Source organism: Python bivittatus, unplaced genomic scaffold, assembly GCF_059951505.1.
Source record: "Python bivittatus isolate LINGU-HERP-01145 unplaced genomic scaffold, Pbiv_v1 ctg000070_np1212, whole genome shotgun sequence".
Lineage (NCBI taxonomy): Eukaryota > Metazoa > Chordata > Lepidosauria > Squamata > Pythonidae > Python > Python bivittatus.
The window spans coordinates 20,756,764-21,910,196 of record NW_028277034.1 but is presented as its reverse complement, the minus strand read 5'-3'; the positions used below and the strand labels follow the sequence as shown (position 1 = coordinate 21,910,196).

At 36.2% G+C, this 1,153,433-nt stretch overlaps 8 protein-coding genes, 2 long non-coding RNA genes and 1 other non-coding gene across 25 annotated transcripts; 6 read left to right on the top strand and 5 right to left on the bottom strand.

Annotated features, from left to right (window-relative positions):
• Positions 1-202,883: 202,883 nt before the first annotated feature.
• IQCM (IQ motif containing M) lies at positions 202,884-306,116 on the bottom strand. The gene is made up of 10 exons (XM_088133247.1): positions 305,882-306,116; positions 300,361-300,451; positions 297,885-297,955; positions 276,498-276,622; positions 259,207-259,319; positions 256,807-256,996; positions 255,883-256,027; positions 247,623-247,757; positions 221,888-222,046; positions 202,884-203,014 (listed from the first exon to the last, which is right to left on the bottom strand). The coding sequence occupies exons 1-10, from the start codon at positions 306,114-306,116 to the stop codon at positions 202,884-202,886; spliced, it is 1,395 nt and encodes a 464-aa protein (XP_087989373.1).
• Positions 306,117-365,215: 59,099 nt separating this feature from the next.
• DCLK2 (doublecortin like kinase 2) lies at positions 365,216-453,852 on the top strand. Of its 4 annotated transcripts, XR_003084393.2 has the most exons (18): positions 365,216-367,074; positions 377,745-378,079; positions 390,109-390,211; positions 393,619-393,723; positions 398,526-398,576; positions 404,457-404,551; positions 408,000-408,072; positions 410,323-410,431; positions 414,673-414,730; positions 416,604-416,723; positions 420,123-420,269; positions 426,249-426,382; positions 428,607-428,684; positions 432,480-432,576; positions 440,424-440,504; positions 441,501-441,617; positions 442,263-442,342; positions 449,960-453,852. XR_003084393.2 is itself a non-coding variant. In XM_007425406.4 (17 exons), exons 1-17 carry the CDS (start codon positions 366,651-366,653, stop codon positions 450,035-450,037), a joined length of 2,205 nt encoding a protein of 734 aa, XP_007425468.2. In that variant the 5' UTR covers positions 365,218-366,650; the 3' UTR covers positions 450,038-453,852. The 4 variants fall into 4 exon arrangements, 2 of the variants coding, with proteins under 2 accessions (XP_007425468.2, XP_007425469.2); XM_007425406.4 differs by lacking the exon at positions 442,263-442,342 and having other exon boundaries at positions 365,218-367,074; XR_003084394.2 differs by lacking the exon at positions 398,526-398,576 and having other exon boundaries at positions 365,221-367,074.
• Positions 453,853-454,152: 300 nt separating this feature from the next.
• Positions 454,153-881,974, bottom strand: LRBA (LPS responsive beige-like anchor protein). 3 transcript variants are annotated; one of them, XM_088132764.1, is made up of 57 exons: positions 881,669-881,974; positions 880,858-881,227; positions 839,278-839,509; positions 839,050-839,150; positions 835,677-835,772; positions 831,954-832,075; positions 831,700-831,826; positions 829,891-830,010; positions 828,475-828,621; positions 827,263-827,460; positions 826,575-826,708; positions 824,692-824,800; positions 824,434-824,586; positions 822,512-822,680; positions 820,679-820,758; positions 819,143-819,205; positions 811,925-812,022; positions 801,208-801,300; positions 797,232-797,340; positions 795,975-796,056; positions 794,171-794,294; positions 793,727-793,919; positions 774,817-775,773; positions 773,944-774,119; positions 772,601-772,754; positions 769,992-770,172; positions 768,594-768,724; positions 768,110-768,217; positions 766,673-766,811; positions 764,725-765,172; positions 756,542-756,672; positions 742,591-742,669; positions 742,179-742,312; positions 739,477-739,538; positions 720,436-720,500; positions 714,912-715,020; positions 695,833-695,999; positions 647,123-647,247; positions 633,823-633,969; positions 631,142-631,278; positions 581,775-581,892; positions 580,233-580,335; positions 577,066-577,181; positions 575,837-575,949; positions 552,750-552,890; positions 551,541-551,660; positions 540,729-540,881; positions 509,174-509,341; positions 489,845-489,934; positions 482,468-482,660; positions 480,355-480,417; positions 477,278-477,433; positions 473,450-473,617; positions 464,764-464,865; positions 460,495-460,691; positions 455,786-455,937; positions 454,153-455,291 (listed from the first exon to the last, which is right to left on the bottom strand). In XM_088132764.1, exons 2-57 carry the CDS (start codon positions 881,080-881,082, stop codon positions 455,201-455,203), a joined length of 8,469 nt encoding a protein of 2,822 aa, XP_087988890.1. In that variant the 5' UTR covers positions 881,083-881,227; positions 881,669-881,974; the 3' UTR covers positions 454,153-455,200. The 3 variants fall into 3 exon arrangements, with proteins under 3 accessions (XP_087988890.1, XP_087988892.1, XP_087988891.1); XM_088132766.1 differs by having other exon boundaries at positions 482,468-482,645; XM_088132765.1 differs by having other exon boundaries at positions 742,185-742,312.
• Positions 625,663-628,170, top strand: MAB21L2 (mab-21 like 2). Its single transcript, XM_088132767.1, has one exon. It carries the CDS (start codon positions 626,531-626,533, stop codon positions 627,608-627,610), a length of 1,080 nt encoding a protein of 359 aa, XP_087988893.1. The 5' UTR covers positions 625,663-626,530; the 3' UTR covers positions 627,611-628,170.
• Positions 881,975-899,960: 17,986 nt separating the features above from the next.
• On the top strand, positions 899,961-903,421 carry RPS3A (ribosomal protein S3A). Its single transcript, XM_007437157.3, has 6 exons — positions 899,961-900,105; positions 900,839-900,942; positions 901,275-901,462; positions 901,798-902,006; positions 902,881-902,990; positions 903,269-903,421. The coding sequence occupies exons 1-6, from the start codon at positions 900,044-900,046 to the stop codon at positions 903,388-903,390; spliced, it is 795 nt and encodes a 264-aa protein (XP_007437219.1). The 5' UTR covers positions 899,961-900,043; the 3' UTR covers positions 903,391-903,421.
• On the top strand, positions 903,051-903,117 carry LOC112541740 (small nucleolar RNA SNORD73). The gene has a single exon (XR_003085704.1). It is a non-coding gene; the product is annotated as a small nucleolar RNA SNORD73 (small nucleolar RNA).
• A 2,813-nt stretch (positions 903,422-906,234) lies between the features above and the next one.
• SH3D19 (SH3 domain containing 19) lies at positions 906,235-973,554 on the bottom strand. 3 transcript variants are annotated; one of them, XM_088132763.1, is made up of 21 exons: positions 973,131-973,189; positions 954,543-954,582; positions 945,880-945,920; positions 941,857-941,897; positions 940,744-940,786; positions 939,491-939,638; positions 937,612-937,819; positions 935,409-936,383; positions 931,500-931,607; positions 929,100-929,209; positions 923,247-923,305; positions 919,281-919,539; positions 918,211-918,279; positions 917,311-917,383; positions 916,669-916,799; positions 914,583-914,638; positions 913,496-913,683; positions 912,294-912,343; positions 911,862-912,048; positions 909,884-909,981; positions 906,235-908,893 (listed from the first exon to the last, which is right to left on the bottom strand). In XM_088132763.1, the coding sequence occupies exons 4-21, from the start codon at positions 941,870-941,872 to the stop codon at positions 908,777-908,779; spliced, it is 2,895 nt and encodes a 964-aa protein (XP_087988889.1). In that variant the 5' UTR covers positions 941,873-941,897; positions 945,880-945,920; positions 954,543-954,582; positions 973,131-973,189; the 3' UTR covers positions 906,235-908,776. The 3 variants fall into 3 exon arrangements, with proteins under 3 accessions (XP_087988889.1, XP_007437218.1, XP_007437215.1); XM_007437156.4 differs by lacking the exon at positions 973,131-973,189 and adding an exon at positions 955,901-956,066; XM_007437153.4 differs by lacking the exon at positions 941,857-941,897 and having other exon boundaries at positions 973,131-973,554.
• Positions 973,555-976,532: 2,978 nt separating this feature from the next.
• LOC112541739 (uncharacterized) lies at positions 976,533-986,818 on the bottom strand. Its single transcript, XR_003085703.2, has 3 exons — positions 986,688-986,818; positions 985,888-985,992; positions 976,533-977,192 (listed from the first exon to the last, which is right to left on the bottom strand). It is a non-coding gene; the product is annotated as an uncharacterized LOC112541739 (long non-coding RNA).
• Positions 986,590-1,076,137, top strand: FHIP1A (FHF complex subunit HOOK interacting protein 1A). Of its 6 annotated transcripts, none has more exons than XM_088132759.1 (13): positions 986,590-986,781; positions 1,021,664-1,021,806; positions 1,023,600-1,023,800; positions 1,024,747-1,025,373; positions 1,032,521-1,032,679; positions 1,036,165-1,036,251; positions 1,046,762-1,046,929; positions 1,054,314-1,054,393; positions 1,055,728-1,055,915; positions 1,059,582-1,060,625; positions 1,065,988-1,066,166; positions 1,066,414-1,066,552; positions 1,072,204-1,076,137. In XM_088132759.1, exons 3-13 carry the CDS (start codon positions 1,023,696-1,023,698, stop codon positions 1,072,458-1,072,460), a joined length of 3,033 nt encoding a protein of 1,010 aa, XP_087988885.1. In that variant the 5' UTR covers positions 986,590-986,781; positions 1,021,664-1,021,806; positions 1,023,600-1,023,695; the 3' UTR covers positions 1,072,461-1,076,137. The 6 variants fall into 6 exon arrangements, with proteins under 6 accessions (XP_087988885.1, XP_087988882.1, XP_087988888.1 ...); XM_088132756.1 differs by having other exon boundaries at positions 986,590-986,944; XM_088132760.1 differs by lacking the exon at positions 986,590-986,781 and adding an exon at positions 1,013,739-1,013,838.
• Positions 1,076,138-1,089,084: 12,947 nt separating this feature from the next.
• GATB (glutamyl-tRNA amidotransferase subunit B) lies at positions 1,089,085-1,143,210 on the bottom strand. Its single transcript, XM_007433416.4, has 13 exons — positions 1,143,038-1,143,210; positions 1,141,313-1,141,463; positions 1,128,789-1,128,902; positions 1,123,250-1,123,448; positions 1,122,282-1,122,404; positions 1,115,227-1,115,340; positions 1,112,617-1,112,701; positions 1,111,832-1,111,876; positions 1,109,140-1,109,329; positions 1,099,579-1,099,712; positions 1,098,399-1,098,477; positions 1,090,789-1,090,923; positions 1,089,085-1,089,426 (listed from the first exon to the last, which is right to left on the bottom strand). The coding sequence occupies exons 1-13, from the start codon at positions 1,143,187-1,143,189 to the stop codon at positions 1,089,301-1,089,303; spliced, it is 1,647 nt and encodes a 548-aa protein (XP_007433478.2). The 5' UTR covers positions 1,143,190-1,143,210; the 3' UTR covers positions 1,089,085-1,089,300.
• A 26-nt stretch (positions 1,143,211-1,143,236) lies between these two features.
• LOC112541272 (uncharacterized) lies at positions 1,143,237-1,153,079 on the top strand. Of its 3 annotated transcripts, XR_015794532.1 has the most exons (5): positions 1,143,237-1,143,409; positions 1,146,537-1,146,733; positions 1,151,600-1,151,692; positions 1,152,460-1,152,511; positions 1,152,757-1,153,079. It is a non-coding gene; the product is annotated as an uncharacterized LOC112541272 (long non-coding RNA). The 3 variants fall into 3 exon arrangements; XR_003085292.2 differs by lacking the exon at positions 1,146,537-1,146,733 and having other exon boundaries at positions 1,143,237-1,143,394; XR_015794533.1 differs by lacking the exon at positions 1,146,537-1,146,733 and having other exon boundaries at positions 1,143,237-1,143,399.
• The last annotated feature ends 354 nt before the right edge of the window (positions 1,153,080-1,153,433 follow it).

Here is a 1,153,433-nt window from a genome sequence, read left to right as displayed (position 1 = left end):
CAAGCTTTCTTGTTACAAAAAGCCAATTACCAGAGTACTCTGCTTAACCTCTATCAAAAGGCATTTCATTATCTTCCAATTGAGGCTACTCACCTGTCAATTACTGTTCCTCTATAGGAAGATCATACTGAAGCCAACATCTGGGGAAAAAAATGCAACAAATTTTAAAAAACAAACAAATGAGTCATTTTCAACACAGCATTAATATGAGCAGTCAGGTACACTTTTTAATTAATTATTATATATTTTATTTTTTTGCAAGCAAGGAGTATGATGGTGATGTGGTGGCATCACCAGAAGCAGTGTAGCTGAAATTTTTACTCATAGAAGCGTTTATAAAAATGCTAATTGATATATGAAGTATAACTCCCCTTTTTTTACCCTCCTCATCAACAGAATTTTAGGGCACAGCCACTCTTGCATAGCAATATACCTAAGTTGAATATGACTGATTTATGTCTTTGATCAAAATGTACCTGAATTTGTAGTGGTAGCAACCAAACCAAAAGTTACTTGGTGTCCATCCTTTTCAGTCTCCATTCACATCATAGACCCAAAAACCTGTTCTTCCTGGTATAGTGCAGATTTCCTTCTCACCCAAAATCTTCACAGCTACCTTAAGCTTTCTTATATCAGCAGATTGACATATCTGGTTCTTACATAGTCCACATTTGGAAAGCCCCTTTTCCCAAACACTGCTGAGGTCGCCATTAAAGCTTGGCATATGGGAATGTGTTTAAGTTACAGTACATATTGCTTTCCAGAGTCTGTTGGAGATGAAAGAAAATGTCATATGGAGTGTTGGCGTGTATTATCAACAGTGAGTTTTGTAGGCAATATAGAGGGAGAAAGAAAACTTCCCTTTCGATTCCATATGTTCTTAGTTTTAGGTTTTGTTCATTTTCTAATTTATTATATTTCTGTGGGATACTTCCAAGTATCAGGAGAAAGCATTGATTTAAAAAAGGAAACATGCAAACTTTACCAATTTCTGCAACGCAAAAATAAAGGGCCTTGACACAATCTCAAAGAACTGGCTATGTTATGTTCTCTATGAACCAATCATGGTACCACTCATATCACATTACCACTCAGAAAAAGCTGCAGAAATAATTAAAATATGTATAGGTTATGGTAAAAATTAGTGCTAGTGAAAACCTTTCATTCTAATTCATGACTGAGTGAAGAAGCAATACATATCTGTCTGACTTGCTTGTGACCTAGCAAAAATCACAGTGCAACAAATTCCAAGCAAGTTTACAGCAATACCATTAAATGCATATTTATTAATATTACCTTTTCCCCTTTCAGAATATTAACACACTGGAAAATGGTATCATTATATTAATCTTCTGGCCAGCTATGGCTATTAAAGAAAAAATAGATCATAGGTCCATACCCATTTAAATCGATGGGCCCGAATATGCCAATTCTCCTAGAATTTAACAACATATATTGAAGATTGTAGTATTTCCTTTGCATATCCAGCAAACTGCTCACAGCCATAGACTCTTCACTATATGCATGGAGTTCCAAAAGCTTATAAATCCACTTTACTATGTACCTCATGTACAAACTGCTGCATGAAGACACATAGTATTAGCTGAACACACTCACAATTACTTAGAACTCATAAAACAAGGTGAACACAGAGTTACATAGTAATAATATTGAATATAGTGTGTTTAAGATATAGATATAGATATAGATAATGCATATATATATAGCATATATACACATATATGCATTATCTAGGTGTAATCCTTTCTTTTTTATAATAATTTTATTAAAGTTTACAACTGCAAAGATAAAAGACTAATACAAACTAAGAAGAATATAAAAAGTAAAGAAAAAAAGTAAAAGGTGTAGAGAAAAAGAAAAAAGAGAAGAAATTTTTAAAAAAAAGATATTTAAAGAAATGACTCCCCCCTCCCTCCAGACAAGTATAAACAACTTCAGTAACTTAACACCTTCTCTAATATTTCAATTAAAAAAATCTCTTCTTCCCATATCTCATCTCTTATCAATAAACAAACTGTAAAAACTCATCATTCAGCAAAAGCAAAAGTTTATTAAGCGCTATCAGAAATAATATATATATTTTAACCTTAATCACATAGATCCATTTTGTGTTCTCATTTATCACTTTCTTCCCATATCTTATGTTATCTATATACAAATCTTTAAAGCCCCATCATTCAGTCCTAGTTAAAAAAAAAGTTCTGTTAATGGCTACCAGAAACCACAACATATATATTTTAACCCTGGTCAAATAAATCCACTTTATATTCTTTTGTTTACTTTTAAAAAGCTTGATCTTTAATCCCTTCAAATAGTGTCCCACAAGCTGATTTCTTATCATTCTGTGTCTCCTCTGAGAAACTTCTTCACTAGTTTAATACATCTCTTTTGTAAATCCAGCGTAAGAAAGCTTTCTAAGTCATTCTTCTGATTATTTGTATGTCCCCTTTAATTATTAAGACATCAGCTGGTTTCATTTGTAAATCTAATGTGGCATCTTTTTCCATATCACTCTTGTGGACTGGCATTTTTCAGATCCATGTTCAGATCAGCCTCAGACTTCAGTGGATTGAAGACCTGCTTATAATTGCCACCTATGAGTGGATTGCCTATAAATGTAGACTTTGTATGGAAAGTATAATGAAATATGGGACTCAAAATACAGTAAGTTAAAAAAAATGATAGTCACATAAATGTACTGGAAATATATATGCATCTGAATAATATTTGCATTATATAAATATATATAGATATGTAACTATTTACATAATATATACTATGTTGAGTTTTTTATTTTCTTTATTGTATTTTTGCCACTTCTTTGTAATAGCACTTTTTAACGTTTTTCTTCCTGATAGGGTATTATTTTTTTTGTGTTTCGTGTTTTGTTTTTTTCTTGTAATTAATTAAAAGCAATAAAAAATTATATATAAAAGAAGATCAGCCTTAGTCTCTATTTTGTCCAGTAAACTCTGTTCCTCTTCTGTAGTCTCTGTTAAATCCATTTTTATAGTGGCAGACAATCTTAAGAGTAATTTCTGGTACATTGTTCACAAATATCCTTGATTTCTTCTATAGTCAATTAGTATTGTTCCAGTGTATTAATGGTCTATTCTCCTTTAATTGTAATCTTTAGTTCTCTCTGGTTCCTTCTAGTCAACCTTCAAAGTCCCTCTTGTCATATGTTTATTTTCCAATCAACAACACTTTCCCATAGGAGGATTTCTTACAGTTAATTTCAAAACATTTATATATATATATATATATATATATATATATATATATATATATATAAATTTTTAAACAACCCACAGGAAATATTTTTTCAAGTCCCCTCCAGATTAAGGATAGAACTAGGATCACCCACAAGTTTCCTCCATACAGATGCTCCCCACAAAGAAATTGTAAAATGGCGATCTCCAGCGGGTTTGAGAGCTCTGGGAGTGGGGGGGGGGGGAAATCATCTGGTCCCTTAACTTTCCAAAATCAACATTCTAGTCTCCCTTTTGCTGTTTTTCAAAAGTTTTTTTCTTTTTAATCCCTACATTTAGATGAAACTTCTTTCATCAAGGATAGAAGGAAACTCTCCCAGGGTAAAGAAACTTGCCCTCTGAAGGTTCTTAACATCCAAAAAACCAATCAGGCAATTTCCTAAGGTGATTAAGAGATGAACTGGGTGAACCCAGTGTCCTTTTGGAGGTGCTGGACCATGGCTTAGGCAGGGTGATTTTCCCTCCAGCTCCCAGAGTTCTAAAACCTGCTGGAGATAGCTATTTTACGATCTCTTTGTGGGGAGCCTCTGTATGGAGCACACTTGTGGGTGATCCTAGTAATATCCTTAATCCAGAGAGGAGTTCTGAGGAGCTGATCCATTCACTGACTCCTCAGCTCTGCTCTTCATGGAGCCATCTTCAGTCCAGTATTGCTTCCCCTGAATGGTGTAATCCTTTCAAGGGCATATAAGTTTGTCTCCCGTATCAGAGATAGGGACAGAGAAAGAACTGAGAAAGTGAGAATGGCTTTACTCAGATCACTTCATGAGTTCCTGGCAGAGTAGACATCGAGACCTCTCAGCTCAGCCTTTTGAATCATAACCCTATTATTTGAAGTAAAATTGTCATGTGGAGCCACTGCCACATCCACAGCAATACAACAAGGATATGCAAGCTTTTCTCTTTTAAGGAGCCACTTTCCCATAAGGGCAGTCTGTTGGGGTCACATTAAGTTGGCAAAGAAACCAGTGGGCTGCAGTGAACATAAATGGCAGCATCATCGTCTTTTTTCCTGATACTTCTTTTCTCTTTGTGAGATATCCTTTTTGTTCTCTGGTGCTTCCCTCCTTTCTCAGTTAACAGACTTTCAAGCAGTGGTAAATGGATTTTGCTAGAGGTCTAAATTGTTTGAATCCAGGTGGGTTTTTTTTTTTTTTAAATGCAGAAGTTTGCATAAGACTCTAGGGCCACAGGTTGGATACATCTTCCTTACTGGCTCTCTCTATGCCATATAGAGTAAAGTTTGGCTGGTTGGCTTATACTTAGACTTATTTGTACCCTTTTCCCCTTTCTTTTCCTCCCATTGGAAAGATCTGCTAAGAGTTGAGAGACCTTTCTGTGGATATCAGGATGTCCCAATCCACACTGACAAATCCCATTTAGACAATTTCCCAATACATCTAAGTGTATATTGTATCACAGTATATAGTTGTGGGTCTTTCTGACACCCGCTGGAGTGAGTTTCTCTGAGGCTTATACCATCTTCCCAGGGAGTCTTCTTGCCACCAACACAATAGCACATTGTCTGTTGATAATGCTTTATCATGAATAGCATGGTGGAGACCATATTCCAAAAGATAGCTGAAGCTAGCGCAAGAGCAGGCATAAGCTTAACTGAGTTTAATTAAATTAAATTAAAATGTAATTAGATATTAACAGATGGTTAATAATCAATAAGTAATAAATAATATATTATAATTCTGCATTACTTCATTTTTTTCACTAAAAAGTGGAATTTCATATAACTTGTGAAGGTGGCAAGATTGTGGTGTGCACAATTTGCACATTCTTGATGTAAAGAATCATCCTAGTATGGCTGCTGTATGAATATCAGAAATCGTGTTTAAGGTTTTTAAAGAAAAGTAATCTGTCTCACAAGTAATTGAAGATGTCATCAGAATAAAATCATAGTTAAAAGAATATTTTCAGAAGATTTTTTGCTTTTGTAAAATAAATACATTTGTCTTCTCTGGACATGTCTAACGATATAATTTTCAAACTACTTGAGTTTGGAATAGCTCTATGTCAGAAAAACTATTTCCAAACAATATGAAAGACTGTGATTTAAAAATGGTCTTTCAAACAATGGAGAAAATGGAGATGAAGCCAGATTAAGGTTGTATAATGTGGGTGTCAAATAAATATTTGAAAGTGGACAACTAAGAATAATGATCTTTCATTTTGTATTACAACACATTCATCTCCAAACTCCTAGAGGGTCAAACTTTAGCTTACCACTGTTTTTATCTGAAAGCAGTTTCAGCTTGATATTTCTTGAAAAACTGAGCTCAGGAGAGCTGCAAATGGCAAAATATATACTGGAAGCAACATACAAACTGGAATGGAAGTTGAAAGCAATGGCAAATGTCAACTGTAGAGGCCTGAAGTCATTACTTTGGGAATGGTGAGGTATTGTACTGATTAAAATATACAAGTCTAGTCTAATTCCTGATAATTACAGAGATACATCTATGTTATTTTCTTGACAACAATATGGAAGTCCTTTGATGTTATCTTCTTCCATAAAGTTTTTTTTTTTAATGTCTCAGCCTGGTCTACAGCCCTGGTATTCCTTTGTAAGCTCTCTGACTCTGCTTGGCTTCTGAGTCCAAGTGCTACTACCCACTGTAATATTTTTAAGTTTACTTAGTGCATAATGAGAAATATATGCATTGACAAAAGGAGGTGTTTGTGTGTGTGCGTATACATGCACACACAAACCTGAAGTAAGGGATCCATCTGCTTTTTCCATACTGTGGAAATAGTCTGAATGAATGGTTGCTATGGTCAAAAGACCATGTAATTTTAAAATCTCAATACTTTCTGCTACATTTGGCACATGTAGTAATGGTTTATCTTTACTGTAAGTTGCATTCTGATTTGATCAAAATGCTCCAGAATCAGAATATGCCCAGTCACAGAACAACTTAATGTGGGCTGCTTTCCAAGCTGAGAATCCAGAGATGAAATGGGTTGAGTGGTCAGGAAATCTGAAGTGGACATGCTGCAGATATGTGTGCAAGAACTCTCTCTCTCTCTCTCTCTCTCTCTCTCTCTCTCTCTCTCTCACACACACACACACACACACACACAAAATGAATTTTAACAGCTGAATGACAAGAATCCAGCAAGTAAAGTACCCTCCTCCACTGCATCTGCAAGTCTGGAAAAGCTTCATCTGCCTCATTTCTAATTGTCATGCAGTAGCTTTAATGCCATGGAACAGTTGGCATTCCTATCATTACATGTTTACTCCCAATAAAACAATGTTCTTGAAATACCACCAGAATTGGAGCTGGGCTTGGCATAGATAAATAATCAATAGAAAGCTTTTATTCAGAGATAAGGTTTCAATCCTAAACATATTTCTCTCTAAGTCCCACTATACTGGTTCTAAATATATGGAATTATATCACAAATCAAGCAGGAGCATACAATCCCGTACATTTCTTAGAACATTGCACTTACCTGTATGAGTACAGAAATGAAGCCGTAGAACACTTAGATGTAGAACATACCTAACTGTGTATGTTATGTTAATATGTAGGACTGTAACAGCTGCCCCATCTTTTAAGATCTGTTCTAGAGATAATGTGTTTGTGCAGGGTTTTTTTTTTGAAATGATAATGTTGAGGAGATGAATTTTTTTTGTAAACAAAGTCCAAAAGTTTGTAAACAAACTTTTCCTTTATGCATAATGGACCCAGTCTGGATCAGGCTATTTGATTACTCTAGAGTAAAAAAAGTATTAGTTTTTGCATAGGTTATGTTTCAATTCTATGAGAATTCTACTATGTTTTTTATCTTGCTTTTATTCCTTGTTAACCTCCCAGAATCATGTGTTCCAGCCATGTAAATTGAATAAACAAAGAAGCTACCTGTCAAAATCATGAAGAGAATAGCAAAATTCTTTCTCCACATTTTCATCATTACAGTGAGATAATTAAAAGGATAAACATAGAAAAATAGGAAGCAGAAGAATGAGGCGTCATTGCATTTCTGTCCTAATTTACTAGTTCCAAAGCTGAAAATCTGAAAAGCTATGTAAATCAATATATTTCATACATTTTTTCCCTCTGTGAATCTTTCTTATATTAGTAGACCCAAAGATAGATCTAAATGGGGTACAGCGTTCTAATAAAATAACATTACTTAAAAACCAAGTAAAATAGAGATATATCTAGCTCTATTTTCAGGATATAGAATTTGGATAGCCTATTGTACTGCAAATATTACCTGGCTCTTCAGCTCCTACCTGAACCGTCTATGTTCAGAAAAGCAACAGCCTAGATTCTGCTTGAAGAAAGGGCCTTCTCATGAATTTTGGTACCTGAATTAAACAACGAAGTGGGCCTCCCCCTTCTACATACTAGAATAGCAGTTGAAACTTAGCCCTTGCAGGAGGCTGGGAAGGCTTTGGAAGAATGACTAGAGATGTGGTTCCCTCATATTTAGAAAAAAAAATCAGATGAAGCAAAGAAAATTTAACTGCACTTTTAACTGTGTTTGCCTGTGAGCTGCCTCAAGCACATTTCTGAGTGTGAAGGCAAGTTCTAATTCTGATCATGGAAAATAAAACAAAAATTGAGAAAGAATCTGGAACCTAAGGATGAATTTAGAAATTGGGAACTGAGTAAGATCATTAAATTTTGCATGTAATAAATATGAGATGTTGATGGAATAGTGGGAAAGGAATGGTAGGGTTTGCTGCAAACCATTCAGTGTCCTTCTATCTACTCCTCAATGGCTTTTCAAAGTCTTAGCTGCTTTGAGGATTCCCTGAGGCATGTCTGTGGCTAGAAGACACAGAGGATGCTTCTGCTTGAATAGCTGGTGATCTAGGGAGGTGTTTCATTAAATGGTCTGCAGAGGCCTATTGGATAACAATGAAAAACATGACTGTATTAATAAGAAAAACGACATTTCTAAAGCAATGGATGAAACACTGTGGATAGAAACTTCACAGGTCAGGAAAGTATATAAAACACATAAAAGGGGAATGATTTCAGATATAATACCAAAAAGGAACTGTTCTTTGAGCTGTTGCATTCTTCCATTTCTCAAATGAATTCTTTTCTTTAGTGCTCAGAGGTAATTACGAAAACCTAATGTGGAAATGTCTAAAATGTGTGATTTATTTCTGGCTAGGATTGTTAATTTTTTCTGTTTTCCTGTGCTCCATTTTTGTATGTGTTTTGATTACACCATATGGTCATCATTATTGTCTTTTATTTAATTAATTTACTTAAAATGTGTTTTTGTTTGCTAGTTTCAGAATTATATTGAAATTTCAGATAAAAGGAGATATGTTGTGAGGATGAAGTTGTTTGAAGCATCCACTCCTCCCAGTTTTAACTACTATAATATGTGGTTTTAGATAATATTCCTAACACATATGCAAGAGCAAACTTCATAGATCAGCTTTCAGTTTAGATAGCAAGGTCTTGAGTACTAAGTCAAAAATCATAAGGTATAAAGATGCTCCAGAAGGTATTGCACATTTAAACATTATGTGCTTCTGTTTCAATTATTTGATGTTTTTACTTTCTCTTTTATTTGTGCTTACTCTGGATAGAAAAGACAGTATATCACTAGTACAAAATATATCTTAAGGCATTCAGCAGGTCAGGATCCTGCAGCAATGGTAAAATATAAACGCAATGCTTTAAGTACGTTATTATGAGGACTAGTTTAGCTTCATTAGTGTATCATAAAATAATAGTTCAGGGATGCTATTAAAGTTCAGGGATCACTGCTTTCAACCATCTGGTGTCTTCCAGGTTTTTGGTCTTCAACTCCTTGTATCCTCTGCCAACAGCACTATAGGCTATGCTGGCAAGGGATAAAGAGTTTTCAATCTAACACATCTGGAGTGCTTCAGATTGATAATGGCTGGAATATGGACTTAACTTCTTACTAGAGGAGAAATATACAATTAAAAAGCATTTTTAAAAATAAATGTTAATTTTTTTCTAAGCAAAAAATGTATTACTTTTGAAAATGCTAAATATATGTGGTTCAACCATCAGATATGGAATTCTACCAACAAAAGTTAACAATCAAGAAGACTCTGCTCTAACTCAGCCTCTCTCAAATTAATCCTTCAAGACACATTGAGCATAATTTCCTAGAATTCCTGATAAAAAGGCCAGTGATTAAATCAGTGGGAATTGCACTTCTATATCTCCTGGCTGGGAGGGCTGGGATATCTACTACTCTTCATATTATTGGAATATTAAGAGTTTCCATTTCTGTAGGAAATCTTAGTCTAATTCAAAACCCAGTAAATTTATCATGTGCACTGCAGAAAATACCACCTTACATGCACTTTACACACCCAGCAGCATTCAGGCCTTTTACAAAGGCTGCTGCCACAGCATAAGGATTAGCTGACACAGTCGTTTCCAGCTCCTAAATAAATTCAAATTACAGAATCATGTCTGAGTATAAAATAAAATCCTGAATCAAATACCTAACTATCTGCTAATGATAACTGCACAAGATCAAATAACTTGCACTAAGCCATGTTTAATCAAAAGTAAGGTCCACTTAATTTAGCAGAACTTTTCTCTGGATAAATTAACATAGATTCCTGGATTTATTATAATACCTATCATTTATTTGTTACCTTCCTCAAATGTCTGAGAATTATAAAGGGCAATGAAATGAAATGGTTCTAGTGGCCCCTTGTCTATATCTGTCAAGTATGAGCCTGAACTCTTCTGAGATAGTCCATCCTCATTTGGTGGCTTCCAAAATGTCTTGGAGGGCATCTTCCATATTTTCTGCCAGTCTGAGTAGTGTCCAACATTGTGGAACTATCTTAAAAGAAGAGAAGTAATGCTATGTTGGGGTACAGTCGTGTCATTTTTGATTATCAGTAATTAAGAAAGGATGGGAAAATAACTTATTCTATAATCATCCTGTCTGTTCAAAAGAAGGCATGGATATAGTAATGCATGAACAAATACTTTGATCTAGCACTCTTTTTGAATTCTTATATATAAAAGCTGCAGAACTGGACTGTCAGTCATGTCACACAGGAAGAAACGAACAGAATATTGGCTAATATAAGTTTCAAATTTGTTTAAAAAAGGACTTCATAAATTTCTTTGACATTAATTATCCAACTTAGCTTTCATAGTGTGTTTCTCTAATTAAGACTGTTACTTGAGTTAGTAAAGGCCTTGTAGACAATGACGTTCATTGTCTGCTGGGCTTATCTTTGAGGGATAGAATGAGAACATGAAGAACTATGAGACACCATCAATCATATGCCATTTAAAAGTCACTAGCTAGGAGATGAAATTCTTCCTGAGGTAAATATCAGGACTACTCCCAAATATTTGATCACCTGGAAAAGAACAAGATGCTGTCTCCTTTCATGACACGTACAAAATCCAGCTGGACCTTTACAAACATAGACTTAAGGACACCTGGTTAGTCCTTATGTGTATGGTTTCCCTTCCTTTCCCTTCCCTTCCCTTCCCTTCCATTATTATTTTATATCATCATGCAGGATTTTACATTCCACCTTAAGAAAGCAACTGAAAGTCAAGAAAAGCAAAATAGGAATCTATAAGAGTTTCTCTCTGAAGAAGAATGAACACTATGGTCAAAGGCAAAACCAGAGAAATTAACTTTGAATAAAAAGAGCCATACACTGAAGTGACACATTGGAAAGAGTATTTCATACTTCTGGATCCATGTTTGAGATTCAGCCCATACATCTGATTAATATGATGGATAAAATAAATGTAGGGCTGCTTATAGCAGCAAGAATAAATTTTGCTCAATATTTAAAGAAAGACACAATTCCAACCATACCTGATTGGGAACTTAAACCTGAAGAATACACAGCAATAGCAAAACTAACAGTATATATACACAATAGAAGTTTAACTAGATTTAAGCAAGAGTGGTTCCCATATATACAATACATCATGCAGCATGACAAATATAATCATCTACAGTTTGGCTTTTAAGGGGCCTAAATGTTTATAAATATTGCAAACTAGCAGATGTATAAAAAGGGGGAAGTCAAAAGCTCAACAGCTTCTTTTTCTTCTCTTTTTCTTTCTTCTTTTTTCTTCTTTTCTTTTTTCACTTTTTTAATACTGTACCTCAATTTTATTAAACTTGTTTTGTTCATCTATTTTTTCCTTTTAACATGTGTAAAAACACACACACATATATACATACATACACACACACATATATGTACACCAAGTAACAATACAATAGAGATTTCAGTGTCAAGTAATTTAGCTTAAGACCGAAACCTTTATTTTATAACAAATACCTTGATGTACGCTCTTCTTTTATCTCATTTCCAATGTTATATTTAATTTTGAATGAAAAAGCCAAATAATCATAATGCTTATATTAATATCCTAAACTGTAACTAATATTGATAGAACATTCACTTTTCTTTCCTCTTCTCTTAAAATAAATAAACAAACAAATAAATAAATAAAGGCTGGTCCTTACATTCTGCTAACCACAACATGAAGATGCCTCACTAATTATTTTTGTAAGACATATCCTCATGACATTGCTTTTGTTTTATCCTACTCCCACAACAGAGGCAGAACATATCAGAGTTTAACTCTCCTTTTTAATAGTATTTCCCCTTTTCTCCTGGTACAATTCCTGCTTAGGAAATGTGTACTCCATTAGAATGCTAGTTGTGATGCAATTAAGAAGTGGGTACTGTTCAACTCCAATTGTCTGTGTAAGGCTGCTGCAAGTATATGTCCTCCCTTTGGTATCCCTGCGCACTATTTTCCATGGCCATCCTGCTTTCGAACTGGGCTTTCCTCTTGGATCAAATAGCCATCTCTCTCCACTTCTCCCAAGACTTGCCAGACCTGAAAGCTGATTCTTAGGCTGCCAGGACTTGGAGGGGTGGCAAATGAAGTTGGGGTGCAAACTCTTTAGTCATCAGGTTTCTGATCCCACAAATTATATAACAATATGTTCAGAGCTTGGGAGAGATGCAGAAAATAACTACCTGGACTTTCCATATTTATCAGTTAAGAGAAGAGCTTCCTCACCAGTACATACAAAGGACATGAGTAACCTGGGAGATAGGTTGGATTGTAAAGCAAAGGCACTCCAGTTGCTAATATTTCTGTAACTTTTTCCTATCCCCTTTCAATCTTGTTAAAATAAATTTGGGGAAATTTTGCTTTCTGTTAAAATGAGTTGTTTAGGGCTTGAGAGACCAGCTTTCTGGGATTGAAGAGCTGTCAGCTAAAAAGCCACTTTTCCCTCTTGTTCTCCCTTCACTTCTTTCACCATTCCTCTGAGCTTTGGCATCAACAAAGAATGCCAATGGTGAGAGAAGTGGAAGAAACAGGATGGGTCTCCTTAGCCACCAGTTCTTTGATGCTATGGAGTGATATGTGAAATTGGAGCACTGATGGCCAGTTTTCTCAAAATGTCCTCTCTTCACTTTTTTACTTATTTATTTATTATTAAATTTGTATGCCGCCCATCTCCCCCCAATGAGTGACTCTGGGTGGCTCACAATTAAAATCAGAAATCCCATCAACAATTAAAAATCCCTCCATAAATAGTTAAATAAATAATCCATTAAAAATCAAATCTAAACAACAAACCCTGTACATAAATACTAAGAACATTCAAGATGATGGGGGGGGGGGGCAAGGTCCTTCACCCCATAAGCCACCTCCACTGGTGCGAGCCCCCATCTGGCCCCCAGGCCTTCTGGCACAGCTAGGATTTCACCCCATTCCTGAAGGCCATGAGAATGGGGGCACACCGGACCTCGGGAGGCAGATTGTTCCATAGGGTGGGGGCCACAGAAGAAAAGGCCCTTTGCCTAGAAACTTGCCAGTCTTAGAAATGGGGTGCCAAGAAAAGGGAACATTTGGGGACAAATACAGCTCCACCCTATGCCACTCCACCCCATATGTAACCTGATAGTCAGCCAATTTGTTGAAAACGTGTCTTCTGGCTGTATAGCATGACAGGTGGGCCCTTCCAGGAAAGCAAAATAACCTTTCCAGTTTTGCAAGAACTGGCCCTTCACCCTTCCAATTAAACCCTGTTTCACCAGGCAAAACTTACCTCCTTATGGATAAGGCATCACATGACATGATCCACAGGGAGTAGGTTCTATTGGTAAAAAATAGCAGCTGATATGGGCAGAACCCCCAACCCATCAGATGCTGCTTCCCCAGTGGAAATCAGCTACTGCATGGATTAGCCTGAAGATGCCCCTACTACCATCTCCTACAGATCAAGCTTATTTGCCAGGCAGAACATGCAGGGCTTGATCCTTAGAGCAGGGATTCAGCCCAGTAAAGGAGAAGAACATTGCTTGTTTCTCTAGGCAGAACCACTCCCAAGCCATGGATAAGGTGTTGTTTATGATCCACAGCTGAGTTCCTACTAAAACAGCCCCAGACCAAGAGCTGCCCATTTAGTAGTAGAATAGCACCACCTGCTTTACCAGGCAGAATCACACTAACTTCCACACAGATAGCTAGCTCACATTCATGTTTTGACAGTTGATATGGTCATCTGTTGAAACTTCCTTCCTTCCTTCCGGAGAACAATTGGTTATGGTAATTCCCACCAGTAGGTAATGCCAGACATTCTATCAATCACTTTCCTTAAGTTCTACGTTAGAATTGTGAGGGCAGTACCAGTTGCTGGTGTCTTTGCTGAGGTAGGATAGAAATCCACAATGAGGCAGCATAAGCTATGCCAGCATATTTCTGTGCCTCCCCACAGACTGAAGAAAAGCACATTAGCATGACTATGAGGAGCAGCCTTTTGTATAAAAGTTAAAAGCTTTGGGGGAAAATGATACAATTCACTAGAGTAATCCCATGGTCATATTTATAAAATATTGGCCTTCTTGTAAAATTTCAGAATTTAGAAGCATCTGGTGTTTGTAGAGAGAGTGCCTCCCAAGTAGAAGACACTCTGATCATCTGTGCAACATCTGTGGTAGCTAGTTGCAGTAAGAAACATCTCAATGAGAAACATTTGTATCTTTTCAGGGTGGCCATCTCCATTAAAACTAATATTGTTTAATAGTCCCTATATTTTTCATACTGTGAAACAAAATGAAGTCCAACATTTAGATAACCATAAAAATCAAACACTCCCAACTCTGTAACGATGTTTGTGAATGGACTGTTTCTAAGTATGCTTGTTGACAAAGTTCAGAAAAGGAACATAGATGGAATTCTTAAAAGAACCACAAGAGGAATAAGAGCTACAGAGAAAGCAGATCCTAGTCTGTAGCTTGTGCTGTGTATCAAAACTCCAAGTGTTTTCCCCCTAGAAGACAAAGTGAACAGAGATTTTCAGCAGGTAGGTCAATGAGGAAAGAAGAATATAAGAAAGGGAAAAGATAGCTTTCAATTTCTTTTTTTAACAGATTTTTATAGTATTATAATATTTTGTAACATTCATTTTCTTTTTAAATCTTATGTTAAAACCTAATATTTTTTACTTATTTGATATTTAATTTATGAATTATAAACATAATTCTAAAGTTATGCTGTTAACTTACTCAGACTATTAAACAGAAAAGGATATATTGCATAACTGATATATATTTCATACTAACAGGACAGTTAAATGATGAAATTCTGAATGATTACAATGGGTTGCATTTACAACCTATTGGTACATAATGCAAGTCAAGATTGTGCTATGTACCTTATCTTTTATTCTACATTTCTTTTCATTTAGTCTAACATACAGTATAACAGGAAAACAATGTTACTGAACCCAACTGAACCTTTGAGTAGCTATTGCTCCAATGAAGATAACAATATTTTTAAAGTGATTAAATATGGCAGACTAGCTATGTGGAAACAAACAAACAAACAAACAAAAAGAATGAATAAAGAAAGAATAGATTGTGATAGCAATTCATGTCAAACTCAGGCAAAAAGATAGTGGAACCCATTATTAAGTCAACATAAAGGCAAAAGAACAGCAATCACATTTCTGTTTGTCCAAAATTCTGATTTAGAAAATCTATCTATTTATCTGTCATATACTTTCATACACACATACATACATACTGCAAACTTCATGGTGGCTAATATTCAAACATTTATATTGAATTAATTCATATTAAAAAATAAGGCAAATAATTGCAAACTGTTTTTATGTGTACATATAAGTGAAACAGTGCTAAAACTATTTTGGATAGCTAAATCCTCATAGCCTGCAATTACAGAGATAGGTAGGAAGCTTTTTATTACACAGAATGATCTATAACTTTTCAGAAATAAAGAATCATCAAAGGTTGTAGTAAGTCATAATTCCATCCCACTGTCTTGCTTACACTTCCATTAGAAGAGGAGAATGGAAGGTAAGATAAACGAGCCATGGAGCTGTCTGGTTATAAGAAGTTTTGTTTGATTTGCATTAATATGCTGTATGAACCCATCTAATGAAATTTATAAACCATGTTTGATAGTTTAGTATATTTGGGAACCAAGCTGTTTATTCAACAAACTATGGTTAAAACAAACTTGATTGGCAAGGTCAGGGATCCTCTTCCTCCTTCTTATAGTTCTCTTTAAAACATACCTGAGCTGTACAACCTTGCAAAGGAAGGCCAATCTACAAATTGAATAATGTCTTTGGAAAGCAGAACATTTGCTTACCTTACCTGATTCTCATTCTAAGCTTGTAATATGCATGTTTAGCATTATTTAAATAGCAGCTGAAGGGGCTATTGGAATCATGGGAGAAGGAAGGGGCTCTATTAGCAACAATGGAGCTTTCATTTACTTTCAAATAGCTGCTTTTTATTCAGGGTTACCCAGGGAGAGAGTTAAACTTCTTTCTGTAAGCACAGGCTTTCTGCTAGTCACATAAAAACCTCTATCATCACACAGTTAATGTCTAACTAGGTCATGAGTGGCAAGATGTGAGAAAATCTTGACTCCATTCCAGATACATGAAATGGTAACTCGGTATTCTTTTAACTGCTAAAAAGAGCTGCTTCTCACACTGATGATCTAGAAGCATATTTTCCCTTCAACAAACATTTTTAACAGAAAAGAAAAAGCCACTGCCCTCCAGATGCGTAGACTTCAACTCCAGCATTCCAGTCAGTATAGCCATTGTAATGAATTCTGAAAATTGAGCTCTACCCATTTAGAGGTCACCCATAATGGGGAAGCCTGGGTTAAGTGATCCTAGTTACTGGCTATTATACCTGTCCTCATCACCCCACTAGACGAGTTCTTTCATATCTGCAGTGAATCCTATATCTGTCCTATAAAAGTGAGACTCACAGGTTATGCTCATCTAAGATGCTGCAGAAGGACATTAGCAGATGAACGCCTGTGATGCCACTCACCTACTATGCTTTCTTCAGTTCTCAGCCTTATGTTATATATTTGTATGCAAAATGGATGCTATCTTGGATTCAGCTGGGGAATTTGAGGGGAAACTAATGTGTAGCATTTAGAACACACAGATTGCTCCACAAGTGACATCAACAAAGTATTAAAGAAATGGGTTAGAATTGAATGACAGAAATGATAGGCAAGCTTGTAAAAACGTTTTGAAAGGAATAGGAGTGAAAAAACAAAGGCTGGGTTTGTATAGTACACTGACCTACAAACTAGTCAATCACATTTTAGCTTAGTATATTGTGTGAACCTAGTTTTTGTAGTCAGTTTATCATTCAGCACATTCTCTGAATCCAGAGCATTGGTTAACTGAGTTAATTGTGTAAATGCAGCCTGAAGTATAGCAAGAACATGAAAAGCCATTCATTAATCAATTCAATTTATATAGCCACCCATCTCAAGTTCATGACTACAGCTGGCTAACAGTGTTAAAAAATATAACAACAACAAAACCACACACACATAAAGCCGCAACGTTGGTGAAAATGGAACCATCAGTCACAAGTTTGTTTGTTTTTTAAAATATTAATACATTTTCAAACAAACATACATCAAATAAAATGAACATCTCATTACAAAGAAAAAATGAAACAGCAACAACAACACTGTGCCCCCACTCTCATGGCCTTCAGGAAAGGGGTGAAATCCTAGCTGTGCCAGAAGGCCTGGGGGCCAGATGGGGGCTCGCACCAGTGGAGGTGGCTTGTGGGGTGATTGACCTTGCCCCCCCCACCGCCATCTTGAATGTTTTAGTATTTGTGTACAGGGTTTGTTGTCTATATTTGATTTTTAATGGATTAATTTATTTTTACTATTTATGGGGGATTTTTAATTGTTGATGGGGTTTCTGATTTTAACTGTGAGCCGCCCAGAGTCACCCGTTGGGGGAGATGGGCAGCATACAAATTTAATAATAAATAAATAAACAAACACAGAAAATAAAAACAGAAAAAGGCAAAAAAATTGTAATTACAAATATATTCCATGTTCACCTGATTTTATAAATCTTTGAAAGGGAAACTGAACTTTCAATGTTCATCAAGCCTGTCCAAGATTTTTTTTCAAGGGAAACCCATCAGTCACAAGTTAACAACGCACAGGTTCGGTCCTACCTCCTGACCCCCAGGCCTAGTGACAAATGTCATGGTTAGTAGTGGAAAAATGGATGGATTTAGCTACTTGTGACATTAACAAAATGAATTGCAATTATAATTATAAATAAATAAACTTTGCATAGGAAATGGCAAAGCACAATAGCCATAACTGCCTATGCAGAGCAAGCAGGAGCAAATGACATATTGTGTGTTATGACATCATAATGCATGTTTTATTATTTTGGCTTCATTATAGTTAGGAACAGACACATATGGCTATAAACTCTACATCATGAAAGACAAGAAAGTTTATGCTGAGCTTTTCTACTCAGAACCTCAAGCTGCAATGTAAGGAAATTATCCCTCTACAATTAGGAACAGGGAGTCCCCCGGCTGTCCCACTTCATTTGCTCCTGCATTGATGGCTGTTATCATAATGTAATGCATGGCTAATAATATTGCATGTTTATTTCATTCATAAAATAATAATTGCAGGGAAGAATAAATAGGATGTGATGTTTAAATAATACCTTGTTTTTCCATGAATTTAAGTGGATTCACATTAAAACTCATTTGGGGTTCACTCTGACAGAAATTACTGTAATTCCTAATCTTATTTCATAATTTTTACCATGTTTATTATTGCACTCAATATTTACTTGGATTTTAATAATAATCTGCATTCATTTTAAAATGAAATAATACATTCGGTTATGTAAAACTAAGAAAATAATGAAAATTCTTACTAATTCTTTGATGCTTCTAAATTTTTCTTTATTCACTTAGTGGTTTTTTAAATTATTTTTGTCCCCCTTTTTCCTTTTCTGGTTTGTCTTTCCATTCCTCTGTTACTGATAAAGTTGAATAAAAATATAATAATAAAAATATCATTTGGTATTTGATTGATGCCACCCCCTACTGCTTTTATGTAATCACACCAAGTAAGCACATTGGAAAAAACTTGGTTAATCAGAATTATTGTACTTTTTGATTAATGAAGATTGTCTATCAGTGTTGCTGGATTATGTATATAATGCCAGCTGGCCATCATTTTTATCTGCATGTGGGTTAGTAACCAATTTCCATGGTAATTTTCAATAGGTAAGTACACAAATTTTCCTTTTGAAAATTTATAAAAATAAATACACAATAAAACTCTTCTGTAAGTATGCTGTCACTGTATGTCCAAAAATGCAATAAAGGATTTATATTTAGTCTCAGCCTTCTGATAAGAAGCTCATAGAAGCACACTTTGGGCTACCTATCTCAATCAGTAATAAGTGAGCCAGTGTGATATGGTGGTTAAAGTACAGGGTTGGCACTGGGAGATCCAGATTTAAATCTAGCTTCAGCCACAGAACCTCAGTGAGTGACTTTGGACTGGTCACTGTCTGCCAATCCAGCCTCCCTCACAATGTGGTTGCCATGGGAAAAAATGGGAAGCAGGAGCACAATGTATCCTATCTTGAGCTTTTGAATGAAACGTGGGGGGGTGGGGTGTTGAACAAATATATAGATTTTCGTCCTTTGATAGATGACAACCATTTCTGTTTTCTGTATTCTGTCTTCATGCTATCAGCCAGAGCTGCAATCTATAATCCTTTATGCAGAAAGTGAGGTTACTACCAGAAGGGCAGGTACTAAGGGAACACAGCACAATTTTGTGGGGAAGAGGTTAAGGGCATCATGGATATGTGATCAAATCAAAATTTGGGCAGGCACAGGCCCCATCCATATTGTTCCTAGGTAGATGTCTCCGAAGTCCATTTTCTCCCACCTTATTTCAAAACTAGTGACTTTAACTTATTTTAGGTGCCACCTATAACCTCTGGGGCACAGGCTGCACACTGATGTACTATGAATAGCATCAACAGGAACTACTGGCTGATCTTTCTGAGCAACCTGGATGTTTCCATTCTCATCAACCAACATTCCAGGATGGTGATGAGTGCTTCTTAGTTTCCCATCTTTTCCCAACATTATCCTGGTGCTTGATTATATGAACGGGTAGAAAAGCAAACAGCTTGGGCTAAATTTGTGTGAACATGCCACAAGGAAGTGCCAGAAACTGCACTTCATGAGCTATGATGAGGCAGTGGGGGATAGCATGGTGTAACCTACTCCCACCATGCTTGCATTCTTTTAGCTAGCCTGCTGCTCTTAGATATGGCAGAAGATATCATTTCATTGGCACTATTACAGAAAGGTATAATTGTCTTTAGGAAAATTTGGAAGAGAGCCATGAGTTAATCTCTTCAGGTGAAATCTTCATGTACAGATTCCAACTAGCAAGCACTGATAAGCAGCTCCTCCACTCTTGTAAACATGTTGGGGTCATAAGTAAAAATGCTTACAGTTTAATTGTCTGCAATTCATGTGGAAACCTTTTGTGTGCTGGAAGGCTTCCTACTACACTCTGTACTCATGGAAACTACCTCTTTGCTTACATACTAGCAGGACTAGTATGAGCGGCTTACCAGTGTTCCCTGCTAGTGGATACCACACGCGGAGGTATTGCCTGGATAGGGTTAAAATCTTGTCCTTTATCGAGACAGCAAATATAAGCCAAAGCTTTAATAGCCAATCTTTAACATATCCAGGAGGTTTGGGCATCTCTTTCACCAGTACTACTGTTCTCACATTATAATGTTAATGCTTCTCCTGCAGTATAACAAAGAACCATAATGATAGCAGTGGAAAGGACGGAATGTCCTTTACACCTATTTGTTATCTTCAAGGTCAGCAAATATGAACCTGGAAAACACAATAGGCTGTGTAGTCTGGGCAGCTGGCAAGCAAACACTTTTCTACTCTGACTAGCTTTCGCTAAAGGGAAAATTGTTAAGGAAAGATATGCCCATCTATCTCGGAACATTGTTTTCAGCAATTTTCTAAGAAGATATACCTATTGCTATTTTCAGATTAGAAAGTCCTTTTCTTAGATCAACTCAGGGGTGACCGAATCATTTTGAATTCTCCAGGATTCTTTATCAAGGAATAAAGCAAACAAGGGCAGGAACAGAAGATGAGGAAGGTGGATGGAAAGAAATTCACACATTCAGATTAAGATTACCAGATTCAGTTTTGCAAATAAAATTATCTACAGCCTTTATATTTAAAAAACACTTATTTATCGCTGTGTTTGCTTTTTGCCTGTGAAAGAATCTGTGTATTTAATCTAAGGATGAAGACAGTTCTAAGAAACAGCTGGATTTTTATTTTAAAAAATGGAGACATGGCCATTGCATCAATTTTAGCTGCTTTCTCTGACTGTGTTTCTTTTTGTTTCCTATCTTACCAGACAAGTTTGCACAATGTTTGTGACCACTGAGCTGGCCTAATAAAGGTATCCCCTCTATCATGAAAGCTAGATTTTTTTTTTAACCAATGGTCAGTACACAATGCTCCTAAATATTTCTACTAAAGTCAGAAAGGAATTATGGGCCAATTCAGTGGACCTAGCAATACTTTTCAGTCCCTGGATATTATAATTACTTACAATACTTCCCCAAAAATAACAACAAAAGGAAGCATACCTTGAAAACATATAATGCAAGGGGGAAAAAAACCTTTATTGATAGTATATTAAAAGACTGATAATGACCTCCTAACTGTCTTGCATAAAACCTGAAGTTGTGCATAATGAACATTTCGGATTCCAATACTGCACTGCTGTACTCAGTTTTATACAAGTAGAAATCAGCGAAATCAATGAAACTTCCTTTTGAGAAGATGTGTTTTGGATTGCTTTCTTTGGCCACCATTCAGTACTCATGCCATCACTAACCAGGTGTGGATTTGGATCACACTGCTCAGCAGCTCCAGTAAATAACCAAGCTTGGAGCTGATAGGAGCTAGAAGCCTCTAGTTTAGGAAAGACTGCTATACAGGCTGGGAGGAGGTCTTAGTTTTGAGTAGATATGCATAGGATTACACGAAGTCTGTCATGCTTTAATCAGTGTCATTCCTCCTTGAAAATCTGCCTTTCTTCATTGATGGATCCAATCAATTGTATCTGGTCATGTACTAATGAGACAGGTAAAGGAAAAGATTAGCTAGGTATGAGTTCTTAGTGTTACATGCAACTTTAACAATTAGATGCAATCTCTTTTTCTTAGATGAAATATCTCTGGAATCCTCTTCTTTCAACACCACAGGCTCATCCATATAGCCATTTTATCAAAAAGAATTTTACCCATTCTTTCCTCACAACCTGGAATCAGGTTGACAAGCTGATTACCCCAACGTAGGAATGGGACCATGCTCTGCTGCTGTCCATGCAGCTATAATGTGCAAAGTTGTCAGGGCAGTGATTGGTGGTTACCCCTGGCTGAAATTTGAATGTCACTAATTGTGAAAGGAGTGGCCACCAATTTTTCCTTTTGCCGTTTGTAAACTAAGAACTGAATATAGGCATATTAGATGATGGTGGCCTTCTGATGATTTCCTTCTCTTCCTCTTATCCCAATGTTTATGTTCTTCAGTTCCCTGTGTTTTGATAGAATCTTAAAAATGGGTGATGGTGGTGATTTTTTTTTTTCTAAACAGGGAGATAAATACAGTACCCTTAAGCAGAAAACAGTAGGAAACAAAAAATTAGATTTTTGAGGGAGATCTACAGAGAGATGCCTGCAGAAAAGAAACTTTATGAGAAAAGCATGTTGTAGAATGGGAGAAAGATGTGTAGCCATTTGGAGGTAGAGAATTAAATTACCCTCTATGTGAAACTTACTGCACCTGTCCATTCTATTCTGTATTTAACCCATAATATGCTCACAATATGAAGACCTAGGCTACTTACTGTTAATAAGTCAGTATGGGCTAAATGTCCTGGGCCTGTTCTTTGCAACACCCTGAAGAAATTCTATTCTGGCAATTGGGACCACATTTGAAGATAAATTGTAGCTGTTGCTAATGGATAGTGGGGTGCCTGAATGCTTCTCTGAGTCCAGAAAAGTATCTAAGTTATCAGCATTAACAGTGTGCAGCAATACATGTTGGGGAAAAGAGAGAGGGTTCAAGGAATCCATAAGCCTCTCTCTGATTTCCTCCAGTTTACATCAAATCCTTGAGAAGGACATGGGAAATGTTATAGCTGAAGAAAATGCTCTATAGTTTCTTGAAAGAAAGATTACATTCTATAATGTTATTAACCCTTATTAGCATTTGGATATTTCAAGTGTGTCAAGTACCTTACTGCATGATTGTCATCAAAATGTCATAGTTGGCCAGCTTTAATTGTATATTTTGATCACTGTATAGGCCAAAGCCAGTCATCAATAAACTTTATCCCATCGTATGAGAAAGACCCATGTACAGGGCATAATCATAGCCTGGCCCCAAGTTTATGTAGAAAAGTTTAATGGTATGCAGTCCTGAATTTAAAGGAAAGCTAAGTGCTTTCTCATTAAATGAAATGGCTAACAAACATTCATTCCATAAATTGGTATGCCACCAGAGCAATGATTCTAGGGAACTCTCATGCTGAGGATATGAATAACCAGAGAAATCAAATGGCATTAATGATCCATGTATTCATACATGATCTTCTAACTATCTATTTCTCCAACATTGTCTTTATTCACATTCAGTTACTTTAATTTTACACAGCTCCCTGCTATGAACAAGCTAGATATCTTGCATCTATGGATGATATGTCATTCTGAAATTCTGCCTGTCGCATTCTTTCAATTGCTACCCTTTTATACAGAATGAAGGCAATGGAAGAGGGAGTGGAATATATGTTTGAATGGATTTGGGGAGGGTAATACAAATTGGAGGCCTACCCGTAATCTAGGTTTGAATAGCAGTAGGAGGCAAAGAATTAAAGCCTCCATATCCCCACATTTATTCTCCCACACATACTTTTGAGTAAGTCCCCCACATTCCCTTTTCAACAGGGAAATAAAAGGACATGCTGCTAGCTATGTCTTTAAAGTAATGTTTTGTTTGAACCTGAATAACTCCGTAGAGGAAGTGCTGGGAAGATTATGGCCAAATCAATATCTTCCAGCCAAGAATGAGCAGAAAGAACCACCCTCTGAATACCAACTTATTGCAGAGCTAACAATATCAACTTGTGATCAAATGCACAGGATACATCTAGATATTGTATTTTATTAAAATATATGAAATGTACAACTACTATGTGGCTGATGTTTTGGAGGTAGGATTTTTTTTATTGTTAGTTAAATACTTAATCATGTGTCATTAACAGTTTTAAAAATTCTGCTGACTTGCTTTCTAAGTATTGCTTACGTCAATCATTTTCTCTTTAGTTCAAACAACTAAGAATACTATTTGTCCTTATCGTTTCTGGAATTCAAATGGTTCTTGAAAATGTTCTCTCAATGCCGCTTGAAATTCCTAAGCAGACATTTTTAAACTACTTACAGGACTGAAGTAGTCTTGGTGTTGTCCATTAAACCTCAGTTAGAGTTCTGTGAAATTACTCTGATGGTAGTGATTTTGCATCATATTGTGGCTTTGTACAATAGGAACAGAAATGTTCATATTTTCCAAAAGGATTCTGAAAAACTTTCATCCTTCAGACCACACAGACTTGTTCTGTGCCATTTGTTCTGTGGTCTCTTTTTGGTAATTTTTACAGTTTTGAATGGAATTCTTTTCTGGAAAGGCAGGTTATATTATATTAGAAAATGGTCCTTAAAATGAATTTATGAATTGCTAAAAAACTGAAGGCCTTTCCCCACTTGTCCTTAATATTCCCAAATATGTCCTGATGACCTACTTTCTTCTGCCATGTCTCCTTGATGTTGCCTATCTCATCCCCAATACATGTTAATGTAGCATTTTCCCATTTTTCTGACTCTCAGGATGCCAACCATTACTTGAGAAAATCAAGTGATTGGGAACATTGGGCATACTGGCAACTGTGGCAAAATATGGATGAGCAATGAGGATAGCAAATGTCATGCAGTATTTTCTTCTGCTGACCCAAGGATAAGTGAACACAGCAGCAAATGACCCAAAGATAGGAGAAAAAGAGGGAGAGTGCAGCCAGGTAGGTTATACAATTGTAATTCAGATTTAAAATATGCTAGTTCTTATGAGAAATCAAAAGATAAAGAAATAGCATGAAACAATGTTCTTTAAGGCTAAGAATACAATGAAACTAGTTCAGGGTGTTTTTCCCTTGAAACTGGGAATGAGGACTTTGGGAGTGGCATATCATATGCTTTACTAAGAGATTGTGTCATTCTGTTTACCATTAACATTTCTTTGAGCAAACTACTTTATAGTCATTTACAATATTTCTATATACAAGTATAGAAAGCTAAGCTCATACCAGATCAGAAATAATTAAATTTACTCACTCATATTCCTGTCCTTCCCTATCTGTAACTTGTAGAAAAGGTTTGGAGATCTTTGAACCAGTTATTTTTAATACTAGCGCAGGCAAGTAGTTATTGATATTCTCAGCACTTTTCTGGAAGTAGTAAAATGTGAACTGAAACATCAGCAACTCCAACACCTATATGGAGAGAATATCCCCTTATGAATGCTTCACTGTATTTTTTTAATTTCATATTTTATATAAGACTGCAAGTTCAGAGTGAAACTCAAAAATAAAAGTTAAAAACTGATAGAAAAAAGCTAAGGTAGAATACATCTCAACTGAAAATATGAAAACTTCAATGTACTTACTAGAAGAAGAAAATAAATCATGGGAGAAAATACTTTTAAAGTCCATAATTGAGGATGGGCTCAAGTGGTTCATTGATAAATTATAAATTGCATTTGAAAGGAATAATAGTTGTACTAAAAAGAGGTAGGACTAGAAGGTTCAATCTAGTTTACAAATTAGTGTCATCCTTAAAACTAACTCTACTGCTTCCAAGACACAATAGGTAAAACAGAGCAGCAGAAGGATCCTAGAAATGGGGGAAGCATTGCCTTAGTCCTTGGGTTTTTTTATGTTCCTAATGCCATTCTGAAATTTTGTTCAATGCCTGGGAGCACTTCTCAAATTAAATAATCTTCCTTCCTTCCTTCCTTCCTTCCTTCCTTCCTTCCTTCCTTCCTTCCTTCCTTCCTTCCTTCCTTCCTTCCTTCCTTCCTTCCTTCCTTCCCTCCCTCCCTCCCTCCCTCCTTCCTTCCTTCCTTCCTTCCTTCCTTCCTTCCTTCCTTCCTTCCTTCCTTCCTTCCTTCCTTCCTTCCTTCCTTCCTTCCTGATTTATTTTTCTCAATCAGTTAGAATTCTAGGCAATCTACACTATCCACAATTAAAAAAATATTGTAATTTCAATTAAAAAATGCAATATAATACATATCTATACAAATGTATAAAACCATATTAGTGCTGGTGGTACTACATTGAAGTCTTTCTTGAAAAGAAAGATCTGAAGCAGCAGATTACAAAGATCAGAATTATGCAGACAAGGTTTTCCTTGTGACAGTCTACGAAAGCAAAAGTTGGACTTTGAAAAAGGATAGAAAGAATATGAATGCTTTTGAACAAGAATATTTATGCTTTTGTTTTCTACACCTTTTACTTTTTTTTCTTTACTTTTGATAATACCATGGATAGCCAAGAAAACAAAGGAATCATAGAACAAATCAATCCAGAATTGACCAGGCTCAAATTATCATATTTTGGACACATTAGGTAAGATCCTGCTTCTTGGAAGAGGAATGTGGAGGCAAAGACAATACTGGCAAAGAAATGCAGGAGCCGTTAAATGATAAAAGAAACTCTAAATGAAATCTCAGCCCTGATAAAGTAGTAAATGTAACAAAGACATTTGAAATATCTGTTCTGATTCTGCATGGTATAAGAAAGAATAGAAGGAAACTCTGGGAGGCTTTAAAAATTCTGTTATTATATGCTACAATAATAAAGAAGAGTTCCAGTAGTCCTCGTGGAATCTGTTTCCTGGCCTGGTTTACCTTGTAGGGCTGTTAACAATGCTGGGAAAGGTGGAAGGAAAGAGGACAACCTCAGCAAGGTGGATGGACTTAATTACAGCAGGAATGGCTACACAATGGGAAGACGTGTAGGGCCAAATTGGGATGGATTATCTTGTATAAGATCTATCTGTGTTGTCACTAAGAGTTGACACCAACGTGATAGCACGTAATCAATCAGTCATCTGACCTCTCTTATTTATTTCTATTAATTATCTAGAAAATGCCCATTTATTTAAATTTGGAGCTTGTAATTTTTTTATTAAAATTGTATAAAATGCTAATCAGTGACGGTAATAAAGATACTACTAAATTTTTATCTGCAAATCAAGTAAATTTGCAATTATACTTATACTCAAATCCTTGGAAAGATAACGTTGAAAGATAACATGTAACACCTCTGCTGCGTGGGCTGCATTGGGTGCTGGTTTGCTCCTGGGTCCAATTCAAGGTGTTGGTGATGATCCTTAAAGCCCTTCATGGCATGGGCCCAGGTTACCTGAGAACTACCTCGTCCCAGTTACATTGGCCCATCCCACCCGGTCTGGCAAGAAAGGCATGTTGCGGACCTCATCTGTTAGAGAATTTCGACTGGTGGGGTCTAGGAGGAGGCCCTTTTCTGCTGTCGCCCCTGCCCTGTGGAATATCTTCCCCCCTGAGGTGAGATTGGCCCCCATTCTTCTGGCCTTCCAGAAAAGCGTTAAGACCTTTTTCTACTGATTAGCTTGGGGAGTCAATGGGGGCTCCCAGCACTGGGGGTGGTTGGCGCCTTGAGGATGCTCTCTCTGCCTCTTAACGTTGTCTGTAGTCTTTTAATGCATTTTGTAGTTTTTAAATGTTTTTATATTTCTTATTTGTGAGTCGACTAGTGTCATGGTCCGCTCTGAGTCTGATTCGGAGTCAGAGTCAGAGGCAGCACCAGATGAACAGCAGGCTGAGCGGTCATCAGAGGTGGGGTTGAACAGCGAGCAACAGCCGGAGTTAATCTCATATAACGAGGCGGAAAATGTGGAACCACCTGATGTGAGGAGGCGCGCTGAAAAGAGCATTGCAAAGGCGTTCGGTGAGGCTACTTTCGAGAAGGGAGCCTCGCCCTCCGAAAGTAGCCTCCTCCGAAATGAGGAACACTGGCTGCCATTATAAAATAAGGCTTGGTAGAAGGGGAGGCTTTGGGGATGACAAGCGTATAGTACCCCCCTCATGCCTCACTTGTGATTGCTCGTTCTTGCTTGTGTCTCGTTTGTGCCTCACTCATGTCTCCGCTGGAACCTGCTGCCATGTGCCCTGTCTCGGACTAGTTGTGCTCCTGCCTCCTGCACTGCTGGACTGGACTCAACAACGCTGCTGTCAGGCAAGCCACTGCTATATCAGACCATAGACTCCCTTGTGTGTGTGTGTGTGCAGCAGGATCATGACACCTAGAGTCACTGATAGTGAGATGGGCGCTGTATAAATTTGATTTATAAATAAATAAATAAATAAAATATAGACTTAAAACAATGTATAAACTTAACAAATAGTTTACCAGTGGCAGATTTTTGATAACTTGATAAATAGTTTGTATATGTATGATGCCACCTCCTCTAGCATACTGTGTCCATCTGTGCCATATGGTCTTCAGTTGGGAAATGCTAACTACAGCACAGCAAAATATGGTGTTACCTATTTTAAAACCTTTTTTTTTTTTTTTTTAAATGTATTCATTCTTACTAAGTTACAAATTCTTAGAGACAAGGTGAAAGAGATTTTCCAAGTTTCTGGCTAACTATGGAATGTATGATATCTTCTGGTATCAGTTTCCAAGCTGATTGCTTTCTAAATGGTTCTCTGATGTCCTGAAAACTGTTTTTTCCACACAGATCTCAACTCATGGATTCAATGACTTTTGTTTTGGATTCAAATATGCTGTATTTTCCAGTGTAGTATCGACGACCAATACTATCCTTAACATATTTGGGGAAATGTAAAATCTTACAGAATTACAGCTCAATGAGTTGAATAAAAGTAACATTTAGCAAAAATGATGTATAAATAATTATCCATATTAGCTATTCACGATCCAAATTATACGGATGTCTCAGTCTCCCATTAGCAATGAGACATTGCTAGAACAAGATATTTGAAGCACCTAAAATGATTAAGGCAAGTGTTTCCAAAATAAAAAAGCTAGCATTAAAAAAATCAATTGAAGTATGAATATATATGCTGTCTTTTAAAAAATACACTTTTCAGTGTAGTCTCCCTGTATTGGTGAAAGAGAATGGAGGAATTTTGGTTATAAGGATTTTCCAGAAAAGCAATAAATATAGCAACTAAGGAGGTTACAGAATGACGAAGGGATATATAACAATCTCCAACCACCACCACCATTACCACCTCAAAGCAAAAAGTAGAATGATAAGGTAAACTTAGTCAAAAACAGCATCAAAAGAAATCATAAGAAAATTCTAATGCCTGATAATAAAGTATAAAAACAAAGACCTGTCTCATAGCAGAAGAAATTGTTCAAGAAGTTGGAAGACAACTTTACTCCATATTAGTAGTAATCATAAATACTTCAAAGTATTCAAGTGTAGATTTTCACAAGGTCAGCAGTACTGTTTCTGCCACATATTGCATTTACTAGAGTCATTCAACTCCCCAAAACAGTTTTGTAAACGAAATGAAAACAATCAAGGCTTTAGGACAAAATTTACTCGACAGATGATGACTCAAAAGTTGACCAGATTCAAAAGATTAGCAATATCAAGTCATATACTTTAAAAAAATGCTTAAAAACCTCCACTCTCTCATTTATAAAACAGGATTTGCTACAGAATGCCACGTGACAGTTAGCTATTAATCATTCTGTTCTTTGATTATCCTTTTTTTAATACAATAGTGCACCTGAGGTCTTGCTGCAACCCCCCCCCCCCAAGGTGCCAGGTCTTGATTAAGCATCATTCTGTACAGTTCATTAACATGATATCTCTAAATGAGGTTTCAAGAACACATTTATTGGCCATTTAATATGATTTATGCTATCTGCTGTAATTTCAGATGCAGCATTTGCCAAGACAGTTAGTAAATTTTTCATTAAACAATGGCCTTTCTTCATAAATGGCTTTAGTTTTAGGACAAGAAGCTGATATTAACCACCATGATTGTTTTTATAACTAATAATCAGACAAACATTTATTGTATTTTATTTGATTTAACAAGAATCAGTTTAAGGTGTATAAGTATAATACTAGGAGATCTGAAATCCTTTTACAGGTAGTCCCCAGGTTAAGAACATCCGGTTTAAGGATGACCCATAGTTAAGAAAAGAGCCTATTGTAGCAAAATTCGAGTTAAATGCAAAATGATTCAAGTTAAATACTCAATGGTTCAAGTTAATTACACAAGACTACTTATTATACAAGACTACGGTATTATACAATAATACCGTTCTGGCTTACATACAAATTCAACTTAAAGACAGACCTTGGGAACAGACCTCATTCTTTAACTGGAGGCTACTTGTATGAATGTTCCATACACCTTGAGAAATGCAGGTTGGGTGTTTATGAATCTGATCACAGAAAACGTACTGCTAAAGTACCTGATTGATTACTTTTGCGGATCCTCAGCACACAGCTCATCCAGCCCTATTTCAGCCTAAGGTAGAAACTGATATCATAACTGTTGACACAGAGACATGCCTTGGCATGAAGGAAGACCTCCATAAAAAAAAGAATATTTACAGTTTATCTACTGCCCTGAAAGCTATCTACTGAGACCAGAATAAATAGAAATTCATGCAGGATTCTCCTTTTCTATTATTTGGGGAAACCAATAGGTAGTAAGCATTTGCAAATTAGTTTAAATTATTCTATTATTTGGATTAATGGGATAGGAATGTTCTAGTTTGTTTGCTGGAATTTTTTAAAATCTCTTTAAAATATATTTTTTCTAATACACAATTTTCGTCAGGATATGGAACTTTTGTATGAAATATTTTCTAATGTATGAATGCAGGTATTACATTTTCCAAGAAACATTTTTATTAATGAATATTTTTCTGATGACATTCTTATATTGCCTGTTTTGTCAGTGCAGCCTTTGAAAATGTGCGAATGCCCAAAAACTTTGAGAAACATATTTTTAGTTAAATATCACAAGACATTTGTGACATCCAGGCACTGGATATTCATTCAAATTATTTTAATTGATTTTATATAGCACAATGTAATTATTTTATGCAAATTTTATCTAATAGATTTACTTTTATGAAAAATTATGGCACTTACTACAAATATTTCAATATGTCTTTTAGTATAGTTTTAATATTATAATCTTTAACCTTTTCTGCTTGTTTCATAGTTTAACGATTAATTACAGAGTCAGTTATTCAATTATGTGTCAACTATTCCTCAGTGTTAATCTTCCAAACTCCATAATATCTCTAAACCATTGATTTAAGATAATAAACAACAGAACACCAGTTCTGAAAATATTCCTATCATGAAAGATAACCTTTCAGTTCTTTTTTATATCTGCTTCAAGTCAGAATCATTACTTCTCTGCTACAAAGGGATATTTTCTCTTCTTTCTTTACAGTAAACTAGTGGGGTGAAAACCAATAACATAGCAGATCTTCATTCTTTTCTCTACTATCATACACCCATCCTCATTTTCTTAACAATAATAGAAAAACTGGACGACTTCCAAGAATGTCTTCCAAGAAAATCTTTCAAACCAGTTGCAAATATCTGGGTGAGTTACTTTTAAGACCTACGCTTGAATTCATTACAGAAAAACTGGATGCAGAAAATTATAGGACTATCTAGATTGTAATTGCATTTTAAATCACAAATGAATTTATGGGCCCACTGTATCCTTGTAACTGTCATTATAAAGTTAAGACAATAAAATTCTTTAATTCTTTGATCTGTTTTGCCTAAATCAGTAAATGTCTATGTGGTTGAAAACAGCACTTTAAAAATGTGCTTCTTTTTACTTTTTTATAGCCCAAGTCATAGGCACATCATATTGACATAATGGCGTTTCTGAAGGGAAAGGGCCAAACCTTCTATTTTCGTATGTGGGGATTATGATTTTTAATATCAGTTTTCAGCACTAGCTGCATAATTCTGAAGGCCTACATTGGATGGGGAAAAGGGCCTCAAGGACCACACATGGGCCAGATAGTCCAGGGGCCCCTCCCCTTATCGAATGATGCCGTTTTCCTTCATAATCAGCTATTAGTATTTTGGAATCCATCTTCTAGCTTTTCTACTAATGTTATCTTTTCTCCAAACTGATTGTAGTTTTCTTTAATTGTGTCTCATGTTATATCTAACTTCCAAATCACAGAACATAAAAAAAAACAACCCTGATATTACTCCGTTCTAATGCAGAAATGAGAGCCAGTTTGGTGTCGTGGTTAAGGCATCAGGCTAGAAACCGGGAGACCAGGAGTTCTAGCCCCATCTTAGGCATGAAGCCATGACCTTGAGCCACTCATTCCTCTCAGCCCTAGGAAGCAGGCAATGGCAAACCACTTCTGAAATCTTGCCAAGAAAACTGCAGGGACTTGTCCAGGCAGTCTCCAGGAGTCAACACTGACTCAAAGGCACACACACAATATACCGTATTTTTACGACTATAAGACGATACTTTTTTCTAAAATCCTTACCCTAAAAATTGAAGGGCGTCTTATTCAAGGAAGTCAGCCGAGGAGAGAACCGCACGGTGGCAAAACTGCCCATACTTTGTCCCTGCAGACAGGCTTCCTCCTGTTGCTAGCCTCCAATCACGAGTGAAATAGCTTGTCTCCCAAACAGACTTCCTCCAATCACGAGCCTGATGTAACTGACGTCAGCTGATGCTGAACAAACCAATTAGAGGAAGGCTGTTTGCAGAGACAAGCTATCGGCAGTTTCACTCGTGCTTGAATATAATCAGTTATGCAAAAGAGCCTGGAAATAGAGCTGCAGAGAGACGGTTTGGACCTCCTCCCACCGAGTGTATCAGGTAAATGTTAACTAATTACTAAATAAAAATGTGTTCTGCACTATCTTTAAAATATTGATTTTTTAATTTTGGGCTGGAAAAGTGGGGGGCGTCTTGTACATGGGGGCATCTTATTGTCGGAAAAATACGGTATATATGCAAAAATAAATATGTTCCATTTTAAAAAGAAATGTGTCCCATAGATGGTGTTCTGTCAAATTATTTGTACTTGTATTCATGACTTCCATAACTTTCAGCTGCCTGTTTAACATTGACTCTTAACATGCCACTCTTACCTCTCAACTGCGTTAATACCATCTCATTTTCTTCTGTATACAGTTTTCTTACAAAATCATGGTTTGTTCCCTTACTCCCTCTTTTTTTTTAAATCTTTTTCACTCTATTCCTTTATTCTATAATCCAATTCATATTTACTCAGAAGTGAACTACTTGCAATAGGGTACTATTTCAACAGGTAACTGGCCTCCTTGGTTTCTTTTTGGTGATTACTTTGAAAATACAAAGCACTCTTTTTCTGGCTGTACTGTCAAGGTATGAGCATGCTGAAGCACCCCAATTATATCTTCTTACTATTGTTACTGGTCTTATCCCTCTTCCTACCTGCTCCCAAGTATATCCTTTACTTGTCATACCATGTCTAAAATTAGACTGCTTGCTGCTTAGAGAGGGTACTCTTCTATTCAAACTCAAATTTTAGAGAGGTTTCATTTTATATATCATATTTGTATGCCACATAGTTCCAGAAAAGCCACCCTGCAGAAGTTAGGGATATAAGAATATATTGGAAATACTATTTGATCCTTACATTGTACCCTCTTTATGGAATTATCTATAAGCAAATCTTGGTTTTAATCATGTTGCTGCTGAAAGAACTTAAATTAGAACTTTCCATTTATGAACTTTAATTTCATGTTTTATTATGATAAAAATAACAGGCCTCAGTCCTGACAAGGGCAAGATATTACAGGAAAAAGGTAAAGATAACAGACCTTTCTTGATTGCTTTAACCAGGAAACGTGCATATCTGTTTTCAGGCACCGCACTTCCAGATTTGTAGCAAGTCACTGCATACTCTTTGTAAATATTGTGTTCTTAAATGTCTTCATCATGCAAACCAGATCTTCAGTATAGAAGATGATTCTGGTCCATGTATAAGTAACAACTTAAAACACCCAGGGCACTTGCTTATATATAAGTTGCAGAAATCATTGTCATTCTATTCTAATCCATATGTACCAGCAAACCTGAATTCTATTTTTTTCCACACAATATTGTTTCTATTTAATATAAGTCTTTTTATTTTGGTTCTTCCCCACTGTGTGTTTTGCCTGTGTTTTCATCTATGTTTTCATGCTACATGATTTCTTTCTTTATTCCTTGTTAGCTCCTTGATGAAACACTAAATGCTTCTATTCATTTCCTTCTTTATTTTTTATTTCCCTCAGGACAGGCAGGTCAAATTTGATATGTCAACTGCTGCAACTATAGGAACCTTCTCCTATTCTGTTTCTTATCTTTATTTCTTTATTTCCCCAGTGCAGACTGACCAAACATGCTATTTTACTTTCTTGAACTGTAGGAAACCTCTAATATTTTTCATTTTTGGTTGTCTTCAAATATCATTCTAAAATATGATCATAGGTCAACACAGGAGAGGAGTTGCAACATGGTAGGCAAGTACAACATGAAAAGCTAGATTTGAACTGTTGAGGGCCTGCGATTCAGTGACATTTCCAAGATCTTCTCTACAATTATGTATACTTTAAAAAATGTAGAATGACCAGAATTTTTTTGTGTATGAAATCACACACACTATAGGTCAAGGCTAAAGTAACATATATGTAGAAATTAATCTGAGACCTGAAGATATAAATATTGTATATTTGTTTTATTTTCTGTATCAATCCTGTTGAATCAGTCCTGTCTGAAAGCTTAACTTACAAAACAGTCCCTCTTTTTTTCCAGATTTTGCCATATCACACTGAATGTAGTATCTGAAACAGACCTTTCTATGCAACTCTCATTTTTTAATTGCTTCTACTATTAGCATAGTGATATGGTAGTATTGGCAACATATCTGTGTGTATGTATGAGTATGTATGTGTGTATGGTTCATAATGCCACTTCAAACCATAGATTTAAAGGTTATAGGAAAATGACCAACAATTATAATGGAATTTAGATGGGAGATTCAGAAACGTGCCCTTATTTATCTTTTTTAGCATCAGTGTAGTGGTTTGCTAGAGGAAATACCATTGATCTGATCTGTTCCTATACTTAGGGAATACCACTGCTTGTGAATAAGGACTCAGAGTTGGTTCTAATTGGAGTGGCCTATAAGTCCTGCAAATAAATAAATACTGTGCCTATCAGTGCAGCAGATGTTGGGTAACCCAAATAGCCAACAGAACTTAATTTGCTTTATCAGGCTACTGATTCTGGCCCAGTTTCTCAGAACCAGATTACCAGTTTTTTATTAGATATAACTCCAGTCTCATCTTGAGTATACATCTTCAGGTCGGGGGGTTTCAGTATTTCAGTAAACTGTATCTGTTTCAGAAGAGGGCAAAAAGATGGTCCAGGATATGAATAATAAATTCTTTGAGAAAATACCAATAACATGGATAACAGAGATCAATGAATAGCATGATAATATATTCAGATTTCCTAAAGGATATAAAAGAGAAAAAGGGCAAAATAATGTTCCCTGTTTTCCCCAGAAGCAAAATTAGAGCTAACAGCTTCAGGTAACAAGAAGGCAGTGTTTGGAAAACATTTGGACAACTTTCATAACAATAAAAATAGTTGGGCCATGTGACCAGTTTCCTACAATAGATTTTCAGACAGATACAGTAGGCCTACTATTTATTATTTTTTCTCTACCTGGAACATAGAACTAACAGCAATTTGGAAGGTGATTTCAAATAGGGAAAATTACATGTAAGGGGAAAAAATCCTTGGCATTTCATCATATTTTTGTGACCACAAGGATTGCATTGATTTTACTTGCTTTTCAGTTCCCCTCAAAATTGAATTCATCTGTCTATCTCTTGGAGGAATACCACACTGAAATCCATACGATATAGACACACATATTTAACAGGAAGCCACTGGACCAGCCTTTCCCACTAGGAAGGACCAGCATTCCTAGCTGTGTTTGACTACAACTGACCACAATGGCTAGGAATGGTGGTCTGTCATCCTGTCTGGAAATCATAAGATTGGGGAAGGTTTTAAAGAGAGAAATAACGATAGCTATTTTTTAAAATATGCCTTTAAGTCAAGGGTTGTTTTCAAATTAAGAATTGATTTGCTAACAAAATATTTGGTTGGTGTGGGTAGAATCCACTTATAAAAGTAAAGTAATATTTCAAAAAAATATTGAATGTTATTGGATAAAAGTCCTATAAGACTGGCTGGGGAATTCTGGGAGTTGAAGTCCACCCATCTTAAAGTTGCTGAGGTTGAGGAACCCTGCTATAAGAAATGAATTATCCTCATATTAAATATTTGAACTAAAGAATTACTAAGTTTTGTGATAGGAATCCTACTGGCTGAAATCTAAAGAGGTGTGCTAAATAGGTGTGCTTATGCCTATAATAGGAAGTTTTGAATTACATTAGATGATTGGACCTAGTTTAGCAACTGCTGTGAGTTTAGAGCTACCAGAGGCCAAATGAATTACAGAAGTTTTTCTGCTGCCATCTTCTGGTTGGAGTATAAATTGTAGGGTGTGTGTGAAAGTAAAATTCATTCTGTTTATATACTAGAAATTCTGCTAAATGATTCAACAGGAACTGTATAAAGACAAGTGGGTGTTTGCTATTTCATATATCAGGTAAAACAAAACCTTCAGGGATTACAGAGTGATTTTATGAATAGGCCAGGGCTGGTGTGCAAATCAAGTCAAATCAAATCAAATCAAACCTTTATGAAGGCCTTTGTGTCAGGTTCAGCCCAAGAACAACAGCAAGACAGTCCAGAATCAGTTCAGCTCCTTTATTAGCTTACACCTAATAGACAGAATCTCGCCAGACTAATTCCAATCCCCAACAACAGCAACTATAACCACGATGCTCTTAGGGAGAGGCCAGCCTCCTTCTCTTGACTTTCCCACACTCCAGCTGGGGGCTGAGGAGGTGTTTTCCCTGGAACCTCTCTCCCCACTCCCGGCAACCTTGAAGTTCCATTCCAGAATCCTCCCTGCTCATGTCTTCCATCACACTTTGGGCCAGAAAGCACAACAATAAAACATAGATCTGGTGTCCATTGGTCCTTCTCTCCCTTCAATAGCTCCCTGTGTGGTATATCCTATTGTCCTGACCATATTCCCAGTGCCTATTCTTCCCTCCCTCCTTTGCCTTCCTTCAGTTGCCATTAATAACACAGTGGAGCATATCTTATTGGTCCACCTGCCCCTGATCTTCCCAGTGCCCTCGTTTCCCTTCCTCTCCTTCTACCAGTCAGCATTGCCAATATCCTTGGATTTTCCATATTTTTACCCTTTCCCCAACCCTATTGTCTGGAACTGTTGCATTTTAATCCATATCTGAAACAAAATAGCTCCATTTAATTCTATATCTGAGCCAAATACGCAAATTTCCAGTTGGCACAAGCTGCTCGAAACTAAGGAACGGTTTGTACACAAACCATTTGATACATTCCTAAAATATTGCATATGCTTATTTTGCTGCTGATGCTAATACAATGTACTGCGGTTCACCCAATTTGCAACTCTTGTGGACGTGCTGACAGCAGCAACAACTAATGGGTCTAGGTGCTGTTAAGCAGAGTTGGATACAGTGAGTATTTGATTGGTAGACTGACAGGAAATCCCAGGGATCTAGTTTATAAAGGGAAGTTGAAAAATAGGCTGGAGGATGCAGTGACAAACCCATTGCTGTCAAAAAGACTAGTCGCCCAAAGCTGAACTTGAATCAAGACAGTCTCTATTTTTTCTTGTTGTAACTGTGTTTGTTGCAACACTCCCAAGTTTAGATCCTACGATGGATCTGTACTCATGGCTTCATCCTTGAATTAGCTGAGAGGGCAAAAGACATAGACTGCCACCGGCACAGCTAGATCTTGGAAGGATTATGGGAGATGTTTTTTTTTGTCTAATCCCTTGATGATGGTAATTCTACATGGGAGCACTGTAGTCTGTTAACCAGTAGAAATACTGTTCTTTCCCATATAAAGAGATTAAAAACTGCTATGGGGAAATCCCAATCAGAGTACCAGATTTTCCTAAGTAGTGACTCATTGCAGAGTGTTATACAAATGAAGGAGAATGCAGACATGGCTGCTGATGTAAAAATTATATATATTATCAAATGTGATATGAAAAATAAGTGCAAGTTACATTCTAGATTGTTGGGAGATGTTAAGAATGAAAGAAACAATAAAGGGACTTGCATATTAACACTGTTACATTAATGACAATTTTCACCCTGGTTGTTTTAAACATATATCCAGTAGTGGGACTTTCTTGTACCCTGTAGGGTCTACACTAAAACACTTTTTACTTCCATTTAGATTTTTGGTTTATTCTTTAGGGAAGAACAATGGTTTTTTTTCCTATCCTTCCTGATGAAGACACTGACTGAAATTCTTTCTGCAAATACTATTACTTGACTAGACACTCCATTTGGCAGACACCAGATGGTTGGTGGGAATGTCTTATCATTGTCTGGCAGTTGCCAAAGCCTGGAGAGAAAGAATGAAATAAATGATGTCCATTACATAACATTCAATATGATCATGAAATGCTTCCAGGACCTAAACTAGGTGGGAGGCTTTCAGATAAGCTTCCTGGGTCCTCATATCACTTTCCTGCTGTGGCAAATGATAACGTCAATTTAAGAATAATACAAGACATACTTGTGCTAGAAACTTGTGTATCTCTATTTCAAAATAATCTCCAGAAGCAAGAAACAATAGATCATTTCGATACCCCTGTAAAAACAAAACAGCAGTATAACCAACTGAGCAAAGTTCAACAATATATTTTGTCTGTATCTACAGTTTATTTCCCTGCATTATCTATTCCTTATAACTCTTCTTGATGGATTCTACAAGCATCATTCAAGGTGTCAAACCAGAAATGTCCACAGAGGAGGTCCAAAAAGTCAAGATGGAAGCTGTGACACACATTTGATCACAGCTGCCATCTTGATTTTATTTTACCTCCCTGTGCCAAACCCAATAAGCAACATATAAATTAAAGCTTATCTTTAGCTCTTCCCAAAAAGTATGTTTTTAAAAAGGGGAGTTAAAAAAGAGGCAGCTGCCTCTGTTCTACTGGTAGAATTTCCTATGATTTAAGAATAGGTATTATTAAGTAGAAAAGATATAGTCAACCAGAATTATTTCTGGTAGTCTGCTTTTCACAAAACTACACTTTTCACAAATTATTAATGAAAATAGCATTTTAGTGAATGCAGTCCAAAAACTTACAAACGTTTATTAGAAATAAGGACATATTAGTACAAGAAGAAACTGGCATACATGCTTTAATTGGTAACCTGTGAAGACACTGTACTAGCTGACCATTATGCATAACCTATATGCTTATAACTGTAGAAGGCAACTCATTATTGCTTCCACCAATGGAAGTTACTGTTCTTTACCATTCATGCCCCCAAGTACCCCATTTTAAGTAATTAAAATGAACCTGCTAGTTCATTTAACCAGCAGGTTAAATGAATACATTTCTGCTTTATTTAGGTATTTTATTTGCCTAATCCATCCAGTAATTTAAGTTGTCTGGGCAGATTACAGATTTATTTAAAATATGGAAAGAGAACAATAAAATGGAATCACTAATGAAACAACTAATATTGGAAAGATATAAAACCTATAAAATCCAAAAAACAATTTCTTCACAACATCAGTGTTATGCAATGATAATCAAATGGGTTGTAACTCATGTTTATTAACAGTCAATAATATCTGAATTCTTTTCTTTTTTGCCAGTGTCATTCTAGTTCCATACACTTCATCAGCCCCAGCTCCCTTGAAAATCAATAGCTCCCTTGACTCAATTCAATAATACAGGTGCCCAGAAGCAATTATGGTAAGTATCAGGGCCATTTTCCCAGTATCACATGGAATAAATCTTCGTGATGTGATTGTACATGTGAAACATCAAAATTTGTCTTTCCTAATTGATGAAATGCTAATCAGCATACTTCTGTATGTGTGCATTGGAAAAAAGATTTTTCAGACAGTCACATATAGTGCAATTATATCAATTACATTTTTTTTGTTTGCAATGTGTTATAAGTGTATTAACTGTCTTAGAATGGGACCTTGTATTTTAGTTGTTGTTTTTTTAACATGAACAGTACTGGGAAGAAATAAACATGAACAGAAGCAACTGAGGTATGAATCAAAGCATAAATAGTACCTTGTACAATTCAATAACTCAGAAAGCTGCAATGTCATTCTGAATCATTTCTATTGGAAAAAGAAACCAGTAATTTGGAATTCCAAAATCCTGAGAAAAAAATCAGTGTAAGAATACTACAGCTTCATCCTAGTTCTCCAATCCTTGAAGCAAAAGCTTAAAAAATGGAAAAAGTAATTTTGATACTAGTCATTCTGAAATAGTTGTTCTTCACCATGTAGAAGACTGAAACACCTTTCAAATTGGCACTGTTTGCACTCCCAGTCCCTCAAAAACAATTTGAAAATGACCCATGATCTTCTATACTGCTGCTCTTCTTCCATCACTGTGAACAAAAACCAAAACCATTTTGTCACAACAAAACATCATTTAGCCTTTCCCTCACTGCTTCCCCATACAAAAGGGAGGGGGAAAAAACTGTTTCAAAAAAACAAGTATCTTAGTACTGGCTACCTGGCTGTCCCTATGGAGGTGTGGTGAGAAACAGAAAGGATCTTGTCATTTTCGCCCCAGCAACCTTCTCTTGGGTCACTAGAGAAGAAGTGAATCTGTTCAGCCTCTATCCCCCTTACAGTTCCTGAAGCTCAGGGTTCAGGAAGAGTGAGCCAGAGTCTTTTCAGTGATGACACAGCCCCACATGATCCACAGACCTCCAACATGCCAGCTAAAAAAAACAGCTTCAGATTGGTTTCTTTTGGATCATAGCTGAGTTGGAAGTAACATGGAGTCTATTTGGGAGTGGCATAAACATCTTATATGAGAATTGCTCTGAGATAGACTATAGTTGGAAAAAAATGCATTCTGCTTTATACATAGAGAAAGTTTAGTGCTATGACAAAAATCTGCCTTCCATCTGTCTTCCAAATGCTATCTTCCTCTGCAGAAGAATCTTCCTTTTTTTTTTCTTTTCATTTTTCTGTCTCTTTCCCAACTCTTTTTTTTTTACATTTCTTTTTACAATGAATTTTGAGATTCTTTTACTAATGCAAGGTGGCTGAAAATGCTGCAGGGTTCCCTTTCCCCTATAATTAATATCTCCTTTGTTTTTCAGTCTTTTCAATTGCCTGCATTTCCTCCTTAAAAAAGGGCCTTGGGAAGTGTTTATTTATAACTTAATATATTTCTATAGCATTATATAATTACAACACAAAGTGGTTTACAATTTTAAACAAACTGTATGATTTCTACTGGTCTTTAACTAAACCATGGAAAGCTAGCTAAATCATAGACACCAGAAAAATGTTTGCATGATGGAAGTTGGGGCACTCACACACTCATCATCTTCCTTTGGAAACCTAGTTTCTCTTAACTAGAGTAATGGCACCCCCACGCACACTGCATTATTGAAAATTTCATCAAGCTTTTCTTTCCGTTAATTTTTTTTAAAATGCTGTTGAATGCAGCAAGTATGATCTCAAAATACAGAAAAAATGTTCAGTACAGTGCTATGGGTATACATTAGCAACATTTTATAAAGTATCTGAAGTTAAATACGCCCTCAAATAAGTGACAGAATATGCCACAAGATGTATTTAGAATGTAGGTGTAGATGTAGATTGGGGAGAAAAAAAACAAGGCAAGTGAGACTTGCTTTGAATGAATAATATGGCAACATTAATTAAGACTTAGAAACATATGACAAAAATGTTGAATAATGAATGGTGAATGGGAGTCTTTGGAAAGATTATAAAATCTTAAATCTTGTTGAAAATACTACTTGATATACTAGCTCATGTTTTGTATATTATTTTCTCTTTATTTGGCAATTGGCAAAAGAGAATTTTAAATAATAAACCATTTTTCTGCACTCACATTTGTTATTTTCCTCTCTATGCATCTCTGTCTCTCTTTCTTCCTGAAATGATGAGCCCTTTCAATGGGGCTTTATGAGATTTTAGGCTTTACGTCAAACTTGTATTTTATTTATTCATTTTTATTTATTTATATGATTTATATAGCCACCCATCTCACACAAGTGACTCTAGATGGTTTACAGGGTTAAAAAATACAGACCTATCAGACATAACAATGACCCCACTCACAATCAGTCATAACAGATCTCATCTGTTAGATAATGTAATAAACAATAACAGCTTCAAAAAGTCCATATGAGTGCTCAAAACATCAAATATGATGAAAATTAGTCACAGTACACTAATTTGCATCAAAACGGTAAACATCAATCAGTTGGTCCATCCCTTCCATTTTTAATGGTGATATTGCCTTTTGTGCAACCCATTTTCAGATGGTCCCATCAGAGTAGGACCTTGTCACAATAACAGTCCTTAACTTTTTTGTATTTAGGACATATGCAATTATATTTCAGACCAATAAAATAAGCTGAGTATTGCACTGGACACAATATGTTAAGTAAGTTTCCTTTATTATTTTATTGAGGCCTTATAAAGTTCTTGTAGTTTTCTTGCTTGTGAGAACTTTCATTCTCATCACTTCATTGGTGAGGTAGAATTCTCATTACATCAAAAAGATTTAAGCTTTGATGGCAAGGGATGTCTCAGGATTTGGCTGTATTCCTTCACAAAATTAAGGCAGTGACTCATTTCCTTAATTATTTTTGTCTGGAAGAATAAGATGGGCTATGACTATGAGATACTGGATTGTTGCTTGCTTCTTTCTTAACTTGAAAGCAATGATGCAGGAGTCAGAAGACAGCCAGTGTGCTTTTTGTATGTGAAAATCCAACACTGTATTGTGAGTCATATTATACTATTACCATAAAAACAATACGAATATGATAATTTGTAGTTCTAAGGTAAATTGTAGGCCAAAAAATGCATTTCCAAGAACAAATAAAAAAAAAAAAATCCAAGATTGATTCTGACCCTGTTGAGTTTGCTTATGAATAAATAAGCTATGTGAAATAAACACTATAAGCCAAAATTCACTTGTCTTCGCATCTCACTTCATATCCATGTAGCAAGTAAATTGACACCATTTGCAAATGTTGACTAGTTGCTCTAGGGGAACAATAGGGTAGAAATATTGATTCTGTCACATAGTAATGTAAGAAAGTTAATAGCAATTGTAAATATAACTGAAGTTATTTTAGCTTTTCATACTACAGAAATCTCCAGTGATAAAAAAGACAGCCCAAAATTTCTTCAACTGCATTTTTTCATAAATATATATAATAATATTTCAGAGGACCTTTGGTGAAATTACAAGTACACATTTACTAAATTAGGTTCAGTGTCTACATCACTCATGCCACATTAATATTCACTATCACAAAAGTGGTGAAGTTAGCACAGCGCTGAAAAAGTCTTCAGATTTAGAGCCCATAAGTCAATTAGAACTATAGTTATCAACGCATTCACATTGTTAAGTGCCAAGTGAATCAAGGACCTAACTATGCAACCTATTAACAGCATGACTTGCATTAATGTCAGGATATTCTTTTTTCTTTAATCTTAGGTGTGAGCTAGGGTAATTTTCATCTAAAGCACAGCACATTTGGAAGGAAGCTTTAACATTTCCATCTTAAAGCCTTGCAGAATAAAAGATCCTATTGATACTAACTCTGTCCTTAATTGCAGTACATGTAGTTTGGTCCTAGAATTGTAAATAGTGTAGTAATATCTTGGTGTATTATCATTAGCAAAATAATTATTAAGAGGTACGCCCCACTGAATGCAATGGGATTTATTCCCAGCCTTGGAGATCAGTGAGGACATCTGAAGCTCCTGCTGGTCATACAAAGCAAAATAAAATCATACTGGGCCAGAGATGGAAGCTGCTGTCTTGGTGGGTTGGACTTACTCCCAGACACGTAGGTAGTCTAGTTCGTGCAGAAATATAAGAACCTTCTTATAATGAGTCAAGCCACTGGTTGCTGTGGCTCAGTATTGTATACATCTGGACCGATTCACCCACACCCACCCCTTTTTTTGCTGCTTCCAGAATAGTCAAAAATTGGGGGGCAAACCACCAAATAACATTAGCTCAATGTTGTGTGGGCACATAAAGGAAATGAGTATGTTAGGCTTCTGACAGGCTCAATATAGAAAGAAGGGAGTGAAATTGAAAAGCCTATCCTTATCCCTCTAACAATATAATTACACCTCAGCCTTACTCTCTGTAGTCCACATGAGTTGATTTTTAAAAAGTGGGTCCAACTGTCAGGCAGTGGCTCATCATTGGTTTAAATGGATTGGCAGTAGCTCTCCAGGGTTCAGAAAGAAGATGCCAGGATCACATTTGCGACCATTTGCATGCAGAACATGTTCTCTCCTGTCTAATTATAATTCTATACTTATTAATTATTTTATGCGCAGTATAACATGCAAGGCAATACACCTTTTCTTCTATTGGGAAGTAATTTCAGCCGCGTGGGTGACTGATGGAGCTCTGCACTTCCCAAATATTTCATAAGAAATGCTTCAAGGCTTGCACAAGGAGCACACCTCTTTGCTACTCTTGAAGCTGACTTGGAAAACTGACTTTTTCCATATCTCATTACAAGCTTGAAAAAAAAATGCCATTGCTTGAATATTCGCATTCAGTTTAAGAAATAGCTTCTTCAAAGCAGTGGCATCTTTTCTTCAGGCTTCCATGAAAACTTGGCAAAATCAGACTAGCACAAATAGCAGAGAGATGCTGCACATACCCTGACACAAGATCTAGAGCATTTCTTTGGAAGCGTTCCTGATGTGAGCACAGCTCTAGCGTCAAATATCATTTTACATCACCTTTAACCAAATGATAACTCAACGTCTCGATATTGTTTTGTGAAAACCTGTAAAGAATAATATGGTGGCTAATACTCAGGCTGAATTTGTGCACGCTTATTTGATTCCCTTGCCCAAATTTTCTATTCTGTTAGGAAAATCAGAAGCCACCTATATGCAAGGGAAAAATACTGCCCTTGAGTGAAAATTCCCATCAGCATCTTGGAAGTTTGGGGAAGGCATTTTTAAATTTGTATCAGCATAATTCCCTAAACATTTCATTTTTCACCATTGACTTTTAGGTTTACTTGTCCTATTTTGTCCTTCATAAGAAACATTTTAGAATCTTTCTTAATCACTCTCCTAGGTCAGCTTTGACTTATCTGCATGATTGTGACTTTTCATACAGTAATTATAAATCCTATATACAGCAGCATATCCAGGGGGAAAGGAGGATCAGTCTCATGAAAGCAGCATTGTAATATGGCATTGTGATGCAAGCCCTGGCCCTTCCGTATGTGTCTTGTGACTTACGCGCATAAACAAAAAGGACATTATGGTTCAATGCTGCTTTCATCATATGAACGCTGCTATGTCTCATGACAAATTCTGCTGAATTCAACACAGGCTAATGTAGATATCTATAACACTGCACTACCATGTGGCTAAATCCCAAATCACTATGCATTACTTTGAAAAAAAATGGAAATTTATGAACTTATTTATTTATTTAGGACAAATAAATGTAAATTAAATCACTCTGGGTGGCTAACAAGCAATATACAATAATAAAATAACATAAAACCATCCCTACAAACAAAAGAAAAAATAACATTAAAACTAATTGTAATACAATAACCAAGGAACCGCAAAACTAATTTACAACACAAGTACACATATATTGGGCTCCACTAACATCCTGGCCCTAATACCTGGGGGGAAAGCAGGTCTTCACAGCCTTCCAGAAGGCCAAGAAGGTCAGAACCCTCCAGATCTCAGTGGGGAGGCTGTTCCATAGGGTAGACACCAGGAGAGAGAAGTTAGCTCATACTGAGTCAGATCACTTCATTCATCTATCAGTTACTTTGTGTGGTAATCCAGAGAGGTTTTCCTAGCCTTATTGTCTGAGTCCTTTTTTGTTGATAATATCAGAGGATTTTGAATTGTATCATAATTTACCTATTATATATGCAATGAAATTATCCATAGGACTGATTCATATATTTAGTACATAATGTTTTATCCTTTGACTCTCCTTGAAGTATCTGAATGGTTTTTAATTGTGAAAGTATTCCTCTAAGTGGGCTATGCCTATATTTTAACTTCACACACACACACACACACACACGTGTATGAGTAGGTGTATATGTATAGCGAGAGAAAACACACATGCAAAGGTTAGCATCTTGTCCTTCAGGCAAGAAAACTCAGCTAACTGTTGTCAGATTTTAAAAGTTTGGTTTTTATGAAACTGATTTTGTATCATAAGCTTTCTTAGATATGTAAATGCTGGTACGTTCTGTTGAATTATTGATTTAATAGGGCAAGGATATGACCTGAAGTATAGAATGTTCCAATTAAATATCCCACAATGCATTTAATTATTGTGCTACCTATACACTACTTCTATATTTTAAAGTTGGCAAGGCTTTTAATTGTCAGCATTCCCTCACTAGTAATAAACTAGGGTTACCATATCTGGGCCACAAAATCTGGAAAACCTCTTGATAGAAGGAAAAAGATAACTTCAATGGTCGTCTGCATTTTTGGAGCTCAATATGGTAGCCCTAAATAAACTTGATTTTTTTACGTTCCCATAAAATTAATACAGTTCCTAATTACTAGATCAATCAATCAATTTTATTGTGCTCATAGATCTATATTGAGTCTGTCTCCAGATGGAGGTTCTGTAACTTTAGCAGCTATATGTAAGACAGAAGCAGTTCTGACTATTATAGCTAAGTAGTGATTTGGAAGATTCACTGTTTAAAAAAATGTACAAAATCTCTTTCAAGAAAAAATAAGCCAGGGCTTTTGAGGGGGACCTCACACATGAAAGGGGTAAAATCCAAACTATGCCTTATTATTATTATTATTATTATTATTATTATTATTATTAAAATCATATTGATATATATAATGATAATGATAAATATAATGATAATAATTTATTAAAGTTGTATGCTGCCCACTCTGAGTGACTCTAGGCAGCTAAAAACAAACAAAACATTACAAAAAAATAAATAAAACAAAAAATAAAGATAAAAGATGGCAATTATTAGTAATTCAAGCCAGTAAAACTAATCAGTTAAGATATAAACTCAAGAATTATTTCATATTTTGGATTTCTTCACAAGGACCTTCAATTGCTTCCTGTGAACAAAGAAATAGAGGTGAAAATACACTGTCCTTGGATGCAGTGAAAAGAAGGGGGGGTGAGGATCAGTGAAATTAAAATTGTGCTCCTGCTCTCTGGGCAATAATTCTGGATTCAAATTCATATTAAGAATGTGATGCAGCTCTACTGGGAGGCACCACTTCATTTACTTTGTAGGGGAGGACATATTTGAATTTAAGTTACAGAATCTTCCTGCCTACTATGTTTAATCATATAAGAAACATTTACACAAAGGATAGTCCTCAATCTAGAGTCATATATGATATAGTCTCAAGGCAGCTGTATTATTATTCATTTTAATCAAAATGGGGATTGGGGTAATGAAATAAGAAAGCATGCTATTTTGAATAAATACCATGGTTGTTTGACTGTCATAAACTAGTGGTAGACTATTACTGGGTCAATAGAATTTGATACACTGGATTTGAATTTAATTCTTTTGTAGATAAGGCAATGGTCGCAATCACATGGTAAGAATTAAACGTGGTAATGTTTTATTTTCAGTGAAGAAATCCAATCCAGTTTTGTTTGGATTGGAACAGCATTGTTTCATAATAGAAATAAACATGTTAATGGTGAAAAAGCCATCCTTGGATCTTGGATATACATATCTTTAATATGTATACAGATTCTTTGTAAATGTCCCATATTCTCTGCCTTGAAAAAACATGTCATTTTCTCAAATAGTTTAGATTTCTCAACTCTATGCTCTACCTAATTTCCTAAAACATTCTTAGTGCTAGTTATATTGTAGTCTTTGTACATCACATTTTTTTAATGAACCCCCTTTGATCCTTCAATACAATGTACAGTACTGGTATGTATTGGGTATTAATAAAAAAAGGAGAATTCATTAAACTTTAGGGCTCACTATCAGTAATGATGACTTTCAGACACTAAGGAAGAATTCCAGTGACTTGCTCAATACTTTCGGGATCACTAGAACAAATGCATCATGGTCCCTGAAAGGCTTTGTGGGATTGCTAAGAAAGGAGCCTTCCAATGGCCAGTAATATCAGCCATCATAAGGCTGCTTTGCAACTAAATATCATACAGTGCAAAACTGATATATCTAGAGAGTGAAAGGAAGAGAACAGTGGAATGGCTTTATATGGTCTTGCCCAAATGCCCCAGTCCTAGGTAAGACAGCTGGACAGTGTAACCCAAGGACTATAAGCTAGTTAATTATTTTTGAAGTTGGTTAGGGAAAAGTCCCCAAAATGTCTTTTGCCTTTTTTCATTCAAACCTTTTTTATCTAGAAAAGTCTACTTTTCTTTGTGGTTAGGCTTGCAAAATTGGTGAAATGTAAAAACAAAGAAGCCAACAAATGGAAATCTTGGCTTTTGAAAGATAGAACTGTGTGATAGCTTCATCCATAAGAACCATCTTAAAAATAATATATGTATACACTACATCTGTTGGGGTTACAGTATTTGCCTGAAAATTGAATCTATCTAGCTTGGAAGTCTGCAATGTCAGTCAGTTTAAAGGCCATACAAAGCTTTCCTCAGCACCTCAGAACCATACCACAAAAATGGATGGACCCACAATCCATTTATGGGAGTTCTAAGGGATAAAATAGATACCTTAAGACTCTGCAAAATTTAAGAGACCATTAAATTAAGGGTCAATTCATTCCGCTTAACATCCATCAGTTCCAAAATATCAGAAAGAAATTCTTTAGTGCTCTGAGAGTGCAAAAGGGAAATCAGATAACTACATATGGCCCTAGAACTATGATTTTTCACCCTAATCTAGCTGCTAAATTCTATGAAAATAATGATATAATGACTACAGTATGACCTATCCTAAATATATATGCAATTTCTATTATGGTGAAGGTTTTTGCTGATGACTTAGGAATTAATTACTTTTGTATTCTTGAAATCTGACTGAAAATGTTACTTCACAGGCATATACTAAGAAAAAATTTACCCAATGCATACACTAGAAATTGCTCATCTTTAAATCATGCACATGCAAAGACCATCCAGCAGGGACAGGTACACAAGTGATATCTTTTAATTAATGAGTATTTAAAAATAGGCATGTCAGAGCAAATACAGACCTCAAAAATGGTGTCCACAAACACTTCAGAAAGGGATCAGATTTTATTGGAGAACATCACAATGAAAGCATGGCAGTAAGAAATGGAAGTGAAGGAGAAACTCACAAGCAGTAGGAAATTAGTATTCAAAAAAATAAAAAAAAGAACATTTAAGTTATACTAAGAAAATAGCAAAGAACAATCCTGAGGGCTTAATAAATGGACAACATGTAAGATGCAGTTTTTAGGGAGGAAAGCAAGTTCAACAGACGTGAAGCCCTTTTTCTTTAAGCTAAGGTGTCCATGCCATTACTCAACCTCTTCTGCTTATACAAATCTCTTTCTTTGAGATTTGTATAAGTAGAAGATATTGAGTAATGGCATGGACATCTTAGCTTTGGGAGTCAGGTATTAATAAGTACAGCAGGAAGGTAGTGGGGATGAATAGAGAAAAAGGGGGCTTCCAGAAGTTTATGAAAGGAGGAAAAGGAAGCAAGGTGATCTGTATTAATAGCTGTTCACCAGTGGTTTCTGACCAATAGATCAGCTGATTGTGCTGCTCCTTGGCTTCCTAAATGTATGGTTCCCACAGACCAGAGAACACAAACTTGTTCAGAAGATGGGTGCTACTGCACCATTCCTTGTCTGACCCAGGTGATTAGAAGTGAAGTGAGTCTTCCAAGTTGGGAAATCCAGCTAGGAAGATTGTGTTCTAAGGTCTAAGGAGGCCACATAGTGAAGGGTTCCTTTGGACCACAGCTCTGTGCAGGACCTCAACAGCCTCTGCCCATTTTGTGGTTGGGCTAGCTGGCCATAGATAGCTCTAATACCTTTGTGGGATAAGCAAAGGCTAGAAGAAGGATGAATGGGGTCAGAGCTAGCTGCCCAGCTGCAACAGCTTTGCCTTAAGTGTCTTCAGCCATTGACAGAGAGAAATGCTCAAAATGAACTTTTGTCTTCTCCTTTGTTAGCCAAAAGATCACTGGTTTTATACTGTGTCTGCCCAAAGTGTTTTATTTAGAGAGGCTCCTTAGTCTTTCTTCTGTCCAAGGGCAAGTTCACTAAAATTTTCCCTTTAAAACATCACCTTCCTCTTGCATTCAAAATAAGCAACTGATGAGATTTTGTAAACCAAGCAACCTTTCAACAGGATGCCTACTGTATACGCTTGTTTAATCTGCCTGCAATAGAAGTTTTATCTGTACAGGCAACATTGGCATTAAACCTGAGTAAAAGGTCATATTTCCAAAGTGGGAGAGCAGGAGAAGAATTCCTCATGAGAATTGCCTGGCAATAACCCCATGTTATCTCTGATACCTGCTTTGTTATGAAGGGTTTTCTTTTCGTATAACCCTAAAATGGTACAATATTGGAATTTTAGGGTGAAAATCTATCAGAACAAGCTGAAAAGGAAGGGATTTCTAATCAAATTAGGGCCCCATTACATATAGCCCTATGATTTTGCGGAAGATAAAATATATTATATAGAAGTATCTAGATGTAATAGCAATAACTATTGCTAGTGCCCCAAATCATGAACTCAGATGATTTTTTTTTTAAAAGCTTCAGCCTTATTTAGAGAAAAAGTTACCCTCATATATATTGCTTATTGCTTGTTATTGCAATTTTTTCAGTAAAATTCATGTTTATCTGACTTGCCTATGCAAAATGGGGAAAGGGGAAGATAAAGCTATTTTAAATTAATTTTAAAGATTTTTTGCAGGGAATCAACATATACAAAATTTAAAACTTTCACACACATGGCCACACACAAAAAACAACCTATTTGTACAGGTTCCATAGCCAGGGATTTGCATTTGGTGGGTCCCAGGAGGTGGGCCTTCTCTGCTGTGGCTCCCTCCTTATGGAACATTCTCTCCCCGGAAGTGAGGCTCTCCCCTTCCCTGCTGCTGTTTAGGAAGTCCCTTAAGACCTGGTTGTATCATCAGGCCTGGGGATCTTTGGGAACCAGAGACATTCTTAGATGGCTCCACTATGACTGATATTCTGCTCTTTCCATGGGGTTTATATATTTTAAAATTTTGATAATATTTCCATTTTAATCATTCCTTTTTTTATAATTATTGTTTTTTTTATCTATTTGCTGTTTTATTGATTGTTGTACGATGCTCAAAGTTGCCTTTTGTGAGATGGGCAGCTATATAAATGTAACAAATAAATAAACTTTAGAAGGCTTCATTCTCATAAAGGCACAGTTAGGCTTGCAAATTTCATTTAATTTTGCTAAAACATAGTTGGATAATTTTATTTTCTTTGATAAAACTCAATTTTAAAAGCGTCTTGAGCACAACTAATTATCATTTCATATTTGATAATTCTATCACATAATTTCATAGATTTTTTTTTTTTAATTAGAAGTTCTAAACTTTTTACCATCTATCTGATAGTAGATGTGGTATGAAACTATAGGTTTTCCAAGGAGAACTTCTGGTTCACAGCCAAGACAATCCTATTGGCCTTTAACTCAGTCCAAGTAAATCAGACTCTATTCCAAATCTCCAAACTAGGGCCTGAATTGTTAGTGCATACTACTTTACATATACAATTATGGACATTAATGTTAACTATGACAGTCTTTTCTCATTTTACATACTTTGCAAAATGATAGCTGCAGCTATCAGAACTCTATCAAACATGGATTAACATGATATAAACATGTTGCAAAGTACTACTGTAAAACTATACTGTATCTTTATTGCCTTACTCATTTGTAAAATTATATGGTATAATGACCAGTTCTAAAATTGCAGGAATATTGCTCTGCTGATTAATAAGTATGCTGATTATGCTTAGGAAAAGTTTGTGGAACAGCTTTCTTTAGTCTCAGATTCCCCCTCTATTTGGCAGTACATTAATGGAAATGGAAAATTGCCTCATTCTAAATGTCAGAATAACAGAGCACCAAAAACAGTTCAGTCATGTCTTTCAAACCACGCACATATGGTTCAGCACCAAATGTCACTATTCTTCCCCACTTCCTTCCCATTTGTCTCTTGTCTCTTATCACTGTCTGAGTCAAAACTTTCTCAAAGACTCCCTTTCTAGGCTGTCTAACTTGACAAGATATTTTTCTAGCTAGGAAAGCATAAAGCTCTGTCACTTGTTAACCTAAATTAGGTGCACTACATATAGAGGACACATGGTAACACATGCCATTCTTAAAGTCAAATTCTCTTTATTTATAATTTTCTCTTGTAATTCAGTATCTTATGTTAACCACATCAGTGTTTCCTGGAGCTGAAAAATTGGAATATAAAGAGAAGAAAGAGGAGAGAAGAGAAGAGAAGAGAAGAGAAGAGAAGAGAAGAGAAGAGAAGAGAAGAGAAGAGAAGAGAAGAGAAGAGAAGAGAAGAGAAGATGCTTCCTACATTTTTATTCCTAAATAGAAAACTACATTTTCTGAAGAAAACTATTTTGCTTCTTCAGCTCATCCGTTCTGAAGACCCAGGAGCAGGCTTTTGTTTTTTCTCACAACTTTTCACGGAATGCAGGCAATGTTGAGCACCTTGTCCTCATTTGGCCTTTGCTAAAACTATTGATATGAGTTTTATTAAAATCCTTTGTTTTATTAATGTTTTACTTTTAATTTTAATGACACACTTTTCTCCTCAGCTTTACAATACTATACATTCTCCGGCAAACACTTCTATGTCAATCAGAACCATGCATACTTTTGCAGACTAAGAGATTGGCATGCCAGGAGCAAATTCCAACAAGCATTGAGCACCAAGTTAAAAAATAAATGGTGACAGAACAAAATGTCAACATGACTAAAGGAAAGTCACTTAATATGATTTCTTCCCTTGTATTTAATATTTTCCCTTTGCTGCTCCTTAAAATTCAAATTGGTTACAAAGTTTGGAGGGGTCTGGGAGTTAACCAAAGATTTGGGGACAGCATGTAGTTGGGTCCAAGCTGTGGACCTTACCTTACCTTACCTTACCTTACCTTACCTTACCTTACCTTACCTTACCTTACCTTACCTTACCATCTTTGTTTATTCCATTTGTATGCCACCTATTCTAAAGATTCATGTAAAAAGAAAATTGTAATGCTGTAGATACTGTAAGAAGACAAGCTATGGTAACTGTCTGCAATTAGCCAAAAACAAAATAATCACAGGGGAAGAATACTGATGATACCCAGCTTTACATCTCCATCCCAAGTCACCTGAGTAGTGCCTGGAGACTGTGGGGGCCTGGATGGCCATAACAGGCTTCAATTCCACCCTAGCAAGACTGAGTGAATGTGGGCTTTTGGACCTTCTGGTTCTGGAAACCTTCCATCTCTGGTTCTGGATGGGATTGCACTGCCTCAGACAGAATCAGTGTACAATCTGGGGAACCTCCTGGACTCTCAGGTCCTGCTTGAGGAGCAGGTGACAGCCATGGCTAGGAGGATTCTTGGATAGTTTCGGATTGTTCATCAGTTGTGCTTGAGCATGGACTGGGAGGACCTGTTCATGGTCATTCATACCCTAGTGACCTCCAGATTGGACTCCTGCAGTGCACTTTACATTTGGAGAACATTTGGAAGCTTCAGTTGATGCAGTATGTGGCAGAACAGGCAGTAAGCAAGGCTTGTTCCTTGGCACATATGACAACACTGTTCTGTGACCTGCATTGGCTACCAGTGTGCTTATGTGTACAATTTAAGGTGCTGGTTGTCACCTTTAAAACCCTTTATGGCTTGGGCCCAGGTTACTTAGTGGACTGTCTCTTCCCAATTGTTCTACCTACCCCATTTGGTCCAGCAGGAGGGCATGCTCTGGATCCTAAGGAGTGTCAGATGGTGGGACCCAGGAGGAGACCCTTTTCTGTCATGGCACCCACACTCTGTATTAGCATCCCTCCAGACATCATATTGGCCCCTTCCTTGTTGGCTATCTATAAGGCCCTGAAGACGTGGCTCTGTGCTTGAGCCTGGAACTGAGTGTTGGATTGTGGCTTTATAATTTGTTTTCCTGGCTGTCCAGAGCCATGTTATATGAGATGGGTAGCCATATAAATCTCGTAAATAAATAAAAGAAATAAAGAAGTATAACATAGCTAAAGATAAATGTTTTAAACATTTATATTTGCATATTAAAAAAACAGAAACAAAACATGTGAATTAAATACTTTTTGCCAAATATACAGTTTGACAGGGGTGGCCAATGGCTGAAGTCTACTGTAAGACTGGTTACTTCTTCAGTCTTTTCTGCTGAAATGCTGAAGTCATCTAGGCACACTTACCAACTGCAGCCCAGGATCATATTCTACAATCTCCAAGGCTTGGATTCATCTCACATGGTAATTTCTCATTTGAAAGAATGGGAAGTTTAGAAAATGCACAATTCATATTAAGAACATCAAATATTAAATTAAATCAAATGTGAGTTCCATCTCCTATTCTGCTGTTGGCATGTTTTCAGAAATAAGTATGGTTCTTCACTGTAAAACCATTAAAACCCATACCTTCCAGCCTTAAAAACAATTCTAGAACCATTATAAATCAATACACCCCTGATTTCAGTTGTGATTTATATACAGTGATCCTTGGCCACCAGTCTGAAATAGGTTTTAGCATGCATTTCAAAATGTTTGGTAGTCTGTTCTCATATATCTCTTATTAAGGCAAGTTTCAGAAGAATATATGCACCATGTAGGCTGTATGCAGCCCAGAAGAGGGGAGTTTGCTGCAGTCCTTCATCATCATAGTTTATTGACCATTACTGAAGATGTGCAAGCTCCACTTTTTTTTCAAATGTTAATGTGTAGTTTCAGCTCCAAGTGGGCCTTAAGTATATTACTGGTGTGCATTGGCACAAAGTTTGGTTCCAACTCCAAGCTTAAGCAATTCTGAGAAGACCCTCATTCACAGTGGACTGCTTTGACTCAATATGCTTTTATTTATAGTTACAGAGTTCTTCAGTTAAAATGTAATTAATTGATGGCTTTAGAACAATTAACATGATGTAGCCTATGCAATTGGAGAAGGAGTTATGCTCCTTTATTTTGTGTGTGTGTGTGTGTGTGTGTGTGTGTGTGTGTGTTGGGCAGGGAGGAAGAGAGAATTTTCATGAAAATGATGAGTAGTCATAGAGGTAGGTCTAGATAAGAAACATACTGTATTCTTCTTTAATGATAGTTACAGAATTTAGAAGAGAGGAAGAGATGGGGAGGTGACCTTTTCTTTTTTTACAAGTTATATGAAAAGGATACATAACGTTGACACATCATAAGCTGGAAGCAGTCACAATTATGGAATGAGTTGTTGAGTTATAATGAATGAAAACAATTTGAGGCTTTTAATGATTGTTAAATTTTATGTTCAGCTGGTAGAGGATATACAATAGAGAAGCAGGAAGGGAAGCTATAGATCACATAAAACCCCTCAGAGTTCAGAGCGCATATTTAAGCTGCTTCAGTATTCAAACAGCTGAGCACTGATACTGACCCAACAGCTGGAGATGTTTATAATATTTTATAATATTCAGTAAGGAAAGAGAAATTGATATGCAAATAATATTAATATTATTCATACATAAAAGTCACAAGATTGCTGTCAGTTTCTAAACATAAGTGATTTTTTTCCTTTTTGAGAAGTTAGTGATATTGTTAAGTGGTTTTTGAATGACAATACAATATCTAGATGTTGCTTTATGAACTGAAAATCCAATATTTGCAAAATTGTAACATGGATACAATTGTGAAAAGCTATAATTAAGACTTCTAGCCTTCTGCAGTACTCTCTAGGAAATCTCCTAAGAATTTATGTAATGTGCAAATTAGTTTAATCATATAGGAGTTCTGTTTAATACACTAATTCATGTGAAAATTGTTCTAAATGAGAGGCAAGATTGAAAAAGCCCTTGAAGCAATTTCTATATCTGATCAGCCAGTTTGTCTAATCCATTTTATTGTGGATAGTTAGCATGACATGACTTCAGATTATTTTAATAGGGTTTAAAATAGCACAGAGCATATAAATCTATGAATGTGCCAATTCAGACATGCTTAGAAGCCGTTCTGTTTCAAAGTGGGCTGCTGAAAAACATTTTTTAAATTGTTTGTGAAAATGATTATTGTTAGGAAAGTGAAAGAAGAACAGAATAGTATGCCATTTCAGAGTTTAATTCATTCTCATCTCTTTTCATTTGCACTGTTCCTCAGGTCATGCAAACAGCTACTGATGTACAGAGTTACAAGTTTCCCACTAAATGAAACATTTCTATGGCCCTATTTAAATTCCCTTTGTTACACAGCACTCAGAAAAACCACCCCACACCCTTGCATTCCACTTTGTCAGCTGGCATAGTCTTTGCATAATGTCTTCGGAAGAAATGCTGCCAAGAAGAACAGGTCAAAGACAGCCAAATTATGATATCACACCAATAAAACCCTGTTGCTGTCACATACATAAAACACTCTGCAAATTGCTTTTGTTAATTTTAATTTATTAAGAGCTTTTGAACTTTGTTTTTATTCTGTGACATGTTTTCATTTACCTCTCATGTCCTTCATTAATTTGTTTCCTTTTCAAACATTGAGAGCCAGAAAGAGAAAGAGAGAGCTGGCAGTTCAAAAGTGCTGAAGAGATATTTCATATTCTACATGGAACAGCTTGTCAGAAAGCAAGGCTTCCACAGAATTTCTAGATGCTAAGCTAGCACTGGGTGAATCTTTTTCTATCTGATTTTCTTACAATATCCACCTGTTCATTTGCTAAAATGAATAAAGAGTGGAAGTTTACAAGGCTTGCCTAGAAATTCATTTAGGAAAGAAGTTGTCAAATTGGTATCTATGGCTAATCTTGAATTGAAAAACTAGCATGGATTCAGACTTGTATTACTGTTTTGCATTATTGTTGTGGCCAATGTAGAGAAAAAAACATGCTTCTTCCCGCCAAACGGTAAAGTAGATAAGGTGATATTTTCTTATACTTCCTCCAAGACTATAAGAGGGAGCTCACTTGCCTGATTCCAACATGATATAAAAACATGACTCTTTGGGCCTTCATACTGAAGAAACATTGGGATTACTAACAAGCTACTTCATGTTTCTTCTTTATTTGGGGAGCACTAAATATAACAGCATTTAGATAAGTAAGGTCTGCAGCTTTCCAGCTGAAGGCAAATGCACCAAGATTCTGAAATGCTTACCTATTACAAGGATGAAAAAAAGGTTTTCTGGGTTGATCAATAATCTGAATAATTAGGAAAGGAGACATCATTGACTTTACCAGCTATTAACTACTGATCTCATCCTAGAAATTTTCAGTGGGTCAACTAAGGTTGCCACAAAATGAAAATCATTCTCATGGATTTGTGCAGCATAAACTCTTGAGCTGAGCTGTAGATGTAGCAGTGGCTTAGCAGGTTAAAGTATTTTAGCTTAAAAGTAGATTGTGATCTGGGCTGTTATCAAAAGCATATCATACTATGCTTGTTTTGGCAGCACATATATTAAAATTGGACATATTATACAAAAATACTATCCACTTTTTGGAAAAAAAATCTCACATCATAAATCACTTAAATACAATAAAGTACAGTTCAATACAATGCAGAAATGGAGTGCAGAAAGTGTATTATCTTAAAGCTGAAATAAATTCTACTCAAAAGACAACCTCACATTCATATGAAGACAGGCTTTCAAAGCAAATATATTCAGTAAACATATGTAAAATTAAAATATTTAATTTATTATAAATTAAAATTTATTTAATTAATTTAATTAATTTATTTATTATATATTGCAATATGAGGACTTAAACTCATTTGTGATGATCACCATGTATGGTTTTACCACATCTGAAAAGTTTTCATATAGATTTTGTATCATAAAATAACTAAATCTCTTCTGAAGAGTAGGATTCAAAGGCACTGAAACTAAATATGGAGTATAGAATAAAGACAGTTACTGAAGATACATCCACACATGTGTGGAGTGATCTCCAGCAACCCCAATCCACCTTCTTCTCCAACCTGGATTGGGAAGGTCTGGGACAATTGTAGTTTACTATAGTATTCCATTTACAGAAGAAAAGAAAGTAGGAGAAGCCCAACCTCTGATTTCTCTTATTACCTTGACTTCTTCTGGATGTGTCTTTTGTTGGAGGACATGTCAGTTAGTAAGTATAAGGCATAGTAATGAATAGCGGAGGTTAGGAAATGCTTACAATTACCAGCTCTGTCCATTTTTTGGTTTTGGTTTTTGTTTGTTTGGTCTAAATCCAAGTTCTTTTTTACGCAGCATATATTGCAGTGTCCTAGGAATATAGAAAGTTGCCATATATCAAGTCAGATTAGCAAGAAGAGGCCATTCAGGCACCTGAGTCCAACCCAAGGGTGGCTGCAATCATTGGAATATATGCATGATGAAAGGGGGGGGAAAAAAGAACTATATTAGCATTTGTTTAACAATAAAGTGAATTCAGCAACAACATGAAACAAAATCTGAAAGAAATTTGAAAATACCCTGGGAATAAAATAACAGGTAGAAGTCTCTTCCTCAGAGCAAAATGCTGAAAGACAGATTTTGGTAGAATATTGCTTTTATAACGCTTTCTACTTTCCTCAATGTTTAACAAAGATGCCCGGAGTGAACCCAGGACCTACCGCAGATGCTGTACCACAAAGATGTTGATCTCAGTGCCATTGTAATCCATGCCTGGGCAATAAAATTACAAGAGGACTGAACAGGATTTTACACTCCACAGAAATTATCTCTCTCTTTTCTCCACACTGTGTCAGTTTTATTAAGGATGCTACACTTTTCAACGCACAACTTCCTCACATGTGTGTTGAACAGTGTTAAGAGTGGAGGATTTTTTTTTAGAAACTGAGAGATGAGAAGACAGCTTTAGACTATTCTTTCATGTCTCACAAGCCCAGATGGATATTATTACTTCTTATAATGACATCAAACATCATTCACTGTCATCTGACGCTAAACAGTTGTTTCCTGGAGTTTCAAAGATGTTAGGCTATTGAATAGTATAATACGGTATGAGTATATGGACAGAAAAAGAATATTTGTTTCAAAAATGAATTTGTAACTTTATAGCAAATTTTCCAGAAATATAAAATGTCCTTATTTGTTTATCTTAAAATGGCTATATTAAAAGGAAATAGATTTTAATACAACTTTCTAACATCATAAAAAAATATTACTTTACTCAACCTTGCAGATACCACAACAATCAATCCCATACTTCTTTTTCTCCCATAATTTTCCTGTTTGAGAACTGTTAATACCAACTATCAATATGCCACTTCTGTCCAGTTTTAACTACAACACCTATGTAAAAAATGTGTACTAGCTCAATTCTTGTTTAGTTAGCATCTAAGCTTCAACTAAATCACAACCACTATGCTCTTATCAAATGACCAATACCCAGGTTTTTGAAAGCAGTAGCAAATTTTTATCAACTAATTTTATTAATTATTTTACTAATAATTAAAATTATTAATTAATAAAATTTTTATTAATTTATTATAGAAACCATTTGGTCCCTTCTATGAAATGTTAACTTTTATTTATGTATATGCTATATGTAGTTATTTATACCTGTATTAATGGTGTATTTTTTAAATTTTGTGACTTGGTCTTAGCCTGTAAATAAATAAATACAATCACACCATACTGAAGCTTTTTATACAATTCTTGAGAATGATGCTTTTTATACAATTCTTGAAAATGATGCTTTTTCAGATTTTATTTCTTCTGGATACTTTTAATAGTGTTCCAAGAATCAGTTACTGCTTAATTCATTATGGTTAATATGATGCTCTTTCCCTAAATATAGTAAGTTTTATAAAATAATAATTCTTTGTTTCAATAGAAGAAAATATATGTATGCGCTCTGAGCTTGGTTGTTTGCTTGCAGACATTTCATTACCCAACTAGGTAACATCATCAGTGCAGTGATGATGTTACCTAGTCGGGCAAGCAAATAAACAAACTCAGAGAGCACCAAGGACTCCACAATAATTTATTTACTTACTTAATTTCTATGCCAATTTACTTAATTTCTGTGTCCAAACCTAGGAGACTCTAGACAGCTAACAGTCTCATGGTAAAATAAAAAAACATTGATAAAAAAAACAAAAATACATAAAATGCCCAATCAAAATAAAAAATAAAACCAACACAACCCAGCAGTCATGACCCTACTAAATATAAGCATTCCATCCTTCTGTGCTAGACAAAATAATGGAGTTCAACAGCTTTCCTAAAGGCCAGGAAGGGCTGCATGAAGGGAGTTCCAATGGGTGGGATGACTTTTGAGACCTCATCAGAAGGAATGTTGACTGGATGATTGGAGGGGAATAACTCTATTCAATCTTGTTGGAAGGGCAGATAAATACAGGAAAAGACTATCCCTCAGAAAACCAGATCCAGAGCCACGTAGGACTTTAAAGATGAGAACCATCACCATCACAAATGGAAGCTTACCAGCCACCAGTGCACCCCGCTAAGCAGTGTGGTCTCCCAGTACACCAGGATCTGCCTTTCAATGCCAGGGCAGCCATATTCTGTAGCTTCCAAATGTTCTTCAAAGGCAGTTGATGATGATTAGGGCGTGAGTGATTAGGGCATATGAGAAGGGTATCGTGATCCAGAAATGACTACAATCAGTACACAAGTCCTTCTGTGCAAAAGCATTATAGTTACAGTTGCCACCTGCTAATCTAGTGAGACATGTGAGTCTAGGAGAACCCCCAAATTGCCAACCACCTCCAAATGGGGGAGTAGGTCTGCATTTAGAGTCAAAGATGATATGTCTCTAGAATTATTAGGCCCACAACCAAAAGCTACTCTGTCTGGGAGGGATTCAGTCTGAGTCTGTCCCTCCGCATCCCAACCCTGATAGCCTCCAGTCACTATGTCAGAACCTCTGCTGTATAACCTCTTCGGCTCTGACCATGTTCTATAGTTGGGTATCATCAGCATGCTAGTTGACCTCATGTTGGCAGATTACCTGCCCCAGCAGTTTTATGTAGATGTTAAAAAAAGAAATAATAAGAAGAAAACATTGGGACAATTCTGCATAGTACAGGCCTCTGGGAAGAGCTCTTTTTCCCCCTCCAGTTGGAACCACCTCATCAGGAACAAGGAGGAAAATTGCAAGTGGTTGCAGTGCCCCCAACTGTAATTCTTCAGAGATAGTCCAGATGGATACCATGGTTGATGATACTGAATGCCACTGAAACAGATCTAAAATTAAGACAGCTAGATCAAGTGAAGTTTTCTTGAGTAGGGGGCGCACTACTGCCTTTTTCAGGTGTTTCTGTTAAACACCTTTCACATAAAGAACCCTTGAATACTTCCTGAATCCAACCTTCAGTTACTTCATGGATGGCCTTAACCAGTCATGAGCAGCAGAGATCCATCTACAAACTGGCAGAGCTGACAGTGCAGACAACCATATTTGCTTCCTCAGGGTCCACAGGCTCAAAGTGATCCCAAATCACTCCACAACATTAAGTCACAGTCACCTTTGTTGGAACTGTAGGGTCAAACATGAGCTTTTACCAATGTCCAGTCAGACTCAGGATGAGTTTTCTTCCAGAGGCATTTTAGGTGTCTCCTCCACAGCTTCATCTCTCTGAACTCCTTAGTTTCATGTGTGTCTGGCCCTCATTAAGCTGGGTCAGGTTCATAGTTATCATGGCTGCCATGCACTCCTGGGCTGCTCAAGGGAAGGCAGGCTGAAGTTGCCAAACACTACAACCTTGGGGAAATCTATTGCCACCCAATAATAAGGTAATAAGGTCATGCAGTCCTGGCAGGGATGCTGCTGTGCAACAGAGGAACCTGTACACAAATAACAAACTGGCTGGCCCCTTGCATGATATGCAAATAAGATTTCACATTTGATGATGTGCAAAATAACACCTATTTATGCCAGCAGAGCCTCATTGATTATAGTAGGTAACAACCTACTATGGGACTGTGGCTAGTGTCTATCCACCAAATATGGGTGGATAGATTTCCTAGACAGGGGTGATCAACTGCTTTCCCACCCAGATTTTGGAGATAGAAATTAGGTCTGACTTCTCATCCAGAATTTTCTATTTTTATTATACAAAAGTTTAATAATATGTACTCTCAGCATTAACAACTTTTAAGGTAAAGCTTATTATTCAGTGGCTGTTTTGTGTTGCTGTGAAGAGCTTCTGTAAGCAATGCATGGGCAAGCTCCCTTGTGCTTTGATAATTGTGTGGGCCTTTGCATCCCAGCTTGAAGCTTAGCTTTCAACCTGGGGGGATTAGGGCTTGGCTCAGTGCCTTGAACCTTTGGATTCAATTATACTCTTCTGAAGCTGCAGGATTACCTGGTCAATTACTTAGTTCCTGGGTCAATGATATTTCGACTTCTGCTTGGATGAACTTCCCTTGCTACAAAAAATATGCACTAAATTTTTTGTGAGATTTTAATAATGGTAGGTGTTTATCAGACCAACATTTTACTATGTCAGACTTCCAAAATGTGCTATATTTAGCAAATAATATATTTTCTTTGAATTCTGACAAGAAACCAAGGAGGAAAATATTCAGAATATTTTAATGTTAATATTTTAGAATATTTAGAAATGCTAAAAAAATTCAAATATTTTATTAAGAATTATTTATTAAGATTATAAATGAAAAGAATAAAAGCCAATATGAAGTACAAAAAATACAAACAGAAAAATACAAAAGAAAAAAGGTGAGGGGGGCGGAAGAGAAAAAGAGAAAAGAAGAAATGACTTCCCCCTGCATCCCAGCAAGTAAAGACAATTTTAATAGCTTATCACCATCTCTAACTACAGCATAAACTCTCTTCTTCCCATAGCTTATCTCTTAAGTAAAAAAGAAAAATCCAAATGCTTCATCAATCATTCTTTGTCAGCAAAATCCAGTAAGGGTAACCAGATGTAAATATTTTCCTATTTTAGCCCTGATCGAACAAATCAACCTTGTATTCCTTCCCTGAGTTTTTAAAAATATTCTTTAACCTCTTCAAAGAGAGTCCCAAAGGTAGTTTGCTGGTCATCTGTGTCTCAAGGCAAAAATCTTTCAAAACTTTAACCAATTTCCTTTGTATATCCAGTAAGTAAAGTTTATCCCTTTGCTTGTCACTTGCTTTCCAATTTTATGCAATACTTAGGTTAGCTGATGCTAGAAATAAACATTTCATGTTTGTTTTTTTGTTTGTTTATTTATTTTGTTCACTGCCTGACTCCCAGTGACTCTGAGCAGTTCAAAGTAAAAACACAGAATAATAATAATAAAACCATGCAACAGTAAGCCAAGAACAAAAAATGGCAAACACTTGGCAACAACAAGAAACATGTCCACAGTACCCCAATGGGTACTATCACCCTACCCCTCTTCACCCTGGGCAAAAAGCCAGGTCTTCAAGGTCTTCCAAAACACCAGTAGAGTGGGAGCCTTCCAGATTTTGGGAGGAACCTCATTCGAGACGGCAGACACTGCAACGGAGAAGGCACGATTTTGGGGTCCTGATTGATGATATTGCTTAAGCAAAGGAACCTGGATCAAACTGGCTGGGCAAATACTATGGGAGATAGGTGGCCCTCAAGTAACCAGGCCATATGCCATGTAGGGCTATAAAAGTAATCACCAGCCCTTTGAATCATACCTGGAAGCACACTGCAGCCAGTGCAGGTCATGAAGCAGAGGTGTTACATGGGCATAGGGAGTCATGCTCTCCACTGCCCATGCCATTGCATTCTGGATAAAAAGTTGAAACTTCCAGGTGGTTTTCAAGGGCAGCCCCATGTAGACTGTAAGAACATGTCCTCCAGTTTAAGTAGTACATGAGAATAACTTTAGGATTTACTGGCAAATGATAGATTTTTTAACTATTACATTACAGAATAATTTGACATGACCAAAGAATGTGAAAGAAATGCTTTAGATGTTTGAAATCTACAACAATAATGCAAATCATTACAACTATTTTTGCATAGTTTACATGGCATCAAATACCATTTGTACTTAACTGGTACTTTGTTAATGATCCAAGTCTAATATTGTTCATTTATTTATTAAAACATTTAATCCAATTTTTATTAAATAAGTTTTGTGTTTATAGTGTTTGGTTGCAGTGCATTAATAAAGCACACTATTACATCATTTTTGGTTTCCTAGCAAAAATTTGGATATTACAAACTAAAAAATAAGATTACATCCATATATATATATATGTTGAGATCAAAATAATTTGTCAACAGTGCATGTTTTAAGTACAAATAACAGAATGCTTTATGATGATCTGGAATGATATATTTCCAGATCATCATAAAACATTCTGTTATTTGTACTTAAAACATGCACTGTTGACAAATTATTTGATCTCAACATATAAAGTCCCCAATACCTGCAATGCTATTATATTAATTATATAAAAATGTCACAGGAGGAAAAAAAAAAACTTTCTAAACTTTTAGAAATTTACCATACTTCAAAAGAAGTATTTAGGGCAAACAATAAATTATCTTTATGTTAATAAATAAATAGACAGAACTAAAGCAAATCTGGTATTCACCTCCACCCTCAAAATATGTTTGTATATTATTTAACATTTTAATGGAACGTTAGATATTTAAAGAAGATAATGAACTATATATAATGATACTGCTATATTCTAGAGATACTAAATTCTCTTTGTTCTGTTTTACAAAAATCATCTTCTTTGCCACCATGGGTATGTTATTTTGCCAAAGAAATCTGGCAATTGGTGTTTGCTATGTGTCAAATTAATAAGTGATATTAATGAATCATTAAAAAAATAATCCTTAGCAACAAATTCATTAATTCTGTTGAGACATAATAATAATTGGTAAAAATGACCAAAGTTTCCATTGTAACCTACTTCTGAATCAACATGTTCAGCATGTTATTGACATATTACAATATATTTTAACCCTGGCTGTAACAGGAAACTAAATATTAATGCCTGGAATCACACACCATGATCACACTGAAATTTTGTGACATTGTTTAGAGTGACAGAGAGATCACATGAATATATCATAAAATTAATTTAGCATCAACACTTCCTTTTTTACTAAACACAGTTTTGGTCATATTGTCCAGAGTACATACTCTTACAGAATTTGGCTTGATTATCAAATATATTTGATATAAAATGAGTTTGAAGGGATGTTATTAGCAGGTCTTTGTGTGGACCCTGTAGGAAAAAGTAAGACAAATTACTCAAATAGCTATGTGGGAATACCTGATTATTCTACTGAGAAACATTTACAATGAACTTTATAATTTATAAGCTGCTGTAAGAACTGAATTTGGAAAATAGATAACTATGAATTTGAAAGGGAGTTAGAAAGAGATACATATTGTCTCCATATCTGTTTAACATACACAACTAATAAATCGTAAGACAAAAAGAGAAAAAATAACAATTTATAGCCAGAGCACTAGCAATGCAGATGTAGTTCCATTAGCTAAAAATAAAGACTTATTTCTTTCACTGCTAAAGAAAAAGCAAAACACAGCAGTTGAAAAATAAGGATTAATGAACTAATGAAAAGACAAAAGTAATGACAACCAGTGTGTTTAGTGAAGTAATGAGGGTGGTAGATAGCTTTATTTTCTTGAGCTCAAGAACAGATGGAGATAAACAGTGTGTTGAAGAATAAAAAAGGGATTAATCCTAGTGAGAAAGGCAAGGACAGAGAAGAACAGGAAGGTTAAGGATATTTTTTATGACAATATTCCAAAGAAAATCTTTCCAGGGTAATGATGTTAAAACCAGATGTTAAGAAAAAGTGAGAAAGAGGAGATAAATGCCTTCACATTATAGATCTGGTGATGGTTACTATGAGTATCATCAACTATAATCATTTCAGGACCAAAAGATTAACTGCTCCCTTGAGGGAGTGTTCATCAAACAGAAAGTCAATAACTTATGCATTAATATGAGCTAAAAAAGAAACCCAATGTTTGTCAAGGTTGAGAGTTTGAACCTGAAGGTGTTTTTTTTATATAATAAACTCATATGCTTCCACAAAAGAAGCTGTGTTATCTAAGGGGATGGGTTGGTCAAGTATACTTCAGCAGAAATTCAAGGTTTGCTAAAGGTGTAGTACTTTTAATTAACAAGTGCTCAATATTTGTTGTGACACACAATAAATAAGTGATATGTATTAATAAATGTACAGTGTTTGTTGGGGGGGAAAGCCTACCTAAATAAACAACTGAAGATAGATGCAGCAAAATACCCTTGAGTGGCACACACAGCTACAGTAATCATTGGTCTTCTCCCCAGAAAAATGCAAATCAGCTCCAAAACTCACAAGATGATACAAAAGAATGACAAAGGCAATGTAGATTATTATGTGACCCTTGATGTTGGATGACCTTACTAGGAGGGCTAGCCTGATGCCACTAACTCTGTATTTGTAAGGAGGGTTCCAGGTCCACTGTTCTTCTTAACTCTAGCACCATAAACATAAAAGTTTTTATGCTTTTATATTTGACTCCTTTTACACTAAAATAAAAGACAACAACCTGTTTTTTGTTATCTGTTTTTCCTCCTTGCCAGGGTCATCAACTAGTTTAGTTTTGCCTGGCTATTGAAAACATAGGCTATATGCATCAATGTATTTATTTATCTCCCACTTATGGCCTTATTAAGGATTTTTCAGATATGTTACATGGATGTTTTGAATATTTTTTTACTGTGGCTATGTATCAGATAATTATGGCTGGCTTTTAAGAAAAATCTGTAGCTCTTTTTTGATCACAATACTAACCCACCTAAATCTAATTCCCATACATGAAAAATACTGTAACCTTATATGTCCAAGTTCAGCTTAGTGTATATATCATAACCTTTAAATACTTTTCAACAAGAATATACTGGGGGGGAGAGGGTGTTCCACATCAGGGTTATTTTAGTAGCTCAATCTTTAGTTGAATGAATTCATACAGTACAGGTATTACTGTTATTAAAGCTGATCATGCCCATATAACATTATTAAATATTGCCAGAAACAATCTTTCTCATAAATGGACATTTTCCAGATTTACTTTAAGTCATACATACATGGCATATGAGTGCTTCATTGAAAAATAAAAATAATTTAAAAATAATTTAAAAATTATATATTTTTGAAAAACGTTAAGGAAATTTTGAATATGTACAACATACACTAGAATTATAAAAAGGTTTTGTAAATGCTACACAGGAACTTAATTCTTTCTATGAACCTGAAACAAAATGATCACTGAATCATGTAAAGCAAAAATATTGGGAGTGAGATAAAAAGAGATGGTAAATTACAAGCCTTTTGGCTGAAGCCATTGCAACAGTATGAGACTATTATAGTATTAAGGATGCCCAGGGTAAAATATAAAATCAACAAAATGTATTTTATTAAAATAAAATTCAAAAAATGTTTATTACTGAATCAAATATATCCTGGGAAGAAATTATATAATAATGGACTTCTTAAGATTAAGCATGATCAACATGCCTATTTATCTGTGTGTTTATCTCTCCAAGAAATAATATATATTTTTAAATCTATGAAAATCAGTAATGTCCCCTCCCAGTCCAGATGGTTACTCACTGACTAGTGCTTTAAAGCATACAGTGAAGCTTATTAACTGTTGTGTTGTTGTTGCTTTATAAGGTCAATCAAAATAAGACAACACAGTAATCACATAACGCAGATTTAAAAAGAAAAAGAAAAATGACAGTTAAAAAGGACACTCATAAACAAAACAAAACAAAAAGGGCAAAGTTCAGATCCAGCATTTCCAAATGGCAATAGCAATTGAATAGAATTTCAATAAATCAGTCAGCTAATGAAAATATGCTATCTTCTCTGTGGGTCAGCCCAAGCATTTAGGGAGGATGGAAGCCATTACCTTCAAGCATTAGGTGTTATAAAAGGGACAGTGCAACAGAAGATGATAAGGTGTTTCAACAGTTTTTCAACCGTTTTTCCTGAGCACAGAGAAGCGCTCAGAGAATATTGCTATGCTTTTCTTCTAACACTCTAGAGGATAGACATGAAATCTCCCTAAGGAGATCAGTTGTGAAGAGCAGATAAGATATTTTAAAAGTAAAAAAAAATGTCTATAAAAGCCGTGGTGGTTTGAGGCCTTAAGCCTGTCTCTCTGCAGGTTCAAAACAAGGACTCTGCTTAACTTGAGTAAGAACTTTTTCAGGGGCATGCATAATCAAAAATTGAACTGAGAGACACAGTGAACCAATTCCTTGTCTACTCCTTTCATCTAGGAAGAAACAAATCTATTAGTAAAGATGAACTGAACCAGGGATCCATCTCAAAAGATTAATTTTATCTAGATTTCAAGTGGCTCAGAGAGGCCTCTACAGAGATAAAGTTAGGCTTCAAATGAAGGACTGTTTTAGGCACAAAACAGGAAACATGGAGCAGGGTTCTTAGATATATAGATTAATTTGCTTCTAGAGTACTCTTATCTTTATAGGAAGAAAGCTGTACTTCACAAGAAGCTTGACACCTTTGCTCTAAATAGCTTAAGAGCAGTTGGAACAAAATTACTGTTGCATCTGTTAGTATAGTGTTAGAAACCTTCTGGGGATGGGCATAACCTACTCTGCTAAGATTATTACAAAAAGAATTCGCTTATGATCTATCAAGATGCAGAATCAAGGCTATCCTTCATCTTTTAAAGATTCTTTTTAAAACAATTGCTGCCTTATTAAAAATTAAACAATCACTGCCTTATTAAGCAAGCAAAAATGGGTGTACTAGTGGCTAGAATTGAACATAAACTAATATATGCCACTGATATATCTAATTAATACCTAAATATTTTCTATACCAACATTTATTGATATTGTGGAACAATTTAGTAGTTTATCAGGTTTATTCAGTTAATTGGAATAAGACTCATAAAAATACTGTTATTGCTCTGGAAATTTGTAAAAATTGGGGGTTTGAATTCTTTTTAAAAATTGAGAATTCCAGGGAAATCTTCTTCATTTGTGGAAGCAAATTTGTGAATTACTTATCTCAAATAAAAATAGATGTAAATAGAAGATTAGTTTATGGGGAAAATGAATGGAAAAATGAAGATTGATATATTTACTTCTGATTTCCTATGTTAATACTTTTACAATATTTTAAGCAAATTGTTAAAATATTTAGGCATTTTATTTGGGAAGGATGAACCTTATATTTGGCTTGATGTGGGTTTTAACATTCATGACTTAGCTTTATAGTGGGCCATATATTTTGATTTACATTTCTCTATGGAAGACAAGCCAAAGTAAAACACACACACACACACACACATACACACACACACCTTATACTAAGGGCACAACTAGAAGGTTACTATTTGATCAATGTAATATCGTGGCAGGGTTTGGCTTCCTTTTTAACAGTAGTTCTATTGTATTCTCTGTACAGATAATCCCCAGTTTAAGAATGAGTTCCATTCCCATGGTCTGTCCTTAAGTCGAATTTGTATATAAGCCAGAACAGCATTATTGTATAATAATGCAAAATAGTATTGTGTAATTAACTTGAACCATTGGGTATTTAATTCAAACCATTGGGTATTTAACTCAAATTTTGCTACAACAGGCTCCATTCTTAAATATGGGTCATCCTTAAACTGGGCGTTCTTAACCCGGGGGCTACCAGTAACATCCAGCAATAATTATTTGAAAGATATTGGAATGAAAGTATAATTTTATCCCTTTTTACATGATAAACTTAAACTATGGGACAATTGCAGTTTGAAAATTGCAGATCAATTTTCTGGGAGGGAGTCATGGGGTCAATTCAATCACTGTATCGCCTAACAGATTTTTAAATCATTTGCATTGTTGCTAAAAGATTGCCTAAAATTATGAAAGTGCAGTGTAATCAAATACAAGATAGCTTGATCTGGCGAAGATTTATGTAACTATTTATTCAGTTTTAGCCCATTGCAATCAGTCAGTTCTCAAGTTACAATTAGTAATTTGTAATAAAACATTCACAGAATAATCAAAATATCATAGTTAAAGTCACAAAATAACATCAAAATGTAAATTCAAGAACAACAAGAAATAAATAGATGTTTACATTCAGATGTCAAAATCCTGTTTTTAATAACTTCCTAAAACCCAATAACGCAGAGGCATCTCACATTTCCCAGGGGAGATCATTCCAAAGTTTCATCACTGTGACAGAGAAACAGTGCCGATGGGCCTCCTCCTTCATCTCATGAAAGCGGGGGATTATCATTAGCAGCATCTAAAGCTTCTAAATTTATTGGAGGAATTGGAATGTATTTGCATTCAACAATATTCTATGTTTGCAAGAACTCTGAAATTGAGTTGTAATACCCTATGTTAACAAGTCAATGGCTAAATAGCTTCAATAATATTAAATATTTTTCTTATGATCTTAAGATGAACTTAAGTAAATAAAGATACTTTTTGATATTTTTGGCCACCACAGAAAATGTTTTAAAAGACCGGCTATCAACCTTGCTATTTTGGAAGTATAAAATGGTGAGGGGACACTTACGCATATGACATGGGCTTGTTCCACTATTGTCCTGTTCTACTTTCATTTCTATAAGATCAACATGGATTAAAGATGAGAATTTACTTTTAAATTATACAACAACAAATTGCAGATTATCATTATATGAATAATTATGGCTTTACTGAGAATGTGCAGCAAAAAAGATTATTCTGCAATAATCATAGTGCAACTGTCGATTTACAATATTTGATCATCAATATGTCTTTTCTTTCTCTTTAGGAACTGCCTCTCTATTAATGTGATAGAAAGACCAATTCATATTATTCCATGCCTTGAGGTTTAATTATGTGTTTAAAAAGTGGATTGAATTATCTCCATATAATACAGTAAATTTGTGCTGTTTCCTTTTTTCTATTTGTTCTTTTTTATTTTTTCCCTATTTCAATATATTAAAACAATTTTTAAAAATAGAAAATAAAAAATGCAACAAGAAAACTGTCACAAGAGGGTAATACCAAATTTTGACCTTGATTTCCAATTTCTATATTCTTTTTTACTTACAGTTTTAAAAGAGAGCTGGTCTTCTTAAAATTAAAGGGCACATCTCTGAAAGTTAGGCTTTTACTCTTTACTCTCTACTAATCACAATGTTACCCATTTAAATGATGGATGAAATTTCTAGAACTAAATTTGCAAAGGTGACAACTCTGATAGAGTTCTGCAGAGCTAAATTGTTAAAGTTAATAATCTAGAGGTATTTAGTAAATTTGCAAATTTGTCTTTAATTGGCAGCAAAATCCATTATAACTCACAAACCCTCCCTAGAATTATTTCTCATTATGTTCCCAAACTGCATTGAGGGGGTGTTTTTTTTCTATTTTTCTTTTCATTCTTTTGTTCTGGAGCTTTGTTAGAAGAACATAATAGTTTCTTATGGGACATGCAAGACTGTGTTATAAATAGCTTAATTAATCACTGCTCGGAAAATGCTATGAATATAAAAAGGCTATGGCTATTTTTCTTTCTTTTTTTGTGACTTGGAGTAGTAATATCCCAGGCAATACATAGTAAGATGCATACAGGTTATGTATAATATATAAGACACACTCATTTTGAAAAATGACCCAAACATTTTTCAGATATAAATCATACTGGGGGTAATGCACTCAAATTAGAGAAAAGAAAGTTTTCCATGTATTTCTTCCATTCATTGGTCAGTAGCAACTGGGATTGAAGTTTCAGGCTTTATATACTTGTCATTTATTTCACTGGTATGATTTTATGAAGCTTAACAATTAACAACATAAGACACTCATGATGCCACAACAAACTGACATGTGTGTACCAGCTGATTCCTGTGTTGCTCCTTGGTTGTTGGCTATTGCAAGATACCTTATTTCTAATCAATGACTTGGCCTTAACTTTCTTGTTTTTCATCAGAACAATACTACAGAAAAGCTATAATGAGATCTGAAACTAGATAATGATAATCAGATATGGCATGTTAAAATTTGAACTACTTCATGCTATACCACAATGGCATTTATTTATTTACTTATTTACTTATAGGTTGCTTCAATCAGAACTGACTCTGAGCAGCATACAGTTCCTCTCCCTAAGTTAGAATAAAATGTAGAAAAGAGAACAGTACCAACATATAACACAATGTCATTTTTTTAATTAAACAAAATACCATCAATACAAATTATACAATTACTCTATTAATGGCATAAAATATAAGCAAAGGATTATGCTATCAATTTTTTAAAAACAAAGCTCAAAATCTCACCAAAAAAAAATCCAGAAACACAGTTTTGCCCCATATCATTGCGACTTTTATTGTGCATTTTACTGTAACATATATACTTCTTTAAATAATCAGAACATCTGCTTTTATTTTTAACTTGCAAAAAATCTTCACAGTTATCTGTCTTTTATTTCAAGATGTGTGCCTGTACTTATTACTTCTCTTCATTTAGTACAACACTCCATGTTTATATTCTGTCCTTGAGTTTACACAGTGGAATAATTGGAGGAAGTTGAAAATCCTATAGTCTTCCAGTTGCTTAATAATCTCCTTTAATTGCCAAACTCCTGTAGTAATCTATCTTTTATATTACACTGGAGTTTTGTACAAACTATTTTCCCCCCTCATTCTCTCTCTCTCTCTCTCTCTCTCTCTCTCCTTTACATCAGAAAAAATGTGAAGTCTTGAAAAGTGCAGATTTCAAAGCTCAGCTCCATTCTGATTCATGGATAAATTTGCAAACAGTGAATAGGATACAATCACATAAAATTTGATACTCCAATAGATTTCTTCCAGTCCTATCCTCCTAGCTGAGTATTATCTACTCTTAAATATATTTCATACAATGGCTGTATGTGTGATCCACGATCAAATTGGTGATTTCCAGTTCACTCAATCTGTTATCGTTTTCTGCCTATCAGTGCCAAATACCTATTGTAAGGAGCATATCTCCTGTGTTGTTTCATTTTCTTCCACCTCTCTGGTGACCATCTACTATCATTCTCATTCCAGAGAACTTCAGCTAGTCAATTCCATAGAATTTCTTTTGTACCACATTGCCTGGTAAGGCTGCCCTGCTTTCATGCAGTGATTTCTCAGTTGTTATCTGAAGAGATCAATGACTGAATCTGAAAGTTTCTGTATGCTGAGTATGTTCTCTGTCACTGAACTATGGGTTTTCTCAAATTCCAACTTTAATTAGTTTAGTTTATGAAATTCCTATGGATTCTTTTTTAAAGATGGGGAGACAAAACCAAATTCCATTATCTGAAATAGTAACAATTGCTCAAAGGAGGCTTTGAGCTTTTCGCAGCTGTCTTGTCAAGCCAGCTGTCAAAATCTTAACCCACAGGATTAACTACATAAAACTTTATTGATTGGTAGGTGGGAATTGAAATAAATATTGAATTAAAATCCTAGTACATTATGACAGGTAACTGAAGCTAAGCAAGTTCAGTTGCGCTTGCTTCAGTCATAAATTAGGTCAGTAAGAGGCTGAGATATAGGCTTGGTTTTTTACATTTAATACTTTGCTATATTTAATATTATACTTTGCTTTTTACCAATGCAGTCTTTTGCAGAATTGATCCCACTGAGTTCAGTATGATTTACAATTACAGTGACCTCCAGGGGCACCGCATTACTGTTTTCATCTTTTGGGGGATTTGTCAGATAGGATAGCCAGATGTTATTCTACAAGGTTCAAACCTTTTACTAGAAACTGAACTCACAGACCTTCACACTTGAGATGACTGTATATAGTTCATTAGCTTTATGAGCTTGTGAGGATTCTTTGTTTTCCAAGGACTGGGCACACCATGTTGTAGAAACTATACAAAATATTTTATTGTAGCACACACCTTTCCTGTTGCCCTGGGTTAACTCCAGCCTCCTAGGCTTTGCAAGTTGATGTAGCCACGTAAATAAGTCTTTAATACTCAGTCCTCAAAACAAACAAAAGTCTTAAAGTTTGTAAAGCATTCAACCTTTGCCTCCCTCCAAAAGCTCTTGCACTTGGGATTAGGTGCTGCCTCAGTGTGGTTGCTCTTTTTCTTGTTGCTACCAAGCTCCAGGCCAAGGTCCAAAACCAAGCTCCAGGCAGGAATCACACCACAAAGGCCTGCTTACCATAGCCGGTGGTCCTGGCAAAAGCTTGGTTTTGGTTATCAGTTTTGACTGATAACCAAAAACTGCTTGCCTGTAAAAGTTGTACATTCTAGACATCATTTCCCACTTCCTTGTCTGTTTGTTGTGTTCTTCTCCTTCTCTCCTACACATCCATAGTTTGTAGGTAAGGGCCTGGGTGGGGTAAGGCTGCCTATGAATGTCAGCGTGTTCCTAAAAATACCAGGGTGTGGCTCAATTAGCCAGACACCTGGAGTGCTGGCATGGATGCTTGTGAGTAAACTGTGAGTAGGGGAATGAATGAATGAGCCCATCTCCTCCCAAGTTTCTGTAGCTGTAACCATTTACTGCCCTTTGGGAGAAGAGATGAGCTGAGCCTATCCTTGGGGAAGTAGGAGTGGGAAGTGTTTCTGCATGGCTGCAGCTGCTTTTGCCAAATGCAGACAGCAGCCCCAGCTTCATTCTCACAGAGCTACCCAGGTCCTAGTGCTCAGCAGTTGCAGGAAGGATTGCTAGAAGCACTATCAGAATAGTACAGTCTACCTTCCCTGTCGCTACCGTGTCTGATGATTCCCAGTAACAACAACAACATAACTTAGTGCCTCCTGGTGGTCACTGTTATTGAAAACACCACTCAGGATATACACTGTGTAAAAACAGAAAAATTCCACCCCCATCCAATGGTGGGGTGTGGGTGCAAGTCATGTAAAACATAGAAGAGAATATATGTAGCTCAGTGTTGAACTGTGGAGTCCTTGATGCTCTCTGAGCTTTTTTGTTTGCTTGCAGACTTTTCATTATCTGACTAGGTAACATCATCAGTGCTAGTGAGTGTGGGGTTTGCTCCCTGTTTATATACAGTAGCTTGCCCTGACAGTGTTGGTGGGGGTGTGGTTTTCTCCTCGGTAGTGCCTTAATTAGGGTATTGTTTTCTGCTTGATTGTTTGTCTGGTGTTAATCCCTGATTCTCTGGGTGTTGGCCGCTGGAGAGAATGCGTTCTGGTCTTTTTGTTTCCTTCTTAGCATTTTGTGGTCTCTTTTGAATGGTGTGTAAATATGGTTTATTTCTATTTGTTTATTGATGGCTGATTTGTCTGAATGCCAAGCTTCCAGGAATTCCATACAGTTTTTGGTCTAAAACAACCAAACAACCAAACTCACAGAGCACCAAGGACTCCTCAGTCATGTAAAAGCCTGTACACGGGAGCATGATATAATATAACATCTGTATCTCTCTCCTTCGAGAGCTTAAGGGAAGGTGGATTGTTTGATGTGGTCATGATTTTGTTCATCTCACTAGAATCCACAACACATTCTCAACTGGACATTGCACCTTTGAAGAATAATTTGGAACTTTAACTGGTATATCAAGCTCAAGCCAGGTGTTGATCAAGGCTACTTCATATGCTTCAGGGTAGAGGCTTACCATGGGACCTGCTGAGCATTCTTCTATTTGCTCCTATGTATGGAATAATTAATGCCCATACAGAAGAAAAGGTATATGATAATATTCATTAGAGACCAACAGGAATTTTACTTTTTTTTTAGTTAAAAAATTTACAAAAAGAATCAAGACTATTCACAGAAAGTAAAATAAGGAAATAATGCACAATACAGCCATTAGCCACTTTTGAAACCAATATCTAAATTCTAAGCCTTAATTTCAATGCAATTCTACACATTAAATATATGCATAATCTTATCCACTTTAGAGTCTGGTGGTGGTGGTGGTTGAGCTGGAGAAAGTAGTTACATTCTGTCTCTGGGTTGGCCTCTCTCCTTCTCCCTCATCACTCCATGTGTAAGCCCATGACCTATATGTGTTTGATGGCAATTTACTGTAAGAACACTCCCCGCAAGATAACTGTGGAAGACAACTTCAGGGTATTTGCCCCAATGAATTATAGGGGATCTGCCCAAGGTGTGTTGCAGGGTTTCACCCCTGTAACTCCTGGTCAAAGGTCAGGTCTTCTGCCTGAGGGATTATCTAAGGAAGATTCCCTTCTGTGCTTCTTCTCTAAGCTGGGACTTTGACCATTGATCATTTGTTATCAGAGATCTCCAGAGGGGTTGGGAGAGATATGCAAAGACAGTCTTCTTCTAGCCTTCCTTTTCATGGAAAGCTAGCGTGCAGGACTGGCTGATGCAACAGCAAAATGTCAGATGAGTGGTCTTTTTGAATATGATATTCTGACAGTATAATTGGATGTTAATACACTCTTTATATTAAAAAAAAACCACCTGCTTTAATGTACAATATTTTTGTCTACTATTTCAGTACTATAAAATCCAAAACTTTCCATATTCAGTAAATATTTGGAATAGTAATTATTTCCATATTTCAGATGTGAGACTTTAGTTTAAGAGTAATGGCTCACTTTTACATTATTAAAATTAATAATAATTATTTCCCACATTTTTCTAAGACTTTACAGAATTTTTATGGGTACTGAGGCAGGCAGGATTTCAAAAGTAATGGAATTCAGTTTCCAAGATTAAATTCCAATTCACTGACATCAGTGTTAAAGTATTTGTTGAACAGATGAGATTTAAAGCATGGATTTCCAAAGACACAGTTTAATACTCTTCTAATGCAATCATTCTCAAGATTACTCAGATTAAGTTCTGTTGACATCAGTGTGGCATACTCTCAAATAACTGAGAGTAGCTCTTTATATATCACTGCTTCCTCTTTAGGCTTTAGTAAGGTTGTGCATTATTAAAGGAATTTTTATCTGCAGCATCTTTAGCTGAGTTTTCAGGCTCAAAGAAGCTCCATGTCTATATTTGAGGAATTCAGCCTTTACAGTTGGCTGTCACAAAATGCAAAGTGTAATATAATTTGTGTAAATATGGTTATTTACACATTTGGCTCAATAATAGGGACTTGTAAGGAATGTTTGTGTATATCGAGGTGCTCTGCAAAATTGGATTGAGGCTTGTAGTTTTATCATTTTATCAAATACACTGTTAAATTTAATACATAAATATACCACCTTCCATAACATTTTTCATAGTCTTTATAATTTATTGTTAGTATTTTTGTCTCTGCATTTTACTTCATCCCTTCTCTTCAGTTTTTTTATTTATTTTTCTTACACTGAATTCAGTGACAAGATAGCTGAGTGACTGTCCTTTTGTTCCTGTCAAACTGCCCTATTGTTCCTGTATTCTACAGTGGGACAAAATGGGCACTGAGGGCAATTGCCATGAGAAAAATCACCATTATCTGTGGCACAACTAGAAGGAAAGTAAATTAGAACTTGCTTCATCAAAACTGGAGAACAGTCCCTCCCCTCAGTCTATGGACATGTTTTGGCTTCAGAAAATTCATTCCCTTTTGTCTCACTCCCAGATTTTGAAATGTGTAACTCTGAGCTTTCAGCTAAGCAATTTGGGCTTTGGTCCAGCTTCACTGCTTATTTCCCTGCTCTTCTTCTTTCTTCTCCTCCTCCTGTTTAACATTTATACCTCACCTTTTCATAAACATTCCCAACATATTTTCTGGCGGTGCTATATTGCTATGCTGAAGGTAACTAAAATTGCCTCAAAAATAAGTAACTAGATTGTGAAGAGTCAAATTCATACGATACCCATTCCTCAAAGCCTGCCCTAATACAGAGACTGGATTTAAAGAAGTAACATTTCCTAGTGGCATTTCCTTTCTCTCTAATTAAAAATATCACATGGAAGCCACAGAACAATCTTCACAGTCATTTGGTATAATCCCAAAGACTTTCCATTTTATTCCGACCAAAACAAGCAAACAAACAAACAAATTCTTTAAATGCCTCATTCAGATTCAGATGTGTCCCTGGGAATATAATCTCCAGCATTACATTGAAAAGACAAATGAATGTACAGCAATCATAGTCAATGAAAGTGAAGTAGGAGTTAAGTCATTAGCTTAATTTTGCCCTCTTCAAAATCTTGAACACTGACTTGGGGGAAAATTGTTTTGATGCAGGCATTGTAAATAGAATACATTTACAATTATCTTTGTTAACAAGGCAGCAATTAGTAACTGTTGAAAAAGAAAGAAATAAGAAATAATAGTTGAATAACAAAAAACAAATTTCATAAAGTTCAAACCATGCACAGAACATATTTTTTGTACCATCAAAGCTGGTGAAGGTTAGCACTTACTCAGACATTTGGTCATTAAGCAATGTTTACTTGTGTTGAAATATGTAGAGGTTAAGGGTTGTACTATTTTGCCTCACAACATCTTAACTTGATCTTTATCAGTATGTAATTAACTATACAATCACTTGTAGCAGGGCACCAGTAGAGAGCATGTGGACACGTGGATTTGAGGAAGAAAATTTTGGCATTACAAAAAAGTTCAAAAGGTCATCTGCTATTTGATAAAGAGGATTAATATAGTAGAGAATCGTCTGTCACAGTCTAAGAACACTGTTAAACTTCAGTTTGGTGGTATCTTTCCAAAAACAGGATATTTTCAATTTTCAGGTTGCACGAAGATAGCTGGAATTTAGATACGAAGTTCAACCTAAATTTTAACATCATATGTTTTCTACCTTCTTTTATTTATTATACAAATCTAAACAGCAATAGTAGCCATAAATCCATAGATCAGCAGTAGAACCATAAATCTTCAGTTCTTCAAATTTATATATTTTTATGATTTATATCCTACCTTTATATCTAATCAGGATGACCAAATGCAGCTAGAAGTTCCAAATACCAGATTAATCATTTCATTTCATGTTATTACAGTCAGAAGCCAGCACTACCAACTGTATTCACATGGAATCCTTAAAACTAAAGAAATAAGACAGAAATAGTAAAAATTGAAAATTAATTAAAAGGCAAAATATAAGAACCATGACAATCCAGTGACTGTATTTGGCACTGAACAACCATTAACCTTCAAATTAATAAACTGTAGCACAAATGTTAGCAACCTTAAGTATATGATGAACATTTGCATTGGCTAAAGATAAAATATATAAAAGTCATTAGTCATCAGCAGTTCAGCTAGTAGAGGGGCAGTAAGAATCGATTTACTGTCATTGCAAAAAGAACATTTTAGAAAGCCATGGGTTAAAGATTCTGTTTGATCAAGTCCACTTTGGCACACTTAGTCTTTCATTGGTATTTTCTGGAAATGCATTCCATAATTTTTGTTGGGAATGCATCAAAATGCAATCTGAATTTGCAGTTTGATAGTCTTTTTGGTTTATATGCTTAATTGGCGTCAAATTGATAACAAAGTCACAGAAAATGGGGTGACAGTTATGGAATGGACCTGAATATCAGTACTTCCCAAGCATAGATGTAATTTGATTTGTTAGAACCTACAGACCTATTAACAAAGCTCTTTTAATGTGTTTGAAGTCTAAAACTGACTTATCATTATTCCTTCAAAACCCATCCCTAAAGCATACTTTTCTCCAACATCCCTCTCACTAAAGGCATTGTGATTGTAGAGCCCTGTAAAAGCTAGAACTGTCCACCAGAACTACACCCTTTTTATCTTTCTTTTTCTCCTGTCCTCAACATAGAATTATCTTTATATTAAGAATTTGTGGGAAATTATCAGTTTTTATAAAGCAGATTGTCTGTCCATCAGTGTCCTCATAAAACAGGAAGATTGTGAAGAATTCAGAATTGGAATGGAACTGTTTGTCCATTTTGATTTGGACAACTTCTAAATTTATCAAGATCAGACCAATCTGGGATCCCAGATTCAGCTGAAATTATTATTAGCTTTACCAGAACCAAAACAAAGGCTTAATACAGGACAGTAAAATTCTCCTGCATTTTTAAAAAACTAATTCTCATTCATTTGATGTGGCCAGAAGCATATGTAAATATCCTGTCCTCCATTGTAAATTATTTCTTTAGTGGACTGTAACTAACCTGGCCTTCCATATTCAATTATATTTTGCAAGAAAACTTGAGAAAATTCCCATGAGTCTTTTTCATTAGTAATGCTACTGTTACCTTTAAAGCAGCATCCTGCCCTTGATAAATTCTTTTGACCTCTAATTACATAGAACATTATGCGCTAATCAATGGTATTCCTTTAAATGACCAGTAGGGCATAATCTATTAATTACCCTGTTTCCAGATTTGAATGGTTGTTCAGTAATAAAAAAAGACCTATAAAAAACACACAAAAGCCCATCATAACTTTACACAAAAATTGAATAAAATGAACTGCTAGCATGCTGCCTCCATCCATGTATTTGTGTATATTTGTCTAGAAGTTTGCTGAGACAGAGAGTGAGAGATGGCTCTGATGAGTACTTATGCAAGGGAAGATTGAGTATGAAAATGTAAAGCAATGTACTGAAATCCTCCAAAGGATTTCCAGCTGCCTTGCCACCATTCCTCTGTGGCATTTAAAAACCCCTTGTGATTTGTGAAACTGAAATTAGATCATGTTGGCAATATTGCAGCTAGGCTTTTTTCCCAAGAGGTCTGAACATAATTTCATGTTGCTCTGGTGGTTAGAGTCAAGCAGGGGTAAGGAAAGTTCCAAATAGGACATACAAGTAGAGTTAAATTCCAGGAGCTGAACTTCAGTGGGGGTGGGTAGAGTAATAGCTGGTTCAATGCCAGGAGTCAAGATACAAGAGTTCTTGCCAATGGGAAACAGGCCACCCACAACGTCTATGGAGATGCATCAATTTAAAGGAGAATACCAGCTTTGCTGTAGTTGCAAATAAACTCAAGCAAAATCATAAATAAATTGACTCCACTCCCAAAAACAAAGGACATAATGAGATCAATCAGATTTGGAGCTGCGCCTGAAACAGTGCAAACATTTGTGTGAAAATGCCGCATTCAACAGGGAAATTCAAAATGCCATTTGTGCTCAGTTCTAGATATAATAGACAGAAGGACATAAACATGTGACTTTGCATGGAAAATATCTGGAAAAGCTCTGTGGACCTTTCTCATGGACTTTTGTTCCTTTCTGAAGGCCACACTGCTAACATGATTGACCAATCAAGTAAGTGAGGACTTTACATTTTTTACAATTGTCTTATTAACATGCCAAATGTACTTTTGATTGGCATCCATTGCTATGATATAAGAGTGATGAATCTTTCAAACTGGAATAGGTGAAGCCCTCATCTGTTCTAGGTATAGCCTTCCATTATGTTACAGAAAAAGAAAACATCTTAGGTCATTCTTCCCCAGCTTGGTTCCTTACAGGATTAGAAGTTCCAGAATTCCAGGCTAAGAGAATTAACCATCAGATTAAAAATGGTTGTCTTGCAGGACTTTGAAATTATTTTCTTTATGCTAGGGCCACAACAACAAAAGCAGAAATGTAACTACAAATGCAATCACTTATGCATTAAAGCCAATGAGGTGCACTATTTGAGGCAGGCAGAGCAACTGGCTCATAACCAATTAAAGAACTGCATTTTTTTGTGCACACTTATTCTCTCTTGGCTTCATTAGTATCATCAGAGATTTATTTGCTATATAATCAGGACAATTCTTCAGGCAGTTGTAGGATGTTAGACATAGAGGTCACTGACTGACATCGTTAGAGCTTAGAATGGGAATGAGAGGCATTCAGTCATGCTAACCACCATGCTGTAGATCCAGTCTTACAACTTCGCCAAGGATGGATAGGAGTTGGTTCAGGGTCCCAGTTTGTTGACAAAGCATCAGACTGTATTTTTTCTAGAAGAAAGCACGTTGTGCCTTGGCATTCATTCACTGAAAAGGAAGCAGAAATATTCATATTTTATATATCATTCCATAAATGGCTATTCATAACCTTTGTTTTCACATTTTCTAGTGATAAAATGACTGGAAGGATGAAGTCAAGATTGCAGGTTCAAATCTGAGTGCATTGCATTTCTGAAATATAGAGTCCTAATTCATAGTCTGCCATTAGTAGCCTGATTTTCAAATAACAATTAAAGTTCTATATAGTCAGTGGGGTTAGTCTAATGGATTTAAGTGGAATAAAAATTGTAACCTAAGAACTACATTTATCCAGTCTGCTAGAACTGCACTAAATGTTCATATATAAAATAAGCATTTGCTAGCTAAATCCTTTTCATAATTTTATCCAGACCGGTTTGTACATATTTAATCTAATGCCTAATCTAATCCCTGCATTGCATTTCAATATCCATCATTCCCAGCCAAATTTTGCCACCTTTTTTTAACTGAATAAATAAATAAATGAGGGAATGGTATTTGCAGAGTGAAATACTAGTCTCTGGCATCATGTTTTTTAACAAGAAAATAAAAATGACATATTTTAGGAAATAAACATGAAATGATGGATAACTCCAGGCCACTGTTTTGTTTGGAAATATACTGTACTGAGAAAAAGTGTCTGAGGCATCTTGGAGGTTGGAACAGAACTGGAGAACAGTCTCACCAGCCCACCTTCTGATAAATGGAGATTTTATATTTATCACGACATCCATTTTGTAAACAGATAACATTTTATTTTGCCAATTATCCAAAATAGTTTGCCTACATTGCATTAGAGGCTTGGATGTGGCCCCAAAACAAACCAGAAGCAAGCCCCGCAGTATGAACAAGCAATGCATCCCAATTCATCTTCATTCTTAGGCACAGGAATAGCTGCCTTCCAGTGGTTCATCTAGCTCACCTTGCTTTATGTGGCTAGCCAGTGGATTTCCAAAATTTCAGACAGCAGCCTTTCCCAGCAAAATCTGGAGTACCTGGGTCAGGATGCCAGAAGACCTAATAGCCTAGCCCAGCTTGGGGGCTTCAGGAATGCTATTCTAACTTCTACAAGACTGCTAGACTTTGGAAGTTACAATTTGTTGGAAATCTTTTCATTTTTTAAAAGTAAACAGTGCAGGTATTTATGCAAATTTCTGTGGGCAACTTTGTGCATTTTTAAAATAAAGGCAACAAGCTTAGCTATTACTTTCTGAGGCTGAATGAGTTCTTGTTTTCAAAGAATGAAATGTAGTTCCACCAGTCCAACCGTATCTTTTTAACATACCTTGAAGGCTGAACTGAACTTCATGACTCTGAACTGCATGACTCTCTATGTGTGTGTGTGTGTGCGTGCGCGTGTGTGCGCATGATGTCTGTTCAATCTGATTCACTGGGTTGCTAGCATGATTGACCAAATAATTCTTGTACACTTAAAAACAAAAACAAAACCCCAAAGCTGCCACCCCATGCATCCCCTTAGAATCCCAAAAAGCTAATTAAAAGCAACCACCACACGGGCATGTCTGGTCCATATCATGATACACCAGGAGAAAGAGTGAAATATTATAACTAGGATGACATCAGGACATTCCTGCTTAATTTTAAATGTTTCCTGTCAGAGGAAGCAATTTGAGTGTTCCTGGAGAGTGGAAGTCTAACCCAAGCAGGGACTTTGTAACCTTAACAGAATGGTTTATTACAGGAAATACGCTGGGGTGGGGGCGGGTAGGCAAAGCCGAGCTTCTAGCTAGCTACGTTCTGCCAAGCAGAAAACTGGAGAGTGAGTGAGCTGGGAAGACAAAGGCAGGAAGGAAGCACCCTGCGATTAGAAAAGAACAGACAGAGATAAAGTGGGAACACAGAGGAAATTCCTAATTCTCTGTCTATGCTCTTGTTCCTTGTTGTTAGGTTGTGAGGTGCTGAAAAGTCAGCAAAATTAAGTCACACCTCTAACAATTTCAGTCTGACCTTGAAAACACTACAGAACAGGAAGGGAATAAATTGTTACCAAATTTATGATGACACAAACTTGCACAGCGTGGCTAATAAAGATAGAAAAACATTGAAAATGATCTTGATTAGAGAAATGGGCAAAAGTCACAAAACAAAATTTGACAGGGACCAAATGAAAACTTCTTCAGTTAGGACATAAAAAAATCAAGTGCTGTAGTATAGAATGGACCATACTTGGCTTGGTAAATTTACTTGTGAAAAATTTCTCAATATAGTAACTGAATATGAACCAGCTGTATGGTCTGGCTGTATAACAGACAAATCCAAGTGTAGGTTGCCTTAACAAAAGTATAATCACCAGTATATTTCATTTCATTTATTCTGCTTTGGTCAGACCCCACCTTGAGTATGGTGTCCACTTTTAGGGATGACATTTTGACAAGATTCAGAGAACGTGGAACAGACTCAAAGGACTGTGGAAGTAATCAGGGGACTAGAAATTAAATCCTGTTAAGAGAGATTGTAGGAAGTGGATATGTTTATCCTACAGAAAAAATGATTGGGAGGATATAATTATCAGTCTTCACATACCTGATAGGAAGTCACATAGAAGCATGTTCTTGCTTATCCAGAGTGTACAATATGGAGTAATGGATTTAAGTTACAGGAAGGCATATTCAGTTGACTGTAATAATAATTAAAACTTACTAACAGCAAGAGCAGTGCAACGGTGGAACCAATTCCCTAGAGAAGCAGTGGGCTCCCTTTTCTTGGATGTGTTCAAGTGCAGAGCAGACATCCATCTGTCAGAGATACTTGAATTTGGATTTCTGCCCTGGGTAGGGATTGAAACTCTATGATTCAAACCTGGATGGAGGTATTTTTAAAATGCCACATTGCAAGGAAACAAATAATTAAGCTTAAGAGTCATATTTCTTTTTCACAAAATCAAAACAAGCATGGTGATAGTATATTTTGGACAGCTATTATCTTAGTATTGCTAAACATGCTAGAAGTGAGTCTTGTAATCTCTGTAGAGTCCTCTTCTATGTAACATAGCATCTTCAGATGATTAAATCCTATTTTAAGTTGTTGCACTATTAGGTCAACCAAGTTCCTCTGCACAAGTTATTTGATTATCTAACTCCAACCCATGATAAACTAAGGTTTAATTCTTTTTAATAATCAGAGTTGAGGATGGTCTTTTACTATTTAGGTAATCTGCAGATAGCCCTGTTTATTGTTAGCCCTCTTAATGTTTCTAACAACTTAAAGCATAGCACTCCTGCCTCTTTTATAAGGTGAATAAATCATAATCATTACAATGAATCCTGATACATTTAATGACTTATATAAAGCAGAGGTGCATAATCAGGGGGATTAGAGGACACAGAAGTCTTTAATCCATGTGGTGGCTGCATGCCAAGTACAGATAAGCATTGGATACATTTTCACATATGTGCTTGATGGAGAAGCTATTCTTAAAAGATTATTCTTAAAAATTATGAATACCGACACAGGAATGTTTACTGACTCTTTGATGAGAAAACCAAGGCTCTAGAGTCATAAATGCATAAATAGATTTGTATATTTTGACATTGATTCCACAGTTTTATTCTTTGGTACACTCTGTTAGAAAAGAAAGAAATAGGTATAGGAATGATTAATAGTTGACATGTTCTATTTACTTGCCATTTTCTTTGTGGAATAGGATTGAATACTGTCCCTTTAGTTTAGATAAGCATCCTGTAGCCTGATGCGTAGAAGTGTTATCTTCTCCCACCCTGAGTGCAGACAAGTTTTATGTTTCAGTAAGATGCTCACCTGGATATATCTCACTGATTTCATGTGATGGAGAAAAGTTTCCAGATTTGTGTGTCTAAGGTAGCTATTGATAAACAAAGATAAGCTGTAGTGCACATGTTCTGCATGCAAAAGATAATGGGTTCAGTTCCTAGAATCTCCAGGTAGTGCTAAAAAAATTCCAATCTGAAAATATAAACTGCTAGTCTGTGTTGATAATCACCTGACTCAGCATGAAGGAGCTTCTTATAGATCCAGACTAAATTGTGAATAACAAGTCTCTTTTATTTCACTAGGTCCTTCTAAGTATGACTACATCTAGATAGCTAGGTTTTTCACCAATGTGTGTTGGATAATATTGTATTGGGAGTCTGCTATTTTCAGGTTGTTTTCTTAATTGTTTCTATAAGGTTTCATGTAAATTGTAACTTCTTTGATTGGCAAAGATTCATTTTGAACAAATACAAAAAGTTAAGCGGTTTACAAACAATAAAGAAAATAAAATATTTCATTTTCTTTTTTTATAATCACATTGGTTATTTTTTCCAGATAATACTTTCTTCTAGCAAATTTATATTGAAAGTATATTTTCCAGATAATACTTTCTTCTAGCTTATTTATAACAATGCTGAACACCATAATTAAAGCATTCCACACAAATCATATGTTTATTCAAGGTTGAGAATCTTGATAATTTACAGGTCAGTGTATCTGACTGATTTCTTATATCTTCCAGTAATTCTACTAAAATCCTTGATTTATTTTTAATGTGAAGATTAATTATAATTTCATATTAATTACATTTTTTCAAACAATAATTTTAAGAAGGTGCATGATTTAATTGACTAAAATGCATAGTCCCATTCTAGGAAAAAGATGATACCAGAGAATCTTTGCTGGGCCCTAAGGAAAACTATTTCTCATCACCATTTAGTTTCTAAATCTGCATTTTGTTATCTAAACAAGTCACGCAGACCTGGGATAATAGAAGGCCATGACAGACTTGATGTAAGAGAGAGGAGGGGAATTTGAAATACACAGCTCAATACCTAGAATATCCAAGTCGAACTTTGAAAAATTATCTGCAAAATATATGCACCAAAAGAGAATGTTTCATATATTGGTTTCCCCACATATTCCTCTTTTTTGGACCATTGATCTTTCATTTGAAAACTTGGGAAGGAGAGTTCTTTTCCCATCCTCTGATTGTATCTTCCAGATGTAAGTGGAGCACAGAGACTTGCTGACTATCTATACTTGTCAGTGAGTGCTTTTTCTGCAGGGTAAAGGGGCAGGATACTTATGACTTGCCTAATAATAAAGCACAGTGGAGAAGGAAATGTCTTCATGGCTTCTTATGTCAACATATAGAGGTGCAACATGTTGAATAAATGAGCTTATCCCTACCCGCTCCTCTGCCCCCCACCCCCAGTCCAAGCAAGATTCTAAATTATTGCTATTCTTCTTATGTATTGTAAATGTAAATTAGATCACCCCAGAATATTCAAGTGACCACTCTCATCCATTACAGCCAGCTGTTTCATACTGAAAATCTGGCAGTTGTTCAGCTGCCAAGTCCATTTCTATGTGGTTTGCATCTGAATATTTAAGAGACTGTGCTCTGTTTATACATCAAGGCCAAACACAGATAGTTGGAGCTATGAGGGCACCAGAAAATTAAATTGGAGTGCTTAGTTTTCAGGCTCAATGTTTTATTATAATGGTGCAGCTGGAGACAAATCTTCTGCTACCTGCATCAGAAGAAAGACCCAAAGAGAGCAGCAAATCAAGTGCCCCACATCAATGGCAGCAGGTACCACTAGTGATATACAGGATGGTGGAGAAGCTTTCTGTTGAGGATGAAGTCATTGCAGAGTTAGAAAGAGGGCATATAATTATCTATTCCCCTTTGAGGGTTCATTCTCCATCAGCAGGCAACAGTGTTGCTGCTTTCACTCGGCCTAAAGCTTGCAGTGATGCTGTAAGTGGAGCGAAAGGGCAGGATCCTCACTCTCAGCTAAGAAGCACAAAGTTCCTATTCAAATGTGTCTACAGATTTGCAAATGAGGTTATAAAGCTACATTCAGTAAACTGAATTTCTTATTAAATAATTATGTCTAGCCTTCTAAATTTATAAAGTTTTTAAAGCATTTATGAAATCAAATTAACATTTTTTTAAGTTAGTAGAAAGCTAACCACACTTATCAAACTGACAAAGATTCAGTATTCTGCTTTGCTTTAAAAATGAGCACAAGTACCAGTAACAATTTTAAGACTGAAAGATCATAGCATTATCAAGCTAAGCCTATCAGAATGCTTATGGTGTCGCAGTCCACATTTCTATCAAATTTATCTACATGTAATGTTTCATTGGAGCATAAATAAAAGAAATGCCTGTAGAATCTAATGAAAAACATGTGAATAAATCACCCATCACCATTTTGTGTGTATCTATAGAGGACTATTTAGATTCTAACTATATTCGGGCAAAATTATCTAAGCTTTCCCAACTTAGATTATTTATTACATTCAGCATTTCTGATGAATACTACACATGCATAATTAAGCAAAACAAATCAAAATTTACATGTTCACAGCAACTATACTTAGGACTACGGTACTAAAATCTGTAGAAGAGAAGTGAAGCTATTTGCAAGTAGCTCTTTGATAACTTTCTGTGTGATCCCCAAGAACCTAACATGGTTGGAGCACTCAGTCAGCCTCCAGTAATGACTTCTGGTTTTAGAAAAGGCTGTAGCTATTGTTTTGATTCATAAAAAAGATAACATTAAAAGAAGTCCAATAAGGCTGAATAATGTGGGAGGAGTAGATGGGAAAGGAACCAGATTTTTAAAGGGAATGCAATTTAAAGAAAATATCAACAAGCCTGAATTCCAAAAAAATGTTGCATGACCCTGTAGTACAGAAGTCCAACAAGATGAATTTCTTGTTCTGCTCACCTAGCACAGCCAGCATTAGGATATAAAATGTGGATGATGTAAAATGGTGGCTAGGCTATCAACACTCAGCAGACTTTCTACACATTATCTCCCAAATGGGAGGAAATTACTTTGGTTTCTCTTCAGATTGTGTTATTACTATCAAAAGTCTATTTATAAGAAATGGTTAGAGAATTTCTCCTCAATTTACTGTAGGTAAAACATTTTGAGAGGCAATGAGATTGTTCTAACCCAAATAAATCCAGATTCATTATTTTCCCAGAATTAATTTGTTTGTTTACAATACTCAAGTTGAGTTTTAAATAATGTGTTATTTACAACAGAGAATGATCATAAAGAGCCTTGAAAATTTCAGTATATGAAAGAAGGAAGCATGGTGTCATTTACCTTCATATTTAAGTGCTCCTGCAGTGACAGTTCATTAATCCTATTGCTCATTGGTTTTCTGCAGTCAGCACTGTCAAAGTCACATTGCCTGAATGTCAGGAACTGAACAATACATCTAGAACAGTCATATAAGTATGAAGCACACTAATATTCAGGAGGAGGAACATAAAGTATGCCAGCATTAGAGGATCCTGATATGAAAAATGTGAAGAATATGTTGTGAAACAGAAATTCCAGAGCATGGACCTACAGCGTGTTATTCCACAAACAAGCAAAGTAAACTAACAAATCCAGAGCTTCAGTAAGCCTAAAAACCACATGGGGTGAATCCAAGTGTCTATGAGATAACATAAAAGAAAAAGGTGATGGTCTAGTCTTTCCTCAAAATGGTAGTCTTCTTCCTCCTCCAGAAACTATCACTGGATCTGACAGATCTGGCATTTTCATCCAATGACCAACTTTCCTTCTTGGGGAAGGCTATAAAGAAGGTGATTGGTCTACACCACTAAAGGCTCTTGGATAAAGTGGATTATCTGGACCCTCCCAGTCAGATTTCAGTCAGGATACAGTACCAAGATAGTTTTGGACATACTTATCAATGATGGCCTAAGGTGGACATGGGAGAGGGACAGTGCCTCCATCCTGGCCTTCCTTGACCTCTTGGTGGCCTTCAATACATTGACCATGGTATTCTTCTGGATCAGCTTAAGGGCTTGGGAGTGGGGGGCACCGTGTTGTGGTAGTTCTCCTTCTTCCTCCAGGATTGCTTCTAATCAGTGTTGGCAAGTGGACTAATCCTAGTTCTTAACAACTACATGAAGCCACTGGGGAAGGTCATCTATTAGCACAGGGTACATTGTCATCAGTATTCTTATGATACTCAATTGCATATCTTTGCCCCCAGCTGCCCAAGTGAAGCTGTCAAGGTTCTGTCCCAATGTCTAGAGGCTATGGTGGTCTGGATAGGAAAGAATAGGCTTCAGTTCAATCTTACCAAGACCAAGTAGGTAGGGCTTTTGTGCTCCATGGGTCCTGGAACTGGAGATATATTTTTTTAAACCTTGACAGTGAGTGGGTTGCACTACCCTGTTCAGATTCAGTGCACAGTTTGGGGGTACCCCTGGACTTACAGCTTTTGCTCAAAGTGGCTATGGGGACTTTGCACAACTTCATCGTATGTACCAATTGTGCACATTCTTAGATTGGGAGACTGTGTTCATGGTCATTCATACCTTAGTCACCTCCCAACTGGATTAATTCAATGCACAGTACATGGGGCTGCACTTGAAGACCATTTAAAAGCTTCAGTTGATCCAGAAAGCACATTGTGGGTAGTTATAGGTGTGCTTCATTATGCCCATATATCATTTCTACTCCCTGAGCTGAATCAGCTCCCTGTAGGCTTATGGGTACAATTCAAGGTGCTGGTCATCACCTATAAAGCCCTATATGGCACAGGACCAGTTTATTTGCAGGACCACCTTCTCCCAAGGGAATATGCCCATCCCATGCACTCCAATAGGGAGGGAATACTTTGCATCCCTTCTTTGATGCAGGAGGCATGCCTTCTCAATGGTTCTCCTGTCCCTTTGGGAGATTTTCCCCCCTCCGCCAATATATGGTTGGCCTTTATCCTTCAAGACTTTATAAAGGCAGTTCAAGATGTGGGTCTTTCCCCAGGACCTTGGGTCAGGATCACTGGAGTTGCCATTTGGTGAGATATAGATATATCTTTTTTTTAGTTCTGACCACCATTTCATTGTTTAGTTTGTTTTAGTGTTATGGTTGTTTATTTTGTATTTTTCTATAGTGATTTTTGTTTGCTATCCAGAATCATACTGTTTAAGTTGGTCAGCCGTATAAATGCTATAAATAAATTAAAAAATGCAAATGTTAACTGTGAATGGCATTTGGCAATTTAGGAGAAGTTAATGTTAAAAAGCACTCATAATTTTTGTTCTTTTACTTAAATCCATAGTATATGGAAGGGATAAGCAACCTGGTAACTGACAGTCCATCCACATGTCCTCTTTGCACAAAGACTCCCCACTCCCCACAACAACACCCCCATCTCATTCTCAGGCTGCTTCTAAGGCTCTCCAAAGACAGCTTTAGGTATTCCAACGTGGAAGTGGCATTATGCTATGCAAGCACACAAGTTTCTATGTGGACAGATTAGGACACATGGAAGAAGCAGCTTGAGATGGCATGGTTTGCGTCTGTGTTCCGCTCACCTCCATTTGGTCCAGCAGGTGTGCTGTGGCACCTCCCATTCTGTCTAGTTGTGGAGCTCTGCTTCCATTCTGCAGGGCTGTCTTGACTCTGAGGGGGCAGACTGAAACTCCATCTCCACAGCCACTTTCTTGCTGGGTTTTTTTTGGCCTTAAAGGCATGTTGACCAATTGTCCTAAATGTGGTTCCTGTATCAACCAACAGTCCATACAACCAAAGCACCAATAGATAGACATGACCCTCACATACTATTTATCTTCTTGAAGACCATTTCCATTCATGGAAGCATGGTGTGGGAGATCCAGGAGGCTTTCTACATGCATTCAGGTAGAGGGTGGACAGAGGCCTTCCTATGCATTGAACACTGCTGTGCCTATGAGGAAGATCAAAACTCAGGCTTTACTGTATTTTGAAGAGTAGGTTAACCTATTCATCTATCCATATATAGCAAACTCTGTTTCTCAAACTCCAGCTCTTAAACAACAATGGCTGCATCTTAGCTGCACAATGGATGATGGGTAGATGGCAGTCTGTTCCTACAATATAAGAAAAATCACTGGTTTCTGATCAACCATATTACATACTTCCTGAACTCAAGGGAAAGGCCCCATCCAAGAGGAAAGAGAAACTAAACATGCATCTTTGCTTAATTATTATACATGCATATTTAAAATATATACCGTAAGTCACTTCACTCCTTAATAACTGCACAGCAGCTGCAATCAACTTCCATTTCATCCCCAAAATATTTCCCTAGAAATAATAATACACCAGGAAATGGTGTAAGATGGACTATACTGCAGGATTTCATAGCAGCTACTCAAGAAAATGTATAACTTCAGGTAAGTTATTTGGTGCATTTGTTACAGTATATTAAATCATTCAGAATGGTTAATGTAAATATGTGTATCATCACTTTATCCTAATTCCATGTGAATCTTCATCTAGGTTAATAGCATCTCTACGGCTAAGCATCCCATGTGAATACAGAATGCCACCTTTTCCAGTTACTGCTATTTTAATTGGAAACTAACATAAGCATATTACAGCTGATTAAAAGTTCATTTTGATACATTTCTTCAGAGGTAAATATTATTTACTCACCAGGAGCGTGTGTATAAAATTGCAGCCTAAAAGTTAGAGTTTAATTATTTCAGTGCAGATTATACCTGAGGTGTTTTGAGGATCAGAATAATAACAGGATATATTATCAAAGGATAATCTGTTTTATCCAATGATCATAAATGAGACTAATGTTGCCATGTAGACAGAAATCATTTATTTTTCTTAAAATCTCTTTTCATGTCTTTCCTGTACCTTGCTACTGATGAAAGCCTTGTTTGCTTTTTTAAATATATATTTTAGCATTCTAGAAATCATGAATGTATTCCAGTTTAAACAAGTCACAATATACTTTTAGAACTGACATATATAACAAAGTAGTAAATAATTTAGAGACATTGCTCAATAGAATCAAAAATAATTGGCTACTATTCAAGATGTCAGCAGATAGCAACATCTTTTCATATGAAGAATGGATTCTTAAAACAGAAGTTTCTAGACCACTTTAGTTTTGATATTTTCCAATTAGAAATACATGACTTTTGCAGAAATTGCTTGCAGACGTGTCAGAATCTAAATTTTGGATAATAGAATAATATCCTGTTTAAAAAAAAAATAGGGAAAAGAGCTGAATGTGAAGTTCAAGACAATAAAGAATTGTTATGGATATTTAACAAATCCAAATGGTTGTAGCTCAAAAAGAAGAACATTTGAAACAATGCATCTCTTCACAAAACTGTTTCCACTATTTGCTACAGAGCATTATTTTTTGTATCTTATCTCGGTTACTCAGTCACTCATGCCCTGATCATCTCCCACATGGACTACTGCAATGAGCTCTATATGGGGCTACCCTTGAAAAGTACCTGGAAACAGCAGCTGGTACAGAATGGGGCAGTGCAGGCAGTTTTGGGCACCTCCAGGGCTGTGCATGTAACACCTCTACTGCGTGAGCTGCATTGGATGTCGGTCTGCTTCTGGGTCCAATTCAAGGTGTTGGTGATGACCTTTAAAGCCCTTCATGGTATTGCCCCAGGGTATCTGAGGAACCACCTCCTCCATCGAGCTGTCCCACCTGGTCCAGCAGGAAGGGCATGTTGTGGACCCCACTGGCTAGAGAATTTTGGCTAGTGGGGTCTAGGAGGTGACACTTTTCTGCCGTTGCCCCCACCCTGTGGAATATCTTGCACCCTGAGGCAAGATTGGAACCCCCACTGTTTTGGCTTTCCAGAAGAGCCTTAAGACCTGGCTCTGCTGACTAGCTTGGGGATCTAATGGAGCCTTCCAACACTAGGGGTGGTTAGTGCCGTAAAGATGGTCTCTTTGCTTTTTAACTCTGTTTGTAGTCTTTTTAACTTTGTTTTGTGTTTTTAACTGTTTTTATGCTTTTTATGTGTAAGCTGCCTAGAGTCCCTTGTACAGTGAGATGGGTGACGTACAAGTTTGATTTATGGATACATACATACATACATACATTTTGATTACCTACATATTTTGGGTGTTAGAAAAGCATTAGATACATATAATTTGCCAATACTTTCATCTAATCCTAACAAAATAAAGATAAAGGATTTATACACATTGCCTAGTTGACCTACTACAGGAACAGGGCAGAAACAGTCATATGCCTTTACTCATCTCCCTCCAATTGCAACTTCAACATCCAGGTGCACTTTCCTGCTGCAGGAAGAAAAAAATCATTTCTTCTTATGTTACCCTGAGTGTTCATTCCCTTTATTTCCTTTCAGGCTAATCCCAGCAATTCATTAGGTGGTTCACCACAGAGGAAGGCAACTTTACAGGGTCTTTGTATTCAACTGACATAAAACATTTATTAAGTGGAAAAAATATAAAATATGAAAAGTGGTCCTACCTGCTTTCTTTTATACTTTCGTATACATATTTATAAATTTCTAAACCCCAAGAAGAAATGGTGGAATGTTTCTTACATTGTCATAATTAGGGTTAGAAAACAATACTCTAATCAAGGAACCACCAAGGAGACAAACAATCAAGCAGACAAACAATCAAGCAGAAACAATACCTAATCAAGGAACTACCAAAGAGAAAACCACACCCCCACCAACACTGGCAGGGCAAGCTACTGCATATAAACAGGGAGCAAATCCCACACTCACTAGCACTGATGAAGTTATCTAGTTGGGTAATGAAGCGTCTGCAATCAAACAACCAAGCTCAGGAGCTCCACAGTTCAACCCTGAGCTACATGCATTCTCTTCTATTGATACATTGAACCATAAATGCTGATGTTTTCTTGACAGTATTTTCCATCCTTGCTTGTTCTAGTTTGATTTGGTCTTTTGCTCTAGGTGCAATAGTGCAATGCCCATGCTCAAGCAGATTTCATTTTTACTACAATTCAACAGGAACTTCTTAAAGAGTTGACTAGACTTCTGACAATTTGAAGCACTACTGTCTTTGCAATATGCAGTCATAACTGCATTACACGGATCAACAATCTGATGCAAGACAGTTTCTTATTAGTTTAGTTACTTTATTTGAAAAGCAATTTTTCAGGAAGAGTGAACATTTAGAACCCCGTTCCTTTATCTTTACAGCAACTATCATCACTGTTTTTGTCTTGTCCAAAGCAGTTTATTTTATTCCAAATTTGTAAAAAACAGTTTTCTTTTGATATGGTAGAGCCTACCCCAAGCCGGTGCCCTTCAGTTATGTAAAAACAATTACTATGTCTAACTGGAAATGTTAGTTTAGTTAGTATGTTTAGTTTCAACATACTAGACTATGGGAAATGCGGCCATAAGTTTTTGATCAAATGGAATTGGCATAAAAGCATCAAAGAATTTGCTTAAAATAAATCTTTGCTTATTGAAGAATGAAGACATCATCCTGCCAGTGAATACCCTTCAGCAATGGCTATCAGTGCAGCAGCCTCACTGCTCCTGGGATTTCCAGGGAAAGGACAACTATCTGCCATTTGAAATCACAATATAGAAATGAACCTGACCAACCAGTTGCTGCCATGAAGTGCGAGTAAGGGCACAAGTACTAAGATTCAGGACTTTTACTGGGACTTCATTGCTGCTGTGGTAATTAAATAATATGTCCTTAAACAAGGGCATCCACTGGTAACATAAAAAAAGTCAAGATGGCAGTAGTGACTACGTGGTCAAACACCAACCCTTTTTTACATGCATGGACGCTTTTACTGCATGATCAGGACAGCCATCTTGACTTTTTTTTACCCCTTCCCCAATCTTCCTTATTTCTATCATTAAAATTTTTAAATTAAGATTTGATATTAGGATACAATACGAATGTGGGAAAGATGTCTTTAAGGAAAAAAAGAACAGCATAAAAATGTAATAAACAAATTAGGACTGTTACTATGAATTTATAAACCTTGGTACTAGCCTTTGCAATATTGCTAGCATTATGCCATTAAAAAAAGAGGAACTTTTTTTTTCTTTTCTACAATAAAATTCCCATTGTCCCCAGGGAATCATAATTTGCAACATAACAAATAAACCATAACTCACTGAGTTAAATTGTCCAATTCAAAATGGCACCATAAAACCATCCAACCTTTTAAAGCATATAGTTACAGTATTTAACTCTATGACCTCAGAGTGTTAATCAGTTCCTCCAGCAAAATAGAGAAGTGACCATATTCTGCTTCGCTTCTTCCTAATTTGAGGCCATGTGTCAGGTTTCATTTTTATGATACAACATTCAATCTTACAGAAGGTGCCGTTAAAAACTTCACATATCACACTGCACTGGGACTAAGAAATTGTTCTCACATTGGATATATCAGAAGTAGATAGGGCTGTATTTAGGCCATCAACTGATACCTGTTCTACCTAAGTCATTTGATCAGCTTGAGTACTCTGGTGGGGGGAAAGATAAAAACAAGATACCAAATTTTTGAAGAAAAAAAGAAGATGCATTCTTCAATTCAGGAATAAATTATTCCTTGCATATGAGTACTTTAACAAATTGAATTGTAAGGGGAAAAAATAGACCACCTTTTTAACTGAGGACTGGAATAGTATAACAATGTACAGCTATCTTGCACATAGCTGAAGGATGCACGTGCAGGATGAATAATCTGGAGAAATTCACGACCTAGTAAAATCTCTTGAGCTATTTGTTCCTTATTTAAAATCTCCACTTTAACTGTTTCTGTCTCTCATGATGACAATTAGCACAATGTTAAAGGCCGCCAGACTGTATATGAATAGGTTATGCCCATCATTTCATTTCATCAGGAGATCTGTAGCTCAGTGCTAGAGTATGTTGAGGCCAGTCAGATCTATTTCATCCTTAGGAAATGGTATGGGTTCTCTGAAAGGCTGGCTACAATTACTAATGGGCTGGAGGATAGATAACAACATGGAAACTAAATCCAGAAAAGACAGAGTTGCTCATTGTCAGGAACCATAATTCCAGAGAAGTGGTAGATCTGCCTATTCTGAATGAGATTACATTCTCTCCCAAGGTTCAGATACTCTATGTGGTTTGGTGGTACTTCTGAACCCAAAGCTTCCTCTGGTTTCTCTTTTATCTGTTCTGGTTGATATACCAAGGGTATCCCTTTCTGAGACTACTGTAAATACGTGTTATTAGCAGCAGCAAAGCAAGCTATTACAAAAATTTGGAAAGATTTGACATTTAACATATTGCCATTACAATGGGATTGAAATGGCAGAAAACCCTACAGGAAAAAATAGATTAGCAAAGGTATAGTAAATAATAGATGTGTCTAGTTTTATAGCTTATGTTATTTAACAAAAGAACATTTATTATACCAGGTTGTTATAAAACATATGGAAAACATGAATGTGCTTAGCATAGGCCCAGAGTTGATAGCTATAATGTGTGCTTTTATAAAAAGATGTAATTTATAATGATTCACTGTAAATTTTATGCATTTTCTTTCTTGTATTTCTGTTTTATTTAAAACTAAAATAAAAATTCTCTGTCTCTATAACTTCACCCATCATAATGGCAGACATGCCATTAGTATTAATCATTTATTCTTAATGTAACCATTTTATATACTCATCTCTTATATTACTATGGGTCAAAACAATATTTGTATCATTCAGATTTTAGTACCAGAGTTTCTTGAGAGATAGCAGTGAATGAGAGGACAAATGAATAATGTTTGTCCTGTATTTTAATTTCTCACACCTCCTCCATATGCCACCTCCATGCTTAGCAAATACAACTTGTGTTTCCTATCTCCATGCTTTTAGCAGTAAATTGCTAGAACAATTTATTAGGAAGGCCTGTTATACACTCACTGTTATTTAGCCAAACCTTCCCATCTCCAGGCAATTGTACAACGTGCACATTTAATCTCCTGCTTTACTCAAAAGAAAATCACTGAATTGCAAAATCACTATATACTGAGCACACACAGTTGTGTTCAGTTTTGCTTTCTTTTCATTATGTGCTGAGAGCCTACAGAGGGTTGGACACAATTCATCTCTAGGGACAGTGATTATGACAAGAATGTTTCAATTTGTAGATACAGTTTGCTCTGTTTAAGGATGACTTGTTGTTCTACACTGATTTCACAACTACACAATGAATAATTCATATACATACACATTTCCAAATTAGTAGGAGAGTGCAGGTGCTGTAGCTGCACTAAACCAGATCAAGGTACTGGTTCATCTCAGTTTCCAACCAACTTCAGTTTGCTAGCAAACACCATAATTTATTGTGAGTTTCAGCCTTTCCCAATCTAATACCTTCTACTTCTAGCTGTAATAGATTCCCAGACTCCTAAGGGGTCTTTTGGTTAGGAATGTTGTGAGTTGCAGTCCAGCATATCTGGAAGGCATCAGATTGGTGAAAACCTTTCTATTTTATATTTTAAGTAGCTGTATATATTAGTGATAAAAGACAATTCATGGAATTATCACTTTCAAATACAGACTTGCTGCTATAGGTTGTGTTAAGGTAATTCAGAGCTTGTGACTATGAATGCAAAGTGCGCATTCCATCCAACTGCTTATTCTTATTAAACTAGAGCAAACAGTTTAAAAACTTTTAAAACAGTTCACTAAACATGAAGTAAGACAGCAAACATTAATCTTCATAACCAATAAACAACACTTATAGATAAACTCTCAAGAGCTTCAGATAAAGGCTAATATAGATATGACTGGTGAATTGCTTTAATCTTGGCAGTGGGATGGCAATTTGGGAAACTGATTACAATATGATTCTGCAAGAAGAGTCATTTCTAGCCATATTAATTGTAAGTCTGATTTATTTTGTTTTATTCTCCTTTTACTACCTGGAAGTCTGAAAGCAGATACTGTAAACTTGAAGGAGATACTATAAGAAGGTTCCCTTCCCAATGTTGGCAAGACATTATTGCTTACACTCAAGTAATCATCCAATTTCTTCCATGATTGTGACATCAGGATGCACAGATTGGAAAGTACAAATTGTATGAAAAATTTATAGTTTTCAGGATCTTTATATCCATTCTCTCTTTTTAAAAAGTGGTGAGAATATATTAGTGCATTTCCAAAATACAGAAGAGGATGAAGTCTTTCATCTGGCAGTTTCTTCTGAGATGATCAGCTTTGGAATCAGAACAAGGCAGACAAAGCCTGCAGAACTTGGCTTCTGGAATCCTTCCCCATCCCTTTTCCAGCTGCGGTCACAGGAGCTCTCCATATTTTCTTCTGTGTAATAAATTAATGTGTTGCATCTCTCTCTGTGGGCTTCTGCTGTACCTTTGTGATGCATCCGTGTGTGCGTCTATGTATCCATGCACTGGGAAATACAGGGGGTGGACTGCACACACACACACACACACACACCCCACTCTGGGTCATGTGACTAAGAAGGAGGAAAATTGGGGGGGGGGCGGGTGAATGGCAGGCAGCAGTATTCCAAGCATTGTGGGACTGGTTTTTGAAATGCTGTTCTCCATAGCTCCTGACCAGATCTGGCCCATTTTCTAAATCTATCTTCCTTTCACCAGCTATTCCCACCACTCCAAATTTGATCCTGATGTGTTCAGTTTTGGGAGAATTATCTTCCTGACAGACAGACAGGCAGACAGAAAGATGGAATCCTAAGCCCTTTTGCACAATTTCTTTCCAATGTTCCACTGGGTTGGAAATAATAAAATGAATCAGTTACATAGTGGGATTTCCTAAGATAAATACAGTTTTAAAGCCACTCTGACAGTTGGCATTCATTCTACAGCTTCCCCTTCATCATATCTTCTGAGATATTTTTCTTTTTAATCTCCATTTTTTGGGGCAAGGCTTCACTTTTATGAAGTGACTATAAGCATATTAATGCTGTTCTTTCAGTAGTAGCTAGTATTTTGCATGATCTATCTTTTCTGTTTATACACTGCAAGATTTTCAAGTCCTAAATGAGACATCTAAAGAGATGTCTTAGAAACACACAAAAACGATCATTTTTATTCACCCCCCAAATAGTGATTTGAAAAGTGCTTTGGCCAAAACTTTTAGCAGTTCACCATATAACATTGGGACTTTAAGATTCCTTTTATTCAGAACAAAATGGGTTAAATCCAATATTGCCTAAGAGATTTCACTAAGGTCAGACCAGGCTGTATCCCTCCATAACTCTTCTATAAGGACCAAACTAAACAAGCCAACAAACATATGAGTGAAATTCACACAGCCTGCTTTTTGAAGGGAAAAAAAGGGGAGGATGGTGGAAATATGTGGAGCATTGGAGGTGAGAGTCCAGTTCAGCACCTCATGAGCACATGGGGGCAGCTGGATGTAGGTAGAGAGTTAATGATTTCCTCTGTGACCCCTCTCAGCTAACACTCTTTCTGTTCTTTTTCAAAGAGATTGTTAATCTCATTTCCTTCTGCCTTTTTCTGTGGAACACCTGGCCTTTGGTAGGCTACAGGCAGCTAGGTGTCACTTTGCCTATTTCTGTAACATATTTGCAATAAACCAATCTCCCTTATGTTATAAAAACTGGTGCTCAGGTCATAATCCTGCTCTCAGGAATTCTCTGTCTCTCTGTCTCTCTGTCTCTCTCTCTCTCTCTCTGTCTCTCTCTCTGTCTCTCTCTCTCTCTCTCTCACACACACACACACACACACATTGGGATGAGATTTGGAACAAAACTGGAAAAGAGGGGCAGTAGAACTCATGTTTTGCTATTTGAATCTGGCTTGCCTGACTGCTACTGTACTGTTGTTATATCTAATTACTGTGAATCAAAGGTAAATTTGTTTCAGAGTAGACAAAAATGAGAGACTATCCTTTTATAATACTTAATTTTTGGTGATGATAGAACCCACTGCTCAGTGTAAAATGGTATCAGCAAATAAGAGTCTTTTCCCCAAAATCATAAAATATTGCCTTATTTCATTTCAGATGATATCTCCAAGTCCCTCCCACCCTCAAATAAATCCCTGAATATTTTTGTCTTTTCCATCATTGTCATTAGCACAGTATATTTGGAAGGGTATTGTCATTTGACCATACAGTTTACAACCCAACTCTGAGATTGTTTGAACCGGTCCCAGCCCATAAAGAATTCTGAATATTGGATTGGCTGATAACTGCATTCTAAAATGTCATGTTCTAGCATCAGCTATTTATCAAATGAGAACAAATGTATGATATACATGGTAAGAATAAATAATAAATAACTGTACACTATAACATAAATATGAACTTTGGAATGTTTGCACTAAACTGTTAAAGAACAATTTTAAGAAGAGAAGAATACTGTTCTATGCCATAGCTCCAGTTAGGATGTACACACACATACACACACACACAGACACGCAGACACAGTGTTTTTGTTTTCATTGCTTAAGAAAGATATATGTTCACTTTCATCCTTATTTAGCTTACCAGAGAATGCCAATTTTTTCCTTTATTGTTTACATTATTTTCTTTACTGTTGCATTTTGCATAGTCCCTCTGATTATTACATATAATCATGCTATTTCTCTTTACAATCATTTTAAATCTTCATGCTCTTTTATCCATGCTCAGCTATGTTAAATTAGCCTCTCAGCTGTAGGTTTTGGAATTGCTGACATATAGTCCATTTGGCAGAATAGTGGGGAAGACTACAGAAGTAAGATAATTTTAAAAGTTATGAAAGGAAATAGGTACTGAATGAATATTGGCAGGAAGGTGGTCATAGGAAGGTGGTCATTCTTCTAGAACTCATGAAAGATTTCCAATTCTACTATAGTTATTAATGGATCTTAACATAATTGCAGAGTATTAAATTTAAAAAGGCATGTTAAGTCAAAAGAACTGATGCTAGCAAAACTTTTATATTTCCTCTTCAAGGAGGAAAGGTAGAAACATTTATTATAAAATTGTTATAGGTTTTACATAAAAGGCTGAAAAACATTCCCTTGCTAATTGCATTTGGTCCCACTATTACTCCTCCTAGTAAGCTTAACAAAATACATCTAATATATTTGATCTGTTGAATCATTTTCATTGTTTTAATGATAATTTTATAATATATGTGGTTTTATTATGCTATAATTGATTATTTTTACATTTCTGTCTGTTCTGTTTTGTTAAGTGTACCAGTAGGATAGAAAGCTTGGACCTTCTTACTGTTCTTTTTATTATTTGAAATATATTTGAAAATAACATGATAACCAAACTTATGGGCTACTATGAATCTGACTGTGATTTTCCTTCAATTATCTTCTAGATTATGTTGATGTACATGAATCAGCGTATATATGATAGCCAAGTATGTATAAATACCTGCATATATCTTACTCAAAGCTTATAAATATAACTGGCATTTGTATAATGTTTATTTTTCCAATATGTAACATTATGGTCTGTCAATATCCATCCTTTGAATACAGTGGAATCTTTTTGTGGAAAGAGATATATCAATCTGTGATTTAAATATAGATTTCACTATCTTCTTGGACTATAGACTCCATCACTCCAGATTATGTAGTCCTACAATACCTGGTAAGCAAAGGAGAGCAGCAATGTCTTTCATAAATACATTAAATAACTATATGCATATTTGTGAAGATAACCTCATAATTGATAAGTAAGATATATTTTCTAAAATTCTCAAAAGCAGCCAACCTTTCAGAAAACATTACCCTTCAAACAGATTTCAATAGATTTTCCTTCTTTCAGAACTGATACTCATTTTCAATCCTTCCATTTGCAAATCTCAAATGAGCACTTACATTCTTCAGCAGATTTCACTGAAGATTTCACTCTGTAGAACACAGTATCTTGTTCTGACCAAGATGCTTCCCCATGATATTTGCTTGCTTTGTGTTCATGGCTTAACCATTAACCTTATCACTGCAGTTCTCATATTGACAACATTCGTTCTTCAAGATTATGCTATCTGATGAAACCTCTGTGGTATGTGTAAATCTCAAGACACTAAACCTTTGACATTTAATTCCATTGGTGGACAGAAGCTTTCAGATAGTCAGTAAACAATATAGGTGCAATTGATATTTGTCTCTACTTCGGTTTCCCATTTACGTTTACCAAGCTATTCTTTCTTCTTTCCATTGCCCTCAAATTGTATAGATAAAGTAGTCATCATCAATTTTCATGACTCCTCATGCAAAATTTGGAAATTCGTAAACACACACACACACACACACCTGAACAAACAACAGTTTGTACAAACTGCTACAAAATAACATCATTTGCAGATATATAGAAGAAAGTAACCCACGGGAGAAAAAAATTGGCACATTGTCTATGTCTTTATATACCAAAGAAGATCTAGAAAAGTGTTTCAAACATGCTGAAATAGTCTAGGGGTGTTTTAAAAAATCCACCACAGATTTCTATGTGAACAGTTTTATGAATCTACCAAAATGAGCGACCATGGAGCTTGCAAAGCTGAATTAAATGGAGGCTGCTAGCATCTGTCTTTTTCCAGTTAGACTTCATATCAAAAGCCCCATGTGTTTGTGACACATATAGCCAGAAAAGCTTATATGTTCCTGAACACTGCATGCAAAAAATGGAATGGAATAATTGAAGGATTGGTGAAGGTCTACAGCAACCCAGGTTCAGTTCCACTGTCGACCATGGAGAATCCTTGAAGATTTTGGACCAGTTATTCTTTCTCACCCCAACCTTCCTCATATTGGTATTGATATGGAGAAAACATGAAGAGGGATCCCATGCAAGCTGCCTTGAGCTTCTTGAGAAATGGAATGGTATCAATCTAACAAATACAGTCAATATTAAAAGTGGTAATTTCTTTTTTTTCCCCAGTGCATTAAGGAAATGTACCTTAAAAAGCTTTTACTGGAAAAAAAATTATGTAACATCAGGAACATTTAAAATAAAATAGTGTTTCCTAGGTAATTTACTTTAAAAACTATATGCACTTGGAGAAGTTGGATGCAAAACTCATTTGTTCAGAAAGGTGGAGAATGAAAACAAATGTTAATCTTTTAAACAAATCATGGATCAGAATAATGCCCTACTAATCAGACAGTAAAATTAACTATATTTATGCACTTTTAGTCATCCCTAAAAAAAATGATACATTTCATCCATTGGACCACAACTAAAAATGGTTTTAGACAGTAAAGAGGAGAAATGGAATTGAATTGAGATTGATTTCAGTATAGGCACCTGCAAACTAATGAATTCAATTCATCTTGAATCAACTTCCATTTAATTCACCTTCATGTCCTACTTGGGTCAGTAAGAATTTGTATATGTATTTAGATTTGCAATTTATTTGAGACCCTGGGTGCTGCTGCAATCATCAAAGAAAGTATACCACTGATTATGGCCTAGGTTCATGTAAGAAAACCCATGATTCACTTCAGATTACTTAAATGATTCATTGAGGCATGAAAAGCAATCAGCTTAGAGTCAGGGATGGAATGTTAGGGCAGAATATACAGGCAAAGTTTAAATTTAGGATTAAAACTTTTTCATACTTTATGTGGCAACTGTGATATGCACCTCCTGTAGTGTTGCACCTCTACAATAGTGGGCACTTCTGGACCTGCGCATGTTACACCTTTGATCAGCGAGCTGCATTGCTTGCCAATATGCTTCTGGGTTCAATTCAAAGTGCTGCTGGTTGCCTATAAAGTTCTCCGTGGCATGGGTCAGGTTACTTGCAGGACTGCCTCTCCCCGACCTTGTCTACCTGTTCCATCAGTTCTGGCAGGAAAGACATTTTACAGAGTGCCATTTGGCAGGACCCAGAAAAAAAAGCCTTTTCTTTCGTTGGGCTTGCCCTGTGGAAATCATCCATCCCAGAGATCAGACTGGCCTGAACCCTGCTGGCTTTCTGCAAGGCTCTGAAGATACGGCTGTGTTCCTGGGCCTTGGGGTCAGCCTGTCCATTGGAACCTGTGAATTAGTTTTACTGATATTTTATTTCAGTTTGTATTGAGGGATTTTGTTTGTTTTTTGGTTTATCTCAGCTGCCAACTGTCTATTTATTTTGTATTTTTTAATTCTGTTTTTGCTTTTTAAAATTGTTGTCAACCACCAGAGTCACTTGGTTGAGATACAAATAAATAAAGATACAAGCTATCAACCTTCTGTAAATAACATAGTCACCATTTAAGTCTGATACTTAACATTTATGGTTTGATCTATGTATATTTTAGTCATATGCCAGCTCATTGATTTGGCAGATTTATTGATGAACTGCAACTCCCACTGTCTTTTACCATTATTATGCTGGCTGGTGCTGCTAAGAGTTGTATTTCAGCAACCTCTGGGGGCTACAAGTACCCAACAACCACTATAATACCTTGAAATAAAGAGACGGGGTTGATAGCAACGCTTCAGCGGTTTGAGTCCAGCCTTCGCGTTAACAGGGTGAGCTCCTGTTTCCACCCCAGTTCCTGTCAACCCAACAGTTTGAAAACTCACGTGAGTAAATAAATGGGTACTCTCACTCCGGTAGGAGGAAAAATGCTGGCAGGCGCCTTGCAAAAAGGAGTCGGGAACAGTTGCCGGTAAGCGCGAAAAACCATGCACGCCCAAAAAGGGCGCAAAGCAACAGAAACCCTGCTCCTGCGCTCACCAGCTGGGCTCTGCTCTAGGAAGGAGGCACTGGCAAACCACTTCCGAAACACCTTGCCTCGAAAACTGCAAAGGACTTGTCCAAAGCAGTCACTGCAGAGTCGGTAACGACTGAGCGCAGATAAAAAAAAAAAAAGTGGCTAACATGATTGATTGATTGATTGATTGATTGATTGATTGATTATGTGCCATCAAGCCATTTTCAACTCCTAAGAACCACAAAGATAGATCTTCTCCATGACAATCTATCCCTAACCTGTTCTTTCAGCTCCCCAACTCATTACCACTGTAACTGAGTTCACCCACCTTGCTGCTGGTCATCCTCTTCTTCTCTTATCTTCCACCTTTCCTAACATTAGAACCTTTTCCAGAGAGCTGGGCCTTCGCATAATGGGTCCAAAGTAGGATTTCAGCCTGGTCATTTGTGCCTTGAGGAAGGAGGAGAGGAGAGGAGAGGAGAGGAGAGGAGAGGAGAGAAGAGAAGAGAAGAGAAGAGAAGAGAAGAGAAGAGAAGAGAAGAGAAGAGAAGAGAAGAGAAGAGAAGAGAAGAGAAGAGAAGAGAAGAGAAGAGAAGAGAAGAGAAGAGAAGAGAAAGAGAAGAGAAGAGAAGAGAAGCCAAAGCCAAGAAAGGCAGCAATCTCCGGAAGGAACTTAATGAATAATGAAATAATGAAATAATTTCAGAGAGCTGTTAGACAAGATAAGGAGTGGTATTACAAAATCTGTAAAGACAATGAAGATGCAAACAGACAGAAAAACAAGAAAAGTTGGCATTGTAAAATATGCTAATGAACAGATAGCAACTGATTTAAAGAAGATCCCTTGGTCTCTTAGATTACACTTCCTGAAGCTAACTTTTGCTTTCTATATGCATGTATATCTTTCTCATTTCTGTTAGTTTTAAAGACAGACAACATATATATTTTTCTTTCCTTCTTTTCTTTTTCTTTTTACCTGCCAAGTCACAATCTTCTCTATATCATTAAAATTACCAGATGGGCAATAGATACTGACCTTCACCGTCAATCATAGTTTTTGTTAATTAAGGCTTTCAGATCACACTTTTTAGTAATACAGATAAAGTGTATAGTAGGTTATACTTCTCAGTCATTCTGTGCCACATATAGCATTCTCTGACAAAGTAAGAACAGTACCAGTCACTTTGGACACATTTTGCCAGTTTGGCACAAGTGCAATCAGAGCCTGGTGTTACCCCAAGTATGCTCATACTATTCTATGCAAGCTAGAATCTCTAGTCTATAGAAATTACCTACTGCAAAGGAACATACTTTTGCCCAATTCCACTACTTAGGAACTATATGCAATATAGTGATACCTAGTCAAAATGAAGTAGTAGAAATGTAGTACTTGTCCACAGCTGATGGCTTAATTCTATAGTCAGGTTGCTTACTAAGTAGTTATAGAGATGTGATATGAAGAATTTGCTGTTGCTTGTGGAAAATGGATGTTCATCTATCCTTTTTGTCCAAAATGACTATGAATGAGAATCGGGACTCTGAATGAGAGTTCAAAGAATTAACTCTGAAGTTTCATTCCTGTATGAATTATAAACATTTTTTGGTCATAGTGTAATTCTTGGGAAATTGGTCAAGGCATATATTCCAGGGGTGTTATGGCCAAAGCCCATAAAGGATAGGACAGGACCATCTTATACCTTCCCTTCAGCAACTGTTTCCCCTTTTCCTTTTCTTCAGCTAAACTGCTGGGACGGACATTGTTATTTCCAGAAATCGAAATTTTTAATAAACACTGTCCTGAGAACCTCATGCTGCTCCAAGTTTCCTCCTGCTGTATGCTATCAGCCAAAGGAAGCTAAATACAGTAGTTTTCTGTTGAGTGAGAAGTACTCAGCGTTGTCTGTAATGGATGTACTTGCAAGCATAACCTTGGGGGGGAAATCAGTCCACATTTTAAGGTGTTCTTAGTTACATTTAAGGTGTTTCTAAATGTTGGCAAGATATTATCTTCTACCATTGTTAAAGCATTGTGAATATAGAGATTGCACAATCTTGCAATGCATGATCAGAAACATTTTACAACTATTACTTTTATGTTTGCTCTGATCATATTTCACTATAATGATAAGAGGTTGACCTACTTTAAAGAGGAAACATTATTCAATGTTTGCTTGTTGGTAGATATTACTTATTTGTTTGTAGGCACAAGGATTCTGTAAATAATTGAAACAAAGTTGTTTAATACAAAATACGCATAACTTCTATGGTAAAAATTCTAATCCTGCAGAATTCTAATTTTTGCTTCTACTGTATATTTAATAACAAGAAATATTGGGTCTTTATTAAAGCCAAATTCATCTACAATAGATGTTGAGGAAATGCATCTTAGGTGAAATTGAAGGTCATTTTATAAAATTCTTGTAGTTTGATTTGAATTGAGCAATATTGTTTTTACAGACTGAATTTGTAGAGCATTTAAGACTTCATTAAAATCATTTTGTTGAACAGTAATTATAGCATCATTATTTGTATTTCCATAGAACCTAGGACACTGCCTATCCAGTATTAATACATTGACTGACAAAAGCATGGAAAAAGTCACACATGGTTTATCCAGTTTTCTAGGAAATATAGTTGCTTTTGTTTTTAAATCAAACATCTTATGAATACAGTGTTGGAAATCTAAATGACTGATATTGTTGGCCTTTTGTCCTATCACCAAAACAGTATACATAACCCTAAGACAGATATGAATACTGCATTGTTCAATGATGGCTAGCTAACCTATGCGACTAACTCATGGACCTACTTTCATTCCGATCTGATGATGTGTTTCTCCCAGCAGAATTCCTTGGGCCTTGTGCTAATGGGACTGATTTAAATAAGCTGATTACGTTGTACTCTCTGTTTCCTTTGTAAAGAAGGCTGTGCACCAGGCCATAGGAAACAAAACACTGAAGCATTTTTACATGCATTCTTAGCAAAATAATATATTTGTCAGAATCATTTCCAGCACTCCAGAAGGTGAAGTGCATTAGGAAAATGAATGCATTTGTAGAAAACTCTTGACAAATGTGTTTGGTATGGCAAAGTAATATATTTTTCACAAAACCATGGGGCATTTTTAATGAGCATTAGTTTTGTGCCAGATACTTATGCTGTTAAGTGGGTTTCAAGTATTTATGCTTTAACTCCCTCCTCCATTATTTCCAGTATAAAGTCCCAGCATGTCTGCACTTGGCGAACAGGAGAAGAATCTTACCCCAGTTTTCCATAATGCATTCATGAAAGGATTGGTAACAACCAACTGTTACAGTCACCAAAGAAAAAAAAAAAGGCTAAACTACCATACAGAGGCATTTGGGAAGTAAATACAAAATTAAAATAATACCATTCTTATGGTACATCAGTGTCCTATCAACACTTGCTGTTACTAATATAATTCACACTCAGCTCATACACACACACATACACACACACACTTTTATTTACTTGCCTTGATAAACATATTTTGATAAAACTTTTATTGTTAGCTAAGGTCTTGATACTTGTCACAGTGGTTGGAGCATTATTATGTAATATTCTGATAATTTAAATAGTTGCTAATTTCATCAATGGCAAAAACACAAGGTATTGAGATGGGGAGAAAAGTGACTTATGCCAGTTAGCACAGAAGTTGTGTATTACTTTCCCTGTTTCTGTACCACAGTTTGACTAGCGGTAGTAGTAATCTGAATGGAAAAATATGCAGCCCCCAATAAATTATAAATATGAGGCATGTCAACATTCACAAAGTTTTGCATGTGGAAACTTCTGTAACAAAGAAATTGTTTTGGATGTTACAAAAAATGGTAAAAGTTTCACATGTTTTGGAATATCCAATTTCCCCGTTACATTTTGATATTATATCCAGAGAAGCAACTTCCATATCTAGTCTATGAAGAGATAGATATGTTCCATACACCCATCTCATAATGCATTTGCCTGCAAATGACATCTCTCTGAGACCTACTCCAAAAGTTTTAAAAAGGAAGCATAAATTACTCATTTAGTAAGATACAATATGAAAAAATATATAAACTCCTAATGGCAATAAAATTGTAGATTAAAGTAATCCAGTCATATAGAAAGTCAGTCAGAGCTGCAAAGTGAATTAGAGAGAGCTCAGTCATCTCTAATGAATAAACTATGATTTATTTTGTGCTCTTAAATAACTTGCTATTTATGAAGGAAGGATAACACCATCAGGACAGGCAGGTAAGAAGAGGCAATTTTGAGCAAAACCAGACAGACTTAAGGTTTAAATCCCTCTTCTTTCCCAAATTATGTTCTTAATAAAGTGGATAGTCAAGGGCTACAGATACAATGGACACTATATCTAGATTCAGCCTCACTAATGGTTAAATCTGGACTGAATGTGGAAAGATGTTAATATAGAAAAAAGACAAAGGCTTCAAAACAATATGGAATGACTGTATATGAAAAGCAATAATGAAAAAGTAAAGATGAGAATAAGTAACCATGAAGACCTTTAAAAAAATTGGAGGGGGAATCTCATCAAATATATTGAAGTTATCTGCATGCAGCATTTATCATATGATACATACAGGAGTATGCTAAAGAAGTAAAAATATGCATTCATATTTATGACTGGATGACACAGAGCAAGCATATACAATAACTGAAAGTCAAGAATATTAGAGTGAGCCTCACAAAATCAAATGAGCTATCATAAAGCACTGTGATCCAGCAGGAGACAAATCTTATTGGCAGACGTTTTAAATACAGGGTAGTAGCTGATTCCTGTTTAATGGAGTTAGAAGTTCCAAAACACAGAAATGCCTTCATTTGGGAATGTTTTAATGACCTTTCTTTGGTTGTACTAGAAAGAAGATGTAGGAAGATTCCTTTCATGGATCATTTATGTCCTTGTAGTGATAGCCAGCTAGAAACTATTTAACATGTTCTTCTTCACTGTACATATTATGGACATTTTTGTAATATACTTATTCACCCATTACTTCCAAGGTTACTACGCTGTCCAAACCAGTTCTATATCCATTCATTGCTTTAAGACAATAACTTTTTCCTTACTTATGATACAGCCAGTCTATGAGACAGCGTATAAATTATGGTGAGAATTGATATCCAGTAAATGTTAATTGGGCTAGAAATATTCCGCATTTGTATTTTGATCTCAGCAACTAGATATTTGAACCCATTGGTTAAATATATGTAATCTATAAATAATTGTTCCAAAATAAACTGAAACAGAAACAAATCACAATAAAAATGTCTTAAAAACTAGTATAATAATAGTAGCTATATGTGGATGGATAATATTCGTGAAGGTTTTATGACAAAATGTATGCACAAAATGTGTGCTGACCTAGAAACCAGGAGACTGCGAGTTCTAGGCCTCGCTCAGGCATGAAAGCTGGCTGGGTGACTTTGGGCCAGTCACTGTCTGTCAGCCCAACCCATCTCCCAAGGTTGTTATTGTGGAGAAAATAGGAGGCAGGAGCAAGTATGTTCACTGCCTTGAGTTACATATAAAAAAGGTGGGAATAATAGTAGTAGTAGTAGTATCAAGTCCCAGGTTAAATCCTTTTGTTCTACAAGACAAAGACATATAGAGCAGATAGGGAAAAAAGGCTATGCCTGAAGACCATGTTGAGTTGCTGTTCAGAGTAGACAGTATATCAGACTGTATACTAATGCCCTGTAGCTTGTCCAGGTACTTTAATACTTTTATTTATTTATTTGATTGATTGATTGATTTATACAGTTACCCATATCATGTATGTGACTCTAGGTGGCTTATAAGATTAAAAGACAAACCTTACCAGAAAACCAAAAAATAATCTTATAAGCATTAAAACATTAAAACAATTAAAATCATACCATATGATCAATGGGAGAGCACAGTCAAGAGAATATAAAAGAACATATGCTGGTAATTGGACCATCCACTTGTATTTGTGTATATGTTTTTGATCATGAAAAAGAAGCATGTATTTAAAATTATACTTTGTTGCCTGTTATTTAGCTTGGATGAAAGACTGGATGTTGTTAAGAAAGAGAAGGCTATTGGAGTTAGAAGGGCATGATTTGATAAAGCTAAGGTTAATGTAGATTTCAAAAATCATTATGTTAGACAGGCCATTCTTAGAGTATGGAATAAATATAAATCTAGATTGTGCCCGAAAACTCCTCTGTGGCTATCAGCAGAAGAACCATTTTATAGATGAGAAATGATAATTAAAATATAGATGGCTAACTTATCATGATGTACTAGAATCAAAGGGATTGTAAAATGAAATCAAGAGAAGATTTGACAACAGAAGGTTATACTTGTCAATGGTTTTCTTATGTACAACTATCAGAAAGGTTTAAAGTGGATAAAAGATTTTATGGTTTTGAACAAAGTAAGACTTTGAAACAGAATTATGTACAAATGATGAACATGTTATTACTAAAATGTATAAACTTTTGCTGAAATATGAGACAGAAGAATAAGTGAAAGAATGTATGATAAAATAGGCTAAAAAATTGGTTATAATATACAAATGGATCAATGGGAAAACATGTGGTTGAAAGGACTGAAATTTACATTATGTTCTAGCCTTAAAGAGAATTTTTATAAAATGACGTATGGCTGGTATTTGGCACCAGAGAAATTATTTAGAATGTATAGAGGTACTTTGAATCTTTGCTGGAAAAGTGAAAAAACATGAAGGGACATTTTATCTGCTTTGGTGGACATGTAAAAAGTTTTAAAAATTTGGATACAAATAGATACATTGATTCAGCAGGTGTTAAAGGTTAAAGTACAATGGAAACCAGAGACTTTTCTTTTGGGACTAATGGACAGGCAACTAGAAAAAAGACATGGAACTTTGTTTTTATATATGACAACTGCAGCGAGACTATTATATGCTCAAAAGTGGAAAGGTTCAACACTATCCACAATGGAGGAATGGCTGGTGAAGATGATGGAACTTGCAGAGATGGCTCAATTAACATCCTTGATCAGAAGAAAGACAATGTCTACATTTATGGCTGACTAGAAACCCCTTATAGGCTTTTTGCATGATATGGGGGAAAATGCAGTTTTGATGATTAGAAAAAAAATAGATAATAGAAAAAAGTGAGCTTCTTTTTTGTAATCACAGAGTAAGAGATAACTTCGTAATTATACTTATATTTGCTGCAAAGGAAATTGGAAGCTTCTTCTTTCTATTTCTTTTTATTCTTTCTTTCTGCACTTTTGTTTTTTTTCTTTTTTGTTACTCTATTTTCTTTATTCTATATTAGTTTGTGTTAGTTTTTATGTTCTCTTTAAAACTTTTAATAAAATTTATGGAAAAAATGAAAAAGAAGCATTTATTTCTTTGTTACTGTATTTATTTGCTCATTAAAATCTGTGGGTATATTAATGAAGCTATTACAAATTAAAAGACTACAAATAATACACTAATAAATATTACAAGAAGAAAAATTGCATAAAATTCATTAGCACAATACATACTAGCGATTCTTAAAATCTGTCTATGCAAGTGTATATGGATCAACTGCTCATATGGGATATCATTATACTATGGAAATCAACTCTAAGGTATTTCTCTCTGGATTCCTTTCTATTGAAATAAAACAGCAATCCCCATAAGTAGTACTTGGTAGAGATTGTTCAAGACCTAGTGAACAAGTTCATAATTAAGCTGTAAAAAATATTTGTGGTATTCTATGTTAAAAATGAAGCTGTGCTTAAAATCATTCTGTCAATGTTTTTTAATAAAGCTTTTACAGCAAACAGATATAAATTAAGCTGAGTTCAACTGAACATCTGTGGAACTTGAAATTTTATCTATATTAATAAGTCATCACTATTAATATCATATGAAAGTGAACAACAGGATAGCCAACATGTCCTTTGGAGTTAACACCTTTTTTCTGCTATACAGCATAATATTAAACATTATTTTTAAAGCTACCCTCCTTTTTCTTTCCTACAATAATTCATTTTGAGAAGAAACTTTATGGCATATTATCTCATTTGCATATCACTGATGAAATAATAGAACTGATTTTCTCAGCCATTTTTATTAGATTAGTACTGAATTGGTCTTGTTGAATTGCAATCTAATTATATACAACAAATCTGCATCTATATGTGATGCTGGTCACAAAGGATCAACCATATTCAAAATATAATTCATATTTCTTAACAGACAATAATGATTGATGTACAACTCTTCCTCCATTTTAATTCAGAATGGCCTCAGCTAAAATCTTCTTGCCTTATTATTCCCACCCAGTAAATAGTTTGCCTTATTACAAGTTCAGGCCTTATTCTGCTGTTAACAACATGGTCTTGGGTATCTTGAGAAATTCCATTTTCACACAATCCTAGTCCCAGGATAAAACAAGCCACAGATAGTAAGCAAAGAGTAATAGATCGGGCCGGCTGGAAAATCTCCATTTTGCTGTGTTGCAGTTCTGCTTTATTTTCCTAATGAACCCTGAAAATACATTTCTGAAAATGTATGGAATTAATGGCATGAAGTTTATATTGCAAATGATGCTAACCTCAGCTCTAATAATATCCCAAGTTTATTCCTCCTCTTCATCATTTAGTGCTTGCTGTGAAGGCAATGTGTATAATTTCAGACATGAAAGCTTCAACACAACTTTTGTTCTTACATCACCTAAGTAACTTGGCAAATTCTTAAAAGGTAAGTAGCATTCAACCTAATTAGAATTGGGCTTATCCAGTTCCAAACATTCCAGGACTGTAGGTTGGGAAAAAAAATCTGGGAAGAAGGCAATGAAAAATCATTTCCATACGATCAAGAAAACTATATGGGTGTGTCCATGTAGTCACCAGGAGTTGAGTTATTTGAAGTGAGCTTTTTTTTGGTTTTTTTAAGAGCTTTTACGCAATATGCATGTTTGCATTTGTACATGTACGCACTGGTGATTCTGAAACTGTATGTGGCCTTGCATGGAAAAACTGGTATCTTGTCTAAAATTGGAAGGCACAATACTTTTGTTATAACATACTATTTTACATTTGTCTGCCTAGAGGCTCATGAGATTGGCAGCACTACCTCTTTGCATACTATTATGTTTTGGAGAACTAACTAGAAGATCATTTTGTCTTTTTCCTTTCTTTAGGGTTTCATAGCTTTAGCAAAATGAAGAACCCATGTTCCAATTCAAGAGAATTGATGTTAAACCATGGATTTATGGAGTTACCAAAATATTTGTTGTATATTCTTCACGTCAATGGAAAGAGTAATCTTATATATTATGAATAGTATGTTGTTTCTTTTTACACTGACTAGTTAATTTGTTTGTTTGTATAAAGGGCCTTTATACCTGCTGCTTCACACGATGATAGACCTTTGACATAATAATGTCATCATGTGTTGTTGAATTGCTGCATTTTTTGTCTTTACTCTGACCATGAGATAGATAATGGTCATAATCTTCAACACGTCCATACTAAAGCTTAACAGATTATATGCGAATTGAGGAATTAAGGAAGGGAACTGATAGAACTCTCCTTTCTTTTCCTTGTCCCAATTTGCATTCCCCAGAAATCAACAATTTTATTTATTTAATCCAGGTGCTTCTGTATCACTTCAGTCATTCCAACTCTAAGCCATTCACAAGCAAAAATAAAATAATACAGTATGAAAATATAAACATAAAACAGCTGCAATATTCATACACTACCAAATAATAATCATTTTTTCTTTTTTCTTCTCTCTCTCTCTCTTTTTTAATCCTGGCAACTTGCTAGACTAGCCCCTGAAATTTTCTTGGCAAGATTTTTGGAAGTGTTTTGCCCTTGCCGTCTTCCTAAGGCTGAGAGAGATTGACTAGCAGGAGTCACCCAGCTGGCTTTGGGTCTAAGGCAGGATTCGAACTCATGGTCTTCCCATTCCTATCCTGCTTCTTAACTGCTACACCAAACTGGCTCTCCAACCCTAGCATAACCATTAGCACCTTTAATTCTCTCAGGTGAAATCCACCATACTTGCTTAATTCCCAAATGCTCTTTGAAATAGCCAAGATTTTATAAGCTTGAAATCACAGGATTAAAGGAATGGATCTTATTTCTGACCTTGTGACTTCCCCAAGAGGGGAGCTCCTGCAGAAAATGATTGCCTTTCAGTTCTCGCCTGCCACACCTCACAGGGGGGAAGAACGCTCAGTAAGTAGACATGGTGGGATAGGCAGGTTCTACTTGGAGTAAGCAGTTTCATAGACAGCCAAAACTCCTAGTCATTATTTACTCAATAACCTTGTCTAAAAAGGGATGGTTGAGGACTAAGGATAGTTATCCAGTGTCGCTGGGTCCAAGGTCAGCCCTTCAAGGAAGAGGTGCCAAGAGGAAGATGTCATCCTCAGCACCTCTTCAGACTGCCAGATGGCTTCTAAATCCAAGGGAATGCAAGTAATTTTATCTGCAAAGTGTTCATCTAACATATTACTGGGACATGTTACCAGTTCTTCTGGTCCATCCTTCCCTAAAAAGAGCCAAGTCACTTTAAAATGGGCCATTGGACAGCATTATGCAGATGCAATAAGGACAGATAAGTTATTCCACTTTGCTTTTCATACAAGGGCTAGGCATGCTATTTAGCATCATAGCTATGCCAAGTCAGGTCCATTTCTTGTTTTCTGCCAGCATTATTCTACGCATCTTCTATAGTGCTTCATCCCCAGGGTTCCTCAAAGAATTAAACACCTCATGGGAATTAGGAAGCAAAATAAGAAGTCCTTTCTGTGAAAGTATAACTGGCTTAGTTCATCTTTCCAAATAAAAAGTAAGTTCCTTAATGTAAAGAAGTCACAAGGACCCAATACCTGGACTTGGAACTTCTAGATTATAAAATGTGAGCTGTAAACAGGATGGAATTAGTAGATAGTAGTTATAAGCTGCTTATCTTAACTGGAAGCCACTTTCTGCACATGCTATTCTGACCTTTAGCATGATTTAACAGAGTCATTTTGTATTTATGTTATGAGTGGCCAATAGCATTGCTTGCAAGTTTAGTATGTCAACAGTAGAAGTAAGGCTGCTCATGAGGAATGTTCTGTTTGCAGTACATCACTTGCTGGCAGGACTGAGGTGAAAATGGTACCGCTTTAAAAAAAAAAAAAGTGTATCTCAAAAGTTTTCTGAGCCAGGATGGGAACCAATGGTGATCCTTATTGGCATATCCTAAAAGTCTTGATGGGAAGGGGGATTGCTCCCTTTTCCAAAAAATGTTTTATATGTATCCTACTATTGTTGGATACTGTGAAAATCATTTATTTTTTAGAGCAAAGCATGCCATTTTCTCCTCACATTTACAATGATATTAACTCAAGTCCTTCATTCCTAGTCATATAAATGCAAACAGAATGATGAAAAAGGGAGGGACTCTCTTCTGTTAAGAAGCCAGCTGCCTGCTAGTCTCAAAGCAAATAATACTTCCGGTGCTACCAGAGAAGGAGTTTTCAGGATAGGGCAGACAATAGGAAGGAGGACCAGGGTGACAGCTCCAGAAGATTTTCTTCCTTCCTCAGGTATTGGATCTGTTCTGGCTCAGGTAATGCATTTTCTTGGGTTCTCCCTGTTGAAATAAACAAGGAAAAAACCACTACAAAATTAGAGAGATGTAAGAATGCAACAAAGAAGGAAAAAATGTCACTGATGTCACAACACCTACGTAATTCCCAGAATGTTAGCATGAAAAGAGTTGATACTGATGACTTGAATTTATACCCATATTTGTAATTAGCTTCCACCCAGACCAATTTCATACAGTGTTATTACTTTAAATAATTGTGTTTATCTCCCAGGTGTTAATGTTCTTCTGATGTTTAGCAGATGTTATTTCATTTGCATGATGCGATGTTAACATTATAGCAGAACATGTGATAAGTCCCGTTATATCTAGGCTGGGGCCTAAAATGAGCTAAAACTACTGTGATCCAAAGACGGCTAAGCAGTTTCACTTATATTGACAGTGAACCCAAGTCTTTCTGGAGACCTTGCTCTATTTTTTTTTTTTTTTTTTAGTGCCTTGGGATGGTAATCACTTTTACCCACTGAGCACTAAAATAACAAAAATAAATTTGAAGGAAGAATCTTTTCTGTAACCTTAATTATCTGGAATCTCAGGAAGGACACTCAAGGGCAGTCTGGTAGTTTCATAACTATATGAACTAATACAATTCTGTGCTATATATAGGAAGGCACAGCTGTAAGATAAACTTTTATGGGGAGTCTGCATTTTTCATTTATGAACATTCATGATTAAGAGGCTATATATTTAAGCATTACCTAATAGAGTTCCATTGCACTGGAAGCCAGAGAAATACACATATTTCACTACTACTTGATTTGTGAGGTCATAATCCTATATAAATGCCCAGACACATATTGCAAGCTAACAAATTAAGGGCTGTAGCTTAATTTCCTTTTAACTGGATACTTTTTTTCTTCTTCTTTTCCTTTGCCATTAGGGATCAGGGTTCTGATTTACAAGTTCTGTTGTGTTCTGAGTAAGTAAGATATTATACTCAAAACTTTATTTAGTAGTCGTAAATAATTTTGTATGACAATTATTCCTATCATTGGAACCATAGAATACATCAAGAATAAAGCTTAACATTTTTGGAGCTGCTTGTATATTTCATTTAATGGGGCACATTTTTAAAAAATATATATATATTTACCACTGACTTCTCAAATGATAACAGAAATAACTAGGAACAATGCAATAAATTCTTTGATATGTCTTGTATGCATACTATTTACTATATCCCAGAGCAAAGCCCTTGTTTTGAGAATATTATAGACTCAAAATTATATAATAGAGTAATAGATTAAAATATTTTAATGTAATTATTGACCTGAAATGGTTCATCAGATTATGGCAGAAACAGTTTTCTTCCTAACAGAACTTTACAAATATTGTACACCTCTATTTTCATTGACAAAATGTTTTAATATATATCTTTAAGATATCATAGAACCTACCAAAGAAATCCAAGCAGAGGTTTGTCTAACCAAGCTTTGAAGACCTCTAGATGTCAAGTTTGTATTACAGGAGAAAACTCAGCGAACTAATGCTTTGAAGTTACAGTGTTGAGAAGGCCACAGAACAATTGACTGCAGAGGGATATAGTTTTCAATGGTCTTCATACACACAGTTAAGACAAAGATTTAAGACAGCTAAAAAGGTAACTGGAATTAAACAACAGAAGATGGAATTTGAAAATGAATTATGTACAAATGATGAACATATGATTGCAAAAAAGCATAAACTCCTGTTAAGATTTGAAACAGAAGAAGTTAAGGATTGCTTGCTAAAATGGGCTATGAATGTTTATTATAATACACAGATTGATAAATGGGAGAGAATGTGGGTAAATGGGATGAAATTCACATTGTGTTATAATTTAAGAAAGAACTTTTTATAAAATGATATACTGTTGGTATATGACTCGAGAAATAATCAAGGATATATAAATGGACTTCAGATTAATACTGGAAATGTGAAAAACATGAAGGGACATTTTACCATGCATGGTGGACTTGTGAAAAGGCCATAAAATTTGGATACAAATATATACACCGATACAAAGTATTTTAAAGATTAATACTGTGAAAAAGTCAGATTTTTTTTTAACCGGGACTTATGGATAGCCAGTTAGAAAATACTCTGGAAGGCTGATTTTATATATTGTAATTGCACCAAGATTATTATATGCACAATGATGGAGGAACACTGAAATTCCCACAATGGAGGACTGGATTGTAAAGATGTCAGAATTGGCAGAAATGGCAAAACTAACCTGTTTGGTCAGGGACAAAACAATAAGCACTTTTTTAAAAGACAGGAAACCTTTTATGGACTTTTTGCTGAAAAAAGTAAAGTAATGACTTATGGATTTGATGATTGAAAAAGGATTAAATAAGAGATTTAATCCCTTATTGAAGGGCTGGAGGGATTTCAGTGACACCAAAGAGGGAGAAGGGATACGTAATGAATGTTGAAAAGGAGGGACGTTACCTGTTGAAAAGAATGTTGGAAGTCGCTTATTTTTTCTGGATCTTGTTTCTTTAATTATCTTTCTCCTTTTTTCTTTCTCTTTTCTTTCTTATTATTCTTTCTTTATATTTGTCTTACTTATGCAAAAATTGTTAATAAAATTATCTATCTATCTATCATCTATCTATCTATCATCTATCTAAGTTACCCTGTTGAAAAGGCAGGAAGCAGTTTATCTGAGAGTAGAGAAGGCTATTTGAAAACCATTTTGAATGGCCATAACTGAAGAGGCAAAGAAAGGGGAGTTTGCAATAGTAGAGAATATGTGTAGCTCAGGAAGGAGGTGTTGAGCTCCCGGTGTTCTCTGAGCTTGCTTCTCTTCCTGCAGACATTTCATTACCAGAATAAGTAACATCATGAGTAGAGTTTATTGTCTGTTTATATGTGGTGACTTGTCTTACCAGCTTTGAGTGGGGTATTGTTTCTTCCTTGATTGTTACCCCAATCAAAGCTGGTAAGACAATCAAGGCTGGTAAGACAGGTTACCACATATAAACATAAGGGTAGGAGAAAATATATATTTAAAACCTTGGAACATAGCATATAAAGAGAGCAAGATCTTTAGACTTTGCAGAAGCTGATCATCATTATTAGAGTGAATGGTACCTTCAGTAAACTTTATTGTCCTGTCCATGCTTCAACCTGTGAAAGCTTCTGAGTGGGGGTTGAAATAAACAAAGATTTATTGCATGCCCTACATAAAAACCTGGTATAATAGGAAGGTCTTTCTTTTTTATCGTTGATCTTTTCATATCTCCATGTTGAACAAGAATTACTAATCTCTCTTTTCCTCAAGGTAGCCATCTAGATATTCTTATCAAGTTTGGTTTCCACTTCCCTTTTCTATTAATTAAACCAATGTAATTCCATCTTTCTATATTTTCCAGATTTCCTTGTTGCTTTTAGCTTGCAGTTTTTCAAGATTCTTTTTGACATGTTGTGACTGCAAGCCAATTTGATTATACCTTGTAATTAAGGATTATATAGAAGGATAATAGTATTATCCTTTATTGCTCACATAGTTTAAGGAAAAAATACTCTTGGTTTAAATTCTCTTGAAGTAGGCTTTTTAATGAATTTCCTGTTCAATAAAATCTGAACTTTTCTAATATGTTTCCCATTTCTGATATAAAAAGATTATATTTCATTTCTACCCTGCCTTATTCCTGTTCATTGTTTTTCAAAGTTTGAAATCAGTGTTGTTTAGAAACAACTATCAGCATGTGAAATTCAGATTTCCTTACATTTGAGGCTTACTGCTCAATACCGTTTCCCCTTGTCAATATATTTTGCAGTTATTTTCTCATTAAAAAAAATACAATGTCAGGTTGACATTGATGCTGACATTGCTATATATGCCAAACTTATCATTATGATGGCCTGTCATATGTAATAATCTAGTTGCAGATATAAAATATCACACCACTTTAGATATGGATGTAGGAGAAGTCAGCATATGAAAACACAGTATAGTGCGAGCCGGTTTCCAATCTAGTGTTGGTTTCAGAGCATCCTGGAGGCCAAACTTGCCTTTTGTTCAATTATCTTTGGGGTAATTGACAAATTTAGGACCAAATCAAAACCATGGCATGATAGTAATACTTCCCCTAGAACATTAACTTTGAAGTCACTTGGTATTCAACATCCAGTAGAACCACTGGTTATGATATACTTTATCATCATACCATAACTTCCTTTAGCTTATCTTGTGAATAGCTTGGACTTACTAAACTTTCTCAGAATATTCTGGAACTTTCTGAGAATTCTTTAAGACAGGTTATAAAAAAGCAAACCTAAGGAAACTTTTTTTTCACCGAGGTACATTTGTCTGAAAACCAACAGGGTAAGCCACAATGTCTATTTTGCAGCAGGAAATTTAGTAGCACTGTCTAGATTTGAGAGGCAATGTGGTTCCATTTCCCAATGGAGAGAATTTTATTTCTAGATTTTGACAATTCTGATACACAATGGCATCATTGCCATATGTTGATCTTCTAATAGCAATTGTGGTATTCAGTGCATCTGACAAAGGATATTCTTTCCTGAGTATAGACACAATTACTTTCATCCCTTTTATTTTCTAATGAATCTGTTCATTTTGAAATGACTCAACAATTTCCAATCTGTTAACTTGCAAATCCAACTCTCATATACTATATCATGAAAGTATGCATGTAAATAATAAAAGTGACAGAAATAGCCATATCTAATTCTATCTTGATGTCAACATTTGATAAATTCTCAGATATATACGAATAGTGTATATTAATATACTAGCTTCTGATTTAAATCATCACTGCCATGTCTTAGTATCATAGAGTTGGAAGAGGTCATTTAGATCCACTCCAACCCTCTTGTTCAATGTAGTAAACCAAATATAAAGTCATTGTACCATCCATTTTTTAGGAGCCATTTTGTCCATCCCTGAGAATCAGCCATTCAGGACAGAAAATAGTGTATATATATTCCTTTTCTAAAGCACATAATAAAAATGAAAAACAGACCCAAAGTCAGCAGAAAAGGAATATTTAATTTTCAAATATGTAATGATTATTCCATTATTTGATATTTATTATTTCAAACTATGCTTCTTCAAGCAGTGACTTTTTATCTAGTGCCACTCATACTGTATTACATCTTCAGGCTGATTTTCCATCATGGAGCTCTCATAATAAACTTAGTTTTAGGTTATTAATAATTCAGTTAATTTAATTTGATTCAGTAGACAAAGAATGCATCAATACATAGAACAATATTTTGTTACACTAAAAATGTCTTTCAGCTAACATAAATCATAATCAGTAATGTTGTAACTGGCTTGAAATCCATTCTTAATGAGACAATGAACAGACAAGAAACAGAACTTTTTATATAGTAATAATTTGGAATTTATTTATTTATTTATTTATTTATTTATTTATTTATTTATTGAAATTTAAGCATCACCCAACTCCAAACCAACTCTGGCAGCTCACAATATAATACACAACAACAACACAATACCAAAAAAAAAAAAAAAAGACTGTATACAAAAACATAGAGAAAACAGCATCCAAGATGGGGTTCTATCTATCTCATCCCAAAGCCTGGGAGAACAACCAGATGAACTTCTTGTTCCATTTTGAACTAGATCATTATGCTCTTTAACATTTCCATGTAGGTGAAGTATCTTGACAAATAATTGCATTTTTTTTCTAAACTGAGCCTTCCCAAGAAATTCCTTCCACTTCTTGATATGGAAATACACACACACACACACACTTACTTACTTACTTACTTACCCAGGAATAAACCCATTGAATTCAGGTGAAGATGGCTAGATACTGTATGATTAGTCACATACAAAACTTTAGGCATTTCTGGTCAAGTTGTATGCTTCAATGAATCTGTAAGTAAACAGAACTTGACACAGCCTTTACAGGATACAAAATTAAAATTAGACATCTACACATTTGCATGCAACTGTATAGGATTATACTGTAAAACCCTTATCCTTGATGTACCTATCCCTCTTTCTTAGGAAGGTTGATAAGAGTTTGTTGCCGGGTGCAACCTCAGAAACCTCCAAATAAAGTGGATTACATATATCCTTTTCAGTTAGATTTCAGGCCAGAAGACAGCGTTGATTATGCTCAGGGATGACTTTTGCAGAGTTGGGATGGCAGTTCAGAAGGTTTCAGTACCATCAATCATAGTCTCCTTCTGGGCCAGGGAGTGGGAGCCACAGTTATGGTGGTTCTCCTCTTTTCTGTCAAGTCAGTTCCAGTTGGTGTTGCGGGGGTGGAAGAGGTCAAACCTTTGGCCCATTATACCTCTCTTGTTTAACATCTACATGAAACTGCTGAGTCAGATCATCTACAGCACAGGACCTAATACCTCAGTATGCTGAAAATGCTCAGTTGTACATCTCAATCTGGAGCCAACGAAGCAAGGCTATCAAGATCATATCCCAGTGCCTAGAAGATGTGGAGATCCAGATGTGAAGGAATGGGCCTCAATTCAACCCAGTCAACATGGAATGGCTGTGGGTTTTCAGCTCTCCATGAAGGAACTGCCATTGTTAGTTGTGGATAAGATTACAATTCCTCATGTGGAACCGATGAACAATTTGACATCCGCCTGGATTCTCAGTTCCTGCTTGAACAGCAGTAGGCAGCTGTGACCACGCGAGTCTTTGCCCAGATTTATCTGGTGCACCAGTTGTGCCCTTTCCTGGACCAGGACTCCATTTTCACATTTTTTTCATGCTTTAATCATGTCATGATTTGGACTATTGCAATGCACTTTACATAAGCCAAACCTTGAAGACCATTCAGAAGCTGAAACTGTTACAGAATGCAGCCACATGGGCAGTTATAGGCATGCATTGGTACACACATGTGTTACCCCTGCTACACAAGCTGCATTGGCTACCAGTGAGCTTCCAGGTACAATTCAAGGTCTTGATGGTGACCTATAAAGCCCTTCATGGCACAGGGCTTGGTTACTTAAGAGACCATCTTTCTCCCATTGTTTCTGCCTGCCTTGTAAGATCCCACAGAGTGGGCATGCTCCTTGTCCCATCATTGGAACAATGTAATCTAATGGTTCCCAGCAAGTATGCCTTCTGGGTCCCCCAGAAGTTTGTGTTACCATGACTTCACATTCTTTAAGTGAGCCTTGATGGCCTGTCTTTTCCCCAGGCCCTTGCATGAAATGTTGTTTTTGTTTTCTGAGGTCTTGTTCTTTTTGTTGTTTATTCTGGTTTGGCCATCTTATTGGGGGTGGAGATTATTGTTTGTTTGTTTCTTCTTCTTCTTCTTCTTCTTTTTTTTACTGTAAGCCACTCAGAGTCAATTGAGTTGTGTAGTTCTATAAATTTGATAAAATAAATAATAACTTTTACATTCTTTGTTATCAGCATACCACGCTTCTACAAAAACTTGGCTTGTCTCAGTGAAGCCACAACTGATATGAATGCTGTAAACTTCATTTAAGCTCCTTCCCAATGTTTATAAAATAAAATTAAAATTTATCAGGTGGTGCAGGCTTCTGCGTCACCATCTCCCCAAATAAATAATAACTAATATATAGTCTTTCTGCTGCTCTTCTCCTGTCAATAAATATGTCTTTCTTTCGGAGGGCCATGGTACAAGGGTATTGTATAGCTGATTTGGTTCTTTCAAACCAGTTATTAATTTTTTCCTCATCTTCTGACAAAGAGCCACAGGCCCAGCACACTCAGGCTGAAGAAAGAGCTTGTGACCTCCATCAGCAGGCTCAGCCTGCTTTCTTCCACATTTTCACTGTCTCTACATGCACGGGCTACCTTTTCTACAGTATCCATTGGGATAAAGGTTGCTATAGACTGAGAACAAGACTAGTCTGATTCTCCACTAGGAAAGATCCAGGATAAGAGTCCAGCATGATTCAGGAAGTAGAAGTGCACAAGGAAGAAAATATGCAGTGAGGTTGAGTCACCCCTCCCGACTCAAGTGAAGTGGAGACTTTGTTGCCCTGATTCCCCTAGCACTTTCTTCAGCAGACCTTGTACTTGCAACTGCCTGCCCCCCCCCCCCGACTCCAACTGCCTCTTTGTAAAGCCAGCTATCACTTGTCTTGCCAATGGTCTATCTTCTTTTCAATCTTGTAGTTGCAAGATGAGATTCTCCCTTCTGGATCCAGCAACCATACACATGCTAAGCCCAAAGTGGAACTCTATATCAAAGCACGTATGAAACAGGCAAAGGTCTTTTCTATCCCATGAAAGCCCCAAACTTTCTCTCTACTCCACATTTTGAAGAAGTAGAGAGAAGTGTTACGTGTGGTGCAGTTGTTATTATCTAATCTAATCTAATCTAACAACAACCAGTTGTTCCCTAATTTAGATAATATTCCTGTTTTGATAGGTTCCTATTTTTAATAAGAACTGTATTGCTACTGAAACGGTTTTATATTGTTTCAGTAGCAATACAAGTGCTACAGTTTATATCATCTCATTCTTGCTTTATTGTTGCTTAATATCTGATTTTCTTATTTGTTGGCCACTTATATAACTTTATCTAGAAACAGGAATTCAAACATTTGAAATAATGAAATCATTTGGAAATGTTAAAATTAGATGATGTTTACCTAATCTATAAAAAACTATTATCCTCCCATAAAATCACATCTCAAGGCATATAATTAGGGGGTCATAACTTAATAATATATGTTCAGTATGTATTTTAAAGTCTGATGTGAAGCTATTCCTTTTGCCAGAAAATTTTGTGAATGGAGGAATGCATGAGACCTCATGAATAAGAGTATTTAGGAAAGTTCTTTTCATTTTCTTCTTAATATTTTATAGTATATACATGTTGATAAGATAAAAAGTCTTTGTTTCAGTGTTGTAAAATTTTGCTTTGTGGGAATCATGGGTTACCTCAAGAAAAGTGCCCAATTTTGTGATGACTAGATGATAAGTTGGTTGAAATGATATATTCCAGGCCTGGGGAATTGTTGACAACATTTAGGGAATCAGATAGCAACATTTATGTTTGGTATTTGAATATACTGTATATAAAAGAGTCAAAGCCAATCTGTCATTTTTTTAAAATATAGCCAGCTGCCTTTTTAATTAAAAGGGGCTGGATGTTGGAAATGTTTGATTAAACACTAAGACTATTTTGCAATGGTTGGGATGAACTTTCAGATTTTTAATGAGTAAGTAGTGGGGAGGGGGAGAGAATAGAACATTCAACAGGACCTCAACTTACACAGGCTGAAAAATGGCATCATATTCCTGAAGTGGCTTGAGGAAGTCAGTGGCACTTCAGAGAGCATTTTCTGCTTGGATGATATTAGTATCTCCTGTCCCTTAATTTTTTCTTAATTCTCACCTGGTCTTCTATTAGCCATTGCAACTAAAAAAATATAACTCAACTCTGTTCTCCTGAATTAATCATCTTTATTCTTCCAAGCACCAGTTCCTCAAAATTAATTTTCCCTCTGTACTACTTTTTGATAGCTGCATACAATTCTGTATATATGAACAGTCACTTCTCTGACATTTATTTTATTACCAGCTGAAAAGCCCTCATTTGCTTAACAATTGCTTGATATCCCATTATAAAATTGGTGTTCCATTCAACTATTTCCACATTATATTCATTTGCTTATTTCTACATTGACCCAAATATCTGAAAAAGTGCTTTGCTGTTTGTTTGTTTGTTTAATGCTTTAAGTCTTTCTTTAAGTACTTTCTATGAACTCCCCAACAAAAAGCAGTTAGTTTTTTAGCTAATGTCCCTGCACTGGGACATCCATTGTGCATTCTCTTGTTGCTAAAAAAACAAAACAAAAGTGGTGTGTTTGTTCTAGTACATGTCGTAAATTAAATTTATGAATTACTATTCTCATCATAAAATGTAGATTGGTGATATGAATAATATTTCATGTTTCATAAAATTGGTTTAACTTTTATGTATAAAAATTACATTCTATAGCATGAAGAAAATAAAATGTTGACATTTTATAATCTTTAAAACATACAAAATGATACATACATCTTTTGTTTTAATCCATTCAACGTGTCTGATTCTCAGGGACTGCCTAGACAAGTCCCTGCAGTTTTCATGGCAAGGGTTTTCAGAAGTGGTTTGCCATTGCCGCCTTCCTAGGGCTGAGAGAAAGTGACTGGCCCAAGGTCATCCAGCTGGCTTTGTGCCCAGGTGAGATTAAAACTCACAGTCTCCCAGTTTCTAGCCTGATGCCTTAACCACTACACCGAACTGGCTATCTTCTTATACATAATAAATTTATAATATAATTTACATTTATTATGCATAATAATTTATACAATGTATAAATTTATATTTATTATAATAAATGTCTCCTTTATTGTGCATAATTTAAATACATAATAAACACACATAATAAAAGTATATATAATTGTATAAACGTGAATGAAATAACTTTAGGCCAAAGCTAAGAAAGCTTACAAATGGCAAAAATTGTGTAATGTAATATGTTTACTTGCAACATTTGCACAATGATATAATGCACTTGATGACATAGTGGCTTATACCAGACACTTTTCAGTTACCTTTGAACATTCATTATAACATTTCTGTTAAAAGTTATATTCTCAGTTACCTTTCTCCTTTGTATCTGGAATTTATTACCTAAGCCTATTTTATTTAAAAGTCTCTAGTCGTTTACTATACCCAGTGATAGTGATGGAGAATAAGCAGATTTTGCCAAGATTTTCTTTTCTGTTTTTGATTTCTCAAAGCCACTTAAGGGCTATCTAAATTCACTTTCAATTTCTTCCTCCCACGCAGTAATTCTCTCCATAAGAATCCATACTTGATTCTACTTTTTTAATGGTATCAGTTTTCAGTTACCCTACATCCTCTCTGTCCAATTCTGAAGTATCCATAAAAGACAATTTTATTATGTTTACCAAATTAACCTGATATTGGTTTTTTTATTAATTCTTGTAACAGTTTCCTCTATGCTGCCATTTTAAAATAATGGGAAAAGGTTCTTAGTGGGAGAAAATTCAAGAATCCATTTTTAGAAACTAATGGTAAGTAATTGCAATTGTAAGATACCTGAATATGTGCTGTTTGAATTAAATATTTATGAATCATACTAGGGGTGAAAATGTGAAAATTCTCTTCACATCTGTAGAGCACTGAAAATCTGGTAGGAAATCAAGGAATTGGGATGGGAAGAGAGAACAATGGTATACATGAGAAACAGCAAAATAGACCAGTTGGAGTAAGTTATATAAAAATAAAAGCAGAAGAAATATGTGCATGTCCAAGTAAGAACAGAACAGCGGATTTCACTAGTTGAATAGGCAATGTATTCCTGGGTGAAGATTGATTTTATATGCTGTTATTAAAAATGCATTGCTCAAAGTTATAAACTATATCATTTGCAGTAAATTAAGCCTTTATGAAGCAAAACTTTTCAAATAAAAGGATTTACTATAGAACTTCACTGGTTCTCCCATCCTGTTTTGCACATACTTCCAACTGCTGCTCTGATTTTCTGATCAGTAAGCACTGGGAATAGGAGCTATAACTAAATGATAGTTGTATCTCACAGCTTCTGTAAGACAGATCTGAGGTATCAAGATGGGTGGCAATATTTCAATGTATTTAGGGATGCAGTCATTGGAAATGCCTGTGCAAACCGCTCATAGTAGACCAGATGGATGAAAGTTAGGGAAAGAAACACTGCTCTAAATACAAATGCATAATACCTGGAGATGCGGAATAGTCATGCTGTCACTTCAATAAGTATTATAGTTAGGGCCCACACGACCAATCTTCTCAATTTATTAATTTGGAAACCCCACAATGGGAAAATATAGAAGATTTGAGGTATCAAAGACATGTGAGTTATTACACTGTGAAGGGTTTAAGTCTGAACAGTTGCGAACAAATCCACATTCACCACACTTCTTAAATAAAGAATGGATCCTGTTTATGTTCCCAGTTAATTTTTTTTCTATGACTGCCTTTATAAGCAAAAGCTCAAAGGTAGAAAATTCTATTCTCACATGAGCCTGCATATTATAAAATCCCATACAATTTAGCTGTAACCATGTACAATATCTGGAGATGTTTCCATGGAATCCTTTTTTAAGTAAAAACAATAATTACATTAATTATTGTAGGCATATTTAATCTAGTTCCCCTTCTCCTTTTGAAAAGCTGGCATACCATTTTTTCTAAACCCTGTATTTCCAGCTACTAGATCAGGGATGAGAGATGTATGTAGAACACCCATTTCTTCAAGTACATCAGTCCAGGTATAAAGGTGAACTTAAATTTATTTCTAAAAGAGTTTGATCTGGAATGGATAGGTTTTTGATAAACTGATAAAGATGCAAGTCTGTTACTAGTTGCAGAGATTACATGATGAAATTATGAGTAAATTGCAAGAAAACATACAGAATGAAGAAGTTTGTAAAAAAAAGAGTTTACATCTCAGTAATGAAGGATCTGCAAGATGTCTGGTATAAGGGGAGCATTCTAGAATCTCCTAACACCAGCCAAAGCCTGGCTAAACTCCAAAAGATTTAGGAACTTGTGATGTGAACTGGTCACAGCCATATTATAGGTTAGTCTATTGTAGATGAAATAAATTAAAGGTTCTCAGTCATGTGCAGTCACAGAAGGAACAGTATAAACTATTGAATTAATTATTGACCTTCCAATCTGATTAGCTAAATCAGACAGTGTTCTGTCTATGAAATCCTTTCCTGCATTCAGTAGATATTAAGATATTGTTCAATCCTAATTAAATTCTAGGATTTCAAACTTAATTTCAAACTTTACTTTAACAATTTTCTTTCATTCTTTCAGTAACATTTCATGACATACATTTTTATTGCTTGGAGAGAAATGAGTCAGCCATTTCTAGGAACTTCAATAAATCAAGTTATGCAATAACTCTCCCCTCTCTGAATAAGTTCATCTAGTTTACTTATAATTTACTTTCATATTAAATTTATACTTTGCAGTTTCTTCAAAAGCTCAAATGAGTTTACATGGGAAATCTCCCTCATTTCATCTCTATAAAAATAGCTTTGTTAAAACCTTCAAAAGAAGTCTTCTCCCCACCCACCCCCACACCCCTGGTGAAGTAAAGTAGCTATGAAGATAGCAAGGAACAGCTTTGAAAGCAGCAATACAAGCTAAGAAAAGGGGCAGCTGCTTGAACAATTTGGAGAGAGGGGCTTAGTACAGATTCCCCTATGTTCTGAGGCACCTCTTTCTAAGGATCTGCATAGCCTTATAAAATAATATTATAAATACAGTATAAATTACCTGGGTTTGAGATGAGCAGCAAGATGACCAGGTTAACAACACCAAAATATTTAGGATAGTTAAAACAAAAAGGACACTAAAAATCCCCTTTGGATCTCTCCAACTACTAAAATAAATAGTAATTTACCAAACTACATACAGTATTGGGGGGGGGGTAGTAAAGTGGTATATGATAGAGAGATTATACCCTTATGCTTAATATGGAGGATAAAATGGATCAGTTTTTCTCCTCCTGTCATAGTACTAAAACCAAGGATAACTCAGTGAAGCAGAATGGTAAGATCCTTTGCAGAGCTGAAAGGAACATAGAAACAGTCAGACTATGGAATTTATTTCCATGAAATATAAAGATAGCATTAAATCAGGAAGCTTTAAAAATTATGATATTCATTTTGGATAGAGGTATCAATGGATACTAGCTAAGATAGCTAAGACAGCTATGTACAGTCTCTAATATTAGACATAACATGCTGCTCAATAGCAGGGGTTAGGAAAACAGATTGTATATCTTAGCTAGGGGTAGAATCTTAATTGTCGGTTTCTATAGATATATGTTTGGCCACTGTAAAAAGAAACTACTGGACTAAAGGGTTTTATGATCTGATTCATTATGACTTTTTGTATGTTCTTCATTCTTCACTGTTGCTAAGAAGCAAATTAACATATAACTAAGCAGTACAAATTCTCAGATGCATTATTAACTGAGAACTAATCAAATGTGCAAAACATTCCATTATGTGGCTCATATACTTAGCAAACAAAAGGGAGTACTAAATTAGCAATTTGCTAAACAATAAAAATAATTCTCATATGGAATTGTTAACTAAAAATTATTCCAAATATGCAAGGCAGTTCATAATGTGATTTATACAGACAGCTAACAAATTAACAAATAAGATACATTGTTCTAGAGAAGTTATTATTATATTGTTCACTGCAGTGATGCCATGGGGATGTAGAGAAAAATCACCCTACACCCATAAGAGATACTAGATCTTATTTTGTCACAACATCTGGATTTAAATAATACTTATCACCAGGTTATTGATAATGATCGGAACAAATGGCCTTAGCACAAACTGTTATAGCAAAGTATGAACAGTCTATACTAGGATTATGATGGTCTATGGAGTTATCCTAAAAAATTTGTAGCATTACACTTTTGAAGCATTACAGTTTTGAAACTGCAATACAATAATTATGATTTTCATTAAAGATATACCATGGCATCCATATTTTCAAGAAGAGCTATAAGGTTTTTATTTTATTTTATTTTTAAACATAGATTTGAAGTATATCGCACTGAGTTCTACAGCCAGGTTCATAAAGAAAAATCGAACAGGATTTTGGAGAAACAACAGCTATCAGTGTTGATGAGAAAGAATTATAGAAGGCTGAAATTGAGAAAAGTCAAGGAGACAATAATCTGTCAAGTTAGATTGTTCAGAAGAAAACATGAAAACAGAAAGGCAGAAAACTAAAAGTTGAACTGATCAGGAACTGAGTAAGAAAACAGAAAAGGAGGGCCTCTGAGAAATTCTTCAAGAGATCTTAAATGATGTCTACCAGCTTTAAGCAGTGGGATCTTTTAGAAGTTGGAAATTGTAAATTTTTTCTATTCTGAAACTCTAATACAGAAATCAGAGTTTTAATAGGGAATAATTCAGAAAGTGACTAATTTAAACTGCCGCTTCTTTAGTAACATTAATAATTAAGGAGGTAATTATTGGAATATTATCAAATCTGACAGATGAAATTTTTTTATGTTTTCTCTTATGCAAGAAGTACAAAATGGAGACCACAGATACTAGTAACCATTGCAAAAAAAAAAAGTCAGACACGGTAAAAGTGGACTGTTTGATCTGGAAAGTTGAACAGTATATAGCTGTAGCTAAGCAGTCAAAGCAACACACAAGAAATCAAAATGAACAGAAAAATAAGGGCTGTCATTCTGTTTTTAGAAAATATCTGTAAGGTGGATCATAGATTTATGCAACAAGTAACATGATTCCTGTTGAGAAGTTTTCATTGAAATAAATTATATTTTAGGGAAGATATGTAGTATAATAGTAAGAGATGTCCTGGAGTTACAATGCTTCTTTGTTCTAAATGCTCCCTTTTTAAGAGCTCTCTTTTGCAGCTGCACAAGTCAATATAAACTTAAGTAATTTCCCCAGCCCTTCCTTGCATATTACTGCTCCATTCCTATAACTGAGGTTTGTGCTTTAATTTTTTTAGTTGTTTTACTATGTTTAATTTATGTAGAGTTTGAGTTTCAAGTGAAAGTTGCCATTATAGCCACCAGACATTGCATCACATGGGCTTATCCTTCCAAAAGTTTGCATTCCATTGAAAGTAACTCAACACTAAACAATGACATTCTGTTTCAGATGAATAGTTGGGTGCCTCTCAAAAAGCAATTCCAAGGACAGATGTAATTTTTTGGGACTATATTGCTTTCAGTGGGATATCCTTTGTGAAGGATTTCTTATATGCAATATTGCAGGAAGTTTTTAGCATATACAGTACAGCAGCCAACATATAGAATGTGAAGTTTAATAAGATGATTCAGAAGCATAGGACATCGATGATGTACCAATATGATACAAATATGGACTCTGGAAGACTGACGAGGGAAGAGAATCTTTCTTTTTTTAGTTTGCTTTTGACATATACAGTGGTACCTCGGTTCACAAACTTAATTCGTTCCGCGACTCTGGTCACGACCCGAATTGGTCGCGACCTGAATCAAATTTTCCCATAAGGTTCAATGTAAATACGGTTAATCCGTTCTGACCCCTCCGAATTTGGTCGCGACCCGATTTTGGTCGCATCCCGAATCAAATTTCCCCGTAAGGTTCAATGTAATTACGGTTAATCCGTTCTGAACCATATGTATTTTTTTTTTAAACCGCAAAAATATGAAACAAAATACAGTACGAAGAGAGAGAACGCTAACCTTGCTCGACGCGACTTCTGGCATGGAGGACAGGAAGGCGGGTGGGGAGGTGGTTATTGCTTGGAGGGAGAGTCCCCCTCCCTACAGGAAGCCATGACCACGTGTCACGGGAGGGAAAATGGCCATGGATCCTGTTCGTCACCTGATCCGGCGTTCGCGAACAGAGGCAAAATTTTGCGAACGGAGCTGTTCGCGACCCAAATTGGTCGTGAACAGAAGCGTTCGTGACCCAAGGTACCACTGTACTCAGTAATCATGGGTGTGAAATAAAATTTACTGTAAGAAATCTATAACTACTGGAGGTTCATTTATAAAAAGAATCAGGTTGTATAAAAAAAGTAATACCAATAGAAGAAAATATATGTAGCTCAGGGTTGAATTGTAGAGTCCTTGGCGTTCTCTCAGCTTGGTTAAAAAAAGTGATTGATTGATTGGTTGATTGATTGATTGATTGATTATGTGCCATCAAGTTGTTGTTGACTCTTAGAGACCACATAGATATTTTTCTCCATGACAATCTGCCCCTAACCTGGTCTTTAAGGTCTCCCAACGATGTACCTATTGCCATTATAACTGTAACTTGTTACTGGTCATCCTCTTCTCTTTCCTTCCATCTTTCCCAGCATCAGTGCCTTCTCCAGAGAGTTAGGTCTTCACATAATGTATCCAAAATAGAAAAATACCACTAGATATTTTTCAGTGTTAAAATGATTTGATATTTTTAATTGCTGATAAAATTCCTTCCTTCCTTCCTCCCTCCCTCCCTCCCTCCCTCCCTCCCCAGTCTGAATTTATTTGAAAAGGGCTGGAAATAAATGTGCCCAAATAAATAAAACGTTGAAGTACTCTGGACACTTAATTTATTATATATATATATATATATATATATATATATATATATATATAGCATTTTGAACACCATATACCTAATTCATCTGTCCTTTGCTGAGGAAGAAAGGTAGAAATTGCACAAGCTAATTTTCAGAGTTTCCCACTAAACTCTTTCTCTAGAAAAGTACATATATTATTTCATTGCTAAATCCACATGCTTTAATGGTGAATTATTCCATCATGTATATGGAATCCCTTGGAAGATGTATGTATGATTCATGGCAGAGAAAGCACTAGTGCCTAAATATTATATTATTAATTACTTGCTTAACTGGAACATATTACTTCCTATTACAATTTAGACTGTTTTATGAAGGATACCCCAAAATGAAATATGGTGTGTCCAAACTTTTAGAGAAAGGCACATTTACATTAGTTGAATGAAATACATCATCCTTGCATATATTTCAGAAGTACAAATTAAGAAGTAAAAGTATTCCCTGACTTCATACTATTCCCTGACGATATGAATAGTAATGCAAAAATAATTACAAACAACTCTGAAAATAGATATTTTAATGCTTTTTTTCTACTCTCATGTGTGAAAGAGAAATTTAAAAAGAACAATTCTTTGTCAGACTCTCAGAATGTATGCATTCATTTGTTTTCAAAAACAAAGCAATCAGATGGATATAATATATTCTGCCCACCCTCTTGGAAGTAAATCTCATTGAATTAAAGATATATTAGTATGTAGTATTAGGTATATTTGCCACCTTGAAATATCTATCTATCTATCTATCTATCTATCTATCTATCTATCTATCTATCTATCTATCTATCTATCAAGGGTGGGATAAAAATGTCCATGTTCAGAAGCAGAATTAGCATATGTTGTTAGCTCCATTTCTTGAGAAACTGAAGGAAACATATTTGCACTGGGATCATTATGTGGGTGAAGATTTCCATGTAATTATGTATACATTAAGTTTTTAAGAAAACATCCAGGCATGTGTTTCTACCCTCAAAAGCACTTGAATGAGAAATGTGGATTACATCAAGCATAAACAGATCAATTTTTATCACATTCCATATCTAAGAAACAGTCATCTGATCCTTTAACTGCTTTATCTATGTAGATACTTCTGCTTGAACAAATTTATCCAGAATAAATATTCTCAAGCACAACAAGAAGGCAACAAGGATATATCCTGTTCATAAACCTGAATGGAATATGTATTTCATTACCCCAGCTCTAGGGAAAATGCATCATATGAGAACATGAGACAGGTTCTTCTTCATGGTGATAACCCAAATGAGAAATACTGTTCTTGAAAAAACGCACATGGAGTCAAACTTATTGAAATGTTAACACTGACTTAAGGTTGTTCATCTGTACTATGTCCAGCATAACATTATGGTATCATTTGTCTTTTTTATACATCTTACTGATTTTGATAATAGCTTATTGAAGTTTTGAGTCTGATATGTTTCGGTGAAAAGTAGATGCCAGATTGAAATAAATCCAAAAAAGTGGCTTTTATTAATATAGACTGACATAACCTTTTACACATATAACTACTGTTGAAAAAAGAGATGCACGTGTGGGGATGTAAGTTCATTTAACAAGACATCAATTATCAACCTCTACAGTATAATAATCTTCTTTCTATAACTGATTAATTAAAATAGATTAACTTTACCAATTGCATCTAATCTATTCCACTGAATAGATGGGAGCTATCTGCATCTATTATGATATTATTGTTGGTTGTACATTCAGCCAGATGTTTAGATTGGATTTAGCATTTTTATCTACCCATCGAGTCCTTCCCAAGGACCTGGGATAGGCAGATGTTGTTTGATGATGTCAAAGGTATCGTCACAGGATGTAAGCTGTTCCAAATAAAGCTGCCTTTTGCAATTTGATGGTGATTTTGTCAATGTCTTCGAGTTTTACACCCAAGACGCCTGTAACTATTGCTTTCTTTTGCCATAGTCATTCTATTTGTAGGTCTTTATATTTTGTGAATTTCTCCAGTTCTTTCTCTTCTATTCTGCTGTCTCCAGGTATTGCAATGTCCACTATCCAAACTTTTTTGTCTTTCTTATTAGCAATTGTTAAGTCTGGGGTGTTGTGTGGCAGGTGCTTGTCTGTTTGAATTCTAAAGTCCCAGAGCACTTTAGCATCTTCATTTTCTGTTACAGCATCATCATCATCATAATCATCATCATTATTACAATATACCTGAGGGCGACACTTGGCCTACATCTGACCTTTGAGTAGAATGCTGGAAACTTATATTCAAAGCAGGAAGATCCAGAATAAAGAAGTAAGGGAAAAAAAGACTACAATTTAATTTAAATTGAATACATTACATTAATAATATAATGTAATTAAATTATTAATGTAATGTTGTATTTAATTAAAAATTTAATTCAGTGGCAACCTTTAAAAGGTCATCCAAGGCTTTTAAGGACAGACGTGGCTTACCACTCCTGATATATTTTTACTGCATTAAGTGGTCATCTTGAGTACAATCACCATTAGAGAGCTAGATAAATAAAAGCAAGAAGGAGTGAAATTGCTAAAATTCTGTGACCAAACTACTACTTAAATATAATCAAATATTTCCAAGTAAAACTTAGATATTGTGCAGAAAGTTTGGTTCTTTCTATAAATACTAAGTAATTGGTTTAGCCACCCTGATAATAATATTTTTAGATACTAATACATTTATGTGTTAACTCAGAATATTCAAGGAATGGGTGGGACTTTCAGCTGTCTCATCTAGTTTAGTCAGTATATTCTGCCTCCCTCTCCCTCTTATATCTGACCAACACAGTGCATTAACTTGTATGGAAAAACCAAGCTAGCAAAGTAAAGGAACTAGCTTAAGTAAAGAAATATGTTATTTAACAGGGTTCTTGTTTCAGATATGATATGGTTGAAAAGAAAAACCCTGACATTTTGTACTATAAGCATTATTTCAGCTTTATATGTTTTTCCATCTCTTTTTGCTTTGCATATTGTCTTCTCGAACGCTGTTTCCTATTAAGAAGGTGTTGCTTAAAACACCTGTTATGTTTTTGTATCATTCTATTTATGTACAGTGCTGAAAATTATTCCTTTAATTACACAAAACATATCTATTGTCATTATTTGTACCCATGATTTTAACCTGACAGCAAAGTTAGATGTGCCATATTGAGAATATGGAATAGATACCAACCCAGGCTGTGCCTGAAAACATATTTGTGGATTTCAGCACAAGGAGCATTTTATAGACAAGAAATAATAGGCAAACACAAATGGCTAACTTATTGCAAGATACAACAATTTTGTCAAGGGAGATGTAAAATAAAATCAAGAACTGGTGGCAGAGGAAAATAGTTGTCAAAGATTCTCTTATTTACAATTATTAGAAAGATTTAAAATAGACAAAAGAATTTATGGTTTTAAACATTGTAAAACTGAGTTTGAAATAGAATTGTGTACAAATGATGAACATGCAAATTGCTAAAATGTATAAACTTTTACTAAAATTTGAAACAGAAGAACAAATGAAAGGATGTATGATAAAGTGGGTTAAAATTTTTGGTTATAATATACAGATGGAACCATGGGAAAATATGTGGCTGAAAGGATTGAAATGTACCCTATTTTATAACCTTAAAGAGAATTTTTATAGAATGATGTACCATTGGCATATGTTACCAGACAAATTGTCTAGAACGTATGAAGGCACTTCAGATGTATTTTGGAAATGTGAACAAGAAGAGACATTTTATCATGTTTGGTGGACATGTAAAAAAGTTAGAAAATTCTGGATTCTTATACATACACTGATTCAGAGGATTTTAAAATTGAGACCAGAGGTTTTTATTTTGACATTGATGGACAAACAGTTGGAAAAAAGTTATGGAACTTTGTTTTTGTACTTGATAACTGCGGAAAGATTGTTGTATGCACAAAGATGGAAAGATTCAGCATTACCCACAATGGAGAAATGGTTGATGAAGATGATGGAATTTGCTGAAATGGCTAAATTGACTTCTTTGATCAGAGAAAAGACAATATCTACATTTATTGCTGACTGGAACCCCTTATATCCTTTTTCCTATGCAATGTATGAAAACAAGTTTATATTTTCAATATAAATTATTGACTTTCAAGCATTCAACTTAACACATGTGATATATTTATTTTTTAAAAGTGCAAAAATTAAGAAATATCATGAGGGTGAGAAGGCAGTATGAAATCACTGAACAAAGATGGGAGCATTCTGAAAAAAGCAATAGAAGAGACCTCATGTTTGCAGTTATTAAAGCTCTTGAGTTGATCAGCTACTCTCCTCAGGCTTACAGCACTATCTCCTGCATTTTGATTTAAAAGTAAACCAAAATGCATTTAATAGAGCTTTTTTCCAAGTAAGTGGGTACTGTATAGTTTGCAGCTTAATCACTGGTCAGATAAGAGCATAAAACACTCTGCTTCATCAGATCAACCTTTGGTAGTTCCACTAGGCCTGTGGGAAGTCCAGAAGTACAGTCTAAGAACAAGAGATGGTTCGTGGATTGAACCTGACTGAAACAGATTAATGTTCTTTTAACTAGTAGCCATTGACAATATGCCTACTTCCCTGAACTATAATGCCAGCCTACGTAACTTGGAGAAATGCACTGAGGGAAAGATAAGTATAAACTTGTTGCATATGTGTGAGAAGTGAATATTGCAGCTTGTACATTAGGCCAAACCAAATTATTTTGCAACCTGATTATTTGTATACTGAATCCCCAGAGCTTCATAACCTGAATATGTGAAATGCCATCTCTCATTTTTGATATGTGGAGTAGTAATAGTATTGCAAAAAAGTATAGGCCGAAACTTTTAGATTGGCTCTGTCCTTTACAGAAACTTCCCTAAATAAGCATGTGCTTATGATACAATAGTAGAAAATCCTAGTTGTTTAAGGCAGAAATGTGTTTTCTCCACAGAAACAGCTGTTCTTTCAAGCGTTGCAGACAAATATTCACCAACGTTGCTTGTTTTCATATGTACAGTAAATTACTCAAGTCTGGCCCAGCACAAAAGGTAGTTAACACTCTTTAATGAAAATTAAAGATGTGGAAATAGTCACTCTATGTCTATAAGAATGCCAAATTCCATTATTTCCATTTATCTAAGGAACAATATTTATGCTTTAGAACAAAGTTCAAAGAAGACACTTGTCTTGGGAAAGGAATTGCAGAGACCCACAAAACCACTCTATCTCTATCCTTTATTTTCTGTAAGTCCTGTGCATGTTTCAAAGACTTTCTGATTCTTTCATAATTAGAGAATCTATACTATAATTCTGCTCTTGAAAACCATACAGCTTTTTCAGTTGCCAGCCCGGTCTGTGTCCATAAAGGTCTAGCTAACCTGATTATCTGAAAATCAAATGATGCTACCAATATACCAGCTGCTGCAGCTGCCTAAACTTCAGGATCTCTGCAGCATCTGTACTTGATAGGTACAAAAAAAACGTTATTTTTATATTCTTCATCACAGGCTCTGTTTCGCTTGCAAGCACTGTACATATGTAAGCACATGCTCTACCCATCAATGTTGTCCTTTAAAAAGTCATGTTTTGAAATTGCAACATTGCAACATTTGAGAGACAGATTAGGAAGTAAATCAGAATGGAAAATCAAAGGCCAAATCCAATGAAAGAAAAAGTAGAATAATCACAATTTGGTAGCAGTAGAAAAGGATTTTGCTGGTCTTCTGGGGCTCTTAAGTTTGTTCAACTTCTTAAACTGTTATTTCTTATTTAAATTAGTCCTTTAATATGCATGCAAATTTACAAAGTGAAACAAATATTGAAGTCAGATCTATGCCCCAAGGAACCTGCACTCTAAATGTTGATTCAGTGAAGCAGGAGAGGGAGAGGGCAAATACTGTAAGATAAATAAGGCACATGTATGCACGCACTAAAACGTCTTTTAATAGGATAACAGGATCAGAGAGCCCAAGTCAAGCCAAGAGCAGCTTTAATATTGAGAGGCTTGGGTCCCTTAGAAATACACAATCAATTCACTTTGGTTTTATTAGTAATTCTAGTATCTTTACACAGTCAAATCATAATTTAATTGATTAAAGGAATTGCATGATTATGGTTGGGGTCATAATCCTTAGGTGATGCACAGAAGCTTCAGTTGACCATCTCCACTGTACATATTCAGTTGGGACTAGCTAAGGTTTGTCCTACTTAGCTTGCTATCAAAACATTCTCATCTCATAATTTTCTGCTTAATACTTTTCACTTATGTTTAGCAGAACTAGTTTGAAGTAGACACATAAAAGTATATGCTGTAAGGTCATAGAGAGCACCATGGGGGAAAAAACTTTTTAAAAAAACCAAAAAAGAATGTATTTATGTTAAGTGCTATTTGATTTAAAAAAAAAAAGAATTAAATTCAAGACCAACTTGGAATCTTAGTCTTAGATGGTTTAAAGACTTCTTGTCTTCTTCTTATATTTTCTGCAGGGTGGCCTCTCATGCTTCGGCATTAATATGGCAAGCTTTGCTGCTTCATATTAAACTCTACCAGTTTGATCTGTTTTTCAGTCCATAAAAACTGCAACTGATTTCCTTGCATTATCACAGTTCTATGAATGTACAGAATGACCTCACCAGCACTCAGTTAGACTATATGAAATAATGATGGGCATGCACTTAGGGAATACTTTATGGTGCATTTATTCTGAGTTGGAAAATATTTCAGAATAATGCATTGCCGCTACCTTTCTAGAAATAGCTATTTCATCTTGTAACTTATATAACTGTTTTCCTTGATTCACTGCCACAAAGCAATAGGAGATTGCCATTCTCAGAGCATGAAAAATGTATTATGGCCTGACTGTAAGATCTATGAAATTACTGTCTATATTTTCTTTTTTAACAATGGATTCCTTCCATTAAGAATGAGGTTGTACAGCTTCAGACACAATTTAGAGAAAGTGCTTCAGACATTGTACAAGTATAGCACCTCCCTTCTCTTCATTTTTCACTTCTTTTTTTCAGTCTCCTTCATGAGTCTGAAAAAAGCAAATGCTTTAAGAGATGTATTATGAGTCAACTCATTAAAGCAGCAGTATCTTTGTTTAGGCTTACGTAGAAGCCTGAAAAAAAGTTGGGCTGATTTAATGACTAGAAGAGAGTGATTCTTTGCCAAATCATGTTTTAAATGTGCCCACAATTCTGTTAAGAACATATCAACAGCACATTCGCTTATGTGGAGCTCCCATTCTAATGGGCTTAGACAGAATATCTTACTGGATAACACATAAGAGTTAACAGAATCATGTTCATTAAAAAGGCAGCAAAACATAGACAGAGAATCTTTATTGCTGATTTTATTTATGTGTCTACAAAATTTTTATGGGCATGATTTTTATTAGGAGTTGGAAAAGAATTTTGAGTGGGTTTTTATTTTGTTTCACTGTGTTTTGCTTATTTTAAAGCTTTGAGTTCTATGTTTCCCACCTCAAAATGACAAGAAAACATTCTGTCGATTTTTGGCCAATGTGACTTGAGGAAGCTATGAGCCCCCACCCCACCCCACCCTGCCCCTTCGAAAAAGTAGTTTGGGAAGAATGAACACACTTCTGTCTCCTGAAAAGGAAACTATGGTTCTGGGAAGAAAGATGATTCTGGTGAGGCACAGCTTCAGGTCTTCTTATCCTTGGTCACTGAAGCTGACTTGGAGACTTTGGGCCAGTCATAATCTTGATGCAAATTACCCCGCAGGGTTTTTGCTGGAAGAAAAATAGGTGCAGAGAATATTAGGTTTACTGCTTTGAGGTCCTAAATGAAAGGCAGGATATAAATCTAACAAATAAAAATGAATAAACATATAAATCTTTGTTAGTACATGTTCAAATGATTTTAAGCATATTATTCTCATAGCACAGCACTGTATATAGGGAGCTGTTTTATTTTATTTTATCTTATTTTAGTGCAGCTAGTATTCACTGTTGAGATTGGCAGCAGCTCTCCATGGTCTCAGGAGAAAAGAATACCCATTGCTGCTGCTGTTCTTTTTTCAACTGAAAATTCAGGGAATTGAACTTAGGGCCTTTTGCATGGAAAGCTTGCTGAGCTATGATCCCATAATTCAGAAAGGAGAGAGGGTGCTTAGAGAGAGTGGATTGTAAAGGTCACCTAGTGAGTTCATGGCAAAAATGAGATCCAAACCAGAGTTTATGAGTCACAGTTCATTATCTGAGTTGCTATGCTGTACTGGCTCCCAAGGTCAATAATATTAGAAAAAAACAGGATTTCACAGTGCTTGGTAGATTATACCTTTATTCTTCTAAATAACATATAATTTCAGCTACTAGAAAATCTTTGTTTCTTTGTCGCTTTTTACTCCTGGGTTTCTGTGCTGAAAGCTACTTTTGGTAAAAGCAATGATTTGCTCCCTATAGATTTGGAAATGTTGAATTATAAAGTGAATCAGGAGAAATGCTTTCTTAATCACTCCCTCTTTTCTTGATCATTCTACTCACTAAAAGAAGCTGTAAGACTATCCCTCTATTCAGTCATGTAGTTTGGTAATTTCTGACTCAGGGCATAATGTTTTTGTGGGGGTCTCTCTTTAGATAGCAGTGTGTATTACTTCACTTCCTTCAAAATACAGCAAGACACCTCTGACATAATATGATCCTGGACTTTCTTCCTAAAGTCCAGCTTTAGGAGTGTAGCTTCCTTCACAGCACCACTACTTAGACCTTTAAAAATCTGTGGTTATTCAAAACTTGCTGAAAATAGGCTGCACTTCAGTGGATGGATTGCTGTATGAGATACATGGATCAAATCCATCCTAGTATTAGCTTTCAAGCTTTAATCAAATGCATAAAGTAGGGAAGGTCAAGGAATTTGATCTTTGTGAATGAATTAACTTGGACCCTATCTTCCAAAATAATCTGAGACTTGGAACATAGTTACCCTTTGACTTCCTATACTCAGCACCATCTATTATGTAAGTAAATATGAAAAGTAGGGCAGTGCATTTTAAATCAATTGCAAAAATTGATTTTTTTATTATCCATATATATTTATTTCCATATATTTATTATCCATATGTCCAAAACAAAACAATCTGTCATACATACATTTCAGTACTAACAAGCAACTGCCACAATCCACCTACCAGTTCAAATTGAGATAATCCAAAACAAACACGAAGGAGGTCAAACTGAATAGGAGAAAAGCTACCCATTCATTCTAATCATAATTTTCTGTACCCCAGGCCTAGAGCAGCTTTTTAAAAAAATGAAGTCTAGAATTTTGGGGAGTGGAATCTTTCAAGGCAAGCTGTTCCCACATCCAAGAAGGCGGTGGCAGCAACAATAGAGATATGCTATTGTGTGGCAACCTCCCAGGTCTTCTGTCACCTATTGTTGGATTTACTGCACTCCAGGGACCATACACAGCTTAAATATACCAATGCAGAGACAACACTCTGTGATGGAATGGAATTATGAAGGCCAAGCTCAGGGAGATAAACATTTTCTTAGCTCCCCAGAACCGCGTGGGAGGAACAAGAGGATGAGACTGGCACCTCCCTGAGGAATTCACACTGTTGTGGTTGGAGGACTTTGGGAACTGGGGTTTTAGTCTGGGAAGATTCTTGCTAGAGGTTGTAGCTAATAAACATAGCTGGACTGAATTGGCATTGTCTCTTGGAGTTCCTTGGGCTAGGCCTGACATCAATCTTCCCAGACCAAAACCCCAGTTCCCAAAGTCCTCCAGCCACAACAATGTGAATTCCTCAGGGAGGTGCCAGTCTCATCCTCTTGTTCCTCCCACGCGGTTCTGGGGAGCTAAGAAAATGTTTATCTCCCTGAGCTTGGCCTTCATAATTCCATTCCATCACACACTCTGCATTCTGACCATTTTGCAGCTTGTCCATACACTGCTCCAGTTTGACAAACATCAATCTGTATGTTTGCACTTTTTGTTCATCCAATACATATCTGAACTTTAATAAATATGCTGTCCTTACCAGGTTGCAGTTGAATGGTATTGCTGAGCTCATAGAAAATGCTAATACAACATTATTTTTATATATTGTCTTTTTGTAGCCCTTTAGGTAGCTCCACTTTTGAAGTACTCATTGTATACTTTTCACCAGGCACTTAGCGCTATACCAGTAATCAAAAATCTTCCATCTGCAACATATACTAACTTAACAGCATGTCCTTACTGAAGGACTCAATTATGAACATTATACAAATACACATTACTATATATTTTTTCTTCAGAATTATATCAGTCAATACATCTTTTTCCTGAATAAGCTTAAGAACAGTGAAGGTTGTATCAGCATGCCAAAAGGAACTAAAATGATGTTTTAAATCAGAAAAGAAAAAAAAAATTGGCATGACTGCAGCACTATGGGGGTGGCTAATCTCCCTTTAGTGAACCAGGAACATAAAGTATTAATCAGACTTCTGTTTTCTGCACTCACTGACTTGTTGTTACTGAGCATGTGTTAAAGCACTGTGGTGCTTCAGCCATAAGGAGACAACTCTGCATTTTGTTAAACTGAATGCTATGCTACAGATGGCATGTAACCTGAAATTACCCCATAAACATAACAATTATTTGGCATGTCTTGAATAATGGTGTTCACTTTCTCACACCAGATTTGTGTGCAGAGAAATTGGGTGGAGAATTTCTCTGAAATTTTTCAGGGAAAGAAAATATTTTCCAATGATTTTTTAAGAGCAGTGTTCTTACTTACCACCAGTACTTTAAAAAAAAATGAAAAAGTCTCCTTCCTGATGTGTTCTCTTGGGATATAATTGAAACATGGGAATCAGGGAGGTTGCAGACTACTAGAGAGATGATTATACAGTGAAAGACCGAACACTCACATAGGCAACTTGGTTGCTTCATAAGAATACCAAATTCCTTTTGCTTTTAATATAAATTACCAGGGCAATCAAACTGCCTAAGAACTGTTAGTAAAAATTGCAATAGGAGGTCTCTGCTCAGCACTAGAATCAATAGCAGAGAAGAAAAGTGAAATCATGTCTCAGATTTGACGAGGATCATATAGATGAGAAATGGAAGCATGAACCAAAGTCAGAGCATCAGGTTATGAGAAGCTTCAGAAATTGTTCTCAGATAGATGGTTAATAATAGTTATAGAGTTTCTGGTTCATATTTAATCTTAGCCATGGAACACCTATGTGCCGTAGATCTGCCTTGCATAACCTTCAGTCCTATGGGCCCCCAAGCAGTATGGGTTTTGTAGAAGTCTTGCCCACCTGAATATAATTCCATTTGTAAAGGCTGCTTTAGGCAATCTCTCTCTTACATAGTTGGTGACTTAATAGGGCTATAGCTCAGGATAAATGTAAAAGAACAGCAAATGCCCAGATATCTGAATACTGCAAAACACCATACAGCTTGGAAAGAAGTATAAATAAATTGAATAATAACATGGAGTTCACCTTAGACTTCTTTTTAGTGATGCAGCCCAGGCCTGTTTCCAAACAATTACTGGCAGAGAAGAGCAATAAGGGAAAAGCAAACCAATAGGAGTGTTGATTCCATAAATGTGCCGGTATCAGTGGAATTGATGCAGTTTATCATTTATTGTGTCTTATCTAGAACACACTGTTATAATTAAGACTATCATTTTGGGGAAAATGCATTTATGGTAAATGCAGAGGTATACTATTACAAATGATAATTAGATGATTAGTGTATGTGTGTGTATGTGTCTATATCTATCTATCTATCTATCTATCTATCTATCTATCTATCTATCTATCTATCTATCTATCTATCTCAGATTCCCAAATAAAAGGATCTAGTCACATAGCTGCAGAAGCAACCTCCCATTTTATTCCTTCAGTTCTTTTACTGCCAAGATTTAACTAAATTGAAAATGCAATGTGGTCATCGAGCTAAGAGATTTATTTTTCTTTTTTTAATCAGGGTTGGCAAACAAAGTTTGGTTTGGTTGCTTGCTCTGACATATGGTTTGTACTGTTTACAGTTTTGAAGCATGGTTGGCAGTTGGAGGAAGAGAATAGAAGACAAATATTCACTTCTACATCAATCACCAAATAATGAACAGCCACCTCAAAAGGCCCCCATAGAAGCATGGTTTAAAATGACCCAACTATTGCAATATCCACCTCTTCTTGGAATATTTTTTCTTTTAATGGTTATCTTGTTATCAATTTCTGGAAGAACTTTCTTAGCACCTCCAAGCTTCCCGCTCAGCTGATGTTTTAAAAAAATATATTTTTAAAGAAATAATTTTTAAAAATGAATGAAAAGTTTGCATACTGCAAAGCAAGTACCAGCCTCTTGCACCACTTTTATTTGCAAGAACGCTCCTGGACACCACATAGGCTCCAGAAGCATCCTCAGAAAATAAACATGGCTGGTGGCTAGAGGCTGGTTTTTTGTTTGACGTGAACCCATTACCCAGAATAAAGGTGAAACTTGGACCACAGAAAGCATACCAGTGAGTTAGAGAAGACAGTATGGCACAGGAATCCATTCCTAATCCTGATGACATCAACAGGATGAAATGTGCATCATAATGTCACAATACAACCTCCACCCTTTTGTAGGTGTACTTGTGTCAAGACATTGCGACTCAATATGCCTCCCTCACCCATTTGTCTTCTATAAAATAAAGGAGTTTTCTGATTGGTTATGCTTGCCATGTTGGCCATTTTGCATTGCAACATACATTTTGTCATTCCTACTCTCCCCCAAATAGTGACTCTGCATTCATTTTTACAGAAAAATGTTGTGTTTAACTTTGTACCATATAGAGGGTGTGTCTAGTTTCTGTTCATGTAGGGTATTACTGAGACATATAATTTGACCAGGGATGCCTAATCTTTTGTGTGCAACTGTGAATGTGGTCTACACTCATTTTATCTTCACAGCAATCTTGTTAAGAAGCTTGGATTGAGAGAGAGAAAGTCAGTGGCCCCAAGTCACCAGATGAGCTCTTAGGTCAAATGGGCTTAACATTCGTGCCTACACACACCCAAACACTGTGCACAGACACAGCCTCCCAATGCATAATCATACAGAGGCACATTTATAATCTCCACTGTACTCCTCCAGAATATTGTCTCCTTCACTGCCCATCTCTTTTAATAATAATGACGGTAACAATACAACAACAACACTGAAGAAGCAGTAGCAGATAGAGGAAGGCTGGTTTCAAGACTGGGGGAAAGGTGGTACGAAAGGCTGGCTCCTCGGTTGGGAGAGCAGAAAGGAAGCATGTGCACTAGATTCTGGAACTGGGTACTGGGGCTGGTAATGGGGCAATGGCAGGAAATGGGTTGTGGGCAGCAGAGCAAACAAAGTTGGGAAGCAGTGCATGGTTGTACTTAGGCAGTGGAGGATGATGGACCAAGGGGCAAGGGGAAGCAGAACAAGGACAGGGAAAAAGAGGGGAATGACAGAGAAAAACAGGCAAGAAGGAGGAGGAAATGAAGAGGTGGGACAGTAAGGGAAAGTATGTTACATGCATATACACAAACTCACTCATGAAAATGGAAGAAAGTTTGGGAATAGTGGGGGGAGGACTTCCTCCCACTTCATTAAAACTGAACAAGGAATTCCAGACATGTTAACTTTGTTAAGATTATCCCTTTTACATGATGTGATCAAAGGCTAAAATCCAGCCTTGTCTTGGAAGTATCAGACGTACAGGAATTCTAACCTGATTCATATATATTGCATCATATAAATGTGATCTACAATATGGAAACACAAAGTAATTAGCTTCGTTCTAAAAGAGAAAGAGATTTCCACCTGCTCCTAACAAGTTGAATAGTTTGATGACAGCAAGCCTCTTTCTGACCGAATTTAAAATAAGTTAAGTTTCATCTAAAAGGGCTTCCCACCACCTAGTTTATCTCTACAATAGTATTACCTGGTGAGGCAGTGTGCAGAAGATATTACCTATCTGGCAGTTACTACACAAGCTATTGGCCCTTAACAATGGGCAACACCAAAAGGTGATAAAATAATGGAATAATGAGCATCTTTAATCCCTACAACTTTATGTTTTAAAAAATATTGCCTTCCTTTTAGCTTAATGATTTATCCTTACAAGATAAGTACTGTAAGGCGGGCATCAGGTTTTTGTTTTATTAGTAGTCAGTTCTTCAGAATAACAAGGTGGAAGACTAGATCAAACTGATTCCAGCAGTACTGTGTTAAATGTAAATTTCTGGACTGATAATAATTTAAACCTTAAATCTCTCAGAATTACATATTAATATCGTTTTTTCTGCTGTATTTTATATACTACAAAAGAAAGTACTAAAATCAATGGACAATCCATAATATATAGCTTGGCAAAATCTAGAATAGAACAGCATGAGACTTCTGTATGTAATTTTTAAACATCAAATTCCCATTAATGGGGTTGGATCTAGACCCAGTTCTCATTGTTTGACTACATACATTCAGAGTAGCTTCACTGCAGCCTTGAAGGGGAAAAAACTGTGAACATTTTTCATGGAGTTCATACTGTAGATCAAGGGGAAAGTAATTATTTCTCATCTCAACTACTTTAATATTTCAGAAGTCTATATTCAGAATCTTATATAAAAAGCTGAAGACAAAGAAGATTAGTTAAAATAGAAAACTATCATAAAGCAGTATATCTTAGTAATGGCAGTAAAAATATTGGCTATGTGTATACACTATAGTTTAGGAATGTAGATGTTTGCATTTGAACGAGGCAGTTGGTAATGGAAATCTTGCTATTATCTGAACCTAATGTGGGGGAAGAGTGGCTCAGGAGAAATGAAATTGGCTTTCTTATTGACCTGGTCAATAATAGACTCAGGGGAACAGGTTCTCACCTCTTTAAAAAGAAAACGTGAGATATAAGTCCTGGAAGCAGGATCTATTGTTTGAGCACTGGGATTTTAAATACATTTTTTGATCCACCATGACACAATCTGTTCTGATTCCTTTTCCACATATTATCAGGTACGAACAGATACACATGTCCACACTTGACTGGGTTTGTACTGGATATTATTCATGACATTGGCAATTGACCAATACCAAGCCTATGAAAGGTTGATAAGTAAGTATCAACAAATATCTTGTCTGAATATCAGTTGTTTCAGATGGTTTTAACCTCTTGTTTCATTTCATCATAGATGACATAAAATTGGGTGGAATAGCTAATTCCTGGAAGACCATTCAAAATGATACTAATAGATTGGAAAAATTGGTTAAAAGTAATAGAATGACACTGAAGAGAGGAATGTGCATAATTCTTCATTTTGGAAACAGAATTCAAATGTGCAAGTACAGAATAGAGCATGTTTTGTTTAGCAAAAATATTTGTGAAAACAATCTCAGAACTTCAGTTCATCCCAAACTGAATATGAATCAGAAATGCAACATAGTTGGAAAAAAAGTAGATGCAATTTTAGACTGCATCAACAGAAGTATAGCTTTTAAAATTGCTCAGCACATACCTTACATATTTTGTCCAATTAAAATATGGATGGCATATTTTAAAAGGGATTCAAACAGTCTTTAGAAAAGGGCTATGAGAATAGTCAGGAAACCAGAAGCTAAGTCATATAAAAAAAGAGGGGAACTGGATGTATTTTAGTCTTGAGAAGATTGAAACATTATGTGAAAGTTTTCTTAAAATACCTGAAAGTTCTATTCTCTTTCAATCCAGAATGCAAGTGTGATGGAATGGTGTTATGAAGGCCAGGCTCGGGGAGATAAGGGTTTCCTTAGCCCTCAACAGGAATGTGGAAAGTTTAAGAAGATGAGACTGTCACCACCCTAAGGAATTCACGGTGTTGTGGCTTGCTAGCTTGGGAACTTAGGTTCAGTCTGGAGAGATTTCTGTCTTGAGGTGAAAGCTAATAAACGCAACAGAACTGTATTTGCACTGTCTCGTGGAGTTCCTTGGGCTGAACCTGACAGCAAGATACATTAAAAATGGATTTAAGCTACAGGAATCCACATTCCCATTGAATCCTACAGCCAACCTCTACATCTGATGATGCTGGATGGTGATCTATTAAGTGAATGCTAGTTGTTCAGTAGGCTGATACAAACAGCACACGTGCTGGCTGTGTATGCAAAGAGACAAACCTTGTGAATATAGGATAGTCCAATCTGTGTTACTGGGCACTTTATTGATAGGAGTATAGCTACATGCCACTGGCACATTAATGCTGGCGTAACCTGAAAATTTACTTATATATTAGCCCGGAGTTCTGGGAATTGTATTCTCAATGCATTTAAACAGTATGAAGTATCTAGAGAGCTGGTATACAGACTGTATACTCATTCAAAAAAGAATTTGAGTCCTGTTCATACATTTGGAGACAATCTTCTCTATAGACTAATTCTGAACATTTGATGAAGCCTTGAGGCTAACCACTGATTAAAAAATCTGGTAGTCATAAATTAACTGGGCAGATTTGACAACTATTGAAAGATATAATATTGTATGGTATTTGAACCAAATCATTCCTAATAAAAAGAAAAGTACTAGCTGCCATATTCCGTCAAAATAGCCACTTATGAAACAACCAAATAAAAGCATTTGGTTAATGCGTATTTGATTCAGGAATTTAAACATATGAATAAAACCAGTGTAGCTGCAATTATGGACTCACTTACCAGATAGTAAATCCTACGGAGTTCAGTGGACCTTGTTTCTCAGTCATATGTATAGGTTTCCATTGTAAATATTAGTTCAAAGGCTATAAATGGTAATATAATTGTCCTGATTTTAGATTGCTTTCTGAACAGATGGCAGAGAAAATACTATTTAATAAGCCATGGACAAAATACTCTTAGGTTCTTTTACAGAATAACAAATGTGCTAGACTTTAAGGTACAGTAACCCTGTTTGTTTTCACTGCAGAAACAGTAACATGGCTTCCATCTGGGACTCAAGAGACTAAACCCCACCATTACTCCTACTTGTGTTCCTGATGTTGAGCTCAAACATTTCAACAAGTATTGGAAGCAAAAAAAAAAAAAAAAAAATCTGAGATGTCTTAAATGAATTGAGTTGAAGGAACACAGGGACAAAAATAAAGCTTGGCTTAATTAGCTGTTCCTGGACTAACTGTATCCAGGATTCAACATCTTACCAACAAATTGTCATTCACTGCCTGGATTCAAAATTTATGCTAAGTCATCAAGTGGTTGCTTTGTATGGTTTAAACTTAGTAATGCACCCTTTTACAACATTTTTTTTTCCTTAGAATAGTATGAAAGCTCTGCCTCGAGTGGGCCATTATGACTATTTTACATTCATCTACCTGGATGCTTCATTGATCTCCTCCTGTATATGTGCTCCTTATTTATGGAAACTCCAATCTCTGTTTAGCTTTCATTGTCCAACTCATGCTGTTTCCAGAGATCAAGGTTAGATCATTTCCTCATGTGGCAGTTACTTTACTGCAGCCTTCCACAACCTATTGCTCCCCAGATGTATTGAATTCAACTTCCCACACCCAACCAGCATGGCAACAGTCCTAGGAGAGTAGAATCTTTTCATCTAGAGGATATCAAATTAAGGAAGGTTGCTGTCTTAGCTTCTTTCAGATGGAGATGGTTTCATATGAATATTATCTCCTGCTGGTTTTGTTGTTTTAGGGTCCCCCCCCCAATTTGGTGCTTTTAATGATTTTGTAATTTTTTTCTTTTGCAATCAGCAAAAGCAGTAAAGACATTTCCTAATACAATTACATTGTTTGATGTTGAAAGCTTCACCTTGATAATATTTACAGGAATTTCTTCAAAATAGAGAAGAGGATGATAGTCTTCTTATTACAATCTTTCCTGAGGTTACTAGATACTAGCTGCAGTAAAAGCTACACTTTGTGACTGTCTATCGTCATCCAAAATTCTATATCCTATACCTGATAGCCCTTAAACATCATGCCCTACTTATTATGACTTCCATTCCATAAGAGCAGCAACTATTGCAAAAGCAATTTGTACCATATAAAAAATTCACCACCAGCCTTGCTTTCATCTGGTAAACTGAGGAAACTTTGAGATCACTGTACATACACAGTCTGCTTAATGGTAATCATATCCAATGTCCTTGGCAACTCTGAATTCAGAACTTGATGAGATTTATGGTGCTATCATGTTGCTAGGCAAAACTCCAAACTCCTGCTGAAAGCCAACTAGAATTGGTTGCCTCATGAAGAGGTACTTTCCCCTTCACTGAAGGTATTCGATACTAATCTGTCTGAAATGCTATAACAGATCCTGAAGTGAGCAGGGTATGAATGAGAGTTACTTCCCAACTCTATGATTTTATGATAAATTTTTATTTTTTTTCTTTTCTCTCACTATTTCTCCTTTGGAATGGAAGTTCCTAAGCTAGAGATCATAATAGATTATGCTTGATCCCAGAAAGCAATGTAATCAAGCAGAGATTGCATAAAATGGAAATAATCTTATGGAGCAAGAATAATGTTTAACAGAAGCATTTATGCACATTTTGGCATTTTCTATAATTCATTAGCAAGGACAAATATCTAAAGCAAATGCAGCTACATGTACAGTACTCATGAAATAAATGTGATCGATGAAATGTGATACAAACAAACAGATCTACTCTAGAGAAGATGCTTGGCTATTGAGGCTATAGATAGCTTCCTTTGCTTAACACTAATTGTATATGCCCAGGATTTATTGCACATTACACTCCTGCCTAGGGAATAATAAATCAGCCCCATTCAGCACAGGTGATGGCATGCAGAAACAGGTTCACAATGATAATGACACTTGCAAGCTCTTAGGATAATGTGAATAGGACATTACTGTCTGCATTGCTTACTCTACTGGCATATAAACTGCCTGGTTTGGTGGATGATCCTACTCAACCATTTACAGATTTTTCTGCTAAACAATCAGATGGAATCAGATTCTTCAAAACCATTTCAGTGGACAGATATGTAATTATGCACTTTATGAATGGTGGAAACGTTGTATTGGTCTATGACTGTAATAAACTTTTTATTATTATTATTATTATTATTATTATTATTATTATTATTAAATTGTAAATAATAATGGTGGAAACCAGAAGTGCTCTGGTGACTAATAGTTGGCAACCATTGTCAAAGGTAATTTGTAGATATGTTCTTTTGTAGTTAATGAATAAACATTAAGTATACTTTGGTCAGAACATCTTAGATACAGTATAAATAGGTTGGAACTAGATGAAAATTAAATAAAAAGTCTAGCTAGAGTATATATTTAAATGTGGTTGAAACATCCTTTAACAAAGGCCTATGAGTTCTATGTGGTCCTGATAGCTTCTAAGACGCAAATGTCTTTCCAAAAACTATCACCAAATTTTAATTTTAATGAGACACAGGTGAAAAAAATTTAAGTACATGAGGAATAACATATGAAGTGCATGTAATATATTCAATTTAATTTGAAAAAATCAATTAATCAAATTTAATGCTTATCCTGGTCTTGCCCACTTTTTGTTTGTTTTTTTGTTTGTTTCATCTACTTTTTCATATGTGGTTCCTGCTCCTATTGGGTGTGTATGGAGTAAGCAAAGGGGGGGGGGGCAAATGACAAAATGTGCATTACAAGGTAAATATGTCTTTATAATTGCATCCAAAGTCAGTGGGGAGGTAGAAAAAGGTTTGTGTCATGACATCACAATGCATGCTTTGTCTTTATGCCTGCACACCACTCAAGGCCAAGTATGGCCATCAACCCGAAAAAGAATTGTGCATCCCTCTTTTATCATAATGGATAGTAAAACAATATATGCAAAGGCAAAAAATCCTTCAATGTGTCATTCAGAAAACTCCAACACTGAAGACCTATGATGATCTACTATTTACATGGGATATAAATGGAGAAAGAAATTATAAGTTTAGCTGTCCTCAGGTTTGCAGAAATGAATCATGGAAAGCAGATAGAAATGCTGCCCTTTCCCTACTCCATTGTTTTCCCAATCTCTCCATGTTGACTGGGCATATATGAATGGCTAAGATCTACCTGGTGTGCATTACCTACCTGCAATCCACATCAGTGCAGCTAAACACCTCATCCAGGAAGAGTGCTTTCGATCTCAATGAAGGTCCAAAGGAAGTCATTCTGGTTCAACAAGGCAAAGGTTCTGTGCATGTGTTTCACATAAAGGCAGTATTATTACCCGCAAAATGAAGTGAGGATCTCTCTCCACTCTGTTGTTTAGAAGCATGGTGCCACTTTACCTCATGTTTTGGTCTGAAATGGTGCTTCACCTGAATAATGAAACACAGCAACATTTCTAAGGTTTACACCATTCTAGTATTGACAACAAGAAGGTCTGCAAGAAGACCGAGACATGTTTATAGTTTCTCAGAGACATTAGGAGTGGAATAATTGGGAACAGAGTGTGTGTCCCTTCCCCTCTTAAAAAAAATCACTTTTGCCTTTTATATATACAGTATCTGTAAATGAGGAATATTACACATTCTAGTTTTGATCATTTTGATATATAATTAATATGGTTCAAGCCTCTAAATGCTTTATAAGCATTGGCTTGTTTTCCTGGTTTGCAATGATTAAAATAGCTGAAATCAACAAAGATTACCTGGGAGTTTAATCTTGTTGGAACCTGCAATAGCTTTGTTTTGATATTTCACTAGATATATTCCAAAGCATTTTTTCCTTTCATTTTCCAAATGTCATGTGCCCTGTGTTCTTAAAACATGATACCAGGAAACGAAATAAGAAATAAAACAAACCTAATATAAAACAACAGCTGCATAATTTTAAAGAGATCATGCAGTTAGTAGCAGGGGAGTCTAACTTCCTTCAAGAAAAATAGGCAGGTACCCAAATCAAGACAACTGAATTCCTCTTAGGAATGCGTTTTTCTCTTCATGTTCAAACAACTTAAATTGCCGTATCAAGATTCTTATGTTTAATAGAATCACTTGGTTGGAGGTGACAGGTACAGGCCATCTCCTGTAAGAGCCTTTCCTCACCAGGAATCCTTGGCTGAATCCAGGCCTTCTTCTGGCAATGGAAAGAGCTGCCAGCATAAGGATGCATTGTCCTGGCTATCATCACTCTTCCTGTGTTTTGTGCTACACCAAAGACATGCTAAGGGTGCTTAGATCATGGCCTGGGATGAGGCAAGGCCAGCATCACAGAGATAGGAGGTAGAGGGGAGTGGCCTGTCTTTTCTGATTGCAGTTTAAATAATTGATGAAGGCAGGCTCCAGCGCCCTCTTTAATACAGGAAGTGCAGAGCTGGGCATTCATAATAAATGGGTGATTTTGATTTAAATCCCAAACTCCATTGTTTGCCTGTCATTCGTTACTTATATCATTTCCCATGTTAAGGAAGATACCTCAAAGCAATATACAAAAACAGTCTCAGTATAGGAAATGCACTCGCTTGAGCAGAAAAGTGGGTATAAACTGGATAAAGAAATTCTATAAATATGGAAAAAATCTATATAAATATCCTACAGAAGTTTTACACATGTATAGATTTTTCTGAAGAAGTATGCAGTTTGTGGCCTTCCACAACTCTCAGCATCTGTTCTTATTAGCTGTGCAGCCGGACTCTTGGAAGTTATTTTCCAGCAATATGTGGAAGACCACTGGTTCCCCTCACCTACCATTCAACCTTATTTTAATTATTCTCACAATTCTTTCTGATACTTTTCATAAAAAACAGAGCATAAATATTGTGCACACCCAAACTGGGAAAGGCCAGATGAACAAAAATGTCTAACAGCACCTTAGCAGGTTATTTTTTTTCATATCGTAATTTTATTAAAAATTACAATTACAATAATAAAAACTGATACTAAAAAAAAAAAACAACCCAAGAATAAAAAGAAAAAATAGAAAGTGCAGAAAAGAAGAAAGAAAGAAAATAGAAAGAAAAAATAGAAGAGAAAGAAAAAATAAAAACATAGTAAGGAAAAAGAGAATAAATATATAAAGAAATTACTTCCCCCTTCATCACAACTATAAACAATTTTAGTAACTTATCACTTTCTCTTAAAGTACAACAAATGATCTCTTCTTCCCTTATCCAATCTCTTGTCTATAAACAAATCCTTAAAACCTCATCATTTCAGTCCTGGTGTCCATGGAGGAAAAGTCCATGAAGGGTAACCAGAGATAACAAGGTATCTATTTTAACCTTGATCAGATAAACCAACTTTATATTCCTTTCTTTTACTTCTAACAAACTTCATCTTTAATCCCTTCAAATAATGTCCTAGAACTTGATTTCTTTTCAATTTTCTTTGTCCCTTCTCACAAAATTCTTCAAAACTTTAACAAGCTTCTTTTGTAAATTCAATATAGCAAAATTATCCAGGTCGTTCTGTTGGTTTGTTACTTGTATATCCCTTTTAATTATTAAGACATCAGCCAGTTTCTTATGTATGTCCAGTGTAACATCTTTTTCCATATCATTCTTGTAGTCTGTCATTTTAAAATCCACTTTCAAATCAGCCTCAATTTTGTGAGGTAAAACTTGTTCTTCTTCCATAACATCTTTTAAATACACTCTATCTATAGAAGCAGACATTCTGAAAATTAACTCCAGGGTCCACTGTTCAAAAATATTCATCAATATATCCAATGTTAAAATATTTTGCTTCATTCTATATCTGTAAGTTGAATTTGAGTGTTCTTCTCCTTTAATTGTAATCTTTAGTTCCCTCTAGTGTCCAATTTTTAAAGTCTTATCTTTTTTCTTTTCTTTTTTTTTATAGAATTCAAAACAAAAGCATTTTCCCACAGGAAGGATCTGTTATAATTAATTCCAAAATCATTTCAAATTTATATGGATCCTTAGTCAGTATGTAACTTTCTAAAATTAAAGTTTAAATTACCCTTTTGCTGTTTATTCCAAAAAAATATTTTTTTTTGTATTTAAAACTTCTTTTGCTTAAGATTGAAGGAAACTTAGTCAGTGCTATAAAGCTTGTCAGTCCAAAGTTCCTAATAGCTGAAAAGCAGTTAACAAACAATTTCTGAAAGTGATTAGAAAAGGAAGTATATGAGCCAATATGTCCTTCCGAAGGCTCCAGACGCGGTTCGAACAAGATGGCTATTCCCTTGTTTTCCAGAGCTCTAAACCCACTGAGACTACTATGTTGTTGTCTCCTTGTGAGAAGCAGCTATCTGGAGCACTTGTGGGGGATCTCAAGTCCTCTTCTTGTCCAGAGAAGAAGTATCAAAGAGCCAGTCTACTCACTGGCTCTTCATTCTGCCATTTCTTGCCTGGAAGACCCTTAGGTGCACCTTAGCAGATTGGACCCAACTGCAGAGGTCTAGAATCTTGTGAAACAACCACCAAGGCCTGTGATATCACTTCCACTTAGGCCTAGAAAGGACAAGGTAGTCTTCTAGAACTGCCTCGAAATGTTCAACCAAAAGCTGATATCTTGGCAGGTTAGCCTGCTAAATATAGCTGTGCATTCATGGCAGTAGAGAACAAGTCTGGGAAGAGGATTGGGATTCAAGGTGATAAGGGTCAATGCTTCACCCATAGTTCAGCTATAAATTCCTTTGCAGAAACTTAAGCAACACTCAGAGATAGCAATGGAAGAGTCAAGGGCAAAGCTTGCATAGTTAAATTGCATTTATTCCTTATTAATGAAGATCAGGATCTAGCAATCCCACCTACTATATACAACAGCCCCAAGGTTTAAATCTTGTCCATTTGTCCTGCTCTTACAATATAACAGATTTTGTGCACACCAAAACTGGGCTGCTCATTTCTCAGCCCTGGATGTGGAGGGTATCTAAACCGTGTTTTAATAATGGTTGTTTCTGCTCTCAGGCTTTTCCCCTCTGGCCTTAATAGCTTCAGTCCTCACAATTCAGACAGTCAACATCATGTGACACTTAACTTCAGACTTGCAAGGCTGTATTTGGTTTTGTTTGGTTATTTAAAATACTCAGCCAAGTATGAGTAAAACTAAATGAACTGAAAGTATTGCAGAGAAGCATTATACTCCTCTAAAATTAGGGGTACCAAATCTGGGCTGCAAAAATATGGTTCCCCAATAGATGTCAATGAAGAGTTAGATTTTTTTTCTGTACCTTGTTTCTGTATTTTTGCAACAGAAATCCTATAGCACTACTAAAATGTCATTCTGTCTTTCCCTAGACTCCTTTAGAGTATTTTTGGAAAGGCTATTATTGTGCATGCCCTGCTTCACTGACATTTTCAAGAGGGGCAGCTTCAGACTACATCATTTTGTTTTTAATTCTCCTTTATTTTACCACCACTTTTTTTATTTCTTTTTCACAAAAAATCCCATTAAGGAGAGGAAAATGGAATAGCTGTAGGAATGTGTTTTGATTGGTAGTACTAGGAGATAACTTTCTGGAAGTACTCTTAAATTGATTCAGATTGGATAATACATACTGGTACAGGACACTATTGCCAAGGTTAACAATCACAAAGAAACATACTGAATGATAGAGAACAAATTGAATGTAAATTTTAATATAAGCTGCCTTCCAGGGGTGTGCATATAAAAAACAGGAGTAAAACTTTGATTGCACAGTCAGAGCCGCCATCCTGACTCTTTGACCCTGAATGGATGCCCCTACTTACATACTGGTCTGATTCAGAATGGAAAATTCATAGATAAAAAAACTGGATGTAGATTCTCCACCATTATGCTGAAATACACCTTGCAGATCTTTTAGCACTATCCTATATTATCGTACCATATCAAAAGATTATTCCCTCCTGTTACCTGAAATGAGGAAAGGGAATTAATACTTTTTTTTCAAGTATTATAACAAATTTTGCACAACATTTTACTGAATGTCTTATCTCTTTATTGAGTCCACCTGGAAGGGAAAAAAGAAAGGAAAATTAAAATGGATCTTATACTCAATAACATGATTTCCTTGTTAGACTATAGACATTGTAGTTTCTTAATTTGATAATTATATATGAATCCAAACATCTCTGACCTGACCATTACATGACAAAAACAATTTGCTTTTAAGAGATTCTTTATAATCAGTAGAGAAGTCATGGAACTTGCATGATTGATGGATATGGCTTAGGAGAGTGGAACGGTTGTGTCTGGAAAAAGTTTTTATTAAGGACATTTGGAAGAAGTAAAGGGTGTCCTTGTGATTGGCATTGCTGAAAACTGGATTTGGCTGCTTTAGGAAAGGAGCACTTTGCAATAGTGACAAATTGCTTGCAGCAATTTGGGAAATGTTGAAATATGGCTTGCTAAAATATAACCTTGGAAAAAGAATGTGAAAACCCTAGGTAATGGATCTGTATTTTTCCTCCCACAGTATCACAAAGCAGAAGAGTCTACCAAGTTATACTCAGTCATGCTAGAAGACCTTCAGCTTAGCTTATGTGAACGACACTCCATATGTAATTCTGAAGCAGTACAGTGGGCAATTGAATAAAGGGTTTGATTCCCCTCTCACAGTGGTGTTGTATGCTTGGGTTCTCACACTAGTACCCCTACTGAGTAGTTCAGCTGATTCTCCCCCACCTTAAGTCAGCTGCCCAGATGAGCTGGCTCTGCTGAGTTGGCTGTGCTGAGTACTCATAAAGGCTGTGATGGGGACAACCATGGGATAGTGCAAGATTGTACCTGAGAATGTGGGCAAAATTGGGGAATATAAACAGGGATGGTATAGAAGTGCACTAAACTAGATGATGATGTTTCTCTTGTTAAGCTTTTGTGCATAGGCATCTACAGCAAGAAGCAAAATATGCACCACAGACTCCATGTTACATACTTGATTGCAACATCACAGCAGAAGTATAGAAGGGCAGAGCTTTCATTGTGATAACACAATAATGTTCCATTATATTGGCATCATTATGATTAGGAATGGATACCTGTGCTTACATGTGTAACACATCAATGTTCTGGAAAACAGAATGAAAATCATACTCTTTGCAAAAGACATGCATTTGAAATTCAAAACCAAATTATAAACATGTTAGGATTGTAATTCAAATATCAAGAAACTCTTCAGAATATGAACTACTGTATAATATACATATTAGTATTGAATTTGAGGCAGTAACACTGAAAGGTTTTTAAGTGCATTTCTAGAGCAGATTGCTATGATTCATATGAGCTTCTGCTTTCAAGAATCATTACATGATTTTGTACAGCTCCAACATTCTGAAAATGCTTTAGTTCAAGCTTATGCAGAAAGCTACATGTGAAAATTGCCATCTGCATAAGGACCTTCTTTCTAAAACATTTGTGCCATAATTCTTCCAGTCGTGACTGAAATAGGTCCTTCCCATTACAAAACAAGGCAATCAGAGAGCTTCTTTGATGATCTGTGCAATCATATAGAAAATATGTGTCAGTTATATATTGTAGAAGCTAAAGTGAATATTTTGTGCAAATACATAGGTCTTAGCTAGGATACACAGATTAATATGTCAATGTAGTTATCATATCAGTGGTTTTTATGCATTAGAGTTATTATTAACTTACTGGTGCAATTTCATATAATTGTATTAAGGTTATCTAGTTCTAGCCTGAGACCAGCATTTATCAATTTGCCCATTGCTCGTAATGAAAGAAAAAGCTTTTTTTAAAAAGCCATATGGGAGAAAAAAATAACTTTACATCTTCACTTGTACTCTACCAGCCTGTTGCCAGTGAGAGTGCTATTGCCATCATACAGTGTTTGAGTTTCTGACCTTGAGGAAAGATTGCTCAGCTCACAAAATAATGCAAATAATTTGATGTAATCTATATTTTTTAACTGAGACCTCTGTCTTCCCTTTGTCATGGGCAACTACAAAACATCCAATTGAGTCTAATCTTACTTCCTTTAACATAACTTGCCTTAACTTTGACTTTTTTAAAGATAACCATAAGGAACTCCTTGAGGAACTCCTTCTGAACTGGCTAGTCATTTAAAATACCCAAAATTATAGCCCCTGATCTTTCCTTACAGGACATTTTCCCTTGACCTTCTGAAAGTCAAACTCTTCCTACAACATTCTGGAGGCTGCTTCTGGATTACAGACTTTATTTGATGCCTCAGTTTATTTGAATTCTATTTATGAACCGAAGCCTTCTGTTCAGATTCTACTTGATAAGACTGCAAAGTAAAAAAAAAAAAAAAAAATCCAGAAGGCAATGGCAAATCATTACCATACTGATGCCAAGAAAAATTACATGGATGTTCCCATGAAGTCACTAGGAGTCAAACTTGACTTGATTTTACATTTGCTTTATTAACCATAAGTCTCTGGGAAGAGAAATATGGAGAACAGTCCACTTTTATTTTTATTTCTTTTAAAATGTATAGTAAGATACTTGTATAGAAAGATGGCAACCACAACCCAGAGATTTGTAGTTTGGTGCAATATAAACTGCAATACAATACAGTTCTAAGGAAATAATTTTATGGATATACCTCTAATTTCAGATGCGCTTTTAAAATTAAAAATAGTTCCAGCTAAAGTGAAATGACAAGTTGATTAAGTATCAGAAAGTATTATAGCCTATCCACCCAAGACTTTCATCCATTCAGTGCAAAATGTTGCTTTGGGAGGCAAAGGCAGAATATATTTTATCTTTTTGTTTAGTGTTTTTGTATGATGAGTAAATCTAGTGACTTCAACTGTTAAATTACAGAGAAACCTGGTATACTGATTAAAGCTTACATTTGTGATATAATGTCAAAAGGAAGGCCATAAATCTGGCCTCAAATTGTCCAGTACCTTCATGTTTCATTAAATGTAGCTTGCATGCATTCCAAGGACCAGGAACTGGCAGCTAAAAAGTTTGAAGTATCGAACAGTGTTACTATTACCAACATATAAATAATGATGTTTTGTTTCAAAAAGAGTAGTAGTAACAGGAAAAGAAATGGCATCGTGAAAATTGGCTCTAGTCACAATGGGATTACCTGAAGCCAGAAATATACAGAGCCAAGAGCTGATTCATTTGTATATCCAAGAGTTAATATAATTCAGAGTTATTCTGCTAAAAATGTATATAACCATTACTGATCATCATAATGTACTTAACCCCAGACCTTAGATATAATTATCAATAGCCACATCAATTTGGTTTACTGCATTTTAAGGCCTTGGATTTTGACCTAATGACTTTCTGTATAAATTAGTTTGGGTGTTTTGAAATAGGATTAGACATTCTGGGAAGGGAGCATTACTTTTTAAAGAAGATGTTTCAAAATCTGCTATCACAACTGAAAATAGAAACTATTAAGAATGTTACTTTAAAAGATTTCAAAGAAATAGAATTGTGTGACACACATCCTAAAACAGTTTCAAGGAAATGTGAGATGAAGTAATAAACTCCAATGAACGAACCAAAACAGATATAATGTCTTTACCATTAATGGATCTCTGTATGTAGATAGGCGATATAAAGGAGCTATGTAAGCCATGTTACCAGCATGTGTATAAACATTAGCACCTTCACACATTTAGCACTGAGGCAGCGTGAACTACCTTTTGACAGGAAGGGACCTCCCTTCACTGGGGACAGTAAGGACCATTGTAGGGGATTATACAAAATAGTTGATTGCATCACCTACCTAGGCAAGATCAGGATTTTCCGTTCTTCCACTATATTAAATGAAAGTTTGGGAGAGTTGTTTTTTTAAACAATGCTAAATGTTAGGGCTTCCCCTACTGTTTTTCTATCTTAAAATGATAGGAAATGGTGTCACCTAATTTTGCCAGTCATGGCTGAAAGAATGTTAAGGAGCTGTAAAAAAGGAGTTTCACAGCTGTTGCGAATGTGGAGAGGCAAGATGACTATTACCATGGAACGTAGCCTATAGAACATCTGCATGCTTACAAAACTTTCAATTTATGAGGGGCTCTGCTTTATCAGGGTTGTTGTGGGAAGTTTCTAAACATGCTCAATGAAAATGAGCTTGCACATCTTCTGTACATCTTTCCTCTGTCTATATGAAGTTCTACGACACAAATATTTTGGAAGGGAGATTTACATGTGTGCCCTCTGTCATATACATACACAGATTTAACATCCACATGGGTTGACAGACAGGTGGATAATGGGAATGTGCACTGTAAGTATGTGTTTTAACTGAGGTGTAGTGGCCATATATTTTACTCAGATATACTATATGTGCCAATGAGGGCTGTAAAGTCTGCCTACTTTGGACCCTCTGTTGAATACCAAGTGGCCACACAGCAGAATATTTAGAGTGATTAGAAGATTGCATTCATCTTTCCTGAATAATCTAGTATTGGAGCCGTCAGATGCCTTCTGTGACAAATGAGAATAGCATTTCTGCTGACTTGAACACTGTTACTGTTTTCAATATCATGTTTAGTGAAATGTCCGATATTCGCTCTGGTTCAGCTTACTTTCCATTTTTGAGCTCTGAAGGTGTGATCATAGCAATTCAGAGTGTCACATTCTTTCTTGATCCTACCCATCCCAATGTCTATAATGGACTGTGGTGGCATGCCCATTCCTTAAAAAAAAAAAAAAAAGCTCCCCTGGGACTCCGAAGGTTATGCCAATACCACTGTTACAAGCAATTTGGAGAAGCAATGTTAGAAAGGATGTTGTTGGTACAACTGCAAACATTCAGTTCTTTTCACTCTAAGTTCAGATTTGATTTTGGAACAGGAACATCCATACTCACTCTGCTAGATTTCCTGTGGGAAAGACAGACAGAATGTGATCCTGCCGATCCTTTTGATCTCTCAAACACTTTGGATACCATCAACCACGCTTGGCTTTTGGACCATTTGTGTGAATCGGGATTGGTGGCATTGTCCCCCAGTGGCTTTCCTCTTTCTTGCCTAGATGAAGGCAAATCAGCAGGAGTGCTAATACCAGCTTCATTTGGTATATCAGCTACACCTTTCCCAGACAGGGAAAGCCTAGCTACTGTGTTCACACACTGGTAACCACAGGTTTCTATTATCATAATACATTATATGTGGAAGTCCCTTCCAAGGGATGACCACTCTGACATGATAGAGAACTCAGTAACATCAATGACTATGAGAAAAGAGTAAGGACTTCTGGCAGAAGTATTACTGCTTGTAATCAAATCAACTACATAGTAGAAACAAAAGATGGAGAAGTATAATTCAGTTAGCCAAGAAACTTTCAGTGACAGATTATGGAATAAACCATATGTATTGGTGTCAAATACACAGGTTAAATTTATAAAATGATAGAGAGTAGGAGTGCCAGAAAGACTTGACTTGGAAGATATACAGTCAGAATGTAAGATTAATATAAGGAATAGGTTCAATATGCTTAAACTATTCAAAAGAGAACTGGAAGAGATAAGAGGAAATTTATCTATCTATCTATCTATCTATCTATCTATCTATCTATCTGTCTGTCTGTCTGTCTGTCTGTCTGTCTGTCTGTCTGTCTGTCTGTCTGTCTGCCGGCCTGTCTGTCTGTCTGTCTGTCTGTCTATCTATCTATCTATCTATCTATCTATCTATCTATCTATCTATCTATCTATCTATCTATATCTCCAACATTTCAAAGAGGAAAAGATCGAGTGCCTTTCAGAACAAGCTATCATGATAGCAAAAGAAAGGTGGAAGATGAAGACGATGGGTAATATGAAAGACTTATGACATATGACTTATATCAAGCAAAAAAGGACAAGGAAAAATATATAAATGCAAGAATGTTGACAAATAGAAGTAAATAAAAAGAAAAGGGAAGAAAGATATTTTTTAAAAAGTATCAGGAAACTTTATAGCTAAAATATGAACTCTTAAGAATAATAATCTTAAGAGATGATGATGATGATGATGATGATGATAGAAATTATATCTCTATTAGATAAGAGATCTAACAGAAACAGGTTAAAAGAAGATGGAAATATTATACTGAAACTCTTTACAAAAAGACTATGAAAAGGTATAATGATTTACAAAGATCAGTTATATTCAGGAACTGATTCCTTTAGAAAGTGAGATATGAGAGTTGACAGAACAATTGAAAATAGGAAAGCACCAGGTGCAGTTGCCATACAAACTGTTTAAAATGGTAGGAGAAGAGCTATTTAAAGTGCTAAATCACTCTGCGGCAAGATTATTGTATGCAAAAAGTTGGAAAAGTAATGAAATACCTGCACTGGAAGATTGAATCATAAAATTAACTGAATTGGAGAATGGTGAAGCTGACCAGTCTGGTCAGAAAGAAAAGACAAAGATTTTTTTGAAACAGTTTTTTGGAGGACCTTCTATGGACTTTTTATTGAAAGAAGAAAATATTAAATTGATGATTTCTGGATTTAGAGATTAAAAAGGGCAAAAGAGGATAGGTAAAAGAATAAGATGGTAATTACTCAATAGAAAGAAGGGCAGAAGGCCTTTTCTTTCTTTTTCTTTTTCCTACTTTTTATCTTTTTTTTATTTGTATACTTTTACTATGTAGAAAAATTATAATAAAAACATATAAGGTGCTAATCACTCTTTGTCAACAAATATAGAACAAGACTCTGCCTAAAAATTGGGAAACATAGATATAAAACAAAGAAAGAAGATGTAGTCAGTCACTCATGCCCTAGTCATCTTCCGTATAGACTAGTGCAATGCGCTCTACATGGGGCTACCCTTGAAGAGTATCTGGAAGCTACAGCTGATTCAAAATGCAGCCACGCAGCCAATTTTGGGTGCCCCAAAGATGGCACATTACCTCTTTGCTGAAGGAGCTGCATTGGGTGCCAGTTTGCTTCCAGGTTCAATTCAAGGTGTTGGTTATTACCTTTAAAAACCTACATGCAGGGGACCTTAAGACAGTCTCACCCCCATTATATCGATCCCTCCCACCCGGTCAAGCAGAGAGGGTATGCTGCGGACCCTATTGACGAAAGAATGTCAACTGGTGGGGCCCAAAAGGAGAACATTCTGTGCCTTGCCCCCGCCTATGGAATACCCTCCCCCCAGAGATGAGGCAGGCCCCTACTCTCTTGACCTTCCAGAAACGGGTTAAGTCCTGGCTCTGCCAATTTGCGTGGGACGAGAACAGGGGCAATCAACCCTGGCGGTAACAAGCACCTTGAAGATGTTTCTGTATGTTAATATCCTTTCTATCAGCAGCACCTTGGAAGATATTATTATTATTCATGTATGAATATGGTTTTGATTTTATTTTTATTGTATGTTAATTGTATGTTAATTAATATTTATTTTTTGTTTTTCCTGTAAACCGCCTAGTGAGATGGGCAGTGACCAAATTTTAAATATAATAAAATAAAATAAATAAATGAGTGTAATTTAAGAAAATATGGCATTAATTCCTCACACAAGCAAAGTTTTGCTTAGAATTTATGCAAGGCAAAACAGTATAGAGTCACATGTGGAGTAAAAGGGGGCCACTGAAGTGGCAGGTTTTGGGAAAGACATCAGAACACAAGATCAGGTAGCTAATGTAAGCTGTATAACGGAGTGAGAAGAGAATATAAGAAATAAGACAAATAAGAATATGAGAAAGTTGTTTGCCTTTACTTCACTAACTACAGAAAGTCCTTTGATTGGGCTCCTAGATAATCATTAGATTAAAATCCGTTAGCAAAGAGATTTTAAAAAGTTCTGTAACCCAGATTGCATGGGCCTACCTTCACAAATTTGCACCTGTATATTATATTTTTTTTCTGACTCAGTTGTAAAATGTTACAATTGTAACAGTTGAATATCTTCCTAGTATATTTGGTCCAATGTTCAAGCAATTATGATTTCACCTAGCCAGGTCTCCCTAGCTCGATGTCATCTGCAAATATGATCAGTATCCCTTCCATTACATCCTTTAGGTCATCCTAGGCCAAGGATAAGCTCCTTAGGGGGCCTCACTAAATATTTCTCTTCAAAACTATTTTAGAGCAACTTTGGGTTGATCAACCACTTGCAAATCCATTTTGTCTGCAGTATCATCTAGCCCTTTTTTATCCATCTTGTTCACAAATATAACATGAGAGACTGAGGTCAAGTTACACTACATTCAAGCATTCCCTTGTTCTACCAAATTAGTAAGTCTCTCATAAACAGAGATGTTTAATTTGACATAACTGGTTCTTGACAAACCTATGCCTGCTCTTGGTAATGGTAATATTTTATTTGCTGCTGCTCATTACTTATTCTGCTGCTTTTACTAATGCTTTTGAAATTGTTCTGCTTTTAGTATTGGACTGTAGACCATTGTGGTAGTTATGGAACTGAAGCATAGGTTACAAAGACATTGGAATACTTCCCAGAAATATATAACTTTAGGATAGCCTACTCAGACTAGAATCACCGTTCCTACTGCATTATTTACTGTATCAGTGTTTTATTTTGTGTTGTTATTACATTAGTTTTCTTGTATTTTATATTGTTGTAAGATGCTGTAAGTCAGGTGCATTTTGGTGGCATATAAGATTGAGAAATAAATACAATTTAAGAATGAGGTCAAAATCCTGTCACATGTAACATGATCTGTGGTAATTACATGATTAAGTAATTGTGTTATAACATTTGAAACAAGTATGTAACTTTGTTTGTTTGGGGTTTTTTTTAATCCTGCCATGATCATTACAACTCTTGGCGGTGTACACAAGATCAAACTTCCACTAATTACAAACATAAATAAAATTTAAAAAATCAATGATCGTAAGAACCCCCAAAGCAAAACAATATCTAACAATCCTGTGGCATTGTCTAAGTAGTTTAAAAAGCTCTCCAGAACCAGAAGAGTTCTGCTTTGGCTTGCTTCCAAAAGCCCAACTGGGTTGAACCACGTCTTGCAGCCTGTGGAAGGCTGTTTCATCATTTGACTGGTGATATCAGGATCTATTTGTCAACATTTGTCCACCATCATCACAATGAATTCCAATAAGAAGAGGCCAACTGTTGTATCAAGAGTAGATCTCTAGTAACTCAAAAGTATGTAACTGAGTCAGAGGGGGCTACCACCATCACCGTCTTGTTCCTCTTGTTCTTTTCTCCTGAGTAGGAGTCAGAAAAGGCATACCTTATGCTGGTGACTGGTCACTGCCTCTTTTGGTCTGCAGCTATAAGAAAGAGGGTAGGTACCTAAAACCAAGAGCAAAACAAAAGTGGTGGGTAGGAATGTCATCTCAAGTGCCAGAGAAGAAAAATGTATTAATCAGTCATGATACAATTGGATATGCACTTTGCAAGCTTTCTCCACTGATACTTGACACTCGCCCCTCCTCGCCTCTCCTTGCCTCTCCTCTCTGAATACTTAGCTATATTGCCAGTGTTCCACATGGAACTGAATTACAGAGGATTGGAAGGTGAAAGATAGATCATCCAGAGTTTGAATCTGTCTTCTGGGCAATAATCTCAGGTGGGTAATAATCTCAGGCAATAGTCTTCTGAGCCTCAGCCATTATTCATTGATTCTGAAGTTGATGGGGCTGTGGAATTTATGGAATTTATATAATTTATATAATTATAATTTATATAATTTATATAATTTATATAATGGAATTTATAGATTTATATATGTGACACTGGAAGGTGAATCCTAGCACCAACCAGCTACATTTTAAACCAACTACATTTAATATCAGCAAGTTTTGCTACAGCTTTTTACCAGCAATTATATCTTAGTGGCACTGAAAAAGGCTTAGGTAGGCTTTACAATTCAGTTGCCCCAATATGGCACTGGGAATGGCCAATAGTGTCTAGTGTGGGCCCAGATTGAGTTCTGTTGGCTGTTGCTCCACTTACTTTGCTGGTAGACTCTAGCATCCACATCCTCCTCGCTGCCTTTTAGTCAGTACCAACAGCCCTCTCCTTCTCTGCACGTCACCCCTGCAGTCAGCTCAGGAAAACAGAACAATGAAGACCTGCTAGCACTAGACCTGCGGGTGTGGATATTTCCCAAAGTAATGCTGCTGTTTCTCTTACACACAGTATACACGCTGTATAGGTACTGTATTTCACCAAATACAACAGTGAAAGCTTGCCCATTTTATTAAACAGATGGCTAAACTGAATAGGCTTCTCAGGGAATAAAATGTTATAGCTGTCAGATTGTTTAAATAATTGCTCCATTTCTTGCTAAATTTTCAGCAAATCTTTTAGCATGTTTCCAGGTCATAATGTTGCTCCAGAAATAAATATTTCCCACCATTTTACTTAATTATCTAACTGGATAATCAGTGGCAGAAAAAAAGGGACCATAAGACACATGCCATGCAACAAGGACACAGCGTAGAGAAACCTATTTGACTACTTGATGTAACAGGTAATGCTAAGGAAAAGGTTTCTACATTTACTATAGTTGATCCTGATGTAGTACTTTTCAGTAAAAAATATAGCTGATCCTGATGTAGTACTTTTCAGCAAAAGTGCACTGGTGGCATTATAATCATATTAATAATATTGTAGATAAGTATCATGGCTCTTTTACATCCATCTTCAACATTTTCATTTTTAGTTACCATTGCCAAGTATAATTTGGTAGCAGGGTATAATTGGAAAATAATGCTCCATGTGGTATGTTTCACAGAGTTCCACTTTATCTTTCCCATTTCCTCATACCACTAAGGTGTGTGTATGTATGTGTGTGTCTGTGTGTATGGTACTCTGATTCCTTTGATTGCTTTATATTTTTCTGTGAAGAACTGTGCGTGAAATGCTTTGAAGGCAAAAAAAAAAGTATGTCCCTTTTAAATGAAAAACCTGTGGCCCTCCAGATGTTTTTAAATGTTAACAACAGTCCCTGCCAGTATGCCCAATAGTGAGGGATACTGGGAGTTATCTGGTGGGAAACATTTGGATGGTCACAGATTCCTCATCTCTTATGAAAGACACACACACACACACAAAACACATATTCATTAATGTTATGCTAAAACATTATCTGATAAAATGTATGAAGCTAATTGCTTTTATTAATTACTGTAATATTCTTTTATTGTTGTTTTCCATGGCTTCCAGAATTCAACATTTGGCTGGTATTTCCCTCCTCTGCTGTAAAGATGCAAATGTCCAAGATACCTGTGGGCTAAGTTCTTAACATTGTGTGTCATTTTTGTGGATTTTATTACTATAGGTACACGCACATATACAAGTATCCAGACAAATAATTTCCTTCTGCAAGCACAGATGAGCTTCTAATCAAAAGAGAAATCCTGTTCATGTGTGACTTGCTTCTCTTTCAGGTCTGAATTGCAGGATGTTATGACAAAACCCATTTCTGGAAACACTTTCACCAGACCACGTTATGTCCAGGGCTTAACTGTGCCTTGCTTATCCGTACTAGATATGAAAGATGCAGGCATTTGAAAAGCTTTTAGAAAACTTTGCTCCATTTCCAGTCTGATCAGGTCTACACAAACTGATCAGACCAATGTCAATTCTGCATTTGTGAGGTACAGTCACGAAACCTGACCATTTTTGTGTCAGGTAGGAAAATGTTTATTTTTCCGTGATGCAAGACTGCTACACATTCCTGTGCTGACTTTTGAAACAGAGAGCAAATATATTTCTATTTCAAACTTCAATAAGCTTAATGATTTGTATTCAGGGGGCATCCACAAGGGAGATCGAAATCTGCAAGGTGGTGGGTATAACTTTGCCATCCCTTTGCTTGGCCCTTTTGTATATGCATGTGACACATGTACAAAAAGGACAGGCTTGGATTGTGACATAGCACTCACCTTCTTGCAGATTTTGACATACACCCCATGAATGCTACTGTTAGATATTTTCATTGATCATTCAGATATTCAAGACTGGTTTTACATATCATAATAAGCTATAGTTTGCTGAATCCTTGTTTATCAAAATCACTCTACTGGCCAGAGTTTAACAAGCTAATCCATAAATCATGGCTTACAAGACATAATCATCCACACCACACATTAAAGTAAAAACAAACTGATTCTGAGGATGATGTATAAGGATGATGTGATGAATCACAGTTGCTGCAATTGTTTAGGGCATTTTAGCGCATAACAGTATTTGGAGTTGTTTTCTATGCTTGCAGGCATAAATTCAACCTTTTTCTCAGGAGGAACTGCCTCTGCATACAGTAACACTTGCTCCTAGGGAAAAAAAGCACTGCAGATCTGCTCTCTCATTTCTTTCAGTTTTGCTCTGAAGAGCTACTCTAGTTCTGCTCTCATTGGTCGGTTATTGTCGGTAGGATTTCAGGCAGGAGCCTTCTGCACCTGAAGATGTCAAGGACTGCTTTGCACGGATGGAATATGCTCAGCTGCAAATCTATAGCCTTTTGTGGGCAGGAGAAGAAGAGTTTGAACACTGACCTTAATTTAAGTGCCAAGTTTTTATTAAATAATCTCTTGCAATACACCATATTCCTGATACTAACTGCTTTGACTGAAATATAGACATTTCTGTTTGGAGACAGAGTCACTGGTTGTTGTCTCTGGCTACAAACCAAGATTATAGAAAACTCAGTAGGTTTGTTACATATCCAGTTCATGTCCAGTTCATGCTGGAACTTTCCAGGAACAGTATGTATAGAAGAAAGTTACTAGCCATATGATGCAGGCCTATTGGGCATCAAGGAATGTTCACATACATATTCTCTTCCTGAACCCTGGGGTTAGGAACCTGCTACATAAGTTTTAGCTGTAATCCAAAGGGTCCAGGAAGTTTTTCTGTGCCTGGCATACAATGTTTTGGAGAAATTTCCTTGGTTCTTCTTTGGGAGCTTTGCTGCCCATACGTCACTCACCCCTTCCTCTTCAGCCAAATCAAATATCCTCCAGTGCTTTCCATCCTTCATCCACTAACACCAGAGGGGGAGGGGGTGGATAGAAAGTTGTGACACCCAAGTCCAGCCTATCATCCTCTCCTGAGACAAATTATTTTGGGGAAATAAACAGAATGGTTCCCAAAGTATTCAAGCGTTATCCCCTTCTTCCTTTCTGAGATGCTTTTCCTTATCCAAACTGCTATGGAGTCCTGTAACCTGAAGGTCTTGTGATTGCAGCAGACTGTCATTTTTTTAGAGGCAGCCATCATCTTTCTTCCAGCTTTTTGGATCCTTAATTCTCCCTTTAAATGTTCTAGTTTCTCCACGCTGAAGTATCCCACTGGTGGAAACCACAGCAGAGCTGGGACCCTTTAGTCCACTTAGCCCAGATGGGCAAAAAGATGGACTGCCCATGCAACATGTGCATTTCACATGTTGGGCACCACTTCATGTATAACTTCTTTGTTCTTTGGGGATTTGTTTGGCCCATGTTCTCTAGACTCCTCCCTACGCCTCTGCCTTCACCAGTACAAGACATTCCCCATGTTATTCACTATGTTCTACCATGCTCATGCTCTCTTCAGCAACAGATGCACTGGAGCACAGAGGGTCATCAATCCCCCTTGCTTGGCAAATGGAGAGTCATTGAGAAACAGTTTCTCTCTCCATGCCCGGCGTGGCTGGGAAATATTACAGGAAGATGGGATCAGCAGCAGGAAGTTTATTTGTATACAGACAGACATGTGGAAAGAGCTCTCGGCTTATATGCACTCACTCAGCCTCTCACAGCCCTGTGGGGATGTGGGCATCAACTATTCTCTCCCTTGCTTTTCACATTTGAGGGCAGCTGAGGGACGGTCCTGCTGCACAGGCCAGAATGTATCAGGGGACACACCACACCATGATCAATGAGGAGCAGGTTAAGACATACAACAAAGAACAACAACACCCTAACATCTCCTTGTCCCCTATTGTGCAATAATGCTCACACAAGCCAGTGTTCAAATGTTCCACTGCCTATTACTCTGTCCTGCAGAGTCAGACAGAAGACTGGCAACTCACCTTTCAAAATTGCAACTCACCCAGACTTGGTCATGCAGAGTCCCCAAAACACCCACAACCTAACCTCCAAAACCTCACAGCTCCTGCCATGCCCGTCTTCCTCTCCAAATGGGTTCTTGACTGGAGAGAAAGAAGGGCATGGGCAGAAACCACAAACCTGGAAAAATGGCAGGGGCATGCCAAATGCAGCAGGCTGCTACACCAGGGTGTTGTGGGAAAAATGCCCACTTAAATAAGGAACCAAAGCATTTGGAGATAGATACAACAAAGTATCTTTTAGTGGCACGCAAAACTACGGGGATATCTGGGCTTCTGGCCAAAAGGATGCAAAAGACCCCCGAACTCAGCAAGGTTACAGGTTATATACCTTCAGAAATGTTACATAGAAATGACAAAGAAAATAACATAAATTATATTGTAATGGGATGTAGAAATAATTTTGGGGAACAGGAGGAAGAGCCATAATCAAGACAATGGTCAGATAAAAGAAGTTTGAGTCCAAAGCAGAAATGTAATTTGACGAACCATCTCAGATTTGACCCTTCCTGGTTCTCACTAAGATAAAGAGAGAGGAGAGAAATGTATTCAGACTTGCAAGGTTTTGTTACTGTAACCATATAATAGAAGTAGTATTAGCATTCATAACTTTGGTTTTCTACTCTGATCTACCTCAGAAGGCTGACATCAATCTTGCAAAATCAGGAAAATGTGCTTGGAAAAAAAAAAGTAAATATACAAGTAATTAATATAAATAACCTGTATACAGATATCAATAATGTTCATGTTTTGTCAAAATCTAGAAACAACTTTTTGAAAGTCTGTGTGACCCACTGAAAGGTTTTCAAGGGTTACTTGTTGCCCTGGGCCTTTGTAATAGTTGATAAGCCACTGGTTGGGTTCATACAGTAGAACATGCTAAGCCAAAATGGAACAAACCACATTATCGTTTCTACATTTTTTTTTCATATACATTGATATATTTAAACATTTTGCATAGATTTCTTACTCAGTATATATACTAAAAGGTGCAGCATGCTAGGTATGTACTAAGACTTGATGCAAATTTTTGAGTCATATATCACATATCAACATTAGCAGTTACAATGCAATAAATGTGTTACAGCTGCCAACAATTTCAAAACAATTTCAAGTCCTTGCCAAACTCTACAGCTTTCTAGATTTCATTCAGTAGATGAATTATATTATAAAGACGTTGAATAATACAACCAAAGTTAGTTTAATAATAAAAATACTGTTAAACTAGACTGTAGAATGAAAGATTTGGGGGCTTTTCAAGAGAACTTGTAAGAATGTTTCACAATGTCAGGAATATGGCAGTAAATATTTCTGTTTCTGTCTGTAGATATGAGTCAGATCTGGTCAATGGTAAAACCATTCTCACGGAATGTTTTTATGAGAGTTTTTAGGGCAGACTCTCATCAATTTCTCTGTTAAGAAATTGGCAACAGTCTGCCTAGAATACGGTGTCAGACTGCACAGGAAATCGTCCACCCTACCCCCACCTCCACTCCCTTCCTTAGCTAAGCAAACCCATTATTTTTAGCACAATCAAGAATTATATTTTTTAATCTCAGCAGACCATAAGGGACTTTCCCCTACTGATAGTTCTTTGCTTCTTACATTGCATCCATTCCTGGACTGGGAAGCCTTGCTCTCAATCACTCATGCTCATGGTCACTCAAGTCTTGGTCACTTCCTGACTGGATTACTGCAATGTGCTTTGCGTGGGCTGTCCTTGAAGACCACCCAGAAGTTACAAGTGATCCAATGAGCAGTACACTCAATATTGGGCACCTCACCACCCAGTTTGCCCATATTACACAGCTGTTACACAGGCTGCACTGGTTCCCAGTTTCTTTCTGGGTGCAATTCAAGGTGCTGATTATCACCATTAGAGTCCTACATGGCACAGGGCCAGGTTATTTGTGGGATCACCTCTCCCTGAGGGTATACACCCATTCCATTAGGTCGGATAGAGTGGACAAGCTCCAGGTCTCTTCCCTTAAATGCTGCCATCTAGCAGAAGCAGGAAGCATTCGTTTTTCACAGTAGCAGCCCCTGCCTTATGGAATACCCTTCCCACAGGATCCAGCAGGCACCCATCCTTTTAGCCTTTCAGAAATCTGTAAAAAGCTGGAGCCCAGAAATTTCATTGGTTGATTTACTGGAAAGTGTTGGTTGAGAGGCCAGGTTTTGATTATACTGTTTTATTTTGTTTGTATTCTTGTTGTGAGCCACCCTGAGTTGTGGTACGTAAGATGGGTGGCCATATAAGTGTTTTAAATCAATTAAGTAAATAAATCCCATTGCATCACCTTTGGTTAACTTTAATGAGTGCAAGGTAATACAGTAAGATGCCAATCCATTATAAGCAGTCACTCTCACCTGTGGCTAAAGCAATCAAGGCTAGCTAAACATCACATTTCTATTTAATTTAGGTGGCAATCACAGACCCTGGAAATCTCGTCAAGCTGGGCCTGAAGCTCCGCACATATTTGCTGCCAAGAATTGTGCATCCCTGCACCCAATCCAGTTACAGCTGTAGTTGTCTGCCACATTTATGTTCCCATTAGAACAAAACAAGGGACTTTTTGTGACCAAGACTGAACTTTCTATAAATATGCTTACCTTTCCTGCAACAACGTTCCTCTTTTCTGCAAATGGAAACCCAGCGATCATTATCTCTAATAAAGCCTTTGCCCTTTTTGCCTTCTCGGCATTTAGTTCCACAACACCATCCATTCTTATTTCAGTAACGTTATGGAATATAATGTATTCATTACATTACACTGAATAAATAAGAGAGAAAAGGCACATTGAAATGTACATAACTACCAAATTTCAAAATCCACTTGAATAGTCTTAGGCTTAAGCAGAATGATTTACCAGGCTATTTACATACATGTATCTTTACATGTTGTTCTTTACCACATATGCAAAGTGGAGAACAGTGTCTTTTGTCATTGACATACTCAAAAGGCACCATAAGTGTTTTTCTATCCCACATAGTAAATGCCTTCTTGCCACCCTAGTAAGTATTCCACTAGGTCTCCGAATCAAATGGGCTGCATTGTATTGATGGATGGATGGATGGATGGATGGATGGATGGATGGATGGATGGATGGAACCCAGAATCACTTGTGCCTGAAATATGTGAAAGTAGGCATTAGAGGAAAGTTATGTCCAACTTCAGAAAGTAGGCTAATGTAGAATTGTCATAAGAAAGCAGCCAGAACCAACTTTCCTGTAGTTAAAATGACATGTGGCCTATTGCTTGGTTTACTGTGGTGAACTCTGCTATAATATATACAAAATTACATTTTATTAAAAGTCTTTCTATGCAGTAAACAGTGCCTACTAGGTATGGCTATCACACTCCAAATACATTTATCCATTTTTGATTACACACAGTCACTTTTCAGACATTCAATAAGTGACTAAAATATTCATGTGTATTTTATTTCTAGAGGTAGTTGCCAGAGCCCTCTATAAAGTTCCTCAATGCGGAGCATATAAGAAAAAAACATACCGGTCCACTATTCCACAAAGCTAGTCTCTGTTTAAAGCAGGATGTCCTGCCTTCCTCTGTCTTATTAGCATAACAGGATTCACGCTTCTGGAATATACCACGTTAATATCCTAAACATGACACATATAATGGCTAAAAGCCCAGAATAAATAGCATTGTCATAAACAATACAGGAGAAAGATTATGCCTAGAGCAGTAATGAAATTGGCAGAAAATACTTTTAAGACTGTGGTGAGAGCTCTCGAGCACACCAGGGGATATATTTACTAAAATTATATTTCAGCTGCACCTCATATCTCTTGGAAAATCACATCTCACTTTTGCAACATCTCTTTTTAAAATTTAAACTAGCATGAACGAAAACAAGAAGCAAGTCCACAAGCACGTTTGTACATTTGGGGGCATTCTAGCCGATAGTTTCTTGTTAGCTGTATGAGAACCTGCCCAAGTTAGCTTTCAAAAATTAGCATTGTTAGCATGAACAACAATATAATAATAAGATATTGATATTATATACTATTAATTATGGCATGACATACTTACTAAAAAAACAGCAAATAATCAGCATAAACATGCTGTAGCAAATGGAGGAGTCACAATAATCACCCGGTAGAAACTCTTAGAATTTGGAGATTTTATAAGGGAGAATTACAGATAATCTATTCCCCAAAGCAACAGCATCACTCAAAAGATGCTGAATAATGATGCATTCCCAATGGACATTCAATAAGTGAGATCAGAACTATGACATTTCAGGCATACCTGAAATGTTAATTTTATGCTTCATTTTCTGACTTATATATTATCTGAGTTTATGTAACATCATAATGTAACTGGCCCATACTTTCCATTATTAATCTAAAAGGGATAACAGAAGGATTTAAGTCAATGTTTCTCAACCTTGGCAGCTTTAAGCTTTGTGGACTTCCCCAGCATGCTGGCTGGGGAATTGTGGCAGTTGAAGTCCACACAGCTTAAAGCTGCCAAGGTTAAGAAACTCTGATCTAAGTTGTATATTTTAAGAATAACGATGTAGGAAGATGCCTCCAAGTTTAATTCCTAGTTCCTGTAGCATATATGTGCAGCAGGAGGCAGGTTTGCATGGAAACAAGTAAACAACAGGGCTGTACCAATTCATTGCCCCCTCAAGGATAAGTGGGCACAGCAGAAACATTTTCCAAGGCTCTCAGGATTCTTGCTTTCTGCATGTATGAGCTGGCATAAAGGCCTCAAGGTTAAGGAATATTCCCATAATTCTTCTTTTTGACAAAGAACTTTTCTGCATTGCAGCCTGCGCTTGTCTTCTTTCCTGTGCATAAACTGGCTGGAAATGAAGTCACCTTAAGAAATACATCTTCAGAGTTCAAGCCCTTCCTTCACTTTGGCTACAGAAATGGCCAGTGTGCTGTCTGGAGTGCTGTCTGGGGAATTCTGGGAGTTGAAGTCCACACATCTTCAAGTTGCCATGTTTGAAAAACACTGCTGTCCACACTCACGCAGGCCAGGAAAGTATTCACCAAACCCTTGTCCTTCCATGGGTGAGACTTGAGAATGTATATACTTTTTGAAAAACTTGATGGCATCACAACGTTAAAGCATAAAATGGAGACATATGAAGTAAGGTAGAGCCACCAGTTTTAAAATAAAAGTTGCCTTATTGCATTTCCCCAGGTCTGGCTCCCTAACCACTGTGGCAATTACTGCTGTAGTAGTATTTTAGTAGTGTAATGGTTATCATGTTTGACTCCCAGGTGAAAGGTATCTGGTTCAAAGCCAGGCAGAAATCATTTCTTTTCATTAGTACTTGTAGTATTTTTCTTACCTGTGTTATCTATTTTACTGCTTTTTGTTGTTGTTTTAAAAAAAAAAACAGCTCATCAGTGAACTGTTTCATCGTTCTTACTGTCACTTGAGGTAGAAGAGTTTCACCACTGCTCCCAAATAGCCCAAATGAATTAAGTGCTGTGAAGGACCTATCCTGCGGCTAGGTAAAAAAAGAAGAAAAGAATGCTCTGGTGCTTCAATGGTCCCCCAAGGACTGTTTTTAAGAAAGTGGGTAGCTGAAGGAAAAAACTTGGGTAATTTTTAAAAAGGTTGTTTCCGGCCAGCTTTGAATCCTTGTCTGTGAGGCAAGCATGCTATCCACCGTACCACTGTTACATTATTAGAGCAGCAGAGATTAGGGGACCAGACCTGGAAAAATGCAAGAGAGGAACTTTTGTATTGTCGAAGGCTTTCACGGCCGGCATACGATGGCTGGTGTGGGTCTTCCAGGCTGTGTGGCCGTGTTCTGGAGGTTTTGTTTCCTAACGTTTCGCCAGCACCTGTGACCGGCATCTTCAGAGTGCAGGAGCACAGACAGGAGCAGTTCTCTCTGTGCCCAGGGTGATGTGACCCTTTTGTGGGTATTTATAGAGATCTGAGTGGGGGGAAAGGATATGGATAAAAGACAAAACGCAGCATCCATAGCAGGATAAAAGAACACGAAAGACACTGCAGACTACAGCAACCAGAAAAATCTGCAGTAGCTGAACATGCTCTCAAGCACACTGGCCACAAAATCCTACTTGAAAACACAGAGATACTGGACAACACCAACAGCAACTATACCAGGCTATACCGGGAAGCCATTGAGATTCACAAACACCAGCACAGCTTCAATAAAAAAGAGGAGAGTCTAAAAATCAACAAAACCTGGCTACCAATCCTGAAAAATACAGCCTGCAAAAGGTCAACGAAATCAGTTCAACCACCAGGACATGTGAACAGTTCATACAATGAACTTGCTAATCACCCACAGCAGCCCCTCGTTAACAATTCAATAGAAGAAAAAACCCTGCCTAATCCCCAGGAAGATACACACAGATTCTGACACCAAATCAAGCAGCCACTCAGTAACTCAACCCCCCCCACACACCCCCAATCCCCCTTCCCCCCAGATCTCTATAAATACCCACAAAAGGGTCTCATCCCCCTGGACACAGAGAGAACTGCTCCTGTCTGTGCTCCTGCACTCTGAAGATGCCGGTCACAGGTGCTGGCGAAACGTTAGGAAACAAAACCTCCAGAACACGGTCACACAGCCCGGAAGACCCACACCAGCCAGAGGAACTTTTATTTGGTTATTGTGCATGCATATCTGTGCAACTTGATGCTTTAGCTTTGTCAACAGCATTACTTTTTTAGAAAAAGTATATATATTACACACACCCCTAAAGGCAAAGGTCTATTGTGACAATATGTTATTACCAGTCTAAATAAGAGGCTGTATTCACATTACACATGTAACCAGATCAGTTAAAGCTCTAGCAGGTTAGATGAATACATTCACAGAAGTGAATGGCTCAGTAGTTCAGTGTATTAAACCCTGGAAAGGTTCCTTCTGAGCAGGGCATTCAGTTCAACAGCCCAAGATAAAATGGCTTGGAAGGTGTGACCAGGGACCAGAATGGAGGGGATATTCTTGCCACAGCACACACTAGACAATCGGAGCAGAAGCATTTGCCTACCATGCAACTTAACACATCTAGAGAACAAGTTGTCATTCCTTCTTCTGTCAAGCAACACAGGAAAACATGGGTGGAAATTTGATCCACTGCATGGTTAGGTTGAAAATGGCATCATGCATTCCTGCCATCGAGAAAGGGTGGGTGGGTCATGTTCATGTTGGGACAACCAGAAAGTGTGGATCTGCCCAAAGTCAAAAGTTTTGGGAGTGGGAAAGGAAAGTTCATGGAATAGCTATGAAACTATTTTGTATTGAGCTACTTCAATAGGATCTGGTCTTTTTAGAAATAGAGCCAGAAAACTGCCAACTCATTGTTCCACCTTTCAGGGCTTATGCATATCCATTCTAACTTTAACAAGGTGCTACGGTTCTATCCTAAAAAGTTTCTAACCTAACAGTCCTAAAAAGAAAGTATAACTAAATATTCTTCACATGATCACAAATGGAGTATTTCAGATCGCAACAGATTGCTTAAAAAGCTATTGCTAAAGGTATAGATTTCTGTACATAGTTCAAAACAAAAAGCAAAAGAGAAGATGGGGCATTTTAGCCCCACAATCAAGTATTTAAATCATGCTATAATTTCTCGTCTAAAATGTAGCTACCTAAGCTTTCCCAGGAAAAAAGCTGGCATTGATTAATTAATGAACAAAGATATCTCCTCACTTACCTCTCTGCAAGAGTTCTGATATAACTGAAGATTAAGCTTCTGGAAAATATAGAGTGTGAAATGCAGGAAGTGTGGAATAGCTGGCTTTTGCATGTACAGTACTTCCATTGACAACCAGTCTGGAAACTGATCAGATATGAATGGAAGACTAAAGTAAATCAGGGTTTTGTGTCCTCAGCTGAGCCTGGATGGGTTCCAGTAGCTAATCTGATGTCAATGAAAGGACTATACTGTGTTCACTTGCAGATACTATTGCTGGGAAAGCTGTTTGTCTGGATTTTCCCTGAAGAAGTAAGAGAAACTTGGATGGATTGTATTTTAATGCCTCTTCAGAACTTCTCTGAAAAAACAATGAAAATGTCTTTTGTAACTATCAAAGACCAGAGGTTAAATGGGACTTGATTAGGATTTTTAAAATATATATTCTGACTATTTCATGTTGGTTTTATCTGTGTATTTTATGTAAACAGTTGGCCTCTGTAAATATTTTATGTCCCATTCTGAAAAGAAAAACACAGCTATTTTCCATGGTGCAGAGCACTTTAAGATGAGCTATAAAATCAGTACTTGGTGTCCACCTTATAAAAAAGAAGATCACCAGATTGGAGGAGGGGGAAGACCACATTTTTTTGTCACTTCTAACATCTCATAATTTAACTGAATGACAGGATCCTTGGCTAACTTATGCAAGAGCCTGGAAGAAAGAATAGTAATGGAATTTCAGTGTGCATTGTGGGCCTTTAATCATTTTCCGGGGGAAAAGTCTAGCTATGTGCACAAAACGCTTCTCCTTATGATGGGAAACACTGGCTGCTTCAGGGTTTCTTCTTACAGATAAAAGCTGTCCATGCATTCAGTTCCATATATTTAAGGCATTTCCTCATCAGTGTTCAGTATGTGCTATGGCTCTTGGGCATACAAGTATTTGAGGTCATGGTATTGCTATCTCTCATGAACGTAGTGAACATGCAGGCAGTTCTTTCTCCTTACTCTCCTTGATAATCATGGTTCAGCCTTTGTCTGCTGGGAGGATGGTGATGGCTTGGTCCTTCATTAGGTTTTTGACGGAGCAGCCCTCAAAAACCTAAAGAAGGACCAAACCATCACCATCCTCCCAGCAACCTAACTGTAACATGCCATTGATTAGTCTATCATGTGTGACAATATCTATATGAATATGCAAATGAAGTATAGTTGTTATTCTTTATGACTATACATGGTACTTGCATATATATATATATATTTATATACACACACACACACGCATATACATACATACGCACACATACATACATACTTACATACACACACACAAACACACATATATAATATTCTCACAAAAGACACAGAACATTCAACGGCAAGTTGCAGTTTATTACCAAGTTATAAACTATGGATTAGGAGCATATAACCAAGACCACAGGGCCTGCCAAAATAAGATCAAATTTTAATTCTAATGCAGATAGAAGGGGCAATTACTAAATAATTTAGAATAATACCAAATGCCTTTAATTAATTAAATGGAAATGTAATCCATTTTTATCCTATCCATATCCACTTCTTTGGCTCCCCAAAATGTATTTGTATTATAATTATTTATCCAGTTCCAGAATTTAACTATGGGAAGTACATGTATTTAGTTTCTAATCCAAAAGAATATTGTTGAATCCTTTGATTGTGGACTTCCCTTAATAAATCTTTTGCTTGTTTATTTGATCTTCTTATGCTACTATTTTCCCTAGGCATGATAAATAAGCCCTTGTTGCATTTTCTGTGAAGTAAATTTATGCTTAATTGGCTCACCTTTAGAAGTTTATTTCTCTAAAGTTATCTTATACAGTACTATGTTCTTCAAACATTTCTGAATAACTACAGTATATCATTAAATGGCTCCACATATTTAAACGTATCTCCATGTTCAGTCACAATTCAATATATAGCCATTTGGACTGCAAAAGTTTGGGTGTGAGCAAAAAACATTTTAAGATGTTTAAATTGCATTAATTAATTAAATAAATAATAACATATTTAAAAATAATGCTTTGGGGCATTAATCTATAGCAGTGTGGGATGCTGGCTGGGGAATTCTGGGAGTTGAAGGCCACATATCTCAAAGTTGCCAAGGCTGAGAATCACTCCTCTAGAGTATTTGATGCATAGCTATTAGTGGGTTCAGACATGCTATTGGGAACTCATGTAAAGAAATAACAGCTTGAGGATTAGCAGTCCACCATTCATCATTTCTCTTCTGAGGATTGTACTGGATGACTTCTAAGGTTCTTCCCAACTCTTTTGGTCTGTGTTTTGCAGAGATGAAAACTCTTGAGATACTACATGGCACAGACTGACAAAGCATTGAGAAATATTTTTGGATTTGAGTCAGTGCCTGCATTGGCTGACATGGAGTTCTTGTTTTTTTTAAATAATATTTTTATTGAAAATTTTAACTACAATAATAAAAGATAATACAAACTAAAAAGCAAAAGAATAGAAAGAGAGAATAAAAAGTGCAAGAAAGAAAAAGAGAGAGTAAATAGAGAAAACAAAACAAAGACAATGACTTCCCACCCTCATCACGACAAGTATGAACAGTTTCACTATCTCCTCACCTCCACTTAGTTAGGAGATATCAAACTCTTCACCCCATAACTCAACTCTTAATTATAGGCAAGTCCAATAAACAATATCTTTTCCAATCCAGGAGTCAGCAAAAAAGTCCAAACAGAGCCCTAAAATAATCACATTCGTTAACAAATATAAAACTCATCATTCCAGGTCTCAGCTGCTAACTGTAAGCAAATTCAATACACAACGTCTTTTCCAACCCAGATGTCAGCAAGTCCAGAAAGAACTCCCCAACATATCCCATTTTAACCTGATCAAATAAGTCAACTTTATGTTCCTTCCTTTTACATACAACAATCTTGCTCTTTAATCCATTAGAATTATCATTATCCCTTGCCTTGAATTTCTTAAAACTTTAACAAGCCTCTTTTGTAAGTCCAGCAGACAAAAAATGAATTGTCATTTTTATTTCCTTCTTAATTTTTAGAGCCTCACCCAATATTTTTGTATATGCAGTGATAAATTCTTGTACACACTGTTCTCCATAATCATGTCAGATAAGTTTTGTTCCAAATCTTTTTCTGTAACAGCATCTTCTGGTGTAACAGCTTCTTCTGGGAACAGGGTGTTCATAAAAATACACAACATACAGTAGCTGACATTGTTCATTCAAAGTCCCATTGCCATTCCTCAACAATATCTCTGAATGCTATCATAAGTTGCTTAACTTGTTATGTCTCCAATATTGAAAATAATTTTTATTTCCCACGAAAATGCATTTATTCTTTAAAATTAATTTCAAAGTCTTAATATTCAAAATCAAATATTCCAACATTTTCTGAGTTCTTAATCCATTTAAAACTTTCTATAGCCAAAACCTTGTCTTGTTTTTGCTGTTTATTTTGAATTCTTAAAGCTTACTAAGCTACAGTTTCATTTTCTTATATTAAGGATTGAAGGCACTTACCTGGTATTTCCAGTCTTGTTATTCTGAAGGTGTCTAACTTCTTTAAAGCAGCTAATAGTCAATTTCCAAAGATGGTTAGCAAAGAAAGTGTGGACTTAGTGGCCTTTGAAAGGCTCCAACTGCAGTTGAAGCAAGTATGGCAAATTCCCTCATCTCCTGATTCTCCCACCCTCCAGAGACCACTGCCTTGCACTCTCCTCATAAGGAGCAACTGTATGGAGTGCAACGTGGGCAACCTCATGTCCTCTCTTTGTCCAGGGAGGGTCAGAGGAGCTGATCTACTTGTCAGCTCCTTGTTCTTAGCCACAATTGTCAGTTCCACTCGGGAAGCCATCTTCAGTCTGCCATTTCTTCCCTGAAAGTCTGACATGGAGCCGTTCCCATGCTTGCTGCTTTCTTCACTCTTTTGCTTCTTTTCCTTTGCTAAGTATTTTCATTTTTCTTAAAAAGATGGTAAGTTCCTTGGAGACGAACTCATCCACACTTTTTTTAAAAAACACTAACAAAATATCAGCATAATCTATTTTTAATTATAATTACAATATAATTGTTCTTCATTGAACAATATTAAATGTCCAATTAAAAATGGTTGGGGTATATTTTTTCTCTTGAACTAAAAAGCTATTTTGAATAAAGAGCCTTAAAAAAACAATTGATCAAGAGCCCGTATATGTATAATTTACTACTTAAAATTAAGAACTCTTCAAAATACCTTTGCTACCCAGTGCTTCAATTTTATGGGAACAGAAGAGGAGGGGACTCTGCTGTTTCTTATGCATGAAAATTGACACAACTTAAGCCTTTTGCCACCATTTACAGGCTTGCTGTATGTTTTCTAGTATAAATCAATATACTGCAATTTAACAGTAATGTAGAGGATAAATCTTTAGCCTCCAGACTGTGCATAAATGACGGGAAATGATATTACAGAGGATTTGCTTCCCCTTTCCAGTATTTGGCATGGGGTTTTCTTAAAGTGAAGGGCTAAATTCTAACAGTCTGATTCTAAGACTTAATATTCTTATAATCCAACCTGTTAACGTGCGGGCCATTATAATTCATTATTTGCAAGTATTTACTGTGTATGTCTTAGATGTGTGGAACAGTTTGGTAAAATCATACTGCTATTATCTTACCCAGAGTTATCCTTGTGCTAAAACACTATAGTTGCAGACCTCTACTCAAATCTACCCATATATTCATAGTCTACTTCCCTGGTAGAATTTCTCATCAATGCTAGCTAGGAATTCTAGGAGTTGTGATACTTCCAACACATAAGAAGATACTAGGCTCAGGAAATCTGTCTATTTGTTTTAATTTTCTCAGCAGCTGTAATATACATTTGCCTCAGGCTTCCAAACCTGTATTATCAACTGGATTAATCTCTTTTTTTAATGAACTTTATTAAGTTTTTAAAAGCAGAAAGAGAAAAGCTAAAAAGAATTAATAATCAAGAGGAAGAATAGAAAGCAAGGAAATTAAAAATAAACAAATAAAACAAAAGTGGTGGAAAGTAGAGAAAAGGAAAAAAAGAGATACAAAAAGAATAACTCTGACTTCTTATACAGCAGATATAATAACCTCTTACTCTAAAACTACATCTTGACATACATATTTTGTTTACTCCATGAACTTAACTAATCATCAAAACCATATATCATAATTTCATTTTTTTCTGTTTCCTGCAAAAAGTCCAAAAGGGGCATCCAATTAGCATTAAAATTAATCAATGTCTTTTCTCTAATCAAAGCTGTCAATTCCACCATCTCGGCTAACTCTATCAACTTCACCGTGCATTCTTCCATTGTAGGTAATGTTGAATCCTTCCACCTTTAAGCATATAAAAGTCTAGCTGCAGTTATCATTTTCCAACTGTTTGTCCATCAGTCCCAGAAGGAAAGTCTCTAGTTCTGATTGTATATTAACCTTCAAAATCTTCTGGATTAATATATGTATTTGAGTCCAAACTTTTTTAGCTTATTACATGTCCACCAGAGACAATAAAAGTCCCTTCTTGTTTCCAACATATATTTGAAACCACTTTGTACATTTTTGATATTCTTTCCGGTGACAAATACCATTCATACATCATTTTATAAAAGTTCTTCAAAGTATAGCATTATTCCATTCAACTGGATTAATCTCAACATCCCATGTAACCAATTCTTTTCATATTTCATTTTCTGGAGCAGGAACACCAAAAATGACTCCAAAGTCCAATAATTTATTTACTGTACTAAGTTAAAAAAAACCAACACTGTTAGAATATGATTCTTCACGTTGTCCATAGTCCAATAATTTATTTACTGTACTGAGTTTAAAAAAAAACACTGTCAGAATATGATTCCTCATGTTAGAATTTGCTAGGGAGAAGTCTCATCTTATAAAACATTAATATCTTCTGAAAAAATTCCTTTCCAAAGTGGTAGTGGTCAGGGAAACAAAGAGATGAGATGAATTACAGGAGAAAAGCAGTTGAATTAAGCTTATTTCTACTAGCATAGGAACTTGGGCATTGTTTTTACAATGGATGTGGATCTCGCAACATATAGAAGCACTGAACATCAAGGTAAAAATTCTGAAGATCACAGTTTGCTTAAATGAAAACAGTTGGAAACTATGATGTTCAACTTTTTTTTTAGAAAAAGAATATTCACCTAATAATTTAAAAATCTAGGAAAAAAAGAAGTAATATTTCTATTAAGCCAACAGAAAATGATCCAGTTCTTTGAAACATTATATTACCACAACCAATAGTATATGAATAGCTGCTACAATAGTGTAACGAATAATGTGATATTAAAGTTTCACTGATCACAAAAGAACACTAAACAGGATTAAGATACTAGCTTAAGACAGAGCAATGCCCTTTATTTCTATGAAACTTATGCATAGAAACATGAAATATTTTATTTTTCAGTAGGTTATAATTACTGATGCATTATTATATCACTAATTCTGCTACTAATAATTTAACTTATTTTATAATTATGAAACAGAGAAAACCAAAACCTAATTGAAAGCAAAATTGCAATTGGTTAACATTGTTATCTTTTTTCTTTTCTTTTTTTGCTTGTGATTTTAGGGATGTTTTTAGAGGATGCTGTGGTAGAGAGTGATGAGGAGAAAAGATAGATCCAAACACAGTTGAAACAATGTGCTTTCACAGTTGCTTAAAAGTCATGGAGCAGCTGCTCTGAAAATGTAAAATCTGTAGTTTGGGTATGCCAATGCTTTTCTGTTGGCCTTAGTCATAAAACAAGACACTTTTCACTGAAGTTTCTGAAAGCTAGAGAAACACATCTAGTTCACTGAAAATTCAGCCCACAGAACTATTGTAGAACTATTTACACAATAATTTATTTTCATGTATCTTATTGCTGTGATCCATTTAATATAGGTTTCTCTCATAAATGCAAAATGAAATAGAAAAGCAGCTGTCATGCTACATAATGTATACCTTATATATTCGGCAAACTCTACTTCAATATAGTATAAGTTAACCATCAGAAATAGCATTCTAGACCTAAAGTCTGCATCAGTTAAAAAAAAAAGCCTATGGCATAGCTAAATGTTGTGAAAACTCTCCACAAACAATGTGTCTTGTTCATGGACACAAAATTTACTGCTGATTGTCTATTTCTTTTTCATCATCAGATTTTCTGTCCTAGGTGGTATAATGTGCTGGGGCCTTCCACTGCACCAATTACATAGGACCAAATACTATGGATTATTAATCAGGGTTATTCATTCAGGAAGCTGCAAAATGTAATTATAATTAATATCCAATAAATATCAGTTACTTAAGGCTAGTCCATCAAACAGCCTCTGACTTTTCTAGCCTTCCACAAAGCAGCATTTCAGATTTGAGGGGGCTGAACTTGGAGTGGTTCCCTCCTGGTGGATCAATGTCTTATTTCTATGGGTTACTCCTCAGTTATTGGGAAAATGATCTTGATGTTGTATACTGCATTATCCTTATTGCTGGTTGTAGGTCTATAAGCCATCCAAGTCAATCATGACTGAAGCAAAGTATAAGCCTAATAGTTTAGTGATAGCTTCATTATCAAGGTTATGAATGAGGCATGCTAGATTGTTCATATGCCATATATCAGAGGAAAGAAGACAATACTTTAAAACTTGAACATATAAGGACAAATTTAGGCTGCTTCTGTGTTGAGTTGGGAATGAGCCCAAGGCTATGTTATAAAGTCATGTCTTCAAACGATGGTTAGCAGGGCATGTTTGTGCTACATGTAGGGGAACATGAGGAACAGCCCTTAGAGTCACACAGCTGTTTGGGAAAGTCACACTGAATTCACCTCTATATCAAATCATTATATTCCTTAATTCCATCAGCTGAATAGGGATGGGCTCTAAGGGTGCCACTTTAATCAGGCTAGGGCTTCTTTTCAAGCTACCCAGATTGTCCTGATGTCCTCCTTTTTCAGAACAACAGTGGCAGTGTTATTGTAAGAGTAGGCTGCTTGCTTGACCTTATTTTTCATTCAGAGTATGAAAGCTGTGTGCATACTCAGCTGCACTGGAGGTGCAATTTAACGGGGGGGGGGGTTAGTTAGCATGTAACAGTGGTTTGTGGAAGTATGATAAAAACTGCATAGTGAATAGCTTTTTTCTAAAGTTAGATTGTTAAACTAATCTGGCATGATGTTAGTATGAAAGTGTATAAAGTCAACAAGATATAGTAATGCATATTATTTTATGATATAATATGGTCAGATGAAAGACTAGTGAATGCCTTCTATTGGAATTCCAGACCTGCATTTCCTTTTTGAACTATACTGGTTTGCTGAAAAAGCAGAGTAGTGGCAATAAAAATAGTGATGATTGAATTCCTTTAAACTGCCTTATAGAATTTTCTATGACTTCCTTCTCAATAAACCTATAGAGAATTAGACTACACTTTTTATTCCTACTTCTTGAATGCTACAAATGAACAATGCAAAAAATTGCCTTCTAAACCATCGCATTTTGATGTTCATTATGAAGCCAATAAACTGAGAAATAGTGCTGATTACTTGCTTATGATCTCCTCATATTTAGGGCATGTTTATATTAAAATTACAAACAAGTTGCTACACACAGTAAATGGAAAGCATAAGAATATGCATTGAGGGCTCTATGTATATCTGGATGTACGTGCACAGACTATGCAAATATAAGTGTTCTTGATTATGTGGAGGTATATGGTATACACAGGGCATAAAATAAATAGAAATCAGCATCATAACTAGGACAGAACAAAGAACAGACCATTTTACTCAGGTAAATTATGAGTGTGCTGTACCAATTTGCTGCCTGCCTGCTTACCTGTGAAGGAACCCAAAATAGCACAAGTTGACTTTGAGGACAACAGTTTCATGCAACACCAGTTCTTAGGCACTTCTCCGTGCAGACAGTGCACTTTTCCATGTGCATTGAAGAGAAGGTCTGCAGAAGTTAGCAGAGTAAAATCAACTCTAACATTAAAATGCTGTAATAAATATTAGTAGAAAGAGAGACCAAGATATTTACTAGGGTCATATTTGTACTTGCATAAATATTGTTTATTAATTAGCATCATTGCTAGCTAGGGATCCAAAGTAGAAGATATCTATTTTGTAAATGCAAATTTAAATCAAAAAAATAATTGTAACTAATTTTAGTAGATTATTTGTTTCATTAGTAAGTACATAAAGGACAATTTTAGATCTACTGCATTGTATACTTAATGCAAAGTGAAAATGAATCCCAAAAATAGTTCCTAATGTGAACATAAAATAGATGTTTCAAACAATGTAGAACTTAGAGATACACTGTTCGGAAATCAGAAGAAAAATCTCAGTGCAATGTTTTTGACAACGAATCATAGTCATAAGAGTATAGAAATAGGACTCTAAATTGAAACATTCATCATTATTTATACAGGTTCACCTTATTTTGTCATATGGAATTGAAATTATTGAAATCTGCTTTCTGAATGTTAATTTTACATTTTAAAAATATAAACCAATTACTTTGTGGGAATAGAAACATACAGAGTGAAGATTTGATCCACTAGGTTTACAAAAGCAGAGAAAATAGTCCATAATATTTGAATTTCAGTTTTCAGACCTTTTAATATTAAAAGAAGAGAGCCACTAAACTCATGTCCTGCAGGTATATCTTCCAAAGACATTGCTGTTGTTGGCTACTTTGGTAATGAGATGCTGGATTAGGGGGGCCTTTAGCAATCTTTAACCTTTAGCCTCATTCAACAGAGCAATCAGGATTTATTTATTTATTTAATGCATGAGGCATTGCCCCTTAGAATGAATACTACTCCACATTTCCACCTGCACCATAAGATTAGGGTCTCATCCATGCTGTGTCATGCTGATGAGAAACATATTTATTAGACAATACGAACATTCCACTGGTGATTAGTGGCTTTGGTATTCACTTGTGAGGAGACACTGATACAAAAGTTGAACTGACTGTGTTTATTAAGCTCATCTTGGATCTAATGCTGAACTGGAACAAAACGAACTTAATCTATTGCAAGGAATATTATGCCCATAGCATGGGCAGGTCAACTTTTGGAAATATCAACTTCCATTTCATTCACATAAATTTCAGGATTCACAGTCTTCTTTGATGCTTCCCATTTGAACTGTGAGATATATTTAAGATAGAGCATCTAGTATTACTTAATCTTTGCCTGATTTAAACTGACGACAAAGTCATACCACCCAAGTGCCAGCAATAGTCAGTGTATTTTGGACAGAGTATTTATTTGCTTTCTCTTCAGTACTCAGTTTCTTCCATAAAGACAGAGATGGAATTGTATCCAAATAGCAATCCAATTGTCTCTTTTTCTATATGGCCATACATTTGTTCAGTTAGTCTCAGTATACTTGATGTATATTTTATTTATTTATTGGATTTCAAGGCCACACAACTCCAAAACTACTCTGGATGGTTTACAATACTTTAAAAAAGTGCATAATTTGAAACATGACAGCACAGACAAAGCCATATAAATAACGTTCAGGAGGAAAAAAATTAACAGGGGCTCCACAAATATCCTAACCCCAAGTCTGGGAACACAGCCAGCCCTTAAGAGATTTCTGGAACACAGATACAGGTCTTGCTTAGTCTTCAATCTGTTGTTGTCACTTTCAGCTATTCAGGTGACTTGCATGCCAGTATCACTTGTATAAGCAGTGGGAAACCTTTTAGTGGATATTGTTTACACCCCATCTTCTTTCTGATATCTCACCCTGTTCATGTTGAATGAGCCTATAAAGAAATCATCTTCTTTAGATTCATACTCATTTGGCACTGATGCATATTTCTTGAATTTTTTTTTAATAGTTTTGCATGTTTTAGCCATGTAATTATATTTTCCACCCTTGTGACGTTTATATCCCTATGTTGGACACTGTTTATAGGCATGTTTCCTCCAAGATTGGTTGCAGTATTTGCATATATTTTGTCTGTTTCCACACTTTTTGTCTGCTGCTGGTTCCTTTGTTAGGGTCAAAGCCATATTTCTGTTCTACTATCTCCCTACAAGTCTTTACGATAGCCAATGAACAATACCAGAGTATTATCATTGTGGTGTCCCATAATTTTTCAGTTGTAACTATGCTTTCTGGAGACAAGTTCATTCCTCTACATAAGCAATCCTACAATCCTTTTGCTCCAGATAATTTGATATTTGATCAAAGATTTGGTCAACATATGAAGTCAGAAGATTTAGCCTTTAGTTTCGGATATGATATGTATTTTTCAGTTGTTTCAGTCTCTTTTTGAAGGCACGATCTGAAGAAAAAATGTTCGCACATTACATTTTTTCATGGGACGCAGTAGGCCTCAAATTTTTGCAGTAGGGCTTTGAAATTGTTTTTCTTTCATGAATGTAAATGTATTATACACATCAAGGGTATCTGCTCTAGCCACTGTTAGAAAGAGGACTATTTCCCATTTGTCCTCATCTTTCAGTTACTCTCAGTTACAACAGAAATCTTTGTTGGAAGTGTGTTGCAGTAAGCTTCAGTTCTGATGGTAGCATCAGAGTATCTTTTTTTTTTTTTTAAATGAAGCTGTCACCAAACAAGGTGCTATTCTAAAGGCTGCTCACTAATGTTGCAATTGGCCTTCTAGCCTTACACTGATTCTCTATGATTTGACTGTGCTGCAATATTCACATTTTATTATTTTAACAAGCTGTTAAAATATGCTTTGCAAACCTGGATCTGTAGCATGTCATAATTGGTGCACAGGAATTCAGCTTCATTTTTGACATCGTGTGTCATTCACATATGAGAAGGCAAGGACGCAAGAGGTGAACTGACCATATTTATTAAGATCAGTTTGAACTGAACGGTGACCAAGAATGAAAAGGAATGTAACCTATTGCAAAGAACATACAATTACTTCCTCATATTGACTGCACGGTGGCAAGAAATAGGCCATTCTTGGTGGCAGCAACGTAAATATGGATTTCTTCCCCAAGAAATTTAATGGACAGTTCAAATTGAACTGAGCTATAATTTCTAAATTCACCTAGCCACCGCACTTTCTTTTTTTAAAACAACAACTGAAGATAAACCTGTTTACCCAGGTATTTGCAGTTTAACCACTGTTCTAGGGCCAGACTACTTTCCACATTGTTTGTTAAAACACTGATTGTGGTTTAAATTTTCTTCTTTTATTTTTATTTCCTTTCTTAATATTGATGTTGTTATGTATTGCATTGTTCTGTTCTTTTATCAAATACTGTTTTTATTTTTTTAATAGTGTTCCTTTGGGAAGAAGAACAGTATAAAAACAAATAAAATGATGACAAACAAATAAAGATGGCCATCTAAGGTGCTTAATAATTTATTGAGCACTAAACATGCAGTTACAGATTCAGTGTTAAGAACCATTTACAGAGCTATAATTTCTAATTCTGGGCACCCAGAATTCCATACACTGAACACACTACATAGATAGATATCGTTCCCAACCTAGCAAGTGAAATCCAACTAGAAAAACTGCTTCTATAGCCAATTCTACCATTCTGGAAATGTGTATATTTTGTATTTTCACCTGTAACAATCACATATATGAGATCAATGTAACTATATAAACATCAAAATTACTATGCTCTGACATAAAAGTCTTCCCAAAAGAAAATTCAATTTGAACTGTCCATTAATATGTCAAATATTATAATAAATATTTGAAGGGCATTTCTGAAAGTAGAAGCTTAAGTTTTGAATATAACATGCATTTTACTCTTTTAGTATAATATTTCCAGTAAAGAGTATTTTTGAGAAAACCCTTCAAGGATGAATTATGTTATATGGTAATATTTTTGTCACACTTGCATTTACATTATTAATCATATGGATGACTTGGTTTATACTTGGCATACAGAAAATTAGTATAGCCTGAGTCATGACTAATTGTTGCAATCAATTCAAAATTCTGTCTTATCTATCTATTAAGAAGGAAGTCCACTAAATTCAGAAGAAGTTATGCCCCAATAAATGTAACTTCAAAGAAAATTGTAACTTCAAAGTGCATACATAAGACACTTGGAGTATCTGCTTCTTTCTCCTTGTTTGGCAAAAGTACATTTTTTTAACGGACAGCATCATTCATTTCATATTTCATTTATTTTAGAAATGAATACCCATTCTTACTCACAATTTCCTTGCTTAATATTGCTTACAGGAGCAGGGATGGACTATAGTAAGAAATCCAGCAAAACGTGTATATGAAAAGAACAAGTTTAATATTTTGCCATCACAAATGCAAATTAATGAAAAGGTTTTCTTTCCGTTTCTGTAATAAACTCATTTTTTGATAACTTTTGCTTTTGCATAGTGTAGGTATGCAGTATCACTACTGGTATCCAGTATAACAATCGAGTTATGTTTATTTATCTGTGGAGGTAAATGTTGAATAGGTCCATATAAAAACAATCCCAGGAGTTTCTTCACCAGTATTCTTCATAAATCTTACCCTATAAATATCTTCAAAGAATATTACTGTTTTGTTTTTAAGATTGCTTGAATCCTTTACAGCAGAAAAATAACAGCTTTTGTGAGAAACTAAACAATGGGCAAGTGATGAGAATATTGGGAGATGGTATCTGGGAAAAAAATAGAATTACATCTGCACAAAGAAGCAAACAGTTCAAGGAATATCTCAAAACATGGATACCATCTGCACAGGAGAATATAAATAGTTCAAGGGATATCTCAAAAGAAGGACAGAATTCTGCAAGTGGCAATTTAGAAGAAAGTATCTTTTCTAATGATACTAAACTGCCAAAATTATTTACAAGTCTTTTCAGTATAAGGGATAGGCAAAGTAGTGAAAGATTAAAATGGGTTTCTGTCCCAAAGGCTGAATTATACTAATGGCACTTTCAAAATGTATATTATGAAGACTTTAAAACTCTTTCTTGTACTGTCTGGGATATTTGTGGGAAGCAAGTTTGGAAGAAGGAAACAGTAACATACAATACATGAAACCATACCATAATTCAAGCGTATTTAGCATAATGAAAAAAACACTCAACAGATTTTCAGAGGATAGACCACGTTTACTGCAAAGAGGTTACTCTTTTTTATGTTACTGGTATTGGAACATCCATGTTACATCTCAGCTGCATGAGCTGCACTGGTTACCAGTAAGCTTTCAGGTATACTTTCAAGGTGCTAGTTATGACCTGATAAAGCCCTTAATGCATAGGACCTGGTTATCTGAGGAACCCAATTTCTCCTATTTTTGACTCATCCAGTAAGATTTGAAAGAGTGGCCATGCTCCAGATCCTATCATTGAAATAGCATCATCTGATGGGAACCAGAAGGGGTGCCTTCTCTGTTACAGTGCCTACCCTTTGGAATAATATCCCTCTGGAGGTTCACATTGCTTAAATCAGGCTTGAGGACCTGGCTTTCTCCCACACTTCCCTCAAGGCTAGGTTAGAAAGTATGCCTGGTCTGGGAATTTTATTAATATGTTGGTATTTTAATCTCTGGGAAATCTGAATTGCCTTTTTTTTTTGTATTGTATTGAATATTTTTATATCGCATGTGCCTAAACTTGCTATTAATTGAATGGGAGATAGATAGAGAGAGAGAGAGAGAGAGAGAGAGAGAGAGAGAGAGATGTTCTATAGGCAGTATTTAGAGATATTTCCATGTCATTTTTTTTATACCGCAACCATCATGTCTCGTTCATGGAATCTTAACAGTGGCCACAGGAAACCCTGCTGCATTGTTCATTTTTTAAGAATACAAGAGCACTGCAGGGTCTGAGCAAAGGCTTTTTAGATCAAACATTCTGTGTCATGCAATGATCAATCACATTAAACCAAGAAGCTCATAAGTATGGATAAAAAGATGATACTCCTCTGCCACTGTTGCTGCTTAGCAACTAGTATTCAAAGTATGCTGCCTGTGATTTGAAGATAATAGAATCATTAATATCAGCGGCCACAGATAAGATTTCTCTTTACTGAATCAATCAACCCCCCACTTTGAAAACCATTTAAACTGATAGTCACAATACATTTGCTGGTAGCAGATTTCATAGTATACTATGCATTACATAAAGAAACACTTCCTTATATTGTTCCAAAACATCCTCCTTTTTAGTTTCAATGGATGATCCCAGGGGAAAGAAAAAAAATCAGATAATACTTTAGGGAGAGACAGATGGGATAGTTGTACATGCCTTTTAATGAATAGCACTAGGATCACTCCATCTGGAAACACTCCATTTTAGAAGACCTGATCAGAACCACTGTTTCTAGCTTTGCGTATTTCATAGCTGCAAAAGTGGGTGTCCTTTTATCAATATTTCAGAAGAGCTTTGGAAATGTACAAAATTCACCCTATGTTGCCTAGGCAACAACGGGATGCTTCCATTGTAGCACAATGCTGGAAAAGATGGGGGAAGGCAAACAACCGAGTATTTATGTCAGTGTTTCTTAACTATCTTCTGTGAAACATTGATGTTCAGCAAACAACTTGAAGATGGTCCATGAACTGTTAAAAAGTCCTAAGTAGAAGCTTTTTTTATCAGAAATTTCTAGGGAAAATGAACTTTTAGGTGAAAAGGCATTCATAATTGTGCTACTTTTTTTACAACAGAACTTTGCAAAAGTGGATCTCCAGCATTCATTATAATCAAGACCAAGTACTGAAACAGGAGGAATGTTATACTCTAGATATTGATGAGAAATGCAAGATCATGCACAAATACCATTAAGAGTTATAATGCTTATATGAAATACAAGAGATATTAAAGCACATATGTGTTTTATTTCAATATCCAAATTATTTTCTCCTTGAAAAAAAAATAGATAGATAGATAGATAGATAGATAGATAGATAGATAGATAGATAGATAGATAGATAGATAGATAGATGATGGATGGACGGACAGACAGATGTTAGATGTTAGATGTTAGATGTTAGATGTTAGATGTTAGATGTTAGATGTTAGGTGTTAGATGTTAGATGTTAGATGTTAGATGTTAGATGTTAGATGTTAGATGTTAGATGTTAGATGTTAGATGTTAGATGTTAGGTGTTAGATGTTAGATGTTAGATGTTAGATGTTAGATGTTAGATGTTTGATAGAGGATGGACGCTTTGTGGCTGGAGAAGATTCCAGCAGCAGTACCAAGGTTCTCTGTGTATAGTAAAGCTGACCAACAAGAACCCCAACTGAAACACAAGAATGCAGTTGTAATGTCTGGTCAGGAAAGGAAACTCCAACTGGTGTTCTGTTTCTGTGGATTAGCCTAAGCCGCAGGTCCCAGCTTGGGCTTTGAATACTGAGATTGCCTTTTTGCCCAAATCCAGTGGAGCAACTGTCATATAGTAGCCAGCACTCTTTGGAGCAGAAGTCATCTGGAAAATAGCTACATTCATGTAAGCAGCTCTGTAGCAGAAAGCAGCAGAGATTGGGAAATTGGTTCAATAATCTAAATATGGCATGTTTGAGCATTGGCAGGTAAAAACTTGCCATATGGATAGTATATAACGAAGAAAGAGAAGTGGAAGAAGGGAGAAAAGAAGGACTATTGGACATTGCTGAGGAGAGGAGGAAGGCCATAATTGTTGGGGTAAAAGACTGGGATAGTGGTAGTAGGCTTCTGAATCAAGAGTCCAGGAGTGAATAACCAATAAATCCCCCATAGATCCATTTGTGTAAGTAGGGACACTCAGCATAATGCAGAATTGGAATGAGAGTAGAAGTTGCTTCTCAAGTTGCTTGGAGGTTGGTATCAAGTGCATCCTCTGGTGGTGTGGAATGATTTAGAGGAGATAAGTAAAGTTGTTGAGAAGCTGGAGGGGAATAGAAGGGGAAAGGGTGGCAAGGGGAAAACCCTGTAGGGTTGCTTGAGGTTAGAGGTTCCTGAATTAGAAGGGAGGAGATGGGCAGAGGAAAATATGGTGGAACTATAGAATGTGCTGCTCTTGGGGATTGTGCATCTGAGACTAGGTCTAGCTTTTGGACCTCTGTCCTCAACCTGGGAACTAGATTACCAAGTCCTGGAATGTAACACTGTTGTTTCATCTGCCTGTAATAATTATTACCTCATCCACAATCTTATTCTGAGAGGGGCACATGCCCCTCTGCACTTATTCAGGTCTTGGTAATTTAAGCCAGGTCTGTTCTCTCATCTATAGTCTTATAGTGGCTTATATTATCAAGACTTGAATCAGTGTGGAGGGGGATGTACCACTCTCAAAAATATGCCCATCATTGCAAACCCAGGACAGGGGAGGTGGGGTGACCATTGTCATGCTGGAAACTCTGCAGGTGATTAGAGGCACTGTTCTGCAGATGATCATACACAAGGCCTTATTTCTGAAGTTGGGCTGTAGACACAAGCTGGGATTGTTGCTACTGCACTGTGCCCCACTGCAAAGCAGCATCTATACCCATGCTGCAAGACCCCATCTTGTGGTACAGTTTCTTGGCCAATGGTTCTGGGTACTTTAACCATACTTCCTAGGACAGGGATCAGAGGCATCCTGTGAGTTCATTGGATCCACGACATGGATTGGGGGCCTGATGACTGACTGATAGGAGGCTACACCTTAGATCTGGCTTTTCTCTTGGAACAAATGCAGTGAGGTCCAAAGCTGGAAGATATTGTCATGGCCTTTGTAATGATAAGAACCATTACAAAAGAAACATTACCATGGAGCTGACTGGTGCTACCAACACCTGTGGGAAGGATGGACCTATTTGATCATTATTTTAAAGGACTAATGCCTCCTTGGGGAGTCCAGAGGGTGCTTGGGTTTTTTTCCAAGGCCATGGTGGGCAGTCCCATTAAAGCTTTAGTCATATCATGAAATATGAAGGTGGCAAAAATGTTGGGCATGATTGCAAGTGGCCTCCACTTGTTCTCTGATTTAGAGGAGCACCTTGGTTTGCCAGGAGATATAGCAGTTGAGGATTCACCTCTATTGGTGTTGGAGAAGACTCCTGAGAATACCATGGATAGCCAAGAAAAATAGATCATAAACAAATTCATCAAGAGTTCCCATCTGAGGCACAAATGGCCAGGCTCAAATTATCATATTTTGGACACATTATGCAAAGGCCTAGCCTCTGGGAAATGCTGGGAAAAGTGGGAGGGAAAACAATGACCCACAGCAAGGTGGATAGATTTGGTTATAAAACCTATATATGCATCACTGGAAGATCTGAAGGGCCAGGCTGGGTACAGATTTTCCTATTTATGTGTTTGCTAAGAATTGAAACTGACTTGATGGCACATAATCATAATTAAAATAAGTGCCATTGACTTTATAGTAAATCAGTTGGACTCATCCATGAAGGATGTGAATTTATCATTTTCAAATTCATGAATGAAACAGTGTGATCAGTCTGTTTGAAATGTAAACTTTACACAAGAAGACTCAGATCCATACAACATACAATCACAGAAACATAATACTTTACGGGTCATTTAGGTCCTCAAATCCAACCTCATGCTCCATGCAAAAATCCAGATTAAAATATAAACAGCAAATGGCTGTACCACCTGTGCTTAATGCATCCTACAAAAGGGAGCTTACCACTTCCTTCTGTAACTGTCCTTACTGGTAGGGTGGGTAACCATATGCTGGAGCTCCAAGAACAGTTAGGTGAACATTGCTATATTTCCCTAATCAAGTATATCTCACTTGTACAGGAAGCCTATCCCATGCCCACCAACCCAGATGAATGGAAGCACAAACATAGGCAAAGTAATAGCCCAAGGAAGGAAGCACCACTACAAAATTTGGTAGAAGCTGAAAAACATTTATTTCAAGAAACAGAATTAACAACTGGAGAGACAGAAGGGGAGAAGAGGCTGATGTTGAAGCAGGATATCACATCCAAGCTGCCCTTCTAACAATGGCACATTTCTACTTGCTTTCCGTCTATTCACCCATTCAAACGTTAAAGTTATACAAGTAAGATGGCCATAATAAAAATGCAGTGAAATCTGCGCATTCCTTAAATAGAAACTAAAGAGCTGCAAGCAGATGTTCATGGCTGGTTTTGTTACTATTCCCAGGTTATATTATTGGATTTCTGGTTCCCTGGTTCCAGTGTAAGGGCCAGACTGCCTTCAGGAGAAATCATCAGCTTCATATGCCTGCACAGACACATACATGCTTTCCACCAGCAAATAGACTCAGCTACAACATTGGGTTTGATTTGAAGCATTTAGATTTACCTGGAGCTCCAGCAGAAGCTTTTTAAAATAAAAACATTAAGAATGGCACAAGAGATCATGAGGAAAGATGACATTTTTGAAATACAGTTCTTCCCTTCTCAGCAATGAACCTCTGAAAATGCTGCCTTTTCCCCAATGAGGCACCACTGAATTTTTTTTAAAAACCCTGTTGCAGACAGGATTGACAGGAGTGAGGAAGGAAGGAGGGAGGGAGGGTTTCCTTCCCAGTAGGAAGACCTCTAAAACATACCACCACCACCCCCTGCCCATGGCAATTACACATTTTCCAAAGCATCCATTGACATCAAAAACCTGATTATAATATGGGGAAGGAACAAGATTTGATATCTAAATAGTCACTTGTTAAAGATTGTCCCACTTGCCCCAAGAAACTTGGAGGAAAACAGTCCTGGTTTAGAAGCTGAACGGTTTGACAGGGAACTTGTAGAACTAAGGTTCTTCCTGCAGCATTAGTGCCTTACTTCAGCATTCAAGATTTCTTGGTTCTTGTTTATGGAGGCATCATATATGCAGTTGCTGCAGTACTAAAAGTTAATTTACTCTAATAATAAAGCTGTTTGTATTGGTTTCAAACTATAGACTATATTTTCAATAAATGTTTTCCTGATCATTTTTAAATAGGGGGAGCAGATACTGACATTTTAAAAAGTAATAGTTTCAACACCCCCCACACACCCACACATTACATGTGTCCATGTGTGTTGGTACACACACACACACACATGTAGAATAGAGGAAAAATTTAAAAAGCTATTTGTGAAAAACTAAACTTACCTACATCTCTTCATTATCAACATTATTTCAATACTAAAGCTGGATAGTCCCTGGCCAAACTAGATTAGTGAAAGCAATATGGCATTAACTTCTTAATGTTTCTGGATAACTACCATAATCCCTAACTGGGATACCAGAAGCAAACATTCTAGATCCAGAGTTTATATACTTGCATAATACAGAGTAATAACTAGTAGCAGAGAGTCCAGACTCTGTTGGCATACTGTACAGCAAGACTGGCAGTACATAGTGGCTGGAGCCAGCCATGAATTTTCAGTGAGTTCTGCATGAGAATATCATTGAATCTCCACAAGTGTCTGGAAAATATTGCCAGTTGTTTTGGCATAATTCAGCAATGTTTTCTGCCAAGACTTAAAATCCTTGGTAGAGAGAAATAAGGGGACACCTGAAGTACAAGTATTTTTACCAAGGGAAATGTCAGAAAAGCAACATTAACAATTTTTTAAAGAAACACTTTCTGTTCAGTACTAGATCTTTATTTTTTAATTATCTGGTAAAATCTAATCCTAGTAAGTTTGAATTTGCCCAATAATTTAAAACTAGACTACTAATCAAGTATTTTTTTTCCTAGTTTGTTTTTGTTTGTTTGAAGAATTTTTTTAAGGTAGATACATTTTTGTATCACTTGAATTTGATTCATTTTCGAAAGGAAAACATCTTAAATTGGAATATTCTTTAAAATTATCAGCCATGTACTACAATGTGGAATTATTATTATCTATGCTGAAATAATTTCACTTTAAGCACTGAACAGAAATAACATTGATGAGATGATGAAAAGTTCTGGCAAGTCAAGGGGGGGGTGCGGCAGTTTGTGGTGGCTTTGAATCCCTGAAAAAGCATCTATTATTTTGTATTTGGAGTGAACTGCTTAGGAGCTTAATATGGATTTAGGCATTAAAAAAAATCAGCCAGAAGCACTGTTTTTGAACTCACTTGGGTCACAGGAACTTTCTCTGCACTCCATTCTAATTTGCAGTTTTGCTATAATAAAAGCCCCAGATATATTGCTACTGTCTAGACATTTTATCTGAAACAAGTGTCCTTCATAATCCCAGAGGACTTTTCTATTTTATTTCCAGTAAATCAAAGTCTGTGAAGAGCTTTGGTTCTTATTAAGACATACCCTTCACAGTCCAGTGATTGCCAACAGTGGCAAACCATTGACAGTTCATTTACATATAAGCGATGACTTTCATTGAGTGGATGGCCAAAAAAACAGTGGACATTCAGAGAGCATAGCCAATATATCTTTCCTTCTGATGGGGATCGAGTGCCAATTTATTTATAGAAAGGCAAGATTTCTTTTTATCACCCTTACTCTGTTTTTTTTGTTTTTGTTTTCAAATATAGGCAGCAGTCTTACAAAATGCTCTGTATCCCAGTTTTCTCTAGGGCCATTATGGCTCGGGAAGATGACAGCTGTAGTCCTACAGTTCTGATGGACCCAGTTACAGCTCAGTGGGATTTGCATATGAATCAAAAAGGAAGGAGCTGTCCTTTAGAGAAGTAAACTATTTTTTTTAAAAAAAATTAAAGAACACAAGACTTTTGAGATCATAAAGCACCAAAAGGACTCTGAAATTTAAAAATGCTGACACCATTATCAGATGGATATATACAGTATAACCAAAAGCAAAATAATAGAGTCTATTGCATTATGATCCACATAAATAAAATGAAATTGTTTTACAAAACAGGTTTTTAAGCTATTTACATTATTCCTAGGGATGTAGGAATTTTAGCTATAGCCTGGACAAAGGAGAAGTATTATCTTCTTTAAGAATGAAGAAAATACTTTTCATTATAATATTGGGAATTTCCATTAGAGGAAACTGGAGCTAGGACTAAGATTTCACTTTGTTATCTTTCAACTCAATCAGATGCTGCTCTATGGCTCCGTTGTGCATGAACTGCTCCCTGACTTAGTCGCTCTCTTCTGAAAAATATGATCCATTATTCGTACGTTCCTTCTTCTTTCTCTCTCGCATTGATGCAGCTACCAAGGCACCAGCAACTCGAATATCAGCTGCTTTTAGCACTGGATGGCCTCTTGCTGTAACACAAAATAAACAGATGTATTGATTAGCTAAAGGAACACAAATAAGGATGTTTCTAAATTGAAATTAATAGTGGACAAAGATAACCAAAGTGGTAGATGATTTATCTTAAGGGTTATTTATAGGAAGGGTTATAACTACTACAGATTTCACTGATGCAAAGCTAATATTCTATATTGCAAAATATTAATATTCTATATTGCAAAATATTTATTTATTTATTTATTTATTTTTAAATTTGTATGCCGCCCATCTCCCCCAATGGGTGACTCTGATAATATGCATGATTAAGGACCATAGAAACATGAAATCAGATACCATGATGTCTAGCATGAGATATTTTGTTGTTAAGGGTTATTATTATGACTTTCAAATGTGCTTGCTATGAGATTTGTGGGAATTCCTGGATAAGTTTGGCTTTTTATAATAGTAAGCTCTTTAGTAGAGCTTTCTTATACCATTTCAAAGAGTAGACAGACAGAGAAAGAAAGAAAGAAAGAAAGAAAGAAAGAAAGAAAGAAAGAAAGAAAGAAAGGAAGGAAGGAAGGAAGGAAGGAAGGAAGGAAGGAAGGAAGGAAGGAAGGAAGGAAGAGGAGAAAGAAAGAAAGAAAGAAAGAAAGAAAGAAAGAAAGAAAGAAAGAAAGAAAGAAAGAAAGTTTTTCTGTGTGTCAACATTTCCTTGGCTAATCTACGATATGCATTTTAAATTAGCATACTAATTTGACCCTGGTTTTTTCCATGAACTGTTTTGTAGAAGACTTTTTAGAATATTTCACAGAATATATATTTTTTAAAAATCCCTAAAGCAAACATTTCAGCAACAGTAGAAAAGTAACTGTGAACTGTGATAGTAATCTTTGATGTAGTAAGAGCTTCACAGTTACATAGTGGAAATTATCAGAGGGAAAATGATGCCGGAAAAAATTAAGCAAGTAAATGGTGGAACCTATCTTCCTCTAGAGGGCAGGAGAGATTCTCCAGAAATAGAGAATTAATGCAGCCTGTGCTGTGATAGGAAGTTCTCTATCATTAAAATTAACTTCATAGCAAAATAGGCAAGGGAGAATTGGAAATTCACCTCTCCTTTAATTAAAGGCATCAGGAAATATATTACCCCACCCGAGATTAGAACAACCCTAAAGCCTTTTAACTGTTGCTAGCAGTTACAAAGGGGGAAAATATCATCCCATTAAGCCACTTGAGAAAATTATTACCTTCAGAGACAGAATATAAATAATTGTAATAAATACATAATAATGACTATGAAAACAAAAATCCGTATGGAATTCATATGGGTCAGGACACTATTGGGGAAGGGGTGGCTGAAGCCATGGGTATTATAGGCTGGCCACCAAATAGCCATTAGTTGCTGCTATAGGAAAGGCTACAGAGAGTTGAAGACTAGCACGCCTTATTCCCTTTGCAGCAGCCATGTCTTTTTCTCTCTTTTAAGTCTGAAGCATCTGCAAGTGGGTGTTTAGCTGCTGCTGTTGCTGCTGCTGTATACCCAAGCTGTTCATGCCACCTTTATGATGAGGAAGCCATTTCTTTTTCTTTCAAATGGAACTGAAATGTAGTGATGAATAAATGAGAGAGACTGAAGAAAAACTGATTTGGCACTGGGATCTTGGATCATGGGAGTAGGAAAGGACTGATTTCACCATCCAGCAAGCTGGACCAAACATTTATTTTAAAAAGCACTGGCAATTACTTGGATGGAAAGTATAAATTCTAGTTACTAATTTATATAGTAATACAATTTTCTATTTCTGGATCTTTACTTAGTAATTAGCAGTGATACTAGGCATGGCAATATAAAATTATGTATCTCAGATTCAGAGTGTTTAAATATTTTGTATGAATATAATGAAATTCCGATTATACATTCTTGTTAACAAAGACTGTTAGATTAAAGAACAGTTGAACTGTAGATACATAAATGTGCATGTTACATAGCCAGATTTTTATCTAGTGCACGAGAGTAAAATTATTATAGTAACTTCACTCTATGGTCATTTTTAAATAGATAACATTTGCTGTATTTTAGCTTTCTGAGTTGAACCAAGATGGAGGATCCAGGTTATAGGTCAAAGCAATCAAAATGGAGCTAGAGCTATACAGCAGTTCCTGACATTTTCAAGATGGAGACTTTATCACCAATCATTCAGATTTGTTTGAGAGTATTGCAGTACATATATGAGACTCAACAGGGCATTCTGGAAAGTGAGTTAGGAGATTTCCCAAAGATCGGTATTGGGGTTATAAATAATCAGAAGAACCATGAGACAACAAAATGCATTGAATGGCTCCAATTCATTCATAATAGGTCCCCAGGAACACTACAAACAGTTCAGGAAGAGTTCTCCAGCCTAGATCAAAAGACAGATGAAACTTAATGTAAAGAAATACTGAGGTACATGTAGTCTGAGTTCAGGCAACTTTAATTTGATAGACATCTTAATATAATTTATACTATTTACAATTAATTAGGAAGGAAATATCCATGTTAGTTTTTTTTTAAAATTGAAGTGGACTGTACCTCTGAAAAAGGCATATTTGATGTCTGTGAGTAATGGTCGTATGAATCAAGCAGCATCATAATATTATTAAATAAATTTGTGACATGTTTATATTTGAAAAGCTTCAAGCAATTTGGAACCATATCTCAAAAAGTTTATCACGGCACAGTACCTTGTTCATCTATAGAAAGAGATCAGGAGGATGGAGCATCTCCCTTTAAAATCTTTTTTTTATTTGTAAGAGAAAGAGGCCACAAAACAAAGGCATGATATCATGTTAAATGTTATGATTTTTTCTAGAAAGAATAAATAATGGCAATCAACACTAAATTGACTAGTAGTCTGTTTAAGACAGATACATTTCTTCAAGCAATATATAACTGACAGGGACTGGTTCTCTACAGGATTATATAATAACCACTAGCTCAAGTTTTAAAGTTCCTTGAGAGCTTTAGCTACTTTTAGAGGGCTAAGTATTTTCATGAAAAAGAGATTTATAAAGTAAGCAATTATCACAATGTTCAAAAATGGAATCTCCACATTGTGGGACAACCCAGCTCAATGTCCTAGTCTGAACTTTCAGAGGCAAAATACAGAACTACACAGATTTTCAATCTAATCTAGCAGAGATTATTTTTTAAAAAATAAATCTCTATAAATATACCACCCCAAACCAAAAGAGGGAAATTGGAAACTGAAACGATAAACAAATAAAGGGAAAGTATAACTACAAAAAAAACCACAAACTAAAAACTCTTTTGGCAGTGTATGTGGAAAGCTAAACAGACTTTTATAAAATAATGTATTAGGGACACAAGAGAACCACTTTCTATTTTCGTAAAATAAGACTTGCGATATTTGAAGGAGACTAGCATTTCATTTGTGCGAAAATTAAATTTTGTGCTAAAATTATTATCTGAAATAAGGTTATTTTGAATAAATTATTCCTGAGACTTTGTTAGCGATGAGCAAATGAACAGGCATATGGCTCAATTTTTACTGGGCTTGCAAACAGAATTGTTTTGCCAACTATTTGAGCTTGTTACATGGGGGCTTAAGTGGTCAGGCAAGGATGGGGAAGGCACGTGAACAAACTTATACTGACCCATTTTCTGCTTGCTGAATCCCTCCAGTCTTGAGGGGGTTTTAAAGAGGTTTTAAGATATTTTGAATCTTCATCCATGTCCTCTCCCAAATTTATGCCTACATATGTGCAAGCTGAACGGTAGCCCAAGCCCAGGTCCAAATGGCTTTGTCCATTCTACAATTCCCTCCCTTCCCTAAACCCTGGAAGGTTTTTAAACATCTAAACCAGTGTTTCTCAACCTTAGCAACTTTAAGATGTATGGACTTCAACTCCCAGAATTCCACAGCCAGCATGTTGGCTGGGGAATTCTGGCAGTTAAAGTCCACACTTCTTAAGGTTGCCAAGGTTGAGAAACACCGATCTAAATCATACTTCCAAATCTCTCTGAACAAACAGGTTTCAAGAATAAATACATATAATAATTACATTATTATATATATATGGTCAGTTTTCATCTTTTTTAGACTATTGAATTCCGCATTTGGGGTACCAAGATGCTGAGCTACTCCAGTAGGAAGAAGAACAAACTAATGATCTTGTCTACTCTCAACTAATTCCTCCTAGGATTGATCCTGCCAAGCATTCAGTATCAGCATCCCCCACGTTCCCTGGTATCAACACTCCTCAGTGCATATTCAGAAAGTTTGGGAGCCTGATAACCTGCTGTACCAGAAGAACATGCAAAGACTATTTGCCCTCTGAAACCATTTATTAACAGCCTTTATCCAAACCTATATAAAGCATGTTGTAAAGACAACTTACAATTGCCAAAAAGAGAGCATACAATTAGTATCTGAAATAATTGTGATTATATTTTGTGCTAATATTAGCACTTTAAAACAGAACAATAATCCCAAACTGCATTATTGTGAAGGCCACTCAGCTGGTGATACAAAGCAATGGATGACAGTTCCTGATTGTTCGTTACATTTTAATGCTCTGCACAAACAGACCCCTCTCACCCTTATATAAATGTAAAGCGCCTCAGAATTAGTATTTTTATTGTAGCATTGATCAGAATTCCATGCTTCCTTTGGGATGTCTTGTGGTAACAGAAACAAACTACTGGAATATTTTCAGTAAGTATGCATTAACACAAAGTTTCAGCTAATAAGTCTAACTGCATGCATGGATGAAGTGAAGGGAACATTCTTCTTTTAATAGTTAAAACATTCCTATAGGGCACAAGTTATAAAGAGCAGGAAACTGATGGTCCTCGGCTACATGTTCTTGGGGCCAAGCACCTCACCAGCACTTAATATCTCACCCAGCACAGATTTTGCCAGCAGGCACGCATGCTAATATTTCCTAATCAGAAATTAAGTATTTTTAACAATAGGGTATGCAATAAATTATGCTGGGTACCAGACCAAGGAGCTAGAAATACTGCAAAAGGCTATTCTCACTCTACAGAGCTCAGAACAGTTTTTAACTTTATTTCCAGTTCTCATCCTCTTTGTCCCATCCAAGATAAAATAGAACTTGATGCCATTCATGTTTCTGACAAAGTCCTGCCCAGAAATTCCACCATTTTGACTAAACCGGACATTATGATAACAAGAATAAATTAATTCATGAACTTACAATAAACCATATCTGGTTTAACTGAGGAAAAACTCCCTTGCATATGTAATTCATCATATTTTAGCAGCAACTGGATCTAGCAGAGAGGCATGCTATGGGTCCCATTGGCTACAGAGCTTCATTTGGCGGGGCCTAGGCAGTAGGCCTTCTCTGCTACAGCCCCCACTTTATGGAACATCCTTCCCCCCAAAGTGAGGCTGGCTTTATACCTTTTAATTTTCCAGATGTCCCTGGTTGTGTCACTAGGCCTGGGGATCCCAGGGGACTGGCAAAATATTGAGATGGCTCCTGTGTAATTAAGACCTGCTCTTCAACCAATCTCTTTTTTATTCTGTTTTAGTTTTGTGCTTTTTATACTTTTAAAGTTTTTAATATTAATAATATGAATATTAACTTGTATATATTTTTATTAAACATTGTTGTATGCTGCCCAGAGTCACTTGATTGTGAGATGGGCAGCTATATAAACATGACAAATAAACAAATAAACTGCGGGAAGTTTTATTTCTCTGCCAAACAATTAAACAGGAGGGATAATTTGTAAAATCAAAGTAACTGGGATTCTGTGTAGATCTCTGCTACATCTATATCCTAATGTTAAAGGTCTATTATATTGCAGCTTACCTTTTCAAATACAATTTAATATAGCACAGGTAATGAGATCATATTTTCCATTCGGTGTAGGAACAAAATACCATACAATATTTATCATTGGGTGCTTTGACATTAAAAATATGCTTCTTGAAGAATTCTTTATTATGGCATCAATTTCTGACTAAAGGAAGTATTAACTATGCAATATATCTAAATTTCTAGTTCTATGAAAAGGAGGAGTGTCCCATACGCTCAATAAATGAAGCATTAAGAGTGTGTATGGACTGCATATTTAATCAGAAGCAGCCCTACTGTTAGGTAAGCTGAAGAGGCCATTTCAAGCAACTGTGTTTCCAGGTCCTTGAAATGACTGTACAGTGTTGATTATTTCATCCCAAATGCCCTATCTCCCAAAAAGCAAAGAGCCTTTTCAAGAAAGGACTCCTGACTGGAGAACGTTCTCCCTAGGAGACCTTGCCTGAGCCACATTGCTACATTTTGCTGGATGATTTTTTGTTGTTATTGTCTCAAGCCAGTTCAGTTCTTCTGATTTAGGCCCTGATAGTAGTTTTGGCTCTCTTATGTATCTGTTGTTTCTAACTCCTGCAATTTGTATTATATTTTATCAATATGTGTGTATTTGGGTTTATGTGAAGGTTTGAAATTTTGTCTGTGTATTGTTATCAATTCAATTGATTGGGTATGATTCATTGGGACATTTGTTATTTATTAAGAATGTATTACAAATGCAATACATTCTGCAAACATTTTGTTGCAGAATGGAATATCCTTGTTCAGGCCCTAGGATATTTTTTCTATTACTGTTCTCCAAATAGGTGATAGAATTGCATGGATACTAAGCATGCTTAGTCACCACTGGTATATTCTGGGGGGTCTGTGATGCCTTTAGGTTTTTCTAATTTAAATTTGTTTGCAAACCCTGAGTTTCTCCCAGATTAGGCTTGAATTTTGCAAATGCATTTGAATGGGTATCTCCTGCAGAACAAAATCGCTTAGCCATTTATTCTGTTTGCATAATAAAAATACTTAGGATTTAAAGTCTATCAACCAATGTCAACATCATTTCATGTTATCTGGCCTTCATAACAATTTAAAAAGCACTATAAGCACAATGATATCATTAGTAGTGGTTGAAATATTTTGCCTAAACTTCTTTTCTTCATTTTCATTTATTAAAAATGGGTGGGCATGCACTGGAGGTTGAATCAATCTTTGAAATATGAAGGTGGAAAAACCTTTCAAGGAACTGAGACAAATATTTGCATATAAGATGACTGAGGCTTTTTTCTTGCTTTTTTTCTTCTTCTTTTTAATTAATAAAGTTTTGCTGCTGTTCCAGCTTTGTTTTACAGCTTGAATACCCACAGCAGCTTGTGACATTTCTGAAACCAAATGCCCAATAAGAATGAAACCTTTTCATGTGGTTAAAAATTATATCTGCACTCATAAAAATCAATGCAAATGTCTTTATTAAGAGATAAAAATGAATTTAAGGTAGATCTGACACATGCACCTGAAAAGAACAGGTACTGGCTACAATGCAGACATGGTTAAGCATCACAGTGTTTTATTCAAAGAATCAAAATCATTTCAATATTTAAAATGCACTAAAAAGCATGCATAATATACTTAAGCTCTCAGGATATTAAGCAGATAGACTTTCCCTTTCAATCAATTAAAACAGGTAACAGTGCACTTCTCTGTCAATTTCAGCTGTATTCAGGAACTTACATGTTTGTAGCCTTATGTAACATCCTGGTCTCTTATGATAAGCACATCTATAGGTTTCAAAATGAAAACCTTACATGTGAAAGCTTTTTAACAAGCAAACAAGTTAAACAGAAACAAGTGTATTTTATTTGTAAATTATATAACACTTCTGTACGATAAAATAGTGTTCAAAAATTACCCTATTTTCAAGTTTTCACACCACATTGAACCATAAACTAACTGACTAGTTTGTGGGAAACCATAAAAAATATTTTTTGAAAAGGTAAGTATGACACTGGCAAATCATTGGCTAGGTTAACGAGACACATTAATCACATTTTAGCCAAGAGTTGTGCAAATGCAGCCAATGAGACTGTATACCTATCAGTTGAGCCAATTCAGATGGAGCAAGATCTCAGATTGTCTTGTTATATCTTGTCCAACCTTATAAAATCTTAATACATTTTAACATATAGTTATCCCGTATTTACATATTGCTGCTATTATTGTTATTAATAATATTAATATTAAGCCACCTGACTCCCAGTGACTCTGGGTGTTTACAAATTGTTAAAAACATTTGAAAACAAGGAACAATACAAAAAAAAAACCCCTCACAACAAAAGAACAGAGGTGGCAGAGAAAACAAACAAGGAAAAGGAAGAAAAGGGGTATCAATCACCCTCTCCAAGGCCTGGGCGAAGCACCACATCTTCAGGCCCCTTCAAAATACCAGTAGGGTGGGGGACATTTGAATCTCAAAGAAAACCTCATTCCAAGCAGTAGGTACTACTATAGATAGGGCAGATAGCTAATGTAATCATCAGAATTTATAGTCCTATTTTAAATGTGTGGATGAAACCTAATGAGCTATTTGAATCACTAAGATAATCAATACAAGTGTTACACTGCATTTATAACCATCACCATCCCTCCAGAATAAGGCAGATCAAAAAATTATCTCTTTATCTGAAGGTAATTTGTAACCTTTCATTACTAACTTTCTTCTATCAATCTCCCCCCACCAAAAGTATAACAAAGTAGCTTACTGTAGTATTTAATGTAAAATTATATAAAAATAATGCATCTCATGTATCTGCACATAGAAGAGTACTATGCAAATTCTCAATGAAATCAATAGTACAGTTTGGGTATTATGCCATGTCTACAAAGTAAAATGTATAATCTTGGGATTACACAAATCAGAGATTGATAGGTTATGGCCACTGAAATATTATTGGGTTTTAAATCCCACACTCACTCACACTGATGAAGTTACCTAGTTGGGTACTGAAATGTCTGCAAGCAAGTAACTAAGCTCAGAGGGCACCAAGATCTCCAAAGTTAAAATTCTCAGAGTGCATAATAAAGTCACTTAAACTTAAAATACAAAGTAACATCAATAAAATTCACTTAGTTCATAGAATAGGAAAGAAAACAGATAAAAGTCATTGTCCAAACATTGTTTGGGAACTTAAAATCAAGCTAATTACAAAAAATCAAAGAGAGTTGTCTTAGGATGGGGCTGAGCTGACCAATGTCTCTGCTGGACTTGCCTCCTTGGGGACAGCATTAGAAACATGGAGCTGCCATCTGAGAAGGTTGTTATTTGACAGGGAACAAGACCGGGCTTTCAACTTACAGCTGTTTCTATCAAGATCAAGGAACTAAGCAAATATGCAATTCAGATATACAGGCTACTGTAATATAGTTTTACAATCTATATTAAATGTATTTCCAAACTCAAATATCAAGGGCTATTCCAAGAATTCCAAGAATGAATACTGTATTGATAAATTTTCTGGAAATCATACTTGTCAGTTGCTTTCCTGTTTCTGAGACACTACAAGAATGAATCACATATTTGACACCCCCAAATTTCTTGAACTGACTGCAGATTTGAAGCTGTTCTTCTGTCTGATTAGTCAGGAAACAGTTGTCTCAGAAGGGAAAAACACACTGCTATTTATTTTATCAAACTCTAATTGCATACTCTCACAAACGAATATGTTACATTTGCTCCTTTAAAATTGCTTAATGACTTGGTATATTTTGTTGGAATTTGCCATTTTGAATAAACATCCTTTTGTTCAAATTGTTCTACAGTGAGCCATAGGTTTAGACTTTTCAGCATGTCCAACCAACCAATACAGTTCCTAAAATAGTATAAAACTGCAGAATTTAAAGTATTAAATGGTTTGGGATAAAGATTAGTCAAATGCATTCCACCTTGCCCCTCTCAGTTTCAAAGTGGAGAGGAATTGGGGAAGGGTGCATTCTAGGCAGGTATGAAATAGTAGCAGTAGATAGAAAATAGGATACATGATCGTGAGGAGATAACATTTCTTCGACATATAAAGGCACAACCTTAACCATTTTTCTGTCATCTTTCCCATCTATCTGACACTTGCTTATGCTTCCTCTTTTGTTTTTTATCACAGGATTAATTTTCTATTTTCTGTGACCCATCTGCAAAACGTACAGTAGTGAGCCCAGTACATAAGTGTTCCTATCTTATGAAAATCCACAAGACTGTTGTTCTTGGAGGCTACAGATTATGTGGGTGCACTCTAACAAGACACTATAAAAGATTTCCTATGCTGTGAGCTGGCAGATTGAAATGTATCCCTGTTGATCTGCTGACTGCTTAAGATACCTCTGATATCCTTAAGCTTTAGCACATTTATGGGTTCAGTGGTTATGTTAAAGCTAGTGTCAATTCTATGTTGATTTCACTAACTGACTCAGTAGTGGTCTCTGATCAAATATAGAGGTGTGCTACTTAAGGAATATTACTGAATTTTTCCTCTACCAGCACTGAGGGTAGGACACTGAACCATACTAGTGTGAGTGCTCTTCTGTGTGTGACAGAAATAATGCTGTAGTGCTATTTAGAGGTCTCGGAAGAGCTATGAAAGAGATCCTTGAGGCAGTAAGGAAGAAATTTAGCTTATCATTCTGGACATCTAAATCAAGGACTCTTCATTTGACTTCTTGTAAAGCTCTACTGGGACCAAATGATATTAGGAATGGGAAGGGGAAGCCACAGAAAAAGTATCTTTGGGGATGCTTTTTTCCAGGAGAAAATAAACCTATCAGCGATAATAAGCTGAGCCAGCAACCCACCCCCAAAGGTTTGATTTAATCAGGATTTCAGGTGGCAGATTCTCCAAACAGGCTGGTTATGAAAAGGTAATCAGTAATGATTCCAAACTCTCCAAAGCTTTACTGAGATTGGATTTGTTTTTCCCGCCCCCCCCCCCCATTACCTTCCCTACACTCCAAACTAAAAAAATCCCAAGCCAATCTAAAGGCTAAGAACAGAATCACTTCCTCATTATGTGGCACTGCTAGTGCTCATCAGGGGTTTCCAAAACATAGTTTCAAATAAAGGGGTTTCCTAATGTTGCTGCAATGCTAAAAGGGGATGACCTTGTCCTTCTCTTTAATTTGCCATATACAGCATCTGTGTCTAAACTTATTAGCTTTTGTTTGTAATTTATGGAACTCTTCTGTGTCAATTATACATACCTGTGTTTACCTACTATATTTAGGCCCTCTTAGGTGCAGCACCTGACCTTGTTGAGGCTCTGAAACTAAGCAAGACTGGACCAGCTCTGTATTTTGATAGAAAATCACCTTGATAAAAATCAGGCCTTCATGTTTCATGGCCTCCTCCAGATCAGAAGATTCAGATGCCAAGGAGTCTGCTCCAAACAAATGTCATCGTCAGAAACTGGGCAGCGATCCAGCACCTGAGGCTGACCCAGCCAGCAATCATCCAGAACTTCTACAGAATGAATCAGATGATGGAGGCCCTCATTCCAAGTGGCCACCCAGCCCAAGAATGTGCCATGAACTCCAAAGAGCCAAATAGAGGCACTCAGCTCAGCTTGCCCATGCTAGCTGATAACCATGCAACCACCAGCGGCCAGTTTGTCATTTGGAAACAAAAGCTCCAACTTGAGCTTCATGCTTTCATATCTCTAAATACTGTATGCTATGTGAACTTGGATTTTTAAAGTGACTATCTTTCCATGACAACTGGACCTTTTGACTGCTTCTGTACTATGCTTACCCATGCCATGATTTGGCTTTGTACTCCCACAATATGCTTCCATATTGCTGTCCAGCAAAATACATTGACATCTACATGAGATCACCTGGTCAAGCATGAGTTACAGAAGGCTTTTCTTTAGTTTTTACACACAATGCAAATCAGAGTACCTGGATTTTGGAAACAAATGTTGCAACCATTCGTTCAACGGCATTCAGTAGGAAAAAAAAAAGCACTTAGAGAGACTATTGGGTTGTCATGGCAATTTATGGGACAAACTTCATCAATAACTATTTTCTTCAGAATTTAGTCTTGGACAAAAGACATGGAGAGATCTCAAAAGGAAACATATTTAGTAGCATATGTTAGAAACTTAGAGATTTACCTTTATTTCTTCTTGTTAAAGAAATAAAAATTAGCATATCTAATTTAATACACTTATAATTGACTACATTTTTTTTTCTCCTAAAAGACATACTTCATCGGGATCCTTTCCTCCTTGAAATATTTGTATATACATACAAATACACAGAAATACACACACACACACACACACACACACACAAGGTCTTATAATTATTAATATTTCTAGAGAGTCAAAGTAAATGAGGTGGTGTTCTATATAAATTAATGTTTGTAAACAGATATGAATTAGAGAAGTTTCTTTGCCATACAAGCTTATTTCAACACATTCAACATATATATGTTTTGAGGGTAGAAAAGTGAGACAAATGCAAAACATTTCCAGCAGCTGAAAAAAGAATATTATTGTTTTAGAAAATATTAGGCAAATTGCTTGAAATGTTTCTTGAAATCCTCTATGTACATATCCACTAGAGTCTATCTTAAGCACAAGTAGCTTGAATATTTAACTTGTGCCAAAATCTGCTGGATCAGAGCCCAGGGGTATAGATTTGTTCTCCAACCCCTCCAACCCATTTTTCGCCTGTGATTGCAGTAATCAGAACTGGCAAGCACTGTAGGAACAAGATTAAAATTCAGAAAGCTAAATCCTGACATACAATACACTGAGAAAATAATAAACAGTAACCCTGCTCAAGAAACACAAGCATGCCATCCACAGATCATGAAACTAAGATTTTATTTTATTTTATTTTTTATTTTTTATAGGCTGCCTGACTGTGGGTGATTTACAACTAAAACACCAACATATAACATATACTTTGAAAGAAAAAATGCGCTAGGGCAAGGTTCTATCAAGCAAGGTCCAGAATTGCTAACCACCCATTCTAACCAGTCAGACACCTCCCGTGAAGTTCTCTCTCTAGGTTGCTGCTTATACTCAGAGTTTGGTTTCTCTACTCAAAAGAGGGAGAAACCTGTGACTCTCCATAAGTTGCTCAACTAATGGCAGCTCCAGCAAGCAAGGCCAACTGATAATGGGTGCTGGGACTTATAATATGCAATATCTAGGGAGTAAAATGTTAGCTATTTTTGACTCAACACAAAGCAAAATATAATATTATATATCCCGAATGTATACATGCTAAAAATTCAAATAACACTTTCTGACCCAAACCTACAAATATCTCAACAGGGGGTAAACAGTGGGTTAACTGTTAGATAGAAACATTTGTGTTCCTGACAAAAAACCCTTTCTAAAACTGCTACTTATAGTAGAGTAAAACATGGGTAATACAGGTCTGCATTTAGAAGGGCTTTCTGCACATAACTATATTCAATAATCAGAGCGGGCACATATTCACAAATTAACCATCATTGTTTGAGTTTAACACTGTGAGGTATAACATGAAGTGCCTAAACCACTTATCCATCCTGAAAGCAATGTATTTTCTTCTCCTTTGAGTACCCTAGATACTTAACCTGGCATGATGTCAACAAGCTTTATAGAATACCATTAAAAACACTCTAATTTTTTAGGACGTTAATTGTTTGAGTTTATTTTAAATGATCAAAAGGCTTTCTTGAGTCACGACAGAAACCCCATACTGCTTCATCTCAGTTTCTTTCAAGATCTCGCAACTATTAAGAGGCTGCTTGCCTCCCTTACACATAACAATGCTGTTTTATGAAGCGTTCCATCTTGTTACAAAAATGACACTGTTTTCAGGATCTTTGTACTATAAAAACTCTCCTCTTTTCTATGCACTGGGAAATCCAGACAGCATATTGAGTTGCCAACTGCTGGAGCCCTCAGACCTGATACAGCCATCATCTCATTAAACAAACAAAGATAAGAGCCCGGAGCTGAGGGATCTGCTGAGACAAATGAGCATAGAGGCTGCTGACTACTAACTTTGCAATGCTTGGTATTGCAAATGCTCTGCTATTTGTATAGATGGTTGATTAATAGACATCAAAGTAAAATGCCATTGGGCTTGGTGCCACATTCAGTATGATTATAGTGAAGCCACTTGTTAATAAACACAAAGTTAAAAAGTACCAGCCTGGGCATCTTCACTTCTGCTTGACACACCTCTTCAAGAGTTACAACGTAGTCTTATGCATATTTATTTTAAAGTCAGCCCAGTAAACTGATTCTTAGCCGATAGGCCATGGAGCAACCAATGGTCATAGAGATTGCTGTGTTGGAAGAGGTATACACATTTTCTCCCTTTCTTTTCATATCCTATCTCCCTCATTTCCTGGCATTAACTGTTGTGAATCCACTCTTTGATCTTCACAAATCAGCTGATCAGGTTATCAATTTACTTGCAAGAAATAGATTACTTGGTTTCTTGTCACAGATAGTAATAGCAAATCCATTTTCTGCTGGCATCTTAGTGAACGGTGAATAAAATGGCAGTGCTTTTTGCAATTCTATGGATAATTCTTTTTGTGACAATCTGTATTCATCTGCCACTCTACACATGCTATCATCCTCTTACTGGAGAATCAAGGTGATTTTCTGATATCTATTCTATTTGTAACAGGACCTTCAAAATATGCAGGGCAAGTTCAGGTTTCTAAAAAATTCTCCAGAAAAAGAAACTAGGTTGCTAGAAAGCTTATGTTCTACCCAGAATAAAACTGACCTTCTTTTAAAATATATTTTAATAAAAATAATGCCAATTGAAGGATATCAAACAAAATTACTGTTCCTGAAACTTTCTAAAAGGTAGATTTGACTGAAGGTGCAAAAGTCTACGCTGTTTAATTATGATATATAATTCAGCTTGAGAAAAATAGCTCAGTTACATTTTTCTCATCTTCTTTTAACAGTACTTCAAGATTTTTTTATCAGTCACTCCAAATCAAAAATTCCAGAAACATTCCAAATTTTGTTTGTTTCAGAAACTGATTACAAAATCAATATGATAAAAGTGTGCAACTGAAGTATGTCTTTATGGATAATTTCAGTGAATCACAGAAAACACACGTATGTGTAGTTGACACAAAGGAGTTCTATATGTCACAAATAAAAACTAAGAAATTTAGACAGCGCTGCTGCTTTAAATGACAAATTAAAGAAAAGTGCAAAACTATCCCCTTTTCACACTGCATCAACATTATAATTTAGATATTTTGCTATTTGAAAGATATTTTCCCTTATTCCTCTCTACACTGAGAGGCTGGCAAGGGGAGGCTCCTATTTGACTTTTCGTTCAGTGCTGGTAAAGGAATAGCTTCCATTGTAGCTGAAGACCCCAAGCCCATCTAGGCATGTACAATTTTCCCTTCCAATGGAAGGAACACTCTAGACCAATTTCAATGTTGGCTATGGGAGGAAAGGATAATTATCTTCTCGCCCAGCCCTGGGCTGGATTAGCAATTTTAAGAAGCTACCTTAAAACTTGCAAATGCTGGAATAGCAAGTGAGTCTGACTGCTCTTGGCAAGATGACCAACTGTGAAAGCCTTAGAAAGCATAAAACAGAGTTTATTGGCTAAGTGGATTCCACTAGAAGAAATATTTTTCTTACAAGTGCTGTAGATAATAGATTTTTAAAGAAGGCTAGGAGTAGTTAATAAACTCTTTCTCCATCCCTGCCTGAAGTTCACTCTTAAAAAGCTGGTGGCCATTTCTGAAACACCATGCAAGATGTTTGAGAGACAGGAGGTGCTGACACAACCCTTCTCTGAGAGGCCACATCCCACTTTTGATATCCTTAGAAATAATGCAAATGTAAAACTGATACTTCATGAAACCCAAACATGGCACCACAAAGTGACATGAAGAATGAAACATACATGGAGTTTTGAATTTTAAAAAAGTAAATATGTAAATGTGAGCCCTCCCTCCCTGACTGGCTTTGGCCATAAAAGATTCATTCTTCAAGCTCTGTGCTCTGATCTTTCCCTTACTGCAGCAAGAGACTACTTTCTGCAGACTCTCCAACTAAAGAAAACCAACAGCAGTGAAAAGAGGAAGCAGCCATACGGACTTCCGTGTTTCTATCAGCCATGCAATTCTTGCAATTCCTAATTCCAATTTTAGCAGATGAAAATGCCTTCTATCAGCAGAGCCACACACATATAAAGGCACACATGCACATATATGCACACACCTACTCAGAAACAAGTGCCAATCGTTCCTTTGCTTTACAAAGGATGTTGAAGATTTACCGAATTACAGAATAATTACGGAATAAAAATGGACTGAACAAACAAACGAAGCCTAGTATGTACTTGATATTTGAATATTGTGGAATACTGTGGGACGTATTTTAAAAAATTCAGGGCTATCTTTTCAAAAGATTGATAAAGAGAGAATTCACAGTACTTTAAAAACAAACAAATTAAATGCAACTGCTGCAATTCTTTTGTCAACTAGTTTAAGAGCCATTGTTACTGAAAAAGATACCACATGTAATCACATAGAAAGGAAGATCTATGATGAACTCCCAGAACAGAACTTGTTATCCACAAATGGTGCTGGTAACAGTTCATTAGGCCAAATTTATGGGTAGATGAAGAGGAACAAAGGCCTCTGATTTCTGAATTGGAAAGAAAAGTGTACCCAGTAATACCTCTCCTGGCACCATCTCACCAACCACAAGGGGGAAAACAGAGGCAACCCAGTACTTTGCACTTGAAGGTTGTGTGTGTGTGTGTGTGTGTGTGTGTGTGTGTAGTTTCCTGAATCTATACTCCAATTTTTGGATCTGTTGAGATTTGGACTAAGATGTAATGGTAGGATAGAATAAGTAAAATTCTGAATGATGAGCTGCAGATCCAAACTCTTTCTGAACAGATAAAACATTATGATGCAATTTCTTTCATCTTATGAAAAAATATGTAGACACCAACTTAATAGCATACAGCAAGCTGAAAACTTACTAACTTTAACTTTTATTATTTTTCATAATAGTCGGGTAATTTATTTATTTTTCTATTTCTTTCAGATCCTATCTCAGTACAAATCAACAATTCAATTTAGCTTTTTTATTTAAATGCATAATCAAATCTAAGGAAAGATAATTAAAGGGATGAGGAATGAATCTATTTTCTTTTTCTTTATTTTTTTCTTTCTTTGGCCTTCTGTTTTTTCTGCAAATGTTTGCAAAGTTTATGTCTTTATTGTGAATATTATAATCTGGACATGAGCATGACTGGGTCAAAAAGAGAGAATAAGCGAATATCTTTGAAACATAGTGTGTTGGCATGAGATCTCAAAGAATTTTACACCATTCATATACATGAAAATGGATACAAAAATGAAATAAAAAGGGTTCCATAGCAGGCAAATCTGGACAGCACTGTGTAAATTTAGGAAAATAGAGCTAGCTCAAGAACCTGCTATCGAGTTTGTGATAGGAGCCTGCTAATCAGAGCTGGAGATTAGCTGCAGGTATATACCTCCACCCAAGGTTTGAGTATTATTTGTGCTATATAAAGAACTGTGTGCTCCCACCTGATATATTCATATATTAAAATCTCCAAGACAAGTTTTATCTCCATACCTTATAATGATTGGATTCTGTCTGATGAATATGAGGACAGTTTTCTCTGTACTTATATCACATCACTGAAATACATATTTCTGCAAAGTCTGAATTATTTGATATAGCTGAGATATCTGAAACATCAGACTTTCAGATGCTGTTTTTTTCCTCCATCTCTTAGGGCAAATGTATTTCCATCAGTCATACAATGTTGTCTACATAGCACAGCTGCAAATTTTCAAAACTCTTGATTCTTTGACATCTTTGGGACATCCATTTTCTCTCCCTTGCTTTAGACTTTGAATGAACTTACATTCCCCAAAATTCACTCTCTCTTTGTGAGCATTTGCTTATCCATTGGAGGAATTTCATTTAGCAAAATTAGGGGGAAAACCTTTGGATACAATTGATGAGCATGCAATACTCACAGTGCTTACTATCATTTAATGCCCTCAATATATCTCACAAAACGCCACCTTCACAATATGTGCTTTGTGGTCCTAATCATTTTAGGCTTCTCAGAGCATTTGTTAATCACTTTAAAAATCAATTTACCCTTGCAACCACTTCCAGAGCAGCCTATCAGATGAAAGTTCTGCAACCTCCCAGACAAATAATAGAATCACAAAATGTATACTGATCTATATAAATGTATATGGATAAATGTATGTGCTACATGAAATGCATTATTATTTTTATGAAGGAAGGGGAGAGGGTTATGATTAATTCACAAAGAAGTGAAAGCTCTGGGGGCAATTAACTCAGTGACTGTCCAGTTTGAAACAAAAAAATGAACACTTATTAGCTTGCTTTTTCAAGGCCAGTCAATAACTAGCTGTCAGATTTCCCTTCTTATAGTCCAGACTGGAAACAGTCCAATGTACAAGAGCACTGATTAATAGTATTAATTAGACAGCAGATTAAAATTTCATCACAAGAATTCCAATGAGTATCTTACTTTCAAATTAGACACCTTTATATAGGGGGTCTTGGAAGCAAAACTCTTGTCCGTTTCCTTCTGCTTGTAAATAAATATAAAAGACTGAACCTTTCCTCTTTTATGGAAGGTGGACCAGTCTGCATCTGATTATTGTCTTGGTAACTTCTAAATGTTTAAATTTATACTAGCTCATACTACCTCAGACTGAGCAATGATTGGCTGAAGATGCTATCTGCAAGTTTCAAACATGCAAGTATGTTGATATACCACACTGAAAGCATTTGGGACATTCAGCTGGTGAGGACAATGTAACAAAATTGAGGTTAGTTTAAAAGGTTGGTGGTGTGGCACATGAGAGATCTAAATAGACTCTATCAAATTCTGTTTTCCATTTACAAAAGGAAATAACAGGTCTGTGCGATGATAAATGATATTGTAGAAATTTAAGTTAAAAAATACTCTTGAAAAAGAATCCATTTAAAAACGCTTACCTAAATACATATACGAATCTTCTCCATCAACAATTGGTTTCACCCAGGTTGACCGAGGAGCAGCTGCTGATGCTAATTTGAGACCAACAGGGGGATACAACATGAATGCCATGTCAAGTACTTGAGTCTTATTAATGCTTATGTTTTTTGAACCGGAATCTGAAAAAAAGCAGAGATTTCTTTGTGAAAAACAATTTCAATGGTATAACATTTAATTTATCTCTAGAATTCCATTGCCACAAGATGTGGAAGAGTCACTAGTTAAAAGAGAGATCATACGGAGAATGAGCATGTTACTGTTATCTCTCATAGCTACAGTATACAGTACAGGATTTCCCAATTCAGCTGTAACAGCATCAAACTGATACTAGATTCTGGGAGATAAGAGAACAAGTTTCTGCCAGTTTTTAATATGAGGAATTGAATGTATATATTTATGATATGAGTCAGAGCATCCATTCAAATTAAAAGGAAGTCAGATGAGGAGGAGAAATACATCACTGCCAGCATTCATAACTGATGACCCAATGCATAACAGCATGAGGCAGAAGTACTAGTCACATAAAATCATACAGTGAAGAGACATATTTGAGCTGTTAGTCCAACTCTCTGTTAATATGGTTTAGCACATAGCCATCATATCTCTACAGAAGGAGAGCCTATTATATTCTAAATAGGCTATTCCATTGTTAAACAGCCACTACCATTAAAAGGTTTCTTCTAACATTTAGCCAAGCTTTGCTCCTCAGTATTTTCCAACCATTATCTCTAGTCCTGTCTTCTGGTACATGGTACATCAAAAATATGTCTTCTGACTTCTGAGCAAAACTATAATAGATGATAAACTGGGTGGGAACATTCTGTAACTATAATTACTTTACCTTTGTCTTATTTAGTTGTGAATTTAGTTCTGAAAACATTCTTCAGTGGTCATAGGCACTTGTTGACCATGGGTCAGAAACATTAGAAGGTCACAAAACAAGCATGACAATGTGAGTTCTCCAAGATGAGCTTTACTACCTCTGCTCTTTATTGTAATAAGCATGCAACATTTTACAAAAAGCAATTAATAAAATCTTTACCCACTGTTATATATATAACCTGACATGTTTAATATTTTTCTTACCATAATAAATACAAACCTTTCTGCTATATAAAGAAAAGTTAATATATGAAGTAATACATAATGGCTGTATTATATAAAATATTACATAAAAAATTGCAACATAATATATAATCTATCCAGTCTAGCAAATACATGTTAAGAATCCAGGTCTGACAAGCTAAAGTCCTCCAGATATATTGAACCTGAATTCTTATCTTAAACTATAAAGTGGGGACAGATTGGAGTTCTGGTCCATGTTGAGGCAAGCTGAAATAAATGAAGCTACATTTTAGCCAAAGATTCTGGTCCAAACTAGTTTAATGACTGCAAAGAGCTCCTAAATATATACGCTCTGAAATTATTATCACAGAAACTATTTTGGTAATGGGGTTTATTTTCTTCAGGATGAAATAAGTGAATGTCATATATTTTTGTCATGTCATTTTTATTGAGGAGTCCAGTTCATTAGTAATAAAAACTGTAAACAGAGCAATTCATTCATCAAAGTGAAAACTGCTGCATTCATATGCTAAGAAAAGGGGAGCCAACATACACAGCCTTTATTCCTAAATTAATGAAGCATCTGTTGCTTAATTACAATGTCTTCTTAAGTAGAAATATATCTATAAGCACATTAATAAAGATTCATAAGGTCGAGATTATAGCAGCTGAAAGGTGAAATTGCTTAAAAAGGCATCTCAAGGCATGTCAGCAAAGGTTTGTAATTAGGAAAAACAAATAAAAGAAGTTAGAACTGCTAGTTTGGAGAATGCCAGTCATATAGCACCTTTCTTCTGCCAAAATACAGTCCCGTTATGGTTCTGTAACAGAAGGAAAAGGATGGTACTGCAATATGTGAGCATATTATGCAAGAGCTAACAACGCTTCCCAGATCCTATTAACTGTTTAGGGAGTGCCTTTTCACATACTGTAACTTGGACTGAGGCTTCGACCAGCAGTGGTTGAAGATGGTTTCAGTTACTGCACGAACACTGTTTTCATGAATAGTCCCAAATAATGAAAGAAAAACAGCATGTCAAAAAAGGAGCAGAAAATTAAACTAGAAAGCCTTCAAAATATGAAGGATGAGAAAAGGCACTTACTTTTTCCTTTTGTTTAAAATATACCCACCCCAAAAAATCAATATTTATACTATCTCATTCAATAAGTTTAATATAATGTAAATTTCTGATATGCAACACTTTTCAGCCTTTGAGCGCTCACATTTCAAGAGGCTTGTTTTGGGATTAGAACAAAACTTAGTGTTTTGAGTGACATTACTTGCCTACTCCAACAATGCCTCCGATTTAATTGGATGTTGTGTTGGGACTTACGGCTGAATTGCTTTTCTTCAACCTTTTTCTAGTCTAACCAGTATAGCGGCAGGAACTAGTTACATGCCTGCTGCTATGGGTGATGGAGTGTTGAGAAAAAACAGCAGTTAAGCACATGGCCATACAGAAGATTGCTTGTAGTTGCATTCCTGCCAAACTACTTGGCAAGTTATTGCTTTTATTTTTTAAAGCCTTTACTATAGGAAAGCTGAAGGTCATGTTGGTAGGTGGTGGCAGCTTCTACTGGGTTTCACACAAAAATGTTGCTAATGCTGTTGAGCCCGTGTAAAAGCAAAAATTAATACCATGTTACTTTAGTTGTTTTGAGCCTTATTATACTGTATGTGTTTCTGTGCTCCATTGCTATGTTGAATTTCTAAACAGCATTATAAAATTAAGCCATAACGAAAGATTCTGTGTTGCTTCTTGTCCTCCTGTGCTGTTCAGTTTTTCTTCTCTTTAACTTCTGCTATCTGTGCATATGGTCATGTGTGTGTTTACGGCTAAGTGTATGGCTATGTGTAAGGCTATGTGCTTTGGGTGATTGCTCTTGTCCTCTTCTGAGCGTTTCAGAATGTATTTTATTTGCTAGTTATAGAACAGCTTTTTCCAGTGTATTATAATTATAAAGCAAAAATTTAAGCACCACCTTTGGGTACAGCACAATAATATTAATTTTCTTCTCTGCCAAATGTTCCTAAAGTAGGTAAATAATATAGATAATATATTAGTTCTCCTTATGGCTCAGGAGCTTTAATTAACAAAGTGAAGATTGATTCTCTAGAAAGAAAGGGGAATGTTCTGGTTACAGTATTTTTTTTTCAATTCTATTCTTTCAGAAATGTTTTAAAAATGATATCTTTGGATGATTTTATGCAAACAGGCTGGCTGGTAGTGGTCAGTGAGGACTATAGCCCCATCTACTCTTGTAGTATTCATATGAAAAACAAAAGAGCAAAAGATTCATACTATGTTGTATTGCTTCTTATAGCTAAAACACTTGAAATGTGTTTTGTTCCAATAATAAATAGAATACTCAAACTGTTTCATTACATCAGGACACAAACCATGCAGCGTAGATGGCATGTTTTAGTTGGAGATGTTCTATTCCAAGCTCAGCAAAACATGTTTTCCATTTCATAAATAACCATACTGTAGATATACTGCAGCAAATTCTACCAGGATGCTCAGTTATACAAAATAATTCAATGTTCAAGTGAAAATCCAATCGATCCAATCAAAGAAGGCATACCTGCCTGAATGGGCAGTATAAAAATGCCAAAATAAATAAATATGTAAATGGGTGCAACAAAAATTGCAAACTAATTCTCCCTTCTCCTTTTCCATAGCAAGGGAGAGAAGAAAAGGAAGGAAGGATTAGGGTTGAGCTCCTGAATAAAAGTTAGGTTATACATCTAATGAATCTGTTTTGTTTTCTTAGCGTTTGTTCAGCCTGGCTGCAGCATCTGCTTATCTTTGCACTGCACTTGCTCAGTTCTTACAGCAAAGTTATCAATGCAGGATGTGACAAGGGCTTTTGTTTATCAGCTAGCTTGTCCCAAGGTGAGAGGGAATTATTGGCCAGAACCTGGATCTTTCCACTCCTCGTCCAGAATCTTAACCATTACACTACACTTGCTCTCATATAATTTTAATATAGTGTTTCTCAACTTTGGGAACTTTAAGATGTGTGGACTTCAACTCCCAGAATTCCCCAGCCAACCATGCTGGCTGGGGAATTCTGGGAGTTGAAGTCCACACATCTTAAAGTTCCCAAGGTTGAGAAACACTGCTCTAATGAATACATAATTAAAATGGCAAGTGGTTGGTTGGCTAAGTACCTGGTAGCAAATGATTAAAAGAGTATTTTTTTCTTGATGGAAAATCATAAACTAAATTACAAGTAGCATGATTCTACAATAAGAAATGTGATGCACAGTATCCTTTTCAATCATACAGAGAGGTATATCAGTGGCTTTGATCTTAAGGAAGCTTTTATTACACCATTAACCAATATGAGTCTTTGATCATCCTTAGGGAGTGAAGGTATGATAGAAGAGGGGAAGTTTCTTTTTTATTTTTCTTCAGGCTACAAGCAGAGAAGTATGGAGAAGAAGCAGAGGATAATATGGTACACAGAAGAGGTATGTGTAATGCATCGTTATTACTATCAATCTGTATTGCTAACCATTTTTTTAATGTTTGCATTGCATTATGTGCAAAATGATAGTTCTAACCCACATGATCAAACAGAAATTCTCTCCAATCTACAGTATTTTATTAAAATGTGAGTATAATTTGCAAAAGATTAATAAACAATTTGTCTGCAACAAAAGATGAATGATATTAAATTGATGGTCTCATTCCTCTGAAAGCTGTGGCTCACAATATTAATTAGTCTTCCCGTTATGCAAAAGATTAATAAGAGAAGAGAGGAGATTCGATCGCAGACAGAAGGCAAACATGAGAATCTTTCAATAAAAAATCATTTGCAAAATTTCAAAGTAGTATAGTAAAATCACTGAGTACTATTAAAAATGCTTGAAAATAGTTTTATTGTAAATTTTATGTGGGGTTTCCCCCATTAAGATCACAGACATTTAAATATACATAATTATTGTGGAACTGCATACAGTATCTTAGTCTAACATAAGATTTGAAAGCAAGCCACCCCTAAGTATTTAAGAGACACTTAACAGACACTACATATTGGGAAAGCAAGACTAGTTTTAAGGAATAAAAGGTTTTGCTAATAATATCATGGTCCTATTCATACATATAAGCACATATATGTACATGCATGTGTACACTCGTATTTATTTTCTAGAAAGCCAGTTTGGTGTAGTGGTTAAGACATTGGTCTAGAAACCAGGAGACCATAAGTTCTAGTCCCACCTTAGGTCCAAAGCCAATTGAATAACCTTGGGCCAGTCATGATCTTTCAACCCTAGGAAGAACGCAGTGGCAAACCGCTTCCAAAGAAAATTGCAGGGACTAGTCCAGGCAGCCACCAGGAATCAACACTGACTTTCAGGCAAAAGAAAAAAGAAAAAAGCCACTCTAATCCAACAGGACTCTAAGCGACTTACATTGCCTTCTTGCAATAAAAAGATTAAAATACAAAAATAGTATAATAAAACTAAACAATAATACAAAATTATAATAAACATTACTAAAGACTTTGTTTACTTTATGTATTACTAGAAATCCAGATGCTATTGAACTTCCATTAGCCCTAGCCAGCAGAGGCAATAGGACAAAATGTTAACAATTATAATCTTGCATATGGAGGGCTATAACTTAACATATTTGCAATACTACATTTCTGTTTCATAAGTCATTTTTCAAATATATGTCTACTTTCAGGATAACCAATCATTTATTTAAACAGTTTTATCATCCATTTATAGAAAGCACAAGCATTTTCAGAATCCGACATTACCATGAAAACAATAACAAAAATTTAGTCCCAAAGGTTTCAAGAAAACAAATTGATTGCAGAATACAGGCAGCTAAGTAATAAGTCTACGGCAACCATAATGGCTTTAGTTGTGAAAAGGTTGCAGATAACCTTGCAATATAGAGTTCTTGTTACGTGTATTTATAACAACGTACATGGTATTGCTAGCCCATGAAATTCAAAGTCCTCCTAATTCCCATAGTGATGGGCTTTGGGTCCTTAACAACAAACTCAAGCTCAACTCTGTCAGCTGAGTTAAAAATAAATGCACACAATAGAGTAGGTGATGCATCAGAAGAATCTCATGTTCTTACTCCTAGTATGGGAATTGTAATCCAGTAGACTGGAAAACAGGACATCTAACTTGTACAAGCGTCTTCTCAATTTTGACTGATCTCTTGGTCACAATCCAACATCATTCCATAGGAGGCCCTCCAGAGTAGATTTTCAAGTGATTGTAATAGTTCAGAGAAAACACAAAACCTTAGCAGTAATCCTTATTCCTTACACTGATGGGATAAAAGTGATTAACCAGAAAAGGTTACTGGTTGATACCATGCTGGATAGCTTTATGAAACATGAACCCAGAAAAAGGACCGGTGTGTGTGTGTCAAATTTCATATTGGGGAATCCTCTGCAGTCTAGTTGTTGGCCCAACAGAAAATATGTTGATTCACCCAAGAATGCTAAAGAAATATTCATCTAATAAACATTTTTAAATAATTTTATTGAAAATTTTAATAACAATAATAAAAGGCAATGCAAACTAAAATCAGAAATAAAAGAAGAATAAAGAAAGAGAATAGAAAGTGCAAATAAGAAAGAAAAAAAAGAAAGAAAGAAGAAAAAGAGAAAATATTTAAAGAAATGACTTTCCATCTTCATCACAACAAGCACAAACAAACTTAGTAATTCTTTGCCCCTTATAACATTACATGCAAATATCTCTTCTTCACATAACCCATCACTTATTCATACGTAAGTCCATAAATCATTAACATTTCATCCCTGGTTTCAGCAAAAACTCCATGAACAGTTCCCAGAGCTTTATAGAAACGTGTCTTGTTTCAACCTTGCTCAAACAAACCAACTTTATACTCCTTCCTTTTGCTTCTAACAATCTTAGTCTTTAGTTCATTCAGATGTTGTTACAGAACTTGCTCTCTCTTCAAATTTTCTTTTTCCCATCTCAAAGGCTTCTTTGAGGCTTTAGCAAACCTCTTTTGTAAATCCAGTAAGGAGTTATTCTCTTGGCTTATCATTTGTATTTCCACTTTAACTGTCATCTCTGTCTTATAATCCACAATTTTTTTTCCCAGTATTTCAACAATTTCTTTATATTCTATTATTTCTGCATCAGGTCAGGCTTGTTTCAGCTTTTTATCCTGTAGATCTTCCAAGGTATTCTTTTTCACATCTGTCATTTCTTCTTTAACCCTAATATGTCATCCAAGTACACGAGTATATATTTATCTAAAATGGCTGAAAATATGTTGTTCATGAATCTAGAAAAAACTGCTCCACGGTTAAACCAGGCTGAAATATGTGCAATGCTTTCTGGGCTTTGCTAACTTCTACAGGAAATTCAACCCTCATTTTGTTGAGCTTGCAAAACCACTATCCCAGCTCCTAAGAAAGAGTCAGTGATTCTCCTGGTCAACCCAAGAACAATCGACCTTTCAAGATTTTTACGTTTTTACATACAGTATGTCCCGGGCTCCCAGAACAAGCTTCCAGATGACCTCTCATGCAAGCCAGAGTATGAATTCCACCACTCCCCAGCAACATTGCAGCCATGCAACTTTGAGTCACATTGTTAATCAGACCAACACGAAAGCCTGGGAACAGGGAGACAAGCTGTTGATCTCTTTGAATAGATTAGGGCACAGCAGCAGCAGGATGCATACACCAGGGCCTCCAGGGAGCCCAACAAGGTACTGTTTCACCTTTCACAGTGGAGGGAGGGCAGCTGTTGCACAATGGATGTTTATATGTTCCTCTTCCCCTAAGGGAGGAAGTACTACAGCCGTGACACAACAATAAAACAGCAGGGCACAGGGGGATATTTAAAAGCTAACATAGAACCCTCAGAGAGTTTTGGTGGCCCCACATCCATTCAGACATTAAGGATTATGTTTCCTCTTGCCATGTCTGTTGTAGAACAAAGCCAGTCCCTGGTGAGCCAGCTGGGCTGTTGCAGCTACTAGAGACCCCATTGCAACCATGGGACACTATTTCCCTAAATTTCATCACTGATGTTCCTCCAGCGTGGGAATATACTACCATACTGGTTGTAGTGGATTTATTTACCAAATTGGCCCATTTTATTCCATGCAAGGGTCTCACAACAGCCCAAGAAAGAGTTTAACTCTTTTTGGACCACATCTTTAGATATAGAGGATTAGTCAATCATGTGATCACAAAGGAGGTCAACTGACTTCCAAATTTTGGAGGGCCCTATTGCACTTATTAAATATTAAAATTAATTTGTCTTCCTTGCACCATCCAGAGGCAAACAGAGAAGCTGAGAAGGTTAACCAACTATTACAGCAATATTTAAGATGTTATATTTCCTACCAACAAGAGAACTCATACCTCTTGCTGAATTTGCTTACAACAATTCTGCACACTCCCCATTCAAGGCAACTTATGGATTCCACCCACGGGTCTTGCCAACAACCAGACAAGAAAGTGCCATTCCTCATGCCACAGATTTCCTGCATGAAAGGCAAGCAGCCCAAAGCCTCTTAAAGGAATAGCTTGAACTAGCAAAGGCTGCATACAAAAAAACAGCAGATGCATATAGATAAGAGAGATCTAGAATTTCAGAAGGATATTTGGTGTGGCTTTCTACAAAATTTCTAACTTCCCACAAAACCTTCTAAGAAACTGGACTCAACATTTATTCCCTTTCCTAGGGAATTTATCCCCTTTTCCAGTGATTAAGCAATTCAACCCAGAAGCATTTTGTTTGCAATTGTCAGCGTCAATGAAAATTGATTCTGTATTCCATCAGTCTTTGCTTGTGAAAGAGGCTCCCTCCTGCACTCTATGTTCGCAGATGGCACCCCCCCCCCATTCTAGTAAATGGGGAGTAAGAGTATGAGGTAGAAGCGGAGTTAGACTCTAACACAGAGGGAAGCTGGCTGAGTACTTTATACACTGGAAAAACTACCCAGAGTCAGAAAGGTCATGGGAGGCAGCAACTGACATGTACATGCTGTAATTGGTGCACTGCTTTCACAACCAATACCCCAACAAACCCCGTCCTAGCAAACCCCTCCCGGCCATCCAGTAATAAGGTGCTGACCAAGACAAACAGGAGGAGTTCTTCTATGGAGTGGAGGGAGCCTTGGGGATTGTAGGAGATTAAGTAGGGGGAAATGAATCAGCTCCTTCCACAACAGGCATATAGAACATGGGGGAGGGGGGGGGAACCAACAGATTCCCAAGGGAAGGGCAGTTGTCACCTCAACTGGAGCAGATGATTTTGGGGACACCTTGTGTGATCTTGAGGGCTTAATGGGAGAAGAGGGGAGTGACACAGCTACATTTAATTCTCACAGCCAGCAACCTGTTTCTCCTGGGAATTCGAGGGTGGGGGATACGTCTGAAGGGGAGGGTGATGTATTGGCATGTGGGAATGACCTTGAGGGACAAGGGGAAGAGATGCTGCCTAGGAAACGATCAGATAAAAGGGGAAGGAGCCCACAGTTGAATAACGGGAAAAGAAAGAAGCTTAAAAAGGATCCGCCCTAATGTATCAGGCTATTAAAAGTAATGGCAAGAGATTTTTATTTTCAGACTTGCAAGATTCTGTTAATGTAGCCTTACAATAAAGTAGAATTAGCTCATCTGGTTATGTATTCTGTCTGGTTTACCTGGAAGGGCTGACACCTACCTACATTTCAGATTCAGAACTAGAGTCATGGTTACTTCATTGTGCCTTTTATAGCCCAATACGTTGTTGCTGTTGTTTTGTTGTTGTTTGCTACTCCATCCCATACCCAACCACAAATAATCTCTGTATAGTTTCAGCCAAACAAGACATCCAAATAATGATTTATGTTTGCAGAAGGAGAAAAGAACCTTTTATAGCCCAATTTGGGGAAAAGCTTTGAAAGATACAATACAATTTTGATGTGGCCAAGTGGACAAAGCTAAAGAAGGAGACCTTTCAAAATTAGCAAGGGCACATTTCTTTTCCTTTCATACCTACTCAGAAGTAAGCAATGTGAAAAACATTCTTCTCACATACCTACGCAGAAGTGACTCTCATTAGATTCTGCGAGACATATATATATTCACTTCTCTGTAACTACAGCATTTTTTTTTTTCCTCACTAAAACTAATCCTCTACTGGACTTTTTCTGGAGGAATGGTTGGCTGAATTATTATTTGTGCAATGCAATTCTATGTGAACCTATTCAGATATAAATCCAACTGAGTTCTGTGAGGCTTATTCCCAGATAAGAAAGTATAGGACTGCAGCCCTCTTAAAACAGATTTAAACAAGACAGGCAGAATCAGGCAGCAAAAGATTGTATTTGCAACTTTGCTGCATCTTCAGACAAAAATACTTTCATTATCGCCCCAATTCCATGACCCATTTTGGCTTACAATATATAAGCAAAATAACATTGGGAAAAACACATTTATAAAGTTGTCTCATGATGCATCAGATCTTTACCAACGACAGCAATTGGCCAAGGATGTTAATTTGCCATTAACAAACTGACCTTAACTGGCCAGAAGAATAATCACACTTTTAGCAACAGGAGCAAGACAAATTCTCCATTGATCAAACAGGCATCAAATACACAAGCCTAGAAGAAGATAAAATAAGCTTAAGAAGAACAACAGTAAGCAGTTCAAAGGCAGTTTAATGTCAGCTCTTTAGGATCCAGAATTTTCCAGGGCAATGTTTTGCTCCGTGACATTATGAAAAACAGGGCATCCCGGGAAATTTGTAACAGTTGGTAGGCATGCAACAGTAAACAACCTAAATTCATTACAATGATAACTTTTTATAAGGTGCTTGGCACTAAAGTGTAGTCTTGTTCCAAGTCACTTTATAGATATTAACTAAGCAAACCTGTTTTCCCAGGAAATAGGCAAGTTACCAAAATACATCATGGAGCCTGCATTCACTTTGTAATTTATTCTATGCAGATTTATTTACGTACCCAAATGTGTTATTATTGGCAAGACATAGAAGGCATTACAACTGGTTACATTTCTAACTTTTTCAAATATAGCAATAGTGAACATGAATGAAATACTATTAAAAATACTTGGGTTACATGTCTATTTGACATATTTAAAATAAATTTATTCATTCACTAATATGAAGCAACATAAACACTAAATGTGGGCCATGTACTGTATAGTAATATCTTATTCATAAAGGCATACAGGCACTCATATGTTTTCTGACTTTAAAACAACAGGATTCTCATATATATATCTATATACATACAGACATACATCATAGTGTTCTCTTTTGGAGTATGCAAAGCCAGGAATAGTATACAGTAAAGAAATAAAAGGCATGAGGTCAGAAGATGAAATTTATATATACTGTAGCTAAATCCAGTTTATAACAACAGTATTCATTATATCTTTCTACCTTTGCAAATATCTTTGCTTCCATAATGTCCATATACTGCTTCATACACTGTCTTTTGTTCTTTAAACTTTTTATCCCTCTCCTTTGAGGTTCTCATCAACTCCATTAAATCATCATTTTCTTGGTCTTGCACTTCTCCTCAGAACAGGTACTCTTCCTTATATATTTGTTTTGTGAGTCAATCCTTATTCATTATTTCTGCATGACCAAACCACCTAATATACTTCTTCTTAAGTAACCATTCCCTCTGTATAGAACTTACTTTCAAGTTTTTCCTGACTCACTGAGCTTCCATATACTCTCTTGCCCAAAAGCACACTCCTGAATACATCCTTTTCAACGTCTTTCAACAAACATTCCTCACAACTGACCATATACTCTCCACTACCGTTTTATTAGCAGTCACATATCTTAAAATTTATCCATCCATTTCCCCATTTTTAATAAACAGTTCACCAAGGTACACAAAGTCATCTACCTACTTTAATTTTACTATTTATGAATAACATTCATTCATCTACTTGCTTTAGTTTTTTACATTTATGAATGGAAAGGATCACTCTATTTCCCTGTTAAACGTAACTACCTTGGAAAGAGAGAGAGACTGTGTACATATTTGATGAAAATAATTAATAAATCAACATGAAGTGTTTTTCATGTTTCAGTTTTATTGGAACACCCTCTTCCACTGATTAAAAAAAATGAATCATTGTAAGTATCAATGGAGGCAAATATGTGTAGCTCAGGGTTGAACTGTGGAATCCTTGGCGTTCTCTGAGCTTGGTTCTTTTTCTGCAAATGATCCAACCTCCCACAAGAGATGCTGTGTAAGAACATTATTCAAGTGAGCACAAACACACTGCAGCAACCCAGAACAGCAGAAAAAGGAAAGAGACCAGCTATACAACATCTTCCAACAAAATGGATATCCACGCAACTTTATCAAAAAGTGCCTGACCACTCAACCTACTACAACACAAACAACACAAACTATGAAAAGGATCACACTTCCATACATCAGAAACGTCTCAGAAACCACCAACAGACTATTACAACCACATGGCATCTCTGTGGCACACAAACCAACAAAAGCCCTCCAAAATATCTTAAGTAAACCAAAAGACCCAGTAGCACAAGAAGAAAAAACAGTAGTCATCTACAACATACAGTGCAAGGACTGCAACAAACACTATGTAGGACAGACAGGCAGAAGACTGGCAGAGCGCATCCACGAACACCAACTAGCAGTCAGAAGACATCATGAAAACTCCTTAATCTCACAACACATGGACAGATATAACCATAATTTTAACTGGGAAACTGTCAGCATTTTAGACCAAGCAAAATCCAAAAATGCAAGGGAATTCTTGGAAGCTTGGTATTCAGACAAGGCAGCAATTAACAGACACATAGAGATAAACAGCATCTACACACTATTCAAAAGAGAGAAAAGACCAGAAGAGCTCCTCACCAGCAATTATCACTGAGATAAGCAGAGGTTACCACAGGGCCCACAAGCAAGCAGCAAACAATACCCTAATCAAGGAACTACCAGAGGAATAAAACAAAACCCCCACCCCCACCAACACTGGCAAGGCATAAGTATATAAATAGAGAGCAAATCCCATCCCATTTTAGCACAGAAGATGTTACCTAGCTGGGTAATGAAACGTTTGCAGGAAAAGAACCAAGCTCAGAGAATCCCAAGGACTCCACAATTGTAAGTATACTGAAATGGTATATTTTCACTTTCCTTTTTAACTTTTTCATATATAGAAAACAGTGATAGACAATTAAATTATTTTAAATTAATTATAAACTAGCTATTTTCCCTCCCACTATTTACATGCAAAATTATTAGGGAATGCATTTTGCTTAAAGACACAAAACAATTAAAAAAAATAAAATATAAATAAAATAAAGCAATTGGACACTTCCATATATTTAGAGGAAAGGGACAGAGAAAGTATAAGGACCTAAGAAAAGAAAGTAAAGTCTTGTTCTGGTAACTATATGGACAAATTGATCTTTCCTCTGGCCAACAACACAGAAGTGGTTCACCTTTTTCCAGGCTGTTTTTTATCTTTCTGGTCTAGATTACAGCCCTAGTGCTTCTTGAGGATCTCTCATTCAGGTATTAACCAGGTCCAATACCATTTAGCTTTCTTGAGATCAGCCAAGGTCACATAAATACCTTCACATTTGCCTTGTCTGACATGTGGTTATATTATGGCAAAGAAACCTGAAACTACCAACATTTATCCTATCTTATACTTCTCCTCTCTCCCATGTCTCATACAACATAGTGAGACCATTTCAAGGAAATGGAGCATCTTAACCAATTGATTCACATAGTTTGGATCTGATGTAGAAAACCTAATTCCTTTCCATCTAATCTGCACACCCAGCGAGAACTCTTGCTTGTGTTTGTGCTGGGAAATAGGACCCAGCACTAGTGCATTGCAGTTCCTTATTTCATTACATAATAATGTATTTCTGGACACACTGGGATATGTCAAGGCATTTATTTACCATGGTGGGTTAATCTTGTTCGGGGGGGCATAAAAGCTCAATAATCAGCTCTACAGCATATAACTAATTGCAAGGATAAAACCAAATGAATAATTGCTTAACTTCAGAATGGGACCTGAGGGAATTCTTCTTTAATAAAGGTTTAACTCACCAGTGATAATGAATGCAATCTCACATACTACTGAATAAGACTATTAACATAATGGCTGAGATACAAGAACTATAATTAGAACTGAACAGAAATGTTAATGACCCACCAGTAGGGTACAGAAAGGAAAGGGAAATTTTACCCCTACCCATAAAATGAACTTGAAAGAGAAGAGCTTTAGACATTTATCCCATGGTTCCGCACACATAACCAGAAGATTATCAGGCAAATAAACTAATAAGAATTATTATATATAATATATAATATAATATATATTATATAAAATATAATATAATAATAACATAATGGCTGAGATACAAGAACTATAATTAGAACTGAACAGAAATGTTAATGACCCACCAGTAGGGTACAGAAAGGAAAGGGAAATTTTACCCCTACCCATAAAATGAACTTGAAAGAGAAGAGCTTTAGACATTTATCCCATGGTTCCGCACACATAACCAGAAGATTATCAGGCAAATAAACTAATAAGAAAACTTCACTGAACTTCTGAACCAGATAGCAGTGTGGTCTCAATCGCCTGAAGCCATAATAAGGATCTGTTGGCTGGATGCAGGTTAAATTAGTCTTACATTGGGCAAGAATAGCTGTAAATTTCAATAAAATTGAAGTAGGACTAGTGCAGAGTCAAAGCATGTTATATTTAATATAAAGTACAAACCTGACATTGATTATTTTATTAGTGCTTGTGAAGTGTGCTGGTCCCAATCCCCCATAAAAATAGGGGATCTTTTAGTTTTCCACTCCTGATACATATACTTATTCATTTCCAAATTCTCTCAATGCATGTATGGATGTTTTTAAAAAGGATCTCCACACTTCTCCATTAATTAAAATCCCCCAGGTCAGCAGTATGGAGTTTCTTTTAAATTAGTAACACTATCTTCTTTTGCTGATTTTTTTTTTTCTTTTAACCATAAGATGAAATTACTTGTTTAGCAGGTAACTGTCCACAAAAACATTAGTTGAGCATGTAGAAGTAATCTAATTACTTCTACTAACCTGGAAACTTCTAACATATAAAATTATATTGATCTTTAATTGCAGCTAGACTATCTAGGAAATATATGTTATCATCTCTAGGTCATGGTAAAATGTATCTGGAAACCGTCTCTAGGTAATATCATAGATAAATTGCCTTTCTTTGCTGGAGAATTATATTCTGTGTTATCTTCAATATCTCTTTTTATTTTTTATTCTTTACCTGATCATTTAATCCTTAAGGATTAATAAAGAATTCTAAACTTGCAGCTTTAGACTATACCTTTGCTTCTGCACTTCCTCTTTGTTATAAAAAGGTGGCAATTACCTAGGTAGAAGAGTATAATCTTTTAGTATTTTCTTTGCTCAATGTGTTCTATTCATCAGAAAGAGCTTTTTTTTTTTTTACTTCTCTGTGTTACGTGGTGATTACAGCTATTGCTATATTTAATGGTTAATATTTAATCAAGCATTGCTGTAGCATGATCATGTATGATGGGTGGAGTGCTACAACTTCTTCTCTTATCCATGCCTGTTCTATGGAACTGTGCAGCTTGGGAGATGTATTTTGGATTGTTTCATATATATATATATATATATATATATATATAAATATATATATATATATAAGCATTCCTCTGAGAGTCAGTCATGGTTTACTACTCTTGGTCCCTCAAAGTCATCGCAGCAGACACGATCTGGATGTTCATGACTATTTGAAACAAGGGAAAGTAATATCATTCTGCTCGAAGACCTAAGCATATGCTTTTCTATATAATTAATCATTATTGTCTAAATAAAAGTGATATGATTTTAGTGTGTGTCTTACAAACTAATATATGCCTAATTCCAAAACTGGGATTTCTGACCAAGACCACAACTGATTGGCAGTTAGTAGGAAAGATCATTTAAATTAATTCCTACATAAACTCAGAGATGAATAGATATTCCAGGCACCAAAGGAACTAACTGTGTCCATTATTTTATAATATGCCACGCTGCAGTTTCAATAGTTTGTAACACATTATTTCTTCCCCCACCCAGTAGACCTCCTACCAGCAGAGAAAATAGAATTCAAGCTGCCTTAACCTTTGTCTCCTACCATCCATTCAATTATCCAGCTGTTTCAGTTCTTACCCTCTTTCAGAAAACTTCTGACTCATTGCCTTGACTCTACTGGGTAGCTAAAGTGCTCCAACTAAAATGACTTTGAATTGAATATAAGCTGGTTTCAAGGTTGCTTTTCCTTTGGATCTCTCTGAGTTACACTGAATGAAAAGACCTATTTGATTAGCTTGCAAATTCCATATACACACTCCCTTGGGAATTGTGAAATCATTATCAATAGACAGTAATATTTTTATATAAAATTGTCCTTCAAAGTGAATTAAGTTGTTTAACCTTGCAAAGTCTTCTAGACAAAGGTAAGCACAAATAACCAATACATCAAGGATTTTTATTCTAGCATAGTATTAAATTTGCCCATAATAAATTGGATCCTACTCTGTTTTCAGTTTATTGTTCCAGGTACAAAATGAATTTTAGTTAGGGATCATTCAACAAAAATAATATGTAGTATATCATAATGTATGTTCTATCAGTCTTGAACAGTTGATTAGGCTTCAGTCCCTCACAAATCAGTTTGAAACGTATCCATTACTTCTGCTGACCTTAAACACAGAGAATTCTGTAAGCCAATCAGTGCTTGCCCTTGTCCCTTTGGTTGATCAACAGGACCGTGCAAAGCACACCAACACCAACATTCAGCGTCCTGCTCCGAGTTAACAGTGGCCTTGGAGTAACAGAAATCCCTTAGTCTCTCCCCTTCCACATTTTTCCGAACAATGTATTTGTTTGTATTTTATAAATTATTGCAAAGGGAAAAACTGTGAATAGTATTATGAGAGAAGATCAATTATTAAAAAATGTAGTCCAACCACTGGAATCTGCCAAAAGCTTCCTGGCTGCCTAACCCTTTCTCTGTCTCATTAAAAAGTCCCTGTGGCTTATGAGGATGAAATAGTGGATGGATTCAAGTTTATACCTGAATGCTCTAATAGCTCTGACTATGATTGCATGTTACTGGGGAAGCTGGATTATTAGGAGGAAGGATAGGGAATAAGTTTTAAAGTACGTATACATAAAGACAGAACTTCCAGGAACAAGATGCTGAACCTGGATGGCAGATGGGATTGATGGCTGGCTTTTGCTCAGAAGCCAAGATGAAAATGGACCATCCACAAGGTCTTATGAAAATACTAGCATTAACTGTATTTTCCAATAAAACAGAACAGAGTCAGAAATAAATCGATTCAGCAATCAGAAATTTTAAAAAGCTGGAGATCTGTCGGATCCAAAGCTGATCCCAACATAGTGCAAAAATAGTGCACAGGAAGTGCCCTGGAGGCTGCAAGGTAAGGTTATACAGCAAGCTTTATGGAGCAGTAAGATATAAAGCTAAGCCTCTTCCAAGTCTGACACACTACCTACAACCACAGCTTTTGATGAAAATTCCTCAAGAAAAATTATAACGGATCACTGTTATACATGGGACTGTTCTCTATAAACTGAATCCTTAGTCTATCTGTAACTTTCTAAAACCAAAGTTTAATCACCCTTATTCTCTTTATTCCAAAAATTTTTTTTTAAGTTCTTAAACTTGTAGTTAAAACTTTCTTTTGCCAAGGACTGAAAGGAAATTCACCCGGCACTGTCAAACTTGTTGATACAAAGATTTCTAATAGCTGAAAAGCAGTTAACAAGCAATTTCTCAAAGTGATTAGAAAAGGAAGTATGTGAACTTAGTGTCCTTTCAAAGGAGCTAACCTCAGTTTGAGCAAGATGGTTATTCCCTCATCTCCCAGAGTTCTAAACCTGCCAGAGACTGCTGTCTTGCAGTCTCCTCATGAGGAACAGCTGTCTGGAGCACTTGTGGCCAATCTTAAGTCATCTCCTTGTCCGGAGAGGAATTATTGAAGAACTGATCTACTCACCAGCTCTTCATTCTGCTGCATTCATTGGCTCCACTTTTCACAGAGTTGTCTTCATTCCTCCATTTCTTCCTCCAGAAGTCCGTTGTCTGATTTTTCTTATAAAAGCCCAGTTCCCCAGCTAACTTCTGCTTAAGTTGTGAAGTCGTTCTTTCCATATAGGTTATTGGCACCACGTTTTCCTATTTATTACCTAGAATCATATTTCTGAAGAAGGAATGACAGCTTTTCTTCACAACCATGTTTTTGATTATTCTTTTGTGTAGTTCATGCTCATTCATATTGAAAATGAAAAGAATAAAAGGATACAGCATTTCAAACAGTGCTGAAAGCCATCTATTTCCATCTGAAGGAACAGAAGGAGTAACAATCTTGGGAATTACTACTCTTTTAATGCTGTCCCACAAGTAATGCTTAACTTGGTGTTAAAATTGGATTTTCCTTACCTAATAAAATTGGTGAATTCCCACTGGGAATATATGAACTTTACAGTAAGTAAGAATGCTTTCAAACTGTTATTCTCATGGGAGGGATTGAATCAAATTAATAAATTAAGGATATTCATTAATCATATGTTTTTAACATTTAGTCATCTCCTATGGCATCTATGATCTACTTCTACTATTCCCACCTTGCCAGTTACTAGTGGAAATGATGACTTGTGAATTTGAAAAATAAAGCAATCCTTGCAAGAAATTAACAGGGAAAATTTGTAATTATTAATTCTGTGTATTTTCTAAATATTATTTTCATACTATTACTTTAAAGATAAACTTTTTAATGCTTTGGCCCTGGTGACATTCCAAAAAAAAATGTCTGAAAAGTTTGCTGATTCCAACTCATACAGCAAGGAAATGCAGAAATTTCCTATATGTCCCCTGCTGTAATAGCAAATTATCTTATGCCAAAATAAAGATGAGCTTTGAAGAAGTTGATTGGAATGCGTTAGGCCAGAACCAACTGTTATATAAAGCCAGATGGAACTCGTTTGGCTCCTGGATCTCTCAGACAATGCAAAATACACTGTTACTCTTAGTCGCAGCTCTGATTAAATCAGATACTTCCAACGCTTGTAGCTTATGTGGTACTACTGGGATCAAAGGGCCAGCATCTCCAGTACTAGACTTTCTGCTTTAAGTGTAACAACACCTTGATTAACACATTGTAAGGGGGAAAAAATTAAAGAATCCCTCTGTTCTGCTTCCTTTCCAATTAAATATGTGTTTCCTCTGCCATAAACTGAGAAAGTGCTAAGTAGACATAGGCACCTTAAATTATACAGGCTTTCCAATCAGGAATAATGTTGCAGAAGGTGCTAAAGGTCATTCTTTATCAGATATGCTATGTCTATGCACAGAATTTACACTGTCAGAATTCAGCATCATGGAACACTGACCACCAGGAGGTACCATGTTACCAGATTCACCCTCATTTGGAATGGTCAGACATGGACACCTTGTTGTTATTTTATGGAGTTCAAACTCTGTACTGGTAACCCCATAGAATAACATCTGGCTATCTGCACCTCACGATTCTCAGTAAGGAGGAAACCAGTAATGTGGTACCCCCTGGTGGTCAATATAAGTAAAAATATCACACAGGATATACAGTGTGTAAAAATACAAGAGCAGGGTGGAAATCATGTAAAACCCTGTACATGGAATGACATAATATAACATCTGTAATCTTTTTGCTCTGAGAGTTTAAGAGAAGATGGACTGTATATACTATTCTGATAACAGCATCATGGAAGTACTTCAAGATTCAGGCTCTGGATCTGGATTTGGAGGACAAGATATAATTCAAAGCGAGTATGGGCTGCAAAACTACACATACCACTTTCTGTGTGCAGCACCTTTCTATCTAACCTGCCTACCTCTCTGGCATAGTACCTCAGATGCTTATGTCAACTAAGTAACCAACAAACCACAACTCTAATGCAACTAAATCCTGTCCAGAAAAGCCTAAGATTTTCCAGTGGGGCTAATCAGCTTCATACTGTTATCTCTACTTTAAAAAAGGTGCAGAGTAATATTTCAAAAATTATTGGGTTAAACCCTTACAAAAGTTAGTGCCTTCTATCATCTTCTCCAACATAAAAGAATGAAAAAGCTGTAGGTGTTTTCATTATTTCCGATTACAGTCTATGGAAAGATCTTGTTCCAAATCAAATCTCATCTCTTCAAATTGCTTGAATTGAATCAGCTAGTTCTTGAATATCAATCTCTAATTGAAATATGTCATCTTTGAATTTAATCAGGTCTAATTTACACAGTTCTAGGAAAGCAGAATCCAAACAATCCATTAAAAAACAAGAAGCAAATATGGGGGGAGGGGAGTTAATAGTTGAGGAACAGCAACATGAAAAGGTACGTGTTAACTATGTGCCTATCACACATACATAATCCAGGGTGGACCCTGGCATATGATAAAAGGAGAAGTCATTTCAAGGGTGGAGAGCCAGTTTGGTATATTAAGGCATCAGGCTAGAAACCGGGAGGCCATGAGTTCTAGTCCCACCTTAGGCATGAATGCAGCTGCGTGACCTTGGGCCAGTCACTCTCTCTCAGCCCTTGGAAGGGCAATGGCAAACCACTTCTGAAATCTGGCCAAGAAAACTGCAGGGACTAGTCCAGGCAGTTGCCAGGAGTCAACTCTGAATCAAAGACACCAAAACAACACAAACATTCTAAGGGCAAATGCCACCTTTGATAAGAAATGCCACTAATAGTCATTCTTCAAGCCAGAGCACAGAAAGTAAAACACAAGGAAAAGAATGTAAATGTCTAAAAGGTTGATTCCGCTAAAGAAGGTAACCTGATCCCTAGTTGTTTAGGGATCTTTATATATCAATACAATATGTGAATCAGGCTCATATTAGATTGGCAACCAATGCAAGCCTTTTAACGCAGGTGTAAAATGAAAATAAGATACTCTGTTTGTCTTCCCAAACAAGATTCAACAGTAAAATTTAGACCCTCAGCTTCACAGTATCTAATTTGGCCATACAGTGTGCTAGAGAAGAATCTTTGTTGCAGACTACTGTGAATCCACAATCAAAAGTGGATTTCTGTTCACTGGCAGCTGATGAAACACTAGCATTCAACCAGCCAGGTCAGATCACTTTGATTTCCACTGCAAATGGAAATAGCAAAATAGTAAAGTGCATGCATATCAATTGCCGCCCCTTAAGGATATTTAGTGTCTTGGTAGCCTTCCCAATGAATCAAACTCTTATATCCATAGAAGAGAATATGTGTAGCTCGGGGTTGAACTGTGGAGTCCTTGGGGTTCTCTGAGCTTGGTTGTTTTTTTGCAAATGTTTCATTACCTGACTAGGTAACATCTTCAGTTAGATGGAGTGAGGTTGCTCTGTTTATATACAATGGCATGCCCTACCAGTGTTGGTGGCGTGGAGGTCCCCCCCCCCCCCGTTGGTAGTTCCTTGATTAGGGCATTGTTTACTGCTTGATTGTATGTTTGGTGATTATCTTGCTGTATCTTTCCTGAGTTTCAGCAGACTCCACCCTACACTTCCTGGCCTTTGTTGACATAATTGACTTCTGCTCTGAGAACTGTATAACCACCTAAAGTGATAAATGAACTTATGCAACCACTCAGCCATTCATAAAGTGAATGATTTAATTGGGATTAGGGCTGGACAATAAAGAAACATACCACTTATTTTTAATAACAACTTTTTAATCTACGTATCACAGGGGCACTCAAACTTGCAAGCTTACACAGATAATGTGAGAGCAAAGAGAGAGTTTTGAAAATGCTCAGAGTTTGCCATATGACTGAGCAGGGATTTTTTAAAAAAAATTGCAATCCTTCTCTACTTTGTTCATGAACCCCAAATGGTTATGATCCAGTTTGAGAATCCCAGATTTAAACATTTGTTTAAAAAAAAAATCAAAGTTAAGGGATTAAAAAAAAACATTTATACATTCAGTTATAATAAAAGATGCAATGTTTCCCAATAGAATTGATCAGATAATTAAACTAATTTTCCAAAATTATCCTAGTGTATTCAATTACAGATTTTATTTTTTTTTTAGAAAAAAACATTCACAGTGTTAATGAAGGAGACAGTAGTAGGCATCATGGTAGAAGATAAGCTTCCTGTTCCTGCATTCCAAAATCTTTATTAGAAAATGTAAATCAAATATTTGATGAATACTAAGAGCCTTTGGGATGCTACAATTAACACTACCATTATGACACCAAGAATCAGACTGAAATATAAAAGAAGTCATTTAAGGTAAACAGAATTTAGGGAACATTAGCTACTCTAAAAAGGCAGCAAGGATTTTATCTATCATTAAAATATATAAAATACTTAGGGGTAGTGATATAAATTAACCAAGGCTGCTAGAAATTCAACCTGCACCTCTACTATGGTTTTTAAAAATATAGTAAACGTCTGTCTCTCACACACATACACATACACATACACACACACACACACACACACACACGTTAAAATACTATTCAGAAAAGAAAAGAAATGGAGACCATAAAAGCTGGAATAGAATACAATGGTCAGAAATGAATACAGAAACAGCAGGATGGTTAGGAAAATCTATCACAATGTTTATGAACTAATTTTCAGTGGTTTATTAATTCCTTTACAGGAAGAACTACAGCAATAGCCTGGAATGCCAACTTCTATATTACTCCATCTCACTCCAGTCTCAAATAACCAGGATTTGCATGAACCCAATTTGTATGACTAGATATGACTGTTCCATTAAAAGTCTAATTTCCATGAATACTAGCATCCACTCCCCATTCTAGTTTAAAGTCTATTTTTCAGAAAATGTCCAGAATATCAACTTCATAACCAATCAAACCAACAAAATTCATCAACTGCATACAAGAGAAGCTTTGGATAATTTTTCAAAACTATAGTGGCTCCCATAGAATATTCTTATCTCATGAAAAGAAGCTAAAATGAATTAAATTCTGCAGACCTGTCACCCAATTCTTTTGTGTGCATTCTTCACATGATGTAAAGTATACTTACTTAAATAATTTTAAGACTGAACTCTATGACACTTAAAAATAATGGCATTCAATGGAACTAATTTCTTAATAAATATAAATAGGATTAGGCTGCAAGTCTAATGGATTTCAGTGAAAAACATTATTCTGCTGAAAGTAGCAAAAATGGTATAACGGCGCTAAAATATCAGCAGAAAATCCTGAAACAGGCTTGCACACAAATTACTTTAGGCAAACAACGCAATTTTCAAGGAGCATCCAAGTGTCTTAAGGATCATCTGAAACCAGGTGACAGAGCTGTCAGCTGAGGTGTCTGTACTGAAAAGGTACTAAATGGTACTAAATCTTTCTCAACTGGAAAGCAGGTTCAAATGACAAAGTGTGGTTATTTTGGTATTACACAAGATGTTTAAGCATTATACTGAAAATGCATTCATACACTATACATATTCTCATTCAGAAGGCTATGAGAAGCTATTTATTCACGTTTATTTGTGCGATGTTTATCTCACTTTTCCATTCATTCATAGCAATAACTAACAACATGAATTAAATCAGAAATGCAAGGTAAAACAAAATATGAAAATAACATAATTAAAACTACATATTCTAAAATTATTAACTTTAAAGGCTTGGCTAAGGAATAACTGTTAAGGTCCCTTAACAGTTCTTCTAAAAGGAAACAGAGTAGAGGCTAAATACAAGTCTCCAAGAAGTGCTTTTGGAGGATTGGAGGAGAATGTCTCTCCCAAGTGTCCTGTAAAAAGGACTCTCTATATATGGATATCTTTAAAAGGTCCTCTCCTGCCAAACTTAATGTCCAGCCAAGTTGATAACAAGAGAGATGGTCCTAAGCCACAGTTGCCATTTCGGTTTTGCTGGATACACCTCAAATCTATAATCACCTGGAAATCTAGGGAGTCACAAATTATTTGTATTTTGAGGCTGGTTGGGCTCAGCAGTGGGCACCAAGAAGGGGTTAGGGAGGAATTGTAACAGTGAGAAGGTGGAACTGTAATGAGTGGGAAGGTAGAACCACCAGATCTGGACAGAAAGAGTTAGATTCTCTATACCTATTTGCAATTCTCTATTGGTCCAGATTATTGCAGCCTATACCTGGTAGTCCTTGCTTTCAAAACAAAGGAAATGTAACAATTGCTCATCCCTGCAGCTTCCTGATTGGCCCAAATAAAGAGGGACATGGTCATCATGCCTGTTTATAAAAGTGTTGCTTGCACTTTGAGTTTGGGTGGATTATTTAGGTTATATATTGGGTGTGATTATTCCAGAGTTAGTGGACAAAAGCTAAAGAGTTTGTTTTTCATGATTTTAGAACGAAGGCATGGCTTTGTTTTTTCTTGCTTATGCTGTAAAAGTATGATTTTTTTAAAAATTATTATTCCAGTATGGTAAGTGTGTAGGCTTACATCATAGAAAAGGGCAAGTCTTTAAAATGAAATGAAACAAAATAACCTATTACACTAGCTTTCTCTTTTCCTTATCTAGACATATTATTTGGTTGGGATATTGGAGTTGATTGTTCCCACAGCTGCAAATCTTGTTTGCAGTTAGTCTGGTGGAGCTATCAGAGGAACCATAACTAATTTAATGAGTAATGCACTGTATCTATTTAGACATGCACAGCTTAATCTTTAAGACAAAGATATGTTTTAATCCTAGTTAGTAATGTCTTCTGGTTCTTGGATTTAATCTCTTTAGAGATTGAGAGCGAATGCATGCAGAGGCAAGGGTAAGGATCACTTGACCGGGATCAATAGGTTCAGATATTGTTTTCTTTTTATTAATAACTTCATTTCCATTTCCACATACATATAACAGATTCTATAATTGTTTTTATATATTATTCATCTATAAATGTGTCAATAAACAGAAATATATAAACAAACACAAAACACAGTAAGTGTGCATTGAAATAAGTGACTAAAACATTCCACACTTGAATAAGGCTAATGAAAGCACATCGCAATTGATCTTGCATAACAATAATACATTGTAAAGTGTTCTACATTTTAGAAACAGGGGATTGCATAGTTACAGAAGGGAATAATCAACAACTTCTACTCAAGGTCTCATCAAGATAAAAGGTGTAACAGTCCCCTTCTGCTTGTGGTAGAAAGAAATATGCAAAGACATTTGGGAATGCTTCCAAAATTCTCATCCTTCAGCTTTTGAAGCTCTGGATCTTGTTAATATATGTTTTTGTTTTGCACCTCATGTAATCTGACCTGATAATGTGTTGAAAAGTAGGATGAAAATATCAAAATTTTAAAAGTTTTTAAAAATAACTATGGTGTTTAAGGAGCTGTCACTTGAGTGATGGTGGTTTTTATCCACAACTTCCTCAGATAAATAAACTCTAAACACCATATAAATAAAATGCTTTTTATTTATTGCTATTTATTTGTATTAACTAAAAAATAAAGCACTCTTTCAAAGTATTATTTGCCTAAAAATACCCTTTGCTGTAGCTTCTACACAATCTACAAACTATTCTAAAAATCTCCTACCTTGCAATACCAGTTTCGTCGTTTTATTAATTTCCTTTTGCGTTGGAAAACGACCACAGTCTCTGAAAAACTTAGGGAGCTCATTTCTATCCATTTCTTTCAAGTCCTCTCTCTTATCAAATATGGCTTCATAAACTAGGCGATAAAAATAATAGATAAAAAAAGCCTTGTTTTAAATTTGTGAAAACTGCCACAAACCTTCAATGTTCTACATCATTTAATTTATTTTAAAAAATGGCAATAATTAAATACAGGATACAATTTTTTTACCCAACAGAATTATTTTCCCTCACAAATAATTTATTTTGAGATTGAAGTTGTCTTAAACAAACTAAGAATATAGTGATCAAGATAGGAAAGTTTTTTCTGCCTACATTTTCCTCTAGGGAGAGAGAATTGGCTTGAATTTCTATACATTTCCATACTATAGCCTAAATTAGGGCACAGTGAACTCAAAAAAAATGGATCAAAATATTATTAAATGTATTAATAGAACAAGATATGGAAAATGTGCACAAAAGAAAAAACATGCATAAACCATGAATAATTTTTCTTCAATAAAAATTAATTAATATGGAAAAAGCATGAACCAAGTTTGGGTTTAGGAATATGAGAACTTTACGCTGACAGATTTCTTGCATATATTAATGTAAACAATAAATTTAGCACAGGATGCAAAGCTTTCATTGGCTTGGTTTAGTTAATAAAAAGGGGATTTCACCCTTGCTATAACTGACAGAGCAATTTTTAAATGATTGATTTAATAAAGATTTATATTCAGATAATAGATTCAAATATTCTTTAACTTCTTTCTCTCTCCCTCTCTCTCTCTCTCTCTCTCTCTTTCTTTCTTTTATAATATCAATAGACCAAATAAAATTGTGTTTGTTTAGAAAAGTTTTTTTAAAAACCTTTATTTTGTTCCTAAATTCTGTTGTCTGAGCATTTCAAAATTTTTGAACTTTCAAATAATTAAGATATGTAAGAGATTCACAGTGATGATATAAACAGCCTTCCAGAGGCTTTTTTTTTTCCAGCTCAAATTGAACTCGACTTATTCAAATACTTTAAAAAGCCATATAACTTCTTTGCAGATAAGGGTAGTTGTAAATCATGCAATTTCTATATCTGCAGCTTACTTTCTTGACCTAACATATTCACGTGTGAAGGACTATCTTTTAGATCTGCCTTCCAGAGAACAATTATGTGGCTACCCAGAGGGCTACCAGTTTCACATACAGCAGTGTTGTCCAAACTTGGCCACTTTAAAATGAGTGGACTTCAACTCCCAGAATTCCCCAGCCAGCCATGCTGGCTGGGGAATTATGGGAGTTGAAGTCCACTCATTTTAAAGTGGCCAAGTTTGGACAACACTGACATACAGAATGGGTCATATGTCAATATCTACATCAGTATTTTTGCACATATGGTGGGAGGGAGGAGAGAGGAGGCATGGACTGCATTCACAAGAGCAATTGCCCATAATCAGTATAATGCAGATGGACTACAGGAAAAATTGCTATCTACCTAGGAATTTAAACAAAATGATCATATGCTGTAATGCCATTATATCCTAGAAACATTAGGATATTGAATTTCTTATTTTTAATCCCAATTAACTGAACATCTGACTGTTAGGAAGGGGGAGAAGATGTCTATCAATCAGTTCATTGTACAGATTAAGATAACAGATCAGTCTATGTCAGTTTTGCAATGGTTCGATTTAAAAGCATGTTCTATCCAATCTCAGTAATTTTTATAATGATCAAAATGTGCATTTAAATGTAATTCTTTTTCCCATAAATAGCATCTTTGGAGGCATTTTTCTAAATGCATACAGTTATGTTTGTATATATACTCTTTTTGAACTAAGAACTGAATCACTAAATGCAGAGAAATGCCCCCATTTAAAGGATAATTGGGTTCCAATCTCTTCCTTAGTCCAGGTAGTTTAATTTAGCTGAATCACTTAAAAATGCAGGCTAAACATTTTCCTTTGTCTTGACAGATATTTTGTTGTTGTTTAGTCGTTAAGTCGTGTCCAACTCTTCGTGACCCCATGAACCATATTGCGCCAGGCCTTCCTGTCCTTCACTGCCTCCCTGAGTTTGCTCAGTTTCATGCTCATTGCTTCAGTGATGCTATCTAACCATCTCATCCTCTGCCGTCCTCTTCTCCTTTTGCCTTCAATCTTTCCCAGCATCAGGGTCTTCTCCAAAGAGATCTCTCTTCACATTAGGTGACCAAAATATCTGAGCTTGAGCTTCCTTATCGATCCTTCCAATGAGCAATCAGGGTTGATTTCCTTTAAGATTGACTGGTTTGACCTCCTAGCAGTCCAGGGGACTCTCAAGGGTCTTCTCCAGCACCACAGTTCAAAGGCATCAATTCTTCGGCGCTCAGCCTTTTTTATGGTCCAGCTCTCACAGCCATACATTACTACTGGAAAAACCATAGCTTTGACTATGCGGATCTTTGTCGGCAAGGTGACGTCTCTGCTTTTTAATATGCTATATAGGCTTGCCATAGCTTTCCTCCCAAGGAGCAAGCGTCTTTTAATTTCATGGCTGCAGTCTCTGTCTGCGGTGATCTTGGAGCCCAAATAAATGAAGTCTGTTACTGCTTCCATTTCTACCCCTTCTATTTGCCAGGAATTGATGGGTCCAGATGCCATGATCTTAGTTTTTTTAATGTTGAGTTTCAAGCCAGCTTTTGCACTCTCCTCTTTCACCCTCATCAAGAGGCTCTTTAGTTCTTCTTCACTTTCTGCCATTAGGGTGGTATCGTCCGCATATCTGAGGTTGTTGATGATTCTCCCTGCAATCTTAATTCCGGCTTGTGATTCTTCCAGCCTGGCATTTCTCTTGATGTACTCTGCATATAGGTTAAATAAGCAGGGTGACAGTATACAGCCTTGTCGTACACCTTTCCCTATTTTGAACCAATCGGTTGTTCCATGACCGGTTCTGACTGTTGCTTCTTGGCCCGCATACAGATTTCTCAGGAGACAGGTAAGGTGGTCTGGTACTCCCATCTCTTTAAGAATTTGCCACAGTTTGTTGTGATCGACACAATCAAAGGCTTTTGCATAGTCAATGAAGCAGAAGTAGATATTTTTCTGGAACTCTCGTGCTTTCTCCATGATCCAGCGAATGTTGGCGATTTGATCTCTAGTTCCTCTGCCTCTTCGAAACCCAGCTTGTACATCCGGTAGTTCTCGGTTCATGTATTGCTGAAGCCTAGCTTGTAGGATTTTGAGCATAACCTTGCTAGCATGTGAAATGAGTGCAATTGTGCGATAGTTTGAGCATTCTTTGGCGTTGCCCTTCTTTGGAATTGGAACATAAACTGACCTTTTCCAATCCCGTGGCCACTGTTGCGTTTTCCAAACTTGCTGGCATATTGAGTGCAGCACTTTAACACCATCATCTTTTAGTATTTTAAATAACTCAGCTGGAATACTGTCATCTCCACTAGCTTTGTTGTTAGCAATGCTTCCTAAGGCCCACTTGACTTCACTCTCTAGGATGTCTGGCTCAAGGTCAGTGATCACACCAGCGTGGACATCAGGGACATTAAGATCTTTCTTGTATAGTTCTTCTGTGTATTCTTGCCACTTCTTCTTAATCTCTTCTGCTTCTGTTAGGTCCCTGCCTTTTTGTCCTTTATCATGCCCATCTTTGCACTAAACGTTCCTTTCATATCTCCAATTTTCTTGTAGAGATCTCTAGTCTTCCCCATTCTATTGTTTTCCTCAATTTCTTTGCATTGTTCATTTAAGAAGGCCTTCTTATCTCTCCTTGCTATTCTCTGGAAATCTGCATTCAGTTGCTTATATCTTTCCCTTTCAGCCTTGCTTTTCGCATTTCTTCTTTCCACAGCTATTTGTAAAGCCTCATCAGATAGCCATTTTGCTTTCTTGCATTTCTTTTTCTTTGGGATGGTTTTAGTTGCTGCCTCCTGTACAATGTTACGGACCTCCGTCCATAGTTCTTCAGGCACTCTGTCTACCAAATCAAATCCTCTAAATCTATTCATCACCTTCACTGTGTACTCACAAGGAATATGATCTAAGTCATACCTGAGTGGTCTAGTGGTTTTCCCTACATTCTTCAATTTAAGCCTAAACTTTGCAGTAAGAAGCTCATGATCTGAGCCACAGTCAGCTCCTGGTCTTGTTTTTGCTGTCTGTATAGAGCTTCTCCATCTTTGGCTGCAAAGTATATAATCAATCTGGTTTCGGTATTGACCATCTGGTGATGTCCATGTGTAGAGTCGTCTCTTGTGTTGTTGGAAAAGAGTGTTTGCTATGACTAGCTTGTTCTCTTGACAGAACTCTATTAGCCTTTGCCCTGCTTCATTTTGTACTCCAAGGCCAAACTTGCCTGTTATTCCGATTACTCCTTGACTTCCTACTTTAGCATTCCAATCCCCTATGATGAAAAGGACATCTTTTTGGTGCTAGTTCTAGAAGGTGTTGTAGGTCTTCATAGAAGCGGTCAACTTCAGCTTCTTCAGCATCAGTGGTTGGGGCATAGACTTGGATGACTGTGATATTGAATGGTTTGCCTTGGATACGCACTGAGATCATTCTGTCGTTTTTGAGGTTGTACCCCATTACTGCCTTTCCCACTCTCTTATTGACTATGAGTGCAACTCCATTTCTTCTAAGGGTTTCTTGCCCACAGTAGTAGATATAATGGTCACCCGAATTAAATTCACCCATTCCCGTCCATTTCAGTTCGCTGATTCCCAAGATGTCGATGTTCAATCTTGTCATCTCATGTTTGACCACATCCAGCTTGCCTCGGTTCATAGATCTTACATTCCAGGTACCTATACAATATTGTTCTTTACAGCATCGGACCTTCTTTTCGCTTCCAGATACATCCACAGCTGAACGTCCTTTCGGCTTTGGCCCAGCCGCTTCACTCTTTCTGGAGCTACTTGGAATTGCCCTCCGCTCTTCCCCAGTAGCATATTGGACACCTTCCGACCTGAGGGGCTCATCTTCCGGCATCATATCTTTTAGCCTTTTAACATTGTCCATGGGGTTTTCTTGGCAAGGATACTGGAGTGGGTTGCCATTTCCTTCTCCAGTGGACCACATTTTGTCAGAACTCTCTGTCATGACCTGTCCGTCTTGGGTGGCCCTGCACGGTATAGCTCATGGCTTCACTGAGTTACGCAGGCCCCTTCGCCACGACAAGGCAGTGATCCATGAAGGGGCTTGACAGCTATACGTACTGAATAATTAGTAAAGCTGTCTGAATGTGAGGGCAATTGCTGATAAATAATTGTAGTGAAGAATTATTCAGAGAAATTAAAATGGAAGGATATGCAATTCTATGACACTGGTCATCTTGAATTACTGAGTCAATCTAACTTTTTTTACTATTTTATTATGTTTATTTAAAACCAAAATATATTTTCAGAAAAGATAATATCAATAAGTGGACAGAAAATTAATGATCAATATAACATTAGTAAAAGATAAACCATGCCTAGCAAGATACATTTTTATGGTATAAGAAAGAATTATAATTTTTTTAAGCTTAATGCCAAAATCTACACCATGTTATTATTTACAAATATTAAAAGAACAAGAAAGAAAAATAAAAAACCACATCCCTAAAAATAATATAGGTAAGTATTTAATTTCTGACTTCCCCCTTCTTTCTACTCCAACTGATTTGCAGTACCTATTGACATAAACTTTAGAAATCATACTCTAAGTGTTTGTATTTACCTCTCTGAATAATGTAAAATATATATGGAAACCATTCTTAAATTTAGTTAAATTCTGTTATGTGTATGTGTGTATGTATGTGTGTGTGTATGTACGTACATACATACATACATACAATTAATTTTGTCATTGCTACATATTCTTCAGGTTTAAGTTCCCAGTATTATATCTTTTTTCCAGTTCTATGCCAAGTTTGTCCTCATAGTTGCAAGCATATATCCTAATAAATTATGGTATTTTTTAATTGATATGGTCTGAAATTATACCTAGTAAAAATGTGGTTTTGTGGTTTTATTTCAGATTTGATCCCTAAGATTCCCTGAATGATGCTGTGTTTGTCTTTTTGGGGGAGGGGGGGTTGCATGTCCACCACATATGGTAGAATGTTCCTTCTGTCTCGTGGCATTTACAGCATTTGTTACAATATGATTTGTCTATTTTGGCAATTATTGACAGAATTGAATACCATATGTAAAATATTTTATACCAGTTTTCTCTCAAACCATAGCTTGAGGTAAATTTTATAGATTTGCTTGACAGTTCTTCCCATTGTTATATTGGGACTATTTCTTTGAACTATTGCATCCAGTTTATCATACATGTTTTTATTTGTTCTGTCTCTGTATCATATCTAAGTAGAAGTTTATATATACAGTCTAATAGGCGGTCTTGATTCTTTATAAACATTTCAGTCTCATATATTTGAGACTGAATCACTGTTTCTGCCTGACACCATCCTTAATGAGAGAGGGAGCAGATATTAAGCGAACTTCAGGAATGTCACACATACGAAAATTGTTCCTCTTGGTGAGTTTTCCTGGTACACATTTACAGTTATAATAGGAACTCTGACCCTGTAATGTTGTGTTGCCAAATTTTGGTTTCCCCATCCAGGAAACCTGAAGGATGACTGATATTTTCAGACCTATTCACAAAACAGAAATAAGGTTTGCTTCTACTATCCAGAGGAAAAAAATAAGACAACAACTCTGTATCACATGTATTTTCATGATGTGTATTGTACCCATTTCCACAAACTAGTACCATCTTTATTAGGTGGAATCTTACCACAGATTCTACAGCATAGCTTCTAGCATTCTATTAACATTCATACATTGGTACCAAACTCATAAATATCATTCTCATCTATTTTTGTGTAACTGTCTCATAGAATTCTTATACATTCTGGGTGATATAATCGACAGCAGTGCTGGTATAATCACTATGAAAGATTCTTGATTATGACACTAAAAGTACTTCATAATATCTAAATAATATTCATGTGTATTATGTTTTAACTTTTAGAGACATAATACATAAATTGTTGCTTTGCCATTTGATAACATGTGCACTCCACATTTGGTACCTAAATATTATGGCTCTGCATTGTTCGAAAATGTTCAGAAACATGTTTTGGACTTCATCTGAGCACAGTACCCCTCTGCCACTCATTAAATAGCCCAATACTTTTTCAGGTTTCCATATGATCCTGAAGATTACATTCCTCTTCTTTAAGAAGTTGAGCCACAGAACCCTAAAAAAGATGTGGCTGTATAAATGAATAGCAGAGAAGTGGTACGCTGACATCTTATTCCTAATTGTTTTCAAAGTGTACACAGATCCGCTAAATATTTCTGCTAAGATCTCTTTTTCTGTGGTGAGAGATCCTGTTTATTTCTCAAGGTGTACCCACTATCAATTCTTAGATTACACGGGCACATCTCCTTAGAAAGTCTGTTTGGCATTAGCTTCCACATCAGTGGCATAACATTTAAACTTATACTCAGCACTGCAGTGAGCTGAGCATGAAATACTAATGTTTCCGAATGTTGCCAAATAGTGCATCAATTCTGAATGAAGAAGTTGAGACAAAAGTGGATGCTAAATAATTTCTTGCCACTTCTAAATCCTTGTTAGTGACTTGCCACTTCCAGCTCCTGTCAGTACTTTCCTCAGGTTGTTTTTGGACCCCAGCTAGAGTTTCTCAGGGAAGGAATTACAGGGGAAAAAATCGAAAGAGTTTCAGCATGCTTCTTCCTGTTTTTTACTTTTCTGTTGGGAATGTCTGAAGTTCCACCTGATTGATATTTTGTGAAGATCTGCACCGAAAGACAGAAGGCTGCTAGTAACACATGTTGTTTTGCCCTGCCAGAACACACAGTTTTGCAGCTTAGTGGTCAGAAAAGTAGAAATAGTGTTTTACCAAGACAGATCCTTGCTGCCCAGGATCCCACGGTTAACACCCTTCTCATCACCTGATACATTTAACTGAGAATGATACAGATTGCATTTGGGGTTCCTGCAGGGAAAACATGTGCTCTATCATTAAACGATGGTGTCTCTCCCCAAATATCCTCTTTATATTACTATATCATCCTACCAAAAAAGACAACACCTCTGAGATGATACAAGTAGTCTCAATTTAAAATACTGAAATATAGTTTTCTGAAATAAATAACAGAGATATGGTAATAACAATATCAATAACAGATTATTCTGAAAAATACATACGCAATTTATTGTCAAGCCAATCTTCCAGTTGTTCAAATATTAGTGGTGTACTTGTATCCAAGATGCCACAACGGCGTTTAATTCGGTACATCATTTTACGGTAATCCTTTATTACAGCTGACAAATTTGGTCCATGGTTCTTAGCCTGTAATTACAAATATGTGTGTGTGTGTGTGTGTGTGTGTGTATGTATAATATATATGTATTATACACACACACACACACACACATAAAACATAAATAAAGTGGTATTGGGAGAAACAACATTTGTAGAGTAAAAAATTATAGGTACATAAAGGAAGAAAACTTTCCAGATAGTGCCGTAAAACCAAAATAAAAATCCTTTGTAATATTGCACTTTCACACCAGAGACTAAAGGATTTTATGGCAAAGATCAAAGTCTGTCCAAATTACTGCTGAAGTTCTATATATGGAAATGTTAAAAATCTGGTGGCAGAAGATACTAGTTTTCACCTAAAAAGATATGGCTAGAATGCAAGATTAGCCAGAAGACATTGGAGAATCCAGGGAAATCATAGATTGGCTGTAACAAGATATAGAATATTATGTGTGATCCACTTGCTGATAGGTAAAATGAAGGCCATATTGAGGTTGAGGCTGCAGACAATACATTTTTGTGCTAAATAGAAAGCTGCCTTTTACCTTTTACTATTTGCCCAAGTATCCCAGACCCAAGTATCCCAGTAGTAAGGACTTTCAAAAATCATTGTGCATTCAGAAAAGTATAGGAATTATTTCTTGAATAAATCAATCCCACAGCTGTCAAATTCTGGGGCTAATGTCAATTTATAAAAATCATTACTGTTCAAGCTGGTCAAGGTACTAGCTAATGCAAACAGGTTTAGAGAAAATCTATTATAATACGTCACAATATCTTATGTTATTCAAATTCTAGTACATTACCTTCATTTTTATTCTGTTCAACCTAGTACGTTCAAACCATCCTCTGATAAGTTTTTGAATACAAGTGGCAGCTGAAACAATTTTTTCCTTTGTAGGGATTCTTCGGATTTTATTAAAGGCTTCAAATATTTCTAAATGTGGGCCAATCCTTTTCACTTTCTCATTAATTATACTAAGACGTTTTCTTTTCCTGGAAGGAAGGAAGGAAGGAAGGAAGGAAGGAAGGAAGGAAGGAAGGAAGGAAGGAAGGAAGGAAGTTGTTTTAAACTAAATGCAGTGCTTAGAATCAATTGTAATAATATGGAAACAATGGATAATTAAACATTTCAATAGAAGACCATGAAAATGGCTGAAAGTGGTGATCATGAAGTAATACTGCTATCCAAGTCAAGGGTGAAATCCAAAGTGATATTCAAAACAATGGAGCTTTATTCTCCCAGACACTAGCATTAGAAACAACAAATGGCTCCAATTGTATTTGGTGTTTAGCAGAATGAAATAAAAACTCTAAGTAAGCTAATGCTTCAGAAGAACACCTACAGGATTACACAGAAACTGGAAAACAGTGTTTCAGGCTTCACACATTAAAACTCATGAGTTTAAACTCATATTCTTTAAATGTGCCTGAAATTTCTTTGTGTATATATGAAGTGTCATTAAATTTTCTGAGGAAAAACAGCTATGCCAGATTTCAAATAGATTAAAGGATATTGTGCAAAAGAAAGAGATATTTGTAAAGAATATTGAAGTTTCTTTCTGAATAAAATGTGTCTGACTAAGGCAAACAGCAACAAAAATACAGTATAACCAGTTGATTTATTGCTCTATCCTGTTCTTTTGAACAGATAGAAAAAGAAGTTATTGAAAAAAGGAAGGTCAAAATATCAAAGCAGGAGTAAACACATTTTTCTAGGTTTGAAGGGTCCATTCAATATTTGAAATCATTTTGGGAGCCATAGTAGGTAGGGGCAAGTTGAAAAAAAGAGTGGGGCCAAAAAGACATAATATTACAATTTTCTGCAGCAGCATTATCATCATAACTAGTCCTAGTATTATCATTATTATTAACTTTATCACCATTATTATTTCATTATTTTTATTATAATCAAGGTCACCAGTAATATTGTCTTCACTTACCATCTGTCTTCTGTTATATTTCCATGTATTTTGTATAAATGAAACAGAAACAATTTAATTAAGGGCATAATTTCAGTGTTTGAGGGAGATGGATTAGACTGAAAATTTTGAGGTTTCATTGTTTGGGAGTCTCATTCAAACTTTTAATATTTATCAAACCATAATGTTGAAGTTTGCCATGAGATATAGTTCCAATGATGCCATATTTCTATGTTTTATTATATTATTATAAATCTTATAGCATGTACATTTCAAGCCTGTACACCATACGAAGATGTTTTGCATTGCAGTCAGTATATAAATATTTTAAATAACTGTATGTATCAACTCAAAATCATAATTAAGACATACAAGTACAATGTATACTGATTTGCTTCAAAACAATCTTGTTAAAGTCAATGAAATGTGCCTTTGTTATCAACATCCTAAATATTTACCAACTAATGTGACTAATCTGAATTCATGAATAATTCTTCAAGCATTTTTGTTGTGTGTAGTCATTCACATGGACTTTTTTAGTGAATGCTTGCTAATATATACATTCACATATTTGAATAGTGTCAAAGAAGAGACAGACTGCCAGCTCAGAAAGGCTGATAATACATATGTTCCTTATATAGAGGAGGACATTCTGGACCTCTCTCCCACAATTTAAATGTATTGTATGTGTATTGGTACTGCTTTTGCTAGTTAAAGTTTGGGATTTTGGCATTTAAAAGGCTAGTTATATTTCCCAATTTTGGGAGAACCAGAGAGTTGGAAGGACTAACATACAATTCAACAAGTCCAATCTGCTCACTTAGTGCAGTCATTCAAATTAGACAAGCATCTCTCACAAATGTATAGCCAGTCTTTGCTTAAATATATCTAAGAAATGTGAGCCCATCACCTAAATAACTGATTCCATAAATTGGTCTTCTCTAGGAAATGTTCCCTTATATTCATTCATCCACAATCTGTCTTCCTGAGCTTAACAGCATCCCTTCCTGACTTGCACTGTGTGAGTGATAAAGAACAGATTTTGGCCTTCTTTGGTGTTACACCCTTTCTGCTGTTTGAATAGGGATATCTATGGGACAGGAAAGGGCAAAAGGCCAAGATGGCAGACCCAACTATGTGTTCCAAACCCTACTGCTTTGCAAGTGCATACAACACTGATGTACACACAAAGGGGCAGGAATTGGACCCTGCCCTTCCTCCTGGCTTTTTGTTCTTCCCTCAGTGAGCATCCCTACATTTGAAGAGTGTGATCATATCTCCCACTGAGGTATTTTCTCATGACTTAACATACACAGTTCTGTCAGTCTCTCCTCAATGGACACTCTCTCTAGATTCTGATCATCTTTGCTGGTCTTCTTTGTGCCTCTTGCAGTTTGCTAAAATAACAATACCAAGAAAGGTGAGATCTGAGCAATACAAAATGAAGTGGAAACATTCCTTTCTGTGATTTAGAAATTGCATTTTAATTAATTAGGTTTGCCTTCTTTGCAGTCACATCAACTACAGTCTCATATCATATTCAGTTTGTAATCAACTGCATTTCCAAGAGCCTCTTTGTATGCCCTGTTGCCAAGCCAAATATATTCTCTTTCTCTGGGAGCCATTCAACAGATTCTTCCATTTTGAAGACAATGATTAGGGAGAATCTTTTCTTTGTTTTATCAATATATGCAATACCTTTTTTCAGAACTACATGTCTTTTGGATAACAGTGTAATATATAAGGATGCTTCCTTCTCTAGGAAGAATTTTTGCTACATCTCTGTCTCTGCAAATGTTTATTAGGATAAAATATAATTCTAACCCCCCCCAAAAAACACCTGTAACTTGTACTGTTCATTTATGAATAGAATTTCTCCATTTATGAATGGAATTGAATGTGCAGCAATTACTTGGCTGTTTGCTTTATTATAGCTAAATGTTTCATAGTATAGACTCATCTGGCAACATTAGAGACACATAGGTACCATTATGGTACCTGTTCCCATCAGTCACTATGTACCCTGTCCTAGGGTCTGTATCTTTCAGCTCACATGGTTGATTAGTATGACATATCACTCCAATATATCTTAAGTAATCACTCCAAAATATATTAAGTAAACCAAAAGACCCAGTAGCACAAGAAGAAAAAACAGGAGTCATCTACAACATACAATGTAAGGACTGCAACGAACACTATGTAAGGACAGACAGGCAGAAGACTAGCAGAGTGCATCCACGAGCACCAGCTAGCAGTTAGAAGACATGATGAGAACTCCTCAATCTCACAACACATGGATAGACTGAACCATAGTTTTAACTGGGAAATTGTCAGCATTTTGGACCAAGCAAAATCCAAAAATGTAAGGGAATTCCTGGAAGCTTGGTATTCAGACAAGGCAGCAATTAACAGACACATAGAGATAAACTGCATATACATACTATTCAAAAGAGACAAAAGACCAGAAGATCGCCTCACCAGCACTCATCACCCAGATAAGCAAAGGTTACCACCAGGCACACAATCAAGCAGTAAACTTATGCTAATCAAGGAACTCCCAGAGGAGCAAAACAAGATCTCCACCCCCACCAGCACTGGCAAGGCAGGCCACAGTATATAAATAGAGAGCAAACCCCATCCCATTTTAGCATTGAAGATGTTAACTAGCTGGGTAACGAAACGTTTGCAAGAAAAGAATCAAGCTCAGAGAACCCCAAGGACTCCACAGTTCAACCCTGAGCTACACATATTTGCCTCTATTAGTATGGCATAGCTAACTGCATTTCCTGTTTCTTTTAGTCCAACAGCCTGATACTCTGCCCTCCCACCTGCTGTGCCTTCAAAGACTCAGTGGCATACAAGTTAAATAAATAATCAAATAAACATAAAATAGTTTAAATAAATACATCTCAGGAGAGATGAGAGAGTTATACGCAAGTACAATCACTACCACAATCATGTTCTGATTATTTAATTGACCCAACGAGGTCAGTGGAAGGAAGACAATATTATTACCTGCCTTTGGTGATATGAATGCTAATTATATTCTGTGCTGTGCCATGGTGACAGTAACAAAAATTACCATGACAGCATATTTATTTATTCCATTTGTAGGGCTACCCACTATTAATGTAGCTTACAAAGGGGGTCCAAAACGTCAAGGTAACAAAACTAAATTCATCAAGAAATAAAACAGCTGTAGCAGCATGTGTTTGTGTGTATGCATGTGTGCATACATGTGTATGTGTATCTTTTAATCGTATTTCAGATGTTTCATGTTAATTTTGGAACTGCATATCCCCTGAGATTCGGTTGATCCTGAGCCTGCCGGCCTTTTCGAAGGCATTAAAAACCTGCTTTTTTTTTCCTCAGGCACTGGGTCTAGGAGTAAGATTCCCCTAGCACTTAGGTATTTGTATGTTGTTGTTCTGAATTATGTTTTTCTACTTCGCTTTATGACATGGTTTTTATTGCTTATTACTGTTTATGGTGACGTACACCACCCCGAATATATAAATCAGCTATATAAGTTGGTTAACCAAACAAATACATGTTTTCTGACCTTACCACAAATCAATTTCAAGTTTAGAAATTCTAGTAACCTTGGAATGATCCATTTCACACACAAGATGTTTCAAATGTAAAACCCTTGTATATCCCTATATGTCCAGTCCTCCTTTGAATAATTGGGAGGCAAAATTCCTGCTGCAGGTCTCTGATAGGTACAACGTAACTATTCTTGGGTGCAGCCTACATTCCACCCACCCTCTCCATTTTAGCTGCTCCACAGGGGCCAGTGATACACTTGGGCTAACATTGTCTTTTTGTATATCAGTGATTACACTGATATATTTCTTCTTTCACTGGCAAAGCAAATCTTTTCCCCAAATCTTGAAACTCATTAACTAGAGCAGTGTTGTGCAAACTTGGTCACTTTAAGTTGAGTGGACTGCAACTCCAAGAATTACCCAGCCAGCCATGCTGGCTGGGGAATTCTGGGAGTTGAAGTCCACTCATCTTAAAGTGGCCAAGTTTGGACAACATTGAACTAGAGGGTCATCACTATAGTACTGCTCCTGAAATATAGGAGAATAAGAAAAGGAGTTAGAATTCTAAATTCCTCAAATCTAAATGAAACTTAATTTAAAATGTTTTATATAAATGACTTAAAGTATAATGTATTGTGTGTTTGTGTCTGTATGTTTATCCATCTATCTATCTTGAATTATACATTTTGATTTATCTATTGCCACTAATTATTTTTGGCTGATACTGAAGTATTTTGTTTGCCCCATTTTATAAAAGCTGTTTACCCATCTGTTAACAGGTTGGAAGTGATTAAGGGACATTTATTTTGGCTGTTTCAAAAGCCAAATAGATTCTGAATTGAAAATATGTGTCTAAACCAGCTGAAGGAGTTGCCAAGTTCACAATCAGATGTATGCCTCCTCCAAACCCAGTCCCCTACCAATTTAAATTATCTCACAGCAAATATTCTATCTCCTTTAACATGTCCAAATTTCTTATTCTGTCTAAATGTAATTCTCGTGTAGTGGCAATTTGCCTTTGGCTGAAGTACTAATCAACAGAGCCAAGTGCCAGCTGCATAATGGATAGTGACCTTGAAGCAGAATGTTATGTTCACTGATACCCTAAGACCCTGCTTTTGATGATATATTCACAGTATTTTTGATTAAGTATTGTGCTGCCTCTTTCTTTTTTAAAAAGTGGCTTCAAGATAATGGACAGCAGGGCAGAGCATGTATTTAGATTCATAAAGTCCCAAATTTAATTTGTACCATTTTCAGTAGGGCTGAAAAATTCCTTCCAAAAACTGTCAGAAGCCACATCAGAAAGTCAGTAAGACTGGGACAGAAGTATCTGTGGTTTGACCCAGTCACTATGTTCAAGCATCATGTCCATAAGCCATAGTTTGTTTTAACCTCACATAGAATGCTTTTTCATAAACCAAGATTTCCAAGCCATAATGACTGGGTTTAAACTCAAGACTTAATTGGTTAAACCAAAAACAAGCAAATCGTACCATTACTTAGTTTGATGTATAAATCCTGCAGAAAGCAAAATTGCATGTTCCTGTGCCTGGAACATAAGATTCCACTAACTTTAATCAGATCAGCCTATTCTAGGAAGGTGCCCTCCAAATATGCTGGGGAACAGCTCTTTCCATTATTCTTGGTTAGTATGTCCTGGACTGTTCGCAGCATGATGGAAGATGCAGCCCAGCACACATGGAAGGAATTACAAAGAAGAAAATGTGAATATTCTATAAAACAAAATGGGAATGTTATCATAATCTGTACTTTTTATGTGTACCATTAATTTAAACAGATCTTATTCCCCAGTATATGTGCCTAGCAATCTACCCTTAACTTGATCTCCTCAAGTTATATTAAAATACCAACTTTGGTAAGGCTAATATATGGATTTCACCTTCAAATGTACTATCCCACCAGAACAGATAGGGTAGGCACACTCCACGTCCCTTCCCTTAAAGATTGTGGGTCCTCGGAAACATGCTTTTTCCATTCCAGCCCCTGCCCTATGGAACACCTTCCCTCTGGAGATCCGACAGGCCCCCACACTTTTAACTTCTGGAGAGCACTCAAGACCTGGCTTTTCCCCAGGTGCTGGAATAGGGTGAGATCATAGTGGGAGGATAGTGTGATGGGTTGTATTAGAAAGGAATACATCAGTATCAAAAACTAATGGAAAAAAATTCATCAAGTATTGGAACTATTGGAAAGTATTGGAAAGAAATACATCAAAACTTCCATGAAATAATGAAAATAAAATTTGAATTGAAACCATACATATTTTTATTAGGTATGACCCCAGAGAGTACAAATGAAAAGCATCACAACTTAATAAGATATATGCTGATCGCAGGAAGAATCAGTCAGGCTCAACTCCGAAAAGGAAAACCTTGCAACAATACAAGATTAGGAAACCAAAATCATTTCAAAATTAGGGCCCCAATCCACCAACATCTCTGAGTTTTCTTTTCTTGGAAGAGGCAGGAAGAGAAGAAATCAGTCATTAGCCCCATAATTTACCCTGTTGAAAGATAGCCTAGGTAGACATGGTAGGTGAGAAGAACATTGGGATTTACATGTGTTCAGAATGCTTTGGAGAAAGGACAGATGGTGATGTGGTGGTACCTTGTAACACATTAATTCCACTGCAATCAGTGAGACTTAACCATGGCAAACCTGTTTAAACCAGGTTTAATAGTATGGATCCAATCTATTGTTCAGAACACCATACTCAATAAATAAACCCCAATATTCCCACCAATGAATAGTTTGAATAGATCATTTTGGATGACTTTTTTATTTATTTTATTTTAACCATCCTGAACATCATTATGTCATTAGCAGATCTGACAATTTACTTGCTTACTAATAACTCTGGCAGATTTATGTCCCTATTTAAACCCCACTGTTTAAAAGCCTCCACTGCAAGGACCATCAATTGCTCCTTCTTCTTGTTATTAACCAATTACTAATCTATAAGATGATTTCTTCTCTTATTCTACAATAACTAAATGTTTAGGAGTTTGGGGTGACAGACTTTACCCAAAGACTTGTAAAATCCAAATAAATCTACTTGCTCTGTCCTCCCTACCCAATTCTAAAAGTCTAAAAGGTTAGTGGACAGGACTAATATTTGCAGAAGCCAGATTCATTCCCCCTCAACAATATTTATCCTTTATGAGTTGTAATGTGTATGTATGTGTGTGTACACAGACACACAGATACAAACTTACATATACATACATATATACATACATGTGTACACACATACATATACATATGCTTTTTATGGGCTACAGAAATACACTGGATGTAACAAGATAAAATTTAACAGAAACAAGTGCAAAGTTCTTCACTTGGAAAATAAAAATTAAATGCACAAGTATAGTAAGCGATACTGGCTTGAGAATGGTTCATGTGGAACAGACCTTCAAACAGCACTTGATTTAAAACAATATGAATAATTTATTTATTTTAATATGATCAAAATATTCTTCAAACAAAAAACCCTAGATATAATGTTATGTAAGAAAAGCTATTCCTCTTCATACTAGTACCAATTTTGAAAATCTTGATTTCTTTCCTTCATGAATAAACTTAGGCAACATATTTTCCATTAAGATTAAGTACTCTAAGATTGAGAGTAATGAAAATTAATAGAAATAAGAGTAAAAATGTAGGTAATATCAATGTTTGTATAGATGCCAGTCCACCTAACAAAGATATACAGTTATTTTTCCCATTTTTCAAAGTCTACTTTAGCCATTTAAACAGTGGACTATATTTCTGAGACAAAAACAGGCATATATGTTTAATAATTTATTCCAAGTATGTTAATCTTGAAAATTTCATTGAAAAGAAAATACTTTTTGAATAACTAATTTAGCAGCTGTAGATATATGCAAACAAAAGAGTTCTGACTTTTCATAATTAATTTTTAGCTGTGAAAAAAGTGAATTAATGAAAAAAAAACTTTAACTGTAGAATTGCTTTTAGAATAGTACTTAAAAACTATAAATCTATCATCTACAAATTAATACTATGAACTCTATCATTTATTAATATTATTTTAATCTGAAAAGCCTAACTAAATATTTTTATAAAACTGCAAAGAGAATAGATGACAGTGGACAACTAGTTTCTTTTAATCTCAGAAGTTTCAGAGTTATAATTATCTATTTATTTATCTATCTTTTATCATGATTAACACAGATTGATGCTTTTAACTCCCACAAATTGATCTTTCTAGTAATGAAATCAAAAGTATCCCACTAAACCTCTCAAAAACTTCATGATATGGAAAGAAATAATTGATGAATAACTTTTCTTGTCATTACACACACACACACACACACACACACACCACATATGAAATGTGGCAAAAACCAATTAGGCATGAAACCTGCCTGGTCAGGTGGAATATAATGGGCTTTAAATCTCTTTTGTGCATGCTTATTTTCCTTTCTGTTCTTGCTTGTGCTTTATTTCTGTTTTCTGAAGAAAGTCTTTTCACAAACTCTTTCCTTGACACTTCTAATTAACTACAATAGTAAAGACTAGCTAATTTTCTGTTATTGTTGCTTTGGGTAATCCCCAAAGTTTCTGGAGAAATTTGATCTTCTTGGCTTTTCCTTTCAGTATCCTCTGACCAATCCCCTCCTTTTAAAAACGCTCCTCTTGGAAGTCAAGTATGACTGGACTGGATTTTCTTAGATAATGTCCACCTATGTAAAATTCAATTTTGCTGCAATTACTGATATTCAGGCATTTCATTGGACCTTCTTAGAAATAGACACTACATGGAAACAAAAGGTTTGCACTCTGGATTTTGGTCTGGGTCCAAAGATTAAAGGACAAGTTTTACTTCATATTTGCTACTATTGCATCCATTTTATATTTCTGAAAATAAGAAAAAACTGACTGACTTACATGGGTTGGGTTCACACATTACATTTAAGGCGTAAGTTCATTCATGGACATCCCATGCAAAGGGAGCAAATGATATGCATGCATCATGTTGTCATGATGTAAATGATGTGAATTATGCATTTGTGTGATGACATTATGATTAATGTAATAGCTTCAGCCAGATCCCTATGATCTGGTTTGTTTTGGCTTATGAATCTAGCCCTTGCTGTTTGCAAATCATGGCTTATGCTTAATATGTTCTATGAATCCAGCCAATTATATTGTTTAAATTTTCTTAAGCGTGATTTAGTGTGGGTTGAACTTGGTTAGTAAATTCGGGTCAAAAATGAGCCTTAAATCTCAAAGTTTAAATCTTCAAACTAATTTCACCATTTGTTACTTTTTAAAAAACAATAATTTCCTAGCCTGAACAATTCCACCTAAATACATTTAGTTTTCAATGGAGGCCAAAGCATCTGCTTCCCTGCCTTGCATCTCACAGCAATTCCCTTTCTGTTAATTAATTCCTAAGTAGTTTTGGGTGCCCAGCCTTCCCTCCATCCTGTCTCTACTACATATAACTACCATCTAAATCTATGAAGATACTAATATGGTGATTCCACTCCCAGTGTAAAGACAGGATAAAACGTACCTGTATAAATATTTTAGTAACAGTGGTCATCCAAAAAATGTTCATATGTCAACTACATAGAAAGAATAGAAGAGCAAAAAGATTTGCTGGATTTTCCTGTTTTGCATGCTGTTTAATGAATTGAAAGTATTTTTTAAAATCTGCAATCCTAAGCAGACTCATATGGCAATAAGCTCTATTGGAGACAGAGTTACTTTTGAGTACATATGCATAGGATTACAGTGCACACCTCTTCCCTCCATGATAAATACATTCCAAATATCAAAAAACATACACAGCCAATTTCAATATCTTTTGTTGATCCATTATTAAGTAGAGAGAAATTGTGATGTAAGAAAAATTGTGTAGTCATTACTTTGCTTTTAAATTGTTGCTATCTCTTTACTATATTACACCTTCTCTTTTTCTCCCTGTTTCCTTTTAAAATGACTAAGATTTCCAACGAGTATGAAGCTAGAGAAAAGGATTGGGGGGCATGGACTAGTAGTGATCTCCCTCAATCAACCTTATCCTTTTGATAACAAAGAAGCCCTTATCAATCAAAACAGAGTGACTTCCTGGAACAAAAGAAATGATTTGCCAACTGGTTATGACATTTTTCAACTTACTGATGGTCTTTAAAAAAATCTCAAGAATTTAAGTGAATATACAGTATATCCCACAGGAATGATTTAAATTAGTGTTTCTATTAAATATATTCTACTAGTCAAATCTGAAGTAGGAAAAAGGTGCCACCACATTGCTCAAAACAGGTTTGCTTTCCTATCTCAGTCTCAGATCTAAGTGACTTGGCATATTTCTCCATCTGGTCCAATCACGAGAGTAGAAATGGTGGAGTATGGAAAAGCAGAGAGGAAGACAGGCTGCAATCTACTGTTATAAGACCTGTGGTTTTTCATGAATCTGGCCAGATGCTGTCTCTCACTTCCCTGCTGCTCATATCTTTAATAGTAGGTATACTAGGTAATGGCTATCTATAAATATGCTGCCCTTTATTCTAAAAAAAAAAAAAAAAAACTCGATATAAAATGTTATGACTACACATGGAACAGGTTGTCATTTGCTGAGATGTACAGCTATTAAGAGCCAGACAAATGGCATAGAATATTTATATTGTTCTATCAAAGATGAAAGACGGTACCATTTTACTGGAAATTCTATGAAGCACTAACTTTAGTGATTAAGTATCTTTGAACTTCAACAGATGAAAGGATTATCACTGAAAGCATATTAATCCATTGAGGATTAGCAGCAAACTGTTAGAGGTCTCAAACAGATAATAGGTGATTTATTTATGAACTGCAGTAGGATAGCAAAAAAATGCATATACATTTGTGCTAAAAATAATGCAATATTCAGAGCAGTAAGACTGAAATAGATGGTGAAGCATTAGGGAAATCTATGAAACATATGTTATATATCTTTCTTGCTGATCTCAGGTAGTCCAGCCTATTTATAAGATGATGATATGGACTGCCAGATTTTCATAAAGTTCATACACATGATATCTGTCTCCTCTTGTCCCCTCTTCCAGTGTTCCTTAGCTGAGAATAGAGATTTAATAAAATGATACATATTTCAAAAAAGTGATTTGGGGACTTGGACTCTAATATTACTTTATGATTATGACCCCTGCCCTCAATCCTAGCCTTCTTGAATCTAACACCATACGGGGGAATTAAAATACAGGTATGAAAATGAATATTTTACAAGTGGCATATTTTTATAAGTTTATAAATTGACTCCACTCAGCTACTTTAAACAAACTGATAAATCTAATCCAGTCTCCCACCTTTCCTTTTTAAAGAAGGTTGTTGAGAAGATGGTAGGCCTTCAACTTCAAGGAGCAGGTCAATTATCTGGACCTGTTAAAAACAAGGTTCAGGCCAGGATGTAGCAAGGTGGCATTGATCGCATTTGTGAATGACCTCTGCTGGGCTCAGGATGGGGCTGGTATAGCCATTCTGGTTTTCCTTAATCTCTCAGCAGCTTTTGATATTGGTATTATTCTGGCCAACTGAGGAAGTTGGAAGTGGGAAGTGCGGTTCTTCAATAGTTCTCCTTCCTACAAGGCCAGTTCCAATCAGTGTTGGTGGGGGAAGCAGTCTATCCTAAGATCTTTGTTTTGTGGGGTGCTCAGCTCTTTCCTCACTCCTATTTAACATCTGCATAAACCACTGCATGAGGTCATCTGTCAGCATGGGGCTAAGTGCCATCAATATGCTAATGATACTCAGTTGTACTTCCTGTCCTGGACCATCCTAGTGATGTTGTAAAGATGCTTTCCCAGTGCCTGGGGCTGTACTGGTTTGGATGGGGAAGAATCGGCTTCAGTTCACCCTGACAAGACTGAGTGGCTGTATGGTTTAGGACTTCCTGTATCTAGTGATTTGCCATCTAACTCTGGCTGGGGTTACACTGCCCCAGTCATAACTGGTGCAAAATCTGGGGGTCTTCCTGGCTCATGGCTCCAGTTTAAAGAGCAGATGGCAGCCGGTTGCACCCTTTTCTATATCAGGAGGCACCGTTCATGATCACTCATGCCTTAGCCACCACTGGCTGTCACCTACAGGTCACCACCCAAGCCACTCAAGCCACTTGAACACATTATTAATAAGCTATAACCCATATTGGATAATGACACTGTACTTGCTCAGGCTTTGGCTAGCAAGCCCATACTTGCATATGTACAGCCATCCAATCTGATTTTCACAAGCAACAAGAAACAATAGAACAATGATGTTAACATGGGACACAGACCCTGTAAACAAAGCTAGACATCTATTTTGTCACCACATTTACACCAACAGTACAATCGCAGGCCCTAACAACTTCACACACAAGATTGAAGCACCTTCCCATACTCTTCACTAAAGTGCTATATGCCATCATCTGTCAGCAATGTCCTCTGAATTTTCAGTAGGGAAACAGATCAGACTTTGCACAAAATACATAATTAATGGGCAAGTTTCACATCAGGACTCAAAACAAGGTTAAATTCATATCAGAATATTTTAACATCCCAGGACACCACTACAGTTCTCAAAGTTGCTGTTTTGAACAAAGAAATTTTACCAGCATAATTGAATGAGAGACTGCTGAATTCACATACATCAAGAAGCCTTCCGCCCATCTCAGAAGGTTTCAGCAAACACAGTGGGTTTTTAACACATTACATTTGCTGGTCTATGACCATAATAACAATTTGATTTGATCTGAACACATTATGTTTGTTAATTAATAAGATACTTACAACTTGTCTCACATGTAACTTACATACCACCTGGTCCCCCGCCCTCCCTTTTTTCCTCTCTATCTCATCTCAGTTTAAATCCTACATCAGTTTTGCCATCCATGCATCTGATGAAATGGGCTGTAGTTCACAGAAGCTTATGCCTTTTAATGAAATATGCTAGTCTTAAAAGGTGCTATCAGACCTTCTGATTTTGGGTACCATAAACTACCCAGCTCTGCTCCTACAATGTTTCCAATCAATATGGACAAGCTGGCTAGAGCTGATGAGAATAGGTGCCCAATACATCTCAGCCAACGTGATCAAATCAATATAAATTAATTTAAGGAACTCATTATCCCAGGGCTAAACTGTTTATCGACACAATCCATAAATAATTTATGCCATTAGGTGAATAGTTACTTTGGCTTAGTATAACATGTGAACTCTACTTATGATGGCTTAAGTGGATTAGACAGAAACCACATACCACTCAGCCATCATGTTTAAATAACATGTTTGGGGCTGGGCAGGCATCCATCTTGATGAAACCAGCCAAGTATGAAGGATTTACAGTTGGATTGTGTCCATGCTATGAAGAAGGATATCCAAAATCACCTTTAATAGCAATTTTAGATAGCTACTATTATTTTTTTATTAAAAAAGGATACTGTTTAAACACACACTATCATATGTCTGTTCCAGAGTGATCTGCTGCTAAAGTAGCCCTGTTATGCTACATTTTAAGAAGCACAGTCTAAGCAGCATAGCAGAAGACTGCCTTATGATATTTTATATTGCTCAGAGTTCTTTTGGAGTATTGGGTGCCCTTCTGGACATACAGTTTTAGAAGGATATCAGCAATCTAGAGAGCATCCAATCTGGTGATGAGTCCAAAACCCAAATCTATGAAGAATAGAACTGGATATGTTCAGGTTAATGGGGAGTGCGGATGCTGCCTTTAACTATCTGAGAGATTGTCCCTTAGCAGATGGAGCAGTTTTCATAGAATTGTAGAACTGGAAGAGGCACAGAGGCCATCAAATCCAATCCCCTGCTTCACACAGGAATCGAAATTAAATTGTTCCTGGCAGATGGCTGTCCCTGTCCAATCTCTCACTAAATACATCAGGGAAGAAGAATCCAGTGGCTCTCTAGATAATTGTCTCTACTATCAAACTTGATATAGGAAGTTCATCTACAGTGGAATTTTCTTATGGTAGCTCATCCATTATTCTATGTCCTGCATTCTGTGACAGCAAACAGATCTTGACCTTCTTCTGCATGGGCTTCTTTTAGTATTTTTGTGCTGTGTATGTAGGACACAGTTAACTTAATGTATCATGCAAACAGCTGAATTAAATCATATGGTACATCCTCATATACATAAATAAAATAAAAATTAAAAAGTTGAGGAGAATAATCTAGTAATAAAGCACATTGTAGTGTTTTTTCAGAAATAATACCTGACAGTCTTCTTTTTTTGCTTCTTTGAACCATGCTGTTGTTTTTCTGCTTTGCTAGTTTGCTGCAGCAAGATCTAAGGAAAAAAGTGCTATTAAATGTGCTGCCTGGCCAGGAAGTGGTACTACTGAGTTTATTTCCCATTTCCCATTATCATTATTATTGTTATTACAAACAATGCTATGTTGAGGGTATTCAGGTTACTGACAAGTAAGTGCTCAGGTTATGATATTCCTACAAATCAGTATTGTAAAGCTTTCCCTTTCTACAGAAAGATGGATGGTGTGTGCCACAGTAGGTAAGCAGGCCCAACAGGTGGGATCACCCATAGAGGGGAGAAGAGAACAAAGTTCCCATCCACCTTTCACTCTACTGTCCTGGCCCTTATTAAAAGACTGATCCAATCTTTGAAGCCAAGTGTTCAAAAGTGTGGTAGGAAATGTAATTCATAACTCTCATTTTAAGGAAAATGTGGAATTGAACTGATGAATTGCAGGTCAGACATGTTTTAAATAGAGTTATTTCCATAGCTAACCAATTCCTTGTGTCTCCTTTAGAACAGAAAAAGCAAAGAAGAAATGTGTTGCACTTTTTCACAATAACTTTGTGTAACCTTCAGCTAATATCAAATGTATTCAGTAACATACTTTGTGTGAGATGGACGGCTATATAAATGTGATGTATAAATAAATAAATAAACAAACAAACAAATAAACGCTTCTCATGGAAGCTGTCTAACTGCATCTGTCTTGACAGTTTTAACCCACCAAATGTGCAATAAAATATATTTAATTGCAGAGACTTAAGACAAAATATTCCAGTCATATTATATACTATGACTGGAAATTAAAAAATAAATGAAAGATCAATTAGCATTTTTTTTTTTTTTAGGTTTTGTCTCCAATAATTGCAAGAGTAGAATATAATCCAGGTATATACTGTATTATCAATCCTTTACCCCTTTTAGAGCTTACTTCTGTAAACAAAGCTACACGCAGCACTTATCTAAAGAAGCCTTAGTGAATAGCTTTTCAGGTCTGAATGATTAGGTCCTATTTTCAGGTATCAGTCAGAAGATAACAACTCACAGAGATAGCACATTAAATGCTGAGTAGCAAAGTTCAGTATATGAACTGACTTTTTTACATGAGATATGCTGTTATCTCTTAAACTGAGTTTATTTAAATAATTGCTTAAGCACTCAAAGTTAACTATCCACTCAAAATTAGATAACCCACTTAATTAAACATCACAGCAGTGGCAGCAATGCTTTTCAAATCATGCTTTTTTTTTTTTTTGTCTGCGCTCAGTCATTGCTGACCCTGCAGTGACTGCTTGGACGAGTCCTTGCAGTTTTCAAGGCAATTGTTTTTCGGAAGTGGTTTGCCAGAGCCTCCTTCCTAGAGCAGAGCCCAGCTGGCGAGCGCAGGAGGCGGGGTTTCTGTTGCTTTGCGCCCTTTTCGGGCGCACGCAGTTTTTCGCGCTTACCGGCAACTGCTCCCAACTCCTTTTTGCAAGGCACCGCCAGCATTCTTCCTCCCACCTATTCTGATTTTTTTTCACCCAGTGAAATGGTAACCCCCATTACAAGCATTCACACTGATGCAGTTGTAGTAACCTTTAAGGAACTGACATTCCAAACACATCTACTCCTACTGGTTTTGGAATTGGAAACATTGGGATGTATTTTTAATAATGAAATGTGAATTCAATTTTTTGTAACTGAATAAATAAAATGTATCATCATACACATATGAACATTTACAGTAGGTGTCCACTATCTGAAAGCAACATAGGAAAATAAGAATTAAAAATAATTCCACCATTATTTGGGAGTAAATATGGGAGTTTTTTTTCCAGTGGCTTTATTATAGGAGAAACCAATAGAAATGAAATCAGTCTATTGTTTGTCCTTTCATAGTGGAAAAATTGTTTACAGTGGTGGCAGAGAGGGATTAGAATTTTTTTTTTTTTTTTTAATGTACAGGGTGGCCAAAATGCCCCTTCTATCATTCTTTAATTTTTAAAAAGTGCAGTGTACTTTCCAAAGGACTAACTTGCCTTCTTCCCTGATAACTTTCTGCAGCAGCAATGTAACCACCCAATATTGCATGTTTTGGATTACAATTCTCAACCCTTCTTTTCATATTTTTCCCACAAAACCCTGGGTGGTAGCAGCTGTCCAAAACAATCCAGTGTGTTTCCATGGCTGAGGGTCAATTTGGAACTGAGTCTTCCCACTCCTAGTCCAATATCTTTATCATGCAGATGAGGATGTATGGAATTGCAACAAAACACATGCAGAGTACTGGAGTGACTAATGTATGGTAGGGGTCTGTGTGTGTGTGAATCTGCAGTAGAAAAAAATCGTTTCAAACAATTCATTCATTTATTGAACTTTGCTAAGGTTTAAAAATCCATCTCACTAAGGTGCTCTTAGACCTCTGCTTGAATTTGTGAAAATAGCACCCCCGCATTCAGCTGTTATTAAGTTAATGTGCAAAAGCTATTGGACAAACAACTTTTGCATTAATAATGTATGAAATACATAATTAGATAATTGTGAAAGCTCTTATTTGGTTTCCCAAAGTTTGACTGGATTGTGAAATTACAGTATTTTCTTCATTAGATAAGATGAGGGAGGTATTCATTAGGTATTGGAGGAAGAAAACCTGAAGCTGAACCATATATTTGGCTGAACCTGAAGCTGAACTCATTGACTTGAGAGTATTTTACATCCAAAACTTAAGTATATCTGTCCAATCTGGATTCTCCTGATCTTGCTTTTTTACTTACTATCCAATTATCAATTATTTCCAGAAGTGTTAATATGATTGTCTAGTTTTTTTTTTATTCCATTAGCAAGGAATTTAGGTGTTTCACCTAAGAATGGAGGTAATTTAAGAGTCATAGTATAGTTGCTTTTATATGGGAGAAGCAATCTGATTTTTGTCTTTATCCCAGCAGTCTTATCTAATGCCTTTGGGTGGCAACAAGCTTGGGAGAGTAATGTCAGGCCTTATACCAGACAGGGCTGTAAATCTCAGTTCCTGAGACACTTAACCCCTTATTTAGAAATTGGTTTACTTGGTCCCAGACATGACTCAGAAAGATTAGTCTCTTTACTGCCAGTTAGAATGAAGTTATATACATGCAGAAAATTAGCTTATTCTAGAATATAACAGTCTAAGCCTATACAAGCTAACTTCTAGGATTTTCTTCTTTCCTTTCTGAGTCAATGGATGCTTGGCTGTCCTCTTGATGGCCTTAATAGGCACCCACCTTATCTATGTTGACATAATGATTCTTTTAAGCCTGAAAACTATTGATTCCTTCCTCACCAGTTTTGTTCCTTGCAGCTAGTGCAGGATAGGAAACCACCATGACTTTTGGTACTTAACAGGTGCCAAGGTGGCATGGAAAATTACGGGCACTATGCATTATCACACCATAATCCATAATAAATTATAATATCATTGACAATGTGCTTCACAGAAGACTCACATTTTTATGTGATTCCATCACATCACATCCTGCTGGCATGACAGCAGGAGCCCTACTGTCAGGTTTAGCCCAAAGAACTCCAAGAGACAATGCAAATTCAGTTCTGCTATGTTTATTAGCTACAACCTCTAGACAGAAATCTCCCCAGACTGAAACCTAGCTCCCAAGCCAGCCAGCCACAACAGCATGAATTCCTCAGGGAGGTGCCAGACTCATCCTCTTGAACTTCCCACGCTCCTCTGGTGAACTAAGAACACGCTTATCTCCCTGAGCCTGGCCTTCAGAAGTCCACTCCATCACACATACCTGCATACCAAGAACCCGAGGGAGAGTCCTAGATGCAGCTCAGAACTATCACAGCTGCAGCTGGTTGAGACTAACTGAATATTTATGGTCTGTGTAAGACTGTGACAAAATGCAGATGCCTTGATTTTAACACTGACTAATTTCTGCCTTCTGATTTACCTAAATAAAGTTATTAATGAAGATATTGCTCTAAATCAGAATTTTTGTTATAAACAACATGTACTGCAATCTCAGAATTAATTAACTTATTGCAGCCCCAAACCCACTCTGTATTTGAATCTGTAGTGTTACTTTGGAACATGGGCATTTTAGGTCAGTACCTTATGGCAGTAACAACTTTCCAGCAATTTGGTAGAAATGTTTCCAATTTGTACACTGTTACCTAAACTAACTACCTAAACTAGGTAATAGTGCATGAATAGTTTCCCATTTCTTTAAAGTTTGCAAATAGCAGCAGCCACAAAGCTAGTGAATTTCCAATCTTCATTTTTTTGTGCATACTTTTTTCTTACAGCTGTTATTTTTACCCACTAGAAAATCACATGTTCACATTATACTAATATCTACTAAGCTAGGCAAATGTGGCCTGACATTGTTATACCATAACTACTGGGGATTAAGCCTGAAATTTTCTTTGTTCTGCCACCAATACAGACCTCTGTCCAACCATAGTTTTTAGGCTTCCTATATTACGATCTGTGGTTACAACAATAAACTTATTTACCTACTTATTAGTTTTTAGGCTGTAAATATTTCTGCATTTTTAAAATAACATAGCTAAGATCACTCCTTTCTTTAAAATGAATTCTTAAGACTTAATGAAGTATATTATATAGGAAAATAAATAGTTACAGACTGAATTTCCTTAACTGGTGTCTGCATTCTTGATTCTTTTCTATACTTCTTAAACTCTTCTGCACAATTTAGTAACTGGAACAATCCCACTCTTACATACCTCCTTGAACCTTTGCCTTCTTGTTATTCGCTTTAATCTTGCTTGATGTGCCTCACTGCTGAGCATCGTATATGGAACTGTGTTCTCTGATAACACTATCCCTCTCCAATCTTGGTATATGTTTCCTATTGGAAAAATCAGTTCAGTTTACAATATCACTATAATAACTTCAGCAGCTTCTTAATCAACATATTGAAGCTATTCAACACCTTAAAGCAAAGCATGCATGGGACAAGCAATTTTCATGATAGTAAAATTGCCAAGCCTTTGGTCTAAAAAATCATGTTCAGTTCCTTTTTCACTGATGGTGTAGGAATCAGAGCACTTCCCCTGTCCTCCCCACCCCCAAAATATAATAGACACATGTCTTTAAAGAAATACAATATTCAGCATCAGCAAGTGAAAATGTTCCCATTGGGCTTTCATCAAACACCACTGAAGCTTCTACTAAATATACTCCTTACCTTCTATTTAATATCCAAACTATATTCTTACTATCCTTTATCTACACATGTTACTTCTAAGTGCAGAAAGCAATGGAAAAACACCCCATCTCCATGCATTTATAGGGAGGACTGAAAAATCATACTGAAAATGCCAAGTCATAATAGGATTCCTGGATTATACAGCCTCATTTTCTTTATAAAGCTGACTTAGATGAATACTAGTCCAGTTAAGGTGTTCAGATGAATGCACAATTTGAAAGTGAATACAGTGGAGAAAAAGAACCCTGCATGGCCTTTTCCTGCCACTCTATTTGACCTCCATGTATGAAATAGGAGACCTAAAGGCAAATTCAGATTATGACTTGGCTTTTTCAGTATGATTTTTCAGTCCTTCATATAAATGCATGGAGATTGGGAAGAAATTTTATTTATCATATTTCTGATTTTCTTTTCCAAACAAATTGGAAGCTGCTAGAGGAATCATTTAAAGCCATTTAGAAAAGATGGGGTGTCTTTCCCATAGCTATGGTACTTGTTCCTTAATTCTATTGACTTTTCAGCCAGCTGTTTGTTCATTAGCAGGCACCGTCTTTGTTTGCTGGATGCAGAGTCAGAATTCCTGCCCATTTCATTTTTATTTGACTTGCAAGAAACTACTTTTAAGCTGGGATTTTTTAGAAAGCTGTTCTGGGTGTAACAGATTTGCTTTCTGCACCTAGAAATAACATTTTCTTGAATAGGAGTACAGCTGTCTGAGCAATTTAGGATCCTACTTTATTGGCGTTTCAGATCATGTGATGAGCTGAACTCAAATTTAAGCCAAAGGGCATGGTTGCTCCTTAGACCTCTGGCTGACACATGGAGGTTGAGAGAGGCAGGTATGAGATTGCCATGTGTACCCTCTTCTCTACCTATTTTCAAGTTATTTCTTTGTAGAGATATAGAAAGTAATATTAAAACAACAAACATTAACACACATTCAGCAGCAACAATCCCAGATGGCAGTCTTAGCTCCAGAATTATCAATAGCAAAAAGAAAAACAAGAGGCAGAAATAGTATCGAGAAAGTGCATCTAAATAAAGCCACACAAACTTAACACATTAAGTTTGCTACACTTCCTGTGACAATAAAGTATGTGTTGAAGGTAATATTATTATAAAGATCTTATTCTCTTTCCCTTTGTTCTGCATGTTACAAGGAAGCAGACGATACCACCATCACTGCTCAAAGCCCTGTTGCCTGCGGGTAATTTTGCATGAAAAGAGAGAGACCTTAAGACATTATCTATGGCTTTGATTACAATAAGCTTGAATTAAGGCTGAAAATCAAAAAGAAAGCCATTGTTTTGAGCTCTAGTCAACATGGCCAATGATAATAAGTCCTACAAATGACCCAGAACAACCAGCAACTGTATGTGACTGCAAGAGTCAGTTGTTTGTATGCAAGCCATTTCATGTTGTCAGAAAATAATAGCTTTTAAATCTTCTATACCTTAAGTAACTCCTTAGTCTGTCTTCCTGACAAGAAAATAATGCTTTGGAGGAGAAACAATGAAACAGTATGCCTTTCCTCTCAAATCAAGTGACCTGGCAACACACACTAGCATCATTATATACTTGTATAGGCAAGTATCACAGTGCATGAAAAATGTAATTACTTGACAACTGTGCATTTTTGTACACTTACATTATCTTCATATGTAAAAATAAAAAAATTAAAAGATTTTGGGTTCTGCTGAATAGATTTATTCCATGTCCATATCCCTCTATAAAAAGGGAGCAAAAAGCGTAGCCCATAGCATATAGTCCTCCAGGACCTCTTTTGTAGCTCTGTGAAAGAGCAGGTTCAAATACATTTAGCACTTTAGGGCATTATCTGGAATATGAGAAAATTTCAATGGGCAACAAAGTTTAAAAAGCTTAAGCCATTCATTATACATCCCGCCCCCCCCCCTCCCAAAATTGGCTCATGTTTGATCCTGGCCTTGCATACTTTTTTATTGTGGCTCTTAAGATGCTGTGCTAAGTCCAGTGCAGCCTTTGAACTTATGAAGATTGCATTCTTCTGCTCTATAAAATATATGTCTAATTCACTGCCACCATGTAAAATCCGTTTGTTCGTATGCTATCTGCCTTTCCAAAATGTTAGAGTACTATTCTCACTGATCTCTTGTGGTAATGTAGACTGAGTATATTAAATCAATTTGCTGACACATTTATCTTCAGTAAAACAGAAATAACAAATGTATTTATAAGAAAATATAGAAGATGAATGCTAAAATTGCATTCTAAAATGCTAAAAAGATGCTAAAATTAAGTTCACTAGCACGTACAGTTAAAGAGTGAATGTTTATATTGTAACACTTTCCTCACAGTTGGCTAACACCTTTACTGAGAAATATATAGTTCTAGTCTTAGCTTTTGCTACACTTTCTTTCTTTCTTTCTTTCTTTCTTTCTTTCTTTCTTTCTTTCTTTCTTTCTTTCTTTCTTTCTTTTTCTTCCTCTCCCTCTCCCTCTCTCTCTTTTTTCTTTTTTGCAAGCATCTATCTATCTTAACTTTCTCATGCCAAATTTGGGCCCTCTCTCAATTTTCTAAAATCTGATTCCTTTTTTTAAAAAGCACCATCTTTTTTTCCCCTCTCCCATAGAGTTTTTTTCCAGTATAGCTTCTGGTTTATTAAAAAAACATGCTAAGGTTATATAGAACTTAACTCTTTCCTGGGAAAATAGAATTTTATCATTCCTATCTATACATTCAACTAAATCATCATTCCTTTTTCCTTTTCCTTGCCATTTTCCCCTAATGTGCATACATTTATAGGCCTGAAAACAAACCCTGTCTTTAAACACTTAACAGTGGGATGCAGATTTAGAAACTTTATACATAATAATATTTCTCTATCAGTTACCCTCATATTTTATATTAATTATTTCTTAGATGTATATCCTACCTCTCTTCCAAGAGTTTAAGATGGCACATGTAGCACTTCATTCTCCAATTTTTTCCTTACAATAACACTGTGAGGTAAGTTGGGCAAATAGAAAGTAAATGGCCCAAAATCACCCAGTGAAATTCCATGGCTAAGAACTTGAACCAGGGTTTCTTCAGTCCTAGCCCAACACCATAACTACTATGCTCAAGTTTCACACACACACACATCCCAAAAATTCCATTCCTTGGAGCCCTTATTAGAGCTTAATTTCTTTAGGGTTTTTTTTTTTTAGTAGGGTTGGCAGGTGACTGATGATAATAATGGCAGAGTTCTGGGTAGGGAGAGGTTGATAATCTCATAGCTCTGAGAAACATGATGCAGTGTTTCCTTCTTGAAATTCCACAGACATTTGGAAAGACCAACAGTCTAGTATCATCTTGCTGTTTTTGCTTTTGCTAGATGCTTTCTTCTCAGCTTTTCATTCACTGTTGCTACAACCAGTATGCACGGTTCACTTCATTTGCAACATTAACCCACAATACTTATTGTGACATCACTTTCATCCACAACAACCCAGTTTCTCCTCTGCAAAATGTACAGTCTGCACTGAAGCCTTTTGCCAATATATAGATTGTATGTAATATATAAGCAACAATAACAAACCCTGAACCAAAGCAACATGAAAGGTGTTAACATGTTCACACTACATTAAACTAAAACTGAATGCTGAGGTATTAATAATTTTATAATAGAAGCCTGAATACTGAAAGCAATGCACCAACTTCCAATATTTTTATTTCTGATGAGTGGTCAATATATGCTTCCTAAAAAATAAAAAGGCTGATTGAAAAGTGGAAGAAGTAAAAAACAAAGCTAAGCAGGAATGGTCTGGGGCAACGATGAGGGAAATTAAAGCATGTGACAGGAAAAGTTTTGTCACCGCTAACCATTTTGGTGATGAGAAAGCCAACTCCACTGCAAACATTTTGGGAATGTCTATGACATGTTCTTATATCTTCAAATTTTCCTGATAATCTAAAAATCTTGAGGACTACCAGACAGTAACACCTAGAAAATATCAAGTAATCCCACACTGGTTTTGCCATACCTAATGAATACACACTGTGAAAAGAATGAAAAATGGAAGTAGGCAGTGATGCTTGAATGGTACATAAAGAAGTTTTGGTCCTCATGTCAGGGGAAGGAACATTTGGGTTGTAATTTGGTTGGAAAAATATGTTGGACTACACAAAATGGCATACATTTCTAGTTAACTAATCATTTTAAGGACCAAAATATATTGGGCTAGCACATTCCTGCATACATTTTCTAGCTGACTGTTCATTTGAAGAACCAAAGTAATCTATACCAAAAATGTGTTTTCTGTAGGATTAATGCCCAGGGATTTCCAGTTATGGGAGAAAGGGGGAATGTGTGGAGGAGTTTCAATACTTTTTCATTGACTTCTAGTTGTAGATTATAAAAATGTGTTCTGTACATATATCTTATTTCAATTGCTGATTCACAGAAAATGTACTACTCCCTTCCCTGTGATAAAATGCAGCAGTGTCAATTTTAGCAGTCCATTACTTAAAAGACTGTCAAAACAATTATATAGAAGCTTACTTGGAATAGGCCCCACTGGGTTAATGCAATTTTTGATATTGTGAACATGCGATAACTAAACTCTTCTGCAGCAAGCATGTGCTTGAGTAGGCTGAAAAACATTATATACTATAATGTATACATTATTAATATTTGTAAAATGCATCCAAATTATAATCATTATATCTATCTATACATACTTACATATACACGCACATAGAAAGATAGCAGGAACATATTAGCAGGAACAGATAGTCTTTTCCCTTAATCAAAACAGTGGCATCCATGGAGGCAGGCAGGCAGTATCAAAAAATCAAGATTGTGGGTGTGGCAGTGCAGTTGAAACCCCCTCCTTTGTATGTGAGTGCAAGGTTGAAATATATACAAAAGTGGCAGGGCTCAATCATGCCAACCCAACTGGCATCCTGACTTTTTTGATACAACCCGGTGGCCACCACTGGATCAACATTTGAAGTAGTGGAAAATTACCTTGTTCATAATGTGACACAGTTATTTTGGTTTTGTATGATATACAAACCCAGATACTGTGGTTTTCAAAATCCTGATTTTCTGTTACGTGTGAATGCAGCCGTAACATTGATAGTCAGCTCTTACTTCACGCTGCAAACAGCTAGCATTAAATACTAATAGTTACTAACAAAGGCATGGCAGAGGAGTTGTTTTTCTTTTCAATGCAATTAGATTTAGATTTTGTTAGTCTTCCAGAGTCTATTGAAGTCGCAGCCATAGCAAATATGAATACATAAATAAATAAACAAATACAAGATTAGAGAACATTACCTTATGATAAATGAGAACTTTTTCATGTTCTTATAACAGAAGAACCTTGAAAAAAAAGATTACATTTCCAAACAAACCGTGGGATATGCTATAACCAAAAAAGGCCTCCATAAACTCTGAACTCTATAATAATACCGAATATGCAAAAATACAGTTTATAAAATATTTAAAATAAATATCTGAGAAGACTGAACAAAAATTAGTACGCCGTATACTGTACCCATGTGTGTATACATGCACACACATGCACACGCACACACACACATACATACACATAAAAATCCTGATGATAATGAGATACCTGTGAAGAGATAAAGTCAACTCTAACTCTTTGCTGCCATCTAGTCATATGAGATCACTAGATTTGTGCAACCCAGAAATGGTATGTCTAATATAAAGACAAGAACATGAAATAAAATTTAAAGTGTTACTTTAGTGCATTTTGAGGCTATCATGCCTACATTCTAGATATTCACATTTTCAGCAAGCGCTTGCCTCTAGCCTTTGTCTTAAAAACAATTAAAAATAATGTCTCCAAAAGTCACTGGGAGTCAAGCAGCATACAAATTTAATAAATAAATAAATAATAAATAAATAAATAAATAAATAATCATTTGAGCACATGAATTCTGAGATTACCTCATTCTGTGCCCATAAGTTATTTTAGAAATGTCAAATGTTTTATTAAAACATGAAATTATATTATTGTTACTAGCATGGCTGGCTTAGACTGCATGACCTATGCACTTCATAATGTTATATGTTATATTTTCATTCTAAGCATGGTTTTCTTGTATTTTTTAAAAATATAATTAATTCCTATTCTGACATTTCCTATTGAAAGATCCATTACAGTCCTTCTGTGCTTGTTTAATTTCCTTTCCCAGCTTAAAATTTTGCATGGTTATAACTGTAATCCTTGAGAGTATTACATCCAGCAATTCAAGAATGAATTGGGAAGAACAAACTGACCTTTGCTGTCATCCATGGAGATAATATAATTCAAAAGTTCTGCTTTCTTTCCATAAATATTCACAATAGTTTAATGCTTTTTTAATTGGACATTTAAGTTTAATTTTTAGAAAGATGAGGTAGGAGGATTTTGTCAGTCCAAATCCTAATTATTTCAATAGTACTGTTGAAAACAGGAGATTTAGGTTATTTAGAATTTACTGTGAATAACTAACAAATATAGGTAACAAATCAAAATAATACCTGTGTAATTCCATGTAACTAAAACAGTACCTGTATATTAAGCCTTGAATTAAGTTGTTTTAATCCTGTTTTCTGATAACATAATTGTGATAATAGAATAAGTTTTAAAATATACTTTAAGTTATGTTTAGTAAATGTTGATAGTGTACTCAACCTATTACCCAACTTTAATAGTTTTTTTCAGATCTAATGATAATCAGGTTTTCTTTACATTACTTCAATCAAGTCACTGCTATGAATGCTAAAAGTATATTGTTAGAATTTATTGTTATAACATATCTTATAAATGAAGATTGAAAAGAAAGGAAAACAAAATATGATATAGAGGGGAATAAACATACTTGAGTTTGAAGATTGATTGATTGATTGACTAATTGATTGATTGATTTTTACCCCAGCTCCAACAATTATGTGAATAACAAAACCTTAATATAAAGTATAATAATGTAAGAAAATAATAACCTAGTCTATAATCACAAATATCTCTGATCATTGCTCCAATCAGTTCCAGAGAAAGGCTTGTTGGAATAGAACTGATTTTATCTGCTTGCAAACTGCAAGAAGGATATAGAGCTACCTGTACCACAAGGAAAAGGGCCTGCCATCTCATGCATACCCCATGTATGGTTTCAGGGGAAAATCCTTCCTGTGGGGAATTATGACAGGCTGACACTATCTGAAGGAGCAGAGAAACATCACAGCCAAGAACACCAAATGGAAGGCAGATTCTGGCCAGCATAATCTCCCTGGACTAAAGGAAAATCGTGAGATAACCCAAGTGCACTCCGGACAGTAGCTCCTCATTAGTAAACTGCAGAAACGGAAAGTATTTGCAGTTGGCTCAGAAGTTGAGCTGCCAGGACTTCTGAGATTCCAACTACACTCGCAACTGTGGTGTAGCCTATTAAACTGCATTAAGCTCTGCCTTTCTCATTTCTTAATCACTTTGGGAAGTAATTAATCTACAAACATGAAGAGACTTCTTCTGCAGCAAAGATAAGATTCCTTGTGGCGAATCAAACTTCTTTCGGGATTACAAAAAAGAAAGAGATATTTTACGGATTTAAAGATCCAAGAATTTTTAGCAAAAAGTTTAACAAAGAGAAGATTTAAGAAAGTTTCAAAACAGATAAAGGGGACAGCCATTTTTTTATGCTCTATTTTTATTTTTATTAGTTTTACTTTTGATGAAAGTGCTTTGGTAGAAATTTGTACTGAGCCAGTTAAAGAGAATACTTGGGAATACTTTTTGTTTACTGTTAAAGACTGCATCTAATTGCAGGACTGTACATAACAAGAGATAAGGTAATGAACTAGACTGTGATGTTTCGTTGCCATGGAGATGTGGTGTGTGTTGTGGCTTGAAGTTATGGAGAGTCATTAAATTGAAAATGTTAAAGCCACAGAAAGATAAAAAAGATCGGGGGGAGGAGATTTGCCTTTTCCTTTTGCTTGCTTGAGATACTTTCACTTTTGGATTATAATATACAATGACATCTATGAGAAAAATGGCATGAGAGGGCAGAAGGGGGTCACTAGAGCAACCAACAGAAAAAATAGTTACACCAGATTTGCTTCAGAAATTATTTGAACAAATGGGAAATGAATAGGAAGCTTTTGAAAAAAGAATGGATGAAAGACTTGTAAAGTTGAAAGAAGGGGGAAAGAAGATATTAAAAAGCAAGTATCTGGAAAGGTAAAACAAATCAATGATAAAGTGAAAATTTTAGAGAGTAAGTCAGAAGTTATGGATAGAGAATTGGAAAGAGAATTCTATAATTTGGCTTTATTAGAACTGAGAAAGAATTTTGTTTGAGATTCAGAGCTGTTTCAGAGGTTTCAAATGAAGGTATTAACAATGGCACAAGGATATATCTAAATTTATATGGCAGGATAAAAAACCACAAGTTAAATATAAGGTATTACAAGATGTAAAGGAAAGAGGGGGATAGGGTCTACCTGATTTGAAACTATACTTTTCTGCCTGTTGTTTAGTTTGGATGAAGAAGTGGGTGTTGCTGAGAAACAGAAGGCTATTGGAGTTAGAAGGACACATTCTGAGACTTGGGTGGCATGGATATTTGTGGTATGATAAAGTTAAGGTTAATGTAGACTTTAAAAATCATTGTTAGATGTGTCATTCTGAGAATATGAAATAAATACAAATCTAGGTTGTATCTGAAAACATCTTTGTGGCTTTCAACACAAGAAGCATTTTATAGAAGATAAATGATAAGTAAACATAAATGGTTAACTTATCATGATACACTAGAATTTTTTCAAGGGGAATGTAAAATAAAATCAAGAAGAGATCTGATAACAGAAGGACATATGTGCCAGTGGTCTTCCCATGTACAATTATCAGAAAGATTCAAAGATTTGATAAAACCTAAAAAATTTAGATAAAAGATTTTATGGTTTTGAACAATGTAAGACTAAGTTTGAAATAGAATGGGGTACAAATGATGAACATGTAATTGCTAAAATGTATAAACTTCTGTTGAAATTTGAGACAGAAGACAAACAAGTGATATGATAAAATGGGCTAAAAACTTTGGTTATAATATATAAATGGAACAATGGGAAAATATGTGGTTGAAAGGCTTGAATTTTCCATTATGTTCTAATCTTAAATAGATTTTTATAAAATGATGTATCCTTGGTATATGACACCAGAGAAACTATCTAGAATATATAAAGGTACTTTGAATTTATGCTGAAAATGTGAACAACATGAAGGGACATTTTATCAAGTTTAATGGATGTGTAAAAAGGGCAGAAAATTTTGGATTCATATATATGCACTAATTCAGAAGATTTTAAAGACTAATGTACAATTCAAACCAGAGACTTTTCTTTTGGGACTAATGGATAAACAGCTGGAAAAAAAGTCATGAAACTTTGTTTTTATATGTGATAACTGCGGTGAGATTATTATATGCTAAAAAGTGGAAAAATTCTGCACTACCAACAATGGAGGAATGGTTGGTGAAGATAATGGAACTTGCAGAGATGGCTCAATTAACATCCTTGATTAGAGAAAAGACAACATCTACATTTATTCTCCTTGGTATTTCCTTGTTTTCTGCTTGATTGTTTTTCTGGTGTTAATCCCTGCTTATCTGGGTGTTGGCTGCTGGAGAGGTTGTGTTCTGGTCTTTTTGTTTCCTTCTTAGCTTTTTTATTGTCTCTTTTGAATGGTGTGTAAACATGGTTTATCTCCATGTGTCTGTTGTTGGCTGATTTGTCTGAATGCCAAGTTTCCAGAAATAGTGGCTGTTATGGTCCTTACACTGTATGTTGTAGATGGCTCATGTTTTTTCTTCTTGGGCTACTGGGTCTTTTGGTTTACTTAAGATGCTTTGGAAGGCTTTAGTTGGTTTGCGTGCTATGGTGATGCCACGTGGCTGTAATAGTATGCTGGTTGTTTCTGAGATGTTTTTGATGTATGATAGGGTTATCTTTTTCATAGCTTGTGTTGGTTGTGCTGTAGTGGATTGGTGTCACATCATTCAATGTCACAGCATTCTTTACATCCATAGATCCAGAACTAGCAAAAGAATCCATGGCAGCAGTACTACACAAAACACCCGACCTAGTCAAATACACTAAGATTGAAATATCCAGAATCATGGACCTCATCAACCTCTGCCTCACTACCTACTTTCAGTTTGATGGACAAATATAGCAACAAATCAAAGGAAAACCCCTGGGATCACCACTCTCAGGGCTCATAGTATAGACTGTAATGAAGCAGCTAGAAACTACAGCACTCTCACACATACAACCAAAAGTATGGATCTGGTATATAGATGACACCTTCATCATAATAAAAAAGGAACAACTAGAGAAGACACATGAAACAATCAACACATCTTCAAAGGAATAACATTCACAAGGGAAGAAGAAAACAACAACATACTACCCTTCCTGGATATCCTCATCACCAGAGGAAACAATGGCGAATTAGAAACGCTACGAAATGAGAAAACACTGGCAGGGCAAGCTACTGTACATCAATGGAGTAAACCCCACACTCACTAGCACTGATGATATTACCTAATCATCTGCAAGAAAACAACCAAGCTCAGAGAACACCAAGGACTCCACAGTTCAGAGACTGTTCACCTCAAATTCCACATTAAATTAACTGATGCTTTTTCATTGCTCCAATGTGATGTCTTTGGCCATAAAGGGAATGCATTTGTGAGTGTATAGCTATTTATAAATTCATTTTATTCCAAAGCTTACTTCTGCTTAGGGACACATAGAATTGCATTGTAAAAACTGCAGATGACAGGAAGACAAAGTCTTTATATCCAGGATTATCTAAACTAAGACATATCTATGACCTGTGTAAGATCTATGCTAGTAAATCTTAGTACTGCAAAAAATCAGTAGATCAACAAATTCAGTTCTTTTTCACAAACTAGTACCCAATAATAATCACCTTCAGGATGTCCTACAGTACAAACAGAGATCAATTAATGTATATCACACCAAACTGGACACTGTAGTAGGCTTGTTAACGATGGACCCTCAGATACAGTTTGAAAGTCCTGGAAAGTTTGCAGCTGACATCAATAAAGACAGTAACTCTTTCCTTACTTTGCATGCAATAAAGAAATGCCCTAGCTATACCTAACCTGTCAGAAACAACAAATGAAAACAGAGGGAAGGGTAGGGGTGAGAGCTAAGAAAACAAAGTATGTGGAGATCCACAGAGAACATCTTGCCTAGAGTTACAGCACAACTAGACGGGCCAATGATATATAATTGTCATTTTGCCAATGAATGCTCAAATAATTGGGCCAAATGAGCCAAATCTTAATCTGTAATGAACAGGATAATGCCCCAATGTTCAATACAATCTATGCATTGCCAGAGGAAATTCCTACACTTAACTATATTGTTCCATTACTGTTAATTATTAAAAGAGAAACCAAACAAAAGTCTGTCCAAGGAAATTTGAATAGCTGAAATTCAACTGCATTAAAGGAATGAAAATGTACTGCAAATGAATAGGCCTATCCTTTAATTTCAGTTGAAGGTGTCACTCAATTTCTATTTTGTTTCCTTCATTTAAGTTTATACCATAACAATTGAGATATTTGCCAAACACAAACAGATGCCAACCTGCAATTCCTCCAAAGGCAAACACTTGCTAAAACAGTTATGGCTGTGTGGCTCTCACTTCTGAGTTTAGTGACTGACCAACTTTATATGGCATTTCTGATATAAATTGTTTTTTTAAAAAAACCTCATAAAACTAGCCCAACATGAGAACACTTTGTGCTGATTTATGGCACGTGAAAGCAATTTCGCCTTACACAATAAGAATGAAAGAGATATGGATTGCTTGCAGTAAAAGAACCAGAAGTAATCAGCACCTCCACCAATGAACAATGTAAAGCAGGCCCAGAAAAATCCTCGTTTCTCAGGCCAATTTTTGGTTGCTAGGATATTATTCCTATAAAGGTGCAATTTTACTTGCCCAAGCCTCGATGTGTCGAGAAGCAGTGTATTGCTGAATAAAAGTTTTGAGGGAAGCAATAACAGGGAATCTCTAATGCCTTCAAGCCCTGCTTCTAGAAGTCTCAGGGGTGTTTGACTAATCACTGAATGAAAGATAATACTAATGAGATGGACCTCCAAATATTTTCTTATTTCTGCAGACAAACCAAATACAAATGAAAAATAAACTCTCCATTAATCTGATGTAGATTATAATATGATGATGAATCTGTCTCAGCAAATTAGTTTTAAAACATCTGATTTATAATGGTTTCATCTTTTTTTTAATCCTCACAGATGAAATATTCTTAAATAAAAAAACCACCAAGCATATTTAGCTCGTGGTGCAGTATCAAACGTAAGTCTTGTTTGTTTATTCTCTTCAAAATGTACCAGACAGACAGAACATAGAATAAAGCTTCTAAAAGATCACTCACAAAGGTTTGCTTTTCAGGGTTGATATTACAAGCAATTAGCGTGACATTTAATAAATGAGATTTCTAAGAACTGCTAAAACTGACTTAACAGGCAAACTGAACAACCTTGTTTTGTTCTTAAATGCAGTTGCATTGTAGCACATTTTATGCAAAATGTCTTTGCCAACTCATGTTTTAATCATTTATGTGCATGAAATATTTCAAATAAACAACTTTTGTATATATTCAAATTGCTGGGCTCTTTACTTAGTGCACATTTTGGAGACACAACTTGCCATAAAACAGGAAATATATTTCCATATCCAAATTAATTTGTCTGCATATGCTGTAAATAGCTGATCTCACTGAGTCATAACAAATTAATGCATTTTAAAGCATAATTCAAATAATAAAAAGAGTGATAATACAACATTAATTATAATTTTCTTGCACAAAGAATACAGAATTTAATTATACTATGGCAAGTAGGATCATAATATTTTAGCAAAAATACGAAGATCACGGTGTCACTTGAACCAACTAGCTGTGGAGGATCTAGTATGGAACTAGCATGCAATACACATACCAATGATTACCCTTCTCATTATCCATATTTTTTATCAAGGATGGCCAGATTCTGAATTGTCAATTCATTTATTCTGCAGTACAGTTTTAGTTTTCTAAGAATAAAATATAAAGCATAACATACAAACACAATTCAATCCTTTATTTATTCTTTCTATGGATCAAAGAATCTCAACATTAATGTTAAGAGATATACATCTTGTCACATCATCAACTCTAACACTTGCTGCAAATCACTCATTTTCTCAGCCAACAACATGGTACCATTTAAATACAAAAATACACATATGCATGTCCTCAGGCAGCTACCTCTAATGTTACTCCAAGCTTCCATATACATTTATTCATAAATGTACTAAATAACTTTTCCTACTCCTTGTTCAATGTTGAATTATTTGCTAATCATTCACAATGCTTCACTTTCATTATGTATCAGTTTTAATACATTCAGTACCCAACCATCAACTCCATAGTAATGGATATTCATAAACTCACATTCAAAACTTTTCAAATCTATTCACTTTATCATACTTTCCCTAAATCAACAAAGGTACCACAAATATTCTTTGTCACATATATTCATTTCTCAGAGACCTGCTAAAGAACAAAATCTGGCTGCATACTACTAGCTCGTCATAAAACACTGCACTTTTCCCATCATTGTCACCTTTTGTACCCTTTTGATAAGATATCTTACCAAACATGTTCCCATGCACATTTAACAGAGTAATTCCTCCTATAGCTTTGGCGCCCACTGTTGCTATCTCTCCCTTTGTACAGAGGATTGTCAGGCCTAGCTGCAATATTTGGAAACATGTTCAAGAACTCGCCTAGCCACTCCATAAGGAAATCGCATCGTATTTTAAACTTTTCTCCAGTTATGTCATATGCACCTGCTGCATACCATTTTCCAAGACTCCCACAACATTTACTATATTCTATTTTACTTTAATTTTAAATACTTCATTGCAATCGAATGGTTTTAGCAAACAACAAATGCAGAAAGCATGCCTCAAATGTAGACCTCCTCCTCTTCCTCAAACTCAGAATTTAAAATTCATAAAATTTTCAAGTAAATGAATGCAGAATACCTTCATACCTGAATACTACAACAGTAGCAATTATTTAAAACAGTGTATCCCTTTTAAAGTCAAACATCATACTGCTACATCTCTAGTTCAAACCTTTTGTGCACCCTAATCCTAACCCTAAGCCATTGCCCCTTGCAGGATTACACTATGGTCCAAAACTGACAACAAAAGGATTCTTTCAATACTGGAATTCCAATTATACCAACACAGCAAAGCAGAGATTAGTTCTTTCTGGCACCCTGATTTGCAATTCAACCCATAATGAATTAGTTCTACAGTCTTGCACACTCCGCAAATAGAAACATGCTCCAAAACTGATACCCCTCTATATCTCCTATCAAAATATGCTGAAGGTATTCATTGGAGATGTTGCTCAGTCAAAGATAGTTTCAAGGTTGTATGCCAGAACCTGTAAATATGTTAATATTCCTTGATACAGTTTAACTGTGCAGAATCATTCTCAGTATCCTATGCTATTGTAACTTTAAAGCTTAGGCAGTACACTAAGGCAGTACACTAATTCAGTTGAAAGGGAATTCCAAAATTGCACAACCCACCATCATTTCTGAGTATTGCTAGTTAGGCAATAGTTAGGAATATCAATCAATCATTTACATAAAAGTAGGATCTCCTTGACTGTTCTGATAGTGCAGGAGTAGTTGGCAAGGGAAGAAGTAAGGAAACTTGTGCTACAATATTATTGATACCAGATCAAAATAGAAAAGGGGTAGGGATTCATCCCTGTTTCCAAATTTTAATCAGAATTCCCATTAAATTAATGCACACTTCAATATTTGTAACTCTGCACAGTTTATACATAAAAACCAAAAGCCTTTTATGAATATTGTCTCCTAATACATTTTTCCATAACCTAACTTTATTTACCAGGTCACAGGCAGGCAAGAGGTAAACAAATACCACATAAAAAGCCATTTTTCCATTATCATATTAAATATTATAGAATAAAACACTGATCTAGTGTGCTAAGAGCCTTCCTAAACCCAACCTGGTTTGGATGGAGGATCCTTCTTAGGCACAGAGTCTATGTAAAATATATCTTTCCTATAATTTACAGTAGATACTGATCAAACTCCTGTTCTTGGATAATCCATTTAACTTCCTCTATTAAAATGTGGTTACTTTTCTGGTGTTTCTAAAAAGATCTTCGACTATACTTGAGTATTCCCAGTCTGCTCTATAAAAAGATGATGGAAATGTGAAAAACAGGTAGTGCAGGCAATTGGTGCTTTAATTGGGATTCTAGATTCCCTAGCTCCAAAAGAAACTAAATCCCAAATTCCTGCCCGAGACAAACGGTGTATCTTTTTTCCCTTGATTAGTTTTTTGTAAGCTGGACATTTATTTACTATTTCTGACATCAACAGCCTTACTGAGTGCCTTTGCTTTCTTTATGAAATGGTAAACACCCAGCCATAAATCTCCCTAAAGGCATCCAGAGATGACACGGCAATAGCAATCCAATATATCACTCTTGTAGTATAGAATACATTGTGTACTGTATCAACAAACTTTTATGGCTCACTCTTGTTTCTTCTATTCTATGACTCCCATGATCTCACAAATTCCAATTATTGTTCCTTAGAATTAGAGGTCTGTGGTCATTCTCTGTTCAAACTGCAGCATTAACACTTTGAACTGAGAGAAGCAGACTTGGGGTATGAATATGAAAGTATAACTACCCCTGCCTTTCCTCTATGACCCAAGGAATTAAAGAAACTTCTGGATCTTCCTCAACTATTCCCTTATGGGCCTATCACCTATATAAAAATAATAGGACAAATAATTCTAAGCCTCTTGACTTCTGGATAATGTATTGTGAGTCATGACCAAAAAGAACGTTACCCTCCATGTTCATACCCTTAATACCTCTACTTGCTGCAAATTCAATGCTGGCTCCAATCTAGTCATTTAATCCCTGCATGCAATTAAATCTGTACTAGGATGCTGTAGCATTAATCACTTCTAGTGTCTGTACCAATTTTCTCCAGTTTAAGGGATGGGGATGGGGATGGGGGCATATAAGTTCACACAAAGCAATATGAGTACTTTATTATTTAGTTCTAGGACCAGAATGTGATTGGTCTTGTAGTTGCCAAATCTAATGCAGTCACTACAGCACCTAGACGCACTGTCCCCAGGCCTATCAATCCTACTTTCATGCATGTCCTCTTGTGTTCTTTAACAGCTGGCCCCTGAAACATCAGAAAACTTGGCAACTCATTAGCCAGGTCTTTTAAAGAAAAATTGGATTATTTATTTATTTATTTATTTATTTATTTATTTATTTATTTATTGAATTTGTATGGACGCCCATCTCACAAAAAGTGACTGGGCAATGTACAAAACATAATTTAAAAAAACAATAAATATATCAAAACATTCATTTTTAAAAACCATAAAAAGTGCAACAAGAGACAATTATGTTAGCCACAGTAAGGGAGCCATCACAAGATCTCCCGGGACCCTGGGACCCCCAGGCCTGAAGGCATAGTCAGGTTTTGAGGGACCTGCAGAATGTTAAGAGAAATGAAGCTAAACTCATTTCCAAAGGGGGAAGATTCCATAAGATGGGCGCCACAGCCGAGAACTGGGACCCACAAAGTATAATTCCCTGATGGAAAGGACCCACAGCATGCCTTCTCTGCAAGATCTGGTGGGATGGGCAGATATAATTGGGGAGAGGCGGTCCCTCAGATAACCCAGCCCCATACCATGAAGGGCTTTAAAGGTTAAAAACAGAACCTTGAATTGGACCCAGAAGCAAATTGGCAACCAATGCAGCTTGCGGAGCAGAGGTATAAAATGTGCCATTCTAGGAACACACATAACTGCCCACACTGCCATATTTTGCACCAGCTGAAACTCCTGGATACCCTTCAAGGGCAGCCCCATGTAGAGCACATTATGGGAGGTGACTAGGGCATGAGTGACAAGAAGCAGAGGTCCCCAATCCAAGAAGAGGAGCAAGTTGTACACAACATGAAGCTGTGCAAAGGTCCTCCTAGCCACAACTGCCACCTGCTCTTCGAGCAGGAGTTGTGACTCCAGGAGGACCTCCAAATTGCACACCAGGTCTGTCTGGGACAGTGCCACCCCATCCAGCACCAAAGATGGCATAGATGGCATAGAACTGGAAGGCCCCAAAACCCAAAAACACTTAGTCTTGCCAGAGTTCAGCTGAAGCCTGTTGTTCCCCATCCCTCCTCCCCAGCTACCACCAACTGAAATTGGCCCTGAAGAAAGGAAGCAAACCAGCACAGCACTGTGCCACCCACCACCAATCCTCTGAGCTGATCCAGAAGGATACCATGGTCGATGGTATTGAAACTCACAGACAGGTCAAGTAGGGCAAGGATGGATGCACAACTTCCATCCTGCCCTCACCAGAGGTCATCCAAAAGCATGGCCAATGCTGTTTTGGTCCATACCCAGGTCTGAATCCTGACTGAAAGGGATCCAGATAATTCACTTCTTCCAAGGTCCTCTGAAGCTGCTGTGCAACCACCTTCTCAATCACCTTCCCCCAAAAGGGGAGGTTAGATACTGGATGAAAATTGTCCAGTATAGTGGGGTCCAGTGATGGCTTCTTGAGGCGGGAGTGAACCAAAGCCTCCTTAAGATGCAAAGGAACAAACCTCTCACTCAAGGAAGAATTAACCATTGCCAGAACCCACTCACACAACACATACACCCAGGCCACTTTAACCGGCCAGGAGGGGCATGGATCTAAGAAGCAGGTGGCTGAGCAAACAGCCCTAATGACCCCATACACTTCCTCAGGTCCAACAAGTTCAAACCTATTATATATTTGGAGAAAACCAAGAAAGTTTATTATCCCACGCATTCCCTGTTCCAGGAAATGCATTTGTTGGAATCTATATTTACACATTGTCTAGTCAATACTGTTGCAGTCTGTTATGTTGGAAGGCTCTGGACAACCTATACTGTGATAAAACTAATCTAATGAATCTGAGGTATCTCTAAAAGATAGGGGAAAAAGGTCTAGTTCTATAGTTTATATTCCTATTATAGCTACCTTACCTCAGACCTTAGTTGGAAATCTTTGAGGCAATTAACCTTGCATTGCCTAGATTAGACTTACTAAATTTATTCCTTATGATCTTGCTCCATTTAAATGTGATGTCTTTGTAGGCAAATTTGTGCAGACTGACATGAAATGATACGCATGTCTATTGAGCAGAAGACTAACTCCACTCTCCCTTTTTCTATAATGAGCCCAGTGGGGTTAAAACAATGCACTTCCCTACCTACAATATTTTTTTCTTCCTCACCCACCAGGTCAAATAAACATTTGTTAACTTCATGTTTGATCTCTATCCCCTTTTTGCAGTCTTCAGTGGCCAGTGAATATAGTACAGACAAATCCCTTTTGTAGCAGGCCTGGGCTAATTGGGAAGATGTTTTTCAAAGAAAAACTCTTTTTAGTCTATTTTTAATATGAAGTTGAAGCATCCATATTATCATCATCCTTATGTCATTTGTACACAGTGACAAGTTATCTATCATACCAATTGCCAATCTTGGTGGAGATATGTAGTAATAGCAATAACTCCAGTCTCTGAATTACACTTACAGTCATGCAAACATTCTATTAATTGTCCTCTAGCCCAGAACCCATTTCATCCAAACACTTTTCCCTGTTGTCGTTCCTTTTAATTCTGTACTAACACCCAAGCCTAACATTTTGTAGGTGCTGCTAACATAATCCCTACTCCAGTTAGTGTGTGTGTGTGTGTGTGTGTGTGTTTGTGTGTGTGTAAACCAAAACACACCAAGTCTTCAGAACAAATGGGCATTTTCTAGCAAATACTCACCATTCACCATTCTCCAGCTCCCGGTGACCCAATCACTTTTTCTGTGCTCTCTCATTTTATTCCCACCTACTACTACATGACAGCTAATAAAAAAATGTTACCCCAGGTTGCATTCATTCAGAATGACAGGACATGATTTTTCCAAAACTTAGTTCTGCTTCTTCCACTCACTGGAACAAAACATACAACTGTCACCAAGATATGTATCTCTACTTTTGCGTGCACCTATAACATTATAAACGTCACTAATTCAGACCTTCTTAATTTATACCAACATCTTTACTTCCTTGCATTTGTTCACTAGCTGCAAACCACAAAATCTTCATAAGTATCTTCATTCAGTTCTATTACATCCTTCCCCTTTCTCTTCATTTTACAGATGCACAACACACACACACACACACGAATACACACATATATACAGTTTAATTTCATCATTAATTCATGGTCTTTATCATCCAAGTCACAATCTTTCCTATGCCATGGTTGCATCAAATGGGCCATACTGTATATACAGTATTAATCTCCACTTCAAACATGTCTTTGATCAATCAAGATTTTACTGTAATGCTTTTTAGTAATACAGAGAGAGTGTATGTTACTAGCTTTAGTTGTAACTACAATAAATCCAGCATTTCCTGTTGACTTACTGTTATCAGTAATAGAAGTACTAGACAGTTTTCACACATTTTACCCACTATATCACAAGTGCAACCAAAGCCCAGTATTACCTCTAGATGCTAATACAGGCTAGGAACTCGAACCTAAAAACTGCTTGCCAGCCAACTATCTTTTTTCTGTATTCCACCAACTGTGTGGTACATGCTATGTACTAAACACTACTAATCCATGCACATACACATACACATACTTTAATATATTTTACATATATATGCTAAAAAGAGAAACTCAACTTTCAGTTACACAGACGGCATGAAGCCATTACCTACATATTGCATAGCACAATGCATTTAGTTGATGCTGAAATAACATTGAGAAGAAGTAGCAAGAGTAAATAATTTCCACTGTGAATCAAGCACTCCATAAGGGTTTCATTTCCATTTGACTCCTTCCTTTCAAAAAAAAAAAAAAAAAGGAGGGAAGGGACAAAGCTGAAAGATTTACGGTGGCAGAAGAATTCAATTTACACCTCCTCTATCTTGCATCACCTCACCTTTGACTATAAGAACTAGGGCAATCATGCTCAGGTAAAGAATTATTATCATTCAACATCGTACTAACTTTTCTGTAAACTATAAATTATAATCTGTAAGATTCTACCACATGATTATTTGTGAGCCAAGAAGCTGCCTAATTCTCTGTCTGGCGTTATTCATTTAGCCAAATATTATGCCTGGCAGTAGGACTTGAAGGTTTCAGAATATTTCTAGCTCTATCTGGAGATGTCCTGGATTAAGCCTGAAAACTTCTGTTTGGGAAACATATGTTCTATTCACTGGAAATACACAATAAGTACATGTGGGGGGAAAAGCATTGGATAAGGTTTGGCACGTGAGTATAATCTACAAGATAACAACTTGGTTATTATAGGTCAGAAAATAGAACTATATTTCTTTTCTTATATGACAGTTCTCAAGTAAATATATGTTCACAAGTACTGCTAGAAGTATAAAATTGTAAATTTATGAATAGCCTGCAAATACATATGCTATGTTATTGTAGGATGCAGAATTATTTATTTATTGCAATAAAATTATTAAAATTGGGGAAAAAACACCTTTCCATAAATATTAAAACCCGTAATGATATAATAATAAGATATAATAAGGCTTATTTTGCCATAAATACCTTTTCTTCCTGCAGGACAAATATTCTAAAATGGATTAACACAGTACAATGATGTTACAGTAAATTGTAGTTATTTAAAATTGAATGCAACCATTAAAAATAATAAAGATTTACCCTGCTGATTTTTTGGAAGCCATGATTTTCTATGATCTCTCTTTGTGGATAATCCAACTAAGCCGTAACCACTACATTAAAAAACAGACACAAAATATGTTTCATTTCATTTAAAAAACTATTTTTCCAATTAAGCAACTAATCATACAGTCAAAGAAATAACCAAATAAAACAATATAGTTTTCAGAAAACAGTGGAGATTGATCGATTGGTCTTCTACCTACCTACCTACCTACCTACCTACCTACCTACCTATCTATCTATCTATCTTAAAATTGGGTGTTTCAGAAACAGTGAGAAAGCCATCATTTGAAAAAGCTAGAACTTTGCAATCATTTTTGCTGCTCTAATGGGAAAGATAAAGCTTTACAGACTGTTTTTTATAAACATGCCATGTAAATAAGGCTGGACAGTGGCTTATGTAACGAGGTAATACTTAAGAGCATCTGCCCATCCTTCTTTGCATTAATTATCCGTAACTTTGCAAAGGGAAAGTCGTATGAGTCGTCTGACATCCCTTCTGTACAAGCGGGTGGAGTTGGGCTGAGCCAAACTGCATTGTGCTATGTTCCAGAAACAGCACATCAATACCTTCTCATTCGTTTAGGATTCAGAGTTGAAACATGGCAGCAGGTTCACATGAAAATGCTGCATAGATAGGGAGAACAAAGCTAAATATTAAAGTAAACCACGTACATTTTTGTAAAAGATTCATTTTTCATTCAGATTCTTCTGAGTGAAGTTTGGGATAGGACACGCAGGGTAAATTGTGATGTAAAACAGTTTTAAGAGAATCACATTGCTATAGAATCGATTATAATGTGCACATTTATTTTACAGAGGTAAACTTACACAAACTGGACAGAGTTCAACCAAACTCAAATCTTACATATTTCTAGGATATTTAGGCATGTGTTTTAACTTGTAAAATACAAGTTAATTAGCAGAATATAAAAGTGTTTAACCTTATGGTTCATGCCAAATGTATAGCATTTTCTTTAAATTACCATTTAGCTACAGACTTAGATGAACTATTATAAAATAACATAGAATTTTTCCTATGATTTTGTTAAAAGTGTTTTATTGGGAGTGTGGGTCCCTTTAGGCTGTAGATACATTTGAATGCATGTGAAACTTATAACAGACTTAAATAATAGAATTGCAATAATTCTCCTTAGAGGGGTTTAAAAAGAAACACATTTTCTTGTTCCTTGATGTACGTAATAAATTGCTAATGTTATGATTATGAGAATTTGGAATTGATTCTCTTTTTTCACAGTTCACGATTATGACCACAGAAATCAAATCTTTGTTTTGGCTAGGTGTCCTTTTGGCTACAGGTATACATCTGTAAGCTGCTGGGCATAAAAATTACCCATCATAATATAAAATTATGCCCATCAATGAATAAGGTATAGTTTCAATCAGCAATTTGGGAAAAATTACAGGTAAATTATATATGCAGTGAAAAAAAAAAGTTGAAATAAGTTTCTGAAAAATATAATTGTTATTGTTCTTAGGTAGCTGCAACTCCTCTATTGAATGTCCAGCATCATACATGACAGGTGCACTTGTCTTTAGAATAGGTGACAGAAGAGTACACAAGCATTTGTTGTATGTTATAAAAGATTCTTGTTATATGTCCAGTATTCCTGTGATGCAGAAATGAACAAAACTGTCTTCTTTGAACCGAACTTGAGAAACTCCAAACCAGAACCAGATTGATTTCTGTATTCACCAAATTTTCAAAGACCAACAAAAGATGGTTTTAAAATTGCTAGAACTTACAAAAAAAGTTTTATTGAAATCAGCATAAGATGTTAACCCACAGATGTGTTCAAAACAATAGAGTGTTCCACTGGGAAATCGTAGAAGGAGCCCTCAGTAGACTGCCATCTCCAAATAGCCTTCAAGATTGAGTATAAGTCCTAATAATTTGCAGTGCCTCCCTGATATTTCAATGAAGGAACACATATCTAAAGATAATACTGAGTATGAGTTTCCAAAATAACAGCCATAAAACAACACCGGAGTTGACCATAGTAACACAACTTTAGTGGATGGAACTATGGAGTAATCTGTGATGTCACTGGTAACACTGGAGATGTTGACTGCATAACCTTATAAAGAACTGGATAATGTTGTCCAGGTATCATGATTTAAAATATTACAATTTTTCAAACTGCCTAAGGGATCCCTCTGTTGTCATTTCTTGACAAATGCAAAACCACCTCATTGTGGAAAAGCATCAGTAAGTTCAATAAAGACGCCATCATCCAGTATAAGGGATACAGAGCAAAATACCTTTCCTTTTGTGCATTAGTAGAACTGTAGGAACAAGGAAAAGATGCGTTGGTTATATAAAATTATATACAATTTTTAAAAACATAATCTGTCATTAAGCAGTGAGCTAATAAGATCATTCTGAAGTAAAGATTACATATTAATTGCTATTTCAGCGATTTAAATACTTTACCCAATAGAAGACAGTTGATCATTTCTCTTTGGCGCCAAAGCACTGCCCACTGATCCAACTCCGGTAAATACATCACTTAGCCACATTTTCTCTATGAAAATCAGAAAACAGGAAGCCTGTTAGGAATAATTAAAATTAATGGGAGGACTGCAAATGAAGTGCATAATTGCATTTTCTCTTGGAAAGGATGTAAGATATTTTGGAAGAAACTACTGGCATATAAATACATATTGTTCACATAGGCAATTCACATATGCAACTGTATAATTAACTGGATTCAAGCCACTAAGGCCTTACGCTCATTCTCTCTCCCTCTTTCTCTTTTTCAGAATAAAACGAACCACATTTAACTGGAGGAAAAAAAACTTTTAAAACAGGGCTTAGGAAAGATGTATGCTTGAAATCCATGTTTATAAAAGATGCAAGGCAGGACAAAAATTGGGGAGACTTCAACAACATGAAAAGAACTCCTTCTGTTTTCTTCCCACACAGAAAAGAAAGAATTCCAAATGGAAAATTACATCAAGCTACCATGTAGTGCTGTAAACACTGTTTCACTGTATTTACGGAATTTGTAGCAAATCAATCTTATCATATCTCCAAATCCTATATCAATGAAACTACTGAAACTACTTCTGTTTTTAGTGAAAGCCAGCCTGATTCTATCCATGTACTGTATACTTAAGGTAAGCCCCCTAAGTTCAAAGAGGATACTTTCCAAGTAATTGTGTACAATACATTCCACTTGGGGGAAGGAGACAGCTGTGGCACCTTCTATATGCTTTGCTTAAGAGTGGAGGGGGAAACACAAAACCCCAAAATACAAATTGGGCTAAACATGATATTCCCAGTGCTCCTTCCTTTTATTTTTTATATTGAAAGCCAGTTTGGTCTGAGAGCCACTTTGGTCTAGTGGTTAAGGCACCAGGCTAGAAACCAGGAGACCATGAGTTCTAGTCCTGCCTTAAGGCATGAAAGTCAGCTGGATGACTTTGGGCCAGTCACTCTCTCTCAGCTCACAACATCAGGCTTGGGCAACAAGCCAGTGGTCAATTCCTGTCAACATTCAGTTGATCTGAAAAAGCAGACCCTGCACCTGCGCGAAAATGCTATGAAGAAAAAAAAAAAGAATTAATCTAATGAATGGAAGAAAAAGGTATAGACACTTAGGAATATTATCAATATGAAGTAACTTTACAATTACTAATCATGATTACAGTTAAAAAGGGAAAGGGACAAAAGGCTTGAAATGTATACTACTTTAAAAAATTTCCCCAATTTTCCTTTATCTCTTTATTGAAAAACAAACCTTATGTTAAATGTTGACAAACAACAAGTATCAATGAATCCTTACTACAAATCAGGTGAGATATGTACCAAATACTGGGGTGAAAACTATGAGAAATAAAAACAGTAATTCATCCAAAGTCATATTAATTTTCCTATAAATTCCTATAAATATGCAGCAATTAAGGGAAAAGTCCAATTAAATAAGTTTCTTTTCCAAACTCCTGAATTGAGCCTCCAACAAGAAGGTATTACATCAACTTTCTCCTCATTCTTTGAGTTTCAAAAATTATGTGTCCGCTATAACACATATAAAACACACACACAGATCTGGACAAATATACCCATTCTCAGCTATCCATAAACAGTACTTTTCATTTTGTTATATCGACATCTGTGATTCAGCTGTCCTAGACAGCAACACAATTTCTCACTTGTACTTTGACTTATCTTTTTTTGACCATGAAGCAAAAAAGGAAATTTTACTCAGTCCTAGCAAGTACTGTCTCTCATAAAAGTTTTAATGAAAGGATTTTTTTAAAAAAAAGAATGATTTAACAATTTACTCCTATAGCTTATTTCTAAAGTATTGTTATTTTCCAACATGCAGTTAGGATTTTATATAGCAAGGGACTTCTGGGTCCTGGTGGACTGGGAATGGTGGACTGAAGATGGCTCCACTTTCAGCTGAGCCGACAACTGTGGCAGAACAAGGGCCGGCAAACAAAATCCCTCCCCACATAAAGGGAAGAACTTGGGATAACCCTTATGTGCTCTGTACAGAGGCTCCTAGAGAGGAGACCGTAAACTTGCAGTCTCTGGTGGGTTTTAGAGGTCTGGGAGCCAAGGGAGAGTCAGCTTTGCCCAAGCCATAGCTCAGAGCTTGGAAAATTACAAATGGACTAAGGGTCCAGATGGATTGGAAATAAGATTTTGAAATTAATTATAAGAACTCTTGCTATGGGTTGTTTAAAACCCTATTAAAAATATATGAAGATTTTGAACCTAAGACTAAGAAATCTTCCCATGGAAAAATGTTGTGGATTAGAAAAAAACATGATAAGAGGAGACTTTGAAGACTGGGCACTAGAAGCAACCAGAAAGAACTAAAGATTATAATAAAAGGAGAAGAGACCCACTAATACAGAATGGAGAAAAGTATTTTAACTTTAAAAGAATTGGGAACAATGCACTCAGAAATTTCTTTTAAGACTGTCTGCTCCATAAAAATGGGTTTCAAAGAGGAGACAAAAGAAGATACAACTAAGAATCAGGCTGTTTTGGATTTGGATTTAAAAATGACAAGCTACAAGAAAGATGTGGAAAAAGATGTTACACTGGATTTACAAATGAAACCAGCTGGTGTCTGAATAACCAAAAGGAACACACAAATAATAAACCAGAAGAGTGACTTGGACAACTCCCTTATCTTTGTCTTAGAAAAGAGATGTGTTGTATCCATGAAGGAGTTCCTGAGAAAAGACAAAGTGAAAATGAAAAGAAATCAGCTTTTGGGATACTTTTTAAAGCAGGGGTCCTCAAACCTTTTAAACGGGGGGCCAGTTCACGGTCCCTCAGAATGTTGGGGGCCGGACTATAGTTTGAAGAAAACATGAGGATTGGAGGAGAGCCGCCGGACCCAGCATACCTGTCCTGTAGAATAGTCTGGCTCTGCAATTTCCCTCCTCGTGCATCACCTACAGCTCCCGACACAGCCCTGACACTTCCGCTTCTGATAGACAGTAGCAGCGGCCAATCAGGCGGGCGGGCTGGATAAATGACCCTGGCAGGCCGTATCCGGCCCACGTGCCATACTTTGAGAACCCCTGGTTTAAAGGGAATAAACATCAAGATTTTTTAAAGTAAAAAGAAGGAATATAAAGTTGGCTTAACTGATCAAGGGTAAAATGTATGTGATGTTGTTTCTAGTAGCTCTTGATGTTTATTTGTTTTTTATCCAGGACTGAATGAGGCTTGAAAGATTTATTTATAGATAAGATATGGGAAGAAGAAATTTTTTGTTGTATTTTCAGAGATAAGATGAAAATATAAGCTATGGTGCTAAAAGTAAAGAATTATAAAATTGGCTTATTTGATTAAGGTTAAAATATAGATGTTGTTATTTCTGGTATGTGTTAAACTTGTGAAGGAGTTTCTGAGAGGAGACAAAGAGAAAATGATAAGAGATTAACTTGTGGGACACTATTTGAAGGGATTAAAGATTAAGATTCTTAACAAGTTGTTTCTGGTAGTTCTGAATAGATTTTTCTTGACTAGGTTTGAATGATGAGACTTGATTGATTTATAGATAAGAAATAAGATATGGGAAGAAGACTTTTTTTGTTGTATTTTTAGAGAAAATGATAAGTTACTGTGGTAAAAGTAAAGGAAAAGAATATATAACTGGTATCTTGGGGGTTAGGCAGGGTTTTTTCTATTGAGTTGTTAACAAGTGGCTGCTGAGGGTGATTAGCATGTGCATTGTGTGAATTGTTCATGCGTCCTGGTGGTTGAGCTGAGTTCGTTGACCTTTTGCAGGCTGTATTTTTCAGGATTGGTAGCCAGGTTTTGTTGATTTTTAGACTTTCCTCTTTTTTATTGAAACTGTGGTGGTGTTTGTGAATCTCAATGGCTTCCCAGTATAGCCTGGTATAGTGGCTGTTGGTGTTGTCCAGTATCTCTGTGTTTTCAAATAGGATTTTGTGTCCAGTGTGCTTGAGAGCATGTTCAGCTACTGCAGATTTTTCTGGTTGCTGTAGTCTGCAGTGTCTTTCGTGTTCTTTTATCCTGGTATGGATGCTGCGTTTTGTGGTCCCGATGTATACTTGTCTGCAGCTGCGGCGGTGAGGGGATCCCTTTTGTCTTTTGCTGATTTTAGCATTTGTTGTATTTTTCTGGTGGGTCTGAAGATTGTTTGGAAGTTGTGTTTTTCCATCAGTTTTCCCATGCGGTCCGTGACCCCTTTGATGTAGGGCAGAAATACTTTGTTGGTGGGTGGCTGTTTTTCTTCTTCAGTCACATGTTGTTTTCTTGGTTTGATGGCTCTTTTTATTTCATTCTTGGAGTAGCCACAAAATGCAGCATCCATACCAGGATAAAAGAACACAAAAGACGATTTGGTTCTTTTTTTTCTCAAATGCCAAAACAAAAATAAAAAATTATCTTTGGCTGTTTGAAAATATAGAAGGCCCATGGCACCAGACTTACCCAAATAGATGCATCCAGTAAGAGTCCCAACTGCGTTAAGGGTTCACACTGTTGCATCCTTTGTTGAGAGCAGCAGGGTGGCAGCAGAGAAAACATCACTTAGTCAAGTCACTTATTTCAGGAATCATAAATCACAGCCTTCTCAGTATATTTTACTGCTAAGTTACTGTATCCTCTATTTCAATTCATTCGAAAATAAATATTCAGTTCCATTTAAAATTTCATTTTAGCCAACAATCTAAAGTGTTCACTAATTGGATGGGAAGTGCTATTAAAGATAAGTTTACTTTTGAATAAAACTTAGGATTCAATTATAAGTCATAAATATACAAACAATAACTCATATCAGGAATATGTAAGAAAACTACTCTGAGCTCATAGAAGAACATGTATATGTACATGCAATCCTAAATTCAATCTAGCCAAAGATTGGGATACCTCCTTTATGAGAAATACTGTATGTAGAGTTCACAATGGAATGTTGAAAATAATTAAAGCTATCAGTTTGAAAATAATGTATATTTCTTATAGAATAAGGGGTTGGCTGAGGTGGAAGAACTTGTTTTAATCCGGAACTTAAAATACAGTACAGTATCAAGTATCTCTGGAATCTGATACATGGTAGGTAGTCTACAGCATTAAACTGTTTATATTCATTTATTTGTAAATAATATGTGAACAGACTTCAGGCTTACTGGATATTTTTTTAGATTTTTTTTATCCCACCTTTATTATTTTTATAAAGGCAACAACATATCTAATATTTCTTCCTCCTCCTATTTTCCCCACAACAACAACCCTGTGAGATGAGTTGGGCTGAGAGAGAGTGACTGGCCCAAAGTTACCTTGCTGGTTTTTTTGCCTAAGGTGGGAACTAGAACTCACAGTCTCCTAGTTTCTAGCCTGGTTACTTAACCACTAGACCAACTGGCTCTAATTCTGGAAACTGCATCAAAACTAAATCAAAAGCTGTATTTTCTTTAAAAAAAAATAAAAATCTACATGTACCTACACAAATATCTCTCACCTTTTGTTTCTCCACATTCTAACAATTGTGATTCATCAGATCTTGTCTTTGAATGGATGGTGCTATCTGGAAACTGCCATGTGGCCATTTTTTTCCAAGTTATTTTGTTTGCTTCTGCTCTCTGAATGGAATGCCTAGATTGACTGTCCACACCAGCCTCTAAAATAGGTGGAGCACTAGTAGATGTTCTTCTTGGTGGATCCTCAGGAATGTTGCTAAGAGAAAGGCAATCCATTTTGTCAGTTCTGCTGACAAAAAAGATAGCTATAACAGTCAGATATTATTTCTGCTATTCTGTACTGCTATCAATCTTTTAATCCAGGCTTTCCAGGAAGGTTACAAAACAGTACCATTCCTAAAGGAAACACAAAACCTCACATTATGTTACCAAATAAAATCATTACATTATTATATAAAATCAGCATGATATGATGCCAGCAATTTAGATCTTAATTACAGGTCTGTCTATATCCTACTGTTCTTCTACCTGCAGTTCCTGATTTTTCTCATTAACCTCAAGAGTGCAAGGCAATTTTAGAGAATCTCAGGGGCAATGTATCACTGCAGAGGACTAACATAGCAATAATAGCTCAGTTCTCATGAATACAGGTTCACATCAACAGGGACCTCTTCCAACCTATGCATATTCAGTTAATGTCTGCTTAGTGCCCACGTCAACTGTGCATGCATAAAATTCTCTCCAGATAATTAGGAATTTGAGAAAGCAGCATTTCTAGTTGCCCTGTGCAAGTAAATACCATGCAGATATTCAGGAAAAAATCATAGGTTTTTCCAATTCCTTATAAGTTCTTGTGTTTGCAATTTCTCTCCTCCCACTTACTTTAATTGCTTTTCCTTCCCACAATATTTTCAGCAAGTGTAGATGGATCATTTCCTTTGTCCTTACATTACCACTTGCTGCAACTCAGGAAGGAATAAATTAAGGGATAAAAAAATTAGACACCCAGCCACTTTTCTTTACCAAAGAGTGGCAGAGAAAAATTTAGCATTCACTTTCTGTCTCTTAAGGGAGAGGGGGAGTCTCTGTCTTTCATGAAAAAAGAAATAGAGAAATAAAGTAGAAAATGGGCAGAGGTGAGGCAAGCAGATTGATATTGCTGAGTTAATAAGAGGAATGGGTCCTATTTTAAATTTAGAACACCAATTGCAATCTGCTAGTTTATTCTATGAACTTGTAATTGGGAAAAAAAAGGAAAGCAATCTGAAAAAAAAAACGGCCTTAATATTTTCCTTCATTTTGCAAAAAGCAAATGGTACAAAAATGGTCAATTTGGCCTTTTTTTCCTCTGCAGATTGAAATGCAGCTCAAAATTGTGCACATAATCTGTTGATTTCACTAGGACTTTTTAAACTTTACACTACAATCTAGAGAACATTTCCACACCAATACACTGTGCTGAAAAAAATTATGGTTTTCTTCTGACACTTTTTTTTAGAACAAAGGATGCACAATACATTGTGCAAATAATAATTTACAACAGCAATAGTACTTATAAATTAATTCATGCTATATTCTTGGGATAAAAAGTATAGCCCAGCATGTTGTTGTTGTTTAGTCGTTAAGTCGTGTCCGACTCTTCGTGACCCCATGAACCATATTGCACCAGGCCTTCCTGTCCTTCACTGCCTCCCTGAGTTTGCTCAGTTTCATGCTCATTGCTTCAGTGATGCTATCTAACCATCTCATCCTCTGCCGTCCTTTTCTCCTTTTGCCTTCAATCTTTCCCAGCATCAGGGTCTTCTCCAAAGAGATCTCTCTTCGCATTAGGTGACCAAAATATCTGAGCTTGAGCTTCATTATCGATCCTTCCAATGAGCAGTCAGGGTTGATTTCCTTTAAGATTGACTGGTTTGACCTCCTAGCAGTCCAGGGGACTCTCAAGAGTGTTCTCCAGCACCACAGTTCAAAGGCATCAATTCTTCAGCGCTCGGCCTTTTTTATGGTCCAGCTCTCACAGCCATACATTACTACTGGAAAAACCATAGCTTTGACTATGCGGATCTTTGTCGGCAAGGTGACGTCTCTGCTTTTTAATATGCTATCTAGGCTTGCCATAGCTTTCCTCCCAAGGAGCAAGCGTCTTTTAATTTCATGGCTGCAGTCTCCGTCTGCGGTGATCTTGGAGCCCAAATAAATGAAGTCTGTTACTGCTTCCATTTCTACCCCTTCTATTTGCCAGGAATTGATGGGTCCAGATGCCATGATCTTAGTTTTTTTAATGTTGAGTTTCAAGCCAGCTTTTGCACTCTCCTCTTTCACCCTCATCAAGAGGCTCTTTAGTTCTTCTTCACTTTCTGCCATTAGGGTGGTATCGTCCGCATATCTGAGGTTGTTGATGATTCTCCCTGCAATCTTAATTCCGGCTTGTGATTCTTCCAGCCTGGCATTTCTCATGATGTACTCTGCATATAGGTTAAATAAGCAGGGTGACAGTATACAGCCTTGTCGTACACCTTTCCCTATTTTGAACCAATCGGTTGTTCCATGACCGGTTCTGACTGTTGCTTCTTGGCCCGCATACAGATTTCTCAGGAGACAGGTAAGGTGGTCTGGTACTCCCATCTCTTTAAGAATTTGCCACAGTTTGTTGTGATCGACACAATCAAAGGCTTTTGCATAGTCAATGAAGCAGAAGTAGATATTTTTCTGGAACTCTCGTGCTTTCTCCATGATCCAGCGAATGTTGGCGATTTGATCTCTAGTTCCTCTGCCTCTTCGAAACCCAGCTTGTACATCCGGTAGTTCTCGGTTCATGTATTGCTGAAGCCTAGCTTGTAGGATTTTGAGCATAACCTTGCTAGCATGTGAAATGAGTGCAATTGTGCGATAGTTTGAGCATTCTTTGGCGTTGCCCTTCTTTGGAATTGGAACATAAACTGACCTTTTCCAATCCCGTGGCCACTGTTGCGTTTTCCAAACTTGCTGGCATATTGAGTGCAGCACTTTAACACCATCATCTTTTAGTATTTTAAATAACTCAGCTGGAATACTGTCATCTCCACTAGCTTTGTTGTTAGCAATGCTTCCTAAGGCCCACTTGACTTCACTCTCTAGGATGTCTGGCTCAAGGTCAGTGATCACACCAGCGTGGACATCAGGGGCATTAAGATCTTTCTTGTATAGTTCTTCTGTGTATTCTTGCCACTTCTTCTTAATCTCTTCTGCTTCTGTTAGGTCCCTGCCTTTTTTGTCCTTTATCATGCCCATCTTTGCACTAAACGTTCCTTTCATATCTCCAATTTTCTTGTAGAGATCTCTAGTCTTCCCCATTCTATTGTTTTCCTCAATTTCTTTGCATTGTTCATTTAAGAAGGCCTTCTTATCTCTCCTTGCTATTCTCTGGAAATCTGCATTCAGTTGCTTATATCTTTCCCTTTCAGCCTTGCTTTTCGCATTTCTTCTTTCCACAGCTATTTGTAAAGCCTCATCAGACAGCCATTTTGCTTTCTTGCATTTCTTTTTCTTTGGGATGGTTTTAGTTGCTGCCTCCTGTACAATGTTACGGACCTCCGTCCATAGTTCTTCAGGCACTCTGTCTACCAAATCAAATCCTCTAAATCTATTCATCACCTTCACTGTGTACTCACAAGGAATATGATCTAAGTCATACCTGAGTGGTCTAGTGGTTTTCCCTACATTCTTCAATTTAAGCCTAAACTTTGCAGTAAGAAGCTCATGATCTGAGCCACAGTCAGCTCCTGGTCTTGTTTTTGCTGTCTGTATAGAGCTTCTCCATCTTTGGCTGCAAAGTATATAATCAATCTGGTTTCGGTATTGACCATCTGGTGATGTCCATGTGTAGAGTCGTCTCTTGTGTTGTTGGAAAAGAGTGTTTGCTATGACTAGCTTGTTCTCTTGACAGAACTCTATTAGCCTTTGCCCTGCTTCATTTTGTACTCCAAGGCCAAACTTGCCTGTTATTCCGATTACTCCTTGACTTCCTACTTTAGCATTCCAATCCCCTATGATGAAAAGGACATCTTTTTGGTGCTAGTTCTAGAAGGTGTTGTAGGTCTTCATAGAAGCGGTCAACTTCAGCTTCTTCAGCATCAGTGGTTGGGGCATAGACTTGGATGACTGTGATATTGAATGGTTTGCCTTGGATACGCACTGAGATCATTCTGTCGTTTTTGAGGTTGTACCCCATTACTGCCTTTCCCACTCTCTTATTGACTATGAGTGCAACTCCGTTTCTTCTAAGGGTTTCTTGCCCACAGTAGTAGATATAATGGTCACCCGAATTAAATTCACCCATTCCCGTCCATTTCAGTTCGCTGATTCCCAAGATGTCGATGTTCAATCTTGTCATCTCATGTTTGACCACATCCAGCTTGCCTCGGTTCATAGATCTTACATTCCAGGTACCTATACAATATTGTTCTTTACAGCATCGGACCTTCTTTTCGCTTCCAGATACATCCACAGCTGAACGTCCTTTCGGCTTTGGCCCAGCCGCTTCACTCTTTCTGGAGCTACTTGGAATTGCCCTCCGCTCTTCCCCAGTAGCATATTGGACACCTTCCGACCTGAGGGGCTCATCTTCCGGCATCATATCTTTTAGCCTTTTAACATTGTCCATGGGGTTTTCTTGGCAAGGATACTGGAGTGGGTTGCCATTTCCTTCTCCAGTGGACCACATTTTGTCAGAACTCTCTGTCATGACCTGTCTGTCTTGGGTGGCCCTGCACGGTATAGCTCATGGCTTCACTGAGTTACGCAAGCCCCTTCGCCACAACAAGGCAGTGATCCATGAAGGGGATAGCCCAGCATACGGAGAGACAAAACTTCTTAGATTAAGAACATAAAAGGAATAATGCAGGACAAATGCCTCTCTAGTCAGCATTCTGCTGCTCCAAAGGAGCTAATCAGATACAGGTCATAATTGTAAGAGCACCATCCATTATGTATTCCAGTAACTGGAACTGAAAAACATGCTACATTTTAGTGGAAATCAAATATAACTAATTCACAGTACCCTCATTGCTTCTTGTGGATGCAGATTACATAGTTTAATTTTATACTGTGTGAAAAATACTGACTTTTATCAGTCCTAAAACTTCCGCTATGCTCATTGGGCAATCTCAGCTCTCACAATATGAGAGAAAAATAGACGCTATCAAGCTACTTTCTCTGCACATATTTTTACACATCTCAAATATATCAGCTCCTGCTCACTTTTTTTGGAACCTAAAAATATATGCTGTTACCTTCTCAACAACTCAGCCTTTAGGATTCGCTAAGCAAAGCAACCCTTGTATATTCTTCCACATTAACCTCCTGCAAGTGGCTCTCTCAACTTGACTCCCCAAAAAATTATCATTGGAAGGTCTGTGCATGTGTTTGTACATACCCACTAGTGTAGAGACACAAAGGTTCTGTTGCTGAATGAAGCAGAGTTGCATGTACACAATGATCAATTTGTATAATATGCAAACAGTATTTTAAATACATTCTGTATATTAAAAAAAAATAAAATAGTACAAAAAAGTAGTGGTGTTCAGATAAGTTCCATCTGAGTTCTCAAGTACTAAAATGATCCTATTTCTATGGTAGACTGGGTACAGAAGTGACAATTTGCATATTTCTGATTTTTCTATTCAAATCATTCCTATTGTACAAAACTGATCATCAAACATTTTAATTCACCCTTTATTTATTTTAACCTCCTTCTTAGTTTTAGAAAGCAATCATCATTTTCTGCTCTCGTTGTATAATCCATTATACAAAAGGATTAAATCTGTACTTCTTGATCTGCATTTCTTCAAAGAACAGGGCAAACTTTTCAGTATGTAGACTTTCTCACTCTTCTAATGCTTCATGATCGTGACAGACATAGAGAGCTATCCCAACATTAGAAATATATCAGGTATACTGAGGGATTCACACAATAAATTTCCAGAGCCCATCTGTCTTAAATTATATAAGCTTCTGAAAAGAAAATGGTCATGTTCTGCTTGACAGCTGATTCTGTCATTACAATGGGTTAAAAACATAGACAACATATTGGAACAAATAATCATCTAGCCCAATGTTTCTCAACCTCAGCAACTTTAAGATGTGTGAACTTCAACTCCCAAAATTCACACAGCCAGCATGCTGGCTGGGGGAATTCTGGGAGTTGAAGTCCACTGCTCTTAAAGTTGCTAAGGTTGAGAAACACTGATCTAGCCCATGAGTAAGCCACTTCTTCATCTCTCTAATCTTCAGGTTAAAGAGTGCCATGCAAAAAGACAACAGCAAGGATGTTGTCTCCTGAAGAGAAAAAGCACTGGATGCTGGGAAAGCCATGGCCCACCAAAGGAACTGAATTTTGCCTCCCTTCTTGGCAAAGGAGGCAATAGGTCAAAACCTCTTAAACAATTTGAATCTAATGCAGAATTGCACCAATAGGAGGAAGGAGGAAATTGGCATTTGCAGACAACAGACACTAGTTTTCTCTCATTAGGGGTGGGAAGTTTAGCCCTCTGTACCCCTTCCTCTTCTCCTGTCCCTCTCTTTGTATAATTAAAAAAGAAAAACATTCCAGATACTGTACCCCTTCCTCTTCTCCTGTCCCTCTCTTTGTATAATTAAAAAAGAAAAACATTCCAGATACTACTGTTTCCTTGATAGAGTCAATTGGATTGTAATCCAAAAATTCCAAGGAGTTTCACCATAATCCCTTGAACTTTTACAGACAAATTTCAACTCCTACTGAGAAAAAATTTGTCTTTTATACTGCAGTACATGATTCACAATAACTCTAGATTGTTCAATCAGCTCTAAGCACTTTTGGGAATCTACATATGTAAGAAGCAAAGACCATTGTTTTTCATTAAACATTTTGCTAGTGCCTGTAAGCTATAAATACCTGTATGATACATTATATTTCTTTCTGAATGCTTATTTTATATCCTTATTCACATGGCTCAGTTTAATAATTATTAATCTAAAAAATAAATTACAACTTCATGAAGCCACCCAAAACTTAAAAATGAATAAGCATTCATCATTTCCCCTTCCAGCATGCAAATCTACCAATGATTTATAATCAGTGGAGCCAGATTTTTTACAGTACAGCTACGCTACAATAAATACTTTTCTCCTGAATTCAGCAAATGTATTCAGCGTTTCAGAATATTGGGAAGGTCCTGCAATCCCATCCGGAAAAGACTGAACAATATTAAAAAAATGTGTGTACACCATTTTTTGTTGTTCCCATACTACAACAAAACTCCAGTTTTAAATTCAGAAAAGAATACAAATATAGCATTGAATGATACCATCGTTCACCTTCATTGTAATTAAAAAAACAACAACACTGCAACAACTCTGATATCTAGCAACAGTCTCAGCTTAAAAACCTTCAAGGAAGAGGGCCACACCACCGCTTTCAGAGATGACCTATTCCATTTCCCTGTTGCTCATACTATCATGAAAGTCATCTTAACGTTTAGCCACTAAGGCCCTTCCTGTAAGTTGAATCTGTTAGTTCAGGATCTGTGCCCTTACTCTCTTGAACTGTCTCGAAGAACAAGGCAAATGCTGACAATCCTTGGTGCTGAAATCTGCATAGCTGGAAAGGACCCAGATTGAGAACATCAAAAAACTATTTAGTTGTTCAACTATTTCAATGTGGTTTGCCTTTTTTCCTCATAGAACATATTTTCCTGGCAGTTTGCCATCTCTGTTTCTTATGAATATGTACTAGTTGTACTCTGTAAGAACTGACCAAAGCAAAATAAATAGTAACTATTCTCACTGTACATTTCTACATTATGACAAGATATTTTTAAACTCCTGCTCCCATCTCTCAAGCATGCTAGCCCACAGTAATAATTTTTCACCATTCCTTCACGTTATCTGTCAAAACCATTGCCAAGTCTCAGCTGATATTTTTCCTCTTCATTATTTCATTTTTTGCTTTGCATCTTTATGTCAAGGTGCTGTCCTATGGTTTATCAACCTTAAATTTTAATCTTCTTTATAGCTTTCTTTGCAGGTATACTTTCAATGAAAAGCTTTTCCTTATACCATCTTTCATTTCTTCTATGTATCTTTATCCATAAATTTCTATATTTGCTACTTAATTTATGCATCAATTACATATTTTTGTCATTACATTTATGTCTCATGTCTCCCTCATTTCCAGTGTCTTCCTTTCAGCTCTGATCAGCTCCATGTACCCTGTGTTATTCTGCATGTAGTCCAATCCTTTTAGTTTCTACTTAGATGTCTAGCACTGATTGCCCTATTTATATTAATACATATAATCATGGACTTCACAGCCACTTAAATATTACACTTAGTCAAGCCTGGGTTCAACCTTAACCAAAAGAGGTCCAGAATTCCTTGCAGGTGCTAATCTTCCCAGGAATCCTTAGTTAAAAAATGAGATTGACAGACATTGACATAGTTACTGAAAATGAAGAACACAACTCTTTTAACCTTGCCATTTTTTACATGCCTTACTTTCTATCTATCATTTCATCATACTTTATCATTCGTGTCAGCTAGATACTATTTTGAATGGAAAGGATCTTCCTTTGCTTTTCAGTTGGCTGTTAAGCAAAAAATAGATGTGCCTTCTTTATTTGAGCATGACTTCATTGATCCTGTAGAATATAGAAGGTATGTGAAATAGATGCCTAAAGCTCTTTGAACCATCTCTTTGTAAGGCACATGTAATTTTTTTTGTTGTGGAAGGAATATCTGGAACTGTCAGATACTCTCATAGAATATTTGCCATAGTGAGTTTGATTAGTTAAAAACACCAATTTACCAGATGGGAAACTGGTGAGATTGTTCTTTGCCTTCTCCTTCAAGCTAGTAGTAGTCTCAGAAAATGGAGTGGCGCACAATGTTATGTAAGTAATACAAAATAAATTCCTCAAAACATTCTTTACCATAGTATCTTGTATTTGACATTTGGTGAGCAAATGACTATTTTTCCAAAGTGAACATTAAGATACAGCCACCCACTACTTGCCCCTTTTAAGAATGTATATGGGACAATGTAGTATCAAAATACATTCTGGTCAAAAATATGATGCTAAGACTGAAGCTTTGTTTTGTAGACTTAAGTAATCTCTTGGGAACTGTTACTTAAAACTATACTGAAAGTAACTTATTTCTTCATCACCAACACTGGAGATCTGACATTACCTAACTGATTTACCAAGGATAGTGAATATTTAAGAGCAGTTTGATCTTACGGAATTCTTTTGCCATACATGCTCACAATTGCTATACTTTTGTGAGCAGAAAAAAGATCATGGAAGGAATAGTAGGAAGGCAAGTGACAACTTCTAAAGTCCAAGTAAATCCCATCGTGAACTACCCATTTCATGGGAAAAGGATATGGGAGTTTGCTTTGTAATAAAATGTTTCTGGAGAATGTGTTTCCCTTAATGAAGGGGATACTTCACTACAGTTCCACATCCAATAAAAATGGGAAAATAATAGGTTAATGAAAAAGAAGACATGTATCTGGAAGCAACCTAAGTTTCTTAACAATAAGCTATAGGCCCAGGTATATTTTTTCATTTTCTGAAAAAAAAAATTGTTTTCATGAAAGACTTTTGTCCACATATGGCTAATCAATAGAAAATTTATTCTTCTCTCTTTTGATTTTAATTGCCAAGAACCATCATTTGTATCCCACTATGTAATTTCAATAATAAAATTGAATTGCTACTTAAAAATACAATGATCGAGATGCCAAGACAGAACTTTCCTGGCATCTGAAGTAGGAAGTCCATGCAACAAAGCTACTGATACTTGTCTTAAGTTAGAATTATTTTGTTGTATTTCAGAAAATAAATTTGTTTCGTAATTCTTGATCTAATAACTTTTAGAGACTGTTCTGCAGGAGCTTTTAACTGCATTACTGTGAACATCTAATCACCAGACATGCAACACATTCCCTAATCTATCTTCCTGACATTACTTTCCCTTGAATTCCATTTTTTCCAAGTCTGATTTAACGCAGTTGGGGTAATAGCAGATTTTGTACGCTATTAAGCAAATTATGTTGCATTGTGCAAGAGTCATCAGGGAACCTTCCTTTGGGAAAGCTAAAAGAGCGTCCAATGTATATTTAGGAAAATTTAAGATGAGAAATAGGAGAGGAAATTGAGGGAGAATTAGTGAGAGGAAAGCAAGGGCAGAAGAAATGGGACACTTGAGGGGAAAACCCATTTTCTTCAAACAGACAGAACCCATTTTCTTCAAACAGACAGAATTTCTTAGTGCAGGATTGCTTTTGTGTGTATCTAAAGCTATAAATTTTAGCAACTTTAGTGGAAAATCAAATAAAATAGCAGCAAAGCAGAGCCTGGTAAGAAAAAACAGAATAAGCTCTGGGGTTTCATTTTGAAAAAAGGAATTCATGCTTTATATATAGGCTTATATATTCTGTGTATATGCATGTGTAGCCTAATGCATTAAAAACACAACAGATGCTGAGATGCCTTATTGGTAGGCCCCACTGGGCAGCAATTATTTCTTGCCCTGTTTACCTTCTACCTGACCTAATACCTTGCAACACCTAAAACAGTGTATGATATATTACAGCATGATGTACAATTCCAGCTTACTGTAAACATGACAGGAATGGATTAAAGTAAGTTTTTTTTGTATTACTTTTATACTACTCCAAGCACAGATAGATAGATCACCTCTTTTGATGATTTTATCTCTTGTATTTCAAAGAGAACTGTCTATGCGTAGTCTTTTAATATTATCCATCAAACTTGTATGGTGATTTCTTCACAATTTTTCAAGCTAAGGAGAAATATTCCAACAATTTACCAAGTATTTCCTTCTTTGCAAGGGCAACAGTATTACTACAGAAAACACCTAATGGCAGGAGTTTCTTAACAATAATTTCCCTTTTGGGTTTAACTGCAATTTGGGAAGCCAAGGAAACTGCAGACAACCGGAGGGATAATTGTACAATAAAATTGGGGAAATTCACACAGCCTTGACCACCTTGCTGCCAAGCAAGTGAAACAACAGCATACTGTATCCATGTGAATTTCACTGAAATGTCCTTCTCCTTTTGAAATAATTTCTAAAGCAAATTTATTTAGCTTTAGAAATTTAATAAATTTAATAAAGCTAATTTCTGTTTCATCAAATTGAATGAAAACTAGAACAAAAAATTCAGGAGCTTTTTCCTACCCACCAATAATAACATCACAGAAAACAATAGAGGACAATGGTTTCAATTATTTACCTTTGTCTCTAGGTTAGAAACCAGGTTTATGTTCACCAACTGATGTTATATATTCTCTTTCTTAGGGGGTGGACTGTTGTTCAAGACATGCAGTTATATGACTTCCTGCTTGGCCAATTTCCATTACTTGTTGTTTCACCTGCATAATCAATATTTATCAAAAGCTTCATAGCACAGATCATATCCATTTTTATAGAAAATGTCTTACTACTAAATACATATATTTGTTCTGACAGAACATACTATTATACTATATTATATAATTATTATATGACATTGCCTTTCCTGCAAATGTATTGAAACTTGAACAAGGGGAAACTATGCACTGAGGCAAATGGACAAGAGCCATTCCTCATTTTCCCACAACTGCTGCCACCAGTGTAGAAGAAGAGAGTTTTTTATGCTGCTCTTACTCTCCACTGCCAAATACTGCTAAACCTACTCATTCCCAGGTTTCCAGGACACAAGACATAATGTAATAGCTTCATTTAGATTCTATCCAAATGCCTTCTATTCAATTTTCTCTATCTTTTTCTCCATATTTTTAAAAAAAGTGAAATAGAAAAGATGTCTACAGAAGCCATCTCCAATCAATCCGTCATGGATTAATCAGCTAAATAATTAATTGATTAATCAGTGGAGCTCCAGTTCTAATTAGTAAGGCAAAATTTCAATCAGTAAGTCAGATTGACATGAACCACTGGTGGGACATGCTATAGCTCACTCAGTTTCCATCCACAACTAGTCCAAGACATTTTGCTGGCTGAAGTAAAGTTAGCATCTGTCTCTACTTAATGTGCCAGCTGGACAGGTAATTGATTCTTATATCAACACCAAGAATGGCACAGCATATTCTTTGACATTGCAGAGGAGCAGGCTAGTTCAGGAGGTCTAAAATAGGCCATGTGACAACCACAGATATGTCTTCAAAAACTGGTCTTCTTTCTCCAGTCCATATTTGCTGCCTGAAGTGAATATCTCACTCCATGAATAGAAGAACTGATCATGCTTTTTATCCCAACAGAAAATGTTTATGAGGAAGTTTATACTGTAAAACCAAACTGATCACAGAGCCTCACTGGATATGACTTTCTGTTCTACCACATTGGCTACTTTTTCATATTATCTGCCTATGCTAGAAGAAAGTGCTTCCTGTTTCATCAGAGTGACAATCTTCTGTTATCTGTAACAGTGCTCATTTGCATATCTAAGAAGCCTGTCCTTCAAAAAAATCCCCAACTCTGTTCCACTTTTTTCCTCCATAAAAATATCCCACTTCAAATCATTAACATATGAGTTCTTGGCTCATCATCAAGATTCTTTGCCTAAGGAGCAGTTGCCTCAGTTGAAGTGGTGTCCTAAAATCTAGGTAAGGTATTTATTGTCACTAATAACTAAATGCCTCTAAAATAAACTGTACCAGCTCTCTAACATCTGGTAAATTCTAACAAAATAATTACCCCCCCCCCTTTTAGTAGGAATTTAGAAAAGAAAACTTAACATAATATTTGCTACTATTGTAGGATTCCACAGAGCATAGCAATATTCACCAAGGAAAAAATTGCTTTCTTCAGACTTACCACATACCAGTACAATAACAGTCCTATTAAATGATACTAGAGTCTGTTGCTGGACATTTATTTCCTGTAATTTCAACTCTGTCATTATACACATAGTATTTCAGATACAAGAATAAAAATGACAGGAAGTAAGGAAGGTCTCTCTGCTCCTCCACAGGAAAGGGGATTTGGCTCAGAAGGGTGATGTTTGGAGGGGAATGACTTTCTATCCGCCAAGCCTGGTTATTAACATCATCTGGCTCACACATGGGGAGTGGGAAACATTTAAGACCAGATTGTGTGGCTGACTAGACACCCACTTGTATAGAGATATGTACATTTTTAAAAAGTATATTTTCACAATTCAATTAAATGATCAGAACCAGAGTTTGTGTGTAAACCCCACCACCACCATTTCTGATTACACTTTCTGTTTACACATACAGGGAGCAAATAAAAAAGATTTCAATGCATTTTAAATGCATTTTCTAGAAAGCATATCCTACTAAATTTAGTAGGATTTTTTATTTGAGTAAACAATCATACATTCCTACAGTAAACATTGATAGTACATGACGCAGCTGAATGAATGCACGATGCCTCTTCCAAGTTTTTGCTTGCTTCTATATTTATATTCTGCCTTGGTAGGCAGTCTGGATATAAAAGGAAGGAAGGAAGGAAGGAAGGAAGGAAGGAAGGAAGGAAGGAAGGAAGGAAGGAAGGAAGGAAGGAAGGAAGGAAGGAAGGAAGGAAGGAAGACATAGTATGAAATTCTGTTTCAGTATTTGGTATTTTCTCTGTTCTGTTCCTAAAATGATTCCCTGGCAAGTAAGATTAGTAAAACATAATTTAGGCTGATAGAATTATATAGCTGGAAAGGATCATTTAGGCCACCACATGTAGCTACTTGCTCCAGATATCTGAATGAAAGCATCCCCAGCTTCCATTTTAGCAAATTCTGTGAAGGTGATGCATAATCCCCTCTGTGCAACTGGTTTCCACCCTCAAACTATCTTACTGTTAGATTTTTCTAACATCCCATGTGAATCCTCTTTACTTTGTGTACAAATATAAGGATGTACAAATTCTATTGATTGATTGATTTATTTATCACATTGATATAGCTGCCCATCTCAATTTGCGTTTCACAAATAGTGACGGTAGAAGAGATGGTCCCCTTGGGGCCTGCAGCCTTAGGGGTTCCCACAGTCCCCCATGCTCAACAACTTCAACAAACCTGATACTATAGATGAAGCCCCAATAGGAGCCATCCTAGATAAGTGGCATAAAGGGAGAAAGGAGCTGCCAACTTTGGAAGTGGGGCGAAGGAAGCAGAAACTTCAAAGGCCCTTGGCAGCTTCTCCAGCATTCAGTGCCTCCTCCTCTCTTCCTTTTTTCCTTTTCTTATTTGCCCTCAGTTGCCACAGCCTGAAAGAGGCTTAATGTATGAACATTCACCATTGGGAAGTCTCACAGCCTTGGGAGAGCTTTATTTATGCCCTTGTCCTACAAATAGAAACAATGAAGATAGATACAAAAATGCTGCTATTCTTTGAGACAAACTTAGGTATCTGAATAGTACTATGATATTTCCCTTTATCTTCTCTTAAGGTTAAATTTGCTCAGTGTTTCCCATATTTCATCATAAGACTTAGTTTCTAGCGTCCTTATCATTATTCGGAACCCATATACCAGTCTGTCTGAATTCTTAACTAGACTGAACTGAATATAGTTGGAAAATGCTCTGTTAGAAAATTACTGTGAGCAATTTCCAGTTTAGTTTGCACCCAAATCCCCATATTCAGATCACAGCAAGCAGGCACACTACCCAATTCAGCTAGTAAAATATAACCTGATGCTTATTTATTAAATATCAGCAAACTTCAAAAATAGTTAACTTGCAAAAATGAGACAAAAGGCAAAACAGTGTGTGTATGAGAGAGAGAGAGAGACAGAGCGAGGGGAACAACAGGCAATCATTTACATCAGCTATATATGTATCTATTTCTATCAGCTTTCCAGAGCCACCAAGAACAATATTTTTGGTAATTAGCATGAACAGTGCCAAAAAAGGTGGCCTTTGGTTGTTCCAGACATTCCTTTATGTATATAGCGGTATCAGAATAGAGGTGAAAAGTAGGGCACCAGGTTATCTATCCTGTATTTTGTATCATTAAAGAAGTAATTTGATGGATGGTATATTCAACATGACCAGGGCAGAAGACAGTGAAAATGTGACAATAATTTGGAAACAATTCTTCTATTTGATGAAGCCTAAAGCTGCATTTACCCTTTTTGCAACTACACTCAGTGCTGACATAAGTACTATTCCAAGACTTTCTCCACAAGAACTATAATCAAGCCAGGTGTTCCCCCATCTTCTAAATTTCATTTTATTTCTGTTTACTAGGTCCATAACTTTGTATTTGTCTGTATTAAATTTCCTTTTTTTAAAATCCCATTTCTGTAATTAAAATCAGAGTCTATGTTAGTTATGTCAACATATAAATACTGTTATAAATAAATATATAAATAAATAAATAAATAAATAAATAAATAAATAAAATTTTGGGCTATTCTCTATTCTAAAGTGTTAGCTATCCCATGTAACTTTGTGTCATCTGCAAATCTGACAACTATTCTCCCCACATCTTCATCAAAGTTATTAACAAAATGAATAACCCATGTGACTTGATGCCTCACTCCAGTTTGAACACTTTGAGTACAATTTTTCCACTAGTTGTATATCCACTAATTTTCATGCAATCCAGCTCACCTTAACTTCACATTAATGCATGTGAGATGGGTTTTTTGGAGTCCAAAGAAACATGTTAAAGATAAAGTCTAGATCAGGGGTCCCAAACTCTTCAACTCATCAACCCCTTCATGAAATTTCAGATTCTTCATTGACCCCCAAACATTGATTATATGAACATAATTTAATAAATACTTTAATAGTACTACAAATAATAACAATAACAATAATGGATAGTCCCATTGATCCTTGGGAGTTGATATTGACCACTTTGGGAACTTTGGTCTAGATAAAATTTCAATTTAAAAAAAATTAAAATATCACATATACCTAAAGTCATTTAAAAATATGCCAAATCCCAGAAATGTATTCACACAAGCTTACATTTTGATACTGTTCTTGCTCATCCTCCTGTTCCATAGGCAAGATTCTGTGACATCATCAGAACAACAATAAAATGAGAACCTTACTTCTCTCTGATAGAATGTGCGCAATGACAGCTCACCAACAGGTCAAAAGAGGTATTCTTAAAAAGGATTTCTGGCCATCATTAGCTTATTAAAAAAAAAAAAACTACAGTCATTCTTGACTGCCTTCTCAATTGTCTTAACTTTAGAAAATTATTGCTGAATGAGAGGTCATGTTGAGCTAATTGAATTTTTTATTCTATTATGCGAAGATAGGCTATTTCTAGAGGATAAAATCTAAGCAAGTGATTTTTATACTTTGTTACCAGGATGGGCAGAAGACAGATCTATGGATGGTAAACAGCATAGATTTATAATTGACAAATATTTTACAATAACAGTAGTATAATGAATCCCTTGCACAGATTTCTGCATATAAAGACTTTGAAGTACATTCAGTTTGGATAATAAAAGGAATTCATAGACTCAGAATTCATTTCTAAGTGATTATCTTTTGCATATTGATAACTAGTAACATTTCAATGAAAAACAAGTTCAAACAAGCTGAAAGTTTGTCCACCACTGTCTCATCTCACAATATACAGTTGTATGCAAATGTTCAGTCAATGTTTCATGGAACAGAAGCTGACTTAATAATTACATGATATAAAGCTAAACATGCATCTTTCTTTAAATTTGAATGCATACTTACTATTTATGTTATTTAGAGATTTGAAATAAGAAAATAGTGAATATGGCAGGTACAGATATTTGAATACTTTCAGTCAGTACTTTTAACATCTCCTTTGACAGAAAAACAGCTTCTTGTAGCTAGCTAAGAGTCTTTCTGTTCTTGTTTTTGGATTTTTTTCCACTGTTCCTTGCATAACTTTCCTAGCTCAGAAATATTCTTACTTCTTATATACAGGGCATGTCTGAGATCTACCCACAGATTTTTAATAATATTCAAATCTGGAGACTGTGAAGACCATTCCAAAACCTTTATCTTTCTTTTGTATAACCACTTCATGGTTGATTTGGAGGTATGTTTCAGACTGTTGTCTTGCTGAAATATCCAAACCCTTTTCAGCTTCAGTTTCCGCAGTGACTGTGGGACATTAGCTTGAAGACCAAGAAAAATCTGTGCCTTAACTGATGATACTTACAAAATAGAATCCAGAGTTCACTTCTGGAAAATTTAGCTGACAACCTTTGCAATTTTATTGTACTGAGGCCCACAATACACTAATAGAGCAACTGTCCACAGGGCCACAATAAGTGTTGCTTTATATAGCAGTGATCTGACTGGGAAGGAAACAGAAAGGAAATACTTTTTTGCTCTCACCACAAAAGTCATTGTCTAAAGTATAGAGAAGAAAACTCTGATGAGTTGAAAGTTTTGCAACAAAATGTTTTGGGCTAACGAAACAAAAATTGCATTGTATGGTTCAAAACCATACAAGATACACTTGGAAAAACTGGGTCAAACATTTGAGAAAAATAACATCTTGCCAACTGTCAAGTATGAGATGGCTCTATTATCCTTTGGGTTTCTGGCAGTCAGTGACACAGAAATGATTGTGCAGGTAGGAAGAAGAATAGATTCTTCAACATATCCTGGCACCTACTATCCCACCTAAGAGTATTTTGCATACAATTATAACAAGTACAGAAATTTCTTATATTTAAGAGAATGTTCCTCTTTGCTAAAAATGGGATTAAGATACAAAAGCTACTGTAAATATATTACCAGCACATATGCAGGTAATAAATTGCTAACCTGATACAAAAGAGAGCACAAGAACAATCTTTATTATGTTCCATAAATAGACCATATGCATGCATTATAGGTATATAGGTATATGCACCCTAAGATGATACAAACACACAACTGCTCTCCAAGTCTAAAATCACAAACTGTTTTATGGTTCAGAGAAATGGTAAAAATTGCTTTGTACTTATCAAGGTACAACAGTACATTTTACTATGCAAAATTTGGCTAACTTTGTAATGTCTATGGGTCTGAATTGGCAAGCAAACAAAAAAGGCTTCCAACACAACTTGCTAACTAATGGGAATACCTTCAAAGTAGGATAGTCAGGTAGTTTGATATATCTTTATAAAATACACATCTTAGGAGGTGGATAGGTTCTATTGATTCAACCTTCTTAGAACTACAAAAGGAAATTATCATACAATATGGAATTTCCCAGTATTCCCCAAAGAGAACAGAGACTTGCTAACACTTTAATTAAATAATCTACTGGTTTTAGGAAATAATTGATTCTATTCAAATTATGTAACTTAAAACCAACAACAAATCCAACTATAGTCTATATTGTTTATTGGTTGCCTAATATTGCTTCTAGCATTTTCTACTGCCAAAGCCAAGAGTGCCCCCAGATAGACTCAGATACAGATACAGATACAAATACAAATACATGTTTGGAGTCTAACCTTCAGCAGGTGATTCCAAGAAAATTTATAAGAATCTATCAGTATAACCTGAGCCAAACCAAAGGGGGTTAAATTCAACTTTAGCTAATATTTAAAGACTGTGATCCAGATTGTCATTTCTAAGTTGACCCTCAAGTCTCAAAATAACTTTGTGAATATAGATGGGGACTTGGAAGATTGCCCTTAGGAATTTTGATTGGATTAATTCCTAGGGATACAGATTGGGGTATAGCTATATAAACTCCATATATGGTTGAATTAGGGCTATTGTCTCAAAAAGCTTTTCAGGCCATTAGAATACAATGGACACCTCTGGAGCAGAAGAAGTTCAGAATTATCAGAAAACTATGCCAGGCACTTTGGGCTATGAACTGAGTATGCTCTTTTCAGAGAAGCATAGGGTTGAAAGAGATATACTAGCCCAATCCCCTGCCTTCAGACTATCCTGGACAAATGGTTCTCCAACCTTTGTTTGAAAATCTTCAGTGATGGAGCATTCACAATCCAGGAGGCAGGTTGCTCTACTGCTTAGTAGATCTTTTGATCAGGAAATTATTCTTTATTTTAAGTTTAGATCTCTTTCTATAATACCCCCTGGTTCTTGTCCTACCCTCAGCACTGCAGTGAATAAATCCACACCCTCTTCTCTGTGCTAGCCCTTCAAATATTAGAGAAGGCCCTTAGCCTTCTCTTCTTCAGGCTAGTCCAGAATCCTCTTTTCCTTCCTCAGTGTCAAGATGGGTGATTTGGAGTGCTTGCTTTTAAAGGAGAACATATGGTCAAAATCAAATTGACAGAAAGGACAGAACCAGTAGGATATTTTTCTAACTATAAACTTTTGGAAGGAGAAGTATTGGTATATTGGGGGGTATCACTATATGTCAGAGCCAATCTAGAAAATCAAAAAGTCAATCTCTTCTCCAGAGTCTCTATAAGTGAAACAGAGGTCCAAATGAATTGATACTTTATTACTTTATTTCTTAGTTCAAGGCATACTAAAGGCTTGGGTTTAGATTCAATTTTCAAGATTGTACTCCCTAATTTATTTACGGCATGACAAATTAAAATATGTGCTGAACATGTTATTAAACTTGATAATAAATATATTTCATGCATGCTTGTGCTTTACTTTGAATGAAGGTTAACCCGTTAGAATAAATGAATTGTTTCCTATTGAACAATAGATTACTTGACTGATATATTGGCTTAGAAGTTGCATAAACAACTTTATGATAAAATTATTTCATGCTGAAATGAAGTTAGCACCTATCCATTTTTATATATTTGAAATGATAAAATATATCATTAAATAAATGCCAACAGAATTGTGACAAAGTGAGTACCAGTATAAATTATATGGTGCACAAATAATATAGATTGTATTAAAATTGATCAGTGCTTAATTCAAACACAAAATCTGATAGATAAGTGAGGAAAGAAAATTATTTATCATCCCTTCGCCCCTACTTTTACAGAGATGTTTGGAAGAAAAAAGCCCCATATTTTATAAAACCACTTAAAGATGACCTATTTCTTTGTATCTGGGTTTCATTTAACTTTCTAATTTTAAGAAGAAAGCATGGGGAAAATATATGGGCCATAATCATTACTCCCATTAATACTGCTGTGACTGTCATTAGAATAAATGGAATTTATTCCTATTTTTGCATTAATTGCATTACTACATCTACATCATTTTAAGAGTGAGCAACTGCCAGTTGTTATAGTACGTGTTGTGGCTATGGGTACAAAACCATATCATTTGCATCCCAAAAGAGTGATCCACCTGTGGAAGCAGAATCCTTGGGGACATACAACTGTGAATTTCATTTAGTCTCAGTCTGTTTTAACTCACTGCAGCTAAGATTTCAGACCAAAGTCTCCTCAAACCTTCTGACCTTATTATCCTTTCAAGTATAGGCACCTGAAGTTACAGCTAAGATCTTTTGTCAGAATATGACCTGCCACTAAATTGTTACTTGGACTGTGCTTTTGGAAAGGATTCCATACTAACACAAAAATGTGCATGTAATGCTTCCGTGGTAGGGCCTCACTGATGGAAAGACAACCATACTATCAAATACAATCCCTTAATCATCTAATGAGGAATAGGTATTAAGTGATCGAGGTGAATTCTGAACATTCTAAAATGCATGTTAATACTGTCTTCTAATTTTCTAAAACTTTTCTTTGCTTGTGAAAGAAGCTTCTATTTTTCCATTCATTCAAAATATGTCTTAGATTTTCTTTTGATGGAATTTTTCAGTATATTACAGTGTTCCGTGTTGCCATAACGGGCTGTTTTGTTCGTCTGTTTTTTTTATGTTAGATATGTCTCCATCCCTTTTTAGCACAGATATCCCAAAGCTCCAAGGCAGGAATTCACAATGATTTGGCATTTAAATAAAGCATAGGAAGCCAGGGAGGCTGTGGGCTACTGAAAGGACTATTGTATATTGACAGTCAACACCTAATTTATCTTGGCTATTATGTAACTAAGGTACGTAGAAGAATCCCATACCCCACACAATATTCTTAATCTTTGGAAAAGAAATTCTTTTCCATTTTTTCCCAATCAGATTGAATGAGAGTGGTTAAAAAAGAAGAAAATATTCCAAACATTAAGGCATTTGTTCACTGCTTGGTAAGTGAACACAGAACTTACAAACCAAACATTGTAATCACAATATTCAATATCAGTAAGACATATTGCACTGAAGTGATTTGCTGACTTCTTACCATATGCAAAAATACAATTATTTTTCTTTGGAACTTGAAGTTTTAAAGGAAAGCTAAATTGTATGAAAGAGATCTTTCAAATGACCCCAGTAAACATGATCAAGAGATCTGTAAATGAAGACATTCATTTTGTAGCTAATACTTTTGCTAGTCATAATTCATTATAATGAAATACTGAATGCTGGAGATTGCCACACAGAAGCCTACAAGAGAATCAATTTCAACAATTTATAGCTTCTCTTATTTCGTTATAATATTCTCAAAGCACATAAACAGAAACATCAACCATGGGGTCCTCCTTAATGATTTTTTAGCTGCAGAAGCTGCAGTCAGAGCAGATAAAATATTCTTGCCAAGTTTACAGAGTGTGCCAGTAACTGAGCTGGGATTAGAAAACTGACTGATTAAAATTTTGCTCACTAGAATCAAACACTTAAATGAGTCATCTTAATTTCCAAAATGTCCTCAGGTTCTTACAGGCATAATACCTTTCAGTCACATAATACCAAACAATTATTTTAAAAATTAGGACGTAAAACATTACATGTGACACTGAAGCAAAGTATTCAATATTTCAAAATATGCTATCTAATTATTGTTTATGAAAGTTTATATAATGTAATAAAATTGGCTACAATTATACACAGAACAACATATCTTTAATATCAGCATTATGTAGCCAATGGCTTCTATTCATATCAAATCCATAGATATGAATAGAAGGAAGGGAGTGAGGAATGCAGGCCCAGCTAGGGTCCTAGAGTGAGGGAAATTAAATGTATCTAACCCTTTATTTCCTGTTGGCATACCTGCTATATAAAGTATAAGAAAGGTCCCATTCACATCAAATGCAGCTTTTCTTCCAAGAGAGCTAAATGCTAAAAACATGAATGATCCTTTAGCTGGTCTGAAAGCCTATAACCCTGCAAATTATTCTTGATTATTTAAAAAGCAATATTTTGCAGAACACTGAATCAACATGGTAATAGGGAATAGGGAATGGTGGAAACTGCAAAAAATAAAACTGTCAATACTGCTCTCCTATAATGCACAAACCAGAAAGGGATTGGACATATTCTTTTGGATTCTTAGAAGGAAGAACTAGGCATATCAGAGTTAAAAGTTATTGAATAGATGGGATATGAAATTTGTAATTTGCAATTACATCAGTTTTCTTTAATTTAGGAGCAAAAAAAATGCAAAAAGGAGGGATTTTTGGTCACAAAGCAATGGATCTAGAGAGTTTTGGAGAAATGTATTTCCAGTGTTACACAAATGTTGGGTTATATAGCATATGTGATGCCAAGAATTAGTCTACTTACCATGCTCCTAGGCCTTTTTTGTGTAGTCAGTTATAAAATTTGGCAACAGGAAAATTGTGATTATCTGAACCATTGGTTGTTTAAGTATACTCTACTCATGTTCTGCCCAACCACAGTTATTATATAAGATTACTTCTCCTATACTTCTAAAGACATTCATTATACAAATACTTTGAATGCCCTTTGGAACATCTGATAAACAGCCCTGTGGCACTTTAAGCTGCTGAGTACTTTTTAAACAAGGATATGCCCAACATCCATCAAGAAGGAAAGAACCAACAAGCCAAAGACTGGAGTGATGTACAGTAAATGCCAAGAAAAACCTTTTTCCTGCCAAGCAGTTTTCCCAAGAGGTGAATATCATTTTCCATAGTCTGTAGAAATAACTGAATTAGTTTGGTAATGAAATACCCTTAGCTAATTTCTATGTATGATTCAACCTGTTGGTGCTGTTCAGAATACTTTGGTTCTAGTAATTACATAACAGAAAAGTCATATTTATACTTCAATAAGATTAACACAGCACTAAAATAACTAGAGTAATTTTAATTCTCCAGAGGATAATTGTAATGTTTAAAACTGCATTTTTTATATTTTAACCTTCTTATGATGTTGAAAAACTATTTATAGTGGATCATAATTTTTATGAAATTTGAATTAAAGGATTGTGGGCCTGGTATAGCTCCAGCTGTAGTAATCATACAAGGACTATGTTGTGATTAAAATAAATCTAACATATTTTTGTGTTTTATAAATGGACAATTTCACATGAGCTATGTTTATATTTAGATTATTTTTTCCATAGATATCTATACCAAAATACAGTTTCAAGTTAATATTTGAATCAAATATGATCAGTCAGTTTTTTGTTAAGAAATAATCACTGGATATAGGGATTGTGTGAATAGAAACCATTTTCATTGCCAAGGTTTTCTTCATCTTTCTCCTCCATCTTGAAAAATCTTCTTTTTTCTGGTCTTCTGTGGAGAAGATGAAGTAATCTAAAGACTGTTGTATAATACATTTCTATTCATCCATCCTTTCTATCCAATTGTTTTACCAATGCCTAATAAACAGTGAACTTGACACTTTGTGTTAAAAAAAATATTTTTGGCCATACATTATTACATCTTAAATGTATAAAAATGTGTAATTGTAGAAGCTCTCCTTTTCATTTCTAGAAGAAATCAAAGAACAAAGCTCTATGCTTGATCTTACTTCAAAAATTATTTGGAAGAAATACTTAGAACCTCACTGGGGCCTAAGTTCAACACTTATTCATTAAAGCAGCCCCAAATGTCTTAGGAATCACATTAAATTTAATGAGTGGATGCCTTAAAGGAGAGGTGTTTCCCCCCTCCAGGCTTACACAGAGTAGGAGAGAAAGGCTATGTTTGTGTGAGGTCCTTCCGTAGTTTTATCGTCTACCAAAAGATATCATTTTCACCTGAAACACTAATATTTTAGATGAAGTAAGCAAAAAAATGAAGCATAGTGGTTTGATATTCAAGAAGCATTACCTTCTCTCTGAATTGGCTTTGTTTACTGCCTGACTGAGTTTAAGAAGGCGAAATAAATCCTATATGGACCGGTCAAATGAACTGCAACAAACAAGCCTAACATCATCATGAATTACAACTTAAGCTGCTGTTTTGTTAGTTTAGGTTTTTAAAAGAACAGGATGCCAAATAGAAATATCAGTGATGCTACTCTACAGGTCTGCCTTTCTATGTGAAATATGAAACACACTAAGTAACTTTCAGCAATGTGTCAAAATTTATGTGCTGAAAGCTATTCAGATCTAAAATAAGTACTAACAAACGAGCAACCTTGTCAGTTGAAATGTTAATAAATCAAATTCACCAAGGTAAGCTGTATTTTTACTTCAAGTGGATCTATCATCAGAGGCCATTGATAATGCTACAGTTGCAAGAAAAATTAATGGGCTTTTTCTGACCTTGACTATAATTCAGTAACAGCTTGGCTTATAGTTTTGCACTTGAATATATCAGGAAATAAATTTATATAGATCTCACTATGCTATTGACCTCCTGAAAGGAATTCATGAAAAGTGTGCAAACTGATTATTTTTAAGATAATAGTGCACAAATGCAGTTACTGTGTTCTGTGAATTGATCCTCGTAAGCACTAAATATTACTGTATTGTTTAAAACAGTTTCTGCCTGGATTGCATTTCCTGAATTCTTGCAATCGTAGTGAAGTCTACATCTATGCCACTACTTGGAAATAAAAAAAAATCTTTCTATAAGTCTATGTTATGATCCAGTGTAAAAATTTTAACCCATGAACAAATCCTTGGTGTTGTGGTGTTTTATTTGACATTCAAATAAAAAAAATATTTCATATTTGTATATAAAATATTATGGAAGGTCCTAATATATTTGTGTGAATATTCTTTGTTCAGGTTTACTTTTGACATAAGGTAAATCCTTTTGTATTTTCTGAGGCTTGAAACATTTGTTATAAGTTTTCTATTGTTTTGGCAGCAGTTTGGGGTTTTGATGTGTAATAAATTGGAATAGTTGCAATTACTAGTTTTATTTTATTTTTTAAAAATACAAAACAAACACAAAAAAGTACAGAATGAAAATAAACCAGTGAGAAAAATAAAAACAAACAAAGAAAAATGTGTGAATGGATATGTTATCTGTGCTCATACTATATGTGTGTGGAAGAGAGAAACAGAGGATGTATGTTTGTAGGTGTGAATGATGTGTGAAACTACATGGAATGTTCTTGGAATGTTTTTTTTTTCCTACAGAAGAAGGGGAATTTAATACATTTTTTGAGTCGCATTGATTTATATGTCTTGAGAAATGTGAGCAATAATGAATAATAGAATTCATTATATAAAAGATTATAGGATGATTTTTCAATTTTTTTAAAAAATGTTTAACGAAAAAACTAATTGAACCTGATTCCAAAAAAGTCCAACTTTTGCTATTGCCAGTCATTTTTTATTTTCTAACCATGTGATTTTCTTGATAAAAATACAGGAGTGGTTTACCATTGTCTTCTCCCATGCAGTAGGAATTGATGCCTTTTCCATGGTCACTAAAGTGAATATCTGTCTCTGGCATTTTCCTATATCACTCCTGCCCAATATAGGTGCCTTCTCCCTTTAGCTGGGCAGCTGGGATGACCTTCACACCTTGCATGACCCTGTTGGGAATACAAACTCTTGGTATATACTCCTGACACATTCTTTGCTCATCCCTCCCAGGAACACCCCCACTCCCACCATGATAAGCCAGCACAGAAGGATTTGGGGGGGGGGAGGGTAAACTGAATTACTGAATCAGAATGTAACAGTGTTTTATAGAAATGACAACTTAGCTTCGTCTGAAAAAGTAATGTTGAGATTTGTCATTCATATCATAATTGAAATCCACAAAGCCATACGAATCTACTTTTTATCCAGTTTCCATCAACTACCTGATGGTACTTCTTCACCTGGAGGATAAAAAACAATTGAAACAGGGCTTCAGTTGAATCTGGATAGATGGATTTATCCTTACATCACCTGACTTTAGAAAATACATGCTTATAATGAGAGGAACTTCAAAAGTATTTTCTTTGAAATATGATGAACTTATTTCTCCTTGAAGGGGGACGTGGTGGCGCAGCAGCTTAATGACGCTGAAAATTGCCGGCCAGAAATGGTCGACACTTCAGCGGTTCGAGTCCAGCCTTCGCGTTAGCAGGGTGAGCTCCTGTTTCCTCCCCAGTTCCTGTAAACCCAACAGTTCGAAAACTCACGTGAGTAGATAAATGGGGACTCTCACTCCGGTGGGAGGAAAAATGTTGGCAGCGCCTTGCAAAAGGAGTCAGGAGCAGTTGCCGGTAAGCGCGAAAAACCATGCACGCCCGAAAAGGGCGCAAAGCAACGGAAACCCCGCCTCCTGCGCTTGCCACCTGAGCTCTGCTCTAGGAAGGAGGCACTGGCAAACCACTTCCGAAACACCTTGCCTTGAAAACTGCAAAAAGGACTCGTCCAAGCAGTCACTGCAGAGTCGGTAACGACTGAGCGCAGATTAAAAAAAAAAAAAATCTTCTTGAAATGTTTTCTGGTATTTTATTTTATTCTAATGATCAAAATGTAAGATGCTCTCAGCAGATAAATTCAAAGTCTTTGCTCCAGTTCCCAACTCATAATCATTGTTGTAGATAATATATGTTTATTCTAGGGGAAGGTACTGTATGCTATTAGGCACTGAGCATGATGAGAAAAAGGATAAGTCTATTAAAACCTTTATCCTTTTCTTCAGCTTTAGTGATCTGGGTGCCTTCTGTTCAGCCTATTTGATGCTAAATGTTAGCTTAATCCATCATAAAACATCAGTGATCTATGTACTGATTCTAACAGAGCGATCCAGCTAGTATACATTAGTGAAACCTAGATGACTAACTAGGAGTAAAAGATCCCAGCTATACCTCCTTTACAGCATATCCATATAGGTTTGAAGAAAATGGAAAGACATTCTATATGTTACAATAATATGTGCTGCTCTCTAAATTTACCTGTTCGGTTTTTCTGCTTTTCATTGTGATTAGGTCAATTTTAAATTATTGGTTTTATTTATCTATTTTAGTATTCATTGCTTTGACAATTTTCTTGATTGGAAAGTAGATAATAAATTTTCTAAATAACTAACAAAGAAAAAAAACATACCATCTGCTCAGGAGATGTTGGAAATATCTAAAGAGGCTCTGTTAATTATAAACACTAAAAAAAAACCCTCTGGTCCTTTTGAAGCTTGTAATAAAACTGTTGACAAGATCATAGCCCAAAATTCTATTTAAACATGAAACAAAACCTGGAGTTCAGTTCTGTCATCATTTGTCAATAGTAGGCCCATAAAATAACTGTACTGTAAGATCTTTTCAGTGTGTATCTCCAGCAGATAAGAATTAAAGAGTATCAGGACAGTCTCCTGACATGAATGAGAAGACTCCAAGATGTGGCTGATGAATTAATAAGCTAAGACACAGATCATTTTGATATGAAAGGGAAGAAAAATGACACAGACATTGAAGCATTTTGATAACAATCCCTCCAAGAGTAAATTGAATTTAGAAACTGGTGATCCTGATTAAATTAGCAAGCTTGATATAAGTTTAAAATTAAGGGAAGAGATTACAGAAAGGCTATAAAATAGAATGTGATTTATTGAGATAAGTATATACTTAAGGCATGAAGATACTCTTTTAGCATCAAAAAGTCAAGCACTTAAGATAACATGAAGAATGTTCTATCAATACCCCATGGAGGACATTGGAACAGGTTAGGATGCTTGAAAAAAGATGATAAAAAAGAAGGTTTTGCTAATCACCTCTTAAGAAAGAAACTGTTGTCTGTTCAGTGGAAATGTTTAAATGCCATTTTCATCAGTAAGACAGAAGCAGTCTTCAAGACAAGGACATCTACTCATAATCATAAACCATAGCTGTGCTGATACTTTCCTGATATCCTGAAATTAAAATTACTGATCTCAAAAAATACAAGCAAATATAACAAATGAGCACATTTTATTTTTATTGGATATCAAGTTTCACTTTCAAACTCTGATGGAGTCAATTTTAACTCTCAAAATTTGAAATTCAAGTTCATGTTCCAGTAGAAAAACCAAGAACCCAGAGAAGGGAAAAATAAGTCAAGGAAAGAGAAAGAGAGCTAAGTGAAAACAGAATCCATAATCATCGGCAGCATAAAAATAATATTAATATCTTTCTGCAGCATTGTTAAAGATCAAACAAGTGATAAGAAAGAAAATAATTTGGAGAAAATAGGTAATATGTCCTTATCATATAATCAGCTGGGAAACCTTTTCATGAATAGTTAATCCTGTTTCATCTAAAACCATCTCATTACTTCCAAATGAAATTTCCCTAGTGCTGTCTCTGTGCAGTACTATAGCACTACTAGCACTTCTACTGGGGAGGTAGGGTGATGGTTAAAATTGTTCCTATCAATTCTGTTTTATTCAGAGCCAGATTCATCACAAATTGAGGAGAGAACGTTGTGTCAGTGATCCCTGTACAATCCTACATTTCACAGTATACACAATGGTAATTGAGGTATTTATTTTACAGAAGCCTAGTGACATAATATTGTTGTGTCAAATTGAGTATATATGGGTTTGCCAACATATTCATGCCTGAGTATTTGCTAATACTGAGGCTACACTTAATCTCTATTTTGACATTTATAATTTTCCAGCATAAGGACTCTGATTAAATGGAAAGATTTTAGGTAGATTTTCCAACCACCATTGCTTTGTCTATTTTGTATCCCCATATTAACCTGATTTTGAACATTTAGATTTTTGAAGTAGAATATGAAATAAACATCTACAAATTCAGAAAATGATACAGAGATGGACTTTCCTACACTATGATTAACATATAGAAATGTGATACTTTTGAAACTATTAATTAGTATCGAGGAAGTTATTTGCTCCCATATTTATTAGAATAACACAGAATAATCTTTAACCACTAATTAAGTTCAATTCACAGTATCTAGAAATAAATAAAATAGTTAATGGTTGATGTTATATATAACTGTACAGCAAGATTAGTGCACAAAAATAATCCTTCCCATTATTTATTTTATATATGCCATCTATTTTCCCAATTACTTTGTCATGTGTTTTGAATTCTCCATCCCTCTGTGTCACACCAGGTAGCTGCACCTAGCTGATCGTGGCTGATCATCAAAACATTATGTAGGTTTGGACCTGGTACCCTTGGATGAGAAGTCATCCAGAAATGCCAGAGCTATAGGATAAACTGGAAAGACAAAACACAATGGCAAACCAGTTCTTTACTGTTGTCAAGAAAACAACATGGATGTGTCTGTGTATTCAAGGGACTCTACAGTTGGAATTGCTCTCCTAAATTAACCTCCATAAATTTTCTTTAAACTTCTTGTAACATAGAATACAATTATAATACTAATCAACAAATCAACAAGAACTCAGAGAAGTGCGATAAAGTTACATCTCACCCTACTATAAAGGTATAAGAGGGAATGTCGCCTGCTTACATGCACATTCCTTCCCTCCAGCTCTAAGTAATAGTTCCAGTCCATCAGTACTTTGCTAAGCAGATGTCACAGTTAAAGTGCAAGTTACGTTAATATACTTTTGACTCTTTTATACTACCCAAGAGTCCCTTGGCACCTTTAAAGAGATGTATTATGTCCAGAAATTTCATAGTCTTTCATCAGATGCAGTTTTGGCTTAGTCAAGTTAAAGAGACAATGTAAGTAGTGCAGAATGAGACAGAATGGGCAATTAATGATGACAATTATTCAGCATGTGTGACACCACAGTATACTTCCAAGTGCAATTCAAGGGGCTGGTAGTCATCCTTAAAACCCTTCACAGCTTCAAGGCCAGGTAACTTATGAGATGGTCTCTTCCCAGTAATTTCTCTCTGTCCTACTGGATCCTTCAGGAAGGGAATGCTCCGGGTCCCATTGGCTAAGAGGCATTGGCTGCCAGGGTCATCCCTCCAGAAGTCAGATTGGGCCCAACCTTGCTGGCCTTCTGCAAGCCTTTGAAAACTTGGCTTTGTGCCCTGGATGTCTGTAAGAGCCTGTCTTCTGGCTGTGTTAATGGTTGATTTAGGATTCTGGCTGCTGGCTCTCTTATTTTATATTGTATGTGTTTTATTTAGTTTTTATCTATTTTATTGTAAGCTGCCCAGAGTCACATATGCGAGATGAGTGGTGATATAACTTGATTACATTAATTAATTAATTAAATTAATTAAATTAGATGCATCTCCCAAGGCTGAAGCTGCTATATATATAGAAGGGTGAGGAAGAAAACATTAAAATGGGGATTGGTGGGGGGGGAGGGTTTACATTATGAAAAAGTAATGTATTGAAAGAACTTTTCACATCTTTAGGCAACCAGTATGAAAAGTAGCATAGATCATTTTCTGATAATTGAACAAATCTGGTGGTTCACAACCAAGCTCCCAGAATATAATTCATCACATTCCAAGAAGCATTTCTGAAGGACTAATGAAGCAACACCCGCTGATAGCAGGCGTTATGGCCTCCAACACAAAAAATTAGGATGTCAGATTTGCTTCATAGAAACCACTGAAAAGTATTCTCAAGACAGCTGTATGTGGAGGCCCAAATGCAAAGTCATTAATGTAGAGTGGTTTTAGCATAGTTACTTCACTTATTATTTTTTCTCAGATTTTCACACTTAAGAGCAAACCCATAGCAGGATGGGACATTTATTCTTAAATATTTCAGTTTGGAAAGAAATCGATAGAGCTAGAAAAGGATGAATCAGTCTATTTCTGGTCGGTATTAGTTTTATATCTGTTCATTTATAAATCCACTTGACTGCATTTTCAGACTGATCTGCAGTAATGGAATTATTCACAAAATAATTTATATTCAAACATATTGTAACTACATAGATGTATTGTAACTCAAGCATTTTTAACATTTTCTAACTTTTTTTAAAGCTAAGAATGCATTAAAAAATAGGAAATATATCCAACATTATATAACTAAATTCATTTAGTCATTATATAACTACATTCAAATGTTCACATTAAGCCAAAGAATAAGGATCAAATTCATATGAGAAATTACAAAAATCAAATGACATGTATAGATGTCTAACAAAGGTATTGAAGTCTGTCGTTATGAAGACATACTACTGACAGATCACACACACATGATCACTCTGTTCTACTGCAAAGAGAGTGTAACCTTTTTTTAGCATCTGGTGCTCACCAATGTGCTCTGAGGCTGTGAATGTTGAACTTATTTTTCTTTAGCAATGCTGCCACCTTCTGGGACACATAAAGTTTAACTACTTTCCCAATAATAAATCACCAACATACAGGGTGAGAGAAAGTGAGAGAGAGAGGATAAAAATTGCTATTCATAAGTAAATCTTACAAACTTACAGTTTCCATGCTTTTCACACAAATTTGAGTACAGGTTTAGAAAGTAAACATAAACCAGCTTGTTTGTTTGTTTTACCTTGAGTAATACTTATTATTAAATGACACATTGGCATTATCCTTCCTGAAGCTGCCTATGTATTCAGAGGCTACAGCTCGAAGAGTGAATGTCATTTATTATCGGGGTGCCTCGCTGGCTGATACTATAAATCCAGGCTTAGTTCGACGTACTGGTTGGGAAACTTTAAAACACTGAAAAGTTTGAATGTAAGCTGTCTGAAGGGCTGGACTGTCTGGGGTAAACTTGTCCAAGTTTTAAACTCCTTGGATAGCTTCCCTGTGGTTCGTGAAAGCATTGGCCCGTTCCATTGGCAGGGATCTCACCACTATCTGAAACACATTTTGGAAAAGGGAATTCTTAGGAGTGGCACCTAAAGTCTGGAATTCCGCTCTGGAGAAGGCCTATTCAGCCCCTTTCTCTTGGCATACTGCCATTACGTGGAGACATTCTTGTTTAAATATATCTATGGAGTTTATTGGATTTCCACTGCAGGTTTTCTGTTTTTGATTTACTTTGCTTTTTCTACTTTTCTTTTGTTTAGGGGTTTTAACTATTTATTCAAGTTTTTTTATCTTTGCTCTCATGTATACTTCTATGGCATCAGATGGGAGTAGACAGAGTATATATTTAAATAATAGATACATAATTATAAAACATATATTATTTCATAACTCCCATTCTACCTAAATTATCAGTGCTGCTTAGTTTTCTTTATGCTAAGCATTGTGTGGGTGAGCATTCTGTATGAAATAATTTATTAATGGCAACCAAGTGAGACAGATATATTCCTTATTGCAGAAATCAATTTTTAGACCAGGTTTATGAGTCTCTGTTTACTGTGCTCTTCGGTTTAGCTGTTTCAGGATGCAATAATCTAGCATCAGAGGATACATGGATTTTTCATTAGTTCTCTTATTCCAGAACTCGCTCACAGAATTCTAAATGGACTTTTAAACTCCATTACAAATTCAATTAGAGGATGACATAAGAGCTTTTAAAGAAAGAGTCTGAGAGGAAATTGTGCATATGCTGTAGTGGTATTTTTGCAGAACAAGTGTGAACATTTGACACATTTTGCCAAAGTTGATAGCAGCTTGTGGGTTAAAGGGCATCCATTTTCTAGCTGAACATTTTATCTGAGAATTTAAATCCAAGTCGATAAATCTTACATTGTTGGAACAAATTATCAGGGATACAAAGGTAGATTAGGTTGAAAGCTATGTTTGAAAAAAGAGAGAGAGATACTACTACAGAACCATTGGAAAGTCAAGGCACCGTTGGCTTGACACTGATGGAAGCTCTTCAAAAGGAGATGTCAATGTCTGCACTCATGCTGCATGCTTAACCAGATCAGTAAAATAAAAGTTTGTTTTTAAATGATGTTAATCATGGTTTTATTTACAATTGTTTATATTTTTAGCCACTTTGGAAGAACAGCATCCTATATAGCCAGGTAGAAATAATGTAAATAAAACAATCAAATAAGCATACTTTGCACTAATATAATTGATAATCTTGCTTGCATCTACTCAAAACATGTTTCTACAATTTGACAACTGGTCCAACTATGATGCAAGAGATGGAAACTGAACGAAGAAGACTTAACATTTGGATTTCAATTCCCAGACAGCATAGTTATTGCTGAGGAATTTGGGTGTTGATGTTCATACCTCTTGAGGGTGCTTAAGTTAAATAAAGTTGTTCTACATCATATAAACATAAAGGACCAAAGAGTTATGCACAGGTTTCTCTCAATGTAATAAAAGAGAATAACATTTTAAACTTCTACAGAGTCATAGCCAATGGAAGAAAATAGCTGGGATTTGCAAATATTCCACCTTGAGTCAGAATACAGTTACAATTAGGGCTAGGATTTCAATTCTCTTTCTCATACCCAGATCAGGTCGTATGTCTTGAATTATAGCACCTTTTCATTAAGCCAATTTTTGCCCAGACAGTTTAACTACCAGAGAAGATCTCTCTTAAAATGTTGACATGTATGGTTTGGGCTTTTATTCCCTTTGGCTAAGGAAGCAACTTAGTATTTTCATATTAGTTAATATTGTTTAAAATCCCAAAATTATATCAACCACTGAAATTAGATCATTTTTAATTGCATCAACCTAAGAAGACAGAGAGTTTAAAGAACAAGAGAAAAAGAATACCCCTCAGTCAGTATTTGCTATCCTTAAGTCCTATAATTTTAGAATTGTCACAAGCAAGCTCCATCAGAAATTTCCGTGACTGGTTTTAAATGTAGTGCTGTTAGCAACTTTCAAGGACCATTTCTTTAGCAGCTATTCAGGGTACCCAGTAGCCTTATAAACGGTTAAAATGCTCTGAGAATTAGCTGGTGGGCAAGAAAAAATATCCCTTAGAAAACAACTAGAATCCGCATATTTGCTGTTGGGAAAATGAATAAATCACACGTCACTTTGAACTGTGACAGAACAGAACAGAACAGAACAGAACAGAACAGAACAGAACAGAACAGAACAGAACAGAACAGAACAGAATAGAATAGAATAGAATAGAATAGAATAGAATAGAATAGAATAGAATACTTTATTGGCCAAGTATGTAAACATACAAGGAATTTGACTTAGAAGATTCATTTAGCTGCAGATAATTCTTTGGTAAAAAGTTCAAGGTTTCCCTAAGACTATAACCTAACCTATCTGCGGTTATTCTTGCCACTTCTTGATAATGACTCATACTAGAAACACAGCTGACCATCTGCACATTTGGAACTAAATCCCACTGAACTTCATGAAATTACCCAAGAAAATGTGCATAAGATTGCCATTGTACAGCTTCATGTACAATGGCAATCTTATGCACATTTTCTTGGGTAATTTAGATCTGTGCCTATATTGGAAGGCCCTACTTATAGTCACTCATGCTTTGATCTCCTCCCTTTTGGATTACTGCAATGTGCTCGACATGGGCTGCAATGACACAGTTAGTTATAGGTGTATCTCAGTAAGCTGATGTAACACCTCTACTTTGCAAACTGCACTGCGTCTCAGATACCTTCCAGGTGCAATTTGACACCATAACACTTCATGGTACAAGGCCAGGTTATTTGTGGGACTGACTATCTCTATTGCTGACTACTCTAGGAGATCAGTCAGAGTGGGCATGCTCCAAGTACCTTCCATTAAACAGTGTCATTTGATGAGACCCAGGAAGCATGCATTCTCTGTTGCAGAATAGCACATGCTAGAGATTAGAATGACATCAAGACCACTGGCCTTTTCTAGAACAGTGAAGACCTGGCTCTTTAACTAAACATTGGGCCAGCACATTGGGTGAGTTGCCTTGTGTATTTGTGTTAAATTGTTATCACCCACATTTGATAGCTAGTTCATTTAAAAAAATTGTTTAAATTATTTTTGTTTTTAATAATTGTGATCTGCCCAGAATTGTACATGAGTAGGCAGCCATATAAATTGGATGAATAAAATAAAATAAATAAAATAAGTTATGGACAAGAACTAATCCATAAAGATTAATTTCATGTATCCACAGTTTTGGTACACAGTTCTGGGCCATCTGCCATTTTGCACCTGTGCAGAAGTATGCATTCAAACTTCCTTCCCCACCATTATCTAGTCTTCTGGCTTTGTGTGGAAAAGCTTCAGGGGACCACACAGTGAATTCCATGCTTCTGTACTAAGCACAGAAGCCAAGTGCCCTGAGAAAGAAAAATAAAAATCAACTTCCCATATTCTAGGTAAGGTAAAGGAGATCATGGATGACTACAAGACTTTTCTCCATCTGGGTCAACAACTGCTTTCTGCAGGAAGTGCAGAAAAATATCAGCTACAAGAATTTGCTCTTCCAATTCCTCTTGCTACTTTACCACATGCTGGATTGGAAAACTTTCTCTGTCAGTCATTTTTTATTTCAGATATATAATTTTACTAAGAATGTTGATTATAACAGTAAAATCTAATACAAACTAAACTTAAAGAAAGAAAAGAGAAAAAAAGAATAAAGGTGCAAGGAAAAAGAAAAAAGAGAAGAAAGAAAAAAGTAAGAATACAATAAAGAAAGAGAAAAGAAATGGAGAAGTAGAGAAGTGATTTCCAACCTTCATCACAACAAATATGAACAAATTTAGTGACTTTCTTTGTCAGTTATTGATTTCTGGAAATACTACAGCATCATAAACTGTATTGCAAAAATTATGGGATACTTTGCAGAGATCAAATCACATACATGAAATGCAGTATGGAAAAATTGTGCCCTGGGCCAGTTACCTTTTCTCTACTGCAGCTATTTGACTAGTAACAGATGAAGTTGAATGGATTGCCAAAATTATGCATACTTTTGGTGGAGAAGTCCTGGAAGACATTGAGCCATGTGAGTTAAAGGACCTCCTCCAGTCCCATTAGGAGATCTCACAGAGGAAGAATTGGAGACCATCCAGCCAGTTCCTGATAGTGAGAAAGGTGAGGAGAATGAAGAAGATATGCTCTCTAAATTTTTAATCACCAGTATAGGCTCTGATATCCTGCTGCTGGGGCGTACCTTAGCAGACAAAATATTTAAACTCAACCTCCTGTTCAACATGACGTTCAATAAGCAGCTGGAGATTGCCTTGCAACCCTATAAGGACAGCTATTAGGCTGTGAAAGCAAAATCAGGTAATGCATCTTCGCCAGCTACCACAATCCCAGCTGCATAGTCATTAGAAAGCAGTATAACATTTTTATAGATTTGAAGAGGAGGAGTGATTTACTACTTCCTTATTTTTTTATTTGGTTGCTGTAGGTCATAGTCCAGAGCCAGAGGGAGCGCTGCTAACTTAAGCAGTGTAATGAACAAACTACACTCCTCCTTTATTCTATGTTTTAATATTTTATTTCTTATAAAATACAATATTCAAAAATATCTATTTTTAATCCCTTATTTTTTTTTATTCTTTATAAAATAAGAGACGGATTGGAAGATCTGAGGTGACCAGGGTACAGTATCCTTAATTCTGTTTTTTGCTTATATCTTTAGTAATGGGGGGAACCTAACACCCAGTTCCATTGGCTCAAGTTCTCATGATCCACAGGTTTGCTATCTGTAGGTAACCTCTACAAATAATGAGTTCCACCACCAGTAGTTTCAGAAGACCGTTTAATATAATAACCAATGAAACAGGAGCCCCTACTTCCTTTAGCATCACCAAATCATGTAAACAGTGGAAGAGGAGTAATTGGTTTTAGCAAATGAAAGAATGCCAGGAACTACATTCCCCTATCTGACATGATGTTTCAGTTGAACCTAAGGCTAGCCAGCAAAATAATAGATTATATGAAATCTGAACTAGGATTTCCTGACCCATACATTACATTCAAGTTCTTCATTTCACCAGCTATCCAAAAATGGTACCCCCTTAAAAGTTACATGCATGATGCATTTTCTGGAGATGATTGTCTAAGAACATCATAACCTAAAAGATTCATGGCATAAAACTGTTCAAGTTGCCTGTGAAACCAGACCAACAACAGCAAGCTATTGATAAAGTGGTTTGAATACCTTGAGATTTTTTAAAGGGCCATCTGTGCTGTCGATCAGAGCACACCAGTTACTTCTGTAAATCAATTATCTTTGAAAATTACAATGACATTTCAGATTTTATCTTGAACTTCAACCATGAATCACTTTCCTGAAGGAGTGGGATTGTATCAGATAATGCCAATAGGTTGGAGCCAAAACTAGCAAGAACTTTGAAGGCCTTGAGCAGAGCTTTTCCAGCAGAGTCTAGTGTCTCCAAGACTCATTGCCTGGCATATGCCATCCGCTCTCATTAACAGATTGTGAAATTTGCAATTTCCTAGAAAAATTCTTGTCTTGCATTTTTGGTATGTATGATCAGGCTGCTCACTTCTCAAACCAGCTGCTCTACCCACCTGCTTCTTTGCATATCATTTTATTCCATGTGAATTTATAGCACATCTAAAACATGTATAGTTTAAATAAATGTTTATTTAAATAAAGTTTATTTACCTGAAAACCAAAATACCAGGATTCAGTTAAGACAAATACCAAAAAAAAAAAAAAAAACCCCAGGGCTCTGTATGAAGGATCCATGTGTGATCTTCGATACATAGTTGAATTATAATTCTCAGTATTGGTCATGCTTCATAGGACTGTTAAAATTGTCCAGTTCCATTGCTCTGTTAAGGAGCCTGAAACTAAATATAAAACTGTGAAGGAAGTTTTGATTTTATTCATTGGATTTAAAATGCAGCATATATGCATAGTTTGATATATTTAATGGAAAGATGCTTTGAAAATCATAACATGGGGAGGGATAGCTTAGTTCCCTACATCCATTTTTTTGCTCAAAATTCACACATACAATGATTTCCCTCTACAAGACTGAGATGCTTGTTGATAGTAGTACAGAGCTAACACAGTCCTAAAAACAGACGTTCCTACAGCTAGATGTTGTGTTGAAAACCATGTAAACGGAAACAGTGACTGACCATAAGATTACTATCTGACAGAAGTAGTAGCTGTAATACGAAACTGAAGTTCTAACTCAACTGTGCTGGTGAAACCCTAGCTTCCTAGCCCTACCGTTAATTAGAGCTAAAAAGAACAGAAGGGACAGATTTGCAAAAAGTTTGCAAATGCTAATTTATATGTAGAGGCAAATGTAGAATATATTACAACACATTTAAATAGAACTATAATTTATCTCTCCAGTGTGGTAAAACTGCCATCAGACAATCTATATGTCTGCTTCATATAATGTTTATAGTACTATTTTTTGATGAGCAGCTTCAGCCATTGTTGTTTCTCCAACCTAAGGCTCTTGATTAAGATAGGCCTTTCTAAAGAAGACGTCCTCTGTAAAATAAGATATATAGCTATCCTAATTCTCATGGTGTTAGTAAATTTGTGTCTGGCTCAATATACTGTGGTCCAACCTGCAGATAAGGGCTTGTATATAATGGGGAAAATGCAACATTTTTACTTAAACTAATCCATAATGTGGTTTGCCTGTTTCTTGCCTGCATAAATTATGCCTGCAAACATTATGGTTTGTAAACTGATTATGGTTTACTGCAAAATGTGAACTCAGTCAACTGTATTTTAGTCAACAAACTCGGATTAAAAAAACAGAGCTTAGTGTGATAGGTGAAACTAGTCAGAGAGAAAAAGGTAATTATAACTGTGCAAGAGTTTTTGCTGACATGGGTTTTTATATAGAAGGGTTTTTCACCCATATGGGTAAGCTTTTAATCATGCATTTTGACCAGCATCTACCTGTAGCTTGAAATATACTTCCTGGAGACAGTGAGAATTCAGTCAGAGTTCACAGCTAGTTGTGTGCGTTTGAGTGATTAGCTGAATGGAAGAGAAGCCTCTTCAACAAATCTTGAAGCATTTTATCGCTGTATGTGAGCATTCTTGACAGAATCAAACCTGAGCAATTATTAGTGAAACCCAGTATATCTATAAAAGATTTATTTACAGCAAATCAGTTATAGAGATAGGCAAAGTCAAGCACCTAGCTAACAGGAGGAAAGTCAAAGAGCATGGCTGTCTGCACACCTAGGAAAAAAGGCAGGTGGAAGAGACCTCAGGTTAGCAATATCTTAGATAAAAAGAGCAGAGAGAGTTAGACAAAGAGGAGAGAAAGAGGACATACTTTTGTACTCTGTCTATGTTCTACTGCCTCCTTGTATCAGTGAGTCATGAAGTGCCATTAGATTAGAGCCAGCAATGTTTTTCCTCTACCCCTCCCATTTTAGTCTTATAAAATGGTAGAGTAAACCTCAAAAAGAAACACCTAAAAATAGGAAGCTGTATCTGAATATGTCACCCACATGTTTGACTTTATTTAAAATTGTATGTATTCAAGTTGATGAAAAGGAAACCACTGATGTTTCCAAATAATTTCCAAGAGATGGACACACTTGGAAATATACTTCTTGGATAACAGAATATACAACCTAGAGGCACACATAAAAAGTAGACATGAATAATATATGTTATATGGCTCAAACATTACTTTGATATGGATGTTAAGAAAAAAAAGTTGCATCAAATTTGGTACAGGTGATTTCTTCCAAGGAAGAAGATTGTCACTGCGTGGAAAAATGACAAAGTCCAAATCCAATATTTCTATTGTCTTATTTATGTTGGTCTCTACAAAGTACCACCACATCTGTAATGTTTGTAAAACACAATTTTTAAGTACAAATTTAATGTGTTTTCTTTCAAAGCTTTTCAACATACTACCCTGCCCTTTCTTTCAAAGAAAAGTTAAGATAGCTGAAGTTTTTCCCACTGCATTATTTCCTACCAGCTATTTGAACTTTTCAGATTCATACCACAAGGAGTGCAGGAACAGAAAGCAAATTGGCAAGCAGAGGACTTATTAAAAGAGATGTACAAGTTCAAATGAAAATTTCTTGAATGTCATTTAGAATGCTTAAATATTGTCTAATGGAAAAATAAATGATGTGTTCTAAATAGAAACACATCCCTTGAATTAGCATAATGGTTCTTTAAAGTAATGTAAAATATAAATTAATTTCTTACTATGCATATGTTAGAAGGAGGAGAAAAAAATGGCATAATAAATAACCTTTAACAACTATTCTATATTAATTCAATAGACTGTTAAATACAACAGATCCTGAACTTTAATGGAGAAGGAATCTGTACATCAGGAAAAGATTAGAGCATTCAGTTAGTCCTACATAAGATGCATAAAGACAAATAAGTATTATTGACTGTGACTATGACAAGCCTTCAAGTGTGTAGGAGAACTTTTCAGGTTAGCCCCTGGAAATATTCCTGAATGCATTGGAATTTAATGGCTTGGGGCCCAATTATTTCTTAGAACTTCTTTTCCGGTGTGGAAAAAAAAAAAAAAAGAGGAAGAATATATCAAGTGCCAGTAAAAAATATTATATTTTGTGAAAATCCAGTGAGTTTTGGGAATTCATTTACATCATTTAACATTTAACACACTATATTGTTTGGAACTTACAACAGAAAAAAAAGATATTTAAAAGTATATAATAGTTTAAGTTACAGCTATTGTTCTTCTATTTTAATACTGAAATAAAATTAGTGAAAAAAACACTAAACCAACAGTGTATCAGATATCTCAGAGCTATAAAAAGAGCAATGATTTAAGACAAAGAAAGACCTCCACTGGAAAAAAGCTATTATTATTATTATTATTATTATTATTATTATTATTATTATTTTGTAATTATTACATCATTTTGTAAATTGCAGCCAACTCTAACATTAATTAATTCCATGTTTAAAATTATGTTTAGTTATTTCTTATGTTTTGCATTCTCATATAAAACACAATAGATCCATAAATACCAGTAACGGATATTTTTGCTTTTCTCCTGATTAGTAACAATCAAGAAAGGTAACCTTTTTGAGGGCTTCTGGGTGTACTGGACAACTCTGAAGTAGCAGAGACGGCACAGCATAGTTAACGCTGTCCAATGGTGATTTCTGGCCGGCAAAAGTATTTCCGGATGAAGGAAAGAATAAGATTGCCCACCTGTGTCCTGCAAGATGGAAGTCTTGCAGTTTTCTCATGAATAGAGAATCTGGGGATCACGAAAGAAGCAGCTTACTTGTACTAGCTACACAGCCTTTTTTAAGGACACTAAGTATGACCAATCCTCACTTTCTTAATCACTTTGGGATATAATCAATTTATAGTTGAAAAGAGGTCTTTCAAAACAGCAGGACAAAGAAAACTTCTCAGTGAGTCAGCCTTCCTTCCAAATTACAGAAAGTAAAATAAAGAGGAAAACAATACTTTAAAGGACTTCAAAAAAAAAAAAAACAGCAGAGAGCTTAATCAAGATTTTGACTAAGAAAGAAAGCAGATAAAGGATAGTTTATTTGAAAGATAAAGCTTTTGCGAAAGTGCTTTTGGCATTACATGGAATTAATTAAATAAACAGATCAGACCTCCCTGGGAATGTTGATTGTTTGATATGAAATGGAAAAGATAATTGTCGGAAGTTACAAAATAAGAAGATAATATGAAAAGGACTGTCATTAAAACTACATAAAGACAGAATAGACTAAAGCCTTAAGAGTCTAAAGAAAGTGAATGAGGGGGGAAAAAAAGAGAAGCTTCCCTCTTACCTTCAGCTTTGTAATTGATTTACGTTTACTTCTGGATTATAAATTTTAAAAATGGTGACCACCAGAAAAGCTGAAAAGGAAGAAGACATTCATTAGAGCAACCAACAGAAAAGAGAATCACTCCAGTAATATTATTTAAAGAGATGGGAAAGCCAGTAGTTGAATCTGTCAAATCTGTTAAAAGTAAGCTGGTTGTGTTTGAAGAGAGAATGGAAAAAAGATATTTAAAGGTGAAAAAAGAAGTTACAAAAAAAAAAATTAAGAATCTACATGGCACCTTACAGGAGAAGTGAAACAAATTAATGACAAAGTGGAAATTTTAGAAAATAAAACAGAAATAATAAATAGAGATATGGAAAAGGAGAAAGAAATAGTAATGGAAGACTGTAAAAATTAAAAGAATTCTTTGAGCAGCGGAAGACAGAATTTGAAATTGAACTATGTACAAATGATAAATCTGTAATTGCTAACATGTATAAACTTTTATTGAAATTTGAAATGGAAGAACAAGTGCAAGACTATGATAAAATGGGCTAATAGCTTTGGACATAACATGTGGATGGAACAGTGGGAAAATATGTGGTTAAAAGGATTGAAATTTACATTATGTTATAACTTAAAAGATAATTTTTATAAAATGATTGGTATATGACTACAGAAAAATTGTCTAGAATGTATAAAGTTACTTCAAATTTATGTTGGAAATGTGGACAACATGAAGGGTCATTTTATCATGCCTGGTGCACCTGTAAAAAAACTTATGGGTTCAAATACATATAATGATACAAAGAATTTTAAAGATCAACATTCAGCTGAAACCAGAACTTTTTTTGCTGGGATTAATGGACAGTCAGTTAGAAAAGAACCATGGAAGATTATTCTTCTATATGATTACAACTGTGAGATTATTATATATTGAAAAATAGAAAGACTCTGAAATATCCACATCGGCAGATTGGTTGGTGAAGATGACAGAACTAGACCAGAGATGGCAAAATTAACTTGTTTATTGAAAGATCAATAATTACATTTATTAGTGACTGGAAAGCCCTTATGACCTTTTTGCTGAAAAAAGAGAAAAATGAACTTGTGGTTTATGGGTTTGAAGATTAGAAAGGGTAGCTTATGGAAAGAAGGAAATTATGATGTAACCTTAATGAGAGAGGGTAAAATATAAATGAATCTATAACCGCACTCAAAAAGATTGGAAGCTGCTTCTTTAGAATTCTTTTTTCTTTTCTTTTCCTTACTTTTCTTTTCTTTCTCTTTCTCTTTCTCTTTTTCCTTTTCTATTTCTATTTCTTTTTCACTTTCTTATTACTTTTCTTTATTCTTCCTTAATTCAAAATTTGTATTCTTTTTAATTCTGTTCGAAAACTTCCTCAATAAAAATTATTTAAAAAAAATAAATGTGTATGTTTAAATGTTTAGACAAGAAAAGTTGCTTAAATGTACTAAAGAATCAAACCACAAAATGATAGGGTTTTTAAAAATAAAATATACTTATTGTACCTGTGTATCTCAGCTAAAACATTTAAATTGGAAGATACTAGCAAACTGACCTGGAAGAAGATAAGTTATTTTATGTTCTAATAATAATGAGTATTTTAATCTGTAAAAAGTTGTTATTTTCTTAAAGGGATAGATAAGTGTGTGTGTGAGAGAGAGAGAGGGAGAAATAATTGCCATAACATTAAAGATTACCTTTGGACACTGTGCTGCCTTTACAATCCTTTTCCACAGCTGTCTCCACTCAGGGTATATGCTGATGAGTTACAGCAAATTGATTATGAAGGTCATTATAGCGGGATGGAAGCACTTAAACCTTGGAGCAATGGAGTCTGTGGGGAGGTGTAAGGAAGTTGGAAAATGTAAAATGAAAGAAACCCATTTATAAAGGGAAGGAGATTGCTGGAGGCTGGAGTAGGGTGGACAGAACTGGAATCAGTGGAGGATCACTGGACAGCCTAGTGATAATAAAACATTCCCAGTGACAATTGAGATGAGAAATGTTCAGGGTATTCTGTGTGGAATTAAGATGGGGATATCTATGATGTTTAAATGTTTAAACAACAGGGAGAATATTGCAGCAGCTAAGCACTGTAATCAAATAGATTTTTTGTTTTCACACAGAACCTATTTTTAAAAATCCTACTATTTGACAGAGTGGATGCATGCTCTCTTTTTTTTACTCCTGAACAGATGACCAGCTAAATTAATCACCTGGCTAAAAATAAAGTTGTGTTCTTGGCTTAAAATGTTCTCAGTCTGTCCCATTTTTGTCCAGGTGTCCTACAGCAAAGAAGAGATGGAAAAAGCAAGCTTGCAGGCTGCTAGAAATGCCTGCAATTTAGGGTTTTTCAGCACTGCAGCCTTAAGCTGCTTGACTCCTATGAGTAAACCGGCTGGAAATGAAGCTGGTCTAAAGAAATTGTTTTCTTGATTTTAACCCCCACCTTCACTTTGGCTACAGTCATGCCATGATGGTCTGTCTGGACTACATTTACACAGCCCCTGATTGGTGATTTCCCTTGCTTATTTACCCCTTGTACCCTGGTGAGAAAGTAAGCACCAATTGACCTTTGAAGTCATGTGGTTTCTATTGATAGACTTTTTGTATCGGCTTTCCTCTGTTGACTATTCATCGTACTTAACAGGTTCTCAGCTGGTACATCCATTGTGTGCCCAAACACAGAAAGTTTTACCATTTTTCCTATCACTTGGAGTAGAAGGAGAAAGTGGCAAAACTCCTGTCATTTTCACCTGTTTTCTTTTGTTTTTTAATCCATCCTTTCACTATTCCATCACTGAACTTGTAAAAAAAAGGACATGTCCACTGATTTATACAAAATAAAAGTCATGTCCACTGTTCTATACAAAATTCAGGATTCAATATAAAAACATGTTCTGATTAGCAAGCTAGTTAACTATGAGCTGGCTGGCATATCTATTAAGAGGATTACCTGGCTTGAAAGCTGTACTCAAAGAATGTGACTCATCAGACTGTGGTAAGGTATCCAGCATGATGTCACAGTACTTAGTTCTTGGCCAATTAATCTCCAATATTTTTTTTAATAATTGGGATATGCAAACTCCATATCATGCCAATCCAGAGATGATCTGGTGGCATTCTATAAATTGACTTTGGAAGAAAACATACGGACCACTCTGAGATTGGCCAGATCAGAATAGTCTGAAGACCCCGTAAGAGGCCCTAGGTGGATCCAACAATTCTTGATAACCATTGCCATGCCCTTAACCATCCTTATTCAAAGTCACACATTTGTGTGCTTTTAAGCCTTTGAAGCTTGTTTAGGTAGTACTTATTTTACCACTTTCCTCAAATAAATTCCATCAAAATGGCCACCATGTGGCAGGCTGTCTCTTAATATCTCCTCTGGCCTTTCTCAATCTTTATCATACTAGCACGCTTGATTTTTTTTTTTTTTTAAAAAGCAGGTTCACAAAAGAGAAAGAATTAAGATTTAGAGCAGAACAAACCCTTATGGAAGTGCCCTTAGAGACTGCATAAAAAAAACCCTCCTCATAGCTTAATCTGATAGCAACATACTCAGTTGCTAAATACTGAGATCAAAAAGAGTTAAACTGATAAAAAGAAAAAAACCATCAAGAGTACAATAGGAGGAAATAACTAAATAAGTACCAACTGAAAGGAGAAATAAAAATAAATTTAAAAAGGAGAATAACAAAGAAAGGAAAGAAAAACAATCTTCTGAAGACAAGAAGGGCAGTTAAATGGAATTTAACAGCAGTCACTCATGCTTTGATCACCTCACACACAGGCTACTGAAATGCACTCTATGTGGGGCTGCCCTTGAAAACCACTCAGAAGCTGCAGCTTGTCTGGAATGTAGCAGTACAGGTAGTCCCCTGGTTAAGAACACCCGGTTTAAGGACGACCCATAGTTAAGAACGGAGCCTATTATAGCAAAATTCAAGTTAAATACACAGTGATTTGAGTTCAACACACAATGGTTTGAGTTAATTACACAATACCACTTATGCAGTATTATACAATAATACTGTTCCAGCTTACATACAAATTAGACTTAAGGGCAGACCTTGGGAATGGAACTCGTTCTTAAACTTAAAACATACAATTTTGGGCATATTTAATTAAGCCCATGTAACATCTTTGCTCTGTGAGTGGCAACTGTTACCAGGAAACAAGAAACTTTCCTTAGGCTTTGGGTTGATGGGTCCTGCACATTTGTCTTTTAACGGTTGCCTTCTTATGCCATTTGTGTGTTGTTGTTAGTTTGCCTTAATTGTATTATATTATTGTTTTACTGTACACTGCCCAGAGTCATTATAGAGTTGGACAGCCTTATATATCTCTAACATAAATAAATAAGAACACTCCTTCATTTAACTTCATCATCTGTCCATTGGGAATGAGGCAGCCTAGACATGCCAGAAAATAAATAATAAATAAATATTCTCATGAGCCGCTGATTTGTCTTGGAGGCAAATCTTTGTTAAATACTATAAAAGCTGGAAAAACATGCTAGAAAAAAATTGTGCTGAAGTTCATTCTCACCTTTCCCTTGCCTGTTTTTCTGCAGTTAGAAAAAAAATGGACGCAGCAATGAGAAAACACGGGTGACTTATAAATGCCATCTGAATCCTTCATTACATGAATAAATGAAGAAAAGGGATGGTTGTAAACATGACCTTCATGTTTATATTGTTCCTTTTAAGAGCTACAATAATGCACTGCACATCTGCATCCACCAGATGGCAGTGCCAGTAATGGTTAATGCCACTGATCATGCCAGTATCAGATACCTCAGTAGATGACTTTTGTGTCCGTGAGTGCTATACACATTTGCCTGTCTTTTGTGTGTCTGGGTAGCAGAAATCTAAGCCCCATACCTTAGGGAGCACAGATTTCTAGTGGTCCCAAAGATAGCTTAAGCTAGACAATCTTGCTTTATCTCTGAAACAAATATAGAGGTCAAGTGAAAAAACACAGAAAAAGAAAAAGAAGCAAGTCACACTCTTAGAAGCCTAAACAACAAAAGCAATTTCTTTCTAAGCCCAATTAAGTTTCATAACAATATACAATTCAAAGTTATTCCTGCTTCCATAGCCAGTTTCTGTCACTGGAAAAAGAATTAATTGGATGTAAGTAGGTAATATAAGAAGAATCCTGCTGGTCAATAAAAGGCCGATTTAGTCCAGCATCCTGTGGACGAACCTGTCCCTTTGCAATAGTCAGCTACAGGGTAAGATGAAGATCATTCTCTTGCTGTTCATTTTTTTTTCTCCCACCAATTTGTATTCCGAAATGCTGCTTCCGAATTTGTATTCAGAAATGCTGCCTCTGAATCTCACTCATATCCAAGTGCACCAAGATTTATCTTCCACCTTGCCAGGTAATTGCTAATGACTTTTTTCTTTTCTGGAATGGTATAGCAGTAATATTTTTGTATTTTCAAATGACAGTTGCCTGTGATACATTCAGATAAAAACATTAAGCACAAGTTGATTGAATAGTGGAACCTTAATTTTTAAACTTTAGGCTGAAAAATCTCGGTTTACTGATATTCACAAATTGTAAGGCAGAGAAATATCTAGATACTAAACTGTTCTCCAGTCATATGACCTTTAGAATGAAATAGATTCTCAATATATTCTGAATGATTAAGTTTTCATATCAGATGGAATGTATTAGTAACAGGTATCACATTACATGTTCTTCATGCAGTAGAGATAAGTAAAATAAGCCCAACTCAAGCTTGCTTGCTTGCTCACTTACACCTTTAGTCAGTTTCTGATTGATCTTTAGATGGAATTAACATTGAACACATACTTCAGAGTGCGTGTGTGTGCCTTCAAGTCAGTGTTGGCTCCTGGTGACTGCCTGAAAAAGTCCCTGCAGATTTCTTGGCAAGGTTTTTCAGAAGTGGTTTGCCATTGCCTGCTTCCTAGGGCTGAGAGAGAGTGACTGGCCCAAAGTCACCCAGCTGGCTTCATGCCTAAGTCAGGACAAGAACTCACCATCTCCCAGTTTCTAGCCTGATGCCTTAACCACTACACCAAACTACCTCTCTGCAAGCTTTCATATTGTACCATATATGCATCTTTCAAGCTATTACCATGTTTATGCAGTCTTTATGTTTTTTGTTTTACAATATTTTGTTATGTTATGCTGTTGGATCTGCCCCACCAGGTGTTGGTCCAAGTCCCACTGGTGCAGTGCCACTCCTAAGATATGATCAGGCTTATGAATGTATTGCTTTCTAACGGTGCCTGCTGATCTCATGTCCATTCTATTGAGATAGAGATTATTGATTCATTTATTTATTGCACATATTTGCTGCTTCATATGTTGAAGCACCTCAAAGTATTCTCAAGGTATTCTGTTCAGTATTCTCCTTCCACCATGCTGGAATAGCATATTTACTTTCTCTCCTCCGTCAGGCTTCCTCTGTCAGTAGTGTAGTCAAGGATTCAGCAATGCCTATTTCTAAATAAGTTTATTGCAAGAACTCATGAAGCCATTATGAGAGGATAACAGCAACTGCTATGCATCAAAGCAAGCCCTGCTTCTATTGAAAGCAAGGCTCAGTTTCCTCCTATCTATGTAGTACAATGGATTGGGCCTTTTTTCTTTAGGCAGGAGAACTGGTTCCCCTTGTCCCTTGTTTTGATAATGGATTCATCTGATTGAAGGCTTCTAGCTGTGCCAGAACTAGCTCTCACTACCAGCCACTTTGGTTGACAGCAAAAGGCCCTATGTCAGTGTTGTCCAAACTTGGCCACTTTAAGATGAGTGGACTTCAACTCCCAGAATTCCCCAGCCAGCATGGCTGGCTGGGGAATTCTGGGAGTTGAAGTCCACTCATCTTAAAGTGGCCAAGTTTAGACAACACTGCCCTATGTGCAGCAATATCTTTCCTAACAAGAAGTATGAATGTTCTAGCAGTTCCAGTGAAGCTGGCCACAAAACGTGATGTATCAGCTGATGTTCTTCTCTGTCTAGAAACAAAGGATACCATAAAGAGCAGCAACTGTTCTATATCATTTATATCAGATATCAGAACTACAGTGTCTCCCACAGCTAAGAAGGATATCATAGAAATGGTGAACAAGGTGGATTGAGTCATTTGTAAATCCAGCTTAGGTTGATTTTCTTTGACAATGCAACATCTTGTGATGACTGCCAGGGAAGTTTGCAAAAGGAAGTGGGAAGCCATGGTCAGGGCCAATGAATTACATAGTACATATCATGATATTAGAATGTGATTGTACAGAAATGCAATTCCAAGAAGCATCTGCCTCATTTTTCCTGTAGCATCGATCATAGTCAGCTCATGGAAAATCAGTTAAATGACTAGCTGCTTCCCAATATTTTCTTTATAAATGTTCTCAATTCCCTGTAAACAAAGGAAGGATACCAAGAGAGTTACAGGAAGGGAAATCTGGGGAGAGGATGAGAAGGAACCAGTTACCCTTGTAGCAAACTAGTACTCTATATTGTTACTGGACACAGTCACTGTAATAGTCAGGTACCTATATCGCTACCCTGTGGCAGTCCTTCTCTTTATATTCTTATAGCATACTTTTCCATTGTGTCCACTATCCAAAACATGACAGGAAACTATGGATCATAGAATAATGGCAAAAATACTGTCTCCAGGATCTCCTAAAGGGTTACAATCCAACACTCATATAAAGCTGCAGTATTGGGGTAGAGGAAAAGGTAATTATTTCAAACCAAATTACTGAACAAAGAGAATTAAGCAGTGAGAAAAATTACAATAGGCCAAGAATTGGATCAAATATAACCATGAATTGCAAGCCAAATTGCCGGAATACAAAGAATACAGAAGCCAATCTATGAAATATATATTCTGTTATTTATCTTCTACAGGAGAAAGCATATACTTTTCATTTAATCCCAAGTGCAAACATTGTATGTGTGTATTTTATTTATTTATATTTATTTATATTTCAAATTTGTCACTGCCCATCTCACTGTGGAGTGACTCTGAGTGGTTTACAGTAAAAATAGAATAAACATTAATTAAAATACATAAATATTAATTAATTGATTAAAATATGCTAAAAACAAACTTCCTTTATAATATTTCCAAGAGGCTGATGTTAATTAGGTGTATGTGTGTGTATGTGTTTAAGTAAAGAAGAGTGTGTAAGAGAAAATATTTTAAAGATTTGCTATTTTTCCCTGATAGTTGAAATTCAAATAGCAACCTTGAAAGTCTATTTTAATACATTAAATATATAAAGTGACATTTCATTGTTGCATTATTTCTCACATGTAGAAAATAACCTTAACCCTAACCCTATAATGTATGCAACTAATACAACTAAGTGGATAACACAGCTAAGTGGATAAATGTTACTGATACTTAGAAACAAATACATAAGGGGCAAAAACTGTCCCGTAAACAAAAATCTAGTAAATCAGAGCAAACAGCGCAGCACACAGATAGAGGAAGTAGTACTTTCACTCCAGAAGAACAGCTTAAGAAGGGAAAGGAAATAGGATAAAAGTTTTCACAAGCACCAGCATTATAGGCAATTACTGCTTTCCTGAGATAGCCGGGGGACCTGGATGTGCAGCTCAGGGCATCTTAAACCAGTCATGCAATTAACTAACTGCTAGGAAACGTCTGTTCCCATGCTGATTTTTTTACCAATCAATCTCCCATGCTTTCAGGGAAAAAGCCATGATTATTTTTTATATTTATCTGCACTGAAAGCTATCCACAGAATGTATCCCTGTGAAGATATAAAGAAGGTATCTTTTCTCTTCATGCTGGAATCCCCAGATACCACCTTTTAAATCATTATTTTGACCTGTTTAGAAATTTGATAAATTGTTAGGATAATCTCAAAACTTCCCAAGGAAGGTCTATACACACATCAGGCACTTGGTTGGACATCAACCCAAAAGATCCCATGACTGAAGAGATCAGCCGTTGTTTTTAAAACTCAACTGCAACTTTCTTCCCCAGCAGCAGGAACTGCTCTAGCGACCGCATGGAAGAAACTCTCAGATCTGTATGCCCTACTGCCCTGTACTCTCATTTTTACATCAGTGTTTTGGATTTCTCATCATTTTTCTGGTTCAACTTAGATCACATGAACTTTTATTTCATTCATTTCATTCCAAATAAAAAGCAGCAGCCTCACAAACATGGTGCTGAAAGAAATAAAAAGGGAAACAGCTTGGCAAATAGAGAGGCTATAAGAGCACAGTAAACTGGCAGAACCAACCACACTAATATAAAATGAGAAGGAAAGTAAATTAAGGGAAATGGTTTGTCCTTATTGTTATCCCTACCAACATAACGCAACCAAAAGTACAACCAATGTTAAAAAGCAAAGATACAAGTGAAATTAGAAAGTTAGCATTTCTTCATTTGTGCCTGATATTTATATGCCACTTGGTTTTAAAAAAAGACAGAGAATTAAGTGGGGGATACACACACACACATGCACACAAACTTATATACCCAACCTCCCTGCCCCCAAGCCAAAAGCAACAATTGCTTACTGCAGAGAGGGAAGTCATCATACTCTCAACTGTCCAAGGCTTTCCAGAACAGCAGGTCTTGGTCGCTTGCCTGAATGCCAACAGAGCTGGTGGCCACCTGACATCAGGAGGCACATGGTTCCACAGCAGCTACAATAAGGCTTGGCCTCATGGTCTCTGATTATGACAGTCTCTCAAGGAGGGGACCCGAAGGTGCCTTATCTACTAGATCTTACTGCACAGGCAGAAACCCCTGGGAGAACATCATCCCGGAAATAACTAGGTCCTGAGCCAAGTATAGCAAATAGGTTGGATTTATATTTACTTATTCTGTGTATTGGCCAAGTGATAAACAAAGCTCTGTCCTCCAACACCTCACCTCTATTCTAGTCTCTAGCATCTGTTTCTTGAAGCAACTATTCATTCATTCATTCATTCATTCATTCATTCATTCATTCATTCATTCATTCATTCATTCCATTTATGTAGCCTTCCAAAAGCAATATATGTGATTTGTAAATTAATATTCAAGAAGATATAAATTTTAAAATAATTTATGGTAAACTCCAAAAGCCTTTTCTTCTGAAGGGGCTGCATGTAGTTTGAGCATGCTTTTAGAGTTATTGTCACTGGAGCTGCAGTGCCAAGGAACACCCTTTAACACCTTCAACTGGCATGCCAATTACAACCATTCCTGACAGAAGCAGTTTAGCCACAGTAACTCATGCATTAGTACACTCAGACTTTAATTACTAAAATGCAATCTATGTGGTCCAGAACCTGCAGCTAATGCAAAATGCAAACCAAGCTGATGCAGCGACAGGCAGTGTATAAATATCATGAGGGGTCATCACATTTGATTAAAACTTAGGTCCTGAGGCCGAACAGGATAATTTGACTGATTTTGGACCTCTGGGGCAAAAGAGACCATCCTGAATCTGCTCTGTTCTGATTCTTGGCTGTCCATTCAGTTTTCATTTTTTCAAATAGTTTCTCCTCAATTCTTCTTTATCCCATCGCACAGATTTTTTCAAGGCTTTACCAAGCCTCTTTTGTAAATCAAATAAGAAAACATTTTCCAGGTCATTCTCTCTTATTTTATGAATAATCTTTATTAAAAGAAGAGTTTACAAAGATTTAAAAAACTACAGAAAGATAAAGAAGGAATAGAAAAATATTATACAGGCGGAAAAGAAAAAATGAAGAATAACAAAAAAGCAAGAAAAAGAAATACATCTAATGAAGCAACTTCCACTCTTCTTTGCAGCAGTTACCATCATATCAATTACCATCTCCCCCCTCCCATATTACATATTGGAGTTCCCTTCTTCCTATAAACAAATCTTTTTAATCAATAAATCTCGAAATCAGTAGTTAATTGTTATCCATTTTCAGCAAAAAGTCTATAAAGGGTTTCCAGCCTTTATAAAAGTAGTTGTAGTTCCCTCCTTAATCAAACAAGTCAATTTAGCTATTTCTGCAGACTCAGCCGTCTTTACAATTCATTCATCCATTATTGGCGTTTCTGTAGTCTTCTGTCTTTGTGCATAAAATAGCCTTGCTGCAGTTACCATATATAAAACCAATCATCCATGAGCCTTTTCTAGTTGAGTGTCCAGAAGTCCTAATAAGAAAAATTCTGTTTTCATCTGAATGCTAATTTTTTTAACTCTCTGAATCACCATATGTCCACTCTAAATAACTCACTCAATGACTTTTCAAACTTACCGTTCTGAAAGGCTCTAATAGCTTTAAGATGGTTAATATGCAATTTCAGAAAGTGATTAGAAAGTGATGTTTGTGAACTTAGTGTCCTTTAAAAGGCTCCACTGTAGTTGCGAGCAAGATGGCTCATCCCTTTGTCTCCCAGTGCTCGAACCCATGGAAAACCACTGTCCTGTAGTCTCCTCATGAGGAGCAGCTATCTGGAGCACATGTAGGTCATGTCCTGTCCTCTCCTTATCTGGAGAGGTTCCAAGAAACTAGTCTACTCACTGGTTCCTTGGGCTTTGTCCTGGTCGTTGGTTCTGTGCGCCATACCTCCCCCAGAAGTCATTGATTTCAGTTTCATGGTGTGATCATTTCACTTCTACCAAGGAACAGGTCATGATTTTCTCCACATTTTGTCCCCAAACAGCAAATGTATAGAATTTTAAAACTCCATAGTGCTTTTTATGAGTTATGGTGAATTTCAGTTCTGCACAAATGTAGTCTGCCTAAAAATTTCATTCTCCTCAGCCAAAAACAAAGACATTACAATCATTTTTCTTATATTCAGTTATGGGAGAATGCAGTTCCCCATTTTTTCCCCATTTTTATCTCTGGATACAGATTTTAATATTGAATTGCATTTGAGGTGGCATTGGCTCATTCAGGCCAATTCCTGAACTCAGGAATAAGCTCAAGCTAGACTGTGATATTGCTGCATTCCCTTCAAAAGTATTATAATTAAATAAAATAGATGTTCTTTTTGCTCAAAATAGCTGCCACACAGTCATGAAATGTATTTATTGAACAGATTACCTACATCATTTTTTCTCCCACCTTAAATCACAAATATGGTTTGAAACTATTATATGAACTTGTGATTGAAGAACCTCTATTGTTTATGTGTCTTGCAATTTTAACCAAAAATACCTTACATTCAGTAGCTTCCAAACCTTTCAGTCAGGAACATGGCAGAAACACTTAATCCCTAGCCCAGTATCAACCCCAAAAAATACAAAGAAAAAAGGAGGAGGAGGAAGAGGAAGAGGAAGAGGAAAATTGTCTTTTCAATAAATTCTGCTTTTTTAAAAAGTATGCCCAATTTTTACAATTCAAACAGCTAACCGACACAGATTGGTATCAGAACTTGATGTCTCATTACTCTAAGTCAGCAGAGCATATTTTAACTTGGATCAAAAAGTGCAGTTTATAAAATGCGAGCTAATATTAAAAAATGAGAGAAAAAAACAGAAACAGCTTAAAGGTAAAACTGAAAGCAATGCAGGGGGAAGTAAAGGCTTAAAGAAATACAATGCTATATGCTAAACTATATAGCTACGTAGCTTTGTTTCAAAATGTATATGTAGCTGGTGAATTTTAAAAAACCCAATGTTCTATTCATAGATTTTTTTTTGTCTATATTATGGAATGACCCACATTCAGACTAAGCTGGTGAAGGTCATTCCTAACACAGACAATCTATGATGTGTAAACATTTTAAAGTCTTCCATAAAAAGGGTTAGAATTAGCCCCTGGATCTTCCTTACCAGATACATAGTCTGGTGGGTTAACTTGCCTGTTGATTTATAGATAACCTTAACCATAAAATCAACTTGTTATGTATAGGAAGATGTCATTACACAAATTAATTTGACTTTGAGACAGGGTTTAATATTTTTAGACATCCATATTCTTTTGAACTATATAGCTATTATATGTAAATTGATGGTTAGACTACCAAATAGATTCTATGTTTCTTGTTACCGACTTGTCCTTCAACACTGGAAAGATACATTTATGGCTTCAGTAGATTGAAGACCTGATGTTACCTTGTTACTTGCAATGTTACTTGCAATTTATGAATGAGTTGCTTGCAGACATTGATTATGTATTGAAGTTTATAATGAAATATGGTCATTCTTTACTGAATGATTGTATAAAACTTTATATATATATATATATATATATATATATATATATATATATATATATATATACATACAAGAAGCAGATGGATGAATGGATGAGTAGACCGATGCTATTCTTATCTTTCTTTTTTACTTTTTCTTCTTTACCTTTTCTTTTCTGATTTATAAAGACATTATTTTCTATTTTTTTGTCTTTTTCATTGTGTTTTTCAACTGTCTTTCAAGTTTTTTAAACCTGCATCTATAATAAATACTTGAGTTCTTAATAAATCAGTGATGTTCATTCAAAACAAACAGACCACCTTTAGGACATGTCCTTTCCACCCAAACTACTGAAGGGAAGGAAAATTGCTGTTTGCGTCCTGCTATGTGGACAAGGAGGAATTTATCTGGGGGAAAGTGGCTGGTGACATAATTACTGTAAAAGAATGTAGATCTGGCCTTGGGAAGGAGGAAAAGAGCAATGAACCATTAATGGAGGAGAAAACTCAGCCCTGAGAAAGTGGAAAGCATGAGAAAGAAATCAGAATAACCTCACCTTGATTTAGTTTCTCTAAGCACTCTAACCGGCTTTAAAGATTCTGTTATTTTATCCTACAACAATAAAGAGCATTCACAGATACCCTACTGCTTCTGTTTCTTGAACTTGCCTACCTTGGAGGGCTAACACAAGGTGACCTTTCCCAGAGGTTGTGGGTAGGTTATAGTATAGTTATGGGGGAAGTTATCCCTCACCAGTGCCAGCAAGGCATAATCTACTCCATCTTGGACATGCATCCTGTTATGGAGAAGTTGGGGTGCTGGGAATGGCAAAATGGGTGTTGTAAATCTTGCAGACACTTAAAGACATTTCCCCTGTTAAATTCCTGACACGTCCTTCTAAGCTGGACCCAGTTTTCAAGTGCCACACAAAGCCTGATTTGGCTTTCAAGCCACATCCTCATCTTGGATCCAGGCATACATGCCCAGGCCAGCCCAAAATATATATGAGATAAGGGATTTCTTAAGGTTGTTTTGCTTGTTTTATGTTTATGTTATGTTATTCCTTGGATAAGATTGAAGCCACCCCATAAAAAGGAAGGGATTTTTAATTTTGCTATTACTTTTCAAACTATCATGCTTCCCACAAAAGCTCCTCTTACTTTTATTGTGAAAAATAGTAGATTGCTAAAAACAAATACACAACCCACCACATGGAATGAAAAAGCCACCAGCCCAAGCACTTCTTATTTCTTTTATAAACCTAGTCATTAAAATGTAAAAAAGATGTCATGTGTTATCTTTCTCACTAAGATCAAGACCCCATTCCAGAGTTTTAGATTTCAAAAACTTTGAATGCAAATTAGTCCAGTCACATGTTGGCTAGACAGTGCAAAATGTGTTTCTTACTATAGCCAATCTACCCACATCTTAACATTCCTAAATCATGACAGATAAATAAGAATCGCGTAGTGCTTCTAATGGTACCCACATCTTGGGATGTGGGTGCCATTAGAAGCACTACGCGATTCTTATTTATCTGTCATGATTTAGGAATGTTACTATTCCATTTTTGTTATGCTAGCAAATGTCACCAAATAAGGGAAGGGACAGTTAATCTATAAACAACCAATCTTATGTATTTTTCTCAGAAGTTAGTAGTATGAGTGCAATATGAAAAAAAAGTCTGATTGGGGATGTTTTCAGATTTCCTGTGTATTATAGTTATATCAAAGTGGTTTTCCATCCCCAGACTACTATCAGGCTGCTTCCAACTTGGTGGTCTTTAAATGTGTTGGATTACAATTCCATAATCCATAACCAATGTGACTATTTGATAACTGGGATTGATGGGAATAGCAGTGCGACACAACTGCAAGATACCAGGTTCAAAAAGACTCAGCTAGAATTGAAGTTAGAAATTCAAGACTGCACTGGATGGTGGTGGTATTAAATTAAATGTACAGCCAAGGTCCAGTTAAGGCTGCCTCATTCATTGGTTGGGCACAAGTTGTAGGCAAAGTCATGGGAACAAGGGGGAAAATAAATATTACAAGTATATGATTTTGCTGTGCTTAGTTGGAAAAAGGGTCTTATGAAGAAAGCCAAACCAAGATATTTTACTACCTGATGTAAAAAGCAAAGGTGTATAATTATTATGGTTGGTCGCACAGTCAGTCAGATGTTTAGACTGGATTTGGCATTTTTATCCACCTATTGAGTTCTTCCCAAGGACCTGGGAAAAGCAGATGTTGTTTAATGGTGTTAAAGGTATCATCACAGGATGTAAGCTGTTCCAAGTAGATTGCCTTGGATGCAATCCAAAAACATCTGGAGTACCTCTAGAAGATCATTGGCATTGACAAAATCACCACCTGTCAATTGCAAAAGGCAGCTTTTTATTTATTTATATTTATTTATTTATATTTCAAATTTGTCACAATTTGCAATTGACAGATGGTGATTTTGTCAGTGCCAATGGTCTTCAAGTGGTACTCCAGATGTTTTGAGATTGCAGCAAGGCACCTATAACTATTGGCACTATCTTTGCTTTCTTTTGAACAGTCATTCTATTTCTATTTGCAGGCCTTTGCATCTTGTTATTTTCTCCAGTTCTTTCTCTTCTATTCTACTGGTTCCAGGTATTGCAATGTCCACTATCCAGACTTCTTTGTCTTTCTTATCAACAATTGTTTAGTCTGGGGTGTTGTGTGGCAGATGCTTGTCTGTTTGAATCCTAAAGTCCCAGAGCACTTTAGCTTCTTGTGAAGCTAGAATTAGCCCCTCTGTCTCTTTCTTCAACCTTCCTGTTCTTAGCCATTGCCAAGTCTTATTGTTATCTGCTTTGCCAGCTAGGTTATTTGTGTACTGGCCATGTAATACTTTGTCATGTCTCTTTTCTATTTTTCATTTGGTCTTTCTTGTAGGCCAGTTTGGTCTCTTCAGCATTCAGTAAGCCTTCATGGTGTACTAGCTTCAGTACATCTTCTTCACTGTCCTTCAGATATTCTTCTGCCCTTTTTTCTTCTTCAGCTGTCTGGTGTACTTGCGATATTCCGCATGCACCTATGCTCCTTGGCAAGTAGAGTCTGTCAGCTGCATGGATGAAGGGCATGATTCATTGTCATTAGTTTTCTGGTCTTCCTATCCAGGGCTTTTAGTTCATCCTGAATCCAGCCCACTATTACAGCTGTATATCTAGTGCCTGGAATTGCCCAGGTGTTATTTATTTATTTAAGCAATTTATATGACCTCCCAACTCAGTCACAGTGACTCCGAGCAGCTTACAAGAATAAAAATCCCAAATACAAAACTCATTCCACCCTCCCATCCCCCTAGTGACAACAATACATTTACGCTAACCATTTGATCAGCTCCAGGTCGACCTTGAATCTCCTGGCTCACTGGCAAAACCATGCCTTCAGGGTCTTGCCTTGAAGATTGGGGCCAGACAAGAACATCAAGATGGGGGCCAGTCTTATCTCTGTGGAGATGATGTTCCACAGGGAGGGAGCCACCACAGAGAAGACTCTTCCTCTCTGTCCCACTAGATGGACTTCCTTAGTAAAGGGGACCTGTAACATACCCTCCCTCCCCAATCTGGTGGTTGGGCAGATGAAACTGGGAAAAGGTGGCTCTTCAGATAACCTGGCCCCAAGCCACGCAGGGCTTTAAAGGTGACAACCAGCACCTTGAATTGGACCCGGAAGGAAATTGGCAGCCATGTGTGCAAATTTAGGTTTGCACAAAACTATGCAGGCCTCTGCATTCTGAATCAACTGAAGCTTCTGGATACTTTTCAAGGGCAGACCCATGTAGAGCACAACACAGAATTGTAGTTCATGGATATTCTCATATACGTCATTAATTGTTTTTTCACATCACATCACATCACATCAGCCCATCTGGCAGGAAAAGTATGCTACATATTCGATCGGCCAGGGACTTGCATTTGGTGGATCCCAGGAGGCGGGCCTTCTCTGCCGTGGCTCCCTCCTTGTGGAACATTCTCCCCCCTGAAGTGAGGGTCTCCCCTTCCCTGCTGTCATTTAGGAAGTCCCTCAAGACCTGGTTGTGTCATCAGGCCTGGGGGTCTTTGGGAACCGGAGATATTCTTAGATGGCTCCACTGTAATTGGTATTCTGCTCTCTCCGTGGGGTTTGTATATGTTAAAATTTATTTTTTAAAATGTGTGATAATGTTTTGATTCTAATAATAACTTTTTATCTTTTTATAATACCTGTTTTTATTCACTTGCTATTTTATTTTAATTGTTGTACGCTGCCCAGAGTCACTTTGTGTGAGATGGGCGGCAATACAAATGTGATTTATAAATAAATCAATCTTTTTTTTTTAAATCAACAGTGTTTTATATATATAAAATATACATAACTGTATATTTTAACTGTAAATAAATAAAACAAAAATAAATAAAACAAAATATGTTACATATAAATAAAAAAACATGCTACAGCAACTTTAACTTTTAGGTTAAAGTTATTAAACACTGTCTGAATTTTTAAAATTTTCAAGAACCATTTGCCAAGTAATGTGATAAATAAAAGTGGGCAGAGAAATACAAAAAATGATTAAAGCTTTAAAATCACATGTGGCAGGAGTTCACAGAGAGGCAAAATGAATGTATCCTGGATACTACTTTATCGCAGAATATCTCGTGACGCATACCAGGAATAATATGACAGGAATGAAATTATTTAATGGAAAGTATATCTAGTTAAACTCTTGTTCTGTTCATGTATGTCAGTTCATGTAAGACATGGGTTTTTAAACTATTTTTTGTTGAATGTATCATAATGATCTGGTTCTCACTGGGTGAATTTTCTCATCAGGCCAGCCAAAAACAACTCCCATGGATGAGGGTTACAAGGGAAACAATCAGCCTGGTTATCATGGAGCTCTTAGCCGAAGCCAAGTTATTTTAGGACCCTGCGGCAACCGTTGCAGCTCTCCCTTACACGCTGCATTGCTATTAGCGCGCACTGGCCGGGTCGTGTCCGTCGCTCGCTCCTCCTGTTGGAGTCTCCGCGCCTGGTTTCCGAAGGGGTTGCAGGCACAGGAAAGGGGTGAGAGAGGAAGCCTGTTTCCTCCCTGCACGAAACAGCAGCTTTCCTAAGATCCTTACGGAGGGCGCTCGCGGCGGCTCTATTACTGGCAGGGATATCTGCCCGGTCCGGCTGGGGCCGTCGGCTGGGTCGTGCATGCGCCTGCGCGGCCGCGCCACAGCCTTGGCCGAAAGAGGGGCTTGGATAGCTTTGGCTTGAGGCGCAAAAACAACAAACGGCTGGTTCGGCTCGCGTGCTACCGTTGTTATCTTAGCGTGGTGCAGCAGTCAGCTGAGATTCCGGCTAAAATTCGGGTCGCTTCTAGGGGGCGGGGCCATGGAAAGACCGCGGCGTCCCCACCTCCTTTCTCGGTAGCTCCAAGCAGAGAACGGAATGACTTCACGGGGACGCCGCTAGCTGCATCTTCTCTGCTTCGTGCATGCGCTTAAAGCTGGATGGAAGCTGCCCGGGGGCTTGCTGGAGCCTCAGCGGCTAATAGCGGGAGTCCCCAAGCGGATGCTGCTCGCGTTAAGTTCTTGCGGCTGCCTGCAGGCTGCGAGATGCTGAGCTGCGGCGGCGGCTCCCAGAAAGTGCTCGGGGGCCCCGTTTCGGTGCTTGCGCGGGCGTGACTTAAGAGAACGACCTGCCGTCTCCTGATGGACACGGAGTCCCGGGCACAGCTTGGGGCTGCTGCTATTGCATCTCGGGGGAAGGGTCGCGTAGACGCTGAGCCGCAGAGGGACCGACCTCTCCTGCCCTCGTTTTGCCGGAATGCTGCGCAGGCTGTCCACTCCAGGTCGTCTCGGTGGGCAGGGGGCTTGAGCAGAAGAGGCGGCTTTTAGGCTTTTGTTTTTCATCCTTCGTTTCATTTGGGGAGCCGGGGGTGTGTGGTGGAGGCGACAAAAGCCCTTAAATGGCCAGCCCGCGCAGGAGCATTGAGCTGGAGCATTTCGAGGAGCGAGACAAAAGGCAGCAGCGCTCGAGCTCCCGCCGGGGAGGGGGCAGCTCCACTTGCAGCAGCAGCTCCGGGCCCAAAGGCAACGGGCTCATCCCCAGCCCCGCGCACAGCGCCCACTGCAGCTTCTACCGCACGCGCACCCTCCAGGCCCTCAGCTCGGAGAAGAAAGCCAAAAAGGCGCGCTTCTACCGCAACGGGGATAAGTACTTCAAGGGCTCGGTGTATCCGATTTCCAGCGACCGCTTCCGCTCCTTCGATGCCCTCCTCGTCGAGCTCACGAGGTCTCTGTCCGACAACGTCAACCTGCCCCAGGGCGTCCGGGCCATCTATACTATCGATGGCAGCCGAAAGGTCTCCAGCCTCGACGAGCTGGTGGACGGTAAGGAAAGCGAACACCTCAGTGGACTTTATTACAGTCCTCGGACCTACGCCCTGAGCGCGGGGAGCGGGGAGCTGCTCTGGGGTGGGTGTGTAGGAGGGTAGTCTAAGCAAGCCGCTGTCAAGGGCGTTTTCACAAGTGGGATTCAAACAGATCTTTCCATATTACCCACAATCCTTAGATGATGTCACCCTGTTTCAGCTGATTCGCATTCTGTTAATAAATCCGACTGTTTTAGCTGGAAGGATTCACATACCCCTGTGTTGGGGTAGAGACTGCCTTGATTTCCAGTGAAGAAAAGACGTGGTATTTCAAGATTGGGCAGTGAAATCTTTGGAGATTGAATTGTGGATAATAGCATACTACCGTGGCACTGTCGGATCCAAAATGTGGATTTGTGTTGGTTTAAAACATAATTTGGCATTCACAACTGCCTGTAGATAGCTTGAGGCAGGATAAAAAGTACCCTGAGTAATATTTAGCAAAAATAGTCACAATGTGATGATACAGATATTCAATTTGACAAAGGTTTAGCATTTCAAACACTTGGTTTTCAGTGCTGTGGCACCTGGCTTATATAATTAACATTTGCAGGTTGAAAATCAAATATTAAAACTCTGGAATTAGTTCCATAATGGATTACTTTGCCAATATATTTGTATTGGACCAGATACAGGAGCTCCAAACTGTCTGAGAATGCTTATTAGACATGGAAATGATAATATGCTACATAACATCTCATACATAAAACTAACAGATTATAGGTCTATTTTCATATCACTGTTTTGTGGTTGAAAAAAATAACTGTTACCAGATGCCCTCTTAAGTATCCAAATGTTTGGACCTTCCAGGAGTCTTCCATGGATAAGTATACTCAAAATATACATATTTTAAAAATCAGAACCTATTAGTTCAATGAAAGGAATCATGTTTATATAAGTCCTCCAAGATTACCTTGGAATGAAACAAATAACTTAGTTTCGTAGAACTTCCTGCTTACCTGTTACTTCAGATCAGTCAATGTCCATACTACTTTGTACACAGGTTATTATAAAGATTAGGTTGACCTATCTGTTTCTGAAATATCAGTTTGACATCTGCACAACCCTGTTACAATAAGCATGCATTCAAAGAATTTTTAGATGTTTTTCTTTTTTTACTGAGCATATATGTTTTTGTTGTTTGTGTGATATCAATCTATTCTAGAATGATATTGAATGATTTGCACCTTTATCTTAATGTACGGGGTTGCTTGGCTGATAACTGATGATATCATGTACACAATACCTCAATATTATGTCAGTGTTAAGTGCTATCACATTCAGGGAGATCACATGGACAAACTCCAACTAGAATTGTTTATTCAAATAAGCAGTGTTTTCTTGTCCATCTCCTGTTCACAAGGATATTGTGTAAGGCCACCTGACTCTGTGACCTACTTCAGTGATTCAAATGAATGGAGAACATTATCTTGTAATTCTATTACCCACTGGGAAAATGCTAAACATTAGAGTCTAAGGTAACTGAGTAGCTAGTTTGAATAATTATGGGTGAAATTGTATTGTATTTTATTTTATTTTATTTTATTTATTTGTCTAATTCTTATAGCTACCCATCTCACAAAGCCAGTGACTCTGGGCAGTGTACAACAGAGCTAAAACAATTAATAAATACCTAAAACCATTATCATTGTTAATTATTAAAAACATTAAAAACTATAAAAACAGAGCTAGTACAAAAAATAATAGATGGGGGGATGTTAATAATAACAGAGCCACCTCACTATTCACCCATCCCCTGAGGTCCTAGGCCTGCTGACATAACCAGGTCTTGAGGGACCTTCGGAAGCTCAGAAGTCATGAGGCCAACCTCACCTCAGGTTGTAAATTTATAGGAGAAAATCAAACTCAGTGATATTCCTAAGAAATAGAAAATCCTATGTGTATTCAATTCTTGTACTCCAGTTTCAATAGCAAAACAATAATCTCAGGCATCATTCTGCAAACATTTAATATCAATTTAGATTTATATAATTCTAGACTCTGAGAAAACAAATTTAAAAATCAAGATGAAATTAAAATTATATGAATATGAATTAAGGTATGTTTATGTAGGGAATTTATTCAAAACTGATCTGCATGAATTGTGTGATTTTTTTCTAAATGTTATTTTGTATTTGCATGTTGTTGTTTTTTTATACCTGTAAAATACCTGTATGAAAATATGTAATCCTCAGTACAGCTGCTTCATGTTTATTTAGGTGTGTTTAAATAATCTGGAGCATTAATCCAACTTCTTCAGGCTGCAGAATTGGACATTTCCCTGCTAGGAGTTGGGAGAATATAGCATTCCTTCTGCTGACATTATCACTTCCCATAAATACTGTGCTGTAGGCCATTGCACTAGAGTATCTAGATGTCATGTATTAAGTGGTATCCTAAGGACTAATACATTTATGTGGGCCAAAACTTTGTGGTTTCACAAAGATAAACTTAAATCATAACAATACAAAGCTGCCATCATTGCTATTTTACTTTACTATATTCAATGGTATAACAATCTTATAAATGTTCCTAATTATATTTACCAACTTTACCAAGTTTTAGAGGACAAGGGGTGCAGTTGATGGATTGATTGTGCTTACATATGTGAGCAGAGCTGAGATTTCCCTTTATTTCCTACATCTTTATGGGAAAAAGGTTTGCTGTGACAAGCCTATTTTAAAGCTTGCATTATAGTTGCCAAGTGCTTACTTTTTCATATGGAAGGAAATGATTCAACCAACTTTTGGCAATCATATCAATAAGATTGAAAACTATGGTCAAAAAGAGTCCTGAGGAGTACAAAAAGGGTTTTGGTCATCACAGATTGTCAACTCTTGTTTTAGAATGCTGCAGATGGAAATGTATCTGTTAAGAGAAAAACTGTTATGATTCCTCCTTGTATCATAAACTGTATTCCTGTATAGCTTCCTGAACAGAATGTTGGTATTTTCCAATTGTTCTTTGCACATGTTGATTAAACTTGATTCTAGAACTCTGCAAATCTGAGCACTGCCCCCAGATTTATTACTGAAGGTCTTCTAACTATCTGGAGTTCATTTTAGGGATAGTGAGTGTATACAGAGGTGTTCCATGATGGTGAATCATGTGGTTGTTAAGCAAATTCCAGCAAATAACATCCATTGGGGAAGCTGGATTCACTTAACGACCATGTGATTTGCTTAATTATCACATGATTTGCTTAAAGATCGCCCCACTTAACAACCAGTTTTTCAGTCCCTATTGTGGTTGTTAAGTGAGGACTACCTATATATTGTTTAAGCAGGCCTACTAATATATTATATGGAAAATTAAATATGTTTTTCTTTAAGGAGGATTATAACTATGAAAAGCAGTTTATCAATTTACAAAAGCTTGTAGAGAGGGTATAGTAGAGTAGGTTCAACCCTGTCATCTCTGAGTAAGGCCAGAGAACTACTGTCTGAAAACCTGAAAATTGTTATCCCTGCTTTTACTGGACTAGATGAACTAATGGACCAATTTCTGGAAATAGATTTCTAAGTTTTAAGGATTGTCTAACTGGCTTTTTGTAAAACTGTTTTCTCTTAATTATTGCTTAGCAGTTATATTTCAAAAGAGGGCAGCTATAAAATTAAACAATTCTAGATCACATTGTAGTAGCCTTGGAAATCAGTCAAGAAAGGTCAGGTGGAATCAATAATTGTTGATTTTAAAAGTTGCTGCTAAAAAAATAAAGTTTCAATTGACTAGCAGATTTATTATGGGGTAAAGTGTATCTGAAGCCTAAAACAAAATGAGTTACAAATGTATTCATGATTGTCAGGGAAGGGAGAATGGTCAACCAGGAGAATGGAGGGAAGGGGAAGACAGGGAGGAAGCTGTCTTGTTATGTGACAATTTAGAAAACTGGACATAGCCATGCACTGGTGAACTGAGATAGGTAGTGGATGTGTGTGTGTGTGTAGATGGATGGACGGACAGACAGACATCACACACATACCCTGCATATATGATGATAAAAGCCCTTTATAAGCCTACAGTGAAACCTTTTGCTTCATTGTCACTTGTTTCTTTCATAATGAAATCTTGCCTTTGCTGTACCTTCATTCAAAAATGGGTATTTTAAAGTTAGTGACAGACTCTCCTAGGTTTTTGAATATTGCCTTTTTTTTTGTTTGTTTGGATTTAGTCCATTTATTTCACACAGAGTTTAATAGACTATTGCCAGCAAATGATGGCACTAATCCCAGTGGGATAAGATAATCTCCTAGAGTTGCTAGAGTCAGGCGGCATATACTTATTATGGATTGTCACATGGTCAGACAGATGTTTAGACTGGATTTGGCATTTTTATCCACCTATCAAATCCTTCCCAAGGACCTGGGATAGACAGATGTTTTGCTTGATGGTGTTAAGGGTATCGTCGCAGGATATAAGCTGTTCCAAGTAAAGCTGCCTTTTGCAATTGACTGATGGTGATTTTGTCAAAGCTGATGGTGTTCAGGTGGTGCTCCAGATGTTTTGGGATTGCACCTAAGGTGCCTATAACTATTGGTACTATCTTTGCTTTCTTTTGCCATAGTTGTTCTCCTACTATTTGCAGGTCTTTATATTTTGTGATTTTCTCCAGTTCTTTCTCTTCTATTCTGCTGTCTCCAGGTATTGCAATGTCCACTATCCAGATTTTTTTGTCTTTCTTATCAACAATTGTTAAGTCTGGGGTATTGTGTGGCAGGTGCTTGTCTGTTTGAATCCTAAAGTCCCAGAATACTTTAGCTTCTTCATTCTCTGTTACTTTGTCTGTTTTGTGGTCCCACCAGTTCTTACTTGCAGGCAAATGGTATTCCTTGCAGATATTCCAATGCACCATTGTTGCTAGTTTGTCATAACGTTGTTTGTAGTCAGTCTGTGTGATCTTCTTGCAGCAGCTAACTAGGTAGTCCCCTGTTACTTCAGCTTCTTTGCAGAGGCGGCATTTACTGTCTCTTGCTGTCTTCTCAGTTCTGGTTTTATATGCATTTATTCTTAAGGCTTGGTCTTGAACAGCCAGAAGTAGCCCCTCTGTCTCTTTCTTCAACTTTCCTGCTGTTAGCCATTGCCAGAACTTGTTGTTATCTGCTTTGCCAGCTAGTTTTTTGTGTTCTGTCCATGTAATTCTTTGCCTTGCCATGTCTCTTTTCTATTTTTCATTTGGTCTTTCTTATAGGCCAATTTGGTATCTTTGGTATTCAGTAAGCTTTCATGGTATACTAACTTCAGTGCATCTTCTTCAATGTCCTTCAGATGTTCTTCCAATTCCCTTTTTTCTTCTTCAACTGTCTTGTGTACTTGTAACATTCCACACCCACCTATGCTCCTTGGTAAGTAGAGTCTGTCAACGTTGCTGTGTGGATGAAGGGCATGATTCATTGTCATTATTTTTCTAGTCTTCCTATCCAGGGCTTCTAGTTCTGTTTGAGTCCAGTCCACTATTCCAGCTGAATAATGACTGGAATTACCCAGGTGTTAATCTCCTTAATGATATTTCTGCCACTGAGTGTGGACTTTAAGATCTTCAATCTTCTGATGTATTCACTACTAACCTTCTTCTTGATGTCAGTGTGCTTGATGTCGTCAGCCTGAAGGATGGCCAGGTATTTGTAGTGATCTTCTTCATGATCTTCTTGATGTTATTTCACTGGGCATCTTGATTCCTTCAGTTTTCACTATTTTTCCCTGTTGATGGTAACGGTGGAACATTTATCCAGTCCAAACTCCATTGCAATATCTTGGCTGTATATTTGGATAATGTTGAGCAGCAATTTTATTTCAGATGGTTTTTTTCCATATAGCTTCAGATTGTCCATGTAAAGGAGGTTAGATAGCCTGGCAGATGTTTTTGATGTTTAATAGCCATGGCCTGACATGTTCAGTGTTGTTGACAGAGGAATCAATGCAATGACAAACAGTAGTGGTGAAAGTGAGTTTCTCTGAAAGATTCCTCTCTTGATGTTCATCTCTCCCATTGACCAGCCACTGTGTCTTCCATTGTAATATTGATCTTTGCACAAAGCTTCTGATGTTTCTACTGAACTCCTGTTATTTCTAGGCAGTTGGTTATCCATTCATGTGGGAGGGAGTCAAATGCCTTCTTGTAATCAATCCAAGCTACATTCAAGTTGGTCTTCCTTCTCTTACAGTTTTCCAAAATCATCTTGCCAGTTAGGAGCTGATATTTTGTCCTTCTACTGTTTGGGTGATTTCCTTTCTGCTCAGATGGAAAGAGCTTTTTTTTCAACTAGGTGCTGTTGGACTTTATCAGCTACAACACCAGTAGCAATTTGAAAGTTGTTGATAAGCAGGTAATTGGCCTGTAGTTGCCTGGGCCTGCGCCTTTTGCTGGAAGTTTCACTATCAGGTAGTCTCTATTGGATGTCCTCTATTTTTATAAGACTTACACAAACATTTGTCTTTCTTTGGATATCCCTGACCCCCTAACTAATGCTGAATGTGTTAGAAGCATATTCCAACTCTCTTCCTTTTCTAACTCCCCTTTCTGTTTTGCCTGTTCAGCCTGAGTTCTTGTGACTCCAGCTACTTCTGAGGACTTCTGTTCTCTGAAGTTTTCTATTAACTTCCAATAAGAAGGAAACTCAGTCCCTATAAGAAGATCAGAAAGAAGCCTTAGGACTTTTCCTACTAGAAGATTCACAGTAGTCCCTTCTATTAAAATCTGAGCTTGCACTAAGGGCACTCTATGTGTCTGTCCTATGGATTTGTAAGACTTTCTTCACTTTGCTGAATAGCATTGGGAACCAAATGGGAATGTACCAGTGTTTGCCTGCTCCCAGTATCTATTAGGCCAATCACTTGTCTCCCATTTACCTTTGCTAACACAGTCATCTCTTGTCCTACAGGATTTAAGGGCTGCTGTACTAGGTCCTTTTGGAATTTCATTGTAACGGTCCTTAGCTAAATGCCCTTGTTTACACAGGTACAGCATTTTATACTTCCAATAAGTAACTTATTGATACCTAATCAGGGAAGATTTCTTGTGCCATTTCTTTTGTCTACCTTTCATATCACCTATCAGCGTTGACTTTGCCAGTCCAGGTTTCCTTAGTCCTTTTCCAATTTCTATCCTTTTCTGACCTCTTCAGACTTTTGTGATGCTAAGTAATCCTCTGCAAGGGATGCAACTTTCAGAAACTAACAGGAGATAGCAAAATTGGAGAAAATGTTCTAAAACAATTTCATCCAATATTTTCTCCTTATCGTGTATTTCTGGTTTTAACCACTTTCTTCCTAAATCTTCTAATCTTGTTCATCATTCTCTCCTTCATGCGAGTCAGATATTGCCTAAATCTTTGTCAATAGGTATATTTTTTTACTTCATATCTATACAATACAGCCTCTTTACTTGATTATAGAGACTTCTTGTGCAAGGAGCCCTGTTTATGCTTTTAAAGCTTTTCCTGTTAAATATGGAACTAGCCAAATTACCCACTCTTCCTTAGGCCATTTTCAAGCAACTGCGTCACCTTCAAACTTTACAAAGAATGATTCTATATCTTGTCTTCTGTAAGTTGGAGGATCCTCAGATCTGTAGTCCTTCCTTTCCATTAGGCAAAGTTGAAGTGTGGGGGGGAGGGGAGGACTGGAGGAGTTTGAGCTTCCCTCAAAAGAGCAGTCATCTTCTGGAATTCCTTCCTCCTTTCCTCTCCCTTTCCATACAGTTCTTGTGTTCAGTTTCTCTCCACAATCTATCTTCCTCTAGTCTAGCTCTAGTTGGTGGATATGTGTCTAGAGAGAGCACCTTGGTCATCTCTTGTAGAGCTCTAGCCCTTCTAGGACCAAACTCCCTTTTCCTGGGTACAGGTTCTGGTTTCCTTTTCATTCAAGGCTCGTGTAGGGTTTGCTCAGGGGCTGTACCATCCCACCTCTGCCACCAAATGTGAGGGAGTTCTTTTGGGAAATGGTACAGACCACAACAAACATACTGTTTTATCTTCCCTGTGTTTCCAGGGAGGCTTTTATTATAGCAAATTTAACAAACTTACTTGCTACCTTACCATTTATTATTAAGCCTATGCTATATTATCCTATACTTATACTAACAGCTATGTCTATATCTTATTCCTAAACAGTCTATAACAGTTCTGTTGCTCGAACTTATACCAAAATCTTTAGTCACCATTTAGCCACCTTCAAGTTGGCTTCTGTTGCTGACAGCTGCTGTGCTAAACTGCTGCTGAAGCATGGGTTTGGCAGTTGCTCAGTCTGTGCCAGGGTGAGAAAAAGAAGATGCTTTACCAGCTGCTGGCTGGCATAGCTCTTCAGTGGTGCTGCAGGGGTGGAGAAGCTGCTGGGCTCTGCTCCTCCTTTCAGCTTGTCTGCTGCTGGTTTGCTGAAGTCCAAGTGTGCTCCTCCTTTGCCATCAGTTGCTTGTTGAGCTGACACTTCCTCTCTGCTCTCCCACACAACACAAATCTTCCTCCAAACATACCTACACACCCACCCTCTGGTGCTCTCAGCACTTTCCTTTTATAATTGGAAACAAGGCATGGTGCAAGGCTCTTCAGGCTGCCTTAAGGTCCCAGGGGACAAAACAAAGGGAAGGAATGCTCACACTGGCCACTGAAAGGCTTACCTTACATACGCACACTGTTCAGTCTGGATAAATTCTCTTATAAAAAGCTGCTGTGTGGGTACTTCATATTCCTGGAAGAAAAGTTACACTCAGTTTCTCTTTGTTTTTTGGGGGGAGTATATAAGAAACCTATGTAATTTGAAATCTCATGTGTTAATGTTGGTCAGATGAAGATCAAATGAAGGGTTGGATGGGCCCTGAGTAAGAAGTGAAAAATTTTATCAGCTTAATTGGAGGAAGTACATATAATTTTCCAAACAGCATGTAGTATTGCTCTTGTTGACTGAATATAATGCTGTGAGATGGTTAAATATTAGAAGAAAAAAGTTTAGTAAATTTACAGAATATTTTGGATGCTTCTGTTTATTAACATAGCATTTTAATTTGTAAACTAAAGGGACTTCTTAAGGACTCTTTTCTTACAAGTTGGGGAGGAGGCTGAACGTTGTATGGCACTTCTGCTACGTCTGTGACTCACACCAGAATGGGCAAAAAACCAGTTTGGGTTTCTTGCTCACCCAGTCTACATAATGCCAGCTCTCCCTGCAAGGTACCTTAATGTGAATTTTTGAATCACATATGACCTTCCTTCACACTGGCTGATAAGCGAGGACATCCCATCCTGGCATCTCAATGGTTGTTTCCAGTTGAGTAATAGACCAGGTCACTTACCTTCTCCTCCGGCTCCAAATTAGTGCTGTGTTGCCCTTCCCAATGGCTTACTTGCAGTGCTGTGATCCCTTTATGGGGTTTAGAAGAAGCGACACTATCAGTGACATTTACAGGGCAAGCCAGAGTGAATTTTGATAGTGTTTCATTTTTTGTGACCTTTTCCCAAGTAGCTGCCCTCCCAGGATAATGAAACACAATTTAAGAACTGTTGCCTTATATTGATGTATTTATCTAGGTATCTTACAGTAGCATCCTTACATTATGCACAGATTCTACCTATTCCAGTTCATCATTTAGATTCTTCTGGGATCTAAATGGGAAGAACTGACTGGAAAGAACTGTAATGCGTTCCTGTATTATTTTGATTGGCTGTCATTGCTAGGTAGTTTACTAATTAATTATGCCTCCTCTTTGACAAAAGTCCTAACTAATGCTAGCTTAATAATATAGGATTTATAGGTCTGTGCTGGTTATTGAAACCAAGTAAGAATGAAGTAAATGTCGTTTGTTTGTTTTAAAAAGGCGCTTATGCCATTCCAGTCATAGGCAAGTGTGAGTGGCTTATATTTCAGCTACATAATTAGTTTAAAACATATAAGACAAAACTGAACACCAGTACAGTGTTCCACAGGTGCCATGTATGCCCTATGGAAGAGCCAGCTCTTATGGTTATCTGGAATCCTAACAGGGTTGAGTCCAATCTGTTCTCTTGGGTATGTTGTTCTAGTGGAGGGGGCATAATGGAGAAACGCACCTCCATATTCTCTGCAGTCCATTTTTATAAGCAAAGTTTCTTCCAGATTCATTATTGTGAGGGCACGTGGATTTCTGAAATTGGTAGGACTGAAATGGAAAACATTAAAAGGATCATCATGAATATGAAATAATTTCTTGAATATTAAACATCAGTGCCTGCTAAATTCATAAAACTATAACATTCATGTTTTGTAAAAATATGAATGTAGTGTAAATTCTGGTTCATAGTACAGAGGACACTAGCCCAAGGTCAAAGACAGCAGGTTACTGAATATTAGTGCCTGGTATTGATAAAATGTGAGATCTCTTTCCTTAATGCTATGTTGTTTGTCAACTTCCTAAAGATATATATTTGCTATTCTAAGAAAAAGAATGCTGGGCTTGATAGGCACTAACTTAACTCAGCAGGCTTTCCTTCAATGTCATAATTTATTAATACTTTTCTTTACCTTTGGACTATTTCAAAAATTAAGTATTTGCAAATACTCCAATGACATATACAAATACATAGATAATTGGTTATCAAAAGCGTATCAAGTGAAAACAAAGAAATAACATCTTCCTTTCCTGTTCTCTTTCCTCCTCTCTAGGTGAAAGTTATGTATGCGCTTCCAATGAGCCATTTCGGAAAGTTGATTACACTAAGAATGTTAATCCAAATTGGTCTGTCAACATAAAATCTGGGTCATCTCGATCCCTCACATCCTTAACATCTGCAAAAAGTGAAATAAAGGAGAGCAAAGACTTCATTAAACCTAAATTGGTAACTGTTATACGGAGTGGAGTGAAGCCACGGAAAGCTGTGAGAATTTTGCTGAATAAAAAAACTGCTCATTCCTTTGACCAAGTGTTGACTGATATAACAGAAGCGATTAAGTTAGATTCAGGAGTCGTCAAGAGAATTTGCACATTGGATGGGAAACAGGTAAGAAAAATAAATACTGATAATGCAAAGTTAAAATTATTTGCAATCTTTAAATACTGAATTTACTATATATAAAAGTTAAACAAGATCAATGAAATCTTGTGGATTTTTTTTATTTTTGTCAAAGCTAAATCTTCATTCCATTCCATGCTAAAAGTTTGGGCAATTAACTATCCAAGCAAAAGAAAGTTTTACCTCTTTTTCTCTTATTTTTATAAAACTGATTTTTAAATTACAAGATTTTTTCTTTTTGATCTCTCGTTCTCTGATCACATGTTTCAAAGCTACTAAGGTCAGGAGATGAAGTTACAGAGTTGGTTTTCCTTTTTCCTCCCATTCCTCCCTCCTCCCCCTCCTCCTCCTTGTCCTTGTTTTCCTTAGTTTACAAGTAAGTAAGTTGTTCAAGCTGTGAGATCCCAGCTTGCTCACAAGCTAGAGTTAAAAAAGAAGAACCTGAAAGATTTTCTTTCTCCAGGAAGATGAGTGGTAGCAGTGAGAAAGAACTCCATAATCCATTAACAGAAGATATGCCCTGCACATAGCAGAAGGGAGGGGGCTTGTTTGGAGAATTGAGGCCTTCCCATCACTGAACAATGTTGCACTTTTCCTCTGGTCATTTTCTACAGTTCTATGTTCTATTCCAACTCTTGCTTCCTGGCCATCATACACATTCTTTAGTAGGCAGATGAGGTGGTTGATTCACCCATGTTCTTAAGGGCTATTCAGAATCCCAAATTTCAGACACCTTTCTGAAATTCCCTTGCCTCTTTCATTATCCATCAGAAGTTAGCCATGTGATATTGGATGCCTGCTCCTTATGAAAGTGCAAATTTATTTTATCTATTCAATTTCTTATTTCAGTTTCGAACCCACCCAACTGCACAGTGCCTCCAGGCAGCTAAAATAAAAAGAAAAAAGAAAAAGAAAACAAGATCCCTATCAAGACCCTATCAATAAAATATTGGTAGTTTGACGATTCTTTTTGGTATTGGAATATAAATGGATCTTTTCCAGCCCCTTGGCCTCTTCTGAGTTTTCTGTACCTGCTTACAAACTGAAGTAACACTTTATTTATTTATTCAATTTATATGGCTGCCCAATTCAAAATGGCTCTAAGTGGCTTAAAACAAATTTTAAAATCACAATAAAAACATCTATTTTTAAACAACGCAAATAATAAATACCAGTAACCAAGACAAATAACAAATGAGGACCAACATTCCCCTCCATAAAACATCTCTTCAAAAAAAAAAAAAAAAAATCAGACTTGCTCAGTGCCCTGGCCCAATGCCCACAGGAACATCCATATTGTCAGTCCCTTTGGAAAGACCAACAGAGTTGGGGCCATCTGGATTCTGGGGGTTAAGCTGTTCTATAAGGCATTGATGTAATAGAAAAAGCAACTTCCTGGGTCCCAGCAGTTGGCATTGCTTAATAGAAGGGACCAGGAGCAACGTAGGCATGAGGCAAGTGGAATTTATAGGAGATCAGCAGCCCCACAAATAACACAGCTGTATTCCATTAAGGGATTTCAAAGTAACAACCAGCAACTTGAATTGTACCCTGAAGCCTACGGGAGCCAGTACAGCTTGCAAAGTAGTGGTGTACCCTGGGAGTACCAAGGCACGCCCATAACTTCCCATGTTAATGCATGCATTTTGAACCAGTTGCGGCTTCTGAATTGTCTTTCAGGGCAGCCCTTGTAGAGTGTGTTGCAGTAGCCCAAAATGAGATGACTAAGGTGTGAATAAGCATAAGAAGAGCCTCCCCCTCCAGGAAGAGTTGCAGTTGTGTACAAGATAAATTTATACAAAATTTATCCTGGCCACAATTGCCACCTGCTTCACAGAACCCAAGAGTCTAGAAGGATCCCCTCAATTGCATAGCAATGCTGACTGGGGAAGTGTCACTCCGTCCAGAACTAAAAAAGGAAAGTACTTTTTTAAAACCCATATTCACTCGGTCTTACTAGGGTTAAGTTGCAGCCTGTTCCTCTCCATCCAGACCCCCACAGCTTACAGACACCAATAAAGAACCTTGACAACATCAGTTGGTCAATGTACAGATGAATATCATCAGTATACCAATGGTGGTTTCATACAGGTGTTAAATAACAGTGGGGAGAGAGTAGAGCCCTGCAGAATCATGCAAAGCAGGGGCCTCGGGCCTGATCTCTCACAGCACCACCACCAATAACTGGAACCAATCTCAGAGGAAGGAGAAGAACTACTGCAACATTGTGCTCACCACTCCTGCCTTCTAAGCCAGTCCAAAAGGATACCATGATCAATGGTATCAAAAACTGCTGAGATATCAAAATGGGCCAGGATGGATGCATCACCGCATATAATTCATTCTACATAGAATAATATGCTTCACAATTTACCAAACATGGCATCAAGATTACTGAAATCAGAATAATTTCCTTTTGATTGAAGTTACGTTTTTCTGATAATTGAAAACTGTATCGTGCTGGGTTGACACTTAAGTCTTTACTGGTTTGAAAAGTGACATCGTTCACAGAATAGTAGTAATTCATGATATTCATAAAATAATGTTTTCCTGTATTTTAGGGATTATATGATAGAGACACAGTAGAAGTCTCTCAAAGTCTTCCCTTATGCATGTGTATAAGGGAAAGTATGTGAATATGAATACTCAATGTAAATTGGGACTTTCAGATATAATTAATTTATGGTCTCCCACATTATGTTAGAAGTAGCTTACTAAGCCTATTTATAGATTTTTCCAGACAGCATGAAGGATGTTGACCAAATTTAGGAGATATTATATAGAATATTCTTGTATCAATAAAAGTCATCATTTCTAGAGAGCATGTACAGTTAATTAGTAATGTTAATGTTAATATACTTGCATTTCCAAATTACTTACTATTCATGCAGTTCTATGCAAAAGTTCAGGCACCTTGGTCAAATTGTATGTTTCAGGGAAACAAAAGCTAATACAACCTCAACATGGTACAAAGTTAAAAACATTTTTCTGCACATTTCTGCACAACTACTTATGTAGTAAGAACTTGTTTACAGGTTTAGAATAAGAAAGCAGTGAAAACGGCAGGTGCCCAAAGTTTAGACACCCTTTCAGTCAGCACTTTGTAACATTTCCTTTGGAAGAAATTGTAGCTTCTAAATATGTTCTGTGGCCAGTTAGTCTTTTCTCTTGCTTTTTAATTTTTTCCCCAGTTTTCCTTGCTGAACTTTTCTAGCTCAGAATGTTTATTAGGTTTCCTTGCATGCAATGCATGTTTGATATTCAAGTCGGGCAGTTCCAAAAGTTTATCTTTCTTACTTCAACATTAATTTTGTTCTGTACTGTTGTCTTGTGGGACATTAATTTCTGGCGTATTCATCCATCCATCCATCCATCCATCCATCCATCCATCCATCCATCCATTCATCCATCCATCCATCCATCCATCCATCCATCCATTCATTCATTCATTCATTCATTCATTCATTCATTCATTCATTCATTCATTCCATTCATTCGGAAGTTTATAGATTGAACCTTCAGGAAGTGACCATTCCCTGTTGTATGCTATCTCAGTCTTTAAAAAAACTTTTTATCTTTTTAGAAATTTCTTAAGGCAATTGGGCAGCTGTTTAATATTCTATATGAAATTCTGAGATGTAAGCAGGTTTTCATATGAATATTGCGCCAAATTACCATATGAATCTATAAGTTGAAAAAAAGAAAAATAGTTCTTTTTGCACAATTTCCATGATATAAACTGTAAGTCATATGAATTTTCAGACATAGAGATGCTCTAAGGGTATGAGAGAAAAAAGAAAATTTCCTTCTAGCTCAGAGTGAACCAGCCTATTTAAGAAATTCCCTCAAAATCCTTGACGTCCACCATAACATATTAAGTCATAGTTCACTTTTTGGTACGGCTTTGCAAATGATTTGGAAAAAGTGCTTCAATGAAAGTAAGCATGCAGCTTTTGAAGCTGCTTCAGAACCTTGGAAAAAGTTCAGCTACTTCAGTGATTCATACAGAATCCTGTGTATGATGAAAATCTTGTGGTGTTGCTCTTTAAAGTGGAACAGACATAAAATTCTAATCAGAAATGCAACTTTATCAAAGGTCAATATCATTACACTTAAAAAAATAAGAAATTAATGGGGAAGGCTTATGAGCCACACAATAGTTTAGCTGTTAATGCATCTTTGCATGGCCCAAAGTAATTTTTGCCTTAAAATTCAAAATGCTGCACAGTCTTATAGCTGTTCTGAACTGTAATTAGTGAAACATATTTTCTTAAAGATTGTTGTCAGCTATTGCAATAACTGCAGAAGGATCCGTGTCTAAAACTAACATACTGTTCTTAACTATATCCTAACATTCTGTTTCAGCAATTACTATGAACATTATTTACTTAATCATTGCTTAACTAGGTAGTATTATTGCTCAGCACATACATTTCCAATTATTAGTGGGTGTATGTACACTTAGACTTCCTTTCCTTTGTCTATTAAGCAGAGCATTTCCTCTTGCAAAATGTTAACCCATGTCCTGTTTTCTTAATGTTAATACTGTCCAAGGCCACAGAAAGCATTCTATCTTGTACAAAATAGAATTTCAATATATATGCTTGATTTATGTTTTACTGTAACTCACATCTGGGGTTGAGGATGGTTTTCTTTTCCATTGAGCTTCCTTCCCTTTCAAAGATAGAATGCTCTCCAGTATTTGTCTTTAAACAGTAGAACCTTGTTTTCATTTACTTGGAGAAGTGCCAGATTCAGGACTCTATTATGATTGCATCTTGGAAGCAATGTAGTAGCCTGGAATGGTTCCACTTACCAGAGCTCTAGAAGCAAGCTCTTATATTTACAAGAATAGTGCAGACAGCAGGATTACTTGAATTTAGCTTTGAAGAGAATTGAGTTATAAGCTTTCTTCTTAAGCAAAATTTGTACAATAAAATCTGTTCTGATGGGGAAGATTCCAGAACAGATGGAAACAGATCTATAATATTAAATGATAAATTAACATGGTGAATATATTAAAGGATGGCTGGGAGTCTATTTTTAGTGGGAAAATGTCCAGGAACATTTGTATTTTCTGCTTGTACAGACATTTTTTAAAATCCACACATGTAAATATAAATGTTAATTTGTTGATGTTGCTGTTAGCCATTTTAAGCACTTTTTAAAAATCCAATTAATGCTGATAGTATGATGAATCATTAAAAAAATACTATTGGCTGGACTACAAGTTAAAATCCATGAACATGAGAATTAATAGATTGCTTTCAGTATCAAACAATGCACAGAAGTTGCAAAACCAGGATTCTGCATCCTTTTTAAAGCTAAAAAATACACTTACCCAGTGAGTTGCATGCCAGGAATTATACTTCAAAAAGTAGGTGAGAACAAAAATGTGGGTGCAGTTCCTGTGTCCTTAACATTTTCTCCTTTTGGTCACATAAAAAAAATCTGCAGCAACATTTGGAGTGGGAACTTTATGGGCCACACCCAAGATTTACTAGAGAAAACTGCATCTTGCAAATACACACTTAAAACAAAGTTCTTTGGTATGCTGGTTCCAGTTGTTTCCAGTTGTTTCATTCTTTAAACCACATACAAAAAGATGCTGTTGGAAAAGAAAACTGGCATATACAGTATACTACAAATTGCTTTGCTCTGTATATTGTAGCAAAGTTTGCTGGTATATTTGAATTGAATTGATTAGCCAATAAAAATGTTATAATAAGAATCCTAAGGTTTGTATTTTTTCAGTGTAAGAAAGAATTATTGAGGAATTTAGGGATAATTCATATGTTTATAATTTGCAGTGGCAATTGACTAAAAATGCAGATACAACATTAATATTAACACTTTAAAGTGTTAAAATAAATTATCTGGTTCTTATACTTTGGAAGATACAATGTTAATAAAATTCAGATTTTGGTAACTATGTTTATACCTGAACATTTATTTAATTCCAGATGTCTGGTCAGAATATCAGAGGCCTTAATATACATGTATTTATTAAAATTTGTAATGCTTTTTTCAGATAGCTTCATACTTCATTTTTCCTGTGTTTTTCCTATGCTATTTTTAAGCCTACAGTAAATAGAATTGGCACAACACAAAAATAATCAGTATGAGATGATAGAACTGGAAGACAAAGAAGAATCTAAGATGGAAAACTCTTTTATGGCATAGGTTTTCTGGCTATTGCACAATGAGCATTACAAAGGATGGGTTGAATACTATCCCATACATTAGCTAGCTTCTCTTAAGGCATTTTGTTTAAAAAAAGAACAAGAGAAATCTTTATAAAAAGAATCTGTTGTATTTCTTGTATTTCTGTGGATCAGGCAGTCTAGGAAAGAGTTAAGCATTTGCCTTGTCAGACTGATTCACTAAGTTGAAGGGAATTTAATAGTTAATTTATCCTCAGAAAAGCAGACAATGTCAATGTTTATCCTTTGTCTATCCTTTGTAGTGAGGTTATGCTCAAACCAACTGAATGTTGGGTGGAAAGAGCTTGTCACTGAACTTGATAATAGAATCATGCAAATGTTCAGTGCTGCATATTTCAGCCTACAGATGGTCTTACTGTAAATTCAGCCTGCTTTTATCCATGATTTAGCTACCATGACAACTGCACTGCTTTCTAGTGCCTTGTACAAATTATGTTTGAAAAAGGCTGAAAATAATTGATATTTTGAGCATTTTTTTATTGCAAGCAGCAAAAGCCTTCCTTCAATCCAGCCAGCATTTATTACTGTCATGGGATTATAAATACAAACATCCTTGTTAGGCAAATGGAATTAAAATCAAAAAGATGATATCAATAGTAAGCAGTGTTAATATACTTACTAAAGAGTAAGTGTTATTAAATAGAATTGGACTGATTTTTTATAAAACTCTATGCTCTTCAGCCTTGGTCATCATGCCATCTATATACTTTTATTAAGTGATTTTTTCCCCCTTTTATAGTCCTTTTCTAGAATGAAATTCAGATAGCTTTCCTGGGGTGCAATAAAACATATTGATTTAACTATCCAATATGTTTACTATCTTTAGAAATAATTGTTGGAAAGTTGTTTTTCTTTATTTTTAAGAAAGCTGTTTCATCCTTCATAGAGCAACTGTTACTGACTTTAGACTGTGCAAAGAAAGACTATTGTTTATTCCTAATTATCATGAGATAAATTGTCATGGAAAAAGCAGTGTCTTGAATCCTGAAATTATGACCAATGTGCACTTCTGTCAGGAGTTCCAGATCTGGTCAAATAAATATTATTTACTAAATGCATCTCATCATTTAGGGCTAGTCTAGATGAATGGGGGATAATCTTTTAAGTGAAAGAAGACCAAAGAAGAATGTGCATTCCCTTTCTCCTTTGTTGTAAATAGCCTTGATCAGCCCAACCTTGCTTAAGTATTCAGGTTGCAGCTAAAGCCTTTTTCAGTCATTAATTTATTTGGAGCACTCAATTTGTAAACTCGCTGGGCAGCATAGTTAGAAGCTGTGTGTGTGTAAGCTTTTCTCTTCCATATAGAGGTGGCAAATGGCAGAACTGCCTGTAGAACGCCAGTATAATTTGAGCTATGTAGGACAAGGGTAAGGGGGAATGCTCATGTTGTGAGTGTTCCAGTTTCTGTACTGTGAAAACAGGACTAAAAATAAATCAGATTCTCTATTTAATCAATATTAACCAGCCAGTAAAGTGGAATCAATCATTATTATCAATAGCATTGATACAGAAATTTCCCAGTTAAAATGGAATGATTTGTTCAGAAGGGGGGAAGTGTTACTTCCCATGAATGACTCCCAATATCATAACCATGATAAGAGATTCCTTATTACCTTACAAGATGTTGGTAATGCCTGTTCTGTACATTGTCTAATTCAGTTAGCCTATTATTTATGGATTTATATTATGGGATTTTTGTCAGTCAAGCCATTAGCAAAATAAATTATTAAAACACAATTTCTATTTAAAAAAAAATTAAAACAAGCTAAAAAATATCCTGCACGCTTCTCCAGTTCCATAGCCAAAGCATGCCTATACATCAAATGTCCTATCTAAAATTTAAAAATAAATAAAAACAGTTTTGCTTGCTGGAAGACAAAGCTTGGGAGAAGCCACCAAGAATGCCTTCTTATCAGCCTTGCTTCCAGGGATGGCATAATCAAAGGTATGACTCCTCTACAAAATCATAATGCTCAGCAGTCTTAAATGGAATCATATGATAAGATCATAAGTCCAGTTGTAAGTCAAATTATCTTTAAACATGAATCATAAGTTTCTGGAGGCAGCCTCCATTAACAGCGTGATGCCCATGTTTTGATTATCTGCAGTTACCAAACATTTCTCAAGGGCAATTCCACATAAAGTTGTAAGAACCATTTCACAGACTATTGTAAGAATGCTTCTAAGCAAATGATATCAAATGCATCCTAGAAGACAGCTAAAAATGAGTAAATTGCCAAGACAGCTAAGCAAATAATAGATCAAACTTTGCTTTAATTAACATTCATTTTATAATGTATTGGTATTGTATAAGAAGCATTTGGTATATTTCTTTCAGTCATCCTTTGAAAAGAATTTTATCTTTAAAGATACCTGTGTATTTATATTGAGTTGTTTGTAGCTTGCAAACAACTAGCAGCCTGCAAACAAAAGTGGATTTGTCTAATCCACTTTTAAAGCTATGCACTCTGGCACCATCACTATTTTGTGAAAGTGAAGTCTATTGGTTAGTCCTATTTTGTCTAAAGAAGCAATCTCTTTTGTCATGCCCTGAATCTCCTACTATTCAAATTGGTTTGATAAAGTTTCTGTCAACATAATGAAGTTAAATCATGTCTTCCTTGATTTCTGTATCCTTTCCTTGTAGGATAATTTTTGCAGTCCTTTGATTATTTTGCAGTCTTTTATAATTCAGGAGACTGGGTAAAAAGAGGCAGCTGCAACATTTTGCCAGCAAGGATTGGTGAGAATGGAGTTGCTGGAATAGTGAGCAGAGAATGGGAAGCTTAGAGAGGGAAACAGAGGTAGACAGTTTCCAGTGGCCTTGTGAAGCCACCGCTGCCACACTGGAGTAAAGAAAGAAAAACTGAGCTCAGAGCTCCACAGACTAAGGATCTGATTAGGAGGGAGAAAGAGGAGTAGACCTTAATTTGGGTTTTGAGAACTGCCTCTGGAATGAGAGACAGAAAGCAAAGGAGAAAACCACTCTAGAGTGACAGAATGGGGGATGTGAGGTAGCTCCCAACTCCAGAGTAAGTTCAATAGTACTTTGAATAAATCTTTTTAAAGTTTTACCTTCAATACCTTCTCTCTCAATACAATCAAATATTGTATTGAAGGAGAAGGTATTCCTCTGGTAGGAATTTTGAGGGTAGGAGAAGGTGATAATATATTAGTAGGATGATGGTAGGTCTAGGTAGGCTTGGAAGGTATTTTTTTGTGAATTGAATAGTTGGCCTTGTGGGTAATTAAGAAATGTTTTGCATGTTACTGTCCCAGAGGTGGGGACTGAGCAGTAGCTCCCAAGGACAAAGTTTACATAAGACAGAAGTAGGTATGACAGCAAGGGCTGGCTATGTGGTTAGAGTAGAAGGGAATCCACATGTTGGTGCAGGTCCCATCTAATCCATTGCCCAAATACTGGGCTTGGGTAGCTGGATTATTGGATATCTTGTTCTCAGACTGGTGTTAATTAATGCTAGATCTGTCTAGAATTCAGTCTCGTGGTGGATGAGCATGCTAACCTGGTGTGTATTAAAAGACTTTGTTGGGCACCAGTGACAACTTATTTTCCAAGGGTTTGGGTCCTGAAGCAGCCAGGACACCAAGGGTGAGGAAGTATGTGGACAATCATTGAGAAGACCTTAGCACTAGCCAGTAACAGTGTCATGATATCTGGATGTTGGTGCCATTATATTATATTTAGCTACTATAGGGAGCCTGCCACTGTACTGTCTGCCCCATCATCCAAGAGTGGGCATCCCAGAGCTCCACATTGGTAGTCTGGGGTCAGAGTTGGAGTCAGACAAGCTTCTAATAGTGGGCTGTTTTGATCTCCTTGACTTGGGAGTGGTCCAGGAGTTCATGATCTCAATAGAGACCATGAATTTATCCCAGCTATTTTAGGTTGGGTGCAGTGCTACCAGGAAGGTGATGGTACGCCCTCTCTTGAAGAGGCCATGTCCTGATCCAACTTTTCTTCTTTGAGATTTTGGTGGGAAATGAGCTACAGAGAATCCAATAGAAAGCAGATTATCTGGCTCTACTTCAGTCTTGGAACAGAAGGAACACAGTTTAGTCTGGTGCGTGATCATCAGGACTTGGATGTAGGGAAGAGGACAAACCTCTTGGTCCTATTAGACCTCTTAACAGCTTTTGATACCATAGACCATAGTATAGTATATTTCTAGACAGAGGAATGGAGGTACCATAGTAGCCCCTTTCAGTGGTCATGGGAGAAGAAAGATAAAGCTGATGCTTGCTCTAGTGTAGGACACTGCAGAGCTCGGTTCTCTTCCCAATGTTATTTAACATCTATATGGAACTGCTAGGAGAGGTCACCTGTCAGTTCGGAGTGAGGTACCATCACTATTCTATATCAATTGTATTTTGCTATTCTGAGTTGGGGCTGAAATGCTGTGGAGGTCCTGAACCAAAGTCTAGGGTCTGTCAGGGACTGGATAGAGATAAATTTGACTAAGCCTAAGAAGTTGCCAGCCCGAAATGGACGACACTTCAGCGGTTCGAGCCCAAGCTCTGTGCAGCGGGGGGGATTCCTGTCTTGCGCCCTTAGCTCCTGCCCACCTAGCAGCTCGAAAGTGTAGCAAGTGAGAGGAAAAACGCTGGCGGCTCCTTGCATGGGAAAACAGGAATTGGTTGCCAGTTGCTGGATGCAACGCAACAGAAGAGACTCAATTTCCTACGACTGCCAGCTGGGCTCTGCCCTAGGAAGGAGGCAGTGGCAAACCACTTTCAAAAAAACCTTGCCAGGAAAACTGCAGGGACTCGTCCAGGCAGTCTCCGTAGAATTGGTCATGATTGAAAGCAGATTAAAAAAAAAAAAGCAAAACAGACTTACTGTTTGTTTATAGAGATCTTGGCCTCTTTAAAGGCCAGGATCTCTTTTTGGTACTAGATGGAGGTCATGCTCCCTCTGAAGAAATAGGTTTGTTACTTGGAAGTACTCCTGGAGTTTTGGCTGCTGCTGGAGCAGCAGGTGGAGGTTGTGGCCAAAGGATCTATGCCCAACTTTGATGGGTGTACCAATAATGGCTCTACCTGGGCTAGAAGGTGCTGATGACAATGATTCATAACCTCTTACCCATGATTGGACTGGTAAAATGGGCTTTCTCTGGGGCTTCCTTTGAGATAATTTGGAAGGTACAACTGGTGTAAGATGTATTAACTGCTTGCAGGTAGATCCTGCCAATGTAGAATGACACTTATTTTATTGGTGCTCTGTTGCTTCCAAGTCCAATTCAAAGCGCTATACCTATAAAACCTTATACAGCATGGCACTGGACTGCTTTAAGCAGTCTTTTAATAGTTAAAAGCTTTAAGCAGTCTTTTCTTATCCAAAATGAGTCTTCTCATCCTTTTAGGTCATCCAAAAAGGGCCTTCTTAGGGTGCTGCCCTCTTGAGAAGTAGGGGAGCATGGGTCAGAAGTGTTGTGACCCCAGCTGTATGGAACACATAGCCCCAGGAATGATCCTTCATTGTTGGCTTAGTAGGGAAGAAGGATGACCACCTTCTACCTGTTCTTGATAGTTATTATTGAGGTGATTATTTATATGTTAAGACTATTGTTGACATTCTTATACAGCATCCACAGTCATGAAATTGGGGTAGTAGAAAAATTAAAATATAGAAATTGTACATACATTACCCATTCACTGTCTATCTGTGTTTAACTTTCAATGATACAAGCAACAATAATTGCCTATGCAGGGCAGAAAATAAGTGCAGAATGTAAACTACTTCTCAGCCTTTGTTGTGACTTTTTTTTTTTTAAGGTTACCTGCTTGCAAGACTTTTTTGGTGATGATGATGTTTTTATTGCCTGTGGACCTGAAAAATACCGTTATGCTCAAGATGATTTTGTACTGGATCATAGTGGTAAGCATATACATCTAAAATGTGGATAAGAATCCATTTAAGCCAGTAGTATATATTGATTGACTGAACATGATATAGACAATATATGGTCCGATCTTACGTGGTTACTGATAGGATCACACCCTGGAGGAATATACAAGTGTATTAATTATTTATTTATTAAACTTGTGATATCATTCAACCATTTAAGTCTCTAATCAATTTATAGGAAGTTGGCTGCTGACTTAAATGGTTGAATGATATCACAAGTTTAATAAATAAATAATAAATACACTTGTGTATTAAATACACTTAATAAAAACATTAAGTCTCTAATCAATTTATAGGAAGTTGGCTGCTGACTTAATGTTTATATAATGTTTATATGCATATAAATGTGCATATAATCAACTCCAGATTTAAATGCTTTGAATCCTAACAGACCATTTTCTCACTAGTGTCTTTTGGTAAAACCCATCCATTTTGGTTATGATATAGAGGTCATCTTCATTATCCTTATATCTGCACAGCAGTGGTTGGGTGATGCTATAGCATAGTGTAATTCACTAATGGGAGACCCAATTTGGTGTATTGGTTAAGGCATCAGACTAGAAACTGGGAGACCATGAGTTCTAGTCCTGCCTTAGGTGCAAGCCAGCTGAGTGACCTTGGGCCAGTCACTCTCTCTCAGCCCTGGGAAGGAGGCAATGGCAAACCCCTTCTGGAAAACCTTGCCAAGAAAACTGCAGGGACTAATCCAGGCAGTTGCTAGGAGTCAAAAACCGGCTTGAAGGCACGCCCCCCCCAAAAAAAACACTAATGAGGAAATGGCCATTGTTGAAATCACTTTACGATGTAAGTAATTTCTTCAATTTATTTAATACGGATAGTTGTTTTTAATTTTCCCAGTATTATTACAGTCAGGTCCAGAAATATTGGGACATCGACACAATTCTAACACCTTTGGCTCTATACACCACCACAATGGATTTGGAATGAAACAAACACAATGTGCTTTAACTGCAGACTGTCAGCTTTAATTTGAGGGTATGTACATCCAACTCAGGTGAACGGTGTAGGAATTACAACAGTTTGCATATGTGCCTCCCACTTGTTAAGGGACCAAAAGTAATGGGAAAGAATAATAATCATAAATCAAACTTTCCCTTTTTAATACTTGGTTGCAAATCCGTTGCAGTCAATCACAGCCTGAAGCCTGGAACGCATAGACATCACCAGACGCTGGGTTTCATCCCTGGTGATGCTCTGCCAGGCCTCTACTGCAACTGTCTTCAGTTCCTGCTTGTTCTTGGGGCATTTTCCCTTCAGTTTTGTCTTCAGCAAGTGAAATGCATGCTCAATGGGATTCAGGTCAGGTGATTGACTTGGCCATTGCATAACATTCCACTTCTATCCCTTCAAAAACTCTTTGGTTGCTTTTGCAGTATGCTTTGGGTCATTGTCCATCTGTACTGTGAAGCGCCGTCCAATGAGTTCTGCAGCATTTGGCTGAATGTGAGCAGATAATATTGCCCGAAACACTGCAGAATTCATCCTGCTGCTTTTGTCAGCAGTCACATCATCAATAAATACAAGAGAACCAGTTCCATTGGCAGCCATACATGCCCACGCCATGACACTACCACCACCATGCTTCACTGATGAGGTGGTATGCTTAGGATCATGAGCAGTTCCTTTCGTTCTCCATACTCTTCTCTTCCCATCACTCTGGTACAAGTTGATCTTGGTCTCATCTGTCCATAAGATGTTGTTCCAGAACTGTGAAGGCTTTTTTAGATGTCGTTTGGCAAACTCTAATCTGGCCTTCCTGTTTTTGAGGCTCACCAATGGTTTACATCTTGTGGTGAACCCTCTGTATTCACTCTGGTGAAGTCTTCTTTTGATTGTTGACTTTGACACACATACACCTACCTCCTGGAGAGTGTTCTTGATCTGGCCAACTGTTGTGAAGGGTGTTTTCTTCACCAGGGAAAGGATTCTTCGGTCATCCACCACAGTTGTTTTCCGTTGTCTCCCGGGTCTTTTGGTGTTGCTGAGCTCACCGGTGTGTTCCTTCTTTTTGAGAATGTTCCAAACAGTTATTTTGGCCACGCCTAATGTTCTTGCTATCTCTCTGATGGGTTTGTTTTGTTTCTTCAGCCTAATGATGGCTTGCTTCACTGATAGTGACAGCTCTTTGGATCTCATCTTGAGAGTTGACAGCAACAGATTCCAAATGCAAATAGCACACTTGAAATGAACTCTGGGCCTTTTATCTGCACATTGTAATTGGGGTACTGAGGGAATATCACACACCTGGCCATGGAACAGCTGAGAAGCCAATTGTCCCATTACTTTTGGTCCCTTAACAAGTGGGAGGCACATATGCAAACTGTTGTAATTCCTACACTGTTCACCTGAGTTGGAGGTACATACCCTCAAATTAAAGCTGACAGTCTGCAGTTAAGGCACATTGTGTTTGTTTCATTCCAAATCCATTGTGGTGGTGTATAGAGCCAAAGATGTTAGAATTGTGTCGATGTCCCAATATTTCTGGACCTGACTGTACATTCTCTTGATGGTTAACTCAGGTTCTTGTCTGATATAAGACAAGTGTCCATGGGGAAGGGATGAGAGTGGACAACTGACGTTACAAACATTGCAAAGAAAATGACATACTGTATATCATTTGCATTGTGACAAAGCTGACATGTAACTTGTATCGTGTGCATGATGACTTTATGAAACATGACAATATCATGGCTTTTACTAGGCATCTGGATGGATGGATGTACCTATGCTGGATACTATTTGATTGCCTGTGTCTGTTATTGGAAAGGGAAAGTTTGAAGGATATAGTTATAATTTAAGAATTTAATACCTCCAATCCTATTCTCATCTCAATAAATTGTTTTGGTACCAAACATGACCGTGCAGACTTTTCATGCATAAATCCACTGAAAAACATCTCAATTTTAAGACCCTACTAACGTAGGGATCACTGCTTTAATACTGATAATACATATATAGTCAAACTCCTATCAGATTGGAGCAAATCCTCTAGCAATCCACCAAAACATTACATTATCCTACTCATCTTTGATGTAGAATTAAGAAAAAACCTGATTGCACACTGTACTAATAGAATAGCTAACCTGCCCACAAACATCAGAAAAACATAAATTTACATTCCACTTTCTTATTTTACAGCATCAATAATCAAATGTAGATTTAAAACAACTTGGAGAAAGATTTATTGTAAGAGAACTCCATTTGTTGAGTTGTCAACTGATAATAACTAGTTGTCATTTGATAATAACTATTTAGGAACTGTAGTTTAGGAACCTCTACGATTATAGGTGGCTTAGTTCTGGAAGTGACTGTACACTGTCAATGTTTATTCTGCTATCCATCTGTGTTGTTTATAGAATGCCGTGTTATGAAATCATCTTATTCTCGCGCATCTGGAACAACGAAGTATTCTGGATCTAAAAGTCCTGGACCTTCACGTCGAAGCAAGTCCCCAGCTTCAGGTACAGTAATTGGAAGCAGAACTACTGTTTAGAACTTTGTTTTTTTTTTCTTCCATACAGAGCTCAACACCTGTGGTAGAACCAAACAGTCAGAACAATCAGAAATTAGAGACTAAACATTTAAAAGGTACAAAAACTGCCAGTACAATAAATAAAATGAAATATAAAACAAGGAATAAATATATCTAAAACCATGTGAAAAAACATGTAATGTGCTGCAGCAAATAATAAAGCTTAATCTCACTCTTAAATGTCCAGTAATATATAAACATCTCTAGGGAGGGAATTCCATAGAGGCACCACAGGAAAGGCCATAACTGTGATCATTGCCTGCTTCACTAACAACAAGGAACATGTGAAGATATTTAAGGAAATCTGAGCACTCAACCAAGGTCCCTCAAAGCAACTTACAGCCCTTAAGCTACTATAAATCTAAGCAAGGGATGTGCCAAATATTCCATGCACAAATTGTTCTATGCATGGAACAACTGTTTTCAAGTGGCCCATGCCTGACCCCAGACATGCATTTCTGAAGTATTTCTGTCCATGGAGGGACAAAATTGAACTGTTTTGTTTTGGGCAGAAGTTGGGTGGGGAAGGAGGGACACTGGGAGCTGAGAAGAGTAGAAAGTAGCTGAAATTATCAGGGTGGGTGGACTGGTGGGCTGTGCTGTGCTAGGACATGGTGGTGGTTGATTTTTAACTGATTAGTGTATGCTCTTTTGATTTCTGTTGTTTTTGTATTTTTGTATTCCTTGTTTTTAAACGTTTTTAACAAGTGGGAGTTTTGTTGCTGGGAGTTGGGCGGTATATAAATTTACTTTTTTATTATTTTTATGGTTGGTCTCTCAGTCAGCCAGATGTATAGACTGTATTTGGCACTGTTATCCACCTATCGCGTCCTTCCCAAAGACCTGGGATAGGCAGATGTTGTTTGATGGTGTTAAAAGTATCATCACAGAATGTAAGCTGTTCTTTTGCAATTGACTGATGGTGATTTTGTCAAAGCTGATAGTGTTCAAGTGGTGCTCCAGATGTTTTGGGATTGCACCCAAGGTGCCTATTTCCATTGGTACTCTCTTTGCTTTCTTTTGCCACAGTCGTTCTACTTCTATTTGCAGATCTTTGAAATTTTGAATTTCTCCAGTTCTTTCTCTTCTATTCTGCTGTCTCCAGGTACTGCGATGTCCACTATCCAGGCTTTTTTATCTTTCTTGTCAACAGTTGTTAAATCTTGGGTGTTATGTGGCAGGTGCTTATCTGTTTCAATTCCAAAGTCCCAGGGCACTTTAGCTTCTTCATTTTCTATTACTTTGTTCTGTGGTCCCACCAGTTCTTACTTGCAGGCAAATGGTATTTCTTGCAGATATTCCAATGTACCATTGTTGCTACTTTGTCATGCTGTTGTTTGTAGTCAGTCTGTGCAGTCTTCTTGTAGCAGCTAACTAGATGGCCCACTCTTTCTGAAGCTTCTTTGCAGAGACAGAATTTGCTGCCTGTTGCTGCCTTGTCAGTTCTGGTATTTTATGCATTTATTCTTAAGGCTTGGTCTCGAACAGCCAGAATTAGCCCCTCTGTCTCTTTCTGCAACTTTCCTGCTGTTAGCCATTGCCAGATCTTGTTGTTATCTGCTTTGCCTGCTAGTTTTTTTGTGCACTGGCCATTTAATACTTTGCCTTCACATGTTTTTTCTATTCTTCACTTGATCTTTCTTGTAGGCCAGTTTGATTTCTTTGGTATTCATTAAGCCTTCGTGGTGTACTAGCTTCAGTGCATTTTCTTCAGTGTCCTTCAGATATTTTTCTAATGCTCTTTTTTCTTCTTCAACTGCCTGATGTACTTGTAACAGATGTTAACTAATCTTCGAGTTCACCTCCTTGCAGTCTGTTGTTAAACTGCTCCGTAATGGGTGGGTGCATACTGGTCAGTTATTTCAACCAAAAACCATGCAGTTCATCTTCACCTGGCCCTGACCAATTCTTCCTTGCCCTTTTCTCCATTTCTGCTGCTATTACAAGTTCTTTTATTTCAGTTTTTTTTATTCTGATCCATCTCCTTTATCCAAGCTGCATTCTTTGATTTCTTTGCCCTGGGAAGACCTTTGTAGTTCTTCCAATTCTACTTCTGTGAATTCTTCATTTGTATTATAAATAGATGATCTGTTGTTATTTCTGATTCTGGATGTTCTTTCTAGAACTGGGATATTCTTTTCAGATTTCCTCTTCTTGTTAGACTGGATTTGTATTGTTGTTGTTTAGTCGTTAAGTCGTGTCCGACTCTTCGTGACCCCATGAACCATATTGCGCCAGGCCTTCCTGTCCTTCACTGCCTCCCTGAGTTTGCTCAGTTTCATGCTCATTGCTTCAGTGATGCTATCTAACCATCTCATCCTCTGCCGTCCTCTTCTCCTCTTGCCTTCAATCTTTCCCAGCATCAGGGTCTTCTCCAAAGAGATCTCTCTTCGCATTAGGTGACCAAAATATCTGAGCTTGAGCTTCATTATCGATCCTTCCAATGAGCAATCAGGGTTGATTTCCTTTAAGATTGACTGGTTTGACCTCCTAGCAGTCCAGGGGACTCTCAAGAGTCTTCTCCAGCACCACAGTTCAAAGGCATCAATTCTTCAGCGCTCGGCCTTTTTTATGGTCCAGCTCTCACAGCCATACATTACTACTGGAGGATTTGTATTAGCAAATCATTATTTGTTTATTTTCAATCTTTGTGTATTTGCGATGAGTAAACAACTTTTCTTCCAGTGGTCCTGCAGCTGCTGGCCCTGGTTGCTTAGCTTACAGTCCTAAGTCCTGTAGTCTATTTGTCACCAGATGTCCAAAACTACAATACCTAGCATGGTCCTTGTTGACTTGGCAATGACTGATCTGGTATAGGTTTCTGTAAATTATGTCTCACCATATTTTTTATGGGAGAGGCACTCTTCATCTGGCTCCTCTGATTAGACCTGTCCAATATGGTTGAACCTCTGGTATAGCTCTCATCCTCCTCGGAGCATGCAAACCGTACAACCATGTCAAGATAGTACCTCACTGGGGTGGTTGTTGTTTTCTGTTGTTATTGTTATTATATATCTGTACCCTGGGCCCAGCCATTGATACAGTGAAAGTCTTGACCTGTGGTCTGGAGGCTATAAGGTTATGGATAGAAAAAAAATATGCAGGTCGAGGTTATAATGAGGCTGAGCCTTTGTCCAGCTTCAGTCCAGTGTGCCACTTATGACCTTTCCTGGAGAAATAAGCCTTGATGATAGAACTCATGTCCTGGCACCTGTTATACAGATTACTGAAATATGCTCTAGATGGAGCAGCTTTTAAAGACTGCTCAGAAGCTGTAGTTGGTGCAAAGTGCAGCAGTCCACTTGTTAGCAAGTGAGAAACATAACACATGTAAATCTAAATCTGCCCACTCAGTATACCAGGTAGATATACTGAAAGTTTCTTCTCACTGGAAATTCAAAGAAGAGAAATAAATATGTACTTTTCAGTCATGGCACTAACCCTCTGGAATCTTCTCCAGATGATTCTCCATCTGATATCCAGATGGCAACCCCTCTCCTGACTTTCAGAAAAGCTGCTAAAACTAGGCTGCCCAGAATGGCCTTTTGTCATTCAGAACACCTAGTAATTACTATGATTATGAGTTTTATATTTTAATATTAATGTTATTTATTAATGAATTCATTTCTATTGTTTTTAGATAAATGGTGTTGCTTTAAAGGGTAAACCATCACAACTCATTTAGCAATGGGATGATATAAAAATAGAGTAAATAAATTAATAAATCTCTGTAGTAGCGATATCTAGCTCCAGAACCTACAATAACCAACTCCAGCAGTTTTATATAAGGGTTAAAGAACTAGGGACAAAATGTGCTATTGTACAACAGAGCTGCCAAGGTGTAGAGGCACAAGTACACAATACTATTTACTAAGATTGTCCCTGCAAGTAAGAGGGCAACCATTGTACAACAAGCCTCCATTCCCCAACTGGAGACAGTGGTTAACAGTATCAAAAGCTGATGAAATGAAGCAGGATCAACAGTCACACTCTCTCTGTCTCTTTCCTATAAGAGGTCACTGATTAGGACAATGTCCTTCCAGAAGTTTTGATTTGGAGTATAATTATCTGTGGAGAACAATGGGCTGGGCAACAGCTTCTCAACATCAGAAGTTGTGGAGAATGTAAACACAAGAGTGATCATTATTAAAGTCTGTTTTAAGAAGTTGGAGGGCAGTTCTAAGGTAATAAAGAAGCCAAATATCAAAAATATCATATGTATACTAAATTCAAGTATAAGGACCAAGATGATACATAATGTAGTTTGCTTGACAACATAGGAGTCAGTATTGTTTGACAATAAAGTTAAACTGACCTTAATTAAAGTTATTCCTCAGAAAGTTTGTATGCTCTGCTACGGTCATGGTTTTATCCTATTTCCAAATTGACTTCCTCACCTTTCCCGTAGCATGGTTACACTTGAAGCACTTTAAAAATACTTGAAACTTTCCATTTCACACTTACAATGGACTGTTTTTAACTTGAAATAATTTGAATTTGAGACATTGCACATCCCTACTCTTTCCCATAATGCAGTTTATTTTAATGTGTATTTAAATTAGTTCTTATGTTACTTTAAGGAGGACTATATGTGGTAGTAAACATAGGTTTACTATGTGCTTTGCTGGAAAACAAATAGTTGAATTTTCCCCTCTTCTATTTATCATCTTTTTCTTCTCACCTATGAATAACTTTTCTTCTTTTTCTTTTTTATCAATTGAATGAGTACAGTAAAGAGGGGTGGCCACTACTCCAGTACATGCTCTTCAACAAAATCCCCAGGTGAGCCATTCCTGTTATGGCTTTATACCACCATCTTGTCTCCTACATTTTTATTTTACCTTTTCTGTCTGCTTATCTATTCCTTTACCTTTACATTATACATCTCTATGATTTGCATAACTAAGACTTACTGGGCTTATTCACCTTTTCTATAAGACCTTGGAAAATAGTAGCATATATGATGTTAACATTATATTATATTAGATAGTAGATAGTGGATTTATTCAGATATCTTTTAAGTAGATAAGGACTACTAGAGAAAGATTTGAACTCATACAGCCAAATATCAGGTAGGAGAGTTAGAAGTATAAAAATAAATAAATAAATAAAAAACATTAAATAATGAAATGAAGCATATTTTATAATCTGCTTATGTAGAAAAGCTTGTCAGAGATTAAAATCCAGTTAATTTGTGTTAGAGATTTGTGTATCACTTGATATACAGTTGAGTAACAGTGGTGGCTTCCAAGGTCTTGATGAATGCAACTGAATTAACTGTTTTGCTCACAGTATATATCTGTTTTGTAAATAGACTTGTGAAAGTTGCTAGTCTGGAAAAATATATATTATTTTTCTGAAAGGCTAATAGTCTGATTTACATTTTAATACTGACTACAGAAAAGGAAGGTTTTCCTTTCTTTCTCAGTGAGATAAAGCATTATGGCAACTTTCTTCTTCACTTACATGGTGTTACTTCTCATTTGTGTTAACCTGACAAGTTGTTAAATATGAGCTTGGTATTTTGAAACTGTTTCCAAGTTATTTATGGTTGCTGCCATTGAGTGATGCAATTCAAAGTTTTGAAATAGGTAAGTAACTTTCAAAACAATATGATAACTCCATACTTAAAATAAGAAGAAAAAGTATTCATCATTCACATTGGTTTCTTGTTGTTGTTTTTATTGTATATGGAGATTGCCTGATTGCTTTTTCTTTGTCTTCCATTGCAATATGGACTTTATATTGTGTGGATTCATCATTCACACCTGTGTGAGCCCAATTATAAGGATGCTATTCAGAAGATTTTCCATTTTGTCCATTTATATTTTACCCTGTTTGGAGTGGTGTTACTGAATAAGGCCAGCTGGCTCTGTCTCAGATAAGGACTCCTAAAACTGACTTCTATATGATTAGGAAAGTTAAAAAATTAAATTCTGTCACTTTGTAAATGCAAGGAGAATAAACTAATTATTGTTTTACTTTGTATACCCAATAGAGTCAGGGAATCTGTATACTTTGCAACTTGCTTGGTAAAGATAGAGGCACATAAAGGAATAAACCATATGTAAGCCGTCCTTGCTTTTAAGTCGAATGTGGTCTAAAAATAAAATGAATTTTCTAGATATGGTAGACTGTATGTCTCCAAATTCCAGTTACCTTTTCACATTCTGGCTGGGTATTCTGTGTGTTGTAGTATACAGATCTGAAGAGTGCCAAGGTGGGGAAACCTGTTCTTAATCGTTGTGAAATGTAAAGCTGTGAGCTCAGAGAAAAAAGGCTACTTTCTCTGCATGCATGTTGGCTAGTAAATATCAAAGTCTTTTATTAATTAATTAATTAATTATCTAGTTTGGCATGTTCATCCTTGCAGACATTCACATAGCACTTGTTAAATGAATGTTCTGTTGCCCATTATAGATATTCTTTACAGAGCTCAAATGTGTAAGTTGTTAAAAGGATTTCCATGGAAACCAAATATCCAGCTGACAGACTCATTAAAAAAAAAAAAAAAAACAGCAACTGAATTGAACTGAACTGAAAACAGTATGGCTCCAAAATCATTTTCTTTCTCTGGAAAAGCATGAAAACACTAAAGTATAAATTATGTTGTTGGGATCACGGTTGCCATGTTCATCAGAAATCCTATAAATAAGCTATTGCTGGTACATGTTAGAGGCCTGCTGAAGCATTATAAAAATGCTTAGGGAGTCCAGTTAATAAAGGATATATTATTTGTGCATTTATTTTATTTACAAATGTTTATGCCATCCACACCCAAATGGATCTTTTTGACTTAATACAAAGAAATTATAAGAACAGTAGAATAAAAATGTAAGAAATCTAAAAGGGCCTGGGTAAGACAGTTTTTTAAGGCCCCTCTTAAACTGTAGTAATGAGGGGTCTGACTTGACACCAGTAGCAATTTGTTCCACAATATAGTTCTCATGAAAACAAAATTGAAATTTTCATGTTGTCTCAGGAGTCAGGTTTAACTTGAAGAAGATTACAGTCAAGTGGTTGGGCCTGCAAAAGGTGTTCCATTGAAGACATAAGACGTGAGGTCAGATTTAAAGAATAGGTACTCCTGTAGATAACTTGGGTCTTAGCCTTGTACACAAAGAAGCACTTTGAATTTACATTAAAAAGCAACTGATAACCAGCATAGCTATTTTGACAGGAGTAATGTAGCACCTGTAAGGGGTACTATTTGGTGCCAGGTGCAATTTCTGAGCCATCTTCAAGGATTATTCCATGATGAATACATTGCAGTAACCCAAACATGAGAGTTTACCAAATTTTATGCCAACTCTCTTTCCTACTAGTAGGAGACAACACTTTTATCATCCAAATTGATAAAATTTCTCCCTTAGCATTAGTGTTACATAGTTGGACAGTTTCAGTGCTGGACTTAGGAGGACAACCAGAGGGAGAAACTGCTCCTTAAAGGAAATGTAGAATATAATCCAGAGCAGGCATATCATCTGAGTCTTGAAGTCTAACACTCAGAATTAGCAACTGTTCCAATTATCTGAATTCAGCTTAAGCTTGTTCTTCCATATCTTGTCCCTTGCAATTTGAAGACAAAAGGAGGCCCTCAAAATGCCCAACCTGAATTATTAGGAAATTAAAAACACAACTGAGTACTGCCATTTACTAATGGTGACTGCTCCAAACTCATATCTGATCCTTGCCAGGAGCTTCCTACTCATATTAAATAATATGGGAAATGAGATTTTTGTGGATCCCTAAGAGAATTCTCAAGGGTCAAACAGAGTCTCTGAATATCATTTTCTGAGAGTACCCAGAGATGTAAGAAAGGAATGACTATAAACTCTTAATTCTCTGAAGCACTATGAGAAGATATGGTAGTTAGCAATATTAAAAGCTACTCAAATCCATAAATATCACTCCCCAGTCTCCTTCCCAGTACAAATCTATCAGGATGACCTCTATGGCAGATCTGAATTCAGAATGTAAAGGATCAAGATAACCCATTTCATGTAAAGGTTCCTGGACCTGCAATGCCACTGTCTTCACTGAATTACTGGACACCGGCCAATAGTTGTTAAAATAGATTGGTGCAGAAAGAGCTTTTTAAACAAGCACGTGCCATTGTCTCCTTTAAGGTGGTGGGGAGCTCCACTTGCTTTACCGAGTGTCCAATCTCAAAAATAATTTGCAGGATATAATCACTACAGGCCCATGTAAACCAAGCTGAGAAGGGACCTAAGCTGTGAGATGAACTAATCCAAAGACCTTATCAATTTCTTCCAGAGGCAAAAATGAACTAAATAAAATAAGAAGGTATACTGAGTATCTTAGCTATGATAAGGCCCAAAATTTCTAAAACTTTGTACAAATCAGAATGATTTTATTTTTCTCTATGAAAAATTGTGTAAAGTATTCAGATGGTCACTGTAATGGTATGTGGGAAAGACCTTGGGAGACTGGGCAAAGAGAAGCTGCCATGGGAATGGTCAGATAAGAGATAGCATAGCCCACAATGGATAGTAAGTGGGGGAAGAGGCTCAGAAGAGACCTTCCCTAGTTTCTTGGGCTGTAATGGAGATGGGGAAGGATTGTACTTAGAGACTTGCAAGATTGGTATTGGCCTCTTGGGGCAAAACAGATAGGAATCACAACTAGATGAGCTAATTCTACTTTGTTGTAAAGCTACACTGATAGAATCTTGCAAGTCTGAAAGTACAATCCTCCTCCCTGTCTCCTTTACAGCCCAAGAAACTAGAGAGGGTCTCTTCTGAGCCTCTGCCCCGCCCACTATCCAGTTGCGGGCCATGCTATCTTTTCTCTGACTGTTCCCTTGGCAGCATCTCTCTGCTAGTCTTCCAAGGTCTTTCCCACATACCATTCATTACAGTAACAGGATTATTCATCCATAATGATAAGCTTAGTGTTTTGAACAATGATTTATTGAATAAGTCATAGGTCATAGATGAACAATTGTAGTTTGGGCTGTCAATTCCTTATTTGTTTTATCCAGTTTTTTTCTACCAAAAGCAACTAATGGAAAGAAAAATGACATAGCAAGCTACAGTTGAAACAAGACACGATTTGTAAAAACAGTAATTTGAAATGTGCCAAATTATCTTATGTTGCCGAAAAATACCCATAGTTTCTGTCTTAGGATAAGTTTGCACATCATGCTTAACCAACAAATTAGCAAATTGCATAATGTTTTAGTAGTACTTAAGGCCTAGCTTTATGTCTATCACAGACTGAGAAATAGATAAGGATGCTTTCTAGATAAAACCTTTAGGGGGAATTCCTGAGAATGATTTAGAAGTCTTACAGTGACTAAGCCTGGGAGACATAACAAATTCATCTTTGCCTTTTCTTCCCTTCTTTATCCAACTTACTAAATTGTAACAGGTGGCACTGGAAAGTAAGACAATAAAAAAGAAGCTGTTAATTAACTAAAATTTCCCTTTATTTCCAGTTTGTAAATTTCTTTTGATGCTTGGGTATGGTATTACAGAAAGTCATGAATTGTAATTCCCACCCCATTCCCAGTCTATGAATCAGGAGTAGTAAAGTATCTATACATCACATGTAGGAACAAATACATGGTCCTATAAGAATCCTTGTCATGTGTTATATTTGTCTTTTCTGCATCAAATTGGGATGTACTCAATTTGGGGGATCATTGACAGAACTCCCTGATAACCCTGCAGGTTTCTGTGTCTGTTCCTGTCAGCCTTATTAGATAGATCAGACAGGAAACATGACCAGGTGAGCCAATTCTACTTTATTGTAAGGTTACATTAACAAAATCTTGCAAGTCTGAAAGTACTTCTCTCCCCCTGTCCCCCTTACAGCCCAAAACCTAGGGAGGGTCTCTTCTGAGCCTCTTGCCCTGTCCACATTCCTGCTGTGGGCTTACCTACCTTTTATCTGATTGTTCCCTTGGTTGCATCTCGTTGCCCTGTCTCCCAAGGTCATTTCCATGTACCATTACAGTCCTCGCTGCAAGGCCTAGTCAATCAGACTGCCCCAGGTACCTGATGTACAATAGGAATTTACAGTTTCTAAAATTCATTTTTCTTGAGAAGAGGTACTCGATGGAACATTTTATAGTAGAACAATAAAAACTTAGGAGACAAGAAGCAAAACACTCACATAATGCCAATACAAGGTAGGCTACCAGCTGTTACCAGTACAATACAGAAGAAAGCTCTTAAAAACAGCCTTTCCAGTTTGCAATCTAAAAAATCTGGGAGCTGTGGTCATAATATAAATGGAAGATACCAGTCTGGAAAAGGTAGTACTGAAGCTTGATTTGACATACCAAGGAAGACTTTTTTTGTCAAGTGCTAAGGATGTCCAAGGTAAAGGACTTAGGAGAGAGAATTCACTGGGGAAAAAAGGCTTTGGATACAATGAACCATTGAAAGCAAGCAGAAAAAATAAGTGCTTTTCTCTGAAAAAAGCGATGAACACAAGCATTGGAGAACAGGGGATTTAACAACTCCTTGACAAGCATATCCTGTTGAACTATTTATAATTATCATATTATGTATCACCAGAGGAATATGTCCACACTATTAATGTAGATAAATTTAAACCATCACCTCTATACCAGAATTCCAACTTTTATATTATTGTATAACATTTTCATTTCTCTTCTTTTGTTTTCATTAGTCAATGGAGCCCCCAGCAGCCAGCTTTCTACTCCTAAATCAACAAAATCATCTAGTTCCTCACCAACAAGCCCTGGAAGTTTTCGGGGACTCAAGGTATATTTTATATAATTTCATCTGTTTCATTAAATTATTATGTGGGAATACGAATATTTATTTACATTTAGAATATTGGCTTCAAGATTGGTGAAAAACACCTGTTTAATAATTTGTCTCCAACCTGGGCAGTTCACACCTTCAGTTCCACAAAAGTCACCATGGTGATGTTGACCTTAGTAGGGTTGGAGTCAACATAGCCCACTACAATTTAGAATTCCTGAGCTCAAGACATCCACCAGCCTTAGGATTCAAGTGAAAGCCACCATCCTGTGTCTAGGAAGGTTGCAAAACTTTTATTGCAATTACTATTAGAAGCTACTGAGTATGTCCTATATTATAGCTAATTATGTCTTGATTCCATTTTGCGCTTACTTTCATGAAGCTTGCTTGTTTTGTCTCACTTTTTTCTAATTGAACTCAGTATATTATTTGTTTCATTATGGTAATTCTCACTAGAATGTGTCAAAATAACAAAATAAATAATTTGGTTTGATCATCAATTTGACCATACAGTTACAGAGGAGTTCAACTTTAGGTGGTATTTACTTTATAATGAATTACATTATTGTAGTATTATTTCATGAAGTACAATTATTGAATTATTTCTGATTTATTGTTAGAGATTTTGTGTTACTTGAGTCAGTGGTCAGTAAACACAATTTCATCTTTTATTGCCTTTATTAATTCTATTGTGTGATCATTTGAGCTTTCGCCCATAGAGGTAGCACAAGAGGAATATAATATAGTAAATGAAATAAATTGCTAATAAACTATGAAATATGAAAATATGAAAACAAATTCTGACAAACCAAAAAAACCAGAAACTTAAAGTTGTTATTGTTTTTATTGTATTGTTTTTATTGTATTGTTTTTATTATATTTAATCCCAGGATTAAATACAATAAAATAATAATTTTATTGGGATTAAAATAATAACAATAAAAACTTTAAGTTTCTGGATTTTTTGGTTTGTCAGAATTTGTTTTCATATTTTCATATTTCATAGTTTATTAGCAATTTATTTCATTTACCAAATTATTTATTTTCTTACTTGGACTGATTAAAATACTACCTGTTAACAAAAATTATAAATGATGAAAATTCAACATTTTGAAAATTATGCTCTGAATCTGAGTAATATTAAAAAAAAAACCTGCATCAGAAAACAGCTTTTGATAAGATTGTCATTACCCGATATATTCCCGACCATCTTGTTTATGGGAAACTGTCCAAAATGAATTTGTGCACTTCAAAAATACAACAAGGTCTGAATCAGTCTGAAATTGATAAGTATGTTCGCTGGTTTCCTTGAAAGTGTTCCTTTATCCATGAATTAGTTTTTACTATTTGAAAAGTGTGTAGTGTAATAGTAGAGATCTTTTTTTATAAGCGTGGGACAAAATAACAAAATGATGGCCAATGACAGTGATGCAAGGTAATCTGTCTAGTTCATTGGATACTTCTGGTGACATAATTGCCTATAGAATCTTACATTGTGATTGTTTAAGAATTGACCTTAAAACACTCTGTTTGTTTGCAGTCACCTATTTGTGCAATTGCAAAATACAACACATATGCTCCACTCAAAACCTACTTGGTAAAGAAATAGTTTACTATAAACTATCTGAAACTTCATTTTTGCTCATCAGCAGATGTGTTGATTCATTAAAAAATTATGTCACACCAATATAATTACAAGCCAGTATATGAAAGAAACAATATAACTATTATACCATAAAATCCTGATTTTATCCTGATGCACTGATGGCACTACTAAACTCACTTATAGAAAAGAAAGTAATGTTACAGATTCCTCAGGCCCGTATGGGAGGAGAAATAGTAACATTGATATGATATACAGTTAATGTCCTGGATGAAACTCTTTCAGAGCTCTTTAGAGAGGCTTTAATTATCTATTGAGTATCAAGTTCTGAAACAAAAGAAAGCAAACTGTATGTCAGAACAAACAGTGAAAACTGCCTAGATAAGGAGAAGCCAAAGCCAAGAAAGACAAGATTTCAAGTAGGAACTTAACAAAGAATTTCAGAAAGTTTTTAGAAGAGACAAGAAGCAGTATTACATCTGTAATGACACTGCAGATAGAAACAGGCATGGAAAAACAAGAAAAATCTTCCAAAAGATTTACAGACTCAGAAGAAGGTTCTTACCACAATCTGGTATACTAAGGACACCAATGAACAGTTTGTAGCTGATTCAGAGAAGATTCAACCAAAGATGAAGAAGTACAGTGATATTTTGTACAGTAGAAATGTTTACATCCAAATACCTCAGAAGACAGCCCCTGTTTATGGAACCTCCAGTACTAGAATATGAAGTTAGATGAGCACTCCAATCATTACCAAGTCAGAAGATTAAAGGAAGAGGAAAAGAGTCAGTAAAGGCTCTAACCAACTATTCCAAATCTGGAGAACAATACAGTGTCCAAAAGATTGGAAGAGGTCAATCTACAAATCAATACTGAAGAAAGCATACTTAACAGAATGTGCAAACTATGACAAGGATTATCATGGAATTAGAATGCAAGTCCAATGAAAAGATATTGAAGAGTGGATAGTATGTTTAGTCTTGAGTGAAGATGACAGAGAAAGACAGAATTGTTGGGTAAGGTAGGGCAGAATAGGATGGGTGACCTAGAAGCCAGTATAGTGTAGTGATTGAGGTGTTGGATTAGGACAGGAGAAACAGATTCAAATCCACCCTCTGCCATGGAAGTTCACTGTGTTTAGGCCAATCATTCTAGTTCAGGAAAACTTATATCAAAAGGATATTGTGGGAAAATTGGTGAATGAATGCTGTTGTCAGATTGTGTACCAGGCACAGCAATACATTTTGACTCCATTCAATACCATTTTCAAAAACTAAAGTTTCTGAAGCAGAAACTTCATAAACATAACATTGCTTTATTGGACAGAAGAAAAATATCATATATACACAGAAGATATAGCTAAAACAGAACATGGAAGTCAGTCTCTCTCTCCCTAGAAAAGTTGTGATAATGCTTTAATAAAAAACAGGATTGCCAACCACAGATGGCAGTATCTAGCCAAACTTGTCTGATCGTAAAAAGCTAAGAAAAATCAGACCCGATTAGTAATACGGTTAGATTTAATCTGTGTCTATTTGCATTTGATGAAAATTATATTTTGGATGTTATTTAGGAGCCTGATATTTAATTTGAGTTTACATATATAGATTGAAGCTAAACCCATGTATTAACAGATACAAAGAGATATGTCTTTGGGGTGTTAGAATTCTCTAACAATAAAATCTTATTTGTCGTTTGATGGATGACTGAAACTGTAGTTCAGAAATATTAAATAATAGTTGTTAAATATTTAATATATATTAAATATTTTAGTTTGTTTCACAATGTGATTTTGATGTATGTTATTGCTATAGCATTAGCTCTTTTTTCTGCTGACAGATTCTCCCCACTTGTGAATCTTCTTCCAATGTGAATGGTGTGCCTGAAGTATCTCCTTCCTTGAGTCCTGAAGGTAAGAATCCAGTCAGACACATTAGTGGTGATTTCAGGTTCTTTTTTTAAAATAAATGCCCATGTAAGTGATGATAATATAATCTAGAAATATTAAATGCTGTTGTCTAATTAAGTCTAATGATAATATGATGTATATATCAATTGCAGAGGAATGGCACCAGCAGTGATTTATAATACTGTAATTAGAGCAGTAGGAATAACTTGCTTGTACTCACTACTATATTAGTGCTACCTTGTACACACGCACACACACAAACTACGCAAGGAATAAACATGGAACTTACTAATGGATGGTCAAAGAAAAAGTTATTGGGAGGTTAAATTGTGTCCTGTAACCATACATAAGCTATTGCATTTGATACTTAATAAAGCATACAAATAAAGTAAATAAATATTCATACAGATATGAATATTAACATGTTCCTTTATTGTTTCTGTTCAATAAAAAAAAGTATGTAGACATATTAATATTCAGCAAAGTTAGGCAAAGACTGAATGGGGACATATTTACTCTTTTATAAAATAAAATTTACATGTTCCATTATTCACAAACATTTAAATTTATTTTAAATTTTTAGTCTCTACAAAAATTACAACATCCATTTCCAACCTGAGGACCTTCAGGTGTACTGGATTCCTATTCCCAACACATTGGAAGGACTTTGAATTAATGAAGACTACAAACATACAAATTAAATCGTGGCTTTCATTTCCATTATGCTGGGTTTATAGTATTCATTTTAATAATTATTATTAGTGATAGGTTAGTGTAAAGAAAGAAACAGCGAATTGTATGTTAAAATGAGAGTATTTCTCAAAATGAGTATCTGGAGAAAGTGCTCATCTTATCAGTACAAAATAATAATGTAAATTTGCACTGTATTCTTCATATACATTCCTTTTTTCAGATGCTAAGGTTTATTCACATCATCTACAATTACAATAGAAATGTAATTTTTAATTAATACAGGCTAAATTTACAGATTAATCAGCAAGTGTCAATTTACTTTCTTCATGCAGATCAACCTGAAGTATTGAAATAGATTAAACTAATAGTAGTCAGCTTTTTTAAATGATACCAGTATTGGTAGAATTGCCAATACATTTTCCTGTGTTTTATATTCATTTCATTACATGTAAATTTATTTTAAGCCTCTAAATGAAATAGTAGCTATACATTGATCTTTAGATGGAATTGAGACTGAACTCACATACTTCTCTGTGTGTGTGTGTGTGTGTGTGTGTGTGTGTGTGTGTGTGTTTGTGTGCATGCCTTCAAGTCAGTATTGACTCTTGGCAACTGCCTGGACAAGTCCCTGCAGTTTTCTTGGCAAGATTTTGGAAGTGGTTTGCCATTGCCTCCTTCCTAGGGCTGAGAGAGTGACTGGCCCAAGGTCACCCAGCTGGCTTTGTGCCTGAGACAGGACTAGAACTCACAGTCTCCCAGTTTCTAGCCTGATGTCTTAACCACTACTGGCTCTCTTTGGAGTACATTAGAAAATAAGACTGAGAAAGGCAACTTTGGCCTTATTTAAGAAATTTGTGCTCTGAAGGTGACATAACTCTCTTTATTGAAGTGCTGTTGCAACATAGTTTGTTGCAGTGAAATGCTTCCTGTTGTCTCCAAGCTTTCTGTTGGCTCTTACCTCTTCCATCTGCAAAAGCCAGAAGTTTCTGGGCAGGCACTTCTGGCTTTGGGAAGTGCTGAGGGTGACTCCAGCTTCAGTGAAGAGGTTGATAATATCCTAAATACAACAGACAGGACAGCAGGGGCAGTCTCCCTCAATACAAAAGCTGGAGTGCACGATGCTTAAAAAAGGCTGTGTGTCACTGCTTTCTATGGCTTTTGTGCTGACATAGCTTTGTTCAGCTCCATTTACCTCAGGAGTTTGCTACTTCACATGTGCAGAAATCTTCTTGTATTTGCAGATGTCAGAAGGTTCTGCGGAGGGGCTGTGAAACACAGTCACTTTCCTCCTAGAACTGAGGAGGCCTGATTCTTTGAGAAATTAATTCTTTCAAGTCTTTGATAGTTACCTGTTGAAAAGTTGCACAGCCTTTTAGAAAATGAGGTATAGAAACATATTTTTAGAGATTCCCTTTTGAAACTACAACAATATCAACTTGGAGGAGCCTCATTTAAACTTGTTCTTCCATTTTGGATTCATTGTATTTAGTTTTTTTAACTTGTATTTTATAGTGATTGTATTTCTCTTTTGTCTAACTTCTACTTTTTTGTATCTTGAAGGCATAAATGGAAACAAGTACTCTGAGACATCAACCATTCTTGAGAAGTACAAAGTGGGAAAGGTGATTGGCGATGGTAATTTTGCTGTGGTAAAGGAATGCATAGAACGGTGAGCAAGGATATATAACATTATTTCATTGCAACTTTAGAATGAATAGTGAGAATATATGGGCAAATTATTGTAATTTCTAACTCCTAGAAAATTGGAAATGTCCACTACAAATCTCGTAACTGTTATTGGTATGTAATGATAAATATCAAAAGTATCTTCTGGCATTTGCAGATGTCAGAAGGTTCTGCCGAAGAGGTGTGAAGCACAATCACTTTCCTCCTAGAACTGGGGAGGCCTGATTGCTTAAGGAAAAAAATAAGCATAATGCCCATTATGATAATGGAGTATATATACTAATGCAGTGATCAATAGGAAACCTGGAAAAAGTTTTATTAGCACTAGAAACTGTTTATGTTTTAATATTATCAGTCAAACTGTACAATTTACATTCTTGATATTCCATGCAGTTTTGTGTTTCTAGCTGCTTGACTTTTTTTCCCCAACCTCATTGTTGCCATGGTTGGGAAAAATATCTAAGGGACAGATGATAAAAACAATAAGGATATTCAGTGCATCAGTAACTTTACTAGCAAAAGTAGGCTCACACCATTCTTTTTCCTTTTGTCTCATAGCACAGTAATTGTCAAGTATTCCATTGGTAACAAATCCCATAAGAGGGTCATGGCCAACAACCCTATTAATATAAGTTGATGATATGGAATTTGAAGATGGTTTCCTGAAATAAGTCAGGGAAAAAAAATCATTGAGATACATATCCTACAGATTGCCTGGTAGACTGTATCTACTGTACCTGCATTTGAATATGTCACATTCAGCATATTGTACTACAGACACAAAAGAAATTTCCTAAGTGTAAATCAGTATGTTGAGAGGAGAATAAAATAGGGTAAAACAAGGTGCTTGATGTTTGGGAAAGGGCATCTGTTATTAAGCATATAAGGAATGGATATAAGGAATTTGGAATTAATCTAAACCATAGTTAAGTGGTATCTATTGTAACTGTTGTAATGGCCTTGGGAAAGATGTGAAATAATTTAACCAATTAAGTTAAATAGACCCAGTGTAAAATAAAATTCCTTTTACAAGTATTCATTCAACTCTAGATGATATTTCTATAAATATTCCACTGAATTTTGGTTGAATTAAACGTGTAACAATCCTTTCATCTAATGTAAATCATCCACCAAGTTGACCTAAGTGGTACTAGATCTTGATGAATCACATTGGAATGACTTGATAAGTAATTTTCACTGAAAAGTCAAGGAGTGTCTGATCATCTCCCTTAACCATGTTAAGCCTGACCAGTTTTATCATCTACCTTAACCATCCTAGCCTGTATAGTTTAATCAACCAAGAAAGGCAAGGGTCAAACAAGCAAGTCGTGGCCTTGTATCTCCACAGATATCATCCATGTCCTTAAGATTTACAGATATTTGAGTCCTAAATCATGTAGAGCTTTATGGAGTAATGCCAACTCCTTAGATTGGCCCCAATAGCTCATAGAATGCACCCAGTACAGTGCATTCAGGACCTGCATTATGTGATCCCACTTAGCTTCCCAGTTAACAATCAGGACAGCTGCATTTTAGAATAATTATATTCTTCTAAATCTAATAAAATAAATTCTGTACTAGCTGGAGCTTTCCAGACTGTCTTCATGGATTGCACCATATGGAATTATGACATTATTAGGCACCAATTACTGAAGCTGGACTATCCCTGTTTAGCTAAAGTCATAGTTGGCTCACCAGCCAAAGTTGGGAGTAGGCACTCCTTACTTTTAATTACAGATTAATAAGTGTCCCCAGGTTGTTCTAGTGGAGACAATATTACAAATGTCTAACTCCAAATCTGAAAATAAGTACTCTGTTATCTAAAGTTAATATTTGCCAAGTTCAGGAAGTTGCAATGTGCTGTACACGGTCTTATGCTCCATGTTCCCTGTTCCAATATTATAAATATTCCTTAGCCATTTTGCCAGTTTCTGTTAAATTAGACAATCCAGAGGAATCCTGTTTTCAGAAGTCAGATGTCTCAATTATAAATACAATATAATGAATAATAATTTAAATTTATGTTTAAGCTACAGGTTTAAGAAATGTTTAATCTAGCATTATTTAAGATTTCCCCAGACATCAGTTTTGCTAACCAGATTTTCCAGTGGAAACTATAAAGGTAACTTCATTTGAAAAGGAAACAGAGGCAATAAACTTTATTTTTTGAAATGGTATGTCCAATATACATATTCCTGGTAATAACTGGAAAAAGAGTAAGTCAGAAGTGTAGACAGCAACAACAGACTCAGGTCTGGCATGCTTTCAGTTGCCTTATTAGGTGTATAGTGGGAGTCTATTTGCATTTGTTAACAGCACAGGTCCTTTTCTGAAATGTTTCCAATTTTTTAGTAAGAAAAATTGTTATCAGCTAGAACACATCTTTAATTTTATAATGGCAGTTATTGGAATATTCATTTCTTTATGTGGAGATTGTGGATGGAGGGTTAGAGAAGTTGCAGTTATCATATCTGAACCATGTATTTCTACCTTAATTAAGATAACAGGAGTTAAAAAATGTTTATAAAAAGTATATATTTCAGATATAAATGACATTGTTTTAGCATGATGTTATACTAGAGCAAACAAAATGGATTCGCTGTATGTTGTAGACTGTTACAGTTTAAAACGGAATCAGCTGTAATTACACTTGCATATTTGTGCAAGCATGCAATAATATCTGGCTCATCAGTTGAAAAGTCTTAATTTTAATATGGTTATGGCAACATTAAATGAAATGACATCCTTTTGCAATAGAAGGAATCATTTGTTAATACAAGATAATTTCTTAAGAAAAATAAAATTAATGTGCTTCTCTTAGTGCAAGGTGTTGCACACACAGATCTCTCATAGCATAAGGAAACATACATGTATACATTGTATGAAGTCTTTTCCTAGCTCTTAAGCAAAAGTTTGTAGAACAGTGCTGTTTGCTGAAATTTCTTCCCCTTGCACATCTCTGATACAATCCAGTCTACTTTTTCTTAAGATATTATTGAGTTGTCTTTTTTTGTTCTTTCATTCTCAGCTGGCTCCAGTTGTAACTATGACAACCTGGCAGAGACAGCTGTGGTTTCATGGCAGTGATACTCTGCTATACTTCTGTTCTACTGAACTAACCACCTTCACTATATGCAGTTCTGGTATTATGCATGAATTGATGACCTTATGCCTAAATAAAAGAATGTTTACTACTCTTGATGTTTCTTGTTGTTAACTAGGCACAATAATCTACTGTCAGGCAGATATGATAAATCTCATAGAAAGGTATAGAAATTTTATATAGTTCCATGGATTATTCTACATATTACACAGAAGCAAATACACTTTTGTTATAATCCTGTGCTCACTTCACGGTTTTGTTGTGCTGCGGCAAAACTTGGCCTTTCAAAGAATGAAACTGCACTATATGTGATTCCAGTGAATATTGTCTTTTTTATGAAGTGTATTCTTAAAAATATGCCCTCTGAATTGGTCTTTATGAATGTTGTGGTCTCAATAGGATAACATTGAGTTATTACCAGTAATATGTATACTGGACACACCATTTCAAAAGACATAGTTCATTCCTTCTGTTTCGTTTTATTTTCAGATGAAGTTACCTTTATAATTTATATTGGAAAATCTGGTTAGCAAAATTGTTTTCTGGTGAAATGTTAACTAATGCTAGATTAAACACTTCTTAAACCTGTAGCTTAAACATAAATTATTATTCATTGTATTGTATTTATAATTGAGACTTCTGAAAATAGGATTCCTCTGGATTGTCTAATTTAACAGAAACTGGTAAAATGGCTAAGGACTATTTATAATATGATGCATCTCTTAAGGATATAAATGTGGAATGAGTAGCTGATATAATGAATTCCAAAAGAATATGTCCATTTTATTCTTTATACTTTACACTCTGACATCTGTAAACATTGTTATAGAACTACAGGGCTATCAGTTCATTAGAACAGAATGAAAAATATGGAGTACCTGGCCATAAATCTGGACACAATGTGAAGTTTTATATCACAGTAAATTAAGTGATAACAGAAAGGCTGGTTTTTGTAGTCAAGGCAACAGCAGAAATGACTTGCTGAAAAAAAAAGTAAAAGCAGTTCTATCTTCTTTTTGTAATCTGTTCCCTTTGAAGGAAGATATTTTCAAGGTGTGTATTCAAGCAAAAGAAATACAAGAATTATTTAAATATTCTCCTCTTCCTTTTGTTCTTCGTAGATCCACTGGAAAGGAATTTGCACTGAAGATTATTGACAAAGGAAAATGTTGTGGAAAGGTAAAGAAGAAATACTGCATTTATGTATCATAATACCAGGATATTAAATTATTTTAGGTATTCACTTGCTACTGTTGGAAAATATTTTTTCAGGTAAAAGGACTTCTGGTTAATATGTTCTGCATATAAAGCTGTAACAGTGCATGTATATTCACAAATCTATCCTTAGGGAAATTTCATACAGATAAACCAAGTTGTAAATTAGCGAACTGGATATTGAAAAAATAAAAAATCCAGTAAAACCATGCCCATAATTATTTAATTTTTAAAAATTTGTTAATTTTTTTAAAAATTAAGGTGGATATATTAAAAAAAAAATCCTATCACCAGTACAATTAGAGACTAAGTTGAATGTATTCAGGAGAGAGTAAGTTATAGTGGAAAGAAACAAATCTGTAGATTTAGTCCCTCACTGTTGTAATTGTACGATTTCCAAAAAGTATTTAATTTCAGAATACAGTGATCTACGAGGATCAGAATAATATTTATTTGTATTTTGTGTGAGTAGGATCCAGGAAGCCACCAGAACTAGGACTTTACTCGATTTTTAAAACAATGGGGAAAAGTACACGCTTCAAGTATGATTTTTGCTAGAGAGGTTTTTGATGGCTGCGATTGTCTCCAGTGCTTGTTTCTGTATCAGCTTACAGATTGGTGAGGTGGAGCATATTTGGAGTTATGATAACTAAGTTTATGGAGTACTGTATATGTTTTACTAGATATGGTAGTGTGATCATCTTTGACTTACTGTTCGGTGGAAGTTGCACTACTGATAGTGCCATTTAGCTGCAATGAAAGTGCAGTGTGCTCTCCCAATATCTACTTTTTTCTTATCAGTCAATTCAAACAAGGACACTCAGCAACTACTTAAGAAGCTTTACCTACATTCTGCCACAAACCTTGTCTCCCCCTGCACTTGCAGCAACATTGCACAGCAATTTTACTAGCAAAACTCTTTCCTTTCAATATAATGCAAGGATACAAATGAATCCCAGCTGTGTACAAAAGCAATGCACTTATTCATATAACCTGTTATATTTTATTTCTGTTATTTCTTCTGATACACTAATTGTTGTGACTTGACTTATTTCAATCTATCCTTTATTCCAGTTTTTTGTGAGTTCCACCCCTTCCTCATGAGCCCATTTACTAAGTTCCAACCTTATTGTCATTCATATATTGCCTTTTTTTTCCCATTCAGCACATATTTCTTTGGAGCAGACATATGTTTGTTCCAGAAAGACTGTTGATGCGGTCATATAATGGTTAATAAAGGTGCGATTTGTTAAAGCAACATGTGATGTATCACTTATTCACAGAATATTCACACTTAGCACTTGGGTTTCTACTAACTGAAGCATAAGGCAAAACATTTAATGAAATACTCAGATTTGAAAGTAAATTGACTTCTCTTTATGATGTAGACAAAAATAGCCCTGGATTTTTCAAATACTGCTGTTGTTCCTTGGTCATAAAATGTTCACATATACCTCCCACAGTCTTCTTCACAAATGCATGAACTGCATGATAACAGAATGCTTGTACTGTGCTGAGGATCATGATTCTGATATTTTTAAATAAACAGCTATGGGGATGCACCTCGTTGGGTATTTGCAACTGAAAACACCAAAAATATTCCTGATCGGCGATTAGTTTCCATATTAAATTAACTTTAATTAGGATATTTTGAAACTATTATTAGCAAAGGGCTTTCCAATTACAGTATTGTTTTACATATAGATAGATAGCCACATGGTCAAGTATGGAGATGAACCCTGGAAACGTCACCCTAGGCTGCTGCTTCTCGTTTAATCCTTCAAATTACATTAGTTAAAAAAAATGGATTCCTCCTCTTCTTTCTAACAATATATAGGAACACCTGATTGAAAATGAAGTGTCAATTCTACGCCGAGTGAAACATCCCAATATTATTATGCTAGTAGAGGAAATGGATACCGCCACTGAGCTGTATTTGGTGATGGAGTTGGTCAAGGTGAGTCTGTTTTTGTCCTTTGGTTTACCTTTACTGCATAATACGTTATTCAACATTTCAAAGATAAGAGATATTCCTAATTGTTACTGGACAGGAAGCTATGCAGTCATATATGATCATACCATGAATGTTCTGTTTCACACTCCACAATAGCTCATCCTAGAGATTGAATATTGTGCAAAAACAAAATTGCTTCTGAAATTGGGCATATATGTATGCTGTAGCATATATTTTGCTCTCCCTTAGTAACTTTTTGAGCATCCAGGTATAGAAAATATTGCAGGAATAAACTCTGGTTAGAAAAACTAATGTATCATGTTCAGCATGTAACCTCATAGGTTTTTCTTGAATTTTTGAATATTTTTTCTTGAATTTTTAATACTAGGCTGTCATATTACTTGATATGTGTAGGAGAAACTGTTGATTTACATTTTAAAAATCTAATTTTGTCCCCATTTTTTTGACATATGAAAAACAGGTAGTTCTCAAGTAATCCATTCTGTACTTAAGAATTCTTGCATTCTGTTTATATATGCTCCTAGAATAGCCTTCCTGGGAGATCTCCAGGTGTATGGACTTAGTTCCCATTCTTGGCAATGGCCATGTTTGCTGAGAAATTCTGGGAATTGATCCACGTATCTGGAAGGTATCCAGGTTGGTAAAAGTGACTTTAGTCTTAATTTTTTAACTTTTAAAACTATTATATAGCCAACTCATCTTTGTTACATATACAGCATTATAATGGGTTGTTGAATCTTATAGAAGTTAAAAGAACTACTAAAGTTGTAAAGGTGAAGCAGGTACCTGCTTGTTTAGTGTACAGATTAACATGATAACATGAAGTATGATTATGGCCTAACTTTATTTTAATAGTAGTCTATATTTCCTAACATGAACAACAATATGAGTCCATACATTTCTTTAAATTTACATTTCTTTAAATTTGTTGTCCAGTACAGTAACGTGTAATACAATCCAAAGAGAAATGTGTCTATATCTAAATCACTTTAAAATTAGGTATGTAATTTGTTTTATGAAGGTTTACTCAGAAGTCTTCACTGTTGAATTTATGTTTCTGAATAAGTATGTACAGCAATGTGTGTACAGCCAGTCCATCAATCAACTTTATTATATAGCTGATAAGTCTATAATAAAAAGAAGAAAAACACGCAGTAAATAAAAATAAAATTATAAAATTGACAAATGGAAAGCAAAACTTATCCACTTTCAGAGAAATAAAACCACATTAGTCAGACAATAATAACTCTAAAGAGAATGAATTTCTAGGGTAGCCTAGAAAACTTACTAACTGGGGAATTTTTAGCTGTAATCATTTTTGTAATAAGGGCAATATAATAAAACATGGGTTAATGTTTCAGTAATTTGTTCAACACAAAGTCTTTGTTTGAATGGAATATCCTAAAATTTCTCCCAAGTACAACTGTTGGGAGGGCAGTAAAAGACTTCTGAATTTGGGAGCCATTATTTGGTTTCAGTATCTTGTCAACATGAGAAACTAACCACATCTGTAGGGCATCCAGATCTAATTAGCTCTCCAGATTGGTGGATACTGTTTAAGGGCTGTCACTGTGTTCTCATGTTCAATCATCAGAACGACATCAGGTGAAAAACCACAGTATTTCAATTTCTCAAGGTACATCTTACTTCAGGATGAAACAAAATCAGTTAAAATCACAGGGGAGGAAAGTAGTTTTAGCCATAAATTTATTTATGCAATTTGTCTACTGCCTGAAAACTAATGATCTCGAGGTGACTTACAGAACTTACAATATAAAAATAAAGTGTAAAAATCAGTATTATAATTACTTCAAATATAAAACCCATTATCTAATTTTCCAAATATGTATTAAAATAATAAGCAAAAATTAATTAATGTAGTGCCACTGGACATCTCCAAAAGTGCCATGTTGCAATTAACATCTTGAATTTCACTGAGAAACCTACCAGTAACTGGTGCAGCTCCCATAGGAGATTTGTAGCCTGGCATTACAACAACTTGTACCACTGCGTTCTGGATGGTCTTCAAGAGCAATCCAATGTAGAGCAAGTTACAGTAGTCTAATCTAGAGATTAGAGCATGGCCAACCATCTTCAGTACATCCTGTTCTAGCTAAGACTGGAATTGTGCAAAAGCCCTCTTGGTCAGTACCTCTGTGGGCTCTTTGAGGAGGAGCTGTGAATCCAGATTGCAAGCCATCTCTTTCTGGGGGAGCACAACCTCATCAAGAGATAAAGATGATGCAGTTCTGGAATCAGCCTCTGAATCAACAGCCACTCCATCCAGCCCTCTCAGCATCCAGATACCAGGGTGTGACCCCTACGATCTTGCAGTAGGCTCAGAGTGCAGATGTATAAGTGAATATCATCTGTATATTGATACTTCAGGCCCAACTAATGAAAGACCTTTCCCACAGTTTCATGTAGATTTTAAACAGAATAGGGGAGAGGCCTGAGCCCTGAAGCACTCCACAATAAAGCCTGATCCCCTCCCCTGCATCCACCATCTGGATCCACCTGCTTAGGTAGGAGCATAATCAATTTAACATCATGCCACCAACTCCCAATCATCACTTCAACCACAGAAAGTTTCTGTGGTTGATAGTATTAACATCCTCTCAGTGATCAAAGAGGATAAGGGTGGTCATTCATGAGAGCAACCAGTGCAGTTCCCATTCCATGCCTGGATCTGACCTCAGACTGTCATAGGTCTAGATAATCTGTAACCTTTAGAACCCTCTTCAACTGCACCCCTTCCAGTTTCTCACCAACTTTTCCCAGAATGGTAAAGTTTGAGATAGCATGATAGTTATCTAATTTTGTAAGATCCAGCCTGGTTTCTTAAGGAATGGGTGAGCCAGTGATTTTTTAAGGACCTCAGACATCCATCCACCCCCAAGGAAGCATGTATCAAATTCCCACTCCCCGCTCTGGCAGCAGATGGGGCTGACTGAAACAAAGGTCAAGTCTGTCAGTGGCATAGCTAAGATCACTGAGACTTCTGCCCATCACCTCTGGATCCACAGCCTCAACCCACCTACTAGTAACACCACAGGATGTAACCTGTGTCATCTGAAAAGATTCTGTCCATCTAATCTCAGTCATTTCCATGGGACTAATATATACCTTTTTATTATTTTACTGAGTTGATGCTATTTTGTCTATATGATTCCATATGGAAACGTTAATACAGATATTATTACCTTTCTAAGTAAACTCTAATTGTGACATAGCAATGACTTAAATTGATGATCCAAACACTGATCCAAAAATTAATAATGTAAATTATTTAAGTTCCTTTTCTCATTTCCTTTCAGCTGTGACATAATTTATAGTTTTGTTTGTAAATTCTTTGATTTTCTTCTTCATTTTTATTTACAGGGAGGAGATCTTTTTGATGCTATTACATCTTCAACAAAGTACACAGAGCGTGATGGAAGTGCAATGGTCTACAATCTAGCCAGTGCACTGAAATATCTTCACAGTCTCAGTATTGTCCACAGAGACATCAAACCTGAGAATCTTCTGGTATGTTTCTTGTTTTCTGTATATTACTGCCACTTCTCTTCCACATTAAGATAAGTGAATGCACACAAATAAGTATTAAGCAGCGTTTTCTTTACAGAGTTAGAGTGTGAGTACAGCCCGGTCATTCTCACACAACATCTTATATCAGTGAAAATATTATCCCTGTTGTTCACAATAGAAATCATAATAGAAGTTTAAGATGCATAGAAGATGATGCCACCTCAAAAAATTTAATCATCTTTTAGCAAAATATATATCTGTTTTAAAATAAAATAACATATAAGGTCTTGTGACCTTAGAAGTATTACAAGAAGATAATTCCACATATTTTGGCATGCTGTTATTGAATAATAATTATTGCCCATAGGTATAGTATTGAGAATACAAGTACTTTGGGGAAAAATCACAGCATCACTTGTTTTGAGTCACTCTTTACTCAAGTTTGGGAGGAATAAGCCTGGTATTGGAATGACCACTAGGACTCATTTCATTCAATTTTTTAATGTTACTCTTTGATATGCAGAAAGGTGCCATATGACAGTAGGTACATAATGAATTTACACAAGCCTTTTCCCCACTTATAAATTTTGAAGTGTTTCAAGAAATGTGTGTGCTTCATATGAAAAAAGAATACATGGTGAATTTTCCTCGTCTCTCAGTGTTAGCCAAAAACAGTGGACTCTTGGTTTTGTAAATGTAAATAGCCCTTTAGTAATTATTCCAATATAATCCTCCCTTTCTTGGACTGTGCCTTGCAGCAAAATTTAGTTTATTGATACAACTATGTGTTAGTCAGCTCACCAATTCAAGAATGTCTGTCCTGACTAATAACTGTTCTGTGAATGGCCCTTGTGAAGTTAGCATCTCTGCTTTCTGCATTTCATTACCTCTGACCTGTTTGTTTACTATCTCCCAGAAACTATGTAACATAATAGACTTGTCAGTCTGTAAAGTGACAAAGTTTCTTGGATATTTTTGCTGTAACAGACTAGCACCCTCTGGAAATTATTGCATTATATTGAACTTCCAGAAAGCAAGAACAAATTGTCTGCTCAGTTATAATGGCAAATGCGAGTCACTGTTATTGAGCCTGTCTTCTTTAAAGTAACACCGATATCAAGTACAATTGAATATAAGCTCTCAAACTAATTCGACAATTTAATATCAAATTAGGTATAAATAAGTACAGATACAATTTTTGCTTAGAGGATTAAGGAGATTAAACATACACATTTATGTGACACAATGGTTCTTAATGTAAATTATTCTTATCTTTAAAATATATTAATTTGTGCCATAAGATCAACTAAAAGATGAGTCCCTTGAGTCCAGGTAAATTTGTAGTAAATATGTCAAGTACTTTTCTTAATAGCAATACAGAAGTGGTTTGCCACTGTCTTCTTTCCAGGTGTTTTTTTTTTTTTAACTTTCCAGTCTAGCTTAGAACTCTGTATCTTCCTATCCAAGTACAAACCAATTCTGATCCCTTTCTACAATCCAGTTCTACCCTCCTTTTTCACTTTTATGAGTAGATTTGCGTGGATGGGGTATGGCTATTATTATCTCTATCTTTAAAAAGGATAAGAAAGAAGATTTAGCCCAGTGTTTCTCAACCTTAATAACTTTAAGATGAGTGGACTTCAACTCCCAGAATTCCCCAGCCAGCATGGCTAACTGGGGAATTCTAGGAGTTGGTCACTCATCTTAAAGTTGCCAAGGTTGAGGAACACTGATCTAGCCAATGGCTTCCCAGGAAGACTTATCAGTATATTAGCAAATCTAAGTCAGGCACTTACACTTGTAGAATTATTAGAAGAAGATAATTTTTTAGCCCCAGAGCAGAACAGGCTGTTCTGTTCTAAACCAGGTTTGGAACCAGGTCAACATCATCATCATCATTAGTATTATTATCATTTATAGCTATTACATATCTTGGATTGGATTGTGACGGTAAATAAATTTTGATTTAACTGAAATAGTAGATCAGATAAAAGCCTCTTCATTTTTATTATTATATGTTATCCTAAAGCTCATTTTAGTATAGCATAAAATCTGAATATCTTTTATTATCTTAATGCAACATCAAGTTTACTTATATATTAATATATATAATATAATATGTAATATTATGCTATATTACATAAGGTCTCAATACAATTTATATTCAATTTTGTAATTTTCATATAGATTTTAGTGTTAGTGATGTTTTTATTATTGTTTTACATTATTTTATGCTAGTCAATGACCATAATAAAGATTTTCATTTGATTTGATCCTATTGAGTTGTTTTTTGTTTTTTGTTTGTGAGGTGTTTTTTTTCATCAGCTAAAAGCAGCTACGTGCTGCCATCTGGTGGGTTTATATGATTGCTAGTTTTCAATTACTATGTGGAAATATGATATTTTGTCATGGGCTTAGTGCCCAATGGATGGTGAAGCAAAAATGACTTATAGAAGATGAAGGAGAGGATTCAACCAGTCAATCAGTATTTATTATAGTCTATGACCAGTCAAATTTTTTAAAAACAAAAACTGAAAAAAAAACCCTCCTATAAGCAACATCTGTTTAGGGAAAATGAAATACAAGGCAAGAGAAAAAATAAAAATGAAGCTCACTAATAATGCAATTATCTAATATATTTTAATTAATTGTGTATATTTATGAACTATTTGTTTTCCTGACTGCAGGAAAGGATTCAGATTTGATACGTGAATACACTGATTGTGATTCACAAAATGTAGCATGTGGCAACAGATGCTTATAAACATCTTACATTATTGCTGCAAAGGATCAGTGCATTTAGCTATATCAGATGTTATTCACTACTGTATTGTCATCCCAGTTACCCTTTTCCTACAAATTCTCCTAAAAGCCCATCTTTTTTATTACATCTCAAAACACTTTATTTTCTCATACCTGATAAAACTAAATATTCATATGTGCAATTGAAATAATGCACAATCTATTTTGCTCTTTTATTTGGTGTATATTGCTAATGAATGAAAGTTTGGAAATTAAATCAAAGCAGTGTATAGCTCAATCACTTCAGATAATTCTAAGAATGGTCTTCCATAACTAAGAGAAATTGTGTCCCTAGATTATCACTATGACTTTATATACATTACTGTATCTTATCTCTAACAGCAAAGGTCCTCATATTTCTCAATATAGAATACAGTATTACATTTTATTAAAAGTACCCACCACTGTTCTATACCAGTGGTAAATACATTTTGAATTGGAGAGGGAGATTCTTTGTAGACATCCATGCTTATTTTTTTCTTTCTGAGCAATAAAGAATTCTTGTTTTTAATTTTTCTAAGCTTTTATATGATGCATCAGGCTATGGCGAATTTTCACAATGGAAGTCTTCCCTTCCAATTAATTTAGGATGATATTTTGATTATTTGAGATAATTGAGCACAGTAGAACTTATGTATGTATATTTTAATTGTTACAAAAGATAGATTGGAATGGCTAGGAGTGCATTATTGTTTTTTAATTCTTGAAAAGCATTATCTGACGTTTAACTTATTTGTAAGAAATTATGCTGTTTTCAGCAGTCATGATTGGAGGGAGCTCCAAAAGCCCCAGGTATGATATCTGAGGGCTGCAGGTTCACCCCCCAACTTAAAGTGAGGAGGTGAGCAGGACGGTAGTTTAAGCATATTTTCCCCGTAACTGTGATCAGAGACTCCAGTCTCAGGGCTACTCTAGCTGAATTCATTTAGCATTATCATTCACTCTGCTGACCTAAAATCATGAAGGATAAAAGTAGTCATAAAGAGATAGGGCTTTCATGTATGCTACTGCTTCTGCTTCTTTAAATCTCTTAAACTTTTATCAGATGACTTCTCCTTGTGTTTCTTCTCTTTGTGTGTTCAGCTTTTGAGTGAAAGAAAAGCTTTGATAGTTGGTAAAGATTTTTAGAATCTTGCTTCTTAAATTAAGAGATAAGGTCTTTGAGCTGCATTCATTTTTTGCTGCCTGTTTCTCATTCATTGCTGCTTTGGTAAACACTTTGGCAATGTGTCTACAGAACTTATCAGTCACAGATGTTTTCTCTTAATTTACATTTGAGAAAGTAATCTATATTCATATTAATAGTAATAATTGTCTTACCTCATTCCATTTAACCAACATGCATGGAACAGTGTTGCTAACCTGATTTAAGTATTTCTTAATCTTGCTTTCACCTTCTTTTTAATATGAAAGATGTTCAACTAATATGAACCCTTCTTTCTGCAGAAAAAACTTTCAGATGGGTCCAACATACTGAGGTTCTGCTCAGATTTTCAGCTTTGTTTTACCTCAAATCCCTTCTTCCTTAAGGGCAAAAGTTTTGTATCTTTTTGTATCAGCTACAGCTTTCTAGGCTTTCTTCAGTCTGCCTTACTTTTCAAGCCTAGATTTGTTTTCTCTGGTCTTCCTTTTTGCACCCATCTATCCTTGGTTTTATTTTCCAGGGTTTTGTCCTTCCTTCCTTCCTTCCTTCCTTCCTTCCTTCCTTCCTTCCTTCCTTCCTTCCTTCCTTCCTTCCTTCCTTCCTTCCTTCCTTCCTTCCTTCCTTCCTTCCTTCCTTCCCAACAGTCCCTGCTCTCCTCTACACTGTGTTTGTTTGTTTGTTTGATTGATTGATTTGTATGGCCACCCATTTCACAGATGAGACTCTGGGGGCTAATAACATGTTAAAAAAATAAAACCAATATTGGCAAAGGGTAATGCTCTGTGTAGCTGTTTGTAGCCTTATAAACTGCTGGCCTCAGCTTTTGACATGAGAGCACTCTCATTTTCTTGATCTTTATTTCAGGACCAGAACAAATAATTTTAGAGTAACCATCAGAATTCCAACTGAATTATTTTCTTCTGATGTTTCTATCAATATAAATATCAAGGATATTAACTTTCAAACTGTTGCTGAAATATGATTTTCAATCTTTTCAACCTTTGCAACTGTGTCCAAGGTCTTAAGAACTATAGATTTCATATATTACAAACTTTCCAGAGATCTAGTCATCCATTTAAATTTGATCTCAACTTTACATATATCAGTAACTATGTTTTACATTTAATAATTGCTGGTTTCTCCACAGGTTAGGAAAGTATTCTTTCACTGAAAATATTTACATTTTCTGCAAAGCTGAGTCTACTTACTAGTGAGATTTAGGAGGCCTTTATATATATCACATGTAAAAAGTAGAACCAATCTACTACTTCTTTTGTCTATTTTTTACATATGGCTGGTAAATATTTGGTTTTATAATCAAAGATTGTCATATCATATGGATTGGAAATTATTCTTAATCTTGAATAGTTTAAGACTTGGAGACAGCCAAGGAGATTGCCTTGAGGCTAGTATTCAGAAACCATTATTTAAACAAAAAGGGCAGAAATGTTCCTTAAGCCCTGGGAAAGTAAGTAGCTTTGGGAAGAAGCTCAGCTGGCTCTTCCTTGGCTCACTTGGGTATAAGAGGGAAAAAATACAATTAGACTTGCAAGTTTCTGTTACTGTAGCATAGTTCTAGTTTTCCTATGAAGTTGGTTTCCTGTTCTGGTCTCCCTCATAGGGCTGACAAGCTAGTTTGAAATCAACAAGATAGAAGATTAGGTATAATTTGCAGATTCAGACAGTATGGCTAGGTTTAGTTCAGCCATAAAAACATCCAGCCTTTTTCTCTAAACAGCATTACGGACAAAATTATGCATATCTTGGATTTTCTGCGGTGTAATTTTGTTTGTTCTCATCGCACTAAACTGATGTGTAAACACAGTTGTAGGTCTTCTTTTAAGAATTGCTGTGCTGCAGCTTAGCTACTCAAAAGGTAGTGTAATGAAAAGAATGTGTGCTACTTGTTTCTAAATAGGCGTTCTAGTTCAATACATCCATAGTATCCTAGACTGCCTATCCGTATTACTAGGTGTTGTTCCTATAAAGGTATGCAATATGAATTATGATCTTACTCCTTTTTTTCCTCTCAGGTCTGTGAATATCCAGATGGGACAAAATCCTTGAAACTAGGAGACTTTGGATTAGCCACTGTGGTTGAAGGACCTCTTTATACAGTTTGTGGCACACCAACTTATGTTGCTCCAGAAATCATTGCAGAAACAGGGTGAGAATTCATTTTTAAAATAGGGTTTTGTTGTGCTTAGTTCACAAACAATATTAACATTATTTTTTAAAGCTATATATTATTTGTGTTTAATTGTCTGAACAGAGATTGTGATTAACCGGTTTAATTTATTCTAAGAACTTGGCTGATTTAGATAGTGTAACAGTCTGTTGCAAAATTCAGCTTTTCAAATTCTGCAAATATTGGAAGTTGGTTAGTCATGTATAATCTTAAGTTTGGAGCTACTAACTAAATAGAACTTTTTCAATTTCTGATTGATACAAATAGAAAGGCTGAATGCATAAGGGACCTATTCAATTATATATAGCTTGTTAATACCAGGGGACAAATATTAAAAATAATAAGCCCAGATTATCCTCTCTTGCTTCAATATTAAATATTTATTTTAATAAAGGCAAGCATGCTAAAAATTGATCAGTGGAGGCACAGACCGCAAGGTTTAACCTTTAATTTAAAAAAGATGAAATCATCCAAGACTCTTTTCTTGATATGGTCAAGAATGCCACATTGGTTTCAATATCGTCAAATAAGCAGCATAGTTCAAAGGAACTACAAAGACAAAGTGGTGCATTTAGAGATTTCACTGAATTTGAAAAGCTTAAAATACAAAACTCAAAACATCTGTTAGAATGTTTTATACAATATATATACATTGTAATTGAAATATGATTCAGAAACTGAACAAGTCAAAGACTGCATAATTAAATGGATACCAAATTTAGACAGGATATACAGCAATGGGAGTATCAATGGAAGGTAAATATTTAATGTACTGTGAATATTAGAAAAGCCACTTAGGGAAAACTGGTATTTTTTTGTTGGCATATTACTCTAGTTGCTAAAATGGATACTACATAATTAAAATAACTGCTGGAAATGTAATAATCATATTTGATCATTCTTCAACATCTGGTGGCAGTGCTACAAGTCTCAGCAACTTTGGAAGATGATTCATAATAGAATGAAACAAATTTTAAATATTTACTTTACTTTCTTCCAGTTGTTTTGCTGTTAGGTGTCACCAAGCATTACATTTCTACAGAATTGGCATTTATTTATTTATTTATTTATTTATTTATTTATTTACTTACTTACATGCATACACACACACACACACACACACACACACACATACATACATACACTGTTGCCAAGAAACTGTATCTTTTCCATTGGAAATTACATCAAATTGCTTTATTAGATGATTGGCAAATTAAATTTGGGATTATGCAGCAATGTCAAAATAGCTTTATATCTTAAAAAAAAATACTGATACTTCAGCCTAATTTGGAAACTGTTTATGGACTATAATTCTATATGTAGACTTCTTCATGTAGACTTCAGTTAGGGTTTCTTTCAACATAAGGTTTTAAAATACTGTATTCTGTCTGGTCATATAATTAAGGATGAAATGCTTCAGGTTTGTTATAAATTCTTGTTAATTCTTATCATTTTGACAGTTAATTCTTATAGTTTAGGCTGTTTTTCTTGATCTCTGACGTGACTTTACTATTAGTTCTTAAAGTGCCAAACTGTTTCATTATTATATTTATTTCTGTTCCAATTTAATGACATTTGTAATTATAATAGTGATTTTTTTTCTTTTTCACTTAACATTTAATAAAATCTTACATAATTTTCATATTTTACAAAACCTTTAAGGTGTTCTTTCCTTCCCACTTTTTCCTTCTTTCCAGTTCTTCCTTCTTTTTATTTTTCCTACTTCACTCTTTAAAAATAAATAAAAAAAAATAAAGAATAGAATTTAGAGAGCTGCCCAGAATCATGTATATGAGATGGGTGACTATATAAATTGAATTAAATAAATAAATAAGAAAAGTGTGGGGAGAAGAAGAAAATACACTATGTAAACAGAGCTTCATATAACACTATGCAATGATTTCATATTAATGTGAGATATTTCATAATATTTTATTATACCATCAAAATCTCATATGTTTTGCCATATGTAATGCCAAACCATATGCAGGTCAACATACGGCATGTAAACCATGATTAATTATTTTCCATCAATATAAATGTAATCTTCAGTGATTTCTAGATGCATGGCAAAGTATTAGAATGCTAAAATTATAGTTTAAAGTGCCTTCAGAACCGTCTAGTGATCAGTTTTAATGCATGTATGCGTAATAAATTCAAATTGTAACCCTCCCCTCCCTCCCTTCCTTTCTTCCTTTCGTAGTTATGGCTTAAAGGTGGACATTTGGGCTGCAGGTGTCATTACATACATACTGTTATGTGGGTTTCCACCATTTCGTAGGTAAGTTGAATCAAATAATAATACAGAAAAGTGTTGTATTATTAACCACACTGCTCTGAGTGTTTTAATTGATAAATATTGTTGCTATTTCCTATTTAAGGAGATGCCCTAACACTCATTCAGTTTTACCAAATTTTGGGAAACTAATGATTTTAGTTTATCTCCTATGATTGAAAAAGTGATATTGCTAAAAGGAAGGAGTAAGTGAAATTACATTTTAAGCAGACAAACATAGGGCAAGATACTGATTTCCTGTTCCTGAATCTCATTTGTTTCAGCTGCAAAGTTTGCTCCTTAGTGTTAATATCTGGAGACGTAGGTGTTGTAACTGGAATTGGCATTATATGGCATTATTAAATTTATCCAAAATATTTGATATTGCCCATTTTTTTCATAGTCAAGCCTGGACAACATAGAACAGTACACATGCTTAGCAGATACAGATCATTAAAAGTAAACAGTTATCCACCCTTCTGTGGGAATTGAATGCTTGAGTTAAATGTAGAATTTAAAAAATCCTATTGATAGTTCAGCTTCTTTGAGACCACTTTTAAAATTTAGTTTGACGTTTACCTTAAATGTTAAATTATTATGCTTGGCAAAGCTTTATGTTATGTATGCTTCAAAGCTACAGTGAAGATTGTGTGACTTGATAAAGTTTAAAATAAAATTTCCTATTGGCAACAGGGTGAACTTTGGGTCAGGTTTAAACTTAGTTGAGATCTGTTGTTAAATCTCTTGCAACAGCTTCACATTAATCCTCTATGCATAGCATTCGTCTTTTTATGCTGTACTGCAGATTGTGAAACAGGGACAAGCTTAGATTATGAAATTCCTACTCAGTTTTCAGTAAACTTTGGTTAGGGATAGGTTTTCCTTCACTTCAGTTTATCAATAAGGATAGAGTAAGGGTGAGGTTTGATGGATAGAGGTGGCATTAATTTCTCCTGTGTGTAGCCAAGGCAAGCTTAGCCTATAAAGTTCATATTGGCAATAGACTGAACAAGATCAGAATTAGTATCCTATGAAGTTTATGCTGATTTTAAATCTGAGGATTAGAATTCAATATAATTGGTTTCTGGAGTCTTAGGTTTCCAATACAGTATGGTTAGTATTTGCCCTTAGCGCTTGGTGTTAGTGATCCCCTTTGGGATTTTGGTGTACTTAGTCTAACCTAAGAGATATCAGTTGTTAAATGCCATGTGGGACTTATTCTTCAGGATTAGGTTTTATGCATACTGGCACTATTTTGTCATGTGGCACAGATTGCATAATAACAGCAGTACAAAATTCCTATTGGCAATATGTTGAACGTGGAGTTACAGTTAGGCTCAGTATAGATCTATATTGATTTTAATTGTGTGAATTGGCTGTAGAGTTCAATTTCATTTGTTCTTCCAGTCTTAGGTTTTTAATGTGGTGAGGATGATGTTTCTCTCTTTATTAGTGGGCGAGATTGCATAGTCAGGGCAAATATAGAGTTGAAAATTCATATTGGCAATGGGGTGAACATTGATATCCATATTGATTTTAAGTCTGAGAATTAAACTTGATGTTGTGGTTAATGGCAGTCCTAGCATTCCATGAACTTAGTGTTACACTTAGGCATACTTAAGATACAGTGGTACCTCGGGTTACGAACGCCTCTGCTAACAAACTTTTCGGGTTGCGACCAGCTCCGGCCGAAAAATTTACCTCGGGATATGAACTGGATCCACGCCATTTTCCGCCGTGACACGTGGTCCGCGGCCATTTCCCCCCCGTTCCACATGGTCCGCGGCCATTTTTCCGCACGTGCCACGCGGTCCGTGGCCATTTTCCTCCCGTTCCACGTGGTCCGCGGCCATTTTTCTGCCCGTGCCACGTGGTCCGCGGCCGTTTTTCCGCCCTGCCGCGTGGTCCGCAGCCGTTTTTCCGCCCTGCCGCGTGGTCTGCGGCCATTTTTCCGCCCTGCCACATGGTCCGTGGCCGTTTTTCCGCCCTGTGTGGTCCGCAGCTGTTTTTCCGCCCCTGACACGTGGTCTGCGGACGCCGGAACAGATTAACGGTAATTACATTGAACCTTATGGGAAAATTTGCTTCGGGTTGCGACCAAATCGGGTTGCAACCAGAGTCACCGAACGGATTAAGATTGTAACCCAAGGTACCACTGTATGTCATATTTAATGTGAAGGTAACCGGAATACAGAGTTTTTCTGGTTTCCGGTAGTCTTAATTTAATGCTACCCTGGAGATTTAACTGAGCTCTAGTACAGTTTAAAATATTGGTATTGTTCATAGAGTGAATGTATGGTTAGTGTTAGGTTTTGTTGAAATCTCAAAGAAAGCAATCCTGCAGCATAAATTTAATCACAGATCTCAAGTTATTTTAACCCTGTCCATAAATTCAATCTATTGGCAATATATATATACAGTATATATATTTTTAATTTAAACTTGTCTTAAGCATACCATCTTAGCTCTATGCTGCACTGCATAAAACTAAAATTACCACTAAACATGAAAACTCAATTTATGGCTAACTTCCTCATTAAATTGAACCATAGATCTCAAGTAATCTTAACCTTAATGTAAGTTCACCCTAAGGATTTTAGCAATTTTTAACCCTAATATTATCCATAAAAGAATCCTCCACTGAAATAGAAATTGAAAAATACCATTAAGTCTAAACATTTACTGTAAAGCTAATCAACACACTGACATAAAGGAAACGCAATCCTAATGTTCAGTACACCTAATGCAATAAAAAAATTGTCCTAAGTGCTCAATAAGCACCACAGTGTGAAGCTAAGACTGCCACTAAGACTAAATATTCACCCAAAAGTTATTACACCAAATTCCACCATAGCTCTCAAAGAATGTTTTATTCTGAACTTTAACAAATCACAAGGCTACCATTTTCTGTAAAAATGAAGCTAATCTTCACACTAAAAAAGAGCATAAACTTCAAAGAAATTTAACCTTAGATCATTAGGACTTTTTTTCTCTAAACATGTCAACAAACAAACTGCAAGTATAAAACTAAGACTACCGCTAAGCATAAAATTTCACCCTAAGCATAAAATTTAACCATGGATCTCAAGGAATCTTCACCTAACCCTAAATTTATTTTTGTTTGAAATTTTCTTCAGTGTTAAGATGGGCAGTTATAAACCATATAGTAGAATCCTTTATTTCCTTAAATTCTGTTTGGCAGGGAAACCTCTACCCTATATTAGTTCCAGTGATAAAATTAGCTTCCTTGAAACAGAGGTGTCAGTGAAAAGGAATCACCTACAATTCCTAATCAGTTCTTCCTATTAATGAATCTGTTCTTTATTGACCTGGGTAGTGGGTGGGAAAGAGTTCATTTACTCTTAGAAATTGGTTGATACTGTATGCACAAGTTGAAAGACTGAAAGTCTTAACTTCCCCATAAATAGGGTCAATTTACATGCAGTAGAGAGTTTTAATTTTGAAGTTTGTCATAGATATACATGCTGAATTCCTTATATTTTCACATTTTACATATTTGTTCATTGTAATCAGCAATTCAGTATTCCATTATCTGAGAAATATCTGGGACTGCAGACTAGCCAATAGCAGAGATATTACTAAAGTCTTCCTTAAAGAAATAATTCACAATGAAAATAATAGTGATTGTATTTATTCTCAAACTAAATTAATTCCAGCTTGTATAAAAACTGAAATTAGAACAGAGTATTGCATATCAAATTAATCCTGTAATTTAGCTTTTATAATGAATGTTATAATGAGTATCATAGTAAATTTTTCCTGCTTGGTTTTGATCCACAGTGAGAACAACATTCAAGAAGATCTTTTTGATCAGATCTTGGTTGGAAAACTAGAATTTCCTTCTCCATATTGGGACAACATCACTGACTCTGCTAAGGTACCAGGATGTATTGATAGTGTGAGAGCTGAAAGTATGAAAGAATTTCTGATAAAGCCAAATTGGCCCATCTCTACTGTAATTAAGATCCTTTCATCAGTTAGGATCTGTAAAACTCAGCCTTTGTGTAGGAATATACAATCTTGCCAGGATAATTATATGTTGTCCTGATTCATTGTCATGAGTGGTTGACAGAGTGTATTGTCCTCATTGGTAACACTGGGAACATTTTGAACTCCCTCCCTCCCTTCGATTTATATTTCTATCCTTCACATACAGGTGACTTTGGGTAGTCTATAGAATTAAAACATGAAATCATAACATACAACCCCTGCACCCAAACAACCACACTCACAAAAAAAAAACCCACAAAAAAACCACCACCACCAACAGCAGAGCTCACCTAACCTCCTGACCAAACACTCAGGGAAAGGCTAATTGGCTTGGGCCATCCAAATCTCGGGGGCGGGGTAGGGGATGCTGCTTCATAGGGCAGGCACTACCACTGAGAAGGCATGACTGCAGGATCCAACAAGATGACATTGTTTGATAGAAGTGACCTGGAATTATGCCTTCTCTATTAGATCTGATGATGTGACCAGAAACAATGGGAGAAGGCGGTCTTGCAAATAGCTGGGCCCTTTGCCATGTAGTGCTTTATAGGTGATAACTAGCATGTTGAAGTGCAACCAGAAGCTTACTGCGAGCCAGTGCAGCTTCCAGAGCAGTGGAGTTATATGGGCATAACAAGTGTTCATGCCATTGCTTTCTGGACCAGCTGCAGCCTCTGAGTGCTATTTAAGGACAGCCTCATGTACTGCATGTTACAGTAGTCCAAACAGGAGATGACTTAGGCTCCCCAGTCCAGGAATGGGTGCAGTTGGTATATAAGACAAACTTCTGCAAAGGACCACCTGTTCTTTTAAAAGAAGCCGAGAGTCCAGGAGAACCCTCAAATTGCACTCACACTCTGGGGAAGTGGACCCCCATGCAGAGTTAAAGATGGAAAACCCTTGGAACTGGTGGGGCTTAAAAACCACAGCCACAGGGCTGAACCTAAGCCTGTTTTCCCCCATAGAGACCGTCACATCCTCCAAGCACTAGGAAAGGACCTCCAGGCACAAGGAAAGGGATGATATTGCTTGGTCAGTCCAGGATTGAGATGTACAATTGGGTGCATCAGAATACTAATGATACCACATCTCATAACAGTGGGTGACCTCACTCAGCAGATTTTTGTAGATGTTAAATGGGAGCAGGAAGAGAGTGAAGCCGTAAGGCATCCCACAAACCAAAGGGCTTTGGAATCAACTTTCCCCCAATAACACCAATTGGAACTGATTGGAGAAGGGAGGAAACCCCCCCCCATAGTATAGTGCTTCTCATTCCCAATCCCTAAAGCCAGCCCAGATGCACTATCCCCATTCCAAGCCCACCGGAGGTCATCAACAAGTATGATCAATGCTGTCTCAGTACTACAACCAGACCTGGCCCCTGACTGAAAGGGGTCCAGATAATCTGCTTCTTCCAGTGCCCTCTGGAGTTGTAAGTGCAACAGTCTTCCCTTTTCCAGATCTGCTAGGTCCAGTTATGGTCTCTGAAGGAGGGGGAGGACAATTCATCCTTCAAGGCAGATGGAACCACCTCCTCTTGCAGAGAAGCATTCACCACCATGTGGACCCTACCACCTTTTATCTCCTGGGAGATCTTATTCAACCAGGAGGGAGAGGGATTTAAGACATAGGTGGCCAAGCTCACAGCTCAGAGGACCGTGTCCATTTCATCTGAGCTAAGAGGTTCAACCTCTTCCCAGATAATAGGCCAAGACAATGGCTCAGGCAACTTCTCAGACCTGTACTGCTGGATTCCAACTCTGAGCAAATTGAAGTGACTTAATATGACAGGTACCTAAATATTCTCCACAGAGCCCTGCAAGAATTGCCATGGTCCTTCCTTACCCAGGAGGCACTGGGTTAACCCTGAACAGAGCCATTGGCTGGCTTTCTGCAGATACAATAAAGGCAATAAGAAATGACTATGTTTTGCTGCCCTTGTTGCCACAAGGTAATCCTTATGTCTTCTCTATGCTCACTCTTTGTTTTCCTCCAGCAGCATTCTAGGCATCTTATGCTGTTTCATCACTTGGAGCACTTCTGAAAACCAGGGGGCCCTCCAAGATTCACAAGCATAGAAAAGCCATATAGGTATGATGTGATCCAAGGCCAAAATTCCCTCTCATTCCAAGTGGCAACTAAAAGCTTCAGTCAAACCATCTACCACAGCCCCAGGAAAAACCCCAAGCTTCCTCTGGAACCCAGTAGTGTCCATCAGGTGCTCCAGGTGGACGATTCAAATGTTGGTTGGCTGCTGAATATGGCTGCCTGCACCTAAAATAGAGTCACCTCTATCAGAGTCTACAAAGGACTAACAAAATTGAGTTGCTCACATTAGCATAGCTCCCCTAAAGGTTGGGGAGGAAGCATAACAAAATACATACACTTTGCTTTTGTTCTGATTAGGCTAGAAAAACTGGTTGTTTTCCAATATTTGTATGATCAACATAAGCTAGCATAAAATATGGGAATGGAACAAGACAAGACAGGTGCTACATGACCAAGGACAAAACTTTGTGGTTGTTAGGTCATGCTGGTGCTGATGTAAACTGTGAATGAGAAATAAGCTAAAAAAAAAAAACACCATAAAATAGCTCACAATTTCTACCATTCATGTACTTTAGTTGCATTTATTAATACCTTGCAGCAATTTTACTAGTTCTGGGTAATGCACTAATGTCACACTCTTACAAATAACCTTCATTTTTATAAGATTTTTTTTTTAAAAAAAAATCATTCACATGCAATTGTGTGCTCTTACAACTTATGAAAGGGAAAGAAAGGATTTGGTGCCAGGAAAAAAAAATCTTTTTTTAATGTTATAAAAACTTGTGCAATCTAAAAAATAAAATACAAGAACTCTTAATAAAATACTGTTTTCTACCTCTTTACAAAAAGTTGCAGATATAAATTTTGTGTGTGTGTGTGTGTGTGTGTGTGTAACCCTTTCCTTATTACTAAAAATTTGAAAGATTCAGTGAGGAAGTGAGAGTTGGAAGAGAATTACACAGGCACTGGAAAGAAAAGGATTGCCTTAATTAAGCATAAATCTGGATTGGTGAAATGACATAGAATAATTTCATGTGAGACGATGAATATTTATTGTCTCACATGGCATTATACATACCTCCAGAAGTCATTTCACAAGTAAATAGTAGCCATGAAAATCTACATTCTGAATGTATCTGAATTGTTTGAAAATAGCCGAAGCCTTCCAAAGATGATCTCAGTAAGTAGACTGGTTCTTCCCAAATACTTCAGGGATTGTAGGTTGCATTCACAAAGAAAAAAGAACCAACACAGCCTTTCCTCGGCAAAGTCAGTATGCAACTGCTATTAATAATGGGACTGCTACATTCTGAGACAATCGTAATTTCTGAATACCTTTCAAAGGCAAACCACCATGTTGTTCCCCCTGAGGCGTTTGTCATCCTTGTCAAATCTGAATTTGCTAACAAGAGGTATAGCTGACATAGAGGCCCTTGCAGGGAAAAGACATTTCTTGACCAAGGCTGTCTCTGCATTCCAGGAACAATAACAGGTGCAAATCATATTGTGAGCCTCCCTTTTTAAATCAGATTAAGATGGCAATCCCTTATTCATTTATCTGACAGTAATACTATTGCTCCCACTGGGACTGTCTGCTAGGTATATACCTAAAGGATTATATGTATACCAAAGCAAGTGAGTGCTGGAATATAATAGTTATGCAGCTGACATTTGAAGATTTCTAGGCATTCAACACAGCCTTCATAACCAGGATTCTTTAGCCTGGATATTACCACTAGAGAGGGACCAATTGAGGAAATATGCACAGCTTTTCTTTTCTGGAAATAAAGTGAATGATGGCATTGTCTGTTTGGAAATCACTACACAAATTAATAAAATAGAAGTAAGTACTTGTTGACAGTTTTTTTCTGCTGGATTGATATACAGACACTTTTCCATTAATAGCAAAGATTAACCTAAATTTAAACAGCAGCAGATAGATTTGTAAATCTATTACCAATTTATTTAGTCTTATAATTCAGCTGAATTTTTCTCCCTTTTAGGTTTTCTTTCATAAAATAAAATGAAACTTAGCTTCTCTAAGATTTTAATTAAACACAATAGATATCCATTTCCTGTTGTATAACTGTACAAACCTTGCTCTTTGAGGCTGGAACTGTTCCTTTGCAGATTCAACTCATCCAGCCATTTATCCATTTAATGTACTTAGTGCTAATATTATTATTATATATGTACTGGTATAATAATATACCAGTAAATGCTGTAGTTTTCTCTCAAGGTAATTTGCTTGTGAGGAAAGAATTTTTTCAGTGCCTATCACACTTAGTAGTTAAGTGTTACTTGTAACTGTAACTAAGGTGTTACTAATAGACGCATCTTCTGGTTAGAGAGTTTGCTGATTTTAAATTTATGTTCCCTTATAAAATAAAAACATGTACATGAGATTTTAACCAGTGTGCTTGGGAAGGGGCCTGAGCTACTAGGGGGAAGATGATATGAGTATTGAACCTTGCCCTACCAAAACAATCTAGTTAAGTTCCAGTGCAATGTTATTGTTATTCTTTAAGGCAGTGTTGTCCAAACTTGGCCACTTTAAGATGAGTGGACTTCAACTCCCAGAATTCCCCAGCCAGCATGGCTGGCTGGGGAATTCTGGGAGTTGGTCCACTCATCTTAAAGTGGCCAAGTTTGGACAACACTGCTTTAAGGAATGAGTGCTTCCCTGCTGTATTCTTTTCTTTTTCACTTAGCCTGCTTCCTTGAGTAGCTGGTTTTTTGTTTAATTTGATGAATGCACAGCCGACTTTAATGTTCCTGATGAAAAATCTTTAGACAGAATTTACGCTGTCTAAAATATGTGAAAATTAAGGGAAAATACTGACAAAAATAGACCCCATTTTAGAATGATGGAATCAGAGTTAGAAGGGATTTCAGACATCATGTACTCCAATCCTCTGCTCAGCACAGAATTCGGTAGAGCATCTCTAATAGATGACCAGTCTCTGTTTGAAAACCCCTGTAAAGGTGAACTCACCACTTCCACATGGCAGCCTGGTTCACAATGATAGTTTATACAGTCAGGAAATTCTTCCCACTGTCTATACTAAAACTATTTCCTTGTAGTTTTAAACATCTGCTTCTGGCCTGTCCTTTAAGGCAATGTAGAACAAACCCACTTCTATATGACAAGCCTTCATATACTTGAAGACTCCTATCATATCTCCCTTGAGACATCTATTCAGTAGGCTAATTACACCCAGTTCCTTTAAACTGTTCTCATGGGCTTGGTAGCCTTCCTATGAACTTGCACACATTTGTCACTGTCCTTTTTGAACTATGGTACCCAGAACTGGAACTATATTCAAATGGAGTCTGTCCAGAATAGATTAGAAAAATTCCTTCCCACAATTTGAAGTCCTAATGCTTTCCATGATAGCACTTGTCTTTTTAGTAGCTACAGCACATTGCTGGCTCATGTTTAACTGGTAGTCAACAAGAACACCCAAATCCTTTTTACACTGGAGCCATATCTCCCCAAACCTGTAACTGTGCCTATTATTTTTCCTGCCCAGATGCAGAATTTTACATTTCAGTCCACTGCTCAAGACTGTCTAGATCTTCTGCCTCTCCTCTAAAGTAGTAGCCATCTCTCCAGCTTTGTGCCATCAGCAGACTTAATAAGCACACCTCAGTTATGTCATCCAAATCATTGATAAAATGTTGAAGAATGCAGAGCCCAGAATGGAGCCCCATAATACTTCACTCAGTACTTCCATAAGCTGGAGCTAAGCCATTAACAAGTGCCCATTGGGTGCATTCATGCAACTAATTGTGAATTCATCTAGCGGTAGTATAATCTACTCCCTATTTTATCATTTCACTAAGGATAAGCTCATGATAAACTTCATTGAAGCTGTGCTGAGATCCAAGTACATAATATGTATGGCAGACTTCTGATATACCAAGCTAATAACTCTCTAAAAGAATAAGATAAAGTTAGCCTGGCATGATTTATTTATGGCAAAGCCATGCTGGTTTCTGTTAACTAACATGCTTATGCAAATGATCACAAACATGCTGTTTAAGAAATGGCAATATTAAGGATCTTACCCAGTAGAGATGTAAAGCTGGCAACTCTGTAATTTTCTGGATCTTCCTTCCCCCACCTCTCCCCCCTTTGTGGATGAAGTGACATTTGCTCTTCTTCACCTTTCTGGGATCTCTGCATTTTCCAGCTGTTCACAAAAATTATTGAGAGTAGTTCTGTATTTATCTCTGCTAGTTCCCTCAGTATCATAGGATATAATACACATGGTCCTGAAGACCAGAATTTATCCATGTCTGCCTAATAAGAAGTTTCATTCTTCCCGCACGGCAAAATAATGACAGTACAAAACTTTATTTCCCTTCTGCAAGAAAACAGACATAAAATAAGAATTAAGTTGTCTTATCACTATAGTCCATATAGTTCACACTTTCTTTTTGCAATCTACACTACACTCTGGTTGGCTTTTCTTTTGTTTTTAACATGCTCAAAGAATTTTGTTGCTGTTTTTGTTTGTATTTCTTGAAAGCCTCAGCAGATTCTGAACCTTTCTGACATTTCTTGTAGTTTCTGGAGACTTCTTTAGTTAAGTGACTCTCCCCCAATTTCCTTTATCATCAAAAGAATTCTGCATATACCCATGATGGCCTCTACATTTTTCCCATCTGTGTTTCTTGTAGGAATTTTTCTGACTATGCCTTTAGTATCTTTTTTCATATGATTTCCCATCCTTCTTGGATATTTTTCGCCCTCAGGATTTCAAGACCTACGTTCTAACCTATCTAACCTACTTTCTTTTAGAGTTCATCAAAATTTGTACTTCTGAAGTCCAGAATACAAATCTGACTCTTCTCAGTTCCTCCTCACATGGATGTCATAAATTCATAAATCACATAATCACTTTCACTTCTTCAACCAGTTCCTCCCTATTGGAGATGGTTAGATCTAGGAAAGCAGACTCCTGTATTCTTTCCTTCACCTTCTGACAAATGAAGTTATTGGAAAAGAGTGCAAGAAGTTGTTGGACCTCCGGGTCTTGGCAGAATTAGATTCTCAACAGATGTCAGAATAATGGATGTCAGGATAATTGAAATCTCCCCATTCTCTCTCTTATATGACTCTTTGAAAGTCTGGTCATCTGATGGAAAAAGGCCTCATCCACATTTTCTTCTTGCCCAGGTGATCTATAATTAACCCCATAATAGTATCACATTTGTTTCTCTTTCCTTTTCCTCTTACCCAAACACTTTCACCATTTCATTTTACAATTCTTGAATTCCTGTGCAGGTATATTTTTTCTTTATGTACTATGCAATACCCCCAGCATTTCTAAATTTTCCCCTTTTTGAACAGGTTATAATCTTGCAGTGTACCAGTGATGCCTGTCAGATTCTATTTGTGGTCCTGACTTAGCATCTCTAGTTTTTCTTTATTTCTCATACTCTGTGCATTGGTGTGGAAACATCTGAGATTTTGAGTGGCACCATATAGTTGTCTTGGTGTTGTGTCTCCCTGCAAAACTCTGAGTTCCTATCCTAACCTCATGCTTCTCCCTTTGTGTTCTGTTGTATTGGCCCAAGTCCTCGGCTGCTTGTTCAGTTCTGGGGTTTTGCTACTCCTTTGTTTAATACAAAGTGCATCATGCTGAATCTTTTCTTCAACTTCTTGTTGTTTCTCAGGAATTAATAAGTCTGATGCTACAAGTAAATGTGGAAGAACGATATACAGCTGCTCAGATATTAAACCATCCTTGGGTATCAGTGAGTAAAATACTTTATTATATTACACATTTAAATAAAATTTTAAAAGGTCACCTGATGTGAAATGGTTTAGGTTACGCCTCTAAAGCAACATACAGCCACTCCTTGTTTAGCAACTAGCTTAGCTAGCCACCATTTGCAAATATAAGGGTAATAAATGGTAATAAAAATTTATTTTCTGACCAATAGGTGCTTTTACAACCAAATTTGATGCACCTGACAACAAAATTCTTCAGTGTGAAACTGATTAAGATCTGGTCAATTTCAGGCAGCAGTGAGAGCCTGCCAGAGGATTCTAATCAACTAATTAAGATCACAGAGCTGAGCTTGTTAACTTGCTGTTAGCACTTTTTAGGGATGTGTTGTGCTGCAGAAAAATGCAGCTCAGGAAGACATCCCTTGTTTAGGCAATCTCTGTGTTCTCTGAGGGGGCAAAAAAGGGAGAAAATGGGTCAGGCACAGGACACTGTATGAGAGAACTTTATCTGAATGAGAGCAGCAACCAGTGAACTCTGTGGTGTCTTTCTCTCCCTCTTGGTCATGTGTTTGCTTAGTGACCATTTTGCTTAATGATGAAGCATTGGAATGGAGTGTACTTACTGTTCTGGCTATTTTTTTTAATGGTTCAACACCCCCTCTCCCCCTTTGCATTCAGTGCATTTGCTGATTATAGAAGAGGTGTGGCTTGTTGGTGGAACTTCTTTAAATAACTGAAGAAGGTAATTGCTTCTGAAAGTATCAAAGAATTTTAATGGCAGATATAAGCCTTCAACTCAAAAGAAACCTGTCAGGCAGGAACTCACTAGGTGATCAGTAGAGTTAGTCCTGAAAATGACTTGCTAGGTGAAAAGAGGAAACTTCTCCAAAATGGGTCTCTTTCTTAGGGGATGCTGAAGGCCTATTCATTTATCATGGATGTTCATCTGAGTGTGTCTAGGCTAATTTCCCATATTGTTCCAGTGCTTCAATAACGGTGTTCTTCCCTTCTTTACAAAGGATGATGCCTCTCAAGAAAATAATATGCAAGCTGAAGTAACAGGTAAATTAAAGCAGCACTTTAACAACACACTTCCCAAACAGAATAACCCAAATGCAGGAGTTTCTATTATCATGGTAAGCAAGTGCATCATTTCTACCAATTAATTTACTAATTGGATATTTCCAACTCTTTCCTGAAGAGATGTAACTATAAAGTTATTTCATTATAAAATAATGGTGCATATTTTCTGGCTGTGTCAATGTCTCTGTGTGCAAAGGATGCATTTTTAAGAAAATTTAAACATTTGACAAAACTGTTCTCTTTGAGATTTTCTGTTTTAAAATTGTGTAATTAAACCAAAGTAAACAGTGCTACCCAAAGCACATGATTTGCCATAATTCAGCCTAATCATCTGTCCTTTTAATTCTTACATTTGCACTGGAAATAATTTTATTTCATGAAATATAGCCTATTGGCAATGAAGTTCTTAAAGATGCTATTTATGTTAGCAGTCAGTTTTTATTTCCACTGAATCATTAAAATGCAGCACCAATAGGTATTTCGAGGACTGCTAGACATACTGAGCAAATTTAGGCTGAAGAAAACCAGGTTCTGGGGGGTGGAGAAAGAATTTTTTATTTTTGATCACTTCTTGTTTATTTTTTTCTAACATGTACCAGCTTTAAAAGTAATGTTTTGTTTTAGGATGAAGTAGACTAGTTTGAGAAGCAAAGAAAAATAATTCAGGCTGATTGTGTTGCTTGCATTTCATTTGACAGTTTGACTTGACAGTCTGAGAGACTTCAGAGCTCAATATTTTGTATTTTTGAGACTTTGGATAATCCTGAAGCACAACCTGGTATAAAATCCATTATTAAATAAAATGATTTTAAAATGCTAACTCACAGCTTCTTGCAAATTTGCACATTCTTTAAGCTTGTTTCTAGTCATAAATATAATTCAGCTTCTGGCTTCTTTTTGATATAAAGTTCTTGTTTTTTCAAAATTTTCTAGCCTTCTAGGCAATGAAGCACATCTTACACACTTGTAATTTTAACTTCCATTTATCCTTCCTTATCTTTTCTCCTGCTGGTAAAGGCTATTATCCCAACAACTAAATTATACTATATAACTTCTGTGACAAAGTAACTTTTGATTCATTTAGGACTTAGAATAATGTGAATAGTTTTAATTGTAGAAAGGAGCACAGTGTCTCTCAGCTTGAGAGTCACTCGAGGCTTAACTCAAAGTGGATGGGGGTAGAACCCATTTTAGGAAGTATTTTCTGTAATGTTACAGAGTAAATGAATGCCTTAAAGATCTACTTAACAAAAAAGCAAACATAAATTTTTGCCCTCAGCTGTAGTGGTCATAAAATAAATGCTGGTAGGCTGTACATGGCCCCCAGTCCACTCTTGCTGAACCCTGAAATACAGCCATTTTTAAAAAAAATGTTTTGAGAAGTACAAAACCAGAGTAATTTTATCAAGAACCTTCTAACAAGTGCTACAGTTGTTCAAAGCCGACCTGTTGCCTGTTCTTCCAAGTTGGATATAGTTGCAGGTTGCTTTATATTGCTAGGTACAGGTAAGCCAATTTGCTACCTTCATTTCTCATATGAAGGATATTTGGGTGAAATACACTTGTCATTGTCCACCATATCATCAGAGGAGGTGGGAGAGTACATGGGTGTCACATGTCATTTTTTAGGCTTTCAGACTTCTGTACAAAAACGCCGCCAGATTCTGAATACCTATCATGGTATTTTAGCTATCTTCTGCTAAGAACTGTAATTTCTGGATGCTTGTATAAAAACAATAGGGCATAGTAAAACCCAAGGAATATATCCAAAGGAACTCTGTTTGTTTTATCAACAACAGGGAAATTTTAAAATGGAATTTATTTAGGTTAAGATCATAGCACATACAGTATAATATAAACAAGTTACCTCCAATTTATCAAGTGAATATCAGCTGCTTCTGAGCCCATTCACACAAATGTCTTGAATAACACTCATTTTCATTTCAGTTCAGTGAAATGTTGTGCTCAAAAACAGTTCTCATTTAATAGAAGAGGAAAAAACACATGTTTAGAAATGGCTTGCAATTTCTTCTTTTGATTCTTAGGAAGGTCATGTAAGGAAGGTTTCAGTGCTGCTTTTTGAATATCAAAATGATTTATTTACATTTGTAAATGTTGCAATGTGATTGGTTCTGCTTCCAGTAAGTCTAGTGTCTGTCCGTTGCTTTCTTCTTTTGCTCCTTTTCCCAATGCCTGCGCTGCTTCCCTCTGAATAGGTCCAAGGCAATGGTATGTACTAATTACAATGCTTCTTTGCCACAATTAAAAAAAATTATTTGGGGTTTGAAAGAAAAGGAAAAGTAACCTTGTAACAGTCTTGGACCCGAAAGCTTCTTCAAGTGATGCAGTATAATCATCCAACAAGTTTTCATTGCATTGATATATTTGCACCATTCAACCATTTCAATATTACATGATGTTTTCTATTTTTACAGATTCTTTTGAAAAGCAAACAAAAAACAAAAAACAACCCATGGGCTTTTCCCCTTTCTATTTTTTTCTTTCTTTCTTTCTTCCCTCCTCCTCCTCCTTCTTTTGCAAAATAGGGCAGGTTTAGTTCTGAAATTTTTTGAGAGCATTTCCTTGGCTGATTTGTGATTCTCAACCTTTGTTGGGGTTATCATCATATTCTCATGGATTTGCATTTCTGTAGTCATATTTCTAAAGCAGTCAGCAACTGACCACAAGGTCAGCTATATATGGTCAAAACAATTTATGGAATCTTTACACCATTGGTCCACGATCTTCTCAAACAGTGGCCACAATCACTATTTTGCACAGTGTCATAGGTGCCAATTTTAAAAAAGAAAAGAGTAACACTTTTATTTTTAGATGTTATTTAGGATTTAGCTCACAAGATATTTGACTTTATATTTTTTTTAAATCTGGAGATCAGTGAGAACATTGTGGGTGTTGCATTGCATAGCTGGATGGTTGAATTTTTAAAATTTTTCCACATCATGATTCTGAACCTGCTCATACAAAAAGTGTACCAGGAAAAAAATTTATTCTAAATGTGTAGTTATGACCAGCCAAATGCTATTTTCTCTCACTGAGCTAAGGCCCAAAATCTTAACATGTGCTGTGAAAGATATAATTACTAGAGAATCATTATAAAGCAAAATTTCTATTTCAGTTAGTTTTTTTGTAAAATCTTAGTTCTGTTTGTTGCCACATGCTAGCTTAAGTAAGTTGTAGATGCTAAACTTAATGTTAAGCAAATAAATTCATATTAGGTGTTTAGGTCTCTAATTATAAAACTAATTAAATTTCATTCTTAGATTTTTACTTTTAAAAAAAATCACGTAAACTGACACAAATGAGAAACAAAAATCAGGTTAATAACACAAACAAGCAATATTATTTAATAAAGGTCCTATGATGGGTACTTTAAATACATAGATGCCCAATATGTTACTCCCTTTCAGAGTAAGCACCATAATGCAAAGGAGTAAGAAATAAGCAAAAGAAATTAAAGACCTGATAAGATGAATGCACCTAGATTTACATACTTCACACTGACACCATTTGCTGTGTCTCTTTGCACGTTTCTGTCCTTGCAAACAGCCTTGCTTCCATCCGATCCACATCCAGTCCCTTTTGTTCTTGCAAATTCTCTGCTCTCTCTTTCTGGGATAAGAGATTATATCACTCCCTCCAACTGCAACTCCCTTGGTCTCCCTTTCACTCTTCTTTCATATATTGTTTTGTTATTTGATCTTCAGTCCCTACTGCTGTAGGACCACCCATCCTGCCTCTTACTGCTTCCTATTGGCCTCTCAGTTTTGGATCCAATCTAATTTATTCCACAGCCATTCATTCTTGACCAATCTCTTCTTGTTTTACAACACACACATTTTTATTCAACCCATTCTCACTACATTCGTCTTATGTTTTTGATAGGAGAATCACTTCCACATAATAAAGTGGGCAGATACATATTTTTCTATATATTGATTTTTGTTTCTTCCAAGAAACATTCATTACTTACATACTGAATGCTTCCTGTTATCTGATAATCACTTGCACATTCAACCTTTCTCCATTTTCTCATCTTCAATAAACATTCTATCAAAGTACACAAATTCATCTGTTTTAGATTTTCACTATTCATTTATACCTTACAATTGTTTGCTCCATTTTTTTTTCTGTCAAATACAATTACATTGGCCTTTGGTATATTGATTTTCAGCTCCATATTCCATGTTGCATTATTCTGGCTTATGTAACAATCTCAGTAAACCATTCAGGCTCTTAGCCAACAACATGGGATCATCTTCATAAAAAGTGCATGCACATTAACATTTATAGCCAACATATCTCAATATTACCATCACAGTTCCTTAATAATTTGTCTATAAACAAGTTGAACAGCCAAAGGAACATCACACATCCTATCCTTTCCCCTCCCCTCCCCTCCCCTCCCCTCCTCCTCATCCTCCTCCCCTTCTTTTGCCTTGAGTCCATGTTGAGTCCTGAAACTGCCTGGTCAAGTCCCTGCAGTTTTGTTGTAAAGGTTTTGAAAGTGATTTGCCCTTGCCTTCTTCCTAGGGCTGAGAGAGAGTGACTGGCCCAAGGTCACCCAACTGGCTTTGTGCCTAAGGCGGGACCAGAACTCATAGTCTCTAGGCCACTACCTTAATCACTTCACAAAACTGGTTCTCTCTTTTCTTATTACCTGCTATAATATTGAACCATTCAGTAAGTGTTCCATTTATTCTTATCCATGCTTTGTTCTATCACATACCACATTCAGCAACCAAACTTCAACTGTATTTGCTTAAAACATTCCATAATTCAAGCCTATTCACTTTATTGTACACTTTCCTGAAATCAACCATTATACAATGTGCTTTCTTTCTCACATCCTGTCAGGTTCAGCCCAAAGAACTCCAAGAGACAATGCAAATACAGTTCTGTTGCGTTTATTAGCTACAAACTCCAGACAGAAAATCTCCCCAGACTGAACCCTAGTTCCCAAGCCAGCCAGCCACAACACCATGAATTCCTTAGGGAGGTGCCAGCCTCATCTTCTTGAACTTCCCATGCTCCTTCTGGGGGCTAAGAACACGCTTATCTTCCTGAGCCTGGCCTTCATAAGTCCATTCCATCACACATCCATACTTTTATAGTGACCCACTGAAGAACAATAAACCTGGTCTACACATCCTGTGTCTGGCAGATAGCATTGCAGTCCCCAAATTTTGGTCATTGTCACATCTCACACCTTCAATCAGAATTCTGCCAAATAAGTTTCCAAGCACACTGAGCTAAATACCTTGTATATTTTCCATTCACTCTTGTTACCATAGAGTCCTTGGTTGTCTCTGAGCTCAGTTGTTTGCTTGCAGACATTTCATTATCCAACTAGGTAACATCAGTGATCATCATCATCAGTATTCTGTTACTTTCCCTTTGTATAGGAAAACACTAACAACATTCTTCCAGCCATCTGGAAGATTCATACAGCCTTCTCCTAAACAGATAGCATCAATATTTTAATATTTCTCCAGTTACACTGTCCAGACCTGCAACCTTACCATTTTTATTCATTTATATAGTAAGTATGACTTCCTTTTCTTGGACAGTAATATTGGTATTCATTTCAATTTATCTTTTGGACATATCAGTGTATTTCCAAAACAAATCTTTAGAATACAACTTCTAGAATTCATTCACTTTAGTTTCATTCCAAATCATTTCATTATTTTATGAAGGCTTCTGAAGGCCTTCATAAAAGCCTGTTTAATCCCTTTCCCCCATTTTCAAAACATTTTTTTCTTTCCATTCAAATTGGTCTGCATTTTATCTGTTATTATACTTCTATTTAACAACATTCTTCTTTCTCTGTAAATATACATTATATGAGACGTAATCATCATTATGTGACAATGAAATTGTCATTTTTTTCCAGCAGTTCTCTTAGATGCATTTGCTTCTCAGCTGTTTGCATCCTTTTGCACGTCATCATTCTATCAAGTAACCTTTTTCATGTTTCCCATTTGGCTTAATCTATACATTTCAGTGGCAGTCACTAACATAATTCTTGTTGCTCTGTTGAAAGCAATATCCATATCCTCATGTCAATTGTCCATTCATTCTGTTGGGAAATTAACGTATCTTGTGCTCTTGAAAGTAGCAAATAATGGTCTGTTCCACATCCAGAATTTCTCATCTTTTGTGTGTCTTTCGTTGATTCTCAGTCTTTCATCATAAACAATCGAATCAATCATGCTTTTAAATTTATATTCATGCACACATGGATAGACATACAGTTGAATCATGTATTTGAAACAAACAGACCATTTAATAAGCAGATACTCACCAGTCTCCATTCTCATTCTTGGGTATCCAAATAGCCAACTCACATTTTTCTATATTCTTATTTCATGCCCACCATACATTCATGCCACCTAAGAGGGTTTGATTATTTATTTTAAAAAAAAACTTCCTGGATTTCATTCACTGAGAATATTGTACATTTTTTTTCAAAACTCATTCTTAGTTCTTGCATTATTACCATTCACTGGAATGTAATATACAGCAATCCCCAAATGATGGATTCCGACTTTCATACATTTCTACAACAATCTAGATTATACCAATTCATACTTCTGATGTATTTTAGATTTTTAATTCATAATTAAATCTACACTGTACTTTCCTGCATGCTTCATTTCCATTCCACAAAACCAGACCATATTCATTCAGAACAATCACATCTTTTTCTCTTAGTTTCACATATGCACAACATACCTTTTTTCATTTATCCATTTCATGGGTAAATTTTCCATTTAATAGTCTTACATATTAAGTCACAGTGTTTCAAATGCCTTGCTTGTGTGTGTGTCTTCAAGTCCATCTTGACACCTGGCCAAGTCCATCTAGTTTTCTTAGCCACATTTTTGGGAGGTGATTTGTCATTGCCTTCTTTCTAGGACTAACAGAAAGAGACTGACCCAAAGTGACCCAGCTGGCTTCTTGCATAAGGGAGGACAAGAATGCAAATTCTCCCACTTTTTAGCCCAGTGCCTTTAGCCACTACATAATACTGGCTCTGTGCCATATGCCATAGTTATTACCAAATAAGCCTATCAATATTAATCATTCCTGCCCATCTTGAAACCATCTATTGAGGGTTTCACATAACAGTTTTTATTAAGACAGAGAAGGGTCATATCTTTGTTATACCTGTGCAACTATCCCAGCTAATATTAAGGGGAACATTTTCAATTTTCACATATTTTGGGCAATCTGACAAGCCAAGCAGAGTTGTTTCACTCCAAACATTATTCAGTTCATACTATCTATCTAGAAAATATCCTAGGAAGTATATTCAGTGTATTGATGTATCATAGGCACAATTTTATTCACTGTGATTTCAGGAACTGATGGAGACAATGCATTCGTCTATTCTGTATGCAAATATTGTACATAGGCACCATTAATTTCAGGGGATTAATTTTAAAGTTTAATTAATTTTGCATGCCAGAGATACCTAGCCTGGACAACCATCAGCTAGTGCTGTGAGAAAAGACTACAAGTAGTCCTCACTTAATGACTGCCCTGTTTAGCATCCATTCGAAGTTATGACAGTGTTGAAAAAAATAACTGTCTTCGCACTTATGACTGTTGCAGTGTCCTGCAGTCACATGATCTCCATTTGTGTGCTTCACAACTGGCTTACAACAAGCAGTCAAATAAGCTGGCAGTAAAATTGCAAGTTGTGGTCACATGACATCTTGCTTAATGACCACGGGTGATTCACTTAATGACTGCAGTGGGAGTGAGGTCGTAAGTTTGGCATAAGTTTATACTACCTATACTCTTAGCCTTCTCCAACAGGCCTCCCAGATGTGAAAGAAGGCCAAAAGGTATTCTGAAGCGCAGTGAGGTAAATCAGTATGCTCACTTCACTTCCTAGAAGCAAGGGACTATATTGCTTTGTGAAACAGCTTCAAGGGGGTGCTTTGTTTGAACTTTACAAAGCTTCAGACAACTCCACAGTGGCTCTCCAGATAGGGCAAGAACTGAGTTCTTACGACATCTGTTTTATCCCCATTCATTTATTCATTCGTGTATTTATTACTTACCATGCAAGTATACTTTTTCTTCATTGTATTTGCAAATTGGAAGTTTAAAGCAATCCATTAAAATTAATTTTATTGATTAATTATATTAGAATATTTTTCATGCAGTTCTCCTTACTAATACAATGCATGTGAGAAACCACTTACAAAACAATCCACAACCTCCCACCTTTGAAAAAGACCTTAGAAGTTACTTTTCCTTTTCTTCAGACTGTGCATGTGTCATTGTTTTGAAATACTATTATATGTACCTCCAGTAGTAGTTAGTGATGTGATTTACCTTTTTCTAAACAATTATATTTTAGAACACGGCTCTAGATAAAGAAAATCAGATATTTTGCAACAAGCGCTGTCAGAACCCTGGTCAAGCTGATGTGAAGTAAACCACCAAAATAAATCGTGCTCATCAGTCTCCTACAACTGATCACAAGTTGTCTTCTCTTGCTGCCTCTCAGCTACTCAGACTCTCTACATACTTTGAATCAACATGTCATGATCCTGCAGGAGTAATTTAAGATAAGTTCTAATGAAATCCACAGCTAGGTCAGCTCCTGTTCTCCTACCCTTGCTACAGTACTGTATTTTTTTCACATATGTCTGAAAGGGATGCAGGTTGTATATACAGTAGATTTTAGTATTCTGCCTATTACATTTGGGGATTCTTACCTTTTTAAATGGATTTGTGTTCAACATAATTTCAAACATACAAATGAATTTATCTTACCATACCTGGATGTACAAACTTTAAATAGGAATAACTGTTAAGAAGCCTCACCCAGCAAAGTCTAGATTTTCTAAAAAAAAAATACTAGACAAAAAAGTAGCAAAACTCATTCCTTTGATTAATTCTAAAATGCAGTTCTAGAATGATCCTGGAGGGTAGCAAGATTAGTCCCAGTGGCAATTTGTACAATATTGAAAGTCAAGTTGTGGAGGTTTGAGTAATGATGTGAATGGTTGGTGCACTTAGTTTTGACATTAAACGTTTTGATTGATTATGTGCCATCAAGTTGCTGTCGACCACATATATAGGGAACATAAATTTAAACCTTGTGGAATTTAACACAGAATAACTTAGTCATTGACAATCATTTTGCAACCAACCCCATTTATGAATGACTGTATTTTGAAAATTGCAATCAGTGAAGATTTCTCTGCACAGGTTGTCTCCTGTTTCTCTTTCCCTGTCATTAATGACCACAGGTTTTTTTTTTTCCGGAATAGAAAGCTTGCTGCATGGTGCATTATCTAAAAAAAAGCAAGCTAGTGTAATAAATGAACTACTAGTTGCCCACACAGAAGGCTTTCAGCATTTTTTTTTAATTAGCCCACTCTTTCAGAAAGACATCAAATGTTTGGGGAACTATAATGATAAAATGTGCAGTGAAGGGTAGATGCAGTTATATATTAATGCTTGTTCCATTATTGTATGTTCTCTGCTTGTTTCCTTTTTTCTTTTTAACAATTCTAAATCATTTTCTATTAGCTCTTTACATTAGAACTAAGATCTGCAATAAACATTTTTCTTCAAAAGAGTAAGTAGTAATTTATTTTGAGAATTTATAAAACCAGTCCAAAATATGTAGTTACCTTGATTTCCTTCAGTTCTGGGTGCACATTATGTTCTCAAATTTGACAACATACTTTTATTTCATAGGACCAGACTGATTTTTCTGATATGCTTCAGGCATGTATCATTACAAGAGAAGAATTTCTACTGAGTCGATGTATACAATTGTCCTGACATCCAGACAGCTATTTCCAGACATTAACTATTTTGTTTTACACTTCGATTGTCTTCACCTTAATAATATTTCCTTATGCGTTTAAATCACAATGACTGCTAAGAGATTTTATTTATTTTAGCTATTATAGCATACTTTGCATAGTCTTAATTTCCCTGTGGCCACTTTTAGTGTCAATTAGAGATATTAATCCCCTTCCCTGTTGGTATTAAAGTTGGTCAGCAAAAGTGCCAGGGAATAGCCTATTAACCAAGTCTAGTATCAGAACAGTTGTTGAGCATAATTAAAAAAAAAAATCTGGAAATTCCTGTCCCTCATAATTGTATGCAGTATTTCAGGCTTTCTGTTTGCTTCTATAAATATTATGCATATTCTTCTAGAATTTTCTATAAAGATTATGCAAAGCTACACAAAGGTTACTTGAGTAAAAGACAATCTGACCAATATATTTTTCGAACATTTCATTTTCAAATATTTAAATACATTTTAAGAGAAATTATTTTTTCAGAAGAAGTAATAGATTCTAACTTGCTTTCTCAAATGATGTTTTTGAAATTTTCATGTTATCCCCCTCCTTCCCTCCTCCTCACTTCTGATAGTTTTTACCCAGTTAGACTATTCATCAGTTGAGCTCAGTATTGTTTATACTTACTAATACTGGTTCCTGTTCCTATTCTACAGTAAAGAAAAAAGTAAAGGAAAAAGAACTACCTCTTTTACATTCTTGATTTAAATAGTCCCTATGAAATCAGTATTACTAAACATTATTGAGTTCAAACTGTGAGAAGTGGGAAACAATTTCAGTGTTGGATTGTGGCAATGTCCCCTAACCATGTGTACTACTTTGTCAAATTCAACTTCACTTTTCAGTCTAATCAATGCAGGCTGCAAACCTGAAACTTCAGACTTAAGTACTCAGTTTTCAGTCAACATAAACAAAATCAGGAATATATTGTGCCTGTGCTTCAGTAGCTTAGTTTTGAATAGCTCTGAGATTAATCAGTGTTAGTCAACTGTATACAATGTAACCTAGGCAGAAAGAATGGTACTAAATTAGCATAATTTAATGCCTATGATTTCTGGCTTTATTTTATTTTATTTTATTTTATTTTATTTTATTTTAGTATCATACTCAATGTACAACAGCATTTAGTGACAAATTTAGTTTCTTTTTTTCAGTCTTAGGTGTTTCAATTGTTTAAAAGTTGATGGACCATATCCAGTATTCTTTGAACCCAATGTTCAAACAGTTACATATTTTCTATCCCTTTCCCCATTATACTAGGACTATAAACGTTGACGTTCTAATTGCTTTATATAAAAATATTTTTTTAAAAAAACTTTCTTCAGCTGACTGGCAGTGTGACCATATGCTAAAGGTGATGGAATGTTTCTGGTAAAAAATCATCCAGAAGTTCATACCTTACCTATTCTTTACTGATATAACTAAAATGAAATAAAGTTCCTGGGTTTGTAGGCTTTCTCTGTGTTAACATATTTTGGCATCAAAAAGATTGGCACAAGGAAATGTCCAATAAAACTCTCCCACCTCAGATCAAAAAGCACATCCCCTTAAGAAACAAACAAACAAAGCAAAGCAGAACCGTGTCTGTACGAAGCACAAGGAAGAACAAAGAACAGACATACCATGTCAAGCCCTCCATGAAGCACATACAGCATGCCACCATCTCTCACCATTTAGGAAAGTCTTTCTCTAGCAGCTGCAGCTAGACAGTTGACTGGACTTTTGGCAAGATTCATAGAAGAATAGGAGTTTAAGTCATCTTCCTTTCCTGTCTAAACAGTGCTTTGGGTTCACACGCAGCGCAAAAGCAATGAACAACAATGTAAATTAAGTTGGAAGTGTGCTACAAAAGTTAAAATGTTTTAATTTAAATTTAAAATCAAAAGGAGGGAGGATTTTAGGAGCAAGGATTAATTTTTCTTCCTGATTTTGGTGATTATCTTTTAGACATCTCCTATATCAGTGGTAAAGAGTGCTTTTAAAAAAATATTATAATATTATTTTAATACATCCTATATTGGATGAAAGTGCTCAGGTTTTTTTAAAGTATCATTTCACTCAATAATATGAGCAGAGCCAGACTTCTGGTTTGGTCTAACTATTATCTGAGTACATTTAATAAAGCTTTTGTTTGGGTGGGGAAGGGAGAGTATAACTATCATTGCAAAATTCAAGGCCACCACCATCATCCATTACATACAGATGGGCTAAATTTGTAGATGGTGTTAGGACTATGCTAACAGAAGTGTAGCAATAAATACACATTTCACATTTGCTGTGTTCTCTGAAAATGTTTGGTATATGTAGCAGTAACTATAACCAAAAAATCCTATTTAAGAGACAAGATTTACAATAATTTTGTTTTCAGAGTTCTCCATTGTTTCTTATCAGCAAGCTGTGTTCCTGTTGTAATAAATGAAACATTAAAATACAAATGTCTTTTTTATTTAATATCTTATTTCAAACTGAATTTTCCCTTTTCTGATGCTTATATAAAGAAGGACTGTTTGAATGTTAGGAAAAAACACGTGAACTGCTTCAATAATCCGTTGAAGAAATTATATACCAACAGAGACAGAGAAATGTAAATTTGAAATCTTAAATCACAACATATCAAGTAATAATTTTTGCAGTACATACTACAAAGCAATACCATTGTTTTCACAAATATGATCACAGAATTCTGCACAGCAATCCTATATAAAGTAGAATTTATGCAACACCAAAATAACATTGTTCATAATAAATTTTATTTAGTTTCCTAAGAGCTGGAAGAGAGATTGTCAGCATGATTGAATAAGATTTGATGGGAGTGTGTCTTAATTTTAGGATCAATGTAAGGCTTGTGCTATACAGTTCTCACTAGCTTTGCTGTAACAGAAACAATAGCTTTTTCCTTTTTAGGTGCTGCAAGAAGAGTTGCAGATCTCCAGGCCAAATGTGTTTTAGGCAAACAAGCATTTTCTGGATCCATACATGATTTCAAAAAGTATAGAAGAAAACTTCTAAAATCCTCAAAATAGATCTTACTTTTGAGGAACAGTGGGCCTGATGAAAGGATAGAATACACTTGATGTATACATTCTGCTTATGATTATTTCTCTCTAACTGCACAACAAAATAACTAATAAAAAGTTTCCCAAACTAATAATCTAGACTTAGAATCATGCTTGATCATTACACAGATGTGAAAACAAAATTACATAAATCATAATTTAAATATTCTTGATTTTCAGAAAATTCAGTGCTTCAAGTTCTGCTATCACTGTAAAAGTACAAGACAAAAGGAGAGAGGAGGGATAAGCACAGTTTAAAATGCCAGTATTATAACTGATTGCTGGTATTATAACCAACTTTCTTTGTTATAACAATTTCCATTGTTAAAATCAAATATTCCATAATATTATAAAGATTTACATGAGAAACATGTTTCATTATAGCTAATACAAGAATTGTAGCCATCCTATTCCAGTTTCCCCCCAAGAGAATGATCAAAATAGATTTACTATGACTAAAAATATAGATTTTCTTTATAAGCTACAGAACCCCAGCAATCATTTTCTGCTTTTTCCCCACCTCAAAAAAGTCAGGCAAAGTCTACAAAAATAGCAATTAACTTCAAAAAATAGCATCTTCCAGCAAATTTAAGTTACATTCAGATGTTATATTAACTATTTATAAGAACCTAGACTCTGGCAAGATACTAAAGAGAGATGTGTATGTTTCAAGTCTCCGTATGAGAAGAGCTGCATGGCCACATCAGATTAATTCCAATTTCAGTATCTGGTTTGGTATTCATGATGCCATCTGTTGAAATCATTGTAGAAAACCACTATGCTGCCAGAAGCCATGCCTGTCATTATACACCTGTGAAAGAAAAATACACAGAAAAAAGACCACAGAATCTTTATGCTGAAGTAGCATTTAACTACACATAGCTTTATCAACATTAAATTAAATCACAGATAAAGTTGTGTTTGATAACTCATAACAAACAATAATTTTAAGACCTAGGTATTTCTTTCCATTCCATCAGCTATATCCGTTATCCATTTTTTCATTGCAAAAAGAGAAACCCTGGTTTGGGACTGGTTTAAATGTGTCATCCCAAACTAGTGTGGTCAGAAATGTTCAATGACACCTAGCAAACCCAGTCTAGAAGTTAGATTGATAAAGCATAGAATCCTTCAGCCACAATTTTGCTTATTTTGAAGTAGGAATTGTTCACCTTGAAAAAAGCCACCTGGCGGGAATTACTATAAAACACATTGTTTTTAATTATTGAGCTGTAGCTGCTAACTGCTCTGTACTTGAAAAAATCCTGTATGAAGTGATGCAATCAACACCCAACTCACTCTCACCTTTGGTCATATGAAAGAGTCATGGATCGGATTCCAGCATCACAACCGGGATAGGCAAAAAGCTGCTTGAGGTCACACACTTGCCACACCATAACAACTCCATTGTCTCCTCCTGTAAGGAGATACTGTCCATCACGGCTCAGCTGAATTGCCTAGAACAGGGAGAGTGACTTTTAATAATGAAAGAATGTTCACATTAGTTTTCTATTCCTTAATTAGCATTCCTTAATTAGCATTTCATAAGACCAAGTTATTTTGTTACAGAGGTGGGATCTATAAAAAAGAGGTTGGATAAAACACGTATTTTATCCATTATTTTTGAATGTAAAACGTCAATACAGTGAGAACTATGGCTATCTGAATGTAGGGTATTAATTCTCTAATGAGCCATAATCATAGGTAGCAAATGGACTTGCCATGAAATGCGTATATTTCTTTATCCCAGTCTTCTGAAATTCTATTTATTATACATTAAGGAAAAAAGAATATATCTTTAATATTTTTTTACAGACTGATACTGGCTACTATTGCTAATGATCTTTTAACCAATAAGTCTGTATAAGCATGGTTGTCTGAAGAAAAAGATAACGGCAATAGCTCCTGTTTCACTACATCTAAGAGTAGGATTGGGTCATGATTTCTATTTTCTACATACAAGGACTTAGAATCTCACGCAACCCATTCAAAATAAAAGCATGGTTTGAAGACCAATCCACACAGCTATATTCTTTTATTGACTCGACACTCCACAAGGCACTCAGCATGACTGTTTGAGCCTATAATGGAATTTTGCCAGCCTCATATCCATGTGAATGCAAGGAGATAATCACAGAGACAGAACAAGAAATGCTGTTTAGGCATACTTCTGCCATACAGAACATTTTGCCATTATAACATTTCTAACCCATCTGCTGTTTTATTAATTCCAATAGAAATTGAATTCTGTTTTAAAATATGTATATCCAAATTTCATGCCACAGTGCTATCATGATGCTATCATAAGAGTCAAATGTGTGCTAAGAATTTTACACACCGACACAGACCTATTTGCCTCACTGAGATGCCTAGCAATAAACAGAAGAATATTGAATATGTAGCACGTAAATAGACGACCGCAGATGGAAAAATGACAAAGCTAATATCTTGTTTTTAAAAAAATGCTCAACTTATACTAGCTAACAAAGCAAGTACAATTACTTGAAAGATTATTCATTATAACTAAAATCAATATCTCTCTTTTCCTTGTTTCATAAATGGCTGTCTCCTAAGGGTATTTTTTAAACTGCAGTGAAGACTATGACAAATAATTATTTGCTACTGTTATATAAAATTAAGCTGATGAAAATCTATTAACCCTATGGTTATGGTTCATTTGAGTGTTATACTGGAGGCTTTTTATTTATGCTATATTAAAAGGTAAATTAAAGCCATTAATCTTTAACTCATCTACCAGTGAACTCAGTGTATTTCTTGAATAAGAATAATGGAATTTGGACTTTACTAATAGATGTGGCATTTTAGTGACCTATCTAATTGTGAATGGAAAACCCTGATTGGAAGGAATATATATGCTTGGAAGGCAGACATCATGATTTCACTTTAAATGCCTTTAACATTTAACAAATAAAAATATGGCATTGCTCTAAAAAATTGGAAAACAGAAGATTTAAATGTAATGTAAAGTTGCTTTAGTATAAAAAGAATTTGGAATTTTACTACTTCAGATACAAGAGGCTTCAAAACATAGAATTTAAGGCATTCTTAATAATGTGTTGTTTCTAGTTCACACTTCATGGAAGAGTCTCAAAACTCAGATTTTTGAAAGACCATTATTTATAAAAAAACAGACCTGTCAGCCTGACAACATTGGTATAAAGCAGCAAGAGCCTGTAAGATACTTGACTTTTCAAAACAGACTCAGGAAAGAAAAATAAATTGGTTCCTTTGGGTGAAATAGCATGTTGGCCTTGTTTAGGGTAGAATAACGTTAGTTCTTTGGACTGCCTGCCAACTTAGATTTAAGTTACTCGTTAAGATATCTAAACATTGTAAGGCAGATCTGCCTGGATATTCTGTTAGCCAAAGTTCTACTGAGCAATACAATATTTAAAACAAAAACAGGTGGAAAGCTTTGATTAGGTTCTGAGTACATCCAGACAGCCTAAACATTTTTTTTTTTGGTAGCATTTCTTGTAGTTATGTACAAGATAGTAAGTTAGGAGATTAAATAAAACAACTGGAAATTTCAGCTTTTTCAACATTCTACAAGCCAAGCTTGCACCTATATAGGAAAGTATTCTGAAAGATTTCAACAAGAAATTACATTTTTACTCTATATACCCCCATTTTTTACCCATAAACAAACTCTGAAGCTGTTGGACTCCAGTGCCTTGGGCAGAGACATTGTGAACACTGTGGTTTTAATCTTCCAGTTGCCACTTCACTTACAAAATGATAAAATACAGAAGCTCTGGGGAAAATACCATGGATTGTTTGAGACTAAAACTCATCTGGGACTGTTCAGAAAAAATAATAGTATGGGATTGTATATACTACTGGCCTAGAGAGAGAAGAATTTCCATTGCATAAAGAAATGGCCTTGCAAGTGACAAACACTACAGAAATTGTTTTACCAAGCAAAAGATTGCAGGATATTTTATAGATTTACTGACCTAGCTGACAACATAATCACAACAGAAAGTGGCTATCAGCATTTTTACTGTAGGAAACATAAAACAAAATCACTAAGCCGATGAAGAGTTAGGATAATATACCCATAAATACTTGAATAAGAATAGTGAACCACATAACAATTATAAAGGAAGGTACAAACCTATATTGTTTTAATATAGCTGGTAATGTGAAGCAAATAAAAACAAAAGCTAAGTCTATGTTGCTATAGAAAAAACATGCCTACAATATTCCTTGGACCCTCTTTTGTTATCTTCCCCAGTTTGAGCAGGTATAGTAGCAAAATACAGGTAGTCCTCAAATTATGACCATTTGTTTAATGACCGTTTGAAGTTATTACGGCACTGGAAAAAAGTGACTACTGGTCCTTGCACTTACGATTGATGCAGTGTCCCCATGGTCACGTGATCAAAATTTGGGTGCTTGGCAACTGGCATGTATTTATGATGGTTGCAGCATCCCAGGGTCATGTGATCACCATTTATGACTTTCCCAGCTGGCTTCCAACAAGAAGCCAGATTCGCTGAACGACCACATGATTTACTTAACGACCACGGCAAAAAAGCTCATAACATCAGGTGCAACTCACTTAACCATTGTTTAGCAATGGAAATTCCAGTCCCAATTGTGGTCGTAAGCCAAGCAGTCAAGGACTACCTGTATAGCAAGGGTGTAATCTAAATTGAGCAACAGTGAGTTCTAACAATCGTCCTGATCTGAAAATCACCTCAAGATAGGGCTCCATGAGATAAAGGCTCCATGCAAATTACCTCAAAATGAGGGCTCCAGTAAATTTACTCCCAGGAAATCTAAGGTAACACTGAATGTTAAAGGTGGGTCTTCCTCCATTGTTGAGGGCACAAGATGTTCAATGTCTCCCACACTGTGTTGGCACTCAGACTATGACCATTTTCTTTCCTGCATGAACCCTCCATGCCTGAACTATTTCTCTTCCTCTGCCACATTTGCACTACTGACCTATTCTGGTTTCTACCCAAGAACCTCAACAGATGATAGTTCCAATGTGGATTTGCTCCATGGTGAACAAAAGTAGTACAGAAGAATAATGGGTGACTTTTTCCAATTCCTACCTGAGTGCATCTGGAGCCCCATTCTTAATTAAGAAGGGAAGTTGGGATCAAGCATTTACCAAAGTGCCATGTTCATTAGGGAACCAGAAATGTTTCTCCTTTGATGTTGGTATGCCCTCAGAGCTGTCATTCCCTATTCACTTCCTCTGCTATTGCTGTTAAATTTTGACTAACTTTTTTTAACAACCAGACTGAACCAACTAGATAATATTTTGTACTGTAGGGAGAATGAGATTTGTATATGCATCCTGTATCCAGCATTTTGTGAAACTAGAGGGCTATGTAAGATGAATCCATTCTCTGACAAGCATTAAATCAAGGAAAATAATAAACAGTGTTCTTCTGAAATGTCAATACAGATTATGTGTAGCCACTATGCTCTTCCATAGTGATGGGTACTGTCTATAGGACTACATATGTCTCCCTGAGCTTTGGGTGCAGTCCAATGTAACTCTAAAAGTTGCTTTGAAATTGTAATTTCTAAAAAGATAGAAGTAGAAAATTATTGAATACACAGAATACAATAATAAATATTCATTTATTTTCAATTAAATTGAAATTTATTTTTTTGTCTAGCCATTTTTTTGGAGCACAGCTTCAATATGCTATTCAACCTAAGTGTGGCCCACAGTCTGAAAAAAGTGGTGTGCACCATGTTGTGCAGGAAAAGATTATATCATTCCTATTTTGAATTATGAAAACACTAAAAGTTACTTCCAAAATTAATGCCAGTTACTATTCAGATACTACAACTATTTCATATGTGACATTAAACAATTTATGAACTACTATTTATGAACTACTTATATATACTTATGAACTAATAATATTCAATAATTACCAAACACAATATACAGAGTGGGATATATTTTAAAGGATATTAAACTTCTAGAAATTAAAAATAAGACTTCAGTATGACATGCTTACCCTTATATTATCATCTGTTTCCATAGTGGCTTGTAGTTTTCCATTCACACTGAATACACAGAAATGACCATTGTCATAGTATATGACACAGTGACCCTCTCTTGATGCTTGGATAAGTTTTGCTTTCAGACAGTTTTCAGGAGCTTCTAATGTCCTCAGTAGATCCCCATTCATAGAATGTATGAGACACGATCCTTCTGATGAGGGAGGTTTAAAAAAAATACAGCCATTAAAAATTCAGTATTAACCCTTGCTAAATATACTAAACTGATTTGACTTTACTAAAACTAAAAATAACTGTGATTTTAATGTTCAGTTGTAAATGGCCTCTAATAGCTATGAATAGATATTTGTAGATGTACAGATGACAAACAGACATTGCTATACCACAGTTCATTTCCGAGAATTCCTCATCAATTGCCATATTATTAGCGCTGCTGGGAAACAGCATTATCTGGAGGGCAACAGGCTGTCCCCTCTTTGATTGTATCAGTTCTTTGACTTTGTTTAACCAAACCTTTTTGCTCCAACTGCTGTATTCCAAAACCATAAAAACAACATAATATTTATATTAAGCAAGCATGGAGGTGTCTTTGTTTATTTAAATCTATTTATGTGGTCACCCATCTCATAAATGCAACACTGGGTGGCTAACAAAGACTAAAAAATACAATATAAATATAATATATACAAAATACATTCCCTAACCAACACAAAGTAGCTCCTGAAAATGCTATAAAACAACAACTTGGGCTCAATTACTATCCCAGTCCCCCATGCCTGGGAAAACAACCATGTCTCCAAGGTTTCTGAAAGGTGAGCAAAGTCAGGGCCAGCTGAACCTCAGGCAGTATGATGTTCCAGAGGGCAGGCAACGCTATGGAAAAGGCTGTGGTCCTGGGTCCCTCTAGATGACAATCCCTAACTGATGGAACTGGACCATGCTCCTCCTGCCCGACCTAATGGAACAAGTAAAAACAATGGGAGTAAGGCAGCACCTCAAATACCTTGGTCCCATGTCATGTAGGACTTTATGGATAATAACCAACATCTTGAATTGCATCCAGAAGCAAACCGGCAGCTGGAGAAGCAAAGTTGTAATATGGGCATACTGAATGGCACACCCATAATTTCCCATGTTGCTGCATTCTGGACCAGATTGAATTTTCAGGGGTACTTCAAGGATAGCCCCATGTAGAGTGCATTGCAGTAATCCACTTAGGAAGTGACCAAAGCATGAGTGACTGGGTAGTGTTCCTGATCCTGGAAGGGATGCAATTGGTGCACAACACAAGACTGTGCAAAGGCCCACCTGGCCATGGCTGCCACTGCTCTTTGAACAACAGACATGAGTATAGGAAGACATCCAAATTGCACACCGTTCTGTCTGGGGTAGTGCAATCCCACCAGAACTAAGGATGAAAATGATCAGAGAAGACAGATTAAAGTCTTCCAAGACCATAAGCCTTGGGAACTCACCATCAACTTAGCCATGGAGCCCAGCAGTTCAGGCAGAGAGGTTGCTATGCACAGGGAGGCTGGTACAAAAGCAACAATCCCATCTGACCCCTAGAGCCAAACTTAACAAATTGGTATCACACCCAGTCACCTCTGGGGCAACACCTCTGTACATCACCAGAAAGTCCCAGATGACCAGGCCATTCCACCACCCCTGCTGTGGGGTCTGGCTGATACCGCACTTCTAGCTCAGAGGACAACCCCTCCCTCAGCACCCATCCAAGTCTTGGTACTGGACGCCAGACTTGTCCTTTCATCCATGATGAAATTACAGATGCAGGAAGTGTTATTACAGGCAGACTTAGCTCCTCCTCTTTATAGCACTGCACTGTGGGCTGCAAAATAGCTAATCAGCATGTTGTCCATTACAGACCAACTCCACCATCTCTGTCATCACTCAAAGAGGCTCCCACATCATTTCCTGCCTGTAAGAAGCAGTCACCTGTGGCCCCAGTCACCTGAGGGCTGGAGAAGAGGCCCAGATCATACTGGTCGTTTTAGAGCACAGAATCTTGGCCCCAGTCCTGACATCCAGCATGGGGAACTCCTGGAGGGCTCCACAATTCAAAAAACAGCCTCCAAACTGTCCTTCAACTCCACAAACCATCCTCAACTTCCTAAACTCTCCAAACCTTGTGTCTGCAACAACTACTGTTCAATAATGGGGGGGGGGGGGCAGTCAATGTCCACATTTATGAGGGAACCTATATAATAGTATATACTAAAAATAGGCAAAATTAAGTAGCAAGCAAATTACAATATAAAAGGATGAGATTTATGAATAAATTCATTGTTACTCTTTTTTCTTTTGGATGAAGCGGCCTTCCAACAAAACTAATTCTAACCACGGGCTTATAGAAACAACGTCCTTTAGGATGAATGGGATTATATCTGTACAGGAACAGATTTCACATGCCAACTAGAGTTCACACATTCTAAGGCATGGTTAACATTAAAAAATAATGGAGTAATTCTCTTCTTTTGGAAATGAATCAATTAACACTGGTCTCAGACTGAGGGGGGGCCAATACGTTTTTTTTTCCATACGGTAAGCAGAATAAAAGGGGAAGAAGTTCAAAAGTAGAACGGCTGATTAATTGTCAACAGAAACAGAAAAGTATATTTGCTGTAAAATACACTTTGACAAAAGGCATTTTCAGGACAAAATGCATGTGAGAAACCCTGTCTATCAAAACAAAACATCTGGAGAAATAAAGCCAAGGGATAACTGAAATAGATGAAAACTTGGTCAAATGAACCTGATCAATGGATCAAACTGAAAACCTATACAGGTAATGTTTTCTTTTGTAGTGGTCAGATTCCCTTGAGAAGACCACAAATAGGATATTAATTTAAAAGCACTCTTGGTATCTTCTAGCCATAGAATTAAGTTGTGATGAAAGTGAAGCATACTATATTTCTGCTGTGTTTATTTCTTGATCTTTTAGTGTACAGATGCTCAGGCTTGTTGAAGTGCTAATTTCTTTTTTTAGAAGTTATTTTTAATACTTTTAAACAGCAATGAGAAATCAATGACTATAGGCAGCCTCCAGGTCCAGTTTAAAACTCACCATGAATCTCATCACTGAAATTCAATGACAAAACTACAGATATTTCAATATCCATTCCCCCCCCCTGCCCACACACACCAATATTTTCCCTGCAAAACAAATGTGCCCCTTTCCTCTCTTAAACTCTCATCATCCTGTTGGGAACCCCTCCCTGTGGAAACCTCAATTATGATCCACTTTCTGATGAACATGATTATGTAGTTTTGCTTGCCTCAAACCGAAGCGCTTCTTGTGAAATATTTGCTAAAAACTCAAGTTTCAGTGGATACAACTCTATAAACCTGGTTTCAGCTTACATTTCATGTCTTCACTTAGCTTGATGCCAGCCATCTCTGCGGGTACCTTGGTGGCTTTTATTAATGCTGTCAAAACTTTTCCTTGCTTTCATTATGAGATCACAGCCTTTTGTTTTCTTATATCTTGTATAAGGCAGCCTTGTGAGCAATGCCCAGACATGGCAAACACTCAGATCCTGAGTATGCTATGACTGTACTTATGGAGCTAGATGGAATATATCACTCTTCCAGTTGCTTTTTATGCTCCACTTCCAGCTTCTAGATTTTCTTTAAAAAAAACCCTTTAGCTACATAAAATGTACATTTTATTTTATAATATGCAAGTGGAATTGATTGTTCCTGTGTTTGTATCAGATTAATGTTAATCCTTATCAGCTTGGCCAATCATATTGTCATACTATGATCATGTATAAGAGGATTCAGGGCTGTCTTTATTAGTACATGTATTGTGGATATGTGCTGTTGGGGATGGGGAAATGTATTTCAGACAGACTATTACAGGTTATTGTTGAATATATAAGCTTCCCTTTGAGAGTCAATCAGGGTTTGTCTCTCTTAATCCTGACCAGAGGAGGAGTCCCAGTAAACATAATCTGTATGTGTTACTTGAAACTAACTGTAACAAGGGTATAACTCATCCTGCATAGGGCATAATATATTAGTATGAGGCTTTTTAATATTGTTTATGGTATCACTTTAGTAAAGTGACTTGCACTGCTTTTGTTTGTTTGCGTTGTGTGTGTGTGTGTATGTAATTTTTCCAGACCAAAAAAATAGGTCTTGCTCCTATTCTAAAAGTATAAGCATCTTTGTTATAAGATTCTTCATTGTAAGAAATAAGTATTTTCAAGGAAAGCTTTTTAAAAGACTGCAGTAAAATGTACCTTTAGAACCACTTATCACTACACCAAGTTCAGCACAAATTGCTGCACAGGTAATCTCATAATCATGTCCAGTCAAGACAGCCCGAGGAGCAGCTGTTTCACCTGTAAGTAGATAAGTAAAACAAACATTTCTTAGTAACCTATAATCAGTGTGATTTTCACAAGCAAGAACACAATGTGTTCTAAGATTTTCACATTTCAAGCAAATGTATAATTCAGTTCTAATGAGCAAAAAGGAAACATATGAACTGGAATTATGCTGTTCATATATGTAGCTATTTAGCTTCTGAGCAGATACTATGAAAACCAAATTTTTTTTATGGCACAGAGCTCTATATACTAGGTTTTGCTACAAGCTATGGTTTGTCAAATCATGTACCAAACCTAAGTGAACACCACTGACTGCTACCTATCATACCACTTTGAACATTATAACAGACAACAGATACATTCAGAATCTGAAAAAAGTAATTCAGCAAGTCCACAAGACTAGTGTTTCACCAAAAATCAATCCTTCCCCATGGCAACTATAGATGGAAAGATGTATGAAGAATTCTTTTCAGCAGAGAGCAAACAACAGTGCAAGGAGTTCCATTACTGTATTAAAAGAACTATCCATGCAAGATGCAACTCAACTGAGTGGGGACCATAGCCCAATGGTAAAGCTCAGAGTTTTATTTATTAAATTAACATCCTGAAGCATAGAAGCAAATACATTGCATTTTAAGAACATTGGATACTGCTTAAGGGATTTTATGGGCAAGATGCATCCAGTGATCTATTCTCATCATCACTGTTTTTTTTTAATTTGCACAAAGATAATTTTACATGATTTGATCAAAACACTTTACGCTAAAATTGTACCACTTCTATAGAAACTTTTGAATAATGATGCCAGTTAATTTGGCTGGTCTTATTTTAATGTTCTATTGCTTCAGTGGTAACACTTTTGGCAGCACTGATAATTTGGTGTATTTACATACGTGTTCAATTTTAGTTTGTAGTAACTTCTAGAAACTTTATAATAAAAATCTTTGATTTGCATTTTAACACAAACCTTCTTGATTTGTACTTCCTAAACCTAATATGCAAGCTGAAATGCAATTATCTTTCTATATTTGCATTGTATCAAATTGTGAATTGCAGTTCTTTATTTTCTAATTGTGCCTAAACTGTACAATTTCTAGAAAAGTGGATATAATATACATGCATTTTTCCATATAACATACAAAAGTGGAGAAATTACTATTGCAGTCACTACACTGTGTAAAATGCACATACCAACAAATAACAGAATTGACAGATTTGTCTAGGCCTAGTAATTAAAAAAAAATGTTGAATACAATCTATAGCTTATTTTAAAGCCAGACCAGATATTATAAAAAGGTACACTGCTAAAACCTGCTGTTTCAATGTCATTCTCATTCTCATGGAGAGTTATTAATACTTACTTTTCTATGCAAATGAAGTCAAGGTTATTTCTCAAACTCACCAGTTAGCTACATTGTGTAATTCAAATCTATACACTACTAAAAGGATGCAGTAACATGGCTGGAGAATAGTAAGGTCAGGCATTCAGTGTGAGCTCACCAAAAGGCTACCATTCTTATTTAACACAGACTATCCAGAAAACTTTGGGGGTCATGTGGCTAAGAGTCTGAAAACATCTAGAGTCAGCCTTGAATATAATTCTACCACTTCCATGAATTAGGACTTTCAACTAGAACTTTGTATATGAAATACATTAGACTCATGGTTACAAGACTCATGAGCAAGAGTGCATGTTTATAAAGGGAAAAGTAATAATGAATTCATCCAAAGAGATAAAGATTACTCTGACGTTGTTAGATTGGTGTGGCATTTGAAAAATTTATGAAGAATGCTCCATAATAATATCAAACATTCAAATGCTAAATATTCAAAATCAGTAAATCAGATAGTTTTGAAGCATAACATTAGACACAAGTCAAAAGCAATACAAGTAATATGTTACTAATCACAGTAATTTATGCTACTAAACTGTAGGTATAGTAATATATGTTAATATATATGTATTTTTCCATATAACATATAAAAGTGGAGAAATTACTATTACAGTCACTACACTGTGTAAAATGCACATACCAACAAATAACAGAATTGACAGTTTTGTCTAGGCCTAGTAATATGTTAGTTACCCTATTTACTATGTATGTTATTATACATTTTAACTAGCAACTTCCTTGTAACAGCAGGATCTCTCTTACAGAAATATGCTCTGAGATGTATTCAATTTAATATATTTGTTTTTTAAAAATATGTAATGACTATAGATACACATGACTACTGAATGAATTATGTATGATTCTTTAATTAATGAAATACTTGCTGGTTACACGGATTTGAAAGTGATATATTCAAAAGCTTATGTTATTTTTTTCACTGAAGGGTCTTCCTTCTACTTATAGAACATGAATCTTTTGAAAAGTCAGCCTGCCTCCTTTGATAATAATGTTAGGTATTTAGGGGTCTTCATGCTTCTGATTTTTCCAAATAATGGGCTCAACTCACAAGCTGATGGCAGAATAGAAGAGATTTCTTACTGCCTCATAAGATTGTCATGGTTTTCACCAAAGCAAAGGGAAAGTTTTACTTTGTGGCTGCTTTAAGGGGCACCACTTCAAACTTCTTTAAACTTTTCAAAGTAGCTTAGATGTCTTCTTTGAAATCCTAGGCTAGTGACTTCAAAGAAGCAAGGCTTTGTCCCTTAAACAGGTTCATGATTACTTTAAGGAAGGCATAAAAAGAATGTTGAGTTCATCTTTATGGAAATCCGTATAGGAAGATTAACAAATCAAATGAAATTAAAAATTCTTGCTAGTATTTAAAATACAACTATTTCATATATCTGCTTTGTAGAACATTATATTTAAAATTACTTCAAACTTGTTAAGCACTGCTTTTAAAACTTATATTTGGTATTTAATATCACCCTCAGAGTCTAATAAAGTCTGACTTATAAACCATACAAAACAATATTTTGGCTCAAGAGTTACCAGACACAAAACAACTGGTTTATTCTGAAGAGTTCTTTTTTTTTTTTCCCAGTTAGCTGAAACTATAACTCTTTTAGAATGAAAGTGTATTTTAAAGCATTGAACTCAAATTTAAAAATGTAAAAAGAACATTGCATGATTCATGTAGGAACTCTTGAAATTAGGTCAACTTCTTTTCCAGTTCGAAAATATTCACACGACAGTGTAATGTTTGCACTGTTATGAAGAAATTACTATTTTTTTCTCCCAGGCCTGACTTTTGTAATGAAAAATTTTAAAAAGGATCTGCATTTCTTCAAGAGGTAACTGAGTGAACATAATGGTTTGTATACAATGCAACAGTTACTTCAACAAATTAGGAATTGTCTTCCATTATATCTTTCTTTTACAAAGTAACCAATTCTTTTTTAAAAAAAAAAAAAAACAACCTTTCCTAAAACAAGCAAAACTAGGCTGCTTATGAGTTGTAGTTAAATAATTTTCTGTCATGGCGCCAGCCCTCCGGAATATAATTCCTCTGGAGATTAGATTGGCCTTCTCCCTCTTGGCCTTCCGTAAGGCCTTGAAGACTTGGCTCTGCTTGAGCCTGGGGACTCAGGTGCTTGATGGAGCCCGTTTTGTGGCTATGTTGAAGGTGACTGACATTTTGTAATTTTTTCCTGGCTGCTGTATATTTTATGTTTTTTATATATTGTTTTTATCTTTTTTAAAATATTGTTACTCATCCAGAGTCATATACTTGAGTTAGCCACCCATATAAATCTACTAAATTAATTAATTAATTGTGTAAGAAGCTGAGAGCTGAACAAAAAAATCTCAGCTGTGTTGCAAATACAAACTCAGTATAGCATTCTAATATTTAATATGAATAATACTATCACATTGTAATTAAATAACACTGCCATCTTGCTGCTGATGCTTTAGTATGTTTAACTTAAAAGAAATAGACTAACAAAACTTACATGCATCACCTAAAAAACCTAAAGTGATTGTCAGAGTAGAGCAAAGCTATGAAGTATTTAAGTTTGAAAACAATTCTTCAAGCAGGAACAAACTATACATGGTGAAATTGTTGCAGGCATGCACACAAAAACATGTCCAATGGTTTCCAGGAACTTACAGTATTATATCACTATAATTCCATCCTTTTATTCTATCACATAAATTTCATAGAAGAATTTGGGGCTGAATGAACAGATTAATAATGTAAATATTATATAAAAATCTGTAACCCAATGCCACAGATATGGCATGCATTATACTTATTTACTATATGAAAGAACTTTATAAGAACAATAAATAGCATTGGATACAAGGCAATAAAGAACTGGAACACAAAGACCTGCATTACATCATGGAGCATTAAAGCATTCTGGTCATTCTGTAAAATTTCATGTTTCATTTTAGTGATACCTGAGCTTAAATACAGCAGTACTAAAAATTGTTCTGCATCTAATCTGAAACACAAATACTATTCTAGTTCTCTATAAAACAAAAACCCATTATACGTATTTGTCAGCACAGTGGGAGGGGAGGAATGAATAATGAACATCTATTGTGGGAGATGACCAAAGAGTGTGTGAACTGAGATTTCCACTCAAATGTGGAACATCTAGTAGGAAGCAAGAATCACATTTACAATCAAGGCAGGGAGAGTCTGCAAGCGTGGTTTTTCAAATTCTTCACAGCCCCTTTACCAGCAGTCACCATAGGAAGCATCTGCACTTTCTTTTCCATAATTAAGTAATGAGTCTATATGTGTTCACTTTGTCTTCAGGGTCTAACCAGACTGAGCACATAAGTGTTATCTGGGTATGTGCATATACATGAGTTTCCTATGTGTTGCCTCTGCATACGGTTTGTGTGCATGTAAAGGTCTAATCAGAGTGGTGCATATGTGTTGCCCCTAGGTGTCTTTGCTTGCATTTGGACTTTGCATTGCGTTGGGAGGTGTGCACTGGAGAGCACAGGACAGTCTGGATCACAGGAACAGGAGCAGGGGATTAAATGGAGAAGCGGACAGCATTCTGAGAATGCAGTTTCACCACCTCTCCCATAGGAGGCATTGAGGGACATTTTTCTCAATTTGATTTCTCCACAGCCCCTGGCTGGATCCCGTTTCTTTCTGAAACCAATATTTCTTTTGCTGTCTCGTCCTACCACAACTAAATTTGATTTCATTCTATTCTGTTTCCAGGGAGCTATTCTGCTGAAGAGAAACAGATCAATGAACAGACATATGGAATCCCAAGCCCTTTTATATAATTTCTCTCCAATATTCCATGTGAGTGGAGAATAAACATAAAACCCAGAAAATTAAAGAAGGCAAAAACCCTTCTTTTCAAACTGATTCTGAATTTATGCTATAGAGTTTGGCTCTTGTGCTTTCATTCATTTTGTTCATACTCTTTTTTACAGGATACCAGAGAAAAATATTACGCGTGGAAACTAAGCCTTATATATTATAAGCGTTCAAGATGATTGAACAACTCTATAATGGCAACAACTCTATTATGTATTCCATGCTATGTGTTGTGTAAAAAATACCAGGAAAATGTATTCTGCTCCTCATCTAAAGTCTTCAAATCACAACAATAATAGCTCTACAATAGATTAGCTCTACCAAATCATTTTCCAGGCACATGCAGGCAGTGCAAGATAGTGGCAGAAATGCACTGGAAGTGCTTTACACACTAAAGAAGTGAGGATAAAGTGTTTGATATATGTTTCTGGTTTGGTAACATACGCAAAGGAGAGATGGTGGCAGAGTTCACTGTTGCTCAGTTTAACTCTGAATTTTCTCATTTTTTGTATTGGCCTCCTGATAAATTCAAATACCAGCTTAGATAATAGAAAATTATGACTTGTGATGAAAGATCTTTGCAGCAGGTTTACTAAAATCAATGGGATTTAAGTTAGCTTTAGTGAATTTAAGTGTCATTGATTTCAATGAATTTTCTCTAATTTTGCACATTGTTCTTCTTCAAGGCCTAAATAAATAGTACAGATTGCTGATGATTTTTTCTTTCCCTGAAAACAGCTAGTGGAAATTTTTTTAAAAAATGATGTCATTGACTTCCTCCCCTTCAAAATTAATTATATGGAAATTATTTATTTACTATTTGGAAACTATTTCAGGGAAAGAGTCAGCAGCAACCAAGAATTATCCATATTATATGCGAGACATTGAATATTTCTGTAGACACTTGTAAAACAAAACCTCAAAACTATTCATGATAGAAAAGTGTGATATGGCACAAAAGCTACAAATACATCCTAGGACTGTAATCAGAAATTTTACAATCACAAAAAGAAACTTCATAGCCTGCATATCTCTTTTATAACTACTCATTTGAGTAAACCAGAGGCAGCTTGACTATTCAATTTTAATTGCTGCATGATGAAAACTAAGTATCTGAAATCAAGTTGGCTCTAAATCTTTTCTAGTCACTTAATGAATCCAAGTGACCTTTCAGATGGAAGTGAACACACTGACAAAAATGACATATAATTGTGATACAAAACTGAAAATTTGATGGCTCTGAAGTACAATGGGAAGGATTTAGTTTCAATATTATAAAACAAACTTTTCACACTGAATTGCTATTACCAAGAATTGCATTTCAGTTTCAAATAATTGCCAGCAGATGTCACTCTAAGATGCTTGATTATGTTCAGAGAGACTGTTTTTAAAAAGAGGTTTGGATGCTGGTTAAAGGCTGTTCTGAAACTGCAATAATTTTCAAGAAAATATTTTTTAAAAACATCTAAAATTCATGATGATGAATAAAGCAACTAGTTTGTCTGCTCAAGAGGTCATAAAGGGAATATAACTGGTACTTTACATACCTTTCTAAATGTACATGCAGACTAGTTCATATGGTACTTCAAAATGATCAACTGATCAGAGTAATTTGATTACTCTGTAAGTGCAAAATAATTTTCTTTTCTAGAAGTGTAAATTATTTTACTTTTAAAGAATCTGCCAGCCCTGATCATTTACTTTGTTGTAAATACCTTCTAATCTGGATTTAGAAGAATAAATTTCAATGTTGTTTAGTATAAGAACTCAGTTTTTTTCTTTAAAAAGACTTAAAAACAATAGATTCTAAACTAAATAGATTCATATATTTTTTCCTGAACAGGTTAAACAGGTTACAAAAATATGTAACGATTTGCTGAAAATCAAAATGCAGGAATGTTGGTTTCTGTGTTTGTTTCTCTATAAGCTAATTGCACGGAGTGGCTACTAGAAGGAGCACATGACAAAAATCAAGTGACTCTACTTGAACTAGGAAAAATATCTTCCTGAATAGGAATGTAAGGTATTGTTAAAGTGTTGAACTAGGATTGGGGAGATCTAGGTTCAAACCCTTTCTTTATCCAAGGAAAGTAACTGGGTGACTTTAGGCCAGTCAGATTCTGTAAGCACACAAAGTTGTTGCAGTTGGGATAAAATAATATAAATACCCACATAAACCTCTCTTAGCTCCTGAAGTGCAGAGTGCATTATTATGGTTGGTCACACAGTTGTTTAGACTGGATTTGGCATTTTTATCCACCTATCGAGTCCTTCCCAAGGACCCGGGATAGGCAGATGTTGTTTGATGGTGTTAAAGGTATAGTCGCAGGATATATAATAATATATAGTCGCAGGATATTTACTAATCCAAGTAAAGCTGCCTTTTGCAATTGACTGATGGTGATTTTGTTGTTGCTGTTGTTATTATTATTAGCCATCTTTTCAAATGAACTTATTTTTTAATTTTTAATTTTATTGCTATAATGTACAAAAAAGAAAAGACAAACTAAAAAGCCAAAATGTAAACAGTATGAAAGAAAAAAACAAACAAAAACTTGACACTACAATTGATATGTAAGAGCAAGTCAGTTTTTAAACAGCAAAGTAAAGTTGTTACATATTGCTATTGATACTGAGTTACTGTAATCATACTGATCGGTCTTTCCACTTTATCTGATAAAGGGCTAATTTAAAGTCAGAGAGTGAACACTTTTCTTCAGTCAAAATCCAAAGTGATAATTTCTAACCGGCCAAATCATTGTTTTAATTTCATTCCAAGCATGATAAGTCCATATAACTTCTTCATAATTCAGGAAGGTTTCAGTATATAGTTCAACATCACATTAACAACTTTAAACCTTACAAGAACTTAGCCTCCCTCTATGTCTCTCTCTCTCTCTCTCTCTCTCTCTCACACACACACACACACACACACAGAGTTTATTTTACCTAAGAAGACTGCAGTTAAATTTGAACCAATTTACTTTTTGGATGAACCAACCAAATCAATGTACTCAAATATCAAAATATTACTCCAGGCATCTGATCAAACAGACTGTGATCCATGAAATGTTATATGCGTGCATTCGTTTTTATGATTCTGCAAGGCTGTTATTTATTTATCTATTTTTTTGGTTGCAGCCACAGATTGAAATGGCTATCGCTCTGGAAATAATGTCCTTTAGAATATCTTGCAGTAATTACACCAAATGAATATGAATATAGTGTCTGTAATCTTGGGAAATGGTTCCCGCAAATTTTGTCCTTGTCTCCCAGTTCCTCAACTTTAACAGTATTTGACACTGGATTTGCCACAGATAGAAAGTCAGAATGATAAAGATCTCCTTACCATTTGTGTTATCACCAATGCTATTGGTTTTACCATCCCAGTACCACAGCAGCAATGTTGCATCACGAGACCCTGAGAGAATATAACAGTTTCCTCCTATGTAAGATTCAGAGCGGCCAAGGCAGGTAACAACATCCCAGTGTCCAAATACAACTTGCATTAGTTTTCCTGAAACATACAAGCAGATTTTTCATTCATTGTAGGATCAGAGCTGTGTAGATATTAAGGTATTGGACTAGAATTTGAGGGAGCCAGGTTCAAATCTACACTCAGCTACAGAAGCTCAGTGAGTAACTCAGCAGTCACAGCACACATAGACACTGCTGTAAAAAAAAGAAAATACAACATAGGGCATTTTGAGCTTCAAAGACAGGATGAAATTAATGAATGAATGAATACTGCATATACATATCCTGAGTTAGACTATGTTGATTCATCCAGTTTGGAACCATCTACTCCATATAATATTGACTCTTTAAGGTCACTGCCATAGGGCTTTCCTTTGTTGATCTTCTCTGATTCAAAATGCTAGGTATTAAACTTGGCACATTCTGAAGCAAAGACACTCAAGTTATATTTCACCCTCTTTTCTCCCTCTCACACACAAATACACATACACACATTCCACTTTGCTTCAAGGTTAAAACACATACTTCATAGTTTAGATCTTAAAATATGGAATAATATTATATGTATTATACTAATATTAGTATTATAATACTATGAAAGAATATTCAAAATACATGAAACATGTGTTTTAACACTTTTTCATGTATTTTGAATATTCTTTCGTATATTTAAACTTATTTCAAAGCTTTCTATGTCATGTTTTAAAAAAAAAATCCCCAAGGGAACATAGTGCCACAGGCATCCATTCTTATCTATGATGAAGACCAGATAATGAAATATGGGTTGTAACATGATACAAGCTCCACTATTTCACAGCTGGGTCTCAGTGTTGTGTAAAAGTACATAAAGGGCAGAGTTTGGATAATTATGTCACAATCACAATGCATCCAACACCTGTGGATAATACAATAAAAACTTTTAAAAGAAAGATTTAACTTAAGATAATGATTCCTTACATGGTCATCCATACATGGAAAACTAATTTATTTGCCAAATTAATTATAAGACAAATTTATTTATCTATACATTGTTGTAAATATGGTCAATAATATAACAGTAAACAAACCCTATCTCACTCTCAAATAATTGCAAGTAGATGAAGTATCACATTTATCAGGAACTTCCACCATTTTACATTTTACAATTGCAGAATTTTACACTTGCAGAATTTTTCTTAAAATTCTTTTTAAGTTTAGCAGGACCATGACTGATATTGCTGTGCCCCATTTATTTGTTATCGTGAATAACATAAGGTGAAAGGGACAGCAAGCCCCTATCCTTTTCTTAGATGCTCCATTAGCTAACCCACATTCCCAACTTTCAAATTTAGAAAAGGAGCTTGCAAAGCATGGATTCTGAAATTACTTCCAATCCTTTACCAGCAGTGGCTGTACTTTTCTTCTGTGTAATGACATCATGTGTGCTCTCCCATAATGTTCTGTTGATGTGTATTAGTGTGCCTGTGTGGGGTGGACTGCAAACACTCCACTCTGGGTCATGGGAAGCAACGTTCCAAGCCGCTGCACAGCTGTCTCTTCCACACAGATTCATTGGGATAATTTTCCAGAATGTTTTTTTCTCCACAGCCCTCGGCCTTCCAGGCCATGTTTAAACTTGATCTTCCTTTTGCCACCCTCTCTCTTCCCATCAAAGCTGGTCCCGTTCTGTTCATATTGATGGATGGACTGAGCCTCAACCTCATTGCATAATTTATTTCCAACATTCCACTGAGCTGGAAAGAATAAAATATAAAAGGGCCCCGGTTGTTCTAGAAGCCAAGGCACTGTCTGTTCAGCTGTCTTCTGAGAAAAGAGCCTGCTTCCACCATTTAGTTTATTTAGCCAACTCACAGCCTTCATATCCCTTGATATTTGTTTAGCATTGTCAACCATAGCACAGAGTGAGCAACTGCCAGAAAAAGGGATTTCACAGTTTATTTTCACTTATTTGTCAGATTTCTAGTCCTGATTATTGAAAACAAAGTTTTAAATAAACAGTAGGTAGTGGCAATGACAACTTCATGCTTCTTTTATAATTTCATTATTCTATCATTCAGATAAGAAATAATTGTATTTAAAAAGTATTTTGTCCATTCAAAATTCATTCATATTTTATTCACAATGAGGGTAGCCCTGTGGCTGAGCATAGGTTATAGCAGCTCTATAAAGTAGCCCATAATAATTACTGCTGGAACAGGGGAAAGATCCTGCACAATACCCCTGTAGTGTCCTAAAAGAGATTCATGCACATTCAGCCATTCAGTTCATGGATGCATTATGCCTTTGACCTGGTGCTGCACATATTTCTGAACTATGGTCTACAAAACAGGTGAGCTACAATAAATTAGTATTTGATGTGCCTGAACTCTTTGTTTTTATTTTTTAATACACAATTAAAATTCTAAGATTATCCAGTGAAGTGTGGACAGGTAGAGAAAGCCTGCAGAGTAAGTTAGTCTCTGCATTCAGTCAGTTCAACAAAGGAATACTTTCTGAAGTTTGACAAATTCTAAAGTGTTAATTTTATATTTCTTAGAGAACACAGGAAACTGACTTACACTGGAGTCAGATCTAGTTAACATTTTGACAGCTGTAATCCTTTAAAAAAAAAAACAGGCACCAGTTTTTGTAGTATTGACTTTAAAAACCTGTTTGAAAATAATGTGCACCACTATAAGAGCATTGATTGCAGTTCTGCTATACTAGTTGTTCTCAGAATACATAATTTATATTCAAGGTATTTCCTGTTACAATACTCTCACCTGAAATCTAATAAGAAGGTTATTTTGCATAAATGCTAAAATATAATTGAAATCCACATTTGTGACAACTTGCTATGGCCAATTCTTGTTATCTTATCCTGTATATTTTTCCTTCCTTTCACAAGTCAAGAACAGGACAGGTAATTAATCACAACCTTACACCCAAATATTCTTTGCATACTCAAAACAAATATAAATAGCACAATATTTCTGTTTAAAAGTTGCAGTCAGACCACAGGCAAGCAGAATACAGCATTCCTTTAAATGGATTAATAAAGAAAAAAAGTGTATTTTGCTTTCAAACATACATACACTATTAATAACTGAATCATATGAAAAGAACAAAGTGATTTAACTTTATATTCCTCCATTTCTCAGTCACTAGAGAACAAGAGAAAACATGCCTTAACAACACATTTTGACTGTTATTGAACACATTTCCAAGGACATATTTAATACCCAAGTTTATGTTCCAGATTACTATATTGGCACATTCATTTGCACTGTCTCACCTCTTTTTTGAATGCATACACATTGACTACATATGCAGCATTAACTACATGGAATGAGGCAATAGAATTCACTGTATTATTCTAGATTAAAGGTGGAAAACAATAGTTTTATTTATTAGATTGCTAATTACTCTGATAACTGGCTGAAAGAAGGAGACAAAGGACATATTTCTGTTTCCTATCAGATGAATATCATAGAAGTAAAGTTACACAGAAGTTTTTGGAAGAGTCAAGTGTTTTCCTTATGCTGTACAAGCAATTTCAAGGACATAAAATTCCATATTCCCCCTTTTTTTAATTGTTAAAAACAAAACAGATAGTTTCGCTGCATTGTAAAAATTGTGCAAAAACAATGTTTTAACAGTATAATTAAACATTTTCCAAAGTTTCAGAAAAGAATAGTGTATTACATTGAAATTAACTCACCTGTATCAGTAGAATATACCCGAAAACTTTTATCCCAAAACCCACAGACCAGGATATAGCGATTATCTGAAGTGATAACAAAGCACTGAGAATGGACTTGAATACTTTGGTCTAGAAGATCTGTGATTTGCCTCCTGTGCATACCCATATTGCTGGCTAAAAAGGATGGGAAATGAAAAGACAAGAAAGCAATAATAGTTCATTACAATTGCAAAATAAGTTTTAAATTCTTACCAAACATGCTTAAATCAATAAGAATCTGAACCTGTGATTCTTGGGAGCCTTACTTTCATTTCTTTTTGCCCAATTTTAATACAGTGTGCTCAGAGTATTTCAAGAAATACATCTTTAAGACTCAGTCTAACTACCTCTACTGATATAGTAAGATTAGTGATATGATAAAAATAAATTTTTTATGTAAGCTCAGCTAGCAAAACAAACTAGAAAGGCTATAATTTTAGTAAATACAGTATACATTAATACACCTTAATCTTTGTATACTCTTTTAGGCAGTACCACTGCTTGTGGATAATATCCATTATTATATGCAACGTAACAGTAGTACTGGATTATGTAGAGAGATCTTTGTTCTTCATATTAAGGATTAAATATTATTAGTATAACTATAAGAGATTATGTAAAATCACCTACTAGTCAGTTTTGACTGCTGGTGATTAGATAGATATGTCCATTTTTGTTGCCTTGACAGAATATGGAAGCCTTTTTTCAGATTTTTTTCCCCCAATTTTCCAGTCCAGTCTAAGCCAGTTCAGTGTAAATATGTATAGGAACACTAATTTTACCTATGTAATTTTTTGTGTAAATAGTTAAGGCTTTAACTTTAAAATAACCTTTGTAGCATTGTGCCATAATAAAAACATGGGAATATTTCCTATATGATTCTCATATGTATACATTTGAACAATCAGTTAACTTATGAAAACCAGGTTTATAGTACATTAGAAGTAGAAAATTTAGACAACAAAATAGAGTTGAGAGCTTTTACTAAATGCATAATAATCTGCACAAACTAAATAACTTTTTCAAACAAATTCTTTGTTTTGTTTATTTTGTTTAGATAAGAAGCCACTTTATCATCTATATTATCTTAAGAATCTAAGCATTGACAGTTTGTAAGAAGGCCAGTATTATTATTTCTGATTACTGATAGGTAAACAAAAATGAAATCCTTAGGTTCATTTACCTACTAAATTAAACAAAGATGAAACTTGAGCTGAAATGATCAGTCACTTAAATCACTATGATACCCTATGCCACTCATGAGTACTTTATTATGGTGCTGCTGCTTGAATCACAAAGAAAAAAATGCACTAGGTGATTTGTGAACCTTTATTTTTAGGCATCAATGAATTTCATATAATATATCCAATAATGTACATATCAGATTCTTGGAAAGCATTGTTAGGTATTAATCAGATGAACTGATAAACATTTTATATTAAATAACATTTAGTACCTAGTGTTAGGTACTAAACACTATACATTATATTTATATATGTAGTATTTAATATATCTTATCATCACTGTATATATGCAGCGTTGTATATGTGCACAGTATATATGCAGTCCATATACCACAGATTTCCCTCTTCAAATGAAGCTCCTAGTAGTCTACAATATATATAATGAATGAAATCATTAAGGAATATATAACTGTATATTTAAACATGTAAATACTCAAAATGATTTTGCAGATCATTTACAGTAAGTTCTGCTTGCATTTACAAGAATATTATGAGAAATAAAACATCCTAAGACAAACTGCTTAAGTGTCATTTCCAGATAAAATTTCTAGCTATAATTTAAACGATATCAACAGTTACATGATGCAGTTTTTAATGTGTTTAGGGTAGTATCTTCTTCAGATTGCACCTAGACTTAGCATATCTATCTACCTAGCTTAAGTGGCATTTATTCAATAGGTACTAATGTGAACAACACTAAGTTTGCATTCCAAGATTCCCTCTCTCCATCAAGAGGAGATAATCTTTGGATCCAATCTATCAGTTGCATGTTAAATATGAATGTGGAACAAACATAAAAGAAAAGGGGACAGGTGTGTTATTGCAGTATGCATTATATTTCCAAAGAAAAATTACATCCCAGATTTCTCTTTCTCCAAGAATAAAACTTGCAGCCATCCATTATAATGGCTGAACAGAATAACAGACCTATGCCTTTAAAAGTTTAATATAAAATGTTTATCAGTTCATCTGATTAATACCTAATGATGCTTTCCAAGAATGTGATATATACATTATTGGATATATTATATGAAATTCATTGATGCCTAAAAATAAAGGTTCACAAATCACCTAGTGCATTTTTTTATTTGTGATTCAAGCAGCAGCACCATAATAAAGTACTCGTGAGTGGCATGTATTATAAGGTTTAATCTAGCTGAGAAACCATCTTCCTGCTTCCCTGGTTCTGATCTCGAAGTCGACCATATTTTAGAAAACAAGTACTAATATCCTAACCTCAAAATGACTGAGCAATTTATTTCAACTTTGGAACTGCTCTGCAATTACACATTAATTCCCTCAGCCTGAACAGCAGGTCTGTGAAAAAAAAGGATTGATCTCCCTTAATTATGAAATTCTGGCACTACAGTTTTATTTTCCACAACACAGTGCTGTTAAGAATCCTACTGTTATTATGAAAATTTCCTCAGCAAAAAGAGCTCCATCACATTACTGGTGCACCTATTCATCATAACATGCCTTGCTCTTGCTCATCAACAAGTCTGAGTGATGAAAAGACCCAATATTATCCTGACAGTACTTCATGCGCATTCTCAATCACACATTATTACGGCATCCATATTAATTTTCATTGACACACGTCCTAGGCCTGTTCAAATTAGGCAAACCAATGAGGGGGAGTTGATGAAATACCAGCATAGCCACAGCTCATTGCATTCCAATTTGCATGCAAATGGTTTATCAGGAAAATTCCATTCCCAGCAACCAGCAAGTGAAAAACAACCGTAATCTACACTTCAGGGCCACCATACAGAGCTTAATGAATCGCAAAGAGAGAAGGAAGTGACAGACCTATGAGAGGATCGATTTCCACTGGCAGCTGGTATGGCTGGTCCTGTACAGCACCTTGATGAGCTAAAATCATGAGAAAAGATTTAGAAATAGTGCTATTTTTAGGTACTAAAATAACAAAAAAATCATACAAATCAAGAACTATGTGACAATGTTTTTCAAGAATAGGCATTTCTTTCGTTTATTAAACCCTATCAGCAAAAATTTCAAGTTCTTTTAAGGGCTGCTTATAACATGCTATTTCTGTTCTCAGTCTGTGCCATCACCAGAGATTTGGGCCATAAGCTATAGCAGATGCTTGACCGGCAGCTTCTCATGTTGCAACAAACGAAACAAAAATGGTAAAGAACACTGAAAATAAAATGTGACAGCTACTTGCTGACTATCATAGATATTATCTCCTTTCTTTAGAGCAACAACAACAACAACACCTTTGAATAGCACAGCACAAGTTTAGTATTCCTTGGAAATAATTGTTTTATATAAAACGATACAAAATGTATCATCATCATCATCTAAAAGTTGCATAAACAGAGGAAAATCTCATTTGTAACTTGTTCTTGATTTATGAAAATGTATGAACAATTTTGTATATGAAGCTAAAATGCATTATATTTTTCCCAGAGCATTCTTCTCAAAATATGAACGAAACCTTGTAGAAATGGAAGCTAGCATAATAAAAATCATATGTGCAATATCTCACATTTTCACATGTACATTGCAAAGCATATGCTGGTTATAAAACTAGCTTTGCTGGAATGATTACATAATTCATGTGGAATTCAGAAGTTCATGATTCAGTAAAATCTTAATATGTGATATACGTTTTTTGTCTATAAGGATGGATGTTCTACTGTACCCAACAGTTAAATACCGTGGAGTCAAGAGAATGAAGTGTGTACAATTTTACTTACCTGTGTCAAGTGAAATATGATTACTCCTTTATTTTTTATTTTTTTTTAATTTAGTGATAGGAATTATACAGTAAAACAACAATATTTTTTTTAAAAAATAAAAAAGCTAATGGACAAGAAAGGACAGAGAAAGAACTGGTAGTAATAAAACAGTGGACAGTGTTTTGTTTCAGGAAGGAAACTGAATGGATATTTGATGAACAGACTGTCAGAAAGCAGCAAGGAAAAGAAGTGGACAAAGGATTTGATAGGAGGGAGGCGTTTGTGAAGCACAAAGGGGTTAATAGGGAAATAGGAATAATTGAGAACAGAAATATAGGATGCATTTACTATTTACCAGTACTATTTGGCTCAAATGTACATGCAACCACAAAGATAAGCTGTTTTTCTCCAATATCCTGCCAACTGACAAGCAGACATTATCCACTCCCTGACAGTTCAGACTAAATTTGGAGTAAAGTTGTTCACCTATCAGGAATAGCATTACAACCAATTTACCAACTGGTACATGAACATTTGTATTTAATTATACTTATTCCTAGACTGGTAAAAAAACTTGATGTAAAAAGCAGATAAACAAAGGACATTTGGAAATTTAAAGGGGTCAGATAAATATATATATATATCATGGAGAGAGAGAGAGAGAGAGAGAGAGAGAGAGAGAGAGAGAGAGGGAGGGAGAGCGCTGTTTTGAAACTACAAGGTAGGAAATTTTATATATTTGTTTGCTGAAATCCACTATTCAAACTTAAACTGACACAGCAAACCAAGGATAACCCAAAGCTATAGATATTTTTATATGCCTTTTGAAAGTAACCAATCAAGATTCCACATTTCAAACTCTGCCCACAATTTTGCTTCCAGATTTTCTAAAGTTAGAATAATAGGAAACTAGTATCCTGCAAGGAGTTGTAAAACTCATGGGTTATATTGCTTAGAAAGACTTTATGCCAAAGAATGAGGTTAGTATTCTTAGAATGTATTGTTATAAATTACATATACAGAATTTGCATAGTTAATTTTTTTGTTGGAAATACTGCATGGCATTTCTGAAATTGTTGGAAGTCCCATTGTGCTAATGCAATTCTGCTTATGCTTCTTAAGATTCAACCTATTATAGAAAACCACGTTCTAGCCCTTCCGTACCTTACCACCACACACTAATTTGCTAATTATGTAATCGATATTTCCATACTCACCAGGAAGATTGTGCCACTTATTCACAGCAAAGAGTCGGTTGACAGTGACAGTAATCACAGCAGGATTTGCCAAACCAGGCTGAGTGTTGGCTGCTACATGTGTTACAGGAGAGTTGGATGGAAATTTTAGGACCATGATGACATCCTGTTGAGCTTGGTCTGTGAACATCAATGGACTCTGGAGAAGGAGATACTGTTGAGTGGGGAGAACAAGATCCCAACCACAAGGGAAAAAGGAAAAGGCAAAGAAGATTGGAAAGATAAGAAAGTGCAGGAACAGAGAAGACCCCGTTAAACCAAGCAAGAACCATTGGCAGCTGCAAATGAATGCCAATTCAGTAATTTTTCACAGGCCCATGGAAACTATAATTTTAATCAATACTTTGACTTCACATTAAAAGATTACATGGAGAGCAAGAAAAGATCTAAAGCCAGCATCTACAGTAAGTCACCATTAAAAAGTTTCCAGGTGTCTGTGTCTTAAAATTGCTAAGCTCCTCTATCACCAGATATAGTGTATCAAGAAAAGAAAGCCCCAATAAAAAAAGAAATAAAATCAAGCAGAAGAAAATTTTGTTCCCCAAAGAATTATAAAACAGCATTAAAATCAAACCATAAACTTCTTGGCAAATTAAACAGAGATACATACATAAATTAGGTATACAATCCATGTATACTGTGTATGCCTTCTAGGGCTGTGCAGTGCATCAGATTCAGATCTAGGAACAGGCTTTAAAGCATATACATAATACCTGTCTGCAACTTTTTAAAGCAGCTGTGTCATTTTTCTATGATCACATGTCTACTCTCCACAACCGCTTCACAAATCTGGGAAAAGTCATAGCTCTTTAAAAAGTTGCATATGAAACATTATTTTGGAGCTGGACTTGAAGTATTACACAGCTTGAGCATCTTGAAATTAATTTAGGAATATTAATTCAAATTAATTGTAGAGTATAGGTTTTCATAGCTGCTACATTTTGATGAAATGAATATGTGCTAATGTTTCATTAGCTATTGATAGCTTCTTCAGAGCAGATCTGGAACTGAACTTGGCAACAACAAATGTTTATATGGTAACAAATAAGGAGGTGACATCTGAGGTCAAATTCCATTTTGGATCTGCTCCGATGAAGCTAGCAGCATGGCTAGTGAAACATCAGCACCTATTCATTGTCTCACACAACATTTCCAGGAAATCATTTCACCAGTCAAGCCAGATTAATTTAATTCCTAACCAATGGACACTACAATTAGGCATGCATTTTTGGACTACTGTTCACTTATATTACAGACAGCATAGCTTGATTCAAAGTTTCCCTTCAATAAAAGAAAACTTCCATTACAATAAAAAAAATCCAGATGGTAGAAGGAAAAAGATTTTAAAAAACAAGAATCAAAATTCCACTTTCCTACTTCAGAATTACTTCCCAGGCAGCTATGGAACAAATTTTGGAGAGCAAAGAAAGCTGCAAATCCCCCCCTTCCAATTTAGATATATATTTGTTTGTTTCAAATTCAAATTGATTCAGATTTTAAAGAAGAATAAACTAAAGCATAAACTAAAGAGGAATAAACTAAACCACATTCAATGTTATTAACTAATGTGCTGGATTCAAACTAATAATATTTCCAAATGAAGAGTTCTTCAGAAAAGGTTACAAATAAAAGAGGATGTAATATTGTCAAGCCCTGTAAGGCTGGCAAGTTCAGGAAACAAAAACTTGGATTTCTTGAAATATCTTTATTGCTGGTAGGGTAGTATAATGGAACTTCAAAAACCTATCAAAGTAATTCTCGCACACAATTTATAGCTAGTATAATTAAAGCAGAGTTACTCTGAATCTCTTTCTTACACTTTCCCCTCTTTTCTGTAATGCGCCAGCCCTGTTTCTTCCCTTAACTATCTTAGCACCCCCTCTGTGTTCTCAAGGTCTGTTAGACATTCCATCACAAACATGGTCCTCTTGTGTTCCAACTCATAGCCAACGATGAACAGTTTTGCAACCATAGTCTTGCATGGAAGCACTCTAATTATGTTGCATTTAACTATCTCATTGATTTCAAGTGATTACCTTAATATTCTGGATCTAACCTAATTAATAATCACATTTTGTAAGTAGGTTAGAAGTTTTATAAATAAAAAAAATAAATCTCCAGCAATATCCTGGTTGCTGTCATCTTTTTTCATAATCTTTCCTCTTCCTGGAAATCTAGAATTCAGTACAGCTTCTCAAGTAGAGCCCTTGTGGCCATGGGGTTACCTAGACCTACAATTGCAGCTTGGCAGCAGGTATTGACATAGCTTTCCATACAGAGCACACCAAACTGTATCCCACTGTATTGGACAATTTTTGTCCAGTCTCCCACCTCCCCTTTTTAGGAAAGGTGGTTGAGAAGGTGGTAGTATTGCAGCTCCAGAGGATCCTGGATGAAATGGATTAACTGGACCCTTTATATCAGGTTTCAGGCCCAGATATAGGACGGAAATGGCACTGGTCACACTCATGGATGATCTGTGGTGGGAGAGGGGTAGTGCATCCATCCTTGCTCTTCTTTACCTGTCAGCAGTTTTCAGTACCATCAACAATGGTATCCTTTTGGGCCATCTTTGGGAGTTGGGAGTGGGCAGCAGAGTTTTGCGCTGTTCCAGTTCCTTCCTCCAAGCTCAGTCCCAGTTGGTGTTGATTGAGAGCGAGAGGTCCAGCCTGTGGCCCCTCCTCTGTGGGGTGCCCCAGGGTTCAGTACTCTCTCTGCTCCTTTTTAACATCTCCATGAAACCACTGGATGCGATTATCCGCCAACAGGGGATGAGGTATTATCAATATGCAGATGATACCCAGTTATACATCTCCATCTTGGGTGACTTGAGTGATGCCGTGACCAGCCTTTTGTGGAGCCTGGAGGCTGTGGGGGTCTGGATGGGGAACAACAGGCTTCAGCTGAGCCCTGGTAAGATGGAGTGGCTGTGGACTGGAGGCTCCTCTGTATCTGGGGGTTTACCATCTTTGGTTTTGGATGGGGTTGCTTTGCCCCAGACAGACCCGGTGCATAATCTGGGGGTCCTCCTGGATTCATGACTCCTGCTCAGGGAGCAGCTGGCAGTCATGGCCAGGAGGGCCTTTGTTTCATGCTGTGTGCCAGTTACGCCCCTTCTTGGATCAAGAGGCCCTCCGGTCTGTCACTCACACGCTGGTCATCTCTCATTTAGACTATTGCAATGCACTCTACATGGGGCTACCCTTGAAGAGTATCCGTAAGCTACAGCTAGTTCAAAATGCAGCTGCATGGGCAATCTTGGGTGCTCCAAGGATGGCACATGTAACACCTCTGCTGCGGGAGCTGCTTTGGGTTCCAGTTTGCTTCTGGGTCCAATTCAAGGTGTTGGTTATCACCTTTAAAGCCCTACGTGGCATGGGTCCAGCTTATCTGAGAGACCGTCTCACCATCATTAGATCGACCCATCCCACCTGGCCCAGCAGAGAAGGCATGTTATGGATCCCATCGGTGAGAGAATGTCAACTGGCAGGAGGAGACCCTTCTCTGCCATTGCCCCTGCCCTATGGATACTCTCCCCCAGAGGTGAGGCAGGCCCCTACCTTCCCAATTTTCTGGAAGGAATTGAAGACCTGGCTCTGCCAACTTGCATGGGGTGAGAAGAGATACAACCAACCCTAGGGATGGCTGGTGCCTTGAAGACACTCCCCAGGTTTATTAATATCTAATTAACATCAGCCTCTTGGAAGTATTATTTAGGAAGTTTGCTGTTGTAGTGTATTTTAATTAATTAGTATTTATTTATTTTAATTAATATTTATTCTGTTTTTACTGTAAACCTCCCAGAGTCACTCTGTGGTAAGATGGGTGGTGACAAATTTGAAAAGCAGACCAGAAGTCGGACCAGAACCCTAACATCTGTAGGAAAGTCACAAAATTTTCTTTCAGCTTCTATTACTTGACATAGGAAATTACTCCTTTAAACCTTAGGATCCCACCAATATATAATTCAATTTGCACCTCACCAGTCACTGTTTAAGTTTGTGTATCTGTGTGTGTGTATATCTCTATTTCTATCTTTATCTATCTACACACATACACATGCATACATGAAGATGCATACATGGTTAGCAGCTTAGCATTTAGAAAGCAAACTTTTAAATACTTTATTCATATGTAGTTTTATAATAGTCCCACTATTAGTTTTCTAATATTTAGGATTTCTTTTTATTAGCAGTTTTTTTGAATTGGTATTCTATTATTTGCTTTAAACTATTATAGTAAACTATCTCTTTTACTTTTATTGAGTTTAGAAATGTTTATGCTTTTTAATTTGAACTTTGTAACAATTGTACAAAATGTTGATCGGTGACTCTAACAATAAGGATTATAATAAAAATATTTTAAGACATAAAAATGATTAGTAAATACATAATGTTCATCCTTTAATTGAGAGTTTGGTGTAGTGGTTAAGTCACCAGGCTAGAAATCAGGAGATCTAGTCCTACCTTAGGCATGAAGCCAGCTGGGTGACCTGGGGCCAGTCACTCTCTCTCAGCCCTAGGAAGGAGGCAATGGCAAACCACTTCCAAAATCCTGCCAAGGAACTGCAGGGACTAGTCCAGGCAGTCACTAGGAGTCAACACTGACTTGAATGCACACACAAACATATGCACATCTTTTAATTTATATAAGATTATACACTTACTTGATGAAGCTATAAAATGACTGAACATAAAGGAATTAACAAGATCCAGTCATTATAACTCCCATCACTAAATTTAACATTTTTGGCACTAGCAAGTGACAGTGATTTTCCCCTATTCTAAACACAAGTGTTTAGGTTATGTTAAATGTTATCAAAACAAAAGTAATACTGATATTTTCTGATACTTTTTGAGATAACTAATATGTAACAGCTAAGCAAATCAAAAGAACATGCTATTAGTGAGCATGATATTAATGTACACTCTGCTGAAGAAAGTTAATACTTATATATTTATTTCTAATGTTACTTGCGAATATTCCTGAAACACTATTTGTTAAAAATAAAAAAAAAAATAATAAATAGGTATTTTTGGAATTTGAATACACTGATAATGGTTTTTACCTATTTATCATTAGCTGCATTGTACTACATATACACATATGTACTTTTAGTATCTTTTTATAGATAACTAATAAAAATTAAATACATTTGCCTTTTTATATCCCTCCTTTGAAGAAAAGGCATTAAGAGTACTTAGAAAAACATATTGCACTATGAATTCCTATTTGTAGTCTTTGCATGAAGGTGTAAATAAAAACAACTAATAAGCTACCCAGACACCCTTTTGAGCAAGTGGCTAAAAGCCAATCAATATTATGAGTTAATCCTCCCTGGATGCTCATTCAATTAAAGGTGTCAGTAATGCCTCATCTGATGTGGCCTCAATTAAATCCAGCTATCTGATGGTGTGAACACACAAGGGGATACAGCAACAGCAGCCAAACCAGACAAATAGGCAGCCTCCTTGTGATTGCTAATTACTACACCTGGTGCATATTATGGCCTGTGCACTTAACACAGCCCATGGTGCCTTTAATGGCTTCTCCACACAGAACCCAGAGAAACCAGTGGAACTTTTCGTGATTAAACCAATCATTACTGTGGTAAAAACGTTTGATTTGGTGATCTGAAAAGTCAACATAGCATGGAATGAAAAACACTTTTTGTCATTCTCATCTAACACCTAGAGTAGCAAATAAAAACGAGACGAAAAAAATATGTGAACTTTAAAACTCATCTCTTAAGTTACGTTTTATAAAATGTGCAGATGCAAGAGTCAGCTACATGTTTGCCTCTGCGGAATTGAAAAAATTGTATCTTTCTTGCATACACACTAAACTCTCCCACATTCAGTTCATACATACAGACATACACAAATGTGTGTGATCTGATTTTTTTTAATTATAGGAATTTAAAAAGTAATGCCTGAATTAAATAATTGATTTTCATATAATGTAACATGATACTGGTGCCTTCTTACACAAGCAAATGGCTACAGATAAAGTAAAACAACACTGTTTAAAACAACAGTGACCTGAATCTACCCACTAATTTCAAAACACTTACACAAGCTTAATACCTTACTTTTTTATGAAATTGGCTAGAAGCAATTAAACATAATATTTATTACATTTATGTTTTGATTTTATTTTTGTTTCCACCTCAAAAGACATTATTAACTTCTCTCCATTGAAGTGTATCTTTTCTCTCTTCTTTTTACTTCCTAAACTGCATTCCTGTGCGAAAAGGAATATCAAATACTAAAAGCAGATTTGAATGCCATCTGAATATTTTTGAGCATATAAAAATGACTTTGTAAAAGCCATATTTTGCATACCTTCCTGTGTACAAAAAGAGAACAACAAAGTGCACACTGAGTTCAGTAACTATGATCATGTTATGTTGTCCCTGAAGCCTGAAACAAAAACTGAACATCTATTACTACTAAAACTCTCACTGTGTTTATCTGTTTGTCTGTTTGTACCCTCAGGTTAACCCAGATGGTGCATTATACCACAATTTTTGAATCAAGGTACCTAAAATCTGCTAACTTAAAGAATGCATAAAAAAGTTGGTACCCATTACTCCTGTAGAATTTAAATTTCCATGTTTATACCAGTTTTATTTGCAAAGTTGTGGCCATTGCAGCATCCCCACGGTCACATGATCAAGATTTCCAACACTCCCTGCCAGCTTTCCATAAGCAAAAACAATGGGGAAGTGGGCAGGAAGTTGGAAGTCACTCTCGCTCCCACTGCTTTTTTGCCCGCCCATGTTTGTTCTGTTTATCTGTTTAGGTAAATAAATATTGACTTATTATTGAAGTTAGTTTGCCACTACAATTATTTTTCTGTTTATGATATATACTCTTCTTAGATGATCACGGGACCATTCAGCATTGGGATTAAAAAATATATGGTCAGCCTAAAATTTAATGTTCATTCTGGTCACATCAGACTGCACTACCTTTCTCTCAAAGGGTGATCCAATAGGTCACAGGGTTGTCTAGTTTTTATTTAAAGATTACCATATTCATCTGATTAAACTTAAATGAGCTTACCTAAAATAATTTTTTAAAAAAGCGTTTTAGAAAATAAGCTTATGCCACAAAGAATGATGTAGTTCAGTGGAATTCTCATTAGCTGTAATAGATTATAATTTCAGTGAAAGAATTAGTATTTTAAAAAGTTTCACTCACAAATACATGCTCTGTTCTGTATCTCAGAATGTATGCATTTTATATATTTAAAACAAAAGGAAGGTTTGTGCTTTTATGTATTTGAATTCAGAGCAGTTATTCCATCAGAAAATTAAACTTGGACCTAACTTACCACCTGCATAGCAGAACTTCTTGGAGGATGAGGCTCTATAAGCACTTGGGAAGGAGTCTGCCCAAAACTTCGGATCTGAGCTTCAACAGCCTGGGAAAGACATCACCAGTACATTCTTATATGGAAAAAAAAACTAGATTTATCATAAGTTACATTGAGAAATATTCAGTGATAAGTCATGGCTGACTGTCATGTGTGTGACATGCTGAGAAAGTTATAAAAAGTTACTAAGTAAGTGGATTTTCCTGCTTTCTCTCGTAATAAAGACAGGAGACAAATATATTTTCTTTGCCAGCAACTTTACCTGCTTCCTGTATATGTTTATGTCTGAAAAGAATTATAAAATGAAATGCAGTTGAAAAGAGGATTGGGAAAATGTGAAAGACAATGAAATACAAAGTTATCTATAGCTTTCAGTGAAAATGATGAGAGTGATTAAAACATTCCAGATGCATTATTGCAAGCAAGCACTAGCTGAAATTTAATGAAAAGCTTGAACATTAGTGAGCAACATGCACAAAAATAAGCATACACACAGGCCATACAGTATATTTTGTAGATATCTGATTGACATTGAAACTGAAAGGAGAGCTCTGAAAAACATTCGTTTGTCCATCATATATATTTAGGCCCTCCACATACAGTTGAACTTCTGAGTTGCATCTTCTTGGCATATAGAGAAGGCTATTCTCCTTCCTTGTCCAATTTTACCTCCACAATAGTTTGCAAGGGCACCTTGGCTGCGAGACAATGCAAAACTTCAACCCACTTAGGGATGCCAACCTGACTGCTGACTGACCATGGCGTGGGCCTTATAGGTCCAAATGGATGCATTTGCCAGGGTGGGATTATAAGTGAAAGAAAGGCTGACATGTTTATTTAATTTTTGGTTTAAAAAAATAAATGATGGTTCTGAGATTTCTGAGGCCATTTATATAATTAAGCAAAACACACATTGCAGGGCAAGCTAAAGATGTTGCAGTCTCAGGTATACTTTCTTGTGTGGCCTTTTGTCATTTTCAGAGTAAATGCAAACTTCACATTTGTGTGGCATAGATCACATTTTCAGAATAAATGCAAACCAGTTATAACTTGGAGTTTCACCTTCAAGAAAGAAAATAAATGAATTTAACAACATTTTTTTAAACAAATTCTGTTCCTTGTTTATCAGCTATTAATAATCACTGGTACATACAGAACTAGTAAAAGATCTATGCTGGTCTATGACCGTAATAAAGATTCGATTTAATAGTAAAAGATAATGGAGTGTAGCCAGTGTCTCCCAACTGAGAGGTTGACATCTGAAAAGAGAACAAATTCTTCTTTCCTCTTAGATAGCTTCACATTATGGGTTAAAAGTATATTGCAAAGAAACGGAACAGGAAACTGTTTTGTGAGCAGAAATACAAAACTATATGAGACAGAGCAGTATTGCACACAGGCACGCAATATGCCTCGTGTAATTTGGCCATGCTTCCTTTCATTGCAGCCTCTGCGCAACTGGCCATATTCTTCATGGCAATTCCTCAGTTCTCTGCAATAGTTTTCAGTGAGTGCAGGGGCTTCAGAAACAAGGCAGTGGTGGGAATTAGATGGGTGTAGGAGCATAAAGGTTAGTATATGGAAGACTATATCAAATTACAGAGCACTCTAGTATGCTGACCTAGAAGCTCATTAAGTCTAATTTATGGCACAGGACATCATCCGACACATTTTAAGCACTGCTGTGCAGAACCTGGCCACATTGTACGTTGTAGCAGGGTTGGTATCTGAAAGCAGCAGGGAGGTGTAGAATTGCCCTGTGTGCCCTGGGTATTTGTGCAATAATGATGAGATGAGGCTAATAAAGATAATAAAGAAAAAACAGTGAAAAAAGAAAATAGACAATGGCAAAAGAAATAGAAAAAGGAAAGGAAAAGAAGAAAAGGAAAAAAAAAGTTATAAAGTAGCGGCTTCCAATCTTCTTGACAGTGGTTATAAATACATTTATAATGCCTTCTCTCTCTAAAGTTACATCATAATTTCCTTCTTTCCATAAGCTACCCTTCTAATCTTCAAACCCATAAACCACAAGTTCATTTTTCTCTTTTTTCATAAGAGATTGGCAGTCACTGCAACACTGAAAGTTGTTGATCTTTCTCTAATCAGTTAATTTTCCATATCTGCTAGTTCTGTGATTTTCACCAACCATTCCTCCATTGTGGGTACAGGTAGTCCTCAACCTTCAACCATTCAGTCAGTGACCGTTCCAAGTTACAACGGCGCTGAACAAGTGGTAGTTACGACTGGTCCCCAAAATTCCAGGACCCCTGACGTCATGTGATAGCAATTTGGGTGCTTGGCAACCCATTCGCACTTATGACCAGTTGCCAAGCGCCCCATGATCACATGATTGCCATTTGCAATTTTTCTTGCCAGCTTCCCCAGAAAGTCAATGGGGAAGCCAGTAGGGAAGGTTGCAAGTTGCTGGGTAAGTGTCCCCCACCTGCGCAGTCTCCCCTAGTCCCTTTGTGCTTGTGCATGCCAGCACTCACGCACCCCTGCGCACTCTCCCTGACACACGCCACACCCCATGCACCCTCCCCAACCTGTGCGGTGCCTTTCATGTACCTCCCCACAACCTTGTGTACCTTCCCCAACCTACAGGGTGACTCTCATGCACCCCTCGCACTCTTGTGCACCCTCTTCAATCCATCCCACACCTCCATGCACTCTCCCTGATCCATGCGGTGCCTCTCGTGCATCCATCACACCTTTGCACACCCTCCCCATTCTGCCTGATGCCTCTTGCACCCTCCCTGACCGACGCAGCACGTCTCATGCACCCTTGTGCACCCTCCCGACCCACGTGGTGCCTCTCACGCATCCTTTCGCACCCTCCCCAACCAATGTTGCACCTCTTGCGCACCTTCTTGTTCCCTTCCCCACCCAGCAGCAGCTACTTACCTGCCTGCAGGCATGGGACATGCAACTTCCTGCTGGTTTCCCCACTGACTTTGGTTGTGGGAAGCTGGCAGGAAGTTGTCTCACCTAATGACCATGGGATTCAGTCAATGATGGCAACCAGGACTGTAGGGATTGCCATTGGTAAGCGATGTGGTTGCGCTTATTGATGGAAATTCCAGTCCCAATTGCAGTCATAAGTTGAGAACTACTTGTATTTCAGAGACTTTCCATTTTTGCGCAGATACAGTAATAGTCTTCCAGCAGTAATCATATAAAAAAATAATCTCCCATGGCTCTTTTCTAATTGGCTATCCATTAATCCCAGCAAAAAAAGTACTGGTTTCAACTGAATGTTGATCTTTAAAATTCTTTCTATCATTATATGTATTTGAACCCAGAGGTTTTTTTACAGGGCCACCAGGCATCATAAAATAACCCTTCATGTTTCCAACATAAATTTGAAGTACCTTTATACATTCTAGACAATTTTTCTGGAGTCATATACCGACAGTGCATCATGTTATTAAAATTCTCTTTTAGGTTATAACATAATGTTAATTTCAATCCTTTTAACCAAATATTTTCCCACTGTTTCATCAGTATATTGTGTCCAAAGTTCTTAGCCCATTTTATCATACAGTCTTTCAATTGTTCTTCCATTTCAAATTTCAGTAAAAATTCATATATTTTAGCAATTACATGTTCGTCATTTGTACATAATTCAACTTCGAATTCTGTCTTTTGCTGCTCAGTTTCAAATGCCTATTATCTACCTTAAATCTCTTAACTGTACATATGAAAACCATTGAACACTAAATCCCTCTGCAGCCAATTGCTCTTTTGATTTCATCTTATATATTCTCCATGTTCCTGTTCTAACAACTCTCAATAAGTTAACCATGTTTCTTTACCTACTGTTCCTTTCCTGAAAAATGCTTCTTGTGCTGAGACCCATAAAGGCATTTTAGGGCATGGTCTGGGTTTGTATCTGTTCCATATTCTCAATATGGCACCTTCATGTAATGATTCTTAAAATCTACATTAACCTTATCATACCATAGAAAACCATGCCATCTGAACCTCATATCATGCCCTTTTAATTCTACTGTAAATTCTTTTATTTCTCAGCAAAATCCACTCTTTCATCCAAACTAAGCAGCAGGCTGCAAAACACAATTTCAAATCAGGCAGTTCCAAATCAGGGAGTTCCTTGTTCCTTTGCATCTTGAAGTGTTTTATATTTAACTCTTGTTTTTTTCCCTTGCTATACAAACTTAGATATATCTTTGTCAGAGTAGGTATTGTTTGAAGCAAAAACATCATCCTTGACAAAACATTAATTTTATCACAGAAATTCTCCCTAACAATGACAATTGTAATTTCTCCCATCTTAAAAAGTCCTTCTTAATTTCATTCCATGGCTTAACATAATTTTTCTGGTGGGTAAGGAATCTTCCTGTATCAGCCCTTGAGGATTCACTAAGATTTTCTTTTCATAAACATATTGTTTCCCCATGGAGAGAAATAGGGCTATTTATTTACTAGTTTCTATAAGATTCATAAACCCAAGTACAACAAAAAGTCAGTTAAACACCTCCAAAAATTAAACATGTTACAGATAGCATTAAGATAGAATTAAAGTAAAATAAAATTAAAACCAAACCCACAAAAGGCCACAAAACACAAATACCTGCAGTAGTAGCCCAGTAATAAGGCATTTATACCCAAACACATGTGGGCAAGAACGGTCTTCATCACCTTCTGAATGCCAACAATGTTGGTACAATCCAAACCTCAAAATGCAAGCTGTTTCAAAGGGACAGGGTTTCTACCAAGAAATTCTCTTGGCCCTCCCTCATATCCCAAAGAGTCCTATACTGGATTGAATGTACAGGACAGGTAAATGCTGTTTGGAAAAGACAGTCCTACAGATAACCTTGACCCAAACTCTGTAACTGAATTCCTCTTGGATCTTGGAGCAGATTTTAGGAGCTGGTTCTCAAATGGGTATGATACACATTTCCTGTGTCCCCCAGCAGGAATTTTTCAAGTGTGATATGCATGTGCACATGCAGGTGGGAAGAGATTGCTCTAACCTCTCCCTAATCCAGGGAAGAAAAGCCTATGTGTTTGAAAAAGACTGGAAGAAAAGGAACAAGAAGTATATGCCAAGGTTGAGAAGAAGAAAGAACTTTTTTTAAAAAAATGGCAAAATTCCATAGAAGGAAGCAGGGGGCTTCAGCTTCAGGCATCAAGTTACCCAAAATAATAGCTAGGAAAATGCAGTTAGATCTTTGATTTACTTGGATGCATGTTTGCTAGTTAAAATCTGTATTGTTTCTGGCAGTTACTGTTGATGATATTTCTGACTTCTACATATGTTCAGCAACTGGTTGCTTTTATATGCTTCTTGGAATCTTTTTATAACTGAATTCCAACAATATCTTGCGTCTGCCCAGAATCTTTCATAGTTTTCTATGAGAGATCTTTTTTCAGTCATTTTACTATCTTTTTTATCTCCTTTGCAACTGAATATTTTTCTTGTGACTACTTAAAACAACCAAAGGAAATTTTCCTTCTTTTTTTTCCCCTTTGTTTTTAATAAAGTCATTTTATTTATTATTTGATATAGCTTCAAGGTGAGGGGTCTGATTTCCCAGTCACACACCTCATGCTATAGCTCTATAGAATTTATTTCACTTCACTTTTTTTCCTTTGTACCAGCCAATAAGTCCATAGGTTGTAAGGATCCTATCTCTTTCACATGCCAGGATAAAGTGGGAGAATATCATATAAAGGCATTTCCATAAAAGATGATTGGTGGAAGTAATTATCAAGCAACTACACCAAGGCACAAAGGCAGGGTCGGGGTATATATAAACATTACAGAACCCGTGGAAGGACTGAGTCTTCTACCTTTTGCCCTGTGGGCTCAGCCCTGCTATACAAGAACTCTGTGGGAATCATGCCTGGAAATGAATTACTTTCAGCTCAGGAAACTGCCAAATGCCTGGCACATGTCAGGAACCAATGCTGCACCCACAGCACAGGTGGTACTCTGCCAAAGCAGCTCTTACCACCAGCGACTGGGCTGCCATGTTCTTTACTAACTGAAGTTTATGAGTAGTTTTCAAGCAGCCACAAGTGGTGCATGTTAAAATAATCCAATCTTTGGTCCATAAGTGACCAGGTTGGCCACTTATGACGATGGCATAAGTGACTGTCACAAAGGAGTCCTGATCCAAAAAGAATGCCTGTGGAATTCCAGCCGAACTAGGTGAAGGCCTCCCTGGCCATGCCTTCCATTTGCTGATCAAGCAGAAGCTGTGAATGCAAGAGGACCTTCCAGTCACAGACCTGCTCTCTCAGAGGAAGTACAACCCTATCCAGAGCCACTGTAGGAGCCAACTATGATATGTGGACCAACAGCAATTCTGTCTCTCTGGGATTCAGTTTCAATTTGCTTGTTCTATCAATATTTCATAATTTCCAGACACTGGGTGAGGAAAACCATTAAATCTCCTGCTTGTCCCAGGATGGAAATATAAAAGAAGGTATTATTTTATAATATCTGACCTTGAACTGAGGATAAAATTTCCTAGTTTATAAGTAATCCATCAGAGTGACCAATGCAGTTTCTATATCACAGTCAGACTTAAAACCTAAGTGAAAGCAATCAAGATTATCTGCTTTTTCTGGAATTCTCTCCTACTATCTTTCCCAAATTTTCACTATAAAGATAGATATATGGCTGGATCAAGAGATGGGCTCTTCCAGGGGGGCACACATTGCCTCCCTCAAGGAACCAGGTATTCCCACTCCTTTCCTCAGTTGCCTCTTGAATCTAGCCTCATACACTCCCCAGCTACCAGAAGAAGCCAGGAAGGGCTGAATCCAACCTAAAGATGGCAGGGCTCCCATTTCAGAGGACTCTGTCCAATTCTTCAGAGTCAACAAAACTTGAATAAATCCCAGATAATTTTGTAAGACATCACCTCAGTTATCTCCCTGGATTCTGCCAACTTGGGAGCTCAATTCAGAGTTAATGAGAATGATTTTAGCACCAGAATGACTAACATTAACAGCAGCCTGAAGAGAGATCATTTCACCTGTCTTGCCCCAACAGGGCAACAGTGTCACTGGGCAACGTTCTGCTGATGCAGTAAATGCTGGGAAACACTGACACTTTGCTGCTCTTATTGCTACAGTTTGGTCAATGGATTAAATATTGTTTTACCCAAGTTTATCATGTCTATCAATAGAATCTTTAAAAAGATAGCATTACTTTTCAGTTGGTTACTTTTATGTGTCTTGCTCCATGCTGATCTGGTATGGCTGGTTCTGAATGGTAAAGAATAGAGATTTGGTCTGGCAGAAAAATCAAAATACTTTTCAGAAATCCTTATATTTAAGTTCTTAGACCACTGGAAAATAGAAACTTTTTATTTCAGTATTTGAATAATCCAATACCTAATTGATATAAATATACTAAAACTAAAAATATTTGTGCTATTTTTCAATTCGGAAAAATTAGAATCAGAAAATATTTGTTTTAATATTGCCTTCTGGTGCTGCTTTCCTGCCCCCCTCCCCCACTTACCACCTCGGAACATGCATATGTGTGGAAAGAAAGGATATTTCAAAAGGTTAAGGTGAATGAAACCTAAGTACAATCTAGGTTCTCCAAAACACCATCATACTCTAATAATACTTTTAATGTAAGAAACGAAAATGGAATAAGAAAACAAAACGTATTTTTGTTCAGCCTAATTATGAAAACAACTGCTGCATATAATTACATTGCAATCAGTGAGTTGAAACAGAAAAGTAATTACATCTTGCAAAAACGATTTATTTTTCCCTCAGAGTTTTGCAACTTTCTCTAATCTGAGCCTGTACATTCCAGACATATTAAACTGAGGCCTAGTGTAGCTTCAATGCAATCTTCAAATCATGCAAACTGTCCATCTACCACACTGTAATCCCAGCTGCCAATCTGAAATAAACCAGTTAGGCAGAACAGACATAACCTACAGAAACAAATGCCACTCAATAATGTTTAGAGGCACTGGGTTCATGGATAATTTCAAACAGTATCTCTGTCTGGAACATTGATGTGCTCACTGAGAACACCTAAATCTCTGGCTACTGGAAATAAGCAGATAAAGTGGAATAAGAAAAATGAGCCTTGAAAATACTTCAAAGAGCCGAAGAAAAAATGGCCAAGGAATTCAAAGAAACTACTAGGAAGACTGACGGGAGGGAATGCATGCAGTGGCGCAAATATTTTGGGGCTGAAATAGATTTCCATATGAGATTAGGAACTATCACATTTGCACATATCATAATACTTATTCAGGATGCATATCAAAATTCACATTGCTGGATATGAGGCACTTAGCATACCCATGTCAAGATCTCAGTTAATTTCTATTAGATACTATAAGTGGCAAAGGGATAACCTACAAAGATTGCTGATTTAAATATAAGTTATTTCTAATACATAATTCTATCCAGTTTTTTTTCTTTTACTTTGGCATGAATAACATGCTTATGTTGCCTGAATCTTATTTTTCAACAAGTTCAGGATGGACCAAAGACTGTATTGCATTGCCTCTATTAGATATTTCATCACTAAATGGAATTTCACAGGTGGAGTATGTTTAATTTTTAAAAATGCTCTCCTAAAATGAGGCTTCTCCAAAGAAAAAGAAATCATGGCAAAGATTTAAAGAAATCTCCCTTTAAAGTAAATAAACAAATAACCACTTAAACACGTTGCCTTCTTGTAGTGGACCTGTTTCTAAGTTTCAGGGAAAGAGATCCAGAGTCCAGTGCCATGCAGTCCTAAAAGCCGAACTCCAGGTGAACAGGAAAATAGTGTGTTTGGATTTGATACATTCTTAAAAAAATAAAAATAAAAAACTGGTACCGTTTTATGGTATTTTACATGGAGGTTTTCAATTAAGCTTAGACTAATCCTTAACGTTTATTTAGCTTTTCACACACAGTTCCTGTGCTGCACTGTGTCAAACAAACCATCTGGACAGCATACTTCTGGCTACAGCTTCTACCAAGATAATTTGTTTCCACAAAACTTCTGAGTTGTGTCTAAATGGAGTCCTCTTTTATTTAATTCACACTTTCAGAATGAATGTCTATGCTATAGCATTTTCTAATCATTATACTCCATTTCTAAGACATTCAGAAACACCTATCAATAAAAAAGACAACTGCTGATAACTTGAAAGTATTTAGCAGCTGTTAGACTATGCTGTAAATACATATTGTGTTTGACTTCCTGAAAGATTCACTGGCTAAGCTGTCTTCTTATGATTTAAAACTGAAATTTCTAGCTTCTGCCAAGAATAAAAAAAATAGGAGGTCAAGAATTTTTTTTAAAGGACAGTAGATCTCTTCCACTGATAAGAAATAAGGGTCATGTAAGTGAAAGATTGCAAAAGTCAATAAAATAGATAATGTTGCAAATTGTAAATTAAAGGTGGGAAATCTGTAGCGTTCCAGATGCTGCTCAACTTCCCAGCAGCTGCAGCCAGCATGATCAATGGTGAAAGGTTAATGGGAATTATAATACAGCAACAACTGCTGGAACATATTAACATTTGAAACATTTTCTTATACCCAAATAATACCTAAATACAAACACTAATGAAGTTAGAATAAAGACTACAGAAAGTATTCAAAAGGGAAACTTCATAACATTTTCATTGGATCCATCAGCAAAAAAGAGTGATTTTCAAATGCTTTTACCAGCCCTAGTTAGAAATGTATGTATGTATGTATGTATGTATGTATGTATGTATGTATGTATGTAGTAGCGGTTGGATAGCATAGCGGCTAGAGCACTGCCCTTTGGCACAGGAGACTGGGGTTCAAATCCTGGCTGGTACTTACCTTACCAGTAGGGATTCTTGGGCAAAGAGCCCCTAATGCTTCACCTGCCTACCTCGAATATGAGAGTGACATGTACTAAGAGAGTCATGCCGGCTTGGATGTTGCCCAGATTAACAAGGTCCATGTCAGATGTTGGGGAACCAGGACAATCTGACGATAAGTGGGCTACTGGGCTACTCATACATGGATGAGACAAGAGAACCTGGAATTGATGGAATGCTACTACAACAGTAGACCTAATGAGAGGGGATATATGAAATGTATGAGGGAACTATGGATGGATAGAAGACCTACATCCACACTAACTGAGAAACAGCTCATTACCCAATGCTTCAACATAGTGAAGAGGAAACTGCTCTCACAACTTGAGGTAGACCAACTCCACATTACAACCCGACTCAAGCAGACCTGGAAGAACAATGCAGCCAACACCTGAAGCTGGAACGTCGCTGCAACCCCCTCCATTACAGAACACAGCAGCTGATATGAGGAATAAGATCACGGATAAACTAGCTATATTCAACCGTCAAGACCGAATATCAAGGCTCAGTGGAGAAGTACCATCAGATAGTATGTTAGAAGATGTCAACAGAGCCCTCATGACAATCCCTACCCCACCATAACTCAAACCAATGAATTGGTATATGGTACAGCCAGTATAATCCTGGAGATGCTTGGCTACATGATCAAGAAGAACAGCAGTACATACCCCCCTGGAAAATGAGATTGGACGCTAAGATCAAGGCAAGTAGGAGAGAAGTTAGTCAGCTGGTGGAACTACAGAAGGGTGTGGAGATTAAGAATAAGACTCAGCTACTAAAAAAATTCATGGGCCTGACTGAGGCAAGAAGATAAATGCTCTGTTCTCCAAAGAACCATACAAGGTGTGCTCCCAACTGCAGTACAACCGCACAGTAACAGCAGACCCACCACCAGCAGAAACTGAACAGTACTGGAAGAACATATGGGAGAAACAGAAGATATACAACACCAATGCAAAGTGGCTGCAGGACCTAAAAGCAGAGTACAGCAGTCTCACAGAAAAGGAACCAGTCACCATCACAGTAGCAGACATCCAACAGTGGGTCAAGAACATGAAGAACTGGACAGCACCTGGCCTGGACACCTAGCAGCACAGATGAACCAGCTGCTAGCAGCAGGCTCCCACCCAGACTGGCTAACACAAGGAAGGAGAGTGCTGATCATGAAAGACCCCCACAAGGGAACAGCACCATCCAACTACCAGCCAATAACCTGCCTCCCCACAACATGGAAAGTGTTTTTAGGTATCATAGCCACCAAGCTACAGATCATATGGGCCAGTACATGAGCATACCTCAGAAGGGCATTGGGAACAATACCAGAGGCTTAAAATACCAGTTGCTCAGAGACAGAGCAATTGCATGAGACTCAAGGTCTAGTCAGACCAATCTAAGCACAACCTGGATTAACTACAGGAAAGCCTATGACTCAATGCCACACACATGGATTTGTGAATGTCTGGCACTATACAAAATCAACAGGATACTAAGAACCTTTCTCAAGGACTCAAAGGGACTGTGGAAGACAATACTAGAAGTCAACGAGAGACAGCTTGCACAAGTGGCCATCAAGTGTGCTATATACCAAGGTGAAGTACTGTCCCCGCTGCTGTTCTGCATAGGCTTAAACCCCTTCAGCCAGATAATCACAAGGACTGGATACGGGTACAAGTTCAAGAGTGGAACCACCATTAGCCACCTCCTCTACATGGATGACATCAAGCCATATGCTAAGAGTGAATGAGACACTAACTCACTGATCCACCTGACATGGATCTACAGTGAGGACACTGGGATGTCATTCAGACTGGAGAAGTATGGCCAGTAAAGAGAGGGAAAGTAGTTAAGACTGATGGGGTGGAACTACCAGTGGGCCACACAGCAGACATAGAAACCAGCTACAAGTACCTTGGTATCCCACAGTCACATGAGGGGGAGGTAACAACATCCAAGTACCACCAAAGAATAAGACAGGTCCTGAAGAGCCAGCTCAATGGGAAAAACAAGATCCACACCATCAACACGTATGCCCTGCCAGTCATCAGATACCCCGGCTGGCCAAAGGAGGACATGGAGGCTGCTGACATGAAGGCCTGGAAGCTCCTCACAATGTATGGAGGTTTCTACCCCAAGTCCACACCCAGAGACTGTACACCAGCCGGAATGAGGGTGGGCGGGGTCTGGTGAGTGTCAAAACCACTGTCCTGGATGAAACCCAGATCATCCAGGAGTACATCAATAAGATGGCACCCAAAGATGAGCTGCTAAAAGAATGCCTGAGGCAGCAGCAGACATGGGAGGAAGTTCAAGCGGAGGAAGTGCCAGGTCAAGACAAGACCCTGCATGGGATGTACCATTGACAGTTTGCTGAGGTGGCTGACATTGGGAAATCTTACCAGTGGCTGGAAAGGGCTGCACTAAAAGACAGCACTGAGGCACTGATCACAGCAGAGCAAGAACAGGCACTAAGCAGCAGGTCCATAGAAGCAGGGGTCTACCACACTAGACAGGACCCAAGGTGCAGACTGTGCAGAGAGGCCTCAAAGCAGAGACAGTCCAACACATAGTGGCAGGGTGTAAGATGCAGGCAGGAATAGCATACAGTGAACGGCACAACCAAGTAGCTGGCATTGTGTACAGGAACATATGCATAGTGTATAGGCTAGACCCTCCCAAGTCCAGGTGGGAGATCCCACAGAAGGTTAAGGAGAATAACAGGGCTAAGATCCCATGGGACTTCCAGATCCAGATGGATAGGCAGGTACTGGCCAATCAACCAGACATCATGGTAGTAGACAAGGACCAGAAGACAGCGGTGGTGATAGATGTAGCAGTGCCAAGTGACAGCAACATCAGAAAGAGTATGAGAAGCTGGAGAAGTACCAGGGCCTGAAGGAAGAACCAGAGAAGATGTGGAAAGTAAAGGCCAAAGTGGTCCCAGTAGTGGTAGGAGCACTCGGGGCTGTGACTTCTAGGCTGGGAGAGTGGCTCCAACAGATCCCAGGAACAACATCATTGCTCTCTGTCCAGAAGAATGCAGTGCTAGGAACAGCTAAGATACTGCATAGAACCCTCAAACTCCCAGGCCGCTGGTAGAGGACCCGAGACTGAGGAAGACACACACCACCCATAGGGGTGAGAGGGGATTTTTTTTATACACACACACACACATATCCATAGATACACATATACACAGACAAATCATATAAAGCCAATGGCAGTTTATAGCACTTAACTATATAAAAATTATCCTGATTTTGACATCTTTGGCAGAGATTAAATTAAACAGGCCATTTTATAGAAAAAGTTCAGCCTCAATACTTGTCAAATACCCTTTCAGAATACAAAGTCTTTCTATGTTCTGGATAGGAAGGCCCTTCAGACAGGGACTCACGCCCTAGTAACCTCACAGTTGGACTAGTGCAATGCACTCTATCTGGAGCTGTCCTTGTAGTACACTTGGAAGGTACAGCTGGTCCAGAATTCAGCAGTGCAGCAGCGAATGGCTCAATATGTCCATATGACATCACTGCTCCATGAGCTTCACTGGTTGCCATTGTGCTTCCTGGTGAAATTCAAGGTACTGGTTACTACCTATAAAGCCCTTCATGGGATAGGGCCAAGTTATCTGAAGGACTGCCTATCTCCTATGGTTTCTACCACTCCAGTAGAATGGTTTCTGCTCATATGATAGCAGTTGTGGCCAGGAGCACCTTTGCACAGCTTTGTGATATGCACCAATTGCATTCATTCCTGGAGAAAGAGGCTCTGCTCACAGTCCCTCATGCTTTAGTCACTTTCTGAATAGAATGCTGCAATGCAGTTTACATGGGGCTGCCCTTGAAAACCTTACAGAAGCTGCAGCTGGTTCAAAATGCAGCAGCGTAGGCAATTATGTGTGCTTCTTGGCTGGCACATATTACAGCTCTGTTTCATGAGCTGTTTTGGTTGCCAGTGTGCTTCGATTCAATTCAAAGTATTGGTCATTACCTATGAAGCCCTTCATGGCATGGGGCAGGGTGGACGGACTGCCTTTCCCCGATTGTGTCTACCCATGCCATCAGATCCAGAAAGAGTGGCATGTATGAGTCCTGTCTATTAAAGAACTCCATCTGGCAAAACTCAGGAAGAGAGCCTTTTCTGTTGTGGCACCTGCTATTTGGAGTATCATCCCACTGAAAATTAATGAGCCCCAAACCTGCTGACCTTTCATAAGGCCTTCAAAACTTGGCTATGTCATCAGGCATGGGGACTCTAACATATAGGAGAGCCTATGAGATGGTTATGTTGATGGTTGTGGTTTTTATATTGGCTGATGATTATTTATTGTTATGTTGCTATTATGTTGTGTTTTTAAGTGTGGTTCAGTGCCCAGAGTCATGATGTTGAGATGAGCGACCATATAGATTTAGATAAATAAATAAATAAAACCAGTTAATACCTTCCAAAACTGCAATCAAAATATCAATTACTCATTGTTCCTTTCCATTGCAATTCTCCATTCAGCATGGAGAAAACATGCCTTGGCATTTATTTTTATGCAAGGTTTTTCATCATAGTAAGAAATAAAACAATTACTAATTGAGCAAATTTCAATGTATGAACTGTTGAACTATGCAGTTTTTCAGGCCAAATGTAATTGTTTATATTGTGTTATTGTTATTGATTTGGATCCTAATTAATGTGACACCATCATGAGCATTGTTTCAATAGAATTTTATTCATAGAAAACTGCCATCTTTAAAACAGGGATAAACATTTTTTCCTGATAACCTTTACTGCCTACGGTCTCCAGAAATTTACTCCAGAGTGTTGGTAAAATGTCTGAAACAATATTGAGGGGAACAATATTGAGGGGTAGAATTCATTTTTACCTTCTTCCTCCTGTGGAAGTTTTTTGTAATATCATAGACAAGATAAACTTTTTCACCCATAGCAGAAAATTCAAATTCAGCCTAATACATGTTTTTATTAGTCTCAATTTGAAATAGAAACCCAGTGTATAAATAAAGCAACCTAAATAAACAACTTGCTTTAAAGCATTTTTTCCTGGGATAAATTATATCATTTCTTTTTAAAAGGCCAAATGTACCTGTGAATTCACAGACATTTACTTCAGCATGTTAGTTTAAAAACTGTGTTCCATTTTAATTGGTCTCAGAGGCCCTTATATTGCATAACAGTAAAATTTAAGATTGTTTAGAGAAGTCAGCAAAGCTCTTTAAGGAGAGCAAACTATTTTTATGAACTAACAAAAATATCTGAATTTCATCCAAACCATAATTTCTGACCAATCACGCCAATGCTGGCCATATGAAGTGGCTCTCAATTTTGGAATGTTAGAATAAATCCTTGAAGAGACGGATTAACAGACAGGGAGATGATGAGTTAGAGGGTGTATAACAAATTCATTTATCAAATGGATTGACAGTTTATCATCTACATATCAGTATGATTACATAGAGATATGCACACAACTTTCATATTTCTTCTGCCTTCTTCCATAACTAAAAGAAAATAATTCACCAGTAGTAATGTAGCAAAGAATTCTTCTTTCAGTCTCTAAGGCATAATATATCAGAAGAGACTTGTCACAATTTCTGAACAACAAATAGCAGAATACAAGGGAAAATGCAGTTAAGTTTTATTGTCTCCATGTTAGCAATTAACAAATTAATAAGAAACATGAGTGGTTATAGTAATGTAGGAAAGAAATGCCATAGCAGCTATCTCATCATGCAAAAAAAAGAAAAGAAAAAAAAAGTCCTTAAGGAAAATAATACAGTAATGTTAATTTTTGACTTAGTTCTAATCTTAAGGAAAAAAATAGAGAATCGGTTTCAATTCTGATGTTGAGTTTAAAAGAGTTAGTTAATCTCTGTTTACTTTCCTTTTCACTGTCTAAACCTCATGGTAAGCCAAAACTCTGAAGAGTTAATTCTTACTGTGATAAGCAGATAAGGTCTGTGCATGTCCTCTTTCATTCATAATATGGAATGTAAACAAAGCTACTTTCAATGTACTTATTTACATTCCCTGATTGTTAAAGTACTAATAATGTTTTGTCTTTTTACTATGCAATATAAGATACTTGATATTCTTTTTTTTAACATACACACACACACACACACACACACACACACACACACACAGTACTAAAGACTAAAACAATACGTGGGCTAATTGCTACTTGTAAGGCACCATGTGTGAGTTACCACCAAAGAATATCAGATTCTTTCTCCATTCCTAATCTGCAATATCACACAGTCCTAACCTTTTCATTGCTCCTTTTCACCCTTTTCCTGATATATCTTGAAGAACATAAGAAATAATTAAAATCTAGGTAAATGCTGTTGTGAGGAAAAACAAAATAAATTAACAAACTTTTCAGAAGGTCAACAGAAGGCTGACATTTATATTAAGTGATCACAAGGTTTCCAAAGATTAGTTTTACTTTTGCTAATAAACTTAGTTTAGGCAAAATATTAGTAAGCTTCATTCTTCTGTTTATCAGCAATAAGCTGTTTTTAAACAATTAAAGACTACAGTACATAAATGTTTAATGCACAGCAGACTGTTAAGCTGATTACATCATAGAAATAGTAAAATAGGGAATAAACACTTTTATTCACAAATCATTGTAATGCTGTTTTCCCACATGCGTTGGCTATCTGGGAAATTAACATAGTGAGAATTGTTGTTCTTTTAAAATTCCAGATTTCTTGGCAAAAAGAAAACAGCATTCTGTATGTTCCTTTGTGTAATAAAGACATTTAATCACACTACTAATCTTGAGGCCTTTGTATTTTAAAAGATATTACAAGGAATTCATGGATGCCATCACTTCTTGTTTCATACATATGTTTGCAAGTAGAATTTATGTCATGTCAGATTATCTACCTAATTCTAGTTAATTAACTGTGGTTTGCAGAGGGCTAGGAAACACCTGTGGGGTGTCTCTGGCAGCTTTCTGTACAAGATATTACTAGGGAGACATTTATTAACAAATAAATGTCTATTTGTGCATTTAGGCAGCTTTGCTTGTATTATACATATCTCAGTTTATCACAGAAGCAGAAGCTAACTACCTGGAAAATTATTTTAAATACATACATACATACATATACATATACATATACATATACATATACATATACATATACATATACATATATATACTCCTAAAATACTCATAGCATATCACTGCAGGAAGGCTCAAAAATCAGAAGGTCCTGTCGCAAGTCCAATGTTTATGCACTTTAGAAACATTTCAGAAAATCATGAATAAAAGTGGTTATTAACTGTAACAAAATCAAAATGGTCCATGTCTGAATTCATGGAGAAGAACAGAACTTGGTAATGCCAATAAGGACAGGAGCAGTGATGCCAGTCATTTTTAAATCAACTATTCAAACAGTTATTCTCTTACAAATTCAGAAAAAAATGTTTTCGAAGGTCACTTTCATGTAGCAGTACTTTGTAAAGTTTGCAGGATCTAACATTACAAGTTGTATAAATACTCTCTTGCTGATAACTATCTGTTTTAAATTATGAAAAAGAAGTTCAGTATACTTATAGAATTATATATGAAAAAGACCATTAGGTTTTATTTTATTTATTTATTTTTAGTGCTGGGATAAAAAAAAATGGTGTACCAATCACAAAACCTTCTAGGCTTTTTTCTAAAAAACAAAACAAAAACACAGTGGAAAATTTAGGAAGAACTATAAGTGTTTCATTAAAATCTTTTTTAATCTATAATTCTTGTCATAAAAAGCCATGTATATAAATAATCATGCACCTAATAATTTACAAAGACAGCTATCAACAGTGATGTACATTTTCCTTCTTTCTGAAACTTCTCCAAAGTCATTTTGCTCAAAAATACCTGCCAGCCACAGTATCTCCCTTTTCAGACGTTCTTTTTGGATCCCCAAATCCTTTTTCCATTTGTAAAATGTAGCAAACATTGCAGAGAGAAACCACTGTCCAAAAAAGAAGCTCAGAGAAAAGACAGAGAAACCCTTTTCATCTATTTAAATATTGGGTCAGCATTTTTCCTAATACTGTACTCACAGTTTTCCCTAACACTTTATATGTATGCTATTGAGAGAGGTTAACTGCACAGTTATGGGATAACAGCTTTTCATACCCATGCATACTGATGGAAAGTGTGAGCATGTCTGCATGTAAAATCATCATAAGAACTAATTTTCCATGAAACAATGTTATAGGAGATTTCTTTATCCACCAGCTTGAGACTACAAGACTTAAGCTTAGCACTGCACCTTAAGAAACAGTACAACAATGTAGTAAGTTCTTGTCCTAGCAATCTGAAAGAACAGAGAAAAGCAAATATGACAAGGCAAGCAAAGCAGAAAGGAGAAGACCATAACTTGCAAGATCTGTTCTATAATTATCCCATGCGTAAACAAAATAAATCTAAAGTGTTAGATTAGGGTAGGTAGGGTAGAAAATCTATATACTATTAAAACTCTTGCGTCTGTAACCTTCAATTGGACGAAATGGTGCATCCAAGGGCAACAATTTTTGAACCAAGATACCTCAAATGGGCTAACTTTCAGAATGTGTCCAAAATCCGGGACTCATGACTTCTATGGGATTGAAATTTGGGAAATTTGTGGCTGCTTCAGCACTGCCCTACTGGTGCGCTACTGCAGTCACCCCAAGTCACATGATCTTCATGGACGTATCCACGATCTGTTTCCTGCCTCCCTCTATCCTCTGTGCCCAATCGGCTGGTGGCAAGACCCAACAGGTGAGTGGCAATTGGCTGCTTTGGGACTGAGGCAGAAATTTGAAATCTCTTAATGACTGTGGGCATTGAGGGAAGGATGAGGGAGTGACTTGGATGACTGCTGGCAAGGTAGGGCTGGCTTGAGGGAGGGGGCCCTTGGGGACATGCTGGAATGGGGAGCAGGGGTGAAGTATTCCTCATGGTCCATGGCTCCCTTTGTTCCACCTCCCCCCAGCAAAGTGGCAGGCAGTTTTGCAGGTCAGCTAAGGAGGAAGAGGGGATGGCAACTTCACCGGGGCTCATGTCTGAGGGACATGAGGGGAGGGCAAATGGTGCAAGAGTATATTATATATGGGGAGGGGGGGAGGGAGGGAGATTTCTGATGCTCCCTGACAGCTTCCCACATGCAAAGTCAATGGGGAAGCCGGCAACAAGTTGTAAGTCGCTCATACTCCCACTGCTTTTTTGCCCTTGGTCATTCTGTTTGTCTGTTTAGGTAAGAAAATATCTCTGAAACGATGACTCAATAGGTCACGGGTTATCTAGTATCCTTTAAAATGTTCATAAATACTTTTTAATTAAAATCAAATCAAATATATTTTATAAATATTCCAAAAAGTCCCATATTTCTTCAGAAATTTTTATTCTCCCAGATATAAACAAGCTTACCTCCCTCAACATTGGATCCATTATTGAACTGAGATTGACAGCTCCTTCATAGGTTAAGTAGTAGAATACATTTAGAGATCTGACAGCTTCTGGCCCTTGCTGTTTATAGCCAAAAATCAGATCAATCCACTGGTGCAGTTGACAGGAAACAAATTCACTTTCCAAAGCCTGAAACAAAATACAACACTGTTTATATGGTTTCTGAAACTTATTTGCTGTCCACAATCTTACATAAACAATAATGGAAAGGTTAGAAAGATGTAAGTGCCTTAGAGGAAAAAAAAAATCACAAACTGTTACAATGCTGTTCACAGCTTTTAGAGTCTGTTGAACCCAGCTATTTCATGCAGGTCCCTGATGGAGTTTTAACCATTTGCAACAGAGTTGTACTAGTATGAAAAGAAAAGAAAAGAAAAGAAAAGAAAAGAAAAGAAAAGAAAAGAAAAGAAAAGAAAAGAAAAGAAAAGAAGTATTCAAGGTTGTACCATGCACAATTAATTCACTATGGCTGAGTAACCATAGTCTAATTTGACCATAATAGGGAAGGACAGGAGAGACTACTGTAATCATCCCAATCTTGTGCCCTTCAGTTGTGCTGGCTAGATTTTCTGGGATCTAATAGCAGATTTGACAAAACTGTAGTTTTCTGGAATATACTTATAGACTTGTGTCAATTGCACTTTCCTCTGTAATATGCAATGCATACAACAAGTATTGTAGAGTTTCAAACAGCCTTTTATACCACAATCATTTCCCCTCACCCACGGGTATCAATGGTTCTCATGAAGTGATTTATGTGCCAACCAGCATTATTTCAAATGGAGCCTAATATTAAAATCTTAGCTTCCCTTCAGTAGTAGGTCCCCTATATATAATTAAAATAGCATCACTAAAATCTTATTTCAGAATCTTGTCTTATAATTGAAATTAGCGCTAGAAATCAACCATACTAAATTTCTTTCAAACTCAGTTTTAGTCATAATTGCTACACATCTATCACTAATGGGTTAGGATTGACTTTTTTAAAAAAAAAGTTAATTTCAATTATAAGACAAGATCCTGAAATAAGATTTTCCATCTCTTATTTCATTTATTATGTTCTCTTCAGGCAATGTACCCTTAACTTTGATCATGATACAGTATAAAATAATGCTTTATTTCAAGGTAGTTGCTAAATTTTTAAAGACTTCAATTAATTATAAACTGTATTTTGTAAATATCATTTCTAAAGACGGGACTTATTTTTGATATTTTGGAGATGATTTTTCAGATTCATTAAAAGATGTCCAGTGACTCTAGGACTGTGAGCCCTAAAAGATAGACCACACTAATAAACATACACCATACAGATGTAAAGCTACACTTACTACAACAGCTATAGGATCTTGCAAGTCTGAATGTGCTTCCCTTCCTTCCTTCATCTTCATGAGAATTAAGGGGGAAGGGCTGTCTGAGGTGTATTCATAAACCACTTTCTTGGGCTGGGTGTAGTCTTGTTTATCATACTTGGTAGCAGGTATTCTTTCTGCCCTTAAAGCCCGCCTCTTTACTCACTACAAAGATACATATAACAAATGTTTATGCAAATAATTTCTGCATTCTTTCAAGTTCTTTGATTGATTGATTGATTGATTGATTGATTGATTATGTGCCATGAAGTCAGTGTCAACTCTAAGCAACTACATAGATTTTCTCCATGACAATCTGTCCCTAATCTGGTCTTCCAGGTCTTCCAATGATACACCCATCACCACTGTAACTAAGTCCATGCACCTTGCTGCTGGTTGTCCTCTTGTCTTTCCTTCTACTTTTCCCAGCATTAGAACCTTCTTCAGGGAGCTAGGTCTTTCCATAATATGCCTGAAACAGGATAATTTGAGTCTGGTCATTTGTGCCTCAAGTGAGAACTCTGCATTGATTTCTTCGATGATCCATTGATTTGTTTTCTGTTTCATTTGTTTGTACATGGTATTCTCAGGCGACTTCTCTGAACCAAAGTTCAAAAGCATCAATATTATTTCTATCCTGCTTTTTCAAAGTCCAACTTTCACTTCCATAGAGTTTCACAGGGAATACCACTGCATACACTATTCTGATTTTTGTATCATCATGGTATCTGAATAACTTTTCCAAGGCCTTCATGGTTAATCTACCAAGTGCTAGTTTGCAGCATACTTCTTGACTGCTTGATATCTTGTATGCTTAAGGCAGGAGCTATCCACTACTTCAGTATCTTAATTGTCAATTCTATGGCTAGTTGTTGTATCTGATGTTATTAGTTTAGTCTTCTTTATATTTAATTTTAGTTGAATTTTTTCCCTGTGCTCTTTGACTTTATTGCTACAGCTTGCAGATCCTTTGCATTTTTGGCTATCAGGGTAGTCATCAGCATAGCACAGGTTTTTTCTCCCAGTTTTAAAACCATGCTCATCTTCTTCCTATCCAGCTTCCATTAATACATATTCAGCATATATGTTGAATAAATGAGAGAATACAGCCTTATTTCACTCCTTTGCCAATCCACAGCCAGCCTGTTTCACCTGGTTCTGTCTGTACTGTGGCTCTCTGACCTGTATATAAGTTTTATATGAAGATAAGAAGATTTTCTGGGTTTCCCATTTTTCTAACTATATTCTACAGTTTGACATGACTGACACAACTAAAGGCATTTCTATCATCATTGAAGCACATACTGACTTTTTTTTTTGCATATTCCTTGGCTTTCTCAATTATATAGAATACATCAGCAATAATAGCTCCTGTTCCTCAGCCTTTTCTAAAGCCAGCTTGTGCAAGTTGACCAAGTTCTTTAGTGCAAGGCAATGAGAAGTTTTAAGTGAATCTAAAGACATCAGGGAGAGATTAAGACTTAACTATCTGAGATTAAGACTTAACAGTCCTTCATATAGTTAAGCAACCATACTTCCATTGATTAACATAGGCGTGTGCAAATATTTCAGAAATGGTGCTACAGAACTTGAAAGATTGCATACAAAGCACTTCTTTTTCTAATTGTTAAAGCAGTCAAGCTTGTGCAGCTGCTTGAAGATGTTGTTGGTTTGACTGGTGAAATAGCTGTGCATGTACATCCCTACAAAGGTACCCAAGATGAGCTTCTAAAGCGGCCATGCAGTTTTATTTTAGATACCTTAAGAAAATTTCATAGAACACAGGTTAAGTACAAATCAGATAAAGTTATCCAGTGAATTTGTCTAAAGATTTAAATTCAGGTCACATGGTCATCCAGCACACACTCTTGTTTCTGTACATAGATCAATGTGTTTTAGACAACAATTTCCATTAGCTTCAGCCAGAATAGCCAATAATCAAGTATCCTGTAATTTAAAATATCTCGAGGGCAAAATGTTGTTGAAGGTTGTATATAAGGGAGTAAAAGCATGCTGTAGATATAGAATATGGCAATGTATTGCTCTTACTTGTTAAAATGTCTTTACAAAATACAATCCCTGACTGTACAAAGTATTTTAGATCACATGGATTAGATTAGATTAGATCCGCAAAATCAGGTAACAGAGATTTAACTATCTTGTGTAGGTTCAGAGATCCTGGATCTGTCAGAGAGAAGTAAAAACTTCACACACTTAAATTATGAGGTTGAGAATCAATTCAAAGACGTTAGATAGCAGAATGGGTATACAATACAGCCTGTTCTTTACCAACTACAAGCCATCTTGCTGCTTTAATTGTGGTGATAGATGCTTTCTTTTTGCTAATGATGAATGAAGATCAACTGCCAGACCTGATGGCTTGTACACATAAAATAAGGAGTAAGTTTTTTTTTTTTTTTACATCAGACATAAAATATTTTGGGCTGAACTGGTTTCTCTGCCTGTACGCATTTCCGTCTAATTTCAACAGAGGACACTGCAGGTACACATTTCTTTCTGCTGGGTATTCTCTGAATGAAAGATCTCTTGAGATAAAGCAGAGAATAATTCATTCTGCAAACATGATAAATCAGGATCATACTGGATGGAAAGGTGATAATCAAATATTGTGAACCCTCCTGCTCAAACATTAGTGCATATGTACTAATAGACCATATTCTGAATTGGCTGAGGAAAAGGCAACAAAGTCAGTAGTATGATACATGGATCCTTAATGGAAAATTGCATTTCCCTTTGGATCTGAGAAGTGCAGATGAAATAATGCGAAGAAGCAGGACAGTTTTATAATTACAGAAATTAAGCATGGTTTCCTTTTCAGTGAAATGTCCTATTTAAACTGGGAAATTTACTCAGGCCCTGAGAAGCCACTCTGCAATATGCATACAGAAATGATTGGTTAGTTTCATTAACTGATGCCTGAAGAAACATTTATATTGACACATAAAAAACAGCAATTGTCTTAATTTGTGTGGTGCACTCTACACAAAAGCCCTAAATATGTTCAAATTAGAGCAAGCTGCTTGATTGTCACTGCAATCTCATGTCATGTTAATGCATGACAAACATTAAACCATACACTTAAATGGCAATTTATATCATTTAAATGTTTACTGCCTGAGCAACTCATCAGTCATTTAAATGTGATTTTCTGACAGCTAATTTCAGTTAATTTTCCTCTATTCACTTAATTAGAACTTTCAATCAGGAAAAGGCCTATCCATATCTTCATGTTCATATCATTTTTTTCATTTAGAAGCTCAGTTAGTAAATTGCTACATACATCCTTTATAATAGGTGACAATGTATTAAGTCATTCCTCTATCCACCCCACATCCCACCCCCAACAGAAAAAGCATATAAGAAAATCTTGAAATACATATACAGCATTTATCAGGAAAGCTGCTTATTTCATGAGAGGAATATTCTAGCTGATTCTTAAAAAAAAAACTTCACAAACACACACACACACACACACCAATTTAATTAAATATTAATGAATTCCAAATTGCTTAATAAGTTAAAAGCTGTGAAAACTGTGTTTCTCCAGAGTAGTCCATTTGGCTATAAAATTCCATAAGACTGAACCAGTGACAATCATATAAATTAATGCTGTCAGAAACATTGCTCCAGTATTCATCTTGTATCTATTTTGTTGAGAGAGGGAGGGAGGGAGGGAGGGAGGGAGGGAGGGAGAAAAAAGAAACAAACTAGTTTCATATCTGCCCACAAACCATCCACAAATTGGCCTGTTATAAAATTCTAGTGGGAACATCAGTATGCATTACATTGTCATAGTAAACTTTATAAAGTCTGAATAACAATTGTAACATTGTTTTGCAGTCATCTTTAAAATTCAAAAAAGTCAAAATTTTGTATATTTAATAAATCCTTGCAAGGGAACAAACACCAATTTCAATACTTATTCAGAAGAGAATTAGTGCCATAACAACAACAACAACAACAACAACAACAACAACAACAACAGGAGGAGGAGGAGGAGGAGGAGGAGGAGGAGGAGGAGGAGGAGAAGAAGAAGAAGAAGAAGAAGAAGAAGAAGAAGAAGAAGAAGAAGAAGAAGAAGAAGAAGAAGAAGAAGAAGAAGAAGAAGAAGAAGAAGAAGAAGAAGAAGAAGAAGAAGAAGAAACGGTCTTCAGTAGTCTAAATGGCATCAGCTGTAATCTTGATCCATACCCTTTCTGGGTCCTTTGGGGTGCCAGCCAATGCATAACCAGATGGGTCTAAGAGTTTGTCAGCAGTAAAGGAGGCTGTGTTGCCATCTGTCTTGATAAAATGGTGGTGTTCCCCTTCCTAAATAAGTTCTCCCTATACAGTATCTGGCCAATGTGTGATAATTCCTTCCCAGACACCAATCTTCCTTTCTAGGAAAGGTTGCTAGTAAGGTGGTGGCAAATAATCTATAGAGGATTCTAAAGGAAACAGATTATGTGTATCCTTTTTGTTCAGGATTCAGGCCCATTCATGGGACAGAAATTGGATTTTGTTGCTCTGGTAAATGACCCATGCCCAGACTGAGATGGTGGGAATTCAATCTACTTTGTCTTATTAAAATCTTAGAAGCATTTGATACCATCAACTGTGGTATTTTTCTGCACTCTCTGTGACCTTTGACAGTTGAGGACATCATTCTTTGGTGGCTTTCTGTTCATAACTGAAATGAGGTTCCAGTCAGTGATCTTGGGGGATAACAATCAAGCCCTAGAGAAGTCCAGTGTGAGGTTCCTTAGGGTTGGATTTTCTCCTCCATGTTAATTAACATCTACATGAAACTGCTGGGGGAGGCCAGCTTTCAGTTTGAAGTGAGGTGTCAGTAATAATGCAGTTGACATTAAGTTATACGCGGATGCCAAACCACAAATGCCATAGAAGCTCTGGAGAATGTGTGGAACTGGATGTGGAAAAGTTCAGATTAAATCTTTCCGAGATGGAGTTGCTATTTATAAGCAAACTTCTGGCAATCCAATAACTATCTCAGTAGGTATTCTTGATGTGGATCTACTTACTCTTTCAGGATAAGTTGGCCAGTGATTTCTAACTTGGGGGTAATCCTAAACTGTCAGCCACTGTTAGAACAGCTAGGAGGGCCTTCACACAGCTTCAGCTGGTGCTCCAGTTATGATACTACCTTGACCAGTTTGCCTGGATGAAAATTATTCACATCCTGATCACCATCCAATTAGGCTACTTAACATATTCTATACCTAGCTGCCTTTGGGATGACCCAGAAACTTCAGCTGGTATAGGACACAGCATCAAGTCTGCTAACAGTGTAGAATAACTCCAATTTTCTAGTTACCACACTGGTTACCACTACATTTGTTATCAATGGCCTTCTGGGCTCAGTATAAAGAGCAAGTCTTTATCTTTAAAGCCAATGCCTTGTCAAAATAGAATCCATGTCTCAGTATATAGGGAGGAGTTGTTGAACACTGCATCCATGGCAAGGTCCATGGGATGTGGACTAGGCAAAAGGCCTTCTCACTTATGTCCCCCATTTTTTTGAGCACCTTACTTCCAGAAGTACAAGTGGCTCCCACACTTTTGCTTTTAAGAACCAAGTTAAAGTGGTACCATTCCAGTAAGTTTGGGCCCATAACTTTGATTGGGTGACCATCACAGTTGGTTGAGTGTTATTATTTTTTAATTTTTTTTGTTTTTACTGTATTATATCTTGAACTACAGCATGCTACCCCACAATCCATATGGATTAAGAAGGCTTATAAATATTGTTAAATAAATAGATAATAAAATACAAACAGCTCAACAATGGAATTTAAGGTAAAATAAACTAACAACACAATTCTGTACAGACCCTTTTAGAATTTTACTGAAAACAGTGTCTTACTCACAAGCTTTGAAAACATGTATAGAAAAAATACTGCCAAAGTCTATAAACAAGGAAAATAACAACATGAAAGGCCCAAAACTTACTTCCTTTTTATTGCGTCAAGGAAGACTTCACATTTTTACCATTATTTATAGATGTCATAGATAGTTTTCGGCATGTGAATGTGATTGCTAACGAAAGTTACTAAATACAACAGGAAAACTCAGTTGGGAGTGGAGGACTTTAAAAATATATAATTTTTAAACAAATCCTTCATAGATTATATTTTTATTATATTTTTATGTTTTATAGTGTTTGCTTAAAAATTAGAAATACAGTATGTTAACAAATTAGCCGTAGAAGATGTAAATAAGAATATAAAATAAATACTCTTTCAAAGTGGCATGAGATTTGTTAGAACATATATACAATATAAAAAATTAATATAAGGTTAAAATGAAACATATAATGTTCTTGTGTGTAAATTATCAGATGTAGAAAATTCTTTCTACATACATTAAGCTACCAAGCTTTATTTATTTTATACCTTATAAAACTTATTTTTTTTTCTTAAAATTAAAAATTCAAAACATTTAAGATCAGTCCAAGCTCCTGAAACAGACAATGCTCGTTAAAGCCACAGTTAAAGGTGGTGCACAACTAAAGCATACTATCCCCCATTCCCTTGCTCCTCTTAAACCTAGCTAATCAAGTCTTACTTCTCCCATACTAGACAGGATGCATCATTTACACCCTGTATATGTTCTGAGAAAGATAAGAAATAAAAATAAAAAAACTCTAACATCCAACATAGTACAATAATATTCATCTGTATTGAGTTATTGCAAAATAAATCAGAGAGTAATGTCCAATTGTTAAGAATCAGAGAAGACCATGAAAGGAATGTCCTGGAAAATCACACACAAATTGTCAATTCAGTCCTGTGGGACTCATATTAGCTTTGACAAACTGTCTTGGGGCTGATATCTTTTTTTTTTTTTAATGAGACCTATTAGACCAAGACCAAAACACTTGAGATATGCTAAGAAGTACAATATACAGACGTCAACCATCTATTAGCAACTTTCCTTTAATGGTTCCCAAAACTAAAATGTTCCAGTATCATTTTTGTATTAAGGCAAATATGCTGTAGAATAAAATTTTAAAATGGTCACAAATCTTTTAACATTAATGCAATTTGATCAGGAGCTATTGAAAATGCAAGAAAATAGCCACAATTTTGTATTTTGACAGCAGCTAACTAAAAATATCATGCAAACATACATTTACATAATTAATCAGTGTTGTATAAATATAGTTTCATAAAGTGTTACAAAAAGTTAACAGTATGCCTTTTAAAAAATTAAATTTATGTAATGATAAAATTATGATTGACATTTAGTAATTCATTTTTTCTTTTTGCCTTGTATATGCCTAAGACCATATATTTTATGACAATCAAAAGTAACAATTTTTAAGAGCTTTCTTAAAAAAGTAAACAGCTTAAGTCTAAAATACTTTGGAAATGTGAACAGCAATTCTCATTTTGTGTCATTTTAAAATGAACCTTAAACTAAAATGTCTGAATTCCCACTTATTCCTTGAAACAAATTAAATAAGCAAAAATCAACCATAATTGTTAAAAATGAATAACTTTCTCTACTGGACACATACTAATGGAAATCAGAGAGCCAGTTTGGTGTAGTGGTTAAGGTGTTAGCCTAGAAAGCAGGAGACTATGAGTTCTAGTCCCACCTTACTCATGAAAAACTGACTGGGTGTCTTTGAGCGAGCCATTCTCTCTCAGCCCAACTTACCTCATAGGGTTGTTCTTGTGGGGAAAATAGGAGGAGGAAGGAATATTAGCTATGTTTGCCACCCTGAGTTCTCTATGACAAAAAAGGTGGGATAAATATTAAAAAAAAAACATCAATGGTTCTCCATATTTATTAAGGATTTATTTTATGGCTCAAGATGGCTGAAAACGATAAGATAAACATAAAATTAGTTCAAAGCTACTAAACTGACTATACAAATTCAATTTCTTTAGAAATTTGTGTTTAAAAAATTATATGAAACAAAAAACCTCTAAAATAAAATAAACTGAACAATTAATTTCACATGCTAAACTTCTACCTTATTCATGAATTTGTAAGTTCAACAATCACTTGATACTTCACGCAACAAACAACTTTTTAAAACCAAGCAGACAGTTATGCTTGCATGTGCTGGATTTCAAACACTAGCAGTAATGTTTCCTTAACACTGATGTATGACCTTGGTAATTTACAATGATTAAGACTTTTTTTTCAGACCAATTAGAACTGTTTCAAATTGTCCTATTAAATATATGATAAAAAAAAATTCTTTCAAACTTAAAAAAAAAACATTGGAGTTTTTTTTTTTCCCACATCAGCTTGGTTCAAATCAGAATATGCTCTGAATTAAATTATTTTTCTTAAATATGTGGACCATATTACAGTCTAAGATTTAAAGTCCAAAACAGAAAAGTTTAGCCTGTTCAAACAAAACAAGAACAGCCACTTTGCAGGAAACCATTCACATTTACGAAGACTGACAAATTTTGTGTGTGCACCATTAGGTCTAGTCTCTTCAATAGTTACCAGATTTCCTTTCTTCCTAATAAGAAATTAACTCTTAAAATACTCCCTTTATTTTCGAGATATCGAGTATATCCGTAAGCAAAAAATATTTGGAAAGAAAGCAAAAAGACAACAGTTTAGAGTTACTATTACAACAATTAATGTGTCCCATAATATCAATGGTATTTCTTAAGTATTTAAATCAGACCTATACTGTGCTGCTATTTATTAACAAGTTCATCTTTCCTGTAAAATATAAAAGGAAAAGTATTACAGTATGACTATCCCCTGTGCTCATTTTTCTAAAAAGCTCTAGAAAACCAGTACTTTATGGAAGTACAAAAATATGCTTGTTTCAAAATAGGATCAAAGTTGTCACAAATTTGCACCATAATTATTTCCCCAAGAATATTTAATATTCACACTAGATATGTATTTATAATTAGGATCTCTACCAGTATTACATGCTGAAGTGGCCTTATGCATTTTCTTAGTCTCTGTAGCCTTCAAAGAAATTATGTTGGAAGTAACATTTATAGAGATACAGTACATTCAGAACAGTAATGGTTGAGGGCTTTTTTGGTCTATATTTTGTGCATTCTGGAAGTCAAAGATGTATTCTTATTTATTTAATTATTACATTTCTAAGGCCACCCTACTCTATAATGACTCTGAGTGGTATGCAATATTAAAAACAATTCAAAACAATATAACAAATAAAAGTAGCATATTTTATGATGGCATTCATATTAAAACTATGTTCTATTCACCCTGAAAGCATATATAAAATGCATACACATTTGTGTACCTTTTATTTTAGGTAACACATGCTAAAGTATGAGGATGAAAAAAGATTTAGGAATGACATGCACAGGCATGGATTTAAGACTGTTTTATCTATTAATTCCTACTTAAATCTGTTTTTCCTCCCCTCTAGTGTGCGACATTGGATGCTTCTTATTAACTCTGATCTGAGATCAAAAGGAGCAAAATGGTGAAGAAGATTAAACAAGTTAGACATCTGACAATTTCCAAGGAACTTCTGATTGTAAGCTTTTCTCTAGGGTACAGTTCTACCTTCAGCAGCACAGCTACACATAATTTTAGCTTGTTTTGCCCTGCTTTCCCTTTGCTTTTTGCCAAAGATTCGCCCTCATTATCACTAATTTACTCTACTGCACAGAAATATTCCAAAAGACCAAATTCACATTTCCCATAGGCAGAAGACACCCAAGTTAGCAACCAGTGAGAAATAGGTTATTTTCCCCCAAACAAACATTCTTTTTGGCAAGGATTTTGTGAAATATTTCTTCTGGTTATCTATTATATCGTGCATTGTTTTAATTTCTAAATATGTTATCAATTACATATTTTAATAATTTATTGTAAGCTCCTTTTGAAGGTTTCTTTTTTTCTAAAAAGAGAAAGTAGTTTTACATTGCCTATAACCTATAAAACCTAAATTTGGATTTAATTAAACTTTGCTTTCTGTGCTCTTGTAAGACATACAGTTAACTTTTGGGGACACTTTATGTAACCATATTTGTATAGCACTTAATTATATAAAGGTATATTTGCATAATATTTTACTTAATTGCTCTCAAAAGAGAATATTTTACCTGAACATTTATTTCAAATTATGTATATTTCTATGAATCAGATTTTTTTTCTTTCCTTGGGTATGTATCAATTTCTGGCTAATCTGCTATGCCCAAATTCCTACTTTGCATTAATATTATAATTAAATCCATATGATCTCTACTTGCAAATTTGAGAAGGCTATATCAGGATAAATAATAGTGGGCTTGATAAATCAGTGGCTCATTTCCTGAAGGACATCTTTACATGGTCACCTGAAGATAACAAAGAAATAATATTCTAGGGATTGCCCTGAGATGTTCATAGATGTACCTCAAATGCATTCTTAGTGGTCCTTAAGGAAATTCTGTAAAATAGATTGGCACTTAATAGAGTACAAGAAAATGGTACTTACTTACATGCACAAAATATTGTAGCTAACCTTATGACATCTTTGAATCATTGCTGAGCTGTGAAGCAAACCGGATATTCCTGGTTCAAAGCTCACGGTAATGATTATTTATAAATAATTAATTTATATCTATTTATTTATATATCACATTTATATAGCTTAATTAATTAAACTGGCCTGTTATATCAGTGCAATCTGCCCAAGTACCACACATCACTAAAAAATAAGTAAATAATAAGAGTTTTATCATCATAGCTATACATGTTGTTCGTTTTTTTCCCAAATGATGAAGGTTGCTATAATCAAGGAATTAGTAGAAACTGAGCATAAAAGTAAGTTTCTGTTGTTGCTGCTGTTGTTGTTATTGGCTCAGATGCCACTCAAATCAATATGATTGTGACATCTTCCAATTCATATAGTAATCACATTAAAAACATACAAATAATGGACATAGCAAAAAACTATAATCAACAACAAATCAATATCCTAACCACCATCATACACTGCTGGTGCTACTTCCTTAGGAGGATATTCAACCTCACTGTCGAAGGCCTTTTGAAAAATCCAGGTCTTCTGAGCCTTTCATAATACCATAAGAAAGGGGCACTCTTATTTCTTATTTCTGGAGATAGGTGGGGGACTACCACTGAAATTTGATCTCATTATTATTAAACTTGTAATAATTTATTAAACTTGTATGCCACCCAACTATGTAACTCCCTCGGGGTCAGGAGCACAGCAAGCCTACCTTTCTGGATCTTACTAGTTGGGTAGATTCCACATACAAAATACTATCACTGAGACATAGTCCTAGTTTTTACTAACTGAACCTAATATTTAGAGTCAATTCAGATTTACCCATTAGTTAATTAAATATATATCTATTTAATTTATTAAAATACTCATAGCCTATTCACTATTGAAAGGATCTCAGAGTTGGCTATAATACATAGCAATGACTAACTTCTCTCCTGATTTCATTATTTTTCCTCAACATCTTTATTTAGAAAGATCTGAAAATAAGGGATTATTAGGTTACCAACTAGACATACCAACAATATAAATACCTAACTGTTCTAGGCCAACTTTTCAAAGAGCAGCTGTAGAAGGGACTCCAGTTTAGAGTGGTTTTATGATAAATTCTCTATTCTGTATTATGTACTGTCTTTAAAATGTTTAACAATATTATTTTGGTTAAAAACTTTTATTTTGTGAGAATACAAAACTGGCAAAAGTAAAGCAGATTCACTGATGAAGGCAAGTCTAACATACACTTATATATTTTTAGTGTTTTCGTGAGAAAGGAAGCTGAGTCGACTATAGGTAATGTTTTTCAACAGATTGCTAGATATTATTATTTATTAAGCTTAGACATGCAAGTTTTATAGTGACATGTTTCTCTGATGTATCCATACATTTTATCTGTCCTTACTTCTGAAACAGGTAGACTAACTGAAAAAGACTGCTGGAACCATCAGAAATAACACACACAGATTATTTTGTTTTTTATTCCTTCTGTATTATTTTATTATTTTATTTATTAAAATGCAGAAATCAAGAAATGTACCATAACATTTAACATAATGTTTTACTCTTTAAACAATCACAATCATAATCCTGGTTTGTTTGAACTGGTGAAAAACAGGCACTATTTATTTTCTTTAAAACTGCCTTCCAAAACTGTTGGATATTTAATTTCATCAAATGTACTGGTATTTTCTAACATTACTATATCCTGTCCCGAAGCCCTGAGATATATTTTTAAAACACTTATGCAAATAGGGCTGGAGTATAATCCCAGTTTAATATTTCCTATATTATTGAATTTTATACAGATGCATACTTTTATCCATTGATTAAATTGATAGAAATTCCTTAGGAAATACCAAACTTTTCACAGTTTATCTATTTAAGAGCACCAACTTTCCTGCAAGAATATCTAGGAAATTATCAGTATAGAGCCCTGGAAGGAGGAAGAATCATCAACAAATTTCTATCAGGCTATAAAGTTCATAGTGGTAACAGAATCACTGTACTCTTTTTGCTTTAAGCAGATTTGTTTTCTGTTAAACAGTTAGGGGAGGGTTCTCCAAAGTGGTCAGTATTAACCACCAATGGACGATGGGGGTATCCATTGTTGTTGTTATTTTTATTATTTGTAGTATTACTAGTTAAAGTAGTATCTGTTGTTGTTGTTGTTTAATATTACCAAAAGTCATTAAGCCTGGTTAAACCTTTATCCACAATTCTGAGACAAGTTTGAGCCAAATTTACCATTATTTATGGCTACAATTGTATCACCTTTCTTTACTGCACTGTTGTCTAAAATTGAAACACATTGATCAATCTGGAATTAATTCGGATTCTTTAGTGCTCCAGAGTCCTTATTAATGCCTTTAATCTCTTCTAGGTCTTCTAATGACCACTGCCATCCTTAGTCTAGATTTATTTAATTTATTTATTAAATTTTTCAACCGCCCATCTCCCCCCAATGGGGGAACTCTGGGCGATTCACAACAAACATTAGAACATAAAATATATAAACACATAAAACCTTAATTTAAAACATTACTAAAAAGAAGAAGGAGAGACCAAGAGGATGAAAAATCTGAGGCTGAAGGCAGGAGGACTCTATGAGGCTAGCCATCCCCATGCTTGAGATATTCTCACCCCACCCCAGGCCAGGTGGCAGAACCAGGCCTTCAAAGCCTTACGGAAGGCCAGGAGTGTGGGGGCTAATCGCACCTCCGGGGGCAGTATGTTCCAAAGAGCGGGGGCTACCGCAGAGAGGACCCACCTCCTGGACCCCGCCAGTCGAAGTTCTTTCACTGAGGGGGTCCAAAGCATGCCCTCTCTGTGTGATCGGGTGGGACGGGTTGAAGTCATAGGGGAGATGCGGTCCCTTAGATAACCTGGTCCCATGCCATGTAAGGCTTTAAAGGTGATAACCAACACCTTGAATTGGACCCGGAAGCAAACTGGCACCCAATGCAGCTCGCAGAGCAGAGGTGTTACATGGGCCCTCCTTGGGGCACCAACAATAGCCCGCGTGGCTGCATTCTGGACCAGTTGTAGCTTCCGGATACTCTTCAAGGGTAGCCCCATGTAAAGCACATTGCAGTAGTCTATCTGGGAGATAACAAGGGCATGAATGACTGTTCAAAGGGCATCCCGATCCAGGAAAGGGCGTAACTGATGCACAACCCAAAGTTGTGCAAAGGCCCTCCTTGCCACAGCTGCCACCTGCTCTAGGAGGACCCCCAGATTACGCACTGGGTCTGATGCCAGCCTGTGTGCAAAAGAAGGACATACTGTGTTTTGGGGGCTGTTGTTTAACTAGGGCATCATGAGTTTATACTGTTACGATGGTTTTAATCTTTATATACTGCCCATAGTCACTGCTATGAGATGGGCAGCTCTATAAATTGTTTAAATAAACACATGAATGAAGAATCCTCTTCTCTGTAAAAGTGAATGACTGCTTCATCATGTTCATTTTATTTATCTGTATATGAAACATGGTGTCACATATTTTCCTATTGACTGTGTGAGAGAGATCAGCTATTTTCCCATTTGAAGTTTAAGCTAATATACTCCCAATTAATAGGATAGTTTTATCCAAATAACAAACACAATAGCTGTATGTGTACCATACCTCAGATAAAATGTTCTTTGACCTCTTCTGGTTAGACATATATATATAAATCAGCATAGAAGCACACTGAGACAAGGATCCCTGGCAACAAAGAACCATCTTTTCTAATCACAATTTTCTACTTCGGAAATTTATTGTTTCTGTCTAAACAAAGAAAATATATAAATTACCTATCCTCATATTGCTGTGTCCTGATGTGAATAAAAAGCAGGCAGTAAGGCAAGAGTTAATTGAAACTAAAGAGGAAGGGAGGAGTGTTGTCTGGGGAAGAAGGCTAACTGAGAGTTAATCAGGGATCACATCCAGAGCCAGGCATGGATAAGCCTCACTAATGAGGCTCAAGTACCCTGCAGTGGCTTTCAAACCTAACTGGCATCAAAGGATGCCACCCCATGACAGAATGCAGTTAGCCATACGAAGAAAGTGATTAGAATAAATGACTGGAGTAATTAACTTTGATTTGAAGCCACCTGACTGGAAAGAGAAGCTAGGAGCTGTTTAGCTGAAATCTTCCTTGTAGAAAGGGGAAGCTTGCCTTTACCCTTGTGTTTGTATGTGTTAGGAGAGCTTTTTCTTTCAAATAAGTATTGGGTGGCAGTAATGAAAAACAGCTTTCATTCAAGAACGTCCCCATTCATTCTGGAAAAAAAAAAAAGGAAAATAAAAGCTTCAAAGGGGAACTAATTTATTTCACCCCAATCACCTTTGGTGAGTTGCCTTACCACTACAAAACACACACACTCAGATGCACTCATCAATGTATTAAAAGAAAAATCAGGTTCTTGGAATAACCACATTTCCATTAATTTTAATATTATATAAAAGCTAGTGGTTTAGGATAATTTCTTAGAGAAAGTTTCCAGATAAATTTAAACAAAGCAAAGTTAATTTTATCAGATATTTTTTCATTCAAGGTCGTGGTACCCTTATGGAAAAAACAGCAGAAATGAATGTTTTTCAAAAATAGTTCATTAATGTCCCTTGAAGCTGTACATGGAACAACTTAATCCACCTTTTTATTTCTTGTTTGAAAAACAATCAACAATAAATGTATTAATGTTGCCCTTTATCTGGTGACTAATTCCTACTGAAAAGTTTTGGCAAGTAGTATCTACAGTGTAGTAGTCAGAACAATTCACCAAACATTTATGCAAAGACTCTGATTTATTTGACAGTTTTATACCTTCAAGACACAGTATAATTAAATGTTTTGACAGCTAAACAAAAATTGTATAAATTTCAAAGATGTTTAAATGGCTGTTGTGTCTGAAATCAAAATAGTATGTGCATTAGCCTAGCTTCTAAACATGCCTTTAAAAAAGTTTAAAATATACTATTTTTTTTAATCCATGGAGGATAATTTTTACTTTTTCAATTATGATATAATGTGTACATATGACTGTGCACGCATGTGTGAGAGTGTATATAAATAATTTGTAATAAAAATAATTTCTTGCATTTCTCCCATTTCAATCACTTTAAAATACATGTGTTTCATGATACTTTTTGCACGTTCACAATGAGATTCCACTTCCCGTCAGAAATGAACCCTAGAAAACTGCCTTATTCCAAATCAGGCCATTCCTCCATCTAGTTTAATGGTGTCTACAGTGATTGCCTGCCCTTCCTCAAGTCCTGCTGTGCTGTCTGATTGTGTTGGTGGGATGTTCCTGGAAGGGAAAAGTGAAGAATGCAAAGAATGTATTCAAAGAATACATAATCCAAGCAGGGTCACCCAAGATGCGAAAGTCATCACAGCTGCCTGGCTAAAGCAGGCAGGCACCTAGAGTATATTGGGCAGCAGCAATATAGGCAGATGCTGGAGGCGGAAGATGACTTTGGTGACAATTGCAAAGGGCTCATTTCATACTGCATGGAAGAAGCCAATGGCAAGCCACTCCTATATTTTACCAAGAAAACCACATGGATAGAATATATAAAATGACTGGCAATATAATGCTGGGTAGTGGGCCCTTCAGTTTAGATGGCACTCAACATGCTATTGAGGAAGAGTTGAGGATTTTTTGGAATACTAATGGTGTTTATGACATGGCTAGATTAAAGTCTTTGGGACATCTAGTTGCTGATGTTGCTATGCAGGAAAAGAAAAACTAAAGTTACAAAGACAGAATTACATTTGGAACATGGAATGTAAGATGCTCAACACAGTGAAAGATGAAATGAATTGACTACACACTGACATCTTAGACATCAGTGACTTGGGTTGGACTAGAATTGGACACTTTATGCAGAAAATCACTGTTTACTCCTCAGGACAAAAAAAGCAAAAAAAGAATGGCTTTTCTTTCATAGTTAGGAAGAGTATAGTAAGAACAGTACTTGACTGCAATGCAATTAATGACCAAATAATATCAATTAGACTTTGTGGACAAACCTTTAATATGATGATTATCCAAGTTCATGCCCCAACCACTTAAGCAAAAGAAAAGGAGGTTTATAAGCTCTATGATCAAATTCAATTTGAAATTGACAGAATATGCAAACATGATGTGCTGCTTGTGATTGGAGACTGCAAAAGTTGGAAATATCAAGAAGGAAAATATTGTTGGACTCTATGGTCTAGGAAATGAAATTGAAGCATGACTTAGCAATTTCTGCCAATCCAATGATTTCTTCATTGCTAACAGTCTTCAACAACCAAAGCAACAACTATATACATGTCCATCACCACAGGAAGTACACAGAAATCAAACTAACTATATTATTGCTATGAGGATATGGAAAAACTCAATTATAACAGCAAAGACATGTCTAAGGGCTGACTATGGAAGAGATCATGAACTGCTCATGTTGGCTTAGCTCAAGTTAAGCTAAAGCAGAAGATGAAGCCAACCAATTTCCACAATATAATATTGAGCATATACCCACCATTTTCAAGGAGAACATCAATAATTGCTTTGGAGTCTGAGCTTCATTGATTGGAAAACAGATTAACTGTGGAATTAACTTAAATAAGTTGTTAAGGAAGAATGTGAACAGAGACTGCCAGCGATGAAAAAACAGAAGACTGTCAGAACAAGTGGTGGAAATTGCCAAGATGAGAAGCCAATGACAAGATCTCAAGTAGCAACTCAAAAAATTTCAGACAGCTGTTAGAAGAGACAAGAAGCAGTATTACAACAACATATGTAACACTGAAGATGGAAACAGGCATGGGAAAATAAGGAAAATCTTTCAGAAGATTTCTGAACTCAGAAAAAGGTTCCAATCTGGTATGCTAAAGAACACCAATGGAGAGACAGTAACTGAGACAGAAAAGATTCAAACAAAGATGGAAGGAGTATACTGACATTCTGTACAGCAGAAATGTCATCATCCAAAATACCTTGAAGATATTCTCTATTTACAGGTGACTCCAATACTAGAAGATGAAGTTAGAGCAGTACACTAGTCATTACCAAGTCATAAGGCTACAAGACTGAATGGAACATTTACAGAAATATGGCAAGCAATATATAACTATTAAGATTAATAAAGTGTTATATATATTTACACACACACAAAGAAATATAGCAAGCAACAGAAGAATCAGTAAAGGTTCCAACCAAGCTATGCCAGCAAATCTGAAGAATGACACAGCCAACAGACTGAATGAGATGAATGTATAACAATACCAAATAAAGGAGATTTAACAGAATATGCAAACTATTGTATAATATCCTTAATTTCACATGCTACCAAAATAATGCTCAGCATCATACAATGCAGATTAGAGCTATACATGAAAAGGGAGATATCAGATATATAAGCTGGCTCTAGAAAAAAACAAGGACATTATTGTGATGTACACTGGATAATTGAGAAAGCCAAAGACTACCAAAAAAATCAGTATGTTTTATTGATTACATAAAAGCCTTAAATTGTGTCAATCACGCTAAACTGTAGAATGTGCTTAGAAAAATGGGAATCCCAGAAGATCTCATTGTCGTCATTCAAAACCTACACACAGGTCAGGAAACCATAGTACAGAAAGAACATGGTGAAACAGACTAACTCCAGGTTGGCAAAGGGGTGAGAAAAGGCTATATACTTTTCCCTTATTTATTTGTTGGCTTGTTTGTTGGATTTCTCCCCTGCCCATCTCCCCCACAATAGGGGACTCTGTGCGACTTACAAAAAACATTAAAACTATAAATATATATAAAATACATAGTATTATTCAATTTATATGTAGGATATACATTGAAGGAGGCTGTACTGAAAGATGAGTATGGTTTTAAAATTGCGGGAAGAAATATCAATAATCTGTGTTATACTGATGACACTACCCTGATTGCTAAAATGCAAATGATCTGAAAGTACTAGAAATTTAAGCCAAAGAGCACAGTGAAAAAATGAGACTAAGATTAAATATAAAGAAGACCAAACTAATGAAAATGGGTACAGCAACCATCCTTAGTGAAGGATGAAGATACTGAAGTGATGGATAGCTAATGCGTTTTAGGATCAACTATCAATAGTTAAGGAACTAGTAGTCAAGAAATATGCTGCAGACTAGCATTTCATAGAGTAATATGAATGCCTTCAAAAGGATATTCAGATGCCATGTGTCTATACCTACAAAACTTAGAATTGTACAGGAATATTTTCTTGTGATACTCTATGTAAGCAAAAGGTGGACTTTGAAGAAGCAGATTAGAAAGAGTATGGAAGCTCCTGAGAATAACCTGGATAGCAAAGAAAACAAGTAAATGGATCATCAAATAAATCAACCCAGAGTTCTCACTCAAGGCACAAATGACTAGACTCAAATTATCCAACTTCAGATGCATTATGTAAATGCTTAGCTCTCTGGAGAAATCTATAATGCTGGGAAAGGTGGAAGAAAAGAGAAGATGATGACCAGGAGCAAGGTGGATGGACTCAATTATAGCAGCAATGAGTGCTCTATCAGAAGACATGAAGGACAGGGACAGATACTCCTGTAGAAAATTTATCTATGTGGTCTCTAAGTGTCAGTATGATGGCATTGGTACATAATCAATCACGGTGACTGGCAGCTACAATAAATAGGTGTATATAGAACCTGGCATGTTTTCTGCATATAGGAACTTCTCTAACATTGAACTATAACCCTTATCCAAGACTCATCTGGATCTCTTCAGAAAGTAAAGCATACTTCTACCATTGAAAATGCATGATTAATGCTATGGAGCTCTTTGGTGACTTTGGGCCAGTGTCTCCCTCTCTCTCCCTCTCTCTCTCTCTGTAACATGCCTCACAGAGAAGATATGAGATTTGATTCCCTGTAAGTCACCTTGAGCCCCTTATAGGAATGGCTATAAATGTAAGGAATAAATAATAAAAGCAAGCATGGACAATGACAGTGAAAAAGTAAACCAAGATTCTTTGAAAGAGAAATGGTTAGAATTAACACACTGAACTAAATGGAACAAAGCTACTACATGCAGAATTGTTTTTTTAAGTCTGAATGATTACATTTTGTCTTAAAATGTAGTATTTTAAGACATTTAATATATAATTATGCAACCATTATTTAAAGATTTAAAAAATAAGCCAATAAACCAAACATTAAGAATCATTTCTTTAACATAGATCAAGTGACTTACTGCTTTGAGGGAAACTGTAATCCAACTGAAAGTAACTGTGACCAATTGTTTATAAAACTATTGAAATGTTTGGGAGCTAGTTCACATTTTCAAACTATGTTTATGTTTCCATTTATCATCCAACTCCTTATGAAGAAAAGTGAAAAGGAAGAGTAACCCAAGAACAAAATCTTGTTTAAACTACATTGAAGATGTCAGGTAGCTTAACAAATTGATCCAATGTTGGTATGCTATGTATACATCTAAAAACATTATAGTATTAAATTGTTTTTCTTAACCCTTGTCTCCCCCTACACTCTTTCCCCAACATTTAATCAGCCCAGTTTCTATATTAATTTTCAATTATTTTCCAAGCTTTTTATTTTTGAAATTTGTCTCAAAACTATCCTACTATATATCTGATCTTTGTTTCACTTGTTAAAGATACATCTTCACATACTAAAGTGAGAAAAAAGTAGTCTTCATGGACTTCTCAAAGACAGCTTTATAATTATGAATTATGAATTGGATGTAACTGTAATTCAATCCATAGTACCAAAAATGTAATTTACTACTGATACCATTTTTTTTCTAATATATATTTTCAAAAATGCCTTTTTTCAATAAGTATAAGAATGGAACAACATTGTAGTACAACACTACAAACTACAGTAATTTATACAATGCAATTTTCAAATTGATCCATGAGATAGTAAGTTATATCTTAATAAATAATAAGAGCAACTCCTTTTGTTTTGGATAGAAAAACTTTCCCCAAATCAATTCTCCTATTTTGTGGAAAGCTCCAGCACTGGAATACTTTTACCTCAGAACCCTAAGCAGAATAAGAGAGGAGCAACTTCTTGCTTTAATAAGCAAATACAACCTTCAGAGATGTTCTAGAGCTAACCGTTGTTTCCTATGGGTCAAGCCATAGATTAGGAGAAATTAAAGGCCTTTGGTGTCTGTGTAACCAGAGTATATCATGGGACACTCCAAAGTTCCCATTTTCAGTTTTCTGACATTGGAGCTGTGATGTCACAGAATAATAACCATGGAACTTTTTATAAAGACAGGGAAGGAGTAAGACTTCAGAAGGTAATTTCAGGAGACACAGCACTGTATTTGAGCTACTTTTAGATTTGGACAAAAATTAACTCAATTTACATCTATCCACTTTATGCCCAATCCTACAACATGTATTAATTTGACTCCAAAGAACAGGCATTGTTTATGTTTGCTATTTTTAAAGCAAACTGCTTTGTAGAATGAATATAAAATTGCACTTCTTCCAAGAATGCAAAGTGGTTTTTTAAAATCATTATTGCTAACAGTTTTGAAACTGAGACATGCACTTGGCAGCTTTTTTGAATTCTGGTTTCTCTGAAGTATAAAATGCTAAAAAGCACATAACCAGTTCTAGTACAAATATTTTAAACAGTTCAGTATAAAGTTTATATTCAAATAAAGTCCACTAATATCATCAACTAACAACCCAGCTGCATTTCCTCATGTAATGTTTCACACATGGAAACCAAGATGCAAGATTACCTCACGCATAAACTATACGGTACACAGTAAACATGTCTGCCTAGCAAATTAAAATATCACTGGGTTATGTAGCAGCTGAAGCACTCCAGGACCTGTTTATAGAAACAGATATTTGTCTTCAATTTTAGAAATGGCTAAAATCAAATTCCTTTACTGCACGGCAGACTGCTTGTCCTAGGCTTTATGCTTTAAAACAAAAGACAGGCACAAATAGCTTTTCAAAGGGTACATTATAAACAGTCTTACAGTAACTGAATTACAACTTTAAACCGACAGTCTATTTTTAATTGGCTAGGAAAGGAAACAGTTTTAAATCATTCTCCTGTGTCAATTTAATGATGTTATAAAAAATTCACCTGTGCCAGGCAGCATAACCACTACATAAAGTTTCTAATAAGTGTTCCCAAACTTGTATGTATGTGTGTGTAGTGTTTGATATATTTGATTAGCTTTCAGTCATATGAAAATGGAATTTGACTATTGGTGATTACAATGAAATTATAACCGAGCATTCACGAAAAGAGAATACTGTACTGACGTTTACCAGTATTATCTTTTTTCCTGATAATACTGGTAAAATGTTTCCTTTTTTTCAGCAGAAAGGGGACTGAAACTACACCACATGCACATGGCAGGAAAGTTTTATAAAACAAACAAGTTAAGGAAAAACAGTCTCAGAATATGAATTGAATTGTCCATAAGAGAAAGGGCTATATAAAGAAGGGAAGTGGATAGATCTGAAATCTAATTCTTTTCATGGTGGTGCTTGAGGAAGCCACTGCCATGAGTCGCATTTATGGTTCTGTTTCTCTCTCCGTCCCTTCTTTCTCTCTCTCCCTCTGCTGTCTAACTACATTTAAATGTAAATGTTCCAGTCTTCTTTTGAATAAATGAAAGCCTATATTTAGATTATATTTGAATACCTCTGAGTTTTAAATGTTCTGTGCTACTGTTTTAGTAACAGTGTATTTTATATTTCAATTTTGAATACATAAAATTGCCTCAGGGAGACTTCTCAAAGTAAAGTATAAAAATATTTTAAATCTATACCATCGTAACCAACAAAAATTATCCACCATAATCATAAAGACTTTGAAAGGATAGGTTTCGCTGCTCTACTTAAACTAGGAAGAAATTTTTTTAAAAAATCTGTTTTCTTATCTATTCTTATAATCAATAAGCAGTCTAACAACGGGATGAGACCCAGCAGCTGAGTAGGAGATACCCGATGCAATGAAGAGGTCTCCAAATCAAAAATAGCCTGAAAAGCCATTCTGGGAAAGATTTCTGTGTCAACTGCTTCTTTAAATAAATGAGCATCTCTGTGTAGAGGGACAAGGAAGCATATTGAATTGCTTCCATTTAGAATTGAATTTCCTGGATTCCTTATAAAATGCATATAGTGAAAGGGGAAAGGCACACATGGTTTTAGCTCATGTCTTGCCTGCAGAATCTAGAATAATAATAATAATAATAATAATAATAATAATAATAATAATACTTATTATTATTATTATTCACTCCTGGCCTTCCGGATGGATTTGGCTCTGCCACTTGGCCTGAGGTGAAGACAGAAGACATCAAGTGTGGGGATGGCTAGTCCCTTAGAAGCCTTTTGTCTGCAGCTCTGGAAACCATCAGCCTCTTGGACTTTTTCTTTTTTCTTGGTAATGCTTTGTATAGTTTTTATGTTTTCTGTAATTTTATATATATTTATTGTTTTAATGGATTGTGTGAGCTACCCAGAGTCCCCCATTAGAGGGAGATGGGTGGAGATAAATCAAATTAATAAACAAACAAACAAACACAATAAATATATCTCACAATCTACCCTAAAAAACCCCTCATGTTTCCCAAATAGGCCATTCTGTAGAATAAACAGGATGGCGGAACCATTAGGATTTACTGTACTAGGAATCCTTAAGAACTTCTGCAAATTAAGCCCTCATTTTTGGGTCTTTGCTTCAGTGATTCATGGGGATAGATGACTGCCATTTGTCACTGTTAGTTATCACTGCTGCCCTACTAATGAAGTCAGGTAAGGCAGGGAGACTGGCCTGCGCCAAAAAAAAACAGATAACAGATGGCATCAAATGGGGAGGCCGTTATGCTGTAGGAATTGTAATGGTATGTGGGAATGACTTTGGAAGTCAGGAGGAAGAGACGCAGACTAGACAACCGGAATGTAAATGATTTCTCAGCCCACAGAAGGAGACGAGGCATGGGAAGTGTTTCAGAAGGGACCCTCCCTCGTTTTCTGGAGAGTTAAAGGAAAGGAGGGAGAAAATACTTTCAGTATTGCAAGATTCTGTTAATATAACCTTACAATAAAGATAGAGGTAGTATTCATTGTTGTGCTACCTCAGAGGGCTAACAGGAATTAAGATGTTGGACTGGTACTGTGAATAAGTCACTTTCAGCCTAACCTACTTCACAGGCTGTTGTTACAGGAAAAAAATGGAAAGAGGGAATGCTGTATACCTGCTATAATACAATTTATATCGGGCCTGAAGTTACCGTCAGTTTACATATTATCTGCTAAAAGTTATACTGATTTAAAAAAAAAAAAAAAAAAACGGCAGATGACCTGTCAATTAAATTAGCCTCAAAATATATCCCTTGCTTAGATACTGAAGGGTATGATAACCCTACCCTTTGTAATTGTTACAAGAAAAAAACAAAATGTATTTACATTTTGAATTCTATTAAATAAATTTAAAATATAAGCTGTATCCTAATTTTCAGCCTTTTATTCCACAAATTAATAAATCATTTGCTGTTAAAACCTCCAATAAAGGTTGCAGAGTTTTTTCTCCCTATTTTATGAGTGTAAAAACAAAACAAAGGAAGAAAAAAACAGTAATCCTATTTTATCTGCAGGCACTTCTGAAACCAGACAAACCAATGAAGAAATACAGATTTCCACAATGTCCATCCCATTATCTGACTAGAACATACAAATGGGCTGCACAATTTGTGTTTCTTGAGAGCTGATGTTTGATACAGAATCTTTTAGCTGACTTAAAAGTTAAGACAAGTGTGTATGGAAAAGATTATACTACTAGTTAATTTGTGAAAGAACACCCAAGACTGTTAGAACGTCTTGATGTACTCATTACCTTGGAATTCATTTGTTCTGACAATATTTAATGATATTAAAACAACCACATAATGCTCACCTACTAAGACAGATAAATTGACTGTTTAAGCTTCATAACAACATTTCCTTTCCTGTAACAATCATCCTTCCTGGGCAATATTTTAGAGTTCCCCTCACCATTAGTTTCCATTGACAAAATTCCTCACACAGATAAGTTATCTTATTTAATAGATTTTATGAATATGAATACTATTTCTATTTTATGTAATACAATTACTTAGATCCTACCTAAAAAACAATAGGATTTTTCACTTTAACAGGATTCTGTAGAATAACATCTTTAACATTTCTAGTTTAAAAATGAAAAATTATCACTGTCTACAACCCTAACAATTCCTGAATTTCTATCTGTTCTGCTTAAATGTCCAGTTCCTTTGTTCAAACTGTGATATATAATTTGAAACATGAAAGGAAGAATCTGAATTATAAATGGCATTGTTGAATTACAAGTATACAGTCTGACATTAACAGAAGCTCCAAATAAGAAATCAGTCAGAATTGTCCCCAAACAATGACATGACTTAGAAATGTAATGACTGAAAGGTCAACACATGACAGTTGAGCACTTACGACCCTAGAGGAAGAGTATTACTCTTTATCTACTATCAGTCAAAAATATACAATTTGCCTCAAGAACATTTAGAATTCCTGAGACTTGTTCACTAGTTCAAATATTACAATTAGGGCTTGGTCAAATAAAGGACTCTGTAAACCACTTCATTTCATTTCATAAGAAAGGAACTGCCTTCAGCCATTTACTGGACACATGAAAGGCTCTAAACTAGGTAGATAACAAGCCCTTTCCTCTTTGTTCTTCATCCTACACACATTCAGGCAGAGATCTAAAGGACAAGTGTACTCAAGTTTGTATAAACACAAGTTCAGTTATCTATGAGATCTAGGACCATGCTAGGTCATGAATCATATGGAGAACTGTATTCAACTTCAAGAGAATGCAAGAATAGCTGCCCTTCAGCTGAAGGCATGAAAGCTGGGCAGAGAAAGGAATAGAGCTAGTATGCACATTCTTTTCATTATCTAGTCTGAAGGCATTGGTTGAATTTCTGAAGGGAGCCAATCATCTGAATAGCAGACAAAAAAATAGAAAGAAAACTCTTAGTCAGAAGACTAAAGCTGTTGGTTAACAGACTAAAAATGTATGAGATGGATTTATTGGAAAAAAAACAAGGAAAAAGAACGGTTGAAAGACAAGTCCAGCAGAAAAAGGGGATATGGAGACAGGAGGGCTATATATCAATAGTAGAAAGAAACATTTTGTAATGTTGAACATATTTAGGAAAGAAAGCATTCTAGCATATCTGCTATTACACTCATGTGTTTCTTATACTGTGTGAGGATGGATGGATGGATGGATGGATGGATGGATGGATGGATGGATGGATAGATAGATAGATAGATAGATAGATAGATAGATAGATAGATAGATAGATAGAATTTGACAACTTTTAATATAAAACACTGGGATCTCTGGTTCATGACCTTGGCCATTACAGAAAATTTCCACTACTGTCTCTGTATTGTCTGTATTCTATACTACATTTTAAAAATCTTAATCCTTTTTATTTTTGTATTTTAAAAAGATTACATTTCACCGAAAATTCAGCAAAAAGAACTGTGCAAGCCACCCAAATTGAAGCTACATCAATATGCAATATCTGTAGGTTCTGCTATAAATATCAAACTAAGACAGAGGAGGAAAACCCACTCATTTGTACATAGCCATTAATGCAGCCTATAAAGCAAGAAAGATATATACGATAAGGGATAGCACTCTATTCTCAAGGGAATTAAATTCTAACAGCATTTCTTCGCTTGAATGAGAAAGTGCAAGACAATGAAAGCAGTAGCTTCAAAAAAGAAGTGAAAACAGCAGCCCACTGAATTAGATTTCATTTAAAAGGCAAACTCCTGTGTATAGGTAATCTTTAGAAACAAAAGGTTTTATCCTTCTTTATTAACACAAGTACAATGTAAACTAATCAGAAAAAGATGATCCCAGCAGAATATTTTAGTTTGCAAGAGAGAAAGAGACCAATTCCAGGAGCATTAAAGTCCTTGTCACAGACTATCATGGTTAAGATATAGAACCCAACGTGAAACTATGCAGATATATGTTTTAATTAAATTTAAAAGGAGTACTAAAGTTTGGCTCCAGAAGAGCCTTCCTCCATCAGAAGTAAGAAAGCTGAAATGATCAAGATTTGTAGAGGCTCCAATGCAAGAAAACAAGATCTTCAAGCATTTTATCGAGCAGCATTCTTACATGTATATTTTACCTTATTTATTGAATAACTGCTATTTCATATGGAAATAAATATGATGCATATGCTCATATTAAGTGGAGCAGATACCATCACACTACTCCAGTTTATCTCCAGTGGTGTAGTGGTTAAGGTGCTGACCTAGAAACCAGGAGACTGTGAGTTCTAGGCCATCCTTAGGCATGAAAGCCCGCTGGGTGACTTTGGGCCAGTCCAAACCACCTGGCAGGCTTGTTGTTATGGAGGAAAAGGAGGCAAGAGTATTAAGTATGTTCACCACCTCAAGCTATATATAAAAAAGGCAGAATAAAAATATCATCCTCAGCAGCAGCAGCATGGCGATCTTGTGATAGAGCATTCTTTTTCGAATTCAACCTAGCTGCTATTATGATATAAATTTTGCTTATATGTGTGCAGTTTAAAATCTCAATCTCTTTGTTACACTGAGTATATACTCAGGAAGGGAATCCAAGGGAACAAATAATTCCATCCTGGTATGTAGAAAAAATATGGCCATGATACCACATGCTGTTTTCCATCCAAATCCTACCTCCCAATTGAGATTACTAAAATTCTGGCAATAAAGAGTTTATATCTTTATATATAAGCATAAATATACTTATATAATGAAATGTAGGAACGTGTATTTATAGTAGCCTGTCCTACCGTCAGTGAGTTAGAAGCTGACTAGATATGTTAATTACCTTGGTACATCTGATGAAGAAAAATACAGTTCTCAACCAGTGGAAGGATTGATTGGTTTTGTAGCGCAGAGAGCAGCTCCACATAATAACTTTGGCAAAAAAAGAAAGTTCAAATCTTTCCTTTCTCACCTACTAAAATTGTCAAAATACATAGATACAGTATATCCAACAGCATTTCTAGTTTGGTCAACATTTCTCAATCTATCAGCTAATCATTAAATGATCTTCTGACCACTTAGGGCCTGCAATATTAACTCTTTCTGAAGAAACACAAACCCCCATCAACAGTAATAGCCTGAAAAATGAAAAACCTCACATTGCCAGTTCACCAGTGAAAAGACTGGAAAGCAAAATACTGAAATTATATGCTGAAAACAGAATGCTAATATTTTGAAAAAAATATACTTATACTTCTCTGTATGAAATAGAACACTGGTTAAGATCTTTGAGGTCCTATCAGATGGCATTCTTGTAAAGATGGAACCTGGAGAAAGTTGGCACTATTCAGCCTGATTGGATGAACATAAGGGAAGGGGATCTTATAGATTGCCTAGTTCAGAACCAAAGAACTATGACACTTAATCTATGCAATTCCTTAACCTTCATTTGTCAGATCTTTCAAATACTAATTGAGCACTTTTGTTCTTCAGGCATTTAGAAGGAATTAATGCCCTATAACTTGATATTCTTCTATTTTAAAACTGGATAGGTATTTGTTTTAATTCTGCTGCCCAGCTTTCATGATTCCTCTTTTGTATTTTTCTGTTATTTTAATTTAGAAGTCATATTTAAAGAGAATTATCCTCACCCTCTCATCCTTGTTCCAAATTATACATACATACATACATACATACATACACACATATATATTCTTTAATAAAATCATATTTTGTGTATTTTTTTTGTGTGTGTGTATCTATATATCTATATATCTATATCTATATCTATATTCTTTAATAAAATCATATTTTGTGTATTTTCAACATAGTCATATTAAAATAACAATGAATAACAATTAGCATTGTAAATCCCCACTATTGCCTTAGTACTGTACAATTTGTTATTATATACTGTCCCATATATCATCTGTTCCTCTTGCTAGCCTATTCAATAAGAGACAGACAGCTGCAACACTATCTCCCCATTCAACATAAGGACCATCTGACTCTAATTGTAGTACACAGCTTGATGTGGGTCTGGTTATGAGAAGCCAAAGTATCACAGTGTAATAATCCGGAAAAGCAGAGGCCTGCCAAACACAGGACTGAAACAGAGGCTTGGGCTGTCTAGTTGGCTGATGGGACAGAGGAAATATGATTAATGAGCAAGGTATAATGATATCAGGAACCCGATTAGCACCACAAAAAGGTCACAGATCAAAGCAGTATGCATTTCCAATCACTGCAGAAAAATCTGTACAGTGTATTGAAAGGGGAAAAATGCACGTTGTATCTTACAAAATGGCCACTTAAAAGTACCATAATAATTTATAATTATCTAGTTAATTGCAAAGATAAATATAGAACAACTCTTTTTTCAAAACAGTTCAAGAAATGAATGTATTACATTTTTTATCAAAGTATTCCTTTTTAAAAATTTATTTCCCTTACTTACATTTTTGTAATCCTATAAAATACAAATCAGACAACTTATTAAAACAATCAATGCTACTGTGTAATTCCAAAATCATAATATATTTTATATAACATCAAAAGTAAACAGTGGTTATGTAATTATTTATTATATTCCAGTATATTTGCAGGATATTACTTGGAAAATTCCTACATTGGGACATTTAACATTTTTGTAAATATTTATATAGTGAATTGTGTGAAATTATATAATTACAGAGAAAAACTTATCATTGTTGATTTCTGTCCGAGGATTGCTTTCCTAAATAGATACTATCATTTGCCCTAATATGGCAGCAGGGTAAAAGGGAGAGAAATGAAGTATTCCAGGAATCTGTACAAGTCAGAAATTCAAGTATTGTATATGCAAGAAAGAAGCACTCCCACTTGTTGCTCTACTCCTAGTTTGAACCCAACTACTTCTACCGTGAAATTACCCCCCAATCATCTGAACTGTCCTGAAAGCAGTTCTTAAGGATTTGGATGGGAAGTTTTCTGTTCACATTCACACTATATTCTTCCAAATTAAAACAGCAGTAAATGGCCTCCTGTACTACCTTGCCTAAAGAAGAGATTTGACTCTCAAAAAATTCTTCCCATTTATTTGAGGAATTCATTAGTTTTTACTGTTTCTTTTCCATATGCACATTAATATGGTTTTCTAAAAACATGTGTGTGCATGTATGCATATATGCTTTAAATAAAATCTTATAATAGAGTTTCCTCCTTTTTTTTCTTAAGCGGCACTAATATAATAGCTAATGAGTTATGTAAAGATATGTACATTTTAAGTATCTTTCACTATTTTACTAGAGACTTAAATAATAATGATAGCTAAATTCTGAGAAGCCAAGAAAGGTATCATAAGATATCTAAATATTGAATTGAGAAAGTACTAGGAGGAAAGTTACATTAAAATATCAACAAAAGTTCTGTCAGTGTGGTCAACACATTTTGCCATTTTAATGATACAATTAAAAATAAGCATCAAAATTTAAATTAAAAATAAATGTAAAATATTAGGCATTCCCAGTAGACCTACAATAGCTGTTTTCATTCCAAGCTACATAAATTCTAGCTTTGCATAGAAAAAAAATGACATTCTTTGAGAAAGAATCATATCTTAAGACATTCAATATTTGATTTCTGTCTTACCAATCTGTTCATACGAACAAATTCTTCTGGGGTTTTGGCCCATGGTGGAAGTTCAACATCAGACACCACTGTTCCATCATCCATCACTCCAAGATTGTAATTATTGAAGTTGACAAACATCTCAGGTAGATAATAAAATTCAGGAACAAGTTCCTATATGAAATAAAAACCAGTGACATATAATTAATTTGGTTATCACAGAAGTCATCCAATTAAAAAGAGACAGTGGATGTAACAGAAAATATTTTCACTTTCCACTTTGTATATATGATAATATTTCCACTTTACATCCATTAAATGTTGCAGAAAACTTGCCCATAGTGGTAAAAAAATACAATACTTTGAAATGTTGAATGAAAGAATATCAGATATATTTAAGTATCTAGACACAGTCTAATCTGAGATTAGAGCACTAAAATGTAGTATTTCTTAAAATAATGGAAGCTGTAACATTTCAAATTCATAATATATTCTTTAACTTTTTTCTAAAAAATGTCATGTTTAGAAACATTAGATATCCACTAGAGTATATTGTAAATTGTGTACCCATTATATTCTGGTGTGTATCTGATTTCAAAATCAGGTTCAGGAAAATGTGTATAAATGATCAGTTCATGTCCTCTGAATAGATTGAAGATATTAGATATTATTATCCTTGCCATGTCTATGTGAGCAGCACTGAGTAATATACCCAACTTGGCAGTGGAATGAATTTAAGAGTATAACATGCCACAATAAGGTATAGCACACTTAGAGTTTACTTGCAGATTAATAGTTGCACCAACTTTTGGGAAAACTGGTTATTACAGTGATAATGTATAGGACTGTCTTTTAAAACATTTAGAATGAATAAACTTCTATTAAAGCAGTTTCCTTATCAATATTAGCCATAAAGATAGTTAAACACTGGATAACTTTAAAAAGTGTCAGTCAAAATGTATTACATAGAGATGAGCTAAAAAAATAATAATTAACTGACACAATTAGCTAATCAATTAATAAGAAACTGGATTGGGCCCAAAAATTCTTACTCAATTTGTGGAAGATTTATTCCGTGATCAATTCCATTCAACTTCATTTAATTATGATTTATTGATAACTAGAAGTTTATCTATTCTTTGTAAATTAGTTTGAATTGCTATTTTCCATTTCAATAATATATATGTATTCTAATTTAAGAAATGACCCAACCCAAGTTCTCTTATGTAACAGTTATTTTGCTATTTATGACACCATACATAAAGCTGCACATCATAAACTCCATTTTACAGTACATTGATTGTCTAAAAATTCAGGTAGTGGAATTAGGCTATGTGTTTGACTTTCTATAATTCCCTCTTCCTTTGGCAACTCACTGCACCACCTACATCCATTTCAGGAGGCCTCTAGGGATATGAGAGAATAGCACCGGAGAAGGAAAAATAGATAATTGTCCTTTCTCCATTATACCAGTGCATATCTGTAGGTATAATGGCCACACTGTCTATAGATGTTGTTCTGTACATGAATATGTGCAACAGACTTAACACTAACTTGTCTTTAGATTTACATGAAAGAGCCTTGCAGCTGATTTTTGTTTTGTTATAATACAGTATATAAAATATAAAAATTTGCTTGCTTTCACTTGATTGTCACATGGTGTTATACTTAAATTATACTCTGTAATTAATATAAATCAGGGCTTATTGACAGAAGTAATTTTCATACCCATAAATTAAAATTGTTACTAAAAAAACAAAATAAAACAAAACATAATTAAGACTATACAGATTTTGCCCAAGTTCAAACATAATGCTGAATTGCATTAATTTAAACATATGAGCAAAAATGTTTACATCTGAATAGAGCTAATTGTCCCTATGCTTTTTAGATTGTGGCCAAGAGGTTTCATTTGTAATGAAAAGTTAATAGAAAAATTTCAAAATATTAATTAAAACTTTAAATATTAAATTAAAATATTAAATAACATAAAATATCAAAATATTTAAAAATATTACAATATTAGTTACTTAAAATTTCCTATTAATGTTGAACTTTCATCCGCGGTCTTCTTATTCATTTTATATATTCATACTGAATGCTTCAAATGATTAAAAAAACTTCTCAATGTTATTAATTTGATGTATTAAAATGTTAAAATAAGGTACTCAAATTGAAACTGATTAAATAGCCAAACAGTTATTTCTGTAGAATATAAAGATTTCATCATAGCACAGTCACATTACAGTAAGATTACAGTAGTGTGTGCCTATCATTTTCCTAATAAAAATGTGGTATACTTCAATACATTTAATCTGGAAAATAAAAGTAAGTAAAATAGTCACTGTTGTTATTGCTTGTCTATTTCACATATTTATCAAGATAGAAAAATATTTTTTATTTGTTGTTATTAATAGATACCATAATGAAACATCATAGAAATGTTTACAAAAACAGTTAAATTAGGCAAAGCAATTTATTCTTCTGGGAATTCTATAAATTTCTTGTAACAAATACTTCATGAATGAAAAGACTTAATATCTGTAATTGCTTTAGGAAATTATTTCATTGCAAGTAAGTGGTGTAAAATTGGTCTTTCTTCCAACAAGTGAAAACTACTTTCCATTTAATAAGCAGAAAACCACATTCTGTGCATTGGCCCCAGTGCTTAACGATGTTAGAGGCCCAGTGTATCAGATTCTAAATCCACTCTTGACATGGGTCAATGGATCAGTGGTCTTCCAGATACCACCCTCAGGGTCAACTATGGCAAGAACAGTTTCCAAATAGCTGAGTGCAATAGCAGGTCATCAGATTATAGACAAGGTCAGCGTAGAGTTACTAGAGCAAAAGCAGGAAAAATGAAGCAAGAATTAAGCTATTATCACCTCAGACCTTGTGAGAAAACAGCACAGCTATGCCTGTCGAATATTTGTATACAGGCATGTGAATTATTCTAAAACAAGATACAATAATAAGAGGCAATGCAAAATGCCTCTTTAAAATAAACTGCCAGAAATGTATGTGGAAGTATCTCATGGGCTAAACAAGAGAAGAAGAATATTTAAATGTATTAAATTTAAAAAGAATATATACTTGATTTAATATAATGCAAAAGAAATAATACAAATTGTTCTTGGTTTAACTTAACGTTCTCTTATTAACCAAATGTCATACAAAGCTGAATATTTTAGTCATGAATGCATTCCACATTATAATCTAGGAAATGATATCCATTTGGTTATTTCTAAGAGAACTAACATCCATCTTTGGATTCAGAAAGTTTCAAAGGTATCTATTATTATAAATTATAGATAAAAGCCTTACCAACAGCTGCCTTTTCTAAAATCATTCCAGTTATTACTTTTCAGACAAATTAGCAAGCAAAAAAAAAAAAAAGTTTGATCTAACCTGCCAGTAATGATATAGCTTTGGTTGCATTTACACCAAGGCTCAATTCAGTAAAATAGTGAGTAATCTGATGTAAATAAAATACCATTAAATTTATCAACCAGAGCTATAAAGACTTTGAAAATTATTTGGAAGAAGTACTTTAGACATACAAGCACATTTGCTCTCTTCCTTTCATTAAAGCAGCCACACCTTTTTGAGGCTTCTGCATGAGCCTGAAAAAGGATGCCATTGCTTTAAGAGTCACTTTAATGTATTAGCTTTTCAAAACAGTGAAATCTTTTTTCAGGTTCATGCAGAAACCTGCAAAAGTTTATAGCTGTTTCAATTTTTGGCAGACAAGTTGTGTTTGTGCTTATGTGAGATCCAAAGGAGTTCTTCTAAAACATTTCCAATAATCCAGCTCAAGGATTATTAACTGCTATGTAGCATTTCTGATACAGTGTTTCTACATAACATTTTGTATCTCTCTGAATGTTTAGAGGGAAGAAGACAATCTGAAAGCAATTTGATGAATGAGGAAACACAAGTTTCCTGTTTCCCCTGCTCTTTTCCCATGCCAGTTACTCCTCTAGAAAGAAGTTTTCTTTTTGTAAATGTTTCACATAGTTGTTAGAAATTTACACCTATTAATAAAGAAAAGACAGGTTCCCCTGGAGAAAATGTGGTAGCTAAGAATCAAGCCTGACTTAATGTTACTTAATCATTGTCAAATTTTAAAAAAATGCACAAATCAATTTTCAATGTCCAAATAAATTAAAAAGCAACTATGTTTTATATTAGGGTTAAAGAATCCCAAGCTCACTTTTAATAACATATCTTCCACATTTTCCTATGTTAAGGACTACACCTTACAAATTTGTGACGAACTTTTTCCCAGCAAACAAATCACAGAACTGCAAATAAGTTATTCCTAACACATACACAGACACACAACTTCAGCCTCCAACTCCTTTTTAAAGAGTTTTTGTACCTCAAGTGTCGAACGAATCCTTAGTACTTGCTTTCAAACTTTTTAGTTTTTTGTTTTTTCTTCCCCTCTATTTTATTTGCTGTAAAGTTTGTGACCTATTGCATATTGTTTATATGACTACTTTTGTAGACGACTCTAAACTTATGTGTATTAAGCATCCTTACAAGAATGAAAGGCAGGATGTAATCATGTCAATTAATGATAAGTGAAGTTCCAAGTCTTGCTCAAATCTTATGTCAACCTAGTCCTAGGGTCTCTGTAAAAACGAGTAAGATATATGTTAAATTCTTCTTTTTGTTAAGATTATCTACTGTGCCCTAGTTAGATATTCACAAATTGTGTCAGCATACATTTCTTACAGATTATATTGTTAAAGCTGATTTTTATTTGTTTTTCTAGGAAAGAGGACAGAAATCCCTGTTCATTGTTAGGGCTAGCAACAGTAGCATAGTGAAAACAGTTACTTCCACCTCACACTTGTACCTCTTAGAACAAAGCATCTTCTGTTTTTAGGTTCTTGTCTTCAAACAAATCAATCAGGCTTCAAGGCACAGGAGAAAGAGGAGATTGCTGATCCATACCACTACTGAAAGACCAGATGACTCTGACCCTCTCCCAATTATTAACAAACTACCACCATCAATTTGTTAGGTTTCCAGGTGGTTTCATGCCTAAGGCAGGGTTAGAACTCTCTGTCTCCTGGTTTCTAGCCTTGTACCTTAACCACTACACCAAACTGGCTCTCACATCCTTATCTACAAGGGCCATTAAGGGGAGAGAACTTATATTAAATGATGAAGATGTTCCTGATCAATGTCCAAGTACTGAACTAGTTGTTATGGTAAAAGAGTGAATATACAATGCTTAATATTAAGTTTCAACTAGAATAAAAGCAACTGCTTCCAAAGATGGCACACAACTTTTTTTTTTTAGCAATATACAGGGCTTTCAAACTGTTTTTGCAGATATACATGCTTCCCATGCTCAGCTTCTTTGACTCTTTTTAATGTCAAACCTAAGGAAATAAAATTAGGATATACATGCAGTTGCAGCCAGTCCTTGTCATCAGACCATGAAAGCCCTGGGACTTACGATCAAAGCATCAGGCTAACCTTGAACTTCAATTTAACATTTGTCTGAACTTCTAGCTTTTGTTTTGTTTTTATATTATATTAGCTCTTTTCTGCCTATTTGGGTTTACTGTTACAGATTAATAATTATATAGCAGGACAGAACAATAGACAAATTAAAATTCCTTTTCCAATTTTACTTTATTGTCAGGTAGTTGCTGATGCTTTCCTCTCCTCCAGCCCCTACCCGCACTTAGCCAACATATGTTTTTACTCCATAGTTAAGTAGAACGTAAAACATATTGTACCTTCCAAAAATACCTTTAAAATATTAGGCAGATGTGAACTTTGACATAGTTAACTACAGTTTGACTTTTACTGCAGATAATTTTCATCTGATATATCATATAGCAAATAAAGACAGTTACACTCTTCTGAACAAAGTTGTACGGGGATGAGATGAATTTAGGCAAATTCACTACATGTCAAAAGCAAGCTTTAAAAGAATAAGGTTCTTTAAATAAGTATTGTATTCATCTTATCATCATCATCATCATCATCATCATCCCTCATACCAGATCCTGATACTACAATTACATTATAAATGAAACTAATTGGGCTGATAGAAAGAATGGCATGTCGGAGGTAAGCGATATTTCAGTTACTGTTACATGACTATGATGTTGCATTTTGTGTCTCTGCTTGTAGCGTTGTCCACTGATAAACATATCATCACTATTTATACATTAGATTTATATCTTGACTTTACATTCAGGAAGTCAAAGCAATGTACTATATATAGCACTCCCTCCTATTTTTCCTTACAACAACAATCCTATGAGGCTTGGGTAACTAACTGATCTGTGTTAGAGAAAGAAATGGGTCCAATAAGAAATTGGCTACTTTTCTTCTTGCCTTTCCTCCTTCCAGTCAATGCAACTGTTTCCTCATATTTGTCCTTCCTTAACCATGTAGGTTGATGGATTTTTTTTTATAAACTGGTTCTCTTTAATATTCAGGATGCTTCCTTTCCTCATAACGAACAATCCTAGCTGAAACTTATTAAGCATTGTATCTTCACTCTTTTACCATAACAATTAACTCAATACTTGGAGATTGTTCAGGAACTAGGACACCATGCGTTCTAGTCCCCCCTTATGTGTAAAGCCAGCTGGGTGACCTTGGGCCAGTCACTGTCTCTCAGTCCCAGTTGCAAACCACTTCTGAAATCTTGCCAAAAAAACTGCAGGGACTAACTCAAAGGCACACACACACAAACAAGCACTTTTGAGTGCCATGTGCTAACTACAGTTCTGGTCTGATGCAGACTGGCAGAATTATACTCTTTTAATTCATCCTTTCCACAGTGGTGTTGCCTCTCCTTACATCCAACAGTGACTCTCAAAGTATTGCTTTGATCTACACACACAGGTAAATGCAGAAGCTATGTATAGGTTCTGGCTTGTTAAATCTTAAACTATCTTCCCCAAGTGATTATTCTAGAATTTAGCTCCTCTCAGAAGCCACAATTACTTTTTCCATGCATACTAGTAACATCTATTTTGCATGTTAAGTCAATGCTTAAGTCTTAATTCTGAGGCACAGAGATATTGTAAGATCTTACTATTCTAATCACTCATAACAATCCTATATTGTTGCACATGTTAGTGGCAAGAAGTGGCAGGATATAATTCAAAATAAATTTCCAACTGTTTATATTGTCATCATTAATAATTACAAATTAACATATTTGTGTTATACCCATTCCAAATCAGGTGAAAAGAAGTTCACTCTGTGGTGGATTGCAGTACAGAGCAAGGCTATCAGGAAGGAGGGGGTGCATTCCAGGAAGGGCAGAGAGACAAAAGACAACATAGTCTGGAGTTAGAGCGTGGGAAGCATAAGAGGTTCAGGATAGCCACTCTCCCAGGGTATATTCACTAGTTGCAGTAGTATAGATTTAGTCTGGCAAGATTCTGTCTATATGGTATAAGCAATAAAAGAACTGAATTTGATGAATTGTTTCCATATTGTTCTTGGATTGGGCCTGATACACTCACACACTCACTCACTCACTCACTCACTCACTCACTCACTCATTCATTCATTCATTCATTCATTCATTCATTCATTCATTCATTCATTCGAGTTTGACACTCAAAACTGTGTTTGAAAGATTGAATACAATATATATACAATATATACAAAATAATGATTATGAACCTTTAGAATATTATTAGAATGATTAGTCAATTAGAGTCTAGTGTTTCAGATAAAAATGTGTAAGTTAAAGACACTGTTTCAAAAATGGTGGTTTTACATTATTTGAAGTAGTTGCATACAACATGATAATCCAAATATATTTAATAAGTTAAGGAATAGTTTAGATGACAGGACTACCAGGAAAAATGAACCCACAGTAATTATTACATATTAATATCTCAATTATTAAGAGTATGAAATGAAGTTACGAAAAGAAATGCTTAATAACAATTTTGCTATGCCATTTTTCTAAACTGAAAGAAATTATCCACCATCTGTACCACACTATACCAATTTTCTTCAACCTGTTCACTCCATATATTTTGGAATTCCTAGAATTCAAAACTTGTTTGGTATGTTGGCTGCACTTATGGTCATAATCTATCTGTATCTGGGAGAAAATAAGATGGGGGAGACATACAGTACACAATGAAAATTATTCAAAAATTATATTGATGTATAAATCCTTACATAATTGTGTAAACTTTTTACAAAATTTAGATACTGCTGTGATAAGCAAAATCTAGAAAATAAATATTCACTGCATTAGTAAACGCTAATTAGAGCATAATTACATTGACAATAAAAAATATTTTGTTTTTAAATCTACAGCATTTTAAAATTATTATTAAATGGTTACCTGCTCTATAATGTGTTTTGACTAACTGAATATATATTCTACAATATATATGTAATATAATGTATTAACAGATTAATTGAAAAAAATTCTTAATGGATGTAAAGGCTGAAGCTAGTGAGAAGGGAACTTCCCAGGCTAGAGATGGCCATTATATAAATATATCTCAACTGTCCAAAGCCATCAAGTGACATGTCAAGTATCCATTAATTCAAAAGAGGAAGGACCCTAAAATTTAAACACTGAAAATATATATAAATAAGTCTGACATGTTGCATTGCAGTGTAGCAATCAACCATTGATGATTATGTGACAGTAGAGTCTGCAATATAGATTCTTGTCTGAATGGATTGTGTATGGGAATCTTCTAACAAGTCAACTAAGGCTTAAGCATCTAGGGATTGATTATTTACTGCCTAGCTTGGGTATGAAGATTGGCCACATAGAATTGTCAAAAATCAACTCCTCACTATACTTGACCTATCATTTTTTTCTAACCCTAACCCTAATCTAACCTGAATATTGTATAGATTATATGAAAGCACATTCATTCCATGCTAGTATATATATTTTTTTTTCATGGTTTCAGGATGAGGACAAAAATGTTTAATCTTAGCATCTGCATATAAAGAGTTCAGGATGCATCTGCAGTTAACTATACATTTATTAATCAAAATCTATCAATGATTTCCAACAATTTTAATTAAGAACATGTTTACATGAATTACAATTCTCTCAAATATTATTTACAATTTCCCATAATTTTAGATCTCCTAGAGATACTTTATCAGAAATTTTTTGTTAACTTCCTGTGTAAGTGAGGTTGTCCGTTATGAATAATTACAAAACTTTAGCAGTTTAAGAACCCTGATTGCAAGGTAAAAGATTAAAAACAAAACAGAATGAGGCCATGATTAATTAAAGACACTTAATAAAGCTAATAAACTAATAGAGCTAGTGTTGGTAATGTACACATTTTCCCATGTTTAGCTGAGATACCATGGATAACCAGGTGACATCATTATTTCATTTTTCTTGCTCACAAAGAGATATATTTTCAAAAGAAGCTAGTGAGCGCTGATTAAACAATACCATCACTATTAGAAACCACACCCATCATGAGTTACTTCAGCCTGATAGTGTCACAAAGATGCCTCAAACAGAGCAAAAGCATTCCTTTATCTGAATCTGCACTGCCCATAGCTCGCATACTGAGATTAAAATTATGTGAACAGTGAAAGCTCAGATAGAATATGCTAACACTAGACAAGAAGAGCTGTCATTATAAAACAAACAAACAAAAGCCTTGGAACAACTAGGGGAAAAAGTGAATAGCAAAACCCAGTAGCTTCCCTTCAGTTAAAACAATAAGTGATTTAGTTCTGCTGTTGTCCAGCATTGACCGTAATTTAAGACTGGTATTAGATATGCCAATAATCCTGTGGGATATCCAAAGAATCACAAAACTTCAAGTCACAACCTAACTTTGGAGACTGTTTAAGTCTAATAAGATGGAAGTCTTGCAAGACTAAAAGGCCTTCCTGACTGGCTTGCCCTTGCTTGGAAGCTTCCTGATTCATATACAGTAAATAGCTCTACAGAGATGCGTTGGGGGGGAAAGCTTTTTGCTATACCATCTTAGATTCAAATGGCTATTTTAGTTAAGGTTCTGAATGTATAACTTTTGACCTTAAAAGAAAAAAAAAGTACCATTGACATCAGGCCATTAAAATATGATTCAATCTAGATCTTAATCCTGGAAGTTGATGAATCTGTCCTTTACTTTGATGTGAACATCATGTCATTCTTTTATGAAATAATGTTTAATTTTCTTTCAAGAAAACTATGTTAGTCTGTGGCTACTTTGCCCTTTTGGCAAATGCTATTAGAGTTCAGAGGCACATGAATTAGATTTGCTATGACTTTGTGACAGATATCCCACCTTTGCTATTTTACTAGCATTTTGGGTAGTGTATGTTAATAGTCATTGTTCATTGATCTCAGTATATGTTATGTTCCATGTAATAGTGCAAAAATGTTCAGGAGCTGAGGAACATATCTTTTTATTCTTTTACATCAACGCTGAGGAGTAACCTATAAGCTTTAAAAGATTTCACTGACATAGTTTGACACATATATCACCAACCAATAGTATTCAACTGGAGTTATTTCCAAATTTCATATTTCATATATTTCATATATCATATCATATGATATTTCATATCATATATTTCATATATACAAAAATCAATTGCTTAGCTGACCAAGCAGTTCTATAAATTATAAATATTTAAATATTAGTCCTGCAAGTTTAAAACACAAATAGTTCAATTCCCAATTATCTAGTTGAAAGTTATATCATAATCTTTTCAAAGAAGGGAACTCTTATATTATTCAAAATACCACACACTGATAGCACTTTATATAAATAATCATCATTAAGTTAATTACAGCATTTTAAAATTTAAATTGTGCTTTACCTTGATATCAGATGTGTCACGCTGACAATTGCGCCACGCCCTTGAAACTGATGAGAAAGCTCTATCTGCATGATCAAATTTGCCACCTTGTAAATTTAGGAAAAATGTTGTAAAAGGCTCCTAAGAAATAAGATTAAGAAAGAAAGATGAAATACATTATGAGACAGCAGCAGTTTTCTTTTTATATATATAATACTTCACCTTGTCTGAACAGACTGGTATGTTTTATTTCTGGAAATAAGTAAAAATAAATAATAATGCGAGTTGTTCATTTTAAAAGTATATAAAGAGAATCCTACATTACAGTGTTGTTTAGAGAGTTGCTGAAAAAGTTGTGCAGATTTTATGTATTTATACTATTATTCCATTAGTGTATCCACTATGGCTATAATACAACCTAACATTTATATACACCTAACTGTATACAGGACAGGAATTAAAGGAGATCTTCAGAGGTATCCAACAGATTTCAATGGCTTTGACATAATACGAGTAATCTTTGAATAACAGATATTAGCATATCTCCTCTTTCAGTTTGTTATTCAACTAAATATTCCCTAGAAATATTATGCCTGCACACATACCCTTCTTACATACACAGTTCATAAATATGGGATAAAAAATGTTAACAACTGAAAAATCTCCTCTTGTTCAAAAGATACCTAAGCACATATTAGAAGATAATTGCCTGAAATTAGCTAAGTACCATAAATTACTTCTAGGATTTATGTGTGCTTGTATGAATCTAACAAGGCTTAATTAATGATATCCTGCTAATGCTTTCCCAAAGAAATTAGTTTCTATCAGATAAATCATAATTCCAGTGTATTTTACAGAAACCTGGTTCATTTCATCAATATATCAAATCTGTCCAATTGCATGTTATCTACAACCATATTACAACTTTATTTGAAAAAAGGGTTATTATTCTGTTTTTCTATTATATCTAGAGAAGAAGTCAGATTACATTCCAAGTTAAACAATGATCATACAATCAAATCAAAGTTTGAAACTGGAAAAAAAACCCGAAAGGCTTTTCTACTTTGCTTGTACATACTTATTTTTATGAATTATAATCACTTTATTTCTGATTATCTAAAAACAACCTGTTTAGTTACATGATTGCCAATTAAAATATTAAATCCCCATTATTTAACCATTGGTACTTTCTTTACACATATAAACAAAAACACTTCTATATACACTTACAATTCTTAACAACCAAGTCAGTGCAAAACTGGCTGTTGAATAATGAGTGCCATAATGAAACTTTGGAACCTGATCATCTTCCCATGTTTCGTAGCGTTCTGCAAAGAATGCAGCTCGTTTGGGATTAAGAGCACCAATGGGCTAGGAAGAAGAAAAAAAACATAGTCAATGTATGACCTCATCAGCAGCAGTTGTAAAGCAATACATCAATTGGATTATTATTACAATTTAATATAATGTAGCATAAAATGTAGAGTCAAGTAGGCATGTGAAATACCAAAGAGCAAGACAACAATTTCAGGTACATAATACTGCATTTATTTCATTGGAAGATGTATTTCTAATAGATATTTATTACTACTGCAAATTTTATTTAAGGAAATAGACATGAAATATTTGGTCCCACGTCTCTTACATATGTTGGATTATTTCCTCTGACACTTCCACTTCAATATGTTGCCAGTACCAAAATCACAAAGTTCTTGATCAACATGGGCTACCCCTACTTCATAACTTACTCTCTACAGGCCTAGCAATAATTTGATAGAAAAGTTCCACAACATGAGTATGCCAACTCATATACGGTTCCAATGGCCATACAATATAGCATATTGGTACAGGATTTTATTACTAAGAAGTGTCTCTAATAGAAGTATATTTGAATAGCGCTTCAGTGGAAGAAGGAAAGGATGAAACACATTTTAAGGTTTTTATCCAGTTTCCAATTATGGAAACTGTACTTAAGGATCTAATTGCATCAATGATCTTCTCCCCTCCTGAATTGTCCCCTAGCCAAAATTTTGAGATAAAGTAATACAACCTTTCTTGCATAGGATAACAGAAAGAAGGGTACAAAAGACAATGCTTTCTTGGTGTAGTGCCAAAATGGTGGATGCTCCCCTCATGTATTACCTTTTAAAGATGTTTTAATTTCAACACATATTTCATAATTCTGCTCTTTTTAAATATTTATGCATTGTTTCACAGCCTTTTGGACAAGATCAAGGATTTTTAAATAATTTATGTGACTGCTGCTGTTAAAGTTGTGAAGCTTTATGGGTTCTAGCTTTATGACTGGTCTTGTTAAACCATAATTGGTGCTATTTAGTATCTTATGTATTGATTTCATTTGCTAGATTGTGTAAATAATTACTATTTATGTAATTATACTGAACTGCTTAGAACGCTATGTAGAAAGTAAGATTTTAATACTCGTTCAAATAACATTTTAGTAAACAAACGAGAAACAAGAATCTTCTTTCTCATTGTTAGACTTATTTCTGATACTCATTTTTTCTCAAATGTTTTGAAATGTTCAAAAGTTTTCCTGTTACTTTTTATAAACTAGATTTAATGTGAACCTTACTGCATGATTCAGCTGTGACACCTAATGCCTAATAGCTGCACTGTTCCTTTAAAATTAAGACCTGCAAACCACAAGCATCCAAAAATGGCACATGACAGAGTTTCTGATATATCAACAAATCCATCCTGTGAGGAGGACTGCAGAATTGAATAAGTGGCATCTCTGGCTTACAATATTTTAATATGCATCTAGTTAACATAGAAGCATGCTATTAATATCCAATATTCCTCAAGACAATTCACTCTTTTCCCCATCAATACCAGTTATTTTGCATGAATACAGTGAACTATTTACTAAGTGCTGGTAGTAGTACAGTTCATGTACTCACATGACAATCTGCCAAGAGGTGGAGAAAATATTGTGAAAGGCTATGGCTTTTTCATAGAAATATGCTATATGTCTTCACTTGGAAAGATAGAGCAGACGATAGGTTTGCTAAACATGCCCATCTTTATAAAATATCACAGCTAGTTTCACTGCCATGAGTCTTTAGGACATACGGTGGTATAAAATATGAACTAACTTACTTAAGTTAATATTTTAGTGGTTCTGATTACTTCTTTGTCTTAAATGGGTATCTTGACTTTCTAATGTGTATCAACACTCAGTATGTCTTACAACTGTAAAAGACTGAAATTTCATCTGTAAGGTTTGGGATAATAAGATGTAATTATATAAATCAAGTCACAAGTTTACATGCTATCACATGACAATATTGTTCACTTAAGTGTGTGTGTGTGTGTGTGTGTGTGTATGTAAAAAAAAAAAACAAAACCCTCTCACCCTTATTGGTGGTACGTGTATTCCTCAATTTCAGGTCCTCTACCAGAAGCCTGGAAGTTTGAGGATTCTGTGCAGTATCTTAGCTGTTCCTAGCAATGCATTAATCTAGACAGAAAGCTCTGATGTTCCTGGAATCTGTTGGAGTCACTCTCCCAGCTAAGGAGTCACAGCCCCGAGTGCTCCTACCACCACTGGGTCCACTTTGGCCTTTACATCCCATATCTTCTCTAGTTCCTCCTGCAGGCCCTGGTACTGCTCCAGCTTCTTATACTCCTTCTTCCTGACATTGCTGTCACTTGGTATTGCTATGTTTATCACCACCACTGTCTTCTGGTCCTTGCCTATTACCATGATGTCTGGTTGATTGGCCAGTACCTATCTATCCATTTTGATCTGGAAGTCCCACAAGATCTTAGCCCTGCTGTTCTCCATGACCTTCTGTGGAATCTCCCACCTGGACTTGGGAGAGTTTATTCCATACATTGTGCAGATGTTCCTGTACACAATGTCAGCTACTTGGTTGAGCCGTTCAGTGTATGCTATTCCTGCCTGCATCTTACACCCTGCCACTATATGTTGGACTGTCTCTGCTCTGAGGTCTCTCTGCACAGTCTGCACTTTGGGTCCTGTCTAGTGTGGTAATCCCCTGCTTCTATGGACCTGGTGCATAGTGCCGGTTCTTGTGCTGCTGTGATCAGTACCTCAGTGCTGTCTTTTAGTGCAGCCCTTTCCAGCCACTGTAGGATTTCCCAATGTCAGCCACCTCAGCAAATTGTCAATAGTACATCCCATGCAGGGTCTTGTCTTGCCCTGGCACTTCCTCTGCTTGAACTTTCTCCCATGTCTGCTGCTGCTTCAAGCATTCTCTCAGCAACTCATCTTTAGGTGCCATCTTATTGATGTACTCTTGGATGCGCTGGTTTATGTCCAGGACAGTGGCTTTGACACTCACCAGACCCTGCCTGCTCTCTTTCCACCTGTGTGTAGTGCTGCTCTTCTTGATTATGTAGTCAAACATCTCCAGGATTACAGTGGCTATAGTGTATACCACTTCATTGGTTTGAGTGATGGTGGTGATAGGGATTGTCGTGAGGACTCTACTGGTATCTTCTAGCACACTATCTGATGGTACATCTCCACTGAACCTTTGTAATTGGTCTCGAGGGTTAACTGTAGCTAGTTTATCCATGATGTTATGCTTCATATTAACTGCTGGTTCTTCAATGGAGAGGGTAGCAATGATGTTCCAGCTTCAGGTGTTAGCTGCACATCCAGTTATTCTTCCGAGTCTTCTTGAGTCTGGGATCTAATGTGTAGTTGGTCTATGAAAAGTTGTGAGAGCAGGTTCTTCTTCACTATGTTGAAGTGTTGGGTAACCAGCTGTTTCTTAGTGTGGATGTAGGTCTTCTGTCCATCCATAGTTCCTTCATACGTTTCATATATACCCTCTCATTAGGTCTACTGTTATAGTAGCATTCCATCAATTCCAGGTTCTCTTGTCTCATCCATGTATGGTTTGTTCCACTAGCCCGCTTATCGTCAGATTGTCCTGGTTTCCCAACATCTGCACAAACCTTATTAATCCGGGCAATGTCTGAGCCGGCATGACTTTCTTAGTTCATGTCACTCTCATATCTGAGGTAGGCAGGTGAAGCGTTAGGGGGTCTTTTGCCCAAGGACCCCTACTGGTAAGGTAGGTACCAGCCAGGATTTGAATCCCTGCTTTATTTTTTAATGCAGCTTTATTGCTTTTAACCAGGTAAAGACTAAATTCTGCACAGGTTATAGACCTGTATAATTAATTAATGTATATGCTAATAGATATTAATTGATTTGTTTACTAGGTGACTACAGAGAGAATTATCATAATACATCCCAGTCATGATTAATAGATACTTTGATATGGCTCAAGATTGGATTCTGCTATATTAATAAGTTTAGATGCTGAAAAAGCTTTTGATATAGTTCAGGTTAATTTTCTAAAGCATTATGTTTTAGATATAGATATGGATTCCCACCTTCTTTTATTAAATGGATTTCAATTTACTATTTGCAACCAACAGCAAGGAAAATATCAAATCAGTTAATTTCTGGACCAGTTGAGTTACATCAGGGCACCCATCAGGTTTGCCCACCTTTTCCATTGCTTTTTTACTTAATTCTTGAATCATTAGTGATTTGTTTTGTTGTTAGGCAATCTTGTGATATTATTGGTCTTGCATTGGGAGATTCTGAGTATAAATTATTTTTATAGCCTTTTGACAATATTGGATAATTGCTCTACTTCTTTGCCTAGGTTGATATAGGTGGTTCAACAATTTGACAAATATTTGGGTTACAATAATTGGGGAAGATCTAATTTACTTCCTTTGGGATCAGATATATTAATAGATGTAGAGAGCCAGTTTGGTGTAGTGGTTAAGACATCAGGCTACAAATCAGGAGACAGTGAGTTCTAGTCTCACCTTACGCATGAAGCCCGCTGGGTGACCTTGGGCCAGTCACTGTCTCTTAGCCCTAGGAGGGAGGCAATGGCAAACCACTTCCAAAATCCTGCCAAGAAAATTGCAGGGACTTGTCCAAGCAGTTCCCAGGAGTCAACATTGACTCAAAGTCACCATATACATATACATAAATATAAGATGTTATATTTTGTAGTCTGTACAGAATATGTTAAATGTTTAAAAATTATATATACTAAAAAAATTGAAATATGTGGAAATTAGTATGCTAAATGTTACAGATAAAATAGTTAACTATGAATATTAATAGATATAATAAAAATTCTATTTAGTGAGGTAACATTAATTAATGTTATTAAAATTAATATTACTCCCTATCTTGATAGATTTATATTTTAAAAGGCATTCAGGAGTCAATTCTAAATAGATATTTAATTCAAACTATTGAGGAAATGTTATGAGAATATGCCATCAAAAATTTCATTGGTTAATCTTAGACTGTTTTGATGAAGGAGGTTCTAATTTACCAGGCTTCCAAAAATATCACTGGGAATTTATTTTATCATCTGTATTTATGTGAAATGAGTTCAACTAAATATAGGCTTTATTGGAAAGTTATTGTCTATTTCCATTCTTGGCAATTATTTGGATTAACATATAGCAAAACCATTTTCTGATTTGAGAGCAGTTAGACATATTTGGACTGTTCTGAGACATAACTGGATTTTTATGCTGAGTCTCCTGAGTATTTAACTTTAAGGAAGAACTCTACTTCAAAAATAGGTGGTTAGACATTCTGTTTAATGAATGGGCAGAATATGGAACAGTAACTTTAAAACAATTACTTTGAAATTATTATTTTAAGGAATTTCAATTTCTTCAGGCATATTTTTTTGCTTAATTTTCAACAGTTGCAATATAGTCAATTCAACCTGTTTTGATAGCTCAGTATGGATCAGATGCCTCAGATGCCTCAAACAAATCTGAGATACTGTATTCTTATTTTATGAAATCTAATTTTGAAATCAAATCAATTTCATATCTATATCACAATCTTAAAAATATTTTTAAAGTTGAAATTACTGTCATTAAGAATTATGGAATAAAGACCTGGAATATCTGATAATAGAGCATCAATGAATCCACGTCTTAAAAATGTTAACTTTGTTTCTTTTGGTGCAAGGTTGAAATTAATTCATCAAAAGATTTTATTCTGAGTTTATTGGATACCCCAAGGAACGCATCAGAAAGCCAGGCTATAAGATTTTCTATGTTGGTGATGTAAGAAATTTGAGGGTACATTAACCCATATGATTTGGTCTTAACCCATTACCAGTTATATTTTAGAATAACATTGAAACATATATAAATAGATTCATGGATAAATGTTTTCATGTTAAAGATCTGAATGCTGTATTGAATTATATCCCAAAACGTTTGAATTTGACAATTTTTGAGGAACTTTGGGTATACTGGGTATGGGGAACAGTTAAGAAAATTATACTGACAGACTGAAAAGGACTCATGGATTACATTCAAGAAGTGTGTAATTTATCAATTTTTGAAAAGGCAATTTTTTCTAATAATAAAAAAATGACACAATATGTTTTCCTTTGGTATAGGTTTCATAATATTTTACAAGAACGGATGCATAATTTTATATTTTGTTATTAAATATATATGTGATATATTTGGTAATCTAATATATAATTTATGAAATTAAAAATGAACTACAAATTGGCAGCAGACACTTTCTTGTACGCCACCCGGTCACTTGTTTGTGAGATGGGCAGCCATCTAAATATGATGAATAAACAAATAAATAAATATAATTACTTTGGCTATTTGTTAAAGCAACTTAATTTTGTTATATTTATTTCTTCGCCCATTTACTATCACATCTAAACAGGCCATTTAAAGCGCATCCTGGCAGGAATTCTGATAATTTTCTAATTTTAATGAATACTCCTTTCCCCCAGGAGTTGAAATACAAGGGGAAAAATTGGCTTACTCAGATGTTAATTATTGTATTTGTCAGTGAACCATTGTAGAAACTACTTAGTTTTTGCTCTGTGGCAATATTCAGCCATTCCTGCTTTTTGTTTATAAAAAAAGATATTAGAGTTGGTGAGTTTCTTTTTGCTTTTTTGTAACAATATGAAGAGCGCAGCATCTACATAACATTAAAGCTTTTCAAATGTGTGCTTTTAAGTGCTCCTGTTTTTATTATCTCCAAATAAGACCACTACAGATCAATAGTTATAAAATTACATCAGCTGAATATAAAGCTAAAACCGGTTAGGATTGATTTAATTCTCTTTTGCAAAAAGAAATAAAATGTATCATATGGTGAGCAAGAATCTACCATATTGACTTTTAACCCTCCCTTTTTTGTAACACCAGATTTCAAGAACCTGGCAATAGGACAACTATCAAGTCATTCCACATTTATTTGCAGGCAAATTAGAAAAAAATCACCAAATGGGGGAAAGGGTTAGAAATAAAGAACTACGAAGCTGTGCAGTGACAATGATACACTATCAGCTTACTCAGAGAAGTTACAGTGGGAATACACATTGAATTATACATTACACAAATGCACTGATTTATTGTGGTAATAACATCCACCTCATTAAAAGATTCTGCTTTGCTGCATTTGGAAGGCTACATATTGTTTACTGCTATAAATTAATGGCAGTACGCAGAAGACTGTGGAACCCTTGTAACAATAGATCTGTAATGACAGTGCTGTATATCACGGCTTCCTCAGCAGCTTCATAATAAAATGGAAACAATGTATTGGGCTGATACATTCTACCACGGTTAGCCATATTTTCCTGACAACGGCTATGAGATTTTCTAAATACCTAACTAACTATTAGCCATTCCAAGGGAAAGCATTACCATCTAAAATCTTCTTTTTTCCCCCTTCTCTTATATGAAAGATCTTTTTCCTTTCTTTTTTATTTTTACTATCATATTTTTAAATGAACAGATAACTACTATTCTCCTTAATTGGCTTTGAAGTGGTATTATTTTCATATGGTTGCCAAAACTAGGAAATTCCCAGTTGTGATGCATAGGCCATAAATGTATTTATGCAAACGGTGCTACAATTGCAGTTCACTGGTCTACCCAGGAGAATGGCATTTGTTGAAAAAACAGCAACTTAAAGTAGCCCTTTGACCTACAGTATTGCAATAGATCTTACTTATTGTAGCAAAGGATGCAGCAATTACAGAGATGCAATTATATAGTTAGATGCAGCTAACAGTGCTAAACAATTTTTAAAGCCAACATTTGTCATGGACTTTTTTTATACATCTACCAAGAGAAACTGCAGAAATTTATCCCAATTACCAAATTTTCACCTTTTAACTGCACCTATACCCTGGTTTCTCTTCAGATCATGTAAACTTTCATATAACTCTATGTATTGTATACAGGTGAAACTCGAAAAATTAGAATATCGTGCAAATGTTCATTTATTTCAGTATGCCAACTCAAAAGGTGAAACCAATATATGAGATAGACGCATTACATGCAAAGCGAGATATGTCAAGCCTTACTTTGGTATAATTGTGATGATTATGGCGTACAGCTTATGAAAACCCCAAATTCACAATCTCAGAAAATTAGAATATTACATGACATCAATAACACAAAGATTGGAAATAGAACAATATCGGACCTCTGAAAAGTATAAGCATGCATATGTACTCAGTACTTGGTTTGGGCCCCTTTTGCATCAATGACTACCACAATGCGGCATGGCATGGATGCTATCAGCCTGTGGCACTGCTGAGGTGTTATGGAAGACCAGGATGCTTCAATAGCGGCCTTCAGCTCCGCTGCATTGTTCGGTCTCATGTCCCTCATCTTTCTCTTGGCAATGCCCCATAGATTCTCTATGGGGTTCAGGTCAGGTGAGTTTGCTGGCCAATCAAGCACAGTTATCCCATGCTCACTGAGCCAGGTTTTGGTACTTTTGGCAGTGTGGGCAGGTACCAAGTCCTGGTGGAAGATGAAGTCAGCATCCCCATAAAGCTCGTCTGCGGAAGGAAGCATGAAGTGCTCCAAAATCTGGTAGACGGCTGTGTTGACCCTGGACTTAATGAAGCACAGTGGACCAACACCAGCAGATGACATGGCTCCCCAAATCAACACAGACTGTGGAAACTTCACACTGGACTTCAAGCATCGTGCATTGTGTGCCTCTCCATTCTTCCTCCAGACTCTGGGTCCTTGGTTCCCAAATGAGATGCAAAAGTTGCTCTCATCAGAAAAGAGGACTTTGGACCATTGGGCAACAGACCAGTTCTTTTTTTCTGTAGCCCAGGTAAGACGCTTCTGACGTTGTTTGTTGTTCAGGAGCGGCTTGACAATTGGAATATGACATTTGAAGCCCATGTCCAGGATCCGTCTGTGTGTGGTGGCTCTTGATGCACTGACTCCAGCCTCAGTCCACTCCTTGTGAAAGTCCCCAACACTTTTGAATGGCCTTTTCCAGACAATCCTCTCCAGGCTGCGATCATCCCTGCTGCTTGTGCACCTTTTTCTACCACACTTTTCCCTTCCACATAACCTTCTATTGATGTGCTTTGATACAGCACTTTGGGAACATCCAACCTCTTTTGCAATTACCTTTTGGGGCTTTCCCTCCTTATGGAGGGTGTCAATGATGGTTTTCTGCACAACTGTCAGGTCAGCAGTCTTTCCCATGCTTGTGATTCCTACTGAACCAGCCTGAGAGACCATTTAAAGGCTCAGGAACCCTTTGCAGGTGTTATGGATTCATTAGCTGATTAGAGTGGGACACTTTGAGCCTAGAATATTGAACCTTTTCACACTATTCTAATTTTCTGAGATTGTGAATTTGGGGTTTTCATAAGCTGTATGCCATAATCATCACAATTATACCAAAGTAAGGCTTGACATATCTCGCTTTGCATGTAATGCGTCTATCTCATATATTAGTTTCACCTTTTGAGTTGCGTTACTGAAATAAAGGAACATTTGCACGATATTCTAATTTTTTGAGTTTCACCTGTATGTCTGATAATTGTATTTCTTGATGGTTCACTATTTTGGTTGGGTATCAACATCAGATTTGGAAAACAATTAAAATAAAGTAGCAAAAAAAAAAACCAAAATAAATCAAGCAGCCAAAGCAATACAGAGAAGCAGAATCCATAAATAACATGCCAACTTCAGCATACATAAATCCTCATTATTTGCCCCCATGTTTAATCTAATTAAATCAGTGTTAAAAAACGGAAAGTTTGGCTTCCAGGATGAGGACTGATCCTAACACTGGGGTACAACTGAAAGGAGGGTACTCCTTACATTCACCCAGCTACGGTAAACATGAAAAGATTATAATTGAGTGGTTGCTCTTCTAAAATTAAAACACCAGGCTATATAGCAATAAAGAGTATTACACCGATGCATCTGGGCTCCTTTATTCTTCCACAAATATCTGGTCTTCAGGACATTCCAGTAAATGCTATCATGGTTAATGATGGAGGAATTAGTTTGGGCTAGGCAATCTGAATGATCCAATGTCCAACACCACACCATATTTGTTCCATTGTCTAGCACTCGACATGAACTACACAACATTCCCACACAGACTCTCTAATATTTATTCATTCTGAAGCACTGATAAAAATCTATTAACAATTACTGATTTTTAAACTATTAATTGCTTTGCTTGTGATCAGAGTATGCTTTCTACGGCATATAAAGCTTTCCATCCCCCTTCTAAAAGAACAACTGCAATTCACTATTGTATTAACAAATACAATACATAATTTCCTACATACCCTGAATAAGCCACATTATGATTTTCACTGATTAGGCATTAGAAGCACAGCCTTGTATTTTGTTCATACTGTCTTTAGAAGAAGTTACAAACTGTAAAGAAATCCTGCAAAAAGTTCTGACACAAAATAAAATCTTACTGGAAGCCATTCAGATAGGAAAGAGTTAAAGGAAATCCTAGATCAGATATGTCACTCAGATCTAACCTGTCAATATAGGTAATGAGCAAAGACAAACAAAGCCCAGAAAATCAAATGCTAAAGAGCCAATCAGGCACAGAAAGAGTCCCCTTTCAGGTTAGCTTTTAAAAAGATGAAGAGGCAGGTCCATTTTCTCTTTACTCAGTGCATGTTTCTCATAGGATGAGCAGCAGTTTCTTCCTAGGTTGATTTAAAGCCAGATAAGCCGAAAAAGCAATCCCAGGAGTCTGAGATTGGAGATCCTGCAAAAATATACCAATCTGGGGAATGGTGGAGCCAGATTTAGATCAGAATTTTGGATTCTGGATTTTAGTTTATGGAATTTTTAAAATCTGTTTGCATCTATTATACTTTGTTCTACCTGTTCTCCCAGTGTTCTGTGTATGTGCATTTAATTGACTGACATAAAACTTGCTGATGTCATTGTCATTTTTCCCCCTGTCCTTTTGCCTTTCAATCCCATTAAGTTCCTTAATATTGCTATACCTAATAAATATTTGCATTCTCATTCATCATCACTCTCATTCTGAAAGGATTTTAACCTTAGAACATTCATCCCACACTTGGTTAAACTACAAAGAAGAAGGAAAACAGAAAGGGAGATGTCACTACTTCACTTACTCAGCACCAAAGAGGACTTCTCTGGGCAAGTGTTTGGTTGCAGTATTTACTGAATAGTCTCTCCCTAGGAGTGTGGAAGGGGGCAGTAGAGATTGTGGGGGAATAGCCTAGGAAACCCTGCTCAAGGGGCCCAGAAATACCAATCACATGCAATTGTGTGTGCCTTGTTATCAAAAAAGAGAATACATGCTTCCAAACTATATTTAAGCAATATTTCAGAGTAACTCTTCTGATTCTTAACATTTGTGTTCAACCGAATCATAGAACTGAAAGGGTCATAATGGTAATCAATTCCAACCCCTCATTCAATACAAGAATCCAAATTAAAGCATCCTAGACAAATGGATATCTAGTATCAGTCAAATACATTCCAATGAAGGTGAGCAGATCACCTTTTAGGTAGTTGGTTCTTGTAAAGAGCAAGAAAATGACAATGACCGAAATATAGTACATAGAAGCCACTGCCTAGGCAAAGGGGCCGAAGCATTTTTTAAACCCAGAACAGCATGATTACATTCAGAACCGGCTCAGGCAGAAGCCTCCTAATGCATTGAACTATAAGAAGGACAGAAAGGTACAGCACAATCACACTTGCAAGATTTTGTTATTATAGCCAATCTCAATAAAAGAGTTTTAGTCTTCCCATGGAGTTGATTTCCTTGTCTGGTCTAACTAGTACAGCAGACAGTTCCACTGTTCTGAAGTTTTTTCTTCTAACATTTAATCTGTAATGGTATGTGAGAACAACCTTGGGAGACAGGGCAAAGACACACAGCCAAAGAAACAGATAAAAGGCAGCTTAGCCCACAGCAGGAATGTGGACAGGGCAAGTGGCTCAGAAGGGAGCCTCCCTAGTTTTGTGGACTGTAAAGGAGACGGGGGAGAATTGTACTTTCAGACTTGCAAGATTCTGTCATGGCCCAGGCCTAGGAATCAGACAATGACTATGATTCTGAAGAAGCTGCTGCAATTGAACCGGGAATGTCAGCCTCAGGAGACACAAAACCAATAATCACATGAGGTTGATCAAACACAGGCACCACTTGAGTACCTGGGCAGTCAGATGAGGATGATGTAAGGCCTCCCAGTCCTCACACCTGGCGAGTAGAACACAGAGCAGAGTTGTTCTATGAGGCTCCTTGCCAAGCAAGGGAGTAAATCTCTTGATTATCAACATCTGGCTGCAGCCTGATTTAAGAGGTAGCTCTGACCCATGTTCCTTTGCTGGAAACAACAGTCTGATCTCCAGCTCATATGTGACGTTTCTGTGAATCCTGCTCATGAAACTCTGACCTTGGACTGGCTGACAATCCTGATCCAGCTTTTATAACCTTAGACTGAATCCGGATTATTTTTCTGCACGCTCCTGTTAAAAGCAAATCTTTCAGGCAAGTTACTGTTAGAGACTCTGTTCTGGTTTGAATTCTTTTGTTATCTCTTGGGCTTGAGTAAACTGTGAACTACCATAACAACTGTATGTGAGTGAGTAATTGAAACCAGAACAGATTCCATTAAATGTAATTTTACAATAAAGTAGAATTATTGTGTTTCCTATCTGGTCTACCTGGCTGTGTTTCCAGTCTAGTCTACCTCGCAAGGCTGATATCAGTCTTGCAAATCTCAAGTACATTCCCCCCCCATCCCCTTTGCAGCCCAAAACTAAGGAGGGTCCCTTCTGAGCCACTTGCCCCTCCCACATTCCTGCTGTGGGCTAAACCGCCTTTTATCTGGCCATCCCCTTGGTTGCGTCTCTTTGCCCTGTGTCCCAAGATTGTTCCCACATACCATTATATAATCAGAATCTGCCTTCCTGTAATAATCTATTATCCCATATCCTGCAACATGGAACAACAGACAATCGGTCTTGACTTTCCTGTATGCGATCCTTACAGGTATTTGAAGAATGCTTTCAAATCCTCCCCCACCCCCAGCTTCAACTTTTTTGTTTTCTAGGGTAAAACACACCCAGCTTTTTCAATACATCTTCGCAAAACGTAGTTCTTTATGTAGTTCCCAGAACTGGATAGAATACTTGAAATAGAGTTTAACCAAATAATAAGGTGGAACAATTACTTTGCATTATTTCAGAATTATATTTTGTGTGGGTTTTTTTGTTTTGTTTTTGGCAGAAGAGTCATACTAATGGCCATACTCATTATGCAGTCAACTACTATCTTTTTTCATAAGTACGATTATAAAGCCAAATATCCCCCATTCTATACATGTACATTTGATTTTTGTTTCCTAAGTGAAACACTTTACATTTGTTAAATGACCTATTTAACTCACCCTAAGTAGTTATTTAGTCCTTTCTCCCTTTTATTTTTGATCATGCCTAAGTGAATTATCATTTGCAATTTATATTTAATGTTTTATACTATTAGATTTTATATAGTGTAAGTTTCTTTCTATATTGTTAATTTACTGCACTATAGATTGAATATATAATTTTTGAATTATAATTATTTTTATGGTCTTCTTTTTTCACCTTAAGTATTAGTTTTAGTTCATAGTGCTAGTGTTCATAGAATACAGTGTTGCATTCTTTTACTTACATCTAAGTGTTAGACTTTACTTTCACTTAAGTAAGTTATATCTGCTTGGGTGAATTTTGTCATATCTGGCCACTGACTGAAATAATATATACCTACCTACCTACCTACCTACCTTCCTACCTACCTACCTACCTACCTAAATTTAATCCCAAAGAACCCTGGTCAATAACAAATTAAGCTGAACTGAACTGAACTGAACTCCCTCTGGTCAATAACCACCTTATGTAATGAAGCAACTTATCAGAGCATCCCCTTATTTTTGGTCCCAGTCATCCCATGAAATGTCCTGAGAACACACCAAGATGGAAATAGCTGGATCATTTGGGTCACATGAATACAAACGTTCAGTACTCTGTTCTCACAACATAACATCCAAAAGTGCAAAATAGGTATTTATAGTAATTGTTTTATATATCCTCAGAAAATGATAAAAGATGTGGCAGCATTACCTGAATTGTATAAAAATCGTATGTCTGATGCAAGTATTTTGCAGTTCCTGTTTTCTCTAACTGACAAGTATAGCCAGTGGACTGGATGAGCATTTTTATCAAACCCAAGGGTATTTTGTTGTATACATTAAAGATATTACTGTTATCCGTCCAAACTCCTGATTTGATTCAATAGCTCAAAAATAGATCCAATCTATGCAATATTTTTAAAATAGTCATTTATTTAAGTAGCTTAAGCTGAAGAGATTTTAGAATATAAACAACTAACTACTCTCTACTCTCTAGCCACTGATCATGCTGTCATTTTCCTACCTACTAAAACCTTTTTTTCCCCTATTTTAGAACAATGAATCCGCATAGCACACAATGGAAGATGGTAAACACTTTTATAATTAAATCTACATAAATATAAAAATTATCCACTTTACAACAGAATTTTACTGGAGAGACATATTCTGAGTGTACTAATTCCCTAAAGCAGTGGGAATTATGTGTACATGCATAGTTTCACTGTGAAGATCAGATAGTGTCACTTGCTGAGGAAGACAATGATAGTCTGCAAGGAGAAAGGGAAATGCCTGCTCTGAAAAAGAAACCGTGGGTCAAAGCTGAGAAACAGCAGATTGTAGTACCAGTAAATACAATAGCAGTAGCAGCAGGAGTTGCACATTATGCCTGGGCTACAGTTCTGAAAGCCCACATTTCCCTTTTTTCTGATGTTGTTGCTGCTATTGCACTTCAACTACTCAATGGAGTCTACTTCTAGATAGGCATCATTTCACCTGCAGTCTAAACCAGATTAACTCATTAACTAAGTAGGCTATTTTTAACTAAGCTCAACAAGTAGGCCTTTGTTGTAACTGTTGTTCAGAACAATTTCAGTATGTTCCTTAGGCATTTTACTCAGCAATCCCATCCATATCCCTTTTCATTGAGCATTTATTTGGATTTCTACACCCCAGTTCTAGTAGCCCTGCTTCAGAATGAAATGAGACAGACTGCTAAGGGCATTAGTATTCTAATGAACAAATATGGCAAGTTCCACCATCTTGCTAGTATAGAATTACTTTTAATTAGAATCTCCAAGTTAAAATAGATACTTGTTGAGCTTCTGCCTGCTTATTACATTGCCTAACAATCCTGCATGTGTTTAGCAACAGTGTATTTACTGGAGTACATCTAAACATATCTTCATAATTTGTATATAACAGTGATTAGGTCTAAGTTTAGCTATAATAAGAACAATGTCTGGAACAAAGCATAGTGACCAAAATGATGAGATGCAGGTTGACATCATCATGCAAAAACATCATCCTTACGCTCTCATGCCCATCTTCACAAGTATGTAAGTCACAACTTTTGCATGACAATATTGCCATGCACATTTTCTCATTTGCTACTCCTTGCCTTTTCCTGCAGATGCCTAATTGTTAATAATGAAATCCTAAACCCTGTTTGAAGGCTGCATCTAATAATCTATTTTGCAGTCAACTAGTAAAAAATAAAAGTATGTGAACTATTTCTCTACACAGTTCTAATGATTAATAATGCAAAGGAATGTAATTGCATAATATATGATAAGCAAGCACACAAAAAGAATTGCATGCTATTTCCCTATTAAACTCAGAATCATATATAATACAATAGTTTTCATTATGTAATTTACATAAAATCCAGTAAACAGACACTATATTCTATAAATCAGAATTATCCTGAAAACAATCTATGCTTCATAAGCTACACTGATTGAGGTACTTGTATTTATTCATTTATTTATTTATATTGATATTTATGGTCACCCATCTCACTAATGCAACTCTGGACAGCTAGCAAAGATGAAAAATACAGTATAAATACAATACAAAAAATAATACATATCAAGACCCACTAAAACACAAAGTGCATGTCAAACACACCACACACCAGCAATGTGGGCTCAATTAGTCCCCTGACTGCCATGCCCAGAAAAACAGGCAGGTCTTCAAGGCTTTCCAAAACCTAAGCACTTGTTAGAATCGCTTGTTGATATGGGTGGCAATTGAATTAATAAATAAATAAAATAAATAATCAACCTAATCTTGGGTGGTATAGTTTTACAGATGGCAGGCACAGCTGATTTCACACGTTACTGATATGTCGACTAAGACATAGTAGTATGGTTCACACATAATACTAACCCAGAAACTATTATCCACTTAACATAATAGTTGGGTTCTCATATCATGGTTAGCAAAATCAAACAAACTACATTATGGCTACCTATGAGACAGTCTTGATCTTACCTTTGATGGTTACTTTGTACCCTGAAATACTGTAGCCCATTTTGAAGCAAGTATCAATCCACTATATTGGAATGTTAAATATATAAAACTCCATTTGACGTTGTCATCTTACAGTGCAGCTTATAACACACAGTATAAGTCTCAGAATCTGGTGCCCTCCAAAAATTCATTATTTCAAATCTCATAATCTCCAAGCAATGTCAACTTTGACCAATACATCCAGAGGACACTGAGTTAAGAAAGGTTGTATAAGTAACATATTGCAATCACACAGAAGTCTTATCATGAAAGGAAATAGTTTCTGAATTTACCAATTGATTTAGGCTGATTATGATGTTGAATAGCATTGACAGAGGAAAAAGATCTTACATGGGATATGCACTCTGACAACTAGAATAACACTTTCTATATTCTGGTGATTTTTTATTTGTCCTGACTATTGCTTATGCATCAGAAGATGTTTACATAATAGGACAGTGGAGCAATCAGGATTCAAAGGGCAGAAGTTGATTTGGAGAGCATACTGTTATTTATGTAGTACCTGCCAAAACATCTTTAAATCAAATTGTCTTTGCCTGGGATCACACAGCAGCAGATCCAAAGTCTACAAAAAGATATAGCTTTTTAAAACACATGCTATGCAAGAGTCTTCACATGCTCCAAATCACCCTTTCCTATTGGAATATATATGGCAGTATAGCCCTAATACACATATGCAACTTTTTTTTTTACATTTTTATGAGATACAATAATGAGAGAGCTGCAGTGTGCAAAAATTATTAGAATGTACATAGGGTTTGCGAATAAAAGTAACTGAGGAAAAGATTTTAACAATCTTCTAATGAAGCCATAAAAAGGTGAAGCAACAAAACTTAAGGGAATAGATTTCTACAAGGTTCCTTTCAATATATCACAATGTAATGAGGATGAAATGAGGATGGAAGATGATTGGATCGAAAAGGAGACAGGATGTGAACAAGACAATGAGAAACAACATATATTTCATAAATAAAATATGTACTGTTCATAAATAAAATATGCCACACTTATTCATTTAAGAGAAACACTCAGACCAAAGGAGAAGAAGCCACTGGAAATACTCTTCCAGTGTTTGTAAGATGAAATGATCAGGCATGGAATAATTTTAACCAACATAAATTTAAATTGTTGTGATTCAATTCTGTTGCTTAAAAACAAGAGTTCAAAGTTAAATCAGAATAAGGGAGGGACTGTAGTTGTAAATCAACTAAATCACATTTTTGGCCAATAACTATTCTAACAAAAATATTATTGTGGAAAATGTTTCAACATGATAGAGACAGTGCTATGATTTTAAGAATTGAAAATCCAGTTGGAAAATTTCAATAGTACTTGGTGATTCTAAACCAGAGAAGTGTTTGGAGAGCTATACATTCTTCAACTCTGTTGCCATGGAAGCTGCATCTGAAATTTATCCAAAGTGCTAGAAGCAACTCTGTTGGCATGCAGAGATTCTATTTTTTAAAAAATGCAAGTATGGGGGTTCATAGGATTAGGGTATACTATAATTTAAATTAAGCCATATTTACAGATTCTAGGTCTGTAATTAAATTTTACATATGCAAAAATATTTTTTCCTAAGTATTTTTATGAAGAAATTTAGCAATAATATAGCTTATTTTATTTAAGTTCAGCCTTTTATCCAGCTGAATCCAAAGGCTCTAGGATTCCTTACAGAAGTAATATACCAGGTAATATGCTAAGTGCTGCAAGTTTGAAAAACAAGGTAAAATAAACTTTTAAGAACAGTAAACAATCTCCAGAGCTTGTTTAATGAATAAAACATGGAAATCTAAGCAAGTTATATTAAGATTTCTTTTGTACTTTATTTCTTAAATTGCACAATAGTTCATAATTTAAGATCAGCAACTTTTTATTTTTATAAACTATTTGTATAAACTATCTTCTATTATAGTGTTATGTTAAGCCTATTTAATCAATATTAAGTCCACTAAGTTTAGTAAATATGTTTTAGACGTACCTCTAAATTTCATTTAAAATTTAGTCATACCCAGCAATATGCAAAAAACACAAGAATTATGGATGATTATGTTAATTAGTAAAATATTCTATATTACAGTTTTCTTCAGCTAGGTCCTATAGTTGCGTTGGAGCTTGGCTTACAAGACCTAATACAAACAGACTTCCAGAGGAAGAAATGGCAGACGGCTCCACAGCAGATGACCACAGCTCTTCAAATATCTCTGGACAAAGAGAGGATGGATGATTGCCCACAAGTGCTCCAGACAGTTACTCCTTGCACAGCAGTCTCCAGCAGGTTTTGAGCACTTGGAGACAAGGAAATAGCCATCTTGCTCAAACTGCGGTAACCACATTTAAGAGGACACTAAGTTTGCATACTTCCTTTTCTAATCACATTCAGAAATTGCTCATTAACTACTTTTCAGCTATTAGAAACCTTTGGACTGACAAGTCTGAAAACACCAGGCGAATCTGCCTTCAATCCTTAATGAAATAAAATTTTAACTAAAAGCTTAAGAACTTAATTTTTAAAAAATTTAAAAAGTTATTTAAAAAAGAACAAAAAATGGATTAAGGGTCCAGATAAATTTGAAATAAGATTTTGGAATTAATTATAAAGAATCCTTCCCATGGGAAAGATGACTGGTTTTGAATGTTTCCTAAGACATAAAAGAGATAAACAATTTTAAAAATTGGACACTAGAAGGAACTAAAGATTTTATTTAAAGGAGAATAATAATAAGCCTGATTAACAGCTACAGAATGATGCAAAATATTATAACACTGGAAATACTGAAGGATGCTTTTTAAAAATGGAATCAGTATCAACAATGTCAATAGCAATGTTTGTTTCTATGGATAGACTGTGTCCAAAAGATGTTTTAGAAGAAAATGGATAAAGAGGAACAAGGCAGAGACAGAGTTGACACTGAAAGTGGATCTACAAATGACAGGCTACAAGAATGACATGGAAAAAGATGTTTCATTGGACATACAAAAAAAAAATTGGTCAATGCTTTAAAAATCAAAAGGGAATTAATAATAAACCAAGAGAGTGACCTAGATAATTCTTTTATATTGGATTTACAAAAGAGGTTTGTTAAAGTTTGGATTAATCTTATGAGAAGGGATAAAAAATAAATGAAAAGAAATCAAGTTCTATGACATTACTTGAATGGACTAAAGATTAAGATTGTTAGAAGTAAAAGGAGGAATATAAAGTCGGCTTATTTGATCAAGGTTAAAATAGATATGTTGTTATTTCTGGCAACCCTTAATGGAATTTTGCTGACACCAATTTCACCATTTGCTGAAATGACAATGCTTTAATGATTTGTTTATAGATAAGAGATGGGACATGGAATGAAGAGATCATTGGTTGCAAACTAGGAGGGCGTAAAGAGTTACTAAAATTGGTTATACGTTGTGATAAAGGTTGGAAGTCACTTCTTTATATATATTTCTTTTCTTTTTATTTACTAGATTCTTACTTTTACTAGATTTTTAGTGTAGACTCACTCCTTCCTTCCTTCCTTCCTTCCTTCCTTCCTTCCTTCCTTCCTTCCTTCCTTCCTTCCTTCCTTCCTTCCCTTCCTCCCTCCTTCTCTCCCTCCCTCCTTCTACTTTTTTCTTTTCCTTTGCATTTTTTACTTTCTTTCTACTTTTCTTTCTTTCCTTTAGTTTGTATTAATTTTTACTATTGGAATTATATTCTTTAATAAAATTATTAAAAAAAACCAAGTCCCAATACAAATATGAAGTGCAGAATCCTTCTGTAGAGTAACCAAACTATGAGAAATGGAACCTGAGAAGGAGACTGCATCAGTTAGAAGTCCAGAACATAAACTTGTGTTGTCTGATTAACTGCAGCTAAATGCAAGGAAAGGAAATTATAAATTGAGATACTGATTGAAGAAATGCAAATGCTCACTTCCATGTGCAAGTACTGCCTGGATGACAACAGCAGTAATATACCAAAACGTGGGCATTGCTAAGATATTGCAGTACAAGCTACAAAAATACGAGCACCATTCTGAATGTCATTTGCCCTCTGGGTTAGATACTCTTCAGCTTATAAAGCTTATCTTATACTTAGATCATGGCTATATTGCTAACCATTCTGCATGGAGAGGAAAATATTAAAGTGAAAATATGAATAATTAAAGCATATATTTACTTATTTCCTTCTAATAAAGTGAGCATGCAAATTATGTTAGACTAGACAGGATTAGGAACTTCATTGGTTTATTTATAAAAGCCTCCATCACACAATACAGAGACTCTAGGCAACAAACAAGGATTAAAGCCAAAACTAAAACACAATATAAATAACCAGAAACAACAAAATAAACATGTGCACAACATTCCAGTTCAACCTGTAGGATGAGAATGAAACAGATTAACCAGCAGGGATCACTTAGTTTCTCAGCCCAAAAGCTTAGTTATCAGAACAACTTTTTTCTATTGCTACAGAATCCTTGTATCATACGGATAGCCTTTAGATTGGAAACAAAGTCTTGGCTTCAACACAGCAGCATACCCAGAACAAAACAGGAGCTGCTAATCAGACCAAAGGACTAGCTAGCTGAATATTCATCTTCCAAATTGGCCAACCTGATGTCTATCAGAAACCCACTAGCACAAGAATCTTCTCCTGCTCTTGTTCTGCAACAGATAGCTTCTAATACTGAAAGTAACGTAACCATCATGCTGAATAGTTATTGAAAGCTTAATTCTCCATTTGTTTGTTTCCTTCTAGTTTATAGCATTCATATTCACTGGCATCATTATATCTTGTAGAAGTGAATTTTGTACTTTAACTGTGGAGTCTTGGAGCTCTCTGAGCTTGGTTGTTTGCCTGCAGACGTTTCATTACCCAACTAGATGGCATCATCAGTGTGAGTAAGGGTGATGTTTGCTACCTGTTTATATACAGTAGCTTGCCCTGCCAGTTTTGGTGGAGGTATGGTTTTTTCCTTGGTAGTTCCGTGATTAGGGTATTGTTTTCTACTTGATTGTTTGTCTGGTGTTCATGCCTGCTTATCCGGATGGTTGCTGCTGGAGAGGACATCTTCTGGTCTTTTTGTTTTCTTCTTAGCTTTTTTATTGTCTCTTTTATTGTCTCTTAGGACAAGCTACTGTATATAAACAGGGAGCAACCCCCACATTTACTCACACTAATGATGTTACCTAGTTGAATAATGAAATGTCTGCAAGCAAACAACCAAGCTCAGAGAGCACCAAGGACTCCACAGTTCAACCCTGAGCTACATATATTCTCTTCTATTGGTACTTTAACTATGTGCCCATCTACCTTCTCTTCCATGCCTGGTGTAGCTTTATATATCTCTAACATGTCATCTTCCTGGCTTTTTCTTTAACAAATAATCCCTGAATATTACTGTAACTCTTCTTCACTATGGATTTAATGTGATTCATTTGTGATTTTAGTTGCCTTTCTTTAGCCTTATTATATCTTTTGCAAGGTCTTGGAATTACAACTATATACAATATTCAAAATATGCACATACTATTAATTGTTAAGGAGACATTATAATCATAGAAATTTTATATTCACTTCTCTCTTCTACAGATCTCTTAAATGGAATTTTTTTGTTTTGAATATCAACATGTGTATTAAAATCTCAGATCCTTTTCAAGTAACTCACTCCATACTATGACTGGATAAGCATATAGGTAAAGACAGAATATTTTTTGTCCCATTGTACATTACTCTATACTTGTTTACATTGGACAGCATTTGCTATTGTCTTATCTTGACATGACTTTTTAACAGTCTATTCTACATATCCTACATTACCTGGTATTACTGCCAATGTATTGCTCACTTTTTAATCCGGCTATGAAGTTTAAAATGACTTAGTCCTAATAAAAATCAGTTGGAGAGAAGACTCCATAATTTACATTACCCTCTGTAAAAATTATTCATTTATTTTCTGTGCTTACAAAGTTTGCTCAGAATCCCTGGTGAACAACTATCTGTCCTATGATTTCACGTAATACTAAAGGACTTTCTGGTTAGTATTTCCATCTTTAAGGCCATAATATTGCCAAGCTGATTGAAAATTGTGAAACAACAAACATTTTAATAAAATCAGTTTAAATCTTAATCATTTTATTAAATTGTACATAAACCAGTTCAATGAAATAAGATAAAAAGGACTTATTTACAGGACTTATTTTTTTGCAGAATCCACACTAATTCTCTTTCAAAAAGATTAGCCTACCTATTTACATATTATTTTTAATAACCTGTTCAACTAATTTACATAGAACATAAACTAACTCTCTGTAATTTCCCAATCCACCTGATCGCATTCTAAATATTGGCATTATAAAGGCTATTTTCCAAAGTCAAATTAAAGAGTCCATACAGATTAGCATCATGCTTCCTTCCTTCTAAAACTAAATAAACAAATACTCACAAACTATGATGAAAGCTGAGTACATGTAGATATTTTCTACATGGGACTGGATGTCAATACTTAATGGAAAAAAAAGTACCTTTGACAAATCTCGGAAATTACTTGGAAGGGTAAGGTCCAACTCTTCTGATTCATAGTTGGTGATCACCCAAGGAAATACTGGATACTGGTTTAAATCACTGTATGTACGCCCTGGTGAGAAAGAACAATGATGCTTTTTTTAGAGGAAACAAAGTTAAAAAACCTTTACTAAACCTTATATGAATGAATCCAACTTCATAAAATGAAATGTAGACAAGAGTTCTCACTTTCATCTATCTTTTAAAATTTCTATATACAGAATACTTTCAAAAAGTGAAAGAATGAATTCTTATGAAGGACAATCTAAACCAGGGGTTCCCAACTTGGGATACCTGCACCCCCAGGGGGTGCGAGTGGAATTTCAGGGGGTGTGACAATTTTATACGCTGAGTTAAAAGCTTATTTTTTTAAGTTCAATTTGTTCACTCACATTAGAAATTAGACTTTTTCATCTAATATTAAATGTGATATTACTTTTGTAGGGGTGCAAACATTAATCGAATATTTCCTAGGGGTGTGGGACAAAGAAAAGGTTGAGAACCACTGATTTAAACTAAGACACTAATGTGGAAGCCACAAGAGACTGTTTACTCTGGGCTGCAGATGTGATGTAGTGAATGTAACCTTTTCTATGTTGCTTAGCAAGTTGACCAATGTTTCAGTGACACCAACTTTTTAAAAATATTGTTAACTAATGAAAAGTTGCAAGCTAAATGAATACAATACTGATAATAGTACTAAAATAACAACAATTAGTAGAGACTTCTTGGTATATCAAGAAATAAATATGGCATGTACTATACTGAAAATAAAGACACAGAGTTAATATTGCCTTGAAGCCTATGTCCTGCATCCTCCCTGCTGAAATTTTCTACCCAGTAAAGACAATATTATTTAATCAGGCATGTAGCAGATGTTTTTAAGGTTTTTTTTTTTTTGTTGACTTATTATTGATAGGCTGACATATTATCATTTATATTTAACATTGAGTTTGGACTGAAGTGATGATTTCTGTATTTTTATATTATTGGAAACCACCTGGAGTTGTATGAGCTGGCAGGTGGATAAATGTTGAAAAATCAGTGATTAAATAATATACAGGGATTTTTTATAAATGTTAAGAAGCACCAGTAAGAGACACTCAAATTCTTCTAATTAATTTTCAGAAAAATACTATGCCAAATGAATAATTTGTTCAAGTTATCTTTAAAGCATTTCCATTATTACCTGCAATAGTGTTTAGAAACATGAGATATTCAAAGTTTGAAATTTCTCTATGCTGCCATCGCTGAGTCATATTTGAAGCTTTAAAGATTTGACGTGGAGTGGCCATAGAAATACGCCTGAAATATAAAAATTATATGACACGACAAGTTAAGTCCCTAAGCAATCTGGAACCAGGATATACCACTGAGATAATTGGGAAAGTTTCGTGGTGTACACTTAGAATCACAAGAATATCAACTTGCAGTCACTTGTGAGCAGGCATTCTCTAGGGTTGTGCCTATACTCCACAATAATCTCTACTGGAGGTTCATAAATCCCCTACTATCTCAGCTTCTAAGTATCCAACAAATCTGTCTTTTATCAGGTCTTGTCTTTGTGAGTCTTGGATGGATAACATGTTTTTCTCTTCTTTCTTTTCCCTTCTCTTTTTTACTATGTATCATTCCTATATTGTTTTTATTCATTCTTTTCTATTGTGCATTTTAGATGTAAACTGTTTTGAGATGCTTTTGTATAATAAGTAGTACAAAATACATTTAACCATCATCATCATGTAGTATAATACCTAATGATACTTATCACAGATTTAAAGTGCTTAACTACTTCTCTTCAATGAGAGTTCTAGTTATGCTTAAATTGATGTAATACTCAACTGTTGAGAGTCTAAAGAAGTCACTGGCAAATTAATTTTTACTATAAGGATTTCTCTCTTGCATAAAAAGCTGGTTTCAGATTAAACATAGCACAAAGAACTCAGAAAACATGTTTGCCATCATGGTTTGAAAAATATTTGCAGAATATATGCATGCATAGTCTGGTTACACTGACATTTCTCCACTAATGGATAATCTGTTTATATGAACAAAGCATTAACTGTTGATGATGAAATGATTCTAGAATAGTGTATTCAACCAGTTTGCACTTTTACATTCATAAATCATAGAATTATAAAAGTGGAAGGGAGCATTTATGAGTATAATACTCGGCCCTGTGCAATAATCCAATTTAAAGCATAATAAGAGTGTCAATGCCTAATGCTATGCTTCCTCTCCTATCAATCTACAGGTGAAACTCGAAAAATTAGAATATCGTGCAAATGTTCTTTTATGTCAGTATGGCAACTCAAAAGGTGAAACCAATATATGAGATAGACGCATTATATGCAAAGCGAGATATGTCAAGCCTTACTTTGGTATAATTGTGATGATTATGGCGTACAGCTTATGAAAACCCCAAATTCACAATCTCAGAAAATTAGAATATTACATGACATCAATAACACAAGGATTGGAAATAGAACAATATCGGACCTCTGCAAAGTATAAGCATGCATATGTACTCAGTTCTTGGTTTGGGCCCCTTTTGCAGCAATGACTGCCGCAATGCGGCGTGGCATGGATGCTATCAGCCTGTGGCACTGCTGAGGTGTTATGGAAGACCAGGATGCTTCAATAGCGGCCTTCAGCTCCGCTGCATTGTTCGGTCTCATGTCCCTCATCTTTCTCTTGGTCCAGGTCAGGCGGGTTTGCTGGCCAATCAAGCACAGTAATCCCATGGTCATTGAACCAGGTTTTGGTACTTTTGGCAGTGTGGGCAGGTGCCAAGTCCTGCTGGAAAATGAAGTCAGCATCCCCATAAAGCTCGTCTGCGGAAGGAAGCATGAAGTGCTCCAAAATCTCCTGGTAGATGGCTGCGTTGACCCTGGACTTAATGAAGCACAGTGGACCAACACCAGCAGATGACATGGCTCCCCAAATCAACACAGACTGTGGAAACTTCACACTGAACTTCAAGCATCGTGCATTGTGTGCCTCTCCATTCTTCTTCCAGACTCTGGGTCCTTGATTCCCAAATGAGATGCAAAAGTTGCTCTCATCAGAAAAGAGGACTTTGGACCACTGGGCAACAGACCAGTTCTTTTTTTCTGTAGCCCAGGTAAGACGCTTCTGACATTGTTTGTTGTTCAGGAGCGGCTTGACAATTGGAATACGACATTTGAAGCCCATGTCCAGGATCCGTCTGTGTGTGGTGGCTCTTGATGCACTAACTCCAGCCTCAGTCCACTCCTTGTGAAAGTCCCCAACACTTTTGAATGGCCTTTTCCAGACAATCCTCTCCAGGCTGCGGTCATCCCTGCTGCTTGTGCACCTTTTTCTACCATACTTTTCCCTTCCACATAACCTTCTATTGATGTGCTTTGATACAGCACTTTGGGAACATCCAACCTCTTTTGCAATTACCTTTTGGGGCTTTCCCTCCTTATGGAGGGTATCAATGATGGTTTTCTGCACAACTGTCAGGTCAGCAGTCTTTCCCACGCTTGTGATTCCTACTGAACCAGCCTGAGCGACCATTTAAAGGCTCAGGAATCCTTTGCAGGTGTTATGGATTCATTAGCTGATTAGAGTGGGACACTTTGAGCCTAGAATATTGAACCTTTTCACACTATTCTAATTTTCTGAGATTGTGAATTTGGGGTTTTCATAAGCTGTACGCCATAATCATCACAATTATACCAATGTAAGGCTTGACATATCTCGCTTTGCATGTAATGCGTCTATCTCATATATTGGTTTCACCTTTTGAGTTGCCATACTGACATAAATGAACATTTGCATGATATTCTAATTTTTTGAGTTTCACCTGTATATAGATCATATGCATATATTGTATTGAAATAATGTGTATACTTTTGGATTCTGCTTTTTTTGGTGATCAGATATACATAATAATTCTATTATAGGTCCCCTAATATAAAATTATTGTTCATTCTGTTAATAGTTCTGCATTTCATTACAACTTGTATTATCAAACATCAATTATGATTTCTTTTTCCTAGTAGACTTCAAGACTGTGTCACAGATCACACAAAACTATTGTTTGTTTAACTAGTTTACTGAATAAACAATAGCTGTCTGGATTCATGCAAGCAGATAAGACAAAAGCAAATAAAGTACATCATGGCTTAGCATAATACATGAATTCTTTGCCCAAGTATAAGGCATAGTCTGGTATTAACAAATAAAAGAAATAGAAAAAAGAAATTACTTTATTTTCCTAGATCTCATACCTTTTCCCCCTGATTATGGCTATTTGCTTTCCATATTGCAACTTTATATTGTAACACTGTCAGCTGAAATTGTTTTCAAGAGTTAGAAGTAACATACCTGGTTTGGGGTAATCCAAAACTAGTACCAATTCCAACACGAGGTAAACAATTGATGACTTTTTTTACAGTTGCAGGATCCGGAAAGTTGAACATGACAGCAACTATGTACAAAAATAAGTTAGACATTATTCACTGTTATTTATACAGTGGTTTTTGGCATAATAAAACATATGACTGAATAGTGAAAATGCAATGCATATATTTTTAAGACATTTCCCCAACATAATGTCACAATTTTAACAAACTTCCCATAAAATGAGTTTACATTGGTTGCCATCATTGAAGGGACAGAAGCTTCTACCAAGCAGTGAGTTAGTTTTTATGATTATGAATTATTATTATTATAGAGATATGATGAAAGCAGGCTTATAAAACATTATTAAAGAATCCAGGTTTTGTTATGCAAAGTCCCAAGTTAATTTTTTTTATTTTTCTGAAGTACTTCTAGCTGAATATACAAGATAAAATAATGAAGCCATTTTGGAGGTAAATAACACAAATTCTTATTTAATATGCATTTATAAGAAGCAGTATGAAGTCAACAGCTAAAATGGAGAAGGTCCCAGGAGCCATACAAACAATTTAAATCTGTGACAAGGCAAGTTGCCAAAATGTGCAATCTCTAAGGTCAACTTTTTGCTTCTTTTTGTAAGTTGCTGTTCCTGTTTTGGAAATGCAAAACATGGTAGAAATCTGTATTTGATGAGTTTTCAGTGGAAACAGTGTTCTCTCCACTTCTCTTATATTTATTCTCATAATGTCTTCAACTTGCCTTTTACATTACCACTTATTACTTTGAACTTTCTCACATTATGATGCCAGAAGTCTTGCCATTCTTGCTAATAGTCATAGTAACAGCTATTCCCTGTGACTATGTGTTAACTGAGAGTTTGTCCATGCCAAAGATGTCTGAGAATTTTGATTGTGGGACCTTTAGGATAGACAAATCATGTTCCTTTTTTTACTTTGGCCATTCATTGCTGGGAAACATTTTCTAGATTAATATTACAACATGTGGATTACCCATTTAAGTTTAGGACCCATCTGGTCCTTCTTGATCTCTCAGGGGTTTTCAATACCATTGATTATGGTATCCTTCTGGACAACTTTGGGGGCTTGGAATAGGGGTCATAGTATTGCAGTAGTCCTTCCTCCGGGCCCAGTTCTTGGTAGCAGGTAGGAGATCTAGTCTTAGACCTTTACTTTGAGAGGTCCCTCATGACTCTGCTCCTATTTAGCATCTACAACGAAGCCACTGGGCAAGGTTATCCATCAACATAGCATTAAATATCATTAGTATCCTGATGATACTCAGCTATACATCTCTAACCCTGGCTGACCCAGAGGCTGTGGGTGTCAGGGCTCCTGGATCTGGAGACTTTCCATTTTTAGTTCTGGGATGGGTTTACAGTCCCTTTGTGTGTGAGAGTCCTGGAAATTTCAAAATTTCTGACTAGTAATTATTTGGAAAATATAATCTTACACAGTAAGGCAGTGAATATATTTTAAAACTCTTTAAAAATCTCATTTTCAGAATTACCTCTGTTAGCCATAAAGATTTCCAGTGCTGTGTTCTGCAACAGATAGCGTCTAGAAAATACTGATCGAATCTCTGAAAACATCCATTTCCCATGCAGTCCATCTGTATAAGCAAGTATCTGATAAAAACAAATATAAGATACATTTTAAAAATAAGCAATTGTTCCATTCCTTTATGGAAAAGGCATACAGTAAGCATGCATAATGCCTGCTTTATCTTTAGTTATTTTATACTCAGATTTAAGAAGAGCAGCATGATCAATTCAAGTAAATCAGTATCACCGATTGAGGGTGGTGGAGGGTTTCTTTGCATAACCCAAAGAGTTTCGCCATGATAAAATCTGAAACCACTCAGTTTAAGAACCAAATAAAGCTGTTTATTATTTATATATAATCAATTTATGTACACATTTTAAAAAATTAAGCAACTGCTAGGATGGGGGAGCACGACTTAGATGGCAAAGCACAGGCAGAAAATGTTACTCTTCTGTAAGTACTATTATTGCTGTGACTATTATAGTTAGGTTTGTATCCACTTTTTCAATCTGGGACTGATTGAATGTACAGATTATTCCAATACTGTACCTCTAAGGTTGTTTAGGATCAGAGACAGTGACTGGTCCACAGTCACCCTGTAAATATAAACATGAAGTTGGGATTGTCTGGACCTAGCTCAGAGCTAACCAGCATCCCATATTGGTTTTGGTCTACCCTTTCCCATTATGCACTCTTGAGAAAAATATTTCACTTAAACCTTCTGAATCTTACAAGGAGAAAACTCCATTCCAACCCAGCTCACCCCATCCAGGGTTTATTTGTTCCTGGAGATTTCCCCTTCCATATATTATACTGCAATTTGTTTTTCAAATTTGCCTCAATTCTGGTATTCAGTACAAAACTAAACATTATGGAAGATATGTAACCTCCCCTACTCTTCCTCAGTTACCTCTAAGAATATAAAAGAGTTACATTATCCCTACTGTACTACAGGTTTCCATAATGCAGCATAGTGTTGCCAACTGATTAGAATAAAGATATTTCTGGTATATTGTATCATTAAATATTACAAGGAAGAGGAAACATATGACATCTGTGATTCTGTAACCAGCATTGAACTCTGCAATCCAAGCCTATACAAATACAACTTCCATTCCCTTAGTTATTCTCAATATTCATAATTATTCCAATAATAGCTAATCATAAAAAATAGAGAACTTAACAACAGTTCTTAGCTGATATTAAATTATAAAACATGGTTATAATAAGCACATTTTTTTCTTTTGATAGAACATTAAATATAACTTCAAAAACTCAAACAAGCTTCTCCAAGCAATTTCCGAAGCATTAACTAGAAAAAGTTACCAGTCTGGAGGCAGCTAAAACAGGCCTTCATTCCTTGTTGGAATGGTATCTGCCTGGTCTGTAGATTCACTTCAAAGTCTCTGGAGTTCAATTAAAACTGGATTAGGTGAAAGCAGACCTTCTTTGGGACTTTCTTCCTTGGAAACTCCACACATACTGACAGCACCCTAGACAGAGGTCTAGCCCTCTAGTGAACCAGTTGCTATGGAAACTACATCATTACCACTACTACTGTGTTATCACACCAGGCATATTAGTTTCTAAGATATACATATATATCCTTGTTCAGTTAATCTTTTATTTTGGAGTATGTCTTGGAAAATTGTATCTTCTTTCTTGTTTAATCTGTTTTTTTTTTCATCTGAAAGCTGATTTTCAACATATTATATCAAATTCAGGATGGCTGCTTATTCCATTCCTATGAAACCCTCTGTTAAATGCTGTTATGTATTATTTTCCATTTAATTCCCACTGGCCATTGCAGAGGGGCTATCTTTTTTTTTTTCTTCCACACTGGACAGATGCACAGGACACTTTGAGCAGCACAACCTCATTTCTAGCTACAGAAAGAAAATATTAATAACTAAGGCAAGATTTAACCAGATGAAGCCTTTTAGATGAAAACTTCCAGAAAATATATTGTTAGTACTAATATAAATAAATGTGTATGATTTTTAACTGAAAAATATATTACCCAGTTTTTTATATGATAGAAATACATGTACACTGGTGCTTAAAAGTTTGTGAACCTTTTTGAATTTTCAATATTTCTGCATAAATATATCCTAAAATGTGATATGTTCTCCACACAAGTCCTAAAACTAGATAAAGAGAACTCAATTAAACAAGTAAGTCCAAAATATTATACTTGTTTATTTATTTATTGAGGAAAATGATCCAAAGCTACATAGTTATACACTGCAAAATTATGTGAACCTTTGCTTTTGGTAACAGGGATGCCCCCTTGGGCAGTAATAACTGCAACTAACCATTTCCGATAATTGTTGATCAGTCCTGCACATCGGCTTGGAGGAATTCTAGCTGATTCCTCCTTACAGAAGAGCTTCAACTCAGGGATGTTGCTGGGCTTCCTCAAATGAACTGCCCACTTCAGGTCCTTCCACAATAATTCCATAGGACTAAGATCAGGACTTGACTTGGCCATTCCAAAACAGTAACTTTCTTCTGTTTTAACCATTCTTTGGTCATATGACTTGTTTTTTTTTTTTTGTCAACTTGTATATTTTGGGTTGACTTGTGCTTTTTGGATCATTTCCCTCAATAAATAAATGAACAAGAATAATGTTTTTGATTCATTTGTTTAATTGGGTTCTCTTTATTTAGTTTTAGGATTTGTGTGGAGAACAGATCACGTTTTAGGTCATATTATACATAAATATTGAAAAATCAAAAGGATTCACAAACTTTTAAGCATCACTGTATATGGAGTTATTTTAAAATTGTACTAATGAACAGAATGTCTGTCTGTCTGTCTGTCTGAGTTTATGAGCACTACAACAATGTAAAATTGCAGCAACTATGAGAACATAGTTATGGAAAAGCATATGAAAAGCTAAATACATCTCAGCATGTAATTGTGAGGAGTAAATTTGTCAAAATATAATAAATGTGATGAGCTGATAATATTTCTAACATTTTAAATGCTATTTTTAGATTTTGGCAGTTTGCACAATCATGTGTGGACCCTGAAAAGTTTAATAATAACTGACTTAGCATATTATGTAACTTCAGCCCTTATGAGATATGCTTCAGGAAGCTAAACCAATCATATAAACCACAGTAAAATAAACTACCACTTTGAGCTTTAGTTGCCAAACATTCAGATGTACCAATTTAGAAAAATAAGGTTTGTTTTTGTGAACATATAAGACAATCTCAAAGAATAATTCACCCTGAAGATATCAATTATTTGCAACTGAACTCAGCTATACTACTGATTTTGGCAACCAACATATTAGAATAAAAAGCTGTTTCTAATTCATAAGTATCCCATTTCCTGTTTAGGTCAGTTACTGAATCCTGGTGTTAAATGATTTAATTCCATTCTTCAGTGTAGAAAACCCAAATATACATTTTTTAAATACTGTTTTAGGGTTCAAAAATAGTTTTATAAGCACAAAAGAGTTGCACCTGTAATAGTATGCTGTCACTTTTTCCTAGCACTGCCTTTATAAAGTCCTCTTAAAAGAATAGATAAGAATGTTCAAGTACACGTATGTTCAATATAACATAACATTAAACATACTGGTATAATGTCTACATGCAGTCTGATCTGCATATGAAGTGGGTTTACTACTGAAAATTTCTGCTATGTAGAATCACTTCCTGAAAAGACATTAGGATTAAAGAAAAGAGATCGGACATTCAGGAAGATGATGATCCAATGCACGTCTCCAAAATGAACCATCAAGTACTTACCATAAAGAAAGACAGTGGTTTTGAATTGGCCTTCACACTAGGTAGGCCTGAATATTATTAAAAATCTATGGGGAAATCTCAAACATGCAGTGGGTACAAGGAAATCAAGAAATATTTCTGAGCTAGGACAGTACTGTAAGAAAGGAAAAGAAAAGCATCTAAAAGCAAGAATAGAAATACTCTTAACAGGAAATGTTTGGATGCTGTTATTTCTGCTCAAGGAGGTGTAACAAAGCACAGACTGAAAGGGTGTTTAAATTTTTGCACCTGTCGTATTTACTGTTGTCTTCTCTTTAATTTGACTTTAATAACTGCACATAAATAACCAGCATGTATTCAAATTTCCAGAAATACGTTGTGTTTAACATTGTACCATCTGGAGGTTGTGACCGCTTTCTTTCAACTAGGAATATACTGACCATTCAATCTCACCAGGGCACCATTTTTTTTGTTTTTTGCATACATTTTTCGTTATGTCAACATTGAAGAAAAATAAAATAATTTAGGCTAATGTAATTTCTTTATAAAAGCTAATTAAATAATTACCAGAATATTTATCTCACGTGAATATCAGAAAATGTCAGATTCCAGTAAATATATGTCTTGCACTTATTGGGGTAAGTAAACTAGATTATGTGTGAATTGTACAATTTCTTTGTATGGGGAAAAAGAAATATTTCGCTTTAGATAACATCAGGCATCTAAACATGTCTAACATAGAGAACAGGCAATGATATCAGAAGAAACAAAAGAACAGCTATCACAATTATTAGTAGTCATTTATTGGATATCAAGCTTAAATGTAAAATGCTTATTCATGCAGTTATTAAAAACTTCACCATAACATGTTTTTACCCTTTAATCATCATAACATTTTTTACCCTTTATTCCCACTGCAGATTGATATACATTCTCATTCACGTCTTTCATGTGTCACAAGCTCAATTAAATGTATTCATTATTTTAATGTTTCAATAGACATTTTAGCAAGCACAAAGAATTAAAAATAAATAAATAAAATGTTGTGTGACCTTTGCATTGATCAGACTAAAATGGTTTAAGTCTGAGTAAGGAGGCAAGATGATTTGGGCAAAAAAAAAAAAAAAAGCTCTTATGTTTTCTCTTCCAATTACTGCAGGAGATGATAAAACCACAGCAAATGATGTATCAGCTCATTTTATCTTATCGCTTTGGGGCTAGGTGACAATGAAGTTCATATTTCACTGGTTCCCATTGAAGATTGTGAAAATTACTTGCCCTCCTGACCTGAAATTTCACTAGAAGACAGAAATTTCTCTTCTGCAAAGTAATGCAATTTTTCATATGTCAACCTTTAGCCCAGCTTTAAAAATTAATTTCATTTATATTAACCAATGATATTGATATTTTCACAGAATGATTTTTGATACATGAAGCAGAGACTAACAAACTGATATGGTCTGAGATGGGTAAAACTGTTTTATTTTAAGCTGCTGAGATAGACAGATTTATAGCAAACTGAATTCCTTTTTCATAATGCATTATTTCTGCTGACCTGATGCACCTCAAAGCCCATGGCCTGTAAATTATTCATTTGTTTTGATAATAGACCTCTTCCTTATTTCCTTTCCCTTTCTGCTTATTTGTTTTCAAACTTTTTTGAAAGGCACTGCAGCAAAATGTTTACTTTTCTGTATGTTCAATTTTAGATCTTCTTGGTACAAACAGAGAAGCAAAGATGGAATTAATCTGATTCCCATAAACTATATGGTCTTGAACAGCCTGCCTTAGAGAAGTTTGGCATCTAGCCTTATTCAAGTATTACTTGCAGGATTTAAACTTCAGGCACAACAGCTACATCCCACAGAATTTAGATAAAATTAGAAGAGGCTAAGAGCTGATATTGGCTATTAAACGGTAGAGGTTAGTCCAAATAATTTTATTAAGAAGGACAATTAATAATCCATTAAATTAAAAGCCAATAAATAAATAAATACATCTGGACAGCAGTGACCAACAGGCAATAACAAAATTTCAAAATAATTGTTGATCAAAGCATCTATAATCTCTTTCTGTTTTTTTCATGGGATGTTAGAAGGAAACTAGAGCTTTCCAGACAGGGTACAATTATGCAACACAACTGTTATGATAATACCCTAGCCAACTACAGACATGCAAACAAAATACAAGACTACTAGCTCTGATTATGCAGTGATTATTTTATAGAGAATGCTTCTCTATTGTTGATCTGGAGTCATGAGGGACCTAAATTGAATGAATGAAAAATGAATGAATGAATAAAACATTTGAATAAATCTTTTATTTGGTGGGATTACCAAATTCAAGACAAGCTTAAAGACAAACAATCAACAAAAAAGCAGATTGGAGAGGAGACTAAACAAGAATATTAATAATTTTATTATAGCCTTCTCTACTATGGTGAGGTGTATTCATTTTTTAATATTTATTTTATAGCAATTACCTTGAAATTGACATATACACATAAAAATTAACATGTATATCTTATGCAGCTCACTTTTTTACAAAATATTTCTTCTTTCACAGAGTTATGCAACTTGTCATTCTATATCAGTCCAAATATTGTAATATTTTTATTTTTAAGTTTTCAAGGTATTTCTGGAAAGCCCACAAACAGTAACCTTCACCTAATTTCTTGCCCACCAACAATTATAATTGCAAACAGTAGAGGTCCCATTTACCTCCCAGGTCTGATGACTTTACATGAAGTTTTAAAATCATATTTGTGGTCTCAAGTGTCATTAATTAATTATGAGTTATATAAAGCCTTCCCTTTTTCTGTCCTGAATCTACTGTCAGCTAATTCCACATTTTAGTACGAATCAGAACCACAGAGGTAGAAGAGGCCATGTTAGCCAATGACTCTTCATTTCCTGATCAGTACAGAAATCTAACAGCATCACCAAAAGATGGCTGTCCAGCTTTTGCTTCAACACACCCAAAGAAGAGGGCCTCACAATATCCATTAATAACTGTCAAAATATTCTTATGTTAGGATGTTTTTCCTAATTTTCAACAGGTAGCTAAGAAGGAAGGAATGTTATACAATTTTACACTATTCAAAAATGTATAAACTTCTCTATTTCAATTTGCTACCTTTCTCTGTTAAACAAACAAACAAACAAAAAATCAAATTCAGAAATTGGTTTTCTTCTAATCCAAGTGCTCCGATCAATTTATTATACTCATTTCCTAACTTTGCATCTTTTTTAGTTCTGTGATATTTTTGACATGTGATAATCTGAACTTTCAGTGTAAATATATGAGGATGGTGATGATGATAATGACAATGTATTTTTCCAATTCCTTTCCTAACAATTGCTATTATATATCCCATTTTCATAGCAACTCTACAAATCTGACATTTTCCATCTCCCAACAATTTGACTACCTACAGTATCTCCTTATCCTTGACTTCAGATCATATTATAGTATAGTTTTTAAATAGCACTAATATTCTCAAAGTTTTCATAAGTTTCTCCCTTACATTTTTTATTTATCATTATTACAAATATTGAATAATATATTGGCTTGAAATATTCTCCTACAACTGCCATGTTTACTAAGGGCATTTTATGAGTCAAAAATGTTTTTAGGAGGTACATAATGTATAATGGATCACTGTTGACATTTTCAGAACTCTGAGAAACTGATGGATAGAGTGTTCATGCTCATGGTTGCTCTATGTCATTTAGGGGCAGCCTAGGGCCTGGTCTTCCATGAAGTCTGTGTAGGTACCTAAGAACTCCCATATTGTTGATGCAAACAGAGTAATCTGAACAGATTAGAAGCTCTGACTTCTCCTCTTAGCAGAGAGAGCTAACAAATATCACAAAAGCCAGCATAGCACTGGCTATCATTGGTATGATTCTCATCTCCACGATATTTTTTTCTCACTCTGATGGGAAATCACTGTCCTTTTTCATATTGATTGATCACACTGGCTATCACACTGTTTCAGCAGGTAGATAAAACAGGGACGAACCATTCCACCCTCAGTTGCCAAGATGGATAGGAAGAATGAAAAAAACATCTATTTATTTTGCAAAATGCAAACAAGGAATAACAATAATACTTAACTGAAAAAAGGAAAAATATTCATATATGTACTGGATGATATGTGGTAAACTCCACGGTGCAAAAACAATACAGTTGACCCATCTGCTAGTAAACTGTAAGCTACAATTTATTACTCCAAGTCTCTATAGACCTTAAATATTTTCAAATTACTTAATAAAGGTTTTTAATGAATCTCTGAATAAAGGAATAGGCTTGCAAAAATACTGTACGTTGTAACTCCCACTTTAAATTATAGGAAGGAGAGAACTTGCTTCAATTCCAATAGCAATTTATTTCATAATATGGGTGTACTGTGTCAAATATCTACAGCAACACCATTAAATGTGCTCTATTCATGGACCTAACAGTCCAAGAACTGTATAAAAATAGGCTGCCCTGTAAATAGTTTGGGCTTGTGGCTTTATGTACTATACTGAGCACCTTGAAGGGGGCTCAGAAGGTAGTTGACAAACAATGAGGCTGTTTCAAAATGATGCAATGAGTTATCCCACCTATGCTGTTGAATTTTCAGCTGGTTATAATTTCCAGAACACCTTCAAGGACCACTCCATAAAGACCATATTGCAATAGACTAGCATAGAGGTGACTATACCAGCTCATGAACTACCAAAGCTCTCCTCTCTCCTCCAGGTAGCATCACATGGCCATTGAAGCTCGAAAACATCTCCCTGCCACTTATATTATGTTTGTCCAGCATCAGCATTGGATCTAGGAGTGTAATGGCATGTGAAAAAGACCTGAGAAATGGGGCAAAGATATTGTACTTTCAGACTTGCAAGATTCTGTTAATGTAGCCTCACAGTAAAGTAGAATTAGCTTATCTGATCAGATAAGCTTGTCTGGTCTACCTGGGAAGGCTGACATCAATCTTGCAAGTCTGAAAGTACAAATCTCCTGCTGTCTCTTTTACAGCCTGAGAGGTTAGGGAGGGTTGGAGTCTCTTTCACCACCTATTAAAAAGCTGCGGGCTATTCTCTCTCTTATCTGACCATTTCCTAGGTAGTATCTCTTTGCCTGGTTTCTCAAGGTCTTTCTCACACACCATTACAAGGAAGACATCCAGACTACAATCCTTTTTCTTAAGTGGGAATACCTTCCCATCTAGAACAGGTGAATCTCAAAAATCCTGAAATGTATCTCCTAGAGTAACAAGACTATGTTACTTTAAATCAGCTTCATACCCCATCCCTTACAGTCTGGAGACCAAGAACGATCTAAAGATACCTAATCCAAGCTAACTGGAAAAGACAAATACAATGGAGCATCATCAACATATTGATGACAGCTAGTTTTAAACATGTGAAAGATCTCCCTAAACACATTCTACATAGATGTTAAATAATATGTGGGACAAGATCTGCATTCAAATCTGTATTTACTAAATTAAGTCCGCTGGGTGGATTTGGACAAATTATCATCTGTTAGCATAAGTCTATCACATAGATCGTCTATAAGGAAAATAAAAAAGGAACAACTTCATATAAACTGTCATGAACCCCACCAAGAGTAAAATGCAAATATTGCTGTAATTACAATATAGCCCAAAACTTATCAAATATTTATGTCAGTCAAAGACCAGCATAAAATACAAGCAAAAAAATTACACCATTTCAATAATGCCACTGAAACTTATAAGAGATAAAAGATAACTAAAAGATACTAACACAAAACTATAAAATTAAAGCACTAAAATATTTCTATAAATATTCTTAATAATAATACCAAGACTACACTAAAGGCCTGTGAAGGCCACAAAAAAGATATTAAAAACAGATAAAGATTTTTAAAAAGAAAAATAAAATAAAAGAGGAATATCTCAATAGGTTTACCCATATCTAGTAACCTTAATTATCTGTTTGTGGATTTTAATTGCTACTAAGCAAAATCTAGCAACATTGTATAGGTTAAATAGTTCCTTATCTGAGAGGAAAAAAATAAAGAAAACTTTAATTATGATCTATAACACATGTCAATAAAAGAAGAATTAAAGTTTCTTGACCACACTGGTAATGGGGACAGTGTAAAATGACATGTATGATGGTCTTGATAGTGTTGTGCTACATGGACAGGTTCTCATACACATGGGGACTTTGGTAAATCTCCTGTTAAGAATTGTGAGGAGTAACACATCAAGCTTGGCTGTGAGAAATGTTCTTTGTTGTGCAGGAGAGGCTACCAAATCTTATTATATTTTACTATTTCAAAAAATGAAATTCTGAGAAGGAGAAACAAGCATAATTACCTTTAATAATTTCATAGATTAGGCTCTTGAATAAAGCCCTAGTGCTGTGAATATTAAGAAACTCAATGAATACCTGGATACATAGGAAGTACCAGTTTCTCAAGTTCTACTCATACTGATAGGGTCTGTTTAAAAAAAAAAAAAAAAATTCCTGCAGCTTCCAAATTCTCTCATCTCTCTCTTTGAATTTGACTGATTACTCCTTTACCTTATATTCATCAATCTCATTACCTTATCTTTTATACCACTTCATTTTAGCAGAAAGGCAATAATAAAAGCTTCATCCATTATCCTTTTACTCATCTAGTCAAGCGGAAATGGTTAATAACATGGTACAAATTGAACTTCAATCACTCCATTTTCTCCTTTGTCGAACGTGCATTAAACTATATTCCAAAAGTACAATTTGTGTTCCAGGGAATTCATATTATACTGATCCAGATTACTAAAATTGTTTCTGCATTTGGTTATTAAATACATCCAACCTTTTATCTCTGATTCTAAAATGGTACCTCATTTTCATTGGAGTATTAAAGACAGGATTTATCTCCCAGAACACAGAGGCAACTACTCTTCTTAACTATTAATGTTATTATTAAATTACTTATTGTGTTTTTAAAAACATATTTCATGAATTAGTAAAATTACTCTTACTTCAACAGGAGTTCATTTCAAAGAATGCAAGCCCCATTAGAAAACAAGTCTATAGCTGTCAGAAAACTCTGCAATAGTGAAATGGCCAGGATACTTAACAGATAGTATATTAGAGCCCTGTAACGTAAAAGCATTAATCTCCAATTTACAAAGTCATATTTGCATAACAGTAGATCTATGTTTTATTTTTTATAATACTTTAAAAATAACACATAATGAAAAACACTCCCGAAAACCTCTTCTTTTATATACCAAAGAATCCTTTTTGCAGCCTTTCTTTCACCATGTTACTTTCTCTCCTAATACAGGACACTTATATATTCAATGTATCTCCTGAGAGATACTCTCCTCCCTCCAAAAAATGATGCTACAATACCACATTGCAATGAGACTAATAAAATATCTGACATTTCTTGGAAGAGAAGGATACACCTATACATCTCCATATTACAACATAAGGCCTTCTTCTTACTCTGACAAATATTCCAATTCACTATAGTGTGCTTTATTAGCTTATTCTTCAAGAATGTATTTCAGGCATGGATTTACAAACAAAAAAGTTTCATTCCTTGAGTTAAGGCCATTTGAAGGCTGAAAAAAAGCAGCTGAAACTGTATACTATGTGTTGATATGGTGGCATGCTTGTGTATTACAGTACAAAAAATGCCCCTCAGCAATTTTATTTATAGAATCCCTGAAAGACATACACTTCAGGGGAAGAAATGGCAGACTGAAGACGGCTCTGCAAAAAGCGGAGCTGATGACTGCTCTTTGTAGACTGGCTCTTTGTAATTTCTCTCCGGACAAGGAGAGGACTTAAGATCACCCAGAAGTGCTCCGGATAGTTGATCCTCATGAGGAGACTGCAAGACAGCCGTCTTCAGGGGGTTTGAGCAAGATGGCTATTCCCTTCTGGGAGACGAGGGAATAGCCATCTCACTCAAACCACAATCAGTGCTTTTGAAAGGACAATAAGTTTGCATACTTCCTTTTCTAATCACTTTTGGAAATTGCTTGCTAATGGCTTTTCAGCTATTAGAAACCTTTGGATACACAAGTTTTACAACTTCAGGTAAGTTTCCTTCAATCCTTAGTGAAAGAAGTATTACAGTAACTACAGGTTTAAGAACTAAAAAAGTTTTTTTTTTTAAATAAACACAAAAGGTTGATTAAAACTTTGATTTTAGAAAGTTACAAATGGACTAAGGGTCCATATAAATTTCAGATATGATTTTGGAATTAATTATAAAGAATCCTTCACATGGGAAAATGCTTTTGTTTTGTATTTTTTTTAAAAAATATAGTAAGATAAGACTTTAAGAATTAGAAACTAGAGGGAATCAGAGGGAACTGCAGATTATAATTAAAGGAGAAGAACACTCAAACTCAACTTACAATTACAGAATGAAGCAAAATATTTTAACTTTGGACATATTGAAGGATATTTTTGAACAACTGACCCAGAAGTTAATTTTAAGAGTATCTGCCTCTATAGACAGACTATATTTAAAAGATGTTATGGAAGAAGAACAAGCTGTGCCTGAGAAGACTGAGACTGATTTGAAAGATTTAAAAATGACAGGCCACAAGAATGACATGGAAAAAGATGTTACACAAAAGAAACCAGCTGATGTCTTAATAATTAAAAGGGATATACAAATAACAAACCAAGGCAGTGACCTGGATAATTTTCCTATATTGGATTTACAAAAGAGGCTTGCTAAAGCTTTGAAGAATTTTGTGAGAAGGGGCAAAGAAAAAATGAAAAGAAATCAAGTTCTAGGACATTATTTGAAGGGACTAAAGATCAAGATTGTTAGAAGTAAAAGGAAAGAATATAAAGTTGGTTTATTTGATCAAGGTTAAAATAGATGTGTTATCTCTGGTAACCCTTAATGGACTTTTGCTGACATCAGGACTGAAATGACGACGCTTTATGGGTTTGTTTATAGGGAAGAGATGAGATATGGGAAGAAGAGATAATTTGTTGCATTTTAAGAGAAGGTGATAAGTTACTAAAATTATTTATACTTGTGATGAAGGTGGGAAGTCACTTCTTTATATATTTCTGTTTTTTTCTTTACTATATTTTTGTGCAGGAAAAAGAAAGAAGGAAAAAAGAAAGACAAAAATAGGAAGAAAAATCTTTCTTATTTTTTCTTTTCTATTTTTCTTCCTATTTTTGTCTTTCTTTTTTCCTTCTTTCTTTTTCCTGCACCTTTTACTTTTGTTTCTTTGTATTAGATTTTATTGTTATAATTGTAATCTTTAATAAAATTACTATAAAAAAAGACATACACTTTTAAATAAATAAAGTGCAAGCAACTTTTAAGCAAACTAATCCCTGTATTATGTAATCCCAAAAATTACATAATACAGCTGATGTGTAAGCAAGCAAGTATTTACAACAAAAGACACTGCAATATATGGGTGCTAACTGATATTAAAAAAATAAGCACAATCTGTTTACTTTGGGGAAAAGCAAAGTATAAAGAGTACTTCCTTGTCCTTGTCCACTCCTGTCTTTGTCCACTCTTAAAAACTCTTTAAAACCACACTGAAAACATTGAAACCTTATTTATTGATTATAGAATAACATTTAAAATAGAAAGTTATTAATGTCTCTAACCATGTGTAAATACCAAAAAGTAAATGTAAGTGCCAAGCAGGCATCAGTAACAAAAGAATGCATAAACACATTCAAATAATGTTATTGAATCTTCTGAACAATACCTGACATGTACAACACAAAAGAAACAAAGTACTTTAAATATTAAAATATATCCTCTCCCACCATGCATCTCTAGGTAATGTATAAAATATACATTACAGAATATGTATGTATGTGTGTATATATGAGTGTGTGTACGTCTGCGTATATACATATACATCCACATCTACAGTATAAGAAACACTAACTTGTTCTACGTTCATTTGATAATATGTTCATTTTTTCCCAGAAACGATAAACTACAGCTATCCATTTTTGAAACAAATTAAAATTGAAATTTAAGAAAATCACGATTTGTTCCAAAGCTAATAAGCTTAGCTGAGACATTAACCTATACTTAATTGGAGAGTTCAAGGATTAATTATAGCTCAGACAAAAGTGGAGGACTTGTTCTATCTTTGCTTACAGCATCAAGGTCTGACAGTCTGAGAATTCAATTATTTTATCCAAAACTCCACATATGTTTCTAAGGAGATAGGAAGAATGAATTAGAAAGGTTGTAATCTTTTTTCCATTTGACATATTTAGTTCATAAAAACTTAATTTTAAAACTTTTTCATGACCTTTCAATATTTACTATAATATATATTCATATAATTTGAGCCATGTTAAATAATAAAAATTAAATATGATAGCAGCAAAAACATCCACTAGATACTTTGAAGTGTTGGATTACAGCATTTGCCACACTTGCTTCAATCCTTTAGTTGACTGTATAAGCATTGCTGGAAGTAAGTAATATTAAAGTGACAAATGTATGGCAGAATCACCAAAGCAAGAAATAATAAAATCGAGTAAGTATACTTAACTCTAAATATTTTCCTACCTAGCATAAGATGTCACTCCTACAGATGAATGAGTTCATCAAATTAATGAAAATTCAAAGGAATTGGCCGCCTAATGAGCACTCAAAGTGATGTGTCAAGGGTTCTGCATCAGCGCTGACAAAATCAGTTTGATGAAACTATGACAAAAGTACTGTTTCATGTATCTCATTATGATTTAATTATGGTATTTGCAAACTGTACAGTAAACCCCTTGTTGTGTATGCAGTTATTCTGACAATAACAGTTCAAACTGTTTCCAGAAATGTCTTTTGTTTCCTTTACCTACATTTACATGGATATTCAGAGGCTTTTAACAAAATGAATGAAAAAGAAACAATATGAGAAGAAGGTATCAGAAGGAAGAGAGAGTCCTACGTGAGTTTTGAGAAAGTAGAAAGCAAGCTGGTTTTTTTAAAGCTCCTTGTGAAATATTCTAATATGTTTTAAACAGGATTGTAGTAGTCCTACACTGGAAAACTATAATGCTGCCACCTTACAAATCAGGTAATGTAGTTTTACCATTTCTTGTAAGTTAAGTGGAAAATCTTTTTGCTTATTTCTTAAATCATAATGAATGGAAAGAAGCAGTTACAAGAGTAATGTGACTAAGAATGCCTTGTAATACCTTTAGATATTACAAGGATATTATTACATACTCTGAAGAAAAGTTCTGATCATTTTTGAAAGTTTCTGTTGTGTCAGGTTTGTAATATCTGCTGCATTCAGTACAGACAGCTAAATGAAACAGAGAAGTACTCTCTGTTATAGGTGGAAAATATATTTAGAATGTATTTGAGCCCAATTTTATAAAGCCAGCCTATCTTAATGTACTATAGGTGAGTCCCTGTGAAGCTTTTTCACATTTCCACCCTCCTTTCTCTCCATTCTTCAACACCATTTTTACATCAAATCAAGGATATCTACAGGATATGGTCAAAAACTTCAAGATGTGTTGCACATAAAAAACAGGCAGACTGTTGATTGTGCGGTTGTGACCATCATCTTAAACTCTTTTGACCACACCCTGATATATATGCAACTATTATTTCACGTCCCTGCTGTTAAAACTAGAGCCAATTTTGTCCTATCTTTTTTTGCCAACCTGACAACTGATCCCTGATATACATACATGTTTTTTTACTAAATATACTTCTTCTCCTGCACATGCTAGTTTTTTGTTTTTTTGGGGGGAGGGGATTGGTTTCAGAACTGTTGGGAAGTTATTTTCAACTTTTATTATTATATAATGGGACTCACTTAAGCTGCCAGAGGCTTTACCTATTCAAATCATTTACTGTATTACAACTTAAGTACATATATATCTATGCTTTCTGTACTAATCCCCTCTATATACTAACATAGCTGTGCTTATAAAAGCTACGAATACATTATTTACTTTATGATCTCACTATCCATGCTGAATCAAATGGTAGATATATAGAATTTCTACTGAAGGGGCCACTAAGGTATTCCAACAAAATGAGGAAGTAATTATGCTTCTCGTTAGGGTTTTTACTTTTCATTCTTTGACACAAAGGAATCAATCCATATTTCTGCAACCAAATTTGGTGCTCTCTAAAGTGTATTGGATAACACAGATTTAATCATAGCTAGGTCTGTGGCCACAAACTTCCTATCAATAAATTGAAATGCACGACTATCTTATGTGCTTCTGTGAAAGGCATGCATTATCACCTATTTTTTTAAAAAACAGTATAAATCATTTAAATTAAAAATGATACTGTCTCAAATTCAACAGGTATAATTTTTATAGTCTTCCACACCACGCCTTTCTATATCTATATCATTTTTAATTTTACATTGTCAGACAGAAAGTTGCTCTTAAACTGCAGCTTTCAGCACAATTAACAGCCAAATTGTAATACAAATGACATATCGTCGTTATCACTGTTTACACATTGAAATCCTGTATCTTGTTGCTACCAGGCAGCTCTGGCTGCCTAGGGAATACCATCATGAATTTCTTAAATGGTTAAGGCTAACACCTCCTACCAATTAAGGATTGGTTTATGCTGTCCTGTATGTACCAGAACTGAAAGGAGCCTATTGTATTTCTTCAAGGTGGTATATGTATGTAGGTATGTATGTATATGTATGTGTTTGTGTGTGTATGTGTGTATGTTAACTAACTTCCAAAGTTTGCTTATCGTAAGATTTATAGTCATCCCATAATATATATCAAGTCAGTCACACATCTAAAATGTCTCTTTCTCCATCCTTTCTCAACTGATACGTTCCAATATATATCAAGTCAGTCACACATCTAAAATGTCTCTTTCTCCATCCTTTCTCAACTGATACGTTCCAATGGATTTGAAATAAACCACTATGTTATTCATGCTTAACACTTATGCAATTCTCTCTCCTGTGATGGGTAAAAATGGCACTCTCACTTTTCTATTTATTGTAAACAATTATACTTTTCAATGTCTTAAAATGAAACAGCGGCAAACACAAGTAAATAAAATTTTTGGAAGAAACAAGAGTAATGACGAACTCTCTAATCAGCATTTGTAGAAATGGTGTATGAGCAATTACAGTATTCTAGCTTTCCATAGAAAACCTTGTATTCCATATTTGAAAGAAATGTCAGTGAAATATCAAAGTAAGGATTTATGCATATAGATTTATGACATATTGGTTCAATAAAAATATTAGAAACATTTGCATAAAGTTAGAAAACTCTTAAAAATTCCAGATACTACGGTTATTAAAGACAAAAATATACTGGTTGTAAGCTGTTCATATGACTGAAGCAGCATAAAAACATTGCAAACTAATCCTTGACTCAATTATGAACTAGAAATGCTTATCAGAGATTTTAATGCTATGATGATTACAAGAACATTTTAGGTATAGAAAATAATATTGATTTTATTCATCATTTACACTAGTTGAATCCAGAAAAATCAATGGAATTACTGATATATGTTAAATAACCAATACTCAAAGCAAGATTAAATTCTTCTTGATGTATGTAAAGTGATAAAATTATGTATATATGTTTATATATATATATATTTTAAATTTTTAACTGTTGATAATACACAGTTATTTTATTAATTTTGATTCATTACTTGAAGCTGTCCCAGGCTTAAAGACATGGCATAAAACATCAGTAACTCTATCAGTGGTACTTTTCAACTTAATAGTCTTAGAGGGGCAGATGGATTCTTTAGATGCAGTTACTTCAAAATATGGTGGGCAAGTTCTACTGCATTTGAAACTGTCTTGCATATTCTTCTGAGGGAATCCCTGGTCTTATGCCCCTAGAATTATACCTTAACAGCTCCACTATACCTTCCATATGTTAGCAACTCTGTTCTCTGTGCAGCATGATGCTCTGAATATGATTATTCTTGATTAAGGAGGCATTTGTTGTGATATCATTTTCCTTTTAAAATGCACACATAGGATGACTATTTTAAAAGTAATGTTAGTGGAAGAAAGATGCTGTCTTTCTGACATCAGTCAAAGATTCCTTTTTCTTTAATTTTAAAAATAATTCAAGTTGTGTTTCTGCTCATATGAGGTAGCAAGAATCTAGCTGACAAGGGAATACAAAAGACAGACATTGACATGGGTATTACCCAATAGATGATTATCAGAATCCAATAATCTGAATCCACAAAGTAGTTACAACTACAATGTAATTCTAACTATAATCATCTGAGGGTCATTTAGAAAATATAGCAAAAGCAACTTATAATTGAGCAGCAGAAAAATATGACTACACATGGTTCAAAGTGTCTAAATGATAATGACATGATAGCAGAGGAATCATTTGGATATTTCTGTTTGGATACACTGGAGAACAGAATCTTCTCCAGCGCAGCACAACCACTAAATCAGTAGAGTGTATAACTTTTTGGATTAATGGAAAGAAATCCTACATTTTATTCAGAAATAACATTTGGAAAAAATAAAATGAACACAAGTATGATTTCTTCATCTATTTGCAGAATCCCTCCCAGCAACTCTGATTTTTATTTGATTATATATTTATATACAGAAACCGGAAAATATTTTGCAACTATATAGCTGCTATGTGCTACATATACATACAAAAATACTTCTTTGGGGCAGCCTCATGAATATTCATCTATCTCAATGTCCTATGTTACTTTTACCTTCTTTATGTAATTGGCAAACAATTACAATGTTTAGTATCATATTTAAAACCACTATTCAAAACTTTTTTAATGCTATTATAAGTTTTTCTTTTGCAACATTTTGTGCATAAAAATAAAAGCACCGGATTTTTATTGTTGCTGCCCTTTTTGTTTTGTTCCACTTTGCAAAGACCTTTTGGGACACTAAGCCTGCATTTACCATAATACGGATTAAACTGCCTTTGTCCTACTGCACAGTGTTTGTTAGCAGGTTAGTCTTTTTACATTCTTCACAGCCTGCCTGCAGCTTACCCTTTAGGCCTCACAAAATACTTCTGTGGATTTACAAAAATGCCAGAGTGGTCTTGGGGTTAATTGGAAGAAAAGTGAAGCCTTTAACACATTGACTCATTAAACATTTAGCCCACTAAAATCCACTATGCTTGGCAAAGAAAAAGGCTCTGTGAAGAATTTAACAATAATAAGGTAGCAACGGAGCTGAAAATAATGCTACGGTTTGTTCTACAAAATGGAAAAGGCTTAATTTATCTGCAACAAAAATGATTTGAAGGCACAAAGAAACATTCCTATCTCAACTCTCTAATACCTATCTCAATATCCTGGAGCAAGAAAAAGATTTTAACACCTTGTTAACCAAAGATACTAAACAAAATGCTCAGAGCAATTTTGTATAAGTCAGTCATGTAATTTGTAGGTATCAGAGAACAATTTGAGTCTTCTTGATTCAACCTCTTGAGGAAATAACTTATTGCAATATCTTAATTGTTACATTGTACAGTTTAAAAAGTTGTATTTCTGTTTTATTAACTTATCCTTTATTATATGCTTAACTGTACATCAGATGTTTTACAAATTAGGTAATGCTAACATAGTTTGGAATGTAGCTCCTCCTAACAGAAATAATCCAGGAAGATGTACATTTATTTTTGCAAAATAGAATCAGACCCTATTTATTAAATTACCATTTTCAGGTTAAGCTTCTTCTGTAAAAGGGAAAATACCATCACCTCCTGTCCCACAAAAAAAGAAGGCGGGGAGGGGGGACAGACTGCTTCATAGGCTTCATAGCTCTAGAGCTGTACTAAAAGATTAGATGGTGTTTGTGCAAGATGCAGATAACAAAAGCAAGAGTGAAGAAAATTAAAGAGACAGCTAAATTCCAGCAACAAAATGGTTAATGAATGTGAATCATTGTACCTCTTATTCTAAGAGTCTGCTATAGTGTGAACAGCGCAAACATCAGACAAGGTAAGATTACTGACCATTATCTCCTTAATTTTCTCCGCTTTCCCTCACATTCCCTTTTGCTATCAACATACTATTTCCAAAGCTTCACTTCTGCTAAGAAGTAAACTTTCCATAATCCGTCTATTATTGAACCTTTAATTGGATTGGGAGCAGGGTGGTGTATAAAATAGGCTCTATTCAGTCAAAAGGGCTGTAGTTTTAGGGACTCAAAGGGAAAAGGCTTTGTGAAAGAAAGTCCACAGGGAATCAAGGATTAAAAGGTGGCTCTACTGAACTCATCAGCTCCACGACACATAATGAATTGTTTCCTTAAACAGGTAACTTTCTAAATAAATTGACTCTGAAAATATAACTGGTATATCAAAACATAAAAATAAAAATAATCAAAAATAAAATTGGCTTAGCAACTAATATTTCTGTTTCTAATCACAACTTTTAACAATAATGGAGACTCTTGCCCTTTTAAATAAACATTTAGGCAACAGTTACCAGGACTTGGAGACACAATTGTAAATGATACAGTCAGCTAAACTACCACATTTATACACAAATGTCTTTCTGAAGTAAATTTAAAACTTACGTCCAAAGCAGAGGTTTCGAACTAAACATTAATAGCTCAACATTCTTAAACAGAAGATCAGAAGAACATAATGTTAGATTTTTGTTATACAGATATTGTCATGAGGAATTCACTATATAGCAGTATGCAAAAATTACTGTTAAATTATACACTGAAGTTCAGATAAATATAGAGGCTGTAAGAATAGGTTATAAGTGCCAATTCTTATACATCCTTCTCAAATACTGGAATCTTAATCCAAATGACCTACAATGGAATAATACTACTTGACAAACAGCAATCCTTCCACGTGACATGCAGAAGTTACATGGAAAATCTATCTTCGTTTTAAATCAATCAATCAATCAAATATTGCAAAGTAATGGTTGTTAGAATGGGAAGGTCTAGGAAGAAGGGAAAGACAATGGCAAGCCACTTCTAAACTTCTGACAAGGAAGCAACATGAACACGTCCACTGACCCTGACTAACATTCATGGTTTTCTATTAAAAAGAAAAAGAAAAACAATTAAAATATTTCAGAAAAAAATCCCTTTATTATACTCTCTAAAGAATAACTTATTTTCTGTTCACTACACTTTTGTACCTTCAGCATGCTTAAATAGATTTAATTCCATATTACCTTATTTAGAATTATTTTTTTACTGGATGGTGTTCTAAGAGTTCTTTTGCCATAAATGTGTCATTATAAAAAGATAGTAATTCTGATAATGAATACCATGGGGCTGTCCAAAGTACAGCGATGAGAATGCAAATTCATAATTCTGCAGTACTGTGACTTACAATGTGATCTGAACTTCATCTAAATCCTGTTAATAAAGAGAGTTTGGTTAAACAAATAGCACCCACAACAGTGACAGCATCCACAAAAGTGCACAGTGTCATGTGCTTATTGGGCTCATTCAGCCAACTTGCATTATCTTTGTTGGGAAAAAAGTGAGAAGCTTGAAATTTAGTAACTGGTGACACCTCCTTTAGCAGCAATGGCATCAAATGAACTTTTCCCCTACCAATACTTCAGCCTGATATATTGGCCCATTCCTCTGTGCAGAATTGCTTCAATTCATTTTTATTTTGGGGCTGCCTTGCATGAACTGCTCACTTCAGGACATGCTAGTTAGGTTAAGATCAGGATCTTGATTTGGCCATTCTAAAATGAAAATATTTCCTGGTTCAGGCATTTGTGTATTTAGGATCATTGTTGTGCTGCATGATCCATATTTGCTGCTGCAGAATTTTGCTGATTCAATCCAGAATCCATTTCTCCCTCCATGATTGCAGAACTGTCAAGTTCCTGAGGCTGCAAAGCAGTCATGATGCCAAACTTTACCATTGGGATGAGGTTCTTTTGCAAGAATACAATGTGAGCATGTGTGTTTTTCCCCCTCCAAACATAATGTTCCTCATTAATGCCAAAGAATTCCATTCTCATGTCATCTGTCCACATAACACTGTTCCTGCTGGATCATTAGGTGGTCTTTGGCAAATCTGAGACAGGCTGCAGTATCCTTTCTGGAGAGCTGCAGTTTCCTCCTTCATATCTTCCCTCCTGTTCAGTACTTTCTTATTTGAACTAAAAAACACTACTACTGGCAATTCAAGTGTGGACTGCAAACCCTTTGCCGTTACCCTGAGTTTTTTTGTGACCTCCCAGAGAACTATATGAAATGGATACAAACCTGTGCTGTGAACAGCAGGAATGATTTTTTTTCCTTCATAGGTGAGGACCTTTCAAACTCACACATAATTGTCACTTCAAAGATTGGAATATCTGACTCAACTTGCCATCCTAAGAGAGCTGCTCATTCCATGGCTTCACAAACTTTTTTCAACAAAGACCATGTGTTTAATAAAGGCATGACACAGTCAGTACACTGTTTTGGATATTGTTTGTTTAACCCAAATCTCTTTATCTATTACTAAATCAAATTCTAATCACATTGTAGGTATTATGGATTACAGATAAATCTAAAGGTTTATAGTTTTTTCCTGACCACTATATAACCACAGTTTCCTAACATCTTAACTTCACCTGGGTCTGAGAAAATGGCATTTTCATTCTAATGCAAGTATTATGATTCTATAGCATTTTCACAGTTTGTTCTGACTTCATTATGTTAGGCGTATTGCTTGTGGCAGTTCCACAGGTTGTTATGGTAGAACATGGATGGGTGGTTTTCATTCCCAAGGGTCACATAAAGCATTGGTGAATCATGACAGGCACATGCACACATGTAAAATACACACATACACACACACCATAATTATTCCTATTAAAGTGAAGAAAGGCAGATTTTCCCCCGTCAGCAGGGCAGAAACGTTTTTGGAAAGTCAGCATTGTTCCAGTGACAACAAATGTGAGCCTAGATTTCAGAGTTCTCTTTGCTAGATGGAGAAGGGTATTCCCACAGCACAATCACATACATCATTTGATGGAATCACTGGGAAATAAAGATATTGAGGATTATTGTTCCAGTTCCATCATTTGTTGCAGATACATTTGGCTTTGTACTTCAGCTCTCACTCAATATGCCTGTCCTCAAATAGGCAGGACCTTCACTTAGTCTCTTCAGCATAAAAACTTATAGTACCCCATACAGGATTGAGAAAATGAAAAACATAGCATAACAAATGGGCTTTGTCTAAGTTTAGCACAACCATACACCAGATATTGTCCCTGGACTTGCCATTGGTCATGGACTACTTACATCTATTTACACTAGTCCAATAAGCAGCCAACATCTATACCAATAAAGCACTTAAGCCAAGGTGCCAATCTATTCTCAAAAATAACACCAAGGGAGAAAAATGAGTATAGTCTTTTAATATGAATCAGCATATTTATCTTAGGATTTGAAAGATGACTAGCAATATACATACCTATACTGGATATTATTACAGCAGATCAATGATTCTGACAATGGTCTAATGTAAGTATGTTTCAAAATTCCTAAAAACCCCACTGGTAGGCACATACCAGCCACTGTATTCCACATGAAGCCAGTTCAGGATATTTGTCAACTTGGAATTTATACTCCTGATACTTTTTAATGAAAAAAGATGGTATTCTCCACCAATTTTGGACCCCTAAGATCTAGACAATTACATTTACATCATGATATTTCAAATAGTTGCTTTACCAAATATCTTCCAATTTTTCAGTTGTGAAATTGGTCTTTTCTGTGGAGACTTATTTTCACATTGCTATCCAACCAAAGGATAAGTATTTTCCTTGGTTAGCTGTCAGATTCTGGCACTTATTCAGAATCCTGCCATTCAGGCTTCCTACACTGCTGAGAGATTTCACCAGATATATCCAGTCTGTGCTTATTTATCTCTCGCTGTAAAGAATCCATACATATCTGTGTTTAGACAACTGATTCTTTGCAGGCTTCCCCAAACCTTACTTACTTTGAAATGTCAGCACCATACTGTCTTTCTTTTGGTCTTTGAAAAAAATCTTATCTCCATCTTTCCTGGTCCATTCGTTTCACTGGACTATTCTTAACTCTATAGCAGCAAGATCATACTTACCACCAGACAAGAACAACACTCCCTATTCTCTCACCAGATCAGTTCACATTTGCCAGCATTCAGTGTTATAAGATCTTCAGAAGATAGTATACAACAAGAAGTATTGCTATAGTTCTATTTGTAAGACTCATTGGCTCCTTACAGTAGACTCCCAAAATCATCAACATTCTCTAGAAATTTCCCTTCCTTTCCTTTGTATGTATTCTCTGGACTGATCTGTGGCAATCTACAATAGGGTTTTTCATATATGTCTCCTTCACTGCTCATCTAGGTACAATGGATGTCTCTGTGCAGTCAATAGTCTCATGTAAAGAGGAGAATATATATTAATGATTTTGACCTTCTTAATTCTGCTATATAAGTGAAAGTATCCACATATCAATAAAGAATATTACTAATCATTGCTTTAGAACATCTGAATTGTACCAAATTTTAGTATTGGTCTCATGCTTGGATTGTTCAATATCATGTTCTGACAACCCTGCAGTACATGATTGGTCATTCTGGCCTGTACAGGGAATCAACGATACAACCTTATAGATTAGTTCATAGAGTTCTCTCATGCTTGCTGAACAGGTAGAAGCTCTGGATATTTTTGCGATCACTTATTTGCCTCTAAATACAGATCTAAATACACCAGATTTAACTACATACATACATTAAATACATATTTAAATACACTAATACACCAAATTCTGACCAGAACAGGTTTTGACCTCCAATTATTAGAGGATATGATTTTTCATCACGGATAAAGCCTCTACTTTATAACTATGCTATTTCCCTTTGTAACAAAGCTAATATAGTGGCTATGCTTCATATCCTCTTTCTATATTCAGTTTGTCCCAGAAGGGTAAATGAAAATAAATATATATATTTTTAGGTATAGCTAAATTATACCTATTTCTATACAATAAACATACCTGTTTTCCCAAATCTATGTCTTGCATGCAATCTTTTAATTACTGCTATACAGGTGATTAGATAAGTAGATAGTAGATATATAAATAGATATTCAAGATAACATTTCTCAATTTCTGACTACATTTCAGAAATTTTACTACACAATATAGTCTCCTTAAATGCACTATATTTCAGAAGTGTTTACAGAAGTGTTTCAGAAGTAAGGTAGTTCACGCCCCCCCCCACAACATAAGTAGATGGTGATTTTTTTTTTTTTTTTTATCTGCGCTCAGTCGTTACCGACTCTGCAGTGACTGCTTGGACGAGTCCTTGCAGTTTTCAAGGCAAGTGTTTCAGAAGTGGTTTTGCCAGAGCCTCCTTCCTAGAGCAGAGCTCAGCTGGCACACGCAGGAGCCGGGGTTTCCATTGCTTCGCACCTTTTTCAGGCGCGCGCGGTTTTTGCGTTTTACTGGCAACTGCTCCCGGCTCCTTTCCAAGGCGCCGCCAGCATTTTTCCTCCCACCGGAGTGAGAGTACCCATTTATCTACTCACGTGAGTTTTCGACCTGTTGGGTTGACAGGAACTGGGGAGGAAACAGGAGCTCACCCTGTTTAATGCGAAGACTGGACTCGAACCGCGGAAGCGTCAGCCATTTCTGGCCGGCAACTTTCAGCGTCATTAAGCCGCTGCGCCACCACGTCCCCCAGATGGTGATAGTGAACTTTTTAAATAATGCAGTGCAAAACACCGGCAATAAAACTATTGGTTTATTAATTTGTTTGTTTGTTTAGAAAATTTATATGCTATCAACTTCCTTAACAGCTTGGGGCAAAAATGAAATAAAAGCAATAATTAAATCATAAACTAAAACAAAACTTTAAATTATAAAGATCTGGGTGAATATGTGCTTTTTGTTCCTTTCTGAACTATATGGAATATGGATAGAACTTCAGTAGCAATTCGTTCCATTATGTGGGCCCTGATGGAGAAAGCATAATTAGCCCTGATATCAAATGTGTCTATGATAGAACCTGCAACAGCTGTCCAATGTATGTTCTCAGAGTGGAAGTAGACTATATGGGAGTAGGTAGTCTTGTAAGTACCTTGCCCCAAGACATATAAGAATTTATTCACCATTGTGAACACCATGAATTGATCTTATAGCTGTTCTTATAGGTGAACTCCCATCCCAAAATCCAGCCAGTATAATAATGTTTTCATCTTGTCTGTTAGTTTCAATTTGTTGACCCAGTCCTTTATAGCTTGAAGAGATTCAGACATCCAATCCCAAGCTTGCAGGAAAAGAGAATTATAATGGCAACTAGCTCAAACCTGCAAAAGATACTTCCCCAGAGCTTCACAAAATGTATTAAACAACAGATAAAACATATTTCATGGGATACCATAGAAGTTTCCCAATATCACTTTCTGATAGGACCCAGAAAGAAGTGAAATCACTACAAAGTTTAAAATACAGTTGGTTCACAACCAAATCATCTCCAACCACCAGTTTTCCTAAGCCCCCCAGCAAGATACTATGGACGCCGGCATCAAAAGCCATTGAGATATTCAGGACCACAAGCCCTTATTCTTTCTCATCACGTTCCATCTATCAGGTGCCCAGAGCAGTCTTCATCTCATATCTGGGTCTAAACCCAGGCTAAAAAGGATCAAGATTTATTTTATTACAAAGCTCTGAGAGGAGCAGGAGCTTTTTTTTTTTTGCCAGTTTAGTTTATAATGGAGTATTGGACACCAGCCAATAACTGTTAAAATCAGCCATGTATAAAGATGGTTTCTTCAGCAACAGTCTCATCACTGTCTGCTTAAGGTAGTGGATTCCTGCAAGAAGGATTAATGTTCTGGTTGCTCATAGGCAAGGAAAAAATTTAGAGATCTTATAAGCCAAGGTAGGGAGGAATACAACATCCAAGTAATGGTACCGATTCAAAAACCTTATCTACTTCCTCAGGAGGGGAAAAAAAAAAAAAAGACTCTGACTCGTATAGCTAATACAAACTATTTAGTAGGTAACCTAGATGCAGTATTGCTTAAAGTAATTAAATTATGCCCAACACAAATCTGAGCACATTTCTTTGTAAAGAACTGCAGAAGCATTTTCCACTGATAAATTCAGGCACGATACTTGATTATACAGTCCGTTCTTATTAAGTAAAGTTAAGCATGTATTATCATTGAACTGGATCTTTCCAGGAGTGGCAGCAACATTGTAAAATGTTGTCCCTAGGATGCCACAGTGAATGCTGATTTATGCAATCTGTTTTAAAAAACAACTGGCTGTTTTATAGAGAACTTAACATAATACGTTTGCTGTGTTTTTGTGGCTTTTATTCAACAGCTTTAATTTAACTTCTTCTTACAGAATATTACTTACTTTCAGTTACTTTATGTTTATGTTGGTCTATGTTGGGTTGCATTTATCATACATAACATTCTTTTAATATGGCAGCAAGAATGAAGGAAAATAAAAATGCATGGCTTACTACAAAAACTTTAAAGCAAAATATACTTTTGAATAACCTTTTTACACTTGTCAGCTAAGAATGAAAGTTCAGCCTCTACCCTTGTATTTTCTTGCTCATCTTCTCTGTACAACAGCAAGTAAATTTTCCTTTTAAATATACAGCATTGAAGTAAACCCTGTTTGTGAAAGTAAGATTTATGGAACATTAACAAAGCCATGAACATTCAACTGACCTTAAATATATCCAGACACACAGTTTGAAGTTCTCATGATTCTAGAAGAACTACAGATAACAACACTTCATCTTTAAATCTCTCTAATGTTTATATCAATATATCAATTGAATCTACCACTGTAATGATTTATTTCTACTAATGTCGCATAAAACTCTGAACAGAAAATTTTGCATATTTCACTTATTCTATTCTGCTTTTTCACCATCTTGCAAGAATTCATTACAATAATCCTTACATGCAAATATTAAAACATAGAACTACAAACAGATTGTTTCCTATGAAACTGAAATAAGCAATGTTATGTATGACATTTGTACTGCACAGGAATCAGGAAACAGAAGAGAAATACTGAGCTACATATAATTCATGATATTTAAACTAGACTTGTGAAGTTTGACAGAAGTAAGAAACAAAGAGAGAAGCTTAAAAATATCTGAGCAATTTTACTTCCAAAACGGTGTAGAAGAAAAACGACTTAAATTTTATTTTATTTGCCCTATAGTATTATATCATCAGTGATACTTAAGTTTAATGATGGAGATGATCTTAGTTCCAGTACATTAGAGAATGCCCCAATTTGTAACACCTGAAAGGTAAATGAGTTTCCAAACTGTAGACATGAATAAATTAGCCAATGAACAGCTCCATTTCCTGTTGCAAAAATCATGCTATGCTTATGTCACACTACAAGTTACAGAGGCATTATCATACCTGCTAACATGGCAAGTTCTACATGTGATGGTACAACTTGAACAAGCCTTCTTATGGCCTCCTTACATGCTTCAGGTATTTACCAAAATATATCCATGATATGTATCAAATTTCACCAAAAAAGCTATAATGGCTCTGTGTAATCAGCATTTTGATAAACAATTTTTAAAATCTGAAATTAACCTTATCTGGACATGCATCATACTTGGAATTTAGTCTGAAAAAGCTCCAAGTCTGGGTTTGTCTTATTTGTCAAAGCCTAGCTCTTTTCTCACCATGGTGTGTCAAACAGTATGCATTATGTTTACAATATTTTTTTTCTTAACTTTTCATTACAGCTCAAGGAAGAAATGAATTTTGAAAATTGTTTTATGCTAGATATCTGGCAAGCAACTGAAAATGTAGCACCTGAAAAACAAAATTGACACCAAAAAGAGTGTGAAACTTAAGAGTTAATTATTTAGGAACGAGTAAAAGGAAGAAAGACTGGAGCACCCTAGTGAGAGCAGGGAGTCATGGTGAAAAATATTTTTTTGCTACTCTGTTGCATTTAAATTTCAATAGCCAAGGGGCACCTCTGTTTTTGTAACAAGTCCTGTCATTATATCCACGTTTAACCACATAACGTTTATAATAGTTTTAGACATATGCTAAAAATTAACTAAGGATAAATTTAGGAAATCATTGCTTACATTGAATCTTTATCAATACAGATATGGGTCATTTATTTTCTTGCTGCAACCCCAAGTCAAGACATGAGAAAGCAATGGAAACCTAACTGTCAATCATAGTTTCAAAATAAGTATATACAGTATAAATATTCTTAAATTCTTCCTGATGGGTTGAAAGATTTCTAAGACTCATCTCTTCTATAAGATATATCAAATATCCCAAATATCAAATCATATTATATTAAGAAGACAACCTTACTCAGGGAAATGGGAACAGATATACTCAGAAGGAAATAAAATTCAGGCAGCATAAATCAGATAGACTCTGAAAAATTGATGGGCTAGAGGTACTGAGACCTAAACAATGGAACAGTTATATGAAAACAAGAATGGATAGCACAGAAATGCCAGAACAGGGAGGAGGAGGAGGAGGAGGAGGAGGAGGAGGAGGAGGAGGAGGAAAGGCCCATCCATTTAAACTTGCTATAATTTTTAATGTATGGATATATACACTTCCTCATTTTAGAAATCACTGACTATAATCAAGAGAGATGGTGATTAACATGGCTGAGCAAAACTAAATCTTCAAGTGTACAAAACTGCAAAACCTTAGTAGACTATTAGATTGTAGATCCCTAACAGAAAACTAAGCTCTCACACCTTCTGATAAGCCATGGTTTGTTCAATAGATCAAAACTGGATTCTTAAAGGACACTAAATGAAAAAACATTACTTGCAAACGATAGTCAGCTTTCATAACCGCAAGCCCAAACAAACTGCATTATAGCATATCACAATATATAAATTCAGCTATAGATCTTACTACTTCCTTCTGCATTCTAAATTTTCTGGTAAAACCCTTCCCACAAATATCTATAGAGGCAAACAAATTTGTCTTGTTTTATTATTTGCTCTATTACTATGCTTGCTTTATTGCATATAAAATCAAAATATATGTTTTGGGTATGTTTGTCCTTTAAATTTCTGCTGTAATTTTTGGGGATAATTTCATTATATTTTGTAATAATGTCATATTCTGGTTATATTTTTTAAAAAAGTGGTGAGTTCTTAAATAACAGACATTTCCAAGTACTGAAATATAATCAGATGCTGATATATTTATTGTTTTTTCCTGCATTTACAATGCAAGAGAAAAGTTAAGCACACAAGATAGGCTATAACAAATGTTTTCAATGAAAATAATCTACTTAACATTTTCTGTTAAAACAATGATTGCAATTCAATATACATGTTTTGTTTTCTAAAGAATCCATCTATCAGTGCTACATACTCCAAAATTTTCCTTCAATGGAAAATGAAATTGTTAATATAGTATCTTTCATATTATAATATTGAATCTAATCTACCAATGTTTTCTACAGCTTGCATAAGTCACAACTGATTGGACACAGTCCCTATGGACATGCCATTTCATCCAGGCTGGACGGTTCATTAGTCATAATTACTATAACTGTACAGCAGAGACTGCAGTTTTATCTCATCATACATCTTTGATAAAGCTGCTTCCATTTTTGCATCATCAGCATGTAAAGTTACATTATTGGTGCTTTTATTTTCCAATCTGTGATTAACACAGGCTGTGCTTCTTTAGAAATGCACATAATCTTAACATAAGCTCTCCCACCCTTTTTTTTTTTAAAAAACCCACACACCACAATCCTAATGTCATTCACGCTGTGACCACCATTTGAACTTTTTGTTAGAATCAGCTGCTTTGCACACTATGAACTGCAACAGAACAAAGAGATTCTGGGGATAATATTGCAAACAAAATTGAACACAGAGACGTGTATTAGCTAAATGCTTTGCAAACCTTGCTTAAGATATTTATGCTGTAAATTTGAATGCTGATCCAAATTAGCAGATCTTTGATGTGAGTTTAGAAAAAGACCATTTTTCAAGAGGACTAAATAGATGCTGAGCAATCCTAGCATTTGGGGGTGGGGTAGAGAGATAAGAGAGAAAAGATAGAGAGAAAATAAAATAAAGCTTCATATTAGAAAGAAGACTAAAAAATGAAGGCTGGAAAGGTTAGAAAACAAGTGCTAATAAATTGTAATATACAGAAAGGTTTGGGTAAGTAATGTTAGCATAACAAAACATGCTAATTGTCTCTCTTTAGGATTCCTTTTCTATTTTTGTTTGCTTTCCTTTTTAGGATGTTGAAGAAACCTTAGAGCTGCATACGAACATGCAGATTGCCACACAAATGGACATAATTGGCAGCTTTGCATACTACTAAGGCTACAAAAATCTCAAAGTAATTAGTATTGTCTGAATGCAATGACATCTGTGTTCTCATGGTCCTCTAGACTTGTCAAGCCAGTAAGACCTACATGAAAAATATGACAAGCATTGCAAATGCCCCTCTCTAAGGTCTCACTTTGGGAAAACTAAAGGAACAATGCCTTTCTTTGTGCCAATATATTTAAAAGCTAAAGTCTCAGCGTTTGTAAAGCTTTTGACAGTCCTCTGCTTTAGGTATGATGGGTTTATACAGAATATAACATGGAGATAAAAACAGTTCACAAGAGTGCCCAGGCTTTGGTCAATTTGTTTATAATTTACTATTAACCCGATAATTAATTTGGCTGACTGAAATATCTTGTCCTCTGCTGAAGAAAGAGTCCTTCCAAGTTTCTAAAATTGTATTTATAGGATAATACATTTTGAAGCATTCAATTTAATCCATAAACCTTTGTTTTAAGATCTGTGGTGCCTATTCTTCAATCCAGTTCCTAGGCTGCGGTAGCACAATGTTCAAGTGTGCGTTGGTTCCAAGAAAGACATTAGTCATCATTAACAGAAGCACTGACACCATACCTAAGTGCCTTTCTGCAATGACCAAGTGGCAATCATCTTTCTCTTACGCTGTCACTGCTGATTAGGGTTTTCCGTCATGAAAATTTAATTTGTTCCCTTTCTGCATTTCCTTTTGCAGTGTTAACAAAGTATGTTAGTGGCATATTGCGAAGGCAGCAAAAGACCCTGGTCCGGAACCAGTACTATATTCCTCGTTTTAGAAAATTCCCTTCAAGATCTTAAGTTTGGCTTCAGTCAAATCTTTCTATCTTTTATATTGATTAAAGGTCTATTGAAATGTACAGTACGCATCTTTCAATCAATTGTAATACAATTATTTTAAAACTGTTTCTTAAAGATTAATTGCAGATGCTTACATAAACAGAAAAGTTTTTTTTTTTTTTAAAGAGCAACATTTTTTCATGGTTATCCTAGCAACAAGGTTCATATCTTTCTTGGAGATTAAGACACAAACACAGACATGTATATTTATTTGTTTTCAGAACTGGAAATTATTTAATTCAGTTTATGAGATTTCAAAGCTGTGATGCAATTTAAATGAAATACATTTCCAGTTGTGAAAACAAAATAAGTAAACGACAGCCTGCATTTCTGACTTTAAATCACAAATATTTGTTTAAAAATACAGATCAATATTATGCTGGGTTAATGACCTTTTTCATAACAATTACCCATCTAACTTACTTTAGTATTTTATTTTAAACATATGCATATGCAGCTTTGGTAATGTATTTGTATATTACCAAATGTTATACTTGCAACAATATTTCAGTAAAACAGATAAAAAAGAGTAACTATCAAATTATTTCAACTGCGGCATTTAATGTAAACTTGCTAAATTTTTCACTTCAGTCCAAATGTACACTGTGTTGGTTTCATGACCAAAACAGCTGGGTCCAGAAAAGGACTTTCTGCCTTTCTGTAAAAGTTCCCCTTGAAGATGGTGCCCAAAAGATTAAGGTTTGGGGTTTTGAAGGCAAATGGGAAAGATCTTGAAAAGTGGTCAGAGAGGTTTCCGAAGGTAAAAGCCAGCACACAGAAGGCCTCAGCCCCATTTCCTCATACCCTACAGCCCAGTGTTGTCCAAACTTGGCCACTTTAAGATGAGTGGACTTCAACTCCCAGAATTCCCCAGCCAGCAGTTATTCAGCACAGTACGCTGCTGGTTTATCACAGCAGTTTAGTATTTTCACTGAGCTAGAAATACTCTTGTGGGAGCAAGACCTTTTTAAATTTAATGTCACCACCCTTTCAAGTGAATGGAGTAAAACTCATTTTGTTCAAAAATTATTCTCCAGATATATGGTTAAGAACTAGTTTCAATTTATATCTTAAAACTAAAATATGTGATAGGAGTGCCACTGCTGTAATACTGCATGCTAAATCAAATTTAAAGAAAACAGTGTCGGTAATTTTAAACACAGTAGCTCTATGAAATGTTTAGACATTAACCTCTCTTTATTCATGAGTTATTATTTATTGGTATTGACAAAATAATTTCATACATGTATTCAATATAACCTTAGTTCCATGCATATCTAAAACACTGTAATGTAGCAACTTCCATATATTGCACTGTCCCTTTGAAATTTAAATTATAGCTTTCCATTTCATATTTGATATTCTGCAAAGCACAAAATGACAGTGTGATTTAACTTCAACTTCAAAAAGACACTGAAATCCACTGCCTGTATTACGTTTATTCTAGAAAGAATTCAGCCTAATAATGTGCAAGTGCTGACACCAAGATCTTCCTCTCTTTTCTAACCTTCTATCAAGTCCAAGCAAATAAGTTTAATTCTTTGGCTCCCATTCCCAACCGCCCAGCCCCCATTCTTTCCAAATCGCTTGTCAGCAAAAGATTGGGCAATTTATTGACCACTTCTGGATGCATACTGTCAGTGTTGAAGGAAATATGAGGGAAGCTTGTGGCTACTGTTCTGGAGCTCATTGATAATGACATACCTGCCTTTGTCCCCCATTACCCATACTACAAACTACTTAGACCTAACTGAAAAATCAATAGCATACTTGCACTGGTTCCTGTGGCTGCTTCCTTTGATTGTCAGCTCCTGTCTAGGGTCAGCACTTACATGAAAGAGGCTGTGTCTGCCTGATGCTTTCAGGACAACCTAACGATATGAAACTAGCCAACAGAACAGTAAATTCTGTCTTGCTACCCTCCTCATCAATTAGGCTCTGACTAGGCTTGCCTGTAGAAGACTGACCTTTTAAGTTTAAGCGAATATGGACTGGTTGAACACACCACTGCCCTCCACAATGAGTCAGGAAATTCAGTGACAGGTTAAACAAAACAGAAGGTTGTAACTGTCATAATTTGCATTGCACTTTCACGCCAACAAGGGTGTTATCAGCGGGGGCAAGCCCTGGAACACACAACTTAAGCACCACTAAGTTGCCCTCCTCATAAATTTTTAAGTGAAGTGAGATAAAACAAATTCACGAAATGTCTTAACTATATCAAGTTCCTTTCTACCAAGTTTGCATTTTGGATGTTCATAAACTGCCTGATGTTATTGCCCTAAGATGAGATGGCAGAATTAAAATTCCATTAATAGTGACAAACTTTTAATTTTCATGCTTTAAGTAACTTTTACACTGAAAAGTCCTGAAGATTTATCATGGGGAGGAGGACATTTTCTCCACTAATATAGTCACATACATCAAGATAAATCAGTATATATTTATAATTAAAATATAATGCAAACAGTATCATGCAAAAGACCATCAAATTCAACATCTTGTTTCTATAAGTGACAATAAATATGATTTTTAAAAGTCTACAAGTGAAGCATAAAGTTAAGACCTTTCCCTGATATTTCTTCCTAGGAACAGTTATATGAAAGTTATACTTTTATTTGAAAAATTTGCATGTTTAAAATTAGTCAGCAATGAACTCATTATTAAGACACAAGAGACATGCAATAATAATGTATTACTTTTGAATAAGCTATTCTTCAATTTGTAGCGAGCTTACAGTTAAAATATACTAAACATATTATGTAAAACAATGAATAGGACAGCAATATTATGGTCTTCCTGAAATGTTAAATTGACACTATTTTCCATATACAGTACAAGTGAGAAAATATAATTAGTTGTCTGCTGCAACAAATTCATAAACTTGCTAATCTATAGGTACAATCTTACATGGAGTTACTTGAAAGTAAAATCCACTGAGCTCAGTGCTATTTACTTCTTAGTTACAGTATTTATAGTGCAATCCTATGCATGTATACTCATCCATAAATCTCATAGAGTTAAACAAGACATATTCCTAGAAGAGTTTGTATAGGACTGCAACTCAAATAGAATGCCCATTATTTGTAACAATAGCAGCACATCCATTTTAAACTGACCCCTTGCTTACAAAAGGCCATTACTTTATTTCACATAGCTGTAGTAATCTGCCTTGCAATACAGAAAGCAAGAGAGTATTTAATTTTAAAAAGTGCTCAAGAAAACTTCCTTGGTTTTCTTTGCTGTTCTAACTTAATAGTCACCATTATGAAGTAGAATACAAATAGCTAATATAACCTTGGTTCACAGACTCTGTTCAAGATATATTAGTGGTCAGTGTAAGGTCTAGGTATGAGCCATTTCTCTGCAACCCAACTGAATCCTGACAGCATTGTGAGGAGTTTCTACAAGTTCCCAAGGATGCCAGAAGGAATTACTGCATAAATCTGGGTGCAATGTAAGTGCAGATTCCACTTCCCAGTTGTCACTACAGTATCTCAGGAAGCACTATTGTCATGGTCTCCAAACCTAGAAGTATATCCAGTGTCATGCCAATCAAGACACTTAGCAGAGCCAGATATCTTCCTGCCTGGGCTGTTCTCCACAAATATATACATAATACACATATACACAAATATATAAATATATACATTAAAAATGTATACATTTTGACTGAGCAAAGCTTAAGTAACAATAGCTAATAATGTGCCCAATAATTGAATTTATCTGGGCAAATTAAAAAGCAATTTTAAACTGTAAAAACATTAGCAAGAGTAAGTACAATAAAATACATTAATAATTAATGTGAAAAGAATAAAAGGGAAATCCATGAAAGTGACTAGCCCAGGACACAGTCACTTAAAATCTACCATTTACTGTTGGAAAAGGGGGTTGTCTTAGCCTCATATTGAAAAGAGATCAACAAAGATGCTAGATATGCATCTGTGTGGAGGGGATTCTACAAGCAGATACCACGATGGAAAGATCTTCTCCCTTGTAGCCAGTTGTCCCTGAAGAGAAAAGGAGGAAGGTAGGCAACAAATGTCACAAAAGTCTGCTCCACCTTCACTCTCCCACCCCCACTAGACCATTACCATCAATTGTCTTCTGGGAGAAATCTCTCAAGGCAAAGACAAGGCAGGCTAACAACTAACAAATAGCCTGCTCAACTAGATTTTTCCCACCCTGCATTAACATCAACTGTTCTCCAGGAAGGGTCAAAAAATTTGAAATTCCATATTATTAAGTAGTATTTTGTATCAAAATCATTATTTTTATTTTTATTTATTATTGTTTATATTGCTTTTAATCTGAGCAGGGATTAGGACCTACTCTACCTTGTTTAATTTTAGAAGCTATGCAGGATTAGGCCTGGTAAATATTTGGATAGAAGACTTCCAGAGAACACCAAGGTTTTAGTTAGACTGCAGAGTAAAAAAAAAAAAAAAAAATCCAGAAAAAGGTAATGGCAAACCACTTTGATATTGCTGCCAAGAAAACAGACCACATACCAAAATCCACTCCAAAGCACTTTGCTGCCTCCAGTCCATCCCTCCTTAACGCAAACTCATATTTTCCCAGGATTATGCGAAGTACAGTCCAAAGCACCCTTATGGATTTGAATTCAAAGCATTATACATTCTTGCTTTTACCCTATTGCTCTTAGGCTGCTTTGGGAAGTATGTCACCTTATAAATAATGGTACTAAAGAAAGAAAGAAATTTTCTTGGCCAGAGTCCTCAAAGGAAGGTCTTCAAAGATAATCAGAGTGCCTCAGCAGGTACATATGAGAGGTGCATCCCTGAGATACTTTGACTGACTTTAAAGTTCAGACCTTTAAAGATATCTTAATTTGGCCTGGGAAAAGAATAGCAGTTCTTGAAGTGGTGTTAGAGGGAACATTTCAAGACAACTCATTGAATATGTGAAAAAAGAGTCTATGCTGGAGAACAAGGAAGGAACAACAACAATAACAAAAGATGTAACATTGCTGGGTCTAACAGAGATTATTCTATCAGCTTACCTCAAACAAGTAAAACCTAGTATTTTAAATAATGAATTATAGAGAAGCGTTTCAGACAATCAAGTTACATTAGTATACAACTGCTTTTTAGGCTGAGTTAAACCACTTGTTCCTTCCAACTGTGATATAAGAGAAGTGATATAACTTATACAATATTCCATTTGGAGAAACCCATGAGACACAAACAAAGTAAAATCTTTTTTTTTTAATGAACAATTTCACTGAAGGAGATTATGCACATACCTTTTCCTGTGAAGTATAATAAGCTCAATTTTAGGTGGCTTGTGTCCCTCTCCCAAATTCTACAGAACACTTAAATAAAGGTATTATATTACAAATAAAATGATGCATTTCAGTGCATGTCAATGCAAAGTAAATACAAGAATAGAAGATTTAATTTGAGTAACTAAAAAAAAACAAAACAGACCTAACGTGATGATTAATTATGCATCTGGTAGCATGTCACATCCTTTGTGTGTGCCTATCAGATAGTGAAGAGAAAAGGCATGGACAGTGTCCAGTCCCAGCAAGCAAATCATTTGGAAACAGTCATAGCCATAGATCAAAAGATTTTTCACTCTATCTGCAGTAGATTTAAACTCACCCAACCTAACCTTTTGCTGCAGACAAAACCAGTTAGAAAGGAAAAAAGGCTCCTTAGAATCCATAGATAATAAAAGAAGATTTGGAGTGCAGGGCAGGGGGTGAGAGACACAGAAAAGAAACAGGCAGACATAACCACTAAATACATAGCCCAAAACAGCTGTTTTACATCCTGGTTTCAGATACTGAAGACAGAAAAGTTTCCACCAATCCTTTACTCTCCAAAATTAAACTGCACATACAGCTTCTGTATTTTATTTTTGTGAACAGGGTTTTTTTTAATCTCATTGTTAAAATAATACATTTTTAAAAGATACATAATCATTGATAACATTCTTGAAATAACTTGTAGTTTCTAATAAATGCTATTCACCTGACCATACCAAATTAAAAGATCAAATTACAGTATTTAGGAGATGCAACATACAAAATTAATATTGTGTGTGGGCATTATTGATCTATGGTTTGGGGGGGTTATGATTATTTCATTTTCAACTCTGAGTAACTTCTCTCATTTAGTATCACCAAAGAGATTTGGTCTCCTCTAGCTCTGACAATGTGCAAAGTGTAGCCTGTTTCAAATGTGTTATCATCCCTAAATCTTTGTTGACTAATTGAAATATTTCTTTTGAAAATATTAACATTATAACTTTGCAAGTTTTACTTTACTGAATGTTAAGACTAACACAGTTTCCTGTTCACGTGTAATAAAAATTTTATATCAGTTCAGAAACATTTCATTTCAATTAGCAGTCTCAAGGTTTGATTTAATCAAAGGCTTGCCATAAACGCAACTTTGTACAACTCTGTATATTAATTTGTCTATTTGTATAGCTGAATAGAGCAACCAAAACAACAGATTGATTCGTGGAACAAGGTTCTTCACAGAGAATATTGCTAGAAAATACAGGAATGAAGCCACGAGAAACATACTAAAAATATACCCTAAATATTTAAATGTATCCATTTAAGTTAATTCTTCACATGTCATAGCTACTCATACATATTACTGAAGTCATCAGATAACCTGAGAAAATCCATGAAGCCCATAATCATGCATAAATCAGATTAACAGGCAATTCCTTGGCTCAGAAGGTAGTACAATAAACAATAATTAAATAACAATAAGGAGGTAATACCAAATACCACATTTATTTCAAATTAACTGATTAGCAGAATGAGCACTATCTTGGCTACGGCTGCAATCTGATATGCCCTTAGTAGTACACATGTATAGAAATACACTGTAATTCCATTATCTCCATAATTATGCACCATATGTGAATAAATTGGAATCATAAAAATCAGTCTATTCTGGAAATATTACAAATGCAATGAAAATTAGTTCTTGCAGATATTTTAAAAAAACTGAAGTTAACTTCTCAAATTGCGAACTATAGTAATTATTCTGCTAATTAAAAGAAACAATTCTATTCTGAATATGTGGAAATGCATTCAGGTAAGATATTTGGGTGTCCACCTTCATTAAAAAGTTAGATATGAACTTGTGCATCAAGAGATTCATAGTCAGATGCAAAGTGCCCTTCTATGGTAGTTGGATGGATTAATTTCAGTAAGACTCATTTCCAAGTATAGTGCTTCAGTTCACAGTCATTAATATAATATAGTATGAACAATTATGTGAATTATATAAATAAAGACAGTGTTAGCCACAAGCATCGTAAAAGTTTTACCTCAAACACCTCAATACTGATATCAGGGAAAGACAATATTTAGTAGGACAGAACAAAACAACCCTGCAGTGAAATGAAGGAAGAAAAACATTCCCATAAATATAGCATTATAAATCACAGGGCAGTCATATTAATTACCATGCCATCCACATTTCACCTTTTTGTGTGTGTACAGGTGTTGCTCTTTTTTTTTTTTAAGCTCTCATTCATAATTAAATTAAAAGGCTCTTTTTCTAAGTATAAAGAAATTACTGTACGCCGGCCAGAGTTGCTTTTTGTGAGATGGGCGGCTATACAAATTTGATAGATAGATAGATAGATAGATAGATAGATAGATAGATAGATAGATAGATAGATAGATAGATAGAAAGAATACACACACAAGAGCAATGAATAAGCAGAGCTCTCAGTCCAGGAGAACAAGGCAAAACCAAGATCCATCCACAAATAGAAACAGGGTTAATAGCCGTAACTCTTCTGGACTTGTGTACTTGACCATTCATTTAGTCTGGCTGTTGGGAAACACAACTTGCAATCCAGAATAATTTCTTTTCCAATTCATACTCTCCCTGCAGCCGTTCAAGCTCCATCAGCAGAGTAGGAATATATGAAAATGACAGGCAAAAGCCACTCATTCTTTTCCCAGGCTGTTCTTCTATAAATGGAAGCACAGAGAACGTTGAAGCAAGAAGATTAAAAGATCTCCCAGAAAACTGAAGAGAGAGTAACAATTAAGCTAACTGTCTGGAAGATACATGCTCTGTTTCATTTTAATTTTCCATAAGCCAAAGATACTTCTTAGCTAGAGGGCACTGAATATTTTTATACCTGCACAGCTCAATCCCCCAAAAAGTATATCACATAATTCCTGACTGAAGAGGATATTCAGCCATCTCTTCCAAGGGAAAACATGAATTGTCCATGATCCAAAGTGGGCTGGTTCCCTTCCTTTTTTCTTAAGGCAAAAGTTGCTTAGAAGCAGCCTCCAGAAAAGGAGATCTGGCTTGGTACATGCACACGGAGAAGCAAGCACGTTAAAATCCAAGTCCAAGTGGAGCTGAATGGAGGGCAATACATGCATTTCTGCTAGTCTTACTCCAGTGGGGCAACAAAAAGACCCCCTCCCTCCTATTTCCTGTGCAATAATAAGCCATGTGCACGACGCTTCTCCGCACAGGCAGAGAAAGCGCCCCTCCCGGCTCCTCGGCCCTTCTCTCTGCCCGCCCTCGAGGCTCTCCAGCGGTTCCTTCCGGTCAGTTCAACGCCAAGGACGAGACCTACCTAGCCTGCCTTTAAGGAGCGGGGGAGGGTCTCTGGGAAAAGCGAGGAGAGGCAAGGAGAGGGCAAAGGCATTCCCGTCCGGCTTCGCCTCGGAAAAGCCCGCCCGGCTGGAGAGCTGGCCCGGGTGCTAAACCAACCCAGCCCGCACTTTCTCCGTCAAATAAAATGGCCCGCAGCCTCCCTAATGAATTCGTCAGGGCTCTCGGATCGCGCCTTCCCCCGCCTCATTAACTCAAGTCTGATGAGACGGATTATAACGGGGGGAAAATGCAGATCAATCGGCTGAAGCCTTCAAGTGGCTTTTAACCTGGAGAGCCTCCCCGCCCAGGCACGGCGCGCACACCCGCACCCCAGCCGGCACGCCGCCTCCGTCGCCTCCAATCCAGCAGCAGCTTCAGCTCCTCGAGGGCGGCCAAGCGACTTAAGATCCCAACAAGGAGCTGCTGACGGACGCGTCGATTCCCAGGCGGCGAGGGCGAACGGGCCAGCTCTTCGGCAGCCCTTCGTTGGGGTCTTCCGCTTCTTCGACAACCGCCCCCCCCCCCCCCCGTCTCCACTTGCAACCTCCATCCCCTCTCTCCCCGTCCTCCGAAAGAAATTCCGCCACCGGCGAGGACCCGGGCTCTTCAAGCCGCCAGGCTACAGCCGCAGTAGGCGAGTACCAGCTTCCTGGCTCGCTCCCCCTCTTTTCCGCAGGCATTATTTGCTCGAAAGTGTTTAAGTTTATTGCTCAAATGATGTTTCTAATTAGCGCTCCGGACCATAAATCCGAAGCGGCTTTTGTTTTCAAACTGATTTATTATTTACAAGAGCATCGACCTCAGACGGGGCGGCGGGGAGAGAGAAATGGGGGAAGCCTCAAACCGGGAGAACAGCAAGGATCCACTCGAGGCCCGCGAGAAGAAAGGCGGCTAGCGCTGAGCGAACCCTTCCCCTTGGCAGGAGCCCCGGTGGTTTCGGGCAGACCGGCCCTCCAGGGAACTCCCAACGGACACACGGCTACAGATGGGCTGGAGCTCTCTCGGGCGCCGAGGCAAGGGCGCAGAGCCCTTAAGGAAGGCTCCCGATTGGTCCGGGTGCTTCATCGCGCTCTCCGGGTAGGTGTGGGTGCTAAAGACGCTTTCCAGCCTGCGCCACAAGACCCGCAGAGAAGACGTCGGAGCCTTGTCCCCAGCCCCCTTCCAGTTCTGCGGATTTCTACTTCTCACCAAATAAGACCCTACACGACACCTTGCAGTTTAGCTCCCTAGATCGGTGAAGATTTTTTTTTTCCTTTGGAAGAACATACGGTAAAAATTCGAGGGAAAAGCAGAGGAGTGGCCAGGGCTCCACTCGGAAGCAAATCCTGCTCTGCTAAAGCCACCAGGCCCGGCTGCTTGGCAGATGAGAGGACTGCAGTTCGACAAGGCAAACCGACAGATGCTGCCCTGCAACAGTCACCGACGGCAGGTCTCCCGCAAGCCCTTTTGTCCCAGTCCAACCCCAGTTTTCGGTTTGGGCTAGACAGTTCTCCGCCGGACTGCCCCTAGCCATCCCCAGAAGGGCAGAAGTCCGCCCTTCATGCCCCAAAGAGATCTTGAGAGGCAATCGGCTGGGAACCAGAGCAGTGGACTGAATGAAGAGATGGGGGTGGGGAGGGGTTGGAAGCAACTGGTGCCCTGCCTTGCCAGTGGGGCGCTTTCCAAATAAGACCTGGTCTCCTGGAGCACAGAAGAGGCCCCTGGCCTCCACCCAGCCCTTGGGTCCTGTTCAGTTCCGACGGTATGGGATGGATGAACGGAGAAGATAACAGGAGAGGGAAGACTTGGCCTCACTTCTCCTTCTGGTTATAGCAATTCCAAAATCCTGGGAACAGAGGATCGTTTATTTCCAAGGACCTCGGACAGAACAAAGGCTCGCAGCAACACGCCTGGAGATTATTGTTGTTGCTGTATGCTGAGATCCGAAAATCCCGTTGTTTTCAATTGAAATACAATTGTGCGCACATATATCCCACATGTCACCTATTTAGTGTCCAACTAGAACATCAGATATATTTTGTTAACACATATCCCAATTAATATTATTTGGGATAATAATATTAAATATTAAAGAATTCCGTAAGTATCTACCAGAATGTGGGGAGCTGGGGTGGTGGTGGTGGTAATGGTGAATGGATTTTTTTCTCAAAAAAGAGCTAATGCTTTCACTTAACTCTCCCTAAAACAGCTTATAATTCATTTACGATTAAGCATAGATCTTTTTGATTGGAAGTCCCAGCTGACCCACTTACACCCGCACCTGAGAACAAATATTTCTGTTAGCCCTTTGGCAGGAAAAAACGAATAAATCTCGAGATTCTGAAATGTGGTAATTTTTAAACATTTGCTTCTGAAATCACCGGTTGGCATCTAGCAGGACTTCCACTTGTAACTCCAAACAATATAATGTGCCAGTCTCCAAACACAAAACCTCTTTTTCATAACCATATTAAACCATACCTGTGTACCTATTTATGATTCATTTTGCAACAGCACACTAGGCGGATTGCAGGTATCTTTAATTTTAAGGCAAACTCTATTTCAGGTTAGATACTCAAGTGTTCTAATGTGTTTCTATAATTGTTTCATTTCACAAATGCTGGGGCTGCTGAGCAGCAATACATTTAGAGAGGAACCGTAAAGGTCCTACTGTAAAAGTACAATACATCTGTTTGTGTCTGTACCTGTGAGAGCGATGCCTTTGCTTCCCCTCCTAATACGCCTCTTCTCTTCTATCTTTTACTTCCCTGCGCTATTCAGTACTTGCTATCCACTGTAGGACAGAAACCTTTCACCCTAAACCAGGGCCGCAAGCCGCCGAGTTGCACCTTGAACATCCCAGGAAGACGGGTGGAGATCTTGCAATACTACTCACAACAACGTCTTCGGTAGCAACTTTTCCTAATTTCTCCCTGCCCCCCCCTCCCCAACAACAGTGTCGAAGGACCGAGGTGCTTTCTTTCCTGGCCTTCAACTAACTGGGGAAATGGGGTAGGGAGGGGTGAGGTTCGTGGTCGTTCCCATAGACGTGCATAAAATCAATGCGTGTGCCTTAAGCATCTCTCCAGTCTCTCTCTTTCTCTCCCTCCTTCCCCAGCATCTGCAATCGTGGCGGGCCCCGCATCGACCGTGTAGGCGGCTCGGCCCAGCGATTGGCTGGCCCTCTGACAGCTCTGGCGGCGATTGTAGGATTCCCGAGCCACGCCTCCCTTCAGCAGGGCCCTGGGACCATTCATAAACTAAACGACCCTCTCCGCAAAGCCAGAGACCTCCAGACGTCCGCGCCGGGAGAGGACGCGAGGCGCAGGAAAGTAACAAGAGCGGCTGCATCCAGTTCCAAAAGTGGGAGGGGGAAGGAAACGGAAAGCGGGAGGGGGGGGGAGAAATCCTGGAAAGCGGAAAACTGCATCCACACGCACACTCCTTCCTGCTGCTCCAAGACAATATATTCGGGACAAAGGGGAAGATTTACCTGTAACCATTTTTTTAACAAAGGGAAGTCCCGAAGGGTCGCGGACCGGGGGCCTGGGGCTGGACTTAAACTTAAGAACTTTGACGAGAAGCAGGCCGGGGATCAGCAGCGGAAAGATTGCCTTCCGGCGGGTTCTTCAGCCGAGGCCTCCAGAAGAAAAGCAACGGTAGAGAGAAAAGCGGCGGCAGCGAGGCTCGCGTACCTCCCGGCGGTGCCACGGCCTGGAGCAGGCGAGAGAAGGGAGAGCGCGGACGCCTCGGCTTCCCCCCTTGTCCGCGCCGTCCACCTCGTACTTGGCCGCTGATCGCTCACTTTCGCTGCGGAAAATCAAATTCTGCAAGTGGGGAAGAAGGGAAGAGTTTTTCAATGAAGAACTGAAGCCCCTTCGAACCTGGGCAGGCCGAGAATTGGGCGCAGCTCCGATGTAAAGGAAGCGCCAAACTTTGGCGCCGGAGGAAGGGGGCTGCCGCTGCCCGCTCCGCTCGGTGGCAGCGGTGCGGGCTTCCCACGGGCCCTCCTCCTCCCCCTCGTCGTCGTCGTCGTCCTCCTCCTCCTCCTCGGCGGTGGCAGCGACCGGGCGAAGCGGGCTTGGCTTCTGCCCGCGCGCACGGAGACGGCGGCTGCGGCGTTGGATCCGTCAACGTACTGCGAGAGCCCGGTGTACAGCCCGGACGTGTGCCCCAACATGATCGCCGCACAAGCCAAGCTAGTGTACCAGCTGAATAAATATTACACGGAGAGGTGCCAGGCCCGCAAGGCTGCCATCGCCAAAACCATCCGCGAGGTGTGCAAGGTAGTTTCCGACGTGCTGAAAGAAGTGGAAGTGCAGGAGCCGCGATTCATCAGCTCGCTGAGCGAGATCGACGCGCGCTACGAGGGGCTGGAGGTCATCTCGCCTACCGAGTTCGAGGTGGTGCTCTACCTGAACCAGATGGGCGTCTTTAACTTCGTGGACGACGGCTCGCTGCCGGGCTGCGCCGTCCTCAAGCTGAGCGACGGCCGCAAGCGCAGCATGTCGCTGTGGGTGGAGTTCATCACCGCCTCGGGCTACCTGTCGGCGCGCAAGATCCGCTCGCGCTTCCAGACGCTGGTGGCGCAGGCCGTGGACAAGTGCAGCTACCGCGACGTGGTCAAGATGATCGCCGACACCAGCGAGGTCAAGCTGCGCATCCGCGAGCGCTACGTGGTGCAGATCACGCCGGCCTTTAAGTGCACCGGCATCTGGCCGCGCAGCGCGGCCCAGTGGCCGCTGCCCCATATCCCCTGGCCGGGGCCCAACCGCGTGGCGGAGGTCAAGGCCGAGGGCTTCAACCTGCTCTCCAAGGAGTGCTACTCGCTGACGGGCAAGCAGAGCTCGGCCGAGAGCGACGCCTGGGTGCTGCAGTTCGGCGAGGCCGAGAACCGCCTGCTGCTGGGCGGCTGCCGCAACAAGTGCCTCTCGGTGCTCAAGACGCTGCGCGACCGGCACCTCGAGCTGCCTGGCCAGCCGCTCAACAACTACCACATGAAGACGCTGCTGCTCTACGAGTGCGAGAAGCACCCGCGGGAGACCGACTGGGACGAGGCCTGCCTGGGCGACCGCCTCAACGGCATCCTGCTGCAGCTCATCTCCTGCCTGCAGTGCCGCCGCTGCCCGCACTACTTCCTGCCCAACCTCGACCTCTTTCAGGGCAAGCCCCACTCGGCCCTGGAGAGCGCCGCCAAGCAGACCTGGCGCCTGGCCCGAGAGATCCTCACCAACCCCAAGAGCCTCGACAAGCTATAGGGCGCCTCGGGCGCCTCCGAAACTCTGGAAGGGGGACGAACCCAGGGACTGCAGCCCCGGCGGCGGCGGCGGCGCTCCTCCCCCGCTCCCCTTTTCCCAAAATGACCTTAAAAAGACGCTCCCCACAGCGACGGGACTGGGCGGCAGCCGAGCGGAACCCGAGGTACATTTCTTCCTCCTCCCCGTCCTGAATACTCAGTGTGTGTAAGCCCCCTCCCTCCTCTTCCTCGCCCTTTCTCTCTCTCGTTCGTTTGCCTGAATGTTGTCACCAAGTGAAAAACAACATTATTTAACTAGATGTACGATTTTCTTTCTTTAAAAAAGTAAGGAAAGAAAACAAAATAAATTAAAAGAAAAAAAGAATAGAAGCCCAAAAAGGAAAGACAGAGAAAAAAGAAAAGAAAGGAAAAAAAAGCCACCACTAAAAAGTTTACTGGTGTTAAATGTATTGCAGTGCCAAGGACAGACTATATGCACTTCCTTCCCTTCCCACCATTTCCTTATACTTGACTTGTTGAAAACAGTAAAAAAATAAAAAATCATAAAAAAATAAAAAAAAATGATTTTAACTTTCCATTGCCTTTGTGTCTCTTTATTCTAAACATCAGGCAATTAAGATGCAATTGTACCAGAAAGAAAGATACTTTTTAAACAGAAAACAGAAAGGAAGAGTAGCAGGGCAACTAAGATAGATTTTCCACTTATAAATTATAACAACATATTTTGAATGTTTCTAGTTGGTTCCAAACACAGTATGCAAATAAGAAAGGCTTTCTGTTGTAAAATAACAATTCTAGTTAATTTTTTCCCCCCAGGCAGCCATTAGGTTAGTTTTTGAATTGTATTCCAAGCTGATATAACTTCCCTTTCTTTTCAGTATATAAGCTGATGCTTCTCTTTCTTTCTTTCTTTCTTTCTTTCTTTCTTTCTTTCTTTCTTTCTTTCTTTCTTTCTTTCTTTCTTTCTTTCTTTTCTTTCTTTCTTTCTTTCCCTATCCTTCTGGCCTTTCTCAAATATAGATAATATAACCAAGTTCAGTTTTACATTAATTTCAAGGCTTTGTGGATTTGCTCCTAAATGTACAATTTCTAGGAATTTTTCTCTCTTGGAAACATGGAGTTTTGCCGACTTTATACACATGCGGGCTGACAAGGCACTTGAACAAGATTTAAAAACAAATGGGAACCATTTTTTGTTACGATCATTCCCCAGACCAATTGACACTGATTTCCATATCAAAATTATCTGCATTCAGAAAGGATTTTTCAAGTGTTTTATGGAAGATTTCTCCCTTCTGAAGGAGTCAGACTTGAGGGTTTTGGGTTTTGTACAAACATATTTTGATGTTCATATCTATCTAGTCTTTAGCAGCCCTTTGCTATTGGTGTTTTTCTAACTTCATCCTGATCCTATGCAAGCTGACCACGGACATCAATGTGGCTTGCTCCTAGATAAGTGTGGATGGAACTGCAGCCTTACAAGGTATGAAATATTTGTCATCCCCGCCCCCCAAAAACTTACTTTTATTTCTATTTAGATAAATTGTCACAGAAATTTTGTGTTTCTTTTTATACTTTGGAAGGATTAATTAGTCTTTTACATATAAATGGTATGCCTAAAACAGTCTAAATTGAAAATGACAAATTATTATTAGTTTCGGTGTGTTGACAAAGCTCTAGAACATTACGTATATTTCCTACTTTTATGTGAATATGCTTATTTGCGTGGTATCAGCTTTGGGGCAAAAAACAAAGCAAAACAAACACAAACACAATTAGTACGGCTTTATATTGAAAATGGACTGAATTTGATAATGGCCTGTAATGAACTGAGGTTTCACACACACCGCTCCACTAGCCCAGAATAAAGACTGTGCTCTAGAATTCCAGAATCTTGTTATGAACAGGCTTTCAGTAAGAATGTCAACTTTGATGGTATCAGTAACAACAATATGCTCAGCTGTTTTACTTCAGAAATCGTGTCACAGGGTTTTCCTTCCCAGAGCTTAGACAAATACACAGAAAAATTAAATTTATCAAACTGGGGAAACCCTATTAATCAAACAGGCATTGAAGCAAGTGCAGGATTGGTACTGAAAGGGGGGGTGTGGCTACTCAAGTTCTAGTTATCCACAGCATATGGAAAGGGGAGGGAGGGAGGAAAGAAAGAGAAGGGACATGGGAAAATGCCAGGGTTGTAAGGAAACAATGTTGTTTTACTGCATGACTTCATAACCCAAATAACAAAAGATTTAGAAACTTTCCACAAAGGGAAATCAACAGCTTGGAGCTTATCCTACTACCACTAGCCGATACATTTCCCAACTTCCATATAAATTAATACAGTTGACTGCTTTTCTATGTTCTATAACTACCATCAGTTTAATATGCCCGGCTCACATTTGTTTTCAAACTAGAATTGTAAACTGGTTTTAAACTAGGAGAGAAATTATTTCAGAGTGGCAGGGAAATAGATATAGTTTACTCTAAAATAATGTATGCTGAAGTTTCTAACAGTGTAATGAGGTAAATGTAAATTGTTCCACCTCTTTATTGATGACTGTATATTTACTTTTAGAATAAATTAGCAACCAAATAAACTGCAGTAAAACTGAAGCTCTTATATGCACCTTACTACAAGGCTGAAAAGTTTATATGCTTCAAATAACTTCATAATTTTAATTTATCTAATGCTATGCTACATTAAAGTGTAGGTTTTTTTTAAAAAAAAGGGTTAAGAATTACTCTCCATTAAGTAATAAGATTTCATAAGTGATACTATTCATATTGTAAAAATATTCATTCACAGAGAACAATAAAATTGCAGTGATAGTGTAACAGTCAGCTGCCTATATAAACATAATCTGCACACATCAGATCATGCAGTTTTGCGTTCCATTTTTCTCAAGAGCAATGCATTTCAGGAATTAATTCTTATTGTAAAAAACAGAAACAGAATTGTTTCTGTAATAAAACACATTTTAAAAAAAGACTGCGCGTTCAGTAACACTTTCTAATATTATGAAAACCATAGTGAATCTTTTAAAGAAGTAATTTTACGTTTAAAAATAGAGATGATCTTTGGTGAAGAAATGGGTTTGGAATTTACTTTCATATTTGGAGATTACATTATATTTAAGAAAAGCTTAAACAGTACTGTACAGCACAAACACCCCCAAGAATCATGCTTTCAAAGCAAACAGACTGTTATTTAACATGGTAAAAGGTAATACAAAGCCAAAACACAGATACCAAGGGGCAGTACTGCTAATTTAAGCTTTTTTACCCATTCTCTTGTTCTCAAGCAGTTGTACATAAGGCATCTCCCTGGAGGGTTCTGCCCTGAGGTAATTAACAGAGGTTCTTAGAGGTAGTATGTTTCATACCTAAATAGATTCACACGTATGAGAGCGCCACTTTGGCTAAATCACAGACTGAAAAACAAAGTCAGTGGGCAGAAGAGGCTGGATGGAAAGATTACTTATTATTTGTCTTTCAGAGGGAGGGAGGGAGAAGGTCAGTGATCTCTTACCTTGGGATCAATTTTCTTAAAACTGGGCTCTTCTTCATCTACCTCAAAATACACTTCGGAGGTGGTGACGGACAGAGTGCCTTTCACTACTAAACAGGGGGCCACGAGCTGAGCTGGTGTAGACAGGCTAACAGGACCTACCAAAAGAAAAGAAAAGCACACACAGTCCAACACTTTGTTTCCCATAATCCGAACAGCAAGCACATTTGTCTAAATATAAATGCAAGTTCCTTCTTTTATTCTATTAATCCAGGCCACCTTCTACAAAACAAGCTGCCTCCAACAAAGGACATTTTTATATACACTCCAAGTACACATGCAATGCATTTGTTGCACTGCTGGATTGCCAAAGATTTGAACAAGTACAGCTGCAAGCAATGGAAATGATTATGTATGCCCATCTAGGTGGCTGTTAGATCATCTCATTTTCTACTCCTGAAAACACTGAAATGCTTCAGAACCAAATGCCGGAAGGAAGGAAAGGAAGGAAGGAAGGAAGGAAGGAAGGAAGGAAGGAAGGAAGGAAGGAAGGAAGGAAGGAAGGAAGGAAGGAAGGAAGGAAGGAAGGCAGGCAGGCAGGCAGGCAGGCAGGCAGGCAGGCAGGCAGGCAGGCAGGCAGGCAGGCGGATCCTATTTTAAAAATTGATGAATTCCCTGCTAGGTTTTTATTTATATGCACAGCAAAGGCATATAAATATCAAAAGTTAAATATTACACAGAAGTTCAAAAGTTAAATATTACACAGTGCTAGAAACTGAGAAGGATACTGTTTGAAAAGTGTGCTTAATCTGTCAGTTAAATATGTTTCAAGCAATCCATACACTGTTAGTGCAGCTCAGGGACTGTGGGAGTAAACAGCTGGAGCATTGGTTTCCATTTGAATGAATTTTTATTGGAATAATCACATCTCCACAGGGCTTATCACAGAGGCAGATCAGTGTACTACTCAAAACAATAGGCTGGACGCAGTTCTAACAATATACAGGGTGTTACATAAAGCAAGATCCAGAGGAGGAAAGTGGATTATATTTGTCATACTAATGCTTCAAAAGCTGGGAAGTCTGAGACCAACAAAGAGTGTATTTATCAGCCAGGCTTTTGTTTTAAAAAACTGTAAAATGCATGTGTGACACATAACCCTTTGCATTAATAAAGTGAGTATAAATGAGGTGTGCACACTTAGGTAATCAATGGGTGAATAACTGCCAAAAAATCCAGATGAATTGTCATTTCTGTCGATTGTTAGGGGTTGTGATGGTCTTTAATCTTGCATCAATCTCAATGTGTGCCAGGAGCACAATGGAAGAGATGCTCTGCTGCGATCAGAGCAGCTTTGCCCTCTATTCCCAGTGTACAAATACATTGTGTTTGCAGATGGGCATCCGAGAGCTGCACGACCGCCATGATTTCCCAAAGCTCATTCCCACAAATGGATGAAATAAGCAGCTATGTGTTCTTTTGCTGTCTCCCTTTGCCCTCTGTACATTAGCATGTAATCCTGGGAAGAAATAACATTTTTTCAATCACTTTCAGACATTCAATTACAGGGCGAGCAGACAGCTGCAAGAGCCGGGGCATCTTAGGTCCCGTTGAAAACCCCTGACAATTTCAACTTCATTTCCAACCTGCAGTACTTTATTAGCAAGGATTACTTCTTAATCCTATTGCCATTGTCAAGATTATATAATTAAACTTCCCTTTCACCTCTATTACAGTATGAATGCATTAGCAGAAGTAACAAATGTGGAATGGGGTGGGGGAGAAGAGACAGACATGGATCAGATCGGGTGTTCTAGCAAAATCTGTTGAACGGCAGCTTCTATAAGAGCTACAAAAATTGTGTTTCTTTTTAATCACTGGAAGATTATTTTGGCATGAGATATATTTTAATGCTTCATTTTACGGTAAGGCCAAGCTAATGATTCAACTGGTAGAATAAAATGCAAAATGCTATGGTGGGATGTGCCCAGTGAGCAGTAATGAACAAATGCCCTATGCCCGCTGCTTTCAGTGAAACAGAATTTAACAAGTGACATTCTTGTTTGGGGAGTAATCATGATATATGTCTGGATGTCAGCTTTTTATAAAAGTTAAAAAAAAAAAAAGAGTAAATTTTCAATTCTAGACCAGAGAAAAGAGGGAACATACTTTTCAAAGCAGAAAAAGTTGCTTTTGCTTCCTCTTTATTTTTATGTTATTTATAAACTGGACAAATCTGCTACAATACCAAATATCTTCTTTTCTACTTCTTTAAAGAATAAAAAGGAAAACACAGCATGACTGGCATGGATGTTACAGAAAGGGAGCCAGGAGACCAAAGTGTGTTAAACAGAGATTTCAGATTAGTTTTCAAGCCTGGTATTTTGGGGCTGTGGGACCTGTGGATTAGGAATAAAACTACCTCCTCCAAAAAACATCAGGCACATAAAAGCAAACGTGTATCTCTGAAATATTATATCAAAAGTCCTCAACAAGTAGAATCTAAAGCAGTAATTTAAAGGTTATTTCTCATGGCCAAAAAAAAGTTTTCTTTGGGAATAAAGAAGCATCTAGTCTCTGACTAAGTCTGTGTGTGCGCGTGTGTGTGTATGAATGACTATATGTCAGCCACTATACAAATGGTGCTGCCAAGGAGGAACTAAACCAGTATGGAGATTCCAGATATTGATAGCAGAAGTTACCAGTTAAATTCTCAAGTTCTTTCTCCTCAATGGATGACAAAGTATCATCATCGCCTTCCAGAAGAATCTCGCTCTCTGAATTCTGATTTCCTAAAGCCTGATTCTTGATAGACTGCTTCCCTTTAACAAGTACATCTTCATCTGGAGCTGAAATGAAAGAGAAACATAGCTGTCAGCCATCAACAGTTACAATGAGGAGGTGGGAGACAGGAGAAATAGTCTTGCTTATACATATCCTGAAAACTTAGGAAGGAAAAAGTAAATTAACTGGAAAAGGGTCAGCCAGCCTGGTGGATTGCTTTAACAGTGTATTGCTAGTTGGGAAAGGAACACCCAGAGAGGGATACCTATAATTCAGTGAAACACAGAACTAGCTCTAAATCAAGCTACATGATATTTAGAACAACACAGTCTCCTTCATTTCCAGCCCTAGCTTCCATTCACTCACAGAAACACCTGTAAGCAAATTTTTAAAAAAAATTGTTAAGGTTGCAGGAAAGTAATTGGAGTATTAATATTTGGAGATCATGGTTGTAAGTATATACCTGGAAATAGTTCCTATCAACCTTAGTGGAGAAACTTACCAAAGAACAATACAGAGGAAGATTTTACACACAGCCATTCTTAAGAGGGAAGTCAGCAGATAGACAAACCAGCCAAACATGCCTGAGGGCAGTTAGTGGAGGAGATTCATGCTGAGCCAGAACCACAGGCATCAACAAAACTTCAGCCTCATGGGTTTCAATGAATTTAGACCAACACGATTAAGCCTGAATTCAACCCAATGCCTGTGTAATTAGGAAGAAATTTGGGTTTGGGAGAGCCAAGCAGGACAAGTAATGATTTAAACTTCATATGGGTAGGCTTATCGATTATTAACAGAACTGGCTTCAAACCTCCATGCTTTTCACAATCACCACAATTCGATTAAAATACAGAAACTGCACACCTTCTCCGGAACATTGTGAGGACTACTGTAGGCGATTGTGCTGTTTGAAGGGACTTCTTCATCTTTTTTGCTCACAGTCCCGTAGAGATTGCTTTCGCGTTCTGTATTGAGGGGGGGGGCCTCCCAGCTGCATCTCCTCCCTTTTCTGGGGACAGCAGCTGGCCAGGAATGGCACTAGTGGCTTCTTTCCACTTCATCCCACCCCCGTTCCTCCTCCCCCTCCCCCATTTCCCCTCCCAGGTTGTTGGTCAGCAGGCACGATGCAGATCCAGGGACTCGAGCCGAAGCGCGGGCCCGATTCGCCCTGGCCGCTGTGTCTTCTCGCCCTCCCCCCCCCATGCCCCGGAACCAAGAGAAAACAGAATGAGGTCGCAAAAGCCCATTGCTAACCTCAATGGTCGTACCCGGGATTCGATGCCTACTGGACGCCGTGGGAGACAGGACCGGCATCTGAGCGCGCTTGAGGCTGCAATCCTATACAGGCATACCTGACAACCAGCCCAAGTACCGTAAGGAAAAGCCCGTGGGAGGAAAGCGGGAGGGCCCGAACTTGGAATCGGGTCATCTGGGCGCGCCCGCGGGGGGAGACGCGTTCGCTTTAAGTGGAAGCGGTTCCTTTGAGAAGCCCCCGGACCAGGGCGAAGGCGGAAGGCGAAGGCGGCACGATTTCAAAGTTTTGGGGCCTGATCGTCCTCCAATCCCTCATAAGGGCGCCGTCTCCTCTCCCTCCAGGGCGGCCATGGGAGGATCGAAGCTGAAACTTCTAGCAGAACTTAAGCAGCTGCGGACCCAAGTCCCTCAGTGCCCTTCCAAACCACAAGGCCTCTATGAAACACACCTTTATCAGGGAAACAGAAGCCGACCCTGACATTTGTCCGGGGTATTGGCGGCTGCAGAGGCTACCTGTCTCCAGGCAAGAAAGAAAGAATGACAGTTCGCTTTCTTCTTCGCGAGCGGCACGCTCAGTACCGAGATATTAAGACACGCTCCTCCGCTTCTGCTGATGTCACGCGAACGGAGCCACCCAAGGCAACTTTGAAAAATAATTTTTCAAAAGGGTACCATTTGTTTTTTTTTTAACACAACACAACTACACAGAAGGCAACGTAGGAGGTTTCTTTTTTAAAAGGCGCGCAGAATCTGGACGCTGCGGGGACTGTGCAGAACGTTAGAGAGCCGTCTGGCTGCAGCGGCAGAAGCGAGTTTTGAAAGAGGCAATTTCACCCGGCCAAGATGCTCTCCGGGGACAGAAGCGTTCAGATTGTCATTGGCTCCGGCACGGGCGGCCAGGGAAGGCCAGCCGGCCTACCGGCTTGCTCGGAATTCAACACTGTGAAATCAGTGCAAGTAAGCGGGAATGTACCGTCGACCTTTCCTGCGTTCAAGCAGGGGGTGCTACGTACAAGCGCGGCTCTACCAAGCGGCGCTCAGCGGAACCTTCCCTGCGCCGACGGAGGGAGGAGATGTCTAGCCACCCTGCCCCAAGGAAAGGAGGGGAAACGGTGGTTGCATTCAGCAGCGCCTTCTTTTACAGATGTAGTATTAACATCCAACTCCAGCACAAGAAACTGCTTAGAAACCGGCGTGTGCGCGTCTTTACAACAGAATTCACACAGGCACATTTTCAAAAGATGCGGGATGGGAAGGAAAAAGTGATGAGCATTAGGAGAGATCTCCATTTGTTGTTGTTGTGGTGGTTGTTGTTTTAATGCTATACGGACGCAAAGTGAATAGGCTGTGATAAAGTTAGGCTGCAATCCAATTCATTCTTAAAATTGCAACAAAACACAGTTACTTAAGGAATGAGGCTACCGAAATGAACTGAACAGGACTTCAGTGTAAGTATGGCCAGGGCTGAAATGCCTTTATACCATCTTACTCTGACCTGATAACCTTCAAATAGGTTGGATGTCAGCTCTCAAAACTCCCATAAAAGCCATGCTGCCTGGGAATTATGGGGATGGAGATCTAATACATCTGGAAAGCACCAGCTTGGGGAAGACTTCTCTTATTCCAGTATCACACAATTCAAGAAATTATCAGTTCTTCCAAACAAAAGCAGAAGCCTAATATTAATACAAAGCTGTCTATTTAAATAATTCTACTTTAAAAATGCATAAAATGAGTTAACTGCTGTAAATTGTAACAAACGAATGACTTATTCATTCTGATTTTGTTCTCAGTGTTGCCATTGTTCTATCTTTACATACATTTTCTTTGTATTTAAAGCTGACAACAGGAAACAGATAGGAGGCAGCAATTCACTACTTATCTATTATATGCTGTGTTATAGCTGCAGAGCACATGAAATGTATCTGGATTTCTAATAGGGAAAAGAGTTGAAGACTTATATACCATTTTAGCTTGTGTTATAGAAGAAGCCACATACTGGCCTCCATCTTCTTTGGAAACATATGTCAAACATATCCTGGCCAGCCAGTTTCAACACAAAGCTGATTACATTTTGATCACAGCCATACACAGTTTAAGGTTCCAAGGAATTATTTTTAAAAACCTTTAATCTGCAAACATTTACAGAGGAAGGGAATCCCCCGTGGCCATATGTAAGCTTAATTGTCTCTGTAAACAAGTGAAAAGAAATTTCAAATGAAACTATTAACACAATATATAAAGCAAATCAATTTAGATTCTGTATCTTCGATTTTTCAAATTTGAAATATAGCTTCTTTTTAACATATTCCACATTTTTTTCTAAATCCAGATTCTTAAAATGTATTTGCAAATCTGTTTACCAGTAGCAGCACTGGAAGCAGGAAGAGAATTTCTTTTTCCTTTTAAGCATGCTAGTGGATATAACTAAACAAAACTCCACTTCTGGATTTATTCAGTGAGAGTTGAAAACCTCTTGTCATGGAAAATATGCAGCTGATATTTAGAAAGGTTTTCCGGTAATTAACTCTCCCTTGAGAATTTTAAGTTAGCAGCAGTAAAATTACCTAGGATTGTAATACACAACACATTTAATTCTCAGTGGTCTAATTGCTTTCTAGAGAAATATTATATATTTTATAATATATATATATAAAAATTAAAATTAAAACGACACCAAAATAAAATAAAGCAATACAGATAACAAATGCTTGTAAATTTTAACATGCTATCTGTAACTTGACACAATACACCTTTCTGTGGCTTGGCAAACTTTGTCTCAATTAGACTAATAGTCTTATTTAAAGCTGCACATACCCTTTCACACTTATTAAGTTAGGAAGTCAAAATGTATGCCAACTTTTTCAGGAATATTTCTGGTAAACTTTTCTGCAGGTGCTAATATTTTTTCTGATATCTTTTGCCACTTAACAGGAGATATCAACAGATGATTTCATAATCCGTTGCCTATGGTATTGTGGTTTAAAATATTATTGAAAATGCCTGAATAAGGATTTATATATTGTCTATGCCTACTGGTTTGATGTGGCTAAAACACTACTTGTACTTTACCCAATTGCACAAGCATTTTGGCTTTTCCACTATCATGGGTAGCTGTGCAAAATGGAAGTAACAACTCAAGGCAAAAATGAACAGGTATTCAGTCTAAAATGTAGCCCATTCAACTACTGCACCTTCAAAAATAAAAACTCCGTAACTATAAGCCAATTATTGTGGATGTATTTATAAGATGAAATTATGTTGCCTACACAATCACCCATGTTGTTACTATTGTTATTCTGCTCAAAGGAAGCCAGAGTAGCATATAAGAATTTTTAAAATGAGATAAAAAAAATTAAACTATTCAAAAACAAGAGTATAAAATACAATTTAATTATTCATTTAAAGGCAGTCTGCTCCTACAAATGATCAACAGGCAAGTCTTCAGCTGTCATATGTAGCACAGCATGGCATCAACCATACTTTCCTTGGGAAAGACTCATAATTGGAACTTACTTTATAAACTCTACTCTGGGCCATCCTGCTATGAGCAACCCTAAGACGTTGTCTTCTCAGCTGATATTATGGGTCAAGAGACATTGAAAAAGGAGATTTTCTAAAATGTATTTGGGTTGATACGAATCTGTCAGGCCTAGCCCAAGGAACTCCAAGAGACAATGCAGATTCAGTTCAGCTATGTTTATTAGCTACAACCTCTAGCAAGAATTTTCCCAGACTGAAACCCCAGCTCCCAAGCCAGCCAGCCACAACAGTGTGAATTCCTCAGGGAGGTGCCAGTCTCATCCTCTTGTTGCTCCCACGCTCCTCCGGTGAGCTAAGAAAATGTTTATCTCCCTGAACCTGGCCTTCATAATTCCATTCCATCACAGAATCCCTTAAAATAGGCCCAGTAGCATCCCAGCAACTGCCACCAAGATCCTATTTAACTGCCCTGCTTAGCAACTGAACCCCAGTTGCAGCTATGGATTATCTTTAAGAGTAACACAAAAATCAGCAATAATCCCACTGTTAATTTATGATGGCACAGATTAGTAAGAACATCTGATCCCAGTCCAGTTAGGGTTACAACTGACACAACTGTCAAAGCTGAGCATGCCAGTGAAGTCACATATGCCTTTATTGACAAATTGGAATCAGACTCTTCAAAGCCACATGCCTGTTCTTTCAGGAAATGTTCTACCTTATCTAAAACCTAGTTTGCTTAGTCTAAACACTCTCTATCCACAACATTTCTGTTTTATCTATAGTTACTTTTAGTTGGTTTGTCAAGATCCTGCATATCATTGCCTTCAGGCAGCTGTCAAGCCATACACAGCTTGTCCTTATTCAGCTGAAAGGGAGAGATAGAATTGAGAGTTATCTGCATAGTGATGACATCACACTCCAAATCTCTGTATGACTGGACCATTCAATGAGTGAAGATTCTGTTCAAACAAAAAAGTACTTCTCCCACTGGAACTCCTCTGGGAGTTTACTGAGACCCACTTGAAACTTTGCTGACTTAAAACCTGGTTCAAAGAAACATTTAGTGGGGAGTCATTGGCCTAGCCATTTTCTCAAATTGTTCCACTTTTCTGTTGGGTAGGGGGGAAGATTCCGATTTGCCTTACTGGGGCTACTTCATGTCCTTTGTGTCTATGTAAAGCCATGACAGAGCTTAATGTCCTAAATGTCCAAAAAGATAAGATTAAATATGTCCAATCATCATTACTGAGAGCTAAGATGCTCTCTTGGCTATACCTAGATATTTTTATAATAATCTTTATTTTCCACATGGAAGACAGTTATGCTAGTACAAATTGACAACCTGCTCCCACTTCAATGATGACAGCATAGATACAATAATATTCCTTACCAGGATCCTCCCTGAGTGCACTCAGACATTGAAGTTGAGTCTGTAGCACACATGTTAATAAATAATAAGTAGTAATATGTTAATAAGAAATAATAATAATAATTCTTGGTATCTTGAGCTTATTGAGCATTTGTCAGCACCTACTTCAATCAGCAATTATAGATCAATTGTTGTTAAATCAGTTTACTGAAACATCTATAGTGGTCACAAATTTTTTAGATGTAGCAATGGCCATCAGAAGCTGGTAGGTATGCCCTACAATGAAGTAACTTTAGGACTGTTTTTCTATATTTTATCATGCAGCCAGACTGTTTTGTCCTCACTTCTTTTATTAATTGCTAAACACAATTTTGCTTATCATAATAATGCTTACTAGTGATTCACATATTATAAATCTGATCTCTGATATATGTGCTGGTCATGAAGCAATGTGGTTTACTTGTTTTGTTTCTTTTAAATTATTTCATTGTTTCTGCTGATTTTTGATACAATTTTGGTGTATGGCTGTGTACCTAATAAATGAACACATGTAAACACATTAGAATGCATTCATAGTCACATCAGCAGTCAAACGTGTACTGAAATTAACTTTACCTTCAAGCAAATTAGGTGAAAAATCATTATTTAACTAAACAGATTGACTGACTTTTTGTAATAGCTTACAATTACACTTTTTTAAATCATTGGCTTTCAGTTTAACTTACTCACACACAAAAAAGTTCACTTTCTTGAAGCAAGGATTTCCCACCCACTCTTTTGAAGCGCACTTATACCAAACAATTCTGATTCTGGGATTAAGGTGTTGAATACAATGAAGAGAAATACAGAAGTTCCTGGAAATCTCCTTTCCTTTAACAAAAAGCAACTCTGGTTTCAAGCCACAATATTTGCAATTTAACAGCACATACCCAAGGTTCTAATTTGTGCTCCACAGAATTAAAACCACAGGTCATAATCAGCAGACTTGAAAACACAAATGTTTATGTGATTAAGACATGATATTACACAGCTATTCTTTTAGGTTATGCCATATGCTTTCTATAGAACGAACTATCTGCTGACGTAATCATATTGCTGTCCAATCACCTCTGTTATCTGACAGTTTAGTTTGAAAGTTTTACTGGCAATACTTTGAAACTGTTTTATATATAAATGGGAGAGAGGGAGAGAGAGAGAATAAACATTTGGAAGTACTACTGAAGTACGCTAAGGATAGCATTTCTTTTGAACCTTTAGATCTTAGTCTGCAAGTTAGCTCAAGAGAGTAAAGTGGTGACTAGCTGATTTATAGGCCAAAATGGCCTCTGAATGACAGCTCTTTCACCTGCTGACATAATTGTGGAAATTAATTCTGGCAGTTAAGATAGAAAAATAGTGACAGATGAGCACATGACTGACATCTGGTGGGAAGTAGAGTTAAGTTGCTCAAATGGGGTTCTGCCTATGGAGCTGCTGAACAAAGCTCATTCCAGAGTGAAATTGTGGACTCCTAAATGTACTGCTTACAAAAGTAGCTTTTTAAAACTTTCATGCGATATCAATATCATATTGTAAAAAATAAAATTAACAAATAACAAGGATGAAGTCATGAAGTGTCATTTTCTTGCATAAGAAAGACAGGGATTTTTTGTCAGTTTACTGTATTTTTTTCTAAAAACATATTCATCCATGCATAATGGTCAGCCTTGATGTTTAGTATTTATCATATCATCCTAATATTTACTGCTACTCAAGGAAGAACATTTGCCCCACATTTAATTTTGTTAATACCAAATACCCTTTAATTTTGTTAATACCAAATACCCTTTTGAGGCATCAGTGTCGCTAAGCATTCTAAAACAGTGAGGAAGAATGAATATTACATTATTTCCTAGTTGTTAACACTTCATAATTATAATTTAAAAGGAATTCAAACAGCAACTATTTTCCAAAATGTGAAATATTAAATTGCACCATCAAAACAAACAAATAAGTATTATTGTTGTTTTGTCCTGTATATAGAAAGTTTATATTAATTTTAATTATTCTGCATTTTAAAAATATATTTGTATTTCTTCCTTCCACAATGGATCTCAGTGCAATGTGCTTAGTCTCCCATCCAAGCACTGACCAAACCCTGATAAACTTAGTTTCAGCTAGTAGCTGCCTCTTGTACCTTCATTTGCTTTTAATTTGCATATACCACTTTTTGTGCTTTCTACACTGTTCATTTTCAGTTGCTATTCAATTCATTTTCTTCCCTTAACTTCTGTCTCTATGATTTAAATTTAGCTTAAGGGAGTATTGACCTTCTTGATTCTCCAGTATCTCACTGCCTTCTGATACCATCCAATTTTATCCTTTTGAGTCATCTCTCCAAGGGAAGATTGCAGGTCAAAGCTTTGAATTGATTCTCATAAACCAATTTGTATATTTTTGCCTCCATACTTATACCAGTTATCATATCCCAAAAATCGCTGGGCCTCTCTACAGCATATTTCAATGCTGTTCTCTCTGCAATTATAGATGGTAGATATAGAAAGCCTTTTCACACAGAAGATGCCCCTGTGCATCTGATGAAACTGAGACCTTAGAACATGTTTTCTTGAGGTGTAGATTTTACAAGAAATTGCACTTCCAACTAATTCAATCCTTAATAGATAGAATGTCTGGCTTTTCAAATCAATAGCATTTAGAATTTAGAATCCTGCATTTGTTGCTTGGAGTTTTAAATAATTTTTGGAAACCTTGACTAGAATATCTGAAAAGAATCTTAAGGGACTTGCTACTACCTCATTTTTTTTCCTCCCTGAAGGTGCCCATATAAAATGGGAAAACACAGATGGTAGCTCATCCCATTAACAATGGAATTTTCCCACATGAACCTATGACTTGATAACAAATTCCAGAAACCCTGGATGGGAAGAATGCAAATGCAACTTCTCAGCAAAAAATGTAATAGGTCAAGAACTGTATTTTAAATTTCTTTCCACCTCCAGATATTGATTGCTTTTAACTCTGAACTTCTTTGGAATTTATATTTATGAATCATGTTTATGAACTTCTACATGAAATTATGGAATGAAGTTGCCTTGAATTCATAGAAAGGAATATGCTTCCTAAGAAATACATAAGGGCAGGAGTAATCATTATACACGGCAAAGTCTTTATAATCCATATGAAAAAGCCTTTTAAAATGGAAGAAGCGAGATTCAGTGTAAATAATTAATTAGTTTTTTTTACGAAGGATACATTTTATATAAAGTGCTTTTTTAAAAATAAGAGCAATTTCAACAGCTGAGTTTAAAACAGGTCCTATGGAAGGCAACCTTCATTCAAGACATAAATAAAGTCTTTTACAAATAACCACTTGGAAGTTCATTCTTTGAAAAATCTCCTATAGTTCTTTTTCAGAGGCAAGTTAATGTGTGCTTGGGAAGAGCAATTAAATTGTCAAAATTTTTTTAAAAAATGTTTTTAAGTAGAAAGTAGCCCAGAGAATAGTCATTGCGCTGATATTGATTGTCTGAACAGAGAACATTAGTCTTCAGGTATTTACTCTGCCACCTCTACACCAGAGGCTCTCCTTCAAATCAAGTCAATTCCTTGAAGAGATTGCTACTGAAATACATAAATGAGGCTGAAAAGGGATGTAATTTTTGCTCTCTGGGCCTTAGTAACTATATCTGATCATTTCTGTATCTCTTCCACTTCTTCCAACTAGAAACTTCATGAAGGGGGGAACTATAGGAACAGTCCTGTTCTGAACTATCTATTGAAACTTCTATTGTATAGGCTTGCAATTATATCTTATTTTCTTTTAATTAAAAAAAAACACACTGAACATCTAGAGGGCAGCAGAAATAACAGCAACAAAAGTTACAATGGTTGTAAGAAATACTTATCAATGTAAGAAAGAGAATATTCCTTGCAGAAATAACTGTCAAACCATATACAATCCACAATTTACTGGACCTGATGTACTTAGAATTAAACTCAGAAGATAAATGGGTCTGAGCTGGCTTGAATCCAGTTACAGTGACCTAAATGGATTGTACAAAAGTGTAGATCTTAAAATAGAATGTTCTATAGTTAAATATGAAAAAGAAAACATAGAACAGAAGAATAATTCCACTGAGAACTTGTGATATCCTCAAGGGTAGAAACAGATTCAAAGCTGTGTTACAAAATTCTAATCCAGGTAGAACCTGATCAATATGTTTTACACAATTATTTGTTGAAAAAGGTAACTTATATAGTATACTGTTATGTGCAGGCCAAAGTGTGAGAAATGGGGGTGGGGAGGGTTACAAAGGCCGTTAAATAAACAAACAAACAAATGTATGTATGTATGTATGTATGTATGTTGCCTACCCTCCACTAAAATCCTTGTACAAAAATTTAATTTTGAAAAATGACATGCATGGGAAAAACATGGAACTCTGATAAAGTCAACTTTAATAACCGTGCCAGCTTCATGAAACTCCTTCCAATAGGTAAAGGATGTACAATCTAGTGAACAGAAGGCTGTAAGTCCCATCACAGATTCTACACTATGGCACCACAACCCCTCAAAATTTTCTGACAATTATTAAATTTTTGATGCGAAAGAAAAAATATATGGAGAGTAACCTTATTCAATGCATTTCATTTCCTTGTTAACTAAACATTTAAATTAATCTAGCCTTTGTCTTGGTTCACTTTTGTTATAGTGTCACTTCTGCCATGCCATTCAAAGGCCAAATATAGCCCTCATCTTGAAGTTAATGTATGCTTATATAGTAGCTTGAATACGATTTACAAAGACTATAGATGTTCATTTCAATGTCCTGTCTAATTTTGCTACCTAAACTATTTTCATTAGTAATCATTAGACTGCATTAAAGCTATGTATTGCTTCAGTGCTAAAAGGAAAAAAGTGGTTCAAGCATGTGGGGGGCATAAGCATAGCCCCTGTCTACAATTCAGCTGTGCCTTTTGCCAGTTATGGAATCGTAGAGGGCAGCCACAGAATCTCAGGAAAAGATGCATTTGGCTTAAGAAGGCAGCTGTTCCATTCCTGCACGCTCCAAAGCACCTTTTTCTCTTTGAATGTGAAGCAATCCACAGCCTTAATTTGTATTACAGAATGAAGAAAGCTCTTGAACAGCACAGTGATGGAAACAGCTGAAAAAAATATATCTATGCACATTTACATAGTATCTGTTCAGTCCCGGGTACAGCATGCAGAAATTGTTTTGTGAATCAACTGTAAGGCATTTTTACTTTCAGCAAGTTCATGATGCTTTAGTTAAGTATGTATGTTTATGTGTGTATACTGAAAGGAGGGAAGGAGAGGATTTTACTTTTAAAAGGTTGGAATGCTTCAGCAATTAATCAGTTATAACATTTTCACAATCTTAACCTACCTAAAAAAGTATACAATAATTCTTATTTATTCTATTAAGTACTGACTGCAGATACCAAGTCAAACCATCTTAGAAGAGTTATGCCTTTTCTGCATTAATGTTTGTTGTGGCATAGGTGTACATAATCTAGAAACAATAGACCAATGCTTTCATTGCATACACATTAATTAAATAAATCAGGTTTATTTCAGTAGTTTGCTATATTCTAGTTGCAAGCACAGGACTGAAGTAGAATCAAATCTAAAAAAAAATCTGAATCAAGAGTATTCTTTATCTTCTTAAACTCAAAAAATGTATTAATAGTGATGATGGTGTTTGACAGGAAAAGACAGTATTGTAGCACAAAAGCCTTTCCAAATAACATTTAATGTAATCATCCTATATTATAAATTACTTACGTAAATGCAATTTAATTTATGTATTTGCTTGAATTTTTCATAGTTATTCCAGTGAAAATGCATACCATATAGCATATTATAGTTCTGTATTATTACGTGAACCACTCTGCATAAACAGAACTTGTATATATTCTGAAAAATATGTATCTACCACAAATGATACTGTAAGAGTGTTCACCATGTGTGATTATACAATTGGTAGTTTACTATTAGGTTTTAAGATTAAAGCACATATTGCTATGCTTTAGAACATCTTAATACCTTTCATTCAGTTAGAACACTGTTATTACAGTAATGCATCATGATTTAAAATTTAATAATAAAATATATTTAAACATTAAAAATATAATCACTGAATTCTTATTAGAATATTCTGATGAATAAACTATAAATGAACTAATGGTGTAGTTCATTACTGCACATCTGAGAAACAATGCAAATGATAGCATCAAACTTTACTAAAGCTAAATGTAACTGTCAAGGACAATTTACACTCTTGAAATCTGCGTATGTGTACAGTACAACAGTGCATACGTCCCAAAGCACAAATGGCCTAATTAATTCTATATCCAATTTTTCCATCTCCTTTAGCAAAATATGAGAGGTTCAAAATCATTATAGAGTTAAGATCACACTACTGACTCTTCTCTCTTTGGTCATTTATTTAAAATACTTCTGTCACATTTGGCATTATAGCTTCTGACATATTGGAAACATTTTCCTTCAGAAATGACTCTTTAAAAATAGGCACAAGAGGTTAAGATGCTTGGCCCATGTTGTCTGTCTGTCTGTCTGCTTACCTGTCTGCCATCCATCCATCTATCTTGTCTATGTCTCTATCTTCCTATAATTTACTTGTCATATTTTGAGAATATCTTGCATTCTGGCTTGTATAATGCAGGAAAATTAAAACAGAGCCCCTGTGAATTTCATTTGACTCATGCACAATTTTCATTTTAACCTGAAGTTAATTAAAATAATCAGTGGGGATTCCTCGCAGGGAAATATATCTTGCTTATATTGCTATAATTCATAGATACAACAATTTGTCACAAAACCTTACCAAGGGAATAAAGGAATCTTAAACCTTTGTCTCAAATCACTGGCAAGCTCAACCCTCTACCTAAATGATTTTCAAAGGCAGATGCTGTTAAGAGATAGTGACTAATTAGGTCTTGAAATGCTCAGGTCTGAAATGCAACTAAGAGAACTCCAAATGTGGCAGATCATGTTCTCTTAGTTCTGTCTTCATTGCCATATAGGCCTGCAACTATTGACAATGAGTAGATTTTACACTGACCGTGGTCTATGGCAGCTTTTAGGGTCGCTTCAGGATGTGTCGATCCAAGGGGGTTACGCACAAATCGTCGCCGGCGCCGCAAGTCATCTTCCCAGTAGTCAAGGCGCCAGAACTCACGAGGACGACTACAATGAAATAGAGAAGCCACATATGTTAGCAATTACCAAACAGCATGGTAGCACTGGATTTCTGCATAAAGCTTTCCTTGTTTGCTCTTTTCTTTTCGTTTTTTAAAATAGCACCCTAAACCTTTCTGCAATCTTTAAGTTAGATATGTCCTTGAAAATAACAGTATCACCTTCCAGCCTGAGAAACTCCTTTCCCTTTCTTTCGTAGAAGGTGAAATGAGCACTAAATACATCATTTTGAAATGAATTGCTGACAGTGTGATCAGTTTCCCCACACTCTAGTGGCATGTGCTCTGGTTTCAGCCTCATTTCAGCCTCAGCAGGGCACCTTTCTCAGTGACTGCATTTATAAACCAGAATAGGGAAAAGGCTATTATAAATATGGTATAGCATTACCTATATTAATCAAAGTCTGTCCCCCTTCATTTTTCTTCCTAATTTGTGCCTTTTTGTACAAGGTCACTAAATTTTATCATGAATTCTTGGTTGAGAAAGTGTTAACTTTAATGAATACTTCTGTTACATGATTATGTATGTGATAATAAAATATTACTCTATTTAGATCTGCAGGAATTTAATTAAAATAATCTCTTAAAATATTCATTACTTTTAGCCCCTGAGGCTTAGAATGTAAGGAAATGCTTTTTGTTCCCATTTCCTGTTTTTAAATAAACTATTCCAGGAGAGTGAAATAACAATTTATTCTCAAACAAATCAGATTTGGTTTCTGTTTTTATGTAGCTAGATTTTTGCATTTAATTAAGAACTATACGTTATGGTGGGAAATACTGAAAGCATACTTCTTAAAATTTACATTTATAAAAAAGGTTGTACAACATTTATTATTTTCCACATTGGATTATTCAAATTTGCATAGATCTTTTTAATATGGGCATATATAAATGCCAGTTCCTATCCTGTTACATATCATGAGCAAGTGTGCCATAAAACTGTACATTATCCATTAAAAATGGCAATAGCAGCCAATTCAGGTATGTATTCATACCTATATATACAAATAAATGTTATTATATGTAAAATAATAAATGCCTACAGAATAACACTATTATTGAGAGATCTACTGCCAACACCTGCATCCTCCAATTACAAATTATATTATTTATGAAGAAATATCTATTGTAAGAATGGTAAACCAGAATTACTTTCTATATTATCATTTCTTTTTTATGAGCTAATAATCATTGTATATATGTCAACTCTGACAAATAAATAGCTCTGATTAATTTACTGATTATAAATGAATACAGGCTCACAATACCAGTGGTTTTCCTTATTTAATTATTTAGTCTCCAGAAATAGTAGAGGTTTCTTTTTAGAGAGCAGATGAAGATCTACAAGCCTTCTTCTCTTGTAAGCCTAATTTTTAAAAGTTCACATTAGATAACATATTGTATGAAACCTAATATGCATGCAACACAAATCTTAATTCTAAAAAATCCAGCTCTTTTGTTAAGTAGGTTACTTCCTTTTTCCTGACTGCAAATCTCATTATTCTTTAAATTATTTGCATACCTTGTAAATGAAAGGTGTACATTTTTATCAGCTATAATCTATCTATTTCAGAAATATGAAATGAAACCTTCAAGACTACTTTGCAACTTATTCTGTAGGATTTATCAAGGGCAGGAATTTGCATTAAAAAAGCTACATTTGTTCAAACCGTGATTAATAACTTAAAATTCACCACAGCAACGACCAAAAAAAAAAAAAAGGAGAACACTATCGCCTCTGTGTGCATGTATTTGATAGTCATGGAACCTGGACAGACACTTCATCATTCTGCCTTTCTTCATTTACCTGTTAAAATTATTATCAAGCATCAACTCAGATAGGAGTCACGAATCACAAATTGTTCCTCATCTTCTGGAGAATTATACAATGGAGTCTATTAATCAGTATGGCAATCAGCACAAATAGTTACCTAGACTGAGATCCTTATTACAGCTAGTGCCACAAACATAAGACAATGAACAGCTAACATAAGCTTCAAAAATTCGTCAAGAGCTTTTACCATCAATTCTTCTAGTCCATTGCACTACAATATCGTTCAAAGATGATAAATGATTAATGTCAAACAGTCATCTTTCTCTACTTTTAATGAAATTAAATTATGCTTTTTGGAGGGCTGAAATTGCAACATGCAATTACTGAAATTATATATAATCATGAAGCAACATATTAAAGGAGCTGGGAAAAATTACATTTGCAGCCTGGTCTTAAGCTTATTTTAAAATGTGGTACGTGAAGTTAGTGTCATGTATGAATTTAGCCACTGGGCTAAATCCATAAAAGTTTTTGTTGAACTTTGCTCAAGTAATTATATTTTATTGGCTCCTTCTTTCACATAGTCTCCTGTGTTCTCCAAGCCAGCCCTAAGAATTAAGAATCCTTTGGAAGAAGGAAGTGCAGCAAGACAGAAAAATTGGAAAAACATGATAGGTCTGCCTTATGCAAGTAGAAGGATCAAATTCTATAAAAATATCAGAAAAATGAAAACACAACAGAAAGAGGAGCAAAACTGGCACAGGAAATATACAAAAGGTACTGCAAAATTATAGATATAGATGATATAGTTATACGTACAGAGATAGCAATAGAGATTCTGATGCCCCAAATAAATAGCATAGGGAGCCTGGTAAACTCACAGGCATGGGAACTGCAATTAAAAAGTTATTTTCTCAGAGAGGTGGGCCACCGAGAGAAACACTCCAAAAATAACCCCCCATAAATAAATATGCAAACAGCAGATCTTCAGATTGAGCAAACCGACCAATGTAATTACTGATCATTATACTCTAACTTGTTCAATTCCTATATTTAAGAATTTCTAGCATTGTCATACTGGTTGGAACGATCAGCAGCACCTCTATTTGGCAGAATATTGCATTACCAGGGTCTTGTGGAACTGGTTTTTCTTAACAGCAAATAGGAAAGGACCACAGCCACAGTTGCACAAAAAAGAAAAAGCATTTATAAGAAAAAACAACAAAAACGCAACTTCCTTCTTCACAAATGGGTGGAATAGGACATCATTTATTTTGAGGCATACAAATCTTCTAAAAGGAATCTAATATTTTAGGAGTTTGATGAGGAGTGGCCAGAATCACCAAAACAAAGCTAATATTTCATGGAATGACATTTCTAAAATGAATCAGTACAGCAGTCCCTACTGCAAAACCAGTTTAAAAAGCAAACCAAACTTATATATGTGAAAGGTAATTCTGCAAAACAGAAAGTACGGACCAGTAGCCTTAATAAACCACATGCTGTAATGAAAACAGGAGACTAGTCTGGAGCTCATTTCACAAGATGCCTGTTCAAAGAAAAACATCTCTTGTTTCCTGGGCTGGAGGTTAAATACATCATGCAGGTAAAATGTTTGCTTATGCCTGGTCACGAATGTGAGTTTTATACCATTGAGGAAAGTGCCTGACTGACACTTCTAGAAGTTGAAACTATTAATTATCCTCATAACAAATGCAGTTATGATGAGCATCTAATACTTTTATCAATGTGTTATCTTCAGGTTTGTTTAAAAACAATAAAATAAGTGCCACGAATCATCATAAATGTTAGAGTCATAGAACATATTTCTATGTGAGGTTGTGCTAGTGATAATCCATTAGAATGGTACTGCACAGATAGCCGGGAAACTGTGGATGAATCCTTCTCATGGATACGTTTCCCTTCCTCTAGTTCTGATCTCCTCAGATACATTTCTCCAATTCTATACAGTGATACTAGGAAGAGTTACAGTAAAGCAAGTTCAGGTTATACACTACAGATATGATGTTCATTGCTTTAAGTCGGTTTTCTCCAACTTGGGCCCTTTCCAGCTACGTGGCTTCAATTTGCAGAATGTTCAGAAATGGTAAAAAGGGCTGCAAGTGCTCACAGGATCTGAGTACATAAAAGAGCAAGCCGTTGAAGCAAAATGGGAGGAAGAAACTCTGCCCTTGAATACAGAGGTAAGGGCATTAGACAAGAAGAATTATTGAAAACAAATCATTAAAAAAACACAAACCTAACAGTTGAGCAAATATCATATGATGCTTGAGGAGCACAACATAGAATATACACACTCTGTTGACTGAACCAAAAATATTAGATGCCAAAACTCAGGGGAGGTTAGACTCAAACTTAGGAGCAAACCCTAAAAATTTCAACATCGCTAAAGGGCAGTGATATATGCAGAATTAGCATAACATTCAACTGATTACCAAGCCAAGCAACTATAAAACCAAATGAATGCTCGGGCATTGACACTTTAAACATTTCAACAGCATTTATTTTACTTTGGAATCTTTACAGGTTAGATTGTTGAGGTGTGTATATTGGGTCACTATATAGTTATTACAGAAATCTCTGCTGATACCAGTCCCAAAACAGCAGAATAGGGATAGAAATGCACTTATTCATTTCAGTGAATTATCTAATAATCCAGGCTAATGGAGCAGACAGAATTACTACTTATAATAGTAAAGACAAAATTGTGTGAAAGATACAGCTTGGGAGAAAAGGCCAGAGATCATCTCCTTTATTGAACTCTGATATGCTAGTATGATTCAATGGGATGTAAAGTGGAACAGCAGTGAGGGTCCTAGCATGAAGAAGGGTCATTCTTATACATTTTTCTACCAGCCTTTGCTCTACTTTGATTTCTTCCTACCATTCTTACCTGTTAACTTTATCCCACAAAGGTACATTGTCTAGCAGCATTAAGTCACCAGCTGAGCCTTTGTGTCAGAGCCAGGATACTGCTATGAATGCACTTAAGAACTAGTTATGAGACACTACAGGTAGTCCTCACTTACCAACTCCCTCATTTAACAATCTTTCGAAGTTACGACAGTGGGGAAAAAAAACAGATTTATGAAAAATCTTCACATTTATGACAACTGCAGTGTCCTGTGGTCCTGAGATCACCATTCAGGCACTTTGCAACTCGAGTGCATTTACAACCATTGCATTGTCCTGTGGTTACATGACTGCCATTTGTGTGCTTTGCAACTGGCTTCTGACAAGCAGAGTTAATGGAGAACACAGAAGTAAAATCCCAAGTTGCAGTCACGTGATGTTTCATTTAACAACTGAATAGGAAGTGACATCATAAGTTTGCCATAGTCACATTTTCCGTTTAATGACCGCAGCACTTATTGCAGTTGCTAAGCGAGGACCTGTATTAAAGTTATAAATATCCTGTCTAAATGTCAACTTCCCAATTCTTCTGCTAAAAACTAATAAGAAAAATACTCTTTAAAAGATTTTAGCCAGTACCTGATTTTATGTATATATACACTTAGGAAGATATCTCACTAAATTCAATGGAACTTGCTTCTTATAAATGGGCTTAGGATTGCTTTTTTAATATGTTCAAATGGTTACAACACAATTTGATATGATTATCAACCATTTTTTAAAAAATTCTTAGCACCAATACTACCAATGTTAAAGAACCCTAGTATAAATAAAAATTCTAATTACTCCTTTTATTAGAAGGTACATGCTATGAAAATATTTTGCTTTATATTTTTAAGTTTAGACATATTCTTTATTTCCAGTTAATTTTAATGTCTGTAAAAAAGTGAACAAACTAGATCTTAGTTAAATAAATGACTGTCTTGTCCTTCTTCAATAATACAGGATTTTAAATAGAAAGATAAAAGTGCTCAAGTTCCAGGAAGGCTTTACCTCCAGCATAAATCTAACTGAAATAAGATCTAGGTATTAAAGGACATCATAAGATAAAGTATACCTCTGACCTGAAATGCATTGTGACTTCATGTAGATAGAGATGAAGAATACTAACCAAAATCTCCCTCATTTATCAAGTAGTGCCCATAAATAAAATGCTAGTTACTTATCTTTAAATCATCTTAATGAAACTAGAATGTATTGCAGAGTAAATGTTTTTAAGCTTCACAGAATTCTTTTATTGAAACTTCAGAGAATATTTGCTTAAATATTAAATACAGAACTGCATATAATCAATTTCAAGCGGTCAATAAACTTTATTATAAAAAATAAACTTTACACCCACTTTCTTTAGCCCCCCTGCACTTCAGATGTGCTGCTAGAGCTGCAATTTTCAGTATGCTGGCTGAGGTTTTTGGCAACTGCATTTCTAAAACATCTGGGGGGCACCAGGTAGGAAAAAACACCTTAGAGTATAACATATTCTCTCATGGTAACAATATGGACAGATGTATAATTTTCTGTTTTTGTATTATGTTAAGGATCGTCTGAAAAAGTAAAAAACATTTTTCCAAGATTGCAGAGCACGCATATGCATGGATGCATGTGTGTGTGAGAATTTGTATTTATACTGTATATAAAAGAGTGTGTGTGTTATGTGTGGCGTTGGAATAAAAAAATCATACACACACACACACACACACACACACTGTATATATCCATCCATCCTTTTTTATCTGTTCAATCGTGTCCAATTCTTAGAAACTGCCTGGACAAGTCCCTGCAGTTTTCTTGGCAAGGTTTTTCAGAAGTGGTTTGCCATTGCCTCCTTCATAGGGCTGAGGGAACAGACACACACATACACAAACATAAATAAATACACACACACACACAATTTTTTTAATTACAAAAATCCATTCCTTAACTTCAGGGTTCAGCACATATATTGAGTGAGCTTCATGGACCTTGTAACTAGATCTCATAATAAACAACTACAGACATTTGCTGCCCAGAGTCCATCGGAGTTGACTGGCTAATAAATTTAAAGAAATAAATAAAAATAAAAAATATACTGAGCTTGGGCTATTGTGGAAAGGTGACTATGTACTCATGGAAATATGTTTGTGTCCTAGACTCTGAAAATCTCTCTTTATCTCTAGTTTAATTTTGTTTCTCTAAGATTCTTAAAAAAAAAAAAAAAACATTTCTGGGTTTAAGGTTAGGGAGAGCTGTCTTTTTGTTCTTGTTGTTTTCTTTTCTTTTCTCACCATGTACTTTGTAAAAGTATGTAGTATGAAAAAGGTTTAAGTTTCTTTTTCAAGTATGTAGTCATTTATGTAATAGTATATACTGTAGTTACATAGGGTTTTTTTACATATAATATTACAAATTAGTAAGGCTTTCAAAAGAATGTTAATAATGATGTTTTTAAAGTTTCATAAAACTGAATTTTAAAAAGTCTATAACTACTTCCTTAATAATTTATTAAGATTTCCTTAATAATTTATTAAGGTTTCCTTAAGTAATTACTTCAAATGCGTGAATTGGTACATATTATCATAAAGCTGATATGTGCCATAAGTAGAACAGTTTTAATTCATCAATTTCACCTGCAAAAAATGTTACAAAGCAAATACTTTATACAGAAATACTTTTTCCCCTCCTTTTCAGAGCATTGTAGAGCATTTTGCAGTACTGCTCAACTTATCTTACAGGGGAAAAATAGAAGACAGGAGCATTATGTATACTACCTTGACCTCCCTAATAAAAGGCAGGACATACTGTAATCAATCAACAAACAATATTGCAGACAGAAAAAAAAAACATACAAATATCTCTCGTCCTCACAAGATCAAAGAATATAAACCAGCTTAATTGATAAATAATACACAACCTATGGAGCAGGACTTTCCAGGAGTCCATATTGTTCCAACTCTGCTGTGTTTTCACAAATCTTTAAAGACAGCTTTTTCAACAGTCCCGGAGCAAAGTGAGTTGGGATGTGCTCCCTGATATAAGACTGGAGTTTCGCTTGGATTGTTATTAATTTTTGTGTTTTGTTGTTCCCCAAAAAGCTGTTGCCTTGAATTGTTCATTATTATTATTATATTTGATTGCTGTATTTTTTCCTTAATATTAATATGTAAACTGCATAAAGTATTCTTGTGATTGAGGCAGCACATAAATTTATTGAATAAATAAAATCATACCTATGATAAAAGAACAAAACATAATACCTACAAAAATCATAACATGAGTTATAAGTGGAAAAATCCATACATGTAAAGTATAAATCAAGAGACAGAGCAGTAAAATAAAAAGGTTACTGTCTAGTTTCTGACAAATAAAAAGTTTCTATAAAAATTAAAAAGGCTTACACAATTTTCGCAGTTTCTTTCATATACAGTGAAAATAATTAAAACCTGATACACCTTAACTGGGAGATTATACTGTAATTATTTGCATATGTTTGCCTATCTAAAAAGTCAGAATTGAGTTTTCTATGAAATGTTCCTTAAGTAAAAATATTTGCATGTCAAATATCAAACTGATATACACAAAATATATAAAGCAATGTATCAACTTTAATTAGTAAAAGAGAAATCAAGAGAGGCTGAGAAACCACCCCAATGGGTCACTGTTATGGTAGATTAAAAACTGTATTAAATTAAAGCCACATTCTCATTCTTTTATGGTCCTTTAAGAAGAATCAAACACATTCTGAAGCTATATTGAAAAGAAAGAATGGGTTTTATTACTTGGATGTATAATAAGTGTTGCTAACTTTTCCATGAATGTTGGAATCTGGTTAAACTGTTCCTGCATGTCAGCAAATTACGGAACACTCACTTCCTTCATTAGAGAACAGAAAGAACTGACTTCATGCTAAAATTTTCTCTCCCTCCTTTTTTTCCTGCATTACTCTTAGACTATGGAATACACTCTTGGGAGCTGTATTTAGTCTCCACTGTCTTAAGATTTAGAACATATCTAAAGATACATCTCTTTGGCAAACTTTTATTTGTTAATTAAAGTGTTTTAATGAATTATTTTTAGTGTTCTGCAGGTTTTTTTATAAACATTGTTAACTGTCTCAATGCCCTAGTGAAGTAGAAAATAGGACAGAAATAACAACTACAATAACAACAAAAGCATTTATTGATCAAATGGTAAATAGACCCTCATATCCAACCAGCTTCAGGTACCAGAAAACGGCAAATAACTCTTCATCTGAAATGATGGATAATCCCTGGGGACTAAAATATTTGGGTGTTTGTTTTACTGAAGTTTAGAGACACAAAAATATCCACTAAAATACCGGAACTATGAAAAATCTTATCATTAATTTAAAGAGTACCCCAATAACAGTTAACACTTCAATGGCTTTATGTTAATGAATTAATTAAAACCCCTCTGGAGCAGCCCTGTTTTGATCAACTTCCAAAAAACCCCCAAAGGTTTGGGAGAAGCCAAACTGCCTGTGGAAGGCTGTTCCACAAAATGGGGGCTGTAAAAGAAAAGTATTCTGTCTTCACCTCATCCCCCCTAATATCATAGTTTGTATTAGATGAGTTGAAAGAGGTGGTCCTTGTAATGGTATGTAAGAAAGACCCTGAGAGACAGGCAAAGAGGTGCTGCCTAGAGAACAGTCAGAGAAGAGGGGGCAAAGCCCACAGCTGCATGAGGCAGAGAAAGAGGATCAGAAGGGACCCTCCCTAGTTTCTCAATTCTCACGGTGGGAGAATTGTACTTCAGACTTGCAAGATTCTCTTAATTTAGCGTTACAATAAAGTAGAATTAGGTCATCTAGTCGTGTTTCCTGTCTGATTTACCTGGTAAGGCTGACCATCCTGAAAGCACCTTGGTGCCAAGCCATGCAGCTCTTTATAGGTTAAAGCCAGCACTTTAAATTGCACCCAGAAATGTATTGACAGCCAATGAAAAGTCCAAAGCACAGATATAACATGTTCATCACATCTAGTACCAGTTAGCAGATGGACTGTTGCATTTTGTAACCATTGTAGTTTTTTTAATATAATTTTATTAAGAATTTTAATTACAATAGTAAAAACCAATACAAACTTAGATAAAGAGAAGAGAATGGAAAAAGAAAAAAAAAAGTGCAGGAAAAGGAGGAAAAAAGAACAAGCAAAGAAAGAATGTAATAAAGAAAAGAATGTAATAAAGAAGTGACTTCCAACCTTCATCACAATAAGTATAAATAAATTTAACAACTCTTCACTCCCTATAAGGTTAAACAGATATCTCTTCATCTCATATCCCATCTGTTATTTATATAAGCAAATACATAAAACATTAATTTTTCAATCCTGGGGTCACCAAAAAGTCCATAAAGGGTTGCCAGAACTTTGCAAAAGAATGTCTTATTTGAACCTTGATTAAATAAACCAACGTTATATTCCTTCCTTTTATTTCTAACAGTCTTAATCTTTAATTCAATCAAATATTGTCATAGGATTTGATTTCTCTTCAATTCTTCTTTATCCTATCACAGAGATTTCTTCAAGGCTTTAACAAACCTCTTTTGTAGATCCAGTAAGAAAACATTTTCCAGGTCATTCTCTTGATTTATCATTTGTATTTCCCTTTTAATTTTTAAAACTTCAACCAGTTACTTTTATATCAGTAAAGCATCGTTTTCCAAATCATTCTCTTGGCCTGTCTTTTGCAGTTCCACTTTTGGTACTTTGTCTGTCTTATCAGATAAAATGTGTTCCACATCTGTCATTCTTTCATTAACATATTTTAGACATAGTCTACCCATAGAAGCAGACATCATTACTGACAGTATTGTAGTTACTAATTTCTGGCTCCATCCATTCAATGATCTCCTTTAATATTTCCAAGGTTATAACATTTTATGTCATTTTTAAGTCCCAGTATTAACTGACATCAAGAATAGGCTTGCATTTTTTTCTTCATCTTAGAATTTTTAATCCCCTCTAGTGTCCAGTTTCTAAAATCATCATTTATCTTTGTTATGACTTACAATAGCCAGGATAGACAAAATATGTCTGTTTCCCACAAGAAGCTGTTTATTTTTTATAGTTAATTCCAAAATCTTATAGTAAAAGTCAATATTCCAAATTTATCTGGACCCTTAATCTGTTTATAACTTTCTTAGATAAAAATCCTATTTAGCTTTTTGTTGCTTATTTCAAATTCTTTAAGTTCTTAAGCTTATAATTAATTATAATTAATTTTTCTTTTGTTCAGGGTTGAACTCACCCAATGAAGATTTTTCAAACTTGTTGTTTGAAAGAGAATGGAAGGTCTCTAATAATTTTAAGATGGTTAATGGGCAATTTCCAAAAGTGATTAGAAAGTGAGGTTTGTGAACTTAGTGTCCTTTAAAAGAGTCCACTGTGGTTGTAAGCAAGATGGTTGATCCCGTTGTCTCCCAAACTTGCAGAAAACCACTGTCCTATGGTCTCCTTGCAAGGAGCAGCTGTCTGGAGCACATGTGGGTGATTTCCCATCTTCTCCTTATCCAGAGAGGAACCTCACCAGTTAGTTGGTCTTTGCTGCAGTTGTTGGCTCTGCATCTTCAGTTCACTATGCTTCCCTTAGAAGTCCTCACTGTAGTTTTCAAGTGATCATTAAAGTCAGCCTCACACAGAGCACATTGCAGAAGCCAAGTCTAACAGAGTGGGAACAAGAGTGTGAGTTACTGTCAGATGTTCATGTTTTTGGAGTAGTCATGGGATTGGCTTTTAAACCTCTAGTGGAAAGGACAAGCAGCACACCATGTAGGGAGATCTCAAAGCTTTTTCAAAACATACAATTTTTTGTGTACCCAATCACACAATTGTGAATTGTGTAATATGTACTGTAATATACATTTTCAGCTGTACTCGTCGAACAGCACACAGTCCCTTTTTTCAATTCAGTCCTTTAGGCTGCTTGTTACTTAGAAAATTACAGTCAAGTTATGCATGGATTTTACAGACTACCATTTATTTGCTGCAAGTGCTCAGTTAATTTCCTGAACATTATCTATTCTCCAAGCACTAAATAAACCAGGTATCTTTTGCAAAAACGGGGCATGGTCAAATCTATCACAAGCCATAGACTAAAACGGGAAAATGTCCTAAGTCAAGTACTTGAATGTACAACAGTTTCTACACTGAAGTTATTAAGATACAACCTTTAGTACTGAACATAATTGCCATATACAAACACACGCACACAATATTTGAATGTTTTGGATAACATTGGGTATGGAAAGTATACAACTACCAAAGCAATACAAGTAATTTTAAGTATTAATACATATCTTTTCCCTTGACAGAAAATGCTTTAAAGCTAATAATTGAAAGTGATGCCCAACACTCTAGTACTTGACAGCAATACTGCATGTAGCCCCCATCTTATGCAAATCTGGAAACAGGTTAAAACTACTTATTTCAATGTACTTTTGGTTACATCTGATTGACTATGGTGCCACTGTTGGTGTACATTGTCCAGAGTTCTTTGGAACTGGAATGAGTTAGATATACTGTAAAATAATAAGCAAGCAAGCAAATAAATAAATAGGAAAGCAGAAACTACAGAGTCTTAAAAACAGGGATGACAGAATTCAGGTTCTATGTAATTTATTTTTTTTATTTGCAACAACCTTGATGGCAAACAGTTTAAATATCTATCAATATGTATTAACTCAATACTTCTATCAGATTATGAAACATGGAAAATTATACACCACTTGAAACATAATGCTGTTATGCTGATCAAGAACTGGCAATGCAGTATCCATGGTAGATTCTATGAAATCTCAACATTAAATTTAAAATATGACAAAGACGACCATAAACTCATAATTTTTTTTATCTTTATTTTTTTCCACTCAATGCCCTGAACAGAATTACCAGCATATGTGCACAAGTTTTCTAAAAATATGCAGAAGATGAGAAAAAAGAAGGTCCTGAAAGGTCATTTTGCCTCCCTGGTCCCCTCATATTCTTTGAAAGGCCCAAGGATAGGGTGGGACACAGTATGTATTCATGTAGTAGAGCCAACTACCAAAGACTGCCGCACATCTGGTCCATGAAGGACCATCTGCCGCACATCTGGTCCATACTGGCTAGCACATATTGTGCTCTGCTATTTCCACCTTGCTTCACAACTGCTTAGTATGCATCAAAATATTTTAATGTTTACATACAATAAAAATTGAGACAATTTATTCTTTCCTTGCTTTATCAAGCAGATGGGTATGAAGGCACACTGAAAAGTAGTACTGATATTTTGGCTTTTTTGAAATAATTAGAACTGATACTCAGAGGTGGTTATGTTAGGTCTTCTTTACAGTGAATGTGCATATTAGACTAGCTGTTCATTAGATTTAAATTAAATATAGTAACTTCTTACATTCCCTGTCTTTATCAGAAATTATGAACTTTAATGGTTACATTATGTTTACTGTAATAATAACATGCATTAAAAAATGCAAAGCAAGGAAATTATTGGTATGAAACATGAACTTCTCCTAAAATATTTTTAGGCCACAGTGTTCATTTTAGACATTCCAGACCATTAAAATTTACTCCTTGTTGGAAGTATTAGAGACTATGGCTTTACATAAAAGGAATGGTTCTCACAGAGTGAATATTCTATCAACTCCTCACTACAGTGCCTCCAGAAAATCAAAGATGTACACATATATGAAGATGAAATTATGGTCTCATTTCATGTCACAGCACTCTTTATATCAGCAGTATTACACAACACACCTGACCTAACCAAATACACCCAGATCAAAATATCCAAAATCATGGACCTCATCAACCTCTGCCTCGCTACCTATTTTCAGTTTGATGGACAAATATACCAACAAATCAGAGGCACACCCATGGGATCACCACTATCAGGACTCATAGCAGAGATTGTAATGCACTTAGAATCTATAGAAGCTATAGCACTTCCCCATGTACAACCTAAAGTATGGATCTGGTATGTAGATGACACCTTTGTTATAATAAAAAAAGAACAACTGGAGAAGACACATGAAACCATCAACAACATCTTTAAAGGAATAAAATTCACCAGAAAGGAAGAAAACATCAGACTACCCTTCCTGGATATTCTCATCAGCAGAGGAAACAACAGCAAATTAGAAACCCAAGTCTATCGGAAGACAACCCACACTAATCAAGTACTCCATTATCAAAGTAACAACCCAACCTCCCACAAGAGGAGCTGTGTAAGAACGTTATTCAAATGATTACAAACACATTGCAGCAACCCAGAACAGCAGAAAAAGGAAACAGACCACCTATACAATATCTTCCAACAAAATGGATATCCATACAACTTTATCAAAAAGTGCCTGACCACTCAACCTACTACAACACAAACAACCCAAGCTATGAAAAGGATAACACTGCCATACATCAGAAACGTCTCAGAAACCACCAACAGACTATTACAACCACATGGCATCTCCGTAGCACACAAACCAACTAAAGCCCTCCAAAACATCTTAAGCAAACCAAAAGACCCAGTAGCCCAAGAGGAAAAAACAAGAGTCATCTACAACATACAGTGTAAGGACTGTAACAACCACTATGTAGGACAGACAGGCAGAAGGGTTGCAGAGTACATCCATGAACACCAACTAGCAGTCAGAAGACATGATGAAAACTCCTTAATCTCACAACACATGGACAGACAGTTTCAACTGGGAAACTGTCAGCATCTTAGACCAAGCTAAATCCAAAAATGCAAGGGAATTCTTGGAAGCTTGGTATTCAGACATGGCAGCCATCAACAGGCACATAGAGATAAACAACATCTACACACTATTCAAAGGAGACAATAGAAAGGAAAACAAAAGACCAGAACATCTCCTCACCAGCAATCATCACCCAGATAAGCATAGATTAACACCAAGATTACCACCAGACATACAGTCAAGCAATAAACAATACCCTAATCAAGGAACTATCTGAGGGGAAAAAATAAAACAAAACAAAACCCCCATCCCCACCAACACTGGCAGGGCATGCCACAGTATATAAACAGAGAGCAAACCCCATTCCATTCTAGCACTGAAGATGTTACCTAGCTGGTTAACAAAACATTTGCAAGAAAACAACCAAGCTCAGAGAATTCCAAGGACTCCACAGTTCAACCCTGAGCTACACATATTCACTTCTTTTGGAATGGATTTCATCTAGACTGGCACCCAATTTATAGAGAATGATGTTAGTAGACTTTTAAAATGAAATACATGTGTGAAATCATAAGAATAACCAAGAAATCAAAGCAACAAATGGTTAGGATTATTACACCAATGTCTTAAATAATACAGCTGGGCCTCTAGAATTAGAATTAGAACTTTACACAATCTCTGGTTCCTTTTCCAGAAGTGCTTGATTAACACTTATTGACTATGTAAAATTTAAAGACAGTATTTCTCAATGTTTTACATCATGGAACATTCATAGCATTCATAGTTCTTGAACAATATATAAAAAAATCCCCTCTCACCCCTATGGGTGGTATGTGTCTTCCTCAATCTCAGGTCCTCTACCAAAGGCCTGAGAGCTTGAGGGTTCTGTGCAGTATCTTAGCTGTTCCTAGCACTGCACTCTTCTGGACAGAGAGAACTGATGTTGTTCCTGGGATCTGTTGGAGCCACTCTCCCAGCTTAGGTGTCACAGCCCCGAGTGCTCCTATATCACTGGGACCACTTTGGCCTTTGCTTTCCACATCCTCTCTAGTTATTCCTTCAGGCCCTGGTACTGCTCCAGCTTTCCATACTCCTTCTTCCTGATGTTGCTGTCACTTGGCACTGCTACATCTATCACTACCACTGTCTTCTGGTCCTTGTCTACTACCACAATGTCTGGTTGATTGGCCAGTACCTGCTTGTCCGTCTGGATCTGGAAGTCCCACAGGACCTTAGCTCTGTTATTTTCCATGACCTTGTAGAATCTCCCATATGGACTTGGGAGGATCACCCTTCCACTATGTGTTGGACTGTCTCTGACGCCTCTGTACAATGTGCATCTTGGGTCCTGTCTAGTGTGGTAGACACCTGCTTCTATGGATCTGGTGCTTAGTGCTCGTTCTTGTGCTGCTATGATCAGTGCCTCGGTGCTGTCTTTTAGTCCAGCCCTTTCCAGTCACTGATAGGATTTCCCAATGTCAGCCACCTCAGCTATCTGTTGATGGTACATCCCATGCAGGAGCTTCTCTTGTCATGGTACTTCCTCCACTTGAACTTCCTCCCATGTCTGCTGCTGCCTCACGCATTCTCTCAGCAGCTCATCTTTGGGTGCCATCTCACTGATGTACTCCTGGATGCTCTGGGTTTTGTCCAGGACACTGGCTTTGACACTCATCAGACCCTGCCCACCCTCTTTGCAGCTGGTGTACAATCTCTGGGTGTTGGACTTGGGGTGGAAACCTTCATGCATTGTGAGGAGCTTCCAGGTCTTCACATTGGCAGCCTCCATATCCTCCTTTGGCCAGCTCACTATGCCGGCAGGGTATCTGATGACTGGCAGGGCGTACATGTTGATAGCATGGATCTTGTTCTTCCCATTGAGCTGGCTCTTCAGGGCCTGTCTTATCCGGATGTTGCTGTCTTCCTTGCCTCATTTTGGTTTCCATGTGACTGTGGGATTTGTAGCTGGTCTCTATATCTGTTATGTGGCCAACTGGTAGTTCCACCCCATCAGTCTCAACTACTTCCCTCTCTACTATCATCCCTTCTCCAGTCCGAAAGACATCCCAATATCCTTACTGTAGATCTATGTCAGGTGGATCAGTAAGTCGATGTCTCGTTCAATCTTAGCATACAGCTTGATGTCATCCATGTGGAGGAGGTGGCTGATGGTGATTCCACTCTTGAACTTGTACCCATATCCGGTCCTTGTGATTATCTGGCTGAAAGGGTTTAAGCCTATGCAGAACAGCAGCGGGGAAAGTGCATCACCTTGGTATATGCCACACTTGATGGCCACTTGTGTGAGCTGTCTTGAGTTGACTTCCAGTGTTGTCTTCCACAGTCCCTCAATTTTCTATGAAGTATGGCACATACTTTACAATACCTATTCATTAATATGATAGGTTACTACACAACAGTATTTCAGCACAAGAAACAAACTTAAACATATTAAAACTGTGCATTGTGCAAAGAATATCATCTAAGAACATGATCCAAGAACTAGCCTCTACTGTATTGCTGAACATTACAAATATTCTATGCCCAAAAAGATTGTTATGCCTTTATTATAACTGTAATTAATTGACCAGCCTTTTCTCTGACATAGCATACAACGAAGTCTCAATTTTACTAAGTGACATTTAGAGGATTTAGGATATGGTGGATAATCTGATGTAGAACTTCATTCCAATAATGGAAAAGTCTGTTTGGCAAATCAGCTCAGACAATTTATGCAACTTTATGTAAAATAATGTAAACAGTTCTTTCAATTTCCCATTCTAGCCATAGCCTCTGGGATTCCCAGGTTGCCCCATATCAAAATACTAGACACAGCCTACCCTTCTTAGATGCTCCTAAATGCTGAGGCTTTATTCAAAATACATAACAGTTACTCAGAAATATGGCTTTTAAAAGAGTCAATCTTAAGTAAATCAAGAATATATTTGTGCTTCCCTTGTGTTTTCCAAATTATTGATGTTACTATTCTACTCCGTTGTGAGTAGAAGTAAATCAGATAGCATTTCACACCTTTTGAAATGCCTATTGCTTAATTTTGTCCAAAGTGGGAGATAGACATCTTAGTGTGAACATCTATGTTAAAATAAAAATTATATTCACCTGAAACTAATTTTCCATTCCATAGAAGTCTAGTGAATAATCTAATTTGTGCATGTAACATCTCTACAAAATTCATGGGATACATTACCTTCATCAGCTTCTGTATTCTATCCAATTTGTGCCATTAAAATGGTTTATGTGATGAACTCCCTACTCTTTTCCCATCAGTGAAAATTATGTCAGACAAGCTACATTCTATTTCCATTTTTTAAGGCTACATTTAGAGAGCAGTCTTCCCCAAGCTGGATACTGTTCCAATGTGTGTATCACCCCCCAGAACTGCCAACCCAGAATGACTTTTGCTGAGCATTCTGGTTATTAAAGTCCACACATATTTTGAGCATTCAGATTGGGAAAGGCTGTGCTAGAAGCAGTAGGAAGAAACACAACTCTTGTGGTTTTCACACATTGTAAGTACTGGCATGCAAATTTATACATATTTTTCTATCTGAGATACCTGAAAGGTGAAGTACAGAACTATTGTAAGAATCAATGGAATAAAAGGAACTGGGTGCAAAAACATGGTGTAATGTATTTGGCTATGCCTGTGACAATTTAGATTTTCTTGCTTTCTGGCAGATAAAGTAAGTTTCCTGGGGCTGTGCACTGTTGTCTTCAGGTAGGAAAAGTGATTCCTCCCTCTCACTGACAATATTGACAACTTGCTCCAGTGGGAAATGCTTGAAGGTCTAGTTAAAATACCTCTCATAAAAGTTCTTGTGCTGCCAAAGACCATTATAAAATAGCTGATTTGAAATGGCTTTTTGACTGTACCCAAGTTGCTAGGCTTTTATTTAAGGCTACACATTGGAATTTATTATTGTACATTTATTTTTCTGCATATGCAAATTATATATTTATTTTACAAATTTATTTACTGTGCTTTCATGCTCACCAAAGGAAGCCATGGTCATACATACAACATGATACCTGGTTTGTTGTAACAAAGTGGCACATATTTTAAGGATCTTAGAATAAATCAGGAATGTGGTGATTAAGCAGTCCAGGCTCATAGAAAAATATTAAACCACAAGTATTTTCCCAACTGTACCTTAGTGCTGCAAGTTAAAGCCACTGTAAGAAAAGAAGTAAACAATGAGACAAGTAGAAAAAAAGAAGGAAAAAAACCAAAAAGAAAAAGAAATGCAAAATAATGTCTCCATTCCACTCCAGACTTAACTAAGACGGGCAAGATAAGTAATAAGACCTGTGACTGTTTAAAGAGCTGCTAAGCTCTGAACAGTTTCACTGAAATCTCATTAAGTGTAAGAGGAAAATCCCCGCAGTCCACTGAAAACTGACCCTGCCTGATATCAGTAGTAGTACATTTGCAAAGACAATAGTAGGTTTGAAAGAAAAAAGAATTACTGCCAATATGGAATGCCTTTAGTTTTAGGAGCTATATGCATTACCTATGTTTCCATTAACTAAAGGACACTTGATAACTACAATGACCTAGAGAGTAATCCACATCATATTATGAAATATGTCAAACAGAAGTGTTAACTTCTCTAACAGAAGTGATCTTCTAGCTTCTTGAAAACTCCTTCAAATTACTGATGCATTGTGCATTTTCACATTTTCTCTGCCATTAAAATATGCCACATTTCAAGATACTTTTTGTTTCTATGCATTACTGTTTTGTTAATTAAAATCTTTAAAGATAGTTAAATACTCATCTTTAAAGCCTGATTTTTTTTAAAAAAAAGTTTCTCAGGAATAACATTGTTTATTTTATATCTTTTTATGTTCTTGCTCTATGGTCTTTGAAGTAGCTCTTCAAAGCTACTATATCAAGTGGAATGCAGCATTAAGGATTTTACGACACTATGGTATTTGAACATTTATTGTTTTGTTGAGAAATTGGAATCAGAAGCACGAAAACTTACTCCGTTAGTTTTTTTCTTTTTTACTTTTTCTAATTTATGTTAACTTTTGATACTAGCACATCATAAATTTGAAATATGCCACTTTTAATCTTAGTGCAGTGACAAAATAATGTATTTTACACTTACATATGATCAAGAAAAGAATTAACATTCTTTATCATTTTCCAACAGAGACAGTTAATACTCTGAGGCCACATTAATAGAATCTTTCTGCCATTGTAGAAAGTTTGATAGCACTCTTATTTCAATGTCTGATTTTTTTCTTCCTTTTCGACAAAGACAAATGATTGCCATCAATCAAGATCCAATCGAGTACACAGAGAGTCAAGCAAATGCATCACTCTTTGCTGGTTTTCCTGCTATTTGTGCAGGCTTTTTGCCATATTATTTTATAGAACGATCAGAAAAGCAGCCATAAGATAGATCATTTACACCCACTGTAAAATTAACTTTCATGAATAATGAGTTTTAAACCTCAAATAATGTATATGTTATACAGAAGGTATCGCAGGAGTTGATTTCTGGCTGGAGATTATGTAAATGATACTATATGACCTTTATCATTACAAACAGGACATGCAAAGTACATATTATTTCATACATCATTCTTAACAAGTCTTTTCCTAAAGGAGAAACAGTCATTTATAATGTTCATAGTGAGGTGTTAAGGTTACATGAATATGATGTGAAATACAATTATGGTTTATATTTCTCTCTTTAACCTGTAACATATGCCCTCCAAAACATACAAAGAGCAACTGCATGCAGATATTTAATATTGTAAAGCATATTAATTAACATTTCTATCATAAAGGAAATATGTTGTGTTTGAGCACCATACTTACTGTTAACTTTTAAAGTTAAATTTTGTAAAGAAGGAAACAAAGATGTACTTAAACGTATGTTCACAGATATTCATCAGCATACTATTTGTGTTCCCAATTTTGCTAAAAACTGAAGTTCTTTCTTTAGATCGGAACAGTTAATTAAAAGCATATTATTCAATCCATAATCAGAATAGCTGCAAATTGATATGACTGAATTAAGCCCTACCGAAAACTCTTAAAATGCCTAAGATAAATATACCTGAATGACCAACACAATTTTTCTGTCTTACAAAAGAGATGTCTTTGAGGTTATTCTCTACATGCCTTCATCTGGTGAAAGTAGGAGTTCACTGAGTCATGTAACCTCCTGGCCCATGTCTATGAGGGAGCCAGGCCCCTGAGTTACAGCAGTTGTTTTCCTATCTTCTGCTTCCAAGGATTACCACAGAGACAGCACCCATGCACAGCACCCATCACTCTGCATTTGAAAGCTAACTTTGCAGTGCCACAAGGCAGTATTTTGTTTCCAGTGCTATTTAATACCTATATGAAGTATCAGGAGTTTTGATGCTCATTATCACCAATAAGCTGATAATAGTACTTTTCAATAACAATTAAATCATGAAAGGGTGAATATTTTCAGGATCACCATCCAAGCATAGTGATATAATAGCTGAGCCAATAAAATGAGGTTGAATCCTTACAAGTCAAAAACTTTGTGGAAAGTGATTCTTGGATATGGGAATTTGACAGTCTGTCTTATCAGTGATCATCAGGGGTGATTGTGCTATGTGTCCCCCAACTGGAACAAGAACATGTTACAGTTACTTATGACTGAACCTTCTATGGTAGATGCCTGCATTTTGGAAAGTGCGAAGCACATATCATCATAACTTTTAGCTGCCTGTTTGAGATTTCTCTTTACCAAGGCCTTCCCTGTTTGTTTTTATTTATTTATTTGTTTGTTTGTTTATTTATTTCCATTTGTATACCCTCCCATCTCAAACCAGTGGCTCTGGGCAGCAAAGAATCATAAAAACTATTCAATCAGTTTAAAACACAATACAAAAAAGAAATTAAATACAGATAGCACCAAAGAGACATTATAATCCATCAGTGTCAACATAACCAGGAAATGAGGCCCTTCACACACCGGGATCCTAGGCCCGGGCACAAAGCCAGGTCTTCAAGGCCTTATGAAAGGCCAGCAGGCTTGGGGCCATCCTAATCTCAGGAGGGAGGATGTTCCAGAGGGCAGGCACTTTGGCAGAAAAGGCATGACTCCTGGTCCCCATGAGCCAACATTCCTTGGCTAATGGGACCCGGAGCATGCCCATCCTGCCAGAGCAAATTGGATGGGTAAAAACAACTGGGAGAAGAGACGGTCCCTCAGGTAACCCAATCCCAAGCCATGAAGGTCTTTAAAGGTGACAACCAGCATCTTGAATTGCACCTGGAAACACACTGGCAACCAGTACAGCCCCCAAAGCAGTGCTGTTACATGTGCTGAATAGCTGACACCATTTACAACCCGGGCAGCTGCATTCTGTACTAGCTGAAACTTCTGAATGCTCTTCAAGGGCAGCCCCATGTAAAGCGCATTGCAGTAGTCCAAATGGGAAATCACGACAGCATGAGTGACAGTGAGCAGAGCCTCCCAGTCCACGAATGGGTGCCACTGGCACCCAACCCAAAGGTGTGCAAAGGCCCTCTTAGTCACGGCTACCACCTGCTCTTCCAGCAGGAGCCATGAGTCCAAGAGGACCCCAGACTGCACACCAGGTCCGTCTGAGGCAGTGCCACCCCATCCAGGATCAGAGATGGAAAAACCTTGGTACTGGAAGGCCAAGCACCCAAAGCCACTCAGCCTTGCTTGGGTTGAGCCGAAGCACATTGTGCCCCATCCAGGCCCCTACAGCCTCCAGGCACCGGGACAGGACATCCATGGCATCACTCAGGCAGCCCAGGGTAGACATATAAAGTTGAGTATAATCAGCATACTTATGATACATCACCCTAAACTGTTGAATCACTTCACCTAGTGGTATCATGTAGATGGTAAATAAGGGGAGAGAGGACCAAATCCTGCAGCACCCCACAAAGTAGGGGTTGTGGGCTGGATATCTCCCTTTCTATCAGCACTGACTAGAACCAACCCTGGAGGAAGGAGGAGAACCAGCACAACACTGTGCTGCCCACTCCCAACTCCTGAAACCAGTCCAGAAGGATACCATGACTGAGGTATCAAAGGCCCCTGAGAGGTCAAGAAGAGCAAGAACAGATGCACTACCCCCATCCCACTCCTGCCAGAGGTCATCCAAGAGTACGATCAATGCCGTCTCAGTCCCGTATCCTGTCCTGAATCCTGACTAAAAGGGGTACAGATAATCCATTTCATCCAGAGCCCTTTGAAGCTGCTGTGTGGCCACTTTCTCTACAACCTTCCCTAAAAAGGAAACCAGTATAAACGTTTAATAAATGTTTTCTTCTTCTTCCGCCTTTTGGAATAGTTTTAAACAGTTAAAATTTATTGTTATTGTTGTGTTTTAATAGTTTTATCATAAATTGCTTCAGGGTGTGATTGCATAGGAAGTGGAGTATAACAAAATAAATACATATTAGGATGGAGTACTTAGCAAATGGTTCTACACTGAGCAGGGAATAAGACATTGATGTATAATCTCTGCTTGCTTATTTAATGAATGTATAGCTAACGCTTAAGGAATGCTTAGATGGGTCTCAGAGGTGTGCATCTGTGTGTATTTTTGTATGCAGGCAATACTGTGTTGTTGGCTGAAAATCTGAATGATATGCAGCAAATGCCAGAATGTATCGAAGAACAAAGTAGTTGTGTTTGACAGGAAAATGGACTAAATGATTGCAAGGTATACATAAATGGCAAAAACACAGAGAAAGTAGATGAATCTATGTATCTTGGTAGAATGTTTACAAAACATGGGAAAATAGATGGAGAAAGTTTAAGATGTGCAAATGCTGGCAGAAAGGTAGTAGGTAGCATGTGATCTGTTGTAAGGAATGAGTATCTCTTGAAAGAAACAACAGTGGCTATGCATAAGAGAAAGCTTCTGCTCCCACTGTAATATGAAAGTAAAAATTGGTTATGTCAGGAAAGACAAAAATAAATACAATGCAATGCAAATGGATTACTTAATAAGTGTCAATGAAAAAACAAGAAGTGACAGGGTCAAGAACAAGTGGGTGAAGAACGAACTGAACACAAAAATAACCAGTACAAAAGTACATTCGGTCACTTAGCGAGAATGAATGAGGATTCAAAGTGAAGTGTCAGCCTTTCTGATAGAGTAGGTGCCCCTGGCCTTAAAGGAGCAGGTACGCCTCTCCTCAAGAGGCCATTCTTGAATCCAACAATTCTTGGAAATTATCATCCTGTTTCTAACTTTTCCTTTTTAGGAAAGTTTGTTGAGATGGTGGCCAGACTGCAGTTATAGAGAACCCTGGGAGAAGTGGATCATCAAAACTGTTTCAGGCCTGAGTTTATTATGGACCCATAATTGGTTGTGCTTGATGATGGCCTTCCTTTGGCAGAACTGGGATGGTGCTGGTACATCATCCTTGTGTTCCTTGATTTTGCAGTGGCTTTTGATACTGTCAATCAGCTGTGAGGGTTGAGAACTGGAGGCACCATTCTATGGTAGTTGTCTTCCTTTCTTTGTGGCCAGTTCCAGTCCGTGTGATTGGTGAGTGGGAGAGGATCCTCTCTTAGCCTCTCCTTTGTGGGTACCATAAGGTTCAACTCTTTCTCCCCTGCTGTTCAATATCTGCATGAAAATGCTGGTTGGGGGCGTCCACTGGTTCAAGATTCAATATCATCAATATAGCAATGATGTTCAATTATATATTTTTTATCTTGAGTCAGCCAAGTGATGCTGTCAAGGTCCTGGAGTCCCAGTGCTTGGACTGGGTGGGTCTGGATGGGGAGAAACCAGGTCTGACTTAATCATTTCAAGACTGAGTGGCTGCAGATATTAGATCCCTGTAGCCCTCCAGACATAGGGATTATCCCATTACTAATTTTGGACAGGGTTGCATTTTTGCCTTAAAAAAATTGGTATGTAATCTGGGGGTCCTCTTGGACTCACAACTCCTGCTCAAAGAGCAGGTGGAAGCTGGGCCCAGAAGCCCTTTACAAAACTTCATCTTGGGCACCAGTGGCCCTCCTTCCTAGATTAGAAGGCCCTTCAGGCAGTCACTCATGCCCTAGTTATCTCACAGATGCACTATTGCAATGTGCTCTATATAGGACTGCCTTTGAAGAACACTCAGAAGCTTCAATTGGTCCACAATGCGTTGATGTGGGTAGTGACAGGTGTGCCTTGGTATGTGACATCACTGCTTCACTAATTGCACTAGTTGCCACTGTGCTCCCTGGTATAATTCTAAGTGCTGGTTATCACCAAAAAGCCCTATATGGCATAGATTATTTGAAGCACCACATATCTACCAGGGTTTCTGCCCATCTGGTAAGATCTGGCAGAGTTGGCACACTCCTGGTCACCTCAATTAAGCAATGTCATTTATTGGGACCCAGGAAGCATCCCCTCTCTGTTGCAGTGCCTGCACTCTAGAATGAGATCCCTCCAAAAATGTGTGTGGCCATCATATTAATGGGATTCCAGAAGATCCTGGAAACCTAGCTGTTCTCCTGGTTTGGGGTAGGGTGGATGTGGTCCCTTGATATATCGTGTATTGTTTGGACAGATGCTAATCTTGCAGACGTATATACTGTATTTTGTGTGTGTGTTTCAATATTGATTTGTTTAAAATTGTGAGCTGCTCAGATTAACTTGATGGCATTTAAATCTAATAAATAAATAAAACAAATATATAAAAGAAGAACAAATGGAATGAAGGGAATAGATGGAGTTGATAAGATCTTCAAAAGATAAGAGCAGAGAAGCTTAAAGAGCAACATACTGGTAAAACTTAAAAATATAACATCATCAGAGATCAGGAGTCAGGGAGCTTTTATTCTGCAAATTGAATTTGGCCCACCAAGGCTCTGTACCTGGACCACTAAATTCTCAAACCTTCTTTCTCTCCACAAAGAAAGAAAGGATAATCATTTTGGAAACCCCTTTGAACTAGCAATTTTTCAAATTTTTACTCATTTTTACTGTTGTGTTATGGGTCCACTGATCTGAGCACCCAAGATAATTTCACTGTCTCTTGTTTGAGGGAATAGATTGGAGTTTGTGAGTGATGGTGAGTGTGATCCTCAACTGAGAGAAAGGCCCATTAAATACTGAGTTCAATCCTTAGGGTTAGTGTGTTTTTCAGAGCAAAAATGGTTGCTCCGCTTTGCATAGATTCACGCAGGGTTCTAAGTATTTTGCTTGTTTACTCATAGTAAAAAAGAAAAGCATCAATATACTTTCTCCCTCTCCAGTGACAACAGGGAACTAATTCAAACAGTGCTTTGGAAAATACCGGCGCTAATGCTGATGAATTGGCTAAGTCTCCTCTCCTGGGACCAATGGATGAATACTTCTAAAAGTAAAGGCTTAAGCAATCCCTGTTTAAAACAGAGGCTTTGCAGGATCAGAGACTCTCTCCTGCAGCCTCATAAATTGCTATTAGCTATGTTAACCTGGGAAATGTCTCAAGTCTCACTTTAAATGTGCTTACCTTCAGATATCCAACAGTCATACAACTGACACAATGGGCTCTCTTTCCTACTCATTTTGTATACATTGTTAAATTATTGTAAATAAAATTTTAATTAAGGACAATATAAAAATACTTTTATTAAAGAAATAAATTCCAGGAAGTAAAATAGGAACTATATGTAGACTCCACTGGGAACATTATACATTAGATGTCAAAGGCCACTGATATTGGAGATCACATAAGCAGTAAAACTGGGTGCCAACCCTTGTTCAACATCAGTGGAATACCAACCAATCCAACTCACACACTTTTGCTTTTAAATCAAATCATTATTCTGTAACTCATTTTTAATCAGTGCTATCAGAATGAGTTTCTCTCTATATTAGGAAATTTGATAAATGTCTGCATTCACAGGAAGGCAACTATATAACCAAAATGCAATGACTAGGCTTCAACTTGATGCTCTGTAAGTGCACACATGCACACACATTTCCTATTTACCTAGCAATAAGCAACCCACGGTGCCTTGTGCCCATTTTTTTCTGCCTATAGAATCCCTAAAATTGCGTTCCTGAATTTGTGGCAAACCACATGTAACAGTGATTTGTGGTTTCTTACCAACTTTTTTTTCATGAAAGACATGGAAAAGCTATTCAAGCATATTTTCGTAGTAAATCCAAAATAATAAATCACTAATAATAGGATCATAATAACAGGATCTTAGCCATTGTGGGCCTCTCCCATCTCCCACTGCCAAAAGTTGTCCTGCCCTTATCTAATAGATATAAATATTGGAATTTCAGAATCACATACACTACTATGAAACAGGGTCCATGCCTCCATAGTTACAATCAAAAGTCCAAAGTACTTAGCCTGCTATGTAACTTTATCCTTTTCTGAAAAATCACGCAGTATCACAATTGGTTTTGAAACTGGAATCAATTTCCAAAATGGTTTGCCACTTTGGTATGGAATGTATTGTTTCACTAATATAAGATCAATACTCACTGAGCAAGTGGAACTAAGTATCTAGATTATCAAGCTGTGCAAATATTTTAAGAAAGGTTCTTTGCAATGCACAATACATTACAACCACCATAATTTTTGCAGTGCTTTAAAAGCTGTTACCACATGTGTCCACATGCACAGCCACAGCAAGGCTAGAAGCAGTTTCTGAAGCAGCTTCATGGGACTACAAAAGATACAACTGCTTCAATGATTCAAACAGAGATGGCTTGTTTGCACTCTTTCACATTGCCAACCACATTTTTCAGATAATTTGCACAAGCCTAGCAGATTATGGTAAATGTAACTAGGCTAACCAAGAATTCTGCAGGACATCAAAACAATGAAGAAGAAATAAATCAATGTGGAGGAGCTGACTGGGAATTAGGGAGAGAATAAAGATTAAACCAAAACTTTAAGATTAAACCTAAAATGTATAAAGAAGAAGATAATATATCTGAGAGGATTTAAATTGAGATGGAACATAAAAGTAATAAATAAATTTGGACAACTGTCAAGCCAGTATTTCTATCATAAAGAAAAATACATAAATTAATTCATAAATACTGCAGCAGTAGAGGAAAATCATCCTTCAAATGTTACGGAGTGTTGTATTATTGCTTGTAAATGAAATGCAAATCCAAAAAGTGATTTGTGTACATATTCTTGTTTTTGTGTACATATTCTCTGTGCAACTCTAAAGGATCACCAGCTTGCCCCAGCATGAGTGTGGCAGCTAATCATTTCTAGGCAGCAGAAATGCATGGCATCATCCTCCCCCTGTCCACTGAGAAGGCAATCTTCAATCATGGAGACATGCTTTCCAGCTAGTGCCAGCACAAGCAGTGTTCTCTTGTTTGTGCTTCATTTCATTGGAGGCAAATCCCTCACTCCAACTGGCTACTGAACATTGTGGCAGGAATGCTCTTCCCCTTCTGTCACCAGGTACTATTCTCCACAGCCATTATGTCCTAAGATGCTTCCCTGTTTTGCAGAGATCTTGACCAGTAAACCTATTTCTATTATTATTAGTATTAGTATTCTTCCTGTGCCCATCTCTCACTCTAATTTCTGTCCCAGTCAGCTGGCTCCTTGCAATCTTTCTGAATCCTGAGCAATTAATTATGAGTTTGGGTAGAAAAGAAGGCAAAGAATGATAGGGAACAAGCTGGGATACTGAAGCAATGAAATGCAGGGTAACTCTTGTTTTGTTTTAACAAGATCACAGATAGGTATGAAAAGGGTGGTCTTTTTCTTTTCTTTTTTTTTAAAAGCATGTGAAATTGACAAGAGCTCTACCAGTTTTCCCTTGTAGCCAAACTGAAACTGAAGTCTTTCCTTTCCTTTCCTTTCCTTTCCTTTCCTTTCCTTTCCTTTCCTTTCCTTTCCTTTCCTTTCCTTTCCTTTCCTTTCCTTTCCTTCCCCCTTCCCTTCCCTTCCCCCATCCATCCACCCACCCACCCACCCATCCATGGTGAAATAGAGCTTTAAAAAAGTGAAATTGACAAAGACCTTTCTTACTTTCCCTTTTTAACCCAAGTGAAGAATGGTAAAATGGTTGTGTATGTGTGTGTTTTCTTTTAAACTTCTCCACCAGTGTGCACATGCAATAGGAGGATATCAAGTACAAGGGAGAGTCAATGGAGATGTACTTAAACAAAAAGTCTATCAATGGAAACAACATGTCTGAGGACCCACCATGGAAAGGAAAATTAAAGCTGCTTGCTGTCATGGCATGGATGAGAGGGACAAGAAAGCATGGGAATCCACCATTTTGGAGTCATAGTAAATGTAGACTATACAGAACATCAGCACATCACTATGGCCAAAGTGGAGTCAGGAATGTACAGAAAGGAATTTCTTAAGGCAGTTTTATTTCCACTTGGTTCATGCATGGGAATCAAACAGCCTAAACATCCCTGGATATACAAATTAAGGACATCCAGAAGCTTACATTGTGAAGTAAACATAAGAGCTACCAGCAACACAGGAAGTTTTTAGAGGCACTATTCCAGTGGACAATTATAGGAAAGGGGAAAAAGATGGAGGGAAAAAAAAGATGCAGAAAAGCCATGACTTGCAATCATCTCAGCATTCATTCAGACCTAATTTACAAAACAACTCTGTAAACATGTTCTTATTTAAACATGCATTTTGTCTTAGCAATGAAACATTATATTCAGTTTTACTGAAAAGTAACTTATTTACTAGAGAACAAAAACAGCTAGCTAATACATTTTTTGAATTTTTATAACAGTGCCTGCTATCCTTACTCTCTTACTTTCTTAAAAGGAATAGCCTGATTTTCACAGCCATCACTTTAACACCTTCCTTCATCAGCAAGTCCTAGGTTCATGGTCAGTGCTTGGTTTCCTAGCAACTTCCTCACCAGTATAGAAGTAATAAAGAAAAAGACAAATGCAGGAAGTAGAAAAGAATGATGGTTTCAGTACTCTCTTCCAGCTACAGGAATGGAACCACCACAAGGAATTGTAAAGGAAATCATATGATATGTCTTTACAAAGTTTTCAGAACTGGAACAGGGAAACTATACATTTAAACATAATGGAAGACAGCCCAAAGGAGACCCAGTGGGATTAAGAATCCCAGCCAAAACTGAAAGAGAGATTAGTGGAGAAACATGCCAGAATGACAGCATTGGCCATGAGCTCCAACAGAAGGAAGAGAAAAAAGTGCATGCCCCTGAGCATCACTGTGGAGCTGCCTGAAAAGAAAACCAGCTTCATTCAGGTGGGATTTCCTCTCCTCAGATAAAAATGACAGTACCAGCACAATCTGATTTCTGTATAAAAGGGCACTTAAAGATAAAGAAGCAAAGAAGAAACATCTGCTTAACATGCAGCAGACTACAGCACTGTAACCAGGGAAGGACTCCAGGGTAGAATGAAAAGGGACAAGAGGGCAACTAACATCCCTCAACACAGATATATCATATGTCTTAGTTACTCTTTTCTTAAATCATCATCATCATCATCATCATCATCCTTGCTGAATTCTTTAAAAATTAGCTATTGCTCCATGAAACATAATATTCAAAGCACCAAACAATTCTGAAATTATTTCTATCCACATAATTTGGTTATTATAGAAACTAGTACCAAAACTTCTAACAGTAATGCATTATTAGCTATTACTTGATATATACATGCATGTACTAAACCATGCTATTTGGATAATTAGGTCCATCTGGCCAGCTCTTAAACAGCAACTACAGATAAATAAAACCAAAGTTAGTGATCTACCAGCTTCACAGAAATGAAGTTTAGCAAGACACTACAATATATAAAATTAACACTGATTACTGTGTATAATACAAACACCTAAAACTAAAGGGTTAGCCACTTACCACAACATCTATGTCTGTTGACTGACCTATCTTCATTAATTAGTTCAACTGTTTGAAAACCACCACCCAGTTAAGATTCATGACAGACAAAACTTCCCAGGGAAGATGCATACACATCAACTCACTGAAAATAACATCCAACTTCTGATGGAGAAGATAGATAAGCTCCTTTTTAAGTGTTGAAGCAGTTTATTCTTGATGTCACCCTCTGAGAAAGTGTGAGAAGAAATATGTGCATATGGGGGAATTCTTTCTGCTAATTTTGAATGTAAATGTAATGGCAAGAAGTCTTCATTTTTACGATAATTTCTTTCAGAGTAGAACTAACATGCTAGAATGCCACATGCAAGTAATGTAAAAAAAAATATTCCATTTTCTTATTATAGAAACACTTAGGATTAATGTTTTAAAAAATCGGCTGGATAAAAACAAAATTCTAAAAGCAGTTGAAGTATTTATAGACAATGCTTATTTTTGAATTTCTGCTTCTGAATTTCCACCAGGCTTATGGTGTTACAAATTTTTAAAATATGTTATCTGCCAAAAAGAGTAAAATGATGTGAATTTACTTTATAGGTGTTCTCATTTAGACCTCTGTCATTTGACAGTTATATATTTTTACTACTTTAAGTGCTCCTCATACTAGGTTTTCTTTCTCTGATTTCTCTGTTCCAACTGCATATGGTGAACAAATAAGGTAGATGTTTTCAGCAGTGATCAATCTCTACTTTATCTCTGTGTGCAGGATCACTTTACCATCATTTCTTGAGGCACGTTTCATAAAACTAATCAAGAGGTGGTTTCTGGCTCTCTCAATATAACATAGTTTAGTTGCTACTGTTGTTGCCTTTACTGGCCTTTGCCCCCTCCATTACATTTCCTTTAAAGTAAACTATAAGTTACTATAATACATTTGGTTTTCTAAATATGCCATATTTTGTTCCACTATAAAATTTAACTTACACTGTCTATACTGTTCTGCAAACTGTATCAAGCTGTAAACAGGATTTTAAATTAAAGTACATAAAAATAAGCACTCATGTCCTACTTACTTGAGAACACCCTATCTCTTTTAATAACCATACTGGTTTTGATTAAACAACAACTTGGGCTTTTGTTTTCTGTACATATGTTTTCCTTTACTAAAACAAAGAAAAGAAAAGCAGTACAATATGAGGCATTTGGTTTCTTTGTATGTTAGAAATGCTATTGCTTCATAAGATATCACTTTGCTAAAATGTATTCTCAAATGTTCAAGAAAAATAAAATAAAGAGAAAAGCATACCTTCTTTACTATTGAATAATGCAAATTTACAATCTGTGCAGCTACTGCATCTTCCTATGACAGGTTACGTATGCTTATTAGAAGTAAAAAGAAAAATAATATACATCTAGCACCAATAAATCTGACTAATCAAAGCTATAATCCTTACAAAAATCATTAAGTCTACAGGAAAGGCTAAAAGAAAAAAAGAACATGTCTATTATTACTGTGACTAAATGGGATTAGTCAATCCTCAGGAGAAAAAAATTATGAATTAAGTGAAGTCTGAATGCTAAGGAAATTTGTGGTTAGAGAAATGCAAATGGTTTCCTAATTATCTGCAACCTATTAACATGCAATTCTGATTACTTGCAATTAAAGTTCCCTTAAATGTTATGACAAAAAGTCATTGAAACACAGAAAATTATCTGCTAATTATTGCACTGTAATGAGTAAACTTAATGTGTATTTTCAGTTCAAGCTCAATAGATAATAAAAATATTGTATATAATATTGCCTGAAATTGAACTTAAGAATGCTACATGCTGGCTCATATTACATTAAAGGACCCCATAGGAAATGTGGTGGTCCGCATGCCCTTAAAACAATTTAACAGTGAAAGAGAAACTCTAGAAATGCTAATATGTATAATCAGAAAGGCCATTTCAAAACATTATGATGTTCTTTTTCTTCTGTACCACCACCACCACCATCATTATTATTATTAATCCAGTGAGGATGAAAGTCCAATCATTGAAGATTATAAATTGTAATTTACCATACTACTCCAGTGTAGGTTGGTAGATAGATGTTTCTAGATCTAGGATTGAGATAGTGACTAGCACAAAACGGCACCCAGCTGGCTTCCATGCCTAAGGAAGAACTAGAACATGGGTCTTCCTGCTCTTAGTCCAGCACCTTAACCATTACATCCTGTTTCTTGTGTCTGTGTGTGTGTGCGTCAAGCACTCATATCATACAGAAATCTTATATAACCCCACAAATTGTTCTATCCTTGGATTAAAACAAGCAACAAATAAACATAAAAATAATTTATTAATCTATTTCAATAGTAGGATTCAAAATATAGCACAGGAATGGATAGGATATTGTTGGCTCTCAGCTCCCATCAGACCAGTGTCCAGGGCTTATGGAGAATTATAGTTAATAGTATTGAAATATCAGTTTTCCAAGGCCTATTCATCCACTTCCCTTTTTATATAGTTCTCACTGCAGTTGACAAAAGAAGGACAGTAGATGCAGAACCTCAAACCAGTTGTGGAAATGGGAGCTTAATATCTGACGATTCCTTTCTATTCTTCTGCCAGAAGATTATAGCATGTGCATGGTCCTCACGTTCAAGTGATTTTCTTCAAAAATTACAAATTCCCAGCCCTTTTTCAAATGTTCAGTTTCTTTTAACCAGAAAGAACAAGTTAAAACTGTCTGCAGAAGGTGTAAGTGTTTTTGAAGGATAGCAGAGTAGTCTCGACACTAAGCAGATATTCTTGCTTTGTAACTGTGGAGAATCTTTTTAAAAGGGTCAAATAGCTGTGTCAAGGCATTTTATCAGCATAAATAGCACATTGTCAATACACATAGCTAAATTTACTAATGACAACTTACTTGAAATAAAACACATAAATACTTTGGGAGTGTCTTATTTTGGATATAACACAAAATGATTGTAAGAAGAGCAAAATCCATAACTGGAGCTTCCAAATATTACCTATATGATAGACAAAACATGGAGCTGAGTTAATGTTTCTACTTCAGTTTCCTGTCTGCTTAGGGTGTCACCTCTCAAGTTTATTTGTAAACTCAGATTCAGACATTAAAGCAACTGAACCCAGGACAAAATAGCCAGATGAAACAGACACTAGCTGTGTTCTCACATTGCACCAAATCGGGATTATTGTTATTCATGAATGATCAACATACTAGTGCATGTTGTTTGATTACTCATGCATAGCTTTCAGCTAGTATGAGAAGCTAAAATAATCTTTCAGAAAAAATTAATCATGTTTCCAAAGTTGCAGTGACAACAAGCTGTGATTAGCTTTCTAAATAACTTCTCCATGGCCACACCAGGAGAGGGAGCACTCAAGCCTGAGGTTTAGTATTAAAAACAGATATGCAGAAAAACAATGTTAAGTGGCCATAATAAAAATATGTAGCTGCTAAATTATACACATTTTCAAATGTGAAAACAATTACTACACAGGGCATTTACCTGAAAATCGTGAAATATATTTTAAATTAAATATCTCAGAATGAACAGTATTTTCTCAGATTGCATCCAGATAGTCTCCCAAATAATGTACCAGTCTATAATATAGGACAAGACATAGTTCTCAGCATTTATTTTTGAAACAGGAATTGGTCACTTTAAATGATCATATTAAAATGCATGTCACATGGCTGTTTTAACCCTCACATACTTACACTATCTTAACCCAAGAAAAAAAGGGCTACTGTACATGCATAAAATAAATGGCAGCAAAATAGTAAATCAGAGCCAAATCAGATATTTCAAAAATTAAAATTGAATATATTAAATCTCTCATAAGCATGTTTCATTGGAACAGCCTCCCCCTGAGATCCAGAGGGCCCCTACCCTATTGGTGTTCCAGAAGCCCACAAAGATCATGGGAGTTGACACATGTGTATTTGGGATAGGAGTGTTATGGTGCTTTGGCTGTATAATGGTTTCAATTTGATTGAGTTTTGCTATTTTTGTATGTTGTGAGCCGCTCAGGGTTATATTATACAATATGGGTGGCTGCATACTTTTTTTTAAATAAGCAAATAAATATAAGCATGGTTTTCCTGGTTTTTTTTTTCCTCAAAAATTAATTTAAAGAAGCAGCATGCTTTATGTGGAAGAAGGAAAACCCATTTTACAGAAGCATCTAGTCTTTTAAATAGTAACATGCTTTCAAGGTTTTGAAAAAGATAAAAAAAATATTAGTTTTATATCAGGTATGAGTTCTTTAGTTTGGACTTTAATAATGTTGATAAACTCCTTACCCCCACCCCAAAATGTATCACAAATACTCTTGCTCTGTTTCTCATGCACTGCAGACAATCAGAAAGCAAAATCATGCAAACACCATCATAACAAAAATAGCCTTGCTTAAAGGTTGATGCAATGCATACATGAGAAACCAAACATATATTCCATTACCATAATGCCAGGAATTCTGTACAGATATGCTTAGACTCAGTAAGGGGGGGGAAAAAAAAAAAAAGGGAATTCCTAGCTATACAAGACCACAACTGAATTTTATTCATGATAACACTCACATTTAGCCCAGGTCACCAAAAAAAAATAATAATAATAAATCCTGTGTTGTGTGTTTGAGTGTGGGTGTGTGTGTGCATGCACAGAGAAGAAGTATATTAGTGGATTGTACACAATATATTTTAAAAGAAAACTAGTTTTATCCCCCAAGTTATTCTCAGTCTTCTTTCTGCACCCCTCCATTCTAGGATCTGATGTTTTATGTGCCATTATTTTGCTTTTACTACACAGAGAAGAGCTGGCTCCCAAAGATAAAGGAGACTTTTGGTAAATGGTGAAGGTAAAGAAATAAATGACCCACTTGGTTAGTGTGTAATTACACTGCCTGAGATTGTAACAATCTATCACATGAGGGAGGATGACACCACTCTAAAGGGTTAGTCAAAGGAGATAGCCTTTGACTAACTACTGGGCACAGACAATCGATACTCTTCAGATATTGTTCTCTCTCTTTCTCTCTCTCTCAAAAAATTGAGTTCTAAAAAAAAGTTTGAAAATAGCATCTCCCTTTCCCATTCAGATACTGATCAGAGACTCAACTTGACCTTATTCTGGAAAAGCAGTTCTTCTTCAAATGGTATATGCATCACATAAATCTTTAGCTATCTTAGAAAATGCTAAAATAGTCTCTCTTTTTTTTGAATTGATTCGCTTTTGGAATTGTTGCTTGATTGTATTTGCATTTGGTGCAATGTTTTAACAGAATCATAGAATTATAGAGTTAGAAAATGATTTTATAGGACAACTAGTTCTTACTAGGATCCACTAGAACAGGATTGCCCACAGTGGTCAATATCAACCCCCAAGGGTCAATGGGACTATCCATTGTTATTATTATTTGTAATTCTACTAGTTAAAGTAGTATTGATTAAATTATTTTCATATAATAAATGTTTGGGGTCAATGAACAATCTGAAACTTCACAAATGGATCAATAAGCTAGAGTTTGGGACTCCTGCACTAGAGCATCTCTAATAGGTGAACATCCAGCCTGTTTGAAAACCTCCAGTGAAGAATTCATGAATGATGTGGCAGCCTATTCCATGGGTTGTCAGCTGATTCAGTCAGGAGGTTTTTCCTGATACCTAAGAACTTCCTTCCTTGTAATTCAACCTGTTGTTTCTGGTCCTACCATTTGTGGTAACAGAAAATGAGTTCACTCCTATATGACAATTGTTCATATATTTGAAGACTGCTATTTTATCTCCCCTTACTAGTCCTTGCTGCAAGCTATTCATGCCTAGATTCTTTAACTCATAGAGCTTGATTCTCAGACCCATCACCATCTTGGTAGCCACTTCCCATTTGTCACTATCTTATTTTGAAGTATAGTGCCCAGAACTGGCCTTAGTATTCCAGGTAGGGTTTGAACAGGGCACAGTCGAGTGGAACTATTACTCCTGAGATCTGGACTCCTGTTAAATTTGCTTTTTAGCAGCAGCATCAAGCTGCTGGCTCATATTTAACTTGTGGTTAACAAGGACACTCAGATCTCTTCTACATGAACTACTGCCAAGCCAGATCTCTCTCATTCTACCTTACATTTTTCCTACCTTACATTTTTCCCTGTTAAATTCCATCCTATTCATTTCATCCCACTGCTCAAGCTGTCCATATCTTTCCAAATCTTCTTTCTTATAAAATATTATGCTTTCCACCCAGTTTTGTGTCATCTGCAAAATTCATAAGTATCCTCTTAACTTCCTCTATTTGGTCTCGTCCAATCTTCTGAGATGTCACTTACTAGTCCTACAAGATTTCTCAAAGAGAAAAAGTGGCTCCATGATCATTGCTTCAACATCCTATGATGTAATCTATCTGACCCTGGAATTCATTAGCTAAGTTATCACTTAACCCTTCCTTGTTTATCCTAACTTGTTTCCCCTAGTGGCACAATACAGCTTGGGCTATATTTCCCTTCTGAGAAAAAGCAGAGGAAAAATAGGAATCTATAAGTTCTGCCTTCTCACCATCACCCATTACTAATTCACCATTTTTTAAAAATCACAATGGACCTACACTCTCTTTGCTTTCTTTTATTTCTTACATGCCCAAAGAACCTTCTTTTGTTGTTTTTGGAATATCTTGCAAGCTGCAGCTCATTCGGAGGTTTAGCCTTTCTGACAAAGTTTCTATACTTTCATATTCTTCTTTGGTTATGCTTTTCACCTTCCATTTCTTGTACTTGTTTCTTTCTCTCTTTTAGAGAGATCTGCATGTATCCCATACATATGTATATTAAGAGGAAAGGATAGTTGTCAGTGGCTTTGAATAGTCTTGGTGACCTCTCTCCCCACATTCATTCAATCAATTAATCAACCTTTATTTATAATACAGTCATTAAAAAGCATTGTGCATGTGTATACATACATACACACATACATATAATATCAATAGTGAAAATCTTAAAGCAATTACAAAGAGCTAAAAATACATAGATGGTATAAAAGATATGAAAATTAAAACATGTACAACAGTCTATGTTGTAGCAAGGTTAAAATTGTCCCATGTGCCCCAGGTATTTATGTAGTAGTGGTAGGATGAAACTAGTTCACATCCAATTATGGTACATAAAAACAACACATCTACTGAAATCGTGCCAAGTCTGTACTTGTTTGCTTCAGTTCTTCACAGGAGGGAATCATCTATCACATCTTCCCTTTCTCAGGGTGGCTCTTGAATCTATGGGAACCCAATCTTCAGTTCTTCAATCTATGGGGACTCAAGTGTCTACAGGTAGTCCATGGCTTACATCCAATCATTCAGAGACCATTCAAAGTTATAGTGGTGCTGAAAAAATGGACGTACAACTGGTCCTCATGGTTCCGGCCATCAGATCCCCCAAGGTCATGTGATCACAATCCAGGCACTTGGGAGCCTGGCTCACAATTACGAAGTTGCAGTAAGTCATAGTCACATGATCACCATTTATGACCTTCCTTGTTGGCTTACCACAAGCAAAGTCAGTGGCTGGCAGGGAAGGTTGCAAGTCACTACAGTAAGTCGCTCCTTTTTCTCCCACCTGGAGAACCCCCATCTCCCCACAGCCTCCTCCAGCCCTCCCTGGGTCTCTCTGGCCTCCTGCAACTCCCGTGTGGCTGTGCTGGCCCTCACAGGCCCTCCCCCAGCCTCCCCCATCCCCCTGCAACTCCACACTCCTTACCTGGGACTCTCAACTCTTCCCGCTTAACGACCTGCAACCAGACTGCCTGAGATTGCTGTTGTTAAGCAATGCAGTCATGTGATGTCACACTTCATGACTGCATTGCTTAGCGATGGCAATCTCAGTTCCCAATTGCTGCGGTAACTGGAGGACTACCTGTTCTACAATCTATGGAGACCCAAGTGTCTACTATAATGTTTTCTGATATGCTCAAGTGGCTCTTGATCATGTTCTAGATGAACACTCTGGTAACAGTCCTTGAGCTCCTCTGGCACCAAGTGCCTCCAGGTCCTCTTACATCTTTGACTCACATTTTTCTACACATTTGCCTCTGTCAAAGATTTTTCCTTCTCCCTTCCCCCGCTTTGGGGTTCATTTCTCTGTCAGTCCTGGAGAGATTCAACTGTCGTATCTATGAATCTCTCATCTTCCTTGATGCATTTTAGTATAGCAGCTCTTGCAAGTCCCTTTACTTTCTCCTCTAATAAAAAATGAGCTTGCACTTGCAGCCTGCAACTAGTGTGGTTTGGATCCTTTTCAGACAGGAAAACAAACATTGCATCACTGCAGGTTACAAATGATGCTTCCCTCACTCCTTCAGTCTTCCTTATTTAACTCCCCTAGCCAAACTTCCTAGAAGCTGCCATTCTAAGTGAAGATGAGCTTGGACTGAAAGAGTGAAAAAAAGAAGAGAAAAAAAAGCCTCTCCATTTCCCTCCCTCCTGCAACTTCCCCTGCTGAACTACCTTGCTGAACTCAAGTTTGCTCACTCAGTGGACTCACTCTTGGGAAATTGGGTTCTTTATATGACCCCTTGAGGTGCCTCAACTAGATGCAGAAAGCAATTAGGCATAACCTAAAATTCTAATTATAGGATTCAGGAATATAGGAATCAGTGTTTTCCACAAGGTTTTTTGCTAAAAAATTGCAATATAATTTCTTGTTTACTACTACTGTATACAATACAAACATAAAAGAGACTAGTAATTGACATGAATCAGAATTATAGAAATAAGGATATTTTGCCAACTGGCTACTTTGAATTTGCACAGAACTCTTGAGTAACCTACATTTTCAGGAAAAATAGGACCAGTAAACAACTATTTCATTTTTTTAATGTTACGTATAAAATAAGAACATTACACTTTCCTATATTTTTGTAATTTTAGCATTAATAAAAAGCAATACCACTATTTCAGTGTAAAATTGAATTAATGCTATTAAATGTTTGCCCTATTTCAAATAAGAAAAATAATGATTATAAATAATTAGAACTATTTCTAATTATACCCACAATGGAGGAATGGTTGGCGAAGATGACAGAACTTGCACAAATGGGAACATTGGCATGTCTGATTAAGGGAGAAGATAAGTTCATTCTTTAATTATTGGAAACCCTTTGTGGACTTTTTTGCTAAAAATGGAAAAAAATGAACTTCTGATTTATGGGTTTGATGATTAGAAAGGGTAAAATATGGAAAGAAAGGAGTTATGGTGTAATTTTAAAGAGGGTGGATAAAGTATAAATGTATTTATTTATAACTGCTATAAAGAAGATTGGAAGCTGCTCCTTTATATCTTTTTTCTTCTTTTCTATCTCTTGTGTGTGTGTGTGTGTGTGTGTATCTATGTATGTATGTGTGTGTGTGTGTGTGTGTATATATATTCTGTTAGTTTCATTAAAGTGCTATTAGGACAGAAATGAGATATGAGCTTTCTTTCCTTCATATATGTATGTATGTATGTATGTATGTATATATATATATATATACACACACATACATACATACACATACATACACACACATACATACACACACACAAACACGCACACATTTCTTTCTTTCCTTCATATATATATATATATGTGTGTGTGTGTGTGTGTGTGTGTATCTTTACCTATCCCACATGAATGCCTTTACTCAACAGTTGTAATAAAAAAAAACTGTTTTAAATAATTATTAGATCTGCATACCAACAGTCACAGGAATAAATAGTAGGATAGATGTGTTATATCATCCTGATTATTATTTTGGGGGGAAAAAATTATCATTTAAAAAGACAGAACTAATGTTGTGTTTGAATAAGTTGTTTATCCTTTCAAAACTTTTGTTATACAAGCACATAAAAGAATAGTAAATAGCCTTAACATAGATTTATATGAATCTTTATTATAGGTATTTATTAATAGGTATCAACTACTCACCAGTTTTAGCAAAATATCATTACCAAAGAACTTCATGAATTTATAGATGAGAATATATAAAGACTTTAAAATACTTCATAAATAGCTGAGGATCAGACCCATGATACCAAAAAGTTCTGCCTCTTAACTGAACTAAAATTATTTAGGAACTTGCATGGTTATTTCTGTTTAATTTTAAAATGAAGACAACTTCTTGATCAAACTGGGCATTCTTTTGGGGGAAAATCTAGATTATAAAATTATATTATATAATTTTGTTGTGCTCCTCAGTTTAAAATGGAAGCAAAACAATACTGCTTTATACTTAACACATTTATTCAGGCTGGCCGAAGCAACCTGACTAGCACTTGGAAAATATTTAAGCAGTCAGTAAATGGATGGAATTGTTCCCAAGTCAATTCCATGTCTGCAATATTACAGTACATCAAAGCTTGATGTAAGCAATATTAAACAACATAAATCAACTTTTCACAGGATTAAGATTATACATGCGAAAACAATGTGTTTTATTCTGCATATTTACAAATCCTTTTACTTTGCCCTGTGGGTTGAAAGCATTAGCAATGCATGTACGATTCAAAGAAAATGGATTTAGTCTGGACTGCCATTGATTTAATATTTTTAGCTGTTTTTATATCTTTTTTAGTTTTTTGTGCCACCCAGAGTCCACTGGAATTGGGCAACCAATAAATTTAAATATATAAAATAAAATAAACAATAAAAATACCAGATATGTCCAGATATATTTCTATTTTCTAGATAGTCAAATATTAATATTTTAAAGAAAATATCCCCAAGTCCTTAATATCATGAAGGGAGCAACATGATATTTGCTTCCTTCATAATCTTTGAAGTTAGTTTAATTTACTCTTTAAAGAAAGAATGGAAAACTAATTTAGTCTGAGGGCCAATATTAGTTTCCTATTAACCTGAGTTGGCAAAATGATTTCAGTAGGTAAGCTGTAAGGAAATTTAGCTGGCAAAGAGCAGAAAAACAAACTACAAAATAAATTATCAGGCTTGATGTCTACGCTTCTAGTTCTGTACTTCTTGGAAAACTACCCTTTCCATATCAGGAATTCATATATGCATGTTTGTCTGTCAACACTTTTCAGAGTGGAGAAGGAATGCTACATTTTTAAGGCTTTGGGTTCCTCAAAGGAGAGACGAATCATTAAGATGGATGATCTGGTTCTGGAAACATAAATGGCTTCAGTTTAATCCCATGCAAAGCTAGAAAAAGTTCCTTGCTTGGAGCTTTCCGTGGTCCTGAAACTACTGGCCTACTTAGCATACCCTTTGGGCACCGAGTCACAATCACAGAGCATCTGGTCAAACACATTATAATATAGAGATATTCTAACCCTGTATCTCAATAGCAATCAGCCTTTTCAGACCTAGAACTTACTATTAACCAGCAAACCAGACACCAATGTTAAGATTTTAATGGATACATTACTTTTTCTCTATCTTTTATGCACACATACTATTTTATCATATTTTTAAAAATTCCTCAATAAAGAATAACGATCAGGTGGGGCAACCCACTTTAGATTAGGGTGTTATCCAGCAAAATACACATAACATATCTAAACAATGCTTATCTTGCCATTAAGGTCCTTTTTTTCTTTCAGAAGCAGAAGCATTAATTTCGGAAGATTAAGAAGATGCAAACGATCACATTAACAAAAGATCTGATAATTTATGCTTAGAATTTAACAAAATAATTGCCAGTGGATTATTCGGAAATGATATTTTATTTACTTTACGTCAGCACACATAAGATTTTTACCCAAAAAAATCATACAAAATTTGTAAATGAGCTTTTCCAGTCAGTTATGCTCAAGATGGACTTTAATGCTATATATTCAACTATATCTATCTTAGCCTTTCTGGCCTTAACTGAAAACAAGTAAAAAATATCAAAACATACAACTTTTTGGCACAATTTTGTTTCAGGGTATACAGAGTTACAGGGAGTAATAATTATTCTGTAATTGTTAGTTGCTATGCATCAAGGGACACAAATTTAAGTTGGCCTTTTGAAATGTTTTAATGATATTCTTATTATATGACTATTGTTATTATTATTTCATTATATTAACTATATTGGTACTTTATTCTTTTTCTTGTTAATCTCCTGGAAAGAGGAGAAAAAAGAAAGAAAATGAAGTACCCTGTTCTTTGAACCAGTTATAGACCTTTAGGGAATTTCACCACTTCTATCCAAGCATTAGGTTACCACCAAAGGAATCAGACAAGTCTAACTAGTAAGATATAAATTATGATTTACAGCCTACTGTTTTTCTCATTTTACTGATATTTCATATGAGAGACAATTTTATGATCTGAGATGACAGTTTATAATCTTCTTCTTTTGCTTCCTTTCTTAGGACAATGTTCATAAAATAGAAAAATATGATTAACAAATTGCAACAGAAGAGTACAGGAGTTCAACTAAATATACAGCTCATTAGAGATAAATGCACTAAACCCAGATAAGTTGGATGGATATGAGTGTTATGTTAATATACTAGTATTCATAAACTTCTAGTTTGATTATTCTTGTTTTAGCATGTTTATTTGGTATCCTGAGTCTATGGAGGTGGGCAGGATATAATGTTAGCAAACTATTCCATATTTTGCCACCAAAACTATTTGCACTAATATATACTCTGTCTTGGTACACTGTGTTGTTCTATAATAAATTATAGTATTAGCTTTACTGCATAAAGCCCTATATGACTTAGCATCAAGGTACCTTCAGGACATTTTCCTTCAACTAGAACCATTATGTCAAATATGAATCAGGGAAGAATTGCTTGTTATTCCCCACTACTGAGAAACCAAAAGGACTGTGTCTATGAAGATGTTGGCTTCCTGGAAGCAGGTTAAAACACACTCTTCCAGAGGGCTTTTTAATTAGATGAAGAACTCTGTAGAATGTTTTATATTGCTCCAGTTGTAATGGCTAACTTATGTTTGCATTTATGTTTTGGTACAGGTCCAAGAGTTTATGATTGTGGTGGTTTAAACATCAAATCAATAATAAATAATATTATTTTAAATAATATTTATTTTAAATAATATACAGGGATCAGTTTCCCCTGTATGGAACAATAACACGAGCAAGAACTGAGCAAAAAAGAATCTCCAGATAAATTCTAGAAAAGAAGGAGTCAAAAAGAAAATGACTGTAGAAGCTGTGTGCCTTGGATGGCCGTGTGTTCAGTCATGTGTGCCCAGACAGTACACATTACACTGAATGTGTTTTCAACTGTTTGTTGCATGTAATTAAGGAACTGCTGTCTGCTGAGCAGATACTATAGGATTATAGCTTGTGGTTAACAGAAATTGTCAGGAAGCACTTGAACAAATTTTAATTTTCAAGGCCATTTATTTGTATATCAGAATTCTAAAACATATTTGTCTCCTGTTGATGACCTATGCATAATTATTACTTTTGAAAAACCTTGAAGAATAGGTTACATAACTGTAGGAAAGCAAAGCTGGTGGGGAGATGGAAGATCTAGGGAACTACAGACCAGTTTGACAACAAATTCTGGGAAGCTTCTAGAGCAGTTCATAAATCCATCCAAAACGCACTGAAAATTTTAAACCCACCCATAGAAATGTCACTGCAGCTCCAGACATTTCCTCAGAAGCCAAAATAATCACTTTTCAAAATGTGAGGCAAAAAAGATTGCCCACCCCTATCTAAAAAAGTCTAAGAAATGAGAGCATGAATTAAATATTGCATGAATGAGAGCATTACTTTACATATTTTCTAGGAAAAATAAGAATTTAACTATCTTGTCATGGTCTAATTCTGTCTTGTCAGATTTAGGTTGGTTAATGTTATGAATCTACACAGGATGGTACACAGGTTAAAATTATCAACTCCAGACACCTAACAGATCTGAATTGTTTCCTGAATACACATGGAGATTGTCTTGCTTTCTCTGTCAGTGACATTGTTGAAGTCCTGCCTGATATATGGAATATGGAGATGTCCATATGGAAGAGACATTTCCTGTTAAGTTTATTATTCTCTTCTATGAGCCAATCCCCTGATTGAGAGACTGCTGAAGCAAAAGTGAACTGATACATGATAGAGACTCTCTTGGTCAATAAGAATGATGATCAGGGATTGGGATATTATCTATTCTGGGTAAAGTTGCAATCCCTTTGAATTATCTGGAAATACTTCTTGATCTTCAATAGTTTCTGGATTCCCAAGTGATGGTGCCAGAAAAGAGTGGAATTGCACAATTACATCTAGCCGCAACCATTTCTAAACTAGAAGATCTGGCAAGAGTCACTTATTCCTTAGTTACATCTTGGCTTACTACTGCAATGTGCAATATGCAGTGCTACATTTGAATCTCCAGAAATTTCAGTACCATTGGGATAAAATGCAGCAGTTAAACTGCTAACTATGTCTGTGTTATAAAATTTGAAGTGGTTGCCAAAAACAATTTAAGATGCTAAACTTTAAATCTTTAAATGGTTTCAAGGCTATCTGAAGAACTATCTCAATATAAGCAGGCTGGATGCTAATATCAGCAGGAGAAGCCCTAAAGATGCCTTCCCTTTATGGGATCCATTTGTTTGGTAAACAAAACAGGGCCTTGTTTCATTAGCTCTTCACAGATCCCTGAATCCCTGAAAAACAATCTCTGTACAAGATATCTTTCTCTGTTTTGCTGATAAGGAACTACTAATATAAGACAGTAATAGATTCTCATATGACATAGTGTTCATAGGAGAAGGGAGAGGCAGCAGATTACAGAGTTACAGAAGAGAGTAGTCTTTACCAATCCAAGATGAAACACCACAGAAAATTCTGGAAAGAGGAAGTATGGTTATTTGGCAGACAAATAAAAGGTACTACAATGGTTAGAACAGATTTGGTTCTAGTGGCTATTGAATATTCCCTGTTGATATCAACCCAGAGAAAAAGTGATTAGTTAACCTAAAATGGTTTGGGCAGTTTTTTGTACTATTAAAGGCTCATTTGTCCCTGAGCAGGATGAAGTTCACAAAGTGTTTAAGGATGAGACCTATAGGAGGATTTCTGAAAAGGAGAACCACTGTAGGAACTACTAATGGCAATGTGTCAGAAGATAGATGGAAGAAAAAAGACCAAAGGTTTACCTGTCAGATGGGTATAAGCTAGTTCCCACCAGTTGCTACCTGACTGTGAGATATGGAAAATTGCCACTAACTTATGTAAGTCCTTTGCTTAAATCTAGATAAATAGAGCAGTCCTTGGGTTTAAGAACATAGAGGGATGTGCATATGCTGTAATATACATATGTTAAGCTCATATAACCTAGTAAGCTAGGATGTGCTGAGGCCATAAATTAAGATACTGGAAGAAAAATGCTTGCTTTGTACGTTGCATTAGGCTGTGTCGAGATATCAGTCAGTAAGAGGAACATCTCTGAAAGAATGCAAAACAATTAAAGAGGCTTGAACCTGGGAAAGTGACACTGCTTAACTTATTTATTTATTTTTATTTATTTAATTAATTAATTACTTGATCACATTTATATATCTCGCAAAGCCCATCTCACACAAAGCGACTCTGGGTGGTGTCTTATGAACCTTGGCTGAAATTGCTTCTTACTATGTGTTAAACGAATTTTTAAAAAGTGTGGGTAAAGAGGGCTTTGACTCCTTTCTACTCTTTACCTGTGTCTCTTAAATCAAAGTAATTTGGAATTATTTTAACTGTTTTTACAGTATTTTAAATATTTGTGCTTGATTTATTATTATTATTATAATTGTTAGGTCCTTTGGGTATTCTATGAGCAGAAAAGTGGGATATAGGCCATCATCACCATTGTCATCATCAGTACCAGCACATTAAAAACAAACAAACAAACAAACAAGACAGTTCAATTCCAGATATCTTCTAAATACAATAGATCAAAAAGAATCAGTTCTCTTTAAAAACATTTTCTCTTGCTGCTCTTGAATATTAAATACCTTTATTAATATGACTAAAAACAGGAAGATGGTGAAATAGAATAAGGTTACTTCTTACCAGCAACATTAAATATGCAGCTTGGTTTTCCCTTTCCTTAGAGTCTGGATTTTAAAAAATGACACACTACAAGATAAAATAGTAACGCTAATATTGATAGTTTGTCCATTACAGGTCAGCTAACTGTCCACTGAAACAGTTACAAAGCTGTTAGTTTCGATTTCACAAGGCCAATCAATACAGAGGCATACTGTTTCAATTTTGCCTGCATTGATTTTTTTTTATAACACCCCAACCTTATAGCATTCATCTTTCTGAAAGAAGGAAGATTTGATTTACTGAAGAAAAATTGGAGAGAGCATCACAAAGATTTTACCGGCAAGCTAGTGACACTGGAGGGGGGAAAAAAGATAAATGTCTCTAGGCAGAGACGCCTTTTGCTTGAGGGCATCCATTAAAACACATTCAACCAATCTGAAATGGACTTTTCTTAAGCAACTGAAATCTGAGCCCAAACTCATCCCCCTAAACTAATCGGAAGCATTTGGGAATCTTGATATACAGAGGTTAAAATTCAAAAAATAATTTACGTCTGCAATTCTACCTATGCATTTTTCTGGGGAGAGGAGACCTCCCCCCCAATATCAAGAGTGAATTTCCATGGTACATTAGTCAGCCTATTAGAATGCAATGAAGGACGATATGAGAAAAGGGTAGTATGTCCTCAGAGATTTCCATCCAGTGTTCTCCATCATCTCTCCTCATCCTTCTTGCATTCAGCCACTTTACCAGGTGTCATCGACATGAAAGATGATTTGTCTCCTGACCCAAATAAACACAATGCCTGCTCTATGCACTACAAAAAAAAAAAAAAATACTTCTGCCACTCTGCTCATTTGTGGCCTCTTTTCTGCTTATTCTCCTACTCTTATCAGACTCCTTCAGTTTTCACCTGAGCCTCGCCGCAGGTGACAGTAATGTATGGATGAACAGGTATTTGTCCCATTATTTCTTGAAACCTCCACACATTTGGGGAGGTGGAATGCAGTGACAGTAAAGGGCACAGATATCAAACTGGTGAGGGGGGGAAACCTTCTCTGCATGTCAAGGCAATACCATGACTTTAAAATTTAGTGAAGGGGGAAAAACACTTTCTTCTCTCCTGGCAAAAGCTACTGTAAGCTGGATATTGAGACACAAATTGCATTCAGGCAGGTCAGGAAGTGTCAAAAGATATTAGATTCCTGCTGTGAGGAAACAACAATTCCCATCTGCTTCTGAAAAAATATTTTCATTTTCAGATTTTATTGAACAGAAACATTGGGGAATATGATTACATAAAGGGTATTAAGCACAGCAAATATAACATGTTCAGAATGGCTATCTTCATCATTGTGTTATCCATAAAGTAAGAAGCAGATTTTATTTGGTCCCATCAAGAAGGATAAATTGGATTCCTCCCCGCCAACTCCAAACACATAACATACCCTGCTTACAGTTTTGTTGCAGTACCAGATGTTTCTGAAATGCCACATGCTGTGGCTCTATGCTGAATGTAGCACCTGACCTTCTCCATAATTGACTAAAAATATTGATGTAATGGCACGGGTCTGATTGTGATTTATTAAAACCAGTGCCGATCCCAGGCTGGCTGCCAGCATTGTAGTCTACTAATCGTATGGTATTAGAAAAGCCATCAATATCGAAACAAAATAAATGACATTAATAGGAAAGTATTAGGCCTTCAGAGGCAGAGCTTGGTCCAGTTACACGTATTTGAAAAGAAAGATGAAATATAAAATGACCATAAATCAAAATATTTTAAAAATTGCAATACATGTTTTAAGATTCTTTTGTTCTGCAGGAAAATATAAGAAACACGAATTTTATATTTTAAAAAGGTCATTGATTAGAACAGAAAAATCTTATGTGTTTTTCTTTAAGAGAGTTAATTGTAGATACATGTGTTGTGGCTTTCCTATTTTGTTTTCTTGATAATGAAATTTACATGTCTGTAATGATATTAAGAATACTCCCAAGCACATTACACAATTTTCTCATCAGAATAGACTGTTATAAAGTGAAAATAATTGTGTTCTCTGTCAGATGTATTACAGGCTGACTACACAAACCTTATTCAAAGAAAAGCAGAGACCACTGAACCACCTTTGCTGAATCTATTTAGTGGAGAGGCCATCAATGCTTCTTCAAAATAAGCATTCTTTTCTCTTTAGAGTCATTAAGGAAAAGCGAAACATCTAGAAAATGATTAAGTTGTTTTGCTTTGTTCTAAGTCTGAATTTAATTTTACTCCTAACTGTCCATTCAAGACTGGTGTCACTTAAAATAAATATATGCACTGCCAAAATGTAATTTATCTATTTACCTTGGTGCAGAATTGCCCCAGGCTCCATGTTTGTCCATCAGTATATTGATGATTTTCTGTATCAGCTGAGTTGCTGTCACATGATCACGATACTTGGCTGCCCTTATCAAATGATCACACATCTTCTCATCTTCACGTTTGTCTGCAGAATACTGGGCGCACAGTGACTAAAGTGTGAAGGAGCAAAAAAGAAAAACCAAATGCTTTAAATGCTTTATACTTTTAGTTTTTTCTGTCAACGCTAAAATTGCTTATATACTTTGGACTTAGAATTTCTGCAACAAAATATATATAAAAAGTGAACACACAAGAAAACAATCTAATAATATACCAGAAATTGCAAACAAAAGCTGAGCAGAACATTATCTTCCTCATAAAACATGGTCCATTGGGGGAAAAATGCAATTAGCCCTTTGAGGATATCTCCAATTAACACTATAAAATGTTTATATAACAGTCCTATGCATTTTTATGCAGAAGCCTCATCAGATCCATTGGATATTTTTTTCTAGACACTGTAGGCATTAAATAATACTCTCTACAAAAGATAAACTGAAAATTCTATTAGGAACATTGTTCAAGGACCAAAATGCATGAGCATATTTAATAGGTAACAGATTTTAGTCCTATCTCTGTGTATTTCCTAAATAAGAAATTACTATATAATTTTTCATTACTTTCAAGTCTACAAAATAGTTATATATAAATTATTCCATTAAATATTGTTTTTTCAAATATATTGAAATGAAAACTATAATCAGATGTGAAAATGGAAAAAAAGAACCTTGAAAAATCAAAGCTTGCATTATGACAACAGAAGGAATTTTTTGTAGGTAAGAAGTACACCTATTTTATTAGAACAGCCATCAGATACAACCTGTCTGCCTAACTTACTTGTAGTAGGGGCAAATAAAGTGCTTTAAACTTTGTAGATAAGCTTTTTTTGCTTAGAATATGAATATGATATTACAAAATAGAGGAAGTACTATATTTTTACACGTTATGCAGAGCTTAAACATGAGGTTTAAACATTGGGTTAAACATCAGACTTATCTTCTGTCTACTGATTCAGGTTAAACATACTACTATATCCCAAATGCCTACATGTTTTAATAAGAATGTAGACATCCACGCTGGATGTAATGTAATAATACCTGTAAATAATGCCAGCAACAAAGTAAAACAGTAAAAATAGCTTCATTCAATATTAAATATAGTAATGGTAGCACTTACTTCTGCACTTCACCTAGAAAATGCTGACAAAAATATTTCTTTAGGAAGCATACTTTTTTCTCTAGCCACAACTCTGATACTTAACTGCAGGATTAATAGGCAAAATTTTGCTGAGGGACAGAACTCTACTACTTATTGTTATATCCACAAAACTTACTATGGCTCAATTATTTATGGCTAGTATGATACATGAATATTTCTATAACTGATTAGTACAACTGATATGCTGTTCCATTCTAGAGATTCTGAACAGCTTACAATATTAATATAATAATTAAAATTTTAATTAAAAACTGACCACTTGGGGGAAGCATGATCTTACTCATACCAAGGGTCTATTTGAACAGTCATGTTTTCATGGCTTTCTGGAAAGGTAGTATGAAGGAAATGTTTTGGATATCTAGGAGTAATTTTTTTCTGAAGGAATGGGCCATTATCAAAAGGCTATATTCCAGGGTTCCTGAAGATGATATTCCCTTGAAAGTGGGACTCTCAGCAAGGTCTCTCTCCTGGATCTTACCAGACTAGCAGATCCACTCACAGAAGCTGCTGTGGAGTTATCTAGGCCCTGAATCATGTAGGGCTTTAAAGGTGGCCAACAGCACCATCAACCGCACCCAGAAGTGAACTGGCAGCCAATGCAGCTCCCTTAGTAGTAGTGTTATATGTGCAAACTTTGGTGTGCCTGTAACTATGCCAACCCCTGCATGCTGTGCCAGATCGTATTCAAGGATAAGTGACTGAATAAAGCTTCCTGATATAGGAAAGGGTGCAACCAAGACATAATATGTAATTGTGCAAAGGCCCTCCTGCCAAGACAAATTATAGTTTAAAAGCTATAATTTGAACCAGAATCAAAATGCATGACATGAAGTGAACATGCAGAACTTGCAGTGAAGTTTGATACCATATCTGTATACTTAATTTAACACTTTTATATCTATAGATATTTGAATCACAGCAAATGGGAAAATAAACAGAATAAAAGTTGAAGTAATCAGTAACTTTTCAACTAGAGTAGTGCATATCATCTTTTGATTGAATTTAATTAATGCAATGATTAATAGCTTCTTTTTGTCTGTATATTTCAGTACATACAGCATGCATAAAAAAGCACACAGCATTCATGCCCCACAAGATTCGTTATATACTTATCAGTAAACAAAATCAAATGGACTGTCATGGCATATGTTTAAGGATTCACAGGATTTGATTGAAAAATGCAATGCCACATCATATTCCAATTTTTGTCTTATTTTATTTAACTTAAGACAGTGAAAAGGAATTTCAGTTTACCAGCTCTCAGCAAGTGAATTACAAACCTCTAATTGCTTCACACTTCAGGTAACAGTTCTCTTCCTTCCCAGAGCAAAAGGCTGTTGTAAACATACAGGAAACAAGCATTTTTCCTGCACTCTTTCAGCTCAAAAGTTTATAAATATTCTTAGCATGTGTGTGTTCTTAGCATGTATCAGCACGTACCACTATGTGTTATGTGTGTCTTCTTAGCATGTTCTTAACATGTACCACTATGTGTTGCTAAATACTAGAACTATTCCTATTGAGAGCTAAAAAAGGGCTTGCAGAATTTATTGGCCATTTTCCTTCCTCTCTCTCTCAGATAAACTGACAGTTGGCCTAGATCCAGCTGTTGATAGATAAATCTTTTTTCTTTTATCTTCTGGTATATCACCACCGTGCCAACTGCATTGGTCAGTAATTTGTCCAGAGAGCTTTTCCTTTTGGGGAATCATCTCTCAATCTCAACCTCAAATTTTTCATGGGGTTGTGACTATTGATGAGTTAATGAGTCTTCAGCAGTACAAACTTTGTCCCATCAATTCTAAAACAACTATCTCCTGCCCTCATTCTCCGAATTAAAACCAATAGTCCATCTTTAGCAACTACTAGGAATTGTCTAAATCTGTCTCAGTCATTTTAGCAGCTAGCCATCACATTCATTTCCAACTATCTTCTTCCCAGAGTTCTCCTGGATATTTTAAGACTTCCCTCCTTTGCCAACTCCATATCTGCTGCTGTTTCATCTCCTATCAGTATTATGCCTCATGAGACTCTAAACCACCTTTATTCTCAGCTCCTTATCAACAAAATATAGCTACGAATTAGTACACAATGTGGATTTAGATGTCTGCATAGATGCACTGAGACGAGAAGAGCTAGTGAGACACTGTGGTGCAGAACAAGCTCACAAGTAAGCTAGTTATTGTTGATAGTTATCCTTAGCTGCCACTTTCTTGTTTCTTCCTGTTTTCATTCTTATTTTGTATTATTGGATTATTTTTATTGTGTTTGCCCCCCAGAGTTACTTATGTGTGATAGGTAGCCATATCAATTGAATTGATTACTTAAATAAATAAATATCAAACTACTCATAATTCATCCCAGGAAAACATACTGATAATATCCCTCAGCTCCTCAGTTCCTAAATGCTTTACAGAACAGCCAGTCCAATATGAAGAGAGAAGGGGTGTTTTTCAGCTTGGAGGCTAAGCTCTTCCACAAAAAAGACCAACAGAGACTGTTTACTTCCAAGTTCTTTCCCACTACATCTCATGGAGACTTTAGCATGCAGTATCTGCCTACTAATCTTGGCCAGGCAGATTCCACTTGGACTAGATAGTCCCAAAGATAACCAATCCCAAGTCATATAGGGCTTTATAGGTTATAGCTAGCTCTTTCAATTGCACCCAAACCAGTAACCAATGTAGTCCCGTAATATTGATGTTATATGAGAGTAACAACTTGTCACAGTTCACTTGCAGAGTTTTCCCCATAACTTGTTTCTTTCATTACATTCATTCAATGGAGTATAAATTATAAACAACCTATTAATTCCATCTTCCGTACATATCTACAACTATATAGATGACACTAATTCATGATTTTCTGCCACACATTTTAGCTCTTATAATTACTGAATCTATTCAGCTCCACTCCACAAGAATTTGTGGTTGTTGTTCAGTCGTTAAGTCGTGTCCGACTCTTCGTGACCCCATGAACCATATCGCGCCAGGCCTTCCTGTCCTTCACTGCCTCCCTGAGTTTGCTCAGTTTCATGCTCATTGCTTCAGTGATGCTATCTAACCATCTAATCCTCTGCCATCCTCTTCTCCTTTTGCCACAAAGAATAAATTACCTTCATTCAGATTTATGATATTCTTCCCCTTTCTCTTACTTTCTCACGAACAGACAGCATATCTATTTCCTTCTTTCTCTTCTCTTCTCTTCTCTTCTCTTCTCTTCTCTTCTCTTCTCTTCTCTAATTCATGCTCTTTACCATATATTGCTCTTACATTCCAAGTCACAATCTTCCTCATGACATCATCATTAACAGATGAACATCTACCACTTATAGTGGCTTTGGTCAATAAAATATTTAAAGTAATACTTTGTAATAAAATAAAGAGTAGACTAAATTACCAGCCTCAGTTGTACCTATGTCACATGCAGCATTTCTTGCTAATGGGAAAGACACAACACCAGTCACGTTTGGCACATTTTTGCCACTATGCCATAAATACCCCAACCCCAGTTTTAATCCAGCGACGATCTTCAGTCTAGACAACCTTGCAAGTGAACATGTTAGTGCTCATACATTATCAGGAGTCAGGTGTGTCATACTGACATTCTTGATTTTTTTCCCATTGAAATCATCCATTGTACACAATTACATGAAGAAAGTACAATGAGAACAAACTGAAACATACTTTAGAGAAATATACGCAATTATGAAAGCATCACTCTTCAGCTGATTCTTAAACTAGATTTTCATCCAGGGAACAGAAATCATTTCAAGCAGTATATGCCACTGGATGATAACATAGGTGATAAAAACAAAAAAGAACCAAAATGATTAAAAAATAATAGTTTACTTTTTATATGTGTGATTTGTATAATCTGGCTACTGCACGTGATTTTGGTAATTTTTATTTTTAAAATTTATTTTGGGTGCCAGGCAGGGACTTTTGAGTGCCATGAAATTCATAAGCACAAGATTTCTAGTTCCTACTTTATTTGAACAATAAAGTATAACTTTGAACAAAAGTATAAATAAGCAGATTTATACTTACTATTTAAATTCTTCTCAAACTTTACCCAAGAATGAAATAATAATTTTCTACTTGCAGTAAGTATGTTTTCTTTTTGTTATGCTTTGCCCCATTGTTATACATGAGAAAAGCAGTTTCCATTGAAACTTCTTAATCAGAAAACACAAGTATGCATTATAGAGGCTTACAGAAATTTACTCAGTATAATTGACTTAAAATGGCCTTTTAAAATAAGAAGCAAAAAGATTAGTAAAAGTGTTTTAAGCAAGGAAGCAATCTATATAAAAAACAAGTTGCATGGGGAAAAAACATGTTCTCCTTTGATTTCTGTGACAGACCAATGATTCTTCTATCCTACAGAAAAGAGACTTAATATAAAAAAACAGCTGAAAATTATATCCTCCATGTATGTATTAATTGTACTGCATTTGTCTGTCTATTCCTATATTCTATTAAACAGTCCTAAGCATCTTCCAAAGATATGAATCCATACTGATTAGAGTTTTGTAATTCTGTAAAACTTATTTTCTCTAGAATATCTGTAAAAGGACATAGAGAAGTACAAAGGGAATCAAACACACACCACCTGGAAGTGCAAATTTTCATCAGCATCATATATTTTGGCAAAAGGAAAAGCTCTTGTGTTGTTCTTTAAGGCCTTTTTTTTGCACTTGACTTTTAACCTTCAGTTTACAGTCTGGACTTAAAATGCCACCGAGGGAAATCTTCCAAAGCTCCTGAATAAGACTTAGAAAAATGAAAGCTTAAAACCTCAATAGCAAACAAAAGTCAACCAATGACAATGTCTGACAGCCACCTTCAATTCTGAAGTGATGCTTCTGTCATCTAACGACTCAAAGTATTGATTTCTTTCAGCATGAAAAAGCCTAAGCCAATGAAATAGATACAGCAGTGTGCCCCTTCCCCTCCCCCGATAATAGCCATCAAGGTTAACACAGGCAGAACACTTATCAAGGTATCTTTTCTATTTCTTCTTGTTTTAATGGACTGGATACAATGTATTGGCTTTTCATCTGTGCAACCTGCAGCCTCCACCCCCTCTCATCATTTATCCAGCCTTTTACAGATCAAGAGATTTAGAATCTGCATATAAATTAGCTGTCTTTTAACCTATTTATTACAAAAAGAAATGTTGTGGTTTCATTGCACTACAATTTTCTGAACATCCCAGGCATTAAAATATGTTCTAAAAAGAGTATTTTGAAAATAAAATATTAGAGGCCTCATGATTTAGAGGTCAACTTACTATTTAATACTAAGAAAGTTCTTTTTTAAAAAAATAATGTGAAATACTAGAGTGAAGAACTGCTTTTATTGTGCAACGTGAAGATTATTTCATTAAAATATGTTTATAACACTTCTCATATATAAACATATTTGTTAAAATGGAATTGGTTTGCTGTGAATATGTGGAGCTGAAAAATAGAAATGAAAAACAGAAATGGCATGTAAAAGAATTTCCTTATTTAGCCAAATAGAATTATTCAAATATCTTCCATGTATAGAGTAGAATCTAGGTCAGCTCACAAGAATGTTTCCACTCTTGTGGAATTTTAAATTATCTCCCTTTCTCCCTACACATATTGGATTTGTAGACTTCTCCACTCTTCTGTGCATGGCGTGGGCACTGCCTGCTGAGAAGAAAGTCTGTTTCCATCATCCTAGCTTCATATGCATAAAGTTGGACCCAGATACTGGATTCTCCTATAGATAGATAGATATGAAGAGATGCCTTTGATTAGTCTCAGCGAGGTGATGCAATTTTCTTCAACAAGGCAACAGAAGAGGTAGATGAAGTGAACAACATGGAGACTTTTCAGTTCCCTCTTAGAAATGAGAGGGTTATATGGCTCTGACAATCAGTTTAAAGTGTGCTTTATTCAAAGTTTCATAAAGGAAAGCACCTCTTAAATACCTGCACAATTTTATAATGTATACATTTGATGTGATAAACCTACATTTTTATATATTTATTTTATTTTAATTAAAACCAATAACAACTTTGTACACTTCATAGTTCTGTCACCATGCCAAACAATATGCCATTAGAAATCAGCTCTAAAAGTTAACCGTGCGTGTATGTGTATCTGTATGTGTGTGTGTGTGTGTGTGTACTCAAATACACAGAGTAGATCTGGAACAAAAAAAATTAAGTTAGTTACAAAACCAGACTGTGGTAATTAAATTTAAAACATTCATATTATCTATCTGTTGCCATACAATATAATTTGTTTAACTAAGTCCTGGTGGCAACTAAAACTAAATATATTTTTCTATGCTCTTCTCTGTGGTTCTGATAACCTTCTCTAGACCACAGTAGCCATAGTGGTAACTCATTGTTACATACATCATGAAATTTAATAGAGAAATTTTCAAGAGTGAAAACTGGTCTACATAAAGTGAAGCATACTTTATACTTAAAAAAAAAATCATTGCAAATAATGTATTTCAGTGTAGAAAGTTAGATTCCATTCTGTTAAAGAACAATGTATTTTATAAAGCACAATTATCCTTGGATACCTTGTCTATACATATCCTGTTCAAATATGCAGAATGCCTGTGTAAGTTATCCTCATATGTGATAGTAGTTTGCTTTTTGTAAGCAGCAATGATTTTTCTGTCTGAATGTAACACCAGAGAGGCCTAATATGGATATCAGGATACTGTAGAATTAGACTAATTTAGAAATAAAAGGACAGTAGTATAACTATGTCTTTTTTTAGAAAAAGAGAGCCCTTACCCTAACTCTACAATTACTATACTACAATTTGGTATCACCATAAAAGTAACACTGTGATAATTTTAAGGGCAAAAGTGCCTATATCCTTAACTCATTCAGCACCAGGTTATTTCCCTTTTTTAACTATACAGAACTAAGTTATTCTGCTTCAATTTTAAAGTATTTTTTAAACTTACAGAAAATAATTAGAAAATATTTTAAAATTAATTTGATGGCAAAAACATTTTGTTCAGCAATAACTGTATTTGTTTTACAACAAATTTAGGCAAACTGGACACAATATGCTTCAAACTCACATATGAGTACAGGGAGTATCACCATAATGGCTTATCTAAGCAGGTAAACAGCATTAAAAATAATGATTATTAATAAGAGAAGAACATGGTCTACTAGTACTAATATTTTTTGATTGATCTTTGAAATCTTACACATCATTTAAGAAGCAGTCACATGATTCATTCCAAATGAAGGCCTAGACAGGAGAGTTCACTTTATTCTGAAGGTACGTATCAAAGTAGATCTTGCAAGCAATAAAGGTGCATCATCTAAGGATCTTTTTCACATTAAGAATCCTATTAGAAGGAAAACACTAAAAGGTAATTGAATTTCCCTCAGTTATCTTCATCTCTGTCAGCTCCTGCTACAATAACTTACTCTCCAGAGCACAGATAACTCAATTCTGTCCAGCAAGCATATGTTATGAATCTCCAAAGCAAACCTGTCTAAATCATTCTGGTCTTCTATCAAGGTTGGCTGTGAATATGAACTCTGACAGAAAGCAAACAAATTTATTTTTATCTTTTCAATAATTCACTTCTTCATGACCTGATACAAGCATCTAAAGACATTTATGTTACTACTAATTTCAACATTATAAATACTGACTGAATATTGACTGGAATTAAAACCTATTTAACCAGCTGTTTTGCTGTTAACAATTAAAATCAGAACAAAAATTTGATGCATACTGAAAATAATTTCTACAGACCTGCACATAAGCTGCTTTTATCTCCATGGTAGTTTCTATCAAGGCAAAACATTTTTAAAATTTTTTTAGTCTCAGTTTAAAATATCAGTGGAAAACAGAGAGAGACAGAGAGACAGAGAGAATATTAATAGTGATAAATTGTGTTTACTGGCTTCTTAAATATACAAATTTTAACAGGTTATGTTATATCCAATATTCTTGGGTGGAGGAAAAAGAACCCCTAACATCTGAATAAAAATATATATAGTCATTGTTATAATGCTTTAAATTATTTTAAACTAAACATGAAATAACAATGATACTGTTAATATTTATTTATTTACTTTACTGTTAATAAATTGTGTTAAGTGAAACTGAATGAGCATTTGAATTTATAGAAATCTGTAGAAATTATTTTCAGTCTTTTCCAGCTGACCTTATACAAATCTGCATCCACATGTCTTCACCTGAGATCCACATGCACTTCTGATTACAACATATGACAAAACCGCAGAAGACAACAACCAAAATTATGAAAGATTAAAATATCTTCCTTTTTGGGGGCGGGGAGCCAGAAGCATGAGGGAAACATGAAGAGGTGTATAGAATCATGCATGCAATATAGAAAGGGAAGAGAAGGGCCATCCCATGAAGGAGACTGAAAGCAATTTAGAACAGATAAAATAAATTACTTCTTCATGTACCGCATCATTAATCAATAGAACTATTACAAGATTGTTGATGAGCACTAACTAGAATGATTTTAAAAGGGGATTGCATAAATTTATAGATAGTGGCCTATAAAAGTCAAAATATAATATTACCTCTGGAATGGGGAACAAAGGCAGGAGAGGGAAAGATTTACATTTATTTATTTGTATGTTAGATTTATATCCTGTGTTTCGTATAGATCTTAAGGCAGTGCCTCCTATTTTTCCCAATACCTGTTGGATTAGTTGGACTAAGAGTGTGATTGACCCCAAAATCACTCAATAAACTTCCATGGTTGAAGGTGGACTAGAATTGGGTGTCCCTAGTACTAGTCCAACATGCTGACCACTAACCAAACTGGATCTCAGCTTAAAGTACCTGGTTGGCTATTGTGAGACACAAAATGCTGAAATAAGATGGACACTGGCCTGATCCAATGTAGCTATTTCTATTTGAAATTATGTTTTCATTTAATCAATCTCACATTACCTCTCTTCCTACTTAAAGTACACTCTAGGGACTACTTCTGTAGCAGTGGTTCTTAAACGGGTGTATTGGAAATGTGGACATTAGGAAATAGGTGTCAATTAATTGAAAATTTACCATTGCTTCAATTTAACAGAATTATTTTAATTCTTTGTCATAGGCCCTTAATAAGTCCATATTGGGCCATCTCAGTGCAGTGCATAAAAATCTACTTGAAAGAATATTTCCTGTGCCTACATATACCTAAGTATATGTAGTCTTTCCCGACTGCTAAAACTGATTGTGAATTACAATTTTAATTAACCAGCTCCCACAAAAGTTTCATACTTGATTACAGAAGTTTCCCTAATATGGAACAGTTATTTCACATTAAAAGCCAATAATCTAGTCACAGACATCAAGAAATGAAATCTATAAGACATCCAAGTATCAATTATGTATCTGTTCTTATCAAATGCACTTTATATGTTGTGGGAAGTCTGAATTGGAAAAGAATTTTGAATTGTAGTTGATTTAGGCTTCATTAATTCAACAACATTTCAAAATCATGGGAAGAAATAGTTCCAAACTATTCTGTGTTTGGTTAATCCCACCTCAAGTACTATGTCCACTTCAGGAAACCACACTATAAAAGGACTTAGACAAATGGAAAGGGTTAAGAGAACAGCAACAGGGAAACTAAGCCTTATGAGGAGAGATTGAAGAAACTATGTATAGGATAAGAAATCACTCTACAAATGTCTAGATGGATGTTACACAGGCTGTGACCGTTATGCTTCCAAAGTGCAAGGACATGGAATAATGGTTTACATTACAGGAAGTCAGATTGACTGAATATTATAAAAAATATCCTAACAGTTTGATAGTACAATCATTTACCTAGTTAAGAGGTAGGCTGCCTTTATGGAAAATGTTCAAGCAGAAGCTCAATAGTATATGGATGAATTTAGATACCTATCCTGAACAAGGATTTGGTAATCTAAATTATTTCTTTCAACCATGATACTATTACAGTCACACAACTAATCTACATGAGATACACATCTTTGTCAAAGAGCAAGTACAAAATAAAGCAGACAGAACGTTGGAATTGCACTGGGGAATTCTTGCTCCGCAATCATAAAGCTCTGTGGGTGACCATCAGTCACTTACTCTCTTATTCTCCAAAACTAACAGGGCTGGAAAAAGATTAAACACTCCAGGAATGGAAAGTCAGAACACTAATGTAGTAAGTTACTTGGCAGTTATAAGCTCTAAAGGATTTGGCCAAACAAAAGAAGCCTTAAACATATTCCAACTTTGTGTTTTGTACCTCTCAAACGTGGCTATAGTTCTGTCATGTAACTGTTAATCAAAACAGCTCTGCACCAACTCAAAAATGTTCTTAGATGAAAAATACAAGCTCATATTTTCTTTTATTTCTATTTGGAGGTACCATATCATTTAAGGCCATGTAATGGTTTAATGCCTATCAACTGTGTTTGTTTTCTAGTCAGATTCTTTTACAAACAGGCATTTATTTATCAAATGTAAACCCACCACAATTGTGAGACTCTATTTTGCCCTAGAAAGCTTAGGCAAATAAAATTTTCATTTGCAGGGCATAAGCAAAAAAAAGGATAGCAAGTTTACCCAGTTGTGATTGCTAGATTTAACTATTGGTGGGAAATCATGCAGATGCCTAATATAACTTACAACAGAGAAAAAAATATAAAATGACAATTTCATTCAAATCATTAAAGTGCCAATAATCAGAACATGGACTGTTATGACATAGTACATGCACCATTTCTTAACATGAAAAAAACTTAATATTAAGCATATTATTAAACATATAAACTTTAATCCCCAGATATATTTTCTTAGTATTTAAAAACTGCTACATTTCAAACAGAAGTTCTTAGTAAGACTCAGAATTGATTGGTCAGCCACAAATCATTAATATACCTATGATGCTAACATTTAAAATATATATATGTTTTATTGATTTTTATTTTTGTGATTTATTTTTGAATATTCTATTATCAGATCTTCATCATACATGAAGTTATCTACATGGTTTAAAAACACTTGCAAAAATCAAATTGGATGTTTGTACGGCCTAGGCCTTTTACATTAAAGTGATTCCATGCTGCTATAGTGAGTTGCTAAGAATTTATCTTGAAAAAAATGTAAGAATAGAAAAGAGTTCCAATAGTAGGGGAAGAGTTTCAGTAGTATGGAAAGATATTAGGCTCCAACCTAGGAGTTACTGGTTTGTTGTCTTTCCTCATTTTGTGGCATGGCACCTTTGGATTACTGTTCATTAGAGGAGAAGGAAAAAAAGAAGATCATATTGTCCTATAGTTTATCAGCCTACCCATCCATGGAGAACCCTGTTCATGAACCAAAGGAGGAGACCAAAGCCTCATCAAGTTTCTTGGAATACAAGCATTTGTGTGTATCATGAATTTGCAGTCAGTGTCTCAAGAAGAAGTCTCTTCAAAGATAAAGGGTCTGCTTGAAAGTAAAGCCTCAGTATTTATCAAGGAAATGCTAAATAATTTCTTAAGGTCAAACAACTGGATTCTGGAAGTCAACCCAGTTTCATAAATCTGATGTTTGGGAACATAGTTGACTACGTTGTTTTTTATCTTTTTTATCTATTTTACCTTGATTTCTTGTTTCCTGAATTCTTGGCTTTGATAACTGATCTAGCGGTGCCTATCAAATGCGTAGAGGACACATTTCACCACAAACTGCCATCATATTTCTGAAATTATGTCCATCTGAATCGATATCTATCTGAAAAGATTGTTCTGGATGTATGTCAATTAAAACAAAAGAACTACATAAGCTTAGCTCTCTGTTCTTCCTTTTATTGGTGGTGGTGGGGATGGTATGCCATTGGAAGGCTTTTTAACACTGAGTACTATCAGCTAAGGAGTGTCACCTGGTGGGGTCCAGAAGGACAGCCTTTTCTGCCATGGCACCACCCACTAGAACATCATCTCACCGGAGATCAGACGGGACCCATCCTGCTCACCTTTCATAAGGCCTTGAAGACCTAGTTCTGTGCTCAGGCCTTGGATCCCAGGTGTGTGATGGAACCCATTTCCTGGTTGTGTTAATAGTTACTTTGCAATATGTATTTGTTTTTATTTACTTTTAAATATTGTGAGCTGCCCAGAAGCATCTATTTGAGATGGAGAGTCATATAAATTGATCAAACAAACAAACAAACAAACTGATTTTGGTGAGATGGGAATGAAGGATTTCCCAAAGAGTGTAACTTCCATGAAGAGGGGCTAAAGCCAGTATGGCCTGATAGTCTAGCTTTATGTTCAAATTTCTTAACCTAATATTCTTTTATTTTACAGTAAAATCAGAGAGACTACTGCTGTGCATATTTTAGGGCATCTTCCATAGGTAGTCATATTAAATATACATTTGGCATAATTTGTCTGCTGAAGAGATAGCTAATATTTTGAGCCATTAAGATATCTGCCAGGGCCTTTCTTGGAAAATTGCTACTGAGAAAGTCAGTGCCACCACAGCAGCAATGTTTGCCTTTCCTCTTTCCTTTCATGATAGAAAATAAGATCTGTATCTACAATAGTGGACAGAACCTCTGAGATTTCTTTATAATGTATTTATTACATACCTCCATTAACTGAATACTTCAACTATTGCAGGGGTCCCCAAACTCTTCAGCTCATCGACCCTTTCATGAAGTTTCAGATTGTTCATAATTTAATAAATACTACTATAACTAATTGAATAATAACAGCAACAACATTGATCCCTTGGATAGTCCCACTGATCCTTGGGGGTCAGTACTGACCACTTTGGAGAACCCTGCTCTATGGTATCAGATTGGAGTACAATAAATTATTGGTATTCAGTTTAAACTGTTATCTTACTTGGTTTCCTATCTATCTATCTATCTATCTATCTATCTATCTATCTATCTATCTATCTATCTATCTATCTATCTATCCATCCATCCATCCATCCATCCATCCATCCATCCATCCATCCATCCATCTATCCATCCATCTATCCACCCACCCACCCATCCATCCATGAAATGTGTATAATTCCCAACCCCCAGCAACTCAAACATTCATATTGGTTTGGAGGAGAAATGAGACCTTCTTCAATGTTGCTATTCTGATATTCATCTATATTGCTGACCACTGGAGCAATTTCACTGGAGTGAAAACTCCTTCAGGGTTTTTAAATATAACTCTTTTCATAAAGCCAAAAAGCTGAAATGATTGTGATTTAATTATACATTTAGCATAATAGTCTTAGAACCAACAACTTTGTCTTAATACTATGAAATTTTCATACTTTTCAGGTAACTATTAAATATAATATATATTAATGGCAAAATACTGTATAATTCATTTATAGTATGTGTGACTGAATAATTTTATAACAGCTTTTGAATGAATCTGCACGGGAATTTTGGTGATATTATTGTAGCAAATCCTTTTAATTACCCTATTAATTAAAAACTTTAATTATAGTTTCAGGGCAGGAATTCTACCTTCATGAAATAGAAATGTGTTCTTTAAAATATTTCCCTGATTAAGAGTTGTTTATTAGCAAATAATATATTTGTAACCTCACTTGAATAATTTGATACATTTGGATTTGCCACTTATTTTTATATGTTCACAACTGATTTGACTCAAAAGATCAATCTTTCTCATTCTGCCACTCACATTTTTTTTTAAATTAAACAGTGTAATTCCACTCTTCCCTCAACTAAAGTTGTTCAGAGGCATTGATGGATATCTTGTGAGTAAAACAGAAAAAAACCTGATCATGAACAAAATCTTAGCTTTTTCTTCAGATTCTGATAAACAGAAATGCTTGTTTTCTGCAATGTAGTTTCTGTTTAAGTTCAAGATGATATCACACTTAGATAAAACAGAGTCATGACAACTGACATCAGAAGTGTCAGCCAACACCTGTCTTGGATGTTTCAAAGATATAAACAAACATACAAACAAACAAACAAATATCAAACAGACAGAAATATTTTGTGCAACAGAATAAAAATTCATATTTCCCCAAATATTCTAAAGGATACAACTGAAGGGGAAAATACCACTAGCAGCTGGAAGAAAGGAGCTATCCACCTAATCAATGAGGCTTTGTCAATCATAGTCTACTGGTATAAAAGCAGAGTCTAAGCTGTCACCTTTGCCCCAGCTGAATGATTATCAGGCAATGAACTAAAAAAGATGTATATTTCATTTCCACAGGACTGTCTACGAATGCTTGATTTTTTGATTTAACAAACGAAAACTACCTACTAGTTCACAGGCCAAAATGACACTGTAGATATACAACATCTATGTTTTCAGGAATGGATAACCAGCTCTAGATTAAGTGCAGACAGCTTATTAAATAGTGCATAGCATGAATCTTGAAGCCAGCACAGATGATTTTAGAACATTAAGCCTGTTCACAACAACAAAAATTTCAACTTTTAATGTATTCTTTTAAAAATGATTGTGCTAAGCTATAAATAAAAAAATTGATATGTTTTCAGAAGAAAACTATAGTTTGAATTACTTTAATACAATTCAAAATGAGACCACCTTTGCTTTTTCATCTATATTTAATTTTTGTTCTATGCTGATATTCATATTAATTTTTATGTTTTAAATTCATAATCAATATTAATGCAATTGGCTTTTGCTATTAAAGTATCCCTTATATTTAAACAAAGTTTTTTTTACATGGTAATTTCAGTTTCATTTTTATTGCAACAAATGCTCAAATGATTTAAAGTTTAACAGTTTCATACTTCAGCAATTTTGCAGTATACATATAAATACAAATGTAAGCTGCCCCAAACCATAAGATTTAGGGAAAAATCATCACCATTTTCTATGGCTATGAACATTGCTGTTCCATGGGTCAGGCAGAAAGTTTATACATGGTTGAAAGATTGCTAAATAATAATTTTATATGAAGCCAACCTTGATCAATATAGATTAATGGCTTTAAGCTCAATATGGTGATGATAACTTTATCAAAGAGTTAAAAACTTTTCTGGAGGTTAAAAAAAAAGATTAAAAAAATATAAGCGACACCAAGCAGAACAGTATCCTTGAAAGCTTTAAGTACAAGAGATTAAGGAATCATACTGGTAAGGTTATAGTTTAGCAGATCCATTTGCAAAACAGGTAGTCCTTGTTTAGTGACCACAGTTGGGACGAACAATGCGGTCATTACATGAAGCGGTCACTAAGTGAAACATCACAATTTTATGAGTTTACTTCAGCTTTCCTTTGGTTTACAGACCTGCGAAGGCCATAAATGTGAGGATTGGTCACAAAGTTACTTTTTCATCATTGTCATAAATGCGAACAGTTGCTAAATAAGGCAGCCGCTAAACAAGTACTACCTGTACTGTGTCAAAAAGGACAATGTGATCAGGACATGCATTAAGAGGAACATAATTTGTAAGTGCACACAATAAGACTATTATTAGAATGCAATAGCCTAAACATTGTACTCTGAACTAATATCTATATTTGCCCAAAATATGCTATGCAAAGACATATTAAAAATGTTTCAGAAATAATGCAACAATGTAAATATATACATTTAATCTACTTTACCTAAAGCAAATTACAATCATGAAAGTGGCTTGAAAGTAGAAACATTTATCAATATTATACCTGATGTAAACTAATTCCTGGATTAACTAACTAAATTGATTAATTTAATTAAAACAATAATTAATCCACTGTATTGTAAACCAAAGTATCAGTCTCAAACATCATCTATGTTTCAAAAAATGTCTCTGGGTCCATGGAAACCCCAGCAGCATTCTCAGAAAATAAAAAGGCTAAATGACTGTAGCCATCTCCACAACATGGACTTTCACTCCCCCAAACTGGCTGGAAGACACTTATCTGTTCAACTCTATGCAGATGATGCAGCAATACTTTCAAGAACACCTGTTGGCCTTAAAAGCACTGAGAGCATAGGATAGTACTACAAGGAAGACCAGCTAGAACTCAATTATCAGAAAACTAAAACCATGGCATTTGCCAAAAGGCCCAAGAGCCATTCCTGAAGCACAGACAGCCACAAGATAGAACAGGTCTCCTGTTTTAAATACCTGGGTATAGTCTTTCATTTTGCTAGCAGTAGGAGAGTCCACATGGACTATGTTGCTGAAAATGTACAGAGGAGCTCATATGCCATCCTTAAATACCTTAAGACAAGAGATGGCCACTACATACCTGCAGCTCTCAAAGTATTTGAAGCCAAGCCAATAAGACAACTAAACTCGAAGTAAACACAGAAGTGCCTTTACTCTGGCACAATGTCATTCCCTCTGCTCAGCTGTCCTTGAAGGCTGATACAGGAAGACTCCTTACTTGGAGGACAATGCCCCTGTGACTCGGAACACACAGAAACAACAGATCCTGTGCTTCTCCAGTGCCTATACTACAGAGACATTCATACTAACCTCATTTCACCATTACTAAATAAATACCCCGGGTGCTTAGGACATTTTAACACCACCCTGTTGCTTTCAGATACCAGCCCTGCTACAACATACAAGTTCTGTGCAGCAGCGCTTAAAATTTGTCAGATGATGACCTGTACTATAAACTTGATTTAGCGAGCACCTAGTTTGCCATATTAAGAGTATTTTATAACTTGAGATAGTCTTCCACATACTAACCTTTTATGCTCCCTTACAACCATCTAATGCTCCTATCCCTTCTTTTAAATTCTTGCTTTTTATACAGTATATACTTTTAGTTTTTAATTTATATATCTTTTATATATTCTAGCTTTTCATAATTTTTTATTTTTATTCTTATTTTTATTCTTGATGCATCCTTCATGCTTTTTTAATGACTGTATCATACCTTCCTTATGCTGGTCTATGACTGCAATAAAGATTTGATTTGATTTGATTTGACTATAGACTTTTGCTTGGAGATGTGCAGAACTAAGTTTGGGTCATATAAAGCACTTGGGGAATTACAAAGAGAACCTCACCAGTTACCACGTAGTGCATTGGTGCTTTGTGACTGACCACAAGAACCAGAGAATGCTGTTTTCAAAATTCCAAAATATCCATATTCAACTAAAAGTTAGAGACTGTGCAGTAAGTTACACTGGATTCACTGATATGTATTAACATGGTTTTTAAAAAGTGTTGATCACCTGTAATAATCTCAGAGGAAAATAAACATCATCTTTCAAGATACAATATTGATATTCAGAATGAACAGTAATGTTTGAACATAATAGACTTTAAAATTGCATATTGACCACAACTGTAACAAAATTCTAAGTACAAGACAATTAAGTGTTCTTAACTGTAGCATTTGCACAGAAAATACTTCCTAAAACTACCTAGTATAAAATAAGGGACAAAAAGAAAAATAAGAAAATAGAAAGAGTTATATAATTTGCAAGTACTGTTTACAAAGTAAGATGATTTTAGAGATGAAGATTTCCATATACCCAAGTTCTCTTAATTTTTATTCTGACACAAAGTGCCTATGTCTCAGGTTACAAGTTTTTTTTAATCTTTTCAATCCTGTCCGATGCTTGGAGACTGCCTGGACAAGTCCCTGCAGTTTTCTTGGTAAGGTTTTTCAGAAGTGGTTTGCCATTGCCTCCTTCCTTGGGCTGAGAGAAAAAGACTGGCCCAATGTCACCCAGCTGGCTTTGTGCCTAGGCGGGACTAGAACTCATGGTCTCCCAGTTTCTAGCCTGATGCCTTAACCACTATACCAAACTGGCTCTTTTAGTAGATTACAACTACAATATATCTAAATCAGGTAGTAGTGCATGTTGCAAGAATTGGGCTTACCTCAAATTCAGCATGCCTGTGAATATCTTCCGCTCTCTGTCTACTCAGGATAAATTCTGCTTCATTTGCTACTCTCACTAGATGATCCTTCATTGTTTGACTCAGCAATCTATAAATGCAAAATATTTAAGGACAAATAAATTATGGATTAAAAAAACTAAACATTTTAAAATATTTAGCTCCTTGAATAAATGACAGATGCAATCATTGTGGTCTACCACCTAGAACAAATTTCCTGGTAACTCTAAGAGAGTTTTCTGCATGATGTAGATGTATTGGTTTCCTCCACTGACTAAGTGGTGACTATTATGCAAACAAGACATTCATCCAGATAATGGAATATAAGGTATTTGTTGCAAGTAGTACCAAATATATGGGACTGTTCTTGGGGAAAAAAAAAATGGAAGCCTCAACTGGCAAAAGATACTAGACTCAACTTATAACTATGCTGAAAGATCAGTGACAATTACTTTCCAGGTACAATTAAAAGGTTGGTTTTAAAGCCCTAGTTGAGGGTTAATTATCTGATAGAAAATCCAGTTTTATATGAATCTATTCAGGTACTTATGCAGTGTTAGGCAAGGGATTGTGGTAATTGAAGTTAAAGTTTTAGAAGGCATTAGGTTGCTTTTCTTGTACTAGAGTCAGTGCAGATTCCAATATTCCAAGTTTTCAGGACATCCGTGACGCTCCCTAGCAATGGATCATATCCTTCATGATTTGCACTTAGTACCCATTCTTTCTGCATTTAGGGAAGGACTCAAGGTCATTATCTTCAATCCATATTTTTGGCTGATGACTTTAGTTCATGTGTATTTTTAACAAGGTTTTACAATATAAGCCTCCATAGCATTCCAAGAGATTATTCAGTCACAGCAAGCAAAATTAATAATACATATATATATAGACACGCCAAATAACCTCATATTCAACTATTTTCTCCTATCTTAAAATGGGGATGTATAAATAGAAAAAAAAATCAGTGTGCTAATTTCTAGAAACAGCATTTTTTTTCTTGCATGTGTTTATCTTACTGACAACCAGTACTGTTAGATGATAAAAATTAGAGCTTTAATTTTAAAATATCCAAGAAATAAAACTTTTGGGGGAGGCACAGAATCCTTTAAGGCACCTGATGTGGCTTTACAAAACCTTAATGCTACAGTGTGATCCTTGACATAATTCACTGATACTGTATAGTCCTCCTTGAAGTCTAACATTAGTTGAAAAACAAGCATTTTAATGATCTGCAACAACTTTGACATTTTTGTTACAAATGCATATGTTTCCAAATTTGCACATGTTTAAACCAAAATAAATGATCAAAACAAGTAACCAAATATATAAGTCAAATAAAAACCAACAAGTCTAAAAAAAAGTGTTTTGTAGGTGAACATTCTAGTTCAAAATACAAAACACTGTTTAAATTCCTTTCTCCATCCTTTCAAACAATATTCTTTTGATACTATTTTTACTTTCATCATGTCCTTTACCCTTTTTGATGTTTCACTCAGTTATATGCTATGATTTTAGATGTTATTAAAGTAATTATGATTATGAACTTAGAACACTGACATTAACTTGTAGTTTATACCAGCACAGTTCTCAACTAGATGTTTATTATAATCAAAAGCAAATACATTTACATTATACTGAACCTTTCAAAGGTCTTAAGAGTTTATTTATGTTTGGGGTTTTTTTTGTTGTTTAATTGTTTAAAAACATACCCTCGAGATTTTAAAAGTGTGAGACTGGAAAACATTCTAGTTTTGTGCTTTTTTAAAAAAAGGAATGTTCTGTAGAAAGTAAGGAAGGTTATCTTGATGAAGATATACAGAAACTATTGCCTAGGCAAAAGGGACTGGAGCATTTTTTTAAAGTCCAGAATGTCCAAATAACAATTGGAAGCAGCTCAGACAAGCCTGAGTGCCGTTGAGTTTTTGGACTGCCTTGAATACCAGCTCTTCAAGAGTACAGTAGAGTCTCGCTTATCCGACATAAACGGGCCGGCAGAATGTCGGATAAGCGAAAATGTCGGATAACACACAGTAACGATTGAGTTCGGTAAAAAAAAAAAAAAAACCGCCCAATCCGCTGCGCCTGTGGCAATCGATTTTTGCGTTGCGGTGCCACACCGTCAGGAGCAACAAGAAAGAGTACACTCATGCTCGCAAACAAGCGGCGCACTTTTCTTGTTGCCGATTTATGCATGTTGTTGTGTTTTTTTTAGGGGCGTCAGATAAGACGGAATGTCGGATAAGCGAAGGTCGGTTAAATGAGACTCTACTGTAATAATGGAGGAGAGCTATTACCTTCCTACCAACATTTGCATGCTTGCTGAAAGCAATTGGTTGCATTTTATCTCATGTGACAAGGAATACTGGATTGGATGGGCCATTTACTTGGTCCAGCAAAGTTCTTTTTATATGTTTTGTTCCTTTTTCTTTAAATGTTCTTTATACTTGGCACATTTTAAGTTTCTAAGTGATCTGATCCTGGACATTCCTGTGTACAAGTGTCTATGTCTATATTATTAGTGTTTTTCCTTGAATTTTAATCATTGTGACTGAAATGCTACCTATTTAAGAAATACGGGTTTTGTTGTTGTTGTTTGTTTTTTGGTAACAAGTCCCTTTGCAACTTTATTGACTTTTTGTGCATGTTCAATATTTGTACCTTGTTCTATTGTGTACATTTATATTTCATAAATGATTACAATTGTGTATTTTAAAATTTGAGTTAACCTACTGATTTCTAATGAACTGAAAAGTATTGGGATACATTTCCTCATAAACCTCTTCTGTAATTATTTTACAATCAATATAATAGCTTTCGCTTCTATTCTACATTATTTATACAAATAATATGACTGATTATCTCACCATGTTCATACACTGAAGCCCAGTTTGCAAACCTTGATTATGCAGCAAGGATGAATTGAAATTTGTACATTTATTCTTTCATTTTTTAACCAATCATGCCTCTTTCTTTCTGTAAAATTTCAACCTACTGATAATTATTGTCTGCTGGCTTACAATGCCTGAAAATCACTTCTGTTTTACTCTCCTCTCTGAACTTGCCCCCTTTTACTACCAATATCTAAGACATATTTCAGGATCAACAAAAATATTTGAATTCAAAAGCTAAATAGTACAATTATTAAGCTTGGGGGCATTATACTGCAATATAAGCACAATTAGTTTCATTTTAATAATATAATTTACTAGATTAAATTGTTCTTAAATATAATTATATACCAGCTTTATTTAAGGTTTACTTCTGAAATCTGTATATTGTTTCAAATGTATTTTTCCCCCCAAGTGAGTAGAAAATCCTGTTATAAATATATCAGGCAGACATCTTAAAATATAAAGCATGCTTTTAAAAGTGCTAATACCAAAAATGTTAAAATAGTGTTTTACAGATGAAAACAACTTAATAGCATTTTATATTATTTATATAATGCTATTACATTATAATGCATTATTATCAAATGTATTGGTTATTTCTTTGCATAATTTTGATTATTTCAGTTCAGTTTATTATTTAATAAATTTGAACTGAAAACCAAAGCATTTTATCCAAATTTTGAAAAAGGCTTTACCATCATATACATTAGTCTTTCCACTCTAAAATTCACTACTATTTCAACACATCCTGCTACTGAATACACAATTTTAAATTCTTATTTTTTTAAAAAAATACAAACTTTGTTTTATCTCTCAGGAAGCATTTGTAGAACCAAGGGGGGTTAATGCCTTTAAGTTTCGTGGATATATAGAAAATGCAGGCAAAAATGTAACTGGCTATGTCTTCAATTTCACTATCTCTGGGGATTAATTTGAACCATAGCTCACCCATGGTATTTGTGCAGAATACTTGTGCAGATCTCAAACATCTGAAATTAGGAATGAGAAAGACTTCCACTTCAGAGGAGCTGGCTTCTAGTTTCAGATAATATCAAAACCCGTAACTCTCATTTTAGAAATAAAAACTATATCCAAGTAAGAATTATCTGCAATTCTTAGCAATGACTTACAGTTGCTTTACTTGGAAACAGCTGTAATAAAAATAAACTTTAAATTAATGCACTATTACTTTGGGTGAAGCCATATTCTGATATTTCATTATTTTTAGCACTTTGAAAAAAATATTAAAGCTTTCATATTTAAAGTAGTTTTTAGAAAAAAAGTGAAAAAAGTTTTATTTTCTTCATGCATCTCATGATCTCTTTTGGCATGCTTTTGTGATCTGAAGACCTATAGAAGCTTTCCTCAATCAAGTCTCCTCCGTATGTACTGAGACTACAAAAATATGACTGGGAATTCAGAGGACTGAAATTTGAATACTATGGACTGAGAAAAGTGTGTGTGTGTATGTGTGTGTGTGTATATATATATGTGTACACACACACACACACACACAATTTCAACTATTCATTATGTAAGTTTTTATAACAGTACTGTTATGAAAGTGTAACCTTTTCTTTCTTTTGAATTTTTGCAATAATTTATTTATTCTCCAGCTTTAGGGGTTGCTTTGTTTCTTCATTTAAACATCCACATTTTTGATTACTATTCTCTGCTAGTGACTGAGACCCAATGCTACTTTTTTTTCTAGTAGTACTGTTTTTATTTATTATTCAAGTCTTCAGATTATTTTAATTAACTGAAAAATAAGTTTCAAAATAGGCTCTGCCGCCATCTCAATATTTGCTAGCACCCCATATGCTTATTCATACATGCACATAATTGGGTGCTTTTGAATATATTTAAACAACTTTATAGTACCTTTACATGAACTGTATTAATAATAAACATTTTTTTTAAATCTTATGCTGTTCTAGTTTAAATCTCAGTATAATCTGAAATCTTTAGAAAAGCAATTGTGTATAAATGCTTGAAGCAACATGATGTATTTCCCAGGAGTCAGCTGAAACACTGAAAAGCTCTTAACATTTACACTAAAATAACCAAAACCTTTTGAAAAACCATAATTTAAGGAATAATGCAAATTACAATTTATTTTTATGTTTAAAACAGTCATGTAAAAAATTTAAATGCTGATCTGAAAAAAATATATCAGTCCGATATAAGTTCTAGTTCACCAGACATGATATATTAGTCTCTGCTAGTAGATGACAAACTACTATATTTAAACCAAAGAAAATATAACTGAGCCCTTGTAACCAACTACAATTATCTCAGCAGGTTTAAAGTAATGCATATCTTCTACAAACACATTATGACTACAAGTTAAAAAAAAGCCAAATCTTAAACTATTACAACAGAATATTGAGAAATGAAGAGCATTTACAAGTTATATCAGACCTACAAGGTTAAATATCCAAAATAATATGTGTAGCACGTTTATAAAGCAATATAAATATAATCCAGAAAATTCAAAATTAATGGCTTGTAAATGCAAAAAGGAGGTAAATTTATATGAAAGTGATCACTACAAAACATAATAGTATTAAAGTTAAGGTAAGGTAAGAATACAATTAGGCTAACTAGGAAGTTACCTTCCTTCATTGACAAGCTCAATGAAAGCCAGGCCTGCATTCTTCTGTATTGAGTTCTGCCATTCCTATAATACAAAAGTGATAAAAAAAAAAAAAACACCAGGTAATTAAAATGCATTAAAAGAAAAGAAACAAATTTATTTTACTTAACTAGTAAAAATAATTAAAGAATTAAGCTTATGGCAGATTAAAATAACCATGAACATCAAATGCTAGAGGTGGTAAAATATCACATAAGCTGAGTTCATTTATTGTCCTATATCTTTACAAATTATTATGGCTAGCTTCATACATATCAAGCCAAGTAAAAAAAAAACAAACCACAATATGGCATATGTAGTATATGAACCAATATCTGTCCAATATCTATCCCTACATTTAACTTTATTACTATATTATTTAACTACATTTAAGACCCTACATTTTGTTAAATGTAAAAGCTGCAACTATTATTTTCCTATTGCTTAGTTACGCCAATTATACGGTACATAAACATTCCTCAAAATGACTAACATGTTTCAGACTACTTTTTTGTGTTGATACTTATTTTTTTATTATACTGATTATATATTACAATAGTTTCTTAATTTTTATCAGTAAGACCAATAATTCCAAGAGACATCATCTAGTACAGGTTATTTCTATCATAGTACAATGGAACCTCGGTTTACGAACTTAATTCGTTCCGTGATTCTGGTCGCACCCCGAATTGGTCGCAACCTGAAGGAAATTTCCCCATAAGGTTCAATGTAATTACCGTTAATCCGTTCTGGCGTGGAGGACAGGGAGGTGCTTGGAGGGGGGGTCCCCCTCCCTACGACCACGTGTCAGGGGCAGAAAATGGCCACGGACCACGTGTCAGGGGCGGAAAATGGCCACAGACTGTGTCACGTGAGGGAAAATGGCCGCGTATCCTGTTCATACCCCGAGGCGGAGTTCGCAAACCGAAGCAAAATTTTGCGGCCGGAGCTGGTCGTAACCCGAAAAGTTGGTTAACAGAAGCGTTTGTAACCCGAGGTTCCACTGTACTACCACAAGATAGCTGGGGACAGAATCTTTCTAACAGTATACCCTATTTTTTTTAACAATTCATATTGAGGGAATCATTTAGATTGTGTTTTTCAAACTTGGCAACTTTAAGATGCTGGCTGCAGAATTATGGGAAATGAAGTCCACACATCTTAAAGTTGCCAAGTTTGAAAAACACTGATTTACATAATACTCTGTGTAAGTTATTGTTTTTATTATTATTATTGCTTATTTAGCACTAATAAATCATGCTATAGTCCTATAATTATGTACATACCTACTTAGGAAGTAAATGTATATTAGTACTATAAAGCAACTGATAATCCTAATCAAACATTGCTTTTCTTCTCCGAACAAAACTCCTAATTTTAGCATTCATTCAAAACAGAAAGGCAGGAGAGAGAGGAAACACTCTTGATCATTTTCTTTAAATGACATCATGTATATACTAGTGCTTGACTGAAATTGCTTTCATTTTGAATAATACTATAGTGTTTAAAAATGTAATTACTGAAGGCAGAAATTGTCAAAGGAATGAAAATTATCACGGCTTGATTCAGCATAACTCTGTTTATTACAGATAATTATAAAAAAAGATATTAGTCTAAACAAATGTTTATAAGCTACAAGTAAATGTTTCCCTCATGCATGTTTTAATAGTGGATGAGAGGGGAGGGGAAGAATATAATGCTTATTGCCTTTCATGTTTAATTCAACATTCGAACACAGTATACATATCCTATATTGCAATTACAATCATGGAGCCAACTGCATTGTTATGTCAAGATCTTAGTTATTCCTCTCCCTAAAGTGCTGATGAAAAACATTAAAAGCCTCAAAGCCAACCACTAATGGAGCTGAATAACTGTAACATCATTTCAGCAGTTCAAAAAGAACTGCAACAGAAGACTGACAAAGTCAAAAATTTCATATGTTATAAAGTGATCTTAATTGACTATTTCCTATTCCTATAAAATGTATATTGCCTCTTTCTAATGTCCATGATCATACTAAAATTTAGAGCAAATTTATTTATCAATAATTTAAAACCAGCAGAAATTGTATGTAGCTACTAGAATGTAAATATTCTTAGAGTACTAACACAAGTTGCCAGAAAACAAAATGGGCCATAAGTACAGGATCTAGACCTAGGCAATCTTTTATAATTCAGAATCCTTAAAACCAGTTCCTGGAAATTGGAGCAGGAAGCTGGAATGTGTTCAGCAGCAGATGGAAGTTTTGCTTTCCTGACAAGGAAATATAGAAGATCACAAACTGAGAATATATGCCAGATCTGATCTATTGAGAGACTTCTTACTTCATGACATATTGGACACCAAAGAGAAATCTAAGGACTGAATTCACATACATGGATCTGTATGCAGTTTATCTCAATTCCCATTTGCATCCAACTGTACCTCAACAGCATCCCTACTTCTACTTAAATTTCTCAAGCAAAGGAAAGTTCCACAATTCCAAATCAGTTGATTTCATAGCTGAGTTCTTATTGTTACATCTCTCTAGACCCAAGTAATTATTAGGGAGCATTAGAGCACCAACAGAATTATAAGAAAAATCAATTAATATACTGCATTTTACAGGTTAATAAATAAATGTATCGTTAGATTTTGATTAGAATGGCTCCTAACATGTGAAAAATAGAAGCAAAAACAAAACAAAATAACATACATAAAACAAAACAAAGACAACAACGTTGGAACAGAAGCATGACATTAATTTTACCAGTCTCCTCTCCCTTATATTCACAGGACCAGAGAAGTAACTGCAACATAGTAGGCAGCAATCCAGCTAAAGGATATGATCTATTGTCTTGCTTGCTTTCCTCTCTTACTATCTTTATTTAAATATTTGATAAAAAGTTGTGATAAACCATGTTTAAAATTACAAATTCTTCAGGTAATTCTAGATAACTGGATGTACCTTTTGTTTTAGAAGTGCTGTCCTAACTGCTAACCTAACCTAACTGCTGTCATGCTAATTTTCAAGCTGGACGTGGTCTTTGAATGGAATATATATGTCCAAACACTATAAAATGGTCTGGGTTGACTCAGTTTCTGTTGAGTTACAATACATGAACACCTGAAAGGAAAGACTCTGTATTCTTCAAAACAGCCATGATGGTCACTACAGGCATGTACAGTTTCTACTGGGGTCATACTGCAGCAGTACTTTGAAGGGTTGTTGAAAGTTATGCCTGTTATTCCCATGCAATAGAAGTAATGGTTATGCCAAGCCTCCCCATCCCCATTCTTGATAGGTTTGACTTCTCCAACAAGAAAGATTGGATAGTCATTGATTTATATCTATACACACAAAGAAACAATTCTCAGTATAAACTATATCTGTTCTTTAAAAAACAGCCATTTATTGGTATATTATAAAAAGCAGCCAATGGTATATTATAAAATACCATTTATTTCAAAATATCCAGTTAAATAAAACAAGATATACGTGAAGTAAGAAGCTTCCTTAATGAATATATTACTGTAATATGCTAATCCTCTGCACTATTAATATTTGTCCAGTTACCATTAATAATGTTAATCTTTTTCTGCAAGGGACATCCTACCAAGCACCAGATATTACAGTCTCTCTGGTTGGGGCGAGACATGTAGCTGTGTATGTGTCATTTGCGTGCATGAGCGAATGCAATCAAGAAGTTCTTTTCTTGATCATTATAATTAAGTTATTTTCTTGGCCACTAGAAAACTATTTCCTAATTATTTTCTTGGTCAATAGAACTTCCACTTCTCCTGCTGCACTTTATGCTCCAATTCTTCCAATTCTACTCCAGTATCCAGATTTTCCAACTGGCTGAGGAATCTGGAATAAATATGGTCTCCAAATCTCTATTCACTGTCCTATAGTTGCCTGATGTTTAAATGGTCCTCTATGCATATTCTTAAAGAATTTCAAGTCAGAAGGCTACCCATTCATTTTTAGGGAAAATCTCAACTCTTTAGCATTCAGTTTAATTATTTATAAAGGGGCAGCATGTAACTTTAAATTTTTTATCATTATTTATGGTAATCACATACCATAAAAAGTTAAAGTTTAATTGGGCAATGAACAATCTATATATACTCCTCTAAGGATACAACTTTGCAGAAAACTTAACTGAGACACATTCTTCTCTTATGCAATGCAAAGCATCTGATTTCACATTTGTGATAAAAGTTGCCCAAAGTCCACCCATCTATAAGTTGCAACAGATGATCATCATTAAACCTATATCAAGCTTCTAGGACTGAATTGTACAAATGTGTTCTATTAGTACATAGCCTGAATGTTTGGCAACTTCATTCTTCAAGACAAATGGCAGCTGCTGCCCTTTGAGGTCTGAAGTCAAGTCTTCAGGGAAGCTCAAAGCCCAAGTGGGGAAGGGGGAGGCCTGTTCATTAGAGACTGCTCCAGGCTAAAACTTTCAAGGCTGACATTGGAACTATGTAGGACTATTTTTTTTTAATCTATAAAATATACTGAACTATAAGCAATAAGTCCTTCGATATTCTTTGTTACATTTACATTCATATTTATATTCTAGTAATAGAATCTGAATTCCATCCATATTACTATATCTATAAAAAAAAAAAAAAGGCCAGTTATGCAACTGTATTGGCATGCACACATTTTTATGTTATGACTCATTTTGTGCCCAATATATCCCCAGTAGGCATACACACATTTTGTGTGCGATATCCCATTTTCAATCAGTCCATAGGAAGGAACAGAGAAAATGTAGGGGATCAATGAATAAAAGAAAGAAAATGCAAATTCTGTGTATATCTATGGCACTTTTGTTTCTCTCTTATGCTCTAAGAAAGAAACAAGGAAAGAAATGCTAAAGACAGTATTTTTAAAAATGGAGAAGTAATTCTGTTAAGAAATAAATCTACATTAAACATTTAAAATCAAATTCAGATCACTAATATAAAATCAATAGGCACTCTTTTTAAAATCTTTTTAAATGTTTGCATTCAAGTGCACTGATATATATGATGCAATTCTGGTATATGAAACACTTGGTTCTAGAAGTCTACCGTAACTTTAGTCCTAACAGAAATATGTTTGACAACAACCATGCCTGCTCAGAGAAAGGAAAAATGTAAAGAAAATAGCTTGGAAATGATTTATATGAATGCATAGTGCTGAAGTTAATTACAACTAACCCAATAAAATAAAGCCTGTATTATTGTACAGCAAGTAATAACCTTAGACACGGAAAGCAGAGCTCTTTCTGTCTTTTGGATGCTAGTTCCACAGCACACTACAGTAAGAATTAAGTAAGTTGTAAATATGCCATACAGAAACAACAGTCTTTAACTAAAAGCAGAAAACTCTCCTGCTGCTTAAGCCATTTTATTCCACTCTGGACAAACTTTCTATAAACTGGTTTTATATTTTTGTTTAGCAAATTTCTGAAAATAGTTCACAATGAACTTCTATATACTTGGAAACTATGAGCTACTACTTCTGTTTGTTTAAAAGAATACATAGTACTAAGCCTTATACTGATATACAGTGGGGCAAAAAAGTATTTAGACAGCCACCAATTGTACAAGTTCTCCCACTTAAAAAGATGAGAGAGGCCTGTAATTTTCATCATAGGTATACCTCAACTATGAGAGACAAAATGAGAAAAAAAATCCAGAAAATCACATTGTCTGATTTTTAAAGAATTTATTTGCAAATCATGGTGGAAAATAAGTATTTGGTCAATATCAAAAGTTCATCTCAATACTTTGTTATATATCCTTTGTTGGCAATGACAGAGGTCAAACGTTTTCTGTAAGTCTTCACAAGGTTTGCACACACTGTTGCTGGTATTTTGGCCCATTCCTCCATGCAGATCTCCTGTAGAGCAGTGATGTTTTGGGGCTGTCGCTGGGCAACACGGACTTTCAACTCCCTCCAAAGGTCTTCCATGGGGTTGAGATCTGGAGACTGGCTAGGCCACTCCAGGACCTTGAAATGCTTCTTACAAAGCCACTCCTTCGTTGCCTGGGCAGTGTGTTTGGGATCATTGTCATGCTGAAAGACCCAGCCACGTTTCATCTTCAATGCCCTTGCTGATGGAAGGAGGTGTTCACTCAAAATCTCACAATACATGGCCCCATTCATTCTTTCCTTTACACGGATCAGTTGTCCTGGTCCCTTTGCAGAAAAACAGCCCCAAAGCATGATGTTTCCACCCTCATGCTTCACAGTAGGTATGGTGTTCTTTGGATGCAACTCAGCATTCTCTCTCCTCCAAACACAACGAGTTGAGTTTAGACCAAAACATTCTACTTTGGTTTCATCTGACCATATGACACTCCCCCAATCCTCTTCTGGATCATCCAAATGCTCTCTAGCAAACTTCAGATGGGCCCAGACATGTACTGGCTTAAGCAGGGGGACACATCTGGCACTGCAGGATTTGAGTCCCTGGCGGCATAATGTGTTACTGATGGGAGCCTTTGTTACTTTGGTCCCAGCTCTCTGCAGGTCATTCACTAGGTCCCCCCATGTGGTTCTGGGATTTTTGCTTACCGTTCTTGTGATCATTTTGACCCCACAGGGTGAGATCTTGCATGGAGCCCCAGATCAAGGGAGATTATCAGTGGTCTGTATGTCTTCCATTTTCTAATTATTGCTCCCACAGTTGATTTCTTCACACCAAGCTGCTTGCCTATTGCAGATTCAGTCTTCCCAGCCTGGTGCAGGTCTACAATTTTGTTTCTGGTGTCCTTCGACAGCTCTTTGGTCTTGGCCATAGTGGAGTTTGGAGTGTGACTGTTTGAGGTTGTGGACAGGGGGTCTTTTATACTGATAACAAGGTCAAACAGGTGCCATTACTACAGGTAACGAGTGGAGGACAGAGGAGCCTCTTAAAGAAGTAGTTACAGGTCTGTGAGAGCCAAACATTTTGCTTGTTTGTAGGTGACCAAATACTTATTTTCGACCATGCTTTGCAAATAAATTCTTTAAAAATCAGACAAAGTGATTTTCTGGATTTTCCCCCCTCATTTTGTCTCTCATAGTTGAGGTATACCTATGATGAAAATTACAGGCCTCTCTCATCTTTTTAAGTGGGAGAACTTGCACAATTGGTGGCTGACTAAATACTTTTTTGCCCCACTGTATAAAGATGTATCTTAAGTGTCATAAAGCACATAACATGTTTCTAGAACATTCCTTGGGTAAGCACACACTTCTCAGGATACACACACACACATACAACCATTGTGGATATTATGCTATTATCAAAATAAAAATGTATTTGGAATTATGCTACTTAATTTGCTCATTTTATCATTGTGAAGGCAGTTGCAGAACACATTAAGTATCTTGAAGGCCCAATTCTGTGAATAGTGAAATAATTACCTGTTTACTTCTGTCCCAGTTGGGTGCAATTTAACAGAACAGTTACAACTAAAATTTTGCACATGTGATTAAAAGTGAAACTGGACATATGCAGAGACATACTAAATAATTTTGATATAAATATCAATAAGCAAAATGGCAGACTAATAAATATACTATTCTATTTAATCTATATCCATAAGGGATGAGCAGTGAATATCATGAATAGTGAAAAACAAAATAATTTTGTATTGCAAGAGATGAAAATTTAAGAGATCTGCAGCTATCACGTGATTTTATTTGTAACCATCCTTTATATAAATCTTATCTAGAAGCAACTCTGACATGCAGTTAGGTGAAGAAATCTACTTAAGGAAGCAACAGCAGAAAAGGTCCATGGATGGAAACATGATAGAACTTGCATTTTTGCAATTACCCCAAAATGGCCTTTGAACTGGTTCCAGACTAACTCTTTGTTTTGCTATCAAATATTATAAAATGTACTATCTTTCCAAATGCCATGCACACATACACAACCAAGGGCACAGAGGTCAACCTAAATTTCGATTTAATAACTCCAAATTGTTACGGAGAATTATCTTTGTGAAAAGCCACACTATTGCATCACACCAATAAAATGAATTGCATGATTTTCAAACATGGCATTTTGATGCAGAAAATGCATAGTGAATTGAAACCAGATTTAGTTATTTTTTTAAGGTGGACTCACTGTATAATCAATATGATTTAAGTCAGTTTGAATCTAATCCATGCATAATTCAGATAGACAAATTAATCTGGAAATGGAAATATATAGATCATAAACCCAAGGTCACTGAAAACTAAACAATGAAAATGTTAGTATTGTATTATTGATTATGTGCCATCAAGTCATTGTTGGCTCTTGGCGACCACATACAGTAGATAGATTTTCCATGAGAAACAGTGTATTATTTATATTGTCCTTGTTTGAATATAGTAAGCATAGTGAACTAAGACTCATGGGCACTATTTCCAGAAGTAATTGGGTTGTTTGTTTGTTAATTTGGACAATCTCAAAAACTTTTAGGATAACACCAAAGAGCCAATCAAGAAGTTTGTAATGCTGTTTGTTAGGATAATTGGATTAGGCAAAGTCAATGAGACAAAATAGTATAATTTTCTACAAAAATCCCCTAACACAAATGTTTCTTAAAACAATACATAATAAACCCAATCTATCAATCAGTATATGTAAGGAGAAAAGGTATTTTAAAATAATTCAAAATTACCAAGTTCCACAAACTGGGGTTAAGAGAAGAAATAGAAATTTCTATGTAACCAATTCTTGGCCCAGCCTAAAAAAACCATGAACTAATTGTAAGCAGAAAAAGAAATGCAGAGGCCTATATAATAAAATGCAACTTTTAATCATATTGATCATGAAGAAAACTAATTTCAGGAATTTACCTTAACTGATAACAGCAGTAATACAGTTATATATTAATATCAGCATTATTACTCTTTCTATACTGAAGACAATATCGTTATTGTACTGTTTTGTCAGTGCAAACTAATATTTGATAAGTTGACAAAATGATTTTTCAGAAAAGTATGATATAGCAATATTTGCTAGTAAATTATTTTATCCACAGAGCTTTTCCACAGAGCCTTTGGAAAGGAGAGTCCGCATAAAGTTGACAGAATCTACTGGGATTGGCTGCTGAGTCAGTTAACATTATTGTTTAACTGCTTTTTATTATTAGGATTTTTATTAGTAGGATTGTAGTACATAGTACAAATATATGGATGGATGAATAGACAGATGGATTAAAAAATAATTGTATTTTATGTGATAAGGCAACCTTTCCCAGTGTGGTAGCATGAAGCTTCCAGGACTTTTCTGACTGTAAATTCTAAGCAGGCACAATATTACATATTCATTATTTGTTTCTTCTTTTTTAATAGTCTAGGTACATACATCTAAATTTGTTATTTACTTCTAAGGAATATTAAATCCACCATGAAAGATTTTTTAAATGTAAATAATGTGTGTTTTAAGTCAAAAGTGTAAAAGGATGGAGCTAATTTCTTTTAAAAAGGAATCCACACAAGCAACAATTTTCATTAGGTTTATTGTTATGCATCTATGGCATGTATCATGCTATTTTCCATTACACTGCATAGTTCAACCACAATTCTGCTTTAATTATATTGTTGTTAGTAATATTAGAATTTATTCATTTCTTTATCCAATCTGTATTTTCTAATCTATCTTTCAATTATGAGCTCTTAAAGCAACTTACAACATAGTTAAATACAAACTGAGAAATTCTGAGTGCTTGGACCAGGAATAAATCATTTTCTAACAACAGAAAAAAATAAAAGTTTGGAAATCAGGTGAAATTAATATGACTTGACCATCAAGCTAAAGGATAAGGAATCAGAACTAGCTATAGCAATGTTATAAACTAACATCACCTCATTTTATGACTGATGATCTTTTGTACCAAAACTAAAACTACTGAGAAGAGATAGCAGCAAAATCATCAAATTGTTTGTTTAAGATTTTTGGGGAGAAAAGATCCAAGAAAAAAAAATGCAACTGTGATACCCATTTAATATGGATTGTTGCCTGGAGTTTGAAGGGAAATGGGCATTGGAAAAACATAATCCTCCCTATGACAAGCAGCATTCCTGATCAGAAAGCACTGAACACTATTTTTCTGTCAGCTCCATTTAAAGATAGATGGTCACTGCCTGAGAATTATCTGAAGGAAAATGTACAGATACTGTTTGCCTTGCAAATATTAGGGATATATTTATTTATTTACAGCCAAGAAAACAAACAAATGGATCATCAACCAAATCAACTCAGAGTTCTCACTCGAGGCACAAACGACCAGCCTCAAATTATCCTACTTTGGACATATTATACAAAGACCTAGCTCTCTGCAGAGGACTCTAATGCTGAAAAAGAAAGGAAGGAAAGAAAAGAAGAGGACCACCAGCAGCAAGGTGGGTGGACTCAGTTACCGTGATGAAAAGTGCACCATTGGAAGACCTGAAAGACCAGGTTAGGGATAGGTCGTCATGGAGAAAAATTTTCTGTGTGGTCACTAGGAATCAAAAACTACTTGATGGCACATAATCAGTCTATCTGGCTCCATCCATCCATCCATCCATCCATCCATCCATCCATCCATCCATCCAACCAACCAACCAACCAACCAACCAGAATCTAAACTTGTCTGGTGGTTTATAATCATAAAAACATGAAACAGTATAGATAAAAACAGAAAAAGAGTTTATTTCTAAATTAAACATTAAATAATAACTGTGTAGAAAGCAAAGCTAAATATAAACACATTAGATTTATAAGGGAAAATGTCTTTTGAGTAATTGCCCCTTTTTAATATGATTGAGCCCCTAATTTATATAAATTGTCTTTGATAGTAGTCTATATTATGAATCTCAAAAAGTGAGAGCAATGTATACTATCCTATATATAAAGAGTACAAATGAGTCAACAAAAAGTGGCCTGGGAATATTAACATGTAGAGGCTACTGCATGAAGTAAACAGCCTTATATATATATATTTGGAAAGCTTGTGCAGGTTAAATGATTTACACATGTTCATGTCAAGTTCAAATCAGGTCTATGTAATAAGAATCTATCCAATTTTAAATTGATGTGCCTGTAAATACACTATAAATATATTTAGTGTAAAAAGAATACTCTAGAATACAGCCAGCTTACATCTACTTCCTTTTGCTAACCTCTCAAATTAAACAAAAAAAGCTGTAAAACAGCAGGCTCTCAAATTATAGCACACTTTATTTTCAGGGGTCTCTATACTTATAGACTGACTTCCTGTCAGGAAGGGCTCTATTTCACAGCCTAGCCCAATCAGCAGGGAGCTCACAGAATTAAGTGCCAGTTGATATTACTTTGTTTTACATTTACCACCCATGAGAATATTGTTCAAAGATTCAGTTAGAAAGCCAGCATGGTATCATCCTTCTGACTAGACTACGAAACCACAGGGTGTACTCTCTTAACACAAAATTCACCTTAAATGGTTCAATTTTTTAAAGTCCTAGTGTGCAGGTGAAGCAACAGGATGCCTTAAAGTTTAAGGGTGAAGGAAACTCTTGCTTCTTAGCTAAATTACGACCTCTTAGTTCTTAACATCTGTGGTGGGATGCTTTGACTACCATTTCTAGACTTATTTTAACTTTTTTTATTGAAACTTCAGAATTTATATATTAGAATAAAGCAATTTTCCCTCTCTAGCTATGGTCACTAAAATAATAAATATGAAGGATAGATGAAAAATCTTACAGATTTATTTATCTTAGAATACAACTCTGGGCAACTGTTACATATGGATCTTCAACTATTTAAGATACAGGTAATATTTTTTGAGATTCTCTAAAGAAATTTAAATGCATGCTTCCTGTCCATAATCTTATATGAGGGAGAAAATAGCTTTTAAAATCCAAACAACAAAAAGTATATATATCAGGGTTGTATGTATGAATGTAACTCTAACCGTAGCCCTTAAGCCTAAAGCTTAGACTTCCATCCATCAATATCCAAGGAGACCTTTTTATGTATCTTATCCATATATAACTATTTGAAAATATTACATAGGATAAGTATATTTAAACATTAATGAACTCAGGACATTTAAGAAAATAATTATAATCACTTAGAGCATGAATATACATATTTTTGCCTATTGGCATTAATTCTGAAGATGAATTAACAAGGTATCCCACAATTTGCTCAAACCTGTTAAACAAGCACATCAGAGTAAAAAATGAAGTATGAGGTCCATAAACAAACAGAATTTAGAAGGTAAGAAGATGATACATGCTGTGGGAAAGTGATAGTGGTGGTATAATGTGTTATTGTGACTCTCAGCCTTTTGCTGTTTCATTTTCATGTGATGGGTGCCAGAAGTTCACAGCTTCCTTGCCAATCATAGGCTTGTTTCAGGTGATCACAGGCCCAACATACATGGGTGTAATATTTTAGATCTTGCCATTGTTTTAGAGCAGTTGCCATATTATCTAGATGCAGAGAGTACTATCATCAACCCTTTGCCATGGGCAGGTCAAGATGTGATTGACTGCCACTCAGATTCTCTGTAGGGCTGGACCTATTGGAATGGTCCATCCCAGGAACTTCACAGATCCAAATAGTTCCCAGCAGGTGCTTGGGGAATTTCCCAACAATCTGGTGGGAGGGTAGGGGTTTGCTGTTAGTAATGTGAGGTGACCCAGGCCTCTGTCAGCCATTGTCACATGGCTCCTTGGTTTACTGAAATCTTCAGGACATGAAGTGGTAGAACCAATGCTTAGAGCAACAATGAAGAAAGACAAGAAGTAAATCTGAACAAGCACAGATACGTACCCATGTTCAGACCAGTCCCTGGCAATAAGAAAGACTATTACTTCTCTCTTATTGTGCCAATGGGTTGTCATCCAGCAGGTGCATCATCTAGCAGGGACCAATTCTTGCCAGGAAAAACCCAACACCCAGTGTGCTTCCCCATAGCTGTGATCAATTAGACCTACATTTTGCTGACAAAGTTACCCACTTTCCCTTTTGACTCCACTTGAGCAAAGTCCATGATGGCATCATTTTGCTTGGTTACCTGAGATTTCTTTTGGCCTATGATTTCTGATGAAATGGATAGGACCTCTGCCACCTATGAGTTATATCTCTGCTGAATTCTTTGTGCAGTTGGAGAAGAAGTAGTTTTCTGGATCCGGGATATTGTTAACACCTCATTTCAGGAGGGAATACTGCTGAAGAAGGCTGTTGTGTGCCTCCTCCAAAAGAGGCCCTCCCTGGATCCAGAGGTATTAGACAACCAGGCCCTGGTCTCAACCTTCTGGGGGAAGGTTGTTGAGACAGTGGTCAGGAGTCAACTATGACTGTAGAGGAAATGGAATATAACATGAAACAGATATGGCATTGATTGCATTAATGGATAACCTTTGTTGGGACCTAAGTGAGGGTAGTGCACAGATCCTAGTCCTTTTAGATGTCCATGTATATTGGTTACAGTGCGCAAGTTATATCAAACGATTAACTAATCAATATGTAGCTTTTGCAAAAAAAAAAAAAATTAAGAGCCAAGATACTATTTACAGCATAAGAAAAAAGCAAGTTAGGATCCAATCTTGTGACATTTCCATAGCAAAGTTAAACTTATACTATGGGGATTCAATATTCTTTTTAATTATATCTGTATTTGCTGAAGAATTGGGCTTGGAACTGTATTATCATCCAGCATGGCAAAATATTGGTATAATACAATCACATCTGCATGACTCAGTCAGGAATCTAGCGGCTCTGCTCCAAACTGAAGCTTTAGAACTGTTTCCAAGGACATATACACCTCATTGGAATAAGGTAACTGGGAAGTTAACAAAGAATTAATAATGTACGTATACCTTTCAACTGTTTCTATATCCTGTTAAAACATTGTGGATTTTCTATCACTTCTATCACTTAAGTGTGTCATGAAGAATTTACTTCATTTACAAACATTTATACTTCTTCTGTATTAAGTTTGATGTTAGCTCTACCTATGGTAATGTTGAAACTATTCAAACTAATGATGACTTGTTATTCTCATTTATTGCTTGAATTTATTGTGGCTGTCATGTGTGATAAATGGGCTAGTGAACTCTGTGCCCCACCTTACTTCAGCATGCACAGAGACAAATTAGTTCTGTATTTTGATGTCTCATTTTTACTAAAGAGTGTATTTCTCTTCTATTTGAATCATATCATTCTAAACCACCTTTTCCTCAACCCCACTACAATCCTTACATTCTTTAGACATTACCTGCCCTTATCCAGTATCATATAGCATTTGCTGATCCTAAGGGCTATTTATGCTGATTTTAATATTAGCTGGATTATAAAGGTGGCAGTGTTCACATCAAAACCATCAGACTCTGGAATGTTCTAAAAACAGAACCAATTGATAGTAATTCACAGATGATGACACAGAATACTACCTTACAAGTTAGCAAGCAGTTCTCTTCCTAGCTTCAATCTCTATTAAAGTGTCTGCATAACTCTCATGAAGAAAACAGTATTTCAATTTTAATTGACATTATAAATGTTTTAAAAATATATATGATCGGTCATATTGTTATCATCATGTATACAGATTGACCCACAGGTTTTTATACTGTAAAGGGGAACAGTCATTTTGTGGCACTGATTACATCCAAAAGTCTACTGATGTAGTTGAAGTTTTTCTGATTCATTTGAGAACTATGCACAATTCTGGATCTTTGCAGCAACTAGACCAGTCAAATAATTTACAAATTAAATCAACACTATCTTTCTTGGACAAGGAATTTTGCTGATTGTTGTTTCCAGAATCATTTATGAATCCTTATTACACACAGGATCCTTTTATCAAGGCACTAGACACTAAACTAAAAGACCACAATGAATAAAGGATGCTTATTTTTTTTTTGTTCATGATTTCTAGTGAAGCAGAAGTGTAACTACAGAATGCTCATAAAGTAATGGATAAAAACTCGCTCTATCCATGCAGGAAAAGTACTCTTTCTTTCTTTCTTTCTTTCTTTCTTTCTTTCTTTCTTTCTTTCTTTCTTTTTCTTTCTTTCTTTCTTTCTTTCTCTTTCTTTCTTTCTTTCCTTCTTTCTTTTCTTTCTTTCTCTCTCTCTCTCTCTCTCTCTTTCTTTCTTTCCTTTTCTTTTCCTCTCTCTCTCTCTCTTTCCCTCCCTCCCTCCCTCCCTCCCTCCCTCCTTTTCTTTTTTTCTTTCTTTCTTTCTTTCTTTCTTTCTTTCTTTCTTTCTTTCTTTCTTTCTTTCTTTCTTTCTCTCTCTCTCTCTCTCTCTCTCTCTCTCTCACTCTCTTTCTTTTCTTTCTTGTTGTATAACATTGAAAAGCCCCTATCTTAATGACCTTTATTCACATTCAGGAATATGCAAACAGATTGAAGTAAAGGATCTTTCAGCTTTTTAAAAAACATATAATTCTACTGCATAATTCCTAGGTCCTTATTTATAAATGTAGAGTAGATTTACAAAACAGATACATATGAAATTTCTTGATTTTTTTAAAGACCAAACAATGCTCAAAGTACTCATTTTCCATTTGTTGCAGAATGAATTAAAGGAAACAGCTTGGTCAGTAGATTTGATAAACCAATCACTGTATAGAAGTTCACTTGTGCATATCTGAATATATGCAATGATACAAAATGAAATAATATTCTTATTCAAGTAGCATTTCATAAGACCTTTTAAATAAAACACATTCTGGAGTAGGACAGAATTGGCGCTACATAAATTCTGGACATGATTCATTCAAAAGGAGCATCTGGCTGAGAATTTTACTCTTTCTGTTGGTATAATTACTTGGACAGGAAGCCAGACTAGATGGTGCATTGAGCTTCAATGTACTGTATGCATTTCTGATAAATGGGAAAAGAATAGATGACCTGGCAGAAGGCTCAGACAATAACATGTGATTTACAGGACATAAATGCAGCTACTATAAGATTTATCTGACAGCCCTCTACGATAGTGGACTGTTGAGTATCCGATGGAATGATTTCTAGTCTTGAACGTCTACTATTGAGTAGCCACACACATTATTTATTTATTAGATGTTTTGGGTTGAAACCATTTTTAAATGATGCACTTCAGAATGCTTAGCAATAAATTTAGCGTTAAACTCTGGAGGGGAGGTAGTGTTATTGGAATGTATGTCAGACTGAATTAGGATGAGCAACCCAATGCTTTTATAAAGTAGCCTTGAATGTAACACTGATTCTTTCAAAAAATGATATTAATGTCAAGTAAGCAAGGACATTCTTCAGTTAATACTAAATGCAGAATCCCTTTATGCTGTTAGAGAGCATGGGTAAGTATTTGGCCTCAGAATGTAGTATCAATTAAAAATGTCCTGAGGTCTTTAGGATAAATGTGTACATCTGATGGAGTTGACAGGGAAAGTAAACAATAGTATTTCAAATAATTTGACATTTTGTATATACTATAAAAAAAGAAGAGTTAAGGCACTCAAAGAGTATTCAGGAAATAAATCACAACAAAATAATGCCTGGATTTTTACTGGATTGCCACAAATATTTTTTTAAAAAAATTATCAGATTTTTTTAAAGATAAGTTTAAGATAAACTTTTTGTGTATAGTCTGCATTTGTAAAAATTTCTGCATGAATTAGTAAGGAAAATAATTTAAAAAAATAATTTTAATGATTATATATGTATCATGAAAGGAATTAATCATAGTAGTGTTTTAATGTGACATTATGTCTGCCAATCCATAAAATTTTAAAATCAGATTTACAGATGCTTATGTTTAACTGTATTGTATTATTTATGTGATTAAATCTAGTTTCTGACCTGATCTTTCGATCTTTGGCCCCTCTATCCTCTCCATCTCTTCTTAAAAAATTAATTAAAATTTTAGCAAGAGGGTCACTTCATTTTCCATCTTATCCTAGTCCCACAAAAAGAAAAAAATCAATCAAACTCAACCCCATCCCTTCATAATATCTGTAAAATGTTGGGGTGAAATTCAATTTTGTATCTCTCAGGCTTCCTATAGCAAGACAGTTTATCTCTTAAAAAAATAGATCACTTCTGTGATTGCCATACTAACCTCTCTGAATTAGGAAAATTCAGAGAAAAAAATGTAATTATCACCACAGTTTAAATCTTTATACCTCTGAACTTATTTCAGTTTAATTTCTTGCATCATGCTTGTGTTATAGCTACTCTTTTCAAAAAGGATATTATTAATTCTATTTACTGTATTGGCTTATTTCAACTATTTAATGCAAAACAACATATTTTCCTGTTATCACCTCAACTAACTTATCACCATATTCTATATCCAATTAGACATTAAACAACATAAATGAAAAACAGGGATTTTGAATCACAGGATATAGTGTAGAATGTTCTGATACAAGCAAGTTTCAAATATATTCATAATTACGTATGTTTTATATTAATGCATGTGTACATGACTATGTACTGTGTGTGCGTCAAACAATAAATTTAACTACTTTCTCAGTTAATAGTACTTTTACATGTTTATTACTGTTTCAAAGAAGATGTTAAGTGTATTGTAAATAAAACTCCTTCATTTTCAAAAAGCATTATTTTAAAATATGCTGCCTTGGAAATCTGGCTGTCTGTCTAAAATTTTACTATATTAACTAAATGCTTATGTGCATTTCTAGAAACAGCTGAAATAGCACTAACATGTCTGATTGCATTACTGAACAATAGGCCTACTAGAAACAAAACTGTTCTTCACTAGTTCATTGTAAAAATCCATTAGGTGTAATCTCCAAAAGTAATTGTTTTTATTGCACTTTATTGTCGATGCAAGTTATTGATTTTTCACACCTTCTATGATTCTTTCATTTGTATTCATGAAATGTCCATCAGCACAGACTAAATACATTTGGCAATACAGGAACTAAAACAAATAAATCAATGTAAAAAAACATTAATTTTGCATTATCCTTATTCGTCAGGCAAGTAAACCATAAGGGCTTTAAATGAAGGTCAAAGGTTCTGAAATGGGTCAAAACCCTTGACCTCTAGACCAATAACCTTCCCATTAAAAAAAGCTATTTTAAAGTTTTAAGTAGGGGAATTTACTATCAGTGAAGATATCATTTTTAAAGGCCAAAACAAAAAAGCTTGATAGAAACATTCCATATAATGATGAAAAAAAAAAAAGGTAGATGAATAAACTATTGCTATTTGATCTATTACATATTATAATTTGTTGACATATCTAATTTTTCAGATTAGATTTTCTGTAAATCACAATGAATTGTAACACCACTTTCTAAAATAGCAAAAATATGAGGTTATTCAAATTATTAACAGTTGCACTTTACATTTCTCATAAAGCACATATGTCGAGAGCAATTAGTAAGGGGCACCATTTATTTTAAATCCTTTAAAAACACAAAGAGACAAATCCCATTAATTCCAGTGTAGCTGTAATATACATTAAATATTAAAGCACATCGTTTTGTACTTTTCCTGCTAAATATGTTATTGGGTAAAGAGAAACCTCTTATTAAAATATTATAAAAACATAATAAAACACAAATTTTAAGACTGTATCTATCTTGATCACATCAGATAATACAGTATTGCTAATATATTGTTCTATAGACTAGGCATCTCTGTATTTTTTCTAGAATTTCTAGAAAATTTCCAGACAGCAGAGACATTGGTTTGGAGCTGGGGAAGTGTAAAATATGCCGAATGCCAAGTTGCAGCTACCACTGCTGTATTCCGAGAACCACAAATGGACTCTGTAAGAAGGTTTGTTTCGCAAACTCCACAATAATGATGTTGTTTGGGCTTTTTTTCATTGAACAGAAAGAAAAAGAAATGAAAATGTGGAAAAATATATAAGTATGGAGACAAATACATGGTAAAAAATTAGAACTCAAGCTGCTGAGGTTAAAACTAAGCCCAAAATATCAAAGGGCAATGGTCTGAAATACAACTACAAAAGTTCTAAAAGTAAATGTTTTTTGACTGCTAGTTTGCTTGCTTGTTTTTTGGCAATAGCAGCTGTTTAATGTCAGCTGTAACCTACCTGAGAACAAAGCAGCATGACCAACTCCACAACTGAACTGCTAGATTTCATACATACAAGACCTAAAGAAAAAAGAAACAGAATTATATACTTTGATTGATTTTACCTTCACATATTCAATATACTAATATTGGCATTTCGTTATATAGTAAACATTCTATTTGAAATCTGATAGTATTATCTCTATATTGTAGAATGATTTTTATGAATACAAGAAACTTTAAATGTTCATTGTTTAATATCCAAATGTTTATGTCAGTAGAATATGCATTTAAAGATGTACAGTGATTGTATTGCTGCAATACATAATTTTAATCTAAAATCATGCCTTGGAGCTATCTAATTGGCATTACATAAATATTAGTATTTCAAGTTAATAAAAGTATGTATAGCATATGGTATATTGATTTATAGTATTACATTTCTTCACCTTGGAGTGGATTGATCATTATATATGCAGAGAAGGGAAATGGTTCTGTGACCTTTGCTTTCTCCATTGAGCTTCCTCCCTTCAGCCCTCCAGCTATCAATCAAGTTTCCATTTTGTTTCATGGCAGCAGACATCCCAAGCACTCTTATTAGTACTTTGACCCTTGACCCTCACCTAAACCTTAAGGGGGTGGGGAGCACAAGAGTAACCCATACATTTATAAACTAATTTGGTTATTACTATCAATTCACACTTCATGCCATTTCCTCAGTATAATATCAAAACAGCCCCTAAAACGGTGGACATTCTTTTCAGTAATCAGGGTTTCACTATGCCAAGTTTTATTGCCTGTTTCTCTTTGGATTTAATTAATTAACCTGAAAAAACTTACTAAACCAGTAATATTACACATTTAATGTATTACAAAAATAGATAGTCTACCTGAAGTATTAGAAGGATTTTAAACTCAATGTTTCTATATACTATTAGAATACAAAATAATATATGCATATGATAAATATTTTATTTATGAATTCACTGAATTTAGGAATCACTCCATAACTGAATAATGTACTTAATAATAATAAATTATTAAATTGGACTCTTTAAAAATGGCAAACCTGTAATGTATGCCAAAATATTTTCCTAGATCCACCATTTTGCTTGTCCAAATTGTATTACCTTTTATAATGGCATTGTTAAAGAACACTAACACTGAAAGCATAATCTCTAAATTTTCTGCTACAGTTCTTAACAGTCCGTATGCATGTCACTAATACATCATGATTTTACTAAGAAGAGTTGGAAATGTGCCAAAAACTAGTTTTTAACATAACTTTGCTAAATATATAAAAACCTTTTATCACCATTTTTTTGTTTCTATAACTTAGAACATTTTATAAACTTAGAAGCTTTTTAACAGATTTGCAATTGCCTTGAGATGTTCTCCTTTCAAATAAGAAACACACATATTTCTTGCAAAGTAATAGCGCAAAGACTGGTATGATCCATGGAAAAACTATATTCACATATTATATGTTACTAAACAAGTCATAGAACCTGGACATTTAAATGAAAAATGGGCAACAAATAGGAATGAAAATACTAGCAATATGATTATATGATAAATCCTAGAGAAACAAACCTTTTAAATGTAATTGGCTGGTCCATAAATCATTTGTACCTCCTAATACTTGAATTCTACCAAACAAAAGGCCACCATCTGCCTGTTTTTTTATTTGCTAAGTCTTTCTGTAAATCAGTTTCAGATGTTCAAGGTTACTGTGCATTTCCTGCTTTCTTGTTTCTCTATAAACTGCCTTACCCTCTTACAATTTGATGTTCTCTCCTGAAATTATATATAGTTGTCTTTATTCTTTCAATACTATAAATTACTTAACAGAATTTTTCCTCAACCCTTTGATAATCAAAAGTAATAATATAACAGTTTAATAAACTTAATCATTCAAGTTTCTAACCCTGATACATCTGGCTGCTTATATTTTACAATGACTCTTACATAATCCTAACATTCTATTGCTTGACAAACAGTACAACTGTCCTGTTTAACACTGGAACAAAAAAGTCATGAAATGTTGGAAGACAGTTTGTTATTTCAGAAAGACAAGAACATTTAATCTAATTTATATGTTTATTACAATGAAAAGGATAACATCAGACAAATACAGTGATCAACAAAAATGGTTAAATTTTACATTTGAATCAATGCAGATGTTCAGATTAAATGTCTAAGTAAGAACCAAACATTACATCCAGTTGAAAATGAAATTCAGCTTCTCAGTTTTAAACTTATCCTCACTTTCTCTAGTAAGTCTTGAATGTTTGCTAGGACATACTTAATATGAATATTTCATATCCACTTTGTTAAATGACACTAGTATTAAGTAAATGCCCCTTCAGAGTTGCCAACTGAAAAAAATGAAGTTACCTAATTTGCATTTTTGCTATATGGAGCTGTAGGATATACTAAGGGAAAATGAGAAAAAATTGTAGTTGGCTATGATAGAAAAAATTGATAAATGAATAGGAAAAGTGGCCAAGCAATATGCGAAGCAATATTAAACATTAAATAGAAAATGAGGGCTGTAGCTAGTACAGCCCTTCCACATGTATATTGAATCAGCTTGTGGCTTTTTTACTCCAAGTATATGAACTGAAGGATAATCCTATGATGACAAAATGCTTAATAGTTTGACGTTCTTAACTTATAAGTAGTTCTTAACCTATAAAATCATTAAAAAGGGAAACTTACTTGTACCTTCTATCAGTAGCTCTTGTCCATGACTACCCAAGAGAGTACGCGAAAGAAAAGGAGCAAAGTCCACAAATATCTCCCTTAGAAGAGGGGAAGCTTTTTCCAAAGCATGCTCAAGCCTCTCTGAAATACTAAGAGATGTACAAGTTTAAATAAAAACACAATTTAAGGAGCAAAAATTCTAAGGAGAAAAGCGATCTGCAAAAGTATAAAATGCATCAACAAAAGTACACAAGTCAGTGTACTTTAATTACTATTTAAATTGAAATAGCAGTGATAGAAATCCAAAACGTCATATTGACCTCAAATGAAAGAGCACAATCCAGTCAGAAGTGTAGAGTGAATTCCATAATTACTTAAATAAATTGGAATATGATATACTTCCTGGAAAAAAAAAATTAAAACTTACCTCATGTTTGAAGCAGAATCATCAGGCACAGAAGAAACTGTAGGAACAGATGGTAATCTTGAATTTGATGATCCATTGCCTGCCAAAGAGATTTTTAAGAGTTAAAATAGCTGCAAATATATGAAGCTATTTTTTTTTTTCAAAGCAAATGATTGTTTATGCTAGTTCAGTACTTTCTATTCTGACTGGTTGCAGTTCACTTTGGCTCAAACATCTTTACTAGAGCCACTATCTATGAACTTTTTAACTGAAAATGTCACTGACTGAAAAATTAGTACTAACTATATATCCATATGAAGTAAACCGAGCTAGTGGATACTTATTAATTTACCAGCTGCCAAAACTTTTATTATGTGGGACATATTGATGTTTATATTTCTGTTTACAATTCTAATTTTTTTACACAATTTATCCTCCTCCTAAAGCTTTACAGTACTAGTTGATTTGTGACATTAAAATAGTTCTGAATTCAAAGTAGGGGTGTCAACTTGTAAGTGTAAAGGGTGTGTCACTTATATAATTCAGCAGATACTGACTAGCACTCTACTCTGTCATCAGCAGCATACCTTATCCATATTAATCTTCAATTTTGTAAAAAGATAGCTCTAACCCTTAAATACCCTGGATAACATTCAAATTATTCCCTGTACTGCTTTTGGGGAAACGCATCATTACCAAAGTTATTCATTACCAAAGAGGAATGAATTAAAACTTGTCTGTATTGTTTTCAGACTGGGAAAAGAAAGAGTAAAAAAAAAAAAAGCCTGTTTTTTTTCTTCCTCCACTTTGATTAAGACATGTTTGCTTTACATTAACAGCGTATCTCTACTATTTAAAACTTTCCCACTTCTAAGAAACACTGTTGACACTTACCAAAATCTGGTTCTTGAAAGATGCTATGATATAAACATGATGAAAAGCTGCTACAACTTATAATACAATTGTGCAATTCCATCCAGCCCTGGAACTATAGAGTATCTCCATTCTTGAATAACAGATATAGAGGATATAAAAAGTGTTTCTGTCTACTATGCAGAAGGTCTTTCGTGTTTCTATTCTGCTGTCAGAATACGTCAGAGCCCCGGTATTGACAGGTATGTTTCTTAACCAATAAAGTGCCACCTGGGATGATTGGAACCAGGTGAAATATTTCAGAAATTCCTTTATTCAAAGTATTTAACTTTACGAACTCATTTTATAATTTGAGAAATTAATATTGAAGCTACCAGCATTTTCAGAAGGAAAACCATCTGGAATACGTTTTCTATAAAATTACTATGATTACTATCCTTATGTTAATTATTCACTTGAATTGTTTTCAGTAAATTTATTTAGTATGTTACTATTTTAACATTTGATGGTTTGTACAACATCTTAGTACTTTATCTCTTAGCTAGACTTATGCAAAACCTGTTTAGTCTCTCATGGCTCAGTTTAGTGATTAAGTAAATAGATGCTTAGTATTTAGCTTTAGATTTGGCAATATTTTGGATTTGGCAATAAATACAATAAATATGTATTTATCTCATATAGCATTGTCTTAATATGTGTAATCTATTTAGAATTTAGTATTCTGTATTTTAGTATTTTAACAGATTAGCATTTAAGTCATTTTAGATTAAAGCATTTAATATTTTAGATTGTCTCCAGTATTTCATTATTTACATTTACATTATGTCCTGTCTGGTTCTGATTAATCTGTGCTATTTATTCCCAAACTATTTTTATTGTATGAGATTTGTAACTAGAATAAATATTTTTTAAAAGAAGCTACACAATTAGCACATTAGCTAGCATTTAAAGAAAGACTGAAATCCAACTCAGACACATATATCAGACTGGCCTTTTTCAGAAAACCAATATAAATATACACGCTATACAATATATGTTCTCTTCTTACAGGAAAACAGATACACTGAACACCAGTATTAGTAGATTATTAAGTGAAAAGCTCAAAACACAAATTCATACCATATCTGACTATTAAAATATATTCAATTTGTCAATTTTCTGATGCTCGATCTATAATCTCAATTATTCCCTTCATTTAGGAGTTTTTCCCCTATTTTTTGGAATGCTTGATCATTTAGTTAACAAGTGGATAATGTTACTGGTAGTCCTTAGCAATGGAAGTTCTGGTCCCAATTGTGGTTGTTAGATGAGCTATCACGTGACCGCATTGTTTAGTGACTGCAATTCTGGCAGTCCCAGTTGCCATCATTAAGTGAATGTCCCAGTTGTTATGCAAGGCAGCTTCCTGCTGGCTTCCCACGATCAAGTCAGTGGGGAGCCAGCAGGAAGTTGCAAGCCCTAGGCACTGCCAGATGGGGGAGGGAGGAAGGGGGTGCATGGGGATGCATGGGAGGGTCAGGTGCACAGGGAAACGGTGTGGGTCAGGTGCACGAGGACCTTAGAACCGCTTAGATTTCGGTATGGACCTTTTCCAGGCAGCCCCCAAAGCTCTGTCCACATGGGGCATTTAGTGCATGAAGCTTTGGGGGCTACCTGAAAAAGCTTCATGCTGAAATCCAAGTAGGATTTTGTGCTGAAATCCAAGCAGGAAATCCAAACAGAGCACTAAATGCCCTTTCTTAAATTTTAAGAAGGTTAATCTCTGAGAGACGTTGAAGGTTTATATTAACTCCCAATCTCTCTGAAATCCAAGAAACAGTGTCTAATCTTGAAATGCTTGTAATTTTAGGGCCCTTGTTTGTGTCTGGTTTTTGTTTGTTTTGTTATGTCTTAGCTTTCATTATATATATATATATATATATATATATATATATATATATATCTGAAATGTAACAACTGAAAGATATGATGAAATAGAACCAAATAAATAACAATGCTAATACAATCAGAAAATAATAGTAATTAAATGACATTTAAAGGAGCTAAAGATACTTCAATGAAGTGTTAGTAAAGAACTAGCTCGAACCTTTAACATATTAAATCTAACCACATAGGCCATCTACCGCTCCATTTTCTGAGTTTTAATTGTAATTTCAATACAATGGTATTTATGTAATATACTTAGATTATTAATATTCTATTATTTATTTGCTGTAGGGTATTGAATATAGATAAGAGAAAAAAGTGGATATTCTATCAATATTAATTACAGTTTTAGATATTGTTACAAGCATTATGATTATTTGACATATTCTTCAAAATTAAACATAACATTGCAAATGAAATGAAAAAATTAAAGAAGAGCATACATCAAGATACTTGTTTTAAAATAAAGGTTTCAGTCTTAAGCTAAATTACTTGATATTAAAGTCTCCATCATGTTATTACTCGGGGGGGGGTGTATGGTATATGTGCTTTCATACATGTTGATAAAGAAATTAAAATGTCTGTTGAAGCATGACTTTTCCTTAGATGAGATAATGATGATACCTAAGGATACAATCATTATTTCTTTTATGAGAAAATAATAAATCCATGAAAATGTGCTGATATGGAATGCACTAATATTTTGATGAACTGTTAAAATGAAATGCAGCTATTCAAGATGAATTGACCTACATACAGAATCTGTTACATCAAAATAAACATTCCCTATAATACCAAAGTAGATCTGTACTTAGCACTCTGCAAGATTTTTTCACTGAAGCCTGAATACAAGCTGGAAATGGAGACAATATATACTTAGGTTCCTGTTTTCATTTACCACAGAGCCTGATTACTTGGTTTCTCAGAGCTACAAATTATCATAAGATTTTATTTGCATCTTTTTTATTTTAAAAATAAAAATACATTTATGCTTAAGGATATTATATAAAATATAAGTTTAATAATATTGATTTTTAATCATTTTTTAAAATTTATTATAGCCACTCAACTCCCATGGACTCTTATATACTACTATTGAACGATAAAAATAAATAGCTGAAAATACATACTACCTTTTCTATAAATATAAAAATAAGGTGAAGAAAAAATAAAAAATAAAAAGTGAAATAACATATAAAACTATGTAAAAAAACAAAAGAAAGAAAACAAAAATACGAACACATATTTTTTAAAATTTTTGATAATAAATAGTTGATTTATCTTCTATGTGTTCGGTATGTGGAACATAAGAGAGATGATTTACTAGATCTATCTCTTCAGGTAGTCCAGCAAGATAATTTGCTCAATGAAGCAGGTTTAGTGGTAGGACAAAAGGAACTTCTTCCTCCTCTTACTCAGCTACTTTTCGTCTCTAGGTTTCAGCATGATTCTTTGAAACGGAACCTCCAAACATATTTGTTCACTTGGGATCAAAAGGACAAGAAATCATTTAACAGTCTGTTTTCTCTGTACCTACTATTTTTACACTTGGAGACAGATCTTCTACCAGGGGGAGAGAATTTTAGTGCCATAGTGATAGCATGTCTCTTCCAGGACTCCATTTAATTTTAACTTTCTTCTCTTACAACTATTATTTTCAATTGATGTATTTTTTGTTGAAATCCTTTTTGGAGTTTAACTCTTTTATGGAATTTTCTGAATTTTTGTTTTACCCTATTTGATGTCTATTTTTCTATTTTTCTTATATTTTTATATGTAATACTGAAATACTGTCTCAGACACACAAAAAAGCACTTTATTCTTCATTTTTGGTCCATATTACTTTTTCTATTTACAATTTTGTATTTGTGTCTTTTCTAGTGGTTTCCTGGAGTGTTAAAGGAGTGTTCCTTTTCTAGTGGTTTCCTGGAGTGTTAAAGGAGTGCTCCTGGAGTGTTTCTTCTAAAAGAAGGCAGGTTTTTTTGCAAATTAGGTGAATTAAAATAAGCTGAAGGTTAAATAAATGGTATCACCCAATCTCCTAGAGGACTAATGGCTCTCGTTAATAAGTCTTTCACATTTCTACTGGAACAAGAAATAAGCAACTCAAGGCTGTATTTAAGCACATCACTATTAAAAGACTCCCTTTTAAAAAATAAAATAGTTTCAAGAATATTTTTTGTTACATAAATGGATGTTTTACAAATTTAGGGATTATATAGGATTTAAGGGTTTGCAAGAGTTCAGATGAGGAGAAACAGGCTTAAACCTAACCTGAAAGAGTGCAGATTTAGAAGCCTGTGGATTTCTGTAGAATTCCAACTTCGGTTTTTGATGGGATTGTGCTCTATCATGCAGAGGTAGCCTGCACTCCTCCATGGAGAGATATAAGTTTTCTTGGAGTCGTGGCTCCTGCTGAAAGAGCAGATGGAAGCCAGGGCCAGATGTCCTGTGCACCAATCCACGTTTGTGCACTAGATGACAGTAGATGCTTTTGTCATCTCATGTTAGGACTCATACAGCTCACTCTATATGGGGCTGCGCCTGAAGACTATTCATTTTTCCCTTTTCTTTTTACAGCTTTATTCTATTGTATTTTCTATTTTGTTTGGTTTCATTGTACAGTGCTCAGAGTCAGTTTGGAGTTGGGCAGTGCCTTCATTGAATAAAATTATTTGGATGCTACATAGAGTCCAGGATGCAGTGTCCAAAATAATGGTTACATTACAGTTTGATTATATAGCACCACTACTTGTCAGTTGGCTTCCAGGAACAACTGCACTTGTCAGTTGGCTTCCAGGAACAATTCAAAGTATATCACTTTTAAAGACTTTTATGTCTCAGAACCCAGGAATCTCAAGAACTGCCTTCTTTGAATGTATTCTACCCACTTAGTGAGATTCACTATGGAAGGTTTGATGAAGGTCCTAATTAATATGGAATGTCATCATCTGGGAACCTAAATGTGAGCCTTCACTGTAGTGGTCCCTTCCTCTGGAATAGCATATCACTGGAGATAAGGTCAGCCCCATCTTTACTGTTATTCTAGAGATCAATTAAGACCTGGCCTTTCTGAAGGCCCTTTGGGTATGTGTAAACATTGTGTGCTTATTGATGGATTAGACATTATGAGGATAATTAATTGTTGTGTGCTTATTAATATTAATTTATTATATTACTAGAACAAAGAATAACCTTTCAGTGTTATTTTCCATTGGACTGGTTGAAAGGTCTTAGTAAATAAATAGGTATAAATATATTTTTTAATTAAAATAAATCTGCATATCACTTAGGATCAAACAATTCATTTAGCTGAAACATTATCTCAACAAGAAATAATGGATAAATAACAATTACCTAAAGTCTCTGGTCCTGATAGTTTTCCCATGGTCTGGTGCTGTAAAGGTATGTGGGAATGACCTTGGGAGACAGGGAAGAGCCACAGCCAAGGGAATGATCAGATAAGAGGCAGCTTAGCTCCCAGCAGGAATGTGGACACGGCAAACATCTTGGAAGGGACCCTCCCTAGTTTTTTGGGCTGTAAAGGTGACGGGGGAGAAATGTACATTCAGACTTGCAAGATTTATGTCAGCCTTGCAAGCTAGTCAAGACAGGAAGCATGCCCACGCTACCTAATCTTACTTTACTGTAAGATTATATTAATACAATCTTGTAAGAGGTAAAGATGTGAATGTTTTGAAAAAAAATTGAATATCTCAAAATATAAGAACTTTGGATTTATTTATCAAATGTATATGGCTTCCCATCTCACAAGAAGTGACTCTGGGCAGCATACAGCAAAAATATAAAACAATAAAAATGTCAAACACAGTCATTAAAAAGTTTATCATGCATTTTTCCTTGTTTTTTCATTAACTTTTGTATTTGTCTTTTAAACTATTTTAAAAATTAATTTTTGCATGGAAACTTCTAGGTATTATTGTTGATTATGGTATCCTGTATTATTAGAATTTGCAATACAGTAATGCAGAATCTATGATAAAAATGCCATAGATTTCTGTAATATATGCTCTAAAAAGGAAACATAGTGTTTGAAATATATATATATGTAGCAGCTGGATAGCGTAGTGGTTAAAGCACCACGTTTAATGTGGGAGACCGGGGTTCATATCCCAGCTGGTACCTATCTTACCAGTAGGGGTACTTGGGCAAAGACCCCCTAACGCTTCACCTGCCTACCTCAAACATGAGAGTGACACGAACTAAGAGAGTCATGCCGGCTTGGACATCGCCCAGATTAACAAGGTCCACTTCAGATGTCGGGGAACCAGGACAATCTGATGTTAAGTGGGCTACTGGAAGAAACCATACATGGACAAGACAAGAGAACTTGGAATTGATGAAATGCTACTACAACAGCAGACCTAATGAGAGGGGATATATGAAACGTATGAGGGAACTATGGATAGACAGAAGGCCTACATCCACACTAACAGAGAAACAACTAGTTACCCAGCGCTTCAACATAGTGAAGAGGAAGCTGCTCTCACAACCTGAGATAGACCAACTCCACATTACAACCCGACTCAAGCAGACCTGGAAGAACAACTGGATGTGCAGCCAACACCTGAAGCTGGAATGTCACTGCCACCCCTTCCATTACAGAGCACAGCAGCTGATATGAGGCATAAGATCATGGATAAACTAGCTACAGTCAACCCTTGAGTCCAATTACCAAGGCTCAGTGGAGAAGTACCATCAGACAGTATGCCAGAAGATGCCAACAGAGCCCTCCAGACAATCCCTACTACCACCATAACTGAAACCAATGAATTGGTATACACTACAGCCGCTGTAATCCTGGAAATGTTTGGCTACATGATCAAGAAGAACAGCAGTGCATACCTCACCCTGGAAAATGAGATTGGAGGCTAAGATCAAGGCAACTCAGAGAGAAGTCAGTCAGCTGGTGGAACTACAGAAGGGTGTGGAGATTAAGGACAAGACTTGGGTACTGAAAAAATATATGGGCCTGACTCCATCTAAAGCCCTAGAGACTGCTAAACAAAGGCTCACAGCACTGGCTGCCAGGCTAAGGAGATACACTAGAGAAGCAGAGGCCAAGAAGATAAATGCCCTGTTCTCCAAAGAACCATCCAAAGTGTACTCCCAACTGCAGTGCAACCACACAGTAACAGCAGAGCCACCAGCAGTGGAAACTGAACAGTACCGGAAGAACATATGGGAGAAAGAGAAGACACGTAACACCAGTGCAAATTGGCTGCAGGACCTGAAAGCAGACCACTGCAATCTCCCAGAACAGGAACCAGTCACCATCACAGTAGCAGACATCCAACAGTGGGTCAAGAACATGAAAAGCTGGACAGCACCTGGCATGATCCACACCTACTGGCTAAAGAAACTAACAGCAGTCCATGAACACCTAGCAGCACAGATTAACCAACTGCTAACAGCAGGCTCCCACCCAGACTGGCTAACACAAGGAAGAACAGTGCTGATCATGAAAGACCCTCACAAGGGAACAGTACCATCCAACTACCAGCCAATAACCTGCCTCCCCACAAGAAAGAAAGTTCTATCAGGCATCCTAGCTGCCAAGCTACAAGACCATATGGGCCAGTACATGAGCACAGCTCAGAAGGGCATTGGGAACAACACCAGAGGTTCAAAACACCAGCTACTCATAGATAGAGCAATCGCCCGAGACTCAAGGTCTAGGCAGACCAATCTGAGCACAGCCTGGATTGACTACAGGAAAGCCTATAACTCAATGCCACACACATGGATCTGTGAATGCCTGGCACTATACAAAGTCAAAAGAACACTAAGGACCTTCCTCAAGAACTCAATGGGACTGTGGAAGACAACACTGGAAGTCAACTCAAGACAGCTCGCACAAGTGGCCATCAAGTGCGGCATATACCAAGGTGATGTACTATCCCCACTGCTGTTCTGCGTAGGCTTAAACCCCTTCAGCCAGATAATCACAAGAACTGGATATGGGTACAAGTTCAAGAGTGGAATCACCATCAGCAACCTCCTCTACATGGATGACATCAAGCTGTATGCTAAGAGTGAACGAGACATCAACTCACAGATCCACCTGACACGGATCTACAGTGAGGATACTGGGATGTCATTCGGACTGGAGAAGTGTGGCAGGATGATAGTAAAGAGAGGGAAGGTAGTTAAGACCAATGGAGTGGAACTACCAGTGGGCCACATAGCAGACATAGAGACCAGCTATAAATACCTTGGTGTCCCACAGTCACATTGGAACCATGAGGAGGAGGCAAGGAAGACAGCAGCATCCAAGTACCACCAAAGGATAAGACAGGTCCTGAAGAGCCAGCTCAATGAGAAGAACAAGATCCACACCATCAACATGTATGCCCTGCCAGTCATCAGATACCCTGCTGGTATAGTGAGCTGGACAAAGGAAAACATGGAGGCTGCCAATGTGAAGACCCGGATGCTCCTCACAATGTACCGAGGTTTCCATCCCAAGTCCGACACCCAGAGATTGTACACCAGCCGCAAAGAGGGCAGGCGGGGTCTGATGAGTGTCAAAGTCATTGTCCTGGGCGAAACCCAGAGCATCCAGGAGTACATCAGTAAGATGTTACTCAAAGATGAGCTGCTGAGAAAATGCCTCAGGCAGCAGCAGACATGGGAGGAAGTTCAAGCAGAGGAAATACCATGGTGAGACAAGCCCCTGCATGGGATGTACCATCGACAGATAACTGAGGTGGCTGACATTGGGAAATCCCACCAGTGGCTGGAAAGGGCTGCACTAAAAGACAACACCGAGGCACTGATCATAGCAGCACAAGAACAGGCACTAAGCACCAGATCCATAGAAGCAGGAGTCTACCACACTAGACAGGACCCAAGGTGCACATTGTGCAAAGAAGCCTCAGAGACAGTCCAACACATAGTGACAGGGTGTAAGATGCAGGCAGGAACAGCATATACTGAACGGCACAACCAAGTAGCTGGCATTGTGTACAGGAACATCTGCATAGTGTATAGGCTAGACCCCCCCCAAGTCCAGATGGGAGATTCCAGAAGGTCGTGGAGAATAACAGGGCTAAGATCCTGTGGGATTTCCAGATCCAGACAGACAGGCAGGTACTGACCAATCAACCAGACATCATGGTAGTATACAAAGACCAGAAGACAGCGGTAGTGATAGATGTAGCAGTGCAAGTGACAGCATCATAAAGAAGAAGGAGCATGAGAAGCTGGAGCAGTACCAGGGCCTGAAGGAGGAAATAGAGAGGATGTGGAAAGTAAAGGCCAAAGTGGTCCCAGTGGTGGTAGGAGCACTCAGGGCCGTGACTCCTAAGCTGGGAGAGTGGCCCCAACAGATCCCAGGAACAACATCAGAGCTCTCTGTCCAGAGGAGTGCAGTGCTAGGAACAGCTCAGATACTGCGCAGAACCCTCAAACTCCCAAGCCTCTGGTAGAGGACCCAAGATTGAGGAAGACACATACCACCCATAGGGGTAAGAAGGGAATTTTATATAATGTATGTATGTATGTATATGTATGCATGCATGTAAAAATTATAACTTTTTTCTATAATATTTATATTTGGAAAAAAAAATGAAATTACAATTATCACAGACTTCAGAAGCCAAAAACAGGCAAGAAAGCTAAACATCTTTTTAAGTTGCTACTAACTCTGATCCTTCAGGATGTGGCAAGCTATAAATCTAACAGGACAATATTAAGTTATTTGAGATATCAGCTCCTGATGTTGGACATTCAGAGTCAGCAACACAGTTTTTGGTTACCCTAACTAACTGAAGAGCTTGGTTTATGATGGAAAACCTGGCATGGTTCCAGATAAAATGAAGTTTTATTGCAGCACGAGCTACTTCAAATCACATTTTCCAAACTGCTAAAATCAGTAGAATGTAAGTAGCAGTGCAGCACATCTGTTCAGGCTAATGCCTGCCTTAGAAAGAGGAAGCAATTCCATACAGCAGTCCCACTCCAAATTTAATTAACTAGTCAGATAGAAAAAAACTGTACGTAGTGCATGTAAAAAAAAATTACTTGGTCAGTAACTGTGCAATTGTGCAACTAACTGAATAAGATAAAGCTTAAAGCAAAAAATATGGAAAATGCCACACAAAACTGAAAATCCACAACCTCAAATTTTACATTTGCTATATACAGTATATGAGCCAGTATTAACAGTCCCTCCAATTTCTTAACACATTTAGATTTCAGACTGTACTCTTTAGGGTAAAAAAAACATCAAACGGTTCTGTAGATTAAAATGCCATTTAAGACTTATAACTTCAGCTCTGATAAAAACAGTAATCCAAAAGAATAAATTAGATTAAACATGGTGAAAGTACAAAAATGCCAATTAGGCGTTGCTCTGCAAGTGTTTTCAAAGCACTACATCATATAAAACTTATTTAGATAAATGTATTAAATGTACTTCCAGCTGAGTTTTCATTTTAAAATGGGTTTTATGCATTTAGGGGAAGAGAGCTCTTTCAGAGCCACGTTTTCATCTAAAGCACACATGCAAGTAACTGTGGTAGCTACTTCAAACAAGTAGAACCAAAGTGGCTTGTCTCTCTTATCCTTTCACTGATAAACTGGCTCCCTCAAACTGACAGTTTTACAGACATTTGTAAGGACATAAAAGGAAATGCAAATAGATCATCTGTCTAGCACCCTTCTAGTGAAAGCTTATTGTTTATGCAAGGTCCCCAAGGGTCTAAACAAATAATGTCTCTGGCAATAAACTGCTCTTAAAAGGAAGGGTTGTTCCCAAAACACCTGCATGTCTGAATGTATATACGCAAAGAAAGGTGACACCTAACTACGTAGTTTAATGACAAGGCGACAGCTATGAGAAATTCTTTTTAAAAGGAATATGTAGTTGGGTAATGAAATAGTTTGCTTGTGGAAATGTTTTTGCCCAACATACAAAAAGAAAGATTAAAAAAGCAAATCTTGAATTGTCTGTTGCTATTTTTTAAAAAAGAAAACTCCTTTGCATGTCACATAGAATCAAATTGTTGTTATAGCATATTTCATTGTTTGCATCAAGTGACAAAAATCATAGTTCTTTAACAACTGTACATTTAAATTATAATATTTGATGGCTACAACTGTTTGCTATATGAAACCTAGACATTTTCAGCTTCTCTGTTATTCTGGAAATAACTTTTCAGAATACCTAGTACTGATGTGATTGCCTTTTGGAAGATTTTGATCATATAAATAATCAAATAAAGAAAGTCAGGTTTGTATTAGAGTATTTCTTTTATATACAAAGTTAACCATAGTTTCAACTAGGAAATTGTCAGTATCTTAGACCAAGCTAAATCCAAAAATGCGAGGGAATTCCTGGAAGCTTGGTATTCAGACAAGGTAGCCATCAACAGGCACATAGAGATAAACAACATCTACACACTATTCAAGAGACAATAAAAAGGAAACAAAAGACCAGAACATCTCCTCACCAGCAATCGTCACCCAGATAAGCAGAGATTAACACCAAGATTATCACCAGACATACAATCAAGCAGTAAACAATACCCTAATCAAAGAACTACCAGAGGGAAAAAACAAAACAAAACACACACATAGAAACACACCAACACTGGCAGGGCATGCCACTGTATATAAACAGAGAGCAAACCCCACTCCATTCTAGCACTGAAGATGTTACCTAGCCGGGTAACAAAACGTTTGCAATAAAACAACCAAGGTCAGAGAACCCCAAGGACTCCATATACAAAGTTTTCCGGTTTAATCAGTGAAGAAATAGTTCATGAAAAATCTTTATACTGTGATTACTGAAACACGGAGCTCTAAGTTGCAATTTATTTGGTTTTGACTTGGCATTATGGGTTGATTTGGATGATATTTCTCATAAAATACAGGTTATGTCAAAGCGTGTTAGGTAAACCTAGCCTAATATGGCTCATTCAATTAACCATAGTTAATCAAGCCATGGCTTGGTGTCTTGTATGTATACAGCCCCCCGGTAGGTACGAAATACTGAACTGGAGAAGCAACAATCAAATATAATGGATAATGCCAAAAGTCTGAATACAGTTTGGTATGTCAGTAATAACAAGTGACAACTCAGGCTTTACCTGAAGTATCCCAATATCATTTTGAAGCTTCTTTTAATAAAGCTTTTAGAAGCTGTCTATCTTTTGTATTATTATCAGTAAAGATTATTAAGTTAACAGCTATTTTTTTAAAAAATAAGAGTGAATTAACTCTCTTATTACAAATTTTAAAATTCCATGCATTTTATTTTTCTTTAGTTATCTGTTGGTTTAGGACTGTAACATAAATCTGGTTTGGTAGAAGAAATATCATAAATAGCCTCTGTGCAAGATTATTTCCTATTTCAAATCTGCATGAATTTCATCTCAATATTTGAATGAAGGTATTTAAATAATCAATGCACAAAGAATAACAATGGGTAGGTAAAATGATCTCTAGAGAATCACTTCTGAAGATTTTCCTAATGCTACAAGACCAAGGTTTCATACAAAATATTTCTTTCCTTCTTTTCACTAAATCACCAGAACAGATCTTATACCAAAAAAAAAAAAAAAAACAACCCAAACCCCCCCCAAAAACACCTTTTCAGCTTTGTTTACAGTATCAATTGTATTGGAGAACTAACAGGTGACTACTGATGTTTTTGCATTTTCTATTATAAAGTGTGAAATTCTGCTAGGAGGTAAAATGTTTATAGTCCAAGGCAGAATATTTGCATATTATACACTTAAGGAAGACCCAGGAGCACAAATGAATATTCTCATGTCACATGTATTGCTAAAAACTTATTTATATGGAGAAGAGGGGTAGGCTCAAAGTTCTGCATCTTAAAACTTGAAGCCCATGTAACAATCTTCCCAGTAATATCAGCAATTAAAATGGGGACATAATCCTTACTTTCCTATATTGTGCAAAAGTATTTTAAGAGCCAAATTTATAATCAATAAAAAGTGAAATTAAAAAAGAGAGTAAAGATCAGTGCTTAGGTTCCTTCTGAGTATTTCTTAGCCAAAGAAATTCAATTTTTTTTTTGTTTTCAGTGGGGTTGTATATGGTATCTCAGCAGTTGAATTACAAATATATAGTATAGTGCTTTGTTATTTTATTTTGCACTACTTATCTCCATTCCTTCACTTACTTGGAGAACCTCCAGTTACATCTGCAGCTTGTGAAGAATCCGAAGAAGAAACCACGCTAACAGCATTTGTGGGCACATTAATTGTAGCTGCAGATGAACCCATTGACTTCTTTGGTGCCACAACCACACTCCTATGACAAAAAAGAAGTATGTTACAGAGCATATTTGATATGCTTAAGAATGGAAAAATATATATTTAAAATATATAACGAACAGACTTATGCAAACTAATCAAGTTTGAAATTTGGATATTACCTCTTTTATCAGAATTATGAAAATCTTAAGTACATGTTTTAAGGATACCAATTTTTTATGCCTTATAATAAAATGTTCTAGTCTTCAAAGGTACTGGGAGACACATTCTGATTTTGGCCTCTATAGACTAACACAGTTCTCCTATATCAACATTTTACATGTATTATTTTTATCAAAAACTACAAAAGGGTTTTCAGACAAAGCAGTCATCACTGGAATCAATATGCTTAAAATATAGTAGATGTTTGCTCAAGAGTTTAAATAAATTGAAGACTGTTTAAAGAGAAGTTCAAAATTAAACTGGACCAATAATATGTTTTTAAGTTTGTAAGTAAGTTATTATAGAAATGACCTGTGAAATCAGTGCTCTAACCTGAATACCCTAAATTATTCAAAACTGAATATAATCCATGTTTCAGACATGTATTAGAAAGAATAATTGTGACAAACCAGTTTCAATTAAATAGTAATGTTTTATTCCAAACATCTAAAATACCCAGTTAACCATACAGTAAGGACACTTTTAATTGCAAGTTAGCTCCATAAACATACAAAACGCCAGCTAATGAGCTAAGGAATACAGCTGATATATATTATGCACTCCCAAAGCAGTGCTTCTTTTTAATTGCCTGGTGTTAACTATAAGCCAAAAGTCTTCAACATTCAATTTATTTAATCACATATTCTGTTGACAGTACTGTTAAGTATTGGTTGAACGTATTCCCTTAATAGCATTAAAAGTATGTAGTTTCTAAATAAAACATGATAACACTGACTCCAAATTCAGGTATATAATGTAAAAACTTTCTAGCACTTTATAAATTTATTAAAAAGATTTCTTTATTTCTTCCCATTTTAAGTTCCATTGATTACTGTAACTAAACCAGGCTTGATTAATTAGATATTCTGAGCACTATGAATAGGTATTCACTATAGATGTGATAGTGTGCATTGAATCATTACAAGGGTGACTGCTAATGTTAACTATACACTAAAATATGAAGCAAAAGCCACCTGAGCCCCAAATCAAGGAATTAAGCTAAAACTGTAGATTTTTTTCACATGCACATAACCTTTCACAAAAAAACTGAATTAGGTTAGAAATAAATATTATCAGGATGTGGACTTTGATTCTGAGCTTAAATAACAATTTAAGATTAGATACTACTGATTTTAAGTGTGTGCTTAAGTACTTGAATAAAATTTAATTTTAAATGGACAGGAATACTATTAGGTATGATATACATAGAAAAATTACAGTTTTGCTATCTCATATAAAAAGCCAAGAGTTGAGATATTGTGGATATACGTTCATGCTTTTTAATATCACATTATGACTGTCAATTATCACTAAACCTTGCCATGCATCCTGTATCATTCATTGGTAGCAAGGATGCAGAAGTGTTACGATCCTTCACTGAAAGAAAAATGCTTCTTTTTTCATCCTATTGAAAGAAACTGTATGCATTTGTAGATGTGAGGCATGAATGGAAAGAAGTGAATTTGTTGGTTTATGTTTGTAAGAGATATATGTATGCAGGTGAGAATAGGAATATGTGGGGACCCTGACAGCTCTAGCTAGCATCAGGATTCAAGTAGTTGTTCATTAATAACAGATATAAACCCACTATTAAGCAATTTATTCTCAGTGTTATTACTGGATCTGGAATTTGTTCTTCAAGTACTATCACTTACACCAGCTAAAAACTTCCTATCAGCTAACAAACTGATTCTGATTTCTGACGTATATAAACTTAAAAGTGCTGTTGTCTTTTTGATGGAATCAGGATGACAGAATGGTATTTGGGTATGTTAACATAATAGCAAAACAGAAGACCCACTCTGGTGGATCAGACAAAATGCCAATTTGGTCTAGCATTTTGTTTACATAAAAATTACAGATGACAGGTAGATTTTTAATGTATATACAACAAACAATTTTTCCAAACAAATATATTGTAACACTCTGAATATATTGTTCTGAAACAATTTTACTCAGTCACACTGAATTCAATATCATATATCAGTATGATTTTAATGGAACGGTTTCTATTTTAAAATGATATAATTTTATATTAAAAAGATAATAATGCAACTTGCTCATTCCCTTTGATAGATGACTCCTATATTTACTTATCTGGGAATAAATTATATTGAATTCAATGGGACTTCTGAATAAACATGTATAGAAATAAGCAGCACTTTTTATTGCCCAACAGGTGATTTCTGAGGTAACACGTATTAAATAAAAGTCTTGGATATAACATAGTGCAATTTAATGTATTACTAGTACACAGAAAAGGAAAATGTGATCATAGCAACTGGTATAATCCTCAAGTTAACAATTCATTTGAAAATAAGCTATGAATATTATTCAAGAGACCCAATACATGACCCAGAAAATCAGGACCAGCAGACCTTGTGCTGTGTCTCTCCATGTTTTCATGATACATGGCATGGTTATCTTACCAGTCTAGCCACTTTTCACACCTATACTGATTCTGAAAATGCTAGTGGTTTCATTTCATTTACTGCACTATCCACATCAGCTTTTGACTCCAGTAGTGTAAAATGAACAGTGACTACAAACTTGCTTTTCTTCTATCAACATAAAATGAAATGAGATTATACAGAGCTATCTATGTTTTATTGGAAAAATGTAACCTGATACTTGATTCAGCAGGTACACAGGAGATAGGTCCCCCTAAAGAAGCACCCTTGTGTTTACAATTTGAGATTTTCTTATACTTTAACAAATTAAGGTTCAAATTAAGATTGCTTTCTCTTTGACTAAAGATACGATCAATCAGCCCCAACTTCATACATCTATTGCTTTATCCAATTTTGACCTAGATCAATATGTTGAAACTAGAATTGCAAAGTTACAGCTACTGTGTTTACTTATTTAATGACAAGGAAAAGGAAAGAAAACAATTGCCAAGAAATTAGAAGCATTTTTAAAGCAATTCTTCTAGGTTATTTACTAGTGAGAAAGTGCATCTATCACATGCATCCACCAAAAAAAAAAAAAAAAATCAAGGGAAAAAGTAAAGAAAAGTAGCAGAGAAAAAATATTAAAAAGATAAAAACAAAGCATATACAGTGGTGCTTAAGTTCGTGAACCTTTTTGAATTTTCAGTATTTCTGCATAAATATGACCTAAAACATGATCTGTTCTCCACACAAGCCCCAATACTAGATAAGGAGAACCCAATTAAATAAAAAACATTACACTTGTTCACTGATTTATTGAGGAAAATGATCCAAAGCCACACATTTGTGTGTGGCAAAAGTATGTGAACCTCTAGGATTATCAATTCATATCAAGGGGAAATTAGAGTCAGGTGTTTTGATCAATGGGATGATAATTAGGTGTGAGTGTGGGAGATCCTGCCTTATTTAAAAAACAGAATTCTGGATATTCACTATCAAAGTCTGATCTTCACAACACAGGGATGTGGAAGTTTGTCATATTTCAAACAAAGGAGATTTCTAAAGACCTCTGAAAAACAGTTGTTGACCAGGCTGGAAAAGGTTACAAAACTATTTCCAAAGTGTTTGGACTCTGCCAGTCCACTGTCAAGCAGATGATATACAAATGGAGGCAATTCAACACCACTGTTGCCCTTCCCAATAGTGGCTGACCAACCAAGATCACACCAAAAGCAAGGTATAAAATCTCAAAGAACCCCAGGAGTTTAAGGAATTTTAACTTTAGTTTAAGGAACTAAAGGCCTCTCTTGCATTGGTGAATGCCAGTGTTCACGAGACTACTATCAGAACACTGAACAACAATGGAGTGCATGTCAGGATTGCAAGGAGAAAACCACTACTCTCCAAAAAGATGCTGCTTATCTATGGTTTGCAAAAGACCACGTGGATAAGCCAGAAGGCTATTTGATGAATGTAGTGTGGATGGATTAGACCAAAATAGAACTTTTGGGCTTGAATGAAAAATGTTAAGTTTGGCAAACGGCAAACACTGCATTCTAGCATAAGAACTTTATCCCATCTGTGAAACATGGTGGTGGCAGTATCATGGTTTGGGCCTGCTTTGCTGCCTCTGGACCAGGACAGCTTGCCATCATTGATGGAATTATGAATCCTGAATTGGGCCAGCAAATTCTACTGGACAATGTCAGGGTATCTGACTGTGAACTGAAGCTCAAGAGAAAGTGGGTCATGCAGCAAGACAAGGACCCAAAATACACAATCACATGACCAAAGAATGGTTAGAAGAGAAGAAAGTTAACATTTGGAAAGGCCAAGTCAAACTCCTGACCTTAATCCTATAGAAATGTTGGTGAAGGACCTGAAGCAGGCAGTTAATGCAAGGAAGCCCAGCAACATCCCTGAGTTAAAACTGTTCTGTAAGGAGAAAAGGGATAAAATTCCTCCAAGCCAAGCAGGACTGATCAACAGCTACTGGAAACATTTATTTGCAGTTATTGCTGCCCAAAGGGGATAAACCAGTTACTGAAAGCAAAGGTTCACGTACTTTTGCCACACACAAATATGTAGCTTTGGATAATTTTGCTCAATAAATCAATGAACAAGTATAATGCTTTTGATACATTTGTTTAATTGGGTTCTCTTTATCTAGTTTTAGGACTTGTGTGGAGAACACATCATGCTTTAGGTCATATCTATGCAGAAATATTGAGAATTCAAAAGGGTTTACAAACCTTTAAGCATCACTGTATGAGAGAAACAGCTCTTTTGTAGACTGCTTCAAAATTCCTTGTAATGAAAACCAGTATGTCAGTCCAACTACTTGGGAAGCAATTGATATACAATATGAATTTGAAGGATATCCCTCCATATTGATGAATACAGGAGACAGAAAAACCCTTTTTAGTGCGAGCATCCAGCGGTGAGAGGCAATATGACACAGGCATCGTAAACCACATATCCATAGGGTCTAAAAGAGTCCTCAGGGTACAGGTGAAACTTAGAGACAAAACACAGAGAAACAGTTCTGCATAAATTTGCATGGGTTATTGATTAAAGAGCCCCTGGAATTTGACCTTTTACTTTGCTCTGAAAAATTCTTACAGAAGTTACATCTTTCTGTGCCTGTTACATACAAAAATCTAATACACATTATGATTACATTAAAAAAGTGACTCTGTGTATATATCTGTGTTTGCATGATATATGTAACAGTTGAAGTCATTCCTGGAATAGGTAATTTCATTTTGAGGCTAGCCTGTTTGAAGGTGCAAGATCAATACTGTACTGAAAATTAATTCAGTTCCTAAGAATTGAAGAAAACAGATGCAATAATATGAGATGGATTGATTATTACTTTACTAATTAAAAAAATAATGGTGCCTCCTTTGTATAGGTCTCTAAAATTATTTTAAAACTAAACAATTCAATACATTTTTAAGCCAATGATTAAAACATTTGCAGCGTCTACATTATTTATCTGTTTCTCCAACCCAAAACTGATGACTATTGAAATAACAAAAATACATTCTCATAATTCAATTAATTTAAATATTTGAGACTGAATGATTTCATGTATTATAAGGATAAATGGATATGCATGTTAACATACATGCATTACATTACATTACATACATGCATTACATTACATTACAAAAACCTAAAATACCTTAAAATAGGAAAATGTTTGCCTTCAAAACTAGTTTTTACTGCAAAGAACAACTATTTCTATTACTCATCTTTTACTTTTACTGAAAAACGCAATATCGGATTTTTAATAGCTAAACCACAGATAATTTTTTGCTTAATTTAATATATTTTATTCATCAGAACTTTAGATAGTTTCCAACATTTTTATAATAAAAAAAAATAAAGTACTATTTTTGCTCCAGGAAGATTATAGAGAATAAATATTGCAAACAGTCTGCCAATTCAGTGTTTCTACTTCCTTAATGAAAAAACCAGACCAGGCCTTGAACTTTTATCAAGATAAATCCCTGGCACCCACTAATCACCAGATTGAATCTCCATGTAAGATAAAAGAGTAGCTTTGGGTATGGGAATGAGCACACATCACCTTCTTGTTTGCAAAAATCCACAACCTGGCAGCCTTTCAGCTAGGTCTCACTCACGTAGCTGTTACTGTATACTCTCCAGCTATAGCTGAAAAGTTGATAATCCTTAAAATATGAGGAGAGTTTTGATTTCTGACACAACATTCCTGAGATAAATGTAGGATCAGAGAGATGCTTTGAAATTCCCAGAGATACTTTTCTGTAAAACTGGCTACATAGGAAAAACTGTTAATAAGGTGTCTTTTCCCCCCAACCCCAAAAATTAATTCACAAAGCCCTGTGTTCCACAATAGACAATTAAATATACTTTACATTAAATATAAACCAGGCACACTAAGTTCCTTAGAGCATCCTGAGGCCAGCTTGCGCCAAGTTTCAAACTGTAATGTTAGTATCGTAGTGTCTCTGGAGATAAAAACCTTTTTAAAATGTAGCTCGTTTCCTGAACAACAGGTTATAACCCATTCTATCCACAGTCATCCCAAAACTATAGCACACTTATATATAATCTGGAATAAAATGGGAGCAGAAGATGGGACAAGGTTTCACCACATGTTAAAGTCTTTAGACCACTAGAAAATTTTACGAATACTGGTTTTAGTTTTTGTCCCTTTAATACAGCAACATTATATTCTGTATTCACAAATGCATTCAAATTATTTTTGATCACTTTCTCTAACCTGCCTAATAATTGTAAATTTAAAAGTTTAGTAAGCAAAATCATATACCAATACAAAGCCATATAGATATAGTTTATTTAAATGGAACCTAAAGGTGGCTGATTTTAGCTTGAATGAATAGAATAAAATAGAGAAATGAAGCATTAAAAAAAAAATTCAGTCATGCAAAGATATTTTTGTTTTATGTTCATTTTTTTTCTTTCACAAACACTGCCTGTAGAACAGTAAATTCATTATATTTAGTCACTGAGACAATACAATAGTAACTTATCTATTACATTAACTTATTAATACAAACCACAGACTATATGAGGTGGCAAAGAGGCTTAAGGAATTAACAGTCTTAGATGCTAACTAAAAATATACACTAAACATTAAACAGAATGTCTAGGCTATGGTATAGCTCTAAGGGGCATTAAAATTCACCTGACTAATATAACTATTCATCATATGGAAAGTTTCCGACCCAGGGATGCATACACCTTCTTATGAAATTCCTGCTCTTGCAGTTCTTCCTTACTAACTATATATGTTTCAATAATACTCTATTATTTAAAAAAAGTTATGAAAGTACGCGCCTTGCCATGAGGCATCAAAACTAATTCATTTCTGTCAGTCTCGCAGAAAGAAACTATACTATCCTTCATGTCCATTATTTTGTCCCCTTAAAACAGCAACAATACATATTTTAACTTATGCTTTTATGTTGTGTACTTGTTCTCTGCAATGCAAAAAGTTTTCAACACATCACAAAGCAATCCTGAAAAAAAAGGAACTGATGCTGACTTTCCCTTTTTTGATCTAAAAAAGCTTGCTTTTTTAAAACGTTTATTTTCTCTAGCTCAACTTTTTACCACCATGGCTAAATTATTTGCATTCAACATCACAATATGAATCTCAATCCAACTGATTTTACCATGTTATTCTTCTTATTGTTTTACTTAAAAGTTGTCAAATCAATTGTTTCTTAAGTATACCTTGGAGATTTGGATTCTAAAATTATTTTTTAAATAGTTTTCACCATGCAACACATATTTCAAATTAATGTCATACTTTAAAACACTTTTATGTGTTTTATCTTTACATTATTATACTTTTAGATTTATTCAGAGCAGAATTATACTTACATGTATGCATTTTTAAGTAAAATACTAAAAGAATTCTTTTAAAAAATCTTATTTTATAAACCATTTTATATAGATCAAGGTTTAATCATCCTTACCTGTCAAAAGACTGAAATTGTATTGGTTGTGCAGCAGCCCCATCACCAAGGACTCCAAGAAAGACAGGTGGAAGAACAGTAGGGTCCACAGTGGCCCCATCTGCAGGAGCACTGACCAAACTTCTTAGGATGTCTTTCACATTGACGTTTTTTGCAGTTTGCACAGAAGATGCAATTTTACCGTCTACCTCACTATGTACTTCATTTCTGTTTTCTTGAGATATATTAACTTCTGAAGAAAGTGTACACAATATTTCACTGATTGCATCTGGACCAGTACTTATACTCTGTTTTTCTGGTTCAATAACCACCTCAGAATTGGGTCCTGATCCAGAACGTGCTTCCTCCTCAATTCCTGAATCCCTTCTTTGCGGAGACATCACACTTTCTGACTCCTCAGCAGGTTCCCGACTTAAAGTGCTAATAGTTTCAGGTCGTTTTTCCTCATCTTGAGAGATATATAAGGCATAGTATAAAATATCAGAATTACCTTAAAAGTAATAAGATCATTTTATAAAGAAATGCTGTCTTAATATAAATTAAAATGAATACGTACTCTTAAAATTTCCCATTCTTAATTCATCATAGAGACAATACTAGAGGTTACCATAACTGAGAATGCTAATTTGATTCTATGCTAGACTAATTAAACTTGCAATGTATTTATAGTACTTATGAGGTCTTTTCACTTAGTCATCAGATATTAGGGCTGAAAAGGAACTGGTTGGGTAGACAGACTACAGCTTGTCAAACAAGAACATAGTGAATCCAGAAAACAAATAAGGTTATAATGTATAGAATATCATGGCCTGCTGTTGCTGGTGGAAACTAGCTCCAGATCCAGTCCAATTTTGCTATTCTTTTAATGTTAATTTCCAGTAGAACCAACCTATCTAGAAAGAAAGTAGATGGCCTCTATATCTCTTTCCTGCCATAAAGTAGTTATCTGGAACTTTGCAACTTTGAACTTTCCAATCAGTACAAGTCATACAAGCAAAAACGGCAGGACTCTTTACCTATTAGTAAATCAATGCACAAACTTCTCTATTCCCAGCTATTTATTTATTTGACATGATCAATTTATCCCTCAGCTAAATACATTGTTGCATTTGGACTTAGACGGCCTTTCTTAAAATGTTATTTTAATTTATATCAATGTATTAACATAAAGTATCATCCAATTAACTTCTGAAGGACATTAATCCTATTTTATGTTTATTATTAATATGATTTTTTTTACCTATTAAGCTTATATAAAACTAACTAAATATTAAAAAATAATGTTCTGGGCAGTAAGCAAATCTTGTTTTGAAAAATAAATTTTTAATGATTGGTTCCAAGAACCGCTCAGGGCTAGTAAACTACCTCCATATTTAAAAGTAGTAATCAGGAAAAAAAAAATAACATAAATTTTCAAGCAGCAGATTAAATGTAATAAATCCTTCAATTCATATATTTTAAAGTATACATTATATGAACGTGTCTGTTATTAATCTAATTTTTCATAATCAAAACTGGTATCATAGGCCATGTGAACAAGTCAGTGAATTATCCAGAATGTTGACAAAGATTATTTTGAATAGAACCTAATCTAAAAATAAAAAATATTCACCATTATGCACCCAAATAATATAAATGAATAGCACAATCCTATAAATCTGTCAAACATATGCTGTAATTTGGATGTATTTACTGAACAGTAGTTTGCAGTACATGATCTACATGGCCTGTTCCCAGTCCATGATTTATAACAGAATTTCCCAACCTCAGCAAGTTTAAGATGTGTGGACTTCAACTCCCAGTTTGTATTCTCCACTTAGCTCGGCAAATGCTAAGAATTCTAGGAATTGAAGTCACATGTCTTAAAGTTGCTGAGATTTTTAATTTTACGGCTTTCCCACTCTGATAAATAATTCTTATTTCCAGGTAAGTAGCCTAAATTACTAACCTATTTTGGGTGACTGAGCAGGTTGAACTTGTCTCCGTTCATCCTGCGGTTCCAAGATATCTCTGTATTTTGATACCATGAGTACAGAGATAAAATATACTACAGCCAAAGCCAAGAACTGTGCCTGCTTACTGTCCTCCTGAAAAAACAAAACAATTATTTTATCATATTACACTATGGCCTATATTACACACAACTGCCACAAAATAATTTCCTCAAGTAAACTACAGAAAAAAATTCTACTGGGATTTATTTATTAGGGCTGTGTGAATCACTTAGAGTGATGCTTTGGAAAGCAAAATATCCCTTCAAATCTGCTGCTCAAGACATCAGGGTGCCGCATATCTTTAAAACAGCTTACTGCATCTGTTTCAAAGAGCTCCCCACAATGCCTTAGCATGAGTATGTAAGCACAGAAGACTCTTTATTCAGGGCTGCTGCCAAAAATAAGTAGAGACGTCCCTAGATTCTTCAGAAGAACATGATGCCACATCATTGATAGCAGTGGAGTTTAGAGGAGCACTTTTATAATCTGCTGAAGTATGTCTAGAACACTCCGCATTTTATTAATTTAATTTTTTTCCTTCTTAGCGTTTTTATGCAGACGGAGGGTCCATTTTTTTTTGGATTAACTGAATGTTTATCCATTGGCTGTGAGAGGAACTGACCGACCGGCTTGTCACCCAAGCCTGACATTGTGGGCTGAGAGAGAATGACTGGCTCAAAGTCACCCAGCCAGATTTCACCCCTAAGATGGGAGTAGAACTCACAGTCTCATGGTTTCTAGCCTGGAGCCTTAACCACTAGACCAATTGGCTCTGCATTTTATTCATTTTATTATTATTTATATTTTGTGCGCACAAAATCCTGATCTTTGCTAATAGCATATGTAGATAAAGTAGCAGAACATTTTGTTTCATAATTTTGAATGTTCTGTTACACAGAAGACTTCCCCCCATGAAGAAAAATTCTAATCTAGGTATTGGATATTATTCTAGTTTTATATATGAATGAGTAAAAAATCTGCACCTTCAGAATTCTTCTATCCCATTTTATTGATATGTCTGGCTACATGCTATAAATTATTTGGACTTATTTCAGTCCTGTTGAGTAAATGGAAAGAGCTTGGGCTGAACTGATGGTTGAACTACTCTAGGAACACAGTGAAAACATTCTGGCTATATAACTCTTTAATACATTCACATTCCAAGAAACAAAGAAAGAGTAGTATTTATAAAATTGAAACCACCTGCAGGAACAACTGTTAATATGATCTTAAGCCTTTCATATGACCCCAATTCCTGATTTGCTATTCACAGAGTATTTTACAATTCTTGTAGACACACTTAGATTTTGGTACCATGGGATGCTACATAAGGTTAATAACTATACTTTTTTAAAAAAAAAAAAAGCAGTTAAGTAGGAAAATTTACTCACTATATCTCTGAATACCACTGCACGGAGCCGATTAATATCCATATCCTGTAGAAGTCTGTCAATATCTCTTATTGGAGAAATCCCTCCAGTCACAATATCCACTGGACTCTGTTCAAAAGAAAACAGAGTATTTTTTTTAATTTTGAAAAGCACTGTAAAACTATCACATCTATACCTGATGAAAAATCAGTTGCATCATAGGTTTTGAAAACATTTATACAGGGTTTGAAATATAAAATAAAACTGTGGAAAATAGCTAGAAGTATTTAGGACTTATATTTAGTACATCTTTCTTCCTGAAAAGTGACAGCATTTGTATATGGAACTGTTATATATACAACTTACCATAAATGTTCATGTAATTAAAGAACCATACTTGTGTCTCTAATGACTACTTAGTATAAAAAAGCCACATAAACTTTTTCATCAGGTTATAGAGAAAAAAATCAACATTTGCCTGCATTGATTTAAAAAAAACACTTGCCTTTGCTCCAGTCCTTCCTGCTGCTATAAGGCTTTGTATTGTTTTCTGATGCTTAACATTTTCTCCACCAGCCTTCATTAATACATGCTGCTGCTGACATTCCAAACAATTTCTGACAGCTACTGCGCATACTAAAATGAAAGGATATATTTTAGGGACTGCAACCCACAAGTAAACGTAACTAACCTAAAGATAAAGGCATACAACTCATAACAAGTAGTATTTGGTTTATAATCCAAAGGACAATTAAGGGTTTTTAAAAAAAAAAAAAAAATTTATTGAGATATTTTAATATTTTTCAGTTTGTGTGACATTTCACTTTTCTTTTTTTTTAATCACAGTGAGATGCGCCAAACATTCAGTGTTGCTGCAAAATGATTCCAGAAATGCCCCATTTACCTCCACAATATTCCAAGGTGGAATCATCTATTTTTGGACTGGATTGTTCAGGCCAAAAGCAGTTTCTGATGTTATAGACATAATATTGTCATGAAGCATCTAGAGCATGACATGACTCTGAACCATCTACCTGCAGAAATACATGAAACATCCCTAGAACATTGTGATTGGCTATTCTAGAATGTTTTGCACATAAGATTCAAGAATTTCCAATTCCTTCTAGAAAGAAGAAATAATTTCTTTTCCACTCTGTAGGACATTATGCCTATTATAAAACTTCTACCAATGTTTGGAGAATTCTTTAACACAGAATGGGAGATGGTAACATTGAAGCCTATAGGGAGAATTTCTGAAAAATTGCCTCGCCTGCCTGCCTGCCTGCCTCCCTCCCTCTCCACTCCCCTCCCCTTCCTACCCGCCTATTTGTTGGATCTTAGTCCTTTCTGGCTATACAAGGTTAATCTGGATTAAGCCTAACATGCATATTATCTTGTCATTCTTAAATATAATGTGGAAGAAGTGATCACTATGCCAATTTCCTCCGATTTTCCTCCACTGGAAAACACATTTAATAATCTTATCCATAGAATGAACCAAAATGTTTTACCCATATTCTGTAAACCTTCATCATAAGATGAGATAATATATAATTCTAATTAAGAGTTCCTGGATCCTTATGTATGTGTGTGCTTGCATATATTAGATTTTACGGACCATAGGTTGACGTCTTTAAATTTGCATAAAAATCTAAACTAAATCACCCTATTATCATCTCTCTTGCCTTTGGTTTCAAATCATACTATAGTCTCAAAATAAAGAATTTGGAATTTATTTAAGTTTAGATGATGCTTCTTTCTCCAATTAGCCTTTTTTTATAAATGGCCTCCAAATCTCTGGATAGGAAGAGGGGCATGGTAAGTTTGATGACAGGTTTGAATATATTTAAGATAATTTATCTAAGACTCAAAACATTTCAATGCTAGACAACTATTTACTTACCAAGTCGAAGACACTGTCGTAAAATTCCACCAGATGACATATTTTTCTCTGACTCAATTTCAGTAAATCCAAGGGAACTTGCAAAGATTAATACATCCACAAGGCTAATTAACCTTTGAAGGAATGTTACGGAAGCTTCCACTGACAGTCCTTGAGTTGGCTCAATGCTTTCCAGTTCATGCTAGAAAATTGAAAACATTTTTTATTTCCATGTACTTTCCTAAATTACCATAATCCAATGTGTATTCTGGATGTGTGTACAAATAGACCTCACTCAGTGACTGCCTCAGGCAGCAACCACTTGAAGTTACAACGATAATGAAAAAGTACCTTTGCAACCAATGACCACATTTATGACCTCTGCAGCATCTCTGTTACTTGTTCGCCATTACAGTCAGTTAGTGCGTGTTGTCCTATTTTTTCTTCTCTCCCCGCCTCGCAGAGCAGAGAGATTGCCTAAACAAGCAATCTCTTCCACAGCTGCTTTTCTCCACAGTGCAGCATTCTCAAAAGGTGCTAACCACAAGTTAACAAGCTCAGCTCTGTGACCTTAATTAGCTGGCTGGTAGCTGCTGCCTGTAACTGATAAGACTTTAATCACTTTCACACCTTTGGCTTTTGTTTGCCTCCTAAGTAACTTGGGGCTTGGAGCCCCAAGCGCACTAGGAAAACAGCCAGGCTAGTGCATTCCTTTCAATGTGTATTCCCCATTGTGTGCCTGCTTATTTTCTTGTAATTCCTTCCTCTCCAACAAATGTAAATACAAACATTAATTCTCTTCTTGCTAATTATCCCAGCACTGATGTGAGCATTCCAAAGGATGGGGAGTAGGGGGGAAAGGAAACCCGAAGTAAAATTGTAAGCAGTCATGGTCATGTGATTTTCCACTTAGCAGCCACATCACTTAGTCACCAAGTTGCTGGTCCCAGTTATGGTTGCTAAATGACGACTACCTGTATACATGGAATTGATGTTTGAAATGTCTCAACTTATTTGTCCAACAATCTAAGATATAATGACAATATGCATAATGAACATTGGTTCCAAGTAATTATTAATGGAACAGGATGCCTTCTCTAATTTCCCCATTTTAAGAAATTAGGTAGATAATGACTGAGGAGAATTGTTCAACAGTAACATATTTGCTCATATTCATTTGGTGCATATTCTGCTAAAAGTCAACTAAAGATGTTAATAATTCTTAGTATTTTTACAGTTAACTGCTTCTTTTCCCAATGCTTAATTGATGTTGTCTACCTATATTTTTTCTGTTGTACTGATTTTTTTAAAGTTGCTGTAATCTTAATATTTCATAGTTAAAAACAGAGTATTTTGTTCTAATAAATAATATAAAAGAGTACTGTTTCAAATAAATCCACAACTGGTTCTATGAAATAGGTATAACATTAACTAAACTTGATTATTCAGATACCATAAAAAACAAACTTTAAAGTACTACAGAGAAAGGTCTGAAATAAAATGGACAAATGTGAGAGCAAAATTGCACAAAATATGGGGCGCCTATAGGTGAGAACCTGGTTGTAATTTCCCAAAAAATGGGTAGTTCAGTGAACAAGGATCAACACATTCTTGGGAAATAAAAAATGGTTATGGAAACATAACAACAGCACAGTGATAATCTTGTTCCCTTTAACCTTCTTCTGGATACAAAAGTTTCATGTCAGCCACTTCCAAAACCCTCTGAATTCCTACAGTGATTGCCTATTCCCCAGAAAAGAAATTTGTTACAGCACATCACATATGCTTGTTGTTTCTATTGTTTTGAGCTGACAGTCATGATGTCCTGTTATATATAGGAAAAGGAACTACATTAAAGTCATGGTGTCCCTATAGGACTTTTGAGAATGAGGGAAAGGGATAACATATGAGGGTAAAGGTGCATGAAGAAGCTGTATAATACTGTATATTATTGCTTAACTGGCAATCTAGACCAAAAAAATTGGTGAATCATGCCTTAAACTAATTATGAAATGCTCCAAATTACTTTCTTCTATGGTAGACTTCATGAGCAAAGCAAAAGTTGCATTTATGATGAGACTTTCACAGCAAAATAATTAGAAGTACAGAACACACAAATAGGATACCACTTCCCTCTGGTAACCCATTCAAAAATTGTTTCCTAGTCTTGGAAGCAGCAATATGCACAGGCTGATGTTATCAGTTGATATTATGCAAATACAAATGGCCAGTGCTTCAATCACATGCTTGCAACTGCCATCTTGCTCTTTTGCCCTCCTTACATATGCCCCTGGTGATACCACAGAACATCAGATTAAGAAGGAGAGCACATTTGGGCAAGGAAGGGAAGGAAAGAGACTTATTCCAAGTATCTCATCTTCAATTAACTTACATCGGATCAGAGAGAGTATTGTCATTTATCCCTTTTGACACAATGTGAAACAAGGCAAAATGAAGTCCATATCATATAATTCAGCTTTTTAGTGCTAGCTCACAGAACAATTCCCCTTCTCTCTCCCAGCAGAGCCATAAGCGAACATACCTGAGCATAATTCTTAGTTTAGTATAATTCAATGCACAAAGAAAGGCACACAAAGCCACACTTATGTATTGGAAACTGAATTTCTTACTGTAGCAGATGTAGCAGCCGAAAGCAAAGGTAATATGCCACCGCAAGCCATAATCATATTATCCATCACTTGAGAGATGAGATGAATTGTGTTATGTACAAAGATGACATTATCACTGCTATTCACAAAGTCCATCACAGTCTTGGTAGAATGACTGCTCCAAAATAAAATACACAGGTTACATGTAATTTCTGTTGCAGTGTTATAAAGTACTTATTTATTGCAGTATTATTTACTTACATCAACCAAAAATTTCTCCTGCAGCCAAGAATCACATATCAGCATCCTAAACTGCCAATACACCTTCATCTTGACCTGAAAATGCCCTCTCCTTATCCTTCTAATCCTCTCCAGAACACAGACTGGAAACTGTGCCTAAGTGTGTGGTGAATAATTATTTATTATTATGAACTCTGCTTATCTAATGCAGCAAAAGACACTGTATAAATCATCAGAATAAATTTCCCTTGAAATATAAACAAGATCTGAATTCAGGTCTCATAAGAGGAAACTTGTATCTTACAAAGATGTCGCACACTTCTCTTTCTAAGCAAAAAAGAATTTTAAAAATAGAAAGCATTAAGAAATTCAATTCCTGTTACAACAAATAAATGCAATAGGTTCCTTCTATTGCTTGGGCTTTCACCAAAGTATTCATTGCATATGTGCTTTAGTACATTTTCAATTTGGTTGATCGATAGACTAAAACTGATGAGCTGGGTAAGTTGAAATTGGACAGTTAGGCAATAATCCTTTCTGTTCATTCCTATACTGCACAAAATCATTTTCTAATATTTGATTCTGCTTTTTAGATAACACCCTTATGCTCAAGGGAACCTCTTGTAGAAGGCAACTTCTTTTTAGTAATTCTGAATGCTGCTGAAGCTTATTTTAAAAAAGCAACCACAGAGTTTCAGTAAAGCACCAGAGCGGTAGAACAGGTTGAAAGAAAAAACAGCTTACAGAGTTGGCTTGGTTTTGGAGAGGCATTATTTTTCTGTTCAAGTCAAGCAAAACCACAAGGGGAAAAAAAACATGTAGAAAGAGTATACTTTTTATGCAATGCAGTTCTTGATCCTAAACAATCCTTGTACTATAAGAAAACAGAATTCAACCGAGGGACACTTAAAAAAAAAAAAAGCAAATTGGCATGAGCAGCATTTCAAAAGATGCTAATATGCAACTTAGTCATGCAAGGCTCCAATTCAAGTTTGACAACTCAGTTATATTTTACAGTTTAACCATTTAAAATATAATTCAACTTATTTTTTCTAATTAGGATATAGTTTTACAGATTTTGCTTATCCTATGTAAACTGCCTAAGATTTCATAGATGACATTACCTTCTCCACATCTGTACATCTGTTTCTATTGAAAAGAGCAGATCTGTAAGCAAGCGCTGATGCATTTGAGACCATCGGAATTCAGGGATACGGAACATGGTAGATCTAGAATCCCTTCTCTGCCCATCTGCAGCAGTTACTACATTTTGATCCGATGAATCATATTGCCTAGATGTCTTTGCAAACAATATATATATATATATGTAAGTCAAGCTGAAGATCAAATTGAAAATATCATCTCAGCCTTAGCAAGTATCTAATTCCAGGAAAAGCTGTTCTTAGTCTAAAAGGTATGATATAGTTGATACTAATTTTACAAAGTCATGATTATTTGAGGATTATGCTTATAAAATGGCAAGCAATTATACCAATTCTATATACTACTTAGCAACTATGCCACCATCTCTGCCAGCCAAGGTAAGAATAAGCAGCAGCTAGACCTTACCACATAGGGTGCATATATTGCTGCTGCCTGTGATTTTCCTCCTTTGAGGAAGTGTGATGTAACTTGATGGTTATCCATTGGAAGGTATTTCTGCAGGAGGGAAGCACTTAGGTACATCACTTTAATTAGGAATAATGCATAAGTGATGCACATCTTAAATACATTCTAGCTTTAAATTATTTTTAAAAAATTATACAGAAAATTATGTGACACTTTATTCTCAGGTGTATAATATTTGCAGTTAAACCACCTAACTGATCTAGATCACTTTACAAATCTATTAGCATTATTAACTATAATTGCAATAAAAAGTTAGACATTCTCTCTCTCTCTCTCTCTCTCACACACACACACACACACACAATTATGCTAGCTGGTAAACATTTTTAAATTACTTAAATAGATAGGATGCAAAATGCAAAACCTACCTCAGGAATGGTTCCAGGAGGCTGATTTACTTCTGGATTTGCATGGGGTTTTAATTCTAATCTTTCAGTATCTGATGCAATGCTGGAAACATCAAGTCTGGCAATTTTCTTATCTGAAGCAATTAATGTTTCTGAAGTCTGTGGTTGCGTGTTATCTACAATTGTCTTGGTTTCAGGTTGATTAGTATTTTTGTCATCAATGTTATTCTCAGTGTCTGAGTTTGACTGAGCTCTGTTTATTTCAGGACCACTGATTTCTGGCAAGCAATCCTGCTGTTCTGTTTCCGCTGATCCTTCAACAATTTTAGGTACATCTATTGAAACAGGTCCTTTTGAAGAAGCAGCATGTTCCTCAATGGGTTTTGGAGCACATTCTTCTGATGTAAGTGCCAGATTAGTCTCCTCTTTTAAATCAACAAAATCTTCATCCTCTTCCACATATACTTCTGGTGTTACATTTTCTAAAATTTCTGGGCTTTCTAGTGTTTCTTCAGCAACGTTTTCTAAAGGTAATTGTGCATCAGTGGCAGTTACTTCTTTTTCCTCATGGTTTATTCCAGTAATTTCAGCAGTAGATTCTGAACTCTGTTTTGTCACTGGAGCTTGTAGAGGAAGATCTAAACCAGGTGCTTTATTTAAATCAGGAGTTTTCTGAGCATTTTCTATATTGGTTTTTTCTTTCCTTGTTTCTGAATTACTGTGTTCTTCAGAATCAGATAATCTACTTTCATCTCTCAAAACCCTGTTTTTCATGCTACTGTTGTTAACATCAGCTGTAGAAATATCAATTTCTTTTATTTCAAGATGATGGAGCTTCTCTGTAACTTCAGCATCTTTACTAACACCTGAGACAGTTCTAAGAATGGATGATGGACCAACATTGCAGCCTTCATCTCCTTTCTCTTCATATTCCCTGAACATCCGAGAAAGGTTCTGTTTATGTATTTCAAAAGTTACCTTTTAAAAAACAGAACAGTTGGAATTGTTTTAATTTGTAAATATTTAATGTTTATATCTTGCTAAATTTGCTATACATTTCCCCCTTAATATATAGAAGTTTGCAGAGTAATTGTAAATATATGTAATTATCACAGTATCCATATAAAGCAGTTAGATTGAATTAGTATAATTCAGTCTGGTTTTAATGGTGTGGGTTTATGGGTTTCATGGATATGTTGTAAGCTACCAGAAGTCCATGTGTTTTTGGCAGAATAAAAATATTCAAATAAATAAATAAATAAATAAATAAATAAATAAATAAATAAATAAATATCACTGTTTAGACTGAACACCTAAATATTATTTTCTTATACATTTAGAATTATCTCAAAATAAATCAATTTTCAATTCTAGAAGCATTTGGGCTGGAAAATGCCCTATAACATGCATCAGCCAGCCACATTTCCACATCTGCTTATGTGCATCTTGTCCTATACTGACATAAGATGTAGGGCAAACAGGGGATTCATTTTAATATTACTGTAATCCATTTGGTTAGGTCCAATTGTATTTACCCTTAAAGTAAAACTGACAACATTTCATGGCCAAGGCACTGCCCATATGATTGGTGGTATTTGTTGGGATTCTTATGAGGTGCAACATAATTATTAGATTTTTATTATACAGCAAAGGAAAAAGGAGGAAGAGGTTGAGGCAAATCTGATTCAGAGGAACCAGATCTTAGCATTAGAGGCATAGCACAACATGACCTACTGTTGCTGCTGACATTTCATCTACGGATACTGAGCACCTAATCTGCAAGCACATTGTTACTGTGACACCAAAGCCAGACAGATACAAAAAAACATCAGGTTGTGTTACAGCATGTTAGGCAGGACACCCTCATATGTTGCTACTCCAGAATACCTCAGTTTTTACAGTCAAGAGCTGACTAGCCCCATCAGTGCTCAGATAGAGATCCAAGCATCTAGTATACATACTATATATTCTTTAAGTTCCAATATACACTTTCTGTCTGAGAAAAACCAGGCATAGGAACTACTTTTGTGATAGCCTGGCCTTGCATAAATTCTCATGCCCAAAGCATTTCTGCCTTCCTGCTAACTTCAAGTCTTTGTCCATGCCTAACAACACCTTTTAAAAACAGAACAGTTAGAACAATTTTAATGTGTAAATCTTTAAAGTTTACATCTTGCTAAATTTGTTATACATTGTGTTCCTGTCACAGAATCCTGACCATTAGTAAGGAACTTTATGGATCTTGAACCTTTGACTGCTCTGAACTAAGTCTTTCACTATCAAGGTCACCATGGATACCTTTGCTATTATCATCCTTGGACTGCTAATTTCTTTGTGGGCTGTTGTTGTTGTTGTTTAGTCGTTAAGTCGTGTCCGACTCTTCGTGACCCCATGAACCATATTGCGCCAGGCCTTCCTGTCCTTCACTGCCTCCTTGAGTTTGCTCAGTTTTATGCTCATTGCTTCAGTGATGCCATCTAACCATCTCATCCTCTGCCGTCCTCTTCTCCTTTTGCCTTCAATCTTTCCCAGCATCAGGGTCTTCTCCAAAGAGATCTCTCTTCGCATTAGGTGACCAAAGTATCTGAGCTTGAGCTTCATTATCGATCCTTCCAATGAGCAATCAGGGTTGATTTCCTTTAAGATTGACTGGTTTGACCTCCTAGCAGTCCAGGGGACTCTCAAGAGTCTTCTCCAGCACCACAGTTCAAAGGCATCAATTCGTCGGCGCTCAGCCTTCTTTATGGTCCAGCTCTCACAGCCATACATTACTACTGGAAAAACCATAGCTTTGACTATGCGGATCTTTGTCGGCAAGGTGACGTCTCTGCTTTTTAATATGCTATCTAGGTTTGCCATAGCTTTCCTCCCAAGGAGCAAGCGTCTTTTAATTTCATGGCTGCAGTCTCCGTCTGCGGTGATCTTGGAGCCCAAATAAATGAAGTCTGTTACTGCTTCCATTGCTACCCCTTCTATTTGCCAGGAATTGATGGGTCCAAATGCCATGATCTTAGTTTTTTTAATGTTGGGTTTCAAGCCAGCTTTCACACTCTCCTCTTTCACCCTCATCAGGAGGCTCTTTAGTTCTTCTTCACTTTCTGCCATTAGGGTGGTATCGTCTGCATATCTGAGGTTATTGATGATTCTCCCTGCAATCTTAATTCGGGCTTGTGATTCTTCCAGCCTGGCATTTCTCATGATGTATTCTGCATATAGGTTAAATAAGCAGGGTGACAGTATACAGCCTTGTCGTACACCTTTCCCTATTTTGAACCAATCGGTTGTTCCATGACTGGTTCTAACTGTTGCTTCTAGGCCCGCATACAGATTTCTCAGGAGACAGGTAAGGTGGTCTGGTACTCCCATCTCTTTAAGAATTTGCCACAGTTTGTTGTGATCCACACAATCAAAGGCTTTTGCATAGTCAATGAAGCAGAAGTAGATATTTTTCTGGAACTCTCGTGCTTTCTCCATGATCCAGCGAATGTTGGCGATTTGATCTCTAGTTCCTCTGCCTCTTCGAAACCCAGCTTGTACATCCGGTAGTTCTCGGTTCATGTATTGCTGAAGCCTAGCTTGTAGGATTTTGAGCGTAACCTTGCTAGCATGTGAAATGAGTGCAATTGTGCGATAGTTTGAGCATTCTTTGGCATTGCCCTTCTTTGGAATTGGAACATAAACTGACCTTTTCCAATCCCGTGGCCACTGTTGCGTTTTCCACACTTGCTGGCATATTGAGTGCAGCACTTTAACACCATCGTCTTTTAGTATTTTAAATAACTCATCTGGAATACTGTCATCTCCACTAGCTTTGTTGTTAGCAATGCTTCCTAAGGCCCACTTGACTTCACTCTCTAGGATGTCTGGCTCAAGGTCAGTGATCACACCAGCGTGGACATCGGGGACATTAAGATCTTTCTTGTATAGTTCTTCTGTGTATTCTTGCCACCTCTTCTTAATCTCTTCTGCTTCTGTTAGGTCCCTGCCTTTTTTGTCTTTTATCATGCCCATCTTTGCACTAAACGTTCCTTTCATATCTCCAATTTTCTTGTAGAGATCTCTAGTCTTCCCCATTCTATTGTTTTCCTCAATTTCTTTGCATTGTTCATTTAAGAAGGCCTTCTTATCTCTCCTTGCTATTCTCTGGAAATCTGCATTCAGTTGCTTATATCTTTCCCTTTCAGCCTTGCTTTTCGCATTCCTTCTTTCCACAGCTATTTGTAAAGCCTCATCAGACAGCCATTTTGCTTTCTTGCATTTCTTTTTCTTTGGGATGGTTTTAGTTGTTGCCTCCTGTACAATGTTACGAACCTCCGTCCATAGTTCTTCAGGCACTCTGTCTACCAAATCTAATCCTCTAAATCTATTCATCACCTTCACTGTGTACTCACAAGGAATATGATCTAAGTCATACCTGAGTGGTCTAGTGGTTTTCCCTACATTCTTCAATTTAAGCCTAAACTTTGCAGTAAGAAGCTCATGATCTGAGCCACAGTCAGCTCCTGGTCTTGTTTTTGCTGTCTGTATAGAGCTTCTCCATCTTTGGCTGCAAAGTATATAATCAATCTGGTTTCGGTATTGACCATCTGGTGATGTCCATGTGTAGAGTCGTCTCTTGTGTTGTTGGAAAAGAGTGTTTGCTATGACTAGCTTGTTCTCTTGACAGAACTCTATTAGCCTTTGCCCTGCTTCATTTTGTACTCCAAGGCCAAACTTGCCTGTTATTCCGATTACTCCTTGACTTCCTACTTTAGCATTCCAATCCCCTATGATGAAAAGGACATCTTTTTGGTGCTAGTTCTAGAAGGTGTTGTAGGTCTTCATAGAAGTGGTCAACTTCAGCTTCTTCAGCATCAGTGGTTGGGGCATAGACTTGGATGACTGTGATATTGAATGGTTTGCCTTGGATACGCACTGAGATCATTCTGTCGTTTTTGAGGTTGTACCCCATTACTGCCTTTCCCACTCTCTTATTGACTATGAGTGCAACTCCATTTCTTCTAAGAGTTTCTTGCCCACAGTAGTAGATATAATGGTCACCCGAATTAAATTCACCCATTCCCGTCCATTTCAGTTCGCTGATTCCCAAGATGTCGATGTTCAATCTTGTCATCTCATGTTTGACCACATCCAGCTTGCCTTGGTTCATAGATCTTACATTCCAGGTACCTATACAATATTGTTCTTTACAGCATCGGACCTTCTTTTCGCTTCCAGATACATCCACAGCTGAACGTCCTTTCGGCTTTGGCCCAGCCGCTTCACTCTTTCTGGAGCTACTTGGAATTGCCCTCCGCTCTTCCCCAGTAGCATGTTGGACACCTTCCGACCTGAGGGGCTCATCTTCCGGCGTCATATCTTTTAGCCTTTTAACATTGTCCATGGGGTTTTCTTGGCAAGGATACTGGAGTGGGTTGCCATTTCCTTCTCCAGCGGACCACATTTTGTCAGAACTCTCTGTCATGACCTGTCCGTCTTGGGTGGCCCTGCACGGTATAGCTCATGGCTTCACTGAGTTATGCAAGCCCCTTTGCCACGACAAGGCAGTGATCCATGAAGGGGTCTTTGTGGGCAGGACAATTCTAAAAAATTAAAAATTCATGAGAAGCAAATTCTGTCCTGTCATTGGGTATTAGAATGTATATCATTCTGTAAGAAAGGTTTCCAGGCATATAGCTTTCCAATGATCTGTTATTTGTCCAATACTGAGTTGATATCAAGTAATACTAGCTCTCTGTTTCACTGTAATATTCTTACTGATTAACTATTGTCTTATATATAGCAAATTCTATATGGATAAACATTGTAAGATACAAATTAAAATAGAAGGATATTTTTCTTCTGAACATATTTAACATATACCTATCATATATTATATATCATATATTACATAAAATACATAATTTAAACTTCTACACTGCTGTAACAATTCAGCTAACAAGTAGGGCACAAAATATAGTTAAGGTAGTAGGAAGAATATGCTTGACAAGAGTTTGAGTTGCCCATCTTTTAATTCCATCAACATCAGAGAAAACAGGGAGAATGAGAGATAAAATAAAATCTCTAGCGATCCCAATTTCAGCATAAGACAACAGCTTTTCCTGAACCAAAATTGAATCAGTATTTTCCTCCTAGTTGCTATCATGCACTTTTCCATTTTGTTCACTCTCTCTTATCTATGTCAGCAATATATTTTTTTCATTCATCTTGACAAAGGTGCAATGAACTGAGAGATATATAGCTCAATTTTTTAAGATTCATTTCCCAAAGAGCTAACCTAAGCCCTGTAGAGTTTTTCATCACCTAACTTGGTATCTGCAGCCTTAAATATTCCCTTAGGCAAACGAGTTTCAGGGCAATAAGCTTTGACAAGGAAATTCATGGACACCTTCTCATTGAGTAACAGGGTACATATTCTATCCTGGATATCTGTAAAATGGTATTTGTTAAAGGATATATGAAATAGGAACAAGTAACAAGATAAAATTTGCAGAATATCTTTTTTGTAAAACCAGCATTTTATTAGTACATGTAGCATGTACAAGTTCACATAGCATGCACAAGTTCATTTTTCTTCAGAATACTTATAAAATGAACAAGAGAGCTACTTTGGTCTAGTGGTTAAGGCTCCAGGAGACTGTGTGATTCCCCCCCAAAAAAGTGGGCCCTGCACATGCGGGAAAAACGCTAGGATGAAAAAAAAAACCTTATAAAATGGACAAGATATGTCCATTTATAACACAGTTATAAAATGTGTTTATAATTAATTGGGATTAAAATATATATTATTTTTGTAAATGTATTATACAATCTCAAATCCAGTTTTCCGTGAAAAATTCTAATGGTGCAGTACAATATTCAAAGCAGATGTGGTCATAGCAAACTACCTTATACTCAAACTACTGATCCTTATATCTAGTACCTCTATCCTGAACAGCAATGGCTACAAAATCAGATTTTATATACTGCAAATGTCTTGCTACAGTTGCTTCATCAATATTTGTAGCCAACAGATTGTGACAGTTGTCTTTGAGATTGTCTTCCAGCCACTGGCTATATATTGACTACTGTACAGCTGAAATGTTGGAAGCCTTAACTGCATAGTATTTCAGACAGGAATTGTTAAGATTGTGAAAATGAGTTGAAAGCAGTACCTCAGAAAAGAAACTGGAAGAAATGCTTTTCTAGGGATGAGATCTTTACCACTGAATGTTGTTCTCTGGAACTCAGTATCTCTGCCAACTACTTGAGACTATACAACTTAAGAGGAGAATCACTTACTTTCTATATTCAAAGATGTACTGCGACAGTCCTCTCCAGAATTCCAGAAGACATAAGAGAGGCCAATTCAATTCTTCAAATAAAGTAATTTCTAATCCTTAAAAGTCTATGCCACAGTTCATCACTACATGAGACTAGCCTGTGGTTAGTGTTTATACAAATCAAGAAATGAGATACAATACTTGTTAAATTTCTAGCCATCAGGAAGATATTCTGCTAGTTATTTAACAATATGAAACCTGTTCAGTAGTCCTGGCATCTCCTGAAAATTATCTATATTACATATTGAGTTTTTATGGAGTAGAGAGAAGGAAGTTTGTTATTCACATTAATAAAGAAATAAGGTAAATAACATACTTAAATTTAACTTTTGTGCCAAGACAACTGGATAAGATGTCACCCATTGTTTCACACAAAAAAACATGTTTATTTCAGTCTATTGCTTTAAAACCAAAGGAAAATTTGCTTCTGGGTCCAATTCAAGGTGTTGGTCATCACCTTTAAAGCCCTACATGGCACAGGACCAGGTTACCTGACGGACTGCCTCTTCCCCATGACTTCAACCCACCCCACCCGATCACACAGAGAGGGCATGCTCCGGACCCCCTCGGCAAAAGAGCTCCAACTAGCCTGGTCCAGAAGGGGGGCCTTCCCTGCTGTAGCCTTTGGAATATCTTGCCCTCGGAGGTGAGATTGGCCCCCTTACTCCTGGCCTTTCGGAGCGATCTGAAGACATGGCTCTGCCATCTGGCCTGGGGCGAGGAAAGAAGTCATCAAGTGTGGGGTTGGCTAGCCTCTTAGAGGCCTGGCATTGCTGCCTTGAACCATCGGCCTCCTGGACTTTTCCTTTATTTTTTGTAATTGTGTATATAGGCTTTTAATTGTATATTTATTTATTGTTTTTAATGAGTTGTGAGCTGCCCAGAGTCCCCCATTGGGGGGAGATGGGCAGGGACAAATTTAATAAATAAAATAAAAATAAAATAAAATTTGTGGTTTTAATCATTAGCATTAGACTCTGGTCCCTAACACCATTTAATCTGAGCATGACATGAAATCCTGTTGCTGTAAACTTGCAATGACAACTTGAAAGCTATTATGTTAGCCAAGGGAATTTTACATGTACCTTATCTTTAATTTTATATTTCCCTTTAGGTATTTGCAAATGTGCCACTGATAATTCAGAATTAATTACCAGGTATTGCTTTAAATTAGCAAGCTAAAAGCCTATTCATTAATCTTCACAATCATGTGATACCTAATCTATAGCCATTTGCAACATTTGGAAAGCTCCTCTATGCACTACCAGTTCGGACAGTTTCAAGCTAATAAGTACAAGATTCCCCTCTGCCATTAATTTTAACTTAATTTGACATTCAGCACTCACTAATTGCTAGACAGAAAGATTAGAATGTACTACAAAAAGGCTATCATGATGCATTTGGTGCTAGAATTACAGTATGACATGATGAAAAGTTAGATGTTTATGAAGATTTAGTTTTTGTTATTCACTGCATCTTTAGTATATATCACATCAAAGATGAAGTCAAGATTCAAGGTGAAAGGAGACTGACCATTCACTTAAGCAAAAGAATATTCGTTTTGGTTTTTTTGTTTTAATTTTTACAAGATTTACTGGAAATTACCTTGTGTTCTACAAATTCCATCAATAAGCTATTCATAATTCCAGCAAATCTTTCTATTTTTTATCTTAATGAGAGCTTTATTGACCTGTTTTTCCACCCTCCTAGGAGCAATGCTAACAGCTCAGGCCTGGAAACTCTCCACACCATTCAGAAAACAAATCAAATTTGACTGCAGGCACCAATACCTGCTGATATCAATCCCAAGGAAATGAATCAGTCAAAAAGAAACTGAGGTCCTATATACACAAAAGCTTGGCACTTTCCCCAACATAACAAATCATTTAGCCCCCATACTGGCAAGCTTCTTATTATACAGATCAAAAGACTGTATTAAGTCCCAGCATTGAATTTAACTGTCAGAACACAGAAGAAGTTATGTTTATCATAATTGTAAAATATTTTAATTGACAACATTAGTTGTACCATTTTTAAAATGTGTATTATGGAAGATGTTTTTCCAGATTATAAAACATATCATATCTGTCAATTATGTTTTTTATAATCACTGAAATAACATATGCTGTAAATACTGCTAAAGTAATGAAATACAGGCAAACGCTTGTATTTTAGTGATACTATACTTCCACAATGTATTCCAACCATGAGTTACATATTCTAACCTGCAAGTTAAACATGGATATTATGTATAAGAAAAATCAAAGAGTCATGGAACAGTAGTACTATTAATTAGTGTTTAGAACTTAAATCTGAGAGTATATGATACAATAATCTAACAGAGGCTAAGCAGATCTACAGTGGGGCAAAAAAGTATTTAGTCAGCCACCAATTGTGCAAGTTCTCCCACTTAAAAAGATGAGAGAGGCCTGTAATTTTCATCATAGGTATACCTCAACTATGAGAGACAAAATGGGAAAAAAAATCCAGAAAATCACATTGTCTGATTTTTAAAGAATTTATTTGCAAAACATGGTGGAAAATAAGTATTTGGTCACCTACAAACAAGCAAGATGTCTGGCTCTCACAGACCTGTAACTACTTCTTTAAGAGGCTCCTCTGTCCTCCACTTGTTACCTGTAGTAATGGCACCTGTTTGACCTTGTTATCAGTATAAAAGACACCTGTCCACAACCTCAAACAGTCACAGTCCAAACTCCACTATGGCCAAGACCAAAGAGCTGTTGAAGGACACCAGAAACAAAATTGTAGACCTGTACCAGGCTGGGAAGACTGAATCTGCAATAGGCAAGCAGCTTGGTGTGAAGAAATCAACTGTGGGAGCAATAATTAGAAAATGGAAGACATACAAGACCACTGATAATCTCCCTTGATCTGGGGCTCCATGCAAGATCTCACCCTGTGGGGTCAAAATGATCACAAGAACGGTGAGCAAAAATCCCAGAACCACATGGGGGGACCTAGTGAATGACCTGCAGAGAGCTGGGACCAAAGTAACAAAGGCTACCATCAGTACGCCGCCAGGGACTCAAATCCCGCAGCACCAGATATGTCCCCCTGCTTAAGCCAGTACATGTCTGGGCCCGTCTGAAGTTTGCTAGAGAGCATTTGGATGATCCAGAAGAGGATTGGGAGAGTGCCATATGGTCAGATGAAACCAAAGTAGAACGTTTTGGTCTAAACTCAACTCGTCGTGTTTGGAGGAGAGAGAATGCTGAGTTGCATCCAAAGAACACCATACCTACTGTGAAGCATGGGGGTGGAAACATCATGCTTTGGGGCTGTTTTTCTGCAAAGGGACCAGGACAACTGATCCGTGTAAAGGAAAGAATGAATGGGGCCATGTATCGTGAGATTTTGAGTGAACACCTCCTTCCATCAGCAAGGGCACTGAAGATGAAACGTGGCTGGGTCTTTCAGCATAACAATGATCCCAAACACACTACCCGGGCAATGAAGGAGTGGCTTTGTAAGAAGCATTTCAAGGTCCTGGAGTGGACTAGCCAGTCTCCAGATCTCAACCCCATGGAAAACCTTTGGAGGGAGTTGAAAGTCCGTGTTGCCCAGCGACAGCCCCAAAACATCACTGCTCTAGAGATCATCTGCATGGGGGAATGGGCCAAAATACCAGCAACAGTGTGTGAAAACCTTGTGAAGACTTACAGAAAACGTTTGACCTCTGTCATTGCCAGCAAAGGATATATAACAAAGTATTGAGATGAACTTTTGATATTGACCAAATACTTATTTTCCACCATGATTTGCAAATAAATTCTTTAAAAATCAGACAATGTGATTTTCTGGATTTTTTCCCCCATTTTGTCTCTCATAGTTGAGGTATACCTATGATGAAAATTACAGGCCTCTCTCATCTTTTTAAGTGGGAGAACTCGCACAACTGGTGGCTGACTAAATCCTTTTTTGCCCCACTGTAAATCTAATAATTGCCCAGATAAAAGTCTACCTGGGAACTCCGTTTAAGTATCGTGCATTATGTTCCATTTTTTAAAGAAGGACTGGAATAGGAGACTACAAACAATTACTATAAGAAGATACTGAGAGAAATGGGAATGTTCAGCCTTGAAAAGAAAAAAACCTGGGGAGCGGGGGGGCACAGTAGTACTCTTCTATTCTATTATATGGTTTTTAATATAGAAAGGTAGTGAACCATAGTAAGGACATGGAATAATAAATTTAAGTTACAGACAGAGTCTAGAGTATTAGAGAGATCTTCCTGGTGACAAAAGCATTAGCCATCAGGAAGTGCTGAGGTTCCCTTCCTTTGTATATTGAAGAAAAGGCAGCATTCTGACAGGTTAGCTTCATTTTGCATTCATGCACTTAGAAGAGGATTGCACTCAGTGGCATAACACCAGGATTCTTTCAGTGTCTTGAGTGATAGTATAACTTCAATATACTCATTATATGACTTCAAAATATTATCATGATAAACATTTATGATCTCATAATCTGAAATAATCTGCCATAGCATAGTACCAACCCTCCCAAACATTCACTGCATAATAAATTGAATGAAAGTATACAGTTATATATTGTTTTTCTAGAACTTTCCAGATATAATTAAAAGCTCTAAAATACTGACGCTTTTTACCATTTGCTGTAGGTATTAATTATTGTTTATCCTGTATCCTGAGTCTGTAGTACCTCTTGGTTGTTGGGATGCAGACAATATATTGGCTTACAAGGCAGTTGTTGGAGGTTCTAACTTGCACAGAATAGCACAATGGAGAAGAAATACAGCATCCATATGCTTTATTACAAATATGTGACAACGTGTCAGGGAAATAATTTTGCACAAATAGCATTCAAAGTATGGATTCCCTGAAATTAGCATTTAGAAATTGACTAGCATGAGCATGCTTATGTAGAACGGGGCCTTCACTGAACTTGCAGAATATTAACAAAAATATACCAAAAATGGCCAGTACTGTTAGCATGGAATGCTGCATGTGGGATAGGTACAACAACTAATTTGGCAGCCTAGTATACACTTTCTCTACTAAAGCCTGGGGTAGCAATGTAAAGTTAGTATCTTTGCCAAGTGATATCACACCCCAAACTGTAAGATGACCTCGCCCAGTAGCTTCATATACATGTTAGAGACCAAGAAACAGTGGAATGAGTCCTGTGGCGCCCCGTAAGACAAGGGCTACCAGACTGACCTTTTACCCCCACCACTAAAGACTGAACCTACCCACTGAGTAAGGAACAGAAACATTGTAAAACAGCACCTCCAATCCCTGCAGGCAGTCCTGTAAAATACTGTGCTCAATGGTACTGAAAGGTACTGAGAGTTATAAAAAGTCCAAGAAAGCTGCACTGCCTCTATCCAGGTCCTGACCTATGTCATCCAGGAGAGCAATCAATGCTGTCTCAATCCTATGTCCAGACCTGAATCCTAACTGAAACTACATGAAAGGGTTGAGAGGAAGGGGAAGGCAGAGAAACTTATAGTTGGATGGAGCAGAAAGAAACCCTAAATAAAAGGTGTCTAAAAAACAAAAATCTATGTAGGGCCATAGTAAAAGCAATGATGGTTTATTCAGATAGAAATATAGCTACAGTGAATAGTACTGGGATAAAATAAAGTTGATTAGATTTCTTTTTCATATTTCTTGCCTTTAATTTCTTTGTTACTATTTCTTTTTGTGTGTGTGTGTGCTTTGCATAACATTGCTTCCTTGGAAAAGAATATGATTAGCTTGTGATTCTAATCACAATTAGGCTTCTTATATGTCCACACAGCATGTTAGATACAAAAGAAAAAGATGGTGAAACTGGACAAACAGGGGTAGAGTTAATAGCTGATGCATCCCATCTACCAGTGAGGCCAATTATTCTAGTGGAACAGGAATCTGCTATCTATAGAAGTCTGCTACCTATAGAACATGGCATTTTCTGCATGCAAAGTATGTGTCTACCAATGACTAATGGTAGCTAACTCTTCGCAGGAGATTTCCTTTAAGGGAAGACTAACCCTTCCCAGTATTCTTAATCAATTCTTTTGTTTGTCCACTGTACTGATCCTAAATTATGGGAGGTTTCTGTTTTTGTTTTTGATAGAACCCAAATTGTGTGGAGTTTTGTTTGGTTTTTGTTTTTATAAAGAGAGAGAAAGAAAGCATGCATGTAAACAAGTTCCTGAATAATAATGACTACAGTTCATTATATTGTGGCCACTTTTACAAAATGGCTATGGCAGAGCAAGGAGTAGGGTTGCCCATCCACATAACATGAATAGAAGATATTACTTGCTACACAATTACCAGACTGTTCTATGTTACCTCCTTACTTTCTAGAGATGTCAGAGTTTTGTGACCCTGTGTTGTGGGTAAGGACAAGTTTAGCTGCATGACAATTCCCCAAAATAGCAAATTGGGGACTAGTCAAAGATAATTCTAGTCTTTGATTATCTTATCATTCAGAACAAATTGAATATCAGATAATTTCTAGCAAATGCTATACTAGTATGGATTGAATGTTCAAAAATTATATGGTATATTGCAAGTTGGATATATTTCAACTAAATATACAGCAAAGCTATTATTCCTCGGTTCTTGCCATGTAAGATGACTTAAATCTAAATACACATGATATATAAATTTTACATAACTGTTTTCCCTCCATATATTACTTTTATATTATTTTTAATCAGCTGGCTCACATTCAGCAAGCTTGTGAAGAATTGTTCACAGTAGCAATATTTTTCTAATGTTTAAAAAAAAATCACCCTTTTCATACTTACTAGTGATAAAGATCTGAGGTATGATTCTTTGGATTAGTGAAAAAACTTAGTCATTTCATACCCAAGCTCCCTGTTCAGAATGTTTCTTTCTTGTTACAATTATAACTCAGTAGCTTTTCTATTGCACACATTTTACTAATTCTGTATTATTTTTAATATCCAGCTTAAGCATTGCTTCTAAATTTAACTCTTATTTTGACTTTCTGTACTTTTGCAGTTCTGATCTTTTATTGCATGTCTAATGATTTCTAGCCATTCCAGTCCAATATAACTGTAGGCCTGCCATTTTTTCCTATACCTCCTATTTCTAGTATTTTCTTCTGCTCCTCCCATATGCTTGAAGGTAATTCCCATGAAACAACAGCAATTTTTCAACATATTTTTTTCTTTAAACTTACATAAAAACATACTCATATGTTTTCTCTCTTTTTTCCCTTAGGTGCTTTTAACTAAAGTAGTAAGGACCTTTTGCAAATTATAGCTTAAGAGTCACCAGGGTATTGTTAGTGTGCTGTTATTCCTTTATTTTCCCATTTTATATTCTTTGCTTCCCTTATTCTATTTAAAATTAATATTGTGTGTTTTACATTTTGACCAAATACTTCATTTTAGACAGCATAATTAAAATATATGGGTAGTCAATCCAGAAATATGATTTTTATAATAGAAGCCAACATATGAAGCAGGAACCTCTGATACTGTAGAATATTTAGGGAGAATCCTACAGACACACTGATGGGTAAATGTATTTTCACCAGTGGTCAATATACTGGATAGCTGTTTAAGTCAAAGGTTATGTATTAAATTCCAGATTTTTTCCATTACCTTTCCAATCTTGTCCCAAAGTTTTATTCTTATTTTACAGGAGTGCTTTCCATATTTAATTTCTAAAGGTCTATATGAATTCTAATCTTACTGCTTCCATTGCTCAAGTTATTCCACTGGGATAAGAACAGCCCAGGCCTTCAATGTCTGCCATTTTCAAGCTCTATGTGGCAAATCTACCCATTCCAAGATTCAACTATCCTCTTCTCACACTTTCACTCTTTAATCTTTTCTCATAAATCAATCCTAGACAACAAATCATTTTTGCTCGTCTTCTCTTTTCAATTTGTCTGCATCTGCAAGGCTGGGCAAGTCAAGCAAATAGCTATATAATTCAACTTAATTTTATGGACATCAGTTCTACTGAGTGATAATATCTGGCATCTTATTCAATCTTACACTTTTCCATAACATTAAATATAAAGCAAAAGTTTATTCCTTGTTTTAATTTACTGCATTTTAATTCTCAATTCTTTGTGGTTAAGTGCTTTCTAAACATTCTGTAGCTATAGACAAAACTAAAATTACCTGTGACATAAATTACTGTATCAATAAGTATTTTAAATATATACTGATACATAATTCAAATTACACTAAAAAGTAAATATAATTTATTCCTTTTGGGATTAATAAAAAATAAATTATCTAAGTTATTTTCAAAATACATTTTTCGAAAATAATTTCATCTTAAGGTTTTGCAAGGATTTAGCAAAAGTAAAGAAGAAACAAACATGTTCAAAACTGAAAAAAATCATAGAAGAAATTATTACAATAGGAATATAGCTAATATTTCTATTTAGGTGCTTTTGTGGTAAATTCTTCTTAGGACAAATGCAGAAACTATACATGATAAAAATCAAATTATTTTACAAACTACTATAATGAAAAGAGCAGAAAGTAGAGGGAGAGAACATATAAAAATAGGGAACCTTTTTTTTTTTTAATCAAAGCATTACAACAGGCTCTAGCTTTAATAGGATTATGTACACCTTCAAATCCTGAGAGCAAAAGAAGCCTATGTAGTGCAATTATGCCACAAAAGCCATCACTGCTTATAAAGCGTAGTACTGCAGTTGGAAAAGAGGCTACAGTGACAAACGGCTTCCCTGCTACAAAGGTGGCAGGAAATCTATCAAACTGGACAATAAAATTGCAATTGAGTTTCTTTGGCTTTTTATAGCAGCTCCATGTATCTTGATGTGCAGCTCTGCAAAATCTATCCAATTTTGCAACACTAGTTCTTTCCACACAAGCTCTTTACCAAAAGTAGAATTACACAGTAGTGTATGAATAGGTAGTGGCTGATGCATAAATGAATAGAGCTGAAATATGAATTAAGGTGTACAAAAACTAATTTTAAAAGCAATTTCTGTGACTCAGTTTAAGGAAATATTGTCTTATAGATTCGGACATTTTGAAACACTAAAAAAATGCTTCACTTATTCAAACTAATTCACACTTTCAGAAAATTCAGGATTCAATAACAACCCTTTAACGCATTTAATTTTTTAAGAAAGACTAAGTTTTGAGGATCCTTGTCTTCAGAACACTTACAGAGAGACTTAATTAAAACAGGCTATTTATTTTACTACTAATGTTTCTATGTTACTCTACTCCCAATGGTCCAGAATGGTATATAAAGAAAAACCAGAGGATGAGAAACAATATAACAATAATCAAGAATATACATTACAATGGTACTGACCACCGGGGCAGATAAAACTTATTTCATGCAAGTGGTATGTCACAAGGATAATTAAAGTGAATTAACCTGAAGCATATGCATGCCTAACCCTTGCAATTATAAGACAGAAATGTAAAACAGTGGCTGACCTAACTCAATCATTAAAGAAAGAACTGTACATATATGAAATTTGACTGGATTAGCAGTTGAAACACTCTCACTTTCACTATCATAAATTGACCACTCTGAAATTAACTCTGGTAACAAACCAAAAATGCTGTCTGATGATGGTTCCAATCTCCGGCAGATTCTTTTTGCCCTTGAAATTTTTCCCACCATCACTTGGCCATCCCACCTTACACTTTACAAATGTTTATCAACTCATAACCAAATGCTCATGCTGATCCTGTATGGAGACCTTGAATCAACATTAAGTTAATGTCAAGCAGAGACTGACCCTCAAATGAGTAAGTACAAAAGAATATAAGAAACAAATAATAAAAATAGTAGTCTTAGCAAAAGCTAATTTTTATTATTTTATTGGAATTGAAAGACTGAAAAATTAAGTTTGATAAACTATAATTTACCATAACAATATGTCAGAATGAGAATATATGAACTATCAAAATATATGTAAATGTGATGGAATGGAATTATGAAGGCCAAACTCAGGGAGGGAAACATCCTCTTTCGTCTCCTGAGGGGCGAGGAAGAGATAAGAGGATGAGGCTGGCACCTCCCTGAGGAATTCACTCTGTTTTGACTGGCTGACTTTCGGAACTGAGGTTTCAGTCTGGGAAGATTCTTGCTAGAAGTTGTAGCTAATAAACATTGCTGAACTGAATCTACATGGTCTCCTGGAGTTCCTTGGGCTAGGCCTGACAGTAATGCAGAAACTGAAAAGTGTTGCTTCTTACACCATGTACATACTACTATATATGTGACATATACATATACATGTATGTTCTACTTGGCAACATTCATATGATAAGACCATTTTATCTGTACCATTTAAGTACAGTGCAAGAATTTATGTCTAGAGTTATTAGCAGTTTAAATATTTTTCTTCTTGCAAATGTCTATCAACTCATAACCAAATGCTTATGTTGATCCTGTATGGAAACCTTGAATCAACATTAAATTAATTTCAAATGACTAATACTAAACTGAATGTAAAGTTACGGGTACTCATGTATTAATGGTGAAAAAACAGCTATGCGATTAACAAGATTCAGTATGAACAAAACAAGAGAAAAAAAGCATATCAGAAAATATTTAACTTCCCTGTACACTATTCATTTGATTTAAGTAAATTATTAATGTTAATTTCAATCTCTACAATTAAAAAAAATAAATGTATTTCTAAATATTACCTAAGAAACTTAATTATCGAACAGTTGGTGCCATGTATTATTTTGGACCATATTCATACACACTTTTTTAAATACAATCTATTTAAGTAAAATCACAATCTGGGAAGAGAGTATCTGTTGTTTCACTTTATAAATATGATGGTCTCATAAGGCATTCACATCCACATAGCTGAAAGAACAATTTTTGTACCTGAACTGTGCTGTCAACACACCAGGTGTCCCATAATTCATGCACTGGTGTAATGGGGGGGGGGGGGGAGAACCTTCATTTTTCTTACACTGTAAATCCCCATATGGAAATCCACCCAGAGCTATATTAAAAATATTTGGGGGAACAGAAGAAGAAAGCACAGTGGTAGCCATCACAACTTTATCCTAGAATCTGTTCCTCAGTTAAAGGGAGGTTACCACCATTAGAGAAAACTTCACAAACTTTCCATCACAATATTATGGTTAAAAAAAACAACAACTTTATACCGGTAGTGGGAAAATTGTTTTATTTCTTATTCAAGAAGAAACCTTCTAGCAACCTTTCCTCTCTTTGTTTGGATTGAAACAGATTTTGCTTCAGTTTCATCAGACTGTAGTAATTTGTTGCTCAGCCCCTCCATATAACGAAATGGTATCATTCTAACATAGAAATAGACAAGGTGCGCCACCTTGTGTTTCAAATTTATGTGGTTCAACAGCATAGGCAGTTCATAATAAAACAAAAGCTTTTCTGAACTTCAGATTAGCTATTCTCATACCGTACATGACACTACACAAGCACTGTATTAAAATATTTAATTGTTGCTTTATGAAATTTGGACACTTTCCTTAATTTTGTTCTATATAGTTAAATGTATCATTTTAGTGTAACATTTTTGTCCTAAACCCACCAAATTGTGCAAGTTCTTCACAAAAATCATAGAGTTAGAATTGTTTTTGCACAACTTACCTTTGAATGTGTAATTGCTAGGGTATCCACCCAAACACGCCAGCCACCCCATTCATACTTGATTGCATGATAAAGTAGTATTCGAAAAATGGCATACACCATTTCTGTTATCTTCTGTTCATCAGAGCTTTGGGGATTAAAATAGCAAAGGGAAAGCATCCATTCCTGCCATACAGAACACTGTAGTAAACTCCTGAAAAATTGTCAACACATATTGCAAATTAACTTTGAAGAAAGCAAGAAAATGCAACTCAAAGACAACTAAAGTTTTGTCTTGAACATCAACAGGAATTCATAACATAAAAAACACCAAATACAACCTGCAATTGAATGAACCACACGGATAATTTGAGACCCAGTCTCTAGTTTAAAAACAACTTTTGCATCATACAGCTTGAAGAGACAGCTTTCTAAGCTATATTACTGTATATATAATGATCTTACCTCCTATTGTCCCTGCTGCTATTAAAAAGCTTAATCATGTCTGATAGGAAGACTCGGTGGACTTCCATGGTTTCTGAGCACTGTGGGGAATTACGCAGCAAAACAGCAATAACTTTCAAAACCTCTGTGGAAAACATAACATTTTAAAAAGTCAGCCTGAAAATAAGATTTTCACCTCCCTCATTCTAATTCCTCCTCCTTCCCCCCAAGTTAAAAAATGGCTACATGGGCATGCGAAGAGAAGCAAAGTATAACTTTTGAAATTATTCCTGGATCATTTTCTATAGTGCTTTCACCAAGACACTGAACTGTGGGTATTAAGTAATGGAAGATGACATATTGGTCATTCAGAAGAAATCTTTTTCCTTGTATCTTTATTCTGGTTTGGGTATCATGCACCTTAAAATGCAATTTATTCATAGAGCAACCTGCAAACGTCCAATACTTTTGTTAATTGCTTGTTGGGCACAAGTCGCCAAAAAGAAAAAAAATCTTATTGATGAGTTTCCCAAAGACATCTGGGTGACCACTACTAAGAGGCAGAAATCAGATAAGCTGGACAGTACATATTTATTGATGGGTAATGATTGCATTTTCAAGTATACTTTTATAGCAGAGAATATTATCAATTAAGACAAGATGATACTAAATTCAGACTAAATCCTTCTGTTGTAATTAGTAATAGCATTTTTGGAAAATTGTAAACGCTATATTATATTCTCTACATGCAGGCATTCCTCCATTCCCACAACTCATTTAACTGTATCTATTTGTCTTAGACAAATCTTAAAGTACTTTCAAGTTTAGTAGTGATAGTATCCCTTACTGTTCAATGTGAAGAACTGAATTTTATTATCCTATTGTTATAGCTGCATCTTTTCCCAGGATAGCATGGTTTAGCTCTCATATGTACAGGTTAACAACTCTCACACTGATCAAAAATTAAACTAACAAATCCTCAGAAAAGGGTAAAAGAATCAGTTCCTTAAAGAGTTGTAAACATGGTCATGTCCATACTTGCTCCAAAGCACATTCTGGGATCAAACCCAAAGTAATAAATAATTCTGTACTTACTATTCTTTGCCACAACAATCCTATGCAGGTATTTAATCAACAGATGTAATAGGTAAAACAATGATAAATATTTAAGGCCTCCCAATATAAAACAATGATAATGAAATTCTGTAGGCTGGATGCATTTTAACCTAAATACCGTTGCAAGCTTCCCTATGAACAAGAACTCTGATAAGACATGTTTCTAGATTGCTAAAATATTATAAATGCATCTGAATGAACTTGCTTAAAAACCTATTGCTGGGTTAGAGCTAAAAATGAGAAGGCTGTTGGTTATGGGGCTTCTGTGTATAGCCTCATTTCCACCAACATTTTAGCTGTCATCAGGTTAACAACTCTCACATTGATCAAAAATTAAACTAACTAACCATTCCACTGAAGTAACTTTCAAGTATCTGAGAAACTGAGGTATCAGGCCCTTTTTTCTCCAACAATGGTACACTTAATTTAGAATGGAAATTAATAATGAAATTAATTTCCAATGATATTATACCAAATTAAATTGTCAGATTTATGATAGAATTGAAACCGCTACTGAAGTCTAAATATCCTATTTCTAAAAAAAACTTTAAAAAATACTTCAAAGCGACAACACTTCCCAAGGTACCTATACAAACATAAATAAGAGAAAGAAATATGCTTTCTAGTACACTTTTATCCCTTTTTGAAACATATAAAGCACTATTTACAAGTCCTTTACAGTTTATCTCAAAGAAGCACCAATGCTTACGGGGATTTTGTATTTTCACTGTTGAATCTGGGTCAGGATGCTGTTTATGCATCACTTGGGTACAAATCTGCTCAATAAGTATCTGAAGAAAAAGAAAAAAGAACATGATATTAGGAAAAAATGTAATATTGAATTGAAATAATATTTTTAAGTGTTCCATTAATAACAGCCAGATTCTGATCTCTAAAATAATTATCTCAATAAATAAAATTAGCTCTAGATGACAAGCAGGAAGAATGACTTATTTCTAAGTAAATAAAATGCTTCATTATAATATTTTTCCTTGCTCAGGTAACACTGCCCACCTCAGATAGGAGGTAAGCTTAAAATAATAGGATACTCAATAGAAAAACAATAACAAAAATGTAATAAGTCTATGAAAGTCCATTTTAAAGACTAAACAGTTCATTCAAATAAATAAAAAGTATTAAAGCATCAAGAGGCTTATTACTGGACCATTCTGATGATAAACAACCCAAATTATTTGTTTATAATGGACAGCAACATTATACTCCTTTAGCTCTGGCACAGGAGAGTCAGAGCTACAAAATCAATTCTATGGGCAAAAGATGGAACAGAAATTGGAAGAAGTCAAAACAATTATTTTTAGGGTGTCTGTGGAGCTTCAGTTATATGACATTTCTTAAAGATCTAACATTTAGATGAATTGGTTAGAAGGGGTTCCAGATGGATTGCAAAAAGAAATGTGAGGGCCTCATGTGGCCTTGGGGCCTCAAATTGGCCACTCTTGTCTTAACTTGAAGAATGTTTCAGTGGTGCATTCCAAGGTTGTATAGCTGTCAGTTAACTGCCATAATAAAAACTTTTCATATCATCATCATCATCATCATCCTCATCATCAATCATCATCATCCTGCCATTTTAATATATATAACTCAAGGTGGCGAACATATCTAATACTCCTGCCTCTATTTTCCCCACAACACACACACACACACACACAAATGCACGTGCACACACACACATAGGCACATTATCATATCACATCATACCAATCTAAAACTTACTTTGGTAATATTGAAAGATCTGTTTGACAATAGAACTATTATTTTTTATTAAATTAACATTTTTATTCAAATTAAGTATTGAATTATTCAAGTTTTCTTTTTCAAGTTAAGCATTTATATTTGCTAACTGGTATTTTTCTGAAACAGAAATAAGAAATCCAAATTTTATTATCTGGAACAAATCAGCATATATTTAATTCCTCCTAACTACACATTTTAACTTTCTTACCTCAAAAAGTACATTGTATATAGTCATGGAAATTAAGTTTGTTTGAAGAGTAAGTCTCTCAGTCAGAAGAGAAAACAGTCCATGCCCAATCATAATTTCTGCTTTCCTCCTAAAATTAAAATGAAAATTAAATAAGAATAAGAATAAGAAATAACTTGTCAAATATGTTTTTGAGGAAATATCACTCACAATATTTAGACCAGAACCATCCTCCTTTTCTTCCCCATGCTCATTTATTTTATAGTCAACATTTTTATACTATGAAAAAGGAGAACTATAATTTTCCAAGTCTCAGCTCAGAGATGTTTGTTAATCAGAAAATTCCATTGTTCTTGTGGAAATTAAATCTCTATATTCAAATAATAAAACCTTTATAAAATAAAGGCATGCACACAATTGCTTGGAACACCCTGCTTTGCTTCTACTTTTTAGCAAGCAAACAAATCATAGTTAACAACAGCTTGTTATGTTTATATCAGGAAAAACTACGGTTAATAACTTCCAAACAACCCAGAATATGCAAATCAAATTTAAACTATGGTATCATGTTCTAGCTTCTTTGAAAGTCATAATAGATTTATGGTTTAGTTACAGTGAAAAACTATGGTTAACTATGGGGGAATATTAAAAGAAAAAAGTGTGGGTAAGACAAGTTTATGAATACTTGGCTAAGATCCAATTGTCTGTAAATTGCAATATCAGCAAAGATATTCTAATATTCTAGTTCATTTCTCTCTCTCTCTCTCTTAATCTCTCTTTCTATATATACAGTGTGTATATATACAGTATATACACACACACACACACACACGCACACTGGGGCAAAAAAGTATTTAGTCAGCCACCAATTGTGCAAGTTTTCCCACGTAAAAAGATGAGAGAGGCCTGTAATTTTCATCATAGGTATACCTCAACTATGAGAGACAAAATGGGGAAAAAAATCCAGAAAATCACAATGTCTGATTTTTAAAGAATTTATTTGCAAATCATGGTGGAAAATAAGTATTTGGTCAATATCAAAAGTTCATCTCAATGCTTTGTTATATATCCTTTGTTGGCAATGACAGAGGTCAAATGTTTTCTGTAAGTCTTCACAAGGTTTTCACACACTGTTGCTGGTATTTTGGCCCATTCCTCCATGCAGATCTCCTCTAGAGCAGTGATGTTTTGGGGCTGTCGCTGGGCAACATGGACTTTCAACTCCCTCCAAAGGTTTTCCATGGGGTTGAGATCTGGAGAATGGCTAGGCCACTCCAGGACCTTGAAATGCTTCTTACGAAGCCACTCCTTCGTTGCCCGGGCGGTGTGTTTGGGATCATTGTCATGCTGAAAGACCCAGCCACGTTTCATCTTCAATGCTCTTGCTGATGGAAGGAGGTGTTCACTCAAAATCTCACGATACATGGCCCCATTCATTCTTTCCTTTACACGGATCAGTCGTCCTGGTTCCTTTGCAGAAAAACAGCCCCAAAGCATGATGTTTTCACCCCCGTGCTTCACAGTAGGTATGGTGTTCTTTGGATGCAACTCAGCATTCTCTCTCCTCCAAACACAACGAGTTGAGTTTAGACCAAAACGTTCTACTTTGGTTTCATCTGACCATATGACATTCTCCCAATCCTCTTCTGGATCATCCAAATGCTCTCTAGCAAACTTCAGACGGGCCCGGAGAAGTACTGGCTTAAGCAGGGGGACACGTCTGGCACTGCAGGATTTGAGTCCCTGGCAGCGTAGTGTGTTACTGATGGTAGCCTTTGTTACTTTGGTCCCAGCTCTCTGCAGGTCATTCACTAAGTCCCCCTGTGTGGTTCTGGGATTTTTGCTCACCGTTCTTGTGATCATTTTGACCCCACAGTGGAGGACAGAGGAGCCTCTTAAAGAAGTAGTTACAGGTCTGTGAGAGCCAGACATCTTGCTTGTTTGTAGGTGACCAAATACTTATTTTCCACCATGATTTGCAAATAAATTCTTTAAAAATCAGACAATGTGATTTTCTGGATTTTTCCCCCCATTTTGTCTCTCATAGTTGAGGTATACCTATGATGAAAATTACAGGCCTCTCTCATCTTTTTAAGTGGGAGAACTTGCACAATTGGTGGCTGACTAAATACTTTTTTGCCCCACTGTATATATATATATGTATATGTGTCTATACAGTACTGTGCAAAAGTTTTAGGCAGGTGTGAAAAAATGCTGTAAAGAAAGAATGCTTTCAAAAATATATATTGTAATTGTTTATGTTCATCAATTTACAAAATGCAAAGTAAGTGAACAGAAGAAAAATCTAAATCAAATCAATATGTGGTGTGACTACCCTTTGGCTTCAAACCAGCATCAATTCTTACACTTGCACACTTTGTACACGTGCACAAAGTCAGGGATCTTGTAGGATTACAGTCAAGTGTATGATTAACCATTATACCAAGCAGGTGCTAATGATCATCAATTTCATATCTAGGTTGTAACACAGTCATTAACTGAAACAGAAACAGCTTTGTAGGAGGCTTAAAACTGGGTGAGGAACAGCCGAACTCTGCTACGGAGGTGAGGTTGTGGAAGACAGTTTCATGTCACAGGTCATACACCATGGCAAGACTGAGCACACCAACAAGACACAAGGTAGTTAAGACTGCATCAGCAAGATCTCTCCCAGGCAAACATTTCAAAGCAGACTAGGGTTTCAAGATGTGCTGTTCAAGCTCTTTTGAAGAAGCACAAAGAAACGGGCAACGTTGAGAACCACAGACACAATGGTCGGCCAAGGAAACTTAATGCAGCAGATGAAAAACACATCATGCTTACTTCCCTTTGACACTGGAAGATGTCCAGCAGTGCCATCAGCACAGAACTGGTGGAAACCAGTGGGACCCAGGTACACCCATCTACTGTCTGGAGAAGTCTGGCCAGAAATGGTCTTCATGGAAGAATTGCAGCCAAAAAGCCATACCTCTGATGTGGAAACAAGGCTAAGTGACTCAATTATGCATGAAAACATAGGAACTGGGGTGCAGAAAAATGGCAGCAGATGCTCTGGACTAATGAGTCAAAATCTGAAATCTTTGGCTGTAGCAGGAGGCAGGTTGTTTGCCGAAGGGCTGGAGAGCAGTACAATAATGAGTGTCTGCGGGCAACAGTGAAGCAAGGTGGAGGTTCTTGCAAGTTTGGGTCAGGATCAATGGTGTCCTCAATACTGAGAAATACAGGCAGATACTTATCCATCATGCTATACCATTCGGGAGGTGTGTGATTGCCCTCAAATTGATTCTGCAGCGGGACAACGACCCCAAACATACAGCCAATGTCATGATGAACTATCTTCAGCATAAAGAAGAACAAGGAGTCCTGGAAGTGATGGTTTGGCCCCCACAGAGCCCTGATCTCAACATCATGGAGTCTGTCTGGGATTACATGAAGAGACAGAAGGATTTGAGGAAGCTTACATCCACAGGAGACCTGTGGTTAGTTCTCCAAGATGTTTGGAACAACCTACCTGCCAAGTTCCTTCAAAAACTGTGTGTAAGTGTACCTAGAAGAATTTATGCTATTTCGAAGACAAAGGGTGATCACACCAAATATTGATTTGATTTGGGTTTCTCTTCTGTTCGCTCACTTTGCATTTTGTAAATTGATAAACATAAACAATTACAATATATATTTTTGAAAGCATTCTTACTTTACAGCATTTTTTCACACCTGCCTAAAACTTTTGCACAGTATTGTATATATTCATTAATCCATCTTTCAGGAATAATAATAATTATTCATTTCAGCAATAATTATTAATATAAATCATTTCAAATTTTGACTCATCAGTCCAGAGCACCTGCTGCCATTATATTATAATATAATTAATAACTATTCCTAAATAAATTAATAAATATCTCCTTCAACAATATAAAATCAATGAGAAAACATTCCAGAAAAATAATATTTAAGGTGTTTTTATGGCTTACTATTGTTTCCATCTAATACTTACTTGGGTGCCAGATGCTTTAAAAAGTAACCCATCACCTTAAGTGCTTGTACTCTGATCCCTTCACTTTTTGAAGCAAGAAGTTTGTAGATAACGCTAAACAAAAGAGTTTTTAAAAGTCATAAGCAATGGCTAAAATAGCTTACATAGACAATGATCTAACTACAGTTACAGAATAAGACTTATTGTATACTTATTAAATCAGCCCTGCATATTACTGAGATACTTTTCCTACTGAATCTAAATGGAAAAAAAATTACTCATGATTAACCCAAATCCTACTTTTATTAATGGAAACCAGAATTAATTTAGCTAGCAAAGGGTTACAAAAAGACAGACACAAAGATATTAGTTCAAAATGACAAATGCAAAAGATTTCCTTAAAATAATATAAAATATTATTTTTTGAAATATACAGAGAACGCAAACTGGAGAAACCATTCATTTGCAGCCTTTTTCTATCTCTTTGTCCAGCTTGCAGTGTTAGGTAAACATTTATTAATGTGTCCACATTCCAAGTGACAGACTAAAGAATCAATCTCTTTGAAAAAGAAAGCTATGGTAACTGTAATATTTGACACGTGTCCCTTGCGAGTCTTATATGACCTCACTCAGAAAAGTGAGGGAAACAAATATCACTGAAATCTTTTTCCTCTTACACGTACTCACTGGAAATAATTACATACAAAGAAGGTTAATTCTATACATATGAGAATTATGATGAGGCAGTCTTGCTTATAACATTGGAGAATATATGCATTGCTTATTTGTGTATGTTTTAATTCTACCAGTATCAGCTCTTAAATTTCTGATCTCTTTTTTTTAAAAAATGAATCCTATCCAATGTGAAAAACAAAATAATGAATATATATCGATTACCAAAACAGCTTGTCTCACTATAATTATAACTGACAGGTTGTAGATATGGGAACAAAATCCTACACACTGAATGTAAAAAAATGCTATTTGAATGGCTAATTCTCAAAAATTTGACACGTAACTGTCAGTCTTCCTTCAGAATTCCTACTGCTCATAGTGCATAAGGTCAAGGTATTAGAGTCCATCAAATCTGATACAGGATCCCAATCCAAAATTCCAGAAATGACATTTGGTAGCTGGCATGGAAATTTGATCATCTTTGGATCACAGAGACGGCTCCTCAGCTGTTTATCACCCAGCAGGATCACAGGACGCCTTAAATTCCTCCAGATAAAGGAGGAAATTTGAAATTAGCCTATTTGATCTCCAGACAGCGGTTCCTCATGAGTAAGTCACAAGGAAAGAGATTTTTGTGAGAAGCTTACGAATGGAGTGGCTGGGAGGCGAGGATTCCATCTTTGTTCGAGGCTGAGGAGCAGACTGCTAAAGGACACTGAAACTGACCAACCTCCATTTTTATCATACTTTTATATTGTAATTATTCTTTGCTTTAAGAGAGGCTTCTTCTTACAGTAGATAAGTATTTCTCTGGTATTTTTCTTTTTTGGGGGGGACTATAAATTTTGAAAAGATTTGCAGATTTAAAATAATATTTTTGGATTATTCGCAAAAAGCCAACAATTAAAGTGGCACAAGAAAGTTAACAATGGGGAAATGGGGAGATTTAATTTTTTTGTTTAAGTTTACTTTTTCAAGAATCAACTTTGCTAAAATCATAGCTACTTTAACAGGGCTCCATTCTTCCATGAGAAAGTTTGTTGTTTAATATAAGTGATCAGGCAATTGGATGGGATTATACATCAAAGAGAAACAACAATCTGTCTAGTTTATTTTTAGTTGAGTTTATTCTCAACAGAGATACCTGCTGGCAATTACCTGTAATTATTCTATTTTCTCTTTGTCTTTTTTTCTTTCTGGAGCTAAGTGTACTTTAGCTCCAGCAGTCACCTGCTGGCAATTGTTTGGAATTACACTCTTAAAGGGTTATTGGATAATTTTTCCTGGGAGGTTCTTTTTCCCTTTTCAATGCTACATCTATACTCTTCAGATTTTTATAATGGCAACACATACCGAATTGGAGGCTAGAAGAGCTTCTATAGAGCAACCAATGGAAAGGGAAGATGAAGAAGAGAAGATAAACCAATTTCTGCCAATCTACTTAAATCTATGATTGATGAAATGGGAGTTATACTGACTGACTCATTAGATGCTAAATTGGATGCTAAATTTTCGACTGGACAAGATGGATATTTTTGTAAAACAAATGACTGTAGATATGAAACAAATGTCTGGAAAAATAAAACAAATGACAGAATGGAAATTTTGGAGAATAAACCAGCAATCAGAAACTTACAATATGAAAGAGGGATGGATAATTTGGCTTTTTTTGGAACTGAGAGAAAGAATTTTCCCTGCAATTTAGAGCTATACCAGAGATTCCAAATGAAGATATTAAGAGACAGATGGTTCAAGCTTTGTCAGAACTCTTAGATTGGGAAGAGGAAGAGACAGGAGAGGAAATTGATAAAGCATATCAGATTAATTCACATTTTGCTACAATAAGACATCTGCCAAGAGATGTTATAGTGCGTATTGTAAGGAAGAATACAAGAGATCAAGTTTTGCAACAGTATTTTATATCAAGATTAAAAATTGATAACATAGATATAATTATTTTGAAAGAAACTCCTATAGAATTTTACATAAAAGATTATTCTTTCCTGACTGAGGTATTAAAGCAGAAGAAGATTCCATTCCCTTGGGAGAAGTTGGAAGGTGTAACTTTTACTTTTCAACAGAGGAGATTTTGACTGAATGCTATTCAAAAGGCTAGAGAATTTCTGGAAAAATTTAAAGGAGATTTGGAAGAGGTCCAAATGGAAATTCCAAAGAAAAGTGACCAACATTTGTGACAGGTAAAGGAGCTGGAGAGGGACGATTTGGGATCAGGCACTACCGGCATGGATTTTTCTAAATGATTTGCTGAAAGATAGATTATAAGTGCCTAATGTGAAATATACATGGGGCTACCCTCCCTCACAAAAAGAAAAAAGTATTTTACTATTTGAAAAAACTAAAGACGTAATTTGTTTGCAAGAGATTCATATTAGAAATAGAGATACAAAATGTTTAATATGTAAAATTTGGGAGAAAAATTTATTTCAGTAGGACCAAAAAAACGAGTGGAGTTGTCTTATATGTTAACCCCCATTTAAAACCACAGCTAATACTGACTAATCAAGAAGGTAGATTTGTGGGGTTGGAAATTGAACTACATGGATTTAAAACTCTACTTTTAGGAATTTATGCTCCAAATGAAGATAAAGGAATTTTTTATAAACAACTTATGTAACTATTGATAAATTTCATAGGAGAACTGGATTTTGATGGGAGATTGGAATGGTGTTGTTAGACAAAACATCTGAGAAGAAAATTAAAACTACTCAAGGTAGAAGATTACCCAACAGTTTTTTCGACTTGATGGACAATTTAACTTTAATGGATATTTGGAGACAAAAAAATGGCAATTCTAGAGAATATACTTATTTCACTGAAAGATATAGATCATTTTCAAGAGTAGATATGGATTTCAAAGGACCTAGTTGCTAGGACAACCAAAGTTGAGATTTTACCAAAAACTTTTTTTGATCATAATCCAGTGGGCTTCACTCTTAAAATGAAAACTACTATTTTCAGGTGGAGATTAAATGAGACATTATTACAAAAAGACTAGATAGTGAAAGATTGTACAAAAAGTTCAAATGAAGGCACAGAATTAAAAACAGTTTGGGATACAAGTAAAGCTTTTTTTAGAAGTTGTTTCATCCAATATAATACAGATTTGGGGAAAAAAAGCAGAAATAAAAACACAAACTATTTTAGCAATTAAGAGAAAAGAGAAAAAAAAATTAAAGGAATTGATGACAAAGACAAGCATTTTATATCAAATCAAATGATTACAGCAACAGCTATCTATGTTGACAGTAAGAGAAATAGAAACCAAAATGAATTATGTAAAACAAAGGAATTTTGAATTTGCAAACCAACCAGGAAAGTGATTAGCTTATAAATTAAGGAAGGAGAAAGAAAAGAGGATGATATTGAAGCTTTGGGAGGGAAATACAGTTTTAACAGACAATCTGGCTATACAAAAAGCTTGTCATCAGTATTATTCTAATTTGTATAAAGGACAGGATATTTCTCTGGAAAGAACAGATGATTATTTAAAACTGCAAAATTTACCATCGCTTATAGACACACAAAGACAGATAATGAATGGGCCTGTAACAATAATGGGACTTTCGGAAGCTATAAAAAGATTAAATTAGGAAAAGAACCTGGGCCAGATGGATTATCAGGGTCTTATTATAAATATTTTGAGGATGAAATTTCACAGCTACTTCAAAATACAATGAATTTTATTTACAAGGAGACGGGATGCCACAGTCTTGGAAAGAAGCTAATATTGCTTTAATACCTAAAGAGAGACAGGATTTAAACTTAACAAAAAATTACAGACCACTATCGTTATTAAACAGTGACCAAGTTATTTACAACGATTTTGGCAAACAGATTAAAAATAGTTTTATAAGATTTTGTTCATGAAGACCAATGTGGATTTTTGCCTAAAAGACAATTAAAAGACAATATTAAAACAGTACTGGACATTATAGAGTATTTGGAATAGTATAATGAAAAACAAGCTGCACTGATCTTTTTAGATGCAGAGAAAGCCTTCAAAAATCTTAATTGGCCTTTCTTGTTTAAAGTTTTAGAATATATGGATTTTGGTGAGAACTTAATAAAATTGGTCAACTGAAATATCACAGAAAGTAAATTATTGTTAATGGAGATTTAATGACACCATGTCAAATTCAAAGAGGAACAAGGCAAGGATGTCCATTATCCCCACTTTTGTTTATTTTGGTTTTGGAATTTTTAAATAGAGATATAAGACAGGACGGAGAATGGGAGTACAAATCAAGAAAGAGACATATAAATTAAGAGCTTTTGCAGATAATTTGGTGTTGGTGTTACAGACCCACTGAAAGGGATAAAGATACTAATGAGAAAACTAAAGGAATGTGGTGCATTAGCTGGTTTTAAAATTAATAAACCAAAAAACAAAGACGTTAACAAAAATATGAAGGTACAAGGTGATATAGAATTGATGAACAAAACAGGTTTCAAGACTGAGAAAAAAATATTTGGGTGTTAATCTGACAATATGATTTGCATGTTGTTTCAGAATAATTATGTTAAGACATGGAACAAAATTAAAAAATATATGTTAAGATGGGAGTAATTACAATTGTCATTGTTGGGAAGAATTTCTGTGATAAAAATGAATGTTTTTGTTAGGATTTTCTCATGGGAAGAAATGCACCTCGCTATCTCCAAACATTGTTTGGAGACTAGAAAAGCAGGCCATTTGCAGTTATTTTTGTTAGTGTGCACGTATACTGCTATTTACTGCCACCTATTGGCGTCTGTATGCTAGTTACTCAAGGGGTGGTACATAGTGTCACTAAATTGTGAGTGAGTACATGCCTCACTGCTCAGTAAAATTTAAGCCATCATGTAATCAGTTTTATAGGTTATGTAGTAGTAACTAATAACCAAGTAGTTTACCTCTTCTCTGAGAGGTTTTGGTTAGAGATTTTGTTAAACTTGTGTAGTGGATAAGTCTTGGATGCCACATATATGAGAAGAAGTGATTTTTTTAATGTTTTGCATGAAACTTGTATTTTATGTAGTTTTTATTTTTCTCAATAAACCACCAGATATTTTCTATAACTTCTGGCTGGATTTCTTTGGAGAACAAGATAAGGACATTGCATTCTTTAAATCTCTCTAACGCTGGTATGTATTTTTGGCAAGAACTGTGGTTATAGCTGCACTCTGCATAACAGGTTATGGGCCCAGAGTGCCGAGAATGCCCAGAACGAGGAGAGATTTATGCCTGGATTTGTTGCCCTGCCTGTGTAACGTCTGGTACAACCTTCTTGTTTCAGGTTTGGATTTTTTTTCTGTGTTTTCGTGTGTGTGCTGGAAAAGTGAAGCATGGCGACCACCACAACAGCAGTGAGCCTACCCTTTGAGAGGTTAAATTCAAAAAATTACCAGACTTGGAGTATAAAGATGAAATCTTTTTTCCTGAAGGAGGGTTTATGGCAGTTTGTACAAAATGCCCCGCCAGGAGCACCTACGGCTGCAGAGCAAGTTATGCTGGACCGTGCTTATGGTAACTTGATCCTGGGTCTTGAATCTTCAGAATTAGTCCATATTTGTCATTTGAAGACTGCTCACGAATGCTGGGGAGCTTTGCGTGCTATTTATGCGAGACAAGCCTCAGCTGCTATCGTAAATTTATCAAAGCAGTTATATAATCTTAAATTGGATCAAGGAGCTAATGTAACTGAGCATTTACATAAGATGAAAACTTTGCTGAACTGGAGGATCGTGACATGGCAATACCAGAGAGATGAAAAGCTTGCATCATTCTTTCGAGTTTGGATGATTCCTTTGATATGCTGGTTGAAGCAGCGCAGACTTTGACACCAGCAGATCTTATAGTAGATTATCTTACAAATCGCTTACAGGAAATTCAGAATGCTCGTGAATTGCAGAGTTCAAAGAAAAGGCTTGATAACGCAAAGCAGCGACCTCCTGCTGGCATAGAGACTGCATGCGTGGTAAGAAAATGTTTTCGCTGTAATACTACCAAGCATCTTATAAAAGACTGTCCTATGAAAAATCGCCAACTGATAGTTCCAGAAAGTTTGTCCGTCATGGGAAGGGACTGCCTGCCAAACAGCAAGCAAGCACTAGACTGGTATCTGCTTTGATTTCTAACAGAGACACACGTTCTCCTGATACATGGTTACTGGACTCTGCTTGCAGTGAAATCATTGTAAATAATGAGCAGTTATTACTGACTAAATGCAAGCCTAGAATTCAGCAAGTTGCCTTGGCTGATGGTTCTATAGCTAAAGTAACTATGCAAGGTAAAGTCTTCATCCCTTGTTTGGGGGAAGTGGTTTCTGATGTACTCTGTGTTCCTACACTTGATTTTTCCCTTCTCAGCGTTCCTGCATTAACTAGAACTGGGTATACTGTTACGTTCCAAGGTTCTGAATGTTATGTTAGTAAAGAGGGGGCTGAGTGTGCTAGAGGGAAATTGGTTAATCAATTGTATGAAATGCTTCCTAAACAAGATGTGTTAATTGGAAGTTGTGCTGGTAATGTACCTCTACATAATGATTGTATTCATTATTATCACAGAGCGCTTGGTCATCCTGGATGGAAATGTTTGTCACAAATGTCCAAGGTGTATCCAGAACTGAGATTTAAAAAGTGTGCAAAGTTTCTTGATTGTACTGTGTGTAAGCAATCTAAGATCAAGTCTGCCCCGGTTGCTAGAAAAAGTGGTAGAGTATCCAATAGACCTTTTGCACTAGTACACGCTGATTTAGCTGGACCTTTTCCTCCAAGTGAAGGTGGAGCAAGATTTATGTTTGTTTTAGTAGATGATAAAACACTTTTTACGTTTTGTTATTTACTTAAACAGAAATCAGAAGCATTCTCTTGTTTCAAAGAGTTTGTTGCCATGGTAGAGAGAAAACATGGGCACAAAATCGGGAGCTTGCAAACAGATAGAGGGGTTGAGTTTATCAGCAATGAGTTTCAGAACTGGCTGCGTAAAAAAGGAATTTTTCACAGATTAACAAATGTTGGTATGTCTGCAGAAAATGGTATACAGTAGCTGAAAGAAAGATTGGCGTGTTGAAAATCATCAAACAGAGTCTGATGTTAGACGGTCAAGTACCAGCCCATTTTTGGGGTGAAGCAATTCTAACAGCAGTATTTCTCACTAATAGACTCTGGGATTCAGCTGTAAATGAAGTTCCTTATTTTTTGCTATATGGCAAGTATCCTTCTTTAGAGCACTTCCGTACGTTTGGAACTTGTGTAGTAGTTCTCAATAAACAACCAGATATTTTCTATAACTTCTGGCTGGATTTCTTTGGAGAACAAGATAAGGACATTGCATTCTTTAAATCTCTCTAACGCTGGTGTGTATTTTTGGCAAGAACTGTGGTTATAGCTGCACTCTGCATAACAGTTTTGTCTAAGATGTTATTTTTGTTTCAGACAATACCAATTGGACTACTGATTTACCATTTAAACAATGGCAGAAGGATATAACTAAATTTATCTGGCAAGGTAAAAAACCGTGAGTTAAATATAAGGTGTTGCAAAATGCTAAAGAAAGAGGAGGTTTAACCTTGCCTGATCTCAAATTGTATTTTGGTGCTTGTTGTTTAGTTTAGTTGAAAGAATGAGTGTTGCTGAGAAATAGATTACTGAACTTGGAAGGGCACGAATTGAGATTTGTGTGGCACAGCTATTTATGGTATGATAAAGTTAAGGTTAATGTAGATTTTAAAAACCATTTTATTAGGTGTGCCATTTTGAGAATTTGGAATAGATATAAATCTAGATTGTGTCCAAAAATACCCTCACGGTATCTCCACAAGAAGCATTTAACAGGAAAGAAATGGTAACCAAGCAGAAATCGTTAATTTATGCCAATATCCTTGATATTCATCAGGGAGAATTTAAAATAAAATCAAGAGAGGATTTGATATCAGAAGGATATATATGTCAATGGTTTTCACATTGTAGAAAGAAACTTGTAGAAAGATTTAAAGTTGATAAAAAGACATGCTTTTGAATGAAATAAAACTGTTTTTGAAACTGAATTGTGCACTTACAATGAACAACTTATTGCTAAAATGTATAAGCTTTTGTTGAGATTTGAAACAGAAGATGAATAAGTTAAAGAGTGTATGATAAAATGGGCTAAAAATGTTGGATATAATATACAAATGGAACAATGGAAAAATATGAGGATGAAAGGGTTAATATTTACATTGTGTTACAATCTGACAGAGAATTTTTATAAAATGATGTATTGATGGTATTTGTCACTGGAAAGATGATCAAAAATGTATAAAGGGACTTCAAATATATGTTGGAAATGTGAACAAGAATGGACTTTCTATCATCTTTGGTGGACATGTAATAAAGCTAAAAAATTTTGGACTCAAATACATATAATTACCTCAGACGTTATTGAAGGTTAATATACAATTGAAATCAGAGACATTTCTTTTGGGACTGATGGATAAATAATTGGAAAAAGCTCACAGACTTTTGTTTTTATATATGATAACCACAGCTAGACTTTTATACACTCAAAGGTGGAAAGATTCAACATTACCTACAATGGAAGAATGTATGGTGAAGTAGATGGAATTGGCTGAGATGGCGAAATTTATAGCTTTGCTTATTGAAAAAACATTGACTAACGTTAATACTAATTGAAAGTCCCTTTTGGACTTTTTGCAGGAATAAGAAAAAAATGAAATTATGATACATGGATTTGATTAGTAAAATTAATACCCTATGCAAAAAATGTACGCTAAGATGTAGTTTTAGAGCAAGAGGTTATTTTATGTTTCATTTACAGGTGCTGTATAAGAAGTCAGAAGTCATTCTTTTTGTATTTCTGTTTTTCTTCTTTTCCTTTTCTATGTTTCAATATTTTTGTTTTCTCTCTCTACTCTACCTCTAGCTTTCTTTCTATTCTTTTTCTTGATTATTAGTTTGTGTTATTTTAAAATAGTGCTTGAAAATCTTGTAATAGAACATTGTGGATTTTCCAATGATATTAACCCCTTAGTGCAAAGGGAAGGAATATTTGTAGGAATGGTGATGCACCTTTCGAATGCAATAATTAAGGCAGAATTTTATTTAGAACTAGATGGAGCATTCATCCACATGGTCCAATTCCGCTTGTAAACAAGATCATCTGGGAACCAGAAAAATAACCTGACTCTAGAGAGGCATATGAATAATTTTATTTCTATAGTTGTACTTTGTCTTCATGTTATTGGAAGGTTGATATTATTCTATAAAATATAGATAGAACAAAGCTTTATATTAGGGTACAAATGGAGTTGAAGTAATAAAGTTGTTGATAAAACTAAACTTTTATTCTACTTGTTTTGTACATATTTAAGTACAGCATTAAAATTTACTATTCATTTGAGAATTTAATTGTTCTTAGCATAGCTTCAAGTTTATTAATTTGCAATCACAATGTGTGATATGCTCTTAAGGTTTACTATATTTAAATAGTCTACAATATTATGCAGATTCAATTTTTCAACACCATTTTATTTTCATAGGCAACTTGTTATTTCTCATTGCCTCCAAGAAGCAAAATCCCATATAAAATTCTGGCCTTTAAACTGATTTTTATGGAAGGCTTCCATAAATTCAGTATATCAAAATATATTCAATAAATTTTCTAAAGAAAAAGACTCTTGTGGTACTCTAAGTCATAGCTGAGTTGGTAACATGTCACAAGCCTATTACATTGTTTTTCCAATACATATATTCCTATTTGGAACAATTAAGGCATTTGCAGCCTTTCTATAGCTCTGAAAGGCTTTCCTCAGTAAGTAAAATCTCTGTTTCTCAGTAACTACATACTACACATATACATACATACATATATAAAACTAAAGATATGGTAGCATTACTGTTTCAAACTACATTCTTGAGTATGAACTCATAAAAGGTATGAAACTGGTCAACACTTTCAACTAAGTAACCCCTACATTAATGTTTGACAGAAGACATTTATCTTACAAGACAACCAAAAATTCAAGTTTGATTACTGTTATTTCTACTGGAATTTATCTCTTACCGTAATCCATTCCTCTGATCAAAGGCAGGAATCATAGAACTGGGGTGCTCAGACATGAGAGCAACAAGCAATTGCAGAACATCCATTAAATTTTCATCCTAAGTATAAAGAAACCCATGTTACAGCTGATACTGCAATTCAAACTTTGCAGATTATTTTTATCAATTTGTGAATTATCACTTTATTCCTCTCCTATCATTATAGACAAAACAAAGAGAACAGTGTCTCACAAATATTGTTTTGTTTATAACCATGCTAATATGCACTTGTTAAGACCTAGGATTAGACAGAATGGAAGATGCTAGAGACGGAACTCTGATATTTTCAGTCCCACCAGAACTGACAGGGTGGGCATGTTCCAGGTCCTTTTCTTGAAACAATGTCATCTAGTGGGACCTACAAGAGGTGTCTTCTCTGTCACAGAGCCCGCCCTACTGAACTCTGCACCTCTTGAAACTCAGAGGGCTCCAACTCTCCTAGCCTTCCAAAAAGCTTTAAAATCTTTACTATTCCCTCAGGTATTGGGTTAGAATATCAGGTAAGCCCAGCTGCAAGGCTATATGACTGTGAGATGAAAATTTTGAGAACCCTGGCTGCATTGTATTAAGGTTGTATTGGTGTTTATTTTTCTAAATTTCTGGGTTTTATTGTTATGTTTATAATTTATTGTTAGCCATCCAGAGTCATCAAAGCAAGTTGGGTGGCCATATAATTGTTTTAATAAATAAAAAAAAGTGACTTCACATTATGGTACTCACATGATGGTACTCATTCACAAGAAATATATAAAGGATACTCATGAAATTTCATGATCATAGTCATGAAAGCCAAAGGAAGCAGTGGTAAGGAAAAACTGACACTTTAAACTAAAAACACAAACTTCAACCCAGCTCTATATAAACATACCTAAGCAAATCACAAAGTTATCGCTACTGCCAGTACTAAGGAAACTGAACAATATATAAAAGCAGGCCATCTAAAGAACCAAAGAAGTAGATCCATTTGCCCATAGAAGCTTTGCTATATTTCAAAGAAAACTAATCATTTATTCCATGCTAGAAATCAAAGAATTTTGGAAGTAAAGAAACATTCAGAAGCAATTAGTAAAAAAGCAAATAACAGCTTTTTTAGTTTTTTTTATTTTGGACCCATAACCCCAAAACCACCTATTAGCAATTCCTGTTAAACAAAAAACATAAAACGACGTGTTGCTAAACTGTTTCAGACTTCAGTCCTAAACTAGCAATTGCTATACAAAAAACAAAAAAAGCACATATTACTTTTACAAAATCAAATATAACTACGTTATAAAATGCATAAATATAATATGGTCCAGCAATACTTTAAGAAATTGACAAGTAACAAAGCTGCTCGTAGTACTAAAAACAGCATTCCATATTTAGAAAGTAAGAAGCTGAGTTAATATAAGCAGGCTGTGAAAGTAAGTATGTGCAGCCAATGGAAAACCAAAGCTTCCCTTTCCTGTTCTCATTTAAGGCCCACCCCCCGCCTCCGTGGAATTGATGACCTGGCCCTTTAAAAGTGCTTGGCTCTGGATTAGCTATGATGGCATTTAAGAGGAAAAGAGAAAGAGAAGAAAAATAAAGAAAAGGAGAAAAGACCTGAAGTCTCACAAGAAAGATAACCAGATGACATCAGAAACTCAGACTGGAAGCACTGGTGATGGGAAAGAAAGCAAGAAGAGCCCCTGTAAATGGCCAGCAGAGTGGCAAATACAGAGCAGAATGGAGTATGAGCAGATCAGGTGCTGGACTTGGGAAAAGGTCCTGAGCACTAGCAAGCAGCATAAATACGTGGGCATTTTTCCATTGCACAGACACTGGGAAGCAGCCTAGGCACTGACATCTTCCGGGAGCCCAGGCCCCTGCAAGCCCAGCAGAAGCAACTACAGAAGACAGTCCAGGGCACCAGCCACAACCATGTTGAAACCTCAGAAGAGCTGCTGTTGCAGCATTTCAAAAACACCCTGAGTTAAGTAATGTCAACTCAGCAGCCAGACGTTGGGAAGCCAGGCAAGTGACTGCAGAACAGAATAGATTGGGGAGGACAAGTCTAAAGGCTTAAGAACCAGACGCAAAAGGGTTAAATCAAGAAGTTAACGCAAGGTATAAAGAATAAAAGCACATAGAATTATAATTTGTAATTCGAAAGAGAGAGAGAGCACACGCACAACCACGAGCATGTGGTCCAGTCTGGTGTAGTAGTGAACGTGCTGGCCTAGAAACCAGGAGACGATGGGTTCTAGGCCCCCCTCAGTCATGAAAGCTGGCCAGGTGACATTGGGCCAGTTTGTCTCCTCACACCAACCCACCTCAGAGGGTTGTTGTTTGTGGGGAAAACAGGAGGCTGTATGCACATACATATAGGTTAAAATCTAATAATAATAATAGAAATCATAGCTAAAGAATATATGCTAAAAGATAATAAGACAATAAAAACATATTAATGTTGACATTCCCAGGTTAGTATCTGTTTTATATTAATTATGGTTTTATATGCAATCTGTCATATTGTAGCATGTTGTTTTCAATAGGTATGATGGCTGTATTTGGGTTTGCTTTAGTTGTTAATAGATATCTAATTGGGTTGCCTGTTAAACTGTGAATTACATACACTGGATGGAATTTTTGTAGTTGTTTTACTTGATTAGTTCTGCCCCTTGGTTAAGGGGCATAATAAATTATTATTTTCTTATTATGGTTGGTCGCACATTCAGCCAGATGTTTAGACTAGATTTGGCATTTTTATCCACCTATCGAATCCTTCCCAAGGACTTGGGATAGGCAGATGTTGTTTGATAGTATTAAAATTATTGTCACAGGATGTAAGCTGTTCCCAATAAAGCTGCCTTTTGCAATCGACTGATGGTGACTTTGTCAACGCCGATGGTCTTCAAGGGGTGCTCCAGATGTTTTGGGATTGCACCCAAGGCACCTATTACTATATTTGCTTTCTTTTGCCATAGTCATTCTACTTATTTGCAGGTCTTTATATTTTGTGATATTCTTTCTTCTATTCTGCTGTCTCCAGGTATTGCAATGTCCACTATCCAGACATTTTTGTCTTTCTTATCAACAATTGTTAAGTCTGGGGTATTGTGTGGCAGGTGCTTGTCTGTTTGAATTCTAAAGTCCCAGAGCACTTTAGCTTCTTCATGTTTGATTACTTTGTCTGTTTTGTGGCCCCACCAGCTCTTGCTTGCAGGCAAATGGTATTTCTTGCAGATATTCCAATGTACCACTGCTGTTACTTTGTCATGCCGTTGTTTGTAGTCAGTCTGTACAATCTTCTTGCAGCAGCTAAATAGGTGGTCCACTGTTTCTTCAGCTTCTTTGCAGAGGCAGCATTTTCAGTTTGTTGCTGTCTTCTCAATTCTGGTTTTATATGCATTTGTTCTTAAGGCTTGGTCTTGAGCAGCCAGAATTAGCCCCTCTGTCTCTTTCTTCAACTTTCCTGCTCTTAGCCATTGTCAGGTCTTCTTGTTATCAGCTTTGCCTGCTAATTGTGTGTGTGTGTGTGTGTGTGTGTGTGTGTACTGGTCATGTAATACTTCGCTTTGCCATGTCTTATTTCTATTCTTCACTAGGTCTTTCTTTTAGCCCAGTTTGGTCTCTTTGGTATTCAGTAAGCCTGCACGGTGTACTAGCTTCAGTGCATCTTCTTCACTGTCCTTCAGATATTCTTCCAAATGCCCCTTTTTCTTCTTTAACTGTCTGGTGTACTTGCAACATTCCACACCCACCTATGTTCCTTGGTAAGCAGAGTCTGTCAACATCACTGTGTGGATGAAGGGCATGATTCACTTACGTTATTTTTCTGGTTTCCTATCCAGGGCTTTTAGTTCAACTTGATTCCAGTCCATTATTCCAGCTGTTTCTCTAATGATTGGAATTGACCAGGTGTTAATCATCTTGATGGTATTTCCACCATTGAGTTTGGACTTTAAGATCTTCTTCACTCTTCTGATGTATGCACTACTAATCTTCTTCTTGCCTTCAGTATGCTTGATGTTGTCAGCCTGAAGGACGCCCAAGTATTTCTAGTGATTTTCATACAGACTGTTGACGTTATTTCCATAGGGCATCTTGATACCTTCAATTTTCACTGTTTTCCCCTGTTGATGGTAAGGGTGGCACATTTGTCCAGTCCAAATTCTATTGCAATATCTTGGCTGTATATTTGGACAGTGTTGAGCAGCGATTCCATTTCATATGATGTTTTTCCATACAGCTTCAGATCATCCATGTAAAGGAGGTGGGATAGCCTGGCAGATGTTTTTGATGTTGATAGCCATGGCATTAATTGTTCGGTATTGTTGACAGAGGAATCAATGCAATGACAAACGGTAGTGGTGATAGTGAGTCTCCTTGAAAGATTCCTCTCTTGATGTTAACCTCTCCCAGTCTATCACCACTGACCAACAACTGTGTTCTCCACTGTGCCATTGATCTTTGCACAAAGCTTCTGATGTTTCTACAGACTCCTGTTATTTCTAGTCACTTGACTGTCCAGTCATGTGGCAGGGAGTCGAATGCCTTCTTGTAATCAATCCAAGCTACATTCAAGTTGGTCTTCCTTCTCTTGCAGTTTTCCAAAATCATCTTGTCAATTAGGAGTTATCTTTTGTACCTCTGCTGTTTGAGCAGCTTTCTTTCTGTTCTGTTCAGATAGAAAGAGCTTGTTTTCAACTAGATGCTGTTGGACTGCATCAGCTACTACACCAGTTAGCAATTTGAAAGTTGTTGGCAAGCAGGTGATTGGCCTGTAGTTGCCTGGTGCTGGGCCTTTTGCTGGAACTTTCATTATCAGGTAGGTTTTGTCCGATGTTAACCAATCTTCAATTCCACCTCCTTGCAGTATGTTGTTAAACTGCTTGGCAATAAGTGGGTGCAGAGTAGTCAGATGTTTCAACCAAAAACCATGCTGACCAATTCTTGATTTTCCTTGCCCTTTTCTCCACCATTTCTGCTATTTTTACAAGTTCTTTCATTTTAGCTTCTTTTTTATTCTTATCCACCTCCTTTATCCAAGCTGCATTCTTGTTGTATTTTTTTGGGTTGTCCCATAGCTGCACCCAGAACTGTACTGTTTCTTCGTCGTCAGGTGTTGACTGGTTAATTGCAGTCTCTCCATTGATGGATTGGTAGAAAAGTTTCTGATTTAACTGTAATTGGAGATGCTGCCTGTAGTGTGCAATTTGTGTGTCGTATCTGCTGATCTTCTTAGCTATGGCTGTTATTTGCTGCTTTAATTATTTCCAGTGCTTTTTTGATCTTCCTTGTTTCTAGGTGATATTTCTTGATCAGGTATTCTTTGGTCTTCTTGTTCTTCAGCTTTTTTTTCATCCGTTCTAGCTTGCTTGCATCTGATCTTAGCATGCTGATCATATTTTCCAACCTGATCTTCCATTTTAGTGGTGCAGTGTTTGGCTTTTTTTCTTGTTTGTTGACTTTGCATCCAAGGAATTCAGTTATAACTGTAGCCATACTGTACATCAGTTGGTTTGTTTCTTGCAGTGAGCTGGTGCTTATATTTGATATTACAGTATTGGCATCTTTTAATACTTGTGCTAACTGTTTCTTTGTTAGAAGCTTCAATGCAGGCAACCTTATTCTGTTCTTTGTGCTGTTATAGATGCTCAGTTATTCTTTCTTTCAATTGCTCTTGTTTTTAAGTTAGAGGGCTTTGTTCTTTCTGACAAGAAGGCAGAGAGAAGGTGCCTGGTTTGGGAATGAGAATGATTTAATAGCAGTGCTGGTTTCCTCTACTACCAACTCCCCCTGGATTGTCTCTGCTGTCTGAGCTACTTCGGACAAGGCTTCAATTTCTTTGCCCTGGGTAGACCTTTGCAGTTCTTCCAATTCTACTTCTGTGAATACTTTATTTCATGTTATAAATCAACATTGATCTGCTGGTCTCTGTTCTGTTATTTCTGATTCTGGATGTTGTTCTTTCCAGAAGTGATGCATTCTTTTCAGATATCCTCTTCTTGTTGGATATTATTATTATTATTATTATTATTATTGATATTATTGATATTATTGATATTATTGATATTGATATAAAATAGGAGAGAGCAAAAAAATTTAAAACGTCTTCTAAATATAAGAAAACACAAAAAGAAACCAATTGGGTTTGTAAAGTTTTACTTTGTAACCCTCGTATATAATACTTCACTTTATAAGGGAACCATCTGGTGTCATTGCTTAGTCAAATCTATGACATATATTCAGAATTTGTTTAGTTTTTAGATGTTCCACAGAATATCACCATCAGTGTTTATAAGTGCAATTTGCCAGAATCAATGCACATATAACTCAAAGGAGGAAAAAGCTGCTCTTGATGTAAAATTACTTATTTAGTCTACTCATTTTAATATCCTGAAAGCAAATTAATTTATTTATATTTATATCCCATTTTCTAAATATTTGATGCTACATCTTGCATAAAACACTTGCTTGATGTGAAAACATGAAAATATAGATAATTCCAATAGTAACCAATGCTTACTTTTAATTACTGCTTTACAGTATATACTCGTGAATAAACCAAGAATTTTAGGTGCCAAAATACACTTGAAAAATTGGGTTTGGCTTATCCATGAGTACGGTAATAATTTTTTAAAATACCCATATAGCCCTTACATACTTGCAGATAATCCATGAATATGCAGACCCTCAAATTTTTAACCAAATACCTTGAAAAAATGTGCCACCCATAATTAAGCCAATTGTGAAAATTAAAACATACAAAAATATTGCAGATGTACATTTTTCATGGTACTTTGGTTAAAAATTTGAGGGTCAGCTTATCCATGGATGGGCTTATACATGAGTATATACGGTAACTTATTAACATGTTAATTTTTATTTTTATATTCACATATAGCCAGAATTATATTTAAAAACCCAATTATTATTTTTTTGTTTTGTTTTCCATGAAAGAATCCTTTGTAGATATAGCTTCACCATTTGTTCTTTTCCCTGCCCCCACCCTGGTGTACCAGTTTAATGAATTGAATAGGAAACTACAGAAACTTGTTACACAAATGAACTTCAAGATGCGGGTTTTTAAATTATTGTTCAGTATTTGTAGTTTTAATTTTATGCATGTTTTTCTTACTTCAGAGTTATTGGGTGGTAGGAGGGAATATTTTACTCAAAAGGTTCTTGGAAGCAAGTTGCCAACTTAGTTTACCTCATGAATAGTAAGAAGATAATTCAGAATGCCCTGGAGTTCATCTTCTTTCACTCCATAATCCTTAAAAGATAAAATCAAGACAAATGTAACTCAAGTAATGTATTTTAAAAGCAGAATATAAATATCACACTGTAACATAGATTAAATACTTGTTAAATGTTTTAGATTCATTAACACATGACTTTCTATGTATACTATGCAGTTTCCATACAGGTCCCTATGACTATCATGCATAGTTCCTATACATGCCCTTATTTACTTTTTTTGGCTCTTATTTTTGGCCCTTATTTATTTCAAGTGGGCCTATATGAATTACAACACAGCTTATCCATAAAAAGAGGACACAGCTCAATAGCAGAGCATATGTTTTGTGCATTTTCAAGTAATGTGGAATAACTCTTGCTTAGAACCCCACAGAGTCACTGCCAGATATCAAGCCAGATAGGCAAACTGTATGTTTTAGTATAAAACTAGCTTCAAACAATCCCACCAAAATATTGAAAGCGCTATTATAATTAATTTGTTAAGAACTTCACATAGAATCAACTGTTAGAAGCAATACATCTTGAATTTTGATTGAAAAGACCCAAAGTAGATATCTACATATTTACATATAAGTCCAAAACTGTAATGAAAGAAGTCCGTTTTTCACTATTCCGGGAGTACACAATGGATACCAGAAGAGACAATATTCTCAACTATACATAGTATAATCACATAGATCTATGAATTTGGGTTTCCTTAGAGTAAAGTCAGAAATAAGAAGGAAATACTGAGTGTGTCAAACATTCTTAAAGCAAAATTGATTATTCTACCAATTCCAAGCTCTGAAAAGTTTTTTGGTTTTTTTTTTTTTAATATTTGTCCTTACTAGGTTAATCCCTTGCTTTACTTGTGCCTCTTTTTTCAGCTGGAGAAAGTCCAAGCACCCTGCAGTAGATTTCACTTATCCTTGGGGAGCTTTATTAACTTAGCTTTTTCCAGTCAGGCAATATGACAAGGACAGCAATGAAAGAGGGATGAAAAACAAAAGGAAGAGAGAGGATGAGATGGATGGCTTGAACTTTGCCACGGGCACAGCTTCTGTGTATACACATCAGTTCTATTACAACACTGGGTTCACGGCATGGATGAAGAACATGGTTAACCCTCTTTTTTATATTGCATCTCTCTTCCCTTCAGGAAAGAGAAAGCAGCAGTGACATTTACCTGTGAATTGAAGAGGAAAGCTGCTCTAGTGAGATATGAAGATTTAAAGTGCTGTACCTTCTTCCTCACCTTAATTAATCAGAGTCTGTACTTCCTACAGCAAAGGTTCAGCCATCAGAAATATAAGGTACACTCTAAAGGAAGAAGCCCCCCCCCAACACACCCACACTGCTATCCATGTGAATTGGAATGATGATTCCTAGAATTTTACTTGCCATCCCCTCAGCATGTCATCTTAACAAATCTAGAAGACAATAAGCAGGGGAAACAGCTCTGTAATAAAATAAAACTGAAGAGCACAGACTTAATTTGAAGATTCCTTACCTTTGTCACCAACTGTTTAATAAACATGAGTATACAGGCTCGCAGAGAAATAATTTCTTTCTGATTAGGCCGAGGTCCATCTTAATATGAAAGACACATTATGTTACACCATACTTAACAGCCTAAGATCATTACAGTGCAATTACAGTAACTCTAATCATTTGCCCTGCATGTTAAAGAAAAAATCATTATTTTCAGCCACATGGAATATTTCAATAATTATTCATTTGCTTTAATTCAGGTTAATATCTTAACTAAACCCAAATCAAATGTCTGAGCTAGAATGTTTTCATCCAAATTAACCCCAACCTAAGCAGTGGATTGTTTCATAATGTTGCTCCTGCACATAGGAAGCTATGCATCAGAAATGTGAAATACATCTATATTTTCTAGGAAACAACTTTTCTGACCTCTGCTCTTTTTCAGATTTCCAGGAACAGCTCCCAGTTCTCATTTGTGCTTAAACCAGGCTCATTCCCTCTTTCCTTTTATATTATTAATCGCAGAAAACCTGTCTTCCTTGCTGACCAGTGTTTGTTGCTATAGAGATTTTCCTCCTGAATACTGCAAACCAGCCCCAGTCTCTTGGTCAAATCTCAAACAGGCAAGATCCCTGGGCAGTCTTGGTCATATACCTTTACTTACAGAAATAATACTAAGTCATGGTTTGTTTTAACCATGCGCCACAAGTGTTGCATGCACCACAAGTAGCAAGATCCACATGTTACGCTAAGCCACAAATTGTATCTTTGCAAATCACAAAGATATGCTTTAGTTTATACAAACATTCTAAGCCAAAACCTAACCAAACATATTATATGTTAGGCTAACGAGTGAATCCAGCTAAGAGTTAATAAGAGATCCTGAACATTTGTGATGGCAAACTGCAACCTCTTTACAACTTCAAAAGAACTATTAAAAGAGACAATATTCATATTTATTTTTAACAGGTTTTTTTTTTTGGTTCCTTGGAGTCAGTGTTGACTCCTGGCAACCGCCTGGACAACTGCCTGCAGTTTTCTTGGCAAATATTTTGGAAGTCATTTGCCATTGCCTCTTTCCTAGGGCTGAGAGTGAGTGACTGGCCCAAGGTCACCCAGCTGGCTTCATACCTAAGGTGGGAGTAAAAACTCAGTCTCTTGGTTTCTAGCCTGATGCCTTAACCACTACTCCAAACTGGCTCTTTTAACAGATATACGTCCTGCTAATTCCACGTGAATTTCACATGTCACTGCAATATATTTTAGGTGTATTTCCAGATATGGGGGGAAAACTAAAACTAAACAGATGGTTTAAAAACACCTTCCTACATTTGTACAATTTATTATCTTGGCCTGTAGGGATATGCAAAACATATTGTTCCAGAAAGACAACACTCCCTGAAACACCAGATATTCCATTTTCCCCCTTGATTATTCTGGCTTTCTCCCATTTTGGCTGTTCCAGGGATGGTCAAAAGCCTTCTACCTCATTCTGGAAAATGTTCAAGCCACCCCCAGAATAACCGAAGCAGCATGATCCAGGAGAAAAACTTAACATTTGGGTATTTCTTGAAACATTCTAGTTTTCAAGTGGTATGCTTGGCACATCCCTAGAAGTACCATAAAAGTAATTCCATTACTCTGGTCAACAAAAGCCATGGATACATTTTTTATCTAACAAATCAAATATGACACTTGAGTTTTAAAAGAATACATATCACCTAGTGTTGCACACATTATACTTAAACTAAAATTCTATAAATATTTAGAGTATTATATTATTTCAGTACCTAACTTATTCACAGTTCCAAATGTTGTATTATTGTTGTAGAACAAGAAAATAAATACATACCTAAACCTTTGGGAGTAATTCCACTACGGTCTTGAGGATTTACTACCCAGTAGTAATACTTCAAGGTGTGCATTGCCAGTAGAACTGTCCCAACTCGTCGAATTGTATTATATATATTAGCTGTGCCAATGAACTCAGTAGACAAGTAAGTGTACAATATCAATTGAACCTATATCATCCAGTTTAAAAAAAAAAAAAACAGAGGAGAGTAACTAAGATTTCATACATAGGGGAAATTAAATAAACACAGGGAAATTACCACTCCCAAAGATCTATTTGTACACATATTTATCTGGAATAATGCCAATAGGTATGACTTCTGAGACACGTTATAAGATTTGTAACGATTTTCAGAGGTTTGATGTTGTGGTATATCACTGTATTATGTGCATACTGGGATTATGTACAAAGCAGAATAAAATGTGGTTTTGAGTTCAAAACAAAGCAATTCCATCCAAAGCTAATTCTCTGAGCTGCCTTCCAGCAGAACAAAACTTGAAACAGTTCAAGAGTTCTATTTTATTGGAACAAAACTCAGAACATTCCAAGCCATATAAAATAGTGAAAACTCGAAATAAGCCCCCCCCTTTTTTTGGTTCACTTAAGTACCACAAGAGTAAATGGGGGGGGGGGGGCAAGGACAATCCATGCTGGCTGGTTCCAATGAGCCAACTGGCAAAATTCTTGATGAAAGGGGCAATTTAAAAAAAAAATGTTCATTTTAATGGCAATAAAAATTAGTTCAATTTAGCAGTTAGGTAGCACCTCACAATTTAAAAACAATAGTTAAAACACAACAATCTTTAAGTTCCTAGCAGGTTGATGGAACAAAAGGTTATCACCTCTGCTTACACTGGGGAAGAACTCCTCCTTAGTATTAAGCTCACCAAACATACTACATGATGCCACAGGAATTGTGGGCCTATTAGTAACTATGCTGCCTCCCTGTCCAACAAACCTGATTCTCTCCCTCAGATAATCCTCCTTTGAGTAGCCTAACTCTCCCAATCATGACTATTTTAGCAATAACATTTGTTAAAAAGAAGACAAACTGAATATTGCTACCTAACTAACCTTAAATAGGAGAAGGAAGAGCAGTGCACAGTCCTTAAATGTAAACCTCAAGAGAAAAGGGTTAATTGAAATCATTAATTTTCCTAAATAAACAAACAGGTCTTATTAGGGGACAGAGCATGAAAATGTCCTTGCAAACTCTAAAGGAGCTAGATGAGGGAAAACTAAAGATAAAGTGTGAAATGCAAGCAGCAGACTTGAATGAAATTGGGGAGAGGTGGGTTAGAAATGTATTTACCAGATCCAGCAGCAGCAAGAACAGCAACAGTCCAGTTGCATGTCCCTCACAGTGCCAGTTCTTTCCTCAGTCAACCACCAACAGCAGAGTCAGATCCAGAATGGTTCCCTAATGAGTTTTATGCTTTCTTACATATCCGTTCCATCCCTCCTGTTCCCCAGCATTGCAGAATCCCAGCCTAGATCACCACATCCATCCTTAGGTAATATTAGCTACCATGCCAGCCTAGAGATATTTTTTTGTAATGGCAAGAGATAAAAGTCCAATTATATTGCCCAAAATAGCATTGAAACACTCAATATTACTCAGAGTTGTGTTTTGTAAAGATTTTCAATGAGTTTATTCATTGCTTGAAACAAAACACTCAGACATGTGTTTTGTTTCATGCATGGAACACTTGAAACAGCTGCTTTGTGCTCAAAACAGTTCACAATTGAAACATTTTTCACTAATTTGTAATTAATTCACATTATGTTTCTTCAAAATACTGTACATCTTTAAACATATAAAAAGGGAGATAAACCTAGATTCTTGAGTCCTTATATGCCATTAGTTAGTACTAGCATGTCAAGTCTTTTTATGCTCTGTTCGCAAATGGAAAGTATCTTACCTTGGCTGGAGTATGAATCCATATTACAGGGTTAAGGAGAATATGATCACACAACTGCTTCAGCAAAGGGACACCATTATGCAAATTGCTCAAATATTTAGCAAAGGCAAGGCAAAGGTCTAGAACAGTTCTGTTAACGTGTGTTTTGGAAGACTGTAGAAGGGAAAAGAGAATGTGTTCAAGATGTTTAAGTAATTATGAACATGGCCAAAATATGGAAAAATGCAGAGAAAAAAGAAAGCATTTAATTTTGTTTACCTTTTCAAGACTGTATCCTATTACAAGGAAGCCCTTACAAGAAAGCATTTGTTCTTGCATAGCAACTGAGTTCTTCAGCAACTCCATAATGAAAGCCAGTAAAATAGAACTGAAAAATATATTGCATTGATGCAGCGTGTTAAAAATTAGCATATTTAGGGTTTATAGTAAGAGTTTGCACATTTTTGTGAGGATGCTGATTCAGTCTTCTTAATTCAGCAGACTATATTATGTTTCCAATAAAATTACTGAAGTTGCACAACCTATTACATCTTTGTGAGATAACCACTATCATGGCAATCCCAAAGAGTGATGACTAGTATAAATATAATCATTCTCCTCCTTGAAGAAATATTTGTGTACTAGTGGGAAACTGCACTATTATATCATAACTTACAGTACATAATCCAGTCTGTAATATATCTATATTAAGACAAATTATGGATTCTGAGAATTTGAAGGTGAGCCATGTTTGAAAAACACTGTCCACTGCAAAGCAAGCCTAAATGAACATATTCAGAACATATGAAGATAACATTCTGAAATACATTCAGAACATATTCAGATCACATATTAGAAATGAGATCTATAGATCACTTTTTCGTCATGAGATATAGTTTATTTTCCAGTATTAGGACCTTAGTTTATATGGAATTAAAGATATGGAATTATAAAAATAGTATATGTAAATATTTTTAAACAACTCTTCAGATTTACAGCTGAAAAATTTAGAAGGTTATGACTACATTTATTGTACAAAATTCACTCAAGAAATAATACCACAAAAGCACAAAAAGATAAGGAAGTGGGTATAAAACCAGGTAGCACTGGCTAATTAAAATACTTCAGTAAACAAAATGTTGCACTTTGACACCAACAATTGCACTACTTATTTTATAAAAATAAGTACATTAATAAAAACAGACAATCAGCATGATGCAGAAACAGAAATGTCTGTTGTTTCTAATATAACATTTTCATTTATATGTTAAAATAATATCTGGATTAAAATCAAACTTGGTAGCTTTAATTTACATTTATATTGTTATTGCAGTCAAACCAAATAATTTACGTTGCTGAATTTACTGGGAAAAAATTAGGTGTTCTAATCTAGAATATGTTTTACTAAATGTTACCTGTACAATTACCAGAAGTACCAACTGCTTTAGAAAGCTATTGCATTTAACATACTAGAAGCATTTCTAAGGCAATTGCCGCAGAATATCAGCATTGTCTAGAAACCCACCCTTTGTTCTTGACAATCCCATAGTGAAATGAAAGTAGTTTGTGAATACAAGACATTTTTCACTGATCAAGCACTGGGTCAGGAAGATAAACTCTCTTTGGCCAGAACCAGCAGCTCTGTAAAAAATAACCCTGTATACCTTTTGACAGAAAGGAATTCATCCCTGAGAAATTTTTCATATCTCCCCCCTCCCTGACTCCATAAATTACAAAGCTACTGAATGATGTACACATTTGTGTAGAAGACCTAGTGTCAATAATCTTGACTTCATCTCAAGGTCTTCTCTGCACAACAGATTTAACATGATCTAACCTTGAAAATATAAATAATGTTCTCCATGCTGCAATATAATTGCATTACTTGGATATAATTCCCCCCCCCCAAAAGCTAAACATAGTCTCATGTATCTTTACCTCGGCTACATCTATATGTGTATGTCTATCTTTTAACATGCATTTTATCTTCAGCTTACTCTATTAACACAAACATCTCCCAACTTAGTTTGGTTGCAGTTGTTACAGAGTATCACTAAGCGATCAGGCATAAGGATTCTTTACTATTGGAATGTGGTAGTTCCTCTACAATTTCGATCACCCGAAATGAAATGGCAATTTGAAGTGAGAATAAGGATTCTTACCAGAGAGTTGTGTCAGGTTGATCCAAGGAATATTGTGTATAGTCCAACTGTGCAAAGAGAGGAAATAACACCTGCACTCCTCCAATTGAATGCATTGCACTTTGGATAGAATGGGTTATGACTGCTTTCACATCCTGTTAATGCCAAATTTGAACACATTAGATATAGATCTTTCTTTCCATGATTACCTTTGGGCTTTAATGTGCCCAAAAAGCTTCAGTAGGATCTTTATTTATATTATTTACATTATAACGACTTGCTAATATAATACAAAATGTGAGAGAGCACGATCATGTGCTATACATGAAGTCTAAAATAAAAAGTTAAAATAATGGTGGGAATAGAACTTTTATCAGGCATTAAAAGCACATGGTCTGCATAAAAAATGGTTAATCTTAATTAACATGGTAACTTTCAGTGGTACCATGGTAACTTAATCATGCTACCATGGTAACTTAATCATGGTAAGCTATATTGTAGTTCCTTTGAAGAAAATACAAGGACCTGAAAGCATATGATTGCACACCACCAATCAATCACATTAGATCTGAAAACAGGCTATGTGTTAAAAAGAATCAAGCCATAAACCCTAAATCTTTTGAAAGGCACACTTAAAGATCAAAATATACCCAAGGGAAAAATTCAAAGAAATCTCCCCATGAACCTGAAATCAGATACACCAAAATACCTGTAACATGAGGGCATGTGGTGAATGTACGAAGATAGAAGGATTGTCCTTGGGTGATGATTCTAGGCAGAGCTGTGCATCTGTAGCCCTTGGGTTGTATGTAAAGGCAATAGCATTAGATAGTTTCCCATCATATAATAATTGTTTATGATGATCAGCTAGGAACAGATCACTTTCTCCCTTGAACTTAAAAGTTCCCTAGAATTAAAGATTAAAAAAATATATTTAACCAGAATGCAATTGGAGTGCAAAGTTTCACACATAGGTGTTCAAGAGTTTCAACAATACATGTCTGAGATTCGTTAATGAGTAAAAAGAACAGTGAACAACATTTTAAAAAAGAAATTCTATATATGTATCCTGACATTGTTTACTTGTAAAAAAAAGGATAAGCGTGGGAGAAAATATATTTGAATAGAATTTCTTGGTAATATTGAAGAGCAAAACAATTTTCTTGTATTTGTCATAGTACTTCAAATGTTTAGAGATATATGAAGTACAGTACAGAACAAGCACAGAAGTTTACATTTAAAATTAAACTGTCTGACATTACAGAAATGAACCATAACCAACGTTGAGCAACACTCTCCTCCTTTAGTACAGGCATAAAGAATTTTGAACCCTGCCACCCTGTCTGCATAAAAAATGGTTAATCTTAATTGTGGGTTACGAAAACAGAACATATGCTGGGTCCACTCATCATGGTAAGCTATACTGTAGTTCCTTTAGCATTGACAGTGAGATACATTTGCAAACTGTGTTTATGATCTAACATTATGCATTAGCCAGGCTACTGTAGATATTTCAACAAACTATGGTTACTTAGAGTTAGTTCAACAATCCATAACTAAAACAAAATATATATAGCAAGTATGAACACAGTCAACATCAAGCTATGGTTTATAAAGCTTCAACTCTTTTATCAATGCTAAGCTACTGGAAAAAAAGAGTAAAACTTGCAAATCCATCCTTGGAGCTGAGCTGAGAGAGAAGGGAGAAACAAGTCTCTGGTTTTATGAGTTTAAATAAAGTTTAAATTAGTAATATTTTGCCATCATATTCTGTACAAAGTCAATGGAAAAACAATAAGAATATTTAAAAATCTACTCATCATTTAACAGGGATGTTACTATCTTTTTTAAATGAACCCCATATAAAATTAAAGTTTTGTCAGCTCCACCAAAATCCACAACACCTTAGGACTATACATACTTTGTATCCCAGACCAAGTTGATAAATAGCAAAGATCTGAGCTGCATTGAGAGCTTCACTGAAAAGATAAACAGCTGTCATCTGGCCACAAAATACTCGATTGGCATCTGCTGTTTCTGAAGAGCCCAGGAAACATTTGTCAAATGTCTAAGAAAATAAACAAAAAAGTCTGGTCAATGTTAGTTTAATTATTTTTTTAAAGTGAAGACTATACACCAAAGTCCCAAACAATTATGTGTATATCTTTGATATACAAACACAGAATTCTTTAGTAAAGAGCTATTTATGAGCACTGCAAGTTAGAATCCCACTGATATGAAATGAAGAAAAAAGCCTCCTGTTTCTATTATATTCCATGTGTACATCTGAGATTCACTTACTTTTGGCACAGGGAAACCAGATGAAAAATTCTACTTGGATATGATAAAATCCTGTGGGGGTTTTTTTCCTTTTGTTTTTGCTGTTTGCATATTTTGGAATTTCAGGGGGGGTTTTTTTGGTTTTTTTTTTTTTAGGGAAGAGGGAAACTCTGCTAGCCAGGGAATGGACTTTTGAATATATTATTTTTTCATTGGTCAGGTGTCACAGATTGGCCAAAGAAAAGATACAGAACTTTCATCCTATAATTTAATCGATAAATATCACTAAAGATATAAAAAAAGGTAAGGTTCAGTTACAATTCGAGTGATACATATGCCTACTAAGTAAATAAATGGGAATAAAAAAAAATTAATGTGATTTTTCTTCTGTATTTATTGCTATTGTTGATTTATTTATTTCAGGGCAGTATATACTACTCACATCACTACTCCAATAATCCATACAACAGAACATCATCATCATCACCACCACTCCACCCAGAGTAAAATGCCACCTAGGAATATATACCTGCTAGGACTGACAGAATTATTTAAGACATTGTGGTCTTGCACATGCTTTAAAGGGCTTACACATCATAAGTAGCACTCTAAACTGGGCTCAGAAGCCTCTGATAACCAGTGCAATTACTGAAGAATAGGGCATAGCAGACCACCTTGTCTCTGAAGATGCCAGCCACAGGTGCTATGGTCCATGGTCAATAAACCCTGAAGCCCAACAATATTTATTATTTGTTAGATTTGCATCCCACCTCTCTATTATCAGCTCAAAGGGATGTTCATAATACACCTTTTTGCCATTTTTCTCCATACCAACAACCCTGTGAGACTCTGACAGGCTTATTTATATTTATAAATGAAAGAATAAAACCAGATCAATATTCCAGATCTCTGCTTCAAAGTATTGTTTAAATGCTAACAGAAAGATTAAGGGAATAGTAAATTTCCATTTTTCCTTTTCAGCCTTAACATAAGCAACACAAGACAGAAAAGATATACAACCAGTATCTTAAAACAACTGGAGGAGTGAATTACTTACATCACTGGCATTGACAAACCATGTTATCTCTCCATATGATGCTAGTTCCCCATTCACATAACATCTGAGCTCACTGTTCTTCCAGCGATTATAGATATGCACAATAGTAACCATGTACCACTATATAAGAAATGTAGATGAATTATACAAAGTGTAAAAATAGGGAGTTTTTAATATTTTGAAAATTGTGTACATTTAAAAAGCAGAAATAGTGACATTAAAACTGTTAACTGGTAGATAATAAAAATGGAACTGAAACATCAAAAGAAGCCTACTACCAGATGTAATTTCTTCTGAAGAAAATTTATAATCTGGCTGAAATTGAATGTTTCTTTCAATGAAAATGCTCTCTATAAAATATACAGTATAACAAGATAATGATATAAATGTGTAAGAAGGAAACTGTTCCCTCTTGATAAATCAGAGAAAATAAAGGGTACAGACTGGCTGCTGGAAATTGGTCTGCCTGTAAATAGAGGATAGAGGTTGCACAGTTGCTGTATCATTCTTTTACATACAGTTACACATTTAAGAGAATTTTTCTTTAAGTAACAATGTTAAAAGCCTGAATTTTGCTACTGAGAATTTGTTCGGCATTCTGTTTTTCTTTTTAAATTCTGTGACTGCTTCTATCTCATTTTATCTTCTCTGGCTAGGACAAAGTACTCAGCTTCTAAATGGTTCTTTAAATAATGAGTTATTTACATTATTAGACACCTTAATATAGTATGCATTACACCCAGCAATGCCATGCTGTTCAACAATATTTACTGGAAAGTGACAAACACTAGAGTCTTTGATTTAAAGGAATATGTCTCTATTCAATTTAGAAAAACTTGTTCCTTTTAAATTATATATAAAATTATTTGTTAGAATTGCTTTCTTTCTTTTGTCTCTAAATGCAGATTATGACAATAAATGTCAATCTAACATTGCTAAAGCCAATGATCATTAATTTTCAAATGCAGAAATATCTATTATCATACATTTTCTTTTATTAACTGTAGATCAAACATATTGTGGGGGAAAGCTTACACAAAAAAGCGTATGCAAAATGAGAAGTCTTCCTTCACATGTAAGTCCAACTGTAATAGATTGTAAAAAATCAGGGTTTTTCGCTTGTCTGGTGTTTTGGAGAGAATCCAAACTTCTGAAAGTTATAAATTATTTCCTGTACAGTAGATTCATAACTGTTCTAAAAGAAACAGGAATCTCTCTGCGTTCTTCATCTACTTGCTAGCTGCTAAGTGATAAACAGAATTCAGACAGAAGCAGAAGCCATGTTGCTGATAGTTGGACCACTGAGTAGCTGAATGGCTGTTGGTGCTGAGTTTGGAATATGTTGGAGAAGGAACTGTTTTACTTGACCCTAGAGCATGCAGTTCAAATAAATAAAGCAGAAGTCACAATTCTCAATGAGAATTATGTGGGATAGCCAGGAAGAGAACTGAATGATCATGGGACTGAAATAAAGTAAAGTCAGCTAGAGCCAAAAGCTACTTGCTAGCAAAAGTGAAACAATCTATACTCTGAGATAAAAGATGAAGTTTATGAGTCATCATCTGGAATCTCCAAGAGACAGAAACCAAATTCTTACAGGAGGCAATAGATTAAAAAAATACTGTGTAAAGAGATTATAGTAGGGTATCTGGATGTAGGTTAAATGAGGTATAAGAATAAGATTGAGACTTTATGTTACTTAAATTTAAGTGCTACCTGTGTAGGAATAAATCCTTTCAGGATGAAACCTATACCTATTGGACTGTCTGCCTGTGGCTGGACCATCCAAATCAAACCCATGACACTTACCTTTTGTGGCTTGAAATCAAATTTCACACAGTGCTGGAAACCTTTTCCTTTTGACTTAATTGACGTCACAACCAAACAGCCTCCCACAAAATGAGCAGAGTAACCAAGCCCTTTGCTTGTTCTAAAACTGAAACAAGTAATTTAAAATTATTATACATATATTTATTTACATGTATTAATGAAAATAAATTTTACAAGCAGGTGTATAACAACAATAAATATGTAAGGAAAAAATAAAATGCATATATACATACCAATATAAGTAAGGCTTATCCTTGTCTACATTTATATTATTTACAGGGTCCATTCTTAACCAAGTATGAAAGGTAAATCCATTCTGGTATGGCCACTTTGCTATAGGAGGTAAGGCAATAGCCTAAAAAAAAATCAATGGATCATCATAAATGAAATATGTTTTTTAAAAACTTTAAAACGTATTTTATAAGCATCATTATTTTCATTTTCAACCTCTGCTTTAGGTTAAAGTTCATTTTATGTTTGCATAGGTATTCTTAATTAATCAAATTAGGATCAGAAAGGATATCAGTGATTTACACCAGTATATCGACAGAATATTGACTCTTCCCAATTGAATCATAACAAGAATTGGAACTGTTTCCTCTTTAGCTTGTGTTTTTATTATGTTAAAAACATTGCTAATATATTATTTCTAAAAATGTACAATAGTAAAATATTAGTTGTTTAAACTGCTATGTAAAACTAATTTACATAGTGCTAACACAAACATTAAATAAAGTTAGACCATTATATTCATATAAATTTTGAAGGCAAAATCTGCATACTGAAAGATGTATTTCAGCTAGGAAGCTTTTAAAATTATGATCTGAATATGAATACAATAAAAACGTACCTACTGGAATTTGTTCTTAATTCGCATAAATAAAACTGCATTGCAAATAGTTTGCATCCCATTGTTGCATTTTACAGATTTGCAATATAAATTCAACTGATATTTCAGTGGTCAGTGATGCAATCTAAAGTGAAGGTATTTAGCAAAAAAAGTGTGAAATATAACTGGCACCTGAATGGGGAGTCTATTGAGCAAATAAGTCTTCCACTTATTTAGGAGCAGACTTTTCCAACAAAGGGTTGTGGGTAAAAGAAGCTTGGCAAGGGCTGAGGCAAAAGATTATATAAACTATTTAATTATAATAGGTACTTTGATCCCCATATTGAAAGTATTTAGGGCAAAAATAGTCCCAATGCTGACCTATAATGTGGAATTGTGGGGCCTTACAAAAGCTAGATCACTTGAACAAGTCCAGACCCATTTTTTAAGAAGCGTACTGGGAACTGATAAGAACATGTCAGCCCCCACAGTCAGAGCAGAAACAGGTATCCACACCATACACAGTCACTCAATAATTAAAGTCTACTTATTGGCAGAGGATCCATTCAATGGATCCTGATAGGCTACCTAAAATATGTTTAGCTGAATAGATAAATATGGCTCACCCCACCTCCTGGGTAAGCTGACTTCCCAAAGTTATTTCATAGCATGGGTTTTCCACCCAATATTTACTCTCAACTGCCTCGCAGGCAAAGGAAATTTTTAAACATAGAGCCCAAGATATCAGTGCCCAAACAGACATGGAGTTATTAGCAAAAAATAGATCTTTAAATTGGCTGGTTAAGAACAAAACCATTTTCCAATTTGAAAAATATCTGTCAATGTATTTAATGCAATTCTTAAGAAGGGACTATTCTAGAGCAAGATTTGAGTTGTTGGATTCCATGGCCAAATATGGGTGTTTCCATCACCTGCCACATCATGAGACGACATGTATATACAGCACCCCAGCTCATGTTTTGTTTGACTGTCAACCCTATGCACCTTTTAGGCTTCGATATTTAACTTCCCTACTTGAAAGAACAGCCCACTGAGACCTGAATCGCAGATTGTCCTATTTTCTCCTAGGCGCTAACATATACATTTTGAGCAGAACTGTCAAGTTTATAGACAAGGCAGTTCAGTTAAGAACCTATTAGATCAAACAGATTGGGTTTTCATGTAAAGGTGATGTATTTATCTGAATCCTGATTCTTTGTATTTATCACATACTATATGTATTTTATTACTGTATTTTTTAAATCTATTTTACCTTGGAATTAGATCCTGTATTTTACCTATATTTTATTTTCTTTGATATGGCCATAAGGCTAATCAATTAATAAACTACAATAACAACTAGGTCAGTGATGCTATTCAGATCAACAATCCAAGCAAATGATGAAAAACCGAGTCAGCAAAGCCTTCATAACTTTGCTAAACACAGTCAAAATATGAAGCTGTAAATCTGGAGAGGATCTATGAGGAATCAACATGTCTGAACATAGCATTTTTCAAGTGCCTAAGTGCCACACATTTAATATTATTTGTTAAAGTAACTAATCTTTCATAAGAACAATTTATGTGTGCATGCACAACAATCACTAAAATGTATCTATATATTGCTAGAGAGGGAGGGAAGTAAATTCTGATAATGGACAGCTTTGGAAACTGCTGTTTACTTCTTGTTTTTGTTTATTTGGGTAGACCAGCAAAAGAATTGCCCAAATTTTATGGAAAAGAGTTAGAAGGGTTATGGAAAACAGCTTCCAAAGAGTTAGAATCCTTCAAATGCTGACCTATTCCCAAGCACAGATTCTGACATGTCCTCCTTAATCTGTCAGATTTACAAGCTGCTAATGTGATTTTCATCTTAAAATAGTAGGAAATCATGCTACTGATTATCAGCAACTGTAGTTAGAGAAAGAGCTAAAAAGATAGAATTTGGAGATCTTTAGCATAAGAAAAGTATCACTTTTAAGCACTTAAGCTGATTCCCACCTAACCACTCTTTCCCACTTAATCTAGTTCTAATCTCATTTAATTTAAATTTAAGATAGCTATTGAAAATTGGTGAGAGCTAAGGAGGTTAGGGCTGCATAAAAATCCATGGCAGACCACACTTAACTCCTAAGCTATAGAATGTGCACTTGTAATGACAAAAGCAGATAATTATTATTGCAATGCAGCAAACATCAGATGTCATTGAATGTTTTTTCAGAAATCAAAAACACAGAATCATGTTTTATAGATTATTCTGTTCTACAGAAAAAATGAATTTCTGTAGACATCTAAAGCAATGTTAAATAGTAGCTTTCTTTAAAACTGCAGAATGTTTATTTTTGCCCTGATGGTTCAATGTTAAAAGTTTTTTTGGCTATACCATATTACTAAAAACCCTTTGTAGGTAATAGAAACTGCAGATACAGGAGTCAATTACTACACTCTGAAAAAAATTCAATTTGTACAACACTGACAATTCAAAGATCTCAAACATAGATAGATAGATAGATAGATAGATAGATAGATAGATAGATAGATAGATAGATAGATAGATAGATAGATAGGCAGGCAGGCAGGCAGGCAGGCAGGCAGGCAGGCAGGCAGGCAGGCAGGCAGGCAGGCAGGCAGGCAGGCAGGCAGGCAGGCAGATAATTCTTTTTAGATATTTTAGATCAACTTTCTTTCCTTAATCTGAAGAATTTCACCAAGAGGTAAAATCTCACTAGCAATTTCTCATTATATGAAATATTTTTAAGAACACTTACCTAGAAATAGTGCTTGAATATTTGTTTAGACAAACCACCCATACAGTTGCTTCAACCCATGATGTCAAAATCTGTGACAACTACTTTTTAATATATTTTAAGATGAGTCTATTAATTTAATACATGACTCTTGCTGAGAATTTTTCTGCATCACATTTGTTTGCATTAAACATTCTCTGTATGTATGTAGATCCCAGTTTCCAAAACTGGCACAATGATCTGAATTACTTTTCTTTAAATTCTTAAAATAGCTTTAAGTCTATTATGTTTAAGAGTTTAGAGTCAAAGAAAGACCAAGTACAACTATATTACATAACAAAAAATTAAAAAAATAAAACATAATAGAGAAAATTACTTACTGCAGCACTTTTTCCTGGAAAATTGAAGAAGGCATCAGGTCCGTATTTATGAGGCATATATTTTAACACAGACAACAGCTTTCCGGCATACAGAGGCTATTCAAAGAATGATTTCTTATGATGATGTTGATGATGATAATAATAATAATAATAATAATAATAATAATAATAATAATAATAATAATACAAAATCCAATAAAAGTTATTCAACTTTCAGATCTCTAATAATTTTAGAGGTTTTTCCAGGGATCTCCAGGCAGAAAATCAGGATATAAATAATAATTTATATATAATAATAATTATACATCAGAATAATGCTATTAGCCATAAAAGACAACATCTATTCTATTAAAACTGTTTGAGCTGCCTACAGCCCAGGTAGAGTTTAAGTACTGTACCATATTTAGGTATAGCTAAAAATTAACATTTCCACAAGCTGTCATATATCAGTGCTAATCATGAAGGTAGTGATAGGCAGGAGGAGATGCGGTATGAGATGGGGCAGACCACCCTCTGGAAAGGAGGACTGATCTTCTAAGACCACTCCTTGTTTATAGCATCCTGTCATCATCTGGGATCCAGGTTACTAGGTCCTTGGAGGCCACATGCTCTGGCTGCTACTAGTTAATGCCAGATCTCCTCATCCATGCCTGCAACATCAAAATATGGACAGGCAAACCTGTGTGTTCCTACGTTGGCATCATCTGTGAGCCCATGCAACCAGAGGCACTGTTCTACAGATAACTGGGTGTGAAGCTCTACAATTGAGGCTGGGTGCCAGGCACAAGCTGAAACTGCTACTATTATACTTTCTACCTTTCTACATAGCAGCAAGCTTCTCCAGACTGCTACAGCTTAGTACTCGGATAGCAGTGGAGTTCATGACCTCCATGACAATAAACAATAAAATCGTTTTATATTTTTGGATGATTTTAAACTACCATCATTTGGAAGCAGCCCAGGAATTCATGGCCACTATGACAACAATGGGCTTGTCCCAAATTATCATAGCCTTGACTCAGATGGCAGAACTTATTTTTGACTTGGAGTAAATGTTGTGAACGGAAAGTGGGAGATATTAACATCTGTCCGTGATCATGGTCAGGTTACTCTCTGATTGCTATAGCTGACTACTATCACTCAACCTCACAGGGAGGATGGACCTATTTGATTAATCTATCCCAGACACTCAATGAATCCTCTTGGCTTTCAGAAGATGCTTGGAAAGTTTCTGAGACCCTGGCGGGCATGTCCACTGAGGCCTTTGCCACCAATTGGAATATTCAGGTGGCAGTGGCCTTGAACAATGGCTTCTCTATGTTTGCTGATCCAGAGGAGCTCCTAAATTTATTGAGCAGCTCCAGGAATTCCTAGAGCAACAGAGATTCCTAGAGAGACACTGGCAGAGGATCAGGGGTCTGAATGGACATAGGTAATAGCTCAGATTCAAACTTATTCTGTGGCAATAAGTCAGCAAAACCATCAACATTTCTCCACTGTTACTGCATGTATGAATTGTCAGCCTTGTTAAAATTACGCAGGGAAGAATGGGCCCAAGAAACACATGTTGGCTACTATGAAGAGTTTTCAAGTCATCTGGAGGATAAAATCACTTATATCTACTGAAGGCTGAATGCTGGCTGGAACAGAGATGATCTTGCAAGGTTATATGGCAGGAATTTGAACCTTTAATCCTGAGGAGATAGACAGGGTTCTTTGTAATGTTAGTCTAGCCACTTGTGGGCTGGAACTCTCCCCTTCCTGGTTGGTGAAAACCTCCAGGAAGGAAACACGAGGCTGGCCAAGGCAATGATTAATGCATCCTTGAGAAAGGACATGATGCTTGCCTTAAAGCCATCATTTGACCTAAAAATACTAAATTATTATCAGTCAGTCTTCAACTTACCCTTCTTATGGATTGTTGTTGGCAAGGTGGTAAATCTACAATTGTGAAGAGCCCTGGAGGAAATGATTTCAGTTCTGGGTGTGGTGCGGAGACCACACTGACTACTCTTGTGGAGAACCAGTGATGAGACTAGCACTGTGAAATGCAATTGCCTTGGTCTTGCTGGATCTTTCAGTGGCTTATGAATACATTGATCATGGTATTTTACTGGACTGTCTTTGAGAATTGGGAATGGGAGGCACTGTTTTGTAGTGGTTCTCCTCCTTTCTTAAAGTTAAGTTCTAGTCAATAATATTAAGAAGGAGAAGAAGTCATATGCTAGGATTCTCCATGATGGTTGTATACTCTACACTCTCTCCTCTCCTATTTAATAGCTATATAAAGCCACTGAGTGAGATTATCTGCTGGCACAGGTTCAGGTATCATCAGTTTGTACTTAGGTGATACTCAGCTGTATACCTCTACCCTGTGTATACAATAGAAATGGGGTGAAGGTCTTATCCTTGTGCCTGGAACCTGTTAGCCCCAGCAAGACAAAAAGGTTATGGGTTCAGTAGTCTTCCAACAGCAAGGATATTTCATATTTGGCTCTGGATAGGGTTGTACTGTTCCATACAGAATGGGTTTGTAACTTAGGTACCCCCTTGTATTCACAGTTCCTGCCTAAAGAACAAGTGACATCTGGGGCTAGGAATCCCTTGCACATCTTCAAGGCCCTAGTTTTGTCATTTCCTGGACAGGAGGTCCTGCTCGTAGTTACTTATGCGTTTTGTTTGGATTATTACAATGTGCTCTCCATGGGCTTACCCTTAAAGAGCACCCAAACATTTCAACTGGGCCAGAATGCAGTAGCTTGTAGTGATGGGAACGTCTGTGTTTTCCTATGTAATACATCACTTTCTTCCAAATGCAATTCAAGGTGTAGATCTATTGCAGCTTTAAAGCCCTACCTGGCTTAAAACCAGGTTATCTATGGGATCTGCTCTTTCTAGGTCCCTCTTCTTAAGACAGGTCATCTGCAGGGATGATGGGGACAGGCTTTTCAGTAACTGCCACTCTTATTTTGAATAGCATGCCTCACAAAATTAGTTTGGCTCCCATGAGGAAAGCCATTAAAACTTGGCTCTTCTGAAGAGCCTTGGAATAGAGCAGGGATAAAGGGGATCTTCCTGCTATGGATTTGAATGTCGTAGCCTTTCCTCATGGCACTGTTACTTTTATTTTGTTTGGTTTGTGATGATTTTTATTTGAATAAAATAAAATAAAGCTGGATTCTGCATTGAATCTTGTTAGACAGATGACATATAAGCTGAAATACCTGATTCCCATGTAGTTTCCATCTATTGACCATAAAAATCTATTCAACTCTACTAGTCATAAAAATAAATTTATGATTTTGTATGAAAAAGACATCTATTTCAAATAAATCAAAATTACTACTTTTTACTAATGCATATTTCTACATACCCATTTCCCTTTGTCTCCTTGAAGTTTGCTAAAGTATAGCTTTAATTCCCGAACTGTCACACTGTAGCTTGCTAATACTCCCAGCGTATCAACTAACAGATCTGTGGAAAATGAGTTATTAGGCATTGGTTAATATTCTTTTATTTTTTTCAGAAATGTATCAAAAAGGGTTCCATATCAGTTAATTGGAAGTTACTTCCAATTCTAGGACCATTTAAGAAGTCATACCTGCAATCATATTGTCAGCTTTATCAATCCTCTGAAGCACGTGCTCAATGAGACCCACTTCTGTGCAAACCTGCAGATTTCGTATACTTTTTTTCAGGATGGCTGTAAACATGCTCCATATCTCTGCCTGGCAGGTGACATCACACTTATCCAGCAAGTCCACCATGCATGTTATACTCTCTCCTTCTTGTATAATAAAATTCATTTCCAGATCAAAATGACCACCTACAAGCTTAAGTTTATAGAGAATGAACATCAGTACTTATTTTCAGAATTATCTCTTTAAAATGTATAATATTCAGGATTGGCATTTCTTCCTTGCTATAGATATAAGAGAGTACTAGTAGAAAAGTTACATTAGGCTATACAATTAATTAAGTAGTTGATAATACCTAGTGTAGATAAATCTATACATATTTATCAGGGTACAAATCCTACAAAGCTGAATAAGGCTCCTAACAAAATTTGCATAAAACTGCTGCTTGAACTCCTGTTTTACATTAGCAATATATGAACTAGTGTCAACATATATGATCAATGAATATAAGAACCCAGAACTGGACTATGTACAGGTTATGGTTCTAATTATTCTTTCTATTATTAGTATAATTATTATTTGTATACTAGTGTGTATACAAGTATTGTATACTTTAAATCAATTACCAAAGATTAATAAAACAAAAGAAGCTGTAGTAAGACAAGCCTATGTTTATTCAGTTGTAAGGAACACTTGGCATTTATCTATAATTAAGTACCATCAGGTACAGACACACTAATATACAAAGTTATGTCAGGAGTTTCTCATGGGAAGAAATTCATCCCATTATCTGTGCAACAATAATATGTCTAGCTTATGTAGCTTATGTAAACAAAACAACTTGTGATTGTGTGTTGTGCACTTATACTGCTAATTACTGCCACCTATTGGCGTGTGTATGCTAGTTATCCAGTGGGGGGGTATGGAGTGACAATATAACTGGAGCATTGTATGCCCAGCCCTGCAGTTGCAGTAGAGTGTTAGCCACTATGTAGGTATGTAGTTTTATGGGTTATGTAGTTGTAACAAATAACAAAGTAGTGTACCTCTTCTCTGAGAGTTTTTGGCTAGAGACTTTATGTTTGTGGATAAGTCTTGGATGCTGAATTTATGAGAAGACGTGTTTTTTCTTATATTTTGTATACAACTTGTATTTTATGAAGTTTTGCATTTTTATCAATAAACAACCAGATAATATATATTTTCTGGCTGAGTTTCTTTGGAGAACAAGATATGGACACTGCAGTTTGCAAACCTATCATGCTGGTGTGTATTTTTTCCCTGGGCAAAGGGTTTCTGGGAGCACTGCTGTACTCTGCTCAACAAGTTAATCCCATCAAAGTTCTACTGAATGGATAAGGCAAACTCCATATATCTGTCTCCAGGTTAACTTACCCAATTGGTTCCATCTGAGCACTAAGTGAAAATTCCACTGAACACATGCTCTGTCTCCAAGCACATAAACTGCCCTCAAATGAGAAAGGCAAATTGTTTACCTGCAAGAGTACTCTGAACAGCATCAAGCTGTCACTTATTGGCTTTGCATTTTATAAAAAGATTATATAATCAGCCAGTATGATGGTGAAAAAGATTGTCCAAGGGCCACCATCTGTCTTTCCAGCTGACAAGGAAAGACAATGTTCTGGTAACTGCCATACAATTGTCATCAAAATTTTGCAACCTAGATTAGTAGCCATACCTGTCCCTACCCCTTTATTTACATGCTCAAAACATACCCTTCCACCTTACTAAACAATTTAAACTTTTGATAAAAATGGAAGTTAAATCATAACACAAAAATAAATGCTGCTGCAGCATTGTATAAGAAAGAATTATGTGACTGAACCAATTATTTGAGACATTCATTTATTTCTTCTTTGTGATCTCTAAACAAACCTATATATGGTTTGTAGGACATAGGGCTAAGAAACCCATAACCAATGGCACTCCCAAAAAGAAATGTTGGTCCTAGCCTGGATATACAACTGTCTATGATCAATGCCAGTGGACAGACTGGACTACAGCCACTGTCAAAATAAGGCTGCATATTCTGCAACTCTAGAAAAGAGTCAGAGCATATTTAGCTGGTAGCATATGTCCACTTCTGAAGGACCCAAGGAAGAAGCACTGAATAAAGCCTGCTTGCCCTCCTTAGTACCTTCATACATGAACGTTCTATTACCTATAGTATATCATGATCTGAATAGACTAAGGATGTACACTGACTGAGTTTCCCCTTGTTTTTCTATAGGAAATTGTTAATATTGTTATTTGCATCCTGGTCAATGTTATTGAATACAGCTTCCTCAAGCTGATGAGCATGGATTTCATATTACAGCATTCAGTTTATACTGCCACCTGCCAGCTAGTATGCTGACAGGCTTTCTTTCTGGACCTATATTTTATTCTGTAAATGTCACATATTGGGTATATGAGTTAGTGGCAGAGATCTATTACTAAACAGAAACTAATCAGAGAAGGTTTTCATTTAAAATATAGCGATTCTGGTGTAAGATTTGTTAAACAAGTCTGTCTTCTATGCTTTTCCATGAATTCAAGCAGCTTCCACTCATTACTCAAGGTCAGAAGTGTTCGAGAAATATGTAACTTGGAAAACACATTTTTCAGCTTTCTCAACATAAATCAACAGTGTCAAACACTTCAAGATTGGAAATATATGGTGAATATATGTGACATTTTAAAACAGAATATACAGACAATAGAAATGAACAAAGATTTTAATATTTTCCTTTTTAAACTTTTTTTCTTAATGAAGGAGTAACAGCATATATAATAACCTGCAAATAACATATTTCTCAAATCTCTGTGTTTGTGATAGTGATAAACTGTATGCATGTCCTAGAAATAAAATGCAGATGCACACTTTTTGGATCTAGTGCCAAGATATGATTCTCTAGAAGTGTGTTTTAAAGTTGTGATAGTGCAAATTCCTTAGCAGGGAAGTTCATTATATACACATTGCATAACTGCCATTATTTAAGGTTGTTTTAACTTATAAATCCTAGACAGCTTGCACTAAATCTAAAGAGATCACTTTTCTATTCCACCCCACTCCCAATAGCAATACCAGGATCAGAAACAATCTCATCTACCAGAAATGATAACCAAATAATACAGGATTTCTGGCTTTAAAATCTGTCCTCACAGCGTGATATTAGCAATAGTAGCAATTAAGGACTTGGTTCAATAGAAAGGCCAGCTTTAATGCAGTCATAATGAATTAAAAGCAACTTTATTAAAGAAAACATTTGAATTCATGTCTATGAATTCAACTTTTAGCCAATGCTAAGCTCACTGTGAAGCACTACCAAAAAAAAAAAAAATCTGGCCGCTATCTTCTTACAGTTGTTTGAGTTAATATATTTGGTTCTAAAGGACCATCAACTGTCATGCCAACACCTTATAGGCCATACATTTTGCTGTTAAGTAAAGTGACCTCACCTTCACCTCAATTCTCTACCAGTCATCTTTCACTTTTAGCTACATGTACATAGGCAGTAACCACCCATCCAAGAAGTTGACATATTAGTTTTCCTATCTAATCTGCAAAACACAAATAATTCACTAGCCATTAGGAATAGTACATTCAGGAAATCAGGCTTAAGTATTTTTCATTTAAATGTTTTATGAATTTTTTTAACAAATGGGAAAGTTATATGCAATTTGTAGAAAATTTGATATACTACTAAAATGCTAACACATTATAGATGCACATAAGCGCACACCTTAACAGTATGTCATATTAACCTATTCTAATAGTAATTTGAAGCTGATCAACCTTCAAGACACAAATTTGCTGCCAAAGACAGGGATCACATAATCCAGATACATACACTAGCTAGTTATTATCTGAGCAGGAGTAATGACTGTGCACAGCAAAATGTAATCTCATGAAATGTCACAGTAAGTTATGAATATCTGAGCAGCCTAATGCACCTTACTAGCCATGAAGTGTGAGAATGTAATCTTATTACCTTTTTTATGGTTGTATTTTTTTGAATAATGTAGCCTTTGAACTGATGTATAGTCTTTCTCTGCACCTTAGCATGATTTGGTCTCCTGTGCCATACAGTTCATTTTTCAGAATTCCCCAATTCAATGTATAAGTCTTAGATTCAACTTCATAAACAATCTTTATAACAACCAACTGGGTGACATAATATTTTCTCTTTCTAGACTGTGGAATGATATGTAAGCATATAGCAATGATTTTCAAGCAACACATTTGAAGCATTCAAATACATCTTCCTAACTTTTACATTTCATTTTAATATTTACCCTGGCTATTCATAAATTTAAATATGTCATAAATATATCAATATCTGGATGAATTTAAAAAGCAATGGCAACTTTTTGTAGTTGGTATCTATAGATCACACATCTCAATCTCAATTCTACAGGCCCAGTGGATTAAGTTTCACCACAGAGATTGAAAAATAAAACAAACTCCCATTCCTCAATATTCTCATCGCAAAACAGAATGATGGCATAGTGCAAACCCAAACACACTAACCAAATTTTAAATTTCTGCAGCAATCACCCCAGAATGAGCTGCATAAGAATCTGCATTAACAAGACAAAAACACACTACAGCTTACCAACTCTCAAAAAAAGCTACCTCCAAAATACATACAGAAGAACAATTACCTTCTTAATTTCATTTTTAAAAATGCACTAGGAAACAAAACAAAGAACAGAAAGATACCTCAAATACTACAATAATAATGCCTCAGAACACACTAGTAGGTACCCAATCCCCAGGCATCATAGTGGCCATAAAATACTGTAAAGAATTCTCTGCAAACTAAAAGAGTGCACACTCTAAAAGAAGAGAACCAACATCATGTAAAGAATTAACTCCCTAGACAGGACATAGGACAATCAGGAGACCAACTACATCAAAGAATTAAGAAACACAAAACTGCAGTGTAGAACCAGGATTGTAAATTCTAGCAGACACCCATGCAATCAACACTAACCATATAATTGAATGGGAGAATACTGAAACACAAACTGTAAAAAAGCCACAGACTTCCTAGAAGCCTGGAACTCAAGTAAATGGGTCATTAACAGATACATTGAGCAGATACCATCTACCACGCGGTCAGACACCTGATCTAAAACACCAACAGATAAGGAGGACCAATCAAAAGGAAGACAACAACACTCCCAACAACCAAGTGATTGACATCTCACAGGAAACCTTCAATCACCAACCCATCCCCCTGAATTCAAAGCCAATGCAGACTACAAATCCTAGAAGGCAAGCCTTCATTCTGAACTGTTCCACTGAGGAATCTTACAGAGGCACAGAGTGAAAGGTCTGCAAAGAACCTGATTAGTACCTCAGTACTAATCTGCCAAAGCCTGGAAATCCTGACCACAAGTATCTATAAAAACCTGGGCTACACCTATTCCAAGAAATTGTAAGATTGTCTATTTAGAACTTTTAACTTGTAAATCTAAGGTTGGCTGAAACTGTCATTCCAAAAATACAGCAGAATTAAGAGAATTGCCACTGTCATGCAGAAGAAGTATCAGACGAATAAGATATCAACTTAGCTGCGTTTAGTATTATAGAGAAAGGGAAGAAAAAATAGCAGAGACCACCATTACTTTTCTTAAATACATAGACAATGTTCCACTGTTTAGTAATGAATCCAGAGGAAAAATTGAAAACAAAGGTAAAACTTTTTTTAAAAAGCTACCCTGCTATTACCTACAGACATTTGCTTGTCTTTAAAAAATGTCCAATGTACATAAATGTTTCTTACTACAAAACTTTCTATAGTATTTTTTCATAAATACGATTGATGCGTTTTGCCAAATTTTACTTCAAAAGTAGAATAAGCAAGTTGGTTCCAAGAACTGTGCATTATTTGTTGTTGTTCAGTCGTTAAGTCGTGTCCGATTCTTTGTGACCCCATGAACCATATTGCACCAGGCCTTCCTGTCCTTCACTGCCTCCCTGAGTTTGCTCAGTTTCATGCTCATTGATTCAGTGATGCTATCTAACTATCTCATCCTCTGCTGTCCTCTTCTCCTTTTGCCTTCAATCTTTCCCAGCATCAGGGTCTTTTCCAAAGACTCCTCTCTTCGCATTAGGTAACCAAAGTATCTGAGCTTGAGCTTCATTATCAATCCTTCCAATGAGCAGTCAGGGTTGATTTCCTTTAAGATTGACTGGTTTGACCTCCTAGCAGTCCAGGGGACTCTTAAGAATCTTCTCCAGCACCACAATTCAAAGGCATCAATTCTTTGGTGCTCAGCCTTCTTTATGGTCCAGCTCTCACAGCCATACATTACTACTGGAAAAACCATAGCTTTGATTATGCAGATCTTTGTTGGCAAGGTGATGTCTCTGCTTTTTAATATGCTATCTAGGTTTGCCATAGCTTTCCTCCCAAGGAGCAAGCGTCTTTTAATTTCATGGCTGTAGTCTCTGTCTGCGGTGATCTTGGAGCCCAAATAAATGAAGTCTGTTACTGCTTCCATTTCTACCCCTTCTATTTTGCAGGAATTGATGGGTCCAGATGCCATGATCTTAGTTTTTTTAATGTTGAGTTTCAAGACAGCTTTCGCACTCTCCTCTTTCACCCTCAGAAATGTAATAATAAACTTTAATACACACCTGAGGGTCTTTGTGCTTTCCATGTTTGGTTTCAATGCCGGATGTTTACCTACATACAAACTCCTCAATCCATGTAAAAGGCTATAAATATTGATATTGCTATAATCACAGCCTTCCTAATTATTTTAAAATTTTCATGGCACTTTACAAATTGTCTGGGCTCTCACCCAAAGTTACATGCACATAACTGATTCAGCAAGGTAGTACCTGCAGGTGTTTTGTTCTTAAAAGAAGAAAAAAGGTATAATGGATACTACTATGTAGAAAAAAGGCTACTGGATACTGTTTATGGAAGTCTGTTACTTACTAAGTAGGCTCAGATTTAAATACCAAACTACTGACTTGGAGTACATGAATGAACACAGTTTATATGAATGAATACTGTTTTTATTTCTTCCTTCTCCTCCCATTACTGTCTATACTTTCTTCTCTCATTTTCACTTTAGTAAAACACAGTTTTCCATTCACTTAAACTGGCCAATTTGCAAAAAAAGAAAAAACCCTATTTGTCTTAAAGGAGAATGGAAAAGGGAATCATAAAGTATGAAGACCACGTAGCTGGTAGTATGACTGACATGATTCATTCATGAAGCACCAAACATGCCTTGATGTTACACTTGAACCTATTCACAAGTGCACTAGTTTTAATATCAAAACAATCATCTGACAAAATGGACTCTAGTCCACTAAATATTTTTCTAAAATAAATATAATCTTTAAGATGACGTAAGTCTCCCTCATTGAAAAAATGACAACACAAAATTTAGATTTTTAAAATCTAAATTGCATAATTATAAGGAAATATTGCTATTTACCTTATTTTCCACCACTACCCCAGTAGGAGAAGAGAAGAAAAACTCTGTTGCATGACCAGAGTTCTGCTCAAATCTGGAAGCAAAACTAGGGAACTGCCATCACAAACTTTATTTCATTATTAATTTAGCGTTATCATTAACCGAATTACTATTAAATTAAATCTTTCAGAATATAAATAGAAAGAATGAAAATATTCAAGTTTAAGATAGGATTTTTCAAGATAGGATCGATTCCTATGCTAAACTTCTAAAAATACTGCTGTCCAACCACCCTTCTAATCACATACATAACTTTAGCCTACACCTGAATGGCCTGAAAGGAGATACAAGAACATGGACAGATTCCATTCACTCAGGAAGTAGAGTAGGACTACAGAGAAAATAGGAAAGTAACAAAAATTATGAACTTGTGTTTATTTTAGATTTACATAATGCCTGTGTCAACAAGACTGCATTGCAAGCATTTTTTATTTATTAATGGATATGTACTGAAAAACTTGTATATTGGGAAGGTAGACAGAGAAGATTCTGTTTTCTTGGGGAATTTACGAGAGTGATAAAAATGACTACATTTAATTCATAATTGTATGCTTATTAAGAGATCTGATATTCAGAGCATACAGTAATAGATTGAAGAATAATCTTATAGACCATTTATTTCTAATTTTCCTCTAGAGAAACAAAGGTTATTATAATGCCCAACACTACATGAAAGCATTCTACTGAAATTGCTGATACTTTATTCTTATATTATTCTGATTTTTATTCTAACATTAAGTTCACATTTCTAAAACATGATCTTTACAATCAGACTGTCACCTTGAACTGCCCTATAGGTAAAACCCAATCATACAAAATAATCAACATTTAACTTTACTGTAATACAGACAATAGTATATAAAGGTAAAGTATTTAACCTAGAGTCATATGCAAAGTAGGCATCTTCCTACAGAAAATAGATTTCCAAAATCCATTACATCATAGATTCATACATGAGCACTGAAAGCCAATAAATCACTTAAACTATGATAAGGAAACCCTTTTTAAATTTGCATTTACCTATAGTAAATACTACCATGTTCTTTAATAGCTTGCTACTGCAATCTTAGCAAACTGCTGATTTATGGTTGTGACAGATTTTCAAAATCAGAAATCCATCACTATACGCCATCTACTTAAAAGTCAGTTCAACTTATGTAATATGAAAGTCACACAGCAAAATATACCGCATTGCTCATTTTATTTTCTTTACTATTCATCTGATTCTAAGGATATACGATAACTATTTGTTAAAATGTGTCAATTTATAGGGTTATTGAGAAAGATTTTTCAACATTTAAGCATAATCATGCACAAAAAAGAATACAGCAAAACATTTGTGCAAACTTTCAAGCCTGAAGATACTCATTTTTAAAAATGTTAAAACTAAACAACTGACATCACTGTTTACCTAAATTATAGCATTACCTAAATTTATCTCCAAAATATTACTAAACAGTATCACGTGTGTTTTATCAAACTTACTGTATACAGAAATTCTTGCTACACCTTTAAAAGTAATGCAAGTAATGTTAATTTTAAAAATAGCCTTAAAGTGACCTAATTTGTTAAATACTTGACTGGAATAACTAACTGGCTGTCTGAAATAAAATATATCAGCTACCACTAAATTTTTCAATCTACTATCAGAAAATACAAGATAGAAAATCGGAAGTTGTATTCAGCCATTGTCTACATGGAATTAATGAGGGAATTAATTTTTTAAAATAGCTTTTTAAAGTAATCCATATTTCGATTGCAAGTTTTCCTTATTTCAGCTTCTCATATTATTTAACTGAGGGTGATTTTGATCTTGAGCAATGTATTTCCATTGTGGTTTGGCTGCATGAGTTATGATGGAAAGCATTGGTTATAAACAGGGAACTTCAATTTGTTGCAGATCCCTGCTTTGGGCATTCAACCTCTCATGTGTGACCTTAAGAGGCCACAGGGTGCAGTGCTGAATGTCAAGGTCATGGAGAATAAGACCTTGATAGATTCAAGGACAAACTTGGCTTGTATTACTGAAGACTGGTTGGGCAAGAACAGGAAAGATATCTGAGTTTTGCCCTTGTAGGTTTTACATGCTCTAGCAGCTTCAATACCCAGATCAAAGGGGAGGGGGGATGTTGATTATTTTTCATGATTCCTAGATGTGACCAGAAGCATTGCTCCATGGGTTACTGGACTTACGTTCCTGTATACAAATTTTGACCAGAGAGACAAGCTAGGGTTATTGTTGACGCATCAACCATCCTGCTGCCAAGCAACAGACACATCTAGGCTTCTGGATCCCATAGCCAGAGTGAAATCCTCCTAGGCTTTTGGTCATAGGGGACATCAATATCCAAGCCTTGGATGTGGGATCCAGTTGAACTCAGGATTTCATACAGATGATGGAATTTGTGTTTACCCTGGAGCATATGACACATCTGGAGATGGAAAACACTGTATCAGTCCTTTGCTGTGGTTGGATGACTTTCTGGCAAAAATGCAGGCCTGACTGACTTCTGCAAAGGTAGGGAAACAGTTACAATGGTCTGCCCCAGGCAACTACTAGATCTGAAGGTATTACTGGGAGGCCTCAATGATTATCCAATACCAGGCAAGAATTACACCATTCATCTTGTCAAACTCTGGAACCTGAAGACAAGGGCACTGGTCAAGATTGATCCTGAGCAGCCTATGTGAACCCACAAAATCCTTGATTTACCTAGGAGCTCAGGAAGATGAAGTGGATGAACAGATGCCTGGTACAATGCTGCCAGAAAAAAGAGTGAATGCAATTAAATAGCTATGTGCCCATGTTCAAATGTATACTACAGTGATAAGAGTGGCAATGCATGTGTATTCGTCCACCCTTACTGCACTTTCAGACTTTTGTCTGGCAGCACTGTTCAGGGTTATCCAGTTACTTGTTTCATGTTGGGAAACGTGAATTTGTGAGATGATTTCAGTGCAGACAACTGCAACATTTTTGCAAAATTCAGTGTGAATAAAATTATTCACATTCACTGCAGAGTGGATGGTTACTTGGACAGAATTGAGAAAAATTACTGGGGTGACTTCTTACAAGATCATCTGGGATTCTTTTGTGCTTGTAGCATTTGAGGAGGTAGATAGAATTCTTGATAGCGTGAACTCTCCCACTTCCACATTGGATCCATGCCAAACTTGGCTTCTTTAGGAAACCAGATGAGATGCATGCAGCTGGATTTGGGCGCTGTTGTCTCTTTGATTGAGAAGGTGATGCCAACTGTCTTAAAAGAATGGTGGTGTGCCCCCATTGAATGGGCCATATCTTGGCCAAATTCCATCAGTCCCCACCCTTCCCTTTTCAGAGCAAGGGCTTACTGGGAAATTTTAGCTATAAAGGATTCTAAAGGAAGTATATTACCTGTACTCCTTATAGACAGGATTCAAACTTTATCATGAGACCAAAACTCCATTGGTCACTATGGTAGGCAATCTTCAAAATTGGGACATGAATCGAGTACAGGCTTCCCTGTTGTACTGGATTTATTGGCAGTATTTTTCTGGACTCCTATGTGGGTTGGGAGTCTGTTTTAGAGTACTTCCATTCCTTCCTTCAGGTGGTGGTTACGGGCAAGGACCAGTCAAGTTCATGGTTGGTCCAGTATGGAGTGTCATGAGATCAGCTCTTGTTTCATTGGACCTTGCCCAATCCTAGATCCCCAGTATGGCTTACAAAAGTTAAATTAATAAATGTAACCAAACTACTACCAGGAATCATTGTGGAGTGGGTAGTCTTATAAATGTATGTATGTATGTATGTATGTATGTATGTATGTATGTATGTATAAATAAATAAGAATGACATGCAGAATTCATCCAGACTTGTTTTTGTAACATACTGTAGTAAATCCACTTGCTTACAGAAGCTCTGTCAGATAATTCCAAAAACATCAGATTATAATGCAATCCAAATTCATGCAATTTTGTCAGATTTTTCCGTAATGTGAAAAGCCCAGCACATAATATTAAATCAAGAATTTCCCCATTGCCTGGGGAATTTCCAGGAAAAGATGGTGGACTGAAGACAGCTCCATGAAAAGTGGAGCCAACTTTTGGAGATTTGAATAAGGAGCCAATCTACAACCCTCTCTGGACTAAGAGAGGACGCAAGATTGCTGAAGCTGTTTCTCCTTATGGTTGCTCCTCACGAAGAGATCATGAAACAGCAGTCTCTGGAGGTGGGGAAAATCAGGAGAGATGGGAATTGTCCATAATTGCTCCAGCCACAAATTGAGCCTTTTCAAAGGACACTAAGTTTGCATACTTCCCTTGCTAACCACTTTTGGAAATTGCTTAGTAGCTGCTTCAAAGAAGTTAGACTACTTCAAATTGACAAAATTGTTAACCGGGTGAGTGCCTCCAGTCCTTAATATAAAAAAATGATGATCTATCTTTATAATCTTTAAGAATTTAAAATAAACAGCAAAAAGCAAGGTTTTGGCTATAGAAAGTTTTAAATGGATTAAGGGCTCAGAAAACATTGGAATATTGGATTTTGAATATTAATACTTGAAATTATTTTTAAAGAATTAAATGCATGTTTGTGGGAGAGAAAAAATGTTTTTGATATTGGAGATATAATAAGATATAATAAGATCAGTAACTTACAATGGCGTTCAGGGATATCTTTGAGGAACTGCATTGGGATTTTGATTCAATTATGTCAGCCATGTTGTGTATTCTTGAGATCAGCCTGTCCCCAGAAGATGTTACAGAAAAAGATATGCAGCAAATTCCACACAAGAACATGAACAAGACTCTGAATAAGAATTCATTACCAGATACAAAAGGAAAATTGGATGAGGCTTTAAAAATCAAGAAAATAAAAGTGACAATCCCAAAGAGCAACTGGAACCATTTCTTTTTGTTGGACTCACAAAAGAGACTGCTTAAAGTACTGAAAAAAATCTTTAACAAGAATCTGAATGGATTACAGAGAAAGATTGTTCTGTATTTAAAAAAAAAATGAATACAAAGTCAGTTTATTTGATCAGGGTCAAAAGGGGATATGTTGTTATTCTGGGTGGTTCTTTTTGGATTTACTGATATTCTGACTGGAAAAATGTGGTATACTGGATTTGCTTACATTTAATATGGTGTTTAAGCTTTTCCCCTTATAGTTACTCCATGTATCCTAATTTTATAGTAGCTAAACTGGCTCTGTATCTAACTGCTTTTTTACTTAAAGTAGGGAAGTTTGGTAAATTTGTCTTTTTGCAGGAGAAATTCTCTTATGTTAAATTCTGGTCTTTTGCTTATATCAGGATAATGGGATTACTTTATATTTGTGAAACATGGATTTGTTTAAAGTTTAGAGTTGAGATATGGAATGTTTATTTGAAAGGGATATATTGCAGTTTGGCATGGTTTTCTTTGGATTTGTTGGCATTTGGAATGGGAGAAATATGTGTATTGGAGTTTGTCTTTTTTAAAGGAGAAATGGACTCTTTTTTGTCATGTTAAACTTCAGCGGTTTTGTTTACAGTAGGATATTGGGACCATTTTATGTCTTTTAAATGGGGTTTTGCTTACACCTGAGAGTTGAGATGTGGAATGTTGAGTTTTATATATGTTAATTAATGATAATATTTTAGAACTCTGTTAGAACTTTTTGCTGATAATTGGATAAGGAGAAAATGTTACTTATTTGATTTGCCTAATGGTGAGATGGGTTATGGTATGAAGAGTTTTATATTTGTTAATTAAGAGGTGAAGAAATTATGACATTGTTTATACTTGTAATGATGAGGGTGGGAAGTTGCTTTCTTAAGGGGAATTCTTTTTACTTTATTGCCTTTTTGCACTCTTCTTTTTCTTTTCTTTTTTAGTTTGTATTTTATTGTTGTTTCTAAAACTTTTAATAAAATTATCATAAAAAAAAAAAGAATTTCTCTACAATGTGAAAAGTTACTGTATCTATTCATTTCCCCCACTGTTTTTGTAATTACCCTGTTGCTTTTGTATGAAGATACCAATGAGTTATCACTGGTAATTTAATATTCACTCACCACCCAAAACACAAATCCTTGCAACCTAATAAGAATATTTGTGGCCTATATATCTAGCAGATAAAGGCTGTTATATAACATGGAGTTTACACAGAAGTGCGATGTGAATACAAAAATACTCAATTTCCCTGTTTTCCATAGGTATATATATATGGAAAGTCAGTACTGAACACTGTACATTCACTACAGTTATGTTTTATCAGCTTTCAAACAATGGTATTTTGTGGCATTGTGAAATAATATATAAAAAATAAATGTGCACGCCATTAAGTCACAATTTTCTTAATAATTGTTTATTGAATATGCCACATATGGCTGGGTTATGACATATTCATCTGCCACAAGTGGTTGGGTTCACACATTATGCTAAGCCGTAAACCTCTGTTTATATACCAATTTATATATCATACTTATGTAAGTGAATTGACATTCAACAGTATTAAACCTTCTAGCATGACCATATGATGTAATATTCTATGGATCTGGATTACTATTTAACCTACATAGAACTACCTATTAGCAACAGTAATTGTACTTGCACAAGATTCTGTTTTATTGAATGAGCCTCAACTGGCTGGGTTTATACAATATACTAATCCATGAATCATGGTTTACAATCCACTATGACTGGAGTCACACAACACAATAAGACAGTCAAAACCAAACAAACCACATTATAGATTAGAACAAAGTGTAAGCCTTGTCACTGTGTCCACATAGCATCTATTTGTTGTCCAAGATCCTAATGTCCAAAATAAGTTATTAGGATCCTTCAAAAATACATTCTGCTCAAAAATGGCCTGTTCAATGATCTGCTATTTTTCTAGGTAATTGACAGGCTCCTCAAGGCAGGCATTACTTTCACTGAGACTTCCCAGAGACTTAACACAGTTAGGAACTAAATATTTGAAAGTCACTTAATTTGGCCAATTCAGAACTTCTCTCTCTTCTTAATTCAAATCTGAGGTTCCTCTTTTCCTGCATCTCACCATGTAATTTTATCATTCTGTTTCTCACAGTTAATCAATAGTACAGGTAGTCCTCATTTAATGACCCTAATTGGGACCAGAATTTCCATCACTAAGCAAAGTGGTCATTAGGTGAAACATCAGTTGCTGAACGAATGGTTGTTAAGCCTGTACTACCTGTAATACTTGTATGTTTACATTCTCCATATTTCCTGCTCTTAGAATCTCTTGCCACTGATAAAATCCCAATAGCACTCTCCTTCAATGGGCTTGGAAGAAACACCTCCAGACCCCACCAATCCCTCCCAATCTGACTGTGGGCTGAAGACAGGTAAAGCTTAACATACAGCAGAAGTGGCATTAAATACAAAAAATGTCAATTTGGCAAGCTGCCATGACAGAGTTCCAAGATCCTGAAGGAACTGGGAATGTACAGGTGGTCATTATGGTATAGCTTCTCTATTCAGAAAATAAGGTATTGGCTTTTATTAAGAGGAAATAAAAGTTCTGAATAACCCTTGTGCCATTCAGTGGCTATCAACTGTTCATAATGACTATGATTCCTGAGTGACAATAAATAAGTTGTTCCTAAATAGAAGCTTCAGCTAAATTTGTACCTGTTTTGAAGAGCCTCCAGTTTAACAGTCACTGAGCCATCCTTTCTAGTATCTCTCCCATGAAACATACTTCTTGCTTCTCATTTTCCACACTAAATAATTAATGACAGTTGCACGTTTACATTCTGTGTTCCTGCTTTGAGAATCTCCTACCACTAATGAAATCCTGACAACATCAAGATCAAGCTGACCGATCAAAGTGGCCTGTATTTGCTTATATGTATGTATGCTGTTTAACACTATTCTGATCACATATTAAAATCCACAGAAAGTCTGTTTGCTTCATTAAAGATAAAGGCATGAGTGCCATCTAATGGACACTAGAAATAATGTACTGTAAAGAAAATTGGCAACATTCTTATATTCAGACAAGGAACAAAACAATTGTTCAAAATTCTTTAAAACTAACAAACTCAGTGTTATTGTTACTTAAAATGTTAACCATAATTTCATGATTTTAGAAGACGCACATGCAAACTTTTCTGCCCTAAGCAAGATAAATACATAAGCCTATTTTAAAATATAATTCCAACCATATATGTTTATAGAGTTTAAGTTTCTAAGACAAAAATCCTATACACACTTGCTTTTTAGTAACACTATTAACCTTATACAAAGAAACATATTTTAAAGTACATTTTTTTTCATTAAACTCTACTAAAAACAGCAAGACTTTGATTTGAATACGTACAGAATTGTATTATAAACCTGTAAAAAAACATCCCCTTTCCCCTCTATGGGTGGGATGTGTCTTCCTCAATCTTGGGTCCTCTACCAGAGGCCTGGAAATTTGAGGGTTCTATGCAGAATGTTATCTGTTCCTAACACTGAACTCTTCTGGACAGAGAGCTCTGATGTTGTTCCTGGGATCTGTTGGAGCCACGCTCCCAGCTTAGGAGTCAGAACCCCAAGTGCTCCTACCGCCACTGGGATCACTTTAGCCTTTACTTTCCACATCCTCTCTAGTTATTCCTTCAGGCCCTGGTACTGCTCCAGCTTCCCATACTTGTTCTTCCTGATGTTGCTGCCACTTGGCACTGATACATCTATCACCTATACATCTTCTGGACCTCGTCTACAATCACAATGTCTGGTTGATTGGCCAGTACCTGCTTATCCATCTGGATCTAGAAGTCCCACAGGATCTTAGCCCTGTTATTCTCTATGACCTTCTGTGGGATCTCCCATCTGGACTTGGGAGGGTCTAGCCCATACACTGTGCAGATGTTCCTGTACATAATGCTACCCACTTGGTTGTGAAATTCAGTGTATCCTATTCCTGTCTGCATCTTACACCCTGACACAATGTGCTGGACTGTCTCTGAGGCCCCTTTGCACAGTCTGCACCTTGGGTCTTATCTAGTGTGGTAGATCCTGCTTCTATGGATCTGGTGCTTAGTGCCTGTTCTTGTGCTACTATGATCAGTGCCTCAATGCTGCCTTTTAGCACAGACCTTTCCAGCCACTGGTAGGATTTCCCAATGTCAGCAACCTCAGCTATCTGTCAATGGTACATCTCATGCACAGTCTTGTCTTGCCATGGCACCTTCTCTGCTTGAACCTCCTCCCATGTCTGCTGCTGACTCAGGCACGCTCTCAGCAGCTCATCTTTGGGTGCCATCTTACTGATGTACTCCTGGATGCTCTGGGTTTCATCTAGGACAGTGGCTTTGACACTCACCAGACCCCGCCTACCCTCTTTCTGGCGGGTGTACAGTCTCTGGTTGTTGGACTTGGGGTAGAAACCTCCATACATTGTGAAGAGCTTCTGGGTCTTCATGTCGGCAGCCTCCATGTCCTCCTTTGGCCAGTTCACTATACCAGCAAGGTACCTGATGACTGGTAGGGCGTACGTGTTGATGGCATGGATCTTGTTCTTCCCATTGAGCTGGCTCTTCAGGATCTGTCTTATTCTTTGGTGGTACTTGGATGTTGCTGTCTTCCTTGCCTCCTCACCATGGTTCCCATGTGACTGTGGGATACCAATATACTTGTAGCTGGTCTGTAGGTCTGCTATATGGTCCACTGGTAGTTCCACCTATCAGTCTTAATTACCTTCCTGTGATAGAATGGAATTATGAAGGCCAGGCTCAGGGAGATAAGCACGTTCTTAGTTCACTGCAAGAGCGTGGGAAGTGCAAGAGGATGAGGCTGGTACCCCCCCGAGGAATTCACAGTGTTGTGGCTGGCTGGCCTGGGAGCTAGGGTTCAGTCTGGGGAGATTGATGTCAGGTTCAGCCCAAAGAACTCCAAGAGACAATGCAAATACAGTTCTGTTGCGTTTATTAGCTTCAACCTCAAGACAGAAATCAGCAGCTCCACTCTCATGCATTGATGATGTTATCAAGCCTGGTAACAAAACATCTGCAGGAAAACAACCAAGCTTCAGAGAACACCAAGGACCCAACAGTTCAACTGAGCTACCTATGTTCCCTACTATGAGATACCCATATGCCACTCTCAAGCTGTGATCTCTGGAGACACAGGGAATTTCCCTCACAAATATCCTTTGCACGTTGCTTGTTAGAGCTTTATTTTTAAATTTGATTAGATACTAAAGTCCTTGTATTTTTTCAGTTGCCAAATCTTATCCTTAATCTCCATACCCTTCTGTAATTCCACTAGCTGACTAACTTCTCTCCGAGTTGTCTTGATCTTAGCCTCCAATCTCATTTTCGGGGGGGGGGGTATGTACTGCTGTTCTTCTTGATCATGTAGCCGAGCATATCCAGGATGGGCATGATAAAGAACAAAAAAGGCAGGGACCTAACAGAAGCAGAAGAGATTAAGAAGAGGTGGCAAGAATACACAGAAGAACTATACAAGAAAGATCTTAATGTCCCTGATGTCCATGCTGGTGTGGTCACTGACCTTGAGCCAGACATCCTAGATAGTGAAGTCAAGTGGGCCTTAGGAAGCATTGCTAACAACAAAGCTAGTGGAGATGACAGTATTCCAGCTGAGTTATTTAAAATACTAAAAGATGATGCTGTTAAAGTGCTGCACTCAATATGCCAGCAAGTTTGGAAAACGCAACAGTGGCCACGGGATTGGAAAAGGTCAGTTTACGTTCCAATTCCAAAGAAGGGCAATGCCAAAGAATGCTCAAACTATCGCACAATTGCACTCATTTCACATGCTAGCAAGGTTATGCTCAAAATCCTACAAGCTAGGCTTCAGCAATACGTGAACCGAGAACTACCGGATGTACAAGCTGGGTTTCGAAGAGGCAGAGGAACTAGAGATCAAATTGCCAACATTCGCTGGATCTTGGAGAAATCACGAGAGTTCCAGAAAAATATCTACTTCTGCTTCATTGACTATGCAAAAGCCTTTGATTGTGTGGATCACAACAAACTGTGGCAAGTTCTTAAAGAGATGGGGGTACCAGACCATCTTACCTGTCTCCTGAGAAATCTGTATGCGGGCCAAGAAGCAACAGTTAGAACCAGTCACAGAACAACCGATTGGTTCAAAATAGGGAAAGGAGTACGACAAGGCTGTATACTGTCACCCTGCTTATTTAACCTATATGCAGAGTACATCATGAGAAATGCCAGGCTGGAAGAATCACAAGCCGGAATTAAGATTGCAGGGAGAATCATCAATAACCTAAGATATGCAGACGATACCACCCTAATGGCAGAAAGTGAAGAAGAATTAAAGAGCCTCTTGATGAGGGTGAAAGAGGAGAGTGCGAAAGCTGGCTTGAAACTCAACATTAAAAAAACTAAGATCATGGCATCTGGACCCATCAATTCCTGGCAAATAGAAGGAGTAGAAATGGAAGCAGTAACAGACTTCATTTATTTGGGCTCCAAGATCACCGCAGACGGAGACTGCAGCCATGAAATTAAAAGACGCTTGCTCCTTGGGAGGAAAGCTATGGCAAGCCTAGATAGCATATTAAAAAGCAAAGACATCACCTTGCCGACAAAGATCCGCATAGTCAAAGCTATGGTTTTTCCAGTAGTAATGTATGGCTGTGAGAGCTGGACCATAAAGAAGGCTGAGCGCCGAAGAATTGATGCCTTTGAACTGTGGTGCTGGAGAAGACTCTTAAGAGTCCCCTGGACTGCTAGGAGGTCAAACCAGTCAATCTTAAAGGAAATCAACCCTGACTGCTCATAGGAAGGACTGATAATGAAGCTCAAGCTCAGATACTTTGGTCACCTAATGCGGAGAGGAGTCTTTGGAAAAGACCCTGATGCTGGGAAAGATTGAAGGCAAAAGGAGAAGAGGACGGCAGAGGATGAGATGGTTAGATAGCATCACTGAAGCAATGAGCATGAAACTGAGCAAACTCAGGGAGGCAGTGAAGGACAGGAAGGCCTGGTGCAATATGGTTCATGGGGTTATGTGCATGTAACTTTGGGTGAGAGCCCAGACAATTTGTAAAGTGCCATGAAAATTTTAAAATAATTAGGAAGGCTGTGATTATAGCAATATCAATATTTATAGCCTTTTACATGGATTGAGGAGTTTGTATGTAGGTAAACATCCGGCATTGAAACCAAACATGGAAAGCACAAAGACCCTCAGGTGTGTATTAAAGTTTATTATTACATTTCTGAGGGTGAAAGAGGAGAGTGCGAAAGCTGGCTTGAAACTCAACATTAAAAAAACTAAGATCATGGCATCTGGACCCATCAATTCCTGCAAAATAGAAGGGGTAGAAATGGAAGCAGTAACAGACTTCATTTATTTGGGCTCCAAGATCACCGCAGACAGAGACTACAGCCATGAAATTAAAAGACGCTTGCTCCTTGGGAGGAAAGCTATGGCAAACCTAGATAGCATATTAAAAAGCAGAGACATCACCTTGCCAACAAAGATCTGCATAATCAAAGCTATGGTTTTTCCAGTAGTAATGTATGGCTGTGAGAGCTGGACCATAAAGAAGGCTGAGCACCAAAGAATTGATGCCTTTGAATTGTGGTGCTGGAGAAGATTCTTAAGAGTCCCCTGGACTGCTAGGAGGTCAAACCAGTCAATCTTAAAGGAAATCAACCCTGACTGCTCATTGGAAGGATTGATAATGAAGCTCAAGCTCAGATACTTTGGTTACCTAATGCGAAGAGAGGAGTCTTTGGAAAAGACCCTGATGCTGGGAAAGATTGAAGGCAAAAGGAGAAGAGGACAGCAGAGGATGAGATAGTTAGATAGCATCACTGAATCAATGAGCATGAAACTGAGCAAACTCAGGGAGGCAGTGAAGGACAGGAAGGCCTGGTGCAATATGGTTCATGGGGTCACGAAGAGTCGGACACGACTTAACGACTGAACAACAACAACAAATACCAGTTCATTGGTTTGAGTTATGGTGGTGGTAGGGATTGTTGTGAGAGCTCTATTGGCATCTTATAGCATGTTATCTGATGGTACTTCTCCACTGAGCCTTAGTAATTGGTCACAAGGGTAGCTAGTTTATCTATGATCTTATGTCTCATATCAGCTGCTGTGCTCTGTAATGAAGGGGGTGGCAGTGACGTTCCAGCTTCAAGTGTTGGCTGCACATCCAGTTCTTCTCCTGGATCTTCTTCAGTCCAGGATGTAATGTGTACTTGGTCTACCTCAAGTTGTGAGAGCATCTGTTACTAGATAACTAGCTGTTTCTCAGTTGGTGTGGATGTAGGTCTTCTGTCCATCCATAGTTCCCTCATACCTTTCATATATTCCCTCTCATTAGGTCTACTGTTGTAGTAGCATTCCATCAATTCCAGGTTCTCTCGTCTCGTCCATGTAGGGATTGTTCCAGTAGCCCAGTTATCGTCTGGTTCCCCAACCTCTGGTGTGGATCTTGTTAATCCAGGCAATGTCCAAGCTGGCATGATTCTCTCAGTTTGCGTCACTCTCATATCCAAGGTAGGCAGGTGAAGCATTAGGGGTTCTTAGCCCAAGGACCCCTTCTGGTAAGGTAGGTACCAGCCAGGATTCGAACTCTGGTCTCATGCATCAAAGGGCGGCATTCTAACCACTATGCTATCCAGCCACTCTTTCAGTAAACGCTATTAACTTTATACAAAGGAATATATTTTAAGTATATTTTTCGTTATGAAGCTCTATTAAAAACAGCAGGACTGTCATTTGAATGAATATATGTAGAATTGTATTATAAACATTATACACGCACACACGCACACACACACACACACACACATGAATGAAAGTACCTATCTAATTTTGCTATCAATAATATTTCTTTTGCTTTTCAATACATTTTGTTTATCACTGAAATTATCCTTTTTTCTAGTCTTATTTTTTCCACACTGTATTTTATAGCTGTGAACCAATAAGAAAGATTAATCAGCTCACATCAAATATAACCATTAATTCCAGTTTAGGTTTAGCCAGACACCCTGGTTCTCTAAAAAACAAACTGTTCTTTACCTATACTATACATTTTTCCTCTATTAATTTAAATACCTGATAACTTTCACTGCAGTTCACCACTGATCTGAAATGTAACACAGTCAGTGGTTGATATCTCAAAGAATTCCTACATTTATCTTCTCTGACAGGTTTGGTTACAATAAAAAACACATGTCTGTTGCCATGCAAGAGTTCTCAGTGTAATGAATATAATCATAAGCTACCCATTTGTCCAGGGTTCGGGCTTTTCATTAAGCCCTGGTTGGTATGGCTTGATCAAAAGCTAACTATACTTATTGACTATGGTTCATGCTCTCCTGAACTTATTTATTGTTTGTATAAAGTGAACAATCTAGCAGTTTAAATCTGTAATTTGTAAACATGTTCTGAACAGCTTTTAATTATAACAATAAAACAGAGCAGCAGAAACATAAATGATGCACATATAATACAAAACTGACATTTCTTTGGTGATGTTTAGGAAGTGGAGGTGCAATCTGCTTGTGGGATGTACACTGGCTGCCTTGCTTTATTTTTTTTATTTTTTTATTTTTATTATTGTTTTAAATTTAAAATACAAACTACAAAACACAAGACCAGTAATAACAAAAACATAAAATAATTCAATCAAACAACCAAAATAAAACACATAACTTAATCTCTATGTGCACCCATTACCCGTGGGACTTATAAACCTCCTTATTTCTTTTTGTTATCATGGATTTTTATTATTAATAGTTTTTAATAAGCCGTCCTCTCCAAAAGGATATATATTGATCCAGTTTTACTCCCTTCCCTTTAACAAAAACATATTCCAGAAATTCACCCCATATAACATCAAAATCTTTCCTTTTTGCCAGACCCTTTTTATATTTTAATTCACATGTCAATTTATCATTAATAGCAATATTCCATATTTCTTTAAACCAATCTTCAAGCTCATACTCAAAATCCACTTTCCATTTTTTAACTATTATTAATCTTAAGGCAGTAACAAAAATTATCATCTCTTTCTTTTGCCATTCTAGTTTCATGTTTCCAAAATTTAACAGTAATGCAATTTTTGGACTTATTTGCAAATGAATAGATAATATTTCATTAATCTCAACAAAAACCTTTTCCCATATTTTTTTATTACCTTTTCACATTCCCACCATAAATGCAAATAAGTCCCAATTTCTTTTTTACACCTCCAACAATTTTTTAAATTACTTCTATTATAATAGATTAAAGTTGCTGGGGTCATGTACCATGTCCAAACTGTCTTATATCAATTCTCTTTAATTCTAACAGACATATTTTTCATAATTCTTTGTGTCCAAATCTTTGACCATTCCTCTTCTGTAATATTAATACCTAAGTCACTCTCCCAACTAAATTTCATTCCCTGTTGTGCTTGATTACCCTCTAACAATATTTTATATATTTTACCTACTAACCCTTTTGTTACTTTGTATCATTCTGTCTCATTTGTATTATTAATTCCTCAAATTTTGTTAATTGTCTACATTTGCTATATTGTTTTACCCAATTCTTAGTCCATGCTCCAATTGAAATACATTATACCAAGATATTTTACTTTGTTCAAATATTTCCTTTATATCATCTCTACAAGAAACTTCACTTAACCAATCTTTCAATCTTAATACTCCAGCTCGCTCCATATCTTTTATTAATCCTGCCTTAAGATTCTCTGGAAATCTTTCTAAATCTACAATTCAGGTCAGTGGTGATATTCCTGGACTAAATATTTTTTAATTTTTATGCCACATCTGTAGGCTGCCTTGTTTTAAAGAAAGGATGTTACTGTATATCTTTAACCATTTATGTTTTACATAGTCATGGACAACATGAACACTAGCAGTAAACTAATTTGAAATTAAACAGCAGACCTTAATCATTTAAACATTGGTCCATTTTTCTACTCTATGCAGGGGGAAAAGCTGTTAATTTTTAGTCATTCTATGCACTAACATCTCATTTCCATAGCAGTACGCTAGCAGAAAGAATTGTTAACAATTATACTGCTTCAGTAGGTCTTCGATAAGTACAAGCTACTTCATTATAACAAGCTGTACAATTTATTGACAAGATGTCTTGTTCTAGCCCATACAATTGTAACAGAAGAACAACAAACAGGGTTGAAAGTCACAAAGAACATGAAAAAACTATTCTGAAAATGGTTAATTGATATCAGATGTAGGACTACTAGACAGTCTAATCAATTGTGATGAGACCTTGATTACTCATTGTTACAAATCAGGAAATAACAAAAAGAATTGAAAAAAGCAATAAACAACCTCACCCAGTTATAATGTCAAGCATTCCCAGTTTGCCAACAACCTCATTTGATATCAGTAAAATGCTTTACAAAGTCTCCCTATTTTGTTATGACAGTAGAGTTCCGAGTATGACTGTACTAAAGGAGTAGTCTTGCAGTGAGAAAGAACTGAATCCTATATTATCTATATTTTTAATTAATCTTAATTTTAAAAAATCAGGTTGCAAATTCAAACTAAATATGCTAACTGAAGTGAATGGTGATATCAGTTTCTGATCATGTTAACTCACTGGTCCTGATCATTCAACAATAAAATAGAACATGCTTCTGAAGCTGATTTTGTTAATGTTGGAATCATACAGTGATTGGTGTAAAGGGCCATACTACTGTAATATTATGCTTTCATTGAGGAAATAATGTAATCTCAAGATCAAAATCATATACATTATGCACACAAAAATACAACCAATCAAATAGCACCAGGACATCCACAGAGTACACTGTCATGCCATAAAACACACACAAAACAAAGCCTCTCTCAGTATGGTAAAATTATCAAACATCTGGGGCTCAACACTTATAAGTAGGTTGCTCTACTGCCTGCCTGCCTACCTGCTACTATCTGTAGTTTTTGCAACATACCAAAAATAAAAAGCATGAGACAACTTCTAAAAACTAAACAGATGAAATTTCTCTAAGCAAAGTATTTGGTTTCATGGCAGAGTTAATATATGACCACCATATCACTTTTATTATCCAAGTTCCTTTGGGTCATAATTAAGTTTCTGAAAACAATATCTGTGTTTTAAATATGGAAAGCTAGCAAATTATACTACTGCATGCTTTTGACAGACCCTTCTAGATTAAAAATAAGATATGACATTTTATCTATATCAGACTTAAACTGCATTCTATGGCCTTGATATTTTGAATAAACTTTTAAAAATCCTAGGTGGTATGAAAGACAAAAAAAGAGAGAAAAAAAGAAACAAGAAAAAATTTAAAAAATACATCAACAACCAAATGAAATTCTCCCATACCTAACTTTCACAAAGAAGTTTCAGAAGTCAGTTGACAGCCACATTCAGACATAGGTTCATAAAACTATCTTCATATTCATAGCTAGAACCAATATGAAAGTGACACATTTGGGAACATACTATATTTTAAAAATGAAAATGAAACTTGAAAAAACATAAAGGTAGGTCTCAATTAGTATGGTTAATAAATCCCACAAAATGGTTGCGTTATTTGAAGTTACCCTATTCAAAGTGATATTTCTATAGAAAATATGATAATTGGTTCCAGCTGATGGAAATAGGTAATGAAAATTTTAAACATAAATGTTTATAAATATATTAATGAAATATTACAGTAAGGGATAAAAAGAATATATGTATAATTTAAATTTATAGTTAATAAAGTCACAGAGTAGTTCTAGAAAGCAAAATAAAACAAAAGAAATTCTACTGTAGATTCAGGCATTCTAACGTCCTATTTTAGTGTTGCTATGAACATGTTCATGTCATTCAATTACACCAAATTTTTGCTTTAATGTAATAATGAGCCTCTTCTTTTTAAAACTTGTACTGTTTTCCTTTGATGGAATCTTTCTTTTCTCCATTTTGCATGCACAAAGTTTAGCAGCATCTAAAACCCCAAAGGCAACTGAGCATGAGTTAGCCTTGCAAGAACTGAATTTTGGGTCTCATTAAATGCAACCCGGTCTCAATTTACAATTCACGCTAAATTGAATATTGCATTACTCAAACTCACACTAATTGTGATGTACCTGAACTAAAAATCTATCTATTGAAATAGCCAGTTTGGTGTAGTGGACAAAGTGCTGACCTATAAACCAGGAAACTGTGAGTTCGAGGCCTCCTTTAGGCATGAAAACCAGCTGAGTAACTTTAGGCAAGTCACTCTCTCTCAACCAACCTCACAGGGTTGCTATTGTGGGAAAAATAGGAGGCAGGAGGATTACATATATTCACTACCTTGAGTTATATATATATAAAGGTGGGATAAAATAACAATAATAATGTTAGAATTATTGAGCATGCATTATATATTTGGCCTGTGTGGCAAAGACTGACTTAAATCAAATGTTAGGATTGGTAGGATCTTGAGATTACTCTGCACGCAATCAGAAGTGTTAGTTTTATTAGTTAGTTCTATTAGATGTTAGTTCATGGAAGCAGAAATGGCCAGAGGGCATAAGACTTCAAAGTCAATGATGCAAGAGAGAAAGATATGATTCTCCAATGTACAATTATTTATTCTGCATTCACAACATGACAAAGTATCATCCCAAGGGAAGAAATCAAAATCTGTTTTAAAATCTAAATTTACCAATAATAAAAAAGGAAGATATTCATATTCATGTGTGTGTGTGTGTGTGTGTGTGTGTGTGTATGTATGTATGTGTATGTGTATGTGTATGTGTGTGTATATATATATATATATATATATATATATATATGAATGAATTTAGTATCTAATCAAATTTAAAAATAAAGCTCTAACAAGCAACGTGCAAAGGATATTTGTGAGGGAAATTCCCTGTGTCTCCAGAGATCACAGCTTGAGAGTGGCATATGGGTATCTCATAGTAGGGAACATAGGTAACTCAGTTGAACTGTTGGGTCCTTGGTGTTCTCTGAAGCTTGGTTGTTTTCCTGCAGATGTTTTGTTACCAGGCTTGATAACATCATCAATGCATGAGAGTGGAGCTGCTGATTTCTGTCTTGAGGTTGAAGCTAATAAACGCAACAGAACTGTATTTGCATTGTCTCTTGGAGTTCTTTGGGCTGAACCTGACATCAATCTCACCAGACTCGACCCTAGTTCCCAAGCCAGCCAGCCACAACACTGTGAATTCCTTAGGGAGGTGCCAGCCTCATCTTCTTGAACTTCCCACGTTCCTGTTGGAATCTAAGAACACCCTTATCTCCCTGAGCCTGGTCTTCATAAGTCCCTTCCATCACACCTCCCGATTGAGGAAGGGGCATAACTGACATACAACATGAAGTTGCACAAAGGCCCTCCTAGCCACGACTGCCACCTGCTCTTCGAACAGGAGTCATGAATCCAGGAGGACCCCCAGATTACGTACTGGGTCTGTCTGGGGTAGTGCAACCCCATCAAGAAACAAAGATGATAAACTCCGAGATCTTGAGACTCCCCGTACCCACAGACACTCAGTCTTACCAGGGTTCAGTTGAAGCCTGTTGTCCCCCATCCAGGCCCTACAGCCTCCAGGCACTGTGAAAGGGTAGCCACAACATCACTTAGGTCACCCGGGATGGAGATATATAATTGAATATCATCAGCTGATCTCACCCAACAGTTTCATGTAGATGTTAAATAGGAGCAGCAAAAGCACCGAACCCTGAGGAACCCCACAAAGTAGGGGCTGTGGGTTGGACCTCTTGCTCCCTATCAACACCGATTGGGTTCGGCCTTGGAGAAAGGAGCTGAACCAGCACAGCACTGTGCCACCCAGCCCCTACTCCTGCAGCTGATCCAAAATGATACCATGGTTGATGGTATTGAAAGCCGAAAGGTCAAGAAGAGCAAGGATGGACGGACTACCCTCATCCCACTCTCTCCAGAAATCATCTAAAAGCGCAACCAATGCTGTTTCTGTCCCATAACTGGGCCTGAAACCTGACTGATAGAGGTCCAGATAATCCGTTTCCTCCAGGATCCTCTGAAGCTGCTGCGCGACTACCTTTTCCACCACATTTCCTAAAAGGGGAAGGTAGGAAACTGGACAAAAATTGTCCAGAAAGGTGGGATCTAGCGACGGTTTCTTAAGGAAGCGGCGGACCAAACCCTCCTTAAAAGGTTTCGGGAACACCCCCTCTTGCAAGGATGGATTGACCACCACCAGTACACCCTAAACTCACCTCCTTGGCGGCTTTAACCAACTAGGAGGGACAGGGATCTAAAATACAGGTAGCCACTTTAACAGCCCCAAGGACCCTGTCTGCTTCCTCAGGGCAAACAGGATCAAACCATTCCCAGATAATTGGGTAAGACCGCTCCCCGGGCATCTCCACTGGACCTGCCTCACACTTGGCCTCCAACTGAGAACAGATCTGAGCAATTTTATCCATCAGGTGTTCAGCAAATTCCTCTGCATGGCCATGTAGATAGTCCTCTGAGCCCTCCCTACCCAGGAGGGACTGAGTGACCTTGAACAGGGCTGCCAGGTAACACTCTGAAGATGCAATAAGTACTATCTGGGACTATTAGTCCTGATAGTTGTATACAGCTTTTTGAATCAGAGACAACATGCCTTAAATACCAGTTGCTAAGGAGCAATTGTAGACAAAAGCCATCTCCCTTAAGTTTTGCTTGGTAACTTATACATGCATCAGCCAATGGATGACACAGAATGCTTTCATTCATAATACAAGAAAATCCTGTTTGGGTCAGACTAAAGTCCATCTAAGTCAAGTTAGATGTCCTTAGAGTTCACCAGCAGGCAAATTCTGAGCAAGAGAAGAACAGCATTCTAGTATTTTGCCAAGTCATCAGTGAATAAAAACTAGCCTTGAATATGGCTGCTTCATTTAATACAAAAGAGCTGAGGAATGACACATCGAAAGAAAATAGTGAGGACAAGCAATAGCTACAACTTTCCACCATATTCGTGCTTGCATTGAGAAGTGCAGATGGTAAAACATTTCCTTAAAACATTTCAATAATCGTGTTGGAGTACAGGAAGTCATAGGATGCTTCAACACCAGCAAAAATTATCCAGGAGAGAGGGAAGTTAAGTAGATGAGATGCAGCAAGCATCTTAGTTCAAAAGTGTCAATGGTCATTTGTGCCTCAAGTGAGAACTCTGGTTGTATTTGTTTGCTTTTTCAGTGGTGTTCTCAGGAGCCTTCTCCAACACCAAAGTTCAAAAGTGTCAATACTCTTTCTATCCTGCTTCTTCAAGGTCCAGTGATAAAATTACTGCCTGGAAATGTACAATTTTCAGGACATCTGGAAGTCATCAGATGTAGCCTAAAGCTACCTTCAATAGTCACAAAAATGATTACTGACATAAGACAAAATAATTTGACATACTGACATAATTTATGTTTAGATATTAAACAATCATTCAGATCATTTCAAGCAAATATTAAATTTCACTATCAAAAGAAAAATTAGTATCTTTATTAACTGTGAGCTTATCTACTTAAAGGAGAGCAACAGATAATTGTTTAGAGTTCCATTCATACTGGAACTATAAGGATAGAAATTGGATTAATAAGGCAATGCTTGCCTGACCAAGTATACTGTATACTATCTGAAACTGAATAGAAATGTAAAAGAGATTGCTTTCTCATTCCAGAATAAATGGAAAACATCCTTTTGTCCATTTGAACAAGACATAAAAATGGAGAAAATTGCTATCAAATCCTATTTCCTACCTATATTTTATTTTAAAAACCTGGATTAATCATAACCATGGTTAATAATTTCCTTATCTTCTCTCAAGGGTGATTTTCAACTTAACAAAGCTTATTACATTTATTTATATAACTTTCTTCTCCCAAACTTCCAGGCAGGTTTCAAACATAAAATACAATAAAATCCCATGAAATACCAAACATACAAATACTTGCATTATAATATGTATATAAAAATTCCAAACAATAATAGTAGCCCAACTTCACCACTAATATTCAAGACTGCCTGATTGTTTTAACACCTCACAGAAAGCTCCTTGTCTCCTTTAATCTTCAATTTAGTTCTTAAGCCACTGCCTTCTTTCATTAATCAGTTTCATTTAGGATATGGTAGCACTTGCCATTGATTATTAATTGGTCTTATATACTGATATTATGTCTATTCTGTATAATTATGCAATGACATTACAAAGGCTTATTTGATGTTGTACAGCAATATGGTTTGTACTCTGGTTATACCATTAAATGGAAAAAGTCTTATTTGCTTGAGGTGCACACGTGACAGCACTGCTCCACAAGCTGCATTGACTATCAGTATGCTTCCAGGTGCAATTCAAGGTACTGGTAGTTACCTTTAAGCCCCTTCATGGTTTGAGGCCAGCTAACTTACGGGACCATCTCTTCCAGATTGTTTCTACCTATCCCATCCAATCCAGTAGGAAAGGCATGTTGCAGGAACCACTGGCTAAGTGTCAGCTGGCGGGGCCAGAAGGAGAGCCTTTTCTGCTGTTGTGCCCACCCTATGGAACATTATCCCCCAGAGATCAGATTGGCCCCAACCCTGCTGGCGTTTCACAAGGCCTTAAAGACCTGGTTCTGTATTCTAGCCTGTGCCCCTGGGTGTTTGTCGGAGCCTGTCTCCTGGCCGTATTAGTGGCTGTTTGGATGTTTGTTTTTTCCCAGCTGCTATGTGTTTTAATTTTTCTGTATTTGTTTTGACTTACTTTTAATATTGTTGAATCAGAGTCATTTATTTGAGATGGGCGGCCACATAATCAATTAAATAAATAATATCTACTATAACTGTAGACTACTGTAAAAGATTAGGATTTACAATTTGTACAGACTCCAGAAAATAATTTGTTTTATATCTTTCTCAAACTATATCATAGATGCAATTTCAGTAGACATAACTCAATGGTTAACATTTCCATTAAATCTCTGGGTAAGATTATGCTATTAAAATGAATATTATATTGAGATTAATGTGTATTTTAAGACGAATTCCAATGTTAATTCCTATTACATACTTTACACAGATAGATATAATAGTGAGAAAATTGTTATGGTAGGATAAAGTCCCTCATATAACCTTTGCCAAACTGAGGTTACCTGGTGATAATGGAGAATTTAGCCTACCAGATTTCCATCTGTATTGTTAGGCTTTTATTTTAAAATTTATATTTCTTTGGAATGAGACTTTCTATGAATATTCCCTTCTTTGGACCTACCTGGAGAATCAATGTGTAATACCTCTGAAATCTTGGCAAATTTTAGTGTCCAGATATATTAAATAGGTATTCCCTGAAGTATTATCCTTTAATGATGTGTGGGACTATTGGGTTCATTTTTTGAGCACCAAGATGGTACCAATATAAATCAGTGCAACTGACACCACTACCATTTTTGTCATGCTAAAGCATGAATATATTCTTGCTAACAGAGAGCTTCTAGTTCCCCAACCCTCTTGGCCAAGGTTAACAGCCTCTAGTAGGCTATTTTCCATGTAAGGATGTTGATGGGAATCTGCTTGGTTTCAAAGGGAGAAAAAGTCAGTGCCCTGAGAACCAAGGTCAAATCTCACAATAGGAAACTGTAAATGAAGAGGAAGGGGAAAAATATTGGTACTCTAGAGGAAACAGCACACATATAGATGTCCTGACAGAGGAGCCCTTATCTGTCCAATAGGATGGAGCCCAGAGTAGTTGCCCACCTATGCAGGTTGTTGGCTGCTAGACCCTTGCAGGAAAACCAGAAGTTTCAGTATCCTGGCAAGTGTCACTACAAGACCCTTCCTCCTGCACTCCCCTTCAAAATCCCATCAAATCATTCAGCATATACTCTTTGTGGCTGGACATCTGGTCCCAAAATAAACTTCAGTGCTGAGCCTGGGAGGCCAGCTCTCAGAAGGTGTTCCTGTTCAACTTCCAAATGCAAAGGTTTAGCCATTCAGGTTCTGGGTACAGAAACAACCCCTGAATCAGACTGTCGGGCCAAACTGGTAGATACTACAGTAGCTTCTAGTCTACCTCCAAAGGGAAACAGTACCTTGGTGGCATTGTGGTTACAGAGCCTGTCTTTCCTCTAGCACTAACACCATCCAAAATGGTCTGTGATGTGAAGCTACACAAGACATGAGTAATTCTGATTGCCTCATTCTGGCCTGGAGGCCCTGGCGCTCCATGCTTGTGCCACTGGAACAACGAAAAATGTTTCATTTGTCTTGCTTACCACCACATGGGGGACGTGGTGGCGCAGCGGCTTAATGACGCTGAAAGTTGCCGGCCAGAAATGGTCGACGCTTCAGTGGTTCGAGTCCAGCCTTCGCATTAAACAGGGTGAGCTTCAAAGACAGGGAGGCTAAGTACTTTCCCACCAATTTACTCTAATGAGTAGTTTCATTCTGGAAGCCCTCTGATATTGTTCTATCTTGGTTGTTGAAATCTAGCTCAAACCAGTGTTAATTTTCCATTAATAAAATGCACAATGGGAAGTGACAGATAACAAGAGCCATAAGTGCATTCCCTAATGACATCATCAAAATTATATGTCAGTTATTCAGATTTCACTCAGTATGGATTTTCCCTTTAATATGGTTTTCTCACCTAATGAAGAGTTCAGAAAAATAATGAGAAAGTAAATTTTAGAAGTTTATTAAATGAGAATAATATTCCTCATCTTCCTAAACCAAACAGGGAAACCTAGAAGTAGAAAAAAGCTGGAAGCATGGCCATGCATTTAATATAAGCTATAAATTAATCAAATAATATCCCAAGAATTACTCTAGTATTTTAGATTTCTCCACATATTTCTGTTTACTACACTTTGAGTTCAATAGACAAATAGCCCTCTGGAATGAGGTCCCCTTGAGATCGGGACAGTTCCCCTCCCCCCCCATGGTGTTCTGGAAGGCTATTTTCCCAGGCCTTGGAATAGGGGAAATATAATCACCATTGTTAGAGGTATTTGATATATGTTATATATGTGTTGAGTTAGTTTCAAGATTGCGATTTTGTTAATTCCCTTATTATATTAAAAGTGAGGTAAGAAGAGTATTGACACTTTTGAACTCTGATGTTGGAGAAGATTTCTGAGAAAACCATGGACAGCCAAGAAAACAAATGAATCATTGAACAAATCAACCCAGAGTTTTCACTTGAGGCAGAAATAATCAGGGTCAAATTATCCTATTTTGACACATTATGCAAAGACCTAGTTCTCTGGAAATAACTCTAACACAAGGAAAAGTGGGAAAAAAGAGAAGAGGACAACCAGCAGCATAGTGGATAGACTCACTTACAGCGGCGATGGGTACATCGTTGGAAGACCTGAAGGACCAGGTTAGAGACAGACTGTCATGGAGGAAATCTATCTATGTGGTTGCAAAGAGTCGACCCTGACTTGATGGCACATAATCAATCAATCTGTACTCTATTTTTTTATATTGTAAGCTGCCCAGAGTTGCTCTGGAGTCGGGTGACACCAAAATTGAAGCAAATAAATGCTAAAAAAAAAAAAAAAATACCCAATATGAAATGAGAAGGAAGTGGAAGCTGATATGAGCATTCTGGACCTGGGCAAATCAGTCTTTAAAAAGCTGTGATAATATGTTGAAACTCTTCACTCAAAATTATACGATACATTTTTTGTTTGCTTGTTTTGTGCCTTTGAGTCAGCGTTGACTCCTAGCAACTGCCTGGTCTAGTTGCTGCAGTTTTCTTGGCAAGGTTTTTCGAAAGTGGTTTGCCACTGCCTCCTTCCTAGGGCTGAGAGAGAGTGACTGGCCCAAGGTCACCCAGCCAGCTTTATACCTAAGGCAGGACTAGAACTCATGGTCTCCTGGTTTCTAGACTGGTGCCTTAACCACTACATCAAACTGGCTCTCTATATGATATCTTTACTTAAGTATTTACAAATAAGTAAAGTATTTACATTTAAAGGATTGTAGAGAAGCTTCAATGGCACCTTTGCTTATGGTTATACTTTAATCACTAATTTTTATGCAATTTTTGTATATTCCAAAAAAAGCTTGACTATTGCTTTGTCACATCTTTTTTTAGTACCAACATGCTATACTAATCAGGAACTGCCAGCAGAGAGGGGCAACATATATTTTAAGCTTTTGATGTCCTAAATACTTTACTATGCTCCATCATATCAGTGTTGCTAAATTTGAATATCTTGTGTTCTTGTATTTGAAATATATATATATTTCATATGTATTATTGTATACATATTATTTTTGCTTACACACCAAATAAAACAAAATTAAACAAAGTACACAAATTAAAAAAATTAACAGGTAAAAGGCACTTTCCATAATTTATAATTAATGTTCTTTTGGTTGCCATCAAAGGCAGGCAGTTCTCCATAATGAAGCAAAATCTTTTCAGAAGGAAAGATGGAAGAAAGGGAGGGAGGGAGGGAAGACAAACTAGTTTCTATCGGATTAACAATTTTAAGGTTATTAATTATTTTAAACCACCCACACTTAACAAGAACATGGCAATATACAATTCTTACCTAGGAGTAAATCCTACTGTACTTAGTTGTACTTACCTCCAAGTACTGTAGTTTGCAGAAATTTTTAAAGTATCTCAATTTTTTATAATAGATCTGTATGTTTATGAAGATTCTCAGGCATCCAGGTGGAATTGTCTGGAGGTTGAGCCATGGCAACTGGACTTCTTTTCTTTTTGGTTAGAGATGTTTCGCTACTTGTCCAAGCAGCTTCTTCAGATTGAAGAAGCTGCTTGGGCAAGTAGCGAAACATCTCTAACCAAAAAGAAAAGAAGTCCAGTTGCCATGACTCAACCTCCAGTATAATAGTCTGGCTACTTCAAAGGAAGAAAAATTTGCTATTAAGATAAGGAAAGCCTAAAATGTTCTGTCAAGAGTCTGGTCTTCTCTGTTTGACATGAACTCTGGGTAAGCAATTTCAGAACAAAAGACTTAATAATAACAACTTGAAACTGCATATATTCCAGAAGTAACACACTATGTAACTTGTTCTGTTCATTTGTAGCACCTTACAGCTTTTCAGAGGACCTTAAAAACCAAAGTTGCTTTCTGTTACAGGTAGTCCTCAACTTACGACCATTTGTTTAACGACCATTTGAAATTACAATGGTGCTGAAAAAAGTGACTTACGACCAGTCCTCACATTCATGAATGTTGCAGCATCCCCATGGTCACGTGATCAAAATTTGGGCACTTGGCAAAGAGCGTGTATTTATGACCACTGGAGCATCCTAGGGTCATGTGACCATTTGTGACCTTCCCAGCCAGCTTCTGACAAGCAAAATCAATGGAGAACCATATGATTCACTTAACGACTGCATGATTCATTTAATACATGATTCACTTAATCACCATGGTGATTTGCTTAACCACTGCAAAAAATGTCATAAAATTGGGTGAAGTCATGTAATGCCTCACTTAACAACCACACCACTTAATGACAAATTTTCTGGTCCCTATTGTGGTCATAAGTCAAGGACTACCTGTACAATATTATTTGGTACTATGACTAAAAAAAGAAAAAGTAAATGGAAGAATTTGCACAAATAATATTCAAAAGTTAAATAGCCCAATAATCTTGGATTAGCAATGTATAATGGTCTCCTAGGATATTATTTCTGATAGCAACTCTATCAAAAAAATTCTATGTAGGCACCGTATGGCATTATTCAGTGTTGAAATACAAGCTACCGTTAACATATTGCTGGTACAATTTCAATTACCTAACTCACTCTCAAATAATGGCCTGGCAACCAGTTTATATAACTTGGCAAGGTTGCATGAAGTGGAAATAAATTTTCAATACATGCTCAAAAAACTTCCTATTTACATTTATGCAATGCTGAAATTGTGAAAGAGATTAAACGCAGAATGATAATCTGCCAATTTTTCACCTGCTTCTCAAGTAACTAGAATCTATGCTACTGATGGTCTGATGACTTCCTTATAAATATATGTGTGTAACTGGAAGAGGAAACAAATCTGCAAAACCCAATTATTGAAGAGGCATCATTTCCTATCAAAATTGGTGTGCTCCGCCATAGCGTATTAGCTTTATAGGAATTAGAGAAAGAATATGCCTTCTTAGAAAATAACCTATATTAAGGTATGCATTGAGTATTTTTTGACAGGACAGAAACTTACAATCTGTATTATTTTATAATTAAAATAATGGCTTGCAAGATACAGTATATCTGGTTAAATATGCACAGAGAAAATCCTTAAAAATCAGTACAATAAAGTTTAAGCAGAAGAATCAGTCTTATTACATTTCTTTATGAATCTACCTGACTATTTTTGACATGTATAATCAAGCAAGAAATTATATTGCCAAAAATCCCAAGACTGAAACACCTCTAAAAAGTATGTCATGACAAACGCAGAGAGAGGCATTGTTCATATCCTATGTATGTGAGACTAGACTGAAGCTGCCATAACCTAAAGATGAAGCAGGCACGTAAGCAGAGAGGACAAAAGCCAGGAATCTTATCTATGAGATCCCTTCAGGGAGGTAGATAAGAAGAAAGCAAGTCGTTAAGGAAAATTAAGGAAAAAACAAAGGACCTGAACCAGAAAGAGGAGGTTGGGCCTGAGCACGTGGAAGCCCTCACCCCAATCCCATCAACTTGTACTTTTGGGGATAAAAGGGGTCCCAAAGCCCGCCCACTCTGGGTCGTCTGAGTCGTCTTGGTCATCTGAGTCATCCAGACTTGGCGGCTTCTGTCCCTCTAGCTAGTGCCTGGCAGCCTAGTTGGGAAGGACATGGGTAAGTGTGTGTGTGTATGAGGAAGAGCAAATGTACCTTGCAACCAGTAAAGTTTTGCTGTTACTTTAAATTCACTGGGTCTCCGTGTATTACAAAGAACCTCTTGTGCCTCAGTGTTCGGTTGGAAGTGATTTGTGTGTATCCCTAATTATTTCCCCGCTGTTGACCAGGGCTCTGTGTCTGTCTGCTCCAGCCGCACCTATCTGGAAACCCAGGTAGAAAGCAAGGGGGGCTGACAAGATCCGTGTGCCTCAACAGGCTGTGAGTGTGTGAGTGAGTGACCATAAGCCAAACCTGGGAGCAGCGTGTGTAACATGTACCAGCTAATAGTGAAACGCCAGTCTCCACAGGCAGGATAATGTATGAAATGAAACTGCAACTTTTCGGGGGATGGGGATGTGCAGAGTGTATGTCTAATCAACACCCTAGCCCTAACCCTAACTTCCTACGCTACTTGGGGCTAGGGTGTGAAAAAGCTAACACTAATTGTAACATTGAGAAAATTTGAAGTTTGCATTTCAGTACAAAGAAATAAACAATCACTATGCCCCAACCAAAGGCTTTATGACTTAAATTACAGGTTTTTAAAGAATGTTTTTGGGGACTAGGGTTTCATTCATATTATTTAAAACAGACAGTCTCTGTAGACTATTTATACCAGGGCTATACCTTGGTATATGAGTTTAGGCCCACTTAGGAACAATGATGGATTTACTTTTGAATGAAGTTCATAGTATGTTCATGAGATAGCCAGGATACTGGCTTTGATTTGATGTAATTAAACAACCTATAAGGACTATAAAACAAACAGCACACTAAAACTTTTGCAAAGTTTTCGTATGTAAGCAGGATTAGTATAAAAGAAAAAAAGATTCAGAATTCAGGATACTGATCCAATATTACTCCACAAAACTCCAATATTAGTCCTAGAACTAAATATTCTTCGAGGCACCCTGTTTGGGATAGCACACAGGTAGCTTCTAATGCTACTACCTGTCTTTCAAGCGCTGCCCCGCCTGGCCAACAGCCTGACCCTGATGTAACTGAGACATAGGGGTCTTACACTATCTGCTGTTTTCTGATGACTAAAATGTAAAATTCAAAAACTCAACTAATTTCAAAGGTAAAAACCTCCTGGCCATCTAGCACGGAGATATGTGGTCAGAAGAACCAAACCTTTTTTGGGAAACAAACCCATCTCACAGATAAACAAAATCAAGCTTTACTTAAAAAATAAAAAAAAGTAAAATATAGAAGTCATTTTAAATTTTAAATATAAAAATGAAATATTCAGTGCTGAAGAAGATTAATTCCAGAGCTGTCCAATCACAATAGAAAGCTATTTAAAAGAAATGTGTTTTAAAAAATGCAGTATTCCAGGCAGACAATAAGGTGACAGTGTTTTGTTACAAATGGCTCATTTAAAAAAATTTTTTGCTCTAAAGCTTCATAAAAAACCAGAACTTGTTAGATGTTTCAAATTAAAATTACAAGTCACAAGAAAATTATACAGAAAATTGGTATCTTCGTGCATAACATGTTATGGACTTCTCTGAGGCTGAAGAGGAAAACCCTAGAGGACTACCAGCTTACAATTCAAGAGGCAACTGGCTATCAGCTACCTGTGAATGATGGGTATGACTCAGTTCAGATGGTCACTGATTTCAGCCGGAAGGAGTCAGAACCTGTCTTTGGGCAAGTGCCAAGCACTAAATCATACTACTAGCTAAGGTAGGCTGTGCAGTGGAGGTCAGCACAGTTCTGTAAGAGGAGATAGCATTTATACCTCTTATTAAGCTCAAACAGCTCTGTAACAGGAAGCTGTAAAATTCCTTGTTGGAAAACTCTATTTTCCGTGGATTTTTTTTAGAGCAACCTGATGTCTATCTTGGACTCCTCTTAACAATCCTGTCTCCAAACTCTTAGTTTAACTATTAGTTTGTGGTTACAGCATACTTTACTAGCCAAGCAAAACTCTCTGAACCCTCCAAGTCCTTCGCTCATAGCTTTGCCTTGGCTACTGGTGGAAGATATATCACACATTAATAAAAGTTCTGACTTGTAACTGCCTTTCTGGTTGCACCGTCTAAGGACTGCATAGGACACAAACTAACACATGGACAAAACGCAGGGAAATAAAAACCTTAGACTTCCACAATACATAAAAACAATTCAAGAACCTAACACAAGTTCCCAGCTAGACTTTTACTTCTCTTTACAGTAATATTAGTACCTGAAGCATCTTTCCTCTGCTTCAATCTTCCTGGATTTCCCACAATTTCAAAAATTCCAAATTTTAATAAGAAGCTGTGGGGAGATGGTAAACCCACTTTTTTCTAGCCTCACTCAAAAACTTCTCTAGTGTTCTGCCCTATTTTTTAAAAAATAAAAGTTTTTTCCCATATCTCTAACAGACAGAGGAGCCAGGGTAATCTGACTCAGTATATGACCAAGAGTCACATTTCACCCGACAAAATGTGGAACATCTCCAGTTGCAAGAAGGGGAGGGTGTATTAGTCCTGCCCAACTGACAGACAAACTATGTTTACACTAAATAGTTAAAAGAAATCCTTCAGAATGTTCATTAAGTATCCAGTCTGATTGTTTAAAAATTAAATAGATGAGCGCGCATAGAAATTAACATATTTTCCTCAAGGGAAAGGAGAGCATTGGCTTGTGGAAGAGTATACACTTCTCAAACTGAAGTTCAACCACAGTATTACACTATTTCTCAGCAGAAATAGTCTTATATCCAGACTAATTTCAAAGTGTTATAGGTGGATTATGCCAGATGAAGATGGGGCTGGGCAGAAGATGTGCAGTGAAGTTTGGGTTTCCCACTGATTATTTGTTCCTAGCTCTACCTATTACCCAACTCCCAAAAAATTGTGTATAACAACAAAAAAAAAAAAGCCTATCCATTCTAGAAAAGAAGAGCCAATCGTAGTGGATAGCCTTTCCCAAAGGTCCTTCCAAATGCTAGTGGCGTGCTAACTGTACCTGATTTGAAATGTTCATATACAGGTAGCCCTCACTTAATGATCCCAGTAGGGACCGGAAAATTCATTGTTAAGCAGGGTGGTCATTAAGCAAAGCATCACATGACCACACCCAATTTTATGACCTTTTTTGTGGCGATCATTAAGCAAATCACTGCAGTTAAGTGAGTCATGTGATCGTTAAGCTAATCACATGGTTCCTTATTGATTTTGCTTGCCGGAAGCCGGCTGGGAAGGTCACAAATGGTGATCACGTGACCCTGGGACACTGCAACTGTCTCAAGTGTGAGCTTGTTGCCAAGCACCCAGATCACGATCACATGACCACAAGAGTGCTGCAACGATTGTAAGTGCGAAGACCGGTCATAACTTTTTTCAGCACCATCATAACTTCAGACAGTCGCTAAACGAATGGTCATTAAGCGAGGACTACCTGTATATAAATGTGAATATACACAAGCAGGAGACAACTGAAATTGACGAACAGCCTAATTCACTACAAGATACCTTGGTATGCCTAGACAGGGAGAGAGGCAATTTCATATTTAGTTTGTGCAAGGTTCTATATTTCAATTTTTATCATTTTTAACAAAATTTTAAGTCATAAATGCAATCTCAGTTATTCATTTTCAAACAGGCTGAAATGAAATACACTAAATTGCTGATCAAACACACTTGCAATACTTTACATAAGATGCTGCAAACCTCTAGAGAGTTCAATAGACTTTTATATTTTTATAAGCATAAAAAATGTGGTTGCCAGATACTTTTTGATCCGGGAATTAATGTGTAAGGTGTTTTGCTTGCTGCCGTAGAAAAATGAATAAACATTTTGGATTTATACATCAAAAGCCAGCAAGTTAAAGACAATAGAGACTAGTGCAATATATAACACAGAATAATCATTTATTCCATAATTATTTTAGACAAATTTTCTATTTCTGTAGCTTACACCTCTAGCAAATACTTAGCAAATGCTTAGGGGCTTAAATGAATACACATGCATAATCCTTAAATTATACTTCAAGGTAAAGAACTGTTATAAATATACCAGGATAAAATAATCCAAGAATTTCTCTTATTATAGTTGTTACTACATGTTTTATTAAATTAGGAATATTCTTTCACTAATTTACATTGCAGATCCTAAATTTAAGTAAACATTTCAGATTTTATCTATATCAAGTTGTATCAAATTCAAGTAGAACCTTGTGAAAGTATAGGCTATAACTTTTAAGGAAAGATCTCGCCTACTTAATCCAATACAATTCATTATTTTTCTGCCAGTTCAGAAACTTATCCAAATCCAAAAATTGTTTACAAAATAAAAGTTAGAAAAGTTAGATCAGAAATGTACATATTGTGTGGCCAAACAATTTTATTTCAGCTTTTATTTATTTATTTATTTATTAAATTTATATGCTGCCCATCCCCCCCAGATGGGACTCTGGGTGGCTCACAATTAAAATCCAAATGTTAAAAACAGTCAAAATATAAATATCCATATTAAATTAGCTAAAAAAATAAAAAAACTTTTAGGGCCAATTTCAGATGTGAGACATTTCGAAGTATGGTCTTAAAAGTCAACCCAATCATTCTGAATCATGGCTCAGCCAGAGGAAGTAATCATTCTCATATTCTAAAGTTTATCAATACTGTATATCAGCTGCCCAGAATATCACATCATTACTGTTGTCTGTCACAAGGCTGTATTACTCAAATTTAATGTCACTATTCCTCAAAGCCTAATGTTTGTGTTTAATATTAATCAGCTTAAACACTTTTCTAAGAGAACTTTCACTACTACAAAGAGTGTCTGCAGTACAAATAATAATGACATACCTTATAGCTGTGTCTATAAATTTGTTGAGCCATCAATTACAGTAGTATATTGATATAGTAGTTGAATGTTACAGATATAATAGCATATATTTTTAGGGTGCAAATTTTAACATCTACCTATTCTTGCTTTATGTTTATAAAGGTATAAGTGGCATAAAACTTCTTTGACAAAAAGAATTTGGAACCAGGTTCCAGAAAATTCAAGCAAAAATAAAAACTATGAGAAACAAGCAACGCAGCCTTAAATGTGTTAGTCACCATTTCTTCCAGAAAAAATACAGTAGCTTGCCGGACTCACCATTCTGTAACAAATGGCTAGGTGCGTACATTTGTGTTTAACTACAGTAATACGAAGATGTATAGAATGTGTATTATTTCATCATATGCTTTTCCTCATTTGTAGAAGAAAAAAAAGCAAAAGATAATTGACTCACCAGATTGAACACGGTTTCTACTATATCCCTGTTGGATACTTCCCCAACTTCCACCAATCCTGTCAGAACAGCAAATTTCATCCTGATCCCCCGGATAGGGATTCCTGGATTCAAAGACTGCTTTTCAGCTGAGCTTCCATCTTTTCCTTGTCCAGTACCACCTCCCCCTCCTTCATCATCCCCTGTTGGCCGAGAGGAAGAGCTCTGTCTGTCTTCACTAGCCATAGCTAGTTCACCTCCAGAAATACAGAACACGCTATCTACCCTGGGTCTTTAGGTTCAGTTTCCGAAGCACCCTGGATGCAGTCCAGCAACTTGAGCGCCGAGACTCTTCCTCGTCTTCCCTCAGTGTCAGGATCTGGGCAATGGTCTGTTTACATGGGGACATTCCAGAAAGACAACAGTAAGCATAGACACCAGTTAAAAGCATCTGCAAGCCTGCCATTTACCTAACTGTAAAACTCTGCTCCATTCTTGAAGCACACGCCTACTCCGTCCCTCCCTCTCCCTCAATAAAGCAAGAGCAGGAGCAACCACATCATACAGGTAAGCTCCTCCTCGCCCCAAACGTTAAACTTGCTTGCACCGGAGGAAAAAAGATGGTTTCCCAAAAGACTGTTTAAAAGAAAAAAGATGTGGTAGATTTGAAAGACGCACCACCCTCCCCCAGGTTATTCTACAGCCTCTCCTGCTGCTGTCCTTGTCTTTCAGCAGCCAGCGTAGGAGCAAGCGCTCTTCCTCTTCTGTCCCCTCTCGCGCGCAGTCACAGGTGCAAGGACAAAGTAGGGCCAGCGAGGAAGTTCGCACTCACCCAGCCGAGCTCTCCGCTCCCGCGGCGAACGGGGCCAAGGGGCAGGGGACGCTCCTTCTAACGCCCGGCGGCTGCTCCAGGCGGGGAGATGTCTTCTTCGTTTCCCCCACCGCCAGACTGGCGCTGCCGACCTGGGCTGGATAGAAACAAAGGAGGAGTTTCCGCTTTAGGGAAGGAGCCTGAAGTTTTTCCGTGCAGCTACTTCACTCCGCAGTCGCCACAGTTGGCTCGTCCATTGCTTCCTGCTTGCTTCACTTGCTGCCGCTCGCTGCCGCCATGATAGCGCTGAGCCGAGCCCCAGGAGAGTTGCCGGGCGAGCCACAGTGCGCCTGCGCGGTGACGGACAGGCGGGGCAGGCAGCGAGCGGGACGCGGCGGGCTCGGGAAATGAGGCTTCCGCGCAGCCTCAGGTGAGTTCAGGTGTGTCCAGGTGAGAGACAGAGTGTGTGAAGTAGGAAGGAGAAGAAGAAAGGGCTGGCCTCTGTTTTCCTTGCGGTAATGGAGGAGGCAGCTTTCAGTAAAAACTGTAGCTAAGAAGGAAGATGGAAAATCCGTTTTTAGTAACGGATTAGGCACCGAAGTAAATCCTATTTCTTGAGCTCCAGGCTCCGTTTTGTTAGGCGGTTTTGGGAAGGAAATTGATGATTGATAAAGTCGGCAGGAATACTAGATTTTATGGTTCACTTAGAAGTGCAATTTTGTGAATAAGGATTCGGGTTCTAATCATGCTGAATTCAGGAAGAAGTTTTCCCTCTTGGAAAAAGAATCAGGACATGAGCACATGGAAAAAAATATTCTCTGCTCATGTGATAACTATAAGAACATGAAACTTCTGTTGGCCTGACCGTAGGGTACAAATATTTTTAAGTGGATTTTTCCTGCATTTGAGTCACAAATAAATCGGGCTTGCATATAATTGAAGTCATTTTCTTTGAGCATATGAATTCAGGTTCAACATGTTTAACCTCCCAAAAACTAGTGAAGCAATTGCAAATAAATAAATAAAATATTTATTTTGGGATGAATCAATCAATAAACATTGCTTGAAAGGGGACCAGTTGCTCAATGCTAGATCACATGTTCTGCATGGTCAAAGTCCTAGGTTCTGTCCAAGCATCTCTAGGGTTAGAAGTTGGGTTAAGAACTAAGGGTTTCACACTCTTTGGGTTTTGAATTTACTTTATATATTTTGTATTTATTAAAATAATAAAATACACATAAGCAATCATATGAATGGAAAGTCCATTAAGGTGTTAATTGAACGCACTATTGCATATTTTTACATCTAGTTAAGAATTTGGAAAAATCTAATGTTTGCATATAAATAATGCACATTTAATAATTCAAAGTACAGCATGCAAAAAGTGACGGGTTGCAAAGTTTTATTGAATATAATAACTTAGCTCTCTGAGTATCTATACTTCATGTTCATTTGGAGAAACTGCATGGTTTTGCAAAACCACATACTTTTCATGTCATCTTGAATTTCCTGTTTTCTTATGTTAAGAAGTCTGCGGATGTACAACAAAATGTAAATGATAGTGTATTTCAACCACAGATGTTTGCAATGGGGTAAATGATGGCATGTTGACACAAGTGATGTGACTTATGTATCAGTTGTTGTGATGCAAGTGCTAACTTGTGTCCTTTGCATAATGACATGATGTACATTTGTTCTGAACATCACTGTGGCTTCTTACGGAAACTCTACTTGCAAATCTTTTAACTGAAACCTTCATTTTTTTCTAATGAATATCTGTTTTTGAATTTTGTAATATTTATAGCAATATCAAATTAAACATGTTGTCCTACATGTTTTTTTAGAAAACATAATGTAGCACTGAATAGAACTAAACTTATGCAACTCATTTTCTTTACTGCTTTCACATATCATACAGTCATAGCTTTTTAATCATGGTTTGCTAAATACATTTGGGTTCATACAACATTCCAAGCCAAAACCAGATAAATTTTATTGTAGCTTATATTGTTTAGAATACTCTGTCAAAACTATGTATTTGCCAAGCATTTGGGAAAAATGCTTTAACGTTTTTGTTATTAGTCAATTTTGTTATGCTACTATTTTATTACTGCTCTTTTAGGAATTGCATTTTATATCTTGATTTTTTACATAAATGCAATATTTGAACCTTTTCATTAAAAAAATGAAGTATAAGCAAGTTAATTTACCAAGATTAGGGTAAGCATGCATTGAAAATTATTTGGAAATGCTTTGGACCACATGCAAGCACAACCATCTTGTCCTGGTTACATCGACCCGTCTCACCTGATCTGGCAGGAATGACATGTTACGGAGCCTGTTGGCTAAAGAATTTTGACTGATGAAGTCTTGAAGGAGAGCCTTTTCTACCATTGCCCCCACCCTGTGAAACATCTTGCCCCCTGAGGTGAGATTGGCCCCCATTCTTCTGGCCTTCCAGAAGAGCATTAAGACCTGGTTCTGCCAACAAGCATGGGGATCCAATGGGAGCTCGCAGCACTGACGGTAGTTGGTGGCCTGAGACGCTCTGTCCATCTTTTAACTTTGTATATTTTTGCAAATATTTTTTATCACTTTTTTTACTTGTAAACCGCCTAAAGTCACTTATACAGTGAGTTGGGCAATGTATAAATTTGATTACTAAATAAATAAATAAAGACCTCTTTGCTACTAATTAAAGCAAACTTCCACCCAAGGCTGAAAAAGATGCTGCTTCTGTCTTAACTTTTAAAGCAGCAGTTTCCATTTTTCAGACTCATGACCTTCAGCAACCTCTGTGGAAGAGGGTTTAAAATCAGCAAGATGGCAAATGGAGCATCACAATGCCAGCACCATTAATTCTGAATATGTGTGTGATGTCGACATGTATATGAAAGGCACGCAGCTTGTGTTGCAAGGCCCCATCTGCCATCTTCCAGATTTTTCTCCCCTGCAGATACTACTGGGCTGATTTAAGAAATAGCAGAAAGGTGCTGTGCTTGATCTGAAGAACAGCTCTAATCAAGATTCTTAAAAAACAACAACTTAAAAAGCATTCTGAGACTGATTAATTTAAATCTGTGTTGAATGCAGTAGTATTCTTTTTTATATATAATTTTTATTAATTTTTTTTTTAAAAGGAAGATAAAAACTAATACAAACTAATGTAAGGTAAGAAACAGAAAAGAAAAAGAAATCAAAGAGAAAGCTAAAAGTGCAAGAAAGGGGGAAAAAAGTAAAAGAAAAATAGGAAAGAAAGAAAAAAGATACAAAGAAGTAGCCATAAATGTAGATATTGTCTTTTCTCTGATCAAAGAAGTCAAATTAGCCATCTCAACAAGTTCCATCACCACCTACTTTTTCATCATGTTCTGCTATCTTATACAGAATGTAGTATCTGTGGGTTTCCTTGAAAACTGTGAGCTGGAATTTTTTAATGAACATTTTTCTATGACAGTTAAGCTAATTTCATAGGGTGACTTGCATCTGAAAATTTCAATTTTGCATCAGCATTTTTTTCCAATAATCTCTTAACTTTGCCTAATATATTAATAATTTACATCTGTTTGTCATTGCTTATGAATCTGAAGATTATCCAGAAAATTATCTAACCTTTATCATAAGAAGAAAAAGCACCATTGGCTGGGACAGATTGTCATGGAGAAAATCTTTCTATGTGGTTACCAAGAGTCGACACTGACTTGACAGTACATAATCAATTAGTCAATCTATAAGGCTTTTTATCTGCTTCACCATTTATGGCTTTAAGTTGAATTTATTTCTGTTTGCAAGCCATTACCTAGAAATTAAGTTTGAGGAAAATATAACTAGACAACCTTGAAATGTTGAACGCTATACTTTTTCTAAGTCCTTGAATAAGAAACATATTTTTTATCCTGAGTAAGAAATTATGTGATTTGTTCCTCCCAACTATCTATTTGTCTCTAGGACACTTGGAAATGCATCAGAAAATGCCTTAGGGAACATAATTTATCCTGATGTTTATATGTAAAATGTGCTCAAAATGGATGTTGCCACGGTTATAGAATCATGAAATTTGAGTTGAAAGGACTCCCTAAAATGTGCTGGAAAATGCAGATAGGAAGAATTCACATGGACCCTTTATTCACTCAGTTAAAGTCTAAATTTTCTTGAAGTTTATTCTGACAACTAGTAAAGTCCAAGAAATGTGTGTCAAAATTATGTGTGCAGCGATATGATGGCACAAAGTCCACCCTTACGTACTTGTGTTCTGCCATCTGATGATAATACATAAGTTACAGATTTTTCATCACAGCATTTTTGTCACTTCCCCCTAACACACCTATGATTTTTGTTTCAAACCTCCAGCTTTGGGGCAAAAGGAAGGATTGCCACTTATCCCTTGTTATTATAATAGGTTCATCTGCTTTGAGGCTATCTGTTTTGCCCTTACCAGAATAGCTCTTACAGCTGTCTCCATCCTCCTGTCACAAATGTCTATTGAAGAGTTCACTATGCATAGACATGTACTTAGATAGACCTACATTCTAGAAGGAACCTTGACTGGACAGACTATTACGAAGTGCATGAATTTCTTGTATGTACTGTACATCTACAGGTGAAACTCGAAAAATTAGAATATCGTGCAAATGTTCATTTATGTCAGTACGGCAACTCAAAAGGTGAAACCAATATATGAGATAGACGCATTACATGCAAAGCGAGATATGTCAAGCCTTACTTTGGTATAATTGTGATGATTATGGCATACAGCTTATGAAAACCCCAAATTCACAATCTCAGAAAATTAGAATAATGTAAAAAGGTTCAATATTCTAGGCTCAAAGTGTCCCACTCTAATCAGCTAATGAATCCATAACACCTGCAAAGGGTTCCTGAGCCTTTAAATGGTCTCCCAGGCTGGTTCAGTAGGAATCACAAGCATGGGAAAGACTGCTGACCTGACAGTTGTGCAGAAAACCATCACTGACACCCTCCATAAGGAGGGAAAGCCCCAAAAGGTAATTGCAAAAGAGGTTGGATGTTCCCAAAGTGCTGTATCAAAGCACATCAATAGAAGGTTATGTGGAAGGGAAAAGTGTGGTAGAAAAAGGTGCACAAGCAGCAGGGATGACCGCAGCCTGGAGAGGATTGTCAGGAAAAGGCCATTCAAAAGTGTTGGGGACTTTCACAAGGAGTGGACTGAGGCTGGAGTTAGTGCATCAAGAGCCACCACACACAGACGGATCCTGGACATGGGCTTCAAATGTCGTATTCCTCTTGTCAAGCCGCTCCTGAACAACAAACAACGTCAGAAGCGTCTTACCTGGGCTACAGAAAAAAAGAACTGGTCTGTTGCCCAGTGGTCCAAAGTCCTCTTTTCTGATGAGAGCAACTTTTGCATCTCATTTGGAAACCAAGGACCCAGAGTCTGGAGGAAGAATGGAGAGGCACACAATGCACGATGCTTGAAGTCCAGTGTGAAGTTTCCATAGCCTGTGTTGATTTGGGGAGCCATGTCATCTGCTGGTGTTGGTCCACTGTGCTTCATTAAGTCCAGGGTCAACGCAGCCATCTACCAGGAGATTTTGGAGCACTTCATGCTTCCTTCCGCAGACGAGCTTTATGGGGATGCTGACTTCATTTTCCAGCAGGACTTGGCACCTGCCCACACTGCCAAAAGTACCAAAACCTGGTTCAATGACCATGGGATTACTGTGCTTGATTGGCCAGCAAACTCGCCTGACCTGAACCCCATAGAGAATCTATGGGGCATTGCCAAGAGAAAGATGAGGGACATGAGACCGAACAATGCAGCGGAGCTGAAGGCCGCTATTGAAGCATCCTGGTCTTCCATAACACCTCAGCAGTGCCACAGGCTGATAGCATCTATGCCACGCCGCATTGCGGCAGTCATTGCTGCAAAAGGGGCCCAAACCAAGTACTGAGTACATATGCATGCTTATACTTTGCAGAGGTCCAATATTGTTCTATTTCCAATCCTTGTGTTATTGATGTCATGTAATATTCTAATTTTCTGAGATTGTGAATTTGGGGTTTTCATAAGCTGTACGCCATAATCATCACAATTATACCAAAGTAAGGCTTGACATATCTCGCTTTGCATGTAATGCGTCTATCTCATATATTGGTTTCACCCTTTGAGTTGCCGTACTGACATAAATGAACATTTGCACAATATTCTAATTTTTCGAGTTTCACCTGTATATTCATATTTGTGAGGGAAAGGACAGGCAAAGTATAGTTGATGCAGTTTCTATGGAACTAGTTCCTTCTACTGAGTCCCCAAATATCCTTGCCTTTAATCACTTCAGAATATATTTATTCTCCATTTTTTTAGAACTGTCATGATTTACTGTATATTGTTGCTGCCTACTAGTTCACCCATTCTCATTTTTCTATACTTACTGCAAGTTCTGTGCTTACTATTTATGCTAAATTGCAATCTCAGTGAGATGGCTTGATCACAATTCAACATTCTGTACTGTCTAGCATAATGTGCTAAACAAATGTTGTTAATAATATTTTTGCTTTTAAAACAAAAATATCCATTATAAATAAATTTTGAAACAAAAAGCTGAACAATGGGAAGGACTGTTAATATCACTCTTCAAAATAAACATTTAAAAGAATGAAATACTGTACAAAGTAGAACATAAAATCAAACCATGATGGTATTGGAAGCCCTGGTAGGGTTCAGGAGAATCAACAAAGCCACAGTCTATTTTTCTCTCATAAGTCATCATTCAAGATGACCAAGACAGTTGCCCATCAACTCTGATCCCCAGCAAAAAGGGATGTAGATAATTAATTTTACTGGATTTATCCACCCATCACTGTCCTGACCATCTTGCCCAAGAAAACTATGTTAGCTATAGGCTTATAATGCCTATATAACCTGAATCTAGGCTAAATGTTTTTTAAGAATGGTTGAAACAGAGCTTTTTTAAAGGAGGTGTAATCACTCCCTATTTCAATGAATAACATATTTACTAAGGACTGAGTTAGTCACAAGAGTCAAGACTACATATTGACACTTTGTCTATTTTCTCAAACTGCAATATTTGAAATGTATATACTCCTACCCACAAACAGACCCAACAGTGCTCTGGATGCCACTGACAGCCTGAACATTCACAGGAAAATACTGGACCTTGATGATGTAACAGATCATACATCATCACTTTCAGATGTATCATTCTGTCCATTTGAGCAAATTAAGTCTAAATATGCCCCAATATAGCATATGAGACAGTCCCATGCATGAGTGTAGTTATCATTAATTTTTAAGTCATTCCAGATAACATAGTTCTAGCATAGGCACTGAAACATTCCAGGAAAATCATCTTGGCAGTCTTTAACACCAGCTCCAGATGTCTGGAATCAGTTCAGATACATCATGGTACATTATCCTCCTGCTCTGATTGCACAGTTCATGGTATAAAATTTTTAGTTTGATACTTCTCTGAAGCAGAAGCTTGAGAGGAAAAAAATATGCATAAGTAACAGAAGTTTTTGCTCTCAGACCCTCCAGTCTATTATATTACACTAAAAACCCATAGCTGGGAAGGGATAATTAGTGCCCTCTCTGGGGCTTGAGAAGGAAGCACCTTCCTGCTGTCTTAGCCCTTGGGGGGGGATGATCCCCACATCTGGGGATTGTAGGCAGGGATTTAGGTGCTACTTCCTCTAGAAGGGCTCATTGAGTGTTTAGGCAAGTGTAGCCAGGAGTGGTTGCGTCCCTTGAGAGAGGGGTGAGGTGGTTGTGTGCGAATGTGCCCTGACCTGGGGGGAGGAACTATGGAATAGGAGTGGGGTGGGTTGCTGAGAGAGAGGGATGGTGATGGGCAGAGGATGGTAGAGCAGACACCTGGGGACAGGCTGCACTCAGAGACATCAGGCCCACTGTAAGTGGTCTTACTGTCTGGCCCCCCAGGTTCAGCCCCAGTGCCTGGTTATTGGATCCTTGGGGGCTCTGGGCTCTGGCTGTTGCTTCTGAACCCTAGATTGGTGTATAACAAAGCTATCCTTATCCACAATCTTATCTTGGATGAGGGTGCAAACGTGGCACGTCTTACCAAGACCTAGTTGGGCTGGGAGGGTTTCCATCTCTCTGAAATGTATCCACCTGGGTTTCAGGTTCTCCCCTCATCTTGACAACTAGGAGGGTGGGAGGTGTTGGCTGTTGTTGTCTGCAAATTTTTGAAAGCTCTCAGGAGCTACGCTCTACATATAACCGAATATGAGATGCTTGGGTTGAACTTGGACTTAGGGAACAGTTGGGACTGCTTCTAGTGTACCACCCTCCCAGCTGCCCAGCAACATCCTTGCTGGAAATACTGGAGTCCATTGTTGGGCTGGCAGTAGAGTCCCTAAGGCTGTTGGTGCTTGGGGATTTCAATCTGCCACCTAGTGGCTTAGAATCTGAGCCAGCTCATGAGTTCGTGGCCTCCATGGCAACCATGGACTTACCCTAAGACATCAGTGGCCAAACCATGCCAGTGGTCACACATTAGATCTGTTTTTTGACTTGGGCAGTTGTGACATAATCTGGTACTGGAGGATATTACATCAGTCCATTGCCATGGACAGATCACTCTGTGATTGCTGTCCGTCTCACTGATTGCTATCTGTCTCGCTGGTATCACCCACCCCCAAAAGATAAAGCATATTCTATCAGCCTGCCCCAGATGACTAATGGATCCCATGGGATTCCAGATGGAGCTTGGGGTTTTCCCTGAGGATCTGGTTAGGGGTCCAATTGAGGGCTTGGTCACCGCCTGGAATGGGTGGGTGGCTGGGGCCGTGGACTGCATGACCCCTGTGCAGTCACTCCTGTATGACACATTCAGGGTGCACCTTGGTTTACCAAGGAACTCCTGGAGATGAAGTGCCAGAGAAACACCTGGAATGCTGTTGGAGAAAGATCCAAAGAGAACCCAACCAAACACAGGTAAGACCCATGTTAGGGATTACCTCATGACAATAAGGGCAGAGAAATGCCAGTAGGTAGGGACGGGCCACCAGACAATCTAAAGGGTCACTGTGAGGAATATTCTGGCTATTTGGTGAATAAAGTCACCCAGATCTGTGCCAAGTTGGATTCCCGCTGGGCAGTCTGGTGGTATGATGGGATGAGCTCGAGCTGGATGAGGGGACAGGGTTCTTTGAACTGTTAGCTTGGTCACCTGATGGTTGGACCCAGGCCTTTCCTGGCTCATTAAGGTGGCCAGGTCCATGCAGTGGTGTCAGCCTCTTTGGGGGATGGGATGGTACTGGCAACCTTGAGGGAAGCTGTGGTTTGTCCCCTCTGCAAGAGGCCTCCCTAGATCCAACTATTTTAGACAACTATCGTCTTGTATCCAACTTTCCCTTTTTCGGGAAAATAGTCAGGTTGCAGTCACAGAGGACCCTGGGGGAAGTGGATTTTCTAGACCCATTCCAATTGGGGTTCAGCCTGGGATTCAGTACAAAGGCAGCCTTGGTCATGCTTATTGATGACCTGTGGTGGAGCCAGGATGGAAGTGGTGTAACCATCCTTGTGGTCCTTAATCTCTCAGTGGCTTTCAGTACCATCGACCACAGTTTCATTCTGGACTGCTACCAGGGTTAGGAACTGAGGGCACCATATTATGGTGGTTCTCTTCCTTTGTGGCTAGTTCCAGTCACTGTTGACAGCAGGCAGTCACTCCCTAGGCCTCTACTTTGTGGGATACCTCAGGGCTCAATGCTCCCTCCCCTCGTCTTCAACATTTACATGAAACCACTGGGTGATGTCACCTGCCAGTTTGGGATCAAGTATCATCAGTATGTTGTTGATAAAAAAATTATATCTGTCAACCCCAGTCCAGCCAAATGAGGCTGTTGAAATTTTGTTCCAGTGCCTACAGTTTGAGTGTGCCAGATGGGGAAAAACCAGCTTTGGCTCAGTACTACCAAGATTGAGTGGCTTGGCTGTTGGGACTACCTAGGTCTGGTGATTTTCCATCTTTACTGCTGGATAGGGTTGCACTTTTCAGTTATTCATGGTGTGAAACTTGAGGGTCCTTGTGGACTCACATCTCCTGCTCAAAGAGCAATTGGCAGATGTGGCCAAGAGGGCCTTCGCAGAGCTCCATCTGGTATGCCAGTTCTGCCCTTTCCTGGACCAGATGGCTCTCCAGACAGTCACTCATACTTGTCACCTCACAGCTTGAACACTGCAACTTACTCTACATGGGGCTGCCCTTGAAGGCCACTCAGAAGCTTCAACTTGTCCGGAATTCAGTGGCACAAACAGTGGTGGACTTGCCTCGGCATGCCCACTTGACAGCTTTGCAAGCTGCACTGGTTGCTGGTGTGCTTCTGGGTTCGATTCAAGGTGTTGGTTATCACCTATAAAGACCTACATGGCATAGGGACTGATTATTTGAGGGATTGCCTGTCTCCCATAGTTTATGCCCAACCAGTATGATCTAGCAGAGTGGACATGGTCTAGGTCCCCTTGATTAAACAGTGTCATCTTTCAGACTCTGGAAATGTACCTTCTCTGTAGTGGTGCCTGACCTCTGGAATGAGGTCCCTCCCATGTTCCATGTGGTTCTCACCCTGATGGTGCTCCAGAAGGTTTTGAAAACCTGGCTATTCTCCCAAGCTCTGGGGTAGGATGAATGGGACTCCCCTGTTTGTGATGAATTGCTTTTGGAATTGTTTTCTAATTTGATTTGGTCTAATTTATTGTATTTCTGTAGAGAGTAAGGAAGATGACCATGACAGAAACATGCAGAAGCTGTTGCCTAGGCAAAAAAGGCTGAAGGATTTTCTTAAGCCCACAACAGCCAGATAACATTTGGAAGCAGTTCAGACAGACATCTCCCTAATTCACAGAATTATAAGAAGAAGGAGGTACAGCACAATCAGACTTGCAAGATTCTGTTATTATAGCAAATGTCAGTAAACATTTTAGCCTTCGTGTGGAGTTGATTTCATGGTCTGGTCTAGCTAGTGGGGCTGACAATTTCATTGTTTTTATGGTGTTCTTTACACCCAGATTTGCTTGAAGTCAGGCAACATCAAAATTGAATGAATGAATGAATGAATGAATGAATGAATGAATGAATGAATGAATGAATGAATGAATGAAATACTATATCTACTATATAGCTCAAAGAGAAACAAAGCTTTCTAAATCATGATTAAATTAGGGATAATAGAAGTTTTTATCTGGAGTAACTGACATTCAGCAGTAAATAAGAGGACAGTGGTAAGACAACCAGGTACTTTCCCATTATGAGAAGAGCTGGATGACAAAAAGCAAAATGTTAAGACTGTTTTCCCTTCCTCTGAACTTATGTTGATGCTGCCTTCTTCCGTAAGAGTATGGCATTTGTTTGTGTGCATTATCAATATGTTTTTCAGTGCTGCTTTAATATAAGAAAATACATTCATATTTTAAATACAATATATAAAACAAAATACTGCATTGTGCATGTTAATAAAGGCCTCCTATGTTTAGCATCTTAGCCAACCAATACTATATAACAATTTACAAAATGGTGACGATGAATGTGTCTGTTGCTCATGTCTGATTATTTGTTACAGCAAAATAAATTTCTCTGCTACATAGATTAAAAAAAAAAAGTTCATCTCCTGTCCTCTTAGGGAAACTTTGCTGGACGCTACAAATAGTGCTTAAAAATGTAAGCTTACATTAGTACATCTGCAGTCAGGATTTGTCATGAGAGTAGGAAACAGGGAAGCTGCAAATTCAATAGTATCTGTGAGAAAACCCCTCAATACATATGGAAAGATATTTTAACTGCAGGCCTGGCTAATATACCACAAGTATGGTTGTTTTGACAATGTGCCATAATTTTATTTGGTTTGATAAAATAAATAAATAAAGCCTACTAAAGAAGGTTCCAATGTGCAAGGCTGTTTTAAAATCTACATGAAGATAGTGCGGTTTCATTTATCCAGGTCTTCCCTGTCCAGATATTATGATATGCTGACTTACTTTGTGGTTTTTGACATGTCCATATTGAGATAATATTGATATACAGAAGTTGTTCTTTCTTTTGAGATTTTATCTCTATGTGAAACAGCCAATAAATGTGACAGTAATCAGTCAGATTCCTATGAATCTATGAATGTTCATATTAAGTTTTCTTTCTGACTTTTCTTTACAAGCAGAGTTAACCCAATTTCTCACAGTGCAAAACTTAAACACTAGATTTTTCTTCTTTTTGTTGAAGTATGGTGTTGTCTCTTATAGGTTTGGTTCTGAAAGATAACCTCTCTGTTCCTTGTTTCTTGCAAATAAAATATTGTGTGGTGCAATATTTGCAAAACTTAAGCAGTAGATTCAGTCTTCTGAGAAATCACTGTATTGTGAGAATATATACTGTATTTAGCACAAGTGGACAAAAATGGGCAAACTTTCAGCATTCATTTTCTTCAAGAGATACTGTACATGAGACAATTTTGGGAAAGGTAAAATGTAGATTTTAAGCTTACTTTGGTAAATAATATTACTAGTCCTACTGCATACAAGGATATGTTGTTTTAATCACTAGGAAGCATAGCATAAAACAGCAATTATTATTTTTATAATAAAATTATTAGAAAAGCTGATTATAAGAGCTGATAAATAGGAATTATCAGACATTTATGTTTTGGTGTCACAAATACAGCCAATTGTGATTTATGCAATACATTATGGTTGAACCATGGCTTCGTGCAGGGTGTGAACCACTAAATATTACAGTGGAATTAGCATACTTCTTTGGTTTTAGATCTGATTAAATTAATAAAGATACTTACTATCAATGGTTCTTAACCTTTAGTACACTCACCATGAGATATTGCTGTGGATAGAAAAAAGACAATGTAATAACAATACAATACCAGGTACATCTTCTATACAATATTTAGTGTTACATTATTTTTCTCAGTTTAATTTGCTGGCTAGACAAATAATTCTTTGCTGTGATATGTGTGAGATGTTAAGTAATTACCACGATGAACTATCTACCAGACAAACTACTGTTATTGTAAAAGAAGATTCTACTCTTTCTGGAGGTACCAAAAATCCATGGATTCAAGTTCTATAGTGGCTGTTTCTAGCCTAAATGAGAGCTAAATATTGGCCTAATAAATCATAGTGTCTAAGGTGGTTCAGTTCTTTTCTTCCAGAAGGATGAGAAGCTGTCCATAAAAGCCAAAGATCCATAATTAAAAATTAGTTTTTGCCAGAAGGTAAGGTGGCAAAACTCATTCAAGTGTCTAAAGAGGCTGACCCATCTTCCAAGCCCAGAACAAGCTGGCAATGCACAAAAGAACTCAGAGCACAGGTTGTAGAAATTAAATTTAAAGGTCTCCTAGAGACTTTATACAAGTTGTTACAAATCTGCGAGCTATACAGCACTTTATAAATATATTAATGATAGCAGGCACACAGTTGCCCCTTCAGTTCGGGCAAAATGCAGGATTACATTAAAATTCTTCTGGGGTTTAGAGATGGACTAATGAAAAGTTTATATGTAAATATTTTAATGCAAAATCTCCACATAAAGGAAAATTATAGGGACCACTGTTTTATACATAAAATACTCTGTTCTCTGTTCTCTATGGGAGGATCTCTTACATAGATTATTGGAATGGTACATAGCCAATGGTCAGAGGGGTAGAGCTACTGGGAAATGATTCCATAAAGACTACTAACCTAAATCATTAGTATAATAGTAGGGAATATTGGCATATATTCCTTATCACCACATTTGACATCTCTATTTTTGGATAGAGGGATGTGAAGCTAAGCTGGGAATCAAAATAACACAAATAGAAAGGTAGTGGGCATTTGTATGTCCGTATTTCCTGCTGCAACTGCTTCTCACTCTGAAGAGCTACTCTTGACAGGACATCTGGAATGTCATGAATGGTGATACAGAAGCATAACCTAAGTTGTGTTGATTCCACTTCTGCACTGCAATGTACACCACATCTCATGCCATATCATACCAAGACCTCCTCTATCCCCTGATTTAGTGTCATGAGCTTTGCACCAGGTACAGCAATAAGGAACAAGAAGATATACAAAGGATTAAAATAGAAGTTCTCCATCTAACAATAGCCAGGAACTCTGACATTTATATTATATTGAAAGTTCTACCTTTCAAATAATATATTATTTGAGATTTTACATGTCCCCCAGGAGGGCCTTTGCCCACTTTCATGTGGTGTGCCAGTTACACCCTTTCCTGGATCAGGAGGCTCTCCGGTCAATCACTCACGCCCTGGTCATCTCTTGGTTAGACTACTGCAATGTGCTCTACATGGGGTTATCCTTGAAGAATATCCAGAAGCCACAGCTGGTTCAAAATGTGGCCATGCGGACAATCTTGGGTGCCCCAAGAATGGCACACATAACACCTTTGCTGCGGGAGCTGCATTGGGTGCCATTTCGCTTCCAGGTCCAATTCAAGGTGGTGGTTATCACCTTTAAAGCCCTACATGGCATAGGTCAAGGTTACCTGAGGAACCATCTCACCCCCATCACATCAACCCGTCCCACCTGGTCAGGCAGAGAAGTTATGTTGCAGACCCTGTCAACGAGAGAACGTCGGCTGGCAGGGCCCAGGAGGAGAACTTTCTCTGCTGTTGCCACCACCCTTTGGAATATTCTCCCCCCAAAGGTGGGCGGGGCCCCTACCCTCCTGGCTTTCCAGAAAGGCCTAAAGACCTGGCTCTACCAGCTTGCATGGGGGCGATAAGGATTCTAATCAATCCTGGGGGTGGCTGGCACCCTAATGACACTCCCTGAGCTATTCGCCAATTCCATCATTTCTTGGAATTTATTATTTAAGATTGTTTTTGTATTGTATTTTAATTGATTTTATCTCCTGTAAACCACCCAGAGTCGCTTTTTAATGAGATAGGCAGTGACAAATTGGATGGATGGACGGATGGACAGACAGACAGATAAAAATCTTTTTAAAAGATGCAGCCATCTAATAACAAGGGGAGATTTGGTTTTCCAAGTCCTGAATTATATGATTTTGCATATTTATTTATTGGTTACTACCACATTTTGGATGATTCCTCTTTCCTGGAATTCTCTTTCTTTGGTCCTATTAGAATATTCATGCATTATACCCTTAGGTAGCTGCACTGTCTTGAGAGTAAAATATAGCAGATGTCAAATAGTTACTTTTAGTAATCTATTTTACAAAGAAAATAGATTATCTATGTTGTGAATGATATGAAGGAAGGCTGCCAAGGATAATGGATTCTCCATGCCCCACTTATAGCTAAAAGACTTTAGCATTGGAAAGAGAACTATTTGTCCCCACTACTGAATGGTCTGCAGAAATGATGCTATTAGCAATTTAGGAATGAATCACTTCTCAGCATACATTAGCTATGAATAATTATAATGAACTATGCTTATGTAGAACTTTTATATATCTATAAATACAAACTCATTTTCTAGCTATTCTTCAATTATTGAAGACCCAGAGAATTTATATTAGCAATCTTCAGATTGTGTATCTGACAGTCTAACATTAGATAACCCAAGCTCATGTTGCTATTTAAATATTTTGAATATTTGATTTTTTTCATTTATTCATTTTAAGGCTTTAGTCATTATCAGTATCTTTCAGTTGACTTCTGGTTCTTCATTAGTAAATACATACATTCTTCCCAACCAAATAATATTACTGGTATCAGGGAAGGCTGCCAAGAACAATCACATACTTGTGGTTGGGAGGATCCTGAATGGATTAAGATTCTCTTATGTTTCTATGCTATAACACATAGAGTGTTCTTTTGAATGTAGGCTTTCTTCATGCAACTGTAAATCCTGGACCAATCAGAATTTTTCTTTATGGGAATGAAGTGATGCACATATAATCTCAATACTTCTGGAAATATGATCTACCTGAGCTCTTCAGTTAACAAAAGAGCTTCCTGGGATTGATGTACAGGGAAAGGCTACTCAGGAGGAATCTTATCAGGGTCCTTTGTCACTTCAGTGTTCTAGAGGTTGACTGATTTGCCTGCCAAATTGACTGAACTTCCTGCCAGATTGTCTAGATACTCTCCAAGTGCCTGCTGAAAACCTTCAAGATGCACAAGGTGCCTGGAACAGGCCCTTTGAACTGATCCCTTCCTCCTGCAGGAGTCAACAGTGCCAACTAGCTCACAGTGATCAGAAAATGATTTAATGGACATGATCTATCTCCAGATCATATGCACACTGCTCTAGGTAAATGCTAGATCCAATATGGATCTCCCAACATAAGTCAGGCCCGTGAGACAGATTCAGTGTGGCTTATTTCCAGGTAAGCATATATAAAAATGCATCTGTATGACTGAACTAACCACAGAAATAACAGCAACATAAACACACAGAGGCAAACTGAAAACATTCTTTTTCCAGCCCATAGAAATGCCTATAGAAATATTTTTCCCTGTGTAATGTTTGGATAACTTGCTATTTGCACTGCAAAATCCTAACTAAACATGCCTACTCAGAGGTGAACCCAACTAACATGTCAAATTATTGGGAGTGGATATCATACACAACAAGGCTATGTTTCATGTCCTTCATACTCATGAAGCAGAGATAATTGAGGAAATTGAATTTATTTTGCACAACATTGAATCATAAGCTGGTATACAGTCTGGGTTCACAAAATACACTAGGCCAAAATGTGGTTGGCTGGTTTTGTAACTGTAAGCTTTCTTTATTGATTTATTAGTTTAATTGTTATAAAACAGCATAATTTTTGCACATCTCTATAAGTACACCTTATACTTGTAATATTTGAAACCCAACTATATATTATGATTGTGAAATATGTATTTAAATTATTATAAACTTTCTGTTGATGTTAACTGAAGACCATGTAATTGAAGCAACTGATGCATCCTGCTCCCCCATTGCTTGAGGCATTACTGCTTTTAAATAATCAGTAGCTATCTTTTCTCCCTAAATTATCCCCCAGAAATTCTGGTATGTCAAGTGAAAAAATCTTATTAGACTAGTAGCTCTGCTCCATGTCCTTTTCAAATAATAAAGATTAAAACAAGTCATGCCAGACTAACTTCATTTCCTTTTTTGACAAAGTTACAGTTAAATGGACTGAGGAAATACCATGGATGTACAGTAGTTAGTATATGTTGACTGCAACACAGCATTTAAATCTCTTGTGATGTCCATGTTAGTAAAATTGTAAAATATGGGCTAGATCAGTGTTTCTTGAATTTTTTGCTCTCAGGAGCCCTTCCTACTATTAAAAATTATTAAAAGGACCCCAAAAGAGCTTTTGTTTATATGGGTTATATTTGTCAATATTTACCATATCAAAAATTAAAATGGATGCATTTGTAGAATATTTATTGTAACAAATGTGAAATCATGTAAAAATAACAATATTAAACCCATTAGATATTAACATAAATATTTTGCATGAAAAAAAACCTTATTTTTTTTAAAAAATAAAAATAATGAGAATGACATTGTTTTAAATTTTTGCAAATATCTTCAATATCTGACAAATAATTTGATTTCACGGATCACACTTTAAGAAACACTGGGCTAGATGATAGAAGCTTTAGAGGGAATCACCACACATAGCCAGTACTCACACATGGGACTTTATCAGTTTGGAGGGTGGTACTGAGTGTCATAGCTCTTTGTCCTGAGCCTTGTGTGGCTGAACGTCTTTATCAATGATCTGGACAAGGGTTAGGGCAATATATTGATGCCAGCCATCCCTTATCTCAAGCATGAGTTAATATTTGCCTGTACATGGGCAAAGGAAATCCCCTCACTTCTCCAGTAGATCACAAGTTGAACAAGAGCCGACAATGTGATGCAGCTGCTAAAAAGGCAAGTACTATTTTGAGATATATTCCATCAAGTTGCCACTGTGATGGCAGAATATATCCTCAGGATAAATGTGTGTTTTGTGATTGGCCATGCCTAACATAGCAGATACTCTGTAAGTTTTCTGTGATAACCATTTTATGAATATGCCATCCCATGCTCATTCCAAATACTGTATTTCCCCATTCCTAAACTTAGCAAAATAAAGTCATTATGCTTTAGTAGATACCAACCACTGAAGGAAAACATGAGTGAGACCATGCAGACAAATGCTGAAGCGCGCACATCCACGCGCCATTCATATATTCAGTGCGCTTAAGTAGTACCTCTATTGGTTTAACGCTGACCGTTTACATCCAGAACATCGTATAATCTCCACCAGAGGCCGCTGTGATTTCGCGCCACGACTGGGACAAGTCAGGCAGTTTCTGAAAGACGCGGAAGTCACATTCACGTGACCCGGCTCGTGTAATCTCGCGTTGTTTACGGTTTCCGGCCTCTTTGGTTCCCGCTGCGATACTATGGCGGTAGGCAAGAACAAACGCCTCACTAAAGGAGGCAAGAAAGGCGCTAAGAAGAAAGTGTAAGTGTGGCGTGGGAGAAGCGCTGGGATGAGAGCAATGCAGCTGAGTGGGACCAGCAGCCCAGGCCTATCGGATGCCTACGATGTGGACTGGATTGGATTGGGGAGGGGAGGGGAGGGGAGGGCGGCTAAAGGTGCTGACATGGCGGCTTCCAGCAAAAGCTAGCGCGTGGGCACTAGCGAGTCAGGAATGGGCGCGAGAGAAACCCGCGGAAATCTGCGGCGCCCTCCTTCTATCTTGTCAGTTACCTAAAATTGAGGTCTTTCATGCGTTGTCCTGCCGGTAGCGAGACCAAAACCCAAGGAACCTGGAATCTGGATGGTTCCACATTTCTATTTGTGACGAAAGCTTCGGTGGTTCCCTTGTGGACCTTTTGGGAAAAGGCGATTGAGGCACAGAAAAATGCTTCAGGAGTTGCAGCAAGAATGGTGTGCAGGCCTAATGTGTTTCGGGCTGGGTGTGATAGTTTATGTGCACCGCTTGTAATCTGGAGAAATAGTTTCTCATCCTCAGCCGCGTATCGCCCTATTTGTGTTGTTTGTGTATGTAAAATGCTACTTTAGTAAAATTACCAGCTTTTGTTATACTAAGGCTTAATGTTTGATCCAAACCTTCCTAAAAATCAACAGAAAGAAGGTGATATTCCAAGCTGTTCTTGGCTCAACTAGAAAATGCAGGTCTAAATATGACAGAGACCATTCTGAAAATTTTCCTCTTTATTTTGAAAATTAGGGTTGACCCCTTCTCAAAGAAGGACTGGTATGATGTCAAGGCCCCAGCAATGTTCAATATTCGAAACATTGGAAAGACATTAGTTACCAGGACCCAGGGAACAAGTAAGTTACCATGATAAGAAATGTTGGATTTTAAGTTACACTATATTTTAGAAGGCTTAATAGCTTAAACACTGTTTTTCTTGCTAAATGTAACTTAGTAAGTGGAGGGAAGATCTGATGTGGAGCATGTGAGTGTGGGAAAAGAGAAATTTAAAAGCAAATAAATGCTTTGAATGTTATGTTTTGTTAACACATTTTACTGTGCAGATCTGTATATGTTTAATTATTTTGAATGCAGAGGACAGTTTTGAAATACATCTTAGAAACTGATGTTTAGCTCAATGGGTAAGATTGTTTTTATGAAAAAAGTTAATTCTGTTTAATATTTATAGAAATTGCCTCTGATGGACTGAAAGGCCGTGTATTTGAAGTAAGCCTTGCTGACCTACAGAATGATGAAGTTGCCTTCCGTAAATTCAAGCTCATCACAGAGGATGTCCAGGGGAAAAACTGCCTGACAAACTTTCATGGCATGGATCTCACACGTGATAAAATGTGTTCAATGGTTAAGAAATGGCAGGTTAGTGCTAAGTGCTGGTATGTACTTAAGCTGAATAATGAATATTGGATTTTCTTTGTTGATGGAGGGCAAGTAAAATCTATAGGTTTCAGATAATGATTGTTCATCAGCTATTTTCATATGATAGCACCAGATCCAGAATTTTAAAACGTTCCAAGAAATTATGCTAATTATACATTTTTGTCTGTATTCTGGTGTATAAATGAATGCTTCCTAAGCCTGCTTTGCAAGAATTTCTCTGAACGTGGTTATCTTACTATAAATGCTTTAATAGTAGGTAGTCTCATCCTAACATAGTAATTTGATGTACTAAAAAAACTGTTACAATTTTCCAGACTATGATTGAAGCCCATGTTGATGTCAAAACTACAGATGGGTACCTTCTACGCCTTTTCTGTGTTGGCTTCACTAAGAAACGAACTAATCAGATTCGCAAGACTTCCTATGCCCAGCACCAGCAGGTCCGCCAAATCCGTAAGAAAATGGTGGAAATCATGACACGCGAAGTACAAACAAATGACCTGAAAGAAGTTGTCAATAAACTGTAGGTTGAATTTTGTATCTTTGTTTAGGAAGAGTTTCCAATGGCTTGCTGTATTTAAGTAGAATTTATTTATAATCTATTTTTGGACCCCGCCTCCTGCGCTCGCCAGCTGGGCTCTGCCCTAGGAAGGAGGCTCTGGCAAACCACTTCTGAAACAATTGCCTTGAAAACTGCAAGGACTCGTCCAAGCAGTCACTGCAGAGTCGGTAACGACTGAGCGCAGATTAAAAAAAAAAAATGTTAATGAAAACAAGTTCAAGTTCTATAACAACTTAAGTAATTAGTGTTCTTTTAAAGAATTGCATGTTAGAATTTATATTTGTAACGATTATTCATGGGATTAGATTTGGTTGGACTTAGTGGACTTAGGCAGTGGTTTAATAGCTGAATTGACTGGTTCCAATTTCATAACATTCTAAGCTAAAATTAAATAAAGTACCTCATGGCTTAGTATGATGGGTAGATTCTTTCTGTCGTATTATATTCAGGCAAGCTTGGAATTATGCTGTTCTCATTGTACTTGCTTCATGCAGGGTTAATCCATAATATGGGTTGTTTTGCTTCATATTAGTGTGTTGTGTGAATATAGCTGTGTTTATTCAAATCATGGTTAAGCATGTTGTATAAATCCAGTTATTGACACTTTAATGTCACAATTCAGATGATAAATTGAAGTGTCTTTGTGAATGCAAAGGATCAGTTTCCAGTTTATGATACAGGATTATTTTATTTTCTTTACCCCACAGCTGTGTGAAGTAAAAAATGTTAGTACATATTTGCTTTAATCCATGCCCTAGTGACTAGTAATTCTGCTGGTTTCTGTCTAGCTTTCTAGTTTGGAGATTTCAAAATAAAATATTTCTTTTAATTGTAGGATTCCAGACAGCATTGGTAAAGACATAGAAAAAGCATGTCAGTCAATCTACCCCCTTCATGATGTCTATGTTCGTAAAGTCAAGATGCTCAAGAAGCCCAAGTTTGAATGTAAGCATATGTGTCATTGAAAATAGTATGTTAGCATTGACTGTATTTACTTGAAGTGGGAATGAATGATGACACTTTGTTTCGGTCCCAGATGAAGAAATGATTACTTTTTCCCAAAGCTGACATTCCCTTAAAAAAAAAAAAGAATATTTTCTGGTTTTTGTAAGATATCTAATGAATAGCCAATATTTTGATAGCAAATACAGCATCATTCCTTAAAAGTGTAAAATCTTAGTATAGAATTATATATATTAATTTACATTCTTGATTATTTATAGTGGGCAAATTGATGGAACTGCATGGTGAAGGTGGTGGTGCTGGAAAGCCATCTGGCGATGAAACTGGTGCCAAAGTAGAACGAGCTGATGGATATGAGCCCCCTGTGCAAGAATCTGTATAAATCAGATACAAAATAAAAAACTTAACATAGACAGTGTGGTAATGTGCTTTTATATGAAACATTTCCTCATATTTTATATTCATGCTGCAATTTGCTAAGATACTTTGACTTGCAACTGATCTGCTGATGAAACAGAATTGGTGAAGATGTTCAGTTTATTTCATGGAAGTGTTGCAATTTCTGGAAGCATCTGGGTAATGGTGGTATCTGAACAATAAAGTTAGTAACATTGTAGAAAGGATACATTCAAGCTACATTTGATTTTTTTTCATGCTTCATTGTTTTTTTAAAGATCCAGGTAATAGTGCACCAAAGCTACAGTATTTTTAAAGGTGATTCACATATAATTTATTATGAAATTTGGTTACTAGTGCATGTGTAATAGTTAGGCTACTTCTAGTCTCTTAAAAGTTGTAGCTAATGTATTCAGCTGTAACAGTACTGAACAAAATGTTTCCTTAAATTGTAAAACTGATTATGGGCAGTCTAAAATAGACTAATGTCTACATTATACACGCATTTTGAGAGTTTGCAAAGTTTAGTGGAAACCCCCTCCTCCTGCATCTTAATTGACAGTTTAAATAAATTCTAATATTAAAGGCATCAAACCAGAACCTGGGAGGTTATGAGTTCTAGTCCTGCCTTAGGCACAAACCCAGCTGGGTGGTCTTGGCCAGTCACTCTCTCAGCCCCAGAAAAGAGACAATGGCAAACCACTTCTGAAAATCTTGCCAAGAAAACTGCAGGGACTTGTCCAGACAGTGGCTAGGAATTAAAACTGACTCAACACACCAAAAAAAATGTAAAGACATGCATGCTTGTTGAATGTAGTGGACTAAGATGGTGGAAGACTGAATTCCTGAAAATCCATGGGAAGTACATTCTGTGATCAGATTCCAGTCAAGACACTTCCATGCAGTTGTCTCATTCCTTGCCCCAATGCAGAAGCTCATGGCCCTTCATGTAGCATGGTATATGGTTTTAGATGTTAGAAGAATGCCTGAAGCATTTAAACTTCATTCCAATACTGTAAGTATTTTCAGCTAAATTCCTTCATTGTCTGAGCTTAGCCTGATTAAGTCTGTAATGTTTCTATGGAAAATCTCATTGAATAAAAAGTATTTAACTAAAACATGACTAGAATAGGCTACAGTAAGTATCTTGGGCATTCTAGGCCAAGAGATAAGTTTGTATAAAACATCTATTGGGAGCTAGAGAAGTGTCCACTCTTCATATAGAAGTACTAAGCTGATAATGTGGGGGGAGGAGATAAAATATCCTGGAAGGGCACATGAGATTTTTTATTATTATTGTAATGTGTTGCGGATCTACCTTGTAATTAATAGATTTTAAAATATTCATCTTTTCAAGCCAGATTATTAAAAAAAAAAAACACTAGAAATCGTAAACCAATTTCAGCTGGTTTATTTTACAGGTAACCCTTGACTTATGACACAATTGAGACTGGAATTTCTGTCACTAAGCAATGCAGTTGTAAAGTGAAACATATGACTGCACTGCTTAACAGCAGCAATCCCAGCACCCACTGCCGTTGTTAGCAGAGGACCCATCCCTACCCAAGTAATTCTGGGCTTGGTCCCTCCCAGCCTTGGGCCTCAGTAAGGTAAGGGGCTGCTTGCCACGCTGTGGCTTGGGCTTCTTTGCCCTCCTTCCCCCTTCGCTCACTCACATGCACTGCTCCCTCCTTCCTTTGCTTGCACAAACCAGTGCCCATCTTCCCCCTTTTCTTACTTGCACACACTATCACCCGCCTTTCCCCTTCGCTCGGACTCACACACCACACCCTCCTCCACTCACTCAAGGACCCTCCAGGTGCCTCTGGCATGCACTCTGCAGTTCATGTTTATACTGTAATACTGTGCTTAATTGGGACTTTGTGCTAATTCTGTGCCACTAATCTGTCAGCTACTTGTTCTGTGAATTCTGGGCCTTGATTCCCAATCGCTTGAAGCCTTAGAGAATCTGCTTTAGTGCACTAAATCAAATGAAAGAGAACTGTTAATTGTGTAGTTGTTTAAGACTGTATTCATTCATGATAAATTTCATTCCATTTTGCACAGTTCAGTTGTTTGGGACAAACACATTTATTGGTTATATACAAATGCAATGGTGCCATAAAGTTGAGGAACAACAAACCCAATTTCCTGAAGCGAAGTATTTATTGTATATACATCTGTAATATCTGAAGAAATGTATTAAACTGATCTGGAGGTTAAATAGCTACTATAATAACCTGGTTTACATTTATAAATACTTAATGTATTTGTATCTTCAGCTAACTGCTGTACTTCTGTTGTATTTATTTCAAAGTTTTATAGCACGTGATCTATAATACTTTATGGCCTCATTCTAGAAACTGATACCAGTTTCTTAAATGGGAATGTCATTAGTACTTCTCAACTTTACACTGTTAACACTGTATTAAAAGCCCTTTAGATGGCACTCCTCAAGTGAAGTAGTTGTATTTGACAATCTGTATACATAGATTGGTAAGATAACAAAGCTTGCTCTGTTGGATGCTTGCTTGTTTTAAACAATGATAGATATAAAAGTAGCCATATTTACTGCTAACTTAGGAAATAGTAATTAGTGTATTTTCATTAGTAACACCAAACAACCACCATTTCTCAGTCACTTCTAAATTATATGTTGAGAATGAATATGGGAAAATACAAAATCTGAAAATATGAGTATAAAAATTATAAAAGCCATCATTTTTAACAAACATTGCATTCAGTTTGGTAGATACTGGTTTTCAGTCAATACTTCCAGTGACTTTCACAAGCCTAAATACTCCAGTTGACATATATAGAAAATATGATCCGTCATTCTTAAAAAAAAAAAAAATAGCAAAACATGTTAGTAACAAGGGTTGCTGTTGTGAGTGGTGGGTTCTGCTTCACTAACCAACTTCACACTACTTAATGATAACACTATGTTCATGTAATTTATCTTCTATATCTCCTTACTGGAAAGCTAAATTTTGATTATGTATCCATTTTTTTATCATGTAGCTATTTTATTCTTAAAGAATGACCACAACCTAGGGAAGAAGATAACATTCGAAGAAAATTACCTGAACAGGTGTATATTTTCCTCTTTCATCCAGTTTTTAAATAGAAATCTTGGTTAATATTAGCAACTTTGTCCATTAAATAGTCCCATTTGTAAGTACCAAAACAAGCCACTGAGAACAGGAAGCGTGCATAAAGGAAGCTTCAAAAAATTAAAATAGGAAACTACTGCCATTTTATGAATAAGCAACACATTAATTGAATCAAAAGCAAAATGCGGCTTAAGATTTTTCATGGCCTTTGTCCTCTAACGTAAAGATAACTTGGTACACAATATGCTAAACCTCAAACCAAAGTGTAATTTGGTTTAAACTATAGCCTTAATTAAAAGCATTGGTGAAATTGTACTCAAAGCACTCCTTGCAAATCACAAAACTGCAGTAGGCTAGCTTATTACAATGATGGTCCGGCTTCTGAATCATGTGTTTTGTGGCTTAGCAGCTAGCTATTAGTTCTGGAAAATGAAGGTGTAGGAGTTCTGCAAAGGGAAGCTGTTCCTGCATGTTTTTTTCTCCCCCTCCCTACTATCAAAAGGGCTTTGTTTGGAGGAAAAATGGCACTGTGAAAGAATTTTCCTTTCTTCATCCTTTGGGATCAGGTTGTTCACATGATGGAGTAGCTACTGAATTTTCATTATTTATCTAGTTAAATTTATTCTTGCTAGCTGTGCCTGTAAATGTGCATTTCTTACACATAAAAGTAATGTTTCCAATAATTATAGGCAAGGCTGTGACTATGTAATTAACTACAGGGGTTTCCCCCCCCCCAAAAAAAAAGCCACAGCAAAAAGGAGAAATGTAATATTGGTATTAGAGCAGGAAAAGAATGGATTTTGGACCCATTTTACTCATTTAGGTTTTGAGAGATAGAAGGAACTATGTTTTAGATCCATTAAGCCTCAGAGTTTACAAAACATTTAATATTAGTTCCTGGTAAAACTGACAGGAAATCAGAGCACATTTTTTAAAGAATGCAATCTTGGGTAACTATGGGGCAAAAATGGGACTTGGAAGTTTAATTTTAAGTTGCATTTTTTTTTATGTTCAATTACATTTACAAAGTTGGAGATTGAGGAGACAACACAGGCTGTAGTATATCTACTTTTGTAAGGTTAGTCATGGTAGCAAGGCCTGTGAAACATATTCTTCCATCACTTAGCACTGATAGTTTTCTGAACATACTTAATTCCTGAAAACAGATTCAAGAAGAATAAGGCAATGGGTAGCATCACACAATTTAAAGATCCAAAATGGTATCAGAGAATAAAGGATCCAAGAAGAAAGATGAATCCTTGAAGAACCACTCTAGATATAAATTAAGGTTATGACAGAGCAGAACCCACTGGCTGCAGAAAGTAAGGAATCTCTGTAGTTTTAAGTTTATTTGCTGAAAGTAATAAGAAAAGTTACCAATCTTTCTTATCATAAAAAATATACAATTGTTATACATTAGAACTGGGCAAAGCATTAAAGAGTATAGATGTGCAAGTGGAGATCGTTCAGAACAGCTTCTGAAGCAGCAGTATGAGACTTGAAAAAGATACTTTTAACCAAAGCAGGCATTTTGTATCTGCTGTACATTGCAATGGTCCTCATTCAATTGCTTTGCACAGCCCTACTGTACATATTTTGCACATATCCATTAAAAAGGATCAGGGAGCAAGTGCTGGGAATCAACCCTGTTTGAAAGTTCCTGGAAAGCCATTAGCAGCTAGGATAGAAAACTGGATTAAAAAGACTAATGGTCTGTCCTAGTGTAAGGCACTTTAATTCACAGAATCCAGTCATTTCAGGATACTTCAATCCAGACTAAAAGTGATGCATTCATAAGTAATTTAATTTACTTGGTTTAAGTAAAGAAAAAAAGCCCAAACTTTTTTCCATGTTAATCTTATTTATATATCAGGATTTATTGCTTTCATATGGCAAAACTCTTTCAGTTTCTGAAAACTTGACTCACTATCTATAGTGTGGGATGTGTACTGTAAATAAGAAGCTACTTGAGCAGTGTTTAAGAATTCATTGGACTTTAGAGAGAATATAAAATGATTAAAATGCACCTAGTTTAAATAATAAGGCTTTGTATTCCTTTTGTTTTTAAGAAATGTGTAGTTCTGCTCAGTATCAACTAAAAACAAAATATTGTACAGTCTAGTATATATTTTATAAAAATAGTGCAAAAATGCATTTGATAGTCTAGATCAAATTCTCTCTGCTACCCAGAATATAACATGCTTCTCTTCCAATAAAGTATTCACTTGTAAAAACAATGCTCCAGAACTGGATTTCACCTTAGGAGAGATGTAGAATTTGGACAAAATTCTTTGGAAAGATTCCAAATTTGCCTTGTAATTCTCCACTCATCCATTCTTCATCTACAGATTCTAGTTCTGTTATGATGTCACCAACCTGTTGAAACAGAAATTGAAACCAATATTATTTGTTTTTCATAATATCCTTCACACATACTCTGTACTCTCAAAAACTGTAGACTCTTTCTTCTCCCTGGTGATACTTTGCTAATTTTTTCATTAGTTTTATATCAGACCAAAATAATGGGTAAGAAAACACACTTTTATACTAGGTAAACAAAATGTCTTAATATGGCACTGAAAAGATTTCAAAGTAGGCCCCATATGTAATTCTTTAGGAAAAGTGTTTCAAGTTGGGACAATATTTGCAATTGCAATTACAGAACTCCTATCTAATAAGAAAGACAATTAGAATAGACTCTTAGCAAAAAAAATAAAGCAACTTGCTGAGTTTCATTGAAGTATTTTATATGGGTTATGGTGACAGTTATAGCAGAACATCAGTCCAGATTTCAATTGCATTCAGTTCATTACAGGAACAGAGGAAGCTATTTTCTGGCTGGTCCACACATACTAAATCAAGATTTTAGATTAAGCCCAACAGTGGGTTTCTTTGTAGGTTGCTTGTTCTAACTCTTCTACTTTAAAACAGGAATTTTTGAGGGAAAAAAAAAAATCCTGAAATTTGAGATTCTAAGATTTAAAGACTGGAATTTACATGTAACTATTCACTCTAAACGATGGCCCTTTTCCACTTGCCAGTATCAATTTAGATCAATCTGAATCTTTGAGACACAAACTTTAGGGTGAACGCTTTATTATTTGTGAATCCAATGAGACTAACTATCTAGGAATAATACTTCAGAAGCAGCTTCCCATCAACCTGAAATAAACCCTGTTTTTGAACAAATTCCCTCAATTTTATGTTGCAGAAGAAATGCAGGACAGCATTTTCACAATGATACAATATGACTTCTGTTGTTGTTGTTCAGTTGTTATGTCGTGTCCGACTCTTCGTGACCCCATGAACCATATCGCGCCACTGCAATTTAGTATAAACAGAATTATGTGTTTATATAATGCTTACGTTGAAAGAAAGTTCATCTATGTTCTCTGCATGAAAATCATACAGGGCCTTAGCTTTTGGTTTCTTCCCTCCCTGAGGTTGTGATGACTGTGTTCCACCTGTAAAAGATGACGATCCAATTAAATTGCTATCTTTGGGATAACATAAGGAAAAAAAAATTCTATCCATCTTAATCTGTCTGATTTGATATTAACTGAGTGAAGAGAATAAAGAGCACAAATCTTATTCATGATACACAAACATACACGCATACACATAAAGATACTGCAAGTTTAACTTACGCCTTTTTCCTTTAAAAAATCTACCTCCATTTTTTAAATAATAAAACATGGTGTTTTACTAATTATCAAATATGAATAAAAATATAATTTCTGTTCATTTTTCAAAGGAAAATAAAACCATGTTCTCATATTGGACAAAAGCAAGCACTAATTACTTTTTCATGTCATAAATCTTCATTTCTTACCTGGATAATTAACAAAGAAAACTGCCTTGGAATAATACCAAATTACAGTTGGAATTCTAATTGATATCTAAACCATTCCAGCTTTCACCACCAGGGTATGCTCATGATCAGGGTACAGCGTACACTAGCCATGCCAACAGAAGACAGTAAATTTGCTATTAAACCATTACAGTACATTCTATGTAATTTATGATGGCAGACTGTGGGTATATCATCATCATCATGCTTTTCTGTATGACATGACAGAGAAAGCATTTATTATTGATTTTTGTCAAGTCCTATATGTTATGCTACCAGTCAATTTAGAGGATGAATTGGAAAAGGACACTTTACTGGATATACAAAAGAAAATGGCTGAAGCTTTAAAAATTAAAAGGGAAATGCAAATTATAAACCAAGAGAATGAGCTGGAAAATATTCTCTTATTGGATCTACCAAAGAGGCTTGTTAAAGCCTTGAAGAAATTTCTGTGATGGGATAAAGAAAACTGAAGAGATATCAAATCCTATGACAATAATTGATTGAATTAAAGATTAAGACTGTTAGAAGTAAAGGGAAGGGATATAAATTTGCTTTATTTGATCAAGGTTAAAATAAAACTTTTTTTGCAAAATTCTAGCAACCATTTACAGACTTTTGGCTGACACCAGGATTGAAAAGTTGATTTTTATCTTACAGATAAGAGATGGGATATGGGGAAGAGATTTGTTGTAACCTTATAGGGAGTGAAGAATTATAAAATTTGTCTATACTTCTTGTGATGAAGGTTGGAAATCACTTCTTTATATATTTCTTTCTAGTTTATCATATTCTTTCTTTTCTCTTTTTCTTTTTTCTTGTGTTTTTATTCTTTCTTTATCTTCTCTCTTTTAAGTTTAGTTTGTATTAGTTTTTACTATTGTAATCAAAATCTTTAATAAAAATTATATACCCCCCTCCCCCCCAAAAAAGCATATCCATGAATCTCCAGCCTGGCCAATCCCTGAAACTGAAGAGATTCACTACATGTTAAGATTTAACAGGCAACATCTCTTTATTTTAAATGACTAACAGGTATCACAATGGTTTGTACAGACTGTGTGGCCATTTTATACTCTATGGAATTCATTTCCTCATTCGTTCATTCACTCATTCATATGAATCACTGTACAGCCAAAACTCTTAGGTGATATATATTAATACTATTCAATTTATAATCAGTAGTATACCATTAACTAATCCCACAGAATATTGGAAGACCTATTTTTGTTCCCATCATCAAAATGACCACAGGAATACAGGCTTAGACATAAAACAGGAAAGTTTTAAACATTTCATTCGCACAGATCATATCACCAGGTATCTTTCTTCAGTGCTCCAAGCAAGTTAGTTAGTTGTATTACATACATTCTTCCTTCTTTGTATCTGACCTTGGGGCACTGACGGAAGATACATGGTGATATGACCTGTGCACTAATTTTACCTCCGGTAAAACAGGATCAAAGCATATGCATTTTTCTTTCAGCACTGTACCTGAACAAACATGAACAAACACAGCTGGGAAAATGCCTTCCTTTCCATTTAACCTCCCTCTATACCACTCTGAATCCAAGTGTTCTAATATCAAGATATGGTCTCCTTTTTTAAATGGTAAGTCCTCCTGAGTTTCTGCTGTAAAATCATGAAGAGCATCACACCACTGCCCAGCTTGTTCTTCCAGCTGTGAAAACAAAGAAAACATATATATGTGAGATATAAACTTTCTAGTGTTATTGAGAAAACAACCCTGATTAAAACAGATTAATTACTTAAACTGTAAGAAAAACTCTTTGCCCTGCAATGCACAAAGAAAGTTAGTGAATCTTTTGGTTTCTTCTAACATATATATTAGTACATTTATAAAGTACATTTGAATAACAGATTGTGCCAGGTTAATTACATGCTATAAAATGATAAATACATTACCTGTGTTATTGGTCCTGAATTTTTATTCCTCAGTGAGAAACCAACATCACCTATATAAAAAAATAACAAATAAACATCATACAAAGAGTAATTTTTTAAATGCTGTACAGAGTTTAAATAGTCTCTGCCTGTAATACTCATAATATAATACATAAAGAGAAAGAACAATTCCAAGAAACAATTGTTGAAAATCTGAAACAGAATGACTGGATTCACTTGTCACACTAACCAATAACGTCGTTTGTTGTTTTACATTTTGCATATTGGACAAACCTAGTCACTGTGGTTAATAAACTGTAACTAACTGATCTATAAATTATACAGTCCACTTTATCAGTGTGTTCAGTGAACCCAGCCAGGTCAGGTTTATTTAACAAAGCAAGGTTACATCATGTTTAAGTGTTATATGTGAACCCAATCACAGACTCCATGTCCTTAAAAGACCTACATATATGCATACATTTACTTTAAAAATGGCAGAGGATGTTTCTCTGAGTAAGTCTGAATTATATTGGTACAAATAATGTAAAGTGAACATCGTTTCTTCATATAATTTGATTCACTATAAAAGTTCTGTTCTATCCCACCCTGTCATTGCTTTTAAAAGGGAAAAAGATAAAACCTGAGTGGTATAGAAAATGGACTGTAGACCTGAGAGGTGCATTTCAGTAAAAGGTATGTTAGTACTGATACATTTTAGGATGGTTTCTCCCTCTCAAATTGCCTTAACATAAGATGAAGCATGTGATTTCTGACATTCTTTGGCCCAGGTATTTTGGGGACTATACACTCTTAGGATTGGATGATAAGACACAATGCACTGAATCTTAATGCAACCTAACACTGGTGATCACACCCATGCGTACAATAGCCAATATAAAATTTTGTAGAAGTTCTATGACCCAGCTTATACTGTATTCTTTCAGTGTGTAGCTGTAGCATAGACACGTTTAATATTGTGCTTTCATGTTAAGACAGGCACAGCATGACCAATAATGCAGAGAATACTGATTTATTTAATATATCAAGTATCAATGAAGAAGGCTAGAATTTCTAACCCTATGGTTTTGGTATGTGCTCTTCTATATCCCAAACAAACATCTCACTCTCTGTGCATTATTAAATAGCACATTTTGGACACATTAGTTATTTACTGTGAGATGCTGTTTTTGTTCACCAGTTGGTTAGTTGTTTGTTTTTACCTGATTCGGATAGATCTTCAATAACTTCCACGAAGTTTAAGGGAAAAATTCCAGAAGTACCTCTCAGCTCTCCTTTGGCCCATTCTTCATTGACATACCCATTCAAAATAATAATTTCACCTTCTGAAAAACTTAATTCATCTTTCTGGTCTCCAATATATTCAAATCTAGCTCTACATCTTGGGCCTCTAAAATAACAGCAAAGAAAGAAAAAATAATAAAGAGAAAAACATCATTCATTCATTCTTTTATCTTCACTTATTCTTCTGAGCCCACTGCACTAAATATATATTCACTATTGATACAAAAAAAAGTAAAATCTTCTCATATCATTTAGACCCATATTTTTATATTTATTTGTTAGATTTGTATCACATATTTTGTCCAGGAATTCAAAGAGATATACACTGCACTACTTCCTATTTTTTTGCCACAACAGATATATTTCTATTATATACAGTCAGGTCCAGAAATATTGGGACATCGACACAATTCTAACATCTTTGGCTCTATACACCATCAAGATGGTTTTGGAATGAAACAAACACAATGTGCTTTAACTGCAGACTGTCAGCTTTAATTTGAGGGTATGTACATCCAACTCAGGTGAACGGTGTAGGAATTACAACAGTTTGCATATGTGCCTCCCACTTGTTAAGGGACCAAAAGTAATGGGACATACTTTCTACTTTCTACACACAAAAGATACTCTTCTTCACCTTATGTTAACATTGCTTTTGAGGAATGAGTAGATAACTGATTTTTAAAAAATAGTTTTCAGAAATCAAACAGTATAAACACACAGCAAATAGCTTTCAATAAATCATTTTTCCAACTGGGCAAGCCGTCCAAGTCCTAAACATTTAAACACCCATTTGAAATCTTCAAACTAAACAATCCTGTGACATTGTTTTGTAATGTACTATGCATTGGTATGCTATTTTGTAATTCCCTTTTCAGGAATTATTCTGAGTTTGAAGTCTCAAGAGTCAGGGTTCAAGCTTGCTATGAGTGGTAGTCAGAATATCCTTATATGAATGGAAAATAATTCTGCACGTGCAAAGTCAACACTTTTATGAAAACTTACACAATATTGGATGGTAACTGCTCTGTTTTACAGCTGTTTTCTCCTGGAATATCAATCTAGGAAGGAGATAATAGAAATGTTTAACTATTTCATCTACATACTCCAAGTAGTTATTTTTTAAAAAATTATTAGGGCTACATCCCTGCTTCAAAGTCCAAAAGAAAAAAAGATTTGGAGTGCAAGAAGGCACTCAAGTGGCTCTCACGTAGCAAGGAGCTGCAGCTCTTTAAACCAAATACATATTTACCCTGGATTGCACTGCAGTTTCAGAAGGCAGCTGTGCAAACCAATGTAAAGAAGCAGCTGCTTTAAAGAGTGCACAGTGGTGTGAGAACATCCCTGTGCACTTCAAAGCATCTTTTGGCCTTTGAATCCAAACAGCAGACCTAATTTTTATAAAACTTGCTTGGTCAAACTGCAGTTCTAACTATATCTCTTCATGTGGAAACACTGAACAGTTACAATAATTCAGTAAAACGTCTGCTTTGTTGTCATTCTTCAGTCAGTATACTGGAACATGCATCATAGTCGTACTTCTTTCTTATTTTTATTTCTTGGCCCTAACTGCAAATTTCATGCTAACAATCCTCTCTTGACTGCTCATATAATGACTAAAATCAAGACGATTTGTAATTATATGTTGTTGCCTTTGCTTTCTGCTCCTAATTGACACTGCAATCTATTATGTATTTTTTCACATCACAGTGGTTAGCATTGCTATTCAAACATTGTACATTTCAGGACTCTGATTTTTTACATCTCACCACTGAAAAATATATGTCTCAAATTCTACCATTTTATTCATACAAAAGAAGAAATTTAAGAATCTGATTGTAATAATACATTACCCAGAGTCTCTAGTGCAACACTTTCAATGTTTTGTACTTGCTGGAGAGCCCCACTGCTGTCCCTGACAGCAGGAACTCCAGATAACTACAGTCTTGAAAACACTGTGGCCAGGGTAAAAGAAAAAGAAAAAGAAAAAAATGTTCTACAAATGTTGCAGCTTTTTGTGAGAAATTCTGGGAAAGCTTGGACCAAGTCAGCTGAAAAATTAAAATGACAACTGAGTGTGGGGGACAATATCAAGGAAAAAGCATTTCAAAGACTTCACTTTAATTAACTCACTATAATGGAAGCTGAAAATTCCTATTAGTTTCCAAAATTCTCTATTTACACCAGACTAACACTGAAGATACCTTAGTGAAATCCATGTTATTCTTGCTTCTGTAATCATGTCAGCTATGTGGGGTTTGACATTTTTGCACTATCATCAAGGATAGCATCACATGGAACTTGAAGCAATGATTTAGTTGAAAGATTGTTAGTGCTATGTCAGTGGGAGCAGAGTTAATGGTACCAACTGAAACTGAGCATAGGTACTTCTCACCTGTACCTCTAGTGAATCTTTCAGTCAGGAACAGCCCCCAAAACTCACTCACTCTGTCTTTTTTCCTCTCTCTCTCTTCCTTTGGAAAAATGCTACTCCCATCCAGAAGAGCCATCTTGACAGTTCTGGACCTGTATACCAATATGTCATAAAGCCCATTTCTAGCTCCAGGCAACTACCAAGGGAGGAACATCTGCATACTGATGACACTGCACTCTAAATCTCTGGATGATCACAGATCAAACAGTATCCCTTAAAAGCCATTTAATTTTTCATGACTTTTCTGAACATTACAAAATTCCATTGATGAGTCACTCACATGTGGTTATAATATTGAAATTGAGCCATGGAAAATAATATCAGATACACCAAGAAGAAATCCAAAAGCAAAACTGCTGTGGTGATATACTGCATTACATAGCCTGGTTAATTTATGAGCACACTTGAATTAAGTAAAGGATATGTTCTCACTTAATTTCAAATTATCATGAAAATGAAAACCATAATGAGCAAGTCAGCTGCAAGTTTAAATAGATCTGCTGCATCTCACAAAGAAGTTGATATCTGCTTTGTGCACTCAAGCAAGATTTATCTACATGATATGCTCAATAAAATGCTCAGGGGAAAAATTAAATTAGAACTCAAATGTGAACCCAGATGGAATGCACAGTATTTCACTTGAAGTGGCCTACTTACAATAACTTTGACAAAGCTAGCAGGAAAAATCCCAGTGCGATTCTTGCATTTTCCTCTGTACCACTCATCATCTATTTTTTCCAGAAGAAAAACAGTCTCTCCAGTACTAAGGTCCAAATCATCAGTATGGTCTATGGAGAAATAAAAATTAAAACTGATTTTGTTGATGGCTGATTTATCAAATAAAAAGTAAAATCTCACTCAAGCTGAGCTCAGTTTCTGGGAGCTACATTACATAAATATAGGCCAGAGGAACAGGCAGCTAACAGCATAAAAGGTCATTGCTCTAATAAGCTTTGCTAAGGAGTACAAAAAGACAGAGATGAGACTCTTTGTGGAGAAGAAAGCAACCTAAGTAGAAAGACCAAAGAAAAAATGGAACTGAAATAATTGAATACAGAGGCTTCAGGCATCTGCTAACATTCTCTCCCCACTGCCCCACCACCCAGGAATATCCCAGAAGCACTCCTGAAGAAAGGCTTCTGAATTTAGACATTAACAACTAATAAGCCTTAAGATCAGGATGACCAAGAGATTCAAATTCTATCATATCAGCTATACTTCAGACAGTAAGCCAAAGTATATTAAGAATCGTTCAAAAACCAAAACTGTATTTCCATTTACTCTGTTGTCACTTCTTACCTGCTATGAAATTATGCAGCACTATCGCATGAGGAACGCTTGAATCACTAATCTTCCGCAGATTAGCTGAATCCTTAAAAACACATATATTTGGAAATTATTATAACTGATATTCTATAATTTCTTGAGTCACTGAACTGTTATTTGGAACATCCACTGCCGAGTAAAATACTCTCTTCACTGATTTCAAATGCAAAATGCAACATCCCCTAAAGCTACAGGGAGTCAATCTGGATTTTAATACAGCCTATCTCATTGAAAATTAGAAGTCTTAAAGTCAATATAGTGCATGCATCAGCAAAACGAAAATCACCTTTGCATGATCTGCTTTGTGTACTTTAAATTAAATATTTCCAAGTAAGATTTCTTCCTTCTCGTTTGGGATATTTTCTAATTCTTCGAGATGCTAATTTTATAACACTAACAGTGAATCCTTTTCATAGTAGATACTGTTCCAAAACACAACATCTTTTTGGAAGATGTTTTGTTTGTTCATTTCATATGCCACCTCAATCATCCTAGGGACTCTTATTAAATCTTAGATGGAGTCCACCATGATAAAATACTTAACAGCTGCTTACTATGCTGGGAAAATTATATTTGGGATTGGGATGTACCAAATGCACTCCAGGCAGTACTGTATGCCTAGAATAATGTTTAATTATTGAAATTCATACCTGTTGTTTGCTTTTCACACCCAGTGGAGTTATTATCTGCATTTGGGATAACTGAACTTTCCCAGTTTCTTCTTCATTTTGGCATTTCTATGCAGCTATTCTCAACCTGATCCATCAGAACAAGTACATCTCCACACTTTAAAGTTACAAAAAGTTAGCATACTACATGTACATATATATATATATATATATATATATCCATAGATTTAAGAATCAGGATTACCTTGCAAGAGAGATGTCCAGCATTTTGAGAAGAAATTTCTTCCTTAGCAATTCCATGAGGCATAGGAAGCTTAAAACAAATTATTTGTATTTTAGTGAAAAATAACTTCTGACAATCTAATATACATTTTCATGCTTTATTATTTATCATGAAGAAAACTTATTCAAATATTACATGTCATTTTCTTTTCTTGCGTTCATTTTGGGGATCCAAATGAACTATGGCACTGTTGCCCATTTAATCCTACAACTAGTTAATTCCAGTTTTTTGGTCATAAAATGAGAGATCCCTGGTTTGAAACTTCAAGGTTGCCATATTCCTTTTAGTTCCATAGGTGAACAGTTGTTTGTGGATAATTGCTGACAGCAAACACTCCACACTGACTCAGTTACCTTGTTACTTGATAAGTTTCAAGCATTGATATTTTCCCAAACAGCTACATTGTTAGTTCTGATTTAAATTAAACTTTGCTCAACTCCTAAAGATATAGACTGATTCATTTTATAGCAGGAAAAGGCAAACTGTTTGCTGTGGGGACCACACTTGGGTTTTGTTCCCTTCCTGGGTTGTTCAAGGGTCATGTTAGTATGTCATGACAAATCAACCTGATTGGTTTTCTTAGGGAAGGTTTCATTTTTAAAAAAAATGATGTAAAGAGTGCCCTAGGCCTGTGCAAGGCTTAAGGCACCAATTTTTTCAATTAACCCATCCAAACTACCTGCCAAAACAGTTCCTCCCTGTCTAAAACTTTCAGATGTATCTGTGTCAAAATATCCCCAAGTTGGGGGAAGAGGCACCCAAATATCTGGAGGTACCTATTATAGGTCTATGCAGACTAGTAGACAGGAGGAACCTACCTGCTATTCCACCAAAATGACATTAAATTCTATACCCCAAAAGGGAGAAAAATGGTGGGAAAATCTAGAAAGCCACCAGAAGTGATGTCTGGAAACATGACATATTTGCTGAACTTTTATACAGTTTAAAATCAGTCTACCTGTTCTTTTAAATAAGAAATGTGCAAAGTCACATCTCTCTCTGGTGAAACCAAAATACATTAACCTTCTCACCATGTATTTATTGTATAGAGGATGACCTGGCTTGGGTCGAGGGGGTAAAGCTGAGCCATGATTTTTTAAAATGTCACTCTTCGTTTTCTTGATTCCTAATCCAAGCATGCTAGGTTTCTTATGGAGTGTCACATCAGATGATGAGCGTGGAAATCTATCAGTATGTGATGATATTTTAGTAGATTTTGGTGGTGGTGGTCTTCCTGGGGCACCTTTAAGTGGAGAAGGTTGAGCAGGTATGATTTTCCCCTTAATGGGTCTAGAAATTATGAAGAAAGCATAGTATTAGAAAACACAGTATATTTCATTTATATTAAAACTGTACACTGAATTATTAAAAACTCATTATGTGCCATCAATTCAGGGTTGACTCTTTGCAACCACATAGACAGATTTTCTCCATGACAACCTGTCTCTAACCTGGTCCTTCAGGTCTTCCAACAATGTACTATCACCACTGTAACTGAGCCCATCCACCTTGCTGCTGGTCGTCGTCCTCTTCTCTTCCTTCCACCTTTCCCAGCCTTAGAGCCTTTTTCAGAGAGCTCGGTTTTGCATAATATGTCCTAAGTAGGATAATCTGAGCCTGGTCATTTGTGCCTTGAGTGAGAACTCTGAGTTGATTTGTTGGTTGATCCACGGTATTCTCAGGTGTCTTCTCCAATACCATATTTAAAAGGCATCAATACTCTTCCTATCCTGCTTCTTTAAAGTCCAACATTTGCTTCCACAGAGTGTCACAGGGAATACCATGGCTTGCATGATTCTGACCTTTGTAGGTATAGATGCATCACAAGATCTGAATGATCTTTTCCAAGGCCTTCATGGCTGCTCTACAGAGTGCTAGTCTGCAATGTATTTCTTGACTGTCCCTTTACTGTTGATAGTTGATCCTAAAAGGCAGAAGCTATCCACCACTTCAACATCTTCATTGTCAATTCTAAGCCTGGTTGTTCTACCTGTTGTCATTACTTTGGTATTCTTTATATTTAATTTTAGTCCAATTTTTTCACCATGCACTTAGTACTAAGACTTGCAGATATTTTACATTTTCAGCTATCAGGGTAGTGTCATCAGCATAGCACAGGTTATTGTTGTTTCTTCCTCCAAATTTAAAACCACACTCATTTTCTTCCAGTCCAGCTTCCCTTAATATATATTCAGCATATAGGTTGAATAAATAAGAGGAGAGTATACAGCCTTGTTTCATTCCTTTGCCAACCTGGAGCCAGTCTGTTTCATCATGATCTGTCCATACTGTGGTCTCCTGACCTGTAAATAAGTTTCTCATGGGACAATGAGATGTTCTGGGATTCCCATTTTTCTGAGCTCTTTCTACAGCTAGATGTGATCGACACAATCAAATGCCTTTACATAAGCAATGAAGCACATACTGACTTCTTTTTGGTATTCTTTGGCTTTCTCAATTATCTAATGTGCATCACCAATAATGACTTACGTTCCTTGCCTTTTTCTAAAGCTAGCTTAAACATCTGGCATCTCTTTTTCCATTCAGGGCTCTAATCTGTGTTGGATTATTTTGCTAGCATGTGATATTAAGGATATTGTTGGTAGTTTGCACACTCTATTTAAAGTCTCCTTTTTTCGGTACTGAAATGTAGACTGACGTCTTCTAATCAGCTGACTATGTCGTTGTCCAGATTTACTATCTTAGCTTGGTTAGAACCTTGACTGATTCTTCTTCGGTTGCTTGCCATATTTCAGTGGGTATTCCATCAGTTCCTGCAGTCTTATGACTTGGTAATGATTGGAGTGCTGATCTAACTTCATCTTCTAGTACTAGAGGTTTTTGTAAATAAGGAATACCTTCTAATGTTGACATCTCTACTGTATAGTGTTTCACTATACTCCTTCCATCTTCCTTTGATTTCCTTTGAATCGGTTACTATCTGTCCAGGGACCTCCTTTAGCATACCAATTTGAGGTTGGAACATATGTTGTTGTAATACTGTTTCTTGTCTCTTCTAACAGCTCCCTGAAACTCTTCAGTTCCTTTCTGAGATTTTTCTCCTTCTTGGCTTTGACTTCTCTTCTCTTCTTGGCAGTTTCCATGGTTTGTTCTGACATCGTTTGCTTTCTTCTCTCTCTCCATGTTTGGCAGTCTCTTTTCACATTCATCCTTAACGACTTCTTTTAAGTTTATTCCATAATTCCTCTGGTTCTCTATCAATGAAATTCAGGACTTCAAAGTGATTCCTGATGTTCTCCTTAAAAATAGTGTGTATATGTTCAATATTATAATCGTGGAAAATGACAGGCTTTCTTCTTCTTCAGTTTAACTTGGAGCTTGCACATGAGCAGTTCATGTCTTTGATGTTATAACTGAGTTCCTCCACCTCCTTTTAGCCATAATATAGTCAATTTGCTGTCTGTATACTCCATCTGGTGATGTCCATATATAGAGGCACTGTTTTGGTTGTTTGAACACAGTGTTAGCTATGAAGAAATCATTGGAGTGGCAGAAACTGGTAAGTCTCCTGCTTCATTTCAATTTCCTAACTGAAAGATTGTATTGTTCCATACAATCCAACTACATTTTCATGTTTCCAACTCTGGTATTCCAGTCTCCAATCACAGCAGCACATCTTGCTTGCATGTTCTGTTGATTTCAAATTGAACTTGATCATAAAAGTCATTAACATCCTCTTCTTCTCCTCAGTGGTTGGAGCACAAACCTGAATGAATGCCATATTAAAGGGTTCTCCACGAAGTCTAATCAATATTATGCAGCCATTGATTGCATTGTAGCTAAGTCCTGTTCTTGCTATACTCTTCCTAACTATAAAAGCAATTAAAAGAAAAAGCTCCCTTCCGTTTGATGATAATGATGGATTTTCTATGAGTTTTTAATTGTATATATGGATAGCAAATATAAAATTAAAAACTCATAGAAAATCCAGAAAAATAATAGAGAAGGGAGCTTTGGATAATTAATCCAACCTTCTCATTATGTAAACTGAAATTACAATTCTTGCTGATCAATCTTTATTTTAGATAAGTAATAAGTAATACTGATACTCATTAAAGAGTTTTTTAAGAATCTGCCAAGGGCACTAAATGTATTGCATCCAAGCTGAGTGAAATGCTATGTCAGAGGACCAGTGACTGACTTCTTATTAAACCATATTCTTACTCATAATATCTGGCTCAACAGTCTCTGTTCTGTAAAAAAAAAATAAAAAAAAAATTCAAATGCCAAATTTATACATATTAGTAACATTCCATTAGCTATCTGAAAATTCAATGAGAAGACTGTCTTGCATGGAAAGCTCTGGGCGAAACAGCTCTCCGTAGAGGCCGGCAATTTCCATCAGAATCTCATTTGAAGCCACTTCATCATGTTAGCGTCCCATGCTCAACAGCTGGCATATTGTTTTTTATATGTATAAGTAACATATTCGTTTGCCTTGTGCAATCTGTTAACCAGACTAAAATACACATAAAGAGTTCTTTAAAATTAAAATTGGGCAGTTACTTTGGGTTACTGTCACAGTGACAACAAACACTGATTTACTACTAGATACTCCACTGTAACTTCTTAATATACAATTATATACTAGCTGCTAAAGAAAAAGATACTATGAACAGGTTATACTGTGAATGTAATTACTTCTGTCTTCTGGGGTGAAATAAGAGATCAATCAATATACTCTATACTCCATATATATTTTAAAGAAATGTGGGACATCTTATATTTTGTTACTGTATTGTGTGAGTAAAGGACATAAGCAATGTAAACTTTATAATAGTAAGCATTCTGACAGTGAACGTAACGTGGAAATAATCTACAATATGAAAGCAAGATGTAAATATACCCCTGGTTTCTTAATTGGTAACCATGACTAGTAATGTAACAATGTAAAACTATACAACTAACATTAACATCATACTGGTAGCAGAATATGCACTGCACAACACAGACTCTTCCCTCATTCTGATACTCACCTTGGAGGCAGAACAGGGTCATTCTTGAATGGCTGTATCAAGCTAGGCTGTTCCGGTTCCTATTGGGGCATTAAATATTATTAGTACTATTTGGAGCAAAAAAAAAAAGGGGGGGGGTTAGAATTGTTATGATTACTTCAAAGGAAAATGCCAGATAAGAAAAGAACTGGCAATTGCCTGGACAAGCCTTGGCAACGTTTTTTGGAGGTGTTTTGCCACAGCCTTCTTCCTAGGTCTGTGAGAGAGTGACTGGCCCCAACTCACCCAGCTGTCTTCATGATTAAGGTAGGACTAGAACTCTCAGTTTCCTGGTATGTAGCTTGGTGCTTTTAACCATTACACCAGACTTGTTCTTGTGTACATACAGGTAGTTCTCAAGTTATGACTGCAACTGGGACCGGAATTTCCATCACTAAGCGATGTGGCCATAAAATACAATGTCACATAACCACATTACTTAGTGACAGCAATCCCTGTAGTCCCTGTTGCGATCGTTAAGCAAGGATTGTGGGTCATTAAGCAAGCAGCTCTTCGCAACTTCTTGCCAGCTTCCAACAACCAACGTCAGTGAGGAAGCCGGCAGGAAGTTGCAAATCCCAGGCTGCTTGCAAGCAGGCTGGCAGGCAGCTAAGTGTCTGCTGCCAGGAAGGAGAGGGAGCAAGGGATACATGGGTGGCCAGGGAGGCATGGTGCAAGCATGGTGTGGCTTGGGATGGCTACTGCCAAGTGGGGGAGAATGCACAAGGGTGTGTGAGTGGTCAGGGAGGCCTGGCACAAGCACAGCAAGGCTTGGGGAGGATGTGTGGGTGGCAGGGGGAGTGCACCACGAGTGCAATGGGGCTTGGGGACGGTACGTGAGTGGCCAGGGAGGTGTGACATGAGTAGAGTGTGTGAGGGAGCATGGGTGGTGGGGGAGGCACAGTGTGAGCACAGCAGCCCTTGGGGTGGATGCTGCCAGATTGGGGAGGGTGTGTAAGGGTGCACAACTGGCCAGGGAGGCAAAGAGTGAGTGCAGCAAGGCTTGGGGAGGGTGGACGAGTGGCCAGGTAGGCATGGTACAAGTGCAAGGCTCAGGGAGGGTAAGGGTGTGCGGATGACGGAGGTGGTGTGTAAGGGTGCACAAGTGGCTGGAGAGAGTGTGTGAAGGTGTGCGAGTGGCTGGGGAGGTGCAAAAATGACCAAGGAAGTGCAGGGCAAGCACAGCAAGGCTTAGAGAGGTTGTGCAAGGGTGTGCAGGTAGCTGGTGAGGCATGGTGCAAGCGCAGAGGGGCTGGGTGAGGGTGCACAGGTGGAAGAGATTTACCAGAGCAACTTGCAACCTTCCCTGCCACCTTCCCCATTGACTTTCCTTGTGGGAAGCCAGCAGGGAAGGTCAGAAATCATGATCATGTGAATGCGGGACACAGCAACCAAGCACCCAGATTGTGATCACATGACCATGGGGGTGCTGGGACAGCTGGAACTTCAAGAAGCGGTCATAACCAATACTCATTCAGTGCTGTTGTAATTTCAAACAGTTGCTAAATGAATGGTTGTTAACTGAGGACTACCTGTATGTGTGAATGTATGTTTGTGTATGTGTGTATGTCTGTGTATCTGTATCTAGATCTAGATCTAGCTCTAAATTGCTGTAACATTTTTGTGTGTGTGAAAGTAACTTCTCCCTTACACGTTATAGATAGGCTTCTGAGGGACAGTAGTAGTCAAGAACCTGAAAGGAAATTCCAAGCTTCAGGCAAATGTCCTGCTATTGAGGAGGTATAGATAGAGAATTCAGCCTTGATTTATCCTTACCCAAAAGTAAGAGCTATGTTTACGTTTAGCCAGAAGTGAAAAGCTTCTTGCTGGAGAAGAATGTTTAGTGACAATTTTCTCCAATAGTTCCTACCTACAGCAGTCCCAGGGTCAGCCCCCTCACTCACACACATACTGTACAAGAGGGTTCCCCAATGCTTCAGTAAAGCATGGAAGTGGTGTTGTAGGTTACAACAGGGGATTTGAGTGAACTGCTTCTGTGTTCCCTTCCTTCAGTAGGTCCCTTCCTGTAGGAGCTGCACAATTTCATTAAGGTGACATCTGTACCCAAACACAGTAACTATTGTACAATCTTGAGAGATCTCCATTCAATTCCTCCAATATAAAGTAACCAAATTTTCAAAACAAATATTATATTGCTAGTCATAATATAAACCACCTCTAAGAACTCTCTTTGAACTCCTTTTTCCTAGCTGGAATGATGCCATAGCATACTATGATTCTAGCTCCATTGTCTTCAGCAGACATTTCTTTTTTGCGGACAAAACAAGAAGAAATTTACTCTCCTGGTCCTTTTTCATACTCAAGCAAAATAAAGTCCTGGGTATGGTTGTTTTTCCATTAACCAAGCTATGTTTTGCATTCTATGTTTTATCAATTGTCCTTATTATCAATGGCTTCATTACTTCCTCCCATAAATTTTTCTCATTAATGTACATACACACATAGATCAAATAAAAGGTTAAGATTAATGTGTTATTTAATTGTTGAATAACACAGAATAACTATTTGAGAATAAAATATTGCTACTGTCCTTGGAAGAATTCCTTATTAGGAAAAAAACTATCACTACATTCTTTCCTATAGGACTGGCTTTAGTTGGTATGCTGGGAGAGAGAAGAAAAAGGCAGAGGGTCTTATTTTCTAAAGAGAGATTGGAACTAGTTAATATAAATCAGGTGGAAAAAAATCTCTTGACAGAGCTTTGGAAATTACTGAACATTTCAGTGATTGCAACTGCTGATATGCAGAACCAGGAAACTACAAAAGACAGGACTGTGTTTTTCTACCAAAAAATATACCCTTATATGTCAACTCACAATGAAAGCTCAGTAATTTCCCTGAATTAAAAACTGGAGCCAGCACCAGGTTTTATAGGTCCTGGAAAGCAGTGTTAAGAAAAGGCACAGGAAGAATACCAATCAGATGCAGCGCAGTTATCAGTTATTTTAATTTTCTCCCGATCCTAGTACCTGTTGCCTTGGTGCATAGCGATGCTAAATTCAAGACACAGAATAAGATTAAAGAGATTATTCTTTTTCTTTGTAACTTGAGTACTTTCAGTGCCAAGCAACTAGAAAACAATCTTAAATAATCCTATACAGTCCAATGCGGTATCTGCCGAGCTCTCTTGTCCTTCTGAATTTTTCCCCTTTACACTCAGTGTTCAACGAACTCTGAACGATCTCAGTAAGAAAAATGAACACTCTGTTTAATGTTTCTGAAGTATCTCATACATGTTTTAATAGACCTGTCCCTTGTTTGTTGCAGCTTCTTGGAGCTTTTTTCAGCATTAGCTGGAAAGGGACAGAATGAATTCTTTAAGAATGGGTCCATTTGGCTAATGAATGCAAATAAGTACAGTGGGGCAAAAAAGTATTTAGTCAGCCACCAATTGTGCAAGTTCTCCCACTTAAAAAGATGAGAGAGGCCTGTAATTTTCATCATAGGTATACCTCAACTATGAGAGACAAAATGGGGGAAAAAACCCAGAAAATCACATTGTCTGATTTTTAAAGAATTTATTTGCAAATCATGGTGGAAAATAAGTATTTGGTCAATATCAAAAGTTCATCTCAATACTTTGTTATATATCCTTTGTTGGCAATGACAGAGGTCAAACGTTTTCTGTAAGTCTTCACAAGGTTTTCACACACTGCTGCTGGTATTTTGGCCCATTCCTCCATGCAGATCTCTACAGCAGTGATGTTTTGGGGCTGTCGCTGGGCAACACGGACTTTCAACTCCCTCCAAAGGTTTTCCATGGGGTTGAGATTTGGAGACTGGCTAGGCCACTCCAGGACCTTGAAATGCTTCTTACGAAGCCACTCCTTCGTTGCCCGGGCGGTGTGTTTGGGATCATTGTCATGCTGAAACCACGTTTCATCTTCAACCATTGTCATGCACCCAGCCACGTTTCATCTTCAATGCCCTTGCTGATGGAAGGAGGTGTTCACTCAAAATCTCACAATACATGGCCCCATTCATTCTTTCCTTTACATGGATCAGGCATCCTGGTCCCTTTGCAGAAAAACAGCCCCAAAGCATGATGTTTCCACCCCCATGCTTCACAGTAGGTATGGTGTTCTTTGGATACAACTCAGCATTCTCTCTCCTCCAAACACGACGAGTTGAGTTTAGACCAAAACGTTCTACTTTGGTTTCATCTGACCATATGACATTCTCCCAATCCTCTTCTGGATCATCCAAATGCTCTCTAGCAAACGGGCCCGGACATGACCTGGCTTAGGCAGGGGGACACGTCTGGCACTGCAGGATTTGAGTCCCTGGCAGCGTAGTGTGTTACTGATGGGAGCCTTTGTTACTTTGGTCCCAGCTCTCTGCAGGTCATTCACTAGGTCCCCCCATGTGGTTCTGGGATTTTTGCTCACCGTTCTTGTGATCATTTTGACCCCACGGGGTGAGATCTTGCGTGGAGCCCCAGATCGAGGGAGATTATCAGTGCTCTTGTATGTCTTCCATTTTCTAATTATTGCTCCCACAGTTGATTTCTTCACACCAAGCTGCTTGCCTATTGCAGATTCAGTCTTCCCAGCCTGGTACAGGTCTACAATTTTGTTTCTGGTGTCCTTCGACAGCTCTTTGGTCTTGGCCATAGTGGAGTGTGACTGTTTGAGGTTGTGGACAGGTGTCTTTTATACTGATAACAAGGTCAGACAGGTGCCATTACTACAGGTGGAGGACAGAGGAGCCTCTTAAAGAAGTAGTTACAGGTCTGTGAGAGCCGGACATCTTGCTTGTTTGTAGGTGACCAAATACTTATTTTCCACCATGATTTGGAAATAAATTCTTTAAAAATCAGACAATGTGATTTTCTGGATTTTTTTCCCATTTTGTCTCTCATAGTTGAGGTATACCTATGATGAAAATTACAGGCCTCTCTCATCTTTTTAAGTGGGAGAACTTGCACAATTGGTGGCTGACTAAATATTTTTTTGCCCCACTGTATAGGACTGCAAATGCCTTCTTTTACAATTCCAAAGATTAATGCTGAAAAGAGTACTGAAGCCTATGTTTCAATACACCATTGCTCAAAATGGTATACGTCCTGCACTGAAATTAAGTGATTGCTTTGTTGTTCCTTCATTGCAACTACTTGATGCTTCTAAATGGCAGAGGTCTAAGCACCCCAGAGCAGAGGAATACCTCAATATGAGCAGGCCAATCATGCCACATGCCAATGTGGGCTTGTTAAAAATGGTGAATCTTTCACTTCAATATATGGCATGGTTAAATGTCAAAAAGTACAAGATGGAATAGACAAATTCTTCAGAGTTCTAATGTTCTTTCATATGATTGATTCAATAACACACAGTACAAAACTAAAGCAGAATTATTTACTGTCTATGAAAGTTGGTTAAAATGAGGCAAGACAAGTACAATAACTTAAGCAGGAATTGGATAGGTTTGAATTCAAGGAATCTAAGGAATATGAGTTTATTTCTTTCAACATTCTACCAATTTTCTCATCTGTACCATTTTTTTGCGGGGGGGAGAGTACACAATTGGTGAAATGTGCTTATTAAGCATTGTAAGACTGTTTAAGGACATTAAACCAAGAATTCAGAAAATGAACTACAATTCCTGCTTGATGTAGGAAAGCTAGAGTTAAAGCATGTAGTAGATACCTCTACTAGACTTCTGTTAATACAGCATACATTGTCTCTATAGAGAATTATTTTCAGTGGAAAGAGTTTTTTCTTAATCATGAACTAAAATAGTTCAATGTTGTGGCTTCATTGTTTTTAACATGATACATTGATTGACTGATTGATTGATAGAATTAAAATGTACTACCTTTTTAATTATTTTGATGTTATTGGGTTTTCCAGTTTCAATACCAGATGTGTTCCCAATTGGTTTCTCTGTAGGTAACGGAGGAGGGCTTTCCAGAATGTCATCTAAAGCTGCAAAAATATTCATAATTTCCTAGTGTTAACAACCAAAATTCAGAGATATTAAAGTTATTCTGCAAAAATATTCAATGGAAAAATATAACAGATTTCACTGATACTATATAACAGATCTCATTGATACAGTGGAATTGCACTACAGGTAGTCCTCAAGTAACAATGGCAATTGGGACCGGGATTGCCATCCCTAAGTGATGCAGTCGTAAAGCATGACATCATGTGACTACATCGCTTAGTGATGGCAATTCAGGCAGTGCCAGCTGCCATTGTAACTCCAAGACATGTGGGTCCTTAAGTGGGAAGCAGCGGGAATCCCAGGTAAGTAGCAAGAGGGTGCCACAGAGAGGTGGGGGAGGCCCTGGAAGGCCTGGTACAGGCCGCGCGCAAGTTGGGGAAGGGGGGTGCTGCAGCACATGTCAGTGTAGGAAGACTTGGGAAGGAGGACACTGGTAGGTGCATACCTGCAAGCAAAAGTGGGAAGAAGGGTGCAGTACATGCGAGTGAAGAAAGGCCGGGGAGTGGGGGAGAGTTTCCTGAGTGATTTGCGACCTTCCCTGCTGGCTTACCTATTGACTTTGCTTGTGGGAAGCTGGCAGGGAGGGCCAATCACCCAAATTCTGTTCACCTCACCAGAGGGACACTGCGACGGCTGCAACTTCAAGAACTGTTTGTGAGTCCTTGTTCAGCACTGCTGTAACTTTGAACGGTGGCTGAACAAATGGTCGTAACTCGATGATTACCTGTACCTCTTTGTAAGTATAAATTCCACAATCTAAGCCAGTGTTTTTCAACTTGGCAATTTTAAGATGTGTGGATTTCAACTCCCAGAATTCCCCAGCCAGAGTAGAAATCCACACATCTTAAAGTTGCCAAATTTGAATAACACTGATCTAAGCAAAGTATTTGATTGTTTTTAAGAGCACATGATTGGGAGATGCAGATCACTACAGATACTCATGCTAGAAACAGTAGATACCTGTCAACATTAGCTTGGGACTGGCTGCTTTCCAGGCAAAATTTAAGCCATTTTAACACCTAACAAGTATGAGGAAAATTTACCTTTGGGTGAAAGAAGCAAGTTTTGGGGTTAAAGAAACAAGTTTTTAGAGGCCTCAGATGAATAAGATCGTCTTAATAAAATTGAAACATAAAGGAATGTGCAGCACCTTTGAAGCTGGTACCTTTGAAGCTGGTGTGAACTAAGCTGATTGTAAACTCCTTATCACAAACATCCCCATAGCAACTTAAGGGAGGATGCCTTCTTCCTGGCATTTGGCATCTTGAAGTAATTAGTTTCTTCTTTTCTTTTTCCTAGTAGATAGCAGTTGTCCTTATAGATAGCAGATAACAGAGGAGCAGAAAGTGACTTGAGAAGTATTACTCATTTAGGTGGTATGCCTGCATCATCATATGAATATGTATGCGTATGCGTTCTTTTTCCTTTCCCCTTCTTGAAGAATTGTATAAATATCAAGGCATCCGTTTTGTCTACAGGGGGAGAGTGTCTCCCACTAACCCTTGGTGGGGTCCCCCTCCAGTACATACCATTGAATAAACACTGCAGTGAAGCCTTGATTATTTTGCATTTGTGTCCTGCTTTTTGATTCCACACAAGGCCGCCGCCGCTGCCTCCTCCTCCTCCTCCTCTTCTTCCTCTTCTTCTTCTTAGCTTTCCTTCTCTACCAATTATCCCTTTCCCTTGCCTTAATTCTATCCAGTTTTGTTCCCTCCTCTCTCTTTTTTCCTCTTTCCAGTACAGATATGTCATTCTTTTATTGTCATCTCCATTCTGTTTTTTCCTACCTTTTTTCTCTATTTCTCCTAGGAGGAGGGAGGGAAACATGTATTGGATGATGATGATGATTAATTTATTTGCCCAACTACAATGGATTCTGGATGCTCTACCTGAGAAAGAGGACACCTGAATTCCAACATTATGTGCACATACATAAATATATGCACATGTGCGAAATCTCCAGTTTTGTTTCAGTTAGAATTGGCAACCCTAGTTTAACAAGAAGGGGAAAATGGAATTATATTTGTGAATATAATTTTTTAAATGCTTTTTTCAGGGATTTGTCTAAAATTCAGAAAAATCATTCTTTGAGGTAAATATGGTCTATCAAAAGCAAATTAATGCAAAAATAGACTTCTCAGATCATAACACAGGATGGATGGATGGATGGATGGATAGATGGATGGATGGATGGATGGATGGATGGATGGATGGATGGATGGATGGATGGATGGATGGACAGAGAGACAGACTAAATGAAGGTCTTACCTTTTGCTGGTTTAGATGGAATTCGGATCACAGTAGGTTTCCGCACAACAGCTGGCTGAACTGGTTGCTCTTTTGCAGACTCAGCTTTGGATGGCAAATTGGTAGGATCTAAGAAAAATGTAAAATGTAGTATTTTATTCTGTTTCAATTCAAGAGGAAACATTTACTAACACTCATAGAAATCTAGGGTTGTATGCTGAAGGAAATACCTCCACCATACAATCTAATCTTTACAGTAAATTTCAATAAGGGAATTCTCACAGTCTAGCAAAGGGGGTCTTTCAAAACACTGCAAATGAGGAACAGATGAACATTTCAGCCTTATCTCCTAAGTGTGGCATCAGTTAATTAGTTATGGAATCTTGAAGAACTAAATTCAGCAGCTCACACAGACCCCTCCTTAATGGGTAATAAATGACTAATTTTTCAAGTTAGTTTACAAGACTTTGTAATCTAATTCCTTTTTCCTTGCATTAAACTTGATTAATAAGATTGTGTGAAACCTGCTTCCTTGGTCATACATTGTTAGAAGCTTGCCAACATCCCTCTAAACAGAACATTTCACTCATATTCACTCTCAGGGTTTCTTTTCCAATTTGCCCTGAACACATTTTGGCTGCTGAGCTTGCTTTTTTTGGCATTTTGATATTTTTCTTGGTTTATAATCATTATTTACTTCCTATAAAGCTTTCCAAAACACTCATAACACCTGTCATATCCAGATTCACACTGAAAGACTACAAAAGCCACTTTCCATTGCCAGTTGTCTCAATCTTCAGTTCTGGATAGGCTCACAGCAACTTGACAGTTACATTTCTCACAATGCCAATGTGATGATGCCAGTCCACATTCACAGGAATGACAGCCAGTTACTCAGACTGTGAACATACATTGGGAAGCATGACTTTGATCGTATAAAGCAAAGGCAAATGCATCACCCCCTCTCTTTCCTGGGTAGGAAAAAGTTTTATTCTTTTAAAGTCAGATACAGAACTCTGGAGAGTTCTGGGGAGTATTTGCTGTGCTTAAGCTGGAAAAAAAAGAAGGATGGTATACTATCTTCCTAATACTTTTGATGAATGGCTGGAATTATCCTCAGAGGCTAGGAGAGGTCCATGGGAAAGAAAAAGAGGACTTCAGGATTCAGGTTTTCTTTAGGAAATAGGTAAATGTTTTACGTAGTAGCTGTTAAGAGTTTTATTTAAATTGCTTAAGTGCAATGCTTTTTATATCTTTACACAAATTCAGTGAGAGTATTTACTTCATTTTTTAATGTGCATATCAGGTTGTGCATGAAGATGCTTCCTTTCAACTCTCTTCACATCACATTTTTTCTCTAACAAATTCTTGAATTCTGTAACTCAAAATATGGGGCGATTATAATAGATCAGTACCATCTTTTGGTCTTTTGGATTTTTTAGGTTAAACTATATGCCACCTGCTGTGATTCACCAGCTCTGTACTCTAGCTCCTGCAACAATGAATTTTTAAGTCAGAAGTTTATATAAATTTATAAACACACACACATTTATTTTTTATTTACTCTTGTAAGATTGGTTTATCTCCCAGGGTAGGAGTGGTGGTGGAGGTGGCGGAGAGACGGAACGATACTATCTCTAGTCAGATACCTTGATGCTATATGGTCAGGAGGTGCAATTACTTCCTTATTCTAGTTTTTTACTTGCCAACTCTCTCTCACAATGAAAGTTAAAGGGGAGGATGACAGGCCAGACATCCCACTGGAAGAGAGGTGGTGGCAACAGGAACTACAAAGCCAGTACCCCAGGGCAGGAGGTTGGGCCAGGGGGTGAAGACCAGAAAGTTTTGAGAGAGGATGTTTGAAATCTCCAGCCAACCACCCTATAAGCTCAGCCTGCTTGCTATCACATGGATCACAGCAAACAGGAAGAACTATTCTGATACTTATAGCTTTTTACTCCACAGCCAGTCATGTTGATGAGATGGAAATAACTACAGGAATAATGCCTGGTTTTAAATTCACAAGCCAGTTCTACAGCTTTTAAAGCAAATTGTAACCTTCATTCTTTGGTATCTAAATTAACCAGAGTTTCAATGGAAAATCAGTATTTTCAGTACCATTTTACTGTTGTACAAACAGTTGATCTATTTTAAAAAAAACTTTCTATAAACATTGTTAAACATAATGAGATTTCTCCTTTGACAGGACTTTTGCTATCCATGATGTATTGAAAATCTTCATAAATCAATATGTAAAACCGTATTTCTATTATACACAGATCTGCCCAGAAATAGCCTCTTGCACACAAATAGCTAACATTCTTGTGCTAAAAATTTACTAAGGCTAATAAACTAATGACTAGTTTAGACCAGCTAATTATTAGGATCAATATGTTCCACTTACATTTCTAGTAACAATAATTAGCTTATTAAATTTCAAAAGTGCTCACAGTGATTCCCAGCATGACAATCACCCTTGTAACAATTTGGATGTGAGATGTAAACTCATACACATATATTTATTTAGCTCTTCACCTCTCTGCTATACTAGCTCCTCAATACCGGGAAAATGTTAAAGTGTGATACCTCAAACTTAGTATTTTTTATGCAAGCCTTATTAAAGTCTATCAAAAAATAATTGAATTGAATTTCAGAAAATCAGCCATAAGCCATTTCCTGTTTCTTCTGTTCGATTACTAATTTTCAGTTCCATTTGTTGTAAAAGTACATTCTGAAGAAAGGTAATTCTGCCAGTATTTGAAACAACTAAAATTTCACAATGAAAAATGAAGGGAAGATCAAATATTTATAAACTTTAATGAGAAAGGAAGGATTTGGGAAATTGGAAAGCATATTATTATGAAATATACCAAGGCAAAAATGCACATGCTTATGCCCTGAAAATAATCTGAAAAAAGGTTAAGAATTTATTATTATACTGCATAGAATAATATATAATATTATGCAATACTATATATTGTCTTTCCCTCCCCTTCAGATTGCAAAATGGTAGAGGGGTTCCAGATAGATAAGCAAACAAAGGGGTAATAAAAATCATGATAGCACATCTACATTGAGTAGAACAGAAAGAACAACACAATTTATGGTAACATATACATACATACATGATAAACTTAAATAGAAGCACAAGAAAAATTAGATACATACGACAACACCTTATGTTATAAACCAGCTTCTATACTTTCTACAATACATACTTGAGCAAAATATTATGCTTGTTTGTACACTACAGCAGTATCAGTTCTAATGCATTAAGATGATCACTCAAGGGTCATACTTTATTTACATTTATACAGTATGTCAGTGCAAGCATGGAAAGGTAATTCTACACTGAAACATTTATAGAAGTTTCCTGCAATTTACATTCTCTTAGATGTGGCAATATTATTCTCAGAACAATGTATTCCTTTGTTGTAATTCAAGCAAAGGTTCCCTAAGAAATCAAAGATAAGGGGGGCCACTCCAGAGTACAGCTTCCTTAAGTTAAGCACACAAACCAATCCTGGCTGTAACTTGGAAGCCTATCTGGGGTCTTCAACATACTGTAATCCAAATTATAAGCATCTACCTTTATCACACTTCTGTTACCTTGGGATACATGGGTTTGAGGTATTGATAAATAAATCAAAATCCAGTCATCCTGCAAACCCTCTGTTTGGAAACTAAAGTCAAATACAAATAATATTTAATAGACATTGATTTGATACCATAGTTCTCAACTGGAAAACTGACCAGTACATCTGACCAAATTCATTACAGACACATTTACGTGTGCAGGTTACAAATGAATTTTGACTGATTTCATAGTTTTTACAAACATACTACTGTTGCTATTAAAAATGCACCTGCATATACTATATAACCTGAAACCATTTTTACAAAAAATCATTTTCTCTTTTTAAATCTTACCTGATTCTGACTGAGAAACTTCTTGAAGACCCCTGACTGCATTACAGGATAAAATATCATCATCAAAGCTGATCAGATCTTCTGCAGAACTAATATTTTGTGTTGGAGGTGCTACTACATTGCTTGAAAAACAGTCCACTGGGGATCTAAAGGCATTTGACTGGGCAGCTATGGAGAGTTTGGGAACAGTATTTGTTGGTTTCAGGGGACGCACAGGAAGAGAAGGACTTTCAAAAGAGACTGACTTCTTGGGAACAAGTGGCCTAGGAGCAGGAATGGGAAGTTTTCTCTGTCCATCAGTATTCTCCAAAGGTGACCTGCTTCCTGGATTAAGGAGCCCATTGCTGTTACTCTTTACACTCACTGATGTTGGTTTCTTTGGCAATTCAGGCTTGGTTATAATGTTGCTCCCAACTTCCTGAGATTGAAGGGGCTTCTCTTGGGAGACGACTTTTTGTTTATTTTCTGTCCAAGACTCCCACTCTCCTGATGCTCTGTTAACTCCTGGCTTTGGTGCCACCACAGGCTTTTTTGCACTAATTATAGATTTGGGGCCTAATGAGCGTGGAGATACTTCTGGTTTCTTGGTTAGTCCTGAAGTTTCAATGTTCCCTTGCATTTCAAACGATTTAATCCGTGATAATACATTACTTTGGTTCTTGTCTGTATCCATGCTGTCCAGTACTATATGACTGTCCCTAAGGTTATCATCTAATAGGAACATCAAATGATTGGATAAATCATCCTTTTCACTCCTTGACTGGCTTGTTTCTTCCTGATTGTTTGCTTGATTGTCTTTAGCCACAGGTTTCAGATTGCCTTTTGATCTTGGTTTTGGCACAGGACATATCACAGCATTAGACTTCTCCTGAGATGTCTGGTCGTCTAAGATAACTAAGAGTTGTTCATTTTGGGGAGGATTGCTGTTTAGCAGAGATGATGAAGGTCTAGGTGGCTTCTGAGAAGTATGTGTAACTGTAAAAAGTAATGTACGTATTCAATAGGTTTTACTGAAAGATTGCAACATCAAATAACCCATTAGACTAATCATTTTTTTAAATAAATATTGCATAAGGCCCCCAAGCAGTCATAGAATCAGTTCAATTCTCTGTAGAATATGATATCAGTGCTAAGAGCAAACAGATTATAAAATTATTTTAACATAAGAACCTACAGAAATTGTATATTGTGGTTGAGCATATTTTTGAAAGTATGCAAAAATTATCTCTTAAACTTTGGTCACTATCTGCTAAAATAACTGTGCTATAAACACCAATAAAATATGTTTCAGAAGTACTTTTACCTATATGCAAATATAACTGATTAAACAGATAATTCATTCATAAGCTAAGATTTATCTAATTTGGTAACAGCTTTAATTAGGCTATATCTTAACTAAGCATATTTATATATTTTTTCCTTCTATATCTTAACTGGATAGAACTTTGAAATTAATTGTCTATGTATTAATAGTTTAGTTGCTGGTAAATAGTTTGTGTAAATAAGATTCTATAGGCATTTTTGGTCACTTCAATCACCCTAATAGACTCTATATAAGTAGCACTGGTGGGTTGTTTTATTGTAGGATAGGAGATGTGTTGTAGGTGGGGGGTTTTTATGATGTATTGATGTGTATAGCTTCAGGAGTCATTTGACTGGTGCAATATAGAAATTTTGTTAATAAATAAATAAGGATTACTATAGATTTCTTTCTACCAGAAAAATCTATTTGCAAGTATGTTCTTTGCAATACTCTTTGGCTAAATGTTTGTTCACTGCTATAAGTAGTTGGAAAATTATTTTCAGTTCATAAGGAGTTTGGAATTTCAAGTTTGGATACTATGGGCAAGAAAGATATTTTCCCCAAAGTCACATTTTATAGCTTGTTTTTTTGTTATATATACACACACACATACACACACACATTTATAACTTCTGAAAAGAATGCTTCAATTATATTGTCCAACATTTTTAACTTTCCTGAATTCAACATTTAATTGTGTGACTATGCCCTGGTAACATATATTACATTCATAAATTATGCCATCTTATTTTGATCACCAGACTTTTGTGTCAATCAACAAAAATAATTGCTGAAATCAATTCAACATATAACTCGTACAACACATCTATCAAAAGAAAAACTTATTCTAACCAATAAATCCTTTTAAACATCAACAAACTAAAATTAATAGGAATATACCTGGAGTATTTTTGCATTCAGAGAGAATAGACAGATTATTTTTCACATTTATTCCTGGCAAATTGCTGATTATCTGTTCTGGAAAGTCAGTCTGTGTTGAAGATGTAGTAGTACATCTAGAATTAGCAGCACAGGCAGCATTATTACTGCTGGCTGGGATGATTTGTACTTGATTGATTTCTTTGATTACCTGCTCATATGAAGGCGGCTGCAAAATAAAAATACCAAATGTACATGACATCATTCATTATAAAAATACAGCATTTGTGAATATACAAAATTCTAGTCCATGTCCTAAATGCTTTTTTAAATAGTAATGTTATTAAAAATTACAACTACAATGATAAAAAAACTAATACAAACTAAAAAAAGAAAAGAATAAAAAGAAAAAATAGAAGGTGCAGAAAAGAAAAAGAAAATAGAAAGAAAAAATAAGAACATAGTAAAGAAAAAGAAAAAAATGAAGAAATGACTTCCTCCATCACAAATATAAACAATTTTAGTAACTTATCACCTTTTCTTAAAATACAACAATGATCTCTTCTTCCCATATCTTATCTCTTATCTATAAACAAATCCTTAAAACCTCGTCATTTCAGTCCTGATGTGAGCAAATATTCATTAAGGGTTACCAGAGATAACAACATATCTATTTTAACCTGGGTCAAATAAACCAACTTTATATTCTTTCCTTTTACTTCTAACAATCTTGATCTTTAGTCCCTTCAAATAATGTCCTAGAACTTGGATTTCTTTTCATTTTTTCTTTGCCCCTTCTCTCAAAATTCTTCAAAGCTTTTACAAGCCCCTTTTGTAAATCCAATATAGGAGAATTACCCAGGTCACTGTCTTGAAAACCAAGAGAGTTATTTGTATATCCCTTTTAATTATTAAGATATCAGCCAGTTTCTTTTGTACATCCAGCGTAGCATCTTTTTCCATATCATTCTTGTTTCTTGTCATTTTAAATCCACTTTCAGATCAGTCTCAGTCTGATCCAGTAAAACTTGTTCCTCTTCCATAACATCTTTTAAACAGTCTATCTAAAGAGGCAGACACTCTTAAAATTAACTTCTGGGTCCATTGTTCAAAAATATCATTCAATATGTCCAACATTAAAATAGTTTGCTCCATTCTGTATTAGTAAGTCAAATTTAAGTGTTCTTCTCCTTTAAGTGTAATCTTTAGTTCCATCTGGTTCCCTCTAGTGTCCAACCTTCAAAGTTCCATCCTATCATTTTTTTAAAAATCAAAATAAAAGCATTTTCCCATGAGAAGGAGTCTTATAATTAATTCCAAAATCTTATTTCAAATTCATATGGACCCTTAGCCAGTTTGTAACTTTCTTAAATCAAAGTTCTAGTCACCCTTTTGCTGTTTATCTCAGAAAAAAAAATTAAGTCCTTAAACTTGTATTTAAAACTTCCTTCACTAAGGATTGAAGTAAACTCACCTGGTACTGTAAAACTTGTCAATCCAAAGGTTCCTAGTAGCTGAAAATCAGTTAACAAGCAATTTCCAAAAGTGATTAGAAAAGCAAGCATGCAAACTTAGTGCCCTTTTGAATGTGCTGACTGCAATTTGAGCAAGGTGGCTATTCCCTCGTCTCCCAGAGCTCTAAACATGCCAGAGAGGTGAGGAGCAACTGCTTGGAGCACTTGTGGGAGATCTGAAGAGGATCAGATCCTCTGGAGAGGAATTATTGAAGAGCCGGCCTACTCACCCGCTCTTCATTCTGCCACAGTTCCCTCCCCTGAAGTGACCGTCCTTGTCCTAAATGCTGATAACAATGAATTCTGATACTCATGTTATTTCACTATATTATAGTGCTCAAGCAAACATCAACTTGAACCAAGGGTGAAATCCTGTGCTTCCTCACCTCAGCTGGAACAAGTTCACTGGCTCTCCAAGGTGTCTGGCTATGAGTTGACTGGAATACTAGCCCTTGTTGAGGGACACGATTTCCACCTGGAAACCAGGAGGATGGTCCAAGTGGCTCAGCTGCAACTATTGTGATTTCCGGGCGTCTGGATGGGAAAAAAGAAGACCAAATTCAGCAGTTCATGATTATAAAGTATTTTGGAAAGTTACTGGGCTTTTTTAATTCAATTGCTGAGCAACACTTTTTCTCATTCTTCAGTGGGACACTTCTGCCCATAGATATTAATAAGTCCATTTATGTTTCTGTTGCCTGTCATTTAGATAACCTTATCTTTGAATATTAATATCTAAGAGGCCAGTAAAATCCCCAAAATTGTTACAACTGGCAAGAATTCAATATTTGAACTCTTGAAATATACACATAGATTTGCTCTAAACCATCAGCCAATACACTTTTGGGCACCTAAGGACATGAATTGCCATAAACTAGAAAATGCTGTAGAGTCCACAAAAACACTGTAGTATCTTGGATGTCCAATTTCAACAGGCCTGATTCCATTGCTTTGTAATCACAGCATCTGTGTATATAACATATCCATTCTCCCTGGCCACTTTCCCCAATATTTTGGAAAATGATAAAGATACATCTCTTCTATCAAGGTTTTACTTGTTTATTTATTCTAATGTTTAATGTCAATGTTCATTTTAATTGTATTGTTAGTTTAACTTACATTGTAATGTTTTTAATCACCATATGCTATCTTGATTGTTGAAGAAGCAGAAAGGCAGGAAAGCAATTAAATAAATCAAGGAACAAAGTACTTGAAACAGTACTAGTTCTTTCCATCCTAAACCTCTTTTTCAGTTACTGTGGTCCACTGAATACGCCGCAAGAGAGAAGATAGATTTTAAAATACAATTTCCAAAGCCAACACATTTTAAAAACTATTAATTCTGTCTCATTTTTAAAACTCTTAATTCCCTCCCAACCTCCCATCCCAATCTGCTATCAGAAATCCAAAGTTTTCCACTGAGTTTTGAAACTGTGATCTTGGGAGCTTGAAAGTCTGCATAAGAGAGTCTGGACTGTCCTTCCTGGCTTAAAAGAGATATAGAACAGGGATGCGCGCATGTAATAAAAGATACCCGATGGCAGTGATAGCAACATTTTCATTTATATCTGGTAAGTCACCTCTCACACTTGTTTTATTAATAGGAAAATTACAAATGAAGGAGCAATGATTATCATACCTTCTTTCTCTTTGCTGTTCACTGTGATAAGATGTCCGAGAAGCTAATTTTAAAAAAAAAAGGTAAACTATTAATTTTTAACCACTGCTAATATAACATTTAATTTTTTGTTTCTCAAAATTCTTCACGAATGATTACTGTCTATAGGTGATTATCATAAAAATCATTCATTAAATTCATGATTAAATTCAAAACACAAACTTCAGATTTGATCAGCATCTTCTTTTGACTCTGGGGTTAAAAAAATTTCATGAAACATACCTTATAGCTCAAAAGACAACATATAGAGAATACAAAATTAGTCCCACAGTATTAAAATATAAGTATGTGTGTTTGATTTATTAAGGTCTTTAAAAAAGCTCTGATGAACTTAAAAGTTCATATACTGCATACCTTTTGAGTTTATAAATGAGTTCATTTTAGTACAAAGGCAAAAAGTCTGGTTTGCAAAATATCCACACAGTGAATTAAACCATATGGACCTTGACTTAGCATTATTAAGTGAACCACTTCTGCTTTATAGATCAGAAATTACTTACTTAGTGATCTATCATCAGATTTATTCATCAGATTTTTGTGCCCCCAATTTTACTACAAATTGAGTTAGTGTGAATTTTCAATAACTATGCTTTAAATGGCTTAGCATGATGTGTGAACCCACAGTGTGTGATGGATTCTATCAATTTTTCCGACTTTCTTCACATCCCCATTGATGTCTGTGCTTTCAAATAATAAGGAAAAAGTGGAATAGACATTTCCAGTAAGTGATTCCATAATTCCATGCAAAGCTCCAGTATGATTCAGGCAATATTACCACTAATAAAAAATTAATGCTTATCTTAGGTAGTTATATTTTAACACATTTTATAATGCAAAATGAACTACATATGTTCTCATTATATATCTTATTAGCATAACTGAAGTTGTATTTGAATGAAATCATTTGCATTTATCTTATATAATTAAAACAATAAGAAATTAGCCAGAAAGAATGTTCTCCAGATATATGATTTAGCAGAAAATCTTGTTTGCTTACACAGCTGCAAATTATCCTAATTACACCATTGTAAATTCATAGCAAAGCACCAGGTGGGGAAGGGAGAAAAGACATACCTCTTCTACGGGGCATATTTGATGTGCACTATTCATGAGTGCTAAAGGAAAAAAAGAAGGGTTACAGCAAAAGAAGATAAAGGAGGAGGGAAAAAGAACAAACCAAGTGAACAGTAAAGATCCATTAGACTGTCTTTGTTAGTCAGATATCATAGTATTTTTTCCCCCACAAAATGAATGCTGGCAGTGTTTTAAATGCCTGTTTTAAAATTGGGAAGAAATTCAAATTTGGCTTTAAAAAGAAAAAAAATAACCAACAGCTTTATACTGTATCTGTTCAAACAGCAGAATTAAACAGTTTCCTTATTTTAAAGTTGTTAGTACACAAAAATGGTTTTGTTTTCTGACTATTCAACACTGCTGTATTAATTGGAGACAGTATAATTACTCAAAATTTCCATGTTCTACAATGGCAAGATGTTTCTACTTCTCTGTCTTAGTAAATGTCAGTTTTGCAACAGATGTTAATGCTTCTGTATTACTGGCTTTTTCTGTGACAAATGCATATTACTTTCATGCTCTTCTTCAGACAGATTTATCTTTGAGAAACAGAATCTCTCTCCTGGTTTTGTCTTAATCTAACACTGATTTTAAAAGATAAAGGCTCATGATACTTCATTAAAAGCTGTACACTTCCTTTAGGAATCAACCTTAACTCAGAAAACTTTCAGTCAAGTTCCAGAGAGCATCATGCATAAATAAAAATAATTTCTGTTTGTAAACAAAATTTCCTTTTTCATTTTAGTCATTGGGCTCAACTGAAGTTGCAGTAGAGAATTTCTTGACTTTAAAGAGATCTCTGCAGTGAGATGAGGATCTCTAGTGCATTAGATTGTTATGCTAGATGTGGGGAGATCCAGCTTCAAATCCCATTCAGCCTTGGGGACATTAAGCCACTCAATATCTATTAGTGTAATCTATCTAATCTAATGATATATAATAATGTTATTTTTTTCCCCAGGGATATGGAACTATCCTCACTGATACTTAATAAATCTCAAACAATTCCTTTTACATACATACTTTTCCCTTTCACTCACATCCTATTCAACTTTCCAAACAAAACTGTTGTAAGCATGCATGCAGTAATTTTGTGCATCCCTTTGTAAAAGCTATCAGCTATTCACAGTAACATTCCTATAAATGTATGTGTGTGTGTGTGTGTGTGTGTGTGTGTGTGTGTGTGGTGTCTACATACTTATATATGAGTATGAGAACTCTAGGGAAAACTGCTGTAAACTCACCAACATTTCAGAGATACTGTCTGAACTACTGCATTCTGGAAGAGATCATAATGCATTAGTCTATTTTAGATGAACTCATGAAATGCTGTCTTGTTAAAGATTTCATTGGAAATAATTGGGTATCCTTGTGCATAGAGAGAAAGTGAGTGAGCAAGAAAATGCTTGCTTGTAGATAAATCACCCATGAAGGAAAACATTCCTTCTATTTTAAACAAAAAGAAACAAGTACAGAGTGAGGGGTATAGCAAATTTCAACACATGTTTACACAACCAGTGTGTTCAGTGGGACTAAATAGGAAAAACATACAGAAAGGGAAGGAGATGGAGATGGAGAAAAGTACCATCACAGATAACAAAATTAAAAACTTCTATGCACTCTGGAAAAGGCTTTTATACTTCCAATATATGTATGTGTGTGTGTGTGTGTGTGTGTGTGTGTGTGTGTGTGTATATATAGAAATATTATTCCAATTAAGGGAAAGCATGAAAGATAAACATTAATTAATTAATGTAATTAATAGTTGTCGCAGCTCCTAAAAATGTCTTCTGAAAAAATACTCTTAATCTTACAAAATGTTAGTTCCTCTCTTTAGAACCCCCCCAAAAAAGTTGGGGAAAAGTTACTTTGATTTGAAAGCTGGAAAAATACTCATATGAAACATGAAAAGTAAGTTTAGTAAAATAGTGTAATATATATATAAGTGACAATTCCACATAAATATTAATGTTAGTTTGCAGTAAAAGGAATGAAAGAATTTGAGGAAGATGCTTAAGAATGAAGGGATGAAAAAGGAAGTGAAACAGTATCACTTTATCAGACTCAATTTAATCCGCCATCTATTTATAATTAACTAGAATGTCATAAATAATTTACTATGAAGTTTGAATTAATATAGTCATTTTTTTTTTTAATCTGCGCTCAGTCGTTACCGACTCTGCAGTGACTGCTTGGATGAGTCCTTGCAGTTTTCAAGGCAAGGTGTTTTGGAAGTGGTTTGCCAGAGCCTCCTTCCTAGAGCAGAGCCCAGCTGGCGAGCGCAGGAGGCGGGGTTTCCGTTGCTTCGCGCCCTTTTCGGGCGCGCACGGTTTTTTGCGCTTACCAGCAACTGCTCCCGACTCCTTTTTGCAAGGCGCTGCCAGCATTTTTCCTCCCACCAGAGTGAGAGTACTCATTTATCTACTCACGTGAGTTTTCGAACTGTTGGGTTTACAGGAACTGGGGAGGAAACAGGAGCTCATACTTTTTCAAATACTCTTATTTTTCAGTTATTACAATGCAAAGAATAGTATGAAAGTTGGCCTTGTCAAAGACTCAATGACTTTTGAGCCATCAGCCATTCCATCTTGCTAAGGTCCTAACCCTTACAGTTTTCAGACCCTGGATCAATACATCACATCTCCCAAGCAGCCTGAGGTAGATATGTGGCTGTGCTCCCTAGAAAGAGCTGGTGCACAATTTGAGAGTCCTCCAGGACTATTAATAAAGCGTACAATTCTTGACTGATTATGAGAAGGTTATGTTATTAAGATGTGGTTATCAACTGATATTTATTTGCTGATGCTATTATATAAGTTGTTGATATTATAAATAAACTGATATTTATTCATTTGCTGACAGTATTATATAAGCTACTGATATTGTAAGCTGCTCAGATTTGTACCGACTAAAGTGGCATAAAAATACCAGAAATAAATAAATCTCTCCAGCTACACAAATAACTCTATCCAAGGTCAAATGAATACTAATAAAATCCTGCTATACCATATCACAGTATAATTTTACAGCCACTAAATACAATGATGCGCTTATAGGTTCACCTAAAAAATAAATAGGATATTATTCTGTCATTTATTAGATAGAAGAAGCGAGAACCAGACTCTTTTCCTCTGGATTCTGGTTCAATAGTGATCCTGTAGTACATCTTCTATCAGACTGCTTCTAATTCTGGTTCAGAATTAACATTAAACCATATCTCAGCATTACAGTAACAAGCCATAGCAGGTTTTGGAATAATCATTCTCTTCTTCCTTTACAAAGAGAATTCTTGAAAAAGTTTGTTTTAGATTAACCATAAATTTCCTCATCATCCAAATTCAGAGAAATGTTGGCCAATTTCTTGTTATAATTTATGACAGTGACTTGTTCAGAACAACCAACTGTTGTTCTGATTGGAATGGAAATCAGACAATATGCTAACCTGCAGATAATATAAAACAGAACTTCTGATGCCTTTCTTGCTGACTTGCTGGGGAAAAAAATGAGAAATACAAGCCCAGGCTGCTTCTGGTTTTATGCAGTGACTAAATAAAACATTGTAATTCAGCTCAAGTTTTTATACTAGAAAATGATAGTAAAATATAAGCAAAGAAATAAATCTAAAATAATCTGCCTTATCAACATTTTTTTTCTATAAACAGGTGTATTGGGTGGGACGGGAACAACTAGTCTGAATAAGACATTCATTTTTTTGTCAAAAGTATGTCGTACATAATTACATAATTTTGATGAATTATCATGAATTCAACTTAAAAGAACTCAAAAAGATCAATTTTATCTGTTGAACTAAACAAGAATCAGCTCATGTAAAATGATGATAATCAGCCCTGGAATGTGAAATATCTATGATATAAAGTACAGATAAGAAACATAATGCATCTGCAATGGTTAAGCCACTTAAAACTAAAGCATTTTCAGTCTGTTTAATGAAAATGTTAATAAACATTTATTCATCATTTCTGCATTCATCAGGTAGATATGACAGTCCAAAAATCTACTTACTTCTCTTGATTGCTGCTTTAATGGATGACAGGGGACCTTGGCTTTAAAAATGAAGGACAGAACAAAAATATCATTATACTTTGTACAAAAAGACAGATAATTTCGGGAATTACTATAAAAACATCACACAGTCACTGTAAAATACTGTGTCACAATCAGTATTAATCTGCTAATTTTCTTTTGTAGCTGAATGAAATCACAATCAGATTCTATAAAACTTAGTCTTAAAATAAAGTAATCATTCTCATTCTAATGAAAATCAGGATTAGCGTTAGGGTTAGGGTTAGATACTCCTAATCCTAACCCTAACACTTACAATCATCAACTTAAAAAAAAAAAGGTTACTTGTTTTGTGCTACACAGCAAAATTCATAGTACAATTGCATAAACAAATGTGAAGAACAGACACACACAGAGACAAAACATCCATGTTACTGTGCTTTAAAAAACTAATAAACTTAGTTGGTACTGCCTATGAACCTATCTTGGCATTAAGATCAGGAGAAGCTGCCTCGTTAAATATATTTTCCTGTTTGTCAAGTATAGAGACAGCTTTCTGCAGTCTCACTTCCAAGCTATGAAATGCCCTTTAGTGCCTACAATTTCTATCTTCAAGAAAGGACTTAAGATGTTCTTCTTTATTTCAGCCTGTTCAGTTTTATTGACTGAAGAAATGACTGCCTTAGTGCAGTCACTGACCAAAATAATGTATAGTTTTAGAAGTAGGATTGCAGATCTCCTATAATTGAAATACAAGAGTTTCTGTAAAATTACAATAAATAAAAGTATATGTAATAGCAGGACAATTAATAAAACACATAAAGGAAAACAGAAAGTTAAAAATGTGTGTGGTTTTAAGATCCCCAAAAGCTGGTCATTTAATTTGATAAAGTACTGTATCTATTAATGCTGTAATTAATTAGTAGTTAAGCACTAAAATACTATTTTAATATGCCACTAATTTTATATACAGCTAAAATTTAAAATTTAAACACGAGTATATTTAAAGTTAAGTTCTAAGCGGCATAGGCAGGACACTGAGATTTCTGGTGGCTGAAGTCCACAGAATACAATGTTAACTCATATATATATTTGAGCTTTTCTCTCATTCCCTCTCTTTCTACCTTTTTATCCTGAATATATTTCACATTACCCAGAAGATGTAAAAGCTGCCATCTTCAAATAAATTGATCTATATAATTTTATTGACCTTGTGGTAGTGGAGTCTAATCACAAACAGATCACTTCATATATTATGAGAATGAGACAGGACAGAAAAAAGCTATCTTTATATATCAGGTTATATGCTACCCCAGAACGAGAGACAACAGGAATGTCAACAGACTATTTTCTTCAAACCCATTGTGCACTTTCTAAAAGTGCCTAGATAGCTGCTGTACTAAAACAAAAATCCTGATCACATCTTATATTCTTAAAACTGTCTATGAAAATATCACATTTTCAACTGACACAAGAATTTTTTCTTAATTTTCCTACTTATAAAAGAACCCTTTTTACTTCCTACTTTCCCACCCATGCCACCATACCACTTCAGAGGCCTCACTGGTCTTTTCTAGCCATCAAGAGAGGCAACCATTCTCACTTTACAGCTTCTAACCTTTTTATAAGTCTGAGCTGACTTGATCAGCTGCTCCAGAAGTGAAGACAAACAATAAGAGTGTCCCTTGTGGACTCTGTGTGTGTTTTCTACTATGATTTTGAAAATTCTTGCTCTGAGTAGGAAGAAATAACCCCTTCAATGTCAAGGAGGAAATACAGGGAACTGAGAAGAATATTTTTGTAGGAACTGCTAAATTGGGGAAAATGAATTTTTTGTAGGCATTATAAAATCTATCAAAGGTGATAGAATTAGTTTCTAAAAAGATGCTTACAAAGAACCTTTACTTTTTGCCACCTATTGTCAACAACAACATATGTTCCATCATTGTTGTTTTCCCTAAGCTCTTAATTCCCTAGCACAAGCCAGAATACAGGAAGAAAACTTCATGAAAGCATCTGCAATTGTTCATATAACAGAGAAGGCTAAAAAAATGAGTAACAGCTATCTAATTCTGTTGTCTTACACAGGAGTGAATCACTGCTGGTTTTCTGGATCTTCAGCAGTTACTCATTTCAAATCATTACTGTGAGTATAAATAATGATGAATTATCCTTCACCCAGATTAGTTTTGTTCTTAAACACTAGCTCTCCCAGATGGGCTGATCAGTTTGGGGTTTCAACATAATATTAAGGTACAACCCTATCCATTTCAACACTGTACAGCAATGGGATAAAAACATTAAATTACATCATTGGGTGTTACATATGCACAACACAACAAAAGTGAAGATAGGATAGCAACAGATATATTGAAAGCATTAATGCTATCAAACAAATGTATCTGGAAATAAGCTTTTGTGGATCAGAGTCTAAACAATTTTAACACTTAAGACTTCACACTTAAGTCTTTAAGAGCCAGAAAACTCATTCTTGCTTTCCTTCTAGATTTTGAGCTATAGATAATTTTAAGTTGATCAAATCTTTACAAAAGGAAGATTCTCTTCTACAAAAACATTATCTCTCTGCTCAGTAACAGCTTGTTCCACATTCTTGCTGACTCAAGTGAGTTACACCCTTTGTACTTTGAAGTAGAAACTTGTAAGAGTGGCCATTTATGAATATGCAGTGTACAGACGTTCTAAATTAGTGTGATACAACCACACATCTTCTAAACTTGCCTTTCCAAATGCAGTAATATAGTATGCAGAGCTGTAGTAACAAAATACTGAATCCTGTCTCTGACTACATTTCTACTACACTACATTTCTACAGTACTTCTCTACTACTGAAGAGAACAATACTTACATATTGAGAACAATACTTATGTCAAAATCCTCTTACGTCTTAACTTGAGATGCACTCATGAAATACAATCATTTTTTTAAAGTGCTGGCCATATTTAACTTCATCTGAATATATAGTATGCAAAGGGCAATCTCTAAGGCAGCCAGAAATCTTTTAGACTAAAATGATGCTACACCTAATAGGTGCATCCATTTGGGGGGGAGGGGGATTATGGCAATTCCCATTATCCTTTAAAAGATTTAAAATAAGTGTATTAAGAAATAACTCATTCGTTTTCAGCCTTTAAACTCTCCTGCAACTGTCCCTCAAAAGGCTGGACTAATCTGTCTTACTCCCAGTATTGTAACTATGTCATTGAATACGTATCCTGTAGCTTTCAGGGGCTGGAAACCATTTTTTTTAAATGTGTGCCACACCCCAGCAGAAACATTGTCCAATCCTGATTTAAAGGGCTACTTTTAAGTCATGTGCCAATGCCTATACAACTACACGCCTCAGTGACTTGCCAGAAGAAACTCACTATAGAATTATTTCACCATTCAGAGCCTGGTAGAAGTTCAAATTATCATCCAAGTACCATATTGTTCAAACTGATTCTTTTATCTCTAGCAGCCTCTCTTCTACTAATAGAAGGAAGATCAAATAAATAGAATTTAGGGAACTTTTATTTTCAGAGCTCAGGTTGAACCTATCAGTTCTCCTGATTTTGCCAAAACTCACTGAGCCCTCACAGTCTGTGTTTGTAATTGTATTACTGATCTTGAGCAGCAGTTATCATTCTTACATCTTTCTTTTTGCTAGGGTATTCGTCACATTCCTAGATTTTATTCAGTCTAAGACTGATGCAGGATTCACTGTAGGTTTATCATCTAGCACTGAACTCGTCTCCAGGAACAGAATGTCTTGAAAGAGTCCATAATGTCAAGAAAGGAAAGTGCAAACTCTGGATGATCAGTAGGCAGCAGCAAGGAGGTGCCTAGCATTCTATTTCTTCGTTGTCATTTAGCGGTTGTCCAGCAACAAACAACTTGGTGGGATTATAAAAGGTTGCAAATTTAAATTAATAGATAAACTCTTTTACTCTGTAAATTTCTGGGCCTCTCAGTACATTTGACATTTTGAAAGCTGTTGTCAGGGAGGAGGGGGAGGGGGAGGCGGAGGGGGGAGGAGGCGGAGGAAGCGGAGGCCCTGTCCATCCAAAGATGATCTCCAAATTTGTGGTGTCAGAAGGTATACTGGTGAGGTTGTTTCTTGTCACTTTCCCTAATCTTCCAAGTTAATCATCATCTCCTCCACAAAGCAACAACATCTCCACAAAGATCTTTGGATCCTGAACTTAGATTATATAAGTAGCGACTACAGAATGAGTGTATTCAACTTGTTTTCCAGAGCTGCTAGAAATATTGGCAACTTTCAGTTCTCTCTGCAGCTCCTATTTGTGAAGCACTCCTAGATCATATTGTACAGCAATACATATCAAGGCATGTCCAGACCAAAACCAACACAAATCCAACACCGTGATTTACCAATAGCCAAGGCAAATGCTAAACAGATACCAAAAGATTCACTTGGAAGACACCTGATCAAGTTACCCAAGGTTATTAATTGTTCCATTTCAATCTCTCTGGTATCTCAGGAAATTTCTCAGTAAATGTCGTCAAAGATTATATTCCTGATAGGTTTAGCCAGCTAAGTCTGGTAAATTCAGTTAGCAAAGCTACTGTTTTGCTTTATTTTTAGGACCATTTCTGACTCCAGTATACTAGCTACTTTAATAAACATACTGTGCTGGAAATTGGAATTGATAAAATATAGTGGCCTGGTGTAGTATAGTATATACATTTATTTGCAACCATAGGTTTTAGCAAAATTCATATAAAATTACAACAATCCATATCAGTTCAATACATCCCCTCTAATAGGGGTAATAGCACTATCTGTCAACGTCTGCTTTCATATCTTCCTTGCAACCATTGCAAACAATGGAACTTGTTTTGTTACATGTTCATCTATATCAGTCAACAGAAAATACATTTTTTTTCTAAGTTAGGCTGATTCAGTTGTATTAACAAAGGCATGATGAATCTAGCTCTAGGTTCTGATATAATTTGCAATGTAATAAATAATTATTCAGATCTTCCACCTGTGAGTTATTACAAATGCATAAATGATAGGTAGTTGGTAATCCTTTATATCTTCCATCCAAATAGACTGTTGGCATTGTTTGAAAATGAAGTTATGTGAAACCTTGTCTCAGGGAATGGGATGTAAGAGACTAAATAATATGACATTCCTTGTCCATTTTACCAATTTCTTTTCTACAGAGGCAATTCTTAGATCTGAATATTCATGTGTTTAGGCTGAAGTTTGTTAACTGTTGTAAAACATATTAGGGGTGATTTCTAAAGTATATGACAAAGGGCTCTCGCAGCCAGTCCTATTTCACATTGTTGGAGGTATGAATGCCCTGGTCTGTCACACAGATATTTAAAGCTTTTTCTTTTTTGCCTAAGTAACACAATACTCCTCAGTCTGGTGCATTTTTATAAGCTTGATTTAACTCTGAATTTCCTACTGCACACCTTCAACTGAGTTTGAGTAATAATTATAAAGTATCTGTAATGGTATGTGGGAATGACCTTGGGAGATGGGGGGCAGAGATGCTGCCTAGGGAACAATCAGATAAGAGGGGGGAGCCCTCAGCTACACAATGGGCACAGAAAGAAACTAAGGAAGGATCCTTAACTTCTCAGGCTATAAAAAGAGACAGCAGGAGATCTGTACTTTCAGACTTGCAAGATTCTGTTAATGCAGCATTACAATAAAGTAGAATTAACTCATCTGGTCATGTTTTCTGTCTGGTCTACCTAAGAAGGCTGACAATATCTTACATAAGAAACAGGCAAATTAAAACTTTTATATCAACTCACGGTATGCACTAACAAAGTCAAGTAAAGTAATTACTAAATTCCTTGCATGTGGAGGTCTGGTTAATAAGCACTGAAGATGAAACTAGAACCAATCCTCATAAACCAAGACATAACATTACCTTTGGATATAAAACAAATGTGCTGTTGGCACCTATAGTCCTTGTATTAAAAAAAGAAATAATATTAGTGCCTACAGCAGATTAAACTAGTCATAGGGTTGGGCAACCTATGGCCGGCCCTACAGCCACAACTGCCCTTAGTTAAATTACATAAGACCTTGTCTTAATTTCAAAAACATTTCCAACCTTGAAATGAGACGAAACTGCAACACTTTTTAGCAATAATATCTTAAGAGGGCTCCGTGTTCAGTAGTCTAAAACAAACAGAATGCTTAATGGGCAGAAAACATTGTCTAACAATCAAATCAGATTATACCCCTTTCATGTTTCCTTGCATAAAAAATTAAATTTTTCCATTTGCTGGTTAATTGATAAGTGATATCCATGGGCAAGCACACTTAGCAATTTATATAAAAACACCTATGAAACACACTTTGCCATTACCAATATATTATTGTCACAATTTTCAAGTGAACTGTATCTCTGCCTTCCTTATTTATGATCTGTTTACATTTATTGAGTGGGTACTAATCTCTTCAAGAGATATCTTAAATTGCTTATCACTGAGACTATCATAGGTAGGATGGAGCATAAACTAATATTCTGTAATGTAAGTTGCAGACAAAAAAAAGAGAGAAGTAGCTCACACCTGAGATATGCATCTGACTACAAGGACATGGGGGATAACTTTCAATGCTTAATTACACAATAAATAAATACTGTGTTAGAAAGTACATATACTCTAGTTATTATTAAGTTCCATAATGTCCCTGTACCTCTCACTGGCTGCATTCACACATTATGATATAGCATGAATTATTTTTAACCATAAACCATTTAGTTTATAAAATGTGCTAAGCCAGGGATACACACAATTTTTGGGGCTAATGGGCACATTTGGCCTTTGAGTGGCATATTGAACACTGTGCTCCAAAGAAGCAGAATTCTTCCCCTTTGCCACATTAAACAATTACAATCTTATTAAAAGTTTTCAAGGTCTCTGGCAGATGAACCTAGAGCTTCTGTGATAAAACATGGATAAGTTATGTATGATTAATTATAGCACAATAGCTGTATTCATACAACATGCCAACCCAAAGCCAAACAAATCATATTGTGGTTTACCATTATGTAGTAATAAAGTATGTCATTGTAATTATTATACAGTATATGAAAACCACCATTTCCATTTCTATTTTATCAAGAATTGTTTGCTACTTACTCTCTTTTCCTGAAACATATTACAAGCCACTGGAAACACTTCCTAATTATAGACAAAATATTATTTCTCTAATCAGATTGTTCCTCACAGGCATCTTTCTTCAAAATATCTAGATTTTTCAGGTAACCGCTTATAGAAAAATCCTCCTTGCTGAGCAGGTTATTTATCCTAGAGTAATTTCATTCTACGACTTATTCTTTGATCCTGACAGATGTTTTTATAAATATAGCTAGGACTGACAACCTGGCAAATTAAATGTTTTGGACCTACAACTCCCGTATGATTTTGTGTTTGTGGATGGGAAGGGGAAGAATTACAATCCAATTCATGTAATTCAATCCACCTATGGAGCATGTGATCATATAATTCCAATCTAGTTAAAATAAACTTGGTAGAATATTAAAGCAGACAGTCTTAGATAGATATTCATCACAGGAACAGACTTTCCCTTCTTACAAGGGATCCTCTGGAACAGTTAACAGGAGGAAAAATCGGGGAACAGAAAACTAAAGGAAAGTTGTGTGAATCAAAGTCAATTCACACAATGTTTGATATAAATTGGCACGCAGGGTTCCTCAAATAACTGGATTATTTTCCTCTTATTCATAGTACACAGGTCTTATTCTTCAGGTTAAACGTTTCATGTTAAAATATTTGCAGTCAAAAACGGAATTGAAATGCTTGTCAGATTTTCTATTTCGTACATCAGATATAAAATGCAGAACTTAAATGTTATTAACTAATTACTCAACATTAAATAAAATGAACTGAAGCAGCATGTTGATTACTGTATTCCATGATTTATCTTATTCTGTTATGCACAGAATGGGGGGCGGGGAGAGACAAATAACAGCAAAAAACAAAAAAGACCTTTTAAAAAAAACCATCTCAACCCAAATCAGTAACAGAACGTATGAAACTATTTTATCAATGTCCTTATGCATGAGTAGTGCAGTTGATTCTTTGAATGAATCTAGTTGGCTGCCATGGCTGTGAACAAAAACAAATATGACTGTTCTTGTTTTTCGTTTTTGTGATTTTTTAAAAAGCTTATTACTATAGAATATATTAACTCTTTCACATAGACCTTTGGATCTATAGTTCTCTTTCTAGTAGTGTGCTTTGTTTGCTCCTAGTTTCTCAAGGATATATAATCTGTACGAATTGGAATAATCCAGAGAGTACAGAATATGTAACTATACTTTAAAGAATCAATGAACAGATGCAGATCAACAATTATTAAAGCTATGCATATTTTTAGGGGAGCAGGTTTCAGTCCTTTTTGGGAATATTATAACTGCAGGAAATTGAAGAACACATATGGACCCAATAAAACATTTACCCTATATGAAAAACTGGAAGGATCCAATGTGATCCTTTATACACCTTATATACTTTAATTACCAGAGCAAATCTACAATGCCAATTAATGTTTTTAATATTTCCATTAAATTACAATTTCCCAATTCTTCTTGGTACTGTATAGAAGAGTATAAATACACATGAAAACAGAAAAGCAATCTCACCCTGATGAACGGTGGTCTGGTTTATTTCTTTCTGAACGATCTAGAAGAGAAAAAAGCATGTCCACAAAAGATGTTAGTTTACCGTCCTTCAGATATGAACACACTTTCAAGTCATATTTTTAAATGCTATATTTTACTTTTTAAGGGATACTTCGCCTGAAAGAAATAAAAACATTTGCAGAGAATATTTAAGGATATCACTTTGAAATACAACTTTCTTCATGCTTGTTAAATTTTGTTTATATTTAACAGAGGCTGTCCTCTTTTGAAAATCCAGCAGATTTTTGTTTTCCAAAGAATGTAAGAGAGCAGTGGAAAAGAAAACCACAGAATTAGTCAGCGCCTAAGAATCATTCCATGAATCACAGTTGGCAAATACTAGGAAAGGATGGGAGATACTCAGCGGCTGCAACAGTTCCTGCAAATACAGACTATATTTCTGTTATGCCTTTCTCCATGATCTTCTGGAATTGCAGGCACCTAAGTCTTTCTGAGTTCTTTATCCAGAGAAGACTTGTTTTTTAACTGTATGTACTAGGCAAGATGACTTGAACATCAGTTATATTTATAATCATACTATACTAGAAAACATTTTGGAGTTTTAAAAATACAATGAATCTATTGTATGTATAATCAAAATAGAAACAGTTCATCAAGACCAATCATTTCCTCTGCAAAATATGCTGTGATACTCTTTTTCACAGGAAATTTAGAAAACAGCTATTCAAATATAAAAACACATACATATTACTAAGGACTTACACAATATTCTGCTATGCTAATCTCATTAGCTGTATTTCCGTTAACCTCCCAGGAATTCTGTTTAACTTTCTTTTTATTTTTTGTAACATATGTAAACTACATACTGTTTTACATCTGCTGTGTAAATAAATATATTTCAAGCAGTCCCTTTTCTGTATGTAAGAAACATTTTCTAAAAAGAGATTTTAAGTTATAATATCTGGAACCATATAAAGGTCTTGTTTCATTTTACAAGTTGCCAAACTAGGTTAAAATACTTTTAATGCAATTTCTTGCATTGTAATATGATATTTGATAAACAGAATATGCTCACCTGTACCATTTCTTGTACTACTATTTTCTCAAACTGTGCTGTAGTTTTCACTGTATTTCATTTTTCTATTTTGCAAGACAAAAGTACTTGCTGCCACCAATTCCTAGCAACAGACACATTTTCTGCATATGCATGCCAACATAGCAACATAAATAATTAGCACTAAAACCACTTTTGAAAAACAAAGTCAATGTTCAAGATACAACCTTAAAAGCTTTCCATAGGGAAACATAAGAAAAGATGTCCTTTTCTGTCTCACAGTTCAACCTCGTAATTACCATACCTGAAACTACAGAGAAGCATACAATTCTTTCCCTTCATTTTGTTATCCTGTGCTGAAATTAAACTTTCTCAGTCATTCATACAGACGTGCAGCAGCAACGAATCAAGAAAATTTTTCAAGTTGTACAATACCAGGCATGAGGAGAAAACACAAAACATGTAAACAGCATCTGGAATCATCCCTCTAAGGACTCTTCTGATTGGCAGTTTTACTGTAGCCAATCTCAGAACTGGAATGCTGTCATTCAGGAAGTGATTGTTATTCCATTTTCCCTCTTTCTTTCTTCGTTTAAACAGGAAATGGTTTAGATGGACTTGCATAATTTACTGCTTAAAATAGCACCCAAAAATGATAGCAAAAATCTTTTAAAGAAATACCTTTTAAAAAGACTTACTTCATAAAAGAAAACAAGCTTATTTTAATTATACTGATTTAATATGATAAATACTAATCTTATTTTCAATAAAAAAGGTGCTCATTTTTAAAGAATCATTTGATTCTAGTTTAAACAGGATTGTTAATCTATGAAACTAAAGTCTGTTAATTTTTTTAGTTCCACAATTTGGTGCTATATTTATGGGGAGGAGTTAGAAGGAGAAAGCAAGGAAAAAAGACTCAAAAATATGAAACTGATACCTAGGAATTTGAAATATTTTTCCAGCTTTTGTTTGTCAAAGAACTACATTAGTGGTAATATTATTTGCAAAAATGCCAGTAGCCAAGTCCAGCTTTTGAGACAGTTATATGAACATGCAGATTATAATAAATACATATGGATATGTGATTTTAGATCGTGTACTTGCTAAATTTATCAATATATTAATAACTTTTGAAAGAGCACTCCAAAGTTAGGAATTTTCCAAGCTATTATTCAATGATTAAATATTTTCTCACACAGTCAGGTCATGGGACATTGGAAAAGCATGTGACTGCACAGATCTAGGACCAAATAGTGTGCCATTCTCCAAGCCGCTCACCCCATTCCTTCTCCAAATCATGCATTCCATTCTCGCGATCCTCTGGAAACTTTGTGGCCTTCCCCAGGTCTTGCGAGAACGGGTACATTATTTGGAGAACAGCAGGAGCCCCATTTTTGTGGTGATTTGGAAGACCTCATTCTCCAAATTGTGCACCCCATTCCTTCTCCAAATAATGAGAACAGCCTCAGGAAGAAGGCTTGGCACAGCCAGCAGCTGCCTCATATACAGTAAGGTCAGGCTGGGCGTACCTCATCTGCAGTGGGAGGAAAACAGCAAAAGTCAACTGGACGCAGCAGAGCCTGTGGGCAGCAGGGGCAGCTGGGCCTTTGCAGAATGGTGCTGGGGTGGCTGGCCATGGTGTGGGGCCTGAGGCAGTATCTCTCAGTGGCAGCAGCAGTGCTGGGGCTAAAGTAGAGGCCTGGGGACAGTGGCAGCTGGTTGAGACCAGTGAAGGCCACCAAATGTCGCTGTGCAGGGTGTCCAAAAGAGCACAGATGGGTGGAGAGGGAGATAGGCAGGTGGGGGGAGTTGTAGCACCCCTGCAATCATAAGCACTACTGGGCCGGGCTCGGGTGGCTGAGGCTTCCCAGGAGCAGTTGCGGCCTTGCACCACACTGCAGCACCTCCCCATCTCAAGCAGCCTGCACCGGGTCTCCCAGGGCCTACCCCACCCCACTGTGGCACCCCTGCACTCCTTACCTGGGACCCTCTCCGCTTAACAATGGAAATTCTGGTCCCAATTGTGGTCATTAAGCAAGAACTACCTGTAACTGGGACTGGGAACTAAGCAACATGGTCGTAAGGTCTGATGTCATGTGACCGTGCCAACTTACAACTGCAGTTCCAGCAGTCCCAGTTGTTAGGCAAATCCCTAATGACAGACTAAGCAAGGGCTACTTGTACTGCAAATTCACCTAAGACAGAAAATCAACATCTTAATCAGCTGGAAGTTTCTGTGTTGATAGAGACACCATTAAAGACAACACTACACTATCAGTATCTGCAATACATGGTGATGATGATGCTTTGCTGCATACATCTCTAATTTTATGGCTGTATAAGAAAAAAAATGAAGATCATCATACTATGGTATACTAAGAATGTGCTCTAAATTTGTTTCCATCTCATCAAAAGATTAGAAGAATTCAAGGAAGGTGAAAATGCATAGCAATAAATCCCGACCCTCCAGATGTTTCACCCCATATTCAAGAACTTGCTTATAACAGCAGATCAGAGGCATGACATGCCAGCTAAGTTATTTTACGGGAGACAAGATAGAAACCATATATGCACAGATGATCTGCCAACTGAACAACATAGAAATCAAGCTCTATATGTAAACTTGTTTCAGGGTTTAAACTCTAGGCTTTTTTTAACTGAGTTTTCAAATCAATAAAAATTTGGCCATTCTCTTACCAGCCTTGAAATCAGGAAAGATCCATTCAGTGCTTATGTATTAGTTCTGTCTATCCTCAGAACCACTGGTTCCCATGCTCCTTCAGATTCAGCCCTTTCATCATAATTGTTGCTCAAGATGCCTTTATTTAATTTGTATCAATTAAATCTACCGGTCCTTAGACCTATGTCAAGGTGTTTGTGATAGTTTTCCAAACTAGGGTTTATGTCAGTTCTCAAGATAAGCCAGATCAGGAAACAGACACAAGAAATACTAGAACCCTACTATATTGATATAGGCTACAGTAATAGAATCTTGAAAGCCTGACAGCATTTTCTTCCCTCTTATACTGAAGAGATTCAAGGTGGGGCAATTTTAAGTTTCTTTCTCATGTTTTCTTGTTTTCCAGACTAAGCTTAAGTTTCACTAACAGTCTCCGCATACTTTCTCCAAGGTCAACTCTGCTCCCCTATAGTTTTTCAAACTGTGTCCTATAGAACTCTAGGGTTCAGTGAGAACTTCTGTGTGGGATTCCAGGAGCGACTAAGGAGGACAGAAGAATTCACTTGAACACAGCCAATTTTCTATCACTAAAGCTCTGCTCTTGATCAGAAGTTCCAGGAATTTACTTTTCTTTTTAAACTAACAGGTTCCTTGGCCTGAAAAGATTAAAAAAAAAACTGTTCCAAACTATTAATGAGGTTTTTAATTGGATAATTACAACAGCGAGGAAAAATGAATTAGAAAACATTTCTTCTATAAATTTCCAGTTCTTGAGATATGACACATTATTAAAAATAATAGACCACCAAATTCTCAAATAAATGTGCATTGGTTTGCTATATTAAACAACACACAACCAGTTAACAGGAACTGATTAATTTACCTACAGAAAGTATAGTTAATTTAATTAGTTACTGAAAAGAAAATGGGACATCAGTTATCTTATTTGGCTTAATGCAGTTTAAAAATTTATGAAAATGAACAAATCTAAATGTAAGAATGACAAGATAGTACAATTACGACAGAGCTTAAATACTAAAGATTTCATACAACATTAACAGAACAAAGTATATTTTTATGTATCATTTATCTACATGTTTTTTTTCTTTATGATGATAGAATATAACAATTATGTTATTTCAATAACCATGTGTGGAAGAAAGCTGAATCTCTCTATCCAGCAGGACCAAAGCTATACTAGACTCTAATAGCATGGGTTTTGAAAGCCAGAATATGAACAGTATATGAAGGATAAGTTACTTGGCAACCTTGCACAAAGTATTTCCTGAAGGGAACTTTATAATGTGCTTTCTTATTGCTCTTGATATCATGCTGTGTCAATGTACTTTTGCCATGACATATTTGCATACTTTTTTTTTGTCCAAATACAGGAAACTTTAAGTCCAATGTTCTTTCAAGAATGCACTACCTCCCATACTTCCAGCACAGGGAAAAGAAAGTAGATTATATACACATACCTACAACGTGCCATTATTAGAAATATGCTCTTAAGCAACAGTGACTAGGTATTGATATTATGCTAAGTCATGGGTCTGTGTCCAACTTTTCTGACCAATGAGCTAATCTGAAATTTTGAAAGCTTACTACAGATGCTATAATAGTTATTGTGAAGGATGCTTGCCCTTCACAAAATGGCTGCCATGATCTTATGGCCTGTTCCTAAACAAAAAAGTCAGATGTGGTAGGAAGTTCCACGGATAAGAAAAGTGGAACAGACCGCACCGGTGCCCATGAGTATCATATTAAGGACTCCAGCATTAAGCCATAATACATTTTGTTTTATTCAGTTATAGCATATTGCATAATCATATCTAACTGTGGCTTATTCAAATCATACTCAAACCATTCTATGACATGAAGTGCAAATCTAGTCAGTTTTATACTTAAACCTATATACTTCTTGTACAAAATCAACAAACCAACCAACCACATTCTGCTTTAGCACAATATGTAAACTCAATTACCCTGTCATTTGATCACATAGAGTTTATAAACAGGTTGGTACAGCTCCCAACCTAACATTCCAAGGCACACAAACTGTTCATAAGTTCAGTAATGCCCTTTTAAGTTAACAGCCTGTTCTGCTTCTGTAACTGATAAAATTGGTATACTATTCAACCCAAAAGAAAAACAGCCTAGCTGTTGGTAATTGAAAATGTAGAAGGACTAAATCTGTACAGTAATTAAGAGAGACCAGATGACTCCAGATCCAATAAATGCATATACTTGCATATTTGCATCTTTTTTAAAAAGTACAGCTTACACTAATAATGTAATGTTATTTCTGGGATGCACACTGTCCAGGTCAGCCTATCCAATTTCTGTTTCAAATATAATTAATTCCAATTACATAGAATTTGTTTTTTCAACAGGTGGACATTGTCTGGGCAGACAGAAATAGTTCTTTCGTCAGCCTTGATGATCTTGCTTGGCCACCCTGCAGGTGCCTCATACATACAGGGCAGGATGCAGGGGCAAGTGGAATATTGCAATTGTCGAAATACCAGTACACTGCATGGGTGTTGCAAGACTAGGCTGAAGCTGCCATAACTAAAGATGAAGTAGGCACGTAAGCAGAGAGGACAAAAAGCCAGGACTCTGGTCTAAAAGATCATTTCAGGGAAATAGATAAGTTAAGGAAACAAAGAAAAAAATGTCACCTGAATCAGACAAAGGAAGCTGGGCTTCAGCACATGGAACCCCACCCCCTCAATCCCATCAACAGCTACCAGACTTGTAAATTAACAAGGCAGGAGCAACTACCAGTCTTGTGAATCAACAAAGCAAGGACTTTTGGAGATACAAGGGGTTCCTGAAGACCACCCACACAAGTCGTCTTTGGATCCAGACTTGGCAGCTTCTATCCCTCCAGCTAGTGCCTGGCAGCCTAGTTGAGAAGGATGTGAGTAAATGTGGATCAATGTTTGTGTGTGTGTGTGTGAGAAAAACCAAATGTACACTGTAACCAGTAAAGTTTTGCTGTTCCTTTAAATTCACTGGGTCTCCGTGTATTCCAAAGAACTTGTGGTGCCTCAGTGTCGGTTGAAAGTGATTTGTGTGTGTCTCTAATTATTTCCTGGCTATTGCCCAGGGCTGTGTGACTTGTCTGCTCTAGTCGCACCTATCTGGAAAATCCAGGTAGAAAGCAAGGGGGGCTTACAGACAGTAAGCCAAACCTGGGAGCACCTGTAACAGTATAACAATGGAGAGCTGTTCAGTATGCTTTAACGTTTACAATTATATTCTTATATGACAGCTACAAATGCTGTTAAGACATGATTCCCTCTTTTCTCTCAGGCCTAACTCCAGCTACAAAGGCTGTTGACTATTATGCATTGATTAACTTTATACATTGGTTGGTAGTTACATCTGAGGAATTATTTATAAGAACTGATGAACAGAGCATTATGACATGATATGTATGAAGTGATTAAAATATTATATATGTTTTCTTGATTATTGTATCACTATTACATTTCTCAATTTTTAAGTAAACTGCAATGAGTATTCTCATTACATATACACACACAAGGACATGCACATACACAAGAAAACATACATAAAAATGATTTTGTTGTAAAGAAGGGGCTTCTTTACTGTATATTCTTTTCTTTTCCTATTTTCTTTCTTATCTACTCATGCCTGTTCTTGATGTCAGTTAATACTGGGACTTACAAAATGACACAAAACTTTATAACATCAGCAATATTAAAGGAGATCTTTGAAGAATGGAGCCAATAATTAGTAACTACAATATCAACACTGTCAATAATGATGTCTGCTTCTATAGGTAGACTATGTCTAAAAGATGTTAATGAGGGATTGACAGATGTGGAACAAATTTTATCTGACAAGACAAAGTACCAAAAGTGGATTTGCACTGTGCCAAGTGCAAATTACAGGCCAAGAGAATGATTTGGAAAAGGACACTTTACTGGATATACAAAAGAAAATAGCTGAAGTTTTAAAAATTAAAAGGGAAATACAAATGATAAACCAAGAGATCTAGAAAATATTTTCTTATTGGATCTACAAAAGAAGCTTGTTAAAGCCTTGAATAAATCTGTGCAATGAGATAAAGAAGAATTGAAGAGAACTATGACAATATTGATTGAATTAAAGATTAAGGCTGTTAGAAGTAAAAGGAAGGAATATAAACTTGGTTTATTTAATCAAGGTTAAAATAAGACTTTTGGAGGCGGGCAATATTCTGGCAACCCTTTATGGACTTTTTGATGACACCAGGATTGAAAAGTAGATGTTTTATGGATTTGCTTACAGATAAGGGATGGGATATGGGATGAAGAGGTATCTGTTTGTAACCTTATGGGGGGGAAGAGTTATTAAATTTGTCTACAGTTGTTGTGATAAAGGTTGGAAGTTACTTCTTCATATATTTTTCTTTTTCTTCATTATATTCGTTCTTTGCTTTTTCTTCTTTTTCTTTTTCCCTGCACTTTTTCTTCCATTTTTTTCTTTCTCTAAGTTTAGTTTGTATTAGTTTTTACTATTGTAATTACAATTCTTAATAAAAATTATATTTATTTTCCTTATTTCTTTTTTAAAATTTGTATTGTTTTTATCTTGTTAAAAATCTCTTTAATAAAAATTAAATTATAATTTATAAAAATTATTAAAAAATAAAAATAAAAATGATTTTGTTCTGGAATCATCCCTTTGTAATAGATTAGTCAACCCAAGACCTTAACCCACCTTTTCTACAATTCCTGAAGTGCTTTCCAACTCAAGTTTTTAAACAGCATCAGCACAGTTTTCTCTAATTTTGAGATACAAAATGCATAACCATATTAAAACCTTAAAATAAGCTTAATATAATTTCTTTCCCCCCCCAAAAAAAACCAACTAGTGAACGGTATTCAGAAATAGAAAATGCTGCCTTAATTTGATTTGCATCCCACCCACAGGGGCCATTAGCGTTCCAAAATGCAGCTCCTGGTCACCAAAAATTAGCTTGCTGAAATAGAGGAAAGCAAGCAACTCATTTGGTCTGTTATCTTTAGCTTCAATTATAACCCAACATACTCTTAACTAACACTGGAATTCATAGTACCAGCAACCTCTCATTTTCTAGGTAAAATAAATTATTCATACATAATCCAAACATGAGCTTTTTTCCTTTCAAATGCAATTATGTTCAGGCTAATCATATAGTTTCCAAACACACATACTATCTTCTTATGTAAACAGTTGTTTCTAGTGACCTTGCAGCTCTTTTCTCATTACAGTTTACTGCTGTTTCATTTATGTTTATACATAGAATGGTCTTATTTGTGCTGAATTCCAACATACAAGTCAAGTGTCAGAACAATAAACAGTTGAAATACTTCAGAAGGTCCTCTCAACACTAATTTCTGGTATATAGCTTTCAGCAGGGAGTGGAATATGGAAAGACAAACTTAATATCCCTCAGGCTAATTTAAAATCCCTGGACCAAATTTCAAAACCTTTTATAAAAGATCAGTTGAGGTCTCTGCCAAGTTCTATCTACCTTTTTCTCAGCCTTTGGAAAACAAGATATCAGATGAAAAAAAGGAACAAGAAAAACAGAAACAGTAAGAAAGGGGAATATCAGGAAAGTATGGCCGTATCCACCCATGTTTGGCTCTTGCCTTAGCTATATCCCCCATCAACAAATGGCCTTCAACCACTTATCTATGAGAAAATCCGGAGGGAGGGAGGGAGGAAGATGGAATGTGTCACTGGGTGTTGATTTCAGGCCCAGCCCAAGAACGACAGAGAAGCAGTCCAGCCATCAGAACTTTTATTGCTTATACCATATAGACAGAATCTTGCTAAACTAAATCTGTATTACTATAACCTAGTGGGTATACCCTGAGAGATTCTAGGGAGTGTCTATCCCAAACCTCTTCCTCTTCCCATGATCCAACTCCAGACTGTGTGTCTTTCATCAACACATTCTTCCAGGAACGTGTTCCCTCCTTCCTGAGAACCTGCTGTGTTACTGTAGACAAAGGACGGAAGGATGGAAGGCCGGAAGGAAGGTCTGCCTGCCATGACAGTTTGGTAATGACTATGACAAGAAGTGGGTTGGATTTGATCGTAACAAATATAAACATATTGATTTTTTAGAGAGCAGAAAACTGGTGGAAAATACACAAAATTTGATATTTAAATTCTGAAATATCAACTACAGACTATATTCTCCAGGGAGACATGAAGAACCCAATTAAATAATATTTACCTTTACCTTTACAAAGATCCTGCACTACTCCACAATACATATCAATCCCTTTCAGTTTCTGTTAGAGGGAATTCTAAATCTCCCTTGTGAACATACATTAAGAAAGAAGCTTACACCTAAAGAATTTCCCAAAACACATTTGTTTGAGGCTATGAAATCGCTCTCTAACAAAGCTGTTCTTACTGCGATATAAAACTTATGCTATTCAACAGTACAAGAATTTGCAGAACAGAAAAGTGGGAAGGGGCATAAGGCACTCTGTGTGTTTTTAACAATGAAGAATGCCATAATTTATATTCTTAAAATGCCCACTCAAGATACAGTGTGATAACAGAAACCAAAAATCCTGGGCAATGAATGTAAATGCATAAATAGGTGTTTATAACCAAAAATTGGAGCATCTAATTCCATGCCAATATCACAGACATGGTCTTCCACATGATTTATCATCAGAATATATTTTCAACTCACTGGCAGATTTGCATGTAATTTTAAATCCTGATTTGTTGAATAAAAGATAATAGTTCGATCTGCCATAAAGGCAAGCAAAGGAACACTACCATCTCATTATAACTTAGTATTACAGGTAGCTCCCAGTTTAAGAACGACTCTGTTCCCAAGGTCTGTCCTTAAGTTGAATTTGTATGTAAGCCGGAAGAGTACTGTTGTATAATATTGTATAAGTAGGATTGTGTAATGAACTCAAACCACTATGTATTTAACTCAAATCATTGTGTATTTAACTCAAATTTTCATACAATAGGCTCCATCCTTAACTATGGGTGGTCTATAACCCGGGCATTCTTAACCTAGGGACTACCTGTATATCTAAACTAAGTCATTCAAATGCATATTTGATAAATATTCAGTGTGATCTGAAGCACTTACATTCATATACCACTAAGGGCGAGATCACAATTCCTATACTGTAATAAGCCATAATACATTCTCTTGATTTTATCCATTGAATTACGCTAAGGGTGTTTATGGCTAAGGGTGCTGTGTTGAATAGATCCATTTAAGACTAAATTTATAAGCCACAGTTAAGCAAACTATGGCTTAATATGATACATCAATCCACTCAAAACCTATAAACTGGACACTCCCAAATTTCTTAGCCAGGATTAAACTGCAATATCTATACTCCTCTGAGGTTTTCCTGTCTAAATGCTGGAATAGAGAAATTACTGGAGTAACAGGTCTTGTGTGTGAAGAGTAAAAAATGCATGGATTTTACATGCTAGAAATGTGGCAAGAGAAACGCAGTTGATGAAGGAATATGAAAGAAAAAACTGTTCAAATAAGTGGACTTGGGCATACATTTTTTTAACCTGTATGCATTTTTCTGGAATGAGTATTCATGAATGGCAGTATTCCCACTATAGCAGCCATTTTTTATAACTATACCATTTCCCCAAATTCCAAATGTGCTGATTAGTCAAAAGCTTAGAACTGCCTGAATTACCCCACACCATCTTGAAATAAAATTGAAGTTTATAATGAAATAGATATTAATAATTCTTCATAGTTACAAGATCCTAATTATAAGAAAGTCCTTGCCTGTGTTAGTTCATGGTTATTGATTCTTGCATGGTTATATAAGGGACATAAAGAATTTACAGTAAACAAAAGCATTTATATAATGTTTTTACTAACATTTACTAAGCTTTTTTGTATATTTACTTATTTTCATCTTGGGAGTAGCTTTCTGACATAAATATCTAAATAAGTATGAGTGTCCAAGCTCATCAGAAAAAGTATCATATTCTTAAACTGACAACTTGAATTTCCAGTCTCAATGTATCAGTTTCAATTAAACTCATTTGACTACTCCAGAGAAAGAAACCGCTTTTCATTCTATATATTTGGATTTTTTTTTAAAAAAAAAAGAATTTTCATTCTCTATTGATAAGCGTACTTAATTGTATTTTTACAGAACAAGTTTTTACAGTTGGTTGAAAAACTGCAACTTCTTTGTGGCTCCATGTGTCCTCTGGTACAAATGCCAACAGACAAGTACTTTTTTGTAAAATAAAAACAGACTTTGTGCTTAGTGATGTTGGTTCATTTCCAAGGACAAGCTGCGATAGATAATAGTCAAAGAGCCTCTGTTACCAACCTTAATTTATTCTAACAGTACATGAGCCAGAACCAGCTGACTTCAACAGATTCTTCCTACTGACTTCTTTTGGCTATATAAAAGTCATAGGGATAAACTTTTTGTTTTGATATAAGCAGTGTGTACATACTCACTGACTACTAGGGAATGCTGTCAACTGTAAATTCAAAGTACTGGAAGGGGGAAAGACCAAATATCTGCTAAAATGTAAAACTATCTGCCCAATGATCCAAAGCTACATATTTGTTTATGGCAATAGTATGTGAACCTTTTCTTTCAGTAACCGGTGTGCCCCCCGTGGGGAGCAATAACTGCAACTAAACATCTCTGATAACTGTTGATCAGTCCTGCACATTGGCTTGGAGGAATTTTAGTTCAGTCCACCTTACAGAAGAGCTTCAACTCAGGGATGTTGCTGGACGTCCTCTAATGAACTGCCCACTTTAGGTCCTTCTACAACATTTCTATAGGATTAAGGTCAGGACTTTGACTTGGCCATTCTAAAGCGTTAACTTTCTTCTGCTTTAATCATTCTTTGGTCATACAACTCTTAAGCTTCAATTCACGGTCAGATACTCTGACATTTTCCTATAGAATTTGCGGGTCCGATTCAGAATTCATTGTTCCACCAATGATGGCAAACCACTCTGGTCCAGAGACAGCAAAGGAAGCCCCAAACCATGATACTGCCACCATGTTTCACAAATGGGATAAGGTTCTTATGCTGGAATGTAGTGTTTGCCTTTTGCCAAACATAATGCTTTTCATTCAAATCAAAAAGTTTTATTTTGGTCTCAACTGTCTGCAGAACATTCTTCCATTAGCCTCCTGGCTTATCCATGTGGTCTTTTGAAAACTGCAGACAGGCAGCAGTGTTCTTTTTGGAGAATAGTGGAATTTCTCCTTGCAACCCTGCCATGCACCCCATTGTTGTTCAGTGTTCTCCTGATGATAGTCCCATGAACAGACCTTCACCAACGCAAGAGAGGCCTTTAGTTCTCAGGACATTACTCTAGGGTTCTTTAAGACCTCCTAGATGCCTTGCTCTTGGTGTGATCTTGGCTGGCTGACCACTCCTGAGGAAGGGAACAATGGTGTTGAATTGCCTCCATTTGTACACAATCTGTCTGACATTGTACTACCGGAATCCAAACTCTCTGGAAATAGTTTTGTAACCTTTTCCAGCCCAGTGAGCATCAACAACTGTTTTTCAGAGGTCCTCAGAAATCTCGTTTGAGCCATGACAAACTTCCACATAACTGTGTTGTGAAGATCAGGCTTTGATAGTGAATACCCAGAATTCTGTTCTTTAAATAAGGAAGGACCTCCCACACTCATACCTGATTATCATCCCATTGATTGAAACACCTGACTTTAATTTCCCCTTCATATGAACTGATAATCCTAGAGATTCAAATACTTTTGCTACCCACAAATATGTAGCTTTGGATCATTTTCCTCAATAAATAAATGAATAAGTCTAATGTTTTTGACTTATGATTTGTTTAATTGGGTTATCTTTATCTAGTTTTAGGGCTTGTGTAGAGAATAGATGTTTTAGGTCATATTTATGCAAAGACATTGAAAATACAAAAGGGGTCACAAACTTCAAAGCATCACTGTACAGCTTCATAGGTCATGACCAACATCTTGATCTGAACCCAAAAATACACTGGTAGGTAATGGAGAATCCACAGTATAGGTGTTATGCTGCTAAAGAGGCTAACTTCTGCCAGCATATGGATCACTGCATGAAGTTTCCTAGTAGTCTTCAGGGGCTGTCAAGATAAAGAGTGTTGCCCTGATTTAATTGAGAAATAAAGAATGTGTGTGTTATGGTCACTAAGGTCTTCTTGTGTATATGGGGCCATAACTGGTGCACCAGCCACAGCTGGGAAAGATCACCCCTGACCATAAACTCTACCTGCAGTTCTAATGGTAGCTGTGAATATAAAAATAACTGTGAGGACCTCGAAGTCATAGACCTATTTCTTTATGGGAAATTCTCCCTCATAAGTAAGAGAACGTGCCAGAAGAAAGCCCAAAGGCTTCATGATTAACAGCAACTCAGTTTTTCTGAGATTCAGCTTGTGTCACTCTATCCAGATCCTTATGATCTATTAATCAACTGCATCTCCTGCCCAGCTCATAGTTGCAATCTACAACTACATGTCATCCATATATTGATGCTACCTCATCTGAACCAACAGATAATCTACTGCAGGGGTGCCATTTAGTTATTATGTAACATGGGGGAAGTACAGGACCCTGCATGGCAGTGGCCAGGGACTTGAACACTCCACCCTGGCTAATATTATTTTGAACTACCCACTCTGGAAGGAGTAAAACTGCAATCCAGTGTCCTTAATTCCTAATTCTCCTAGATAGTTTAGAAAGCTACCATGGTTATGCATAAGAGCAAACAGTATGACTTCAGTTCCATATCCAGACCTGGCACTGACTAACAGCAACTTGAGACCCAGCAACAGGAGTACCAGAGAAGAGGCTCTAAATTATAAGGTGGGATCAGCACCACAACCTGCCAATCTCCTTTTTCCCTATTTGATCTCCTCTTCCATTTTTATGATGCAACTTTTTATCGAAGGTAAATACTATTCTACTTAATATCTATTAAAAAAAATACATACAACAGATCCTAAATGTAGATAAAGTCCATCCCACAATAACATAATGCTACCTAGTATCCTATTTCACTCTTTCCCAATATGGGCATCCTCCAGATATGTGGACTTCAACTCTACAATTCACAGCAAGAAGACATCTAGGTTGGTGATAGCTATCTTATTCCTTGACTAAAGGTCCTGATACAGGTAGTCCTCACTTACTGATGGTAATTGGGATCAGGAACTCCATCGTTGTGACGTGGTCATAAGGCACATCACGTAACTGCACTGAATTACAACAGCAGTTCCGGCACTTCCAACTATCTCAGTTGCTGTTTTTAGGTGAATCTCATGTGGACACAGCATCCCAGTGTCATATGATCGCCATTTGTGACCTCCTGCCAGCTTCCCATTGACTTTGCTCGGTGGAAGCCAGCAGTGAAGGTTGCAAGCAGTGATCATGTGACCACAGGATGCTGTGACATCATAACTGCGAACTGGTTGCCAAGCACCCGAAACATGATCACGTTACTGCAGGGTCCCTGCGATGGCCACAACTACAGGGACCCATCATAAGTACTCCTCATTTAGCGCCACTGTACCTTCTAACAGTCACTGAACAAGTGGACGTTAAACGAGGACTACCTGTATTTCATACGTATCTGCAAGTGTCCTATGCACGGATTTGTGGCATATGTTTATTTATTCATTAGATTTATATCTGCCTTTCCTCCAGGAGCTCAAAGCAATGTTTTCTCGATGGTTTTTTATCAGCTCCTCCTTACCATTTGGAAAGACAAAATAAACAAAAGCTGGCTATGAGAATTGAACCTGTGTTGGTTCAGCCACCTATAATAACTTTTAAAAAATATTTTGTATATGTAACTGAGATATGTTTTTATAACATCTTATTTTTCAATCACGTAAAAGACTATTTCTTACTTCCAATATATTGTACAAACCCAGATAACTGAGTTAATTCATTAAACTACAGATTAAATAGTATATCTATCTAGTATAGTGACTGTATTAGAATAATTAGTTGCAATTGCCAAATTATGTGCTCTGTTCAAAAATATAGCCATATTATTATAGTTCAGCTATTAAGTAGAAGTTGCTTTAGAGGAAAGGGAAGACCATACATTTGACTGGTTTCTAACATTTATTAATTGAATTATTGAAAAGTGAAGGACAGCATCAGAAATTCTCAGTATTGCAAATTTCTATTATTTAACATTCCAAGTTACCACAAAATGCTACATTAAACACATAGCAGATTCATTACACATTTTCAACATAATCTTAAGCACTTTTACTCAAAATTATTTCCCACTGAGTTCAAGTTCTCAAGTAATAAGCATTCTTTGGATTGAAAACATTCCTGCAATGATTATGTAGTAATTTTATTGATACAGTTTTTAGTAAAACTGTCCACTTAGGATGAAGTCCTTCTGAAGTATCTGCACTGTTCCTTTTGCAACTAAGAGAACCAGCCTTCTCTCACCCTAGTGCCCTTCAGATATTTTGGACTATTAGTTATGAACAATGGACTGTCCAGCATGTCTGCAGAGCATTAACATACAGGGCACTCAAACAATCTGTTCTAAATAAACCTGTAAGCATCTGACTATGTCTTGCTTTCTTGCCAGTTTCTCCTTCACTTGCTGCTAACATGGAAACCAATGATTACTTATTACAGGTCTCAGCCAGAATTACCTTCAAAGATAAAATGTTGTTTAAGAATGGGAATGCAGAACAATGTATTTATACTCTTGTATGACTGTCCTTACCTGCAGATGTTTACAGTGGATTGTACATAATAAACTTATCTATATTTTACTCAAATATGTAGCCTCAAATCATTTTTTTTCCAAACTAAACTGCAATTCCTACACTGTGGTTGTATTTTATTCTTCTTGCACAGATTCTTATGATTTTTTTTTTAAACCAGACAAAATAATTCAGTCTGAAATGAGCATAGTTCTATTATTGATAGTAAAATCTAGCCTTGACAGAAGCTGGGGTGAAAGACAGCTATTATAAGATATTGTATATAACAGAAGTGTACAACCTGATATGCTCTAAATGTTGTAGATGTTTATTTCCATCAGTCCCAAGCAACATGGCTAATGGCATGGTATTGTGAGAATTGTAGTCCAAACATCTGGAAGGCACTACATTGCCTATCATTAGTTGTAAGCTGTTCTAAACCCCTGGGATTGAGGGTATAAAATATTTATAAAACAAAATGAAGTGCCCCAAATGCAACTGAATATTTGACAATTAAACAGCATGATATATACCAAGCCAAGTTGGTGAATATTTTTATAGAGAAAATTGCCATGCTTTTTACTATTCTGCTAATTTTTAATGTTTGCGTAACTACACTGCTTCTATACAACTGAAATCCATAAAAAATGGCCAACAGGTAACCTATAATGATAACTGATTAGTAAGATGTCAGCCAAAGTGTGACAAAGGAAAATAACACTTTAGCACAGAACATTTTAGTGCTTTGCAAACATACTGACACTACTGATAACTCAGGAAGCTGGCAAAGTAAGCAATCCAAGTCAAGTTTAAAGTATGCCAAGTTGCGTAGGAGATGGTCATTTAGTGTTCCCTCCCTTTTTATAGAGATTTGATAAGTATCATGTTACACAGGAACTTAAAAAGCTTCCTTAAACCAAGCTAAAGCATTGATCTATATTGCTCATTATCATCCATTTTAAGTGGACTAGCAATGCTAGTCAATCAGTTCAAACTCAGTATTTCCCAGTCCTCCCAGGAAATCATTGAGGAATTAAACATGGCACTCGTTCCACTAAGATTCATGCCTACCAAGGAGCTATCACTCCTCTTTTTAGAAAAAAAATGGTTTTATAAAATCTCCTTCTACCAATTAATACATTATGTAAAATCTATTTAATAATAAACCAAGATGGCTAAAACTTTATATGGTGAGTTTTTCAGAACTTAAATTCAATATAGCATACTACATCAGAAATGCAAAATATTAAACTTTGAAACTTGTTTCCTTTTACTGAACCATAAGTTGTACGAGTTACCTCTTATGATTCATTGTGAAATAAGAAGGGGTGTAAAGAAAAGTAGCTGCTTGTTTTTTTCACTGACCTTTTTTCAGAATAAATGGTGGACTCTGGACATCGTGATTAGGTTTGTACATCACACTAAGCCATTGTTTGTTTAATCAAGGCTTACTGAAATTACCATAAAAGATGTTTTCCAACCAATTTTGACTAGGTCCACACAACACACTGAACCCAAACAATACAAAACATATGTGACAATTCCAGCTGTTACCATAACATTATTAATGAGGTACTGATAGCCTTTTAATCCATCCAGCAATCCTTCCTTCTCTTGTTCAAACCAGGAACTGGTAGAACTGTTTTATGGAATAAAGGAAAAGTCCAAAGACCTCCATGTTTCCCTTTGACAGCGTCCAAACCATATTTGTGCTGTGGCATAGACAGAATAGCTGGAACTGAGCACCAGGAGAAACAACACCAATATCCTGTGACCTACACTGTGTTTACACTACCGTATTGCCAAGAAAATTAAATGCAGATACAAAAGCAGGTCTGTGGAATCAAGGCAGATTTGTTAAGCTCCCGAGATTTGTTCGATCACACTCTGCAGGGCATTCTGGCATACACACCAACACACAGTGGTAATACACAGCGCTGTCTGGATCGCAGGCTGAATCCTGAATAGTGGCGCCGAATTTCCCCGGACACGCGCCTCCCTCCTTCGGCTCACGAGGAGCAGAAGAGTTCTCCAGCGAAGGATCCTCTCGCCCACCAGTGCCGCCGGCGCGGCCCTCTCACCTCCTCGGCTTACCTGTTGCAGGGTTCAAAAGCGCTCTCCGGTGCCTTCTGCCGACCTCTTTCAGCTCCTCCTCGTCTTCTTCTAGACGCCAAGCTTCAGCCATCGGCGCCAGAGACAAAGGCGGCCTTCAGGCTGCAGCCGCCTCCATTGTGCGTACCGCAGACTCTCCGGCTACCCTTTGTCCGCACCTGCACCTGACGCTTCCCGCCGGAGAGGGCGGGAGTCCCAGTTTCGACGCTGCCCCCCCCCCCCGCGCGCTTCCCCTCCTTCCCCTCCCTCTCGCGAAGCTGCAGCCCGGGCCTTTTCGGTTCCGGCCAAACGGCTGCAGGAATCGCCCAGGAAAGCGAGGGACGAATGCAGCTACGGAGGGCAGATAAAGAGGGAAGTGGGCGAAGGTGGCGCTTCCCAGCCCATTCACAATATTCCGGTATCAACAGGAAGCGAGACTCTTGCCTAGAGTAAAACAAAAGGAGAAGGGGGAGGTATCTGGAGCAGTAAGCAGCAGTCGAAGCTCAGGAATGCGAGGGGAGAGCGGAGAGCGACCTCCGACTGTGGTGGGAAGCGAAAGGGCGGAGTACAAACGGACACTTGACTCTAGAAGGAGAGGAAGCGAGGGGTGCTTTCAGTAAGTCCAAGTCCGTTCCTTGGACTCCGGGGCTTGCTTTTTCTTCCGCTGGAGTTCTGCCAGGAGCATTTTCTCACACTTTCGGGATTTTGCAACGCAAAATGGAACAAGCAGCAATACAGATTTAGTTGAGAAACCAGTGTTGACTGTTGCGTTTTGCATTGCACGATTGAACGGAGATAAGGCAGACAGGGAGCTATGCTGTTATTCAAAAACGAAAACCTCGTGGCTCAAACCTGCTGTGTTGGATATTTTTGCATTAAACCGATCTTCCCTAACTTGGTACCCCATGGATGTGATGGCCAGTGGCAAAAGACAGTAGAAGAATCCAAAAGATTTAGGGGTCATTAGATTGCTCGCCAGGGCACTGAATGCCCTGTAAGGATTTGATTCACCCGCCTGTGATATCTTCCTCCCGATTCAAGGACTGTGCTCTGTAACCTGAGAGTTCTAAAATTGAAAAAAGATATTTCACAATTATCCGTGATAATGTTTTGCTACCCCAGCTCAGCCCAATGCATTTTGAAATTCCATGTTATATCAACGCATATAACACCTAAAACAGTGTTGCAGGGGGCAGGCATACTGGTTTAGCTCTCAAAAGGTGGAGAATTGAGGCCAGCATCATTATCATTTTTTGTAAAAGATACTTGAATGCAAGGGTCAAATTACCCACTGTGTCTAAAAATACTGATTATTAAAAATATTTTTTGGCTTTTTTTCATGGCTTGTCCTCATATTATCCTTTATAGTATAGAATATTTCTCCACAGCAAAATCAAAGAATACTGTAGTTTATCACGAGTCAAAAAGCAATATGCAGTTCTACAAATGGTAAAATGATGGGTCAGGTTCTAAAGTTTTCATAAAGAGACTGCAAGTAAAGATAAACGTACAAGTGAGGGGTAAGCATACATCATTCTAGCCAGCATGGCCATCCATCAGCAGTAGTGGAACCTTCAGTTCTAATATACAGAGATTACCAGGGAAGAGGAAACTAATGTAGTAAGTTACTACCATGTTCTACAAAATAAGAAAACTGGGTATAGTGGTATCATTCAAACCATACTTTTCCTAATAAAAGGAAAGGCCAAAAAGATTCTGAACTATGTTGTGCACGATTTAAAAAGTAAATTATCTTCTGACAACCAAAGTTAGCTATTAATGGTTTATAGCCAGTTTATAGCAAAGGTTTATAGCCAGTCATATGAAAGATGGTCTAATTATAATATAATTATGATTCTGTGCTTTGTAATTAATGCTGCTCTTTCGTGCACAGTAATTTTGTATTTAGGCATTAATAGAGTTACATGCACCTCACTTTTCCAAGGACTCTGAACTGCAAGGGCATATCAATTATCCTGACTTGGTTTTGGTTAGTAGAAAGTTATTTGTGTCTTACTGGCATTTTCAACAAACATTGTTCCTATATCTCAGATTTTTAGGGAAACAAGCATGTTTGTAGACCCCAGATCTAGGTGTTTGTAAATGAGCTGATGCATGTACTAATCTATAATTTGCTTAGCTTTACTTACTTTGGTGAGTAAACCACAACTGGCTGGCTTCACAGTACTAAGCACAAACCAAATAGACTTAGTATTTGTGTAATGCAAAAAAAATATTCAGAAATGGTATATCCACTCTTTCCAAAGGGAGGGTAATATAAAACCTGTCTATTGTGACTCCAACCTTTGACCTGACCACGGCAGATTTTTTTTTTCTTTCAAACAGTTAGGAAAAAAAGTTGCAAACAATGGTGCCTGGAATACTGATCAAGATGGCTACTGCCTTATAAACTGAGGGAAACCTTGGTATGCATAATCACCTGTTGCCACTGAAACACTGGATGATGGACTAATATATAATTTCCATCAGGCTAATTCTTGCATGTCATGCAAACCACAATGTTACCAAAAGAGTATTTCCCACATCTTCATTTATAATAAGAATTGTATACTGATGTTTGCTTCTGCTCAGATAAGCAGCATGAGAATGTTAATACATTCCCCACACCTTCTATCCTACAGATCACAAATATATCTGTATTTGAAAAAAGCTCTGGAAGAACATTAGGTTTCATGCTCCTAAGAGAGATTTTTATGTTAAACACATGAAAATCTATTAGGAAGCTAAGTAAAAGAATGTTGGGAATGGGGCTTACATACACACTTGCTTCTAGAACACAACTAACATTCACACAGAAGAAAACACCCTGGTAGCCTTAAGAAAGCATCACAAGAGACTGAGATTAGTTGCATCACACATTGTCTTAATCTCTCAATTTAACTATAGTGAATAAAAGCAATTGATATGTTTTATGAACACATACAACCAATTATTTAATGCACTGTAGCTAAACAAATTATCCCTTATGTTGTGTGAATCCAGCCAAGTGTGCCTTATTCAACAAACCATTGTTTAAAGCCATTGGCTTAATGCAATGTATGGACACTGGCAAGACAATGCAATATGTAATTTCTATCTTTGCTGTTTTGGTAGCAAATATTGATTGATTGAATTTATATCCTGTCTTTTATCAGGATCTCAAGATAGTGAACATAGCACTCCTTCCTCCAGGTTATCCTTATAATAGCAACTTTATGAGATAGATTGGGCTGAGAGAGAGCATAACTGACCCAAAGTCACAATGGCTGAATGTGGACTCCCCAGCCCTAGTCCAATATGTTAACCAATATACCATACCCCCTTTATTGAACACTGTAAACAGGCAACAGATTTATTCATCTGTACCAAGTAGCATATAAAGCAAATTAGAAAAAGCACAGGAAACGCATCAGATTAGTCCCATTATTGCACAGTACACAGCTTTATATAAGTTGTCAAACCCAAGAAACTATGATAGGTAAAACAAATATGTAGACAGGTTTTGTCTACATTCCAAAAGTAATACTAAGAAACCTAAAGTTAAACCTAGTCAGTACAAATATTCCAAGAATCTGGAATTACAGAAAGGTTACTTTTTTTAGAAACAAGAGTTCAAAGGGGGAAAAAAACTGACTGCATACAACAAGCCCAAACAGGTCCATATAATACAAAAGAATGCTTCAGGGTATAATCCTGCATAGAGATTTGCTTTAGGGAAAACAGGATTTACCAGAAGGCCTCCATACTAGCTGAACACCTGGTATCTTCCTCCTGTGACTAAACAAGTTCACATACTGTTGCAAAGATATGCAGAAGAATAACTGAAAGGGGTAACGGTGTTGGTGGAATATGTCAGCACAGAGAATGAATACACAATGACCTGGTTTAAATAATACACTATGTCATGACATGCTTAGGTAAAAGAATTCTCTCCCACTGAATGTGACAGGAAGAGGTTTTTAAAACAGTTGTCTATTTTATTTGTATCCAGCCACTGTTTCTGTTCCTTAGTACCCCAAAGCAATTTGAAGGCTATCCATCTTCTTTTCTGCTAATCTTGCAACACTGAAAATAAGAAACACAGGATTAGTGCCCCATCCCAACATGTCTCAGCTCCTAGAGTAACAATTATTTCACCCTGCACTCTATGCATAAGGGAATCAAATTATTTTTCCTTGCCCATCTATGTTCTTACTTTGTGTTGTGAAAAATTTGTCATGTCATATGCAAAAAAAAAAAAAAAGCCAAACTGGTATGAGGGAGAGCATCAAACCACCATTCCCCTTAAAAGACAGTATAGAGCTGGGAAGCTTAGGAACCAGGAAATCAAGAGAAGCGAGCACTCCTATAAATGGAAAACCAAATACCCCCAAGTTGCACTGATCCACAGTGTTTCAAAGAAATGATTAATATTGCAACTGAACCAAACATAAATCAGCTCAATAGTCAGTGTCATGGAATAATAGAAGTCTCAGTCTTGATTTGATCTGGCATGCAGTCTTAATGTAGATTTCATGTATGTTAACAATCAATATCTTTGTGTTCCAAGGAGAATTCAGTTGCTCTATTAAATAGCATACATTTGACCATGAATGTGGGGTTACTTGTAAAACACAATTCTCTCAAACAACTCCATCCAGATGTACAAGGTTGGGTTCATAACAAAGGATTTCATAAAATAACAAACATTGGTAATTTGGTTCACACGTTATGCTAAATCAGATTGGGCATCCTGAAGCCCCAAAGCTGCCTGTTGCCCGTACACCCTACTCTTATCCCATAGCTTCTCACTGAGCCTTCATGTATTCATGCAGACACCCAAACAAAACAGTTCATATTTGCTTTGCTGAAAGAAACTCAGACTATGTATTAGTTTAGATTCTGATAGGAAATCATTCTCAAAGGATAGTAAGATATGGAGTGGTTGAGGAGGAAGAATTTCACAGGAGAAATGTGGGAAGAAAAGTTTGGAAAGCTTTGGCTTGGCTAAAATGGCTAACATGAATGTAGTGAGCTCCAGTGGCTGTTAAAGATGGACTTTTAGTTTCATTCTATAGCAAGAATGGATTAGGCAGTGTTTGCACAGCTGAACGTATTAATTTGTGAGCGGTCCAAAATCAACAAAGCATTCTAGGGTGCAGTTTGAGGAAGAAGAAAAGGAATGGTGTGAGACCTGATCTGTTCATTGCAGAGGACCCTCAGTGGGGTTGAAGATGATGGAAAGACGACCAAAAGTTTTGCTAGTCAAAGGATCACCAGCTAGATGAAGGCTAGTTGCCAATTTATCTGACAGAGAGAGAGAAAGGAAAAATTGCAACCAATACCTGTAAGCCCTTAACTCTAGAATCAGGAAGAGTAGGTAGGAGTAAAATTAAAATAGAATGTGCATTTCTTAAGCCCACATGCATATATACATGCTTAGAATGGACTAGAGCTGAGAGTTGGAGTTCAGAAAAAATATTTTTATCTATACTTTCGAAAGAGTTTTAACTGAAGGGGAGGGAGAAACTGTTCATATCAGTATGCAGAACATGTAAGTGGCCATAGATCATATTTGCAAACCTTAAGGCTGAATAAACTTATATCAGACTTTTCCAATTTTGCACTCCAGAAATGTGTTGGGATTTCAAATTTCAGAATTTTAATTCAGTATGGAAAGGTGGGAATGTAGCAGGGAAAAAACCCTGAATTTTCACCTTATGAATAATATTATTAGAATTAACAGTGACTGAGTTCATACAACATGGTATGCTACAACCCAAAGAAGCAACATTATGGCTTCATGTATTCGATAAATAGATTCAAATCACTCGAGCTACCCATTTAAATCAATCCATTTGGTTAAACTGGTTCCCTATGGAGGAACTAATCTAAATGCTATTTGCACATTTTTTGATCCTAGGAATTTTGAGTTTTTAGAGTCTTGTTTCATAAAACTGATATAGCTTAATATATCTGTTTCTTTATAAACCTACGATATCCCAGAAAAATGCCATGAAGAAACCAGAGCTTATTCCTTGAGTCCATGGTTTGAATAACAAAGTTAAAGAAACTACAGACAGAAATGTATGAAATTTCTTAGCTGTATCTAACTATGGGGGGAGCCATTGGGTGCAGTCAGACTATATATACCAGCATATTGCTCATGGCTTGAGAAACCAGAATTTCTATGATGTACAAATACCTAGCAATTTAGCCATGGCTTTTTCTCTTAGTGTGTAAAAGTCTTTAGCTAGAGATCTATCATTCTCCTTCAACTCATGTCTTTCTTATGTCTTTCCTATCAAGTTTTCCATCTATTAATTTTATTTATTTTAAGGCTGCCCGCTTCCACACTGCTCTGACCACTTCATTTCCTATCCCAGGGTTTATAGTTACTTGTTATGCTTATGCTACTAGTTTAAATGAGATATAATATACAACAACCTATTACATCCACTTTTTGATTCTAAAGTTTTTTTAATTAAAGGGTTTTTTTATTTATTTAAAGTGATTTTTGTTAACAAATCAGGAGGATCAGGACTGAGAACTTTCAGCCATGACAACCAGTTTAGGAGGCTAAGAACCATACATATACACTACAACATTGTATACCATACACATATCATACATATCACATACATTTTTCCTTCTTCCTTCCTATCATTCACGCTGATCTTGACCATGTTTGCTGATACAGAAGGGAAAACATAGAAGCATCTTGTCCTTTTTGCATCTGCTTTCTGCAGATGGGGACCAGTGAATTTAACTATAGTTGCTGAGATGGAAAACTAGTCTATAAGCTATAAGTTGAAGACTAGCAATTCTTAGCAGAGAAATGAGAAGGAAACTAGCAAGTCTGGGGGAAAAACTAGGAAATAACAAGACTTCCTCCTTTCTCCCACTGTAAATGGCTTGTTGGGACAATCTAATCCTATTTATTTAATTACAAAAAGAAGAAAAAAATACATAAAAGTGGTTTAAGGATGGGGCCAAACTTGCCTCAAGGGGAATGATGTACCACAGGGTGGATGCCACAGCAGAAAAGGCCTGTCTCCTGGATCCCACCAGATGTATCTCCTTAACAGACGGGACCCACAACATACCCTTCTACCAGACCTGATGGGACGGGCAGTAAGTAATCAGGAAAAGGTGATCTTGGTATAGAAGTTGCTATGCAAGGAAGAGGATGCAGTCTGGAATCTGCCTACTTAGTGGATATATCTGGGAAAAAAAGAGGATACAAAGATGTTCCAAGTTTTATTAGAACTGAGAAGTGGCCAGCCAGGTTTTAATTAGAGTCCTCAATTAACTCTTTGGGGAATTTAGTAACCACTACATTTTAGAATAGGCATTTTGTCCCTTTACTGAGGTATTACTATTGCTGGCTGGGAGATAGATAATCTTTGAATGGTGTATCAATTAGGTGATGAAAAATTGGCCAGGAAATTGAAGTTAGGAATGGAAAGGATGCAAAATGGAAGGGTGGAATGGGGGACCCTCAGTCTATATTTATGTATTAGCTGAATTGCACTTTCTTAGTTATTTGACCAGAAAAGTCAGTCTTTCAAAGCAACTTAAATCTTTCTCTCCTTGCTAAGAGGAAAGTTTGTTGTGGCAAAAAGGCCTTTGTATACTGTATTTTTGCCTGATCAATTCTGAAAATTCATGACAGTGTAATTAAAAAAAAGGTTTCAGCTTTTCTAAATCTAGTCAACTTTTATTTGCAATGGCAAAGTTGTACTAAAATCGATATGAGAAACTTGCAATTATTCTGAACTAGTAATATCCCATTTTAGCAAATCAATGAGCTGGAGTTTTATGTATTATTAACGCTGCATGTTCTTAAGATTATTTTTGAGTGTGTTTCAGAAAATGCGCAGCAAGGGTTGAGTTTCATCCTTTATATGTTGGAACTGTAATATATTTGGTCTTGTTCGATACTGATACCATTTTAGTTCAATATTCATAAAATTATAAGTAGGGTGTCAGGAAAAGAAATAAGGGTAAAAAAATTCTGACTGAATCCAGCAAGGTTTGAAGAAAGCTTCTCCTCTATCTTCTTCAGATATCCTTCTTCATATATACTGGTAGGATAATTCTTCTCAAGACTATAAATTCAAAGCTTAAGATTTTGTTATAGGTAAGGAATTAATGTTCAGCCTGTTTCAACTTCTCTGTTCTTTTTATAGCTGTTAGAATAGAGAAACTTTATTAGTCCCAAACTATCCAACACTTTAATAGCAAAATTCTGACATCAACTAAGTTTCAAACTGATTTACAGATAACAGCCAAAAAGCAATGTTGCTATTGTAGCAGCCTAAAAATATAAAGCCTATACTGATATCACCATCATCATCATCATCATCATCTTGTATTCTATGGCATATATTTATCCAGGCCCTATGGGAAGAAGTCATAATAGCATCAAATGTCTTTTAGCAGAAAACACTGTAGTTCCAACTAAGGCCAGAGAGTGGCAGAATGATAACAGTAAAAACAATTTATCCAACTCTTACATTGATTCCTTTCTGTAATATATTCTGAATTCTACGATGCTTTGAGTCCTGAAAAAATAAATAAAAGATATGGCTAACTAATGAAGGTTACTTAAGATTAGAGACAATCAGAGCTGTCTGCAGAAACTGAGCTATTCAGTAGTATTACTGCAAGTGTTTTCAAGTAGACCACTACTCCCAAGATGTTCTTTCAAAGTCTAGTACTCTCTCTCTCTGCCTTTTGGCTCTAGACACAGTGGACTCAAATCTTCTCAGCCCTGAAGGCCCCGTATCTGTGTTCAGGTGAAATCCGGATTTAGAGAGTCAGGGCAGTAGAGGAGAGTTCCATGAAAACCTTAGTACTGGACCCTGAGAAATCAATCTACTTGCCAGAACCCTTATACAGTAAACGTACAGAAAAAAAACCAAAGTAGAGTTCAGAGAAAACATTTCAGTTTTATTTACAAAATAAAGATTGCCATCAATATGCTATATAGTATTATGGTCACAGCTGTATATGTGCATGTGTGTGGTACTAACTGAAATCTTAGTTCTGAGTTACCTGCGCAAATATGCTTATATATAAACATACTAAAACCAGAGGTCAGCTATTAATGATGATCAAGAGAACATTCTGCACCTACGTGTGCTCTCACACACACACACACACACACATACAGAGCATCAGACTTCTTGGATCTATGCAAGTATTTACTGTGAGAAAACATAGCTGAATAATTTATCCTATCTTGTTCCTATAGCTGATTTAATCATATTGGACTGACTTTTAAAAAATATATGCTTAATGATTTCCTCTGGCAACAAACCTGGGCTATAATATTTTTTAAATTGAAATAACTTAGACATCTCAATTTATATGGCAAAATTTCAGAACTACTACTGACATTCAATTCGTTAAGGTGATACTTTCTCAATGTTAGGTAATAATTTCCCCAGAGTATATGATTTTATTTGTTCAATAATATGACAATCTACGCATTAGGTGCAGATGGTTCCTTTATTCCTAATGGCAACCACTTTAAATGTATTGTAATTAACATTCAGCAAATCCTCCTTATAAAAAAGGAACTTGCTATTGGTCTATGGAAGCCTATGAGTTGAGAAGACAAGAGTTCCATTTTGGTTTCTTTGCATAAAGTATTGCAGGCACTTACCTTTCCTCTGTAACAGATGGAAAGCACTTAGCATACTAGAGCTGTATTGTTTATTAAATTTATTAAACTAGAACAAAGCAAGTACACATTAATGTTTCAGTACTATTGTGAGCTATGTGTTTTTTAATATTGTATGGTGCCATCTAACTTTCAGTTTCTGATATCAAATTCTGTTGCAGCGCCCCCGGGGTCATGTGATCAAAATTCAGGCACTTGGCAACTGGCCCACATTTATAACTGCAGTGTGCACTTCAGCTCCAACCTGCCTATCTCCCTCCCATTTCTGCCCTTTTGTCTGCCCTGCACTCTGCCACCTACCCTTGCCACCCCCACTGACCTTTGCCAGCTTCTTTCTCCTGCTACTGGCCTGGGAATCAGGTGCTGGGCGAGGGCACAGACCCAGGATGTGTGCAGTGGGTGCGGCAGTGCAGCGGAGCCTTGTCTGCTGAAGGGAGCTCGCAGGACCCGGCCAGGGAAGAGGCAGCGGGGTGGAGCTAGCAGTTCAGGCAGGGCAGAAGCCTCAGTACTCACCTAATGAGATGCAGTCTTCACCTAATGACCACAACCAGGACTACCGGAACAGCCATTGCTAAGCAGTGTGATGTTTTGCCTAACAACTACTTTGCTTAGAGATGGAAATTCTAGTCCCAATTAGGGTCATTAAGTGATAACTACCTGTATACATTCAACTTGCTGAATTACAAATCCTCAAAAGTTTTGATATTGGTGTGATAGAACAAGTCAGCTATTCTGCTGGAAAGTAATTTAAACTGTAAAAAAAAATAAGAGGTAAGAAATCCAAAATTATAAAATTAAAATTATAATCCTATGGTATGTAGCGATAACATTTACAACAGTACAAGTATTCAATCAAGTATGATTTACGTTGTTGCTTGTGTGACTGTATAATTGATATAGGATGGAACAGTTACAGCCAAAGCAGTCAGAGGAGCTGTCTGCAGATGAGCTGATATTAAATTGGTCAAAGTGATGCCAAATTTGAACTTCTCCAGGTCTCAAAAGTGTAAAATAGGTGTCTGCGTATCTGCATGGGAATTGGATCTGATGTGTTGGAAATGATTTAACACTATCCTCAGCTGGAACTAACTTTGACCTCTCTTTAGATATTACATTTTTTATCTTGGACTGTACTCACAGTCACAAGGAATAGCCATTTGTTCTGTGAATCTAATTGAGTTTGTATGATGGGACAGTGCTGAAGTTAAACTCATTAAAACAAAACAATGTTGGAGAAGGGAACAGAGTTTTATTTAAGTATGAATGGTCATGGTCCCTGCAGGAGTTCTGCATTAATAAGCATTAATTCTCAGTATTCACAAAGCACTTCAGCTTGTGCACTTGCTAGCAAGACACATTTGTGTTCATCTTAACTTCTTGTCCACAGATATAATTACATTAGTTTGTTGGTTTATGAGTTGCTCTAATTTTTGTCTATTCATGAAAGATCATGTATACAATATTTACTCTAAAGAGCTTTTTAGGAAAAAAAAATCATCCTTTCAACTTTACTTCAGATGGGCTATTCCACCAAAAGTCCTCCTTTGCCGTCATTTACACTCTCATGTTTATGCCTATGATGATCACATAAACTTTAATAATTGTGACATATTTAATTATTTTTTATTTATTTGTTATCATTATATCCTGCTTTCCCTCCAGGAGTTCAAGACAGTTTATATGGGAAGCTCCTTTCATTTTATCTCCACAAAAACATTCCTGTGAGGTAGATAGGTTTATTTATTTAAATTGATTTACATGGCCGCCCATCTCACAAATGCAACTCTGGATGGCTGACAAAGATTAAAAAATACAATGTAAATACAATATAAAAATATATTTCACAACCAATTAAAACACAAAGTGGCTTCCAACTATACCATACACCAACAGTTACTCTCAATTACTCTCCCAACTTCCATGCCTGAGAAACAACCAAATCTTCAAGGCTTTACAAAAGGTAAGCAGAATCGGGCCAATCTAACTTTTGGTGGTATTGTGTCCAGAGGGTAGGCACAGCTACAGAAAAGATATGGAAAAGATTGGACTAAGAGTAACTCAAAGTCACCCAGTGATACTCCATGGTTGAGGGTAGACTTAGTCCTAGTTAACTACCACACGTACAGTAAATATGTTAAGAGTTTTGAGATGTACGTCTATTGAACAGCTGGATTGTTGCTTAAAATATCAAAATAATCATCAGAAATGTAGTTTATTCCTTGCCATTTTCAAAATGGTAACTATTCAGAGAAGAGTTTTAAAAGATATATACGATATATATTATGTCCAATAAATTTAAATAAATAATTATTTCTATTTGATGACAAATAAGTCATATTTGGAAAACCCTTTAGGTGATCAAAGGTACTCCTCTGGAATTATTATACACTAGTTTATCTTTTTGCATAATTTCTAATAACATATTTAATGGAGACAGAACCAGAGGGGTGTGTGTATGTGTGTGTGTGTGTGTAGTTGCTGTTTAATCCTGTTGCTAACCACCAAAATAACTTCTTCAAGCTGTTTTCTCTATCAAGTGGGAAAAGGTTCAGGAATTGTATAGTTGCTGCTAACAGCAAGAGACTTGAACATTAAAGACAAAGCGTTCTCAAAGTAGTATGTCTGAGAAATGTACAGTAGCATCATGGTTCATTGAATAAATGTGGTTTTGTTAAAAAATATAGTGGATGAATGTAACATGAGAAGAATTACATGTCAGCATGTATCCTTGAATCTTGCATTTTTAAAAAATTGCATTTCATAAAGATTAGGTGAGTGGTGTTCACCTTTCTCAAAAACAGACTTTGTTTCTAAGCAGAAAAATGCAATCAAGCTTTCTGTAGGACTTTCAGAGTACAGAAGCCGAATTTACAGAAATTAGGAGGTACATGTTTGTATGTATGTATACACACATACACATACTCTCTCTCTCTCACACACACATACACACACACAGAAGCCAGAGTGGTAGTGGTTAAGGTGTTGTACTAGAACCGGGGAGACTCAGGTTAAAGTCCACCCTCAGCCTTGGAAGCTCAGTGCTTGATTTTAGACCAGTCACTCTTTTGACCAATATACCTCACAATATACCTTGTTGCTCTGTTAAAACGGGAGGACAAAGGGCCATCTCCACGGCCTTGAGCTCCAGAGTAGGCCGACCTTTCTTAGCTTCCAAACCCACGCAAGCGCTGCTACCTGTTGTAGTAAGGCAGAAATAGTGAAGATTTTAAAAGATTATTTTAGGAGTTCTGTGAAGACACATAAACGGTTATGAACATTCTAGGCTCAAGCAAGGCAGGTCTAGTCATTTTTTTAAAAAATCTCCCTCTCTTGAAGCAGTGCATCTTTTGGTGAACAAAAGCAGCAAACTAAATGGGGCAACAGTACTTATGGGTATTAGAAGCGCCACTGGTTGCCTGGCACCCGAGGAAAGATTTGCGCGGAATCTCGGAGAATTAAGCTGCTTTCTACAGCGAGGGGCCCGGAAGGTGGAACTCCAGCGAGCAAAGGAGGTGTCTGTAACAACGGATGTAAACTGACAGGTCGAACTTTGTTTATTCAACAGCCTCATGAAGTCGAAATGGATTTTTGTCCCGGCAAGAGCACGGGGTGAACTGCGGCGTCAAGGCGGCGCACAACCGCAGACTCCAGCTCGTCTTCCCTCGCGTGCATCCCGCGCCCTGCCGCCAGATTGCTACGGAGCGCCGCTTCCCTTCCTCCCCCGTGTAATACGAGTGACTCCGCCACGTGGTTGCCTTAACTCCTCCTGGAGAATCCAGGAGCCGAGAACTGAAGAACTGCCCCGGCTCCCCGCCCTTCCTTTCAGCGCCTGGAGGATTATGGCTCAGAGCGGGCTGCTGACGCTCGAGCAGGCACAGGGAGGGACTTACCTGCTGCGGCTGTTGTTGGGAGCAGCGCTTCCCCCGCCTGCCACCTCCCTCTCTTCCGCGAAGGCCGCTCGGAGTTGCGCGCCGTGGAATCCACGTAAGCGACCCACTCGAGGGTGCTTCTTTTTCGCCTCGAAGGGAAAACTTTGAACTGTCCAAACACCCGGGCGTTCTCACGCCGACTGAGATCTCCATCGAGGGTGGGGTCTGACCACGCAAGGAAGTCTCCGCCGAAGAGCGGAGTCGCCTCCGACCGTCAGGTATCCCCTTTGATCTTTCCGGGGCTCCTGGGTGGGCGCGAGCGCATCCGTCGCTCTTCACGACCACGTGGTTTCTGCGGGAAGATTTCCCTCGCGGACGAGGCGTGCGCGCTCTGTGAGGGGCTGTCAGGTATACGGAGGGGAACGGGAGAAAGGTGCGTGGGAACCGTCCTATGGAGGAGGGGTCGTCATGCCACGAAGCCGGAGATTACACTCTGACCTGAGTCAACGGGCTGCGCCCAGAAAGAGCCGGACTGGGTTTATTTCGCTTTTTTCTTTCATCCCAAAGCTGATGAACCAGCTGGAGTATTCCGTGTTTATTCAGAAGTAAAGGGCGTGGCAATTGATGAACTTTCGAAATAGGACGGATATGTACGAAGGAAACCTTTGAAGCGCTGGATTTAAGCTATTTGTGAGCTTTGTCTGGGCTTTCCATGGCTGGAGCGTCCTCTCCCTCTACCCGCGTGCCATGAAGTATTTCTGAGACTTGTTGCTTCACCAGAAGTACTCCCCCCGCCCTCCTTTGTTAATTGTCAGCATACTTGAGCAGAGGCGTGGACGCGAGAAGCGTCGCAGTTGGGTTGGGTGGTGCTCCCTGCCTTCGTTTGGGCCAGCATCGGCGATGGCTGATTCAGAGTACGGTCTTCGCTGTTTTCCTCTCCTTCCTCTGTACGTGCGCGTCTCATTCTCCTGAAACAAGGCCGGAAAACAATGAGCTTAATCCGCTCTCGGTTGGAGACGGATGGCGTGGCGTTGCTGGAAAAGAGGCGAACGCGGAAATCAGCGCCTCCTCCGCTATGGAGCCAGCAACATGTTAAGGCTAGCCTAGTTTATACAGATTGCTACTAATCATTAATGTGCTGTCATACTTTCAAATATATTGGATTGACTTCTTCCCGTTGCTCTTAAAAATGTTAGGATGGGCTGAGCTATTGCTGTTCCGTCCACAGGAAACTCAGTGGCGTGCACCCATAATTGCTCCATTCACGCCATTACTTAGGTCACCAGCTAATAATTCTAATGTAAGGTTCTTTATCTTTTTAACTAAAGGGAGAAATGAATTTCCTCTTCTGCTGCTGCCTGCCTTTCTCATATCAAGACTATATTTGGAAATGACTTTTTTTTTTTTACCTGTGTATCATTCAAAAATACATATTCGTAGACTTCACATTCTTGAAGCATGATATATTGAACTATGAAGTAGTCAAAACTATTTTAATATAGCAGTTGTGCAAATCTCGTCCATACAGCTAGCTTATGATGTGTTGTGCGGACCTGGAAAATTAAGTAAAATATATAAAATAATTTTGTGTAATATTATGATATAACTTTGGCATTGTACAATATATTGCAACTTGGAACAACAACAGTATAAATGATTTATTACAATGCTGTCTTCTGTCAAGCAGATGTAGTGAAAGGACAGAATTTCATTATTTATTAAATTGAAATTGAATACAAAGGTTGATACTTCAATATCTGATGCATTTTTTCTAAATTCATAATACTTATTTAAAACCGATGAAAAGGATAATTATCTGTGATTTTGGATAAAATTTACATAACAGCCACCTCACATTTTATTAGGTAAAATATATGCAGAGTACATGTATTCAGTTACAGAAAAGATTATCTTCCATTGGTAGATATAGGCAGAGTACAAATAATGGGAAAAGTTGGTCCTGAAAAATGTAATACTGGGCTCCCCAGGTGGGCACAGTTTGTGTATGATTACATCTCTTGGTGTTACCAAGCTCTCTTCTCATTGTGACTTTATAATTTTTTAAAATACTTTTAATTATGTTTTCAATTACGTTTACCTGTTTTGAAAGTTTTTGATGTAGACTTTTGTTACTTGAATTTTTCTTTTTATTTTGTAAGGAAAAATGTCTTTCTGCAAACCACAATCTTAATTAACCCTATTTCCTTTGACAGGTGCTTACTTATTAGATGCCAAAGCATTGTTATTTTTTTTTCCTAAATGCATTTAAAGAATATAAATGCATATCTTTCATTTTGGTCATAAGCCAGTATAAAATAACCATCATTAAGAATTACAACCATTTCAATAACAACTCTGAAATCTATGACATATAAAATACCTAAATTTAGCATACCAACACAATACTATAATATTAAAACAAAACAAAAGGCTTCTTGTTCTTTTGGATAAGATCAAGTGTAATTAAAGAATATAAAAGTGCTATGCCTGTCTATTGGGGTCTTGGAGTAAATGGGAAGGGATTATGTATAAGATTTGTGGTTCTTACTATTCTAGCAAGCTGCTTCCTCATGCTTTGCTGCCTGCCCTTCAGCCTGTTTTGTAGCAGTGAAGTTCTGGATAGGAAGTATGTATGTCCTGTGGATTCTGAGAAGATAAGTGTTGTTCCTTTCCCTTTTATTTGTTGGTAGTAGCAACTTTTAGTAAGTTTCTTTCTGAAAAAAAATGGAGCAAATAATACACTGTCATATGATCTGGCACTTTGTACTGCCTTGTAACCCAAGCTGAAATCTCTTACATAGCAGTTAGTCACAAACGTTCATGCTTTGTATTGTAAATTAAACTCTATTGTGGCTGGGGATAACAGTGGGTAGGTGAGGCTGTTTTTAGGCTTCCTGTTTACTCCTCTGGGCATGTATTGTCTTGCATCAGCTATTTATGCTAGCTTAGTTTTGTGGTAGGTGAAATACTGCCAAGTCTTGTGGGAGGAGTACATGAACGAAGCACATTCTTCCTCCCTCGTATTCCAATACTTGTCCAGCTTTTTTTATCTGTCCTACTAACCTTTTTCAATATGATGCTCACAAGATGGCCTTGCCCAAAACATATCATTCTTTGCCTGTGGACCAAGACTTCCGGAAGGCGCAGAGTTGGTGAACACTGCCTTATGATGCTACCACACTGTAATATTATGATGCCATAACTTTGGCATTATACTACTGCAACTTGGAACAACAACAAAGTAATGATTTATTGTAATGCTGTCTTCTGTTGAGCAGATATAGCTAAAGGACAGAATTTCACTATTATCTATTAAATTGAAATTGAATACAAATGTTGATACTTGAATACAGAAAGGATTTAAGACGAATACATTTAAAAGTGAGATTGTTAGATATATTAACTAATATTAACTATATAGCTAGCATACTTCCTTTATCCTAAATCTCTTACTTTTAATGTTTGTGTTAAGTGCCTTCTATGCTATGGTGCTTGCCCTGTGGGACAGCCCCCCCCCCAAAGTTTCAATGGTCCTGGCCCTGTCGGAAGGCCTTAAAAACCTGGCTCATTCCACAGGCTTTGAAGCCAGGAGGTTAATGCACCGTTGGTTGAAGAGTTGATTAATTTTTACATGGTGTCTTTTATTGTTCTTTTCACTGTTTTATATGTATGTTTTTGATTTTATACCTTGTTAGCTTCCCAGCGTTACTTGATTAATATGGTCAGCCATATACATTTTCAGAATAGATAAGTGCTAGATAGAAATTACTTAAAACTCCAGGATACATCGAGCACAGGTACAGTCTGATTCTTGTCTTGATATGAAGCATCAACAGGTGGAATTAAGATTGTTCAACCTCTGTTGTTGTTGTTCAGTCGTTAAGTCATGTCCGACTCTTCGTGACCCCATGAACCATATCCCGCCAGTCCTTCCTGTCCTTCACTACCTCCCTGAGTTGGCTCAGTTTCATGCTCATTGCTTCAGTGATGCTATCTAACCATCTCATCCTCTGCCGTCCTCTTCTCCTTTTGCCTTCAATCTTTCCCAGCATCAAGGTCTTTTCCAAAGAGTCCTCTCTTCGCATTAGGTGACCAAAGTATCTGAGCTTGAGCTTCATTATCAATCCTTCCAATGAGCAGTCAGGGTTGATTTCCTTTCAAGTTGACTGGTTTGACCTCCTAGCAGTCCAGGGGACTCTTAAGAGTCTTCTCCAGCACCACAGTTCAAAGGCATCAATTCTTCGGCGCTCAGCCTTCTTTATGGCCTCACAGCTACACATTACTACTGGAAAAACCATAGCTTTGACTATGCGGATCTTTGTCGGCAAGGTGATATCTCTGCTTTTTAATATGCTATCTAGGTTTGCCATAGCTTTCCTCCCAAGGAGCAAGCGTCTTTTAATTTCATGGCTGCAGTCTCCGTCTGCGGTGATCTTGGAACCCAAATAACTGAAGTCTGTTACTGCTTCCATTTCTACCCCTTCTATTTGCCAGGAATTAATGGGTCCAGATGCTATGATCTTAGTTTTTTTAATGTTGAGTTTCAAGCCAGCTTTCACACTCTCCTCTTTCACCCTCATCAAGAGGCTCTTTAGTTCTTCTTCACTTTCTGCCATTAGGATGGTATCATCTGCATATCTGAAGTTATTGATGTTTCTCCCTGCAATCTTAATTCTGGCTTGTGATTCTTCCAGCCTGGCATTTCTCATGATGTACTCTGCATATAGGTTAAATAAGCAGGGTGACGATATACAGCCTTGTCTTACTCCTTTCCCTATTTTGAACCAATCGGTTGTTCTGTGACCGGTTCTAACTGTTGCTTCTTGGCCCACATACAGATTTCTCAGGAGGCAGGTAAGATGGTCTGGTACCCCCATCTCTTTAAGAATTTGCCACAGTTTGTTGTGATCCACACAATCAAAGGCTTTTGCATAGTCAATGAAGCAGAAGTAGATGTTTTTCTGGAACTCTCGTGCTTTCTCCATGATCCAGCGAATGTTGGCGATTTGATCTCTAGTTCCTCTGCCTCTTCGAAACCCAGCTTGTACATCTGGTAGTTCTCGGTTCACATACTGCTGAAGCCTAGCTTGTAGGATTTTGAGCATAACCTTGCTAGCATGTGAAATGAGTGCAATTGTGTGATAGTTTGAGCATTCTTTGGCATTGCCCTTCTTTGGAATTGGAACCTAAACTGACTTTTTCCAATCCCGTGGCCACTGTTGCGATTTCCAAACTTGCTGGCATATTGAGTGCAGCACTTCATCTTTTAGTATTTTAAATAACTCAGCTGGAATACTGTCATCTCCACTAGCTTTGTTGTTAGCAATGCTTCCTAAGGCCCACTTGACTTCACTCTCTAGGATGTCTGGCTCAAGGTTAGTGACCACACCAGCATGGACATCAAGGACATTAAGTTCTTTCTTGTATAATTCTTCTGTGTATTCTTGCCACCTCTTCTTAATCTCTTCTGCTTCTGTTAGGTCCCTGCCTTTTTTGTCCTTTATTATGCCCATCTTTGCACTAAATGTTCCTTTGATATCTCCAATTTTCTTGAAGAGATCTCTAGTCTTCCCCATTCTATTGTTTTCCTCGATTTCTTTGCATTGTACATTTAAGAAGGCCTTCTTATCTCTCCTTGCTATTCTCTGGAAATCTGCATTCAGTTGCTTGTATCTTTCCCTTTCACCCTTGCTTTTCGCATTCCTTCTTTCCATAGCTATTTGTAAAGCCTTATCAGACAGCCATTTTGCTTTCTTGCATTTCTTTTTCCTTGGGATGGTTTTAGTTGCTGCCTCCTGTACAATATTACGGACCTCCGTCCATAGTTCTTCAGGCACTCTGTCTACCAAATCTAATCCCCTAAATCTATTCATCACCTTCACTGTGTACTCACAAGGAATATGATCTAAGTCATACCTGAGTGATCTAGTGGTTTTCCCTATGTTCTTCAATTTAAGCCTAAATTTTGCAGTAAGAAGCTCATGATCTGAGCCACAATCAGCTCCTGGTCTTGTTTTTGCTATCTGTATAGAGCTTCTCCATATTTGGCCGCCAAGTATATAATCAATCTGGTTTCGGTATTGACCATCTGGTGATGTCCATGTGTAGAGTCGTCTCTTGTGTTGTTGTTTGCTATAACTAGCTTGTTCTCTTGACAGGACTCTATTAGCCTTTGCCCTGCTTCATTTTGTACTCCAAGGCCAAACTTCCCTGTTATTCCAATTACTCCTTGACTTCCTACTTTAGCATTACAATCCCTTATGATGAAAAGGACATCTTTTTTTGGTGCTAGTTCTAGGTGGTGTTGTAGGTCTTCATAGAACCGGTCAACTTCAGCTTCTTCAGCATCAGTGGTTGGGGCATAGACTTGGATTACTGTGATGCTGAATGGTTTGCCTTGGATTCACACTGAGATAATTCTGTCGTTTTTGAGGTTGTACCCCATTACTGCATTTCCCACTCTCTTATTGACTATGAGTGCTACTCCATTTCTTCTAAGAGTTTCTTGCCCACAGTAGTAGATATAATGGTCACCTGAATTAAATTCACCCATTCCCGTCCATTTCAATTTGCTGATTCCCAAGATGTCGATGTTCAATCTTGTCATCTCATGTTTGACCACATCCAGCTTGCCTTGGTTCATAGATCTTACATTCCAGGTACCTATACAATATTGTTCTTTACACCATCGGACCTTCTTTTCGCTTCCAGATACATCCACAGCTGAACGTCCTTTCGGCTTTGGCCCAGCCGCTTCACTTTTTCTGGAGCTACTTGGAATTGCCCTCCGCTCTTCCCCAGTAGCATGTTGGACACCTTCCGACCTGAGGGGCTCATCTTCCAGCGTCATATCTTTTAGCCTTTTGACATTGTCCATAGGGTTTTCTTGGCAAGGATACCGGAGTGGGTTACCATTTCCTTCTTCACTGGACCACATTTTGTCAGAACTCTCTGTCATGACCTGTCCGTCTTGGGTGGCCCTGCACGGAATAGCTCATGGCTTCACTGAGTTACAGAAGCCCCTTCGCCGTGACAAGGCAGTGATCCATGAAGGGGTTAACCTCTGTTAGGTCAGACCTAATGAGAATACTACTGTATGTACTTACTGGGCCTAAACAACAACATTTTATTATCCATAGCTACAAAGCATTTAAGATACTTTGTTGCTAGCAGACTTAATTGTGGTTTATTTCTTAATGGATTTCTGATATAACACTGGAGAATTTTTTAAAAAGCTATTTTTATAACAAAATAGAACTAATGTGTTTTTTTCCATGTTACCTGAAGTTTGACTCCTGAGATTTATATGCTTGGTCCTATCTGCAATGGAACAGAAAGGTACCTTTAGGCAGTATTAGTTCTATATTTTGGTCTCATATATGATCTTAGGCCATAATGTGATTGGTTTGATTTTAGCACAGCACAATGTGTGTGAAACTGGTGGCTTCTTCAGCAAACCATAGCTAGCAAAATTCTGTCTTATTAGAAACCTAGCTACTATTAGCAGTATATATTGTTTCACACCCTGTGAACAGGTATATAAACATGGAAAAGTTTGTGAAGGAAACCCCCCCCCCCCCGCACATACAAAAGGTCACATATGCTGGTTGGAAAGTAGGAATGTCAAGAGATTTTATAGTTGTCTTATGTGTCAGTGCTACAATTGGATTCCTAGATAAATGTGTTTTAATAGCCATTAGTATCTGACAGGACACAGCTGGACAACTGCTAATCCTTTTTCAAATAGATGTCAGTTCTTCAAGGTAGACCAAACTAGGAACCATTGCCATGTAGGTCAATACTATATTGTAAAGTTATAGTAATATAATCTCGCAATTCTGAATGCATTTTTCTCTTTCCTCCCTTTATCTTTGTGTGAATTAACTTGTCTGAGAAGATTATTCATATTAACTTTCTTGGCCAGATTCTGGCACCTATTATCTGACTGTTGCCTTGGTAGCAGCTCTTCCTCCTGTCCTTCAAGGCCATTCCCTCTTCCCCCTACAATAAGGAGATCTCCATAGTTTCCACTTAGCCGTATTATGAATCGTTCAGTTCAACTATTATTTTATAATGTAGCATAAATTGTGGCAAGGCACAATAAAAATGCTCCCTAAATTGAATTTGTGGTGAATTACTATATAAACTGGTGAGATCTTGCCATCACCTAATAGTATAGCATAACCAATTAATGATTTTAAATTAAACCAGAACCAAACACAGCCAATTAATATTTTTAAAGTAAGTAATTTATGTGAATAAAAATTAGATAAATTACATTCAAGATACTTTATTTTTTATGTTTGTTGATGCTTCCGTGGATTTCACATTGTCTTAGATCTTATGGATGAGGTAGGTCCTACCCTTAATTCTTCTTATTGATGTGATATCCTCAGTAGTGATAGACCATTCCTTATTGGGTATGTATGCATTTGTTGCAACATTTTCTGCAGGAATAAGGATCGGATTACATTGGGCTAAACATGAGATGAATGGATCCTGCTGGATTCAGGCAGCTTTGAGGAATTTTTTTTTAACTCTCTTGTCTTCCTTATTGATAACCAGGTTGAAATATGGAATACTGAAGTCTTCTGATATGGTAGTTCCTAAGTAATGTCTATTTCACATTGGAGCATGTAGCACATTAAAGTATTTGGAGTTACCAAAGTTAAAAAAAGGTAAGGCCAGAAGACTTGAGTGCTATCGCATGAGTCCAGAGATGGTCCAGCCAAGAATGAGAGGTATAATTATAAGAGAACCCTGTAGTTTCAAAAAAAAATCTACATCCAAGATTTCTGTCAGACTTTTAGGCAGATGTCTGAGTGATTAGTGGCTCTGGCCTACATCTGGTTTCCATCTGAGTTCTGCTGTGAACTGTTTGGGTTGTTCTTTGTAGCTAAATTGCTCTGATTATCACTGATAATTTATAACATGAAAGAGAAGCAACTGAAATATTGTTGATATTTCTAGTTATCCCAGTGGCCTTTGATACTCTTGTTAACAGTATCTTGTTTGAGTGCTTTCTGGAACTTGGATCTTTTGGGAATTATTCTGCAGGGTCCTGTTCTATGTTTTGTCTTGTATTTTTTTTTTTTTAATATCTATATGAAGCTGTTGGGAAGGATCATTCACATGTTTAGAGATAGTTATTATCAATAAGCTGATAATACTTAGCTATATTTTTCCTTTTATAGCTCAAGAGTTGGATATCTCCAAGCCTCTAGACCAGTGTTTTTCAAAATTTTTGGGTCACTGCCCCCTTAATTGTACCACATTTTTCATAACGTCTCCTGTCTTGTGTATCTGTGAATCATAATTTTTTTAAAAAAATTATTTATTGCACATTTATTCTTTCTTTATGAACAATTACAAATACATATTTAAGTCATAGTTATAGTTACAAATATAGTTAAGTCATTATAAGTAATAATAATAAGTAATTTAATAATTTAATACTTAATGCAATGGATGGGCTTGGTGGAGATTTATTCACATATCAATGCTAGGTTTAATGTCCATAAGCAGAAGTCGTAAGTCTCCACATTCAATAACTTTTGATTTTAAGGTACGAATATACATAGAATAAAAATTACACACACACGCACGTATATTCTTACCTAAAATGAAACAAAGTTCAGTATGAAGACTAAAACACAGTGATGTATGTACGTTCAAACAAAATAGCTCAGTAGCTGTTGAATTTATTTCTAACCAAGTGTAACTGAGTGTGCAGCTTGTGTTTCTGTGAATCATACAGTTGCGCTAATACCCAGCACAATCATATGATTCACATGGTCAGCATGTGGTCAAAGCAGTCAAAAGTGTGATACTATTTTGAACATTCTAAAGTTTGATATATTTATAATTATCGAAATATATCCTTAGTTTTACACATTTAATAACATTTGTTGGATAAGTTATGTGTAATCTTCTGTTTTTATTATCTTAATCTCCCCTTCTGTCACCTCCTTGCAATCTAACACCCCTTGCCACCCCTTTAATGCCTAACCCCCCTCTGAATAATTCAAACGCCCCCCCCCAAGGGTTGGTATCACTCAGTTTGAGAAATGCTGCCCTAGATAATAAAGGACTGCGTATAGGAGAAGATAAAATTAAATGCAGAAAATCTGGTAATTATTACTCATTCTCAGGCTGGACTAAAAGATTTAGGAGATAAATTCTCCTGGGTGTAATTGCATTCTCCCATAAAGATTTGTTTTGTGGTTGTGGAGTCATCTTGGATCACACATTGATGCTGGGCAGCCACATAACATTAGTGAAAAGAAAGTCCTTTTATCAGTTTCAGCTTCTCAACTAGATGTGTTCCTCTCTGGAGAGAATAATCAGGTTTTGATATATCATGTGCAGGTAACCTAAGCTTAAATTAATTGATGTATCATGTGCAGGTAACCTAAGCTTAAATTATTGCAGTGTGCTGAAGTAGCCTTTGAAAGAGTTTCAGAAATTGTAGCAGCAGCAGCACGGATGGTGCATGAACCCTGTTTTGAGACCATTTTTCTGATTGCCATTTGCCTTCCATATTGAATTCAAGATGTTCACAATGGTACATGGCTTAGGCCCAAATTATTTACAGGACCACCTACTCCTATATTGTGCACTCTCCACTTTTAAGTTATCAGAGGGACACGCTTTTGCAGATCCCATTAAGGATACGCTTAACATCAATAGCAAATTCTGTATTGTTTTGTTTTTTACAGCAGGGTCCATGATACAGAACAAATGATGCTGAACGTGAAGCAACCCATCACCTCTCCTTATTATAGTTTAGGAAGGAGCTAAAAACATACTTATTCACCCAGGGCTTCTAATAGTTTACTGTTGCATTGTTAAGTTTTGGTATTTACAGTTCTTACTTTAATGCTGGTTTTATTAATGATTTCATTGTACTTTTGTCAGCTGTTAAGAACCATGCAGGGAATTAGGGTAACACTTTAATATTCTAAATAATTGAAATGTTATACTAAAAAACTTGAAAATCCAGAAGAGATTTAAAAGGCAAGTATCTGTTAAATGTGTAAGTCATTTTATACCAAATATATTTTACAGAAGCAAACTTCATTGGACATATAGCCCATCATATAGTTTGCCTTGCAAAACAAAACAAACAAAACCCCCAATCCTGTGGAAAGTGGAAAGGTTTTAGTTAGTTGGACATGGTTGCATTATTCAGTAGTGTTCCAAGATATACCCATGCTGCAAAGTTTCCCTGTCATCACTAGAGGCCACCTGAAAGGCAGAAACAGATGTTGTCCTCTACTCATCCCCAGCCCACCACAGGTACAACTCTACCTAAGTTGGCTGTGTGATTAATACAGTGTTTTTGGACTTTGGGCAGTTGAAGCATTGATGCCTGATTTACCTGCTGCTCTGATTGGCTACTCTGCACAGTAGCAGGAATGTCATCTCACCTTGGTCAATAGTTGCTGCCTTGAAGAGCCATTGAAAAATGTGCTGTGTCTTTCCAGTCTGGCTCACTAATCTCTCAGTGGTGTAGTACTTAACATTTATCTGTTACCCAGAGGGTTGCTGCTTTAAAACATGGCAGAAACAGGGTTCTTTTAATAGTTTTCTTTTCTGAGCTATCCATTTTTACACTGGGCTTTTAAAAAAAATAAATAAATAAAAATTAGTCCACTAGAGCATTGTTGAAATGCTGGGGCTTTGTTTCCTTTTATTTTTTTAGATCCTTTTAGATTCTTCGCAGTAGAAGTAGACCTCGCTTAGCCACTGCCTTGGGCAGCTACCATTCAAAGTTATGAGGGTGATGAAAAAAGTACCTGTGTGACCAACACCTGCATTTCTAACCTTCTCAGCATCTTTCTTTCTGTCACGTGTTCGCCATTACAGTTAGTACGCATTGTCCTGCGCCTGACCCATTTTTTTCCTTCTCCTCCCCTCGCAGAGTGGAAGGTTGCCTTAAGATCAGTATCTGTGATCTTTTTTTTCATTAAAAGCATCAACCTGGAAATATGATATGAATTAGAATTTGCAAAACATTTGAGACAGATGCTTCATAATGTGCTGGAACAAAAAGCACTCCTCTTTGAATGAATAAAATGGCGGTACCTTTTGCAAGGCATGCGCATGTATCTGGCAACAAATAGTTTTCATAGCAACCACAAAACCCTTGAAAAAGATATAGCTGCTTGAATGGTTTGAAGTGCACTGTAGTACTAGGAAGAACCTATATCTGGGGTTAACTACACAGTTCCAGTAAGCACCAGAGTACCAAAGACACCACATTTCATGTTCCCCAGCTATTCTAAAACTGAAGATTTACTCTTTACAAGGTTGTTTCAAAGTGAATTTCTAGTCTCAAATGGTCATCAGCTTCATCTTCTACAAATCCCTCATAAAAATTCCAAATGTGTTCAACAGCTCAAGAAAGGTGGACAGAGTCTTGGATATAAAGGAAGTTTGAACGTTTTCAATAAATTATATCTACATCCAAGGGTATGGATTATTGAATTATATTAACACTGAAGATCTGGACCATACCTTCTTAATTTGCATAGAGAAGTTTCAGAGAAAAAAATGTAATGTTATTTCTGAAGATTTTTTAAATTTAAGTTTATTTATTTAATAGCCTTTAGTTATTTTAAGAAAATGATATTAAAAATAATTCAGAAGAATATTCTAGATAAATAAAAGCAGAACTAGCAGGGTTACACCCTACACTAAGTAAACTACATTATGATTTAATGTGTTGCATGAATCCAAGTACAATGGCTTTCCAAGGTTTCAGAAAAGAAACAGAAATATCTGTATGCAGAGCTGGTGCTTTACCGCTAAGCTACAGCCTCTTTCAGCATTATAGTTCTATCTGAAAATACAGTCATCCTTGAAAACTCAGACTGGAGCTAAAATATCAAATCTTGCAAGCTATTTCCAAACATATATTTAACAAAGCTAATGCCAATCTGAGTCTATTATACATTTATTTGATCTTGTTTTTTAATTTATTTATTGGAATTATATCCCAATGTAATTCTCAGTAGCTTATAATTACAACATAATGACAATTTGAACAACTATGTAGAATACCAACATAAATGGCAATAAATAAAAGAGAGCAAAACACTGAAAGTAGTGCAAGAAATTAATTAGCAAAATCATGAAAATTCTCTCCAGAATAATTCAGTTTTTAATAGCTTCCTAAAGGTTAGTAAGGAAAACCTGAGTCTGATCTCCACTGAGAAGCCATTCCAAACCAATGACACTGCTATAGAGAACCAGCACCATCTACTCTTGGCTCCTCTCACCTCTTGGAAGTGTAGAATCACTATAACCAAGTCCACAGAATTGGTATTATATGTTTCCAGTGTCAGCGTCAATGTCAGGAGATTGAAGCAGGCCACATTCTGGACCAGTTGTAATTTCCAAATATTCTTCAAGGGCAGTCACATATAAAGCAGGTTGCAGTAATCCAGTCGTGATGATGAAGGCATGAATCGCTATAGCTAGGTTTTCCCATACTAGGTGCACCAGATGAAGCCATGCAAAGGCCCCTCTGGCCTTGGCTTCCATCTGCTGTTTGAGGAGGAGCTGTGAGTCCAGGAGGATGCCCCAGATTGTAAGCCTACTCTTCCTAGAGCAGTGCCTGCCCATCCAGGGATAACATGGGGTTGACAGAGAACCCCAGCATCTAAACAGTAGCTCACCTTATTAGGGCTCAGCTTTAGTCTGTTCTCTCTCAACCAGACCCTTACAGCCTCCAAGCACTGGAACAGCTCATTGACGGCATCTCCCCTATACTGTAATCTGAAGTGGTGATAAAAAGTTGGGTGTCATTAGTTTATTGATTATATTGCACCCTGGTATCATAAATGACTCTACATGTTATAATTATTCATTATAATTGTTCATTAGGAAATACAATACAATACCTAATGCACTTTGAATTGCATGTAACTTTAATGAAAAATTGAGCTGTCTTCTTTTTGACAGTTGTGTTCACATCGTTAAATAATAAAATCTAATTAAAATAGCTAATTCCTTCCAGTGCAACTTACTAATCTGTTTATACCATAAGACTTTAGGCAATTTCATGCATTATAAAAGTGTCCCCACAGAACAACAATTAAAATTGTGTTAACAAATATATAGAATAGATACAACAAACTATTACGATTATTATACCATCTCTGATACTAATTCCAGAAATTTAGCACAGACCAACTCTGTCTGTGTTGCTTTAAATCTAAACTAGGGAAAGTCTTATGTTTAAAAAAACAAACTCCATAAGCTATAACAGGGTTCCTCAACCTTGGCAACTTTAAGATGGGTGGACTTCAACTCCCAGAATTCCCTAGCCAGCCTTGGGCTGGGGCTGGCTGGGAAATTCTGGGAGTTGAAGTCCACCCGTCTTAAAGTTGCCAAGGTTGAAGAACCCTGAGCTATAATATCAGATGATCATTTTAATTTAAAATGTTAGAAATCTAAGATTAATTTTTTAAACGGTCCATCATGACCCTTTTAAATTAAAGATTTCAAATGGCTTAATAATAACAGCTGCCTGAGGAAACAACAGGAACATAGAGGTGAAAAAGTAGCAATCCAACTATGAAAGGTTAAGTAGCTTGAGGGCAAATAGCAGAGTAACAAACTTCACATTCTGTAGTTTGTTTTATTATCTTGTGTGAAATAACATTTTAGTTCATTTTGCTGGTGATACTTTACTTTAGTATCACCGCAGATTATTAACTCAGCATCCATATAAAAACCAACTCAATTTCTGTAACTGGTTCTATCACCAACATTTTTATCCAGAAAGCCACGGACATTTGGTATCACCACTTTTGGTGTAGTCATCAGAGATTACAGTGGTACCTCTGCTTACGAACTTAATCAGTTCCGTGGCTCTGATCGCAAGTCGAGTTGGTCGCAAGTCGAAGTAAATTTTCCCATAAGGTTCAATGTAATTACCGTTAATCCGTTCCGGCGTCCACGGACCACGCATCAGGGGCGGAAAAATGGCCGCTGACCACACGGCAGGGCGGAAAAAATGGCCGCGGACCATGTGTCGGGCGGAAAAATGGCCGCGGACCACGTGGAACGGGAGGAAAAATGGCTGCGGACCACGTGGAACGGGCGGAAAATGGCCGCGGACCACATGGAACGGGCGGCAAAATGGCTGCGGACCACGTGGAACGGGCGGGAAATGGCTGCGGACCATGTGGAACGGGCGGAAAATGGCTCATAAGTCGAGGCGAATTCGTAAGTAGAGATAAATTTTTGGGGCCGGAGCTGATCGTATCTTGAAAATTTCGTAAGTAGGGGCGTTCGTAAGTAGAGGCACCACTGTATACACACTAGGTAGAGTAGTCTTTCCTATGCAGATGCTGTCCAGATGTATTAATAACTCCCGTTACTCTCAAGGAGCATGACCAACTGACTGCAATGGAAGCTATATTTCAGCTTTTTTCTTACTATTCTGCCTTCCCTACTAATCATACCTCTGGACATATCTGTACTGCATCTTTAAACTGCTCCTGTCCCATGCTGATGCTGATTGGATTCTAAGCAAGCTTAAGAAAATGTCCAGACTGAGATGCTTCAGCAATGACCTGGCCAGTATTTAGAAAACAATGCTGCTACCGTGACCTTTCATTGTATATATGTATAATTACATAAAAAGATAAGCATACAAAGTTAAATTACATTTATTTATATAGAGATACAGAGATATAGAAATAAATATAAATAATTATATCTATAAGAGCAAATTAGAGCATCAAACTGCACATATATGCAGGGACAACAATCCATTTTTAAATACAATTATCTACTTGTGTTTTCTCAGATTTGGCTGAAGAATCTCAATTGCAGGTAGCATAGGATTCTCTCAATAGTATGGTATAACATTTGCCTGGAGTGCAGGGTGCTACTGGTTCAAATCCTGGCAGAAAACTGTTAGTATTGTTATTCATTCATTCATTCACTCATTTATTTATTTATATGAACCACCAATTTCTAACAAGTTTGATAGTGTGAATGAATGAATATTTTATTTATGGTCACTGACCATAATTGCAAACAAAAACACATTAAAAATAAAAATACAGTAAAAACAAAACAAGATAAAATATTACAATTGGTGGTGGGTTTGTCAGTGGATAACCAAAGTCTGCCTAATTTTACAGGCAGTATAACAACATTTAGCTATGTTCAAGGAGACTGGATCATACTGATCTGATAACAAGCGTACATTAAAAAAACAACAACCAGAATTTCCAAGGTGTTTTACCAGGTAAGGAGTTATAAGGTCCTTGAGTCCTTATGGAGGGGACAGTATAGCAGGACATGAGCTGTAGTTTCAACAGCCCCTTATCCACAGGGACACAGTTTCAGCTCATAGGGGACTTTTTTGTATTGGCCGTCCAAAATTGCTGTAGGGAGAGCATTGAAGCATGTTAAAATTTGTGCTCTTGGAATTTGGAAACAGTTATATGGTATAAGTATCTTGCAGGTTTGTAAAAAGGGGGTTGACTGCTCAGAAAAATGTTCTTAGGTAGAATAGATTGCTCCTGTTGAGCTTCCAGATTTTTGATAAGTTGTTTAAATGCACTCAGCGCACCTCATAACCCATCACTAGGGACCCATCCTGCAAAAGCCAAGATATTGAAATTTTTATGAGATTGTCCTGAACCATATTAATTGTAATTGTCCTGAGTAAGGAAAGAACTCAAACCTGTGGGGAAAAAAAGTAACTTCAACCAGTGTGCTATGATACAGATCCATGCACCTGTTTTGACTTTAAACAGCCCTGTCTCCCTCCTTAATACTACATTTGGAATATACCCCCTAGAAATTTAGATTGTACCCTTTCAAGAGGAGTAAAGGAAGTGTAAGGTCCTAGCTGGGCACCAAAAAGTAGTTGTGCACAAGCCTTAGCTTCAGTGCTGCAGGGATATACTGTGCTCTGGTGAAGTGAAAAGATTGAATTGCAGCCACTGGTTTTTTGTCGTTTTTTTGGAATTTGTATAACATAATTTTGGTGTACATTGTGTTTGGTGGAGCTGTGGAAAACAGTGCCCAAATATTTAAAAGATTTCACTTGTTCAGTACTCTGGCCATTTATCCTCCAGGCATGCAGTTTAGATCTCTTTGCAAAGATCAGAATCTTAGTTTTACTATAGTTGATTTCAAGTGCTTCTTCAGAGCAGTAATTGGCCAGAACATTCAGAGCTCATTTAAGTCCAGTTAATGTTTGTGACAGAAGTACTATGTCATCTTCATACAACAAAGGTGCAATATGTCTGTTAGTTTTGGGGGGTTGATGTTCTAATTGATTTATTTTAGCCACGAGTGGAATTATGTACAGATTAAACAGCAGGGGAGCTAAAATACATCCGTGCCTCACTCCTCTCTGTGTTGGAATCGCATTAGTGTGGTGGCCTTGCATACTGATCTTAAGATACTGATCTTAAGATCGAAAGATCTTAAGATCGTGAGATAGCATGTTACAGTTATAAGGCAGAAAATAGCACAAGTGATGTTATTTAACAGTTTTTCTTTATTTTCTATTTTTCTATTTAATTTAGATATATGAGTTGGCATAGATTGAAAAAAAGTACTTGAAATACAGTCAAATGGGAAACCAAATACAGGTTTTTTACATTCTTTCTTGAAGCTGTGTGATAGTTGGTGTTTTCATTTTGCTCAATTGTAGTTTAGAGAGATACTTGCATAATAAAATACAACATTGTTGGAATAATTTTCTAGCATAATTAATATTCTATTGCAGCATTTAATTTGCTTTTTATAACTGCTTGCAAATTTTATTGATGAAATGTTATGCTCAGTGGTAAAGCTGTCAAAATAGTTCTGTAATATATAATTGTAAATGGTTTATAGACGTCTTCAAAAAGGTTGTGTTTCTCAGTTTTATTATAAATATATAGGTAATTAAAAAATTCATGTGTTAAGATATGTTTTTTATGTGTGTGATTTATAACTGAAAAACAGAACTTAGTTAGGGCCCATCTGCATATTGGTAGATTTGCCTTGTAGAGAATTTGTGCATAATTTTCTTCTCTCACACTTATTGCCAGTTTGTTTGCAGAAAATGTATGCCATCTGGGAAAATGAACAAGATATCTTCTTGCTTTTTATATCTATGAGATGGCAACAATTATCTTTCCTAGTAATTCAAGTTGTTCTGGCTCCAGAAATCCATTGCTATCAAATTTGTTTGAAAGTACCCTTTTCCATTTTTGTATTATTACATCTTACTTTTCCATGAGAATTTACATATTTGGAATTATACAGTTGCTTAAAAATTATGCCTTTTTTAAACAAATCTGTTTTTGCATATGGTCAGATAGGATATCATGTCTGAAAATTCTTTCCTCTCTGAGTGTTAGGTCAAGTTCTTTTATAAATTGAGTTGCATATGAAAACACATTTCTAAGCGATATGAAAGATGAATTGATATAATTAAAAGTGGCAGAGAGTGAATTCTCAGTTTCTTGAATTTAAACAATTGGTAAAAAAGAGCTTTAGTTATGTTTGCATTTATAACTGGTTGTCAAGCGCCCTGCAATCATGTGATCGCCATCTGCGGTCTTCTCTGCCGACTTCCCCAGAAAGTCAGTGGGCAAGCCGGCAGGGAAGGTTGCAAGCAGAGGGGATGGTTGTTGTTGTTTAGTCGTTAAGTCGTGTCCAACTCTTCGTGACCCCATGAACTATATTGCGCCAGGCCTTCCTGTCCTTCACTGCCTCCCTGAGTGTGCTCAGTTTCATGTTCATTGCTTCATTGATGCTATCTAACCATCTCATCCTCTGCTGTCCTTTTATCCTGTTGCCTTCAATCTTTCCCAGCGTCAGGGTCTTTTCCAAAGAGTCCTCTCTTCATGAGAGGAGACAGAGGGGAGGGGAAACTCTTTGGTGGGCTGCAGGAACATTTGAGAGCAAAAGGGCTGCCTGCTGAGAGGATTTCAGCTCCGTGCAAAGCTGAAACTGTCTAGCAGGCAGCTCTTTTCCTCCATCTGCTTAACAACCTGGGGAATCGCTTAATGACCACAACCAGGAATGCCTGGATTGTGGTCATTGAGCGAAGCAGTCACATGGATGTCTCACTTAATGACCGCTTTGCTCAATGACTGAGATTCCGGTCCCAATTGTGGTCATTAAGTGAGGATTACCTGTATAATCAGTAAATGTTATACTGTTTAGTGCTTGTGTAAACCCTACCTTAACAGTTCTAAATACAGTTTTTATTGATTTTTCAAGGCAAGGATAAACTCTGAGTTCACAGCACATCCAGAATGACTGCTGCTGTTTTTGGAGTATAGCCAAATTGAAACTTGGAAACTTGATTACAATTATGTATAAAAAGGAAAGAAAAAAACTGTTATCATCTTCCAGAGAGAAATGAACAGTATTTTAAATGAGCCATTTTAATTGTGTGGAAAATGTCAAAAAGCAGAAATCACTGCAAATTGATATGCTGTCACATGGGGGCATTTGGTTAATAGTTCCCAATTGTAGCAAAGAATGATTCACTAAAAGCTCATAAATCTTTTTAAAGATTCATCAGCTGCATGTGTACAAGTACAGTACTGATAAATACAGAACCAGTTTAGAAGAAGCTTACAATATTATATATTTATCATATGAGCAAGGGGGAAGATAGAAGTTTCGTAGTGACCCTGAAATTTAGTTTAAAATACTACATTCTGTCTTTTCTTATATCTTTCTGGGGAAACTTGCCTTCTCCCTTTCCTTCTTGGCCTTAAGTTTTAAGATAGCTGTCTTATTCTACTCTTTTATGCTTATCTTTATTTTGTATGCATAATTAAATAAATATAACTGCTCTGGAAATTTTTATTGATAGCTGCTGTATAAAATTATTAAATACTGTATTTTATTTCTAAGGATAACATTGTTTTGTTCTAAGATTGTTCTTTCAGGCCTTCCCCGAACCATGAAAAAGATTTGTTGCAATTTGGATGCTACTGTTTATATTTTTAAGGCAGCATCTCAGTGATTGTATAAAATTATATAGATGACATCAAAAGTTGGCATGGTTCATAGTTATAAAATTATATGTTGAATAGTTCAGTATATGCTTCTGTTACCCTGCTGGCACAGGATAGCATATTTTGTTTCCCAAAAGCGAAGCAGTTTGGTGAGATTTAAACTATCTGTACATTAGATTAAATTGCTTATGGGAATATTCTTTTTTAAATGTTTTATCCCACCTTTATTATTTTTATAAATAACTCAAAGCGACAAACAAGCCTAATGTTCCTTCCTCCTCCTATTTTCCCCACAACAACAACCCTGTGAGGTGAGTTTGGCTGAGACAGAGTGACTGGCCCAAAGTCACCCAGCCAGCTTTCATGCCTAAGGCAGGACTAGAACTCACCATCTCCTGCTTTCTAGCCTGGTGCCTTAACCACTAGACCAAACTGGCTCTCATATTTGCATATATTTGCAGATATGCTTTAAAAACTATGAACCAGAACAGATTATTCTGTATATAGGAAGGAGAAAAGTGACCAGATTTACTGATCCTTTAAGAAATGTATTAGTAAAGTCTTCATATGATAATTTTTGAGAGACGAATTCCTATTCTATCCTTCAACTAGAATTCTTGCTTGATGTCTGTATTATATTTTTATTTATATAGCTTGAAGGAGTTCAACACTTATAATTTATGACTTGAAAATTGGGTCAATAATTATTGGTGCTTACAGGCTACCCTGAGCAAATAACATGTAGCAAATCTTTCTTGTTCTCCTTTTAATGTTTACAAAACAACTTTACCATAGTAGTCCTTTCCTAATCATATATGGCTATGACATGAACTAATCTCCTTCCTTTCATAATTGATATAATTGCATCAAAACTGCATCATAATAGGAAGCATGCCGTCTCTGTCATAGTGCCTGTTTTGTGGAACAGACTCTCCCCAAGATACAAACGCCCTGATCCTGCTGGCCTTTTGGAAGGACATGAAGACCTAGCTTTTCCCCCAGGACCTGGGGCCATGATGTTAATGGAGCTCTGGTGTGGTACAGATGTGCCTGTATATGTCACCATGGAGATTTAGGGGTCTTTAACTAATTTCTCTTAATTGTACATTTGGATTTTGTTTTTATATTTATTTGCTGCCCAGAGTCCTTCTGGTAGAGGGTGGCTATATAAATTTCTTTAATAAATAAATAAAAATAAAAATAATCACACAAAAATGTAGGTGGACAGGGTTTACATCACAACACATATTTAGTCACTTACTCCTCTTGCCCTCTGGGGACAACTGTGATTAACATGCAGCTGAAAGTAGCTTTAGTCTGTTTATGAATTCTGATAGACAGTTATAGAATCTCACTCCTGGAAAGATAAATAAGATATTTTCTAGGTTATGCGGAAAACAGTGCGAACTATGCTGACCCATAAAAAATTTCTAGCACAATACCTTTCAAAACACACAAGATCTTATATAAAAGCACATTGAGGCATAAAATTTAATTTTGATTAGAGAAACACTTTTTTTTAATCCAAATTGATTTCGAATTTGCTACCACTTTAACATCTGATTGTAATGATAGAATGTAAAGAACGTGGAATAAATTATTGCTGGGAAAGTAACAGTCCAGATACTAATTCTAGAAGAGTTATATACATTACAACCTTTGCAGTCAAGATACCTAATTGAGGACTTTTTTTTTTTTTTGGCATTTCTATGCATATAAGTTATCTTTGTTTTGTTAGAGGACTTTGCTATTAAATATGCATGGCAATAGACCCTATAAAACAGCTGAACAAAGATTAAGTAACAACTTTTGTGGCAGAGGATGATGACTTTGAGTCAAAATTTGTGGTGACTTCATGGACATGTCCATGAGGTTTGCTTGATAACATTGCAGAAACAACTTCCCAGGACGTATTTTTTATTTCCCACTCTAGGGCTGACAGAAAGTGACTAACCCAAAGTTACCCAGCTAGCTTCTATGCCTAAGGAAGGACTAGAATCCAAGTCTCCTTGCTCCTAGTCCAGCATTTTAACTACTATACCATACTACCTCTCTAAACAAAACAGAACATAAGGATTAATAAAGAAATAGGAACATAGGAAGTTATTTTCAATTTTCTGAGTCACACAAAACTTTCCAAGCTTTGTTTTATAAAACTTTTAATGGGAGGGACAAGATCTTGAAACATTAAGATGTAATGCATGTTCTGCGATAATAATTAGGTCTCTTCCTTAAGGATAGGAAAAAAAGTAGTTGAGAGAAGCTGGGTGAGGAAAGATTTGCAGGAGATTGGGAAAAGAGATTTGATTTCTTTGAATGAAAAACTTGTAGTTACTTACTCCGTTATTTGGAATGAATATAGAATTATGGCTGGGAAACGAAGTATGAATCCTGTATGAAAAGGTATTAGCAGCTAAATTAACATCCCAAAAGAATTAATGAAAGGTGAATTAATGAAAGAGGATGGGTAATATAGAGTGCCACAGAAGAATGTTAAGTTATAAAAATGGAAAATATGAAGATGGATGCTTGGTAGAATGATGAAGAGAAAGAGGCTATGGATAAGGGAAAATGCATATAAGAAATTGCTGAAATAAAGAAGATGAGAAATATGTTGTATAAAGTGTATAGGGAGAAAAAGATAATAGCAAAAATGCAGGAGAAAGTGCAAGGAATAGCTAATTAAAAGAGCGTAAAACATATTTTTGATGGAAATAAAAAAATGTAATGGAAATGGAGGAATATAAATAAAGAAGAAACATCCAGCAAACTAGACATAAACATGTGAAGTGATTTTGAATAAGCTAAAGTGAGGGTTTGCTGGAAGAGAGTTTAGAGATTTGTATTGGAACATGTCAGAGTAGGGTTGAAATAGATGCTATAAATATAAGAGTCTAAGAAAAATTATGAAAAGGAAGTAATATATGCTATGAGAATGTTGAAAAAATGGCTGAATTACAAAGGTAGGTGGTATAAGTGGTATATTGTTAAAATATAGGTATGGTTTGCTTACGGAGCAGCTGTGCAACTTATTTAACAAATGCTGAATAAGGGATATGTGTAAAAGTTGTTTCTCAAACTTACAGAATTCAAGCAGTCATTGTAAAATAACCCACAACACAGACTCAGTCCCCAAACTAATACAGTCATAGATGTATTAAGTCTAAATGGAAAAAGATTTATTTACTGGAATTCTTATATCAACACTACTCTTATTTGAATAAATCTTGCTAAAGAAAATTCTTTTAGAGTCATGCTTGGGGAAGAAAACAACCTACTAATGCTGGTAAAATTAATTATCCTAGGGTCCAAAGTACACTTTTTTATTTTTGGAAATGCATTAAAAATATGCAAAGCACATTTACATTTGTACTGGTTAGTATAAGAATGGGAATAGAAAATGCCTGGTCACACAATATTACAGTTAGCTTTGAAATATGTGTAACTTGCCAGTAAATATTGTAGTGTGCCCTCATGTCTTAATGGGAGTTTTGATTTTAAGGAGTCCATCCAGCCAGATAACTGTCCTCTGTACTTAGGCAAGCCGTTGCATCTTCTCAGTTTTGCTTTCCCATTTTTCTTTTCACATTCAACATTTGGTAGTACTTGGAGGTCATTTTGCAACTTCCATAGCCACCGGACTTCTATTTTTCAGTGCGTGTTTTAGCTTAATTGTAATGTGTATCTGTATAACTTGGAGGCTAAATTTCAGAATTGCTCTGTATGACATTTACCCCCTGAATTTGCTGTTAAAAAAATGATCATAGGTTTTTAAAGCACTTGTTCTGCTTTTGATGTGTGTTGGCAAAAATGCTGGTTATTTTTGTAATTTTTAAAACTACTGGATAAGTGCAAAAGGGATTACAAGTTCAATAGTTTAACATTGTTTATATCACTATTTTTTCCATCCCAACTCTATATATTTTGCTTAGAATTAACATTGCAATTTAGCCCCCCCCTTTTTTTTTAATAAATAGCAATCACTCTAGGTGACATGTGTTTACCGTTTTCACTGCAGAGGTTCTATTAATGAATGTGATCATTTACACATTGTCACTGTAGTATTGGCATGCTGAATAATTTAGAAGACTGTGGCAGGTAGATAGCAGCATAGTGTCCTTGTTACTATGGCAATATATTTGCTTAATGCAAATATCAGTCATTGTGACTATGTGGATCTCTAGACCCAGGGAACTTATCAGTAAGAATACAGAATTCTGCCTGAAGCAGTTGGTTTTCCATGCTCATATAGTGATTGGCTTGATCCTTATGGGTTGGATTTGTTTAATATGCGCAAGTCACAGAATTGGACTGTATTTGGGATATTTTCCCTTATCTTTTGATGCTTCTATTTATTATGAATTCTGTTCATCATGGTCATTTTTCTGAAGCATTTTGTGGGATATTTGAAGGCATTTGTGATAGCATAAAATGTTAGAGATTTTTATAGCTTTTCTTTTTATTATGAAAGACACTATTAACAGGCTTGTTAATTAATGGTGTCTGAAATGGTTTGGGATTTTGTTACAAACCACCTTTTGAAGACTCTGCAGTAATGGATACTTAAGATAGACTGCTCCTAGTCAAGCTGAACCTGCTGACATCTGTCAGTTTGTCTCACTGGAGCATTCTTAGCTCTTATAACAAGAACTCTTTTCAACTCAGGTCTGCTCTGGGTGGGAAATGTAGAAGAGAAGGTGCTTTGTGTTCTTGCCCAAAGCCCAGAAATACTGAACTTAACAAACCTTGTGTCTTTTCTGGAGCACAAGGTGTTAGCAGTGTAGGAAAGTTTTTTTGAGGAATTCCCTTTTTAAACTAGTGAAGCCAAATGTTTAGGTATAAAAATCAGTTTCTGGAAAAAAGGAATACTGTATAACAAAAACAAGAGAAGGCAACAATCCCCCAAAGCAGAATTCCAAAGAACATCAACACCATCCTGCTACTTGCTGTCAGGTAGACCATCTCAAAAAAAAACAGGCACTGTAGGCATTCTAGGAAAGCTACCATATTGTTGTTAGGTACAATAGCAGAATTTTGAAACCCTGTTCACGTTTCTGTCAGACCATTTTATACTAAACTCAAAATGGTGTTGTTTTGAGTTTCTTTCTCAAACTTCCTTCCATCTCTGGACTGTGTAATCTCTTGGCCTAGTCCCTCCTTAACAGCTCTTGCATAGCTTCTCCAAAGTCAGCTCTAAATTCCTTTGTACTTGCACACTGATTTCTCAGTGCAATAATCCTTGGACCAAAAGTATCTTTCTAAGAAGAAAAACTTTTTCTAAAACAGAAGCAAAAAAGTAATACATTACATCTTGAGGTAGTCCTCATGTAGCAACTGCCTCATTTAGCGGCCATTTGAAGTTACGATGGTGATGAAAAAGTAACTTTATGACCAGTCCTCGCATTTACCTTAAGCAAAGAAAAGCTGACGTAAGATCATAAGCATAGTCACAGTTTCCCTTAACAACCACTTTGCTTAATGACCAAGTTGCTGGTCCCAATTGTGGTCACTAAATGAGGACTACCTGTAATTCACCTCTGCCATTATATTTTAGATGTTAAAATGCATTTTAACTTTCCATACTGGGCAGTAATAAAATGTAGTACAGAAATATCTCTGGTACCCACTTTGTGCTTAAGCATTGATTTATATAATCATGAATTATTGAGTACCCAGTATCGTGCTTTATTGAGTACATGTTCAGTTATGAATACAGACAATTATGGCTTGTAAAATGCAGTTTTTGGCTTAGCATTATATATGAATCCAAGTAATGGGAATTTAACCATAATTAAGCAAATAATTTACAGGTAGTGCTTGTTTAATTACCCTAATTGGGATCAGAATTTCATTACTAAGCGAAGCAGTAGTTCGATGAAACATCACATGACCATACTCCTTAGCAATAGCAGTTCCAAAATCCCAGTTGCGGTCATTAGGCAAGGACCATGTCGTCGTTAGGCGAGGACCTCATGCTTCTCCTGCCCTGCCACACTCGCCTGCACTTTAACTCCCCTACCTGCCTATCTCCCCCCCATCTCTGCCCTTTTGGCCACCCTGCATTTCACTGCCTACCCCTGCCGCCCCCAGCTGATCTTTGCCATCTTCTCCCTCTCGCTGCTGTCGAGGTGCACCCAGCCAAGGCAGCTGCTGGATCCAGGGCCAGTAGCAGCAGGAGGAAGAACAAATAGTCATTAAGTGAGGACTCCCTGTATTAGCATGTTGTGCAAAATCGGTGTATGCTGTGTTGCATGCTTTATGGAAAAATATAGTATAATATAATAAAGCTTCCAGTGTATTGCAAAATAATAACAAATTTCCTCCAGCTAAGGCCTTGAGTATTTTCATAATATACAGTATATTTTATATGTCCCTTATAAGATCAAAATTGCAAGTTCCCTTCTGTGCATGATTTTGACGCAATTTTTGAACTAAAAAGCTGTTTGTATAATTTGTTCTCAAAACAATAATAATTTCAAATCAATAGTTCTACAAATAGGCATGTTTCTAATGTACCATTCGCTTGACACAGTTTAATGTTATGTTTTGGTTTTTTTCCCCCAAACATTAGAAATTGTGCTGATACTAAAGGATAGTGTGATTTAATTTAACATTAAAACTGAGACAATTGCACAGTTGAAGAAAATACACATGCAGATTTAACCAGTGTAATGATTGTAAGTTTCACTCAGTAGTTCTTAATGGAGTCATAAATACTGCAGAAAAGGTCCAGTAACGTGCCGTTTCTGCCTTTTGGCATGGTAAACAACATTTTACTTTAGCAAAAGTCATACTGTGATAATTTTCTGAACTAGTTAATAGTTATCAATAAACATGTTATAAAAATGCCATATATGCATTAACACTGAGTTCAAAATGACATCATTGAAGGTTGTGTTTAGATTTGCTGAGAAACAAAACATGGGATCATTGTGTTCTGCTGATATGGGTTATAGCCTGACAGGGCATCCAGAAATCCACTTGCCAAGAACAAGTTTTATCTGATGAACAAAAAAACCTACTACGCATGTTTATTACCACAGTGTTTTTCAAATAAGGGTTAAAGTAATATGAAAAAATAAGCAGGTGCAGAAGAGAAAGAGATGCAGCCTCTGTTAGTTCATGTTCCAGAACCCAAAATTCAGGCTTCAGAGATGTTCTCTAAAAAGGTTTGTCTATATTATAATACTGTAGAATTGGTTTTTAGTTTTCATTTGGAAAAATAGTTGGCCAAAGTAATTAGATGACTGCAGATTACACTGTGGTTTTCACATTACAGTATTGTAGAGTTGATCAAGAAGTATCACAACATTATCCAAACTACTGCTTAACTTTTTCTATATAATTACACTTTTTATTCTCAGAGAGAAACTGCTCCCCAATAAATTAAGGCCCCCATTCCCGAAGAGGACCAAACACATTGGAGTGGGTAAAGACAGCACAAATAAGTATCTTCTTGGAATCTTTATATTTGGCATGAGAATTGTAAAGTGACTAGAAGTTGATTTGAGAAATAAAGGGATATGTGTATGGGGAATATACTGTAGAGAAAGGAATATATCTGATATTCCTTCCTGTTGATCTCAGACAAGAATGAATTTTTCAGCAGCAATTAACATTTGGGCTTTCTTAATAGGTAGTCTCGTATTAAATAATCATCTTTGAATTAGATGCAGATTGTGTTCTGAAGTCCTTATCTCATTTATGACAGCCTACTGCTCATATCTTCCATTTTTCTATGTGTATGTTCATATTCACTTTCTAGTAAACCAAAGAGATTTTTGGCCTATAACATGTTAAAGATGCTAGGATGAAGCGGCATTTTTTTGTGGTTTAGTGTTATATAACAATGCAGTTTTGAATGTGTTACGGTACATTCAGAATTCTTTTGAAGGCAGTGGAAATGAAAAGTTTATTTTAATAGCATGCCTTTCTTTTACATTTTCTAACCAGCCAGCCATTGTTGTAATATTGCAAGCATGATTTGCACAAATAAGTTCCAAAGAAATCATCGTTTACAAACCTTTTTACTTCATCTGAATTTATATATAATGCCAAGTCATTTTTACAGTAAACCTTAGGTTTTTAGGTATTTAGTTATTAAGGTATGGTTCACACAATGCTAAGCCATAAACCATGATTTAAAAACCATATACAATTGAGTTTATTCATTTGTAGCACATTTATAATTCAATGAAAAGAGATAATTGACATTCTGTTTATAAAGTTTTCCTTGCTATGGCCTGGATGGCTTACGACTTAGAGACAATCATATTTCTGCTTAAACATTAGACATAGAGGTTGCATGCCCAGAGTTCCCAGGTATTTTCTGATCAGGTTGCAAATGTACCATTCATCTCTGAGTATTTTTTGTTCTGTGCAAAATTTTTGGCTATAATTTGAATTTGTGTATCATGTCCAATACAGTGGTACCTCTACTTACGAACTTAATCCGTTCTGTGACTCTGATCGCAAGTCAGGTTGGTCGCAAGTCGAAGTAAATTTTCCCATAAGGTTCAATGTAATTACCGTTAATCCATTCCGGCGTCCGTGGACCACGCGTCAGGGGCGGAAAAACGGCCGCTGACCACGCGGCAGGGCGGAGAAATGGCTGCGGACCACGTGTCAGGGGCGGAAAAATGGCCACGGAACACATGGAACGGGCGGAAAAATGGCCGCGGACCACATGGAACGGGTGGAAAAATGGCCGTGGACCACGTGGAACGGGTGGAAAATGGTCGCAGACCACGTCGAACGGGTGGAAAAATGGCTGCAGACCACGTGGAACGGGCGGAAAATGGCCGCGGATCCGGTTCATAAGTCGAGGCGAGTTCGTAAGTAGAGGCAAATTTTTGGGGCCGGAGCTGGTCATATCTCGAAAAATTCGTAAGTAGGGGCGTTCGTAAGTAGAGGTACCACTGTATATTGATTATGTGCTGTCAAGTCAATGTGTTTGTAAGCAAACATATTTTTCTCCAGGACAAATTGAATATATATAAGTATATGTTGGGAGCAATTGTACAAGATTTCTTACAATATTTTGTTTCATCTAATGTTGCTTACTTGATAATGTTAATTACTCTAGATACTCTAATTTTTATTAGAATTGTTGCTATTAAATGTAAATCGCTAGAGTACGCAATGCTTTTTTCATTTTATGTTGACTATATAGAGATAGTCATGATCTCTTCTGTAGAAGCATTACAGAAATAACAGTAAAAGATTGTTGCAGGCGTCATACATTCCAAACACAGTCACTGTTAAATCATAATTATCTCTTTAATGAATCTGTCAAACAAGGAAAAAGGAAGAAAAATGTAAACTCCTTCTAAGATTTAGTTGTTATACAGATATCAGAAATAGGAAAGGGAAGATTACACCTTGGTAACCCATACTTGTTATAATAATACAGTTATATCTGGCAAATATATATTTATAAATCAGGATGCAAGTTGCTGTATAACAATAAAAATACCGCCCCTTGGTCTTTAGCACTTGGTAAACCAGCTAGAGTGCCTCTGTGATCAGTGTATGGTGCCTGGATATTCAGATAACAGCAATTACTATCCTATGTTGTATACTACAAAGCAATTAGCACATGCTAGTAAATAATTACTGTTTATTTCTGATAAACATGCCAATCTATTTTCATCTCTTTCAGTGTATTATTTGTTAATACATATTTCCTTGCAGTAGGGCCAGGACTGAATGAGTTTTCTCACAATTCTAAGTTAGGAACTCTTGTTTTCCCTTACTACTCTGAAATCCCTCCTTGCATTTATTTAAGTATTTACTTCATTCATCTAGCAGTACCTAAGAGAAATTGAAAAGAAATTGGATTGCCTGCCTGTATTGTCTAGGTTTGAGCCGAATTGCTCTGATTCTTGGCATTTTAATTAGCAAATAATCCTTGAGTCTCATTTCCCAGGATTAATGGAACCAAGAACATGCACATGTACATGCAAGCTATTACACTGTTCAAAATCTGTGCTCCACTGATGTATCTTATAAAGTAATTGGGAGGCAGGGAGGAAACTCTGTTTTCTGTTGCAGAAAAGGTAGAAAGGAAAATCATTCATTTTTTTCAGTTAACCATAGCAATTAGTGCTGCTCAGTGATCTCGATTCAAAGGGCAAAATGCCCTTTGGAGTGCGTATGGGTGTGGATGTCGCACCTGCTAGAAACACATTAAACCAAATGCATATTTTCCTGGGATCATTTACCAACTGATTTATGATTTTTCCACAAGTCCTACTTGCATACCCACAAATGGTTCAAATCAGTTCTGCCCTTTGAATCTGGATCTTTGCAAATCTTAATAGATTTACTTACTTAATAGAATTACTTACTAAAAAACAGTAAAGACCAAGATTCCCATATCCCAAAACAAAGAGAAGCAGCACAGGATGAAGGAAGCAAGAAGTTTCTTAAAGGTCAGTACATTTCTCAGTTGAATTGAATATGGGAAAAACCTGTTCCAGTTCAGAGATAGGCCTCAGCACCAGAGAGACAGCAGCAAAGGTGTTCATAAAGTTACCAAGATGAATCCAGAACAAATCCAGCCTTCATAAAGAGGCTACACAGCTAATGATACGGATGGAGAAATTATTTTCTTTGTATATTGTCAGAGAACACAAAAGGAGCAGTGGGCATCATAGCCAACTAAGATTGAAAGCTTGCTCTAGGAAAGAATGAGTCATCTGGATATTCCTGAATCTCAAGATGGGTAGTTCCCTTAGTCAACCTGTGACAGTGGACAGTTATATGAAGTACTTCTTCCAATTTTTGAACAACAGAGCAGAGGGGAGTGATGACTTTCCATAGTTGGAAGGACTGCTGTATGCTTTCCACCAACACTAATACTATCCAGAGTGATACATAAGGTGAAGATGTTAAGGGGCAGTTTACTTCAATTGTCTACTTCTAGCTCAGAAAATTCTAGTTCTCCAACCAAGTAGAGAAAAATGAGGAGCTCCTATAGTGTTTCCCAAAATGCCTTGACTGGCTACAACCTTGCAACCTTGCTGGAAATTGAATGGAACATCTCTTGAGTTCCTTGCCTGTGGCAGGGTTTTTGTCACTACAGTGTATCATTCAGCAAAGAGCATAAGCTACACTCAGTTGAAGTCAGTGTATGTGACTGAACAAATGATTTCTTCCCAGTGACAGGAAGAAATGTTAATCCTTCTTAAGTCTTTTAATTAGAAGGTGTGGAGTTAACTCTTTCCTGTAGTGTCTGTCCTTTGATTGTCAGATCCTTTTCAGAGACAGCATTTATATTTCCTGAAGAGGACTTTTTTCCCTCTTTTCTTTCCTTCCCTGCCTTTCCCTTTGTGCATCTCCACCCAATTTTCTTTCCTTCCTTTCTCAGTACAGCTACTGTATCTCTTCCTCTTACCTCCAACCCACTTTGTTTCTCCATTTTTATTCTTCTCCTGTGAGAGAGAGAATAGTACAGTCAGGTCCAGAAATATTGGGACATCGACACAATTCTAACATCTTTGGCTTTATACACCACCACAATGGATTTGGAATGAAACAAACACAATGTGCCCTAACTGCAGACTGTCAGCTTTAATTTGAGGGTATGTACATCCAACTCAGGTGAACGGTGTAGGAATTACAACAGTTTGCATATGTGCCTCCCACTTGTTAAGGGACCAAAAATAATGGGACAATTGGCTTCTCAGCTGTTCCATGGCCAGGTGTGTGATATTCCCTCAGTACCCCAATTACAATGTGCAGATAAAAGGCCCAGAGTTCATTTCAAGTGTGCTATGTGCATTTGGAATCTGTTGCTGTCACCTCTCAAGATGAGATCCAAAGAGCTGTCACTATCAGTGAAGCAAGCCATCATTAGGCTGAAGAAACAAAACAAACCCATCAGAGAGAGAGCAAGAACATTAGGCGTGGCCAAAATAACTGTTTGGAACATTCTCAAAAAGAAGAAACGCACCGGTGAACTCAGCAACACCAAAAGACCCAGGAGACAACGGAAAACAACTGTGGTGGATGACCGAAGAATCCTTTCCCTGGTGAAGAAAACACCTTTCACAACAGTTGGCCAGATCAAGAACACTCTCCAGGAGGTAGGTGTATGTGTGTCAAAGTCAACAATCAAAAGAAGACTTCACCAGAGTGAATACAGAGGGTTCACCACAAGATGTAAACCATTGGTGAGCCTCAAAAACAGGAAGGCCAGATTAGAGTTTGCCAAACGACATCTTAAAAAGCCTTCACAGTTCTGGAACAACATCCCATGGACAGATGAGACCAAGATCAACTTGTACCAGAGTGATGGGAAGAGAAGAGTATGGAGAAGGAAAGGAACTGCTCATGATCCTAAGCATACCACCTCATCAGTGAAGCATGGTGGTGGTAGTGTCATGGCGTGGGCATGTATTGCTGCCAATGGAACTGGTTCTCTTGTATTTATTGATGATGTGACTGCTGACAAAAGCAGCAGGATGAATTCTGCAGTGTTTCGGGCAATATTATCTGCTCACATTCAGCCAAATGCTGCAGAACTCATTGGACGGCGCTTCACAGTACAGATGGACAATGACCCAAAGCATACTGCAAAAGCAACCAAAGAGTTTTTGAAGGGACAGAAGTGGAATGTTATGCAATGGCCAAGTCAGTCACCTGACCTGAATCCCATTGAGCATGCATTTCACTTGCTGAAGACAAAAGTGAAGGGAAAATGCCCCAAGAACAAGCAGGAACTGAAGACAGTTGCAGTAGAGGCCTGGCAGAGCATCACCAGGGATGAAACCCAGCGTCTGGTGATGTCTATGCGTTCCAGGCTTCAGGCTGTGATTGACTGCAACGGATCTGCAACCAAGTATTAAAAAGGGAAAGTTTGATTTATGATTATTATTCTGTCCCATTACTTTTGGTCCCTTAACAAGTGGGAGGCACATATGCAAACTGTTGTAATTCCTACACCGTTCACCTGAGTTGGATGTACATACCCTCAAATTAAAGCTGACAGTCTGCAGTTAAAGCACATTGTGTTTGTTTCATTCCAAATCCATTGTGGTGGTGTATAGAGCCAAAGATGTTAGAATTGTGTCGATGTCCCAATATTTCTGGACCTGACTGTATATGCAGATGGAGATGAATTGGTGACTGCCTGGACAAGTCCTCACAGTTTGTGGAGTCCTTGGGATTCTCTGAGCTTGGTTCTTTTCTTGCAAACGTTTCATTACCCGGCTAGGTAACATCTTCAGTACTAAAATGGGATGGGGTTTGCTCTCTATTTATGTGCTGTGGCCTGCCTTGCCAGTGCTGGTAGGGGTGGGGGTTGTTTTGCTCCTCTGGTAGTTCTTTGATTAGCATATGTTTACTGCTTAATTGTGTGCCTGGTGGTAACCTTTGCTTATCTGGGTGATGATTGCTGGTGATGATTGCTGGTGATTGATTGCTGGTAAGGCAATCTTCTGGTCTTTTGTCTCTTTTGAATAGTATGTAGATGCTGTTCATCTCTATGTGTCTGTTAATTGCTGCCTTGTCTGAATACCAGGCTTCCAAGAATTCTCTTGCATATTTGGATTTAGCTTGGTCTAAAATGCTGACAGTTTCTCAGTTAAAACTGTGGTTGAATCTGTCCATATGTTGTGAGATTAAGGAATTTTTATCATGTCTTCTGACTGCTAGTTGGTGCTTATGGATGCACTCTACTAGTCTTCTGCCTGTCTGTCCCGTGTCGTCTTTGTTACAGTCCTTACACTGTATGTTGTAGATGACTCCTGTTTTTTCTTCTTGGGCTACTGGGTCTTTTGGTTTACTTAGGGTATTTTGGAGTGATTTTGTTGGTTTGTGTGCTACAGAGATGCCATATGGTTGTAATAGTCTGTTGGTGGTTTCTGAGACGTTTCTGATGTATGGTAGTGTGATCCTTTTCATAGCTTGTGTAGGTTGTGTTGTAGTAGGTTGAGTGGTCAGGCACTTTTTGATAAAATTACGTGGATATCCATTTTGTTGGAAGATGTTGTATAGGTGGTCTTTTTCCTTTTTCTGCTGTTCTGGGTTGCTGCAATGTGTTTGTGCTCGCTTGAATAATGTTCTTACACAGCTCCTCTTGTGGGAGGTTGGGTTGTTACTTTGGTAATGGAGTACTTGATTGGTGTGGGTTGTCTTCCGATGAACTTGGGTTTCTAATTTCCTGTTCTTTCCTCTACTGATGAGGATATCCAGGAAGAGTAGCATGTTGTTGTTTGCTTCCTCTCTGGTGAATTTTATTCCTTTGAAGATGCTGTTAATGGTTTCATATGTCTTCTCTACTTGTTTCTTTTTTATTATAACAAATGTGTCATCTACGTACCAGATCCATACTTTTAGGTTGTATGTGGGGAAGTGCTATAGCTTCTAGGCGTTGCATTACAATCTCTGCTATGAGTCCTGACAGTGGTGATCCCATGGGTGTGCCTCTGATTTGTTGATATCTTTGTCCATCAAACTGGTGATGAGGCAGAGGTTGATGAGGTCCATGATTCTGGGTATTTCGATCTGGGTGTATTTGGTTAAGTCGGGTGTGTTGTGTAGTACTGCTGATATGGATTCTTTCGCTAGTTCTGGGTTTATGGACGTAAGGAGTGCTGTGACATCAAATTAGACCACAATTTCATCTTCATCTATGTCTTTGTTTTTCTGGAGGCACTGTAGTGAGGAGTTGATAGAATATTCACTGTTCTCTGTGAGGTGTCCAACCTTTTTTGTCAGTTCTTTCACTGTGTTGTATGTTGGAGTCCCTGGTAAAGATACTATTGGTCAGAGCGGTATGTCAGGCTTGTGTATTTTTGGTCGTCCATAGAAGCATGGGAGAATGGGTCCACTGCTTTTCATCTGCCACTGTTCTCCCTTTGTGATCTGGCCTTTCTTAGTTAGGTCGTTGAGGGTTCTCTTGATTAGGTTGTCTAGTTTCTGTATTGGGTTGGTGTTAACAGGGATGTAAGTTTCTTTGTCCTCTAATAGCTTGTTAACTTTTTGCAGGTACTGTGATTTATCCATAATAACTGTGGTGCGGCCTCTGTCTGCTGGGAGGATGATGATGGTTTGGTCCTTCTTTAGGCTATTGAGGGCTGCTCTGTCCTCTGCTTTGAGTTGCTGTTGATACCGTGTTCTTCTGATCTGTGGTAAGATTACCCACCTTATGTTTTCTTGGGTCTCTGGGTTGAGTCCTGTCGTTTTGAATGCTGCTTCTAGGGCTGCACAGAAATCTAGCTGATTGGCATTGTCCATGTTGTAGTTGAGGCCTTTCTTGAGGCCTCAGCTACAACCCCATCCCATTTTAGCACTGAAAATGTTACCTAGCCAGGTAATGAAACGTTTGCAAGAAAAGAACCAAGCTCAGAGAACCCCAAGGGCTCCACAGTTCAACTCTGAGCTATACATATTCACCTCTATTGGTCCTCACAGTTTTCTTGGAAATGTTTTCAAAAGTGGTTTGCCATTGCTTTCTTCTCAGGGCTGAAAGAGAGGGACCTAGTGCAAAGTCACCCAACTGGCTTCATGCCTAAGGCAGGACTAGAACTCACAGTCTCCCATTTCTAGCCTGATTCAAATGGTATTTATTTTTATCTTGTCCCTGACTTTTTGGGGGGATGGGGAGAAATATGACTTCTCTACCCACCATAAATGTATGCATATAACACATTTGTATGCATGCACATGCATACATAAACACATACAAGTGTGTCATGTACCTACATTTATGGTGAGATGAAGAAATCTTCAGGACTGATTTCAGCTGCACTCAGCAGTCCTAGTTTGACAAGGTAGGGAAACTTGGCATTGGAGACAAATTTTGTTTAGGAATTTTTCCAACCTACTTTTATCGTTCCTTCCTTTTGTGGGGTTGTCATAAATTCAGGATTATTTTTCTTTCAGGTGAATATGGTAATTGAGAAATAGAATTTGCTAATAATTGAAATAGGAATTTCTAACATGATATAAAGCTATATACATCATTTTATCTTATTTAAATGAGTTGTATAATGTGTGTCTTTGGGGTGAAAATGTGGCAACTGAATATACATCAAGGTTCTAAGTTCTTGATGATTTTTTGAGAGTAGTACTTTCACAGTATACTTCTGTTTGAATCTTTATTATGTGAAGATATATTTTATATTTTGTTATGTATAAATAATATTCAAGCACATACATTTATAATAAATTTAGAATAACATTTTGTTGGATCCAAGGTTTTGTTTGTCTAGTTTTCTATCCCTTCCTCTCTTGCAGCTCTTCCAAAGGAGAACTGTCCTGAGTAGCAATAGCTTCTAGTGGCAAGTAGGAACCATTCAAACCTTAAGGAGCTTGTACAAATGCGGAAAGAAGGAAGGGCTGGGAGATATGCTTGTATAAAGATTGCTTATGTGAACTTTGACTCTAGTATATTATGTCTGTAATATATTACATTTATCTGAATGTACATGGATACTTCGATTACATACAATAACTTTTTTCTGTTTTTATAATATTTTCTCAGTACAGTGATGCTTTCATCCTGAGTAACTTAACATGCTGTACATTTTGCCACTACTGAGAAGAAAAATGAAGTATTTCCAAATGAGTAGCTGTTTTTGCCAGAAATTATTTTTACATTTGGATATATTTGGTCTCATTGTCTAAATAAACAGTATTGTCTTAAAGTGAAAAGAAGAAGAGAGAGATTGTGTACCAAAGTTAACATGTTCCATTTTATATTCTTCCAGTTAGTTAACTGCAAAGGGATCAAAGAGTTATATAGCATTCACAGTGTCAAACATTGCACAATATAAGGGAAAATACAGACTTGTTTATAGAAGCAGAGCCATGTTTATAGGTTACACTGTTCAGGCATTTTTGAGATCCATTCATGTTTCTTGTTTTTGTCTTCATATTATAGTCCACATGATTTATCTGGATTATTCTGAATTCCTTGCAGATCAGAGATGTCTACCCACATGTTATGCAGTCGTTTGCTACACATGTTGCAGAGGAAATTTAATATGGCCTTGTAGAATTGACCATTGAAGAGTTTATGATGTCCACAGGTACAAGTGGGAAAAAATCCTATCAGGCTGTGAGCCTAGAAGGAGTTGACCCAGAAACATGTATGATAGTGTTTAAAACTCACTGGGCACAGGTAATGGAGCTCAGAGAGCTTTTCTTCTTTTACTGATCTTTAATGTGGATTACATTGTCAGGAATCCATTTAAACTGTTAGAGAATTGCTTGTATTGTCAGAGTACAAGCCAGTCTCATATTGTACAATGTTAACTGACACCAAAATGTATCTTTATTGACTTTTGAAAAGCAGTAGAATCTGCTGCTTTATTTTTTTTTAATTGTTGTATATTAGGGATATAACAATCAATTGAATAAGATCAGGTTCTGCTTAAGATTGCTGCCCTCTACTGCAAGTGAAATAAGGCCCTTTAAATATAATTGTGTTTTGAATCTTCATGGAAGTTCAGTTCAGTTCTTTGCCTGGTTATACCTGTTAAATCCCATCAAAGCACTATTTGTGCTGAAATACTGCATTAATATATTTAGAACATGCAGTATATTATTTCTGAATCCTGTATGATTTATTTTTAATCAGTGTTCCCTACACTGATTGGCAGAGGTGCACATATATTTGTCAACTGAGACCCTTCCAGTGTGGGTATTAGTATTAATCTAGTATTTTAACACCTTATATTTAAACTACTGAACCTTTATTCTTTAAATGTGTTTACCCATAAGTGAAGCTAGAAAGATATTGGGTATTTAAGTTCAAGTGACCAAGAGCATTTTCAGTTGCTCAACTTTAATGTTGGTGAATAGACTGATAGTGCGCTGCTCTTCTTAAGTAGCACAATTGGTTGGATTAGCTATTTCAGCAGAGATATTGCAAATAAGTAATGCATAAGCCATTTCCACTTGTTAATCCATAGCTTGTCTGTCACGATACATTTGGAATGTTTTGAATTATTATGAAGATATTTGTTCATAGATAGTTTTTTGTAACATCTTCAAGATTGCGAGAGTGATGCCATATTTTAAGGTGTATTGTATTATCAAATATATGTTATTTCATTTTTCCATAGGTTGTGAAAATCTTAGAGAAGCATGACCCTTTAAAAAATATTCAAGCAAAATATGGGACAATTTCTCCAGATGAGGCCAGCACTGTGCAGAACTATGTAGAACACATGCTCTTCCTTTTAATTGAAGAACAGGCAAAAGATGCAGCAATGGGACCTATCCTGGAGTTTGTGGTGACCGAGAATATAATGGAAAAGCTTTTTCTTTGGAGTCTCAGGCGGGAATTCACTGATGAGATGAAAATTGAGCAACTGAAAATGTATGAAATGCTTGTCATACAGTCTCATCAGCAGCTGCTGCATCACAAACCCATCCTAAAACCATTAATGATGTTGCTGAGTTCCTGCTCAGGAACTACCACACCAGCCGTTGAAGTAGAGCTGGTGGTTCTTCTTAACCAGCTATGCTCAATCTTAGCCAAAGATCCATCCATTTTGGAACTTTTTTTCCATACTAGTGAGGACCAAGGAGCTGCAAACTTTCTTATTTTTTCTCTCTTGATTCCTTTTATCCATCGAGAAGGGACTGTTGGCCAACAGGCTCGTGATGCACTACTTTTTATAATGTCTCTTTCTTCAGAAAGTTGCGTGGTTGCTCAACACATAGTAGAAAATACTTATTTTTGTCCGGTAAGTTTTTCCTAGCTACTCATTCTGCCTTCCAAAAATGGATTCCTTTTTTAATGAATGTTCAAGTTAAGTTTTTGCATAAAAGAGAATTAATTTACTTGATGAATTGTAATTTTATTATGGCTATATAGAAATTCTAAATGATATAACGGGAAAACTGAATTTATTCAGAAATCCCATCACATTGAATTGGGAAGTGAATTTGTCTTAACTTAAACATTCAGCTTAATGAAAATTCTAAGAATAATGCAAATTAAAAGCTAAGCTTGTATATTAAATTCTGGTTGCAATTACACTGAAACGTGATTTGTTAGCAGAAGATGAAAAGAACTGCCAATTTATTGCAGATTGAGTGCTTGTGATTTACTGAGGATAATATCAATATATATTTATCTTACTATTATTTACTGTGGGAATTTGTAAATGTTTACTTAGAAGTATACCCCTTTGAATTCAGTGGGACTTACTAGCAGGTACTATGGCCCTATTGAATGTCAAATATTTTGTCAGAACTGCCTTTCTTCCCCAGTTCTGCTTCCAGAATTTTGGTTGAGTTTTCCTTTATAGGAGATTCACATGAGTTTTTTTCCAAGAAATATGATTAGACAGTTTAATCATACTGAATTCAATTCAGGGACCAAACACTAGTTACTTTCTGCATCTCAGCTTACCACAACAATAACTATGATTTTTCAATGCAACTTTGCACTAACTTACTGTATTTCTTCATACTAATTCCTGGTCAATTGCTGTAAATATCTTTATTTTGTTTTCAGATTTAATTAATGTATTTATTTTGTATAACAAATATAATACAAACATATCTCAAAACAAATCATATTAGTAAATAAATATGAGATGTAAGCCTACAAAAAGGGCTTATAAGTTTATTAGAAAGAACAATGAAGGAAGAGGGATGAAGGGAAAAGAAGTGGAGATATAAGATTGATAATGCCAGAACAAAACACTACATTGAAATATATCCAGTTGACTCTGGCAAGATCTTGCAGGTAATCTAGATCTTCCTGGTAAGCTTGCTTTGATAGAGTTGATACAATTCTATGATGGCTCTTCATCTTCTGTTTTGTGACAAAATTTCTGTGTACTCTTCTTCACTTTTACAAACTCAGAACACATCTTTATTCAATGACCAGCAAATTTAAGAGAACAGTGACAGAGTGAAACAAAAATATACTAAAAAACAGATCACATAATTTTACATTCAGACCTCTATAACCATATTAGTACATTAATTACCCAAGTAATAATAAATTTAAAAACTAAGGTTTAGAGTAAATATCCCCTAGCAACTTATTAATTAAGAAATATTGATCTGAAAGTGATATTAGGAGTAAAAATAAAAGTGATCTTCTTAAACCAATTATTTCTTTAACTGTTTTTACCTGAGATTCATTGTGGCAACACAAAATTACCTGCATAGGTAAAAGCGGGTTTTAAGTCCTAGAGAAGATGATTCAGATAAAATTTGTCTGGTTTCCCTGGGAATTTATCTATTAGGGGCAAAATATAAATAGACCTTATATCCCTATAAAATTTGCAATGTAATTCAACATGTGAGATGTTTTCAACTTCCTTGTCACCACATGGGCAGGTGCGCTCTGCTGTGGGGATTTTATTATACCTGACTTGAAGTAGTGCTGATGGAAGAATGTTGTATCTAGCTTTAAAAAAAGAAAGTTAGGGTTTGCAAATAACATGCTGGTTCCCACATACCCCTATTTATCCACATTCTATCAAGTTGGGACAGCCTGTTAATTTCAGTTTGGAATTCTACATCCCTTATTCTTTGAATAATTAAATGCTTGGCTTGATCATAGACCACTGATATCAAAGATGGAAGAGAGAGCCCATATGAAGCCAAGTTGTGTTCCACTGTCTGTTTCCAGGGAGAAGAAAAATTATGTGTTAAAACTAAGGGGGTCAGTCTGACTGGAAAGAATTGTATTTTAAACCAGTAAATTATCATAATCTTCCAGGCCCTAACCTGAATTAATAGCATTCCTGTCTCGAGTGCTTAACCGGGCATTTGGAGTTCCATTGGGAGTGGCTAAAATGATCACAAAAATTTTGGTTGCCCAATTCCTGTGGCTCCTTCTTCACATAAATTCTTGTTTGTGCTTCATAAAGAAGAGCCAATGTTTTGGCCTCAAACAGTTTTAAAGCCGCAGGAACTAATTGTCTTCCACCAGTATAAAAAAAACTTTTACAGGCTCAGTATTTACCAAAGATTTATTTCCAGTAGGGATGACAGTGAATGGTGTTCTTAGTGTGATGTAATGATCTTCCTGGAGAAAAAAATGGATCTTATGGAACAAAGATGATAAATATTAGGCATGTTCTCTGTTTTAATATTTTGGGGACTATCACAAAGTTATACGCATTTTGGTAGAAATTGAAAACTAGACAGGACATTGGACATCTCCCCTTTCCAGGAATATATTTCAGATAATATAAACAGGTCCAAATTCAGGATATATTATATACTATAGTTATATCAACATGTCTTTTGTCTTTCCATATATATTTCTCTCCCAAACAATGAAATTGAGCAAGCGAAAATAATTCTATTGTTAAGAGATGTCATAATCCTAAACATTGGTGTAATGTTGACTTTTCATGTAATCATAGAATTAGAAGGGACCATTTAGACACTGAGCCTAATCCCAAGCTAAGTGCAAAAATCCAAGTTCAAGCATCACCAACAGATGGCTGCCTATTCTCTGCTTGAACTGATGGGAGACCACCACATCTCCAGGAAATTGGTTCCACTGTCAAATTGCTCTTAGCGGTAGAAGTTTTTTTCTTACAGCAAACAAATCTGTCTTCCTGTAACATAAATTGATTATTTCATGTATTGCTTTCTGAGACGATGGAGAACATGTCTTGTCTTTTGTGTTGCCTTCTTTTAGACAATTGAAGAGTACTATCCTATCCCCCTTGGCCTTCATAAGCATTCCCAATTCCTTCAGGCATAGGACTTAGTTTCACCTACCATGTACATCCTTGTTTGCTTTCTATGACCCTGTTCCAGTATGTCATAATCTGATTGGGCTCCCTCAGTGCAGAATAAAATGGAACCATTATCCCTCCCACCTCCACTGTCATTCTGTATAAAAAATATTTCTGGCACAGAGAAATCTTGTTGGTTTAATTTAAATGAATACATATAAAAAGTACTTATTTTAAAAACTGTATTTCAAGATAGATACTTTTATTATATCCATGCTATAATGTACCCATTTACACTTGACAATTAATTTTTAGGAAGTCTTTTTACTCAGAAGATTATAGCGAAGTGCATTAACCTTCAAACAGTAGGGGCCGTTATTGACAAAATACATTCCTAATTAGAATAATTGTCTTAGTATGTTGGAGTGAGACAAGCAATAAAGGTAGCAAACCCCAGGCTATAATAAAAAGAACAGAGTCCATTCCTGAGGGTTGTTCAGTTGTTAAATATCTGTAACATGCAGCCTTTGTAAGAATGATCTTTCCAGTTATGGGAGCTCTGGTCTCCCTTTGAGAAAACTCAGAATGATGCCTCAGGTTTCTGGTTGATATCAGACATTTATTCAAGCAAAAATTCTAAAAGGAAAAAAGGTTTCTTACTGTCATTTCCCAATGGATGCAACAGAATAATCTCATTCTGATTAAAGTGAATTAATTCCATTTGGATATTATACTGTATATAACATTTCCTCCCTTATGATTTAAATAAAATATAGACAGCAGCAAAACTGTATCCTTCAACTTGAAATTATGCTGTTCTTTTTAAGATAATATTTTTTGGTGGGATTTATTTAGGACATACATTCCATTTTAGATGTTGAAGGGTTTCTCCTCAAAACAGGCATACATTTAATAAAATTACATGTATTTCAAGATAGATATTTGCAGATACTTGCAAGATAGATACTTACTTGATGCTTGCAGACCAATAAAATAGTTTGATTTTGAGGTGGCAGTTTATGTGAATCCAATTACTGTGATTTATACACCAGGCTAAGCATATTGTATGAACCCAGGCAGTTGTGATTCATTTAATAAACTCTGGTTAATCAAACCAGACATAGCACAGTGTTTGAATTCTGTCAATAATGTTTCTATGGGAGTTACTTCTATTTGGCAAACATTTCATGCCCTGGCTATAATGTTTTCTGGCTTCATAAATACGTTCTGCTTCTGGAAGCAGCTAGCAATTATGAAGATCCATGCTCACATATATAAGAAGCTATGCTAGATATTATAATTAGGGTTTAGAGAGTTGACCTTGGAAATGTCATCCCACAAGGAAGTTTAAACCGGTAAATCGTCCTCCCACAAGCGCAGTTTATAGCTGTGATTTGCATGCAAAGTACCTCCCAAATCTACTTTGCTGCTGGCAAGGTTAATCAGTACTGGTGTCAATAGATGAATTGGGAATTGCCTCCAGTGGGTTGGGAGCAAAGCATGACCAGTATCAAAGACAATAGATTCAAGATTTTAATTAAACCAGATCAGTTTAATACGCAATGTCTGAACATAGTAGTACTTTAAGTAGTAAACAACATAATTAAGTTATTTTGGTACACTTTGGCAGATTTTCTGAACAATACAGTAGTACTGCAGTTTCTTATCCTGTGCAAAATTGCTGTGGCCCATGGTAGTATATTATTAGATAATATTTTTCCACTACGAGGACTTCATCAGTTGTGATGATCTCACATGGGCTGTTTCTAACATTCAGCAAAATTCAATTTGCATTGAGCTGAATTTTCCCAGTTGTCATCTTGATCCATTGTGGCTATTCTAGAATTAGCAGAATTGAGTGAGTTCACTGAGTCCTGAAGAGCAAACTCTCCCCCCACTCCCCCATATCCTATGATATACAAGGAATCTTCCTCTGACCCAGTCCTGTTGTGCTTTTGAGAATATCTGTAATGTTTTGGTTTGGAGAAACAATATACAGTGGTACCTCGGGTCACGAACTTAATTCGTTCCGCGACTCTGGTCGCGACCCAAATTGGTCACGACCCGAATCAAATTTTCCCATAAGGTTCAATGTAAATACGGTTAATCTTTTCTGAACCATGTGTATTTTTTTTTAAAACTACAAAAATATGAAACACAGTACAGTACAGTATGAAGAGAGAGAACACTAACCTTGCTTGAGGCGACTTCTGGCGTGGAGGACAGGAAGGCGGATGGGGAGGTGGTTATTGTTTGGAGGGACAGTTCCCCTCCCTACAGGAAGCCACAACCACGTGTCACAGCAGGGAAAATGGCCGCAGATCCTGTTCGTCACCCGATGCGGAGTTCGCAAACGGAAGCAAAATTTTGCGAACGGTGCTGTTCGTGAACCAAATTGTTCATGAACAGAAGCATTTGTGACCCGAGGTACCACTGTATAGCCAAATCATATTAAATTCTTGGAAGGATGAGCTATCTAGAACTTGTGGAAGCTAGCAAAATGAAAATGACCGGAGTGGAAGGATTGGATTCACATTTCTTTTTAATGTTCCCTATGCCAGTGAGGGGTGGGGAAGAAAAATAATGAAGTGAGGAAGACAGTTCTTTTTGTGCATTCTTCTGTTGCTCAGTTTTATTCATGGAAATAAAGACAATTGGAAGGACAACTTTCAGGAATAATTGCCTGCTGGAAAGTGGTAGCTGCTAAATTAACACTTTCACAAATTAAATTGGTTGAAAGTTAATTTATTTATGTGACTAAAATATATCAAACCTAGAGAAATATTGTCATAATTAACATTTCTGAAACATTAGCGTGACAGGCTAGAACTTATTTTCCTTCTTCCTCAGTTTGGTTAATTGTAGCTTAGGTACTGAAATAAGTCAGTAAGTACTTCTTCAAACAGATGCAAAAAAATGTAGAATTGGCAAGATATTCTGTTTGTCAAATTAATTATTAGTTCATTTTGACTTCTCTGGAGAAACACACTTGCTCTTCTAAATACTCAAAATGAATTATTCAGGAGATAGTTTTAGCTAGTTCTTGCAAAACTGAAGTATGAGTTATGGTGTTTATTTTTGCTTTGCCTCTAAAATTGTGTGTGTGTGGATGGATGGATAGCTAGATATCAGTTTTTCTGTCTTTCTTACCTGCATACATGTATGTGTATATTTGTGTGTATCTGTGTGTTTAAAAAACAGTAATTATTTTCACTGCTCCTGTTAAGATTGTTTTAATTCAAATATGCATTTGGAAATCTTAGAAATCTACCTGGTGTTCGTTTATGAAGCTTTCCTTGCATTGGTGCAAAGTGTAAATCATTTCACTGTAATTTAGTTCTAAATCTATAAAAACACATTTAAAATTAATTTAATCTACAGCTTGTCTTTCATAGATTTTTTTGGTGACTACAAAGATGGCATCTCTGTGATATAGGCAGACCATTGTATGAGTGAATGCCATTTTTAGAGACTTACAGCATGTATTTAGAAATAGATATGTTAAAAATGCAAATTGTGGGAGAAAATTGCCAAAATCTCTTTATTTCCAAATTCTACACTTTCCATATCTAAAATGTAACTAAAATGTTATGTGTACATGACCTTCCTGGATATTATGGATGCTTACAAAGTTAAACACTGAGAAATATGAATCAGATAAACAGACTTCTGTAAGTCTATGCACTGCAGGGAGCCCCAGTTGCATTATAGTAACCTTGCATGTGTTCCCCATATGCCTAAATAGTGTAGAGATATGTGTTTCCCTTCCCTATTTAAATGTTTAATGCAGTTAACAAAACTGTGGAAATGTTGCAACATGAATGATGTAGCTACCCAACACCATTGCTTGAAACAGAGTCTTACCACTTTTGTTTAAAAAGTTGCAAGTTGTTGGTTATATATTTTGCAAATATTTCAATTGGGAAAGTTCTCTTTGCATTAATTTGTTTGGAAATTATATTTTCATGTAATAACATTAAGTGCATGCAAATCTGCCATTAGCCTAAATTCAGATGCTATTCAACAGCATAACAGCAATTATTGGAAAGAAATAATTTAGATTACTGAAATTAATCTTCTGCGAACTGAAATAACTTTTCTATCCTTATAATAAAATGGCGCAGATGCTTTAAAAAAAAAACCCTTATATTCTCTTTCTCTCTCTCTCATCTTGCAGGTGCTAGCAACAGGCTTAAGTGGTCTCTATTCATCTTTGCCTACAAAACTGGAAGATAAAGGAGAAGAATGGCATTGTCTCCTAAAAGATGATTGTTTTCTTTCTCCAGCTCTTGTACAATTTATGAATTCTTTTGAATTCTGCAATGCAGTGATTCAGGTACTAGACCAGAAAAAAGTCCTGCAAATGGAAGTAGTGTTTTAAAATAGTAGTATACAATTTTGTGGTTATTTAGAAAAAGAATTTGGATTATTTACTTCATATGTGTGATATTCCAAGTTTTTTAAATGTACAAATATCAAGTTGCATTTTGTTAATACATAAGTGAAATACAAAGTTATTGTTATAAAAATTAACAATTTATATGTATTTGTAGAGCAACTTTGTTGTTGTTGTTGTTTAGTCGTTAAGTCGTGTCCGACTCTTCGTGACCCCATGAACCATATTGCGCCAGGCCTTCCTGTCCTTCACTGCCTCCCTGAGTTTGCTCAGTTTCATGCTCATTGCTTCAGTGATGCTATCTAACCATCTCATCCTCTGCCGTCCTCTTCTCCTTTTGCCCTCAATCTTTCCCAGCATCAGGGTCTTCTCCAAAGAGATCTCTCTTCGCATTAGGTGGCCAAAATATCTGAGCTTGAGCTTCATTATCGATCCTTCCAATGAGCAATCAGGGTTGATTTCCTTTAAGATTGACTGGTTTGACCTCCTAGCAGTCCAGGGGACTCTCAAGAGTCTTCTCCAGCACCACAGTTCAAAGGCATCAATTCTTCGGCGCTCGGCCTTTTTATGGTCCAGCTCTCACAGCCATACATTACTACTGGAAAAACCATAGCTTTGACTATGCGGATCTTTGTCGGCAAGGTGACGTCTCTGCTTTTTAATATGCTATCTAGGCTTGCCATAGCTTTCCTCCCAAGGAGCAAGCGTCTTTTAATTTCATGGCTGCAGTCTCCGTCTGCGGTGATCTTGGAGCCCAAATAAATGAAGTCTGTTACTGCTTCCATTTCTACCCCTTCTATTTGCCAGGAATTGATGGGTCCAGATGCCATGATCTTAGTTTTTTTAATGTTGAGTTTCAAGCCAGCTTTTGCACTCTCCTCTTTCACCCTCATCAAGAGGCTCTTTAGTTCTTCTTCACTTTCTGCCATTAGGGTGGTATCGTCCGCATATCTGAGGTTGTTGATGATTCTCCCTGCAATCTTAATTCCGGCTTGCAAAACCAAATACAGGTAGTCCGTGCTTAACCATTTGTTTAATGACATTGGAAGTTATGACAGCCTCTGAAAAAGTGCTTACGACCTGAACTTGCACTTACAACTGTCGCAAACCATTGCATCACTCCCTGCGGTCACGTGATCGCGATTTGCAACCTTTTTAACAATGGTCATTAAGCGAATCACGTGGTCGTTAAGAAAATTCCAGCAAAAAAGTCCATGGGGAAACTGGATTTGCTTAACAAATGTGATTCGCTTAACTACATCGTAAAAATGGTTGTAAAATCAGGTCCAGTCACGTGACTTGCTTAATGACCGCCCCACCAGTTTTCTGGTCCATATTGTTGTTAAGCAAGGACTACCTGTATTTAGTTTTGGGGGGGGAAATACTGTTCTTCTTTGTGTTAGTTATTTTATGATATACTTTAGTTTTTACTTTATGATAACAGAATATACCTGAATAACTGAATAATTTGTAATTGTGTTTGAATTATTTGGTATTTAAAAGTTGTCTGGTTTTCTCATATACTTCATTCTAGATACATTTTTAATTAGGGTTTATTTCCATTTTGATTCTTGTTTTTCACCAGTCTAATGATAACATTAGATTTTATACCACTTTCGTGTTGTATTCAGGATTTTATTGCATCTACATCTTTGATTTGTGCAAGCTTTATAGTCACAGTATCTCAGTAGTGTTTCCAGAATGCAAGACTTTGTATGAGGGTTTTTTGCCAAAGGGATTTCTGCCAGTTACATTTTTAAAAAGGTTGTGTATTTATTTTGTATACATATACATTCTAAATATAGAATAATTTCTCAATAAGAGGACAATTTTTCTGAGCCATAGGCTATACTTTCCTTTGAGTGGTGCACTCTTAAAAAATAGCAGGTAGGTCTGTTTATTTACATTTCAGTTATAAAACATGTTGTTATTACTTTCAAGTCATGTATTAAATGCTGTTTGCTGTTTTTAACTAAAAAATATAATTTGGTAAAAAGCATTAGGGGTCTCTGGAGAGCATATCCAAGATTTTATGTCAGCATGTTGACACTACAGCTTAAAGTTGTATACTTTATTTATTTATCGCTTTCCTAGTCCAGCACTCTATTATGTGTGAAATGGCCAAAGGAGAATTAATAAAATGTTACTCTCCAGTTCATGGTTGCTGGTAATTTGTATTTGAAGGCATACTGCAGTAGATAATACAAGTAAGCTAGTGACATATTGACTAGCAGTGATTAATAACTTTGTTTCATGAAGCATAGAGCACTAGAGGCCTTCATAGCTTGCCACCAAATTGTAGCTTTTGATGGCACAGTAGAAGAAAGTATTAAATGACTAACAATTAATTTAATTAACTATAAACTTAATATGTATGAAATTCATTTCTTATCTGAGCTCCAATCACTTTTGGAGAAATCTGTTCCTTGGTTCAGAAAAGTTCCACATTCTTGTTTTAAACATCCAAGTCAGTGGCTGTCCTTGATTCTTGTGGCAGTAAATTCCATTATTTATCTTTGGTGAGAAAAAAAAAAATAATCTTTTACTGTTAGAATTCATTAGATGTTCTGGGTTCTAATATTATGGAAGAAAGTATTTTCCTATTTATATAATCTATAGCATACATAGTTTTATACATCTCTGTTCCACCTTATCTACTTTTTTCATAGCTAAAATGTCTTGATTTTTTAAAACAATTCTGATATTCAAGACTGATGATTTACTTTTTAACTTTTGTGATGAATTCAGAAATACAGAAAAATATAATATTTGTTACATAGCTTATACAGTTCATTATCAGTAAAATACTAAATTCAGTATTAGGAGGTAATGAAATGATTTATAGTGATTTTCTTAACATTAACCAATTAAGATTTATTATTTTAAGGTAGCTTTGTGTGTATGTTTCTCAGTATTGGACTTCTGTCTTCATAGTGACAGAGTGTTTTAATCAACAGTGTTTGCAAAAATGTTTGAAGTAATTTTGATCAGAATTTTAAAAAATAGTTTTTAGATACGTATGAAGAGTGCTAAACAAGGAGCCTGTAGTAGAGTAAGTGGAATTAAAGATAAAAGTCATGAAATGATTTGGAATAAACTGAAGTGAGGCATGTTGGGAGGAATATTTTAGAGATCTGTATGGGAATAATAGTGACAACTTGAAGACTAGAATTGAAAGACCTGCTAAAAACATTAATATCCAAGAAAAAAAAAATAAAAGGAAGTAATAAATACTGTAAAAATTTTGAAAAATATTAACTTTGCAAGTGCAGATGGTATAACGAGAGAAATTTTAAAATATGGATATGGTTTACTCATCAAGTTCAGCTTGTTTAAAGTGTATGTTAAAATTGCACTGTGGGAAAGTAAATGTTTATTGATTATTTCAGATATTCTCTTCTCTCTGTTTCTCTTTCCATTTTTAGGTGGCACATTCCTTGATTCGCAACCAGCTTGTAAACTACATTTATAATGGATTTTTGGTTCCAGTTATGGCCCCAGCTCTCCATAAGGTTAGTGAAAAATAATCAGTTATAGTCAGTGAATCATAAGGCTAGATTAATATAAGTCACCATTTGGGCTTTGAATTTGGTAGTGGGTACAAAAGCAGACTTTTCTTCAATATAACAAAGTATTCTTTTAACATTTGATTAATGAGAGGTCAAATAGATAATATTCCAAATTATAAGCTGACGTGTTTTTTTAATGTAGATGCTTTTAATATATTTTTGGCAACAATGAAGATATACTGCATTATAGTAGGAATGTGTAATTTTATTGTGCAAGAGTCTGGAGTAATATAAACTAGATCAGAGGTATGAAAAAAACAACCTAATATTAAAAGCTTGTACATACATGGATTCATAATTCTATTTCTGGTCCTGATAATTTCCCTGCTGTGTTGAACCAAGTACAAATGTTTGTTTCACTTCAAAAGAGTTTTATGAAACAGTCATTCAGTATTAGTTAAATGTCTCCATTTGTATGCAGAACTTTGCATTAACTCTTACTTTTGGGTATTCTTTCATTCATTAGTAGGCTAGTACTACCTTTCTTTGTTCCTAATAAAGCTAACTTTTTTTAAAGCTGTATGAGTAATCCCCCCCTTCATCTCTTTTTGAGTTTTGTAAACCTTTTGTAAACTTCTTGTAAAACTTTAAATAAATGAAAAATCTCTTTAATAAGTAGAATAATTAGATTTAAAAGTGTATGGATCTCCTTGACTTTAACCTGATTTGGCAAAGTTCATTATTAATTATCTTCTTTTTTCTCAACATGTTTTGAATCTGTTGCCTAAATAAACATGTTGTTCCCCAGGTGCAACTCATAAAATTAACAAGCTAGGCAGGAAACTTAAACTAGAACCTGACATATACCTCAAAAGTAAATTGGTATTTCAATAAAGTATTCTTGTAGTATGAACACTTTAGCTATTAAATGATGGAGAATTATAACATTCTCATCAACCTATGAAAATCTTTCAGTATAACTTCCTATTTAGAAATTTAATAGAATTCTTAATTTTGCCAAAATGTCCTACTTACCTTGTAATTCATCTATTAATTATTTTTTTGAGTTCATTTTTTCAGATTATCTTCCACTGTAAGTGTAAGCTTATTGGACTTCCAAAAGAAACCCAAATGGAATGCATGCTTGAGTATTTGTCTCCTAATGCTGCCTCCTAAAAATTCTTTGAAACCCAAAAGTTTGCAGTCCAAACTTAATTTGTATCCACACTTGTCCAAATAAGTTCATTGTGTCCTAAGCAGAAATGGAATTTAAATATTAGAACTACTTCTTTAGACTTTTGTTCCTATAACCAGAAAAAAGTTAATTTATATGAGCAGTATTATTTTATTTGTAATATATTAAGAAAGAGGGAAATATAAGTCCAATATGCAGAAGATCTACTTTGTGATCATTTCATTCCTGGAAAGTCAAATTAGAAGTGAAACGGCCAAGAAATAAGAATATATCAGTGTTTTCTATATAGAAAACTTTCTAAATTCACAATATTATAAGGCTTTCAAGTTTCCTCAATGAAATATATTAACATCTTCAAAATGTCTTATTCTGGGATAGAAGTGTACAACACACCCAAGATTAGTGGCCTGCATAATAATGGTACTGTAGAGAGGATTTGTAGGGAATGGGACAGTTTTTGTAGATGAATATATGTGTATTTAAAGTACCTGGCAATAAGAGATTTTAATAAAAAGTGATATATTACAATCTTACATTTTTTCATGCAAAATAGATAATACAATTCTCATAAAGACCCAAATTATAGTGAAGAGCTATTAACCTCTAGTAATTTATTAAGTTAAATGAAAAGTGGTCTCAGTTTATTCATTCCACATTCAGAACTATTTTGAACACATGCCAGCTTTTATCAGTGTCATTTGTTTTATCTTTAAATACATCAGCTAGAGAAGGCGAGTGTCCGCCATCTAGTGGACTTGAAGAAGAGCCAAAACACAGCTCTGAACCCCAATGTTAAGGTTATATTTATAAAGTAAGAATGTACATCTTTCTTTTTTGTTTAGCCCCTCTCCTCCAAATATTCATTAAACTACTCTGCCCTGGTCAGACCCCATTTAGAGCCCTGTGTTAATTTCTGGATGCAATAACAGAAATTAACAGACAAAAATAAAATTCTGGGTACCACAGTTCAAAAAGGACATTGAAATAGGAGAAAGTTTAAAGGACAACTCCCAAATTAGTAAAGGATCTGAAAACCAAGTCCTGGAGGAATTGTTAAAGGATCTGCATCTGTTAAGCCTACATAAAGGATGACTATAGCAGTCTTCAAATATCTGAAGGGTTGACACACACCAAGAGAGAGTGGACTTTCTTATTGTCCTAGAATCAGAATGAGGATTGAGCTAGACATTGATAGAAACAACTAGAGAGAATACGTGGGTTGTCAGCCAGTGAAACAGATTGCTGAATGCTGTGGTGAGGCTTCCTTTGTTAGGGGTCTCAAACAGAACCTGAATAGTTATCTTTCAGAGATGGTCTATGAAATCTTGCACTGAGCATGGGCTTGGAGTAGATTACTTTTGTGGCCTGTTCCAGCTGTAGGATTCTATGAAACAGGCAACATTTGCATGACAACCTTTTTATCCAGGATAAGTCACTTCTCCCTAGCCTAGATAAGAAGGCTTTCCCCCCCACTTGCTACAAAACTCTTTTGTACTTTAAAGGCATTTCTAATCAATAATTCAAGCTGAGTCAGTGTCACCTCTGGCTAGCATTCATACATATATAGATTTTTAAAGATTTTACTAATTTCTCACTTTTGGTCTGTTGCATTATAACACCCCATCACATGCTAGGCATTTCTGTTAGTGCAGACTAGTAAAATCAGTCGTACACTAACAAGGAAGCTAGCATGGAAAGTACCAGCAACAACCTGGGGAAAAGCCTCAAATTTCAGGAGGCAAGCCCCCGCAGCTTGTCACGTGCTCAATCGGAGCACATGATCCCTTGTGTTTCATGTATTATCATATATGGTTATGGGCTTGTATTAGGTAGTGTGACGTATATATGCTTAACCCAGCCCTCTGATGTACTCAATAAAAGAGGTTTCCAGACTCCGGTCTGGGCGCTCTCACCCCCCTCGAAGGAGAATCAGTTTGGTGTCTTCTTTCCCCTCACTCGTGGGAGGCCCGCAGTAACTGCGTGAATGTTACATTGGTCTATCACCTCAACTAACTTAAATGGGAGAATAGTTTAATGTTGTGCTAATTTGAATGGGCTTGTACACCCCAGAAAGTGAAATGTCTGTTAATTGTAGAAGCCTGTTTCCATAACTGTTAGTTGCTGAGAACTTTTTTCTGATATAGTGAAACCTCAGTTTAATGAACCATTCAGAGGAGAAAGAGTTCGTTGTTCCCAGGTACCTCTTCAGTATGAAATTATATCCTTCACGTCAGTTTTCACCATTGCGTAAAGGTAAATTCTTAGTTGCACCAATATATGGTATTTATGTAAAGACATTGTTATGCAAATTATGTAAATTGATACAAATGTCATTATTGATGTATTTACATCATTACCCAAATTATGTAAATCATTACAAATAAAGTTATATTTATTTCTTAAGTGCCTTGTCCATTTTACTTTGGAGCAGTGGACATTCACTATGTTGGTGGGGGAATGTCTGGTTGGAACTCAAAATAAAGTTTAACGGTTTTGATTTTAGTGAAAGAGAGGGAGGTTTAAATTCTTTTTGAGTTCCTTTTTCAAAGTATATACACCATTTCAATGTATGTAAGTTTCATACAGTAATTATCTATTAAACTATAATTATAGGTTTCTGAGAAAATCTAAGATGATATTTATTATATCTTACAAGACCGGATAGTAGAACATAAAAATAATATTATTTTATATAATACAGCAATACTCATTCCTTTAAGAATCTTAGATATTTGACAGCTATTTTTAAAAGCTAGAGAATGGTCTATAAAAATGTCATTGGCTTTCATTTTTTGTACATTATTTGCACATTTTTATTTCTTGAGTCTTTACCTCATAATAATTCAGCGTCTGGTAATCCTTGTAGTGAAATAGATTTTTTTTCAGAAGACTTTCTTCCTGTTTGAATTATTGGCTTGTAATATATAACATACAGTACTATTTGACTTGAGAACTTCATGCAAAAAATCCCAACTATGCAAATACAGAATATTCCAAAGTGAATATTTTTGTATTTATTTAATAAGACTTCATTGGCAAAAGTAACAGTTTACTCTAAGCTAAATTTAAATGCATATCCAAGCACTGTGCTTTTGCAAGTAATTTTGCAAGAATGAATTAAAAGCATTTTTTTTCTGCTGAGTACATAGTGTGCTATAACTCAGCAGTTGCTCCACTGCTAGACTGTTTATTGCATAACTGTTTACTCTGTAAGCAGGATTTCTAGGCATTGAACTTCTGCAAGTATTCTTATAGAAGTGAGTTAAAGTAATATATTTCCTGCAGAGAACATACTGTGCTGTTTTTCCATTATTGCTCCTCTGATAGAATCTTTGAACTTCTTTCTCCTGGTGCATCCACATGTAAAGAAGGTTTAAACTGAAGTTGGATCAAACTGTTATAATTTCTACAATAGGCAGAGCACAACAGAAATATTTGAATGAGACCATAGTTCCTTTGAGTCTGAGAATTTGAGTTTCTGAAAAAAACATGTACGCACCAACAGACTGATACACTAGCTACCATTTCTGTGTATTGATATGCTTGCTAATCCTTTTCCTAACGTTCATACTATTGGTCCGTATTCTGCTATAATGCTACCTTGGTCAGCACCCTTCCCAAACTGTTAACCTGCACAATTTGCACTTCTGTTAGCCTATGGACTCTGGGTTTCCCGTGTCTAGCAGCACTTAATATAGTTTCAGTGAATACAGTAAGTTGTTACACTGTATAGACAGACATGAAGATAGTTTGCCTTGCTTCAAACTAGCTATCATTCTGGTGTGGATATAAAAGCCAAACAAATAAATGCCTGCTTATTAATTATATAAAATTAGGAATGGAAATCTTTTGATAAAACACCACCAACACAAATACATTTTTAAATCTATCAGCTGGATGTTAATAAGTCTAGAATCTGTTAAATCTTCCCATTTACATCCCAAATAGGTGATGTAGTATTAGCCTGATTAAATTGTTTAAGTCTGGAAGCCAGTAACTTGGTAGATTTCTATTTCATTTCACAATATTGTTGATTTGCATTGTGTAATAAAATATCTGGTTTAGAACTATAAAGTTTGTTCATATTTAGCGGAGATCGACCACCTATATCAGTCCAGATATGGTCAGATGCATAGAGATAATGCATCTCATTTTAGAAGTTTGCCCTGTAAAATTAACATAAGCCCATTGTTGCTTCATTTTCTATAAAGTATTTACAATAATGGAACCTTGAATAAATGAGTTAGTGGTGTCCCCTCCCAAACATAATGATGTAAAGTGAGTCCTTGTCAATACACAACAAAACATCTACCATAACAAAACTTATCGTTCAGCAAACATATATTTAAACACAACCCTAAAACATGTACGTAAACTTTCATCAAATAGGGCAATAAGCTCCAGAGGAATATAATCAAATTATTGATTATTATGTGCCATTAATTCAGTGCCTATTATTACAATTTCATTCATTCATTCATTCCAATTTATATAGCTGCCCATGTTATATATACAGTATGAGACTCTGTGTAGTTTACAAACAGTTAAAACAAATATAAAACAGCAAAAAAAAAAAAAACACATATAGACCTTCAAGATGATCTGTCCACATCCTGGCCCTTCAGGTCTTACAAAAATGTTCCTGTCTCTGTAATTGATTCCAGGAACCTTGCAGCTGGTCGTCCTCTTCTCCTCTTTCTTTCATTCCATTTTTCCAAGCATTATGGTCTTCTCAAGGGAGCAGGGTCTTTGCATAATGCATCCGAAATGCAATAATTAGAGCCTGGTCATTTGTGCCTTTAGTAAGAACTCTAGGTTGATTTGTTCTGTGATCCATTTGTTTGTTTTCTTAGCTATCCATGGTATTCTCAGGAGTTTTCTCCAATACCAAAAGTGCTACTCTCCAGTCTGCTGTTTCCATGACAGTTGATAGTTGATCCTAAAAGACAGAAACTATCCAACACATCAATGTCTAAGGCTGGTCGCTGTACCTGTTTGTTTGTTTGTTTATCAAATTTGTCACCGCCCATCTCATTGAAATATCTCGATGTTGCTATCGTTTTGGTCTTCCTTATATTTAATTTTAATCTTTTTTTTCCACTGTGCTCTTTTTCTTTCATTACAAGAACTTGCACATCATTTGTATTTTCAGCTGTTGCCTGAAGTTATAGTCAGATTTATGTCACGTACTTTACTTTCGGATATCAGAGAATGAAAAATCAAGAAATAATCTAGGCAAAAGTAATTTCTACATGTGGAAAAATTTCCCATTGGGAAGGATTAATAGAGCACAAAATACTTTCTAAATTAAACTCAGACACATAATCTAGCAAAATATTACAGAACTGGGAATATTAAAAAAAAAAAATCCAGAGTTTGATTTGGACCACCTCCAAATATTATAAGGTCCACTGACTTTGCATACAAATGTTGAAAACAGTTATGTGTTTATTCTGTAAAATATGTGCGTGGACTGTATAAATTTAGGAGTGTTAAACATTAAAGGAGTATAATCTCCACCAGTATTTCTTCAACAATCAACTTAGAAATGATAGTAATGAAAATAAGGTATATTGTGTGTTTACAACTGTTATTTGTGTAATTGTCATCCTCACAAACTTTCTGTAAAAAGGTTTCGTTTTAGGCATGAATCTCCTGCAATATAGATATAGATGTAGATGTAGTTATATATTTCCCATCTTTTAAGACTTAGCTGAAAGCTGTCTGTGCTTAGCTGGAAATTGCTGCCCAAAGTAAAATGTCAGTGTCATTGCTATTTGATATTACTACATTGAAAACAACAAGAAAAAAATCATACACCATGTCTATCCATGTAATAACTGGATATATCCAAAAGACCAACTTACAGCTATAAATGCCAATGGCTGGAGAGGTATGTAACCAAAGAGTGCTTGTTCTTTATAAAATGGCTCCAGTTTATAAAGTTTAAACAGCACATTCACTTTATCCAAAGTAAATATATAAACTGTGTATAATCCTTGATTGGCATTCCTAGAAACGGCCTCACTCTGACTTCTGTTCTTTCCACCCATGCACGGTATTGCTAATTAGGGAACCCATGCAGTTCCCCTAATAAAAATGAAATAGTGCAAAATAATACTGTAGCGATAGTTTTAAAGTAAAAGCTCTAAACTCTGTTGGTAGTAGTCGAACTTTATAATGAATCCCTGTTGTCCCCAACACACCAAAACACTGAGTTAGCATGATGATAAAATGTCAGCTTCTAACTACGAGAAACAGACTCATGTTCCTAATTTTCCAGTATTCTAGAAACAGAACGGCCCAAACGTCTGGGTTTGGGTATGTGGAAAGAGACAGAATAATTACAGGTGCCATTAGAGGTGAACTATTGTTTCTTGTGTTTTTGTGGATTGTATGTTCTTCCTGAGGGGAAATGTAGTGAAATGTGGTCTTAATCAGAATAGGAGAAGTAAGAAGCAATACCGTGCATGGGTGGAAAGAACAGAAGTCAGAGTGAGGCCGTTTCTAGGAATGCCAATCAAGGATTATACACAGTTTATATATTTACTTTAGATAAACTGAGTGTGCTGTTTAAACTTTATAAACTGGAGCCATTTTATAAAGAACAAGCACTCTTTGGTTACATACCTCTCCAGCCATTGGCATTTATAGCTGTAAATTGGAATAACTGCAATCCATAAAATCTTAAACCATAATACGTGAGTTCATCTTTAAAATGCCAGAATACTTTTTTGCTACTCTTTTCTACATAAGAATTAAAGCAGCTGTCCCTTTAAAAAAATAATTTAAATGGTTAACTCCAAACTGGCTAAATATAGCTCTCTTCTGGGTATGTGATAATATTATGAACGGGTTGCCTATAGACGTAGACTTTGTATGGACAAGTATAATGAAATATGGGACTCATTTATACAAAATACACTGGGTTAAAAAACCATAGTCATATAACTCTATTAGAAATATATATGTACTTGAATAATAGTTGTATAAGTAACCATATATAGAACTGTAACTGTTAACTGTTATATTAACACTTTTTTCTTTTTGTATTTTTTTCACCTTATGTTAAAGCACTTTTATGCATTTTCCTCTTTTTATAATCAATTTTTTTTTTAAAGAGTATGTGATAATACTGTATTTAAATAAGGTTCAAAAGACCACAGTTTATTAGAGTGGGAAACTGTCATGAAGCCTGTGAGCTGTTTGGCTGTATCTTTCCCTTTCAAATATGTGTACGTTCTATTGGCAGAATCCAGGTTAGACTGGAAAAGCCTCTGTTCTGGAATTGGGCCATTAAATATTTTGAAGTATATTGATCCCGGCAGAGCAATCGTGTTTTTGTAAACAGAACTCAAAATTCAGCAGGTTTAGCAAACTACAGAATGCATTATCAGATTTTTCTCCTAACTTGAAACAAGAATAGTACTTAAAGTGGAAAAATAATTATAGCACAGCATTATAGTTTGTAGTACAAAGTCTTTTTGACCCACTAGATGGCTGCACGTAGCTGATCTTGGCTGATTTAAAAAAGCTAATCAGAATTGGACCTCGTTAGTACTTGGATGGGAGACCACCAAGAAATACCAGGGCTGTAGGCTAGCCTAGGAAGTTTAAAAAAAAAAAAGCCTGAAAAAAGGCATTGACAAACCACTTCTGTGCTATTGTAAGATAAACTCGATGGGTGAGTCCATTAAGCCACCAGGAATTAAGTTCCCCTTGAAGGAGAATGTACTTTTTGTGTCTTCGACCTTCTAAAAAATACTGCAGTATTGTAGAGCAGTGTGAGAAAAAGAACACAATGTTTTGCATGATATAGTGTATATTGGTAGCTAGATGATATTTGGGCTATAAATATGAACAGAATATGTAACATGTTAAAGGACATGATGATACCAGCCAAAACAAATGCATGTTGTTAATTAGTCTTAAGAAAAAATAGTTCCAAATGTGCTGCATGGAAAATTTTGCAGGCTTAAAAAAATACTTTCCACCATTTTATGCAAATGTCACTCATTGAACTTCTTTCCAAATTTCTTAGTTTTTAAAGGGCAGCTTGAAACATTTTTCCTCCTCAAGAAAAAAATGCCTAACAAAAGATGGTTAATATTACTTTTCATGTAAGCATATCATTTATATCTTTAACCAAGGTACAATTTTGCATGTCACAAAAATCAGCCCCCAAATTTATTTTAATTTACTTTACTTCACTGACTACGCTTCACTTGGCTTAGAAGCCATATCAGTCAAAACCAACTGAGCAGTGTATACCTCCTGATGCCTCCTGATAATGAATTTTAACATGTTGCAAAACAGCATAAATGTTTATTACAAGCACAGACATCTGCCACATGAGACAGATATATTTATATGAGTATGGCATACAAACATTTTTTGTGGCATTTCCATCTGGACAAATATCTTTTGAGACTAGGTTCTCTTGGTGTCTCAATTGCTAATCCACTTCTTTTCAACTATAGCTAACTATTTCCTATTAATGGGAATATGGGGTAGCAACCAAACTGTAGAATAAAATGATGTGATTCAGTTACTATGCCCTGGTGGATCCTTGTTTTCCTTAGCCAAAGGAAGAAATTAATGTATTTGTGTAATTTCTAATTTGAAATCTGTGAGTTTGTGAGAATTTGTTCCAGTTGTTAAATAATAGCGGGCTTTTTAGGGGCAAGAAAAATAAAGCAGATTTTGATAAATCCCAATATTTATTGTGGCAGACTTTTCAAATAGTAAATATTAGTGTGTTGGGGATATGGAAAACCTACCAGGATATTCTGTGGACCCAGCTGATCTGACCATTCCAGCAATCAGCTGGTGGTTTTCCAGAACAGTCACACTGGCATGATTTGCAGGAGAACGTTTTAAAGTTCTACAGAACATATTGTTCTTAAGACAGTCGGCTTGGACTTTTCTGTCACGTGGCTTTGTCTAATGAATAGCAGTTCCAAAACAGAATTTATGAAGGATCCCACACTTATTTCGGTCATGGGTTAGTTACTTGCATTCTTGATTTTCTAACACAATGATGAGGCCTTTGCACTTTCATTAAGTCATCAAAATAAATAAGCTCACGTTTGCTACAAATGTAAAAACCTGCATATATGTATATTATTGTTGGATTGTTATGAATGTATTGATGATTACTGCTGCTGTTTTTGTCTTTGTAACATTGCTATATTTATTGTTTTATATTGTTTATGTGATTGTTTTACATTTTAAAATATTTGTCAAAAGTCCAGGATATTCTAAAAATTAAACAAAATCTGGATTTTGGTATAGTTTATAATAATTACTCATTTTTAGGTGACAGTGGAAGAAGTGATGGCTACAACTGCATACCTGGATCTCTTTTTGCGGAGTGTTTCTGAGCCAGCCTTACTCAAGATCTTTCTCCGTTTTATCCTTCTGCATTGTCATGAGAATGTGCACATCCTGGACACTCTTGCAAGCCGGATAAATACTCCATTTCAGGTGAGCAGGGAGATCTCTCCTCTTCTTCCTCAGTATTGTTTTAGATACGTCTGAAATCTATCTTATCATAAAGGAAATTTTTGAAAAACCCAAATCAAGTCCATGCCTTCAGGATGATAATCTAATGCTACACAAGAAAAAAGGAAAGCAAAAGGAAAAATAAGAAAATTGAAGTCTTATCACTTACAGTGCATTCCGAAAGTATTCAGACCCCCCCTTCACTTTTTTCAATTTTGTTATGTTGCAGCCTGATGCTACCATCGTTCAAATTCATTTTTTTCTCATTAATCTACACTCAGTAACCCATAATGACAAAGTGAAAACAGAATTTTAGAAATGTTTGCAAATGTATGAAAAAGGAAAAACTGAAATATCACATTGGCATAAGTATTCAGACCCTTTGCAACAACACTTGAAATTTAGCTCAGGTGCCTCCCATTTCTCTTGATAGTTGCTGAGCTGTTTCTACACCTTGATTGGAGTCCACCTGTGGTAAATTAAATTGATTGGACATGGTTTGGAAAGGCACACACCTCTCTGTAGAAGGCCTCATAGCTGACCATGCATACTGTATCAGAGCAAAAGCCCTGAGGTCAAAGGAACTGCCTGCAGAACATAGAGACAGGATTATTGCAAGGCACAAATCTGGGGAAGGCTACAAAAAAATGTCTGCTGCACTGAAGGTTCCCAAGAGCACAGTGGCCTCCAGAATTCTCAAATGGAAGAAATTTGGCACAACCAGGACTCTTCCAAGAGCTGGTTGCCTGGCCAAACTGAGCAATCGGGGGAGAAGAGCCATAGTAAGGGAGGTGACTAAGAACCCAATGGTCACTCTGACTGAGCTCCAGAGATCCTGGGTGGAGGTGGGACAAAATTCCAGAAGGACAACCATCAGTGCAGCCCTCCACCGATCTGGGCTTTATGGCAGAGTGGCTAGACAGAAGCCTCTCCTCAGTGCAAAACACATGAAAACCCGCTTGGAGTTTGCAAAAAAAGCACCTGAAGGACTCTCAGACTGTGAGGAACAAGATTCTCTGCTCTGATGAAACCATGATTGAACTGTTTGGCCTCAATTCTAAACGTTATGTCTGGAGGCAACCAGGCACCGCTCATCACCTGCCCAATACCATCCCAACAGTGAAGCGTGGTGGCAGTACCATGCTGTGGGGGTGTTTTTCAGCAGCAGGGACTGGGATTCTGGTCAGGGTTGAGGGAAAGTTGAATGGAGCAAAGTACAGAGATCTCAATGAAAACCTGTTCCACAGCGCTCAGGACCTCAGACTGGGCCGAAGGTTCACCTTCCAACAGGACAACAATCCTAAGCACACATCCAAGACAACACAGGAATGGCTTAGGGAGCCAGAGCCCTGACTTGAACCCTATTGAACATCTTTGGAGAGACCTGAAAATGGCTGTCCACCAACAGTCCCCATCCAACCTGATTGAGCTTGAGAGGATTTGCAAAGAAGAATGGCAGAAAATCCCCCAATCCAGGTGTGCAAAGCTTGTCGTGTCAAACCAAAAAAGACTCGAGGCTGTAATTGCTGCCAGAGGTGCTTCAACAAAGTACTGAGTAAAGGGTCTGAATACTTAAGTACATGTGATACTGCAGTTTTTTCTTTTTAATAAATTTACAGACATTTCTAAAATTCTGTTTTCACTTTATCATTATGGGGTACTGAGTGTAGATTAATGAGAAAAAAATGAATATGAGCGATTGTAGTATCAGGCTGCAACATTACAAAATTGAAAAAAGTGAAGGGGATCTGAATACTTTCCGAATGCACTGTACGTAATGATTGATTCCATATAGACAAAATTTGCTGTTAATATTATAGATAACAGCAACATTTATTATAGATTCCATTCAATGAAATTGAGTAAGTAACTATATTTTCTGTTGCTATCAACTAACTGTTCTATCAGTGTCCACCCTGATGTGGTTTAACAGTCTTGTTGCCCACTTTGTGCTCTGGCTTCCACGAAGCTCAACTTATAACTAGACCCTCATTTTGTTTCTTGTAGCCAACTATTGTTTTATTACGATCAGAAAGCAGACCTGTTTTAACAGAACCAAGAGTGTGGATAAATAACTCCCATATACACAATTTGTGTTCCATATTTATTTATTCATCCTTGCATCCTGGTTTCTTTTTAGAACTCTCAATGGCTTCTGCAAAGCTCCCAACAGTCTTTCATAGCAATATTAATCATTAGACACATTCACACATACGCACCACGTCTCAATTTCAGTTAGGCCATAGTGTTCTTTGCATCTGAATGTGTATTTATTTTGAAAGGACTGAAAAATATAACAAGATACCTTGTTCAGTTGCTGAATTCAGTTTTCATTTGGTGAAATGAATTCTGTTAGTTAAGAAAATGGAATTGTTCTTACTGTTTTCTCCTCCATTTCTGATTCTTCACTTACTCAGTAAAGTGGCAGCTCATTTGCAGTTGTGCAAATCCTCTAGAGCATTGTTTCTCAACCTCAGCAGCTTTAAGATGTGTGGACTTCAACTCCCAGAATTCCCCAGCCAGCACCTTATAGTTGCCAAGGTTGAGAAACACTGCTCTAGATGGCTGCCATTTGGCAGTGGTCATTTTTTTTTTCCTTGATAACCTGACTGTTGCATAGTATTAGGGCAACAACTATTTTTTTCTTCAGAGTGGTCCTGAAGGATGAGAGCATCTGAGCAAACAAAATTTTGGCACCCAGGAGACAGGTACTAAGAAAACATTGCTACGGAAGTTTTCTTTTTCATAAATGAAAGAAATGAAAAAGAAATATGAATGACAAGAATATGACCTGAGTGAATGTTACTGAAGGGAATAAACGAGTAATTATAGAATAGACTGTTTAATCATACAGTAACAATTAATTAATTAATCCTTAAATATGTTTATAAACCAACCATTTTTGTACAAATTCTTAAGTGGCATTGAACATTTACCAAACTTCCAGATTTACAGTGGATATCTTTGGACAGGGACAAGCAGCCTACAGGCTACTTGTAAGCTTCCAGCTTCCCATTTTGTGGCCTGATGCACAATAATCAACAGTTGCCATCAAAATTTGGCAGCCATACCACTTTAGTGCTATAATTTCCTGCTCTTTTTTTCTTTTTGCATTTAAGAAGTTAAATATGGATATATAAAGACTCTATGAGGTTCCGTGTCTATTTCTAATCTTGAAATTCCTCCAGCTCCCCTCATCCCAAAATTCAGATCAGCCAATAAAACAATGTCATCACACCATTTGCCACAAAAGAATGTGAATCATATCCAGGATTACATGGTCTTTAAATCTTTGATGATAATTCTGTTCATTTTTCTTATCTCTTTCTATACCTCTTTCCAAGTATATTTGAGCCCCATAAATTCATACTTAAAAGTTTTTCCTGCCTCAGTTTTCTTTGTCCTTGATTCTGATTGGATTGGGGGGGGGGGGGAGTCGCGGTATTTTTGTTTAGTGCCTCCAGTCCAGTCAAATTCAATCCAAACATGTTTTTACAAACTACAGTCATATGTTTAAAAAAAATCTTAAATTAAAAGTGAAAGCTCTTCAGAGCTTTAAAATCTTTTAACACTGATTCTACATTTTGCATACGATGCCTAGGCATAGTGATTTGCACCTATATGTAAAGTTTTTAAGATATTCAGTTTCTATTTATTATTTTATTTATTTAGTTTTGTCTCCAATTATTTCACTTACATCAAATCCTCAAGTTGGGTTCCTTTCATTAAAAATAACCATAGAAATACAATAAAGTTTAATTGTATAAATAATTAAAACCATAAAACCATTAATTTAAACAGTAAAATCACAAATTGTCAGTAAAATTATCCTTTCAGCAGTATAAAACTTATTTATTTTCTTGTGACTACACTGGAACATATTTTTGGTTCTTCTATATCTATTAAATAAACAGAGAATATATGGGGTTGTATAAAACACTAAAGATACTGAATTTTTTTACAGTTTGAAATTACCTATATAAACTTCTCTTTTCACTATCCCAGTTTAGAGAAATAAAATGAAGTGGTCCACTTTATTTGAAAGCTAAACACTTGTTTAATATAATGTTGATTGATACAGTGTCATTAGTAATAATAATATCCATATAACTAGCTTGATTACTTCATTGGATTAGCAGTGTAAAGGATATTTCAGATATGAAATGGTTGCCAAGAGCCTCTTCTGAATAATTGTGGTATGTTATTTATGTCACAAAAATAGTTAATATAACAGCAGATTCCAGTTTCATGGGAGTCTGAAGCAGTAAATAAAAACATTTGCTTCAGTGTGCATTCCTGACCCTCCCCTTGCCTGGCGCTTTATTTTGGGCCAAATAAATATGATTAAGGGGGGAGTGTGTGCACATACATATTCTGCCATGATTCCAGTTCCAAAGCAGATTTACTCTGAAACTCCCAATTTCAGCAGCTAAATTGCCAGTGTGGTTTCTGTTGAATTGTATTGGTTTGATAAATAGAGAGATTAGCCATTATGAAGAATTGTCCATCTATGAACAAATTGAGAGCATGCCACAATGCACCAGTAATGCTAAATGAGTTCTTCATTGTATAATTTAACAATTGGGCTGATTTCTATAAACAGTTATCAGCATAGATACCCAGGTTTAAGTCCATCCCTCGCCACAGAAGCTCAGTGGGTGACTTTGGACCAGTCACTCTCTCTTGGCCCAACCTTACCTCATCAGGCAATTGTCAGGAAAAATCATTAGAGGGAGTCTAGCGCAGATTTATGGGTGTGACTAAGGTGGCCTATAAGTTTGACTAAATAAAATAAATATAGGCTGTCTTGAGCTCTTAGAGGAAAGGCAGGATATGAATCTAATAAATTATTACAAAAGTTCAACATTGTTATTATGCAGGGTGTACTAAAAGTCAGCTCTCATAGACAGTTTAGTATATAAATTACATTAAATGTTTGAATTGGTTGCTGTTTTCTTCTAAACACTTCTTTACTCATTGGACACATGACTTTTGAACATTCCTAAGTACAGTAACATTTTCTCTGAAAAAATACATTAGTAAAACATATTGTGATTGGCCTATGGGGCTTGATTTTTGGTTTATCCTGTATATAACAATATTAAGAAAGATTTTATAATAGCTGGTAGGATAAAGTACAAGTGATCAAGTCTACAAAATATTTTTATTTTGTTCCTTTCTCTCTTCATTTCAACTAACTACACATTACGAACAATTAAAATTATTTTATCGAGGGTAAAACTTTTTCCAGTCTGAGGGCCGCACTTCACTTCTGAGTGGCATGATGGGTGGGCCCATTTCCAAAAGTATTGGGTGAAGCCCAAAGAAAACCTACAATTCATTTGATTGCATTTGCATTTGTATGTAATTAAAATTAAATATAGTTAATATGTTGTTTATGTAATACTTTCTTCCCTATGTCACATTAGAGTTTACAATTTAATTATAACTTTTGAAAGTATTTGGAAGCTGCATCCAAAGCTCTTGTGGGACCACTTGTGGCCCAGTGGCCTCATATTGGTGTACCTCTTCATCTTCAGCTGATGACAGCATTAAAACCAAAACCAATATCCCCTTGAATATAAAGAATAAGTAAAGTCTCTCCTTCACATAGTGCCATTCTGTCTTATTAAATCAGTAGTCTTCCAAGATGAATTTTCGTTCAATCTCACCCTGTGCTGTATCTCCAAGATCTGTTTTCTTGTATCATTTTTTTGCTGGACAAAATACAGTTTCTGTATATGAAAGGACTATAGAAAGAGATCAAACATTTTGTGTAATTTTCTGAGTAGAAAACAAAGTCTGAACTAGTGAACCCTGAATTATTGCCTCTAGCTGTAAGAATCTAGAATACTGTCACAACTTACACATAATCTTTTTGCTAGGCCTAATTATGACCCTATAGCTAAAGTATGAAGATGTTCTTGCTCAGCATGCTTTGTGTGAACAAATTTGTTCTTATGTTTCTTACTGTTCGCTTTATTTACAAGTGTTCATTTCTGGTTGGTAACAAATTATAGAGCTATTATCGCATTTAATGTTAGTTATGTTGTTGGGACATTTCTGCTTTTGCAGGCCAAACCTAATTAGGCCAGTTTATAATTTATTTATTTAACATTATCGGTATATTGCCTGAATCATACAATTCTGAGTGGCTTAAAATGAATATCATTATTCATTATATTTTGACTTTTAGCACAATCTCATTTCTTTCGAAGAAAGTTGAAATGAGTAGAATACTATATTCATAATGTTTCTGTAGTATTTTCTACCCTATATTTTATTTAGCTCTTACTTTTCTGTGTCTGTAGCTCCATACAAGTGCCTACTTATATCTAAACAATAATGATCCTTTCCATGTAAATTGTTAGAGTAATTACAACATTCCACAATTTTTCTTGGGTTCAGTGCCAGAAGAGATTGGCTGGTCCTAAAGAAGCATACTGTCAGATTCATAAATTTGTACTGAGAAAATATTCTGCTTATAAGAGAATATTCTGATTTCTCTTCTCTTTTTTTTTTATCAATATATTGAGAGCAATGGGGATCAGTCATAATTAGCGGAAGATGAGAGGATTAAACTTCCTGACAATATAACAAGCTTTGGGTGGAAATAATGTAAACAACGAATAATGTCCATGTGAAATGCCACCTAGAATGCAAGAAGACACAATAACTTTCTTCTTAGTGTAGACTTTTACTATGCAGGTTTTGATGACAAAAATGAATTTGCACATTAAAGAACATTCTTCAGAGAGCATGTTCTTGAATTATATACATTCATCAGAACATTCACCAGAATATTTAACAGCCTCTGAAATTGTAACAAAGATATTTATTTATTAAATTTATATATTATATATTTATATATTTCAACACAACTTTCCAGGTGTAAGCCAAAGAGAACTACAGTACTTAAAATTAGTCTTCCCTGTTATATAATTTTTCATGTTGGAAACAGTGATCTTTTGTAACAAGTTTGAAGGTATTCTCTGAAGGCACAAAAAATATCCTTTTTCATTTTAAGATCCATATTTAAACATAGCAAAATCCTCATGCAGATGTTTGAGAATATTGAACTTATAGTTTAATTCTCTTTTAACCATATCATAATTCTTTTCTTTCTCTTGTTACTGAAAACATTTCTGCCATAACCCGGCATATATCTCTGTTTATCTTTGGTTTATACTTTTAGGCATGCTAACTAAATTCTTCTGTAGATATGTAACAAAAGTAAAATATTTATGTAATTTCTCTCAAATGTACCAGAATTCAGTTTGGGTGCTATTCTCAGGTATGGATTTTTTTTAAAAACTTTGGGAAGGATAAAAAATTGTACATTCATATTGTTCTTATCATTTCCCAGCTTTGTGTGGTGTCCTTGGCATTGTTCAAAACACTTATCAGTTTGCATTGTGAAGATGTGATGCTGCAGCTAGTTTTAAGGTAAAATCAAACTTTCTTTTCTGATACTACAATGCAAATTCTTCAGTGAGGATTAGTATCCTGGGATTACTTCATATATATTTTAAATGGTGAATTAAACCTATGGGTGTAGATATGGGGTATCTACTATGAGTGTAGATGCAAAATTCAGTATGTAGAGAAAATGGGGGGGGGATTTAAAATCAGAACCACTTACCTGGATGAAATGGGCTCACCAGAAATTTAAGAGTAGAGAGAGTGGTGCAAATGGAAATTTCTCTTTATCGACTATGCAGAGGACAGGGAAGGATTATTAGAAATTAAGTGACAAGGTTGAAAAGTTAGACTTTCCTAAGTTCACATAGGCCTTGTTTACATGACAGGAATAACCCAACAATTCCCTCTTCTGGTCAGTTAATTAACTCACCTTTGTATGCACAGTAGGCAGTACGTGACCTTAGATGACTCATGTTTTAGTCCTACTTTCCAAAAGGAAAATGGTATCATGTAATTCCCTTCTTTATGCATTTTTTTCCTCCAGAGTTGGCAAGCTTTTTCAACTGGAGATTCTACCTCCAGGGAAAGCAGGGAGTAATTAATGGAAGGAACACATTTTAGAAGAGATTGGGGATCTGTGCTTCTCCCAACACTGTTTGCTTTTCACCCCATGTCCTGCTCAGGAAATATCTAAGCAGCACAAGAAGGTGCTCCGTCATCAGTCCATTTGATTGTCTATATAAACTGGTAAAACAAAGCATTGTGCCTTTATTTTGCCAGCCCAATTGGTTCTGCAGGGATTAGCCAAGTAGAGACAATGTACCTGGCTTTTCCAGATCATATTAGCTAATTAGGTGGTATAACACTTTCCTCTTTGTAATTTCAGCAATTTCCTGAACAGCATATGAAGGAATAGGAGACATTGTGGATAGGGTTAATCCTCCCCTCATTGTAACCTTGTCATGACCATAATGTTCTGGAACCAAGTGAGATGTGATGTACCGTTGCATTGGAAACCACTGCCTTCCAGGGTTCTGACAATGCAGGATTCTTTTGCCACTCACCTTTCTGGCTGAGAGAAGCAACAGTCATAGAAAATTTTCTGGAACCCATGTCCAAAGTTTGTCCTGAACTGCTGCTTCACTTGGCTGTCAATACCTCTAGAAGTCACTGTATTCTTATATTTCTACAAACAAAAATGCAGTCTTCTATTTTTTACATATTGCAGGCATAGCATTTTCTCAGCAGCCTAATCCTCAGCCATACTGTAAAAGATGTTTTTTTTTAATGTTTTAATTTAAATGTCCTCCCCCCCTCCCCCCCCATTTTAGTTTGATGATAGGCTCTTCTTCTTCTAGGTACCTGATACCGTGTAATCACATCATGTTCAGCCAGAGATGGGCTGTGAGAGAACGAGATTGGTATTCTGTATCTGCTGCTAAGCTTCTTGCCTTGACTCCTGTTTGTTGTTCAAGTGGTATTACTCTGACTTTTGAAAAGCAACAAAAAGATTATATTCTCTGGAAAAAAAAAAATCTTGAGTCAGGTAACCATGTATCTGTTTTCTAAACAGGCAGATCTTATATTAAGTTGAATTTGACTTTTTCCACATAATATTCAGAGCTATCATATTTAGAAATGTTTTAGAAAATTATTTTAGTCTGTAAAAGCATTTGATACATAAATTTAAGAAAAGGTAGTTATCAGAATTTTTCTAAAATGTAAGTTGTGTCTAGGCAATCAATACTTATTTTTTCTTACATTTTTTGGTTTACGTGAATCACGTAAGTCTTGAATGTAATCATGATTTCAAGTCTGATTTGTCTTATGCTTAATATTGAGTTAGTATTGCCCAGAACATGCCCTGTCATTAGTTATTTAATGTGAAAATCTCAAGCAACTATTTTTGGTGTATTTGTGTCTTTTTGGTGTATTTTCATATGTCGTTATGGGATGAAGAGTTTTATATTTCTTAATTAAGAGGGATGAAGAAAATATGAAATTATTTATTACTTGTCATGAGGGTGGGAAGTTGCTTTATTAAAAGGGGGAGAATCTTTTTTTTAATGTATTTATTTATTTATTTATTTATTTATTTTTGTATTATCTTTTATTGTGATTTTTTAAATTTTAATTAACTTATTAAAAAAAATAATTACTTTACAGAAATAGAAACTAGTTCAAGAATTGATAATTGATATTAAGCATGCCAATAAATTGGTGAGGAGTTGTGTTATATTTCAAAGTCCTGATCCAGTACTCTGTACTCCCATTAATTTTGTTCTATGTATTTTGGCAATTTATGTACTGCCTTAATCCATATGGACTCTGGCCATTGCACAAGAACTCCAAACCACATTAAAACATATAATATTAATAAATTTGATTGCCTATAATTACACTATAGGCCAGTGGTCCATTGAAATAAAATTGGTCCTGGAACAATGAATTACTGTTTAAGTAACACTTGGATTCATCCTGGAATGTACCTGTGTGATTGCTAAGAGTCAGTGTTGACTCAGTGGCAAATAACATTTGGGCTGAATCACGTCAAATTGTGCTATTGCACATTCATGTGTTATTTTTGAGGTACTGCATAGATTATAGAATACATATTTTATTAGACCCATAGAACAGTGACTAGAATGAAAATGGCTTCTAGCACTGTCCAATAAATTCTTAGTTATGTACTAGATTGCACAGTAGATAATATTGTACTAATTCTCGTGCTTCTACATGTGTAACTGGCTTGTTCAAACTCTGATATTCACAGAAACCACCTTCAAATTTAATTTTATTTATGACACACAGCACTCTAATGTAGAAGGCAAACTAGAACTTACATGAGAAAAAATGCTGCCTATAGGCAAGGGAACCCATTTGATTTTACTCATGGTATCTGCCCAGAGAATATCTACACAAAATTGTTGTGGCATATTATTTCAAGAATTGCTAAACTCTTTACTGTTTTTAAGAAAGCAGTTAAAAGGAAGGCACTAAACTGTATTCTGCTTAATAAATGCATCCTTTATTCATGACCATATATCATATTCATCATATCCAAATCACTTTACTGAAACAAATGAAAAGATTTAAAAGGAGCATACGTCTATGCACCAATCACAATCAATTGGCAAGGACAAAAAAAATTACATATGTATTTATAACAAGTAAATATAAATATGTCATTTTTAAAAGATTTTTTATCCCTCTTTATTATTTTTATAAATAACTCAAGGCGGCAAACATACCTAATACTCTTTCCTCCTCCTGTTTTCCCCACAACAACAACCCTGCAGGGTGAGTTACCTCACCTCGCAGGGTTGTGAGGATAATAATTTACCAGGATAACCATCTTACCAAAGTGGCTTTTTATTGTTAACTATTGATGGGTTTAAATAAGAGTATAATAAATATGATTGTATAAACCTATAGAACAATAAATATAATTTATTGTTCTACAGGCTTATAAACCCTTTCCCTTGATGAATGGGAAGAGAAGAGGCCACCCAAACAGACTTCTGTAATAATTATTGCCTACCTTCCTCACTCTCTTCTCTTTTTCTTCAGGGACCAATGGTGGTAATGATTCTGAGGGTGAGGAGGAGGAGCAAATTTTAAGAGAGCTGTCTCATTTTACAGTATATACAGAAAAAAACAACCATAAATGTGCCACAACATTTACCTGTTGTTTTTCCATGGGGGCACCATAGTTCCAGTGCTCTGTCACATACTTCCAATAGCATTAGGGAAATGTTTTCCATTCAGCTTAACTTGCCTGTCTGGGGTTATTGTGACAGTTAAACAAAGATAAAAATATATGGATCCTCAAGTTGAAAAATGGCACCTAAATAGAAGGAATTAAATCCCTTTTTCTGACTCAACAGAAGTGCAGCCATTTCTCTAGGAGAAGAAATGTCATCCATGCAGACCAATAAAATTTAGCCAGTTGCTTGAAGCTTTCATATTTATTCTACAAGGGCATCATAAATATCTCAGGACAACTTGGTCATAGGTCAGCTGAAATAATTTACTGGAAGTTTGTTGGAAATTGCCTTTCTAATGACCAGTGACATGATCTTTGACTTCTCATTGTTTTGTGTTTATGGCTGACAATTCAGTCAGACAAAGGAAGCATCACAATGTTAGTGGAGAGAAAAAAACCCCACTTCTTTATGATGAAAAAACTTCACTGAACTTGTTTAATGTCAACAGTGAACTAAATGTTCTGGAGCAATCCAGAACAAAGGAAGTCATTCTATACCACAGAAGTATAATAGGGTTTGCCAATATGCAGAACCTTATATGACTTTTCATACGTTTGTTAAATTTCATTTGTTTGCTACAAAACAAAAACGGTTATTCTTGTTTGCCTTTCTTAGTGAGACTTACTGAGACATTACATTTCAGTAAGATCAAAGGCAGGAACAGTTTCTTCAATCCATAATAAGAATAGGAACTGAAACGATCAATTTAGAGGCATACAAATTGATGTGCCATTTGGGCAGTGCTAAGCGAGGATCTCTTTTTTCTCTATTGTATCATGTGAAATCCAGTAATTTATATAACAACTTTTTCCAAACTAGTCATCTTCCAGAAGGTTGGATTTTAACACCAGAAAATGCCCAATGTCAAGAATTCTGAAAGTTGAAATCCTCCCATCTGGAGAGGTCTAGGTGAGGCCTAAAGGGCTATACATAGATAGCTAATATGCCTTAGAAAATAGAATTGGATTCTTTTTATTTTATTTTGACTTTCTCAGAAAAAATGGCAGATGCCTCATTTTTGCCAGGGGTAGTGTGTGTTTTTGTAGCAGAAATACAGATCAGGATTTTATATTATTACACCAGAAAGATCTTGGCATGCAGGAGTTTACCTGCTGGCAATGCAAACTATTGCAGTAGTTTGTTGAAAGCCAGATTTTGTAAGGTGATACACAAAAGTTACATTTGCAAGTAAAAGTAAGAAGAAGTATAATACCACAGTCCAAAGCAAATAGGTAACCTAGAGAAAGACAGTATGGCAGCTAATATTCCCTCTTTGAGCTAATTCAAATGCTTAGGATCAAATCTGCATCTTGTTTAATAGTACTGTATATTGAGGTCAATTACAATTGTGACACCCATGTAAACAGATGATTAACAATGATCTCTAAATGAAGGTTTGAATTTCCCCTCAGTTCTCCCTGTAACTTTGTGCTACTACATTGCAGATTCCACCAAAGAGCCCTCCAGGAAAAGCATTGCAGACTCCACATGTATTGTGAAATACGGGGAAACTGTTGATATCAGTTACCTGCAATACCTTTGGGATGCTCAGACTCTCATACTGCACTGTATGAAAGATTGTGAAGTTTGGTCTGCTCCATATGATGGGGAAAATCCCAGTCCATATACCTTTATCCAAACTCCAGCTGAAGAAGATGGCAAAAACCTAGATCAGCCTATTTTCCAACTGCAATGCAGAACACCTAGTAATCATGTTTCTTCTCAGGTGACACCACTGAGAGAAAAGACACAACTGGAACTGGAATGGGATGATAGCTATGACACTGGGATCTCTCCTGGATCTGATACAGGGTCTCCCCAACATGATGTTGATTTTAATACCCAACCTCCTGCAAAACCACCAAAGCACATTCAAGAAATGAAGAAAAATGCTATCATGTTGGTCAAAGGATCTTATATAGAGGAATCAGACTTTCAGGATGATGTCATGGTGTATAGGCTATGTGCTGAAAAGGATGCACAAGAAGCAGACAGCTTAAAGGGGAAACCTTTAATACCAGAAGCTAAAGATGTAGATAATCCAGATGCTATCTCTACCAATGGTCCTCTTAAAAGTCCCCTACCAGATTTAAATTTAGAAGAGCACAATATGAAAAATTTAAATCTGATCCAACAAGCAAAAGATGAAACCCAAGGCAGCATTGATGAAACAACTCTGCAACCTAATTTGGAACAGACATTGTCTTCCTCAGAAGGAGATCATAACACTAACATGAAGTTGTTGAGTCCAGATAGTGAAGATTTTATTTCCGAATGTGATAATATCATTAAAGAACTGGACTCAAACCCTACAGGCTTGATAGAACTGAAACTGCTTATTCCTGATTCAATATCCCCTGTTGAAGAAGAAGAAGACTTTGAAAACTTTTCAGCAGATACTCCATCAGCAGAAAGTATGCCCTCACCCTTTGGATCAAAAGATGCCTGGCCCAGCAATCCTGCAAGATTCCAGAGTATCCCATTTACAGGTAGAATTTTCTAATTTATTAAACTGATTGTGCTATTTAAAATAACACTGTTCTAGATATTAATAAAAAGTGTTGCATTATTTTGTATCTTGTATTTTTATTGGGTTTTTTGCTTTAAAATAGTCTACTTGACTATTTTAATCAGCTTGAATTTATATTTCCTGTATAGAAAATCCCTGATAATGACATCATTTCAGGTTGTAGTCCTACATATTTTAAAAGAAAGACAAATCTAGCTATTAATGTATATGTACTTAAGGAAAAATTGCTATAGAGAGATAGATTCCTTTATTGATCTTCATTTAACAATCTCTACCCAAAGTATTAAATAGAAATTGAAAGTAGCTTGCTTTTGCTTCAATTTTGAGCACTAGATGGCAGCTCTGTTGCCATGATGTGCATTTGCCCCACTTTACCTCCACAGTGCTTATGCTTTATGAATGTGAATATTCTGCAGCATTGTACCGGGATACCTCTTCCATCTGCTTTAAGGTGATACACATCTGTTATATCATCATGTAGCAAGGCACTTTGTAGTATCATAAGATTAACTATTTTTTAATAGCTTTTATAGCTTTTGGAAAATATCTTGGTCTGAATGCCTCAAGTCCTGAAGTTAGATCTGTGATGGAAAACTCACCCAATGAAACCTACAACTGGAGAGGATTCCAGACAATCCTTTTGTTCCAAAGTTAGCAGGTCACTGGACTCTTGCACCCAAATGCGGCAAGAGCCACAGTCTTATATCAGTCTTATACAGAATGTTGATTAAAGATAGCTTAAGCGTACATATGCATTAGTTAAAAAAAAACTGCATAATTACTTTACAACTGATAAGGATGCAAAGTAATGAAAAGAGGGACATGGGCATTCTGCATGGTGTAAGATCATTACAGACATATTCTTTGAGCGGCAACATAGTAGTTTTGATGTAAGACTAGTGCCAAGGCCCTAACTGTTATTCTAACAACCTGTACTGTATATTATTGCAAGAATAGAAAGATGAAGGATTGCATCTGAACACACTCTTGAATCTTGGTTTGTTTTTTCAAGGCATAAATTTTATAATCAGTTAGTCACCAACAGGCATAGATTGGCACAATTAAAAAAAAAAAATTCTTGAGAGATGTTATATAAGAGATACAATAAGGGAATTATATGTAATATTATATTACTATAAGCAAACATATACTTTTGTTATTGATTCCCATAACTAATTCAACCTCAATTTTTATTCCAACTTTCACAGATTCTATGAACCTTCACCCATTAGAGAAAACAGCAAATAGTAATTTTAATGTTAATAATGATAGTAGATGGGTTGAATGTTTCAACTTCTAATTCAGTTATGACAAAAGAATAATGCAGAAAGATTTCTTTGTATTGTATGTCAGGTTTGTTTTCTGTCTTTGATGTGTTCCAAAAGTTGTTTTAAAAGCTGCAGATTCTGTATTCCATTCACCCTCCTTTTTATGCAGTATATGGAAAGGCATTTTCTTATCCTTTTATTCATGTATAAAAGTATGAATAAAAATAAAATTGTCTGCCAATTTTATGGCAAAGCACAGGAACAGTGGAAAGGGTTTATTGTTCCTTTTCCACAGGATTATAGTGTGGAAACAGGACTTGTCTGTCAAGGAATAAGCAGCAAGTATGGAACTGGGCACTAATGCTTTATGTGTATTGGCAGATATAACTTCTACTGCTTCTAATTGTTTATAAAGTAAAGATGCTCACTCATCTATCAACAAGGACATAATTAGCATTACAATAATGGGAATATAATGTGGTCTATGTTTATTGTTGACTTTAAGCTCTTATAGACTTTTTTCATGAAACAGGAAAAAATGAATGATTTACGGTTTTGATTATTTAAAAAAATAATAGGAAAAAAGAGAGTTTGTTTTTGTAACTATAGAGTAAGAGGTAATGTTGTATTTGTAATTCTTGCTTTTAAGGAAATCGGAAGTAACTTCTTTTTATTTTTATTTTTTCTTTTGGCTTTTTTTGTTCTTTTCTTTTTACTTTCTATTAATTCTTGTTAGTTTTTATCTTCTGTTTAAAATCCTTAATAAAAATTATATATATAAAAATAATGGGAATATAAAATAACTTTTATTATGAATAGGATCCAAATAAAACTCCTGTATGGTGAGTTTTGTATAACATTATTTTTTATCTAATGACTCTTTACTGCTTCTCTTCCAAAACTTATAAACCTCTTTTTGTCACAAGTGCTGGAAGTTAGTTTAATAAGAGACTCATTTGTATGTATCATGGTTGATGTCTTCAGAAATATCCCATTCTGTGTAATGAGAATCTCTTTTGAACTGTAGGTAGTCTTCGACTTACCAACATTTGTTCAGTGACCATTTGAAGTTATGACGGTGCTGAACAAATGGTTATGACCAGTCCTTGGAGTTCCGGCCGTCCCAGCTCCCCTGCAGTTACGTGCACCCTCCCCAAGCTTGACTGCACTGCACTCACACCCCTGCACACCCTCCCCATGTAAATTTTACTCCCTCAGTAAAAGTGGCATTTGGGATCTTGAGAAAAAGGAAAACAGTGCTTTCTCTCTGTCTTTATAAACATTCCTTTGCTTTTTAGTTTTTGAAACAGCTCTGCTTATTTCTAAATCAAAATCTGTTGTACAGTGGGGCAAAAAAGTATTTAGTCAGCCACCAATTGTGCAAGTTCTCCCACTTAAAAAGATGAGAGAGGCCTATAATTTTCATCATAGGTATACCTCAACTATGAGAGACAAAATGGGGGGAAAAATCCAGAAAATCACATTGATTTTTAAAGAATTTATTTGCAAATCATGGTGGAAAATAAGTATTTGGTCACCTACAAACAAGCAAGATGTCTGGCTCTCACAGACCTGTAACTACTTCTTTAAGAGGCTCCTCTGTCCTCCACTCATTACCTGTAGTAATGGCACCTGTTTGACCTTGTTATCAGTATAAAAGACACCTGTCCACAACCTCAAACAGTCACACTCCAAGCTCCACTATGGCCAAGACCAAAGAGCTGTTGAAGGACCCCAGAAACAAAATTGTAGACCTGCACCAGGCTGGGAAGACTGAATCTGCAATAGGCAAGCAGCTTGGTGTGAAGAAATCAACTGTGGGAGCAATAATTAGAAAATGGAAGACATACAAGACCACTGATAATCTCCCTCGATCTGGGGCTCCATGCAAGATCTCACCCCATGGGGTCAAAATGATCACAAGAATGGTGAGCAAAAATCCCAGAACCACACGGGGGGACCTAGTGAATGACCTGCAGAGAGCTGGGACCAAAGTAACAAAGGCTACCATCAGTAATACACTACGCCGCCAGGGACTCAAATCCTACAGTGCCAGATGTGTCCCCTGCTTAAGCCAGTACATGTCTGGGCCTGTCTGAAGTTTGCTAGAGAGTATTTGGATGATCCAGAAGAGGATTGGAGAATGTCATATGGTCAGATGAAACCAAAGTAGAAAGTTTTGGCCTAAACTCAACTCGTCGTGTTTGGAGGAGAGAGAATGCTGAGTTGGATCCAAAGAACACCATACCTACTGTGAAGCATGGGGGTGGAAACATCTTGCTTTGGGGCTGTTTTTCTGCAAAGGGACCTGGACGACTGATCCATGTAAAGGAAAGAATGAATGGGGCCATGTATTGTGAGATTTTGAGTGAATACCTCCTTCCATCAGCAAGGGCATTGAAGATGAAACGTGGCTGGGTCTTTCAGCATGGCAATGATCCCAAACACACCTCCCGGGCAACGAAGGAGTGGCTTTGTAAGAAGCATTTCAAGGTCCTGGAGTGGCCTAGCCAGTCTCCAGATCTCAACCCCATGGAAAACCTTTGGAGGGAGTTGAAAGTCCGTGTTGCCCAGCGACAGCCCCCAAACATCACTGCTCTAGAGGAGATCTGCATGGAGGAATGGGCCAAAATACCAGCAACAGTGTGTGAAAACCTTGTGAAGACTTACAGAAAACGTTTGACCTCTGTCATTGCCAACAAAGGATATATAACAAAGTATTGAGATGAACTTTTGATATTGACCAAATACTTATTTTCCACCATGATTTGCAAATAAATTCTTTAAAAATCAGACAATGTGATTTTCTGGATTTTTCCCCCCATTTTGTCTCTCATAGTTGAGGTATACCTATGATGAAAATTACAGGCCTCTCTCATCTTTTTAAGTGGGAGAACTTGCACAATTGGTGGCTGACTAAATACTTTTTTGCCCCACTGTATGTTTGGACAGGGACCATATACTGTCTGACATATGTTCCCTGTTGCTCTGCCCTGGCATATATGTACTCCATAGCAAGATCATATTAGCATTAAATGTACCAATTGTAGTGCCATCAGTTCCTATCCTCTGTGTTGAAAACAGAAGTGCTGTATACCTGATAACTGCAGTTCTTAATCCAAATGTTTAATATCAGAGTTTGTGTGGCAGCATGTCACAGCCCAAGGCTGGCTGTTATCCTGGGATGTATTCACCCAAACACACACATTGGGTAATATGTTCTCTCATAGACATTGGGTAAACATGTTTTCTCATAGAAAAAGGGGGTACTCTGCTGCTGTGCTAGTGGAGGAGAGAACTGGAGACATAAGACTTTTGGGAAAAAGCAAAGAGGAATGGCTGGCAACCCCACCCCCACCCCAGAAGAGCCCAGGGCAAGACTCTCGAAGTGGAGTTGAGTAAGGATGCCAGGGAAGACCTGGTGAAAGAAGGGCCGATCAGGGATTATCCTACTCATTGCAAGTGGCTTCTGTGGGAAGTGGGATAAGGGAGAGTTCACATCGTGCCAACCTGAGAGGACAAATGACAACCAGCACTAATTAATCCCTTTCTTAACACTAGATACTATTTAAAAATAATATAAATTTGAAAAGGACAGGAGCATGGAAAAACCTGTATTGCTGGCCTGCTGTGTTGGCTCCACCCTCTAACACTAAGTAGGAATCTAGAAATAGCAATGTATACATTCCATTAACATGCTGGGCTGCACACATATCCAGAGGAAAGGTAATTCATTTTAAAAACCCTTAGCCAGATGCTAATAAATCAAGCCTCTTTTTCTTGCAGTTCTGCTCCTTATCGGAAGAGAGGCAAGGGAGTGGAAGAATGGAATACAGCCTGATTAACTGTTGTTTACCTGCTGCAATTACTGTTTGAATTAGTATACCTGCACACAAAACTAATAACTGGCCTTATGTTGCTAATTTAAATAAAATCACAAAGTGTCTTGATGATATGAGTTGGATCAGATCATGAACCCCTTGCCTTTTCCTTCTCCTTTCTTATGATGATTTAAAAACCTGTTTCGTTTTGCTTTGCTTTTTAATTCTGCAGGACCATTTATTAGTGTGGTGCTATCAAAACTGGAAAACATGTTGGAAAACTCCTTGCATGTAAATTTGCTGCTTATTGGAATAATTACTCATCTGGCCAGTTACCCACAACCTCTTCTTCGTTCCTTTCTGCTCAATACGAATATGGTATTTCAGCCTAGTGTGCGGTCTCTGTACCAGGTACTACTTTGTTACCTAAAAAGAAAACCTGTGAAGCTCATTTTAAAGTGCAGCGGTTCAGTTGCTGCAGAGTGATGTCTTAATGTTGATTCATTAATAATGCTGTTGTTCAAATCATGGGAATATAAAATAACACAGAAAGGAAAGTTATTGAGAACAAAGTACACAATTCAGTAATAATTTAGTAAATACCTGAAATGACAATATGAAGGTACAGTATATAACTGTTTTTGTTTTTGTTTTGCAGGTGCTGGCATCTATAAAGAACAAAATCGAGCAGTTCGCTTCCATTGAAAAAGATTTCCCTGCTCTCCTTATACAAGCACAAAAGTACCTGCTTTTACGAGTAGATGCATTGGATATTCCTTTAGAATCATTAAATAAAGGTAATATATTATCATTCCTGATAAATTAAACATGCTTTATTGTTTCCTGGTTTTAATAAGAACTGAATAAATGAAAAGTAAACTATACTTTATACTATGCAAGGTTATTCTAGATAATTGTTGGGATAAATTTTGCAAATTGTCCTACCCACTGTTCTCTTTAGATGAGAATAGTTGGCATCTGATCACCTATCGAGTTGGGTTCATAGTGACTGGAGGTAGCAGGTAAATGATATGGCTAGGACATGTGAAAGCTTGAACTATCAGCATATCTCAAGGGTGGACAACCAGAGGATAATCCTTCTTCCTGACTTCCAGAATGCTTTCAAATTGCTGAAAAATGATGGTATAGTTTTCCAACATTGCTGAGCAGGGACTACATAAAACCTATAGCACAAACCCTAAAATAGGCTTAAAATAATTTATTATTCACTTCAATATCCATATATCCCAAAGAAAACTAGAAAGCAGAGAAAACCTAACTCCCTGTCCTCATGGATGACTAGGCCCCTGAAATTTTGTGCGTACAAAATAATTGTGCTACTTAGCTGCAGCCTTCATACCCTATTTTTCTTTCTAGAAGATAAGACCATTATACAGTTCTAATTTTATTTATTTATGACAAGAAGCTCTGCTGTAGACTACCTTAAAATGGTATTCTGTGAACACTTTCTGATTAAGGATATTTGAAAATGGCACAGCTTTTTTAAATAATTCTCAGCTATAGGTGTAACCGTTTTTTCCCCCTAGCTAGCAGAAGGGCAGTTCATAATATGTAGGCTACATTGTTTTATTTTTAGCATGGCTATGTGATGGAGAGAGCAGTTCCAAACATTCACTTAGGAATCCTAGTAGTAAAAGGTTCTGCAGTTTATGCATTGTTGTCAGAGATGAGCAAATCTAACATCTCATGAATGCACTTTGTCAAGTGGGATTGACTGTGGTAAAAATAAGTCTAGCTGTAAACACTTTAGGGCAGAGGGGTTAGGCTATTTCATATGAGACAAGATTCTTCTACTGCAGCTGCTTTTTGATTATATTGTTGTCAATTCTGATGTGTTGGCCAGAGTCGACTTTTATTGCAACAATGAGTAGGCTAATAAAACAAAAATTGTCCATGCTTTAGGGAGAAGATGAGCATTTTCTGCAGTCCCCCTTTGACCTGGGTTGCTTGCATAAAATTACTGGATAGCTATGTAAATAACGCTAGTTTGAATAATTTGCTCAAGAGCTGTTTAACAGAAAATTCAGGAAGAAAAATTCCGTATATATCCTAGTAGCTGATTTCTTGTACCAAATTCCTCAAACTGCTTTTTAAGCTTTGGCCTTTAAGGACTTTGTCACATCATTATTTATTTGACAAATGAGTAGTTTCTAATTTGTTGTTGAAACTGAGATACCTTATGTAAAGTTAGCAGTCATTTTACATGATTATCTAATTTTCTAAGCACTAGGCAGAGATTTCCTGATCCTCTTGCTAAACACTCCTTAATGCACTAGGAGGGGAGGTGGCCCTGTTCTTTTTCATGTTTTGCACTAGTAATATTTGGCAAACTTGTTATCCTTTTTCTCAGGCTCTGAAAAACCCATTATACCTACATAGAGGTCTCTAGTTTTATTCCCACAACAAACCTGTGCAGTTGGTTGCAGTTGTACTAGATCAACTGATTAATGTACATGCTCTCCTAGTGATAAAATTTAAATACATCAATGGCATGGAATGAGCTTAAAAGAGGAAGGCCTATTAGCACAGATGTGAAAGTAGTGAAGGAGATACAATTAACTATTTATATGAGTGGAAGTGTCAGTTTTGTATGTACACTCGTGTGGAAAAAAAAGTACACCCTCTTTGAGTTCTATGGTTTTACATATGAGGTCATCTGGTCCTTAGCAGTTCTCAAAAGTAGGTAAATACAACCTCAGATGAACAACAACACATGATATATTACATCATGTCATCATTTATTTTACAAAAAAAAAGCCAAAATGGAGAAGCCATATATGAGAAATTAAGTACACCCTTACTGCTTCCATAGGTATGAAGAGGCTAAGTAGCATCCAGGTGCTGCTAATCAAATGCCCTTGATCAATTGATCATCAGCAAGTGTGACTACCTCTATAACAGCCGAAGTTTAAGGAGTTTGCTAGTCTTGAGCATTGAGGTGTATGTTAACACAATGCCAAAGAGTAAAGACATCTGCAAGAATCCTAGAGAAGCAATTGTTGCTGCCCATCAATCTGGGAAGGGTTATAAGGCCATTTCCAAACAATTTAAAGTCCATCATTCTACAGTGAGGAAGATGATTCACAAGTGGAAAACATTCAAGACAGTTGCCAATCTTCCCAGGAGTGGACATCCCAGCAATTCACCCCAAGGTCAGACTTTGTGCAATGCTCAGAAAAATTGCAAAAAATCCAAGAGTTACATCTCAGACTCTACAGGCCTCAGCGTGTTAAATGTTAAAGTTCATGACAGTACAATTAGAAAAAGACTGAACAAGTATGGTTTGTTTGGAAGGGTTGCCAGGAGAAAGCCTCTTCTCTCTAAAAAGAACATGACAGCTTGGCTTAGGTTTGCAAAGTTGCATCTGAACAAATCACAAGACTTCCAGAACACTGTCCTTTGGACAGATGAGACCAAAGTGGAGATGTTTGGCCATAATGCACACCACCATGTTTGGTGAAAACCAAATACAGCATATCAGCACAAGCATCTCATACCAGCCATCAAGCATGGTGGTGGAGGGGTGATGATTTGGGCTTGTTTTGCAGCCACAGGACCTGGGCACCTTGCAGTCATTGAGTCGACCATGAACTCCTCTGCATACCACAGTATTCTAGAATCAAATGTGAGGCCATCTAACAGCTAACACTTGGCTGACATTGGGTTATGCAACAGGGCAATGATCCCAAGCACACCAGCAAATCTACAACAGAATGGCTGAAAAAGAAAAGAATCAAGGTGTTGCGATGGCCCAGTCAAAGTCCAGACTTCAACCCGATTGAAATGCTGTGGCAGGACCTCAAGAGAGCTGTGCATAAACAAATGCCCACAAACCTCAATGAACTGAAGCAATGTTGTAAAGAAGAGTGGGCCAAAATTCCTCTACAACAATGTGAGAGACTGATAAAGTCATACCAAAAATGATTACTTCAAGTTATTGCTGCTAAAGGTGGTTCTACAAGCTATTGAATCATAAGGTGTACTTAGTTTTTCACACATGGCTTCTCCATTTTGGCTTTCTTTTTCTAAAATAAATGATGACATGATGTAATATGTCATGTGTTGTTGTTCATCTAAGGTTGTATTTACCTACTTTTGAGAACTGCTAAGGACCAAATGATTTTTATTATGTCCTGATACGTAAAACCATAGAACTCAAAGAGGGTGTACTTTCTTCTTCACACAACTGTATATATGCTCTCTCTTTGCAAAGTGGAGTAGGTCATTTGGCTTCTACTCCCTCTCTCATATATCTTCCTCATACTCTTTTTTGTAGAAGATGACCTTAGTGGTGCCTCATTGCTCCTGACCCTAATTCCTACCCAACCCAAATTATTCTGAAAAGTCAGGTCCCCAGTTGTAAATTGCTATATGAAGTATATAATTGAGCTGGATTTTTAATGTAGAAGATGACAAAAAGAGGAAATTATTTGGCTTGATAAAGTTAAGGAAGGCTAGAAGAGTTAATTAAAAGTTTATCTTTGCTATACTATCTTTGCTAACCTTTGGTTGATTATAGGTTAAGAATAAACAACTGGAATAGCATTTTGTGCAGGATGAAATTACTTTCATAAGATGTAATAATATATTACTTTTAATCAAATTCATGAAAAGAGAGGGTGCATAAAGGGAGCTTCTCTGTTCAGGGCCACTAATATAGTTTTTTGGATGAAAAGGGCTAAGATATGGTTTATATATTCCATGAGTATAATGCTGAGGAGTCTTTTAGAAAAGCAGCATGCTTGCATTCTTTGGATTAGAGTTTATGTGTTCTGATTTCAGAATTAATTTCTTAACCCCTGAAGCCTTGATTAGCATTCTACTAGAATTTTGTGTCGGAGGATTGTTCTTCTATAGCTGCTGTAGTCAGGAATTTTCATTAGTGGCTGCGTTCAGGGATAAGGGGACTTTTCAGAATCTGATGAGAACAGTAACCATAGTGACTAATTGCTTAACAGTAGAACGGGTAAAGAGATTTCTTTCTTTTTTCCAGAATAGCCCACCTTTTCTTCCTCTTGATTTCACTTTAAGCTTTGCATGAGTGTTATAAGAAGCAGTTGAGATCCTTCCCTCCTTATTTTAATTTCACTATTTCTTCATTTCTGATTGCCATCCTAATATCTTCTGGTATCTTTCATAACCATTGTCTACTTCAGAATGCATTAATAGTGAATCATGGATATACACATTAAGTAGCCAGCTGTTAGGAGATGCGGCCGTTGTCCCATGGAGTTCGAATTAAAAATCCAACATATGGAAATTAGGATTAAAGAGTTCTTTGATTGATTTCAGTAGGCTGAATTACCCAGAAGATTTTGACATATTATTATGAACTGTTTTCAGAACTATTTTACAAGACTTCTAAAATCTTCTGTCAAAGAAAATACATGCCTAATGCATTTTCTTTGAATTGTGGCCACTCTTTTATGTGTCCCCCAAGGCATGAGCCAAATGTCTGCTTTGATATGTTTAGCCCTGCTTCATCTATCTCCAAATATTTAACACATGCAATATTACAACGTCCAACGTTCAGTGAATATTTATTCATGAGGCAGTTTGGATTTTGTTTCCTTTTAAAATATTCAAGATATTTTAAATGGAAAAATGTTTTTTTAATTCCAGCTACATATACCTTTTCTTTATTTTAGTTTTGATCATTTGTCTTCCCTACAGCTTGCTTCTTCCAATCAATCTGCAAGCTGAATCTATCTTTGCTGCTCCCATTTCCATTTTGTAGCAGCTTTTTAGGAATCATTGACTAATGCCTGATAGTTACAGCTCGCAATGCCAGTAATCAAGTGATAATGCCTGTAGCCGGATATCATCAACACAAATCATACCAGTTAGGAGAGAGAAAGTAGAAGTAGTCTGCATACAAGACTGTTTGAACTGAGCATAAGGTTATCATGAGATGCTCAATTTTTTTTCCAGGAAAATGAACATTTTCTTCCCCAAACAATATATTTTATATATAAATATAAAAGGTTTATGTTTCACTTTCATGTCATTAATTTCAGTTATAGAACACAAGAACAGAAGTACATGCAATGCATCTGTTAGGACACTGAAAAATTCTCACTGTATAGCCCTAAATAGTATCCAGAATTAGAATGGCTTTTGCACACTATTGACACTGCCAAATTGCTTGTAATTATAAAACCTGAATGTTGTGATGTGCTACACTTAAGAGTCTTAGTTGAGAGCCCCATTCATCACAGTATAAGTGAAGAGCAATAGTTTTCTTATTAGTAAAATAAGAATATTGACAATCTATTTTGTGAGGGTGGTCGTGAAAATAAAATAAGGATCTCAGAACACATTTAAACATATTGTAGAAATAATCCAGTAATTTTTATGATAGTTTCTGAAGTTGCATGTGTATTTAAAGTTATTGCAAAATTTTTCTTCTTTATTTTTAATTTTTCAGACAATGGACAGCAGAAGAGCATCACAGGAAAAGTTAAGAACCTCTCAGAGGCATCCCAAGCCCTCCTCCAGACGTATTTGGGAAATAAAGCAAAAAAAAGCACTGTTCTTCCCAAAGTTCCCTTGCACATTTCAAACGCCATCCTTGCTGCTGCTCTCTTCCCAGAGTTTCTCAAGGAGCTAGCAGCTCTTGCACAGGAACATTCAATTCTGTCTTACAGATTATTGGGTGATTTTGAGGATTACTACCCATTCTAAAACTTCTAAAAATATTTTTTCACTTTCGTTTTAAACACAGAACTACTTATAAAACCAATTTGAACTTCATATTCCTGGTACTACTTGATTCAGGATAAATGGTTACATTTTTAGGTTGTGCCTCATTTTCATAAGAAATTGATTAGTAATGAAACCAATACTTTATTTACATCTTTGATTTGGATAACTTTCAGATTTTCTTTTTTAAATTTTGCTTTTGACCCTTTGGGTTAAAAAGATACAGTTATATAAAAAAAGTAAAAAATTTTTATCTCTTTTCTTGGAAAAGATTCATTAAGGAAATAATTGCAAGACCAGCATGACAATCCAATAAGACTCTAGATAACTGTTGAAAGGGGAGTCAGCAATCTTCTTTATAAATTCTACTTTACTAGAGATTAGACTTGTGAATCCAAATGGATTCATCCTGAGCCTGTGATTTGCTGAAAGCAGGTGCTGAACACATGCCATATTGCCTTATGTTGTGGACAAGTCTGGTACTCTCAGCTGTTGACTCCTTTGAAATTTAGATTAAATGAGTAAGTGGATGTTGAGTGCAGACTGCAGAGTATTTTCTTACCATTCCTTGGTATTCTTTGAAAATACTATATTGCTGCTAAAATACTCAAGCCTTATTTTAATAAAATTTGCACAGGGCAAAATATTTCTATGCAAGCTGTAACTATTTTTGTGTGTGTGTGGAATGTGTTTGTATACTTTGTTGACAAGCTAAAAAGTAAATGTATTGGCAGTCTTAAAAATTTAATTATTTCTGAAAATTGTGACTGTATATTTTGTAAGTCATTTAAAAAAAAAAAAAGAAAATGGTAGGTCTCCAAACTGTTTTTGTTAAAATTTGATTTGGTTTAAGAAAACTTTTGTGGTACATTCATACATTGGTAAGTAATACTGATGTACACTGATCTGTTGCAAGATTGCACTTTAGAGAAGTGGCTTTCATATATTAGTCTACTAGAATTAGAAAAAAGAGTGTTTTCTGAGATACATGCGCTGCAACCTGTTACAATTGGTGTTCAATTGCTTAAGAACATTTTCTTTTTTGAGTAATGAAACTCATTAGAAGAGTCCAGACATGATGAATTGGTGTATTATAGCTGCATTCCAGTTTGTGCTAGTAAGAGTAATTGTCCTTCCAGTGCTGAAGCTAACTTTGAACAATGAGTGGCCCAACATTTGAAAGTCTACATTTTCTTTTTCATTGGTGAAAAGGAGAAACTATTTTAGAACAAGTGAAAAAATGGGCATAAAGATCAAGCTTGAAAACAATTCTTGTCACTTCTGTTTTTAAATTATATTCGGAAGAACCAAAAATTGCAGGGAGAATTTGTAATTCCTATGATAAAGAGTTAAAATAAAAATTATTCCATCTGTATACATAGAAGGTAGAGGAGAAAGTGCCTGTGTATTTTTAAATTCATCAAAATATTGCAGGTTATAACCATTTTCTTACAAGTATCTTCTTCTGCCCTAAGTGACATGTTTGTTCATACCATAGTCTTTGTCCTAAGTTCCATGTTAGTTCATACCGTACCTCAGCTCTTCACCCTTCTTTTAGCAAGCAGAACATGGCAGTCTTGGGCATTTTACATTTTTCCATAGACTTGAATTTATTCTCAAAAGCAATTCTTTTATGTATAACTTATTCTAGACTAAGGAAAGAACTTAAGTAATTAATTGGCATTGTACCATCCACTCCAGATTGAAAAAATGTTAAGTGACTGGCTAGTTATTTTCTGACAGGTAAACATTTTATCTTTGCTCCATCTGTCTTCAACCCTAGCCAAATCCTAGGATAATCTAACCACATGTTTTCTTCAATACCCTTCTTCCTGGGGTGTGACCTTGACCATTTTGGTGAGCCTTGTCATAGTTTCATCTAGGATTCCATAAATCATAATTAGTAACTAATTTATATTGTTCATGATCCAGAGTAATGTGTTGAGATGGGCAGCCATACAAATTGAATAAATAAATAAAACTACTTAGACCCCTTTGGGTTTACCAGCCAACCTTTATCTGAATAGAAATCAGCAGTCCATTATTCCATTTTCAGTAACCACCAAAGCTGTCTGATGCACGTTATTCAATGTAAAATCTCGAGCTGCCAGCCAGTTCCTCGATACTCAGCTTTTTCCCAAAATCCTCTATGATATTAACATGTCATCATGTATTAAGTATTTTAAATACTTCTTCCTTTATGTCAACTTTATAGCTGTTCCATCTTCTCCTATTAGAAACTAAACTCTTATTTTCATATCTTACCAACAAGCAAAGGTGAGGTAGGGGAGCAAGCAGCTTAAGTTACTTTCTCTCCTCCCAACACCCGCTCCAAAGTTTGTTCATAGCCAGCACCAAAGCTATGGTAGAATTTCTTTGTATTTACAGCATTCCCAATTTAGTTCAGGACAGAGAAACTGACAGTATGTTTTTGAAGAGAAGTTGACCTAGAATTTAAGGCAATCTGCCTGAGAGTGTATCTTGCATGTGTATGCACAAGTCTTTCTGAGGAGCTAGAGTCAAGCATATGCCAGGAATGTGCTTGGGTGGGAGATTAGCAGTTAGATGAAAAGCAAGGTGTGAGAAAAGTGTGTATGCAGGCAGTGCAAAGAATGTAAGACAACAATACAGGAAGTTGAATGTGGGATATGTGTTTGCCTACTGAGAGATGAGGAAGAGACTTAAAGTCTAGCAGTCTGCAGTCAGAGAGTATAATGAAGTCTTGGAATATCAAGGAGGAAGCCTGAGCCCATGTAGCAGGAGAAAACACCACACCCACAACTAAGAACTGGCAGGGTTGTTTAAATCCCCTCCCAATTGAGCAGGCACAGCTGCAATTCCTTTAGCACAGCTGGCTGTGATGATGAGCAGCCAGCCAACATAGTTTTGTTAGAGGCTTGCTGGTTACTTGTGAGTTGTTCACTCTTGTGGAGCACAGGGGTATTGCACTATAGTAAATTCTGGATAGTCTGCTCTGCTATCTGATGCCCACATTGGTTGGGGAGACCTCTGTACTGGAAGAATAAGCACATGGCATCATAGCATCTGGGGAAATGGAGGGCTACTCACTGTATCCTGAGACACAAATCCTCTGCAATGCCCAGCTTTTCCACCTTGTCAATAGGGTTGACAACTCCTGCTCTAACCAATTCTGTAGATTCTCCCCACGCTCCAGTAAATGTATGTACATGCATACATGTGCCGGAAGCCACACTTCAAAAACGGCAGGGTCTGAACAAAAAAGTAAGTTTGAATTAATTGAGTAACTGCTATTAAAATGAATTGCATATAAAATAAGGCGCTCCCACTGATCTCCAATCTGCAAATAGCAACCATTATGCAAAAACACATATACAATCTTTTCCCTCCTACCAGCAGTAGGAGGAAAAAAAGAAAAGTGGAAGTGGAAATAAAGAGACGAGAGAGAAAGGAAGTCTAAATGTGAAGAAAAGAGACAAGCTCCCTTCCTTGTTCCTTAAGGTCTAATAAACCCGAGTGCTGCATTTTTATTCTGAAGCACTAAAAGCAGCTTATACTTGTGAAACCAGTGTATATTAATTGTATCTCCTTTTGAATGGAAGTAAGCTACTACTGTAGTTGCACTGCAATATACTTGCAATAGCAATTTCCCAAGAAAACAAGTTTTTTCCACTGGTGCTTTTCATAAGTCTTAAAAATGGCAGGGTGGAGAGTAAAATTGACTAATGGTTACAAAGAGCACTTAGGACATGATAATTTCACTATGTTACTTCAAGTTCAAACCATAGCTTGTGTGATAGGGCAACCCTGATTTAGCAAGCATTTCCCACGCTGCATTCACTGTGGTTCTGTTGTGACCTTTATGTCAGTTAGTGCTATTGAGTTGTGTGTGGTGCTGCACACTGCAATGGAGAAACCATCTTGATTTGTATGGAGGCTGCTTTGAGGGGGGGGGGTTTGGGTGGGGGTGGGGGGTGTTAAGCCTCTGTAAACAAAGAAGAGACAACAGCATTTTATATTTTCCTTTTTATACATGGAGCTACCATCATGAGTTAATGGAAAGACCTTTAACTGTAGAAAACAGTGAAATTACAAAGATTGGAAAGTAAATATTACCGTCACAAAAATGCTGTGAGCAGACAATGTACCCATGTGAATATAAGACCTAAGAAAACTATTCTCTGCTGCATTTCACACATCAAAAGCCCACAAATCTTTCAGACGGCTCTGAAATCGAGTGCTGCAATGTTCTGCTGTAATTACCCAAGCCATGATTATAGCACTAATTCAAGCTGTAGTGTTGTAATTATTCTGATATAAATGCCATCTCAGGGAAAGGGAAAATTGCATCTTGGTTAATGTGGCTTTGGATTGCTTGCATAAGTAAGCTATTTGGGATAATTCAGCGATGCGTACTATACTGAAAAGGCATTTAAGAAGTAAGCAATCCCTGAAATACTTTTTTAGTAGTGTTGCTTTAACAGCATTCCCTAAAATCATTTTACATGAAACATTTTACTGACTAAGTTCCAACCTATTGAGTTGCAGCCCAGGGTAGTTCCAGCAATTCTTCCTGGGTCCGGGTCTATCCATTTGAATTGCACACAGAAATTTTCACATTTAGGTTGTGTTTCTTTATGAAGATGAACATGATACACTTCCAGGTAAGTTTTTATTGATGACTGTGGCCAATATACAATAACTATTATACAGTTCATAAAACTACTGCAATTCTTTTGCACAGGGTATTGTGCAAAAACAGTACTATAGAAAAACAAGCTCATGGCTAGGTTCAGAAATTATTTAACATGGTTGCTTAGATTTTGTCTAAGCTAGTCACAAAGTACCTGTTTTCACATTGCATAACATGGAACTCGGGATATTTTAAATATAACATTTTGTTTAAATGGCACCCCTCAGGTATATATAATGATGCTGTTCCTGAAATGATTGCTAGACTGGGTTTAAATGGAAATTGTGCTTTCAAACTACAACCAACCAACCACATTTTCATAAGTTCTGAGGAACTGTTTTGGATGCATCAAAGTCTAAGTCGAGCAGAACTTAAACATGTAAAGTTTTGGGTCATCCACACAGAGGGATCCTGAGTTATCTTATAGGGCAAACTGGGCAGGGCGGGTGTGCATTCCTCTCTTCTGCCTCTCTGCGTGGCTTTTCCTTACTACTGTGGTCTTAGGAGCTTCCAAGGGCCCACCTACCCCGACCTCTCCCTGCCTCCTGTCAGCCACTGCTGCTGCTGCCCACATGGCAGAAGGGAGGAGAGGATAGCCCTTCACTGCTTGCATACATCACCACTAGTATCATAGGCACAAAGCATCATCTAAGGAAGTCCCTCAACCTTGGCTTTTCCCCACTTGTCTCACTTCAGAAAGCAAACAAAAACCCACTTCTGTCTGGAACAATCTTATTTTGGTCTAAATATGTTACAAAGCAGCCCAATTTCATTCTGCGTCCAGATCAAAATGTGCATATTTGGCTTTCAGTATGACTACCAAAATCCAATTGCTTTGTGCATGGAACTTTTTGTATATCCTTTTTGATTATCAACTTGCAAAAAGAGTTCATGTAAATGGGCTTTATGCATATTTGTCCTACTATAGAAAGTTATATTAAAAGAATGAAATTAAATTATGTATCACGAGAAGTCAATTTCCAAGTTTATACCAACTTCATTCCCTACACCGCTCTGTAACGTCTGTCCTGGAAACTGTCCATACTTTAACAGTACCCATACACCAATTACTGTATTGCTTTGTACCCTTCAAACTGTTCACTTATCTTTTTTTAGGATCTTGACAAGGTCCTAAATTAACCCAATAGCTTTATTCCTTTAAAAAAAATACATTAAAGGTACTATTTTAACAAAGCAAAATTACTTTGAAGCGCTTAAGAAAAATAAAGGTGTGGAAAACATCTAATTTAAGCTGTGTTTAGATAAATACGTTGTAATATAACACTATATTACTTGTACAACAGGATCATACAATCTAAAATATGACTTTCTTCAAATTGTGCTTAACATATTTGTTTTAAAATAGTACCAGAATGTAGAACTAAATGATTAAAAAAAAATCATTTTTCCAGTGCAAGATTGGATTAGTTCCACAAAGATTGGCAACGAGATAAGAGAAGACCCTTTTCCCCCCTCTGTACATATAAGATTAGTCAGCTGAGGCAGTATGCATGCAACTTAAGCTTCTACTGTAAATTCCTCTGCATGCATGCTTAGAAAAAGTTATTTAGCAAACTCTGCAGATTGTATAATTGCAAATCACTCTCGCCTGTGAGCCTTCTATCTGTATACTTGGTTGTAACCATTAAGATAAAGAGGACAGCATGAACTCCCAAATCCAACAACTAAGGTGAGGGGGAGTAATAGTACACCAGACACACTGCTTCCCATAAGAGTATTAGCAAAGGGTCACTTACCTATCTGGGCAGCCACCACCCAGATAAGCAAAGATTAACACCAGACAATCAAGCAGAAAACACCTTAATTAAGGAACTACCAAGGACAAAACCACACCACCAAAACTGGCGGAGAAAGCTATTGTATATAAACAGGGAGCAAACCCCACACTCACTTGCTCTGATGATGCTACCTAGTTGGGTAATGAAACATCTGCAAGCAAACAACCAAGCCCAGAGAGCACCAAGGACTCCACAGTTCAACTTTTTGTGTATCCTTTTTGATTATCAACTTGCAAAAAGAGTTCATGTAAATGGGCTTTATGCATATTTGTCCTACTCCACCCTGTGCTACATATATTCTCTTCTATTGGAACAGTAGCACCTGGAAATGGGTTGGTAACACATCAGTGACTTAGTCATAACTTGTGATACCTGATGCTTTGCCAGAGATAATTTTGAGTAAAACAGGATCCCTAGCAGACAAAATCTGGTGGTCTGATGACATCTCTGATCTGGGTGGTGGCTGCTGGAGAGGATGTGGTCTGGTCGTCTTGTTTCCCTCTTACCTTTTTTATTCTCTCTTGAATGGTGTGTAAATGTGGTATATCTCTATATGTCTATTGATGGCTGATTTGTCTGAATGCCAAGCTTCCAGGAATTCCCTAGTGTTTTTAGATTTGGCTTGGTTTAAAATGCTATTTTCCACTCGAAACTCTGCTTGAGTCTGTCCATGTGTTGTGAGATTAAGAAGTTTTCATTGTGTCTTTTGACTGCTAGTTGATGTTCATGGATGTGCTCTGCTAATCTGTCTTTCTGTCCTACATAGTGGCTGTTAGAGTCCTTACACTATGTTGTAGATGATTCCTGTTTTTCTTCTTGGGCTACTAGGTCTTTTGGTTTACTTAAGATGTTTTGGAGGACTTTAGTTGGTTTGTGTGCTATGGTGATGCTGTGTGGTTGTAATAGCCTGTTGTTTCTAAAATGTTTTTGATGCATGGTAGTGTTATTCTTTTCATAGCTTGTGTTGGTTGTGCTGTGGTGGGTTCTGTGGTCAGGCACTTTTTGATAAAGTTGTGTGGGTATCCATTTTGTTGGGAGGTATTGTATAGGCAGTCTGTTTCCTTTTTGTGCTACTGTTTCTACTTCCATCTCTTAAGTATAAAAAGGTGGCGAAAGCCTACAAACAGTTTTAACATCAATGGAGAGTTAAATCCTAGGGAAAAAAGTTCCGTGCAACTGCCAGCTCCAGGTTGTCTTCTACCACTTTTGAGATTTCTGATAAGCTGATGGTATATACAAATTGATATACCTTTCTTTATTGCACTCTTATTATTCAATTTTATTTATTTATTTATTTATTTATTGGCCATTTCATCTGGTCTGAGCCTATTGTCTTAAGGGTCCTAAAGATTTGTTCTCCTGGCTGACCACCAGGTGGCAACACACAGATTCAGAAGACCAGTCCTTATCAAAAGGAAATGAAGACTTTCCGTTGAAATATACTTAGTTTATTTTTGTACTCTGTGACAGTGGCTTCACATGTTGCCTTAAATCATAATATGACTTTTTTGATTTTGGTGTGGCGTGATATTGAAGTCAGCCAATTATGGCTTGGGATTATGCATGAATCAGGCAACTATGATTTGTTCTACAAAACTAAACATCTGGTTTAATACAGTGTGGGAACCCAACCAGTGTTTAGAAATGTGCCACAAGATTTAATACAGGATACCAGAATTCAGTTTTCTCATTTCTTACATTAGTTGTAAAAAAATGAACTAACAATGACAGGAGCCAGAAGATCCATTGTGTGAGTTAAAAATCGGATCTGCTTGCCTCATCTGCCAATTCTGTTGAATTCTTTGAGCAAGATTGGGCTTGTAAAATCTAAAATGGATAAGAAAAATCTTTTCACATAATATTCTTTAGGAAAAGGAATATTCACTATTAAAGAAAATACTTGTTACGCAATTTTAGCTTTGTACTAAATAAGACCGGCTTACGATGAAGAATGGAAACTAACAGTGGATTAATAGGGGAGGAAAATACAGAGCAGATGTCACAGCTATTGTTGTTTTCAACATTGTTAAATTGTTAAAATCAGCAATATTAAAACTGAATTTTCACTGGCACTAAAATTCTTCACTTTATTGCCATGATAATAACTGCCCCACAACTATCTTCCAATTAAAGGAGGTAAATATTTAAGCCATTAGAATAACCAACTAGATATTTAAAATTATCTTTAAAAAAAAAAGGATAACATGAAATAGTATTTGTAATGGAAGGATATAAACAAGGTTAATATTTCATGTAGCACAATGGAAATTTGGATGATGCAATGCCTGTGAACCCGGGAAATACTTGAATCCTTCCATTTGCCATGGCCATAAAAATAAAAATAAGCAAAATCATGCCGTTAGGTTAGACAATGACAAGCTCAGTGATCAACCTGGACAGCTTTAAAAGTAGAATGAAAAAAATGGATAAGTATCAATGGCTACTAGTTATGGTGGCAATAAACTACTTTAAATATTAAAGACTGCTTTGGAATAACATTTCCTGGAAAAGAAAAGTAGGTCTGATTCAGTATGGATCCTCTTATGTTTTTAATTCATGACATCAAGCACAATCAGTAATACCAGTCATAAATGACTTGGTTGACTTATAACAATTATCATAGAACAACAGCCCATAAGAATAATTCAGCTAACCCCACTATGCCCAATATCCTCTTTCTGGACAAATTAGTGGCCTGTTTTATTTCAACTGGGTAAGTTCTCTTGCAGTTAAAGATCACACAGAGCTAGTTTCATCCTGATAAAAGCTATCACTACCAAAAGCCATCATGATTTTACCTTAAAATTACTGGAACTGCCTATCATTTGTAAAACATTTTCACAACTCTTGTCAAAAGGCCACTCTTGATAGATTCATCTTAATGGTGAGCTGATGGAAAGCAGCTGCAGCTAATAGTCGCTTCCAACAAATCTGCCATTAACACTGTGCTTAACACAGTGTCTAAGTCAGTCAAGCACAGAAAATCTGTGTAATGAGGTCAGCATCCACTACTGGAGGAACACAAAAGAAAACCAACTTCCTGGCACTTATTAAAATAGTCTTCCAAGAAAGCAGTATTTTTACACCAGTAGTTTCTGACTACTTTTACTGTTTAGCATTTGTCCAAAGTTGTCCAACAATGTCTTCAATGAGGCAGCATAGAACAAAGCAGCCCTACTGAAGGGGGGGGGGGGGAGGCACCGTTGACCACCTGCTTCACAAAAACGTATGATTCCAAACCATGAATATCTGCTGATGTATGCAGTAGTTGATTTAATGGCGATATGTACCCGCATTTTAGGACTGTAGCCTTTGTTTTGGTTTTAATGTTAATAACCAATTCATTTTTTCAGGGAAGTTAAAAATGAACAAAATAAGTCGATCTGCTCCAGCAAAGTAATCATTATTTGTTGTAATAATGTAAAGTGAGAATGATTTGTTTAAATCATTATTTAATTACTTATATCTCAATTATTGCATTACTTGTTTTATTCATTAAACACGCTAAATCTGTATTTGTATGCCACCTATGTCATATTTTTTAGGCAGCTTACAATCATATCTAATAAGACATATGCAGAATGAACATAATCACAATTATTGTAAGGTTGATGTAGTCAAAGCCCAAGCTCTCCTCCCCAATGGCCTTGTGAAAAGGCACTTTTTTTGCACTGCTTGATAATAATAAGGGGCCATCCTGATCTCAGGGGACAAGCTCTTTCAAAAGGAGGGGGCTGCATCCCATTGGAGATGGGGCCTCAGGGGTGGAAACCTGGCACACTCCTCAGCTTGCTCATTTAGAAATAACTATTTGTTGCATTTTTTAGAAATCAGTGGAAAGCATACTGCTTGAAGCCAATTTTAAAGCCCAGAGCAACTTCTCATTCGTTCATACACATTCTCTTTTCTGTAGTTATCTGGACAAGATCATGTTTTCAAACTTCAGAAGATCATTATCCTTGGCTTGTTTTAATGGCCTCCCCACAGCAGTATTGGAAGGAAAATAACAGGAAAATCCCGTTTGCTGAACAATGATGCCCTTGTGATGCATGTTCAATAGAAACCTCAGCCTACGTTTTGTTATACTACGTTCTACAGAGATCCTCATTTGCAGTTGATCTCCCCTCACCTTTCTAAATTTCCAGGGCATTCTGACTTATTTTACTTAAATTACCTATTAGACAACAAAGGTAATTCTGTATCCCTAAGCATTGCTAAATTTTGTTATACTGTGTGTAATCTCCACCCTGACATGAGTTATAACTATTAACATTCATGCAATGTATTTACTATGGTGATCTCTTCTTTTTTTTGGAGGGGGGGATGTCTATGTTTGTAATGAAGTCCATTCATTCTCTGTAGTTCCTGAACTTTAGATAAGAGGTTGTGGAGGAACTTAAAAGCTATGCTAATAATTTAGCAAAGCAATTCTATAGGGTGGGAAAGGCAGACTAGCAAACTAACAAAACATGGTAGATGCATACCCAGTAGGATGAAAAAAAGATTAGTGGTGGGGTAGGGGTGTGTCTCTCCTATTGGTTTCAAACTCTATAGTAGTTTTTCCCATGATGGAAGTGGCTGTAAACTCTAAACCACTGGATTAGAGCTTAATAGATTTAAACTGAAAGTAACAAGAGTCCAGAGTTCCTTGCTCTGATATCATTTATGGAGAAAGAGTCTTAACAATCTAAGTGTTCTTAGGTATACCGTCAATGCAACATTCATATTACAGTGAATACAAGAGTAACTTAATTTTATTTATCAAATTTGTCACTGCCTATCTCCTTAAAAAAATCACTCTAGGTGGTTTAAAGAAAAGATAAAAGCAATTAAAATACAATATAAAAGCAATTTTAAATAGTTAATAAATTCCAAGAATTGATGGAATTGGCGAGTAGCTTAGAGAGCATCATCAGGGTGCCAGCCACCCCCAGGTTTCATGAGAGCTTTTATCATCCCACATAAGCTGGCAGAGCCAGGTCTTTATCCCTTTCTGGAAAGCTAGGAGGGTAAGGGCCCACCACACCCCTGGGGGGAGAATATTCCAAAGGGTGGGGGCAACGGCAGAGAAGGCGCTTCTCCTGGGCCCCACCAGCTGACATTCTCTCGCTGACGGGGTCCACAACAAGCCCTCTCTGCCTGACTGGGTGGGATGGGTTGATGTAACGGGGTATTATGGTCCCTCAGGTAACCTGGACCCATGCCATGTAGGGCTTTAAAGGTCATAACCAACACCTTGAATTGGACACAGAAACAGACTGGGACCCAATGTAGCTCCCACAGTAAAGGTGTTATATGACCCATTCTTGGGCCACTCAGGATTGTCCGCGTGGCTGCATTTTGAACCAGCTGTAGCTTCAGGATACTCTTTAAGGGTAGCCCTGTGTAAAGCACATTATAGTAGTCTAAACGATAGATGACCAGGGCATGAGTGACTGACTGGAGAGCCTCCTGATCCAGGAAAGGGTATAACTGGAACACCACACGAAGGTGGGCAAAGGCCCTCCTGGCCATGACTGCCACCTGCTCCTTGAGCAGGAGTCATGAGTCCAGGAGGATCCCCAGATTATGCACCAGGTCTGTCTGGGGCAGTGCCACCCTGTCCGAAACCAAAGATGGTAACACTCGGATACAGAGGGGCCTGCAATCCACAGCCACTCCATCTTACCAGGGTTCAGTTGAAGCCCATTGCACCCTATCCAGACTCCCACAGCCTCCAGGCACTGTGAAAGAGTCGTCACAGCATCACTCAAGTCACCCGGGATGGAGATGTATAACTGGGTATCATCTGTGTATTGATGATACCTCATCCCATGATGGTGGATGATCTCACCCAGTAGTTTTATGTAGATGTTAAAAAGGAGCGGAGAGAGTACCAAACCCTGCAGCATCCAACAATGGTGAGGCCATGGGCTGGATCTCTTGCTCCCAATCAACGCTGATTGGGATCGACCTTGGAGAAAGGAAGAGAATCCATGCAAAACTATGCTGCCCACTCCCAACTCCCTAAGTAGACCCAAAATGGTTGAAGGTATTGAAAGCCGCTGAGAGGTCAAAAAGAACAAAAATGGATGCACAACCCCCATCCTGCTCCACCCGAGATCATCCATGAGTGTGACCAATGCCATTTCTGTCCCAAATCCAGGCCTGAAACCTGACTGAAAAGGGTCCAGATAATCCGTTCCCGCCCAGATCCTCTGGAGCTGCAATGCCACCACGTTCTCAACCACCTTCCCTAAAAAGGGGAGGTGGGAGACTGGACAAAAATTGTCCAATATGGTGGGATCCGGTGATTGTTTCTTGAGGAGGGGATGTACTAGGGCCTCTTTAAAGGCACTGGGAATACTCCCTCCCTCAAGGATGAATTCACGAGAGGAGGGCGGAGCTGGCGTCGCGGCGATACGGCGGGCGATCCTGGGCTCCCAGGATGGCAGCCGATATCTCCTCCCCCGGATGGTCCCGATGGACCTAAGCCGTCCCGTAGAGATGGCGATCGCAAAGGGCACGTCCCGCGGATCTCAGGGACGCCGCAAGTCCCAGATTGATCCGGGGAGAAGCTCTTGAAGCCGGCGGAGGAGAGCCAGCCAAAATGGCTGCGAAAGCCGGGGCAGCTCCAAAGGAAGAAGGAAGAGAAGGGTGTCAACTGGGTGAGATGGACTTTTACTATTTAACTATTCTTAGAGAACACCTTAAGTAACTTAAAGAGATTTTTAAAAGTGAAGAAAAGTGGATTAAGCGGCGAGATCGAGCCTTATAAAAAAAGGGGGAATTTTTTTTTTTTTTATTTTCCCTTTTTAGTGGATTTGGCAAGATGTTTTTCTCTTAAAAAAATATATTTTTAACTGGATTGGCTTTTTCTTTTTAATACTCAATAACTTTTTATTTTAAGCCTTTTTTTCGACTAAGATTTCTTTATTGTTGTAAGAAATTTATACTTTTTGATTTTGAAATGGGGAAAGTGGAGTTAAGAGAAAGTAAATGAAAGAAAGTTGCACTGCCATCTAGAGGCTCGACATAGTGCTTTTTTTCTTCTATTGTGACGCATGCTCAAGGACCCTGTGCTTTCTAAAAAGATAGTGGGATGTGCATGTTTATACAGGTGCCATCCGTAACTATAAACAAGAAAGTGGAGTTGAAAGCGATTTTGAAAATATCAAGATGGAAAGTTTGAGCTAGTCACAAGAGCCCTGATTAGTGGCAGTAGCTCTTCTTTCTGCTAGAAGCTCTGCTTTGCTCTCCACTCCCCCCTCAGTTGGATTTTTTTTTAGAGACTTAGTCTTTTCCCTCCTTTTTTTTTTTTCTCCTCCTGCTTTTTTTTTTTTTTTCTTATTTTTGGCAAGAACAAAGATAAAGAATCCTTTGACTCAATGAAGGTTTATCAAGATAATAAACTATACGAGAAACACAATGCAGAAAAAGATCTCTAAACTATTGAGGATGACTATAAAAAACTGGAAGAAGAGCTGCAGAAATTCCCGCAAAAAAAGAAAAGAAAAAAAGATACTAAAGCTAAAATGGACTTAATTAAACATAAAACGGGATCAATGGAAAAGGAAGAAATAGTACAAGAAATCAGAAACATTAAACAGAATTATTGTGGTTAATTAACTGATAAATGAAGAGGGACAGACTTGTTCTTGGCACTGAGGGTGAGAAAAAGATTATACAAGATTATAATGGAAAATCGTACTAAAAGAATGCACAAAAAGAAGAAGTAAAACAATATTGAAAGAAACTACTTCAGATGTTTAAAGAAAACGAGGGGAATACAACAATGATGGAACTGACAGAAGCTTCAAAAAGCAGAATGTTTGAAAGGACATTTATTATTGCTTTCTCTTATCCAATAATATAGAAAAAGGAATAAACAGCTAGATACTTTGGGATATTGAATGAAAAGGGTGAACTCAAAATTATGCAAGCGCTGGAATAAAGTATAAATCTGAGATATATAGTTAAAAATTGTATTTGATTCTAAATATTTTAAGAGATTAGACATTTACATATGGTTGAATATAGTAACATATAGATTTTAAACTAGAGATATTTTTGTTGAAACATGTAGTGAAGAATCTGGTTAGAACTGTAACCCGGTTAGAACTGTAACTGATATTGTAACTGATACTGGTTAGAACTGTAACTTTTAAGAATTGGAAAAATTAAAAATTACTTATGCAGGAGGAAGTTATTGAAAATTATGAAATGTGCAGAGATGAGTTAAACTGAGATTTGAAATTAGAGTAAGAAGATAAGTAACTTGTTTTTATTAATGACTGGATGAGAAAATATAGTAATGTAATGGATTAGGAAACTTTATAATAGAAATTTGATATTAATTATTATATATATACACATATAATCGATAGATGGAAATGTATTACTAATCCTATTGAAAGTTAAAATTTCTTGTAATAAATGATTTTATAGATTAGCTATGAATGATTAATAATTGTTAATTGATAAGTATACAAGTATATTTTGAATAGATGATATGAGAATTTAAGATTATGAAAGGGGCACCAACGAGTTGGTAACTGGTTGACACACGCTATAAAACGGAAGATGTTCTTTTTTTTATGCCTTTTTATGGTTTTGTTTGTCCATGTATGTTTTGTGTTTGTTGTAAAAATAAAAAAATATTAAAAAAAAAAAAAAAAAGGATGAATTCACCATCACCCACCCACATGTCACCTCCCGAGTGGCCTTAACAAGCCAGGAAGGACAGGGATCTAGTTGACAAGTGGTGGCATTGACTGTCTGGAGGACCCTGTCCACTTCCTCAGGTTCAACAGGATCAAACTCTTCCCATATAACAGGGTATGTCCATACTCTGGGCATCTCTACAAACCATGCCCCACACTTGGCATCCAACTGGGACTGGATATAAGTGATTTTATCCTCCAGATATCCAGAAAATTCCTCTGCGCATCCCTGTCAATGGGCCACTGGCCCCCCTTTTCCCAAAAGAGATTGGGTGATCTTAAACAGGGCCTGTGGATGCAATAAGAGCGGAGAAATATTGATGTTTTGCCACTCTTACTGCCACAAGGTATGCCATAATAGTGGCTCTAGCCTGTGTCCGGTCGTGTCCAGTCCTTGTTTTCCTCCAGCGGCGCTCTAGGCATCTCTTAATCCTTTTCATGACCCTCAACTCATCCATAAACCACGGGGAGTGTCGGGCTCAATGGATTAGGAGAGGTCACATGGGCATGATCTTGTCCAAGGCCTCAGCCGCTTTCCAGGTAGTGGTCAAGGCCTCCACTGGACTGTGCTGCAGACCCTCGGGTATAACCCCCAGCTTCCTTTGGAACCCAATTGGGTCCATCAGTCACCGTGGGCGGACAAATTTAATAGGTCTGTGGAGCAGGGTAGCATAGGAGAATCTCAGGGCCACCAGGACATGATCTGACCATGACAAGGGAGACAGATGTAATTCCCCTTTCAGTTCACATTGCCACTGCTCTGACAAGAAAACCAAGTCTGGTGTGAGACTACTGTCCTGAGTCGGGTCAGTGCAAATAGTCCTTTCGGCCCCCTCAGGCCACAGCTGCTGTTTGGACGCCAGTTGATCAGCCGATATCCTGGCCTCAGGCCTGTGACACCAGTCCCATCCAGCCACTGCTCAGGCCACCACCAGTCCTCTGGTGCCAATCCAGCTGATCTTCGGGCCCTCCGGGCATGTGGGATCAAAACACCCCAACGTCCAGAGTTTGGCTCCAAATTCTCTCTCTCTGTGGCTCCTGCCCAGACTGTTGCCATTTGCCACACCATGCCATACTGTTCTGCTCGCCAGGGGCCCTGGAAGTTTTTTCCCTGTGGCCCAGGTTTATCCTTGGGTTCCTTGGGCTCTCATTGCTTAATATGTTTTCTTTCCCAAAACAGATGGCATCAAGTTGAAAAAGAATTCAGAATTGTCTAGTTCATGTAACAGAAATACCAAATTTTCAAGAAACAACTAAGCAATTGTGGGTGCCTCAGACTCCTGAGTATTTTTTAAATAGGACAATATTCTGTTTTGATTATTCATAAGAAGCTACATTAAGAGACTATAGTTAACATTATCTAGTTATGAAAAAATTCTCACTTTTTACTACATACCACAATATTACAAAAGCAGGAGATTTTAATCAGAAAACTCATGCACACTGCAGTTTTATTTCCTTCCTTGTGGAGTTTACATTTTGAATAAATAGGAACATAAGAGGATAATGACCTTAAAAAAAAACAACCTGGAAAATGACTAAACAGTGATGTAGCAGTCTCAGCACTGCATTAGAACTTGTACAATGGCTTGATGCTATTGAGAACATTAAGAATGGTAGATCAGACACATAATTTTTATTCCAAGCTCCTATGATAGTAGCTTCTCTAGAATTTGTTTCACAGTTACAGGATCCGATCGCCCTCTTGTTGTTCTTTGGACATGTCCAATTATGGTATTCAGGACCTTGTGGTTTCCCTTCTTTATCTCTGCCACCTAAACAGAGAAGTTTCATATACACTGGGTTATGATTGTACTGAACATTATCATATAATAGGAAAATACAGTGACTTTTTACTATATTTCTCTTTTATTTGTTAGTAAAATTTAGAGCAAGCCTTCTTAACCAAAAGGTTAGACTATTCTATTAATAAAGAACTTTCCTATCATAATGGGAATCACATAAATCACAACACTTGAGTTGTACTTACCTTAAGTTAGATTCAATCTAGTGATTTAGAATAATTTGTATAAAAATCCTTTAAAAATTACAGGAATCAGTTCATATCTGTACAATAAACATGACACTGCTTTGCAACAGAAAATGCCAAGTCACATGTACCCTGGAGGGTCCTTGATGCACTTTCACATATTAATCCCTTCTTACTGTTTCCCACAAAAAGGTACTTAGCAGCATCTTACCTTTGAATGAGCAGGTTACAAAACTAGTAACCATAGCAAGATCTGACTTTAAAGACACAAATTCTAATGTCTAATTTATGGCTTTAAAAAAGTTGTTTTTAGTTTGGACAATCTGTTGATTCTAGCAGTAAATCCTGAATTTCATTAAACTGTATGCACTACATTAAACATTCATAGCAACTAGGTACATTACTACAATAATCTTAAAGTTGCAATAATGTACAGTTGCTGCTTCTGGAGAATCAAGCAAGTACATTCTTGGTCAAGCTATTATTGAAAGGATAAGTTTTTCTTCCAGCATAAAATGATTGTTATTTACAGAAAAAAATAGCATAATTTTCCAAGGATAGCACTGTAATTATTAATATGATTACCAAAACCACCTAGAAAGCAGTTTCAAATTTATTACAGGCTCCTAATGGTGAGGGGAGCATTGCCTGGCAGCATTGTTATTAATAGATGTTAACATTTTTTTCATCCTCAAAAGTACCTAGATAATATTTTACTTAATGTAAGTTATTATTAGCCTCTGGACAGAACACAAAAGTTCTTATTCCTTAGGTAGCTACATCTTCAAAAAAAAATTCACTTTAAAAGCTTCAGAAGCAGCAGCATTGAACTATATGTTCAAAAACAGAGTTGTTTTTACATTGCTTATATGATAGGGAAATACTGCTTTGCTGTCCAGAAAACATTCAGGTCAGGTGATCTGAGACTTCCTGAACAAGGAGGTCTTAGTTTTAAATGTTCGCTCGGTTACTGTCTCTTGTGGGCATTTCATGTGTCACAATGCAATTTCTTCCATTTTTTCCTAAAGAGTTATTAAACAACATGGTAATTTGAACGGAAAAGGCAATTTACATTTTTATCTCCACTATCCACCCTAAAGTGTCAAACCTCTTGTTCCCAATTTCCCAGGTCTGTTATCAATATCACCTCTTTCTGATGGTCTCTCATCACAGTCCAACAGATACTCTCAAGTTCATTCCAATCCTGGAGTAGGTTAAGTTTCTTTTCTTTAACAATCAGAGCTGGAGTCTTCTTTTCCCCCTTCCACATCTCTTCCAACACCTGCAGTATCAAGATAAAAGAATACTGGTGCTTGAACATGCCTCTTGTCTTTCAGAAGGCAAGAAGGAGTTGAGTAGTAAAAGGCAGAAAAGGTAAAAAGGCAAGAAGTTAGGGCTTAAAGATTTCCGTTGTTACTCAAAAAAGATACCAGTCTAGACATGCAGAAAATTCATGGTTTGCTTTCCACTCAATTCAAATGCTATTCTAGTTCTCCAAATAAGGAGACTTCGGTGCTGAATGTGTCCTATTTATTATTTTCATTCCAAATTGTTTTGATGGTTTTTGTTTTGCCTAGGGCCCTCTTGAGAGACCATGAACTCTGAGGCAATACAACTCCTGTTTCAACTTTTTAGTCATGCTGAACTGCAGCTAAGAGCAGCAGCAGTACCTCTAGACTTTAGAATTTGGAAATATTTTTATTGTCCTGAACTGTATTATAGGTTTTCCTAAATTTTAAAACCTACAGCATTCAGTAAGAGCCAATTTGGTGTAGTGGTTATGGCACCAGGCTAGAGACCAGGAGACCTAGACCCACCTTAGGCACAAAGCCAGCTGGGTGACCTTGGGCCAGTCCCTCCCTCTCAGTCCTAGAGAGAAGGAAATGGCAAACCACTTCCAAAATCTTGCCAAGAAAACTGCAGGACTTGCAAGGAGTCAACACTGATTTGAAGGCACCAAAAACAACACATTCAGTAGTAATTCCTGCCCAGGAAAAAAATATATTTCCTGGGCTTGGATGGACTTTTGTTTTGGCTCACAAATGTTGTGAGGCTTTATTTAAGGTATTTATGTATTCCTTATTTTGGCTTTCTACAATTCAATCATTTTCCTTTTTTTTATTATTGATAATGTTAAAGGGAATAATATGAGGTTATCAGTCAGTTCTATAAAAATGTAGGACCATCCAATTAATTAGAAAAGGGGCTTAAATGTAAGGGCCACATTCTACATTACTATGCTAACCGATGTGTATGAATGTATGAATACAGTCAATATCATTGTTTGAATACAGTTAGATGATCTTTTCACCTTTAGGGCATATTTGTGTCTAAAGGAAAGATTAAAGGAGGATACTCTGTTCATCATTAATATATTGTGTAGTTTGGACTGGGGAGGATAATACAGATGTGACATTTGTATATGCCATAACCAAATAAATAGCAAAATTCATTCCCCATAGAATTGCTGGTTAAACACTCACAGTGGGCAGTTGCTGATCAATAAAAGGAAAAGGAATAGAGTTATATAATTAAACCAAACCATATATTATAAAGGTGTGGAAGATTATACAGGTAGTCCTTGTTTAGTGTCCATAATTGGGACTGGCAACTCAGTCATTAAGAAAGCAGTCGCTAAGTGAAACCATGATTGTGCTTATGATCTTACTTCAGCTTTTATTTGCTTTACAGACCTATGAAGGTCATAAATGCAAGGTCATAAATTGGTCACAAAGTTACTTTTTCATCACTGTCATAACTGCAAATGGTTACTAAACAAGACAGTCACTAAACGAGGACTAACCTGTAATACAAAATCTGTGGCACCTACAGCCCATTTATTCATCCTGTAAAGCACATTATTTCTTAATGTTATAACACTTTCCAGCTTTGTAGTCAAGCTAGGGTACATTGTAACAATCCCTAGAAACAGCTACTTAAATGAGAAACAATTTCTTTGGGAATTTGATGTATTCTGCTTGCTTCTGTTTCAGATATACAGTGGGGCAAAAAAGTATTTAGTCAGCCACCAATTGTGCAAGTTCTCCCACTTAAAAAGATGAGAGAGGCCTGTAATTCTCATCATAGGTATACCTCAACTATGAGAGACAAAATGGGGGGAAAAATCCAGAAAATCACATTGTCTGATTTTTAAAGAATTTATTTGCAAATCATGGTGGAAAATAAGTATTTGGTCAATATCAAAAGTTCATCTCAATACTTTGTTATATATCCTTCGTTGGCAATGACAGAGGTCAAACGTTTTCTGTAAGTCTTCACAAGGTTTTCACACACTGTTGCTGGTATTTTGGCCCATTCCTCCATGCAGATCTCCTCTAGAGCAGTGATGTTTGGGGGCTGTCGCTGGGCAACACGGACTTTCAACTCCCTCCAAAGGTTTTCCATGGGGTTGAGATCTGGAGACTGGCTAGGCCACTCCAGGACCTTGAAATGCTTCTTACAAAGCCACTCCTTCGTTGCCCGGGAGGTGTGTTTGGGATCATTGCCATGCTGAAAGACCCAGCCACGTTTCATCTTCAATGCCCTTGCTGATGGAAGGAGGTATTCACTCAAAATCTCACGATACATGGCCCCATTCATTCTTTCCTTTACACGGATCAGTCGTCCTGGTCCCTTTGCAGAAAAACAGCCCCAAAGCATGATGTTTCCACCCCCATGCTTCACAATAGGTATGGTGTTCTTTGGATCCAACTCAGCATTCTCTCTCCTCCAAACACGATGAGTTGAGTTTAGGCCAAAACTTTCTACTTTGGTTTCATCTGACCATATGACATTCTCCAATCCTCTTCTAGATCATCCAAATACTCTCTAGCAAACTTCAGACAGGCCAAGACATGTACTGGCTTAAGCAGGGGGACACGCCTGGCACTGCAGGATTTGAGTCCCTGGCGGCGTAGTGTATTACTGATGGTAGCCTTTGTTACTTTGGTCCCAGCTCTCTGCAGGTCATTCACTAGGTCTCCCCGTGTGGTTCTGGGATTTTTGCTCACCCTTCATGTGATCATTTTGACCCCATGGGGTGAGATCTTGCATGGAGCCCCAGATCGAGGGAGATTATCAGTGGTCTTGTATGTCTTCCATTTTCTAATTATTGCTCCCACAGTTGATTTCTTCACACCAAGCTGCTTGCCTATTGCAGATTCAGTCTTCCCAGCCTGGTGCAGGTCTACAATTTTGTTTCTGGGGTCCTTCAACAGCTCTTTGGTCTTGGCCATAGTGGAATTTGGAGTGTGACTGTTTGAGGTTGTGGACAGGTGTCTTTTATACTGATAACAAGGTCAAACAGGTGCCATTACTACAGGTAACGAGTGGAGGACAGAGGAGCCTCTTAAAGAAGTAGTTACAGGTCTGTGAGAGCCAGACATCTTGCTTGTTTGTAGGTGACCAAATACATATTTTCCACCATGATTTGCAAATAAATTCTTTAAAAATCAGACAATGTGATTTTCTGGATTTTTTTCCCCATTTTGTCTCTCATAGTTGAGGTATACCTATGATGAAAATTACAGGTCTCTCTCATCTTTTTAAGTGGGAGAACTTGCACAATTGGTGGCTGACTAAATACTTTTTTGCCCCACTGTATAGGCTGAGGCCCATGCAAAATTATTGTCATGCTGGAAATTCTGTACTATTAATTCATGTATGCTAAAAAATGTTTTAAGTGCAGCAATTCCACAGCATAATCAGCAATTCCTTAACAAAATTAGATGATTGTATTAACCGTAATATAGTTATCACACTGCAGTTCTCTTAGAACAGTTAAGAACACTGTCCCAGTACTTAGCAGTGCATCTACATGGTGATACAAGATGTACATTCAATTGACTCTATTCTCAGTCGTGCTTGTCCTGCTGGAGACCCCAGCAGCCTAATAACAATGTAAAGTGGGGTAGCCACGGTACAAACTTTGCATTTGGTTGTGAAGGAATAAAAAGTCCAAAAGGCAGAACAAAGTGTTAAAATTTATCAGCAAATATAATTATTTCCTGATTTAAATGAAATGTTAAGATCACAGATTTTGTACTCCTAAGAAATATAACAGAAGTATGCCCAGACTGTAGTGCAGGCATGATCAAAGCCTTAAGAGTCAGGGCTGCAGCAGACAAAATGTTTAGAGACTGAAACATAAGATAATGACCTTGTGCTTGTTAAAATGGACATTTAATGTTCTACTAGATAGATATTAACCTAATACATTGTAAGGTATTTTCCCATTTGTTTTGAAAATATGAAAGAGCTGAGCAACTTCCCAGATAGTATAATCACAGTCAGCACTATTATATTGGGCACTTGCCAATATTTTAGCTGAATGTGCTATAGTGTAAATGTGAGTTAATCTATAGAATAGCAATAAGTATACATCTGAAATAGTTCTCCAAATGACATGACGTCTCGTCATTATGCAAGGCACAAATTGCAGTGTGCCTTATTTATCTGAGCTTCATTTCCATAGAGCACAAAAGGAAAACCTCTTAAATTTTAAGTTGCCAACCATACAGGTATGGGTTTTCCGGCACCCGTCTCTGCTTTCCCAGCTCAATGGATTTCCCCATCATTTCTTGGAGGATCTGCTTTCCCTGCTGCAGTTCAGCCACTCAAGTGCAGCAATTCATCTGCTGTTGCACGCATGCATAGAGCTGTTTCTGCCTTGGGCCACCCAATCATTCTGCCTACTGCTGGGCATCCTTAGAAACATTTCTTCTTCACACAGTTTGCTCACCAAAGCCCTTCAGTGTGACAAGGGGACTGTATTTCATAGGATCACTCAATGATAGCCAAACAGTGATATTGTTAGCTGGTATCTCAGGGCAGTTGTTGTTTGAAACATTTGGTCTGGGGTTCGAGTTAATCTAAATCTTAGCATATTATTAATTTAACGACATGCCAACTCTACAGCAAACAAACAAGAAAGTTCTTTAGTTATTTTTTTAATCATTTACCATTTCCATGGCATATACCTTGCTGACTAACAAGTATTCGTGAGATGCAGAAATTAATGTACACGATCACTTAATTGGTATATATTGTGCCTTTCCGTTAAAAATAAGTCTCAAGGAGGCAAACAATAATAAAACATTACTAAACACAAAATTATAACTAAGCATAACATATGAATAACACAAATTTACAGCGCCATTAAAAAGCAAATGAATAGCACCCACCAAATAAAATCTGTTGCAGCATGCAAGCCAGCTGAAATAACAGCAATCCATTTACCAAAAGTACTAAGTGACCTGATATTTTTTAAAAATATGCTTCCTGATATGGTACAGGCAGAAAAAAGAGTATTTTTTCTCCAAGCAGAATACAGTGTTACAAATCAACTGATGATTTATATGACTGCAGACTGCAGTCTTTCAAAGGACAAACCATTTTTCTGCTTTTATATTAGTGGGTAACATCTTATGTGCTAAGTGTATGTTTGAGGTTGGAAAGAATTTCACTTGGCCTTTGGATGGTATGCTATGGGTTGCAGCCCCCACTTCCAAAGGTTAAAAATATATGGAATTAGGACAAAACCTTTTTTTCATTTAATAACATTTAAGGATATTGAATTAAATTTATGTTTAATGATTTAAATATTTACTATGATTGCTTTTCATATATTCCAGAATTTTTGTCATCTTTTAGATTAAAAATTACAATTTGGTGGCAATTTTTGGAGGGCTTTGGAGTCCATGTGTGATTCTGAAGCCTCAGGCTATGGAGCTTACAAGGTATAAACACAGGTTGAACTGCATGAGCTGGTAGAAGTAGTTGCCACAAACTCAACAATATATCACAAACTCAAATATATCACAATCACCACCCATACTATGACTTCTGAAATATTCATAGAAATCAAGCCTTCCCTGCATACTAAGGTATCGCTAGCAAATAAATTATTTCAAAAGTGGTTGAGGGTGGCCATGTGCCATATATTTTTACCTTCCATCTTATTTTCTGGAGAATACTTTTATATATCCTTTCCTATCTTGTCCTATCCCCTTATCCATTCATTCTTTAAAAAATCACATTTAGTAAGGATACCATTATTCCATATCTTTTTACTGAATTGATTAAATGGGCTGCCATACTGCCAAATTACAAGTAGTCTAAGGAAAAAATACACTTAATACAAACGGATCTAAGAGAAGGATGCTAAAGAGATAGATCATAATTTAAACAATGAAATCTAAGTCACAGTTAACATCAAACACTTCTCTATTTCCCCCTTTTTGCCTTTTGAATTAACTGATAAACAGTGTTGTCTAGAGGGATCAAGATTCTAGACTGATGGAACAATTCACGATATTTATCTTCAGCTAAGATATATGCAAAGTGGATCATTTCAATATCCAAACTATTTTATCCAGTGACCATCTCTTGCCTTTGAAAATTTGGAATTTCAGGCTCAGAAATTCCATATTATGTAACTACTCTGTTTGGGGTAGTAATGTGTTGCTGTTTGGGGATATTTGTAGTTTTAAATTTTTACTATTAGGTAATTGTTCATCCTATCTGTTTGGATTTTCTGCTCTTCAGGAGACTATCTATATTCTTAGAGTAGGAGAAGCTACTTTTGCAGAAGAAAATGCACATGTTATTCTAGCAAAAATAAATGGCCAAAAATGCATGCATGTCAATACTTTTCCATAAGAACATGAAGACCTATATCCATTAGAACATTCAAATTTAAACATATACTTCTGAGGAAAGGTTACTCATCTTAATAACACATGTTAAAATTACATCTCTTGCTAATCATAATAATAAATGGAGTGTTTTTAACTCTTGGTTAATCTTATTTGCATTTGCTTCATTGGCCATTTTCAGTCATATTAAAAACTCAATTTACCCAAATAAATAAATAAATCACAAGACACCTCAGTGAATGAACAGTTACCCAAATATTGTTTATATTCTATGATGATGATGATTAGTTTACTGTTGGAATGCTGCATTTTGTACATTATTTACAATTGTGTTGTACACCAAAAAATATGGGACTGAAAACAACCAATGAAACAGATTCAAATAAGATTAACCTTGTTAATTATATCCACAAATTAACAGTAAGTCCAAAGAAACATTTATAACATCTATTTTTAAAAAACCTCTGTTTCTCTTAGATGGAACCAAAGCTCTATGTGATGATTCTGCAAAGCACTCTCCATTTTTTTAAATCTGAAGAATGCATAGACACTGCATTCTTCAATCAGGGACTGATACAGAATAGAAGTGGGCACATATCTCTTTACTACTTCTTTCCTGTCAGTTTTCCTGCCAGTCACCATCACATTACTGCAAATTTTTTACTTTTGGTCATCTGAAGAAAATAGGTGGATGGTAGATAATTGACAGGCAGCAAACTGGTGAACAGCAATTAAGAAGCTCAGGTGATCTGTACCCTTCCAATCTCCAAAAGAAATTTTTGAAATCAAGAGAAATATACTTTATTATCCCATCTCATTTGGATCTGAAGCTGGACCATATGCACACTGCTTAATAAAGCTTAGAACTTAAGACTGGATTTATGTCAGGGTGATAATATGTAAGTACTGCTCAAACCAGCAGCCCACACTGGTTGTACATTTATATTATCTTAATACCCATGAGAGGTTTGTGGAAATAGCAGAAAACTATACTTTGGGACTTTTTGTTTTAAACAGAGTCAGAATTCTAAATTGTGCAACTGACTGAAATGCACTTTGACATAAGCAAGCTGTACAGGAAGATAACATTCCAAAGAAATACCTGTTTGGCTGCTGAAGATGAAATCGTTCTACTTGCTACCAGGTCCAGTAGTTCAGCCAAAAGAAGAGGAGTGACTAGACTAAACAATAAAACAAATCAGAAAGATACAACCTTTTTGATGCAGTGGGCACACCAAATATTTTATGTATCACGCACTCAAAAAATACAGTTGCCAGGGAGTGCTTGCCCAGTGGAAATGGAATATGGCAATCCCCAAAAGTAAATTACCAGAAGGCTAACACATGTGGTTGCCTCCTGCCACTTTCTCTTGTCTCCAAGAACATTCATTCAGCTGCCAATTTATTTCTGCATTCTTTTTTCTTTCTTGTCTGACCATTTTTGTCCAAATTCCTCCCCATTCACCTCCCACACAAAAAAACAAAAGTAGTTGTGTAAGTTGGCATGCTCTACTACTACAAGCTAGCCCATAGATGCAGATATTTATATACTTGAATGCATGTATATTGTTAGTTAGGCTATAATTTCCATTCCATTTTGCTGTCTTAGGATCCAGAGGACAGTTTCATACAAAAGAACATAGTTAGTCCTGCAAATCCATGACCACAGAAAGTCTAGAAATACAAGCTCAGGTTCATAATACTTTGCTTACATTGCACATTAGGCTTTTATCATACATGCCCTAATTCAGCTATAGTCATGCAGAGTTACAAATCAGTCTTTGCAGTAAATATTGATAGTGTATCTCACTGAAAGCAATGGACTGGTAACTGGTATCTGTTTTCTGATATAAGTAGCGCATATGGATAGCTGTTCCTAACATGGTGCTCTCCAGATGTTTGAATCACAACTCCCATGTTGGCCACCAGACACGCTGGCTGCAGATATTGGGAACTGGAGTCTAACACATCTGGAAAGCACCAGACTGGGAAAGGCTTTTATAGCTATCCCTTCTTTTCCATGTCTTTGCTACCTTGATAATGGAAGAATTTACTTCCCTAGGAATGGATCTTGTCCCTCTTAGCAAATGTTTAGGATAACTATGTTCCAACAAAACAAATATTCAAATGAAAAACTGAATCCTTCACATGTGCTGTAATAGCACATTCACAGAATCCTTCATTTATATGGCTATGTGTTATAGAGGACACTATTAGTTTGAAAGACTAATTATTGGCATACAAGATCTGTCTGATCAAAAATAAAGATCTAAAAGCCCCACCTTTCCTTTACTGTAATGTTATATAGTTTTAGGTAACTGAGGAAATTATTTATAACCCAGCCAATCACTTTCTGGGGCTTCATTTCTGTTGCATTCACCACGCTTTCAAAAAAATCCATTAGACCATCTTCATTCTGTTAAGGAAAAAAATGTTGTATTAAAAAAAGTAGCAATGAAATCAACCTTCCCCTGAACAAACCATACCCTCTGATTTGGACTCATCACTTGTGTGATATCAGCAATCTTTTGGCTGCTTCATAACTCCCAGCAGTTCAAGAAACTTTACATATTTCCCAAAGAGCCGTGGCACGACTCTTCAGTGGAGTTGCTTGATTTAGAACAGATCAGCTTCCTGGCCAGTCCTGCTGACATTATATAGATAATATTATCATTAATTTGCTTCTAAATGGAACTCATTCCTATGGATCTGATTACAATTGTTCCTGCACAGAAGCACCCTGAAGTATGCTACAGCTTCCACGATGCAGTATGCAGATTTTTATAAGCAGCTGACTAGAATTTAGAAACAGGGAAGTACAAGAGCAGTTAATCAACCAATACTGCTTCCTTCCCAAAGAAATTTCCTTTCTCCAAAAAATGTAAGTTTATTATGTTGGTACATTATGAGGAAAAGAGCCACAAGGTAGACCTATATGATTACTGTATCAAGATCTCCACAGTTTCCCTGATGACATCATTTGGCCCAGGGTAGAGATGTATAGCTAAATATCATCAACTTAGTAATGATATTTAACCCCTTGCCAACAGATGACCACTCCCAGCAAGATGATGTAAATGTTAACAGCAATGGAGAAACTGTAGAGCCCTGAGAAACCCACAAAATAGGGATCTAGGGTTAAATCTCTCCCACTCCCCAGTAGTAATTGGAACTGGCCCTGAAGGAAGGAGGAGAACCATTGAAACATTGTGCCCCCCACTTCTAACACCTGAAGCTGATTCAGAAGAATACCATAAGCAATGGTATCAAAAACTAGTTTATAGAACACCCCCTACCTTATGGGACACCCTCCCTCCAGCAATTTGGCAGACCCCCAACCTTTTAGCCTTTCAGAAGGCCATCAAGACCTGGCTTTTTACCAAGGCACTGGGATAGGATAGGATAGGATAGGATAGGATAGGATAGGATAGGATAGGATAGGATAGGACAGGACAGGACAGGACAGGACAGGACAGGACAGGACAGGACAGAAAGAATGGAACTGAACTTGCTGCAGGGCACCCTAATGGGATGATTGAGGTGCAGGGTTTTTGTTTTTGTTTGATCGTTTTATTATTTTATGGTCGTTTTATAGTTACTGGTTTTACTATTGCTGTGAGCTACCTAGAGTTGTTTAAGATGGGTGGCCATAAAAATAAAATAAAATAAAATAAAATAAAATAAAATAAAATAAAATAAATAAAAGATAAAAACTGCTGAGAGATCAAGGAGGCCAGGATAGATATACTACCACTATCCTGGTCCTGGTAAAGGTCACAAACAAGTGCAGTCAATGCCATCTCAGTACTATACTCCAGTATTAAACCCAACTGAAAAGGTTCCAGATAATCTGCTTCCTCCATTCAATCCAGGGGTGATTTCTTGAGGAGGACGTGGACCACCACCTCTGTAGAACTTGTCATGGCCCAGGACTCAGACTCTGATTCTAAAGAAGCTGCTCCAGCTGAACCAGTGAATGTCAGCTTCAGGAGACATCAAGCCAGGAATCAGCTGAGGCTGATCAAACACCATTACATTACAGGCACCATTAGAATAGCTGGAGCAGTCAGATGATGAGGTACTGCCTCCAAGCCCTTGGAGTCAATGAGTAGAGTGGAGAGCAGAGCAAAGATGCTCAGTGAGGCTCCTTGCCAAGCAAGGGAGTAACTCTCTCAATTAAAGATAGCTGGTTGCAACCTGATTTAGAGGCAGATCTGACCCATGTTTGGAAACAACCGTCTGATCTCCTGCTCTGACATGTTCCTGTGATTCTGCTTGTGATTCCTGAAACCCTGACCTTTGGACTGGCTGACAAACCTGACCTGGGTCTCTAAACTTCAGACTGGATTTGATTTCTCTTCTTTGTGTTCCTCTTGAAAGCGAAACTACTCAGGCAAGCTTTCTTTCCCAGAGACTCTGTTTTGATTTACATTCCTTTCCTAGTCTGCCATTATCTACTCAGCCTTGAATAAATTGCTATTTTCACCTAGCAACTATGTGTGTATGAGTTTGAAACCTGAAACAGGACATATCTGGCAGAACCACCCCTTCCCTCAAGGATGCATTCATCACCACCTGGATCTAACCACACAGTGTCTCCTGGAAGGACTTGACCAACTAGGAAAGACATGGATCTAATACATAGGTGGCTGCACTAACAGCCCTAAGGACGAAGCAGGCTCAAATTCTTCCCAGATAATCATGCTAAACAGTACTTTGGTCAACTCCACAAAATCTATATAGCTGAACTCCAGGTCAGAGGGATCCAAGCAATTTTACACAACAGATACCTTAACAATGGACCTGCATATTTTTCTCAGGCCCATTTCTGCCCAGGAGGAACTGGGTCATGTTGAGCAATACCAGCAGCCAGTTATCTGTGGAAATGATCAGAGTGGAAAAACAATTATGTTTTGCCACTCTTTATCACCATGAGGTTATCCTTAATAAAGGCTGTTACCCATGCTTGGATTTATTCTTCATCTTTCTCTACAAAAAGGCACCCTAGGGGTCTCTTTTGTAGCTTCATGTCCCAGAATTCTTCTGAGAAACAGGGAACTTTCTGGGATCCACAAAGAGAGAGTCTTCACAAGTGCAATACAATCCAAGACTGTCACTGTTCAAGGCAGTAACTAAGGCTTCAGTCAACAATCCCAGGTTTCTTATGAAATCTGACAGGATCTATCAGGCACCTCGGATGGAACAATTGAATAGACCCTTCCTCCCTGCAGTGGCTACAGAGAACTCCAAGGTCAACAGAGAGTGATCTGATCATAACAAGTAACATTCTCAGGCACCTAGGATGGAACAATTGAATAGACCCTTCCTCCCTGCAGTGTCTACAGAGAACTCCAAGGTCAACAGAGTGATATGATCATAACAAGTAACATTCTCCAACTCCAGATCACATTGCTACTGCCTGAGACCAAAAAAAAAAAAAACGCAAACAGATTTAATGTGTGACCAGTGCTGTGAACTGGGTCTCAATCTGGATCAGGTCCATGGTTACCATGGGAGCCATGAACTCACAAACCACTTCCAACATTGTACCCAGGGAAGTCAGATTAAACTCCCCTGAGAACATACATCTGGGGAACCCTACTGCCAACCTGGCCACAGCATAAAGCAGCTCAGGCAGGGAAGCCACTACATAGCAGGGAGGCTGGTACAGTAGCAGCAATACCATCTGATCCCTAGGGCCCAACCTTATGACCAGAGTTGCACAACTGGTTATCTGTGGAGCAACATCCAGAGTCCCTTGGATGCTATAGCAATTCCACTATTCCTTGCCCTGGGATAATGGCTGGTGCCAAACTCAGAATGTGGGTAGGCATACCCCCTCTATGTCCAAGCAGGTTTTAGCAATACACACCAGTTCAATCAGAGCCTGGATGAGGAAGGCCACTCTGACATTCAGTAGCAACAGAAAAAAATCACTGGGGCTCTTTCTTTTTTTCAGCTGACGGAATAAACTCCCATTTGCCAGCTCTAGAACTTGTTTATATTCAATGCCAAGTGCAATTTACTTTCAAATCTTAGCTTCTTTTCAAATCCATTCAGTTTAAAGTAAGTTTCATAAGAAGCTTAAATTTCATAACTGCATATGTAATCTTCATACTTTTAAAGGTATGATATTTTGAATTTGAACCAAGTCGAAGCTTGCAGATTTTTATGTTAAAGTATGAATTCATCTGCTTCCTTCCCTGTTTCCAATTTTACACACACAAACACATGTACATAAAAATCAAATGTGCCAGGGGAGGTCTTATTTATTTCATACAAACTCCAGATAGCAAAATGCATAGTTCCATCATACGTGATCTAACTAGGAGAGTTGAATAGCACAGCTGCATGTAAGTATATAATGTTGTGTACAAGCTGGGATTCTCCAGATGTTGTGGGCTGTAATTTCAAACAGTTGCAACTATCAAAGTCAGGGATGACAGGACCTGTAATTTAAAATTCCCAAATGTTCACTTTTAACCATTAGTTTAATCAGAAACTGCAGCAGAATTGCCTACTTCACTTAGCCTCCATGTCCTAAATGTTATACAAGTGTGAATTAAAATACGCACTTGTATCGATCTTGAGAGAAGAACAACGTACATAATTTGTCTATGTGCTCATTAGCTCTGCTGGAGCATATATCTGGTATAAAAAATGCTAAGCCATAAGCAAATGTTTATAATAACAAAGGGCTATAGAAATATTAAACACTGTATGATTTGATATGTACTAGACAGTGGCTTCTTCTTTGGAAAAGTTATTTTATTGGGGAGTGTTATTGTTACTGTTTATTAATTTTTTGTTGCTATCCAAACGTACCGTTGATGTTGCTGTTCATCACCGAAGACAAATTCCTTGTGTATATTTTATACTTGGTCATTAAAGTATTTGTATTGTATTGTATATATATATTTTTAATTTCAAGGTTGATATAGGGCCTGGGTGAGACTATGTAATGTCTGGTTTTAATGGAATTTCCTGTCCCAAGCCTTGGCCTACTGATATTGGGAATGGGATATGACCATGCAAAGGATATCTTGAAATAATCCATACGTGCAGACATGTAGTCAGACTAGAATTTCTGCAAGCATCATTTAGCATATACCCCACTCATTCTCTGACGTATCACAGAATTTTTACCCTTCCTCATTTTGATATTCTTAGCAATCCTAAGTCTAAGCAATCCTTGAGGGAAGATATTAGAAGATTCCTTATAATGAAATATTTGATGTGGGACAGGGCATTAGAAACACTCATGTTCTTTTGCACTGCTGCCTGTACATGGATAGACATAGAACTTTGCTAGTCCCCTTGATGTGAAAAATTCTGAATGTTCCAGATAGTATTTATGTGAAGTAGCTACTTGACAATAAGATTTCAAAAATTACCAGGGAAGTATTAAAATTCTGTCTGACAACATGCCGAATACAGAGATCATTTGAAGAGCACCAAATCTAGTTACAAAAATATTTCAGGATCTAATATCATTATATCATATCATACTGAATTAATGGAAGCCTATAAGTGGCACTAACTTATAATTTTAACAAATAATTCAATGAAGTGCCTCATTAGTCAAGAGGTTTTGACTTTAAATATTTTAGGGTTTCAAATTTTAAAATTCTAGTAGTATATTAAAATAGCATTTTAGTCTTTAAGTATTGTATTAATTAAGGCATTTTCTAGGAACAGTAATTTATCAAAGTAGTATTCTAGCCTTTTGGAATTTTAACATTATGCTTTCAGTGTATTAAGGGGTGAATGAATATAACTTATTCCATGAATATTTCATGAACTAAATATTTTAATTCCTTATTCCTTTATGTGTCTTCTCCCTATCATCTCACTATGAGCATGTACTTTTTATTTTACTTATGCCATTTAATACACACCTTTATTTGGGATTTATCATTTATTTGTAAAACTGTATATTGTACGGGTCAGTGACCAAAATAAAGGCTATTCATTCACATTTGTAAATGGTACTTTTTAGCCAACTACATTTTTGAAGAAAAATCACAAAAGCCTTGGGGACACTGTAATACTTTACTACAAATCAGGATCTCTTTTACATTTATATAAAGTGTGATGATGCAAGTAGAAACTTGCCGATAATTCTCAAAGTATGTAAATATGAGTTTTCATTTAAAAATGTTATTTTGTGTAACTTCGCAAAATGTAAGGGTTTTTTTCATTGCCAAGAAGATTATGCACCAAATTTAAGTTGGTATGGACACATGACATTTTACTTATCTGCTCTGGTCACTCAATTCCCCAGACAAGTTGAAAGAAAGCAAGAAAGTTCTAAGACTACACACACACACACACACACACACTCTCTCTCACTCTCTCTCTCTCTATATATATAATTAGTTGAGATCTTTATTTAGTTTCCTGGCAAGCTTTTCAAATGCTCAGTATGTCATTCCTTACATATATTCAGCCCACAACTTATTATGTTTACACCACTGGTGTCATTGTTTTTATTATAGATTTGTTTCCTGGATATTGCATGTAATTAATTAATTAATACAAGTGTTTATATACTGCCCTAATTTCAAGGACTTGTTAACTTCCCTAATTATGCTGATTTTTAAGCACTTTATACACAACATGGGATGTGATGGGGAAGAAAGTTGTGTTGTAACTAGTGCTGATTGCAGTTAGAATGATCTAGTGGAAATTTAGTAATATATGCTTTGAAATCCATCAAAGCATGAATGCAGCAACAAATGGAGTAAGCAAAGGGAAAACATTTTTACTCCTGAAGTATAGCACTTTTCTAATGCAATTTCTCTTGTATAATGCTCTTAGTAACAAGCTGTAGGGAACACAGATTTTGAATTTTGAGGATATCCAGACCTATACCATTTATTCAATTAACTCAATTGAGCACTGTCACTTAAAAGACTGTTCATTAGATTTATGCAGCCTCTTCATTAGCAATCTGCTTGTTTTCCTGAAATGAGTTTAGAACACCAAAAATAGCACACATCTCAGATGAATTTAGATTAGCTGGGTATTCAGTGTATCAAAACAATTTGGTGGAGGGGGGAGGTTCTTACATCTAAATTTAGACAGAATGGATGACAGTGGCCTATTTTTGGACCACCAACATTAATATATTAATGCTGGCTTCAAGCAGTTGGTATCAGTCATAAGCATCCAATTTACAATGATACAAATTTCAAAAGAAGTCTGAAATCTATCTAGTTTCAGAGACAGGTTATACTAGAGATGAAGGAAAGTTTTCTAATAAAAGGAAGACAGATTTAAAAATTAAACAAAAGTAAGCTTTTAGTAACACAAAAGGAATCTAAGGTAAGCTAAGCAAGTTCATTTATTGTCAAAGCTTGAAAGAATCTCCAAAGACGATAAACCATATCTAATGGAAAAACTTATTTATTTAATTAATTAATTAGATTTGGAAGACCACCATGCTCCCAAATGACTCTGGATGGCTTACACAGTTAAAAAGGGCGGGGGATGACAATTAAAAGAGATAAGGACATGTATGTCCATATGAAAACATCCAATTCATTACCAAAAAACCTCCAGGGCCCAACAAACTACCTAGCCCAGGTCTGGGTACAAAGCCAAGCTTTTAAAGACTTCTGGAATCCATATAAGGTGGAAGCCACACAAATGTCCAGGATGAAGAAGTTACAGAGGGCAGGTGCCACAACAGAGAAGGCATACTTCAAGGAACCTACTAGATGACATTGTTTAATTGAGTGGACCTGGAATGCCACCCACTCTGTCTGATTGTACTGGATGGGCAGAAACCACTGAAGACAAATGGTCCCTCAGATAACCAGTCCCTATATCAAGAAGGACTTTATAGATGACAACCAGTGCTCTGAATTATACCCAGAAGTAACTAATGCAGCTTATGGAGCAATAATGACACATGGGCATATTGAAGTACACCTATTACTGCCTGCATCATTGTACTTTGGACCAGGTGCAGCTTCCAGGTGGACTTCAACATATTAAAAGTTTATGACAGATATGTGCATATTTAAATGCCAGAAAAATGTCTCTTCTAGTACTGATATGGCAAACATGATTTGTGATGCTTGATGCATGATTTTTACCATAAGGTACTGTTCTAGAATATATCACATAAAAATAAAATATTTATTTTGCTAAGATATAGTGTTCAAAAGGCATCTGTTATTGGGAAGGCAACAGCAGTGTTTCACTTGCAGGCTAAAGGATGTGTAAGTTTTAAATATGACAGACAATGATCAGCTAAAAAGTAACCTTATAAACAAGGTATATTAGCCCAACCCTTAATATGTGCTACTCCAGATGTTGCTGAACGTTAACTTCCATTAGTTCCAACTACCAGAGCAAGATATTGCCCATCTCTGATTTAGAATATTAGGATAAGATGACACAGAAAAGCATACTAGGCAAATACACTGGAGCAAAAGGATGGGAAGAAGAATAGTGGAAGAGGAAGTAGAGTGTGACTGAATGGTGGGTGGAATCACAAAGGTGAGAAAGACACAAGAAGAATGACACAAGGGCAACAGCTATGTTGTGCTACTGGCAGATAGAAAAGAGGACATAAAGGCTGGTGGTTTGAATACACAGAAGGACAAATCAATTATGTTTATAGTTAAAATGATTATTTGTTCTGGTTGTTATTGTATCTTGTTAAAAATTGGTTACAGATTTAGACTCATGAATGTATTCTGGTCTGGAAGTTGTTAAAATTAGAGGAAGTCACTTCATGTAGAGGCTCTGAATTACACAACTGATATATATTATGGAGATATGCAAATCAGTAGGTTGAAGAAGCAAATTATTTTAGGAAATATTAAAAGAATACATTAGCCAGAGACATCAAGGGGACAGGAACCTGTAAGAGACTTCTGGAATGTGGTTGTAAATTTTAAAGAAGAGATGGTAAAATTATAATGTTTCTATGGCTATAAATGTACCATTCCAGTTTTTCAGGCAACAGGCACAACTGCACAATTTTATCTGATATAATATTTACTAAAAAAAATAAAAATAATTTGTAGAAGAAATTTAAAAAATTATAAATTTAAAATTTAAAAACTCTCATATTTATTTATTTATTTACTAGATTTATACGCCACCCATCTCCCCCAGAGGATGACTGGATGGCTCACAATTAAAATAAAACCCCAAAACAGTTAAAAATATAAATATCCACATTAATTTAGTTAAAAAGTCAAACTATATAAAAAGACCATATACATAAAAAGACTAAAAACATTCAAGATGATGGGGGGTTAGAATCAATTACCCCACGAGCCAATTCCAATGGTGCAAGCTCCCATCCGGCCCCCAGGCCATCTGGCATAGCCAAGATTTCATACTCTTCCTGAAGGCCATGAGAGTGGGGGCATACTGCACCTCAGGTGGTAAGTTGTTCCCCAGAGCAAGGGGCACGGCAGAAAAGGCCCCCTTCCTAGACTCCACCAGTTGAAGTTTCTTGACTGGTGGGGTCCACAACATGCCCCCTCTGTTGGACTGAGTGGGGCGGGGGTGATATAACAGGGGTGAGATGACTCCTCAGATAACCTGGTCCTAATAATTTAAGCTATTATTAATTTAATTTTTTAAAAACTGTGTTATTTAATGTTGAAAGTCACTTAGCACTATCTGGTCAAAATGCAAACACCACGATGCTAATTCTAGATTAGAAGGATGCATGCCCAAAACAACAGATACAATTATAAAATCCCTCACTGGGAGTTATATATCCAAATACAAATATGACATTTAAAAAATATTTTATGAAGCACTGAAACTTTTAAGTTTCTTAATTTACTTGATCATTTGATCAACAGACCTACCTCTAAGGTAAAACTGTGTTGAGGCTGAATCCCATAACGTTCAACAAGCTTTGCTCTCTTGGCACTAGGGAGGTCAGGAAGCCTCTCCCGAATCCAATCAATATTCACCACTTGCTGGCCACTTATATGAGTGGGCAAGGATTTAGCATCATAAAGAATCAATGGAGGAAGATTTGGCTCTGGCATGAACCTTGGGGAAAACAAAGAAACATTTCTTTGAAATTGTTCTTTAATTAAATTTGCTACAGGCCAAAAGCCTATAACTAAGTTGAGGCTTTACATAGGAACAATCTGACAATACAACCAACCATGCACGTAAGGAGCTCAAGGCTGAGCAGGAACAGATAAGCCCCAGGTTAAAAGGTATAACTGCCTTTTGAAAGCCATTAGCTTTTAAACAGCTAGCAATCAGAACAAGGAATAAATGGACACTATTTTATATTCTTCTCCAGAAAAACAATAAAATACAGATGCTACTCACCCCATGCCAAATGGGACTGGTTATTCAACTGGCACTATACTCTGGCAAAGGGTGACATGCAGCTGCTAAGACTATTTCACATGGATTGAAACCTCCCTCGTATAAATCTGAGGAGATTTAATGAAAAAAGGAAGTTGTGCTAAAAGTCCAGTTGCCATGTTCAGTGGGGTGCCATGCTACCTAAAGGGAGTGACAGCATCAGAGGACAAAGGCTTTACTGAAGAGGGCACTGATTCAAGCCATCAAGGAAACATAGTGATTAAACCCCAGCTCCTGCCTTGCATGAACAAATGATGGATTTACAAATTTAATTCAAGCTTTACCATCTCTCTTTGCAAGAGATGGGATATCTTCCTTACAGAAGCCACATTTCTGCTTCAGCCAGCGATTTCAAATTCAACTTTAAATAAACAAAAGCACAATTTTTTTTAAAAAAGTGACATTCACTACAGGTGTTTCTTGATTCATTCTTTTTCTCTGTGTTTTTCTCCATTTTTTTTAAAAAAGCATCCAAGTTAGCCAGTGTAAGCAGCAATATTATTCAGCCACAACCTGCTCTTCAGCATGCCCTGTGATTTAGAAAAATGAAAGCTTAAGAATTAGTTACTGCATTAGATGCAGCATGCAATTGCTTTAGCTGTAGAAAACAAAGTAAATCTATTGCAAAGCATCAAAACTGTTGATAAGAAAGTACAGCCTCCTTTAACCATAGGCAAGGAGACAAAAAGATGTTCAAATAATCCAAACTGACATTGCTGTTTATGTAGCTCTGAATCTATCTAGACACCAGAAGGTGGGAGACTTAAATCTCCGACAACTGATCATGTGAATCCAATTTAGTCTAAATAAATAAGTAAGTAAGTAAGTAACATTTTTCCTTCCAGTTTATGTAAGCTTCTTTATATTAAATAAATTATCAATTCATGAAAAGTTCATATCTCTCTGTATTCAATGGTCAGAGATGAACAGTGATGCTCTGGCCACTGACCAGCAACAAATGAGACTGAAATTATTTTATTTAATGATTTGCCATAAGATTATCCTTTTCCAATAGGCTTTTGTTGCTGTTAGAATAAACTGTTTATTAACAAAGCAAAGCTTCATTTCCATAAAGGCAGAGGATTTCTTATCATGCTAGTTTTGCTTCCTATTATCCTCACTACTTTCAGTCTGTGGAAGGTGTGGCTGTCATATGCTTAATTAAAAGATTATTGAAAAAAGTGAAAGATTTACACTGAAGAGAAATCAGCAAGTCTTCGACTTTGATTTAGAGAGAGACAGGAGTAAAGCTCCTCAAGACGCTAATGGCTAGTGATAGATCTTTTACATTACCAAATTACTTTAATAACATTTTCCCTGTCTCTCATAAGAGTGCTCTCACTGGCAAGGCTTCAGATAGTGTCATCCATGATTGTAGAGGAGAGGCGTAATAACATTCCATCCCGATTCCTGTGCTCCTGTTGGAGTGGGGCAGTTGAGACCATATTGCTTGTGTTATCCTCCGTATCAAGCCTGGCATTCTCAATTAATAACACCTTTGCTAACTTAATTGCTTAGGTCAACCTGAAGAGGTGAATGCTGTTTTCTTGCTAGTAGGTGGGTCTTTGTAAATATCTAGGACAGTTGCCAAATTCTGTTTTACTGCAATCACTGTAAGAGGCTCTGAGGTTTAATGTGGAAATGCTACCAGGTTGGTTTATCCCTGTTAGGATACTTTATACTGTGTTTGACTTTTACTGTGTCAATTTCCCATTTTGGTTTTATATGATTGTGTTATATTGTTTTGGTCTTTGACCATGCATAAGCAAGTAAACAGAGGCAGCAACAGTGGCAGTCATGCTTAGATAACTAGGTTTGATCCACAGAATTATGAGATGGAAGAGATGGAGAAATTTAATCTTCTCATCCTATTTCTCTCCTATCCTGGAAAGTGCATAGAAGGTATGCCTGGAGAATAAAGTGGGATACCAGAAAACCAAAAAGAAAAATATCTGCAAGCAGGAAACTTCTGTCCATTTTCGAAATCCCGACTCTTTTTCTTCGAATCTTGCATGTCACAGCACCCTCCATTCAGGAGTTTCCTGATCCTCAGAAAACCTGTCTTGGAGTGTTTAAGGTGAATAAAGGAATTGATCAAGTGGGAAAATCATAACTCATCAGTCTCTTTCCACTCATATTTCGCTGAATGCAACCAAAATTAAATAAAATTACCGATAATCCTGTTTTCCTTCTTTGTCCCTCATTGCTACAGTGCATCTAAAAACAGAAAAGAAGTAAGAGGCAATTATAAGTGTGGGATCTAACAAAATCCAGTCATTACATAGGCGATTCTGCCCCACTTTAAGTGCTCTCACATATTCTTAACACAATATTTGGAGTTTAATATCACATGGCCTAGATCTGCCAATGAGTGGTTTCTTTTGCCACATAAACTTTAAAGATATAAGTTGACTATTTAAAAGTCACAGCAACTAATTCTAGATGAATATATTGTGCTAACTTGGTGGTTGGTATCTGTTCTGTGTAAACTTGTACAACTGACTATGGTTGTACACTGTCCTGACCTAAGACAATCTTGGTATATTGTAAATCAAATTTAAAGATGTAACTATATTACATTGAGATAACTCATTAATTTAAATAATAAAAATCCTGGCTTAATTAGAATATTTAATTTTCAATGCAGTGGCAAAACTTGCAACGTGTGAGAAGGCAAGTCCTAGAGGTGGCAGCAAATGCCTAAAGCCAGACTGTCACAGGCTGAAACTACATGGATGACTTTACAAGGGTTTTCCCAGACCATCACAAGTCCAGTGGTTATATCAACAGGCAAAAGGCACACATTTCTAAGAAGCACAAGAGTGTTGTGTGGCTAATCATTCTGCTTCTGCTTTCATATGAGATTGTATTTTTCTTTTGGTCTCTTCTATGTATTTATGGTTGGAGTAAGTTATAAATAATTCCCACAGATATCAAAGTGGAAGGAAACCCCTTACCCAAGCTTAAAATCAAAGGCTCTAGTTTCATTCAGAATGGTTCCTCCATTCTCCAGCTCTTCAATCTGTCTGTGTATTTCATAGTCTTAAAGAAATAACCAAACAGTCAGGTCAGCTGTTATATCCTCACCTACTTTATCAGCCAAAACAAAAATAACTGTTTTAAGCCTTATTAAAATCAGGGTAATTATCAGCAAGAGAGGAGTACAAAGTTATATTGTAATGCTCAAATGCTGTGAGATATATACACTTGTTTAAAGAGTTTCATTTTGATTATAAGCCCATTCTTGAATTCTTCCATGATATGGATTCAGATTGCTTAAATATTCTTATCAACACCTTTATTTGTTAGGCTTTTATTTGGCCATTTTGCGTCTGTATGTGTAACATGCTTCCACCTGTCTCTCCTCCTTGTTTTGGGTGACTGTAGGTCAGTTTGCCCCTCCCTTCCTTTTTTATTTTTGTCTCAGTTGGAGCTGATAAGATCTTCCCCCATTCAATCCTTCTCTCTCTTTCCGTCTGACTAAGAGAAGTAGGAAGGGGGAATCTCCATATCTTCTTTGGCTGAAGCTGGTGGCATCTCTTCTTTCTTACTGGCTTCTCTATGTCCTCCCCTCCTGACACTAGACAGCAGGCAGCAGAAGGGAATTTCCATCTCTTCTACTTCCTTGTTAGGAACTCCCCACTCATCTTTGCTTCTCAGTTCCTTTGCTTCCTCCAACAATTCTCTTTTCCCTCAGAGTCATAAATGCTAGCAGGTGTTGAAGCATGATTATGCAACCAGTCAGTGAGCTTTGGCTTGCAAAGATATTGCAAATAGAATTATTGAAGGAGATGTGGCTGAACTAACTGTGCAGTTAAAGGGAATTATGCAATAAACGTGGCACTGAGCTTCTTTATTATGTGGAGGGGAGAAATATGGTAGAAAGCTAGAGTGGTTTCCAATGGCAGTGGGGATAGGACTAACAATGAAAATCAGCAGAATGCTTATAGGAGATCTTGGCATGATCAGTTGATCCTTGAGGAAGTACTAAGAACCTTGAAGTTCCTGGAGAAAACAGGAGGGCTCTGGAATGGAAAACAACCAGGAAATGTTCAGCAGCTATGGTAGTAACTATGGGTGAACTGAAATGGCAAAATCTGAGTGGAGACATAAAGTGAATTATGTGAACTCAGCCACACATAGTTGATGGAGCACTAACCAATCCAAAAGCCTACAATCATGAAATAGTAGGGAACCATTCTTTTGCTTAACAAAAAAGACAGGCTGTTGGCAGAGGAGAAGAGGTATAAAACGCCTTTCTGTAAGTTCTCATCCATAAACTTGCACAGGCAAGTAAACTCTATATTTGACACTGAGTAGACTAACTGTCTGGCTAACAGGTAGGTTGCAACTTAATTCTGAAACTGGAGTAAGTCAATGTAATTTGATTAGCAGGGTTGCAAAAGGATCTGTAACCATAATTTAACCTTAATCTCAAGGTGCAGGGTCACCCCGTCTAATGCTGGGAGCAAAGGTTTGCTGCAGAGTTGGCAGATCTTGCTGTCTGGTCATCACTAGGCACGGAAATAAATCTCATGATGCATATAACTCCTTATTCAAATACTTGTTTACAGCAGAAGTTCACAGATACAACAATGTTAGATTTGTTGTTCTACTGAAAACAATAATATGCAATAAAGCAAGATATACTGAATTTAAAGCCTACATATGCTCAACAGCTTAAATTCTCTGTCTTGTCCTGCTGCCTTTTCAAGCCAGTGGAGATTTGTTTGTTTTCCTCACAACCATGAGATCAGGAAGCATCTGCTCAGACTATACTGGTTTTGTCTGACCTTGGAACCACTGATTCCTGCCTCACTAGCTTCCTCACAAACACATAATAACCCTTTTATAACATCTCTCTCTTAACAAGCAACCACCTTGTAGAGATACTTTTGATGTCATCCAGCATTCCTTACATCATCCTCAGCAAATGAAAAATTGCTATGTAAGTATAGAAATTGACTGAATATCTATTTAACTGAAATAATAAGATTTAACTTTCCCTGTTGTAGAAGAGGCACTACTAATAAAAACACCAATCAAGTGCCAATCAAGAACTCAAGTTTGTAACAGGACATCCAAGTGCACCTACAGTGTGAGTTTGTTACAGATCTTCTAAAATAATGAAAAAGAGAACAGAAGAGAAGAAATAAAAACAGTAGGTATGTATTTCTGTCAGTTAAGTGCAGTTTAAATGGTTTTCTGGCAACTGCAGATATTTACAGCAAGGGTGTAAGATCAAGTAATTCTTCTCAAAAGGGAAGATAGCAATATAGTTCTGCTCCCAGCCATCATCTATCAAAATTCTTCCACTGTTTCAAACTAGGTGTTCAAGACTGCATAAATAACTGTTTCCTAACAATTTGATGGGATAAAAAAGAAATGTAAAAGTTAACTTTTTATAGTCTATCAACAATGCAGAGCTAGGAAATTATATACGCACCTTAAAGACTTAATAGGTTTGTATTAGCATAAAATGCCTAAGTCTACAAACAGATTTTATTGGGTGTGGAATTTCAAATTTCTGGGGTAATATTTCAATTAGGAAGAAAAGTTTCATTTACCTATCGCCTTTGCAAGAAATCGAGCACTGTTAATATTCTTCACTTCGGTCCTTACTCCATAAAGTTGGCCGGGACGGTGTACAGATACATTGGCATCTACTCTCAGCTGGCCTTCTGAGAAAAATATCAGCAGTTGAATAAATTTATACCATTTGCAAAAGATTTATAGAAGACTGTCATAAAGATTATGTGAAGATTATCCAAGGCTTGTGTTTCCTCAGGCCTTCCAGAGAAACCTATGGCCCTTCAGATATTGTTAAGCTATAATCCCAAAATGTAATCACTGGACAATTTGACCAGAGAGCTGTAGTTCAGAAACATCTCAAGGACCACAATCTTTCCACTTCTATGACTATCCTAACATTGTATGGATATATAACTTAAAGGGATTACTACACTTCTGTCAAACGAAACGCATCCCAGAAGCTTTCCTGGAGGCCTCTCTGTGTAGCATCTGTACACACTTTAAGATAGTGTGAACACCTTAAGATAGTGATGGAGAGCGCTCCCAAGTGGTTCATCATTTATGCACAAATCAGCCTTTATATTGTTTTCAAGCCTCCGCAATCAGTTGAGAAAAAACTTCAAAGCTTCTGGAACGAAATTCATTTTGATTTACAGTTGTATAAGATCTGTGCAGTCATATTCTAAAAAAGACTCTGAAAATTGCTAAGGTTTTGTGGCTTAGACACAAACTCCTTGCATAACTACATGAAAGAGAGAATTATGGAAATTGCTTAAGCACTGAGCTACTTTGTGCCTATTTTTTTCAGATATTGCTCTGAAAATGCTCTCCTAATCCTATAATCCAATTCTATAAACTGTAACCAGCTTCCTATCTTACTAACATTACCACTATAAAAAATCAATGGGGCTTTTCTTTGGCAAAGTTTGACATGTTGCCCTCTGTGACACTCTTTGGCAGATTTTATAGCATGCCTATTTTACAGAGCCTATAACCCTGTACAGGTCTGGCATTGCTGAAACTCTAACTCATATAATGTTTTACTGCTCATTTTACAAGAATTGGTAGTCCTGCTGATTTATTCTATTCTTTAGAGTTCCAGGCAGTGAGCCTGATTACTATCTATGTTACATATTAGCTGATGGCTATCTGGAGAGTTGCTAAATTTTGCACCTATGTATGTGCATCTACACATTGGCTGCAAATATTATTGTAGAACTTTTATTACACTTTTGCATTGTATGCATGTTTCATTTTTGTTGTAAGTTGATCGTTGACAATAATAAACAGTATTTTATCAGTACTATCATTTATAAAGACAACACAGTTCTGAACAAATATCCAGAAGACAAAAAGTGAAACAACTAAACTAGAAGACTAAAGAAGGCTTTGTCAAGGATTTTGATTGTATGAAACTATCATTTGAGGGCTTCGTAGAGCTCTATCACAAAGCCAACAGCAGTTCAAACAGATTTACTCAAGTGTCCTTGAAAATTTATAGCTCAAGGACAGGTAACAGAAACCCATTTTGTTTCCCCTCAAGGAATTATAATCTTTGCAACAAATACAATTTAAAATCCTTCCTAACAGCCAAAAGCTAATACAGATTTCCAAATAAACTGATAGAACAATCAGGCACTAAAGGAAGGATTTGAGGCAGGCTCCAGAAAATTGTTTTCAGATGTATATTTCTTTGGTTTCCCACTTAGAACAGGCATCTAAGAATATAGAAATCAAACTGATAAAGCAATATAAAATATGCTCAATAAATTGTGCACCAGTAATGTGGGGGAATGAAAGGGGAGGGCATTTCAGACTGTCCTTATTTGTTAAGTTATAAGTTATTGCTATGTAAACCGAAGTAAGTATTTACTCAACAGGATAAACACCATATATATTCCATTTATAAAAAATAAAACTTAAGCATCCAGCTTGTGATATGTCATATTGAGGGTACTTTCCAAAATACAAGTATTCCCTTTCTATACTTTTCTGTAGAATTGTTGAGTAACACTGGACAAGAAAACAACATATCAAAACAAAGACTAACTCTTTATTTGGGGTTTCATTAATAATTAAATTATGGATCTCATTTATTTCTATCTAACAGCTTCCAATCTTCTGGTATATTCTCAAATATCAAGCACTATTAACATAAAGAGAGAGAGAAAGAAAGAAAGCAAATCTTAAATTTGCTAGGAAGATGTCATAATTTATGTTCAAGTGAAAATTTCATGGAACAATCATGGAATTACCAAGTACAGAAAATTATTGGCACTCCATTAAATGTCTGTTCACGTTTGTTCTGGTCCTGTTTCCTATGCAGACTGAAGTCTCTTGTTACCAGAACTCTTAAGCCATGATGCATTTGTAACTTTGAGCTAACCACTATATTTTGTTTTTGCTAGATCAAGCATGCATCAAACAACTGAAGTCTGCAAAGATAAATTAAAGCATGCCATTTGGCAATTTATGCCTTTAGCGTCATATTTAATCGACTTTAGTTGACCTCTTGGAGGCAGCAACTACCTGCTAACTTTCCTACTAATGCTTCTCGCAAACTCAAGGACAGCATATGATAATCAAGTATCCAGTACTCTCTTGTAGTGCCTTCACCTGTTTTGATTACTTTCAATGCAGTTATGGCCCTGAACTTGTCACACAGTAGGTGGTTGCTAGGAAAGGGTGAATAGCAAAAAGTAGCTTTTGTCACTAATGTAAGATAAGAATAGATAAACTCATACTGGATGAGACACAGCTTAGATAATAGAAAAGCTACAGATAAACAAACTGTGTACGACCAGCTGAAAAATGAAATGACTGAATCCAGTTCATTGTGGAGAAAACACTATCTATACCAGGCCAGAAAATCAAAGAGCGCAAGCTGCATGGTAGCCTTGCAGGCAAATGCCAGTGCTTTTACTGCAGAACTCATTGTATGGGTTCAGATTCATGGCACACCCCCTATGCACATCTTTTTTCAAGAGAGCTTGCAAAACTAAAAGTAATAATCACAAAGAGTATTTCTGCTAAAGCTTCTGCCCAAAAGATTGCTTTTCTAAATAACCATTTTCAAAAGCAATTGATATTACCCGTGAAGCAGGAACAATGTATATAAAGAAATTTTGGCAACTGCGCTATAGCATCTGGAGTTAGGAAGTCAGTAATTGAAGACTTTGTGTAAATTACTACAACAAGAAGAAAAAAAATGCTGAAACTTGCACAAAAACAACAACAATAATTTTTTAAAAACTGCTACCGGTGTTTTCTTTCTGATGTTCCTGACCAGGATATGTTTCAAGAAACTGTCTTTATCAAGTACGATGTAGTGGGGAAAACGCCTTGTATGCTGTTTTTTTTAAAAAACTGATTACTTGTTTTTTGTGTCTTCACTATTGTTCATGTAAATGTGTAACACTCCCCTAAGAGTGTATTAGAATTAGAAACATTCTAATCAAGGGGTTTTTTTCTGTTACTTATAGATAAGAGGAAAGGATAGCACCTTATAGTCAGCCCACTGTTCAGGGATATAAAGACCTTACTTCTATGTGATTATTGTTGCTTTTGTAAATTGTGTTGCCATACACCACAATAAGAAAATAAGGGAAAGAGGAAAGGTCAGTAAAGAGTCAATTCACAAAGTGTGAATTCATTGACTATTCACAGTTTATTTATTTATTCTTTAGATATACATTCTGCCTTTCCACCAAAAATTCAAAGAGACACATAGAACACACTCTTCTCCCATGTTTCCTTGGCAATACAACAACAGTCCTGCAATGAAAGAAAGTTCCTAGCTTAAAGTATCCTGTCAGCTCCATGGCTGAGGAAAATTCAGGATTTTCTCTTCAACCTTAATGAGAAAGAGAGTGTGTAGACAGCACATAAAACTATAACAGCATATAGAGACCTGCATCTAGATTACTTTGAAGTATTACCATCTTTAAAAGAGCAGTTGCCACTTTCTTGATTTCCTGTTTTCCTGTAAACAGTCGAAAGGGGCAATTGCCTTTTCAAAACAGCACACTGCATGTTTGATTACTATGAAATAAATGAAACAAGCATCACATTCTGCCATTTGTTTACTCAGACTTTCTTCATGTTACAGTAAGAGCCACATGAAACCCTGAAAACAAGTAGTTGCAGAGATATTTTTTGCAGCTGACAAATGTAAAAAGTGAAAGTGGAAAGTGGTTCTTTTCACAGAACTGTTCATGTGTTCTAGGCAGATTAATAGGCAATTAATACATACTATACTACTTGCATAATAGAGTTCTTGTAAACATGGAATATCTTTTAAGGTAGCTTGGACGCTGACATTCCTACTATATAGAATTTCAGTATACTCATTCCATCTTCATTTGATTTTCTACAAATCAATTATCTGTCCACTAGTATTCTTTGATATACCAATTCAAGATTGGGATCTTCTTCTGAGTTTGGAAATCTTTTGGAAGGTTTTCCTTGTTTTTCTGTGCCTGTGTCCATATTCAGTGCCTATACCAGTGTTCCTCAACCTTGCCGAGTTTAAGATGGGTGGACTTGAACTCCCAGAATTCCCCAGCCAGCCAATTCTGGGAGTTGAAGTCGACCCATCTTAAACTCGGCAAGGTTGAAAAACACTGTTCTATACAGATGTCATCGTAATACTGTTCTTGTCTCTTTTAACAGGTCTCTCAAATTCTTGTTAAGTCTCCTCCTGACACCTTTGTCATTCTTTGCTTTGGGTTTTCTTCTACTCTTGGCAATTTGCATCATGTATTGTGACATCCAGTTTGCTTTCTTTTGTTTCTTAGTATTTGCCAGTCTCTTTTCACATTCATTCTTAACAACTTATTTCATTTTATTTCATAGTTCCTCTGATTTCCCATCAATGAGATCAGGACCTCAAAGCAATTCCTGATGCTTCAGATCATTTCATGGATACTGGCGTTGTTCTTCCACTTTAGCTTGACTTGGAGTTTGCACACGAGCCATTTGTGATCTGTTTCAAAGTCAGCGCTGGCCACATCTTTACTGTTTTAACTAAGCTGTTCTACCTCCATGCAACTATAATAAAGTCAATTTGATTTATGTGTGATCCATCTGGTGATGTCCATGTATATAGCTGTTGTTTGGCAATTTCCACTATTTGTTCTGATATCCAGTTTGATTTCTTCTATTTCTTGAACTTCGGCTGTTGTTTTCACATTTTTTGGTGAAATTGAATCACTTTTGTTGAAGAATGTGTTAGCAATGAAAAAATAATTGGCAGGCAGAAAGTGGTATGCTGTCTCCTGCTTCATTTCTTTTTCCTAAGTCATACAAGTCCAATAAAGTTTTTCTCATAACAATTTCCAACTTTTTCATTCCAGTCTCTCACTATAAGCAGCACATTTTGTATGCACATTCTTTCAATTTCAGATTGAACTTGACTTTCTCTTCTTCTGCATCAGAGGCTGGAGCATAAACTTGGACAACCATCATATTAAAAGTTTGTCCACTGAGTCTAATTGGTATTATTCGGTCCTTTACTACTTTGTACTCAACTACTGTTTTTGCTATCTCCTTCCTAATTATGCAAGCAATGCCATTTCCTTTTTTTCTCATGTCCTAAGTAGTAAGCAGTGTGATCTTCTGACTGATTTTTTTTTTTTAACATATTTAGGGGCAATGCCATGAAGATCAACATTTCTGGAAAATGATTGTCACCAGTATGAAACAAATTGAATTCCCATTTTAACCTCCAATATTCCTATTAAACTTTGTTAACCCACATACCCCTCAATACACTCTGAATGAGCTCTATATAGGATAACTGCTGCAAGGAGATTATATGCTTCTTACTGGAAAGGATGTCTGATCCCTTCACTGAAAGAATGGTTAACCAAGCTATGGGAATATGCTTCAATGTCTAGAATAAATTCCTACCTGGGAATACCTGTCCTAAATGGACAATTCTAGTCCATTTCAGTTTGCTGATACTGAATATGATAATATGTAATTGATTCATTTCATCTTTCACTGTGATGAGCTTTCCTATGTTCATGCTTATGTTCCATATTTCTACTGCAATTATTTCTCTGCAGCTTTTGATTGTCTTTTCCTGCATGGCAACATCAGCTACTAGACCTCCAGGAGGCTTTAATCTAGCCACATTATAAATACCATTAGAACCTCATTTCTTTCTCTGTAGCATCTGACTTGATGGGCCCATCCCCTGGCACTATATCGACATCCATGTGATTTTCTTGATAAAATACAGGAGTGGTTTATTACTGTCATATCATTTATATATTGTACAGTATGAAATAATGCCATTATTGTCACTAAATAACCACTTACCTATAGCAAATTCCTATATCCATGCTGCCTGATATAGGTGCATGCTTGCTTTAGCTGGGCAATTGGCATGACCCTGATGGAAGTACACCATTCTGGTGTATGTTCCTGGTATTCTTTATTCATCCCTTCCAATAGCAATTCCCACCATCACCACAATGAAGCAGCATAACAGGACTTGGGGGGATGGGGGTGCTGCCAATTTTAAGGATAAATTATTTGGGGGAAAAACAGTCTTTGTTTCATGACAATACAGTATTCAATTAAAAATATCAACAAACTTGCTATCAGATATTTACTTTAAGCTGAATCCCAAATATTTCCATTTTGCAACATTCCCAGGATCCCTTGCAGCTAGCAGTATAAAACTAGAAATTATTAGTCAGGTTACAATTAGTACTGTCCCAAAGAATTTGTATCATAGCAATATCGTGGGAAACTAATCTGGCAGTGAAAGAAAAGTCTGCCCAGGAGCCATCAATCATTCTGTTCCCACTCAGGTTTATCATGCACAATTTCAAAAGGCCTAGCAGTATAGAAATATCTGAGCTGAATCAGGGGTAGCTGGGCCTCTCCAAGACACCTAAGGTATGAGTACCATACACATCATCAGAACATTTTATGAAGGAGAAAATAGAAACTCCAACAAAAAGGCAGCCCAACAATGCTAAATGATAAGTAGTTGCAAGGCAAAGAAAGACGCTGTGAACATGCCTTTCTTCAGGCATCACAGTTCAGAAAGGAAAAATATGCCTTGCAGGTCCCCTACCTGCCATGTTTGCTTGGCTGCTCCCAAGAGCCCGCAGGATAAGCTGAAGCTCTCTCACCGCTGCCGCTGCCTCTTCCCCACAACACATATCTGGCTCCATGACAAGCTCCATGAGGCCGATTCCTACCAGAGAAAAGAAAAGATTAAAAACAGCAGCTTTTTCATCTCAGTGTATCAGTTCAGACATAAATGTTGAGCGTACTTGAAACTGCTCTAGCTTTTATGCGAGGAAAGTCAGAATCATTTATTATTTAATCACAGTCAAAACTGGTGTATCAGCAGAGCTGTCATTCTGTCTTACATAAACTCATATCTCATCAATATAAAGAGAGAAGCTATGTCTAAAGTTCCCCACTGAAATGCGGGGTGCTCATAACTAGCTGTAAAAGGCTGTCCTGAAATTTGGTAGCAAACAGAGGAATGTGGCCTCTGACCTTTGAAATGTAGTGTCAACACACAAATCCACAAGAAATGTCCTATCTCTAGCAAATCTCCTGGTCCCTGAATACCTGATACAGAAAACAGATCTCTGTGTGGGAAGAAAAGTGAAGATTTTTGTGCTCAAACATCTAGTTAGATCAGTTTTTTCCCACCTGATGATACCCATATGTATTCCAAGGCAGTCTGATCAAAGGAGAGTTGCAGCTCATTGCATTTGGAAAATGCCAGCAAAACATTCCATTTTTTGGAATTTTTTAAAACCATTTTCCAGCTGGGTCCCATTTCTTTTTTTCCAGCCTGGAAATTCTGGCTACCAGAAAAGCATCTGTGTTTGTGTATAAATAGAAAATGAAATGAAATGGGTCAGGCTTCCAAACTTTTTTTACAAAACATTAAGTGAACTGTGATACAGTCATGAGTTTCTCTAGAAACTTTAAGCATGGATGATGCAGTCAGGTATTTCTTTGAAACCTTTGAAATACTTGTTGCCTGTAATAGTTACCTGCATAAAAATATTTCAGACATACCTGCTCTGTTGAGATCAATAAGTGTTTGGTTTCTAAAATCATCATGAAGGCTCTTTCCACTGTCTTGCTCCAGCTGGATCTGCTTGATCCTCACAGTCTTGGTTACTATTTCATTCTGATTTTTACCTGCTTGCATGAAGTATGACAAGCAGCCGTTCACCGCAATGGGAATCCTGTGCTGAGTGATCTGATATCCAGCCTGCATTTAAATTTTAACAGATAGTTCTTTTAAATGAAAGCTGATCATCTTTGCATTTTAACACACAGACTCTTCCTTCTTGTTAACCATTACCGTCAAATGTCATACACACAGTAGGCTGCATGTAATCTTTCCATTCTGACCACCCTCTTCCCCCAAGGTACTTCCTATTGAAAAGATTAAAAAATAAAAACAGAATATGGGTAACAGTGAATAACAGAATTTCATTTTCTATTAAAGTTCCAATGTTCACATTCAGCCTTCCAATGTAATTTGTCATACATAAATATATTACTACAGGCTATTGTGACAATGCTGTTGTATTAAATGCCTGCAGACTACAGAAAAACTATATGGGAATAATAACCTGAGGGAGTGATACTTGCATGAGACATCTAATTGGCAAAAAAGTTAAGCTCTCCTTCCTACTTGTTAACTCTCTCCTTCAACTAGTCTGGATACTGCCAATATAATAAATATATTATATTTATGATAAATTTATTATTTAAGTTTATAAATTTATTATAAATATAATAAATAAATAAAATGTGGCAGACATTGCCTCATTTTACTGGGGTAGACTTTCACTGCTGGCATCAATTAAGCAGTGATCTAGTTTTCTGATGTCCTGACGTTTTGCTGGCAGCTATGGCTGATATCTTCAGAAGCAGAGTGAGCCCATACAGACAAGGTGGCAACTTCACAGTTGTATCTTCAGTGATGCCTATTGAGGATATCATCTCAAATATCAAAGCAACTATTTGAAACCTTCCGAATGATACTGCAGAAGGAATCAGATATCAGATGGCATACAAATTTAACAAATTTGTAAAATTTTCAAAAATCCTGTCCTCCCAGCAGCGACTTGACAATGAAGGAGACTTGCATCTTAAAGAATCTCAGTGCGGAAGAGAACATCATTATTCTGCTAATAGATAAGGGGTGTCGTACACTAACCCACTGAGCCCAGTCATAGACAATTTCTACATGGAGAAATTTGAACAAAGGACATTGGACACTGCACTCTTAAAGCCATCTACGTGGTTCTGGCATGTGGATGACACTTTCATTATCTGAAGTCATGGTGAAGAAGAGCTCAAGAAATTCCTAGAACATCTGAATAGCATCAACCCTAATACTCATGTTATGATGGAAGAAGAAAAGGATGGCAAACTTGCATTCTTGGACGTTCTGATCACTTGGAACGGAAATCAACAACTAGGATGTACAGTATATTCAAAACCAACACACAGAGATCACTATCTACATAAAAGTTCCAACCATCACCCCCGTTAGAAGAAAAGCATAATCAAAACTCTTAATGACTATGTCAGACACATCTGTAAGCCCAAAAGATTAGCAGATGAGTTGAGATATCATGATAATGCTCTACAAGCTAATGGATATTCTGCTGATGAGATCAGATAGACAATGCAACTTAATAACAATAAACGAACAAACACAAACCACCTCCAACAGGAAATGTGTTTCTCCCTATATTGAGAAAGTTAGAGAATGTATTGGAAAATGATTAGAGAAACACAACCTAAAACAGTCTACAAGCCAACAAAAAAGATTCAAGACATCATTCAATCACCCATGGATGGCAGAAACCCACTCTCATTATCAGGGGTCTACCACATCCCCTGCAGTTGTGGGCAGGTGTATATTGAAACCACAAAATGCAGTTTTAATACTCAATTAAAAGAACACAAAAGGCATTGACGTCTAGGACAACCTGAAATATCAGCAGTAGCAAAACATGAGCTGCTTCATATTGAACATAAGGTTCAATTTGAAGACACATAAGTATTGACAACCATGTCAAACAATCATTTGCAACCACACAGAGAGGCTATTGATAATCTCAATAGCCCACAACTTCAGGAGGAAGGAAGGGAGTTTGAAAATTATCAGAGCATGGATCCCAGCTTTATGCCACACTAAGACCAAACAGCTCTTAATTACAGATAGTCCTCACTTAACAACTGTTCATTTAGCGACCGTTTGAAGTTACAACAGCGCTAAAAAAAGTGACTTATGACCGGTGCCCAAAGTTACAACCGTCACAGTGCCCCCATGGTCATGTGATTGCAATCTGGGTGCTTGGCAACCAGCTCGCACTTACAATGGTGGCAGCGTCCCAGGGTCACATGATCGTCATTTGTGACCTTCCCAGCCAGGTTCTGGCAAGCAAGATCAATGTGGAAACACATGATTCACTTAACCATGTGATTCACTTAACAACCACATTATTCACTTAATGACTGTGGTTCACTTTATTCACCTCAAAAAAGGTTTAAAATCGGGTCTGGTCACATGATGATTCACTTAATGGCCACATCACTTAGCGACCTAAATTCTGGTCCCAACTGCATTCATAAGTGAGGACTACCTGTAATCAACAACAAAAAGAATCTGTAGAAGCCTCACCAGAAAAAACACCTAGCAATAATCTAGCTCAAGGATGGGCCAATCAGGACTCGGTTCTCATAGAATTTCTTTAAAATAGACCAGTCAGAAGTCTACTTAGATGAGGACCAATCAGGAACCAGCTTTCTTGGACTCTTGTGACACAGACCAGTCAGAGATCAGGTTCAAATACAAGAGCCCAGACAACACCTGTTCAGTTGCCTGCAGGTTGCCAAGAATTATATCACAAAGCAGCTAGTCCACCTCTGAAGATGGCAGCCACAACTGCTGGTGAAATGTCAGGACAGCAGAAAACTAGACCATGGCCATTCAGCCCAAAAGCTCATCACTGCTTGATTGCCTCATTTCCTTCATTACAAAGTGGCATTTTGTATTTGATGTTCAACAAGCTATAGGTCAGGGGATATGGTACATTTGCCTATGATTAGAAAAAAGCTGGAACTGATCTTCAGAGCAATCTGTTCCAAGCCCTTACAATGCAAAAAATCTCTATTAAAGATGCCTATTTGGCTGCTGCTTAATGAAGAATAGCATGTCAAAACAGTTCACATCATCCAGTAGTTAATCTGAATTTTAAGCTAAAATCTTTTTTTCATGTAATTTGATCCCACTGGTTAGTGTCCTACCATCTGCACTGGAGAAACATTTTGAGCCAAACAGCACATCTACATTTTCAGAGAGTGTCACGGATTGTCTCACAAAATTGCCAGCATTAAGAGGTTTCCTATTTGCAGAATGGCTACTGTGGTGGTTTTGACCAAACAAAAAGCAGCCATTTACTAGAAAGCAAACTAGTAGGGGTGCTACTGTGGGACACTGATGTACTGAAAACCAGAGAGTAAGTATGCTGGAAGCTCTCGAATATGGGCAGTTGGTGCCCGAGAAAATGCAAGATTGGATGCTTTTGCCAAAATGACACAATCAGTGCCACCACATTATGACACAAGATCCACCCTTTTCATATGTACATGCAACTTCATGGTAAATGTACAAAAGGATCAGAGCTCACACTGCAATGGTGCAACGCTGCTTTCATCATTTGGCTCCCTTGACACCGGGTTTCCTGATGAGTTCTGCCACCTATGGGCTCTGACCTGTGCATTTCCATCTGAGTTTTCTGGTATGAGCTGCCACTATGGGGAATCAGGGACTTGTTTCTGGCAGCTCTGAATTCCCTTTGAATGGTGATGCCACAACACGTGAAAGAGACTGGTTCTTCCTCTCCTCAAGAAGCCACGGATAGTTGTCAATATGGACAACTATTGGCCCATCTACAGTCTCTCCTTCTTAGGGAAGGTTGATGGGAAGGTGATGATACAGTAGTTACACAGGACCCTAGGTGAATCATCTGGTTGGAATTCAGGCCTAGGCACAGGAGGGAAACCACATGTGGATGATCTCGGTCAGGACTTAGATAAGGGGAGTGCATCTATCTTTACATTGCTTCAATATTATAAATCATGGTATTGTTTTGGAATACCTGCAAGGGTGAGGGTTGTAGATACTGTTTTATAGTATCTTCACTATAAACTCCACTATAGTATTTTATAGTAGTTTCATTCACTGAATGAATGAAACTACTATAAAATACTATAGTGGAGTTTATAGTGAAGATACTATAAAACAGTATCTATAACCCTCGCCCTTGCAGGTATTCCAAAACAATACCATGATTTTCATTCATTCAATGAGTTTCAAATGACATTAACAAGGGAAGAGAGGTTGAACTCTTTCTTTTTCTTCCCTAGGTAATTTAGTTTTCTCTTTCTTGTTTCTCTTCACACTGTGGAGCTTTTTGTTGTATAACCGGCTTTTTAAAACATTATATAATTTTCATATAATATTAATACAGTTATACTGCTATTTAGTATTTAGTATTGTTTATATACAATATATATATACACGATATATACACGATATATACAATATATACACGAAGAGTCGGACACGACTTAACGACTAAACAACAACAACAATATACAATACTACAGACTACTGAGCTTTTTAAAAGAAAGTGTAATGTTCTGAAATGTAATAAAAAATTTAAAAAGAAAGTAACATACCTTTCCCTCTCTCCCTCTTCCTAACAGTTTAAGATCTGTCTGAAGAACGCCAATCTGACTGCAGATCTTACACAGCATAGTCAATTTAAACCTCAGTGATCTTTGTCAACCTATCATATATCTTAATAATCTATCTCACAGTGTTTTTACAAGGATACAGTGTGATCCTAGGGCAGCCTTCTCCATCAATCATCATACTGGGAGGACAAGGGAAGCTGTTATTCAACAAGCAGAAATGCAAGATCCTTATTTAAATATTAAAATGATGAATCCTGTCTTTCTGATGGATTTGAATGGTCAGCTTCACTGTCAGATGTAACAAGCCAAGCCCAATTCCAAACAAGTCTGACTTAAGAGAAGCAGAATTTCTAATACCATAGATATTACTGTTTTTAGTTTCCCTTTATTTGCTTTAGAGTTCTGAACAAATTGAAATCAAAACACTGTGAAATCCTCAGAAGTAATGACAATAAGCTCTTGTGATGTTACTGGGACCCTGATATGTGTCTGTAATACATTCATTTGAAAAGATTAGTACTGTTTGTCTTAATCCTAACAGGCTATTAATGAGAATAAAGGAAGGCTGGTCCTAGCTGTGCCTTCCCCAGTTCACTTACTCCCAGAGCCCTGAAAGCATGAAGCGCAGCCATCAGGACAATCACGTCCATCAGCAAACTCCTGGCTGCAGCTGCCCATTCATCCGAATGCAGGGCTGCATCCAGCTTGGACGGGTAAACAATGGCTGAGAAAAACAAAGCTTCTCTTTTGTTGGCCTGTCCCCCATCTGTTCTTCACGCATGTCCCGCTTCCAATTCGTCAAGGACAAAGCCTGATATATACTTACAGGCAGATCTGCATAGAAATAGTGTTTTCTGTCAAACAAGGACTTCTTGTTTATGGTGCAGTTCAGTGCAAGGCCTGTTGACACTGCTGCTTCTACGCATCGTCTGTTCAGAACCTAGAGGGACACAACACATAACTTGATTCAGATCATTGTATGATACAAATGCCTCTCTCTTGCATTGTCTTTCAAACAGGGTGCATTTCCTTTTTGATTGCTTTCAAAAAGCATAATTTCCTTGCAAATGGGAAGTAGTAATTAAGCTAATAAAGGAAGACTTATTCAAAGAAATATTTTTCCATCTCGCGGTGGGAGGACAATTGTATAGTATTAAGGTATCTGAAATTCAACCAGCAGAACACATGTTTTGAATATTGCACATTTTAGATTTAAGGTTTGGTGCTTTTGCTTTAGTGCTCTTAACTACATTTGCTGGAAGATCACACAGAGCTGAGTTTCAGCCTCTAATAAAGCACTAGTCCAAATTAACAGGGATACTTTTCAACGTGTTGCCAAGTAACAATTCCAATATGTTCTGTCCCAATCAACTAAAATGGCCAACAGAAAATAGGTAGGTACAGAGAGGTAATAAATGATGATGAATATAATAGGCTAGTTCATTATAGCTACCAACCCTATTATCAAGCCATAGTATTTATATAGCACTTTCAGAGAGTTTTCAATTAGATACACGTCTCTCTCTTCATCCAAGGAGATACAAGCTATTCCTGAAATGTATATTATACATAGGGATTTGGTGACAACAAAGCTTATAAAGCTTACTACTTATTCAAGAAAGTTCCTCTGTTCTCAGACGATGAGCTTGCAGTTAGTTTCCTTTATTTTTTTTAAAAGTGTTATTAATATTTTAATAATTTTAATTAAATAGAGTATAGCAGTACTCCTCTACATATGTGTTGCTCCAAAGCTCTAGAAAAATGGCTATACTTGCTAAGATCTATAATCTATAATACTGGTGATATAAACCAGTAGCTGAATTAATTTGTTTAGGGAAGTTTTCAGGAATAGACATCACAGACCATTAAAACAAGCGGCATCCATTCTTACTGAGAAAACATATCAATAAAATGGGCAGGGGGAATTAAACAGATATATCACACATTTGGCTACTACTGCCTGCTTTTGTATACCATACCAGAAGTGGGGTGTGAGAATGAGAATGAGAATGAGAAAGATCATCTGCTTAAGGTTATGAAAAATTGGATTTATTATTTCTTGTACAGGGCCAGGCACTTCTGAGAACCTGGTTGCTGATTTTATTATGTGTGTTATAAAGAAATGATTAATAATATCAAATGATACTGTGTTTTATGACTGACTGTCTTTATTTTATAATTAATGCAAGATGTCTGTCAATCCAAAAGGGCCCCTTGGTTTACTAAAGAGCTCTGAAAGACGAAGTGCCAGAAGAGGTGCCATAGTAATGCTGGTGTAAAAGAACAGTCTGACTGAGCTATGGTGGCAAAAGCAGCAAAGCTAGTTTACTTCCCCACTCTCCAATACATCCATGGATAGCGTCCCAACAACTTTGTTCCAATCTTTCCTAAGTAAGTCTGGATCCGAAAATTGCTACTGGACTGCTATTGAGAATTCATTCAACTTCTGAAGGTAAAATAATTCATAACCTCTCAGAGTTGACTCCCATTAGTCAGGTCCTACTAAGATGAGTGGGCCTTGATCTAGCATGGGATTATCTGGGATCAATTTGAGCTGGAAGACCCTGAAGAAATGGACAAGTATTCTCTGCCATTGTCTAGTTACCCGTGAACTTGATTCTTGTTCTACCAGACTCGTAAAAGCTGCCAGGAAGGTGACAGGAGGCTGGATTCAGGCAGTGGTGAATAGATGCTTGAAGAAGGGGTATCTGGCTTCTTGAAAAAGGAGATCATGTATCCCCCTTCCAAGAAGCCATTACTTGACCCAGCTATTTTACACAACTACTACCCAATCTACAACCTTCCTTCTTTGTGCACATGTTGAGAAGGTGGCTAACCAGCAACAATAGAGATACCTGGAGGAAATGGATTATGGACCCTAATCAGTTGGGATTCAAGCCTGGATACAGGGCAGAAATTGCATTGGTTGCTTTCATAGGTAACCTGTGACTGGAATAAGGGGAACCTAATCCTCCCGCTGGATCTCTTGATGGCTTTCAATGCCATTGACTATGGTATCTACATGAAACCAATGGGAGAGATTATAGGGTGGAGTATCACCAATATGCAGATGACACTCAGTTATACATCTCTACCTCTGGTCAAACAGATGTTGCGGGGGAAGTTCTGACCAGGTGAGGGTCTGAATGGGGAAAACCAGACTCTGAACCCTAGTAAAACAGAGTGGCTATGGATCTGAAAGCCTACTGTTTGATCATGTAAGACCATTACTTTAGGAACTGTGTTGGCTGCTAACCAGCTTTTGGATTTAATTCAGACCATTGGTTGTTGCTTGAAAGCCCTTTATGGCTTGGACCTGGATGCCTACAAAACTGCATGTTCCAGATTAACTCAGCATGCCCAGAAAGATCAGAAGAGAATGTTTGCTGAGAATGCTTTTGAGGGAACACCATTTTCAGGGACCCCAGGGGTAAGCCTTCTTGGTGATAGCCCCCTTTCTATGGAAGAGCTTATCCCTGGATATCTAACTCTTTTCTACCTTACTGGGCTTCCAAATTGCTGTGAAGATTTGGCTGCTTAGGAATGCATTTGGGAAAGCAGAGATTTAATCTACCTCCATGGGTGACATTGTCAGGTCTGGTTGGCGTTTTATGTGTTGGATACTTTGATCCTATATTTTGATGTTCTGTAAGTCACTTTAGAGCCTATCGGAATTTAGCAGCATTGAAGCCTTAGTAATTAAATAAATATTCTATTATTAACAGTGTTGAAATGAATTGCTTATTTGAACTGTTACACTTCAAAATTAATTAGTATAAACAATGGTAACATAACAAATAAAGAGGGAGGGAGGTAGATAATAAAAACCAACATAATAATTGAAAGCATAGAGTTTAAGGTGGTTTGGAAGCCAATGCGGATATATTTTACATGAGAAGACCTTCTAAACACAAACCTCAACATTTTATGTACTTCCATCAGATGTCACAGGCATAACGGGGGAAAATCTTGTGGAGTGTGCGAAATTTCTTTGCATAATTTGAATAGTGTTTTAGTTGTACAATTGTAATCAATTGTACAAACTGTGATTTTTCAAGAATATTGGATTAAGATGGTGGCAACCAGAATAACCAAGAATCTTCTATCCGGCCATGTCCGTAACGATATCATAGACATTATTCTAGATGTCTAACTTATATAAGGAACTTGAAACTACTTGCTCAAATCAGCCATTTCTCCATATAATAATATTCAGGCAATATTCAGGAAAAAATATGGCAATATTCAACTTGCCATAATAAGTGAAATACATTCAGTTTCTAAAGCCAGATTCTATGTTCTTCATTCTCACATGCTAGCAGACTTATTTATACAAACAGATTTATTTACATAAAATCTTATCTTTCAGAACTTGCAGAAGTAGAGAAAATGGAGTCTGAATCTTTGAAAGTATTGTAAAGCAGAATTCTGAAGTTACTCCAAAAATATAGGGGTTGTATATTTTGCTTGGGTTTGCTGAAGCAAATGTTTTGATCCATTTAATTAGAAGTGAAATTAACCAAACTGAAATCAATCAGTTTTTCTTAACATAACTGCAAATTCTTTGTAATTTCAAGCAAGAACAAAATTGTCTTTAGGAAATTTTCAAATATTAAGATGGGCACTCCAAAAAATTTAGGAGAGCAAAATGTTTTATGAAAATTATGAAGCAATCATTGTCATTCTGCAAGGTATCTCTTCTAGTTCATTTTATCTTCATTTGTTTTCCCCTTTGCTATATCTATCAATCAATCATCTATTTGGGCAGCAATATTGGTTATTAAATTTTAATAATAATCTTAATAGCATTAATTAATACTAAGCTTATTTCTACTGTTTTAGCTGTTGTCTGTGTTGTTCTAATTCATGAAATGGTTCTTAGTTCAAACTTTTAAAATACTGGTTTTGAAATGCTTTTGTGGACTTTGGGCCGCCACGGCAATACTTTTATTTGGAAAGACAGTGTATAATATGAATTATTAAATAAAATAAGTTACGAGACAGTGCCCATTTTTTTAGTACGGGATTATCAGCATAAAGCCAAACCCTCTGGTTGATATGCACAACCAGGATGCAATAAATGTGCAGTAAGAGAAACTACAGAAATTTTGCTTCCTAAAAACAAAAACACATTAGCCAATATTCTAGATCTCTTTCTTCATAGAAAATGCATTACTATTTCTTATTTCATCTAATACTAAAATGACTTTATGGATTTAGTCTTAAATTTTTTTAACTCCTAGACAAAAGATCTGAACTGAGTAGTATAATGAGGATGGCATTGAGCATTTTATACAGTTATAGTGGTCTGGAAGTGTTGATAAAATGGTTAAGGCTAAAATAAAGTCAGATAATATCCTATATAAATGCATACCACTAGATGAATAGACCCTATCAGTCCTGATTTTACAGATCACAACAGATTAAAATAGCTTTATTGTCAAAATGAAATTGAAGGCCTTGGAAATCATATTCAGATGACACAAAAGTTGGCCACTGAAGAAGCAGGATAAAAAAAAAGTATTTGAGCACCCTTGAATATACCATGGGTAACCAAGAAACCTAACAAATGGATCATAGAATAGAATAAACTTGAGGCACAAAGTACCAGGCTCTAATTATTATATTTTGCACATATAATATGAAGATCTTGAGAAGTCCATAATGCTGGGAAAGGTGGAAGGAAAGAGAAAAAGAGCAGCAGCAGAAAGGTGAATAGACTTGATTACATTAACAAAGGTGTACTGTTGGGAGACCTGAAGGGCCAGGCTGGAAAGGGATCATCCTGGAAATGGTCTACCTATGTGGTTTGCTAAGGGTCAATACTGACTTGATGGCACATAATCAATCAATAATGCATCAAAACTTCTTATATTCACTGATCCCAATGAAAAAAAAATACTTTCACACAAATGCCATAGAATTCTGGCAATCTTTTTGGAAATATTTTTAAACTTGGTGTAAAGTGAAAAAGGCTTATACATGTTATGCTCATTACATATAAGAAGAACATGTATTTTAACAGCTTCTACAGGGTTGTTAGTATACATGTTTGTTATATGTTTGTTTAACACAGGGGAAAGACCTATAAATGAGAAAGGAGTAACAAAAATTAACTAATGAAGGACGAATTTAAATCTATTATACATGTAATTACAATTTCATCAGCTCAGTAATCTAACACAATTGTATTGTTAGGAAGCAACGATTATATAACAAATAAATTCAGTAAAGGCAGTTCTGCATTATCAACACAAAATAAGAACAAAGACACTAATTTCATTTCATTTACATTTCACCTTGACTAAAACTGAATATTGTGTAGCAAAATAATTTTCTTCTTCTATGACAAAATTTGGTAACAATCTTCAAAGGTTGTTTGAAGAGATGAAAAGGCAGAGATGAAAAGTTGTTCATCTTGGCACTAAGCTATAAACTACAATGGATGGGTTCACATATCACCATATTATGCCTTAAAAATGGGTAATACATAAGTGGATAGTTCTAGAGGTATCTATTTCTAAAGATATCTGTTATCCAATGTGCCACCCTTGCAGATAGCATCTCTTCAAATCCAATTAAGTGCACTGCCAGGAAAGCAGGAAATTTCCAAAGTTCCCAAATTAGCATCTTGCTATATTTCATTGCTTGCCTTCCAATTTTTCTCTCATGGCAGACTCTTCCATTTCTTCCAACTGAAATTAATTCTTCTTCAAGTTCTCCTTCCTGCAGGCACCTGCATATCAAAATCCATCACTAAACTCTCCTTTAAATTGGCATTCATTGCTATAACTCCACTTGCAACAAATATCAAACCCTCTGATCAGTTATGTTCTCTCTCTCATATTTTCTATAACCTTTGACACCTGTGCAGGCAATAAGTGGGAGATGCTGAAGCAGATGCATGCAGAATTAAGTAGGCTACCTTTGTCCAACTGGACATTAGCTACTAGTTATCATTTTGGTAATGCATATGAAATGTGATCTTAAGAGATCTACTGCTCCCATTTAAAACCTGCATTATGTTATAAAGTACTTTTATCAGAGGATGCAATGTACAAGAATTAATCATTGGAATGGCTAGAAACAAGCATCCAACAGAGGAAAGGTTACAGTTTTTCCACAAATGTATCCTATTTAAAGATCCCTAGAAAAACAAGGGATCACAGAAGGCAACAGCTGGATGTGCATCAGAGATGCAGGAATCAAAATCCCCTATTTAGCTGTTCCACAGTAATTCTCCAGACCCTCTTCTTTTATCTGAGTAACACAGAACTGGGTGACAAATAAATAAATAAACAAACAAACAAATGAATACCGTAGACTATTATTATACTCAGAAAAGTCTGGGATTTTTCTGTTCCAGCCACGTGCCTAGGATGTGAGTTAAGTCTTGACTTCAACCATTAATAAACAGAAGAATTTTCCTCTTTAGGAAAGTCTATTTCAAAAGTGTGGGATACCATGCCTTTGATTTTTGGCTATTATGGCTAGAGTAATCTAGAAGACACAAAAAAGGCACTTCAGTGTCACATGGTGCTTCAGGATGTCTTCCCCTGAAGTAACTGACAGAAATAAAATGCAATCGGGGACTATTTTGGACTGTTGCTCAGCCTTTCAGTTCTATATTACTTCTAAATACAGGGCTGATGTTGTGGGAAGTGAAGAGCTTGCACTACTACATAGTTCTGATATGTTGTAGAAAGAGGCGCTAAAAGTCCATGGAGTCAGGCAATAGTCTGTCTTTCCTACACACATCCAACCAGTGCAATTAATATCCCTAAACTTCTCATTGGAGAAGTTAAATTCATTTCGCCTACTTCTGTGGCCTCTGTCTTCCCATTTCATTTCAAACTGTATGAACTCAAGTTAGAAAGTACAAAAGAGATGTACAGCTGGAACAACGGAAGGCAGATCAGGGCCTGCTCTGAAGCCCTTGGAAGGTTTGCCATAAACCGTGAGCAATGACTTTACAAGCTTTTGTTGCAGTTTAAGTAAACTTACCATTTTCTGCTTTGTGAAATAATTCCATTTTGCTACTGGAATTGGATTTGATGAATGCTTAATACTTCAATAGTACTGTTTTATTCTAAGTTGCTTTTGATATGTAGGTTTATACTGCTCTGTGACTTGATATGAATTGCATATATTAAATTTAATTAACAATCATTATAAGATGTCTGGTTTTTTTTTACTTTAGAAATTAGGGTATTACATTAATAAGGGTTGTAAGGTTTAATATGGAAGGACTATAATCTCAGTTCAGTTCTATTACAAGTAAAACTGTGCACCTACGTGTCCTGTTCTTTAATTCTAACTTCCCTACATAACTGTCTCTGATTCTTTTTCTTCTCTATATTTACTATATTTCCATAGTGCCTGCTACAGTGGGGCAAAAAAGTATTTAGTCAGCCACCAATTGTGCAAGTTCTCCCACTTAAAAAGATGAGAGAGACCTGTAATTTTCATCATAGGTATACCTCAACTATGACAGACAAAATGGGGGAAAAAATCCAGAAAATCACATTGTCTGATTTTTAAAGAATTTATTTGCAAATCATGGTGGAAAATATGTATTTGGTCACCTACAAACAAGCAAGATGTCTGGCTCTCACAGACCTGTAACTACTTCTTTAAGAGGCTCCTCTGTCCTCCACTCGTTACCTGTAGTAATGGCACCTGTTTGACCTTGTTATCAGTATAAAAGACACCTGTCCACAACCTCAAACAGTCACACTCCAAACTCCACTATGGCCAAGACCAAAGAGCTGTTGAAGGACACCAGAAACAAAATTGTAGACCTGCACCAGGCTGGGAAGACTGAATCTGCAATAGGCAAGCAGCTTGGTGTGAAGAAATCAACTGTGGGAGCAATAATTAGAAAATGGAAGACATACAAGACCACTGATAATCTCCCTCAATCTGGGGCTCCATGCAAGATCTCACCCCGTGGGGTCAAAATGATCACAAGAATGGTGAGCAAAAATCCCAGAACCACATGGGGGGACCTAGTGAATGACCTGCAGATTGCTGGGACCAAAGTAACAAAGGCTACCATCAGTAACACTACGCTGCCAGGGACTCAAATCCTGCAGTGCCAGGCGTGTCCCCCTGCTTAAGCCAGTACATGTCTGGGCCCGTCTGAAGTTTGCTAGAGAGCATTTGGATGATCCAGAAGAGGATTGGGAGAATGTCATATGGTCAGATGAAACCAAAGTAGAACGTTTTGGCCTAAACTCAACTCGTCGTGTTTGGAGGAGAGAGAATGCTGAGTTGCATCCAAAGAACGCCATACCTACTGTGAAGCATGGGGGTGGAAACATCATGCTTTGGGGCTGTTTTTCTGCAAAGGGACCAGGACGACTGATCTGTGTAAAGGAAAGAATGAATGGGGCCATGTATCGTGAGATTTTGAGTGAACACCTCCTTCTATCAGCAAGGGCATTGAAGATGAAACGTGGCTGGGTCTTTCAGCATGACAATGATCCCAAACACACCGCCCGGGCAACGAAGGAGTGGCTTCGTAAGAAGCATTTCAAGGTCCTGGAGTGGCCTAGCCAGTCTCCAGATCTCAACCCCATGGAAAACCGTCGGAGGGAGTTGAAAGTACGTGTTGCCCATCGACAGCCTCAAGACATCACTGCTCTAGAGGACATCTGCATGGAGGAATGGGCCAAAATACCAGCAACAGTGTGAAAACCTTGTGAAGACTTACAGAAAACGTTTGACCTCTGTCATTGCCAACAAAGGATATATAACAAAGTATTGAGATGAACTTTTGATATTGACCAAATACTTATTTTCCACCATGATTTGCAAATAAATTCTTTAAAAATCAGACAATGTGATTTTCTGGACTTTCCCCCCCATTTTGTTTCTCATAGTTGAGGTATACCTATGATGAAAATTACAGGCCTCTCTCATCTTTTTAAGTGGGAGAACTTGCACAATTGGTGGCTGACTAAATACTTTTTTGCCCCACTGTATATATTGTTTCCTATAGAATTATTCCTCAGGGCATGGGGATTGTGTGTGTGCGCACGCGAGTGAGGTGGTAGGAAGGGCAAATGGTGACATGAATGAGGATGTCAACATGCAAATGCCACAAATTACAAACTTGCATCAAACAATATATAATGGCAGCATTTGAATTATGACATTATGTGCATTTCATCATTTGTTTGCTGCAGATGCCACTGTCTGAAAGTTTTTTTATAAAATTATTGAAAGCAATAATAAAAATAATAGTTTAAAGATAATATTAAAAACAAATTCATTAAAAGATTGGTGGTTGGGATAAAGAACAAAGCAAGAGTCAGTTTGGTATAGTGGTTAAGGTGCTGGCCCCGAATACAGGAGAGGGTGAGTTCTAGTCCCGCCTTAGGCATGAAAGCCACTGGGTGACTTTGGGCCAGTCACTCTCTCTCAGCCCAACCACCTCATAGGGTTGTTGTTGTGGGGAAAAAAGGAGAAGGAAGGAGTATTAGGTATGTTCACCGCAGGATAAAAATCTAATACATAAATAAATAAAATCTAGCCAATATTTTTACATAGAAGTCATGGAGTAAAAAAATAGAATTGATTATTTCTTGTTAGTGGTTCTTGAGGTAGTAAAAACAAAGCAAATCCAATGAACCTGAAGTCTACCAAACCTAATGTAGAGTATGGATGGCTGGGTTCACACATCACACAAAGCCATAAATTTGATTTGATCTATGTTGCTTTCAAGAAACACATGAATCCAACCACTGTGGTTTGTAAATCACCATTATAGTTTAGGTACCTAAACTATATGTACTACCTCATACAGTCCCTGAACATCTTTAGTATAGAGTCCAGAGACCTCCAAAGTTATAATCAAACTGTAATTTTACTGGGAAAGAAGGGGGAAATTATTGAATACACATTTGAAGAATATTAAATTGTTCCAGCTAACTTTAGAGCAGAATTATACACCTGAAGAAGCAGAAGGCAAATTACACCTTGAGTAATACAAACATATCACTATTAATGTTATCTGGCAAAGTACTCCATTACATTAAAAAAAAAACTTGTTCAGCCTTATCTAGTATAGTAAATAATACAAAGCACTTTGGACATATGTACCAAGTACTGGCAAGAAAGAAACTCCCCTTGCTGGAGATGCAAAACATCAGATCCATTTTTTCTCATAGGTTAACTAGCAAGCTGATGGCTAATTAGGAGGATTTATCATTTAAAAAGCCAGTTTGGCTCAAAATAAACCACTACTGAGCAATTGTGAAAAATAAGTCCTCTTAAAATGCACAGAAGCCAAGTATAACGTGCAAGTTATCTGCCCACAGCCAGTATGTGCAGATAGGAATCTGCTTTTCTCATTTTATTGAGGGAACTTGTCAGAGATACAGCAAACACTACACTGTGTCATCTCTCAGATTTTCAGGTTACATACAGCAAAACCCATACTTGAAGATAGCAGGGTGGTACACAAAATGTGAATACATTTTGTTATAAGCTCAATATGAAACATCTTATCCATGAAGGATTTTTATGAAACATTCTGAAGTAGCTCTTCCAAAAAAAACAACAACAACTCAAAATGGCTCAAGTATTCCATGAGCTGGTGACTTAAATATTCTGGCTATAAGAAACATAGGAAAACAGAAATACTTTCCTTATTTTTCACTCCACTACAAAAGAGTGGGTGGCGTAGCAGTCCATCCTGACTGTTATTGTCTCTCTAACTACAAAGACATTGGCCAAGAAGATTATTAAAAAAAAATCATAAAGAGTACTCTTGCTGTCAGCCAACCTACAGAAAAATAGCTTTACAAAATGTGCTTGTTGAAGAATGAGGACCTCAGCCACAGAACCCCAGCTGAGATAGATTGCTCCAGTCATAACCAATTCTAAGTGACTTATGTGCCCTACTTATATCCATAAGGTTTAAAAGTGCTTTGTCTAAAATACAAATAATATGTCAAAAAAAAAAGAAGCACCAGACAAAAATAAAACTCAACATTTATTACATTTCCGATTACAGATTATTCTTATATGAATAACATTAATATGTGTGGATAGAAAAAAGTACTGCTGATTTTGCATGAATTTACAAGAGCAAAAAAAAAGTGAAACAAAACAAAAACAAAACAGAACAAAACAAGATGTACTACTGCAGAAAAATCTATAAAAGACCAAAATCCACTTTTAAATGCTTACTGAAGTTTAACATTAACAGGGCAAAAAACCGTACACAGTTGCAAACCCACAACAAAGTTCAGTATAATCAACCAATATAGTACTATCAATGATCTTGGCTTTTCCAACCTCTGCACTGTTAGCAAAATCTTAAAGCACCCATGCACACTGTTATATTTATCTGCCTTCATTTATCCAATTAATTGATTTCTTTTGCAGGCTATGTGCCCGCAGATTAAAACAGAACACAAAACGCACATGCAACTGGCATCATGAACACTAATTTCCCCATAACAAAGAATTTTAAAAACAGTAATAATTTACTTATGTATCAGTAGGCAGGCTGCTTTGAGCAACAGGAATAACAGAGCAGACCCCACAAAGGACATCATACAAATGCTTAATAACTCTTAATAAATCTAACACTTCACCCTACATATTACTCCACCCTATGTATCACCCCATCCAATCTATGCAATAGCAACAGGAACATGAGTAGTCTCTCTCTCTCTCTCTCTGTCTATAGTAGAGACAGAAGGAGAATAAAACTACTCATATACACCCAAATCTTCTTAATAAGTCCTTCTTGGAGCCTCTTGTGAATACGGTAAACCTTTTACTGGGTGGTAGTTAAGCTGCTCTTACCCTGTTAACAGTCTTGCTTCAACACATAGCATAACTTCCAGGGGAGCTTAGCTGATACCATGGAATTAATCACTATGGAATTCCTGAGGCAGTATGGTCGGTGTCTGTACAGCTTTAGACTAAATAAAAATGTGCTTTTTCGGTTGGGCTTTTGGGAGAGAATCTGACCTGAGGTCTTTATTGTTTCAAGTCACTCTCTCTCAGTCCAACTCACCTCACAGGACTGTTGTTGTAGGGAAAATAGGAGGAGGAAGGAATATTAGGTATGTTTGCTGCCTTGAGTTATTTATAAAATAATAAAGGCAGAATAAAAAAAATCTAAAAAAAAGATTATCCTGTTAGGTTACCTGTCTCTGATATACTCTATGTTCTGCTTTGGGTTCTGACAGGTGTTTTTAACCATGTTTCAATAAAACTGCATTTTGCATTTTATGTACTGTACATTACTCTGAGCTTAAAGGTCATTCCTTTACTTAGAAAAGGACAGGTTCATCTTGTTTTATTTCTATTCAAGACAGAAAAACCTACCGGTAGAGTGCCAGGTAGAGAAGCATCCAGGAATGAAACTAGAGAATTAGGTGGAGCTGCAAACTGGACTTGGGAACAGGAAAAAAGCTTTGAGTTGGATGAGATCTGTGCATGGATTTCCAAGCCTACAACTGCTGCCCAGGAAACATCACTAAAAGAAAGCCAACATGTATAATCACTAGTTAGATAAATGCAATTAAAATTTTAAAACAGTTGGGAAAGGGGAAAAAAATCAAGCACAATTAATACTGGAACAAAATGGCAGGACATTAAAAGAAACTCAAATTCTGAACAGCTTAATTAAAAATTGTGTATCTTAAAAGCAAGGTGTCTCAAAAGATTTTTCAGATTTGTTGGAGAGATGCCCATTCTTATATTCAACATCTATTTTTTGTCTTATGCATATCCTGTCAGAGGATCACTTTCAATAGAGAAGGTGTCAAAAAAAATCTGTCATTTGAAAAGTGGAACAAAATCTACATAGCCACTGAAAATTTCACTTCACACATCCATATCTTCATATGAATGAGAGAATGGAATAACTTTGCAGTAAATGCTTTACAGAATCTAAAAGCAATGATCTGGACTTGTACAATAACATAAACAAATAAATTAGTTTATTTTAATTAGTGAAGTCAATCTTATGCCATTGCAATGATAGAAGCACTGAAATCAATACTTGGGATCCAGAAAAGCATTAACCAGATAGATTTTTTTTTCTTAAGAAGATGAGAATTGAGGCTTCTCTATTTTTTTGTAGTGAAATAATTGAAACCATAATGAAGTGAGGCTCCCAATATAATCACACCTATTAATAAAAATAGACGTTTTCAGAATAATTTATATAAGTTCCCGATTATTATTTTACACTATATCTCTCCATATGCTGTGTTCAAAATATACTGGATGGAAAACCAGATAATACAGGATATATATTTAAGAGCACATCACAGCATACGTCTTAGGTCAGTGCTAATTTAGAAAACAATTGGAAAAGAATTTTTTTTTTCTCTTGCCATTATGATTGTAAGGTACAGTTTGGGGCTTCCCAAACTGTATCCTACATAAAAATTTGTTGTTTATGTAACATTTGAAAATTGCACGCAGTTTAAAAACTGTTGCTGTGAATACAGTACTTTCCTTTATAATTACAGGAAAAGAAAATACTTGATATATGAATATTAATACTATCATTTAATTTAATTGTTACACAGAAATCTGCTTGCAAGATAGTGTGCATTGCAGTCTCCACACAATAATGAAAACAAGAGTTTATAATTGCATCACTTTTAATCATAGTAACAAATGTTTTTCCTTCTCCATGCTGCAAGGGAAAAGTGCTAGTTATGAAGCAGCCCACGAATTTATGCAGCAAAGCAGCATGACATTAAGTCTGCCAGCAGGTAAAGATAACATCAGCTTGAATTCTGTACCACTTTAACTGCATCTTCCGTTCTATTTTAATTTTGAGAAAAATTAAGTTGTTATTTTCCTTATACTTTATTAACTATCTTGGTTTATTATATTTTCATCCAATACAATAATACTGAAATTAATAATGCCTATATAGAAGAAATGACATTTTTGATCTTGGGAGAATGCTTTCGCGTTTCAATCCGTACTAGCGAGCCGCTAGAACAGCGGGGAAGCGTGAAACGCGACGAATTTTTTTTAAAAAAGCTTTAGTCATCCAAAAGCGACAAACTGGACTATCTCCAGACATACCGGTTCTCTTTCGTTGTAATCCCCTTTGAATTCCAGCAGAGCACGCTGGCGGATACCGCTCTCTTCCAATCTCTAAGTACGGTGACATTCTCAAAGCTAACTTTTCCAGCTCGAAGCCAAGTAGGGTAGCGTCGCATCATGGGGGCCGCCATTTTGCTCAGCGCTGGGGAAACATCAGGTGATCTCGTTCTTATAGCAAGGTCTCCTGGGAAATGCAGTCCTGAGCTTGCTTGAGAATGCGGGATGGCAGGACAAACAAAAGCCTTCAGTTCCCGTGATGCTTGACGACTGACCTGCTTGACTCAAACTGGGAGACGAACGGGGAAAGCGAGCAAGAGCTTCGGGACTTTCATGCGGGTTAGGTAGAAATGAGTCAGTGATCCGCGTTCGTTGTGCAGGCAGAGAAGCATTAGCTGCCTGTGAATGGGAATGAAAAAGAACTAGAGGAGGTGTCGTTCACGGGGATCAGGCAATCATATCGTGACAGATGTTCTATAAATGAAAACTAACTAAATAAATAGCATTCCTATAATTAATGTTTGCTTTCCCTAGGAAAGATTCAAATAGAAAATTCTGTTGTTTATTATCAATTCCATTCTCGAGCAATGGAGAATCCCTCTGAAATAGGACCGAGGCTGTTCATGCCTGATTATAAAGCAAAATTATTGAAGGCCAATTAACTTTTTGTTAAAATGTTATTAGATTTTGTATTTTATGGCAGTGAAGCATGCCTAGTCACTAGAAACACAGAACAATAATAATTATGGAACGCTGTCATTTGGCTGTGTGTGTTTTATTATAGGGCAGCTTTGATGTTTTAATAGATATTCCCTATAAAGGAAACACATTCTTTTATTTTCCCAAGGGCATAAATAGTTGTTGCCTTTCTATATAGTTAAATATGGGAATATTTTAAAGATTAATAGCTTGTCTGGCCTTGAAAAGATGGACATTTTGTAGGTTATGCTACAAGAATTCCTAACCCTTTCCCTCATGTGGTTAAATGGGAGTATGTTACTGTATAGATATTCTGGTGCTGATAACTCTTTTCTTGAGCATTTACCACTTGGATTTATTTCTGACGGCCTTTTTATGACATGCAAATGACAGCCCTAGGAGCTTTCTTCACCTTTGAGCAACGCCATGGAGTGTTATTTGCCCATAAGCAATTGAATTAGGACAGTATGTATAACCCTCATGGCAAATTGAATATAGTACAGCAGAAGACCCTTAAGTGCTATAATTCACCCAGGCTGTGACACGCACAAGGCTGATCAGAACATTCTTAAGGCCTTGGGCTTGGAGGCAAAACACTAACTTTATCTCACAAAAACAAATGGATAAGAAACACTGCAGATGCCCACTGTAGGAATTGGCATAGAGAACCGTATTCTATAATATAGAGCTCCTACAGCTTCACTGAGACATTCTTGTCATCATTGTAGAATGCTTGTTTGAAAAGATGATGAGTCATGGGCTTGTTGAGTCAGCAGCTGAATTTTTATCCGGCAGAGGTCAGTGGAACACACAAGCCCTCCGTAGTATTTTATATCCCTACAGACATCGGGATAAGCACTGTCAGTTTCTTTAGGAAAGATGGCAATATTGTATAGAATAATTGCCCCTGTTTTGTTTGGGGCAAAATAATTATAATAGGGAGATAATAACAATAGTAAATAATTATGATATGGATGAAAGTAATGTTCTATGCAATGAAAATAGGATTTATGGAAAGCAAGATTGGAAAGGTGAAGCAGTTTGTATTACAGATGCTACATAACCAATTTTTTATTTTTATTTTTTTGTCTGCGCTCAGTCATTGCTGACCCTGCAGTGACTGCTTGGACGAGTCCTTGCAGTTTTCAAGGCAATTGTTTTTCGGAAGTGGTTTGCCAGAGCCTCCTTCCTAGAGCATACATGCTGAATTATACTTTTCCATAATGAATGGTGTTCCTAACTAAGCTGGCAGCTAGATGTAGCAGATTCTTGTTTATGTTTAACTGTTCCATCCAGATTTAAGCTGATGTTTGTTTGTTTTCTGAAATTCTCTCTTTCTGCTCAGGATGAATTGAACTGCTATAATAGCAGTAAAGGAATTGGAGGCAATCCCTCCGTGACACTTCAGGAAGGAATAAAGGCCATTTTAGATCTTAAATCATATGCATTTGCGGAGCTTTGAAAGGTTTATTAGAGTTTCTGGCATCTTTTATTATTAATGGAAAAAAAGTTTTGTGCCCCAGCACAGTGGGGACATCTATATAGGCACCAGGTATCATCCCATCCAATTTATTATTGGGCTGATTATTATGGTAAAAATGCATATATTCTTCAGTTTGTTTTTCCTTTTTTATTATGTTCATGAATTTAGCAGCATGTTGGGCAATGAAAGTAAAAACAGCAATACATAACTGAATATATATATTCAGAACTAATCATGTTCAGTTCAGCTGGATTTGTTCACAAATAGATTTTTACAGTTTAATACAGCATCTTCATGGTATAAAATGAAAAGCTTCAACTTGCTCTTCAAATTGATCATGGTAATACAACACCAATAACTCTGAAACATAAACTTATAATAAAACAGAATATAAAACAGAATCGTATAAGGAAAATGCAGTAAAAATAAATCATAAAGTTTATCTTTAAAAAATTCTACATGGAATCAGTTTTGTTTCTTCTTTTGTTTGGCTTGATGCTTTGCTTGCAGAAATTATAGGTTCAGTCCTTGGGACCTCCAAGTAGGGCTCTAAAAATACTTGCTGAATCTATGATAAGTGACCATAATATTGGGCAGATGGTCCAACAGTCTATGTATGATGGAAATTGTGGCCCTCCCAAAATTTCTGAACTACAATTCCAAGCATCCTTCACCTCAGGTCATATTACTGGGGCTGCTGGCAGTTGTAATTCAATAGCATCTAGAGGCTTTAGATTCCTCTTTTAATTGGAATAATTCGGAATAATCTGAGGAGAATTACACTGCAGAGATACTCTTCACAAAAGTCCATCTTTGTAACCAGTACATTCTTTGTATTACTTTATGTCTCTTGAACAATAATAAGAGCAAAGCTTTGGAGGAAATGGCTTTCAAATGTTTTGGGACTTATGAGTTGTATTTTACAAAGTATTCATTCTCTTTTCCTTTCTTTTTTCAAATTCTGAGCTAACCCAGAACTTAAGCTTAGTTAACTGAATAACTAAGTTATTCAGTTATAATACTGCCATTAAAAAGTGTGTGAACATATGTCAGGATGCCTAGTGTTCTAGAGCTGTAACTTTAATTCCCTCATTGCACTATCATAAAGTATTTAAAAAGATAGGGGACCCCCCCCCAGCTTTGCTGATATCATTAAGTGACCCTGCTAAAGAATGTTCAAATTAGGCATTCTAATGCAAAACATTTTGGTTAATGTTTTACAGTGGGACTATTGGTGCCATTGATTGTGGAGTTGTCTTAAGAACTATACCTGAATGTATAACTATCTATTTTTTTCAGTGCTTGTGGTGTCTCCAGAAGAATACCTGATTTAAAACTTGGTGATACTAATTGCTATTATTATTAAAACCCTTACTTAGCCAGATATCTGGATAAGTGGGAGTGTTGTTAAGATAAGGTTGAATGAGGAAGTTGAAGCAGGATTATCATGAGCTTTGCATAATAAAAGGTGCTGGAGTTCTTCTTTGGAATAGCAGGTGATTTCAAAAACTATAGGAGATTATTATGAAAAAAATCACATGAAAGGTATAGAATAAACAAGCTGAGTTGGGCAGGATTAAAAATGCACAATATGAAGAATCTGAGTTTTTCCATTTAAATTTCATGAAATGCATAAGAGGTAACTTATGTTCTGCAGGCATGTATGCAGATTAACATACTTGCTTATTCATTATGTTATCAGGAAAATCTGTACACACAGCATTCAGAATACAGATATTCATCTTGAGGATTACATAGAAAATATCCACACAGCCTGGAGTATCTGCGATAAAGGATAAGAAATAAGCTAGAATCCCTATTAACATTTTAAGAGACAAATTTGGCTTTGGGACAGTGAGCTCTAGTCTTACTTAAAACACCAGCACTATTATATAAAAAGAAAGAGAGTAGAGAGTGATATTAAATGAGAAAACCAGGTCAAACATTACAGGATTACATGTACAACAAACATTTTAAAAGGAGGTCTATAGCACTAACTGGTTTAGACAAATATCAAGTCTTCAAAAACAGTAAACATATATAACCCAATAAGCAGAAATTTGCCTAAGTAGAAAAGGAATGAGGAGAGTGTCTGATAATATTCAGAACTTTTGCTGTTTTGTTCTTTAAATGGATAGTCTTAATTATGTAAATATAATCTGTCCATAACAGATAGTTTAGATACAGGTAATGTCATTGTTCCCTTCTTATTTAATAAATGTCACATTAACAATTACCATTCAATGGTAAGTTTTAGAAGAGCTCTTGGAAGCCAGATCCAAGGATATAGGGAGGTCACATGCTGCTTGGGGCCTCAGGTTGTACATCCATGATACTGGGACTGCCTTTGAAATGAATTAAGTCTGGAACCAAATTCCCATTTGAGATAGCAGTTGCATTCTGAATTCACCAAACTTCCAATTCCTTTTTAGTCTCTAGTAATGGATGTTAATTCGGCCTGAAATGATTCAGTGAATAACTGAATAAATGATTGTTGCCTTTCATTCCAAACATTCATATGTGGTTCTAAATGCATATTCAGTTTTCCAGAGGACTGGAACTGGCAGTCCAAACTAGTCACTCATTTATAGTAATTAAGTTTGTGAATTGCATTCATTTCATCTGGATTAACTTCTTCAATTATAAAAGATTCTACTACATCTATTCTGTTACTGGCCTACTTTACTACCATGTATATTTTTAGGGCTCCCAACAGAAAAAAACAAGTCTCTCCTAAACACAAACAGAAAAATTGCAAGGTGTATTCCATGTTCATCTAAACATATAAGGCAAGTCAGGGAAAAATATATACCTTTTTTAGACAGAGTCATCTCATTTCTTGCAACACCAACATATGTTCTTGTAAAGTAGAATAGAATTAATGAATAGTGAAAACCAAAAACCTATTATTTATTGAGCACTTGCTTGCTGCTGTTTTTGTTTCTATTTAATCCAAGTAATATCACTGTTCATAAAATGTTCAAGCTCAATTGCTCCTCAAAAATCTAATAAAAGTATATTACCCATCAAATTATGTTGCGCTATTCACATAAAAATGCACCAAAACCAACAGACATAAGTAAGATGTTGATGCAAATGTTTGAAAACTGTTTAAGTAAATATCCATTATACATAGTAACTAATATTATCTTCTATAAAATCCCCAGTAATTATGGCACATGGGAACAATGCTACTACCCAAAAGTTAAGCAAAGAAATGTTCGTCATCAGTTTATTACCCTGACAAGACAAATGTCAGTCATTTACTCTATTCTTACAAGTCAGCAACTTATTAGAGATTCTTAGGTGGAAGGACAAAAGGTTTGCCACAGGAAAAGGAAGCTAAAGATTTGATTAGCCTTGCTTTGTTACACCTTGGGCTGCTATAATCTTATAATAGTGCTGCCTTTTACATATTCTTGGTTTTAATTGGGATACCCACAGCATCCAGTTAATATAGGCTTATCTTCCCATGTGGTATATGCCATGATTTGTCAGCAATGCTCAACTATCATTTTCATTTGAAAAAAGCTATGCCTATAATCTTAAAACAGAAAGAAATCTCAAATACCTAGAAAATAAATGTCATATTTGCAGACCATCACAGCAGCATATAACTTCCAAAACAGCATATAAGACAAAAAACATTTTAAATAATTGTACAACAAAAATTGAATGATGTTTAAGAAGTCTGACACAAATCAATACCACAATTCTAGTAAGACCTAAAAATGATTATACTGTAGTCCTGCAACCAAAGAAAGGCAAACTTTATTTATAAATTTAATCTACACTATTCATAATTGCAATGGAAGAAAATGATTTTAGATTAAAATGTTCAGGAAGGGCAGAGGAAATGAGGATAAAATTTGTATATCAGGTTCACCCTTTTAGGATGAACTCTGATGTAAAGACATTGGATTTTTCTGGAGTTTCTGATTTGGCATTCTGCACTCATCATACAGGATTGCCTATCCAGCTACAGTCTTCTTATACATACTTTTCTAGGGCTAAATACTACTGAACTGAAGAGAGGAATAAGATTGCAGTATTAATAACGGTAGTCAGTTCATCAATTAAAAGTAACTGTAGTATGGCTTAACTCCATTAAAGCATTTGATGAGTTACAGTGGTCTTTCTTGTATGACTTATTAATTAAACAAATGTTGATAATAAGAATTTAGAAGTAAATGTTTAGAAATAATATTTAGAAATATTTAGAAATAATAAGTGGATTAAAAAATAATAAGCCACTTGTAAGAATTAATTAACCAGAAGTCAGCTTATGCAGAGATTATCCTTTATCCCCGTTTGTTTTTTCAATATCCCTTATCAGAGATAATATTAACATTAATTGCATCATAGAAAGCAAACAAAATTAACTGATTTACTGATTGCATACTTCCTGTATGAATTTGAATGCCTGTATTTTGAAGATGATTTGAAACAGTAATGGTTAAAATAAAACTATGTGAAGAAATAATGACATCAGATTAAAAATCTGAAATTGTTTGTATAGGCCGAGGTTTTTTTAAAAAACAGCAAAATTACAAGGGAATGAAAGTATACTTCTTTGCCCACAGAGATATCAACATGAGGTCAGATCTATCAATTGTTTTAAAAAAAGGAATGCAAAAAAAAAATTAATAATAAAGTAATCATACTGAGAAGTTTGGGTGTGTGATATCTACATACCCAAGGTAGTAGGTACTACCTAGGTATCTACATACCCAAGGTAGTATTCCTGGTTTATTCTTTCTTCCTATCTTCCTCTTTAAAAATATTCCCTTTATTGCCAATGAAATAATTCAGATCAGTTAACTTTTTATCCAGTTAGGAATCTGGTAAAGGGCTCAGAAGTCTTCAGGTCCATAGTTCCATCCTACCTTATGGACAAACCTCAACTGTTTTTGAGGTTTTTAAGATCAGAAAGAGGCAATCATTAAAGCTAATAGAGAAATAGGAGGAAGAATCTCAAGGTCAGCATTCTGTTCTGCAATGTACATTGCAATAATTTAATGTGGAGATTACAGTGTGGCTAGGGTTCACAAACTTCCTGCAAAAGGAAGACACGTCCTCTGTCCGGCAGGCATAGTCTTAAAATCAAATATTATCAGGCTTTTTTAAATATCTAACAAGCTTCCTCTTCCTGTGTAGCTTTCTCCCTGGTGCAGCACTTTCCTAATAAGTGTTAACAGGAGTTAACAAGCTCCACTCTGTGACCTTAATTACAGTAGTTGATTAGTACCCTCCAGCCCCCTTGTCCTGCTTGAAATTGACAAGACCTTAATCAGTTACACGTTGAAGGCTTTTGCCTCCTAACAGGCTCTAGTGCATTCCTTTGATTGAAAAACCAGTGGTTCTGATACTGGAAAAAGAAATTGCATATATATATCAGCCTAACTACATTTTTTTTTTTGAGGGGGGATAGTTTTTCTCCAGTAATTTTTGTTGTGGATGCCAAGAAAGTTAAACAGTGTGTTCTCCTTTTCCCCCTATTTGTCCTCCTTTCCAGTTATCTGTGTCTTCCTTTGCTTGTCCAGATATCTGGTAAGGCTAAGCCTGACTCACTAAAGCTAGACTATCATTGTCTAGTAAAGGTTGTGGCTGATGCGCCAGCTAGATTTAGGCCCTTCTTGCCACTGGGCCATCTTTGCCTCCATTGATAGCTTAGAATCAAGGCAATATCTTAAATTATATACACTTTCCTTTTGGAAAATAAATAATGAAAACAGCAACAATAACAACATTTGGTATGTGGATGTCTGTGCAACGTTAAGGAGACATGTAAAGCTCTTTAATGCCTCTTTAATTTTTTTTTGGCCAAAGAAATTTCCCACACATTAAAATACTGCCATCTAAAGAGAGATGCACTTTAGTTATCCATGTTTTAGATAATAAGCGTCAAAGCTAAGATACTCCTATCTTAACTCCTTATTCTATATTCAGTGAGTAAGGCAGGGAACTCACCTAGAAATCCCTGTAGATCCTTACCTGGAAGTACCTCTCATTTAATTGTCCCTATTGTATTAATTATGTTTAATCTGTTAATGTGTTGGGGGAGGAAAGCCTCTAAAGTGTACTAGAGAAGCTCAGAATATTATAAGACCTTTTATATCAAATAATCCCAGCCATCATATTTTTTCTTGGTTAAAAGGGAACTGCATGGAGTCAGGACTGGTAGATATCTTCTTTAACTGCCCCAAGTAAATGTTTAATGTTATCATTGTAGTAAAGGTTAGTGAGGAAAATAACTTGATAAAAAAAATTAAACATTACTTCTGGGCAACTGACAAGAAGTAGCATGTTTGTATCTCTCAGTCATTTCAAAAATTGTAATAGATGGTATCCTTCGTTCCTAGGCTGCACTCAATTGAATTATACAAAAATATCACATTCAGGACATAATAATGAATGTTCTCCTTTCCTTGCATGGAGGAAATGACAATTTCAAGGTAATGTCAGTACATACACCAAGAAGTGAATGTCTGACTTTCTTCTTCAGAATGTAAAACACATCAAATAGGATAAATCAGATAACCTTCTGCATTACAGTTTCCCAACCTGTGCTCTCCAGTTGTACTGAACTCAAACCCCATAAATCTTGAACCTTGCTGATTGAGAATTAAGGGACTTGAAGTCTAACACATAAAAGTTGAGGAAGGCTGCCTCAGATATTTACCAGGTGTGCAAGACTATAACAGACTGGGGAAAATGCAATTCACTGCAATTTAACATCTGTGTGATCTTTGGGGGAGATGTCCTAAGCACACTGATGATCTCAGCTGTCCCCCATTCTAAGCTAGGGATGTTATGGAAAGCCTGAAGCAGTGTCTGGAGACTGTCGGGTTCTGGATGGGGTGAAGTAAGCTTAGACAGAAATGCTCCAATCCTGAGTTAGTCTTTAACAATAAACACCCAGGAACAACCATCCCAGTCATACTGTGGGTGGCATTGCAATCAGAAGGAACTGATTTATAATTAAGCATTCTGTGTGTGCATATCAGCCTTTGTGAGAGTAAGAAACTAGCCGTAGCAAGGCTCAATGAAGCAGGCTTTCTGTCATAAACTTATTTATAGGAAATACATTATAGGCATAGGCAAAGACTAGCACCTAGCTAAGTTCATCCTAACAGCATGTGCTTTGTGTGTGCCTGAGCAAAGTGAAAGAGCACGTGCTTTGTGTTTGCCTGGAAATCATATGTTGGTTTCTCTCTTACAGACATTCACAGCCAACATAAAAATGCCTACAGAAAACCATTCGAGCACTGTTGGTGAGAAGTGAAAGCCTTGGATTTGTATCTTCTAAATGAGCTTAAGAGAGTCTTCTGAAGACTCCTGAGAGATTTGATAGTAGAATATTATTTAAGTTGATGTAATTATCCATGTAATTCTTTTCTTCATTGAAGTAAGTGGGATTCTGAGGAGAACATCAAAATGCTGAAAAGACTGTTTGAATTATATTTAAATGTATTAGTTTTACAACCTTGAATGAAGAATATAAATTCTTCTATTTCAGATATTGAACTCTACTAGGAATGAAGCCTCTCTACATGTGTGGATCTGGTTATTGTCCTCATTGTCCCTCCCCCCAAAAAAGCCCCCAAAGTGTTTATTAATAAAATCAAAGAATCTTGGAGCAAGTAATGGAATGTTTATGGACATGCAGTCATTGGAGCTTTTTTGTACAGCTATATCTAAGCTATAATTCTGCCTGCACTGCTTACAGATGCTGTAGTTTATCAAGAGACTTATTGGGATATAACTGCAGTATAGAATAAACAAACTGGATTTAATAAAATAGACTCACCTTATTTGGGAATTGGTTCACACCTTATTTGCAAACAGCTCTTAGTCTCCTACCATGTTCTGAAATAGGAGGGCTAGACCAAAGACCTTGACTGCAGGCAGCAGAACCCTTTAATAAGCTACACTATTATCATATTTAATGCAATAGAAGGGAGAAATTATTAAGCATGCAAGAAAGACTATTAATTGTATTTAATGTGGTATAATTTAATTGCATTTATATCAACTTAAATGTCATTTTATTCTAGTCAATCACTTTTAGACTTGACTATGTTTTTTAAGTATACCCCTTAGGTTGCCATTAATATACTTTCTATGTCTCTTGGACCATCAAATTTCCCCTTCCTGTTTTATGGGTTACTGGTATAAAGCAGGGACATGTCAGTT

Coding starts and splice junctions, on each gene's coding strand:
- LRBA (XM_088132764.1), bottom strand. CDS start 881,082: ATGGCTAGTGAAGACAGACAGAGCTCTTCCTCTCGGCCAACAGGGGAT. Junction 826,709..827,262: donor CACATGCCCTCATGTTACAG/GTATTTTGGTGT, acceptor TGGCATTAACAG/GATGTGAAAGCAGTCATAAC. Junction 482,661..489,844: donor GAAGTTCTGCTATGCAGGTG/GTAAGTTAGGTC, acceptor CCCACTCAACAG/TATCTCCTTCTCCAGAGTCC.
- SH3D19 (XM_007437153.4), bottom strand. CDS start 973,221: ATGGCTGAAGCTTGGCGTCTAGAAGAAGACGAGGAGGAGCTGAAAGAG. Junction 945,921..954,542: donor CCAGACCACCGTTCATCAGG/GTGAGATTGCTT, acceptor TCATTTTTAAAG/CCAAGGTCCCCTGTCATCCA. Junction 940,787..945,879: donor TAAAGCAGCAATCAAGAGAA/GTAAGTAGATTT, acceptor TTTTAAAATTAG/CTTCTCGGACATCTTATCAC.
- DCLK2 (XM_007425406.4), top strand. CDS start 366,651: ATGGCCAGCCCGCGCAGGAGCATTGAGCTGGAGCATTTCGAGGAGCGA. Junction 408,073..410,322: donor TCCTTCCTTGAGTCCTGAAG/GTAAGAATCCAG, acceptor TGTATCTTGAAG/GCATAAATGGAAACAAGTAC. Junction 428,685..432,479: donor GGGTTTCCACCATTTCGTAG/GTAAGTTGAATC, acceptor TTTGATCCACAG/TGAGAACAACATTCAAGAAG.
- RPS3A (XM_007437157.3), top strand. CDS start 900,044: ATGGCGGTAGGCAAGAACAAACGCCTCACTAAAGGAGGCAAGAAAGGC. Junction 900,943..901,274: donor TACCAGGACCCAGGGAACAA/GTAAGTTACCAT, acceptor TAATATTTATAG/AAATTGCCTCTGATGGACTG. Junction 901,463..901,797: donor CAATGGTTAAGAAATGGCAG/GTTAGTGCTAAG, acceptor ACAATTTTCCAG/ACTATGATTGAAGCCCATGT.
- MAB21L2 (XM_088132767.1), top strand. CDS start 626,531: ATGATCGCCGCACAAGCCAAGCTAGTGTACCAGCTGAATAAATATTAC.
- IQCM (XM_088133247.1), bottom strand. CDS start 306,116: ATGGATTGCCTTTCTCTTAGCAACATTCCTGAGGATCCACCAAGAAGA. Junction 256,028..256,806: donor TGAACAGAATAAAAATGAAG/GTAATGTACTAG, acceptor TTGTAATTACAG/GCTAAGAACCATGGACCAAA. Junction 203,015..221,887: donor AGATTCGTATATGTATTTAG/GTAAGCGTTTTT, acceptor TTTGTGTTACAG/CAAGAGGCCATCCAGTGCTA.
- GATB (XM_007433416.4), bottom strand. CDS start 1,143,189: ATGGCGGCCCCCATGATGCGACGCTACCCTACTTGGCTTCGAGCTGGA. Junction 1,099,713..1,109,139: donor AACACAGTTTTACCTTAGAG/GTAGGTCTGTTG, acceptor TTTCCTTAACAG/AATGAAGATGGTCTAATGGA. Junction 1,098,478..1,099,578: donor AACATTACAGTAAAGGAAAG/GTGGGGCTTTTA, acceptor TTTATTGTTTAG/TCTAGTCACTCCTCTTCTTT.
- FHIP1A (XM_088132762.1), top strand. CDS start 1,023,696: ATGATGTCCACAGGTACAAGTGGGAAAAAATCCTATCAGGCTGTGAGC. Junction 1,060,626..1,065,987: donor CCAGAGTATCCCATTTACAG/GTAGAATTTTCT, acceptor TTAATTCTGCAG/GACCATTTATTAGTGTGGTG. Junction 1,066,167..1,066,413: donor GTGTGCGGTCTCTGTACCAG/GTACTACTTTGT, acceptor TTTGTTTTGCAG/GTGCTGGCATCTATAAAGAA.